The sequence below is a fragment of the Furipterus horrens genome, unplaced genomic scaffold (genome assembly GCF_987537825.1).
Source record: "Furipterus horrens unplaced genomic scaffold, mFurHor1.1.pri manual_scaffold_7, whole genome shotgun sequence".
NCBI classification, from domain to species: domain Eukaryota; kingdom Metazoa; phylum Chordata; class Mammalia; order Chiroptera; family Furipteridae; genus Furipterus; species Furipterus horrens.
In genome coordinates, this window is record NW_028327177.1 from 100,163,233 (window position 1) to 101,316,665 (window position 1,153,433).

The following is a 1,153,433-nucleotide window of genomic DNA, read 5'->3' on the forward strand; positions in this document are numbered from 1 at the left end:
GAGAACATAATTCTCCTTTATATTTTTCTCTAGTGGATGGTGGAGAGGGGAGGAAAGTTTGGGTGTGGTAGGCCATTCTTGAGGAGCGCAGGTGCAGAGGCACACTCATCCACTCCCCAACCCTACCCTTGGGTCGCGGGGGCGCACAGTAGGGAAGTGCTCTCACTTCCAAGGTGTGCGGGGCAGTGAATCCAGACGTCCCTTGGACACTCCCCAATGGACATAAGATCAGTGCCCCAACGGGCACAGGGAGGGCCCACTGAACACGCAGAGGACCGTGTACAGACACCCCTAGACAGCTCCTGTGGGTGCCGGGCCCCAGGCCAGAAAGCAGACCACTAGCACAGGCTCTGTTCATGCCCGCCCAGATGGGTGAGGGAAGGCAGGCGGCTGCAGCACGGGAATAGTGGGCAGGCGGCAGCGACTCACAGAGGCTCACTTCCACTGAGCACAAGTGTCTGGGGACCCGCCCTAAGAGGCAAGAGACCAACTCCCGGAGCTCGGCTCAGCGGGACTAAGGGCACGGGCGGTGCAAGCGCGAAAACACCTCAGCCCGGGGACAACAGGCGCCAATCTCGGGGCAAGCTATCAGGTCGCCTGCGCGTGCAGGGATGCACGCATGGGGACACATTGGAGCGAATGTGAAAACACCCCAGCCCGGCAACGATAGGCGCCAATCGTGGGGCAAGCTCTCGGGCCGCCCCACCAGTGCAGGGGCGTGTGCGCAAGGAGGACACCTCAACTGGCTCCAGCGGGCAGCAAGGGAATGCACCGTGCTGGCAACCACGGGCGCGCACCATTGCAGCAACTGCGGGTGCACACCAGTGATGCAAGAAACAAGAACCTCTGAACCGCCACAATAGACCAGCTGCGGACGCAGAAAAAGGAGGCGACACACCAAAGCTAAAACCGAGTAAAAACATCGCTTTTTTTTTTTTCACTTTTTTTCCTTTCTCTCTTTCTTCTTTCTTTCGTTCTTCTTTATTCTTTCTTTTCTTTCTTTCTTTCTATCTTCTCGTCTTTCTTCTTTTTTCTTGGGATTTTATTTTTTTTAATTATTTTATTTTTTTCCTCTTTTTTCTTTTTTTCTTCTTTCTTTTCTCTCTTTCTTTCTTTCTTCTTTTCTTTCTTATTTTTTTGGTTGGTTTTCTTTCCCTTCCAAAAGAAAAACAAACTTTATCTCAAACGTGTTGCATATAACCTCTCCTTCTCATACTTTCTCTTCAATCATTGTTTATTTGTTTGTCTAGTTTAGCCCCCCTTTCACTCTAAATAATAGAATATAATTACTATATAAACCCAATAAAATACAATCCCACTTTCTTACTATATTATGCATTATTCCATCCTTTTCTTCTATTTTTATTAACATACAATGTAAATATTGCCTACTGGCTTGCATAGTCTCAACTATTATTAATCTATCACCCCCTCTATCAAAAATTATATTTTTCCTCCCTAAAAACAACTCTTATCTATTCTTCTTATAGTATAAAAGCTCTAATCTCTTTACATTTATATTAATATGGGCTCGTTGGCTGACGATAGCGGGATAGAGGGTGGGGGATATTTTTTGAGGGTGTGAGTCTCCCGCCTGGGCTGTGTGTTTATGTTTTTAACAGCATCTCCACAAAAGAACTCAAGACAAAGTGGATAGAGTGACTCCCAACCAACTAGCCAGAAGGAAGATCCTACCAAAGAACATCTGAAATATAACCAGACAGCATAAACAAATGACATAAAGGGTAACCCAAGAACATCAAGCTCAGGATATCAAAGAGACTGCACCACTGAAATCTCCAGATCTCCCATAAAGACTCTCATACCACAAAGGACGGAAGTCAAAGCAGACCATCCCCTGAAAAAAGCAAATAAATAAACAAAAACAAACAAAAAGAATCCAACATGGTAAGACGCAAAAATAACCCCTCAATGAAAAGAAAAGAGGAATCCTCAGAAAGAGATAGATGAAATAGACATAGCCCAAATGTCAGACATGGAATTCAAAACAATGGTGGTAAAGAAGCTCAATATACTCGACATCCTTAAAAACAACTATGACAACCTCCAAGGAAGTTACCAGCAGCTCCAAGAAAATTACAGGGAACTTGCAGAGAACTACACCAGCATAAAAAAAGACATAGAAACTGTTAACAAGAACCAGGAAGAACTGAAGAATGCAATCTCTTAACTGAACAACAGAGTAGAATCAGTCAAAAGCAGACTAAACGAAGCAGAGGATCGAATTAGTGAGTTAGAAGATAATGTAGAGAAAAACTCCCAGACAACACAGCAAAATGAAAAAAGATTTAAAAAATATGAACAAGATGTAAGGGAATTACAGGATAGCATGAGAAGAAATAATACCAGGATCATCGGAATTAGAGAGGGAGAAGAAAAGGAGCATGGAATTGAAAAACTGATAGGAGAAATAGTGACAGAAAATTTTCCGAACCTGACGAGAGAAAAAGTTATACAAGTTCAGGAAGCACAGAGAGTTCCAATGAAGAGGAACCCCCAAAAACCCACTCCAAGGCATATCATAATTAAAATGGCAACATTTCAGACAAAGAGAGAATCCTAAAAGCAGCAAGAGAAAAGCAGCAAATAACATACAAGGGAGCTCTGATAAGGCTATCAACTGATTTCTCAACATAAACATTACAAGCCAGAAGGGAATGGTCAAAAATATTTCAAGCAATGAAAAACAAAGGCCTACAATCAAGAATACTCTACCCAGCAAGGCTCTCATTCAAAATAGAAGGTGAAATAAGGAGTTTCTCAGGCAAAGGAAGACTGAAAGAATACATCTCCACCAAACCAGCATTGCAAGAGATGCTAAAGGGAGTGTTCTAAGAAAAAAAAAAGAAAAGAACAAGAGAGGAGAGGAACAGAGGTACAAAGGGAAATGAATAAATACACGTCAATAATAGCCTTAAATGTAAATGGATTAAATGCTCCAATTAAAAGACATAGGGTAACGGAATGGATAAGAAAACAGGACTCACACATTTGCTGTCTACAAGAAACACACCTCAAAACAAAAGATTTACCCAGACTGAAAGTAAAGGGATATAAAAAAATATTCCTAGCAAACGGACCAGTAAAGAAAGCCGGGGTAGCAGTTCTCATATCAGACAAAACAGATTTCAAAGCAATGGCAATAAAAAGAGACAAAGAAGGACATTTCATAATACTTAAAGGAACAATCCATCAAGAAGATATGACATTGACAAACATATATGCACCCAACATAGGAGCACCCAAATACATAAAGCAAATACTAGAAGACCACAAAAAAGATATCAATAACAACACACTCATAGTAGGGGACTTCAACACTCCATTATCAACAATAGACAGATCATCAATGCAAAGAAACACCAAGAATATACAGGCATTGAACAACACACTAAACCACATGGACCTAACTGATATATATACAACTTTCCACCCCAAAGAAGCAAAATATACATTCTTTTCTAATGCACATGGGACATTTTCAAAGATAGACCACATGATAGGACACAAAACAAGCCTCAACAAATTCAAGAAAATTGAAATCATATCAAGCATCTTTTCAGACCACAATGCCTTGAAACTAGAAATCAACCTCAGAGAAAAAAATCAAAGACACCAAAACACATGGAGATTGAATAACATGCTATTAAATAATGAATGGAGTAACAATGACATCAAAAAAGAAATCAAGAAATTTCTAGAAACTAATGATAATGAACACACAACAGCCCAAAACCTGTGGGACACAGCAAAAGCAGTCCTGAGAGAGAAGTTCATAGCAATACAGGCATATCTGAAAAGGATAGAAGGATCTCAAATAAAAAAACCTAACCATAAAGCTACAAGAACTAGAACAACAACAACAAACAAAGCCTAGAAGAAGAAGGAACGAAATCATCAAGATCAGGGCAGAACTAAATGACATAGAGACTAAACAAACAATCCAAAAGATCAACAAAACTAGGAGCTGGTTCTTCGAAAAAATAAACAAAATCGACAAGCCTCTAGCCAGTCTAATCAAGAAAAAAAGAGAGAAGACACAAATAAACAAAATCAGAAATGAAAGAGGAGAAACCACGACTGATACCACAGAAATACAAATGATAGGTAGAAATTACTACAGACAACTGTATGGCAAGAAATTTGACACTCTAGAACAAATGGACAAATTTCTAGAAACATACAACCTTCCAAAACTGAATCAAGAAGAAGTGGAAAGTCTCAACAGACCAATAACAAAGAAGGAAATTGAAAGAGTAATCCAAAATCTCCCGGCACACAAAAGCCCTGGACTGGATGGCTTCACAGGCAAATTCTACAAAACATTCAGGGAAGAACTAACTCCTATCCTTCTCAAACTGTTCTGAAAAATCCAAGAAGAAGGGAAAATCCCAAACTCTTTCTATGAAGCCAGTATTATCCTAATCCCAAAACCACGTCAAGACACAACAAAGAAAGAAAACTACAGGCCAATATCACTGATAAACATAGATGCTAAAATCCTCAATAAAATATTGGCAAACAGGATCCAGCAATACATCAAAATGATCATACATCACGATCAAGTGGGCTTCATTCCAGGGACGCAAGGATGGTTTAATATTCACAAATCAATAAATATAATACATCACCTAAACAAAATGAAAGACAAAAATCACATGATCATATCAATAGATGCAGAAAAAGCATTTGATAAAGTACAACACCCATTTATGATGAAAATACTCAGCAAAATGAGAATAGAGGGAGCATACCTTAACATAATTAAGGTTATATATGAAAAGCCTGAGGCCAACATCATAGTCAATGGACAAAAACTAAAAGCATTCCCCCTGAATTCAGGAACTAGACAAGGTTGTCCACTCTCTCCACTCTTATTCAACATAGTGTTGGAAGTCCTATCCACAGCAATCAGACAAGAAAAAGAAATAAAAGGCATCCAAATTGGGAAAGAGGAAGTAAAACTTTCATTATATGCAGATGACATGATAGTATACCTAGAAAATCCTATAAACTCCACTAAAAGACTACTCGATATAATAAGTGAATTTGACAAAATAGCAGGGTACAAAATAAATATACAGAAATCTAAGGCATTTCTGTACACCAACAATAAAATATCAGAGGCAGAAACAAAAAAGAAAATACCATTTACTATAGCAACAAGAAAAATAAAGTATCTAGGCGTAAACTTAACCAAAAAGATAAAAGACCTGTACTCTGAAAATTACATAACATTGAAGAAAGAAATAAGGAAGATACAAATAAATGGAATCAAATACCATGTTCTTGGGTGGGAAGAATCAACATCATCAAAATGGCTATACTACCCAAAGCAATTTACAGATTCAATGCAATCCCTATTAAAATACCAATGATATATTTCACAGACCTAGAACAAATACTCCATAAATTCATATGGAACTATAAAAGACCCCGAATAGCAAAAGCAATCTTGAGACAGAAGAACACAGCAGGAGGAATCACAACACCAGATATCAAACAATACTACAAAGCCACTGTAATCAAAACAGTCTCATACTGGCATAAGAACATAATAAAGATCAGTGGAACAGAATAGAGAGTCCAGAAATAAACCCAGGCCTCTATGGTCAACTAATATTTGATAAAGGAGGTAGGAACATAAAATGGAATGAGAAGAGCCTCTTTAACAAATGGTGCTGGGCGAACTGGATAGGGACATGCAAAAAAATGAAACTAGACCACCAACTTACACCACACACGAGAATAAACTCAAGGTGGATCAAAGACTTAAATGTAAGCCGTGACAGCAGAAAAGTCCTAGAGGAAAATATAGGCAAGAAAATATCAGATACCTCACGTAACAATTTCTTCATGGATACATCTCCTAAAGCAAGAGGAATAAAGGAAAAAAATAAATAAATGGGATTACATCAAACTGAAGAGTTTCTGCTCAGCAAAAGAAAACATCAGCAAGATGAAAAGGAAACCAACCATATGGGAAAACGTATTTGCCAATGACATCACAGACAGAGGACTCATTTCCAAAATATATAAAGAGCTGATATGACTCAACATCAAGAAAACAAACAACCCAATTTAAAAATGGGCAAAGGACCTGAACAAACACTTCTCTGAAGAGGACATACAGAAGGTCCATAGACGTATGAAAAAATGCTCAACATCATTATCCATCAGGGAGATGCAAATAAAAACCACAATGAGACACCATTTTACACCAGTCAGAATGGCCATCATCAACAAATCAACAAACAACAAGTGCTGGTGAGGATGTGGAGAAACGGGAATCCTACTGCACTGTTGGTGAGAATGCAGACTGGTGCAGCCACTATGGAAAACAGTATGGAATTACCTCAAAAGATTAAAAATGGAACTGCCATTTGAACCAGCGACTCCACTACTAAGATTATACCCGAAGAATCTTAAAACACCAATTCAAAAGAACTTATGCACCCCTATGTTCATTGCAGCACTGTTTACAATAGCTAAGTGCTGGAAACAACCTAAGTGCCCATCTGTAGATGAGTGGATCAAAATACAGTGGTACATTTACACAATGAAATACTATGTAGCAGAAAGAAAGAAGGAACTCCTGCCATTTGCAACAACATGGATGGAACTAGAAAGAATTTTGCTTAGTGAAATAAGCCAGGCAAAGAAAGAAAAATACCATATGATATCACCTAATACAGGAAACTAAAGAACAACACAAACAAAAGAACTAAATAGAACAAAGAGCAGAATAGCAGTCAATAGGGGGGAGGGGGGAGGGAGAGAAGGGGGATAAGTAAGGGAAGAGTTTAGTCAAAGAACCCGTATAAATGACTCATGGACATGGACAACGGGGAGGGATATGATTGCGGGAGAGGGAGTGGGTTGGGTTGGGGAGAGAAATTGGGAGAAAAGGGGACAACTGTAATTGAAAAACCAAAAAAAAAAAAACCAAACAAAAATAAAATGTGCCAACCTTTAGAGCAGTACCTGGGCATATTAAGTGTTAGACATGGTAGCTATTATAATTATTTCTTGTGTAAAATTAGGATAAAAACAATAATAGTCTCTCTTTTTTAGGTTTGGTGCAGATATTAAATGAGTAACTGCTTATAAGCTGCCCATTCTCATACCTAATAGACAGTAGGTGCTCAGTGAAAAAGAATAAACTTCACACATTGGTGATGGTTAATTCAAGAAATCCATGAGGTTCAACCAGCTGGTTCAAATGCCTCCATTACCCACAGATAAGCAAGCAGGTCTTCAGAATACAATGGTGTGATTCTTCCCAATCATAAAGCAAATTCCACTACTTTAGAATTACTACTAACTTTAGATAGGTAGAATATTACACCTTATATATTTTATATGTGTTAAATACATATAAATGCTGTATTTTTTGATCATGAGTTAACATAAATTGTTTTTAAGGCAACAAAATTTTATTAGTTATACTCAAGCCTTCTTAATTTTTAATTTTACTTCCCACTCAACTAGTCATTTGAAGTCACTATCATTTAATATCATATTACATTTCATGTCATCGAATTCTAAACTTTTCTATAGTTCATTCTCATGGAATCCAAGAATCAGCAGCTGTTTTTCTTTTAATTATCTGCTTATCTTTAGTAGTAACAATCTAAATTAGTGTTCTCAACTTTGAAAGACCCTACTCAAATGAACTACTAGCTTAAGCAAAAAAGGAATACATCTGGGAGTCAAAATGTAATGTTCAAAGGCAAAGCAGCGTCAGGCATTGCTGGATCCAGGGTGTGAGGTGACCTCTTCAGGGCTCTACTTTTTCTTTGTCTTTGATCTGCTTCCATGTCGGTTGATTTTATTCTCATATAGGTTTATTCATGTGGTGGGAAAGAACTATTCAAGAGGAACAGTTCTGCCTTCTTTTAAGTATCAATACATCAGCTTGCAGGTTCTTTACCTATCCTTACTTTCCTTAGCAATGATTTGGCCTCAGTTTTGCCAACCCTTGATGTGTAATTGGATATGTGAGGCATGAATATTGATACCTCCATCTCAACTCATGGACACTGAGAGGGGTTCTTTCCCAGAGGAATGGCTGATGATGTTACTAAAGAAATAGCAGGAACATTTCATCCCCTAACAACTTAGTGGCTATATGGAATTAGAGTTGTTGTTGTTTTTTTAACAAGATGGAACCAGGAAAAAGGTGCTGGGTAAGTTACACAAGATGTCTACAACAAATAAATATGACAAGAAAACATAACAGATGAACTAGAAAATATTTTCTATTTCTGTCTCTGCAAGAGATTGTGACATTCATTCATAGTGCAGATCAATTGTAAGACTGTGTATATTGAGGAGGAAGTCTATGGATGAAGACCTACATGAAGAATAAAGAGGACAACTTTGTAAATTACAAATTAGATTTAAATACAGAGGAAAATGGCAATGGAGACATTTTCTGTAGAAGATGATGGGCTGGGGAGAACAATAAAAAAATAAATAAAAGTGGGATGATTAAGAAGACACAATACTAAGAATATAAATTAGGACTGAACCCTTAACTTTAGTTACACATTTTCAATAATTCCTATGGACTGACCACACAGAATCAAGTATGTGAACGCAGTTTATAGTGTATTGTTTTTGTGTCTAAAACTAGATTATCCTCCAATTAAATATAACACTAGAACAGAGACTGGTCCAATTTTAGATGAACAATTCTTACACAAATATTTTCCATTCACATAATCTCAAAAAATAAATACTGTGTCACCTATTACTTTCAGATCATTTGCAGCATTTCCCCATTTATCTGGTAGCAGATTGCTCTTTCTCTTTGATTCAGGTGGTGCTCATGACTGGCATCTGACCTTCCTCAGCTAGTCTGGGGCAGTGGCCCAGTTATTGGTCCATGAATGAACACTTGACTCAGGAAGGACCAGTTAAAGCCTTCCTTTAGTGTTGATCTCGTCGTCGGCAGCCGTCCGTCCCGAGAGACGATGGTGTAGCTTCCCAAGAGTCCATCTGCACTGCCGAGAATGGCTGTGCAGTCCAACTCGGGAGTGACACGGTATCTGTCTCCTCCCGTGTTAAATCGACATCTTGCGATGACGCTGGAGTGTCCTCTCCAGTGGAGCTGAAGCTACAGAGCCTGGGCAGGGTGATATGGAGGGTCTGCTGTTGCCCATGCAGCAGACCCCCCCTCTCTTCGCAGCTGAAGGATCCAAGGGAAAGACGGAGTCAATACAGCTTGGCTTCAGGTGCGCCGCAGGAGTTGCCGGTGTTGACTACAACGTCAAACCGCCTTAGGGACTCCGGCTCCGGATTTTCTGTCGGGGTTTACTCCCTTAGCCTTTCCCCTGAAGAGGTATGCCGCAAGGCAGCGGAGGTTTTTTGGAATCAGAGTTTTCCTTCTCTGATAGTGTTGATCTAGAGCTTTATGATTAGAGTATTCAATATTATGCAATTTTTGTAAAACAAAATTGTTAGTAAATCTACTTGTCATCCTTTACGTTCTAGAAACTGCATACTGTGACTAAAAGGACAGCAATTTCTCTGCCATTGTTTCTGCTCTGCCACTTTATATTTTAGTTGTTGTTGAGTGAAGGCAGTGGTGAATGGCAAAACCAGTTCTGATTCATTGAACACATGAGTGCTTCTTATGTACAAAACACCATTCTAAACATTGTCCAGGAGAAAGGATAAACAATACCCAGCTCTTATCCTCAAGGATCTTACAACCTGGCGGGGAAAATAAGACACACACACAGATGACTGCAATGAAAAGAAGTTAATGATTGCTGCCAGATGTTTTGGGAGAATGAGCAGAGCAAAGAGAGAACAGAATAAAGCAACATTCAATAATCAGCCAAGATATAGTTATTGAGCAATCACAAGATATGAAATAAAAATGGAAGAGTTGAACATGGATCCAGACATGAGCAATTCAAAAAAGCAAATTACATTACTTGCTACCCAGCTCTCTACATATTTTTTGTCACCAAGTTCCTAATAAATATACTAAATTTAAAACTTAATAGGGATATAGTCTCTGTCAAATACAGCCTGAAGTACTGATGCTTAAATATTTGGCTCATAGTACTTGTGGTCCCAAGTATTCCTTTCTATTGCTTTGTTTGCTCCTTTTAATTTTTCCAAATTAGCTGATGCTATCTAAACTAGTTATCTATTTCAAGTATTATACTCTTTGATCAGGTGCATTGGAACAGGTGAAATAAAAGAGAATAAGTTTGTCTTCAAGCAAGAGGAAGAAAATACTATATAATTGAAAAAAAAAAAAAACCCAGAGGCAATTTTCCAAGCAAGGCTGAATCAAGGAGTTCATATTTTTTCATCAGATTCTTACCCATCTCTACCTCCATTTCTCTTCCTCTCTTTCTTTCCCCTCTCTTGTATCTCTTCTTATGGGGTTCAAATATCTCCCTGTTGATGTGAAAGCTCCTGGCACAGCTACAGGCTTATTATCCTCATAGCTCCAAGGCTGGCAGGAAGGAGCAGGGCCATGGCAGCATGAGACTGTGTGTGCAAGTTGTGCACTTATGTAGCAGGACATTACATCTAAAAGTGATTGATAATCACATTGTATACACAGGTAGATTAGCAGATTAAATACAGCACTGTTTTCTTTTTAAAGATGTCAGTAAAATGTTCTTACAAAATCAGGATAGTAAGCCCTGGCTGCTGTGGCTCAGTGGATTGAGAGTTGGCCTGCGACCCAAGTGTCGCTAGTTCAATTCCTAGACAGGGCACATGACTAGGTTGCACATCAGGTCTCCAGTTGGGGGTGCAAATGAGAGGCATCCACACAGTGATGTTTCTCTCTCTTTCTTTCTCCTTTCCCCCTCTCTAAAAATAAATAAATAAACAAACAAACAAACAAATAATTAAATAATTTAAAAAAATCAGGATAGTATAACGTTTTCCAAAAGATATGTAATGTTTTATTCCCCAACTCATGCACAGATTGATTATTGGATAGTGCTAACTCTATGTTAATTCCCTAGTTACCAAAGTGCAGGAAATAGTACTGGATGGTTCTTGCTGAGTTCCATTCTCATCCTTAATTTCATACTCACTATAGCTAGAAGGATCCCATGCTCTGACTAGCCAAGCCTGGATTATGGGAAGCAGTGTCTATTTTTCTCAAACCTTAAGCATTGAAACATGAAAAAAGGTTATATCCAAAAAGAAATTGATGGACTCGACTGTCTTTAGAAGAAAGAGGAATAGGTGATAGGCAAGAAAAAAGTCCTCTATACCAGAATGTTTTTAATATTCTTTGGATATAAAAAAAATAGTCTGCTACATATAAAGCAGCAGAGTATATTGGCCTAAAAAAGAAACATTGACCAAAGGCACATGGCCTATGAGGGGGACCCACCCAAGAAAGAATTACAGTCTAGAGGGTGGGCCCCTTGTAGTACAGGCTTCCCCCACTAGGTGAGTGTTCTAGGAAAACATCTGTATCAGTGTACCAGCTGGCATTGTTGTGAGAGGCTGCATTTGGCTTCAGTGATTTTTTTTTTTTTTTAAGAGTCAATGCATTTGCTCATTTCATGATGGGTGACTTATGAGTGCACCCACCCACACTGCACTGAGGGTTCAGCAGTTTTTGACCAAAGACTGTGTAACCCCCAAACCCCACCCTCCCTACTCATCCTATCTCACCATGAGTGGTTTTTCTGCTTGTGTGTTTGTTTTCCTGGATAAAATAAAAGTCCTCAAAGAAAAATATTTTCCTGATGTGGAAAGGGTGAAACAAAAAAATGGCAGAAGCACTAAAAGATATAAAATTTATGAGTTCAAACTGTGTTGAGCAGTGGGGAAAATATCTGGATAGGTGTATTGCATTAAATGGGGAGTATAGAAGGTGACTCAAGTTTAAACATGTAAGAATAAATACATAATTTTTTATAAATAAGTTCCAGGGTTTTTTTTGCCCCCCACCTTGTGATTTAACAGAGGATTTGGGAGTTAAAAGATAACTCCCAAAGACAGTGTGCAATTCAATCTCATCATTTTACAGATGGGGAAACTAAAACCCATATGGGGAACAGAAATGCCAGGGGGCGCACATGTAGTTGGTGGCAGTGACAGCCAACTACCTGTCTACTGACTTTTTGGGTTGTGTGTGCGTGTATGCGTACAAGGTCACCTTTATTTAGTACATTAACGACAACAACAACAAAAAGTATAGCCTTGTTTCTGTTTTTCTCTCATCCTCGAATCTGTGCAATATAGTTTTGCTGGGCTCCTACAGAAAGCCTCATGAAGAGCCCTGTTAACTTTCCTATTCTACTCTGGTCCCCAAGGACAGAGGCATTACCTTTCTTTATGTAGGAACTAGGGCCACTTGTTGCTTTAATGCGCCAAGTTTGGGATGGGCCTGCAGGGACACCTTTGAAAAACAGCTTCTTAACTGCACTGCAACCTGCTCTGGTATCCTGATTTTGCCGCCACACCTCCAGCCAGAGAAAGAAAGAAAGGCATCCGGAATCATTGAGACTTCGGTCTACTCCTCTTTCTTCCTCCTACTAGCATCTTTTTCTGCAGTTTCCTGCCCTCGGAAACCTGTCACCAGCCCAGAAGCATCTCTGGAAATGGGTAGGAGGGAGCCTTACACCTGTCAGCGCCAGAGAAGAAAGTGCGCTCTGTGGAGTTCTCAGTCATTCCATCTCTTGAGATAAAATGAAGAAAAGGGGCAAGTATGAGGTTTCCACCACAGATTTAGTGGCGGCTTCAGTTAGTTTTCAGTCTCTGGCCCCAGTAAACCCTGAAGACCAAGAATGTAGTACTTCCATTCCTAACGTTTCTTGTTGGCGTGTTTTCCTACAGGCTAGCCCAGTTCCTTCGCCAGTGCAAAGGTTCTGTAAGTCATGAATCAGGGTCCTGCGGTATGTACGTTTTTCTTGAGAAAAACTGGCACAGACGGATCAGCAGTAGATCCTGCTGATCCCTTGCCTCCATCACTGGTTTCTCCACCTTGCGACTCCCCGGCGTTCTCCCGGAGCTGACAGCCCGGGCTTCGTATCTCAGGGTTGGGAGCTGCCAGCACCAGACATCCCGGCCCCATCCCGGGGCTGACGCCACTCGTGTGTGTGGGTGCAGGCGGGCGATCAAGAGACGTCTACAGAGAGGTGAGGGCTAGAGCTCTTCCCTCGCCTGTGACCAGCAATCCCTAGATTCCCTGGGGACCGAGAAACTCCCGATCGCAGGCACTCTCCCACACCCCCCAGCCACCCACCCACCCTACCACCCCCCCATACCTCAGCACGCAGCCCCTCCCTGCGTGATGATGCAAACCAGTGGGGAGGGCGGGCACTGGGAAGGGTGGGGAGAGACCTAGAACTAGCGAGGGAGGGAGAGAGTGGGAGGAGGAGGAGAGGGAGCCGAACGACCATTTAAAGCGATAGCAGTCTGTGCCCTCTCCCCAGTGCTGGGCTGTTGAAGAGCGCGAGCAGCTAGTCGGAGAGCGCGAGCGCGGAGCGCCGGCGGGCGAACCGAGAGCGCAAGGCGCCCCAAGCTGGCTAGCGCTGCGGGACCCCCCACACTCTCCAGTCGCCCCTCCCCGGGCGTTTCCACCCTCCGTGCCAGCAGGAACCCCTGGGCTTCCCCGCAGGAGCTCACCCCAAGGGGCCCGGACCCCGGCGATCCCGCCACGGTCCCCTCCAGCGCCGCCGCCGCCAGCGCCACCGCAGCAGCCAGAGCAGCATGGTCCAGCTGGGGAAGCTGCTCCGCGTCCTGACTTTGATGAAGTTCCCCTGCTGCGTGCTGGAGGTGCTCCTATGCGCGCTGGCGGCGGCGGCGCGCGGCCAGGAGATGTACGCCCCGCACTCTATCCGGATCGAGGGGGACGTCACCCTCGGGGGGTTGTTCCCTGTGCACGCCAAGGGTCCCAGCGGAGTGCCTTGCGGCGACATCAAGAGGGAGAACGGGATCCACAGGCTGGAAGCGATGCTCTACGCCCTGGACCAGATCAACAGCGATCCCAACCTGCTGCCCAACGTGACGCTGGGCGCGCGGATCTTGGACACTTGTTCCAGGGACACTTATGCGCTCGAACAGTCGCTCACTTTCGTCCAGGCGCTCATCCAGAAGGACACCTCCGACGTGCGCTGCACCAACGGCGAACCTCCGGTTTTCGTGAAGCCGGAGAAAGTAGTTGGAGTGATTGGGGCTTCGGGGAGTTCGGTCTCCATCATGGTAGCCAACATCCTGAGGCTTTTCCAGGTAGGGGGGCGCTTCCTCAGGGGCAGAGTGCGCCTTATTTCCCTGCGCTCTTTATCCTAAAAAGCTGGTTTGGACTCCAGGGGTGCAGGGTCAGGTCAGCCTACGCGCATTTCCACCCTGGAGATCCTGCCGAATCCCTTCCACCCCACCCGAGGAGGTACCTTCCCTGCTTGCTTCTTTTCCCTTCCACCTCTCCCCTGTCCGCGCTTCACTCCATCCGGCTTGACATCCTGGATTTATGGCCCCATTTACAAGAAGCAATCTGCAAAAAACAAGGCGATGATTTAAATGGGTTTGCATTAGAGTGAAATACGGTCCGAAAACCGGCTCCCGTGAGAGTCGGTTAGGCGCATGGAATGTGAAATATGAGAAGACGCCTCGAACCTGGGCATTTCTCAACTCCCCAGCTTCCCGGCCCAAGCCGCCCGGCCAGCCGCAGCTACCTCGGAAAATTTGGAGAAGAGCTTAGGGAGGCACTGCTTAAAGCGAGGGCTAGGTCTTCACCTACATGTGGATGATAATTGTCCACCTCTCTCGGGTTGGATTCCCCCCCGGTCTGTAGTCTGTCTCCGCGAGGGCATGGGGAAAGGCACGGGGGACTCTCCCCAAGTGGGGAGATGCCACCCGCAGACGTGACCCCCCTGGTGATTTGCTGCGAGCGATGTTTGCACAGTCTGAATGGCATTTGCAGTCCGGCCACTGGCAGGAGCTGGGCGATCAGCTTTCTACTCCTGCCACTTGAGATCCAGAGATGAGCTCATGCTAACTGCGAAACCAAATCGCTTTCGCTGCCTCCTCCCTCCGCCCGTCTTTTCCCAAGACCTCCCTAACGCAGCCCCCAACCTTAATCCTCCGCTCCTAGGACGATTCCCGGAGCCCGGTGAGGAGGTGCCTGGAGCAAGGCAGTGAGTGGGATGCGCAGAACAAGGCCGGGCGGTCTCTCGGCTCCGGGCGCTGGAGGGCCACCGCGGAATTGGAGGAAGGCGAATGGGGCAGCTTAGCGGTGGGTTCTACCGCAGTGCTCCCCTGCCGGTCGCTCCCGCAGCCTCTGCCCCGCGGCTCCTGTTCTGCCTTGGGTATAAATGGATGGCTTCGGGGTTAAGAAATTGACTTTCAGGGTCTGCGTAATTGTGGGTTCCCTTCTCCTTGTTTCTCCATGTTCCTCCCTATATATCTTTCCTCTTTCTCCCTGCTCTGTTTTTTCTGTTTCCCCCTTCCCTTTCAATTTCTGCTTCTCTTCTCCCTCTCAACCCCGCCTACAAGTTTTGCGTTCATTGATGTCTTGGGATGATCCCTTCCTAATGTACAGTTCTCTCCCTGGTTGGTAGTATCCAGACCCAATTAACCCCTTCTCCAGATGTTCCCGGCGACTCTGGTGCCCTTTTGCTCCCGTATTAAAGAATAGGCTCTCTCTCAGGTGCTTTGCCTAACGGTGTCGGGTTACTGGAGATGACGCTTCGTGAGAGTCAAGCTGTCACCACATTAGCTCCCAAGAGTGTGAAGTTTGCTTTTGCGCCAGAAGGAGGGGTGCCTTCCAAGGCTGAAGCCTGGTATGGCCTCTTGGATGTCTGAGCCTCCCTAACACCTCCTGAATATGCCATTTTGGAGATCCCTGGGTGTTTGCAAACCCAAATGTGCTTTGGGCCCAGGCAGCCTTCACTCTGAGTTGATACTTTCAGGAAGAGCTGGAGTTGTTGAAAGCCAAACCCAGAAGCGCTTCCATTAGTTCCGGAGCTTAAAGCTAGACAACTTGAGGGGGCGGTGCTGAGGGTGAGGGTGAGGTCAGAGATCACCTGAGAATCCCTGGGGCAAATCACGCAGGTTTTTCCAGAGCCTTGGGGGTTGAAGGTGTGTGTGGTGTTTAGCATTTTTAAATTATTTTGCTGCCTGTTTCTGCCTTTGCTCAGAGCATGGCAGTGCTGCAGATGGATCTGCCACAAAAAAGAGTGAAATGTGAAAGTCAAGAGCGAGATTGCAGACTAGGTTGAATGACTGTGTTTGCTGAAAAAGATTTCAGGGGGAGCTGATTCCTTTTCTGGTTGTGTGAATTTGAGGCACTTGTGAGGAAAGAAAGAGCTTGCCTTACACTTAGTTCCCCATTCCCAGGGTTGGGAAGGAAAGGAACCAAATGTTAGCATTAGTAGTGTGGGTTGGGAGCAAAGCCATTCAGAGAAAACACTGTCATTTTCCTCTAATTTGCAAATTGCAGATATTCATGTTGGATTGAAAGCTGAGGGGAAAAGGAGCCCCCAGTTTGCACCTGCATTTATTGAGAAGAGGCTGGTAGTAGGAGAAATGTACCAACTTGTAGCCCATGCTGGGGGCTGGATATAGCCATTGATGTGGGCATCCTGGTTAACTATTACCCATGTTGGAATGTATAGTGGCCTTTTTTGCATGTGACCTTAGAGGCGTGCAATCAAATCCCCAGGTTCCCAGACTAGTAAGCTTGCAAAATAAGTAGAGGGAATAGTGGCATACAGACCTATTGTTCAAAGGCACAGTCAATTTAGGGAGAGAGGAAAAGAACAGTAGGTGAATCTTCTCTGGGATTGCTGGCTTCAGCTCAATTAAAATTGTCCTATAAAAAAGAAACTCCTCTAAATGATTGAATTCTTCACTCTCCAGAGTTTTGAGTTCTCTTTTCCCCAGTCCCTGTGGGTTGCTGTATGTATGGACCATGTCAAACCTATCATTTGAGACCAAAATGTATGGTGAGATAAGCTTCTAGGCTTAGGGAAGGAGTATGTAGTAACTTAAATGGGGGGAAGAATGGAGTAATGAGATAGTAACAGATATAACCAATGCTGCTGCTGCCAGCAAAGCCTGGAAGTTCTTCCCTGACATTTAGGACCTAGGCAAGAATGACTCCTCAGATGTAAAGAGTGTCTATGACTTCAAATTCTCACTTGCCTGCTGGTGTTCCAGACCAAAGATATAAGCTGAGCAAGTTCTTTCTCTCTCTCTCCTCTATCTGCACACTGAATTGGTTAGTAAGTGATGTGTCAGAGGACAGGAATCATATTCAGTGATTCTTTCAAATCCAGGAATTTGAGGCTAATGAAATTAGTGTGTGGTCAGGGCTCTGCCAACTATAATTAAGTCAGTGTACTGTAACTGCCCTGCAATGCATTTTCAGCCTCAAAGAAGCATCAGGGAGGAATTGCTGGAGCATTGTTTCTGAACCTGTACAAAATAATACTTTCAAATGCTTAGAAAGATTAAATGCAGATTAATATTGACTAGGAGTAGCATATTTTAAAAATAATTACTGAGTGGGAATAGCTAAAAGTAGAGAACTTATATAATATTGTGCCCAGAGGCTAAATCCCCTGACCACTGTTTTATGGGCTATAAGTAAAATATATTATAGTGGAAAGCAACGGGAATGTTTTTATTCAAGGCTTCTCTGTTATTGACTTGAGAGCAAATACTCTGAGTGTATAAATTACTCTTGCTACAACCTGACTCTGAATGACCAATAATTCAGTGTAATATCATAGTCTGAGCTGTGGACTTGGAATTGAATGGCATCTGTTTCAGTTTTGTTCCCTCAAAAGCAATTAGGTAGAAAAACCAGTCCACTTGACCCTTGTTAGAGCATATTGCAAATCTAACTAAACCTGTGGACCTTATACCATAAATGAAATACATTTGTAAATTTGTAAATTTTTTCTTTCTGGCCACTGAAGCTTGAATATTATCTCAAACTTTTGGGGCAACATTATATATATATATATATATATATATATATATATATATATATATATGCCTAGTGTTCTTTCTTTCTTTTTGCTTATCTGTCTGCCTATCTATTTTATGTAATTGGACAGAACTGGGTACCAGGTATGGCGTGGTATTACTAGAATGGATTTTTTTTTAAAGCAACTCTAACCTGTTTTTTTAAAAATTTCATAAATATAGGTGTGAGTGCCATTTAGAATAGTCTCTATAACAATCTCTGCCTCCACATTTACTGTGTTTCAGGAAATTTACCCAACAGATGGTGAGTGGGCAATATTTAAAGGGACTTTTTTTAAAAGAACAGAGAGGGAAGGGAAAGATATAGGCACATACTATATTTGAAGATACCTCCATGTGTATTATATGTGTACATATTTATACAATCAGGATGTCTTTGGACATTTTTTCTTCAAGAATCATTGAAATAGTGAATGCCTTTAATTCAACTTTAACAAATCATAAATGCTCTATTTTTAAATATGTAGATTTTGTCATGGATTTAAAAGACTATAGCCAGATTATACAAAGTATGCTCTAGTCTCAATCTTGCCATTAATTAGGTCTGTTATCTTAATAAGTTACTTAATTTTTTTAGGCTTACTTTCCTTATCTGATATTTTTTCTTTAAAAAAATGTAGTTTTTAGAAGTTTCTGATCTCTTTATGTTATAGTTTAGCTTGGAGAAAATTTGCTTTTGTCAAATCCCATAATGTTGTATTTCCAGCTCCCACTTTGAACATTTAAGTGAGTTTGGGGGACCATTTTAAGGATATATTTTCACATAACCATCTTAATGAAAGTAAGTCTAGCTGATTTCCTGTATTTAGACTTTTTCCTTATTCTTTTATCAGTGTTCTCCTTAGTTATGTATATGAAAGGTTATTAATGAGGAAAATGAACTCCTAGGTCATACTGCATGGTTGTGACATAGGGCAGGGAGTACGAATGATGAGGTTTATAGTAGCAAATACAGCTTACATTATTTGGTGTCTTATACCCTTTTATCTTGCAAAAATGCCAGGTTTTTCTTTGGGAAAACTGAAAATAATGACAGAGATTCCTCTTTGGCCCAGGGTTGATTGGTTCAGCAATAGGCATCTGACTTTGGTCTGGCCTATCAGAATCCTCTCAAAACTTTTCTGTCAAAGAGAGATGGTCAAATTGTCTCTTCTTTCTGGAAGTTCTAAGCTGTGGAGATATGACTTTGGAACTCCAAGAGATCATCCAACACAAGAAGACACTCTATGTGGGAAGAATCTCATGCCATGGTAAGCAGGGCTGAGTAATGGAGAGAGCCAGAGCTCTTGGTATTCTGGAACTCCTAAATCCAACTGACTCTAACTGCATCCCTGAACTTCCAGTTTCTAGTAACTGCTTTTTTTTTTCTTTCTTTTTCTTTTCTTGTTTTTGGTTTTGTTTGTTTAAGATTTTCTTTCAGCCATATTGAAAGTAATTGAAAATGTCATAACTACAGCAGCCGATTTTCTACATTTATGTAAGGCCCATGGATTGGAATTCAAGTGAATAATAACATCTGATATTTTATTTACTTTAAGTATAATTCTTCTAGCCCAGGTTTTGGGATATTCAAAACTATGCACCCTTCCTCACTTTTCCCAACATTTATTGTTTTAGCTTTAAACATTTCCCATCTTTCCCATCTTGATGCAGTTGAGAGAGAGCGCAAACACTTTCTGATGTCAACTCTAGCATACTGATCTTCTGTTTGGAAGCCTTACAATCATTCTTGGTTTCTTTCATTAAAACGAATCTTGATGTCTGCAGGGCACAGAAGCATTTTCATGGCATAATGGAGTACAAAGTACATTAAACTCCTAGGTCAATCTACAGTAAGCATCAAGCCTAACTCTACTTCTCATCCTCTTTTGCTTTAAAAAGCAGAAAAGAACTGTTTTAGACACATTTTCCCAACAACTGAAATGTACATATATTTACTATTTAGAGGGCATTTATGCAACACATAGACTAATTCATGGACTTTTGTTAATTGGCACAGTAAATACATATTTCATATACTTAATAAAAACACAAAACAATAAAGTCTTTTTATAGGTAAATATTTAGCTGAGAAGAGTACTGTGCCAGCACACTTAATATTATTTATTTCCATGTTTGACAAGTAACCTCCTTTTAATTACATTTACTACTAAATGTTTCTTTGATAGGGATTATAAAGTCAAGAATAAAATATATGAGATTACAATGACACAGGACACATACCTTATTTTAGGAGATAAGAAGTTCTAATTTCTTTTCAATAATGATAGTAATGACCATAATAATAATAATTTGAGTCCTTACTGTGTGATGTACTATAAATAGTTTATCTTGTTTAGTTTTTACAATAGTCCTGCAAAAGGCATATTTTCATCCCTATTGTTCAGCTGAAGCAAGTGATTCTCATAACTTTAAATCACATAGCAGGTGTCAAAGTCTAGATTCAAACTTAGATTTTCTGACAATACCCAGGTTGTTAACCACAAAACATACTGATCAGTTGTTGTACAAATGCAGAAATGCTTAAAATAGATTTGCCTACCCTGGAATTATAGTGGCTTAAAGACATCAAAGAGGCTGATTGCTTAACCACATCTGTTTACAGAAAGAGTTATTTTCAGTTCTAAAACAAGATTAAATCTGTGGATCCATAGAAACTTAAGAACACAAATCCTCACCTCCAAATAAAAGGTGCTTGTTCTTCATTAACAGGTATCCCTGTGTGCAAGCAATAAACATGCAGTAGACTTTTCATTCAAATAAATGAGAAACGATGTCTCTTTTTGTCCTGACTCAATGGCCATTATTATGGATTATGATGGCCTTCCTAAACTTTATTTCATTTACTCCACTCTTTCTACAGACCTCAAGTGGAGAAATCCATCATTCCAGTATATGTGCAAAGTGAGAGGACTGTATTAATATAATTGCTGAAAGTCAAGTTGATAGAGCACATGAAATATATCCTAGTAAATGTGACATTAATGTTTGTGTGGGACGCAGAGTGAGGAGTAGGAGTATTTTAAGTTTAATGGATTATTTTTCCTGTTGCTATAACAGTGCTTCAGTGTAATAGTTTTATAATTGATCATTTACAGAATTCTCCATCTCCATTGTATGGCTGCTGATTTTTTCTCTTGGCCTTGATAGACGATAGCAAGGAAGGCACTTCAAAGGGCTCAGCCTGCTTTTCTGCATTATTGTTTAGATGTAAATATTTCCATTTATTAAAATACTATTTAAACATTTTTATCATGTTTAAAAATGGATTATGTTCTGAAAGTATAAGCACAGGCAGACATAATGAAGGATGTTTTCTAGTAGAAAACACACTTTTAACAAAGGACTTACCGAAATATTTATGTATGGCTTAAGAGTAAAATTCTGGTTAGATCTGAATTTAAATTTATACTTATTATTTATTACATTTATGACTGTGATCAAACAGGTACCACACCTCTCTCATTAATTTCCTTATCTTTGAAATGAGGATAATAAAAATGCACTTGCTTGATTGAATAATTGTAAGGATTGTACAGAACATTCATGGAAACATTTTAGTACCAATCAGCATGTGATGAGTGTTCAATACATTTAAAAGTTGTTATTTTATTATTATCATGCTATCATTAAATGTCACTATTGCTAAATTTTCTGTAAAAATACCATTATAACTTATGCTGGATTCTACTTTTCTGTTTTTGTTTTTGTTTTTGTTGTTGTTGTTGTTTAATAATGAGAATCCCCACGGCACTGCTTAAAGCAATCATGAAGTCCATGTACCTAAGACAGCAGGTAGGCTAAGAGCAGTGGGCCTTGAAGTTGGCCAGACCCAAGTTTGAATTCCACTGTGACCCTTTTCTGGCTACAAAACTTTGAGGAAGTTACTTAAACTTTTTGAGCTTTATTACTAATTTCCTCATCTATATTTTTTCCAAAAATACTTATTAAGTATCCCCATATGCACTGTTCTCCATGCTTGCACCTATCAGTAAATAAAGAATAAATAAAATAGACAAGTTTTCCTTTTCCTCCCTCCCTTCCTTCCTTCCTTCCTTCCTTCCTTCCTTCCTTCCTTCCTTCCTTCCCTCTTTCCTTCCTTTCTTTTCTCTCCCTTCCTCCATCCCTGCTCTCTTTCTTCTCTCTTTGTCTCTGAGGTAACACTGTCATGTGGAAACAGATGAATGTTATAAATAAATACTATGGTGATGAGTGCTATTGGATAAGGAACAGAATCCAGAGCACTAAAGAGTATTTGTTTGTGAGTGCTGAAGGGGTTCTATTTTAAATAGCATATTCAAGATAGATTTCATAAGGTGAATTTTGAGCAAAGACTTGAAATGTGGGAGTTGTCCAAGGGATTTGGGGGAAGCCACACCCTGAGAATAGGAGTGGCCAGTGTCAAAACTCTAAGGCAGAAATATCCTGTCAGGTTAGAATAATATCAGGGAGGTGACAAAGTCAGTGAGGAGGAAAGTACAGCAGAAGGGCTTGAGGGCAGAGGTGTCATGGGGTAGATTGGGTAGGTCATTGGAGGCCATCACAAACATTTTGTCTTTTACTCTAAATGCAGGCAGCCAGCGGTAAGATTTTAGCACAGTTGTTTCACAATTTGTCTCTTGTTTTAAAATAATAAGACTATCTGTGGTATTGAGAATAGGGAGAAAGAGTGGAATCAGATTCTCAAGAGGAGATTACTGGTATCTATAAAATAAATGCTGGTGGCTTGTGCCAGGGTGTTAGCAACAGATTTCCTAGGATGTGGCATATTCGGAAGGTTGTGACAGCATTTTCTAGGAATTGAATGTGAGATATGAAAGGAAAAAGGGGACAAGGGCAAATATAAGATTTGGGAACTAAGTCACTGGAAAGGTGAAGTTACTATCACCTGAGATGGAAAAGGTTTAGGAAGAAACACATTTAGGGGACTAAAGATCAGTTTTGGAGAAATAAAATTTGAGATGTTTTCTTGAGATCCAAGTAGAGATGTTGAATATACAGTTTTATGCACCAGTCTGCAGTTCTGAAGAAAGGTCTAGACTAAGGATACATTTTAATAAAATGAAGATATTAAGAATGATTACATGGAAGCATCATTATAAAGATTAAATGAAGTAATGTGATTAACACTGTGTTCTCAAAAAATTTAATAACTGTTAGCTAAAATTAATATCTAAAATGAAAAATATCCTGTACAATTGATCCTTGAACAACATGGGGTTTAGGGGCACCAACTTTCTTGCAGAGTCCGAAATCCACACAAAACTTCTGACTCCCCCAAAATTCAGTGATTCCTCAGTGCTGGTGGGGATTTGTTCCAGACCCTCACAAATACCAAAATCCATGGATAATCAAGTCCTTTATATAAAATGGTATAGAACAATGCATACAGTTGGCCCTCCACCTCTGTGGACTTTCCATCACAGATCAGAAATATTGTTTTTGATCCACAGTTGGTTGAATCTGCAGATGTGAAACCCCTGGATACAACGGGTTGACTGTATATTTATTGAAAAGTATCTGCTTATAAGTGGAACCACGCAGCTTAAACCTGAGTTAATCTAGGGTCAACTCTAGTTTGTATTCATAGTAAAACTGAACAAAATGGTGTCACATTATTTTAATAGCATTTATGACACATTTTAGGCAAGACATCATAACTGTAAAAATTTAGAATAAACATTCCAATTTCCTACCTTTTACTCTGATATTGTAGCCATAACCACATTTTGTAAGATTTAAGTTAGTTGTGATAGGGTACCTCTTTAATTAGAAGTAATTGTGAACAATCTAGTTCAGTGCAATTATATATATATAATTTTATGCCTCATCAAACTCAGTGGAGAATTTGCATCACTGATATACATTATAGTTTAAGCAGTTGACCCTGTATTCAAGGAAAAGTAAAGTGCTTGTCTTCTACTATCCATATGGGTAGCTACTTTGAACAGTTTTACCAGGGATTTCACATCTTTTATTCACTTTGCAATTAAAAACATGGCAGGGAAAATTTTATCTCACTGGTCTTGAGCTCGGTTTAGGTATTTGCAAATCCTTAAACAGCCTTTGTAGTTAAATCAAAATTCTGTTCCTTATTCATTTGGCTACCAGATATTGGTCTAAACATGTACTTATACTAAAAAAAAAATGCATGACCACATTGTTTCTGCACATCTATAATTTCATTTTAACACTATAATTATGTAAACTATATTTTAATTGTAATTATAACAAATTTTATATCAACACACATCTATTTCTAGTGTTCAGGGGAAGCAGCATTTAGTAAATTTTATCAAAATATAGCATCTGAAGAACAGAACAGAGGGTAATTGTGTAATTTTGTATTCATTATAATTATGTTCAGTAGAGCTGGCATAATAGAATTAAGATGAAAAAAAGAAGTACCAAACATTGAGGCACTATGGCTCTCTCTCCTAACACACCCTTTTCTCATCAGCACAGATTTACCATCTTTCTGTACAAAAATAGATAAAGGAAGAGGTCAGAGGATGAATTACAAGCATGAGAAGAGTGGAACTATTAACAGTGACATGAAAATGAAATATTGCTTTTGGATTTGGTAGGTGAGGAAAAATCTACTAGTGTGTATGCCTACTGGGACCACATTTTTGGAAATACTTAAGCCAATGTCAAATATGCTGTCCCAATTTTCTCATAAGCAGGGACATACTTACAGTCTTTGCTTCTTGTTTCTTGATAATTGGTTGAGAAACTTATCATAAGAATTGTATCTTACGAGCAAAGAACATTGTCTCGAAATGCTTGGCACTCCCTAAGCTGTTGCTCTCCAGTCTTGCCCTCTCTTTGTCCTGGACTTATTTAAGTTTGGAGTGCAGGACTGGGTTATGGGGAAAGATGATTGGAATTTCTCTATCTTCAGGAGACAGTGTAGCATAATGGTTAAGACTGTAGGTGCTGGGCGTAGTTTAAATCCCTGCTTTCTACCTGCTAACCATATAAGCTTGGGCAATTTACCTGATTACCTGGACCTCAGTGTTCCCTTTGGTAAAGTGATCATAATGCTATTTCATCCTCATAGAACTGTTTTCAAGGTTAAATTAGGTTACCATCACCATGTGTTTAATACAATGTCTAGAGAACTGCAAGGTCTATTTATTATGGTGGTGGTGTGTTATTATTATCATCATCATCATCATGCCAGGTATTATTGCTATCTTTCTTATGCCTTATTCCATTATTCCCCAGCCCCCATTCCTGTTCTGTTTCTGTACAAGGGAAGAGTTGTAACAGAGCATTTGCTTCCACTGGTATCTGACCCCTAGTCATCCAGATGGCTTTACCAGGACACACCATTTATTGCTGCCCATTGAAACAATGCCTGTTTTGCAAAGCAAAGTTGGATGTTGAGGTCAAGTGGGGTCAAAGAGAGATAATTTCCTCTTTTCTTCGCCCACAGGAGCAAGTGAAATATTCAGGCTTCAGGAGGAGAATCAGGTAGAGGGGAAAATGTTTAGTTGTATATTTTCACGATTAAGAACAAGTATGACAGACTGAATTTGAATGCGTTGCCATTGCACACAGAAGGTGTAATCTTGGGCACTTATTGTAAACTCTCTGAGCCTTACTGTACATCTGAAAGGAAAGGATTATAGTAGGATCTACTGCATAGCATTGTTGTAAGTAATAAATGAGTAAATTCCTTTAAGGCATTCAGCACATTGTTTGGCATATAGTATTCACTTAATAAGTTTTAGCTTTGATGACTACAACTGTTACTAATATTATTAAGTAGTGGAGCAAATCTGAGGCCCTTCCTTTTCTCAGATGGCAAATAAGCATTTGGACAGCTAACTTACACTTACAAAGCATTGCCTATACGTAAACCCCCTGAAGCCAGGGGTCCTTCAACTGTACTTCCAGTCAGAGCCAGTTTTGGGGGGCATAATTCATACCACTACTGCCACCATCAACATTGCCATCATTGTCACACAACATTGAGTACTTTCTGTGTACCAGGCACCAAACGTGTACCTATACATGCATATATCATGTTATTTTTACATTCATGTGGGAATCTTTTATTATCTCCGTGTTACAGATAAAGACACTGAAGTATTGAAAAAATAAGCAACTTGAAACATAGCAAGAGATGGAGCCAGGTTTTCAAACCCATTTCTCTGACCTCAAGAGCCTTTAAACAGGGGTGGGCAGAAGTAGGTTTACAGTTGGGAGTACACAAAAGAGTTTATTCTTGTATTGTTATTTATTAATTATGTATTATTTTCCATATGAGCAACTGTAAATGTACTTTTGCCCTAACCTGGTAAGAAAATCTTCCAGTCTCTCCAAAAAGAGTAGAGAAGATTCTCTATCTTCATTTACCCCATGTCACCCTTACCTGGTTACAAGAAGGGAGAGAAGAGGGCCTTTTCAAAGACCAAAAGGAACTTACTCCCTCCAGCCTTTCCAGAATCAACTAGCTAATATTTTATTTTCTTTAAAATCCCCACATATTCCTTTTGGTACTTGCCTTGGCCTTTTAGTATTCTTATGTTCTGTACATGACTCATCCACTCTATTTAATGTTAATTTATTTGAGGTCAAGTATAGGGTCTTACTCATCCTGCAGAACAATTATCTCCTGCAGCCTGTAACTCTATGTATTTCTTCTGGTAGGCCTTCTGCAGTTCTTCATTTGGGTTTTGTTGAATTCTGCTCAACAACAGTACATTAAAATTTATACTGAAAATGTTTTCTTATATGGAAAAACTTTTAAATACATTTTTAGAAGGTTATTTTTATAGTAGTATTATAGAGGTTCTGGGTCTTCAAGTAACTGTTTTTAGGTTATGTACATCATTACCTTATTTTAACATATACTAATAAACCTGAGTTTTCTCTGTCAAACCTATGAAGCTTCATTGGTATTCAGCTTAGGCTATTGATTATGTATTGGTGACTTTTCCATTTACGATGATATTATTTGATCCTCACAGGGGTGGGCTGGGTGTAAAGGTGCATCTTAGAGCCATAAATTGGTTTTCTTGAAAACTAGCCTAAAGAACTTGAGCTTTTTATGTTTCTCCAGAAGTAATCAGTTGTCACTTGTGCAATAATTCATTCAGGAGGTATAAACATATTTTCAAAGTGTTTATCCTAATTTGTGCATATATTTCTCTTTAGCCTTAATTGGGAGGAGAGTAAGTTGAATGGCAAAAAGTCATTATGACCACTGGGGCCACTGGGGTAGGAGAGTCAGTCCCTCGAGTTTTGTTTTCATCTCTTCACTATCAATATTAATTAGCCAATGTCCTGAGTGCTTGTTTACCAGGTGCAAGATACTTTGCTGACCATTGCAAAGAGCTTGTGCCATTTAATCCCTTGATACTCTTATGGTAAGTATGTATTATTATGACCCCCTAAAATGCACATAAGGAACAAAGCCTCAGAAGTTATTTTATGCTCATTAAAATATGGTAGAAATGGAACTTGGACTCAGGTCTCTCTGACTCCTAAATCAGTAATTTTCCTACTAAATTAAAGTTGCATAACTCTGAGAGAGTTGGACCAGATGGTTTCTATAATTTCATAAGCTGTAACATTTTACAGTTGTTTGTCTGATTTCAAGCTTAGAGAGGTTAGGAGGGTTAGGGAAGAATTCCAGCCTATTGAAAAGTATTTTTCTCCGATAAGTAAGGGGTCTGCTTTATGACACCAGTTCATTCATTCATTCATTCATTCATTCAACATATATTGAATGTCTACTACGTGCACAGCCACATCATAGTAGAGTGAGTGCCTCTTCCATAGACTCCCACAGCAGTCAGAGAAACCCTGGACTAGAGGAGGGGTTTGTGCTGAGAGCCTAGCTAATCCCACACCAACAAAAGCAAGACATTCTCACATTGGTTCAGAGGCAGTTTGATGCCATGGTACAGCAGAACACTTGGATCTTACAACTTTTGCCTGGAATTAATGTGAGAAAGGCTTTGGGTTTTGATATGGAAAGTGGGTGCAATGACGGGCTTATTGGTACTCCACATACATGAACATCATGTACAATCATCAGCCTGCAGCTGCCTGCCACCCCCAACTCCTACAGCTTTTTACAAGCTAAACAAGAACCTTTTCATGTCTCCTATGGGTCAGCTCTCAACAAAGGCTCTAAAGCTTAACATTGCTGATAAGTATGTCACAGGCTAAATAAATTGTTTTTCAAGTAATGTTCATTAAATGACTCATGAGGTAGACTGACATTCTACTGCTAAGAGTAGAAAATGGTTTCCTTTACAATTCATGGGAAAAATTATAGGCCACTGGATATGCCTTCCTCAACTTAAAATTTCTCATATATGTATATATTTATATATATGAACAGTTGTTATATATTTAAATATTTTCATCGATTTATAATTATTTATATATAATTGCTGATGTATAAACAATTTTAAATTGAGAACATATTTACATATATATAAGTTTAGATTTCTGCTGGCAAGTAACAAGTGAAATTATTAGTGCACACATGTATATACACACTTATACAAGAAAATAGCCAATCAGAGTCAATTCAATAACTTGCTTTTTTTGTAGATTTCTGATTGTTATTTTATATCTGCAGATATATTTGCTAAAGAAAATATTTCTTTTACTTTACACAAAATGAGTTCATTTAACACCGATATAGCATGTTCCAAACACCTTAGCGAAGTTTTAATCTGATAATGGCATCAGAAGTATGGAATTGCAATCATACCAAAACATCATTTGAAAGTATAATTTTTTAAATTTCACTTATACCTATTTACTTTTGTGACTCTTTGAAAAATAAACATTTAATTGAATTTATCTGTTTCTGTCTGTGTGATAGAAAGTGGCAAACTCTGACTGAAATACAAAAGTTAAAAGGTATTATTCAAAATGATAAAAAGTAAGAAAATGGCAAAGAAATTAAAAGAATTAAACTTTCAAAGGGTGCTTTTTGTGAGTGTGTAGTGTTTCTTCTCTGAAGGAATTTATCTTGAATCTCTACTAAGACTTGAGATTTCTGTTTAATGATCAACTACTTTATGTCTAAGACTGCACTGTACACTAAAGATTCAATAATAATAATAATAATAATGATAATAAATACAAACAACATATGTTCACAAACATTCCTTGCAAGGAAGTAAAGTCCACTGGGAAACAGACCAGTGAAGTACACATTAAAAACAGCAAGGATTTTCAAACATTAGTGTGTTGAAGGATCATGACAGGCTTGCTAACCAGGCAGATTCCCATACCCTTTCTTCAGCTGGACAGGTTTCAGGTCCTAGATACTCTATTTTTGGTGAACATCTCCAGTAGAGTCTAGGATGGATGAGTGTTCTCAGGTGTTCTCAGCATTCAGTGTACATCAGATTTACCTGAGAGTCTTGTTACAGCACACATTCCAGGGCTCCTCACCCAGTTTCTGGACTGTAGGCTTACATTTATCACTATTCTCCATGTGTTGTTGACATTGCTGGCCCCAGGATTACACTTTGAGAATCACTTGTTTGTGGAAAAGACATTCTGAAAGTCTACAGTATGGGATCATGCATGTCATGAATGAGACGGGTACAGAGAACCAACCATAGAAAAGCAAAGGGGCCATACGCTAAACTGGCCAAAGGTAATAATAGTAGCTAGAATTAATTGACTACTGAGAGGTTACAAGAACTTTAGCTCATTTGATCCTTTTCATAAGGTATGCAGGTGCTACTAAGTGTCCCCATTTTGCATGGGAGGCCAGAGAATGTATTAATTTGGTTAAGTTCTAAATTGCTATGTCACAGATTAAGAATGCAAATCTAAGAAGTCTGATCCAGAGTTCATGTTGTTAATCATTCTGCTTATAGAGAGGAGTGAAGAAAGCTTCTGAGTGTAGATACAAGGATGAGTGGCCACAAAATATTAATCTTTTTCTTTTTAGATGGACTGAGTATCAGGGTTTCCAGAGGAACCTGCCCTCCCCACACATCTACCCTAAACAAGTCTGATTATCCAGAGAACCTGAGGCTAAAATTCCATATCTGTTAACAATGAGTTTGACTGCTGAACTAGCAGAGAATGAATGAGACTTTCCTCATTTTTTGCATGTAACAAGGTTTGGAGGTGGTCCCTTTAACATTAGTTCAGCTGCTGAAGAATGTCAACAATGGATAGAGTCCTTCTATCTTCTAGTTCCTACATCTCTAGTATGTCTCTGTGACACCCTCATCCTAATGATTCAGGATGGAAGGAAGGAAGGAAGGAAGGAAGGAAGGAAGGAAGGAAGGAAGGAAGGAAGGAAGGAAGGAAGGAAAGGAAGGAAATCAGAGAGTAAATTTTTTTGTCACAAATCTTCTTCAGCAGACTTCAGCGTAGATCTCATCAGCTAGAGATTTAAACTGACCACCTCAGCCATAAGGATAACGGTATCTCCCAAACTGGGGCTCTGTTAGTAAAGCGTAAGAAGAGAGTGCTGATTGACTAAGCAGTTAACAATGTCTGCACAGATTTCCTTCCCACTATCCCAAACAAACACCTCCAAATTCTATTTTATTTCATATATTTTACTTTAAAGAATGGTAAGGAAACATTACTTATCTGTAAATAGCTTCTTAAAAGGGTACAACTATATAATTATACTACCCCCTGGAGAGCTTCTTTCTTCTAAAAACTCTTTGAAAACTGTTTAAGGTTAAGGACATTTGATCTTAATTTAGTAACTTGCTATAGATTATCCTGGAATGACATCCAGGTATTCTGTCAGGCTTTAGAAAATTCTGGAAGAAGTGGACATAATTTTTATGGTATATATATAAGCAATGTGAATCTGTTTGAAATAAAATCCAATTAGGGGCCAAAAGGCATTTCATATCTTTGCTATGTTTTCCTTCTCTATATATTTTCACAAAATTTTGTTTCCAAAATGCCTTTGAACAAATCTAAGATATCACCAATCCATTTCCCCTGTCTGAATTCTTGAATGCTAAACACTGTTTAGCATGCTCTCTCTCACTCCTCTTCCTCAAAAGCATTTCTCTAGGCCCTCACCCCTTCTCCTTTCATATTTAGACTCATATTTCAAACTAAAGCAACAGTCTGCTATGACTTCTCCATAACTTGAAGAGCCTGATTTTGTGGGAAAAAATTAGACTTTACTGATTAAAAATAGGCAATATGTGGGATGTTTCTGAGAATTTAAAAATAGGCTAAATATATAAGCACTGGAAAAAATTTATAATTGATCACATTCAAATATTTTATTTTACAGACAAGACAGCTAAGGTCTACAGGAATAAAATATTCATCAGTTAAACACTAAGAGATAAACCATAAATCTCTGTGGTGTGACACACTGGAAGTTCATGTTTTACTCAATAGTTCAGTATGGGCTTTGGTGGTTTGGAGTTTGATTTTCTGCTCACATGATTCAGGAACCCACCTTCCTTCATCATGTGGCTTCTCTATTTGGCTCAAAAAATAAAGGAAAGAGAATTGCAAGCTCAAATACCTACTTATTATCCTTCAAATATCAAGTATTCATTTCATTTGTGGTCACATTCCTTGAGACAAAAACCAGTAATGAGGCCACATGCAGATAGGTGCAAGTGGAGGTGGAGAATGTTGTCCCTGGCTTGGTTCTAGTGATACCTCTACAATCTGGAGGAGCTAATTAAAGTCTTTAGTCAACAACTGGTCATTTCTGCCACAATGAGTGATTAACCTGCAGTGATGGATTGTATGTGCGTGCGTGCATGTGTGCGTGCGTGTTGTGAGAGAGAGAGACAGGGAGAATATTTGAACACATATGTAAACAAATACATATACAGGTATACTTTAGTAAATGTACTAAACACAAACACATTACATACAGCCTGGAGCAAAAGTAGGTTTATAATTGTATGAAAATAACACAATAATTAATAAATAATAATACAAGAATAAACTGTTTCCCCAACTCAGAGCTGTAAACCTACTTTTGCCCCACCCTTTACACACACACACTAATATACATACACACATGTACATATAGGTATCTATATGTATTAGCATAGGCTGACTCTTGGTGGCTCCTATCTTGTAAAAAGAATATAGATCAAATTTCTTTCTGTTTCTCTTTTCTAGTTCAAGATTACTACTATCTATTTCCCTTTTTTCTGCTACCTCATCTCCCAGTGCAGTGTCAGATGAAAACTGGGCAAGTAATTATTCTAAAATGTCCAAATTATTCCAAGGTAACACAATACTGAAACCTTAACAGTATTATTTTGTGCAGCTTTTACCAATTTCAGATGATGAATTTCTAGGAAGTAAATTTAGATTGATACAAAAAAACTGATGTTTTATTACACAAATGCTTTGAATCATGATGCAAAATAATTGGAAAATTAGAGAAATTAATTAAAATATTTCACTTGTAAAAGTAATACAAAGTTATTGCAGAAACTCCAGAGATTGAGAGGATATAAAGAAAAAATAAAAATAATTCAAAATCTTATTTTTGATATATTATCTCTAATATTTTTGAGGGTTTTTTGAGGCTTTTTTGTGAGGGAAGTGCATATTATGTAAACAATGCAAGCATCAAATATTCTTAATTAGATCAAACTATAAAATGATTCATAACATTTTTACTTGGCAACATATTATGAGCCTGATTCTATATCACCTAATAAAAATCTGTATCCTCATTTTAATGGTTGAAGAGCATCTCATTATGTATTGAACTAGTCTTCTACTGCTCACCATTTAGGGTACCCCTGTTTTGTTTCTCTACACAATGAGAGAAACATCCTTATTCATATGTCTTTGAACATTCATCTTTTTTTTTCTTACATTGGGTTTCTAGAACACAAATGGCTGCTTGACAGTTTTGGTACATACTAACACATTGTCTTCTAGAAAGCTTACACTGCCTTACTCTTCTATGAGAAATTTAACATTCCGTATGGTTCCTTACTGTCTTAATAATCAATTTGTTTAAATCTTTGTCATTCTGATGAGTAAAACAAGACACATAAATTATTTTAATTATATTTATTTGATTAGTGATAGTTATTGGAGTGGAGGATAGTCTCTGTCCTCTCCAAAACAGCTTGGATTTTAAATTCCTGGGGTATCTGGATCCAAACAACCTAGCTAGTATGGGTTGTCAGGTAGGGTGAGTAGCTTAAGAAGATCAAGAGTTCATTCTCAAATCTGGAAATTAGCAGAGTACTGTGTAAAGCAGATGTGTTTAGTCCATGGTCTGGAGACTTGGAGTACCCCCATAGTCCTTAAAGTCAGTATGAGACAAAATGACAACACAAATTATATTGATGACAGGGCCAATGAGGTGACATTTAGCCCTTTAAATGACCCAATGTGTTTTTGCAATGTGCCTTCATTGGCAAAAAGGGCAAAGCCATTTGACAGATCCATCCGGTACAATGAATGAATCTGACACTCACATTTTAAAATACTGAAATTGTATGCATTTGTCAGAACAGTGGTTACTTGTTCTGCTTTATTCCCCCAGGTAGAACATTGTGGGCAGTAGGATGTTACCCCGTTTCACCCCTGGAGCTGTCCAAAAATTGAAACCGCCTCATCAGGTAGTTAGCTTCTTTTCACTGAGAGTTTTGTATGATCAGCAAGTTAAAGAAACTATTTATAGTTTTATAAGTATTGGATTCACTAGGACATCCAAGTTATCCTAAAGAAATCCCAAAATATATTAGCATAGTTTTGAATATTTTTATTTGATTAGTCATAAGCTTCTAGTTTTGACATTTATCACTTTTTTGACCATTAAAACATGTCCTTTTATATGTGTCTAACTATTGTGCTGTACACTTGAAACAAATATAATATTAAATGCCAATTACAATTAAAAATAAATTTAAATTTAAAAATTTTCAAAATAAAAGTTTTAAATAAAAAGAAAGTGAATATAATTTGTGACTGAGCAATCTCACTTTTTAATAAGTAAGAGAAACTCTTGCTTATGTATAACAAGAAACAGATATTCAGTAAGTTATTTTCCAGGAAAAAATTGTATATAACCTAAAAATTACCAATAAAAGGCATAAGTTCCAAAAAAATCTCCCAAAACATGTCCTTATTGTTTCATAGCCTAGCTCTTTGGTCTTGGGAAAGTCCCTAACCTGCTTGGACACGAGTTTCCTTTATATAAAATAGAAACATTATATGCTCTGAAGGACTTCAGAAAGATGACAGATATGACTTATAAAGTGCCTAATAGCTAGCCTGGCCCATAATAGTTACTTGGTTAATTGTAGATGTTGTCAATTTTATTTTTAATTTTGTCAACAACATTGTTTTTTCTATATCAGGAACTCTAAAATTTAATATGAGGGTGGTGAACTTTGGTGACTCAGAAAGCTGTTTTGACTTCTCCAGTGTTCTACATATCCCTCACTTCTATTCTTAGATCATTCATATTAGTGGAATAAGTGATGCTTGATATAATGCCTCCAAGGTGATGAGAAATTAAGTGAAGAGTCAATATGCATTTGGGAAATATAAATGGATTTTCATGCCCATTGCAAATATGGGAAAGGCATTATTCCCTCATTGTAAAGGAGTTGGTGTGAAGAGCAACCAACTTAGGAGACTCTGGGCTGGGAGATGAGAGACCTCATTCTCTGCTGTATTTACTGCACAACTGCCCACAGGGACTTTTAGTTGTGCAGCAGGAATTTATACCTTATACTCTTACAGTTAGAAGTAAACTATACCCCATATATAGTAAACTGTACTGATAGATAATATTACAATTATAGAAACAATACCCTGGCTGGTTTGGCTCAGTGGATTAAGCATCGGCCTGCGAGCTAAGTATCGCTGGTTCGATCTTCCAGTCAGGGCACATCAGAGAAGGAAAACTCTGACTCCAAAAAACCTCCGCTGCCTTGCGGCATACCTCTTCAGGGGAAAGGCTAAGGGAGTAAACCTTGACAGAAAATCCGGAGCCGGAGTCCCTAAGGCGGTTTGACGTTGTAGTCAACACCGGCAACTCCTGCGGCGCACCTGAAGCCAAGCTGTATTGACTCCGTCTTTCCCTTGGACCCTTCAGCTGCGAAGAGAGGGGGGGTCTGCTGCATGGGCAACAGCAGACCCTCCATATCACCCTGCCCAGGCTCTGTAGCTTCAGCTTCACTGGAGAGGACACTCCAGCGTCATCACAAGATGTCGATTTAACACGGGAGGAGACAGATACCGTGTCACTCCCGAGTCGGACTGCACAGCCATTCTCGGCGGTGCAGATAGACTCTTAAGAAGCTACACCATCGTCTCTCGAGACGGACGGCTGCCGACGACGACGATAGAAACAATAAATATGATTTATTAATGTTTCCTTTGTTTTAAGCATTTTACATTCATAACATAGAGAAGAATACTACTATATTATGAAGATTAAAATTACAATTTCTTCAGCTAAAAACCCTGGGTTAGAATCTCACCTCCATTGTCTTTTTCTTTTTTAGTTTTGTTGAGGTATAATTAACAAATAAAATGGTAAGATATTTAAATTGTACATTGTGATGATTTCACATATGTATAATTGTGAAAAAATTCTCCTCATTGAGTTAACACATCTAACACCTCACATATATATCCCACCTTTTAAAAGTGAGAACACTTAAGTTCTACTGTCTTAGCAAATTTCTGTTATACGATTCAGTATTATTAACTATAGTCACCATGCCATGTATTAGATACTCAGAACATATTCAACTTAGAGCTGCAAGTTTGTACTCTTTTACCAATGTCTCCTTATTTCCCCCACCTCCCAGCCCCTGGAAACAGTTTTCTGCCCTGTTTCTACAAGTTTGACACTTTTTAAGCATATAAATGATACCATGCAGTATTTGTCTTTATCTGTTTTGCTTATTTCACTTTATGCCCTCCAGTTTCACCTGTGTGGTCACAAATGACAGAATCTCACTTTTGAGAGGCTAAATAATATTTATTACCTTATAACTGACTAATTTTTGGTTCATTGTTCACATTTTTTAAGCCTCGGGACTTTTTTCCATCTCTAAAATAAAAGCTAACAGGTTATTTTCTGATATATGGAATGTTTGTTAAATAACAAATGCTTAGTTGAGATAATAAATGCAACACTTGGCACTGTATTAATAGTTATTACTCTCCCTATTAATTTTTATAAATCATTTAATCGGTAACAATAATAATAGTTTTATAAAATGCTTGTGGTGTGCCAGGAACTTTTCATATATTATCTCAACTGAATCTGTACAAGTTACCATATGGATGGAAACTTTCACATTTTTTTCTTCAGAGGAAATTGAAACTCGGTAAGACTGAGTAGCTTGCTTAAGATGTGATGAACACAGGTCTGAATCATTCCAACTATATGCACTTAATTACTTAATGTCTATAATTGCACATCTGACTTTGTTATTGTTGTTTTTAACTTCTAAGCATCTGATCTGAAATTCCTTTCTTGATTGGGGAAGTTTTCCCCTTTGTGAGTCTTGGTGAGAAACAGAGCATTCCTCCGAAAATACAACCTGAAAATACCCGCTACATTGTTAATTCTTTTTTTCATTCTCCCTTACAGCTGGAAGACAGTCAGGTGACCTAGGGTTTGCCAATCACACCCATGTCCTAGATTTTGAATTAGTAATAAATAATGTGTAGAAGCAAGTTCAGCAGTGCCAGGGTCAGCCTCCTGTATTCTGTGCTTGCTGGGTCAACAAGGCAAAGCGGGGCGTGGCATCACTTTGGTGTGATTCTATAATTTCAATAGGAGGGCCTTGACTTCTGATATTTCAGTCTGCTTCTAGTTAGTGAGATCTAACAATAACTGTTCAGAACTTTCTTCTGCTTAAATCAGCTATCTCTGGTTCCTGCTGTTTGCAAATAAGAGCTTTCATGGTACACAATGGTGACTTGGTTATCCACGCAGATGTCACACATGCCTATCAGGACCAGAGGGCAGGAAAGTTCCCTGAACATCTGAACATGGGGGAAAAGACCTAAGAAAGAAGAATTTAAGTCAGTTCTGCTTGTGTTTTAACTTTATATGCAGCTGCCTCTGTTTCTCAGACCACACGCTAATCACCATGTCCCTTTACCTATTACAAACAAGTGAGATAGACCCAGGTTGCCACTCAGAGGTCCACTGAGCTCTTCTATGGACAGTCTGAAAGATGAAAGACTTCATTCAATGTCTTTATCACTTGACACTACATTGTTCCTCTCTTTAGAAAGCAGCTTCCTCCATGTATGACAAGAATATGCTTAACCAAGACGTAAATGGACAGACATAAAAGATGTCAAAATAACCTGCAGGGAAAAAAAAGCATTATCTGTTAGTTGATGGTGTTAGGACCCCAGTTACAATGTAATCCCTTGAAAGAAACGGTGTGTATGGCCCAGGGAATGTTGAACTTCCATTTGGTAATATGTCCTTGATCTGTCATAATGAAGATGATGATGATAGCATTGGTAACATTTATCAACATTGCCTGGATAAAAGGCATACCATCCTAATGACTTTTTATCCCGACTACAACCCTGTGAAGTAGGTAATATTATTATTCCATTATCTTCAAGGTTCAGAAAAAATAGGAATTTACCTAAGATCACAATTGGTTGGTAGAATGAACTCAGCCTGTGATCTCGGCAATTATGTTACTTGATGTACATTCATTTAAATATTGCCAAAGCAATGAAATATGAACCTACTTCTGACTGATTCTAACTCAGAAACGGCAGAGTTAAGTGCAAAGCACTTGGACATAGATGTCTTTATAGACAATAGAAACATAAGGGAAATTGTTTAAAAGGCCATTTGCATATTGCACTACACTGTCATGTCTGTGATTGGGTAGCTTTTGAGTAACACACTGACACAAATCTTCCATGTTGTGAATATATTCCCTATTTATTCGGGGGCTGAGTAAGTGAGAGAGAGAAAAGGCATATAAATAACTCTCTCAACATATAAAATCTGGTCATCATTCTTTATATTTTATATTATTAATAATACCTCTTAGCATTTAGTAACATTTACTAATTTGTATTTTTGGGTATAGCAATTTCATTCATGCACTATTAAACTTCTTTTTTTTACTAAAAGATAGTTAATATACAGTATTATATTAGTTTCAGGTGTACAACATAGTTATTCAACATTTATCTATCTTATATGGTGATTACCATGACAAGTCTAGTATCCATCTGATACCATCCAAGTTATTTATTGACTATATTCCCTGTGCTGTTGTTGACATCCCAGTGACTAATTGATTCTATAAGTGGAAATTTGCATTCTTATTCCCCTTTCCTTTTTTCCCTTTTACTACTCCTTTTACATGTAGTTTATATTTATATTCTATTTTAATAACATTGGTAATTATAGAGTAATGACAGACTTATCAGACTCTACACTTTCATTCCAAAATAATGAAAATAAGGTGGAAAATAAGGTGGTGAGTGGAAAACCTACACATATTTTTTGTTGGTGGGATGAAGGGGTAACCTTAATATTACTACTTTAGCATTCCATTTAAAGTGAATGTGAGCAACTTCCATTAGGATGAATAGCAGTCTAGAGGGCAAACCTAAGGAAAGAAAAATGGAAATTTTAGGTTATGGTAAAATTAGATACATTTTTAAAGTAAAATTGTAAATTTTAATGGTGAAAATATTTCCACTTATACATACATATTCCCACAAAATTCTGGGAAACTTCATCAGTAGAGAGTAGTGCCAAGTACATCTACTTTATTTCTCTCTGCCTTATTTATTTTTTGCTATATTCACATTAAAAACCATAGTGGAATCATATAGTAAGCAGTCTAAGAAATTTTTATGACATTTGATCTCCAAAGTAAATTTTAGATGGAGATGCTATCAAAGCCACATGAGAAAAAGAAATCTAGAAATATCTTATGTTATCAAATATGCTAAAATGACAAAAGCAAATCTTATGTCTAGCTGATAAAATATCATTCCTCAGGTGATGTTATATTATGGCAGAAAATAAATGTATACATCTTTAACCCTACCCTAAAAATGCTAAGGAGTGGTGACAAATGCACTAAATTAATTGTTTTGGATTCAAATTGTAGTTTTTAGTAGTCATCTTTCTTAGTGAGTTTTCTAAGCAAATGTAGTTCATGAACCATTGCCTCTAAATATGCTTTTGTGTTTATTTACCAAAAAAAGTATATTCAAATATATATTATTTTTAAATGATTTATATAAATGTATCATTTATATTGTTATTCTCCCTAATAAGTCAAAATATGTTATGCACTATGTTCAACTGCTATGGCTTAAAAAAGGAATATATGTTCAGACTCATTCAAATATTTATTAGGAATCTACTAACTGTAGGCACTCCACTAGCCAGTAGAAGTATTGCATTATAGATGGGAAATGTCCTTTGTCTTCTCAAACTGATACTACTGTAAGAGAAATACTGGCTCAAACCAAGTCAGTTTCTTTGTGAGAGAGCTTCTTATGAGTCTTGTGAATTAAGAGTCTAGTAATCAGCAGGTCCTAAATTTTTTGAAATAAATCCTACCTTTATGGACTCTCTCACAGGATTTGTGGTCCATTGAACACACTTTGAGAGACACCAGCGTTCTATTACACTGGGGAACACAATTTTTGTTGAGTTAGATATGACACTTGTTTTTGACTAACTCTTGGCATCTGAATCCAAAAATTACGCCAGATTTTCTCTATAACATCAACTTTTTAAGGTATAGGATACCCTCCCATTGTTCCCAAAATCATACAAAATGTGCATACAAAGGAAAATAAAGAAAAAATTACCTGAATATACTGTTTATTTAGTTATTCATATAAAAGCTATATGTTGTTACTGTAAATCAAATTGTGTACAACTAATAAAGTTCTGTTACCATACATATTAAGGTATTTTATCTTTTCAAACAACAGGCTAGGAAATGCCAAAAGGAAATACTTAAAACAGTCTCCTTCAGTTGGCAAAGCTTTAACAAATTTCTTCACGAGACCCAGTTTTATGTGCAGAGGTGGGAATAGAATGTTCTTTCTGTCAACAAGTGGCTCATGTAGAATATTTGGATCACCGGGTTTGAGGTTAAATGTTGGAGACCAATTCAATTCCACCCAATGCTTCTCATGAGCTCTGCTGTCCCACATACACAGAAAACAGGGATACTTGGTGTATCTGCATTGCTGACTAAGAAGGAAGCAGACCATTTGAAGGTCAATACAGATGATCCAATTGTGCTTGTGAAATTGCAACAGATCAATTACTCTCTTTTTTTCTTGCTCTGTCAATTTTTTAAAGTATATTTTATTGATTATGCTGTTACAGTAGTTCCAATTTTTCCCCTTTGCTCCCCTCCTCCCAGTACTCCCCTTACCTCCAGCAATCCCACCTCCCTTAGTTCATGTCCATGGGTTGTGCATATAAGTTTCTTGGCTTCACCCTTTCCTATATTATTCTTAACTTCCCCCTGTCTATTTTGTACCAATTGACTATGCTTCTTAATCCCTGCACCATATCCCCATTTCTTCCCCTTCCCTCTCCCAGCTGATAACCCTCCAAACGATCCCCATACCTATGATTCTGCTTCCATTCTGGTTTGCTCAGTTGGATTTTGTTTTTATTTTTTAGATTCAGTTGTTGATAGTTGTGAGTTTTTTGTCATTTTAGTGTTCATAGTTTTGATCTTTTTCTTAAGTAAGTCCCTTTGACATTTCATATAATAATGGCTTGGTGATGATGAACTCCTTTGGCTTTGTCTTGTCTGGGAAGCACTCCATCTGCCCTTCCATTCCAAATAATAGCTTTGCTGGATAGAGTAATCCTGGTTGCAGGTTGCCTTTCATCACATTGAATACTGCTTGCCAGTCCCTTCCTGCCTGCAAAGTGTCCTTCGAGGAATCAACTGGTAGTCCTATAGGATCCCTCCTGTAGGCAACTCTCCACCTCTCTCTTGATGCCCCCAGGTCTCTCTCTTTATCTTTCACCTTTTGTATCCCAGTCATGATGCATCCTGGTGTGGTCCCCTCTGGGTCCGGTTTGCCTGGGACCCTCCGTGCTTCCTGGACCTGTATGTCCATCTCCTTCAAAAAAATTGGGAAGTTTTCCTCATTTTTTTCAATTCTCGCTTCCTCATTCTGCACTGGTTGACTGTTTTTTTCTTCCTTATGTTCCAAATCATTGATTTGAACCCCAGTTTCCTTCTCTTCACCATTGGTTTTGTGTGGATTTTCCTTTGTTTCACTTAGCATAGCCTTCACTTCTTCTCATATGTGTTTGCCATACTCAAGCATATCTGTCAAGCCTATAAGCATCCTTAACACCAGTGTCTTGAATTCTGTTCTGTGAGGTTGTCTATCTCCTCATCTGTTAGGTTGGCTATTTCCTTGTTGTTTAGTTCTCTCACTGGAACCTTGATCCATTTCCCCTTTTGGACCATGCTTCTCTATCTCCTCATTCTGACAGGCTCCTGTGTTTGTTTGCCTCCACATCCCAGGTAGAGCTGTCACTCCTGTTATGTTGTAAGGGGCGGAGCCTTAGGGATTTCTCAGTACAGGGTGACCTGTTTCACCACGTTGTGGCCCTGTGTGTGGCAGAGGGGTCCTAGAGGGAACAATGCCACTTGCCCCTTTTCCCGCACCTCTCCTACCTCTGCACCAGACTGGCGCCCCTCTAGCTGCTGTCCTGGTCGCTGTTCCCAGAGTGGGTTTGTCTGCGGACATTCTAGGACCATGGGGGCCCTTTAAACATGCAGGCTCTGCTGAGAGACCAGCAGTTTCTGCCCCCACCTCAACCCCATTGGTCTGCACAGTCAGAAGCAATGAGGCTTGATTCTCCCCGGTGCTGGGACCATGAGCTCCTAGGTCCAGTGGGGAGCTAGGAATGCTCCCCAGGTGTCCCTCCTGACTTTAAAATGTGTGACTGAACTTTCTTCCAGCCTACCTCTGGCACCGCTGCTATTGCCACCACACCATGTCCTCTCCACCCTGGCTCTGCCCCTCCTACCTCTACCCCTCCTACCTATCTGGACGAGTATTTCTTCTTTATATTTTTGTTTGCTGGACTTCCATGCAGTTTGATTTTCTGGAACTTCTGGTTGTTTCTAGTTTTGAAGTAGTTGTATTCCTTCTTAGTTGTGAAGGGAGACACAGTGTGTCTGTCTAATGACTCTCTTTATGTCTTCATATTCTTCACAAAAACAAACTGAATGGCCAATTGGAATTGCACCAGATAAATTGCCATTGTGGAGGAGAACACAGTTCAAACTCTGTTTTGAGCTATCGATGAACAGTCACCATTCATTTGCGTTCTAGATTGAAATTCCCAATTCCTCCATTAAACTGTGTATGTTATCGTGATACACAAAACCAGCATCACTTCAAAAGTACTTCAGAAATGCACTTTCTCTTGACAGAAAGTAGGATACCTTTGCTCCTTTTTCAAGCAAGTTTTTCTCATGCAGTCTTGATGCTAGGAGTTCTGAAGCCTTTTTGGGTAGTCCCAAATCTCGTGCAAAATCATTCAATGCATGCTGATCACATCCCATATGAACTGAATCATCTTTAATTTCAAAATCTTCATCATTTCCCTCACTTAGTTCTTCACCATACTCCTGTTTTTTGAAAGAAGGTAGTTCAATGAAAACTGGCACTGAGATTTCAGCTGAATGAGGCACTGGGTGTATAACTGATGGTAGACCAGGATACTCTATTTTACATTTATTTTTCTTGTTATAGCCTGACATTTTCACTATACAAAAGGAACAGTCACTTGAATGATCTCTGGGCTCTTGCCAAACCATAGGTATACCAAATTGCAATTTATCACATGTTCCCTTCATCCACATCCATAAACTCTCAACACATTGCTTGCACACCTTGTGAGGGGCCCAAGACTTATCTTGATCACCAAGTTTTACTTTAAAATATGCAAAATTGGCTTGCCTGACAAATGTGCTCATGTTTGTCTTTTGACTGGGAATGGAGAAACTACCACAAAGATAACAAAACAAATCAGGATTGTTTAGGCACTTATGATGAGAACTAGCAGAGGCAGACATGCTCTGAAGAAAAGAAAATAAGTACATATGTAAATAAAAAATAAATTCTGCTAACTCCTCGTATACAGACAAGAACTAGTAATACACTTCGGAATACGATTCACTATATAGAGCAGCACACAACCTCTCACCACACTGTCTCATGTGTAGCTGAATAGCTTAGACAAGTATAAACCTGTCGCTGGTCTCCAAGGTCATCCTACACTGCTCCCCACTTGAGGGAGGTTTGCTGTCAGCCAATAGGAGAGCACTAGTGCTTCCCTCGATCCAGGCTCCATCCAGCCTAGAGTGGTCACATTAAGATAAGGTATAGAGAACAAACTTGAAGTGATAGAAGAAAACTATCTGCAGTTTTGAAATCAGCATGCCTATTTAAGTCTAAAACAGCTAAAAAATTGAACTCAACACGAATTTTCTTAAAATTGTTTCCCTGTGGAATTTATGTTGAGCATGAAGCAAGTTCCTTTGCCCAACCACCCAACTGAGGGCCCAAATTTGTAACAGCTGATTTCAGAGTTATTGTCTCCAACAACAGCAAAAAATAAATAAATAAATAAAAATATTAATCTATAGATACAGTGATCATATAAATTGTTGTCCAAACCAGGACTTTTAAAACTACACTAACAATTACACTTGAACAATAGGTGTAAACTGAGACTGTCCCCAAAAACATGAGATGCATGGCCTCCCCATAATAGTCAATTTTTTTTTCTGGCATCTGACTTTCAATCAGGGGCCAATTTTCTTTTTTATCTATGAGAAGTCTATGCTTTTATTTAAATGTTTTAAGTGGATTATGATCTCCTGGAAGGAATTCACTTAAAATTTCTTTTTTCTACATAACTTCTAGCACAATTTTGAACATATTTATAATTGTTAGATAGTTACCTTCTGTTAAGCAACTATATACTAAATCTGTGACATTATTCTGGATATTTTGGAGGATCCAATGATGTGCATGACCACTGCAATTATAGGATGTACAGTTTAGTTAGGAAGAGAAGACATAGCTATTATAACTTAATGTAAATGCATTTATATGTAAAATACAATTTTTATAGTGCACAATATCTCCTGAAGGAGATAAGGTAGTTTTCATTGTGGACCTTGTAGGATGTTTCACAGAGAAGGTAGAATGTGAGCTGGGAAGAATTTCAGCAGGTTTATTTGGTTCTGCCTGTATGATAAAATCAGACATTTTCACCAGTGCTCTGACCTTGATGGAACAACATTTTATCTGGAGGGAACAGTATATCAAGCATGCAGTGGTGGAGATTGCCAGAGTATTATACTTCAGCACCTGGAAAGTATTGAAACATCTGCTTTGTTTCTGGAAAGGCAGGTCTCAAGTGAAATTCATGTATAACAGAAGTCAATGCTCTTTGTTTTGCACACTCCTTTGAGTCTATCACATGCAACAATATTTAATAAGGTCATTATCCAAGAAGGTTCTTAGTAACATGAATAGAAAAGAAAGGTCTCTTTTCCTATGTTTCTGCCCTCTGCTCAGTAGCCAGAGAAGGTAACAACATCATCAACCTTTTCACAGGTGTCTACAAGGGGGATGTCAGGACTCATTCTAGTGAAAGGTAATTATAATCCCAAAGAATGACAAAAGATACGCTACAACTTTTGTATATCTTATACAGTTGGTACAACTAAGATGTCACTGCAGCGGTCCCCCTCCTTAGAAATGCCAGTATGCTTTTTCTGTTGTGTGGCAGAACTTCAGAGATGAAACTGGGATAAGGGTGAAGAATAGCTATAAAATTATAGCTCCTTGAACAGACCCTAACACACAATAGGTTTTCAATAATCTTAACAACCATACTCATAATAAACCATTAGAATGATTACTTTTGTAGATCAGTAAAACATTACCAAAAATATGCTACCACAATTTATTTTTTTTAGCTTTACAACTTAAATTTTATTGTTATTTTCATTTTACAGGTTAGGAAAGTGAGTCTCAGAGATCTTAAGTCACTTGGTCAAGGTCATACAGTTGGTAAGAGAGAATTCATTCAGATCCTACAGACCACAATCTAAGTCTTTCAAAATATACCTCAGAACATTTAAATGAATTAATAAATAAATCTTCATGGACTGACCAAGTCATTATATTAGGTTCACCAAAGTGGGGGAAATAGCATAATAAGAGTTGGATAGTTAATATTACATTAGAAACTTGCATTGAATTTTCTAAATGATGTCAGCTACTTATTTCATGATTACAGCCATTGAATAGAAGTGGGCATATTTTGGTGATTGAAATAAGATCTCACATTGAGTGAAATATACATTTATCCTTAGACCAATATTATATGAGTAACAAGTGACATTGAGATGCCATCTAGAAGTGCTCCTGTGTAGTTCATCATGTCAGCCCAGTCAATAATTTAAAAATGTTCAGGATTGATAATCTATGCAGCCATAAAGAATATTTCTAATCAATGCAAATTATATTTTCCTATGCTAAACCCAGAGTTAAATTACAACACACAGCGTAAGATTAATGGGTCATTTTTTCATCGTCACTTTGTTATATGACTTAGTTTGGAAGCCATTCAGAAAGATGTGAATTGTAGCTCTGCTGAGCAGTTGGAATGAGACTGGCCTTTGGTGAAAGTACTGTATTCCCACCCCTGACCCCTACTTCTAGCTTCTTGGGAAAGAAATGAAAATTTCTTTTAGAAAAAGTTTCATGTATATAATCTGGCTCATATAATACATGTAAGAGACTATTATGTCTTCTAAACAAAACCTGTCCTGGCATATAAAATGATTTTTAACTACTGTTTAATAAAATGAACACTAATTTCTTTGCTATTTAACTCCTGAATCATTTTTGTGAATATATTTTGCTTGAGACTAAGTTTGAACTGAACATGTTATCCAAAAGGGAGTGTATCAAGCTGGTGTGCATAATCTAAATACAGGCTTTTTGAGGTCAAGTACTAGACCTGCATGATTAGTGTAACCCTGGTGCTAATCTCCATGTGTAGCATTTAACAGGTGCTCAGTAAGTACTGTATGAATAATGTGAGTGTGTATGCAGTGAGAAAAGGTTAGCATCTCATTTTAGAATGACAGAGTACCCACACTTGTGTTCTGGGAACATTTGATGCCAGAATCTTGCTACATTATTCTTCAGTTCCCTTAGCAAATTTCTCAAAAGGGCATTTCCTGTCCTTAGAATGCCCATCTCCTCATGTGTTTCTTGTTGAGCAACACTTCTTCAAATATTTAGTCCTATTATTGCCTCTGTGAGACAGAATTTATTACCTCACTATAAAGATAATTTATTTCTTTCTCAAATGTGTTCCACTGGTTGGCCAAAAAGTCTACTTAGTCTTTTTTTCCATAAAATAAAAGACAGATTTTTCATTTTCACCAATAACTTTATTGATTTGGATATTTTGAGTATGTCAGCTATCTTCTGCATCATATAATGTTAATTGTTCTCAATTAATGTCTTGATTTCATCACTATCAACTTAAATTGCTCTACCTGATTGTGGAACACCGTGCAGTGGAAAACCTCCAGCATGAAACTTCACAAACCACTTCTGACACATTCAATCAGTCATAGCACCTCCTCCATACGCTGCACAAATCTCTCTCTCTTTTTTATTTCATTTCAGTTGTGTTTTGACCTTTCTTGAGTAATAAAGCATGGCATGCCAAAAATGTTGTGTATTTTTTTTCATTATTGATATTAAAATGACTACATAAAAATTCACCAATTTTGATGTTTTTTAAATGTACGCTGATATGACAGCTGTCATAATACAATCTAACAAAATTGTTTTGAAGGAAGTTAAGGACAACTAATCGCTACTAAAGCCATCTTACAGAAAAGAGAACAATTAACTTTTTGGCCAAATTATAAATAAATAAATATATATATATATATATATATATATATATATATACACACACACATACACATGCATATATATATATATATATATATATATATATATATATATACACTCTATTGAAACAGTTAACAGTTGTATTATACTTATTTGTTTACTTAAGGTGTGCTTGATCAGAATGAATCCCTGAGCCTCTTGCATTTATTTTATTTTTATTTTTTAATTAAAGTTGATATTCAATATTATTTTATATTAGTTTCAGGTGTACGGCATAAGGATTAGATAATTACATAATTTACAACGTGATCCTCCCAATAATTCAAGTACCCACCTGGTCTTGGTGCATTTCTTATTGGCATTTATCACCAGAAAATTATTCTAACACTTAAACAATACATAGACAATGATATTTCGTTAAACTTCTGACTTGGCATCTGGGAATTCAGCTGGAAACAAGTCCTGAAATGTTTGTACTTCATACTGTTGAACAGCTTCTAAAGTTATTATATGTGGAAAGCATTATTGTCTGAACTAGTGATTCTCAAAGTGTGGTATCCAGACCATCAACTTCTCCTGAGAATTTGTTATAATCAAATTCTTGGGCCTTGCTCCAGACCTACAGAATCACATGCTCTGGGAGTGGGCTCAGTACCTCTGTTTTATTTTCCTTTTTTTTGAGTATATTATTGATTATACTGTTATAGTTGTCCCAATTTCTTTTCTCTTTGCTCCCCTCTTCTCAGTACCCCACTTCCATCCAGCAACCCCACCCCCCTTAGTTCATATCCGTGGGTCGTGCATATAAGTTCTTTGGCTTCACCCTTTCCTATATTATTCTTAACTCCCCCCTTTTGTATTAACCAATTATGCTCCTTAATCCCTGCACCATTTCCCCATTTCTCCCCCTTCCCCCTTCCAGCTGATAACCTTCCAAATGACCACCATAAATATGATTCTGTTCCTGTTCTGGTTGTTTACCTGGTTTGTTTTTGTTTTTACTTTTTAGATTCAGTTGTTGGTAGTTGTGAGTTTGTTGTCATTTTAATGTTCATAGTTTTGAGCTTTTTCTTAAATAAGTCACTTTAACATTTCATGTAGTAATGGCTTGGTGATGATGAACTCCTTTAGTTTTACCTTGTCTGGGAAGCACTTCATCTGTCCTTCCATTCTAAATGATAGCTTTGCTGGATAAGGTAGTCTTGATTGTAGGTCCTTGCTTTTCATCACTTTGAATACTTCTTGCCAGCCCCTTCTTGCCAGCAACGTTTTTTTTTTTTTTTTTTTTTGAAAAATCAGCTGATAGTCTTATGGGAACTCCTTTGTAGGCAATTCTCTGCTTTTCTTTTGCTGCTTTTAATATTCTCTCTTTAACTTTAACTTTTGGTATTTTAATTATGATGTATCTTGGTGTGGTCCTTTTTGGGTCTAGCTTGTTTGGGACTCTCTGTGCTTCCTGGACTCATACATCTATTTCCTTTGCCAAATTTGCAAAGTTTTCCTTCATTATTTTTTCATATAAGCTTTAAATTTCTTGCTCTTCCTCTTCTACTTCTGGCACCCCTATGATTTGGATATTGGCATGTTTAAAATTGTCCTAGAGGTTTCTAAGCCTCTCCTCATATATTTTCAATTCTTGTTTTATTATTCTGTACTGGCTAACTTTTTGTCTTTGTTATATTCCAAATCCTTAATTTGAACCCTGGTTTCCTTCCTTTCACCATTGGTTTTGTGTAAATTTTCCTTCATTTCATTTAGCATAACCTTAACTTCTTCCCTGATGCATTTGCCATACTCAAGCATATCTGTCAAGTCTGTGAGCATATTTACCACCAGTGCTTTGAACTCTGCGTCTGGGCTATCTCCTTGTCACTTAGTTCTCCCACTGGAACCTTGATATGTTTCCCCTTTTGGGCCATACTTCTCGGTCTCCTCATCTTGATAGGCTCCTGTGTGTGTTTGCCTCTGTGTCTTACGTAAAAATGTCACACCTGTTACATTGTAAGGGGCAGAGTCTTAGGTATTTGTCAGTACAGTGTGACCCATTTCACCACATTGTGGAGCTGTGTGGGAAGGCAGAGTCTGAGAGGGGACAACGAGACTTGCTCAGCTTTCGCCCCTTTCCCAGGTACTTCTCCTAGTTCTGTTTGAGACTGGCGCTTCTCTAGCTATTGCCGTGGCTGTCATTCTCAGAGTGAGTGTGCTTGCAGACGTTCTAGGATTGTGGGGGCCCTTTAAACAAGTGGACTCTACTGAGAGACCAGCAATTTCTTCCTCCCTGCAACCCCCACTGGTTTGCACAGTCAGAAGCAGTGAGGCTTTATATTCCCTGGTGCTGGAACTGTGAGCTGTGAGGTCTGGTCTGGTTGGTGCTGGGAGTGCTCCCAAGGTGTCTCTCCCTACTTTTTAAAATGTGTGACTGTGCTTTCCCCTGGCCTGCTGCTGCCACTGTTGCTGCTGCTGCCGCTGCCACACCACATCCTCTCTGTCCTGCCTCTGCCCCTCCTACCTCTCTGCATCAGTATTTCTTCACATCTCTGTTTGTTGGACTTCCATGCAGCTGAATTTTCTGGAACTTCTGGTTGTCTCTAGTTTTGAGGTAGCTTTATTCCTTCTTAGCTTTGGAGGGAGATGCAGAGTGTCTATCTAAGCCTCCATGTTGACTGGAACTCCACTCTGTACCTCTGTTTTTACAAACGCTCTGTGTGATGCTGGTACATGCTCAAGTTTGCAAACCACTTGCTTCAACCTAGAACTCAACGTTTAGGCTTTGGACAGTTCTGAATCCTAAGCTCCACAAAGCCACTGGGTGACCATGGACAAGTTACTTATGGTACCGTCTAACCATCTTGTCCCTGGCTTAGCTAATAGTAAGTTAATTAAATTATACTAATGCATGCAGTGCATCAAGAGAGTGAGCAAGACATTGTATGTGTTCAGTAAATTCGAGCTGTTATCACTATCATCAATCAGTTTATTGACTAATCTGAAGACATTCTTCTAATAAGTATAATAATGTGGCCTGTAAAATCAACAGCTTAGAGGAGCATAGTAAGAAGTTTATCAGACAGGGTCCCAGCAGAAAATCAGGGTACACCAAAAAGGATAATTTGAGCAGCATGTAGAGAAGCAAGAGATGGTGCAGTGCCATGGATTCAGTAAAATCTTGGCTACTTTAACATCTATGCCTAGGAGGGAAAGTGGAAGGGAAATATTTCTAGGGAGAGTGAGCCTCCCCATAGAAGCTGTGACCACCCTCATAGAAGCTGTACATTAATTGAAGGATGAAACCAACTGTCAGTAACTCGGCACAGATGGACCCAGAAGAATTAACATCCTGACTTCAATCTCTGCCTTTGTACCTTACAATCTCTTGTTGCTGCTCTTCATTGGTAAACCCCAATGGAAGACAGATCAAAGATACATATTAAGGCAGTCTATATAAGCCAGTCATAACACAGAGTTGGATGAAGAAAAAGATATAGAAGGGCAAACAGGGTATATTTTCCGCAGGTGATGAGCAAGGTGTAAAGTCACTTGCCACTCTATCATATTTATCACTGGAAAAGCAAGGAGGAACAAGTGGTTATTTCTAACCAGGCAGATCCAGGAGGCTTCAGAGGAAGAAGTAACATTTAAATTGAACTTTAAAGGAAGATTTAGATTTCTTTTTTATTTTTCAATTACAGTTTACATTTACTATTATTCTGTATTAGTTTTGGTTGTAGTGCGTAACGGTTAATCAATCATGGACTTTGTAGAGCGGTCCTCCCAATATTCCAAGTACCTGAAGATTTGGATTTTAATTGAGTGTATGGAGTAAGAGTTGGTGAAAATACAAGGGAAAGGGAGAGGTTCATTGAGAACAGAGAAAAAGCAATAAAATAAGGACAAAAAAAGTGATTCATATGATAGAAATAGTAACTATTCTGTGGATGACTGAAGTAGAGAATGGATAGGTGAAAGTTGGAAGCTAAGATGAAGTCAATACTTGCATAACATTAAAGTTTCCTTCTATAACCTCAATTTCCACCTCCTAAATCCTTCACTGAGAATGGGGGAGTAAAGTGAACTCTATTGAGGTGGGAAGAATGGCAGAATAAGGAAAAAAAGGAAAGAGAGTAGAAAGTTTAGTAATATTTTGGTGAAGCTGGGTAAATGATGGGTGATGTTATCACATCAAAGCATGGGCAGTGATTGTGACAGACAGGCTCAGTTCTTGACTGTACGATTGCAGTCAAGGTACTTAAACCCTCTAGGGTGCAGTCTACCAATCTATGAAGTGGAGATAAAATATAGTTTCCTCAAAGGTTGCTATGAGTAATTAATGAAAAACGAAGTAAGAATTGAGTCAGGTAATGAATTCTTTTTATTTTAAATTAATTTGTTTGTTTTGTTTATTTATTTTTTATTTATTTAGAGAGAGGGGAAAGGAGGAAGAGAGGGGGAGAAACATCACTGTGTGGTTGCCTCTCACCTGCTCCCCCAATTGGGGACCTGATGGCAACCTAGTCATGTGCCCTGACTGGGAATCGAACCAGCGACACTTGGTTCGCAGGCCGACGCTCAATCCACTGAGCCACAGCAGCCAGGGCTAGGTAATGAATTCTTAATACACATAAAGTAAAGTGGTGATGAGGATAAGAATAATAGTTATCACCTCTTGAACACTATGTGCCTGATACTATGCTGGTTATTTTACATATCTTTTCTCAATTAGATTTTTTCTCTTTTAGCTTCTTTTTATAGGCTTGAGATAGTTAATAACCCAGTCATGAGGGAAGTATCAGAAAAAAATATATACCAGAAAGTTATTCTTAATGATCCTGTTAGCCTTCTAATAGGGGCATGTAAAATGTCTGATGAAGACCTGTGCTTACAGTACTAAACTGAACAACTTTTGATAAAGTATTACCTTAATGAGTAGGAAAAAACAAGTTTGGGCTTTTGAGAGGGTATGTAGTAATACTAGTATTGTTGTGATGTCTTTTGAAAGTTCTATGGTCTCTAGACATCAAAAAGAATACCAAGAAAGGATGAAAATCTCTCTCAGAAAGCTATTGAGAAAGCCAAGTTGCTAAGACTCCAAAAGAAGAAATCAATATATATCTAGATACTCATAAGTCTTTTAAAAATAAGTCCATAAGAAATATTTGTAAGTTTGGATGCCAGCATAACAAAAATGCTGGTTTTATGAATGACGATTTAGTTTAAACAAATGGGCTAATGATAAAAACAATGACAATTTGGTCAATTTTTAAAGTCTCCTTGACCAAACTGAGACTGAAGAGTGTAAACTATAAGATGCTCATACTTTTACTTAACTCACTATGAATCTGAGCAAAGAGAACACCTGAAATGTTAAGGGACTAAATTTTATGGTGCATTGGGGACATAAACGTATTCCTAAAATTCTTGGGCCAGTCAAATGTTTGCCCCTCAAAAATAGCGTGAACTTATCTCCAGGAAAAATGCCTAAGAGCAAAATAATCTGGGCAACAGCTAACTTAAGAATCTCAAAATAAAGATAAAAAGTAAAGCAGTTATTGGTTAAAAGAATGCATAAATTCAACTGGAAAGGTGATATGGTTAGAGAAGGCAGTTTGAAAATGGTGAGTCACCAAAAATAAAAGTTTAAATTACAAGCAGTATGGGAGCCTTCAAGAAAGATTCTATAGATTGAACAACAGTAGCAAGTTAAGAATAAAATATGAGGCTAACATGTGAACTGCAGCTTAGAAAGAAAGTGTTGCAACAAAGCATGATCAGTTGAAAGTTACATTTCTGTGTGTTTGAATGAATTGGAGAGCGCTAAAGTAACCATTTAAAAAGCACAAAACTTCAATCAGCTGGTGAATAATATGAGGTATTTTTGCATTTATATTAATTTATGCTTATAAATATCATTTTAAAAGGAATAAAATTTGTAATTTTGATCAAGTATAAAGAATGGAAAAATAACCTTTGCCTTGAGAAGGCAGGGTCAAGATGAGACCATAGAAATTTAGAGGTAACATTTTAGAAAATTATATTAATATTTATTACTTGCTACACTTTTGAAATGTGAAAATTTAAAGAGAAGTAGACTATTCTTTAAATTTTTTATTATTTTGGAGAGAGAGGGAGATAGATCAATCAATTTGTTGTTGTTCCACTTGTTTATGCATTCATCGGTTGTTTCTTGTACGTGTCCTAACTGGTGATCAGATGCACAACCTTGGTATATCAGGACAACACTCTAAGCAACTGAGCTACTTGGCCAGGGTTAGACTATTGATCTTTAAAAGGTAATGTGTTGGTTTAAAAAGAAGAGAACCTTGCGGAGAACTAAAATATTCTTTTAAGGATATATTTCAATGTTATTTCAAAAAATAAACACATTTCCCATAAAAATGCAGTGAGGTTAAAGAAATAATGCAGGTTAAACTTTTTGGCCCAAAGGAGTTTCATCAGGGGAAGGCATTTTTGTTTAACACTTGTGAGTGCCAGACAGTAGCTATTTTTACACAATCCAGTGTAACATTCACAGCGTTGTTGGTGTTAGCACTAGGCAGAGATCATTCTGTTTGTATCTTCATGACTGCATCCTTTATTGGAATTGGATAATCCCTCCTCTCCTAGACTGAAAAGAAGTTTTCATTCAATAAAACTTAAGTTTATTCTCCAGATTGAGCTTTCACAATTATTAGAGATCTGAAATTAATGATATAAAACATACTATATTTGTATTTACCTAAATCTAAGGTGATTTATGTAATTAAACATGAGCTGCATGACAGATGCCAAAATTTACTTTCAACTAAAATTTTTTTTCTTTTGAAATCATGCATGTTATATAACAAAATCCATGTAGGAACTAAAAATATAAATAGGTATAAGATTCAATTGTTTGAAGATAATTTTCGTCCTATCACTTTAACAATAAGCAGTTAATAGGACAATTTTTAAAAAATGGTTTTTGTGTTTTTTATTTTTATTTTTTTTATTTTAATTTGTGATATTTATAAGTCCTTTTAGCAAGCTAAGGTTTTCTAAAGCAAAATTAATGTGTTTTTAAGTTTATATTTACTTGTATTTTTGTTGTTTTTAATTTTTTTCTTTCATCTCCATTTACTTTTCCATTTAGAAATAATTTCTTTTTCTTGGGATTACAATCTTACTGAAATCCTCTCTTTTAATTTATTTTTTGCCTTTATTGACTTTATTGGGGTGACATTGATAATAAAATTATGTAGGTTTCAATTGTACAATTCTATAATACATCATCTGTATATTGTGTTGTGTATTCAACCCCAAGTCAAATCTCCCATCACCATTTATCCCCCTTTTACCTCCTCCCTGCCTCTTTCCATCTGGTGATCACCATACTCTTGTCTGTGTTTATGAGATACATTTTTTTTCTTAATCCACCACCTTTTTCACTCAGCCCCACAACCTCCCTTCACTCTCAAAGCTGTCAACCTGTTCTCTTTATGAGTCTGTTTCTTTTTGTTGTTGTTAATTTATTTTGTTCATTAGATTCAACATATGAATGAAAACATATGACACTTGTCTTTCTCTGACTGGCTTATTTCACTTAGAAAAATACTCTCCAGGTCCATCCATGCTGTTGCAAAGGGTAAAATTTCCTCATTTTTTTTACTATTAGTATTACATTGTACAAATGAACCACAGCTTTTTTAATCTACTCGTCTACTGATGGGCACTTGGGCTGCTTCGAAATCTTGGCTATTGTAAGCAATGCTGCAATGGTCATAGGGATGTATACATCTTTTTGAATTAGTGTTTTGAGATTTTGTGGGTATATATTCAGAACTGAAATTACTGGATCATAAGGCAGTCTCATTTTTAATTTTTTTGAGATAACGCCATACTGTTTTCCATAGTGGCTGCACCAATCCACATTCCCACCAACAGTGCACTATGGTTCTCTTTTTCCACATCCTTGCCTGCACTTGTTTTTTGTTGATTTATTAATGATAGCCATTTTGGAAGTGTGAGATGATATCTCACTGTGGTTTTAATTTGCATCTCTCTGATGTCTAGTGATGTTGAGCATTTTGTTATATGTCTATGGGCTACCTGTATGTCCTCTTTGGAGAAGTGTCTATTCAGGTCCTTTGCCCATTTTTAACTGGATTGTTTGTTGTTTTGGTGTTGAGTTGCACATGTTCTCTAATAACTTTTGACTATTAATCTATTATCAGATGTATCACTGGCGAGTATGTTCTCCCATTCAGCAGGCTGTCTTTTCATGATTTCCTTTGCTGTGCCAACACTTTTTAGTTTGATGTCGTCCCATTTGTTCACTTTTTTCTTTTGTTTTCCTCGCCTGGTGCAATATATCAAAAAATATTGCCACAAGAAATGTTTGAGATTTTACTACCTATGTTTTCTTCTAGGAGTTTTCTGGTTTTGAGTCTTACATTTACGTCTTTAATCCATTTTGAGTTTTTTCGTGTATATGGTATAAGAAGGTGATCTAATTTTACTTTTTTACAAGTATCTGTCTAATTTACCCAACACCATTTATTGAATATTTTGCAAAAATAATGTTGACTACAAATCACATCCCATGTCTTATTTTCCCTACAGAATTATAGTTCTAAAAATACCAGTGTGGCTCTCTATAAATTAATTTTTTGCTTGTAGCCACTATCTAATACTTCATCATGTTTTAATAGCATGTTTTGCTTATACATTACTCTAGTGATGAATTCTCAGGTAGTTTTCAACACTTTATGTTCACCATAAAGCATTAATCAATGCTTTTTAGATGTCCCCTTAAGGAATAGTGCAGAGTTTCTCTAGGGTTTACATTCAGAAATGAAATGGCTGAAGTAGAATTTATATAGATACCTTATCTCATAGAACAGCTGCACCATTTACCTCTCACTATATCTCCCTCACCATATCCTTTGGCAAGAGATTTAACTTTTATTTTTCACCATATTCTTTACCACCACATAATACATTTTACTTTTGGTAGCTTGGCATATGTTGATTAGTTTAATTTGTAATATTGTTTTTAATTCTGCATTTTTCTGATTCTAGCAATGTTGATTCTTCATATTTTTTCTGCTATTCATATTTCATGTTCTGTGAATTGCCTGTTTATCAAATTTGCCCATTATTCTATTATGTCCAATACTTTTATTTAGATTTGTAGTTATTTTGTATTCAGATATGAATTAGTTATTGATTTTTAGATATTGCATATATCTTCTTTGCATCACTTGTTTTTAACACTGATTTAGGTGTCCTTTATTGTATTAATTTTAATGAAGTCCAATTCATTTGTTTTACTTTATACAATATACACTTCTGGCTTTTTAAAACAAATCAAGTTGCCTCTTTACCCTGAAATCACAAATATATTCTGTTATAGTTTCTTTTTTCTAGATTTTACCTTTCACATTTAGTTCTTTTAAAATCTTTTTTTTTTAGATTACTATTAAATTTATCTTTCAGTTACAGTTGACAAACAATATTATATTAATTTCAGGTGTAAAACATAATGATTAGACATTTATATACCTTATAAAGTGATCACCCCAATAAATCTTGTACCCATCTGACATTACAAATAGTTATTATAATATTGGCTATATTCCCTATGCTTTACTTTACATCCATGTGACTATTTTCATAACTGCCAATTTTTACTTCACACTTAGTTCTTAAACCTATTGAATTTGAGTTTTATACATAGTGTGGGATTATACAATATGATGAGGACAGACTGTGTGGGTTTAAGTTACAGCTCTGCCACATACTTCTTAGGCTAGTCACTTTATCTCTCACACCTCCGTTTTCTCATATGTAAAGTGAGGATAATAGTTTATGCCTCATAGGATGTTTTTATGAAGATTAAGCAAGCTCTATAGTACTAAGTATGATACAGGGGTGAGCAAAAATAGGTTAATAATAATCAGAAATCGTCGGCGGCGGCAGCCGTCCGTCTCGAGAGACGATGGTGTAGCTTCTTAAGAGTCTATCTGCACCGCCGAGAATGGCTGTGCAGTCCGACTCAGGAGTGACACGGTATCTGTCTCCTCCCGTGTTGAATCGACATCTTGCGATGACGCTGGAGTGTCCTCTCCAGTGGAGCTGAAGCTACAGAGCCTGGGCAGGGTGATATGGAGGGTCTGCTGTTGCCCATGCAGCAGACCCCCCCTCTCTTCGCAGCTGAAGGGTCCAAGGGAAAGACGGAGTCAATACAGCTTGGCTTCAGGTGCGCCGCAGGAGTTGCCGGTGTTGACTACAACGTCAAACCGCCTTAGGGACTCCGGCTCCAGATTTTCTGTTGGGGTTTACTCCCTTAGCCTTTCCCCTGAAGAGGTATGCCGCAAGGCAGCGGAGCTTTTTTGGAGTCAGAGTTTTCCTTCTCTGATGTGCCCTGACTGGAAGATCGAACCAGCGACACTTAGCTTGCAGGCCGACGCTCAATCCACTGAGCCAAACCAGCCAGGGGTAATCAGAAATAATACAATAATTAATATATAAATAACAATACAAGAATAAACTCTGTGTTTCATGTACTCACAACTATAAACCTACTTTTGCCCATTCCTTAAGTGATATCATTGAGATCAAGTCTTATATAACTTTGTACAGTTAGTTCATTTCCCCCAAATCTTTAACTCAACTTTCTCCATGAGATTCTGATGCTCTTTCTTTCATATGCCTACCTTCCATCTATATTTGGCTCTATATCTATCTAGCCTGCCTGTTTGGATGTGTTTTCTTGTTTGCCATTTCTTCCAACAGCATCCACTCTTTTTACCCATCATGATTTCCCAATGTATCTCAGTACATGGTAGGGCAAGTTCTCCATCTTGGTTTTATTTTCCATAACTGTCTTAGCCATATGGAGAAATTAATTCTTCCATGCAAATTTTAGATTTATTTTTTTCATGCTATCACTAAAAACTAAATGGCTTGGATTTTTATTGAAATTGCATTTAATTTATAAATTAATATGAGAAAATTGACATCATTGTAGTGTTATATCATCTTATCCATTAACTGTGACATACATTTCTTTTACTCATGTATTCTCTGATAGGGAGTTAAAGTTTTCACTATAAAATTTTTTTGCATTATTTATTATATAAAGCTCTATATACTATACTGTTTGTTGCTATGCAAATATATCTTCTATTTTACCTTGTTATTGATGCAGTTGGGGAACACAATTGATTTTAGTGTATTGATTTATTTTTTTAGCCACTATGTTGAGCTCTTAGATTTAATAGCTTATTGGTTTTCCTGGCTTTCCAAAATAAATAAATGATCAAAGTAATCTATAAATATGGTATTGTAATCTCTGTTTTTCTAAACTGTCTATCTCTCTCTCAATATGTATCTTTTTTATTTTAGGCAGTTTTAATAGATCATGTTAATTGAAAACAATAATGTTGGAAATCTTTATCTTGAATCTTTTTTAAGGCAAATTATAACATTTGTTATTTTATTATATTATTTTAAATTTTGTTTTTAATTGTTTACTGGGGTGATATTGGTTAATAAAATTATATAGGTTTTAAGTATACAATTCTATGAGACATCATTTGTAGATTGCATTGCGTGTGCACCACCCAAAGTCAAATCTTTTGTCAACCCCCTTTATTCTTTACCATCTGCCACCCTATCCCTCTGGTAACCACCATATTGTTATCTGTGTCTATGAGTTTTTGTTTGCTTTTCTTGTTTGTTCATTTGTTGCTTTAAGTTTTATATCCCTCATATGAGTGGAATGATATCGTTATTAACTTTTTATGACTTACTTTGTTTAGCATGATATTCTTAAAATTTGTCCATCCATGTTGTCACAAATGGAAGTGTTTTATCTTTTCTTATGGCTGAGTAGTGTTCCATTGTACATATGTATCATACCTTCTTTATCCAATTATCTGTCAAACACTCCCTTCAGTGTTTTAATCTCTTGGTCATTTTGAATAGTGCTGAAATGAACATAGGGGTGCAGATATATTTGCAAATAAATGTTTTCAATTTTTTGGGTTGATACCCAGAAGAGGGGTTGCTGGGTCATATGATAATTCTATTCTTATTTTTTTTTAAAAAAACCTTAATACTGCTCTTTGTAGTGGCTGTACCAGTTTATATTCTTACTAGCGGTGAATGAAGGTTCCTTTTTCTCTACGACCTCTTCAATACTTGATATTATTTGTCTTGTTGATCATAGCCATTCTAACAGGTGTGAGGTGGTATCTCATTGTATTTTTTTGAAAGTTAAATTTTTAAAAATTTTATGCTATTACAGCTGTCCCAATTTTTCCCCCTTTGCACCCTCCCCCTAGCTCACTCCCTATTTCCATAGTCAGTATAGTCAATCCCCACACTGTTGTTTATGTCCACGGGTCATGCATATATGTTCTTCATCTAATCCCTTCACTTTCTTTTAACCAATTCCCCCCATCTCTTTCTATAGCTGTCATGCTGTTCCATGTTTCTGTACCTCTGATTATATTTTGCTTGTTAGTTTATTTTGTTCATTAAGTCCTGTTATAAGTGAGATCATATAGTATTTGTCTTTCATTGACTGCTTTATTTCACTTAGCATAATAGTCTCCAGTTCCATCCATGCTGTCACAAAAAGGAAGAATTCCTTCTTTTTTCTGCTGTATAGTATTCCAGTGTATATGTGTACCACAGCTTTTTTTTCACTCATTTTATTTTATTGTTGTTCAATTACAAGTTGTCCCAATTTTTCCCCCATCGCCCCACCACTTTTTTACCCATTCATCTACTGATGGGCACTTAGACTATTTCCAAATCTTGGCTGTTGTAATAACACTGCTCTGAACATAAGAGCACATATATTCTTTTGAATTTGTGTTTTGAGATTCTTTAGATACATTCAAAGCAGTGGGATTGCTGGATCAAAAGGCAGTTTCATTTTTAATTTTTCAAGGAAACACTATACTGTTTTCCAGAGTGGCTGCACCGATCTGCATTCTCACCAATGGTGAACTAAGATTCCCTTTCCTCCACAACCTTGACTGCATTTTTTTGTTTGTTTGTTTATTAATGATAGCCATTTCAGAGGTGTGAGATGATATTTCATTGTGTTTTTAATTTGCATCTCTCTGATGGCTAGTGATGTTGAGCATTTTTTCATGTGTCTATGGGCCACCTGTATGTCCTCCTTGGAGAAGTGTCTGTTTAGGTCCTTTGCCCATTTTTTAATTGGATTGTTTGTCTTCCTAGTGTTTAGTAGTATGGGTTCTTTATGTATTTTGGAGATTAAGCCCTTGTCAGATGTATCATTGACAAATATGTTCTTTGCATTTCCCTAATATCTAGTAAAGTCAAGCATCTTTTCGTATATCTGTTAGCTATTTGTCCATCTTGGGAGAAGTGTCTGTTCAGTCCTTCTTACCATTATTAATTGAACTGTTTGTTTGCTGGATGTTGAGTTGTATGAGTTCTTTATATTTTTTGGATATTAACTGCTTGTCAGAGCTGTTTATGTTTTTTAAAAATAGAATGATTATTTTCATTAACATATACATTAGTCACTTATTTTTGGTATATTGTATAGACTTTATCAAGGAAAAATAGTCTTTTATCTGGATCTAGTTTCACAAAATTTTACCTACCCAATAGGTTTGGAAGTTCATCAGATGATTTTTGTCATGTACATTTAATAAAATGATTATATGACTTGCTTTTTTAATTTAATTAATATAGTGATTCACATTGATCGAGTTTTTGATATTGAACCAGCCTTGCATTCCTGGGATAAATCCAGTTGACTATATTGTATTGTTGTATAAGTTAGCTCTTGCTGCATTACAATCCACCTGAAAACGTAGTGGCTTAAAATAGCAATAACTTGGCAATTTGAAACTAGATTCATCTGGGAAGTTTTTTATCCTTTTGGGTTCACCTGGGTTCATCTCATATAGCATCAGTGAGTTGAAGAATCAGCCAGATGAGAGCTGGTCAGAGGAAGCCACACTCACATTTTTTTGTGGTTGGCTTGGGCAATGAGAGCATCTGTCTATTTGTCTTCAGAACCTACTAGCCTAGTCCATGCCAACTGAGAGGTCACATTTCCTTGCTATTGTCTCATTGTCTAGAGAAAATTATATGCCAAAGCCCAGGGTCACTTTTTTATACAATTTATAACAGTCTGGAATAATATAGTCAGATATTGGGCTTCTATTTCATAAGGGAGTTTTGTATTTCTTTATATTGTTTTGATTCAGTATGATACTCTTCTTCCTCCTCCAACCCCATCATTCTAGCTTAGGATATTTAAGTAAATTGAAGGAATATAAATAAGCATTAGATTTAAATCTCATAGTCTTGGACAAGTGATTCTTACCGTGGACTGAGGATGTTCAGAATGCTTTGCACTCAAAATGGGCTGCAAACCCACATACGTGCACCAAGCATTTTCAAGGGACATAATACACACTGTACCTCAATTATTCCTTACTAACATTTTTTTCTATGGTTTTAGAAAATACTGTACAAGGAACTAAAAATCATTGAAAGGTGTCTCTAGAGTTAAAAATGGTATTTCTGAATATATATTAATTTTACCTTGGTGAATTTTTAAAGTGTAATAAATAGCTACTGAAAGTGGACTAAAGACATGTACAATTCTTGTGCTGTGTTCTTTTTTATTTTTCAATTAAAATAATAGTAAATGCTTAAAAATAAAAACATAAGGAAAGAAAGAAAAATTCTTTATTAGCCGGTCTCCCACCCTCACAGAAAAAACTATAAAGATATCAATTTTAAAATATTTACAAGATAAGAGTGATTCTAAAAAGTCCTTGGAGACATTTGACCACTGAAAGATTATGTTGAAGAATGTAAATAACAGTTTGCTCTTAAATCCAAAATTATATTGACAAAAAGTAGAAATAGTGCTCTAACAACATAGTCACAAAGTGAAGAACTATATTTCAAACTAGAGAAAAATTTAGAACCATTGGATCCAATTTCACATTTTTTATATGAGGAACCTGAGAATTCATGAATCATTGAAAGATCTCTAATTACTTCTAAGTAATTTCAGAATGCTATTTTCTCCTTGTTTGACCATGAAAAGAATAGATTTAGAGAGCCAAATAAATTCCTTTAGAGAAGGAATAAGAAATAAGGCCATTTTGATTTTAAGGAATCATAGAGAAGTGAAGATTATTCTTCTTATAATTTCCTGATGGATAGAGCTCTTCCAAGATTAAGTTTGATTAAGGTAGAGAAATAGAGGACATTATCTAGAGAAATCACATCAATCTACTTCCAGTCAACTCCTTTCTGGGAAAACACATCTTTAATTTCATTTGTATCATGTAGTATTTTAAATTATGAATTTGTTTCATATTCTCAGGTCAGTTTATTTTAGCCTTGTGGTTCTGTTCTCTGTTGATTTCTCTCTTTTTTCCCTTTCTTCTTCCCTTCATCTCTTACTCCTTTTCTATTAGTGAATTAGAAAATTTCCTTACGTATGCTCAACTATGCAACAGCAAAACCACCAAAAATAACATATCTTCTAAAAAGATAATAATTAGGAAAATATTATAGCAGCAGAGTCTAAGACTGTTTGATCCTTTCTATCTTAAAATAGTTTTGGAAATCTCCCTTTTCTAATTCAGGGATGCTAGTTAAGTCTTTGTTTAAAAAAATTAGATTAAATAGTTTTTTTATAAGGTTATCTTCACCTTTGGAAATTAGTAATGATGAAAAGAATATACTGTACTTAGGCAATGCTTTCTTTTTTCTCATGGGCTCAATGCACTTCAGTTTATGGCCCTAACCTATTTAATTCTCCAACAAACCTGAGAGAAAACAAAGTGGCATATTTTTCCCTCATTTCACCGATGAGAAAACTGAGGTTCAAAAAGCTTAAATGATTTGGCCAAGGTCATTCTCTGAGATGATTCCAGAGCCAGAAATAGCACCCCTATCCCCTTATCTTCTCTAATGTGATTACATTTACTGGTCCACCATGACAGGAAAAATGCACTGTACCTGTCCTTATACAATCCCTGTAATGTCCTTTTATTATGACATTAAGATAGTAACAAAACTAACCAAACACAAAATAAGGCTATACAAAAGGAACAGCCTTTTTTTGTTGACTCTGTCCCATAAAATTCCACAGCCACACTGTATGAGAAACATGAGACATTCATTAAGATCATGTTCTCATTAGTTCTAGCTAGAACTAGATTTTGCAGAAATTAAAGATCCGTTTCATGGCCTGACTGCTAAAATGAGTGCCTTGGGATTCAGAGATGCATTGCTGCTCAGGTAAGTCAAGAATACCCTTTGCTAATTGTTTCTCCTCCATTTCTTAGGAAATTTAAATTTATGATCAGCATCATATATTATACTTCAGTATTATTCATCATCCAGCTTGCACATATTTGCAGGAAAGAAATTTGCCCAAGTCATAAAATTCTCCCTTGATTCAAAATCTTATGACCTTAGGTCGCAGTCCAGTAGGTAGCTTCCTAGGTACATTAAATGATCTCCTATATGCACCTACAAAAACATGACCTTCAACTTACCAAGCTGTTTCCTTATGAAATGAAAATTAAACTGAAAGGTGAGGGAAAACTTTTGAAAGTGTCTGGCTCTTTCAGTCATTTACTAAGATCCTGAGCATTTCTAGCTGCTGTGCTTGCCCTTTGATTAGTGGTTACTTATCAGTGATAATAAAACTGTCCACCTTTTCCAACATACTTTTCTTTCTGTTTTCTATCCCTCAGTTGTGTAATAAAGCAAACCACCCATTTGGTGGATTATCTTGTGTCAATTACTCTTCAAGGATAAGTGTTTTTCTCTATGAACTCCTTTTGGAAAGACCTAGGGTCTTATTTTTCACTGCTTTAGGCAGCAAAGTCAATGGCCCAGATTAATTACTCAAAAATATCATTAGATGGATTGTCATTGTCTTGCAACTCACAAATAACTAAATTAATATTGTGAATTTTACTGTATAGAACCAGAAAATGACTTAGGTCAGGGAAATAAATGTCTAGCACATGTGCTACCACTGCTCCTCTCATGTTCATTACAGTACTTGACAAAGAATCATGACATTCTCTCTCTTTGGGTGTAGAGAAGATGTTAAAATCCTTATGTATAGTATAAACCACTTTTTACTTTTTGACTTGAGTTGAAACACAAGAACAATTTTATTTTCCACCCATGACATTGACATTAGGAAAAATAGCTAAATCTTATGTAAAGATATAGATATCCAGAATAGAAAAATTAGTTTTTAAGAAGTGACCCAATATTTCCTGACTGGTGTGGCTTAGTGGGTTGGTGTAGTCCCACAAATGGAAAGATCACCAGTTTGATTCCCCATCAGGGCACATGCCTGGGTTGCAGGCCAGGACCCCGATTGGGGGCACATGAGAAGCAACTGATCTATGTTTTTCTCTCTCACTTTCTCCTTCCCTTCCCCTCTCTAAAAACTAATAAGTAAAATCTTGGAAGAAAAAAAAAAAAAGAAATGATCTGGTACAGACTTAAGATGAAAAATATACATCTAATTGTTTATAAATATTAGGTTCATTAACTCAGCTTCTTCCTTCGAAAGTCATACCAATTTTTATTTTAAATCAACATGTGAACCCAAGGTATAGCAAAACAAACTAAACCTTGCATAATAGAGCCATTCTACATAGGATCTCTTCATGGCCAGATATCTATATAGAGTAGCAATTTTCAACCTTTTCCATCTCATGACACAGATAAGCTAGATACTAAAATTCTGCGGCACATCAAGAAGTATATTTTTTTCTAATCTGACAAAACACACACACACACACACACACATATATTTGGATTCATTCACACTAATGGCTATTCCTGTGATGGGTGTTGTCATTTTTTAATTTGAAAATCTAAAGGAAAAGAGGTCAGTGCCCCTGAGTAAGTAGTCAGGTATTATGCATTTAAAAAATTCTTGTGGCACACCAGTGTGCCTGCCATAGCATACTGGTTGAAAATTGCTGATATAGAGGGATAATTTTAGCTTCCTTATTGGCAAATTGTGCTACAGGAAGAGACAGAGAGTATTTATAATGAATAATTTTAGGTGGCATAGTCATCGAGAAGTAGTATGTGAAAAATTATTTCTGGCAGGTAGAGTAAATGGACAATGAGAAAGGAGAGGTTTGGTGTTGAGTAGACTCATCACTAGTCCATGGTTATTATCAATGTACCAGTTTAACAATGAATTTGTCAGGGTGATCAATGCTAGATACTATAATAAACACTCCTTAAATTCATATGTCGTAACTCAACAAATATTTATTTCTCATGTTAGAGATCGATGTGGATCAGGTAATTCTTTCCTAGCAGATTGTCTTTAAGTAGTGAATTGGAAATCCATGCCTCTTCTGTCTTGTGTGTTGTCTTAAATACATGACCTCCTAAATTATAGCAGAAAGGAACATGGCTAGCATAAAGTCTGGATAGCCCTAGAGGTGATGAACTTGTATACTTTTAACCAGAATGCAAAAAAATGATCCCTACCTACCTAAAAGGAGCCTGGAAAATGTTATTGTTCTGTTTGCCTAGAAAGAGAAAAATGAAGTGTATCTCCACCTCAGCCACAGTTGAACACAGATAATCTGTGGCAGAGAGCAACATTTGCAGATCGTGATAAATGAAGATTAAAGAAGATTGATTTTTTAAAAATTATTGAGTAGCACTTTCCTATCTGAGTTCTGAATAGTATTATATTTAATTATCCATTGAAAATTACCAATCTGGTTTGTGTGCTAGATAACAGGAATTATCATTTGTTGTCATGAGCATGTGTTTCATGATATAATCTTTTCTATAAGCCAGTCCTCAGTTCCCGCTTGGGTTGGTTGACCAGGGCTTTAAGAATCAAAAGCGTTGAGCCATCTATATGACTCACCAGTCCTACAAGTGACACCGGCACCTAGGAAAAACAGGGATCCAACACAGGTGACTATGCTCTTCACTTAGCCTTTATTAATGCAGATTCAGCTTTAATTCATACTAACCTACTAATATCCTGATAATAATAATTACTTAGGAACAATCAGTAATAACATTACACAAGGAAACTGGGAGATAATAAACCCAGGTCTCAATAGTTCAGATTAGGTCTGGGTCTGAGAGGCAACAGGTTTGGGCAGTCAGTGCCTTGCAAGGCAGTCAGAGGGGTGGAGTCACAGTGGCGCTCTTTCTTTCCCAATGCTGAACGTGTAGGACAGGATGTTTTAAAATGACTTACTTTCCGGATATGTTTCCATATTCGGAAGTTCTTTGCTTTTATGCTTCTTTTGGTTGCAAAGTCATGTTGATTTTACACAACTTATTGTAAACATGTTTTTCTTAATTTGGATAAGCACGTGTTATTTTCCTTAGTCCTCATAGGCACATTTTGTGTACATCAGCTTTGATATGCACATATTAACGTCAGTTCTAACAGACACACGCTGTCTGTGCAACCTCAATACGTCCATGTGGTTTACGTCGCTCTACTGCACATGCTCCGAAAGGGGGTGTTACCCTTCAGATGAGCACATGTTACCTGCCGTGCTATACGGTACATGCTGAGGGGTTGTACTATTTTTCTGAGTCATTACTCTGCTGCAAATGCTCTAAACATGGCTTCAGGTCTTTCTCTCCACATTTATTTAGTAAACAAATAAATGCATCTGCCCAGCACTTCGCTGGTAACTGCAACCTACCACTACTTCCTTCGTGGTTCCTAGATGGTTTCTAAGAGTTTGTATGAATCATGGTCTGAGCAGTTCACTTGATGTGGACACTAACCCCTTTGTAGCCAGCTTGCAGGAGCCTCTAACCATCTTAACCAAAAACAAAAGAAAGAGGGAAAATTTACTGCTCTTCTTATCAGAAAATACCTCCTCAAATCTACCATTTTTTGGCCAAATTCTAAGAATTTCTTCTTCACATTTCTTGGCCTACTGAATGTTATCATCAAATTCTCCCTCAGATTTTTTTTTTTTTTGTCCAAGTATAAAACCCCATTTTCTTCAGCCTTTTTCCTCAAAGGATAATTTTCCAAATTATTTTTTGAAATACCTTTTCAAAATCAAAATTTTACTGGGTAGATTTGAAGATCTAATGTCTTTATCAAGTGATTCATGATTTGGGCAGCAGCCCAGCTAGCAAATAGAAGGGTGCTCTGGGAGGTTGTGAAAAATGGAAAGTTTTTATAGAAAGAAGGTGTGGCAAGGGAATTATTAGCAAAAAGAAAAGAAAAAAAGAAGAAAAAAATCCCAGTACATTATTTTGTGGGGGAAAGGATGCACATTGCCCCTTCTTCCCATGGGGGATGGAAGGGACCCACATGACAGATTACCTCATTGGTAATGACCAGAAAATTCTACTTGTTGATAAAGATTACATTTCCAGTGAAGGTCAAATTAGTTCAGGTGTTAAGTGTAGGTTTGGTATCATGGGCCATAGTACAAATGACACCATTTTGGGACTGGTTTTCTCTAGAACAATTTAATGAGGTCGCCTATTCAAAAAATCATATCATATGAAAAAGATAAACAGTGGAAATTCCTTGTGGGATTTATGTCCCCTCATCCACTAATTTTAGAGCCCTTACTCCTCTTTCTTTACTTTTATTAAATTTTTAGGAGTCCATCACAAGCTTTCTGTGGACTTGGGCAAATGCACAGATCTATGTATTAAAGGTTATTATATCATAAATTCATAAAACCAGGACACTAGAAAAGTTATTAAAAGGTCCTAGGCACCCCAATTCCTATGGGGGACTTTGAGAGCTTCCTCACATCACCAAGCAATGCTTCAATGCCAGCTTGGTGTCCTAGAATTCAGCTTAATTCTGACGCTATCTAACCTGGTGATAGCAATAGATTCTACTGGTTGAGAGCTCAGTCCCACAAGATTTCACCCCCTTCAGATGTCAATGGCCAAGTCCAGGTTTTCACCTGTGCTTCTGATCCATGGACAATAGGTCAGAAGGTCTAACAACTCTCTCCTTGGGATTAATTTGCTAGAGTGGCTCACAGAACTTATAAAAACATTTTATTTACTGATTAACCAGTTAGTATAAAGGGATATAACTCAGGGACGATCAAGTATGGAAGATCTACATAGGACAAGGTATGAGGAAAGAAATGGAGCTTCCGTGTCCTCTATGAGTGTGCCAACCACCCAAATCTCCACATGTTCACCAATCTGGAAGATCCCTGAACCTTGTCCTTTTGGGTTTTTATGGGAGCTTCCTTATATAGGTACGGTTGATTCAGTCATTGGCCAGTGACCATTGAACTCAATCTTCAGCCCCTCTTCCCTCCCCTGAGGTCAGGGGGTATATGACTGAAAGTTCCAGCTCTCTATGATCAGTTAGCTCTATTGGCAACCAGCCCCTATCCTTACAGTAGGGTCCGAAGGTCTTCTTATTAACATAGCAAAAACATTATCATTGCCACCATTACTTAGGAAATTTCAGGAGTTTTAGGAGCTCTGTGTCAGGAACAGGATAAATGCTAATCATATATTTCTTATTATAAGTCAGAATACCACAGTTATCTAATGTTTGTACTATCCCAAACAGGTTGTAGTCACCAGGGAAAATAACCTAATATCCAATCTTTGCTATTTATTTTTAAAATCATATTTAAGAAGAGATATTTTATGGCTACTAAGAACTTCTCCTACTTCTTATTTATTTTAAAATTTTTAGTTTAGTTTTGAAAAATTTCTTAAGTTTACAAAGGTTATAACTAAAGTTCCCAAGGTGAAAACTTCTTTTCTTTTAACAGAATATTTTAGATTTAGTGAAATGGCAATGGTACTAGGAACATGTGACAGCCATGATATGACCTTTTTGAAATAATTAGCATTATCTGAGCTAATTTAAATTCAGCAACTATAAACAAAAAATAAATCTGATAATTACAGCAATTTTTCCGGTCGATGGCACTAGGTTATTAAATAAGATCTCAGATTTAAGCCATATTTTTTCCCTAAATATGTTCCAAAAAATACTGATTTTATAATCATTCTAATTGGTAAATAGTCATCTAATTGTTTAGTGCATTTACCCTAATTAAAGTATTTTGAATATTGCCTGGTTTTCATGGGGCCTTACTTGATGTTAAGTGAAAGAAAAACAAAAGTTTTTCGGACTAAAATAAATTTGAGAAATGCTCTGTTCAATAAAATTAAACATGTTTCTTGACTGGAGGACTTTTGAGATGTGGAATGAGTTATAATGCACCCTGTGGAATTTACATATTAAGTAGAATTTGGTGTGAAGTGTTTTTAAACTTCATTTGGCTTACACAGGCATTTGTGGATAGAGATTGTAGAGAATTCTTATTTCTAGTAACATTAGAAAATTTTATTCTAATCTCAGTTATATCTTAGCATTTGGAAGGAGGCCCACAGATAAGCTTTTCCAATTTGCAATATGGAAATCTACACTGTATCCAATCTATAGGTTCATTTGGCTGTGGAGGAATATTCAGCTGATTCTATAGTTGGAAGTCTCTTCTGTTAGAAAGTTTTAACTTTTTAAATGCATTTTACTATTAGAAAATTTTAACTTGAAAAATTTTGTCGCTTGATCCTCTGATTTATGGATTAAGACATATCCTACTCAAGTAAAAGAATCTTTATTTTCCAATGATGTTTTATACCTGAAAACAAAAACAAAAACAGTCAAAATTCATGAACAGTAACCATTTATGTTGATTATATCTCAATAAAACTGGCAAAACTAGTGACCAAAGTTTAATCAAAAATAATTGAAATAGGTTGTTATTAAGTAAATAAAGCCAGTGAATTTTTTCTTACAGCTAATAAAATTTAGACTGAATTGCAGCTATGTACAATTGCTACAATGAAAAAAATAATTATATGTTGTTTTGAGTGATTATTCCAACAACATTTGATTAGAGCATTATATCCTGCCCTTCACTGTATGTTCAATGAGAGCAGCTTAGTCAAGCAGGATAATTCTACTAAAAATTCATCCAAGGCATTCATCATTTTTACTAAGTCCTTTTCTTAATTATCTGATATCCAAACAAATTTATTTTGCAGTCCTCATTGTGTCCCTTTCTCTCTTTGAATTGTCGTCGTCGTCGTCGGCAGCCGTCCGTCTCGAGAGACGATGGTGTAGCTTTGAATTGTGAACTATATATTTTTGCCAGGCTCTCATTTATCAATGACTTTGTATGTTTATTCTAGTAGATTTCTGATATCATTTACAATGGTTTCACAGTAATCTATCTACATGATTTAGCACTTCACTTAACAGTTTATTTGAATTCTATTTCTATTATATATAATAGAAATATGTATTAGTATATATGGTATTATGTTTAAATCATGCTTAGAGGGAATGGATTCTATGGGTGACTTAAATATCAAAGGATGTAGATAAGTATACTTGGTTATCAAGAAACCCCTGGTATGTGAAAATAGGTATAATGAACTCCCCAAATCTTCTCTTCTCTGTTCTTACGTTCCTCCACTCCTTACTTCTCTTTCAGGCCTTTCATTACCTTCTCACTTCTAGGTCCAAGTTTGATGAACTTTCTGGATTCATTTTTTACTTGTGAAGTGCTGATCCTAGTCAAGCCAGAGGTTTGTTCCATTCAGGATTCAGAGTTTTAGTAGTTTAATAGTAAGAGTAAGGATGGGTTGTCCTCAACCCCCACAGTCTTCCACTGAACCCTTCTTTGGAACAACTTTCTACAATAGAAAGAGACAAACAGATGGAATGATCAAATCTATAACTAAGACTTCAAATTTACTTCTCATATTTGGCTTTCTGGGCATGCCCTCCTAATCAAAAGCTGCCTGCCAAATAAAATCTCTATTCTCTAGCCTGTGATTCAATATAATGCATATTCTAATCCCTGCCCCACATTTACTCCTAGTCCTACTCCTCACTTCTTTCTTTTATACACTAAACATCTATTCAGCTGACTGCATTCATTTAGTTGGAGTACAAGTTCTTTTCTTTTTCTCATATTCCAATGTACCCCTGTTTTCTTTGCCTAGAAAGTCCCTTTATATTCTTCACAGTCCTAACTCTTACTTGGCCTTTACTACCTTTAATGCTTGGCCTTAAGAAAATGTTATCCTTTCCAGGATCAATAAGTCAATCAATCAATAAACCATAAATATGTTTATATATTCCTTCAAGTAACTTTTTTCCCATAAATCTAAATAGTCATTTTAATTAATAATAGTTATATTGCTTTCACATAAATATGTTTTAACTTACTTATGGTACTGAGTGCTATATAAACTGTTACCATAATATTCTTCACTGTGTTGGTTATTTTTACATGTTTAATGTTTCTATGACATTATCAGCTGACCATATTAGTTCCCTGAAGCCTTAAAGTATATATTATATATTTTTCCAATCCCTTAATATCCTTCCCTGCTTTACACTTAGTGGGTGTTCAATAAATTTGACTTTGACATTTTAGAAAATGAAGGAAACTTCCCCCAAGTCTACTCATCTTTATTCAACATCAATGTAGGTTCTCTCTTTCAGTACACAACATTATTTTTTTACAGCAGCTGGTCAGATGTATTTGACAGAAATACAAGAAAAAATTGTGCATGTTTTGAGACCTAAGTCATATGCAGTACTTTTTCCTCATCATGAGTGTATTATTAAATATGTACAATGGAGAACTGTATTTTATAATTTTATAATGAATCACATATAAAATAGTCACTGATATTTTAAAATACTCTTCACAGTACAATATTTTTCAAAGATTTACTTATATTTTTATGAATATAATAATTATTTCACAATTAAAAGGCACCAATACATGCCAGTTGGTTTGTTTCTCTTGTTGTTCTATTTGTTTGTTTTATACCATATTGTATTTTAGAGATATCGGGGCTAACTTTACTTATATTCTATAAGCAATACATATGTAGAATGTTTTAAAAATATTATGTATAAATATTGAATTTTACCATTACTTGGATACCAGATATAAAGAAATGTGATTCAGTGAATTATCTCTAATTTCTTGATTTTAAAATAAGAGGCACTTTCTCAAATGTTCATTTTCTCACAGTCATCAAGTTTCCATCTCTAACAAAAGTCACTTAGTTCTATACATGCCAATGAAGTTGAATGTTAAATTTACAAGTCATGCTAATGTGTCCTTTGCTAAAGTTGGGAAATTTTTTTCTGTGTATCCATTGATATTTCACTATTCATCAAAGTGGTATAAATGTTTGAGTGAGTGTGACCCAAAGGCATCTAAATTCATAGACATTAATGTAAAATGGGACAATAAAATGAAATAACACAGCTAATGGGCTTGATGTTCTTATTTTATTCTTTTTTTTAAGAATTAAAAAAATTATTGATTTTCTATTATACTTGCCCCACTTTTCCCCCTATTGTTCCCCCTCCACTCCACCCACCCCTTCTCCCACGGTCAATCCCCACCCTGTTGTCCATGTCCATGGGTCATTTATACTAGTTCCTTCACTAGACCCTTCTGCTACTTACTCCCCTTTTCTCCCTTCCCCCTCCCCCCTGGTCACTGTTAGTCTGATTTTTATTTACATGCCTCTGATTCAATTCTTAAACATATTAAATGTAGTTTTTTTTTTTTTTTTAATCTGAGTCTTGGTTCTATATATATAGTTCATCCAGCAGCAGAATTATTCCTAAAGCATCCTATTTTTCACCCAACCCTTCAGCTTTGACCTATACACATAATGGCAAAGTCAGACCTTGATTAGTTTTTCTCTGTTTCAATTGGCAGGGTAGACAGCAAATAGGAACCCAGTTTGAGTAGACTTTCCAATATAGACCCAGGGTAAAATTTTAACATGGTTCTGTCATGGTTTATGTTATGATCAAAACAAATTCATTGATCAGTCATTTACTTATGTGTTCTTATATAGTTCTATATTCCTTCATTCAACACATTTCCTGTATGCTTCCTATGTACCAAATACTGACATAGCCCAGGTAGTCATATATTTTACATTTCAGAAAGCATATGGGACTAAGAGTACCAGTAGGAAGAAAGACTTCTTCCAGTTAAATAATCACATAAATATAAGTAAAATGAATAATGAACAACGATGCTAAGAGAGCAAGTAAAAGGAGATCCAATATTTTCAGGCTGTCTAAGAAAGACTTTCCTGTGGCAGTGCATTTTGAACTGAAATTGGAGGGATGCATTGCCTAAACAATGGCAATGATGAGTAGAGTTTGAGAAATGAGCAATACAGGGAGATGAAACTTTACTTATTCAGAACCTCCCATGTGCCTATACTGAGATGTAAGAAAAAAAGAACCATTCTAAAAATTGAAGTGGCACCTGGGTAGAGACAGGGGATGTTGCAAAATGAGGCTGATTTAAGGTAACCAGTTTAAGTAACCCTTAGAATTTTTCCTAATTCAGGCATGTCTCTTTTTGACTGGGAGGTGGGTGTTGCATAATGACTCTTATTTGGAAGAATCCCCGAGATGTCAGTCACTAGTTGTTGACCTCTGGCAGGTTACTTAACCACTTTATGGTCAGTTTTCTTATATGTCAAAGTGTACTTTATAGGGTTTGGTGAGGATTTGATAAGAGTTTACAACTATATCCAGTAAATAATCTCTACATAAATATTAACCATTGTAGCTATGTTATATTTGTTTCTATAGTTTACTAAATTAGAAGTTGAAGAAAATAAGTGTAATTAAACAATGGTAAATGTTGACGTCATATTTATTCAAAGTGAATTGCAATTAATAAATAAAAATTTCCGGACAAGGCCAAAATTTAGATAGACAGGAAAACGTTAAAAGAAGCAAAACTGATTATAGAAATTGTTTAAAATATATGCATTAGAAAACGACACTTTGGAAAACCAGAAATCAATGATGTTTGGTTAATTGCTATTTTTTTGAAAGGGAAGATGGATGTTTGCAATAAACTTAAATAGAAGACTATTTAAAAATGTTCCCTTGGGAACAGAGAATCACAAACAAATGCTTATGATTTCATGTCTTGGGCTGAAGCATTTCTCGAATGTCCTTGGAAGTTACCAAAGACAATCTTCCCTTAGAAAAGTATTTCTCCTGTGAGTAAATAGTGTTCTTTTCTAGAATAAAATACAGTAATATATTACATTGCAACCAAACTGATAGCAAGACTGGCAGCAGAAGTTCACGAAAAGAACGTGACATTGTAATCTAGAGTTAGAGGCTCTGTATTTAAACTTCTTCATCTTCTTAAGGGAATGCCATTTGTCTTAAATCAAAATAGTCCAGAGGAGAAATTTGCTCACTCTTTACTTAACTATTAGATTTGCTTGAAATTATTATTTATCATGAATATTTTACCTTAAACTTTTATTTTAAACTTCTTTAATTAATTAATTTGTTTGTTTGTTTATTTATTTTCAGAGAGAGGGGAAAAGAGAAAGAGAGGGAGAGAAACATCACTGTGTGATTGCCTCTCACTCCCGCCCCCAACTGGGGACCTGATGTGCAACCTAGTCATGTGCCCTGACTGGAGATCGAACCAGTGACACTGGCTCGCAGGCCGACGCTCAATCTGCTGAGCCACAGCAGCCAGGGCTTGGCTTAAACTTTTTATGGTCTTGCCACACAATTGATATGCTGAGGTTTCTTTTCATGAAGTCCTATAACAATGACATTTTAAAAAATATTTTGCTTTCGAAGAAAGCTTCGTACTTTCCATGATGTTTTATATATGCGTCTCTATGAGGCAGGTAGAACAAGACCTGCTAACAATGTTTTATAGAAGAAGAAATGGAGATTATAAAGGAAAGCTGCTGTTTAAGGTCATTCAGTGAGTCAGACAAGGATTATATCACAGGAATGCTCAAAGTTCAGCAGGGAAAGTTTAAGGTTTCAATTGATCTTTACACAAGTATTTTTTTTTTTTTGCATACATTTTTCATTTATGCAAAATGAAGTCATTACATACCTAGCACTTCCTTCATGCTACTTAGAGTCTAGTGAGATACCCTGATGATGACTCAAACTATTCTGATGGCTGCTCACACAGGTTTTAGAATTTCAATTTTAAATCCATCCCTTACTTGAAAGAAATTTCTTAACCTCTCGAGTCTATTTCTCCATCTCTCAGAGCCTGTTTCTCCTGTAGTTAAATGGCAATTAAAAAACACTTTTTTATCCTCACTGAAGGACAATTTTTTATTTCTTTTTAGAGAGAAAGGAAGAGGTGAGGGAGAAATATAGGGAGAAAGAGAGAGAGGGAGAGAGAACATTAATGTAAGAGAGAAACATTGATTGATTTCCTTTTTGGACCCCACCCAGAACCTGACCAGGAATTGAATTCACGACCTTTTGGTCTATGGGATGATGCTCCAACCAACTGAGCCACACCAGCCAGGGCTAAGTGGCAGTTTTAATAGTGTTGTATCTGTTCATTCATTTACTCAATGAAGCACCTGTCAAACACTCTGCTAAGAATGGTTAAACTTATCTAGGAGGCTAGAAGTCATCTTATAGTGGATGTCAGAGGATAGTTTAGAGTTAAGATGTGAATTGACCTTTGGAGAAGATGAAGGCTCAGGTGACACCTAATTAAGAAAGGACTTTCATACAGGTCATAGAGGTAGGCCTGGAGACATATGTTGTGATTTTTGTATAGATGTACCACACTTCCAGCCTTAGTTTCCACATATTGAAGATGGGAATAATTGTCAAGCAAGTCTCACAGAGTTCATTGGTGCAGATTAAATGAGGATTATATTAGCATGGAAAGTGACATAGGGATTTGATAACTTATTTTATGTGAATGTATATATAAATAAAATTACTCTCCATGATCACTCTCTATACCAAGTAATCATAGCACTCTAATTTTCTAGCTGTTTCTGGACATGGACTGGTAATTTTATTCAGCCATCATATCAGGAAGCCTTTACTATATTGATCAGTTGCAAACTCTTACCCCTCTGCAATAATATGTTCATTTTAATTTTAGCTTTTTAGATATGTAGGCATAAATAGCAGGAAACAAATATATTTCAGGTTTTTAATTCAAAAATATAGAAAACAATTCTTTCATTATTTGTCATTTTACCTTTGGTTACACCAAGCAGTTACATTTTCCTCTGTACCCAGGCATAGAGATTCTGAAGAAAACATCTTAAAAATTTAATTTCACATATAACATAGTGGGAGCCTCTCCCTACTTGATTTAGATGTATGCTAACTCTCAACTTTAGGAGGATTCTACAGATAAAGGTAATTTTCAAGAGATTCAGAATTATTTAATTCCTTATATTTATTCACAACAAGAAATTAAGATTTTTAAAAAATTCTCCTTTTTTGTGTGTACCTTAACTTGTTCAGAGAGGACTTGTGCCTGCTTCACTTTGAGTCTGTCAGCTAGTTGAATTGCTAAAATCAGCGATGAAGCTTAGTTTACCCAAATAAAGCTGTGGTTCTTCAGCAAATGTTTGCTATGCCTTTAAAAAGAAGTTAAAAAGTTATCAAAATACATGATCTTATTTTCTCATGATGCTAAAAAATTTTATGTAAATGCTTACTTATTTGGACCAGTTTTAGGTTCATAGTAAAATTGAGAAGAAGGTATAAAGATTTTCCATATACCCCAAGTGCTCTATCACCTCCCTCTGCCACACACACACACACACACACACACACACACACACACACACACACACAGTCTTCCAATGTTAACACCTCACCAGAGTCGTACATTTGTTACAATCGATAAACCAACATTGTTACATCATTATCACCTAGATTTCATAATTAACCTTAAGGTACTGTCTTGGTGTTGGCTTGGACACATTTATAATGATATGTATTCAATATTATAGCATGATACAGACCAGTTTCAATGCCCTAAGAATCTTTTGTGTTTCATCTATTCATCCTTTCCTCTCCACTAAACTCTGATAACCACTGATCTTTGTGCTGTCATATAGTTGGAATCGTACTGTATGTAACCATTTCAGATAGGCTTCTTTCACTTACCAATAAGCAGTTAAGTTCCTTCCATACCTTTTCATACCATACACTTTTATAGAAGGGAGTATACACAATGGGTAAGAGTTAGATAAAGCTCTTTCTGTTCCTCAGCTATCCGTCGTCGGCAGCCGTCCGTCTCGAGAGACGATGGTGTAGCTTCTTAAGAGTCTATCTGCACCGCCGAGAATGGCTGTGCAGTCCGACTCGGGAGTGACATCGTATCTGTCTCCTCCCGTGTTGAATCAACATCTTGCGATGACGCTGAAGCTACAGAGCCTGGGCAGGGTGATATGGAGGGTCTGCTGTTGCCCATGCAGCAGACCCCCCCTCTCTTCGCAGCTGAAGGGTCCAAGGGAAAGACGGAGTCAATACAGCTTGGCTTCAGGTGCGCCGCAGGAGTTGCCGGTGTTGACTACAACGTCAAACCGCCTTAGGGACTCCGGCTCCGGATTTTCTGTCGGGGTTTACTCCCTTAGCCTTTCCCCTGAAGAGGTATGCCGCAAGGCAGCGGAGGTTTTTTGGAGTCAGAGTTTTCCTTCTCTGATGTACCCTGACTGGAAGATCGAACCAGCGACACTTAGCTCGCAGGCCGACGCTCAATCCACTGAGCTAAACCAGCCAGGGTTCCTCAGCTATACTAATTAATATATAATATATAGCTACTAAAAGCAATAGAATGTGACATAAATATACAGCATATTTTTTTGTTTGTTGTATTTTAAATACATGCATACTCTTCATTACTTAGAGAAGGTAGTTGAAGTTGCTAAACTGTAATTAGTGACAGAGGAATAATGAAATTTTATCAATCCTCAAATCAAAGAAAAAAGAAAAGACATGGATGACGTTTTTCACAAATTTTGTAGGATAATATTCCTGTAGATTAAATTAAACTGGTTTACTGTAGCCTCTCATGAGTTGCCAGACTTAATGACCACTTACCTTCAATCACTGTAATACCCTTGATTTCTATCACTTGGAGCTGGGCCAACTTCTCCTTTAGGGTTCCCTAACCTGGTTGAGTTATCTTTCATGTGTTGCTCATATGTACAAGACCTATTCCTGAAAAGAGGCTTCTGTGTGTTTCTTATATTCATATATTATTTCATTTTGCCTAATTGGACCCAGACATAGTCTCAAGAATCATATATTCCCAAGGATATCACCAGCATATATCTAGCCAATAGGAAGATCATGATCTAAGGATACTTCTCAGCTGATGGAAGCTTTAGAAAAGCCTGAAATGACAGACGTTTTTTAAATAATAGCATATAACTTCTGGGAACTGACTGACATTCTTATGTTAACCAGCACAAAAATTCCTTTCAAAGACATCCATCACCTTGACTCAGAGGAGTCTTCCTTCAGCAAGTGCCCTAGCCCATGCTGCATCCTTACTTTGGCTTATCTGTGGATCAATTCCAGCCCCCAGTGGGAAAAAAGCTGCCAAGACGCAATATGTTTGGTTTGGGAGCCAGCCCAAGATGACAAGTTTGCAGGTAGAATCAGAAAGGGAGGCTGCAGGAGGAGAGGTGGGGGTAGATGACAGCTAATGATTCAGAAAGCAATTTTCATGAAAGCCTTCTACTTAACACGAGGTAGCATGTGCCCAGGCAATGGTTTACCATCTACCACCAAGCTGGTTTTTACACTCTGAGTGCTCATTCAGTCAATACCCGAGTCCTGAGGGAATGCCCAGCACACAGCTTCTGCGTACCTGAGTTAACACAGTCTGCCATCTAGAATTTCAAAGAGCTTTGCATTTATGAGAACACAGGGATTTATTTCATTCTGTGGCTCAGGACATCCAGTCCCACACAAACTGATTTAACAATAAATGTTGAAGTACAGAGTCAAGGCCATCTAGCTAATATCCATCGACAACTTACTGTGTACCAGGCTCTGCACTGTGTGCGTTTCATATTGGATCTTATTTAATAACAGAGCTCTGAAGTTTGTGTTTTAAGATTCCTGCTAAGAGCTCTGCATACAAGGAAAAATAGCCAGAAAAGAAGAAAGTATTATTCATTAATAGTGAGCTAGCCCTTGTTGCCTCATTTTGGAATTCTGAGACCCTTTGCCTTCTCTTTCCCCTTTACCTCCAAATCACAGATGACTAGATTACAGGACAAACTTAAGCAAACATGTTTTATTCTCTAAATCATAGACTGAGATATTGGGACAGACTGTGTGACATGTGTTTTCACTTTCCAATGCAATAACTATACTCACTGATCAATAGATGTTCTGGTTATCATCCAATAACATTAGCAATCCCTCTTCCAGGAATGGTGGGGGGGGGGGGAGTGAGGGAGATACCTGATCTCTTATTCCCTCCCAAACATGTGAAGGCTGAAGCATGTTCAAAGGAGAGGCATATCTTTTTGTAACATGTTTGATTCCCTTTTCTATAGCCGTGCAAAGGTAACATTGGAGAGGCATATCTTTTTGTAACATGTTTGATTCCCTTTTCTATAGCCGTGCAAAGGGAACATTGGAGAGGCTGAATCACTTGTGCATGTGACCAAACTCATGCTTTTAACCTTTCTATTAAACTTATTCCTCCTCACAGCTAATTTGCTTTTATACTGATGTCCTGAGAAACAGACCACAGTTCAAGATAGAAATGAACAACCATGAATAAGCTTGAAATGCACTTTATTTCCATTGGCTAAGATAGTCACTTGTTTCTTTTAAGTGAGGTCTTCTGTTTTTAATGGCCATGATTAACTAATCATGTGCTTAAGTTGATTAAATAGACAAGGGATAGCCATATATAACATTTCCATATAAGAATTATATATTTCTTTAAGCCTTATGTGTACTTCTAGAGTTTAGATTCTAAATCAAATAGGTTTCTATTTTTCATGAAGGAAATGAATACAGAATCTCACTTGAAAATTTATCAACTTTTTTTTTCTAGCTATAATCAATGGCTATTGTTGAATTGTTAGTCATGGCAGATAAAGCCATATGCTTAAGAAAATAACAAAATTTAGGAGCTCTAGAATGCATGTAGCTCAGAACTGTAAGAAGAAACCAGGGGAAGAGTAACATGCTATAAAGTATGTCACAAATCAATATTGAAATAGAGTTAACACATAATTCATCTGGAAAGAAGCTCAGAACATGATTGCCACTTATCTAAAATTCTGTTCAAAGATGATGGAAATGGTGTTGAAGTATGATATTCTGACTGCCATTGAAATGGTTAGATTTCAAGCAGCAGTGCATTAGTTGTGCTCAAATGGGTAGAGGCTGTTGAATAATTGAGTGAAGAGGAAATAGACCTGAATTCTAATCTCATCTTGGCCGGTGACAGAGATAATGTTGACTTCAAGCCCATCACACGATTATTTACTGCATTTGTTTTTTTGCCTGCAAATGAGGGAGTGACTATAGTTCTTTAATAACCAATGATGATCTTTAATTTTATGATTCTAGAAGCATCTTGATTTAACACAGTTTGAGGATGTATGCCTAATCTTGAGCAAGAAGAAAAAGGTTCTTTTATTTCTAAAATGACCTTGACATTGCATTAACACAGCAAATGAAATCTTCTGAAGATCGTTCAAAGAATCACCAATTAAGAATTCATCTCCACTGTTGGTTTTCATTGTTGGTTTAGTTTTTTCCTAGATCTATAATAGTTTTATTTTTTTCTCTGCACCTGGACTAGCAGACCGGGTGGTGGCAGAAACACATCAACACTGATTTTAGATGTTTTGTTATCAAAGCCAACTCTGTGACCTTTGTTCTGTCAGTGAATTATTTATTTAATTTGATGTGTTTTTCCCTGAATTCATAGAATTTCCCTTTGTCGTGATTTTTTTCCCACTTATGGGACTGTAAATACAGCTGACTAAACCTTTCTAATGGCTGAACACATATCAGGTCTTTTGCATGAAGGATGCTAGTAGCTATGTTCCTGCTGATAGATCAACTGCATTTCCATTCATTTGTTTTTTTTTTTTTTTTCTGCTCACCCTTGACAGTAGTGTCTGTGGAGTAAATAAAATAATGACACCTAATACTTATTTAAATGGGAATCAGAAAACTTGATCTTTTTCTAACTTTTTAAATCTGCTAGCTTCATGGCAATGTGCACCTCTCTTCCTTTCTCTGAATCTCAATTCTCCTTTTATATGGGAATAATTATGCCTACCATACAATGTGGTAAATATAAAAGAAATTCTGCCCATCTGCCACAAGGTTGGGGGAAATAATTGGATTTATTTTCATCAGATTTGGAGACACATTTGCAATGGTCTGTCTGAACACATTGACTACATGGAGTACAGTGGGATGCTGCAGGGACCTAAGAGAGGTAGACAAACATCTGCTAGAGAATCAACAGCTGGAATAAAGTGAGAAGCATTTTGACATCTCATCAGGATAGAGATGATCTGTGATATTAATGGTTATTAACTTTGACTATCCATTGAAAACTCCTGGGGCGCTTTTAAAAGTCTTAATGCCCAGGCAGTAATCTATATCAATTAAATATGAATTTCTGAGGAGCTGGTTGGAGGCACTGGTATATATATTTTAAAGATTTTATTTATTGTTAGAGAAAGGAGAAGGGAGGGAGAAAGAGGAGAGAAACATCAATGTGTGGTTGCCTCTTGCATGCCCCCAACTGGGGACCTGGCCTGCAACCCAGGCATGTGCTCTGACTGGGAATTGAACTGGTGACCCTTTGGTTCACAGGCCAGCACTCAATCCATTGAGCCACACTAGCCAGGGAACATTGGTATATTTTAAGGTTTGCAGAATGTGATGGTTAATATTGTGTCAACTTGACTGGATCATGAGCTGCCCAGTAAATTTACTAAATATTATTCCTGAGGAGCTCTGTGAGAGTGTTTCCAGATTAGATTAGTATTTGAATCAGAAAGTGAAGTAAAGTCTAACAAGACCCAATGTAGGTGGGCCTCATCCGATATATTGAGGGCCTGAATAGAATAAAAAGCAGGAGAAGGGAGAATTCATTCCCTAAGTTGGGACATTGATATTCTCCTGTCCTCAGACTGGGCTTATACCATCAGCCCTCCAGTTTTCAGAACTACATTACTAGGTTTTCTGGGTCTCCAGCTTACATTTAATATATAATATATGTTTAATATTAATTACATATATCACAGAAATTACATGTATTCCTTTATGTGTGTGTGTGTGTGTGTGTGTGTGTGTGTATGTGTGTGTATCCTATTATTTCTCTTTCTCTGGAAAACTCTAATATGGAAGGTTATTCCAATACACAGTGAAGATTAAGAACTACTAAATATTTTAAAATACTGTGGTTAAACTATCACATAGGTGAATGATCTGACAGGGTAATTCTGCTTCTTACATGGGCAATTCTATGAGGATGAGTAGCAATGTGGATTTATTTTTCTTTTTAAGTGGCAGCCATTCATATATATAAAAACACTTTGGGAGTCTGCAAGACACTAATTAAAGGAACTTATAGTATGTTAGCATTAAAACTATATCATCTACATACTAATTTGTAGAAGGGGTTCTAGGCTCATGATATGAAAACCTCCATATGATCATGTGATTTTTGTCTTTCATTTTGTTTAGGTGATGTATTATATTTATTGATTTGTGAATACTAAACCATCCTTGCATCCCTGGAATGAATCCCACTTGATCGTGGTGTATAATCTTTTTGATATATTGCTGGATCCTGTTTGCCAATATTTTATTGAGTATTTTAGCATCTATGTTCATGAGTGATATTGGCCTATAGATTTCTTTCTTTGTTGTGTCTTGACCTGGTTTTGGAATTAGGGGAATACTGGCTTCATAGAAAGAGTTTAGGATTTTTCCCTCTTCTTGGATTTTTTGGAATAGTTTGAGGAGGGTAGGAGTTAGTTCTTTCCTAAATGTTTTGTAAAATTCACCTGTGAAGCCATCCGGTCCAGGGCTTTTGTGTGCAGGGAGATTTTTGATTACTGTTTTAATCTCCTTCTTTGTTATTGGTCTGGTGAGACTTTCTACTTCTTCTTGATTCAGTTTTGGAAGGTTATGTGTTTCTAGAAATTTGTCCATTTCTTCTAGGTTGTCAAATTTCTTGCCATATAGTTGTTTGTAGTAATTTCTTACAATCGTTTGTATTTCTGTGGTATCAGTCGTGATTTCTCCTCTTTCATTTCTGATTTTGTTTATTTGTGTCTTCTCTCTTTTTTTCTTGATGAGCCTGGCTAGAGGCTTGTCGATTTTGTTTATTTTTTTGGAAGAACCAGCTCCTAGTTTCGTTGATCTTTTGGATTTTTTGTTTAGTCTCTATGTCATTTAATTGTGCTTTGATCTTGATGATTTCCTTCCTTCTTCTTGTCCTAGGCATTGTTTGTTGTTGTTGTTCTAGTTCTTGTAGCTTTATGGTTAGATTTTTTATTTGAGATTCTTCTATCCTTTTCAGATATGCCTGTATTGCTATGAACTTCCCTCTCAGGACTGCTATTGCTGTGTCCCACAGGTTTTGGGCTGTTGTGTGCTCATTATCATTAGTTTCTATAAATTTCTTGATTTCTTTTTTGATGTCATTGTTACTCCATTCATTATTTAATAGCATGTTATTCAATCTACATGAGTTTGGGTGTCTTTGATTTTTTTTCTCTGAGGTTGATTTTTAGTTTCAAGGCATTGTGATCTGAAAAGATGCTTGATATGATTTCAATTTTCTTGAATTTGTTGAGGCTTGTTTTGTGTCCTATCATGTGGTCTATCTTTGAAAATGTCCTATGTGCATTTGAAAAGAATGTATATTTTGCTTCTATGGGGTGAAAAGTTCTATATATATCAGTTAACTCCATGTGGTTTAGTGTGTGGTTCAATGCCTGTATATACTTGGTGTTTCTTTGCTTCGATGATCTGTCTATTGTTGATAAAGAGTGTTGAAGTCCCCTACTATGAGTGTGTTGTTGTTAATATCCTTCTTGTGGTCTTCTAGTATTTTCTTTATGTATTTGGGTGCTCCTATGTTGGGTACATATATGTTTATCAGTGTTATATCTTTTTGATGGATTGTTCCTTCAAGTATTATGAAATGTCTTTCTTTGTCTCTTTTTACTGCCCTTGCTTTGAAATTTGTTTTGTCTGATATGAGGACTGCTACCCTGGCTTTTTTTTTTTTTCAGGTCTGTTTACTTGGAATATTTTTTTATATCCCTTTACTTTCAGTCTATGTAAATCTTTTGTTTTGAGGTGTGTTTCTTGTAGACAGCAAATATGTGGGTCTTGTTCTCTTATCCAGTCTGTTACCCTATGCCTTTTAATTGGAACATTTAATCCATTTATATTTAAGGTTATTATTGACGTGTATTTATTCACTTCCTTTCGTACCCCTGTTCCTCTCCTCTTTTTTTTTTTTTTTTCTTCTTTTTTCTTAGAACATTCTCTTTAGCATCTCTTGCAATGCTGGTTTGGTGGAGATGTATTCTTTCAGTCTTCCTTTGTCTGAGAAACTCCTTATTTCACCTTCCATTTTGAATGAGAGCCTTGCTGGGTAGAGTATTCTTGGTTGTAGGCCTTGGTATTTTATTGCTTGAAATATTTTTGATCATTCCCTTCTGGCTTGTAGTGTTTCTGTTGAGGAATTAGTCGATAGCCTTATCAGAGCTCCCTTGTATATTATTTGCTATTTTTCTCTTGCTACTTCCAGGATTCTATCTTTGTCTTTGAATGTTGCCATTTTAATTATGATGTGCCTTGGAGTGGGTTTTTGGGGGTTCCTCTTTATTGGAACTCTCTGTGCTTCCTGAATTTGTATAACCTTTTCTCTCATCAGATTGGGAAAATTTTCTGTCACTATTTCTCCTATCAGTTTTTCTATTTCTTGTTCTTCTGATCTCTCTTTAATTCCAATGATTCTGATATTGTTTTCCTTATGCTATCCTGTAATTCTCTTACTTCTTCTTCATACTTTTTCAATCTTTTTTCATTTTGCTTTATTGTCTGGGAATTTTTCTCTACATTATCTTCTAACTCACTAATCCGATCCTCTGCTTCACTTAGTCTGCTTTTGACTGATTCTACTGTGTTTTTCAGTTCAGAGATTGAGTTCTTCATTTCTTCCTGGTTCTTGTTAATAGTTTCTATGTCTTTTTTTATGCTGGTGTAGTTCTCTGCAAGTTCCCTGTAATTTTCTTGGAGCTGTTGGTAACTTCCTTGGAGGTTGTCATAGTTGTTTTTAAGGTTGTCGAGTATATTGAGCTTCTTCACCACCATTGTTTTGAATTCCGTGTCTGGCATTTGGGCTATGTCTATTCCATCTACCTCTCTTTCTGGGGATTCCTCTTTTCTTTTCATTGAGAGGTTGTTTCTGCATCTTACCATGTTGGATTCTTCTTGTTTGTTTTTGTTGTTTGGATTTGTCTGCTTTGACTTCCCACCTTTGAGGTATGAGATTCTTTGTAGAAGATCTGGGGGTTTCAGTGGTGCAATCTCTTTGATCTCCTGAGCCTGATGTCCTTGGGGTACCCTTTATGTCATTTGTTTATGCTGTCTGATTATATTTCAGATGCTCTTTGGTAGGATCTTCCTTCTGGCTAGTTGATTGTGAGTCACTCAGTCCACTTTGTCTTGAGTTCTTTTGTGGAGATGCTGTAAAAAACATACACACACAGCCCAGGCAGGTGATCCACACCCTCAAAAATATGCCCCATGCTCTATCCCACTACTGTCAGCCAAGGAGCCAGTATTAATATAAATGTAGAGAGATTAGAGCTTTTATACTATAGGAAGAACAGATAAGAGTTGTTTTTAGGGAAGAAAAATATGATTTTTGAGAAAAGGAGTGATAGATTAATAATAGTTGAGACTATGCAAGACAGTAGGTAATATTTACATTGTATGTTAATAACAATAGAAGAAAGGGAGGGAAGAATGCAGAATATGGTAAGAAAGTGGGATTGTATAGTATTGGTTTTATATAGTAGTTATATTCTATTAATTTAGAGTGAAAAGCGGCTAAACTAGACACACAAACAAATAAACAACAATTAAAGAGAAAAGATGAGAGAGAGAGATTGTATGAAACAGATTAGAGATATAGTTTTTGTTTTTTCCCTTTAAGGAAAAAAAGAAAAAGTAATGTTTTTACTCAGTTCAGACTTTGTGTGTCGTCTTCTTTTTCTGCATCCACAGCTGGTCTAATGAGGCGGGTCAGAGGTTCCTGTTCTTTGCTGCAGCGGTGTGCGCCCACAGCGGCCAGCAAGGAGCGTTCCTTTGGTGCCTGTTGGAGCTAGCTGAGGTGCATTTGCATGCACACCCCTGCGAGCGCAAGGCTGCCAGAGAGCTTACCTGCCAAGCGGCGTTCCGGGAGTTGGTCTCTCGCCTCTTAGGGCGGGGCCCCAGACACTTGGGCACAGTGGAAGTGAGAGATCTGTGCCTCTTGAAGCCTGTGAGGTGGTTTTGAGCTAGCACACTCGTGCACATGCTAGGCAGCCCAAGAGCTAGCCTCAGTCCTGCCTAGCCGGGCTCCAGGAGTTGGTCTGTCGCCTCTTAGGGCGGGGTCCGGACACTTATGCACAGTGGAAGTGAGTGTCTGTGAGTCACAGCCGCCCACTGTTCCCGCACCGCCTGGGCGGGCACAAGCAGAGCCTGAGCAAGTGGTCTGCTCTCCGGCCTGGTGCCCACTGGACCTGGTCAGGGGTGTCTGCGCATGGTCTTCTGCGTGTCCAGTAGGCCCTCCCTGCGCCTGTTGGGGCACTAATTTTATGTCTGTTGGGGTGTGTCCGAGGGGCACCTGGACTCGCGGCCCCGCGCACCTGGGCCAGTGAGTGAGGGCACTTCCCTGTGCGCACCCTAGTGACCCAAGGGGAGGGTTGGGGAGTGGGCGAGCGCACTTCTGTGCCTGTGCTCCTCAAGAATGTCCTACCACCCCCAAACTTTCCTCCCCTCTCTGAAGTTCACAAAAGAAAAATATAAAGGAAAATCATGTTCTCACTTGCCCGGCAGCACGCTGTCTCCTGTCCTTCAGCGCCAATGCCACCTGGCCCTCTCCTGGCTCTGCCAGCGGGCAGAGATCCGCTTTCCTCCTGATTCCTCTCTGGGGAAGCCTGTGGTCACCAAAACGTCTTTGTGTACTTCCAGCCACAGCTCAGGCAGCCACCCCAGTCAGGAACCCTGGCTCATCCCTTTTTCCTCTGCTATCCTCACTAAACAGGTTGTTCCCAGATGGTTTTTCTCTAATCCAGCAGTGCCAAGGTTCGGCTCCTGCCAGTGTCCAGCTGCTCACTGAGATGTTCTGTCTGCAATTAGCCCAAACTGCAGACGGGTCTCGGGAGCCCGAAAGCACAGCCTCCCCTCACTCGTCCACCATCTTCCTTCCCCTGAAATCTCCTTTTCATAGGAAAAACTTTTAGTATTTTTTTCCTATTAATCTTGTGAAAGTATGTATAGGCCCTTCACCATCTTGTTTACCAATGTTTGAACTTTCTTTTGTTTTCTAAAATTACTCCAAAAAAAGATAGTGTTATGAACTAGAGCTAGTGCTCCTAACGTGGTCCATCTGAGACAGAGTGCAACCACACACATACACATACACACACATACACAGACACACACACACAGAGACACACACACACACACACTCACACTGAAAAATTACATTTCTATTAAGTATACTTCTTATATCACAATACATACATATGCTTATTTCAAAAATAAAAATATAGATGTGCACAGCATTTGAAAATTCTGGACATTTTGCAGCTTCTCTTGGACACCCTGGTGGAAGTGGAATTTCAGTTGCTTCCTTTACACCAGGCAGATGTTATTCAATGAACTTAGTCATCAGCATTGTCTGCTTCTCATAAAGAGTCTGTAAGAAAGTCCCTCTAGGGCTGAGTTTTTCATTCCCTGAACATCACCATATTAATAGCTGCAGAACTATATGCAATGGATGTGTCACAATTCATTTCATAAAATGGTAGATGTAATGTTCATTCCATGTTTCTCTTGTTTTAAATAGTGTTGCAGCAGACATCATTTGTGCAGTGTATTCACCCAGATGCTTGGTCATCTTATATGGAATTGTTGGGCCAAAATAGACTTATAACTTGTTTTAGCCTTGTAAACATCACCAGGGTCTCAAAAACGGCCTATAAATTTCATGGTGTTAAGTAAAAGCTTGACCACTATATATGTAAAAACGAATTAAAAAAATAGAATTGTTCAAAAATATATAGTAGTTAAATTAACATAGAAAATGATAAAATACAGAAAAAAAAGGTAAGAAAAAATAAACATACATATACTTCCAGAATTTTGAGATAATTATCTTTTTCACTTATACGTTTCCACTTATTTACACATACATATTTATATACACATGTCTATTTACAAATACTGATGTTTTGTGCACACATTATTTAATGGTATTAAGATATATTGTTCATATAACTTATCTTACATTTTCACCTAAGATATGACTATTTCCCATATGATCTAATATTCTTTATTTGGATAATTTACAAATTGCTACATATTTCAACATATGGGATCACTTATTTAAATAATCCTCTATTATTAGACACTTAGATTGTTTGGAAGTTTTTCTTTTTACCAATAATTTTCCAATTAATACAATTCACATAGATCTCTGTGACTTCTTCAAGTTATACTCTTAGAATACATTTCTGAGTATGGAATCACTAGGTCAAAAATCCAACTTGTACTCATACACACAATTTTTTAAAATCTAAATTCAGACATAACATTCACAGTTATATCAATTAATTTATTTTCTTTGTTTTGCTCTTTTGTTTTTACCCTGCTGATAGGTAATAGATAGATCTTCATTTTAATTTAATACATTCTGCATTGATCTTGTTGCCTCACCCCTTTGCCTTTCCTAAATGCTTTGCATAATTCTGGCATTAACTGGGCATTTTGCCAAAAAATCAGTTAAAATTTCCTCAGCTGGTTACCCAATACTGCCCCCCTCCTCAGGTAAAAAAAAAAAAAAATGTAATTCCAATTGTTAATATAGACAAAATGAAGCCCCACAATTTTCCTATCATAGCTTACTATTTGGGGCTGGTTTCACAGGAATATCATATCATAACTTGCACAGTGTAATCACACTGATATTTCATTAATGCATCATGGCATATGAGGAAGCAAAGCCTATGTGAGTATTTGAATATGAAAATAATTATTAATAGTAAATGATAAATATGAGGTCTGTCCAGAAGTTGTCCAACCATGTAATATAAAAAATAGAGACATTTATTGAAGAAGATACAGGATACCAGAAATTTGTACATAGAACAATGATGCCTCAGTCCCCTTCAAAGTAGGCACCTTGGGACCTCATACAGTTCTCCCAATCACTATCAGCTGCTCTGTCATATTTTCCTGAATCTCATCTGTGGTCTGAAATCTCTTCCTTTTCAAAGGTGATTTTATTTCTGTGAAAAGCCAAAATTTGCAGGGCGCCAAATCTGGACTATAGTGGGGCTGAGTCACCTGAGTGATTTGATGTTTTGCTAAAAAACTCAACAGGAGACTTGATGCATGAGAGGGCACATTGTCATGATGAAGCTGCCAATCGCCAGTTGCCTATAGCTGCAGCCTTCTGAACCATCTGAATAGTTTTCATAGAGGAATGTTCAAGCATAACTCAAAATTTGATGCAGATTCATTGCTGTACTCGCTCAGTCAAGGGAACACAGTACACATGCTCACTCTACGGCATCCACTGCCCCCACTGACTAGTACAGTGAAGTCGTCATTGTTTATGCATGTGCATTCCAGTCCACTCCCCTTGGCTGCCAGGTTACATTGATGTTGCACAAACATTCTCGTTGTATTAACAATGGCTGGACTTTTCTGGATAGACCTTGTATGATTAAATATTAACTATAATTAGTAGTAGTCAAGCAGATTCTTTCTGCCAAAGTGCCACATGTCTTTCAAAATGAAGCTTTGTAATTAACAATATTTAGATGGGGATGGGGGATGGGGATGAGTTTTTCCTCAACTTTTTCATTGAGCCCAGATATTGCCAGGCAAACAACTTGATGGAGTCAATGGAAGCATAGTTAAGCAGGTGATAGTCTTCTATTGCCCTCTGATTTTTTACTAAATGTCTCTTCTGTGACTTGCAATTATTGAAAGGTTGTAATTGTAGTCTTCTGCCATATTTGCAATTCAAAAATCGCCTTTTAAATGGAGCACAGTGTGCTAATAACTAGTGGATTTACGAGCACTTGTTTGTCATTCACAATGATTAGGTTACCTATAATGCCAGTTACAGTATTTTAAAGTGATTTTTCTATCTGCCTTTCCTGTTAGAGGCTTTATTTAGCTGCTTAGTTAATATCTTGCAGCACTTGGCCTCTGCTAGAAAATTAAAGAGCCACACAAGACACCTACAGCCTGCTCGGATGGTAATAGCTGCAGCACTGTCAATCTGTTCTGTTTGGTGTGATATTGTTATTATAGCACATGCTGAGTTGCCAATAAAAGTCATAGTCAAAGCATTCCAGGTACTCTAGGGATGTGTGGGAATGGGGTCGTTTCAGTTATGTAAAGAAGGTGCATCTGTTTGGCAAAAAAGCCCATATCCATCTTTAATAATGCACAGAGCTTTTGCTTTTATTCATTGTCCTCATTACTAACCTGTTTAGGTCTCCATGCCTTCCCGACCACCTCCCCCATCTTACCAGCTGCTCATCTCTGCACTTGCTTTGGAATATCTACTGGAGACAGCACTGAGAGCACAGGGTCTGATCTCTGCAAAGATGAAGCACTTTTCTGAGCCACACAAAATAAAATGAGAGTCAGGAAATGAGTGAAAGGGTGTATGAGCTGAAATTGAATAATTATACTGTGGTACCTGGGTTAGAAAGATGATACAGTAGACTTCTGGCTGTGTTATCACCCTGCAGGTGTGTGTGTGTTTCCAGTGAAAGAAGAATGGATATTATCCATAATTGTGAGATAAAACTAGGAAAGGATGTGGATGAAGCATTTGGCATCATTAAGGTGAATCAAACAGAAAAGGGGCCCTACATCTGGCCTCTTTACAAAGAAAGACTTGTTAAAATCAGCATCTATATGAAGATAAAAAATTGATTAGCATTATGAGTAGCCACAGGGAAGGTAGAAGGTGCTGATTTTCACTTTGCTCAGATGCTGTCAAAGTGATTTCAGATATGGTGGAGAGTATAGAAGCCCTAGATCTTTCTAGCATAAGATGGGAACAACTCCCTGCCCCCCAGATAACCCACTCTCACCTTTTCTAAAACATAGGTCCCTGCACATGTTGTATCTGGAGATCATCTAATTTTCCCTAACTCATGTGTGGCTGTGGAATGAAATAAAGCTAATGCGCAGGCAAACAAAGAATAGTGAAAGTGTGAGCTCTGGAGTGAGAGAGAACTGCATTAAAATCCCAACCCTACTATTTATTTAGTTATATAAATTGAACAAGTTCCTTAAATTCTTTGAACTGCAGTTGCCTTGTCTATAAGGTGGAAGTAGGGTCACTAATTACTGGGTTATTGTGTGCATTATACAAAATATATGTAAAAGGCCTAGCACAGTGCTGACGTAAAACAGACACTCAATGTGGTAACCGCATTTATTACACAGGAAATATACTCTATCCAATATAGGCATCCCTACAGTGAAAGAATATATAATAAAAACTTATTCAGAAGAACTCCTAAGTAAGCAAAAGTTCAACTGATCATGTCACTACAACCTATGGCTATGTATCAATACATCAATTCATAGTCAATACTATTCACATCATGGATTGTAGACAGCATATTTCCAATTAATGTCATCATAAGAACTAAATTTTTGTAATTCTTTGTTTTCTAAGTGTTTGATTTTTCAACCTTAATAATGCATTAGAGTACTTCTGAGTTTAACTCTTACTCAATTATAAATGCTATCATTTTTTACCTAAGATGCATGGTTTGCTCAATGAAGTTAGAGAAAAAAGAAATATTTTAGACTGACTGACTCTGGCTTGCTGGAGTTCTGGTTTCAGTACACAGACAAAGGGATGGAGTCAGCAAAGTTGACAGGTTGGTCATTTCTAAATGTACTAGGATTAGATTGAGATGCTGATTCCTAACTGCATATTCCATTTTAGGTGGTCTTGTTTGCTTGAATGTAAGGATATGTCTTTATCTTTATTTTTTACAGCACTGCTGTCTCAAATAAAAACCATGAAATCATTCCAGGGCACTCCCTGCATCACACTTGGTCATCTCTCACTCTTAGGACTAGTGTCAAATGCTAGCTGCCATCAGATACTGGAAGGCTCATATTTTTCTACCATCTTTGCCTTCATTACCACCATCATTATCATCAGTGCTGTCAATTCAATACCTATACTGACCCAGGCTTTATAATTATTTACATTGCTCACTACTTTATATAACAGGTCTGTCCAGAAAGTATCCAACCATTTTAATATGAAAAATACAGACATTTATTGAGGAAGATACAAGATGCAAGAAACACCATATTGCATCTCTCAACCAATGAAGAACATTGAGGTGTACTCATTAATTGTTTGGTCTGGAAAGATGCACTTGTTATGGACAACACCTTCCCAATCAAAAAACACAGTTAACATGATCTTGATCAACTGGGCCTTTTATTTCCTGATCATAGCCATAAATTCATGATTCATCTCCAGTTATGACCTTCTGGAGGAAATCTGGTTCATTGGTAATGGTTTGTTTGAATCAAGTCATTAGCAACTGCAGCACAATGTTCCTTCTGCTCTGGTAGCAGAAGCTGTGGAATTAATTTTGCCATAATGTATGTCATGCCAAGATCCTGTGTCAAAATCTCAGACACAGTAATCTTTGGAATCCCCAGATCAGCTTCTAGTTCTCACACTGTCAGTCACCAATCTTTGTTGATTACAGCCCATACATGTTCAACATTCTCAGATGTTTTACTTATTACAGGCCTTCCAGAACATGGATCACTTTCAACAGATTCTCCACAATCTTTGAAGTCTCCGTGTCATACTTTTATTTGCACTGCACTCATTACATCATTCCTGAAAGCCTTCTAAAGCATTGGAATCATTTTTGCAGAGGAATAGTCAAGCTTAATCCAAAATTTGATGCAGATTCCTTGCTCTACTCACTCAGTCATTTTGAATGCAATGGCCACACAGTACACATGTTCACTCAGTGGTGTCTACCATCCCCACTGACTAGTACGGTGAAGTCATCATTGTTCACACATGCATATTGCAATCCACTCTCTGGCAGCCAGGCTACATCGGTGTCGCACAAACCTTTCTCATTATATTAACACTGGCTGGACATTTTCTGAGCAGACCTCTTATATAGGCTTCATTTGCTAGCTGTGGTATTCTTCAAACAAATAGTAAATCTTTTATTTACCTACTAATTAGGTAAAAATGATATTAACCACTTAAACCAAAAAGAGTAAAACAGTATCATCTTGAATGCTCATTTTGAATGATTGATAGTGGCTTCCAGAAACATTGAGTTAAGAAAAATGTCTGGGTTCTGTCTAGCCTTGGTGGGAAAGAATGCCACGATTGATTAGCAATGTCTGCCTGAATGAGAGAAGAAAGAACAAGCAGGAAAAGTGACATGCGGACCTGAAAGGATGGCCATTCTCAGGCTCCCTTCTTTTCTTTGCTCTTTATAACTTTTTTGGAGACAGGAATAATGTTTATATCTTCTATCATATTGCTGTACAGTTCATTTCCAGACCATTTATTTATTCCCTCAACCCTCCTTTTATTCCTGCTGAGTCCTCCCTGACCCAGAAACTTCAGGCACTCTACTGCCTCAGCCTGGATGCTCTGCTGAGCACCCCATACTGCAGAGCGGGTCTCTGCAGGGAAGCCTTCCCTGTTTATTCTAAGAAACTCCCCTGGGGTTATTGTATGTGGCAATATCCTCCTATTTCAGGCTATAAAACTCATATAGATTTGTAATTATTCATTGGGATGTTTACTTGTATATTTTTTGCTTCCTTCCCTGAACTCTAAACTCTATGTGCTCAAGACTATAGCTCTCTTTTTGACCAGCCACCTTGTATACCCAGCACACACATCTGGGAGAGAGTAGATATTTAATATATATTTGTTGAAACACTGAATGCACTAAATTTAAGAGATTCAAACTTAATAAAACAGGGACCCCGGCTTCAGAGAACTCATATTCTGGTGAAGGAGGAAGTTTATTAAGTAAATAATTATGGTACGATATGATAAAAGAAATGCACCTGTAAAAAAATAACCAGTGGTTGGGTTCAGGGACAGGTTTTGGGCAAACCTCCTAAAGGTAATGTTAATATTGGGTTTTGAAGAATAAGGAGTAAAAGTGGACCTCAGTAAAATTGCCACTTAAAAATCAAACACTGCCACTTGTGCTATTTGAATATATTCCATTCTTAAAGCTTCTTTTTATATCAAATGCCATATATGTTAACATGTTCCTATAGTATTGCCCTAAAAGCGTTTTGAAAGAAATGTAATGAGTATCTTTCCCATGGAAGGCACACAACTGGGCTTTCCCCGTAAGGATATTCTTAGTGTTAACCCTTTATTCTGGTTTTTACTTGATGTAACCACTAATTGTTCTGATCTAGGGGCCTTGATGGAAGCTCTTAGTCAATTTGCCAAAGGGCCAGTGGGGACTCTGTGTGCACGACTCTTCCAAAATTTTAAGAATAAAGTGGCTCAAGCATCTCCTACAGTTAGGGAGCAAGTGGTTATAGTGGAATAATTTAGAGGAGTGAAATCACATTTGTCTTTTTAAATTTAAATGTATGACTTGGGAATAATAAAGGAAAAGTCATTACTGGTACAGCAAGAGATAATTAAAATAAAAGATGGTTTTAGCTATGCCACTAACTTTCTTACAGCTTCAATGATAAATTGTTAGATATTGTATTGATTGTAGCAGGAGGTAATATGTCCCTTTGCAATTGAAGCCTTTTTAGGAATAAGCTAAAGTTTTGGGCTTGTTTTTAAAAAGGTTCAGAGGAAGAAAGGGAGGGATAAATTAAAAAAACAGGGAGAAAAACAGTTTCTTAAATCACATTTAAAATAAGATGGAGTTTAATAAAATACAGGAAGGAAGACTGAAAGGAACAGTAATTTTTAAGAAAAGCTTTTATCATTATGTTAAAGCACATGAGAGAGGTTTAGTGTTTTGTGAAGGCCTCTGAACTTCCCCCAAACATGTTCAGGCAACTTGACAGAAATAATGAGTGTTTTCCTGCTGGACTGGTAAGGCAGGGTCCTATCCAGGCATTGAGTGGGTCCTCACACTATGGCACTTCTCTATGAACCTGTATGCCTTGTACAGATAGATGCAGAAATAGGATATAAATCAAACGAATGCCACTTACTTTAAGATGAAAACTATTCAATGAATTTTACATGAGAATGGAAGAATTTATGCCAAGTCAGTGCCTTCTTCAGCCCCTATTTTATTTGGAGTACAGGAGGCCATTGATATAGAATGCATCTGGCAACTTGTTTCAGATCAAATGAAAATAGGATGAAGGGGAAACAAAGAAACTGCAGGCTTTGGCTTGCAAAATCAAATCAGAGTGTCAGTCAAAAGTTGTGGTCATGGATAAGAATACTTTTTTAAAAAAGCCCAGGACTACAATTTGATGAGCTCCAACAATTAATAGCTGGCTACAGAAATTAAGCTTACAAATGAACCTTAGAGTAATTTGAGAAATAGAAGAAAAACTGCAAAAATGTGGTGTGAAAGATACCAAGAAGAAAGTGTGTTTCTTGAAGGAGAAAGTTGTGGTCAAGAAGATGAGGTAAAATGCCTTTTGGATTTTGGGAATCATTGAACCCCCTAGTTGTAATTGTTTTAATTTAGCAGCCAGAAGAGTGATTGGGAAGTATGTGAATAGAGTCCATAAATAGAGAAGAAGAATGTTCTTCAAATTAGTTAGAGCTCTTGATTTTTCCTTTGATCAAAACAAAAGTTTAAATGTAAGTATATAGAAGATGTCTCACAAACCCAAAGGCACAGATGCAGCCACATCTCAGGAACTTACAGGTTCCTTGGGTCTCCAAGGAGACCCAAGAAATCCTATCTCCATTTCCGTAGTTCTTTCTCTGCATGTCTGCTTCCTTCCTACACTGAATTTCCTTGCCTCTTTGTACACAAGATGGAGAGTAAAAACTGCCATTACTTACAAGTGTATATCTCCTTTCAAAAGAACAATGAGACTGGTATGGTACCACCCAGTTCTGCTTGCACAAGTCCCAGGGCTGATTACCATTGGGTCGGCTGGGTCAGGTCCAATCACTTACAGCTAGAGGCATGGCAGAGACATGGCTGTGCCCACCAAAGCATATGGAAAGAGGAGGGAGGGAGCAATTCCAGAAAATGGCTATTAGGCAGACATGCCTATATTTGCCTACCAGCATCTCATGGTGAAGAGTTTTTTAAAATTTCATTCAAAAGACCATTCCATCAGAATCTCTTGGCATGTCTTTTAAAAATGACAGCTACAAGAGTCTTATTCCAGATCTAGTCCACCAGAACTCTTCAACTGGAGACTTAGAATCTTCCCTCCTAACAAGTTCCTTGATGGCCTAATTCACACCAAAGTTTAGGAATCACTGCTCTAGAAGGAAAGTCTTGTGTTTAGTGCTTATACACCACCTGCAGATGTCACACCCATTCTTAGAACTTCTACCTCTGCTGCATCTGTTTCAAATCCATGGGACTGATCTGGAATTTGGGCTCTGAATTACCTTTCCTCTCGTGTGTAGAAAAATTCCAGCCTGAAACTATAAGTAATTCAGAGGAGACATTCCAGAAATGTTCATAGGCAAATTTTGATAATCAATATACTATTTTTTCCGTGAACTGCTCATAGGTGAATGTGATATTAAGCACAGAGGCTTCATCCTTTGTATATTTTTCTACACCATATATGATATTTACAGATTGACTTGCCATTGCAAAATTGGCAGTGCTGTCAACAGGTTTCTTTCTCTGTTCTTATCATCTATTAGGCCGTACAAGTATTCCTACCCCTGTCTCTTACACACGTCCTCACCCAACCCCTTAGAATATATCATATAAAAAACCCATGCTCACCTTATCTCCCCACCTTCTATTTGAAATATAGCTAGAAAATAGTGTCCATTAATTTAGCTCATTGCTTTGTGGCACTTTCTTTCATGTTTCCTTCACTGACTTACAGCATTATTTCTTAAAACATTTACCGATCATGTTCTTTCTCCCAGGTACAATTAATTTGAAAATGATCAAGAGGCTGATCACCTCTCTTCAGTGTTCAGTGCTCATCAGTTTTGAAGTTCTGAGAAACTCAATATGTAAATCTGTTTCCCTTTTAAATCATTTCCAAAACTTATTTCACCTGTATTCATTTTTCCCCAGAAGCATAAAACATATATGAAACATAGGTAGTCAGAGAACTAGAACTTGATCTGTATTATTCCTCCAGTTAGAGAGAGCATTTTAAATAAGAGAATGGAGAGAACTTGAGAAACTTAAGTCAATGATCCTTTTGTCTTGATCCCACAAAATGATGAGACTGATTACTCCCTTAATGTGCAGCACCCACATTGCTCTAGTGCTTACACTCTATACTGTGAGTAATTAAATATTAAGTAAAAGCTATTGAATGAATGTTAAGTTTTGGGGGGTAGCTGAGTTGTTAGTTTTTTTAACAAAGGACATCTATTTACATTTACACTGTAGAAATATGGCAATGCTCCAAGAAAAATGTGAATTTAATCTATTATTTCCCACACAAAGAGATCCAATATTGGCATTTTAATATAATTTATCTGGACTAGTTTTTAATTTAGTGCCTGTCACCTCTAAATTCACCCATTTTTAGCTACTCTGTGAAAATATATGTGAGCCCTTTAGTTTTTCCTTTGGCCACTGGAGTGATAGATAGTAGGCTTTACTACTAGATGGCGCTGGAGGGATGCTACAGAGGGAAGGTTTGGCTTCTGGGTGCTTGTGTGCTTGCCTGGTAGGCTCCTGTTGGCTTCTTCACTGTTTGGCTCCTGCAGCACCCAGTACCCAGTTCAGCAATGCCTGCGCTTGCTCCAGCACCCAGCTCCTGCAGCTGTGAGGGCTTCTTGGTGTCCTCTCTGCAGCGCCCACAACTTCTCCCAAGATGTCTCCAGCAGTGCACAGCAGCTAACAGCTTCCCTGGGTACCTCCGAACCAGAAGTTTTGTAGTAGAGTGCCCCAGGTGAGAAACATATCATGAACAGATTCCTCTGGGACCCCAGAAGGTGTGTTTCCAACATGTTACGAAGGGCATATTTCCAGAAAGTTTCATCACAAGGAAGCACAGCAACTTCTCTGTACCATCCAGTAAGCCATGTCCTCTCCAACCAGGGCTGAACCTCAGTCCTGTGGGGTCAGAGGGAGGCTTTTTTCTCAGCTGGAGGGTTGGTAGCTATTCCTTTTATCTACTGTCTCTATATTTTTTAGAATTTGCTTTACTTGTCACTAGCCATTCTTTCATTAATCAAATCCCCTGTCATAGTTAATTATTTTTATTAAAATTTCAATGCTAAAATTACTGTGTTCTTTCTGTCCTGGTTGGAGCCAGGATAATTTTGGTGTATGTATTATTGCTTCATTTAAAAAAAGAATTATGTGCCCCTCTTGACAACATTCTGTGAGTTTCTATGTCATTACCTTAATTGTTGCACAGTAGCCCATATGGTAGATACTTCATTTTTTTCTGTCATTTCCTCCTGCGTGTATTGTTTTCATTTTCCAAAATTCTAAACAATACTCTGGTGAACATCCTTTGCTCATATCCATAATGATTTCCTAACAATGAACTCTTAGTCATTTGGATGTTTTAGTCAGAGGCAAATGATGTACATACTGGGTAAAGTGCATTATATATTTCCAGGGGAATCTTAAACATACTGCTTAGTGGTATAATAAAACATCAGGAAAAAGGTGAGGAAGTCATGGTTTTTATTGTCTTCTGCCAAACTTTCATAGCAGGAATCTGAAAAACCTCTCATGTGACACAAGAATTGAAACTAGATTTGAGATTGAGCCATTAAATACAAGTTATCATAAATCATTTCTAGTTGTTTTTCTGATTAAATGTTTTCCTCGTGTTTTATAATTGGAGAATCCACCTCATCAAAAGAAGGTAAATAGGAAAGAAGTAAATGATTAAGAATATCTTAGTTGTTATTTGAGAAAGCAAAATGTTAACGTGAACTTCTTAAACAAATTGAGCTTAGCTGATTTCCTGGGTTTACAGAGAAAGAACCCCTGTGGCTTCAGCTGGAAACCCTAAACCACTGGCTCAATGGTTGTTTTCTTGAGATTACTACATCCCAGGTATAAGCAAACTCAAACACTGAGCTAAATGTACCTGAACTGCTGAGGCTCTTTCAGGTTAATTTGAACCAACAAAGGAAAAATCCTGACTGGTAACTATTAAAAATTCTCTCCCAGCAGGAAGTATATGGGGGCAATCCCTTCTAGAATCAGACATGTTCCTGGAAGTGCTCATCTTAATTCAATGTTTGTTTCCAATTTGCTCATAGATATTTCCCAAATGAGCTGGTGGAAATATTAGTACTTAGTGAGCCATTTAGTGGTTTGTAAGAGAGGTTGTGCTAATCTCAGAATCAGGAGATGTGACATATGTTAGGTAAAATCACAATATAATTATAAAAATAAGCAAGTGGCATCGTTGCTGTCATGATTACTAACATCAGCAACAAAATCACTATCACTTATTGAGCACCTACTGTGTACCTGGACATCATGTCTTTTGTTCATGAATGAGTTTAGTTAATACTCACAAAGCTCTTATGAAGTAAGTACCAATAATATCCCCGTTTTACAGATAAAGACACTGAGGAAGAGAAAAAGTTAAGAATTTGCCTATGATCACACAGTTATCCATCTGTTCAGCCAAATTAGACTGTCTGACTCCAAGATCAGGTGAGTACCGTGGCCTAAACACTGATTTACTGCTTCCCACGTATTTAGGAGCCAAAAGAAATTGAAGAGTTGACCTTAAAGAAAATCTTCCTTCACATTTAGGCAAGTCCTTTCAATTTTTATTTCAACTGGGTCTCTGAGAAGCTTTATGTATCATCTAGTATTGTCAAATTAAATGACTGCATTTTCCCCCTTAATTAACCATTTTGAATTGAATTTCTTGGATTTATCATTTTTTATAGTGCTATGTTATTTAACATAGCTATTATCAACCTCTTTTCCACCTGATAACAAATAAAATTCACATGCATAACCTTTTCTTATGTGCTTATAAAAAATTAGTATGTGAATCTGCATAAGTAAGAGTCTATAGTTTTGTACAATTTCTTCCAGGCTAGCTGTCACTCCATAACTTTGTCTACCATTTGTCCTAGAGCCTGCAGTTAAGGACCTGCAATCTAGAGAAACTGAGAGGGAGATGTTGGCTTGACAAATATGTCTTGAGCCTCTATAATGTGCAAAGAGCTATATCACTGTGGTAGGCTTGCAGGGGATACGAAAACAAGATGGCTTAGAGGAGGTAGGCTTTGCCACCACTGGCAAAAAATCACTTTAATCACAAGGCAGTCAAGAGAGGAGGGAAGTAGAGAGAAGAACATCTCAGCAGGGAGTGCTGAGTATGGCCTATTCTCAAGTGTTTTCATTGGAATTCTGCTGTTTAACTGTGGGCCACTTCTGGGAAATTCTGTGCCATGTAGGTTTTATTCAGTGTTAAGAAAAAATGTGGAGAAAAGGGAACCCATCATTTGTGGGAATGCAGACTGGTGCAGCCACTGTGGATAACAGTATGGAATTTCCTCAAAAAACGAAAAATAGAACTGCCTTTTGATCCGGCAATCCCACTGCTGGGATTATACCCTAAGAATTCTGAAACCCCAATTCAAAAGAGCCTATGCACCCCAGTGTTCATAGCAGCACTGTTTACTATAGCCAAGTGCTGGAAACAGCCTAAGTGCCCATCTGTAGATGAGTGGATCAAAAAACTGTGGTACATTTACACAATGGAATACTATGCAGCAGAAAGGAAAAAGGAACTCCTGCCATTTGCAATTACATGGATGGAACGGCAGAGAATTATGCTTAGTGAAATAAGCCAGGCAATGAAAGAAAAGTACCATATGATATCACCTAATACAGGAAACTAAAGAAGGACACAAACAAAGGAGCAAAATAGAACCAGAGGCATGTAAACAAGGAACAGACTGACAGTGACTAGAGGGGAGGGGTAAGGTGGATAACAGGGAACTAAAGGGGAAGGGCCTAGTCAAGGAACAGGTATAAAGGGCCCATGGACATGGACAACAGGGTGGGGATTGACTGTGGGAGCAGGGGACAGACAGGGCAGGGGAGAGCAATGAGGAAAATTGGGACAACCATAATTAAATAACAACAAAATAAAATGAAAAAAGTCTTGCAAAACAGTGAAGAGGACAGGAGGTAATAGGAGATGAAGTAGACAGCAAATCATAAAGTTGTGTCTAATAAGAAAGGTCAATTCAACCTCCCAAGCCCAAAATCTGCTGACATCCCTAATACTATGAATTTTTACCATGATATTTGCTGTTTGTTTATTGGTAGGCAGCATGACATAAAAATAAAAATAACTCAGGATATAAACTAAACTTCCCCACGATATGTTTGAATTTATGACTAAAATAAATACTACTAGGATTCTATACATTTTAATATTTGGTTTCTGCAACAAGTTAAACAGAATCACAAAATCACATTATGCTCAAGGGAATTCAGTAAATACTTAAAGCTCACCTTCATTCTAGGGATGAGGAAAATTCAGCTAAAAATTTTAAAAAGGGATTTGATTCATAACCAAAAAAATCTGTAAAGGAGTTATAATCAGAAATATCCACTAGTCATACCTCTTGATGTTGTGATTAATCTATCTCACCATCCATCAACAAATCTGATTTTTCAAATACAGAATATTTTGGCTTGGCTTCATAGGGTAGAACATTTTTTAAAGTGCACAAAAAAAATAAATAGTAGCAAAAATTAAGTAAATCTGGGATTTTTTTGGCAATAGATCAATGCCATATTTAAATGGAAAGCATATTTTTCTCAACTTATACATCTTTAGACTTTGCATATCTCATGAAAAATATGTTTTGCCATAGTGAATTGTATGGAATTAATTTCTATTCTGTGTCAAAAAGCTGTATGTTAGGCAATTAATGCATAAAATACTAGCAGTTGCTGTCAGATGAAATTACAGATCTCAGATATACCATCATTATCCAGGCATTTATTTATTGTTTGTGTTGTCTAGGGAATATATAACCTTAAACTGAACATTTACCTAATCAACAGGAAAAAGGTGTTTTCAGGTTTCTAATCCCTTTAAATCTAGAACAAAGTATCTAGGTATGAATATTAATATGTTGCTTATATGCTAGGGTACTACTGCTTACTGTTTTCACTTCGTGGCGCACTTATAAAATATTTATATGCCTCACTAGGGTAAACTAGAGGAGATCTAAACAGAGCTGGCTAAAAATTATATATTCTTTTTTATATTAAACTGTGATAATAAAACTAAAATAAATGTAAGATAAATAAAAACAAACAACTTTAATAAAAGATAAAGTATTTGAGAAGATATTAAATCTTAATTTCTATAAAATTCTCAAATAAAGTTTTTCATGTTTTTAAAAGATAAATTTGTGCTTGCTTCCAGAAACATAAGGTTTTCAGTTAGATCATATACTAAGTGGTGACTATAATTCTAATCAAGATATTTTAACATTATCTTCCAATTTTTGATAGTGACATTTGACAAAAAAATATCTAATCACTTTTATAACCATTCAAAAATTTATAAATCAATTTTTTAAAAGAATCTAGCTTTTTCTTGTTTTCAGATACAGAAAAAAGAATCATTGAAATACCTTCTGATAATATACATGAGATTGAATTCCATCCAGGTGTGTTGTTGCTTTTATAAGTATGTCACAACAATGATAGTGGAAGGCACAGGCTGTGTTAAAGGTCCTCACATTTATTAGGCAGTCATATCATCTTTATGGGGTAACTACCTAAAACCATGCAGATAACTTCTCCTCAAACTTCCATCCCTGGCCAGCTGTACCTCTGCCCTGGAACATAAATTTTTCTAGTGATCCCAGAAGTGCTTTGGTCACTATGGACATCGGAGAGAAGTTCTAGTACTATGTCAAATGAAAGTGGTGAAAGTGGACATCCCTGTATTGTTCCTGGCTTAAGGGAAATGCTTTTAGTTTTTGCCCATTAAATATGATGTTGGCTGTAGGTTTGTCATATATGGCCTTTATTATATTGAGGTACGTTCCCTCTATTCCCACCTTGCTGAGAGTTTTTATCATAAATGGCTGCTACATTTTGTCAAATACTTTTTCTGCATCTATTGATATGATTATATATTTTCTAAACATTTTATTTGTTGATTTTAGAGAGAAAAGGAGAGAGAGAGAGAGAGAGAGAGAGAGAGAGAGGCATTGATTTGTTGTTCTACTTATTTATGCATTCATTAGTTGATTCTTGTATGTGTCCTGACCAGGGATTGAGCCCACAACCTAGGTGTACTGGGATGACACTCTTAACCACCTCAGCTACCTAGCTAGGATCATCATATAATTTTTATCCTTTATTTTGTGCCTGTGGCATATTGTGCTAATTGATTTGCAGATATTGTACCAATCTTGCATCCCAGGAATAAATCCCACTTGATCATGGTGTGTAATCTTGTTAATATATTGCTGAATTCAGTTTGCTAGTATTTTGTTGAGCATTTTTGCATCTATGTTTATCAAGGATATTGACCTATCATTTTCTTTGTAGTATCTATCTGATTTTGGAATTAGGGTAATGTTGGCCTCATAAAATGAGCTTGGGAGTCATCACTTTGGGTATAATTTTCTCTTTTTCCTCCTAGTCTCTTAATGTGAAACATGAGATAATTGATTTGAGCTCTTTCTTCTTTTTCCAAAATAGGCATTTACTGCTATACATTTCCTCTGAAGTACTGCTTTAGTGGCATTTCACAAATACTGATGGGTTTTGTTTTCATTGAAATTTAGTCCAAAGTAGTTTTTAATTTCCTTTTTGATTTCTCTTTTGCTCATTAGTTATTTAAAAGTGTGTTAAAGTTTACATGTAATTACAGGATTTTTTAGAAACCTTTCTGTTATTGATTTCTCATTTGTAGAACTTGAACCATTTAAAATTTCTTTAGATTTGTTTCTGTGGCCCAGAATACAGTCTATATAGATAGATGGTGTGTGTGTGTAGTATCCACCACTCTTGGTTGAAGAGTTGCTTCAGTCTTCTTAGTTGATAATGTTATAAAAATATAATGAATTGTAACTGATTTTTCTATCTACTTTTTTTTACTGTTTTGCTTCATGCTTTTTGTAGCTCTGTGGTTTTGTTTTGTTATTTTGCATAGATATTTAGGACTGTGATATCTTCTTGATAAATTGATCCCTTTATCATTATGTATTGATCTTCTTTCTCCTTGGTAAATTTCTGTGCTCTGGATCCACTTTGGCTGGAAACCCCTCAGCTTTCTTTACTAATGATTATTGATATCATTCTGTTTAACACCATGCCCAGAATTTTCTATTTCTCCAATCTGTTTTTTATCTTAGGTTTCAAATATTCTTGAGCTTTGTTCTGGGATGAAGTTATGTATGTTATATGAAAAATTTCATTTTTTCTAGTCATGCTTTAAGAGTTCATAGGAAAGACCAGAGTCACCGTAAGTGTAGAGCTAAGTATTCCACAAAATTGAAGCAAGTCCCTCTGTGTTATTGACCCAATATTTCATGAATTATATGTTTTTCTAGTCTGGGTAGAGAGAATTGTCAGTATTCTACCTGGTGTGGACCATGCTCTAATCTACTACTAAATTTTGAACTGTTCTTGTCCTGCTTTCTAATGATTTCTACATAGGTCTGGTCTAATCAGTACTCTGTTAACACCCGAGGAGGTGCTTTTACAGATCTCTGGAGTTCTATGTGCAGCTCTCGCCTTTCTAGTTTTCTGTCCTATGAACTCCAGCAGCCTTCTGTCTCCAGGTTCTCAGCTCAGTTTCTTTAACTCAAGGAGACTGTCAGGCACCACCTTTTCTGTAGCCTGAAAATTTTATCACCTCAGTAAGCTGGGACAATCACAGGTCTCACCACATTTGGTTTATTTCTCTTAGGAATCATTGACCTTCATCTACTGATATCCAGTTTATTAAAAATTTGCTTCATTTGTCTTACCCATCTTTCTTTCTTTGTTAATTTTTTTGTTTATATATCTTTCACTCTCTTTAGTGTTTTGGATAGGAGGGTAAATTCAGTCCTCATCATAGTATTTCATTGTAACTAGAATATGTGAGCATACAAAGTGGAATTAATGGTACAACATGAACTCCCTTCCTCTATTGCTCTGTTACCAACACTTTCATGTTCAAAATGAAGTTTCATAGTTCTCTGTGGATTTCCTCAACACAGCCATGTTGCAAAATTCCAATGACAATGGGTAATAGACTGAACAATACACCATCTGTTCTTAATGAAATAAAGATTCACATTTCTACACTGTTTTAGTGTAGAGCTGGTGTAACAACAAATCTTTATTTGTTAGTGACAATATAAAAAACAAAGATTTATTTTTTGTTCATATAGTAATCCAATATGATGTTTCTGATTTGCTGATGACTTTTCTCCCTGTAATAAATTAGGGACCTGGCTCCTTCTACGTCCTGACTACGCCATTTCCTAGGGCCTCAGAGTCTTTACAATATAGCTGGAATACAGAGGAGAGGAGGGTATAGAGAGCTCTGTTCTCAATCACCTCAACCGGGAAGTGACATTCCTTGACCTCAGCTCACCTTTCATTAGCAAGATCTAGCTGTAAGAGGCCTGAAACACGCAGCACTGGCAAGCCAGCATCTAGCAACAACTTTACACAATGGAAGACAAGCAGGCTCTCTGCTAAATTGCTCACCATCTTATGACAAACATAAGGGACTTTGTGACCTTTAACCCTTTTCTAAGATAGGTGCTTCCATTTTCTTCCATCCCTCCAATTCTGTTGTGGGCAGTAGCCTAAGTATCTGTACCATGTTTCATCCACTCATGCTGTCAAGGGGGACTACTTCTTTTGCACAACCGAAAGAAGCATGCCCCTGGCTGCTTTTTATAGCACATGTCCCACATTTTGGACCAAAACCATGCCTTACACATCACCAGGTTAATGCAGAATAATCTCAAAACTGGTGTTAACATGAAAGGAAGAAATTATTAGCTTCCAAGGTTTTTGTGGGCCAGAATTGCTCTGCTCCTTACTCCCAACTTATTAACCTACCCCTAACCAAGAAGGTTGGTACCTGTTACAGTTCTGCAGGCTATGTAGACTGTTCCCTTAATGTACACAAAGAAAGCATAGACCAAATAGGCTGGTTGTGAGGACTAAATGAGATGTTGTATTTAACGTAAGTGCTAAGTATGGTGTCAGGCAATATAAAAAGCAATCCATAACTGAGACTCTTGTGAATATTAATTAAAGATAAGATATTAAGCAAAAATTGAAGTGTGCTTCTTGTGGAGGGTGATGATATAATGAAAAAATTGAACATGTATTATTTTTTGTAACTGACTCCTAGTAAAGTTTCAATATGTGCTTGCTGTATGATTCCTCAAGAGAATGGATTTTTATCCATACCTTATCACATAGATATCACCTGAGTAAGGTCTGAATACTTATAACTGGATTTACTTTTAGGGTTTCACCAACCAGTAAGAAGCAGCAATGTATACTAATAAAGAGCTTTGCTTCTAAACTCAGAGTTCAAATTCTAGCTCCATTGCTTACCACCTGTGTGATTTTGAGTACCCTGTTTCTGATATGTGAATTTTAGCCAGTGACATTTCTTCATCAGTGGTATTCCTTCACACAGATGTTATAATAGAATGACCTCATAAATATAAAACATTTAGCAAAAGAAATGACATGTATAAAGTACCTAATGCATGTTATTTTAATCAGCATGAGTATAAAGAAGCAGTATAATAAACAGAATATCATGATTGAGGTTGGATGACTTAAATTTACATCCATGGTCTTTTTTTTTCTTTTTATCTTGCTTAGCCTCAGTCTCCTCATCTATAAAATGGGGCCAATGATATTCTCTTTACAGGGTTGATAAAGTGATTATAAGGTATAAAAAGAACCTTTTCTAGAACTTAGAAAAATTACCTAGAATATATTATCCCCTTTCATTGATAGTATCTGTGGCTATAGGCTATTGATCTTCCTCTGAATATAAATGATGCCTTCTACTTGGCCTGTTGTAGTTAGTATTAAAAAATGTCAAGCAATTATAAATAACAGTACTATATACAACATTATTATTTAAGAATAGAATGACATCCTTTTCCTTCAGGATGTAGTCATTGGAATTATGGAGGAAGACCATCACTGGATTTTTGTGACATTTCTGAAACACATTGTAGGACATGGATTGCTCTCATTATTAAGTAAGGAAATATTAGTATCTGTGATTTCACCAGCCCTCACCCAAGTTAATTTTAAGATCATTACTAAAGTCTAAGGTCATTTAGAAATCTAATACCCTGCTAGGGGATCTCTCACTAAAAAAGTTTAGAAAAGCATAAAAATAAATTCAGAAACAAATCAAACTAGCCTATGCCATTGAACACAGTATTTCCAGGCAGGCCAAGTCTGAGGTCCACAGTCAACAAGAGCTCTAATGTGTAAATAATATTTGCCATGAGTACTGGTGGGAGGAGATGGGAGTGTTCTGTTTATGCTCCTTATGTTCTGAGATTGTTTCTAATTCGGATTAAATCATCACATCATTACAGAGAAAACCTGCTACCCTCAGATAGTTTTTTTCTGAGACTTTGAACAACTCAGGTACCTAATGGTTTTTTTTAACAAGGGGAAACTTGAGGGCTTTCTCTAACATCTCTCTCATCCTTTTTTTCCTGTTTTCCTCTGTGGTTGCTCTATCTTACATCACTACCCCAAATTCTGATAATTCTTCAAGGATAGCCTCAAAGCCAGTCTCTTCTATGTAGTTACTTGTTCAGTCTGTTCACATAGATCTCTCTTCTCTCTGAACCCTTTGAAACAATATTTGTATCTTTCAGTGTTAAGTGTTAAAGCATAGAATTTCTTCCATGTTATTTAAGTATGTTACTATGTTCTCTTCAAGTATCATATGGGGGGCAGGGAATGCTATTTGAAGGGAGAGGCTAATTCTTGAAGGCAAGCATTGATTATATCTTAAATTACAACTTGAAACCCTGCGGTACTGAAAATGTTGACTAAATAAATATAAATTCAATTAAAATGACATGCAATGATAGCTTTATAAAAATACTGTTGAATGACATTGTTTGCATCAAACTGAATATCTAAAAATAGCTAGATGATTATTTAAGCTTACACTTGTAGAGATATAGTGTAAGGTTTTGTCTACTAGAATTTTACTCTTCATGGTTGGGAATTCCAGATACCTTAAGTGACCTTATGAACATCTTTTTAAATATAACCTTTGGGCCCTGGTATTACATTTTGAAACTGTGACCGTGGAAGTTGTGAAGTCTTATTCTTGCTTTTATTTAATCCCTCAGCTCTAGGAATATTTCCCAGGACTCAGATCTTTCCATCTCAATTAAGGTACCTCACCTGCCCACTTTCCAAGGACAGTGAGCTTAGGATGTAGCTGGATGGTCAAGGAAGCCCAGTGTGATGTGTGACATTGCTGTATTCCCTGAGGGTTGCCTCTAATATAGGCACAAAGGTCTTCCTCTCTACTGCATTTCCTTTACCAACTGTAAAATGTAAGCATTGTTCTTTGGTGTCCCGTTAGGCAGAAAATCTCAGTAGGATATTTTAAATTTGTATTATACCTCCATGTAGATTTGTTTTTATTGGTTTCTGAGTATGTCTTAAGTTAAAGCATTGCTTCATTTAGCATAATATTCTCCAGGTCCACCCATACTGTCACAAAGAATAAGGTTTTCTTCTTTTTTTAATGGCCGATTAGTATGCCATTGTGTAAATAGACCACAGTTTTTTGAACCCCTATTCTAGTGACAGACATTTGGGCGTGCTTGCAGAGGGAAATGGGGGTGGGGGAGTAGGAACAGACAAAGGATAAATAAATGGTCTTGGAAGGAGACTTGACTTGGGGTGGTGAACTTAAAAAGTAATATACAGATGATGGGTTATAGAATTATTCCCCTGAAACCTATATAATCTCATTGACCTAAATCACCCCCAAAAATCCAATATAAATAATAAATAAATAAATAAATAAATAAATGCATCGTTTCCAGCCTGTCTCACACCTACCACTGTTCACCCTCCCATCTCCCACTTGTATACCAGCATACAGTCAATTGACACCTTTCTTCACATTCACCATTGATCTATCCCCTATTGCCCTGTCCTCAGAGAACCTGATTTGACAGGAAAAGAGATATATTTCTAGATACTTACCAGCATAAGTGAAGCTATCAAAGCTTTATCCATTCACTCAATGTGCTAGACACTGAAGAAACAGTAAACAAAAGGGGCATAGTGTCTGCATGTAAAGTGTTTTGATGGGACTTAAAATGAACTAGAAGAGCTCATCTTGTTTGAAAGCAGGTGATAAGAGATAATAGATAGACTTTTTATATAACTTTATTGAGGTATAATTTATATATAATACATTGTACATATTTGAAGTATATTAAATTATATGAAGTTTGATATATGCATACACCCATGAACCATTATCACAAACTACCAAGTATGTTATGACCTGTAATATTTCTTATGCCCCTTTGCAGTCCCTCCTTCTATGTCTTACTATATATTAGTTTACATTTTCTAGAATTTTATAAAAATGATAGCATGTACTTGGGTTTTTTTTTTCTGGTCTGGCTTGTCTTACTCTGCACAGTAATTTTGAGATCTATCTATGTTATTGCATGTACCTAATCTATTCCATGTATTTATTTGTTTTCTTTATTTCTTTCTACATAGTATTCTACTGCAAGAATTTGTTTATCTGTCACCTACTGGTGGGCCAGTTTTGTCTACTATCCATAAAGCTGCTATGAATACTTGTCTATAAGTCTTTGTGTGGGCATTATCCTTTGGGAATTTTCTAGGAATGAAATTGCTGGGACATAATATCAGGTCTTTTGACTAATGCATGAGAACAACACAAGAAGTCAGAGCATGAATAGATATAAATCTTTGAAGGAAGAGAGTTGGGACATCTGTTGGTCCCTTCCCAACTGGCTATGTAGTTCAATGTTACCTCATATTTGGTAAGTTTTAGTCTTAGTTCTTATCTTCACTTTAAAAAAAATATTTATTGATCTGAGAGGGAGAGAGATTGAGATTTGTCATTCCGCTCATTTATGCACTCATTGGTTGATTTCTTGTATGTTCCCTGACTGGGGATTGAACCTGCAACTTTGTTGTATTGGGACAATGCTCTAACCAGGGCAGGTCTTCACTTTCACATATGGTTCCCTGTCAATATTCTTTAGGTTAGTAAACAGCATCATTATTTTCATAGGTGGCAAAACTTAAAGCTGGCCTTTACACCTGCCCCTTTTCACCCTCCCTAATTGCCAAAGTTTCCCCTAATGTGAATCTCTTCCATTCACACTGCCAGTGCCCAAGTATAGGTCACTGTGGCCTATCCCCTGGACCACTGGTCCCCCATCCCTTAATTTTCTCTTTTCATCCATTATCTGCAGTTAAGACAAAATGGACTTCAAACATGTAAACCTGAGTATTTCACTCCACAGATTAAACCTTGTCATATACCCTCCATAATAGTGGAATAAAGCCTAAAATCTGTACCTTGGTTTTACAATCTGCAGATCTGTATCTCTGTATAATGCACACTCTAGCATTATGAATCCACATTATTTTACCCTCCTATCCATTTTATGTTTCACCTATAATGAGCTTTTTTATTCATGTAATCAAAATTTCCAAGTTATTTCTCATCGTTTGACTTTTATACTCTCAGTGTCTTTGTCTCTCTCTCCATTTATTCGTCAACTCTTATTCATCCAACTTAAATATCATTTTCCCTGGAAATGGTCACATTTAAGTCAAGTAACTTTTTCAGCATGATTCTTTATACTAATCATTAGCTACTGCTGTTGCCAAAATTTTATTCGGCATCTCTAATTAGAGGTAGGGCCTAACTTACTTATCATTGCATCCCCAATACTTAGCATAGTAGCCCATCTTGAACATAGTAAGTCCTCAAACACATTTGGTCATTAAATAAACAGCTATGACTGTAACCAAGACCTTATATAACAGATGCCTGACAAATATTTCAGAAGAGAAGCTGAGATAAATTAAATTCAGGAAGGGTTTCCCAATAACTGATATGGATGTCACCAATTTCATACACTAAATTCATGATTTTGCTTATAAGAATGTCCCTCTGCCTTATTTAAAATCACTTTATGCTTTATATAGTTCTAGTAAATTCAGGTGCCACATTTTTATAGAAGAGTACATAAGAAGCAGAAAATCTAGTGCTTGAAGAGAACAATCAATGCAGATATGTGTAGGCACACACAGCCACAGCAAAGAGTGAAGATACTAGAACACATGAAGTTATAATTCATAATCTCAGTAATCTAGGGATTTTTGTCCAGGGTCATGTAACTTTATAGTATCATTTGATCAGAGACAAATTTTGATGTTAGTAACTAAATGCTGACCTGATGAGGGTACTGTTCTTGATTGTGTCCTTTTGCATGCTCAAGTGGATGCTAAGCTCTTTTTATGCAACATTTCATTAAAGTCTAGTAATCACTATATTAAATAAATATTGATATATTTTACAGTGGAGAAAAAGGAAACTAAGAAAAGTTTTATACCTTGGCCTTGGTTACATAGCTTTTGAATCTAACCTGCTTAGTCTAAGTAAAATATTAAATTGTTATTTTACACTGTTTAAAAAACAGTAAATTTTAAAATAATTCAATCAAAATCAGATACTTTTATTTAAAGTTTGGATTCTCTAGGGAATGTTGTCTACAGTAGTACTCGAGGTAGAAACACTTATTTCCCAATCATGCCAAGTAAATGGTGTTTTTCTGTAAATGCCTTCTAATGATTACACTACATTTCATGATTATCTGTGAGACTAGGAAAAGACTGTAGCAATCAGTGTTTCCTGATAAGTGGCAAGAGCATGCCACTAATACAAGACAATGTATTACTCCATATGGGCTCATTAAGGGGCTAGTTATCATCTCTAATTGCAAAGAACGTATATCCCTCAAACGAGTCTATGGTCTTTTCTAATAAGAAGTACTAAGATTATAAATAGAGTCTATCACCAGATTCATTTAGAATCCATTTATTTTTATGACTACATGTATTATGGATCATCAGCTTATGATCATTCAGGCCCCATCAGTGCTCATCTTCCTTATGCCAATTGTAAAACGTGTTGTCTCTCCTGGGAGATTAATTTTTATTTTCATATTTGTGAGGGATAGACTCTTACATTCATAAGCCAGTCTTGCTTGAAGTAATTAATTCTAGCATTGCATTAGTCAAACATATATTTTCCAGCTTTCTTATAAGGAGTACTTAGCTCCAGGCAATGACTCAAGGTCAGTCTGTCCCCATTCCATTCCTCCACCCTCTCTGACCTCTTTATGTTGGCTGATTCCCAACCTCCTCTCTTTTATATCTTGTCGCCTCTCTTGGATTTAAGAAAAGCCCAAAGAATCTCTGTGGTCCAGGTCCAGACTTATTTGTCCCCACCTATGACCTCGCCTGTAGCATTTTGGAAACTCACCAAGCATGGTGCATAACCAACACTCTCCACCAATGCAATCAGCATCTCTCCACATCTCATCTCTTCTCACCACTGATTCATCTTCCTCCAAAAAACCCAGCAGGCTTAACTTCATCATGCCTTTACTCCCCCATTGTACCCTGTAACTACCAAGCTCCAGGAATTCCAGGACCTTTAAATATTCAGATTTTTTCTCCATACCCCTTTACATCTCTTAAACTGACATATCTCCCATCTCTTTTCAGTCTCTCATTCCCCACGTGCTTTCTACCTATCCTCTGGAACATACAATCAGTCCTTACCAAAATGCCAATCTTTGGTGTCTTCTCTCAATGTTTCCTTCATCTTCCAGCTTAAATTAAACAACAACAACAAAAACAGATTTCTTCTGATGACACAGCTTTCCTTACATCCCCCTAAGAGAAGAACTCTTTCTCCTCCTCCACACTACTTGTTGTAGGGCTTAGAGACTAGATTGGCATTTTCTTAGAACTGTTTCTAAGACAGTTCTCCTAATTCAAAAAACTTGGCTTGTTGGAAGCACATGCCAACACACTGTAGAACCCTAGCTGTCATAATCATTTATTGAATCTGATTGCTTTCTCCTTACTTCCTGAATATTTTTGCTTGCAGCCTTCTGCCTGTCACTATTCTTATTACTATTTTTGGAATTTCAAAATTCACATGGATCATCTTCCCCAAATCCATCTCTCAGTTCCTGTGCCTCTGTACATTCAATGATCTTCTCTTCTACCCTACTTCAGCCTCTCATTTCTTTGGACATATCCTATCATCATAGGTCCCACATCCCAAACCTCAGTTGCTAGCATCTCACAGCCACCTCCTATCTTTCCATGCCACACAAATATTCTCACTCTTGCAATTTGCTGACCCCTTTCAGTCCTATCATAACCCCTATTCAAATCAATTCCTCCTTACCAGTTTAATTGCTACAATCTAGTCATAATCACTTCCTCGCTCATACCTTCAAATCTTTTGTCCCTTTCCATCTGTTCCACTTACCTTGCAACCCTGCTTTAACTCTTCACGTCCTAGAAGCCTGAAGCTAGACATTAAAATGTGGCTTGCGAAAAAGCACAGGTGTCCCTACTGGTCTCACACTAGTGTCTCAGTGGACCTCCACACTGAAAATGAGGACAGAAATAAAAGTCACTAGTAATGATGACCTATTTATTGTTCAATGCAGCTAAGAAGAGGTTAAACATGACAAGAGTCGGTTAGCACAGGTAATTTGACTAGGGTTATAGAAGGAGTAGGGTCAAAATGAGGGTTTAAATCCAGAACTACAATTCTTGCTCATCACTGAGCCACAATGCAGCATGAGTGTCATTCCCAACGTAGTTGAGAGAGATAGTTCAGGTTTTATCAAGACTAACAAATCAATCAAAAATAAAGTGACGGGATTTCTTCCTTTTAAAAAACATTGTAATCGTTTTACTTTTAAAATTGAAGCTGCTTACTTGTTTCCAGCTATTATCAATCATGAAGTGATTGTGAGGAAGTGTACTTCAAGGTTAAATGTAAGGGAGATTGCCTTCATCTCTGGAAAACTGCCAGAGGACCCAGGTTCACTGCATTCTTCTACAGTGTATAATTGCAGCTTTTATAAATAAGATTAAAAAGGCTCTTGCTTGTCTGTTGGAGCCCTTATTTTCTTTGGGCATGTTTTTTAGGCAGCCAGTGTTCTGCAAAGTGAGTGTAGCTGCTGCTTCAGTGTAAACATGAAACTGCAATTTTGCCAGGAGAGAAGCAAATTATTTGCCAAAATAGGGCCATGTAGAACATTCAGAAGTTGAAGGCACTAAAGAACTTTTATTGATTGATATTCCTGCTTTCTTGAGCTCAACAACCTCAAATACCTAATTTATAATTGAAAACAACATCTGCCTAATAGCACTGCTAGAATCCAGATGTTTCTGGAGCTATATTATGACAAAGATGTATGGATAGACTACTGCACAAAAAATATACCTCTGGAGAATAACAGTGGTAATCCTAATGCTAAATTTCATCCACACACATTTTAGCATTTGTGAAATCAAGGTACAGCTTAACGATTGATTCAGGTCATAGTGTAATTGGTAGTGTTTTTTCCTTTTATAAAAGAGTGATATGATTTACATGAATGACATTCTAATTTGGATAAAACAAATAATAATATTAAGGATATTATCAGTATGAATAAGAAAATATAAGCATATTTTTCCATTTCCATTGTGCACGTCAGATTTTGCTAACCTGAAATTCTACTGGAGTTTTTCTCTATAGACTTTTCTTGACACCTCAGGGCCTTCGTTTCACCACTTAATTTCTGTATAAGGCCATTTACATTTGCTGCCTGCATGTTCTCAAGACTAATTCACAGCCCCACCCCCACCTTATGCAATGCTCAACTGAAGCTGGTCTTTTCAAGGTCACACATAGCCTCTTTTTAATTTTTAAAATTATATATTTAATCCTCACCCAAAGATATGTTATTGATTTTAGAGAGAAGGGGAGGGAGCAAGAAAGGGAGGAAAAGAGAGAAAGAGAGCAACAGAAATGGGGAGAGAAAGAGAGACAGAGAGAAACATCATTTTGGGAGACAGGTTCATACTTGTCACTGGTCTCCAAGGTCATCCCCCACCCCTCCCCACTCAAGGGACGTTTGCTCTCAGCCAATAGGAGAGCACTACTGCTTTTCTCTATCCAGCCTGAAGTGGTGGCATTAAGATAAGATATAGAGAAAAAATTTGACATGATAGAAGAAAACTAACTGCAGTTTTGAAATCAGCCTGCCGATTTAAGTCTAAAACAACTGAAAAATCAAACTCAATGGAAATTATGTTAAAAATTGTTTCTCTGTAATATGTTCCTGGTGTTGTCTTTATTTGTATGCTTACCTAAAAAGTATGCAGAAGCATATTAATAACTATTATTTAATCAAATTATTTAGAGTTGTTTTTCTTCTCTAGATTTTAAGATTCTTATATAATACACAATTAAAGTCATTATTGAATTAATATCAATGCTTTGTATGATCAAAAACGAATACTTTGCTAATGAGAAGAATGTCACACATGAAGATAGGGCGGCAAAAGAAATATCTGGAGGGAGAGATTTTACCTATTATAATATATTCCAATGATATATTCATTTACTTGGCTGGTATTCATTGATCATCTCTTTGTCCTGGGTCCTGCCTTAGGAACTAGGGAAATAAATGATGAGCAAGTGGACCCTATTTCTGCTTTTCTGTACCCTATTATTTAATGGAGGTGATTAGTATAAATCAAATTATTATTTATGGTTCAAGCACAAATAGTTAGAGCTATAATGAAAAGGTATGAGAGCTTTTATTTATAGCTGTAAAACACGGGGTGGGATATGTGTGTTTACAGAAGGCTTCATTGACAAAGTGACATTTTGGCTGATCAGAGGGATTAAAGTAGGTGATGGCTGGTGGAGAGACAGAGGAGGAACATTCCCAACCGTGAGTTCCCATGTCCAAAGACACAGGGTTGGAGGAAGCATGGCACTTGCCACTTGAGAGGAGCTGACAGAAAGCCAATGTGGCTGAAGCACAGAGAGGTTGAAGCTGCTTGAGAAGAATCCTGGTTCTCTTTGATGACTTTGGCACTTTCTCACTCTTAATTTTATTAGCAGGACCTTTTACTTTCACCTCCTCTCTCCATAAAGGAAATTCCTTAACTTAAAATTTTAGCCTGCTCTTAACCCTCCTCAGCCCAATTCCTGCCTATGAACTGCTTTTCATTGCTTCCAAGTGACCAGTGTTCTGCTTACATCAGTCGAAGGGTCTGCTGATAATAGGCAATGGAAGGAAGAAGTTAGGCAACTTTTCAGCATATTCACAGAGGTCACACTAGAGTTGAGAAACACTGTTCATACTGAAATGGTGCTTTGATTAACCATGTTACCATATGCAATCATTTGTACCAAAGTGATCTGAAAGATTTTCAAAGCTGGGAGAATTATTTTGCAGGAATTTTTAAGAAAAAATGTAAATATTATTGGTTGTTGTATTAAATGCCCTTTTGGTTCTCCCCCAAACCAAGTTCCTGTGATGTTAAAAAGAATTTACTGTGATTCCACAAATACCAGCTAGATTCAGGGAATTGGTTGTACTTCTAGAATTTATTTTATGTATTTTAGTGGCATCATTTTAATCTCCTTCTCTATCAGACCACTTAATTAGAGTAGGCAGGAGGTGGAAGAATTGTGACAATATAATTATCCTTCATAATTGCTTCTTCTCTTTTGCAGATCAAAATAGAATAACCTTAAGTAGGAGGAGAGAGATGTAAGTAAGTATGCACAGTTGGACTAGCAACACAGAGACCTTCGCAGTTGGGGATTTTCTGGGGGCTCCAGCTATAAAAAGAAGGTGTAATTTTGCAGTTTGCATTTCTTTCAATGAATATATATTCTCACAGAGCAGAGCCAGATTTTACCAATTGGTGACTTTTCTGAAGATTAGTTATTAGCTTTAATTCAGTAAAGAATTTGTACAAACATTTCCCTGTCTTCCTGTGTACATCCCACATGAAACTTCTAAAAATTGAAACTGCCCTGACTGATGTGGCGCAGTTGTTTGGGCATTGATCTGCAGAGCAAAAGGTCTCTAGTTTGGTTCCCTGCCAGGGCATGTGCCTGGGTTGCAGATTCGGTCCCCAGTAGGGGTGCATACAAGAGCCCACTGACTAATGTTTCTCTTTCACATCAATATTTCTCTCCCTCCCTTTCTCCCTCCCTTCCCCTTTCTCTAAAAATAAATAAAGAAAATATTTAAAAAAATAAAACCCCTGTTTAAATTCAATATATGTGGTATATCAGTATATCTATTAGAGAGTTCCAAACTTTGCCATAGTGAAAAACATGTCAAAGAGAAGAAGGACATTCTTAGTCAGATATGGAAACTATGTCAGGAACTGATCTATAAAGCAAGAAAGTTTCTGTAATTGCTAATAACGACAGATGAAGCCCAGATGTAGTGACAGCAAGAGTTTTGGAGCAGAGCTCCGGGGGTATAAATTTTGGTCTTGCCATTTAAAAATTATCTGACCCTTGGCCGTGAGGCTTAACCCTTTGAGTATCATGTGTAATTGCTAAAATTCATGTGAGAAATGCCAGGCTGTTTTGCTGAGAAATGCTGAGTTTATGGAAAATGTCTATAAAAACATTATTATTCATAATAATTTGCTGAAAATTTCATGACATATAGTAAATACACTCTTCTTTTGTAAGCAGTATTATTTGATGCAATTTAGCAAAAAATTTATTGCATTAAAATTATTTTATTGTAATAATTATTTTAGAAAAAAATAAATTCTTTCCTTCAATATGGTTTTTGAAATATATGGCATAATATTAAACCTATGATTATAATTTGAAAAAAAACAGAGCAACATGGTTAACAAACAAGAAGTATGCCAAATATTGCATAAATTTTTGAAAAAAAAACTTCATAACATACAAAAAAATAAACACAAATAGCATTCACACTAGAGACATATATCAATAGATATCAACAGTGGAAAACAGTTTATAAACAAAGTGCTAACACTATACTGTTAAGCAATGAAAATGTCCATTAGCAAAAGCTTCCTTATCATGCACACTGCATAGAGTTTTGACGATTATTGCAAAGATAAATGAAATTAAAAGGACCGTTTAAAATGTAAGTAAAAATTATAACAGAATTAATATGTCAGTATTTGAACAAGCGTAAGAATTCGAAATTTGGATCAACATGAGAAAAAGTTATAACAATATATAACCTGAGGTACAAAAAAGAGAACAAAATATAAAATACAAATTATTCAGTTGTTACTTACATTTAAAGCCATCGAAAAAAGTCACTGGGAGCGACGGTGGCACTTTTGGGAAAATGTGTCAGCATCGCTCACAGCAACATTGGCACTCAAAGGGTTAACCTCTTTCATCTTCAGGTATCTGAAATAAGGAATAATAATAATAGCTTAAAAATTCTGATGAAGATTAGAATTGATTAAATAATATTGGGTATGTGAGTGTGGTGCAGTACACTGACGGGGGTGTTTGTTGGCTTTCAGCCAAGACTAGTAACCACTATAAGCATTGCTTTTGATTGCTTGAACTTAATAAACTTTCCTTGATTTTCTGGTATTAAGTGACTATTGTTATACACAACTGTCTTCTCACTTTATTTACCAAAGTTGAAATAAGTTTATGTAACTACATATTATAAATCATCTTTTTAAAATTTTTTTATTCTTCATAGAGAGGGGTACAATTTTTGGAGGTGTGTTTTATCTACTTAATTCATTAGGATGGATGAGGTTATATACAGATAGTATAATAAATATCAAATAAAAATTCTTGTCCTATATCATATGTAGAATGTTAATGCATTACCTCAGTGCCAGGCTTGGGGGTCAAGCAGACATGAGTTAGGATCCTCATTCTGCCACTTTAGTGTTTCATTCCAAGCCAATTAATGAGTGTCTGAGTGGAAAATGGGATGGTAAAAAAATCAGAGCATCAATATTTGTTAAAAAAAAAACAAAACAGAAACAAACCCATGGCAGCCAAACTGAGAATTGAATAGCTATTTGAGGTAGGGCCATTTATTTTATGTTCTCTGAAACTTATTATACAATATGAGTTTCCTAGGATTCCTATAGCAAAGCACTACAAAGTGGGTGGACGAGAACAACAGAAATGTATTGTCCTCTGCTCTGGAGGCCAGAAATCTGAACTCAAGAGCCACATTCCCCCTGGCAGGTCAAGGGAGGGATGCATCCCATGCTTCTTTCTTAGCTTCTGTGGCCTTAGGCATTCCTTACCTTTTAGATGGCCTTCATCACCTGTGTCCCTTCAATCATCTACCTTCTCTATGTGTCTGTTTTTATTTTTTGTCTTTGCTTTTTATTTCTCATGAGCCAAAAGTTTAAAGTTTAAAATTTAAAGCACAACCCTTTTGTTATGGTTGTTTTTGTGTTTGAATTTCTGAAAGTTGTGGTTTAAAAGTTGATCCCATCAGGATAGGGTAGGAAGTAAGCCATAATCATGCCATAATAAGTATGTCCCTGTCTGACTAAAGTAGGCTATTATATATAAATATGACCCCTTGACAATTCAGAGAAATATTTGTACCTACATAATCTGGTTTTCACCTCAAAATAACCATGGGAGGTAGTTTCCGTTGCCTTCTTTGTATAGAAGATGACACTAATTACTTAGAGAGCTTTATTAAACTTCCTGAGGTCACACAGTTAGTGAATGGTTAGTGATTTATGAATATAGTTTTGAACCCAAGACTTCTAACTGTATCAGTGTTCTGCCCACTGTGGTTCATTTTCTAATTGGGAATTTTAAACAGCAATGGGAGCATCATAGATCACGAGACTTGTAATTTTGACTAACACAGTAGGTCATGAATGAATAAATGGATGGGTTGGAGATAATCAAATGAATCCGTTCATGAAAGTTCGTGGGAGATCTGTGTGACATCACCATGTTTTCACCCTGGTCACTCCCTCTCTTGGAAAGTTGACAATTGCAACCCATATTGAGCTCTTCAAAGACAGAGGGAGGTGGTGGTTGGTTGGGGCCACTATAGGTCTGCATCCCCAGATTTGGCACACCATATTTTCTAGAGCATGAGGGAGTTACCCAACAAAGCAAGTACTGCCTATGGCAGGAATCATCAACTGTCATTTTCTCAATGCCTCCTGCAGAGCTTGTAAAACAGAAATGCAGGTGTTCTTTCCTAAGAGGTGGAAGCAATTATCTCCTGTGTGAGGTGTGAAGGAGCACAACAGATGGCCCCCAAACACACACACCTCCCCCAACACAGGAAAGAAAGCTGGGCTAGAAGGTACCTTTTTGTAAATTGCAATTCTAGATATATCTTCTAAAAGAGAAATTGTTTCTATTCTACTATTTCTAGCCAACAATGATTCAGGACAACTTTCAGCTAAGAACTCCCCTCCCACCTCATCCCAACCAACTCCAAAACTTTCCTTTTTGAGCTACAGGTTAGAACTAATGTCTAAATGCTTCAGTATTATTAGGGGCTCTTAACCCATCAAACCAGAGAAAGCTAGGCCTCCCAGCTACATCACTATGTTTAAACCTACTATTATTTTTCTCCAAAAGTAATTGCTTGGGCTTAAAACAACTTCAAAAATAATAATAAAGAAATTTCTTAATTGGCCCTAAAATCTGTATAGATATTTTAAAAACATTGGCTTAAAAGCATGTGTATCAACAAAAGAAAATTTAAAAATATGGTTGATATTTTAACTTTTTATTATTTTGAAACAATTAAAAACTTATAGAAATTTATAGGAAGAATTTTTCTTCCTGAATGAGTTTGCCTACCTGATGCTCATCAACCTTGAAGATTTTAGTCCACGTTTTTTTACAAACATTTCTCCCATAGAACCTCAATACAACCATCAAAATCAAGAGATTGGCATTGTAATGTTACTGCTGTCTAATCCTCAAGGCTAATTCAAGTTTCACCAATTGTTCCAAAGGTATCTTTTATAGGAAAAAATATCTAGTTCAGGATCATGTATTGCAAAATGTTTAGCTTGGGTACATTTTAAGCAGATGAATACCAGCTCCCATACATGCTTGGAAATATGTATATTTAGCCTTAAATGCTGCTTGTTTTCTTGCTGCACATTTCAGCGTATGCATTTATTCATTCACTTTATTGAGACAGAGATGATGTGGTTGAAGTAACCCCTTAAAGCCATGAATGGATAAAAGTCAGATTGAATAAAATAAAGGCCATGACACCTATGTAATGTCTTACAGAGTTCATCTCAGGTGTTTTACTAAAAGTAAAACTTCGAAGTAAATATAATTTTAAAGGACAATTTTTACTGCATTTTATTTAGTATAAAAAATAATAATAGCAAGTAATGTTTATTGAGCATTATACTAAGATCTTTACAATGAATTATTTAATTCTCACACAATCTAAGAAGTAGGCATTATTATTGTTATTATCTCTATTTGACAGTTGGGATATCTGATTGTCTATCTGTCATCATCTCCAGCTACATTTGTGAGAGGGAGATTTGTAATATCAGCACAAACTTCTGAGGATGCATGAGTTGTATTAGATGATGTTCTCTCACTTCACTGACATCAGAACTTGCGGTGCCATTCCCTTTTGAAGTGTGTTTGGCATTCCAGGGCAGGAAGGCACTCAATCATAAAAGGTTCCCATGATATTTCTCTGAATTAGATTTTGGATATCCAGGCCCTTCCTGAAATCTGCAGTCCTGGGGTTTTCTATATTGACAGAATTCTGATTTCTCTTGTCCTTGAGATAGAAAGCAAGAGATAAAGGTGAGGAGGAAAAATAGAAGGTCCTATTGTGGGGTGAGTCAGAAATATATGATACAACATGTCTGGGAGGTCCCTTATCTTCACTCGCTTTCAGTCTAGTGCCAACCCTAGGGTGCACCGGATATCATCTGGTGGTGTGTGTGGTATGGATTTTCAGAAAGGCAGATGCTAGGATGAAGATAGTAGTGCAAATGGTCTATTATAGAAGAACCTGTAAAATGAAAAGAAAGGAAGCATGACTGGGCAGGGGGAGCCACTGAACTGTGGCTTAGATCAGAGAACATCTCCTCCAGGCCAATGGGTAGCTCTGGAGCAAAGGTGATCCCCTAGAAGCATTTTATGTTTAGCAGAAATGGCCAGGCCCTTGTGCTATCACCTTGCTCAGTCATTGGCCTTCCAATAAGCTTGACATCATCTCAAAAGCTGAGAGGACCCTGACAGCCAACACCAAAGTTGTTAGCAAATTGTACTCCTTGCAAGTGGGTAGCAAGTCATTTCATGAGGGTGAGAGCTCAATGGCAAGTTTTTGTGTCTGCCAAGGGCAATGTATTATGGAACATTTCAGGAGGAACTAGAACTGAAAGGAGAGCCAGATAATATGGGTGTCCATTTTTGTGTCTCTATAGACTGGTGACGGCATGTTGAACTTTACTTTCCTCTGATGTAAAATGAGAACATAATGTATATCAACCATAAAGAGGGGTGGGAAGGCAAAAATGAGATAATGCATATTCATATGCTGTTGTGGGATATACAAATTCTTTGAATTTTTATCATGGTTCTATTATTATTCCTATTGTTTTTTCTAAATAGCACTCTGTCATAAATTGAAAAGCTCTTAATTGTGCTTACTATGTAGTGTGCTTCTTTTAGCACTGAGACAAAAGCAGTGAAATAATCAGATAAAATCTATATTCACAAGGAGTTTCATGCCAATGGGAAAAAATAAACAATAAAAAAGAAATATATAATATATCAGGTGGTGATAAGGGCTTGGAAGGAAATAAAGCAAGGTTTAGGAAGAAAAAAGGGGGGTTTGTCAGGGCAGATCTCAGTGATTTAGTGAAATTTGAGCCAAAAAGAAAGAAAGTGAAAGTATATCATTAGACTATCTGGGAAAGAAACCACAAGGCAACAAATATAGCAAGTGCAAAGGCCCTGAGGTGGGAATATGTTTAGAATGTTCTAGAATCAAGGCATCAGATGTGATTGAGGTGAGTGAGCAAAGAATATAAAAGGAGAAAAGATCAGAGAAGTAGTTCCTGTGGGGACTTAGCAGCCATTATAAAGTCTTTGGTGTGGATTGATGATAGGGGAAGCTAGTGCAGTAATTTAAGCAGAGTTGTGCATGATCCAAAAGGCTGATGTGTTAAAAGTAGACTGTATGAGGGAAAATGCTAAACATGGAGACCAGTTACATGGGCCTATACAAATCCAGGAAAGAGATGATCATAGCTCAGATGAAGGCACACATTTTAACTCAAGATGTGATTGGTTTCTGGACATGTGTTTAACATAAAGTCAACAATGTTTACTGAGGGAGAGGATGTGAAATGTGAAAGTAAAAGAAGAACAAGGATGACTTCCTAAACAACAAGAAGAATAGCCATTTTCAGAGATAAGAAAAGATGATATAAATAACATGTCTGGGGCTGGGGGCATTGAGTGTAGTCTCCAGAGGAAGATCTGGAACCCAGTTTGGGACAAGATTTTAGAAGTTCTATTAGTCATTCTAGTGGAAATGTTGAATAAACAATTGAGTGATCATTTTGGAGATCCAGCTGAGATTATCAGTTTGGGAACCACCAGCTTACAGGTGGTATTTAATGCTTGGAAAATGCAATTGTTGAGATTCTCAAGGGAGTAAGTCTGTGTTGAAGATAAAGATATCTAAAATAAAGATAAGCCCTGGAGTCAATATTTAGCACTCTGTAGGATGAGAGGAGGTCAGTAAAGGTGCTGAAAAGGAGCCTCCTGTTAAGTGGAAGGAGAACACAGAGAAAGTGAGTGAGTGAAAGAGGTATTTCAAGGATGAGGAGTCATCAACTGTGTTAAGAGCTGCAGCCACTTTAAGATGAGGACTGAGCCCGGCCCATCAGATGTATCACAGTGAAGTTATTTTGTGACCATGACAATGGCTTTTTGGAGAAGTAGAAGATAAGGTAAAAACCTGATTGAACTATGTTTTTATGAAAAAGAGGAGGAGAAGATATGGGGATTGCATAGAGAAGTCATTTGAGGAGTTGTGTGGAAAAAGATTGGAGGGACTAAGGTCATGGCAGAAGAACAGTTGGAATGGATCATGCTTTTGGGACATATTGGGAAAGATTAGAGCATGCTTATATGTTAATGTGTTTGACCCAGTGAGGGGATCTCACAATGCAGGAAAAATGGAGACAGTTTTAGCAGAGGAATAATCAAACAAGCTAGGGCATCAGGATTTAATGCACAAATAAGGGTTGACATTAGGAGGACACCTGCTGGAACACATAGTTTGAGGGCATAAATGCATGTAGATGAGTAACTGCAATGGGAGGAGGTGTGGAGAATCCACTATTCCTTCTATTTAATCAGTAAAAATTTATGAGCAGAGAATAGGGTGGTGGAACAAGTACTTGAGATTTGAGAAGAGAAAGAGAACAAAATTTACCAGAAGGTCTCAAATACTATCCTGAAAGATCTCAGGGAAACAGCTCTGATTATAGTTCCTTTTGAAAGAAGGTTCTAGTAAAGCATTTTCAAGGAGACTGATGTGAATTTCAATTTGAGTTCCAATTCTCTTGTTTTCTAGCTCTGTGAGAATTGGAAAATCAGTTCATCTTTTTAGGCCTCCATTTCCTTTTCTATAACTTGTCAGAATTAGACAAAATCTGGGCTTTCATATTTCTTTGACCACAAACTCTCCATAATATCACAAACTCTCCATAAGACATTTTATATCACGGGTCACTTAAGACAAGTTGATGCACACACATGTATGCAAAAAACCAAAGTTTTAAAAACATTGTTTACAAAAATGCCTTCAATTTATGAATATTGACTTTGTATCCTGCAATTTAGCCAAATTTACATATTAGGTCAAGTAGTTTTTTAGTGGAGCCTATAGGGTTTTCTATGTACATTATTATGTCATCTGCAAATAATGATAGTTTTACTTTCTCCTTTACGAGTCAAAAGAACCTATGCACCCCTATGTTCATAGCAGTGCTATTTACTGTAGCCAAGTGCTGGAAACAGCCTAAGAGCCCATCTGTAGACGAGTGGATCAAAAAACGAGTACATTTACACAATGGAATACTATGAAGAAGAAAAAAAGAAGGAACTGCTACCTTTCGTGACAGCATGGTTGGACCTGGAGAGTATTATGCTTAGTGAAATAAGCCAGGCTGCAAAAGACAAATACCATATGATCTCATCTATAACAGGAACCAAATGAACAAAACAAACAGATGAGCAAAATAGAACCAGAGGCATGAAAATAAGGAACAGACTGACAGTGACCAGAGGGAAGGGGGAAGGAAGATAAGGGCAGAAAGAAGGAGAAGGGTCTAGTCAAGAAACAGGTATAAATGACCCATGGACATGGACAACAGGGTGGGGATTGACTGTGGAAGAGGGGCGTGGACTGGGCAGGGGGTAGCAATGGGGGAAAATTGGGACAACTGTAATAGAACAACAATTGAAAAAAGAAAAAAACACAATGTTTAACCTTCCTATACTGTATATGATGCTCTCTGAGGCTTTCTGTTCTGTGCTAATCTATTTTTGTCTTAATGTATTTTGATTTAGTTGTTTGTTTGTTGTTAAGCTTAGCTAACCTGGCTATGAAGTGGGTTTCATAACCTATTATTGGGTCATGAGCCACAGTTTGAAAAGTAGTTTTGAAGACACTCCTTCAGCACCTTCCAGTCTCTAATGATGAGATTCTGTGCACTGTTAAAGCATGAGGGATAAAGTAATTTTTATCACAGCAAGCATATGAAGAATATGTGATCAGAAACTGGAACTGGGTCTTAGGCTGATTTTTTTGTTTTTAAAAATTACTTACCAAGGGTTTAAGCTGGGGTCGGGGGGGAGGGGTCGTTAAACCCAGATTATAAAAGAAAAAATAATTGACATGCCTATCCTTAATTCCTCCTTGAGTTCTCCAGTCTGTTTTCTCTTCTTCCACTTGACTCGCTTTATTCGTGGAGGCCACTATGCCTAATACTGTAGGCATGTGAGTTTGCAATGCCTCCTGTAGTCAAAGAGCAATGGCAATTGAGGCACCTCCTCAAATAAATCTTAATAAGTAAAATGTTTATTAAGCAATAAAAATATGCTCAACATTGTGCTAGAAGTTATGTAGAAAAAAAAATTTTAAGTGAATTCCTCCCAGGAGATCATAATCCACTTAAAATAGTTAAATGAAAGCGTAGACTTCTCATAGATGAAAAAGAAACCTGGCACCTGATTGAAAGTCAGATGCCAGAAAAAAGATATTGACTATTATGGGGAGGCCACGCATCTCACTTTTCTAGGGACAGTCTCAGTTTGCACCTATTGTTCAAGTGTAATTGTTAGTGTAGTTTTAAAAGTCCTGGTTTGGACAACAATTTATATGATCACTGTATCTATAGATTAATATTTTTATTTTTATTTTTTTGTTGGAGACAGTAACTCTGATATCAGCTGTCATGAGTTTGGTCCCTCTGTTGAGCAGTTGGCCAAAGGAACTTGTTTCATGCTTAGCATCAATTCTTTGTCTATGTTCCAACTGCTAAAATGCTGGAGTTCTAAGTATATTAACTTCCCAGCATTCTCATCCTTATAACCCTGAGTTTATTTTTCTTTCACAGGTGTGCTCAAACAAAATCTACTATCCCCAGTACTTTATGCATGGGAGAGATAAATTATAATACTATTTAAAAGGATGGTAATAGTAGCAGGAATAAAATCTGGTGGGGGGGGGGTTCACCTCAGGCTCTTAGTATTGATCCTCTTACCTCTTACTTGTCTTTCAGAAGTAGATAATCCAGCCCCTAGAATGAGTCAGGAGATAATTTGGCCCCTCGATTGCCATGCAGAGGCTGGGGCTATGGCATGAAGTAACTATGAATGAATTTATAGTCACTGACTGAACAGTTGCTACTTGGAATGATTGCTAGCCATTTTTTCATTGATATATCCAATATTGGCAAGCTAGTCAGGAGTGGTAAAACCAATTGCTGGTCAAACAGGAGACTGCAGGAAGGTCAGGAGTTAGTGGTTGCCATTTGTTGCTTTAGCTAGCATAACAAGTAAGGAAGGAAGATTAGAAGTTATCTAAATTTAGTCAACACAGGAGTATATTTAGCCTGTGATTTATCCTTATTCTTTATTTTGTGCTGAGATACTTCTCCCACACCTACACTGGTGCTACTAGAGGTGATGTATGTGTGTGTGTTTTATATGAGATGAATGATGAAAATATGTCTTTAAGATCACTCTATTCTATTATGCATTACTATAAACTCCTAGTATTCTTCTTAATGTCAGGAGTTACAGAAAGGTGAGTCATCTGAATTTAGATTCAGCAACATCAACCTACCATTAAGTGGAGGAAATCAACCCAACCCACACACAAAAGTAAAAACAAACAAAAGAACTAACAAAATAAAGACAAAAAATGATTTTAAAAACAATCTGATGTTTATTCTTTATATTGTGGATGAATACTTCGGTAGATTTTACTTGAGTGAGCCAAGGTATAGACTGACAGAAGAAATATTAACTGGACTGAAATATATGGGCCCTGCCAAATGCTGAGCTCAAACACAACTTGGATGAGGCAAAGAGTTATAAATTCTTGAAAAGTGCCTTTTAAAATAGTTCTACATGGTAGTATTTTTCCCAATGATTGAGTGATTCCAAGAAGATAAAATACTTTCTGTAGAAATAAACTGGGGCCCTGGCTGCTGTGTCTCAATGGATTGAGCGTCAGCCTGTGAGCCAAGTGTTGCTGGTTCAATTCCCAGTCAGGGCACATGACTAGGTTGCACATCACGTCCCCAGTTGGGGGCACAAGTGAGAGGCAACCACGCAGTGATGTTTCTCTCCCTCTTTTTCTCCTTTCCCCTCTCTCTAAAAATAAATTAATAAACAAACTAAGAAATAAATAAATAAATAAATAAATAAATAAACTGGGAAAATAAAGTTCTGTCTCATTCTATGTTAAAAAAACTTAATATGTTTTATTTTAAAGGCCCCACGTGAGCAAGAGTGGTGGGTTGAATGGTGGTTATGGGAAGGATGTATTGATGTCCTTATGCCAAGAACCTGTGTATGTAAGCTTATTTGGATGAAGAAACTTTGCAGACATTATTAAGGATCTCAAAATGAAATCAACCTAGATTATCTAGGTTGGCTCTAAATCCAGAGATGAGGGAAACATATAACAGACAAGCAGAGGGAGAATTGACACAGACAGCAGAGGAAGCACACAGAGAAGAGAAGGCCAAGTGAAGACAGGCACTGAGACAGAGTCATGAAGCCACTAGCCAAGGATCTCCTGGAACCACCAGAAATTGGAAGAGTCAAGGAAGGATTCTCCTTTAGAGGCTTTGGAGAGAGTATAGTCCTGTCAACACCTTGATTTTGGACTTCTGGTCTTCAGAACTATGACTGAATGCATTTCTATTGTCTTCTGCTACTGAATTTCAGTAATTAAAAAAAAATTTGAATGCCTGCAACATTTGGAAGCTAGTACAGCAAAAGCAATGTGAATTATTTTGGTACTTTTCTCCCCTCTAACCCAACAATTAAATTGCTATTGGACACTAAGCTTCATTGTTTTCCAGAATAATTTTCTACAAACAGAGCAGAGATGTTAATTAGTCAGATGAATGCTGGGTTAGGTAAAACTTCAGAATGAGAATGTTTCATTTGCTGCTTTCTTTGATGTGGGGGGGGGGTTGAGCAGAGGAGAGGGTAACTTATCTACATTATTTTCATTAGAGGAGAACATAGTAGCATGACAGAAGATAGACCCCTTAGAACACTTTTTCTTATTAAAAATAACAGGAAAGGGTTTGTTAATAAGTGGACACTTATTAACCCAGAGTTCATGTGTCTGTTGTTTAGCATTGTTCTTTTAAGGTAGGAGGGCACTCTTCCAAACACTTCCAGAATTATCATTCACCCATGTTAGTGGCTTAAAATAAAGGCAGCCTAGAGATAAGAGTTCACACAATTGTTTTTTACTCTACCCAAGTTTTTAGGTTAAACATTTTTAGGGGAGTGTAGCCTCTCAGCCAAGTAGTGAGGAGATAAACCAGATCATTTCAATATACCTATTGCAGCCTTAAAAAACAACTAATTGGTAACAAGGATCTCTGCTAAAATATCTCCCAGTAAAATCAACCAAATAACCCACCATTTCACTTAAAACTTTCTAGTGGGAAATTTCCTGTGTCCTATTATTCTAATAATAAGGAAATGTATCTAAACATTAGCAGGGCAGCTTGACATGCCAGTAATCATGATCTCCAATCACACTATGTTCAATAAGACATTCAGGGGAAGAAGAACTGCCTAAACTGCCTGAAAGTAGGATTTTCCAGCTGATGGGTAGAGGAGCACATTTGGTATTGTTTATGTTCACCATGAGCCTCAGAAACTTATCAACAACCAAATGCTTTGCAAACCTTCTGATTCAACATACACATTTCCAGGGCTAATGATAATCATGGCGATGCATGCATATTTATCTATGAGGATTTTCATATGAGTTGATATCTGTTAATAGCTGAAAAGTCATAGTCAATAATATTGCAAAAACAAGTATGGTGCCAAATAAGTACTAGACATCATGGTGATCACTTCATAAGGTATATAAATGTCTAATCACTGTGTTGTATACCTGAAACCAGTATCAGATTGCATGTCAACAATAATTAAAAATAAAATTTTAAAAATAGTTGAAACATCAAACAACTTAAAATTCTGATATAGAAATTAATAATTGCCTGTCGATGTCACAGAATAAGTGATTAATTTTTTTAATTACAAAGATTTATACTTATTGAAATATTAGACTGATTGCTATGTGAACCAACCTGTGTGATTAGAATATTGGAACTTTCACTACCCACCCCCACTAACCTCTGGGGAGGAAGGAAAGGCTGGAGGTTAAATCGATTGTCCATGCCTAATTATTTAATCAATGAATACTCTGCAATAAAGCCTCCATAAAACCCCAAAAAGACAGCATTCACAGAGCTTCCAAGTTAGTGAACAAATGGAGGTGCTGAGAGAGCGGTGCCCATGGAGATAATATGGAAGTTCTGTTTCCTTTTCCTGTACAGTGTCTTTGCATCTCTTCTGTCTGCCTGTTCTTGAGTTTTTTCTTTCATAATAGGTCAGGAATCTCTTGAGTAAAATATTTCTCTGAGTTTTAGGTGTCACTCTAACAAATTATTCAAACCTGAGGAGGGTGTCTTGGGAACCTCTTGATTTATAACCAGTCAGTAAGAAAAATACAGGTGACATCAGCCTGGACTTGTGACTGACATCTGAAGTGTGTGTGTGTGTATTGTGGGGCAGTCTTGTAGGACTGAGCTCTCAACCTGTTGAATATTATGTTGTCTCCAGATAGTGTCAGAATTCAATTAAACTTTAAGTACTCAGCTGATGCCCTGATAATTTCTTATTGGTTTAGGGAACCCCTGTCCCCACATTGGAATTAGTACCAGAAGACAGTTACCAGGTTATGTGTGATTATCTGTCTGGCCAATTATATATAGTGAAGTGCCTGTGACTCTGTGAGAGGTAACATGTTCCATGTCATAGACATAGGAAGGAGATATACAATTCTTATTCTTATTGAACGGCCCTAAATCTCCACAAAGGTTTTTTCTTTACCATCCTGATTTTAGTATTTTAGAAGTAATGTTCTATAGGGCCAAATGTTAAAAAAGAATATATTCTGCTAACTTCAACTTAATAATATGTATGTTTGTTTGCTTGAGTTTTAGTGTAGAAGAAGCCTTGGGAAGGAAAAGCAAATAAAACTTGACCCTCTCCATGATTCATCCAATGTAAATTGGAAAATATACAGGTACCAAATGCAAATTTAAGAGGGAATTTTTATCTGATGTGAAACCTCGAGGAGCCAAACTTTATCCCTAACCTGCCTTGGGGCAGAACTAAGTTAGAGATTGGATACAGAGGTGGAAAAAGGAAGTCCTGAAAAGCCTGTACAAAAATTTCTGGAAGCCATAGAATGGAATTCAATTAAATTTCTACCAAGATTCAAGGATGTGGGGACCCATTTGACTTCTAGATTTCATATTTTTAATTTTTAAATTATAAATATTTATTTATAATTCAGATGTGTTCATTTAAGTGAAAATATCTTGGCTTTAAGAACTCTTAATATAGTTACATGCATGGTCTAAATTTAGGCATATTATGTAATTCTCCACAACTTCTGGGCTTTCTTTGCTGTGGGTGTTTTTCTCCTGTAGTTAAAGGTGAACAAGGGACTTGGACGAATGCAATGGAATCTCTGCATCTGTGCTCAAAATCATTTAAATGACACTCCAAAAATGCCCTTGGTCCTTTTTATAAATAACTGTCTATATAAAGAGGCTGGTGTTGGCTCACGGCAGTCCATCTTGGGTGTAAAAATTGTATTGCAGGATAATTACTTAGTGTCCTGTTATTCCTCTTAATCAGGGGAAATCATCTACCTCAAAGTTGATTCTCTGGCCACTTGATCACCCTGATAACCAATAACATCTGATTCTGGGTTTTCTAGATTTCAGGGGAGGATTCTCAGTTTCTATTGAAATGACATTTTGATTTGTCAGAATGGATGGTAAAAGGAAGTCAGTGGAGAGAAAACAGAATGTAGGATATAAAAACCAACTATAGGATACCTAGGACCTTTATTTTTTAATTTTACTTTTTGAATTATCACACAATAAAGCTGTCTTTGTTGTATAGTTTTGTGAATATTAACATTTGCATAGGTTCATGGAAACATTATCACAATCAGGCTATAGAACAGTTCCATTAATTCTCTCCTCCCGAAAAACTGTCCCTCATTCCATCTCTTTATAGTCAGATTCTGCTAACTTCTGGCAATTAATGCTCTGTTCTCCATCTTTATAGTCTTGTCCTTTTGAGAATGTTAATAAATAGAACCATATAGTGTGAAACTGGCCTTTTTTTTTACCCGCATGCCTTTGAAATACATTCAAATTAACCTTATTATTTCTGAGTACTGTTCAATTGTGAGGATGTACCAGTTTATTCATTCAGTCAGTAAAGGGCATTTGGTTTGTTCCAGTTTTAGAATGTTACAAATAAAACTATTAGGAACACTCATGTACAGGATTTTGTATGAATGTACATTTTTTATTTTTCTAGAGTAAATGCCCAGAAATGGAATTGTTCACTTTGAGTTTCAGGGGGAAAATAAGGGTAAATATTTTCTTCCATTTTCTTTAATTATCAAATCCTCTCTTTCATTTTCCTTTAGAAATTCTATTTTTGTTCATTTTTACCTTTGTGCTCAATATCTCAAAGAATTACAAAAGGACGATAGGCTGGAAAACTTAGGCACAACTACAAACCACTAAGAAAATCACAGATATATCTGATTAAGACAATTTACCAAGTTAACTACCATAGTGCAGAGTCAATAAGAAGGGAACACTGATAATATACAGTAGTCTCTCTCTATATCACGGCTCACTTATCGTGGCCTTACTGTATTGCGGGATTTAAAAAAATATTATATTTAATTATTTATCGCAGATTTTTCACTATATTGCAGGAATTTGCGGCATTGTATACGTATGTTGTTAAAGTTATGTAGGTTTAAGAGTGTAGAATATGTTTAAGAACATAAGTAGTGTTTATAAAAGTGTGGAAAAGGTTAATAAGGAAGTGGGAAAGGTTAATAAGGGACTGGGAATGGTTTATAAGTGTGTGGGAAGGGTTTGTAAAGCTTAAAATATATATAAATACTGAAATAAATGTAAGGTTCCTACTTGGTGGATTTGCACCTATCGCAGTGAGGTCTAGAATGTAATTTCTACAATAAGTGAGGGAATACTGTATAGTAAACAGTTTGTTTCCAAGAAGTTGGTAGTTTTATTTTCAAGAAAAAAACATAGGTCTGAGAGTTTCACCTGGGGGAGAAAAGAAACTGTCATAAGCTTACTGGAGGAAAATTTCTAGAATTTCTGTGGTTAGAAATCTTTAAGTGTCTGGTAGAAAGAAGGGTTACCCTACTTCATTAAGTAACTTAATCAGGAACTTGATTTCTTAAATGAGTAATAAAGACATACATCAGTGACACTGTGTGGATTAAATGTTTACTGAGGGTCTCTATTGTTTATTATAATTCTCATACATAAAATGAGCTCAAGGTTTATTAAAAAGGCAAACTTTCATGTTTTGCCAATGCATTACAAACTTGTAAATTATTATGGAATATTTCCATTTTATAGCTTGACATTGAATAATGCAGTTAACCTATGAGTTACACATTGTGGGAAAACTCCACTTTTTAAATATTCCTATTTATAGATTTGAGTATTTTAAACTTTTTTCTAATCCTACCTTCAAATGACCTTTAGTTTCTTTAATTTTGAGTGCCAAAAAATGAAAATGTAGATTTCACGAAAAAGACCATTCCATTTAATCTATAAAATAACCAAAATAAGCCTTGAATGTCTTGTTTTATTCTGTCATTATAAAAGAAAGAACTTATGCCAGGCATAGGACACTGACAGGTAGACACTCCCATGGAATAATTTGAAGGCCAAATGGAAGCTCACCTGCTGAAAAATATTTCCCTCACATCTCTGCTACATTTGGTATTTGAGAACTTTTGGACATTCTTTGAATTAAGACATTGTCTCCAGTTAGCCCCTGCCAAAATATACATAAATTATGTGGCACATCATCTTGGAGACAGTAGAGCCTCATGGTTAATATGGCAAACTGTAAAGTCAAGAGCTAAATAAACGTAACTATATTATAATTAGTATTATTATTATCATCATTATTTCACCAGTTAGTACCTATCTCAAGACAAAAATCAGAGCACAGAAGAGTTGGGAAGAAGAGATAATATTTTATCAGTGCAATTAAAGTGTCTTTCATTGATAATCTTGCTATCTAACATGTATCCCCCAAATAGTGGATGCATTACCATGACAGTCCTTAATAAAGATTACATAGAACTCATTCCATTGGATAATGAAGATGTGGTACATATATGCTATGGAACATATATATGGAATACTGAATAGTATTAGCCATAAGAAAAGATGAGATACTGCCATTTGTGACAGCATGGATGACCTTGAGGATATTATGCTAAGCAAAATAAGTTAGTTAGAAAAAGCTAAAAACCATATGCTTTCACTCATATGTGGAATATAAAACTGAAACTCATAGATACAGGCAATAGTATAGTGGTTAACAGAGGGTAGGAGGTGCAGGTAGTAAAAGGTAAAGGAAACCAAATATATGGTGATGAAAAATGATTTGACTTCAGGCAGTGGGTACAAAGTGCCATATACAGATTGTGTATCACAGAAATGTACACTTTAAGTGTACACTTGATCTTATTAACCAATGTCACCTCAATAAACGTAATAAAAGAAAACATTTTTTGGACTAATTAGCAATCTATTTTTCATTAGCGGTTGATTGCCAGGTATTTCATAGTAATCATAACAAAGGTTTCCAAATCTATGCTACTAAATTAATTAATTAAGTTTCTTTATAAACTCCCACCCACCCTGACCTTGGGAAATTGTAGAAGAGTTTGTCTTACTGTTACTTATCCTTTTATCTGACTTTTGGTGAAGCGAATGTTCTTCTGGAGATTGCAGTCACCCTGAATATCCTTTATAACCATTATGGAGGGAAATTGTCAGCCCCTTCTTCTGGTACACTGACACATCCCAGTGCTGGTTATGAGGTCAGAGTTAGTCAGAAAATAAAGTGCAAGAAAAAATAAGGGCATTGGGACCTAGAAAGTAGGCAGCTGAACTCATGTATTTCATTATGATGGGTATGCATATGCCAAAACTGTTTGTGTATATGTTTAGCTTGGAAAAGCAGTCCATTTCAGTTCCCTACCTTTCAATGTACTTCAGCTTCGGAAAGATCACGGTGGCTGCATTCATGGTGTAGGCAAGGCTCACACTTCCCTGTGTTTCTATCATGCATCACATTTTCAGTGTATTGTTTTCAAATCACTTTCATAAGCATTATGTTGTTTAATCCCCACGATGCACTGTAGGTGTGCCTTATGGATCCTATGTTATAGATGAAGAAACAGACTCAGAGCACTTGAATGACTTGCCCAATGTCACATGGCTAATTATGAGATAGGCTCCAGATGTGACTCTAATTTCCAGCTGAATTCCATTTATCTTTCCACTGTTCTGTAGCTGCTGGTGCTCAGGTGTAAAAAGAGGGATGCAGAAACTGACAAAAACAATTTGGCATCTATGTAGCAAGGGCAGGTTATTAATGCTGGGAATGGGCTCGTCTACAAAGGGAGTACATTATAAAAACATGAATAGTACCTTACATTAAAAAAATAATGTGTAAGAAGACCCAGCCTAACAATGTTATCAAAATTCAAATTCACCTGTTTGGAGCTTTCAAAACTCACAGTAATTCCCACTGTATGCATTAATTTAGTTCCTGAAATGTATTCCTAACTTATTATGACCACCTCTTTGGCTTCTACCTTATACCATGGCTTGCTATTTCATGATCTTGGAGTTAATCTTGATGATTTCTTAAGCTCTCTTTGCCTCTTCTCTTCTGAACAGACTGTCTGTAATAGACTGTTGCCATTTTTCACTTGGCTAACCTCCACTTGTTAATTAGATGCCATTCTTCTAGAAAACCTGTTTGGCTTTACCCATGTATGAGTATAGGGGCCCCACTTGAGTTCCGTGGTCATCCATTCCTTGCATATTTCCACCTTGGCATTCATCAACCCTCTGTCATCCACTTTTTGTTTGTTTTCTTCCACAAGCAAGTGAGCTGCTCCATCGGAGGAACTATGCCCTTCATCTCCATACTTCAATTCTTAGTCTATTTCTTTTTACTTAGTAAGTAATTAACTGCTAAGTAAATGAACAAATGAAGGAAAGACTAAATGATCTATTTTTCCAAAATTTGATCCTGGCCTCAATTAATCAGTTAATTCTTAACTCATTCAACAATAATTTTGTCTACAGCCCTTTTTTCTTAAAATTTTCTTTTCTCATTTATTTCCCCTGTTTCTTCCTTTCTTTCCTTTCAGTTCCCTTCCTTCTTATCTTCCTCCCTGTCCTCCTTTCTGCCTTCTTTTTGTCTAGTCTTCCATTCTGCCTTAATTACAAGTGTTTCTTGAACAGTTATTATGTGGCAGGGACAGATATAGCAGGGACAGATATAAGTTTTAAAAGCAAAATGGTGAAAAGTGCAGACAATCCCCTGCATTCAGGGCACTAACATCCTAGTGGCGGAGGGAGACAGCCAACAAACAAGTAGTAAATAAAGGTCATTTTAAGACTCGTTACTGCCAAAAAAACAAAAAGAAAAAAAATAGAAGAAGAATGTGGTAAATTTATGGACAGTACCTGGCACAACTTTAAATACATGGTCAGAGAAGACTTCTCTAGAAAAGAGATTTGGCTGAGGAGAGAAAACAGTATTGCCTGGAACAGGAGAGTGCGAGAGGCATGAGTCAGGAGTGAGCTTGAGGTGTTCAAGGAGCAGAAGGAAGGGGAACAGAAGTACATTACGGTGTTCCAGACTAGATTGTGCTAATTACCCATAGACCACTATTTTTGAAATGCAATGGAAAGCCAGCAGATATTTTGACAGGAAAGTGATGTGATCAGTTTCCCATACTTAAATATTACAGTGGCTGCTTAATGAACAATGAAGTATTGGGGCCTCATACTGGGAGGTTTCTGGAAGCAGGGAGACCAGAGGTGGCTATGGACAGAGTCCCGGGGAGACCTGACCGTGGTCCAGGCTAGCTCAGTAGTGACAGAGGTAGAGATCATCTCTTTAGTTGTGTTGCACTCATTCCAGAAGAGCAGCATATCCTTAGAGGAGAAACTCGGGCACACAGAGCTAGACTTTCCCTGTATGAATTGCCCCTGAGAATCAGTCTGGTTCTCAAAGCTACATCAACTCCAGCTTTCACAGAGCATCAAGGACACTATCTGAGGATTTAACAGCTGGACATCTTGAGTCTCCATTAGCAGTTCCAGCAGGCACCAGAGGGACCCAGTGTTCTCTAAGAATGATGTTTAATCATTAAGGGAATTATCTTTTTAACCGCTATATTCCTTTTCCTATTGACTAAATCTCATAATGGCAAGTTTTAATGTCACCCTTGTAATTATTAAATAAAAAAGCTTAGAGAATCAATACTTTGTAACTCTAGCTCAGGTATACACATGAAATATACTTACTATTTTTCACATTTTTTTTCATACCAGAACTTCATGATATTTCATATCATTATGTTCCATTTCACATGGAAGCACTAGAGATTGAGGTCTTAAAGTCCAATTTTCATTGGCAAATCTTCCAAACAGCATGTACTCATACTGTGCCAAATTTTTCATTTGGACTGTAAGTTCCAAATCACTTATACTTTTTGTTTTTTAATTGCAAACCATCATGAAAGTTGAATTATTCTTAGGCTATGTAAACAAGTGTTCCTAAGGCAATGTTTCAAAAGGCTCATGTTGATTCTTGACACGTTAGTAGGTATTATTGCCAGAAAATGTTCTGATTTCCTATCATTTTTAAAGGTAAGTTAAAGGAAATTCTTTTTCTTTAGGATGGAATTTCTTAAATCCTTTAAAATGCATGTGTGCTATGAGGCTGTCTAAGTGGGCAGGGGTGAATAGACTGGACCATATTTCTCAAAGCAAATTGACAAGAGATCGCTTTTATGCAGAGCTTCTAGAAACAGTGGTCTGTGGAATATACATCAAGAGAGATAATTTGAATATATTTTCATGTTCAAATAACAGTTTGGAAGGTTATTCTTTGGTCCAAAAGAAATAATATGCTTTTATCTTTTTATATACTTCATATAGTTTACCACATTGGTGAATGCTATTAGTACTACAAAGGTCAATGTTAACTACTAAATCCATGAAATCTGGAACTTTTTAAAGACTACTTTCAGTTTATAAATGAGAACACTCAGAGCCATTAGAGTTAGGTTAATTGCCTAATGTAACACAGCTGATTAGGGGAGACAGCCAGAATTCTACTTGTTTCATCTTTTCAATGCTATGTTCATGGCTACTAGATAGGACTAGAAAACCAACTCTTATCTCAGACTTCTTTCATTCTCTTACATATCCTCTTTTGTCATCTTCTCACTCTGGATTATAAAACTGAACAACCATGTTGACAAATATTGTACATGATATGTCTGAATCCAGAACCAAACAGTGTCATAAGAGAAACTGACCAAGCTTAAGAACCCAAGAGTGAATGCATTAAAGAAAAGTTCCAACATTTGGGTTCAAAAGTTGAACTCAATGACTTAAGGAGTGTTGTTGGTTAGAGGATGCAGAGGTCTCAATTGATCATGAACTCAGTATGAATTACCAGTGAAATGTAGCTGTGAGAAGAGCTAATGTTACCTTGGGGTCCATGAATGGTAATATAATTGCCAGAATAAAAGAGGAAGATTCAGATGTGTTACTGCCTTCTGGATCATTGACTAAACATTCAGAAATATGGACAGTAGTTTATTCAGTTACCTTAAGAGCTTCCCTCCCCAAGCTGTTTTGATTCTGCTGCTTCTAAAAGCACATGATGCCAGCTGAGTCCCCATTTCTTTTCTGAATTCCCTATATTCATCTATTCCTAAAAGACTAACAAAGCTGCTTATTTTTATGCCAACTGGGGCTTCCTATGAATTTCCTGGATGCTATATATAGGCAGCCCTTTACAACTCCCCCTTTTTTATCCTTGAATTCCATAAAAACTGAGAGCACGTAGTGGGGTTCTGAATCATGATAGTTATTTTGCCAAAGTCTCTGAAAGATGCTGGTCATCTGGACATATATTATAGTCTATCGCTTTCTTAATATTTAGAATTTTCATGAGAAGAAAATAAAAAAATTTAAAGCAAGCAGGAAAAAAATCAAATGATACAACTTCGTTGACTCATTGAGTTCAGATTGTATGAGTATGGGTGTTATTTTTTTTTTTTACTTCTGAAAGCACATTAATTCTGGATTGAGAGACTGTAATTAGGAATTATATATAAATAAAAAGAGAGCGTTTTTGTTGTTGTTGTTGTTCATTTTTCTTCCTTAGTGAAACATCAGGCACCCAAGGTGTTTAAAAGCTACTGTTATCCCCCTTTTCAAAGTTACTAGTGGGGAACATAGAAATGTCAATAAATTTGGTTTTCATGATTTTGCCACCTACGAGGAAACTGGAAGGGGTGTTAAGAGACAGGAAACAGAAAGGTGGAGAAAGAAATGGAAAGACATACATAGGGGAATGTTAGGGGTGCAGCCTCAAACTGAGAGGTATAATAATTTTGAAAATGGGCATTTTGTCAAAGAAAATTGTTCTTAGTATTTCTCCCCTGCTCTATGTATTATGCTGCATGCTCTCTGACATGATTTAATACTATTCAATAAACTTCATTCAAGAAATATTTATGACTCCCTAGGCATGCTAGACCATGCATTGATTATCTGGCACCTACAAAGTTAAATATTTAACCTGAAACCTCTTATAGTCAGTGGAAGATATGATAAGCATGTACATGTAACTGAAATGCAATGCAGAATTGGACATGGGTCACAAAAACAGGAATAAATTGCTTTTGAGAGCTCACCCCTTCCTATCAATAAGGCTACCAACAGAGTACAGAATCCAATTCAGATGGTTCAAAAACTATAATGAGGCCCTGTCAGGGTGGCTCAGTTAATTGGAGCATCTTCCCATAAACCAAAGGATCATAGGTTTGATCCCCAGTCTGGACACACACAGGAGGCAACCTATTGATGTTCTTTCTATCTCTTACATCAATGTTTCTCTCCCTTATTCCCTCTTTAAAATCAATAAACGTATCCTTGGGTGAGGATTTTAAAAAAACTTTAATGAAAGAACTATTTATGGAGGTATGTATAGGTTCCAGGTAACTAACAAGGTATGTTGAGATCGCAGAAGCTAGCAGTCACAGGAAGCTGATACCACCATTAGCCCTAAGGGGGCAGGAGAGGAAACAGTTTACTGAAGCCCAGTAAGGGGGTGGAGGCATGGAGCAGAGCTGTCCACAGGAGTTGTAGACACTGAGAAAAGCAACCATTGCCAAAAACAATGGTTCCAAACAAGCAGAGATTGGAGAAGAAATACTTTCAACTTTCTTCCCGTCCTCTTATCTCTTACTGCTGTATCCCATTAGGCAAGCCAAACTTAAAGTTAACTGATATGAGAGACTGGATAATGCAGCCAATGGCTTCAGTCTCCTGGTAAACAGATCAGATGAGAGAAAGCTAGAAGACAGATCTGAGGATGGGGAAGCAAATGAATATCTCTTATTGGAAATATCAAAAGAGAGCAGGTCACATATGTTACAAGCCTTGGCTCATAAAGGGCATGGTTAATATCAAGGGAGGGGATTCTGAGGGGTGTGAAAAGATTCAGAAGAAGCAAAGAAGTGGAAAATCAAGATGATAACTTAGATTGGCTAATCTATTGATAGTTTCAGGTAAGAGGTCTTGAGAGGAAGATGGAGGAAAGCCACAGATGGTTAGCTGGTAGTCTGTACTGTGGTCTGTGGTAGAATTGTTTTGATTTTAAAAGAATAACATGTTGGAACAATTAATCTAGTGTTACAAAAGATAGCTAGGAAAAGGTAGAGAGACTACGCAGAGAAATCAGTTGGGAAAACATTGTATTAAGGTAAGAAATTGTCATGGTCTGAAAAGGATGTTGACAGTGGGATGAAACTGGCCATATGGTTCTAGAGGCTACACAGTTTAGCAACAGGATAGAGGGAAGGAGGCATAAGAATAAAAGCTTTGAATGTGGGTAATCTGTGTTATACCATAACACAAGTAAGGAAGTTGGCAAGTAGAATGGAGGAAGGAAGTGATTAATTGATATTCAGTTACTTGTGCTGGGGGTAAGCAGTTGGGAATGGATTAAGGACTGAATCTGTAGATTTGGAAATCAACTACATGGAGACAGCAGCTGCCTAAGAGTGAATAAATAGGTTTGCCAGAAATAGAAAATAATAGGTTTATTAGTGGAAATTTGATGAATAACATTTTAGCATAGATGTGATTATTTAAAGGGTTTAACAAAAGATATTAGGGATATTTTGAGGTAGGAGAAGAAGGGGGGGAAATATTGGACTATTTGAGCCCATGAAAAGTTATTTTTAAGGTAAAATATCTCAAAATAGAATCAGGACTGAGAAAAAGCTATTGGATTGGGGAATTATGTCAATTACTCTTTTATAGACTTTAATGGTCAAGGAGCAGCATGAGTGGAGACCATATGCAGGGAGGCGGCGGGAGGAATGTGGTGTGTTTCTTTGATAGAGAAGACCTCAGCATGTCTGCAGGGAAAGTGCAAGTAAGTCTCTTCATATTTTCTGACTGGTTTTGTATAAACAAAACACTATTTGTTATCCTTTAACAAAATTAGTAACAATGTGCTAAGAGTGCACAGGATAGAGACACTACTTTCTTTTTTTTCATTGTTTATTCTATTACAGTTGTCCCAATTTCTTTCCCTTTTGTCCCCCCTCCAACCAGCCCACCGCTCTCTTCCATATTCAGTCGCATCTCTGGTGTCGATGTCCATGGGTCGTTCATACATGTTCTTTGACTGAGTCCTTCTGCTTCTTTCCACCATATCCCCTCTCCCATCCTACAGCTGTCAGTCTGTTCTATGTTTCCATGTCTCTGGTTCTATTTTTCTCATTAGTTTATTTTGTTCATTAGATTCAGGTTATAAGTGAGGTCAGATGGTACTTGTCTTTTGCTGCCTGGCTTATTTTACTTAAGCATAATAGTATCCAGTTTCATCTGTGCTGTCGCAAAAGCAGAAATTCCTCTTTCTTCCTGCTGTGTAGTATTTCGTTGTATAAATGTACCACAGGGACACTACTTTCTAAAAGTGACCCAGTGAGTTATTAAATTGTCATAATATCCAAATATTTAAAGCAGAAAGATAAAACATTTTTGTTGTTGTTGAAAATTTTTAAATGAACATTTTAGAGAACACCAGTAGAACATTTATCTGGGACATGTTAATTCTTTCATTTTTTAAAAGTTTTTGTTTCTGTTTTTAAAGACAACCTCCTACTTGCTAGTATGATTTTACTTTTGTGGACCTTGGCCAGTGATAGTAACAAAAATATTTTCTGCTATCTTTTTAAATATTCATATTACCTGATCATATGGTGGGTGCTTGCAACTAATTTTTAATGTTTTTCTGAAATCTTCTATTGGGAAAACGTGTGTTTGGATGGCTGAATCAAGTTGGGTTTTGTATTTCTAAGTTTAGAAGGAGATTACATTTAAGGATGTGCTGCTGCTATTTCTGCTTCTCTCCCTTCACCCCTCAAGAGCACGCAGGTAACAATCCCCCACCATCTTGATACTAGCCAGGGTCACATGACTTGCTTTGGCTAATAAAAAGTAACTTTCAGTCATGCATTTAAGAGCTGAGGTATATTTCTCCATGCTCCCTTTTTCTCCTTTGGTGAATCCATGTTGGCATCATAAAAAGATGAAGATTCATTCATCTTGGAATCCTGCATGACTCTAGTGAGCAGAGTCTTTCAACCAACCTATGATCTTCATGAGATATGAGTGGAAATAAAATCTGTTGCTATAAACAAAGATCATCAAACTTTTTCAGCAAAGGAGAGGATAATAAATATTTTAGGCCTTGCAGGTCACTTGATTTTTATCACAACTACTCAACTCTGCCACTGTGGTGCAAAAGAAGTCACAGACAGTAAGTAAACAAATGAGCAAGGCCATGTTCCAATAAAATTTTATTTATAAGAGCAGGCAGCAGCCAGATTCAGCCAATGGGCCATGCTTTATTGATACCTGCTTTAAGCCATTGAGTTTCTGTCATTGTTAAGGCAGTGTAACCAAGCCTATACTGTCTCATGTAACTACTACTAGATTTGACAAAGGGGACTTGAGACCTGAAGAGATGCAGTGGCAATGTATGCTTCTCTGTGAGAATCTTAAAATTCAACTATGTAAAATCAATTCATGTTCAGGTCATTATTTAATCTGACTGAGTCGTGTCAGGAATCAGAGAAATAAGGATATAAAATCTACTTAAAACAACTATTTAATAAAAAGTGGGTCAAACATTGAGAAATTTTCCTCAAAACTAAAACACACACACACACACACAGACACCTAAAGAAAGCCTCTTTGAGAAACTATAGCGATGGCCAGAGAAATAGTACCCAGAGAAATTATGTCTAGGCAGGGGTTCATGGGAGGAGGTTTCTGACTTCCTCCATATCACTTAAACCCTAATGAAATAAAAATTGAGTTTAAATTACAACTGTCGAGGTAGAGAAAGAACAAAATAGGCATCTGGGATATGAATAATTTTCAATTTTTTGAGTTCAGTGCCAGTTGCATAGATCTGCTCATTTTGTAAAAATGCACCCAGCTGTATATCTCCCACATACATCCTGTCTTGCATGTATGTCATACTTCAATAAACAGGTTTTAAAATTATTTAGTCAGCCCTGGCCAGGTAGCTAAATTAGTTGGAGCATCATCGTGATACACCAAAGTTGCAGGTTTGATCTCCAGTCAGGGCACATATGAGAAGCAACCAATGAATGCATAAATAAGAGGAAAAAAAAAAAAAATCCCTCTCTCTCGCTCTCTTTCTTTCTCTCTCTCAAAAAAAAGTCAGTAAATAAAACAATGAAAACTAATTCAAAGAACTAAAGTGAGGAAAACCATTAAATCATTTCTTTTTTTAAGTATAATTTATTGATTATTTTGTTACAGTAGTCCCAATATTTTTCCCTTTTCTCCCTTCTGCCTAATACCCCCATTCTCTGCAGCAATTCCACCCCCCTTAGTTCATGTCCATGGGTCGTGCATATAAGTTCTTTGGCTTTACCCTTTCCTATATTATTCTTAACTTCCCCCTGTCTAGTTTGTACCAACCAATTATGCTTCTTAATCCCTGCACCATTTCCCCATTTCTCCCGCTTCTCCCACCCAGCTGATAACCCTCCAAATTATCCCCATACCTATGATTCTCTTCCTATTCTGGTTTGCTTAGTTGAATTTTGTTTTTATTTTTTAGATTCAGTTGTTGATAGTTGGGAGTTTGTTGTCATTTTAATGTTCATAATGTTGATCTTTTTCTTAAGTAAGGCCCTTTGACATTTCATATAATAATAGTTTGGTGATGATGAACTCTTTTAGCTTTACCTTGTCTGGAAGCACTTTATCTGCCCTTCCATTCTAAATGATAGCTTTTCTGGGTAGAGTAATCTTGGTTGTAAGTCCTTGCTTTTCATCGCCTTGAATACTTCTTGCCAGTCCCTTCTTGCCTGCAAAATTTCTTTTGAGAAATCAGCTGGTAGTCTTATAGGCACCCCTTTTTAGGAAATTCTCTGCTTTTCTCTTGCTGCTTTTAAGATTCTCTCTTTATCTTTAACCCTTGGTATTTTAACTATGATGTGTCTTGGTGTGGTTTTTTATGGGTCTAGCTTGTTTGGGACACTCTGTTCTTCCTGGACTTGTATGTTTATTTCCTCCTCCAAATTTGGAGAATTTTTTCTTCATTATTTTCTCACATAAGTTTTTTATGTCTTGCTCTTCCTCTTCTCCTTCTGGCACCCCTATGGTTCGGATGTTGGCACATTTAAAGTGGTCCCAGAGGTTTCTATGCCTCTCATCACTTTTTTCAATTTTTCTTCTGTCATTCTGTACTGGCTTACTTTTTTTTTTTCTTCCTTATGTTTTAAATCATTGATTTGAACCCCGGTTTCAGTCCCTTCACCATTGGTTTTGTGTGGATTTTCCTTCGTTTCATTTAGCATAGCCTTCACTTCTTCCCTTATGCATTTGCTGTACTTAAGCATATCTGTCAAGCCTGTGAACATCTTTATCACCAGTGTTTTGAACTCTGCATCTGTTAGGTTGGCTATCTCCTCATTTGTTAAGTTGGCTATCTGCTCATTGCTTAGTTCTCCCACTGAAACCTTGATCTGAAACTTCTTTGGGCCATATTTCTCTGTCTCCTCCTCTTGACAGGCTCCTGTGTTTGTTTGCCTCTGTGTCTTAGGTAGAGTTGTCAGTCCTGTTATGTTGTAAGGGGCGAAGCCTTCGGTGTTCATCAGTAGAGGGCGACTTGTTTCACCATGTTGTGGAGCTATTTGTAGGGAAGGGGTCCAAGAGGGAACAATGCTGCTTGCCCAGCACTCGCCACTTTTCCAGGCACTTCTCCCACTTTGTATGGGACTGGCATCTCTCTAGCTGTTGCCCTGGCTGTTGTTCTTAGAGTGGGCGGGTCTGAGGATGTTCTAGGACCATGGGGCCCTTTAAACAAATGGGCTCTGCTGAGATGCTGGCAGTTTCTTCCTCCCCCCAAACCCCCACTGGTTTGCACAGTCAAAAGCAATGAGGCTTTATTTTCTCTGGTGCTGGAACCACGAGCTGCATGGTCTGGTCTGGTGCTAGGAGAGCTCCCCAGGTGTCCATCCCTAGCTTTTAAAACATGTGACTGCACTTTCTGTTGGCCTGCCGCTGCTGCTGCTGAGGGTGCTGCTGCCACCACACCTCATCCTCTCCACCCTGGCTCCGCCCCTCCTACCTGTCTGGATGAGTATTTTTTATATCTTTGATTGTTGGACTTCCATGCAGCTCGATTTTTAGGAACTTCTGGTTGTCTCTAGTTTTGAGGTAGTTGTATTCCTTCTTTGTTGTGGAGGGAGACGCAGCATGTCTGTCTAGGTCTCCCAAATCATTTCTGATATGTTACATAATAAATGCATAATCTAATTTCAAGGTGATTTGTAAAGTGATTGTTATGTCAGTAAACTCCAGCTTTCTTTAAAATACTCTATAGCTCTCTGAGCCATGCTGTATTTATGAGTTGGCACCCAAACTTTCTTATTTTCAAAAAAAAAAATTTAAGTTATATCTAAATTATCTTTAAAATTAATTACCTTCTTGGTAAATCTCACTTTGGTGAGAAAATGCACCAGTCTCCTCCCATTAGCCGTGAAGACTGTCTCAGCCAAATTTTTTCTGCAGTCCTCACATTTTCTATCACAAAGTCCGAGGGTATCTTCCTTGTCTTCAGCCTTTATTCCTTATCTCCTATCTGTCATTCATGTCACTGACTTTCTGCCTGAGCCAAGGATTCGTTATGGGACCTGAGAGGGCCTTATTCACCAGGCTTAAATCCCTGGCAAAAAAAACCTGAGGAAGAGGAACACACAGAGGCAGTCTGGAAGGAATGCTATCTTCCCTATTCCCTGACCTGCAAATAGTCTGAATCCAGATGAAGCACTTCAGAAAAGAAAATGATGAGGTACCTCCAACCTAAGGGGAGTTTATGATTGAAAAGCAAACCAGATATGTTAATAATTTTAGAATCTTGTTTTTAATTATTATTTTTCACTCACTGTATGTGAGAATAAAAATTGTGTATAGATACACTTAATTATCCCATAGCTCTTTTGTTTTCTTGTTGTTTTTACTTTAAAATTCAAGCTAGTTTTATTAGCTATATTGGACAATTATTTATTATTTTCTTGGTCAGATGCCATGACTGAGGTTGCTTTCCAGAGAGAGAATTTATTTTATCTTTTTTTAATAGAAAATTTGGCTTAATATCTTAATAGCTGAATTGAATATGATTACTTTATTTGAGATATAAAATGTATTAAGTGTTTTCAAATTAAACTTCAAAACATAATGTGTACTTTTAGTAATAAACTGCACTGGGTTCGTTATATACTATATGGATATAGTAGATTGGCTTACATAATATTTTTCAGATTTGCTCTGCTATGTTAAAATTTTTTATAACAATTTTTTCATGAACATAAATGCAGCTGCAGCAGTGATACAGGGTTTGACATTTTACAAAGCACATTCTGAGATATCCAAGTGTAATAAGAAAAGCAAGGACTAGAAGTAGAGTCCTTTAGAACTTAGTCTAATTTCCATATCTACCACTTGTTTGTTCTGTGATTTGGAGCAACTTCATTTCTATGAACCTCAGTTTCTTCATCTGTATAATGAATACCAATTCCTACCTCATGTAGCATTGTCTGAATTAAATGTGATAATTAGCCATCATTAAATATTCATGTCTTTTGTGTCTCATTTAAGTTGCACAACAGTCCTGTTGGAATGTGATTGTTTCAATCAACTGCTTTAATGAACAATCCTCAAGTTTTACTGGACTGCAACTGTAGGCATATACCAGATATATCAGCTGTTTCTGAGACTCAATCTCAAGAGTTACCTGCTAGTTGGGATAGCCATCTGGGACCTATTCTGCCATGGAGTGAGGAAAGCAAGAGACAGAGCCAAACTTCTGCTTGAACGTAGCCTATGGCAATCTTGCTCCACTTCCCTTGGCCAGAGCAGGTCACATGATAGAGCCTAACAGTGATGCAAGGATGTGGACTCTGGCAGAAGTTTTTCAAGATGGACTTCAATATGTCAATGGAGATAAAGGGGAAACAGTGGTTGGAAATAATGTAATATACCTCAGTGGTATTACTGATTGGGAGACATTCAGTGTAGTAATGGCCCTTTTTTTGAAAGTCCTAAAGTCAGGTGATAGTGATAACTGAAAAACAACTTTCCAATATGATCTAAAATAAAGAATAATAATAATAATAATAAACTATTGGAGAATTTATACTCACACAAAGCTTTATACAGACTGTTTCTATGTGCATGTGATAATGGTATAGTTGGGGGCACACGTGTTAACTTTATGTATATATAATTTACAGATGAACTAGTCAATCATGAACTTGTTTGTAAATCTGTCAAAGTCAGATGGAAAACATATCTATTTACAAACAGGGAAATAGGCTCTTCCCACATGTAAAGAATAGCTTGTTTCAGAGTTTAAATATATAATAAGATTAACTTTTAAATTGAGTTGATAAAAGAGTAAGTTACAGATAAAAATTGAGTTACTAGAGTGGTTTTACTTTATAAACTGAATTAAGGGCTTTGAAATTAATTAGTTTTTAACAGAATGCTAACTGTAAGTTTTGTTTATTAATTTGACTTTGGACTGAATATTTTGAATGAAAAAGTTATTTTAAAACTTTATTTTTCACATTTATGGTTCTGCATCAAACTTTTTGCTGCCCCTAAACATGAATTACCCACCACTTGCAGATGGAAGCCCCATCTGCTCATTGATTTATGTTGCATGGACTCTGTGTGCAATATGCATTAAGTTCTCCAAACCAATTACTTATTTTAGATATTTAATTTATTTTAATCTTTAATTATATTATTTTTGATTCATGGTAGAAATGATATTGTTATAGCCTCAATATTTTTATTTTAATCAATGAGAAATATTTGGGGCAATTTGAGAGACTTTCTCACATATCTATTGTTTTATTTATTTATTTTTAAATCAGAAGAATGAAAATACAAATAATGCTACTTGAAAATTGACTCATTAAGAGTTGTGAATGGAGGCTGTTATCTTGAGGGTAGTGGTTAGGAGCATGGGTCCTGAGCCAGACAGACCTGCCTCATTTCTAATTTCACTCCACAGCTTTTTAGATTTGTGTTTGAGGAAGTTTGCATAGTCTTTATTTGACTCAGGTCCCTCATTTGAAAAATAGGATAATGAGAGGGTTTCTCTCATAATTAAATTAGAACTAATGTGGCTAGCAAATAGCATTACTCATTAAAGCATAGTTTTATATTATGCACCATTTAACAGATTACATGATATTCAAACATACAGATTTCTGACAAAATTACTAATATACACATGTAATGTTCTTAAATATATTTTGAATATACATAAATGAAAGGATATTATTGAAAATCTACTTTATCCCTAGCACTCTGCTAACCACTAGGGATATAGAGACATGCAAAAACAGGAATGGTCCCTAGTCTCATGGGAGAGGCATTAAGAAAGACCATTGCAGCCCTGGACAGTGTGGCTCAGTTGTTTGGAACATTGTCCCATAACTGAAAGTTCACTGGTTCAGTTCCCCAGCAGGGCATGTGCCTAGGATGCTTAGATCACATGTTTGATCCCCAGTCAGGATGCGTACTGGAAGCAATTAATCGATGCTTCTCTCTCACATTGATGTTTCTCTCTCTCTCTCTTTCTCTCTCTCTCTCTTTCTCTCTCTCTCTCTTCCCTTCTCTCTCCAATGAAAATGAAATAAATCTTTAAAAGAAAGAAAGAAAGAAAGGAAGAAAGAAAGAAAGAAAGAAGAAAAGAAAGAAAGAAAGGAAGGAAGGAAGGAAGGAAGAAAGAAAGAAAGAAAGAAAGAAAGAAAGAAAGAAAGAAAGAAAGAAAGAAAGAAAGAAAGAAAGAAAGAAAAAGACCATTGCAATACAATGATTTAATAATTCGGGGTGACCCTCAGAGGATTATACTATACCACTCTGAAATATTGCTGGGAAATTACTATGAACTTTCTCACAGGAAGACTGATATGCAGAAATGAGTCACTGAGCTATGTGAATGAGTCGATTTATTTCAAGCACATGCTTCAATTTTATTTTATTTTGCAATGTTAGCTAAGTGCTGGGTGGTTGCTACTACAGTAATAATTAGTGCAATGTAGTGCTATAATAGTGATATATGCAGTGGTACACGTAACAATTTTCCCCTTAAATGTAGCAGCTAAAAGAGACAATAAACATTTATATTAATAATAATTAGTAGTAGTAATAGTAGTAGTAGTAGTATTTTATACAGTTTCTGTGAGGCAGGAATAATTAGAGCTGCTTAAGTGGCTCAGGTTCTCCTATGAAGTTTTATTCAAGGTGTCAACTAGAACTGAAATATTAAATTGGGTAAAACTTAAAGAAAACCTGCTTGTTATTATTAATTAGAAGTAAAAATTTCTTTGACAAACCTATTTTTAAAAACTAAATTTATGCTTGAAATTGTTACATGAAACTTATGATCAATACTTTTTAATGATGACCTCTTCAAATTCTTGATAAGCATCTTTAACAAGAAACTTCCACATAAGTAGGTAATAAAAAGTTAAAATCATTTAAAATCCATTTAAAATTATATCAAATTATGTTTAAAGATTATAATAGCTCTTCCTTTTCAATTTGTTGTGATAATGTGAATAGATTTAAAATGTAATCAGTTTTTTCCATGTCAAGTGTTTCAAAATAATGATGAAACTCGCATTTACAAAATTCATGTATTGTTGGATTAAGGATCCTATGAGGAGCTTGGATTCCTGTTTAAAAAAAAATCAGAATAATGTCTCTAAAAAATACATCAGACAATAGACAAATAAATGTACATGAGGACTTAGATTTCAGGCTGCTGGCTGGAGTTGCCTCCCCATGCACAATTCCCTCTACAGGTTGTACTTTGGCTGTTCGCCACGCTTCGTGAGAAGTTGGATGGTGCACCTTGTCCATGTTGGGGGGCCTGCATTCTGCAGCCAGCCAGCTTTGGAGATGGATATCGGGTGGTAGTTCATGTCATCATTGCGAAGCAGCAGATGCCGAATAGTGTTCATTTCTCCTGCCTGAAGACCATGGGCTGGGCTTCACAATCTTACTCAGTAGTTCCTCTTGGGCTACCTTCTTAGAGGTGGAGGTGACCATCCCAGTGGCTTTGTCCTATGAAGCATTGGTTGGCTCCACTTCCACTCCAAATGCATGGGATTCCTATCTCTTGCCAAATGTAATCCTTCGTAACACATAATATACTCAATGAGTTTGACACATAACTTTCATCCTATAATCCAAACCTGGCATCTTCAAAGATCAGAAATCACATCAAACTTTTAAGTAACACTTATTGCATTTTATGAATAAAATTATATTTAGTAGTAATGTAGGCTAATTTGGGGGTTTGCAGATATATTAAAATGTGCCTCATGAGAATATTCGTGCAGTGGTTTTCTAATTCAAACTGATGGTGAAACTCACCCATGAAAGTTTGTTTGTTATGATTTAAAGATACTTATGGTTAGGCATTATTAGTTATAACTCTTGCAATAGCAAGTATCAATAATTCAACTTAAATTTTAAAATCCAGGATTATTTCAGATAGAGGAGAATCTAGGAACAGGAAAAATGACACCAGGTTATTTGCTGGCACTCTCTGCATTTCCCTCTGCTGATTCTATTTGTAGGCAGTAGTGGGCTTACTTCCTATCTTCATCCTGTGCTTCAAATGCTTCTCTTCGAACAGTTCCAACAGTCTCGGTATCGAGTCCTTTCTCTGTTGCTGAGCCAGACAAGATGCTCAGTGGAGAGGAATACTTTGACCAGAACTGTATCATGTGCCTACTTATGTAATCAAGGGTATGCAGACAGTTCCATTCAAATGACATTGCTGAGTTAGAAAAGAAGCATGATTCCTCAAAGAAAAAATAAGACACTATAACCAGAAGGGAAAATAGATACTTGGCAATTCTCCCACTCTCCCCACCTCCAAATCCATTATTCCTGCTAACCTGAATTTCAAAGCAGTAGAGGTTTGGATCTTTATTTTGAGAGAGTTCCCCAGGAATGTAGGAACAGCTTGCCTGCTATATATCATTTGTAGATAAAAATAACAGATAGAAAATTAATTGGATTATTAATTCTTGCTGAAACTCAGCAGGTACCCTGAGCTTCAAACTCAACAATTAGATCAACAGAAAGTGTGTGAAGAACATGTCTGTATGAGCCAGGAACTATAGTGTATGGTGTATGGTGTCACTGAGTATAAATGGCCTCAGGGTAAATTCCTGTTAAAATCATTTCTTGATGAGTTAATGTGCTTCTATCATATCATAGAAATTTCTTGTATAATATCTTTGCTTATTTACTCTGGATATAAGAAAGCTGAAAGAAAAGTCATTATTTGCCATAGTAGTGATAGTAACTTTGTGGCTATTATATCTTTCTTCTCCTTCATTACTTTATTATTCAGTGTCTAATTTTATTGTACAATAATAATGTGAGCCATGCTAGATCATATTGGAAGAAGAAATTATAAAATTTTTATTAAACTAATTTTCATAATTAAAGTACTTTATAAAAATATAATATTGCATATAGCCATATATGTATGTGTGAATATATACATAACTGTCTATATGTATATATAGACAAAAAAAGGGCATTGATTTTAGTTTACAAACTTGAAGTGCTTCTAATGAATTAAGTTAAACACTTATTGAGTACCTACTAGGTGTTCATATCTGAAGGAAATATAAAGGTAAAAAGAGGTGGCCCTCCTAATAAACGGTCGACAAACAATACTGATAATTAAGGCATATGTATCAATAAATAACTTCAAACAATAGAGAATAACATATCAAGGGGTATAAGAGGGTCTGTTTTTAAAGAATAATAATAATAAACCTTGACAGACAACTTAATGGAGCTAACTTGACTATGACTTCTGGATAAATTGAATATACCAGTCAGAGGTATTTCCACTTGGGTCTCCAGCTTAAACTGGATTTCTCAAATGATTAGGGACTGTCGCTAATGAAGATAGATCTCAGAACTGGGGCAGGTGACCTTCTTTGATGTATAGTTCTGCCTTTTAACACCTGCTGTGTGTCCTTCATCAGGTTTTCTTGCCCTTTGAGCTTCTGTTTCCCCATCAATCAAATGGGAATGCTGGCATCTAACCTATAGGGTGGTTGCAAAGACTAAATGGTACAGTTTATGTAAAATATCAGAAGGATTAGGACAAATATTAGTTATCAATATTGTCATCAACCTTAGAGATTGTCTATATAATCTTAATTCTCCTGTAGCAGGTATTATCTCCCCAGAATAGAGATAGTATCTGTTATCTTGCTTATGCAGAAACTCAGAAAAGCTTATTAACAAATATTCAATATTTCTCAATATTTGGCATAGTTCAAGGTCCCTAGGCATAAATTATCTCATGCTCTCTTTACTTTCTCATTTCCCAGCCACTGCACCTGTGCCTGGAAGTAGCCTCATGGCCTAAAATAGAAAGTTAAGAAATACCAACTTCTGTTTGAGTTTTCTTTGTCCTAAACAATTGGGCTTACATTTCATCTTATCAGGAATTTTGATATTATTAGCGAATAAATTTTAAATTATCTGATGCCCCACAAAAAGTTTAAGTTCATCCATATGTTGTTCTTTTCTTGAGGGAGAAAACACAAACTATATAACATACAGTGGTTAGCAGTAAATTCAAATGAAATCCAACTAAAACTGCAGATTTCAGTTTTGGGAATTAGACCATTCACCCATTAACTGACTGTTGACACCAAGGACATTTGGTCCTTGGTCCAAATACTCTCTATAGAACTAGGAATAGAAGAAATGTTCAGAACACTCCCCCTTTTTTTGTCCTGCATTGAAATTAAAGTTAAATCACAATCTTTTCAAAGTGAAAAGTTTTAATATCTAAATAGGAAATGAAAGATGGAGCAGACTTACTACATGTAACAAGATGGCGCAGTGTTCATTTGGATGTCTGTAAATAACAATGAGAATGCAAATATTTAAAATAAGTATACTATCTATTTCTATCTGTCTTTTTGCCTTCTGATTAGAGTCACTTACAGTAAACGTATTCTCTCTTTGTGACAATGTACCTCCTTGATCTGGAAATAGTTACCGAACTAATTGGCTCTGAAGCATCTATGGAAGTTGTCTTTCCAAATGTCTATTGCCTTTATCAAGAATTTCTTACTTATCTTGTTTGGAATTCATGCTCATCCTTTGTTTAAGACCATGTGTTTAAGGAAATCACTTGCTATTCAAAGCAAACACTCATAACTGATGGGGACTGAGATGACAAAGGCATATCATCATGGGGGCCTTTAGATATTTACTACATTGATTTGCCAAATGTGTTTTCATTTAATTAAGAAAACTCTCTTCAACCAGGAGAAAGTTACTGAATGAGAAACTCAATTGTTTGGAAATTTGCATCCCTCCAACAGAAAAAAAAAAAAAAAAAAAGGAAACAAAATTAAAATACCATCTTGTTAAAGACAAGTGGTTTGTAAAGAAAGAAAAAGAAACTACTGGGTGATAATTTTGTGTTTCCTTTAAATCCAAGATTATATCTACAATATAAAATGAAGTACTCAGTTCTTTTGACTTTATTTTAGGGCTAGCAGTGGCCTTCAGAACTTGAGTAGGCTTACCTCCTGATCTCTAGAGTCCTGATCCTCCCTCCCTCCTCCTTTCCTTCCTCTCTCCCTCCCTCCCTCCCTTTTGTCCTTCCTTCCTTCCTTCTCTCCTTTGAATGAGTTTAGAATCAATGAATAAAACTCAAATTCTGTCTGTGCATCATATTAATAGCATGAATTTAAATAAAACATCTCCCTTCTCTCAAACTTAAGTTTTGTTACCTGAAAAGTGTAGGTGATAATAATGACAATCTAATAATATTTATGTGAGAAATAGATGAAATAATAAATGTTAAAGGACCTTCTCCACCTGGCTGCTGTGACTCAGTGGGCATCGGTCTGTGAACCAAGTGTCGCTGGTTCAATTTCCAGTCAGGGCACATGACTAGGTTGCATGTCAGGTCCCCAGTTGGAGGCACGTAAGAGGCAACCACACAGTGATGTTTCTCTCCCTCTCTTTCTCCTTTCCCCTCTCTCAAAAAATAAATAAATAATTTTTTTAAAAGGACCTTCTCCAAAATTGCCTTTATTACTTCTTTAAAGAAATCATTTTAATATTCATTAATTTTTTGCTGTCATGAAGGCCTCTGTTTATCTCAAGGCAAATAGATTCTTCTTTATTCAGTTAGCCAGTTTCCTACCATTTATCCTCAGAAATAAAACAACTGGTGCCTAAACTCCTCTTCATTCTTTCCTCAGTTTAATTAAGGTTTATCATGCCACAATGATAATATCTGTATCACCATACCTTCACCATTTTGATAACATGTTGAGTATTTACTGTCTGTTCAGCATTAAACTATATTAATGTAATAAATTTATCCAATGACTATGGCACAAGAACTAATATTAAACCCACTTTACAAATAAGGAAATTGGAATATGTAGAACTTGTCCGAGGTCATACAGTGGGTAAGTAGCAGAGCCAGGTCTATACCCATTTCTGTTTGCCCGATCCAGTGCACATTGTCTGCTTTCAGGTCTTATAAATGGTTCTCATCTTTTGGACAATATAGTCTTTTTGATTGGCTTTGGGAATCTGAGAAATATCTGGAATTTAATGCAACATGTAGAAGGTGAGTAGTTTGCAGATTTTTAAATCAGCCTCTAAAATGCTAGAATGGAAAAATATACCCTAAATTACATGTAACAATTTTAATTTTATCAGAGGGAATGCCTTCCCTAGATTCAGCATTAAAAACAATTGGCTTCTCAGTTATACCTGCAAACCCAGATTTACAGCATGGGGGAAGAGTGGAAGGGAAGAAAATATTTTTTCAAGGCTTATTTTCAAAATCCCTTTCTTTGCAAGAAACTTAATGGCCAAGATTATGGACATCGTGGTACAATAGAAATGCCAGACAATGCAAAAACAAAGACAAAAATAAAAAAACAACACCAAAGAATATATATATTTTTCCCCTTGTGACATTGAATTGTCAGGAAAATTATTGAGAAGCAGCATCAGGAGGAAAAGATCTTCCAGGCCCCTCAAATCACCTGGCAGATACCTAGTTTAAGAGAAACAGTCCAATAAATACAGGCAGAGACTCTAGAGTCAGAATAATTAGATTACCCTCCTGCTTAACTCTACAGCTAGCCTTGGCTCTCCCATCTGACAAATATGTTGAGGGAGAGGGGATAATAACCATAACTAATTTTTAGGATTATGGTGTGAATTAAATGAGATGATTAATATACATGCCTAGAATGGTACTTGGCATATATAATATTATTGTTAATAACAATAGTAGTATTAGTTAATATTATTAATGTGGACATAATTAATATCATACATATAAAAGAACTATCTATAAATATAAGAAAATAACCTTTATTATTATTTGTTAATTGGTCAATATCTAGTTTAATGTTCTTAGTGCCAAATTTTCTTTTTAAAAGGATTTTAAACGAGCATTTTATATTTTTGGTGATGCTATATAATTACCTTAATATTACCGAACCATTTTTTCAGTCTTTGCATGCATTTTGCCTTGTTTAATGCAGAGAACAGAGTTTGAGTAATCATCTCCTAGCTTTCATTTACACAGCTATCACTGAATGGCAACTCTGGGAACAGTGGAAACTATTTTATCCAAAATGGAATCCATTTAATAACACCAAGAACTTAATTGAATAACAATTGAAAGCAAAGCTAGAAACAGGAAAAAAAAAAAAAAAAAGTACTGTTACCTATACTGAGAGCGATGTGTATGATAATGGGAGCCTCTTTTCTTTAGTCTTGAAGGATTAAAAAGATACCTTAAAATGTTAAGTGAATTTGTAATAAAAACAGTGAGAAAATGTATTATTTTATATTTGCGTTTCTATAAAAGCCTTAGGAAATAGCAAATCAGCCATTTGGGTATTATGTGGATTATTTTTTTCTGTCCTTTGTCTTGCAAATGAAGCTTGCTAGAAGAGAGATTTTCTCTAAAATAAAGCTTTTGAATTAACCTCAAAAAGAGGTTAAGCTGTTGAATCAGATTAACCCTACCTCAGAGTTCAGTTTCTTGAGCTGTATTAGTTTCCCAGACGCTAGAGTACTGTGGCTAACCCTTGGTTTTCAAGTTGGTGCTGAAGAAAATCTAGTTTTACTACAGGTCAATGAATTGAGTGCCCAGGAAAATAAAGTACATGGATGATGATGGTCAAGCAAATATAGTAGAAAGCATTTAGGGCCATAGTTAACTTGAGACAGAATGATCTGTCTAAAGGAGAGGTTTCAGCCCTCAGCTCCAATTTCTTGTTTCCTGGTGCTTGGATTTGAAAACCTGGCATTTTTTTTTGTCATTTTACTGTTCATAGTTTTGATCTTCTTTTTCTTAAATAAGTCCCTTTAAAATTTCATATAATAAGGGCTTGGTGATGATGAACTCCTTTAGCTTCACCTTGCCTGGGAAGCACTTTATCTGCCCTTCCATTCTAAATGATAGCTTTGCTACATAGAGTGATCTAAGTTGTAGGTCCTTGTTCTTCATCACATGGAATACTTGCCAGTCCCTTCTTGCCTGCAAAGAGTCTTTTGAGAGATCAGCTGACAGTCTTATGGGGACTTCCTTGTAGGTAACTCTCTTCTTTTCTCTTGATACTTTTAAGATTCTCTCTTTATCTTTAGCCTTTGGAATTTTATTTATGATGTGTCTTGGTGTGGTCTTTTTGGGTCCAACTTGATTCAAACTCTCTGTGCTTCCTAGACCTGTATGTCTATTGTCTTTGCCAAATTAAGGAAGTTTTCTTTCTTTTTTTTTCCTTTTTTTTTTGTTCTTTATCTTCTCCTTCTGGCATCCTAACAAATTCACAACTATCAACAACTGGATCTAAAAAACAAAAACAAACTAAGCAAACAACTAGAACAAGAACAGAATCATAGATATGAAGACCAAATCTAGGGTTATCAGCAGGGAGGGGAAAAGGGGAGAGTGAGGGAAAAGGTACAGGGATTAAAAGCATAATTGGTAGGTACAAAATAGACAGGGGATGTTAAGAATAGTAAAGGAAATGGAGAAGCCAAAGAGCTTATATGCATAACCCATGGATATGAACTAAGTAGAGGGAGGGGTTTCTTGGAGGGAAGGGAGTACTGGGCAGAGGAGGGGCAAAGGGAAAAAGATTGAGAAAACTGTAATAGCATATTCAATGAAATGTACTTAAAAAACTTGGAGTTTCATGTAAAATCTCCCAATTCAAAATAATGTTCACTATTATTCCAATTACATATAACAGCAGAATATACTATTTAGTGAAAGCCATATACCCATCACCCAGCTTCAAATTTTAATAATATTCATGCCCTTTTTTGGTCCCTCTATTTCCTCAGCCTTATTTTGAAGCAAACTCCAGATATTTCATCTGTAATACTTATGCTGTCTAGACGGGCTTTACTAGTGCTTCTGCACATGCTACACAATACAATCACCTGAGGAGTGCCCCAAATATGTATACTAATGACTGGGCCTGTCCTCCTGAGATCCTGACTTACTTGGATTTCTGTGAAGCTTTGTTATATGATTTTTTAAAAAGCTGCACATATAGGTCTAATTTGCAACCAGAATTGAGAACCATTGACCTAGGGAATGACTGTGAGCAGTGATTTGACTTTGTACTTCCTAATTGCTTAGCTAATGCTGTGTTCAACAAAAACTTTCCAGGCCAGAAGGTTTTCTGAAAGGAAGGGTTATTGAGCCACTTGGTAGCCAGAAAAAAGACCATGTCCTGGGGCATGCAATCTAAAACACCAGTTGCAGGGCTAGATAGAGAAGAAAACCATGTTCAATGACTTGGGGATGATGGTGATCTTTTATACAATGAGTTTAGGGAGGAAAGATATAAGTTGTTTTGAAAGAATTTATGTACATTTGGTATAAATAAAGGGGGCAGCTGAAGGTGAAGTGGGGTTAGTTCTGGGATAGACATATGTTCCATAAGAAAGAAATATTTGCTGATTTTGAATTAGTTGTGGGCAATAATCTGGAAAGTTCTTGTGTAAGCAAGATGAGGTGGGTTCTGGCAGTATGCTATTCTCTCTAGGCAATCTCAGAAATTACCACCTGGAAGTTAATTCAAAGTTGGAATATAAGCAGTCTTTTGTTGGTTTTTGCCTATGGGCTCTGTTAACTGATTAATCTCTTTCCTCTCTTCCTGCCCTCCAGCCTTTTGTAATTTAATTTAGGACATCTCAGAATTTTTCTCTTGTCAGGGATTTGAATGAGCATAAGTGGAGATAAAATGAGAAGTTACATAATTACCTCTTATCTGCTGTCCTAGTAGATATACCAGTTAGGTCCTTTGATTCCAAGCATTCTAATCACAAATAAGTTAAGTAAAAGGGAGGGGGCAATTTTCTGAATGGATGCAGGCTAGTTCACCAAGTTGACGCTGCTGCTGCCCAACAGAAATGTGACCCACTTATGCAATTGTACATTTCTCATTGCTATGTTTTAAAAAATTAAAACAAACAGGCAATATATTAATATTGACAATATATTTTATTTAACTGATGAGAGAAATGAAAACTGTTTCATAACCTACTCTCAGTTCTTCTGATACCAGATGTGTGGCTTTTTTTCCCCACATGAAGCAATTCTCCAACACTTTGACTACCTGGAGTTAGCAGAGCTAAATGTTAGACATCCTTTTACTCTAACTCTATATGAGAATTTGTTGAAAATCTTCTTAGAAGTCCCTTTTCCCCAGGGAACTCACCACACAAAACTGACATTATAATGTAGATGCCCATGGGTAGAAGTGTTACAGAACCCCTGGGCTGCTCCAGTTGAAAACAAACCCATGGGTTCTTTAGTTAGGGGTCCGATTGCCCGCCGCCAAAATTATAACTCTCAATACCAGAGTTTAGTGAAAAGAAAAAGAATTGTTTATTTAACAGTTATATAGATTTAGTTATTTGCGGATTTCTGTTGTTAAGTCTCATGCTCTTTAAAATACCCACAAACACATATCCTTCCCTCCCCCCCTTCCAAACCAGGCTAGTTTTCGGAAAGTCAGAGAAACTGTTTCCCTACTTTCCAAACACAGTTCAGCTTTACCAGCAGCTGCCAATCATTCAATCTGATTGGGGAGGTCCTTTCTGTGCTGTGGTGCCCTCCAGCTCTCAATGCAGAACCACCTGGATTCTCAGCCTCCTTGCAAACTGCCTTCTTCCTGCAAACCGCGTGGATCTTCTCTCCTTCTCAAAACTGCATGGCGAGAGTCTCTTAAAGCAGCCTGGAGACCCCTTCTCCAAGCCACATGGAGAAGGCCCCTTCACCAAGCCACGTGGAGGGAGCACACGAGAGAGCGAGAGAGCGAGAGCGAGCGCGCGAGTGAGAGAGTCAGAGCGCCAGAGCGAGAGCGCGAGCGAGAGTGAGAGCCAGAGAGAGAGACCGAGCGCCAGAGCCAGAGCGTGAGTGAGAGCCCGAGCGTCTCAGAGAGAGAGCACGAGTGAGAACCCGAGTCAGAGAGAGTCTGAGCGAGAGTCTGAGAGAGTCTCAGAGTGAGAGCACGAGCGAGAGCCAGAGAGAGTCTGAGAGAGAGTCTCAGAGTGCAAGTGAGAGCCAGAGCCTGAACGAGAGCTTGAGAGAGAGTCCCAGAGTGCAAGTGAGAGCCAGAGCCTGAACGAGAGCTTGAGAGAGAGTCCCCGCTAAAATGTCTGCAGCTGCTTATATATCCCTGACTGTGTCATCTGACGCAGTGGGCGTTGCAAACAGTTCTGACCATTCACAGACCCTTACGTAGGCTCTGTGTGCTTTCCATACCGTCCCCTGGTTCAAGACTCCTCCCATCTGCCTGAGGCTTTGGATGCATTAAAGCCATTTTGCATAAGAAAGACAGTAGCCACCAGCCTCAGGCATGTGGAAGCATTTGAAAAGCTGCTTACTTCTCCCCATCCCCCAGCAGCAAACTCTGGGGATTTTTGGACTCCCCTGTTTCTGTAACAGAAGTAGGAGCGTGTTAGTGTTCCATGGCTGCTGTAACTAACTACCACAAAAGTATTAGGTTAGAACAACATAACGTTATTGTCTTATGGTCTGGATCTCAGAAGTTGAATGAATCCCACTAGGCTAAATTAAGATATTGGCAGAGCTGTGTCTCTTTCCTGAGACTCTAGGGAAGAATTATTTTCTTGCCCTTTCCAACTTGTACAGGCTGCACCCATTCCTTGGATCATGATCCCCTTTAATCTTCAGAGCAAGCAATGGCTGGCTTAGACTTTCTCACATTGTATTATTTTAACACCCTCTCATCTGCCTTCCTTTTCCCTTTATGAAGGTCCTTGTGATTATAGTGGGTCCACACAGATCATTCAAAATCATCTCCTATCTCAAGGTCAGATGATTAGCAATCTTAATTCCACCTACAATTTCAATTCCCCCTCTCCATACAATAGTCATATCCTTGGGTTGCAGGAATTAGGGTGTAGACATTTTTGGGGATGGGACATTATTTTTCCTACCAGAAGGAGATAGTAAAATAGAAACTTTACAGTAACAACACTTTCCTGCCATCTAAAGAAGTTAAACCATAGTTCATTTTGAGATTTAATATATAACAGAGATGGGTGACTGTAGAATTTCTTGATAATACAGAGCTGGAGCAGATCTTGAGAAGTGTCTTAAAAATGTGATGTTTCAACAACACCACAACTGTTCTCAGTCATCTCTGTAAAGGCTGAGATACAAAGTGCCTGAGTCATACCCATGGACACAAGTATAGGTTTTAAGAACAGAATTATTGGCACACTCTTCTGCCCTCTCGCCCTCTTCTCTCTTCCTTGGGTTTTCTGTTTGTGGCCTTTTTACATGTGTGTTTTGCTCTGCCTACATTTTTTTATTCTTCCTTATTCTATTTCAGTTGTCCTAATTTTTCCCCCTTTGCCCTCCTTCACCCAGCCACCCTGCCCTCACAATCAATCCTCACATTGTTGTCCATGTTCATGGATCATTTATACATATCTTTTTACTAATCTCTTGCCTACATTTTTTTTTTTTACCTTGGTATTTGAATTCTGGCTAAGAAAGGATTCAGAATCAAGACTGAAATACAAAAAAAAAAAAAGTTGATTTAAAAAGTCACAGAGGTAGAAGAAGTGAGCTGTGGAAGAAGTGAGCCAGCTGGTCTTCATGGGCTCAGGAAGCAAGTTACAGAGGCAATTTAAGTGTCCTTGGAGCTTAGGAGAAAGGACGCAAGGATGTATGCAGCTGGGGGAAAAGAGAAAAGAGAGGGGGAAATGCTCCAGAGTGCTTCAGAGAGAGCACGAGCAGGTAAAAGAAGGGTGTGGGGAAAGGAGGATATGGAGAAAGGGGGAAAGATGTTGGTATGCTAGAGAGAGAGAGCAAGAGAGAGGGAACCTGAGAGAAAGCTGCCTTGCTCTGTCTACATCTTATTCTAATATGGGCCTCTTGCATTCTTTTAGGAGCCTCATTACCCAAAGATCTAGTTAGAGAGGATTAGCAAGTGACCATGACTGAGAGAACATCATTTTAAGCATCTTCATTTAAAAGGCAAATCCCACTCAGCACAGGAAGCAACCATTTAGATACAAGTAGTAGGAGTATCCAGCATCAGAATTAATGCAGCAATGTATTTATATCCCTTATATTTCATAACACCTACCTTATAAAGCCTTACATGGCTAAGAGAATGTAGTTAGGTGACTACCTGAGACTATTTATCATCTTCCCACCCCCTGACAATGACTAAATTGCAGCTTCTGAGGAATGATGACCTACTTTGTACCCCAAGCAAAGGAGGTGGAAGAAAAGGGAATGGATTGTGGCAATGTCCCATCAGTCATATCAGAGGGCATATGGGACCTGACATAACTCAGTGATTGGGGAAACATGACTCATGCAGCCTCACTGTCTAAGATAAGCTGAGTGGCACTCTAGACAGTAGCTGAGGTCATTGCCTATGATGACCACCTTCAAGTTGCCAGGTACGTTGTGGCCAGTGGGACCAGGTATGATGACTCAGTACTTGACAGATCTCTGCTCTTTAGAATAGTATGACATGAATAGCTTTAGTCTTCACAGTCAAAGGAGGGTGACTGAGTCACGAATAACATGCCTATGTTCGGTCCCCATCACTTACTCATACTTCTAAATGCTTCTGAGAGAAGAAGATTCATGGCATTGAAAGCTCAAAGGCTTTTCTAACCCTGGGAGTTTTCTCTGCTATGTTTTTGAAAAGGGGATTAAAATTTCCTCTAATAAAGCACTTTGGAATATTTATTACCATGGCATCTATATAAAAGAGAAACATCCTCTTGGCACAGAGGAGAGGGGAGAAATATTCATTTATGAAAGTGCATGCCCAGAAATTACGCCCAGTGATTAAGAATAATCACTGATAATAACAACTCAGTTTTTTTCCAATAAGTTCTCTCTTGCCCCTCTTTCAGGTAAATTAGATGCCTAATACAACAATTTCAAATGAAGCAAAATTGTTGGGTCATGACTCCCTGACTATATCTTACCAGAAAAGATGGGATTTGATTGCAGCATTTGTGGACTGGATTCCAAAGCTTCCCAAATTAATGTATTTGACGTCAATCTACCTTTCCAGTTTGATTTATTTCTGCTCCATTATCAAACTTATAGTGCTGGCAAGTTGACTCATCTTGCCCCAACACCTCATCACATTAACTCATATCATGCTTTCTCTTTAATATATCCTCCTCATTATGTTTTTGTTGTTGTTGTTGTTGTTCTCCTTAGAACCACAGCTTGAAAATCAGCACAAATCTCACTCTTCCATAAAGCCATTCCTGACCCCATCATCTATCTCCTGTGAGCTTTTACTCAGAAGAAATCACAACACTTTACATTCAGCCTCTTTTCCCAGGTACCCATCCACATCCTGTGAATATCTGGGACTAGAAATTGTTGGTCTACAGTATTAACCTTTTCTACAAACATTTTGAGACATCCTATCAGTATTTAGAATTAGGATAACTTAAAAATCTGGATGTCTGGACCCTTGAAAAATTATAACAGCTGGCAACATTGGGCCTAGATTCAAAGTGGCAACAATTGACTAGAACTGAGTGCCAGCCATCCTTTTTATTTGCTAAAAACCACACCACCTCTTTTTAATGATATTCAGCAAGATTTACTCATGTATGTGCTTTTGTTATTATCTCTCCAAGGACTCTGCGCTATCCCACAAACTGGCCTTTATTTTTCTTCTTCCTTGTTTTTAAAAATTATTTTCCCTTCCCATTGTTTATTCTCCACATGGAAGCTGGGATAATCTTTTTAAAAGGAAAAGAAAAGGATGACAAAATGAGGATGTTACCACTCCATTAGTTAACCCCCCAATAATCTTCCATTGAATTTAAAGCAATTGCATGTTGCTACGACAGCCTCCCTCCCTCAGACCCTTCTCCCAGTCATCACTATGTGTCAATCAAATTGGTCCTCCTCTCCCTTGAGCATGCCAAGTTGTTCACTTCTTCCATGTTTTCTTTTCTTCCAAATCTTTCTATTTCAGTTTTAATTGAGATATAATTTACCTAAGCCATGTATAAGTTTAAAGAGTACAGAAAAATGTCTTGACTTACAAATACTGTGAAATTATCACCACAATAAGTTTAGTTAACATCCATGATTTCATATATTAAAATAAAGAAAAATACTTTCCTTGTGATAAAAACTTTTACAATCTACTCTCTTAGTAACTTTTAAATATACTATACAGCAATATTAACTATAATAATCATATTGTATGTTATATCCCATTATATCTCTTTGAATAGTGATTTCATTTCCTTTGGGTAAACACCCAGAAGTGGAATTCGTGGGTCATATGGTTGCTCTATTTTTAATTTTACTTATTTTCATAGTGGCTGTACCAATTTACATTCCCACAGACAGTACACAAGGATTCCCTTTCCCCACAACCTCTACTGCAGTTGTTACCTCTTGTCTTTTTGAGGATACCCATTCTAACAGGCATGATGTGATATCTCATTGTGGTTTTCATTGGCATTACTCTAATGATTAGTGCTGTGCCTTTTCTTCCAAGTCTTCCCATGGCTTGTTTCCCCTCATCATTTAAGTATTAGGATGGACTTGACCACCCTCATGCTTCCTCCCAAATTGTATTTTTCCCATTATTCTGTCTTATTTTCTTCTTGACGTGTGTTCTTCTATTTGCTCATCTAATGTGATCCTATTTATGTGCTTGCATACTTATTTCCCTATTTCCTTCTACTAAAATGTGAACTCCTAGAAGGCAAAGACCCCATCTGTCTTTTTTACAACTGTTTTCCCAGTTCCTAGCACAGAGCAAAGCAAACGTATGTGAAGAAGAGTTATAAAATCAGCTCTCTAAATATGTGTGCCTGTCTCACTCCTGGCTTATAATGTAATATTATAGATATTTCTGCTTTTTATGCCCAGCAAGTTTATAAGCAGCTTGTAAGTCTACTACTAAGTCTACTAGTCTACTAATTTTTTAAAAACACAAAAAGTACAAAGCAGTTCTTTATAGATATTTAGTATACATTTGACAGTATGCTTATAAAATTATTCAAGAGTGGATTTAAAAGGCCAGGATGAGGAAAAGTGTTAATTATATTAGTTTTAAACCTTTCAGATATTAACAACCTCTGCTCATAAATAGTAAGTAAATTCAGGCTTCCAATTCTGGTCAAAATGAACTAGCAGATACTAGACTAACACTCTTGCCTGAAACAAACATTAAAAATGACAGAAAAATTGACTTTCGGCCAAGATGGAGGCATAGACAGACACGCTGAATCTCCCTCCACAACTAAGAAGGAATACAACTACCTCAAAAATAGTAACGACCAGAAGTTCCAGAAAATTGCATGGAAGTCCAGCAAACAAAGATATAAAGAAGAAATATTCATCCAAACAGGTATGAGGGGCGGAGTCGGGGCAGAAAGATGCAGTGTGGTGGCAGCAGCAGTGGCAGGCTGGCAGAAAGTGCAGTCACATGTTTTAAAAACTAGGGAAGGACACCTGGGGAGCATTCTCAGCTCCTCACTGAACCTAACAGCCCATGGTCCCAGGACCGGGGAAAACAAGCCTCATTGCTCCTGACTGTGTGGGCAGTGGGGTTGGGACAGAGGAAGAAACTGCCAGTCTCTCAGCAGAGTCCACATGTTTAAAGCCCCCCCCACCCCAGGGTCTTAGAATGTCTGCAGACCCACCCACTCTGGGAACAATGACCAGGGCAGCAGCTAGAGGGGAGCCAGTCTGGTGCAGAAGTGGGAGAGGTGCCTGGAAAAGGGGCAAGTGCTGGGCTGGCAGCATTGTTCCCTCTCAGACCCCTCCCCCACATACAGCGCCACAACGTGGTGAAACAGGTCGCCCTGCACTGATGAATCCCTAAGGCTCCACCCCTTTATAACATAACAGGAATGACAGCACTACCCTGGACGTGGAGGCAAACAAACACAGGAGACTGTCAGAATGAGGAGACAGAGAAGTATGGCCCAAAAGAAGGAATTGGGTCATGGTTCCAGAGGGAGAACTAAGCGACAAGGAGATAGCCAACCAACAGATGAGGAGACAGACAACCTAACAGATGCAGAATTCAAAACACTGGTGATAAATATGCTCACAGGCTTGACAGATATGCTTGAGTAGGGCAGACGCATAAGGGAAGAAGTGAAGGCTGTGCTAAGTGAAATAAAGGAAAATCCACACAAAACCAATGGTGAAGGGAAGGCAACCAGGGTTCAAATCATTGACTTGTTACATAAGAAAGAAAAAAGCAGTCAACCAGTGCAGAAAGAGGAAGCAAGAATTTTAAAAAATGAGGAAAACTTCCCAAATTTTGTGAAGGAGGTGAACATAAAGGTCCGGGAAGCACGGAGGGTCCTGGGCGAGCCGGACCCAGAGGGGACCACACCAGGATGCATCATGATTGAGATGCCGAAGATGAAAGGTAAAAAGAGAGTCTTGGGGGCAGCAAGAGAGAGGTGGAGAGTTGCCTACAGGAGGGGTCCTATAGGACTATCAGCTGATTTCTCAGAGGACACTTTGCAGGCAGGAAGAGACTGGCAAGCAGTATTCAATGTGATGAAAGGCAACCTGCAACCAGGATTACTCTACCTAGCAAGGCTATCATTTGGAATGGAAGGGCAGATGAAGTGCTTTCCAGACAAGGTGAATCTAAAGGAATTCATCATCACCAAGCCATTATTATATGAAAAGTCAAAGGGACTTACTTAAGAAAAAGAAGATCAAAACTATGAACACTAAAATGACAACAAAATCACAACTATCAACAACTGAATCTAAAAAATAAAAACAAAATCCAACTAAGCAATCCAGAATAGGAACAGAATCATAGGTATGGGGATCATTTGTAGGGTTATAAACTGGGAGGGGGGAGGGGAAGAATGGGGATATGGTGCAGGGATTAAGAAGCGTAATCAGTTGGTACAAAATAGAAAGGGGGAAGTTAAGAATAATATAGGAAAGGATGAAGCCAAAGAACGTACATACATGACCCATGGACATGAACTAAGGGGGGGCGGAATTGCCAGAGGGAAGGGAGGTACTGGGTGGAGGGGAGCAAAGGGGAAAAATTGGAACTACTGTAACAACATAATCAATAAAATATATTTTATAAAAGTAAAAAGTAAAAATGACATAAAAATTAAGTCACTGATAATCAGACAACTAAGGACAGACATTTCTGACTCATGGAAAACAAACAAGGTATGACTGTTCATCTTATTGCACTAATAAATGTATGAAAAGATGTTTAAACAATTAGTCATTAGGGAAATGTAAATTGAAACTACCATGCAGTACCACTGTATACCTATTAGAATCTACTAGAATCATTTAAATGAAAAAAATTGATTATATCAAGTATTGGCATTGATTCAGAGAAACAGGGCATGCTAGTCAGAATGTATAATAACAGAACTACTTTAGAAAACAGTTTGGCAGGTTTTTAGAAAGTTAGATATTCAGGAAAAATTGGAGCACTTTACATTGCTGCTGGCAATACAATACAATACAACCTCTGTGGAAAATAATTTGATGATCCCCTCACAAAAAAATGAAAGTAGAATTACCACATGATTCATCAATTCTACTTCTGGATATATTCCCCAAGAATTGAAAGCCTGGGCTCAAACAGATTTTGTACATCACTGTTGATAGCAATACTCTTCACAATAGCTAAAAGTGGAAACAACCCAAATGTTCATCAACAAATGAATGAATAAATAAAATGTAGTTTATGAGATTCTTACACATGCTACAACATGGATAAACCTTGAAGCATTATGCTAAGTGAAATAAACCAGACACAAAAGAGAAAATATTGTGTGGTTCTGTTTACATGATATACCGAGAGTATCAAATTCATAGAGAAAATAGAATGGTAGTTGCCAGGGGCTTGGGGCAAGGAAGAATAGGAAGTATTTTTTAATGGATACAGAATTTTGTTTTCAGGAGGTGAAAAGGTTCTAGAGGTAGATGGTGGTAAAGGTTGCAAAATAAGAGTGTACTTAATGCCACTGAACTGTGTGCACCTAAGAATTGTTAAAATGGCCAGTTTTATGTTATGTGTATTTTACCTCAAAAAAAGTTAGACATTCATTTACAATATAATCTAGGCACTTCACTCCTAGGTATTTACCCAAGAGGAAAAAAAAAAGAAACATACATCTATATAAAGACTTGTACTTGAATGTTAATGGCAGTCTTGCTTGTAATATACAAGTACTGGGCCAATCCAAACATCCTTCAATAGGTAAATAGATAAACAAATTGTGATATATATATATATATATATATATATATATATATATATATATATATATAATTAAGGCACGGCTCAGTAATGAATATTAAAATAATTATACTGAGTGAAAAAAATCCAAAAACTTTAGAAAATATAATCTAAGCTACATGACAGAAAGTAGATCAACGATGGTCTACAGATGTGTGGGGGTGGGGGAAGAGGGGAAACAACAAGATAGACTGGGTGGAGGGATTCCAAAGAGCCACTAGGAAACTTTTGGAGATAATGGGTATCTTCATTATCTTGACTGTGGTAATTTTCTAGTAGATATACTAATGTCAAAACTTATTGAATTGAAGAGTTTAAATACATGTAGTTTGTTGTATATCAATCATATCAAAATAAAAGGCATTAAATAGTAAGTCTAACACAATAGCAATTCAATAATATCTGTGCATGAAGGCTGGCTTTCTGATCTAAGGCCGTCGTTATTTATGAAGGGCTCAAGCCAAGACCTGACTCACAATAATTTGATCAAATGGACCCTTGAAATCATTGACTTTAAGAGATGGAATGTATTTAGTGTCCACGCATCTTAATGAAAATTAATGAAAATGATTTGAAATTTAATGGATTCCTTGCAGTCTTATTGAAACTTAATGGAAAATAATAGAGTATAATTTGAAATCAATGTAAATTATCCAAATGAATAATTAATATGTCATAAAATTGTCTAGTATCTATTATTTAGAAGAAAATAATTCAGAATCAGGTTTACCGAAAACTCTAGCCTCTGGAAGTATAATATTAAAGTGTTCTTTTCTCTCTGTGTTCTCTGGACAATTCTTGAAATGGAATAAGAATGAAATTCTATGTTATGTTTATTGAAAAAAATACACTTGTAGTAAAAACAAACTTATTTTGTATGACTCTAGTATAAGGTGTAGCCATAAATATGATTACTTTATTCCTTAGGTAGAAAAAAAAAAACTGAAATATATACCAGCATCTTCTTTTTATAGATTTAAATGTTTCAGTATATGCCCATTAAACTAAGGATTAAAAAATTAATTACTTCATCCAGGGTCTCTTTCTTCATTTTTTAAATACTCTGACATGTTTACCTTCTTTAGCTTCCTTCAAAATGCTAAGTTCCTTCCCACCTAATATTCCTAGGATGCCTTTCCTTTGACTTAGTTTGGATGTTACTTTCATGTCTTCAGAGTGACTTACCTTAAATTCCATTGAAATCTGTACCTTCTTTTATAATGTTGCTCCAAGTGTTTTTTCTTTTTATACTGTGTGTTAATTATTCATTTTGTGTTAATATTAACATATTACTATATGACTTGAATTGTTTAATTTCTGCCTCCCCATGAGATCATATGTCTTGTTTCCATTTTGTTTAAAAATGTATCCCTAGTATACAGCATAATGCCTAGCAAAAAAAAAAAAAAAAAAGGCATCAAGTAAATATGTTGAAAATAAACAAATCAAAGAAACTGAGACATGGAAAAGTAAGTGAGTTGGTGAAAGAAACTCATCTTAAGAATACTAACACATTCTTTTGACCTGTGCCCTCTCCATTAATCTATCTAGTCCCTAACATTGATCAGGTGCTGTGAAAAATGCTAATCAATGCTTCTCTAAGGGAAGGATTTGCAGATGAATATATATTTGAAGTGTCTGATCTTCTAAAATATGTAAAAGATATCTCACATAGATGTCAGTACCACAGGTATCAATTTGATAAGCCAGCTTGTGGGACAATATGTCCTATACTTTAAATGATGACTTTGCTATCTAAAATGTATGTAGGCCTTCTGCTGGAGAGATATGTAGAATCAGTACTTCATCCCAAAATGCATGACTGATTAAGTAGCTATGAGAAAATGTGGCTTTCAGCCCAAATTGTTCTTATTTGCTCTGGAACTTATCCTATGAGTTATTTGGATAGATATGAGCAGTAAAGGTAGAAAATTCTATAATATTTCATTTCAATTTGATAAGGTCTGAGGTATAAAGGGCTAAGAACCTAGTAAATGCTCAATAGATGTTAATTATTATTATTACTGTCATGTTCAAGAGAAAGTTAGTCAGAAATATATTGTGGCCATGCCAGAGTATCTTTTATAGAATGTGTAATTTGAATCATTTATCTAATTTTCATGTGTGATTTGATTGTACACACCTTGTTCCCCAATAAACTCAAGAACTGTACAAGATATATGAACTGGCAAAGTGTAGACTAAGGGAAAGATTTTCCTCTGGGTAAGATTATATCAGTTTCCTTGAATGATCTCCTTCCATCATTGCTCATTTGTTTTTACTTTGGGCTCATTACCCAAATCACTTGGGTAACATTTTGGGAAAAAAAGATCCTCTGACCCCATCTCCAAAAGTTTAATAGGTCTCTGGTGGGGATGAGAAATCTGTGTTTATGAAAAGTTATCCCAGGTGATTCTGATAATCAGCCAAGTTTGGGAAAAACAATTAAACCACTGAAATATTTGGCTTGTATTATAATAATTAGAAAGGAACTATCCCCAAAGCATTGACTGGGCAAATAACTCTCACCAATAGAAGCATCACTACTTGATTAAGGATATTCCGGGATGAAGCATAAAAATAATAATAAAACTAGAATATTATGACTTGCTCCCAGACTTTTGTAGTCATGTAATTTTAGAACTGTAAGTCTATCACAAATTATGCTCTTTTCTGAGCTTCAGCAAGTATAAATTTAGGAACCAGGAATAGATTTTGTGATAAAGTACAATAAAAAGTAAAATGATCTGTGTACAGTAACCAGAATCCAAAGCAATTAGGGGATGACTGGCCAAGTCCTTTTCAGCTGGTCACGGTTGAAGTCTGTGCATTCCTTCTTGCTCAGGAAGAAAATTGTTGTGGTGGTGTCTGGAAAACAGTGTGGCAGTATGGAGGGAGATCTCAAACTTTCAGAAAGAATCTGATCCTGGAAAAAAAGAAATGGAAGCAGAGGATACAGGCTGGATGAGTCAGGCTTGTATGGAGAACATGGCTTCATGGGAGCTTGGTTTTTGCTGAGTTCTTGGTGAGGCCTGTGGCTGTGAGATTGGATAGCACCAGAAGAGCAGGAGAAGGGATGAATCTTATCACTGACTGCCTCTGAGGGGCTGTGGGCAGGAAGGAGGGGGGCTACTTGTTGATAGAAGATTCCTCTTAAGTATGAGAGATGCTTGAAATGGCTGGGAAAGAAAATGGAATCAAAAAAGCAAGTTAGGGTTTCTTGCTGCTTGGTTAGGAGAGAGGGCATTTCATATTCTTAGTAAATCAGAAAGAACCCCTATTGGAATAAAATATAGTTTCATTAAAGGTAAGGAAAGTATGAAAAGCACAGATAAAAATATATTGATAGGATAGAAAGTACCAAAGTACCATGTTAAGGGCTGTACAAAGAACTGTGTAAGGAGGCTGCTACCTGCAAGAAACAACCTGAATGACATTTTTTATTTTAGGTATAATTTAAAAGAAGATAGTAAACTAAAACAATAACCTGCCTTTTCATGAGCCTATAGACATGTGATAGTGAAGAAGTGTCAAGGATGTGGGGACATTCCATAGACAAGTCCCAGACAAACATTCTTTGTCCCCTTGCCTTGGAAATATTCATGGGTTCTTTTAGCCCATCTAAGAAAGAAATGCAGCTTAACCTTGCATTGGTATTTGTCTGTTTGCTAACCTTTTATTGAGTATATACTATGTGCCTCTGTCTGTTGATAAAGTATGATTTTGTAGGGGAGGACAAGTATTTTCCCTCTATTTTTCTGAGTTTTTAGTTGAGATCCCTGTAATAAAAGATCAACAAAGGAAAAAAATAAGTTTGATAACCTGCCCACCTCATGTATAAATGGGTAATACCCAGGAAAAGGGAGTAACTCTCAAAGAGGTAACTTTGGAATTCAGAGTGAAATATAATTTTAATAGGAAAAGGGGAGGATGGATGTTAGTCTCTTAGGGGACAGTAATTTTTAGAAAAGGTGAATGAGCCATTAGAAGAATGGATGTGCAGTGTGATAGTTTGTGACAAAGCTGTCTGGTTGCGGTGTCTATTTCCAGTCTCCTCTCCTGCAATGATGAAACTTCTGGAGAGGAGATTTATGACAACTGAGTTACTTTTGGAGGATTTATCTTTAAGTAGACAAGGGGGATTCAAAGGAAGTCTTTCCCTGCATTTGCTATTTTTTGAGTGACTATAGCTCAAAATATTCAATATACCAAAATGACATATTTTAAGGTGGTTAGTCCTAAACTCCTACAGTCATATTTTGGGTGGCATATTCTGCTACCCTTCAACTTTTATCATTTTGTTTATTCTTGACAATACATAATAGTGTTTTTATTATTCCATTTTACAGATGAGGAGACAGAGATAGGAGAGATGAATTTACTTGTCCAAGGTCAGGGGGACAGAGAAAGACAGAACTGGGGTATAAATCTAGGTCTGTCCAACTCCAAAACAGTTATTTACCTAGCTCATGCTGTAAGAGTTATTGTATTATGATATATAGGTTGTATAATAAGTATCATTGAAAAGGGAAAATATAGAATAAAAATTGAGTTGTGGCTATTGCCTGAGATTAAGGTAAAGAAGAAAAGGAAAGAGTAAGAAATCTACTACAGCATCATGGCATTAAAATGCAATTTTCAAGGCTAATTTTGTTTATGGGAGTGAACTTATTTTACTTGCTTTACTTACTAGGTATAAAGAATATAATTCATGTAAATTGGTCATGCTCTGAATGGAAAGTTGGAAAATGGAAAGAGTCCTGGAAGTTATAATATTCAGAATAGCATCCAGACAAGAAATATTAGAGATAATTATGTAATCTCAAACTTACATCTAATTCATTAAAAATATCATCTGGAGGTGAGAAAATGGGGTATATTCCAATTAGAGTTCATTGAAGAGCTAATTGAAGTATGAAATAGACATTTTATTTGAGTGGTTTTTTCCTATAAAACCTTACATACTTTAATCTTGCTGAATGTCTAGAAGGAGTTCCTTATTAAATGATGTCCTTATTAAGGACATTAGATCAAACTTCATTTTCTTTGTTAGTGCTCCACAATTTTGCAGTTTAAATTACTGTTCTTCTAAAGACTTTGGAACATCTTTATTGCTTTTTAGAACACTGAATAGCAGTTATAAACTCAGTCACAAGTTTTGAATAAAATTCAGACAAATCATGGACTGTCTGTGTTTCAAATTGCTCCATCTACAAAATGGGTCTGACCACAGTACTTTCTGAAATTTAAATAATGAGGATTGGGCATGACAAAATAAGTAGTCTGCCCTGAGTCTTCAATTTCTCCATCTATGAAATAGTCTAAGCACCATGCCCCGCGAATTTTCTGAAATACAGATGGTGTGCCAGCATGGGTAATAGGTAGATGAATGTCTTAGAGTATTGGAATATTTATTGATGTTTCTAGTGGTACTTCTTCAAGTACCTAGGAATATCTCTGGCCTTGGGTGATATCCTGGAAATATTTAAATATCTATATGTGTTTGTCCCAAACCAGAAAGAAAGGTATCAGCATTTGACATTGTAGTTTACTAGCTCACTCAATTCATGAGAGTGAATGGGCTTTCAATTACTTCCACTTAGAACCATGTTATGCTTCTCAGGTTGAAAGGAACATACCCTATACATAGCAAAGCTAGGAAGGAATTAGGATACCAGACTATATGGGGTTAGAACATGTTTTTTTCACTTACTAGAAAATTAAAAAAAAATTTTTTTTGAGCAAACTGCTCATTTCTCAGCTTTCTCATCTCAAAAATGAGACTAATGATACTATGTCCTGGGCTTGCTTTAAAGATTAAATAAGTTGAAAGTACATAAAGGGTTTAGAACAATGCCTGACAGAAAGTACTAGATAATTACTAGCTATTACTGTTCTCGCTTTAATTGGAACTGAGATGTCTTTCTGAAGAGCGTAAAATGTTTCCAAACCTCTCGAAGAACTGAAAAAAACTTTAAACACACTATGTCTGATTGAAAAAATGAGCCAACAAGTATGTGATGTATTTGCTATTGTGCTGCATGCCTGTAGAAACAGAAAAAAATATATTTGGTACAAATATTTTATTTTCCTCAAGAACTGGAACCTGTTACTGCAGCAACGGCAACACATCTGACTGCACTGAGTTCATAAAATAAAGAGAAGAGTAGTCATAGGAACCACAAAGGGGAAATTATGCTTTAAGCAGATTTTCAAGTCTCTAGTTATTAAATAATAAACTGAGACCTAATAAGCATGCAAATATATTCTAAACATAAAGTACTCAACCTCTACTGTACTAATGTAACTGAAGTCTAATTGCTTTCCATATTATGACATAGCCACTTTTTTTTTTCAGGTTGCCACTCTTCTTTATCTCCAATGAATTACAAAAAATGATATCATTTCAGTCAATAAAAAGTTATTAAATTAATTACAGTTTTCTTTTTATGTATAGAAATTCCTCAGTTCACTAAAGGTGGGTTGATCCACTGCTGTGTTTGTTGGTCCTACAGCGTGTTGAGGTTATTTATTTAGTTATTAAAATCTTAAACTCTCTTGGACCATATTTAGGCCATTCAACAAGAGAGGCTCCAAGGTCTGCATTAACATACAGCCATACAGGTCTTGCTTAAAAATCTGGCTTTTCTCTCTGCTTTCAGATCTTTGCTCTTTTGGAAACTATTAACAGGTTTGCCTAATTCTCCTTTTCCCTTCTTTTGGTACTGAACTCAAACAGATTTTATCAACAGAAGAGAGAAAGCAAAAACAAAGTTCATTGATTTAGCTGCTTATAATAGAATAGCAATAAAAATGATTTGAAAAAAAGAAAATGCTGGCTCTTCCAGCCAAGATGGTGGCATAGACCAACAGACACTGTCCCCCTCCACAACTAAGAAGAACTACAACTACCACAAAACCAAAAATAACAAGAAGCTCCAGAAAATAAAGCTACAGGGAAGTCCAACATATGAAGTCATGAAGTCATTAACAAGTGGTGCTCGTCCGGACGGGTAGGAAGGGTGAAACTGTGGCTGAAAGATTGAACTATGCTGGAGGCGGCAGCTGCAGTAGGGAACAGCAGGACCCGGTAAGCACAGAAACCCATATTTGGGGGGAGGAGAGAAGCTCCTGGGAGCCGGCCCTTGCTGCAGACCAGACCCGTCGGCTCACAATTCCAACGCAGGGGAAGACAGACCCCCATTGTCTCGGACTGTGAGGCCCAGAGGGCATCGGGATGGAGGAGGAGGCCCCTAGTCTCTCAGCGGAGAGTAACGGCAGGAATCCATCTTGGACCCCCGCCCCCATGCAAAGCACCACAGTGTGGTGAGAAAGGTTGCCAGGTTGTGACGAGCACACGGGGCTCCACCCAGTATAGCGTGGGAGGTGTGACAGCACCTCCACCCTAGGAGGAAAGATAAATAAAATGGTCAGAATGGCAGAATTAATGATTGAAATACCAATAACACATCTAACCAAAAAGCAAGTAAAGGACTTGGCTGATGAACAAAGATAGAATCTTTCTGAGGCTCAGTTCAGAGCTATAGTCATAAGGCAGCTTACAGACCTAACAATAGGACTTAGTCAAGACAGGGAAGGAATGAAGGCTAGTCCTGCTGAAATGAACAAAAATACATACAAGACAAGTGGTGAGGAAGGGAAGGCCAGGGATCAAATCAACAAATTGGAACATAGGGAGGATACAAAGAGTCAACCAGTGCAGAAAGAGAAAACAAAAAGTGAGGAATATGAGGAGAGGCTCAGAAACCTCTGGGACAGCTATAAGCGAACGAACATTGAATTATAAGATTGCCAGAGGGTGAAGAAGAAGAACTATAAATTGAAAAATTATGTGAAAAAATAATGAAGCAGAACTTTCCTAACTTTGGGAAGGAAATAGACTTACAGGTCCAGGAAGCACAGAGAATTCCAGAAAAACAGGACCCAGGGAGAACCACACCAACACACATTATAATCAAAATGTCAAAAATTAAAGATAAAGAGAGAATCTTAAAAGCAGCAAGAGAGAAGAAAAGAATTATGTACAAAGGGGTCCCAATTAGACTATCAGCTGACTTCTCAAGGGAGACCCTACAGGCAAGAAGGGACTGGCAAGAAATATTCAAAGTAATGAAAATCAAAAACCTACAACCACAATTACTCTATCCAGCAAAGCTGTCATTCAGAATAGAAGGGTAGAGAAAGTGCTTCCAGGACAAAGTAGAACCGAAGGAGTTCATTAGATCCAAACCACTGTTATATGAGATGTTAAAGAGACTTGTTTAGAAGAAGGAGGATCAAAACTACAAACATTAAAATGAAAACTATCACAACAACCAACAGCAGAAGCTAGGGAATCTAAACAAAGGCAAACTAAGTAGGCAATGAGAGTGGGAAAAGAATTATAGGTGTGGGGAACATATTGGGGGGAGGCCAGCAGGGAGGGGGAAGGGGGAACGGGAGGGAGATGGTACAGGAATTAAGAAGCATAGTAGGAGGGAGTGGAGTAGACAGGAACATATTGAGAAGAACTATATGCACAACCAATGGGCATGGACTAAGGGGGGACAGCTGGAGGGAGGGGGGACTCACAGGGTGGAGGGGAGCAGAGGGAAAAGAAATTGCGACAACTGTAACAGCATAATCAGTAAAATAAAAGAAGAAAAGAAAAAAAAAAAGAAAATGCTTAGATTTGAGGGTCAAAAGCAGAGGAGCTTTGAAGAGTGAGGAGCTAGGAAAATACCTGGTTACAAGACCTTGGATATCCTTCCTCAAATGCCACCTGTGTATATGATTAACTACTATTAGTGATGATGAGTTGGTAATAATTATCTCTGCCTAAAGTCTGCCATGCAATGATAAATTTGTTATAAGCACTTCACTCTATATAATTCTCTCATCAGTAAAAGACATGATACAATTATTATTATTTTATTGATGAGGGAGCTGAGGCTTTGGGACTTTTAATAATCTGCTCAAGGCGATTGTAGACTGATCATACGTTGATTAATTAAGACCTATATTCTTTTTAAAATACCAACATCCATGTTTTTAACTCTTATGCCAGTGATTCTCAAAACGCAGTCCCCAGAAGCCTGTAGTGGCACCCCTTTGTAATTACAAATGCAATATTTCAGGTTATATCCAGAAATACTGAATTAGAAACTTGGGAGTGGAGTGTAGGTGGGCAGTTGTCTGTGTTCAACAAGTTGTCCAGGTAATTCTGGTACAGGCTAAAGTATGAGGACCATTGCTTTATGCTACACTGCCTCATGTTAAAAAAATAATATATTTTTTTCTCTTAGTTCAAGTATCAGAAAAATGGCTTCATAAACCCCACTAAACTTGCTGGGTTTCTTATAAGCCTGTAACTGTGAAATTTGCATGGTTCCTTTGAAGAAAGAACAAGTTGTAGGGGAAAAAAAAAAAAGAAAAGAACTTGGGGAAAACTGGAGACTTCCAAATGCTCTAAATACCTGTCATGCTGTAGCATCATACTTATGATGTTAACCGTATACAAAGGCAGAAGGCATGGAGAAAACTGGCTTAGTCTTAAATGAGAAAGTGTTTTTTCTAACGTTTGTTTTGTGACAGGTATTATATGCATTAAGAAATTCCATTTATGTCTTTATTTCTGTAATGAAGGGCACTGAAGTATAAAATAACCTTCCTCTCCTGAGCATTTGTGACAGCTTATTCCCTTTCAAGGGATTAGAGCAATGCATATGCTAATAACTTCTAGTAGCATCATTTTGCTTGCATAGATGACAGTATAGGCAAATGCATGTTACATGTGTAATATTGGGTGTGCCACAATAGGAGAAAGCCAAAGACACATTATTTCCACCTAAGAAGTGTCAATCAATACAAAGTTGAAATTCAGTTTAGGGTAAATGTTATTCTTGTAATATTCTGGCAGAATAACCAAGAGGGAAAAAAAAAAAAAAAAAAAACTCTTTGAGAATTCCTAGATAAACTAGACTCTGTTCCACTGACTATGGATTTGATCTGTCATTACTAATCTGTCTTTCATAGCTAAGTGGCCCTTGTGAATATGCAAACTTATTATTTCCTATTTTATTCAAAGTTTTGAAATGTTTACAAGGAGAAAAGCATAGCCATTTTCTCTGGTCCTGTTCATGGCATTTTCAAGACAATGATTTCACTAAGTTTAGGAACACCAGGCTTGTTCATTCACTGTATACCCTGTACTTAGGCACATAGCAATAGCTTAATAAATAGTCTTGGATGTGAGGGTCATGCTTCCCTCGTTAATGTTGTTACTCCCTAGCCCACTGCCCTTGCGTTGTTCTCATGAGGCCAGTCTATGCTTTCCATAGACATGTTTCAAGAATGCCAGTTTATAACACATATTTACTTGAAGTTAAAATCTGCATCATCTAATTTGAGCTTTGGAAGAAAGCTCAAGAATGTTCTAGTTCTGATGGCTCAACACTTTTAACAGAAGCCTCACTGTTCCATGATGTGGTGTGTTTCAGGATTTGATATTTTTGTCTGCCTCCCTGAAATCTTAAACTTAATGTTTAGTTCTGTTTCTAGTTTTCCAATATGGCCCTAGTCCTCCCTCTGTAAAAGACTGTCCTGGGATGAGCAGCATGATTTTGCCAGGCAGCTGTTAGAAATGCAAACTCTCAGGAACATTACAAACTCTTGACTCAGGATCATCATTTTAAAATCTTCAAATTTACAATATATTCTCTTGTTATCACTACTTTTAATTCTATATTTTTCATCTTGAACATTATATTTTCACCTCTGGAAGTTGTAGCTTCATCTTTTTGTCAATCTTCCAAGTCTGTACTCAATATGTAGAATCTTTGTTCCAGGTTATTAAATCCTCTTTTGAGTATTCCATCTGGCACCCATGAATAATGAAGTTTTCCAATTTGGTTAGTGGAGACAGGAACTAATTCTCCCTTTGTGACACTTGCTATTATTCTCTCAGATACTTTCACATTGTTTTATTTTATTTTATTTTAATTAATTTAATTTTTTTTATTTACTTTTTGTTCTCAGGGAGTGACCTCACGCTCATGAGCTGAGAAGCCCTCAGCTACCTGCTGCAGTTAGGGGAACAGAGTGAAAATCTCAAGCGCACTCTCTCAGGCTTCCTCTTTCCTCTGTCCTGGGAACTCCAGGTGCCTTTGTTCCCCTGGCCTCAACTCGGTCTCCTCACTTCCTGTGGTCTTCTAGGCTCTGCCTGCATTTCCCCTCCATGTCACAGCTTGGAAACTCTTTCCACCCAGTAAGCTGGGGCCATCATGGGACTCACCTAATTCATTTTCTCTTTTCATATTCACTTATCTTTTGTCTGATGTCCAAAGACTTGAGAAAAGTTCTTCCAGGTATTTTTTTTCCAGCTTTTAATTGTTTCAGGTGAAAGCATAACTAGCATAATCTAGTATCTGTTTCTTCACCTTGATCAGAAGCAGAAATCACACATTCTAAAATTTGAGAAATTCTGCTTTTCTGGGTGATATCTCCTCTGAACCCCTTGGGCTTAACACACTGAGCTCTTGCTTTGGTGTTCTGGCATGCTCTCTAGGCACCTGCGTGTCCTTCTTTTTTTTTTTTTTTTAAATGAAAGAATCCTAAAGTCGCATCACCTTTTTCAGTAGTCCTACAGTTGTTTTTTCAGAATCCAAGTATAAATCTTTATATTTTACATGTTGATACATTGTCATCTCATTTAGTTCATCATTCAAAACAGTCAGTAACTTTTGGATAAATATGTCATCATCTTATTTTAGAATTTACTTCCAATTCCATGATGTCTGAAAATAGAATAGGTAGCTGATATGTATCATCATCTGAGTCACTGATCAAAATATTCAGCAGAGTGGCACAGGAGACATCGCTCTGAGTTCTTCTTCTAGACTAACACTGCATGTAATCACTTAATAAATCACCGATCTACCTACTGTCCTATTATTCAATTTTTGTTTGTTTATAGAGATATCTTGAGTTTTTATCAAAAACCTTAATAATATTGTATTTTCAATGCATAAAAGTATGGATTGAATAAATTTGCTACTGGTAATTGTCTTTTGGCAGTGAGATAAGAGGTGACATTTATTTTTATGTATATTTTCACATTATTATTAATGTAAATATATGTATATAATTACTTATGTTGCACTAACTGACACTGGGCAATTTCAATGGTAAGTTACCCAGAAGTCCCAGAGCAGACCTTATCTTGTAAAGGTTATCCACACTAATGAAGATTCTGATTTCTTCACATTTCTTCATTGAACTTGAATTAATATTTATTTTGCCCAATCTAATTTTCAGGTCTATTATTATTGTTATTTCTTGATAAAAAAAATTTTGAGGTAAAATCAGTTGGGTCATTTTGTTTCCATTCTGTTGATATTTATTGTTGAGTCATTGTCACAAAGGTCTATTTTTTTCCTCTTTCTTGTTTTTAGCATAAAAGCTCAACTACATACAAGTAGGGGAAGATTTCTAAAAGCTATTCTCTGAAGTGATTGGGATTACTAAAGCTGTGTGCTAGTGTAGAAAAAGGTGGTGTGATTTTGATATGTAGCCTCCCCTTGTTCACGGCTGTGAAATGCTGTAAGGTTGAATTTCATAAGTTATGTTAGGACTGTTAATACCAGCTGTAATAAATTGCACAAAATCTCCATGAGGTAATATTAATGCATATATAATCTAATCAGATGCCTGGCATACAGCCTTCTAACTCAAGTTCCTTCTGCTTTGTGATAATGACATCTTATAGAACCTCTTGCTGAATCCTCTGAATTTACATTGAATGCAAAGAGCATCAAATTTCAAGATTTTACCTTACCAGGAAGAGAGTCTGGGACTCCTTTCTTTAAGGCCATGAGGTGGAAAATGGAATCAATGAGCATCTAGCCAGAAGTGACCACAGGAAAGGAGCCTTTTTGAATGACATTACTGTTTGCACATTGTCTAGCACACTGCCAAGAGATTCTAACACGTTTATATTATTTGGTTATGGATATTTCCATCTGTGTTCATCTCTCTACTTCATTCTGGCAGCAAACACTGTAAGTCAGCATTACACTGATGTAGGTGGCAACTGACCTAATGAACTTACCTCTCATTTGTCTGTGTCTTATCCCAATTTGGTTGTTGAACGAAGTAGTGTTTTATCCTCCCACTCAGAATTTTTCTTAGGCTAATGTGAGCCAGGAATGCTGATTTCACCACATATTTTGGAAATAACATAACGCCCCATAACAAAATGTAACATAACATACATGCGTGTGCATTCTTGCACATTGCTGCTAGCAGGGTGACAAAACTTTGCTCATGGTTTTTGATCACATGGTTCATAGTTTTGAAAATTTGACTTTTCAGAGGAAAGATATAGCATGCAAGAGAGATATTCTATCTTCTGACTTATTAATCTGTTTACATGTTTCTTAGGATAGAGAAGTCCTGGTAAGTCAAGCAAACTAACCCAAGTGTTTGATGAAAAAAAAACTCTCAGAAAGTTGGGTAAATTTCTTGTCTCTCCTCTTGCATTTTGCTGTCCCATAGAGTGATAGCACTTCAGGAGCCCTTGCTCTTCTCTATTAGGTTGTGAGAGTATGTGTCTTTGCACTGCTTGTAGACATTTCTAAACAAAACTCTAAGGTGTGTCTAAGGTTGCAGGTGTGAACAGTCAGCAGAATTAGAGAGTTTCATGAGCTGGAGTTGGACTGATTCCAAAGAACTTACCTGTCACAGTGTTTATGGTTGCTCTGTAAATAGCAGACATTTCTTCAACATGGGAACCCACACCAAGCTGGTAGCACTTTGCAGCTGGGGGTGATATAGGGGAAGATGACCTCTTTTTTTCGAACCTACCTTTCCTAACTTTTGTCAGAATTTAGTAACAGCCATATTAGTTGCATTTGGTAATTTGCCATTTTGTCCTTTCCAGGCTCTTTACACAAGGGACTCCCTTTTGAGAGGCATATACAGTTTACGTGGGTAACAAGGTGTCTTTTCTGAGAGGTTTCTTCTGGAAAGCAAGCTGAGATAAGTGAGTGAGACTAGAAGCAACATGATGTTAGCAATGGAGAATGGATACCTTTATGAGGTCCAGAGACAAAGCCTTGTTTGATTGATAAAACTTTAGTTTCTAAAGAAGAATCTGATGTAAAAATCTTTGTAACACAAAGCCATTGTCACTTTGAAAGTACTGCAGAAATGCATTTTCTCTTCATTGAAAGTAGGATACCTTCACTCCTTTTTCAAGCAAGTTTTTCTCATGCAGTCTTGATGCTAGGAGTTCTGAAGCCTTTTTGGATCATCCCAAATCTTGTGCCAAATCATTCAACTCATGCTGATCAAATCCCTCACAAACTAAGTCATCTTCAATTTCAAAATCTTCATCGTTTCTGTCACTTATTTCTTCACCATACTCCTATTTTTTGAAAGAGGGTAGTTCAATGAAAACTGGCACTGGGATTTCAGCTGAATGAGGCACTGGGCGTATAGCTGATGGTAGACAAGGATACTCTATTTTACATTTATCTTTCTTGTTATATCCTGATGTTTTTGCTATACAAAAATAGTCACTTGAATGATCTCTGGGCTCTCCCCAAACCATAGGTATACCAAACGGCAATTTATCACGTGTTCTCCTCGTCCACATTCGTAAATGCTCAACACACTGCTTGCACACCTTGTGAGGGGCCCAAGACTTATCTTGATCACCAAGTTTTATTTTTAAATATGCAAAATAGGCTTGCCTGACAAATGCACTGAGGTTTGTCCTTTGACTGAGAATGGTGAAACTGCCACAGATATAACAAAACAAATCAGGGTCATTTAGGCACTTCTGAAGAGAAATAGCAGAGGCAGACATGATCTTAAGGAAAGGAAAAAAGTACGTATGTAAATAAAATAATAAATTCTGCTAACTTCTTGTATACAGACAAGAACTGGGACTACACTTCGGAATACAATTCACTATATAGAGTGGCACACGACCTCTCAGCACACTGTCTCATGTGTAACTGAATAGCCTAGACAAGTATGAACCTGTCGCTGGTCTCCAAGTTTGTCCCCCACCCCTCCCCACTCAAGGGAGGTTTGCTCTCTGCCAATAGGAGAGCACTAGTGCTTCCCTTGATTCAGGCTCAATCCAATCTAGAGTGGTTGCATTAAGATAAGCTGTATAGAAAAAAACTTGACATGATAGAGGAAAACTAATTGCAGTTTTGAAATCAGCATGCCTATTTAAGTCTAAAACAGACAAAAAATTGAACTCACCAGGAATTATGTCAAAAATTGTTCCCCGGTGTTATTTATTAAATTATTCTGAACTATTTGGGCATCAGTAGGGATAAAATTAAGAAGGTTTTTTACCCTAAATGTATAGTTGTAGTTGTTGTTTAATATACCAGGGGTTGACAAAATTTGGTCTATGAGTACAATCTGGACCACCACCTGTTTTTGTAAAAAAAGTTTTATTGGAAAACAATTCATTTATGTGTTTTATATGGCTGCTTTTACTCTCTAATAGCAGAATTTGGAAATTGTGACACAGAAATTTTTCTGACCTGAAAAGCTAAAAAATATTGACTATCTGGCCTTTCAGAGAAAAAAAAATGTTTGTCAACATCTGCTATAAACAATAAACATATAAGTACTAGAGAATTATTGTTATCCATATCCAGTGTGAGTGGTTACAGCTCCCTGCCACTGAGAAATACATGCCTGACTTTAAAACTGAGCTTACCTCTACATTGGGGTCATCTAGTCCAACCCACATCTCTGATGTCAGTAGGCAACCAAGAGCAAGAAAAGTGAAGTGATTTGTTTAAGGTCACATCACAGCAATTTAAGTGACAAAGGCACAATAAACCTCTAGGTAGGCCTCTACAATTCTTGCCAATACTGGTTCTAGAAGTTGATAGAGAAGGGTTACATAATGAGTGGATAAAGTGGTCTCTTCTCTTTACTATTTGACATGGATCCCTTACAGATGGCAAGCTGATGCATAGTGTAATGTTGCATTCAGATCTTCTGGATTCCACCCAATTGCAGTTTAATTATTAATAACAGAAAGACTTTACTATAATGTGTACTAAATTTTTATAAATGTTATATTTATTATTTTTAGAGGCAGGGGGAGGGATGGAGAAAGAGAGAGAAAGAATCATTGATGTGAGAGGGAAACATCAATCAGTTGCCTCTCCTATGTACCCTGACTTGGGGTCAAACCTGCAACCCAGGCATATGCCCTGACTGGTAATGGAACCAGCGACCTTTTGCTTTGTAGTGTGACACCTAACCAGCTAAGCCACACCAGTCATGGCTGGACTCATTTTTTTTAAATGAAGATTTTGGTAGGGGTTTTTGGGTTAGCGTTATCATAAACTTGGGTGATCTTTCAAAGAGTGTCTTTATTAATTCCAACAATGATTTTGCTATGAAAAATCTCTATCTCTTTTATGAAAATATTTATGAGACTATAAATTTCTAATTCTACCAACATAATTCAGATCCATGGTCTTTAATTTTACTTTTTCTTCAGCTTCACTTTCTTGATGATAAGTATTGGTAATGTGAAGATATTGATGTTAAATAACTTTCTCCAACATGAACATAATTATATAATAATACTTATCTGGAGTTCAACGTTTCCATTAAATATAACTCTACCAAATTTGTACATTGAGTTCTAGGAATATTAAAGTCCTCCACAAAAATTTGATTTCCTATATTTTTAATTATCTCTGACTTATACTGTAAAGCATAAGAGATAAACAAAGTAACAGATTTCTTTCAAGTTTTCTCTCTCCTGATCCATACATAACTGAGTTATTGCCTATTTACATGTCAGAGAATGTAACTCAGAGTTGAGTTAGTATCTGTTGTAAGAGAACTGAATAGATTTTTTATTCTTGTTTGTTGTGATTTTGCCTATATTGAGGGTTGCACATAAAACCACTAATTTATCATTAAAATAAGTGTCTAAAGTGTTCACATGAAATAATAGTTAATTGACATTTATACTAAATTGATATTTGATATTTTTGTTTTGCCAACTAAATGAAGTATAGGTCATTGTGTTTAAGGAAATAAAAAGAGAAGCATTTGGGTATATTACCTTAATTAGAAATAAATGTGATTTATAATTTTAGAAAAACAAACTTTACTTTCCCCATGTTTTACATATTTTTTTTTTCTTAAGGATTCCATTCCTTAGTAAAATAAGGAAATACATTTCTGGAAGTTCAATGAGTAAATTGTCATAGTATTATTATTCAGGGATTAAATAAATACTAAAATCTTGAAATGAAACATCACCTTCATTTGTGTCCATTCATTCTTCTCACATTTGTTCATTAAACAAATATTTATTAAGAGTTCAATATGTCTGTAGCTCTCTTAGGCACTTGAAATAAATGGTGAGCCAAGCCACACACTACTGCTGTTCTTATGTAGCATGCAGTATATATAATGAGAGAGGCAGCTATTAATAAAGTAATTCCACAAAAAAATATAGAATTACATCCTAAGAAATGTGTCATGGAGGGAAGAACCAGGGTTCTGTGGAAAATTACCCAAAGGGAGCCTGACATAAATTGAGGGCTCAAGGTCCCTGATAAGTGAAGAGTTAATTAAGTGTGTGCAGGAGAGGGGAAGAGAAAGTGACTCATGCAAAGTGCAGTTTCTGTCACAGAGGTGAAGGGACCATGGCTTGTTCAAAAAATGAATACCAGCCTAGGTCAGTAGAAGAGGAAGTTGATGGGGGAAGGAAAGGTCAGACCAGTATGAAAAGTTTTGTCTTTATTCCAGGAACAGAGCCACTGAAGAGTTTAATTAGGAAAATAATACATAATAATTACAAAAAACTATAGGTAAGAATCTGAAAGACAATTTAAATCATAACCTATACAAATGTAGCGTTCTAGGGGAGCCACAAAAGTTCATTCCAGTTTATTCTCCAAGTAATTTGTACAGAAATGTTTTTTTTGTATTGACTATTATTTATGTAAGGTGTTCATCTACTAGTTGTGGAATTGCTTATGTAAACACCTATAATGTCTTATTGTGACAGGAAAATTCAACTTATCATTGCCTCAGCCTTTTCGCACAGTGTTTTATTCATTACCAATTAGATACCAGTTGAAATAAACTTTCAGTTGTTCTGAAATCAAAATTTTATTTGTTTTATCTATGATTAAATGTGTTCTTGTGTGAAAGCTATTGGTAAAGTATTAGATCTTTATTTTGTCCCATTAAAAATGTCTTATGTATGTATAAAATACATTCATAATACACACTTACGCACATTTTCTTACAGTTTGGAGATTACTGTTCATTTAAGGTAAAAATCTGACGGCTATTTGCATTTGAGGAAACATGGGGTTTATGATTTAAGGTGTGCAGTATCAAAGGCTTCATGTTGTAGAGGAAAGTTTGTTATAAAAGGTTTATATGGAGCAGCCTAAGTGTCCATGGATGGATAAATGGATAAAGAAGAAGTGGTGCATGTATACAATAGAATATGACTCAGCCATAAAAATAACAAAAATGAAATCTTGCCATCTGCAAGGATGTGGAATGACCCAGAGGGTATTGTGCTGAGTGAAATAAGGCAAACAGAGAAAAAACACATTTCATATGCTTTCACTTATATGTGGGATCTAAAAAACAAACAAACACAGCAGAAACAGACTTATAGATACAGAGAACATTTTGATGGTTGCCAGATGGTAGGAGGGCTGGGAAAATGAGTGATAAAAAGGAAGGGATTGAGAAATACAAATTGGTAATTACAGAATAGTCATGGGGGTGTAAAGTACAGCATAGGAAATATAGTCAATAATAATGTAATAACCATGTATGATTTCAGATGGGTGCTAGGTTTATTGGGGTGATCACTTTATAAGTTATATAGATGTATAATCACTAGGTTGTACACTTGAAACTAATATAGTATTGTACATCAACTGTAATTGAAAAATTTTTTAAAAATTAAATGTCCTTTAAACTTTACAATAATACTCCATCTCTTTTCTCACTTGATCATCACACCAAACCTGTAAAACTGATTAGTTAATTGAAAATAATGGTTAGCCTGAACTTGAGGTAAGTTCCTGTCCAATGAGAAGAATAATAGAAATTCCTGCCCAATTGTATGAGATAGTGGAAGCTCTAATGTGGAAGGGCAAATAATAGTGAAAATAAGTACAAGGGCAATCTATGAGGCCATTTGCTTCTATCTTTCAGTCCATTGGGTAACATTTCTCCAGTCAAAACAAATTCTAGCTTGAGAATATTTAAGAACTTGAGTCTTCTTGGACAAGTTTTTTCTTTTAATTGAAACTACTCTTGAAAGAAATCCTTTGGAAAATTTGGTCCAATCCTACTTGACTGTAAAGTGTCCAAAGAAATCAGGCAATCACAAATCATTCTTCTTTTCTCCCACCTCCCAATGCCCATAATTTAAAAGATTAGTTTCAGTTTTTTAGAGATTAAAATGAAGTTGGCAATTTAGAATTCCTAACAATTTAAGGTGCAAGAACATTTATTTTTAGTTTTAATTTATTTGTAGAGAGAGGGAAAGGGAGGAAGAAAGAGAGGGAGAGAAATATTGATGTGAGAGAGAAACATCCAACTGCCTCTGGCATATGCCCCAACTGAGGACCCAACCCACAACCCAGGCATATGCCCTGACCAGGAATAAAACCAACAACCATTTCCCTTGTGGGATAATGCCCAACCAAGTCACACTGGTCAAGGTGCAAGAAAATTTCTTATATTCTACAATAGTTCCTATTGATTTTAGCCAGAAGTATATTTTTATTTTTATTTATTTATTTTAGTGGGGGAAGAGAGAGATCTATTTGTTGTTCCACTTAGTAATGCATTCACTGGTTGATTCTCATATGTGTTCTGACTGGGGATCAAACCCACAACCTTGGCATATCAGGACAATGCTCCAACCAACTGAGCTACTTGGCCAAGGCCCAGAACAGAATTTTTAGGAGGATTCAGCATAGGTAATGCAAACAGAAAGAGAGGCTGACCTACCAGATCAACCTATAATCTCTACATCAATGAGAAACTTTATTTAACAGTTTAAAAGTGAAGTAAATCTAATCTAATTTACTTGTTTAGCTGTGAAATTGATTATGTGAGTTACTTTTTAAATTCTTTGTGCCTGAAAACAAGATGATACCACCCCATCCCTTTCACAGAAGCACAGTCAAATCCTTAACCTAATAAATTAATGACCCAGGAAAAAGTCATCTCATGGTTTTAGAAATTCTTTTTTTTTTTTCTATAAATTACAAAGAACTAACATGGTATTTGGACCAAATATGTATGTGTGAATAAGTGATTGCTTGCCTATGAGTTTAATTGCTTGATTTTTAATCTGGAAACTTCATTATTTAAGGGATACTATGCTGGTCAAAACTACTTACTCATCATGCTCTGCTTAACAATGGTGCCCAAAAAAGGTTTGATGTAATGATTTATTCATTAGGCTTTTTGAGAATTGTACAAATCTAAGCATTTAAGAAAATCTAACTTTTATTGATTGTTGTTTTATTTTTATTAATTGAGTTTAAGTATAATTTACATACAAAATTCACCAATTTAAGTTCTGAAAATCCAAAACACTGCCACAATAAAAAAAAAAAATAGAACTTCTCCAACATCCTCCAAATTTTTCTGTGTTTTATTTCCTTTGAATTCAGTCTCCCCCTTCTCTGTGCACAGACCCTAGCAATGACTGGTCTGTTTTCTATTGCTATGGTTTTGCCTTCTCTGTATGAAACCAAATATGTAATCTTTGTGTCTGGCTGCTCTCATTTAGTTTAATGCTTTGGATATTCATCCATGATATTGCAAGTATCAGAAGATTATTTCTTTGCATTGCTGAAAATTATTACATTTTTCAATACACCAGTTTGTGTATTCCCTAGTTGATAGAATTTGGATTCTTTCTAGTTTGGGGCTATTAATAATAAATTTGTTATAAACCATTTTGAGCAAGTATTTCAGTAGATATAGGCCTTAAATTCTCTTGGGTAAATACTTAGTATTGTATTGCTGAGTTTTATGGTTAGTGTATGTTTAACTTTATAAGAAATGGCTAAACTGTGTCTAAAGTGGGTGTATCATTTTGTATTTCAGCCAGCATTATTACGTAAGAACAACCGTTCCTGCATATCGTCAATGACACTTGATTTTACTACTTAATTTTAATAATTCTAGTTGGTGTGTATTGCTCTTTCATTGTGGTTTTAATTTTTATTTTAATTATGTTAAGAATCTTTCCATGTGCTTATTTGCCATTCATATATCTTTTTACTGTCTCCATATTTTTCCTTTTCCAGTGTCCTATGCTTTGAATTATAAAGTACATAGTCTTTTCAGATTGGTTTTTTTTACTTAGTAATATGCATTTAAGTTACCTCCATATTTTATCATGGCCTGATTACTAATTTAATTTTTACCTTGAATAATATTCTATTGTCTGGATGTATCAAAATATACTTATCCACCCACCAAAGGACATTTTTATTGTTTCCAAATTTTGGCAGTTATGAATGCAGTTGCTATAAACACCCCTGTGCAGGTTTTTTGTGTGGATATAAAGTTTCAGACATTGTGGGTAAATACCAAGGAGTGCAATTATTGGATAATATGGTGAGAGTATGTTTATGTAAGAAACTGCCAGGCTGCCTTCCAAAGTGTTCCTACCATTTTGCATCTCCTCTAACAATGAGTACAAGTTCCTGTTGCTCCATATCCTCACTAGCATTTGATGTTGTTAGTGCTCCAGATTTTGGTCACACACTAATAGTTGTGTAGTGATATTCTTGTTTTAATTTGCATTTCCCTGGTGACATAATTTAGAACACATTTTTATATGCTTATATGCAATCTATATGTCATCTTTGGTAGGATATCTGTTAAGATCCTTGGTCCATTTTTTAATTGGCTTATTTTATTTTTATTTTTATTTCAGTTTTACTTAGGCATAATTGGCAAATACAATTATAAGACATTTAAAGTGTAAATTGAGGTGATTTGATATATGTGTACATTGTGAAATGATTCCCTTCATGTAATTAATTAACACTTCCATCATTACTCATATTTATATATTTATCTTTTTTGATAAGAACATTTTTGTAAGTTTCACTTTTTTAGCAAATTTCAATTACAAAATAGTGTTGTTATCTATAGTCACCATGTTATACACAAGATCATCAGACCTTATTCACCTTATAGCTGAAAGTCTTTACTGTTTTACCAAACTCTCCCTATTTTCTCCACCCCGAGTCCCTGCCAACCACTTTTCTACTTTATATTTCTACAAGTTTGACTTTTTTAAGATTCAACATATAAGTGACACCATGAATGATACCATCCAGTGTTTGTCTTTCTCCATTTAGCTTCATTTACTTAACATAATGCTCTCAAGATCTATCTGTGTTGTAGTAAATGGCAGAATTTCCTTCTTTCTCATCAGTAATATTCCTGTGTGTGTGTGTGTGCTTTCATCTGGCATTTTCTTTATTTGTTCATCCATTAATGGAGATTTAGGTTGTTTCCATATCTTGGCTTTTGTGAATGATGCTTCAATGAACATAGGCATGTAGATATCTCTTCAATATCCTATTCTCATTTCCTTTGGATATATTCCCAGAACTGGGATTGCTAGATCATATGGTAGTTTTATTTTTAATTTTATGATGAACCTCCATATTGTTTTCTATGTTGCTGCACCAATTTATATTCCTACCAAAAAAACAAACAATTCAAATAAAAATGGACAGAATAGACAGTTTTCCAAAGAAAACATCCAAGCCATTGAGCATATGAATAGGTGCTCAGCATCACTAACCATTGGGGAAATGCAAGTTAATACCACAATGAGATGTCACCTCACACCTGTTAGAATGGCTGTCATTAAAAAGACAAGAGATAGCAAGTGTTGTTGAGCATATGGGGGAAAGAGAACCCTTGTGAAAGTTCAGTGGACATGTAGTGGGTAAAAGTGTTACAGAGTGTAAGGGGGTTCTTTTACGTTGTGCCTTGGCGTAAAACCCAGCAACTAGTGTTGAGTAAAACAGGTCTTTATTTACAGTATTCCAACCTGGGGAGGGCAGTGAGCCCTTCAGCTCAGAGCCCTCTTCTCCTTCAGGACATAGCACTTCCCTTGTTCCCCAAAAGGCTAGAAGCCAAAACCATGCACAGAAGTTCCCCATCCCTTATCTGTCAGCTCTCTCCTCAGGATCTGGGGCCTGATGTCATCACCCTCCATATAACAGTCTAGGAAGACATGTGCCATATAGCATTGGATAGCGCATGGTTCTCTCTCTGCCCTTTCAAAGCTGCATGGAGTTCCTTCTAGCCAAAATGTCTGCCGCCTGTTTTTAAATCCCTGACCATGGCCAGTGATGCATGGTCATGGTAACCAGTTCTGACCATTCACAGAACCTTGTGCAGGCTCTGTATGCTCTTTCCTCACTATTTCAGTCAAAACCCCTCCCATCTCTTTGGGGCCTTGGAAGAACCAAACCATTTGCATAACTAAGACACTAGCTACCAGCCATAGTTATGCAGACATCTTAAAAGCTATTTCCCTCTCCCCATCCTCCAACCCACAGGCTCTGGGGATTTTGGGGGACTCCCACTCTGTAACAATTGGAACTACTATAAACAGGCCATTAGTGATGTGGTAGTGAGGTTGGGGGAGGGGAAGCAATCTATAGTCCTGTGACTAGATCTCATTCTCTTAGTGAGCCTATGCTTCTGGCTGTGCTCTTCAAGAGACATTCTCTGAGTTTTTCTTCACTCTTAAGTGGGACAGGATGGCTAGAGTGGTCTGGAATTGATTAGCTCTCTTTCCCCAGGTGAACTAGGTTCTGATAATACCTCCGTAGTTTAGGATCTAGTTAATTAGTTTCCCCTGAGTGTAGGCCTTGTTAAGAACACAGTGCTCTGGTGTACGTATTTCAAAATGGTTCCTTTTCCCATCTTCCTACTAGAATTACTAAGGGATTTTTCTTATATTTACTGTGGAATCCTGGTAAAGCCCTGGAGGTAAATCTCAAATATTATGGGCTTTCCCCTACCTCAGTCACTGGGTTCCCTAGAGTTTTTAACTCTCAGAGGTGTTTACAGTGATCCTCCAGCAACTCATCAGTGTCAGTTTCAGTTTTCCTGTCCTGCCAGTGCTTCCCATGGGTGTTTCCCGTGAGTCTCCGCTCTGGTAAGTCATGACTACCCGCATTTGCCCATCCATCTCTGTACTCTCTTGAGCAGTGGGTTTGCCTGTGCCCTTCCATCTCTTATGGAACCAAGAAGAGTTGTGGGTTTTTCAGTCTGTTCATATTTTTACTTAAGGATGGAGTGATGACTTCCAAGTTCCTTACATGTGAAACTGGGTCCTGGATGAGGATAGGTTTATTTTCTTATTTAGTTTTAGGGATATTCAGGTTGTCTGTTGCTTCTTGAGTGCATTTTGCTAGTTTGAATTAGGAAATTTGTCCATTTCATTTGAGTTTTCTGAGCTATTGGCATAAAGTTGTTCATAGTTTTTCTTATAGTTATTTGTTGAGATGTATTTATAAACCATAAAATTCACTCTTTTAAAGTTTATAATTCAGTAGAGTTTTTGTACATTTCATCACTCTTTTTATGTGTGTTGAATCTGTACTGACATCCTCTGTTTTATTCCTAATATTGGCTAGGGTTTTATCAATGTTATTGATCTTCTGAAGAAACAAGCATTTAGTTTCATTAATATTTCCATTTAAATTCATTGATTTCTGCTCTTATTATTTTTCTTCTTTCTTTTATTTTAGAGAAGGGAAGGTTAGTTTTGTTCTCTACTTTCTTCAGATAGAAACTTAGATGCTGTAATTAATATATTTCTTCTTTTCTAACAGTTATTTAATGCTATAACTTTTCCCTCTAAGTTTTAATTTATTTGCGTGCATGCCACAGATTCATAAAGACTGTGTTTTCACTTTTATTTAATCTAAGGAATTTTAAACACCTCTTTGTGATATCTCGACTGGCCTCAGTATCTTTTTAGAAGTGTCCTGTTTAATACCCAAACACTTGGGTATTTTCAGTTATCTCTTTTTGTTGTTGTTGTTCAAACTTAATTCTTATATATTCAGAGTCCATACTTTGTATGACTTCAGTCTTTTCAAATATACTGAAACATCATTTTGCATTAAACACCCAATTACCTTCTGAAGAAATTTAAACAATGAAAACAAGTCTTTTATATTTCCTCTCACACCTTCCGTTTCTAGCACTCTTTATTCCGCATTTCCATTTGGCATCATTTCCCTTCTGTCTGGAGGACTGACTCTAACAATTATTGAAGTTCAGGCCTGGGAAATGCAGTCTCTCAAATTTGCTATATCTTTGTTTCACCATTAATTTTTAAAAATGTTTTTGCTGGGTGTAAAATTTCCCTTCCCCTACCACCACTTATGTCTTTTAAAGATTTCACTCAATAACCCTCTGGTTTGCAATGTTTCTGAAGAGAAGTCTACTGTCATTCCTATTTTTGTTTTCCTGTATGTAATGTATTTTTTATTCTCTATTACTGCTTTAAATTTTTTCTCTGTTCATCAGTAGTTTTCATGAATTTGCTAATGATATGCCTCTTTTTCTTTTTGTTTATTCTGCTTGCGTTCATTGACTTTCTTGGATCTCTACTTTATAGTTTATATAAAACTTAAAAGTTATTTGATCATTTAAAAATATTTTCTAGCCACTTCCTCTCATCTCTACTTATGAGGCTCCAGTTAACAACATGTGAGACTGCTTGATGTTTCCCCACTGCTTACTGATGATACCCTGTTCACTTTTGTCAAACTGGGTTTTTTCTCACTGTTTAATTTTGGATAGTTTCTATTACTATGTGTTCATTTTTAGAAATCTTTTCATATGTTTTAATTCCATACAGTATACTTTTAATTTTAGATGTTCTATTTTTTAATCTATAGGAATTCCAGTTGGATATATTTCATTGTATTCCATTTTTTTAAATGCATGGTCATGGTTTCTTCTATGTTTTTGAGTATAAACTATAATAGGCATTTCCTTTTCTTTATAACAGGTCTCTCCCTGTCTGCTAAATCCATCATTTCTGAATGTGTTTCTGTTGACAATGACATTTTTATTTTAATTTTGCATCAACCTTCCTTGTTTTTTTATTATTTTTATTTTATATTTTTAGGAGGCTGGACATTGTGCATTTTACATTGTTGGTTACTGGATTTGTTATATTCCTTTCATTAGTGTAGGGGTTTGTTCTGGTGTACAGGTATGTTGCTTGAAAGCAGCCTGATTCTTTTGAGGTTTCCTTTTAAGCTTTATTAGGTCAGGTTCTGTATAGCCTTTAGTCTAGGGCTAATTTAACAACTCTAATAAAGCAGATCTTTTCTGTGGATGCTACTTGATTCCCTGTCCAAAAGGGAACACATTATCCATAGTCCTATCATAAGCTTCAAACAGTTCCCCATCTGCTTCCTCCTGTGGTACTTTGTACAGCCTTGCTTGTTTCCACATATACATGCACAGATGATTATTTGGCCAAAGACTCAAGGGATCTCCTTTGAAGTGTTAACTTCTCTCTTTTTGTGCATCTTCCTCTTTGTACCAACACCTCTTTTAGGTCTTTTAATTTCTAGCCATCTCAGACTCTCTGAAGCTCAAACTCTGACTCTTCAACCCTGTGTAGGCTTCTCCTCCCCAGGCTAGGTCCTAGAACCTTTCTCTAGGCAAAGAACTCTGTGATTGTAGGCCTCTTTTAATTTGTTTTCTGTCTCTCTGGGATATTGTCCTCTTCCTGTCTAGTGTTCAATATTTGAAACATATATACACATATGTGTTATATAAATACATGTACATATTCATATACATTCATATTGGTTATCTACATTATATGTATTAGTTTTTCTGTTGTTTAAGGTGGCTTTATAAAGTATAACTCTGGTCTCTGTTATCCCCTCATGACTCCAAAGTAGAGGCTCATTTATTGGTTTTGTTATAAATCTTTTTTCTTTTGTCTTTTCCTGTTTTGTGTGTGTGTGTGTGTGTGTTTCTTGGACCAAATAGAAATCTTCTATAGTCTCTGACTGCCATTTTAACTCATTCTTTAAGGTTCTAGTTAATACACTAAATAATATATTGTCCTTTTCTTTCCTTTTTTTTTCCCTCTCAGAACTGATTGTAATATCTACACTTAGGTTGCCAAACAAGATGGATGCATCTTTATTTAAAAAATTTTTTTTTTGCATAGGTGGAAGTGGAGGGCCACTTTGTTGAATTTATGTTAAAGGTCATCTGTTTTATGCATAATCTGTATTTACACACAATGGCCCTCTCACTGGCTATCAGGAGAATCATTAAACTTCATTAGATAAAGCTCCACTGCTACTCGTCTTGGAATACATATGTGCAGTTGGTTCAGTGAAAGGCCACTCAGGAGTAGATCAGCTTTAGAAGCTACTCTGGAAGATGACTGCATATTTCTTTGAAATCTATTTACCACCCAACCCAATCAATATGAAGTCTCCAAAGAAAACTTTGTGTGCCTTATATTTTCTGTATTTATTAGGTATATCATCCGTATTTGCTTAAAATTTTGCACCCATTTTCAAGAAATGGATTAACAAAAAGACAAAAATCTTACATGCCTCCTTAAATTAGTATAATATTTCATCATATAATTATCTTGAATTTTAATTGTTATATTACATTAATATTATAATTTAGTACCTGATTTTACTGTAGACCTCATAGATATCATTATTAGTTAGATTAAGGGTTTGAAAATGTCATTTTCTTTTTCTCTCTGATTTAATTTTCTAAATCATTCTGCAGTACAAATAAACATTAATTTGGACTTTGTAGGGGAAGTCTGTATAAATGCAGTGTGAATTAATAAAAATATTAAAGGAAATTCAATTGTATTCAAGACCATTTTGTGTGAAAAACTGGCCTGACAAAGTAAGTGTTATCTGTGATAGATCCCTAGGAAACTTGTTTGAATTAGTAGATTGGAATGATTTTAAATTAACATATGGGTTATTTCTCTGCAAATAAAGGTTTCTCAAGAGCTTTAGGGTATGTTTGAAAAGTTAATTTAATTATAATAGTTGTGAGTATTACCTCAAATCTGCTTACTCCTGTATTTATACATATGTTTTATTTTATAGATGAATTTTTATTTAAAGTAACTTATTCTAAATCATAATAGTATAGTGCAAAAGTAACGCAGGGGTTATCTCTAGATGATAGAAATATAGGTGATTTAAAATTTTTTCTTTAGGTGTTATTTTACTATTTTTCTACATTTAATAACCTTTTCCTGAACAATTAATTCTCATCCATGTTGCAGATAAAAATGCCCAAGAGCTTTCTTTCTAACAAATCAAACATTTTTTCCATAATTGAACTGTGGCAAGTCATTGCATTTTGCAAAGAAAACAAATGTGATATTTGTAAAGAATCTATGACCTACAGCTTATCTGCTTTAGAATATTAGAATGTTTGTGTTAGATGAACTTATCTCTAAAATATTTTCCAATTTGAATTTTCTAGCTGTAGGAACTGAGGCTCAAGATTTTAGGATGGGCAGCATAGTTAGTAGTTTCTTACTTCACAGTGTCACTATTTAACACCTCGACATGTGTTTGGATGACCTCCATCCACACTGAACACTCTATTACTTATTTCTAGTGGGCCAATTGAATTGCTCAGGCAAATGAATGATAGTAAGGCCATAGATTCATGAAGTATCTAAAGAGGATATGTTTTATGTAATATATGACTTTTAGTTCCTAGATATTCTATTACCAAAAAAGTGGGGATTGGGGTTCAGCTGCCCACTTCGACCCACAAGCAAATTCCAGAGGAAGAGGTTGGTAAGGAAGGAAAGAGGTCTTTAGTAAAAGGTCGCACAATTTGGGAGGATGGGGACACCCTGGCTCCAGGCTCATCTTTTCCAGAGAATTCAGACAATGCCCAGCCAACCCCAGAACCAAAAACAGTGCCCAGGATTTCTGCCCCATTCTTATCTGTCCTTTGGGGGTCAAGGCTGCTAAGCAGATGGCTCTCTGGCTTCAGACTCCATCCCGGGGTCTGCGTGTGAGGCTGGCATTGCCATGCCACCACTGCTGCTTCCTGCACCCAGGGCCCTGGGCTGCTGCCAACTGCTACAGCCACCTGTGTAGAGGCTCCAGTGTGCCAGCTCCAGAGCCCCATGCTCACCACCCAGCCACATGGCTTCCAGTCCTGCAAAGCACCAACCTGCACAACCATGCCATGGGTCCCAGAGAAAAGAGGCAAGGCATGATCCTGCCTTCCCTTGATTTAAATCTCCTGGCCCAAATGTTCACACACTCTGGGAGCATCCAACCCTGCCCTACCCCAGCCAATCTTCTTTTTCCAGGCTAGACTGACAGGACAGCACCTCCCCCTGCTTCTATGTTGACCTTTACTGTACACCTGTCTGTGTTCCCTGGTGCCACCCATATCCAGGGTCTAGAAGGAGCTTAAGGGCTTTTCTCTTTCTCAATTACTCTTGCTAGCCTCCTACATACTCTGTACAAGGCCTCCTGTGCCTCTACCTGGGGGTGGGGAAATCTGTCATCACGAGCCACACTGGCTTGTTTAACAGGCAGGCTCCACACAAGCAGCCTCAGGAGTTTAATGCGGCCCCTCCCTCACTCAGGGCACCAGACCAGTATCAATTCCATTAATATTTGGTCAGTTCCCCCTCTGTGACCTAATTAAATTTCCTGGGGATATTGTGATAGCTTCATTTGAGTTAGAATGAATCACTCAGGTCTCAACTTCTACAAGTAGAAATACATGAAGCAGTCTACCTTTTGTACATTCGGATGGTCTTTTATTGAAATCTAGAAGCTGAGATTTTTGGCTTTTGTGAGATAATTGATCATCTCAAATTTTATTTCTTTAGGCTAAATTTTTATATTTACAGATTTATGTTCTATGCATTTTACCATTGGAAGTGTGTAATACAAACATTATACTAAAACCTCTTCTTCTATGATAATTGGTTAATTTATAATATCGAATTTGTTAATATTTAATGTTTAGGTTTGAAAAGAGATGGATCAATTTTATTCTACTGAATTTTTTGTTTTTCATGTTTTTATGCTTTAGATGCTGATGGCACTGAAGTTTTATTGTTGGCAGTGCTGTCATTTATTTGGTTAGAGTATCTTTATTGATGTTTGGTAATACATATTTTGAGTAGGACAAAATGAATCTATACATGACTGAGAACTAAGGTTTATTTTTTGAATGTTTCAAAGCAAACATTTTTATATCAATGAACCATTCTAAAGAGCCAATATATACTACCACATTTTACACTATCCCTCATTTTCCTTCATTCCCCACCACTGTTTAACTCACAGATGATTATAACTGAAAAGATCTTTAAGAAAATTTCTATTCAATGCTTTACTATAATATAAGAAAAGGGGATATCTCCATAGATTAAGAGATTTGTCTATATTTGTTCTGTTGATCATTACTAGTACTAAATCTCCCCCAGAAAATTACTAGAGTTCTTGAAAGGTATCTTAAATCATCCTAAGATATTTTAATTCTTAGAGGGGGTAGAATAGACATATATTTGGAGATATTCAGCCTCAGTTCCCTCCCAGTATCCTGCAGTGATTTGAGGGGAGGAAGAAGAGAAGGAAGGGAAGCTTTTAAGAAGATGAATCTAAGTTTCTTAGGTGTTCCTTTCCATTTGAACTATATTTCTATCTGTTAGAGTTAATGTTTTTAAACAATTGGCAAGGCCTTTGGGTTTCTAATTGTAAGTATTTCCTTCAGTGTGTCTAGCCAGTAAAATTGTGGCAAAAAGACCAGCATCTACCAAGATTTAGGCTTTCTCTGCTGTGATTTGGTATAAAGCCATTGGAAATGGCTGTGTACCAAGGTACTAACTTACAGCTGCTACCAGTACTTGCATGTGGGTGAGGCTGTATGACTAGTTTTTGACAACTGAGTAAGAGTGTATAGAATATATAATTGTAGGGACAAGATGGTGAGAAACAGATGGCCTTCTCTACCTTCACTTTCTCTCTTTGTTGATGGGCACAGAGGAATCTGTAGCTGTAGGAGTCACCAGTCTACAAAATAGAATTATTTTGGAGATGAGAGCTGCCCATGAATCAGGATCATTCTTAATGAACTGTTACAAGACTGATAAATAAGCCTTTGTATGATAAGCCACTCCAATTCTGGTGTTTATTTGATAAAGCCACTAACATTACAGTGATTCAAATGGCTTTTTGGATTAATCATGTCAAATAAAAATGATATGCTTATTTCGTTTACTGCCTAGATATGTTTCCCTGTGTTTATAAATGAAGAAAAAGCCTTATTTTTATTGTTAAAAGTAGGAAAGAAAATACATTATGGAGAATAATAAAGGCAGTGTCTTTGGAGCCAGCCTATGTTTATATTTATAAGACATATCATTGTTTATCTCTCAAGCAATTTTCCAATTTCATAGGAGATGTATCATCCCCTTTCACAATGCCTTCTATCTTACTGGGTGACTGATTTATAGAACACATTGGCATGGAATCTATTAGCCTTCTCCCAAGCTACTTCTGTGAATGTAGTATAATGCCCTTTAAGATTTATTTAGAATTCACTATTGTGTTAGTACAAGCATCTTGTGATGTTTTCATAAAAATATTAAGATTTGTATGTGGAGCAGACTTCTGAAAATTACATTCCTCATGTTAGGATTTGGGGTATATAAGATAAATCTCATAAAGATAAGGCTGTGAATGGAAATTCAACATAATATGGATGCATTCCTCTTATATTGGCTGAATTGTTCTTAGATATGTGCAACATGACTGATGGTTATAAAACATGGCTATATTATTACTAACAGCAATAATAATTGCCAGCATTTTTAGAGCCATTACTATGTTAAATACTGTTCAAATTCATAACCTTATATTACTCATTTAATTCTCATACAAGATATATGAGGTAGGTTGCTAACATTACCTTTATTTACACATGAGTATAAGAGGGACAGAGACATTAAGTAACCTTCCTATGTTTCCACAGGTAGTAAATCTGATATTCAAACTTAGAGTTGATCATTGTAACATCTACACTATAATAACTCCCAGTTAAGACCAGGGGACTGTGATAGTTAAGAGTAAAAGTTTTATATCTTGGCTATTCTTTATTGGAAAGACTAGACATACACATGAAATAGATACCTAAACCAAGAAAATGATAAAGTATGGGTTTAATAAGAAAGAGTGACATTTGACTGGGTGCTAGATGGTATAGCAAGGCCTGCCAGGGAAAGAGAGAAACAGGAGCTACCATATTGAGCACTTTGCATAAATATCCTCATTTAATACCCTTCTCCACCAAACAAAAATACCCAACAAAACAGTATTTATCATCAAGTTTCAAAGCAAGGCAGGTGAAAATCAGGGTAGTTAAGTAACTTTCCTGTTAAACTAAGAGTATGTGTAAGAGTTGGGATTTTAACTCAGTCTTTATATATACAGAACATCAAATTTCCCCCATTGTTATTTATTCAGCATGCTAAAAATTTCTTCCAGGAGGGAGAATGGTGTGGGAACACTTACAGAAATCAACGTGGTAAGAATCAAGCCCCTTGAATTGTTTAGAATACAAGGATCTTGGAAGATGAGGGAGGAAAAGCATGGGAAACAGGACATGGGTAGTTAATGGATAGGAGAGAGCACTATGCTGAACAGTTTGTATCTGTTCAATGGACTTGAAAGACAGAAGGAAGAGAGTAGGTTTAGAATTGAATGTTAGAGCACCTATCTACAAATAAAGAAAGAAATGAAAAGTCAAGAAAAAAGGTGAGTTTTATTTTAAGAAGAATCAAAACAAATTAAGAAATATAATACCTACTACACATACAACATTAAACTAGGTTTTAGAATATATACAAAGAAATATAAGGTGTTGTTTTTGTAATTCAGTACCTTTTATCACCCCAATCAATCTAGAGTGTTTGCATTTTGCAGAAATATGACCCACATAATGGGGCAACCCATGGAATAATTATATAGTGAGCAATAGAGAATTCCAAGTAAAAGTCAACTTCTGGCACACTTGTCTAATACTGTCTTCTTACATTAAATTCAATTAAATTATTAACTTATGTAAAAACTGTAATGGTCTAATCTATGTTAGAAGACTGCCATCAACAAACATACAAATTTGGGTAATTTCACAAAGTACTTATTTTATCTATGCTTCCTCCAAGAGGAGTAGCTCCTTGAGAGGAATAGCTTATATACAACAATGTTCCTAGAAGAACAATACCGAAACTTATAATTAAAAGAACTAATGATGGTCCAAGGGAACATCTGATTCCTACTGGAAGCCATGATAGATGTCATAAAGCCAAGCTGAGAAAGTGCACTTAAAAGCATTTGTTACAAAGTAGCACGAACAAAAACTTAGCTCAGCTGACCACCATTTTGTCCACTGTGACCTGTCTTAAACATAGTCCCCGACACATGAGTATAGATCTTGCAGCCCAACACTGTCCTATCAAGATTAATTATTCTAAAGAGTGACTTATCACTAATCCAAGACAATTAAGACCTAATTAAGGCTTGATATACAAGGCTCACTGAATCAGAGACCATCTTAATTTATTAGATCCATTCATATCGACTATTTTTTCTTTTGTCAAGAATTTTAACTCAGAGACTGTTGTTCCATGTTGGTGAATATTGATTTAATGGCCTTGTTGGACCATGAACCTGATGAGTAAGCAGGTGAAGTAGATGGTTAAAGAAAGGACGGGCTGGACATGCAGAAAGAGCAGAAACAAAACACTAGCTACACCTCAGAGGCAGCAGATTCCTCAGTTCCCAGAAGATCATAATTTCTTTGCACAAAGTTTATTCTCCATGAATTCAGTAAGACTTAATATACCTTAAAATGATTCATTTTTATGTGAAATAACTTAGATAGAGTTATGATTCTTGTAACCAAAAGTGTCCTGGCTAAAACACATCAACTGAAAAAAGAAACTAGTTGGCTAGGTGAAACTCCCTGCTGGGACAGCGCCCAGATGGTTTTCTATAAGGTTAAGTGATAGATTACTTGCAAAGTAGCATAAGATTAAATAAAAATTATCTTTTTTTCCTCCATCTGGGTCTGCAAGTGTTGAATAAGATCCTAAGTAATGCTCAACAGAAGCTCTGTATATTAGTTAAGACAACACAAGCTGCTAGAATCGATGAATCTGGAAGTCTCTATGACTTAACACAATGGAAGTTCATTTCTAATTCATGTAGAGTAAAATGCAGTGGGTGTGTAGAGTTGACAGAGGATCTGCCATTTTAAATACTGACTCTCAAGAATGTGCTGATTGTGGGAAGGCAGCCAAGAGACTGGGAGGAGACAGAAGTGAGAGACTAGAAAGAAGCTTCTATGGATCAAGTCTAGAAAAATATATTACTTATGTTTAAAGTTCATTGACCAGAATTCAATCATATGGTCATACCTGATTGTAAGTAAGGCTGAGAAATGTAGTTTCACTGTGTGTCTATGAAGACAGGAAAAAAAATTGGCGAACTACCAGCCAGTCTGTGCCATCATATTGCAACTTCAAGTATTGAACTACCTTAAAATATTTATTCTGTTAAACTGAAATATATGACTGATTATGCAGAAATGTTATGAATATACTAGTCTTTAATTAAAATAAAGGAGCAACTTAACCCACATCATAGCCTATTCAGAATACCCTTTGATGTAGCTATTACGAGAAATAGAATAACATCTTAGATATTTTTTATTCTGTTTCCTTGGGTCCTCTCTCTTTTTTCTTAATTATTCTAGTTAATGTTTTGTCAATCTTGTTTGTCTTTTCCAAGAACCAGCTTTTAATTTCATTGATCTTTTGTATTGGTTTTCAGTCTCCTTTCATTTATTTCTGCACTGATCTTTATGATTTCCTTCTTCTACTCACTTTGGACTTTGTTGTTTTTACTTGGCCCTTTTAGTATAAAGTTAGATTGTTTACTTGAGATGTGTTGTTTATTTCTTGAGGTAGGCCTGTAATGCTATGAATTTCCTTCTTAGGACTGCTTTTGCTGTGTCCCATAGATTTGGCTTGTTATGTTCTCATTTTCATCTGTTTCAAGGTATCCTTTGGTTTATTTCTTGTAGGTATTTTTAAAATAATGATATATAAAGATATTGCATATATGATGCTGAAAGAAGAAGTCTTTATGATAAAGTAAAACTGGGAGATTGCATGAAAATGAAATACAGATACATTTTTTTGTTTTTAAAGTACATAGAGGTAATTACTGATAACATAAATATGATATGTACTTCGTTCTAGGTCACCAGTGAACCAAAGGAAACAATGATAGCTGCATAGGGCTGCAGTGTATTCTGGTACAAGGCATGCTACAACAGTGTGAATTAACTTATATGTTACTTGTATATAGGGTAATGATGTCAGCATAATATACAAGTCACATTGACTTATACATATTTTTGCCAGGCCATTAAGTCTGTATATTATTAAGTAACAGTAGTTAAACACAAAGTACACTAACACAGTTTATTTCAGTACTTCATAGAACAATATTCTATCATCCAAGATACCTGTGTAATTTGCAATCTTCCACGAGGACCCATTTTGATCATGTACTCTCTCGACAATGTTTTGTGCAACATTGCTCACTGTGGCTTATATATATTGGAAATGTATTGTCTTTTTTAGAAAACTGAGATAGTATTTTCAGTAGGATTATTTTTTTCTAGTGAGTGATATACAGGTTTGTGATTGCATAAGCTTTGAATGCTCTGCCTTTAGCCCTTTTTTCCTCATAAACACTATTATTGTTATGAATGTTGCATAATATGAAGTTCTCAGCACTGCATATGTTCCATTAAAAAGGCATACCTCTCTTTTCAGTTGCTAGTGTCAAAAACCTAGTCCAAACCATGTAAAAAAATGAAAATGCATAAAATCATATCACTAGAATTCTCAAGGATTTTGCTGGCTTCATGTAGCCATTAATAAAAAGAAAGTTTTAGACTTCCAGCCAAGATGGAGGACTAGACAGACAAACTGCATCTCTCTCCACAACTAAGAAGGAATACAGCTACTTCAAAACTGGAGACAACTAGAGTTCCAGAAAATTGAACTGCATGGAAGTCCAACAAACAAAGATACAAAGAAGAAATACTCATCCAGACAGGTAGGAGGGGCGGAGCCGGAGCAGAGAGGACACAGTGTGGTGGCAGCGGAAGCAGCAGTAGTGGCGGCAGTGGTGGCAGTGGCAGGTCAGCAGAAAGTGCAGTCACACATTTTAAAGTGTAGGGAGGGACACCGGGGGAGCATTCCCAGCTCCTGACCTGACCACGCAGCTCACAGTCCCAGTGCCAGGGAATATCAAGCCTCATTGATTCTGCCTGTGCAAACCAGTGTGGGTTGGGGGAAGGAAGAAACTGCTGGCCTCTCATCAGAGCCAGCTTATAAAAGGGCCCCCACAGTCCTAGAACATCCGCAGACCTACCCACTCTGGAAACGATGGCCAGGGTAACAGCTAGAGAGGTGCCAGTCCCATACAAAGTGGGAGAAGTGCCTGGAAAGGGGCAAGTGATGAGCAAATGGCATTGTTCCCTCTCTGACCCCTCCCCTACATAGAGTGCCACAATGTGGTAAAACGAGTCACCCTGTATTGATGAACACTTAAAGCTCTTCCCCTTACAATGTAACAGGAGCAAAAGCTCTACCTAAGACACAGACACAAACAAACACAGGATCCTGTCAAGATGAGGAGACAGAGAAGCATGGTCCAAAAGAGGGAATGGATCAAGGTTCCAGTGGGAGAATTAAGTGATGAGGAGATAGCCAAACTAACAGACAAGGAGATAGCCAACCTAACAGATGAAGAATTCAAAACACTGGTGATAAAGATGCTCGAAGGCTTGACAGATATGCCGAGTACAGCAAATGCATAAGGAAAGAAGTGAAGGCTATGCTACGTGAAATGAAGGAAAATCCATGCAGAACCAATGGTGAAGGGAAGGAAACTGGGGTTCAACTCAATGATTTGGAACATAAGAAAGAAAAAAATAGCCAACCAGTACAGAATGAGGTAACAAGAACTGAAAAAAATGAAGAGAGGCTTAGGAACTTCTGGGGCAACTTTAAAAGTGCCCACATCTGAATAATAGGGGTGCCAGAAGAATAGGAAGAGCAATAAATTGAAAGCTTATGTGAAAAAATAATGAAGAAACACTTACAAAATTTGGTGAAGGAAATAGACATACAAGTCCAGGAGGCACAGAGAGTCCCAAACAAGCTACACCCAAAGAGGACCACACCAAGACACATTATAATTAAAATGACAAAGGTGAAAGATAAGGAGAGAATCTTAAAAGCAGCAAGAGAAAGCAGAGAGTTTCCTAAAAAGGGCTGCCTATAAGACTATCAGCTGATTTCTCAAAAGAAACTTTGAAGGCAAAAAGGGACTGGCAAGAAGTATTCAAGGTGATAAAAAACAAGGACCTACACCCAAGATTATTCTATCCAGCAAAGCTATCATTTAGAATGGAAGGTTAGAGGAAGTGCTTCCCATACAAGGCAAAGCTAAAAGAGTTCATTATCACCAAGTCATTATTGTATAAAATGTTAAAGGGACTTATTTAAGGAAAAGGAGATCAAAACTATGAACAACAAAATGAAAACAAACTCACAACTATCAACAACTGAATCTAAAAAATAAAAACAAAAGCCAACTAAGCAAACCAGAATAGCAACAGAATCATAGGTATAGGGATCATTTGGATGGTTATCAGCTGGAAGGGGGAAGGGGGAGAAAGCGGGAAATGGTGAAGGGATTAAGAAGCATAATTGGTTGGTACAAACTAGACAGGGGGAAGTTAAGAATAATATAGGAAAAAATGAAGCCAAAGAACTTATATGCACTACCCATGGACATGAACTAAGGAGGGTGGGATTGCTGGGGGAAGGGGGATACTGGGCAGAGGGGGGCAAAGGGGGAAAAATTGAGACTACAGTAACAACATAATCAATAATATATATATACTTAAAAGAAAAGAAAATAAAGTTTTTAGGTATCTCTTTTTTTCTTAGCTTTTTTTCAGTAGACTTCATTTTGAGCTCAGACTTTTTCTATAAGACAAATTAATGGGAATTTTTAGACTAAGTCTTATTCTCGTGGTGTCATGATATATATCAGTCTGGATTACTTTGTAGGAAAACAATAGCATTCAAAATGGATGCTTAGACTTAAATATGAAGGCTATTTGCAAATTCCAGGTAGGTTTAGAGACAGCTGCAAAGGATGATGGGGAATGCTGGACTCCCATGGAGTAGAATTTTTTCTTTCCAAGAATGAAGGAATTAATGAAAGGACAGATCAATAGATCTTGTGTGTGCTGTAGTTGTAAGAGGCCCACTGAACTGCACATGTGGCCTTCAGTAGAAAGACAGACCCCGCCAAACTGCAACCCAGAGGGAGAGAACTGGGAGAATAGATAGTTCAACCTTTCTTCTTTCATTTTCTCTAATCTTCTAGTGCTTCCCATGAACCAAACCTAACTGAGTATAAGAGAATTGAGTTGATGCAGGCCACAGAAGCCAGTTTCCAAGGGTTCAGAGGAAGGTGGGAATTAAGTTTTAAGGAAAAAATGGGGAATATCCAGCATGCCCTATTTAGCCACTTGAGTGAAGAGATTGTTTTTCGTTCCAGTAGCCACATCTGATATTTAAGGAAAGTTCTCATTGTCCTACTTGGACCATATGTCCACATGTGGTGGCCAGGAAACTTGGTGTTCTGGTTGTGTTACTCTGTTCATGTGAGTGTTTGGAAAATGAGATTAACAGCCTGGCCAATAGCTCATGGATAGGGGATGAGTTTTCAACCACTACTCTTTTCTTGTTCTAAGAAGCTAACAAAGTGTGAAAGCTAAATGGTGGACCCTTTGTCTGGTTTTGAGACAGATTTTCCCCTACAGGTGACATAATCTAGTAGATTCCAAGTACTTTGCACTCACAATCAAATGATTAACTTTTTCGCAATAAAGGAAGATGGGTACATACTGAGAGTAGAACAGCATTAACCATAAGTATTTTCCTTTGGGAAGATGAGCTGTCTTCTTTAAGGAAATGAGGGGTATGTGGAGGAAGACACCAACTCCTCATACCTCAAAAAGTTTTATAGCCCAAAGTGTGATCCAATATCTGGAAAAGAATGTTTAATGCAATGGTTAATTATCAGAAATAGTTTTCAAATTTTATCATGTTTACAATACCCCAGGTAGCAGAGGAAAAAAGAAAAATAACCTGCTTTGGACCATGTAGTATCCAAATCCATGCTCTAAATCAGTGGTTCTCAACCTGTGGGTTGCAATCCCTTTGGGGGTCAAATGACCCTTTCACAGGGGTCGCCTAAGACCATCAGAAAACACATATATAATTACATTTTGTTTTTGTGATTAATCACTATGCTTTAGTTATGGTTGGGGGTCACCACAACATGAGGAACTAAATTAAAGTGTCGTGGCATTAAGAAGGTTGAGAACCACTGCTCTAAATGCTTAAAACTTTTATCCTTATTGAATAAAGATTTTTATTCATTTGCATTAATTCCAAATGAATATAAAACTGGAAATAATTTTGCTGTTAATAAATTTATTCATTTATTTTAAGTATATTTTATTCATTATATTGTTATTGTAGTCCCAAATTTTTACCCTTAGCTCCCATCCATCCAGTATGCTCCCTCCCTCCAGCAATCTCACTCCTCTTATTTCACATCTATGGGTCATACATATAAGTTCTTTGTCTTCATCCTTTCCTATATTATTCTTAACTTCCCCCTGTCTAGTTTGTACCAACCAATTATGCTTCTTAATCCCTGCACCATTTCCCGCTTTCTCCCCCTTCCCCCTCCCAGCTAATAACCCTCCAAATGATCTTCACACCCATGATTCTGTTGCTATTCTGGTTTGCTTAGTTGGCTTTTGTTTTTATTTTTTAGATTCAGTTGTTGATAGTTGTGAGTTTGTTGTCATTTTAATGTTCATAATGTTGATCTTTTTCTTAAGTAAGTCCCTTTAACATTTCATATAATAGTGGCTTGTGATGATGAACTCCTTTAGCTTTACCTCATCTGGGAAGCCCTTTATCTGCCCTTCCTTTCTAAATGATAGATATGCTGCATCGAGTAATCTTGGTTGTAGGTCCTTGCTTTTCATTACTTTGAATATTGCTTGCCAGTCCCTTCTTGCCTTCAAAGTTTCTTTTGAGAAATCAGCTGATAGTCTTATAGGCAGCCCTTTGTAGGAAATTCTGCTTTTCTTTTGCCGCTTTTAAGATTCTCTCTTTCTCTTGATCCTTAGGCATTTTAATCATGATGTGTCTTGGTGTGATCCTCTTTGGGTCTAGCTTGTTTTGGACTCTGTGCTTCTTGGACTTGTATGTCTATTTCCTTCACTAAATTTGGTAAGTGTTCCTTCATTATTTTTTCACATAAGCTTTCAATTTCTTCTCTTCCTATTCTCCTTCTGGCATCCCTGTGATTCGGATGTTGGCATATTTAAAGTTGTCCCAGAGGTTCCTAAGCCTCTCATTTTTTTCAGTTCTTGCTTCCTCATTCTGTGCTGGTTGACTATTTTTTTCTTTCTTATATTCCAAATCATTGAGTTGAACCCCAGTTTCCTTCCTTTCACCATTGGTTTTGTGTGAATTTTTCTTGATTTCATTTAGCATAGCCTTCACTTCTTCCCTTATGCATTTGCTGTACTTAAGTATATCTGTCATTCCTGTGAGCATCTTTATCACCAGTGTTTTGAACTTTTCATCTGTTAGTTTGGCTATCTCCTCATCACTTAATTTTCCCACTGGAACCTTGATGTTCCCTCTTTTAGGCCTTACTTCTTTGTCTCCTCATCTTGACAGGATCCTGTGTTTGCCTCTGTGTCTTAGGTAGAGCTGTCACTTCTGTTAAGTTGTAAGGGGTGGAGCCTTAAGTATTCATCAGTGTGGGCGATCCATTTCACCACATTCTGGTGCTGTGGGGGGGGAGGGGTCTGAGAGGGAACAATGCCAGCTGCTCAGCACTTGCCCCTTTTCCAGGCACTTCTCCCATTTCTGTATGGGACTGGCACCCCTCTAGCTATTGCCCTGGCTATTGTTCCCAGAGTGGGTGGGCCTGCGGACATTCTAGGACTGTGGGGGCCCTTTAAACCAGTGGACTCTTCTAAGAGACCTGCAGTTTCTCCCTCTACCTCAGCTCCCACTGGTTTTCATAGTCAGGAGCAGTGAAACTTTATTTTCCCAGCACTGGAGCCATCTGGTCTGGTGCTGGGATCACTCCCCAGATGTCCCTCCCTACTTTGTTTAATGTGTGACTGTGCTTTTTGCCAACTGGCCACAGCTGTTGGTGCCACTGCTGCCTCCACACTGCATCCTCTCCACCTCTCCTACCTTTCCAGATGAGTACTTCTTTTTTATATCTTTGTTCGTTGGACTTCCATGCAGCTTGATTTTCTGGAACTTCTGGCTGTCTCTAGTTTTGAGGTAGTTGTATTCCTTCTCAGTTTTGGAGGGAAATGAAGTATGTCTTTCTAGGCCTTCATCTTGGCCAGAAGTCCAAATAACTTTATTTTAATATAATAGTTAATGGTACAGAAAAATGCACAGTAGTTTGTACATATTATTCCAATTTAAGTACTTCAAGTCTTTTCCATGTAGGATCTGTTCCTTTGGTTTGATGGAAATATATAAAATTTCTTTTAAAATGTGAGTAAAATGGACATCATGCTGATTTCTCTCCCTGTCCTTTCTCTTTTTTCACAGTAATTTGCACCTTGAGAGAGCTTTTTAATGTCTTAGTACAGTCAGTTTCTCATAATTTCTTTTGGTATTGTGAGAGTGTAAGTTGAAATGATTGAGGGCTGGAAGAACTGAGAAGTATAGGCATGGCTAATAAAAATTTGGTATATCAGATAGAAGCCTAGAACACCTGCCTCATGAATTGTCAATTGGTTCAACTTCTCTGAAATGACTGTTATTTTTTCCCTTTAATTTTCTTTTATAAATTGTTGTTCAAGACTTACTATTTCAATAGTGCTGAGGGTTTTCCACTTTAGATCCTTTGGTGAGACAGAATGTTCATTTCCATAAAAGAAAATAGTAACAGTGTGTTTTTAAAAAAATAAACACAGCCCCCCATCCTATCGTGAACAAAACTCCTTTAGTGGGACCTTCTAGAGTTATACTTAGCAGGGGATGGTGATGGTGGCTTTCTTCTTTCTTACCTAGAGCAATTTCTCTAGTATGGGTACTTGTTTTTAAGATGTTTTCCTCTTTGGAGTAGAGCATTTCAGTCTTAGAAAGAGCCTTAAAAAAAGTTGATGGAAGTAAAATAGGTGGCATTGGTAGGTACTCTTAGAATAAATTAATCTCTCTCAAATGAACATCTAAGACTGAGAGATCTAACTAGTTTTCTCTGGAAAAAACCTTCCAGTTTCAATCTCTGTTATTAAGAAAGAATATATTCCTCACGAGCATCAGTTGTTTCTTGTCTTATTGATAGTTAACCATTCTAGCAGGTGTGAGGTGATACCTTGCTGTGGTTTGACTTATATTTCCTGGACAATTAGTGATGCTGAGAATCTTTTCATATGTCTGTTGGTCATTTTGATGTCTTCTTTGGAGAAATGTCTATTTTTATTCTGCCCATTTTTAAACCACATTGTTTGTTTTGTTATTGAATTGACTGAGTTCTTTATATATTTAAATATTACCCCCATATTTAATATATTGTTCCTGTAAATTTTCTCCTATTCTGTGGGTTGTCTTTTAATTTTGTTAATTATTTCTTTTGTTGTGCAGAAGCTTTTGAGTTTGACGCAGTCCCATTCATTGATTTTTTTCTTTTATTGTTTATGCTTTTGTCATCATGCTCGAAATTATTATTGTCGAAGCCAATATTGATGAGCTTCTTTCCTATGTTTTCTTTTAGGAGTTTCATGCTTTCAGATTTTATGTTTAAAGCTTTGATCCATTTCAAGTTAATTTTTGTGAGTGGTGTAAGATAGGGGTCCAATTTTATTATTCTACATGTATTTCTCCAGTTTTTCCAGCACCATTTGTTGAAGAGACTATTCTTTTCCCATTGGGTATTCTTGGCTCCCTTGTCAAATATTAGTTGATCATGTATACTGGGGTTTAATTCCAGGCCATCTGTTCCATTCCATTGGTTGATGTATCTATTTTTGTGCCAGTACTGTTGTATTACTATGACGTTGTAGTATAGTTTGAAAGCTGAAAGGATGAGACTTCTGGCTTTGTCCTTTTTTCTCAGAATTGCTCTGGCCATTAAAATTGTTTCTTATATTTAAGTAAGAAAGGGGGCGGGCATAATAGGAATGATGGTGTTTGAGGATACAGACTTGTAGCAAGTGGTAAATAAGCCACAGGGACCTAATACATAGTATAATATAATGAATATAGACAATATTGTACCATAAATATGTAATATGATAAATATCGCTACATTCGCAATTGTATTATAATATGTAAATGTATCAGAGTAACATGGTATACACTTTAAACATATAAAATGTCACATGTCAAATTTGTTCAAGTAAAAATATACATACTCTTAACCATTCCAGAGGTAAAGAAACACTTTCCTCTACTTTTCAAAAAAATATTCTTACTCAGTTTTTTTTCCCTTAATTATTGAGATGCTCTAATGACTTGTTATCTTTGCATCAGAGTAATCAGTGTCCAGTAAATATATTAACAGCTAACATTCCCTACACCGAGGATAGAAAGATATATCACAAAAGGATCTATAAAACAAGAAAAATTATTTTAGTGAAGCCAGTCTTTTACAATAAGTATGTAAAATATTTATTGATATAAAGTCATACCAAATTTACTTCCTTGAAAATTACTTCATCATTTTTGGTATCAATCAGTGGCTAAAGAATATTCCTCTACAATAAGCTGATTTGTGAAGTTAGTGTCAGAATCCTGTGGGAATAAATTTCATTTGCTCATGTTAACCTACAACAGCATTACTACTGATTTATAATAATATTTAATAATTACTGAATATTTCTTAATTTCAGTGTGTCTACCAAAACCCAACAAAATAAACAAAGCAGATGCTAGAATGAAATGTTCAGTCCTATTGGTACCATGACAACTGCATGGAAAACAAGGAGTCTGTCACCCCTTCCATGGATACATTCACCTTATGTCTTAGGCTCTGCTTTCCCTGCTAGTCCTGGATCACTGCAGGCAACAGTAAGGTGCTCAGTTCCTGCTGAGGAGAGGCTTCTGTATGGGAATAACCTGCAGCATTGGCGTGGTGGGTGTGGTGTAGTGTAGGTGTAGACCCCTTTCCTTGGCCCCATTAGCTATCCCAAACTCTCACAGTGGAGCTGGAAAGGACATCTGTCATGGATGGGGTTCTGTGAGCCCAGGAACCATATTATATTTTTGCTATGTTACTGCCTGTATGTCCGTTTATCTGCCAGCTCATGTCATATGTTAAGTCCCCACCTCAAGTTACTAAAATTGTAAAATGTTCCCCAATTCGGTGTGTTTTGAAACTCTGAAAGGATATCGATGCTCTGAGGAGTTTGTGATGTGTTCCTTTGTTTGAGGGACTGCTATTTTACGGACTCATGTCATTGTAGTTTACTAAATTAGATTACGTTCTTGAACATTCCTCAATGTGCATGCTATCATATCACTTTTGTGGAGGACCTGTAGGATGGATTTAAGGGTTCAAAATGGAAATTGATGGCCCTTTTATTAATTATGTTCTTTAAGGTAGTTAATGAGAATGAGATGTATTTTTCATAAGATACCAAGGACTACAGAGAATCTTTTTATGTTTCTTTGTTTCCATGTTACATATTTTTATTTTAATGAGAATTACAAAAAGTGCATGACCAATATAGTGAAGATTCTTTCAGACTGATATGATAATAAAATAGTTGAATGGGTCCAAGATATATATATATATATATATATATATATATATATATATATATATATATATATATATATATAATACTTTACCTCTGATATCTCAAAATGATTCTGCTTTTGGCCACACCTGTTGCCTTGTCAAATGCTGATTTGCTAATGGTCATATAGCCTGAAACTAATTATTCACATACTTTGTTAAATCCTTGGAGCTAGAAGGAATTCACAAGGAGTGTCTGATTAATTTCCTCGTTTTAAGACGGTACTATGCCTTTTCTGTTTGAAGACGAAAGCAATTGTAATCTTCCCCTAATAGTTGATTATCAGGTCAAATTTCAAGAAATATTTGATCAGAGAAAAAGAAACCAGGTTATGTTCATCTAACATAAAAACCACTTGTTGCTATTTTGAGTTCAGTCATACTTACATGTTAGTCCATTGTATGCGATGCTAAAACTTCTGGGTTTGACTGATAATTGGGACTTTCCTTCAATATGTATTTACTGAGTTCTAACTGTGTTTAGGACATGTTAGGTACTTGTGATTAAGGGAAGACAGTGCAGTCATGGTTGTCTTGCCCTCATCTAAAAGGACTGGAGGAATAGGTGATGTGTACTGCTTAGACAAGAGCCACCTAAGTGCCCTGAGGGAGATTGAAAGGAGGTGCTGTTGCCATTAAACATTCCATAAATGTTCTTTTATTGTCCTATTTAAAGAAAATCACAAGGATATATAAATAAGAATACAAACTGTAGGTGTTAAAGAGAAAGATCACTAGAGGGTGTTGACATATAAAACAGCACTGTGATCCTTTCAGGCAATAGGTATGGCAGGAGGAGAAAGATGAGGATAAAGGTATTTTTGTTATATTTATTATTAAGAGTAGCAACAATACATATCTCAGTGTTTCTGATGTACTAAAATGTATTCCGATCATTTTACATGCATTGATTATTCAGTCCTCAAAATAGCACTATGGAGTTGTTTCCCATCTGTGTAGCCAAAAAACAATGGGGCTTAGAGGTTGAAACACTTGCCTAAATATGCACTCATAGTAAATGACAGAACTCACATTCAGGTCCAATAACTCCTACAGGCATCAGCATGCAGTTAAATTCATTTTTTTCTGAATCATAAAACCCTGAGAGGTTACCAACAGGAGTAGGAGTAGAAATATTCTCTGCGGGCTGCGGTGTGTTTTTATACCACTTTTGGATCTGTGCAATGTAGAGAGCACTCCTCCGAGTGTGGTTTCTGCCAGTTGTGTTGGTTACTGTTATGTGGCGCTATAAATACAAAGCTTAAGAGTCAGCACTTCAGAACTGCCATGACAATTCGACAGTAATTTTCTCTCTGTTGAATCTAATAAAAAATTAGGCTTGTATTTTGCACTTTTTAAATGACATATTTCTAGGAATTTATTTTTAGTGGGTTCTATCAGTAATAACAGATTGGAACATTAAAAAAAAACTGGTATTTTATTTTATATAGTTTGAGAGCGCTGATGTAGAATAAAGACATCCTGGTTTCTATTCATTTCTATTATCCTTTCGATAGGTTTAATATCTATCCAGTTAGATTGTTGCCAGATTTAAAAGCAGGAACCTATTAGCCAGCATGTAACACTGTGTCTAGCACATGGTAGATTTTCAATCAATCCTAGCTAAACAGGTTACCATGAGAATAAAATTCAAGAATTGCTAAATGGCATTTTTATTGCATCTCACTTCAGTGAACATTTAAGAGTACTGAAGCAGAACCTCTTTTTTTATTTTTATTTTTTATAGCAGCACCTCCTTCAGCCTGTTTTTGTATTTTCATCCTAGGGGAAAGAGGCAAATGAGATTTATAAAGGTCTGTGTCAGGGATTTACGCAAAAAATTTTGCAAATTGTATTTTGGATTCAATCAATTTTCTTCAGTAGTTTACAGTGAAAACTGTTGCTTTAAAATGATGACTCAGGTACTCAGAGAGTTACAGTTGTTCAAGGAAAGGCCCTGGTGCTCAAAGCCCATAACTTCCCACCAAAGGCAGTCAGGGGAGGACCTGAGTTGCAAGGAGGCAGCCTTCGCTGCTGCCTTCTGGGATTTCAGCCTGATGTGCAGGTAGGTCTTTGAGGCCTTTCTCCTCTGAAGCTTCTGTAGCTTCCAGGCCCCTTTTCTACACTCCTTAGTTGCCTCTTGCTCTCCTTTTCCTCCACAAAATTCCCTGCTTCTAGGACCTGAATTTCCATATATCTTTCATAGGCTACTTTAGAAAGAGTCTTTAATAGAATATTCTGGTCTGAATGTCAACCTATTTCAGCATTCCTCTGTGTCGCATGCCTGAAAGGTAGAATTCCTCTGTTCATGCTTCAAAATGACTTTTTCTGGCCATATCCCTTCATTCCAAATTCTGAAAGTCCAATAAAAGTAATGACATCTAAGATTTTAAAGTAGAAAAAAGAAGAAAAATAGCTAATTAAATGATTATTTTGTAAAGATTACCTGTGTGCCTGCCATGCACAAAGCACTCTTCTGGGCACAAGGAGAGCACAAATATCGGTCACTTACTCACTCAGTCTTTATTGAAAAGGTCACTGTAATACACATTAGGAATAACCCTTAAGCATATATACAAGTTCATGCAGAATAGACAAATTAAATACAAATAGAAATTTTATTGTTTTCTTCTTGCACCCTGATGGGCTTCTGGAATATTAGATATGTGTACCCCACTATAAAACCCCTTGTTCAAAGAAATACATCACAAAGTAAAAAATTAGGTATCATAAAAGTTGCCAATAAAATTATGTGGAGTTATTGATGGGAGCTATTATTTCAAATAGAGTGGATTGTAAGCATTTGTTTCATGAGACTCTATACATCTGGCTCTTGAAATTAAAAATTAATATAACAACATATGGTGATGATTAAGAGCAGAAATCAGCAGATTTTTTCTAAAAATGGCCTGATAGTAAATATGTTTGGCTTTGCAGGCCGTATTGTCTTGGTCACAACCAACTCACCTCTGCCAACAGTAGCATGCACGAACACAGCCACAGGCAGTACACTTAAACAGCTGGAGCTGGCTGTTTCCAAGTATCACCTGTGGCTGTAGCTTGCTGAACCCTGATTAAGAGTATAGCTTTGGGAATCACACGTGGTGATGAATTCTGCTATCAGCACCAGGTATGTGGTAATGAGCCATGTATGTAAACTCTCTGAGCCTTGCTTTGTTCAGTGAGATCCTAGTAGGCATCATCTAGGATCTAGTTAGAAATGCCAAATCTCAGGCCCTGCCTAACATCTATAGATTTAGAATATGAATTTTAACAGGCTCCCCAAGATATTTTACTCTGTGCATTATAGTTGGGTAAGCACTGTAGTAGATTATGGTGGTGGTGATAGTGTCTCCCTTATAAGGGTTGTTCAGTCGTGTGGTTAATTGAGATGATACTTTTAAGGTACTTACCATAATGTTAGGACTAATGCAATCATTCTCTCAATTTTTTGTTTACCAATATCTGTGTTAGGAATTCTCCGAGAGCTCAGAGTCTAGTGGATTTAAGGAAGGTACTAAATGACATTATCCTTGAATGATGAGTGTGATTTAGTCACACATTATACTAGGGTCATTGAAGACAGCTTAACCAGTAAACTGTAGTTGTACTCTCAATAATGAATTAGTGTTTTTGTGAAATCAAGTAGTAGGAGAAATAAAGGTTTATTTTATGTTAATGTTTTTTAAGTCCTTTTGGAAATATTATTTTTTTTTCAATGCTTGTCTGTGGTAATTAGTTAATAGATATTATCAAATGGAATAACTTCTATCTTTGAGTGAAAAAGGTATAGAGATATTATGTTTGAGAAACTACTTTAAAACACTTACAGAAAATTATTCTTATTAATCAGAATTTAAGTAGACATCTGTATTCTTTTAATATTTGTTATATATAGTAGTAATAAGTAAATTGTTTTATATCAATTTAACCTAGTTTATGATAAAGTAATGATCCAGACCATAGCTTGAATACCAGTTGTTTGTTTTTTTTCTCAGTGGTGCACCTTCTATAAAGACTGTGGCACTGTTAGGTCACTGCTAAGCAAGGGTGCAAGGGAATGTAGTCTAACATTCATTTTGCCCTCTATGTCTCCTTGGTCAGATATTAAATGAGAATAATGCCTGTTCTTCAACAGATATTGTGAAGACAGATGATGAAGGTCACCATGCTCTTTGAAAGAATGGCACTATATAAATCCAACATGGCATTAATATAGAAATATTTTACTTCAACCTTTTAAGCAGACAGCAATGACTGTTAGAAGCAAAACTAGAGAATTGTCTGAATGACCGGTGAGTTCGACACAGTTCACATTTTTTTCTTTAAAAGAATTAATTCAAGTTGACTCAGGAATATATTTAGTCAGGGTGGGGTGATTAAACTTACACTCAGTAGGCTTGGAGTCAGTTTCTGAGTAAAAGTACCAAGGAGAGGGCTGTGAGGGGGCAGGAAGATTTGACTAATATAGAGATCTGGGTTTTGATAAATCACTAAGTGATTTTAGGGCAGTTTTGAGGGATTGATATAATAGGACTTGGGGGATACATATTGAATAGACTCTGGAAAGTAATTTATAAAAAAAAGTAAATCACAAACATGTTATTTAATGGTTTTGATAAGTCTACCCATGTTGGAGTGCTATGAGAATCCAAGGTAGTCATATGCATGAGAGAACCTTGAATGATTCCTGATATGGAGCAAGTGCTCAAAAATCTTTATTAATTTGTTCCTATAGCTGGAAAGTGTGATGCCAGAGTTCACTTAATGAGTGGCTTTTATGTGAAACAAAGAGTTAATGGATTCCCTTAACACAGCCAACCTAATTCTTTCTACCCATTATGCTCAAGCTTCTAAAAAGAATTGTTCAACAACATCTTTAAGTTGTCCCTTCATCATATTTTTAGTGTATCTATTTAGTCACCTTCCATTTACCCCACAAACTTCTCCAAACTACCCTTTTCTCTGTAAAGCTCCAACAAAAATGTGGTCACCTACCACGTTGGTGTTTTCAAGGTCAAAAGACATTTTTTGAAGCCTAATCATATTAAGCCACTCAGCTTTTTTGACACTGATAAATATTTTTCTCTTCACAAAACACCTTTCCTTTGGACTCTGAAATACCAGAGTTTTCCTTTGTCACATTTGGTCCTCTGTCTCCTTATGATGTTCTCTTTGCTTTAGAAATGCCATTCATAATTGTGAAGTTGTTACCGAACAGCAATTGGGGTCCTGGTGCCCGCCGCCACTCTCTAGGCAAAACTCCAGAGGCAGAGGTTTGGTGATAAAGGAAAGAAATCATTGTTCAAAAGCTTCACAATTTTGGAATAACAGTTTTCCACAAGAATTAATCACTTAGGCTTATCAATTAAGGCTAAACTCTTAACACTTGGGTTCTCCTATCATTCCCCTTGTTAGTTTTTAGTTACCTTATTTCTATAGGGTTAGTTTATAAACTAAAATAATGTAAGTTATCAAAGCTACACAATTTTGGAAGAACGGCAGGCTTCTGCCTCAGAGCTTATTCCCTCTAGAACACCTAAAGAGTAAACCTGCCACACTCTGCCAGGCCAGCTCAATCCTAGGCTGGTCCCAGAGTTCCTTTCCATCCAAACTACTGTTCATTGGGAAATGTAGGCAGCTGTGGCACGATCATCCAAGCATCCTTGAGGTAGAATAGCCTGAGAGCCAGAGCCTGAGAAAGAGCCAGCTCAGGAGCCAGAAAAGCTTATGAGCCAAAGAGCCAGCCCTCTTTTTATTTCCATTGGCTCTGAAGGCATTCATCTTCTCAGCCAATCCCATCCTAGACTGCTTTCCATTGCCTTGGCAAACTTCCTATGGCCCCTCCTACTTCTCCCCAGTGATCTTAGTCAGAGCTTTCTGTATCAAAGTTATTGTCCTACTCTCCCATGACAAGTCCAAAATGTAGACCTCCCAGTCAGATTTTTCATTCCAAGCTTCACACTGAAAGGCAGTGCTACTTACTTGGCATCTTTTCTCAGCTGTTTTATAGGCAACTAACATGTAACAAGTCCAACCTAAATTTCTGAACATAGTATGATATTCTTCATTATATATTGCACTCTCCTATGACTATAATATTCTGTTTTAGCTTTATTTCATCTTGTAATTAGACCTTAAAATATATTCTTTCCTCTCTACCAAACTACAAATGGAAGCTTTCCTCTTATTTTTTAAGTTGTCCTAATGTGACCTATACCTGTATAAGCACTAACTTATAATTGGCACTCAGATATTTAGCAAATGAATTAATCTATGTCAATGAGGCAAGCATAGGCTAAGCTACAGAGTCACAAAGGATTGACTTGGAAGCCTACGCATTCACTCGGATCTGTGTTATTTTAGGTAATTATGTATCTTCTCTGAGTGCTCCTCTTGTCTTCTTAGTCCTGTTAGAAAAATCAGTGATGGTAGAGCCCTTGTAAGGATATAGTAAGTGTCTACCACACTGTCAGATATAGAAGCATAGTAAATCATCTTATGTTAATTCATCACTTCTTTTCTAGGACAGACTCATTTATTTTTTTTCACTTACTGATCAAATAATGTGTAAGCAGCCACTTCATACAAGATACTGTTCCAGGTGCTGAAAACCCAGCTGTGAGCAAAATGGACTATATCTCTGCTCTGTGATTAGCTATGTTTTCATAGGAGGGGACAGTAAATACATTTACTAAATTTCAAAGATATTCTCTATAATTGCTAAGAGGAAAAATAAAGGCTGTTCTGATAAGCCGCCATCTCAGCATACTGAGGAACTATATCATGCCAAAACATGAAGGGTGATGGCTGCAGGCAGAAGCACCAACAAAACAAGCAGCATTGAGGTGGGCATGTGCTTCAATGTTTGTGGGGTTTCCTCCAGTATAGCTAGAGAAAAATTAGTAATTTTTAGGGAGGTAATGGGGGAATGTCAATGCTGTAACGTCTTTCAGGTCATTATAGGGACTCCAGTTATTCCTTTCTGTGTGTGGTGGAAACTAGGGGTGGATTTTAAGCAGAGGAATAACGTAATTTAACTTACATTTAAAAGAGACCATCAGGGCTATTTTCTGGAGGAAAATTTCAGGGGAACAAAGGCTGAAAAGGGAAACCAGAGAGGAGCCTATGAAATCTAGACAAATGTCATAGAGACTTAGTATGGAATGGTTGTTCTCAAAGGTGTTTATTTCAACACCAATATTAATCACCGGTATCCCTGCTCCCACACCCCCTGCAAAATCTCTAAATTAGCGTCTCTAGAGGTAGATGGGGCCCAGAAAGGTGTTCTAACTTCTGGGAAATACTGATGCTCACCAACCTTTGAGAAGGACTGCTCTTGGACATTGTTTTGAAAGCAATAGGAAGTGGTCAGATTCCTGATACATGCTGAAGCTAGAGCTAGTTGTATTGATTGATAATTATACATGACATAAGTGTGATAAAGGAATACTACTGAGGTTTTTGAACTAAGAAACTGGTGGAATCAACTTTAGTTCTGGTTATATTTATTTCACGTGTCTGTTACACACTCAGGTGGGGCTGTTAAGCAGGCAGTTGGACCTTTGAAGTTCTATTTCTCTTTAATAAATCTGCTTAAGTTGTTATATAGAGACTGATATATTACTATTATGTATTTGTTATTCAAGAAGTGAAACTACAACAAATAACGGGGGCAGCGTTTTAAAAATTAGCCCCGAAAGAGAAGTGACTCTTTAAATTTTTTCCCAAGACTAATTCCTTCAACTTGTCATATGCTGTAAATCACCTCATGGTATCTCTTAAATGACTAAGTATATTTTAATGAGACCAGAAATTAATACCATTTCATTATACTTTGAAAGACAAAGGTGTCATGAGCATTTCATATTCTCAGATAGTATTCTGTATCTAATTTAATAGCTTGCTGAGGGGTTGGGTTGCTTTAAAAGTTCCTAGAGTGACATTTTTATAGAGATACTATCAAGGATCCTAATAGTCTGTGAAATCTGTTTTATATTAGACCTTTTCAGAATCTGCTAGTCCTAATTTGCACCAATCAATTTAGTTTTGAACAGCCCAGGCTCAAAGTTATATTGGTTAATGTTATATAATTTCTTGGTTTGTAAAATTCAAATACTTTAATTATGTATCATGTTATCCATTTTCTCCATTGGTTGAAATATATTTTCTTTCTGTTTAAAGAAAAAAAATTAGTAATTTTTCAACTAACACCATGCCTGAATGTATAATGGGTACTAGGTTTTATTTAGATCCATTATAGAATTAATAATCTAAAGTAATGGCATTCTCCAATTATAAAGAGTAGTTGCATAATTCTGTCCTGAATTATGGTTTTAATATATTTTGATGCTCCAGAGTTTCAGTAGTAGCAAAATTAAAAGAAAGTGTTGGAAACTAAAATGAATATTGAAGCTAATTACTCTAGTTATCTTGCAAATTAAAACAAACATTATTTAGTTCAACTTACTTTTTGCTGATTACCTGAGTAGGAGTTGAGTAGTTGGCATAACAGGTGGTGATATTAAGTCAAAAATCCTCAGGGGACTTTAATGGCCCCTTTGAGCCTCTAACTGGGAAGCATAGAGCTGCCCAAAATATCTACTTCTCATCTAGATGTGGAATGTACCCAGTCACCAGAAACATAGATCTCATTCAGTTGTTTGAAGTCATTACATGTTATTCAAAACCAATAGAAATGTCACCATATTTAAAAATGCAAATTTATGAATCAGACATAAAAATAATGTGTGATGTTTAATGATTAAATATCAAATCATTAATTATATAATTAACAAAATACTTTGAATATCTTAATAAATAATTAATGTTAATGAAATAAAGCATGTGCTAAAAACTGTTATGGCAAACTTGAACTCTAATGACATGGCTTTGAGTTGATAAGGATAAAATTTCTTCCTGGTTCAAAAATTTGCTAAAATTGTTTTTTGAAGAAAGATCCTTTGATCCTAAGACATCTAATAATTGTTAGTGGTGTGTGTTTCTGAGTGTTCATAGTTCCTGGTTATCCTCATGTGTTCTCCAACTGTGTTGTACTGTGCCCTGTAACTTTTCCATTCATATTCAGCTTAGCTCAGCTGCTTCAACCTGCTATTTGGTGCTCTGTTTGATGCCTGTCATTTGATGTGCAGTAAGACTAGATGTGCTGTTTGTGAAAATGCTTCAGATGATGGAATGTTTTGCATACCTCTTCCTGGTCTTCTCTACTTCTCTACTTCTCTGGCCTGAGCACCTGGAAGATGCTCAGCTTTAAGTTTAGTTTGGAATGTGAACAACATCTAGGGCAGGATTGTTTTGTTTTAGAAGTGAGGAAGGTGTTTGAGCTGGAAGGTGTGTTCTAGACCTGACAATGGGCTGTGGAAATGTTCGGCTGTTTTATAAATATCAGATGAAGTTTTCAAATCATATTGGGTTGGCTAAAAAGTCTCTTACATTTTTTTCTGTACAATGGCTCTAGTGGTGCTTAGTTGTCTTTAACTTCATTCAAAACGATCTTGTTAGATTGTGTTGTGACAGTTGTCATCTCAGCATGCATTAAAAAAAATTGGCAAATTTTTTGCAGCCATTTTAATATTGAAGATGAAAGAAGATATGCATCATTTACAGTGTATTATGCTTTACTTCAAGAAAAGCAAAAACAATTGAAATACAAAAAAATGATTTGTGCAGTTTATGGAGAAGATTCTGTGACTGATCATGTGCATCAAAAGTGGTTTATGAAGTTCCTCAGTTATTGACATCTTGGCCAAGTAATTCTTTTCTGTGGGGCTATCTTATGCATTGGAAGATGCTTAGTAGCACCCCTGGCCTCTACCCATTAGAAGCCAATAGCGTGAGATAGCCAACATACTCAAATATCCAAATCAATAAAGTTATTGGTGACAATGAACAATGTTTTTTATTTTATTTTATTTTTTAATAGAAAAAACTAAACAGACTTTTGGGCCAACCCAATAATAAACCACTAATAACAAATCTTTAAAAACAGAGGGTGGTGTTTTATATTGGGTTTTTGACGAACTCTCTCATAATGTAAGGCTGTCTCTTCGCTTATTTATTTAGAGGAACAAAAAGGAGTTTAGAGAATACATGGTAGACTGAAATTACCAGAATCAAACCTCATTTTGTATGCCTATAGAGGTTATACAACAAGAGCAAAGAAATCTTAGAAAGACAAATTAAGATGGATTTGGTGTATACTCATGAAAATATTACCTCACAATTATAGGTATTTGGTGTCATTTTCAGCATGTCTCCAAACCCACTTTACAAAGTGTGAAATAATTATCTTGTAGCAATTATGATTATGTACCTATAGAGAAAAACGATGTACTGTATTTTAATATTATTAAATTCCATGTTTCAGCTTGGAATAAACTTTTCAGGAATAGTATTATACACAAATTAAATAAAAATTATATCTTAACCACATGGGAGAAATAATATTTGCTTCAGAAAAATGTATTACAACGTATGTTCTAGTGAAGACAAAGAGGCTAATGTTGAAGGCACAAGTAAATTTTAAAGTAAAATAAAAAATTTTCATGAGTCTTGGGTACAAAAAAAATAAATTTATAAATAAACCTATATATAACCATTTTAAAAGTACAGTATTTCCTCACTTATTGTGGGTATTATGTTCTAGACCCACCTGCGAAGTAGGAATCTTACATTTATTCTACACTCTTAAACCTACGTAACTTTAACAACAACCGTATACCATACCGCAAAATCCTGCGATATAGCGAAAAATCTGTGATAAATAATTAAATATAATATTTTTTAAAATCCCGCGACACAGTGAGGCCATGATAAGTGAACTACAATATAGAGAGGGACTACTGTATATATGATATATATGTGTATTATATATATTGAATATTCAACCTTAGCTAAATAAATATTATAAATCAGAGTTTAATTCATATACATATACACGCACACATGTGTGTGCATGTGTGCAGTGCACATAGTTGAAGTGGCTAAACATATTTTATTTTATTAAACATAGGGAAAAGAGAAGATCAGTTTAAATGTGGGTGATTTTTTTTGGCAGAGATGGTGTTCCCTAACTGCTGTCCACATTTTATCAGTAAGTGTATACTTTACACTGCTGTACTCCTTTGTAAAATACATGTATCCCTTGGGAGGACAAACATAGAGTAGGTTATCCTTAAAAGCAATGTGTTTTCTTTTTAACAATCAGTTGAACAATGAATATATTAGTTTTGCTGGGAAAAGTAGTAAGGGGATACATGATATTTTTGGAGAAACAAAAGAAATAGGAACTTAGTATTAGCTTAACCTCTACCGAGTTTAGGTTTGTCACCATTGCTATTCAACTCTTTAAATGTTAAATGGGAATGAAACCTGATTACTTCATTTATTAGGAAAGTCCAAATAGATACACAATCATAGAATCTTAGGAATGTAAGAAAGCCTACCAAACCATCTTGGCCAATCCCCTTCAACCACTTTCTTCAACATTCCTTATATGGAGTTGGCAAGAATTCTTCCTTACTTTTTCCAATGATGGGTAATCTACTTCCTGCGCATCCTATTTATTAGGCAGACCTTCACATTTTGCTGATGCAGCCTTCTTTTTAACCTCAACTGGTTGGTCCTAGTTATGCTCATCAGAGCCAGACTGACTCTATGTAATAGAAGTCCTACAGTTCACACCTGCTTACATATTGACTTTATCTAGAATTATCATCCCAAGTGACATTTTCTCAGGATAAATGAATATGCATGTGAGGCTGTGTGTTTGTAAATAAATCTACATGTGTTTATAAATGCATATCTTAGAATTTCAAAAAGTCCTGTAGGTTAGTATTCTTCTTAACCATAGGTTAGTCAAGATGGGTTGAATTTGAGCAATCAGGAGATTTTTGTTAAAGTGGAAGAGTACATGAGACTATTAGGTTTCTAGAAGGCAAAAGCAAGGGATATATAACAAGGAAAATATTTCCAAAGAAATATTTCAAATGCTTTGTAATAATTGCCCAATACCCTGATGAATTCTGTGCAGATAACTTGATATGAAGGTCTTTGGGTTGGCAATAGGATGTTATTCTTCTGTTCGATGCTTTGTTCATTTTTGCACATGAGAAGCTCATAAGGACTTCATCCGCTTGAGAGAATAGAAAGCTGCAAGGCCTTAGCATGTGCCACTGAACTGAAGGGAATAAAGGATTGTCCGATTTTTGCCTTTCTTGTTAGCCTGTGCAAGAAAAAGATAAAATAGGAAGAGAAAAGATCCACACTCAAAACTCAGTAGTGGAAACTGCTTCACGTGGAGGCTACTCTCGGGATGGTGGTTGTGGTCAGGCAGAGGAGCCCATGCTGCTATTTCTGTGGCTAATCGGGATTTCAGTCTATTCAACTGCCATTCTGGGGCTTCCTTCAGGCAGTAAATTAGGGCATGAAACAGGCACTTTCCTGGATTAGGTGATGAGTGCTAAATGAAGGAGGATGTTACAAGGGCCAAAATACAAGTAAATAGAAGAAAGTGGAAAACTCTCAATTTTATGTTCAGGGGTCATTAAAAATAATCCCAACATATCTGATTGATAGGCATGCTTTTTTTTCTTATAATTAAGAGATCTATTTAAATGTTTTAAATATTTAGTTTATCAAGCGAGAGCTAATCTAACTTTGCTAGATGAATTAACCTTCCTGGAAGATTCAACTCTGTGGAACATATCCCTCCCTTCTTCCACATACATGATTATCTTAATTTCATTAAGTTGGGGAGGCAACTAATGATATATCTGATTTGTATCCAGCTCTCTGCTAGGTGAATGCTTATCTTCCATGCTGGAACACACTTAATTTTTACCCTAACTTAAAATGTATTTGTAGCTATCATGACCTCTTTCCAGTTGATAGCTAGGACAAAGACAATCTTATTTACAACTGAGAAAAGAAAGCTTGCAGGATCTAGGGACTTGAGAGAGATAGCTGAGGTAAAAGAAAGGCATGGATTTTTCAATATTTTTATTTCCTCCTAAGTTGATCTACAGAACCAAAAATTTAAACTCTATTATAAGTCAATACTCTGTTCTAAAGCCCTGAGTACCGCAATGAAAGAGATTAAGTGAGTGCATGAATGATCTCAGAGCTGACAGCTTACTAGGGGAGATGTTTTCTAGATGCAACACAAGGACTCTGTAGCATTAGGGTTTATAATATTAATTTATCAGCAACATATAAATGATACATTGCCTACCTATTTAAAAGGTTGTAGGAATTAATTTATTATATAAATGTAGGATAACTTTATTAGAATTGATGTGAAAGCACTCTCCTAGTGAGTCAACATTGGCTGATACTTTGGAAAGACAACATGGTCAGTAAGCAAAATAATGGGAAAAAATGTAAGTTCTGCAGTCAGACAAGGCTGGTGTCCTTCAGCAAAGTAGTTAACATCTCTGACCCTCACTGTTCATAGCTATTAAAATAATAATGACAGCCTCTGCTTCACAGTCATACTGGGGAGATTAATGCGGAGTATCTAGCAATACAGTTGTGGTGATGCCTAGCAGTTAACTGTCTTTGCCGTGACTCAGTCCAGTTGCAGAAAGTGAGCACACATTCCCCAATCCTGGACCACAGGTGTGGCTGCCCTGCACAAGGGACTGATGCTGGGAGAAAAAGACAGTCCTTCCTTTAATGGTTGCCAGAATCTGGGATGTATGTGAAACTGGTTGCCAAGAGGGACATTCACTCTAATATACCTTGAAGGAGAAGATAAGAGAATCTTCAAATCAAAACATCTGTAAGTCGCAAACAAAAATGGATTATGAAGTCAATAATCTGAGACTTAAATGAAATGTAAAAATGGTTAAGTGGTACATTGATTATAAATGGCTGTTTACCCAGAATGAGGTGTTTTGTTTTGTAATGGCTACGTCCAGGCCAGTGACCATCTAAAAGTGTGGCCTTGCAAGTCTCATGGTTATAATTTTTACATTTAAAAACTAAACAGGGGTTATTGAATTAATCTCTTTGTTAATCTTTCCACCTCTGTAAAGCCCCCCAAAGCTACAGTGGACCCAGCAGGTTTACTGCTTTCCCCAGTTCCATAGAGCACTGGTGCTGCCATGGGAATGCTGAGACCAGGAGGTTCACGCACCATCCCTCCATCACTCGTGCTAGTGATGCAGACTAAAGGATGGGAAACATGAATAGGAAAATTAAAATTGAAGACAGTGAGTGAGCAGTAGGATAGTTGATATAGCACTGAACGCTATAGACATTCAGAAAGGAAGATGTCAATATGGATTGACTTGTACATTTTGTTCAAACATTTGGAAACTAAGCTATATCTTTAAAAACCTTGTGTTTGAGTTGTCAGGGAAAGATGACGATCTGAGCCCCCTCCCCCCAAGAAAGATTGATGGAAGTTGGAAAATGACTACATTTTAAGATTCTGAGAGACAGACCTGAGTAGAATAATGATGGAAGGCAAAGCTAATTGCTTAAATTGATATGGAATTAAAAAGAGATGGATTATAGGGAGTGCAGAATTTTGCTTTTTTATGAATAAACAGGTGATAAGTAAAATTTAAGAATGTAATGTTATAATGAGAATTTGTGCTTTTGTTGTTGGATATGTGTGAACAATGGGCAGTCACTGAGAAATTTTACTCTGAAAAATTGCATTGTGGTCTGGGGACAGCAGTGTGGACATAGAGATGTGTTAGGAAGTTGTAAGGGTGGAATCTTGGCATTAGAAAAGGGATGGGTGTGTTTATATGCAACAAGAAAGAGTTTCAAGAACATGGTGCTCTTTCCAAATGTGGGTGTTCCTAACAATGGTACTACTAGAGGTCTTGAACCTCTTCTTCCAAAATTGAAGACTTTGGTCAACTGCTGCTCATATCTGATAACTGCTTAATTCATTGATATTGCCTAATTATTCTTATAATATCAATATGCAATTAAAACTTTTGGTTATTATGACCACAGAGAGTTGGTAGTAGTCCAGGCAAAAGACTTTTTTAAAATTAGATTTAATTAGCCTATATGCAGAGAACTTCTGCCATTTAATATCTTTAAGGAACTCAGAGTGAGAGTCAGTCATACATAAGGAAAAATAATTGGAAGAAGAAACTCTTAAAATTGAGCAAGTGATCCTGTGTCATACATGGGCACTAACTCAGTGTCAGTAATGAGTCTTTGACATGCTTAAGAAATAATTTAGCTCCTTGAAAACATCTTAAACTATTATGGGATCCTATTACAGAGCTTTTTCAAACAACTCTTTAAGAAAATTGCATGGAGGTTAAGAAATATATTTGAATAGTAAAGGCACACTAAGATGAACTTTAAAAGAGACTCTAAATGATTAAATTTGACTCTAAATGATTAATGTATTAAGTGTGGCTGTGATGATTGAGTTGTCCCAATAGACTGACATTGAATGTTTCCTATTTTTGGAATATTTTTTGGAATGTACAAATATATTGATGTGAATTCTTCAGCTCTGCATTAGGGTAGAGGAATTTTGGGAGTTAATTGGTATAAAAATGATTCATCTGTGGGTCCAGAAGACTATAGGACCTGCCAAAACGACCTATAATAGAGCAATTGATGAAGTTAAACATTGGTAACTAAAGGCACTGTCTTGAGACTACACATCCTTTAGGTTTCTCCAATAATGTAAGGAGATACCACTGCAGAACCACAAAACATCATTTCTACCATTTGATATGAGATGTTTATCATTTCCAGCAAACACAACTCATACAATATCATAAATGGCTACAAAGTACATTATGAAGTTCCTCCTGGTGCATTTATTCTAGTCCATTCTGAAAATTCCCTTTGCTACAGCCATCAAGAAATGTTGGCAGTGTCTGCTCCCTTTTGTATTTGCACTTTCATCCAGAGTCCCATTAGCTCAGTCAATCATTTATATGCAGGAGGGGAAATGCAGTGGTTAATACAAATTCTCACAATTTGTTTTTGATATGTTCTATCTTTTTGAAAAAACACATTTGGAGTAAAACCTAATAAATAACTTCAAGTCAAGTATTTAATGCTGGGAATGAGTGTTTTTGACGATATGGTACAGACTGGGTTTAAAGTCTTAGAATTACTTTAGATGCTCTGAATGATAAAGGAGCTACTCTAGGTTACTTTATATAAAGTTTTTGCAACAGCACACTTAGGAGAGCTTTTTCCTGACCAATTTGCAATTATCAAACTCAAAGCAGACACATGGTGGCACTTTGCTATGTGAAACTTCACTTTTCTCATTTGTAAAATGGAAGAATGTATTGAATAAAATGAAGATTTCTTTTAAGCCATAAAAATAAAGGAATCAATGATACAATGATATGTACGATCAGAATTTAGTTACAAGTTGCTGAATCAACTTTTTTCACATCTGATTAGCTACCACCAGGACAGAGCTTCTTAATATAGGTAGTTATGTATTTGATATTATATTAGACACTTTTGTAGTTCTACCCAAATGTTGAGAGCAGAGGTTTTAGTTACAACACTTTGATTTAATCTAGAATCCACTACTTTCTACTTTTGTGTTCTTTGGTAGTTGACAATCTTTCTGTACCTCCGTTTTTCTATAAAATGGTTTATTGAAAGGTTTATATAAGATAATGTATGCTAAATGATTGAATGATGACTGATACTTAGCATTTAAATGTTAGATTCTATTACTTATTCTTTGTATTGATGTTTTTAGTTTCAGTAATCTTGTTTTTAATCTTTACTGTATTTTTTCCATTACCATTTAGTCTCCTTATACCCCCACCCCCACAATCACCACACTGTTGTCCACGTCCACGAGTCCCTTTTCCTTTTTGCTCAGTCCCTCCACTACCTCCCCCACCCCAGCTGTCATCCTGCTCTTCATCTGTGAATCTGTCCCCATTTTCCTTGTTAGTTCAGTTTGTTCATTAGATTCCACATATGAGGGAAATCATATAGTATGTTTCTTTCTCTGATTGGCTTATTTCACTAAGTATACTGTTCCCCAGGTCCATTCATACTGTCACACAAAAGGTAAATTTTTCTTCTTTTTTTATGGCTGAGTAATGTTCCATTGTGTAAATATCCCATAGTTGTCTTTATACACTCATCTATTCATGGAGACTTGGGCTGCTTCCATATCTTAGTGATTGTAAATAATGCTGCAATTAACATAGGGGTGCTAATGTTCTTTTGAATCAGTGCTTTGTGTTCCTTTGGATATATTCCCATAAGTGGGATTGTTGGGTCAAAAGGCAGATCCATTTTTAATTTTTTGCAGTATCCCCTTACTACTTACTTTCCATAGTGACTGCACCAATCTGCATTCCCACCAACAGCGCAAAAGAGTCCCCCTTTTTTGAATGTGGGCCTCCAGTGCATTCATAAATCACTTGCGATCCTGAGCTTGGTTAGGGGACTATGAGAACCATTATGCCCAATAAGAACTGTTAACATTTATGATAAGAGTAGCTACCATGTTTACAAAGGCTCACTGTATTAACTGGGATTGATCAGAAAGTTGGGCCCTTTTCTATAATCTCCCAATATTAAGTTTCAAATAACTTACTAAATTTTTAAACTCTGATTTTGGAGGGACATGTAGAACATTGCCAGTCACTCTCCTTTGCTTGCAGACTTTAATGCAATTAAAATATTTTTAATTTTCCACTGAGGCAATTAAGGCCCAGTTTGGTTAATTGACTTTCCTGTCATTAAGACAGAGAGTGAAATTGAAGGTAAATGCTACCTTGTTGATGGTATGGGCATGTGAGTAACTGTGTGTGTGTATGTGTGCATGTGCATGTGTGTGTGTGTGTGTCTTTCTGTTGGGCGAAAGAAGGAATCCTTATACTCTTTTCTTTAAAGTACCTGGTCTGATATATATTTTTTAATTTGTTTTTTCTTTTATTTTTGGTTTTTCAATTACAGTTGTCCCATTTTCCCCCATTTCTCCCCCCACCCAGCCCACCCCTTCTCCCACAATCATATTCCTCCCCGTTGTCCATGTCCATGAGTCATTTATACACGTTCTTTGACTAAACCCTTCCCTTTCTTATCCCCCTTCTCTCCCTCCCCCCTCCCCCCTATTGACTGCTATTCTGCTCCTTGTCCTATTTAGTTCATTTGTTTATGTTGTTCTTTAGTTCCCTGTATAAGGTGTTATCATATGGTATTTTTCTTTCTTTGCCTGGCTTATTTCACTAAGCATAATTCTCTCTAGTTCCATCCATGTTGTCGCAAATGGCAGGAGTTCTTTCTTTCTCTCTGCTACGTAGTATTTCATTGTGTAAATGTACCACAATTTAAGATATTGGAAGTAGGTAGAGAGTTTTATACCACACTTCAAGGAACCCCTGTGAGCACCTGCCATGTACTAGGAACTGTTGTAGATGTTGTCACCTGTGTTAACCCATTTAAAGTAATGTAGTTAGAGACTAACAACCAGAGATCAAACCTCGCATTAAAAAAAAAGTATTAGGTCTTTATTTCACCAAGGACCCATAATTAATCAATACATTGTAGAATTTAGTACATAGAGAACATTTATTAATGTTTGGTGAAGATAGAAAAGTAGTACTTCAATGGGGACCAAAATACTTCTTTTTTTTTTTTAATCTGGGGAGTCCAGCTTATCCCTATTGCTTTAGTTTCTTGTACACGCCCCATAATATGTTCTTTGGTTGCAGTTAGTATTTTAGAGTCCCTTGGTCTCTAGTGTTGATTTACAGTAATGCCCAACCTGGGAAATGTAAAGAAAAGACTTGCTGAAACTAAAAGGATTTTTTACCTTAAGCATATTTCAATAAATTATTAATTGTTCTTAAACCTCTCAGAAGAAAGTAAATAACTTTAATTATCTAACAGATGGAGAAAAGGAAGCAAGAGTCTCCAGATTCTATTCTTTAATTCGATTACTAAGTCACTTGACTTCATCTATAAACTCAGTAATTTAATACTTCTTACTTTCTTTTTCAAAGCATTCCTCAGTGAGGAATTCATCACCAAATTGATGCCCTTTCTTTGAGAAGTTATTGTTTAGTATCGGTCATTTTGCTTCTTTGCCTATTGCTTTGCGTATTTCTCTTGTATTTATAATAAAAACTCACTTACACTGGGTGCACACACTCTGGGGAGCCTGGCCCTTTGGGAGATGCAAAACATCCTTTCCCACTGATGCTGGACAAATAAGTCCGTGTTTTCTATTCTGTATGGGATAGACATTTTTTATACTTCATATGAAATATATTCTGTATTATCTTCATGGAATATGAAGATGGGATAAAAATAGAATTGTCATGAAGAATGGGGTCAGCACATTAGTTTCAGAGGAAGTTAACTCTTTTCTATCCACTTAGCTAGACTTCTTTTGGGCTGCTGCTTAATTTCTTTTTTTTTCTTACCAGCTTCTTTTTGGATTCTGTAAGATACACATTTTCCTAAGGATAAGTAGAAGACTTATTAAAAACATAAATTATTCAGAATATGGTGCAAAAAATAAAAAATAAAAACATAAATTACTAGTAAAAAAAGTAAATGGTAATTTTTTTATATAAAATTCTAGAATATGCAGAATTAATGTATGCTGGAAATAATCAGAATAATGATTGCTCTGGAGCTTTGAGGAGAGGATTATAAAATTGGTGTGATTATAATGTTATATATCACTTGGATTATACAGGTGTATATGCATTAGTCAAAACTCAATAAATCTCTCCTCATTTAGGCTGCCTCTTTGCATTTGTTTTCTGTATATTGGTATGAGGTAAATCTGCTATGTCTTCCAGTCTTAGTATGGTGACCTTATGTAGCAGGTGTCTTGTGGGGCTCAGTGGAGCAATCTCCTCCATCACCTGAGCTAGGTGCTCCCCTGTAGCAATTCCGTAAGCCTTCCTGTTGCAGTTGAGTCTTGATTGCTGTTGGCTTATCTGTGAGTGGGGTTGACCTTCAGGCTGGCTGACTATAAGGATTGACCCTTTCCACAGTGTGTAAGCTGCTGAGCGGGGGCTGACCCCCTGAAGCAGAACTAGCCCATCAGTGTTTGGTGCCTTCTGGGATCTCCCTTTGGATGTGCTGCTCAATATTTGTGCTTTCCGGTGTATATGAATCTTATATGATTTAAAAAAAATATTGAACACTAGTTAATTATATGCATGATGAAGTATTTAATGAAAAATGAACTGATGTTTACAGGTTACTCTGAAATGGATAAAGAGAATTTAATTGATGGATCAGTAAAAGGATATGTTTGTGATAAGCAATATAATAAAATGCCAGTAGTAGAAACTATTGACAGATAATGGATATACAGGTATTAACTGTAAATTATTTAAATCTTTGCAGTACATTTGAAAATGACCGTAAGAAAATATTGGCAATATGTGGAATAAAGCTGGAGAATCAGGATCTAACAAGGGGTTAGATTTAAAAAGAAGTTTTGATTCAGGGGCTATCTATTCCAAGTGTTTACTGAACTTAAAAATTTGCTTGACAAATGAAATGGATATGTGTAATACTTAATAGCTTGACAAATGAACACACATGAGTTTCACTGGAAAGCAAAGCCTGATTTCCATTAAAGAAGCCAAAAGGCCTTCCCTTGCAATTAGGTGAATATCCTGCAGTTTGTGGACATGAGTACAAGGCTCAGCCAGTCACACTTCTCCAATCCCAGGCTTTGAATTGCGAGCTCATGAATCAAAAACAGTACGAGACCTCATTTTTAATATTAACAACAAGTTTCTAAGGTTAGTTGTGATCAGACTAATAGACACCTATGCTTTGTGCTAGTGATAAGGCTAGCAAAAGACATTTACAGGTGTAGGTAGCATTTCTTATGGAATAGATCTATCCCCATTTTGGCATAATTCTGTCTGTGTTTTCTAAACCCTGTTCTCTGGCTCTCTTGCCATTCCTGAAAATCACTTTTCTATAACATTTGAGAATATGTGTGTGTATGTATATCAGTATACTATGTAGGTATATATATGGTTGTATGCATGTGTGTGCACGTACATGTAGGGACATGTGAGTGTGTCTGTGTATGCATTCATGTATATACAGTTATTTTACACATATACACATATGTAATATATAGGGAAATATGTAGTAAAATATACTATATATAGCACTTTTATGTGTGTGTGTATTTTTTTGTTGGCAGCCGTCCGTCTCGAGAGACGATGGTGTAGCTTCTCAAGTGTCTATCTGTACCGCCGAGAATGGCTGTGCAGTCCGACTCGGGAGTGACACGGCATCTGTCTCCTCCCGTGTTGAATCGACATCTTGCGATGACGCTGGAGTGTCCTCTCCAGTGGAGCTGAAGCTACAGAGCCTGGGCAGGGTAATATGGAGGGTCTGCTGTTGCCCATGCAGCAGACCCCCCCTCTCTTCGCAGCTGAAGGGTCCAAGGGAAAGACGGAGTCGATACAGCTTGGCTTCAGGTGCGCCGCAGGAGTTGCCGGTGTTGACTACAACGTCAAACCGCCTTAGGGACTCCGGCTCCGGATTTTCTGTCGGGGTTTACTCCCTTAGCCTTTCCCCAGAAGAGGTATGCCGCAAGGCAGCGGAGGTTTTTTGGAGTCAGAGTTTTCCTTCTCTGATGTACCCTGACTGGAAGATCGAACCAGCGACACTTAGCTCGCAGGCCGACGCTCAATCCACTGAGCTAAACCAGCCAGTGTGTGTATATGTGTGTGTATATATATATGCGTGTGCTTTATTGTTTCTATAGCTGGAAATTAAGACTATTAAAATAATTTATTAACTTCATGGTTATATCAATCAGTTGCCTTTATGGATCTCTTTCAAATACCTACTCTATAAGCTTCTACTATATCTACAACAATATTCTGGTGTTTCTTATCTTAAAGGTACCTCCAACCACTTGGTTCCTTAAGGCTCTATTCTGTACCAACACCACTGGTCAGTATCGACTGGGTGTATAGCAGTATGTTTGTGAAGTTAACCAACTGGATGAGTTAGCATAGACCCCATGAGTTAGGCGCTCAGTTTTCCACAAGACTGCCCTTACTACAGATGTCAGCAGCACATGGAGTGTCTCCAGGTCACCCATACTTCTGACATCCTGACTATAAATTTGAGGGTTCCCATCACCCCATTAGGTTTAATAATTTGCTAGGATGACTCACAGAACTCAAGACAGTATTATACTTAAGATTACAGTTTTATTACAAAAGATACACTTAAGGTGTGGTCTGGAAGGGAGCACAGAACTTCCATGCTCTCTTCTCAGAATCAGGTGCATCACCTCCAGATACATTGGTTTGTTCATCAACCAGGAGCTCCACTGAGTCTTGATATGCAGAGCTTTTACTGGGGTTTCATTGCATAGGCCTGACTGAATAAATCATTGGCCATGTGACTGAATTCAACCTCCAGCCCCCTTCCCCTTCCTAGGAGGTTGAGATGGTCAAAAGTTCCAATTCTTTAATCACATTGTTGGTGTTTCTGCTGACTAGCCTCCATCAGGAAATTGGGAAACTGTCTAGGGCCCTAAGATGAGTCAATTCATTAGCATAACAAATACACTCCTATCACTCAGGAAATGGGAAGGAATTTTAAAGCTCTTACTAGGAACCAGGGTCAAAGAGAAGATACATCCTAATTGGGTTATCACATCTTCCGTCTTACGCTGAAATCACCCATGCAATCATGGCAAAGCCGACTTGATCACTTACCCAGTAATACATAAAGGAAAATGGTTGATAGACCTATCTTAGGTGTGTGTTGGGAGCCCTATCCCCCTCGCCACTTAGGTGGACAAGCTAGATGAACACTGCGTCTACACACAGGCATGCCTGATAGAATGTGAAACACCCAGAGTATTGCTACTGCTGTGTTTTCAATTCAGTAGCAATCCACTGAGGTGAAAACTATAAATCTTTGGATGCTAGTCTCTGTCCAATCAGATTCACTGCTCTTACAACCTTGGCCTAAAAGGTTGTAACCAACTGGAGGAGTTAGCATAGACCCCATGAGTTAGGTGCTCAGTTTTCCACAAGACTGCCCTTACTACAGATGTCAGCAGCACATGGAGTGTCTCCAGGTCACCCATACTTCTGACATCCAGGGTTCTGTGGAGGACTACAGTCTGTCTCTAAGACATTTCTTTCTTCTGTGGAAAGGTATCCAGGTGTCCTCCACTCAATGAAACCTTGAGGACAGCTTGAAATCATCCTCTACTGATGCTTAGTGGTATGAAATATAAAAGAATTGGGATGGCTAAAATGAGTGAGGCAATGAAGAATCTCCCATCCGCATTACTGAATATTATGAACAGACACAATACTCCTGCTTTCCTTTCTTCATTCCATTTGCCAATTTAGTTTCCATACTCTTGATACTACTAAAAACTTATCTGAGAGGCCAACCAAAACTTTTCAATTGGCAAATGCCATGGCCTGGTCTCACATGTCAAAATCCTGGACTCCTCTGCCTCAGTTAACATTTGCAACCACCCCCTTCTTATTGGAAGCATTTTTCTTTTAATTATTACCCAATGTTGTTTGAATTTTCCATACCCATAACTTGAAGAAATCAATAGGGAGTAAGTGAATCTATTTGAAGAAGTGTGTAATTGATGAAAGCCCAGTATACTGTATATTCTCGGTTATTAGAACCTGATGACAAAACTTAAAATGGCAAAGGGACAAGAGCAAAGTAAAGTCTGCAATATATAGCTTTATGTTTTCAAGATAGCTGTTAATTTTTAATATTGAAACTGATTATCCAGAAAGATTTTTAAATTATTTACAGAGTTCCCTTATTTTCCTTCTAACAGCTGTTACTCTCTTCTAGTGCTTCAACATCATGTGTCATGAATGTCAAAGTGACATGACAGGAAATGTAACCCATAACACTTCAAATGACTGGATAAATCAGTTAACAATTTCAAATCTAGTAGATATGTACTTGTTTGGTCATTTTCATGTTAAAATAATAACAGTGAAACCTACATCTGTAAATGTACAAGGATGGATTTGATTACTTTGGAAATCTAATTCAGTGTTCATATTATATAACCCAATTCCATGGGTAACTAGTGGTTTCTAGAGTCTCTTTTCAGCTCTCAAACAAATGAACATGATGTTATTAAGAAATGTCCACCAACCCTAAAATTTAGAATCAGATATTAGATTTTTTCTCATCTGTGATTTAATGTAACATGTTATGTACCCCACATATTTATGTACGCTATTAAAAAGGAAGGAAAAAAATTAGCTGAAGAAAAACATCCAGTTGAAAATGTGTCCTTAATTTTTGGTTTTACTCTTTAGTAAGACTATAATTATATATGGTAAATAAAACTCTTAGGAATATTTTCAGGTGCCAATTAAAAAAAAACAAAACATCAAAGATGGGTAATAAGCATATAATGAATTTCACTTGTTAATACTGCAAGAAGGTGGCACAATCTGTTTAGGCTCCTCAAGGTGATGGGCTATGTGGATGATGCATTTTTCATTTAAGAGATGAGACTTGGTGCACATACGTGTTAGAAGAACAATACTTTGTATCTCCCACTGAGAAGCAGTATACAAGTACCAGCACCCTTAAATTGCTGTGAAATATGCTCCTTGGTGCTCATGGCCTTTCTTCATTCTAGAACTTATTATAAAGTTTTAGCATTATGTTTTTAAATATCCTTAACTGCTATTAGACTCTAAGTCTCCTAAGACCAGAGCCTGTATCTTATATTTGCTGGATTTTTTTTTCCAGCCTAATATTCTTATAGTAATAGCTTGGTAACTGTTATGATTGAATGACTGACTAAATGGATACACAATGAATGGAGAAAGACATTGGGCCCAGAAAAGTTCATGCACCTCATTGCAAAAGAAAAAAAAAATCCTTTACTTTATTCATAGAAGGTCATAGGCACTGACTTAAATCTTCAATGTACCATAGGTTTTAAAAAATGCAACAGAAAAGTGGGACAGAATTTAAGAACCTAAACTTTTATAACATGCTGACCTCATGAACTCTTATATTTTTGTATACTTCTCATTTCTTTTAGAAGATTGTTGAAATATTGAAAGCAACATGGTATTGCATGGACTGAGTAGTCTGTAATATGGGAATGTCTCTCTGGGATTTAAGTTCAGGCACTTCCTGAAACTGTGTTATTTGGCACTTCTGCAGTTTTAAAGGAGAGCTTGATGCAGCTTCAGAAGGGGATTACTTCTGTTTTTTCTCCCACAGGAAAAAAAATGTACAAAGGGAAGATGTTGCTATTTTAAAAAATAGGATAGTTTTTCATAAGCCCCAAATACCAACCTAAATTATAGTCTAAAATCTCTGGCACAGTTCACTGTTAATGAGAGTAGTGTGGAATAGTAAAAAAAGCATGAGACTTGAATTTAGATGAGCTTTAAAATTTTAGCTGTCATTCTTCAGAAATGTGATTTTTCTCATTGAGGAAAAATTTGCATCCGGTGATATTCTCAGATCTTAAGAGTACAATTATATGAGTTTTGATAAATATATACACCCACATAACCATTACTCTCATTAAGATAAGGAACCAGAGCTCCGATGAAGATATAGAAATCTCCATGAAACACAAAAAGCTTCTTTATGTCCTCTCCTGATCAATTTCCACCCCAGAGGCAAATCATGTTCTGATTTTTAAAAAATTTTCTTTATTTATTTTAGAGAAAGGGAAAGGGAGGAAGAAAGAAAGGGAGAGAAACATCAATGGGTGAGAAACATTGATTGGTTGTCTCTTGCATGCCCCCAAATGGATACCTGGCTTGCAACCCAGGTATGTGCCCTGACTGGGAATTGAACCAATGATCTCTCGGTTTACAGAATGACTCCTGAACCACTGAGCCACAACAGTCAGGGCTCATGCTCTGATTTTTATCAGAATAGATTTGTTTTGCCTGTTCTTGAAATTATATAACGGTGATGATACACTATGTACTCTGCATCTGACATATTTTACATATGTGTCTTTGAGATTCATCTGTATTTTTGTTTTCCTTTCCCTTGCTGTCATATTTTATCTTACAAATATACCTTAATTTGTTTATCCATTCTTCAGTTAATGGACATTCATGTTGTTTCCAGTTTTTGTTTTGTTTTTTAGGTTTATTTTTTTTCTTTTATTTTTTGGTTTTTCAATTGCAGTTGTCCCATTTTTCCCCCATTGCTCCCCCCCGCCCAGCCCATCCCTTCTCCAGCAATCATATCCCTCTCCGTTGTCCATGTCCATGAGTCATTTATACGGGTTCTTTGACTAAACCCTTCCCTTACTTATCCCCCTTCTCTCCCTCCCCCCTCCCCCCTCCCCCCTATTGACTACTATTCTACTCTTTGCCCTATTTAGTTCGTTTGTTTGTATTGTTCTTTAGTTTCCTGTATTAGGTGATATCATATGGTATTTTGCTTTCTTTGCCTGGCTTATTTCACTAAGCATAGTTCTCTCTAGTTCCATCCATGTTGTTGCAAATGGCAGGAGTTCCTTCTTTCTTTCTGCTGCATAGTATTCCATTGTGTAAATATACCACAGTTTTTTGGTCCAGTCATCTACAGATGGGCACTTAGGCTGTTTCCAACACTTAGCTATTGTAAACAGTGCTGCAATGAACATAGGGGTACATAAGTTTTTTTTTGAATTAGGGTTTTAGGATTTTTCGGGTATAATCCTAGCAGTGGAATCGCTAGTTCAAAAGGAAGTTCCATTTTTAGTTTTTTGAGGTAGTTCCATACTGTTTTCCATAGTGGCTACACTAGTCTGCATTCCCACCAACAGTACAGTAGGGTTCCCATGTCTCCACATCCTCGCCAGCACTTGTTGCTTGTTGATTTGTTGATGATGGCCATTCTGACTGGTGTAAAGTGGTATCTCATTGTGGTATTTATTTGCATCTCTCTGATGGCCAATGATGTTGAGCATTTTTTTCATGTGTCTGTGGACCTTCTGTATGTCCTCTTCAGAGAAGCGTTTGTTCAGGTCCTTTGCCCATTTTTTAATTGGGTTGTTTGTTTTCTTGATGTTGAGTTGTATCAGCTCTTTATATATTTTGGAGATAAGTCACCTGTCTGTGATATCATTGACAAATATGTTTTCCCATATGGTTGGTTTCCTTTTCATCTTGCTGATGTTTTCTTTTGCTGTGCAGAAACTCTTCAGTTTTTTATTACAGTTGACACTTGAACACCATGGTTTTGAACTGCGCAGGTCCACTTATATGCAGATTTGTTAAAATAAGTAATGTAAATATATTTTCCTATAACCTTCATAATAACATTTTATTTCTCTAGCTTACTTTATTGTAAGAATACATATGTAATACATATAACATACAAAAATGTGTTGGTCAACTGTTTAGGCTATTTGTAAGGCTTGAGGTCAACAGTAGGTTATCAGTAGTTAAGTTTTGGGAAAATCAAGTTATAAGAGGATTTTTGACTGCATTGAGGGGTTGGCACCCCTAAACCCAAGCGTCAGCTGTATTGTGAAAAAAACAAACAAACATTATGAATGTTCTTGAACAAGTTTTTCTGTTAACAACGCTTTCTTTTTTTTCTTTTCAGTTACCCATTCTTTCTATCAACTTCTCATATCTTTATGGCTCCTAATCTTTTGTTGTTGTTGTTGATGATGATGATGTATCATGGCTTATTTATTTTCTTTTTTTTTTATTGTTGTTCTATTGCAGTTGTCCCATTTTCCCCCCCATTTCTCTCCCCTGCCCTGCCCACATTCCCCCTCTCCCACAGTCAATACCCATCCTGTTGTCCATGTCCATGGGTCATTTATACATGTTCCTTGACTAGACCCTTTCCCTATTTTCCCCACTTCTTCCCCTCTTACCTCCCCTCTGGTCACTGTCAGTATGTTCCTTGTTTACATGCCTCTGGTTCTGTTTTGCTCATTTGTTTGTTTTGTTCATTAGGTTCCTATGTTAGGTGAGGTCATATGGTATTTGTCTTTCGCTGCCTGGCTTATTTCACTAAGCATAATACTCTTCAGTTCCATCCATGTTCTCACAAAAGGTAGGACTTCCTTCTTTATTTCTGCTGCATAGTATTCCATCATGTAAATGTACCACAGTTTTTGATCCACTCATCTACAGATGGGCACTTAGGCTGTTTCCAGCTCTTGGTTATTGTAAATAGTGCTGCTATGAACATAGGCGTGCATAGATTCTTTTGAATTGGCATTTCAGGATTCTTTAGGTATAATCCTAGCAATGGAATTGCTGGATCAAAGGCAGTTCCTTTTCTAGTTTTTTAAGGAAATTCCATATTGTTTTCCACAGTTGCTGCACTAGTCTGCATTCCCACTAACAGTGCCCTAGGGTTCCCTTTTCTCCATATCGTCACTAACAGCTAACACTTGTTGTTTGTTGATTTGTCAATGATGGCCATTCTGACTGGTGTGAGGTGGTATCTCATGATGTCGGGCATTCCTTCATATCATTTCTTTTGAGTAATCACTTAGGAGTGGAATTTCTAGGCAACAGAGTAGTATTATATTTAACTTTAAAAAAAATTCCTAAACTCTTATTCAAAGTAGTTATACCATTTTTCATTCAAATAAACAATGCATTAGAGTTCTAGTTGTTTCATAGCTTCTTCTAGTTTCCCTGATGGGTGTATATTTGTCTCTAATTCGGTTGTAATTTGCATTTCTCTGTTTGAAGTCTTGTCAGATAACAACACAGTCTACCAACATTGTTATGCTTACTATTTGCATGCTTTAACTTTTTCTATTTTCCACTTTCTTTATATAGAAAGTACAGATCTTGTAGACTGCATACAATTGCATCTTATTTTGTACTCAGTTCATTTGAGTGTTAAGTACAGTAACATGCAATATAATCATTGATAAGGTTATAATCATTTTCTTATTAGTCTATGTTTTATATATATTCATTTAAATCCTACTTTCCTTCTTTCATGCCTTATGTGGTGTCAATCAATTAAATAGTAGCTTCTTTTTATTACATCTGATTAAATTGATTTCAACGTTTTTGGTTATAATTTTTTGTTTGTTTTTCAGTCATTTATTTGTGAACAGCAATCTGCATCTTTAATTTATCACAGTCCATTTAGAGATAGTATTGTGCCACTTTACATAAAATGTAAGAAGAAACTTGCAAAATTAAATTCAACTTGTTCTATCATTTGTGTTATTTTTGTCAGCTCTTCATCTATGTGCAGTATATATTTTGTACTATAATAATGTTAAAATTGTTTCCACTAAATATTAAGTTATCTTTTGCAGCAACTATACAATAAAGATCTTTATTTACTCAAAAATTTATAATTTCTGTTTCTGTTCATACGTGTTGTTTTCAGCCTGTAAAAAAACTTGTTTTTTTAAACATTTTTTGTATGCAGTTATGCTGCCAACTATCTTAGCTTTTTTTAGTCTGATAATGTTTTATTTTGGTTATTGCTGTTGTTTGTGTATTTGTTTTGCCTTTATATGGATTTGTTTTCTTAATGTGGAATTTTAGTTAAAAGTTTATTTTTTTCAGCATATAATTATATTGTTCCATTGTACTCTATTAGCTATTGTTTTTTAAAACAATTCAATGTTGTTGTTGTTGTTCCTGAATAAATTATTTTTCTCTGGCTGCTTTAAGATTATCTTTTTATCTTTGATTTTCAGAATTTTGACTATAATGAACCTAAGTGGAGTTTGCTTTATATTTTTCTTATATTGAATTTGTTGACCTACTTGGAGCTATAAGTTAAGGAGTTTTCATTGAATTGGGGAATATTCAGCTAGTATTTCTTCAGATATGTTTTTATATGCCATCCTCACCCTGCTTTCTTTCCGAGGCTCTAATTACACCGATTTGACTTTTTTATGTTGTCCCATTGGGTTACTAAGGCTCTGCTTTTTTTTTTTTAATATATTTTATTGATTATGTTGTAAGAGTGGTCCCAATTATTTTCCCTTTGCTCCCCTCTGCCAAGTACCCCCTCTTCTGTCCAGCAATCCCACACCCCTTAGTTCATGTCCATGGGTCATGCATGTATGTTCTTTGGCTTCACCCTTTCCTATATTATTCTTAACTTCCCCCTGTCTAGTTTGTACCAACCAATTATGCTTCTTAATCCCTGCACCATTTCCTCATTTCTCCCTTTGCCCCCTCCCAGCTGATAACCCTTCAAATGATCCCCATACCTATGATGCTATTCCTATTCTGGTTTGCTTAGTTGGATTTTGTTCTTATTTTTTAGATTCAGTTGTTGATAGCTGTGGGTTTGTTATTTTAATGTTAATAATTTTTATCTTTTTCTTAAGTAAGTTCCTTTGACATTTCATATAATAATAGCTTGGTGATGATGAACTCCTTTAGCTTTACCTTGTCTGGGAAGCACTTTATCTGCCCTTCCATTCTAAGTGATAGCTTTGCTGGATAGAGTAATCTTGATTATAAGTCCTTGCTTTTCATCACATTAAATACTTCTTTGCAGTCCCTTCTTGCCTGCAAAGTTCCTTCTGAGAAATCAGCTGATAGTCTTATAGGCACCCCTTTGTAGGAAACTCTCTGCTTTTTTCTTGCTACCCCCCAGGACTCTCTCTTTATCTTTCACCTTTGGCATTTTAATTATGATGGGTCTTGGTGTGGTCCTCTTTGGGTCTAGCTTGTTTGGGACTCTCTGTGATTCCTGGAGTTGTATGTCTATTTCCTTCCCTAAATTTGGAGAGTTTTCCTTCATTATTTTCTCACATAAATTTTTAATTTCTTGCTCTTTCTCTTCTCCTTTTGGCACCCCTGTGGTTCAGATCTTGGCATGTTTAAAGTTGTCCCAGAAGTTTCTATGCCATCATTTTTTTCAATTCCTATTTCCTCATTCTACACTGACTGACTATTTTTTCTTCCTTATGTTCCAAATTATTGATTTGAACCCCAATTTTCTTACCTTCACCATTGGTTTTGTGTGGATTTTCCTTCATTTCATTTAGCATAGCCTTCACGTCTTCCCTGGTGTGTCTGCCATACTTAAGCATATCTGTCAAGCCTGTGAGCATTTTTATCACCAGTATTTTGAACTTTGCATCTGTTAGCTTGGTTATCTCCTAACTATCTCCTTGCTTAGTTCTCCCACTGGAATCTTAATTTTTTTCCTCCTTTTGGGCCATACTTCTCTGTCTCCTCATCTTGACAGGCTCCTGTATTTGTTTACCTCTGTGTCTTGGGTAGAACTGTTGTTCCTGTTATGTAGTAAGGGGCGAAGCCTTAGGTATTCATCAGTATAGGGCGACCTATTTCACCATGTTGTGGCATTGTTCTTGGGGGAGGAGTCTGAGAGTGAACAATGCCACTTGCTCAGTAGTCGCCCCTTTTCCAGGCACTTCTCCCACTTTGTATGGGATTGGCGCTTCTCTAGCTGTTGCCCTGGTTGTAGTTCCCAGTGGGTGAATCTGCAGATATTCTAGGGCTGTGGGGGTCCTTTAAACAAGTGGACTCTGCTGAGAGATGGGCAGTTTCTTCCTCCTCCCCAACCCCTACTGGTTTGCACAGTCAAAAGCAATGAGGCTTTATTTTCTCTGGCACTGGGACCACGAGCTGTGTGGTCTGGTCTGGTGCTGGGAGTGCTTTCAGGTGTCCCTCCCTAGTTTTTCAAATGTGTGACTGCACTTTCTGCTAGCCTGCTGCTTCTGTTGCTGGTGTTGCTGCCACCACACTGTGTCCTCTCCGCCCTGGATCCACCCCTCCTACCTATCTGGATGAGTATTTCTTCTTTATATCTTTGTTTGTTGGACTTCCATGCAGCTCGATTTTCTGGAGCTTCTTGTTGTCTCTAGTTTTGAGGTAGTTGTATTCTTTCTTAGTTGTGGAGGGAGATGCAGCATGTCTGTCTATGTCTCCATCTTGGCTGGAAGTCCTGGCCTTTTCTTTCTTTACATAGGATGAAGTTCAGTTATAGTTGTCCTTGGCAACTAGGGCTAATGCTGCTCAGATATCAAAATCACAGATGCTCAAGTGCCTTACATAAAATGGTGTAGTTTTTTAATATAGACTACAGCAGTGTACACCTACATAGCCTAGTGCTTTGCATGTGACAAATTCAAGTTTTGCTTTTTGGAACTTTCTGGGATATGTTTTTCCCAGAAATTTATAATGCACAGTTTGTTGACTGCAGATGTAAAACCTGCAGATGCAGAGGGCCAATGTATCTGTCTTCTAGTTCTATTACTCTTTGTTTGGATGCCTGAAGTATTCTTTTAAGGCAGCCCAGTAAACTTTTATTTTACATATAACTTTTTGTTTGTTTAATTTAGAATTTCTATTTGGTTGTTTTATATAGTTTTCTTTCTCTGCTGAGATTCTTCATCCCTTCTCTTATTTGATCATCTATTCCTTTAAGTCTTAAATATATTTAAATATATTTGTCTTAAATATATTTTCATAGCTTCTCTAAAGATTTTCCTTGTTAATTCCAGCAACTGGGAAATGTGGGTCCAGGTTCTGTTGATTATTTTTCATGTGTTTGCATTTCTAATTTAAACGATTATAGTGGAAATTAAAAATAGTTACACTGTAGGTACTCTGGATTCTATTATCTTTCTTTTGGGGCTACTATGATGTTAAAAATCTCAGCCAATTAACATGAACTTATAGCGGCTTTATTGCTTCAGTTTTAACTTTTAGTCTCAGGGTGAGCTCTTAGTCTTTGACCTTGAGGTGTGATCCTAAAGTGTTTTAGAAACTTTTTGTATTTTGTAGAATTCAAACTCTGAATTCTGCTTGCTCTATAATGTGCAGAAGCTCAAATTACTGGTCATTTTTTCAAGCTCTCAGCTGTTGCTTTCACCTTGGGGATTTCTGGAGTCTCCTCCAGACACAATTTAGCTCAGGGGTCAGCAAGGATTTTAATTTCCACAATAAGGTGGTTGTGGCTAATGTTTCCAATACACCTGGACATTGTACTTTTCTGGTTTGATTGCTACAGGCTTTTGAGTTCCAATATTGGGCTCTTATCTTTGTTTAAGTTCTTTTCTTTTCTCAACTTTTTGTAATCTGGATTCTTTCCTCTTATGTTTATAAAATTATGCAAACTGGGAACTTCCTTGATTGCTATTTATTACCTTATTTCATGGAATCACCATCCTCTCTCCATATAGCAGCCTTGACTTTCATTTTCTGACACCTCTAGCTGTTCTTCAATACAATCTGGGTGGTGTCCTCAAGTTATAAATCCATATTCACAAGTAGTCTTAACTAGTGTAGTTCTCTTCTTTCAGTGGTGTGACACTCTCCAGTTTATATTTGGTTTTGGTCACTCTCCAGTACCATTAGATATATGTTTTCTTAATATTTTGTCCATATATTATCATTGTTATGTGTGGAGAGTTAAGTTCCAACACAGACTACTCTGCCACTACTAGAATAATAGTTTTAAAAAATTAAAATCTCTAAGTCTTAACTTTGTCATATGACAAATCTCTTAACAACTACCAAGGATTAAATCAAAATTTTATTACAATTAATGTTATTATGCAGGTCTTTCCTGAGGTGACTTGTTAACTTAGAGACTGAACTTTCCAATGTGTGATGTCTCCCTAATTAACTACACTCTAATTCCAGCTTTTCGCCATTATATGCCTATCTCTTTTAATGAAGGAAAGAATTCTTGGACATACAGCCTTATGAGGGTCATGATAACTTAGTTCTGCTAGTGTTTAGTTTCTGACTAATCTAATTACTAACATGTGTCATGCAATTAGCCTGTTAGCTCATTTCTCTTTCTTAACATTCTTATCATGCTCTTATGGAGGAAGTGTTTAAACTCAGAGCACAACCCTCCTATACTTGATGCCTGACAGCTCAAGCTTTATTTAGCTTTGCACTTTAACAAGTAAAATAATCCTATGTTTACTGATTCTTTGAAAGAAGATCAAACTATGTGTTGAGAATGAGAAGACCATCAGCCAGGGAGAAAAGATATTAATAAATCAGAGTGAGATAAAGACCCAGTTAAGAAAATTATTAAACAACAACAGATTAAAGAGGCAAAGTTTTAAATAGAGGGAAGCCCATGATTGCCTGTAAGCATTTAGTGGTCTGGAACACCAATTGCCCACTCATCTTGAGTTCATGATGAATAGTCTTATAACAAACCAGTTCTGTAGGCCAGGTAAGTTTTTCTCTCTGTACCACCTTTCAATTCCATACCTACTCAATCAAATGTATGCTAACTTTTAATTGCATGACTAATTCACATCACTCTTATGTACTTGATCATTAGTCTTGGATCATTTCTTCTCAGAGGTGACTACAATTGTAATTTGCTCTTGGAATCCAGGGACCACTGAAATAAGATTGTTTGTGGCCCACTTTTTCAATATACCCAGTCATTGCAAAGTTGTGATTTGTTGCCACGAGTATTTGGATTTCAACAATGGGTTCTTACCTTTGTCTAAGTTCACAATTTCTCCTATCTTCATGCTGTGGACAGACTTGTATCACCCCAAAACTCATGTTGAGGCCCTAACCCAATATGGTATTTGGAGATGGGGCCTTTGAAAGATAATTAGACTTATATGAGGTCATGAAGGTGAGCATTTTGTGATGAAATGAGTGTCATTGTAAGAAGAGACACCAGAGAGTTTGTTCTCCCTTTCTTTCTGCCATGTGAGGACATAGTGAGAAGGGTCTGTCTGCAGCCAGGAAGAGAGCTCTTACCAAACCTTTATATGTGGGCACCAGATCTGAGATTTCTAGCCTCCAGAGCTACATGAAAATAAAATTCTGTTGTTTAAGCCAAACAGTCTATGGTATTTTGTTACAGCAATCTGTGCTGACTAATACACTCTACTTCCATAATCTGGTTGCTTATCAATTTTTTTTCTGTTAATAAAATGTTCCTCTGTCAATCTGCTTCCATTCATCAGTACTGTAGAAACAACTCCCAAATCTTGGTGACTTAACATCACAATGCTACATGATTTACTTCTTGCCATCCAATTTGTATAAATTGGATTGATAGGCTTCTAGAAGGGAAAAGTAAAGACCAATTATTTTACTATCCTTTGAATTCTAAGAGAGTTAGCTGACCATTACCAAAGAGTTGTTAATTTTTTTGATAATTGATTATGCCAACATTATCTCCTAGATAATCTCCTAGATAATGTAGAACATAGTAAAAGGGGCATACAGAGACACATAAACACACTGCAAAGACTTAAACACCAGGAATAACTGCAGAATGTCATCAGTCATTATATTACCTCATTTAACACTTGCTTGCATGTAGTTACTTATTGTTTATTTTCATAACAAATAATAATTGCTAGGGTTTTTTATTCTAAACATTTCTGAATGTTCATTTTGTATCACGCTGAGCATTTAGCAAACATCCCATATTGTTAGCTGCTACCAACATCAACATGTTCTTTATCAGTCATCAGGCCCTGGGGAAACATTAATATATTTAATTTTTACAACAACCCAATGAGGTAGAAACTGTTGTTTTCCCTGTATTACTGATGGAGACTCTCAGGCTCACAAAATGAAGTTACTTTTGCAAAGTTAAATTAAGTAAAATGTAGCATATCTAAAATTTATAGACATACCTGTGTGGCCCATGGTCCAGAACTATAATATAATATAATAAACATAATATAACATAATATGACATAACATAATATAACATATTATTAAATGATATTTCATATGTTCCAAATTACACTGTTACAAGTGCTTAACATATTTTTCCTTTATAATGTATTTCATAATTAGTTTCTTGAGCATGTAACCATTATTTTATTTTCCCTAATTACTAGACATAAGAGATTCCCACTAAATACTTATATATTTCTATTTACTCAGACTCACATTTCAGAAATATTCAGACTCCATATCCTTATACAAATTGTTTAAGTTATGTTAATATTTTTCATGAAAATAAAATGCTTAATGTGCATAGAAGTGAAGACTTTTCCTAATTTAGAGCAGTCAAGAATTGAACTGTGGGCCTAGAATAAATTTGTGAATTTGTCCCAGGGCTTTGGTTTTATAAAATGAATGGAAATCACTGACATCTTATGTCTGTAACCATCATTCCAGGGATGCAACTACAATGATAAGAGACCTGGCAGCAGTTTTGCCTACTTTTAAATCTACCTACTGGCTCTTAACCCTCTCCCTCATTTTGCAGCACAATTAATTGCACAGCTACCAAAATCATATTTCAGCAAATGTTCCAAATCCCTTCCATAGGAGTTTTTGTGTGTGTTAGATCTTTCTTTATGTTTTTCAGTGTTTTTTTTTTCCTGCCTGACTTGCTTTAGTAGACTTAATTAATCAGATACCTACAGTGGCAGGGTCCAAAAACCTCTCTTAAATGTTTCAAAGATTTCTATTGAAGAAACTACTTTCTTCCTTACTTATTTAAATATATATTTTTGGTCTTGGAAGTGTTGGTGATTCTCATTCATCGATTCCATCAGCTACTGTATCTACTTTACCTTCTAGATTTTGTTTGCTTTGAATTTTTTCAACTATTTTGTGAGATGGGTCGAATTATAAAGTTAAGACAAAAAATTAGGACAGAATAGGAGAAATAAACTTAAATGATTTTCCCTATGTATAGCATTTAACATTTTTTTAAAACATAGGGTTTTGTTTGTTATTAAATATACACAATATGTAATTATAAATTATAAAATGTAAAAATGTAATTATAAATATTTTATGCTCAATAAAAATATTAGAATAACTTGAATTTGCTTTGAAATGCCCTGTCTCAAATTTATAATGGTATTTATTGGTCCTTTTTTCAACTTATATAGTATAATCCTGGTTGAAAAATTATTAACTTCTCAAAAACTCTATTTGGAAAGTGTACATAGGCTTTATGTTGCCCATGCAATAATTCCTACTTAACTCAGTTTATTTGCTGCTTTGTTCATTCATTTGCTCAACTAATGTTTACAAAATGGCATGCTCTGAAACTGAAAATGGTGACTTATATCTAAAATAAAAGTATTGCGTATTTTCTTCAAAATTCAAATTTCTAAGAAAATTAAATTAGATAAGATCAGAAATAGTTCTAATAAAATAATTAAGAATTTTTCATTTTTTTCATGTCTTTTGGAACCATTATCTTTCATTATTGACCCCATTCATGGTGTAATTCTTTTCAATCAAATGCCAAGTTTTCAAAATTCTTGGACTTGCTATGTTAGGAAGCTACCAAAAAATGCAAATGTGGATACCAATTTTCAAGAACAAACGAAGCTCCAAAATGAATGGATTCCTGTGCATTTCCAAGAATGGGGCAGCAATCAACAAATGAATAATGGCAGCAGCTGAGTTGGAAAAAATAGGGAATGATCCAGCTGAAGCAAAGGCTACAATTGGATTCATTTGACACTAGGTCCATTTTAGTTCTGGCATTTGGACCACATTTGATTTTGCTAGTGACCTAGTTCCACCTGCATTTGTCACTGCTGTTTTCAGACACTTGACAAACCCTGTGTGGGATGGAGTTGGAATGCTGATCTGGACTAAAGCAAACACATATTATGTTTCCTATTTATGCCTTTATTGAATGGCTTCAGGGAGACAGATGGTATATGTCTGACAAGCGGGGAAGTCCTGACCCCTATTGCTTTCCCTAGACAGGCTTTAGCAGATGACAAGGGAGGATCATTGCACTTACTGAACAAATAATTGTGTTTCTAGTGCAGGGTTGGGTGGTTATGCTACAGATATAATGATAACCAAAGCAAACCATTGTTAAGGCATGGGGATAGAAAGGAGCTATTTTTTTAAACCTGTATAAGATCAATGGGGCTATGACATACAGAGTGAGGGACAGTATAGCTTGAGTTGAGACTAGTGGGATAGGACAGGCCCAGATTATGCAGCATTTACCTTCTTTCATTTAACAAACTATTACTGATTACCCCCTTATAATAGAGATACTATCCCAGGCACTGAGCAAAGAGATGCATGGTTCCTCTTCATCCCTGGTGTACAAAGTTGACTTCTCTCCCCAGATGGATAGGTGCCTGATGTCAAGCATGAGCTTGGGGTATGTTTACTGAATGCATATTCATGTAATAGAGTCTATAACAAAGTCTATACCATTTTCCCAATTGATTCTGTCCCATAAATCTATGATATGGATGAACATTCTTTAAAGGGGATCTTCTCAAAGATAACAACTATGACAATTACCATGTACTTTGTTATGAGTAATGCAACAAAAAAGTGTACCAGGCAGGGCATTTGCCATAGCAGGTCCAATCCTGGGGGGTAACAATCCTATTAAATAGCATTGATTATACATAAATATTATGAAACAGATGCTGGGGTCAAAGTTCCAGTAAAGCTATTGGTTCTAGTATTTCATGTTTTAACAAGAGACACCAGTAAAATCAGTTGTCAGTGAAGTTTAACTCATAATGCACTTAATTGCAAATAGATAGACAAGAAGTTAACCAGTTTGGAGAGTTTCAAAGAAGAAAGTGTCATCATTATTGCCTTACTATGGAAAGGTCAGACAAGATGAGAACTAGAGAGATATAAACTAGATTTGGCAAATTGGAAGTTAGTTGGTTTTTCACTGTGCCAGTTTAAGTGACAAGATATTGCCAAAGACTCAATTTCAAAGAACTTGAATAAAAGACAAAGAAGAAATTGGGGTAGGTATTTGAGTATTCATAAAAGGCTTATCAATACCATGAAAGCAAGGTGGACAGAGAGAACAATTTGAGTGCAGGTGGAGAGGGATATAGATGTGAGCCTTTAGGGGGACAGTAATTTTCCTGCTGTTATTCACTGTATCAAGCAGCCAGGTTGTTTGCTTGGGTAGTAGAAACTGTGTTGTGATATGATTAGAGCTGGTTTAACATTTTAATAAGTGCTGCTTGATTTAGGGTTCAGCAGAGCATACAGTTTTCTACACTCTATTTCAGAGTAAAAATAGACTGGCAGTAAATAACCATGTAACAGGACTGTACTGGGCCCTATGTGATTACAATAAGAAGCGATAAGGTTAGGTGGCTGTAGGTGATGGGGATTTTGAAGGAGTCTGGGCATGGATGGCCAGGGCTGCAGAGAACTGGAACATTGCTGATTTGTTATTGGGTATGAACCCACTTCTGTGGCTCTGAGGAACCAGGGATCTTGAATTCCATTAGAAGCAATTCTTTGCTTCTACTGTGACTTTGTTGCAACATGGATTCAGTCATTCATATTTTTTGCTTTTTCCTCTGTTTCACATCCCCTTGAGATTTCTGCTTCTCTATAATTGTGCTGCCTTTTCTCTGTGTCTCGTGTTCAAGATAATGCAAGAAGAAAAATTGGTGCAGTCAGTCCCCACCATTGTGGGTGATATCCACTTGATTTTTTATTCCAGGTCAGATTAGAGACTGCTGGGCATGATAGTCACTTTGGGCAAAGAAGGAACTGGTCCGACCCAGTATGGCCAAAATAATAGAATCACATGCCACACAAAAATGGCCCCTTCTCTGAAAGGAACATTCAGGGTTGCTTTTTTCAGAAAGAGGTTATGATCACGTCTGGTACTTGACTTCAATGCAGATAAAGTTTCCCAAGTTTCTACAGTGTGGTAAGGTTCAACTTAGTAGCAGAATTCATGAGTAGATTTGTCTCAAGGGTAGCATGCAATTGTAAATTTTGTAATGTCTTCTTTTAGAAACTTCTTTCAGGGCCTGAGTGAATGGTGAAGATCTGAGGAGAGAGATTTCTCCGGCAAATGTCTCTGGCTGAACACTGAACACAGGAGATGCTGACAGGGAATGAGAAGGAAGCTACACTCCTATTTTCTGTTCCTTCCTACCTTTTCCTTCTGCTGAGACACAGTTGTGTCCACTTTTGGTTGACCATATGTCTAATTTGAACCAGAACTCAGCAGAAAGGTTGAACTCAAGGAAGTGGCTCTTTTGAAATTTGAAGCAAGAAAAGTTATGAAAAGAAATAAATATAAAATAAAATCAGAAGCTAAATATTATCCTTTGTTTTAACTTTGCACAATTTATTTTGTGCTAATGATGCTAAAAGGTTATTGATTTTGACAAATTTTGTCCCATCTCTGATGAATCTTTTGTGCTTCCCGCTCCACTCTACTAAACTGTAGTCCACAATATATGTTTAAATGAAATCTTGCAGGTTGTTATGTTGAGCTATTTTGTTAGTTATTTTGTGCTGAGATTTGTGATTATCTTTTGGAAAAATAATTATTGCCACTAAACCTACTGTTCAGGAATGGCAAACAATGGCCCCACATGATGTCGTTTAGCTGGAGAATCCTCTAACATTTCATCTGCTGTTTCAATTCAGCACGAAGGAGGTTGGATTCTTTCATTTCATCCATATTCAATTTTTTTGATAGTACTGTACTGTTTATTCATGTTTATCCTGTTACATGGAGAATAAAAATTAATGTATTATAGTAATTAATAATTTTTAAAGGTTCTTCTTAGAGTTCAATATATACATATAGCTATGTGTATAATTTATGTAGACATTTTAATGTCTGAATATGACAGTATTCAATCTTGCTTTTTTATTTTTTTAAATTTAATCTGTATTGTATTTTTTCCATTGCCACTTAGTTCCCTTATACCCGCCTCCCCCCAACAGTCACCACACTGTTGTCCATGTCCACGAGTCCTTTTTCCATTTTGTTCAATCCCTCCACCTTCTAACTTCTCCCCTCCACTGGCTGTCATCTGCTCTCCATCTATGAGTCTGTCTCTGTTTTGCTTGTTAGTTCAGTTTGTTCACTAGATTCCACATATGAGTGAAATCATATGGTATTTGTCTTTCTCTGACTGACTTATTTTACTTGGCATAATGTTCTCCAGGTCCATCCATACAGTTGCAAAGGGTAAAATTTTCTTCCTTTTTATGGCTTAGTGGAATTACAATGTGCAACTGCCCCATAGTTGTTTTATCCACTCATCTGTTGATGGACACTTGGGCTGCTTCCATATCTTGGCAATTGTAAGTAATGCTACAATGAGCATAAGGGTGCTGATGTTCTTTTGAATTAGTGTTTTGTGTTCCTTCACATATATTCCCAGAAAATCGCTGGGTCAAAAGGCATATTCATTTTTAATTTCTTGAGGTATCTCCACACTGCTTTCCATAGTGGCTGCACCAGCCTGCATTCCCACCAACAGTGCACTTGGGTTCCCCTTTCTCCCCATCCTCGCCAGCACTTGTTGTTTGTTGATTTATTGATGATGGCCATTCTGGCAGGTGTGAGATGGCATCTCATTGTGGTTTTAATTTGCATTTCTCTGATGATTAGTGATGGTGAGCATCTTTTATATGTCTATTGGCCATCTGTATGTCCTCTTTGGAAAAGTGTCTATTCAGGTCCTTTGCCCATTATTAATTGTATTGTTTGCTTTATTTGGTGTTGATTTTTGTAAGTTCTTTATATATTTTGGATATTAATGCCTTATTTGATGTATTGGCAGTTATGTCCTCCCATTCATGAGTTGTCTTTTTATTTTGTTGATGGTGTCCTTTGCTGTGCAAAAACTTTTTAGTTTGATGTAGTCCCATTTGTTAATTTTTTCTTTTGTTTCCCTTGCCTGGGGAGATATATCAGATACAATATTTCTATGAGCAGTATCTGAGATTTTACTGCCTATATTTTCTTCTAGGATTTTTATGGGTTTAGATCTAATATATAAGTATTTGATCCATTTTGAACTTATTCTTTTTTTTTATTTTTTCTTTTTTTTTATTTTTTTTATTTTGGTTTTTCAATTACAGTTGTCTCCTTTTCCCCTAATTTCTCTCCCCCACCCAACCCACCCCCTCTCCCGCAATCATATCCCTCCCCGTTGTCCATGTCCATGAGTCTTTTATATGGGTTCTTTGACTTATCCCTTCCCTTACTTATCCCCCTTCTCTCCCTCTCCCCTCCCCCCTATTGACTGCTATTCTGCTCTTTGTTCTATTTAGTTCCTTTGTTTGTGTTGTTCTTTAGTTTCCTGTATTAGGTGATATCATATGGTATTTTTCTTTCTTTGCCTGGCTTATTTCACTAAGCATAATTCTCTCAACATCATTAGCCATCAGGGAGATGCAAATAAAAACCACAATGAGATACCATTTTACACCAGTCAGAATGGCCATCATCAACAAATCAACAAGCAACAAGTGCTGGCGAGGATGTGGAGAAACGGGAACCCTACTGCACTGTTGGTGGGAATGCAGACTGGTGCAGCCACTATGGAGAACAGTATGGAATTACCTCAAAAGATTAAAAATGGAACTGCCTTTTGAACCAGGGACTCCACTACTAGGATTATACCCGAAGAATCTTGAAATACCAGTTCAAAAGAACTTATGCACTCCTATGTTCATTGCAGCACTGTTTACAATAGCTAAGTGCTGGAAACAACCTAAGTGCCCATCTGTAGATGAGTGGATCAAAAAACTGTGGTACATTTGAACTTATTCTTATGTGTGGTGTAAGAAGGTGGTCTAATTTCATTTTTCTGCATGTATCTGTCCAGTTTCCCCAACACCTTTATTGAATAAACTATCTTTAGCTTATTGTATGTGCTTGTTTTCTCTGTCGAATATTAATTGACTATAAAGTTATGGGTTTATTTCTGGGCTATCTGTTCTGTTCCATTAATGTTATGTGTCTGTTTTTGTGCCAGTACCACACTGTTTTGATTACTGTGGCCTTGTAGTATAGTTTTATACTAGGTAGTGTGATTCCTCCAACTTTGTTCTTCTTTCCCAAGGTCACTATTGCTAAGTGGGGCCTTTTGTGGTTTCATATGAATTTTTGAAATATTTGTTCTAGTTATGTAAAATATGTCATCAGAATCTTGATAGGAATTGCACTGAATCTATAGATTTCTCTGGGTAGTATGAACATTTTAATAATGTTAATTCTTCCTATCCATGAACATGGTGTATGCTTCCACTTATTTGTATCTTCTTCAGTTTCTTTCTCAGTATCTTATAATTTTCCAAGAACAGGCCTTTTACATCCTTGGTTAGGTTTATTCCTAACCATTTGTGAATGGAATTGCTTTTTAAATTTTCATTTCTGTTAGTTTATTATTGGCATATAAAAATGCAACTGATTTCTGGATAATCATTTTGTATTCTGCTACTTTGCTGAATTCATTGATCAGTTCTAGTAGTTTCTTGGTGGAATTTTTGGGATTCTCTCTGTGGAATATCATGTCATCCTCATATAAAGACAGTTTTACTTATTCCTTTCCAATTTGGATAACTTTTATTTCTTTTTCTTGTCTGATTGTTGTGGCTAGGACTTCCATACTATGTTGAATAACAGAGTTGAAAGTGGACATCCCTGTCTTGTTTTCTATCTTAAGGGGAACACTTGTAATTTTTGCCCATTGGGTATGATGTTGGCAGTGGTTTTGTCATATATGGCCTTTATTATGCTCAGGTATCTTCTCTCTAATCCCACTTTGCTGAGAGCTTTTATCGTAAATGAGTGCTGGATATCATCAAAAGCTTTTTCTGCATCTTATAGATATGATCCTGTGGTTTTTATCTGTCATTTTGTTTATGTGGTGAATCACATTTATTGATTTATGAATGTTGTACCAGCCTTGCATTCCTGGAACAAATCCTTTGATCATGGTGTATGATCTTTCTAATGCATTGCTGTATTTGGTTTGCTAATATTTTGTTGAGAATTTCAGCATCTATGTTTATCAGGGATATTGTCTTGTGATTTTCTTTCTTTGTAGTGTCTTTATCTGTTTTTGGAATTAGGATAATGCTGGCCTCATAAAATGAGTTTGGGAGCCTTCCCTCCTCTTGAATTTTATGAAAAGTTTGAGAAGGAGGTGTTAATTCTTGGAATGTTTGGTAAAATTCACCTGTGAAGCTATCTGATCCAGGGCTTTTGTTTGATTACTGCTTTGATTTCATTAGGTATAATCTGTCTTTTCAGATTCTCTGATTCTTCTGGATTTATTTTTGGAAGATTGTATGCTTCTAGGAACTTATCCATTTTATCCAAGTTGTCCAGTTTGTTGGTGTATAATTGTTCTTAAGTATATTCAATTTTACATGCTAAAAATAAAGGCCGATATACAAATGAATCAATCCACTTGCCAGTAAAAGGAAACTTCTCTCTGTATGTTTCTTTGATGTTTCTTTTTTGGAAATAATATGTAGGTAATACCAACTTAAAGAAAAGCAAGGACATTGCAGGCAATTATTGCAGTTTCCTCTCCACCACAGTTGTGAAGATCATGTCCATGATTCCATCACAAGTGCAATCTTCTCATCTAGAATTGATTTTTTTAATGTTTTTATCTCCCACTTTTAAATTTAATCTGCTTAGCTTTCCTTAAATTAGATGAACAAAAATTAAAGCCCAACTGTCCTATATACAAATGCACTTCAGTGCTTCTCTGATTATAAGTAGCAGTATATTGTTTTGTTTCTTTTTAATTATATGGTACATGAGGTTTTTCCACCTTAGAGACTAAACCTTATTATTTATTTTAAAACACAGAAGCTATAAAATTTCAGTACATTAACTATGGAAAATTATTTGGTGGCCAAGTAATTTAGCACACTACCTAAACCTCCAATAGGTTTTAATTACGGTGAAAACTTTTTAAAGACTTTAATGCCAGATACTAAAACAATTTATATTATGTGAGTATTAATTATGTATTATTTTTTACATAAACCTACAACACTGATTTATGGAAATGAATAAGAAACATGCCAAAATTTTCACAAATACATAGTTAATGATATTAGCTTACTTAGCCTCAGGTTAATTACTGCAATTAGATTCTTGCTAGAGGCCCCTTCCCATTTCAATGAGTCATTTGGTGTTCATTTTGGTTCATAAAACATTAACAGATCACCTACTAAGTGCCAGATGAAAGGTTGAGAGTTTCACAATGCCTAAGATATATAGAAATATTTGTTGGATAGTCTGGAGGGGATAAGGATATATAAATAAGTAACAACAAGGTATGTCAAGACCTACAGAAGAAATGTGTACACTGTGAAAGTGAACACAGATGAGGACCATCCTACACAGCATGCATGGAAGGAGTGCTGGAAAGATTCTCCCAGACAATGATGTCTGAAATGCAAGTTGCAGTACAGTAGTCCCTCTCTATATTGTGATTCACTTATTGTGGCCTCACTGTATCACGGAATTTTTAAAAATATTATATTTAATTATTTATCGCAGATTTTTCGCTATATTGTGGGATTTTGCGGTACTGTATACATATGTTGTTAAAGTTACGTAGGTTTAAGAGTGTAGAATATGCTTAAGAACATAAGAAGTGTTTATAAAAGTGTGGAAAAGGTTAATAAAGGAGTGGGATATGTTAAGGGACTGGGAACAGTTTATAAGTGTGTGGGAAAGGTTTATAAAGCCTTAAAATATATATAAGTACTAAAATAAATGTAAGGTTCCTACTTTGTGGATTTTCACCAATTGCGGAGGGGTGGAGGGGGATCTAAAACATAATACCCACGATAAGTGAGGGACTACTGTACAAGTAGTGAGCCAGAGAAGAAAATATGTGGCCTTGAGGACAGGGGTGGAGAAGGTGTTTGGGGTGAGGAAAAGAACCATGTTTCAAGTCAATGCATCATCTTAAGCAGAGGCATGAGAAAGAGAGAAGGCCTGGTATAGGGGGAGCTGTGTGTGTCAGAGATTAAAATGCAAGGCAGGAAGTGACATTGAGATAGGTTGTGTGGTTGATCATAGCCGCCTCATAGAGGAACCTATACCTTATGCTCAGGTGCTGAGCCTGCCCCATGCATGGGTTATTTGAGTTTTAATCAGAGAAAACACATGGCCGGATATACATTTGAATTGGTCACTTTAGTATACATGGTGACAAAATGGAATTGAAAGTAGGCAAAACTAGTGGCTAGAGTGCTCTAAATGTTTACATGTAGAGGTCCAGGCAGTGAGTTATGAGGGCCTCCTAATAGGACTAAATGTGAAAGGACCAACTCAAGATTCATTTGATTTAAGATAGGGAGGGGATGAAAAATGGAAGATGGTATCAGGAACCCATTTTTTAATAAAAGTGGCTAAATCATAGCCTTGCCTTTGAATGATAGATTTGAGAGAGCAGAGGTTAGGTTTAAACAATCACTTCAGTTGTGACTATACCTATGATTAACATAGAGTATAATAAGATAAACTTTTTAATGGGTTATTGCCATGTATTTTTATGTATATTTTCCTTAGAATATATCAAGACCTTTTTGTTTGTTTAATTTATTTTATTTTTTATAATTTATTTATTTTTTTGTTTGATAATTTATCTATTTTTAGAGAGAGGGGAAAGGAGAAAGAGAGGGAGAGAAACATCACTGTGTGGTTGCCTCTCACGCGCCCCTAACTGGGGACCTGACATGCAACCTGGTAATGTGCCCTGACTGGGAATCAAACCAGCGACACTTGGTTCACAGGCCGATGCTCAATGCATTGAGCCACAGCAGCCAGGGCTTTATTTGTTTTACTTTTATTTTAACTTCCAATTATATTATAATATGCATGCAGAAAAGGGTATATAGTGTAGCAAAATAGTTGTTTTCACTTTGCAAAACCACTCATTGAGCCATAAACTTACCATTTGTACACAGCTTAATTTTTCCCAAAGTGAACACACCTATGGAAACAACACTTTAGATCAAGAAAAAATATATGTTTCTAGCTCCCCCAAAAGCCTCATTTAAGGGCCTTTTAAAGCTAAACCAGAGATCAATTTTCTGAAAAAATTATATTTCTATATCTACCCTGGATTTTTGGCAATGGGAAAAATTGATGAAATTAAAATTTAAGTTGGCAGGAGTGCAAAAGGCTAGAGATTTACTTGAACTGTTCATTCTGCACATGGTAAAGAACAGATCTTAAAAAAAAAAAAAAAAGAGGGTTATGCAGTTAATCCACAGATTGATAACAGAAGGGACCTAGTTAGTCATTTTTTATGGAAGAGATATATTACTTTCTAATAGTTTGCCAATTGAGATTCAATATTTTATCCTTTTAAAAATGTATTTCTTTCACATTGTTGGGTCTGGCATTAAGACACATAATACAAAAGATGTTGAATTACAGCCAGTATCAGCCTGGTATGTGGGAGCTCTCAGATGTCTTTGACCTGACATGCTCACATTTGGTCTAAACTATGGCTGTCATCACCTCAGTTGAGTTATGTGCATTGCTGGTGCTATGCATGTTGGTGCCAAATACTAAGCAGTGCCACCAAAGGCAGGAGTGATTGTTCTGTTCCTTACAAAAGAAGAAAGAAATGTAAGTCACCAGTAACTGATGTGACTGATTCAGCAGATCTGCTGGTAATACATCAAGCAATGGGAATGACTCTTCTTGCTGACTTTGAACAGAAGCTCCTTCATGTCTAGTGGCCTGTGACTTGGTAGAGGAAAAGACAAAATCAAGTGTAATCAGGCAAGAGAGTGCTAGCATGCAAACTTGCAAAATGAGCGTGGATGGAAACTCTGTAGAAAATAATGGAGCACATATATTGATGGTTTCCAGAGGAAAGGGGTTTGGAAGAGTTGCATCTTGAATGTGATGAAGTTTTAGGAATACCTTAACTACTTCATTTTTTTAACACTATGGAGAACACAACGTTTTTATGTGATTAAAGTGTTTGTTTCAATGTATGTAGAATACTTCTTATATAAATTCAAAGCAGTTCTAAATGATAATAACAGGTTGTGCCACAATTTAATTGTGGTATTTTATTTATTTATTTTTTTAGTGGTATATTAAATAGCGGTGCATCTTCCAGTAGATGGTGTCACATGTAATAAAATACAGTATATCTCCCCACCCCCAACTTATGAGCCATCACCAGAATCCTGTGAAAATCCTCAACTCTGTTAGCCTTTGATAGTGGCTAAAGGAAAATAGCAACTGACATCTGAGTACATGTTATTCATCTAGTATTCTGAAAAGTGATTTATATGTGTTATTCTTTAATGCTAACATCTCTATCTAATTATCCTCATTTTATAGATTGAGGATCTTGCCAAAGATTTGACAGATCTTCAGTGTCAGAAATGGATTCTGAAGCCACATCCGTTTATTCCAAATGTCCTGAATTTAGCTACAAGGCATGTTGCCCCTTAGCCAGTAGATACTAGAATCTTTTTTATCCAACTGTGGCATAGAAAATTAAAGTGTCCATCTTAATAAAAAGAAAAACTTCAAATTCTCGGAGAAAAAACATTCAGATGTTTTTTATAATGCTTGGGTCACTCCAGCTGAGCTGTGAACACATGCTCACTAGAGATGGAACTCATGTCTGGCCATTTAACATTTTAGTGGTTTAACAAGCAAAAAGGTCATCGCTCAAATGCAGCCCATTCAGAGAATGTCTAATTTCTTTTCCCACCTTACTTCAAAGCCGACTTTGTTAATAAAAATAAAGTCAACATTATAATCTCTTATGTGTGCCTAGAGTTCTTAAGCTCTGGTTTATACATTTGCATCTGGTGACCCCCTGATAAACTTAAGAGCTTTGTTATAAAACCTAACTGAATAAATTTATTACATAAATAAAATTTAATGTAAATAAAATACATAATTTATTTTTAGATACTTTTTTTCTATAGAAATAAAAATATGCACTTCTAGCAAATGCAGTCTCCTTCTCTAATGAAGTGTTGTGGGAAAGCCCCAGAAGTCTAAATTCAAGATTAATTCTGAAGAACTGATTGGTAGCCTTATTCAAATCCATAAGAGCTTTAATAGGAGAAACTTATGTACACAGGCAAAGCAGCTGCTTCCAGTGGTGGCCTGCTGGGGAGACTATATACCCCTTCCAGGACAGGGTCTTTTTTTTTTATAGGGGGTTAACAGTAAAACCATATGGTAGGTAATTACCCAGCAGAAAGAGCAATGCATTCCTAAATTAACAGATAACACCAGGCAGTTTTTACACTCTGTACATTCATTAACCTCCTTCCTAGGGGCATGACCACTTATTTTTGGGTGGCATCCAGTTTTCTGGGTAGTCAGCCAAGCCTGAGGATACAGAGATAGGGGTCCAACATTTCCTGGCCCTCTTTGCTGTTGGAGCCATATTGCATCTCGGTGAGTTCTCCTATGTAAGGCCACACACACATAAATCAAACTAATTTGTTGTTTTAATAAAGAACAAAAAAGCCACTTGATAAAACTCACTGTTCCCTAACTTACCTGATTCTATTGGAATCACCACAGAACTTGTGTCCTCGGCAATGTCTAAACTGCACTTTCAGGAAGTTCAGAGTGTGTCACTATTTAGAATCAGTTTTGAGTGTAAGACTAAGGATCTGGGGAAAAGTCAAAATCAGGTTTGGGCCAAGTATGATCAGTTTTAATGACACCTCAGGGTGATTCCTTTTCATTGCTCATCTCAGTCCCAGTTGGTGATCATCACTGCTCTCAGTCCATATTTTGTCCTCCCCTGGTGGCTGCATGCTGTCTCCCTTGCTTCTCTGTAAGTTGCTATTCATGAGAAAGAAACTGGATGAGGTAATGAAAGCTACCACTTGATGGTCACTTGCTCTGTGCCAGAGGCTGAATGAAGATGATTTGTGTGCATTATCTTTGTTATTCTGTGATTTAGTCTTATCACTCTAGTACACAGATATGGATTCTAAGTCACAGAGGGGCTGTGTCATTGTTCCAAGATCACATAGCTAGGACATGACTCATGGGTGAATCTCTTTAAGGCTTCCCAGCATGTGATGTTAACCTCTATGTTGTATTTTTAAAAATGTGGACTTCAGTTTTGGTTCACAATTTGCTTCAGCTTCTTACTCTGCTTCCTTGTGCAGGTTGCTCAATGGTTCTGTGCTGTAATTTCCTTATCTGTAAGACTAGCAATAACATACTTGCTGGAGTTTTGGTAGGAATGCTCAGAACTACATATGCCAAACAACTGAACCAGAGCTGGAAAATCCTAAGTGCTAAAGACATATTAGCTTCTCTCCCAAGCCCCTTTCTTTGGTGTGGTTTCCAGTAGAAACTTACCTCATTCAGAGCGAAGACATTTTGCCCTTCATGCCAATGATGAGCTTGTAGATGGATGCTAAAGAATAATTCTAAGAGCCTTATTTTCATGCTTGGGGCTATGAAAGGCCAATGGATGATAACCTCATGCTTGTTTTCCAGCCCTAGGAAAGAGCTAATCTGTTACAAATGTTAGTCTTTCCTGTAAACTTCTTTGTGAAGTCATTCAAGACAGGTAGCTGTAACAGTGTCATTCAGATCATATAATTAAAGGATGTTCATCCTGACTACCCAGGGAGAGAGCCAAAAAAAGCATGTAATGCAACTATCCCATTTTAGATAAATTCCTGAAAATTCTGAACAAATGGAAGGCTTGGTAAGAGAGAACTTGAATAAATAAATGTATATATGTCATAGGGTTGAAAAGAATCAAACTCTGAGAACTATTTAGCTTTTGCAAATTAGTAACCTAGCACTTCTCTTGGGCACAAATCAAGGACCAGGAAATTACCTTGTTTATGCATTGTATTTTAAGTGTCTCATCATGGCTACTCTGAATATTGATTCTTTGAAGCAGTGGTCCTCAACCTTTTTGGTACCAGGGACTAATTTTCTGGAAGACAATTTTTCCACAGACCAGGTTGGGTTGGGGAGAGACAGAAGGCAGAGCTCAGGCAGTAATGTGAGTGGCATCCAGGGATGGGGTAGAGGGAGGTTGGGGGCCCCTGCTTTAGAGGACTGTTGTGCAAGCCTCTTGGCAATAAGACTGTAGACTTCAGAGATAAGGATTTAAAGATGTTTTAAGTCATAAGGTTTGTTCTCCTAAACTTGTTATCAGCATATTCCAAGTACACATGCTTGCTCTGTTTGATGGAGATACTCAAAAGATTGTACCAACAGAGGGTGATGATGGGGGAAAAAAATCCCTCCTTCTTGAATTGAGCCATTTTCTTAATGAGCATTACAACAATTGCCTCTAAAGGCTTCCCGTTTTGCCATAAGTTGAAAATCTGAAATCACAAATGAGGTGCAGCTAACATGGATGCACGGTTTATTGTGTACCAAGCACCATTCTAGACATTTGACTTGTATTTGTACATTGACAACATACAGCAAGTTGTTATCATGCCCTTGTGAAGATGAGGCAACAAGCATAGAGATATGCAGCTGATATGTAGAAAAACCACAAATATATATCCAGGTGGTCTGGCTCTGGAACCTAAATCCCTTATCACTGTTTATTACTTTCCATCTATATTTATATTCTTATTTGAAAAGCCCTCTGCCATTGTAGTTGTAAAGAAGTATATGGTTATATTGCTATTGCAAATATACAAGAACTTCTGGAGCAAATAGAAAAGGAATGATTTAAAATAGTGTCAAGAAAAAATAATTCTATAGCTATTATACTTTGCAGATGCTAGTTATTGGGAGCAAAATCTAAACATTCTCTTTTCTTCCCTTAGAAAAATACAAAGGTTAACTTTTCTGTGAAATAATTTCATCAACACAACACAACAAGAATACTTTGGTTACCTTTTGAAAAAGAATTGGGCAATAAATGGGTTCCCTCTAAGTAAAATTTCAATTGTGCATGATTGTGGGAATAGATGATTTGCCTTCCTCAGCAATATTTGACTACTTACTATATAAACTTAGGGCTTGAACCCAAATTGGAGAGTAAAATTTTGGCTCAGGCAGTTTGACTTTTGGCAGGGAAATGTGACACTCTAAAAAGGAAGTAGGAGTAGATGGTTTGGCAGTAGGCATGACCATTGCTTTCATCACATGCCAGGCAACCTGACCAGCTCTGGGATACAGATAGAAATAAATGCCTGTCCTGAAAGAGCCTTCAGTCCCATTGAGGAGGTGGAAGAACACCATAATAATAGAATTGCAAGGAAAAGAAAATAGGACTTATGGCCAAGATAGAGGCGTAGACAGACATGCTGTGTCTCTCTCCATAACTAAGAAGGAATACAAGTACCTCAAAACTAGAAACAACCAGAAGTTCCAGAAAATTAAACTGTGTAGAAGTTCAGCAAACAAAGATATAAAGAAGAAATACTCATCCAGACAGGTAGGAGGGGCAGAGCCAGGGCAGAGGGGATTTGGTGTGGTGGTGGCAGCAGCAGCAGGCTGGCAGAAAGTGCAATCACACGTTTTAAAAGTCAGAAGAGCCACCTGGGGAGCGTTCCTAGCTCCTAACCAGACCTTGCAGCCCAGGGTCCCAGCACCAGGGAAAATCAAGCCTCATTGCTTCTGACTGTGCATCTCAGTAGGGGTTGGGGTAGAGGAAGAAACTGCCAGTCTCTCAGCAGAATCCACTGGTCCTAGAACATCCACAGTCTCACCCACTCTGGGAACGACAGGCAGGGCAATAGCTAGAGGGGTGCCAGTCCAGCGTGGAAGTGGGAGAGGTGCCTGGAAAAGGAGTGATTGCTGGGCAGGTGACATTGTTCCCTCTCAGACCCCTCCCCCACATACAGCACCACAACGTGGTGAAACAGATCGAACTGTACTGACAAATCCCTAAGGCTCCGCCCTTTACAATGTACCAGGAGCGACAGTTCTACCTGGGACATGGAGGCAAACAAACACAGGAGTGCGTCAGAATGAGGAGACAGAGAAGTATAGCCCAAAGGGGGATTGGATCAAGGTTCCAGTGGGAGAACTAAGTGACAAGGAGATAGCCAACCTAACAGATAAGAAGATAGACAACCTAACAGATGTAGAATTCAAAACACTGGTGATAAATATGCTCACAGGCTTGACAGATATGCTTGAGTACAGCAAATGCATAAGAGAAGAAGTAAAGACTATGCTAAGTGAAACAAAGAAAAATCCACACAAAACCAATGGTGAAGAGAAGGAAACCGGGGTTCAAATCAAAGATCTGGAACATAAGGAAGAAAAAAACAGTCAATCAGTGTGGAATGAGGAAGCAAGAATTGAAAAAAATTAGGAAAACTTTCCAAATTTTGCGAAGGAGATGGACATACAGGTCCGGGAAGCACAGACGGTCCCAGTCAAGCTGGTCCCAGAGGGGACCACACCAGGATGCATCATGACTGAGATGCCAAAGGTGAAAGATAAAGACAGAGCCCTGGGGGCAGCAAGAGAGAGGCAGAGAGTTGCCTACAGGGGGGTGCCTATAGGACTATCAGCTGATTTCTCAGAGGACACTTTGCAGGCAGGAAGAGACTGGCAAGCAGTATTCAATATGATGAAAAGCAACCTACAACCAAGATCACTCTATCCAGCAAAACTATCATTTGGAATGGAAGGGCAGATAAAGTGCTTCCCAGACAAGGTAAAGCTAAAGGAGTTCATCATCACTGAACCATTATATGAAATGTCAAAGGGACTTACTTATGAAAAAGAAGATCAAAACTATGAACACTGAAATGACAACAAACTCACAACTATCAACAACTGAACCTAAAAAATAAAAACAAAATCTAACTAAGCAAACCAGAATAGGAACAGAATCATAGATATAGGGATCATTTGGAAGGTTATCAATTTGGAGGAGGGAGGGGGAGAAATGGGGAAATGATGCAGGGAAGCATAATTGGTTGGTACAAAATAGACAGGGGGAAGTTAAGAATGATATAGGAAAGGGTGAAGCCAAAGAACTTATATGCATGACCCATGGACGTGAACTAAGGGGGATGGGATTGCTGGAGGAAAGGGGGATACTGGGCAGAAGGGAGCAAAGGGGGAAAAAATTGGAACTGCTGTAACAACATAATCAATAAAGTATACTGTTAAAAAAAGGATATAGTGTTCAATTTGGTGCTATGTTGAGCATTTCCACTGGGATCTCTAATATCAAGTGACTCGATGTGGAAGGAACAAGTCTAAGTCAAAATACCTAATTATTTTTCTTTCTCTCTCTTTTTTAACAGTATATGAAAACAGGAAATAATAGAATAGTTCTTGCCCCAAGAAGCCCTTGGACTCAATAGTAATCTAATCTAAGACTTTTACCTTCTGCTCTTTTCTTTGGAACCTTATAATCACCCACTTGTATCTGAAGCCATGGACCACTGAAGAAGACATTTCCTTTTAGAATTTGCTCTATTTGATTCCTTCCTCAGGGTAGCTTAAGCTGTACCCTTAAAGCTGCAGTCTCCCCAGGTGTCAACAGATTTGAAATTGAGCCTAACTCCCACCACCAATTGTCTTCATGTTTCCCAGTCAGTTTTTCAATCATTTCAGAGCATAAAGAAAACAAAGTAATAGATTAGATAAGAAATCTTAGTTGAGATTCCCAGATTCCACCCTTACAGCAGTGTGAAGCCAGCTGAGCAGATCCATAGCCACTCCAGACCTCAGTGACATCATTGTAAGTTCAAGCATCAGTAAACCCTTTACAAGCTCTTGGAAAAGAAGAGTAAATGAGGTTTCAGGCTCTAAATGCCAGGCTCATAAAAATCACCTGGGAATGACTTTTTTTTTCCCCTAAAGTTAAAACCTCAGTTTCTCACTGTCTACAGACCTGTGGGACTTTTTGATTTGTCTTCAGTCAGGTCCCAGGAGGTCCTCAGCCTCATAACACCAGTAAGTATGGGAGAGAAACTTTGCCATTTGTTACAGAAATAGGAGAAATATTTAGTGAAAGTGAAAATATTTTTCTTATGGATAATTATCTATGAAACCCCAAAGAGAAGTTTGCCATGATATAATAACTCTTTGAGGTGAAGGGTACAATTTAGTCTCTCCTTTGGTCCTCTCACAGAATACAAATTGCAGAAAACAATACTTTGCTTTATGTAGCATAATGAAGCATCATATCTGGTTAATTTGGGTGTTGGACCTGTTCAATCATTTCAATTACTATAAAAAATAAGAAAACGAGGGGAAAGCCCTGCTTTCTCCCTTCTACTGGGTTAAAAGTCCCATCTTTCCATGTGGTTTCCATGGTAGCCTACAAGAAGACAGTGAGCCAGCGCCTTGGAAACTTCCTAAAGATAGGTTTTGGCTATTTGGTTCCTAAAGGACTGAGAATAAAAAAGTAAATAAGTTTCTTTTTTAATCCCAAGAACATCAACATACCTCCTCCCCAAGTTTTTGTACACCTATCTACATTGCATCCTACCTAAGAGGTTACAGTTAGATTTTGGAAGTGTAACGTTTATAATCATACCTTGGCTTGCCTTACAGCAGTATTTAATCTCTCTTTTCTTTTCTTTTTTTAAATAACTAGGAGCATTCCAATTTCTTGGCTTTAACACCTAGCAACAACTTTACTGCAGAATTCTTACTGAAAAAAATTAGTTAAATTTCCCAGTTCTTTAATTTTTATCCCTTTTTAGAAATTCTGTGTGTGTGTTTAACCAATCAGATGATCAGATCATTCTTGCATTTCAATCCTGTGTATGTTTTTGCATAATATCCTCTCATATTTTCTTACAAGTTCCCCAGTATCATTTTCCCATATGATATAGTCACACTTTTAGGGATGGATTTGTCCAGAATTTTTTTAACCTCCCAGGAACCTTTCAAAACAGGTCCCTTAGAAAACATCACATGATGATTTTACTGAACATATATTCAAAGCTGTATACCTGCTAAGTATGAACAAGTTCTTCTTGCTTGTTAATAGCAGTCCTTGGTGCCTTTCTGGGATTTCATATATGTGATTGAACTGGTGGTATGTGTACTTTGGAGACGTTAAAATGCTTGGCCAAAGAAAAAAACAATTAACTCTCAAATATATCCTTCATAGTTTTCACCATTGTATATTTGGGCTATTAAGTGAAATTTAGGATGTGTCAGTATTCTAACAGCTGTCACCTGATACTGGGTATTTCACTGTAGTCACTTGTTATTCCAAATCCTGTATATTAAAGGATTACTCTAATTGTTTCTGTGAGTTTTTCTTCTGTTCTAATTAGAATCAGGAATTAAATGTTTATACACTAACACACTTTCATCATTTTTCTACATGAATTCAGATTAGATTTAGTCCAAGTAGAACAAAAACGGGTCAATATCTTACAAAATTATGTCAACTCACATTTCAAAATGATGGGTGCTTCCGGTTTTCATAGCTCATTTCTTCCTATTGAAAAAAGGTGTTTATATGGCATTTATCTTGCTTTAATTAATTATGTTTTTTCTTATATGGTTTTTTAGAGAGGGCAAACTTGCATTAAGGTACAAACAATTACTATTTTTATTTTTTATTTTTATAATTTTATTGATTATGTTGTTATAATAGTTCCAATTTTTCCTCCTTTGCTCCCCTCTGCCCAGTACCCCCCTTACCCCAGCAATCGCACCCCCTTAGTTCATGTCCATGGATTGTGCATACAAGTTCTTTGGCTTCATCCTTTCCTATATTCTTCTTTTTTTTAAATAAATAATTAATTTTTTGTAACAATAAAAAATAACAATTCCCCCCTCTCAGACTTAAGACCCTTTATAATCTTATAAAGGACAATGGGCGAAGGTCTTGAGCTCCTCTAGCTGCTTCAAGCTGGACATAGTGGTTGTCCTACCTACCCTTGGGTCCAGAAACCCCTAATAAGAGTGGGGGTGTGGAGAGGAGGGTGGCCTTCCCACATGGGGAAGGATCTTGCAGACTCAGTTCAGTTGGCTGTTCCCAGACCATGGAGTGCTTGGTTTAACAGGCCAGTATCCTTGTTGTATTCCAGGGGCAACAGGGTTAAAAAACATCATTCAATCTATAACCGCTAAATAACAAAAGACAGGTATTAATATTTCAATGTCCCATATTAGGGGGAAAAAAAGGCTCTTTGGAGGAGGAAGGTGTGCAATGCACGTCACACCTGTCCAAAACCTTTTTGCCCACTATACTTAGTTTGGGCTGAGGGGAATATTTTAGGTTTCCACCCTCTCAGACCTCTGGGCCCTTTCTGTCGAAGCCTTTAGGATAGAAAAGAGAAACCAGTTTTAAAGTGAAGCCCACAGACCACCCCATTCTTCACCAACCCAGCCACTTAGTTCAGCTAAACTTTTGAGTCTCAGGAGGCAGCAATGCAGACAGGATTAAGTGAGGCCTATTTGTATGGACAATCACTTAGGTAATGAGATCGTAGGCTTATGTCCTATGAAAACAGAACACACATGTTAATTTACACAACATAACCCATAAACAGTCTCTATATCTGCAACACTCTCTTATTGGAAAGACATCCAGTTGCAAGGCATTTGACATTCTTCTTGCCTGTAAATTAAGCATCTTCAGTGATGTCACAGACCTAGTTTAACTTTCAAATGAAAACAAACTTTACATGAAAATAAACTTTAAAGACAGTTAGCTGCACTACTTTATAGTCTACCACTGAGCATCGTGTTTTTTCTTGAATCACAATTTTTCTCCTTAAGATTACCCTCCTTGTCATTAAAGAGACCACATTAAGTCCAGTTTTAATTTATCCTGTTCATTTGTATAAACATAACAAGAGCAGCAAATGATCACATATGATCTTTATGTCTGCTTTGCTGGAACTTACAGCAAAGAATTAAGTGTTTATAAACTAACACACTTTCACCATTTTTCTACATGAATTCAGATTAGATTTAGTCCAAGTAGAACTAAAATAGGTTAGTATCTTACAAAATTATGTCAACTCACATTTCAAAATTATGGGTGCTTCCGGTTTTCATAACTCATTTCCTCCTATTGAAAAAAGTGTTTATATGGCATTCATCTTGCTTGATTAATTACGTTTTTTCTTATATGATTTTTTAGAGAGGGCAGCCTTGCATTAAGCTAGCAAACAATGACTTTTCTTTTCATAGTCATGCAAATAAATCCCAGTGGACTGAGAGATAAACAAGCAAAAGAGTCCCTGGTGATATTTACAAACACTGAAGACCTTTGAGATATTTGGCTCAGGAGGAAACTCAGAAAAAATAAAATGGTGTGACCAAATCACTAGGGCTGCAAAAAGCTGATATACACTGTGACTAAAATATTTGTGTACCAGAAAGCCTATAACGAAAGCAAAAACATCCTAGTTATGTGTGAAAACATTGAGATTTTTGTATAGGAGACTGGAGTTCTGTATATCTAAAATCTCAAGCTCCTGAATTCATACCTACATAGTATGAAGTTGTCATACTCCACCTTAATTTAGAGAGTAAAAAAATTGGAAAGGTTTTGGCACTCTCTTTCATAGTTATAGTCAATATTTATTTTAATGTAATGGATGACACAACATACTTCTCTTGCTACAGAGGTGACTAATATACTTAGGTACTAAACATTTTCTAACAGGCTTTTACAGTTTACAATTGACTCCATGAGCAAATTATACAAGATTATATTATGATCCAATTGCATGTGTTTAAATGTATTGCAAAATAATTCTATTTCACATTAAATATACAAACATTTTCAACAACATGTGAACCAAAGGCTGTTTTCCATTTCTAAAGCCAATCCAAATCTCAAACTTATTAACTTCATGGATTAAAAGTATTTATTTGATGCATAACAGTAAAACTCTCAAAACATTCTGTATATCTGTAACAAGTTTCACACTTGAGTCACAATAAGGTTACCTCTATAACCTTCTAAGACAGAGTTTTGTTTGTTAGGATAGTTGGATTATAAAACTCCAGTAGAACAGGATCTGAATTTGTACCCAGCTCTGTCACAGCTATGTTCCCACCACTGTGTCCCCATTAACATCCTGTACTTACTAAACCACAACATTTCTCATGCTTTGTTAACATGACTTTTTTTCTCTCTCCAAATCCACATGTTCAACACCTTGGTTACCACATGTTCCAAGCCCTAGTAGTATTCCTGACCCATATATATTTCAACAAATACTTATGGAGTTGAATTATGGGTGAAAGAGTATTATTGTAAGGTTCTTCAAGTACTTCCAGTAACACTCATTTGGTCTTGGCCCAAGAAATCAATGTACTCTATGGCATATTTCCTAAAAGGAAGTGACTAAATGACCAAGTCCCAGCTGCACATATAGAAAGCAGAATCATTCGACCTTTGCTGTGGTTTTAAACTCTGTGTATTTTTTCCATCCATCCACCCATCCATTTTAAAAATTATGTGCATAGTACTTTGCCTATTAAATAGTAGATTTGTTAATGAATGTATGACTACCTTCTTAAAGTCATTATAATTTATTCCTTCTTAAATCTATGCCCTGTTCTAGTGTATCTAAGTACCATCTTGGTTTGTTCACGCTGCTATAAAAGAACACTGTAGACCAGGTGGTTTAAAAATAGCAAAAATTTATTTTTAACAGTTTTAGAGGCTGAGAAGTTCAAGATCAAGGTGCTGGTAGATTTAGTCACAGCAAGGGCCTACTTGCTTCCTGGTTCACAGAGGGCTGTCTTCTTGCTGTATCACCAAATGGTGGAAGGGGTGAGGGAGCTCTCTAAGGTTTCACTGATAAATGCACTGATCCCATTTGTGAGGGCTCTCTGCCTCCATGACCAACTCACCTCCCAATGGCCCAAACACTTCATACCATCATATTGGGGGCTAAGATTTACCATATGACTTTTGGTGGGGGACATGGGCATTCATTCTATAGAAAGTATCCATGCATGAATTTAGCTCCCTAGAGATTCTTAAACAATCCAACATGATCCACTCTCCCATCTGCTTCCAATTCTTTCCTATCTCCCACCCAATCCCAGGAAAGGATAATTCATCCCACAGAGTGACTTAATGTGCGTTCGAGGCACTAGAACTACTTTACTACAAAGATCAATGAGGAAGCAGAGTCGAAATTTATAGATAATGCTGAAAACAATGCCAATACCAGTAAGTGGCAACCACACTGAAGTTTGGGGAGGAATGTGACGTGTGCAGTGGTGGGTGGACGTGACTGAGAAGGTTAGCTGTCACAGCCCATTTGCAGACATCTTGGCAGGCACTTCTGTAGTATTATTCCACATTTACCATATTTTTCCCAAAACACATTGTTCTTTATCTTGATTAATGGACTAAAAAGACATAAAGAACAAAACACGTAAATTGTAAAAACTAAGTAATGACTTAAAATGCACTGAATACTATATATAATAAATTTATAAGTTGTCTAAAACAGATTAAAGAAGAAACCCTTATTATGAAAGATAAAATGACTGTTAAGACACATATTAAGAATTAATCAAAATATTATTACCTATGATTAACTCTTCAAGTTATATAAGCTAATTTTGTAAAACTACAGATTTTACCAAGGTGGCTTTTATAGAAGATGGTGATAAAATGCTTTAAAAACAATGACTGACTTACTAATAACTATATAACTTTATTCCACTTTGAAAATACTTGTGAGCAAGAGATATTTTAGTGCTAACATTTTAAATTATTTAAAATAGTAAGAGAACATTTTTTTGCATCTAGCACATGTTATTTAGCAAACATCTGTTAGGGTAGATACCTATCATTAGATACAATTTCCTCTTCAAAAATATTAATTGTGAAGCTCTGGCTGGGTAGCTCAGTTGATGAGAGTATCGTCCTGATATGCCAAGGTTGCAGGTTGGATCTCTGCTCGGGGTGCGGAGTCAAGGAATGAAGCATAAATAACTGGAACAATAGATCTCTCTTTTTCTCTCTCAACTCAACTTTCCTCTCTCTCCTTTCCTCTCTCTCTCAAGTCAATTTTAAAAATAATACTTGTTAAGTCTAAGATAATTCAAATAGTGAAAGTAGCTAATAATCTCTTAGCAAAAATGTATCATGGGAGGAGGCATTTGTTTAACCTTGACTATCATCAGTAGGAACAACTTGGCAGCTATAAGAAAACATCCCTGGGAATTTTTGGAAAAGCTCTCTTTTTCCTGTTGAGATACATGTGAAAATTAGGCACCTTTGCTCAAAAATGAAATTGGAAAATCAGAATCACTATAAACAGAAACATTTTATCTTTGAGTATGTCAGGGGTGAATATACAATTCACGCAAGTGACTTGTCTTTTCATCTCTTTCTTCCTCCTCTATTAAAATTTACTTCTATTTATCATCACAGTAATGTTGGCCAAGAATCTTTAAACATGCTCTTCTGTTTTTTCCTTTCAGCCGCTTAGATGAGGATTACAGATAATTTAGGGAAGCTGGCATATTGGAGGAGTGGTGTGTCTGTTTACACTGCCTGAATGGCTGGCACATAATCTTCTTAAGAAAGTGGATGACTGCTCTGGAATATACTACATTAGAGATTCTCTTTCTGACTCATTCAGTGCCCACTCCAATGGGAGCTTCTCAATAATTCAATCATCAGTCTTGAGAATCCATATTTCCTGGATATGCCTGTTCCTTTAAAAGAACAATATAAATGCCTTTGGATTGGGGCCTTCCTTGGTCTCATTGATAAAATCTTTCTTGGCCACTTAAATCTTGTCTTTGGTCCTTTGGTCTAGTCATCAATTCCTGTAGATCAATTTGCTATGCAGCACCACTGCCCCTGAGTTTGGGGATCTCCATTTCATTTAGTTCTGTGTTGAGTATTTTCACGATCCATTCAAATTAGATTATAACTTGGGCCCAATTCTACAATATTTTATATTGTCTCTCTCCCTTATTATGACCTATTGCCTGTTCTAATCTAGCAATTTTGTGTTTATTTCTCTCCTTTCTTCACACCCTTAATCTGCTACTGCTTATTGCCTGGTGTATATTATATAATCATTTGTGATGGAGCCGCCATGGATACAATTGTTTTTATGGTGTGTTAAGGGTATAGTCGAAACAAAAGATACTATTAAATTAGAATATATAAACTCTGACTAGTAATAGTACTCCCTGATTCTGACAACATCATGATTAGAGAATCATCCCAATGTCAGCAAAGTTAATATGTGAAGTATAGAATGTTTATATTTGAAGAAACGAAGTAATGCAGAGAGCCTTTTACCTCTAAAGAGGATAGCTATAGAAAATCTAGAATTATATCGGAAAAAAAAAAACAAAAAACAAGGCTCAGGGAGATTGGAAACATTGAGAATCTGCTTAATTCAGAATAATTTCTATTAAAATTAACTAATAATTTATAAAATATTATTAATTTGCCAGGGTAGAAACAAGCAAAATTTAGCTCTTTTTCAATTTCTCAGGTCACACCAACTACATTTTCCCTTAATAACAGTGAGGTGGTTTAGTTTTTAGTAATAACTCACTTCTGCTCAGTGCTCTTTCCCATCAAAATGAAGTTTTGTGAAGAGAAAGAAGACAGATCAAAGAGAAACATAATATTTTAAGATAATAATTAAATATACCCATGTTGCAGGCCCACAGACTAATTTAATGAGACCTTTTGTATCTAAAATATACCATACTAGCCTAAGGTTAATATTCTTTTTTTACTCTAACACTTCCTTTATTTTTGGTCGCATCCCACCCCTCACATATGTGTTTCACGCACTGGGTTTTTCATAGAGCATGTGTAAAATAAAGACTGCTTGTTTTGATCAAAATTAATCTGAGATTAACAAAAATCTTTGGCTAACAGATTTTTAGAGCTTGCCTACTAATGACTAAAGCTAAGGTTATAACCTCTCCTTAATCCATTCTGAGCTGAAATGTCATACCCAGGCTGGGCTGTATAAATATTCCCACCACAAGCTACACGTTGGCTTTTTTTCTGCCTTTAGAACACCGACGCTCACATTTCTCTGAGTGCCCTATTGAGTGCATCCAATGTGCTGACATAACAGCTTTTGGTTAGCCTTGTAGGGGTGTTTTGCAAAGCGGCTGTTTCACAGTACTCCATACCCTATCAGAGACTTGTGGGCAGTGAAAACATTTACAGCGAGAGGGCTCTTTTTTGTTGTTCACATTTTGTGTTGCCATTACAGTTGCTATCATCTTTGTGATTGCTTCCTTCTCAGGGCAGTGAACCAGCTAACGACAGCATGCCCCAAGTGTGGAGCTTGAGGGTGAGAGGCTGGCCTTGTTTGTGTTGATAGAGATGGGATCCATCCATGGAAATTGACAACTGAATTGTCACCTTCCCCTCAGGTGGTTTCCTAATTATAATTTGTTCTGTGCAGTGTCAGGAAATAGAAGAATAGAAAAACAGAATCTCTTACTGGCAAAGCACACAGGATCAGGACATACTGGGAGTCAAGGAAAGTCACACTGGAAATAGCTCAAAGGTGCTGGCCAGTTAGGAAGGTTATTCAAGTGATTCAAATTGCCTCTGACCTTCAGTGAACTTGACTGATGATGGGCTCAGTGATGATTTCTATCCCAAAATAGGATGATGCTCTGTACTTTGTTAAATTTGAAACTGCCTTTCTGAAAGTGCCATCTATTACCGTAATTCTGCACTCAAACTTCCCCTTTTAAGTAGTCAGGGGAGGTCAAATGTGTAGCCCTAACAAGGAGAGTCATGAACTGAAAATCACCCCTGATGCTCTAATTGCCATGCTCTGGACAGCATAGCTTGTTCTTAATGGTTGCGGGAAACTGCCATACACATGTGAAATGTGGATGGTTTGTCAGCTTTGATAGGGGTTATGGTTTGGTGGCTGAAAGAATGATCATGCTTGACAATGCCTGGGCATCTTGCTTGTGTGTGTTTTGTTTAATGTATACCCTTTAACTGTTTCCAGGATCATGTGGGGTTTGGAGATTAACTGAGTCAATTACTATTTACATCATGGGGAAATAGAAAAGATCCTTAATTCACAAAAAGTTAAACATCCCAAGATAAAAAGTGTTGTCTTTTAAAAAAAGCTATTTGAGGGTATCCCTCCTCAGCTATCTCTCTCCCTTTTCTGTCAGTATCTCTCACTTCTGTGATTTTCCACCATTGTTTTTCACGGCCAAGGTATTTTTCATGGCCAAGGAACTTGTAATGTGTAAAAGAAAAATGCATTTTTAACACCCTCTCTCTGAGATATTGGAAGTACTATTCACACAGTCCTCTTTTAACACATTGAGTAAACCTCAGTTATCTAAATGTTCTACTTCAGAGAAGTTATACAAAAGTAACTAATGGTCAGAAGCCACAAACTACTCAAACTTGGTATGACACCTGTCTTAAAAGAGTTCATCACCTCACTAAAAAGTGCTGTCACTCAGGCATTGTAGAGGGCAGGTGGAAGGAGATATTTGGAGAGATATTCCTCTTTGCAATTCTAGATGGCAGCCACCTTTACTATATATATTTACAAGCTCTCAGTTCTCTCTCTTTCTCTTAAATGCCTGAAGATAGATTACCATCTTCCACAGGATAGCTCTGTTGACATGTTCAGGGCACAGAAGGGATCAGAGAGAGGATCAGGCCAGTCAATGTGAATAGATCACCACCACTACGAAGAAAATAGATCAGAGCATCTAACTCTAAAGACAGTACTGTATGTTCTCATACAAATTCAAGTAATATTTCAGAATCCATTTTCCTCATCATCAATAACTTAAATTCAAGGTGGCTGCGTTCTACTGCAGTGTCAGCAATCTTCAGAAGAGCTTCTAGTTAGAATATTACTTAGCATGTATAAAGGTTTTTAGGTTTATTTTTCTTAATACTAACTGGGAACATGTATCCTTTAAATTACACATAATATGTGTAGTATTTTATTAGTAATATATATAGTATAGTAATAGTAAATATTATAAAAATAGTACCTTATAAAATGGTAAATAGTAAATAATAGTAAAATAGTAAATAATGTAGTAAATATACATACACATCAATAAAATAAATGTTTTATTTCAAAACACAGAAGAAACTACTTGGAATTTTCTGACGTTTTTGTTACTTTCAATTGTTTGCCTAACCCAAATGATTAATTTCAAATCTGGAACACTTTAGATGAATTCTCTGTTAGAAATGGAGAAGTCAGAGCTCTTTATTATGCTTATTGATTTTACTGTGGCAATAAATTAAGATAAGAATGAAAAGTGCACCCTTTCCTCTGAGGCATGATAGTGCCAGCCTACATCAATAGGACTTTTTTAGGTAGGAAGCACATAGTATAATTTGAGAGAGAGGAGGGTGAAAGATGGCTAAGGGAAGACTACAAGGGTTCAAAATTAAGTATTTGTGTAGAGTCCTTCAGTTAAAAATATTCTGGAAGATGTAATATAAAATAACAACTATTGGGTAGAAATTTGAAGAAATCCTTTTCTTGGCATAGTTCTTTCATGTTCAAGAAAAGTTTCTTAAAGTATTAATCTCCTTGAGTTCGAAGAGATTGTGACTTTTTTTCAGAATACATTTATTCACTATAAGAAATAAAATGCATCTTCATTGCTTTGCTTGACATTTTAGCTGGAAAATTATTTGTTCAGTCTGTTTTATTTTCTGTGCATGAATATAAACATGACTAAAGTCTCATTGCTGGAAACCAGACACCTAATATCCATAGCACATTGCTCTAAGATGAATGGGCTGACCGTCATGACATTTGAGTCTTCCGGATTCTTCATTTGGAATGATGATTTATAAATATAGGTATTTTCCTGCCCATAGTAGCAAAGACATCAAGTAGGTTAATGGAGCTGTTTCCAATTCATAGAGGAACATTATGGCTGAAAAGAACCCCAGAACCTGAATATTGTCACAAAGTTGCCTATAAGATGAATTTGGGAGAAATTTTTAAACAATGAATATTAAACTTGCCCATATTAAAAACATTTAAAAAGAGTCTGTGTGGGAGAAATTCTTGGGTGAACTTTTATGGATGTTCATAGTGGAAGACTTGGGAAGTTATAAAGGCCATGCCATTAGAAGCATACCAGTTTATCCTGGGATATTTTCGTGTGAACAGGAATGTTATTTGGGGTCATTACAGGATAATCCTAATTAAAATGTACTCCCAACATTATTTCTCATCTATGGTCTATTTATGGTTAACATCCTATCAGAGAATTATTGAACATTGATTGTGCCTTCTTTGCCTTGTATACAATTGTTTTAAAATGGATTAAATCAGATGTAAATTTTTGATTGTATCTATTCACCGTCCTCTGGCTTAGAGAAGTACATGGCCACCTCTTATCTATCCTTCAAGATTTTAGCAGGTGATGGCCACTCTGTTTCTACTTCTTCCTCTTCTTTAGTGTAGTAGACCTAAGTTTTATGGGGGCAGGGTAGGCAACAATGTACATGGCTGAAGAATATATTTTTCAAAATCTTCTTGCAACCATGAGACTGTTTGAGATAAAAATATATAGGTAAATGTGTTGTGTGTAAGCCAAGAAGGTGACTTAGAAGGACTTCAACCAATTGGAAAATATGTTTCTTCCTCTCTTTCCACATCTCCCATATTGTTGCCTGGAATGAGTCCATAATTGCTGGAGCTCTGGCAGCATCTGGGATCCTAAGTAATATTGAGGGTGGAATTGAGAGAAATGCAAAGAGCCTGGGTCCCTGGTGACCATAGGACTGCTGTTCCAGCTCTAGACTGTTTTAACTATGTATTTTATATGATAATGTAATAAACCTATTTTTGAGCAATTTTCTTTTAGTGTTCTGTTTTTGCAAACTAACCAATTTAAAATTGATATTGCTTTAAAAATGATACTTATTTTGAAATATAATAAGCAAAGGAACTGAGCACTTAGAACAGTATGGATTTTGGGAAACATCATTGTAGGACCTAATTGAAAGATGTGATTCTAGTTGTTTCTCAGTAACATTATGGCAATGTAATTTTTGGTAAATTACTTTCCCTCTCTGAATATTGTTTCTCTCTGTAAAAGTAGAGATCTGACTCCATTAGCACTATCATCCCATCCTTGACCATTTGAGACATTTCATCCTTGCCACCTGGCATCTAAAGGATAAGAGCAGAAAGAGGAAAAAATGCCCAAGTCCAGTCACAGCATGCCTCAAATAGGAGTCCATGCATTATGGAAGGGATTAGCAGCTCCATTGCAAAATCCTTCCTGAAGCAACCTTGTTAAAATACTGTTTGTGGTGCGTCCATTGAAGACATTCTCTCTCCTCCATCTCCACAGGAAGCAGTCAACCAAGAATGTAATTACATGTAAAAAATGATTCAATCATGGTAATTGGAAGATGATATAGTGGCAGGGAATGTGATAGCAGGAGTTGCAGGATGTAGGGAAGGAATATTAAAAATGGTAAATTCTAGAACAAATAATTATTTTCAACAATGTGCAGTGAAGAAAACCCACCAGGCTACTTCAGCCTGAAAAATACCTTGGCAATTTTACAGGAGGTATTTTTTCACATACATACTTAACTAAGAAATAGTTTCTGGCTCCTAGGTCCCAAAAGCTACAGCTAAAATAAGAATGGGTAAAAAAAAAAAAAAAAAAAAAAAAAAAAACTTTCTTTCTAGAAGGAGGTGTGTGTGTCTGGGCTTATGAAAAGCATGGGTGCAGAAGCCAAGACAAACTCCACTGGCTTGCAGTCTACAGTTCTGTTTAATGTAAATTCAAACATTTCATAATTATATCAAGATCTATTAATCCTAGATGAGCTTCACTAACATTTTGAACCTCTGCCTAAAACTTTACTCTTCCAAAAGCTTTCCCATTTGTTTATCTTTCCTATTCTATTCCCCTCTAGGAACTAAGAAGAAAGACAAAGAAAGCTAGACAAATGCTCAGCTTTTCTTTTTCCACCACTTTCTGTGTCTGCAGGCAGGGGAGATCCTTAGTGACAAAGTGAGCAATTCCTTACATCCCCTACCAGCGGGGAATAGTGTGCTTCTGGTACAAGATGAATCCATAAAAGTCTTTTGTCACAGAGACCCTGTGGAAGAATCAATGACACTTTGTCTAATTGAATCACTGTTGAGTGATGCTGGTATCAGAGTGAAGGAGCCTCTTCATTTGTTATTACTCAGGAGGTGTCTGGGGCTCAGTAACCCTTAGCATTTCTGTTTGTATATCACCTATCTAGTCTTCCAAGTGTGCAGTAATGGATGTTAGAAAGATTTTGTATGTTTTAATATTCTGTATGAGTGGTTATTATAACACCAGAAGAAAGAAAATTAATTTAGCGAGGTATTAATTTTATCACTTTGACCTATCCTTTTCTCTTGCTGTACATCAGGTGGAATTATGCATTCTACCCTCAAGCCATATAAATTTCTCTCTACTTTCTTCAACAAAACCCCACATCCTAGTTACCCTATGAGTTTGTTCTTATCGTTCTCTTCCCTAGGACTTCCCTTTGGTTCTTTGCTAGAGGATATTTGCCTCCTGTCCTCTAACTGGCTTAAATAAAACTCTTGGTTATATCTTCTCCAAACTTCCAGTTTTAAATAGTTGTTTTCTCCCCAGTGACCTTTCAGTAATTTATTTAGAACAGCGTTCCCCCACCCCCACCCCACCACCACCAAAGTGGTTTCTGGACAATAATTATATAAGACTACAATAAAGATTCTGGAGGAAAAGGGATTATGGCCAAGTATACTTTGTAAAAGCCACATATATGTCCCCTCATTTGGTTACTGACAAAGCATGGATGCGCTCGTGGAGTTATTTATGCATTCTTTAAATAAAATAATTCTTAGATGCCTACAAGCATGTCAAACTATATTAATTCAAAATAGTGACTACATAGTTGCCATGGCACAGTTACCTGTCTGCCAAACAATCATTTACTTACTTGTTTCAATCCTTCCCAGAGAACCCAGAATTTTACTTTTTTCTAGCAGCTGGGAATCCTTTCTCAGAGGTTGAATCCTAAGCCAATCATGACAATCTTGTTTTTCTTTTTCTTTTCCTTTTTGCCAGTGTTTGGAGAAGGGAAGATAATGTGATACAGTTCCAACCAACAAGATGTAAGGAAGATATGGTGAGGAGTAGAACATTTCAGAAAAATCAAAATTCTTTCCTGCTCAATAGCCAAATAGATGAGAAGAAAAAACCTTGGTTTACTAGATCCTGCCTCCCCCCAACCATCGCCTCCTCCTTCCCTTTTTAATGACGTCATATGAGGCATGATGCACAGAGCAGAGGAAGTGCCTTCTGAGTCTGAGACAAAAGCTAAGAGAACTTCAGAGAAGTAAACCCAATGCCCTGGCATTGTTGAGCCACTAAACCAATCTGGAAATGAACTATATCCAGATTTATTTAGAAATTTTATTATCTAAGTCACTATTAATTGAATAACATGTTACCTATCACCAAAAGTATTCTTACTCAGGATTTCCAAATGCCAGTAAAACTGCAACATTTGTATAGCCCTACAATGATGGGAAATGTGAAAGAAAATGCAGACCCAGTTTCTTTCCTCAGGGAGTCTTGTAGCACACATGTGGTAATGCAAGAATGGGATAAAAGATGAGTAACAAACAGCAGAGTGATGTGCAGTAAGAAGAGGGGGCCCTTTGTTTAGCTGAAGAGAAACAGGGCAAATTGCCCAAAGAAATTTGTATATAATGAACCTGGATATTAGAGATATACTAGTAGAATTTATTAAGCAAAAATATAAAGTAGGTATATCAGACCTATACAAAGCAAGGAAAGCCCACAAAGAAGTAAATAACTTTGTTCTATAGACTTAAGGGTGGTCTAATAAGTTTGATTGCAGATACATTTTGGAATAACTTTTAATGTTTTTAGTGTGTATGTATGATATTTTAGAATCTTTTGGAGGCTCTAAAATGCTAATTTACACTTAACTCAAATTTTACTGGTACCTTATATACAGTACCATCTAAATAATTCTCTTATTAAACTGTTTTGTTGTCTGTATGGTATCTATCTATCTTAGTGTGTGTGTATGTATTAGATTGTTGCATCCTCCAAAGCAAGTCTCTCGTTAACTATTGTGTCTGCAGTTGCTAAATTTTACAGATTAAAAAAAATAACTTGTGATACACTACTTCATGCAATATTGTATTATCTGAATTAAATAATAGATAATTACTTATTGTGCAGAAATCTTATGAATCATATCTTTTGTTTTAACAAATAGTCACTAAATGCTTGTTGACTCAAAATGTGAGTCATATAAAAGCTAAAATAAACAGCACTGCCTTCCCTCCTCTTTATAAGGGTAAAAAAGTAAATAAAGAATTTTTGGTCAAGTAAGCCTCTTTCGGGGAATCAAAGGATCAGTGCAGATTAAACTTCACCTTCTGGAACATCTGTAGCCTTATCCAATGAGAATGAATGTGCCCGAAGCCCTTCCAGACCCTGGAAATGGCTTCTGAATCATTAAGTGATGATGACAGCATTTTCAGGACCATTCCTGTTAAGTGCACTGTACTGTGCTCTAATTTTTTAAAAATGGGAATTACATAGAGAACAGCACATGGTTTACTGCAATCAATATTCAGTAAAGTATAACTTTATTTTCAACCATCCTAAATAATCAAGATTTTTGGACTGTAACATATTTTAAAAGGCGGCAGCAGTTCTCAGAGAGAAAATAAGTTTGGATTTAATTTCATTTTCTCCTGAACAAAAGCCTGTCTTCACATGAAGAAGCTCCAGGCTGAGTACCTGTAAAGGACGGAGAATTCAGGCTGCATACACATTGTGCATTCTACTGAGAGACCAGCTGATTGAAGGTGCCTGGGAGAGACAGGGAGCTTTGATAATTGGGAAAGATTGGCAAGAGGGAAGGAAAATATGAAAAGTATAGACAGTATACAAGACATTAGAAATGTCTCTTCCTTTCATTATTGCTTTGTGACCAGTGTTATGACTGCAGTTGTCCTTTTGCACAGACAAACCTATAGCCCAGTGATTCTCAACTGTGGCAACTTTGCATTGCCCCCCAACCCCACCCAACTACACACATCATGTGGATATTTTGCATTGTTTGCAGTCATTTTGATTGTGACAGCTGCAGGATGTGCTGCCGGCATCTAGTGACAGAAGTCAAGGATGTGGCTAACCATTCTGCATTGCACAGGCTGGCCCTTCTCCCATCACAGCAAAGAATTCACTGACTTGAGATGTACCAAGGTCCAGAAATGCTGCTCTGTGAAGATTTGACATTTTTATAGCCAGTGGAATACCTCAGAAATCAGTCATTGGAGTTTGGTCAAGGAAACCCCAAGGTACACGACCCTGGCCCTTATGGCCTGAAAAAGATCCAGGATCATATTCAATAAGTAAGAGAAATATTAAAGAAACAATTGTTTTGATTACTTTTTGTTTCTTAATATATGGTGACTTAGAGGGATACTGGCTGGAGACAATTCATAGACAGGTAGGACGGACCCTGAAAGGTCATAATAATTTTCCTTTTTTTCATCTCTTAATTCTTCTATAAAAGTATATGCTAATGATTTCTGTGGTCTTTTATTGGGAGGACAAGGTCTCTATTATACTTTGTTGTTGACTGCTATGGAGATATGGGTAGAAGTAATTCTCCAATCTACAGAGGCCTCAAAGTGTCTATACTACATACACACACAAATAAAAAGGCAAAGGTAAAAGAGTTGCAATACTTGATGGTAATTCTGTCATGAGTAACTTAAAGTTGAATGAAACTCCAGAGTTTGAACTAATTGAAAATCATTACTCAGTACTTTGAAGTAAAGACTATGAAAAATTAGAATTAAAGTCCCACCATCCTAGTATGAGTTGAGATGTTATCTAAAACATATAAGTTGAAGAAAAAGATGCTTCAAAGAATGAGCTTGAAAGGGTTATTCAACTACTTTCCCTTTTTTAGGGATCCATATCAATAAAGCTTAATAAGAACTAAGAGTGAAATTACTGCCAACCGTGAACTTAATAATGCCCCACTGGGAGTTCATTAATATCTCAACAGGTACACTGAAGCATTATCTTAATTGCACATGATACTTCTAAAAAGTGCCTTTTACAAGTTTTATGGAAACTGCCCTCTGAACAAGTGTTAGCACTTTTTGTATTGTCTTCCCTAGCTGTGAAAATTCCCCAGGAATGTGGAACCATAACCACCATTGAGCTTCCCAGAAATAAGAAGGTCCCTGGTGAATGACCTTATCATAGATACTGTCCTTGTAATGTAAAGGGGAAGAAGCTCAGAATGCATGAAACCCATTTCAGATCTTTCATTTTTCTGAATTAATAATATCTTCTTTTAATAAATATTTAGAAATTTATTTTGATGAAAGTCAAGTTTGTGTGGAGTAGTGGGGGCAATTAGCATTTCACAGCTGGACTTGGGTCTTCAGTTATTTTGACACAAAGATGATGACTAAAAGGGTGTGTTTTCAACTCATGAACTCCCTTAGCCTAATGTTTGACTGTAGTGATCATAATATAAAATTAAATTTAGAAAAGTTTAATCTTGTCAACACTTGGAAAGTGAAAATGCATCACATACTTGTAGTATCTGATTTTTTTTGTATTAGAAATTACATATGATTATTTTCTCTAGTTTTGCTTTCCTTTAGCTTGGTTTCTTCTTTTTTGATTTAGTAATAGCAATCAACATAAGTGAAGTCGTTTGAATGGAACAGAGCACACCAGTTCTGTCTTGCATCTGACAGCCAAGCCGGGTACCAGAGGGAGAAAAGCTAAGTGGGCAGCAGGGCAGAAGCACCTTGTTTAAACGACAGATCCAAGTCTGTCTTGAAGAGTTAGCCTCAATTCCAGGCACTGCGGTATCTGTTGCCTGGGGTTGTCTGCTCTTAGGCTTAAGAGAAACAACAGAGTAAGAAGTTTAAATGACTCCCTAGGTTCTGTTACCCTTGAAGCCTCATCCAATGCCAACTTGTCCTACAATTCTATGATAAGGAAGAAAATCCCATGGAAAAGTATGCCAAGGAAAAGAAAGAGCAAGAAAAATTGTTTGCTGCTCAGCCTATAGCTGCCTGCTGCAGGCCTGCCCAGGGCAAGGGTAACTTCCATGTGCTGTGGAAGCCACACCAACTGTATGGATAAGAGATTCTATTATTTCATAATGATTCCTTTCATTCATTTACCAGCTCATTTATGCAACAAATATTGATCAGGTTCCTATTCTGTCCTGGGTACAGTGCTATCCAGTGATGATAAAATGATGAACAAGACCCTTGCCCTCCAGGAGGGTAAGTATTCTCCTAGAAAGGAAGGAACAATAAACATAATTATACAGATAATTGTTTAATGACAGCTGTGACATTTGTTACCAAAGAAAGCTACAGTGTTCCAGAAGAACTGATCGAGTGACCTTCCTATAAATTCATATTTTTCAGGGCAAACCTGAGAAGGGTTAGGAAAGAGCCTTGAGCTCCTCCTAGTGACTGGTGTGTGTCACTAATTGGATATCACTTTACTTTTGATTATTTTTTTTTTAGTCCACCAAAATAATTCAGTGACCACAACCACTTGTATTGATGAGATAAGAATGTTGGTGACTTGAAAATTTCTACAAGATATAGAGGATATAAGTTATTTAGATGTCCACTTTAATTATTTTTGAAATTGATTTTCCCCTAGTCTTCTTTCTTTCAGATTTACAGAAATTTTAAAGCCTTGAATATACATAGTTATTTTAAAGGTTAATTAGAAACAGTAAATTGGGATTTTCCCCTCCATATTAAGAGTAAGATACAGACTTGGTAAATGTTGCATCTGATTACTTGCTTTGCTGTTTTTGTTCCATTTGTGTTTCAATGTTTAAAAAGAATTAGGGAAGTTGACTGCTGCATAAATTTTAAATGATGATTGAGATATGAGAACACTATGCTTCAAAAAGTTGATTATTTGAAATTGATTTATTTTGTTTTCTAATTTAATTTAATTCTTTCATTTTTTTACTGATGTTTTATTACATTTGTCCCATTTTTCCCCCATTGCTCTCCCCTGCGCCACCCACCTCTCCCCTCTCCCAGTCTGTCCCCACCCTGTTGTCCATGTCCATGGGTTATTTATACCTTGTTCCTTGACTACATCCATCCCCTTCTTTCCTCACTTCTCCCCCTCCCTCCCCTCTGGTCACTGTCAGTATGTTCCTTGTTTCCATGCCTCTGGTTCTGTTTTGCTCATTTGTTTTGTTCATTAGGTGCCTGTATTAGGTGATGTCATATGGTATTTGTCTTTTGCTGCCTAGTTTATTTCACTAAGCATAAGACTCTCCAGTTCTATCCATGTTGTCACAACTGGTAAGAGTTTCTTCTTTCTTTCTGCTGCATAGTATTCCATTGTGTAAATGTACCACAGTGTTTCCATCCACTCACCTACAAATGGGCACTTAGGCTGTTTCCAGCACTTGGCTATTGTAAATAGCACTGCTCTGAACATAGGGGTGTATAGATTTTTCTGAATTGGTACTTCAGGATTCTTCAGGTATAATCCTAGCAGTGGAATCACTGGATCAAAAGACAGTTCCATTTTTAGTTTTTTGAGGACGTTTCATACTGCTTTCCATAGTGGCTGCACCAGTCTGCATTCCCATCAGCAGTGCACTAGGGTTTCCTTTTCTCCACATCCTCGCCGGCACCTGTTGTTTGTTAATTTTTCAATGATGGCCATTCTGACTGGTGTGAGGTGGTATCTCATTGTGGTTTAATTTGTGTCTCTCTGATGGCTAGTGATGTTGAGCATCCTTTCATATGTCTATGGGCCCTCTGTATGTCCTCCTTGGAGAAGCATCTGTTCAAGTCCTTTGCCCATTTTTTAATTAGATTGTCTTCTTGGTGTTGAGATGTGTAAGTTGTTTATGTATTTTGGAGATCAAGCCCTTGTCTGTGGTATGATTGGCAAATATGTTTTCCCATATGGTTATTTCCCTTTACATCTTGCTGATGTCTTCTTCTACTGAGTACAAACTTTTTTGTTTGATGTAGTCCCATTTCTTTATTATTTCTTTTATTTCCCTTGCCCTAGGAGATATATCAGCAAAAATATTGCTTTGTGGGATATCTGAGATTTTACTGCCTGTGATTTCCTCTATGACTTTTATGGTATCACAGCTTACATTTAAGTCTTTTATACATCTTGAGTTTATTTTGGTGTATGGTGTAAGTTGGTGGTCTAGTTTCCTTTTTGCATGTCCCTGTCCAATTATCCCAACACCATTTGTTGAAGAGGCTATTTTCACTCCATTTTATGTTTCTGCCCCCTTTGTCAAATATTACTTGACCATAGAGACCTGGATTTATTTCTTGGCTCCCTATTCTGCTCCATTGATTTGTGTCTGCTCTCATGCCAGTTAGAGACTGTTTTGATTACTGTGGCCTAGTATTATAGTTTGATATCAGGTATTGTGATTACTCCTAATTTGTTCTTCTTCTCAAGATTGCTGAGGCTATTTGCAGTCATTTTTGATTCCATATAAATTTTTGAAGTATTTGTTCTAGGTCTGTGAAATTTGCCATTGGTATTTTAATAGGTATTGTGTTGAATCTATGAATTTTTTGAGTAGTATGGACAGTTTAATGGTGTTGATTTTTCCCATTCATGATATGCTTTCATTTATTTGTGTCTTTCTTAATTTCTTTATTCAGTGTTCTGTAGTTTTCTGGGTGTGGGTCTTTACCCTCTTGGTTAAATTTTTTCCAAAGTACTTAATTTTTCTCTTGTTGCTTGAAATTGATTTTCTATCTTGCAATCAGCATCACCAATGATTCACATCTTAGGATAAATAATTAGAAAAACTGAGATTTTCTTTACAAAAGAGAATTATTCAAGGGGCATACTTTTCCAACTATTTCAAGACACTCATAATACTGTAAGTTTTTCTAAGATTGTATTTTGGCGAAGTAAAATTTTAACTGATAATCTTAATTCTTCACTTGACTATACATTTATCAAGGTAAGAAATTAGAATAGATGCTAGTTTATTTTGTTTTGGTTTTTTTTTTAATTTTAAATTTATTTTTAGAATGGGGAAGAGAGGGAGAAATAAAGAGAAAGAAACATCAATGTGTGGTTGCCTCTCTTGTGCCCCCAGCTGAGGACCTGGTCTGCAACCCAGGCATGTGCCCTGACTGGGAATCAAACTGGTGACCCTTTGGTTCACAGGCCAGCACTCAATCCAATGAGCCACACCAGCCAGGACGATGCCAGTTGATTTTAAATGTACACTGTAGAGAAATAGAAAAAACGCAAACCATTTTTACCACTATTATTTTTGTTTTCCTGGAAAATCTAGCTTATGTAGTTAGAAAGTAAAACTAAATAAGTTCTTATACTATGGCTTGCTTATCTAGAAATCCCAAGAAAATAAACTGGAAGCTGTTAGAACTAAATATAAATTTCAACAAGGATATAAGTCATAAACTAAACATACAAAATTAATTGATTCCTATATACCAGCAACAAATAGAAAATAAAATGAAAATTTGGTATCACTCATAATGCAATAAATTAACAATTATCTAGAAATAAAGTTAACAATGTGCAAGGGCTACATGGAGACAATTATAAAATTATACTAAAAGAGAATAATAATGGAATACATAATAATATATATTTTCCCATAGGGGAAAATAAAATATTGTAAATGTATCAATTCTTCCCAAATTAATTTGTAATATAATGTAATTCTTATCATAATCTTAATGGAACTGTATTGTAATTTTGAAAATGTTGTGCTATAGTTCAGCTGGAAAATTAAATGTGTGATTACTCATGGTCCTTTTTAAAAGAACAGTTATGAAGAGAGAATATTTTCCAATTAATAGTCCTAAAACCTCTAATTTTATAAGAATAAAAATAGTAAAACACTAGTCCAAGTCTCAGATGACGGAAAAGAGGAATAGCAGAGAATACGTCCCAAGCATTCAAGGGAAGTTAAAGGACTTACTATATCACAAGAGATGGTCTTTTCTATTTGTAAATAATTAGTATTTAATGTATGGTGCTGGGCCAAGTAGTTAACCATTTGGGAGAAAAGATATAGATGTTTGGTTTACCTTATAGTACAAACCGAAGTAATTTTCACACAGGGAAATATTTAAGTTTAAACATGAAATATTTCTATAGTACCTGAATCAACTGTCAGTATATATATTTTAACTTCTAGAGATGATGAAAACTCAAAAAATGTTTAAGTGACTAACAATAAAGATTAGGTTTAACTTAGGCTTAGTTTAGTAGAATATTATGCAACCAGAAAGATAAAGAATGAGAAATGAAGGGTGGGGGGCATGCGAAGTAGAGATTAAGACTCATTTTTTATAATTAATAATATGTATGTGCATATCAACATGCACACAAAAATGATAATGAGGTATAGCAAATATTAATGGGGATAAAGTCATTAAAGTTATTTTCTTTTTTGTTTTTGTATTTTCACAAATAATATGTATCATTTTTCTAAATAAAAGTTTAAAAATCTAAAGAAATGTGATAGTTTATAGATATTTTAATTTTATTGGGTACTCATTAATAACACTTTGTGATAGGCAAATCTGTATGAAAAGTAAAGAATAATAAGATGAAAATTTGGTTCTATGTTAATGATTAAAGGTGTTCAAATTTTTAAATTGGAGAAAGGAAATCTCAAAGAGAGTTGGAACACCTATTTTTCTATAGCTTAAGTGTTATCATATTAAATTATCTTCACCAACAGGTCAGTTTTGCATTTCCATAGGAGACTGACAAGAGGCGATGGTTTCAGCAGCAGAAAAAGAAAATACAGCTAGAGCTCAAGAAGAGTGTGGAAGTTAATCACTAAAGATAACTAATAATAATTTAGTCAGCTTTAAGTACAAGTTATAACAGATTCTTTAAAATATCTACTCTGTAGGCTTAAATATTAGTTTGAAAACAAGTAACTAAATATGCAGCATAATAGCTAAAGTATAGGACACATATTTCATTGGTGACTTACATCCTTCCAGTTCTTCATCTTTATTGCTAGAAGGGATATTCTTATATAGCTATACAGGGTGGGGCAAAAGTAGGTTTACAGTTGTTGGTATGGAAAATACTGAAGTAATTAATAACTATGTAAGAATGAACTCTGTGTACTCATAACTGTAAACCTACTTTTGCATAACCCTGTGTTTTTATCTCACAAATGAAATCCATTTGGTCTTTTGTTCATTATTGTAGTGTCTTTTATGCAAAATGGAGACATAAGTGTTGTTGGATATAGACTGTGTATATGACCCTAAAGGGACATATGAGTCTTAAGCCAGGAGATATTTCTTGTTTATAGTGGAAGGGATAGACCACAGATAGCAACCATTTTCCAAGGGTGCATGGTAGTGAGGAGAGAAAGCTGTTTCCCTGGGATTTTCAAAACTGAAATTTGGAGCAGTTTTCAAAATGCATTTGTATTGGGGCACTTCACAATTCTGATGTCTTATAGCAGCTACATGAATGCAAATTCAAGTAGAGGGTTGATTGTTTCTTTACTAGAACTCCTTCAAAGATGAGAATGAACTTTGGCAGGAAAGACATCTGTGTAGTTGCATGAAGCTTTTATGTTTCCACCAATTGAAATTGATGTAAATATGTTGACATGCTTGGCTTTCTTCCTTTTTATCTCTTGTAAGAGGTCTCTCTCCATCTCTCCCCACTGTCCCTCTCTCCCACCTTCTTTACTTCCTTTCTTTTATATTTCTGCCCAAAGCCTTTATCCAGTTGGTATTTTATTCACCTAAAATTTATAACCTCAGAATTATAAATGAAACATTTGAGTTGGCCAAAAAGTTGTGTAGTTTTTTCTGTAACATAAAAGACACATTTTTTTTCATTTTCACCAATAATTTTATTGATTTGGATATTTTGAGTATGCCACTGTCTTCTGTGTGGTATAATGTTGATTGTTCTCAATTAATGTCTTGATTTGATTGCTATCAACTTCAACTGGTCTGCCTGGACCAGTGAGAAATCTCTAGCACAAAACTTTGCAAACCACTTTTGACACATTCGCTTAGTCACAGCACCTTCTCCATACACTGAAAAAATCTTTTTGTGTGTGTTTCAGTTGTGTTTTTACCTTTCTTGAAATAATAAAGCATAATATGCTGAAAATTTTGCATATTTTCTTCCATCTTCAATATTAAAATGCCTACATAAAAATTCACCAATTTTGATAAGCTTTATTTTATTTTATTTTTTATTGATTATATTGTTACAACAGTTCCAATTTTCTCCCCTTTATTTTATTTGTTAATGCAAGCTGACATGACAACTGTCACAATACAATCTAACAAAGCCCTTTCAAAGAAGTTAAAGACAACTAACTGCTACTAGAGCCATCTTATGGAAAAAAACAAACAAACATTTTGGCCAACCCAATAAATTTGTATAAGCTTTCATAAGGTATTTAAATAAAATGTCTGAGTGACAGCCTAAGAGTGACCTGTAAAATAACTTTTAGTGTGCCAGTAGTCAGCACTGTTGACAGAAATTGGCCTGGACTCTGATATATTGGCCTTTCTTGTTTTATGCTTATTATTAAAATGTTTCAGCAACAATTCAGCCAAGTATCATAGTTAAGAGTTCAGAAATTTTCATTGGGCAGTTTCAGGTTTGAATGCTGCTCTCTGACTCACCACGCTTGACCTGAAACAAGGTTATATTCTACTTTGAAATCTCAATTTCCCCTTTTTAAAAATGAGTTAATATTAGAGTATAATATAGTATAATATAGTTAAAACACTTACAGTGGTTAGGTAAGGTGATGCGTATAAAATTTTAGTAAATGAAGAGTTGAATAAAATACTGTTTCTAAAGCAATAATGATGGAAATATGTAAACATATCTTCTTAGAATATTGAGGGGAATGTTTGTGATAACATGCCACAGAGAATTGGGAAATCAAAGGTGGAGAATATGTGAATTTAGGAAATACATACAGTTCTCTATTTTGATAATCATTACCGCCTTGTATTAAGTGCCCACCTTGTCACAGGCATCATGCTAAGCAACATACATTCGTATCCTCGCCCCAAAAAACAAGCTTATACTAATGATGCAGCTAAGTCATTGAGGGGGAAATAACTTCACCAAAGTAAACACTCGTGAACAAAAACATCAGCCTTTAATCCACATCTTGTCAACAGCAAATCCCATTTTATTTTCCTTCACCTCACTACCTCTCTAATTGAGGAGTTACTCAGGTGAAGACCCATCAGGAGACTTGACTTTTTCTCATTCTGGCTTTGGACTTTGAGTGAGGAACAGAGAGCCTGCCTCTACTGGCCATAGAGCAGAACTGCATCACGGATGGGCTGAAAGGACTTGACGTGGTAATGCTGACCTAAAAAGATTGGTGGAGAAATGAGCTTCACAGAAGTGGTAACTAGCTTTAAATAATTGCAAATGGGTAAACTTTGGGCATACTGCACTGGAAGGAGAAAAATAGGTTAATATGCAGTAGAATTTTCAGGGCTGAAAGACTCAATCTGAATGTAGCATTGACTTCTTTGCGACAAAGTGTTGAACTGTTGGGCTTTGTCTGAGGAAAGATCGAAAGTGGCTTTTAAATACCTAAGAAACCCTTAGAATAAAGCAGGGGTAAGTTCTAGGAAGTTTGCAAACAGAATTTTGTAGGAGTTTCCCATTGTTATAGGTAGATTGATTGTACCATAGTCTACTGCATGCTTGTGTTAAAGAGAAAGGACTAAGGGCTGTGCATTGTAAAAGTTAGGCCATAAGTCTAACTTTAGGGCTATTGTAGGGCTTCTCCTGGGTTATTTGGAATCTCAGGGCCTCTTTCTATATACATAATTTGATTTTGCTAAAATCAGCATGTTAGGATTACTCAGGTAGTCTAATCTCACATACTTCTAAGAAATAAATATTGCACCAGCCAATAGGAATAATCTGTTGTTAGGCTGCCCTCCTGACACCAGAGTTTTGCTATTGGGCCCTAGGGTGATTCCCATAGGCACAAGCTCTATAACTCCTTGGAATATCTGGTTAATCTCATGTGAGGTTGAGTGTCAGAGAGATTTCTCTAAAGGGGGAAAAACAGGAATCAGAGACCCATGTGGCTCCTTCCATACAGGGCTGCCAGCCCTTTCCCAACATCCAAAGAGAAACTTAGAAAATTTTGGGAAAGGTCCTCTAATGTGCTAGGATCACTGAGGTGAAGGCCTTGGGGGGCAGGGAACCCCCTTGCCTATGTCTAAAGGTGTTACTGGGCTACTTCTTAATGCTCTTGTGAAGAATAAATTAAATAATAAATGTAACTTGCTCAGCTATTTCCTCACAGGTGATCAGCCCTAAATCAATGTTAAATGACTAATGACATCCACCAATATTCATTACTTATGTCAACTAAAACAATCTCTATACACACTCTAGTTAGGCTGTTGGGTTTCTGTTTGTTTATTCCTATTAGTTTGTAAGAAGTAAAGCATAACTCAAAATGGTAGCCAGATGATTATAAATTATTTTCTCCTAACCACAATGACCCAGGTGGTTCCTATGCAATCCTCATTCCTTCTTCCCAAGAGGAGAAAACAAAGGGCCAAGGCATAAAAGCAGATGCTTTTAAGAAGTTGTTGCTTGTGTTTTTTAGGTGGTCTACAGTTACATATAGTGTTTGCCAACACACACGCTCTCTGCAACTCATGTCCTATATTTTGAGTAAACTGTTGTCAGTATAAGTGAGTCTCTCACATCCTGATGGTGTGCTCTCATGTGGTGCTTTTTGTCTTTTCAGATCCCCCAGATTAGTTATGCATCAACGGCACCTGAGTTAAGTGATGACCGGCGCTATGACTTCTTCTCCCGTGTGGTTCCACCTGATTCCTTCCAAGCTCAGGCCATGGTAGACATTGTGAAGGCCCTAGGCTGGAATTATGTGTCTACTCTTGCATCTGAAGGAAGTTATGGAGAGAAAGGTGTGGAATCCTTCATGCAGATTTCCAAAGAGGCAGGTAGGAAGAGCTTGCAATGATCAAAATGATCCTCTTCAAATGTATGTGGCTTGTAGGGTTCTTTTCAGACTTTATTAAGCAATCACCTTATACCTTATCTCACATTCTCCGCTGCCTGTGAAGTAGATTTTTTAAATCTTTGTTTATAGCACTTTGTTGTTTTTGAAGAGAATATTTTCAGAAGTGTGAAACTGAAGTCTGTTAAAGTATTAATGAAAGAAATGCAGAGAAGAAAATATGTTCCAAAATCAATGTCTTAGTTCTGCTTATATTTGGAAACCGAAGAAAGTGTGGCCACATATGCTTCTCAATGCATGCTCTCTTTCTTTATTCCTCTCTAACACTGAAAGAATTGTTTAAAATTATGAGAACCCAATCACAGTGGCACTTTGCTTTGGAGTTGAATAATAGTGATGATTCTGGCTGACTTGGCTGAAACAAAATTAAATAAATTATTCAGGTAGTAAAATCTATTTATAAAAATAGTCTTTGAAAAAGATTATGCTGAGAAAGATGGTTCTATTATGTAGCACTTGGAGAAGATTCTTTTTTTTTTTTTTTTTTGGAGAATATTCTTTTATGTTTGTTTATTTAGCTCAAATTGGAAATAATGGTCTCAAATGTTTGACCAGTGGTCTTCTATTGGGCAGATTTTGAAAAAATGAGACACAATCTTCACACTTAATAATCCTAACAATAATTATTCAGGCTTCTCCATTTGGAAATACTGGATATAGTAATTATATGTTATAAAATGTGTGCTTGATATTTTTGTACAGTTCTTATGCTGAAGTTAGGTCCTTAGTTTTGATTGTAAGAATTTTATCTAATCTAAATTGCTATTGATAAAAATAGTTAACAGTAAAGACAGACAAGCAAGGCAATAGGAACAGGTTCTTTTCATGAGGAAAAAAAATATCATGAATCCAAGACATGCTTTGATGTTAGACTATCAGGCTACAGATGTATTTACACACACATATACATGGCATATTTGCACATGGATTCTGAAAGAAGGGTCAGAATTTGCTTATAAATCCCATGATTTTAACTCAGTGTCCTCATCATTAGCTCTAATTTCAAAAATTCACTGGAGATCTGAGTCATTCTTATGTCCTTCCTTCTGACTGAAACACTCTCATTCCTAACACCTTTGACTAGGTAATTCCTAATTACAAACAGGTCTCATCCTAAAAGTAATTTCTAGGTTCAAATAAGCACACACATGATGATTCCTTGGTTCTACTGGCACAGCCTTATGCTTCCAGTATCTTTTCCTACAGCACTAATCACATGTTAGTCTAACTTGCTGTTGATGTGTTCTTTCTTGCCCCCTAGACTCTAGAGGAGACCATGTCTGTCTCAGTTACTACTGTAGTCCCAACTGCTATGTTTGTAAAGGAAATATTTCTAGTATAACTCAAAAACATTCTGATTAGAAAAGAAATATTAACTATGGCCTAGTGTTATGCTGAGATTTGTATAACTCATTAACAATAGTCTGCATGAAGCCCTAAAGAGATAACTAATCATTTTTTATAACTAATTCTTTTATTTCTTTTTTGTTTCTTTGAATCTTGCTTTGACCAAAATAAGGCTAGAGGTTGACTTAGAAATATGAACATAAACATGAACATAAAAGACAATAGATAAAATAAGATAATGAGAAAATAATAATTTAAAACTCAGAGGTAAAGTTCAGATAACTTCTTGCTCTGTTGCTGCAAATGACTCTCCACTTCAATGCTGAACTTTTTACTGGATAAAGCAGAGTACTACTCATTTTGTTACAAAATTTATAGTGTTCATAAGATCAAAATTATGTTAATTTTCTGTAAAGCACCAGATAAAGACAAATGTTTGCTTTGTGTCTTTTATAAAAGACTGATATAGACTTGTCTGTAGACAGGTTAGTATTAAGTTTTACATGGTTGTTTTTTTTTCCTGGTGTCATTTGGTGAAAACTTAAGATATAAAATCAGAGTCCACTATATAGTGACTCTGCAAAAAGGACAAAGTCCTTGTAGTATGGTCTGAATTTAGCTAATCTTACGTTGAAATGATGCAGCTCAAAAATAAAGATTGTATCATTTGCAGCCATTTTGGAAAAAAAGCCTTTAGTCTGAGAGCTGGCCTGCTTGAGGATGAGAGTAACTATAACACCAGCTGTGGGCGTACAGGAAAACATAGAACATCCAGGTAATATCTAGCAGATCAGTTCCTCTTCTCCTATAAGTATTATGATACTTTGTGTGTGTTTATAATAAATTTCATTGGAACTATATCATATATGCAATTCATTGAAATGAATTCACTCATGTGCTTAGCAAACACCCCTATGTACATTGACCTCCCCAAGAAAAAAAAGTGGAAATATAAGGGAAAATTACAATTTAAATGATGTGTGGTAAGTTAGAGAAAACCTGAAGTGGGAAATGTGATCCACTATTTCTTTAGTCAGTTTTATTTCTGTGGGCCTCTCATAATGTGAGCATACATATTCATGTTCCATGATCTCTAAAAAGATCCAACTACTTCCTCTGATGTTCACTCAAAGAAACAGCAATATAGTTTAATTCAGAATAAAAAAAGAAAAATTTACTTTATTGGAATTTCTGGAAAGTTTACATGCTCAGAATTTTCAAAGACAATTTTAAATGTTCACTATTTCCCTTTGCCTGCTTACTATAGAATTTGACCCTCAAGAAAGATATTATCCCATGTACAAGTGCAGGAGAGGCAGTATAGCACAGAGATATGCAAGCACCATGGTGCTCCTTTATCCAACTCTCATAGAACAATTCAAGAAAATGATGTTAGAGAAAAGAAGCCATCTTTCATTAGAGGCTATCTAATTTGTTTGGTCATGGAGGCCTACATATAGTTTCTTTAAACTGTCAAAGGAAACCTCAATGATTCTTCCTCATATATAATCATAGGATATTTTGCCCTAGCTGAGTGGTGTCATCCCATGTACCAAAATATTGTGGGTTCAATTCACAGTCAGGGCACATATCTAGGTTGCAGGTTCAATAACCAGTCGGAACACATAAAGAAGGCAACCAATCTATCTTTCTCTCCTTCGTCAATGTTTCTCTCTCTCTCTTCCTTCCTCTTTCTAAAATCAATAAACATATCCTTGGGTGAAGGTTAAAAATAATAAAAATAATTATTTTCTCATTAAAGTCATAGGAGATATAAATATACATGAATGCTACTTCTTGTTGAACCTTCAGAGAAGATTGTAACATGATTTTTCTCAGATGATGAGATTTTTGTAGAACAGTTATATTTGTATAAATTGCCCTGTTTATTTAAGTGGCTGTACATGTGGTATTACCAAAATCAATTTATTGCTTAATATTACAGAATAAGAGAATATTTACTCCCAGTAGGTTTTAAATTCAGGTCAACATAATAACCTAAATAGTCTAAATTAGACATAAAGACTTGTTTTTCTAAGTGAAGGTCAAAGTAAATGCTTGTGATAGCATATGGCACTAATATATTCCAGGTATTTTTTAACCAAATTTGGTTCAAGGACATTATATAGTTGGCCTGAAAATTTAAGGAGGATCCCATGCATGTTACTTTAGAACTAGTAATAATTTTTTACTTCCATGGTAGCATGACATGTATCAACTTTTCAAAGTCTGGAAGAACATCTGAGCTATCCTTTTGTTATTTCATGCCAATCATTTAATAGACTTAATTCAATTGGTCTTATAAAGTAAATTTCATTATTACTCAGATAAACTCTAGAACTTCTTTTTATTTGATACTTTCTCTTGACTTAGAATACTCTTTTCTTAGGTGAAGGCTTGATTGACTATTAGTAACTATTAATCAGTCTCAGCTGTTATAGACCTAGTACTAGTTGAATTTGCTTATTAGAGGATTTTATTCTCATTGAAGAATTCTGTGCTTCTCTTTCCTTCACATACGCAGTGTTCTCTTTCATTGTGCTGATTGTCAGTCTTCCTTGAGTTTCTGTAACCTTTATGAGGTCAAGGACTTTGCCTTGTGACTCTGTCAAGTAGCCTAATTTGGGACATATAGAGTACATTCGATAAGCATTTATTAAGGGAAGAAGAGAAGGAAGAATTATATTTTTCCCTTCACTTTTCAGGAAAAACCGCATAGAGAAATTACATGTATATAATTCTTATGATATATAATTTAGTGACTTTTGAATTAAAAAAAATATATCCTATATCTGTTTTCTGTGGTTATAATTGTCCTCACTTGAATCATCCCATTCTTGCCTCTTACTATCCCCACACAAAACATAAAGCAATGTGATGCAACAGGACTATAATTGCCAATACCATCATCTATGTTGCATTTGAGGAGTTTTCTTTTTTCTTTGTCTCTGTCTGTATCATATTGAATATAGAAAACTATGAGACATTTTACTGCCTAGTTAGAATGTTTCTTTAATGAAATGTCCAGTGGCCCTAGTTTATGTATATGTATTAAAAATTCAAGGACTTAATTTCAAAACAGGAAATCACGAGAAGCTTCTTATAATTTATCTTTAGTTGTGATTAAAATTAAATGCTGAGTTCCTCAAGAAAAGGCATTATATTTTATTTTATTTTTTGACCTTCAGTGATTGGCATAATTGTTTAGTGATTGGCATAATTGTTTAGATTTTAAACTATACTCAATTTTTCTCACATATATCCCCTTAGCCCCATCATCATTGCAGTTACTTTAGTTCTGGGCCTCATTTTATTCACCTTGATTTATAATTTTAGATTTCCATGTCTCCAATATAGGGTCCATTCAGCTATGATGATAATCTTTCTAAAATACAAATAAAGCCATTTTATCACCTGTTCCTAGTTTCCCTTTCCCCAGAGGATCAGGTAAAAGATGTCTAGTGTGGAATGTAGGTCTTTCTGATCCAGTGTGTGCTTTACTCACCAATCTCACTCCCACACTATCCCTATTAGGCCCTGGCTGGTTTAGCTCAGTGGATTGAGCGTCGGCCTGCGAGCTAAGTGTCGCTGGTTCGATCTTCCAGTCAGGGTACATCAGAGAAGGAAAACTCTGACTCCAAAAAACCTCCGCTGCCTTGCGGCATACCTCTTCAGGGGAAAGGCTAAGGGAGTAAACCCCGACAGAAAATCCGGAGCCGGAGTCCCTAAGGCGGTTTGACGTTGTAGTCAACACCGGCAACTCCTGCGGCGCACCTGAACCCAAGCTGTATTGACTCCGTCTTTCCCTTGGACCCTTCAGCTGCGAAGAGAGGGGGGGTCTGCTGCATGGGCAACAGCAGACCCTCCATATCACCCTGCCCAGGCTCTGTAGCTTCAGTAGAAGCTACACCATCGTCTCTCGAGACGGACGGATGCCGACGACGACGACGACGACTATCCCTATTCCATTTAATTCCCACCTCGAGCTCCCTACATACACTCTACCTACCCCCCAGTGAACCTTCTGTGGATATTTGGATATTCTGTGCCTTTGCAAATGTTTTGCTTTCTTCCTGGACTACCAACTAACTCCCATTGATCTTTTTCAAAACACCCTGGAAAAAGCTATCGCTGACTTAGTCTCCTTCATGGTCTAATTTTGGATTGTGGTATGTACATTTGTTTTTTTTTAACAGCACATTTTTAGTTCATTTCTATGAATAAATTCATGGAGAATGATCAATTGTACAAGTCTTGATGAGAAAACTGACATCCATATCACTGTAGAGCTAAAAGGGTCAGATATTCATGTTCCCAGCCTCCTTTAAAGCGAGGGCACAGCCATATATCCCAACTGTGGCTAATGAGAATATCTACCAGAGATGAATCAAGAGCTAGGGACACAAAGAAGCAGGAACAGTGGGAAACCAATTTGTTCACAGTAGCAACAGTGGTACCCATGTTTCAGGGTGGATGTGGTCTCCAGCATAAGTTGGCAGCAGTAGTACAATCTCTGACTTCCCACTTCCAGGAGCAGCAGCAGTAGCAGTGCCCTGCTAACCTGGTTCTGTGCCACTTTGGGGGGACTTTGGTTATGAAAGTCTAGGTGTTCGCAGCCGCCGTTGCTCTCTAACGCCAGCACCTTCTTCAGCTCACAGAGCTCCAGCCGAAGGAAAAGGGGGGTAACTAAAGAGGTCTCTCTACCATGGCTCGTACAAAGCAGACTGCCCGCAAATCCACCGGTGGTAAAGCACCGAGGAAGCAACCGGCTACCAAAGCCGCTCACAAGAGTGCGCCCTCTACTGGAGGGGTGAAGAAACCTCGTCGTTACAGGCCTGGTACTGTGGCACTCCATGAAATTACACGTTATCAGAAGTTCACTGAACTTCTGATTTGCAAATTTCCCTTCCAGCGTCTGGTGCGAGAAATTGCTCAGGACTTCAAAACAGATCTGCGCTTCCAGAGTGCAGCTATTGGTGCTTTGCAGGAGGCAAGTGAAGCCTATCTGGTTGGCCTTTTTGAAGACACCAACCTGTGTGCTATCCATGCCAAATGTGTAACAATTATGCCAAAAGACATCCAACTAGCACGCCGCATACGTGGAGAACGTGCTTAAAAGTCCACTATGATGGGAAACATTTCATTCTTTAAAAAAAAAAAAAATTCTCTTCTTCCTGTTTTTGGTAGTTCTGAACGTTAGATATTTTTTTTTTCCATGGGGTCAAAAGGTACCTAAGTATATGATTGCAAGTGGAAAATAGGGGACAGAAATCAGGTATTGGCAGTTTTTTCATTTTCATTCGTGTGTGAATTTTTTAAATATAAACGCGGGGACATAAAGCATTAATGCAAGTCAAGATGTTTCAGTGAACAAGTTTCAGCAGTTCAACTTTATAACAATATAAATAAACCTGTTAAATTTTTCTGGACAATGCCAGCATTTGGATTTTTTTTAAACAAGTAAATTTCTTATTGATGGCAACTAAATGGTGTTTGTAACATTTTTTTTATCATACAGTAGATTCCATCCATTCGCTATACTTCTCTAACTGAGTTGTCCTACATGCAAGTACATGTTTTTAATGTTGTCTGTCTTCTGTGCTGTTCCTGTAAGTTTGCTATTAAAATACATTAAACTATAAAAAAAAAAAAAAAAAAAAAAAAGAAAGTCTAGACATCCTTTGTTTCAGCTCATTTTCTGACTTTGGCTCTCTGGTCTCCACAGTGATTCTTTAAATTATCCATCATAATTTAAACAGATTATATTTATACTTGATCTAGGCAGACTTAACTTTAGTTATTTGGCTTTTACTTTCATTATTATAATTGAGAGTGTCACTTCTATGAGTCTATTAACACCTTGTACGTAACTTTATCATAGAATTTTTTCATGTCATTGTAATCATTGTAATCTAACTATCTTCTCCCATTATAATGTATATTTATTGAAGACTGGTATTATGTTGTATTTGACTTTCAACAGTATACCTAGGATAATGTACAACATATTTAGGCTCAATAAATGAACACTGAATTTTAAAATAGTCTGTTAATAAGATAGGAGGTGAAGACACCAAGGTTGTTGTTAGTACAGTAAAGCTGTTGGGATCTTTTTCAGTTTTGATTTTCTACATTTATCATGAATCTGCTATAATTGACTTTAGGGAAGGAAAAAATGGGTAAGCAATCTGGCATAGACCTTATACTCATACAATGCATATCTGAGTACTTTCATTGTGTCAGATACTGTTCCAGGGTAATAATGATGATTAATAATTATAGTACTAACAACAACAGGACCAAAAAAAAAAAATTTAAAAACAAAACAAAAGGTCTGCTTCTAAGAGTAGAAATGCATAAGTGAAGCAATGAATACAGCTTCTTGGGGCATGCTGAAATGGAAAACAAGGTAGATGTGAAGCCAAGTCTTAAAGGTATAATGGAGTTAGCAGACAAGGTTAACTTAAATGGGCTGATGAATGACATTTTAGGAAGAGGATCATGTTAAAAAATGATCATAAAACAGTTTAATGTTACTTGAATTTTTAAATGGTATAAGAGATGTAGAATTACTTTGAAAATTTTTATGGTTCTTGAATTGCTATGATGTAAAGTGCTTTTCCACACAACAGGAGAACTGTTGCAGGAAATGCTTTCATTTTTGGGTCAAAAACATCTAGGTCTGCTTCTAACTCCAACAGTGACTGGGAGCTGGCATGCTACTTTGAGTTGCAAAGTCAATGTATTTATTGAGAAAACTGGTTTCTTTGGGTTCAGACAGTTCTCAAACACATATTATACTGATTGCAATGGATGGATTTCTTCTAGGCAATGGACTGTCATTGTTGATGTGGGATAAAAAATAGATGATGACAGAATGTTTTTACTGCATGAAGAAATAAACTGTGGGGAAACATATCTCAACAATTCCTTCTAATCTCTTCCACTTACCTTCACTGAACCTGAGCAAAATGAAGGAATGTGAAAAGATCTAAAGGTAAAAACTTGTGCTTAGGTATTAGCTTCTGTTGCATATGTTAAAGAAAGAAAGGTCATTGGATTCTGGAATAGAAATTGAAGATGTGGTGAAAGGGAACATAGCTCATCTTTAAATATAAGGATCGAGACTCAAATACAGAAAATTCTATTGAACAAACAAATTTTTTGGTCAGTTGGGTAGAGGAAGAACATTGCTGTTTTGGCGTATCTTACTCTGGAAAGTAACCAGGCTTTTGTCATAATATTATTACATCCACTGGGATTTAGAAGTAGAAGGTCTGATTTATTCACTCTATATCAGCTTTCAAATGAAGCTTTCTTTTACCAGTGTTTACAAAACTGTTCCTTGAAAGAGACCTTCAGTTTTGAATCTCAAAGATTTTGATGAATGTCTGCAAGATAAATTTCAGTAGAAAAATAAGAAGATGAATATTAGCTTATAGAACTGGAGGAAAGTAAGAGAACTAAGTTCAAGTACTCATGAGTCATTCCTATGCTTTGGTTGTGGTAAAGTAGGACCCCCTGATTCTGAGTTCCTCTAAGGCTAGAGGGAAGATGTATTCCCCAATGGAATTTCAATGTTTTAACCAAAAGTTGGGATAGTCACAGTATAAAAGAAAAGCTTTTTTGTTGTTGTTGCCTTTTTCAGAGGCTTTCCAGTGTTTCACTCCACTAGAATAGATAAGCAAAGGTAGGGAGGGGTTTGAATTATGTAAAATGCAATTTTTATTAACACAGAGCAAGGAGGTGAACACTGGAATTAGTGAAATGGATAGTTCTGAAAAAATAGGCAGATACTGTAGTCCAAGAAACTGTAATTATTAGTTGCTTACAAAATATCTATTTGCTTCAACTCCTTCCTAAACGATTTTGTATTTTTAACAACTTGATATGTGTAAATGTAGCCTCTTTGAGATCTGCACAGAGAGATATCTGTTTTCTTTTAATTTGGCAAGTGAATTCCTGCTGTTAAATCTTTCAAGATGTTATAAGAAATTCTACAAAGTCCCACATCAATTGCTTTAGCACTCTCAAGCAAATTGAAAGAGAGCAGATGATCAAGATCCCTGGAAGTAATAGTAGGCATCCAAACACACTACATTAACTGACTTTGAAATACTTTGATCTTGTGTACCTCCAAATTTGCCTATTCCCAATTCTTCACATTATTTGTTACTCTTTTTGGCTGGATGTCTTAAGTAGCAAACTTAAAACATATTGCCAATAATCAATTGACAGTATTATTCCATCGTGTTAATATTTTAGAGTTGACATTAACTGTCAAGCAAGCTCCTGGTTAGATAGGTATTACTGGGGTGTCATCACACTTTACAAACTGTAGTATTAGGATAACCCTTTGAGAAACTAGTCTAACAGTTTACAATATACACTTTTACATACAAGGAAAAATATTAAAAGTTAGGACATTGTAGTAATGATAAAGGCCTTAAGAGAAAAACAGGAGGTCTTAATATTAGAAAGGCTTAAAACTAAAAGAATATTTACTAAAAATGTCCATGTTAAAAAAAAAAAGGCTTATTTTTGCTAATGTGTTAGTGATGCTTTGCATTTAAATATTTAAAAAATTAACAATACAAACGTGTATCTAATATAAATTTATCAAAGACTATACATTCCCTTGGAAAAGATAAAGTTATCAGAATTACAACGATAGAACTTATGATGAATGGTGACTAAACATATAGAAGTATGTTGTTTTCAAAGTTCGATGCTAGAAAGCACAAAAATTGTAGAGTCCTCTGCTCAACTATTTGTGGCAAAAATTAGTTACAACTTAGTTTCATAACAGGGTCAATGGTATTATTTTCTAAAGAACTAGTATATAGTGATGTACTTAGTGAACATTAGACTCTCCACACTTTCAATTAACTTATATAAATTAGGTTGTAAGTCTGTTCTCGTGGATTCTTTGTTCAACAGTAACCACGGAGTAATTACATTAGGAAGTAGAAATTGAAATGGCTTACATTAGACTCATAGATTGCTTTCTGCTCTAGGGTTTGTATCATTTATGTTTTGGGCTTCCACTAAGATTTTTTCCCAGCTTTATTAAGATAAAATTGGTATTTGACATTGTATAAGTTTAAGATGTATACTTACATATTGTGAAATCATTACCACAGTAGGGTTAGTAAATATTTATCACCTTATAATCACTCTTTATTTTTTGTGGTGGAAATATTTGATTTGCTCTCTTAGGAACTTTCAGATGTGTAATGCAGTACATACTGTTAAATATATTCACCATGTTGTTCTTTAGATCTCCAGTACTTACTTATCTTAAAACTTAAGTTTGTACTAATTGACTGACATCTCCTAATTACCCACACCTACCAGCCCCTGGCCATTACCATTCTATTCTCTGTTTCTTTGAAGAGGGAGAGAATCATTGACATGAGAGAAACATTGATTGGCTGTCTCTTGCATGTGCCTTGACCAGGGACTGAACCTTCAACCCAGGCATGTGTCCTCACCAGAAATCAAACTAGCAAACTTTCAGTTTTCAGGATGACAACCAACCAACTGAGCCACACTGGCCTGGACACAACTGTTTTTATATGTTGATTTTGTATCCTTTAATTTTACTGAATTTTTAATTCTATCAGTTTTTTAGTAGAGTCTTCGGTATTTTCAATATATAAGATCACATCATTTGTAAACAAAGATATGTTATCTTCTGTTCTGATTCACATTTATTTTGTTTCATTTTCTTGCTTTTCTTGCCTGATTGCTCTGACTAGTATCTTTGGTACTACGTTAAAAATAGAAGTGGTAAGAGTGGGCACCCTTGTCTTGTTCCTGAGTGTAAAGGAAAAACTTTCAACCTTTCATTGTTGAGTATGTTAGCTGTGGGCTTGTCATATATGGCCTTTAGGTAAATGCCTTCTATACTCAATTTTATTGAGAGTTTTTATCATGAAAGAATAACGTATTTTATCAGATGCTTCTACATCTATTGAGCTGATCATATGATTTTTTAATCTTTCATTCTATTAATGTAGGATATCACATTTACTGATTTGTTGATGTTGAGCCATTCTTGCATCCCAGTCAAAAACCCAGTCAATTTTGATAGAGGATCTTTTCAATGTGCTGTTAAATTCAGCTTGCTAATATTTTGCTCAGACTTTTTAATTCTATTTTAATCAGGGATATTGGTTCATAATTTTCTTTTCTTGTAGTATCTTTATCTTGGTTTGGTATCAGGGCAATGCTGGGCTCCTAAAATGAGTTTAGGAGTGTTCCCTGCTCTTCAATTTTTTAGAAGAATTTGAAAAAGTTTGCCATTAATTTTCCAATAAATATTTGATAGAGTTCACCATGGCACCCATTTGGTCCTGGGCTTTTTTTTGTTGTTGTTGGGATATTTTTGATTCAGTCTCTTTCCTTGTTCAGAGTTTCTGTTTCTGCATGATTCGGTCTTGATAGACAGTATGTTTTTAGAAGTGTATTCATTTCTTCTAGATTATCCAATTTTTTGGTGCTTTTATTATTTACAGTCTGTAATTATATTATATTAATTATATTATATTAATTATATGATATTGGTTGTAATGTCTCCTCTTTCATATCTAATTTTAATTAATTTTCTCTCTTTTTTCCTTAGTTGTCTAGATAAAATTTTTTCAATTTGACTTATCTTTTCAATAACTAGGTCTTAGTTTTGTTGATCTTTTTTCTGTTATTTTCTGCTCTCTGTTTTCTTTATTTGTGCTCCAATCTTTATTTCCTTCCTTTTGTTAAATTGAGACTTTGTTCATTCTTCTTTTTCTAGTTCCTAGAGGTGTTAAATTATATTGTTTATTTGAGGTCTTTCTTTTTACTTAATGTAGACATTTAGTGCTATAAAATTTTCTCTGAGAATTGCTTTTACTGCATTCTATAAGTTTTGGTATGTTGTGCTTCCACTTTCATTTGTTTCAAAATATGTTTTGTTTTTCCATTTGATTCTTTCTTTGACCTGTTGGTTGTTCAGGAATGTATTTTTAAAATTTCCATATATTGTGAAATTTCCAATTTGAGTCCCCTCCATATATTTAAAGAATAAATATGAATTTTACTTAGGCATACTAAATCTAAATACAAGGAAATAGAACTAGCATTTTTTGTAATGAAAATATATATGTTAACCAAGTAAGTGCCTGTTTCAAGACTTGGGCTGGATCAGCTGAGTATATTTTACTGTTGTTCTATATGTTTTGCTAAATCAGTATAAGGCACTCAACCAAATGTTAATACTCTATCCCAAGCATTTCTAAACTTCAATAAAATATTTTGTTAAAAAATAGAAGAGCATAGAGAAGGTGCTTGTTAGAGACTAAATGTTAGTGGTGAAAATTACCACTAAAGTAGAATGAAGATTATGCAATACTAAGAATGAGGTAGAAGGCCAATGGGCAGAGAATAATCAAGAGATGAGAGTCTCTTGTTATAAACTTCTCCTTTATGAGTTTTCTTTGAATTACAATATTTTCCAAGGTGTTTCCATAATGTTAATGAACACACTGAAGTTTTAATTTTATTATAGAGGTTTAACTAAGGTTCAACTGTAGCTTATTTTCTCTGAAAAAAAAATTCGCTCTGCCTTAGATTATTGTATTTATATTAGAGTAATAGCTTTGGGTGGCAATCTGAATCAATAACATGGCACACTTCTTCTGCAGTGTCTAATTCCTGGTTGAGTGACTTTTGGCTAATAATTATTATTTGATACGTAACTTGGGTCCATGCCTTTTAAAGTTGGAACTCATTCTTATATCTTGTATATGAAAACATAAAAACTTGTTTACAGTTGAGTGTGTACATAAAACAACGTTAGCCTTGAAGCCAGCCTCCAGAGTATAAAATGCATGAATTAGTTCATAGTGAAGTTATGAGTACATAATTTTTATAGCATGACCTTGTCTTATACCCTAGAAAAGTAGAACTGGTACCATGAGTTATGATAGGAGAATTTCTAGTTATTTTGGAAGTTGTTTTTTTAATTATTGAGATTTCATTGTTTTTGTTTAAGTCATTTTTAGCTATTTAAATCATTTGGTCAAAAAATGTAAAAATTGCCAAAAAAGAAAAAAAAAGATTTTAAGCAACATAAATCAACTATAGTTGCTTCAGAAAACAAACAAACAAACAAAAAAACACCTTCTTTGTAAGGTTATGAGGTGACTCAAGGGACCAGAGCCCAGAAATCTATACTTGGAAAAGACAAAAAAAAAATCTTTTTTAAGTTACTCTAATACTCTACTATTCTAGTAAGCAGCAAATGAACTGTTTCTTGTCTCTTCAGGGCACCACCCATAGGATGAATCAGCTACACTTAAACCTGTAGTTCTATGCTTCAAATAAAAATTCAGTGGGAAAGTGCCCCCGTGCTCTGATTGATCATGTGCACATCCCTTGGCAGTTGATTGAACATTCTGCCATCTAAGGTCAAGAATCAGTTCTTAATATCAAAAAAGTAACTAGTAGGAGTTACCTTTGCTAGTGACAAATGTGGACTACCATGATTTGATCTAGTAGATTTTCTTCTTTATCTTGTAATATCTTTCCATGCACAATTGGAGAAAAGGAAGAATTAATAATAATGCAAAACATTCTAGTTGAAGCAATTCTGTTATATTTCTGAAATAAGAGCATTTTTCTTTTTCCTTTAGACAGATTATCAAAGAAACCATTATAACTTTAAATACTTGTAGAAAATTCCTCAAACCACTGATTCTCTAAAGAGATAGGGAATGTAATTTCCTAAGCTTTACAGTTGTGACAAGATTCATTAAGAATCAGATTTCAACCATCAGGTGATCCAATTAGCTATACTTCACCCCATGACTGAAATATAAAGAATGAGAGTGAGGGAGATGAGGCTTTATCACCAATACTGGAAAATTTCACCATAGTCTGAGCACTCAGTAATGATAGAGTCAAGTGGAATTTTTATATGATAAGAATGGCTTTTGCTCATTTGTGCTGAGTAGTTTGGGAAAAAGAAATGCTATTTCATTTCTTTTTAATTTCAGAATTTCTCCAAACTTCTGCAATCAATAGCGAGTTTTTGATAATGAGAGTAAACAAGTTTACTTTGAAATGTAAACATGGCAGTAGATAGGCCTTGTTCTTGAGCTTTGTCTTGCAGAGGCACGAGCTTAATAGCATTCTGTATTTTAAGAAAGGAGACTCCTTGAGAAAGAAAATGATGGAGGCCCATTGCATGCTGGGATAAGAAAGAGAAGTTTCTGGTTGTGTTTGCCATGGAGCCTAATAAAAAACTTTTTAAAAAATATTTTATTTATTTACTTTTTAAAGAGAGGGGAAGAGAGAGAGAAAGGAAAGAAGAGAGACATTGATGTGTGAGAGAAACATTGGTCAGTTGCCTAGTGCACACTCCAACTGGGGATCTGACCTGCAACCCAGACATGTGCCCTGACTGGGAATCAAACTAGTGATCTTTGGTCTCTGGTACAATGCCCAACCCACTAAGCCACACCAATCAGGGGTAAAACACTTTTTAAAAACTGCGTGGGAGATCATTGCAGACAGAAAAAATTTCTAGAAAAACCAGAAAATGCTAAATTCATGAAAGATGGGTATTTAACACATATATTCACTTTTCTAATATGTAAATAATTAAAAGCATGTAAAGGATAGAACCGAAATGTGACTATGTAGATGTGGGTTACTTTGTTATAAACCAGTAGTCTGCTAACACAGAGAAAGAGGATTGAAGACACTTAATTCTGCTTTAAATCTGTTTTCCCTTCTCTTATCTTCTTTGACCACTTGGTGAGTTTTCTTTGTCCAGTATGTTTCTTGGACAAGCCAGTCTCCAAAGACCAAGTATCACTTCCTTTTATTCTTTTACTCAACTAGTTTCCTCTGCCTGGAATATTCTCTCCCAAGCTGTTGCCTGGCAAACACCTCTCTTGGTGAAGTTTCTCCAGTATGTTCTTTTCTCTTCATCATCACTCCTGTGTATTATTTCTGGCACTTTGCATATATCTGCAGCAATATTTGTTTTATTTTGTCACTGTTATGACACAAAAGATGATGAGCTCCTTAAGAGCAGATACAAATGTTAAAAACAGTAAAGGGAAACTAAAAATTCTTGAGCATTTTTCCCAGTCCCGGTACTGGCCAGAGCTCATAAGAAGGTCTGTCTGGGAAAAAACCAGCCATTGTTAATATAACAAGTACAGTTTGCATGACATCAATGCAACCTGGCAGTCAAGGAGAGTGGACTGGAATGCGCATGCATGAACAATTATGACCTCACTGTACTAGTCAGTGGGGGCGGTAAATGCCACTGAGTGAGTATATGTACTGTGTGGATGTCACATTCATTCAAAAAGAGCAAATAAAGCAATGAACCTGCATCACATTTTGCGTTAAGCTTGAACATTCCTCCACAGAAACTATTTGGATGATTCAGAAGGCTTTTCAGGACAATGCAATGAGTGAAGCAGAAATAAAAGTGTGGAACAAATGCTTCAAATATGGTTGAGAACCTGTTGAAAGTGATCCACATTCTGGAAGGCCTGCAACAAGAAAAACACCTGAGAATGCTGAATATGATGTAAAGGCTGTAATTAACAAAGATCGGTTACTGACAGAGAGTTAGAAGCTGATCTGGGGGTTTCAAAAACTACTGTGTCCGAGATTTTGACATAGGATCTTGATATGAAGCATGTTATGGCAAAATATGTTCTGTGACTTCTGATACCAGAGCAGAAGGAACATTGTGCTGTAGTTGCTAATGATGCTGGGAGAACTGTGTGAGGTCCGAAGGTGCCTACTTTGAAGGGTACTGAGATGCCATTGTCCTATGTAGATTGTTTCTTGTATCTTGTATCTTCTTCAATAAATATCTCTATTTTTCATATTATGTGGATGGATACTTTCTAGACAGACCTCATCATACAATAACATAGTACCATAGAATATTAAACACTAAAAAAAAATCTGTTTACATGTTGAAATTCTGGCATCTAAAATACATAAATCTACTTGCACTTTTCACTTAAATTGTTCTGTAAAACTTACTTCCCAGTGAGATTTTCATCTCACCCTGTTGTACTAGAGACAAACCTCTGTGGCAATCTGATGGAAAAGCATGCTTTTCCTACATTCTTAAGGTTGGTTTATGATAGATTAGAAAATATAGGCAATGATAACACTAGGTTTAAGATTGTAAAGTTAGTAATTTTCTTTTTATTTTTCTTGTTGTTTGTTACAGCAAGACCTATATCTAATTATGTTTTGAAATTGAAGCTTAAACTAATTCTGTCCAAAGATTAAAAGATTTGTTTTATGCATTTACTACATGAAGTAGTTTTCATAGATTATTTTGTTTGTGAAAAAAGACTAAAATTAAAATAGAAAGACAATTGATACATGGTTAGAACTAGAAATTAAAGACAAGTTGGTTTTATTGAGTTGAAGGATCAAAAAAATTTTTTTTTCTAAATTAAGAAGAGCTGTGTGAATATGAGGAGCAATAAACCACTAAGTTTCAGATGAAATATATTTCCCATAAGGTAAGACTACTCCCTGGTTCAAGATCAACTTGCTTTTGTTTTTATAACATTCAAGGTCTGAATAGGTTTATCAGAGGAGGGAATAGAATAATACTAACTCCATTTTTCTTATTCTCCTCCAAAATGAATTAGAGCAGTCTGGGAGAAAGATCATCTTCATTCTGTATAGCTTTTTGGAGGAAGACAGAGATTGCCACCAGGAGATGGCAAATATACACAATCTGTACCCATTCTTCTCTCCTTTCCTCTCTTTCTTTCTTCTTTCTCATTTTTATCCCCAAAATCCAGAGAACACCTGAATATTCCTATTCCATAATGGTTAAGAGTACGTTTGGAAGTCATATATACCTAGGTTTAAAACCCAGATCTGCCCATTACAGAAATGTGTGAGTTGCTTATCCTCAAAAAGATTCCATTTACTTATTTATAAAACAGAATTAAACTAGTTCCTTCCTTAAAAGGCTTTTGTGTGAAATAAATGAGATAATCTAATACATAAAATTGCTTACCATGATACCCATCATAAATACCTGATAAACATTAGCTGCTATAACAATTATTACCCTATAATTTTCCTATAATTAAAAGAATAGTAATAAAATTTCTTTTCATTACTTCTATTTTTAATTTATTTAACAAATATTGATTGAGTGTTTACTGATTGTTAAGCATGATTCTGAATGTCAGGAGTGAACAAGATAAATCTACACCTTTCCTGTACATTCTTAAGAAATAAGCAATTAGTAAACAAATAACCATATAGTGTTGGGAATTATCAGTGAAAAACAAAGTTCTTTTATTTTTTTTCCCATGCATCTTTATTTTCATGACCCTCTAACTGAATTTCAGGATTTCATTTGATTATACATGTGGGGAATTAACAATAGTAATAAGACCAGTTTTGGTGACTTTGTAACCAATATAATTGACGTATAGATACTTTCATATCACAGTGCATCTGTTACAAATTCTACAAAATATTGTTTACATGGGTATTATGATTTTGAAATTATAAAAGCCATTTAACACAACAATGGATTTTGTAAAAGTCCTTTACTTTTGGATACTTATATTATAATCAGGACCTAGATGGCTTATAACAGGGTGAACGGGGGTGAGATAGTGACACATGCTTGGTTATATTTTCAAGGTGAAACAAGTAGGACTTGCTAATTACTTGGCTGTGCAATTAGAGGAACATTCAGTATGAGTCAAACGTTTTTGTTGTCAACAACTAATTGGATGATAATGATTTTTACTAAACTATCAGGTGTGGAGTAGAAATTAAGAGCCCTAGTTTGTTCTTGTGAAGTTTGAAATGCCTGAAATAAACCCATGTGGAAGAGCTGAGTGGACATTTGGATGTACTAATCTAGACTTAAGAGGAGCAGTCGCTGACAGAGATCTAATTTTGAGGAGTCAAGAATATGTGGGTGGTATGTAACGCTAGGAGATGGAATGTAATCACTTTAGCAGAGAAAATGCTGTGCACTTATTCAACAGAATATATAGAAGTCAAGAATCAAAGATGGATCCAGCAGATGAATTAAGAGGTGCCTGAAGAGGTACAAAGAAAACCAGGGAGTACTGTGTCCCAGAGGCCAAATTTTATAGTGTGTTAGGAAGCAGGAATTATGAACTGAAAATTATATAAGATGAGGACTAAGGACTGATCATTAGATTTAGCAAAACAGAGGTCATCAATGGCTTTGAAAGAGATATTTTGATAGAATGGTTATGTCAAAACTTGAATAGAATAAATTCAATAAAGAATAGGAGAAAAATTGGACAAAGTGAGTAGAAAACTTAATAGGGGAGTGGCAGAATAGAGATAAGAGAAACATCTGTCAGAGCTGTGAGGGGCTTAGGAAGGCATTTTTCAGAGAGTTTATTCTACATTCACATCCCATTTTATTATTCCCATGTTTCTTCTTCCTACTCTTCTAGTTCTTCCTCCTCCTTTTCCCTCTATTCTTCCTGTTTTCCTTCTCATTTTTTCCCTCCAAACTGCTGTTGCCCTTGAATATATCAAGGTAAGGATGCAAATAGGAAACCACCCAGGCCTGTCTCAGAAAGCTCAGTGTGTAGGTGCAGACCACACGAACAGTGTGATGAGGTATACAGCTCTAAGATGGGCTCACGGAGGTGTCAGCAGAGGTGCCAGACAGGTTCCCCAAACATTGAAGCCAGGGTGTCAGTCTCGATATTGATCCTAGTTAAATGGAAAAGTAAAACAATCTTGCTCAGAGAGTATAACCAACAGCTTTTTTTTTTTTTCCTTGAAGGAAATAAGTACAGAACACATACAAAAAAAGAGATTGTCTTTTCATTTACTCACTAACCAAATATTTAGTGACTGTCTACTCTGCGCTCATCACTGTTAGAGTTTTGGATTAATCAGTGGTAAATAGTTGCTGTCCTCATGGAGTTTATACTAGTGAGTGGAGATAATCAAAAATAAGCAAATGAAGACAGTCAAGGGGAAAGAGTGAAGGAAGTGTGTGCTAGATATTATTTTACATAAGTTGGTTGGGAAAGCCTCTCTGAGGAGGAGATATCTGAACAGAGAGACGAATGAAGTGAGGAAATGAACCATATGATAATCTGGGAGAAATTATTCTAGTCAGAAGGAACAGCAACGTTTAAAGAGCTTAAGGTAAGAATGTCTTAGTACCTTCAAAGGATCTCATGTGAACGATTTAGTTGAAATCATGGCTATGTCATTCTTTAAAAATTTTCTTACATCCCTTTTTAAGATGTTTATAGAGTCTTTGAAACAACAGCTAATTCCTGGGATACTAGTATAATATCCCTTCCAGGGCTCAAGTCATATTGATAGCTTCCTATCAGAAGGCTCCCTGAGAACCCAAGTGGTAAACATTCAACGAGCTACCATGAGATCATCCCACTTTATCGTTTATCAGAAAACAAAATCTCAACCTACAGTCAAAATCAGTCTCCTTGTTCCTCTGGACACTTGTGGAGGTGAAGAAACAAAAGATACCAAATCTTTTCTCAGCTGAATATCTATAGTCAGTTATCACTCATGCCCTAAGCCATCTTTCCCACTTGGTGTTCTTGTCCCTGATTCTGTCTCCAGCACTACTGTTAACAGAGTCGCTTTTCACCTCTCCTGTTCAAGTGCCATTCATTGCTAGACCAAATCCTCTTCCATTGATGTTGCTCTAGGATTCAGAAAGAATTGTCTGGGTAAGTAGTTTAAATATAAAACATGTACTGAGAATAAAGGAAAGAGGACTCCTGGGCATGGACAACAGCGTGGTGATTGCAGGGGGGGGAGGGACATAAGGAGACCAAATGGTAATGAAAAAAATATAGTAAAATTTTTTTAAGTATTGAGATCAATACGAGTGAAGTAGCTGATAAGCACCTAAAAGTTTTAGCCAGAGTCACCCACTTTCTTAGTGGCCCTATTGTTGGAATGAATAAATTCAAACATACCTTCCGTCCTTGTGGAGAAGCATCCCAGTTGGGACCACTGGATTCCTTGCCCATTACCAGGTGATAGCAGTGTAATGAGAACAAGCTTTAAAAAAAAAAAAAAAAAAAAAAAAAGCAAAGAAAAAGGAACTTCTAAGAGTCATATTATTCCCACAGTGGGAAGACAGGCATCTGTATATAATGCCCCACCAACACTGTGCATTTTATCATAGACATGTCAGTATGCATTAGAGGTACAGCATGAGTCCTGCACTGAGATACTGAGGAGCATTTCTAGGTTTCCATTCTTCCCATTTCCCTCATTATCTCTGACTGCTATCTGATGATCCACCCATGACCCATCCCAGAATTTCTTGCTTAGACAGTGGCAGTTGATTCCAGAATTTACTATACAGAGTAATTGTAAGCTAGACTTGCTCATAGCTGGCAATTTCTGGTTCCCTGGTGGTACTGTGTATGATAGGAAAGAAACAATTAGAAAAAAAAAAAAAAAAAACTATCAGAGTAATTTAGAATCAAATGTTATTTTCTATGCTCTATTCAGTTTACTGTTTGAGTATATAAATATAATCCAGTATAAGTTTTTAGTTGGACCATGCCTGATTTATATTTTTGTTTCAAAATTCCATATTATCTTCTATAATAATGGGCCACAAAAGAAGAAAATATTTTACTAATATAAGTAACTTTGGAATTGCATTATATACTAAATTATTTCAAAATAGTATACTTAGTAAATTCAGCGTTTATACAGCTTGTCAAAATACAATGGCCTAAATTCTTGTGATTATGATGTTAGGTGAAAAATATAATGGTTACCACAAGTCTCTTCAAGAAATTTACTTAAAAATGCTTCAATAAAAACATATATGTTAATGGTAAACTTCTTTAATGTTCTATCTAAATTTTAAAATTTCAGTTGAGCCATCTAGTTTTCCTCATGTACATTCTAAAACCAACATTTGTGTTATTTATTTGGCATTGACAATTAATTTTTTCTCAATGAATTTTATCAGTCATTGCAAATTCAGTTTTGCTTTTGCAGTAGTTTGAATTCTCAATGTTTGAAAATATATTCTTAGTTAATGTTAAAGAAGAAAACTTGATTCTAACCAATATGAATGTTAGCTTTTCTTTACCTTACTGTTACTTGTAATATGTTATCTAGAAATTTCATTGATTGGCTGGGAGTTCATCATCACCTATTTTAGAATTAAAGAAATGGGTAGAGAGATCTTATATAATTTTATACTTAGTGGTCTTTCCACACTGAAGACAAAGTACTGGAGCTAGTATTTAAATTATGAACTTTTTTTCTTTAAGAAAAGAAGTTGTCCCTGGCTTTAAATAGAGAAACAGTTTTCTTGAATATCTAATAGAGGCATAGGTAAATTTACTTCCCTATTATTATGCCTGTTACACTGGAATATTTCATTAGACAGAGGAATCATGTACTCAGTTTAGCCAATAGCCTAAACAGTCTTTTTGGATAATCTCTATTGATGTATTTTAGCGTTACAACCGCCCCTCACATTAGTTGATGAATAAATAATGAAATAATTAACAGGAAATGTTTTCTCTAGGATTGCCCCTCTGCAGCCACTGCCTGCACTCAAATTAGGGGACTGTTTTAGTGTTACATAGACTGAGCTTCTTCCAGGGCAGCCTGAAGTGACAGTAGTAGACCTGGGATGCTAGCCCAGAAATGTGGACTCCGCCTACTGTTCTAACCACTAGACCATGCACACCAAATCCCTGCATTTCCTAAGCCAATTCCAAGGCAGCTGCTTATTAACAAACAGATGTCACTTGGTGGCACTGACATCCATCAGAGACAAAAATTCTGCTTGAATCAGTCCCCAGTCAGTGCAAAAGTCACCACTGTAAGCATTGTCCCAAGATTCTTGCTTACTGCATTGTTAATATCAAATGCCTATGTTGCCTTGGCATTTATCTGGCTTTAGGAAGTGAGTGAGTTTTGACTATTTGTGTTTAAATGAAATGTCTTGTAAATCATGACAACCCTTGTATTTTATTATATTTCAGTTATTATGAAATATGGTAAGCTTTGCCCAGCTGAATGTGATAGAAACTCATTATACCTCAAATGAAGTGATAAAAGATAGAGCAGTATTTTAATAGCACAGACAGCACAACTCTTTGTATTTTATTATTCACTATCCTATTTGCATGGAACTTTGAGAAAGTGATTTTGTTCCCAATCAATCAAATTATTTCTTCGTCAGCACTCTAACTAAAAATACAACAGCAAATTATCTTTTTAAATTTTGCCCAAATAAGAAACATCAACCCCAATAAGTGAAATTTGCATTAGGCAGAGTAAGCATTCTATTTAGAAACTTGTTAGTTTCTTTCTTATGCAGCCTGTGATACACTATTTCTGATCAACGTACTGTCATGATAGCTTCATAGCCCTATTTAGAGTAAAGATCCATCTAATTATCCACACACATGTGCCTTTGCAGAGTGTCATTTTCTAGTTAGTTAAGAGTCCTTGGGTAGCAAATAACAATGATTAATTTTTACTAGTTTAATGAAAATGTTGAATTTATTGGAAAGATATTTGCTTATGCTATAGCATTTAAGGCTGACTAGAATAAGCAGCCTCTGAAAAGATAAAGTCAAAACAGATCAGATTCTTTAGCAGTGGGTCCTCATGGATCTTCCTTCTAGAATCCTTCCATATTAAATCCAATTACTGCAAGAGTTTCTCTCTCTTATTTTTTTTTAATTCAAATTCCTGAGTTAATCTACCCAATTAAAGTCTGATACTCCCTCTTAGATCAGGATCATGGTATCAGTTTCAAGAGGGGGGACCATTGAGAGCCAAGTAGTCAAGCCATGAATGTCTTGTGTAATCCACCCCTTTAGTTCCTCTGCATATAAAAGCACCTACTTTTCATATAAAACACTTAGCACAGTGTCTGGTACTTTGTAAATGTGCTATTAAATTTCCATTATTATTTTGATAATTGCTATATAATTTCCATTGCTGTGATTATTCATTCCATTCAAATATAGTCCTGCTTACATGATCCAAATATACCATATGAGACTAAACATTAATTTGCCTTTTTCCAATGTGAGAAAATACAGAGCTATACTCAGAAACTGCACTCAAAAGTGATGTTATAGAGAAATGACATAAAGGTAATGGTTAGCCTCTCATGGTAGAACTTCATCTTGTCCTGATATTCAGCGTATACTAGACAAATCTCAAATCTAGTCACCTCTACCTTACCTACGTAAACTAAAGAAAAAGGGATGAGCACAGAAAAGTTTCTGTGTTCTTAATGTATACATGTACATGCATACATTATACATCATTTAGACTATCTAGGCATCTTACCTATCTGTCTGTCTGTCTGTCTGTCTGTCTGTCTATCTATCTATCTATCTATCTATCTATCTATCTATCCATCCATCCAGAGGCTTTATAAATTGCTCAGAAAGCCATACCTTGTACTCATGACTCCATCCCCTCACCAAACCCCTGCCAGAACCAATTCTACTTAACTTTGCCTTTGATTGACATTTTAGCTGTGTTTTTTTGTTTGATTGTTTTGGTCAGAAGTTTAATTCAATCAAAGCTCTCCTGTAAAGAGTCTTGCCTATATTGGTGTGGGATTGTTTCCTGGAAGTCTTTCTCTCTGGGGATGGAAGTACAGGAGTACCAAAGGTTTCCCCCAGGCTGTGGTCATATACCTCAGGGCATTCACTTGCACATTTTGTCCCTATTGATCAATGTTACTCACTTCAGTCAACAATATGACTCCAACTCTTTGCCCATCTAATTCTCTATGTTACAAAGAGCTGGGGTAACCAGTGCACTCTCAGCTTTGACTAAGTGGTTCCGTCATGGGATTGCTTAGTGGAAACATTATTTGCATGAGTCCTTAAACTTCCAGACCAACTAAAACTTAAAACAAAACAGAAAATTGGGTGTGGGATAGCACAAAGCATTTTGAAAATTATATTGCTGAGTGAGATGTACAGAGTAAATCTTTGCTTTGAAATTGAATGAGGCAGTAGAAGATGGTAATGAAGGTAAGTAGAATCCCAAGTAAAGCTGTAAGTTAGTTTCATCTTACATAACATTTTTGATTCCTGTACAGTTGTTATGTGTCTATTGCCCTTGGAAGGTGGGTCTGTTGTCATTCATTCCCTTTTAACACAGACTTGGTAGAAGGGGTTCTTGGGCAGTGAGTAGCCCATTTTGTCAAAGAGAATACAATAGAGACATTGCTTTGCCATTCATTAAGCTATTATGCCATCCCAATCAAAGCACCGAGGATCTAAATATTAATAAGATGTAGTAGTTTCCCCAAAGATCTCAGAGTCTGAATGGGAGGAAGACAGTTTTAAAACCTGTGAGAATATTAAAAGTAGAGGTGTATATAGGACAATGGTTTTCAACCTTTAGTCTGCATCAGAATCACCTGAAGAACTTGTTAAAACTAATTGCTTGACTTCATCACTGGGGTTTCTAATTCAGTGGGTTTGGGGGAGAGCATGAGGATTTGTATTTCTAACTTGGTCCCATGTGTTGCTTATTTGAGGACCAAGCACTGAGACCAAGACTGCTCTTCCCACCCCCAGCAATGATTATGGGAGTGAGTCAGTTATTAGGGCTCTTAATTATATATATCAGGTTTTACCTATTTAAGTAGAAACAGTCTATTAAATAGATATTGGGTAGTTCATGGGAAATCACCATGGAGACTAGTTTTCTAGGAACAATGCACCAAACCACACCAAGCAAGTGGCCTGATGACTCAATAGGCAACAAGACCTGAGCAAGGGATACTGACTGCAGTTTCAGAAATGCTAGGAACATCATTTTGCTGCAATTGGAATTTTGCCAACATCCATGCCATTTATTAAAACTACAACCATCTCTGAAGGCGAGATTGTTTTCCCCACTGTTCTGTGTGGAGCCTTCTTCTTCAAATTGTTCAATTTTGAAACAAATTGTCACAGAGTTGAATATAATAAGTGGATTCTTGTCACATAACTCATACATCAGATGTGAAAGAAGCTGAGGGAGTGACACTGATCAGCCTTGACATATCTTCTTACGTAGCAAAACTATTCAAAAGGGACTGAGCAGACTGAAAACATGGCCACTGCAGGAAGGTTTTACAGCTATTTGACTGCTTCCACACAGAAGAAAAGGATAAGGGTGGTCTGTCTGATAAACTGGGAGAAGATATGGGAAAGTGAGCTACACAGAAAATCCTTAATGAGACTTTCATGGCCCTTTATGATCTGGCTTCAACATCTATTTCCAGCCTCAACTTGCCTTTCATTTCTTCCTGGGTTCAACTCTAGACATGTCAGCTGCCCTTAAGATTCTCTCATAGGCTGAACCATGTCTGGTGTGATGTTACTCCCTCTGTCTGGAGAAGTTTTCCTCTTTACTTCTGGCTGGTTCATGCTTAATTGTCACCTCCCCTTGTGACCCTCCCCAGTCTCCCTCCCTGCCATAACAAAGTGCCACAGAAGGGGTGACTTAAACAACAGAAGTGTCCTGTCTCACAGTCCTGGAGGCTGGGAGTCTGGAATTAAGGTGCTGGCAAGGCTGGCTCCTTCTGAGGGCTCTGAGGGAACGGTCTGTTCCAGACCCCTCTCCATAGCCTGTAGATGCTCATGTTCTCCCTCTGTCTCTTCATATCATCTTCACAGTAGGTGTGTCTGTCTCTGTGCCCAAATTTCTTCTTTCTCTAAGAACTCTTGTCATATTGTATTAGGGCCCACCCCAATGACTGCATTTTAACTGCATTGCCTCTATGAAGATCTTCTCTCCAAATATGCCACATTCTGAGGGACTCAGTTGTTAGGACTGTAGTGTACCCTTATTTGGGGGGCACTCTTCAACCCATTGCAATAGGTTTCATAGCACCATGAATTTCTAATTTTAGAATATTCTAAGCTATAGCATTATGGTTTTTATACAGTGATGTGATTGCCTGTTCCTGCCACTAGACCATACGCCCTAAGGAGGCAAAGTCAGCACCGCAGAGGTGCCAGTGTGTATGTGTTAAATAAACAAAAGTTCAGAGCCCTGCATACCAGGCTACATTGTTTGGCCTTTGTCATGTGGGCCATGAGATACAGAAGAGTAACTTGTTCAGAACTCTGATTTCGGAAATGGGAACATCACCTCCTCCCTTAACAGCAGCCCCAAGTGAATGCCAAGTGCATCACGTGTAGCTTGGCCAGGGTTATGTGCATTCAGGAAGTTTCACAGTTTGAAGCATTCTCTCTACAGCCTCCCCTAGGAAGAAAATACATCAGCAATGAAGGGGAAACAGTTTGCAGTGGTCCCAGTGCACTTATTTCCTGGCTGCAGAAGTAGGTTTAGAACACATTCTCACTAGAAATATGTGTGTCTTTTGGCACTTATGTGGGAAAAGGACTTCCATGCTGCTATTTGAAATTGTCAGTCTGTTCCATTTCCACATATATTCTTTTAGTGCAGGATTTTCAAAATAATACAAATGTCAGTAAGTCATAAGTTGTTAAACACCCAGAGGATATGACAAAGGAATATATGATATGCCCTCTGGGGTTGAAAATGGGAGACCTCTACATTTTCTTTTTTTAAGTAACAAAATTGAGAGCTAAATCTGGGGAGAAAATTAGCAAAGTGATATGGCAGACACTTCAAATTCTTAAATAAAATAGCTGTATTCACACTCCCATATTATTTAAACATTAGCTATAGTTATTCTAAAGATAAATGAAATAAGTTTCCAGTCATATTTCTATGATACTATGACCTTACTTCAGACAAAAGCAATTTCAATAATCTTTGCTCATTTTTAAAAGCTGAACTGGTCTTTTTCTTCTTGCTAGAAGCTTTGAAAATGACACTTACATCTTTTATAGCTCTCGATCCCCAGGACAGTGTGAGAGTCAACACATAGTCTTCAATCACACATTAAGTAATATAATGTTATATATTTGTCCCAAAATTGCATCATTGGGCATTGTGTCAATGACTATAAACATATTTTTATGTTATATTTCGTGAAAGAACATATTCTGGGTATTTGGTGGCGCAATAATAAACATTTGGAGTTGTACTTGAAAACAGATACTAAATTTGAAGGACTATACTCATTGGTACCAATAGACTGAATTTTTAAAAAATGTATGTAGTAGCTATGGATTTTTAATGATTGTCTAATAGATGCAGATACTATGCTATATGTTGGTCACAGACTTAAGAAAATAATTGCTTATAAGGGGGGAGGATAACTATATACATACCTATGCTGCAATAGTAATAATTTTAACACACACATGCCTATGTATATAATATACTCAGAAAAGATTTGTGTGGTAGGTACTATTAATTTCTCCATCTTCTAGATGAAGCTACTGAGGTATAGTAACTTGCCCAGTGTCACAGAGCTAGGAAATTCTCAGTTAGTTTGTCTTCCTAGCTCCTGTCTTAATAACTACATCTCCCAAAGATGGGACTAAGCACCTCAGAAATATAGCCAACTACATTCAAATTAATCATCACATTATCTTGCCTTTATTACTCACAATCTTCTTGAGTGCAACTCCTTTTCTACATTTCTGTTACTACTACCTGGGCTCACGTCAATGTAATACCTCATATTACATTGGACCATTACAATGGGCCACAGCAAAAGCTTGCCAGCTGCTCTCTTCACCTCCTCTCTTAGACCAATCTATCCTCTGTATGGTGGCCATAATGATCTTAGACAATGCATTGCATATGTCATTCTTTCCTAAACCTGTCCAGTGGGTTACATTTCACACTGGACAAAAACGGAAGTCCTCAACATGTTTACAGGGCTCTAGATGATCTGACCCCTGCCTGTTTCAGTCTGGTGTGAGGTGCCCCTATCTGTTTTGCCTCAAATATGTTCCTCAATATGTTGCCCCTATCTATTCCTCAAATATGCTATGATGCTCTAGACTTGCAGTGTAAATATATCTTATTTCACTTGCCTAGATTACTTTACCCAGCTTCCCCCAGCACCATGCCCCATGTATTTGCCAAGTAAACCTCTCCCACTCTTCACACTGTGGCTCAAATTTCACTGTCACATGGAAATCTAACTTCTCTCCCCAGATTGGTCTCCCTTTAATGAGTTGACTTAGAAACCTTTTCTTCTGTGAGTATTTATAACAGTTGCTATTAGATTATTATTTTGTTGTTGTTTTGTTTTGTCTCTTTCCTCTAAAATGTAAATGTATGAGCGTAAGATTCTTTTCTTTTTTGTTTCCCATTGTAACCACTGTGCTCAGTATGAAATCTTTCATGGTTGAACTGCTGAATTTCTGTTGAATGACCAGAGAAAAAGAAATATTTCTATTGAAGCAGCAGGAAAGCCACATTGAGAAGGTGGCACTTAATCATTTTGAAGGGTAAGTAGTATCTAAGTAAGATAAAAGGTGGGAATCAGGGAGAAGTCTTTCCAGGTAGTAAAAAGTCACATGAAAATCTTTGTGATGGAAAAACACAATGTTTATAGCTGGTGAGTAGCATAGGTTCAATCAAATACAGATGAGGAATAGGGAGTAACAGAGATAATTTTGAAAAATTAGGCTCTGGCAAAATTGGAGAGCAAGGAGTCATATATTTGTTCCTTAAATAATGAGACACCACTAAAAAGATTATTGATGGGAGTAATAACATAGTGATTTAGGAAGAATTATTTGACAGGAATGCACTTAAAATTTAGTATTTTAGAATCAGACAGATTAAGTTTCCATTCCAGCTTTTATCTAACTTGTTGTTTGACCTTGGAAATTATACTTAAGCCTTATAGTAGTTAGGGAAATGCTTTCTATATCAAAAAAATTCTGAGATTTCACTGGCTTAATACAATAAAATGTACTTCTAGTTGTTGTCCAATATGGGAGCCCATGGCCAATAGTCCTTATTCTTTGTTTCTTATATCTTGTGGTTCTTTAATCCCCCTAAATTCTCAGTTTTGTGTTCAGGTGGAAAAGAAAGAATGAGGTAGGAAAGGAGGTCTTCCTGCTCCACCTTCTGTAGGTGAAGTCTAGTCACATCAGAGTACTGAGAAATATAATTGTTAGCTGGGTAGCTGCCTCTCAGGACAACTTTACACAATTGAAAGAGAAATCTGAAATTTTGGTAGACAATCAGCCAATTTTTCTCCATACTCTAAAGCACAACTCCTTTTTCGGTATAATGAGGATGGCAACGATAGCTAAGATACAGATATATGTATAAGGAGGAATAGTATGTAAAATGTCCCAGCATGTTGTGAAGACATAAGATCCACTTTTTTGGATTAAGGAGAGATGGGACTAAACCTCACTGAGGACTATAGAAAAGACAAGGAATAGAAAGAACTAAGAAAGTGTGTGTTAAAGTTGGTACTAAATTGATGTTTTCAGTTTTGCTTTTGAAACATGTATTTAAACTTGTGAGAACCTGAATAAAAATGATAACTTTCCCATATTCAACTAGAGACAGCTATTCAAGGCAGCCGGCAGCTGTTTGAAGCAGTGCTGGTGTACACAAATATTAGGGTCCTACAGCTACAAGTTAGCACAGTGAAGTAGTCAAAGATGGCCATGGTTTTATAATCTTTAGCAATGTTTTTCTTCCGAGTTACCTGTATTTATTTTTTAATATTGGCAGATATTACTGTAGTGTCTAGATGAAACAAACATTGAACTTTGCTTATAGTGTAGAAGAGAATGTTATAGCAATTTTTACTTAGTGCTTAACATGGTGTACAAAACAAATATGAAAACAATTTAATAAGGCAATAGCAACTTGAATCAACTTGAAATTTTACATTTTATGAGTAGACATCATCAAAAGGAAAATAAAATACTACAAGAGAAGTCAGTTTATAACCATTAAAAGTGGAAATGATATCTTCAATGTTAGCTAATCTTTGTCTATATCTGTCTATCATCTTTCATTTATTATCTATCCATCCATATACATATATTTGAAAGAGATTATACTTGCATTATTAGATACAACATTTTCTATATGATTTCTGATTTTGACTTTGGCTTGACTAAGCAGATAACATGTAACACGAAAAACCTAAAGAGAGAAGGATTTGCATTTGCAGATACGTCAAAAATCTTATAAATGTGATCATTTATATTACAATTTGCAAACTCATCTTTTTACCTTTATCCTTTCAGAAAAGAAAACAAATAAAATTCTCCTATTTACCTGAAAAAAACTGAATAATATCTTTTAAAGAGTACTAAATATTAAATAGTTAAAAATGACCCTCCCAGGTACTCAAACTGGAAACCTTGTAGTTCTTTTTCCACTCATGTTTCTTTCTTGGTTCTTTGAGCCATTTTATTGGCCAAGGCTTTGAGTTAGTTACATCTTGTCACACCTGATTCTTCTGTTCTCACACTCTCTCTTTGTTCATGTCCTTATCTCAACTATTATACTAGCCAGTTAACTGAAGCAGTCTTCCATTGTATATCTGTGACTTAATAAGTCACCTGTATTCATACCACTTGCAGGTTCTATGATACACTATTACCCTTTGAAGAACAGAAGCTAAACTTGTGATCAAGCTTTACTCTTGTCCCTAACTTTTCAACTAGTGCCGTTCAGTGAAACCAAAGTTCAAGGAGAGTGAGTTTGTCACTCTTCTCCACACAGAGCCCAAATTTTCCCAAACCCCTCTTTGCTTATCCTGTTCTCTACCTCCTTAACTCCCAATCAATCCCAGTCAGAATCCAACCAATTCTTCAAGTACTAAGGTGTCAGCATTGAAAAAAAGAGGATGAATTCTTAAACTAGATTCTCAGAATTCTGATTCCAACTTAGGTTTTTTCATTTGTACGGTGTTTGTAGCAGAGCATTGAACAGACTATTTAATCTTCTGGAGCCTTGGCTGTCTCATTATTAAGAAAGGCCCCAAAATACATTGCTTTAGGGCTCTTTGAGATTGAAATATCAAGGTGATAATAACATCTTTTTTCTCTGAAAAATCATGGTGTTTTCTGTTTTTCTAGAATGACAGGTACTACTTTCAACTAACCTTTATGTACTGGTTTTATTTCTAATACCTAAACATGAGATGCTTGAAGACATAATAATTATGTTTAAGTTATCTTAATATCTCTTTTGTTTGCACATGAAAATACAGAAAAAACAATGTCTGATTCATCTAGTTATTCCATTCATATCTTGTTTTTATTGGTTAAAATAAATGGAAGAAAGGAAGGAAGGGAGGGAGGGAAATATGGAGGAAATGTCATTTTGTTTTTTTGTTTTTAAACCTTAAGAATGTGGACATATAATGTGTTTTTAACACTGCTACTTATTAAACCACTTGTCTTAATGTATGCTCTTAGGACCCAAGGGTGACACTTGCTTATCATTACCTATAATTCGCTATTATTTAATAAGATCTCAACTCCAATTATTCCTATCACAAGTGAAAATACTTTTAAAATAGAATTTTTCATTTTAATAGTTATGTTCTTTGCCTCTCAGAAATAATTTCTTTTACATCTTGTTCAAAATATACAGCCCTATGTTGAATGTTAAACTAGCTTACTTTTTTCTTAATTTTTTTCTTGCATTTTCTCAGATTTGCTGATTAACTAGAAGATGATTTCTTAATGAATTTAACATTTTGGTTAAGCATATCTTTCAGCTAATGTGAAAACAAAATTTCTTAAAGAATAATTTCTCTGTGTTTCATTGAAAGCAAAGCCATATCATGGCATCAGAAACTCTAGACAAATTGTATATGAACATTTACTAGTCAATTGAAATTACTCTAAAGGCAACACCTCTACTCTACTGGGCAAAGACCAAGATAAAATTTGATTTAGAAACCTTATTTTTAGTCTTCTTCAATGCCTTATTTCTATCATTCTCTTCCTGACTTATATCACTATATACATATATTTTTTTTACACTACATTATCAGATTTCGCCTTCTTTTCTGCAGTTTGAATTTTAAATGGCCCAATGACCTTGCTCTTCTGTTAGATAGTTCACATTCATGTATATCACTTTCTACCTATAAGCTGTATAATGAGAAAACTTCATTGCATAGCCCATGTGCCCACCTTACCTCAGCTCTGATGACTCTCTTCTAAGTCTTTTTTAAGTATATACAGACATATAAGGCAAGTATAATGGTTTGATCTGAGTCATCCCATAAGGCAGGAGTTGCATATTACCTAAATTATCCTTGAGAATACCCTGCAAAATGACAAAGTTGCAAATGGACAAATTTTTCAATTGGCCTAAAATGATTGGGTTTTTCCTTAATTCTAAAACAAATATCCATTCTTCAACTGAATGACAAATCAATGTGTTGGATTTGTTACAGAGATGCTATAAAAAGAACATAGAATACTCTACAATCTAACTTAGTACACTTCACTATGTGCAGAGAAACTTGAATTTCATGGAGGGAATATCAGATTCACGTCTCTTTCATCCTTCATACCCATCAACACTCTCATAAAACCCTCACCTCAGGGCATAAAAAAGCAGATGCATCTGCAATATTTATTCCCCCTTCCTCAATCAGTTTTGTTTTGTTTTGTTTTATTTTTCAAAAAACACACCTTTAACTCATGCAAGCAAATCTGTATCCAAAAAGTAAAGATTCAATCTGGTTTTCTACCTGGATAGTCACAGCTTGCCTATGTATTGTTTTTTTCCAAGACTGCTTCGTTTAGATTATAGAGAGCAACTACTATTCACTTTCTACTCTATGTTTTAGACTCAAAATAGCCACTTTAGTTGAAGAAGCCTCATGTCCCTCAAAAAAGGTGGCTAATTTGATCTACTTGTTAATCTGAAGTGATGTGTTTGAACTAACAATAGTTGATTAAATTGTTCTTCCTTGTAGTCACCATGTAATTTACCTTCCACCTGGTCCATCTTGGAGAATTGGGGATTATAATATATCTAGTGGTAAATGAGAAAAGTAGGCTCACCTTAAACTTTATACATGCCACTGGCTGTGTGATATTTAAGGCAGAACAGGTTTAGCTAAGAATTAGTTTCTCCTCATACAGAAATAAATAATCAAGTAATAGTGGAAATAAATTAATGATTCAAATTTGTGAAAATTATACATTGGTTTCAGGTATACAGCTTAGTGGTTAGATAATCATATAATTTACATAGTGTTCCCCTCAATACTTCCAGCACCCCAACTGGCACCATACATACTTACTGCAACATTATTGACTTTATTTCCTATGTTTTACTTATTTTCCTGTGACTGTTTTGTAACTACACATAGCATAAAATTTGTCATCTTAATCAATTTTAAGTGTATAGTTTGGTATTGTTAAGTGTATTTACATTGTTGTGCCAACAATCTTCCAAACATTTTCATTTTGCAAATTGAAACTCTATACCCATTAAACAACACTCCCCCTTTCCCTCTTCTGGTTTCCCCTTTCCCATTTCCCCTTTCCTTTGGCAACCACAATTCTACTTTCCATTTCTCTGAATTTGGCTACTATAGGTATTTCATTAAAGTAGAATTATACAGTATTTGTCTTTTCATGACTTCACTTATTTCACTTGGCATAATGTTCTCCAGGTTTATCCATGTTATAACCTGTATCAGAATCTCATTCTTAAGGCTGAATATTATTCCATTATATAGTTAGACCACATTTTGTTAATCTGTTCATCCTTGATAGACCCTTGCATTACTTTGATCTCTTGGCTATTGCAACTACTGTAATTTGAACATGGGTGTGCAAATACCATTTCAGGATTCTGATTTCAGTTCATTTGGGTATAAACCCAGAAGTAAAATTGGTAGATCATATGATAATTTTATTTTAAATTTTTTGAGGAATCCTCATACTGTTTTCTATAGTGACTTTACTATTTACATTCCCACAAATAGTGCACAAATGTTTCAATTTTTACACATTCTCACCAACACTTCTTATTTTTGTTTTGTTTATTGTAGCTATCTTAATGGGTGTGAAGGGTCTATTACTGTGGCTTTGATGTGCATTTCCCCAGTACTTAGTGATGTTGAACATCATTTCAAACATATCTTGGCCATTTGTATATTGTCTTTGGAGAAATGTGTATTCAATTTCTTTGTACATCCTTCTTAATAGGGTTGTTTTACTGTTCTTTGTTGAATTTTAGGTCTTCTTTGTATATTCTGGATATTAATTTCTTAGCAAATATATATTTGCAAATATTTTCTTTCATTTAGAAGGGCATCTTTACACTCTGGATAGTGCTCTTTTATGCACAAGTGTTTTTAATTTTGGTGTAGTCTAATTTTGTCTATTTTTACTTTTGTTGCCCATTCTTTGGTATCATATCTAGGAAATCATTGCCATATCCAATGTCATTAAGCTTTACCCTAGGTTTTCTTTTATGATTTTTATAGTTTGGGGTCTTCTGTTTAGGTCTTTTGATTCATTTTGCATGTGTTCAAACTTAAAGAACCAACTTTATTCTCTTGCATGTTGATTTCCAGTTTTCTAACATAATTCAGGTGATGAGCAATTGATTTTAAAACAAATTATTATAGAAATTTGTTTGAGAAAACCTGCTAGTAGTAAGCCAGACTGGAATTTGTACTATAATCTTGGACAAAATCGACATTAAAAAGCTTCTGTATGATTATCAGGGGAAAAAAGGAAAAAGGTACAATCAATGCATATTGTGTTCTTATTATGTCTAGGAGGCTTATACCCTTTATCTCTTTTACTTTGCATAATAGACTAGTGTGTGTCAAAGAAGATTCTGCAGACCTGCACTAGACCAGCTACTTGAGAGCACTGGTTAGGGTGGCTCTCAGGTTGACCTAGTTTCTAATGTCCCCCAGCAATTGAAATGCAGTTCAGACAAATGACTCAATCACACCTGGCAGATATTTCCCTCACATCATAGCTTCTAATTTGAAGGACTGGAGTTCAAATCCAGAAGTCCAAAATCCTTACCCCAAAGTTTATATTCTTTTTCTAATGTAATCCAAGTTAACCCAAGAATTCACAGATACTTCTTTTGAGCAAAGAAATACTTTAGCAGATGGTTAAAAAACTTGCATCTTTTATTACTCTTGCCTATTTTCCATGCCTGTCATAAAAAAGAAATATTCTGACTAAGAGTCTACATCTAACACCTTTTTGCTCCTATAATTTTTATTGAACTTTTCTATTATATTTGTTACCCTGAATTTTTTTTTTTTAAATTAAGTGACTTCATTTTATCCTTAACACATCTACTACTTAACCTCTTTTTTAACAAATCATTTTGTTTTTAACTGGGAAAAACTTCTCATGATCATTTTTTAAAAATGAGTTCCATTCAGAAAAGTTTTGATGATTGCTGAGAATATTTACCCCTCTGCTTCTCTTCCCTACTTATCCTATATTTTGAGCATGGATATACAATCATAGATAATCTTAAATGTTGTTTCAAATTTATTTCTAATTTACCATTATAAATTACTACAAAGCTCTGTTTTATTTTTAAATCAAATTTGTTAGGGTAACAGTGGTTAATAAGATTATGTAGTTTTCAGTGATGCAGTCCTGTGATTATCATCTGTGTGTTACGCTGTGTGCCTACCACCCACAGTCAAACCCTCCCCCATCACCATGTATTCTGTGTGATCCCCTTTACCCTATACTACTTCCATCCATTCCCTCTGGTAACCACCATACTGTTGTTTGTGTCTGTGAGTATTTGTTTATTTGTTTTTCTTGTTTGTTCATTTGTTGGTTTCAGTTTTACATCCCACATTTGAATGAAATCATATGACTCTTAACATCTTTTGTCTGGCATATTTCATTTAACATGATGATCTTAAGATTCATCCATGTAGTATTTCATCTTTTCTTATGGCTGAGTAGTATTCCATTGTATACAGGTACCATGTCTTCTTTATCTAATACTCTGTTGAAGGACATTTTCTTTGTTTTCATGTCTTGGCCCCCGTAAATAATGCTGAAATTAACATAGGGGTGAAAAATCTTTGCAAATAAGTGTTTTCAAATTTTGGAGGTAGATGCCCAGAAGAGGGACACAGATATTAAACCAGGGCTTTTTTTTCCTTTCCATAACTGCTTGTGTCCTTAATGATTGTAAATGTGACATCCCACATTTATCATGTTGTATTCCTCCCAGGCTTCAGGTTTAATTTAGCAGCCCTTTAATTGGATGTCTGTCTTTAGTGCACACTCAATATTCCCAGTCTTAATTCTTTCTTTCCCTATCTGAGAACCTGTTATTTTGGAGCCTTAGCCACAGTTTAAAGTTCAGATTTCATTTTTTTAACTCTACTGCCTGAATAATTGTTAATTTCCTCCGTTCTCATACTTCTTAAAACACTGTTGAATGTAGCAACAAAGGCAAAACTCTGTTTTGTATACTGTGGTCTGCCATTTCTTAAAGAGGAAATATATTTTCCCCCAGCTTTTATGATAATATTAAATTACATAAAACTTAAGAAAAGATGTAGGGATTTAGTCTTAATGTATATGTATATGTGTATATAAACCCAGTTATCAATGGCCTCAATATAATTTCACTCTGTTATTTGCTTTCCAGTTCAGGGCTAAAGAATAACACCAGCCAAAAATGGTGTGATCTTGTCCTGCTTATTATCATTTTCAACTTTAACATTTTTTTCTTGCTTATTCCTTTGTTCTTACACACATACCTTCAACATTCAAGTTCAGGGAATTATATATGTAATAAAAAAAATCCTCAGAATTGACTGATAAGAAATAATTAAATAAAAGAGCAGTCTGGAAGACTTCCAGCCCAGATGGAGGCCTGGAAAGACATGCAGGGTCTCCCTCCACAACTAAGAAAGAATACAACTACCTCAAAACTAGAGACAACCAGAAGTTCTAGAAAACCAAGCCACATGGAAGTCCAACAAACAAAGATATAAAGAAGAAACACTCATCCAGACAGGTAGGAGGGGTGGAGCTGAGGTAAAAAGGATGCAGTGCGGTGGCAGCGGCAGTGGTGCCAGTGGCAGCGGTGGCAGCGGCAGGTCGGCAAAAAGTGCAGTCACACATTTTAAAAAGTGGGAGGGACACCTGGGGAGCATTCCCAGCTCCTGACTGGGCAGCGCAGTTCACAGTCCCAGCGCCAGGAAAAACCAAGCCTCATTGCTTCTGACTGTGCAAACCAGTGTAGGGTGGGGCGGAGGAAGAAACTGCTGGTCTCTTAGCAGAGTCCACTTGTTTAAAGGGCCCCCATGGTCGTAGAATGTCCGGAGACTCACCCACTCTGGAACAAAGGCCAGGGCAACAGCTAGAGAGGCACCAGTCCCATACAAAAGTGGGAGAAGTGCCTGAAAATGGGGCAAGTGCTGAGCAAGCGGCATTGTTCCATCTCAGACCACACCCCACATGCAGAGCCAGAACGTGGTGAGATGTGTCGCCCTGTACTGATGAATACCTAAGTCTCTGCCCCTTACAACATAACAGGAGTGACAGCTCTACCTAAGACACAGAAGCAAACAAACATAGGAACCTGTCAAGATGAGGAGACAGAGAAGTAAGGCCCAAAAGGGGGAACAGATTAATGTTTTAGTGGGAGATAGCCAACCTAACAGATGCAGAATTGAAAACACTGATGATAAAGATGCTCACAGGCTTGACAGATATGCTTGAGTACAGCAAATGGATAAGGGAAGAAGTAAAGGCTATGCTAAGTGACATGGAGGAAAATCCACACAAAACCAATGGTGAAGGGAAGGAAACTGGGGTTCAAACCAATGATTTGGAACATAAGAACAAAACAGTCAACCAGTACAGAATGAGGAAACAAAAATTGAAATAAAATGAGGAGAAGCTTAGGAACCTCTGGGACAACTTTAAATGTGCCAACATTCAAATCATAGGGTGCCAGGAGAAGAGGGTGAGCAAGAAATTGAAAGCTTATATGAAAAAATAATGAAGAAAAACTTCCCAAATTTGGCAAAGGAAATAGACATACAAGTCCAGGAATCAGAGAGTCCCAAACAAGCTAGACCCAAAAAGGACCACATCAAGACACATAGTAATTAAAATGCCAAAGGTGAAAGATAAAGAGAGAATCTTAAAAGCAGCAAGAGAAAAGCAGAGACTTACCTACAAAGGAGTGCCTATAAAACTACCAGCTGATTTCTCAAAATACACTTTGCAGGCAAGAAGGGACTGGCAAGAAATATTAAATGTGATGAAAAGCAAGGATCTACAACCAAGATTTCTCTATCCAGTAAAACTATCATTTGGAATGGAAGGGCAGATGAAGTTCTTCCCAGACGAGGTAAAGGTAAAAGAGTTAATTATCACCAAGCCATTGTTGTATGAAATGTTAAAGGGACTTATTTAAGAAAAAGAAGATCAAAACTATGAACACTAAAATGACAACAATCTCACAACTATCAACAACTGAATCTAAAAAGTAAAAACAAAATCCAACTAAGCAAACTAGAATAGGAACAGAATCGTAGGTATGGGGATCATTTGGAGGGTTATCAGCTGGGAGGGGGAAGGGGAGAAGTGGGGAAATGGTGCAAGGACTAAGAAGCATAATCGCTTGGTACAAAATAGACAAGGGGAAGTTAAGAATAATATAGGAAAGGGTGAAGCCAAAGAACTTATATGCATGACCCATGGACATGAACTAAGGGGGATAGGATTGCTGGGGAAGGGGGTTACTGGCCAAAGGGGAGCAAAGGGGATAAAATTGGGACTACTGGAACAACATGATCAATAAAATATACTTTAATAAAGAGCATTCTGTACCTTTTAGCCTGTAGATAGCCTCAATGGGCCATAATATGCTTTGTTAATGGCATCAACAGTGAAAATGTGCTATTATCTAAGTATTTTATAAAACTGACTGTCCTGTGACTAGCTGTTTTGTGTGGTTTACATATTTTCCTCACTTTGGTTGCTCTTCTGACACACTTTAAACATTATTGCTTCAAGATAAATCTTTTGAAAAGAACTATTTTTGTTTTGTGTATGTAGTATGTTTGTATGTATGTACGTATGTGTCTGTGTGTTATCCTTTGTTCCCCAAGAATAAAGGAATAATGAAAGAAGAAAGATCTCAAGTGGGAAAAAATGAAATTATAACACAATCAGTCTATCAGTTTATGTTCTCTTAGCTCTTGTTAAATGTCATGTTCAGAAACAACACAAACTTCTTCAAAGTGACTTTGTATGCTTTACTTTATCTCCCAAATTCTTAAGTAGAAAATGTTCACTTAATTGTAGCAAGCATTTTTTCTGAAGAAAAACCTCTCCTCATCTCACCAATGATAAACAGCCATGTCCAAGGTAAGAGACTTATCCTTAATCTCCATGAGAAGTTTTCACTGACAATGTCTCCTATTTTTGATGTCCACAAGGAAATAGACTATTTTATGCAACTAGATATGATTTTATGTGGCACATTTTATAGTGTCCCTACTATGTGCTAGGCATTAGGTATTTGGTAAATAGGAAAATGTTAAAAAGATGTTAAAAACAATTATCTTAAGCATTTAGTGGTTTTCAAATGGAATAAAATGCAGCTCATTTCCTCTTGGTAAGTACAGAAGAATGCAATAGTATGATGACTCTCGAACAGATTGAGTGTCAAAGGGAAATATAAACCTTTAAACATATTCTTAGGGGGAGGGAGGGATGAATACAGGAAGTACGAAGAATTTATAGGACAGTGAAAACACTCTGTATGGTACCATAATAATGAATACATGTCATTATATGTTTGTCCAAACCCATAGAATGTACAATAACCGTAGTGAACCTTACTGTGCACTGTGGACCTTGAATGATTATGATTTGTCAATGTAGGTTCATCAGTTGTAACAAATGTACCACTCTGGTAGTAGATGTTGCTAATGGGGAAGGTTATGGATGTGTGGAGCTTGGGTGCATACGGGAAATCTTTATATCTTTCCTTCAATTTTGCTATGAGCCTAAAACTGCTGTGAAAAAGTAGAGACAATTTTTTTTAAGGATGAAAAAAATTATAGGCTTAGCTCAAAGTGGAAAGTATAGGTGATACAAATCATGTGACTCTTGGTAAAGTCTGATCAGTCCAAAGTGCCTTTAAAATGTTTCAATAACTTTGTATTTACATTTATAATCTTGCCATTGCCCTGTTCGAAGAGATTCTGGTTCTTTAATTCTAGCCTGGACATGAGCATTTGTATTTTTGCAAGTTCCACCCACAAATCCAATGAACATTTGAGGACAACTATCAATGTACTTAATTGTCATTAATCAATTGTCCTATAATGGTCATTAATTTCAAGAACTCCATATTAAGGAACTCATCATTAAGTCCTATCTCTTTTATTTTCTACCTGTGTACAGGTCAATAATTGGTACCTTTCATTTTACTGGGGCAGCGAAAGTGGTGATTCACATATAGCTCCTATCAATGGTCTGGCACCAAGTGTCCCCTAAATGTTAATTTCTTTTTACCATTGTTTTCACTGTTGGTGCCATTAACAAAACAGACTGTTATAAACACTACACAATATGTGCATGCACACATACACAGCATTGTAAAAATCAGAAAAACAATTTAGGGCGGAGAAACTGAGGGAGTCTTTAGAGAGAAAGAAGAATTTAATTTGGAACTTAAGAAATTGAATTAAGAGAAACAAGATGGCGGAGGAGTAAGTGGAAGCTACACTAACTTCCTCCTAGAACTAGTCTGGATTTACAATGTAATTTTGGAGAAATCATCTGGAATAACGAACCGAACACCAGCTGGAGAGAAGTCTTATAACCACGGAGAGACAGAAAAGGCCGCTACATCACAACGTGACCGGTAGGGAGTGCGGAGACGTGGAAGGGCTGGCTGGGCTCCCACGGGTGGCAGCTGAAGGGGCTGAGAAACAGCTCAGCAGCCGGGGATTCCCCCTGAGAAGAGCAGGGTCTAAACCCCCAGCTGGGCTTCCCAGCCTACAGCGACAGAGTGGAAAGTAAAATAGTATCAGCTGTGAAAAGCGAAAAGCCACAGGCTTTCTTGCTAGCCGGAGAGAAACAGCAGGAGAAAAAGAGCTCTTAAGTGGATCACATACGAAAATATTTTGGCCACCACTTACCCTGGGCTCAAGCAGAGGGAAGGCAGAGAGGACTGGAGACACTTGGGGAGAATTTGGCACGGTGGCTTTGAGGGGAGAACTGGAGGAGCAGCTGACTGGGTCCCAGTGCTGACTCATCCCCAGTACTGCGGGTAGACCATTCCCCTCCAAGTGGCGTCAGCCTGAGGGGAAGCAAAAGCCCTGCCTACAGGAATTAAGCTGCCACACCCACAGTCCTTAAGCCTGACAGCTAATCACAGATTGAATAGATTAACAATCAAAGAAGACAGACAACAGCAGTAGATCCCTGGAAGTCTCCAACAGGCTGCCTAGGGCCAGACTGGTACATGATCTGACGCCACCAGAGGCAGATCCAGGAAGTGCAGATCATTCCAAGAAGCACCAACAAACAATAGGAGTCAAAAAAATGGGGAGACAGAGAAACAACCTCCCATCAAAAGGAAAGGTAGAATCCCCAGAAAGAGTGCTAAATGAAATAGAGGGGAGCGAACTATCAGATATGGAATTCAAAACATGGATTATGGAGAAGCTGAATGAGCTCAGCGGAAACTTCAAAGAACTCCAGAAAAACTACAAGGAACTCACAGAAAATTACGTGAGCATGAAAAAGGACATAGAAGCTATCAATAAGAGCCAGGAGGAAATGAAAAATACGATCTCTGAATTGAAGAACACAGTAGAAGGAATTAAAAGCAGGCTAGAGGAAACAGAAGATCGGATCAGCGAGCTGGAGGACAACCTACACAAAAACTCCCAGACAATGCAATAAAATGAAAAAAGACTGAACAAGACTGAAGAGGTTCTAAGACAGCTGCAGGACAACATGAAACGTAATAATATCCGTATCATAGGAATTCCAGAAGGAGAAGAAGAAGAGCAAGGGATAGAAAACCTCTTTGAAAAACTAATGACAGAAAACTTTCCTAACATGACGAGAGAAAGAGTCACGCAAGTCCAGGAAGCACAGAGGGTCCCAATGAAGATGAACCCCAACAGGCCCACTTCAAGACACATCATAATTAAAATGCCAACATTCAAAGACAAAGAGAGAATCCTAAAAGCAGCAAGAGAGAAACAACTAATAACATACAAGGGAGCTCCAATAAGGCTATCATCAGATTTCTCAGCAGAAACACTACAAGCCAGAAGGGAATGGCAAAAAATATTCCAAGCAATGAAAAACAAAGGCCTACAACCAAGAATACTCTACCCAGCAAGGCTTTCATTCAAAATGGAAGGTGAAATAAGGAGTTTCCAAGACAAAAGAAGGCTAAAAGAATACATCTCCACCAAACCAGCATTGCAAGAGATGCTAAAGGGTCTGCTTTAAGAAGATGAAGAAACAGAGAGACAGAGAGGAACATGAGTACAAAGGGGGAAAATGACAATGAATAAGTACTGAAAGAAAGAAGGAACTTCTACCATTTGCAACAACATGATTGGAACTAGAGAGAATTATGCTTAGCGAAATAAGCCAGGCAACAAAAGAAAATTACCTTATGCTGTCACCTGTTACAGGAAACTAATGAACAACACAAACAAATGAGCAAAATTGAACCAGAGGTATGTAAACAAGGAATAAACTAACAGTAACAAAGGGGGAGATGGGAGGGAGAGAAGGGGTAAGAAGGGGAAGGGTCTAGTCAAAGAACATGTATGAATGACCCATGGACATGGACAACTGGGTGGGGACTGACTGTGGGGGGGGGCAGGGTGCAGGGAAGCAAGAGGGGGAAAAAAAGTGAGACAACTGTAGTGGAAAAACAAACAAACAGAAAATTTTTTAGTGGGGGGGGAATAAAAATATAAAGAATAGAAATGCAAGTTCAGTGAATATTAGAAGGACAAGGATTTTCCTTCCGATAAGACAGTCCTACAGATTTAGAGACTTGTATGTGGGTTATGTTACATAAATTAACATGTGTTTTCTATTTTCAAAGGGCATAAGCCTACAATCTCATTACCTGAGTGATTATCTGTATGCATAGGCCTCACTTAATCCTGTCTGCATTGCTGCCTCCTGAGACTCAATGGTTTGGCTGAACTAAGTGGCTGGGTTGGTGAAGAACGGGGTGGTCTGTGGGCTTCACTTTAAAACTGGTTTCTCTTTTCTATCCTAATGGCTTGGACAGAAAAAGCCCAGAGGCCTGAGATGGGGGAAACCTAAAATATTTCCCCCAGTCCAAAATAAGTATAATGGGCAAAAGGGTTTTGGACAGGTGAGATGTACCTGGCACACCTTCCTCCAAAGAAGCCCTTCTTTTCCCTAATGTGGGACATTGAAAAATTAATACCTGTCTTTTGTCATCTAGTGGTTACGGATTAAATGATGTCCTTTAACCCTGTTGCCCCCAGAATACAACAAGGATGCCAGCCTGTCAAACCAAGCATGCCGTTGTCCAGAGACAGCCAACCAACCTGGAGTCTGCACGATCCTTCCCCTTGTGGGAAGGCCACCCTCCCCTCCACATCCCCACTCTTATTAGGGATTTCTTGACCCACGGGTAGGTAGGACGACGACCATGTCCAGCTTGAAGCAGCTAGAGGAGCTCAAGACCTTCATCCATTGTCCTTTATAAGATTGTAAAGGGTCTTAAGTCTGAGAGGGAGGAATTGTTATTTTTTATTGTTAAAATATTTAACTAATTAATTAATTAATTTTAAAAAAAGAAGAAGAAGAATATATGAAAGGGTGAGGCGGGAGAGCTTGTATGTACGACCCATGGGCATGGACTTGGAGAGGGGATTGTTGGGGAAGGGGGGTGCTGGGCGGAGGGGAGCAAAGGGGAAAAAAAATTGGAACTATTGTAACAATATAATCAATAAAATATACTTAAAAAAAAATAAAAAAATAAAAGAATTGATTGGGTAAAAAAAATAAAAATAAAATATTGCTGCAAAAAAAAAAAAAAAAAAAAAAAAAAAAAAAAAAAAAAAAGAAATTGAATTAAGAGTTGAACAGATAGGCAAATAGTGCTTTGAAGACAAAATATATTTAGTCCAGAATGCCATGTTCAGAAACATGGCCCTAATGAAAGATGCCACTTAAAGAAAGTGACATTTGTCAGTGGATAAATATATAAAAAAGATTACATGTATATAAATATGTACTTAATGAAATATTATTCAGCCATGAGAAAGAAGGAAATTCTGCCATTTCTGACAGCATAGATGGAACTTGAGAACATTCTGCCAAGTAAGATAAATGAGACAAAGAAAGAAAAATACTGTATGCTCTCACTCATATGTGGAATATAAAAAATATCAAACTTGTAAGAACAGTGAGGATAGTGATGGGTACCAGGGGCTAGGGGTCAGAGAGTTGGAGAAATGTTGTTTAAAGGTGCAAGCTTTCAACTGGTAGATGAGTAAGTCCTGGAGATCTCATTCACAGTACAGTGAATATAGGTAACAGTGTTTTATTATAATAATCAAACTTGCTGAGACACTAGATCTTAATTATTTCCATCACAAAATAGAAAATATAATTATGTGACATGATATAACTATTGCTACAACGGCAATCACATCACAATTTATAAAGGAATTGAATCCATACATTGTATACTTTAAATTTACACAATGTTATGTGTCAAATGTATTTCAATGAAGTATTAACTTCACGTACATGCAAAGGGAATAAATCTGAGGACCTTATATGGCAAATAAGTGACATCAAATTTGTGTTTTAGAACAATCTTAAAATAGTAGGTATAATGATTAAAGTGGGGAGAAAGAATGAGAGACTAGAGACAGAAAGACGGGATCATTTAGGTACATAATGTACTATGTGGAATACTTATAAAAGAAAATGCAGTTTTGTATGGAAAACAACTTATTCTCTTCTCTGAAAAAGTAAAAACCTGTTGAGTATAGTCTCCATATATTGTATTTTAAAGGATTGCCCCCTATTGTGATCTTTGTCTTTTAATAGAGATCCTTGTATTAGCTGTGTTAATTTTATGTATCAATTTCCAAAATAGAACTAGTTTTGATGCTTTTTCTAAATAAAAACTATATATTACAATTATAAAATATATATTTCTGACAGATATGCATATACATTTATCTACTTATACTTTTGTAACAGAAGAATGAATACATAAGAAAGTAAAACATTGTTGCTCAATAAGTACTGTTAATATTGTGGTACATAGATACATTCCACTCTAACTCTGTTCTCTCTCTTCTTCCTATGTGCTTTTCCTCTATTTGGAAAACTGCTTTTGTTTTTAACTCAGTGCATCATGGTATTTCTCCACTTAAATATATTAGAGCTACATCATTATTTTTAATGATTGTATGGTATTTTGTTTCACAAATTATATTTAAGTAATCTCCCATTTATATATGCAAATATTTTTGCTTTTACAAAATGTGTTGTGATGTAGATCCCTTACCTTATTCATTTTTTAATGTGTTTTATTGATTACAGTGTTACATTTGTCCCAATTTCCCTTCCCTCTGCTCCCCTCCACCCAGTGACCCCCCTCCCTCCAGTTGCCCCCCCCCTTAGTCCATGTCCATTGGTTGTGCATATAGTTCTTCTCAACCTCTTCCTTTCTACTCCACTCCCTCCTACTATGCTTCTTAATTCCTGTACCATCTCCCTCCCTCTCCCTCTTCCCCCTCCCTGCTGACCTCTCCCCAATATGCTCCCCATACCTATAGTTCTTTTTCCACTCTCGTTGCCTGTTTAGTTTGCCTTCATTTCAATTCCCTAGTTTCTGCTGTTGTTTCTTGTGATACAGTTTTCATTTTAGTGTTCATAGTTTTGACCCTCCTTTTTCTAAACCAGTCCCTTTAACATCTCATATAACAGTGGTTTGGATCTAATGAACTCTTTCAGTTTTACTTTTTCCTGGAAGCACTTTCTCTGCCCTTCTATTCTGAATAACAATTTCGCTGGATAAGAGTATTCGTGGTTGTAGGTTTTGGAATTTCATTACTTTAAATATTTCTTGCCAGTCCCTTCTTGCCTGCAGGGTCTCCCTTGAGAAGTCAGCTGATAGTCTAATTGGGACCCCTTTGTACATGATTCTTTTCTTCTCTCTTGCTGCTTTTCAGATTCTCTCTTTATCTTTAACTTTTGACATTTTGATTATAATCTGTCTTGGAGTGGTTCTCCCTGGGTCCAGTTTTTCTGGAATTCTCTGTACTTCCTGGACCTGTAAGTCTATTTCCTTCCCCAAGTTTGGGAAGTTCTGCTTTATTATATTTTCACTTAAGTTTTCAATTTCTAGTTCATCTTCTTCGCCTTCTGGCAAACCAATGATTCTTATGTTGGGCCTTTTATAGCTGTCCCAAAGGTTTCTGATCCTCTCATCATTTTCCTTGCTTCCCGTTTTTTCTCTCTGCACTGGTTGACTGTTTGTTCCTTCTCTGTGTTCTGGTTTGTTGATTTGAACTCTGGATTTTATTTCCTCACCATCTGTCTCGTATGTGGTTTTGTTCCTTTCAGTATGAGTGTTTTTCAATTCTTTCTCATCTTTTTCCAGATCTTTTGTTAATTCTGTAAGCCACCTGATAACAATGGCTCTGAACTGAGCCTCTGACAGGTTTCTTATTTGTTCATCTGTCAGATTCTTCATCTGCTGCCTGGTGAGCTGCGCCACCGGGATTTCTATAGTTGTTTGCCTCATTTTGACAGATGTGTTTTGCTTTCTTGGGCCGGCTATAGGGGGCAGTGCCTGTGTACTCGTCACTACCCAGCGACCGGCAGCGATCCACAACTTTTTTTGTTGCGCTGTGGCCCTTTGTCGTCACTACCCAGCGACCGGCAATGGTCCAGCAACATTTTTCACCGCGCTGTGGCGCTTTGTCATCACTGCCCAGCAACTGGTGGCGATCCGCAACCTATTTCGCAGCGCTGTGGTGCTTTATGTGGGGGCGGGGGTCCAAGATGGATTCTTGCAGTTATTCCACTAGGAGACTGGGATCCATCCTCCTGCCCTCTGTGCCTCGCTGTTCAAGGTGATGTGGTGGCTGCTTTTCCCAGCGTTGGGGTCGTGAGCTGCCGGGGTTCAACTGCAGCCGGGACTGCTCTCCCTGCCACTGTCCCTGGTGCTACCGCAAACAGCACTGCCCAATTCGCTCTTCTTACCTGCCCAAAGAGTGCCACTGGTTTATAGCTTTGTACGTTGTGCTTCCATGTGGTTTTATTTTCTGGAATTTCTAGTTATCTTTTGTTTTGAAGTAGTTGTATTCCTCTCTATTTGTAGAGGGAGACAAAGCACATCCATCTAAGCCTCCATCTTGGCCGGCAGTCCCACCTTATTCATTTGACAATACAATTCCACCCTAATATTTCTGTTGTTGATCCATTTTCATTTCACTTTTGTGTTTCTAATTATTGATATTTTATGCTCACTCTTTTGACAATAATAGTAATAATCAAAAGAAAAATATGAATATTAGCATTTACTGCATCAGTCACTATACTGTATGTTTTTACATATTCTTTGAAATTTGTATAATTTTATTAACAATAATACCCCAATAAATAAATTCAGAGAAGGAAAACTCTGACTCCAAAAAACCTCCGCTGCCTTGCGGCATACCTCTTCAGGGGAAAGGCTAAGGGAGTAAACCCCGACAGAAAATCCGGAGCCGGAGTCCCTAAGGCGGTTTGACGTTGTAGTCAACACCGGCAACTCCTGCGGCGCACCTGAACCCAAGCTGTATCGACTCCGTCTTTCCCTTGGACCCTTCAGCTGCGAAGAGAGGGGGGGTCTGCTGCATGGGCAACAGCAGACCCTCCATATTACCCTGCCCAGGCTCTGTAGCTTCAGCGTCATCACAAGATGTCGATTCAACACGGGAGGAGACAGATACCATGTCACTCCCGAGTCGGACTGCACAGCCATTCTCGGCAGTGCAGATAGACTCTTAAGAAACTACACCATCGTCTCTCAAGACGGACGGCTGCCGACGATGACGACGACGACGGCGACGACGACGACCCCAATAAATTGAATTTAAAAATTAAAAATTGTAAATTAAAATTATTTAGAGTAATATTGGGTCTACAGGAAAATTGCAGGGAAGGTCAACAGATTTCCTATATACCCTCTCCCTCACACATGCAATAGCCTCCTCTATTATCAATATCCCCTATGAAAGCTGTACATTTGTTACAAGTGATGAACTTACATTGGCACATCATAATCACCCAAAGTCCACAGTTTACATAAGTTTCACTTTTGATGTTGTACACTCTATTGGTTTAGACAAAAATACAATGACCTGTATTCATCATTATGGTATCACACAAAAGATTCTTATTGTATTAGAAGTTCCCTGTTCATACCTACTCCCAGCTGTAACTCCTGGCCACCACTGATTTTTTAATAGTCATCATAGTTTTGCTTTTTCTAGAATGTTATATAGTTGGAACTATACTGTATTAGCCTCTTCAGACTGACTTTTTTTTTTTCACATAGTAATATGAATGTAATGTTCCACCAGATCTTTTAAACATTGTCTGATAGCTCATTTCATTTTGGCCTTGAATAATATTTCATTGTCTGGGTATACCACAGTTTATCCATTTACCTAGTGAAGGGAATCTTGGTTTCTTCCAAGTTTAGGCAGTTATGTTTAAAGCTACTATAAAAATCTGTGCGCAGAATTTTGTGTGAACATAAGTTTGTAACTCATTTAGGTAAATCCCAATGATTGCAATTGCTGGATAAGATTGTAAGAATTTTTGAAATTTGTAAGAAACTGCCAGACTGTCTTCCAAAGTGGATGTACTATTTTACATATCTACCAGCAATGAATGAGTTTCTGCTGTTTCATATACTTGTCAGACTTTGGTCTTGTCAGTGTTTTGGATTTTGGCCATTCTAATACGTGTGTAGTGGTACCTTGTTTTAATTTGCATTTCTCTGATGATATATGTCATGGAGCATATTTTCATATGTTTATTTACCATCTGTATATCTTATTTGGTGATGCTAATGTTAGAGTTTTTGACCTATTTTTAATCATATTGTTTGTTTTATTATTGTTGAGTTTTAAGAGTTCTCTATATACTTTGAACAATTCTGTTATCAGATGTGTCTTTTGCAAATATTTTCTTCCAGTCTGTGCCTTGTCTTCTATTCTTTTGAACACATTATATAATGTCACTTTCCCAAAGGTGATATGAACTAAGTGGCACTACTAGTAATTTACCATAAGAAAAGGGGGCTTGCCCAAGGTAATACATTTAGTAAGTGCTGACACCAATATTTAATCCCCAGTCTCTGTGAAAACAAGAACCATAACCTTAATGTTACAATGAGGGCAAAGAAAATAGTTTGTAGTTCTATCCTCTGACATTTCACCTTTTTCAAAACAGTCCTCAACACCTTCAGAAGGTGTTTGGAACTGGTTGTATGCCACAGCACCATTACACATAAGAAGTTGAGAAATGATATATTTTGGGGCCTTGCTTATATGTTTATTTTTATGTTTAGAAGTTTATCTTTGCCTGCTAATTTAAAACCTCAAAGAAGAACTCAAGACAATCTATGTCCAAGATGAAATAATTATTTTTTCCAGGTTTCCTCAGTTTTTAGATAGATCTTTCTAATTTTGTTTGGGTATATTGACTAGATTTCTGTTTTGCAGCTAAACATTGAAGGTAAGACCATTAGAAAGCAGTGTCATTCAATATGAGATGGTGTTTAGGCAACCTAGTGTTTTATTATTCAATTAGTTCTTAAGCTGTCTCCCCAGAGCATGACCATCACCTGTCCTATGTAAAATGCAAATTGTTGAGCTTCATATCTTACATACTAACTGAAACTCTGAGGATGGGACTTGGCAATCTGCTTTAACAAAATCTCTAGGAGATGCTGATATGTGCCAACATGTGAGATCAATGTATTATGGTTTATGCAGCCCCTGGGAATACCTGCCCTTCAAAGATTTCGAATCACACAGATATTTACATCTCTGGGGCCAGATCCAAATACTTACCAGGAAATTGAGCAAATTGTTTGTGAGGCTAATTTTGGCATGCCCTTTCTTACCTGTCTTCAAGTGTCAATGATATGGCCTTCTGTGTAACCAAGAACATGAATCAAATTATTTAATTTTCTTAACAAAATGCCATGTTTGCCATGGCCATGTCTGGCTGTTCTAGCAGATATGTGTTCTTCTGCATCAGGAAACAAAGCCTGTTCCAGTCATTCCTCAATGAGTTGACCCTTGTCTTTTTAGGTTAATAGATATTTTTTAAATGTTGACTCTTTAAAAGTGTTACTAAAGGATAGTTGGCATGCAATATTATATTAGTTTCAGGTGTACAACAGAGTGACATGACATTTAGATACCTTATTATGTAATCACCACACTAAGTCTACTAACTGTTACTCAGCACCTGCCAGAACCCTTCCTATATCCATTGATATTCAGGAGAAGCAATGTAATGGGCTAAATAATTTACCGTATTTCAAATATTGTTTCTATCTCTTTGCTCTAACCCACTATAGATTTGAATTACCAAAACATTAAGTGGTTAGCACATGTGATAGTGTGTTTGTTTCCTTAAGAATTTCACATACAGACCTGTACTTTAAAGCTATGGGGTTTTTTTCTAAAGTTGAATTAAAATGTTACATGTGGTCATTTTATTCTCTTTGTATAAAAATCCAGGCAATAAATTTCATTTAATATCCACTGCCAGGAAAAAGTTATACTGACTACCTTTGTGGGAATCTAGTTGTTCAATAAAAACAATTTAGTGGGATATTAAAGTGAGTAAGCCTAGCACATAGTTACTTTTAAAAATAAATATCTCACTAGATAATTCAACTGTGCTGGTTGACTGATTTCCTTTCTTTTTTCAGGCAGTATTATCTCTCATCTATCTATCTAACTATCATCTATCTATATATCCCTCTCTATTGCATATTTTTTGTTGGCTATGTATAACTCAGATACATATTTTATATGCTTTAGTAATAACTGTCTTTAGCCCAACTTTCTGATATAATTGTAGTCTCCCTTGTACTATATTACTTTTCAAATTTTATTTAAATGATTGTGATGATAATTAGCCCTCTATTATTAGTAATTTCAATTTTTCCTGGAAATACAGTAATTATAAATAATATTTTATTTTCTTCCAGTATACCAAAGTATCTAAGAGAATGCACTTCATATAAACATGTCAAAATTAACAGCTGATTTGATCTGAATTGTTGGAACTCCATCAACTGAATGCTCTTCTGAAGTGTGATTATCACTCAGCAAAAGGGGATAAAACACACACTCACATGCACATACATGATCTCCTCTTTTGCTATAGCTAGCAACAAGATGTGCCTTTGAAACAAAATTAAAATGGCACAAGATAATCTATTCTCATGTGCTTTCCATGTGGCTCTCTGATTCTCATTGTTAGCACTTACAACCTTGTATTGTCAATGCCTTTTTGTCTTTTTGGTCCTCCATAAATTCTCTAAGAGCAAGTGCTCTGACATATGCATTGTTGTAGTTTCAATGCCTAGTAGAATAACTGATACAGAGTTGTTTCCCCAAATACAATTAAGTGTCATGCAGTGTGATGCAGAATTCCTCTTTCAGGAGCTCAGAAGAAAGGCAAACCTAGAAGGATTCGAGTTTCCTTGTTAAAATTTATAGAGGGGGAGACATGAGTGTGTATTTTCTGACTGGTCTTGTACTTGACATTGAATTTTCCCAGGAGCACAGAGAAGTGCTGTATAGGGGTGTCCACAATGCGACAAAGCGTGTGTGTGTGTGTGTGTGTGTGTGTGCGCAAGGGAAAATAGGAAGTGGACTTGTTTTGGAGAGTAATTGGTAGTAAGATGGGAGGTCAGCATTACCAGCCTAAGGAAGAGCCACAAAGCTAGGAGAAAACTTTATAGCTGATAAAATAGGGAGTATGTACCTGAAGAGCATTTGAGTGTGTATGTGATATAATTTGTGATTAAAATTTCAGTCTAACAACAGTACTCTAGGTCAGGGGTTGACTAACGATGGCCTGCAGACCAAACCCAGCTTTTTTAGTGGCCCTCAAGTAAAGAATTTTTTAAACATTTTTAAGAGTTATTTTAAAAAATAGAATAGGCAACAGTGGCCTTTTATGGCCTCAAAGTCTAAAATATTTACTATCTGGTCATTTACAGAAACTCTCCTGGTTTCTGCAGGTGTCTGGAGATTCATGAATAAGGATATACAGGATGGGGCAAAAATAAGTTTACAGCTGAGAGTATGCAAAACAGTTTTCTTGTATTATTATTTATTATTGTATAATTTTTCATAAAAATGATTGTAAACCTACTTTTGCCCCACCCTATGTAGACATGCATACACACATATATGTACACATATAATGAAGATATATACTTAAAGATGTATATGAAGATGCATGTGTATGCATATATACCTATGCACACATACACACATTTATGTGAGGAAACAATTATTTAAGGGGGTTTGGAAACTAAGAACTGGGGTCTCTCCTATTTTCTATTTTCTGGGTCTCTCTACTTTCTCCTACAACTCCTGGCTTTCCTACATTCCAGTTATGATGCTGAGTGAAATGTTATCATTTCTAAAGTGCTTTTATTTTCTCATCAGTCAAATAGGGAATCTGGCTCCTGACTTTGTAGTGAAGATTAATGATATAAAGTTTTTAGGTGATTGCCTAGCATATAGGAAATACTCAATAAACACTGACTGTAATAATTGCTGCTATCACTATTAGTGCTGTTATATCCTTAAAATATTCAGGAAATGTTTATGGGGCTTGACAGGAGCTGACTATGAATAAATAGAAAAGAGACACAAAGAACAACCACCTCAACCTTTAGTCTTATATGGTGAAATAACAAATCCAGGGAAGATGGGAAGAGCTGACTTGCAAGTTAAATGGAAAAATATGTGCCCATCAGCAAGCAAAAACGGTAACAAAAATAATTCTTGTCACCTATATTTTTCATGGAGGCTAGGGAATTTAATGGTCACAGACATAAATCATCATAGAAATGTAATATTGCAGGATAAGGAATAAATAGTGATTCTTTCAGCACTATATTAGAATGACTAAACCTCACTCCTTTTGCTGAAACTATTAATATGCACACTCACACACATCCCCACATGCACACTTCCGGGCACACAAAGAAGTTTCATGGTAAGTAAATTGTTGATTTCTGAGAGGCTGTTGTACAATGATGGAGACCTCATCATGTCTTTTGGTTCTGTCTCCTGTCCTAAGCTGGGAGCCATTATTGTGATAGTGATTATATTCTAGTCAGGTAACACATCTATTGATGGTATTTGCAAATATCCTTATTCTGTGCTTTCTTAAAAGTCTTATTTTGCATATACAGTTTAATAAGCATGTTGACCAGAGTAGCAGGCATTTTGTCTTCACGTCACATTAGTAAGACTAGTTACCCCTCCACCAACTAAAAGCGATACAGTAGTTATCCTCTGCATATAGAGTCACTTCTATTCCCAAGTGGATGTGGTTTTAATGAAAAATAAAGATTCAGAAGCAGATTTTAAAACAGATGTGTGTCAATTTTAGACACATAAACTTCCTGGGCCTATTTTTAAAGCCCAGGGAGATTCTAAAGTCTGTTTGCTCCAATTTGGAAACAAGATCTGACAGCTGTTGATCCTTTTCCTCTGACTTCCTGAACAATTTTTGCTTTATTCTATTTTGTTCCTAGAGAGTATGATTCATACAAACATGGTGATTTGTTTTTCGCCAGTTTTTCTGATTTCTGATTTGGGGCAAAGCTCCAGACATCATTATTTTGCAAGCTCATTACTGTTTTGTGGCTGCCTCTCCTACAAGCAGTTCACTACTGGTTTTTTTTTTTTTTCCACTATGAGATACCCACCCACCAAGCAGAGTACATAGGCATAACTGAATTCTCAATTACCACATGCCTTTGAGTTGACTATTCTATTAGACTTGAAGAAGAACAGGTGCTGCCACTGGCTCACCCTGCCCAGAGGTAAGCCAGCCATCCCACAAAAGCTGTACCAGTAGATGGGAAATCTATCTTTCATTACCCCAAAACCATGATTTCACAACATAAAAAAATGATTTAAATGCATCTCATCTTATTTCCTACAGCACTAACAACTTACACAACTGCCCAAACCCATTCTCTGAAATAGTCATGCCCTTTGGCCCTCAACATACATGCACATATACAACATCTTTAATTCATTTTTTTAAAGTATATTTTATTGATTATGTTGTTACAGTAGTTCCAAGTTTCCACCTTTGCTCCCTCCCCTCTTCCCAGTACCCCCCTTTCCTCCAGCAATCCTACCCCCCTTAGTTCATGACCATGGGTCATGCATATAAGTTTTTTGGCTTCATACTTTCCTATATTATTCTTAACATCCCCCTGTCTATTTTGTACTAACCAATTATGCTTCTTAGTCCCTGCACCATTTTCCCATTTCTCCCCCTCCCGGCTCCCAGCTGATAACCCTCCAAATGATCCCCATACCTATGATTCTGTTCCTATTCTGGTTCACTTAGTTGGATTTTGTTTTTACTTTTTAGAGTCAGTTGTTGATAGTTGTGAGTTTGTTTTCATTTTATTGTTCATAGTTTTGATCTTTTTTTAAGTAAGTCCCTTTGACATTTCACATAATAATGGCTTGGTGATGATGAACTCCTTTAGCTTCACCTTGTCTAGGAAACACTTAATCTGCCCTTCCATTCCAAATAATAGCTTTGCTGGATAGAGTAATCCTGGTTGTAGGTTGCTTTTCATCACATAGAATACTACTTGCCAGTCCCTTCCTGCCTGCAAAGTGTCCTCTGAGAAATCAGCTGATAGTCCTATAGGCAACCCCCTGTAGGCAAGTCTCTGCCTCTGTCTTGCTGCCCCCAGGGCTCTGTCTTTATCTTTCAACTTTGGCAGCTCAGTCATGATGTGTCCTGGTGTGATTCCCTCTGGGTCCAGCTCACCCGGGACCCTCCGTGTTTCCCAGACCTGTATGTCCATCTCCTTCGCAAAATTTGGGAAGTTTATCTCATTTTTTTCAATTCTTGCTTCCTCATTCTGCACTGGTTGACTGTTTTTTTTTCTCCTTTATGTTCCAAATCATTGATTTGAACCCCAGTTTCCTTCCCTTCACCATTGGTTTTGTGTGGATTTTCCTTTGTTTCACTTAGCATAGCCTTCACGTCTTCTCTTATGCATTTACCATATTCAGGCATATCTGTCAAGCCTGTGAGCATCTTTATCACCAGTGTTTTGAATTCTGCATCTGTTAGGTTGGCTCTTTCCTTGTTGCTTAGTTCTCCCACTGGAACCTTGATCCGTTCCCCCTTTTGGGCCATACTTCTCTGTCTCCTCATTCTGACAAGCTCCTGTGTTAGTTTGCCTCCACGTACCAGGTAGAGCTGTCGCTCCTGTTACATTGTAAGGTGTAGAACCTTAGGGATTCATCAGTACAGGGCGACCTGTTTCACCACATTGTGGCGCTGTATGTGGCGGAGGAGTCTGAGAGGGAACAATGCTGCCTGCCCAGCAGTTGCCCCTTTTCCAGGCAGCTCTCCCACTTCTGCACTGGACTGGCGCCCCTCCAGCTGCTGCCCTGGCCATCGTTCGCAGACTGGGTGGGTCTGTAAACATTCTAGGACTGTGGGGGCCCTATAAAGAAGTGGACTCTGCTGAGACCAGCAATTTCTGACTCCACCCCAATCCCCACTGGTCTGCTCAGTCAGAAGCAATGAGGATTGGTTTTCCCCAAGTGTCCCTCCTGACTTTTTAAAAAGTGTGACTGCACTTTCTGCTGGTCTGCTGCTGCCACCACTACTGCCACCGCTGTTGCTGCCACCACACCGCATCCTCTCTGCTCTGGCTCCGTCCCTCCTACCTGTCTGGATGAGTATTTCTTCTTTATATCTTTGTTTGCTGGACATCCATGCAGTTTGATTTTCTGGAAATTCAGGTTGTCTCTAGTTTTGAGGTAGTTGTATTCCTTCTTAGTTGTGGAGGGAGACACTGTGTCTGTCTACGCCTCCATCTTGGCCAGAAGTCCTTTAATTCTTTATCAAGTATTGACTCTGCATACACCATTCTATTTTCTTTGATAGAGTGGTAAACAGTATGTGTTAAAGCTTTTTTTTTTTACTTTATTGAAATTGGTTTACTTTGGAGCTTACAGGTTTCTATAATATTAACCATAGCCATGAGAGGAGAAGGTGGCCTGCCATGTAATCATGTCAGTCTTGAAGTGACTATATTGATGTTCAACCCATAGGCAGCAAGCACTTCCCCAGTGAGCTCCTTCCCCTCACCCCATCCTTCACTCCTTTGTAATGACTGTATATACATCTCCTTTAAATAGAAGGTTATTCTGCATCTTATTCAAATTATTCTAGGTAATCATTTTTTTACACCAAAACAGTTAAAACTTTATTTTATATGTAATGATTGATCAATAACTATTTGTTAAGAAATTACTAAATCATCTTTATATAAACCCCACTTCTGGCTGTTTACACTAAAGAATTGAAGGCTTACGTTAGCACAAAACTCTAGGCACAGATGTTCATTGAAGCGTTTCTCATAATAAAAACTGGAAACAACCAAAATGTTCTTCAAAAGGTAAGTGTATAAACAAATTGTGGTACACCAATATATTGGAATACTATTCAGCAATAAAAATAAAAATGCTAACATCAAGAATTTGGATGAATCTCAGAGACATTATGCTGAATGAAACAAGTCAGTCTCAAAAGGTTACACACTCTGTGATGCCATGTATGTGACAGTCTGGAAAGAACAAGAATAAGTGATGTAAAATGGGTCAGTTGTTGCCAGATGGTAGTGATTGGGGGAGAATTTAACTATAAAGCACAAGAGAGTCTTTTTGAGTATTCTGATTTTGATTGTGATTACACAAATTTATGCATGTGCTGAAATTCATATAACTGAACAGCAAAAATGTCCATTTTACTATATACTAATTTAAAAAGTAAAAATTAAAAATTATCTTTGTGCACTCATATGCCACTATTAATAGTTCTTACCAGGTTCCATGATATCTAAACTTCAAATCAGAAACTGCTAAGCTTCTCATCAATAGCACAGAACCCCAGCACTCTCTGTTGAGGGTGCATTCAATAGATCTGGCCAAAGGTTAAGAATCTGTACTGTAGCAAGAGCCTAAGTGATACTGGGGACAGAAAGAGTTTGAGAAACTGCTTTAGATCAGTGGTTCCAAACTTTATGAGTACCAGAATCAATTCAGATGACCTAGAAAGATTAGGAATGAGGTTCACAAATTGGCATTATTTGCAAGGGCCCTAGGACAATCTAATCCAGGTAGTCCGTGTGACAGACCTTCAGAAATGCCACTGTAGATCAATGCTATTAAATGTATATCAAATTCAGCTGGCTCTTTTGTGTCCACCCAATAATTCTCTAAATGTCCTTGGTTAGCCTCCTTGTCCATTCTCCAGCTTGGGCATTAGATACCTGCACCAGCCTCCAAATTCTCCACCTCACTCCCCAGGTAATTAAACCTTGCCTTTGTCACCTACAAAAACAAATTTCTTTCAATATATTCTCCTTTATTTTCCTGTTCTTTTTTTAAAAAATTACTGTATTTTTTTCCATTACCATTGAGTTCCCTTGTAGCCCCCTGCCCCCCTGGAATTACCACACTGTTGTCCATATCCATGAGTCCTTTATTCCTTCTGCTAAATCCCTCCACCCTATATGTTCCCCTGACCCTTAGCTGTCATCCTGCTCTCTATCTATGAGTCTGTCTCTATTTTGCTTGTTAGTCCAGTTCTTGTTCTTATATTTTTAAAATATGGAATTGCATCTAATTTTATTTTCTTTTTTCTATTGCCCAGGGAAGAGGTGTGTCTTTGCCTCAAAGCTCACGTATCTCTGCCTCTGCTCTTGCTCTGAGTGCCTCTTGATGTTCTTCTTCTTTCTCCCTCCTGCATTTCTAATTTTTCCTTTCCTCGTGGCTCCTTCCACACAGCCTGGAAATACGTTCAGGTCACCTCCATCTTATATGATCAACTCTCCTTTGACTTGGAATACACTTTTATTTCTCACCCTTTCTATTTTTCTTTACAGCTGAACTCCGCAAGTAAATAATCTCCAATTACAGTTTCTACTCAGTGTCTATCCTTCACTTTTCAACCCACAGCCATCAGGCTTTTACCTCCAACCTTGTGCTGAAATGCCACAGGTAAAACCTGCCAGTAAGCCCATGGATACCTGACCTTCTACACAGGGCCTGTCTTCATTTGACCTTATTTGGCCAAGTCTTCTTTTCTTATTAAAAAGATATACTTTTTTCACTACCTCATAGGAATGTTGTAATAACTACATGAAATAAAACATATATTAATTGGTGTGCTTAATACAGTGTTTAGAATGTAGGGAGCATTCCAAAAGTATTAGATGTTGCTGTTATTTTAGATGTCTTATTTCTATTTAGATTTTAAGTCATTTGAGTTAGAGAACATTTTGAATCCTTGGATCTTTGTTATTAGTCATGCCTCAGAACTAACATTGATCCTCAGGGAGGTATTTTCTAACTCTCCCACCTAAAGTGGACCCCCATTGCCCTCCCCTCACAGCACCAAAATGAGCACAGAAGTAGGATACCCAGGCACTGTGTTTTGCCTGGAGGCAAATCCTGGCTGTACTCAGTTTTATCCACGTTATTTAACTTCCTGATGACTCTTGGTGTTCTAATCTGTTAAACAGAGTTAATAACAGTACCTGTCTTACAGGGTGGTTCTGAGGGTAAAATTAGTTGATGTGATTAAAATCTTCATGCAATTTCTGGCACAGAATATATGTTAAATGTTTGTGTGTGTGTGTGTGTGTGTGTATGATTATAGTCACAGATGTAGTTGTTTTCTGAAATCATCTTGCTGAATTATCATATTATAATCTTTCTCACCCCTCCTGAATAAAAGAGGATCCAGCGGAAGAAGGAAAGATCCATGCTTTACGTTGTCTTATTCACTGCTATATTCTCAGAGCCCCCACATGGTTTAGCATTCATCATGTTTTTGTTGAATGAATGAATGAGTGATGTATGCAATCAGATTATTCAATCCCTAATTCCTGGCCTAGCACATACCATTGTTCATAGTTGCATTGTTCATAGTAGTATTGTTCATGGTATTATGCATAGTTGGTTATCAAAATATATTTGTAATGATAAAGGCCAAATATTGTACATGACTTAAAAAAATAATAAACAAAATTCATGCAGGCATTGCATAGTGCTTCTGTGCCAGAGAAACTGCCTGTCTCATTTGATTTAGTTTGGTGGCTTCCCTTGGAAGGGAGCCATGAAAATATTACAGGAAAACCCCCACTATGCATCCCAATTCAAAGCAAGTTCTTCACAGATTTATTTCTACAAAGGAAAATAAATTGATGTTTGTCATAGCTTAGTGATCTGAGTTGAATTTTTCTTGTCATTCATCAACACTCTGTGCGAGTTCTAGAGAAAGAAAATTGGGATTTGGAAACTATATGTAGTTGGTATGCTGGGGGCCATAGAGTTAAACTGGCTTCAAAGCTACTTTATTTTAATGAATTCTCCAGTAAAATCTTTAAAGCAGAAAGCTACAGAAATTATGAAAGTGGACTTTATTTAATAAATAAGGAAAAAGGAAAGATATAAAATGCATGACAGAGAATATTAAAGAGACAAAGGAGCTGGGGGATATAGTGAATCTGGTAGCTCATTCTAGAAGGCTTTCCTGAGGTACTAGTATAAAAGAGTATCTATTAGAACTAAATATATGATGACCAATATTTGCTAATGACACATCTCTGCATTGGTGTTCTACTTTAATCTCAGGCAAAATAAAATGTGCATTATACGTTTTCTAAGCTGTGTTGTTTTATTTAGGATTCTCCAGAGAAAATTAACCAATAGGATATGTGTGTATATATAAAAGTCTGACAATTCCAACATCTGTCTAATCAAATAGCAGCTTGAAGACCCAGGGAAGAGCCAATGTTGCAATTCAAATCTGAAAGACATCTTCTGGCAAAATCCCCTTTTGTTTAGAGGAAGTGAGTCTTCTGCTCCCTGTTCAGGCCTTCAGCCAACTGGATGAGGCCCATATAGCCCATATACAATAGGGAGTGTAGTCTGCTTTACTAAAAGCCCACCTACTTAAATGTTAATCTCATTCAAAAGCACCCTTACAGAAGTGTTCAGAATAATGTGACCATACATCTGGGACCTGTGGCTCAGACAAGGTGAAGCATAAAATTAACCATCACACTGAGTGGCTTCTGCCTATACACTTGAACTTGAACAACTCATCTGTTTCAAACACACAGGCGTTCTTTTTGTTCCTCACAAACCACATTTCTTCTTCCCACTTTGGGGCCTTCATAGATACTGTTCCCTCAGCCTGGAAATGTACTTCCTATCTTTCAGTCTCGGCTTAGATGTCATTTTCTTAATGGAGATGCTTCTAATCTCCAGTCTCAATCAGGCCACCTTATCAGAATCTTCACATCAAGCCAAATAATTTATTTCATTATACTTATAACAATTATATGTCTTGACATATTTGTAATTACAAATTTGTGTTCTGTATTTGTTAGTTTAATACCTGCTTTCCCTTTTCATTTTGATACTCCATGTGTTCATAAACCTGAATGTGTTCACTTTATGCCAGTACACAATAGCCACCCAGCAAATATTGCATAAACAAATAAATGGATAGAACTTCAGGTAACTGCAAAATTTTTTTTAAATCCAAGACATCCTTTGAATCAAGAACATTTGAAACACTTTGGTACGCCTTCTGTTCTCAACAGTAGACATTTCTTAACTTAAATGCCCTGTTAGAGTTTGAGTAGACATTAGCTTAAAAATGCATACCCTCAGCCACTATATCTCATGTGATTCATTAGATTAGGGAGTCGGACTAGAGGATTTTGTTTTGTAAAGATATCTTGGTGACCATGATGCTTCTGGTTAATCAACCAGGAGCTGGGAACTACCTATATTAGGATAAACTTTGACCTAAGCAGGACTCCCAACTCTGGTGAAGGAAGAACATTGTCTACTGATGTTATTTAAGTCACCTTGACACCCACAGAGTAGATTCAGTTCTTGACTAGATGAAGACAGATATAACCTTCCTTCAAGTAAAGACATTTTTTCATATCCACTATTACTTCACATTCAAAATAAAGATTTACAATTATATTCATTTCTTGACTAAATGGAGATAGATTTAACATTCTCTCAAATAAAGAAATTTTTAATCTGCACTATTCCTTCATGTTCAAAATAAATATTTACGATACTTTCAATAATTACTACCTTTCAGACCCTTAGGCTCCTCTGATGACTTAATTTCTTTAATATATGGTAACTCTAAGTCTGTGGTTATTAGATTCAAGCAATGCTATTTTTCCTGACAGAGTTCTAGAATAGAAGGATGATTAATTATTTGAGATAATGTATCACGACTAATGCAGATCTGTGTTCAATTGCTTTTCTTGACTTTTTCCATTTTACTTATTGCTAATCAGTTTGTCTTTTTGAAATCTCAATCAAGTTTTATATTTTAAGAATTTCATGCTTCTAATTGAGATAATATTTTTAAGGAGCAAATACATCATCTAACTAAAGGTTTTCTTTTTTTCTAAACCTATTTAGCCAGAAATAACTTCACATTTGTTGTTATGAGGTTTGTTATTTACCAGTTGGCTGAAAGTATAGTTATTAGTGTTTTAAAACATAATTGAAAGACCAACCAACTCAAGTGAGAAAAGAAAAAGAAATGTATAGGACCATGGATGGAAGTCTAGTCCTCAATTCCAGGATCCCAGTAAGGCTGAATGAAAATATGAGGGAAGTTTAAGATTAAGTGGAACCTAGATGAGTATTCTGGTTGTTGAATAACATAAGGTTTGATAGACTGGTATTAGATTGTGGGAGTTGAACATCTAGATTTTATTTTGGAAGTTCTGTAAATGCAGGAACTGTTGATAAATTTTCAACAGAACTATAGCATTAGCTTTTAAATAAGATTAATATAACTAAGGAATGAAGGATGAAAGGGAAGAAAAGAGATGGAAGATAGACATCCTGTTGAGGAGAGGTCAAAAGAGTCAGGCTTTGTGCAACAACACAGGTGAATCTTTAGGCATGATGTTGAGCAAAAGAAGCCAAACACAAAGGGACAGTATTTTAATATTCCATCTATTAGAAATTTAAAAGTAGATTAAAACTAATTTATAGTGATTGGATTCAGTGGCTACTTTGGGAGAAAGGTAATAACTTGGAGGCTTCCTGGGTATTAATAACCTTCCTGATCCAGGATGCAAAAACACATCTAGCTCTATGGTATAGTATGTATATTTTATAATATGTATGTTCTAACTCTAAAAGTTTACTCTCCCAAAGGGGAAAGGGTTTAGAGTGGAGGCAATGAAATTGGGAAGCCAGAAAAAATTCTTTCTATATGCATCTTTCAAAAAACCAATGAAAAAGAAGTCTAATATGATGTATAACAGGGTATGGCCATTTCTGTTATTAAAGTGGACTGTATGTGAAAGGCTCATTGTGGTACATAGTCTCTAAAGATGACTGCCATCAATCCCTCCCCTCCTGTGAGTAGGAATGTCTGTGCGCCTCCTCTTGAATCTGGGATATCCTTAGGATTTGCTTTGATCCATAAAATGTGAAGGAAATGACACTGACAATTCTGGGCCTACCCATTAAGATCCTGAAAGCTCCTGTTTCTCTCTTGGGAATTCATCCATCATGCTGTAAAGAAGCTTGGATTGGTTTGACTGGCAGATGCTGAGACATCACTTGGACAGAGAGAGCTCTGAGTGACCAGATGTGTGAGTCAGCTGCTCATGGAAGGCAACCAAGGGAGTCCCATGGCTGATGCCACATGGAGCAAAAGAACCCTGACCTAACCCTCCTCTGAATTATTCCCATGAGAAAATCCACATTGTGGTTGTTTTAAGCTCCTAAAATTGGTAGCAGATTATCTCATACAGAAGTAGATAACTATAACAGTTGTCTTCAAGAGTGATGGCTCCCAACAGAGGACAGGGGCTTTTTGTTCCCTCAGGAGATATTTGTCAATATCTGCAGACATTTTTAATTGTCTTGACTAGAGAGGCTGCTATTGCTACCTAATGGGGAGAGAGGCCAGAGACATTGCTAAATGTCTGCACTATTCAGAATAGTCCCAACGACAAAGAATTATCTGGCCCCAAATGTTTTTGAAACCATGATATAAGAGCAATAATTTATAATTTAGGTGGGTGCCCAGAAATTTTTCTCCAAAGCCATGTTTCCTAAAATTTACACACACACACACACACACACACACACACACACACACACACACACACGAGGTCTGTCTGAAAAAAGTCCAGCCATTTTTAATATAGTGAGAACAGTTTGTATGACCTCGATGTAACCTGACAGCCAAGGAGAGTGGACGAAATGTGCATACGTGAACAGTGATGGACAACTTCACTTACTAGTCAGTAGGGGTGGTGGATGCCATGAATGAGCATGTGTACTGTGTGGCCATTGCATTCAAAATAACTGAGCAAGTAGAACAACAAATAGGCATCAAATTTTGAGTTAAGCTTAAACATTCCTCAGCAGAAACTGTTTGGAAAATTCAGAAGGCTGCAGGTACAGGCAACTGGTGATGGGCAGCTTCACACAACAATGCACCCACTCATGCATCACATCTTGTGCAGAGCTTTTTAGTAAAACATCAAATCACCCAGGTGACTCAGGCCCCCTGCAGCCTATATTTGGTGCCCTGTGACTTCTGTTTTTTCCCAAAACTAAAATCACCTTTGAAAGGGAAGAGATTTCAGACCTATAATGAGATTCAGGAAAATACGATGGGGCAGCTGATGGTGATTGGGAGAATTGTATGAGGTCCCAAGGTGCCTACTTTGAAGGGGACTGAGGTGTCATTGTCCTATGTACAAGGTTTCTTGTATCTTCTTCAATAAATGTCTCTATTTTTCATATTACATGGCTGGAGACCTTCTGGACAGACCTCATATATATCACTTTATAATCATCCTAGACCTTCAGAACCAGAATTTCCAGGGAATGGGCTTGGGAAGTTATATTTTTACTTTCAAGTTAGTTGAAAAACATTGCCCTAGGCCAGTGTTTCTTCGATTTTAATGTGCATAGAAATAATCTGTTGTGTTTTTAAATTGTAGAATCTGATTCACTTGGTCTGGGGTGAAGCTCAAATTTCTGATTTCTAACAAGCTCCCAGTGGTGCCCAAGCATTGCTCCTTGACCACACTTTGCATAGCAAGATTCTAGAGCAGGTCTCAAATGTCAGTTTACCTCAGAACCCCCTAGAAGACACACCACTGAGCTCAAACCAGAGTTTGAGTCTGTGGGTCTGGAATGGGGCCTGAGAATTTGTATTTCTGATGGGTTTCTAGGTGATACTAATGCTGCTAGTCTGGTAATCACACTCTGAGAACCAATGTCCTGGATGAATATTTTGCACATCTGAGTGTACATAAAAATTTACCTCGGGTGGCAGCACAAACTGAAGATTGTCAGACCTCCCCATCCCCCACCACATTTCTTCCTTCAATCTGGGTTGGGAATTAAGTAATTTGCATTTTAATAAATTGCCTCACCTGAGGTCATTCTAATATCAGTGGTCTAGGACCACACTTCATGAAGTACTGCCTAGGGAAACATATTAGAATATCTAGAGTTTGAAGGAGGGGCATGATTAGTTTGTAAAAACACATTCAATTTTATAATTGGTTTAATCTGAATTTATTCTAAAATATCAAATGACATTAAAGGAATAGAGGAGAGTTTTATGCTTATTAAAAGTGGCCCTGAGTTATATACTGGAACCAGAAAAACTGTTTCAGAAAGGGTGTTTCCTTCCTGAGTCAGTCACTCAGTTCTTTTGCAAGTTCATGTATTTACAATCTCTGTGGCAGCTATAACTTGGATCCTGCTGCCAATTTAAGATAAGACATTAATAATAATGACCATGGTTAAACTTTCTTGAATTTTTGCTGTTTACCAGGCATTATTATGTAAATACTTTGTGAATGCTCTCTAATGTAATATACTAGATAACCACTTCAGAAACAGATCCTGTTATCCTAAATGCATAGAGAGGGAAATTAATGCATACCAAGTTTAAGATACTTGGCCAGGATCATATAGCTAGTTAATATGAAACCTAGAGTTTTCACCTTGTATGATGGATAATTGATAGGATAACAGATGTATAAGAGATAAAATATGGGCATCTGGCTTAAATATAATTTTTTTAAGTATAATTCTTATGTGAAGCAATAGTTCGAATGAAATTAACTCTTTATATAGTTAGTAAAGAATGTACTTTGGAACAAAATTTAATATATTGCCTTGACAGAATATGACAATGGCTGAAGGTTTTTTCTATTTTTTACTATGACTATAGCAGGTATTTTTAACCTTATTGGAACTTTACTATATTATTCTTACCCTTCTATTATATCTGAAGCTTTTCAAGCAATATAGTCTGTACTACTGGTTGGTTTTTATTTTGTGTGTGTTTTGCTTTGTTTTGGTTCTGGCATGGTTAGTTCAGAAACTTTATAGTCATCTTGTCTTAAATCAAATGTAATTTCAGGGCTATCTTGTTCTTTACTTTATGATACAGGTAGAGATAAATGTTTTCCCTGCCATATGTTATCTTCTTTCATTAAATACTAAAGGTTCCAGCAGCCTTTGCTATTGCTATTTCTCAATTTACTACTCCTAAGTCAAATATACAAACTATTTTAAAACAACAGCACAACACAAAGTTTCTTCTACTGCTTTTAAAAATATCACCCTTGATGCTCAACTATATCAAAGTAAAATCATTCATCTTAAACACATCTTACACTTACTTGGCAGGGAGATACCATGATCATGAAGGTGGTTTTCCCAGGGCGAGGCTTGTCCATTGCACTCCGGGTGTGCTGACTTCTGCAATTTCCCCAAATGTGGGAAACTCGACTGCATAATTGTAGTTGGGGACTGCATCTGTGATCTCCCTGTAAAAAAATTAAATCCCAGACCATGTTAAGTCAAAAATCCTCAGGAAAATGGTTTGAAGTTTAGAAAACGTTTTTAACTTTATGGAAATTTAAGCTCTATATTAATCTGCATTTTCACAATCTAGACTTTGAGCTACAATTGTCTAGAGGACATTGGCATTTTAGAAACAGATTCTTATTGAAGTGCAGTTTCAAAATGTTTTGTGTTCTGAGTCCAGACTGTTTTTGAAAAAGTTATGAACCTCCTGATACATTAGGCATCATATAATAAACAAAATATTTTGTCCTCAGACACACAGGAAATAGATGCTCACATGTATTTTTATTCTTACTGTTCACTGTAAATATAGGTATTGGATGTTAGATTGTTTTCCCAAGTCCACCACTGGGAAAGGGATAAAGGACCCCTTCGCCTAATCAGGTCCAGGGGTTAGTCCAGCTCTCCCGGAAGCCCATGGACTACCGCCTAAGGAAGAATGGACACATACATGAAAACACTGGAGAAATGGGTGCTGAGTAGGCAAATAACTTCAGAGATGGGAAGGACTTGCCAAGTGTGAAAAGTGTTCTTGACTGCATCAGGCGTCCCATTCTGACTTCTCCATTGAGAATGATGGAGAGTGTATTGCTTTTAACAGAAATAGGAAAACACTGGGCCCAGTGCTGCATTCATTATAGAGCACTGTTGATTTTTACTCTCCATTTAGAAATGAACCCATTAATAATTACTCATATAAAAAATAGCTTTGTAAGAAAAAAATATGTAAAATTTCAGTTGTGGGTTAATGTGGTAGGGATTTCAGTGTTGTTTTTCATTTGTAAATAAGTAATTTGTTAAAAACTGAAAAGGTTTGGCTCCAGATAAGTAAATAAAAATAATTGTCTTGCTTCCTGGATTTACTTAAGTATGATTTCCAAAAATAAGTGTAGAAAGAAGATAGCAGTGTGACTTAGTATGATCTTACTACATTGAGAGTGAATTATGAAAATATGAAGATTAGAGTTTTATTCATTTATTTATTTTTAAGTCGCTCTTTTTTATTGTATATTTTCCATTACCATTTATCCCTCTTCCACGCTGTCCCCACCCCACAATCACCACACTGTTGTCCATGCCCATGAGTCCTTTTTCCTTTTTTCTTGATCATGCAAGTTCACATCAATGTTCATATCAACTGGGTGATTCTTGGTTTTCAGAGCCACATCAAAAATAAGAATAATTTCAAAGAGGGTGAAGATCTGGGACTCTCAGGTTATGTATGGTGGTACTTATACTTAATGTCACCATTTTCTTGTGAACCCTTTAACTTTGAATTAATAATATGGAAAAGATCTTCAGGTAAAATTAAAAAATTGTTTAACTTCACAGCTAGGTCAACCAATTCACATATACTCTGATGTCACCAAGAAATGGAGTCTTTGCCTCCAAGGAATATCCTTAGCTCAGACACATAACTTATTCAGAACCATGCACAAAGTGGAATTGTTAAGCTGTATTACTTTTATTTAATAGTATTACATCATGTTTCCTTTTGAACTTGCTTTCCAGTATCAAGACTCATTGACTTCAATATTCTCTGAGATAGTAAATCTTCATTTGAGAATGGATTTAATATTTTGAAAATGCAGCACATCATGCAGTATAGTGTGTGGTTAAATGTTTGCATGGTGACTTATGTGGGGAGGTAGGAAAGGCGAAACCATGATGTCAGTACAGAGAAATAACCATAATTTTCACTTGCTACTGATAAACTGGCCACGAAGATATTTTATGTAGAAAAAAAGAATGTATGTTGATAATATTTTCATTATAACCACATCAAAGAAAGGCCTAAATGTTTACTTAAACACCCTGGTTAAAACAGGAATGAATAGAATTGTGCTATGTGTCTTTAAATATTTCTTAAACTTCCCCCAGGTACCTCAGTGTATTAAACATGTTCACCTTTGCTTGTGATTTGTATCACTACTCTCATTCTAATTCAAATATACACTAAAAACTTATAATAAATAGAGGAGCCTCTTACATGCTAGTTATTGATGTGATGTGAGTAGTGAGAGAAACGCACATGGGTCTGTGTGTTGTAGCATTTTTGCTTCTATTTTGTCATTTTCACTGTATTCTCCTGGCCACTTTTTTGCTCATTAGGTCTCTCATTAGAAGGCGGATAGGGAAATCAAAAGGTAATGAAACTTGAATCTTCTAATTTTGCAACTTGTTAGCAGCTCCTATTAAATGTTCAGTGGAAAAATATGCTATCATTATTAGCTAAAAGGAAGCTTAGGGGTAATCTATGGAAATTATTTATCTGTTACTAATTCATTAATAATTGATCATTATATTGGGCCATCCTATTTATTGCACAACTAAATTATATCAAATGTGCTTTTTTTGGTCCACATTTAAAATAATTGCTGGAAAGAAATCAAGTATTACATACTTAATAAAACTCAAATTTAATAAAGCAAGGTCCACAAGCTCACAAAGCCAGCCTCCTTTATTATCCCAGATGTATAACAGTGCTGATAATGGTTATATTGAGTCATCTTTGACTAGGAAAAAATAACCCTGTTTTTTCTGAGGTGCAAGATAAAACAGTCTATCTATATACCTGCTAAACCCTGCAAGGAAAATTCAGAGGCATTGGTAGCTTTCAGGGCAGTCTGTTATAGTGTGACCATGATTGGTTTAAAGAACAAGGTGCTACAAAGGAAATTTGAAGGCATTTTGGCCTTCTCTTATCATTTTATGTGCTCTACTAGGTGGAGGCTTGCTTCCAAACATCTGGCTTTGTAACAGAATCAGAACCCCCAGGAGCTGATTAAGTGGAAAGAGTACCAAAGAAGGGTTTGTGTTGAAAATACAATCAAGATATATATATATATATTTTGGCTAACAATGCATGTAGACTGCTATTTGGATGGAGAGAAGGGGCAGTAGTGAAGTGAGCTAGCACGAGAAATTAAATGTAACCTGGAAGAGAAATAGAAGAAAATAAAAGGGAACAAAGATTTGCTTGGGAGAATGAGAGGATGAAGGAACACAATTAGCAAAACTCAAATAAACTGCTGGGTCCCCCACTTTCTAACATTTGCCTACATTAGAGAGATGGAAACAGTGGATCCCAAGCTTGGCTGAACGTCAGAATTACCTGGGGAGTTTAAAAGTATGCTGTTGCCTGGATCCTGCTCCTAGAGATCCTGAGTTCATCAGTCCAGAACAGGGCTTGTGCATCAGGAGTTTATAGAGTGGCCCAGATGATTCTAATATACCCACAAGCTTGCCATCTACTGCTCTGGAGTATGAAGATGTCACTTAATGCCTCTTCTCTCATGGTGCTTTCCTTTCCATCTGAAGGCTCACTTTTCATGCCCTGCCCATCTCCCTGTCCCCTCCACATACATCAGCTGAGCCACAACAGAGATCTGAATGAACTGATGAAATATCCTAACTCCCAAGTAGAAGAAAGAAATTCTTTGTAATAGCATCTCCATAAATTAAGATTTCTGTGTCACATTGAGAATCCTCTCTTCTTGGCTTCAGCTTTGGACACTAAATGTGTAGAATGTTAAACTCTATAATGGGAAACAGTAGAATTATAGGAGGTAGTTAACATTTTTAAGACACTCATAGCATAAATTTCAGAATATGTTTCTATCTTTCCAAGTCATACTGACTTTGCTTTATATGTTCAAAAAACTTGATGAAAATTACATATTTTATCTTTCAGATACCTCTGCAATTATAACAATTAAAATGGGATTTATTTACTCAACAATGTTTTTTTCTTTTTTCTAAGAAATGCCTGAAGCACCAAGGAGAAATATTACTAAATAGGTCATTTAGATATGCTGGGACTTCTGTATTCAGTGCAGTCGCCTTAAATTCAAATGTGACTGTCAAGATAAATTTTGAGAAAGCACTTTGAAAAAGGCATTAAAAGCATTAGTATTTTTCACAACAGCATATTCAACCACAATTATGCTCCAGAATAAGAGATAATAATCATTTCACACACACACCTATATTTGATCTCCAAATATTCATTCACTCATTTATTTACTCAATTGTTTTTCAAATGACAGTGATACTAGAAGAGGGAGCACAATGGATGTGTTCCTGGCCTTCACTTCATTTGACATCTTCTTCAGTGGTCAGGAATGAGGTGACACAAAGAATGTGAATCCAGTGCTATTGACTGGAAGCCAGAGGGGTCTAGAGCGACCATTCTCAGGTTGGCGTGGATGGCTTGTGCTTGCTTGCTAGTGTGTGATGGTGGGCAGTTTCTTTTATCCTCAGTTGAGTCATCTGTGAAAGAGATTTATCTACCAAATCTACAGTAGCACTTCCTGTGTGTCAGCATACTGCCCAGCCATGGAGGTACAAGAGGGAGCCTTGCTCACAAGGCATAGTCTTCACTCAGCACCCACTAGAGTAAACACTAGCTGCCATCATTTCTTTGTCTCTAGACTGTATTGGGTTCTGTGGGTATTCAGGTTCATCAAGGATGATCACTAATACATCTGATCGTAGTTCTATAAAACAAATCATTTTATTCTGTTTAACAAACTTGTGGCATCATCCCATATTGCTCTGCAATTTGTCTTTTTCTAGTAGCACTCAGGAATCTGGGTATAAGAGCAGAGATGATAAGGATTAAACATGATCCTGGATATAATTCAGTTTGCATTTTAGATCTCATATTAGAAAACAGCACAAATGGAGGAAGATGGCAGAGGAGTAAGGGGAGGCTGCACTCTCAGGCTCCCGAGACCCGTCTGTAGTTTGGACTAATTGGAGACAGAACATCTCAGTGAGCAGCTGGACACTGGCAGGAGTCGAGCCTTGGCACTGCTGGATTAGAGAAAAACCATCTGGGAACAAACTGTTTAGTGAAGATAGTGAAAGAAGAAAAAGGGACAAAACGGGATTGCTGACTGGGGTGGCTGACCGAGTTGCGGCTGAAAGGACACAAAGACTTTTTGGCGACCACAGGCTTCCCCAGAGGGAAGTCAGGAGGAAAGTGGATCTCTACCAGCTGGCAGAGACAGGACTCGACCAGGTGGCATAGGCGCTGAAAGACGGGAGACAGCGTGCTGCTGGGCAAGTGAAATCGTAATTTTTTTCTTTATATTTTTCTCTTGTGAACTACAGAACTGGGGAAAGTTTAGGGGTGAAAGTACATTCTTGAGGAGCACAGGTGCAGAGGTGCGCACGCTCACTCCCCAACCCTCCCCTTGGGTCACGGGCACGCATAGGGAAGTGCCATCATTCACTGGCCCAGTTGCGCAGGGCCGAGAGTCCAGGGGCTCCTCGGACACACCCCAACAGACATAAGATCAGTGCCCAGATGGGCGCAGGGAGGGACCTCTGGATACACAGAAGACTGTGCGCAGTTGCCTCTGGCCAGCTCCAATGGGAGCCAGGCCCGAGTGCCAGGCCGGAACGCAGAGCACTCGCTCAGGCCCAGGCAGGTGCGGGAATGGTGGGCAGCTGTGGCGCCGGAACAGCAGGCAGCAGCGACTCACAGACACTCACTTGGAGTGTTGCACTGAGGCTAGATTCCCAGCTGCCTTGGGCGAGCAGGGGCACGCGAGTACAAAAATACCTCGCCGACATCAATAGGCACCAATCGCTCACTTCCACTGTACATGAGTGTCTGGGGCCCAGCACTGGTAGGCGAGAGACCATCTCCTGGAGCACAGTGCGGCAGGCCTGAGGATAACTCCCTGGCCCCCTTGGGAAACTCCTGGAGTGCTACATGACAGGCTTGAGGTGGGCTCTCGGGCCACTTTACCCACTCACAGGCATGCCTGCAAAGACACCTTGGCTAGCTCCAACAGACACCAAAGGAATGCACAGTGCAGGGGCCCACTGCTGCAAGGAACAGGAACCTCTGACCCACCTCATTAGACCAGCTGTGGATACAGAAAAACAAGACAACACACAAAGGCTTAACTGACATCTCCACAAAAGAATTCAAGATAAAGTGGATAGAGTGACTCTCAATCAACTAGCCAGAAGGAAGATCCTAACAAAAAGCATCTGAAATATAACCAGACAGCATAAACAAACAATATAAAAGATACCCCAAGAACATCAGGCTCAGGAGATCAAAGAGATTGCACCACTGAAACCCCCAGATCTACCATACAAAATCTCATACCATAAAGGTGGGAAGGCAAAGCAGACAAATCCAAATAACAAAAACAAACAAGAAGAATCCAACATGGTAAGATGCAGAAACAACCTCTCAATGAAAAGAAAAGAGGAATCCCCAGAAATAGAGGTAGATGGAATAGACATAGCCCAAATGTCAGACATGGAATTCAAAACAATGGTGGTGACGAAGCTCAATATGCTCGAAAACCTCAAAAACAACTATGACAAGGTCCAAGGAAGTTACCAACAGCTCCAAGAAAATTACAGGGAACTTATGGAGAACTACACCAACATAAAAAAGACATAGAAACTATCAACAAGAACCAAGAAGAAATGAAGAATGCAATCTCTGAACCAAAAAACACAGTAGAATCAGTCAAAAGCAGACTAAATGAAGCAGAGGATCGGATTAGTGAGTTAGAGGATAATATAGGAAATAATTCTCAAACGATACAGCAAAATGAAAAAATATGAACAAGATGTAAGGGAATTACAGGATAGCATTAGAAGAAATGATATCAGGATCATCGGAATAAGAGAGGGAGAAGAAAAGGAGCAAGGAATTGAAAAACTGATAGGAGAAATAGTGACAGAAAATTTTCCGAACCTGATGAGAGAAAAAGTTATGCTAGTCCAAGAAGGACTGAGAGTTCCAATAAAGAGGAACCCCAAAAAACACACTCCAAGGCACATCATAGTTAAAATGGCAACATTCCAAGACAAAGAGAGAATCCTAAAAGCAGCAAGAGAAAAACAGCAAATAACTTACAAGGGAGCTCCAATAAGGCTATCGACTGATTTCTCAACAGAAACATTACAAGCCAGAAGGGAATGGTCAAAAATATTTCAAGCAATGAAAAACAAAGGCCTACAACCAAGAATACTCTACCCAGCAAGGTTCTCATTCAAAATAGAAGGTGAAATAAGGAGTTTCTCAGACAAAGGAACACTAAAAGAATACATCTCCACAAAACCAGCATTGCAAGAGATGCTAAAGGGAATATTCTAAAAAAAAAAAAGGAAGAGAAAAAACAAAAAAAGAGTAGAGGAAGACAGATACAAAGGGAAATGAATAAATACATGTCAATAATAACCTTAAATGTACATGAATTAAATGCTCCAATTAAAAGACATAGGGTAATGGAATGGATAAGAAAACAGGACCCACATATTTGCTGTCTACAAGAAACACACCTGAAAACAAAAGATTTACACAGACTGAAAGTAAAGGGATATAAAAAAATATTCCAAGCAAATGGACCTGAAAAAAAAGCTGGGGTAGCAGTCCTCATATCAGACAAAACGGATTTCAAAGCAAGGGTAATAAAAAGAGACAAAGAAGGACATTTCATAATACTTAAAGGAATAATCCATCAAGAAGATATAACACTGATAAACATATATGCACCCAACATAAGAGCACCCAAATACATAAAGCAAATACTAGAAGACCACAAGAAGGATATTAACAACAACACACTCATAGTAGGGGACTTCAACACTCCATTATCAACAATAGACAGATCATCCAAGCAAAGAAACACCAAAGATATACAGGCATTGAACAACACACTAAACCACACGGACTTAACTGATATATATAAAACTTTTCGCCCCAAAGAAGCAAAATATACATTCTATTCAAAGGCACATGGGACATTTTCAAAGATAGACCACATAATAGGACACAAAACAAGCCTCAACAAATTCAAGAAAATTGAAATCATATCAAGCATCTTTTCAGATCACAATGCCTTGAAACTAAAAATCAACCTCAGGGAAAAAAATCAAAGACACCCAAACTCATGGAGAATGAATAACACGCTATTAAATAATGAATGGGTTAACAATGACATCAAAGAGGAAATCAAGAAATTTCTAGAAACTAATGACAATGAACATACAACAGCCCAAAACCTATGGGACATGGCAAAAGCAGTCCTAAGAGGGAAGTTCATAGCAATACAGGCATATCTGAAAAGACTAGAAGAATCTCAAATAAAAAATCTAACCCTAAAGCTACAAGAACTAGAACAACAACAACAAACAAAGCCTAGGGCAAAAAGAAGAAAGGAAATCATCAAGATCAAAGCAGAATTAAACGACATAGAAACTAAATGAACAGTCCAAAAAATCAACAAAACTAGGAGCTGGTTCTTTGAAAAAATAAACAAAATCGACAAGCCTCTAGCCAGGCTCATCAAGAAAAAAAGAGAAAAGACTCAAATAAACAAAATCAGAAATGAAAGAGGAGAAATCATGACTGATACCTCAGAAATACAAACAATTATAAGAAATTACTACAAACAACTATATGGCAAGAAATTTGACAACCTAGTAGAAATGGACAGATTTCTAGAAACATATAACCTTCCAAAACTGAATCAAGAAGAAGTAGAAAGTCTCAACAGACCAATAACAAAGAAGGAAATTGAAACAGTAATCCAAAATCTCCCTGCACACAAAAGCCCTGGACCGGATGGCTTCACAGGCGAATTTTACAAAACATTTAGGGAAGAACTAACTCCGACCCTCCTCAAACTATTCGAAAAAATCCAAGAAGAGGGAAAAATCCCAAACTCTTTCTATGAAGCCAATATTACCCTAATCCCAAAACCAGGTCAAGACACAACAAAGAAAGAAAACTATAGGCCAGTATCACTGATGAACATAGATGCTAAAATCCTCAATAAAATTTTGGCAAACAGGATCCAGCAATACATCAAAAAGATCATACACCATGATCAAGTGGGATTCATCCCAGGGATGCAAGGATGGCTTAACATTCGCAAATCAATAAATATAATACATCACCTAAATGGAATGAAAGACAAAAATCACATGATTATATCTATGGATGCAGGAAAAGCATTTGATAAAGTACAACACCCATTTATGATGAAAACACTCAGCAAAATGGGAATAGAGGGAGCATACCTTAACATAATTAAGGCTATATATGAGAAGCCTGAAGCCAACATCATACTCAATGGACAAAAACTGAAAGCATTCCCCCTGAAATCGGGAACTAGACAAGGCTGTCCACTCTCCCACTCCTATTCAACATAGTGTTGGAAGTCCTAGCCACAGCAATTAGACAAGACAATGAAATAAAAGGCATCCAAGTTGGGAAAGAAGAAGTAAAACTATCACTATTTGCAGACGACATGATAGTATACCTAGAAAACCCTATAAACTCCACTAAAAGACTACTCAATATAATAAGTGAATTTGGCAAAATAGCAGGGTACAAAATAAATATACAGAAATCTAAGGCATTTCTGTACACCAACAATAAAAAATCAGAGACAGAGGCAAAAAAGAAAATACCATTTACTATAGCAACAAGAAAAATAAAGTACCTAGGAATAAACTTAACCAAAGAGATAAAAGATCTGTACACTGAAAATTATGCAACATTGAAGAAAGAAATTAAGGAAGATACAAATAAATGGAAGTAAATACCATGTTCTGGGATGGGAAGAATCAACATCATCAAAATGGCCATACTACCCAGAGCAATTTACAGATTCAATGCAATCCCTATTAAAATACCAATGACATATTTCACTGACCTAGAACAAATCCTCCAAAAATTCATATGGAACAAAAACAACAACAAAAAACCCGAATAGCAAAAGCAATCTTGAGACAGAACACAGCAGGAGGAATCACGATACAGACATCAAACAATACTACAAAGCCACTGTGATCAAAACAGTCTGGTACTGGCATAAGAAAAGACATATAGATCAGTGGAACAGAATTGAAAGCCCAGAAATAAACCCAGGCCTCTATGGTCAACTAATCTTTGATAAAGGAGGAAGGAACATAAAATGGAGTGAGAAGAGCCTCTTTAACAAATGGTGCTGGGAGCACTGGACAGGGATGTGCAAAAAAATGAAACTAGACCACCAACTTACACCACACACGAGAATAAACTCAAGATGGATTAAAGACTTAAATGTAAGCCGTGACACCATAAAAGTCCTAGAGGAAAACATAGGCAAGAAAATTTCAGATATCCTATATAACAGTATCTTCACGGATACATCTCCTAAGGCAAGAGAAATAAAGAAAAAATAAACAAATGGGACTACATCAAACTAAAAAGTTTCTGCTCATCAAAAGAAAACATCAGCAAGATGAAAAGGAAACCAACCATATGGGAAAACGTATTTGCCAATGACATCACAGACAGGGGACTGATTTCCAAAATATATAAAGAGCTTATACAACTCAACATCAAGAAAACAAACAACCCAATTAAAAAATGGGCAAAGGACCTGAACAAACACTTCTCCGAAGAGGACATACAGGAGGTCCATAGGCACATGAAAAAAATGCTCAACATCATTAGCCATCAGAGAGATGCAAGTAAAAACCACAATGAGATACCACTTTACACCTGTCAGAATGGCGATCATCAACAAATCAACAAACAACAAGTGCTGGCGAGGATGTGGAGAAACGGGAACCCTACTGCACTGTTGGTGGGAATGCAGACTGGTGCAGCCACTATGGAAAACAGTATGGAACTACCTCAAAAAACTAGAAATGGAACTACCTTTTGAACCAGTGATTCCACTGCTAGGATTATACCCAAAAAATCCTAAAACCCTAATTCAAAAAAACCTATGCACCCCTATGTTCATAGCAGCACTGTTTACAGTAGCCAAGTGCTGGAAACAGCCTAAGTGCCCGTCTGTGGATGAGTGGATCAAAAAACTGTGGTACATCTACACAATGCAATACTATGTAGCAGAAAGAAAGAAGGAACTCCTGCCATTTGCGACAACATGGATGGAACTAGAGAGAATTATGCTTAGTGAAATAAGCCAGGCAAAGAAAGCAAAATACCATATGATATCACCTAATACAGGAAACTAAAGAGCAACACAAACAAACAAACTACATAGGCAAAGACTAGAATAGTAGTCAGTAGGGGGGAGGGGGGAGGGAGAGAAGGGGGATAAGTAAGGGAAGGATCTAGTCAAGGAACGTGTATGAATGACTCAAAAGGAACGTGTATGAATGACTCATGGACATGGACAACAGGGAGGAATATGATTGTGGGAGAAGGGATGGGCTGGGAGGGGGGAGCAATGGGGGGAAAATGGGACAACTATAATTGAAAAACCAAAAAAGAAAATAAAAAAAAAGAAAAAAGAAAATAAAAATTAAAAAAAAAAAAAGAAAAGAAAAGAAAACACAAATTATTAAGGAGGAATGTAAGGGAGCCTGCTCTCTTTCCTAACCCCTCTACTGAATTTGACATCACTAAATCATCGCTGTTTTCATTCAGTCCACTCTTGATGTCTCTGATGCTGTGTTCCTCGGTCTCCCTGGTCCTGTGACCACTGTTTGGCTGTATTCCTCTTTTTAGGGGACGGCGGTCTTGTTTTTTCCCAAGTACCAAATGTTGTTCCCCGAGGCTCACCTCTTTCTTTAAGTGGGATCAGCTATTACAGGCCTGCACATCTTCTCCTAAACTACCTGTCTAGTCTTGACTTCACCATGCCCAACATTCCACGCAATTTCTATTTGAAATATTATATGCCGAACAATAAGATTAATCCACCCCATCTAAATGAAGCGTAGTTTTCCAAACTCTCTTTAGCCTCTCTCATTTGTTTTTTTTTTGGGGGGGGTCTTTCTTTTTCTTTTCTCTTATTCTTTTTGCACTGAGGTTTACATTCTATTCTTTTTCATTTCTACCATATCGTAGGAAACCTGAAATATCTACCTGGTTTCCCTGATATTCATTTTCTCCCTCTCTCCCTCTCCTCTCTGTCTCTGTCTCCTCATTCATTTACTCTGTCTTTTTGTCCATCCATTTATTTATCCATCCAGCTATACAATAAATATTAAGTACAAGCTGTGGGTCAGGCATTTTCCTAATTTCTGGAGATATAATGAAACGCAAAACAACACATAACAAAAAAGTCTGTCTTGTAGAAACTTTAAAGATTAAAAATTAGTGAAATATTTGCACAAATATACTCTTATAATTTCAACTTGTGCTGAGCACTAAGAAGTATCCAGAATACTGGGGAACTTGCTCTCATTAAAGTACAGGAAGGGATAAAGGAGAATGTTTCTGAAAAAGATACTTCCTAGCTGAAAGACAAGGAGGACTTATCTGTCTAAAGCTGGGTGGGAACAAGAAAAGAAGAAAGAAGGCCCAGGACATCCCAGTTCAGACTTGAAGAGTAAAACAGAAACCAGTATGTCCACTGCAAAGAATGACATTTTACAAGGACTGTTCTATCAGGGCATTATGATGGGAAGATTCATGAGGGATGATGTCATTCATTTCACATTGAGAAAAGTCTTCAAAGTTATCTGGACACCCATGGGAGAGATGTAAGTTGGACCATCCTGACCCACAGGAAGAGAAACCAGGAAACTAACAAATTTGGGGAAAATACTGTGTGTTCAAATGTTATTATAGGACAAATTAGCACATATCCAGTGAGTGGGGTTTAGGGGTCAGTGGGCTGTTAGTAGCATTATTGCAGCAATGGCTATGGTTGTGTTGCAAAACTTGGTTCAAAATTTTTAACTATTTGGATGGTTATTAGGTTTTCACCTTGCTAATTCTGCTCCATTTACACATGTTTACTCCCCCCATGCTGCCACTGAGCTTCAAATGAGATAGTTCCTATTGTTCTGTCAGTCTCTGAGGAGGCAATACAGATTCTTTTAGATACAAGCTCAGTAAGTGAGAAACAATATTCTGAGAGCATTTTCTTTCAGAAGACAAAGAAAGAGGTATTGTTGTGTTATCCCGATATGAAAACTGGTTTACTACTTCTCTCCAAGATTAATGATACTTATGTTTTTCTTTCAAACATTTATGGAATTGACCACTCATTTATCACAGAATAACACTGAGTAGTTGAATCATTCAACTTTAGAGGTAGGAAGGCCCTTGGACACGACCTATTTCAACCTCTTAATGCTACAAGTAGAAGAAAAATGAAATCCAGAGATGTTGAGTGACTTAATCATAGCTGCACAAATACTGTCTGTGCCTTAATATAAGGTGTCTAACTTTGGGTGCTCTGGGATGCAGGTTATAAAACATATATGGGTGTGCAAGGAATTCATTGGGGAGAACTCTTGGGAACACCTGTGATAGAATGGAGGGAGCAGAGAGGCAGAGGAAGGGATCAAACTTCCATGCAGTCACAACAAAGGCCTCAAAAGATCCAATGTGGCCTCTGGGCTGGGCTTGCCCTTCAGAGTTGTGCTGCTTTGAGGCACATGGACAAGTCATTGGATGTAGGCTGCCTCTGGGGAAGGGACATAACCTTGGACAAGGGCCATTATAAGAGAGCCATCAGCTGCCAACACTCCTAGCAGCTGGGGAAATTAAGGCTTTGGTCCTGAGGGGGGGTCCATTGAGTTCACGACAGCATCCACCACATAGAATGAAGATAATTTCATTAAAAAAGTATTTTCCAGTAATGAGTATCAAAGAGGCTTATGTCTGAATCCTTTATTAGGGTCTAGTTGGTGACTCAATTCCTTTATTTTATATAGAAGTACTATTTGAAGAATATACATTTGCCTGAGGAACCTCATTCAATGTTAGTTTGGGATGCTTATAGTGATACTTTGTAATAATCAGCAAAAAGGAGGAAAAGACACTTAACCCAGTGATGATTCTTGGGTATAGGAACCCACAATTAAAAACTTTTTATACAGTTTAAATGGAGTTTTTGAAGGGTATTAACAAGGCAATACAATAAATATAAAGGTCACAAATCAGTATTTATAGGAAAGGGTGAAAGCAATTAATCATTTCTAGTAACAGCTGATGATTAGATTTAAATGTTTCTCAAAATATTAATTCAATAAATATTTATTAAGCCCCTGACTGTCCCAGGCATTATTCTAGGTGCTTAAGATTCAACAGCAAACAAAATAAGGTCATGCCCTTTTATAACTACACGTCCGAAAGGTCATTCTATCGTGTTTCCTCAGATTCTCTCCCTGTATTGTGCATATCTGGAGGATGGAGCTATGTTTTATTTTTCTTTATGTATCTAGCGATTTGCTTCATGCTCAGAGAATATAAATGTTTATTAAATGAAACAAGTACAGACTCTTCTACACATGTAGACAAGTACCTGAACTTCAAACTTTGTACATCTAAATATTTCATTATCCAACAAAGATTTCATATTAGGTCAGATTTCAGAGATCTTATAATTCTTCCTGGGGTGGGCCAGAAGGAAAGGAAACACTGTTAGGTTTGAATAATACATACAAAAGTAAATAGGGTGATCTGTTTGTCACTGGGAAAGGTAATCCTGGCTTTATTTTTTGTTCTCGCTTTTTTGGTATAGTTATTCAGACAATTACAGACTTCTTCTAAAAAAATATTGCAGAGTTTGTAATATTGGATTCTCCATATACTCCGGGATTTTTCTAAGATTAGGGCTCAGAAAGACTTAGAAGACTCATTTGTAAATAATGATATGTCCCCATTGAGACCTCTTTCAAAGTGAGAAAATTATTTTTTTTCTGTTTCCTGAAACTATGTATTTATTATATATTTTAAAAAGTAACCTCCACATAAATGGACAAATAATTTAACAAGGTGGAAATGTTATTATAATATAAGCAACACTTGGAAAATTTGCTAAAAAATATATTTTCCTCAGAAATTTTAGTGCATACTTACTTTTAAAATACATGTTTACAGCCCTCTGAGGGAAAAAGAAAATTGGTTTTTACTATTACTTCAAACATGTGAAGAAACTAAGATGTACCCCACCCCCAAATTCTGATTTAGAAAATCCAGGGTAACACCTTGTAATCTAGTATTTCTGGGCATTGAAAATTATTTGCTTTATTGGAAAGAACAGAGATTTGGGAGTCAAAGTGAAGTCTGTCATGATTCTGATGCACTTCATGACTCCTGGCAAACCCTTTAGCTCATCAGAGCCTCAATTTCCTCTCATCATGTTTGAAGTGATATTAAAAACCAATTTTTTCTTCCCTCAGATGGCTGTTAACATGTATTTTTTTAAGTATTATGCACTAAAATGTTTTATAAATCTTAAAGTCTAAACAAATGTCCCCATGAATGAAATTTTGAAGAACTAGACATGTCCCTTTCTTAGTCACTACCCTAAACACAGCTTTCTTGGAAAATTAGAGGAACTTCAACTTTCCCATTGTTAATACCCAGATGTTTCCTGGTGGTTTTCCCATCCAGTTGCCCCTCTCTGGAAAGCCTTCCTCGCAAAGATATTTTGTGTCAGAGGACTTGAAGAGAATTATCAAAGATTTGCCATTTATAAAAACTCTCTAGTCATGTCTCTATGTAAAGGCTTTTCAATTTTCTGATCTTTTAAAAATAACTAAGTATCCACTCATCTATTGATGGACATGGGCTGCTTCCAAATCTTGCCTATTTTAAATATCACTGCAATGAACATAGAGGTGCTTATATTCTTTCAAATTAGTATATGGGTTTCTTCAGATAAATTCCCAGAAATGGAATTGCTGGGTCAAAAAGTGTTTCCATTTTTAATTGTTTGAGATAACTCCGTACCGCTTTCCACAGTGGTTGCACCAATCTATATTCTCACCGACAGTGTAGAAGAGTTCCTCTTTCTCCACATCCGCACCATCATTTGTTTGTTGATTTATTGACTACAGCGATTCTGACAGATGTGAGGTAATAGGTTTTTGTGGTTTTCATTTGCATTTTTCTGATGATTGGTGACATTGAGCATCTTTTCATATATCTGTTGGCCATCTGTATGTCCTCTTTCAAGAAGTGTTTATTCAGGTCTTTGCCCACTTTTTAATTGGATTGTTTGCACAATAGAATACTACTTGACCATAAAAAAAGAAAAATTTACCCTTGTGACAGCATGGATGGATCTGGAGAACATTATGCTAAGTGAAATTAGCCAGTCAGAGAAAGACAAATACTGTACCATATTTCACTCAGATGTGGAATCTAATGAACAGACTAACAAGCAAAATAGAGACTGACTCAAGGACAGAGAGCAGATTGACAGCTCTAGGGTAGGTTTGCGGGTGGTGGTGAGGGGGACCAAGCAAAACAGAAAAAGGACTTACGGACATGGACAAGTGTGGTGATTGCATGGGGGAGGGGCTTGTCTAGAGGTGAAAAAGGGTATAAGTGGGGTAAATGGTAAATGAAAAATACAATAAAAAAGTAAATAAAAATAAAATAAAGGCGTCATTATTTTGAAACAAGTGGTTCTATGCTATATTTTTGTAATTCAGAAGCTTGGGAAAGCAAAGGGTATAACTTTTCCATAGGAAACATAGTTTTGCATTATTATCATATGTTAGCATAATCACATAACCAATGATAGTACTCTACTGTTAATTGATAGACTGTAAATGTATGTATGTGTGTATGCATTTCCGTGCATGTGTGTGTGTGTGTGTGTGTATGTATGCATATGTGAGAGATAGGCCCTGACTGGGGAATTTTTGATATATTTTGTAATTTTTATTTTCTCAAAATAATAAAAGTGATACCTAAATTGATGACGGAATATTTTAATGCCATCTTTGCTAACACTGTACAGATGAAATTGTCTCATTTCTGCATAATGTATAAGGATTTGAGATTACATTAGAGGTTTATTCAAAATCAGAAAATAACACATCTTTTGTGTCCACGTTCTTACATGTGCAGGTTACTAATACTACTGCCCTCACTCTCCCTAAAAATGCCCAAAATAAACTGTTCTCTGTTATCACAGAAATTTGTAAGCAAATGTTTCTGATGCTCAAATGGAAAGTATACACCTGAAGAATGCTTAGGGTTTTTCTAATTGTGTGTGTGCTCATTTGTGTTTTGTCTTCCCTGATGATTCATGTTATTTTCATTAGAAACACAAGTGACCCCACTAACAACTTTATAGGTGGTGTTGGATTTTTCAGTATTAAATTTTGCTACATCAAGGCATTCTAGGGTGTTTGTTTAAGTGCAGGCATCCATCTTTGCTATGTCATTCAGGCATCCCTGTAATCAGCTAAATGGAAAGTTTCCTAGTAATTTATATAATCACATCATTTAGTTTTTGCTTCCTGAGAAAATGGTTTCCTTTCTTTAGGCGAGCTGTATACCATTAAGGTCATTTGTCTGCCTCACTGTTGCTGAAATTGAAAGAAAGGGAAAAGTAAAAATACACAACATCTTTCTTAACAGAGAGGAGCTCATTTGAAAGAGGAATGAGGGATTACAATGTCCACGTTGAAAAAGGCAGTGATGAGGTACTACAGAATTACAAATGGGCCACCAGAGAGCCTGCTGATGGGATTTAGACAAGTTATAATTTTTCTCTGATAGTGCATTGACTTAAGTGTCTGCTGACTGACCTCATTCCCACAGCTGTCAGTACAAAGGTGTTGTTTCCCTGTGGCTTCCTGGCTGTCCTCTTCAGCTTTATTACCTACAATTGATTTTTCCATCCTGGTTCAGTTTCTTCCTACAGACTTTTTAAATGGAAATGATTCTCCAAACCTAAAATCTGAAGAAAAAATTACACATCACCAGGGGTGCTATACTTTTATTTAATTTAAAAGACATTTTAATGATAATAAAAAATGTAAGAAAAAGCAATTACCCATAGTCCTTTGTTCATGTTTTATTGAATTTTTCTTGTCTACACACACATATATATTCTAATTATAAAAGTAATTTGTGCCCATTGTGAAATCCTTAAAATTTCTATAAGAAAGTGTATATAAAGTATATAAATATTTTATAACATAAACATTTAATATTTAAAATATTTAAAAATTTCTAAACTCAGAAATAAACATTGTTTATAATACATAGGAGATATATAATTTTTCTCTTAAAGACACAAACCCTACATTTTTTAATTTTGTGATTTTCTTTTTATCACTTACAATACTGTGGTTATCCTCTCATATCTTTATTATTCAAGATTTTTATATTTTTAAGATTATGATTGTAATATACTGTAGTATTACATTTATTGAATGACTTTATCAAAACTTACTTAGCCAAGGTTATATCTTACTGTGAGCATGTAGCACCTGGAATGTGACTAACACTGTACTAATCAATCTTATAACTAAACTTCAAAAAAACTCCAGATTATTTTCTTAGTAAAAATTCCTAGAAGTCCAGATGTTTATTAAGAAATATGTATCTGTTTAAATATTTGATACATATTTTCAAATTCCTACAGAGAGCTCTTACTGACTTACATTCTAAACAGACAGGTAACATCTGTTTATGAAGTATTATCAATACTTGTCAGACTGAAAGTTTTTTAGGTGGTTCAGAGCCACAACAGGCATCACTATATCTTAAGTGTGAGGTGCAAATAGTGACTTATAGTATGCTAAGGGGGAGGAAAGTAACTTTGCAGAGGAGAAACCTGACAGAAACTACCTCAATGAAGAGATCCAAGTGAACCTCATGTTGATAGTACATACGCTTGATGTGAGATGATGAGCATGGCACTTTACTTCTGTGATCGTCCTCCCCAAAACACATACCAAGACTAACCATGAGGAAAACTTCAGGCAAATTCCAACTGAGTGCCATTCTACAAAATACCTGACCAATCCTCTTCAAAACTGCCAAAAAAAAAAAATTCTTTTTTGAGAAAATGTCATAGCCAACAGAAGTTGGAGGAGGCATGATGACTGACTGCAAAATTGTAACCTGAATTCATCCTGGGGACAGAAAAAGGGCATTAGGATGAAAAAGAATTTTTAACATATGGACTTTAGTTAATAGTACTTTATCAATATTAGATCATTACTGTGCCAAATGTACCTACTAATGTTAATGTTAAGTATAGGGGAAACTGGCTATGAAGTCTCCTAAATAGTCTTCAAAAATTTCCGTAAATCCAAAAGAGCTCTAAAATAAATTTTCTTTAAAGAAAAAGACATGCTCAATAGCCCTTCATTGAGGTTATGTATACATCTTAACACCCACCAGCAGTGTAAGGAAGGTTTTCTTTACAAAATATTTATCAAGCATTCTGTATTAGGATACACTGATAGGTTAAATACATAATCTAAGTTTAATTTTAATTTTTCTTTTTATAGGTAAAGTTGAGCAGCTGTTAAGATGATTTTTTAAATATTTGTATGTTTTCTGTCAACTCTCAATGTATATTCTTTGTTTATTTTTCCATTGGGTTGTTCTTTCCTTTTTTCTCTGATTATTTCTGTTTTGTTTGTTTATTTTGTTTTTTAGATCCATGTAAAAGCAAAATTATATGATATTTGTCTTTCTTTTTCTGACTTATTTCACTTAGCATGATATCTTCTTGGTGCATTATGCTGTCACAAGTGGTAAGATTTCATTTTTTCATGGCCAATAATATTCCATTATACAATATGTATCCTCTTCTTTATTCATTCAGATATCGATGGATACGTATGTTGCTTCCATGTGTTGGCTATTATAAATAATGATTCAGTAAACATAGAGGTGCGTACATCCTTTTGAATTAGTGTTTTGGATTTCATTGGATAAGTGCCCAAAAGTGGAATTATTGGGACATATGGTAGCTCTTTTTCAATTTTTTGAGGAACCTCCATAATATTTTCCATGGAGTCTGTACTAGTGTACAATCCCACCAACAGTGTACAGGGTTTCATTTTTCCACATCCTTACCAAAACTTATTTGTTGACTTATTGATAATAGACATTCTGACAGGTGTCAAAGGTTATCTCATTGTGTTTTTCATTTGCATTTACCTGATAATTAGTGATGTTGAGCATTTTTTCATGTCTATTGGTCCTCTCTAGGTCCTCTTTGTAGAAGTATCTATTTAGGTCCTCTGCCAATTTTTTAATTAAATTTTTTATTTTTCTTGATATTAAGTTTTATGAGTTCCTTATGTATTTTGATTGTTAACCCCTTATCAGATATATCATTGGCCAATATTTTCTTGCATTCAGTAAGTTGTCTTTTCATTTTGCTGACAATTTCCTTCACTGTATAAAAAACAAATTTTAGTTTGATGTAGTCGCATTTGTTTATTTATTTTTCTTTCCTTACCTGGGGAGACATATTCAAAATAACATTTCTGAGAGCAATATCAAAGAATTTACTGCCTATGTTTTCTTCTAGTAGTTTAATGGTTTCAGATCTTACATTTAAGTCTTTAATCCATTTAAGTTTATTTTTGTACATGGTATAAGAAAGTGGTCTAGTTTCATTTTTTAAATGTGTCTGTCCAGTTTACCTAACACTATTTATTGAAGAGACTGTCTTCAACCCATTGTATGTCCTGGCCTCCTTTGTCATAGATTAGTTGACTACTCAGGAATGGGATCTATATTCTGTTCCATTGATATAGGTGTCTGTTTTTATACCAGTACCTGCTATCTTGACTACTATTATCTTGTAGTACGGTTTGATATGAGGCAGCTTGATACCTCAATTTTGTTCTTTCTGAAGATTGCTATGGCTATTCAGTCTTCTGTAGTACCAAATAAGTTTTAGGGTTATTGGTTCTAGTTATGTGAAAGATAACACTGGTATTTTTATAGGGATTGTTTTGAATCTGTAAATTGTTTTGGATAGTATGGACATTTTAATAGTGTTAATTCTTCCTACCCATGACCATGGGTTAGCCTTGCGTTTATTTGTATCTTCTCCGAGGCCTTATAGTCTCTGGTTAAATTTATTCCTTGGTATTTTATTCCTTTTCATGCAATTGTAAATGGTATTGTTTCTTTAATTTCTATATCTGAAAATTTGTTATTGGTATACTAAATGCAACAAATTTCTTAATTTTGTATCCTGCTACTTTACTGAATTCATTTATTAGTTCTAACAGCTTTCTGTGTGAAATCTTCATGGTTTTCTATATACAATATTATGTCATTTGCAAATAATGACAATTTTACTTCTTCCTTTCTTAATCTTGATTACTTTTATTCCTTTTTCTTATCTGATTGCTGTGGCTAAGACTTCAAACACTATGTTGAATAAAAGTGTTGAAAATGAACATTCTCCTTTTGTACCTGATCTTAAAAATAAAGCTTTCAGTTTTTCACCATTGAGCATCACGTTACCTTTCCATTTGTCATATATTACCTTTATTATGTTGAGATATGTTCCCCTCTACCCATTTTGCTAAGAGTTTTATCATAAATGAATGTTGGAGTCTTTTAAGTGCTTTTTCCATATCTGAGATATAATCATATGATTTTTAGCTTTCATTTTGCTTAATTATATCATGTTAATTAATTTGCAGATATTGAACCAACTGTGCATCCTGTGAACAAAGCCCACTTGCTAGGGTGTATATTTTTTATGTATAGTGAATTTGTTTACTAATAATTTATTGAAGATTTTTACATCTATGTTTATATTGGCTTTTTGTTTTTCCTGTAATGTCTTTGTCCACTTTAAGATCAGGAGAATACTAGCCTTTTAAAGTAAACTTGGGAGCCTTCCCTCCTCTTGATTTTTCTGGAATTGTGAGAGGATAGATGTTAATTCTTCTTTGAATATTTGCAAATGGTACCTGGAACATAAAATCTCATCTGATGATCCAATGTAATGAATATTTATCTGGGTCTCTCTGAAAATAACAAAATCAGTTGTAGAAGTTTAGAAGATTTCTATCATGTCCACATATCTCCATGGTATTTTTAGAAACAAAGAGTATTAATACCTTCCATTGGTAAGGTAGCATTCTCAATTCTGTCCTCAAACAAAATGAGTTTCACTTATTTAGTCAATAAATATTTCTAGTGTACATATTATATGACAGGTCCTGAGTCTCATCAAACATACGGAAGAACATTTCACAACAAAAAATGTATTATTTTTATATCGTTATGTCACAAATCATCATACATTTATCAACTTGAAAACAACACACATTCATTTCACAGTTATTGTAGATCAAAAGTCAGGGCAAAGCTGCAAGTCTGAAATCAGGGTGTCAGCCTGGGCTGGAGTTTCATCTAAGCCTTCACTGAAGAAGAATCCACTTCCAAGCTCATTCAAGTTGTTGGGAGAATTCATTTCCTTGCGGCATACGACTGAATGCCTACCTTCTTACTGATTGTGGGCTAGAGGTCACTGTAGGCCCTGGAGTACTCCCACAGTTCCCACAGTGTTGTCTTCTCTATGGTTGCTGCTTCTTCAAGGTCAACAGAAGAGTTTAACTCCAGTCAATTAGGATAGAGTCCTATATAATGTAATACAATAATAGAAGTGACATTCCATTTACTTTGCCATATTTTTTTGTCAGTTTAAAGCAAGTCATAGGATTTACTTGCACTCAAGGGGAAGGAATTATATAAGGGCATGAGCTATTCAGTCACCTTTGGGTGTGTCTTCCTAGAAGGTAATCAGAAAAGTCTGAATTACCTATTTCAAATTGTATAAAACAAGCTCCCTACCCTGTTCTTCATTATGTTTGATTGTCTCATTTATTTTATCATTGTGTAAGTCCTTGAGCTGTGTTATATGCCATAGTCTTCTCCTAGGTAATGTGCATTATAATAAAACTATTTAAAGGTTTTCTTTCCTTTTTTAAAAAAATTTCATCACAAACATAAGTTTCAGGATCAAACCATAGAAAGCCTAAGAGTGGCATCACTCTAATTTGCTCCCATAAATAAATTGTATATGCCATTAAGCATAATTCAGAGGACATTCTGATTTAGCTTAGACTTGCTAGAGGTTAAAGAATTACTTAGAAATTAGGACAAAAATATTTCAACCAGAATATCTGGTTATAATTTTATTTAAGTTATTTTAATATTAATTAAGGTATCTCAAAATATTTAGCCCATTTAACTGTAGAAATTTCAGTTATATATTAATCATTTTTATATAGATAAAATCGCTTTTTGGATTACCTTTGCCACTTGTAATTTTACCATTTATATGAATCCATGGGAAATTACAAGGATTCAGTTTGTATTGAATAAATGTTCATAGTTCAGGTATTTAGAATATAAAGGGCAATATTTTTTAGAATAACTGGTCTATATCACATGATTATTAAAATTCTAGTAGTTAACGGAGTAACTGTTACCTCTGGAGTACCTACCTTACTGTATTTGACAATTTTTTTTTTTTTCTGTTTATTCACAATGTTCTCCTGCAGAAGATGGAAACACTAAGTTCACAGAAACTTAGTATTATGTCCTATGCCCACTTCTTTCAGTACAACTTTGGATATCATGTTAAGCATTCTCTTCTTTGAAATTCTCATCTGCAAACTGGAAATAATAACACTACCTTCCTCATGTGGCTATTATCACCCTTCAATGAAATCATAAACATAAGATGCTTACCACCGCACCATAGAAAAACACATAGGAAAGACTCAACAAATGGGAGGTGTTTTTTTTTTTTTTTTTTTTTTTTAATTGCAGTAATAGCAGACCCCCTTATTTGCAGTTTCAGTTTCTGTGATTTGAGTTACCCATGGTCAACTGCAGTCTGAAAATATTAAATTGAAAATTCCAAAAGTATACAATTCAAAAGTTTTAAATGGTGTGTCATTCTGAGCAGCATGAAGAAATCTCACACTGTCCTAGTCAGTTCTACCCAGAAACCGAATCATCCCTCTGTTCATTGTATCCACAATGTTTACTCTACCTGCCCCTTGATCACTTAGTAACCAACTTGGTTATCAGGTCGACTGTCACGGTATTGCAGTGCTTGTGTTCAAGTCACCTTATCTTACTGTTATAGTGTTTTATTTTATCATTAGTTATCATTGTTAATCTCTTACTGTGTCTAATGTATAAATTAAACTTTATCATAAATATGTATAGGAAAAATATAGTAAATATAATGATCAGTACCATTAGCAGTTTCAGGGATCCACTGGTGGTCTTGGAATATATCACCCTTGAATTAGGGGGAACTACTGTATTCTTAAAGGCATTAAAGGGCAGCATTGCTGCTATGTGTTGATCAGAATCAAATTGTGGCAGAGATTTTCACTGACAGTTACATTGGATAAGCCTTTTCATTGCAAATGAAAGAAATACCACTCATAAAAGAAAAAGATAGGTGACTTAATGGCTTAGATTATTCAAAAATCTAGGTTGGATTCCTGGGCTCACACATTTTGCCAGAGGTAGGTCTCTTACATTGTCTTATCTACTTTAATATGATTAATCTTTATTCAGCCACTGTCCCTCTCCAAGTGTCCAGAATGGTATTTTTTCCCCAGTTTGTTTCAATGAAATACCTGTTAGCTGTGATGTTACCAACTTATGTCATGTACAGAGTCTATAACTATGGTGTGGGGAGTTTAGTTCTAGGACTGCTCAACCCCAAGGACTTGTGGGTGAGGCCAATCCAAATGGAGGTACATGGACTGAGAACTGATGAGGGAAAGTGCTGATATCATAAGGTGGAAAGGATCAGTGATAGATATTACATCAGTAAATAAAATGGCAGATGTTCAATACAGCTATATTTAAGGTAAATTCTCACTTATGTATGTTGTAGAATTTTTGTAGTAAGAAACAGATACTGATTCTGGCTAACACTAAAAAAATTATATAAATACAAATTTACTAGAAGGTTAGAGGTTGGGTAATAAAATCCAAGAAAACAGGTGGGGAAACAGAATCCAGGAATTTCAGGACACATATTTAGGAATGCAATCTTGAGTCCTTACTTAAAGAACCTCTTGAGAATGTTCCACAATTTTTTTGTTTATGAGAAGAATCAAATGGTAGGGATAGTGTGCATGATTTGCCTGGCTTGAATCCCATCTCTATCCTTTTCACAGAAGTGGGGAGAATTGTGAGGGTTCCTTCTACAGCATTCCGACTAAGAATGTGTCCAGTGGGACAGAGTTCACTTCCCAAACAGAAATCCAAGGAACTGTTTCAAAAAGAAGTGGAAGTAGATGTTTCAGGGGCAAAAATAATGGAGGGATCTACAGCCACATTCTCCATTCTCATGTAGAGCCCCTTCCAAAAGATGTTCATGAAATTTGAAATGAAGTGTTCTGGGTTTTAACCATGGCTCTACTACCAAGTAGGTGCTATTAACCATATTAGGTAATATTTCCAGTGCTTGGTTCCCCCAATGTAGATAATGTCCTTTCTCTTTCACATGATCTGATGAAGATGTGGTCAGCCCCCAGTTGATTGAGTGAGGTATTACTAGATTTATTAATAATTTGACATATTGACACAGTAATGAATGTGTATTTTTACACAAAACAAAACAAAAAAATAAGGTTTTTTTTTTTTTTTTAAATTTTAAGACCTCATGGAATCATGCCATGAAAAGAGTCATAGAATGAAAATAAGTAGATTTGAGTACTTTTCCTGTTGTTCATTGTGATTAACTATATGACCACCTTGCAATGTTTACATTCATGATAATCAAATAGATAAGAGAGAGAGAGAGAGAGAGAGAGAGAGAGAGAGAGAGAGAGAGAGAGAGAAAGTGGTTACTTTACAGATATATTTTTATCATTAGATAACTTTTTGAGCATTTACTATGTAATAGACACTGATTTAAACACCTCCATGTATAAATTTATGTAATTCTCTCAAAGACTATGAGGTAAGCTCTTTTATTACTTCCTTGTTATAGGTGAAGGAACTGATGCATAGAGAGTTGAGAAGCTTGTCTTGTGTATATCTAAAAGTGGTACAGATAGGATTCAAACCCAGGCCACTATAAGAGTATTTTGTTAAACTGCCTCTCGTCTATATATGGAGATACTACTCATTAATCCTTTATCCTGTTTAGAAAACTCAATAAAAGTTTAAAAAATATTGATACCATGTGAATACTGTGCACAAAAAATTGAAGAGTAGACAAGCTTTAATGGGAAATACTCTGGAGAAGAAAAACGACAGCGGGAGAATCAGAAAACAAATTAGCTTCTTCTCTTCTTCAACTCAGCTCACCCAAGATGCTTTTTTCTCTGGTTGACAGATGTTTAATGCTTCCTTATGTTTATAGACTTTATGGATCAGCAATTTCCCATCTTCTACTTGAACCCTTATGTAGGAAAGAAATTACCTACTCAGATTGATTAAATTAATAGAAACATAAAAATATGTTCACAGATGTTTCAGAATAGAAACAAGCATAATTTTTCACCAAACACTTGGAAGTAGTTAAAAATGAAAATAGAAAAGGCACCATGGATATGCTTAACCTTTGGAAGAAATATGTATCTTAAGAGTAAGAAAAATCACTATATATTGCTGGGTTTTCACACTATCTGTCAAAGGTCAGCAGGTTGCTATTATGTAGAAGTTACTTGAATTTTAAACATTGATTAAGAATGTACCAACAACTGTTCCTCAGGGTTCACCTGTAAGAGAAGGTTCAGTTTTTTAATATGAGAGGCATTTGCTGTAACTGATTCTTCTCTTGGAAGTGTCCAAGATTCCTCTGAACTCACTGAGAACAGTGTGGAAGGTAAGGAGACTTGGACACAGATTAGGAGTAGGATATAGGCCAGTGACATGAATAAGCTTTCAAAGAGATTTTATTTGTATAAGAACTTTTTTTTTTTCTGAACAGAATTTGTGAACTGACAATGATCTGGAAAGGCTTAAAATCTGATGTGTTAAGTAAGAAATTTTTGCAAACAGCATTAAGCATGCCACAGGAAAGAAATAATGGAGCTCAACCAGGGTTGTTGATGTAGGAGTAATTCTGGGAAGCAGCTATTGCATAAGACCCTTTTGGTGTATTTATGAACCTTGCAGTGGCAGAATAGCGATATAGGTCATTACCACCTCAACTGACCATGAGGATCAGCATTCACACTTACCCATCTATTCATTAATTCACAGGAGCACTAACAAACTTCCCACCTAATAGGCTTAAATTCCTAAACTTGGAACTATTACAAACTGTGTATGTATTGTGTGTGTATCTATGTGTTATGGGAGGAAGGTGGGGTAGGTAGACAGCTAGGGGAAGAGAGGAGGGCCCTGTTTGACAGTTTTGCTTGGTCCATTTGTCACTCGTGCCTAGGAAGGTCCTGGACGTGAGCTCTGGGCACTGAATTAGGCATTTGGCATGTGATGTGGTGATTCCTAGACTCCAGTCAGTTTTCATGTTATACACGTAACCCATCCAAAAAAAAAAAACACATGTTCTGCAAAGATTGTTTTACTAAACTTAATACCCAATCAAAAGTTATCTGATAGTATTATGTCAGCACTTAAATATGTTTCTTTAGACTTATCATATTGGCCATCTTCAACATATGAACAGATGGGCATTCTAAAATATTTTTATCTGAATTTTTAAAATTGTGAGTGTGATTATCTGCTTGTGTGTATGTATGGTGTATATTTTTGCCTCCAGAATACTTTCTATATGGGTTAAGTTCCAAGCCTCAGTAAGAAAAACATCTTTCTGGGATGATCCTGGGTGGTTACATGACAGATCTACAGAGATACATCACTGTGAAATGATAACAACAGCAATCATCACAACACCTGGTATTTACCTGAACACTTATTATGTGGAAGGCACTGATCTGAGAACTATCCATGCACTGATTTATTTAATCCTCATATCATCTTCATTAGATAAATGTGATTATCTATTTGAAGAGGAGAAAACTAAAACATTTGGTGTTTGAGTGATTACCTCAAGGACCCCACTTTAGAAGAGGCACATCTGGACTTCATGAGGTGGCCCAGCTCTAAATAAGCCCCCTAACTCACTCTTCCAATGGGGCAGTGATTCAGTTCATACTTATCAAGGTCCAGTGTATGATAGGTACTATCTAGATGCCAATGATGCAGTGGAGTCCCAGCCCATGGGAGCTGCTGGGGCAGAGGGCTATGAATAAATTACTACACCGGTGCACTGAAAAGATGTGTATCAAAGATACTCAAGTAGGACAGAGAAGTAAGTGATTAGGTCTTATGAAGTAGCAGAATAGGAAATATTCTATGAATGCAACAACATCTAGATCCTTTTGATGCACAAGCAGCAGTCTCAACAAAGGATGGGAAGGGATGTTACAGAAGAGAGAAGCAGCACATGTGGCCAACACAGGGCATGCAAGAGCTCTCTTGTGTATATGAGAAGACTCTTTCCAATGTCCTTTCTCACTCAGATCTTGTTTAAAAAAAAGTCAAATTCACAGAGTTGACTCTGGAATGACTGAAAATATAGTTCCATTTTTTCTAAAATATAGGTCAGCTTTTCACTCAGTGGGAAGTTTTCTTTTCTTATTTTATTAATGCTTAATTTTTTAAGTTGATTTTTTTATTTTTTTGAGCAGAGATTAAGAGAAAGGTACAGAGATTTCCCATATGTCTCCTGTTTCCTCATAAGCATAGCCTCCTCTACTACCAACATTCCCTCACCAGAGTGGTGCAATTGTTAATAATTATCACCTGGAGTCCACGGTTTGCCTTAGGGTTTGCTCTGTTATGTATTCATTATCACAGACAGAGTTGAAATGTAGATATGATAAAAAGCAGGAAGATAGACTCTGAGCATTTATCTCCCTGATGCCCACCATAGACTCGCTTCTGGAGTAGGACAGGGGAGAAAAACCTATATGGAAGTGAGAGAAATGGACTAAAGTATTAGGTGATGTGTAGAAAACACAAAAAGGGGAAACATTTTCTTGGGGTCAGTTTGTACAGCAGAGATGTAAGTCAGTCAACACCTTCTTGAACTTCTTGTAATTTTTGAGAGATAGAGGGCTATTACAGTATGTGATGAAAGACTATTTAATACTTGGGGCCATTGTCCATGTGCCAGGCACTGTGCCAAGGGCTTTGTAATCTTTCATTTAATTTATCCACTCAACCTGAGTGCATTAGCTACTTTTATTAGCAACATTTTGCAGATGAAGTTTACATAACTGCTAAGAAGTAGAGCTAAGACTTTGAGATTTGATAGACTAAATTTCAGGTGGCCCAGGTGAGCTTAGGGTGAAATTTCAGGCCTCCTGACATAGCCGTCCTTATCATGATCCCTTCTTGATGACTTACTTCTGTGAATATTCAGACTAAGTAGTGAATATCAATACTTATGGTTACATATAAGTACCATGATGGGAATGCTCAGTAAATTGAGAGGCTGAATATAGATTCTTTTTTATTTGCATGGCTATCAGGAGAGTGATGTTAAAGTAGTTCATGTTCAGTGAATTTAAAACTGTTACCAAGATTTGGTTTGGTATTTTTTTTCCGCATCAAAGGATTCTTTTTTATGAGGGGGTAGTTAAAAATCGAATATATGTTCCTAAACTAAAAAATAGAATATTTATGTCCTAGTTTAGAATTCTGGAAAACTTGCAATTGAAGTTATGAAATTACATTTTGAATTGAGACAGCCCAATTTATTTAATCTGCTTATTGCAGCTTTCCATGATAAGATTTATCAGAAGGCTGGAAAGTCTTCTGACCACTGGCAAGTTCTTCTAAATTGGCACTTTGATTAATTACTATGCTTTCACTGATTAAAAATCAGTGACTAATCCTCTAATAAAGTAGGAAGTAACCACTGCTATAATTGTTGGAAAATGCAGGCATAGGGATGCAGACAATCATATAAAGTTATGCAGATAATATCAGATTGTACCAGCTATTGTAACTGAGGTTTCCTGAAGCTTTGCGCTTATTTAATCTGGGCACAGATAATAAAAAATCTTTAATAGCTATTTTGAAAGGCTATATGGTCTTTTTTTAATTGGACCAACTATGAGGAATATAGCAATATTAAATACCCACAATGTGGGAGACACTGAGCTAAAGAAAAGTGTTGGTAACTAGAACTGCTCTATTTAGTTTTCACATAGACCATGGCTTTTGAACAGATACAAGCCTTTGTTTGCACAATGACTCCAAAGTGCAGTGAGTAAACCCAGTTGTTGGATTCCCATGTACTCTCTAAGCTGGAAGGGAGGCCATCTAATTCACCCACTCCCCATATGTGGTTTAATACCAGTATTCCTTCTGAGAGTAGGTGATTATATCCTAGAGCAGCTCATACCATTTTCAAGTACAGTAAGTAGTTTGGAATATTAAGAGTTTTCTTCCTGCAACTTCTACTAATTGGTACTAATTTCTTTTTTAATTTTATTTTTTGATTTTTCAATTACAGTTGTCCCATTTTCCCCCATTGCTCCCCCCACCCAGCTTACCCCTTCTCCCACAATCTTATCCCTCCCCGTTGTCCATGTTCATGAATCATTTATGCACGTTCCTTGAGTAAAACCTTCCCTCACTTATCCCCCTTCTCTCCCTCCCCCTCCCCCCTATTGACTGTTATTATGCTCCTTGTCCTATTTAGTTTGTTTGTTTATGTTGTTCTTTAGTCTCCTGTATTAGGTGATATCATATGGTATTTTTCTTTCTTTGCCTGGCTTATTTCACTAAGTATAATTCTCTCTAGTTCCATCCATGTTGTCGCAAATGGCAGGAGTTCCTTCTTTCTCTCTGCTGCATAGTATTCCATTGTGTAAATGTAATTGGTACTAATTTTAGATGCCCCATACTTTAAGGTCTTTAATACAGTCTTAGAGGTTTAAAACATAAACCTTTGGAATAGTAAAAAGAAAGAATTCTCAAGCAAATTGTAATCGGATTTTTAAAAATTAAATTATGTGCTTTATTTACCCCAAAACAATGCTGCGATTAAATATTGAAAAATAAGGTAACTTTCATAAATGAAATTCAAATTTGATCTTTTAACTTGGATTCTGAGGTTCATTAGAAAATATGAATCTGCCTCTTTATTATTATTACTTCCAACTGGGAAAAGGAGGATAGTGGTTAACGTGGATTCCAACTGCAGGGGTGGGATTTCTATTTCAACCACTTACTGACAGCAACACTTTGGGTGAGTTGTTCACCTCTCTGGGTCTCAGCTTTGTAACCAATAATAATAGTACCCATATCCTAGGATTATTGTATGGCTGTAATAAGATAAAATTTATTAAGTACTTAGCAATGGGCTTGTCCATAAAACACACTCAATAAAATCTTCATTCAGCAAATTGATGATGCATATCAGTAACTCATGTAAGGAGTGATTCTCTAGGTGTCACTATGTAATCAATCCTTACTCAGAAAAATTTTTTGAAGTTATATTTTTCCACATATTTTTCTGGCAATAAGTAAAGAAAGTAGTTCTTTATGTTTTGGGAGAATGGTCATCAGTTTACAAAACACTGTTTAGTTGCAAAATACTATTATGGACCAATAATTTGTTAACAGTCAAGATGAGGAAAGGATTTATGTCATTTTTCTAGAATATATTCTCCATTAGAGATGAAGTTTTGCTTTATTACTTAATATTTTTGAACGATGCCAAATAAAAGCTTCCACCTTAAACTCATTAAAGTTTTTTCTTTGACCTATTTTAGGGCAGGCCTCTGCAGTATGATGTTTATCTATCTTTTTGTTGCCTGTGATGAGACTGAACTCTATACTTATTTATGTTTTATTTTGATACCTAATTATCATCTAAGTACTTCCCTCATCAGAATAAAGTCCCCTGTCTTGACATTAGTAAACCAGGTTTTACAACTTTTCACCTTAAACTTGCATTATCTTCCTAGGTCTATGGTGGTTCAGAGTTATAACTATACCTCCAGACATTTGCATAAGCCACCCAGCAGATCCTTCACCATGAGTGGCAACAGAATACTCATCATGCATTTATATATATATCTTGCTTCTTTCTTTAACACATTACAGAAAAGATGCAAATGCAGTCAACTCACAGTAGAAAAACATCTTATTTTTGAGATGCCTAGACAGATAACATCCATTACTTCTAAACTAGATTCAGGTAGTATACCATATATATAATTTTATCTTCAGAATTAAGTTTATCTAGAGTTCAGTTTTTCTTTGAAAATAAAAGCAAACCATGAAAAAATATTTGATGGAATTATAATTCATAAATTAGATTGATATACAGTAAAGGCACCAACATTTACTGGGTGCCTACGTTGTGAAAAACAGTGTTCTAGATCTTTTCAATACTTTGTGTCATTTTATGTTTGAAACAAACATGGAAATATTGTTTTCCTCTTTTGTGAAAGACAGAGATGTGGTATAAGGATTGTGGTCTTAATTTTTCATGCCTTTTTATATCCATGCCCTATGCAATGTGACTTGAAAGCAACTCACCTTCTTAAGAGATATTTTCACTACCACTTAATTATGGGTTGTCCTTGCGACTTGCTCTGACCACTAGAATCTGGTGCAAATAGACACTGTGTCAGTTTCCAATCTAGAGCAAGGGGCCTTGGCTACTTTTACATTCTGTCTTTGAACCCTGCCCACAGGTCATGGCAACAAGCCCAAGTTAGCCTGGTAGATGATAAGAGATCCAGGTTCCAGTTCTTACCCTCACCACAACCCAGAGCCAGCCAACCATCAGACATGTGAGTGGTAACTTTCCCAGGACACCCAGTCCCAGCCTCTGACCCAGCTGACTACATAACCATGATCCAGCCGTAAAAAAAAAATCTGCCAAGGCTGGCCCAGAGCCTGGATCATCAGGGCCTTCTGTCGATTACTGAGCAACAATACGTGCATACTGTTTCAAACCACTGTGCTTTGGGGTGGTTTGTTAGCCTACAAAATATTTTAGTAGATAAGTACTCTTTTTTCTATCCTTTGCATTTGGACCTACTTCAGATAGTACAAACACATAAAACCCCAGTTTCTTTCTTGAAAATCAAACCCCACAGATTTAAGGGATTTATTTCATGCACCATAGGATTTGACCAAAATAATGCCAATAACAGAACTCTTCAAGTTATGTGACCATCGTTCTAGACAACCCTTCTCTTTGCAACCCACATCTCATCCTGTACCTTCCTCCCTGTATTCAACTTCCACTCTCATCACCTTTTACAGATGCCCTATTCACACTTACCTCCTTGCTGGCCCTTGGTTTTTCTGCTTTAGGTTCATCACATTCGCAGTTCCATCTTCTGCATGAAATAAGTCCAGATCCTTGTGAGGCTGACACTTCTCACTCAACCCAAAATCTAACCCACCTTCTGAGAGAAGCCTCCTTGTTTAAAGTCTACCCTCCCAAACTCTCTACCACTTTCCCTCTTGTATTTTCTTCAGATCAATTCTTACCATCTGACATTATCTAATAAACGTATTTATTTTTTGTCTTCCACTGCTAATAAATCCCAACATGGCAGGTGTATTTTCTGCTTTGTTTACCACTTCATCTTCATTGCTTCTACTCAGGCTTGACACATGTAAGAAACTCAGCAAATGTTTGTTTAAGGAATTGCCTACAGCAAAAGAAGACTTGATCTATTGGTTACTATCTAGAAGGCTGTGAAAAACTGCTTCTTCTTGATGCCATAGTTTGTTCACCTATCTTATGAAGCAATTGTTAGTATGAGATGAGTAACTCACATCACGCGTGTAGCATATTACCCACCATATAATAGCCTCTCAATAAAATGTTTTTTTCCTATCACTGTCCCTTCCCCTTACTGTCCAAATGCAAGTCAAACAGTTACCTGAACAGGGCTTTGTATGGGCAACCTTTTCCTCAAAGGACCATGAACTTCCGTCACAGTGACTCAGATCTGCTGTTGTAGTGCAAAAACAGCCAAGTCTATATACCTAAATGGCTGGATGTGATTGTTCCAATAAGATTTCACTTACAAAGTCAGGCAAATGGCCTGTGGGGCATAGTTTGGTGAACATCTGATGTAGAGTCTATGTTACTAACTGTCTTATATCTGTTTTGTCTTTTTTTTTTTTGGTTTCTCACTACTTTGGCTTGACTTCCAAATTTCGTGGAGCTCAGCTGAAGCTGAGCCTTCTCAAGATTCCTACCACTTGCACTTTCAACCCTCCAAACTGTCACTAACTCACCATTACCATCTCTTAAGAACATACTTTCAGAGGCAGGGGCACTATGGGCAGAGAGACATTAGGTCTGGAAATTTTCGTGAAGACTCATTTTACTGGTTTTCTGAAAGCAGAGGTCTGGGAGCAAGAAACATAGGGGTTAAGGCTTCACTGCTTCTTTCAGCATCAGGATTTTCTCTCGGGTTTTAATTCATTAGTTAGTTCTGCCCTGCTTCTGAAATCAGAGCATCACCTGCTGTACCAATTTGTGTGGCTGTAACTTTCTATCACATTTTCAATTACTTTTGGCTGCGAGCAATCCCCCAGATTTTAACAAGCATCCTAGGAGTAAAGGCGCTCTTTCATTTTTATCAATTAATTCTTTATACCCAACTGGAGATAATGTCCAACAATAGTAGATACCTACTGTCCCCAGAGAATTCCCACCCATGAGTAAGGACTGTCAGCAATCTTTTAGCATGTACGGTTTTTGTTTTTCTCATGATGTGACTTTATCCTGTTTCGGAGATCTGTTAGAGAAGAGGCAGATCTAGGGGGCATGGACTGAAACTTATTCAGTGTGGTGGGTGAAGGCCTCTGAAAACATATGAAGACATATATATGAAAATATATATATATATAAATAGAAAATATTATGTACAGAGCCTTTTAAAGAGCTATGCTTCTGAGGAACCCTGAACTAAAGCTTCATGAACTTTTCAGTGCATCCTAATCATCTACGGGTATGTTATAAGGGTATCTTAGTAATCTATGGATGTAGGGCAGAGGCCACACACTCCAACATCTCACAGGTAATGTGAGGAAGTGAAGTGGGCTAAGGACATGCACCTACATGGGTTGAGTGCAGTGATCCTGACACCCAGAGAGAACAAACCTTTTCTAAAGGCAGCAACTGTGATTCCTCCCCAGCTGATTGTGAACATTCAGGAATGACAGGGCCCACATTGCTACATCTTGCAATTTTTTAAAGCATCAGGACACATGATATTTTTTAAATCTCAAAGTTCCCAATTTAATATGCACCAAATAAATATCTCTGTTGGGAGTAAATTTAGACCACTGACTTACAGTTTGTGATTTCTAAAGTAGTTTTTATGTTTCCAAAAAGACATTCAATGCAATTGGAAATATGAATGAGGAAATTGTAAAACTACTGATACCTGGTTAAATGTTGACATATATTGAAGAGATAGCTTGTAAGAAGAACCACATGTCTCACTCAGCCCTCAAACCTAAAATCTCCATCAGCAATCTAAGTCTCCCACTTGTAGCATCAACACAGGACTAAAACGTCTCTAGCTTTTCCATTGCTTTTCAGGAAAATTTCAGTCTCGCCTGACTGCTTATTCCTTCAGTCATTCACTCTCACATGATTCTTTGCACAGTGACTGGCACATAAATAAGCAAACAATATATGGTGTTGACTTAATTAAGTAAAATATAATTTAGTCAAATCTTACTTGAACCTTGACCTTCTTTGTTTGATCTCAAATTTGAAAGGGCCTTAATCAGTGAACAACACAGAATGATTTTATTTGTTCAAAAATGTTTGATTTTGATTTCTATATGGAGTGTGACTAAAGGTGTCTATGTGGATTACAAACATCTGACTAATAATTATGGTAGTACTAGTAATCCTAACAACAACAATAGCAAAAGTTATTGTTTATATATGTGCTATTCACTATTTTGAGTGTTTTATACATATCAATTCATTTAATACTCATAATTGGCATCATTTCTTATTTATAAAGAAACTTTTTAATATCTGTTAGAAATCTTTAAATATTGTAAAATAATTGACTAAGTCTACCTCATAAGCTTGAGGTCAAGCAGGGAAAAGGAAAACTTAAAGGAAAGACTGTTTACTTTTATGTTAAATATGTTCAATTAAGACACATTGGTTGCCCACCGTGAGTCATATTCTTGGCTCAACACCAGGCTACACATTTTGGTGAGCTAGTGAGTAAAGGAGGCGGACAGATGAGAGGCTAATTCTAAATGTCCAAACCTGTTCCAATCTCCTATTAACATGAAAAATGGGAGATTTAGGAAGCTAGCGGTGCTTTAGGTTTGCCAACTGAATAAGTCACGTGGTTCCTCTAACCCATTTTCCGGGGCACTTCTCCAGATTTCCATTTCTGCACAGATGTGTTTATTGGTTGTTAAAACATTTCAGAGATCTGCCAGTTTTCAAGTGTCTCAGCTCTCTCATCGTTCCCCTGGAGCAAGTTTCTCAACAATGGTGGTATACAGTGACAATAGCTACACCTGTTTTTCATGCAGTTCCTGATGAAATTGTTGGTTTTTACCTATTGAACATTTTTTATAGATTCAATTAGATAGAAACAATATCTTTCTGAGAAAAAAGAACAGAAACTGGTACAACCAACTGAGCCATGAGCATATAACCCCTTTTTGTGCTAAATCTTTTTACCTAATTCCCTACAAGGATATACAAGTATGTGAGTATGTCAGCATCAGGAGATTAAACGAAGATGTGAACTTAAACAGTGAAGTTCTGATTGGCCAGAGCTAAATGGTCCAGAGAGATAGTACATGCTGTTTACTTCTTAGGAAGCCCATGGGTTATAATATGAGATCTCTTGCAGGGTGTGCACCACAAAATAGACAACCATGCTTGAGTTTAATGCGGCAAAAGAACCTATTTGATTCATAAAAAAGTGATCAGGTTTAGAATGGTCTACCTTATCCTTAAAATGATGGAGTTGAACTAAAGAATAAGATCTCTTTTTGTACAATGTAAGTATCACATGCTACACTCAATCTATGTCTTGTGTAATTTAATAATTGAATAATGCTATTGCTTTTCTTTTAACTTCAGACAATTGTGTTGCACCTGTGAATGCAATCTTGAAAGTTGGTAGGTTTTAGTCAAGTAATAGAAACTGTAATATCAGTAGGGACTTTAGACTCATTGTTATCTATTTTGGCATGTTTGAAGTTTTGGTTATAACATTTTCCTAAAAATGGGTGTTATCACAAACCATCTAGATTTCAGATGAAGGGAACTGCTCCATTTTTGAATTGTTTTTATATAAACTCATATCCAGTGCCCTCTGTGTTCCAGGGTTGTGCATTGAGTACCTCTGCATTTGTTAATTATGCCTTTCCATTTCTTTCTTTCAGTGTTGACATAGCCCATTTTTCCTCTTGGGTGTACAATATGGTTTTGGACTTTGATACTAGTATTTTGCAGCTAAAATTGACCATATAGAGTCATAAAATAGTATAAAATGAAAATCCCTTAAAGATACCCTATTATAGAGTTCTAATTTTTCAAATAATAAAAATGAAGTTCAGAAAGTGTAACTGGTTTGCTTAAGGCAATGCTTTCCAACTGTTTTCATAGCAACACATGGAAGATAACGACATGCTTATGACAAACTGGTGTAACATTGTGAGGTTCTCAGCAGCTATAGCTGACCAGTCCAGGGACTCTGGGGACTGTGGATATTTTCCGGCCTTCCTGAAGGCTAAACTATTAAAATCTAAGCATATTTTTTCACTCATTTATGACACATTTCATGATACTACATTTGCAAAACTCTAGGTTAAACTCAACTGGTATCAGGGCCCACTCTACATTGGCTTAAGATAAAACGGTTATTTATTGCCTCATGCAGTATAGAAAAAGTTGAGGCTTATTGTAGTGGATCAAACTTCATGTCAAATATCTTTATTCCTTAGCTCAAGTTGGCTCTTATCTCATTGTATGTTGGCTCCATCGTCTGGAGGTTGATAATCTCATGATGGGAAAATGGTTTCAGCAGTTCCAGACTCTTCTAAGTTTATAACAATGAGTAGCTCCTGCTCAGGATTCTTATAGAAATTCTTCAGACATCTCATTGGTTTTGAATGGAACACAAACCCATTTCTAAATCAATCAATGTGCTCAGGAGATCATGATTTACTGATAACATTAACTAAGGTCATGCAATTTACCTTTGGGTCAGTGTGAGCCTAAATTAAATGGGAAAAAGGCAATTCTCCAAAGTAAAACAACAAACAATTACTAAAAAATGGGAGCATGGACAGCTGGTAAAACAACAGATGTCCTCTATATTCTAAAATCTAAGTTTTCTAATTTTTCTATTACTGTAATTTTTATTACATTTTATTAAAAGATGTAAAAAATTAAATGACTAAATGGAAATCTAACTGAAAAATACAATATTTAAAACCACAAATTATTAGATGCAATTACCAGCATGTTGGACACAACATATTCTTTACTCAATGAATTTGAGGAAAGGTAAATAGAAATTATCTAACTAAAGCCCAGATTAACTGAAAAAACTGAACAAAACCTTAATAACCTGTGTGATAACATCAAGTCACATATGTCAATTTGGAGTCCCCAAATAGAAGGAGAAATTTTTTAAAAAGAGAAACAGAAAATATCTTAGAATGAATAATGGCCAAATGTCTGAAAATGATGAAAACAATAACTTCAAGATCAAAGAAGCTTACTGAACCTCAGGCAAGATAATACAAAGAAAACCCTATCTATGTACATCATGATCACACTGCTGAAAACCAAAGAAAATGAGACTCATTTAAGTAGACAGAAGAAAGATATTAGAAAAATGAAAAAAAGAAAAACTGATAAGTAACAATCTGACTTCTTGTGGGAAACAATAAAATATCCTTAATAGGCTTAATTAGAAAAGAAATAAAGAAAAAGGGTAAGAAAACCTATACATCTAGAGTTCCAAATTCAGAAAAAATAGCTGTGATGGTTAATTGTATGTGTCAACTTGACTGGGCTAAGGGATGCCCAGAAAGTAGCTAGTACTATTTCTGGGTGTGTCTGTGAGGGTGTTTCTAGAAGACATTAGCATTTGATTTGGTAGACTAAGCAAAAATCATTGTCCTCACCAAAGTGGGTAGGCACTATATCCATTAAGGGTCTGAAGAGAACAAAAAGGTGGAGGGAGGGAGAATTAATTCTTTCCTTGAGCTGAGATGTCTATTTTCACATACCCTCAAACATCAGTGCTCCTTCAGGCCTTTAGTCTTAAAGTAGAAGTTGAGACATTGGCTCCCCTAGTTCTCAGGCCTTCAGGTTTGGAATAGAATTATACCACTTGCTTTCTTGGGTCTCCAGTTTGCAGATGGCAAATCATGGGGCTTCTCAGTCTCCTTGATCACAATAAATCTGTCTCCCTGTCTGTCTGCCTCTCTCTCTCTCTCTCTCTCTCTCTCTCTCTCTCTCTCTCTCTCTCTCTGCATACATATGATATTCTGTCTCTCTGGAGATTCATGACTACTGACTAATACAGTATCCTTCAAAAGTGAAAGTGGGTTAAAGCTAGTCTCAACTGTAAAAGTCGGGAGAATAAATGTCAATATATAAGCGCTAGAGAAAATAATAAGGAAAATCTATAAGTAAAAAAAGAGTAACACCTAATAGAAATTTGGATCTTTGCAAAGAAGAGGACTAGAAATGTAAATATGTGGGTAAATAGAAATCACTCTTTTTTTCTGTTCTTAATTATTTAAATTACAATTGACTATTCAAAGCAAAAATAATAACAGTATATTTGGGGCTTATAACATATGAGGAATAAAAATTATAGTGATGCAGTGAAAGTGCCTTTGAATTAACATGAAAACTAAAACATATAATAATACATTGAACAAAATACATATATGATCTTTACCCTGAGGCTTCGAGACATCATTGAGAGAAATTTTAAAAAAATGTAAATAACTGAGAAATAGAGCTTTTCATAACTATGGAGATTTAGTATTACTACTTTGTCTTTAAGTGCATCTTTAACTAAATCCTTCCTCTTTCACACGAAAGTACAGTAGTCTCAAACCAGAGACTTCTATGGTATCTGACTATGGTGAAATTTTATTAGAAGTAAAAAATTATTAAATTTCTGCAAAGCTTTTCTTTTAGCTCTACCCTCCTATGAATGTGAAAAAGATAAAAAAAAAAAAAAAATCAACTATATGGTAAATATGGCCCCAGGTTAGCATATTGCATCTGCTTGGGAAGTAGTATACATTCCTGATGTTAAGACTTAACTTTGGGCTTCCCTTAATAAGATGAATCTTACTGATTGATATAGCTCTTACAGAAGCTCTGGTAACTGTATCTATGAAGTTGCAATAAGAGGTATTGACTCCTGTGTGCACTGGGCTTTTAGAAAGGTGAACCTCACATCCACAGTAGATATCATGTCTCTTTTTATCTCATCTGTTATCTCTTGGTAGATCAAAAACAGGTATAAGTACTACTTTGAGCAAGAATGCCTGAATCTACCCTGCAGCCAGCTTCATGCCTAATCTAAATCCTTCAAGTAGACTGGTATAAGGTATGAACTATTTGGGCCTTGTGAGTCTAAATAAGACATGAGTAGAACTAAGAAGGCTCCAGGGTAGACATCACTATGTTAGTTTTCCAACTGACTTATAGATTTAGTACAATCCCAGTGAAACTCCCAGTATGATTTTTTTATTTGTATTTAGATTGTACAGGTAATTCTAAAATGTATATGGTAATACAAGTGATATAGAACAACCAAGAGCCAAAGCAATCTTGAAAAAGGAGAACATGGATAGAGGATATACAATACCAGTTTTGAAGGCCTATTATAAAGCTACAGTAATCAAGACAGCATCACATTGACCTAATAATAGAAATTATGTTAATGCAAATAATAGAAAGTCCAGATATGTCTACACATGCCAATTTGATGTTATAAAAATAAATCAAGATAATTCAATAGGGCTAGGAAAGTTTTTCAACCTGCATTTCTTGAATAACTATATATATAAAAACTTCAATCCTAACCTCTCAAAATACATAAAAATTAAAATCATAATTGTAAAAATTAAACCTATCAAACTTTTAGATAAAAGAACACGTAAGAATATATATGCATAACTTTAGGGTAAACGAAGATTTTGTAGGGCATTAAAAGTACTAATTATAGCTCTGTCCAGGTAGTTCAGTTGTTTGGAGCATCATCCCATAACCAAAAGGTTGGGGGTTGATTCCTGGCCAGGGTACATACCTAGGTTGTAGATTTGATTCCTGCTGGAGGCGCATTTGGGAGGCAAGGGATTGATGTTTCTCTTTCACATCAATGATGTATCTCTCTCTTTCTCTCTCTCCCGCTACTTCCTCTCACTAAAAATCAATAAACATATCCTCAGGTGAGGGTTAAAAAAAAGACTAATTATATAAGAAAATTGGTAAAAGTTGTTCTTGTCTGAAAGATAAGCCACAAACTAAGAGGAAAATATATACATATCACTCATATAAGTGGTGTTTTACATATAAAGAATGCCTACATATCAATAATAAAATATAACCCAGTGCAAAAATGTCAAAGACTTAATGAAAATGTCACAAAATAAAATGTACAAAAAGAAAATAGGCATTTGAAAAATTACCCAATGTAATTATCATCAAAAATACCAAATAAAACTGCAATGAGATGCCACCTTTCACTGACACTAACACTAAAAAAAAAAAAAACAAATACCTGACAATATCCATGTTGTCCACATGGTAGAACTCTCATAACTGGTGGGAGTATAAAATGGTGCAGTCATTTTAGAAGTACGTTTGGCAGTTTTTTATAAACATGTACCTAGGCTATAACCCAGCAAGTTCACTTCTAATTATTTTTTAAAAATGAAAGCATGTGTCCATTTAAGACTACTACATAGATGCTCATAGTGGCTTTATTCATAATAGCTAAAACTAGAAGTGACTAGATGTTCATGAAGAGCAAGAGGATAATACGAATTGTGCTATGTTCATACAAGAGAATACTAGTCAGCAGTAGAAAGTAATGAACTACCTACCAATACTCACAGCAGTATGGATGGATCGTAAAACCTGTCAGGTAAGGAAGTCAGACACAAAAGAGAGCATACTGAGTAATTTCATTCTATGACATTCTTGAAAGTCAAGGCTAATACATGGTGATGAAAATTAGGACATTGCTTGCCTTTGGAGGAAGTAGGTTAACTGAAAAAAGGATTTTTGGGGGGTGATAGAAATGCTCACTCTCTTGATATGTTGGTTACACACTTGTCAAAGCTTGTTGAACTGAAACTTAAAATTCAGTGCATTGTAAGTTATTCTCCAATTAAAAAATGTTTGTTGGAAATGAAATTAACCTATACAGATTAAGTTTATCCAGAATAATGTGATTTTTGAGGTCTGGCCTCATATTAAACAATTTAAGCTTCAAATAATGTCACTCTGTCACTTATAAATGCTTCATGCTTCAGCTATGCCATCTGTAAATCACCTGTATATGACACTTATTTAGAAGATTAAATGAGATAAAAAGTGCTTAGTACCTGAGGCATAGGAGGTCATCAAGACAGGTAGCTGTTTTTATCACCTTTATCATCATTTATAAGTGGATATCAGATAGAAAACATAATAGTTTATTAAACACTGAATATATTAAAAATCTATAAGAAAAGCAGATGATAAATAGATATTCATAGACATAGGTATAGATGTTTATATCAACTCAGGTTTAGGTGTTTACTCTGGAATTCACATATGATCTTCTAGAAGTCAGTGAAGTGATTTCACTGAGTTATATGTAAATGTACATATGTATTTATATGTACATTGTTTGAGATAGAACTTCTATAGTTTATTTGAGATTCTTTAAAAAAATGTGTGACCCTCCCCCAAAAAGATTAAAGATATCTATTCATGGAGTTATCTTTCATGACATATATTTATTCCAAGCAGATAACCAATTTTGAAAGTAAAATAAAAAGGACTCTAGAATAATATATGTAAATGTTAGTTTACCATAAATAAATATTTTAGCATTTTTGTTTTGGGCTTTTTTTAGCTTTTATAATTCTTAATTATTTCTTGGCATGAAGGTAAATGAGGAGGGAAAAGGGAAGATTTCTCAATATTATTTCGGACAGAATAATTCTATGTTATCAGCCATATACTTTGAGACAATTGGGAAATGTAGGGAGAAAGCATTTTGAATGCTTATCTTCAAAACCATAGTGTTGTACGATTTTTAAAATTAAATATTGGTTTATAACATAGACACTGGCAAGGAAAATGGAATTAGATTTAGAGGTAAAAAGGAGCATGACTAAACAAATCACTTCTTACTCACCAAAATGAGAAGTACTGGCATAGACAAATCACCACATTAGGATGGAGTTGCCTCCTGAATTTGCCATGAAAAATCTGTGTAAATACACAGGATTGATGTCTCTGTATTTGTTGTAATACAGGTATTTCTGTGTGTGAGAGAGCCTAGAAATAACATAATAAGCACAAGGAAAAGGTGTACCTCGGTCTGAGTGGCAAGTCGTCAAGAGTCCCAAAGTAATTATCTCCATTGCCATGCAGAGGGTCTTGCGCTCACCAGAAAGGATCAAGATGCTGCATTAATTACAGTGTCTGCATCCCAAAGAGGAGAGAGAACACTTGTTCTCTTCAAGGGCATCCCCTGCTTATGTCTCTTGGTCAGAAGTTGTTTCATTTTTGTTTTTGACCAAATGCTCAGCTAAATATTCTGCCAAAAAGGAAGAGTAGATATTGATGGAACAATATATTAGAAACTAAATATCCCTAGAAAATCAAAGCTACAAAGAAAAAAAGAAAAGAAAAAAAAAAACTCAGAAAATTCCATTTCCTTTATACAATTTCTTTCCAGGAACTATATGATTCCTTATAATTGGTAATGACTATTATTGGGAGCCAGTAGATGTAACTTTTTTTTCCTACTTTTTCAGAGAACACCTAGAACTAGTTAAAAGAATACTTATTTTATTAATATGATATTATTTAACTGTAAAAATAATGTGTGTTAATAAGGAAGCATTCATGTGAAAACTAAACATTCACCAATATCAGACAAAATTAAAAGTGGCAGCCTGGAAAATAATTTAAAACCTTGTATGGTGGGTACTTGGGAAGTTAAGTAAGTCTAGTTCATTTATGAATGCATTGCTCATGATTGAAATAAACCAGTTAGGGAGGCTTACGAAAAAGAAGAATGGCGAGAAGATCAAAATGGCTAGAAGGGATGTTCAGAGTAAAAGGTGGAAGATTATGATGGTGGAGAGGGTTACCTGGGTTAGATTGTGAACAGTAGGAAGTCATAAGGTGATTGTTATGTTATTAAGTCTTCACTAATGATATACTGAAAAGAATGCAGCCAGAGTTAATGCAGTTCAACAAAGGACTATTAGAAGTGTGAATAACCAGGACGAATTTTAATGCTTTCAAAGCAGGAAAAGGGGAGTAAAGGTGATTTACAAAGAAGAGTGCTGGGCTAGGAGTCAAGACAATTAAGTTATTCTCCCAAATACCTGACCTTAAATCATTTACTTCTTAGGGGTTAATGACACTGTGAGTGTATTTTTCTTTTTTCTTTTTCTTTTTTCTCACAGAGACAGCATAGGAATATAGCGAAAATACATGGAAAATAAAACACTAAATGCCATTCAAATCCCAAATACTTGAATAATTTGAATCAGGACTACGACATCATTATAATAGAGCATATAGTAGGCAATTACACGAAAGTACTGTATTAGGCTAAAATGATCCTTGTATTTTAATTGTGATACTTGTGTAACACAAAGCCATAATAGGCCACTATTTGGTTCAGTTGTTGGCAGTGCAAACGTATCCAAAGCATACTGACCACCATGCGGTTCTGTTCTAAGACATTCAGTCGGCTCAGTAAACTCATTTGGTGAACCCAGTCCTGTAAAAGCTCCTTCAAGTGCAGTGACTCCCTCAAAATATCCCCTAGCAATGAGGATTGATGGCCTTTAAATCCCTGCATGTGCATTAAATTCATGTGGAAAACCTGCCATGGAGAGCGAATTATATGTATTAATTATTACTATTCTCTTTTTATTGCTGGGAGTGAGAAGCCCCAAAATGGATGAATGAACTTCATTATCTAGGCAGCTAAAGGACAAAGCCTTTTTTATTTTCAATTATCAGAAGTAATAAATGTAAACTGGGAGTGAGGACCTAGAGAATCCAATCCCTATCTACCACCCCCCCCAAAAAAAAAAAAAAATCATTGGTAATGGAAGAGATCTGACTTACTGGGTTGGCCAGAAAGTCCATTTAGGGTTTTTTCCATAAAATAAAAGACACGGTTTTTTTTGTTTTTTTTTTTCACCAATAACTATTGATTTGAATATTTTGAGTATATCAGCTATCTCTCGCTATTGGCTTCTAGTGAGTAGAAGCCAGGGGTGCTGCTAAACATCTTCCAATGCATAAGACAACCCCACAGCAGAGAATTATTTGGTCATAATGTCAATAGTACCAAGAAACTTCACAAAGCACATGTTCAATCAATAACAGCACCTTCTCCACACATTGCACAAATTTTTTGTGTTACAGCTACATTTTTACCTTTTTTGAAATAATAAAGCATAATATGCCGAAATGCTGCATTTTTCTTCCATCTTCAATATTAGAATTGCTGCACAAAAATTCACCAATTTTGATTTTTTTTTTTTAAATGCATGATGGTATGACAGCTGTCACAATACAATCTAACAAAATTGTTTCGAATGGAGTTAAAGACAGCTAAGCACTACTAGATGCATCATAGAGAAAAAAACGAAACAAACTTTTTGACCAACCCAATATATTCACATTTAACTATAACTCTTTCCTGGGTTGGCTTTTGAGAGTGAAAGATGGAAGAGAAGATTCCAGACAGGTGCCAAATAGAATAAATTTTGTTAAAGTAAGACAATTGAATTAACTCCAAGCTCCTATATTCTGCGGTGAATTTGATATTGTTCTGATGTTGGCAATAGAAATGATTGTCTTAGAGAGGACAAGTTTTGTTTTCCTTCTCAGCCTGTACCCCTCCCCCCCAAAATTGACCTTGAGTTCTTTTGGACACAGAACTCCACAATTTCTCAGAAGACCTTCCAAAATCAAATGGTATGCTCTGGGCTAAGATTTGTTGATGCTCCACTGATAATCTAGAATGTGTGTCCTTATTTTGGGGGGAGCTCACACTCTTGAGAATCTAGTGGAAGCTACAGAGTAAAGCTTACAAAATATTTGGTTAGAGGATAAGGTTAGATGTTGTTTGACCTACCCAGGATATTTAAATGAAATTGAATTTAAAATTGTTAGCAACTGGCTAAGTGGCTGAGTGATAGATTTCCATAAGGCATTCGTTCCTCATTGCAGATGTTACCACTCAATGGTATTTTAAAATACCAACTTTTCATACCCATTAATCCCTTGTTAATTTATGCTGACCTAGAGGTAGACACTTTGTACGTGATCTCTTGCTTATAGCTCCATCCACAGGAAATAATAACAATGATGATATTCAAATTTATATAGTACTCAGCATTTGCCAGATGTTGTTCCAAGCATTTTACACATTCAAGTTCACATAATCCCTATGAATAAGTACTGCTTATGTTCCTACTTTATAGCTGAGGAAACTAAGACACAGAGAAGGTAAAAGTTTGCCCAAGGTTACAGTGTTAGGATGTGGTGGAGTAAGGATTCAGGTATAAGCAGGAAGACTCCAGAGATATAGTTTTAAATTCAAACATGTATCCATGGACTTTGCCCACCCTTTCAGGCTATATTGATGAACTTCACCTCTTCAAGGTACCCCACAAAGATCTCTTGACCACTGGGAATTGTTTAGAAATGCTTACTTCATCAAGAAAAAGATACTCATGGAAATTATATTGTATGGTGATTGATTAAATCAGAACATGAACACTGAAATTCTTTGTCATTTCTGTGATCCAACAAATGATGTCTGTGTAAGTATTGCTCAAAAAGCATGAAGCACGGTGAGTTAGTGCTGCCGAGTCCAAGGCGCACAGCTTTGCATACCGTGAACCCATGTGAGATGTGATTCATGTGGATGGATACACCTCAGTCTGCAAATGCAGAGGGTTTCTTCCTTTTGTATCACAATTACTGTGTCAGCCTCTGCTTAGCACAGTTGCTTCACAGTCTTATGACACCAAGGCTATATAAGGAGGAGTGGGCCCAGCTTTATGGACATGCAACCTGTACAGTCCCATACGGCCCATGCTTAGAAAATGCCCTTTACTTAGTTTAAAGCTCTGCTCTTGCCATCTGGAAATTTGTTAACAAAGAACCTCCATTTTTATTTTGCACAGGGCCTTCCAATTATGTATTCAGTCCTGACTAAGAAGCAGCAGATCTCAGGGCAGAACTCCACAAGCGCAGGGAGATTTCTCTGTTCTGTTCACTGGACCTCACCACACCCAGAGCAGGGCCCCCACATAGTAAGCCCTCAGTAAACATTTCTTAAAGATGAAGATTACAGGGTGTCAGTCAGCAGACTTTTTTTTTTTGGTAACCTGGAAGCAGCCATGACAACAGAGGAAGGAATGAGCATGGCTGTGGGCTGTGTTCCAGTCAAACTTCATCTACATAGTGGGCTGGATTTGGACAAAAGGCTGTAGTTGGCTGACCCTTTCTCTAGACTCAGAAAGCTCCGATTCAAACTTTGACTACCCCAACACTCTGTGGTTCTTGGCAAGTAGCTTACCCTCCCTGAGATTCAGTTTAATTTTCTGTAAAACAAGGATAACAGAAGTGCTCTCTTCACAGGTGTTTGTGAGAATTAAATGAGGTCATGAATAAAAGATCCTAAGCAGAGTTCAACACATGGTCACTCCTTGAACTACTGTAGATATTACTTTTATGATCATTACTATTCACTGCTTGACTTCCAGAGCTCTATGCATTCATTCTGCAGATGATAAACACATGAGAGACAATTTCATCAAATCCCTTGCTGGATCATGTTGAGAGAAGAGCAAATATTCTGTTAACTCTCACAAGTAAACAAGCTTTCTTCACCTTCCTTTGCAAATCTGTACTCTGAGAAAGTGATGATCTTGGGGATCCCTGTTCACTGGAACTAGTCAGTCAGGAGGCAAAAGGACCAGTGTATTCTCTTCAAGGGGCCTACTGTCTTTAAACCTTAGTTTCTCATTTGTAAAATAAAGGGGCTGCACAAGAATAATGTCCAAGGTCCTTTTTAAACCAGAGACATTCCGCGGTGTAGATATTAAGCACTTGAACTCTGGAACTACATTTGGTTTTAAATCCTGCCTCCACTAGTCTCTAGCTTGTGATGTTCAATGGAGTCTCAGAGGAGTTACTGCCTCTCCAGCAACTACAGTAAATAGTCTGCCCACTTCCTTCTCAGTTGATAGTCCATCACGTATAAAAACAGAAATATCAGGAATCAACTCATTGCCTTGACAGTCCAATCATGATTTTGAATTAAAGCTGATGTGTTTAAAGAAAAAAAAAATAGACTGCTCAGAAATGTTTCCATTTAAATTACATGCTTTGGGAACCCAGTTTATTTGCTTCAATGTTTTCAGATAAAAACAAAAATGACCTAAAAGTAATTGTTCTATTCATTCAAGGTATTTAATCACATGCCCTTTTTATATAACATTGTCCCTTGAAGACGATATTGATGAGAACTGTGTAATATTCTTATAATTAACACAGGTTCTATCTGGATCCCACAAAATACACCAAGAAGCAATAAAATGTTGTCCCCAACTGGATTACTGCGATAGCCTCCTGTTTCTGCATTTCTACTCTTGCTCCCCTGCAGTGTATTTCTTCATGGAGCTGCACAAATCATCTTATAAAACTAGAAATTAAACCATGCCACGCCCTACCTAAGTGCTCCATTAGCACTTAAATAAGATGCACATCTCTGCCCTGATCATTAGGATGATACAGATGCTCCTGCCTGGGCCCCTCTGTCACTCAGTCATGGTGCTGGCCTTTTCTCTGTTTCTCCAGAGTGACAAGCTCATCTCCATCCTGAACTTCTGCCCAGCGATTTCCTCCATCTACAACAATACTTCCTCAGCATGCTTCTGTCCTTGCTATTTTTCAGGCACCAGCCCAAACATCAGATGACACTTACTGATCTAGGAAGTTCTCTATTTTATTCATTAGTTTATGGGTTTTTCTACTAGAAGGAAATGACTATGAAAATGGGGACTATCATGTTCAGTTCAGTCCTTAGAACAATGCCTGATGCACATTAGGTATTCAATAAATACATGCTTACTAAGTGAATAAATAAATGGATCAATGAGAATGATTTCTGTTTGTAGTTTGTCTGAAAGGTGATATTTAACTAAGCAGAACAGTTTGCCTGCTCACCATTCAGTTATTTCAGTATCAGAGAAAATGCTGGGTAGTGACTAGAGAGCCTCTGTGACTTTCTACTGTTACACTCTGGTAAGAAAGTCAGAGTTTTTATAGTGAGGAGACCCCTTTGAGGTAGTATAATGGCTATTTTATCTGTGACACTACAGATTTCCCAGCTACACAAGTGCACACACACATTATATATAAGTAACATCAAGTCCCTAAAAGGAAGTGCTCAGTTACATTAACTGAGCACCTATTATGTCCCAAGACATATTCTAGGCCCCAGAAATGCAAAGATGAACAAACCTGGCACTTATTCTTGAGGAATTTGTTATTTAATAGAGGATAGAGATAATTCAATAAATAAGTTACAGTTGGATAACTTTTCTAGTGGAGACTTAAAAACTGCTGAGAGGACCTAAGCTAAACTAATTAGATTTCTCAGGGGTATCTGAGAAGCCTTGACTAAGTATCTAGGTCTCCAGAGGTGAGCAGAATTTGCCAGGCAGGAAAGAGGAGGATGCTATTTCAGAGAGGGACCTGCTGAAGCAGAGGCTCAGCCATGTGAAAGTGAGGTACACGTGGGATTCCCTCTCCCTTTCTGAGTAAGGCAGGTTGCCCCTTACTGAATCCTCAGATTTTCTCTTTTCTGAGCCCTAAATGAGGGAGGTGTTTTAAGTAGAGCAAAGTTAGGTGAGGGGTCTTATAAGGTTCTATGGTGGGGTGGGGGAGGGGGGTGGCACTCTCTTATCAGCAAAGATATGCTTCTAAAAGGCTGTATTCTACCCCTCCCTCTTTTTCCCCACATCATTGTCTGCATATGCTCTATTATATCCACCAAGCCCACCTACAAAGGCATTTTCTGGGGACATCTTGATCACTCAAGATCAAAAGAGTCTTTTTGATAAAAAGCAGAACAAATCTCTCTGAATGGCCATTGAAATCGGCTTACCCTATGCCAAGTAACTTAGGAAGCCCAATACCTCACAAGGATCAAGGTTTCTAGAGAGTAAAGCTGTTTTTGCTCTATTTTAGCTTCCACTCCTTTCTCTTTCTCCCCAGAATTGAGCCACGAATATAGTTTACTCACATCTATTATATGATCTTGGTAGACATAGCAAGCAAACTTATTCCTAGCCCATAATTAACTAAGGTAATGATTGCTTTTGTAAAATAGTCCCTGTTAGTATAAATCAGACTTTCAGCATCTCACATGTCCACCAATACCCTCCCTCATAAATCCCACCGTGGTTTTGTGAACTTTTAAGTTTCATTCATTGGCCCTCATATGAGATTTTCATACTTAGTGATGAATGTCTGTGAAAATGTTCATTCTCTTTACCCCTTCTTTTCTTAATTCCCATGAGAAATTACAGTGGGTGTTTTTTCAGTCACCTTCTTTTACTGCTCACACTTAATGCGTTTCCAGTGGTTGAGCATCCATACATTGAGTGCTGTGCTGAGCATTTCATTTAATCCTTACACTCCAACTCAACAGTAAGGTGGTACGTGCCCCATTCTTTCTTTCCAGTGGAGGTGCAGAGAAATACAATAGTTCACAAATCACAGCCAGTAAGTGACATAGTAGCCTGATCCCAAATTCCATTATTTAACCACTACACTATGGTGTTTCCTTGCCAGCTTCAATTCTCTAAATTTAAACCTCGTTATCTATCTTTCTTTGTATTTTCACTGCTCTGTTTCTGAACTGACTCCCTTTCTTCTCTCACTCCATTTGTATCGTATTTCCTAGGGTCCTATGGAGGTTAGACCAGAAGCATGCTTAAACCTTGAGTGTCGGAGACTGTAGAATGGGTGGTCAGGCTGAGAAAGCAGGCTTTATGCCAAAATTAAAAAATCCAGAGGCTCACCATCTAAGTAGTTAACATTACTGAAAAAAAAAACAGACAGTGTATGAAAGCCATAGGGGGCAACTGGGGAGTATGCACCCTTGCTATTCAGCCCTGGACGAATGGGCTCATTGTGGCTAAATCCTCTGATTCTCCAAGGAAAGCCAGAAATCCAGATTCTTATGAAAAGTTCCTATTTTTTAGGGCCACTAATTTAAATCTTGTAAAACAAAGTGTAAATCTAATATTCCTTCAGGCTGAGTTTGGACCGGGGGCCACTTCTTTACCCCTTCGTTTAAACTGCAGCCCCAGAGATGTTTGCCGCAATCCATTAACTCCTTCTGAATAATTTCAAGAAAACGTGTGTTGTAAATTCTGAGTACACTGCTGCAGCTCTAATAGCTTGCGAAGAATCGGAAGGAAGGAAAGACGGCTGGAGAAAGGTGGTGGTCATGTACAGACAGACAGGGCTGAAGAAGCAGAAGGGAATAGATAATGAAATGTGGGGTTCCAAGGTGAGTATAGAAACCCCCAATGGCTTTGTGAAACTGCAAGACTCACTTAAGGAATGCGCGGTGGTATGTGCTTCCTGCCGTGTGTCCCAAAGGAACGCCCTAGCGTCCCTCTGTTGTCTGGGTGGAGCCAGGTGCAGCAGGCAAAGCTGACCATGGAAGTGGTCCGTTTTTGGTCGCGGTCTTCCAGACACCTGTTTGGAATCTCATTTTCCTCTCTTTTCTGCCAGCGCATTTGGCCAGCAAGCTGACACCGGCTAATTAGAATTATAAAGCCTACATTGACAGCTTGATAAATCTTGCCATTTTTAAAGAATGTTACTTAATTTGTGAAGTAGAGGTCTTGAAAACACTCAAGCCACATGGAGGAGCCATCTGCTTCATATGATGGTTCCAAACAAAGTGGAGATCATGAAGAAAGTTTGAAAGCAGGAAGTCTGTGGGGAAATCGTCAGTGGAAGTACTCAACACTGTTTCTTCACGGTTTTATGTAGGGGAGCTTCTGGTGAGCAATATTGATTTCCAACAGTCACAGAATGTCAGTCCCACAAAGGCTGCTTGAGATGCTCTGGTGTGTTCACCTCATTTTGTTGGTGAAGAGCTGATACTAAAAGACATTAACTGAGTTGCCATGAGAAATGCTGAATCTGCATTCCTAGGGCTGTGGTCAAGTGTACACTCTGGTTATAAATACCATTGGCATTGGAGTCTCAGGGATGAAATAAAATTGAGACTCTACCAGTTACTAGGTAAGTGACTTCTTGAAGTTGAAAGTACACCGTTCTATATGCCAAGGATTGCTGTGAAGACTTAATGTGTGAATAAATGAAAAGCACTAAGTTTTGTCACCTGTGAAATAAAGGTAGATGAAATGAGCAAATGTATTAAAAGCAGCTTGCATTAAGCCAGCCACTGAGTTGATAGTCAATGAATTTTTAATTATTAGTTAACAAGTTTATTTTCATTGGATCTGCATGTATCTTTCTTAATGAGGAAATGTGTTTGGTGGTTGGTGGAGGGGCAAATATTCAAATTTAACTTTCCAATTACAGATACACTTCTTAGCAGGCACATTTCACTTTTCTGGGTGAATGGGCAGGTAGATGTTTATGAATTCTTTTCCAACGTCTAGGGCCACATTCAAATTTATCTTATGTTGGAAAGAATGTCAGAAATTATATAGCCCAGTTCCCTCTACTAGCATCTAACTTTCTAACTATCTCTGGAATATTTCTAACAAAAACCTTTTCAGTTCAGACTTTTGATCTGATTTGACTTTAAATTAAGGGCAAAACTTTGAAGAAAATTTGTATTTATATAATTTACTTATAAAAACATAATGCTTGCTATGTGCTGGGCTCTTTTTCTAAGAGCTTTATAGATTATAACACATAACAATCCTATGAGATGGATATTATTATTATTATTATTATTATTATTATTTACATTTTGCCCATTAGCATCCATGGCAAAGAAAGGTTTAAGTAACTTTGTTTTCTGCCATGAAGGAAAGCAATTTCATGACCTTGAGAAAAATTATAGGGGGTCAAGATTCCCACATCTAGAGGCATTTGGTCTAAAGAGAAAGGGACAGCACTTAAATTCGTCCACATGCTGCAAATAAGGGCACTGGAGAGAGAGAACATTTGAGCACAGATGCCACCAACTCTGCTGCTGTCCAAATGCTTTCCGGATGTGGGAGGCAGGGCAGACCGTCCTCTCGTTTCCCGTCCTGTTGGAGCTGCACTTCGCTCTCCATCTGCGCCAAGCACGCCAGGCTACCTGTCACTAGCTCTTCTCTCTAAGCTGCCTAGACTGTCCTTTTTCATTTTCTAAAGATGATCCTGCTGATAAAGGGCAAGTCTTTTGATGGCATTATATCCTTAATCCTCCTAAATGCTCTGGGAGGCCAGGCAGGGTTGTGAGGTTGTCAGGAAGAATATCAGGCCCTCTGATGTTTCTTGGGGACCACTCAGGAAGACAGCGGTCTGTACTGGGCATAAGACAGGGCATAGGACAGTGTCTTCATTCTGACTTCAGAGGAGTGGTGTGGTCTTTTGTGCCTCAGAGCACCTCCGTCTCCACAACGATGAAGTTAAAAAATGGCTTAAAGAGAGATAAAAAAGCTCTGCTAGTCCTCACCACAGTGAAATGACCAAATGTATATATGATAGGTATAATAATGCACTAGAAGGAAAAATATTAGACTGTTGTTCAAGAAAAAAAAAATCCAAAATACAGGTTAAAGCTTATGCTATTAAAGCTCACTTTTTTTCTGGCTAGAAATTGAAGGATTCAATATAGCAAAGTGTTACTTTCCAAAAGAAAGCATTTAGTGTGAATACACCATACTTGACAATCACCTAAATTACTGCATGAAATTATAAGAACTGGTCCTGAAAAATAAAATCATGTCATGGAACGTGGAGTCTCTCAGTGTAAGTAGGGGCTGGTAGAAATTGGTTTTTGCAAGGCAGCCCAAGTGACATCAGGAAGGATTGTCTGTGTGTGACCAGAATTGTACCCAGAAATTACATGCAACAAACAAATCTCTGTGAATTAGCAATGCTTGAACACTATTATTACTCACCCTTGAAACCTTACATAGGGAAAATCGTGTGCCTACATATCTTTTTTTTTTTTTACTAAACAAAGTGGTTTCTATTTTATTTTTTAACTCAACAAACGATATTCAGCTTGATATTTTTGGTATAAATTCAATATAACCTAGAAAGTGTATTTATTTTATGACAATCTAAACAGAAACTATACATTTTATCACATTTCAAGTAGGTGAATGTATTTGAACCTACAATTGTAAAATCACATTTGCTATTTAAACTTGGGTAATCATTTTTTTTACAAAGGTAATTAAGTATTCTAAAAATAAGTTTTATACTATATTTAAATGTAACTTTAAGTTATTTTTCATCCACTGAACAGACCCTTTGCCTTTGGGATTGCCAGGTGGCTTCTTTGGTATTTCAGGAGGCCGTGTATTTGCTTTGTAATAGCGGGTGGTAGTTTTTTATAGAGCATGGGGATATTTGCTGATATTGTTCTCTGGTACTTTTGTCTGTTGTTTCAGGGAAACTCATCGTAACTATTACTGTGCATTTGGAATTTGTGGATGCCTTTTATTTTAGTCAAAAAAAAGGTAGAAATTGTTTCTGTGTGGAAAGTTGAAATTGAAATGCACTGATTGATGCTGATTATGGGAACTTAAAAGCTCTGAGTTGAAGGTGTTATATATTTTGGAAACTATTGATTGGTCCCACCTCACTATCTTTTGTTGGCAAGGAGGAAAGCTCCCCACCACCACCACCTCTATTAGCAAAAAATCCAGTGAGAGAAAGAATATTCTATCTCCCTAATGAAACCATGCTCTTAGCACAAGACCTTGAAATGTTGTTGATTTACTGAAATGGCTTAATGAGAAAATTGTATCAATTGTTATTCTGATGAGGAGTGAGGAGGAAGGGGATTAGAGTTGTACGTTTGTGAGCTTAGTTCTGCGTACCTAGGGGAAGAATGGAGTGGAGACCCAGTTAATTGCTGTTATAAACACTCTGCTGCTTTTATAAGCCCCAACAGAGACCCTATCCTGCATCCAGATTCCCAAATGTCTTCAGCACTAATTTAGAGTGAAAGTTGTGTTAAAATGCAATTTTTCAAGAACAGTAAAATGATGACTCTCATACAGATATAAAATGAACCCATTAAAATTTTTATTTAACGAATTATTAATGAAAAGGGGAGTTGTTATTACCAGTGTAGATGGAGAAACCTGAAGAACAGATACAGTGATAGATCACAATTGGCTGGTTTAGCTCAGTGGATTGAGCGTCGGCCTGCGAGCTAAGTGTCGCTGGTTCGATCTTCCAGTCAGGGTACATCAGAGAAGGAAAACTCTGACTCCAAAAAACCTCCGCTGCCTTGCGGCATACCTCTTCAGGGGAAAGGCTAAGGGAGTAAACCCCGACAGAAAATCCGGAGCCGGAGTCCCTAAGGCGGTTTGACGTTGTAGTCAACACCGGCAACTCCTGCAGCGCACCTGAACCCAAGCTGTATCGACTCCGTCTTTCCCTTGGACCCTTCAGCTGCGAAGAGAGGGGGGGTCTGCTGCATGGGCAACAGCAGACCCTCCATATCACCCTGCCCAGGCTCTGTAGCTTCAGCTTCACTGGAGAGGACACTCCAGCGTCATCGCAAGATGTCGATTCAACACAGGAGGAGACAGATACCATGTCACTCCCGAGTCGGACTGCACAACCATTCTCGGCGGTGCAGATGGACTCTTGGGAAGCTACACCATCGTCTCTCGAGACGGACGGCTGCCGACGACGACGACGACGACGACTTGAAAATGAATGCAGCATTGGCTTGGAGGAAGGGTAGTCAATTGAACTTCCACCAGACAGACTATGTTTGTGTTCAGACAAGAATTATCTCCCAATGCTATCAGTTATATACATTTCGTATAGCTGTTAAATCCTCAAAGGCACTGAAGTGACAGAGCCCCCATAGCATCAGAATTAGGAAGTAGGTATAGGTTTTCATTGAAGCAAATAGATTGCACTACTGTTTTATGTTTGAATCCATAATCCATTCTGCTCATGAAAATGAATCTACAATTTAATAGAAAACCTTTCCGATATGAAGAGAAAGGATTTGAACTAAAAAGCCTGAATGGACACTCCCCTATTCCTTCCTGCCTGAGGCATCACCAGAGTAGTCCTACCAGAACCATGACTTTGTTGACTGCAACTTTTCATACTGGGCTGTGTTGTGCATTGGAACTGCCAGGTGAACTTGAAAAAAAATCTGATGCCTGGATCCAACCCCTGAGATCCAGTTTAACTGTTCTGGGTTCACCTCCTGCAGCTTACATGTCAGAGCTTCTTAGGTGATTCAAAGATGTCGTCATGCTGAGAATTACTGAAACAAAACAGTGCGTACTACTTCTCAACCCTTTCTCCTGTGATGCTTTAGCCAAGGCTGTGAAACTGGAGGCCTTTGGGAGCCAGGCTGATGACATAAATGAATGAGGATCCTACTCCTCCTACTCATTCAAATTCAAGTTGACTTTTCTGCTGGCTTATAAAGATAGGACTCTGAGCAAATTCAGGGCTGCCATTTCAAGACTTTTTGCTGTCTCTTTCACGTCTTGCCTCTCTTTCTACCCCTCTTCTCACTCATGAAGATCTGTGAATGCACCTACTCCAGGGCCCAACCCCCAGAGTTTCCAGTCAAGGAGATGCCAGAGAAATTTCATTTCTAACAAGTTTTTGTGTGGAACTGATGTTGCTTATCTGGGGCCATACTTTGGGAACCACAGCTCTAAATCTTAGCTTGTTCTAGGATAGTTTTGAAAACCGATTAGCTCTCCTCTAGAGTCTAAGTAAACTGAACCTCATAGAGGACAAATATGGCTTTTATGTACATAGTATCTATAGCAATTGTATGGAATGACAGGTAATGAGTGTTGAATGGTTAATATTTTTCTTGTTAAACATTTGACTTAACATGTATATTTTTCTTAGAACCTCCCCACTTTCTTTGAGTTATTATTTTCTCAATTCTCCAGCCATCCAGGGATCTTTTCTGTGATACCTCAGCTTGGCTTAAGAATGGATCCCTCTCTTACCCTGGCCAGGTAGTTCAGTATGTTAGAGCATTGTCTAGATATTCCAAGATCATCAGTTCAATCTCCAGTCAAAGCACATACAAAAATCAATGAATAAATGCACCAATAAATGGAACAACAAACTGATATTTTTCTCTATGTCTTCCTTCCTTTCTCTCTCTCTCTAAAAACAATAAGTAAAAGAAAAAAATTTTTAAGTGGATTCCTCTCCAAGTTGCATATCCTTTATCCTCGAAGTACGGCTAAAGCCCCACTAGCTTCAACATTACTTTTGTTGTTAGAAATGCAGACTCTCCTGTCTGACCTGGGACTCACTGAATCAGAATTGCATTTTACTAAGGCCCCTAGATGATTCCTCTGCATTTTAAATGTTAAGAAATACCCGTCTTTCTGTTGGCCCAAATACATCTTTGGTCTATCCCATCTTTGTATTTTTTAAAATGCTGCTTGTGCTAGCTGCTTTCTGTTTTCTCAGGGCCTTTCCAGCTGATTGCTTATCAAATCTCATCAACACATTTGTGGTGCACTCTTGGCAGCTGGTGACTGCTCCGTGGATGCTTTCTCAGAGATCAGTGTTTCTGTTTTAACAGGGTCTTTCAAGACCAATCTATAAGAATTAAGGAAACAGAAATCTTAAATATTGTGACAGATTCATGGAAGAGAAAGGCCTCTCAGGGAGCTTTAAATCATATACACATTTTATTGAATAAATCTCTTCCTATTGTTAGGACACAAGCATTTATTCTTACAGTTCATCTTCATCTTATTTCTCAGTTTTCATCTTTTTGGTCCTTTCTCCCCTTCTCTTTTCTCCCTCTCCTTCCTAACCTTTTCTCCTATTCCTCTCATAATATTTGATAGCATTATTATTTGTAGAATATCATTTTATAGAGTAAATCATCTTATTGTGGGGTCTCAACTTTCAGATGATGCAGGCCAAGGCACATGCTCATTTTCTGCATGAGTAGCCGAGGCTACAATAGTGCAGCTCTGATGCGCAATCCATGATCTTTCCTCTGTAAATGAAGAGCCTGACCTAATCTCCCTGTAACTTGCTGTTGAGCATGCATCCTCATGAAATAGGACTATATAGGAGCACATATTTTAGATGGTTGCAGATTATACACCACCACACCGTGTATAAAAGATTTCTCATTTTAACCACTACTTCTTGAGTGAAAGATATGTATAAAATTGTCTGTCCCTTTATTGTAAAACCATTGCCTTAATCTAAGAGAAAATGAACAATGTCTAAATTTTAGTATATTCCTTACAAAATCATGACTTCCATCTCCAACCCAGTTAATTGTCGAAGGTTAAGGCACTTAATTTCTCCCTTGACATCCTGCCAAGACAACAGAGTTGGCGCAAAGAGGCAATGCAAGGGGCCCTCTCCTAGATGAAAACCTCTTTAGTGTGCAGTCTGGGACTTATTCTTTAGTGTACTTCCTATACATGTCTAGCCTAGTACTTAGTACTAGTGTCCACTCCCTAATTGTCTTAGATGAAAATTGTTGCACAATCAATTACTTATATAGAGGACTAGAATGTACTCTTAGAATTCTGTGAGGTTCTTGATATTTATGGGCTATGTTCAGACTATGACAAACCAAGAATGATACCAGATATCTGATCAGTAACTCATCTTTTTGACCTAGTGAAATATAGCTGTAGCCCCTGGCATTAGTGGCACCTAAGTTTCCTTGGCTTTTTTTTGGGGGGGGGGTGCTTTTTATCTGTAGTATAGTGAGAACCACGTGCACAGTATCATGTACAGAAACATGCTTTGTAAGTATAGTAATATAACATATTAGTTATTATTGTCATCATGCTCAGTGACAATTAGTTTGTTGTGAAAGTTCAACTCCTTTCCAACTTACAGCTAGGTTTTGTTAGAAGGGTTAATTATTTTGAACTTCAAACAGTTAAAATCAATGTTATAATTAGTAGTTAGTTCAGTTAAAGAGAAGATGCTCAGTCTATCACCTCACTGGTATGATCACCACTGATGCTTTGTTATCTACTTTAGCATTATGTTATCCAGCTTCTCCGGAGAAACAAAGCTGATTGGATTTGGAGATTTTATACACACACATATGCACACATGTTCATATATGTATACACAAATCTTTATTTGCATCTATGAAATTTATTTTAAGAAACTGATTTATGTAATTTTGAAGGTTGAAAAGTCCCATGATCTGCAGGCTGGAGATTCAGAAAAGCTGGTTGTTTAGTTTCATTCTAAATCCAAAGGCTTAAGGACCAGGTGAACTGATGGTGTAAATCCTAATCTGAGTTTAAAGGTAGGAGAAGAAGAATGTCCCAGCTCACCTAGGATGGCTGAGAACATGAATTCTCCCTTCCCCTGCCTTCTTGTTCTGTTCAGACCTTTAATGGCTTGGACGAGGCCCACTTACATTGGGTGCACTGGGGAGGGCAATCTGCTTTACTCAGTCCACTGATTCAAATGTTAATCTCATCCAGAGACACTCTCACAGACACACCCAGAAATGATGTCCAATCTGGGCATCCCAGGGCCCAGCCAGTTGACACATAAAAGTAATTACCACAACTCCAAAGTTCAGTTTTAACCTCGTATTTTCTCTCATAAAGTCTTTGTGCCTCCACACTAAGCTGGGCAAATGATTTTCAGAATACTGTATTTCATGGACAGACAATTTTCTAAAAAAAGTAAAATGTAGGGGCAACAATAAGATTGTCCTTGGTTTATTTTGCCAACTAAGACCATTTAAAACAATCCATTTCTATTACCCACATTATTTATAAGAGATGTCTTATTAGCTACATTTGATCCAATTAGCTACATTTGAGCCGATGCATAATTGTCTGGGGTAGAGGTTCATATAGTACAAATCTAGCTGTCTTGGCCCACATGTATGTATTAAAAAGAAATGGTTGTTTTTGTATGTTCTGAATATTTTTATTGCACTGTCTGTTCTTATAGTTTTCTTTCTATAAGATATGTTAAAAGAAAAGCAGACGATAGAGAATAAGAAGACAAAATAAAATGAACAAAAAGGTGTACTATGGGCATGTCCTACATTTTTCATAGGTATTATCTAAGAAAGATATTTGTGGCACCTATTTGTTATATTTTGAATCTATTTCTTACTTAGTCCAGTGTGAAACTAAGCAATGACGTTTTTCAAGATATTAAGAATACTAAGTCATATGTTGTTGCTAAGGAAATACTTATTGCTTTGATATCTGTCTTTTCAATATTTGCCTTTCAGTTTCTATTGGATATCACTTGATTTTTAAATTAAGTTTATAGTAGCATTTCTATATTACAGAGAGTTTGATTTAGTTAGCATAATAAAAATATTCTTAGTGATTAAAAAGTGAAAACTATTTTTAAGATACACTCAAGATTATAAGACCATGTTTAATAAAAGATGCCTTTAGTGCTGGTGATGCTCAGCACCGCGGAGGACAATGGCTGGGAATCCCCTTTGTTTTCCGGGGCGCTGGAACAGCCCCCCGGAGCCCCGGCGCCTGGCCGGCTCAGCCACCATGGAAACCGTTAGTTATATGTTTTCCTGGAGGGAGGAAGGGATTGCGGGGAAAGGGGTGGACCGGGACATTTTTAAAGTGGGTGTATGATCCAGGCCTTGGGGTTCTTCGCTTTTTACTCTTGTGGGAATGAAATTGTGTAAAATAATGACACATAACTTTTCCAACCTAAATTATTCCTACGCTCCTTTCAGTAGTTGATGCAGATTTAGCTTGTACCTATTTTACTTCATGCTTTAGCTGTAGGTCGGAGTAGAGAGAACTGTCCTCTCCTCCAGAACTGGCACTGGGAGCGGAATAGTAGACCCATTACTTATAAAGTTTGTGCCTTAAAATATTTTAGATCTGGCTTTTTGATATGTCCCCTCGGAAAATTTAAGAGTCTTAAAAATGTAAGCATGAAGCAATTAACAGTTTCTATTTAAACTTTGTTTGCAGCTCCTTGAATGAGAAGATTGAATTTATAGTTAAATGCATTATTGAGACTTTTTTTTAATGAAGCAAATAAATTCTTTCTACAGTAAAAAAAAAAAAAAAAGATGCCTTAAAGCTATTTCTGAATACAAAGTCTTAATTTTAATATTTTTAGTATTGGGCCTTCAGTTTTATTTTGACTGACTTTAATTTTATAATGGTTAAACTAAATCTAAAATAAAAATACAAATTTGATAAAGCCCAAACTTTATGAACTGTTTTATTTGAGCAAATCAGTGCTTACATAACTAAAACATATGTAATTAATAACTTAATAGTATATTTTAAAAAGTGATGTCATTGTTTCAATTTGTCTTGCTAAGCTTCTTAAGAGAAGAGGCCATCTTGTTTCTTTTGTTCTTTTTTTTTTTTAACTTATTCATTGATTAATGTGTAAATTATTTATTTATTTATTTATTTATTTACTTAAAGACAAATCTTTACTGAGCACCTATATATACTAGGTATTTACTTGATGTTAAGAACATAATAATGAGCAAGATTAGATTTCTGCTATCAGGTATTCACTATCCAGTTGATAAGACAAATACATGTGACTTTAGAAAGTATGACAAGAGCCATGATAAACTATAGGATTGCATCTGCAATAGCATTAGGAGAATTGGAATACAGGTAATTGTCAGGTCTTTGCTGAATGCCTTAGACACAAAGTAAATGATTTCAAAGCAAATAGAAAACATCAAACACAATTATCTTTTAGCTCTTTGGTAGGCCTAAGATTAGACATTTCAATATTATCAAAACCTCATTGTTTTGGTCTCAGGGGAAAATGATGTCAGGTCTAATGTAGATTATTTCTGTAGTTCCTTTTTAACCCTGAAAATTTATAATTATGGTATCCACTTTGGTGCAAACATTAAATATAGTATAATAAATGTTTTATTTTTCAACATAGATAAGAAAACATTATATTACAGGTTTACTCCCAACTGAGTTGATATAAGGGATGTGTTGAGTTTTATCAATATTAGAGTTGTCAAGTAAAGCTATAAAATCATATTATCTAATGCCTTAAAATCCTAGGCTTCTCTCCATTTATTCCAAGTAATAAAAGTGTGGGAGTAGGCAAATTTTGGCATGACCACACAGCCTCTCCTCTTACTTCAACTATCACCCCAACTGCATAAAAATGTATGGTGTAAAGGATGTTCCTTCTTTTTATCTCTGCACAACTGATTGCATGAGGAGTGAACATTTGACCAAACCACACTGAGAGAGGGAGTCAGTAAGCCCTGGTTTTATCTCTAAGAGTTAGCACCACAGTCCCCATGAAGAAGCAAAGGAAGTTCTCTGAGGATAGCAGAGTTCATCAGATGAACGGAAGTAAGATGCTAAGAAATCAAACTGCCCTAAAGTGAATCACAGTGGATGAGAAGTAGCTCCCTGAGGCCTTCATGCCTTTTGAGCTTTGGTTCTGAAAGACCCAACTAAACATTGTTTCCATGGTATGCACTGAGGACTTTATACCTATGTGATGTGTGTGTCCTGTGTGTTTATCTGTGTCTGAGTGTGTGAGAGAGAAAGCAAGCTTGAGTTGGTTTATCCTCGATGAAACCAGAAGAAGTACTGTTCTGAAATGCTGATTGAGATGTGGTCTTGGTTTCTTTCCCCCTTGTTGGGAGCCAGCTTTACCAAATATATGGTCATATTTGGACTGTTTCTTCAGTTCTAAAAGCAGTGGCCCACACCCTTACCTATAAAACCTCACCATGAGCTGGGAGTCAGCATGGGAGACTGGTGATCACAGAAGAACCAACCTCACCAGTATGAATGTCTTCCAAGGCCTCAGACACATTCCTATCAGTCATGGACATGCTTGCTTTGTTAAAATAAAAGCTAAATTATTGTTTAATTAGAAAGCCAGAAATATATAGTATTATGACAGTGGTGCCACACACACCCTAGGCTTGGTTGGAAGTTACTCTGTCCAGCAGAGGCTTCGTGACCACAGCGGAACAAACTTTTTACCCAGGACACTTTGTTATGACTGGGTGAAGGAAGGTGACTGTCTCTCTAGTGTAGACCAGCAGCCAAACCTTCATCCCTTATGTCTTTTATTAAGGAGGATACACACGAGAGATACAAGGCTAAAATTCATAAGTCGTAAATAGCCATTAGGCATTTGACAGTAACAGATTAAACATACTAGTACAGGGGTCACAGTGACCAGTCTGTGTCAGGGTCCATAAAACATCTTGACCAGATGCAAGGTTTCATATACTCCTTGCTAGAGATTGTTTATGTTACATTACTGATAAGGAAAGCAGAGCAAGTTCTAAAGCATAATGAGCATGAGCATCCTTTGATCCAATTCCCATGGCAACCCTCTGAGTAGTTGTCAGTCATGTTCCACACACAGCCTTACGTTGAGAATTGGAGACAAGTGTGGCCAGGATGCTGGTGGCTCGTCATGCTCAGGCTGGGGCTACAGTTCCTTAAACCATGAGGAGTGGTTGCCCACATAGCATTTTATATCTTCCTCAACCCAAAGCACTTACCCATCCTTCATTCTTGTGGGTAAAGTTGAATTTATCTACAGTAGCAAAACTCAGTAAAAGGTAGCATGTTGAGCCAGTATATCACACCAAGGAAAGTCTTGGTCTCTGAAGGCAGTATGCTACATTTAAATATGACTTCTTGTGACATTTGGCATATTGGCTTTATCATTTGGTAAGTGCAATTTTCTACTTCTTGGAATTGTGACAACAATTATGTCCTATAATTGTTAAATGAGTGAGCTCTGAAACCATTCTTTTAGATTCAAATTCTGGCTCCTCTGCTAATTAGGTTTGTGACCTTTGGCAACATATGTGATATATGTGATGACATTTTGCTTCAGCTTGGGCATCTGCAAAATTGAAATAACAATGGTACCTCTTTATAGGCTGTCCTGAGAAGTCAATACAATAAAACACATAAAGTACTGATATAGAGCCTGGTTGTGCCAAGCACATAGTAAGAGCTCAGAAAAGTGTTTCCTATAACTACTTACTACTATAAAGTGCTTTGTAAATTCTATAGCACTGTATACATGTGGTTATATTGAAACAAAGATTTTTTTGTGGCATGAAATGATGTATTTTAAGTTAATTTTAAAGTACCTCAAATTGACAGCTTGCTAATGGTTTAGTCTATAATTCCATCTCCTTATAAAAGGACCAGCTAAGTAGAAATAGTCTAAAAATGAGCTTTCTTGTGGGACTGATCAGGTATATGAAAAGCTTTTATCACCATTGCCAGACACGCAGGTAAGGAGAATGCATTCATTTGTAGGGACTTGGTACCTTTCATGGACACTAATATTTTCCTGAAAAGAGATAAAAGCATCTGTTCTTTTTTGTGCTGGCAGAGGTAGTAAAAAATGGTTCTCTTTGGCACCCTTTCATTTACTTAAGCTCTTTTTCCTCCAAGGCAGGTACAAGGAAAGACAATTGATTAGGCTTTCTGGTTCCATACATTTGGGTGTTTCCAAAGTAAGTATAAAACATTGGAAATAAAATTTGTTTTAAAATATAGTTTTTAAAAGAGAACAAGGCAAAAATCCCCAGATTCATTTTTTAATTTATTGTTCTATTTATGTAAATCTAACGCTGATTGCAGTACTAAAACAGGTATTTTATATGACTTTGTGATCAAATCGAGACTATTTCATAAAGCCTTCTTTTGAGTTTCATACCTCTTCTGTCATAGTAGTAAGTCGGAGTTTTTAAAATTGTTAGAGATGGGAGACTTCAATGAATTGTGGCTTTCCTCCTCTATCCTCTTTCTTCAGAAATATGTTTTTGTCCTAAATACTGATGGATGTGCTAATGGTTACAAATCTATTTTCATGATCATTTATCTGCAGTCAGGCATTTTCTTTTTGGAACTTCATGGATTTCCTTTTACTAAAGAGTTCCTAAGAAAGCTAGAGGTATTTTTTCAGGTTTTCTTTAAACTTTGTTACTCAAAATATGAGCATCTGACCACCAGCGGCAGTATCACCTGGAACATCAGAATCTGGATTTTTAAAATGTACCTAACATAATTTCTGTGCACAGTATAATTTGAGAAACCCTACATTAAAACATCAGGGTTTCATCTTCCCCTGGCTTTCAAGATATGTCTCTTTAAGCCAGGGTGATGGACTAGATCATTTATTTGGAAAATTAAATTTAGCAATAGGTGTTACAAGAAAAATGGTGTATTAGTTTCCTATTTGATGCTGTAACAGCAAATTTTATTACTTTAAAATCAGTGCTTTAAAACTATACAAAACAAGATGTATCCTCTTAGAGCACTGGAGGTCCAAAGTCCAAGACAGGTCTCAGTGGTCTAAAATCAAGGTGTCTACAAAGCTGTATTGCTTCTGGAGACTCAAAAATGTTATCTCTTGCTTTTTCCAGATTCTAGAAGCCGATTTCATTTCTTGGCCATCTTCCATCTTTAAAGCCAGTAGGGTAACATCTTCAAATTTCTCTCTGACTCTATTTTGCTTTCCTCTTTCAGTTATACTGTCCCTTGTGATAATTATGGGCCCACTATGTAATCTAAGATAATTTCCCCATCTCAGGGTCAGCTGATTAACCATCTTAATATCATCTGCAACCTTAATTTTCCCTTGACATAAAACATATCATAATCAAAATTTCTGAGGATTGGGCATTTTGGAGGAGTCATTAGTTTGCCTACACAAATAAAATCTGTGACCCAGTAAACATGGGCAACAATGATTAAACACAAATAAGAAGGTGTCTTTTCTGTAGGACTTCTCAAAATTTTAGTACCTTAAAGTCACATTGTGAAACACTGAGGGTGAGGTATATTGTGCAGTAATCCCCAAATGTATTTGGCAGTAGTACTCTTTTATTAACATCTCCCAAAAGAGGGGACTTTGTTTTGGGCAATGTGGATTAGAAGGAATAAACATTTTTCCTTTCCATCTTTCCAAGGATTAACCAACATGCTGTGGAGCCTTCTGTTTGGAGATTTAGGATTAAGTTTTTATTGTTGAACCCGATATCAAATACTTTAATTGTAGGCAAATTGCTTTACTCTGCTGTTTCAATTCTTACTGGTTTATTGGGAAACCTATAGTCACATCTTGAATCTACCATTTATTCTTTATGTGGCCTTGATTTTAATCTCTCTAATTCCAAATTTGAGTTGTGGAAAATGTTAAGAACACAGATTCTGTCAGACTGCCTGTATTAGCATTCTAATGATGTAGCTTGTGACCCAGGAAAAGGTGCAATAGTTAACTTCTTTGTGTTTCAGTATTCACATTTGTTAAATGAAGGCAATAGCAGTGTCAACCCCATAAAATCGTGAACTTAAATTAGGTAATGCATATAAAATACTTGATGCAAAGCCTGGCATATACTATTACCCAGAAAGTTTTAATGAAATTTTTATTTTCAGTTATTATTATTTTTATAAAATAAACATAAACTCCAAAGTCCTATGTAAACCAATAAATAGAATAAGGATAAGTCTTATTTCACATGTGGCTGTTGACTTAATAGATATGAACGTCTTTTGACTCTAAAAAATTGAAAGAATTGTATGGTAGGATTAACTGTTAAATGCATATCAGGGAGAAGAGTTTGGAAAGGGACTTGGTTGGATAAATCAGAGTAGCATATGAAGGCTTTGGAGCATTATATGGCAGAAGTACTTTTATCAAGAGTAGTACTTCCAATAAATATCTATAGAAATGTAGCCAACTTTAGCCAAATCACTAATTTTTCAAAGTTGTATACATGGATTTTTAGTGGCAGTTAAAAAATTGACAAGAAAGATTGATGCACAAAAATATTTCAAGTTTTTAAAGGAATAAATGAGGTTCTTGATCCAACATTTTATATTTAAATTCTAATAAAACCAACTGTATATGAAAGTTGATTCCAACAACATATTAATCAAACCAATTCAGAAAACTAGGTCTTGTAATTAAAAGTACTGTCTGTACCTCTGTAGAGTGGCAATTCAAATATAACTGAAACTACAGTGTCAATATCTTTCCTGACAAAGGAAAACATAGTCAGGAGTCTTAATGTGTCTTTATTGCAGCCTAATAACTCATTAAGTTGTGATAGAAAAATGAGCTTTGAAAGAAATTGATAGAAACACACTAATTTCCCCAGTTTAATTAACTAAGTAGAAATCACATACTCATAAGCACAGATACACCTAATTACAAAATGCTAATTACCAAAGTACCAGAGTTTTGTACTTTAGGAGTAAGGAGTGTATGGTGTTGTGTGTGTGTGTTCAAATAGGTGTGGTGTGTTTGTGGTGTGTGTAGTATATGATGCATGTATATATGATGTGTGTGTTGTGGTGCATGTGGCATATTTGCATGTGGTGTGTTTGTGGCATGTGTTGTGTGTGGTGTAATATATATTATATGTATATGTGGTGTGTTTATGGACTATGTGGTATGGTATATATTGTGTGTGTATGGTGCATATGTGTATGATGTGATGTGGTGTATGTGTATATGCACTTTCCCTTGGATTTGCACACTACTGCAGATGACTGATGCTAACAGTCAAAAAGGATAGATAAATTAAAAACTATTAGCACTATATTGCATAATTAATACAATAGATTATGCCATCTGTTTTGAATAGGGATATCTAGTTTGGAAAATGTTGGACCAATGAATTTACAAGTAATGAGTTTTATGCCTCTTTAGTCCAATTTGGATTTAATAAAGTCTTAGTAGAATGCTGACTAGGGAACCTAGGCTGGCTTTTCATGTTCTTATTCAGGTTTACTCTAAAGCATGGCCCTTGATATATTCTGGTTGTCATGACATAGTGGAATATTTGTGTCATATAATTAGACATAATTTTGAAATCAAGCTTAATTTATCTCTTGGCTGGTCTTGGACAATTCATTTTTTCACCTTTTCCTACATTTATGCAACAAAACTATTGTTTGCCTTACCGGTATATTTAACCTATTTGACATTCAAAGTAAATAATTTTTTAATAACTCCTTCCTCTACATGACAAAATTTAAAATCAAGTGGTAAAAATCTTATTGTATTTCATATGTATATTCATGCTTTTAATAAAATTATAAATATACAAATTAAAATTACAGTGCAAAATAAAAATAGAGTAAGAGATAAAATTTGAATCCACTGCCTTTACCAAAAGGGGGAAAAATATTATATCTCTATATTGATTGGCCTGTTGCAGTAAAAAGTAATGACACTGGTTTCTGCTTGGACGCATTAATTTCTGTGAATTTGTCAACTGTTTTGTAAAAATTGATGTTCTTTGCCTATTCATGTTCAATAAATAATTTAGCCAGATTAGCTGATTTATATTTGTTCAAAGTTTATCAGAAAACACATTTAATTAATTTTATTTCCGTTTTTTTCTCAAGAAGCAATAGACATGCTAATCAGAAAACTCTTAAATAAGATAAGCATAAGTTTAATTCAAACTTATGAAATTCCTATTTCATCTTAACTTTCAGAAATTGCATAACATAGATGTCTTTATTTCTTTTGGATTGATTTTTCAAATCTAGAGACATTTGGAAATTTTCCCTAAATTATCTTTATTAAAAAATATGTATTTTAACAGTTATTATATAATTTGTTAACCAAAAGAAGTTATTGTAAAGGTACTCTTTAAATAAAAGAATAGGCAATACTATAGCAGTAGGATGCATGAAGTATGCTTGACATGAACTTGAAAGATATTTATTATGAACTTACACTTGAAATGAATGTGTATAACTGAATCTGCATGTGTCAGTGGCTGACTGCATCATTTGGGATTCTCTGGGTTCACTTACCTGTAGACTACAACATTGGTTAAAGGATAAGAGATAAGATAATCTTAATTCAAAGTTCTATGCATATATATATATATATATATATATACACACACACACATATATATACACACACACACACACACACACACACACACACACACACATATATATATATATATATATATATATATATATATATATATATATATAACTAAAACTCCAGAGTAATTGCAACAAACTGTTCAGAACTTAGACCAGGGGTCAGTAAACTGATCTTCAGACAAAATTTGTCCAGCTTCCTATTTTTGTAAATTATGTTTTAAATGACCATTTTTTACATATTGTCCAAGGAAGTTGGCTGCTTTCATGCTGCAGCATAACTGAGTGGTTACAACAGAGACCATGTGGCTTGCACCGTCTAAAATATTTATTATCTGGCCCTGACAGGCGTGGCTCAATTGATTGTGTGTTATCCTGTTAGAGCAGAAACTCCCAGAAACTCGGTTCCTGTCACCAAAGCAGTAAAGGATTACCGATCAGTGAGTCTATTATCATGCAAGCAAGCAGGGTTTATTGGTGATCTGTTCTAATGGGAGAGAATGTGCCTTGCCGAGGTGGGGGACAAAGGCAAGAGCAAGGGAGGCAAGGGCAAAGGTGGCAAGAACCAGAGTGGCCTGAGGCCAGGCGGCCAGAGAGAGCAGCCTTTGTTCTGAGGAGTATACAGTCGGTGGGATGGGGGAGGGTGAAGAAGTTACATATTGATTGGCAGGTAAAGGTGGAGTTAGCTCTCCAGGACAGGGGTGTGAAACTCCAAAGGTGTTAATGGGCTTCTTCCTTTATGTACTATGGGCCCTTTCTGGCCTCTCAGACCTTGGGATGAAAGCACAGTTTCAAAGGCTTTCTGTCCCAGATAATGGAATTTCAAGGACTGCTGTGTTAGTGGGTGTGTTACAGAAACAAGGGAGTCCAAAAATCCCCAGAGCTTGCAGCTGGGGGATGGGGAGAAGGAAGCAGCTTTTGGAATGCCTCCACATGCCTGAGGCTGGTGGCTAGTGTCTTTCTTATGCAAATGGATTTAATGCATCCAAAGCCTCAGGCAGATGGGAGGAGTCTTGAACCAGGGGACAGTATGGTATGGAAAGCACACAGAGCCTACGTAAGGGTCTGTGAATGGTCAGAACTGTTTGCAACGCCCACTGCATCAGAGGACGCAGTCAGGGATATATAAGCAGCTGCAGACATTTTAGCTGGGACTCTCTCAAGCTCTCATTTGGGCTCTGGCTCTCACTGGCACTCTGGCTCTCGCTCTGGCGCTCTGACTCGGACTCTCTCTGGCTCTCGCTCGTGCTCTCACTCTGAGACTCTCGCTCTCTGACTCGGGCTCTCACTCGTGCTCTCACTCTGACTCTCTGACTCTCTCAAGCTCTCGTTCGGGCTCTGGCTCTCACTGGCGCTCTGGCTCTCACTCTCGCGCTCTGGCTCTGGTGCTCTGACTCTCTCTGGCTCTCGCTCGTGCTCTCACTCTGAGACTCTAGCTCTCGGGCTCTCTCGCTCTCGCTCTCTCGTGTGCTCCCTCCACGTGGCTTGGTGAAGGGGCCTTCTCCATGTGGCTTGGAGAAGGGGTCTCCAGGCTGCTTTAAGAGGCTCTTGCCATGCAGTTTTGAGAAGGAGAGAAGATCCACACGGTTTGAAGGAAGAAGGCAGTTTGCAAGGAGGCTGAGAATCCAGGTGGTTCTGCATTGAGAGCTGGAGGGCACCACAGCACAGAAAGGACCTCCCCAATCAGATTGAATGATTGGCAGCTGCTGGTAAAGCTGAACTGTGTTTGGAAAGTAGGGAAACGGTTTCTCTGACTTTCCTAAAACTAGCCTGGTTTGGAAGGGGGGGAGGCAAGGATATGTGTTTGTGGGTGTTTTAAAGAGCATAAGACTTAACAACAGAAATCCGCAAATAACTAAATCTATATAACTGTTAAATAAACAATTCTTTTTCTTTTCATTAAACTCTGGTATTGAGAGTTATAATTTTGGCGGCGGGCAATCGGGCCCCTAACTAAAGAGCCCGTGGGTTTGTTTTCAATTGGAGCAGCCCAGGGGTTCTGTAACAGGTGGGACATGTATTCCTCCTCCTCCCTGCCTTGGTTTGCTGTCTGTCCTACCTAACGATCCCCCCTCAAGAATTCAAAACCCAAATTTTGGGGGGTTTTGGGGCAACAACCACTCTGGCTGCTTCCTGCTGTAAAACAGGCATTGAGCCTTCTTTGGGTTCCATCGTTGCTAACTATCAGTCAGAAGAGATGGGGAGAAGTGGTTGTCCATTCACAGGCCATGATAGGTGTCGATCCTGGGGCCCAGGCATCAATAGTGATTGCTGTATCCTAGAGGTGACAAACTTGACAAATTTGACAAGAAGCTTAGTGGAATGGAAGACATGGTATTTTATCTGATCAGGGTTAAATCCAATGGGGACAGAAAATTCTCTTCCTGGGGAGGAGGCTGAGCATATTTACAGGCTGGTAGAGAGTGTTAAAAATATGGGGAAGATCATTATATTAGGGCTCAGTTATTATGTTACTCATCTGTAACAGGTTTTTGTTTCTTGAAGAGGAGTTTGAGGCCCTTGATGGGTTCACAAGCATAGGTCTCAGGGTGTGGCTCCTATCAGTAGAGCTGATGACCCCATTATGAGGCTTCAGTGCCAGGACATGGGGCACTGGGCGGAGCACCAATTCAGTTAATCCTTAGAGTCCTATAAATTCTTGTCATGTTTAAAGGTATGATTTGAAAATTTACTTTTAGAATAAGTCAGAGAATGTAACATTTTGCAAATGCATTAGTAAGACAATGTCCTTAAATGAAGAAATACTTAAAATGATATGGTTATAGATTAGAATATAATGCAGTTAATAAAGGAATTTGCTTTTTGTAACATTTTAAATTAATTAATTTTTGACCCACAGACCCTCTGCAATATACATAATCCTTCAAAATTGCATTCCCATGCCTTATGTCTTCTATTATTTCCATATACTTCTTCCAACTTAATTTGAACTGTTAATTCTTAGGCACCTAACATCCAATGATAGACAAAACATAAGCAACCAGCATTGCTTAGTGTGACTTTTATGAATGCATTTCATGACTTTGAGAAACATAGGTTTCTCGACTGGGAAACAGGACATAATTTCACTTTGATTGCAGGAGGCCTCTTCTGAGTAGAGAGGTCAGGTACTCTGGGACTCATGAGAAAAGAATGAGTAGTTTCCAGTGGTGGGCGTTCCTGCTACACCCAGGACAGTGCAAGTTTGGAAGGAAAGGGGTCCCAAGAAGGCGATAAAGAGAGAGTAGGTGGCCCTAGTGTCCAATAAAAAGGCAATAGTCCTACGTGCCACATCCATGTGTACCCTAGGCGCCAGCCCAGTACTGGCGACCTCTTGAGAAGGGGCTGACAGCGGTGGGCAGCTTCAGTCCTGAGTTACCATTTGCAAGGCAGCTGCAGCCGCAGGCTCGGGGACCCTGCAGCCCCAGGGACAGAGGGCTGCCAAATGGCCTGTAGTCTTTCATTTGAAGCAGGGCATTTGAGGTAGCTTATTTCAATTAGGTCACTCCTTTATCCAGTGCCCCTTCTCTCAGCACACAGGAGGCATTTGGAGCAGGCTGTGTAGGGCCCATAGGGTGTGACTGTGTATGTCCCACAAGCGTGGCTAAAACCTGGGTGTGCCTCACCTCCTTCTGTTCCTCCTCCTGAGCCCTGGCCTCCTTCTCCTGGTCACAGTGGTAAGAGACCATATTGGCTGTGGTCAGCATTTCGTTCAAGGAAACCCTGGGTCCCGGAGAAGTTTTTGTAATTTTCTCCTAATGTCAGAAACTGGTTGAGTTAAAAATTTATTCTTTAATACCACCTGTCCCTCATAAGACTCTAAGTCTAGGTTAATATGCTTGATGAGAACTTCTCTCAGCCTTCCTCAGAAAGTGATAGGCTTTTCATCTGGGCCCTGGTTAACAACAGACACCTTGGAATAATAAATTGCCTTTGGGCGGCCTGCTGCGAGACTTAATACGAAGTAAGAAATGGTTTTGTTCCCACTTTCAGGAGTTGCTATTATAATCCCATCCAGGGTCTATAGGTGGAACCGGTGTTTCTTCTATAGGATATTTATTGTCAGGCAGATATAAATTGTTAGCAAACTTTCTGACCTCCTTAATTACTTTTTCTTGTTCAATGTCTGATAAAGTTTGTCCCAGGTGATGGAAAGTATCTATATATTTATATTTATATTTATATTTATATATTTCTCCAGATTGTCCAATAGTTCCCAAGGTCAGCTTTGATTTGCCTAAACTCAACAAGGGAGAAAGATCTATGTATTTGCCTAGGGCTGAATTCTCCTGCCATTTCTCATAGGGGCAAGAGCTTAATAGCAGGAGCAGTTTTAGGGACAGGAAGGGTAGGGGCCAGTAATTGTGCTGAGGACCCAGGGTATAGGGGTAGTGAAGACCCCTTCTCTGGGGTCTGTGGAACTGGGATTGGTTCCATGAGCATCTGGGAATTGAAGGATGAATGAGTAGGTGCAGAATTAATAGGCCTAAGTTTATACTTTTTGCATAAATTACTATGGTCCCTCAAATAGAAACATGCCTGGGTATAAGGAATTCCTGACCACTTTCCAAGATGTTTACAAAAGAGGCTAAGTTGTAGAATTGTATTATAGTTTAGGGTACCATAGAGTGGCCAAACCTCCCTGTCCTCTAGTTGATATTGAGGCCAAGCTGTGTTACAAAAAAGATCAGTCAGTCTTTCTTTAAGTTTTGAGGCTCAAACTGCAACCAATTAGAATGGATACATGTTAAGAGGGTACCAGTAGGATCGGACTCTTTATGTCCCCATCTAGAAAAGTCTCTCTTTCATCTTCAGAGCCCATGCAGGACCAAGCACTCATTTAAGATTTCATTGTTTCAACTTCCAAACATAGGTTTAGCATGTTTGAATGCTCCATCCCCAAAGTGCAGCATCTCCTTTACCCCAAAGGTGAGATTGCACTCACTGTGTTCCAAATGGCTGGAGACAGTGGATGAGATCCACATCAGCATCCAAGTCATGGCACCATTTATGTTACTGGAGAAACTCCCAGAAATTCAGTTCTCACCAATGTAAGGGATAAAGAAGCCAGTGACTCTCAAATCAGTAGGACATAATTAACAGATGAATCATGGAAAAGGGGCCAGGAAGTAACATTCCACAGCTCCTCACACATATCTCTGGGATCAAAAGGAGGAAGATTGTCATCACCAAACACAGAGAAATGGGAAGATGGAACTATATAACTTTGCAAATAGGTTAGAGATAGACCTATAACTAGATTAGCCTTAGTTAATCACACCCTTAGTTAAGTAGTTAATTGTATTACATTGTGAACCAGGATTAACCCATAATGGAGAGACAGGGGAGAAAAAGAAAGGAGGGCGAGCTATTTGCATTAGTATAAAACCAGTCTTCTTTGTCGACTTTGTGCATGCAACCCCTGGGTTGTTGTGCACCTGACTCTGCAGACTTATGAATAAACGCTTTGCTTTGCTGCTGAAGTCCTGTCTCCTGCTGTTTTTTTGTTTGTTTAAGTATATTTTATTGATTATGTCATTACAGTAGTTCCAATTTTTTCCCCTTTGCTCCCCTCTACCCAGTACCCCCCCTTCCCTTCAGCAATCCCACCTCTCTAAGTTCATGTCCAAGGGTTATGAATATATGTTCTTTGGCTTCACCCTTTGCTATATTATTCTTAACTTCCCCCTGTCTAGTTTGTATTTACCAATTATGGTTCTTAATCCCTGCACCATTTCCCCATTTCTCCCCCTTCCCTCTCCCAGCTGATAATCCTCCAAATGATCCCCATATCTATGATTCTGTTCCTATTCTGGTTTGCTTAGTTGGATTTTGTTTTTGTTGTTTAGATTCAGTTGTTGATAGTTTTGAGTTTGTTGTCATTTTAATGTTCATACTGTTGATCTTCTTTTTCTTAAGTAAGTCCCTTTAATATTTCATATAATAATAGCTTGGTGATGATGAGCTCCTTTAGCTTTACCTTGTCTGGGAAGCACTTCATCTGCCCTTCCATTCTAAATGATAGCTTTGCTGGATAGAGTAATGTTGGTTGTAGGTCCTTGCTTTTCATCACCTTGAACACTTCTTGCCAGTCCCTTCTTGACTGCAAAGTGTCTTTTGAGAAATCAGGGGATAGTTTTATAGGCACCCCTTTGTAGGAAACTCTCTGCTTTTCTCTTGCTGCTGTTAAGATTCTCTCTTTATCTTGAACCTTTGGCATTTTAATTACGATGTGTCTTGGTGTGGTCCTTTTGGGGTCTAACTTGTTTGGGACTCTCTGTGCTTCCTGCACTTGTATGTCTATTTCCTTCACCAAATATGGGAAGTTTTCCTTCATTATTTTCTCACATAAGTTTCCAATGTCTTGCTCTTCCTCTTCTTCTCTGGCACCCCTATGATTTGGATATTGGCAGATTTAAAGTTGTCCCAGAGGTTCCTAAGCCTCTCCTCATATTTTTCACATCTTATTTCCTCATTCTGTATTGGTTGACTGTTGTTTTCCTCCTTATGTTTCAAATCATTGATTTGAACCCCAGTTTCCTTCCCTTCACCATTGGTTTTGTGTGGATTTTCCTTTGTTTCACTTAACATAGCCTTTACTTCTTCTCTTGTGCATTTGCCATACTCAAGCATATCTGTCAAGCCTGTGAGCATCTTTATCACCAGTGTTTTGAACTCTACATCTGTTAGGTTGGCTATCTCCTCATTTGTTAGGTCAGCTATCTCCTCATTCCTGAGTTCTCCCAATGGAACCTTGATATTTTCCCCATTTGGGATCACACTTCTCTGTCTCCTCATATTGACAGGCTCCTGTGTTTGTTTGCCTCTGTGTTTTAGGTAGAGCTATCGCTCTTGTTACATTGTAAGGGACGGAGCCTTAGGTTTTCTCATCAGTAGAGAGTGACCCGTTTCACCACATTGTGGCGCTGTATGTGGGGGAGGGGTCTGAGAGTGAACAATGTTGCTTGCTCAGCACTTTCCCCTTTTCCAGGCACTTCTCCCACTTTGTGTGGGACTGGCGCCTCTCTAGTTGTTGCCCTGGCTGTCATTCCCAGAGTGGATGAGTCTGTAGATATTCTGGGACTGTGGGCGCCCTTTAAACAAGTGGACTCTGCTGAGAGACTGGCTATTTATTCCTTCACCCCAACCCCCACTGGTTTGCACATTTAGAAGCAATGAGGCTTTATTTTCCCCCATGCTGGAAACATGAGCTACTTGGTATGGTCTGGTGCTGGGAGTGCTCCCCAGATGTCCCTCCTGACTTTTTACATGTGGGACTGTGCTTTAAAGCAGTCTTCTGCTGCCACCACACTGAGTCCTTTCCACCCCTCCTACCTGTCTGGATGAGTATTTCTTCTTTATATCTTTGTTTGTTGAACTTTAATGCAGCTCAATTTTCTGGAAGTTCTGGTTGTCTCTAGTTTTGAAGTAGTTGTATTGTATTCCTTCTTAGTTGTGGAGGGAGATGCAGTGTGTCTGTCAAGGCCTCCATCTTGGCCAGAAGTCTCTCTCCTGGTGTTTTATTGTGAGTGTTTCTCACACCAACATACTAAAGAATTATAGATCAGCGAGTCTTATTATCATGCAAGTATTACCAAGCAAAGTGAGGTTCACTCACATGGGGCCTTGGTGAATGACCCAACAATTAGTGTTGGGAAAAACAGGACTTTATTTACAATATTTCAACCTTGGCAGGGCTGGGAGCACTTCAGCTTGGAGCCCTGTTCTTCCATGACCTCCAGCATTTCCCTTGATCCCCAAAAGGCTATAAACTAAAACCAAGTCAAGTAGGTCCCCTTCCCTTATCAGTCAGCTCTCTTCTTCAGGATCTGGGATATGTTGTGCTTAGCCTCTGTATAATATTCCAGAGAAGCATGTACCATGTTACACTGGATCATGGTAAAGTCTAGGAAAGCCACAAATCCTAAGACAGTGTTCCTTCCATATGGCTCAAGTTCCAAAGTCCAGATAGTGTCCAGGTCTGCAAGGCAGAGTCCTTTGAGGCTTCAGAGTCAGCTAGAGCTGGCACAATCAAAGCAGCAGCATGCCTGCTTTCTTACTAGCCCAGGCCACATGGCCAGATCCTGACTACAAACTGCATAGCTGCTTACTCCTTCTTACATGTCTGCTACATTATCCTCTTCCTCACATGTCTGCTACAACATAATCCTACATCATGGCACCTTCCTTGTGCTCCTTCAACATGCTGTTTCCTCATGTTTCTCTTCCTCAAGGCTGCCTACCCTTCTTTTTAAATCCTGAAAGTCAGTATACCTTTTTCCCTGGGGTGGTAGCACAGCTATTGTGTAGCTACCAACTTGCCATAGATATGCAAAGTACCTTAAAAGCTGTATTATCCCCTTTCCCCATTCCCCAAACCATGGACTATGGGGAATAGCTGTATCCTGTTTCACAAGCAATCAGAAGTTATTGGTGATATGTTCTCATTGAAGAGAATGGGCCATGCTGAAATGGGGGACAAAGGCAACAGCAAGGGAGGCAAGGGCAAGGGTGGAAAGAACAAGAACCCAAGAAGGGGTGGCCTGAGGTTGGGCAGCCAGAGAGTGAGTCCTTTGTTCTGAGGACCTATATAGTTGGTGGGATAGGAGTGGGTGAAGAAGTTACATATTGATTGACAAGTAAAGGTGGTGCTAACTTTCCAGGACAGGAGCATAAATACCCAAAGGTGTTAATGGGCTTATTCCTTTAAGCTCTATGGGCTCTTTCAACCTTTTGGGCCTTGGGATAAAAGCACAGTTTCTAAGGCTTTCTTTCCCAGATAATGGAAAAGATACAGAGAATTTCAAGGACTGCTGAGTCAGTGGGTGGGACATGTAACCCTCCTCCTCCCTGCCTAGGTTTGCTGTCTATCCTACCTAACAATCACACAAAGCAGAAGTTCCCCTGTTCAATTCCTGGTCAGGACACATGCCTAGGCTGTGGGTTTGGTGCCCTAGGTTGTGTGACACTTGTGAGAAGCACCAATGGATGTTTCCCTCTCACTTTGATGTTTCCCTCCTTCTTTCTCTGTCTCTTCCTCTTTCTCTAAAAAGAATTTAAAAATTAAAATCAATCAGTAATTCAACAAAATATTTATTATCTTGCCCTTTACCAAAAACGTTTACTAACTTTTGACTTAGATAAACAAAAACTTATTGGGGGAGAAGTATTTTTTATCTGCCATCGTTTACAGTTACTATCATATGGTTGTGATGAAAGATGGATGACTTTTTGTTGTTTCTTTTAAAAGTTCCTTATAGACAGTGCACCTCTTATTGCCTGACTATCCCTGCCACCCCCATCTCAGTTTGCCTCTGAGTCAGCTTGTAGTTTTATGTGATTTTCTTAAATGAAGATCATACATGAGTATCAAAGAGGGTCTAATGCACAGTAAACTTTCCATGATTATTAGTGTGCTTCCCTTTCCAAGAGTACAAAACCTAAAATTATAAGGGACGGTGGTTCAAAAGATAGTAGAAGAACTGGGGGTCAAATGTTGTGTGGCACTATGTGTCTGTACTCAAGATAGCCATATAAACTCCTATACTGTAGAGGGCCAGGCTGAACTCAGTGTATACTCTAGGGCCTGCTGAAATTTCAGATGCATTTAATTTCTGGATAGTATTTTGATTTTGTTTTGTTTTGATTTATTGCAGTATGGTGTTAATCTCCTATTGACAGGACAGCTGTAACTATTTTCTGAGATGAAAAGAGGGTTCTTGATTCTCTAAGCATGATATCCTTTTTTGTTACCATCTTTCCTTATGAAATTGTTTTCTTTCCACTTATCTTTTAGTGTAATTCCTGAAGTCTAATGGTTATTTTAGTGTGGATGTAGCTTTTGGATCCTAAGCCCATATAGTATCCTTAGAAGGAAAAGTGGGGTCAATCCATGCCATGAATGAACATAGATGATCATATGCATTTCTTTGGTCCTCTAACTCACAACATTGTCAAAATGGTAGCAAACCAGATCTCATCCTAATTTCTAATTAAGGTATTTGAATGAGACAAAATGCATTTTCCTCTAGGGAAGCATATTTGCCAAAGCGAGCTTAGTGCTCAGAGCTCACATAATCACAAAGGTGAATACTTGGCTCAATCTAAATTAAAACCCATATTAATTATTACAAGATTATCTGTGTTTTCTTAATATTTTGCATTAAACAGTTAACATCCAGTTGATTGGACTGTTTTTTGTGTAATCACATTTCAAGATGTAATTTGGCAGTTTTCAGGCAAGTTGGCAAATCTGAGGTTAGTGTCATTGCTGACTTACTATACTCTGAGTAGAAGCATGCGATGTCTACAAATATTTGTTCTGTCACATTCTTTTCTTGTGGGCGTTGCTCTGATACTAACCTGGAACTCACTTTATTAGAAGCAATTGATTTTCAGGCACAGCTGCTTCAAAAGCATTGGTTTTATTTTATGCATAGAACATAGCCTTCTTATTAATTTTTATTTCATTTACTTAACTTAAATAACCCTTTGAGTATGGAGAGATAAAGATGAAAATAATGCCTTATGCTTTCTTATTCTGAGTGTGTAATGTGTGTGTGATCCAAAACAAAGCTTTAAAAACTGGTCCTGTTTTATATAATCACTCAAATACTCATGTCTCTTTCCAGGATTTGAAGATATCTGCATATATGTTTATTTTTCTCTTTTTCAAGACTCGCAAATATTGAGGTCATTAAAGGTGTGATTTATTTATTTTTGAATATACTCTGAAAATAAAAACTTTTATTTCTATCATAGAATCATAAGAATATAGCACAAAAGACAAGTATGTTTTAAAATATGCTGAGAATAAAAGATCATTTTGGTTTAATAGTAACAGTTGACTCCTTGGAACAGGATTTCTGGTTTATCAGGTGCAGCTTAGGGCAGATCACTTGGAAGATAGTTGTAGAAGAATCTGTTTTCTAATTCATGGACAGAGGGCTTGCACTCCCTTTAAACCAACAAGGTTCATGCTGTGGAAGGAGGTGAATGGGTTGATTTTCAGAATAATCGTATTAATTAGCCCTTATCTCATTTGTAAATGATACACTACCCTGTCTGGGGAGATTTTCTACAGTAGGTTCATAAAACTCTTAAGTAACTTAAGAAACTCAGAAAGTAGCTCAATTTGTGATCTGGCTTCTTCTGGGGATTCTCTACAGAAAACAAAGAGATTGAGCAACACTTGTCCAATATCAGACCAGTAAATTGGAAAATGAGAGAATCTATTTCAAATGTCTTGTTCTATCCAAGACCCTTGGAAAACTCAATGAATTCTGTCCTACTCACTGTTAACAGTTTAATCGATCTTTTGGGCCTGGGGAAGCAACTATACAAAGCTACCCACAGAGATGAAGATTATGATGTTAAGCACCATCTTCATTTACCTATTGTGCTTAAAGAAGCATCTCTGGCACAACCTTAACTATTACACTCCTCAGTGAGGAAGGGGACAGATGTTCACTGAGCTTGTGAAAAATAGTGAGGGTGACATATTTCTAAAACCATTCAATGCAGAATTAATTTCTTTCCACTTCTTAGCCTTGGGTTTTTTAACAATGCTAAACACTCAAATTATTTAAAATAAATTTTGTTAATATGTGTACTCTTAATTCTTAAGAGAACAGTAGTTTGCTGCAGTACTGATATATTGTATCTTAGCAGAGACACAAAGGGGAAGAGAAAGCAAGCTGCAGAAAAAGACACTGAAAAATAGCACAATTCTTAAAGTTCCATTTTACTAATTTTTTAGCAAGCAGAGGTCACTATTTCAATGATAGCTAGTCATATAATATACAGTGGTACCGGGCTACTCATTGTAATTTCGTTCTGGAACTCATGACGAGTGCTGAAACCGAAGAGTACCGAATAATGAAACATTTGTTCTTGCGGCGCAGTGCTGTGACTCATACAAATTCTAGCAAGTGTGACAAGTCCCAGCAAGCACTGAGTGCTGAAACATTTTTTTTCTTGTCAAAATGTGATGAGTACAGGGTTTGATGAGTTCTGAAGCCAACGAATACCAAGGTGTTACTGTAATTCTAATGTTGATATCCAGTGTGACAAATTGTTATCCAAATTGATAGCAGTCTCCTTTCTTTTCCAGACAATTTTCATCATCTTTAAAACGGGAGGGCTGTACTAAGTGTTATTGCAGTTTTTAGGTTGTACCATCAAGTCGGCTAGAATATGCATGACTCCGTTTAAGATTGCTGTAAGAGCAAGCTCTCCCTCACGGGAACCCTCCCTTGACTTTCCCATCCCTCACTTCCGCCCCAGGAGTGTTACCTTTGCCTCCCTCTCTCCTAAGGTCCAAGTGCCTTTCTTCTGTCCCTGTAACTTGTTTCCTGGGCCTGTGCAGCCCAGCTGGCTCACTTCTACTACCTCTGTAGCTTTCTAAATACATTTTCTCTCATTTTTTTTTTTTTTTTAAAGAATGCTTTAGGCCTCAATGTTTCCCAAAGTATGATGCAAATTCTTCGGGAGCAAAATGATGCCACTGAAATTCCTGAACATTTTAAACTTAGACTTGCTGTCCAGCTTTTCTTGCCTGAAAGATATTATGGATTGACCTCTTATTAGAGTGGGCAGAGTGCAGGAGCTCTGCTCTCAATGACAGACGTGTTCCCACTGGCAGAGCATACGCAGAAAGTTCCTCACCCAAGACTCTAGTTTCTTGTGGTTTGTCTCACAAGGTCTTGTGCAATCCAACCCCAATCCCACTAGTCTTACTACCTTTTATTATGTTTTTTGTAGGCAAGCTCATCTTTCCATGTTCCCCAAAGTATTATTTTCATGCTGGTTGCTGGGCGTTTTCTTGAGCTGTTTGTTCACCTGCCTTGCATCCTGCCTTTCTCCTTTCCTTCTTCTCCCTCGTCAATCCAGAAAGGGACATGGATATGCCAAAGATTGTGCAGTTAGTGACCAAGAAAAATCAAGAGCCCTGAACTCCTAACTCCTAAGCTTTCAATAACAAATAGGTGTTTCTATCACCAAAATTGTTTCCCACGTTCCTCCACCCCTGGGTGCTATTTCCAATTTCCACATGACTCCGGAATCACTTCCACTCTGCCTCCTCGTCCCAGCTAGCTCTCTAGTCCATACATCCATGCAGGTGCTGATGAGTCTCTTTTCCCCAGCATCCCTACTGCCAGGGTAATATCAGGAAGTCCACAGGTAAGTGGTTGCTGGAGTATTTTCTCTGTTCAGAATTGCATGTTTTCAGGAATCTGGTTCTTTCTATCTGTCTGTTTTTCCACTTTAATGTACTGGTTTTTATCTCTTGGCTTGTGATCCAGTGGTGCCAAGAGGACAATAAGAGCTCCAGACATAACATCCACAAAGCTGGAGGAAGAACGGGGTCAGCCTGTCTCTCTCTCCCCAGAAGAACAAGTTTGTTTATTTTTTCCAAAGCTGTACCCTGAAAATCCCTGCCTGTTTCACAGTTAACATGGTCATTCCTACTTTGAAAAGAGGCTGGGAGATTGCAGAACAAAACTGATCCCTTTGACTGTAATAATTGATAGGCTGTTGTTTGGAACTGGACACCTCACCACCATTAGCACAAGGAGGAATCTATTAGCAAAGAAAGGAGGATGTAGGACTGAACAGTCCTATCCAAAATGACCTTTCCAGTTTGACCTCTTTTCTCCATTAAGTATCTTTCCACTAGTTCTCTTCACATATGTGAAATGACCCATCTGAGAGTGAATATCTTGCATAAAGCCTTTAGTGATTTCTCTGACAAGATGTGTTAAGTCCATCAATTTTTGTTTGTATAATATTTGTCCTACTCTCTTCTCTGTTTGCAAAATATATAAAGACAGGAGTGCTGTCTTACCTCTGCCATTAAATTTGTGATTTGGGATTAGTTATTTAACTTCACAAAACATCCATTTCCTCCTGTCCAAATAGGAATGCTTAGGAACCTAGGTCATAGGCTCATGGGGTTGTATGACCACAGAATATGTCAATGATACACAACACTTAGAACGGTATGTGACACACAGACAAAACTCAGTGATTGCCATTCGTTCTACTGTGACCAATCCTATTCCTGTTAAACTCTCAGGACCTCATTTTCTTCATTGATAATGGGTAATTAAACAAGGTTATTTTTAAGGCTTCCTTCTACTGCTTTCACATATCATTCTTTAAAAATTCCTAAAGAGCATTTCACATAATGGAGTCTCAATAAATACTATTTGCGAAATTGAATTGGCTTGTCTAAATGATAGACCAAATAGTCAGTAAAACTGTGTTGTATATAAACTCTGACAGAATTGAGTTGCAAACTTTAAATGGTTTCCTATTTCTTCTGCTTATTGGATGGAAAAGAATTCATAATCATTTAAAGAGAAAAGAATTTTTAAAGGAAATGATCTGTGGTCTGACTCCTGAGGTTCTCCTTGCTGTTACAGATTGCTAGCTACCACAGGCAGACAGAAAACTGACCAGTTTTCAACTCCAAATTAAGGAGCAAATTGATTTCTGGGACTGAGAAATTCATTTCATTACCTCAGAGGCTTGTACCCACTAAAGCCACTGACAGTGGGCTTTCTCAGTCAAAGCTGACACATCACGAATGGAGTTCTCCTATCCATGACATGCCTCTTTATTGGCAACATTTATAATGATACTGTCCAATTTGTCCTGCATTTTTGTTCCCCACAGAAGTGTGAATTGATTTGCCAATTGCAATGCCAACTGGCTCTGTCAAACTCCATCTAGTTTTCACATGCAAATAAAATGCCCCTCAAAAGTTATATTCTTAAGCTCTTGGTGTTGAACTGAGAACTTCTCAATATAGGTTGTGCATATACTGTAGTGACCAGGAAATATGAAAGATGTAACAGCAGGAAGCTGAATCCACTGTGGGGGACTGAGCTGGAACACAATCCATAAAGAGAAAGTTTACATTGAATAGGGAGGCAGATTGGGATGAAAATATGGTTACAGGTCAAAAGAAAATGTAGTGTGCTGAGTTATTGAGAAAGAGGCTAGCTGATATGCAAACACCAGGTGTTGTGTGTGCATGTGTGTGCATATATGTGTACCACTTCATTCCTTGCTGGAACACAAACAAGACCCGCATTATCTTCTCACAATGATTCACTTCTGTCATTACACACTTGGTCTAAATTGATTGCTTGAGCTGAAGTCATTTATGTACAATATCTGTAAACATTTAAGCCTGCTGCATGCTCTTATGGATCTGAGGCTTAAAATAAAATGACTATTTTTCCAGCAGGTTCCACTCAAGCCTTTCAAGAGAAGAAGATCAAAACAGCATGTTTTCTCTCTCATTCTCTGTTTTCCAATCTTCTTTTCTTTTAGCTTTATGAACATGTTCATCCCCATTACCATGTTAATAGCCATTTTCTCTCTTCTGTTGAGTTGTTTGATTTCACTCAGCCTATGGGCAGTTCTCTGTAAAAGGGGGTGAGCCTCTCAGTTCTACGATCACAGAACTCTATGCATTGGTTCCCCTCAATGAATGCTGAGTACACCCTAAATCTGCAAATGCAGACTGCCCTTCACATCACCAAATGGGGTTTACTCTAATTCATTTAATCACTCAGCTCTAATCGAATCCTGAGGGGAAGCTGGGTTTCTATCCAAAATTATTTCCCTTCTTCAGCCCAGAAGGTGATAAAGCCATCGTTTCTTATTTAGCAGACCCAGGACAGTCTGCACAAGGTTTTGTCCTCACTGCTCTGTGATGTTTTCCATACTCGTAGGAATTATGGCATGGAGACTGTAGTTGTCATTACCTGGGGGTATTCTTTCAGGTGCTCTCTCTCTGCATCATTGTAAACCTAGAAAAGCATATGACCCATCCTAAGAGATCCCTAAAAATTATTGGCTAGAATATGCATGTGTGACTCCTACTTTTACCTGAGCTGGCTACAACCAGTTTGAGAGTCCAAGCAAATGTTCCTCAAAATCTTATGCCACCACCACCTGCAGAGGTATCACCTAGAGCAGTGGTCTCAGACCACGCCTTCAGCATCACCTGAGAGTCTGTTAGAAATGCAAATTCAGAGGATGCACTCAACCCACTGAATGAGAAACTCTTAAGGTGGGACCAGAAATGGGTTTTTGAACAAGTCCTCCAGGTGAACTAATACATGATAAGCACTGACCTAAATCTCTTGTTAAAAGTTCAGATTCCTGGGCCTGATCTACTACTTACTAAATAAGAAGTTATTAGAAGTAACACCTAGAAAGATAGATAGGTAGATTAGATAGGTAGGTGGGTAGATAGGTGGGTAGTAGTTAGGTAGATGTATACATATATATGTATTCATAAGTGTAAATTTTTATTTTGAAATAATTTTAGATTTACAAATGAGTTGCAAAAATAGAATTCCCATATACCCCTCTCCTAGTTACCACATAATGTAAATACCTTACATAAGCAGTGTACATTTATCAAAACTGAAAAATTAACAATGAAAAAATACCATTAACTAAGGCTACAAGTTGATTAAGATTTCACCAATTTTTACACAAGTGTCCTTTTTCTGTCCCAAGATTCAATTCATAGTCTTAGTCTTAGTCTTTTATTTCATGATTTTGAGAGTTTTGAGGATCACAAGTCATGCGTTTTATAGAATGTCCCGCAATTTGGATTTTTTCCGATATTTTCTCATGATTAGATGAAGGTTATGGATTTTGGAGAAAACAAAACACAAATGGAGTGCCCTTATCATCACATCATATGAGGGGACTCATTAAATCAACATGACTTACCAGTAGTGATGTTGACTCAGTGATTCAATTAACACTGCGTTTGCCAGATCTCTCCACTTTTTTTTTTTTTAACATAATCTTTTGAAGTAAGGTACTATGTCCAGACTACATCAGGGGAGGGGAATTGATCCCCCTCTCTTCAAAGGAAGAGTATCAAATAAGCTGTAGGCATATGTTAAAACCACCAGAATAACTAGTAAGTGTTTGGGGGAAGATAAATATTCATGTTTCCTGCCAGTTCACACATTAATTTTAGCATTCATCAGTAGATCTTATGTGCAGCAATTATTATAATAATGATCTGATGGTGATATGCTCTTTTCCTCATTTCTTCTACATTTATTATTTGGAATTATTCTGTAAGTAATGTTCATTCCTTCTCTTTTATTTGTCTAGTAATTTAATTGTATCAGTATGGGTTCATAAGTGTATGTTATGGTCTTTGAGTAATCATTCAATACCATAGTTATTCGTCGTTAATATTGTCCAAGCTTTGTTCATTGGATGCTCATTAGGGTGGCTCCCCTGTCCTTTGGTATACTTAACCTATTTTTTCTTTGTGTACTTCTTGCTTCCTGACACTGAAGTCTCATCTTGTGTGTGCCCTGCCCAGCCTTAAATAAGCCATTTCTCTAAAGGTATCTGTTTTACATTTTGGTTAAAAGATGGTATTTCAAAAACCAACATCTAAAGACAGGCACTAGGTGTGTTGGGTACTATGGGGTGTCATTCCTTCTACACTGTCTCAGTGGACAGTGCTGGGATATATCCCTATCTATACTAACTCTTGTATGCAAGTGCTTTCTTTCTCTCAAACATGAGTTTACACTGATATTTCTGACATGGTTCACCTAGCTTTACTCTTTTGCTTATGTATAATTCTTTCTCTAACAGTGAGAAACCTGGCTCTCATTATCTACAACTCATTTACTGTTTTTGTTCAAGTATGGAAGGCAGATCCAGAAATGCTAACTCATATTCCTATAAAAATTTACAAATCAAAGAACTATTTTATGTACACTTCTTATTTATTTATTTATTTATTTATTTTTTTTCTATCACAGTTGCCCCACTTTTTCCCCCACTGCACCCCGCTAGCCCACCCCTTCTCCCACAGTCAATCTCCACTCTGTTGTCCATGTCCATGGGTTATTTATACCAGCTCCTTGACTAGACCCTTCCCCTACTTACCCACCTTCTCTCCCTTCACCCCCCCCCCCCCCCGGTAACTGTTAGTCTGTTCCTTGTTTACATATCTCTGGTTCAATGTTGCTCATTTGTTTGTGTTGTTCATTAGTTTCTTGTATTAGGTGATATTATATGGTATTTATTTTTTGTTGCCTTGTTTATTTCGTTAAGCATAATTCTCTGTAGTTCCATTCATGTTGTTGCAAATGGCAGGAGTTCCTTCTTTCTCTCTGCTGAATAGTATTCCATTGTGTAAATGTACCAGTTTTTTGTGTACATTGTCCTCCAGCTCGCTGATCTGATCTTCTGCTTCCTCTAGTCTGCTTTTAATTCCTTCTACTGTGTTCTTCAATTCAGAGATCGTATTCTTCATTTCCTCCTGGCTCTTATTGATAGCTTCTATGTCCTTTTTTATGCTCGTGTAATTCTCTGTAAGTTCCTTGTAGTTTTTCTGGAGTTCCTTGTAGTTTTCCTGGAGTTCTTTGTAGTTTCCGCTGAGCTCATTCAGCTTCTCCATAATCCATGTTTTGAATTCCGTATCTGATATTTTGCTCCCCTCTATTTCATTTAGCACTCTCTCTGGGGATTCTACCTTTCCTTTTGATGGGGGGTTGTTTCTCTGTCTCCCCATTTTTGTGACTTCTATTGTTTGTTGGTGCTTCTTAGAATGATCTGCACCTCCTGGATCTGCCTCTGGTAGCATCAGATCATGTACCAGACTGGCCCTAGGCAGCCTATTGGAGACTTCCAGGGATCTACTGCCTTTGTTTGTCTTCCTTAGTTGTTAATCTACTCAATCTGTGATTAGCCATCAGGATTAAGGACCGTGGGTGTGGCAGCTTAATTCCTGTAGGCAGGGCTTTTGTTTCCCCTTAGTCTGATGCCACTTGGAGGGGAATGGTCTGTCTGCTGTACTGGGGCTGAGTCAGCACTGGCTGGTCCTGGAAGGGGGTTAGTGTAGCTTCCACTTACTCCTCCGCCATCTTGGATCTCCATCTGTGTTGTCCTTGATGTTATTTCTTTAATCTGTCTGGCTGTATTTCAGCTACTCTTTGGTGGGTCTTTTTCTCTGGTTAGTTGATTGAGAGTCACTCTGCCCACCTTGTCTTGAGATCTTTTGTGGAGATGCTGCTAAAACATAATCACACAACCCAAGCAAGAAACCCACACCCTCCAATATCTCCCCCAACTACAATCTCACTATAGGTTGCAAATGAGCCTGTATTAATATACTTATGGAGATATTGGGACTCTTATTTCATAGGAGAAACAGATAGGAGTTGTTTTAAATGAAGGAAGGGTAATTTTTGAGCGGGAAGTTGATAGGGTAATAATATTAGCAATTGGGATCAAGGTTACGTAAGACAGCAATTAACATTTACACTGTATATTTGAAAAGGAGGAGAGGGTTACAGTGTGTAGTGAGAAAGTGGAAGTGTATAGTATTAGGATTATATAATCGGTATATGCTATATGTTTAGCGTGGAGGGAGGATAGACACAACAGACCTCCAGGCAGACAGACAGCCAGAAATTGAAGCAGAGGGCTGAGGAGGTTAGAAGGTAGGAAACAGATCGAGAAAGAATTTTTCAAGAATAAAAATACAGAGTAGAAAATAGCAAGACAGGAAGGGAGAGAGGAAAGAGAGAGAGAAACTAGAGAAGAGAAGGGTAGGAGAGAGAATGAAAGAAGAAGGGGGGGAGAAGAGGGGGGACCGGATAAAAATTTAAAAAAATATATATATTATAAAAAAAATTTAGGAGATTAAAACATGATATAAAATAGCAAGATAGAGAGAAAGAGAGAAAATAGAGAGAGAGGAATAAGAGATGGGAAAGAAAGAGGATGGGGAGGGAAAGAACACGGGGGAGGGAAGGAAATCAAGAGGAATAGGAGATATTAGGGAGGGAAAGATTGAAATTGAAGAGTTGACAAAAGATAGGATGAAGAAAAGAAATACAAGAAGGAGAGAAAGAAGTGAGGGGATGGAGTGGAAACAGAGAAGGGTTAAGAAGGGGAGGGTGAAGGGGGAGGGGAATAGATTAGAATTAAAATTTAAATATTAAAAGATTAGAATATAAAGTGGAATAGGGAGAGAGAAAGAAAGAGAGAGTATTTATAGGGAGAGAAGAAAAATAAGGGCAAGGGAGGAAAGAAAAACGAATATAGACCGAAGGGGGACAAAATAAAGAAATTTAATAAAATTGAAAGTGCTTAGCTCAGAGAAAGGAGAGAGAGAGAGAAAGGAAATGGAAGGAAAAGGAGAGAACTTAAAATTAAAAAATTAACAAAGAATAGGATGAAGGGGAGACATGCTAAGGGGAGAGAAGGGAGGGAAGAGGAGGGGAGAAAAGGAGAGAGAATAAGAAAGGATGGGAGGGGCAGTTAGAGAGAGAGTGAGAAATAAAAGAATGAGAGGATTTTAACTCAATTCTGCACAGTCTCTGGGTATTTTTGGTTTGTTTGCTTTTTGTTTTTCCTTCCTTCCTTCCTGAGTCTGCCCCTATTCAAAATTCCTTGGGTTTCAAATCTTTTCTGGTTGGTTGGCTGGCTGTGGGAGGGTTCTGCTTGATTCTGGGGTTGCTAGTCTTTTTTTCGTGGGCCTACCACCGCTCTGCTGTGAGCTGCCTTTAGTTGTCCCCTCCTGAGGCAGCCTCAGCCCTCCTCAGGCTTGTCCAGCTACTCCTCCCCCTGTTGGTCCAGCCTGTGCCTGCCAGCAATCCCCGCCCTGCCTCCAGTCCTGTCTCTATTCCCAGGCTACAGCTTCTGCTCTCTTCCCTGTCTATATGCCTGCGCACCCTACCTCTCTCCCTGTCTCAAGACTGTCCCTTTGTTCTGCAGGACTCTGGCACAGTCGGTCAAAGCGCCGGGCCCAGTGGCACTTTCCTGCCCAGGGCCTCTCCCCTGGTCTGGAGCTCTGCAGCGGCTTTCCCGCGTGGGCTCTTCTCCTTGCCCCAAAACTGTCTCTATTCCGAGCTACAGCTTCTGCTGGTTTCCCTGTCTATCGGCCTGCGCACTCTATCTTTCTTCCCGCCACAGCACCGTCCCTTTGTTCTGTGGGACTCTAGTGTGGTCGGTCAGCGCAGCACTCTCCTTCCCCGGAGCTCTCTGCCGTCTGGAGCTCCGCAGCAGCCTTTCCCTGCGGGCCCTTCTCCCCGCCCTAAAACCGTTTCCACTCCAGAACCAACGCCTCCGCTCTCTTCCCTGCTTACATGCCCTGCACACCCTATTTCTCTCCTAGCCCCAAACCCGCCTTTTGTTCTGTGGGATTCTAGCGCGATTGCTCAAAGCACAGGGAGTATGCACTGCTCTCTTGCTCAGGAGCTGCCCCCGCCCCCCCCCCCCCCCACCCCCGGTCCAGAGTTCCGCAGCAGCTTTTTGTGCGGCCAGTCTCCTTGCCCCAAAACTGTCCCTTTGTTCTGTAGGGCCCTAGCACAAGTGCTGGGCGCGCCCGGGATGGTGAGCTCTCGGTCGGAGGTTGCAGCTGAGGAGGTTTCCCTCTAGACTCAGGTCACACAGTTTCTCCCAGTCCTGGTTGTTCACTGTTCTCTCACTCCTCTGACGTTTTCAGCCAAATCCTCTCCCTAACTCCCTACAAGAATTCACTTATCAGTGTGCCCCTACCAGGGGGAGCCTCCAAGCAGCTTTCGGCTAGTGAGCTCTCCGGCTTGTTACTGCAGATGCACCGGGTCCCAGAATGACTCAGCCTGCAGTGTGTGGCAAACCCCTCCACCCCCCTCCACGCTGCTCCCAGGTTCTCCTCCCTGTTCACGCTATCAGAGATCCACACTCACTCAGTCAGTCCTCTCTGCATTTGTTCCTGGAGTCTCTCCTTAACAGGAACAAGCTGAGAACACTGCCCCTACTCTGCCACCATCTTCCCCCTCTCCTAAATGTACCAGTTTTTTGATCCACTCATCTACAGATGGGCACTTAGGCTATTTTCAGCACTTAGCTATTGTAAATACCATAGTCTCTCTCTGTATCGCGGTTCACTTATCCCAGCTCCACTGTATCGCGGGATTTTTTAAAATATTATATTTAATTATTATATCACATATTTTTTGCTATATTGTGGGATTTTGTGATACTGTATATGTATGTTGTTAAAGTTACATAGGTTTAAGAGTGTAGAATATGTTTAAGAACATAAGTAGTGTTTATAAAAGAATGGAAAATGTTAATAAGGAAGTGGAAAAGGTTAATAACAGACTGGGAATGACTTATAAGAGTGTGGGAAGGGTTTATAAAGCCTTAAAATATATATAAATACTAAAATAAATGTAAGATTTCTACATCATGGATTTTCACCTATCGCAGGGGGTCTAGAATGTAATACCTGTGGTAAGTGAGGGAATACTATAGTGCTGTTATGAACATAGGGGTGCATAGATTTTCTTGAATTGGGGTTTCAGGATTCTTTGGGTATAAAACATTGGGGAACACAATTTTTGTTGAGTTAGATGTGACACTGTTTTTAAAATTAACTTTTGGTATCTGAATCCAAAAATGACCCTAGTTTTTCTCTATCATGTCAACTTTTTAAGGTACAGAATACCCTCCCTTTGTCCCCAAAATCATACAAAATGTACATACAAAGGAAAATGAAAAAAAAATTACATGAATAGACTGTTTATTTAGTTATTTTATTTATATAAAGGCTATATATTGTTACTGTAAGTCAAATTGTGTACAAGTAGTAAAGTTTCTGTTACCAAACATACATATTAATGTATTTTATCTTTTCAAATGACAGGCTTGGAAATGCCAACATGAAATACTTGAAAGTGTCCTTCAGTTGGAAAAGTTTTAACAAATTGCTTCATGAGACCCAGTTTTATGTGCAGAGGTAGTAATATAATGTTCATTCTGTCAACAAGTGGCTCATGTAGAATGCTTGAATTACCAGGTTTGAGGTCAGACCTTGGAGGCCAATTCGACTCCACCCAATGCTTCTCACAAGCTCTGCTGTCCCACATACACAGAAAACAGGGATACTTGGTGTATCTGCATTGCTGACCAAGAAGGAAGCAGACCATTTGAAGGTCAACATAGGTGATTCAATTGTGCTTGTGATATTGCTATAGATCAGTGACTCTCTTTATGTCTTCATATTCTTCACAAAAACAAACTGAATGGCCAACTGGGACTGCACAAAATAAATTGCCATTGTGGAGGAGTACACACTTCAAGCTCCTCTTTGAGCTATCGATGAACAGTTGCCATTCAGTTGCGTTATAGATTGGAATTCCCGATTCCTCCATTTAACCCTGTATGTTATGGCAATACACAATGCTACCATCACTTTGAAAGTACTGCAGAAATGCACTTTCTCTTGATTGAAAGTGGGATACCTTCGCTCCTTTTTCAAGCAAGTTTTTCTCATGCAGTCTTGATGCTGGGAGTTCTGAAGTTTTTTTGGATAGTCCCAAACCTTGTGCCAAATCATTCAACTCATGCTGATCAAGTCGCTTACAAACTGAGTCATCTTCAATTTCAAAATCTTCATCATTGCTGTCACTTAGTTCTTCACATTCTCCTATTTTTCAAAAGAGGGTAGTTCAATAAAAACTGGCACTGGGATTTTCGCTGAATGAGGCACTGGGTGCATAGCTGATGGTAGACCAGGATACTCTATTTTACATTTACTTTTCTTGTTATATCCTGATGTTTTCACTATACAAAAGTAACAGTCACTTGAATGATCTCTGGGTTCTTGCCAAACCATAGGTATACCAAATGGCAATTTATCACATGTTTCCTTCATCCACATCTGTAAAAGCTCAACACACTGCTTGCACACCTTGTGAGGAGCCCGAGACTTATCTTGATCACCAAGTTTTACTTTAAAATACAAAAAATAGGCTTGCCTGACAAATACACTGATGTTTGTCTTTTGACTGGGAATGGCGAAAGTGCCACAGATAGAACAAAATGAATCACGGTTGTTTAGACACTTATGATGAAGAATGGCAGAGACAGACATTATCTGAAGGAAAGGAAATAAGTATTATGTAAATTAAAAAATAAATTCTGCTAACTCCTTGTAAACAGACAAGAACTCAGACTACACTTTGGAATACGATTCACTATATAGAGTGGCACACGACCTCTCACCACACTGTCTCATGTGTAACTGAATAGCCTAGACAAGTATGAACCTGTTGCTGGTCTCCAAGGTTGTCCCTCACCCCTCCACACTCAAGGGAGGTTTGCTGTCAGCCAATAGGAGAGCACTAACGCTTCCCTCAATTCAAGCTCAATCCAACCCAGAGTGGTTGCATTATGATAAGCTGTAGAGAAAAAACGATGTGATAGAAGATAACTAACTGCAGTTTTTAAATCAGCATGCTGATTTAAGTCTATATTAGCTGAACAACCGAACTCAACATAAATTATGTTAAAAATTGTTCCCCTGTGTAATCCTAGCAGTGGAATCGCTGCTTCAAAAGGCAGTTCCATTTTTAGTTTTTTGAGGAAATTTCATACTGTTTCCCATAGTGGCTTCACCAATCTGCATTCCCACTAACAGTGCATTAGGGTTCCTTTTTCTCCTCATCCTCACCAGCACTTGTTGTTTGTCAATTTGTTGATGATGGCCATTCAGACTGGTTTGAACTGGTATCACATTGTGGTTTTTATTTGCATCTCTCTGATGGCTAGTGATGTTGAGCATTCTTTCATATGCCTATGGACCTCTGTATATCCTCCTTGATGAAGTGTTTGTTCAGATCATTTGCCTACTTTTTAATTGGGTTGTCTGTCTTCTTGGTGTTGAGACATATAAGTTCTTTATATATTTTGAAGATCAATCCCTTGTTTTAAGTATCATTGGCAAATATGTTTCCCCATATGGTTGTTTCCCTTTTCATCTTGCTGATGTTTTCTTTTGCTGAGCAGAAACTCTTTAGTTTGATGTAATCCCATTTTATTTTTTCCTTTATTTCTCTTCCCTTAAGAGATATATTGGCAAAAATATTGCTGTGTGGGATATCTGAAATTTTCCTGTGTTTTCCTCTAGGACTTTTATAGTGTCATGACTTACATTTAAGTCTTTGATTCTCTTGAATTCATTCTTGTGTAGGGTGTAAGGTGGTGGTCTAGTTTTATTTATTTATTTGTTTGTTTGTTTGTTTGTTTATTTATTTATTTACATGACCCTGTCCAGTTCTCCCAGCACCTTTTGTTGAAGGGGCTCTTTTCATTCCATTTGATGTTCCTTCCCCCTTTGTCAAATATTAGTTGACCATATAGACCTGAGTGTATTTCAGGGTTTTCTATTCTGTTCTATTGATCTATGTGTCTGTTCTTATGCCAGTGCCAGGCTGTTTTGATTACCGTGGCTTTGTAATATAGTTTGACATCAGGTATTGTAATTCTGTCTACTGTGTTCTTCTATCTCAAGATTGTTGTGGCTACCCGGGGTCTTTTTTGGTTCCATATAAATCTTGAAAGTATTTGTTCTAGGTCTGCAAAATATGTCACTGGTATTTTAATAGGGATTGCGTTGAATCTATAAATTGCTTTGGGTAGTATGGACATTTTAATGATGTTGATTCTTCCCATCCATGAACATGGTATATGCTTCCATTTATTTGTATCTTCCTTAATTTCTTTCTTCAGTGTTATATAGTTCTCCAAGTACAGATCTGTTACCTCCTTGATTAAGTTTATTCCTAGGTATATTTTTCTTGTTGCTATAGTAAATGAGATATTTTTTTTTGGTTTCTATCTCTGAGATTTTATTATTGGTCTACAGAAATGCCTTCGATTTCTAAATATTGACTTCGTACCCTGCTATCTTGCCAAATTCACTTATTATCTCGAGCAGTTTTTTCATGGAGTCTATAGGATTTTCTGTGTACATTATCATGCCATCCTCAAATAATGACAGTTTTACTTCCTCTTTCCCAATTTGGATGCCTTTTACAATATTCCCTCACTTATTATGGTATTACATTCTAGATGCCCCTGCGAAGTAGGAACCTTACATTTATTCTACACTCTTAAACCTATGTAACTTTAACAACGTACGTATACAGTACTGTAATATTCCACGATATAGCAAAAAATCCATGATAAATAATTAAATATAATATTTTTAAAAATCCCACAATACAGTGAGGATGCAATTAGTGAACTGTGATATAGTGAGGGACTACTGTATTTCTTTTCCTTGTCTGATTGCTGTGGCTAGAACTTCGAAGACTATGTTGAATATGAATGGAGAGAGTGGACATCTTTGTCTTGTACTTGATCTCAGGGGAAATGCTTTTAGTTTTTGACCATTGAGTATGATGTTGGCTTCAAGTTTCTCATATATGGCCTTTATTATGTTGAGATATGGTCCCTCTATTGCCATTTTGCTGAGTATTGTCATCATAACTGGGTGTTGTACTTTATCAAACGCTTTTTTAGCATCCATTGACATGATCATGTGATGTTTGTCTTTCATTTTATTTGGTATATTATGTTTATTGATTTGTGAATATTAAACCATCTTTGCATCTCTGGGATGAATCCCATTTGATCGTGGTGTATAATCTTTTTAATGTGTTGCTGGATTTGGTTTGCCAATATTTGTTGAGGATTTTAGCATCTATGTTCATCAGAGATATTGACCTGGTTTTGGAATTAGGATGATATTGCCTTCATAGAAAGAGTTTGGGAGTCTTCGCTTTTCTTGGATTTTTTGGAATAGTTTGAGAAGGATAGGCATTAGTTCTTCCCTAAATGTTTTGTAAAATTCATCTGTGAAGCCATCTGGTCCAGGGCTTTTATATGCCAGGAGCTTTTTGATTACTGATTCAATATCATTACTTGTTATCAGTGTTCAGGCTTTCTGCTTCTTCTTGATTCAGTTTTGGAAGACTATATGTTTCCAGAAATTTGTCCATTTCATCTAGGTTGTCAAATTTCTTGCCATACAATTGTTTGTAGTAATTTCATACAATTCTTTGTATTTGTGTGGTATCAGTTGTGATTTCTCCTCTTTTGTTTCTAATTTTGTTTATTTGAGTCCTCTCTCTTTTTTCTTGATGAACCTGGCTAAAAGCTTGTCAGTTTTGTTTGTCTTTTCAAAGAACCAGCTCCTGCTTTTATTGATCTTTTGAATTGTTTGTTTAGTCTCTGTGTCTTTTGATTCTGCTCTGATCTTGATGATTTCCTTCTTTCTATTGCTCTGGGCACTTTTTTGTTGTTGTTCCTCTAGTTCTTACAGCTGTAGGGTTAGATTTTTTGTTTGAGATTCTTCTATCCCTTTTGATAGTCCTGGATTGCTTTGAACTTTCCTCTCAGGACTGCTTTCTCTGTGTCCTATAGGTTTGGGGCAGTTGTGTACTCATTATCATTTGTTTCTTGGTTTCTTCCTTGAAGTCATTGTTAACCCATTCATTATTTAATAGCATGTTATTCATTTTCCATGAGTTTGAATGTCTTTAACATTTTTCCTTGAGGTTGATTTCCAGTTTCAAGCCATTGTGATCTGAGAAGATGCTTGATATAATTTCAATTTTCTTCAATTTGTTGAGGCTTGTTTTGTGTGCTACCATGTGGTCTATCTTTGAAAATGCTCAACGTGCACTTGAAAATAATGTGTATTTTGCTTCTTTGAGGTGAAAAGTTCTATATGTATCAATTAAGTCCATTTGTTCTAGAGTGTTATTGAATGTCTCAATATCCTTGGTGTTTCTTTGCTTTGAAGATCTGTTCATTGTTGACAATGGGGTGTTAAAATCCCCTACTATGAGTGTGTTGCATTCAATATTCTTCTTGTAGTCTTCCAAGATTTTCCTTATATATTTGGGTGCTCTTATATGGGTGCATATATGTTTACAAGGGTTGTATCTTCTTGATGGAGTGTTCCCTTATGTATTATGAAATGTCCTTCTTTGTCTCTTTTTATGGCCTTTGCTGTGAAATCTGTTTTTTTTTTTTTTTTTTTTTTTTTTGGATATAAGTATTGTAACCTCAGCTTTTTGTGTGTGTCAATTTGTTTGGAATACTTTTTTCCATCCCTTCACATTAAGTCTGTGTAGATATTTTGTTTTGAGGTGGGTCTTTTGTAGACAGCATATATGTGGGTCATGTTTTCATATCCATTCTGCTACCCTATTTCTTTTGATTGGAGCATTTAATCCATTTACATTTAAGGTTATTATTGACAGGTATTTATTTATTTCCCTTTGTATCTGTGTTCCTCTCCTTCTCTCTTTTTCTTCTTAAAGCAGGCCTTTTAGCATATCTTGCAATGCTGGTTTGGTGGGTATTTTTTTAGCCTTCCTTTATCTGGGAAACTCCTGATTTTCCCTTCCATTTTGAACGAGAGCCTTCCTGGGTAGAGTAGTCTTGGTTGTAGGTCTTTGTTTTTCATCGCTTGAAATATTTTTTTGCCATTCCCTTCTGGCTTGTAGTGTTTCTGTTGAGAAATTAGCTGATAGCCTTATTGGAGCTCCTTTGTATATTATTTGCTGTTTTCCCTTGCTGCCTTTAGGGTTCTTTCTTTGTCTTTGAATGTTGCCATTTTAATTTGATGTGCCTTAGAATGGGCCTCCTTGGTTTCATCTTCATTGGGATCCTCTGTGCTTCCTGTTCTTGTGAGACTTTTTCTCTTCTCATGTTCTCGAAGTTTTCTTTCATTACTTTTTCAGTCAGGTTTTCTATCGCTTGCTCCTCTTCTTCTCCTTCTAGTATCTCTATGATATGGATATTATTGTGTTTCATGTTGTCCTGAAGATCTCTTAAACCCTCTTCATCCTTTTTCAGTCTTTTTTCATTTTGTTGCACTGTCTGGGAATATTTTTCTATGTTGTCCTCCAGCTCACTGATACAATCCTCTGCTTCATTTAGTCTGCTTTTTATTGCTTCTACTGTGTTCTTTAGTTCAGAAATTGTATTCTTCATTTCTTCCTGGCTCTTATTGATAGTTTCTGTATACTTTTTCATGCTGGTATAGTTCTTAGTAAGTTCCTTGTAGCTTCTCTGAAGCTCTTTGTAGTTCTTCTGGAGTTTGTTGTATCTTTCTGAGTTTGTTGAGTTCATTGAGGTTCCTCATTACCATTGTTTTGAATTCCATGACTGATAGTTTGCTTGCCTCTATTTCATCTATCCCTCCTTCTGGGAATTCCTTCTTTCCTTATGCTGGGGTGTTGTTTCTCCTTCTCCTCATTTTAGGGGGTTCTTCTTGTTTGTTTCTGTTCTTTCATTGACCTGCTTTTATTTCCTGTCTTTGTGGTGTGACGTTTTGTATACAATTGTTGTGCTGCTGCCTCATGCTGATGCCACTTGGAGGGGTATAGTCTGCTTAAGAGATTTCTCCCATAGCACTCAGGATGATTCTGTGCTGTGATATAGTCTGCTGCTCCCCCAGCTCTTTCTCCAGAGCCAGCGCCTGTAGTTCACTTCATCCTCATTTGGCCTCAGCCTGGGGCAAGTATGCTCCCTCACGCAGGCCAGGGGAAGGTGGTGGGCTGGCTGTTTGCATGCTGGGGCAGGTGGATTACAGGATCTTCTGTGCGCTGGCCTGGGGTGCACTGGGGTGGGCGGATTGGTTGCATGCCAGGGCAGGCAGGTCATGGGTTCTTCTGTGCACAGCCACCTGTGGGGTGGCTGAGGGTGGGCTAGTTGCATGCTGCGGTGGGCAGACTGGGGCACTCCCTCCCATACTGGACCAGGGGCAAAAGGTGGGGAGTGGGTGAGTGCTCTCCTCCCCATGCATTCCTCAAGAATCTCGCCCTGCCCCTAGACTTTCCTTCCCGGTGCGCAAAAAACAATCAAAAGAGACTTCTGGCCAAGATCGAGGTCTAGACAGACACGCTGCATCTTCCTCCACAATTAAGAAGGAATACAACTACCAACAAACTAGAGACAACCAGAAGTCCCAGAAAACTGAGCTGCATGGAAATCCAACAAACAAAGATATAAAGAAGAAATACTCATCCAGACAGGTAGGAGAGGCAGAGCCGGTATGGAAAGGATGTGGTGTGGTGGTGGCAGCAGCAGCAGGTCAGCATAAAGTGCAGTCACACATTTTAAATAGTTGGGAGGGACACCTGGGGAGCCCTCCCAGCACCAGACCAGACCATGCAGCTCACAGTTATAGCACCAGGGAAAATAAAGCTTCTTTACTTCTGACTGTGCCAACCAGTGGGGATTGAGGCGGAGGAAGAAATTACTGGTCTCTCAGCAATCTGCTTGTTTAAAGGGCCCCCACAGTCCTAGAATATCAGCAGACCCACCTACTCTGGGAACGACAGCCAGGAAAACAGCTAGAAGCTAGAGAGGTGCCAGTTCCGTACAAGTGGGAGAAGTGCCTGGAAAAGGGGTGAGTGCTGAGCAAGTAGCATTGTTCCCTCTCAGACCCCTCCCCCACCAGCAGTGCCACAACGTGGTGAAACGAATCGTCCTCTACTGATGAACACCTAAGACTCTGTTCCTTACAACATCACAGGTGCGACAGCTTTACCTAAGACACAGAGGCAAACAAATACAGAAGCCTGTCAAGATGAGGAGACAGAGAAGTATGGCCCAAAAGAGAACTGATCAAGGTTTCAGTGGGAGAACTAAGCAAAGAGGAGATAGCCAACCTAACAAAGAGGAGATAACCAACCTAACAGATGCAGAGTTCAAAACACTGGTGATAAAGATGCTCACAGGCTTGACAGATATGCTTAAGTATGGCAAACGCATAAGAGAAGAAGTGAAAGCTATGCTAAATGAAACGAAGGAAAATGCACACAAAACCAATGGTGAAGGGAAGGAAACTGGGGTTCAAACCAATGATTTGGAACATAATGAAGAAAAAAATAGTCAACCAGTACAGAATGAGGAAACAAGAATTGAAAAAAAATGTTGAGAGCCTTAGAAACCTCTGGGACAACTGCAAACATGCCAATATCCACACCATAGGAGTGTCAGAAGCAGAAGAGGAAGAGCAAGAAATTAAAAACTTATGTGAGAAAATAATGAAGGAAAGCTCCCCAGATCTGATGAAGGAAATAGACATACAAGTCCAGGAAGCACAGAGAGTTCCAAACAAGCTAGGCCCAAAAAGGACCACACCAAGACACATTATAATTAAAATGCCAAAGGTTCAAGATAAAGAGAGACTCTTAAAAGCAGCAAGAGAAAAGCAGAGAGTTAGCTACAAAGGGGTGCCTATAAGAGTATCAGCTGATTTTTCAAAAGAAACTTTGCAGGCAAGAAGGGGCTGGCAAGAAATATGCAAGGTGATGAAAAACAAGGACTTACAACCAAGATTACTCTATCCATCAAAGCTATCATTTAGAATGGAAGGTTATATGAAGTGCTTCCCAGACAAGGTAAAGCTAAAGGAGTTTATCACCAAGCTATTACTATATGAAATGTTAAAGGGACTTACTTAAGAAAAAGAAGATCAAAACTATGAACATTAAAATGACAACAAACTCACAACTATCAACAATTGAACCTAAAAAATAAAAACAAAATCCAAACTAAGCAAACCAGAATAGAAACAGAATCATAGGTATGGGAATAATCTGGGGCGTTATCAGCTGGGAGGGGCAAGGGAGGGAAATAAAGAAATGGTGCAGGGATTAAGAAGCATAATTGTTTGGTACAAAACAGACAGGGGGAATTTAAGAATAATATAGGAAAGTGTGAAGCCAAAGAACTTATATGCATGACCCATGGACATGAACTAAGGTTGGGGAGATTACTGGGAGGAAGGGGTGTACTGGGCAGAGGAGAACAAAGGGAAAAAGAAGTTGGGACTACTGTAACAACATAATAAAATATACTTTTAAAAAATCAAAAGAAAACACACACACACACACACACACACAAGCTGCTCCTTGCCTCTCATGGCCAGATGCCACCTGGCCTACTCCTGGATCTGCCAGTGGGCAGAGTTTTGCCATCCCCTGTCAGGGGAAATCTAGGGTCACTAAAAAGTCTTTGCCTACTGCCAGCTGCAGCTTGGGGAGCCAAGCCAACCACAACTTGCATCTCGCTCCTTTCTCTGCAATCCTCACCAGACAGGTTGCTCCCAGATGGTCTCCTCTGCTGCCAGCAGCACCAAGGCTCAATTCCTGCCAGTATTCAGATGTTAACTGAGTTGCTCTGTCCACAATTAGCCTAAACTACAGGTCTTGGGAGCAACCAAGTGCAGCCTCCCCTCACTTCTCCACCATCTTTCTCTGTTTTGCACACTTCTTTTGGTCTTTAGTCTTGCTTACAGTTTCTAGTCAAACATTTTTCAAGTTATAACTCATCTCCTTCAGTGAAATATCCTGATACATTTGTAATACAGTTAGAGTTCATTTGTCAGTCTGCATTCTAATCTAGAACTCTTTGATATGCTGATTATTGTTTTTTTAATTTGCAAAGAGTGAAGTTGAATTATTGTACTGTTGCATTCTTAAGGTCTTGGTAAGTATATGGAATCATGTGTCTACCACCACAGTATCATACAGGATATTTGTATAATCCAGAATTCCCTTATGTGTTTCCCTTTAGTTAACCCTCGTTTCTATCCCAACCGCTGGCATCCATTGATCTACTTTCCACCCCTATGTTTTATTTTTCTGTAGTGTCATATAAATAGAATACTACATTATGCAGTCTTTATGTGATTTCTTTTATTTGGCAAAATGTGTTTAACATTTACTCATGTTCTTCCACAAATCATTAGTTCCTTATGCTGCTGAGGAGTATTCTATTGTGTGGATGTACCATAGTTTATCTATTCACCTGTTGATAGATGTCTTAGCTGTTTCCAGTTTCAGTGGTTATGAATAAAGTTTCTATAAACATTTGTGGGTACATTTGTGTGAACATAACTTTTCTATGTACTTGGATAAATACCTTGCATTTGAGCTTCTGCTTGGTATGTTAATTCTATATTTAATATTTCTGGAATGCCAACGTGTTTTCCAAGGTGGCTATACCCTTATGCATTCCCATCAGCATTGAACAAGCATGTCTATGGGTCTGCATTTTTTCCAGCGTTTGGTATTATTAGCTTTGAAAAATTCAAAATGCTACTTTAACAGGTATATAATGATATATTATTGTGTTTTAGTTAGCATTTCCTAATGACTAATATTGAGTATTTTTTTATGTGCTTGCTTGCCATCTCTATCTTTTTTTATATGTGTCTATTCAGATGTTCTGCACATTTTGAGTTTTTTTTTCTTTTTTTATTGCTGAATTAAAGAGTTCTTTATATATTATGGATACAGGTCATCATTAGATATATAATTCATACCCCACCCCCCAGCCTCTGGCTTGTGTTTTTATTTTTTTAATACTATTTTTTATAGAACAGAAGTTTTAAATTTTTATAAAACCCAGTTTATCAATTTTTTATTTATAGATTGTGTTTTTGTTGTCATATCCAAAACCTCATGGCTAAACCTAATATTATACAGATTTTTCTCTTTCTTCTAAAAGTTTTCTAGTTCCAGACTTTACTCTTAGGTCTATCATCCATTTGGAGTTAATTTTTGGATATAGTATGAGGTATACGTCAAGATTGATTATTTCTGCACATGGATATCCATTTGTTTCAGCATCATTTGGGGAAAAGACTACCATCTCTCCATTGACTTCCTTTACACCTTTGCTAACAATCAGTTAACTTCACTTCTGGACCTCTTTTCTGTCCCAGTGATCTATAAGTATCCATCATTTTACCAATCCCATTTTGTCTTGATTATGGTACCTTGATAGTAAGTTTTATATTTCAGCTGAGTTCTCCAGTTTTGTTCTTCCTTTTCAGTTACTTTGATTATTCTGACTTCTTTTGCTTTTTTTGCATAAATATTAGAATTAGCTGTTGATATATATTTTAAAAGGCTTAGATTTTTATTGTGATTGCATTGAATCTAAGTAAAACTGGAGAGAATTTATTTAAATTATTTTTTAAACTTTGTTTAACCATATTTTAGAGTTTTCAACATGTAGGTACTAGATATGTTTTGTTAGACTTATAAATAAGCACTGCATTTTGGGTGACATTGTAATTGACATTGTTTTGGTTTAAACTTCCAACTGTTGATATTAATATATATGTATATGATTGACTTTTGTATTTTGATATCCCACAACCTTGCTTAACTCACTTTTTAGTTCCAAGAGCTTTGGGGAAGTTCCTTGAGGGGGATTTCTACATGGACAATCCTGTCATCTGCAATTAGGATCGTCTTTTGCAGTCTGTACACTTTTTGTTTTGTTTTCTTTCTTCAATCCTCTGACAAGAATGTCCAGTGAAATGTTTAATAGGAGTGAGGAAAAAGGAAAAGTTTAGACTTGCAGTTTCTCACTATTAAGTATGATATTTGTTGTAATGCTTTTATGGATGCCTATTATTAGGTTAAGAAATTTCTCCTCTTACCCAAGATTACAGTTTTTATCACAATGTATATTGAATTGTGTTAAGTGCATTTTTGCATGTTTTGAGGTGATCATGTAGTTTTTAAATTTAATCTGATAATATGCAAATTATGATTGATTTTTGAATAATGAATCAGCTTTGCATTCCTTGGATGAAATCCACTTGTTTATGATGCATTATCACTTTTTTATGTACTGCTGTATTTGTCTTGGTGATTTTGGGGGACTTTTGCAAGTATGGTCATGAATAATATATCTTTATAAATTTTAGAATATCTTTATATTATTTGGTTATTAGCATAATACTGACCTTATAAAATGAATTATTTTGTCTCCTTTTTTATTCTGGAACAAATCATGGAGATTATATTGTATTTATTAACTGTTCAGTAGAATTCATTATTGAAAACATCTGAGCTTAGATAGTTTATTTACGTATGTTTTTCTTAACTGATAATTTGTTATTTTAATGTATATTGGACTATTTAGGTTATCTATTCTTCATTCAGTTTTGGTAGTTGGTGTCTTTCAAGGAATTCTATTTTATTTAAGTTGCTGAATTTCTTATCATAAAGTTGTTTATATAGTTTTTCTCTTATTTCTTGAAACAGAAGCTTACAGTGCTTAGTAAATGGCCCCATATTTTCCTGTCTTGAAATTCATGATGTCAATGAATATAACAACAGCTCAGAAAAGTTTAGAGTAAACTAATTTTTTTAATCCCCATGTCTTCTAGCATAAAATAGGCAATACTAGCTTATAAGATTTTAAAGATAAAATAACATACATAAAACAATTGTGGCATGGGCATCACAAAGTATATGGTAAATAAAAATGTGTTATTATGATTTATGACTTGTAATAGTTATTAGTGGTGTTTTTCTCATTGTTTTATTTTTAGATTTGTGTCATTGTCTCTAAGCTTTAAAAGTTGGGATGGGTATGAAGGAAAAATAATAAAACCCTGGAAAGTAAACTCTAGAAGTCACAGATATAAACATAAGCTTTACCTGTTCCTTTTACGATTATTGTTTTTATTGTCTGTTTATTGTAGACCATGTCATTTTAAAGACCTCCTACCCATTCTGTCAACCTCAGCCTACCTCCCCAGAATCAATGATTCATATTTCTGAGCATAATTAGCCATTTATAAGTGCACTATAAAGAGAATGAGGCTTTACTATACCCTGGAAGGTGCAACAAGTATGAACAATAACTCAGGACTCAACATAATATCTTAAGCCTTCTTCATTCAGCAATATCACCAAGAAAGTGCTGTGTAGTCAGAATTCAAAATACCCTCACCACCACCCCAGTTACTTTCCCTGGTTTCTTTGGTATCTTTGTAGGAACTTTATTGACACTTTACTTTCTTTTCTTAAACAGGTGGGCTCTGCATTGCCCAGTCCGTGAGAATCCCCCAGGAGCGCAAAGACAGGACCATTGACTTTGATAGAATTATCAAACAGCTCCTGGACACCCCCAACTCCAGGGCCGTCGTGATTTTTGCCAACGATGAGGATATAAAGTAAGGATGAGTGATGACATTTGTTCATATGCATGTTGTTACTTTGAGAAACAAAAAGATCAGGATACCAGCAGAGAAACAGGAAAAGAGAGAGAAAATACTCAAAGCTATAATCACATAGTGGTGAAGGGTGTATGTGTTTTTCTACCCCATGTGAGGAATTACAGTGAAGCACAGAAGCTGCAGTGTGTTGCTGCCCTGTTCTGTGTTTTCCACCTATTAGCAAAATAATGTATTCAGTTACTTATAAAAAGAGAAAACTGCTAACATTTTATAGTTTCTTTTATTAAAAATATATCCAAATGTAACAGACTTTTATCCAAAAGTGGGTCTTCTTAATGTAAAAGAAAAATGTCACAATCCTGGCTATATTGTTACAGCTTTAGACTCAATATGTTCAAAACCATGCATGTTATTACTCCACATTCTCAATCTACTTTTTCCTCTCCCTGTCATTATCTTGATCCTTCTTAGAGTAAAAATTGGATTGCAGCTCTGGCTGATGTGACTCAGTTGGTTGGAGCATCGTCCCATAAACCAAAAGACTGTGGATTGGATTCCCTGTCAGGGCACAGGCCTAGGTTTTGAGTTCAGTGTGAGAGGCAACTGATGGATGTTTCCCTCTCACATCCATCTCTGTCTTCTGTTCTCTTTCCCTCCCCTCCCCACTCTCTAAAAATTAATAAGCATGTGTTCAGGTGAGAATAAAAGACTTTTTTAAAAACATATTGTAACCTTTTTCATTTTTTTAAGATTTTTATTTATTTTTAGAGAGTGGAAGGAAGAGAGAAAGAGAGGGAAAAAAACATCAAAGTGTGGTTGTCTCTTGCATGCCCCCATCTGGGGACCTGGCCCGCAACCCAGGCATGTGCCCTGACTTGGAATCTAACCAGTGACCCTTTGGTTCCCAGGCCGATGCTCAGTCCACTAAGGCACACTAGTCAGCCAGGGTCTACTATCACCCTTATGGTTTTGGTTTTTGCTCATTCATTACTGTCTTAGCCAATACATGTAAAGCTAATGCCTAAAATGTTTCTAGACCATAAATATCCCCTGTTTATTTTCTGACCACTGCCACCCTGGCTCAGAATGCTTTTTAAAAAATATTTTTTTGTTTTATTTTATTTTCTCTTATTTTAATTTTATTTTATTTTTAAAGTAAACAGTAATTATGCCTGGTTAAAAACTCATAAAATAGAGATTATGGCCAGGATGGAGGCCTAAACAGACACACTGCATCTCCCTCCACATCTGAGGGGGTATGCAACTGCCTCAGGGCTGGAGACAACCAGAAGTTTCAGGGGGTCGAGCTGCATGGAGGTCCAACAAACAAGGATGTAGGGAGGAAGTGCTCATCTGGATGGGTAGCGGAGGGAGAAGCTGGGGCAGAGAGGACGCGGTGTGGTGGTGGTTGCTGTGGCAGCAGCAGTGGTGGTGGCGGGCTGGCAGAAAGAGCAGTTACACATTTTAGGGAGTTGGGAGGGACACCTGGGGAGTGTTCCCAGCTCCTCACCAGGCCTCACAGCTCATAGTCCCAGCCCTGGGGAACATTGCTTCTGACTGTGCAAACCAGTGGGGGTTGGGGTGGAGCCAGAAACTGCCAGTCTCTCAGCAGAGTCCACTTGTTTAAAGGGCCCCCATGGTCCTAGAACATTCGCATACCCACCCACTCTGGGAACCAGGGCCAGGGAAACAGCTAGAGGGGCGCCAGTCTCATATGGAGGTGGAAGAGCTGCCTGGAAGAGGGGCAAGTGCTGGGCAGGCAGCATTGTTCCCTTTCAGACTCCTCCTCCACATACAGCACATCGACATGGTGAAACAGGTTGCCCTGTACTGACAAATCCCTAAGATTCTGCCCCTTACAATATAACAAGAGCGACAGCTCTGCCTAAGACACAGAGGCAAACAAACACAGGAGCCTGTCAACATGAGGAGCCAGAGAAGTATGGCCCAAAAGAGGGAGTGGATCAAGGTTCCAGTAGGAAAACTAAGTGACGAGGATATAGCCAACTGAACAGACGCAGAATTCCAGACACTGGTGATAAAGATGCTCACAGGCTTGACAGATGTGCTTGAGTACGGCAAATGCATAAGAGGAGAAGTGAAGGCTATGCTAAGTGAAATGAAGGAAAACCCACACAAAACCAATGGTGAAGGGAAGGAAACTGGGGTTTAAATCAATGATTTGGAATGTAAGGAAGAAAAAAATAGTCAACCAGTACAGAATGAGGAAGCAAGAATTGAAAAAAATGAAGAGAGGCTTAGGAACCTCTGGGACAACTGCAAACGTGCCAACATCTGAATTATGGCGGTGCCAGAAAGAAAAAAAGAAGAGCAAGAAATTGAAAACTTATGTGAAAAAATAATGGAGGAAAACTTCCGAAAATTTGCGAAGGAAACAGACATACAAGTCCAGGAAGCATGGAGAGTCCTGGGCTAGCTGGACCCAAAGGGGACCACACCAAGACACATCATAATTAAAATGCCAAAAATAAAAAGAGAATCCTTAAAGCAGCAAGAGAGAAGTGGAGAGTTTCCTACAAAGGGGTGCCTATAAGACTATCAGCTGATTTCTCAAAAGGAACTTTGCCGGCAAGAAGGGACTGGCAAGTAGTATTCAAGGTGATAAAAAGCAAGGTTACTTTATCCATCAAAGCTATCATTTAGAATGGAAGGGCAGATGAAGTGTTTCCCAGACAAGGTAAAGCTAAAGGAGTTCATCATCACCAAGCCATTATTATATGAAATGTCAAAGGGACTTTCTTAAGAAAAAGAAGATCAAAACTATGAACACTAAAATGACAACAAACTCACAATTATCAACAACTGAATCTAAAAAATAAAAACAAAATTCAACTAAGCAAACCAGAATAGGAACAGAATCAAAGGTATGGGAATCATCTGGGGGGTTATCAGCTGGGAGGGGGAAGGGGAGAAATGAGGAAATGGTGCAGAGACTAAGAAGCATAATCAGTTCGTATATAACAGACAAGGGGAAGTTAAGAATAATGTAGGAAAGGGTGAAGCCAAAGAACTTCTATGCACGACCCATGGACATGAACTAAAGGGGGGAGGGGATTGCTGGAGGGAAGAGGGATACTACGTGGAGGGGGGCAAAGGGGAAAAAATTGGAACTACTGTAACAACATAGTCAATAAAATATACTTAAAAATGTAAAAAAACACAAAAAAACAACTCAAAAAATATAAAAATATTTGGGTAAAGGAAAAATTCCTTACATCCCATTCCCCAGCTGGCTTCTCCTTTCCAAATAAATTGTGTATATATATATATATGAATATATATACATATATATTCATATGTATATGAATATATATATTCTTATATATTCTTCTGAAGACAGTCTATATCTGTACACAACTGCCGCATACCATGTATACATCTTCGTTTGATCCCTGCTAGCCTTTACTTACCATTTTAATTTGGAGATCCTTAAATGTCAGTACCTATAAGTCTCTTATTTTTGAGTAGCTGTGCAGAATTTAATTTTATATCTGTACTATAATTTATGTCACTGCTTCCTTATTGATTGACATTTAAGTTTGAATACAGACATTTGCAATATAAATAATGCTGCAATAAACTTCCTTTTTTACAAATCTGTGTACACAAATATAAATATACATATACATGAATTTGTAACATATATGTTGTGAATATATAGTATCAACATAATACAAATTTATAACATACAAATATATTTTATATGTACATATTTTATCTATTTATAAACTCCTACTAAAAAAATTTCCAAAACAAAGATATGTCCCTTCTTTAAAAAATATAAATATTTTCTTATAAAGCAGTTGGGCAGGTTACCTTTATTCTGATGTGAAGGAGTTGTGTCAGTTTTATTCAATCTTTGTTTGTCTTATAGTTTGAAAAAATATATCATTGAAGTTGAAGGTTACTACTTTCTTTTATCAAGGGTAAAATGTAAGGGCCAGCCCATTATTCCTTCCTGCTAGATTATTGCATTATCATCATGGCCAGCCTCCCAGCCTGTCTCTCCCCTCCATGTGCATCCTACATGCTGCCTCCGAATCCATCTATCTTGCCAGTGTTGAGCTCTGATTATGGTTGACAGGAATGTCTAATGGAAAGAGAATTACACCTGAAGTTGGGATACCTGAAATTTTTATGCTACTTAACATGAGCACTCTCTCACCTTAAGCAAATGCCCTGCCCCCTGTCCTGCTTCCCAACTTCTTGAGGCCTCAGTTCTCCCATCAATACAATGAAAATCCTTCTGAACTGATTTTATGGTGATTCTGCTTGTACCACTCTCATCTTATTTCACTCCTCACTCCTTCACCTTCTGTACACTGTAGGTATGGTGGCCATTTGTGTTTCCTCCCTGCTAGGTCTCAGGATGTTCTCATACACCTACCTGGAACACAGCTTTTTCCCTACTTCATCACTCTAATGCAATCTCTACTATTGCTCTTTGAACAATTTTGATGAATTCTTCATAGTTTATGTTACTGATGTCATTTTACATCATTTGATGTTTGTTCAGTGTTTGTGTTCTCCACTGGACTGTAAGCGTCATCAGGACAGAGATGATGTTTCTTATTTTTATTCCAGCCTGTGTTACATTAATCTTCTAGAACCACTTCCAACTTATGGTTTCTGTTGCCAAAATTATTTTTATTTATTTTATTTTTAAATTTTATTTTAAAATTATGGTTTATGTTAAATATTATATTATGTTAGTTTGGAGTGGATTAAAAAGTTGCAGTACATATATTATTGATGGAATATTACTCACCCATTAAAAAGATTAAACTCTTACCATTTGCAACAGCATGGATGGACCTAGAAGGTACTATGGTAAGCAAAATATGACAGAGAAATACAAATATCATATGATTTCACTTACATGTGGAACCCAAAGAGCAAAACCAAAATAAACAAAATAGAAACAAACTTACAGATGCAGAGTATAGACTGATGGTTGCCAGAGGGGAGGGGTATTGGAGGGCTGGGTGAAAACCAAACCAGGAAGGGATTAAGGAGTACACACTGGTGGTTACAAAGTCATTAAGGGGAAGAAAAATATAGCATAGAGAATATAATCAATAATGATGCCTCTTTTGACTTCCTTTTGTATCCTCAGTCTGTATGGGATATGACATTCAATAGAAGAAAAAATGTCTAGTCCAATGGTCACTTTTTAATAATTTAAATACATGCTTGCCTTTCTGAATTCCATGATGCTTTAAAATGTGGTTCTGTTTTAAAATTTATACCTCACCTAATTCTCCACCCAAAATGCACCACTCTTGTCCTCCGACATGTTCTAATCACTCCTCCACCATGGCCTTTGTTCATGGTGTTTCCTCTCTCCTCTACATGTCAAAAATGTGTCTGTTCGTCAAGGTTTATTTCATACATGCTCTTCTCCATGAAAACTGTTTCTGATCACCTCTTAAATGTATTGTTTCTCTCCTTATAAAATACTTATTCTGTTGCTCTTAGGGCATTTTCTTCCACACTTTGTGATTTAGTTAAGAGAATTTTGTTTTCATAATATTACCCTGTCTTTTTGTTCCAGTTTTTTCAACTCTACTGATACTTTTCCTAGTCATCTCATAAATCCTTTTTATACCTATTTTATGCATTTTAAAAAATATATAATACATTGATAAATTATGACTTCATGTTTATTTTTAAACACATCATACATGGCACACAAAAGTTTTACTGCAAATAGCAATGGTTATAAGTTTGTTTTAATACTCTTGATTTTTAGGAAATGTGAGGTTTAATTTGGAGTGTAAAAATGTATAAAATCCTCTTATTAACTAAGCTTATTCTCTTTGTGTTGGGGCTTATTTATGTGTTTATGATTTTATACAGTGATTCATAGTAGTGATAGCAGTAATAGCTCTTGAAGACAGTAATAGAATTCAATACATATATAAGTTTTTTCCAAAACATAATCTTAAACACACTGATGTTTGAAGAGTATTAATGACCTACAATGTTATGTTACTTCTGTTTTCATGAAATTTACACTACAGATGGAAATTTTTGAGATTTCTTAGAATATTAACTTCAAATACTTTGTCAGAGAATAGCAGTGAGAAGACATTAGCATCTAGATTTTGAAACTAAGATCGGTGCTAAATCAGTCATGGGTACTAATAATTTGGATTTTAGACAAGAGTGGATTCTTTTTCTGGGACACTTTATTCTAATTATAAAAATAATATATGGCTAGTGGAAACTGTGGGGAAGTTTTTGCTGTTAATACAAGGAATCTTTAAGTTTACTTTGCTTATTGATTATCTAGAAAAATTAAAGATGAAAGAGAATAATCACAAACTAGGATTTTAGGTAATCCTTATAAAATTTGCAATCCCAGCACTCAAAGATAACCACAAATAAAAGTCTAGTTTAATGTTTGTAATAATTTCTTTTTAAACATAAAAAAGTTTTTCCCAACAGAATGCAGATCACATTGAATTTTATATTTCACTTTTTGCCATTCACATTTCACTCTTAATAACATAAGTATTTTTAAATGGTTTAATTTTATTTATCTCAATAAATAACCCCACAGTTTTATGTAAATAAGGTGAATGCTCACTTTTTATATTTCTGTCATTTTCATCTTTATTTTCTTATTCCACTTGGTTACTCACCATCTTTTCATCCTCTTCAGAATTTATTAACACCTCCTTGGTGAATGGTTGTTGCTAATAACATATTTTCCCATATATGTATAATGGACTAATATATATAAATAATTGATGTACCATTAATTATTGTATGTAATTATTAATATATTAATAACTTATATATTTATTTAAGCTAAAATAATTCACCATTTCTCCCCTCTCCCCACTCCCTACCTCTGTTGTCCATATTTTTCTGTGCTCTCATATGAATGGCTCTATACTTTTAACTGCATTTATACACAAATTCAGGAAATTTGGGGCCAGCTTTCATTATATAAGAACTGAACAATCTTTTGCAGTTTTTTAATTTAACGTTTTTTTCTATAAAAATGTCTGTGGAACTCATACTAAGTATATTTTTAATTGCTCTCCATCCATTTTTTTGGATGTACTGTTGTTTAACCAGTTCCCTGTTGCTCCGCATTCAGGTTGTCTCCAGTAATGAACATCCAATTTGGGCAACATATTTGATTATTTCCTTTGGGTAGATCAGTAGAAGTGGTACCTCTAGATCAATTGTAAACAACTGATTGTGTTTTATTTTTATGAAAATAAATGCATATATATTTTTAAATATGACTAAAGCAATTTTGACTCAAAAGGTTGGTCTCCTGTACCATTCCTCTAAACTCTTTGGATTTGTTCTCTTTGAGCAATAGTTTTAATTCTTTAAGCTATTTCATCAAGTTTTTCTGTATAATGTGCCTATACTATAAGTTTTGAATTATTAATTTTAAACATTATGTATTAGTTCCTTTTATGTTAGGTAGAATTTAGCTCAATTTGTTCTCCCTTACCTTCCCAACATTGCTATAGCAGATTGTCTTTTAATATACATCAGTCTTTATATTATTGTACTTATATAAGATAATCTATTATTTCTTGTGTACTTCCATCATGAAACCTCCTTCTTTTTCTTCAAGTGTCTGTTTTTCAAAATTTTTTATTCAAAGTCTATTTCCTCATTTTGCTGGAGTCATCCTCCAATAACTTTCTAATAAAGGGGAAACTGAAGAAAAACATTTTTTTCCTTTTATGTCTAAAAATGTTCGTATTCTGCCTCCACACTTAATTAGTAGTTGAGAATGTAAGGTCTGTGCTCATATTTATTTTTAAATACATTATACCTGGTACATAAATTATACAGCAAAAGCTATGGTGACTAATAAGTTATAGGACTAGAAACTAGCAGGGAGCTTGAGGTTCTAATTTTGGATAGAAAAATCTGTAATATTCACTGATCATGCTAATTCTATTTGTATTGAAATTCCTTGTGTGTTGCAATTAGAATTCTAGATTATAAAATAATTTTTCCTCAGAATTTGTGAAACATTCCTCCATTATTCATCACTTTTTTCTCTGCTTCTTATTTCTCTGCATGTGTTCCTAATTTTTTCTTGAAAGTTTTTAAGATAGTCATTATTTTTAAAAATATTTTTTTTTTATTTTTAAGAATATTTTATTATGTTGTTACAGTAGTTCCAATTTCTTTTCCCTTGGCTCCCCTCTGCCCAGTAACCCCATTCCCTCCAGCAATACCAGCCCCCTTAGCTCTTGTCCATGGGTCATGCATATAAGTTCTTTGGCTTCACCCTTTCCTGTACGTATTATTCTTAACTACCCTGTCTATTTTGTACCAAGCAATTATGCTTCTGAGAGGGAACGATGCCACTTGCTCAGCACTCACCACTTTTCCAGGCACTTCTCCCACTTCCGTATTGGACTGGTACCTCTCTATCTGTTGCCCTGGCCATCATTCCCAGAGTGGGTGGGTCCGCGCATGTTCTAGGTCTGTGGGGGCCCTTTAAACAAGCGACTCTGATGAGAGACCAGCAGTTTCTGCCTCCGCCCCAACCCCCACTGGTCTGCACAGTCAGAAGCAATGAGGCTTGATTTTCCCCAGAGCTGGGACCAGTCAGGAGCTGGGAATGCTCCCCAGGTGTCCCTCCTGACTTTTTAAAACTTGTGACTGCGTTTTCCACTGGCCTGCCTCTGCCACTGCCACTGCATCTGCTGCTATCACCATACTGCTTCCTCTCCGCCCAGGCTCCGCCCCTCCTACCTGTCTGGATGAGTATTTCTTCTTTATATCTTTGTTTGTTGGACTTCCATGCAGCTCGATTTTCTGGAACTTCTAATTGTTTCTAGTTTTGAGGTAGTTGTACTCCTTCTTAGTTGTGGAGGGAGATGCAGTGTATCTGTCTATGCCTCCATCTTGGCCAGAAGTACAAAAAAATCTTAAATTTTATGACATGCTTGTTTTTCTCAATATTATGCTGAGTGAACCTTTTTAATATGAAAATTGTATTTTCAATTTATTCAATTTTTCTTTATTAAAATATTATTAGAACATTTCATTTTATTTTCTCTGTACATTGTTCTGGGAATGTTATTAGTTGGGTGTATGTCTTCCTGGATTCATTCTTTACAACATTTATCTTTTTCTGTTTATGTTCTAACCTTTTGTTCTGGTTTTGCTTTCTGGAGAATCTTCTTCAGAACTTTCTTTTTTTTTTAAATCTTCTAACATAATTTTAATTTTATATTTTTAATAACCTATTTCTTTTTTGTCCTGTTTTTAATTTTTATTGTATTTTTTCATTACCATTTAACCCCCTTATACCACCTTGCCCTTGCAATCACCACACTGCTGTTTATGACCAACCTATTTCTTGTTGGCTTCTATCTTGCTTGATTAGAGAAGTGATAATTCCTATTTAAATGTATTTGGTTTTATTGAGTTCTGTATATTTTAGTTAATAATTTTAAACCCTTCATTTATATTGACATATTGCTTTCTAGAAATATTACCACCAGCAGTGAATGAGAGTGCTCATTTCTCCAGTCCTATGACAAACTCAATATCAAAATAAAACAAGAAGTGATTTTGATACCTGGTTCTAATTCACATGTTTCTCTTTCCTAATGCATGTGAATAACCGGCTTATTGGTCATTCATAGCTCTCCTTTTATCTGTTGACTTTGAATACTTTGTCTATTTTCCTCAAGCTGTTTTGATGATTTTCTTTGTTGATTTACAAAATATCTTTATATATTAAGGATATAAGTCCTTATGGCTTATATTTTTGGCATTAATTATTTATTCTTTGAGAAATAGTATCTTGCTTTCCTTCTGCTTGATTCCTTTATCAGTTGCTCTTTTTCATAACATACCTTTCTGTGTTCCTTTCTGCAGGCAGATCCTTGCAGCAGCCAAAAGAGCCGACCAAGTGGGCCATTTTCTGTGGGTGGGCTCAGACAGCTGGGGATCCAAAATAAACCCACTATACCAGCATGAAGATATTGCAGAAGGAGCCATCACCATTCAGCCCAAGCGAGCAACCGTGGAAGGTAGGGATTTTGTCAGTTTATGATATGCTAAGAAAGTGGTTGGTGTTGTGTAAAGTATTTAATGCATGTGTCTCTTTGAGAATTTGGCATATTTACAATTTATACTCTCATTTAATTTGAAAGAAAAGTATATTTATAAAAGAAGACACTGCAAAGAAAAGCAACTCCTCCACTGGTATTCTGCCTTGTGTTTCTTTTTTGATGGGCCAGGTCTCCAAAGATTCCCTAAAACATGCTTTGCATATTCAGTGCAACTCTATCCTATCACTCAAAAAGATATCAAATATTTGCATTTCTTTCTATTCTGTCTCCACACCAATCTAATTAACTATTCTCCCCAGAAGACTTCACTGTCTGCGTAGGCCTTATAAAACAAGCTGGGTTGTGGCTCAGTCACTGTTACTTTTCTATATGATTTGGGGAGAAAAACATCCCACAAGTCCCCCATGTGTTCACTGGGAAGCTTTGAACTAATTTCGTTTCCAATAGGTGTCTAGAGAAGATTGCCTATCTTACCCCTCAGACCAATATATTTGCAGATAGGCACAAAATGTTTTAACTATCCACTCTTTCATTCAAAAACTTTGAGTATCTGTGGTATGCCTTCTTTGCTAAGCTGGTAAAACAAAATGAGGATAAAAATGCTTACCCTCTAAGCTTACAGACCTAAATCAAGGTGTCATAAAAGAGTTATGATTATATAACATGTGCAACACCCTAGCACAGTATGCAATATATGCCCCAAGGCACCAAGGAGATACTGTGGAAATTTCTCTAAGGTTGTGATGTTGTGGTCTGGGAAGACTCCTGAGAGGAGGTAAAACATAGAGGAATGACTTAGAACTCATTAGGAAGATCACGAGAAGAAGCCCCAGCAGAAGCTTCCAAATCAAGAGATAAGAACAGAAGAGTGAAGATACAGGGCATGTTGGGGTAAATGCAAACAATTCATTCTGCAGCATAGTCCTGCAGTGATAGTCATCCTAAAATTCTTTCAGTTCTTTAAAAATTTTCCCCTTTACAGGGCACTGGGAAAAATCTTCCCTCTCCAAGAATACCATGTGATATATTATTAGGCTGATTGATTTCTTTCTATCGTTTGGGTGTCAGCCTAGGCATTAATTTTCCTTGCAAGGCATCTGTGACCATTCCACCCAGCCAAGCCTGAGATAGGAGCCTTTCTATTATTTCTAAGCATCCTACATATTCCCCACCCTTGTAGTGCTTCTATACTTATCTCTCTCTGGAAATGTATCTGTTGTGCACCGTGGTACTCTCAGCACCTAGATCTTGGCATAGATATGGCAGATATTTAAGTGGCTGGATGCCTGGGGGGAATCACAGACTGAATAAAAACCTGGCACAAAACATGGCTGAGAAGTTGGCCAGGGCTGTATAATGAAGGGTCTTGGAAACTACACTATGAAGTTTGTGCTTTTTTCTGAAAACCTGAACAGCATCTATTGATATAAGTGGGATGTGATCAGCGGGAATTACAACGCTCACCCAGGTGACTCTGTGGGGGAATGACATATAAGAATTGGGTGAGACTCTAAAGAAAACAACAGATTAAAGTGTCTCAACTGAGGTCCTTTCTACCTAAGTTATAGATGCCACACAGACACACATGCCCCTATTTCATGATTACTAGCCCCAGTTTCAAGATATTTTAGAAAATTAGTATCTCAAAAGTTTTATAAATTCTTGAAGCAAAATACATCTCCCATGTATATTAAGGGACATATAAAGTTATTCAATCAGATACAAAATCACACCCTGAATATTCAAGAAAAAATGTGGTCCCAGACTGTAAAATGGGAGAATGTTGCTGTCTATAAAAATATTATTGGAATGTGTTGAAGTAGCAATCTTCATGCAAAGCTTTCCACTCCCACTCAGGTGAAATGAGGATGATTTTCATTTGGCTGTTTAAAAGTGCTGTGACTTCTGTCTAGCCATATTTCCTTCTGTATTGCCACAAAGTACAGCCAAGATTTGTTCACTAACTTCGAAGACAGAACATCAGGATGGTGCCTTTGCATTTACGGTGTCATACTCCTAAGGAAGTGAAAAAAGAAATGCATCAATGGCACCAAGGTTTCTGAACAAAGTTATGAGATATCTTAGATGTCTGTAAGGGAAGTACGTTGTATATGGGCAAGTAAGTTCTTCTTTCCTATTTTTTCTTTATATTTTCCTTTTTTTGTGGATGTTTCATATTGAATTTTAATGATTGGAACATCACCCAAATACTCATAATATTGCTATATTCCTTTATCTTTGTGTTACATTAAGCTGTATATTTATATGTAAATAGGAAAAAACCAATCAACAATAACCATTTTTTCTTTAGATCCATATTTTGAAGGTGTTCTGCAAACATCTGAGTTTTTGTTTTTTCTGTATCTGCATGAATAATTAATAATAAATTGTCTTAGGCTAAAGTGCTAGCAACTACATTGCCTCTGTGAGAGTAGTGTTCATTTTCTTTTATCTTCTATCTGCATTTATTCTTCATTTATAAGAAAAAGAGCCTTCGTATTTGCTATCCCAGGGTGTCATTTATTCCCTTATCAGTCTGATGATAAAACTGTGCCTGGAAAGGTCGGCTGTGGCCACTGTGGCTTCCTGGTGCTTACACAAGATCTCAGGATGCCTCCAGAACTTGGCAGCACTCCTCCAGCTCTTAAGCCAAAACAATTCTGTAATTTTTAGTGTGCCTGCATTGTTTGATGAGCCAAAAGATCACTGGCATATTCCTCTCTTTTTTTTGCCCCATTAACTAGGTTCTGTCCTCCTCTCCGGGCTCCAGCAAGCCCAGAGAACAAAAAATGCCCAAGTTGTTTTCGACTCTGTCCTCCAAAGTGCTCAGCTTCTCTGAGAGTAGGTTGTCCTAGCATCCTCTAATTACAGACAGTGAGGATCAAGGGCCAGCATATTTTCATGTGTGCCATAAGCACTAACATTAGGGTTCCAGTGTGATGAAGGAAGAATTTTCAGAGCTAACTATAATGGCTCTGATGATTGATTGATGATTTTCAAATGGGGCTGTGGAATAGCTTGGGTTCTGAACTAAATCTGCGATATATGTTGGAAAAGACAAAAAGTACTCTGGACCCGGCATACAAAGGTTGGTTATTTCATGCTTTTTTACTCAAGATTGACATGAATGCTTTCTTATTTTTCCTAAAATCAGCTATAACAAATTTATGAGGAAGTGAACCAAAATACCTCTGTCTCCAATTTGGATATGTCCTATGTTAGCCTTCCTTGATTACCTGAAATGTTCCACATGTCATAGGGTTTTTTTTGGAGAATGGGAGAATAATGCCAAGAAAGGACATACCGCTTTGAACCACAATACTATTTCTAAGCAATGCATATGCCTTTTACACCTATTGCATTGTTCAATAAGAGTGCTGTTGGAAGAGTGCATATTCAATGTCATGACAATTTCGTTCATTGAGTCTTTCATAAATGTTTATCAGCTCTAGCAGGGTGTCAGACACAAATCTGAGTACTGAGGTACATAGCAGGTGACAATCTAGACCAGGTTCCTGCTCCCATGAAGTTGCCGTCTTAATGTAGAGGTGGCAGGTGATAAAGAATATAATAAGATACCATATTAGGATAATGACTCTAAAGTACATTCCCTCAAAGACTGGCTCCTAAGTTACAGAGATGCACAGGAAGAAGAGGAGAGATCAGGCAGCCTGGATGGGATGCAGGTCAAAGCCAAGACTGCGAGGATGTGCACACAGGTCATAGCTCAAGCCTCTGCAGCCTCTTCTAGATTCCTGGGACATGTTCTTATCAGATCTTTACATTGCCTGAGCCTACCAAGGTTTCCCATTTCCCTATTTCTTATTGATCTGGAAAGTAAAAATTTTCTTCAAGATAGATCAAATTGTTAATCTTTTCAAATGACTTTTTACTTTTCCCAGAGTTAGTCTTTATTCTGCTAAACCAAACTCAGTGCTTCCTCAGTTCAGACTGTGCCACATGCCCCCTCCACAGCAAACACCACACATACGTTTACATGTGGCACTAACTGGATTCGGAACCTTAAGGGCAGTGCCTCGAGCCTGCGGGTTCCCTGTGATTTTCCGTCTTTATTCCCACACCTCTGGCATTCACCAGAGGACCTACCACATAGTAAGTTTTTATGAAGCTAAAATTATCTTTTCTGTCTATTATATCTGTATATATCTATCATACCTGAATACATAAGAACTGCATGTTTGTATAAATTTGAACTTTTCAGAGGATGGGAAAATATTAATCCAAAATAGTTTGTCTCTTTGACTTTTTGTTCTAAGACATTTAGTAGAAAGATGCACTTAACTCTCCAGTGTAGGATCTCACCTGAAATTTCAAATATGTGTTTGTGCACTTTTTCTTTTCCTTCCCTTGGAAGTACCCCTTGCCTTCTTTGCTCATTCTTGACTTTCTTTTCGATTTTGGAGGGACTTCCTGTACCAGATTGACACAATGGCTCAATTAGATGATTTGACTCAACTCTAAATAGCCAGGAAGTAGAACGTGCAGATAAGGCTGTCTCTGTTCATCTTAGACGTTCTGGTGGGAACTTTCTTTCCAAACGGTACTGCTTCCATGAGTAGAATGGACTGAGGAAAGGAGCGCAAGCAGATCAGAAGGCTGAGAATATCTGCATGAAGAATTGCAGCATCTTATTTTTAATGTTGTGATATTTAAACTTGACATTATTGGCCTTGAGCAAGAAGTAAGGAATACAAACAAAGAAATCTACAACCTATGTATCTAAGGAGATCTGAGAACAATTAAGTTGGAGTTGCTTTATTTGTATACAGTCCCAGATTTGGAGCCACACTGTCTCTTGTCTAGTGGAATAGATGCTGTCTTAGCTGATTTAACTCAACTGGCCACTAATCAGTTCTCAACCAGCAAAGATGTAAACCAACAAGAACATATCTCTTCTGTTTGCAAGATGTACTGTCCAGTGCCCAGTACACTGAACACTCACAGCTAACAGCCTGATCTCTGGTATGTCCACTCAGTTGAATTTTTGGCTACCAAGATCTAGCAATTTTTAACCCGAATGTATTTATTCTAGCGATATGTAGGTATTACCATAATTATTTAATGTAATTAAAATTTACATAAACCAATGAAATGAGTGGAGAGAGAAAGATGCTATTTTAAAGAAAACAAATTTAAATTCTTTGGAAATATTTAGTAAACGTTAGCCACTATTAGTTGTGGCAAAGACAACAGTAAATTTGAAGAGAAATCATAAACACTATAAACATATTGCATGTAGTGTCAGAACACGGCGGTTCGGTTGGTACGATTGGCGGGAGGGAGTGCGGCTTCTACCGCATCTTCCACCGCAGCTGTGCAAGCTCCCTGCACGGTGGCTCATCTCCTCACAAAAGGCTCCTTCCTCGAGCCCAGTTCCTTTCGGGGCATCTGCAGCCTACGCTACCCATTCGTTGTCAAAACATGGCGGGGACTGGACCAACCACCGGACTTTCGACATATGCAAATGGACTGTGTGCAAATTAATCCAGTCCCAGCTTCCCCCATGGGATATGGAAGTAGACTTTGCTTGTTCCCAGAAGAAATGTTCATGGACCTAGCACGACATATAAACTGGAGAAAAGCAGGGAAATATAAATAAGCTGTTGAGTATGTTGATGTTTAAACTTACCCTAACCAAAATGTATGTCCAGAAAAAATGTGGTGTCGGTGCTTACAAGCACATAATCAGGAAAGAATTTCTATGGGCTTTTGTGGACAAGTGGGTATCTTTCTTTGCTCCAATGGATCCCTTGAGGTGGGCAGGGACTTTTCCTTTTTATCTTTAATCTCTTTTTCTCCTTTTTTTCCCAATAAATATGTTGTAAAATCCTAGACTGTTCTCTGAGTGATTTCTCAGAGCAAATGCAATCTGCCACTTAAGCTATTGTGCAGTTACCTTTAAGCTTTCATTTCACTTTAAATACCACAAAACTGAATTTTATTATAGTTGACATTTATTAATTTTGTAACAGGGAGACCAATGAGGTGTGCATAGCCACAAATAATACCTCGATCTCACGTTAGATGATTGACAAGTGTTTTAAGTTAAAACATTTAACATAATTGTGTATTTTTACTGATTCCTAGATAAGAAAGAAGTTTTTGATGAAGTGACTAGTTTTTGGCCCATTATATCATAGTTTCCAATGTACTTTCATTTGGAGTTTCCTTTTCTAGGACCTAATCTTCTCACCTGTAGCTGAAAGATTTTAACTAGCTTACCCATAAGGTCCCTTCCAGGAGAAACAGAATCTAAGAGTGATTATTATTTCTGCCTACCCAACATCCATTTCCTCTTCTCATTACAGCCCCACATTTTCAACTTGGAAACTCCACACTCTACTATCAGCCCATGTGTTTCTGATGGGACTGACTCAAACACCTTGGCTCTAGGAGCAGACATAGAGCTCATCTCATATCACACCCCAGCCACTGTAAAGATTGTTCTGGACCTTGTCCATTACGCAAGGCAGCAGAGCATGGTCATATTATCTAATTCTTAAAGGTTTACTAGAAGTTTCATGAAAGAACTGTCTTTTCTCCATCTCTCTGTCTCCCTCTCTCTGTCTCTCTGTCTCTCTCTCTCTCTCTGAGAGTTACTCTGTTGCAAGGATATTAACTCCAGGATTGAGCACACCTCATAGACCTGCATGAAAACATCAAAGACCTGAGCGCTGGAGAGAAAGGCACCCAATCCAAAGACATCATCAGCATTCCTGAGCCTCTGAACCTTAAATCTGGATTTGGACTTCCCAGCTGTATTAACTTACAGGCTCCTGTTATTTGTATCAGATCCTTCAGAATGGGTTTCTGCATTATGCATCTCAAAGCATTTAACAAACATGACTGTCAGGACAGCCTTCTTTTATTTATTTGTTTGTTTGTTTACTTATTTATTTGTATAAATAATAATTGTTGCTCCATTACAATTGTCCCAACTTTTTTCCTGTTGCTCTCAAGACAGCCTTCTTTTAAGCACTTTTTCTTCCTTTTATACTTTCTGAGTTGCATCCTTTCTAAGTGCTATTTACCTCACAAAGATTTCCTCTCTTCTTTTCTCTCCATTGAAATTTATCTGTTCTCCAAACCTCATCATAGGTCTCATCTACCCTGTGATGTGTTCCTTCCCTCATCACCTCAGCCTTGTTTCTTATCTCACCCTCTCAGGCAAACAACATCCATTCTGCTCATGAAACATTTTCTTGTACAATCACTTATTCTGTTTCTGTATTAGGAGAACACTAACTAGAATCTAAGTTATTCATTTAAATGTACCCGGGAAATGCCAATGACTTGTCACATCCCCCTCCATAAAGCTAATTATTTGAGAATTGAGCAGACCCTTGAGAGAGAACTTCTAAAAGAAGAATGACAAAATAGGCCTGACCCAGTAAGGAAGTCTTAGTTGTTTGAATGAAGACACAAACTTCCTTCTTCCCAGGCCAACACCCATTGAATTCACATGTGAATTCCACAGGGGGCAGGCAGACTATTCTTAAATGCTTTTATCTGGAAGGGATGCACATTATTTCTGCTCTCATTTCATTGGCCAAAGTTAATCAAAGCAGGATTTGTCATAGAGGCTGCTTGTGCATGGACATAAAAGAGCTGAATACTGATAAACCCAATTCATGTCCACCTCGAACTCCAATTGACTAAACACTTTGTCATCTCTTAGGACAATAACAGTTATGCTTTGGAACTTGCTCGCACCACAGCATATGAAGAGAGTTCCATTCACCCCTACTGTGCCTCAGACCTCTGAACAGCTTTGAAACCATGAGCAGAACCTTGGCAACAGTCCAAAGTAGGGGATTCCAGTTAGTAGAAAACATGGCACAAGCAGAGCTGTGGCTGTGTCACTGTGCCCAGAAAATGCCCAGAGGAATGTAGCAATACCTAGAAAATAAGAAGCTACTCAGTAGGCTTTCTCATGAGTACGTGTATGAACCCCTTAAGTAGACATTCTGCATAAACCACGTGGAACATGTCTATGGGCCTTGGCAGGACATATTTATTCCTGCAGGCTGTGAAGCTTGGGGATATCCCAGTTACTTCTGTGAGACTGCAGACTGGCCACTTGTAGGTGACACTCTTGACTGCTCAACCAACAGTCATTCTCTACCCTGTCCCACCGCTCTTCTTTTGGGCCAGTAGAAGCCTCCACTTGCTGTGAAAGTTTAAAATGTCAAAAGCTCACTTAGCCCAACCTCCCTGCAGTTAGAGGATGAGCAGGTGACTTAATCCTCACCATTGGGACTCATGGGGACATTTTCTAAAGGAGCTTCCTGAAAGTATTTTTCTCCCTTAAGAAAAAAAAAAAAGAATATTACTAGAATAGTGATATAACTTATTATCCAATTCAGGACACTTTAGAAGAAAATGAGGGCAAAAACTGGTTGTCCCAGGCAAAACAGGGTATGTGGTCACCCTTGCCACAGGGAGGAAAACCCCTGCCTTCTTTTCCTATTTTTGTCATGTTATCTTGTGAGGACTGGATTCAGGGAGCTGTGACAATCGTATTAACAACATGGGAGAAAATGCTGACTACAAAGGAAAGCAGAGAAGGAAGATGGAAAAAGCCAGGGCCCATAGTGACTTGCTTAAATTGTGGAACCAATCCTTGAATCATCTACCTCAGGATTTTTTCTTATGTGAGAAAAATTGCTCCTTATCTTTAAGCCACATTTAAGTTAGACATTTTGTTACATGTTGCCTAAGATGTGCTTAATGTTACATCTGCTTTATTCAAGTCTGTGTACCCAGCACTTGAATAATGCCTGTCAAATAACAGACACTCAAAAAACATTTTTGAATAAATGGCTTTACAAAAGAGTACTTTTTTAAGACTATTTTTAGAGCAGTTTTAGGTTTACAATAAAAATGAGAGGGAGGTACAGAGATTTCCCACATGCTCCCTGTTCCCACATATGCACACACATGCATAGCCTCCCTCATTATCAGCATCACTCACCAGAGTGTGAGTGTGTGTGTATTTACAAATATGAACTGACATTGATGCATATTAAGCTCCCAAAGTTCACATTAGGGTTCACTCTTGGTGTTGTATAGACTATAAGTTTGGGAAAGTGTATAATGACATATATCCATCATTAAAAGGTCATACAGAGTATATTCACTGCCCTAAAAATCCTGTGTTCTGCCTAAACTCATCTCCACCGCTGCCCTCCTGCCTCACACACCCCTCCACCCCAGTCCACTAACCACAGAACATTTTACTCTTTCTATAACTTTGCCTTTTCCAGGATGCCATATTATTTGAAGTATATTGTATGTAGCCTTATTACATTGGCTTCTCTCACATAGTAATAGACATTTAAGCTCCCTCCATGCCTGAATGTATCCCAGTTTACTAATTCATTCACTGCTAAAGAATATCTTGGTTGCTTCCACATTTTGGCAATTGTGATTAAAGCTTCTATAAGCATCAGTGTGAAGGGTTTTGTGTGGACATAGTTTCAGCTCCTTTGGGCAAATACCATGAAACACCACTATTGGATCCTGTGGTAAGGTTATGTTCAGTTTTTTAAGAAACTGCCAGACTGTCTTCCAAAGTGGCTGTACTGTTTTCTTTTTTCTTTTTTTAACCTATCAGTAATCACTTTATTTTTTTCTTTTTATTTTTTTAATTTTATTTTTTGGTTTTTTAATTACAGTTGTCCTATTTTTCCCCCATTTCTCTCCCCCACCCAGCCCATCCCTTCTCCCACAATCATATCCCTCCCCGTTGTCCATGTCCATGAGTCATTTATACGGGTTCTTTGACTAAACACTTCCCTTACTTATCCCCCTTCTCTCCCTCCCCCTCCCCCCTATTGACTGCTATTCTGCTCTTTGTTCTATTTAGTTCTTTTGTTTGTGTTGTTCTTTAGTTTTCTGTATTAGGTGATATCATGTGGTATTTTTCTTTCTTTGCCTGGCTTATTTCACTAAGCATAATTCTCTCTAGTTCCATCCATGTTGTTGGAAATGGCAGGAGTTCCTTCTTTCTTTCTGCTACATAGTATTCCATTGTGTAAATCTACCACAGTTTTTTTGATCCACTCATCTACAGATGGGCATTTAGGCTGTTTCCAGCACTTAGCTATTGTAAACAGTGCTGCTATGAACATAGGGGTGCATGAGTTCTTTTGAATTGGTGTTTTAAGATTCTTCGGGTATAATCCTAGTAGTGGAATCACTGGTTCAAAAGACAGTTCCATTTTTAGTTTTTTGAGGTAATTCCATACTGTTTTCCATAGTGGCTGCACCAGTCTGCATTCCCACCATGTCAAGAGATAATGGGGGAGGGGGTCAGATTACAAAGGGCCTTTCAGGTTATTATAAATAATTTGCCATTTGTTATGAGAAAATTATCAGATGAAGACCTTTACAGGGTTTGAGCACAGGGTTCCTACACATTAAAAGGATAATGGACTATGAGGTTGAATATAAAATATAGGGGAACAAAGATAGTCTCAAAGACTGGTTATGATACTATTATAATAAACCTAGTTAGAGATTATAGTAGAGTGAACCAGGGTGGTAGCTATAAAGGTAATGAGAAGTATTTGGATTTAAAATATAACTTGAAAGTAAAGCCAATAGGATTTCGGGCAGAAAAAAATTAAGTCAATAATGACTGTGAATTTCTTTACTTGAGCAACTCAGGATGGAATTATCATCAGCTGAGAGGGGGAAAGCTGTCAGCAGAGCAGGTTTCAGGTAAACAAACATGTTAATTTTGGATGTGTTGAATTGGCAATACTTATTAAACATCCAAGTGTGAAATAAGCAATGAGGCATATAAATCTTGAATCTCAGAGAGGCTTCTGAAAACAAAATTTAATGTTATCGAGTTATTAAATATAGATACATTTTAAAAAGTAATATAGAGGATAATGGACAAAAGAGTGATTGCTAGAACATACTGATATTAAGAGGCTGGGAAAAGGAAAAACTACATTGACCAGTGAGGTAGGAGAGAAAAAGAAGGAGTATGGTTTCTTAGAAACCAGGTCAAGAAAATGTTGTATCCCTAGCTGGTTTGCTCAGTTGGTTGGAGTATTGTCCTGTACACCAAAAGGTTGTGAGTTCAATCCCCAGTCAGAGCAAATACAGGACACAACCAATTACTGCTTCTCTCTCACATCAATGTCACTCTCTCTCTTCCCCCTCTCCCCCTCACTCCCCTCCATCTCCCTTTCTCTTTCTACCTCCCTCTCTCTTTAAATTCAGTCAAAACATATCCTAGATGAGGATTAAAAAAAGAAAATGTTTCAGAGTGGAGGGATTTTAAAGCTTAATCAAAATACTACTGCTCAGTCAGTTAGAAGTACTAAGAATTGACCATATGATTTGGCAACGTGGAGCTCATTAGTAATTTTTGGCAAACTGTCAGATTTGAGTGGTGTTTACAAAAGCCTGGTTGAAGTAGGTCTAAGAAAGTGTTGGGAAAGCATGTCTGTAGTTAATATCATACTCCAGAACTCCCACCAATCCCTCCCCAGGTTTCATGCCACAGACCTTGGGGAGGCAGGATACAGTCACCTAGATCTTTTGAATATCTTCAAATGATACACCACTGTACATGGCAAAAGCACATCAATATATAGAACAAATAATAATCCTGTCCTCCAGAGGCATAGACAGATATGTTCTGTCTCCCTCCACAACTAAGAAGGACTACAACTACCACAAAACCAAAAATAATCAGAAGTTCCAGAAAATAAAGTTACATGGAAGTCCAACGTATGAAGTCATAAACAAGTGGTGCTCATCCAGACAGGTAGGAAGGGCAAAACCGCAGCTGAAAGATCAAACTGTGTTGGAGGCTGGAGGCAGCAGCTGCAGCAATGAACAGCGGGACCCGGTAAGCAGACACCCATATTTGGGGGCAGGAGAGAAGCACCTGGGAGCCAGCCCGGCTACAGACCAGATCCGTCAGCTTGTGATTCCAAGGCCAGGGAAGGCAGACTCCATTGTCTCATACTGTGGGGACAGAGGAGGCTCCCAGTTCCTCAGCGGAAAGTAACAGCAGGAATCCATCTTGGACCCCTGCCCCCACACAAAGCACCACAGCGTGGTGAGAAATGTTGCCAGGTTGTGACGAGAACACGGGGCTCCACCCAATATAGTGTAGGAGGTGTGACAGCACCCCGCCCAAGAAGGAAAGATAAACAAAATGGTCAGAATGGCAGAATTAATGATTGAAATACCAATCACACAGCTAACAACAAAAAAATACAAACAAGGGACTTGATCGATGAACAAATAGCAAATCTTTCTGAGTCTCAGTTCAGAGCTATAGTCATAAGGCAGCTTATAGACCTAACAGCGGGGCTGAATCAAGACAGGGAAGGAATGAAGGCTAGTCCTGCTGAAATGAACAAAAATACATACGAGACAAGTGGCGAGGAAGGGAAAGCCACAGATCAAATCAACAAATCGGAACATAGGGAAGGAACAAACAGTCAACCAGTGCAGAAAGAGGAAACAAAAAGTGAGGAATATGAGAGGCTGAGAAACCTCTGGGACAGCTATACGCGAACGGACATTTGAATTATAGGATTGCCAGAAGGTGAAGAAGAACTAGAAATTGAAAAATTATGAGAAAAAATAATGAAGCAGAACTTCCCTAAGGAAATGAACTTACAAGTCCAGGAAGCACAGAGAGTTCCAGATAGGCTGGACCCAGGGAGGACCACACCAAGACACATTATCATCAAAATGTCAAAAATTAAAGAGAGAATCTTAAAAGCAGCAAGAGAGAAGAAAAGAATCATGTACAAAGGGGTCCCAATTAGACTATCAGTGGATTTCTCAAGGTGACTTTACAGGCAAGAAGGGACTGGCAAGAAATACTCAAAGTAATGAAAATCAAAAACCTACAACCATGATTACTCTATTCAGCAAAGCTGTCATTCAGAATAGAAGGGCAGAGAAATTGTTTCCAGGACAAAGTAAAACTGAAGGAGTTTGTTAGATACAAACCACTGTTTATGAGATGTTAAAAGGACTTGTTTAGAAGAAGGAAGATCAAAACTATGAACATTAAAATGAAAACTGTATCACAACAACCAACAGCAGAAGCGAGGGAATTGAAACAAAGGCAAACTAAGTAGGCAACAAGAATGGGAAAAGAATTATAGGTACGGGGAACATATGAGGGGAGGTCAGTGGGGAGTGGGAAGGGGGGAAAGGGAGGGAGATGGTACAGGACTTAAGAAGCATAATAGGAGGGAGTGGAGTAGAAAGGAAGATGTTGAGAAGAACTATATGCAAAACCAATGGGCATGGACTAAGGGGGGGACAACTGGAGGGAGGGGGGTCACAGGGTGAGGGGAGCAGAGGGAAAATAAATTGGGACAACTGTAACAGCATAATCAATAAAATAAAATAAAAATCTTGTCCTCCAGAATACCAAGCTAATTTTGCATAGGCTGTCATGTCACAGCAAACAGATAGCACGATAGCCTTAGAAGAATTTGACAAGGCAGGTACTTACTGTCTTAAAAACATAATTCAGTATATACTTCTAGGCACTTTTTTTATATAGTTGTATTTATTTATGAGTATATTTTGATATATAGAAAGTGCACGTGTGTGTGTGATATTATCACTATCAACTATACTGCTAAATACAGAGACAGTGGTTGGGGTGTGGAGCTAACCAACATCAGTTCTTCTGTTGTAACACCAATGAGCTAGGAGCTAAATAGGTATGAGAAAGTTTTTTTTCTCTGTCACTCCAATTTTCTCATATAGATAATGAGTAGATAGGATTAAATAACTTTTATAATCCTAGTGTTCTCTGGTTATCTATTGCACTAATAATAACAACAGCAACAACAACAATAATAATGTCTCTGTGTGTGTGCAATGTAGACAAAAAGAATTAGAAAGATTGTAGTCAAGAGAAAGAGGAGGATTAAGACAAGAAATTAAAAATATAGCAAGGTTCTAGGAACAGGAGTAAAATAGATTTAAAATATTTTAATGTTCATCTTGGTTTCATTTGTGTACCAAACAGATGGGAAACAATGACATTATTATGGAAGAGGCTGAAGAAGGAAAACAAGAAAGGGAATCAGGGTGAGGTGAAGTCTAAAATTGGGAGCTGGAGGGAAGGTGTACAAATTGAGTAAAAGGGGGGATAAACATCACAAATATCTTAACCCTTTCAAAAGCCCTATCTTTGAGAATGACCTGTTCCAAATCTACTTTTCTTCTCTTTTCAGAACATTAGCTATTTATGGCCTTATCCCAGGGGAAAGGAAACAGCTTATACCTGTTTTCACCTTTTAAAAGAATGTTGGCTTGGTCCCTTGCTTAGAAAAAAGGGAGTTAAAGCAAGCTTGAGACAGAAGCGTCCCTTCTTTGCCAGCACTGGGTCATCTCAGGAACCCACAAACTCACCTGTGAGCTGTGAAGAGCTGCACCTAGTGTAGTTAAACAGAGTCATTAGTTTGGATTGTGTGCGAACAATATAAGACAGAGCACTTGAAACCATTAAATGCAGATCTGACAATGAAAGCAACGCAGTAGCGAGAATTTAAAGGGCCATTAAGTTAGCCAAATGGATGGGAGGTTGAAAGGGCTTCTTTAATGTTCTCTAACAAAAATTAGATGCTTGATAATCTTTTCATATTTGGATAAGGTAGGAAAAACACCTCAGAATCAGAGATGGGTTTTTCAGGCTCAGTATGTTCATGATATTAGAAGTGTGCTATTAGGTTAATTGGAAACTTAAAGTTAAAATGACCTTCTTCTAACTTTAAACAGTAACGTTTTTTTCCTTAGTCAATTGCAAATGAGGATGCTTTGCACACTCTTTCCTGAGAACTAACTCTACTGTGCTATTTGTAAATTGACTTAGAAAATTACTTCCCTAACCTCTTAATGCTGTATCCTCTTTAATATTGCTAAAAGAGCCAACTGCTTTTTCTTACAATTCACAATTCAGACAAAAATACTAGTTAGCCTTTTTGGATTTTCAGAAGTATTAGCACAAGTGATGGGCATTCCCTACCTGTTTTGAGTTTTTGTAGTCCCTTTTTAAACATATCTTCAACAAAATTTAGTTGGGGATAGCCCAGAAATTCTGATACATTCTAGGAACAAGAGATAAGATACCATCCCTGTATTAAAGGAACACACCCTATATTTGGGGAACAAGACACAAAATATCAGAGCTTCAAAATATCAGAGGATGAATTGTGGTAATAGAGATAAACTCAGGGGATTGAATAATTACCAATAAGCAGAGGGTATTAGCTGACACAAACAGGTGACATAAGTGTCAATCCCTTAAATAATAGGGACTGACTAAGGGGCAACATGTTAGACCATAGAAAGTATGAAGGAGTTTGGATAAAACTGACAGAGAAAAATCAAAAGGAGCCCCCTGGGTTGCTTTCTTAAGGGCCTATAGCAAAATGGACCAATCTTTATCTTTGGAATATGGATTCTAGGGTTTGATGTAAAGCTGAAACCAATCTTTCTTAGATACCCTAAGGACACCAAAATGCCTATGGTGGGGCAAAGAAGTCCAGAGCTGACTTACTATTTGAAAGTATGAAGGTCCAGCCTGCTGGAAGCTTACTAGTATGTTTTACACAAACACCAAGATTCCTTAACATGTCATGATTAAAGAAAACACTGATGTATAATACATTATTCTTGTTTTCTCACTGTTCTTTCGATGCATTTCCTGATTTAAAAACCTGATTTATTTTTATATCCCATTGCCCTGATTTTTAAAATATAGATCTTAAATGCATCACTCAATAACTTTTTATATATGTATACACTGAGGTACCTACCACACAAATCAAGACACAGTATTTTCATCATACCAAATAAATTATTTTGCTTCCAGTCTTTGTCACTAATTCTCCCATCCTCAAAGAGATTAATATTGTCTTCCTTTTTACTGCATATAAGTATGTGCTTATTTATCTAACAATAAATCAACATTGTTTATGTTTGAACTTTATAGAAAATATGTATATATGTAATCATACTGTGTGTGTTAGATTTCTTGACTCATGCTTTGAGAATCAGTTCTTACTGTTGCATATAACAGTAAGTTTTTTCTTTTTATTCCTATGTAATATTCCATTGTACAAATGCATCACAACGTATTATCCATTGACATATTATAAACATTTGTTTTATGGTTCTCTGCCAATGTAATTTCTGATACTTCTGATTTTCAGCTCAAAGAGTGTATTAAGACATACATATCCCTGTTATCTCTTATTACTTTTTGAAGAACATGTGTTACTGGGTAAATTCAAGTGTTTGCATATTTTTCAACTAAGGTACCATTTTAATGGAATATCCTAGTGCTTTTTCCTGTTGTCTATGTCTTACTGTGATTGAGCCCCCATGACGAGCTTTCAATGCGATCATAAAGTTACAAAGAAAAACAGTACATATAGGTGGAAGGGGAAGTCAAAGAATGCGGAGAGCTATGGCTATATGACCCATGCACTATTAGATAGGATTATTTTTTATCTAAGCCTGAGTTGTCACACAAACATTACAGAGTTCATAAGGTTCTGAGATTAATGATGACACTAACAGGTTTTAAATTTGGTTATTTAAATTTAAATTTTTATTAATATTTCTACTTATAAAATCAATTGCCTCATGACCTATGTGTATATATAGCAATGTATATTAAGTAGAAAGTTCAATTATTTGATGAATTTGATGGCTATAGAAACTAACCTCTGACCATTCCCCCAAAGTAATTAATCACATAGTTTTCTTCCTTATAAACATAATATTTTAGCTATTTGTGATCTCCCTGCTATATTTTTTTCTTTTTTTACACAGTAAATCTGAGTGGAACAAAATTGTTCTTTTCTATTTTAGTGCACAGTTTAACAATCTTGGGTTCATGACAGGGTTTTTTTGTGTGTGTTTTTTTAAATCAAATACCAGCTTGCCAAAATTCAATCACTGTGACACCGGCACTTGAAGTGCTAATTTATTCTAACCTCAGGGAATTTGCTTTTTAGGAACAAATTGAGCATTGAAATTTTCTATCTTATGTTTTTAAAAAGGTTTATGGAATTTCTCATACATAAGCCAAGTAAAGCACAATGTGTCTAGGTATCATGGGATTCTGAAAAATGTCATTGTCTAGAATTGATTATTTCAGCTATCAGCATCATTCATGCAGATGTTGGCAACTTATGCTATGGTTAGGTTCTTTCTGGCCTCCATATTTCATGTCAGTGTGAATAGCCCCTAGCAAATTAGTGTTTGATTCTAAGAAAAACCCCAAAATATTAATAGCATAGTCAATAGTAAAATAAACACAGGATTCCCTTGAATTAGCTAGGTAAATATTTTTTTTTAATGAGCATATGGAGGCTTTTCTTCTTCTCCCTCTTCTTCTTCTTCTTTATTTTCATGGGTAGAATAATCAGATAATCATGTAGCGCTATTTATCAAAACAATGAAAATGATGATGACAATGATGATGATGATGATGATAGCAATGACATTAGTAGTGAACTTCTGTTAAAGACTTGTAATATGCCAGGTGTTAGGAAATACAACCTTGAAGGTAGGGACTCTTTTTATCCATATCTTATACATAAAAAAATGGATGCTTAGAGTAAATAATTTGCCCAGTTACAAAAGAAAATATCTGCTGAAAATGTGATGTTAACCACAAAAGCTCTCTGATTCCTAACATTTTTTTCTTTACTATTTTACACCCTCTTTAGTGAAGGGGAGACTTAACAGTTGGTGTGTGAAATTTATTATTATTTTTAAATAGGAACATATTAAAAGGTTGTGTGGATGTTAGGAACATGCCCATTTTAATGGCATCAGTGTTTTAGACTGAGTTCCTTAGAATCAGAGCCTAAGCCAGGGATTCTGATGCACAACTTATGGAGAGAATTCTCTTGGGAGAGCAGGAGTGAGGAAAGCCAGATGGGGAAGGGAAAGGCACCAAGTAAGGACATGACTGCCATTACAGGAGTATAGTTTCACCCTGATCCTGTGGAGATCTCAAATATGAACTGATCCAAAGATTTGCTCCCACTACAAGGCAAGAAGTATGGACATTTGTATTTCCAGGTCAGTTATTTATTAGCTGCAGGCAGCCCCTAAAGGTAGGGTATAAATAACTTCACAGAGTCAGCTCCTGTTTAGCCAAAGCAGAAGGGAATAAGTTGTGAATCATGAGCTGCTTATCATGTGTCTCAGTCCATCTGGGTTGCTATAACAAACTATATCACAGATTGGGTATCTTATAAAAAACATAAATTTATTTCTTATATCTCTAGAGGCTAGGGAATTCAAGATCAAGGAGCTAGAAGATTTTGTGTCTGGAGTGAACCCACTTCCTGGTTTATGGCCATTTTCTCATGGTGTCCTTACATGAAAGAAAGGGAGAGGAAGCTCTATGGGGTCTCTATTATAAAGGCACTAATCCTATTCATAAGAGCTCTGCCCTCATGATTCAATCACCTCTCAAAGGTCCCACCTCCAAATACCATGGGGGATTATTAGGATTTAACATAAGAACTTTGGGGGTCATGGTGGAGGAACACAAATATTCAGTCTGTAGCATGCATTGTGGATCACTTTTAGGAGTAAGATGAATCAAGGCACAAATGTCTATCTTCCTTTGAGAAGTTAATCTTGACATGTTCCAAACTACTAAACCCCCAAACACGTTACTGACACAGCAGGATCCTATATCTTTGTAATATGTATTTCCCGTCATCTGGTGCACATCTGTCTTATTAAGACATCTGGAGACTTTGTCACTTATTGCTCAACATGTCTGACGAACATGTTATCATTAGTATAGTGATATACTATACTATACTGTAGAGAATGTCCACACTGTTGAAATATACAGGGTGGGGCACAAGCAGGTTTATAGTTGTTCCTAGAAAGATAATACAATAAAAAACTCTGTTTTGCATACTTACAACTGTAAACCTACTTTGCCCCACCATGTGTTGTGGCAGAGAGCAGTAAAATCACTGTAACCCTGGGGCAGTGTTAATGTGTACTGTTGCCCCTCCCAAACAAAAGCAAACTGCTTCTAGTACTCTTTCCTTTTTGGGAATTAGGGGAAATAAAAACATACTGGCCAGATCAACAGCAACACACCACATGCCACTTTCTATTGTAGTATTTTAGCATCTCTACTTCCAAGAGCCATCACAATACAATAAGGCTGGCCCCCATGAAATCCTTATCAAGGCTGGTTCCCACTTAGGCAGAGATGAGTTCCTCCAGGTGGCTGCTTCGGAGAAACAATACTGTGATCAACTCTGTTTGGAGGAAGAAGGGGACTTGGGAACTATTTGTTTAGTAAGCTTTGTTTACTTGTTTGTTTTATTTTTTAACCTACCTATAGTAAGAACATGCTTAATGAAATATTTTAGTTTATTATATGTATAGTTCATTCATGTGAAGTGCTTAGGAGAGTGTCTAGTAAACAATCAAGCATTGTTTTTATTCTTGCTGTTACCACCACCATCACGGTTATTTCTATATCATTTTATCTCTGCAACTCCTTACCTACATACCCATGCTTCATCCACCTTCAAATTATCATTCATGTCCCTGCATATTTGCACAACTCTCCGAATATCCTTCCTTTATCTTCCTCATCTGGTTTTCTAGCATGTATCCTTCCACATATAAATAACAAATAGTATTTGAAATATACTTTACACATCTGATATTGTGAAATCTTTGCCATTTCTTTTGCTTTGGGTGAGGGAAAATATATTTTTTTCCTTTCTGTAATTTTTATGACATTTGATTTGGGACATGAAAGTCACTAAGAAGAGAGGTATCAAATTTTGGCCAAAAGAGCCCTGCATAATTTGACCTGCCTCTTCTCTGACCCAAAGATGGATCCTCTCTCTAGTTTATTGGGCTCCAGATGCACTGGCCTCTCCTATAGTTTGCAAATTTCTTTCTGGTTCCAAGATAGCATGTCTTCATATTTACATGCCTATCCCCACCTTATTATTTCTCAAAGGTACCTATAGTTTTTCTTCACCACAATTATTATAGTTGCATTTAAACACCTACTTGCATAAATATATGCTGACTATCCGTCTCTGTCCCTAGAACTTAAGCTTCATGAGAACACATACTACATCTCTCTTGTTCATGGCTAGCATGATGTCCTGCATATATAGGTTCTTAAGAAATTTTTAAAGAGACTAATTGATTAATCAATTAGAACTGTACCATTCAATATATCTGGATCTAAAACTGATTCTGAATATGGCTCTGAATACAATATTAGTTGCTCAAATTACATTTTATGCAATAAGGATAAACTCATTGAAGAAAAAATTCTTATATTGAGTATTTTAAAAATGGGCTCAGAGTTAATATCCATGAATTTCTTCCTTTATTGACAGATTTCAAGTGTATATTTCTCTGTTATTATTTTACCAATCAAAAATACTGGAAACTCCCCTCTGCCAAAAGAAAGAAAGAGAGAAGAGAGAGAGAGAAAGTGAGAGAGAGACAGAGGAAGAAAAGAAAGAGAAAGAAAGAAACAGTTCTTTTTCTCAATGTGAACATAATTCCATGTTGCAAAATTTTATTTGGGTTTACAAAAAAAACTGATTATAAAATCTAATATTCACATTTATATTTATTTATATATTGAAATTTTGACCTTTAGTATTATCTAAGTGAAAAATTCTCTTTCTACATTTAACCTCAAAAATCATCTTGCTATTTCTTCATAGAAAATACCCCTTCATTTGAAACACAGTTGGATCTCTTGATTTTTTACACCAAGTTCTGTACCTGAATCTCCAAAGAAGCTTATTAAGAAATTAAAAGCCCTGTCACCTGAGTTGCTGACTGATCTAAGGGATGTCATAATGGTTGCATTTTTAACAAATTCCTCAGGGAAACCTGATATGTAATTCATACTGACATTAAACTCAGATCTAGTTCCAAAGCATCTGCTTTGAGCTGGACCTGACTGTAAATAATATACAGGAAACTTAGAAGTCCTACAACAGACCTATGAACAAATAAGTGATATTTTATAGATGAAGAATGTAAGGCTTTGAGAGGGTGTGATTTTGGTCAGGCCCAGATGCAGTAAAAGCAGGGACTCCAGTGGACACATTGCCACTTAAGTTAATGTGTTGAGACAAAATATCACACACTGAGGCAATGGTACATTTTCTCCTACTGCAAATATCTCACCAATATCTATGTGACAGCAGTGTGGATTGTACATACAGTCAGAAGTTCCAGAAGCCTTGCAGTTTGAATGTAGAGATTTTGGCCCCAGACTCCACACCTGGGGGCTTTTGCTGTGTCACAAAACAAGGTCCCTTGTGCCTGTCTTGTGCTTCCTAATTGTTGTGTGGCATTAGAGGAGTCTCTTATCTCACTGAGACCAGTTTCCCTGTATGTTAAAAAAGCACAGAGGTAGCTCTCTAAGGGCTCCACGAGCTCTGGCATCCAAGAATTAGGAAAGAGCCCTGGCTGGTGGCTCAGTTGGTCAGAGCATCATCCTATATACCAAAAGGTTATGAGTTCAATTCCCGTTCAGAGCACATGCCTCGGCTGTGGAATCCATCCCCACATGAGGTGCATATTGGAGGCAACAGATCAATGTTTCTCTTTCTCTCTCTCTCTCTATCTAAAATCAATAAAAACATAGCCTTGTATGAGGATTAAAGAATAAAAGAATTAGAAAAAGAATCAAGGAATTAAATATTGGGAATATTTTGTCAAGGTTTCCATGCAGTACAGCACTGATAAGTAGTCCAACCCAAAGGAGTCCCACTAGACGTATTTGGAAAAGGAGGTTAAAATGTAAAGCAGGTAAGGGGTGATGGTGACTCATGTTAGGGTGGTAGCAGAAGAATGGTGAAAAGAGGTCAGATGAGGTATATTTTGAAGATGTATCCAGTAGGAATTTTCTTCGTGTCTAGAGTGGGCTTTCAAATCCATGTGGCACTAAGTAAAATAACAGTGACACTATGATACAATGAAAATGAAAGTCAACCCAGTGTCCCATGTGCTACTATTATCACTGCTCTGGGTTTACACACATTTGTAGCTTATATAGTTCTTTCTCACTCATTATATAATGTGGTCCTCCCAGTGTTTTTGTGTGGGGACAGGAGAAGGTGTGCATGTGTGTGCATGTGGGGAAGGGTTATAATTCATCTAATTTATAGGGAAAGGAATAGAACTAAGACCACATGTGGTTAATAGTGAGGGCTGGACTTCTTTTGCAGCCTCCTGTATCCATACAGTCTCTGGGGACAGAAGGAGCTAAGCTGTGGTCACTAACAATTCATTTTGTGCCAGGAAACACAGTATTTTCACTGTATGAAATAATCTTTCCAAGTAGCAAAAGTAAGCTTTAAAATTGTGGCTTTATGTTTTTGCCTAATTCCCCTCTGGGTCATGTATAAATCTATATCAGAATCAATAACAACAAAGTCTTGAAAGATCTTTCCCTTCAATTAAGAACACATTTCCCTCACATGAATCTACAGATGTGGTAAGTAGCTATGAGTGACACTTATGTAACCCAAAAAGCATCTCATGGCTACCTGGAGAACATTTGCCTTTGAATTTCACTATCAGGGATGCTTTATGAAAATATCTGTGTTTGAGGGGATCATTGATCCATAGGTCTTAAAACTAGCAAACTCTCGTCATTTCAGATATGATTATATTGTAGAAATAATGGTTGGTCATTGTCCCCTAAACAAACCTTTCAGATTGGGTATTAAGATCAGCAAATTCTCTCTGATTTTATGACTGTAGAAATAAAGTTTTGCCTACATCTTTAGGCCAGAAAAAAAACTTCTAATGGCATCATCACCTCATACTTTTCACATCTCTTTCAGAAAAAAACAACATCAAACTTTATAAAATAACATTTTAAAAATAAAAAATCCAGCCCTGGCTCAGTGGCTCAGTTGGTTGGAGTGTCATCCTGTATACCAAAAAGTTGCAGGTTCAATTCCCAGTCAGGGTACATACCTAGGCTGCCTGTTAGAGTGCATATTGGAGGCAACTGATCACCGTTTCTCCGTCTCATTCTCCGTCTCTCTTTCTCTCTCTCTCTCTGCCCTCCCTCCCTTGTCCTTCCCTTCCTTTCTCCCTCCCTCTCTCTCTCTTCATCTCTGAAATCAATAAAAACATATCCTCTAGGGAGGATTTCTTTAAAATAAATTTATTTTTATTTTTAAAAATTCCTCGAGCCAGAAAAAAATTTACTTGGCAATAATTGGATAATACAAATTGGATTATAAATTCTATCTCAAACATGGACTATGAATGGATATGTTTAAATATTTGGAATCTCTCTGCAGAAAAGCTCTGAAGAAATCCATTCTCTCTTGTATGAATTCCTAAAGTAACAATGATGGCTCAGAGGCCACTTGGGTAGCAGGTAGACCCATAATAGACAGGAAAGTAATCAAAAGAACAAAGATCAAGGCAGTTAGTAGATGCCAACTCTTATGCTCTGTTTCTAGCTTGCCACCTTTTCACTTTCTCAAGCAGGCTCAAGCTGTATGGGGGCGGCATCTTTTCAGTAAGTACAAGATGTAATTGGCCACAGAGACTAAGTTTTCAGCTGAAATGGTCATTTCATGTAAACACAAGGTCTTAGATTTACTGTTCTCTGGAAGAATCTAAGATTAACACCCCCTGTTGAGTTAGCGGAATGCTAGTTCCCATCCTCTGAGCTTTGGTGCCCTTGGGGTTTTAGAGCCAGCTAGAAGAATAGTTAAACAGACAACGCCTAAAGATTAGCATGCCTGTTGGGCAGGTTCCATGTTTTAAAAGAATTGACTTAAAAGACAAATGAGCTACTTCATGGCAAGAAGCAAAGTTAGTCATCCCTCAATAAGCATGGAAGGGAGAAATTGATGAGTGTTTCTGAGCACTCCCTTAGTGTTTAAAGAAGTGAGGATGGAGCTGTTTTTCCATAATAACTGAGCAGCCATTGCTCAGCTCAAAGAACACACTCTACTGAGTGTAAAACAACTCCAGTGTCTGCTGATAGTTGTGTCCATTTGGACAGGAGAAGGGGGTGGGGGGTACAGGTATAAGCCACAGAATTGATACATTTTTGGCTTTGAATATCATTATCCGAAAGTCTGGATCCTTATGAAGCTGAATAACTTTCCTAAATACAATTCTGAATATTTAGGGATAAAGTAATATGATTATATGTATTCTAATACAAACATTCAAGTCATCTTATATGTTGAACAACTGGCCTCACAGTAACTAGGATGGTTTTTTATCTTTTCTCTATTAAATAAAAAGCTCCCTCTAAGCAAAAATTGTGTCATATTCATTGATTTTGGATGCTTAACAGTGCCCAGAGTCAGTACCTCCATGAACATATACGTTTTCTATAAATATCTACCATTGTGCTTTTGTATTTCTTCCTGGTTAGAAGGAGGATATCCCCAGAGTGAGAAGCCTTGCTTTAAACCATGTTATCTCACCTTTGAGTTAATCATGTATGCTATATTTTTCCTAAAGAAAGAAAAATATATATATGCATGGTGAGCAAGAGAATGTAGTAACTGCCAACCTCTGACCAACAGAGCCTTAAGTGAAATCAAAGTTTTGTCACAGAATACAACTGAAGTTGTCTTTCCAATGAGTTCAGGCAGCTCGGGAATGGAAGTTGTGTGCCTGCATGAAGCCCATTGGTGTGGTGAGGACGGGTATTTGCTGCTTCCTCTGTGGGTACCTGGCACCAACGGAAGCAGCCTGAAGTTCCCACAGCTTCTGCAGCAAAGAAGCACAAATACAACTAAATGTTGGAAATGAAGAAAGATCACACAAATGATGCTTCTCTTTGTTCTTAAGCATCACTAATGTCAGAACAACTTCTGGTTTGAGAAAAAGCTTTAGAGAAGAATCATTTACTAAAAGAGATGCAATATCTCTGAGTGAAAGCCCAAGGCCAGAATTAACAGATGCTATAGAAAATAACATTTTCTCAGATTTAAGAACACTGAGGGATTATGTTATAGGTGAAAATTCAATAGATCTAACTTTACACAACCATAGGAGAATATCATTTAAAGGAGATTGTTCTCTGTACAGGGATTATAGAGATAAATCAAAAGCAATGGTAAAATTCAGGTCACGTCTTCCTTGTTTAACAAACATTTATTCATCATTTATACACTTTAGGCCATTGCAAAGGCTCATAAAATATTGTCTATCTTTTACAGGAGCTTACAATCTAGTAGCTAGAGGTGAACTTTAGTAAGCAGTGTACTGTACATATTGATTATATCAGCCAAAATTTTTATCTTTTTAAATCTAATCCATTCAAAGAACACTTGGCATGGTACAAAAGTCCCAACAATGAACTCATGATCTGATTTAAAGGGCTAATATTTATTGTTTATTATGTATTTTACATGTGTTTAATTCTTGCCTAAACCTTTTGGTTATGACCCGATATCGAAGGGACTAAAACTTGAAAGATTTATAACTGACTCTAGTTTGCATAGCAAGTTAAAAGAAGAGTTGGGATTTGAACTCAGGCCATCTAGTTGAGAACCAGTACTATGAACCATTAATCTATTGCCCCTGTCATTGAGACAAGGCTATGCACACACAATATAAATTTAAAATTATAGATCATATGGACAGGAAGATCATTGAGGAATGGTAGATAATACTAGGCACTGGGACTGCCCTGGCTGGTTTAGCTCAGTGGATTGAGCGTCGGCCTGCGAGCTAAGTGTCGCTGGTTCGATCTTCCAGTCAGGGTACATCAGAGAAGGAAAACTCTGACTCCAAAAAACCTCCGCTGCCTTGCGGCATACCTCTTCAGGGGAAAGGCTAAGGGAGTAAACCCCGACAGAAAATCCGGAGCCAGAGTCCCTAAGGCGGTTTGACGTTGTAATCAACACCGGCAACTCCTGCGGCGCACCTGAAGCCAAGCTGTATTGACTCCGTCTTTCCCTTGGACCCTTCAGCTGTGAAGAGAGGGGGGGTCTGCTGCATGGGCAACAGCAGACCCTCCATATTACCCTGCCCAGGCTCTGTAGCTTCAGCGTCATCGCAAGATGTCGATTCAACATGGGAGGAGACAGATACCGTGTCAGTCCCGAGTCGGACTGCACAACCATTCTCGGTGGTGCAGATAGACTCTTAAGAAGCTACACCATCGTCTCTCGAGACGGACGGCTGCCGACGATGACGACGATGACGACTAGGCACTGGGACTTCCTACCCATGAATATGAGATACAAGAGAAACAGCATTCTTTTACTGTACCCCATTGTTTGGAAGTCATAGCCCCCAAATCTCCTCCTGATAGGGGCTAGGTCCTGCCTCTCAGAGAGACACTGTAATCAATTATTTACTATAAGTGACATTGAGATGACTGAGGGACTAAGAGATGATATTTCCTTGCATGATAATTTTCAAGACAGTCTACAGGGTGGGGCAAAATTAGGTTTACAGTTCATATGGAAAATAATACAATAATTAATAATAATACAAGAATAAACTGTTTTGCATGCTCAGCTATAAACCTACACCCTGTATAAATTTTATTCATTCTGGCTTCACTTGCTTTTCTTAGGTGGGCCTTCAATAGAGATGGATAAACTTTCCAACAAACATCAAACATATCTAGGTCCTAGAATCTCTGATACTTCTGTAGGATGAAACATGCACCCTACTCACTGCTCACCTGTCCTTTCTGATCCAAGTCCATGGTAGAGACCAACACAACTTTCACAATTGGCTCAAGAGATTTAATATTATTTTCTGCCTCAAAAGTTTACTGAAGGCAAAATCTATTCTGCTCAAGTCTGTCCTCACTATAATAGTGATTCTCAGCCTTTACTTTGTCTCAAAATTACCTGCAGAATGTTAAGTTAAAGCAGATTTCTATCTCCACCACAGAGTGCCCAACAACTCAGTATGTCTGGGCTGGGGCTAAAGAATTTCTAACAATTTCCCAGGTGGTGCTTATGTTGCTGGGTCAAGTACCATACTTTGATAAGTATTGCTGTTAAACCAGTAATATCATGGTTGAGATCATGGACTCCAGAGCCAGGTCGCCTGCTGAAATGCCAGCCCATCACTTGTCGAGGTCTGTGACTTTGGACAAGTTGTTAAACTTCTGGGTGCCTGCAATCCCTCATAAGTAACATGTGGTAATAGTAACATCATCCAGGGGGTTATTGTGAAGATTAAGGAAGTTCAAATACATGCTTAAAAGAGGACTGCAATTTAGTAGGTTTATTAGAATATATTAACTGATATTATTTATCCATTGTGGTTACTATACATGGTAGGTACTCAAGTGCTCAGTCTGTTGGAATTAATATTCATAAAGATGATAATGTGTCTGACATGTGACCTCTTTAAGAAGCAGGAAGCACTAAGATGTAAGAAGTTACATCAGTTTACAGCTCTTTTGGGAGGCCATTTTTAGTTGAAATATTTATTGACAGACTATACATAATCAATTGTTTAATTTTTTGATTATCAAATTGATACACAAACAGAGGTAGACAATGACAGTTATTGATGATCAGAAAAAAGTGAACACCTGTCCTAGGGAGGAAAGATCAAAGTACTGAAAGTTCTTCAGCCTTAAAGGTAGAGCAGGATGCTGCTTTTCAGAAACACTGGGGGAATTTTGAAATAATTGTGTTGTCAACAGACCATGGCTTGGTTTTTTAACTGGCATTTCTCAAGACAATGATTGAAATCTGTGATCTGAATGATTTTGCTCTTTTCATCATCCCTTCATATGTCCACAGTTATGCAGTTGCTATGGTATTCCTTCTGAGCCCCTCAGCTACAAATTGCACATAGCAAGTGGGAATGAGAGACTCAGGAATTCGCTGCCCTGGTATAGAGACTACAGCTAAAGACTTGGCTATTTGTCTTAACCTAAAATCAGGACACTCACATAAGCAGAGGCTTTTTTCCTTTTATGTGTGAAGTTATTCATTCATATATATATATATATATATATATAATATATATATATATATATATATCACACATCGGCAGCCGTCCGTCTCGAGAGACGATGGTGTAGCTTCTTAAGAGTCTATCTGCACCGCCGAGAATGGTTGTGCAGTCCGACTTGGGAGTGACACGGTATCTGTCTCCTCCCATGTTGAATCGACATCTTACGATGACGCTGGAGTGTCCTCTCCAGTGAAGCTGAAGCTACAGAGCCTGGGCAGGGTGATATGGAGGGTCTGCTGTTGCCCATGCAGCAGACCCCCCCTCTCTTCGCAGCTGAAGGGCCCAAGGGAAAGATGGAGTCAATACAGCTTGGCTTCAGTTGCGCCGCAGGAGTTGCCGGTGTTGACTACAACGTCAAACCGCCTTAGGGACTCCGGCTCCGGATTTTCTGTCGGGGTTTACTCCCTTAGCTTTTCCCCTGAAGAGGTATGCCGCAAGGCAGTGGAGGTTTTTTGGAATCAGAGTTTTCCTTCTCTGATGTGCCCTGACTGGAAGATCGAACCAGCGACACTTAGCTCGCAGGCCGACGCTCAATCCACTGAGCCAAACCAGCCAGGGCTGATATATATATACACACTTTTGGTTGCATATTTGCCAAATCATGCCTATTGAAAAATAAGAAAAGTGCATAAAATGCAGAGTGATAAAAAATCTTGGAAGTGTGATTGCTATAGAGAGAAGTTGATCTATTGTAGAAGTGGCATTACTGTTATAAATATCCAAGTCTGAACTTGATCTGAACTCACTATATGAGATTACCTATAAAATAATTAAAATGATTTCCACTTGTGATTTATAGAATGTCTCAGGTCTTCACAATTATTCTGACTTCTTGATGACCAGTGGACCTTTTTTACAGCCCATTTCAGGTACAATGTCTAACATATAATAAGTACTTAAATAAATGTCAGCTATTTTTTATTGAATTTATTGAGATGACATTGGTTAATAAAATTATACAGGTTTCAGGTGTACAATTCTATAATACATCATCTGCATATTGCATTATATGTTCACCACCCCAAGTCAAGTCTTCTTTTATCACCATTTATACATCCTTGACCCCCTTCTACCTCCCCCACCCCCTTTTCCTCTGGCAAGCACCATACTGTTGTCTGTCTATGAGATGTGGTGGGTTTTTTTGTTTTTTTTTTCTTTATCCCTTCACCTTTTTCACTCAGTTCCCCAAACCCTTCCCATATGACAGCTGTGAATGTGTTTCTATTTTGTTTGTTAGTTTATTTTGTTCATTAGATTCCACAGATATGTGAAAGCATATCGTATTTGTCTTTCTGTGACTGGGAACCCTCATAGGGGCACTGCTGGTGGAAATGCAAACTGTGGAAAGCAGTAAGGAATTACCTCAAAGATTTTTAAATGACATGGCCTATGATACAGTGATTCCACTTCTGGAATATACCCCATGGGGCCCAAAACAATAATTCAAAAAGATATTTGCACCTCTACATTCATTGCAGCATTATTTCCAATAGCCAAAATTTGGAAGCAGCCCAAGTGCCCATTAGTGGATGAGTGGATAAAGAAACTGTGATGTCTTGGCCTGGTGGCTCATTTGGCTGGAGCATCATCCTGTGCATTAGAGGGTTGCAGGTTTGATATCTAGGTTGTGGGAACAATACCCAGTTAGGGCATGTATGGGACACAATTCATTGTTTATTCTCTCTCACAGATGTTTCTCTCCCCTTTCCTTTCTTTCTGTCTCTCTAAAAATCAATAAACATATCCTTGGGTGAGAATTTTTTTAAAGTTGTGGTACATTTACACAATGGAATATTAATTGGCCATAAATAAAATAACAAAATCTTACCTTTTGAGCCAGCATGGGTAGACTTACACAGTATAATGCTAAATGTCAGCTACTTGATTAGAGCTTATAGTTAGCCACTATAATAGGTGAATATCAACTCTGCTTCCCAGTGCTGCCCATTTTGCATTCCTGTAGCTATTGGGTGAAGTTCAGACCTGTAGGAGGCTAAGATAAGATGTGTTCAGAGGTCTCAAAAAATAAATCAAATTCAATTTAGAAAAAATTATTTTTAAACCTTAACAATGGGGATGTATAAACATAAGGTATAGTTGCAGCTTTAAAGCAGAGTACAAACATGTTATAATGATTAGCAATATCATTACAAAGACGTAATTATAGACTATAAATAAAATCATACTCCTCTCCCCCAAATATATTGACCACAAATTGCAAAAGCTGAAAGTTAATAATTAGCCACCAATCTAACCATTTATATACATAGTAGAAATATGGAAAAGACTCTCATTATGTTTTATTTAAATTAGATAACAATGATGTTAGTTGGGCAATGGCATGCTGATATTATGCTTTTTATCATCCATTGTCTGTATGCCTAGGTGATTCCAGTACTGTAGAATCACTGATTTCAGATTTCAACAACATATTTGTCTGTAAATGGTCTATACCATATTAACTCAAATGTGTTCCAATGTGAACTGTAGCAATTTTAATAACCCACCTCAGCTTTCCGAATGATGAATTTTGTGAATTTCAAGATCCATAGAAGGTCGTCATGTAGATGCTATGATTTTCTTCTTTAGAACTAAGCCAAAAATTGAAATACTAAGGAAAAATCCCATGAACTTCATTTGGATGGCTTGTTTAATTTATCCAGTGAATCATTTCCTTGTGAGAAAAATCATATTCTGTTTTGGATGCTTAGAGAGCAATTAGTCCCAGGAATGTCTAGGTACAGCTACAGTGGTGTGGGAGAAAAAGAGAGACTGTGTTTTCATTTATTTCTCCCCTGAAAATGGGTAATTATAAGATTCATATTTTCCTAAGCCTCCTTATTCTTATTCTATTATTAAGTATGAAATAAAAGCACCTAGTGGTAAAGCATCCTGATGAGCTCAGAGCACAATATATATTTTCTTTTTAAAAAGTCTTTCCATATTTTTGTGATTTTATCATTTGAGTTGCATCTACTTTATCTCATCAGATGCCTTCTAGTAAGATGGGAATCCTGGGTGAGCTCTAGCACCAAGAAAAACCACAAGTCTAAAACAAGAAGTGTTAAACCTAAATGACAGCCCGAACACCTACTTTGGGACTTTTGACTTCAGCTCAGATCTAGTGAGATCTCATATTATACCTAGACTCTCTAAAAGTAACCAGACAGACAAAATGGTCAGGCAAGATGGGTCATAGAAGAAAAACACTATATTAAAAATAAACAGAACATCCACTAGGGAAAAACACCCTTGAGGAAATTTTGGTGTTTTAACTTCCCCAAGTTTTCAGTCAATCTAGGTCACTTAGTGAAATCGATAAAATGTTATCTCAGTTCCAAAGAATCCTTCAAGGGTGTTTAGAGAGAAGGATGGCTCTGAAATTTAAATGGAATGTTCTTGCTACTGTGCAATCACAATATGTTTTAAAATATTTTAAGGCTACTCATAGCAATGGCCTTAAAACAACATGCCTAGATTTCTGTCACATTTTCTATTTTTTGTATAAATGAATATTTGGTGCTTACTGTATAACAATCCATTAATCCAAAAATGAATTCTTCCACTTTCTGGACCCTTCTAGAGTCATCTGCAACATTTGCAGATATACCAATGAGGTTTTCTTGGGAATGAGTTATTTTAACTTGGAAAATATTCTCCCCAGTGGCCCATTTTAATTTGGAGTAAATCTTCCTATCCTAGGCCAATTCCTATTGTAATGCAGTAAGTTCTTCTTTCAAGTAAGTATTGCAACCATGGCTAATTTTTGCCCTATTTGTTTGAAGATCTGCAGTGTCTGAACATCTCAATGCCCACTTTGCTCAAGGGCCTCCACAAATCTACGTTTGACTAAATGTGAACCAAACACAGAAGAATTAAAACAAAAAACACAACTCTTCTTTTTCTTGTCTTCCTATCATCAGCATTTCTAGCTCTTATTGCACTCCTTTCAGGCATCAAAGGTGAGAAATCTTAATCTGTGGCCTATTTACTCCTTCTCTAACACATGTTATTGTTGACAAAGTCCTCTAAGTTCTTCTATGATAGTGTCCCTTGGTTTTATTCTTTCCTTTCCCTTTCATTCATCTCAATTCTGGCCTTGCAGGTAGTAATTATGGTGGGTTTGTAGCAAAGCATTGTGCTGGCTGCTTTTCCTACACACTCGGATTTAATCTTTACAACAAATCTAAAAAACAACCCTGGAAGACCATTATTCTTATTTTACAGAAAAGGAAATTGAGGCTCTGATTGATCAAGTGACCTTGTCATAAAATAACCCTAATAACTAAATCTGTATAATTCTGAGTGATGAAAATAGGCTTCTATATAGCTCTCTGGGGTCCATAACCTCAGCCGTCTAATTTAAATTTCAGGCAATCAGACTTTAAGCAGTGACTTTTACCAGCCTGGTTTATCTCTTGCTTAGAAACTTCCTTTTTTTAATTTTAATTTTTATTTTCATTTGAGTTAAATCTTTACTCAATCTTGTGTTCTAGGCCATATACCAGGGACTCCATTTTATATTTTGAGATGTAGATCCCCAATATTTGCTAATGTTAATCCTTTCCTCCAACCAAGTCAGTCTCCTTATCAACATATCCCAATCACACAAAGACCTCCATTTCTACTCTTATCTCTAATTCACTCACTTTTTTTTTGTCCTACAACTAGTTCTTTGCTTATCTTTGTTCCTCCACATCAGCAGTAATATCTTTTCTTCTGTATTTCCTTCAAGTTCCAGTTAAATGCTCATATCATTTGATTCCTTATTCATTTGGCCTCTGTATTAGTTAGGATAATGATAGCTGCTCTAGCAAATAGACATACCCCCACCCCCAATGCATAAAGCTGCAAATATAACAGAAACATGTATCCATAATAAATATGTGGCTTTCATCCACACAGTGATTCTAGGACAAACTCCCCTCATCATGTGACTCCTCCATCCCTCAGAGAATGGTCGTCCTATACCAGCAACATCATCATCACCTGCGAACTTATTAGAGATGCATATTTTAAGGCTTCATCCCAGATGTAATGAGTCAGAAACTGTGGGGTTAGAAATCTGTGTTTGCACAAACCCTCCAGGTAATTCAGATGAACACCAGAATTGGGGAATGACAACTCCACAGCCTCTTAGTCACCTACATTCAGTCTGTGGACATTCAGAGAATGTGGACAAGATTTACATGCATCTTAAAGGTATTCGTTCCAGAAGCGATGCACATCACTTCTGTTCATCTTGCTGGTGAGTCCTAATTAAATGGCCATGCCTAATACAAGGGAATACAAAATGTAGTTCCTGTAGTGCTCATCTCAATAAAATATAGGTATACAAATGGAGCGTGGTCCTTTAAAGAAACTGTCTTCCATAACCTGGTTTTCATAAATTATGCTTTAGAATGCAATCTGACAGGTTCTTAATTATTTCAGTGCCTCTGCCAGCTTATTTTTTCACAGTGAACATTTTTATTTCTTCTTCCTCTTCATGTAGTTGATTTTCTTCACCATTTATTTGGCTACTGCTTGACATAAATTTCTACCCCTTCTCCCTAAGACTGGCCATTGCAAACTTTCAGTTGCAGGTTGCTGGAACATGTCAGCTTACTTTCTATTCGCATGAAGTGGTCCAGTTGATGGGCTTGTCTTGCAAAATTCAGGAAATAATGGGTAGCTGTTCCCCAAGCACAGTATGAACATTTCTAATTTTGAATTTGTCTTTTCCACATGTATTCTACACTGCTATTCATTGGCACTCAACTCCTGAGGTATTCATGGACAGGAGGGGATATTTTTTAACTCATGGTATCAAAGTAGATGAAAAGCAACTTCCCTGTGAACCCTAGCTCTGTGCAACTTAAAAGGCAAGTTCATTACTATGATTGGACCTGGCCCCTGGGGCACATTCCATAGTATAGGGAATGACCAAATCATTATGAAACCAGATTTATCTACTTATTATTTATTCTCCAATATAAAACAACATTCCATTCTCCATATACAATCAGAAAAGCTAATTTTTGATCATTTGTATATGGAACTGTAAAGTGTGTAGATAAAATAATAGAATATCTATATACTTTAATCTACTAACTTTATTCTATATCCATTTTAATTCATATAAATAAAGAATGCCATTAGTTTGGAATTATTATTCTTTTTCTTTTCATAAAAGTATATTCAACTGTCTCATTAGCATCAAATCAATTTTTTTTGTCATCTCTAAAACTACTACTTTTCAAATCATCTTGTAGCTTTCCAGAGCATATTGTCTTGACTTCCACTGATATCATTGGAACTACAGTTCTTATTTAATCTGTGTATGAGGCCACAGGTGGAATTGTTGGTCCTAGTACAAGTACCCAATCACAAAACATAAGGACAATGTTGTTTAAATATTACTTCCTCCTTTAAGTGTTTGCACTGTTCCTCTACAATATAACCATGTACTGTATTACTTTCAAAAATTACTTTGAAAAAGTAATTTTTTTTAAGTTTCTAATACTAACACTTTTAGCTAATACCACCACCAATAATCTTTAACTGTGTGTTATATTTCTTTGGCTGATTTTGTTTCTTCTTTTAATGTAACTTGATAATACCCCAAACTAGTATTAGTTGAGATTGCTATAGGGTAGAGTCTTCCTTGATTATGTTCTGGTATTTCCAACTTAGAAAACCAGAGAATGCCCAGTGATATAAACAATTTTATAAAATTTGAGGGGTAATCTCTGAGGTCTGTACAACATCAGCAGAAATTCTCATCACTGAAGATACAACCCTGTCAGACAATCATATGCCTTCCTGTTTCTCACAGGATGCTGAAACTCTGAAACGTAAGTGATTTTCACAGAGTTCCTAGTTGTTGGACAAAATATCATGTGATGTTTTGATGAATCTTACAGCAAGAAGTATGTAGGCTAATAATGTGTAAATAATCATCAAAATGTGATAAATTTTTTTGGACAGCTAATCGGGTTGAGCTAAATTACTAGACCCTAAAGATTCTTTTTTCTTCTTTTTAAATTTTTCTTTTCTACCAGAGCCGATTTTCTGCAATAGCATTCATTCTCTGCATTCACTGTTTAAAGATAATTTGATCCTGGGCATGCTTTTTTTAGTCCTGAAAGTCTCTTTCTAACTTGTGGTTCTATCATGGTGCCTAACCCTAAAGTTCTATCCTAAAAATAATCTCTTTTAATGATTTCTTTTTTAAACAATTTTTATAAGAGTTTATTTGAGCCAAATTGAACATATGGTAGGGAGCCAGATCTTAAATGTTCCCTTAGATTTCAATGACCAATTAGATCTTGCAGGTGCCACGATATAACCGAAATTAATAGTAACTTATTGTTTTTCTGCTCAGTTGCTTATTTTATTTATTTATTATCTATTCTCTGACCCAAACAGAAATCTGGCATTCTAAATAACCAATTCAGACTTACAAATAATAAGTGTATGTTTTTAACTAGGAGATGTATATATATATATTTAATTTTGAAAATAGCTTTCAGAATTTCACTGGTATCCATATCTACCCTATACATTTATGTTATCCTGAATTATGAACACCAACCAACTAAAAATTCCACATCTGGATCTTAAGTCACTCATAACCATTCCTGCTTTTTGTTTTGTTTTGTTTTGTTTTCCTAACCACACTCTATTGCATTCCAGTATCCTCTTGACTTCTTTTGTCTGGCTATTTCCTGTGCATGATGTCGTATCTGTTATTTGTACTTGGTGTCACTATTTGGTTTTCTAGTTTTCTAAATCTCCCTGGCTAAGATCCACATATCTGTTCTATTGTGGTTTCTATCACCCACTGTAGGCCACCTTATCCCATGTCTGGAGTCTGGGACACCAATCAAGCACAAGTATTGTTCAGGGTTCTATGGTTGCAAATAGCAGAAACCGGTGCATGCCAATTTAAGAAAACATTATGTTGAAAATATGTCACTCATAGATTTGTGGAGTAAAACTCCAAAATGACAGAAAGTGGGACAGCTCATGAGATCTAGGAACGAAGGAATATTTTATCTGGGCTGCTGATACACATTTGGCCCCAAATGGGTTCTCAAAAACTTATGTCAGAGAAAAGAAAAAAATGGATAGATAATACTTATATAGAGCCTTGGTATGCAGAATTAATACAAGACTGAACCCTGTAAAACTGGAGGGTCTCTCGGGAGAATTCCTCCTGATTCTAAGGGTTAAGGAGGCTCTGATCGTCGTCGGCAGCCGTCCGTCTCGAGAGACGATGGTGTAGCTTCTTAAGAGTCCATCTGCACCGCCGAGAATGGCTGTGCAGTCCGACTCGGGAGTGACATGGTAGTATCTGTCTCCTCCCGTGTTGAATCGACATCTTGCGATGACGCTGAAGCTACAGAGCCTGGGCAGGGTAATATGGAGGGTCTGCTGTTGCCCATGCAGCAGACCCCCCCTCTCTTCGCAGCTGAAGGGTCCAAGGGAAAGACGGAGTCAATACAGTTTGGCTTCAGGTGCGCCGCAGGAGTTGCCGGTGTTGACTACAACGTCAAACCGCCTTAGGGACTCCGGCTCCGGATTTTCTGTCGGGGTTTACTCCCTTAGCCTTTCCCCTGAAGAGGTATGCCGCAAGGCAGCGGAGGTTTTTTGGAGTCAGAGTTTTCCTTCTCTGATGTACCCTGACTGGAAGATCGAACCAGCGACACTTAGCTCGCAGGCCGACGCTCAATCCACTGAGCTAAACCAGCCAGGGCCAAGGAGGCTCTGATCACTGTTCCCATATTAGGCACCTATCAGACCAGTGTTTGACAACTAGTTTATGCAAATCTTAAGTCTCAGTTTTGATGGCAGTGTCATATTACAACATGTTTGTACATAAGAGCGATCTGAGAAATGAAAGTGTGAAACTAGAAGTGGAGAATTATATCATGCCATTGTATTTGAAACACCTTTTTTAAAAATAGTAATTTCTGAGCTATTGGTAACAGCATGATTAAAGGGCATACAGATATGATGAGTGAAAGTTGAAACTGCTTATTGTCAGCACTCCAGAAGGAAGCGAGGAACTAAATAATAATAATTATTTGGACCCCTTTTCAACACAGCATAGCAGGTTCCCATCATTAAAGATATATTCTAGTTTTTAAGAATCTATTGTCTGGTATTAATGAGTTTAAATATATATGTACTCTTTGTCAAAAAAACAAAATGGGACCAAACAAAAATGCTTAAAAATAATTGTGTTTTCAAACAAATGAGAAAAATTGAACCAGACACATGGAAACAAGGAGCAGACTGACAGTGACCAGGGATGGGGGGGGGGTGATAGGGGAGAGGGCGGGGAAGATATGGGGGAAAGAAGGAGAAGGTCTAGTCAAGGAACTAGTATAAATGACCCATGGACATGGTCAAGTGGGTGGGGATTGACTGCAGGAGAAGGGGTAGGCAGGGTACAGGGGAGCAGTGGGGGAAAAAGTGGGGCAACTATAATAGAAAAACAACAAATGGATTTTTAAAAATAGGCCTAGCCTATATACCAACAATTTCACTTTAGGTATCTACCTAAAATAAATGAGTACATATGGCCACAAAAATGTATATATAAGAGTGTGCATAGAATTTTATTTGTAATCGCCCCAAACCATTACAACACATAACCCATCAACAAGACAATGGATAAACATTTTATTTTATTTATTCAATGAAATAAAAATTAATAATAATAATTGTGTTTCAGTCATTATCTCAGCAGAATTTGAAAGAAATATTGGTGTAAGGTGTAAAATTCTTAAGAAACATTGGGAAAATAATTCTTTTTTTCATAGCCAATTATTTTAAATTCAGTGTAATTCATATGTGGACTATCATATTCTAGTTTATGCTCTGGTCTAATTAATTGACATAATGATACCATCTATCACAACTACTCTTTAGTTGACAAACTTATTGAAAAAGAGTTAATGACTATTTCCTTTGAAAGGTCTTTGTAGATAATATACACAATAGCCCTAAAGTTATACTCCCAAGTTTATATGAAGACTAATAGGAAGATGTGTTTTTTCAAATATCAGCTCTACTACTTGCTACTTGTGTAATATCAGTCAGGCAGCTTTACTCCGAGTTTCAGTTTTCTATATTTGAAAATAAGGTAGTATACAACACACCCCATAGTCATTGTGATATTAAATGACAGTATATACAAAGTTGAAAAAGCCATGTTTGCTATGTTAACATGACTTGTTCTGCACTTCCCCTTGAGGAGGTATGACGTCACAAGAGATGACCAAAACAGATACAGATCAAGATGAATAAGGATGGAGAAATTCTACTTTATTTGCCAATTGGGCCAACATGGTCAAAGGAGTAAGGTATGCAGCATGATGAGCACTATTTAATAACCAAAGTCTTGGGAAGCTTTAAGAAAATTAAGCACTTTACATCCTTTCTCCTTGCTCATGTACTAAATTTTTCCTCATAATCCCTTCAAACCAGAACACCAACATCTCATGATAATATCTTACAAAGCATAATTTTCTCTACATGAACTTAACAGAAGGTATATAATGAATATCTTCTTTCCCCCTCTACATCCATTCTTTTTTTCTTAGTAACAGCACCTCTCTTTTTTATTGGGGAATTATTCCCCAAAAGTAGTCGAGAATAGGTAATGATGTCTCACCTAAACATCTGTATCTTCACACTTAAACATATAGTAAACTCTTGCATAATTTTAATTTTACATATATACAGTTTGTTTGTTTTAATTATTGCTTATGATTATACCAGAGATTTTATCAATCTCCTTACTGGAAGGGCACTTAGTATATTCCCAATTTTTTTCTCTTAGCATTTACAAAGATGATGAACAGCTATACATACACATTTGAGAGCTTCTCTAGAATAATGTGCATAATAGGGGAATTATTGGGTTCACCCAATATGAACATTTTCAACCTAATTGATGTCAAGTGAACTGTCAAATGATTCATCCCATGAGTAGTCAATGAATGCTTCTCTTAATCTATATTCCCACCAACTCTTGAAATTATTATATTTTTATGTTTATACCAATCTATTACTATATATATTATTGTGCATTGTTCTGATTACAAGTATACTTTCCATATATTTATTTACAATTATAATTTCCTCTTCTGCTAACATACTGTTTATATTCTTTGTTTTTCTGTTGACGATTACCCCTTTTTCTCTTTAAAAAATTTTTGTTCTTTAACAGTTGTCATAATTTTCCCTCCATTGCTTAATTGAAGAGTATTCTTCAATTGTTTCAAGTTGAGCACTACATATATTGTATGTAATTATGTAAAACGTGTTAACTGTGTCATTCAAATTTTATTTACCATTAGTAGATGTCAGCTGACTTAACCTGTTCATTTCTAAGAAAGGTGTGTGAAAATGCCCCACCATTATTGTCTTTTCTTTGATTTCTCCATGTAATCATGTAATTCTGTTTTATGAGAGAGAGAGAGAGAGAGAGAGATTTCCTTATTTTTCTTGGAGAATTTTCCTTTCATAATGTTTTAATGACCTCTCTCTAAGTCTTAGTTGTTACATTTCTCACCATTTTTGTTTATTATTAAGTTTAAGGTAGGTCTCTTGTTAACAGTGGCTATCTAGATTTCTAAAAATGTATTGGAGAATCTCCATCCTTTTAGTAGTGAGTTTAATTGTGTTCTCTTTATTATGATCCCTTGGATTTATTTCTACTCCTTCCTTTTTGTTTTCTAGATCCAATAATTTTTATATAACATTTGATCCATTTTTTTTCCTACTGAATTGAACATTTTTAAATTTATTCTGCTTCCCTTTGTTACAAAGCTATAAATTTTGTTTTTTGTTCTTTATCGACAGTTCTTAAATTATAACATTTACATTTGTCTTAAAAATTAAAAAGTTGTTTCTACTCTTGAAGAATACTAGGTTTTTTTTTAAGGCTGTAATCCCCCTCATCTTGTTTTATATTCCATGATTATGCTAATTTTTATTAAATTCCAACACTTATAAATTCCTTAATATTTGTCCTTATTGTGCCTAATGTTAATATTTACCTATATTATAACAAATTTCCTTGATCATTGTTTCTTTTTTCATCCTACTTACTCAATCTTTCAATCTTTCTTTTCTTTGAAGAATAGCTCTTTGCATTTATTTCAATAAACATAGATGAGTAGTGATCTTTGTCTAACATTGCCCTTAATTTTCCCATACTCTTGATGGACAGTTTAGTTAAGTATAGAAATATTAATTAACAGTTAACAGTATTTGCCTCTCATCACCTTTAATAATATTATTCTACAGTTTTTGTTCTTCTGTTATTAGTAATTAATTTGCTTTCAATCATTTTTAAAAAACTTTTAAAGTAATCTGCTTTTTTATGGTTGTTTTAAAGGCATCCCCAATCTCCCTTTTTCCTGCTCTGTGATTTCTCTATGGTAAAGATATATGTATGAATTAGTGTGCTCGTTGCAACCAAAATTGATATTACATAAAGTCAAGTAAAACCCTCAACTATTTTCTCTTTGAATCTCCAGACTTCTAATTTCTTCTGGAAGTTCTTCAGAATTTCTTCATCTCCATGACTGGTAACATGATTTTAATTTTCTCTTTTGCTTATTTCTTTGTGCTACATTCTGGGAAATGTCCTCAAACTATCTTATGCTTTGTCTATATCTAATCTGATAGTTAACCCTTTACTTTTTTTTGCTTTGTTCAAATAAATTTCTTTTCTACATTTGTCATTTCGAATAATCTGACTCTTCCCCCTTTAGACTGTCTGTCTTTCTAGATCCCTGTAGTGTTCTGATTTTTTTTTATTGTTGTATATATATTGTCCTTTATATCCTTAACTGTTTAAATCTATAATACAGGGTGGGTTAAAAGTATGTTTACAGTTGTGAGTACACAAAACAGAGTTTATTTTGTATTATTATTTATTATTGTATCATTTTCCATACAAACAACTGTAAATCTACTTTTACCTAACTGTATAATAGCCTGTTCCACATGGCATTATTACCTGACTTGTTGAGAACTAATTTAGCTGTTTGCTCTTTCCGACTCTCACTCTATTTACATGGTTGATAATTTTTCTTGCAAACTTCTCTTTGGTAAGGACTGCTTTTTGTGTGCAGGATTGGAAGGGGTTCCCCTGTGTAAGTGTGGCTACAGAGAAAATTAATATGTAATTTTCCAGGAGAATGAGAATTTCATCAGTCTAGAAAAAGTTTGTTTTTTTTTAAAATTAATTAATTAATTAATCTATTTTTTTGAGAGAGGGGAAGGGAGGGTGAAAGAGAGGGAGAGAAACTTCAGTGTGTGAGAGATACATCAGTTGGTTGGCTCTCACATGTCCCAAACTGAGGACCTGGCCCAAAACCCAGGCATATGCCCTGACTGGGAATCAAACCAATGATCCTTTGGTTCACAGGCCAGCACTCATTCCACTGAGCCACACCAGCCAGGGCTAGAAAAGTTATTATGTTAAATTTTCATCTTGAAAATCTCACACTTTATTAGTAGAATGAATTTAGACTACCACACAGTGTATGGTGCAAGCTTGAGATGTTTTCCTTTTGTTACTTTTCTGGACTAGAGAGCAAATTTATTGTGTTTTGTTGTAATGGGGAAACTACCTTTTCTGAGTTCTAGATTCATACTGGGGTTTCATTACCTCCTATGGATGGAAAGTTGTATCTCTGATCCCTAAGAAGCCTTTAACAGCCACCCCATATTTGTTATGGCCCATATCTGGATAACACCACCTTCTCTGCCTCTTACATCTGGCCTCTATATGAAATATGTCTTTATTTTCCTCTTATTTTTGAAGCCTGCACAGACACTTTCTCTTTACACTCTCAGTTCATTCTATGTATCTAAAATATGTTGTTTTATGTCATCCACACTTTCCAACTGTCTTTTTTATTTTTTATATTTACGACCATTGGGAAGTTTGCATTTTTTCAGTCCATGATATTGCTGGAAATAGAAGTATAGTTCTTTTTGATGTCTTTACATTGTTTTGAGTAAAAAAAATTCTTAATTAAGATTTAAGTAATGAATTTTGGAATGGTATTTTCTTATTCATTTTCAATGTTAACTCTGATTAGAAATTATCCATAATTGCTCTCCTTGTTTTTCTATAGGTGAATACCATTTAATAATGCTAATATTCTCTAGTGTTAAAGGTGCTTACAGTGTCTCAGATATTCCATTTTCAACATCATGTGTCACTTTGAAAAAGATGAGAAGATTGATAAAGCTATGTGAGATATGGCTGCATGGATTCTGAATTACAGTAGCTAGAATTTCTGTTTAATACATAGTATCATTTTTGAGCCTTCTGAAGGTAATATATTAGCAAAAGCCATGGGTAATTGAGATTTCTATTTAATTAATAAGTTATTAGAGGAACTGGTCAAAGAAATTATATTGCTTGGTTATGTTATACTTTTTAATGTTATTTTAATTAATATTAAAATTGCCTTGGAAGTACTCTCACTCTTGCTATGAGTCTCCCAAAGGATTCTTTCAGAAATATAATAAAATTATGTTCCAAGTGGCTTATGGGTCATCTCTGCAATTATACATCTCCAGGTTTTTTGCAAATGATTTGTAAAGCCAGAATGATACATGATTATATTTTCTTACCACCTCACAAAATGAACCAAACTTTTTTTTTTAATAGGGCTTACTTTTTGTAAGTTTTGTATTGTTGTTGCTTTTGTTTCTTTAAGTTCAGTACCTACGTACAGAGTCTATGAGTTGGCAACAGGTAAAATAGGACTCATAATTGTTTTGTTAGTAGTAATGGATAATTTACATCACATGATTCTTTTCCATTAAAAATATAACTCATGCCCTTGGATTGCTTCAGCATTTACTGTTGAAATAGTGATGATCTATTTCCTACTTTGTGCCGTGATACTCCTCAGAGAGTTGCATGATTTAGTTGAGAAATCACGGGCTTTTGCAGCCAACAAGCCAGATTTCGAACAAGTGACTTACAAATCCTCTGAGCCTTGTACTTCTAACTAGTAAATGTGTGTTGATAATAATAAGCACCACAGTTGTATGTAGTGAGGGTCAGGAAGGCAGTGCTCAGGACAGGGCTACTCTCGGAGTTGTCAGGTACTATTCTTGACTCAGAATTTATTTCTCACATCAAATACAGTGCTTAGAATGTAGTCTCATAAAACATGTTGAAAAAAATAGTGAATGATAGTCAATATATATTTTTTTAATCTTCACTCAAAATTTACCAATCTTTTCCCATTACTTTGCAAATATTCTACTAAATTCCAACCACCTTAATCCTCACTTACTTCAACTTTTTTCTGTCTCAGTGTTTACCAATCCATATTGCATAGTGCAATCAGAGAGCGCTTTCTAAAGAATATATGTAATCACGTTACATGTTGATTTTAAGATAAAATCCAACTTTCTTTTTTATTTTAATTTTATATTTGTTTCAGATGTATAGCATTGTGGTTAGACAATTATATTAACTCCAAATTTCCATTTATTTTTATTATTATTATTGTCTAATAATAATTGTATTATTAAAGGGGTAGAAATAAATGTCAGGATAAAATTAGTTAATTGCCATATGAGTTTTCATAATTCCCTCTTACATCACTGTTTTTCTTGAATAGTAGTTGTCAATTTATTTTGTTCTGTTTTTTTCCACTAAAGTCTAGAGTTTTGAGAACAGTAAATATGTTTTACTTAACATTCTATCACTAATACTGATCATAATCATCAAGACATAGTAGGTGCTCAGGTAATATTTGTTAAATGAATGAATAACCACAGAATCAAGGTGAATATCTTGGCAATATACAGTAAGAGAGCATTTTTTAAAAAGTAGCATCGCTGTATTCTGGCTTACAATTTTGTTCTACCATTTTTTAAATCTTTATTCTGACTTAGCTGAAGATCCTTAGATAAAGAAAATAGCTGCAAAGATATGAGCCTCTCTTATAGGAAATTTCTCTAGAAAAAAATCAACAGTAAGGCAAGCTTTGATTACAGACTCTGCCTAACAGGCTACATTATGTAAAATAAATGCTGTCAAAGCCCCTACTTTTCTGGGTTAAAAATAAAAATTTCCAACTAGGTTTCTCAGACAACTAAAAGATTTTTTAGGTGTTTGAAGACAAGACTTAAATAGCTGATACTGAGGGAATTTTTTCTCCAAATTAGTCAATTCAAAGTACTTTGATAAGTTTCTCAAAGTTCAACAGTGTTGAATGTTGGTAGAATACCTCCTTAGGCCCATTTCTGATGCCCATGAACCTCAGAAGCTTGTGTGATTTGAGTCCAGGTCAGAGGAAGGGAAAGGGTTAAAAATGTCTCTGGAAAGATCCAGAAACTGAAAGACAAATTGCAGAGCAGATGCAAATATGACCAGAAAAGACTCCCCTTATTTTGTGCCCTCAGACTTTCTCTTCCCTCATAGAAAGAATCAGCGCAGCAACATTGGGGTTCGCTGACATGTTTGTTGCTAGAAAATTTAAAGTCAGAACTCACATTTCCTCTTTTATTCTTCTGGCAGTGGTGTGGGAGTATGCCTTCCACATGGTATAAGATTTTTTTAATTTATTTTTTTTTAAAGAGTTTCTGAAATTCAGAACTCAACAAATGCATTTTTCCCCTTAATTCTTGAGTTTCATTTCAGAAGCCCAATTCATTGGACATCCATAGGTGCTGCTAACTTGAACAAGAGCAGAAGTTCCAAGTTAAAACCCATTTTGGATATTTTTTTCTTCAATCAGAGCCTATTAAATATTCAGTGAGCATCTAGTGTAGGACACTTCATGGGCTATATAATCTAAAATAATGCAACTCAAAATCTGTAATAAATCACTACTAAAAAGTAACTGAATCCATTGCTGACCAAAATTTCTGTAAAGTAGAATTAAAATGTTGTCGGCCATGGCACATTGCTATAAAATCTTCTCAAAGCTGATTCAACTTCTGAAGCCATGTTGCCAAGGACCACACAAGCTGTTTGCAGACAGATCACACTTTGACAGCACTGACCTATGAGGTATGAAAAGAAATAGTATTTCCCATCACCCCTCAAGTAGCTTATAACTTAGTGAAGGACTTAGGCATATTGCACAATTAAAATAGATAATTACGGTAATTGGTTTGTAACATTTGAACTGAAGATAAAAGAAAACATCAAAATGGAGGTTGGTTAAGCTATATGTGATTAATTGTAATAACTAATGATTCTTCATTTCTTATGATGTGTTAGGGACTATGCTAAGTGCTTTTTATGTTTATTGAGTCATTTAATTCTCAGCAATGCACAAAGAGATGAATGAATACCTTAGAGAAGAGACAGGTATGTCTCTGTATGTCTCTCTCTGTTTCAATCTCTCTTTCTCCTCCTGCCCCCCATCTAACACACACACACTAGTGATAAGTAGATCTGGGATCCACACCCAGGCCAACTATCTGATTCAAACACACAGGCCCATGAGCTTAATCTCTTTGCGCTAATGCTTTGAAGTAAGAATTGAATTTCAAAAAGGAAAAATGTTACTAACAGACTTAGCAAACATAATGAGCAATGGGGTGAATCACTGCGTTAGTGGGCTTGATGGGTATAGATCAGTGTTCTAGAAGAGAGAGGAACCTGAGGATAAAGTTGTAGATAATCTTAAAGAGGTGAGAGATGCTCAGGAGGGAGAGAGAAGTGACTGAATCTGCTGGAGAAGATGTAGATGGAGATGTAAGAGTCTGAAGGAAGAGATACCAGGTAGATATTCTGTGACTGTAGGTAAGGGCCTCACCTAATGCTACCGGAGCCCTTAAAGTAGGGAAAAAGTGGGCAGGAGCTTGGTCACTGTAGGAGGAAGCTGCTGCTGCTGCTGCTGCTGCTGCTGCTGCTGCTGCTGCTGCTGCTAGGTAGGTAAGCAGGAGTGGCTAGGGGTAGAGGATGTGTTCCCATTAGGATTTGTTGGTTTTCAGATGTTAGCAAGGCAATCATATAGAGATGTATATGTGGATTGGCTCAAGCTCTTGGTATTTATCAGATACTCCTGAGTGCTGAAAATATTCATCTTGTGTCCTCAGGTTGTATACAAGCTAATGATGTTCACCAAACACTGGGAAGTTCAAATGTGGAGTTATAAGTAAAGACTTATCTTTAAGACTAACCAGCCTTAAGAACCAAATTTGTAGAAAGTAGCCTGATTGCATAAAATTAGCTCCCAGTTAGCCTTGGGGCAATAAACATATAGAACATCTTGTAGTCCTTACTTGTATGCCACTCATTTTGGTCACAGGGTAGATTGTAACATTTTGACATTAATCATCCTTTTTATGTGTAGCAGGAAGACTCAGAATAAAAGCTGCAAGAGGTAGCAGGTGTTTTTGAATTCTGCACTTTGGTACAAAACACTTGGCTGCCTGTAATCTTTGTCAAGGACAATGAAGTCTCCATCATCTTATTTAGGCCATATTATGTCTTACCACAGTAATACTGACCTGCATCAAATTTTATGTATAACATGTATGAGAGGAGTGTGTTAAGGGAGGGAGGCAAGGGAAGAATGGAAACAGCAAAAAGCATTTCAATTTTAAATTTTCAAGGAAATGTGTCCTTGGCAGGGGAGGAAAGTTATGAGATATTTTTTTCTTTTAGTTAATATATTTTTTCTTGAAAAAGAAGTCTTATAATATGTACCACTAAGACAACATATTCAAATTGCCATTTAGAAAGCAGAAGTACAGCAGCACACTTGAAATCTTTCCGGAATTTGGAATATTGTGATCCGGCCATTTAAGAGATCTGAAGGCACTCAAACTGTTTTATTCTCTCTCAAGGACACTCTGCATAAAGTCTCCTAGTTCAAAGGAAAGCTGACTCTATTTATTTAAAACCTTCATTATTTGTGCTGCCTTATCTTGGTTACCACTGATAGCCTGCTTTCTAAATCCTGTTTGCCAAGTTTTTCTTTCAGAATCCCAAATTGCTTTTATGCTTGATACCCAGAAGTTGGGTCATTAAGTTTCAGAAAGGCCTAATTTGCTTAGTCTGAGATTCTGTGTAATAGTACCCCAAATGATATGATTTTGGCCAGTTTTATTTTATTTTATTCCTGTACACATGGGCACATAAGAAAATCAGATTATGTGGCTGCTTAGACTAAGCTTTAATCCCCCTTCCAGTGCCTGTTAGGTAGGCCTTCTTTATCAGTCTCCTTTCGTTAATCCCAGCTCCCGCTAAACAACATGAATAAACAGCACCAAGAAGCCAGTCCTTTCAAGAAAAGCTCAGAGCATCTTTGCTTAAGCTCTTCTTTATTATTCACACTCACTTGCTATTTGTTTTAAGGTGCAACTCTTGTATCCACAAACAGGTTTTTGATACTGAAAAATGAAGACAAAGAAAAATAAAATGGCAACTGGTCTCTCTTGTCTCTGGGCTTGGGACGAAAGAGTCTGTTCTGGGTTTTCTACTTTAACAGCCTTAGAATGTGGCACACGGGTTTCGGACTTCGTATTCTGAAGTAGCCCCACTGTATGATTGACCTTTCTGCCGTGATGAAACCGTCTTTCTCTGTGCTGCGCAGTATGGTAGCCGCCAGCCATGTGTGGCTCCACAACACCTGAAATGCTGCTTGAGTGACAGAGGGACTGAATTCTTTTAAGTAATTTAAATAGAAATAGCCACACATGACTGGTAGCTACCTGTCAAGGATGTGCAGTTCCGAAGAGTGGTCGTGTCAGCAGCACGGGCTTCAGGTGAGGCAGCATGGGGTAGCGGAGATCCAGCCTCTTTTATTATTAACTCTGGATTCTTAGGCCTGCTACATGGTACATATGTCTCCAAGCCTCAGTTTCTCCACTAGCTGAAGTCCAAGTAAAATGAGACATTAGTAAGATATAAGAAGGCTGAAACAGGCTTTCTCAGGTCCAGCAAACATAGAAACCCTGTAAATATTAGTTTAAAAATATAAAACTGAAACTCATAAACACAGACAACAGTATGGTGGTTACCAGAGGGTTGGGGATGGGAGGTAGTCAAAGGGTAAAGGGGCCAAATAAATATACGGCGCTGGAAGATTATTTGACTTCCGGTGGTGGACACACAATACAATCATGTAACAGAATTGTGCACTTGAAACTTATATAATCTTATTAACAAATTTCACTCAATTAATTTAATCAAAAGTAATAAAATAAAAATTCAAATTACATATATGCAAGAGAGAGAGAGAACTTGGATTAAATCTGAGTATCCATATGTGACATAGTGGACTAATGGCTTAAGATTTCTGGGTTTGTTAGCACATTAATAAAATGAGATGATAATTCTTGCCCTGCCTGTTTGGAGGGGTTTTCAAGTTCTGAACATTTACCTCCTGTTTCCTGAATCAGTTTCCTTCCTCCATCCTGTTACTATGGCCTCATTTCCTGCACGCATGCACAGCAGCCTCCTACCAGGCCTTATGGACTTTGTATCGTGACTTGAGTTCGGAAATGTGAGCTCTATATTCTCTCTGCCTCCTAAAGGCAACCAAAGACAAACCAGGAACTAGCTCTCACTTAAACATAATGTTTTACTTATGTTTCCATCTTTAGAGTTCATCTCAGGCTTCCCTAGACTTCTTGCTATTCCCCTGTCACATGCCACTTGCCCTGAGATTTCTCAGCTCCGTGGCTGTGCCCTCCCTGAGCGGTGATGCATTCTTTCCTCCACCTCCCTCCCTGCTGATCGCTGGACTGACTCACTCTTCATATGTCCCCTCTCTCTTCGCCTGCCTTCCCACCCCTATATTTAGATGCATTTCTCTTTATTTGAGCACTTAATTGAAGCAAGACAAGCTAGGTACACCTCCCTGACCATATCTTTTCTTAGTCTTATCCCCAAACCAGGCTGTGCAACCATTCTCTTCCAGATGAGCATCTTTTTCTCTGAACATATACTGTCCTTTGTCTCTGCCTCTCTTCCTGAAAAGAATACTCACCTTTGTAACCCAAATCCCTCTTAGTTACAGTGTAGAAAGCCTTACTGAGAAGATGAAATTGTCCCAGAGATCCCATGAAATAATGTAAGTGAAAGCATTTCAAAATGGTAAATCTCTCCAAAGGTACAAGGTGGGACTGTTTTAATTAAACTTTCCTGCTGACTTGGTGTCTATAGCATGCTGATCAGCTTATGTCACGTAAAGAGCTCATGCCCCATGTTTCTCGATGTTTGGACATCTCACACCATGTGGGCCAGACAACTCCATTTTGAATAGGATGTTTCTTTTTCCCTCTTGATTCACACTTGCTAGGCATGTTGCTGCAAATACTCTGCTGACAATCCACTCTTATGAATGGTAGAATCCTCAAACCATGTTGTCCTTCTAACACCTGGCATGTATTTATTTCCCCCTACTATGAAAGCTCGTTTTAAGTTCCTTAAGGAAAATATAATGAAAGATTTCAAACAATCCAGGATTTCCTGATAGCTTTAGATGAAGTGATTACTTACCTGAAAATAGTCTTCCTTTGGGCTAAGGTTTGGCAGCTTCAGGCATACTTTAAACCTAGGGTTTACAATATATGGCTCTCAGGAAAAATCTGATTTACTGCCTTGTATACTTACTATGTAAATAAAGTTCTTTAGGAACATAGCCATGCCCATTTGCTTATGGATTATTTATGGTTGCTTTCACACTACAACAGCAGAATTGATAGAACTCAGAGACTTTATGGTTTGCAAGGTCTAAAATATTTATGTGGTCCTTTACAGAAAAAAATATTTCTGACCTGTGTCCTAAAGCAAGATTTCTGAACTTCAGAATAATTGTCACTTGGGGAATAAATAATTCTTTGATGTGTATGTGTGTGTGTGGGGGGGGGGGTCCTGTACAATGTGGAATATTTAGAAGCCCCCTGGCCTCTACCCTCTCTCCATTTGTAACAACTAAAAATATTTCTAGTTATTGCCAAATGTCCCCTGGGAGACAAAATGATTTCCAGTTGAGAATGACTACTCTAGACAAAATAGACACAAATGCATTTTAGAATAAAGCAAAAGCAAATCAACAGTGGAAAAATGTGCAGATGTCAGATGTACCACCTACTTTCTTTCCTTTGGCAATCTCATTATACAAATTCCATTGAATTAAGGACAATACCATTCTACCTATGCAGTCAGCAGAGGAAAAATATTATTTTTTTTTTAGTCAGATTTATTTTATTATCCTTCACCCAGAAGTTCAAGTCACATAGTGTATATGGAATGGCAACATGACCATAGCATGTTGAGCACAGCCTGTGGCATCTGGAAGAACTGAGTGTAAATTTGAGCATTGTTAACATGCAAGCTCTATAAATTTGGGTAAATTATTTTGTTTCTCTGAACCTGAAGTTCCTCATTTGCAAAATGTTGTTAGAATTAAGTTACACCATATTCAAACAAAGCACTTAGGACATTGGCAACTAGTGAGTGTTCAAGAAGTAGCAATGATGAGATTGGTAGTGGTGGATACGGGAAAGAAAGAGAAGGAGGAGCAAGTAAAGGAGAAGGAGGAGGAGGAATAGAGGGAGGAGGAAAGGAGGAAAAAACTGGTGTGTGCAAAGCACCACCTGGAGTGAGAGAAATATTGAAACCATAATGTGCTGGGCTGGAAAAAACATTAAAGGGACCTCAGATGTTGGAATCCCTGCTACGCCTGTGTGTTTGAAGACAATGCTTGCATCCTCTACAAAATATGAACTAGGTCTTTTGAGAAATACATGGCTAATTCTTCAAGCAGCTACTCTAAAAGACAAATAGTTATACAACAAAATATTATATAAGAATTAAAAATAGTGAATACTAGTCATGTTAATAGAACACAAAAATCTTGTATTTAGAGTCTCAGACATCAGAAGTTGCTGCTTAGTTAAATAAACAGTATTAGCTTTTTCTTTTCCTGCACAAAAATCTCTGATCTTTTTGTATAACTGTGGAAGATAAAATGGCAGTTCTCAGTTATATGGAAGGACTGTTGCTTTTATAATGCAGAGTTCATCGCCCACTTTTATGTCCTTATGGGAAGGCCCCTCAACCCGTCGCAGTTCACATAGTTTTAATGGAACCAACTATAATCTCAATTCTATGCAAGAGCACTTGATGTGAAGACTAAGTGTTTCACACAGCTTCCTGGGAACGGGGTGCCAAATGGTTGCACAGCCCCAGCCAACTCAATAGACTCATGGATTTCTAGAGAAAGAGACTTTCCCTTGTATCTTCTCCTCTAGAAGCTTAAAAGGTTGCAGAGGTTGGGGTTGCTAACATCATTATGCTACCACATGAAGTCTGAGTCTGAAACACCAGAGTAAAAGACTGAGATGAAAAATAGAGAGGAATAGATTTTTTATGATATTTTGTGCCCTGAATCTACCAAATCTGGAAGTCACTGGACACCTGGACATGTAAATTTAAATGAAGTAAGATTTTTCTACTTGTTTAAGTCAGAACAGGCTGCATTCTCTACACCTTATAAGAAAGAATGCCCAAATAGCAGATCAGACACTGGTGTTAAGGTTTCCTCTGTCGCTCAGATGGATCAATTGCTAGGAAGAACCTCTCACCACCTGAACTTTTCTCTATAGATAATGTCATGTTAGCATTCACCCTATATTAGAATGCTATTATGACAAGGACAGTTAATGGTTAGAGGCATTTAAAAGCCAGTTGTATATTTAAATAACATTTTATTAGCTAATATTACCTAAATAGTAATAGTATAAAATATAATATATTGTACTAATTCTGAGCATCCATTTCACTGTTTTTGTTTTGTTTTTTGTTTTTTGTTTGCTGACATTGCCAGATGATTCTCAGACATCAACAAGAAATCATATAATTCATTTCAATTCTGACACTGTCTCTCTAGAGATAGCATCAAATCCCACAGATTAAGGGCTCAGTGCCACAAGACTGACCCTCACCGCGGCTTCAAGTGCTATTTGTAAGTTCAGGTTGTCACCTGAACTTCTGACTACCTCCTATTGATCAGAGGTCCCACAGACCCCTACCTTGGATTCCAATAAAATGCAAGAGGGGCTCACAGAACTCAGAGAAATTTTGGACTTGCTAGATAACAAGTTTATTATAAGGGAATATAACTCAGGAACAGCCAAAGAAGAGATGCCAAGGGCGCAATATGAGAAAAGAGCATGGATCTCTCACGTCCTTACCAGTCTTACCACCCTCTCCAAATCTCTGCATGCTCACCAACCTGGAAAACCTCTGAACTCAGTCATTTTGGGATTTTTATCAAGGCTTCATTAGATGGCCATGTTTGGTTAAATCATTGGCGATTGGCAATCTATTTGACTTCCTGACACTGTCCACTCCTGGGAGACATGGGTGGGGACTGAAAGATCTAACCCTCTAATCACAAGGTCTGCCCTTCTGGCTACTGGCCCCCAAGACTCAACAACATAACAAAACACCTTTATGACACTCACCACTTAGGGAGTGCCCAGGGTTAGGAGCTCTGTATCAGGAACAGAGATGAAGACTAAATATATGTACTTTTTATTATAAATCGCAGTATTATATATTGCAATATAACACAATGTAATATATTAACTAATAATAACAACTTTTATTTTTATTATGAAAAAGTTATACTAAGTCAAAAGTGGAAAGAATAAATCTCCATATATGAATACCTGCTCTCAATAATTATTAGGATTTTGCTACATTTGATTCATCTATCTTTTTTATTCCTTACTTAAGCATTTCAAAGAAAATCTGAGACATCAAACCTCTTCTCCCTCAAATGTTTCAGTATGCTTCTCTAAGAATTATAAATGTTCTCTTACATAACTATAATGCTATTCTCACATCTAACTGGAATAATATCCAGTTCATTATCAAATTTTCCTGATTGGCTAAAAAATACTTTTGTAGTATATCTCTTAACTAAAGTTAAGATGTCAGACATCTTCTGGTTATTTTACATGTGTTGCCATAAGCTCTAAAATTACAGATGCTCAATGACTGGCCTAAAACCTGTCAAACTGAGTAGACTAAGCCCTAGACAGCTAACGATACCGCTGCTTTTATTTTCCTAAACTTTTACTAGTATTCTTTTCTTTTAATTTCTTAAAAATTACAAAAGAGTAGTAGTATTCTGTTTCTCTTAGATTTTTTTCTTTTCTCGGTGTGAAATGTTTTATAAATCTACAAAACATGAAAATATGTTGATTTTCAGGAGGAAATATACCTGTGGTGGAAATTTAAAATTTAAAGTAAACCATTTGGGGGAATGAATTTTACATATGTTTCTTCTGTATGTAAGAATATAAGGTTGCCCTACATCCTTGCTGAACAGCTCCCAGTTGGCCTCTTCTAACTCTCTGTATCTTTAATTGCACAGAGTGCAGTATTTCTATAAAGGCTGAAGCAGATTTGATTTCCTTACCTGCTACCTAACTGCAGGTAGCTTTGCTGCCTTCCCTTCTGTCATCTCCCTGGGTCTCCAACTCTCCAAATCTTCTTGCCCTTGTTTCTTTCCACTAACAAATGGCCCTCTGCACAGGCAGCTTGCACCTAATTTTTGTTCCATTCCAGCTCTACACAGTATTTTACAACTACTCAAAGTCACTTGAAAAACTACCAGGAAAGGCTGGAATGGCTTGAAATGTGGGAGTCCATATTCACTTGTAAAAAAAAAAAGAATACTGGTAACATTGCAAGAGATATAAAGACTTGTTCAGAGAAGTAAGTCCTTGATGTGTCCCATAAGAATGCCGACAATGGTTTGAATGACCTACTTTGGACACAACCTTAAAAGTTTTAATATTCTGCTGTGGAAGATCTGTGCTGTTGAGGTGAGGAGGTCAGTTTGGGACATGAGGAAAAAAGAGAATTTGTACCCTGCACATTCAACTCTGTTCAGAACACATTGTATTCTGTTCAGAAGATATCTTGTGTTACATAGGCACCAACTAAAGTTGAAATATTGATGGATAAATTTCTTGATGGAGTATAAGCTTGTGCATTATCAGGTTGATTCTGTGCACATTTCTTATCTCTCAACCTCTCTGTTCCTTTATCTCCAGCTTAGAATGCAGAACACAAAGTATAAACACCTGCTTTATAGAACAATTATTGCTTGCCACAGTGCCTGGAAAAGAGTAGAATTTCATTAATTTAAATATTCACTAGAAATGTACTTTTTATTATAATTTATTAATATTATCTTAAGACAATTATAATTAGATAAACAGAATTATTTTTAGAATTGGAGAAACATTTGTGATTATCCAGTTAAAAATAACTGAACTTTAGAACAAACACCACAGTGTTTTATGTATGTGTATTGATTTCTAAAATGATGATTCATTGGTTATATCCAATCTTTGTCTTCAAGTCTATAATTTAAAACAAGTGAAGAATTACTAACCATCAAATCCTTCACCAGACAGATAAGAAAACCAGGAACCATTCTTCAATGTTGTTTTATGAATTTTTTTTATAATGAACCTTCATTTCTCTTTCCCTTTCTAATAGTTTCCCCACTCCAACTGGTTACCTTATGGCTTCTTTTGCTGTTGCAAATTGGATCTTTATTGAGATTTTGGTAGTGTTCTTACCGATATGAGTGAAAGTTGTTATTTCTATACCATGTTGTTGACAGTTACCAAGTATTCTTGTGAACTCTCCTTCCCTTTAGATTACCATGAACCTTCTACGCATTAGCTATGTTGGATACAAAACAAGATGATGATGTCCCTTCCTTTTGAAACCTTATGCCTCTTCTTTCTTTTACTTATTTTGTTGTAGAGAAGTTCACTGTGGTACAGAAGAGGGCAGTGATGGTGTGTATCTGCTTTATTCCTGAACTTGACTGGAGCCTCCTTCAGTCATCAGAATTTTACTATTGCAGGAAATAAAACCCATTTCTACAGTGTAGAAATTTGCATCTCTTTTCTTCACTGGTGTTTGAGTTCTGAGTAATAACTTGAAGAATAAAAAGGGGAAAGAAAAAGCAAGAGCAGAGGTTGGTACCAAAGAATAACTTGGTCTGAGAGCATCTGTTCATCACTCTTAATTAGTTTAGAAGTGGGAAACCTAAAATGACATTTGGAGAAAGCTGGGAAGACTACCCTCTCAGTTACGTTAAGGAAACAGAGCTTACTGGTGGGATTTTATAAGTCTAAGTGTTCAAACTAAAGTGCACAATCTGAATTCATTCAGGGACTTTGGAGCTGGTCATTTACTTTTCACATATATTCCACCTTAACATAATGGATGCTCTACCCTTACCATCCACAGACTGTCACTCCAAGGAAAAGAGCCTGACTGGGATTTTTAAACCATGCTGAGTGAGCAGTGGGTTTGCCTTGATCTTTCTTATGCTGTTCACGAGTGGTCTTGAATATCAGCACAACCCAGTTCAACTATCAAGACCTTCCCTCCCAAATTTCACAGTGAAGTTATTGGTTACCAAAGCATTGATTCTGAAGAAAATATCAAATTCTTTTTTTCTTCATACGTTTCCATGGAAAATGGATAAGGTATTTCATTTAGACACATATGACTGTTAGATGCTTATAGCTATTGGCTGTGTATTATCTTTCTTTTGGCTTTTTGGTTGGTTTGTAGAGCTGTGGTATCTGAGGGGACATATTGAAAATAGGGACAGGCATGAAGTTGGTTCATGGAGAGTGGGAACAGTAAAGTTTTGTGATCCAAAAATATAAAAAAGAAAATGAACTTTTAGACCATCCCTATGTGCTTAGGAAATAATATCTTATGTACATAACCATACCAAAAAAAAAAAAAAAAAAAAAAAAAAGACACCAATTCAGTCACTGTTCATATTTTCTATTGAATCATTGCAGAGTAGTATTTGCCTATCAAATAAAATGCTTTGAAGGCAAACATACTTTAGTAGATAATTTTGAAACAAAACCTCAAGAAAACAGTTCAATGTGAAATGTCATAGATTCTCCCCCAAGACTACTGAAGCTGATCTTTTGAGTTCTCTACTGTATTTGAAGGCAAAGACTTATAAACAGAAACAAAATTACATCTGCATTAAAGTCATCCAAATATTAATACAATGAAATATATATAAGTATACCCATATCACAGTGGGAATAAATGAGATCTATCTCAAGATTTATTTTAATGGTAAACATTAACGTTTACCTTTTTAAGTGGAACTATAATCTCACTAGTCTCTCTTTAGTTTTGTGGAGTCTAGTTTTTATATCTAAATGTATTAATAATACTCATTAGAAACAAATGAGCCACCTAGATCTTACTCTGAGTGTAAAAATGAACATTTTATGACATTATAGGCCAATAAGAATAATAAATTTATATACATTTGAAGAGTATCATGAAATAAATATATGAATCTGGAAAAAAAATCTATGGGTTTTTGGAATATGTTATTTTGTTAAGAGTTGGTACCACTGCTGCCCAATAGGAATATGATGCATGCATATATGCAATTTTATATGCCATCACATTAAGAAAGAGAAAAAGATAAAATTAATCTTAATGTTACATTTTATTTAACCCACTGGGCCCAAAATATCATCTCAACATATAATCATATAAAAATATGAATAAGATATTTTACATACTTTTTTGTACTAAGTATTTAAAATCCTGGATATATTTTCTGTTTTGAGAATATCTAAGATGGCCTTGCCACATTTTAATTGCCTAGTAGCCACATTTGGCTGGTGGCTACCAAGTAAGACATTGCAGGTATGTATAGTCACAAAGCACCTAAGTCCCAGAGTATCAGGGACCACTTAGAAAGGTATAGCTTTTGCCTCATTAAGAATTTTTGATTTCCCTTCTCTTTTTCTTCCAAGAAGTGTAAGAAAGTTAAGGAATATACTATGGCAATTACCTTTCTTTTAAATAGATTTTAAACATATGAGTGACTAATAATTTAAAAAGACATTTCACCTTCCATTGTAAACTGCCTTAAAATGGAAAACATTTCATCTGTAAAACCTCAAACTCTATTTAGAGCTCATGTTTCCCTTTAGGGCTAAATAAAGAAATTAAAGCCTCCCTTATAAAAGTGCAAACAATATCTTAAAAATCCTTCCTCATCAAAATAAGGGCAAATACATTTGTAGGTAATTAAATCATGTTCCATTTGACCATATAAAATGTGACTTTTACTTATTTTAATATACTTTATGTTTTTTAAAGGAATGTATTAGACATTGATAAAAAAGCACTTATTTGTAGCCAGAATATATTGCTGAAACTTAATTTATACAGAATATGTTCAGCTATTATCACTAAAGTTTCTTAAATTTTATTTCTAACTATATTTTAATATACACAAGTGTCAAAAGAGTAGGTTTAACTGGTATGAATTAAATTATATGTGCTCAGCAATGGAAAATAATAAATAATTTAGTAACTTTAATATAGTTTTCATGACTACTATTCCACGTCCACACAAATGCACGGCTAGTCATGAACAAAAATATAGCATCCTTGTTGCCAAAAGCCAAGCACTGGAAGCAATTTAATTATCCATCAATAATATAAAGAATAAAGACACTGTGATATATTCATATCCTGAAATCTATACAACAATGAAAATGAATGCAGGATAATGGAATGCAACAATAGGAATGACTGACTGTTCATATTGAAACAAAATGTTGACCCAAAGGTACAAAATACAAAAGTGCATACAGTATGATTTCATTTATATTAAGCTAAAAAGTTTGTACTATGCTACTTAGCATTGTGTACAATGTCCTAAAGCTACAAAGGAAAGTATGGAAGTGATTATCATAAAGACTGGAATAATGATCATTTAATGGCAGGCAGGGACTGGGATAGTAGAGGCGTAGCTTCGGGAGGCTTGTCGCGTTCTCTTTCTTAACTTGGTTGCTGATCACACAGATGCCTGCTTTATAAATATTCATTCTAGCATGCAACTAAGTTTTATATAATTTTCTTCATGTACAATATATAATTAAAGTGGTTCTCTGTATATGCGTATTTGCTCCACTTACTTTCATTTCATTTATTTCAGACTGTTGTGTCTCCTATCACACTATCAGCTTTCTTCTACATTTTGAGTTATGTAGAAATTTGGTCAAAATATTAATCTCCTAGGTCTTCATTTAATAAGCTGTTGGTTTAAACTAGGAAAAGATCAGAACCAGGGAGAGGCCTCTGTAGCATTCCACTTAGATGTGTCCCTGTAGATTGTAGTAGTAATGGTAATATTGGTATTAATAATGGTAGTTATAACAATAATCAGGTGGTAAAATTTTCTCAGCTTAGGCACGCTGCATATATTTGATGTATATTATTTTATATATTATTACAAAGCATTAGTATTTTAAATCCTAAGACATTATTGTTATCTTCATTTTAGAGATAAACTAACTTAGGCTTAGAAAGTTTAAATAAGATGACCAAGGAAACACAGTTATAAAGAAGAGAAACTGAATGTGAACCCAGATTTTTCTGATTTCAAGAACCGTACTCCTTTCTCTTTCTTTCTTCTCTGTTGTGAACCCAATATTCAACAACCATCTTTAGGTCAGTCAACTGTAATCCACCTACTCAAACTGCTCCAAATGGTAGATTCACACAACCTTTCTTTTGTTTGCTTACAGACTCTGAAAAAGAGGACATGTAAAGTGTTCTAGAATTTTTGTCTGCTAACCTATCCTGGTCATTAAAAGAGTCATTTGACATCATCTTGTTTTTGTCAAGACATGGTACTTCTGTCTTGATGATCATTTCATTTTTTGTGTGTGTGTTCACCTGACATTTGTTATGTAAATATGTAGAAAATTTCCAGACAGTGACATCAAGGTTTCTATAATTCATCTTCCTTTGCCCTCCCTTTTTAATATAGGGAAAACATTTTTCTGCCTGAGATCTTATGACCCCATTCTAATTCTTATGATTTTCATCAATTTCTGACTGCCTTTATTTCTATGGCATGTTCATAATATAATTTGTTCAAACCTGGATTTGAACTCATTAAAAATTATAAGATGCCCTATTACCCTGTTTTCATCTTGTTGGTGATTTAGTTCCCATTTTATAAAACATTTTTCTTCTTTTTCCACTTCAGGTATAATTTTCTTTGAATTAAAATGTAAAGTCAAAATAGACTTTGAACAGTCTCATTTATTTTTCTATCATTCATTTGAGTTACATCATAGTCACCAAATAGGTTACACATCAGTTTTCATAATGAAGTGAAAATAAGTTTTCTTGCTTGCCCTCCTTCTCTTCCAAGTCTATATATAGAGTTTAACTTCAGATAGCATCTTTTCTCTCCATTTTTTCACTCAATAAAAAGAAATTAAACCTAAAATATCCTATTTCTTTTTATCTATGATTCTCAATTCTGAGAGGGTCTGTCTTCATCAAAATTATAGAAAAGTCATCTATGAGACACAAGAAAGCCTATAAGGCATTTCTGGATGCAGTAAAGAATTTCTGAGTAAAAACTTTTTAAAAATCCTTATAACCACATATTGGGCTTAATAGAATGTATATTTTTAAAGCTTTAATAGAATAAAAGTGTAACCACACACACAAAAAGATGAATCTCAGGAGAACTGTCTGATGTGGTCAGGGGGGAAACTATTTCTTTAATTTACTTGCTATTTTGTTTTAATTTTCTCTAAAATAATTTACAAACAGAAAAAGATGGCTGTGAAATCCTCATCAGTTAACCTACCCTACAATGTATTAAGTGCTCATCTTTTGCATGCAAATTACCATATTGGAGACTTTCTGATTTACATATATTGCTCTGTTTTAGTATAAATGCCTATATGAAGCTTTGGGAATTGCAAGAGTAGTGTTTCATGCTTAGTTCATTTATTTTTGGTATCGTCAAGAGTTATAGCCCTGACTGCTGTGGCTCAGTGGATTGAGTGTTGGTCTGCAAACCAAGTGTCACTGGTTCGATTCCCAGTCAGGGCACATAACTAGGTTGCACGCCAGATCTCCAGTTGGGGGCACCTGAGAGGCAACCGCACATTGATGTTTCTCTCCCTCTCTTTCTCCTTTCCCCTCTCTCTAAAAACAGATAAATAACATAAAATAAAATAACCTTGTTAAAAATTTAATTAATTAAAAAAAAAGTTAGTGGCTGTTTAAAATCATGTTTTGGTGGATGAGTGGGCAGATGTATAAAAGGATCTCAGTTTGGTGGCCTATTTCACAAGAAATGCCCAAATCCCCTTTGTGCATGTCCTCTGATGCCAATGGCACCATTTCTCCCCTCCCTTAGGAGCAGCTGTGCCTTCGTGTGGCACTTCTTCCTTCTATAGCACTGTTCCTGATTTATTGCATCAGCTTAGTTTTCTTGTGTGTATATAAAATAGTTTTGGATCATAAAGTAGAAGAAGTTCATGGACTCTAATATTATTCACATTTTCTATAAACAATAGGGTATGGGTTCTGGGGAAGCAAAGGGGAAGAACATAGAGTCCCCCAGGAGCCTGTCTTATGATCTTTCTGGAATGTTTTTATACTCACAGGCTCCATTTCCTTACCACCCACATAATTATTATTTGATTTCAAAATGAAAATGACTTTTTTCTCTGGTTATAAAAAGTTTTTATTCTAAATATTAACAGTTTAAAGGGTATGGAAATTGTGAAGAAGTAACTAAAAAAAAAAAAAAAAAGAGGTGCAAAGAAGAAACTAAAGCTCATCCCCCAGGGAAATTTACCATATTAAAAATTTGGTTACTCTCCTTCCAAGCATCATAATAGTCATTCATTACTTAAAGAACTCTGTGTCATAAACTGCATGCTAATTTCACATTCAGTTTTCAATGTGATTATAAGAAAATTCTGTAGTTCAGTGAAGCAAATACTATTCACTCACTTAAAGCCATCATGTAGTATTGCTTCACTTTAAATCAGTGGTCCTCACCCAAGGGTGATTTCATCCCTCAGTAAACATCTGACAATGCCTAGAGACCTTGGTTTGTCATAATTTTGGGTCAGGAGGATGCTACTAGCATCTAGTGGATAGAAACCAGGGATGTTGCTAAATATTTTACATTGCATAGGACAGTTCCTCAACAAAGAATTATCTAGTCACAGTATCAATAGTGCTGAGGATCATCTGGCTTTCAAATGCACATTGACAGGGAACCCACAATTAGGCATACTCCCTGACTAGGAATCGAACCCACAACCTTTCTGTTTACAGGATGATGTTCCAACCAACTGAGCTATACCAGCCAGGATGAGAAACCCTGCTTAAAAGGGACTCAAAAATCTGGAACATACCCAGTTTATAATTGACCCAAGTGATAAAGAAAAATTTGCTTTCAATTTTAGGGTAAGTTGAAGAAAATAAGAAGATTCTATATAAATACGACCATTTCCTTCTAAAAATTTTCAGGATTACCATGTGGGAATTAATTTAAACTTTAAGTGATTCAGAATTTAATATTCAGAAATTTTAAATTGGGTAGCTTAGCCCATAAGTACATTTTAATGTCTTTTCAGAAAGTGAGAAACCACCTAAGATATATCATTCAATATCACTTTAATTCATTAGTATTTACTGAATGCCTATTATGTGCATCCACATTATTGGTGATTGTCAGGGAATAGTTTATGAAGTTAATGGGAGAAAATGTTTGAAATCAAGAGTAAGACTAAGACAAATATACAGAAATCACAAATAGGTTTTAACTTACTGTAGGAAGAGCTTCTCAAAATATGTATGTCTGAGAATGCAATGGGCTATCCCAAGATATGTCAAGTTCCTTGTGACTGGATATATTTATAGAAAAATTTGATAGTCTATGGTTGGGAAAATTTTAAAGAAAGTTTTATTATTGAATTTATAATTGGAAATGGTGACCCCTGAGATCTTTTTAGTCCTGGTTATATTTTTTTGTGGGGGTGAGGACAAAATAAAGAGCTGAAGCCCGTTGCTCAAAACCTATTATGGATTTTAAGATGGTCACATGAGAGCATTAAACCAAAGTACAGGGACATTCTAATTTGTATTTCTATGTGAGTCTCAGGTCACGTGTGTACGGAGACAACCCTAGTTCTTACTGAACTGTGGGATTCTACAATATTGTATGACCGCTTTATTTTTCTGAAAAAAGTTCCCTCTATTTCCATTGATGACTCCTTTATTTCTCTTTGACATCCTTAAATGTGGCATTTCTCATAACTCATTTCTTCATGTGCCATTCTCCTTTCTTTACACATTTTTCTTCTTTTTTTGATTTATTTTTTCACTCACAAGCACCACATGCATTTGTTTGACTTCTGAATCTATAACTTTACACTTCAGAGCATTTTTCTTCATGGTTCAACCATCACCTAAAGCTTAGAAATCACACCATCTTTCTATTTAAAAAGGAAAAAAGCAATATAAAAAATTATGCCCTCAGTCCATTCTTGAATCCAACTTCAACCTTTCTCTTAAAACTCCAAGTTCAATCATTAAGTCTCCTTTTTTCCTGCCTCAAGGTCTCTTCTTCTCAGTCTATCCTTGTCAGACTTCCTGCTCTACTTGTCATGTGTGTTATTCTTAGCCAATTATTGCTGTAATTAAGAGGCTTATAGCAGAACCATGTCACAATCTCCAGAGCCAGAGAGTCTGGATGAAATCTCATCTCCTCCAGTAATGACAGAATGCTTTGTCCCTATCCATGGACATAGATCCATGTTATCTGTGCTTTGCTTTTTTCATCTGAAAAATGGGTATAATGTATTACTTATCTCAGGGCTGTTGGACGTTTTAAATAGGTTATTTCATGTAAATCACTTAGACCCTAGAAATAGTAAATGGTTAATAACATTAGTTTCTATCAGTTTTATTATAGTTTTGCAATGTTTCTTTGCTTAGTGTTTTTTATATTGAATTGTCAAGTACACAGACTAGGACTAAAACATTGTTTGCCTTGTTTATTCATGACTTTGAAAGAAGTATTTTCCCTGATATCCAAGTATAGGCATGGTAGTTTCTCCATGTCTGTGTCTTATAAGAATTATAATAGACCACATAGATGAATGCTTCTATCATAACGTCACTCACTAAATGTGAACCCTCTTCCCAGTCTTGCTAGTATTCTTCTGCAAGTACTTCTGTTATCATGGTATCCAATCTTCAGAACTTAGGTAAGTGACTTACAACAGTGACTTTGCAATGCCCACATGATAATATCCCAACTCTTTATACTTCAGACATTCCACAATCTGGTTCCATCATAGCTTTACATAAGCTTCTCCTCTACATAAAGAATCCTTTGTAGTCAAATCCATCTGTTCATCACCCAGAAACACATGTTCATCACCCTTTTATTCTTGCTAATATCTTCTGCTATCTTCAGCTCTTCTTGTCGATATGAACTCTGCATTTTCAAGGTTGAACTCAGATCATAACTCTGCCATGGTATAAATGCACATAATTCTCATCCAGCATTCCCTTTTATCCTCTGAATTCCTGTAACATTTATAAAGTACCTTTGAAATTTTTATATGACTTTTTTCTCATATTTCTTTCATTAAGGTTAAGGGCTTACCCTTTGTAATCAGGCAGATTATGTTTAGGTTCCATTTATTAGCTATGAGCTTTTGGGCAAGTTATTTACAATACACTATATGATTTTGTTTATTTATTTACCAAATGAGAATGACAATGATGGCAAATTTGTAGGATATGTGAGAGTTGAAATAACACATTTAACATTCTTAGCCTAGTTTATTTGATTTTTTCCATAAATAGTTCATATTATTGTTATTGTTGTTTTTATTTTCTTATCTATACATCGGGGGCAGAGATTGTGTTATATGTTTTCATAGTCTCCCTACAATGAGGCCTCTTGCTTTAGTTAATTTCTGCTCAATAATTTTAATGACTTTTTTTTTTATAATTTCATTTGAAACACTTGAAATTTGAATGACAAAGAAGCAATCCCTGGTGACTAAAATAGGACTGTATTTCTTTTGATAATGTCACTGACCTAGGTAGCAAGCACAGGCTCTTTCAGTAACTGTCACAAGACTCTCCTGTGGCACTCAGTGCACTGGCTCCTCTTTAGAGGAACAGAAAATTATCATTATCAGTAGGGCTATGATGCAAACAATGTGGACCATATTTTTTTTTGTTATCGGGAACATCATGTCTAAGGCAAGACCATATTTATTATGTTGCCTTATGGTTTGAATGCCAAGTCCATCCATTGCTCATGTTATAATACACAGTGTGAAGCTCTTCCACCATATGTTCTATGTTAAAAGATAAAACAAGGATTTTTGTATTTGAACCAAATGGCAGAAAATTGAATTTGTACTCCTATAACACCAATTACCTAGAAAAATATTGAAATAAGAAAAATAAAGAGTTGGTCATTGTTCTAGACCTTTTCATATACTGGATATCATTCCTCTGAAAAACTTCTGATCTACCTTGTCTAGAGCCAGAAATGTTTGCTTTCTCTTGTGAAATTATTTAACATTTCATCTCTGTAACTTCTGATACTCTCTCCCTTTTGTTAAAATTATCTCTATGTATCCTACTTCTTGGCAGTTTCCTTGAGACCAAAATCCATATCTGATTTATCTCACATCAATATTAGTTACAACCCTTATAGTTGCCAATCAATGGCAGGCAACCATTGGGATTTGCCTAAGCACATAGGAAAACAGATGATTTTCTGTAAAGATAAAGAGAGGTCTTATAGAACTCAAGGGCCAGGAATATATTCACAACCTGGAAACAAGTCAGAGGCAGGTATATGAGTCATGTAGAAAATGCAAAACACTTTGTTCCCCCTCCATGTCTCTTGTCTCTTGGCTCCAGTTGACTCCTTCTCTGCCAATGCAAAGTGATTTTTTTCTGTTTCCCAGTCTACACAGCTTCTATCAGAAACTCAGGAGTTTACATATTTACTATTAAGGTAAACAGTCTGGGTGGAGACTGAAATTTTATTATATCCAACTTCAGGTTCCCATGGAAGGGAATTCGATTGACCCAGTTTGGGTTGGGTGCTCACCTCTAACTCAGTCAATCGATATCTAGTACAACCATATGAATATATAAGTGCATTCCTAGAAAATAGGATATAGTTGCCCAAAAGTCAAAGAGAGAAAAATTCAAAACAAATAACCTTTCCTATTATAGCACCCAATGCAATGTCTTTACTTAAAAAATATCTTTGTAACTTAAATGATGAGAGAATGAAATGATCTGAATTTGCTTTCTGAACTTGATCTTCACATAAAACATTTATTTATATGTGACATCTATTCTCAGCTGCTTTTACATTTCTGAAAATATGATGTTTTCATTAACTATGCCAAATAACATCAAAATAGTCTTGCATTAGGATTTGCTGGAATAGGGATCAAAAAGCCAAGATATTGGAAGAGTTTTACTAAAACCTGAAAATACCACAAAATGAAAGTGACCTGTGTCATGAAGTAATTAGATGATATTTTAAATACCAATTTAAGCTTTTCTCAGTCTTCATAAAACCTTTTCTTTTTTGTTTATAATTCTATGGTAACTCAAATAGTAAATGATTATACACTTGAGATACTGGTAGTATTGTTGTACATTTTCTTTTTTCTTCTCTTTTTAGTCTTTTCTTTTTTCTCTTAGATCTGTATAAGAAAAGTCCTTCCATTAAAAAGTTAGGTTATTTTTATTCCACCCAGTCTTTATGCTGTGGCTGATTCTGTGATTATAAAGAAAATGAAATATTTTGGTAAAATTCCTTTTAGATTATTATAGAAGTTGATTATATAAGTTTAGATTTTGAACACACTGAGAACTTCTGGCTGCTGAGACATTTTTAGATCAGAGTATAAAATGAAGACAGTAACCAGGCAACGTGGTTCTTGTACAGTTATTAAAAATAAAATGTGAAGCTTCCACGATGCAGAATAATTCTCTGACAAGTTTGTCTGTTTTTTTTTTTTTCTTTTTCTGTTGTTGTCTGGAAAAATCGTAGGTTCCATTTGTTGAACTGTTCAATTCTTTCTATGGGTTAAAATCATTATTTTGTAAGATTATATTGTTGGAAAATTATATACACACATGAATAATTATGATAATTTTACATGATTCAAAAGTTTAGACCTTTCTGCACACAAAAAAATTACATATAAAAATGTTTACAAAATTTACTGTGGAAACATAAATCTGACCCTACATTCATTAAGATGGCAAGCTTGAATAAACACATATATACTCTATAATAGCAGCATATTATTAATTAAAATTTTGGAAAGTTTTCATATAATGAATGACAATTTTCAGAGAGTGACACTGAGTTGCAATCAATCATGGCAACATATTTTTATTTTAATTTTATGTTTCAGAAGACATTTAAAGATGTGATATTACCTGAGTAATCACTATGTGTGTGTGTGTGTGTGTGTGTGTGTGTGTGTGTGTATACACACACACACACACACATATATATATCAGTACGTTCAAGTTTGGGGAACTTGTTGTCTATGGTTCTAGCATCCCTTGGATAACTCTTCTGGTACTGGGTGTAAAATGGATATATGAGTATTAAATTGCATAATGTTCTAGAGTGGATGTTGTTAACCCAGACTACTCATCCCAGTCACCTTGAAAGTTAAAAATACTGATGCCTAGGTCCATAAGTCTGACCTGGAGTCTAGATATACAGGTACTTTTTTTTTAAAGTTTTATACATAATTCTATTACATAGACATGGGTATAAACTACTGTTCTAGATGTAGATATTCTGAAAATACCCCCATAGAATTGAAGAAGAGTTTCTAGGAAAAGAAACACATATGAGTGTTTGAAGGTTGTTACAGCACAGTCCTGGAGAGATGTGTCAGCAGGCATCTTGGTCTAAAGGCTGTCTTTATGAAAGGTTGATCTCAGCTGGGAAATTCCCTGGCAGATCCTCCGTGATTGTTTTGGATTTCATATGATCTTCTCCAGCTATGTAATAGGGTCTGCAGCCTATCTGGGTACATACTGTTGTATTTCTTCCTGGAAGCTGAGAAAGTAATAGAGGTTCAGATGGGATCTTAGAGTTCATGAGACACAGAAGAGAAACTCTGGTAGATGACTGATTATTGAAGGCCTGGTTTTTTAAAAAAGCAAAGAAAAAGAAGAAACTGTCCTAGAATCTCCTAAGGTAGGCTTTCTACATAACTAGAATCTGCATAAGGTAAGCTTTTAACCCTGATGGCAATTGGGGCGCAATACCAAAAAGTATGTGTGTTTGCACATGCATCATGTGAGCATTGTGTACATGTGCATGCCATAAAAGTCAGGATATATTCCCTTTCAACTTTGTCCTTTTCTCACATTGGAAGCCCTTTGGTGGCTCAGTAGGAAATGATAAAAGAAATTTAAACTTTTAAGTTCTACAGAAAAAAAATTTATAATGCAAACAAGAAGATCAAACCAAGGACACCGTTTAATCCATAAACAATGTTTGCAACATATTCTATTATTCTTGGTCTCCTATAAAGGCAGTCCCTACCATCTTTCATAAAACTACTGAACAGCAAAAGCACCATATGTTTGTCATTCATATCTTCCCAGAGATGTTATAGAACCAAGAAAGAGTTCTTTGAGAGCTGGGAACAGTTTTTTTATGTCCAATATATAAACTCTGTGCCAAGCATTTAGGCCAGGGCTTCAGACATAGTAGTCACCCATTAACTATTAGATTGTATTATCATTAATCACAGAGTTTTTCACATATGATATATAATAACTTCTTGGGAATGATTTGTTGAAAATATACAATAATGTCAAGGATGGCATATAACTTTTATCTTAAAAAATGCCTAAAGGACTCAGCTGAACAGGAGCTGGAAACCAGGCTCCTTAGGACTAATCATCATGATTGATTGGTGATGTCTGTCATGGTTGTAGATGGAGGGAGTGGTGAAAAGAGTATGCTTATTATATCAATTTTTGATAAAATCATAAATGAGAGATTTATAGATTACATTTGTGAAAACTTTCTATGCATGAAAATAGGAATTAACATCGTGGAGGATACATCTACAATATTTTACTACATGCAAGTGACTGAATATTATATAGAATGGGCATATATTTTGGTGATATATATTTTATATATTACATATATGTTTTTGTTTTATATGTAATTGTGCCTTGCTTTATATTTATGTTATACATAACTATATGTAAAGAATCAGAGAGCATAAGGCTAAAAGTAAATCAAACATCACTCATCCTTCAGTAATAAGCCACTATTGTTTGATGAACAATATATGTATTTAATTAATGTTATATGTATTAAATATATAGCATCACGTATTTATATATAACATATAAAATAGTCATTCTATCAAAGTATTTTTAACTTTTTCAATATAACCTACTATTATGAATTCCCAGTTTCTAGAGTATGCTCTTAAAAACTGTAATTTCCTGTCTGTCAAATTCTGATGACTGCGTACTCTTCCAGCACATAAATATTATTTAATCATTTGTTTTTGGAAATTGTGATGGTTCTGAGTGGTTTTTATTATGAAAAGTGCTCTAATCATCATCTTCATAACTATTTTTAAAATATTCTTTTATACAAATTATCAAACACACATAAAAGTAGAGAGAATTGTACAATGAACTCCCATGAACCAATAACCTAGCTTCAAATGCCATCAATATTTTGCTAATTGTGTTTTAGGTATCCTCTTTGAACTTTTATTGTGAAGAGACATTTCAGATAAAATCCCAGACATTATATCTTCTCACCTAAAATATTTCAGAAAGTATTTCTAACTGCTAAGAACATATTATTTACATAATCTCCATGCTATTACCTTGTCTAATAAAATTAATCATTTATCACTTTATATATGTTTTCTTAAAAATGCCCTGGCCAGTGTGGCTATTGGTTGAAATGCCATCCTGAAACCAAAAAGTTAGGGTTCGATTCCCATTGAGGGCACATGTCTGGGTTGCAAGTTTGATACCTGGTTGGGGCAGGTGCAATGTGGCAACCAGTCAATGTTTCACTCTCACATTGATGTTTCTCTTTCTCCCTTCTTCTCTTTCTAAAAGCAGTGAAAAAAATGAGATGCATATAGTTATTTCATAGGATAAGTACCTTGAAGTAAGATTTCTAGATCAAAGAGTTTACATCTATTTAAATAACTTTTGATACATAGTGATAATATTATCACAGTCAAGACTGAGCAAAATTAAGCATCTCTTTTCTTATGTTCATTGTTACTAGGGAAGAAAGAAAAATAATGAAAAGTTGGACTATCTTGAAAATAACATAGTATTGATGGAGAAAAGGGAAGGTGGGAAAGGTACGAGGGGAGGAAGGCATGACATTTTAGTAATGACAATAGAAACCCAAACCCAAGATAATGCTGTAACCTAAGTGATTGGTGCCACTGAGTCAGGCTCTTTACCGAAGTTCTGTTCAGAACATTTATTCAGCTGAGTCAAGGGTACAAATTGAGCATCAAACTGAGGGCAGTGGAAGGAAGAAGAGTGGGAGCCTTCCATCACACCTGATCCATCACCCATTCCATACACTGTAGAAGCATCCTGTGGCCTCAAGGGAAATGGACTCTTCAAGTCTCAACTCCTAAATCCACTAGAGGGCTAGCATTTCATCCTTCATCTCTACTGACCATGCATCCTGAGCTGCTACAGCCCAACAGAGATTCAGGCTTTTAGGCTTACATGGCTGCATATGGCATACAAAAATGATGGGGGGCTTTTGCGGATGGGAAACAGTTGCTTTATAGCATCTGGAATTGATACTAAACTATGTATATTAACAAGATGAAAGAAGCCTGTATTTATTCAGAAACTTTAAGATGCTAGCTGGTTTAGCCTTAATATTTTAAATCTTTACATCTATCTATAAGGTAGGTGCTATTACAATTACTTTATTGATGGAATAACTGAATAAATGAATGAATGAGTATGTGAATAAGCAAACAAATATACAGTTCAACAATAAAACACAAACAATAGAAATCTAAGTGATCAACCTAGTATAAGTTCAATAGAAGAACTAGTAGTTGGCAGACCAGGATTCACTCTCAGGTCCATCTGATTCCAAAGCCAGGATCTTGATAACTGAACATTTCATGTATAGTACTTAGTGTTCAAAGCTTCCTAAATTTCCTCTTTTTGTTCCCTATTTCTCTCTTTTTCTTACCTGTCATGTGTGTCTGTGTTAATTTTCTTTTAATGTAGTTAATACAACTATATGCCATGCATTGTCCTAAACACTACATCTGTTCTCCCATGGAAACCTCATAACAGTCCTATGGAGGAGATACTGTATTATCATCATCCTCACTTTATAGGCTGAGAAACTTGTACTGGTTAGGTCATTTACTCAACATCATCTACTTCACAAATAACAAAACTAGAAACTGAACTCTAGAATTCTAGTTTCAGATTCTGTTTTTCACCTTTCAACTATTAAACTAACGATGGAATATATACTGTTTTTATTCAAATTCATTTTCATATATGTAGTCAGATTACATAAAATGCCCTTCTGTTTCCCAGGCAATTTAAATGAATAAAAAAATAACAGGCATTCTAGCATTATATAATAAGCAACATCACTTTGGAGGCATTTGGGGGAATAATATTGCACACATTATTCCCTCTACCTCATCCATAAAATTTCCCATGGGGTTTTGGTTCTTTGTAGGGTAATTTTCATTGCAATAATTCTTATTTGTTTTCTCAAAAATAATAGCTGGTTTCCCTCACTCTCATCAATATACTATACTGCCAGCAAATTTCTGGGTGCATCTGAGAGTCTAGATTTGTCCCCCTAGATCAGTAATGATCTTGCCAAAGTGATTTATTTGTCTCCAATTTCATTTTACTTCAATAAGTGTTTGCAGTAACTTGAATTGGGGAGGCAAAGAGAATTAGGGCACAGTTTCCATCCTCCAGGAATGCAAAGTTTCTTGAAAGAGGCAGACAAGGAACTGACTGCTCACAGCACTGCATAGTGCAGGTACGGCCATGTACACAGGATATCAGGGGACATGCCACATGACACAGGAACCCACTACAGACATCCTGCAGCAGGTGGCCCCAAACCAAGGATGAAAGATCCCCAGTTCCTATAAAAGTGCAAAATTCATCCCCATGCAGAGACTGGAAATCCCAAATTCACTTATTATGTTTAAGTCCATGTAATGCTTCTCATATATTCTTATGGACTAATGCAAGGTTAAATTTCTAACTGGGATCCAATTTGATCATTATTCAATTATGGTGGATGAGAGCATCACTAAGAGGTGATCTCTAGTTCACTCAGGCAATCAAAGGCTTCTTATCTGTTCCCTTGTCCTTGGAATGTGTGTGGGCTCTACCCACAGTTCCCACAGTGGGAGCCACTTTCAAGGAGGTAGCCTTGAGAGAGTAAGGTGTTGTTGAGACCATCTGGATTGAATACATGACTGAACTCAGTTAAGACCTTTATGTAAATGTTTAAGATACTGGTAGTCAGGTGCAGAGATCTACTTGTCTTGAAGCACCCAAGACAAGCCTGGTAATTTCCCTTATTAAATCTGCCACCTACCAATCTGACTCCTTCTTGGGTCTCTCCTTGCCCTCTGTGTACCAGGACCAGTTTCAGATTTCATTTGGGGAGTGCCCAAGTTTGCGAACCAACAATCTATCCAACTGGTTGCTGTTTGTTAGAGTCTTATTTAAAGGGCAGCATATCCCTAGTGATTTGAAATGCTACCTTTATTCTCTATGACATGAAATTTCCATGGGCAGTGGGCCTTATTTCTGGACTTTCTGTTTTATTCCAATGATCATTGATCTCCTTCTTCTTGTGTCAGGACTAATTTTTTAATTCTAGAGAATTTGATATCTGTTGTTATAATACCATACCTGGTAGAGTGTGCCCTCCTCTTCCTCACCTCCCTTCCTCAACAGCCCCAAACACTCATGGGTCCTTGCTCTTCTTTTTCAGAGTTACACTGGTTCTCAATTTTTTATATGAACTTTAAAAGCAACATGTCTAGCTCTAGGGGAAATAAGTTATTTTTATTAAAATGACATAAAGTTTACAAATGAGCTTCAAGAGAATGGACATAAGGGAAGCCTTAAAACCCTACTTAAAAGTCAAAAGTCAATTTGACTCAATGGAAAGATACACTTGTTGTTGGACAGGTATTTCTTGGTAGTTATTTTAATTGTGATCCTTTTCACTACATTTTTAAGTGATTTTGTTTGTGTAAAAGAAGGTAGATGATTTATATGTGTCAATTTTATTTTATGCTTTCTTAACTCCGCTATGTTTTGAGTAGCTTTTTCAAGAATATACTCTCAGGGGCCTGAGATAGCATTTCCAATTTCAATGGAATTTCAGAAAAGGTGAATTTGAGTAAGAGAGAGGCATTTCTTGATGGTTGGAAAGCTTCCTGTCAACCATGACAACCACACATGTCTTACAAATGTTGAAACCATCAGAGGTGAGGGAGAAATGTCGTGGGAAGAAGAGTTCAGGCCCCCTGAAGGGAAGAGCCATTCTGCAGCACCTGCTGGTAGCTGTTACACAATAATAGGGTCTGTGTTACCAGATCTTCTATCATTACAAGTAGGTAAAGCCAGAAACCTGGACTTATAAGTGAAGTCTCCTGGTCTTTAAATTAGTTTTAAAAATAGCCTGGGACAATATAGAAAAGATGAGCCCATAGATTAACCATGTTCCCCAAGCCATCAATTTGCAACATCTGAGAAACAAATGTCCTTCAAACCAGACAGAAGCTGTAGAATGTTATACTACCACAAGATTTATTTTACTTAATAGGGGTTTATTAGTTCCCTGGCATTACCATAAAACATGACCACAAATTCAGTGGCTTAAAGCAACATAAATTATTATTTTACAGTTCTAGAGACTGAAAGTCCAAAATCAAGATGTCAGCAGGGCCTTGCTTCCTCTAGGCTCTGGTGAAGGATTCTTCCTTGCCTCTTCTGGTGGCTCCAGGTTTCCTTGGCTTATGGGTGTATCACTCCAGTCTCTGTCTTTATATTCATATGACATTCTCTTCTCTCTGTGTATCTGTTTGTCTCTTATAAAGATACTTGTCATTGGATTTAGGGCCCTCACAGATAATCCAGATGCTCTCATTCGGGATCCTGAACTTGATTAAATTTGCAACATAATAATTTTTTGTTATACGATATCCAAATATATTCCAAATAAGGACACACTCACAAGTTCAGGGGATTAGGACATGGACATATTTTTTCAAGGGCCACAGTTCAATTTGCTACTAATGACTTATGTCATAGAGATAGAAAAGGGCATAAAATAAACACAGATCTGTTTTTTAAAATTGCTGTTCTGATACATTGTCTTAGTAACAGGGAATGTGAGTTCCCCTGCTTCCTCACCTCATCAATGTTTCTGTCTTCCTTTCTCTCTCCTTCCCTTCCCTCTTCCTTTGTCTCCTTTCCTTCCTTTCCTTTTCCTATCTCTCTTTTCCCTCTCCCCCTCCCCCTATGTCTCCTTCTCCCATTCTCTGTTCTCACACTCTCTTTTCTCTCTCTCTTCCTCCCTCCCTCCTCATCTGTCTTTTCTTCTCTTCTTTTTATTCATTGATTAATTAATCTATTCTGTTAATATTGTATTCATGCGATGTGCCAAGACCTGTGTGTTTCTGAAACATGAGTCAGAAGCAGACCAGAAAGGGCTAAGAGCCTCCCCTTTATAGGCTAATGAGAAGCAAGCCTGGGGTGTACCCTGCCCTTTAAGCTGACAGGGATTTTCTAACCTTCAGAGTGTGACTTGTGTGAATAAAGCAGCATTCAAAGTTCCTGGTTACTTTCTGATGCCACGTGAATCCACATTGGTATCCGTCAGTCTCCCTTCACACTGGCCATCCAAGCATCTGACCCCCTTTCAGCACTGACAGCTTTCCTTTCATACCACACACTTGTGACAGCGTTTTTCCTTCTCAGCAAGAAAGGTCACCCCCCAGACGCACTGCCCAAGAGAAGCTGTGTGTCCATGAATTCACACGCTCTTGTCTCAACCACAAATTTCAGGAGTTGTTTAAGGGCAGCACCCCAGTTAAAAGAGAAAGAACCAGATAAGTATAGTCATTATGTCATCTAAAACCCTGATTGTTATTTCTATGCTGTTCTAAGCTCACTTCCAAAATTATAGGAATGTTGCATAATGTGTAACCAATGTGACATTTGCTTCAGAGCCACCTGGAGATTAGTTTCTGATGTTAAAATAATCTCCTGCAAAAAAAAAAAGGAACAATTTCATTATGAGAACTTCCCCTACTCCATATAAAAGAATGATTTCTCTCCATTAACATAAATCCAATTCTGTTTCCTGTGAACTGAAATCCTAATCTGGGTACCTTTGGTAACAAAAACAAAACAAAACAAAACAAACAACAACAACAAAAAAAAACCTCTGATAATTTAACTAATATAATCCAGATTGCTTTTCTTCTGAGCTTTAGTAGGAATGAGAAAATGTCTCAATTCACTGTGATACACCCATGTGCACATTAGATTATTAGGATTATTTCGATTATTGCTTCTATATCTGTTGCACCTTGGTGAGTGTAAACCTTGTATTAGATCACCTGTTCCTAAGAAAAGGTAGGTAAAATCATTACACTGCAGAAACTGTAAAGACAGGGCAAGAGTGATGGGTTAGTGGCTGAAGCCCCAGGGAAAGCTTTGGACCAGTGCATATCAGAAGCTCAGGATCTACTAACAAATAAAGCAGGTGTATGGAGTGCACCTAAACTCCAAGGCTGTTGAGTATATCCCAAAGCATTGTGAATATATGGCTACTGCAGTGTCTCTTTTGAAAACTTAAATATCCCATGGACAATTTTATTCTTTGTGAATGAAAATGAGAAGGAACCAATAAGAATTAATTTATCTTTTGTCATAGCCCTGCTAAAAAGAAGTAAACACATTGTTGGGTTTTGAAAGCAACGTGACTCAGCTGAGATAAATCAGCATGGATTCACTAAATTGAATACCATCTGTTGACCTCTGCTTCTGCTCCTTTGAATTATCCGAGAGCTCTGTTTTCTGAAAGTGGCTTTTACTGCAGCACCATCAACCCATGTAGCCAGTTTTTCTGTTTTGATTGACTCACACATTCCAATACCTTGGAGGTATTGCAGGTTTAGTTCCCCACCGCAGCAATAGAGTATTACAATAAAGCAAGTCGTAATTGTTTTGCTGGGGGAAGGTGTTACAACACCAAAATATAACACCTGTGAAGCTTAGAAAAGTTAAGTGCAATAAATGGGTGTGCTTTAAATTTTTTGTTATTTCACATGTGGAACCACCACATTGCCTAGTGGAGTTGATGGCTGATACAGTAGTTCGGTGATAAGGCATTTAACAGAGAGAGGAGGCAGCATGATCAACGGGTTGCAGCAATGCCCACAGCCTTGCTTCACAGTCTTTGTTGGATGTGAGAATTTCCTGGGGAACTTGGGGTGGGGGTACCCAGGGCTGCTACCTCCATGAACCTGGTCTCTGTGTTCTTTATCAGCTCTCTAGATGATTGTGATATCCACCAAAATGTGTCAATCACTGCTCTGTAGTATGGATGTCAAAAACCAGGGCCTAGAATTAGGCAGACCTAGGCTCAAATTCCTCTCTGAGTCTTAGTTTCTACCTGTAAAGTATGGAAAAGATTAGTGCCTACTTCCTAGGATTTATGTAACACTAAATGAGAAGATGTATACAAAATGTTTATTCTTTTTTTTTTTTAAAGTATATTTTATTGATTATGTTGTTACAGTAGTTCCAATTTTTTCCCCTTTACTCCCCTCCACCCAGTATCTCCCTCCCCCAGCATCCCCCCCCAAGTCCGTACCCATGGTTCGTAAAAAATAACTATCCCTCCCTCTCAGATATTAAGACCCTTTGTAATCTTGTAAAGGACAATGGGCGAAGGTCTCAAGCTCCTCTAGCTGCTTCAAGCTGGACATGGTCGTCGTCCTACCTACCCTTGGGTCCAGAAATCCCTAATAATAGTGGGGGTGTGGAGGGGAGGGTGGCCTTCCCACATGGGGAAGGATTGTGCAGACTCCAGGTCAGTTGGCTGTCTCCGGACAACGGCGTGCTTGGTTTAGCAGGTTGGCATCCTTGTTGTGTTCTGGGGGGAACAGATTTGGCAAAAAGGGTTAAAAAGCATCATTCAATCCATAACTACTAGGTGACAAAAGGCAGGGATTAATTTTTCAATGTTCCACATTAGGAGAAAAAAAAAGGGGGGGGGGGCTTCTTTGGAGGAAGGTGTGCTAGGCACATCTCGCCTGTCCAAAACCCTTTTGCCCATTATATTTAGTTTGGGCTGAGGGAAATAGTTTATGTTTCCCCCTTCTCAGACCTCTGGGCCCTTTCTGTCCAAGCCATTAGGATAGAAAAGAGAATTCAGTTTTAAAGTGAAGCCCACAGACCACCCTATTCTTCATCAACCCAGCCATTTAGTTCAGCCAAACCGTTGAGTCTCAGGAGGCAGCGCTGCAGAGAGGATTAAGTGAGCCTTTTGCGTACAGACAATCACTGAGGTAATGCGGTCATAGGCTTATGCCCTTTGAAAACAGAAGACACATGTTAATTTATGTAACATAGCCAACAAACAAGTCTCTAAATCTGTAAGACTGTCTTATTGGGAAGACATCCAGTTGCAAGGCACTTGACATTCTACTTGCCTGCAACTTGAATTTCTTTGGTGATATCACAGATATGGTTTAATTTTCAAGTGAAACCATTTTTTAAGTGAGAAGAAACTTTTAAGACGGTTAGCTGCCCTACTTTACAGTCTGCCACTGATCATTGTGATTTTCCTTGAATAATGATTTTTCTCCCTAAGATTACTCTCCTTGTCTTTAAAGGGGCTACATTAAGTCCATTTTTAATTTATCCTGTTCGTTTGCATAAACATAACAAGAGCAGCAAATGATCACTTATGATCTTTAGTTCTGTTTTGCTGGAACTTACCCAAGGAACATTTAGGGTGGCCCTCAGTCTGCTCTTCAGGGCACAGAAGCTGGGCCACATACCTGGCATTCATCCTTGCCTGTACACACCTGTCCTTTCCAAGTCTTTATGGTTTTCCATTGTGCCTTAAGGTCCCTTCTAGCCATCTTTCAGGAAAACAACCTTCATTCTTTCCCTGGAGAGATTGCTGTGGACCGCACAACCAACCATGGCAGCAGGCCTTTTATTTCGCGGGCTTTTATTACCTTTGAAAGTCATTCCCAGTCATTCCCATGCCCATTTGCTTGAAATACTTTTTTCCATCCCTTTACTTTCAGTCTGTGTAGATCTTTTGTTCTAAGGTGGGTCTCTTGTAGACAGCATATATGTGGGTCATTCTTTCTAATCCATTCAGCTACCCTATGTCTTTTAATTGGAGCATTTAATGCATTTACATTTAAGGTTATTACCGATAAGTACTTATTCACTGTCATTTTTCCCCTTTGTACTTGTGTTCTTCTCTGTCTCTCTCTGTTTCTTTATCTTCTTAGAGCAGACCCTTTAGCATCTCTTGCATTGCTGGTTTGGTGGAGATGTATTCTTTTAGCCTTCTTTTGTCTTGGAAGCTCCTTATTTCACCCTCCATTTTGAATGAGAGTTTTGCTGGGTATAGTATTCTAGGTTGTAGACCTTTGTTTTTCATTGCTTGGAATATTTTTTGCCATTCCCTTCTGGCTTGTAGTGTTTCTGCTGAGAAATCTGATGATAGCCTTATTGGAGTACCCTTGTATGTTATTAGTTGTTTTTCTCTTGCTGCTTTTAGGATCCTCTCTTTGTCTTTGAATGTTGCCATTTTAATTATGATGTGTCTTGAGGTGGGCCTGTTGGGGTTCATCTTCATTGGGACCCTCTGTGCTTCCTGGACTTGCGTGACTCTTTCTCTCGTCATGTTAGGGAAGTTTTCTGTCATTAGTTTTTCAAAGAGGTTTTCTATCCCTTGCTCTTCTTCTTCTCCTTCTGGAATTCCTATGATACGGATATTATTACGTTTCATGTTGTCCTGCAGCTGTCTTAGAACCTCTTCAGTCTTGTTCAGTCTTTTTTCATTTTGTTGCATTGTCTGGGAGTTTTTGTGTAGGTTGTCCTCCAGCTCGCTGATCCGATCTTCTGCTTCCTCTAGCCTGCTTTTAATTCCTTCTACTGTGTTCTTCAATTCAGAGATCGTATTCTTCATTTCCTCCTGGCTCTTATTGATAGCTTCTATGTCCTTTTTCATGCTCACGTAATTTTCTGTGAGTTCCTTGTAGTTTTTCTGGAGTTCTTTGAAGTTTCCGCTGAGCTCATTCAGCTTCTCCATAATCCATGTTTTGAATTCCATATCTGATAGTTCGCTCCCCTCTATTTCATTTAGCACTCTTTCTGGGGATTCTACCTTTCCTTTTGATGGGAGGTTGTTTCTCTGTCTCCCCATTTTTTTGACTCCTATTGTTTGTTGGTGCTTCCTAGAATGATCTGCACTTCCTGGATCTGCCTCTGGTGGCGTCAGATCATGTACCAGTCTGGCCCTAGGCAGCCTGTTGGAGACTTCCAGGGATCTACTGCTGTTGTCTGTCTTCTTTGATTGTTAATCTGCTCAATCTGTGATTAGCTGTCAGGCTTAAGGACTGTGGGTGTGGCAGCTTAATTCCCGTCGGCAGGGCTTTTGCTTCCCCTCAGGCTGACGCCACTTGGAGGGGAATGGTCTACCCGCAGTACTGGGGATGAGTCAGCACTGGGACCCAGTCGGCTGCTCCTCCAGTTCTTCCCTCAAAGCCACCGTGCCAAACTCTCCCCAAGTGTCTCCAGTCCTCTCTGCCTTCCCTCTGCTTGAGCCCAGGGTAAGTGGTGGCCAAAATATTTTCGTATGTGATCCACTTAAGAGCTCTTTTTCTCCTGCTGTTTCTCTCCGGCTAGCAAGAAACCCTGTGGCTTTTCGCTTTTCACAGCTGATACTGTTTTACTTTCCACTCTGTTGCTGTAGGCTGGGAAGCCCAGCTGGGGGTTTAGACCCTGCCCTTCTCAGGGGGAATCCCCGGCTGCTGAGCTGTTTCTCAGTCCCTTCAGCTGCCACCCATGTGAGCCCAGCCAGCCCTTCCGCGTCTCCGCACTCCCTACCGGTCACGTTGTGATGTAGCGGCCTTTTCTGTCTCTCCGTGGTTATAAGACTTCTTTCCAGCTAGTGTTCGTTGGTTGTTCCAGATGATTTCTCCAAAATTAAGTTGTAAACCCAGACTGGTCCTGGGAGGAGGTTAGTGTAGCTTCCATTTACTCCTCCGCCATCTTGGATCTCTGTTTATTCTTTTTGTAATTGTAAATACTGCTGCAATTTTTTATACAATCAAATCAAAATCTGGCTGACATCAGAACTATTGGGAAGATGAACTTTTTTATATATTTATTCATTCAGTTGATAAAGGTTTATGCCATTGGTTTATTAGAAGTTTAGTAGCAATAATAAATTGCACATACATAGAAGATGGTCCATTCATATTTGTTGATTCTGAGGCCTAGTTTTTCTGGGACATTTTGTAATGCTAGAGTGACTTCAATATTCCTGAGGCATAGCACATGCTATTCTATCTCTGTCTATCACCCTCTCTAAGTAAAACCTATTTCTACCTTTTCTAATCTACGTTTCTAATCTCTCCAGGAAGCCCTTTCTGACTTTCTAAAATAGTTATCTCTCTCTGTGTGAGCTCCCAAAATATCATGTACCCTTCCTTCATAAAAGTCATCACAGCTATAATTTTATATTTATTTAAATATAATTTTTTAAAGTCTATCTTCTCCACCAGGATGACTATAAATTCCATGAGGGGCCAGGTGTGTTTTATTCTCAAAGTATGTAAGTGCAGAGAATGGTGCCTGTCACAGAGTTGAGGGTGTTTATTGAATAACCACAGTTAATATTATTCTTTATCAACCACAATGCTGAGTACTCAACAAATAATAACTAATTTAATCTTAACAACAACCCTTTGAGGTAGATATTATTACTAATACCATTTCACAGATTAGGAAACTGAGACACACAATAGCTGAGTAATTTGCTCAAGCTGGGTTCAAACTCCTGTTTCATAACTATGTCTGGGTTCACCACTACACGTTGTCACTTCCCTAACTACAGAAAGTGCAGCTTTCATACAAGTCTGCAGTTCTAGTCTCTAGCAAAATGTCCCAAAGCAAATGTACAGGCATACCTCAGATATCACGGATTTGACTCCAGATCACCATTATAAATCTGAATTTTCTTCTCAAGGCGGTAGTCCTTCAGAGGAGGTGGTGAAGACACAGGGATATTTTACATTACCTTCTTAGAGACACTAAGAAGAAGCACAAAGACTGGAACTCCAGGGTGACAGACCACAGTGATAAAAGAAACAGGCGAGGGAAGCAGTCTTTGAGGCTGCAATGGGACCCCAAGCAGCAATGCTCAGAGTAATATAGAGCAAGTACTCCATCATCAACAGGCAACAGCATACTCTCTCTCTCTCTCCTGGGGTCAACTACAGGTTCATGGATGGACAGTTACAGCTCCTGCCATACTGAGCTGGATACTAAGCAAAAATCTCAACTACAAAAGCAAAGTGAAGACTCTCATCTGAACCAAGGCAAAACTTGAGGCTGAGAGAGTGATAATGCTGATATCTAACGATTTGGGCTGGAATTGTTCAAATTCACCTGCTGAATTTCAGGATTTTCTCTAGAGCCCTGCTTCTCAAAGTATGGGCAGCATGAGCATCACCTGGGGCATGTTAAAAAGGCCACATCTTTGGTTCCACCACAGGTCTTCTGCATTAAAATATGCATCTTATGAGAGCCCTAGGAAAGTCATATGTAAATGCATTTGGGAAGCAAGAGCAGTACTCAGTCTATATGAAGGTGGCCTGCAGGCCTGCTACAAGGAAGAGAAGGAGGAATCTGAGCCAGTCAGACATGTGAGTGACAAGGAAGAAGATTTGGGTTAAGAAAGCCTGCCCTTCATCCACTTCCTGTCCCAGTTCATGCAGCCAGCCTCTGTGGTGTGTGCTTTCTTTCCAAAAATCTGTTGGTTCTCATTTAGAACAGAGGGAAGTAGAAGTGACTGCTGCTTCTCCCTCTTCTCTTTTAAATGTTCCAGTCACCAACCTGCCTGTGAACCACAAACTAGTCCCTCCTTTATCATATCCTTCTGAATGTCCAGCCAACACAGGCTGAAGAGAGATGTTTTGAAGTGATAGGCTATTTTTTTCTTTTTAAGTATATTTTATTGATTATGTTGTTACAGTAGTCCCAGTTTTTTCCATTGCTCCCCTCCATCCAATACCCCCTATCCTACCCCTCTTAGTTCATGTCCGTGCATATAAGTTATTTGGCTTCACCCTTTCCTGTATTATTCTTAACTTCCCCTTGTCTATTTTGTACCAACTGATTACACTTCTTAATCCCTGCACCATATCCCCATTTTCCCACTCCCCCTTCCCCCTCCCCGCTGATAACCCCCCAAATGATCCTCATACCTATGATTCTGTTCCTATTCAGGTTTGCTTAGATGGATTTTGTTTTTATTTTTTAGATTCAGTTGTGGATAGTTGTGAGTTCGTTGTCATTTTAATTTTCATAGTTTTGATCTTCTTTTTCTTAAGTAAGTCAGTTTAACATTTCATATAATAATAGCTTGGTGATGATGAACTCCTTTAGCTTTACCTTGTCTGGGAAGCACTTCATCTGCCCTTCCTTTTCTAAATGATAGCTTTCCTGGTTAGAGTAATCTTGCTTTTCATCACATTGAATACTTCTTGCCTGCAAAGTTCCTTTTGAGAAATCAGCTGATAGTCTTATAGGCACCCCTTTGTAGGAAACTCTCTGCTTTTCTCTTGCTGCTTTTAAGATTCTCTCTTTATTTTTCACCTTTGGCATTTTAATGATGATGTGACTTGGTGTGGTCCTCTTTGGGTCTAGCTTCTTTGGGACTCTGTGTTTCCTGGACTTATGTGTCTATTTCCTTCACCTAATTTGGGAAGTTTTCCTTCATTATTTTTTTACATAAGCTTTCAATTTCTTGCTCTTCCTCTTCTCCTTCTGGCACCCCTATGATTTGAATGCTGGCACATTTAAAGTTGTCCCAGAGGTTCCTATGCCTCTCCTCATTTTTTTCAATTCTTGTTTCCTTATTCTGTACTGGTAGACTTATTTTTTTTTCCCTTATATTCCAAATTATTGATCTAAACCCTGGTTTCCTTCCCTTCACAACTGGTTTTATGTGGATTTTCCTTCGTCTTATTTAGCATAGCCTTCACTTCTTCCCTTAATGCATTTGCCATACTTAAGCATATCTGTCAAGCCTGTGACTATCTTTATCACCAGTGTTTTGAACTCTGCATCTTGGTAGGTTGGCTATCTCCTCGTCCCTTAGTTATCCCACTGGAACCTTGATCCATTCCCTCTTTTTGGTCATACTTCTCTGTCTCCTCATCTTGACAGGCTCTTGTGTTTGTTTGCCTCTGTGTCTTAGGTAGAGCTGGTGCACCTGTTATGTTGTAAGGGGCAGAGCCTTAGGTATTCATCAGTATGGGCAACCCATTTTACCATGTTGTGGTGCTGTATGTGGAAGAGGGATCTGAGAGGGAACAATGCCGCTTGCACAACACTCACCCCTTTGCCAAGAACTTCCCCCACTTCTGAATGGGACTCGCACCTCTCTAGCTGTTGCCCTGGTCATTGTTCCCAGAGGGGCTGATTCTGCAGAACTTCTATGATCATGGGAGCCCTTTAAACAAAGAGACTCTACTGAGAGACCGGCAGTTTCTTCCTCCATCCCAACCCCCACTGATTTGCACAGTCAGAAGCAATGAGGTTTTATTTTTCTGGCATTGGAACTGTCAGCTGTGTGGTGTGGTCTGGTGCAGGTGTCCCTCTCTACTTTTTAGAATGTGTGACTACTCTTTCCACCAGCCTGGCACTGCTGCTGCCACTGCTGCCACTACCACACCATGTCCTCTCTGTCATGACTCTGCCCCTCCTACCTGTCTGGATGAGTATTTCTTCTTTATATATTTGTTTGTTAGACTTTCATGCAGCTCAGTTTTCTGGAACTTCTAGTTGTCTCTAGTTTTGAGGTAGTTGTATTACTTATTAGTTGTGGAGGGAGATGCAGTGTGTCTGTCTAGGCCTCCATCTTGGCTGGAAGTTGAAGTGATAACCTTTTTAAGTGATGAGGTTTCCTCTAAAGATGTTTTCTTCTGAGCTGATGAATATGTGCCTCAAGGCTAATTTTTGAGCCACTTTAATAGTTCCTATTCTGAGTTTGGCTCAGACCTGTGGCATACAATGAAAAAGTTTGTTTCTGAAGCTTCTTTATGTTTTATTGAGGACTCTTCTTTCTTAAGAGTGTGGTGTTGTTTGGGTGTTACACAGAAAGGGGCTTGGAGTGCAGGGATAATGAAGGAGTGGCTGCATAACAAATTGCCTCTAATGTTGTGGCTTAAAAGATAGATTGTCACAGTTCTGAAACATGTCTGGCCTCAGCTAAGTGCATCTTCTACTGCAATTGGCTGGAGGGGAGAGGGGTTGCAGGACTGGAGAACATTGAGGTGGGAGGAGGACTTCAAATCAGATAGATTAATTAATCAGTATTGATATCAGAATGAGATCAGTTGTGACAGCTGACTTACTCTTAAATCAGTTAATGTGACTATAAAAGGACCGTTGGCTGGGTCCCTGGTCAAGACATCATTATGTCCTATCATGTCCTGACAATAGCCTGGAAACTGACCTAAGAGTTATAAAATATTATTTTTTTATTTTTCCAAAAATGTTACATAGTCTCCTTTACTTTATAGGGTTTTTTGTTTGTTTTTGTTTTTACTGCCTTATTTACTTATTTCAAGTTTTCTATTTATAGTAGGCTTATTATATGCCAGGCCATGAATTCAGTGCTATAAATATAGTGGTGAATTAAATTAACCTGACATTTTCCTTTCATGGAGTTTGGAGTCTGGAGCTAATTTTTTCTTTTTCTTTTTATTATTGTTGATACTCTCACAGATGTCCTGCCTTTCCCTGACCTTTGCCCTCTCCACCCAACCCCTGTCCCCTAAAGTTATATTTTTAATGACCCTAAAGTTAAGGGAAATTTTTGAGTAATTTAAATAATGTGAAAGTAAGTTCATCTTTTTCCATGGTTTTGATCTTAATTCTGTAAGTTCACAGAGTTCCCACTATTACAAACAAACTGAGGAAGACGGTGATGTCATATTTATTTTTCTAGATAGATGAAAGGAAGATCAGAGAGGTTAAGTGTGTACTTGCTCATGTTTCCACAATTTAGTGAGATTAGTGGAGCTGGAATTCAGGCCCAGGCCTTATGATACTGAATCCAATCTGATTTTCACAAGAACATATGGCTTCATTGGAATATTTAAAGTTATATTATCCTAGTGAGGTAATGAGAGATTTCCTGGGCACCTGGCCTTCTGCATCTCTACTCATCTCACTCTTTATGAACAGCATTAAGCTAATATTGATCTCAATTTACCAGTGGCTTCTTTTAAAAAAATTAATTCTGCGTTGACTGGAAAGTCAGTTACATAATGGAACATTACTAAATGAAAGAGGGTTCTTAAAATGATGTTCACAGGTCAGTCAGTAGCTCACATGATCAGGAGTGCAGAATGTGATAAAATCCTTGCCCTTGAGTATATTATTATTTTATCAAACCTCTGTTTTCATCAGCAAAATCAGAATAACAGTAGCTATTGCATAGATTGTTGAGATGAGTAAAAGAATCTATGTAAAGTACAGAGTCTGGTCCATAGTAAGCCCTAAAATGACGAGTTATTCTTAATGATTATTATAATGATGATGATGGTGATAGATGCTTTGTCTCTGGTCCATCAAACCAGAGATGCAAGACATGTGTGAGCACTGTGTCATCCCTAAGTTCTCTAATGCCGATTTTATTGTGAAAATGTCACTTATAGGCCAAGCATCTGCCTGAAAGATTATCTAGAGATACAAGTATAGGTTAACATGACAATATTTTTTTTCTTCTAGTGATTTCTTTTCTTTGATTGACACAAAGGAGCATTCAGACTACTAAAAGAAAAACCCACTGGTATTTTTATTTTCAAACATTGCTGCAGTGCCCCACTAGCAATGAATGACCTTTTCATTTAACTCTCTTTAGGGTTTGATGCCTATTTTACATCCCGCACACTTGAAAACAACAGAAGAAATGTCTGGTTTGCTGAATACTGGGAGGAAAACTTCAACTGCAAGTTGACGATTAGTGGGTCAAAGAAAGAAGACACAGATCGCAAATGCACGGGTAATTTCATTCTCATTGTCCTATTGCTTTATATGGCCAGTGTTAACATGTCTGCATGACTGACAGAAGGAAGCTTGGCTGGAGACAAATTGAAAAAGTAAATTGAATTTTACTAGATTGTTCAGAAACTGGAACAGGAGCATAAGTCTTACAGGACAAGAGAAGTACAGACAAGATTGTATTCTTTTCTGTCTGTTCATCTAGCAGTAATTGACATTTTCATTGATTCTTTGAATACAGAAAGAGTCATGTTGCTTTGAATGCACTCTTGATAAATATTAGTTCATATTATAACCAGATTTAGGAAGTCATTTTCACATAGACAAAAATCTCTAACAAATTTTATATCAGCATTAGATTTAACTGTTACCATGAATGGTATATTTGATTTAGGAAACAAAGTACTTGTGTTTAGAATAATGAGTTTCAACTGATTTTCATATTAATGACTCACCTGCTATTTAAAATATGCTTAAAAATTCACCCAGCCTCATATGTAACCTTGTATAATTATTCCAAATTAAAAACACATGTGTGTATGCCCTATATCTATGGTAGCAGTCAGAAGATAAAGTTACACATTCATTCATTGATTTATTCACAAATGTTTACTGAGCAACTCCTTTCTGGGAAGCAATGTACTAGACACTGGTAATGTGATGGTGAGCAAACCTGATAAGGACCCTGCTTTCATGCTGCTTAGAGAATAGTTGGGGTGGGGATCCTCTTATTCCAGGGATCTCTATGAATACATAATTGCAACCTGCAATAAGTGTCTGAGGGTTCTAAGAGTATATAATCAAGAAATTTCACTCACTGAAGGCAGGACTTGTCTCAAAAGACCTCCTTGAGAATGAGTGGGCATTGACTTATCAGGGAAGCAAAGGGAAGGGTAGATTGGAGAATATTTGATAGTGGAATAACATGGCAAAGGGCTTATAGTGGGAGGAATTATGGTATCTCTTAAAATGTGAAAAATGGAAAAATGTGACTAAAGAAAAGAATTGAATGAATGTGTGAGCCAAAGTTACAAGTGTAGAGGTATGGACAAGGGAATAAATTAAGTTGGGACATATGTGGAACTTGGTCTATATCCTAAAAGTCCTAGAAATCATGGAAGGTTGTAATGTGATCTACTTGCTTATCCCCTAGCCCTCTATTAAACAGCATTCCCCAAGTCTATACTTCAGTTGCCTTGAACGTTTGCAATGATGACCTTGAAGTCCCATCAAACTCTAAAATGCATTCTGTATGTCCAGAAGCACCATACCTATGTTAGATACACTTCCTCTGTTTAGTTTATCTTTGCAATATAGATCACCTATTAATTAGGAATAATGTATGTAACGCATGATACTAAAAACACCATGAATAGTGTGAGGATACTTAATTTTAGGCCTTTTCCTCAAAAAGTTTTCTATATAAAAAGGAGAGATAAGATATGAATAGCAATGTGAGTAAAACAATGATACAAAATAAAAATGCATAATTGAATGTATAACTCAGGTAACTAGAATATCATATTAACTGCATTCTCTATGTCATGGTATAGCATCAGCATTTTCGAAAATATCTTTATTATGTTGGGAGAAAAGGAAAAAGTAATTCATGATGACTAGACCTAAGTGACACAAAGCTTTCAAGTGGAAACTGCAAAAATTAGTTTGATGTCTGGATAATTTATCTATATGACAAGGAACATCCAAGTATACTGAAAGTATCCAAATGATCGATGGCAATTTTTTGGTTCTTTCTGACATGTAATATTCTGTAGAATGTCTGGAAGGTGGAACGGATTGTCTCATAGTCATTGGGATTGCTCCACCTAAGGTCAACTCCCAGTCTTTTTATATGCTTTAACACAAGCAATTTTATCTTCAATATTTTAAGAACAGCACAAACTTTCTTGATACCCTATCCCAAGATCCCCCAACCTTAAGAGCTAAGCATTCATCCTACCTTCCCTTGTAGTGGTCTAATTTCCATCGATATAGATTAAACCTTGGCAGCGACCCATCCTACTCATGGGCTATCTGGAATGTTATCCCCCAAGGGATCATGCAATTGAGCAAGTTTATTGATGGTTTGTTTAATCACATCTGTAACAAGTGCGGCAGGGATTGTCACTCCCGAGTCGGACTGCACAGCCATTCTCGGCGGTGCAGATAGACTCTCAAGAAGCTACGCCATCGTCTCTTGAGATGGACGGCTGCCGACGACGACGACGACAGGAAACACAAACTGCATTTGACAAGTACTAATGTCATTCATGCTACTTTAGAGTATAGTTACATTTTCTCATGGAGATAGTGTTGGCTACACCCACAATAAAGGAAGCTCTTTTAGACAGTCCACCACAGAGTCCTTGTCATCTGTGGGCAGAAGGGTCAGATGTGATTGTTTTTCAAGTACTGTTTATATTCTGCCACCTTCACATCACTGTGTATGTTCCCGCTTAAGACTTGCAAGTGTATCCCCTGGCACAAAGACCAGTTTAGAGTATGATCTCTTTGGAAAGAATATTTATATATTTGTGAAGATACCAAGATCAAGAGAAAAGGAAAAATACAGAGATGAAGTGGTTTGTGAAACAGAGATTGAGGACAAAAAGTGTTTGAGAAGCCATGGGGTTTGGTCTGAAAGAGACCTGGATCTGTGTTCTAAGTTTACTCCTGAGTACCTCGTAAGAGCTCAGACATGACTTAACCTCTGAAAGTTCTCCCTCAATGTTGAAATGAGGGTGACAAAACTGTATATCCAAAGTTGTTGTGGGAATTAGAAGATTCAAGTAAATGATCTAAAATCAAACGGACACACAGTAATAGCGCCTTAAAACTAACAACTGTGTTTTGTCTGAGCACAGTTGTCTTTGAGGGTTTCATGAAGGTCCTATTGTCTTACATCAGTCCTAAGGAAAATCAGGATACAGTAGTCCCTCTCTATATCATGGTTCACTTATCATAACCTCACTGTATCACAGGATTTTTAAAAATATTTAATTATTTATCGCAGATTTTTTGCTATATCACAGGATTTTGTGGTACTGTATATGTATGTTGTTAAAGTTACGAGGTTTAGGGGTGTAGAATAAATGTAAGGTTCCTACTTAGCAGGGGGGTCTAGAATGTAATACCCGCGATAAGTGAGGGAATACTACAAGTCAAATTCTAACAGAAAAAAATGAAGCCAGGGATTTGAATAAGCACATAACATGGACAGAAGTTCTTCCCTGGAGTGAGCATTAAACAGTGATGTACTGAGGTCCCAAAATGTTTGCAGACAGGCAACACACAACTTTATGCTGTGAATGGAAAATGAAGCTTAAAACTTAAGGAATTTCAATACCAAAATGTAGAGTCTGTGTCCAAGCACCATTGGGTCTTAGACTTGCCTGACACCTCATGTCCCAAATTTTGTACCATTTTATCCCTGACTTGCTGTATTTTTATGTGGTTAGTATCATCTCCAAGGCCTTTGCTCCAAAACTCATTCTTTAAACTGAGAAGCAGGTTTTAAAAATCTGAATGTACTTGCTTATGGCAACCCATAAAAATTATCTCTCTTATATCTTGTGGCTTACATAGAACATTTGTCTAACTAACAATACTGTTCTGTCAAATGTTCCTTTGTGAATACCGATGCATCAGATTTACCTCTTTACTGAAATGAAGGAACTCGACATTTAGAAATCCATCATCCCATGAAGGGACATTTGACTTTCAGAGATTTGTTTTCTTTTTGTGATGACAGATGATAAGTTAGTGACTTCGTGTGTGTGTGTGTGTGTGTGTGTGTGTGTGTGTGTGTGTAAAAAGCCACTGTATTTTATTTCTAGTGCTTTCTAGTCACACAATGAGCAAATTCAGTTTTGGTTTAATTCCCTAATCAACCAACGTTTACTTTGGAAAATGTCAGGGGCTAAAGAGCATACTCTGATAAATGTACACATTTTAGGAGGTCAGATCACTAAGCTGTGGTTTTATTTACACCTCACTTCTCAAAGCTAATAGTTTAAGTAAAGGTCACTTTGTTGGTGGGGCCAAAAAAAGCCTGGTACGAAATGGCTGTTAGTTAATAAATCATGTATTTCTCAAGTCTGTTATTCTTACCTGGAACCCAGGCTCAGCAAATCCTGTGTAACTTTTTAACAGGACTATTAAGGCAAAGAATTCCACTTAAGTGTTTTGAGAAAATATGTACAAAAAGAATTTATTACCATGCTAATTAGCTCTCCCTGTTATTCTATTATTCTATTCTAAATTGACCTTTAATTGTTATATAGATGTTATATTGTGACACCTAATGTATTCAGCATAATTGAAGAATTCTCATCAAAAAGTTGTGGATAAGTAATGGCCAACCCTTTGGTGCTCTTAAGATTTTTTGAAGCCATTTTGATGAGAAGCAATTTAAAATGCATTTTACACCTTTGTGTTTTCTCTTAAACTGAGTTTTGACACTAATTATTTATTACTTAATCTTTATGCAGTTTTTGTTATGATGCTGTATATTAATAATTCTTCATTAAAATTTTCATTTTAATTTTTTTAAAGAATCTATTTTTCAGAAAGAGGGAAGGGAGGGAGAAAGAGAGGGACAGAAACATCAATGTGAGAGAGAAACATCAGTTGGCTGCTTCTTGCACACCCCCAACCAGGGACCTATCCCGCAGTCCAGGCATGTGCCCTGATTGGGAATCAAACCAGTGACTTTTGAGTTCATAGGCCAGTGTTCAATCCTCTGAGCCACACTGGTCAGGGCTCTTTGTTAATATTTTTATTCTCTGAGTCATCTCTAAATCTCAGAGTCTTGGTTGATGTTTCTCTTGTTATGATCTCCTTTAAATCTTCCCCTGCCTCCCTCCTAGGTGGCTATCTGTATGGGAACTGAAATTGTATGTGACCAAATTATTAAAAATCTTACCTATTCATTCATTTGAAAATAAATGTTGAATAAGTATTAATATCAGAATCATCAGAGAAAAGCTATGGTATATAACTATGAATTTGTATAGCATTTATAGTAACTATTTGGGTGAGTTTACTAGTAGAATTTAGATAGATGTGATGCTAATTACTGTAGTATTCCCCAAATTAAAATTATCTGACTGTCACATCTGAAGTCCTCATTGTTCTTGAAAATCTTTGAATTATTGGAACAGATGTATTGAATAAAAATCCCATGTCCATAAAATAATGACTCTCTAAACAGTGGGTTCCCCCATGTAATAGTAAAAAAAAAGGTTTTAAGGTAGTATTAAATCATATTAATTGCCATGCTAATTCTGTGGCTTTGCTTTTAATTCACTTACATAGGAATGTTCATCTTCATGTATTATTTTAAAACCAATGACATTCTTCTTATAATGACATTTAAGGACAAAAAGAGAAAAAGTTTCCCTCTTTTCAATGGGAGTCATATCACCAGCTTTGTCAATTATTCCACTGAATAAATTTGAGAGAAACTAAGACCAATGAGAATAGTGTTTGTTTCTAAGAACAAATATTCTGTAGCTTTTCTATGATTATCTACCACAGTAGATATCTCTCAGGCCACAAAACAAGTAATGCAAAAAATAAAACTTCTCATTATTTTCTAGAACTACCATTTGTTTTTCAAGATTCCATTCCAACAGTTTGCATTAATTTAATCGGTCTTTTTAGAAATCCTTATTTCACCTGATCAATGAAGATAAAGCTTAGCTACAGAGAGTTATGAAAGACCAGGACATTGGAGGTGCTTGTGAGGTCCATTTTCTCTGAGCCTTTGGCATCTATCCATGACTTCCTGTGTCCACCAAACCATCCCCACCAATGACCTTGTCTATACCTCTCCTCAGCAGTGGCGATGTCAAGGTGACTACAGCATGGGATCTTGATTCTGGTCTCAAGGTTTCTCCAGGTTCAGCTCTGATTTTGATGACTTTTACAGCCCTCCTCTGACCATAGTGGGGAGGTTGCAGAGCCTAGGACCCTTTCAGGGTCATATACCATCATTTCACTTTCATGCTTTCCAAAGCCTCTCCCTTCTTATTCATCTTCCATTCCTGAATGTTTTTATTAGAGGCTGTGGGAGGAGGCTAACTTAGATCCAATAATATCTTTCCACATCTTTTGTATATGGAATGCACTGTATGTCCTAAATCTTTAAGCACTCAACTTTCAAAGTTTAGAGGTTAGCAGTGACCACATAGAATTCAAAAGTTAATCATTTTTTCTTGCTCTGTTATTATCTTCTTTCCTAAAGCAGTGAATTAGACCTCTTAAGCTTCCAAGACTGAGCTATAGAGCCATGAGATTATTTATATATACATATATGAGATTATGTAAGATTATGTCATTAAGATGTGTATTGATATATAAAAATATTACCACTCAATACGGTATTAGTACAACTAAAGTAAACGAGTTACATATGGCAGACCAGGTCCTTATTTTTACTTAGTAGTACAAATATAGCACTAAACTTTGTGTTTGCTCAAATCTTGACCATATGCCCAAGGTAGAGGCTAGCTATCTTCAGCCTTAATAAATCAATCTTTATAGATAAATTAACTCTTCTTTTGGCCACTATCCCTACAAAGTTTTAAGGAGTGGTCTCACCTCAACCAGGTAGCTCAGTTGATTAGAGTGTTTTCCCAATCACACAAAGGTTGCAGGTTTGATCCCTGATCAGGGCACACACAAGAATCAATCAATAAATGCATAAATAAGCAGAACAATAAATTGATGTCTTTGTCTCTCTTCTTCTCTCTATTCCTCTTTATTCCTCTCTCTCTTTAAAGTCAATAAATAAAAATTAAAAAGAGAGTAGTTTCCACCACACAGCATGTTACTTTAGGCCATGTTTCCTCAGATTCCTCTTGCCATACAGCACACCAATGCATCTACAGGAGCTGTGTTTAAATCTGTGCATAATCAATCCAGGCAGTGGAACCCCAAGTTGAAAGCCCAGGGGTACCCAGGCAAAACTGCTCCATAAATTCTAGAAGCCATAATTATTTGAACTGTGTGTCATTTATTTCTCATTAACTCCAACAGGCAGTGGCTTTAGAAATGGGAGTTGTGGCCTTTTCATTATCAGGAAGTCTATTAGGCTGGGCAGTTAATGAGAAGGAATTCCTGAATTAGGAGAATTAATGCATATGTGTCTTCTCAGCAACAGTCCTTGTAAACAAAGTGCCTCTTGTAAGAAATATAAGTATTATAAATTGAATACTTAAGAGTACATTTAGTAGGTATGAGAAAGAGCTGTTGAATGACTTATCAAGTACCATCAAGCAAGTTAGAACGGAATATAGCTTTCCTTGGGAAGAATTTCTAGTAATACAGGTCTTTTGTTTTTGTTTTTGCTTTTTCCTTTTCTTCCTGCAAAGAGAAACATGGACACTAAAAGCATTTTAGATTTTTACAGTTTGTGCAATGTGCTCACAAGATAAATATCTACCACATATATAAACCCAGATAAGAACATTTTAGGGCTCCTTCTAACTTTGTGTCACTACTTCCAGTAACAGTAGATCAACTATGTGGGTGAGCACATGGGAAGGCTTCCCATTTGCTCATCCTCATCCTCAGATATTATTTATTATTCACCTTCCTGGGAGAGGATAGCTGTGAGGGGACTTAAAGCAGAGCCTTTATTATGTAGCAACACAGGACCCAAAATGCCTGCTGAAGGCGTCCTGGTTGATTTACGAGAGCAGCTAGGACTTAAAGAGTCAGACTGCCTGGGTTTGAGCCTAGCTCTTGCACTCCGTGCGTCACTTGGGCAGGTTACTGAAGCATGCTCAGTGCCTTAGTTCTCTATCTGTAGAATGGGATGATGTCCCTGCTACCTGGGGTAATTTGCAAGGAGTAAGTAGAACAGGGCCCTGTGGAAATTGAGAGCATTCAGTGGGTTTAGGAGCCTTTATAAAAACTAAAAACTAAAAATAGAACTGCCTCCATGGTTCAAACTGCCTGGCCTATATTTATATATCCAATCGTGTTCTTCCTTTACCTTAGAAGTTATTGGCTGGTATAGTGATATACACATGTAAATATACTTTTATAAGTTTATATGACCCAATTTGCTGTCCATATAAACCCTGTGAAATAGACAAGTCAGGTATGATCCTCCTCTTATAGATTCAAACTAAACAAAATTGAACTTTGGAGACATTCTATGACTTACATGAGAACATGGCTGCTGATGGGAAAAAATGATAACCTCGTTAACTAACAGCAAGCACTCATTTTCTCAACCTTCTGCCATTCGCTCGTGCACTTAGTCAGTGTGGGTTGAGCAGTGGCACTGAGACTGCCTGTGCTGGACTTCCGAGCACAGACAAGGCTTTTGCTTTCAGGGATCTTATATTCCAGTATGGGAGGCAGGCAAAAAACCAAAGGAAGATGAATAAAGTAATTACAACTTGTGATCAGTGCTGTGAAGGAAACAAATAGGAGGCTGAAGTAGAAAACAACAATGCAGAATTATCCTAGGAAAATAGCTGGCAGAGTTGATCTCAGCCAGCCCTGTTTGTGAAAGGTTACTCTTCTGACTGTACAGAGGAAGCTGCCATGGTTCAAATGAGTCAACCAAATGATAAATACTGCTGATTTGTCCCTATGCTCTTTCTCCTCTATGCTTGTTTGCCTTATGAGACTCTGAGAAAACTGAACGTGAACAGGCACTTTCTCCTCTGCGTGTAACTATGTCTTATTTATAGAGCAATCCCCTCACGTTGTGACACTCGGCCACCTAAGGGCTCTCAGGGAACATATGTGATAATGATCCTAGTTTGATTATTTGATCCTTACAAACAAACAGCTGCAATGAAGAACAGAAATGACCTCATTTCCTTTCTTCTCTTCTAAACTCAAAATAGGGCAATATTGTCCAGTTTATTCTCAAACTTTGCTAAATTGATGAAAAGCTAGTAGCCCGTACAAAGAGTAAATACAGATGATCCAAACACCTCTTTTCAAAGGCAGCAGAATTATGCAACAGGGAACTGCAGCCACAGCTATAACAGTTTCTGACTGTTTTTCACCCCATGCGACCCTGTCCTTTTTAGGATGGAGCAAACAAACATGCCTACAGCCTTATCAAAGCCAATAGTGGGGCCTGAAGTAGTGAGAAACCCCAGCAGTATAAAATAATACTTTTAAGGGAGAGTTTCCCACTCTTGCAGGAGCACTTATAAATTGAGCTACCAAAGTGGTCCACTGTTCTTGCAGAAGTGAGCAATTTACTGTGAAAGAAAAATGTTGAATTACAAGATGTTATTGCTTTTTTATTTGAGAAAAATGTACTGTCACGAGCAAGTTTCAGGCAAGTTTATAACAAAAGGTTACACATTAGAATTCACTTTAAAATAAGAAACACAAAAATATAAAAAGAAAACTATGCTAAGAGCCAGGCTGAAGCAGTTCCCTTGATGTGGATACAAGTGTACAAAATTCATTTGGATAAATAATTATCGGACTTCAAATGTCTGACAGCCTGGCTGTTAACATGACTCCTGCATAAATCATGCCTCCAGCAGAGACTATATATTTCAATAGAGTCTCTCTTTCCTTGAACAAATTGTGAAATTGCAGAAGAAGTGTTACTGAATTTCAAGAACTTTTCAAAACCTAAATTGGTGATATATTTAGAATACATAAATAATTGTGTTACCCTCTATACTCAAGACATTTGCTGGAGGGGGAGGGGGACATAAAAGGGACTAAATGATAATGAAATAAAGATAAAATTTTAAGAAGACATTTTAATAGTCATGCCTGCTCAAAAGAAGAAGACTAAAACTCAGCATGGTCTCTAGGGCCACCAATGGCAGATTCACCTGAGATTTGTGGGTACTCTCATTTTCTTTAAGTTCTTTCTATAAAGGTACCTGGGTTCTCCCTTCCACAGAGCCTGGCACGTGCTCCTCCCTCTGCCTGGAATCCCCTTCCCTCAATGCAGATTTTGACTAATTAACAGTCATTCACCTTTCTCATTGCCATCTCTTTTGGAAAAGCCTCCACTGCTGTCCCACCAAAATCTGGGTCCCTTGCTCTCTAGTCTCCCACCTTCCTTTCCCTGTCCTGCACTTGCTGCTGTTGGAATGATGCTGTCCTCTTTAGTGTGAACAGGTGGTCAAGGTTGCTTTCCTGTACCTTGCTGCAAGCTCAGTGCAACCAGGCTCTCGTTCCCCTGCTTATGTCTTTCTTCACATGTTCAGCCCTAGGTCAGGTCAGGCATGGAGAGCGGAACAAGTAGTTGTTGTAACATTAATTTTGCTTTGCGGGCTTAAAACAATCTGCTTGCTGTGCATGAAATATTTCTTGCAATTAATCAAATGAGGGCAGAAGGGGTGTGCCTACATATTCCTGATGGTGGTCAGCTTACTGCACTTGTGAGCACTGAAATAGAGTTTCTCACTCAGAAACTTAGCCAATGAGCCAAATCAGGGGCATTGCAGGATTTGTTAGGCTGCACATGTTAAATGTCTCCTACGCCCATTATGTTCAAAAGACACAAAAAGAAAATAGAAAGTTCTGCACTTATTTGAGTTGACAAGTACTCCATTTTAAGTTAATTTGTGGAAATACAAAAACCCAATGAACTGTAATATATTAGCCATTCTTTCCATTAGAAAAAGAAAACTTCACAGGAACAGAAGATTAGGGAACACATCAGCCTCCCAGGTTTGAACATATGATTTCCTCTATTGGTTGTTATTCTCATAACTGAAAACTCTCTGTATTTTATATACTATGAGGAAGAAATTAGATGCAGGGTTAAAACCATACTGATAAAAATAATAAAACAGATTATTCTTATTAGGTACTTTCCTAAGTGACAATGTTTCATTCATCCTGCAAATAAGTAGGTGAATACAAATCTGAATGATCAGAAAGTTTAGCTTTTCGTGATATTTACACTTAAAATTTTTATTTTGAACATTTTTTTTATATTATTGATTTGAGAGAGAGAGCACAAGAGCAAGAGAGAAAAACATTGATTTGTTGTTTCAGTTATTTATGTTTTCACTGGTTGATTCTTGTATGTATCCTGACAGGGATCAAACCTACAACCTTTGCATATTGGACTGATGCTCTAACCAAATGAGCTACCTGGCCAGGGCTTATTTTGAGCATATTTTAAAAAGTAATAACTTCATTTATATTTCTCCCAAACTTTGCAGATATATATAAAGCACATTAAGAAATATCCTAAGACGCCTTGCTTTTTTCCTTCTTTTGGATTGCTTTCTGAGGATGGATTCCTAGAAGTTATTAGAAGGAGTAATTTTGGCTGCCCCATACTAGCTATGAAGCCTGGCATAAATGCCATTGCACCTCTGTAATTTGTAAAATACAGATGATGATAATAACCTGATAGAGTTTTGTTTTGTGTTTTAAGGAAAAGCACTAAATTAGTTAATATGTGTAAAGTGCTTAGTACATTGCCTGACACATAGGTAGCATTACCTATTTTTATCACAACAGATTTACAGTATAAGTATTTTTGGACAATCGAAGTATATTGTTAAATTGTTTTCTGAAAGGGCTATGCTAATGTATTCAGCCGCTGGCAACACTACTAAAATGTTAACTCTGTTTTGATTTGCATTTCTTGGAAAACTTGCAAGATTGAATAATTTTTTTCCATTTGCTTGGGTATTGATTTTTCTTTTTTATGAGATGCACTTTAGAGTGTTTAAATTGTTTTAATATGCCCTGTCATTTTAATATGCCCTGTCATTTTATCATTTCTATAACTCAGTAAAGTTGGCAGAGCTGATAATATTTACAGTCTACTGAAGAGAAAGACAAAAGCAAACTACTTAGATGTTTGTTAAGTGGCTTGGTCCTAAGTCACTTGGCTAGCACCTAGCAGAGCTGAAATTTGAACCACAAAGCATTTTGTTTTACTCTTGTAAACATGGTTTCATGAAAGTGGCACCTCCTCACATGAAAGGGTTATCATCGTATTTAAAACTAAATAAACAGCCCTTGCTGTTGTAGCTCAGTGGATTGAGTACCAGCCTGTGAACCAAAGTGTTGCTGGTTTGATTCCCAGTCAGGGCACATGCCTGGGTTGCAGGCCAGGTCTGAGTTGGGGGCACAAGAGAGGCAACCACATATTCATGTTTCTTTCCCTCTCTATCTCTCTCCCTTCCCCTCTCTCTAAAACTAAATAAATAAAATATTTTTTAAAAAATAAATAAAATAAAACTAAATAAATAATGCCAAATTTTTTTCTATAACAAGTGTAAACCCTTAGAAAAATATGCTTTAAAGATTTTATAAGCTATATTTGGGAATCAGAATCTCTGAAACTTTGTTACTATTTCTCCACACAGCTGGAGGTATCAGTCAGAGTCCAAGCAGGAAGTAAGGATTCAAACTGGAATATTTAAAGAGTGTTTCCGAAAGAGCCAATCTACAAGGTGTTACAGGAGTTACTTAAGAGGGCAGCAGAGGCCAATGCAGCACCTCTGGCCTAGTGACACACAGAACCATGGTCACTCCTAGTCTGAAAGTGCATGCATGGACAGGAGAGAGGGTGCCAAAATCCTTGCAGCAGAATATCTGCCAGGAGAGGCTACCTGATAGGGAGAGAGCCAGACCAATAAATCCTCCTGCACTCCAGTCCCCTGCCTGTGATGTCCACTAGCCAAACCAACTGGATATCAAAAGGCAAGAAAGTTCTTTGATTCTGTCTATTAAAGTGAGCTTCTTGGTGCATAAAGAAAAGTGAGGAGTGGATCTGGGGAGACAATCTATCCAGTGTAGGACTTTTCGTGTATTTGGGCAGGCACAGTCTGGAAAGTGGGAGGGGCAAGAGTTTTTGTTTTAGACATGTTTAGTTCAATACCAATAAGGTATCGGCTAGAAAGGTGAAGAAGGCAACTCAGTGTCTACAATTCAGAAGTCTGTGATGGAGGTACAAAATATAGATTTGTAGTAGCTGATCACATTATTGGAATGAATATGATTGCCCAGGGAAGAGTATGAGAAGTAAGGATATATGGGCCTCAAACCCAGAGACTGGTTTTGTATTGAAAAGAATGAATACAGTTAGAAGGAAATTCTCTATGGGTCTCTCATGTTTCTGCATATCATGTGAACAGAGGCACTACCTGCCTTTGTTCCAGACTATCTTTTCAAGGATGTTCGTATAGTGAACCACCTTGGAAAACAGAGGTAGCATCTCTCTTCAGAGCAAAGGTTAGTCATGCTTGGTGTCAGTATATACAAAAGACAAGGTTCCCTAAGCTCTGGGTTTCTCTTCTGTAGCATGACCCATTTTGTCACATGGTCCTCTTTCCATTACCCTGTATGGATTAGGAGTTGGGGAAACAGAGCCTCAAAATGCTATACTCTATTACTATTTCTGTGAGAAGTAAAGCCCTTGTCTCTGACCCATGAGTCTCATGTCTCCAGCCAACATCTATGACACTGTGGCAGGATAACTTATAGGCTTACAGGTATGGCAAAACCAATGGAACAGGTTTTTATAAGGGAAAAGTAAATTATAGGCTACAAATTATATTGGGGAGTAAGAAGGGCACTGAGATACATGGGCAATGCAAAAAATGAAATATTTTCACTTAATGGAGTCACAGGGCTGAGTAGTGTTCTCAGGAAACATCAATGTTTTAGTTAAGCTATAGACAAGGTTGTGTTGAGGAGAGCCCAGTCAAAGGATTTGTGAACATAAAATGAGTTGGTGGTGGAGCAAGGGAGAAGTTAGCATGTGGGGGTGAGAGCTTGGCAGGTAAAGGATTGTCAGAGAGGCTAGTCCAGTGGGCTGTGTCTGGTAAAGCATGGATGGGAGGCATGAGGATTTAGTTCTGAGATTGGTCTAGAGGAGGGTGATTACTTGAGCTCATGAAGATTCAGGTGAGCTTTGGAAATGAAGCCCAGGGTCTAAACTACCAGTCCCAGTAATGGTAAGGTAAATTTTGACCTTGATTTTTTGGTAGTCTGTTTCTGTGTGCTTGGAGGCATTGCAAGTGATACAAGGTTTTTTTCTTCACAGTGTTTAGCCACATGAGGAATATTATCAGTTTCTCTTTTATAATGACTACTTTTTTTAAAGATGAAGGAATAAGCTTAGAGCGGTTATGTAACTTCCCTTTAGTCACAAGTATAATGCATGCAGAGGCAGAATTTCCACCCAGGTTTGTCTCCTAATAGCCTCCATGCCCTGAATTCTTGTCCTTCTGCAATGGTTGCGCTGATTACAGGACAACTGGAAATACCATCACAGTTTGGTTTCAAAATGTTGGGATTTTGAAGGACTTTTCCCTTTTTAAATCATTGGCAACATATATTTTAAACTATGCCTGGATTTTAAGATTTTGCATCAAGAACCTTCTTCTATGCTGTTTTATGGAGGGTTCCACTCCAATACCACTTAATTAGTGGGTTGGCAAAGAAAAAAAAATCCAGTTTTTTTTTTTTTTTTTTTTCCATAAGATAAAAGACACATTTTTAATTCTCACCAGTAATTGTATTGATTTGGATTTTTTGAGTATGTTGGCTATCTCCTGCTATTGGATTCTATTGAGTAGAGTCCAGGGTGCTGCTAAACATCTTCCAATGCATAACACAAACCCGCAGCAAAGAATTATTTGGCCAAAATGTCAGTAGTGCCAAGAAACTTCACAAACCACTTTTGACACATTCAGTCAATCACGGCACCTTCTCCATACACTGCACAAATCTTTTTCTGTGTCAGTTGTGTTTTAACCTTTCTTGCAATAATAAAGCATACGCAAAAAATGTTGCATATTTTCTTCCATCTTCAATATTAAAATGGCTGCATAAAAATTCACCAATTTTGATGTTTTGCTTTTTAATGCACGCTAAGATGACAACTGTCATTATACAATCTAACAAAAATGTTTTGAATGAAGTTAAAGACAACTAAGTGCTACTAGAGCCATCATGTGGAAAAAAGTAAATGAACTTTTTGGCTAACCAAATACTTTTTCCCACAAATAACAGGATGTTAGTTGCTCTTCAGGCAAATTATCAAGTGTGTTATAAATGGTTTAACCTTCTGGTTAGGAGTTGTTAAGATTTTTTCCTAAGTCAGGATAGTGTTTTATTTTTTTTAACACAAGTAGAATGTGGCATTCCTAAGAAGTGCAGAGTCTTCAAAAACTCTTTTTTGAGAGTCATGTCAACATTATTTGTCATGAGTTACAAATATAGTAAGTGCTCAATATGAAGGAACCTAACCATTTTAGGGTGATCATGACTAAATGGTCAAAAGTATAAGTGGAGAGGTATGTATACATCTGTATGTTTTTGTTCTGTATAAAATGAATCTTGCCTTCAAAAAAAAGGTAACAATATTCTTTTCACTTTTATTTGAATAACTTTTCACCTTTATTTGAATAACTTAGTGGAAACCAGTGGAAGCAATAATAAGTAGAGTCTTTAGCCACATGAGAACCCAGTTGAAGAAAATGATCATAAATAGCGGGGTTTGATGTGCTGCTATTTTCTCCCAATCTCCACCTGCAATCATCTGGCCACCTGAATTACTCTCCATCTCAGCGGTCACTATCCAGGGGGGAGGATTGTAACCTTTCTTTTCTACTCTTTTAAGGAAGCAAGCTACTTGCTCGTTATTTCATTTCCCTTTACAGGATATTCATTCATCCCTTCATCCTTCATTGAGCACTCACTCACTTGGTGTCCACTGCATTCCAGGCCCTGGTTTGTGTTCTGGGCATATAGCAATGTTTAAGACCAAGACTTGCTCAGCTTACATAAGGTATATTCATTTCTCTCCCCTTTTTTCTGTCATTAGAACCATATATACAGCTCAAATGGAGCTAAACAATGCCTTTTTCTTTTTCTTTTTTTTTTTATGCTTTTTTTTTTTTAATGTGTTTTATTGATTAAAATATTACATTTGTGCCACTTTCCCTTCCCTCTGCTCCCCTCCACCCGGTGGCCCCCTCCCTCCAGTTGTCCCCCCCTTTTAGATTATGTCCATTAGTTGTGCTTACAGTTCCTCCCAACCTCTCTCCGTCTATTCCATTCCCTCCTACCATGATCCCCAATTCCTATATTATCTCCCTCCCTCTCCCCACTCCCCCTCCCTGTTGGCCTCCCCCCACTATGTTTCCCTTACCCACAGTTCCTTTTCCACTCTCGTTGCCTGTTTCGTTTGCCTTTGTTTCATCTCCCTAGCTTCTGTTTTTTAAACCAGTCCCTTTAACTTCTCATATAACAGTGGTTTGGATCTAATGAACTCTTTCAGTTTTATTTTGTCCTGGAAACACTTTCTCTGTCCTTCTATTCTGAATGACAATTTCGCTGGATAGAGTATTCGTGGTTGTAGGTTTTGGATTTTCATTACTTTGAATATTTCTTGCCAGTCCCTTCTTGTCTGTAGGGTTTCCCTTGAGAAGTCAGCTGATAGTCTAATTGGGACCCCTTTGTACATAATTCTTTTCTTCTCTCTTGCTGCTTTTAAGATTCTCTCTTTATCTTTAATTTTTGACATTTTGATTATAATGTGTCTTGGAGTGGTTCTCCCTGGGTCCAGTCTCTTGGGAACTCTCCTTGCTTCCTGGACCTGCAAGTCTATTCCCTTCCCCAAGTCTGGGAAGTTCTCCTTTATTATATTTTCACTCAATTTTTCAAGTTCTAGTTCATCTTCCTCATTCTCTGGCAAACCAATGATTCTTATGTTGGGCCTTTTATAGCTGTCCCAGAGGTTTCTGATCCTCTCATTGTTGCTTGCCATTTCCTCTCGCTGCATTGGTTGACTGCTTGTTCCTTCTCCATATTCCAGTTTGTTGAAATGGACTCTGGATTCCTCACCATCTGTCTCGTATGTGGTTTTGTTCCTTTCGTTATGAAAGTTTTTTGCTTCTTTCATATCTTTTTCCTGCTCTTTTGTGAATTCTGTAAGCCACCTGATAACAATGGCCCAGAACTGAGCCTCTGACAGGTTTCTTATCTGTTCATCTGTCAGGTTCTCTATCTGCTGTCTGGTGAGTTGTGTCACCGGGATCTCTATATTTGTCTGCCACATTTTGACAGATGCGTTTTGTTTTCCTGGGCCGGCTGTCGGGGGCAGGGGGCAGTGCCTGCGTACGCGTCACAAATCAGCGACCGCCGGCGCCTGCCTGTCTGCGACCTATTTCGCAGCCCTGTGGTGCTTTCTGTGGGGGCGGGGGTCCAAGATGAATTCACACAGTTATTCAGCTAGGAGACCGGGATCCGTCCTCCCGCCCCCCTGGGCCTCACTGTTCAAGGCGATGCTGCGGCTGCTCCCCAGCGCTGGAGTCGGGCACGCCAGGGGCTTGATTGGAGTCGCGCACGCCAGGGGCTTGCTTGCCTCCAGGATTTTTCGCCGCCCTGCCCGGCCGCTCCGCAAACAGCTTTGCCTTCTTTAACTCTTACCTGCCCAAATGGCACCGCTGGTTTATAACTTCATATGTTGGGCTTCCGTGTAGCTTTATTTTCTGGAATTTCTAGTTATCCTTTGTTTTGAAGTAGTTGTATTCCACTGTAGTTGTAGAGGGAGACCTAGCGTGTCCGTCTAAGCCTCCATCTTGACCGGAAGTCGCCTTTTTCTTTTTCTATGAGCTTTCATTGGACTGATGATTCTGAGCCCTCTCAAACCCTCCAGGGGGATGAACTCCCTTACACCTTTGCTCTGTGTCTCAGAAAGCAAAGGGTCATGGTGCCAGTGAGATGGAATCATTCCAGCCCCACGACATGGCTACCTGCCTACCTTGCTTGCAGGAAGGGATGTTAGACCATGGGAGTCAGAAGACCCTGCCATATGCCATAGCCTCTGCGGTATGTGTGCCCCTTTATAAATGCCTGAGAAGCAGAATCATTCCGCAAGATGTGAGATGAGAGATGGAAGCTCCGCTTTTCCCAGCAGCATTTCAGTGGACTTGCGAAGTGAGAGGGTGAAGGGGTTCTGTAGTTACATCTGTATCTTTTTCTCTATTAGGGTGTCGGGAACAGAGTAGGTGTCACTTAAATGCAACTAACTTCATCTCTACTGCCTTCCTGCCCATTTCCCTTTTTCTTAACTCCAATATTCTTCTTTTCATTCTTTTTCTTTTTTTTCTTCTTCTTCTTTGTCTTCATACTCTTTTATTCTTTTATTTTTATAACATCATGTGATATTTCAAACAAACAAAAGCTGAGAGAACAGTATGATGAATCCCCAGAATCCCAATGTACCTATCAATGAATCACAACAGTATTCAATACATGGCCAATTTATTTACATATATACCCCCATACATGTTTTTTTCTCACTACTGGCCATTTTTTTAAAAGTATATTTTATTGATTATATTGTTGCAATAGTTCCAATTTTTCCCCTTTGCTCCCCCCTGCCCAACACCACCCCTCCCCCAGCAGTCCTCTACCCACCACTACTGGCCAATTTAAAGTAAATCTCAACATTTATTTTTAAAATACTTCAGTACGGATCTCTAAAAGATAAATGCCCTTAAAAATATAAGACAGACACACATGCACAAACAAAACCAATAGTTATTTATCATTAAATAGTCTCTCACTTTTCTCACGAATATGTTTATACTGTTGGTTTGTTCACATACGGATCTAAACAAAGTGTGCACACTACATCTTTTGATATACCTAAGTCTTTTTAAATCTAAAAATGTTCCTTTACATTTTTACTTTTTGCCAATTATTTGTCAAAGAAAACGGATTATTACTATTTGTGCAGAATTTCTCACTTTTGGACTTCACTGTTTGCATTTCTGAAATGTTGATTTACATGTTTCTCTATTTTCTGTATTTCCTGTTAATTAGTAGATAGACCCAGAAGCTTGATCAGGTTTAGGTCAGTTTCTCTCTCTCTGTCTCCCTCTCTCACCCACACGCTCACACACAATATCACCTTCTAAATTAAATTACTTGCTAATGTCTAAAGCAAAAGGAAAAGGAGAAGGATTGGGGGCAGAGAGGGAGAAGAGCAACAGAAAAAAGGAAAAGACTAAGCAATGGTTCCAGGTGCCCTGGCCTCTTCTTCCTTATAAAATTCCCACCAGTGTCTCACCTCATGGTTTCAGCAGCTGTTGCTGATGACTGCCCAGATCCATTACTACATCTGGTATCTAAATGCATTTAAATAAATTGTTTCATTAATATTCTGAAAGTTCCACCTGAATACCACTCCTGGAATTAGCATAAACAGCACTTCAGAAGCCAAAACTCCATTGTAAACAGATTTTGGCTGGAGAGTGGGTTAAGACAATAGGCATTGATAACAGTATTATTTTTATTTAATCTTGAAGTCAGCTCTGGAAAAAATGCTTCACCAATGATTTTACAGTTTGCAGAGAAGAAACAACCAAAACTGTATAAGAAAACATTTAGCTTAAGAATCAGAGGAGAGAAAAGTCTGTGAGAAATTGAAGCTGAATCTATGCACTTCTTTAAGAGAACACATCCATTTCTTGTCTTTCCAAGTTTTCTTGTGGGTTTCAGAAGCTCTGTGCTTAACCTTTGCTGAGCTGGTTGGCATCGCTGTTGGTCTTGGCTGAGTCTCTCAGCCTGCCTTCCACACTTTTGGAAGGTGTAAACCCTAGGGCTGGGACATTCCGACCTTTCAACCCAGAGCCCTCTGTGCATTATATGAAACTTACACCTACCCTCCCCTGCCCCACCACAGGCATGCTTACTCGCTGACTATATCTTTACTTGCACTTAACCTGGACATTAAAAATGGAATGGCAGGAGAAAACTCAGTTTTAAGTAATAATTAAGTAGCTTCCCAGGAAGCTTCCTGCATAGAAAATAGCTATATATTGTTTTCTTCCTTGGTAGAACTATTTTTGAATTTATAACAGAGTATTCAGTGTGCATCCGCTGCAGAACATGAGGATGTTAAGGATTCAATTGAGACAAAATGTTGGTCATCAGGGTAGAAGATCAGTTGGTAAGTCATCTGTCACTCCTGATTTGTTTTCTTCGTTCTTCTGCCAGCCTTTTAGGTGATATTTCTGGGTGTTAACTTTTCCACTCAAGGGGAGGTCAGGGAAGAAACATCAATTTCCTCCTTGCAGTAGGAATAAGAGGATATAAAAAACATGGCTAGCATGAATTTTGAGATCATTTTGGCTCTAAACTTATGTTGAAAATAGAAGAATTAAGTTCATTACTTCCGTGTGCAAACCTGGAAGAAACCATTTATGTAAATGTCTATAATGTATAGTGAAATGACAGAGAGGCAGGAAATGGGTGGCCAATGGAAAAAAACAATAGTATCTACCCAAGGGAGAGTTGTGAAATTTAAAAATTAAATTATTCAAAGCACTTAGCACAGGGCCTGGTTCACAGAAAATATGCCGTGAACACACGCTGCCCACAGCACTATGGACACGTACCCTGTCATTCTTTGTAGGAGCTGCTCATCCCATTGAGCTCTCACACAGCCTCACCTACAAACAGACGTACAACGACACTATAGGCTTTTTGACTCAACCCGGATCTCTGATTTCCCTCTACTGATATTCCTCGCAGGCCATGGGTTTATACTCTGAGATTCTATGAATGTGGTCTCTATAAAAGATGGCAACAAAGTAAATTTTTATAAACACATAATCTTTTACCATTCACATTCATCGCATAAAGAGAAATATATACCCATTAGGAAAAAAAAAACTACCCAGTAAACTGAGTTATTTATTTTTAAATTATTGAAGGGAATTTCAGTAGCATCTTAATAAGGCTTGCCTGGTAACTGCAGCATTTATCAGAACCCTGCCACATCCCCTCATACTCCAGGATATCCTCCCTGCTGTGCCTGCTCCCTCTTTACCCAGATTCTAGCAATTTTGTCACAATCAAAATATGCCCTGAATCTAACTTGAGATCTCCCATGGCATCTTCTTCTCTTGTTTATTAGGGATATTTGTCATTGGCAATAGATCCAAGGATTATTATCTTAGTTAATTATACACAGTCACACTCAGGACTTCAGCCTCAAGAAATATTTAAGATTGAGGCTTTATATTCAATAAAATAAAATTTGTTGAATGCAAGGTTTAAAAGCACAGTCAGCAGAAGCTTGCATAATTTCAGAGAGGTCTTCCCAAAGCACATAGCTTCAATTAATATGTGAAATCCAAATAAAAATTACAAATGTTCACTCCTTGGAAACATATGGTAAGCACTGGGCCAGTTCACATCCTCTGAACCTTTCTGCTATGTTTATAAGTCTGCACTGGCAAACCTCTTTGATGTGTTTCCTGACTACCTCCCACCCTAGCTCTTTCTTTTGGTTTCCCCATCGAAATATTAATATTAATAATTTCAAATCCATATATTTTTGTGTTTTATGCCTTCCCCCAAGAGATATCTTATTCATATTAACTAAGAAATATAAGGCATATATTCTGAGAAAGCAGTATGTTAAAATGGGCAATTTAAGCAAATCCTTCCAAGAAAAATCCTCACCAGTAGAATGAACAGTAAAAATCCTGGTAGTGAAAGTTTAGGGGTTATTTTTAATGTAGCGCAGTTGACAATGTATTCCACAGAAGGTTAAAAGATTGAATTTTTAAGATAAATACTGGACTCTTTGAGTAAAAATAACAATGGAGCAGAAAATCAGGAGACTTCGAAAGGTAAGCTTCTTTGCATGATGGAAAAGTAAAAGGTAATGCTTTCTAGTTCGCTTCATTTTATCCAAACTTCAGACTCTTTCCTGGGAAACATGATGAAAAGAATGACCTTTATCCAAGAAAGGATTATAACAACATCTCAGTTAATCAGAACAATTGAAAGAATGAGCTATTAACTGAGAATTAAAGAAGAATGTCTTTTTTTCCTATTTCAATTTATGTTAAAAATATTTTTTTAAACTGCATTCCAATTTTTCCTTTTGGTGGTTGGGGAGTATGGGGCATGCTTAATGCTAATTCCTTAGAGCGTTGTAAAGTGGTGTATAGATGAGAAGTGTAGTGTACAGATGAACTAGGAAAATATTTGGCTAACTCATAGTTCAATTGTATTTTCATATCTCTAACACATTTTTATTCTGCTGTCATCCTTATGCTGTGTGATTTCCTCAGGACCACGAAATGACTAGAGTATTTGCAGGGGATATGTGTATATGTGGTGTGTGAGTGTGCTTGTTGCTTTTGATATAATTCAGTCCATCTTTTTTTAAAAGCAAATAAACTTTTTCAGGAGTTCCCCAGTGAACTCCTTTCTGCCATCCCCTTGGCTAGAATTGTGTACCATGCCTGTTCCTAAATTAGCCCTCACTAAGGAAACTGTCTTGGTTTAAACAAATCAGAATTGGCCCTGGCTGGGTCACTCAGTTGGTTAGTATCATCCCTAAATGCCAAGATTGTGGGTCGAATCCTTGGTCAGGGCATATATAAGAAGCAGCCAATGAATGGTGAATAAGCGGAACAACAAATCAATGTTTCTTTCTCTCTCTTTCTCTCTCTCTCTCTCAAAAAATAAAAAAAAATCAGAATTGACTCAGTGAGACTTTAGAGAAGTCCAGCCTCTCACTCTTACAGTAGGAATCCAATGTCTAGGGAACCAGATTTCTGTTAGGGGTTGAGGTGCAGGGTGGTAAATGAGTAACCGGAGACTCTGACATGGCAAACAGTTGTCTGCCACAGTAGGTGAGGAACAATTAAATGTTCTTTAATTTTTTTAATTCATTGATTTGAGAGAGAGAGAGAGAGAGAGAGAGAGAGAGAGAGAGAAACATCAATCTGTTGTTTTACCTATCCATGCACTCATTGGCTGATTCTTATATGTTCCCTGACCAGGAATCGAACCTGCAACCTTGGCATATTGGAACAATGCACCAACCAACTGAACTACCAAGTCAGGGCTAAACTCTTTCTTTTAAATTAATTTATTAATTTATTTTTATTTTTAATAAACTTTCCACTTCTTATTTTCTTGATATAAGGGTACATTTTTCTAGTCCTGGTATCCCTTAAGTCTTAGAGCCTTTGATATGCTAAGGTACCTGGTGACTTTTCAAAATACGGATAAAACCTGCAATGTTTTACAAATGGTAAAATATTTTATTACTTAAAATATTGTACTTTTCAAGGCATTATTTCTGGGATGAATGCCTTTATGAATGCAGTTTAGAAACTGCTCTCCTGAATTATTAGCCTCAACCCATTTCGTAGTATATATTTTATAGTGGTCATAATGCATTCAAGATTGCCTTTTTATAAATTTCTCTTATGGTTTATAATACTTAAAGTAGCAGTTTATAAAATGAATATTAGAAAATGAATTGCCTTATAAAATAAGTATAGTAAAATGTTAATATAAGAATCTAGATGGTGGATTCACTAAAAAGTTCTTTCAAATTGCACTATGTTTAAAATTTTTTGTCATAATTGAAAAATAATAAAACAAACATAACAAAATAAAGAGTAGCTTTTATGTATACAACTGGATAGCTATATGGAAAAGGATCAATTTTTTTATTTCTCAGACTGCACCCAGAATACTTTTTAAGTGGATCAGATATAACTTAAAAAAAAAAGTTCTAGAAGAAAACATGGATCTTCACTACTCTGAAAGAGGGGACACATTTTTTCCAAACATGATTGAAAATTCAGAAGCTGTAAAAAAAGAAACTAACTTTTTAAGAAAAACATGTAATTTAATTTAAAAAGTACCTAAAGTTAAAGAACAATGATAATCTGGAAAAAATACTTGCAACCTAATTTCAAGGAGTTAGTATGTTGAATTAATTTTTTAAAACTTTTAAAAATAGAGAAGGAAATGGCCAATATTTTACAACAGTTGGCTAGTTTATAGACTGTTTGCATAGAAAGAAATACAATGTATTTTTTTTAGGGGAGATGTTCAAATGCAAATACTCTGGTAACATTTTTCACATACCTGATTGACGAATATCCAAGTTTGGCAATATACTTGGGTAGTGAGATTATGGAGAAACTGACACTCCCATCCTTGGTGGGAAAGCAAGATGGTGCAAATTCATTAAAGGTATTAAAGGGTGTTTGCCAATAATCAGCAAAAACACATATGAATTTACTCTTTAACAAAACAAGCCCACTTCTCAAATCTGTCACCAAAATCTTCAGACTAAAAGGGTCTTCATTACTTTACACTTTTTAGAATGCTTCTTAGACATGATTATTATTCTAAAAATGTTAGCTTCATACTATGGAATATAGTGAATGAATAATGATAATGGTGTCATTAAGAATGAGGATTTTTCTCACCAAAGAAAGCAGGTAGAGGTGTGTGAGTATCAGGTTAGAAAAAACCCTGTGGTCCTGGATTTGAATTCAAAGTAGCAGTAGGAATTCATGATAAATTGTATCTTAAAATGATAAAATATAATCCTACTCTAAACACTCCAGAAGGCTGAGGTTAAATAACTAGCAGTGAACATAGGTTGACTGGTATTTAAAAGAGGTACGCATAAAACACAGAGGTATCTGCCATATAAGACAGTGATGTGTGCTCTGAAAGAAAAGTCAAGTAAATTTGGGAAATTCTGAACTTCTTGGAAATTATAATTTTTATAATATTAAATACTCTGGAAAAGTCTCCAGTAAATAAGTCTAAAAATATTTAACTGTCAGGAACCCTTTGTATCATAGGGGAAGAGAATAAGGTTGCAGAATGCCTGTTGTGTCTTCACTGCACAGAAGTGCCATAGGAGCAATTTGGGGATTAGTGCTGTGAAAGTAGAATGCAATCTGTGGATGATTATTTGTCATAGAAGGACAAGAGGTTTAAGGAGAGTTCCTGGTACCACGTACTAAATGAATGCAAAATTTAATACAATTGTTGTTTAGAATCTGTTAGATACTAAATGCTTTTAGTGTTGGGGATGTAAGGAAAATATAGGCTCTCACTCAGTTGGCTAGGTGTCGTCCTGCAGAACAAAAGATCACGGGTTCAACTCCTGGTCAGGACATATGCCTAGATTGTGGACCCAGAGCGGGTCCGCTTAGGCCAGCCTGTGTAGTGTGTGGGTTCTTGACTTCATGTAGGAAAACTTTTACAACACGAGTCCAGGTGACTATGATGATGTGTTTATTAAAGCTGGGGACACTGAAACAAGCAAGGGTTAGGGTAGAAGAAATAACAGGAGAGGCTAGGCGGTGCTCTGCTTTGGCTCCCTGGAAACATTATAGGAAAGAAGTGAGCCACGGTGCGGCTGCTATTAGCTGACTGAAAAATCAGAGAAAAAGGGGGTTCTGGAGACAGGATCAGGGGGTAAGCCCCGGATGAGTGGCTGCTGTCTTCTGCTCCTGTTTCCAAGTCTCATAGGGCTCCTTAGAATTTAGGAAGAAGTTAAAAAATAATAGTGCTCTAGAGTGAGTCTGCACTAACATCCTTGTTTGGGGGTTTTATCTCTTTTCTGTGGGTGAGAATTTTAAAGCAGGGTTACAGCAGAATATTCATAAGTTTTCCATGTGTGTTTTTAATATGCCGATGCATCAAATTGAGTGTACAGAGGATTTAGGGATTATTCTCTGGTCAGCTTCACTACTTTTACCTTAGGTCTGTGTGGCTCTAATGAGGTTTTTGTTATTTATTCCCCTGACTTCATCTATTCATGGGCTTGGCTGGCACAAATGCCATTAATTGGGTCTCTGTTCTCTATTTTCCCCAACCAGGGGGGTTTAAGCTATTTATTCTCTGGTTAGGGAGGAAAGGTACAAACTGTTTGCTTTCTAGTATCCTCGGTTAGGGTAGATAAGGTCTTGAGATGCACCAGCTGGCTATAAGTTGTTCAAATTGTTTGGCCTTGTTTAATTTTCTTATCTCACTTTCTCCATCCCACTTGTCCAGAAATTGTCTTAGCTTCTTACTGCCCTACCTCACAGGCAATGGAGAGCCATTGAAGAATTGGGACCATTTGGGTAAGGTGATTAGATCTGTACATGGACCTGGAAAAACAAATAGATAAAGGGAGACATGTGACATTGCCTCCTGATGGGAGACACACATAAATAGGACATTGGTTGTACGGCCAAAACTATTCAGTGTTTCAGAGGTAGAATTGATAGAACTTGGCTAATCATTAGTTGTATGTACATGGGAGTGGAGAGTGAGAGACATGAAACAATGAAATAAGTGAACATTGAAGATTTGAATGTGGCATCCCAGGTTCTAATCCCTGTGATTCCTTAATTCTGAGGGACCACTATATTTTTAATACTGTATTGGCTAATCCTGGAGTGCTGCTTCTAAAGTGTGTCTAATACTAATCAGAAAGGTTAGTGTGATAGGCTGCAAAGTCAACTACTAAAAACTACCTAATGTGGTAGGCACATGGGGCTATGTGGCTTGCGCTGCTGTATTCCTCAAAACATCGTTTGCTTTAAGTATATGAAAGTAAATACAAATTTAGACATTCTACTCAACACCAATCTTTGTGTATGTTTCTTGTTTTAATGTGCAGGGCAGGAGAGAATTGGAAAAGATTCCAACTACGAGCAGGAGGGGAAAGTTCAGTTCGTGATTGATGCAGTCTATGCTATGGCCCATGCCCTGCATCACATGAACAAGGATCTCTGTGCTGACTACCGGGGCGTCTGTCCAGAGATGGAACAAGCGGGTGGCAAGAAGTTATTGAAGTACATCCGCAATGTTAATTTCAATGGTGAGTCTCCAAACACTTATCCTTTTAGACATCCTGTGTTGGAATTCTGTTTCATAAGTTACATATTGAATGATTATTTATTTACTCTTGAGAATGTGTCAAAAACTGATTGATTATATGATTTCAAACGATTTTAATCAATATATGAATGAATGTGTAGTGAGTAAGTGAGTGAATGAATAAATATTTGGGGTTTATGGTTTGTCCTCCTTTCCTTAGAATAAGTTTTTAGACAAAATCAAATGTTTTTCTTAATGAATATAAGTTCAGAACTATGAAAACACACAAATTTGTTAGTCATTGTACACTCCATGCAGTTTTTTTGTCTTCAGTTTTATAGTATTTAGTCAAATACTGTCTTCTAAAATTACTTGCATTCATTCTTTTTCTTCCTCTTCTCTTCAGTGTGGTTCTGTTTTTAATCTGTAATCTAGTCAGGTTTATTTATTACTGTATTGAATTTTGTTTTATGACATATGTTGGTCAATTTTATGAGTCAACTTGACTGGAAAAAGTGATGCTCACATAGCTGGTAAAACACTATTTCTGGGTGTGTCTATGAGGGTGTTTCTGGAATGAAGCAAAGCAGAGGGCTTTCCTCAAGGTGGGTCCCTCCCTGAAAAGAACCAAAAGGCTTTTGAAGGGCAAATTCACGCTCCCTCTGCTTGAGCTGAGATGTCCATCTCTTCCTGCCCTCACACGTGTGTGCCCCTAGTTCTCAGGCTTCCAGACACAAATGGGGGCTTAAGATAAAGCCTTAACATGGGGGAAGGTTACAACATCATTTCCGAGTTCTTACTGCCAAAAATATATAGTCTCAATCTACTCATAAAGAAACAGACAAATTCATATTTATGGACACTTCACAAAATAACTGGCTAGTACTCTGTAATAGAACAACAATAAGAAAAGAAATTAAAAACAAAAAATAGTATTCACTTCATGGCCCTGGCTGAGTAGTTCAGTTGGTGAGAGCATCATCCTGATACGACAAGGTTGCAGGTTGGAACCCTGGTCAGGGCACATATAAGAAGCAACCAATGAATGCATAAATAAGTGCAACAACAAATTGATGATATTCTCTCTCACTCTCCTCTTTCCATCTTACCCCCCCATTCTGCTGCCCTCTGCCCCCTACTCCCTCTTTCTAAAATCAATCAATAATTTTTTTTAAAGTATTTACATTATCAGAAAAACAGATGAAGGAATTGCTCCAGACTGGAAGAGATTAAGGAGACAGTACTGTAAAATGCAATGTGAAAAAATTAATTGATGCCATACTAGAAAGTGGACATTAATGAAACAATGGAGAAATGTTAATAAAAGTTTGCAGTTGGGTTTTAAATAGTAATATATCAATATTAATTTCCTGGCTCAGATAATTATATTAAAGTTAAAGAAAATCTTCTTGCTCTTCTGCTTATAAATAACAACCCATTTAAACCCACAATATTATATCAATCTTCTAGGAGTTTTCTAGTATTTGGATGAAGAGGAACCACACCCAGTTTGGGGATGAACAGTTTTCTAGTTTAGATGGACACAAAATAACTATGTTTAAAACCAGAAGCTAGTTTAACTAGAAATAATCTTCTTTTTGTAGTTCTTCCTTCTAGAATTTCCTAAAGCATACAACTCATTTTCCCAGAACTAAATACATATAAATTTCATTATTACACTAAATTACAGTAGCTTGGGCCAGTTTCTGGGCTTTGTATTCTGATTCATAGATATATATAACCATTCTTACACAAGTGACCAAAATAATTGTTTGAGAATGGTCTTGGTAATTCTTCCCTCATTCTTCTTCCAGATAGTGCTTGCAGACTCATTTTGTCAAAACAGTCTTGTCCATTGATGAACCAGAATTACTGCGCTTCTGACAAGACACAGGGCCTATGTATATCAAATGAGCACTATATGGCAGAAACTGTGCTACTTTGCTACTTTCCTGTGTTGGCTTATTACTATATATATATATTAGGACTGATTACTACTATATTCCTTCTCCTTCATCTTAGGATGGATGCTCTATGGGAGGTCACAGGCAGGATCAGTTGTTTTTCTCTCTTTGTCATCATTGCAATTATGCCTGTGGTCACCATAATAGCCTTTATTTTTACTCTGAGGATTTTTTTCTGCCGTATGGACATCCAAGAGACTTCTGGCTCCTGGGGTACTGTGATATTCATTGATGCTGAGGCTCAGCAATTTGGTAAAACAGAGAACTTGTGCTAGTTGGAATCCACATCACTTTAAGTGAGCAACTATTAGTGAAAAGAAACTTGACATTTCTCACTCATTCAATTTCTTGGTGTTTATAGAGAGAAATCAAATACTAGAGAGGAGAAAATATTTGTCCAAGACTTCACAGCTAGAAAGTGAAAAAGACAGAGCTAGAAACCAAGTCTCTTTCTAGTCTGTTATAAAATTTAGCCTTTCTTTAGCATGTTTTAGTGGGATTTTGAGGGGTTTTTTGTTGTTGTTGTTTTTGTTTTTTTGGTTTTTTGTTTTGGTCTCAATAGGCCTAATTGTTCTCTTCTGTTACTTTAATATAAAATTTTCTATACCCCAAGGAGTTTTGTTCCAGACCAATAGAGTACAGTTTAATAACTCTGACCTTCACATTTACCAAAGCACTAATTTAGGAAATGATAACAGAATGCCATGAAAGTATTGCTGCAGTTTCACCAAGCATGGAACTTCTTCTTATGCACCATGAGAAAAAATGACTAATGACTTTATTTTATGTTCATCACTTCTAGCCATGTTTTTCTCTGCATCTTGAATCAATGCAATAACCTGAGCTTAAATTTGATTTAGTTGTATCTACATTGGCCCATCTAACCAGATGTCAATACTTATAGATGTAAATTTAACAAATCTGTTTCCTTGGATAAAAACTCTTAGAGAATTGCTATATAATGACCTACTTAAGCTGCAGTGCGTCTCTATCTAGATTTACTAGTTTCCAGAAGACAAATTGGGTTGCAGTATATTTTGCAAAGATGGCACATATCATGTGCTCTTTTTGAAATATGAAGCTAGCTTTCCTTCATCAAGAGGTGAGATCCACATTCCCTCCCCTTGAATCTGAGTGAGCCTGTGACTAATGAAGTGACACTCTGTGACTTCTAAAGCATAATAGGACTTCTATCTCATTTTCTTGAGGCATTAGTATTGCAAACATAGCTACAATGTTGGGAGGAAGCCAAGAAGTCAGACAGGGTACATGTGTGTGTTCTGATCACAGCCCCAGCTAAGGTCCCAGCTGGCATTAACTGTGAGGCATGTAGTCGTCAAGCTTCCTACTTACATGAGTGTACCAGAGGGGTGCTGTCCCCAAGTTCTGCCGAAATTGCAAGGCACAGGTTGTCGTTGTTTGGAGCATGATGTTTTAGGGTAGTTTGCTGAGCAGCACTAGATAAGTAGAACACAAACCAGTGCAGTATTTCTGGAATCTGTATGTGGGGTGGTAAAATGAGAAGAGGAAACTTGTAAATTGATGTGAAGGACTCCTTGGTCATCTGAGCAATCTAGATATGATATCTCCCTCTAACCAGGAAGGAAGGACTTCATTCAGATACTATAATCCATCATCTCACTATCCCATCTTGTCCAGTGACCCTGTTTCCTTTACCCCAGTGCAACTGCATTGTGGCCTTGATATCTGGAGACATTTCTGAAGGTGATCATTTCTCCTCTGATAACTTCTTTCTCTTCTCTGGACTCCTTTGATTATTATTTTTTTTTTAATACAGAGGTGGGCAAAAGTAGATTTACAGTGCGAATATGCAAGTTTATGATTGTATTATTATTTGTATTATGTAAATATACTCTTGCCCACCCCTGTATAGACTTCATTGAACTTAGCCCCCTTTTTTCTCTTTTAATAAATTCAGGGATGCTGTTTAAAAGGTGCTGTGAAAAATAACTGGATATAATAATGCATCTGCTTTATAGAATCCATCAAAAAGGTCAAAGCCACACAATGCACTATTATAAGTCATCGCTTAAAGTATTCAGCTGTTCTGTTAATTTTTTAAAGCATGAACTTTAATGAGAATGGAAAGGGCATGACAAGAGTCATTTCTCCTAACAAAGATTGTAAGAAGGGAGAACGATGAGATGGTGTGTCCCATTCTGATGAATATTTATCTGGTAAGCCTGAGATCCTTTGCAGGCCCAGGCCTACAATCATCATCTTCTCTCCTCTAAAAGACAGTGAAAGCTCAAGTCCTATTATTTAATGACTAGAAGCTGTATGATTACAGCAAAGCACAACATAAATCCTAATACCCAAATGTGAAAGAAAAGAAAGATGAGTATCTGAATATTAATGTTTTCCTGCAAAATGACAGTATTGTTCTCTTGTTAATAACATGTAAAATGCAGACTTTGTTTGTTCTGCTCATATATACTTGGAAGGTTCACTAAATGTAGAAAGCCAATATTAAAAACTTCTTTGTTAATTTTTTTTCTCTCTCTGTACTAGAAAGGCTCCTGTTGATTCCTATAAAGAGAAGGCTTCCAAGATCTTACTGTGATACAGCAGGTGCCTTTGTGGGCTATAGGGATAGCATCTAGGTACAATATAGACAAAACAAATTAATACAGTGCCTTTGGCCACACACAGCTTCAGCCACTGACTCAAGCTGTTGAGACCAAACCTACATTGTTCATAGATCAGTGCCCACTCTGAGCGGGTTCTTGCCTGCTGTATAAAAACAAAACCTGATCATTTCATGATTGGGGCGGGGACTGTCCTATACATTGTAGGATGTTTAGCAGCCAACAGCATCTCAAATCCCCAATGGTGACAACAACAACAGCAGCAAAAAGTCTCCAAACATTGCCAAATGTCCCCTAGGGGGCAAAGTCATCCTCAGTTGAGAACCACTGTTTAGTTCCCAAATACACCTTTCTGTGCACAGACAGGCTCACACTTTTGAAGAAATAGGTCCACGTTCACTTACCACAATGTCTGAAATTCCATCATTAGAGACAACCTCCATTAGTTTAACTGTATAGGCCTTAAATACGTTCTTTCTCCAGAAAATATACTAGAATGGGGGTCATCTGAACATGGCCTTCAAAGTCATGTGTCTATGGACATTGTCAATTTCATGAACACATGCTCAAAAGAAGTTATGTTTTAAAAGGAAGGAACTGGAAACGAATGTAGCAAGGCTATTAATAAAGAAACAATTGTTGGATGGGGGTCACCCTTCTATTAAATAGAAGACCTCAACTTTGTTTCTTTGGGAAAGAAATAATAGCTTTAAAGTTTATTTTTATTTATTTATTTTTACTTAATTACCTGAAAGCAAATCCCAAAGGCTAATGTCTGTATGTGGGGCAAAGGTCACTATATGTTTTTTAAAGTTATTTTTAATCAGCTATTTTGCATCTAAAGTGAAAATTGTAAATGTTTAAAATAATTTTTACAAAAACATTACTTGACTTTGTTGCAGATTATAACTTTGTTACTTTCTAAATAATTTTGAATACATTATGAAATCTCTCTAAGTTCTAGTTTCTTCAGCTGTAGCTTAAGGATAAACAATGCTTTCTTTAAAAAAAAAAAAACAAAAAAAAAAAACCCTGCTTTAGATCACCCTTAGGAAAGCCAACTTTAATGCATTTGAAAGGCTGGGTATCTGAAGGCATGTGTTCTGGTCCTGAGATACAGAAAATAAAAATAAAAACTATTAAATGACTATAAAATATCATTACCGTTGATGGCACACTTATGTAAAAGGCATGGAACTAAGCATTTTATATATATATATGTATATTACATATATATATATACACACACATGTATATATTACATATATACACACACATTTATATGTATATATATATACACATACACTGTATTATATATATATGTGTGTGTATATATATATATATGTGTGTGTGTGTGTGTGTGTGTGTGTGTGTGTGTGTGTGTATATATAAATACATTTACTCCTTACTAACACTATGAGAAAAATATCATTAGTGACAATCAGATGTAGAGGGAGACTCAATAATTTAATAAAGGTCACCCCTGTTTTAGGGGATTTCAAAGCTACTTACTAAACACTATTCTAGTTTAATTAGCTGAGAGCCCCTGGGGCAAGCGACCTCCCCTTTCTGAACCTAAGTACTGTGTCTGTAAAATTAAAAAGTTCAATGTTCTGTGTCCTCCAGCTCTGTAATAGTTTCCTATTGCTACTCCCAAAAAGAACCATAAATTTAATGACTTGAACAACACAAATTTATTATAGCTATGTAGTTCAGAAGAAAGTCTGACACATCTTCCTTGGGCTGTGCTTAAGGGGAAGGCAGGGCTGGCTCCTTCTGGAGCCCCTGGGTAGAATTCCTTGCCCTTTCTTGCTTCTGGAGGCCACCTGCCTTCTTTGGTGATGACCCGTTCCTCTCATCACTCTACCCTCTTGTTTTCATCCTCACATCTCCTCCCTTTATCGACTCCTGCAGCCTCTTGTTTATAAGGATTGTTATGCTTATACTGGACCCACCAGATCATGCAGGATAATCACCTCACCTCACGATCCTTAATCACTGCAAAGTCCATTTTGCCCCATATGGTAGTATTCACAGGTTCGGGAGATTAACATATGGATGTATTTGGGGAGCCATTATTCAGCCTACCACAGCCCTGATTTTTTTTTTTTTTTTTTTTTAATACCAGAAATACCATAAAATCCTGAGCCTGACAGTTGTAAGATGGCATGGGGTTCTTTTACTGCCCTGTATTCTGCTGTTAATGTTGGACAACAACCTCCCCACAGTGGGGGTCACTTTAGCACAGGACTGCCACTTTGAATGCCTCTTGTTCCTCTTATTGGCCCCTTTTTTCTGACTCCTTTCTTATGCTGAGTGATCACTTGTGTGGGGCCACTTTCTCCATCCCACCTGCTTCAAAGCACTGGCACCTTTTTACTGTTTTAAGTAGACTCTCTTCTTCCTGTTTTAAGTAGACTCTCTTCTTCCTGTTAACATGCTTTTGTTTTTCCTTCATTCAGATCATTAATGTAAATGCCACATTGGCCCAAATTCTGCAGAAGCTAATGACTTTGCTAACCAGATGCAGAGCTCTGCCACCATCAGTCTTCAATTTACAATCAGAATTCAATTAACAATGTACAGGAGTGCTTCATCCTTTTCTCCCAAAATAGCAAGATGAACTTCTGTTCACAGTGATTCTGTTTCAGCTTTAAACTGTCTGTACACTTCCTTGTAAAAGACAGGAAGTAGAGCATTAATTTTTACAAGGAATATTGATTCAGTGTTAATCTAAAGGCAAGCAGGTATGGGCACACAGCCTGAGACCACTGATATCTGTCCTGTTTTCCAGGGATCCAAGGGAGAGAAATTGTACTCAGTGACCAAACTTTGGGTGATTCCTTTGTAAGTGTGGCTGAAAGTAATCAAAACTCATGAGATTTATGAGTTTCATTCTCTGTATACAGTTTTCTAGTTGCTCTGTGTAGTTAACATTAAGGGACTTTTCATTCATATCCAACTTTCAAAAGACGTATGTCCTTTTCTTTCTTTCTCTATCTTTCTAACATGCTCTCAATAAATTCATTAGCTTTTTAAAATTGATTTCAATGTCTAATTCTGTCAAAATAATTGGCTTCCTCTTAAGATGAACATTTAAAAGACATGATATACTAAAGGAGATTGACAAACTAGTATTTATTAAATGCATGCCACACATGCTGCTAAGCATTTTATACTCTGTATCATATAAAGTGATTTAGAAATAATCATCCTAAACTATTTATAAATGCAATCTATATCCAAGTTGGCTGTATATTTTTTAAAATTCTATGCCATGTCCCTTTTTAAGTTCATGTATTTGTTTATTATTTTATAAATAGTTCTTTACTGACCACATGATAGTAGCACCTATGTGAATGATCTCACTTAATCTAAGGTTTGGATTGCTTAACAAACATGTTACTAGCTAATACTTTAATATTAGCTAAAAGTAATAATAAATAATAAACTTAAAGTTGTTTGGAAATAATTCATTTATTAACAACAAAAAGTTTAGAATAAAATATTAATAAGTATTGAGAAATAGGGCAGGTTGTCTATCCACCTCCTATATAAGTAGCATCTGTAGGCCATAGTGATGACTTGCCCATGAGTCTTAGGGATCATCTTGGGGGAACCTGTTAAATGACTGGGCTATGGACCTGCTACCTTGTTTATTAGCAGGTCTCTAGACCATTACCAGTGGCACCGGAGATAGAAGGAATCTTGCTTAACTCTAAGGTCTGTCATTTTCTTGTCATCATCAGGTAGCGCTGGAACCCCAGTAATGTTTAACAAGAATGGAGATGCACCTGGGCGGTATGACATCTTTCAGTACCAGACAACAAACACCACGAACCCTGGTTATCGTCTGATTGGACAGTGGACAGATGAACTTCAGCTCAATGTGAGTTCTGTTTTTTCCTCTCCCTTCACTTACATGATGAATGAACAGGTTTTTAACGTACTGAATAAGCAAATGGTTTTGTTTGCTTGTGCATACATGAGTGAATATGCAACTTGTTATAGGCATCAGCAGGGACTGATGGTAATATTACAGTGATAGTGATGATGTTCATGATGATAAAGAGGATAATAGGGAACTTGTGTTGAGTTTATACCAGACATTATACTAGCACCTATGTGAATGATCTCATTCAGTCTGAGGCTTGAGTTGCTTAACAAATAAGTTACTAGCTAACACTCTGATACTTTCACAAGATCCTTCTCTTGGTCAGACTTATCTACCTACCCAAGTTTGTTCATTCATTCGTTCGTTCCTTCCTTCCTCCCTTCCTTCTTTCCTTCCTCCCTATTTGGTGATGCATTTTTTCTTTTGATGCATTTTAGTGAGTCACTTCGCTTTATATTGAGACTCTCTGAGTAACTGCAGCTTTAGCCATTTCCATAACCTCTCCCTCTTTTTGTTAAGTGAGACCTTGAGTAAGCAGCCACTTCCTTGTGCAAGGTTCTGTCAAAGGCCACCGGCAGAGACCATCAGGAGCCCATCTGTAGTCACGCACTGTTAGGTTTATTTAACGTGCAATAAAAGACAAGCTTCTACCAGCAAAACTCTGGGGTCTTCTGGATGAAAGATATGGGATGGGATTTATCACAGGCTTTGGGCTGAGTCAGGTGACTTAAGCAGGTTTAGGGAAGCTGGGTCCCATTTTGGTTCAGATTCTCTTAGAAAGTAAGAATAACTTGATGATTGTATGTCCTGGTAATTTTTATCTAGAAGATGGGAGGATGAAGTGTAGGTGAGAGTTGTCATTAATGAAGAACCAGTAGGCACTTATGAGAACTGAAAAAGAGGAATTTTAGTTGTTTTTGTGGTTGCTGAGTATCCTTGCTTCTGTCTAGTTTCAGACATGATAGCATAATGGCCTTGTTTGTGTCTTGTTCCACCACAGTCAGGGAATTGCCTTGTCTGACAATCATTTGCACTCTGCTGGAGCTGTTGATGTTGTGTTTGAATTTTCCTACCTTGCTGTTAGCTGACAAGTAGGGCCATCTTTTTTCATTCTTAATATTTTAGGTTGAACATTCAACAGTGTGCTTCTAATAATACTTACTATACCCTATATGAAATTGTTGTTAGTTTTAAATGAATATACCAATATTTCCCTGGGAATGAGCAACACAGACTGGGACAACCGCCACCCTGCCTGGGCCCAGAGCACCCGGAGTCCAACACACCATGCACCCCTGACATTTCCTCACCTGCGGGAGGGTGCTAAATAGGCTGGCCCCCACCTGGTGGCTGGGGTCCTGGAGCCTGAGGGTGGGGGAAGAAGTTGGAGAATCAGGGATACTGCAGGGCCTCTTCTGCTGAGATGCGCTAGATAGGGTTATACTTCAACAGGTTGAGCAGCAGGTTCATCCCTATGGCATTGAGCTTGGGGAAAAAATTCACTAGGGCCATTGCTGCTGGGTGCAATGGGTAGGGCTTGCCAGTTCCATAAATATACCTTGAAATCATGGTATATAGAAAGACACAATTTTCTTTTGTCCAGCAGGACACTGCATTACTCTGAGTTTTCTAGAAAAATAGAACTGATAGGTAGGTAGGTATGTAGGTAGCTAGGTAGGAATTGGCTCACACTGTTTGAAGGCTGAGAATTCCCAAGATGTGCAATAGGTAAGATGGAGATCCAAGAGCCAATGGTGACTACACCTGAGGCCCACCCACATTGGGAGAGCAATCTGCTTTTCTTGGTTTATCAATTAAAATGTTCATCTCATCCAGAAACACCCTCACAGATATTCCCAGACTTATGTTTAACCAAATATCTGGGCACCTCAGTGCCCGGTTAAGCTTATGCTCACAATGAAGCATCACGTGCCCTATCCCCAGTAATTCCTTCTAATGTCTCTTTTAAAGCTGGAAATGACGTCTTCATCAGTAGCTTTCTCAGTTTACACCTTACTCTGTGCTATGGAAATTCCTGAGAACAAGGATTCTTGAGAGTGAAATACAGAATTGATGTCTTAGGGGGCAATGTGGTTTGGGTCACAGTTTCTAAGAATGGAGGATTGTGCATAAGGGGGTTGGTGAAGTCAGCACAAGCCTATTACTTCATTTGCACATTGTCCTGTCTGGCTCTGCTTGTGCCTGTCTAGTTCTCCCTCTCCTGAGGTCCATCATCCAGGTGAGCTCACCCAAAGTTTGGGTCCAAAGGTTGTGATCTGTCATCCAAGAATGGATGGAGCTGGACAACAAGTGCCAGCTATAGGTGAGGTGAATGCTAGAATCAAAACCAAACGAGAAGCTAAAAGTATCCTCAACTCAAGGCACTTTTTCCAAGCAAAAGAGAAAATAAAAGCAAAATGAATAAACAGCCAGAACCTAAGGGGTAGTAATCAAAAGCACAATCAAAGCAGCATAACCTTGCTAATATACACAAAGTGTTTTCTTACTGGGTGCTGCCTGAGTAATACAAAGATGTGTCAGCCGGAACTCAAGGCAGAGCATCAAGGTCTGTGGTAACAAGTGAAGAGCTCAGGGTTATTACAAGACCCAAGAGACTGAATAACATTCATCTTTTCTAGTACAACCCCTAAACCAGCAGTTAATTTCTAGCATGTGTAATTTGTCTACGCACACAAGCAATTTGAGAGTGGGTCCACAATGCAGAAGAAAACAAATGTGGTTCCTGTCCTCACATATTCGATGATCTAGTGTGAAGTTAGGTGGTAAACAAGTATAAAGATATGTGTGTGCTTGTTCCAAAGTGTCATAAGCAATGTGGTGGCAAAGAGTGTAATGGAGGTGGAGAGGGACCTCCTGGATGAGAAGCTCATGATGTGAGGAGAAGGAGGGACCCACCCAGCAGGTCGGAAGGCTGATGTAGGGATAGTGACTTAACTAGGGGAGAGCAGGAGGAATTGAAGCAAGTTAAGATCCAGAGCAGGAGGTCCTTTGTAGGCCATGTTAAATATTTTTACATTTTATTATGAGTGCATTTAAAAGTCATTAGAAGTATTAAACAAAGGAGCAACTGGATGAAATTTAGGAATAAAAATTAATTTGCCTGCTAGGAAGGTAATGAATTGGAAGAGGTGAGAATGGGAGTGGAAATGCCAAATAAACACCTTTTGGATTTGTCAGGCTAAGAGAGGATGGCTTAGTGAAAGGGGTCTCAAGAGTCAGCATGGGGCTGAATCACCCAGAGGACTCATAAGAACAGACTTCTGGCTTCACCCCACAGAGTCTGGTGAAGAAGGTTTGGGAGTGGGAAGAGGCCCAAATATTTGCCTTTCTAAGGTATCCCTATGTAATGTTGATGGTACTTTGGCTTTGAGTGAGAAGGGTAAATTTAAGAATCCCAGTTTAGTTTTTCTAACTATATGAGAGACAAGATGAATTGAATATAAGTCTATGGCTCAGAAAAGAGTTTTGAGCTATAGTTTTTTTTGTTTGTTTGTTTTGTTTTTTTCTAATGAAGTTGTTAACCTATAAATGGCCTTTAAATCCATTAGAAAGAGAGAATAGCAAATAAATAAATAACAAAAAAACAAGGCCATTAAAACCTCATAGAAAATAATACAGTAAAGCTGAGCTGACCATATACTTTGGATTTTTTTTTTTTAATAGAAGCTAGATCTGGTATATACTCTTGTCTTGGCATTCAACAGGAACATTTTTTATTCTACTTTGTCATACCAAGAATGGTATGGTAGAAAGAGTAGACAGGACACCTGAATCCTCACATGGATCCAGCAGTTTATGCTGGGTATTACACGGGACCTAAAAGGTATGAAGGGCTGAGCAACAAACAGGGCCATTTTTAGACTTGTGAGAGGCTGAATTCACTTAACTAGAGTAGACACTGAGATAAGGGACCTTGATAGGAGGTCACTCATTGATACCTTTAGTTGGCCCTATCTGATATTGTTAAACTGTATTTGAATCAAAAAAAAAAAAAAAAAGAAAAGACAAAAGAGGAGGTAAATACAGTACCCAAAGGATGCTACACTCCTTCACCTAGAGAGCCAGAGCCACGGCCCGAGTAGCTTATCCAATGGTTGGTATCCTATCCAACATCACCTGCCCATGATGTTCCTTTTGCTCTAATTATTCCAATTTAGTTAAAGGTTCTGTGAGAGTGGAATTTGGGCACACTTGGGCAAACTGAGTTTTGTAGGTTTGCTTTTTTTCTTATCAACAGAATAAAACAAAACATTTCAAGTACTAAGTGCACTTCTCATTTACAAAGACTCAAGGGTACACTTTCAATCCCCAGTTACATCATCTCTAGCAAATGAAAATTTTGGGAGAGCTTTCTCTGTGGTCGATAATTGTAAATGAGTTTCTTAGCCCAGAAATCAGAGTTTGAGTCTCATAATCCCAGTGCCGTAGGCCAGACTGCTCTGCTGTACTACATAGAGTTCTCCGGAATTCCAGAGCCCAGGAACACGCTGTTACAGACTGAATGGTGCACACTCACTGCCAGAGGAGCTCTGGGCTCTGTCACTTCTGGGCACCAACAGATAGCTATAAAGTTTGCTACTAGGTGTTTCTGCCTGAACCAGAATTCATGGGAAGCAAATTTCAACTAGCAAAGCCATTTACTCTCCCTGTTGCAAACCCCACAGAAATAACCCTGATTTATTTTCTCAGGTTTGTGTTCTACTCAGCAGAAATTCCATAAAATATCATTCCTGGCAGAGAAGCAGGAGGAGGGATAATGCAACAGACAGACGCTGGTTATCTGGAGTGTGTCAGGCAGGATGATAGCTAATGGAGATGCTGGGATAAATGTGGGGCAGGTTCACAGACTAGGATAAGGCTTCTATAATAGACATACTGCTTTTAAAGGGCTCGTATGGGCACTGGTTTAAGGAAAGCTGCCAAAAAGTTATATTTGAACTGGACTTTCAAAAATAAGTAGTAGTTTCCAAGATGGGGAAGAAGAAAAGAAAACAAATGCTTTAAAATGAACAATGTGGTATTTATTTTAAAATTGTGATAGTGGACTATGTCAGAAAAGCACAAAGTGAAATGTGGATGCTTTAAAAAATTCTAAATTTACGATGTGAAATAAATTCCTTATATATTATGTGTGTTAGAAATAATGGTTATTTTTGTTTGTTTTTATTTGTAATTAGGAAATTGAGATACACTCAAAATGTTAATATTTCAAATAATTGAAATTCTCTAAAACACAAAAAGGAAATTAATTTTTAAAAATATTCTTAAAGAGCAGCTTCCTACAGTGAATTTTACACTCTCTTAAATAAAAGACTCTGAATGAATATTACTTAACCTCTTCTGGAACCTTAATCATCTGCCATTCTATTGGATAGTCCAACCTGTGATCTTTTGAGGTATATGGGTCTTGTCAGCTCTTTCTGTGATTTATTCTCTGTTGAACTAACTTTCTACCTAGTGACTGAAACCTCCTGGAAGGTAGAATCTGTGTTTTAGTCATTGTTTTATATGCCTATTAACATAGGACCTAGCACACAGTAGGTATAAATATATATATTTAACCATGTAAACTAAACATGACTTCTTTTTAATGATGGACATTACCTTCAGCCAGGAGCCATGCTTTTCTCTTTCTGGGAGGAGCACCCAAGTTTTCTTTTAGCCATGTGGCATGCCCTAAATAGTTCCCAAATTCAGGCACAGGACCTGATTCAACCTAAGCCAATCACCATGGCCATGGTGATGTGGTTGGGGACTGAACTAAGCCTGTCCAATCAGGGTGAACCATGGAATGCCTGCTGGCCAATCAAGGACTACACTGTCCTCTTACTGGAAGATGGTGTGTCCCCAGGAGCCACATTGGGCCATTTGGATGCCACAATGAATGAGCTCCACAGAAAAGAAGTCAAAACTTGGACAGAGAAGTTAGGTCTAGGTCACATCATTTCAGCTTTAGGAAATCCGTACTGAAAGCCATTTATAATGCTCTCTGGATTGTTTCATTATCAATAAATTAAGGTAATTTGATTACATACTCTTTACTTACAATCTCATTCACAGTAGCAATCAAAAATGAAAAAAGTAATTGCTTTTGTATTAATATGCCTAATTGGAAAGGAAAAAAATGCCAACCTACCTTCAATAAGCAGACATTTTTTCAGATTTTATTAAAACTGTGGTGATTAAAAATTAATTTCAGAAATGATTTTTATTAAATATTAAGTCTTCCACACTGGTTAGAATTTTGACTTTCACAGTCATTTAAAGCCATAAAATGTATGGTTGATTGCCAAAATCTCCAAAGTCACCAAAATCAATATATCTACCTATAAAATTAATCACTCTATTGTTTCATAAGCACAACAGTAAAAATATTTTAATCTAATCACACTCATAATTTGCAGTGTATTGTATGAACTGTGGGGAAATGGATAGCCATAATCAAAGCAGTGCTGACAAAGAACAATCTGTAAGTTGTCAAAATCTAGTACTTTTTCAGCTTCAATATGAGGCTTCTATTATTGACTCACTTTATTGTTCATCGTAATGAATGGCTTTTATCTTATCATTTATAGCTTTGTTGTTAGCAATTAGAACACAGGCTCTGAAGCTGACCTGATTAAATGGAGTGGAGTCTCAGCTCCACCACTTACTAGTTATAAAGCAGGATTACAATAGTACCAATTTTATGTGATTACTGTTAGAATTAAATGTAATAATATATGTAATGTACTTAAAACAGTGCCTGGTAGCTAGAAAATATTCAGTAGATGTTAGTCACAACAGCCACAACAATAAGAATTCAATATCCTTAGTTTATGATATCTTCCATACTTCTCAAAATGTCAGTTTCTAGTGCCTAACTAGATTATTTGTCTTATACCCTAGCAACTAGCATAATGTTTACCACATACAAATGGATTTTCCTATATTAATTAATTAGATGAGATGAGCAAACAGTTGAATTCCATTATAAATAAGTTTTTAAAAGGAAGAGTCAAAAGAGCAAAGGATTTAGGATCAAGTGAGTCTGGTTTATGACTGTGGCTCTGCCCAATCACCAGATCTGTGAACCAGGATAAGAAAGGCCTCTCAGGAAAGATGGCTTTATCTTGTAACCAGAATGCTAAGAGTCATTTCCATTTGTCCGCATTTTGAACCTGTGATATTTCACAAAGGATGTTTACAAATTCAGAAGTGCAGGTACAGTTCCCCAGTTGTCAGCCAACTCAAGATGAGAAATCCCAAACTGAAAACGGACAACAGTGATGTTTAAAAAGTTAATTACTTTCCAATGTTTTAAGAATCAGGAAATTTCATGATTGCATTTTGGCATCTCTTTTAAAGATCAGAAGATCTGGCCATAATGTGTCTTTATTCCATGCAGCACAGCTAGCTGGACCTAAGTAGCAGCTTCCCACTTCAGACAAGGTATGTGTTCTCAAAGGGACCGCAGACCCCACTGTGCCCCACACATGATGCCCAGTGCATGCCTAATTCCCACAGTCCTTTTAGGATCCTTTAATCTAGACTTAAATACTAACTTATTTCTACTAATTTGGTTTGAGCACATACCTGAATTTATGGTCTCTGGAAATTGATATGTAAAAATCAACAATAATATATCAGTAGTGTTAATAACAAAAACACTCGTAGTGTGTAATAATAATTAAAGGGTCAATAAAAGTAGCCTACAAGAGAGTGCTGCCTTGTTTAAAAACAATGCTTCTGTTTAGAAATATGTATTTGTACATATTCTGAAACATCTTGAAAATGAAAGAAAAGGAGATCACCCTTGTGTTGTCGGCATTTCTTCTGTTCATCAATGGTGTACAACTGTGTTCTGTCTATAAATGTCTGCAAGATTAATAGTATTTATAATGATCAGCATGGCTCCATAAGCATGGGAGTTAGAGAAGTCCGAATCCCCATAATTTTCTGTTTCCATTGTAGGTATTCAAGCAAATCACTTGGTATTTATTAATATGTAACTACTTTCTGTGGGTAAATTGTTGAGTTTCATTACAGTCTGGTTTGGGGCTCAGGAAAATTACAGAGGTCATCAGAAGGGAGAGTTAGAGCTTAGCTGTTGGGACAGGAACTCTCACCAGTTGTTGCCAATCCAAAACTACAGGAGGAAAGGGATTAGCCCACCTCCTCTCTGCCTAATGTTTTGCCCTGGAAAGCCAGAAATTCTAGAATGACTTATGTTAGAATTAAAATATAGGTCATTGCTGGGAGGAGTGAGTACAGGGGGACTAGATAGTAATGGAAAAAACACAATAAAGATTAAATTAAAAAATAAATTAAAATATAGGAAGTTGATTTGAAATGTTTTAAACAACTGGGAGATAGTCTTTTAAAGTGGGACAGTGTCAGAAAGCCCAAGTTGAGTCCTGCTTTTGCCATCTGGACAACAGTTCCCATACATATTTAAAGTAAGGTCAGTCAAGCAAAATAACTACTTCACAAGGAAACTCTGAGAATGGACTGCAATAATTTCTCTGATATAAGAAAGCATATGAGATATGTGGTCACATTATTAGTTTTCTATTGCTACAGTAAATACCATAAATCTAGTGGCTTAAAATAAATTTTGTACCTTTCAGTTCTGCAGGTCAGAAGTCTAACATAGGTCTTACAAAGCTAAAATCAAGGTGTCACCAGGGCTGTGCTTCTCTCTGGAGGCTCCAGGAGAGAATCTCTTTCCTGCTCATCCAGATGGTTGGCAGCATTCAGTTCCTTGTGGATATGGGACTGAGGTCTCTGTTTCTTTGCCAACAGCTAGTTGTAGAGCAGATCCCAGCTTCTAGAGCCCACCTCAATGCATTGGCTAGTGGCCCCTTTACTCCATCCTCAAAAGCCGGAAGTGGTGGGTCAAGTTCCTCTCATAATTCCAGTCTCTCCTGCCTCTTGTTCCATGGTCACACCTCTCTCAATGACTTTGCTGCCGTCCCCTTCCACTTTGAAGGGCCAATGTGATTACACTGGTCACACATGAATAATCCAGGAAATTCTCTCTGCTTCAAGGTCCATAATCTTATCCCATCTACAAAGTCCCTTTTCCATGCAATATTCGCATGTTTAAGAAGTTAGGATGTAGAAATTTTGGTGGGGGGAGAGGGGGAGGAAACAAGGAAGAAGCAGATAATTTTTTCCTACCACAATTATTCACTATTTGGTTTTCCGCTAAGTCTATAATATCTATATGAAATATGCATTATTTTTACAGAATTAATATAGTTGTTTAAACAGATAGGAGTTTAATACAATTCTGTATACTTAAGTACATTTGATATCTAATTGAGCTAGTATATTTGATAACTGTTCTGATCACATTCCTGGAAAAGTCTGGATAAGAACCTAGAATTAAGAACCAAATTAATAAGCAAACAGAATCAGAATCCCCCTGGAGTGAGAAGGTGGGATTGAAGATTACCAGGGAGAATAAGGAATGCCGACACAATAGGAAACTTAGATGAGCTCCAGGAGAGAGTTCTGTTGATTCCAAATTTTCCTTAGATTCTCACAGGGAAGTTGGCCCAATCTGCTGAAACTTATTAGAACCCCCAAAAGGGTAGTGAGAGATGTGGCTACACCTTATATTAACCCATTTTCCCTTTTCATTTGTAGTGGGATAATATTTTGACCATGTTAACTTATGTTTTTCAACTGTCCTATCCCCAATTAATTGTTTAATTCTTATTAATTCTTAGTCTTAATCTAATAGATTAACTTTAAGTCTTTTTTCCCATGTTAGCCCCAAAATTTCTGAGTATTTTTTATTTGATTGTATTAGTTCTCTTTAAATGACAAAGCTGAAATACAGAGGAAGAAAATATATTGGAAGTTCCTCCAAGACCTAAACATGAAGTTGTCACAGGAACAAGCAATTCCACTTCTAGGTGTAAACCTAACTCTGACATTCTTTGCTCTGTGAAAGTCCATGAAGCAGTAGATTATAGCAGTTAATAGCTTGGAATTTGGGGCATTGATTAACAGCTCCCTGACAAAACTATCCACATAGCCTGTTGATAAAGCAGCCATGTTTATCTTTTACTGAAGTAAGGGAGACCACCACCTTAAAGAATCTTACTTAGTAGCTTCTCAGGAGAACACAGTCAAGGGCAGATATATTTACAATTGGGAGTCTGGATTAAGGCACCTCTTTCGATGTGGGAAGCTTGATCACAATTTGGTAAAGTCTGTGAGATTACAGTGTTTTGTTGGTGGGCCCAGTGAGGAGGGTTTTGAAGCAAATCTTTTTGAGTAAACAGTCATTTAATTAGAAGGCTTGGGCCAGTTGAGTGATAAGTCCTAAAAAAGTACCACTTATCCATGTGGCAATTTATTTTTCTAAGAGTGGGGTGATCTGTTCTTAAAATAGATGGATTTTTAGAAAGTTTCTGAAATGAACTGTAAATATACTTGTAACTTTATCTTCTGGGGAAATAATTTCTTAAATTATAAAATTGTTATTAGCTTAGAAAGATTTAGTTTCCTTGACCCTTTGGGTGTTTGCAGGCAAATTGTTCTGAAGAGGTAGACCAAGTTGCAATTTTTAGTCTATAATAAACCAGCTCAAAGGAATTTTGTGACATGGAGTAAGGGGCTGTTTGTTGGCATCACTTCTAGCCATGTTAAGGGACAATTCTTGCTAAAATGTCATGGGCTATTGTGAAAACTCAAACTTACCTGCCTTTCCCACCTGCTTCCAACCTTCGAAACCAAAAGATCAAAACTACCACTGAGCTGTATAGTCGTCCCAACCAAGTCCAGTTGCTTAAGCAAGCCAACCTAAATGATGCTATTAGAGTCTTCCTCTGTTAAATTATAATGCCTCTGTCTTAAGTAGGGGCCTTGGTTGGAAAAAGTTCATTTTTGTGATTACTGCAGCTAGAAGCCCCCTCCTGCCAGTTTTCTCAGGCAAGTATTGTTATTCCCATTGGTGATTTGCTCATACCATCTTTCTTGCTAGCACTTTATGTAGCATGATGTCTACAAATAAATAGCTTCTCCAAAAAGTCTACATAGGATAGTAGCAAACCCTACTTCCCAAAACATCTGAGTGAGCAATGTTGCCCTCCATTCCTCAGTGGTGCACATTCATCGATGCCTCCCATGCCTGGGAATAGGTTCTGGCTGCCTTTCCACAGCTGCACAGCTAATTTTCCATTTCTTAAGAATAAAAATGGCTGTCAGTAAATTTTTGACCCCAAAGCCTACCCTACCTTATTTTATTGATTGTGGAACCCAGTGAGAAATCTCTGTCCTTCTTGAAAATTGAGGCAATGAGTCTAGAAGTGGTGGTTTTGCAGCTTCACACTTTGTCTTTTATCTTGGAGTTACCTCACCTGCCATTCAAACACAGCTCTCTGGCCAATATGTATTCATTACTTACAATCTTCTCAACAAATACTAAACTATTCAGATGTAGCCTGTGTTTTCAATTGCCCTACTTAGCAGTTCTCCCAAATATGACAGTGAGGAAGAAATAACAAGCTGGGAACAAGGCAAACAGAAAAGATGAGATGGGAAAGTACAAAGAAATTGAAATATCTCATAAATAACAAATGCATTCTTGATTTATTGTGTAGCAGTATTGTAACAGAGCCTTCACAATGACTGAGTAGGATATGAGGAGGTCCTTTATCTTAGCGGGAACATGACGCCTGCCATTTGAAATCCCACTCTGGAAACAGCTTTAGCACATTGATGGATATGCTTTGGAAAGGTAAGTGGCTCTTAGAAATTGCCCTGAAATCGTTTATGCTTCAGTAAGAAGCTAGCATTGAAGTTGGTAAATAGTCAGTTACATGATTTGTGCACATATTTTCTGATAGTTAATTTTTTTCCATTAAAGGTATAGATCACCTTGGCTATAAATGTCAGTTTACAGGATTCAATCAAGAGTGCTAGATTAGTGTGTCAGGAGTCTGGTGAGAAGGGATGGAATGAATAGCTCTCCTTTCTCATAACTGTTATTGTTGCACAAATGAGCATCATCACCACTTGAGGGGACTGCCTATAATGAAAGGAGGTCTTAGCAAAGAACTAACTGATTCATTTGCTAGTCATTAGCTTGCAACATTGTGGCAAAACTATTTGCTGGATGCCTTGCACATTTCTCTGTGGAGCATCATATTAAGCATCCGCAGTATTGCAAGCAATTTTAAAATAGTATTTAAGATTTACAGACTGTTGTCGAAATGCCTTCTTTTATTGGTCTCTGCTCTATATTTAAATTTTTTTTCTAAAAACACCTGGAACTAAATGGTTGATAGGAATCTTTTTAAACAGAATACTCTACTGATTCCTCTATGTGACTTTACCTGAGTCAAATCTGCTTTCTCTGCCTTCATTTTTCATTCTGAAAAGTGGAGAGGAATTAGTAGGTCAATATTAGCAGATATCTGTAATATAGGTCATTTATGAAGAGGCAATGTGTAATAGTGTTAAATAGCTTTGGAGGCAGGCAGTTTTGGTTTCAATCCTGAGCTTCCCCACTTCCTGGAGCTACTATTTAACTTGCTTCACCTTACTTAATTTGCCTCACTTGCCCTACCTGTGAAATGGGGCTAATAATGATATCTGCCCCATAGGATTATTGTCAAGATTAACTATGTGAAAAGCACGTAGGACTGTGACAGGTACAATAAACATTTGCTAGGACTACTATTATTGTTGTTGCTGCTTTTTCTCATACCAGATTGACCTTGTCACTCCATTGTGTCAAACCTTTCCACCATTTTCCCCTTTCTCGGGGTTCAAGTTGGACACTCTTCCCAGCTCCTGCTTCCTTCTCTGGTAACCTTTGCTTTTGTTCTGTCCCTCATTCCTGTTACACAGATCTCCATGAGGTGTCTGGAATCTGTTACATTCCCCAAGACAATTCTGTATCTTGTCCTATCACTTGAAATGCTATACTCCACTAGTGAACTGAACACTGGCTCCTGAGCACATTCTGACTTCTTGGGGAGCCCTGCATCAAGCATTCCCTTTTCCCTTTTCTCCAGAGTGGGACCATCCTCTCCATGCACCCCTACCCCCCACCCCAGGCAGCTTCATTTCTCTGATTACCTCCATGAAGACCTCAGGGGCACCACCTCCGAGGGCCCTGCACAATGTTAGGTAGTGAACTGATACTGAAGAATTAAATTGTAAATATATACTAACTGTGAACCTCTTCTCTGGAACCAGCTTTCTTTATTTCAGAGAGCTCTGTGACTATAGAGAGAAGGGTCATTATTGGAGCTGGCAGGAGCTCCTCTGGCCTAAGTTCATAATATGCACTCAACTGGGCAAGGCACCCAACTGCCCAGAGCAGGGCCCAACCTCACCTCTAGAGAGGACTCAGAGGGGACAGGAAGTTTTCTTCAGACAGGGACTAGGGAAGCCTTAACCACCCTCTTCCTACCCTTCCCACCTCCGCTGTATACTTTGGACATCTACTGTTTTAACTTCCCTGTGCAAACTGTCTTCCAAAAAAGGTGGAAACCAGTTACTATCAAATACGGTTATTTTCAAAAGGATATCCACATGTTTGTAGATAGAGAGAGGTAGAGATTTAGCTGTTAGGTAACTTCTTTAAGAATGAACCCTCTACAGAGGACATGGCTTTCTGCTATTATTAGCCTGCCTCTCATTTTGATTGTTTCTTTCTGAGATATGCATCTTTACTACATTTTTTTCACTCTTCACTGTGATCAACACACAGAAATCAATATGTTCCTTTCAAACATGCCGTTTGAAATCTAATTTGGATATATATGAATCCCTTCCTGCAGCCATTTCTCATGGGAGTGCCAATTTCTGTTTCTCTTTGCAAAGCCTGTATCTTCCAATTACATACAAATGCATTGAGAATACCATGGTACATATCAGTTTCTAATCTAAAGCCTGCTATAAGGGGAGCTCTGATGTGCAGTTGTTAAACTGTGGCGCTCTGTCTGTAATCATCATTCCATGTTCCTTCCCCACAAAAGAACAAGTTCAAAGTGTCAGAACAGATGACTTCATTAATGTGAAAAACACAGCTCTCCAGCTTGAACGGTGAGCCGGGCAGTCCTTGTTTATCTCCTGTGCTTGTACTTCGCTTGCAGTCATTTCCCTTTGCTCAGTTCAGTGAACCTCACACTGACAGTGCATTTCTGTAACCACGAATTTGCAGGCTTAGTCTTTCCCCAGCCAGCGGGAGGGAGATCTGGGGAATTACTGACTTGCTGAAAGACCATATGTTTCTACCGTCTTAGGTGGAAGTCTTCACAGCTAAGCACTGGGTTCTGTTTCATCAGCTCTCCCGCTATATGAAAGATACTGACGGGGTAATTGCTCATGGCATTAAAAATTTATGTTAGACAATGTATCAAATAGACATTTATTTTTCAGCTGTAAGGTGAATGGGGCATTTGAAAAGGAAAGGGAAAAGAAGAGCATGGGATTTAATCAGTAAATATCTTTGTGCTCTTCCTTTTGCCAAGAGGGTTTATTACAGCTGTTTAATAACCAGTAAGGTCTAGGGACCAACTGATCAGTATAGTCACCAGTTCTTGCTGGACTAGAGCCCTGAAAGCTTTCTTCTGTGTTAACCCTTAAGTTTCTTGATCATAGGCAGACCCAGGGCTTCCTACCATAAGGATGGGGATGCAAAGCAGTGGGCAGTCCCAGAAGGAAGGAGGCTGTCCTATTCACCAACTGCTGTGAGAGCATTTTAGTATTTTAACAACTCACAAGATCATTCCTGTTGTATATGACTGATTATTAGTCCTGTCTCTGCCAATCTCCGCTCCCCCCCACCCCCACCCGCCATGGGTAACTCCCTGCACATCTTTGCAGGGGCAGATCAAATGTCACTCTCTCTGCTGAAACTTTCCTAACTCCCAGCTGTTTCCTACTCAGTGTCCCCACTGTAACCATGACCTAAGGGTACTTAAAGTCATATGGTAAGGACCAGAAGGTGGTTATATCATGGAGGAGAAAAGAGCATGACCTATGGACGGCAGTTAACCCCTCTGGTCTCATATGTAAAGTGGAGACATCAATGCTATTCTAGTCTATTTTTCACAAAGGCAGGTGGTGAGACGAGGATTTGGTTGCAAGCCTTTGGGAGATGATCTTCACCAACATGTAAGGCGGTGATGAATGAGGCAAGAAAGGGAAGGGGCCAGTACAGTGTGTTGACAAACAAGTTACCGTGTGGGCACCTGGAGCTAAGTCCCACTGGAGAGTCTCAGAACAGTGGCCAACAAACTGGAGGACTGGGTTACAACTGCCCTGCCTCACAGGCTGAGGGCTCCTCCTTGGGCATTCCCTCCACAGCACTTCAACCTGACAGTGGCCGGAAAACACCCCCAGTCAGGTTGACAAAGAATGGCATGTGGAGTAATCAGCATGTACTGAAGCTGTCCCCCAGGGACCTCAGAATTGGGCCAAGGAGATATGGATAACCACTGCTACAAAGACTTCCTTCAGAGTGTCTGTGATGGTGTCTGCTAAAGGACTACTTAATAGATACTTGATTAATAATTAATTTAGGTACTGTTTTGATCATCTATATGCCAGTCACTGTGCTACATGCTAACTCATTTAACCCTCACAGCTACTTTATTAGGTAGGTACTATTTTCATTTACAGATGAGGAATCCATAGTGCCCAACATTATTGGTCAGGGTTACATAGGTAGTAAGTGGGAGTGATAAATAAACCCAGGCAGTCTGGATCCATAGTCCACACTCATCATCATTATCTATTATGCCTCTCTATGAATAAAAGAAAAAAAAAATGCTGAAAAGATCTTTAGATTCACATCAATCTTAACTAACTCTAACCCTTATCTTTGCTTTGCATTCACACAATTTATGGGATCCCAGAAACAGATGTTTGAGATACAAGACTTGACACGTTTCTTAATTTTGACCTGGCGTATTTATTTATGGTACACAGAGGACACCGTGCTCGTCAGACACAGATGCCATCATTAGTTAAGAACATTGCCTGGAGGGTTCCCATGTGCAGAGTTTTGTTCTCAGAGCTGTTGGGACTCACAGAGGCAGTCGGACAGATAGACTCATCCATCACAGAGTCTAACCGGGTGGTACAGATGCCCAGAATTACCCACCTAAGTGGCACAATGAAAACTAGGCATGCAAAACTGAGTCAGTCCCCTTTAGGTAGCAGAGGCAGGTTCTCCTTCCTCCACTACAATGTGTTTTCCAGCTGGTGAAAGTGAAGATTTAGAGCAAAATAACAAGAACAAAGGAATCACGGGGGGGAGTGTTGTGTGGCAATGGAGGGGACCACTTATGGCAGGGAATACAGGTTACATAGAAACACACCTCAAAGCAATTGGAATCAAACTGGGATTTGGATTTAGAGGTGCATTAACAATGACTTAACCACTCAGAGACTGAACTTCAAAATGTGAAACTGGCCCTATAACATCCACCTTAACAATGTGCTGCAAGGTTAACTAAAAAGCAAACAGGCAAAATGATGGTCCATAATTGTTATTTTTCTTTCTTTCACAGCACTTTGGGAGCAGTGATTCATTGTGAGTATTGCAGGTGCATTGGTAGTGGGGGATAAGGGATGTTAAGTGGTACAGCTCAGAGCTGTGAGTTTCAAACTTGCCATACATTCAGATCACTGGCCCTGATGTTGAAATGGATATTACCAGAAGCTTCTGCCACTGCTGAAACAAAATTGTTTAGTGATAGTGGTAATTTTGATGTAGATCAGTTGTGGACCACACTGAAAAAACCGGCCCATAATGCTAGTATAACACTGGATCCAAAATTGAGCTGCACGCAGTGAATATAATGACTTAAAAGTGGAAGCACATTAGAATCCAGTATGGTTACCAAGATGGGAGTGGTGTAATAGTAAATAGATGAGTGGCTGGGCATGAGTGAGGGCATCAGTCTACAGTATCCGCCAGTCTTTATACTTTTAAAGCAAGTTCAAATCCACCATTTAACTGGATGCTAATGATAGACAGCTAGTAAAATAGACTTGGAATTGAGTCCCATATCTTTCAAATAATGACTATCAGGCCTTGAGCAACTCTTCTGCCACTTCTGAGCCTTAGTTTCCTTAGTTGAGGAAGGGAGACCAATACCCAGCTGGCATGGTTATTTTAAGGATGAATGATAATTTTTTTCACTTTGTGTGTCTGAGCTCTGAATACATTTTATAATTATTTGGTAGAAGAAACAATGTCTCAAGGGGAGGAAAGGACTCATGTCTTTTAATGTGAATACTGAATACCCACAATGCCTATTCAAGGTTTTTAGAGAAGAAGGAAATATTCTCAATGTAGCTGTGCCAAGCATCTGGTCATGACTGTGCAAACTGCCTGCTGTGGGCTGCAGAAAGCCTTGGAAGTGTGAATGCACTCCAGAGGTCAAAGTATTTTGTTTATTAAAAATTAGTGTTTTAAACCATAGCAGGCAAATTGAGTTCTATAAACCTAGTGAGCTTGGTTGACTGTGATATTGTCTCAATACCATAAACACTGCTCTACACACAGGATACATCACTTGATTGCTTCCAAGTAAACTCACATGACCAGAAGGAAAGTAGCTACCTTGTTTAACCACAAATGGGAGGAGAAATTGGTATATCAGTGATCAACTCTCATTAAGATGCTAGCAACTTGACTTTACCTGGAAGAACTGAGAAAGGTCAATGACAAGTCAGTATGTAAGTTAGGTCCTGCAGAAAGGCAGTGCCCACTGATTTAAGAGAAAGCCAGTGACTGAAAGGCTGCAGAATGCCAAGAAGATAACGCTATGTATAGGCCAACTAGTGTCCAGTTCTGAAAAACCCTCTATACCAAATGAAGGTAAATGCATTATTTTCCTGAAAGAAATTGTACCTAGGAATAGAGGTTTTATAGAGGAATTTTAAGTGGGCAAAGTGGAAGAATGAGCAGCCTTTACTAGTGAAAGGTTAAGCAAGTGTTCTGGGGAAAAGGTTAAGGATGTGGTTCTCCTGATTCTGAGGATTCATGTTCTCTGTTGTGTTAAATGATGATTTTTTAAACAAGTGACATTAAGTGAATTGCACATTCCTTGGGGAAAGAAGAGGAAGAACTAATATTTATTTTATTCCTACTCTGTGTCAATCTTCCCATTGGAAATTTACTTATCTCATTCAGTGCCCCCCAAAAAAACCTAAGGAGTATGTTTTAAATTCCCATTTTGTAAATAAGGAAATGAGCAACAAGAAAATAAATAACAATGACTTTTTCCCCAACATCTTTATTAATTTATTCATTCATGCAATAAACATTGAATGCCTAGTGTGTACCAAGCAGTATTCTCAATACCAAGGATTCTACCTTGAACTAGAGGGAATAGATTTCTGCTCATATGGAGCATAACATTCAAGTGTAGGAGACAGCAATGAACTGATAAGTAAATAAAGAGATAGCCATAGATGCTATAAAAAGTGAAATAGGGTGAGAAAGAGGGATAATTTGGATTGGAAGGCAATCTCTCTTTGAGGTGTTAATAACTGAGTTGACATGGGAGTGAAAAGAAGCTAGGCATATTGATCCAGAGCAGAACAGATTTGGTAGAAGGAACAGAAAGCAACAAAGTAGTAGAGCCTTCAAGAAAAGATGACCCTGGTGTGTCCTGGGAACTGACAGAAAACACTGGGATGGTAAAAGGTGAACAAGAATTAGAGGGACAGGTGACAAGGTCAGTGATAGTCAAGGGCAAGTAAATCTTGGTCATGGGGAGAGTTTGAATTTTCTTCAAAGTACAGTAGAAAACAATTTAGGGATTTTAATTCTTGTGATATAACCTGAGTTAGGTCTGTGGTTTGAGGACTGAGGTTGAGTTATAAGGGACAAGAGCAGCAGGGAAGTTGGGCCAGTTGGTTTATTATTCCAGGTGAGAGGGATAGTTTATAAAATCTTTCAACTGGAAATTCCAAAGAATTCTCATTCTCTCTCTCTCTCCCTCTCCCCTTCCTTCCACCCCATCTCCCTCCCTCTCATTTCCCCCTCCATGCCTCCCTCTTCTCTTTCTCATTTTACATATATATGTAAAATGTCAGTAGATATAGAGATATAACTATATGTTTACGTCTATAAATATATGTATATATGTATTGTATATAAATTATATATGGACTGCCTTACAGTTATTTAGGAAATTATGAAATACACAAAATAGACATTCCTAAGAAGGAAGACACATTTTAAATGATCTATTGGATTACAAATAAAATACTGGTATCACTAAAATCTTACTATTAGAAGTTTTATTAATATTTTAGTGAGATTATGTAGTTGAATATGCTTTATTATTTTTTAAAAGACAAATATTTGCTTAAATACCTTCTGATACAAAGATTCAAAGATATGGCTCTAAAATGAGTTGTGTGTGCTAATATGTCCCCTCCAGTGCCCAGAGTTGGAAGAACAGAGTGGAGATGATGTGCTCAGAATTTCTGGTTGTAGAGATGAATAAAGGGAGGCCCAGACAGGGGACATGGAAAGTACATCTTCTGTGCATTCATTCCTCCATTTAGTTATGTGCCAGGCACTGTTCTCAGAACTGGGATGCAGTAAGAACAAAACAAAGCAAAATAATACTCCCAGTATTAGTGCATCTGTGCAACTTCCTCATAACTCTGTTGTTCTGATTTCTAATGTTGGGAAATTTAGGATTAGATAAAGCCTTCTAACCTTTTAAATAGGGCCTCTAAAATGTCCCCAAATGCCCCTCACATCCTGGATTCCTGCTCTCGTGTACTCCCTTTCTGAACTGTCAGCCAAGGCTAGTGGCTCACTTCTAACAGGTAAAATAGACAAAGGCACTGAGTTGTTCATTTCTGAGGCTAAGTTACGTAAAGACTGAGGCATCGGTCTAGGGTGCTATCTCTTACTCTCTCTGTTGCTTACTCTGAGAGAAGTTAGCTGCTAGGTTGTGAGTTGCACTCTGAAGAGATCCCATGGGAAGTAACTTAGGCCTCCTACTGACAGCCATGGGAAAGTTTATCCTGCCAACAACTATGTAGTGAGCTCGAGAATAAACCATCCTCTGAGCCTTGAGGTAAGACTCAGTTCCAGCTGACACCTTGGCTATAGCAATGAAAGAGACTCTGAACCAGGGAACCAAGTTAAGTTGTGTCCTGTTTACAACCCACAGAATTTGTGAGAAAATAAATTTTTGTTGTGGTAAGTCAGTAAGTTTGGGGGTGGTTTGTTACACAGCAATAGATAACCAAAAGGCCATTTTTTCCCTAGCTTCAGCATATTTTTTTAATGTACACACTCTCAGATAAGTTAGAACTTATCAATAAAATGTTTCTTAATGAGTTTCTTTCTCAAGTCACCTACTAAAGGGCTTTGGGCACATCAATTAGATACATCTAATTGTGGAAGTGTGCAGTAGAGCAGGTTGAGGAAGCTCAGTTCTAAGATCACCAGTTCTTAAGTTTCTGGGAGAGGAATGTGTTCTTAATTGTTTGATGTGTCTTTTAGTTTATATATGTGTATATATAACTTCCTGCTTGAATAAGTTGGAAAACATATTTTCAAGAAATATAAAAACAAAATATTTTAAATTTTAATTTGAAGCCAAAATAAACATCAAATAACCCCAAAGTACCAGAAATTATTTAAGGGAATTCAAGAATTTCTGAGTCTTCTAATAAATGTGATGGCAGCCCTTGTTTCCCACAAATCCTTTTGGCTATCCTAATGTTTGCTTTTTCAGCAATTACATAAAATATATTGTTTAGTGGTCATTTCATATTACCACCACTTGGCACAACACTAGGAGAAATTTGGGCATCACTTTATGGCAAATTAATGGCACAGATATTTAGTCTGGGTTCTCAAACTCTGTCCACATTCAAGGCTGAAAACTGGACGTACTTAAATATTTGTTTTTCTCCAGCATTTCATGAGTGAGTATTAGTGGAAGCTGTAACATGTTAAGACATTAAGTGAATGTATAAGTAAGTGAACGTATATAAACAGGTATAGTATATGTGATCAAATCCTCCAGAAATAGGCACTGAATTTCATGGAAATTGAACATATGCTTTAAAGTTGTTAAGAGTCCAGGGGTGAGGTAAGAGTGTAGTTCTTAAATGCTATTTCTTGAACTGCCTCTGATCTAAGAATATCTTTCCTTTTGCTCTAAGGACGTAAAAGTAAAATACAAATTTTTTTCATAAGTTTAAATTTATCTGATAATCTTTATTATGAGACTTTTTTCTTATTTGTCTTTAAGTATTTTTTTTTTAAGTGATGATGATGATGATCATGGTGGTAGTGGTGATGATAAGAAGTAGAAGGCTTATTTGTTTAAGGTCTTAGCAAAATAAAAAGGCTGTTGTCTTATTTCAGACTCCTCTCCCCACTGCTTGTGGTTGTTTCACATTCTGGAAACCACTGATCTGGAGACGTTTTTTTCTCCTGGAAGAAGGTACTACATGTAGACAAGTGGAGTTAGAACGCATATCAAATAACACTCCTGGCAGAGGTGGAGACAGCCTCACCAATACCAATGTGTACTGTTCCTGTGATTTAGCCAGATTCTTTAGGTAGCATGCACAGTAGCATCAGAATTGTGTATGTGTATGTATTTTACTGTAATGTATTTTAAATTATACACACACTCTCAAGAATAACTGAAACAACTAATCATAATTGTTAATCCTGGCCAATTGTTTATCTTCTACATATGTTGTTTCAGGTGCTATAACTGCTTACACTCATTTAACAACATCCCTATGAAGTAGGTGTTAGTAACATCTTACAATATTAAAGTATCTCCACAGCTATATTTGTTATAACTTATTTGACTAGGGTCAATAATAAGAAACACATTTTACATCACAACCCAAATACACACACACATACACAAAGAAAACCATTTTCTATTCTGTTTCATTTTTTGAAAGATACTAATTGTGAATTAATAAATGATATCCCCTTCCTTCTCTCCCTTTTTCTTCTCTACTATCCACCATCTGTTGAATATCTTTAAATAATTTAATTTATTTCACTTTGCACAGTGGATTTTAAAATCCACAACAACCTTTTAATGTACATGTTGTTATCATTTTATAAATGTATTTCACTAGTACAACTAATAGGAGGCAGAGGCAAGATTTGAACCAGATATGTCAGTTTCAAAACAGTAGCTCTCCTCATTCTGCATTAAAAAGCCATGGCAAACATGACCTCTGTTTAGAAGGTTGAGTCTTTGGATGACAATGTAATCTGCTGTGCATTAATCCTATGATTCAGCCACATTCTTGAGGTAGAATGCATAGTAGCAGCAGAATTGTCTGATTGTGTGTATGTATATTATTATTAATTTAATATAATACACTATTCCCTATAATAAAATATTATCAGTTATATTTTATACACACATATACATACATATATCTATTCCTTATAATATTAATTGGGGAAATGAAAAACATGCTAAAATCTATCCCAACCAAGATTATAACAAAAAAAGATATCAAATGAACAATAAAAATGATTTATATAACTAATAAATAGCCATCTGAAATTCAATGTGTGGACATTATAAATAACATATAATTAAAATGTAATGAAAATTAATTGAATTCATTCTTTTTCTTTTTCATGAACATTTTCTTTCCCATTCTTTTTACGTTGGTGTCACAGAGTTGTCTTTCACTTAAACTTCGCTGTAAAATAATGCTCTAGCACAGAAATTATACAAATTAGGGCAAAATACAGATTACACACAGTGCTCTCAGAAATTGATGGACATAGTGAAGAATCAGATGAACTGAAGATGCAGAAGGTTCTCCCTCTTTAAACCCCCCTTGGCATATGTAAGCAAAGATGCATTTTGAGTTCATCCAAATGTGGCATGCAATTCAAATTTTCTCCTTGTAAATTCTCTAACTACATAATGACTTGTTTATGAAATGAGTGAATATGTCTAACCTGAAGCCATAATGTTAAATACAACTTGTAGCATATTCAGTAGGTTGTAGTGAAAGAAAATAACCCTCTCCAAACCCCACTCCAATAAAAGAAATAGTTCAAAAGTAGTTTTAATAATTGTGGAAATTGAATTTTTTATACATGGGAATCTATTTAACTATTTTTGTTTATGTGTGAAAAGTTTCATTAAAAATGTTCCTGGCTGGGTGGCTTAGTAGGTTGGAGCATCATCCCATACACCAAAAGGTTGCAGGTTCGATTTCCAGTCAGGGCATATACCAAGCTTGTGGGTTCTATCCTTAGTTGGGACATGTATGGGAGGTAATTGATCCATATTTCTCTCTCTCTCTCTCTCTCTTTCTCTCTCTCTCTCTGTCCTTCCCTTTCTTCCCTCTCTGAAATCAGTAAACATATTCTTGAGTAAGTATTTAAAAAAAAAGTTTCATTAAAGATGTTTTTAAGGCTCATAATTCCCAAAGTTGCTACACATATAGTAAGACTCGGTGTATCTTCCTGACAGCTATGTGAAATATGGACAGCCCTTTCAGAAAGGAAGCTGGCAATATGTTTAAATACCATAGAGACATTCATACTCTTCTTAGCTCACAGCCCTACTCCTTGAAGTCTAAAGCAAAAACAAACAACACATCTATACACACACATACACCACACTGTATTATTATTTAAAATGATAAGAAATCTTTAAAAATTCTACATGAAAAATAAGTGAGCAAATTATGTTTTATGTAAATAGAATTTGTAGATAACAATTCTCCTCTTTTAACTTGAAAAATATTGTCATTCTGGCCTTCATAATTTTCATGAGAAATCTACTGTCATTCAAATTGGTATTCTCCTATTGGTAAGCAGCTTTCAAGATGTTTTCTTTGTCTTTAGTGGTAAGAAATGTAATTATGATGTGTCTTAGCATGCATTCCTTTGGGATTACTCTATCAGGGGTTAGTTCATCTTCTGGAAACAGTAGGCTTGTGTCTTTCATCAAAACTGGAAAGTTATTAGTAATTAATTATTCTAATGCTTTTTAGCCTGATTCTCTTCTCCCTCCTTCTGAGACTCTGAATATGCAAATATTGGATCTCTTGTTATTATCCCACAGGTGGCTGATGCTCTGTTCATTTTTATTTTAGTTTATTGTCTATCTTTTGTTCAAACTGAGTACATTCTATTAATATATCCTCAAGTTTATTGATTCTGTCCTCTGTCATCTCCACTTTTCTCCTAAGCTCATCTATACTGTTTTCTATTAATTGTTATTATTGTTTTTTTTAATTTAGCATTTTTATTGATAAAATTTTTCTTATATTTTTATTTATTTTAAAAGTTTCTGTAATTCTTGAGTTATTTTTATGATGGCAGCTTTAAAACCTTTGTCAGATAATTCCAGTACCAAAGTCATGTCAGTTGGCATTATTTAGTTATCTTTTCTAATTCAAGTTGTAGTTTTCTTGAATCTTGCCATAACAGGGGATTTTTATTTGTATACTGGACATTTTGTTTATTGTACTCAGACTGGGTCTTGCCTGAATCTTTGACTTTGCCAGGCAGACAGTTACTGCATTAAGATTAAGTGTGCAGAACTTCTGATCAAGATGGAGGCATAGGTAGACAATGCTTCACCTCCTCACATAGCCATAGAAAGAACTACAACCAGATCTCAAAACAAATAATACCCAGAACCACTGGAAAATCAAGCATTATCAAAGTCTAACAACCAAGGATTTAAAGAAGCCACATTCACCCAGATGGGTAGAAGGGGCACAGTCACAGAGATGGGAGGAGATGCCATGTGATGCCAACAGGTAACAGCAGCAGCAGCAGCACAAAAGGCCCCATATTCACATATGGTGAGTAAAAATCAGGAGCTATACCCTGGGAGCAAGTGATATCAGCCACAGGCCAGACTGCACAGCCCAGGGTTCCAGCACTGGGAAGATAAATCCCCATTACCTCTGGCTGTAAAAACCAGTAGGGCTTGGGGTGGCAGGAGAAACTGCCAGATTTTCGCCACTTAAAGGACCCATAAACCCACCCACATTAGATTTCACCACCAGGGCAGCAGCTGGAAAGGCATCAGTCACATATGGAAAGCAGATAAAGTTACTGAAAATGAACACCAGAAGCCAGGCAACAGCATTGTCCCCTCTCCAAGCCACATAGCCACAAGGTGGTGAAGTGGGTCACCCTGCCGTGTCAAATCCCTAAGGCTCAGCCCCACACAACTTAACAGGTACACTAAGACAGGGAGTCAACACAGCTCTACCTATTACACAGAAACAAACACAAGGAGGCTGCCAAATTGAGGAAACAAAGAAATATGGCCCAAATGAAAGAACAAAACAAAACCCCAGGAAAAGAATTAAACAAAATGAAGATAGCCAGCCTATTAGTTGCAGAGTTCAAAACATTAGTGCTCAGGATGTTCAGAGAACTCATTGAGTACTGCAACAACATTAAGGTTACACTTAGGGAAATAAAGAAAAATCCACAGATAACTAACAGTAAAGGGAAGGACACTGGGATTCAAATCAATGATTTGGAACATAAGAAAGAAATAAACATTCTTAACAAAAGAAGAAACAAGAATACAAAAAAAAAAGCAAGGATAGGCTTAGAAACCTCTGGGACAATTTTAAATGTACCAAAATCTGAATCATAGGGGTGGCAGAAGGAGAAGAGGAAGAGCAAAAATTGAAAACTTATTTGAAAAAATAATGAAAAACTTCCCTCATATGACAAAATAAGTAGACATACAAGTCAGGAAGCACAGAGAGTCCCAAACAAGTTGGACACAAAGAGGACCACAATAAGACACATCATAATTAAAGTGCCAAAAATTAAAGATAAAGAGAGAATCTTAAAAGCAGCAAGAGAAAAGCAGAGAGTTACCTACAAAGGCGTTCCTGTAAAATTATCAGCTGACTTCTCAAAAGAAACTTTGCAGGCAGGAAGGGCCTAGTAAGAAGTATTCAAAGTGATGAAAAGCAAGGACCTGCAACCTAGATTACCCTACCCAGCAAAGCTATCATTTAGAATGGAAGGGTAGATGAAGTACTTCCCAGACAAGGTAAAGCTAAAGGAGTTCACATCACCAAGCCATTATTAATATGAAATGTTAAAAGGACTTATTTAAGAGAAAGATCAAAACCATGAACATTAAAAATGCAGAAATTTCACAGCTATCAACAACTGAATCTAAAAAAACAAAAACAACAACAACAACAACAACAAAAACCTAGGTAAACAACCAGAACAGGATTAGAATCATTGGTATGGAGGTCATTTGGATGGTTATCAGCTGGGAGGGTGAAGGGGGAGAAAAGGGGAAATGGTTCAGGAATTAAGAAGCATAATTGGTAGGAACAAAATAGGTAGGGGGATGTTAAGAATAGTATAGGAAATGGAGAAGCCAAAGAACCTACATGTATGACTCATGGACATGAGTTAAGTGGGGATTGCTGAAGGGAAGGGAGATACCAGGCAGAGTGGGGAAAAGTGGGAAATTGGGCCAACTGTAATAGCATAATCAATGAAACGTATTTTTTAAAAAGATTAAACAAGTAGGTTTTGGCCTAATTCTGAGAACTGAAGTTCTGGTGGCAGTTCAATCTTTGAAGTCTTTGCAGAGTTATTTTGGTTTTCTTGGTGTATCAGGTGCCATTTGAGTTCCAGTTGGTCCCTGGTGGTGCTACCTGACCAACCAGTACAGGTTTACACAGGCCAGGCTGTCAGGTGTTTTGATGGAAGCAGGCCATGGTAAGATCCCCCTACTGCTCCCTCCTTCTCCTGGTTTTCCAGGTAAAGGGTAAAGGGTAAAGGAGGGAGTTGGGTCTGCAGGGACAAAGAAGCTCCTTGAACCTGGCTGATTTCTGTAGCTGGGTCCCTTTCTTATCCATCCTGGGTGGAGGGAAATAGTCTTAGGCCCCTGGAGACAAAAGAGCTTCCTGGACTAAACTCTTGCTACAGCTAAATCCCTCCTGCTGGTTTGGTCTTCACTGCACATATCAATATCTCTGAGAGAGTTTCCCCTGACTACCTATTACTGGTGCAACTCCTAACTAAAAGATCTCCCTTGCCAGTGATAGCAGATTCACAGTGATGTTGGCAGGAACTCTTGTTTTCTCTGGAGGAGAAAAAAAAGCCTACTTTAGCTGTTTTCTATTCCTACATCATGAATGAGAAAACATTGAGTTTGGGCCACCTTCTATTGGATAGGGGATGTAAAGTGCTCTGCTGCTCTTCTGTTCCTCCAGGCTCCCAAAGTAGATCACCACCTTCCTACCATCTTTCAGAGTTCTCCTTTCATTGTCTCTTGTGCAAGCTCCAGAGTCAATAGTTGTGTTTAGTGGGGGTAAAAAACAAAAAACAAAAAAGGAAAAGAAAACTGGGTCCTGTGTGAGTTTGTCTAGAGGGGAAGTATAAATACAATACATTTTTCTTACCATACTTTCCTATATCAAGTAATACCTAAATGTTTATTGTAAAGCTCATTTTGCATCTTTTTCATCAGTGGGAAAATGTGGACGCTTCTGGGGCAGATACTTACTGGCAGTTTTAAGTGGGACATTTAACGGTGAAATCAAAGATTAGTACTAACAAAGTATTTCCCCACAGATCACTTATTAATTGTAAGAGAAGAAACACTATCCAGTGGAGAAACACAACAACATCTTGACTGAATATTAATATTATCAACAAATACAGATGGATACTATGAGCCTCTTGACATGATATGATAAGAAGGGGTATATTTCCCTTGCTGGTAGAGCTCAGTTAGTTGAAGCATTGTCCTGTAAACTGAGGGGTCACCGGTTTGATCCCCGGTCGGGGCACATGCTTAGGTTGTGGGTTTAGTCCCTGGTCAGGGTGCATACGGGAGGCAACCTATCAATATTTCTCTCTTTCTCTCTCCCATCCTCTCTCTCTGGAATCAAAATTGAATGAATAGATGAATGAATGAATGAATGAATGAATGAATATGTCATCATCTGTATAGTACTGAAGTATAAGTGAGATATACACACAGAATGAGAGACGATGTGATGAAAATGTGGCAAAATGTTAAAAATGGGTTAAATAGTATTTGAAATTTTCTGGATTATTCTTCCAACTCTTAGGTAAGTTTGATAGTGTGGTATGAGCTACTTTCAGTCACAGGTGGAATTTATGTTTCCGCAATAGATGAACACTGAGGTGCTTCAGAGGTGTTTAAGCACATGAGGCCATAAGTGAAAATGGCAGCTTTCTCACTGTGTATTGGAAACCACATATAGGTCTCTCATGACACATAAACCCACATGTTAGGGTCTGTTATTCCTCATAAATCCCTGCTTCTTCCCAGTTGATTTTGATCCTAAATTTCTTGTCATACAGCCACCGTCTCTACCAACATTACAGATTTCAGTGCTTGGTTAAATTTATCCTTTTCTCCCAAGTCACATTTTTTAGCAGATTGTATGATGGCACTTCCAGTTTATAGAGCAGGTCCACATGTTCCATCTCATGTAATTTTCATTTGTGTCCTTTTAAAGAAGGGATGAAAGACTCAGGGGTTTGGTATAATTTTAAGCCTTCTGTGTACAGCTGAAGGGAGATAATCTCACCAGTAAGTGATGTCTCTTGTGTCTCTAAGGAAAGAGCCTAGATTTGAAATCAGTCATTGAATCCTGGATTTAAATTCTGCCTCTTCCATTTATTAGCTCTCTGGCCTGGGCAAGTGTTTAACCCATCTGAGCCTCAGTTTTCTCATGTGCATAATGCAAATACTAATGCCCACATCATCAGGTGATTATAAGAACTAAAGATAATATATTTAAGGTTCCTGTATATCTTAGGGACTCAATAAATAATATAATAATAAATAATATTAGTATTATTGATTATTCTTCCAGTAAGGCTGATTCTTTTAAAAGAATCAATAAGGAAATAGAGGTCTGATTCTGTTAGTCCCAGATTCTCTCAGGCTGTTCATCATCTGGATTCCTGGATTCCTGGATTCCTTGTCCTCTCTCCCAATACACAGAAAACAGTCTTTTGTGGTTTCTTTATCTTGTGTGGAGAAAATATCTCCATTTGCATTTCCCATTAACAAATCTTATCTCTTCTTTTATTATCTGGGTCCCCATACGTAACTGTTTGTTCTCTAGAAAAACTAATGTATGAAAATGACTTAATGAATTACCTCTCTCAAGTGGCACTGTCTTTACCCTAGAAAGTGTAGAGTTGGGACAGTGATTTTGGATGAACACTATTTTATTGGATTGGCCGAAAAGTCCATTACATATTTTTTATATGATGGCATTAGTAGTGCTTAGTTATCTTTGACTTTATTTGAAACGATTCTGTTAGATTGTATTGTGGCATATATCATATCAGCGTGCATTAAATAGAAACTTATCAAAATTGGTGAATTTTTGTGTAGCCATTTTAATGTTGAAGATGAAAGAAAATACACAACATTTTTTGGCATATTATGCTTTATTATTTCAAGAAAGATGAAAACACAACTGAAATGCAAAAATTAAAGATTTGTGACATTTATAGAGGAGGTGCTATGACTGATCAAACATGTCAAAAGTGGCTTGTGAAATTTCTTCATACTATTGATATTTGTCCCTGGCTGGTTTGGCTCAGTGGATTGAGCGTCGGCCTGCGAGCTAAGTGTCGCTGGTTCGATCTTCCAGTCAGGGCACATCAGAGAAGGAAAACTCTGATTCCAAAAAACCTCCGCTGCCTTGCGGCATACCTCTTCAGGGGAAAGGCTAAGGGAGTAAACCCCGACAGAAAATCCGGAGCCGGAGTCCCTAAGGCAGTTTGACGTTATAGTCAACACCGGCAACTCCTGCGGCACAACTGAAGCCAAGCTGTATTGACTCTGTCTTTCCCTTGGATCCTTCAGCTGCGAAGAGAGGGGGGGTCTGCTGCATGGGCAACAGCAGACCCTCCATATCACCCTGCCCAGGCTCTGTAGCTTCAGCTTCACTGGAGAGGACACTCCAGCGTCATCGCAAGATGTCGATTCAACACGGGAGGAGACAGATACCGTGTCACTCCCGAGTCGGACTGCACAGCCATTCTCGGCGGTGCAGATAGACTCTTAAGAAGCTACACCATCGTCTCTCGAGACGGACGGCTGCTGACGACGACGATGATTGATATTTGGCCAAATAATTTTTTGCTGTGGGGCTGTCTTATGCATTGAATGAGCACCATTGGCCTCTATCCACTCGAAGCCAAAAGCGGGAGAGAGCTCACATACTCAGAATATACAAATCAGTAAAGTTATTGGTGAAAATAAAAAAATGTGTCTTTTATTTTATGGAAGAAACATAACAGACTTTTTGGCCAACTCAGTAGAAGTCAGTTGTACCATGTAGCTAACACTCAACATACATGGAGATGTGGTCCTTGTTCACAACTATGATTAAGAAGCAGAAACACTCTTTGATGTTAAGCAGAATAACTCACTTTAGCTCTTGTGGTCTAATAGAAGTGTAGACTGTGAGATCAGAATGCCTGGTTTCCTTTTTTTTATTATTTAAGTTTTATTGGTTTTTTTTCAATTATCATTTTCCCCTTATACACCCATCCCCCCAGCAATCACCACACTGTTGTTCATGTCCACGAGTCCTTTTCCTTCTTTGCTCAATCTCTCCACCCCCAACCACCCCCACACTAGCTGTCATTTGCACTCCATCTATGAGTGTGTCTCTGTTTTGTTTGTTAGTTCAGTTTGTTCATTAGGTTCCACATATGAGTGAAATAATACGGTATTTGTCTTTCTCTGACTGGCTTATTTCACTTAGCATAATTTTCTCTGGGTCCATTTATACTGTCACAAAGGGTAAAATTTTCTTCTTTTTACAGCTGAGTAGAATTCTGTTGTGTAAATGTCCCATTATTGTTTTATCCACTCATCTATTGATGGAAAAACTGATCTGCTTCCATATCTTAGCGATTGTATTTTTTTAGACCCTATTTTGTTTATTTCTGCTCTGATATTTATTATTTCCTTCTACTCACTTTGGGCTTTAAGAAGAAGAACAAAAAGAAAGAAAAAAACAACAGGAAAAAAGTCTAACAATAAAATGGCACTACAAATTGCTTAAATGCTCTATACAAAAGACATAGGGTAGCTGAATGGATAAGAAAACAAGACGCATATATATGCTGCCTCCAAGAGATCCATCTCAGATTGAAATATACACACAGACTAAAAGTAAAGGGTTGAAAAAAGATATTTTATGGAAATGGAAAAGAAAAAGAACTAGGATAGCAGTACTTACATGCAACAAAATAGACTTTAAAACCAAGGCTATAGTAAGAGACAAAGAATGACACTACATAATGATAAAGGGAGCAATCCACAAAGAGATATAATCCTAGTAAACATTTATAGACCTAACACAGGAGAACTAAATATGTAAAGCAAATCTTGATGGACATAAAGGGAGAGATCAACAGAAATAGAGTCATAGTTGGGGATTTTAACACACCATTGACTTCAATGAATAGATCTTCCGGACAGAAAATCAACAAAAAGACAACAGCCTTAAATGACACACTAGATCAAATGGAGTAAATTGATACCTTCAGAGCATTCTCACCCTAAAGCAGCAAAATATACTTCTCAAGCATGCATGGAATGTTTTCTAGGATAGACCACATCTTAGGACACAAAACAAGTTTCAATAAATTTAAGAAGATTGAAATCATATCAAGCATCTTCTCTGACCATAATGCTATGAAACTAGAAATCAACCACATGAACACTAAAATACACACAAAGGCATGGAAGCTAAATAACAGGTTATTAAACAATGGATGGGTCAACAATGAGATCAAAGAAAAATAAAAAGATACCTGGAACAAATGAAAATGAGGACACAACAACCACAAATCTGCAGAACACAGGGAAAGCAATCCTAAGAGGGAAATTCATAGCATTACAAGTCTTCCTTAAAAAAAAAAGAAAAAATTCAAATAAACAATTAACTTTACACTTAAAGAACTTGAAAAAAGAACAACAAAGAATGACTGGTTTTGAATTCTGCTCTGCTCTTTCACAGTTAGTTGATTTCGGGCTAGTGGTCCTTGTGAGCACTTAATGATTCAATGTCCTTAAAGCACATTGCACAGTGTGTGTGTCTTGCCATGCATATTCAAGCGTTGTTATTATTTCATGTGAACTCCATTTATAAAAGCATGTCCCCAGAAGGCATTTGAGATATTATCTAAATCAGTGGTTTTCAGAGTTTTCCTTTTAGCAATAGAAGCCTTTTTCCCCTTACAAGTTAAAAAATAATAATGTAGTATGCAGAATTCCAAATTAAAGAAAGAGTTGTTCAGATTGACATAATTGGGTAAGGCCCAGAGCCCCACTCTCTCTGGCTACCTTGGCTCTCTGCTTCCACTGGGGTGGCTGCAGGATTGCTGGGCTCTGGGTATCCTCTGTTGCATTATAACTCAAGGGAAAACAATGACTGACAACAGTAGCAGTCACTGAATTTGCCCCTGAATCAGGCTGACTAGACCCAGTGAGGCAGTTCTTATTCAGACTCTGTCACACAGCTGCAGTCACGTGGTAGGTAGGTGGGGTGGGGAGATTTTGAAGGCTTCTTTGTTCTAAATATGGATCTGGGCTGGAAGTGCTGAAACATCTTGAGCATCTCTCAGTCTTCATGGAGTTTGGGGTGTGGTCTTTCCACATGACAGCTTCAGGATCACTGGGCTTCTTACATAACATCAGAAGGCTCCCAGAGACAGTCTCACCAGGAATTAGCAGAAGCTGCAGATCTTGTCTAACCTAGCCTCAGAAGTCAGTTGGAGCTTCCACAATGTTCTTTTCCTCCAAAACACAAAGACATGCCCAGTTTCAAAGGAAGAGGGCACAGAGGCTGCCTCTTGATGGTCAATGAATTTGCAGGCCAGATATAACAAACCACCATACTCTGTAATCTAGCGATCCTGTTTAGAAGATCCTGGAGGAATGAATCCCTTTATAATCTCATTATGTTTATAATGACGATAATGCTCCTAACACCCATAAAAGCTAATATTTAATGAGAGATCATTCTCTGGTAGGCACTTCTTTAAACACTTGACATATCAAGAGTTATGAAAGCCTGGGAGAGTAGGTGGATATTTTCAAATGAGGAAATTAAGTCAGAGAGTGAGATTACCCAAGATGACACAGGTAGTACAGGCAGAGTTAGGAATTAAAGCTCAACTCTTGGCCACTGCCCAAATAAAATTGCTGAGGCTTAGCCAAAAGCCTCCTTTTGGGGCACTGTATATTAAATACTCTATGGCATCAAAGGCACGGTCTTCACAGACTAACCATGATCTGATTCAGAAGGAAATTGATTTTATTTTGAGATAGATTGAAGGTGTCATCCGCTTTGATGGTAATAAGAGTTTGCAGTTGGCCCAGCTTCACTGTGCAGCACCCTTCCAAATGCAGTCTTGCAGCTAGGGGGACGGTTTCCTTCAACTTTGTCTGCAGGAAAAGATCTTGAGGGAGAATTGAACCTGCTCTCATTTAATTATCCACATCCTAAGAGTTTGGCTGCCCAGAGGCCAAGAGAAAAGTTTATTTGATAATGGATGATGTTGATTAAATTGGTCTATCTAACTCATGAATACTTGGAATCCAATTGTGATGGACTTGATTATTATTTATCAGACCTTCTTACTTGTCCCTCGCCACTTGGGTCAGATATACTTCTCTTCCTCAATGGCTTGGGCCATGTGACTTGCTTTGGTCAAAGGAATGTTCACAAGCATGACTGGTACAGAGATATAGTCTGGCACAGGCCTGTACTCCTGACATTCACAATGAGAAAAACATGCCTTGGGAATTCATTGGTACAAGGATGAGGAAAACATGGGTTAGTCTCAGACTCAGGCTGCAGCCTGCATCAAGTCCAGCTCCCCCACTTCATCGAGGTGCCCACCTGAGTCCGACCTACCTGAGCCAAATCAGTCAACCTCCAGATCTGTGAGAGTGAGAAATATTTGTTCTTGCAAGACACTGAAGATTTTCGGCTTTTGTTTCACAGCATTAACAAAGCAAAATATTACTAATGTAACAACTAACATTTATCAACTACACAGTTGTGATATTGTGATTTATAATAAGTCACAATAGGAAATATATATTTGGTCTGCATTCTTTTCTGGCACAGAGCTCCTAAAAACCCTTGTAATATTCTGTGTGCTGAAAGCAACGTGGTGGGTTTTGGATCCCATGTAAGGATGGCAGCTGGCTGCTATTGGAGCCAACCAGTAATTAAAGAGTTGGAACTTTAGTTCCATCCCTACCTTTAGGGAGGCAAGAGGGGTAGGAGATTAAGTTTAGTCACCAATGGCCAATGATTTAATCATTCATAAGTATGTAATTAAGTCTCCATAAAAACACAAAACTAGTGTTTGGAGAGCTTCCAGGTTACATTGGTGAACACACAGAGGTGCTGGAAAAAAGGTCCCCCCTCAGAGAGGGCTTGGAAGCTCCAAACTCTTTTCCCATACCTTGGTCTATGCTGCTCCTGAGTTATATTCTTCCATTAAAAAAAAAAGTAGCAATGAAGTAAGTAAAATATTTCTCTGAGTTCTGTGAGCTGCTCCAGCAAAGTAATTGAACCTGAGGAGAAGGTAGTGGGAACCTCTCTGATCTGTAACGTGATCAGAAGCACAGGTGACTTAATATCTGCACTTGTGATTGGCCTCTGAAGGCAGGTAGGGGCAGTTTTGTGGGATTGAGCCTTTAACATGTGGAATCTGATACTGTCTTCAAGTAGGTGGTATCACAGTTGAGTCTGAATTGTCGGACACCTAGCTGGGGTCAGAGAATTGCTTGGTGGTGTGGGGGGAAAAACCCATATGTTGTAGTTGGTGTGTCAGAATCATAATAGTGTTGACTATTTTTAAATTATTTTAAAGTACCTAAAATGTGGTATGAGACACTCTCTAAGCATATTTTCTGCCTTAGCTCTTTTAATTATAAAACACGCCTATAAAGAAGATAACCTTATCTTCATTTTAGTCTTAGAGACTTTACCTTTGATGAAAATGATTAGAGCAACTCATCAAAACTTACCCTTTTGAACAAGGCACCAAAGTATATTTTGGAAGTCCTTATTAAGATTAGAAAAGCAGATGTTTCTGAAATTCTTGGGGAACACTGACAACTTCTACTTTTTAAAGAACATATATTTGCAAAATTATGCTGGAAATTACTATTCTAGGCTTAGGGGGTAAGAACAGTGATCAAGACTGTTGTTTATTGACTACTTGTATCAGACTCTATGCTTTGATCATATCAATTATTGCACAACAGCCATCTGCAGTTGCTACTAAATTTATTTTCCTATATGAACAACTGAAGTACAGAGAGTTTAGGTAATGTATTCATAGTCACATAGCTTGTAGGTGACTAAAATGGAATTCAGACAATGGTACCTGACTTCTTATCTACTACACTAAGCCATCTTAATTATAGAACCAATTTCTTTGCTACATGACTTACCCCCTTGTTCACAACCATTTTCTTTGTAGGAAAATTATATTTCATATTCAAGTGGTTTTAACAGTTTTGGCAGTTGTTTCTGAAACAAATATTTATTGAGAATATAATACATTCTAGACACTGTGCAATACAATGGAAGTGAATAATTAGATAGTGTTGGATATTAGAAAACCTAGATTGTTGTCATATAACCATAGAGCATAAGGGTAGAATGGGCTTCATGTGCAGTTTCCATTGAGCGTCCTATCCTATGGAATTTGTCACCTCATTTGATGGACAATGCAGAATGACATAGTGGTAAAGAACACTTGACTTCAGGGCCAAACAAAATCAGACATAAATTCTGGCTCTCTTGCCTGCTACATAAGAGCTTAGGCAAGCTATGTCATTTAGCTAACCTCAATATCTTTATCCATGCAATCTTAAGTGTAGAGCTGACCTCAAATCGTTATAGGGAGACTTAAGAGTGAAAATGTATTAGAGCCTTTAGCTCAATGACTGATCCCAATAAAGTCAGTAAATCATATAGTAAAAATCACTATCATTTTATAAAGAATTATATTTAGTCTGCTTATCATTTCATTCATTCTCATTTGTATACACTCTCATTTGAAGACATTATACTTTAAAACGCCACACACTTGAACATCTAGTTGATTGTCAACGTTAGTTGGGTGTACACAAAACTTATTAATCAAGTCTATTGCTCTCCAGGGACCTCAGTTTCTTGACATTAAAAGCAGACATTAAATTAGGTTAACTTTTGGTTCCTTGTTGATTTAAGACAAAGCAAAACTAACAAACCAGTGCATATTCAAGGATGAATAATCTGAATAAATATCCATTCTCATGTTTATTTGTTTTTTTTTGTTTTGTTTTTTTAATATACAGAGTAAGCAGAAGTAAGCTTACAGTTGTGAGTTCATGAAACACAGAGTTTATTCTTGTATTATTATTCATTAATTATTGTTTATTTTCCAAATGAACAACTTGTAAACCTACATTTGCCCCACTCTGTATTATCTCTCTATGGTGAAATGCTCCTAACTGACCCTATTTAATAGGTTTCACTATTATCTGTGTTCCATGGAATGTCCTATATTTTGAAAGGTTCAAAGGAAAAGTATGTTGGTATTTATCCAGAAAAATGTTTTTCTACTCATCAGTAAATAGCTACTGCTACCAAGTGAGTAAGAATAATTGGTTGTAATAAGTCAGAAACAAAACACAAGATCTTTTGGTGTATTATTGTGGTGGTTGTTTAAATATTTATTAACATCCATTTTAATTGTAAGGCAACTCTCGCTGTAGATTAACTCACATTTTACAGAGGAAGAAACTCTGAAAGTCAGTATAACTAGACAATTTCCATTTGGTGTTACAGTAAATTATGACATGATCATCAGTTTAAATTCCTTCCCTGCTTTTTTGCCGATACAACAGACTTAGGAATTACTATATGTAATTTGTCCTATGGGATATTATTATTCCTGTCACAATGGTGTGTCTAATTAGCACCAGAGGGTGTGTCTAGAAAGTGGGACAGGAGAAAAACTTGTAGGATGATCAGATTGCTTCCCCAAGGACAAGTAAATCCCCCATATCAGTATTTTTGACAGAATCAAACAGCCTAAAGAATTCTGAAATTTATCATCAAATGAAGAATTCCCAAGAAAAAAATCAGAAACCAGATAAAGTTCATCTCTCTTATTTTCCACTATTGTGTCTCTCCATACCTAGCTTCTCAGTGCCCTGGGAACAAAGAGAAGGTATGGCTCTTTCTTAAATGACAGTGGCCTCCCCATCCAGAGGGGGAAACATATTTCTCAGGATTTGCCTGAGATATCCCTGAATATTACATCAGATGCAAACTATTTCAGGTTTTTTTTACTTCCAGAATCATTCCAGACCAATTGCATACCCACCATTTGTCACATCTCTCATGATTATTGCTTTAAAAAAAAAAACAATTTGTGCTGGAAACATTATCTTTTAATTACCGACTACAGAGTGAGTGGATCCTGAAATTGGTAGTGTATTGCATACATCCTCTGTAAATAGTGTTAATACAGTGTATTAAAGATGATTATTTCTGTGTGATGGAAGGGATTGGAGATGTTGGCATGTTTGTCATTGTTTGTTAAATCTTCTGAAGTCAATTGCTAATTATAAGAGCTTGTAACTTTAGGGACTAAGTTGATTAATCCAATTGAACTGTCAGCTTTTTTAGGCTAGGCTGGATATATAAAGAATCTCCATCCTAATTGCTTTAATTAATGAATGCAGAGATAAGGCAACCCATAGAGAAAAATGCTACAATGTCTTCATGGCATTATTGCCACATATGGTAACTGACTAACAATAATCTGTTCTTGATGGGCATTTGCAATATCAATTACTGCACTTTTATGGGACATCTACCATGTACATAACACATGGCAATATAAACAAAGTGCCTGACATGTCGGCAACTCTGAAAGGGATTGTAATTTTATTGAAAAATGTGCCTCAACTGTATGAAACATATAGAGGATAAATAAAAAACTTATGGTAAAATAATTTTAGAGAAAGGAGATATCATTTTTGGAGTAGGGTTGCCTTCCTGGGATTTTAAAGGCACCAGTGATTGGAAGGATGGTTAAGGGAATACCGGGGCCCACTTGATGGATCTGTTATACAACCACTCTCTATGGAATTGCCAAGTTCTTTGTTCTTTCTCTCTTTTGTACTTATTATTCTCAATGTGTGGAATGTTCTTGCCCCAGCTCTTCAAAGTGCTGCTTCCTTCTCTTTAGTTAGATGTGATCTCTGAAATTATCCAGGGAGATTACCATAGTCCCTGTCTTTTATCAGGTAGCCCTCATCACCATTTTTATAATCACCTCTTTTAGGATGTAAGATCCTGTGAGCAGAGACCTGGTGTTTGTCCATCAATGAATCACAAGTAGGCATTTAAAAAACATTAATTCAATAAATGATTTGTCACATAGTATATTTTATTATAAGCAACAGAAATTCATTCTGGTTAATTTAAGGAAAGGGGAATTAAATAGAATTTTCCCTTATGAGGTGGGGGAACCAGGCTTGGAAATGGGCAGGAAGCAATCCAGTCTAGTAGACTTGGAAGCAAGCATGACAGGAGGGGGCTTATTGCAAGGACCATCTGGTCAGGACACAGCTGGTGGGATCAGTAAAAAATACCAACCACATCTTTTGTCTTTGGACACTTATAGATGTTTTATTTCTGTATAGAGAAATATGAGCAGATAGAAATCAAATGAAGTCCTGAGAGAGAGCAACATCGTGTCTCTGCTTTACTGGGAAATCTGCTTCCTGGAAAAAACTTACTATACTCAAAAGATTTATCAGATTGAAGGGACCACTATGGTTCTTTCTGATAAGGTTTGCAAGCTAATTAAAGCTCATTAACCTGTTAGCAGATACAGCTAAAGCCAAGCGCCCTCTTCAATGCCTAGTCCAGTTGCAGAACTGGTGTGTTTCCACTAACTTCAGGTACTCGGGAGAGAGGGAGTAAACTTGAATTGATTATTATTTGAGAGTTCATTACAATTGAGAAAGCACTAGGTTGTTCCAGTTGTTTGGATTCTTTAAAATATTGCCCATTTTCAGTCTCCAGTATATTTTATTTCTCTTTTAAAGAATTAACAGTGTATAAGACAAGGTTGGTTTTATTTTAAACAAGGTAGAATTCCTACTGCATTCATGTCTCAATTTTGTCTGAAAGTATGTACAATTCCTGGTTAGCATTTGTTTGCTCAAGACTTATTTCTGTCCTTCAGGTAACAGCACCTTGATTTTTTTCCTTATGCTATCACTCTTATTCCCATGTCTTCATTCCTAGAATGGATTTGTAGTAACTGAGAGCTGCTAAAAGACCATGTGTTATTATATTTTCACTTAGAGTATTAAAAACTAAAGCAATATTTTGAATGTCTAGGCACTGAAAGCTATAGTTTGGGTTTTTTATTTCTTTTTTTCAGACATTTGTCAAGTAAGTTAATCCTGGTCAATCCAGTGAGAAGAGTGGGTGAGGGCTGTAGCTGTAGTGAGGCTATGAAAACCAGAATACGTGGGCCAGCCTTTCAGTAATAAAATAACATTAAAAGCGGAAATCACATTTGCAATTACCCTCTGGGAAAAATATAAAAAACATAAGGGTTAAACGAGGGAGCAATAACTAACAGTTGAAATATTGGAGAAAAGGCACTGACTTGATCAGTACCATGAAATTATATTTCTTTAAATGTTAGTTCAAGTGGTGTTTTATCCTTATACTTAAATGTACACACAAAGTATTTGTGTTCAACAAATATTTGTACATTTAAGAGTATTAATGTATGACTTTATATGCATGTACATATGTATACCTAAATTTATAATACCTATATTATATAATTATATATGTATGTATGTATACATGTTTATAGTATAGATTATATAAAGCATTGTACACATAATTATATAAGAGGGTTAATTGGTGATATGGTACACTAAATACTCATACATGTTTTTCTTCCAGCTGTTTAATTTTGTTAATGAGCAATATCATGGTAAGACAGGAATGTATTACTAAGGATATTCTTAGCCATCTATCTTTGGTCAGTTTTTTTTTTTTTAGTGGGTTGAAAAGTTGTTTTTGAAAAAGCAATTTATATGACATTATCTCTGAGAGACTTAAAGGAGAAGAAAATGAAACAAAGTTCAGAATGTGCCAAAATTCGGGAAGACAGCATGTCATGTTAGGGTCTGCTTAGACTATTTTCACTTATTTGTCACGCACTTATTGAGTTCCTTCTCTGTGTCCAGCCCTGTCTCCACTTCACAGTGTGTCTGCACTGGCGAGATGGAAGGAGGTGAAACCTCTCTGTTCTGTATTAGGGAGATCCAACCTGTGCCCTGATAAGCCACTTCATAACGCACTTGGGCTATAATTTCATTGGGAAGAAGTGTATTCAGCCAAGTTAATTAAGCCCAGAAAATGACAGTTTTCAGGGCCATCTAGTAGTAGTAGTCTTCCTTCAGGAGCACTTCAGAAGGGCTTGGCAGAGAAGGCACCCAGAATTCATTTCCTCTGAGGACTTTACAAGTGGGGCCAGGCTTACATTTTTCACTGGAGAGATTTTCCTTAATTTTAAGAAGGACCTCCCAAACTAAGTATCAAGAAAAAAAAAGGAGTGGAAGGATGTCAAATCACCAATGATGAATTTAAAAGCCAAAACACTGCTGACTGTTTAATTATATATCATCTTGAAAATACAGAGCTAGACTCAATCTATACAGGGCAGACAATGAAAGTAAGCTGATGTTGTCTAGAATATTTACTGTTTCTTTTTTAACCAGTAAAAATGTCTTAAATGAAGCACATCTTGTTTACATTGATTTTTGAGATTTTGATTGTTTATCCTGCTTCTTGCTCTCTAAAGTAGAGCTTTAAATTCTCCTTTTTGTAGCCCTTATCTTTTTTTCCTCTAGAAAGATCATTCGGAACTCAATTGTCCTGGCCCACTCTTACCGTCATGGACTTTATAATCTTTCCCCCCTCTGAATATGACTTTGAATATCCATGGTCCCCAGTGTCCCGTGATGCCACAGGTGATTCTTTAAAATTCTGCCCTTATTTCTCATCAGGATTGTCTATAGCTGTTACACAAATTGGTCCCTCAGGAAGGAAGGACAGTGTTGGCCTGAATTGTACCTGTATTTTCTGTGCCTGTTATAGTACCTGGAGCATAAAAGGTGCTCAACACTGATTGAATGCATGAATGAACAAATAAGGAACTACAAGGCTGCAGAAGCTGTAACCGTTGTCCTTTAGATATAAATGAACTGACTATACATTGTAGTCAGACTCCTTTTCTTGCTGGCAGCAAAAACTGACAGAGGTTAGATTAGGTAACATAAAGGAAGTTATCAAAAGGAGTTGGGTTATCTCAGGTCCAATCGGCCCTGCTGTCTGTTTTTGTACAGCCATGAGCCAAGAATAGTTTTGACATTACAAATATTTAAAAAAAATCAAAACAAACAATATTTCATGACATGTGAAAATTACATAAAGTTCAGATATCAGTATCCCTACATAAAGTTTTATTGCAACACAGGCATGCGCATTTGTTTGTGCATTTTCTATGACTATGTTTGCACTGCAATGACAGAGTGGAATAGCTGTGACTAAGGCTATACAGCCAGCAAAGCCTTAAATATTTACTACCTTGCCCTTTACATAGAAAGTTCGTCCATCCCCAAGTTAGCTCATGGAATTCAAGCCGAGCGAGCAATACTTAGGGAATTCAGAAACCAGGGTACCATTGGGAATCTAGGTAGCAGAAAGGAAGAGATTGTGGTTTAGGGTGCCACCATCAGAGCATATATGTTCACCCCATTCTTATTTCATTCAGCTCAGTCTCAAATTCTGGAAGAAAGAAAAAAGAGCCTGAATAGCCTGGCTTAAGTGACATGCCCACCCCTTGACTGTAGAGGTGACGAAGGAGGGAACCTTGATTAATGTCCCCATCATATAGAAACTTAGAAAAAAAGCAGATATGCACTACAGTACTTGACCTGTGAGGCAAAAATAAATAAATAAAAATTATACCTAAGCCTATTCTCTTCTCCTTCCAAAGATAAACAGAAGCTGTGATCTACCTGGTCAGATTCAGAGGCTGTTGAGCAGTGGTGGGTACGTACACACCTGACACTGTGACCTCTTGTCATTGAGATTTAGTGGACTCCTCATTGCAGTGTGTTCTCATTCATCAGAAATGTCAGCTTCCATCTCTTCAGCTCCATTTCATCCAAGATGATCATACCCAGCAATGCACCATCTCATGCCCAAGTAGCTGAGCACCAGAGGAAGAAGGGACTTCTTTTTTAAAGATTTATTTTGATTTTCCCAACTTAGTTTCAGAACTGTTGATAATCACCTTTTAATGAAGCTAAACTGAAGATGTCTAAATGACATTCCAAAGGAATTAGTGTTTGTCTAAGAAGGTTAAGGAAGGTGGGACTGGGAAGAATGGGACTTAATCACCTCAGTTTTCAGAGGGTGTTCAGACTTCACCCTCAGGAGCTATTGCCACAAAACTAAAAAGCACCAGTCAACAACCATGGAAAGGCCTATAAGCAACATTTTTCAGGGAAAACACCATCTTAAGTTTGTTCTTGTGGGAGGCTCATGTTAAGCAGGATAAGGAGATGTAGTTAATTTCAAAGGCAGAAAAATGTGAATCAGTTTTACTAAAAAAGTTAACTGTGATAGAAAGATAAGAGGTTAGTAAATTACCTTCCAGTGTGAGGGTCGAAGTTTATCTGAAAGAAATTCAACTTCTATTGAGCCCATATGCAGTAATTTTAGAGAATGAGCATGTGTGTGCACATATGTGCACATGTGTGGTATATAATGATGGAAAATATTTGGCAGAAACAACTTTGATGTGAATCTTCTTCGACTCAACCTTTATTTTTCTTAAATCTGTGTTCTAAGAAGAAAGATATTTAAAGTATCTTTTTTTGGAAGGAAGTGGATATTTGGTTGGGAGCGGTGGTGTATCTTTTTGTTTTAGTTTTTGTTACTTTTCAGCTGAGGAGAGTCTTATGGAAGTTTGAGGGATTGGTGCAAACATGTTTGTGGGGTATTCCTCCTTTGAGTCAAAAATATGGAATGAAGTCAATGTATCTTAACACATTGTTGATTGTTCATGAAAAAACTCATGTTTTCAAGCCCAAACGTTGTTGACTGATAACAAATTAACTCATGTTTGCACTTGCATTAGCTTATACAATTCTTAAAAAACCCTCAGTTGATGCTGAAGAAAACATTTCTCGCCAACCTGGAGCACACCTGGAGGAGGTCCCAGCAGTTGCTGCTGTGAGGAGGAGAAGCTATGATGGCCGTTGTTGGGAGGGTGGAGAAAAGCCAGGAAGGGGAGGCGTGGGACTGGTCAGTCTGGACCCCGAGGATGTCCTTCCCCCTCCCAGACACTAGCGCAGTAACCTTGTTGAACAAATTCATCAATGTGGTGAAGGCAGGAATACTAATTAAGTGTTTTTAGCATAATAGAAAATCAATTTTAATTGTCCCAAATGGAACTATTGTTTACAGTTACAGATGGCTGTCAGGAAGTACCTGGAGAAAATAAATGAGTCCAGGGAGTAGGGAATTGCTTTTAATTCCTAGGAGCACTGCAATGAAGGCATTAGAGAATTTAGCCTAAGAAATTTGCACAGGAAACAAATTATCTATAAAGTCTGCAAAATGGTGTTTTCCATTAGGACAGTGCGGTCAGTGGTGTCATCAGTTCTCACGCTCTCACCTCCCTCCTGATGTCACCATAGGAGAAACTGTTACTGAGCAAGCCAGGGGTCATTCACGGGGGGCCTTGGTGTAAGACGCAACAATTAGTGTTGAGAAAACAGGTCTTTATTTACAATATTCCAACCTGGGGAGGGCTGGGAGCACTTCAGCTCAGAGCCCTGTTTTCCCATGACACCCAAGCACTTCCCTTGCTCCCCAGAAGCCTATAAACTAAAACCAAGCCCAATAGGTCCCCATCCCTTATCTGTCACCTATCTCCTTCAGGATCTGGGGTACGTTGTCTTCAGCCTCCGGATAACAGTCTAGGAAAGCATGTGCCATGTTACACTGAATCATGGTGAAGTCCAGGAAAGGCACAAGTCCTAAGAGAGTGTCCTTTCCGTATTTCCCAAGTTCCCAAAGTCCAGATAGAGTTCATGTGTGCAAGGCAGAGTCCTTGATGGCTTCGGAGTCAGCTAGAGTGGGTACAATCAAAGCAGCAGCGTGCCTGCTTTCTTATGAGCCCAGGCCTCATGGCTGGTGCGGGACTACAAACTGCATAGCTGCTTGCTCCTTCTTACATGGCAGCTACAACATCTGCCTACACCCTGGCGCCCTCCTCATGCTTCTCCAACACGCTCCTTCTCTCAAGGCTGCCCCCTTCCTTTTACATCCTGAAACTCAGGTACACCTTTTGCTCTGGGGCAGTAGCACAGCTATTATTTAGCTACCATTCTGCCATAGATATGCAAAGTACCTTAAAAGCTATATTATCTCCTTCCCCCACCCCAAACCATGGACTGTGGGAAAGATCTGTACCCCTTTCAGAATGAGCACTCAGAATGGTTGTTCTCACCTCCAGAACCTTCTCTAACTAACCCCAGGTTAAAATTGCTTTTTCATCTCTAAACCAGCCTCTTTCTACTTCTGGTCTGTGTCTTCCTTAAGAATGGTGAAATGCATGCCCATATTCCCTACACCTAGATTCACAAGTTGTTAATGCTTCCTCCCATTACTGAACCTGTGAAGGACACACGCAATCCCTGAGGCTTGTGTATCTCAAAGACCACCTGTCACCTAATCCTTTCTTTGGGAGTCACTTAACTTCCAGGGCAAAACAGGTTTTCTTTTACTGCACTTCATTTCTCCTAGCTATAGTTATTTTCATATTTTTCTTATCTTTCACCTAGCCTAAAGTTCCTCAAGGGCATTTTATTAAAGAGCTAAACTTAGCTCTTTATTAGTAACCATACAATTCACCTTGAGTGGTTGAGTTAATCTGTTTTCTCACCTGGAAGATGGGAGTAATAATAGTGTCTGGTGTGAGTATAGAGGAGTTACTTCATATGAAGCTTCTAGCATAAGCTCTGGTGTGTAGCATGAACTCAAAGATGGTAGCTGCTAATACTACTTTTTTTTTACAGTCTTGTCACTTTTCTTTGAAGAAATAATTGGAGCACATCGCATACTAAGGATATATAATTTTCCTATTGAAATGTCCCCAGGAGGGACAAAAATAAGAGTTTGGAGACAGGGCCTCACTCTGAGTGACTCTCTGTACAGATTGGCTTAAGGCAGTAATTAGAAGGACCCTTTGCAGCAGAACTACTAAAAGTGCTTATTAACATTGCTGCTTCTTATTGACTCAGAATCCCAAGGATGGAACCCAAAATATCTGGGTCTTCATTAAGCCTCCAAGGTGATTCTGATGAAAGCTAAGTTCAAAAGAAACAGTCAGCCCCTGATTTACTAAGTGGTAAAGCCCAGTTCTAGACTCTAATATCCCACTGTGTGGTGTTTCACTTATTTTCTTGTCAGAGGGACCTTGGTTGAGACGGCTGCAGTCAGCCAGCTTCCCACTCCTGTTTCTGCCCATTCAGGGGAAGATAACCTATTTTTCAGTCTCCTGAAGATTTTGGCCGCTGCTCCGAGGACTCCCCTGTAAAAACTACAGGGTCATTTCATTTGCAGAATGCAATAACTAACATAAACCATTGGATGGCATAAGCTCTGTCCAGAGTGAGCCTGATGTTTGTCTAAGTATATTTACCATGATTAAAGGAGCCAACATGACCCTTCCCCACTGTGCAGCTCAGTGGAATAGTTTCCATAAGACACAAGCAGTTGATTTTATTCTCCAGAGTCATTTCCACTGAAACTTCTCAGATTTTAATATCTTGAAAACTCAGTTGGCATCTGGGAGTTGGCTGGGTTCTCTTTTTCATTTTTTGTCCTGAATTCAAATTAGACATCTTAATTCAGAGAAGGTATCTAGCTCATCAAACAGACCTGGGTCTGAAATTTGTCTTTGTGTGACCTTAGGTGAGTTATTCAACTTTTTCAACCCTCAGTCTCCCCATGTGTACAGGGGAATACTGATAAATACAGTAAATCTTCACTTAACATATTCCAAATGTTCTGTGACTTTAAGCAAAATAATGTATTAGGGAACCAATTTTAACAAAGGCTAATTGATATAAACAAGAATTGAGTTCCTATGCTGGCTGGTGTGTTTCAGTTGGTTGGATGTCATCCCATAAACAAAAAGGTTGTGAGTTCGATTCATGGTCAAGGCACATGTCTAAGTTGCAGGTTCGGTTCCCTGTTGGGGCACATGTGAGAGGCAATTTACCAGTGTTTCTCTCTCACACTGATGTTTTTCTCCCTCTCTCTCTCCCTTCCTTTCTCTCTCTTTAAAATCGATAAACTTGTCCTTGGATGAGGGTTTAAAATAAAAAAGGAGTTATGTTCCTATAGCATCTCACATTTTGTGATGACCTGCTGTACCTCAGAGGATATTATAAGAGTTAAGAATACACGTGAAAGCACCTATTACACTTGAAAAGGAACAGAAACTGCTCTTGATCACTTTGCAAGTGTAATAGCTGCAGTATTAGAAAAAAATGAATACATATTCTCTGACCTAAGGGTTTCTCAGCTTCAGGACTACTGACATTTTGAGTGAAGTAATTCTTCCTATATGTGTTTGGGAGGCGAGGAATAGGGGGTTGTCCTGTGCATTGCAGGGGATTTACTGACTTCTACCCACTAGATGCCAGTAGTATCCTGCCCCCTCGCTGTGACAATAAAAATGTCTCTAGACATTGTCAAATGTCCCATGGGGACCAAAAATCATCCTATTGAAAACTACTGCTATAGTTCTTTGCCTGTAATTTTCAGGCATTCAATGGTAAAGTAAAACTAAGAAATAACTTGCCAGGATTTTAACAAATAGCATCAAAAGGGAAACTAAAGCATTACCTTGCTAAGATGGTCATCCTTTGGGAAAATTCCCCAGCCTTGTGCAAGGGAAGTCTCATAGTGCTGTTAATGTGTAGCAAAGGAAGGCTGGTCCATCACCAGGCAGACTCCCAAGTGATCTATGACTTAGCCACAGCAAAGGGTTAGATTCTCAGCCTTGGAAGGCCATAAACTCAGGCTTTCTCATATCCTACATCTTACTGAACTTGGGCTAGTTGCCTCTTGCTACATACACTAGGGGACAATGACTCTTGCACGAGACTGACACAAAAATTGGATGGTTAGTTTATTCATTCATAAAGAGAAATGGAACTGTCAAGGGTACCTTTATTCAAGTTAGTATGACCAGTCCCACTGGTTTTTAACACAATTGCAGGGGAAACCAGATCACCAAGGTTACCTGGGGAGCACGCAATGAAAACAACAGGGGGTGGGGAAGCACTGAGGGCTGGGTGGCATCAAGCCACCAAAGTCTCATAGGGACATGTGCCAGGGAGGTACTGGCGAGGTCTTCGATGGGTATGGCCAACATTTCCCTCAGTATTCCAATTCTTTCTTTGTTTTCACTGATGACAAAGCCTTCTCCCTAGTGATACAACACTTCACATTTTTTCACTCACCTTTAATCTGGTCCTATTAGACTTAGATCTTTGCTATTTGCAATGAGATGACTTTGTGAATCTCTATAGAAATCTAACTGGTGTTTTTATAGCAGAACCTGAAATGCAGGCTCTGGAGAGGCACCTCTCTGCGACCCCATCCATCACCCGCCACCTAGAATATCAATCTCTCTGATGCCAGCCTCCCTGGGGCATGCTGAGTCTGTCCAAAATTTATTTCACAAGTGGGGCTATAGCAGCTTTCTCACTCTTTGACTCTTCTGATATCATGGTCACAGGACATGACAAGACAGGAGATAGTGACAAGTTACAGCTATATAAATCACACTGAGACACCCTCACACCCACCTGACTGTCCTGTTTCTTTCCTTTGGTAAAACAGAGACAGAAGCTCAGAAATTCAGAAGTATTTTGTTATTGTTTGTTTGATTTTGTTTTAATTTCACAGAAGTTGCTTTGTCCTTGCCTTAAATGTAGTTAGTAAAAATTAATAAACATTTATTGAATGACAATTAAATGTATAAAAATGCTTGACAATATTTTTTAACAGTGCTTATTATTTCTTGATACCTGGTGCTGATTATTTTTAGGGCTTACGTGAGCCAGGCATGAATACTTTGCATGAATTATCCTAATTCATCTTCATAATAGTTCGCTAATTCAGAGCTCTTTTTGTCCCCAGATTTTAAGTAGTTGTCCTGATAACTTACCTAGCTGACATGTAACAAAGATGGGGTCTGAACTGCTGCCCAAAGTGCAGATTTAAGGTGGTTCATGGCCTATGCAGATTTAAGGTGGCTCCCGCCCCAAGAGAGGACAGCCATGGTGTGATTCTTTCTTCAGTGAGACCTGTGTCTTCTATCAGGAAGACCTTGGCTGCTTTTGGAAGGGGTCAGGGGATCCCAACTCTGTAAGTTCTGCAAAATCAAACCCAGGATGGAAGTAACTCCAAGTTAATGCTATTGAATGGCTTCTGTGTAAAGTGCATTTGAAAGCATCACAGAAAAAGCTTCCTCATTCTGCCTGGCATGGCAAGCCTGCTCCTCATCACCTTATGCAATTCAGGCATGATAGGCTTGAAACAAGAGTATAAAAAGGCACCAGCCACAGTGTTCTCTCATCTCTTTCTAGAAAAAGATTCCAGGTCTAGGATTTTTCTTCCTGACTTGACCTTCTTCTTGTCACCAAGCCATTAATTAACTTATCGACCTTAAAATGCTCTAAGAAAAATAACATCTGAACTGGTTAAATTTTTCAGACCTCAGAATGATAATACTGAAACTGACAGCTCTGGTTTTCTGCAGCTCCCCTTTTTGATAAAAACCTCACACCAGCTGATCAAACTGAGAAGCCAGGACAACTTAAAATCATAGCCATTTAACTAAAAATTACGAAGATGATCAGTAAATAGAAAATAAGTTTTTATTTTAATTTTTTGATTAGTTTACTTTCAATATTATTTTGTTTTGGGTTGAGGTGTACCTCATAGTAGTTAGACAACCATGAACTTTAAATAGCGTCCCCCTTGATATTGCCAGTGTCCAACTGCCATTACAGATAGTTATCGCAGCATTACTGACTATACATTCCCTATACTGTACTTTACATCTCTGTGACTATTTTGTAAATATCAATTTGTGCTTCTTAACCCCTTCACCTCTTTCTCCCAGTTCCCCTAGCCCCCTGCCTTCTGGCAACCACCAGTCTGTTCTTTGCATCAATGAGTCTGTTTCAATTTTGTTCATTAGATTTCACATATAAATGAAATCATGTGGTGTTTGTCTTCCTCTGGCATTTCACTGAGCTTAATACCCTCTAGGTCCATTCATGCTGTCGCAAATAGTAACATTTCATTCTTTTTATGGCCTATTAATATCCCATTATATATATGAGCTACTACTTTTTTTATACATTTGTCTGTCGATGGATATTTGGGTTGCTGCAATGAACATAGGTGTGCATATATTCCTTCAAATTAGTGTTTTATCTTCAGATAAATCCCCGCAATTGAAATCACTGGGTCACAAGAGAGTTCCATTTTTAATTTTTTGAGAACACTCCATACTGTTTTCCATAGCGGCTGCACCAGTCTGCATTCCCACCAACAGTGCACAAGTGTTCACTTTTCTCCACATCCTCGCCAGCACTTCTCACTTGTGGATTTATTGATGATAGCCATTTCTCTGACAATTAGTGACATTAAATACCTTTTCATATCTGTATGTCCTATTTGAGGAAGTGTGTTCAGGTCCCCTGCCCATTTTTTAATTGAATTATTCATTTCTTTTGGTGTTGAGTTGTATGAGTTCTTCATAAATTTTGGATATTAACCCTGTATCAGAGGTATCAGTGGCGAATATGTTCTCCCATTTAGTAGGTTATCTTTACATTTTGTTTAGTTTAATTTAGATCCATTTTTGTTTTGTTTGTTTTCCTTGTCCAAGGAGATATAGCAGAAAAATATTTGCTAAGAGAAATGTCTGAGATTTTACTGCTTATCTTTTCTTCTTGGATTTTTATGGTTTGGAGGCTGATATTTAAGTATTTAATCCATTTTGAGTTTATTTTTGTATATGGTATAAGAAGATAGTCTAGTTTCATGGTTTTGCATGTATCTGTCCAATTTTCCCAGCACCATTTATTGACTAGATTGTCTCTACCCCATTGTATGTTCTTGACTCCTTCATCAAGTATTGATTGACCATGTACACATGGGTTTATTCCTAGGCTCTTCGTTCTGTTCCATTGATCTACATGTCTGTTTTTATGCCAGTACCATGCTGTTTTGATTACTATGGCCTTGTAGTATAGTTTTATATCAAGTAGCATGATTCCTCCAACTTTGTTCTTCTTCCACAAGATTGCTGTGGCTAGTTGGCCTCTATTGTGGTTCCATATAAATTTTTGAAATATTTGTTTTAGTTTTGTGAAATGTGCCATTGATATCTAGATGCCAATTGCATTGAATCTATGGATTGTTTTAGATAGTATGAACATATTAATGATGTTAATTTTTCCTGTTCATAAGCACCGTATATGCTACTATTTATTTGTATCTTCTTCAATTTCTTTGTTCAGTGTCTTATAATTTTCTAAGTACAGATCTTTTACATCCCTTGTTAAATTTATTGCTAGGTATTTTTTGATGCAATTGTAAATGGTATTGCCTTTTTTTCTTTTCTTTTCTTTTTCTTTCTTTCTTTTTTTTTTTTTTTTATAGTTTCCCTTTCTGATAGTTCATTTTTGGTATATAAAAATACTACTGGTTTCTGGATGTTTGTTTTGTATCCTGCTACTTCCAGTAGTTTTTTGATGGAATCTTTAGGTTTCTTTATAGAAATATCATGTCATTTGCAAATAATGAGTTCTACTTCTTCCTTTCAAGTAGCATGCCTTTTATTTCTTCTTTTTGTCTGATTGCTGTTGCTAGGTCTCCTAGTACTATGTCGAATAAGAGTGGTGAAAGCAGATATCTCTGTCTTGCTCCTGATCTTAAGGGAAACACTTACAGTTTTTGCTTCTTGAGTATGATGTTGACTGTAGGTTTGTCATATATGGCCTTTATTATATTGAGGTGTGTTCCCTCTGTTCCCACTTTGCTGAGAGTTTTTATCTTTAATGGGTGCTGGATTTATCAAATGCTTGTCCTACATCTATTGGTATGACCATGTGGTTTTTATCTTTCATTTTTTTAATGTGGTGTATCGCATTTATTGACTTACAAATATTGTACCAACCTTGCATCTCTGAAATAAATCCCACTTGATCATGGGGTATGATCTTTTTAATGTATTGCTGGATCTGATTTGCTAATATTTTGTTGAGGATTTTAACATCTATGTTTATCAGGGATATTAACCTATAATTTTCTTTCTTTGTAGTGTCTTTATCTGGTTTTGGAATTAAGATAACGCTGGCCTCATAAAGAAAGCTTAGATGTCTTCCGACATATTGAAATTTTTGGAATGGTTTATGAACAACAGGTGTTAGTTTTTCTTTTAATATTTGGTAAAATTCACCTGTGAAGCCATCTGGTCTAGGACTTATGTTTGTTAGCAGTTTTTTTATTATTGCTTTAATTTCACTAGTTATAGGATTTTTCTGATTTTCTCATTCTTCTTAATTTAATTTTGGAAGATTGTATGTTTCTAGGAATTTATCTGTTTCTTCCAGATTGTACAATTTGTTGGCATTTAGTTGTTTGCAATGTTTTCTTATAATCCTCTGTATTTCTTTGATGTCAGTTGTTACTTCTCTTTCATTTCTGATTTTATGTGGTCCTCTTTTTTTTTCTTGATGAGCTTGGTTAAAGGTTTGTCAATTATGTTTATCTTTTCAAAGAACCACCTGTTAGTTTTATTAATATTTTATATTGTTATTTTAGACTGTATTTTATTTATTTCTGCTCTGCTCTTTATTATTCTTCCTTCTACTCCCTTTGGGCTTTGTTTGTTGTTCCTTTTCAAGTTCCTTTAAGTGTAAAATTAGATTGTTTATTTGATATTTTTCTTGTTTCTTGAGATATCCCAGTGATGATTTCCCTCTCAGGACTCCTTTCACTGTGTCCCATGGATTTTGAGTTGTTGTGTTCTCATTTTTATTTGTTTCAAGATATCTTTTGATTCCTTTCTTGATCTCATTGTTAATCCATTCATTATTTAGTAACGTGTTATTTAGACTTTATGTGTTTGAGTGTTTTCCAGTTTGTTTTTCTTTTTAATTGTAATTGACTTCTACTCAATACTTTCATACCATTGTGGTCAGAGAAGATGCTGGATATGATTTCAATCTTCTAAATTTATTAAGACTTGTATTGTGTCCTAATGCGATGTATCCTAGAGAATGTCCATATGCACTTGAAAGGAATGTATATTCTGCTGCTTTGGGATGAAATGTTCTGTAACTGCTAGTTAACTCCATCTGGTTCAGTGTGTCATTTAAAGTTGCTGTCTCCTTGTTGATTTTTTTGTCTGAAAGGTCTATCCATTGATGTCAATTGGGTGTCAGAACCTCCTACTATGACTGTATTCCTGTCGATCTCTCCCTTTATGTCCAGCAAGATTTTCTTTATATATTTAGGTGCTCCTATGTTGTGTGCATAAATGGATACAAGGATTATATCCTCTTGTTGGACTGATCCCTTTATTATTACATAATGTCCTTCTTTATCTCTTTTTATAGCCTTTGTTTTAAAGTCTATTTTGTCTGATACAAATATTGCTACCCCAGCTGTTTTTGTTTCTGTGTGCATGAATATCTTTTCCTCCCTTTACTTTCAGTCTGTGTGTATGTTTCATGCTGAGGTGGATCTTTTATAGACAGCATGCATGTGGGTCTTGCTTTTGAAAAATAAGTTTCATGTCATACCTCTGAACATAAGTTAATAAAATATGTCCTTAATTTTCTTCAGTGAATGATAGACCTCTGATTAATGTTAAGATTTAACTGACTATTTTCACTGTTAGTTCTTTTTTAAAAGATCAGTGAAAAAACTCTTATTCATAACTCTCACTTATGTTATAATTTTGAGCACTTTTTGTCTATTAACCTTTGTAATTAAATCTTCAGAGGAACCTTGCTAATAGACAGTTCTATTTTGCTTTTGAGGCAACTGAGGTCTAAAGAAATTAAATTACTTGCTCAGCTAAAAAATGATAATGTGAATATTTTGATCCAGTTTTTTCTCAACATAATTTCACTACTCTTCATGAAACCAAGCTGCTTCACAAGTAAAGCTTAAAAGTGTTTACTTGAACTAATAAAACTGATATATTTTCCTTCTTTTTGAAAATCTTTACATTCATCTGTAACATAGGCTGTGTCTAGAACTTTGTTGTTACATGGGACTTCTGATATTAACTTTAATATCAGACCAATATAATAGCATTCATTTATTCCCAATTAACTGGGGCAGAAGAAACAGAGGTCAGAGAGGTCAGAGATAGCTGCAGGTTACCAATGAAACAAAAGTGGGGTCACCTCTTGAGCATGCAGTAGTGAATTTACCATTTTGTGCCTGAGTGATGTTACACAGCTGTACTTGTGTACTCAGGCTGTCATAACAAAATAACAAAAATAATTTCTCTTACTGAGTGACTTAAAAATCAGAAATGCATTTTCCACAGTTTTGGAGGCTGCTAAGTCCAAGATTAAAGTGCTGGCTCATTTTGTTTTCTGGTGAAACTCTCTTTCTGGCTTGTAAACAGCTGCCTTTACACTATGTCTTCACATGGCAGAGAGAGAAATCTGTATCTTTCTTCTTCCTCTTTTGGGAGCACTATACCATCATGAGGGTTCTCCTGACCTTATCTAACTCCAATTATCTCCCAAAGGCCCCACATCCAATATGGTCACATTGGGGGTTGGGGTTTAACATACAAGTTCTTGGGGGGTGGGGAGACACAAAATTGTTTGTCAGTATTGATCATCTGTAATACGTATCTAGCACTGTAAAAATTACTGTGAAACACAGTGGCTAAAAACAAGACAAATTTATTTTGGTCATGAATCTATAATTTGGGCAGACTTTGGTGGAGATTAGCTCATCTGTGTGCTACTTTTCACCAATTAGGACAGCTCAGAGTCTGACACAAGAATCATCTGAAGCCCCCTTCATTCACTTGGCTGGTGATTGATTCTGGCTGTTGGCTGAGGGTGGGGGGTGTCCTCGTTCTACTCCAGCTGGGTCTCTCCATGTGATCTGCCTGTGAGCTAGGTTGTGCTTCCTCACAGTATAGTTGCTGGTTGCTAAAGGCAAGCACTAAAAATGACTGCAAAAGAAACAGGTGGAAGCTGTGGCCCAAAGACCCAGCCTTGTAAAGAAGCAAAGCATCATTTCCATCATACTCCATTGACAGGAGCAATCACAATCCCCCACCCAGACCCAAGAAGAGGGAACATATATCTCACATGTTGAGGGAGAAGATATCAGTCATATTATGAGAGATATGAGATGGGCCATGTCTGGAACCCATTATTCTTTCCTAAGAGCTTGATAATCTGATTATCCACGGTTACTAGAACCCGGAAGGAAATGCAAGAACAGAAAGAGGAGGCAGGCAATTGCCTGTTGAATTACAAGTTTTAGGAGCCACTATTGTGGTCAGCCAGGTATGCATCTTGATTCGGCACATGTGTCCCATCTTACCATTATTAGCCCTCCTAACTTCTGGTCTTCCTTGAATCACTTAGTTCCCTTAAGCTCTGTCTTCTTGTATTTCCCAACTTGATTCTCTGATTGTGATAAAACACCACCATGGGACCCTTAACATTTTTCTGTTAAGAGAAAAGGCATCTGAAGCCCAGAATCAATTGATACTGACCCCAAGGGAAGCTCACATTCTATGGATTATTTCCCTTTTATTTCTCAAGGCTGATCAGTGTGTGGAGAACATGTTTGCTGGGGCCCCATTCATAGCCTGCCCTTGTTTGAGGCTCATAATGCTGTTTCATAGACAATTGAGCTGTAATTGTAGCATCAGATTCCTATTTAAACTAGATTCAGGTCCCTGGGGGAAATCATCCAAATGGCCTACTTCCCCGAGTGGGAAGTAAAATGCTCCTGTCAGCTCATAGTATCACACGTAACCACAAAGGCAACGCTATTTTTTACAGATTTGATGCATATCTCTTCAATATCATTAAAACTTGGAGAATTCCTTTTTTCCTTTCCAAACATATCTCAGATTTTATTTTCCCTTGACACTGACATATCTCAAATTCTGAGTCACAGGTGTGTTCTTACCCAGGTTTCATTGTCCCTAATGGGAAGACTAGAGCATGGGGAGTCTAACTGATGGGTGTTTGTCCTGCTGTAGTAGATGAAATTATCAGACCAAAAACTTGGGTGTGCAAGGAATTACTTTTGAGTGAATAAACTTATCTACTTATAGTTTGAACCTCTATTCCACTGGGTGGTAGAACCTGATGTTAAGTAGACCAGAGTCTCCCTGCTTCCCATTCTTTCCTAGATTCCCAGTGGCCATATGGACAAAATCATTAAGACTTCTGATTCACAATGGACCAACGGAGCAGAGTGAAGTTCCCTGAGCCCCACCTGCATCCATACACCATACAGACACTTCTGTTCTCTTTTTCCATACACCATACAGACACTTCTGTTCTCTTTTTCCTTCTCTGTGCTGAGTGTGGAACCCTCAGGGCTTTCCTCAGGGAAGCAGCTCATATAGGGTTACAATGGCCCTTTCTGCCCTTTGGTAGGTTTATAGAACCACTTGGGTTTGATTTGGGCCACAGCTTCTGGAATCATCTTCAAGTCTGAAAAAAAAATGGAAGAGGGTAGAATGGACCTGGATCTTTATGATCAAATTTATTGTAATATGACTGGACTTGGGGTTTTGAAACCCCATATTTTTCTCTTACATTATGTTGTATCATCTCTTCCTTAAATACAAATGCAATCAACTGGAGGGAAAAAGACTGGAGTATAAGAACATAGAAACAGACCTAGAAAAACAGTTGCAGATTCCTGTGCTTCTTTCTCCACTTTGCCAGTTCTCCCAGGTCTAAAAAGTCTCTGGCTTTGTGTTCCAACATGTACACCTGACTAGCTTCTCTGTCTCCTTCTGGAGATCAATAGGTACTGGCCTTCAGTACTATACAACCCACCCTTCTGCCACCTCCCAAAGATCAGTTTGCTGACACCCAAACCACCATCCTCACCTGCCACTGCACACACATCCTTGGTATCCAAAAAATTCAGTTTAAATAACACAACAAAGCTCATACTTAGAACAGCCTCTGAAGCTCATTGCTATGGACTAAATTGTATCCCCCCAAATTAATATGCTAAATTTCTACCCCCTCCAATGAGATGGTGTTTGGAGATGAAGCCTTTGGTAGGTAATTAGGATTAAATAAGGTCATGGAGTTGGGCCCCATGATGGGATTAGTGCCCTTATTAGAAGAGGAAGAGACACCAGCGCTTTCTCTGCCATGTGAGAACACAGCAAGAGGTAGATGTCTGCAAGTCAGAAAGAGCTCTCCTCAGGAAGCTAATGGGTTGGCACCTTGACTTTGAACTTCTCAGCCTCCATAATTGTGAGAAATAAATTTCTGTTGTTTAAGCTACACAGTCTGACATTTTGTTATGACAGCCTGACCTAACTAACACACCCATGTTCCCATGTTTCCTTTTTTCCCTCTTCTATTTATCACATTTTCTTCTCATATTCTCCGGGACAAAGTATTTATCATCAGTTGTTTCCTGCAGTGCATTTGAATGGAGGGCTAAGCCAGAGAAGGGGAAGAAGTAGATGACATACAGGAGTTTTTTCTAATATGAAATAGTCCAACTCTCTCCTTTATCCTTTGTCGCTAATTAAACCTTGAAACGTCACCTAAGCAAGTTTCCCTGTCTTCTGTGACAGATGGAACCTATGAGACTGCTGAAGTGTTTTGCTGGTAATGGGCACTCCATTTTGCTAGACTGGGCTTTACAAGAATAGTGTGATAAGCAAAGCATCTCCGAGTTGGTAGCAGGGTGCATTTCTGCTGCATTACATTGTGTGCATGAAAGACCAGAAGCAGATAGCTCTTAAAGATTAAATGTGCATCACTGAAATTGGAAGGAAGTAAGCAAATCTTGGTGCTTTCCTGACAGTGGTACAGCCAGAAAAAGACATTGGGAAGGGAGGAATTCTTCAAGATCTGAAAAAGAAACATGATGAGAAAAGGCATGTCATTTAATTCTGCCTTTGTGACTGTCACAATTGCTGTCGCATTAGCAGGTGGGTGTATTGTGGAGATTTTGGGGGATAAAAACTTAGGGAAATGCAGTGATGGGGAAAAGAAATATATCTTGACTTGAAGGAAACTAAAGGGTAACTATGAATGGCATCTCGGTGTAGGGTTCTATGTTTTGTTGAGGGTGCTTTTCCAAGGTGATAAAATCAGGTGTCCCTGAAAAAGCACCTCTTCTTCCATCCTTCTCCCAAGAGGCTGTCTATACTACCAATGGGCTGGATCCAATTTAGGTTGAGCCCTAAGGGAATTCAGATGATGCCCTGAGACACTGTTCACTATTTCTCAAAGGTAGACCATGGACCATGTGTGTCACAATCCCCCACCGATATGATTTTATTCAAAATGCACTTTATTGGCCCCAGTCAAAATGAACTAAATCAGATCTCTGGGAAGGGAGTCTGAGAAACTGAATTTTTAAGAACAATCTGGAAAAATTTTTATTCTCTAAAGTTTGAAAGCCCTTTATCCAAGGAGTTTCATTGTCTGGTCAGTGCCTGGCTCCTAGTAGTCACAAAATAATTATTGCAATGAGTAAATAAATGCCCAGTGTTTAGCCTGGTTCCTGCAAACAGGGTAGTGTTCAGCTAATGTTTATTGAATGAATGTTTAAGATATCTTATGGTCCACAGAGGCACCTCTGAATGAAAAGAATTCATCTATCCAGTTAACTAGCTCCCTGTCCCTTCACTCACCCCTCCCAGCTTTGGGAACTGGCATGGCAGCAAAGAACAGCGAGGGGGTCAGTACCATGAATTGTAACTGAAGAATGGGGATCTAAGGTATTAGAATAGGTTGCAAGGCAGAGAAAGAGCAGAGCAATGAGGTGGAAACTATACATTCACTAGGGCTCTGTATGTCCTTTGCGTAAATAGCCAGAACAGCATGGATCATCAGCAGTTGTGTTCATAAATTTGCACTTGCATTAGGGTTGGGGTGGGAGGGAATGCTGGAGGTCCTGGAGGGGTGCTGAGTTGGAGTCACATGAAGGTAAGAAAATGGGTCAGATACTATAGTCACCAAGAATATTCGTGGCATGGCAGTATAAAGGAAGAGTGAGCAGTGGGAATAGGTCCTCTAAGAGACCTTTCCTCTTCCATGAAAGCTTATCTGACTGCACCTTTCACCCAGCTCTCCAAAGGTCTCTCCAAATGATGTGCTACAGCACAGATTCAAGTTTAAGATGTACAAGAAAGAGAGGCAAGACAGTAGTGACAAAGAGGGTAAATACAATCTCAAATGTTGTTGGGTACTGCTTTAACCCTGCTCCCCATGCTGAGCCTTAGGCGGAATAAAATCAAAGACCACTTCTGAACTGTAGAATAGAACTTACAAAGAGGCTGTACCTTGGAAGCTTGTAGCTGAAGAATCAAGTAAAATTCTTTCCCCATTGTAATTATAACCTGTGCTTATTTTGCAAATTTGGGAAGGGAGGATGGGGGTAGGGGAGGGAAGAGAAGGAAAAGGAAGGGAAAAGAGAATGAGGGAAGGAAGGAAGAAAGGAAGGAAGGAAGGCAGGAAGCTAGCTTTAAAAATAACCCCTGATTCCACCTCAATATGCTTTTGGCATCTTTTACCCATTCTGCTCACTGTATGCATCCTATATGGTTATTGTTTTTCTGTATGTGTGGTTTCATGTTCTGCCATTCTCACTTACTTAACTTTACACAGTAATCTCCTATTGTGTGCTCTTGATAAATAGTATAGCAGAAGTTTTGAGCACAGACACTGGGAGTCAGAAAAATCTAGGTTGGCATAGACAACTGCCACTACTACCTGGATAACTCTGGGTTTGTTTTTTATCCTCTCTAGTTTCATTTTCTTTTCTGTAAAATAAGACTAAAGCAGTCACTACCACTGGGTAGGTGTGAGATTTAAATAAAATCATGTAGACAGAGCCTGTCATATAGTGCTTGGTGTATGATAAGTGTTCATTAATGTTTTAATAAGAAAAACAAAAATTAATAGCCACATTATAGTTTATCTTAAAATATGGCAAAACTCAACCTCTAGTTAAACCTCTGCAGCAAAGTACATTTTGTGCTTAAAACTTTTCTTATGAGTTTCCTGTGTTTTTATACATTCAATGTATTATTACTGCCAATAAGAAAAGCCTAACTCAAACTACCTTAAGCAAAAAGAGGCAGATTTATTGGCTCATATAATGAAACTGTGGAACTGATAGAGGTGGACTGTCTCCAAAATTATTGGAATCTGGGACTCCATCCTCTTGTGTCTCTCTCTCTCCAATTCTTATCATTTGTCTCATTCTCTAGACCAGTTTTTCTGAGTCTGGAGACCTGGCCACTAGCAGATACAGAATAACATCCTTAGAAACTAATGAAAAGGGGGAAAAAGTCCTTTTCTACGTAGCCAGATCAGAGCATGGGGAGGGAGGTAGCAAACGTGTCACATGTCCCTTTGCTACTGCCAGGGAACGGGCTACCATGGCTGGCTCGGCATGTGTCATAGCCAAACACCTTATGAGGTAGAGGAAGGCACTGATTGACAGCTCACTATAGTAATGATACACTACAACTCAACCAAATAAATCTAAGCATTATTTCCTTAGGACAGAGTCTCAACAGTGAAATCATCAGATTAGGGCCACTCATATTATAGAGACTCTTAATGTATACAGACTGCCCAATTTTTTTGCTCCATTATTTTTTTGCAGACTTTCCCTGAGTTCCCCATACCTTAGTTCCTTGACCATTGTCATGTGGTGCCCTAAACCTCTGAAATCCGCTGCCTGTTGTTCAAAGTCAACCTGCTTGCTTAACATATTGCTCTTGCTGTCCATCTTTATTGCCTAATCTGACTCTTGATCCTGGTGTTTCTGCCCAGCACTGTCCCAAGGATATAAAATTCTGCTATCACACCTACACACATAAACATTAAGAACACTCTCAAAAGCCTTAACCTAGGAAAGAAAGAGGCGGCTTTTGAAAATCTGAAGGCCATAAGATATTAGGTCATTGAAGGCAACTAGGATGGCTGATTCATCTCTATGTCCCTGGCCCTGAGGAGGAAGCCATGTGGCCTCACAAAAGGGCTGTCAATGTCTGGAAGAAGCCCCAAACATGAAGGAAGAGCAAACTCTCCTGTTTAGTGATTGACTGCCATCTTCAACTCTGCCTAGTTGAAATCAATAGCAGACTTAATGAAGTGAAAATGAAATCAATATTTAATTCCCATGGGTAAGAGACACTTCCATGGCCTACACTCAACTGCCAACTTCCCCCAATTCCAGTGGGTAATAAGACCTGGGCCATCTCAGCCTCACAGCCAGGACACCTGCAATTTCTTCCCTCATGATTCACTCATTTCTGCTATGCATCAGGCATTATGAGTATGTTTTTTACCACATTCACACAATAACCCTAACAAGTGCAATTTTACTGAGTATTAAATATATGACATACAGAGTGCTAAGTACTTTAAATACATTATCTAATTTAAGCCTCACTACTACACTCTGAGACATATGTTATTGTCTCATTCTACAAATGAGGAAACTAAGGCTCAGAGAAGTAAAGAAACTTGCTCTGTTAGAATATTATAAAGCCATGATTTGAACCCAGGTCTGGCTAATTCCACATCTTGGGTGTTTACCCACTGGTCTTTACCTCCTCCCACTTCAAAGATGAAGAAACTAAGGCTCAGAAATGACATTGAAGGCCACACACATCTAGTAAAATGATCCCCATGCTTCACTTCACCTTCAAAATGTATTTTTTGAATTACGAGTTAAATTTTAGTTGTCTCGCCTGTTCTATTTATGAAGGAGCTACAATGAATAAAGCACTGTACTCAATCCTTTAGGGAATATAAATTGGAAGAAACAGTCCTCATCCTTACAAAATATATGGTCTAGTTGGGGACAATATAACAAATAGAAACAAAACATAGTATGTGGGAATTCAGACATAGCTCAGGTAGTGAGTCTATTAAGCCACCTTTGGTTTTAAGCAACAAAAATCCATGGTTCAGATTGATTTAATCATAGGAAATGCATTTCCTCATATATTGTGAAGACCATGGGCAAGGTGGTTCGATGACTGGTTCATTCAACATCTCAATATTATAAGGATGCATGTGCAGGTTCTTGTCCTCTTATTACTCCTCCAGCTTTGTTTTGTCATTTGTCCTCAAGCAACCCTGATCACTGTTACAGGGTACCTGTAGGAATATCAGGTGTTTCATTCAGAAATGACCATGAACCATAGGATATACTATATCTGTGTGTCTCTTTTTTAAGAGTGAGAAATGTTTCCTAGATATTCCTCACACATAATTATGATGTTTTTAGCCAGAATTGCATGATATCCCACCCCCCAATTTATTCATGACTTGTGATACAGGACAACCATATTGAATTAGGAGACCCATTGGACAGAGTTCAGGCAAGTGGCGGAGGATGAATATTTAAAATTTAAAAAATCAGGATTCCATCTGAAGAAAAGTAAGGGAATGGTTAAAGAGCACTTGGAAGGTGGCAGAGTATTGCTTTAGCGAGAAATCTGAGATGGTCACAAAGTAGTTCTAGGAGCGGGCTGAGATGACCACTGTTGGGTGTGGGAATGGCTTAGAAGTCATGGGAGGCCCAAGAGAAACTTAAGGCCATAGAGACAAGAAGCACCTCTACCTATTTTGGGACTCACCTGGAGTCACCTGGACTTTTGGGACTCACCTGGGATTCACCTGAAACAGTTTAAATGACAGCAGTGCTATCTTATGCCTGTGTGATCTTGGTCAAATAACGTAACCTCCATGTACACTTATTTCCTTGCCTGCATAGTAAGATTCTTTGTCAGGCATTGAAGGTTTAAACTCTCCCCTCTCCATGCCTGGGGAGACTAAGAATAAGCATTTCTATAAGCATCCAATAGAGCAGAAGACATTTATTGGGAAATTCTTCTCAATAAAAATACTGTGTAAAAATAAATAAATAAACAAACAAATAAATAAATACTGCATAATGTGTCCAAATCATCAGGGATCAAAGGGTGTTAAATCGAGTCTGTGTCACTCACCAAGCTGTGCACCTTAGCAGATATTTTTGTCACCCTGAGAAAGGCATCATCTTACAAGGACATCATCTACTTGCCAAGCCACACATCTAGAGGTCTGCATCCATTCAGGGTGGGCAATACCTTTTAAAAATCTGTGCCAGGCACCATCACCATGTGGGTTAGCAGCAGCCCTGCTCCTCAAGGAGCTCAAGAAAAGGAACAGGTGCATCTCTGCTGAGGCTTCTTGGGAGACAATGTATAGGACAGTAGATGTGTGTTTATAATTCTTTGCATCCCAGAACCTAGTACCAAAAGAGCATGGTGACTAAGAGCATTGACTGGGGAAGCAGAATGTCTGGACTTACTTCCATCTGTGTCTTTGTTACTGTCTCAGTTTGTGCATCTGAGTTAAGAATTTGAGAACAGGTAGATTTTGGTAGGTAATCCCAGGAAGCATGGTGAGTTGTAGGGAACAGAGAAAATTCAATAATTTGACCACTTTCAGCAACTGGAGCTTCATTCAACTGGGACTGTCTGAAGGATACAACTTAGAATTGTCTCATCAAGGAACAAAAATGGAGGTATTTAATGCAATCACTCCCATTTTTTGTGAGTCCAAGGTTGATCCTGGGACATGTAGTTAGCCAATAAGACAACCTCAATGGTCCCCAGTTCCTGATATCTGTGCCTTTGTACAGTCCTACCCACAGTGTATCAGGATTGGTCTGTGTGACAGGGAGAATATGACAGAGTGATAAGATGTCACTTTCAAGGCTAGATTATTAAAGATGTTGTGGCTTCTGCCTTGATTTTTCTCTTGCACCACTGACTTGGGAAGCCAGATACCACTCAAGAAGCCAAGTGCAGAGACTCATATGGCTCCTGTTATCTTTCTGCCCATAGCCATGTGAGTCAGTGATCTTGGAAGTGGATCCTCTAGCACCAATCAAAACTTTAGATGATTCTATCGCTGGACAACATGTTGATGCAGTCTCATGAAAGAATATGAGGCCATCCCACTAAACTTTGAGATTTCTAACCCTCAGGATTTATGAGATAATAAATATATGTTGTTTTAGATTGCTAAGTGTAGAGTAATCAGTTATGTTACAATAGATAACCCATTTGGTGTTGACTTCCCAACACTTCTGAACTGTCTCTCATATGAGCCAGCCAAGCTCCTGTGGCCAGAAAAAGTCATCAGGAAGAGGGGAACAGCTGGCTGAGAGAGGAAGTTTCTAGCATGTGCTACAACTGTTCATCAGAGCTGCAAGTGACCTCTGAAGGAGGTGTAAAAAGGCAGGACACAGCCATGCTAGCTAGCAAACTTGAGCATGACCATTCATACCTCTAATAGAGCTTTGGTTTCCTCTCCTCTTTCTGCCTACTCCTCTTCTCCATTTTCTCACCTCTTCTTTCCTTCCCTCTATTTATTAATTGATGAAATAATTTGCAGATCATCTACCTGCTTGACCAATACTAGGGTTCCTGACTCTTAGCTCAGGTTAATCCTGAAGGGATGCTTATAGACTGGCAAAGATTCTTTGGCTCTAACATGAAGCTGTTTTCAGAATTGAGAGTCTGATTCTGTGGCTTGAGGCAAACAGCAAGGTCCACCATAGCAGATTCAAGAGAGCTGGGGATGAAACAGGAGTAACTCTCTACAATACAAAATAAGAAGTAAATGAAAAGGCAAATGGGTTGGTGGCCAGTTGCTGATGACTTTGGTGTAAATGTTCAATAAACATGTAGTTGTTCATCTTTAGGAGAGAAAGTATTTCTTTTGACAGATTCTTAGAGGCCCCCAAAAGAATTACTGAACGAGGCTGGTATGGTCTGCAGTATGGATCAACCTGGCAAAAAATAGAGCTTCAGCTGAGTTTGGTTCCAGAATAGTCTTAGCAAGAGGAAAATATTATTTGGAAGAAATGTGCCCTATAGCAATGTCCAAAGTGGAACGGGGTTTAAGCTGGTTCCATGACTAAAACAGGAATTTCTACCCATGCTATTAGTGCATTTGATACACGAGGGTATTTTGTTTGTTTTTATTTTATTTTATTTTATTTTTTAAATTTTTTGGCCCACTTGGCTGTTACTGCTTCTGGGCTAGGAGCAGCCATGCCTTGCTGTAAGAATTGTATCAGGCAATGCTCTCTTTTTCCCACAGGCCTGAAAAATATCAAGGCTTAATATTATCAGTACTGTTGGTTGGTAAAAGCATATAAGCATCTTGGCAGTTTATTCATAAAATTATATTCAAATCAGTAAATATTACTACTGCCAACTATATGTCAGATTCAGGGTTGATACAACAACGCATAGTTCCACAGCAACAAAAAAAAAAATGATAAAAATAACATACAATTAAACACAGCTTCATAGGTTTTTGAGGAGTCAGAAGAAGTATCGGCTGTTTCAGGAGCATTACTTATAATGGATCTTGTGTTTTGTATTTGTTTTTGTTCTTTTTTCTAACAAAATCAAGTAAATAAATCCCAGATAAACCTGGGTTACTAAGCAGGTTATCAGAACAGGGACTTGGCTGATAGGATGTGATTTCATGCTTGACTGCAGCTAGGAAAAGAAAAAATGAATGTTTGCTGCACGGTGCCTTTGTGTTTCAGAGAGGAACTCACAGCAGCCTCCAACCCCAAATTAACTGTCCCTTTGCCAAATGATGCAAAATTTGGTTCCTCTTCATGGACCTATTAAATTAACTTTCAGGTGGTTGATTCTTACAGATGAGATCTGGGATTCTAAGTACTCAGAGGCCATAGAACATGTCTGTTGAGGTGATTTCATTGTGCCCAAATCAGCAGAGAACTGGAGGGCACAGTAGCTGAGGCGAGTATACCAAGCTGTCATCCTTGCATTTACTCCCCCACCTCTGTGGGGCTTTATGCAAGTTTCTGAAAAAAATGGCCCTAGAACAGACCATGTGCATAATTCGGTGGGGAAAAAAAAAGTCGCTTTGTGCTTTAGAATCAGGAAGTTCTTTTAAATGTCTTGCTGAAGTTCTCCTTGCTTTCTTCAAAGCCAGTCCCTCATCAATCACTGACAGCCTGGTAAAGGCAGGCCACCTGAATGCAAAGGGAGAGGTTAAATGCTTCAATTACTATGGTTCTTTCAGCTTTAAGAGTTCATTAGAATTGTAAATGACACTGGCACTGAACTGAATTTCAAAGATGGCTTGTCTTATTTAGTCTTTAAAATATCTTGTGTGTCTCTGAGGCACACTAAAGAAATATTCTCTGTATATTCTTTCCATTCCTTGCTTTTATCAGTGTAATAAATACAGCTAGCAATTTAGAAAATTGCTTTAAAAAGCATTCTTATATTACCACATTTGCTCCTCTTAATAACTTGCAAAATGGATTTTCTTATATTCCTAGTTTACAAATGAGCTATCTGTCATCAAAAAGACACACAACAACAGGTGTTGGCAAGGATGAAGAGAAACTGAAACCCATATGCATGACTAGTGCGAATGTCAACGAAAGCAGTCGCTTTGGAAAACAGTTTTGTAGTTTCTCAAAAGCTTAAAACTGGGGTCACCAGATGGCCCAGCAACTCTACTCCTAGCTATGTCCACAAGGAATTTAAAATATATGTCTACACAAAAACATATACATGAAATTTATAGTAGCATTGTTCATAACAGCCAAAAAGCAAGAATAGCCCAATTGTCATCATCTACTGAGTAGATAAATAAATGGTGGTATATCCATTCAATGGAATATTATTTGACAATAAAAAAAGAATGAAATATAAATGCATGCTACAATAGTAATAAAATTTGAAAACATTATGCTAAGTAAAAGTAGTTAGGTACACACACAAACACATATTGCATGAATCCATTCCTATCAAATGTTCATATTAGGCAAATCTATAGACACCAAAAATAACAATAGTGATCACTAGCAATGGGAAGAAAGGAAAATTGTGAGTTACTGCCAATTATGAAATTCCCTTAGGGGTGATGAAAATGTTTTAGAATTAGTTAGTGATTATAATATATACAAATTTGTGAATATATTAAGAACATCCTAATTGTATACTTCAAAATGGTGAATTTTCTGATATATGAATTTCCATTACAAAAAATGTATGAAGAAAAAATGAGGAAACAAAACCACTTAAAATTAATTTATTTGACCAGTTTGCTTGATGACTACTTTTCTTTTCCTTTTTTGACCCCCTTCACTCATTTCTCTCACTCCACCAACCCCATGTCTCTGTATCTATGAACTTGCCTTATTATTATTATCATTATTTCATATATAGGAGAGATTATATGGTAGATGTCTCTTTCTTCTCACATATTTTACTTAGCATAATGCCCTAGAGGTTGACACATGTTGTTGCAAATGATAGGATTTCTTTCTTTTATATGGCTGAATAATATTCCATTTTGTGTGTGTGTGTGTATATATATATCACATATATTTATCCATTCATCTGTTGATTGATTCTTAAGTTGTTTCCCTATCATGGCTATTGTAAATAGCACTACAGTAAACATGACGATACATATATCTTTTCTAGTTAGTGTTTGTTTTCTTTGGATAAATAGCCAGAAGTGGAATTATTGGATCATATGGTAGTTCTATTTTTAATTTTGTGAGGAACCTCCATACTGTTTTCCACAGTGGCTGTATTAATTCACATATTTACATTCCCACCAACAGTGAACATGGGCTCCCTTTTTTCCTCAAAAACACTTCTTTCTTTTTTGGTAATAACCATTCTGACAGGTATGAGGTGATATCTCATTGTGGTTTTGATTTGCATTCCTCTGACTATTAATGATGCTGTACATCACTTCATGTCCCTTTGGTCATCTGTTGGTGTGCTTTGGAAAAATGTCTATTCAGATCTGCCTGTTTTTAAATAAATTTTTTTTTTTTTTTTTTTTTTTTTTGCTATTGAGTTGTATGATCTCTTTCTATATTTTGGAAGATTAACCACTTATCTGATATATATTTTGCAAATATTTCTTCCATTTGATGGGTTGCCCTTTCATTTTGTTGATGACTAGATTGTGAAAATTAGTACTGTTAAAATTTTCATACTACCCAAAGCAATCTAGATTGAATGCAATCCCTATTAAAATTGCAATGGCATTTGTCACAGTATAGAACAAATAATTCTAAAATTTATGCAGAACCACAAAAGTCCCCAAATATCCACAGCAATCTTGAGAAAGAACAAAGCTATGGGTGTCAAGCTCCCTGAATTCAAAATCCATTATAAAGCTATAGTAATTAAAATGGTATGATATTGGTATAAAGATAGTGTGGGGCAAAAGGAGGTTTACAGTTGTTAGTACAAAACAAAGTTTATTCTTATATTATTATTAATTATTGGGGTATTTTCCATATAAACAACTGTAAACCTGCTTTTGCTCACCCTTTGTATACATAAATTAATGGAACAGAACAGAGATAATGCCATTATTGTCAATTAATTTACAACAAAGAAACTGGGAACACACTGCTGTGCAGTCATGATGATTACCTAATAGACTTTTATCACATAAAGACTGAGCTCCAGGGTCTGTTGTCTCCTTTTGTGCCCTGGGGGGTGGCAGCCTTTGAAGAGCTTTTGCTTCATTGATTAACAGTTCTATGGAACCCATGTACATAAGCTCCTCTGGCCACCAGACTCCAACAATGTAAGGTGTTCCTTGGCAGCAACTGCAAAAATCTGGACACCAGACACATGTAGAAGCTCCTGTCTAGGAGATACTGATGTTCTGGAGCACAGCAAAGAGAGAGGCCACATGGCCCCCTCATTCTCTGAACCCAGAGCATTTTCATGCAGCTTCCTAGATGTGTGTGTTAAATCAGGGGCCTGCCCCTCCTGCCTATGCCTTAATACAAGACCCTGAGTCTTCTTCAGGCAAGATCAGCTGCTTCTGAGGGTTGGGGAAGGTGAATGTGAGCATTCCAGTCCTTTAAGAGTCATTTCTCAGCTTGTTAGTCTTGTGGGTCCTGGGACATGAACCTATTGGTTTTCAAAATCAGATGTTTTGGGAACTCATCTCTCAAGTGCAAGTCTTAAAATTTAGGGTTTTCCAAATATTGTGCCTATGGAGAAGCTCTGAGATTTGAGTCCCCTCCCATTGGTCGCTTGCCACCCCAGGATGGGCGGTAGGAAGTGTTATAATGAATGAAACTGTGTCCCAGCCCTGCCTTCCTCCTTGGATGTGGTTTTCCCTCTCATTTGCCTGGTATGTAGTCATCATTCAGGCAGCCTTTAGTTTGTCATTGTTATTGTTGTTTTTAAGAAGAAATTTTTCCATATGTAGCTGTAGACTCAGTATGTCCCTATGAGGAAGTGATCCTAGGATCTTCCCATATCACCTCCTAAAACTGTTCTCAGAATTTATTTAATTTACCCTGCAATAGATGCCCATTGGGAAAAGGATGGATTATTTTAAATGTGCAGCACATTCACACAGTACCATATTTTACAACAGTGAATGGGAAATGACTATAGCTGCAGATAAGGACATGGATGAAGCTAAGAGACATAATATTCAGGTAAAAACTAAAGCAAGTTGAAGAAAATACTTAAGTTATTCAATATGTTTATAAATCTTAAAAACAAATAAATGCAGAAATATGTTTTTAAAAATTAGTGTGTATTCAAAATATAACGAAGGGTTAGTCATTATAGTGTTAATGGGATTAAGAAAAGCCAGGAGTCTGGTAATATTCTTGTTCTTAAATTTAAGCGGCTTCATTATATATTACATAAATTCCTTTGTATGCAAATTTTATATGGTTTTTAGTTGAAACATGAAATTGCTGTATTTCCTGGTCAAAATGATCAAATATCAGCATTTTCATGTTATTCAAAACTTTTTTAAAAGATAAAGAATAATAGAATGTGGATTCAAACTTCCTCACACTAAATTTAACTCAGTACCTACTTTTTTTTTTTTTTTTTTTTTTTTACTGTGTGGTTGCCTCTTACTTACACTCCCAACTGGGGCCCTGACATGCAAGCTAGCAATGTGCCCTGACTGGGAATCGAACCTGTACCTACCTTTTGGGGTCAAATTTTGTACCAGGCTTTCTTAGTTCTGATGGGAAGAAGAAATGTTTTTTAAATAGTCAATATTAACAAGAGTAGCTAACTTTTATACGATGTTTATTCTGTGTCAGATACTCAAGTCTTCACAGCAAATCTATCATTCATATTTGATAGAGATTATCTGGTTCACTTTTAAAAACTTACCCAACATGACTTAAGGAATGCTAGTTCCTGTGTCTTTTCCACTGTCCTATGTAGAAATCACAGGCTCTAATATACAAGTTGTCAACAAAGCTGTGCTCCCTCTGAGACCCTGGGTAGACTGCTTCCTTGCCTCTTCCTAGCTTCTGGTAGTAGCTGTAAGTCTACTGCAATAATTCCCTGCATTTCTCAGCTTGCAGGGAATTATTCCAGTCCCTGCCTTTATCATCACATGTTGTTCTCCCTGTGTGTCTCCGTTTTCTTTTCTTATAAGGACACAGATCATATTGGAATAGGACCCACCCTAATCAATTATGACCTCGTCCTACCTTGATTACATTTGCAAAGACCTTATTTCCAAATAAGGAACTGACAGGATTTCAATAATTCCATTCATAGCAAAGGTCTTTCAAGACCTGTCCAACAGTCCATTACCTAATGCCTTTCTCCCCATTATCAAATGTACTAATCTTTCAGATCTTGGAGCATCCAAGTTAATTTCTAAGATGGGATATTTGCACTTACTACTCTCAACCTGAAACATTTTTTTAAGCTTTCTATGACTTTCTGTTGTTTTAAATAATACCTCCTGTAAGATGTGTGTCCTGCATCACTCTCTCTTAAGCAAGCCCTTATTCCTCCTTATTATTCTCTTTCTCTTTATTCTCTGATAACTTCCTTCATAGCAATTTACAGATAGTGACAATTAAGTTATATATATATATATATAAATAATTTGTAAATATTTAACTATTATTTTTGCTCCTCATCCTCCTTTGGCCAAATATAAACTCTGTGAAGGAAAACAATCAAGACTATTTGGTTCTTAATTGAAACACAATGCTTGCTTGGCACTTAAGTATCCTAAGTTTTTGTTTGAACAAATAAATAAATGAACAAATGAGTGAATAAGTAAACCAGGATCTTCTCTAAAACACGGATCTCTATCATGGATTCAGTTTTATATAAGGCGTCAGAGCAGAGGGGTTAAAATAAGACAGACATTTCATTTCCACCACTTATTGTATGACCTTGACTTGACTCCTCCAAATTTTTTTTTTCTTTTTTTCACTGTATGGTTGCCTCTCACTCACGCCCCCAACTGGGGACCTGATGTGCAACCTAGTAATGTGCCCTGACTGGGAATCGAACCAGCGACACTTGGCTTGCAGGCCGATGCTCAATCCACTGAGCCACAGCAGCCAGGGCTTTCCAAATCTTTTATGTCATCCGGAAAACAGGGGTTGATCATCATACCTACTTGGTTCAATAAATGAGGAGGAGGAATAGCTGGGTATAAGGGGTAGTAGAGGTGGGAGTGGAAGGATAACTTGGGAAGTTTTTGAAAAGCAAAGATGAAAGTTGGGGCCTTTCAGGAAATTGCCAAAGGACCAGTCCCGGCTCCCAGAGGTCCTGCACCTGCTCCACTAATGTGGAAAACGGCACTATCCTGGAGCCATGCTGTGTGGGCTTCTTCCTTTCCCTTGCACATTCAGCTAATTACTTTGGCAGTGATTCTGCCCTAGGCTGCAGGCCTAAGCACCCGCCCATTACAGAAATAGTTCAAATCCTTGAAATAAGGAGATTGCAGTGCAGGAATTGGGAAAGATCCATACGTCTGATTTTATGGAGGAAAATTTAGTAAGAGGCTATGAAGGGAAAATTGGCCAGAATGTCACAGAAGAAAATTCTATGGATATATCTTTAGGAAGAAATAAATCAACCCCAAAATCTGTAGCAATGGTAAGCACTTGCCACAAGGGACAGAAAACAAAATATAGGTCAGGGGATGGTGCTGCACTTAAGTTAGTTTTAAATAAAGGGCACGGATTCCTCCCCAGGCTTATGCTGACCCAGTAAAAACTGAGTCTCAGTGTACTTTTTGGTAAGGACATTCAGTGTTCCTTAAATCAGAGATTTGCACTAATAAAAGGCAATTGTATGAACTCTACAACTACCTCAAGAGGAAATCTAAACATGAAGCTCTTAGTTGATCACAGTCAGGAGAGTGAGTTCAATGTTTGGTTCCCAGAGAAGAAAGACAGGCTCTAGACTCCCAGTTCTGAGCTCATTCACACACTTGGGCTTAAATCACATGGAAAGAACCCTGGATTTGAAATCAGATCTGCTCCACACTTACCAGGTTGGAGATCTTAGATCCTTACCCACCTAAGCCCTCTGTCTATCTTAAAACGAAGATTATCATTGTTCCAAGAGTTCCTTTGGGAGGCAACCTGAGATCACTTCTAAGTCTTAATTTACTAGGCCTCACAGCTATTTGTTTTCATGGGTCCCTGTATCTTGCCTACTCTAATAGTAATGATTTATCACTGTTGTTATTCTTTTTCCCCAAGATGAGTGTTTCTTGCCTTGTCTTTCATTACTGCTCGTTAAGGATTATTTTTTATGTTATTTTTCCAATTGCATTCTCCCCTCCCCATGATATTTTAATGCCTTAGATTCTGTGCATCTGTTTACGTACTGTGGTCTTTTGGAGGCCATAAGACATTGTGATTTAATTTGTTTTTGCTCCACCTCCCTCCCCTGCTCAAGAACCTACTCTTGCTCCATTGGAGGCAATATTGGCCCCTGTTGAGAAGGTGTGTTAGAGGTTAGCCACAAACATTCATCATATTTACAACAGTATCCTCAGCACATAAGGTGTAAGAAATACACAAGATATTTATTGGATAATTGGTAGATGAGTCAATGGTGGGTGAAGATAAACTGATAACAATGTAATGAAACTGCCCAGTCTTCGGCCTGCTACCTAGCAAGTAGTGTAACAGAACCCGCACGCTTTCTCACTGAAATGGAACCCACAGGTTGTTCAGTTATAAGGGGCCCGACTGCCTGCCGCCAGAAGCATAACTCTCAATACCAGAGTTTGGTGAAAAGAAAAAGAATTGTTCATTTAAATGTTATACAGATTTAGATTATTGGTGGATTTCTGCCGTTAAGTCTTATTTTCTTTAAAACACCCACAAACACATAGTTCTGCCTCCCCCTGCCAAACCAGGTTAGTTTTAGAAAAGTCAGAGATACTGTTTCCCTACTTCCCAGACACAATTCAGTTTTACCAGCAGCTCCCAATCATTCGAACCTGAGTGGGGGTAGGGGGTGGGGGTGGGGTTGCCTCTGTCTCTCTAGGTGCCCTCCAGCTCTTAATGCAGAACCACGTGGAATTCCCAGCCTCCTTGTAAACTACATGGAGTTCTCCCTTTCCTTTCAAAGCCGCATGGTACTCTCCTAGCCAAAATGCCTGCCGCCTTTTTTTTTTTTAAGGATATTTTATTGATTATGTTGTTACAGTGGACCCAATTTTTTTCCCTTTGCTCCCCTCTGCCCAGTACACCTTTTACTTCCAGCAACCCCACCCCCCTTAGTTCATGTCCATGGGTCGTGCATATAAGTTCTTTGGCTTCACCCTCTCCTATATTATTCTTAACACCCCCCTGTCCATTTTGTACCTAACAATTATGTTTCTTAATCCCTGCACCATTTCCCCATTTCTCCCCCTCCCTGTCCCAGCTAATAACCCTCAAAATGATCGCCCTACTGTGATTCTGTTCCTATTCTGGTGTGCTTAGTTGGAGTTTGTTTATATTTTTTTAGATTCAGTTATTGATAGTTGTTAGTGTGTTGTCATTTTAATGTTTATAATTCTGATCTTTTTCTTAAGTAAGTCCCTTTGACATTTCATATAATAATTGCTTGGTGGTGATGAACTCCTTTAGCTTTACCTTGTCTGGGAAGCAGTTTATCTGCCCTTCCATTCTAAATGATAACTTTGCTGGATAGAGTAATCTTGGTTGTAGGTCCTTGCTTTTCATCACCTTGAATACTTATTGCCAGCCCCTTCTTGCCTGCAAAGTTTATTTTGAGAAATCAGCTGATAGTCTTATAGGCACCCCTTTGTAGGTAACTCTCTGCTTTTCTTCTGCTGCTTTTAAGATTCTCGCTTTATCTTTAATTTTTGGCATTTTAATTATGATGTGTCTTGGTGTGGTCCTTTGTGGGCCTAGCTTGTTTGGACCTCTATCTGCTTCCCAGACTTGTATGTCTACTTCCATCACAAAATTTGGAGAGTTTTCCTTCATTATATTCTCACATAAGCTTCCAATTTCTTGCTTTTCCTCTTCTTCTGGCTCCCCTATGATTCGGATGTTGTCATGTTTAGAGTTATCCCTGAGGTTCCTAAGCCTCTCCGTGTTTTTATCATTCTGTACTGATGGACTGTGTTTTTCTTCCTCATGTTCCATATCATTGATTTGAACCCTGGTTTCCTTCCCTTCACCATTGGTTTTGTGTGGATTTTCCTTTGTTTCATTTAACATAGCCTTCACTTCTTCCCTTATGCATTTGCCGTACTTAAGCATATCTCTCAAGCCTGTGAGCATCTTTATCACCAGTGTTTTGAACTCTGTGTCTGTTAGATTGGCTATCTCCTCATCTATTAGATTGCCTATATCCTCGTCACTTAGTTCTCCCACTGGAACCTTGATCTGTTCCCCCTTTTGGGCCACACTTCTCTGTCTCCTCATCTTGATAGGCTTCTGTGTGTGTTTGCCTGTCGCATCTGTTACGTTATAAGGAGCGGACCTTTAGGTATTTGTCAGTACAGGGCGACCCGTTTCACCAAGCTGTGGTGCTGTATGTGGGGGAGGGGTCTGAGAGGGAACAATGCTGCTTGCTCAGCACTTGTCTCTTTTCCAGGTACTTCTCCCACTTCCGTATGGGACTGATGCCTCTCTAGTTGTTGCCCTGGCTGTCGTTCCCAGAGTGGGTGGGTCTTCAGATATTTTAGGACCATTGAGACCCTTTAAACAAGCAGACTCTGCTGAGAGACTGGCATTTTTTTCCTCCGCCCCAACCCCCACTGGTTTGCACAGTCAGAAGCAATGAGGCTTGATTTTCCCTGGCGCTGGAACCATGAGCTGCTGTAGTCTGGTATGGTATTGGCATCACTTCCCAAGTGTCCCTCCCTAGTTTTTAAAGTGTGACTGCGTTTTTTGCTGGCTTGATGTCGCCACTGCACCGCATCTTCTCCACCCCGGCTCCATCCCTTCTGTGTGTCTGGATGAGTATTTCTTCTTTATATCTTTGTTTGTTGGACTTTTGTGCAGCTCAATTTTCTGGAAGATCTGGTTATCTCTAGTTTTGAGGTAGTTGTATTCTTTCTTAATTGTGGAAGGAGACGTAACGTGTCTGTCTTGGCCTCCACCTTGGCTGGAAGTCCTCCTTCCCAATTCTTCTGTCTCCTTTTCAAATCCCTGACTGTGTCCTGTGATGCAGTGGGCAGGGTGACTAATTGTAGCCACTTGTAGAATTTTACATAGGCCCCATACGCTTTTCATCACCATCCTATGGTTAAAACCTCTCCCATCCCATTAGGGAACTTGCTCTGTAACAGTAGGAAATACATATTGTTCCCACTTCTGAAAACTTATCTAAACCTTCCAGTAACATTAATCAAAATTATTTCAGATCTTTATGTTTTGATTTCTAACCCTACTGATGCCACTTAAAGGACATATGACAGTGCCCATTGCTCTGTATCATCTACCATGTCAGTTAACTGTTTAATGAATGGATACCTGGAAGGAACAATTACAACACAAAACTCAACTCATTCTTGGTTGGAGCAATCCCAGGAGTCTAATGATAAATTGAACTGCTTTATTTTTCTACCTGGAAGACTTCTGTAGGCAGAAAAGAAAGCAACCTTGCACATGAATGTAGCAGCTTATTCAACTCACCTTTTTTTTTTTTTTTAAACCAGAAAATCTTTGGGATGAGAATGCTATTACTTCGAAAAAAGAGAACTTTGGTCCAGGAAGTATTATGTTTGGATACAATAAAAATGAGGAAAAGCAAACTGGATCTGTGGTATTAAGAGTCAGGAGAGGGGATACTTTGACGAGGGGCAAACATTGGGAAAGGGAACAAGGAAGCTCTGAGGTGATTTCCTGATCATAATATGGATGTGCTCACCTTGTGATAATTCATAGCTGTACACTTAAACTTTGTGCATTTTTCTGGATATGCATGATAATTCAATTAAAAGACAGAATACAAAAGCCAAATAGCGAGTGAAACCTGAGCCTTTGAAGGTCAGTTGCTTAGGCAAATCACTTTCCTTCTCTGGGCTTTGGTTTCTTCCTCTGTAAAAAAAATATATCCTAGTACCTAATTCACAGGTTTGATATGAAGATTGAATAAAATACAAAATACAAATCACTTAGCACAGTGTCTGAGTCATTGATTAATAGTTATTAATGAGCTATTTTTATTCATAATTATTACTCATTTAGCCCAATTTATTGAGACCATACCATAAGTGTCAATCCTTGTTATTTCATGTGCAGTGGGGGTATGAATATGGAAACAGGGTAAGATAAGGACTTCCCCCGCCCCCAGCATTTCTTCATGAGAATTTTCAAGCACATAGAAAAATGGAAAGAATGGTCCAGTGAAATCTCATGGACTTACCACACTCAACATTTTGCTAGGTTTGCATTATCATGTATCCATCCCCTTACCCATCACTCAGACTGCAGTTAGGCCTATTGTTAGAGACATGACCATGGCCCTGTGAAGGAGACTGCTAAGGGCACTTAGTAAGGAAAACAATAGTTTAGTTCCCAGAAGATGCCCCAGCTCAACTTCTGGGAATGGTGCTGCCTCCAGTTGAATAATTCAGGTCTCACATTCATACCTCTCAGCAGTCCATAAACAAAAGATCTTGCTGTGGGAAATAAAGGTAACATAGCTTCAAGGCTACTGCATTCTAGCAAAAGCAAATGAAAAAACAAAGCCTTTGGGTGACTATGGCTTGGTCAAAAGTGTATGCAGCAGAAGATGTAATTTTCCCAGACAGCTTCTGAATTCATGAATTAACACTGACCTTGAATGAGTCACCTTTCCCATTGGCAGGATACTGGAAAGCCTCTAGTTATTTTTCTCTTACAGACATGCTGCATTCTATATTTTACTTTTTCTATAAGGACTTTGAATCATTTGTACAATGAGAGCATTTGTTTTGGTTCCTGCTTTAATAAATCATGGTTCTGCTTTAATGAACACAAACAAATAATTTGTAATTGGTCCATTAATTATTTACATATAAATGTGTCTCTTAAAGTAACTTAATAAGCCATTGAAAGACATTCTCCTTTGCTGAGTTACAGTCTATTTAGCAAGCAATTCTTGTAGGGGGTCAGAGGAGAGGTCCTTTTGTTTTATTTTGTTTGAAAACAAAGACGCACTGGAAACTAAATCAGACTGCATCTCAGGAAACTGAATCCTCAGGAATCCCCAAAGCCTAAGGTAGGAAGGGAAGGCTCCATGAAAATTCAGTGCATTGAAGTGTTAATTAAAGGAGGCTGTCCTATACCAGGTTGATGAGAAAGCCTTCTTAGCACAGCCACCCGCAGGGTGAAATGTTAATTGCTGGGACTGTCCGCCAGCTGTTGCTGCACAAATGCATCACCAAGGGCATTACAAAGAATCCCAATGCCCAGGACCCATCTTCTACCAATGAAATGAGGAATTCCAGGGTGAGACCCTGGCATCATTATTTTTTTTAAAGATCCCCAGAGTATTGCCACATGTAGCAAAGTTTGTCACACACTCTCCCAGGTACCCAAAGGAAAAAAATAACCGAACAAAATAGCAAAAACAAATAAACAGATACAGGCATTCCCCCTCCCCCCACCAGCAGCAGCCACATACACATTGTAAGAAATGTCATTTCTTTGGCTTTTAAAAATACAGCCTACCTGCAGTCAGATGAGACGTTTGCTTACCTGGAGATTCTTTCCCAAAGAGCTAGTTTGGGGAAGATAAAGATCAGTTTGTAGATCCCCAAAGGAAACCTGAGGAAGACAGAATGGTAGAAATGGGGGCGGGGAGAGAACTGGGGGTGAGGATGGAGGCAGGTGGCAAGGACAAGGGAATATAATGAAGTTAAAGAGGTGTCAAGTTTGGATCCTAAAGTATTCCAGCCTGCATGGCCAGCACCCCAGAGCATGACTGAGAAAAATATTCTGAGAGAAATCCAGACTATATTTAAATAGAAAACGTAAGGCAAAAAACAGTTTCCAGAAAGAAGAGAAACATGTTTTCTGGGAGGGTGGAAAGCAGGGCCATCTGTTAGTGAACCTAAAGACCTATGTTTCTTTTTCTAACCTTGACCACTTGGAATGGCCTCTTATTTGTCCAATCAATTTAAATCATCTCTGGAAGCCACTTCAAAGAAACTGAATGTGAGAGTTCAAGAACAGGTGTGAGTCTGGCTTGGCTGCAGTTCTAGGTACATCTCCTTTCGGAGAACCGCAAGCCTCACCAGCCTCATTTTGTAATGGGATCCAATATTTGACACTCTGCAGGGCTCAATCCATTATGGCAGTTGTTGCTATCACATCAACCTGTGTGGGATGCCTTATTCGTGTCTCCAAAGTTTGCTCTGTAAGTGTGTGTAGGAGAGCAAGCATCCTTGAGGAGAGCTTTGGGTTATGGCCATAGCATAGTGGACCTGGCTCTCACCATCTCCTATCAGCTCACAAGGGCTGCCTTAAATTTTCAGAAAATTTGCAAAGTAGCTTTTAAACACCCATTATTAAAATGACAACAATTTTTAATTAAATAGATTAAATTAAAACCCAAAGAAGTAAATATTCGTAACTCTGACTTCCTCATTATTTTACTACATTCAACTGTTACCTCTGTGCTTGAAGCCATTTATTGGGATGGCCATGAAGTCCTTTTAGTTTTTTCCATAAAAAACATATTTTTAATTTTCACCTATAACATTGATTGTTCTCAATTAATATCTTGATTTGATCTCTATCAACTTCAACTGGTCTACCCAACCATGGAGCATCATACAGCAAGAAATCTCCAGCACCACGCTTGGCATACCACTTTTGACATGTTTGATCATTCACAGCACATTCTCCATACACTGCTTAAATCTTTTTTCACATTTCAGTTGCATTTCACCTTTTTTGACATAATAAAACATAATATGCTGAAAATGTTGCATATTCTCTTCCATCTTCAATATTAAAATGGCTACACAAAAGTTCACTGATTTTGAAAGTTTTTTTTTTTTAATGCACGCTGATAAGACAGCTGCCACAATACAACCTAACAAAATTATTTCAAATAAAGTTAAAGGCAACTAAACACTACTAGAGCCATTGTATGGAAAAAACCAAACAAACTTTTTGGCCAACCCAATACATGTATTGAACTGGTATATTGGAAATACCATATAATTATATTGTATGCTGTCTCCTAGCATCACATTGATTGGCAACTTGCTGTCAGCCATGGTGAGTTTTTATAGCTTGGAAATCACCAAGTGCTACAAATCAAAGCTTTTTCTTTTTTTTTACCCTCAGGGAATTGGTTGTTGCCAAAAGTTCAGAAATAACAGGGGTAAAACCAATAAATCACTGAAGTAGTAATTAGTAAGTTTATTGTGCACCCACCAAAAAGATAGTTTGCAAACCCAGAGCACCCAAACCAAAACACGGAGTGAGGCTCAGGAGTATAGTGTCCTAGAGCAGTTTCTATGGTGACAAAGCCGTGACTGCGTATTCTTCACAGTGACTGGTGATACGATTAGAATTTTCTGAAGTTGCTTAGAAAACCAAGTGGGGAGAAAAAAACAAAAAAATTTTTCTCAATATCTTATTCAAACGAGGTAGGGTGCTGGGAAAAGAAATCCAGCAACTGGCTGTGGGCTCCATGGTCTATTTTCTAATGACAAAATTCACTCCATTTTCACCCATGACAACAATGCCAGAAGATTGTGAAATTGCCAAGTGAAATCCAAGGCCAACTTTCCCAATCCTGAGACTTGATCTTACAGAAGAGATAATCCTTCATCATGAATTTTCTTTTGAATTTTTAAGTTTAATTTTAACTAAAATGTATTTAAATGGTCCAAATAACCAGGAGGTATAGGAAATTAAGAAATGAACAGAACTGCCATCTCTCAATATCCCATACCACCATATCCCTGTTGCTCTTTTTATATATCCCTTTCTCTTTTACATATCCAAGTAAATATAATTTTTTATCACCATCACTCTCCCCCTTATTACACAGAAGGTCACATAATATTCTCACGTGCTTCCTCTGCCCCTTAACAGTAGACAACAGTTATCTTCCCATAGAGAGATCATTCATTCTTTTTAAAAATAATAGCTACAGATCATGTCACAATATGAATGGGCTCTAATTTATTTATTTAATAATCAGCCACTTAAATGTTGGTCCTCTGGCTTGGTCCAATCCTTTGCTATTATATAGTGCTGCAATGAATAACTTTTTCTAATATTAGCAACATAAGGAGTGCCTGCTTCTCCAAAGCCTCGCAAACTTGAACGAGTGGTCAATCTGACGGCCGAACAGTGGTGCCTCTACAGGATTTTAATTTGTATTTCACTTACTCTGAGGGACACTAAGCTCTTTTCATACATTTAGAAGCCCTTCCCTTTTCTTTCTGTTATATTTAAATGACCTATCTATTCATCTTCTTTCTTCCTTTTCCTATGTGGGGTTGTTTATCTCATTTCAGAGTCAGCTAAATCATGTCATATGTTCCCATGACTGGTGAGATTTATCTGTTTCCTGTTGCCATCTCATCATGCTAAGCTTTCAAGTAGCGAGGGCAATCATAATGTAATGGGGTACAAGCAGATGAATGTGAACAGGAGAGGAAGGTCCATCCCTACAATATCTGTCCATCAAACCCAATACACACAGCCTGCATTTGAATCAGATGGCTGCCCAGAACCAAAAGAGTGCAGGGCAATAACCACCCTCCAAACTCAGATCTTGTCTCTGACTCTTCTCTCTTCTCTTTTCCCTTCCCTTCCCTTCCCTTCCCTTCCCTTCCCTTCCCTTCCCTTCCCTTCCCTTCCCTTCCCTTCCCTTCCCTCCCTTCATCTTCCCTTCCTTTCTCCCTCCCTCTCTCTCTCCCTCCCTCTCTCCTTCCTTCCCTCCCTCTTTCTCCCCAATGGGGTCTCCTCAATTCCCCTGAGAAAACTGTGCTTCCTACCCTCTCCTCGCCTTATTTTGCTTAGCCCAAGTTTCCCAGCAAATGCATGTGTGCTGGTGTTTGGTCAATATCTGCAGTGTAGTGGTGAGACCAGCAGGTCTGAAGTTGGATGATGAGAACTCAAATCTCAGCTTTTTCACTGGCAAACTTCTTCAGTCTTAATTTATTTAACCTGTAACTTCTCAAAGCTCTGATCTGCTACTCAAGAACATATGGACGCAGTGTTGTGTAGTGTCCAAGAGTGAGGCTTTCAGAGTTAGATAGACCAGTGTTGAAATCCTTGCTCATCTTCTTCCTAGCTACAGTTTGTTAACTGGATAAAATTGTGTGTGTGTGTGTGTGTGTGTGAGAGAGAGAGAGACAGAGAGAAGGAGAGAAACAGAGAGACAGAGAGACACAGAGAGAGAGAGACAGAGAGAAGGAGAGAAACAGAGAGACAGAGACACATTTACAAAATGAGAAACCAATCTCAATGGTCTCTCACATTTCTGCATATTTTGTGAACAAATGAATTCAGATTTTGTTCCCAACTTCTTTTCCCCAATGATCAACGATATTTATATAGTGAACACTGTGGAAGAAAGAGATAAGTTCTCTTTATGGAGCAGAGGACAGATTTATTTTCTGTCCAGGATAATAAAAATAATGTTTCTGTCTATCCAAGCTTGGACAGGTGTACATGCAGGCGTTATAAGATACTGGGGTTTCCTAAACTCAGGTTCTTTTATTGTAAAGCACCCCACAGCATGTACAGCATCTATCTGACCCTCTTCACAACACCCTGAAGGAATAAGGGCTCAGAAAACCACAAATCATGTCACTCTGGCTATTACTATTACTGTCAATAATAACCAGTCCTTTGACTGACCCAAAGGTAGTGTATCTGCTGCCAGCATCTAAAAGACTGTAGTAGGCTGACACAGTAGGGTAAAATCTCAGAAGCTTTGCACCTCTTGACATTTACCTTATAGATGTGTTGTTATAATTTAATGTAATAATGCAAAAAGCATGTATGACTATGTCTATCTCTCTTTCATAATAATTACATAGTAAGTAGAAACTAGAACTTGTACTTTTCTTGTTATTGTTATGCTTATTTAATACCTTTCTCTGAGGATTGATGTGGGATTAAGGTGAGTGATATATTACATAGTACACGGCCCCTGATAGTCTCTCAGACAGGAATTCTTTCTTTTTATTCATTTATTGTATCATCTCCTGGAGGCCATTATATGAAAGAGGGACTACAGACCCACTTCAAAAGTAGATTAAGTTTTCAACCAGTTTTTCCACATTCAGCTAAAGGACACTGGCCCCCCAGAGCAGGGACAGGGACCTCATTCCTCATTGCAGCAGTACTGTGAGCTGTTCACAATAGAGTTCTGCCAGGTCTAGGGACATACTTTGGTGCTACATTTCCATACTAACACTGCTCTTGGGGAAGAATACATACAGTCTTTGAACCTAAAGCTTTCATTTAAGAATATGCTTATAGACATGGCTGCTCCTGGTTCTTGAACTAAATTTCATTCAACACAGTCCCATCTCACTGGGGGAGAAAGCACTCTGTGACTAGCCATCCCTGCTCACTTAGTGGAAATCCCTCCCCACTACCCCAACATTTCTTTAACAAAGACAGGTGTATTGCATCAAGTGGAGAGTCCTTAGAAGGTGACTGAGGTTTAGACATGTAAGAATAAATACACAATTTTTATAAATAAATTCCATTTTGGGTGCCCCTCTTCATAAAATTGTAACTGTGATCAGTGCAATAGAGGAAACCAACACTGTTGAATTAATTAGGGTTAGTCACCCACTCCCAAATCTCAGAAAATTCCTTAATAAAGTTTATTTCTCTTTTATATAATCTTAATTGTTATTTAGAGAAACATTAAGTAGACAATAAAATATTTCTCTCTTATATGCAGTTGGGTTGTGGGGACTGGGGGTGGTCTGGAGATGGGAGGAGCTTGTCTCCATTCATTCTTTTAAGAGCCCGGACTATAGGTCTGTCTTCCCTCCCTCTATTCAGCAGGGAGATGCCAGAAAGGCAGAGTGTTGTGTTGTGGGACGGTCCGTGGGCAGGCCTGCCAGCGACACACACCACTTATGCTTGTATCATAAATGCTAGAGATGCTTGGAAATGTGGTCCAGCTGGGTGCCCAGGAGAGCCCTTAGTTGCTTTTTGTCCCAAGGGAAACAGGGGCAGAGGACAGGGTGTGCAGGGATGGCATTGCACAGGAAATGACTTTGGTTAGGAATTCAGGTGCTGGAGGTAGAATGCCTGGGTCTCCTCTTGACTCTGCCATTTGCCAGCTGAGGGCCTTGGGTTTAGTGACCTAGCCTCTCTGTGCCTCACCCTTTTCAGCTGTAAAATGGGATGACAATAAAGTGGTTGTGAGAAATCAAATGAAATCACTGACATACTTCATAAATAATATTTAGCACAGGGTCTGATTGATTTAAGTACAACAATATAGTTAAATTATCGTGACTGTCATTAGTAATGATAAGGTAAGACCTGAAGGAATTTGAATTTTCAACTCGAGTGGCAGAGAACACTATTGTCTCTTTGCTATTCTATGACCCACTCCCAGTCAGGGATGTTTCACCTGGTCCTTTGCTAACAGTGCTGGTGTAGCCTCCGCTCTTCCCTTACCTGTACTTGGTTTTATCATACCCCCCCACACCTGCCTTCTAACCAGTACTCTGACTGGAAAGATGCATGCTGTTTATTTTAAGTCAAATTTTGCAAATATATGAGGCTTTTCTCTCTGGTAGAATGATGTGTTCAACTAGTTTTCCTCCAAGGTTTCCTTTAATCCTAACAGTTGATATCTGTTTAAACGGATGATTAAAGCATTATTATGACTGCCGGAATTCCAGGTCTTGCATTTGTAGTAGAAATACTGAATTGGCAAATATTTTTACTTGCTTTTATATTCAAAGCAGATAATTACAGTTAAGGAGCAGAATTATTACTCAGTACAATGGAAGAACTCACAGCCCCTCACGTCATTGGTCTGCTGGCTTTTCCCTTTTGTTCTCAGTAGACCTGGTTCACACTCTGCCCCGCGTGCAGCTGTTCCTCTGTGTGTCAGCAGCCTGTTCTATCTGCCTCCCTAAAAGGCACACTCAGCATGAAAAGCCAAGGACATTGTTAAACTTAGTAAAATTAATTTCTAATTTAAATGTTTAAAGGGAAATCACATTTCAGATGATTAACATAGATTAAGGTCTATGTCTGAATTATTTTCACCTCTGTAAAATAGGACTCAAGAGGCTATTACTTGTTACAGATTTCCAATGTGACCCAGACAAACTGCCTGGCACAGAGTCAGCACTGAGTCATTCCTACCTGCCATGGTAGATAGTGATAATTTTGGTGTCAATTTGACTGATCTTTAATGGTCGTCTATTTTATGCCAGGCATTGTGCTGTCTGATGGGGACAGAAATGTGAATCCAAGCACTGTCCCTGCCCTCCTTGAACTTGTCACTTGGGAGAGGAAACAGATGGTAATCAAAAGCTCTCTCACATACAATATCAAACTGTATCTGTGACAAGGAATGATGCTATCAGTCCATTATAAGAGAATTTTACCAAGTTTGGAGACTAGAAACGGCTACCTTAAAGAAATGATCTGGAACCTGAAGACTGGAGGATGAGGAGGTGCTGGCCAGGGCTGGGGGAAGAAAGCAATCAGTCAAAGGGAGCAGAAGGTGTTGGAAGGACTCAGATGTGGGTGAGCCTTTGCAGAAAGCCAAGGGGATCATGGCATGTGGGATGAGACCAGAGAAGCAGATCTTGAAGGCCACAGTAAGAATTATGTTCTGTCACTTGAAAGAAATGAAAACCCATTTAAGGGTTTTAAGCAGAGAAGAATGGGGTTGCAATGACTAGATTAGACTCACTATTTGGAAAGATCATTCTATCGGGGAGGGTGGAGTTGAACAGATAGATGCATCTGGATCAAAGAAAAGGCCCTTCTAAGAGTCTAGGGCTGCATGAGAAATGAAGAGAGCTTGGTCTTTGGGGGATAAAGGTAGGGAATAAAAATGTAGGTGGCTGTGATAGGCACTAGAGGGTTAAGTAGACAGGACTTGATGATGGATCAGATATGGAGGATGAAGAGAAGGAAGTGTGGATGGAGACTCTGAGGATTCTGAGTCCTCAAATTGCTTGAATAGTCATGCCATTCACAAAAGTAGTGTCAGATATGGGGAGATCATAAGTTAGCCTCTGTGTTTGAGAATATGTTTTGTAGTTAATATTAATTTATAACTATTTATATTAAATGTATAGTTGTCAATTCAAAAAACATTTCTTGAGAAAAGATAAAAAAGAAAATAACCATATATTCATCATTTTCTATGTTTTGGGTGCTATTAATTTATTTTGGTTCATCTTTCTAGAAAACTTTTAAGGCAGATACTGTCCTTATTGATCAAATCAGAAAATGATTCTAAAAGATTTAGTGACTGGCCTCGAACACACAAGTAAGTAATGATTAGGAAAATGTGTGTTTGGTTTCAGATTTGTATAAAACCAACACCTACTACAAAATATTTCCTCTGTACCTACTTTATGTTGGTTTTAAGTGGGACAACATGGGATTTCAGTCCTCCAGGAATTTATAGAAAGATGTAAATATAAATTTTAAGAAAGTGATGGTTATAATTTTCCACAATGGAGGTTTAAACAAGATACTCTGGGTCTATAGAGGAAGAGGTCTGAGACTTCACTGTGACTTCCGGACAGGAGAGATTCTGAGCTGGGTCAGGAAAAGATTCATTTCAGCCAGGGCCAAGGGCAGAGGGACAGGTGTGGCCTGGCCTCTCTGGGATGGGGAGAGTCATGAAATGATGATGCAGAGGAAGGAGGGAGAGGGAGAAGAAAGAGAGTGTGTGAAGACACATTAGAGCTACTGGAACTCTTTGCTGTCTTTAGAAACCTTAGTTTGCCCATGAAAACAGTAACCCAAAATCAAAATAAATATACTTAGTAGCAGTAAAAGATTTAAGCTCATTAACAATCTTTAAATAATTTATAATTAGTATTATTAAAAATAATTCTGAACAGGGGCATGAATATACATAAGTTCCTTTTTGTTCCCTTAAACCTGAGGACAATTCTTTTGTTCTTTTAAGCCAGGCAATTCTTTTTATATCTGACCATAACCCCAAAGGGCCATAGAGCAGTGTGAGTAGGGGAACAATTCATAGAAATAAGCAGTTCAGTATATAATGATTGATATTTTGAACCCCTTGGCACACTTCCTTTTTCTCTTCCCATCACTTCTGGAAGCACACACACAGAGGCACACACAGAGACATACATCAAACTTTACACCAGCAGTGCTATTAGTGAAAGTATTTTCACAAATCCATTACAACATGCACAAGATGGTTGCAAGAATAAAGAGGAGACTGACATTACACAATGTATGATATGTACCTTGTGAATTTTTAGAAGATGTGTAACTGAATATATTTTTTAAGTGCATTATTTTTGTGGCCTGAAAGCCAACAAGTATTTAGAAAGATTATGGACTCAGACAGTACCTGAGACCGAGTTTTCTCATTCATAGTATATAGGGAATAATTCTTACATTGATGGTTTTAAATGAGGATTAGAGCATGTGTATTTAATACCTGGCATAGAATGAATGTTCAATAATAATCATTATTTAAAAGTAAAATTACTTTTTAATAGGTTGTAAATACTCTGGTTTCTCTTCAGATCACTTAAATCTTTCACCCTTTACACAATAAAACTTTTTCTGGCTAAATTTTATGTCTGATGAGGTTTTGCAAGTAAAAACACTGAAATGGAATTTCAAAAAAACAGGGAAGTGAAAGCCTCCAGCATTGATGTAGTGCTTCTGGGCTGCAGGAGAATCCCACAGTTCCAGCACACTTATCCTGGTGGGAGAGATAAGAATAAAATTAATAATAATAATAATAATAATAATAATAAGAAGAAGAAGAAGAAGAAGAAGCAGCTTATTATTATGCTCAAAAGTTTATTTATCTGATTCAGGTACAAGCTAATTTAATAAGAGAATCAGGGGTTCATATATCTCAGTGGATTGTATCACTTAAATGTTATTGACATAGTCTAGTTATTAAACTATTATATTTTCAAGCTCTGGATTAAGAAACTAATTACAAGGCTTTATTGGTTAAATCCTAGCTGCCAAGTCTTATGAATATTGCAGTGTTACCCTTAAGGCTGAATAATTGTTTGATCTGTTGACATGGTAACTGCTTTGTAAAAACAGTCTGTTAGGTTGTATTCAGTCTCCAGAGCAGTCTTCAAACATTGTGTTCTGATATGGCCTTTGAAATCTGAGAAGCTTGTTACTAAGAGCATGACCAGCAAAATGGTTAATTTTCCTGTTAGATGATATCAATTAACTCTAATAGAATTATTTTGGTGCTGATTTTGTTTAATCAAACATCACAAAGTAATTGAGCTCTGAACAAATGGCTTATTGCAGAAATGTGCAAGTTGGCAAAAAACAAAACAAAACTGGAAAGTGCATTTCAATAATGCATATATATTAACAGTTAACTTTTTTCATTAAAATGGGCAATTACTGAGAGGCCTGGTGCTCAGGGCTCCAAGGGACATGTGGCCCTCACAGAACTACACGGCTTCTCATCTGCAATAAAGTCAGATGCTTAAGCGGGAGCTTGGACACTTGAAGGGAAAAGATACTTTAATTCTTATTTATCACCTATCAGGTCTGCAGAGGCCAAAAGCCAGGTTTGTACTCCTTGTTTATTTAGGGACATATTATATTCCATCCCTTCCTCCGGAGTCTCCAGAAACCTTTTTAAAAACAATTTATCTCACTGTTTAAACATCTGTCGCATAAAGGAATCATATAGGGAGCCTTTAAAACATACTGACGACATCCAGACTCCATCTCTGACCAATTAAATCAGAACTCCTCTGGGTGGGCCCTGGACATGGGTGTGTTTCAAAAGCTTCTGACATGTCCTGGGCAGAGGACCTCTGCTTGAAGCCATAAGTCACTCCACAGAGTTATTTCTCCACTACTCTGCAGAGGTGAGTGGACATGAAGGATTTTCAACCCAGATGCTGTGTCACACTGGTGCCCTACAAGAATTTTTAAAGCGTGTAATACCTGACTATTTAGCCAGGGGCACTGACTTTTTTTCCCTTGTATTTTCAAAAAAAAAAAAAAAAAAAGAAAGAAAGAAAGAAAAAGAAATAGCCAACACAGCAAGAGCCATTTGGCATGAAAGAGTCAAAATCATACCTTTTTTTTCTTTTTTCTTTTGGTCAGATATGCAAAAATATATATATATTTTTGTTGTGCCACAGAATTTTAGCAATTAGTTTATGTGTGCCATGAGATGGAAAAGGTTGAAAATCACTGGATGAGATTGTCAAGCTCAATTTGCTCAAGTCAGTGATCTTATCCCAGTGTATTAGTCAGCCCAGGCTGCCATAATGGAATACCACAAACTGGGTGGCTTCTACAGCAGAAATGTGTTCAGGAGGCTGGGAATTCAAGATCAAGGTCCAGCAGTGGTTGTTCTCGCTAGAAGATGCTCCACTTTCACTCTCTCCTCCCTTTACCCGATAAGGAATGAGAATGAATTGTAGGTCTTCTGATAAACAGTCTTTCCAGTGGGCCATGTGAGAATCCTAAGCTGACCTCAGTCTTCCTCTCCACTTTATGTACAGTGTTGCTACCCTCACCACTAGGCTCTAGACACCCTCTTTGACTTCTGTTCCTTTAACTCTTTGCTAGTAAAGTCCCCAGACACGTGCTTTCTCCTGGAACCTTGTTAAAAGTGCAGAATCTCAAGTCCACCCCAGACTGACTGAATCAGAATCTGAATCATAACAAGTTCACAAAAAGGTTTGTTTGTACATTCAAGTTTGAGAGGCACTGCTCTACTACACCAAATGCTCCCTACCTCAGGGCCTTTGCACTTGCTCTGTTACTTCCCATGCCCTCACCTTTCAGGTCACAACTTAAAAACTCTTCTGCCTATTTTGTCATTTATTTAAAGGAGTTACCCTGTATTTTTCTTGCATTAGTACATTATTTATTTCCTTCTTAACACTTATTACAATATATATTGTATTCATTTGTTGTATGGTTGGTGCCTTCTCTTACCAATTGTAAGCTTCATGAGCTTAGGAGTTTTATTTAACTTGTTCATCAATTATATCCAAATGAACATCACTTAGTACATACTAGGTGGCCAGTATATAGCTGTCAAATCAAAAGTAAGCAAGTTGGTTTTCCATGATCCAGTACCTACCTGTGTCTGTCTCTAACGGTATCTTCTCACTTCCTTCCTTGCACTCTATATGGCAGCTCAATTTAAACTACTTGTAGTGCCTCGTCCTCAACCCCATCCTGAATGGAAGGTTTTCATGTTTTCTTTCATTTGTTCAAGCTGCTTGCTCTTCCTGAATTTTCCCCTCTTATTGTCCCAGCTTGAGGACCATTTGGGCCACAATTATATTTTGAATGATACTGGATTTTATTGAGATTTACGTGAAAATTTCTAGTATCCTATTGAAGAAAAGGAAGTAGGGGTTTCCTATATCTATATGGTCATTGCTTAATGTAGTTCATAGAATGTTGGACCAGCTTAGTGACTAACCTTTGAATTATGAGACAGGAGAAATATGAGATAGTGTCAGGAGGATGGTCTAAAGATCACCCATATCTAAGTGTTCAAAATTTTGTCATAAAAGGTCCTTCCTGGATATCATAGTCCCTATAGTCCTATATGCACTTTTATAGGATGAAAAAGTAATTTTTATAACCTTTTAGTCTTCCAGCATTCCTGGGAGATAAACTGAATCAAGTAAACACTTCATTTGTCTCACTTTCTGAAGATGACCTAGTTTCTCAATGTAAAAATAAGTGAATATGCTGTCTTAGTGCATTCGGGTTAGTATAACCAAATATCATGGGCTGGGTGGCTTATAAATAACAGAAATTAATTGGTTTGTGGAGGCTGGTCAATCCAAAATCAAGGCTCCAGCAGGCTGATAAGAGCCTTCTGACTGGTTCAGACATGTCTCCTCACTGTGTCTTCACATGGCTGAATTGGGTGAGGGAGCTCCTTGGGATCTCTTTTATAAGGACATTAATCCCATTCATGAAGGCCCTACCTTCATGACACAATTTCCTCCAAATACCATCACAGTGGGAATTAGGCTTCAGCGTGTGAAGTTAGAGGGGACACAAACGTTCAGTCCATAGAGTATGCTGTTAGTGTTAGAGGCCACTTCTTGCTTAGCTTTCTGGCTTTACAATGTAAGCTTGTGAGATAGTAAACTTAATTTCTTAAATGGTCTATTTGATTTTATTTATATATAAATGGAAATAGACATCAATACACATACCTCTTAGCAGCTTTCTGCAATACTCATTAGGCATGGGACAGAAGTGGCACCTTAGATGTATTGTAGTATGAAGGACACCACAGGCCTCTTACTCAAATATGTCACTACTACATCCTCTGAGCTGGCACCAGAGCCTAAAATTCCAACTATTTGCATTGTTTCCTTGGATTAATGTGGAGATGTCTGTTAAAGAGATGGTTTTCCAATTAATCATTGGACAGTACATACTTTAAAATCAATACGATCGGCTTAGGCTCAATTTGCAGGGAGCTGCCAGCCCCTCTCCCTGTAATATGGAGGCAAACATGGTAAGTTGGCTTGCCTAGCGTTCACCAGGAGGACGTCTCTGGATCAGCCATGCTAACCTGGGTCCCGGGAGAGGCAGTGCCAGTCAGCAGCAGCTGTGTAAACAAAGGGGTGGGGGCAGTGAGCAAGAGAAAGCTGAAAAACCACGTGAAATAAAAGGAGTTTATTCTCCTTATAATAAAACATAGAGGAAAGAAATAAAAAGTTATTTTGATTAAATATTACTGTCTTTAACGTCTTTAAAACAGTCATATATACAATCTTATTCAGTTCTCCCATAGTAACTCCATTCTACTGGTGAGGAAATGAAGCCTCACAGGCAGCTGAAGGTGATCCAGCTAGTATTCTGAGAGCTGACAACCCAGTTCCATGTCCCCACAGGTTAGGAACATGGAAAGTGAGAGCTGATGCTAGAATCCCAATCAAAGCATTAGTTACCCGGTGTCACTGTGTTCCACTGTTATTGGAGAGACCGATTGTGCAGGATGTTGAGATGATAGATGTTACAGGAGGGGAAGAATGTCCTGTACTGGAATGAATTAGAAACCATGGCTTAAATCAAGGGTTAGTTCCCCCTTAATAGTGAAACTCCTCAGGGTACACTGTGGGTCCCTTGTGGGTCCCGCTGACATGGCAATATTGAATAAGGTGTTTTCTGTGTTTAAAAGATTACAGTGCAGGGTTGGTATTCATCAGAATGAAATGTGGGGTAACTATTCTAAATAACCTGTATAAAAATTGTTTCTCTTCTTTAGTTCAAAAGAGAGAAGAGACTCAGAGGCTTAGCAAAATAGAACGGAGAGGAAAAAGGCAAAGAAAATCAAAAGCATTTGTTGTCTCAGTTGGAAAAATGACTGATCAGCATTCTTCCCCACTTACCGGGCAGAGAGCATGACTCACCTCAGGCGAGTGGGTGCAAAGCAATTTGCAAGTTGTCTGGAGTGCAAAAAGCTAAGACGAATGGCTGAACTGGTTAGAAAAGAGGCTTTAGTAGCTATGATATGGGAACTTCTATTGTTCTTGCTTGTAGTTTGTCATATTTAAGTAAGTCAAACATGGGAAGCTCAAACAAACAAACAAAAAAAGAATAAGGAATGTTCAAGGGCACTAAAAGAAGGTATTTTTATGCCAAGAATTTTATTCCTTTTTGGCCTAACCTTGGAAATTTATTCTTGCCATTTCACCTTTTAGGTTCTGAGGGCTTTAAAAAATACATAGTGGCCACAGTTTCTGAACTAGAAGCAGAAGAGTTAGGAGAACAGCAGAGATACAATGCTAAGAAATTTCAACAAAGGGAGCAGGTATTTCTAGTTTAAAGGCATCAGGGAAAATTTGGGGCATTTGAGCTGGTTGTTGAAGGATTAGGGAAAAAGCATGACAGCTAGGAGGATGAGTGTAAACTAAATTATGTAAGTAGGGCATCTAAGGATATTAAAGGGACCCCTAAGCAGGGCCCTTTGCTAGAAAAGTAATGGGTAGGTGCCCGTGGGGGAAGGCTGACAACGCTGGAGTAAAGGTCAGAGTTCTGCTCTAGAATGACAGGAATGCTAAAATGAGGTGACTGTGCAGTCTCAAGTGGGCAGCGGATTTTAATCCAGGGTGCAGTAGAACCCCACTCACATCCCAAAGCACTCTGGCAACTTCTTGGCCATTCTGAGTCACTCTTCTAGGCACAGGGTGAACAAGATGTGCCCTCAAGTTGAGGAAGACAAACAAAGAGGTAAACAATCAGGTGTTTAAGTTCAGAGAGTAGCTGCTGTGAAGAAAAACATAGTGAAGGAATAAGAAACAAAAGGGAACAGCTAAAATCAGAACAAGTTAGAAGACACAATAACAACATTAATAGATCCGTGTCACTGGGGCCAAAGAGGAAAGGGGGTTATGGAAGAAGACTGGGACAAATTCTGCAACTGCTATTTTTTAAGGAGAGCAAGGTAGAGAATGGGGTCAAAGATGATGGCATGGTCAGTAATAATACTTTCAATAGATATAACCCACCAAGCTTTTACCATGTGTCAGACCTTGACATTAACTTTCTCCGTAAATTAAGGAGGTAATCCTTACTATCTTTAATTCATAGATGAAAAAAAAAAAAAAAGTAAGGTTCAGACAGCGTAAATGACTAAGTCACAGTCACTGCTAGGATTTAAGCCCATGTCCATCTAAGCCAATGTAATAACTTCTGTTGTATTCCAAGACAGGATGGAGGGTGTGTGCCAAGATGTAAAGAAAGGGAAGGAAGGTGGTATGTTTGGTTTAGGATGCACACAGTCGGAAATGCCTCTATGGCATTAATTGCTAGTGATACTCAGTTGGACAAATCAGAGCTCAAGAGAGTGGGGAGGATTGGGAATGACCATCTTAAAGTTTTTTTCATGGACTAAGTTAATCATTGAAGCCATAAAATATTCTAATAAAGTTAATAATTATTTAGGCAGCTCTAATGTCTCAGGCACTATGTTACTGCTGTCCACATGTTATCTAACTTAGTCTTCATAACAAATAAACTTGGAAAACTGACGCTCCAGATTTACTTTGGGCTTACTCTCTGCAGGTGATGAAATCAGTCTTTGAACCCAGTCTCTGTCTTCCTAGCTTATTGTCTCTCTGTTTTGAATTGTAGCTAAGCTTACCAATGAAGAAAGTCATAGTCAAGTACTTACTGAAATCAAGTTCTGTCCTTAGCTGCTTATTTTTTTTTAAATTATTTATTTGTTTGTTTGTTTGTTTTTGCTTATTTATTTATTTTATTTTTTTAGAGAGAGGGGAAAGGAGAAAGAGAGGGAGAGAAACATCATTGTGTGGTTGCCTCTCACTCACGCCTCCAACTGGGGACCTGACGTGCAACCTATTCATGTGCCCTGACTTGGAATCGAACCAGTGACACTTGGCTCGCAGGCCGACACTCAATCCACTGAGCTACAGCAGCCAGGGCCCTTAGCTGCTTATTGCATGTGACTTGTTTTTCTGCCTCTCCCTGGTATATTAATTGTGTTCATTTGCCTTCTACCTAGCAATCGAGTGCTCCATATTTAATTCCCTTTCTTTCCTCATAAAAATGCCAAGAGCATTTTAACTATAAACTTTCACTCTATAGATGTGTAGTAAATGACCAGAGAACTGATAACATTCACATAAGTAATTATGGATCATTTTATCATGTTTAATTAGAGTTAAACTCAAATCTTGTCAGGGAAAAAATAATTTCTAAAGGAGTGGTCAGTCTTTTCTTCCCTTTGTCTTCTCATCCATCCAATCAATCCAACCGTGCTATCCAGCTGCCTCCCATATTTCAGATTCCAACAGTGAATAAAGTAGACAGAAACTCTGATCTCATGGAGCCTACATGTATTGGGAGATAAACTTTCATGAAGTCACATATTTGCATAATAAGTTATTTCTTTGTCATCTCTTTGAAGAGGGTCTTTTGAGTGCTTATAAATGGAGGACACAATGGTGGGGTGTAGGGACTTCTGAGCAAGATTCAATGAACTGAAGAGTTGGTGAGCAGCATATTGCAACACAAACCCACTATGAGCCAGGAAACTTCATGAACTCAAAGCCAAGAGAGTGAAGTCAATTGATGAATGTCCCTGCCAGACTACAAAGGGTCATCATCTAAGAGGTTCAAGCACAGGAGGAATCATTGAAAAGATTAAGCAAAAAGGTGATTTGATCTCATCTGCATACTAAAGGATACTTCTGGCTGTTGGGCTAGGAAACAGGAAGGACACAGAAGGCAAGGGGGAAGGGGGCAGTGAGAAAACTCTATAGCAGTGGTTCTCAACCTTCCTAATGCCCCGACCCTTTAATACAGTTCCTCATGTTGTGATGACCCCCAAACATAACTAAAGCATAGTGATTAATCACAAAAATAACATGTAATTATGAATGTGTTTTCCAATGGTCTTAGGCAACCCCTGTGAAAGGGTTGTTCAACCCCCAAAGGGGTTGTGACCCACACATTGAGAACCGCTGCTCTTTAGGAAGCTTTTGTAGAGGAGGTGTGGTAGCCCAGCAAGAATGTCCCAATGCACATAGGAGTCAGTGCCATGGCACTGGCTTTTGAGAAAATAAAAAGCTTTTAATATGAGGTCAGCCAGCAAGGAAAGCAGACAATCTGCTTGCTGGATCAGAGTTTTGGGGTGATACGAAAAGGGTTAAAAGTAGGGAAGTTATGCATATTCTCTGGAATTACATCATCTGGTACAAATGTCATATTGCACAGGAGCAGGCACTTCATGTAACTTCATGAATCACATGTACAAATTCAGGGGTAGTTAATGTGTGGTTCCCAGAAGATTTTGGCCTTGTGAGAGCAAAAGGTCATCTTTAAGGTAGGATTTTTCTTTCTGTGCAGCCTTGATAGACTAGTTGAGACTGGTAGTTTTGTGGCTCCCTTTCAGGAAGTAATGGGATTTTTCCCTTTCCCGTTGGCTATGACTTGAGACCTCATTCTATTGTAGTCCTGTGGTAAACAGCTGATGCTATTATTATTTAGGGCTAATTGTGTCTAATCCATTTACAGGAGCAACAATGAGAGAAGAGGTACTCCTGCCTCTCTCTTTTATTCCCATCAACTAAAACAGGTTTAGCACCCAGTAAGCTGGATGAAGTAATTTGCAAGAGATAAAATCCACACAAGTTATTGGTAACTTAGATATGAGGGTGGGGCAAGAGAAAGGAAGATGTCAAAAATGACAGAACCTCTGGTCTATGGATATAAGGCTGCCTTGCACTAGGGCTTTCTCTTTCAGTTTTCTTTGGCTTCGAGTCAGCCAATATTTTGTATAAAAGGCCAGATAGCACATAGCCATGCCAGCATGAAATTGGCCATGGACAAAATGTAAGAATGAGTGCAGCGGTGTTCCAATAAAATGTTGCTTATAAGAACAGGCAATCAGCAGGATTTGGCCTGGGGCCATAGTTTCCCAGTCCCTGATGCAGATCATGAATTCAGTTTTGAGCAAGTATAAACTGAGGTATTTTTGAGCTATCCACATGAATATGTTTATATTACAAATTATTCTTAAATCCAAGATTTAAAAAATGACTTTCAAATGTATTAATAATTTGAACAAGATTAAATATTTAATCTTTGATTGGTAAGCATATTTTAGGGAACTGTGTCCACGGAGGAAGATAGATGAGAGATCATTTGTAATTAGCATAAAAATTGTAAAGGGATGGTTCCTCTAGTGGCAGTATGTTCTAGAAAGAGACAGCTAACATCAGTAGATGTGCTTTGTTTGGCTGAGTATATGGTACTTTTAAAAGGCATCAATATTGTAAAACATTAGAAGTTTTCAAATAAGTCTGTTCTGAACAGCAACAACAAAAAGATAGTTCCAGAACCAAGTCAAGTCAACCCATTTTAGTTAGAGATATAGAAACGTTTCATCAAGAAAGAGAAACCTAGGTTTACTTTAGGGGTGAACTGTTCAATTAGTCTGGGAGTTTTTAATCACATACATTTCAGTCAAGGACCCACCCTTTGCCCCTTTTACATGAGGGAAATACAGGCATTGAAACAGTAAATGCAGGTCATTTAGGCAGAACTCTCATAAAATCTGTTCTTGATATATAATTTAATACATATTTATATGCATGTATTATGATACTCTGTTCCTTTAGAATTGGTTGTTTGGGGAAAAGAAATGTTTCTTACTCCCACCCATTTTATTTGTGTATGTGCTGAGCCTCCATAGGCATTTGAACTTGTTTGGCCAATGACCTTATGCACCTAAATCGGGAGACTTTCCTGCCTGTCCAAATTTGTTGTCCCACTATAGCTTCATACTTCCCCATTAACTCAGAGGTTGACCGAGCATTTTATGTGACCCATTCAGACCTTTAATGAGGTAGAGCATCACAAGGTCAATAATAGAAGCAAGGAAAAGTGAATCTGTAGTCACTGGGCTCTCTAAACAACACCAAGGTTTTCTTCTGTTCCAGTCTGTCACATAACTTAGTTCAGTGGTTCCCAAACTTGTCTACATGTCACCTAAGGTGATTTAAAACACACTAATGACTATTTGAAAGTTCAGAAAGACCCCAAAGTGATTCAAATGTGCAGACAAGTTTGGGAACCACTAGCTTAACTCAAAATAAAGTCTCAGTAACTGTACAAAGTGATCCCACCTTGGACCCCCAGAGGCTTTCCAGTGAGAGGAAGCTTAGAATTCCTCCATGAATGACCGAGGTCCATTGCAGCCAATAGCCAATCCTAATAATACTGTGTTTGGCATTTTCTTTCAGAGTATGTAAAAAAGGGCAATTTCTACAATTACAAATTCTGAATAAGTAGAATGTGAATCAATATGTGTTTTTATTATATCAGTCCTGAAACTGTGTTTCACAGTCTAGTTATGCTGCCTAAGGTATAAAAATAGGGGCTAAGTCTTAAAAAAAAAAAAAAAAAGGGACATCGAGGTGCTACAGAATTTCTTGTGAAGCTCTTGCCATTCTACCTTATCCGCTGTCCACCAGACCCCAAACATGGCTGTTTTCAAGTATTAAAAATTCAACATTTCACTGCATTTTTCCTAAAAATATTTTTCTATAAATTAGACAGCACAAAGGTATTTTATTGAACAATTGGCATTTAATAAGAAAGCGCCCTTTAACTAGCTCAATTCTATTAAGATTTTAATAAGCAAAACTAATATTGCAGAGAATTATCCAATTTGTGTATGCGTTGTAGACCAGCAGCCAGCTTGGTCTACAGAGCAAGGTTTGGAAACATACAAATTCAATTTCAGCAAAGGAAATACACCTGGAGTGACAAAATTTTCTTCCAGATTGAACGTGTCTGTGTGGGGAAAGGAACAGATCTCTTCTAAATAAAAATGGATACACCAAACACTTTGTAAAATTTCTATCACTGTTTGAGTCCTGCATTTGGTAGTCAGACAGCAACTAATTTAGTTTTATCTTAAAATTCCAGTGATTATAAGGTCTGCACATTCCCTGTGGAGTAAAGCACTGTCTACTAGGGCCAGACCCCATTTTTAACTTGCCAAGCACATGTGGCACAGAGCTAGAGTTGACAGGTGCTTTTCCCTCGTTTCTCTCTGAGCCAGCAGTGAAATCACAGCTGACTTTCTGTGTCCAGGACTTTTCCACCTTTTTTTCTGAGCATTTTCAGGAGACAGAAACAAGTGTTTCTGATCATGTGTGATTCAACAGTTCCCTTTACTTCCAGCACTACCTGTTATTTATGTGAGAGACTACATTACTGGCTAATTACTTCAGAAGGTCTGCACATACCAGATGCAGAAGCAAGAAGGAAGATATTAGATATTTGACTGCAAGTAGTAGATTACACATGAAGAATTGATTATTCATTAAGGAAAGTTTATCATTTTATATTGGAAATTCAACATTAGAGTGGTACTAGTATTGATTAGGATGGTAACATAATTATACCATCAATGACATGTTTTTTGTTTTTTGGAGTTTTTTTGTTTGTTTGTGTTTTTGTTTTTGTTTTTTCTATTCTCAACATGTTGGCTTTTTTCCTTAGTCTTGCCTCTTCCTGGTTACCAAATGGCTGCTGCAGTTCCACTCACATCATGTTTGCACATCAAAATTCAAAGACTGACAGTAGCCTATCCCTTTCTTGTGTCTCTCTTTTTAAGAATGAAGAACACTTTCCCAGGACTTCACAACAGGCCTGCTTTTGCTTTCATTAGCCAGAACTGCATAATTTTATTTTTACTAAAACATTAGTCCACCTGTCCATATAATCTACATTCTATAGATTAATTGATGGTATTAGCTATACAGTTTTTTTTCTCTTGCCAAGAGCTAAAATCTCAGTAGTCATTCCCCATAAGCCAGCTACTAAGCTGGTATCCAATAACCATAAATTTGGGGTGTCCAGGAGGAAAAATACTTCTTTATCAGGAAATTTAGAATTATATGTTCTTAAGAAAATGATGTTAAATATCTTAGTCTTTTACTTATTTTTCTGTACCTTAAGTTAGGCTTTCTAGCTAACTGAAATTGTTTGCAGAGTTCAGAAAAAAACTTGAAATTTGTATTCCTACTAGCCTTCTGATAGTATTGTTTATTTTTCATAGCCCTAAATTATTATTCTCCCTTAAGTAGTTGCCTATGGGCATTTTCAGGTAACTGTTTCTTCTTTTGAAACAAAACACTGAATCTGTGTGGATGTGTATAGATACACACATATTACATCCATTGCTTTAACAAAACTCTCATTTACCAGAGCTTTTAAAGGTTACTTGGTATCTTCATGGAATACAAATTATACAGGGTGGGGGGAAAGTAGGCTTACAGTTGTTTGTATGGGAAGTAATGCAATAATTAATAAATAATACAAGAATAAGCTGTTTTGCATACTCACAACTGTGAAACTACTTTTGCCCCACCCTGTATTTATCAATAATGATTCTTGTTGGCAAAACAAATATATTAGACTTTTGTTCATTTTGAGCAAGAGGCAACTTTGTTAGTGTAATATATACAATTAAATTGAGTTTAGATCTACTTGAAATGAAAATTGAAAACAAATTAAGTAATCAGTCAATACAATGTTTGTAGTTAAAACACTTGTATATATTTGGATTAGTTGAGAAAAAAATGCTATTCAGCATTGTTGGGATTTTATTTTTATCCAAGAGGAACTGAAAATAGTGAGCTGGCAATATTTGAAATTGACTATAAATTATGACATAATGATAAGTTTAAGAGACATCAAAAAGGCTGTTTTATTTTATTTTTATTATATTTTATTGATTATGCTATTACAGTTGTCCCAATTTTCCCCCTTTGCTCCCCTCCACCCAGCAGCCCCCACTTTCTCAGGCAATCCCCACACCATTGTTCACGTCCATGGGTCATGCGTATGATTATTTGGCTACTCCATTTCCTTTAATGTATTTTTATGTCTCCATAGCTATTCTATAGCTACTTATTTGTACTTCTCAATCCCCTCACATCTTCACATATTCCCCTATATCCTCCTCCTATCTGGCAACCATGATTCTGTACCTGTTCTTCTTTGCTTACTGTGATATTGTTGTTAGGTAGGTCCCTGCTTTTCATGACTCTGAATATTTCTTGCCAGTCCTTTCTAGCCTGCAAAGTTTCTTTTGAGAAATCAGCTGATGGTCTTATGGGAACTCCCCTGTAGGTAACTAACTTGTTTTCTCTTGCTGCTTTTAAGATTATCTCTTTATCTTTAACGTTTTAATTATGATGTGTCTTGGAGTGAGCCTCTTTGCATCCATTTTGTTTGGGACTCTCTTTGCTTCCTGGACTTGCCTGTCTTTCCTTCACCAAATTAGGAAAGTTTTCTTTCATTATTATTATTTTTTAAATAGGTTTCCAATTTATTGCTCTTTCTCTTCTCCTTATGACACCCCTATGGTGTGAATGTTGGAATTCTTGAAGTTGTCCCAGAGGCTGCTTATATGACCCTAATTTTTTTTTTCTTTTTTGTATTCTTTTTTCTTCTTGTTGTTCTGATTGGTAGTTTTTTGCTTGCTTATGTTCCAAATCATTGATTTGATTATCAGCTTTATTCACTCTACTGTTGTTCCCCTGTAAATTGTCCTTTACTTCAATTAGTGTATTCTTAGTTTCTGACTAGATCTTTTTTATGCTGCTGAGGTCCTCACTAAGTTCCCTGAGCATCCTTATAACTAGTGTTTTGAACTCTGCATCTAACAGATTGCTTATCTCCATTTTGTTTAGTTCATTTTCTGGAGTTTTGATTTGTTCTTTCATTTGGGCCATGTTTCTTTGTCTCTTCATTTTGGTAGCCTCACTGTGTTTGATTCTATGTATTAGGTAGAGCTGCCATGACTCCCTGTCTTGGTATCATGGCCTAATGAGGTAGGTGTCCTGTGGGGTCCAGTGACACAGCCCTCCCTATCACTCAAGCTGGGTATTCATGTGGGCTTAATATACCTTATCTTGTAGTTGAGCCTTAATTGTGGTGGCAGGTCAATGGCAGGGATTTACCCAGGCAAGTCAGGTGCAAGGATTGGCTGTGACCACTGACCACACACCTCTGCCCTCCATGGAGCATCAGCTGTGCAGGAGCAGTGTGGTGGTGCTCCATTGTGGTCTGTAGCTGTCCACTGGAAATGCAGGCTCTGGGGTTTCCCAACTGGTGCAGGCCAAGGTCAACCCCCACCTGTATTTTGCCCAGGGCTACCCTGCCTGAGCTATAGAGCAATCTGAGATGGCTGCTACTTGTTCTGGGCTGGGAGATTCCTGGGCAAAGCCAAGCTGTAAATCAAGGCTGGCTGCTGGTAGTGTTGTGCCTGGGCCACTTAGCAAGAGCTATGGACTAGGGGACATGGACTCACTGAGGCCAACAGTTGCTTGTTTGAAAGGATTTAGGAAGTTGTGAAGCACAAGCCAAGACCAGCCTTTCATATGGAAAAGCTACTATCAATAGCTGTAAATTGGGTGGCATGGCACCTCGGAATCTCCAGAGTAGGCCAAACAGAGTTAGCCAAGTTGATGGAGTCTCAGATATGGCACCGGCCTGCCAGCTCTGTGACTCTGCTTGCCTTTCTTGTGGCAGAAAGCTGTCCCCCAGCTCTTGCTTTGATCCAGATACTTAAATTTCTCCCTGTATACTGCTGGTGCCTTTCATATTACTACCCCAGTGCTAGAGCTCAGAGGGAGTAAGTCTGAGTAAGTTTGTGTGTTGGTTCTTTAAGAGGAACTGCTTGAGACTCCAGAAGTTTCTTCCACAGACTCAATCCCTTTTGTTTTTTGCAGCTAAAAGTTATGGGGGCTTCTCTTCATGTCACTGGTACCCTGGGCTGGGACCCCTGCTGTGGGGCTGGGACTGCTCACTCCCAAGATATCCCTCCTAAACTTTTAACTGCCACACATGGATGTAGAACCAGCCTGTTCCATGTCTTTGCCCCTTCTACCAGTCTGGATGGATGTGGTTTATTTAATTCCATAGTTGTCAAGACTTTCATTCAACTCGATTTCTGCCATTTCTGAGTGATGGTTGTTCTATGATTTAGTTGTAATTTGGATGTGGTTGTGGGAGGAGGCAAGCCACGTTTACCTATGCCACCATCTTGACATAATAATAGTTTGTTTCTATATCTGTATGAGCCCTACATCTATCTCCATAGATCAAGTTTAATCATGGCATATTAGTATTCACTAGTGTTGGAATAAGCAATCTCAAGTTCAGCTAATAAAATTTACTTATAGTTTTTAAATTTCTCTTACTAATAAGGAGTAGGACCTTTTAATTTGACATTTGTAAGCATTTGTATTAATAAAAGTAATCTTTATAGATTCCAGCTTCTTAAAATTTGAAATGTGTAAAATTAATGCATATCTTTTTTTCTCTCTTATTAAAAATTGTTTTCTTTATTTTATGACTTTAGGATGACTGCCAGTGACTTACTGCCACCAAAATGATGACATTGAGAAAAAAGTGGTGATATTTTACATTTAGTTAGATTTATTTTATTTATACTTAGATTTATTAGTGCTGACTTAAGTTTTGTACTCAGGTAGATGAATTCACATGAGTCATTTGAAGATTCTCAGGTCTCTGGTTAGAGTTTAAATTCAGCCATTGGAAGGTTATGCTATTTTATGAAGTTTAATTCCTGAGCCATTTTTTTCAGAGTTAGCTATTTTGATTCTGATTTTGAGTGCATTTCTCATTCAAGTGGCACACCCTATTACAGCCTGTTCTAACAAAGCAAATATATGGTGACAGAAGATGATTTGACTTTGGGTGGTGGGCACACAATGCAATATACAGATCATGTATCATAGAATTGTCCCCTTAAAACCTATATGATCTTATTAACCAATATCATCCTAATAAATTTAATTTAAAAATAGAACTCAGATGTAAAAAGTGTTATTTTAATCTTTAAAAAAGTCTCAGACATTCTAGTATCTTTCTAACCTATTTTTGGATTCAGTTGCATTAAAAATTTAATTAACTAGGCCTGGGGAATATCAGCCAAATTTGTTCATTGGAATTTAATTTCTTCTTTAATTAATTTGCTAAGTGTATCTTTTGCAACTTGTAGATCTGAAATTTTCTACTTAGTACATATGTTTTTTTCAGGACTCTTCTTTGCAAGTGATAGAAATGCAATTTAAAGTGTTTCAGCATAGCAGAATTTACTGGCTTACATAATGGCACAGCCTGCTTCAGACATAGCTCTATCCAGTAGCTCAGACAGGCTCAAGAGTGACCTCTGTCTTCAACTCTCGATGTTACTTTCCTTTGTGTTCCCTTCTCTTTCTAACACACTTATTTCTTCTTGTAGCCATAAATAAGCACCAGCATCCGTATATTCTAGAAACTGAAAGTATAACAAAAACAAAGATTCTTTTATCTATGTAATCTCAGTAAAAAAACATGAAAGTAAATTATGCGCCACTCCAAGATAATCCTATCCCTGACCCAATCTCTGTGGCTAGGAGGAGAATGTATCAGTGTTTGATGAAGTATGGTCCCCATAGAATCCCCAGCAACATCATCTGAGATACTGTTAGAAATACATATTCTCAGGTCCCATCCTATCCCCAATGTATCTGAAAATTAGAGAGCGGGGCCAGCATGCTGGGTCCAGGTCGTACCAAGCCCTCCAACTGACTCTGCTGCACACCCAGGCTTGAGAACCACTGCAGTACTAACTGGCCAAGTTTGTGTCATGCCCCTGGAGCCTCAGTGTGAGCTTCATCTCACAGACAAGAGATCAGGAAAGTGGAAGAGTGGTTGCTGTGCTGGGAGAAACAAGCAGTGTCCACTACCACTAATGTCATTATTTCTCAGAACACTGTTAATCATTAATTCTCTTCCAGAATTAGTATTCTGATCAAGCAAATTCATGTCTGTTCTCCTCTTAGTTATAATGTTTTAGTTTAATTTTCATCTCCAAATAGGCACATGTCCAATCTTGAAAGGTTTTCAGGACGTATTATTTTCTTAGCAAATGCTTCCTGAACTCTTAGGATATATTTTGCTAGAATTAAATCCTTCAGTAGTGAACCTTTTCACTACTGCGTGATCAATAATAAGAAAGTTTCACTTTGCTTCAAAATTTCTCAGTGAATATGGCAATGATGCCTACACTATTTTAGGAAAGGTGGTCAGCACTGAAAACCCTCCGAAACAATGTTAAAACTTTTTAAAATGCACCTTATAAAGGAGATGAATGTAGCTTTTATATTATTGGATTGGCCAAAAAGTCCATTTAGTTTTCCATAAAATAAAAGGCACATTTTTCATTTTCACCAATAACTTCATTGATTTGGGGATTTTGAGTATGTTGGCTATCTCCTTCTATTGGCCTCTAGTGCGTAGAGGCCAGGGGTGCTGCTAAACGTCTTCTAATGCATAAGACAGCCCCACAGCAAAGAATTACTTGGCCAAAATGTCAATAGTACCAAGAAACTTCACTAACCACTTTTGACATGTGCGATTAGTCACAGCACCTTCTTCATACATGGCACAAATTTTTTTGTGTGTGCGTTTCAGTTGAGTTTTTTACATTTCTTGAAATAATAAAGCATAATATGCCAACAATGTTGCATATCTTTTTCCATCTTCAATATCAAAATGGCTTCACAAAAATTCACCAATTTTGATAAGCTATTTTTTTAATGCACAATGATATGATAGCTGTCACAATACAATCTAACAAAACTGTTTTGAATGAAGTTAAAGAGAACTAAGTACTACTAAAGCCATCATGAGAAAACACTAAACAATTTTTTTGGCCTACCCAATGCTTAAGAGCTTTTTTTTTTTTAACTTCTGGAGAATGCAGTCTAGAGCAATTCAGTATTTCTCTATTTATCTAATCATTAGAATCCTCTGGACACTTGTTAAAAATAAAGATCCAAAGGCTTTTTTTCACGATATTCTTATTTTGGAGGTCTACAGTAGGGACAAGAAATTTATGTTTTTAAGAGTTGCCATAGGAAATTAATAGAATCAAGCATGTTTGTAACATGCATGCTTGGTTGTGGTTCCTACTAGCTGAGGTGAGTTGCATGACCTCATCAAGTGTCAAATACTTCTATGATTACTATTTGTTGCTGTCGTTCTTTTCCTTTTCGCTTGAATAATGTGCCTGTTGTACCTGTGTATTTCTTACACTACAGATCGAGGACATGCAATGGGGTAAAGGGGTCCGGGAGATCCCCCACTCAGTGTGTACATTGCCATGCAAACCTGGCCAAAGAAAGAAGACACAGAAGGGAACTCCTTGCTGCTGGACCTGTGAGCCTTGCGACGGCTACCAGTACCAGTTTGATGAGATGACATGCCAGCATTGCCCTTATGACCAGCGGCCCAATGAAAACCGGACTGGCTGCCAGGATATCCCCATCATCAAACTGGAGTGGCATTCCCCCTGGGCTGTCATCCCTGTCTTCTTAGCAATGCTGGGGATCATTGCCACCATCTTCGTCATGGCCACTTTCATCCGCTACAATGACACGCCCATAGTCCGGGCATCAGGACGAGAGCTCAGCTATGTTCTGCTGACAGGCATCTTTCTTTGCTACATCATCACTTTCCTGATGATAGCCAAGCCTGATGTGGCAGTATGTTCTTTCCGGAGAGTTTTCTTGGGCTTGGGGATGTGCATCAGTTATGCAGCCCTCTTGACAAAAACCAATCGGATTTATCGCATATTTGAACAGGGCAAGAAATCAGTGACAGCTCCCAGACTCATAAGTCCAACATCACAGCTGGCAATCACTTCAAGTTTAATATCAGTTCAGCTTTTAGGCGTTTTCATTTGGTTTGGCGTTGACCCACCCAACATCATCGTAGACTATGATGAACATAAGACGATGAACCCTGAGCAGGCCAGGGGAGTTCTCAAATGTGATATTACAGACCTCCAAATCATTTGCTCCTTGGGATATAGCATTCTTCTCATGGTCACATGTACTGTATATGCCATCAAGACTCGGGGTGTCCCAGAGAATTTTAATGAAGCCAAGCCCATTGGATTCACTATGTACACGACATGTATAGTATGGCTTGCCTTCATTCCAATTTTTTTTGGCACCGCCCAGTCAGCAGAAAAGGTAAGTGAAAATGCCCACCACACCATGCATTTCAAATGTCTTCATTTTTGTAAATCTTGAAACCAAATTAATTGTATAGAGTAAGAGGTTTTATATATACAAATGGTATTCCCAAGAGTAGAGACGTCCAAAATAAATAAGCATCCATGTGATTATACAAAAATCTAAAAGCTTCAGTGAACTTTGCTACATTTATTTCACTGAAACCAACCAGAGGTAGACTTTTTGTGTTAATTTATTTTAGAATTATTCATGGTAGCAAGGGATTATTGAGTATGAAATTATCTAATCTATCTAAATTAAACCTTCCTATTAATTATTTCTCCAGTCTATTTACACACATATTTCTTTGGGATAGGAGAAGAGGGCCACAGTCCCTCTTTCCTCTAGGACAAGGGTGGCCATTACTAGTGCTCTCTCTCTCTTACTGGCTGTTTAGGTTGTCACTATGGATTGGATCTAGTATACAAAATATTAGAGTTGCCCAATTGCATGCATATGTGTATCTATATATAGACAGTCATGTGCTTCTTAACTGTGGGGATACATTCTGAGAAATGCATTGGTAGGTATGTTAATCACATTAAGTGATTCAGAGTGATACCAGAGACTCAACTTTCCAGCATAGAAAGGAACAGTACACACACACACGTGTGTACACAGATACAGTAGAGCAAGTGTCATAAAGCTGTGAAAGTTCAAAATTGTCAAAATTAGTTGGTCCTAATATGTTGGTCTTAAATATGGTTTCTGTACATGATCCCAAAATATTGTGATAAGTTTTTATGAATCTGTAAATTAGGCAGCCCTAGTGTGCTGATACTTAATGCAGTTAATATGGTCTAGCTGTATGTTTGACATGCATGCAAATACGGCAACACTAAGGTGATGATTTTAGATGTGATTCATCCACATCTGACTCCAGCTGGCTACAGACTTGTATATATGCAAATTGGGTAATCTTAATACATTGATCTTAGTAAGATGTACTATGCTTCATTAGATGAAGGCAGCCCTGATGTGTCAGTATAGCTGAAGCCAGATCTGAGACCTAGAATCTTAATTGGAACGCTCTGTAGGAGAAAGAATAGTTATAGTTTGACTAGAAATTAGTATGTTGGGGATCTGGCCTGATTCCATGTTATTTTGGAGAAGTCTTCTTAAACACTGAGGGACTTAGTTCCCTAAATGGGGAAAACAAGGATTGAAGTAGAATTGTCTGCAAATGTATTAATCTATTAGCTTGAATCTGATTATTTACTGTTATTTCTGTTCCCTGTTTAATCATATAAAGAATTAATCACATTTTTCTGGTTTTCCAACTAAGAATATCTTTTACTTTTATTGTTTGATTCAAAAGCTATAAGTTTAGACTGTTTTTTAAAAGTGAATATCTCACAAAACCACACAGAATTCTAAATCCTATGGCAGTGAATGGTTCCAGATTATGGTCTTAGTCATAGTGTCTTGAAGGAAGTTCTCCTAAAATATATGCTCAATGACCATAGTATGTTTCTAAAGATAATGCATGTTTACTGTCTGTGAAAACAACTTGAATTTCACTTTATTGCTTTTGTCTATCCTTGAGCTAAAGGAATAGTAAAACATGAGTTAACTTAGTGAAATGCAATGGAAATAAGGAAAATTTTTCTCTACTGTATGCTGGTAGTTGATAACCAATGAGCTTTTATGGGCATTATGTACATGATCAAAGCCTGTAGAGATAAAGATCATTTTATTATTAAAACAAACACAATTCCCTATGCAACATGTTAAAAAAACTTTAAGTCCTTTTCTTATAAATGTGTTCTTAAAGAATATAAAATGAAGTGATAACATTAGTTTTATAGATGAGCCCATTTATCATGCATATTTGACAATAGGGGGGACCCAAAAACTGGAATTTATTTATTAAAATTGTGTATTTATTCTTACATGTTTAAGCTTCAGTCACCTTCAAAGTACTCTCCATTTGATGCAATAGAGCTATCAAGACATTTTTCCACTGCTTCAAACAATTTTTGAACTCGTTGATTTTGATGCCTTTTAATGCTTCTGCCATTTTTGTTTCACCTCTTTCACAATGGCAAAATGTTTCCCTTTGAGGACTTTTTTCATCTGTGAAAACAAAAAGTCTATTGGGGCAAGATCAGGTGAATAGGGAGGGTGAGGCATGGGGGTTATGCTATTTTTGGTCAAAAACTGCTGAATACTCAGTGCAGTGTGGGCAGGTGTGCTTGTAAATCACACATCATAAATTGTGCAAATGCTTTGAGTCTTCAAAAAAATTCACTGAAGTCCAATGCAGCCCCTCACAACAACGCCAGCTGGTGCACTGATGCAGATGGGTTCCTAGAACACTCACCTAGTGGGGGAAGCCTGTACTACAAGGAGCCCACCCTCCAGAAGATAATTCCAGTTTTTTTGGCCACCCCCCTTTCCTTGTATATGCCTCTACCATTTCATTTGTCATTTCTGAAAATAATACAACATTTTAGAAATTGAATTCACTGATTTTGGTTGATCTACAACATGTGCTTGAAACACTGGACTACAGGGAAAATTAAGCTGTCTTGAAGCAGAGTGTTTTTTAATCCCAGAGTTTAGAAGGCACATATTTGTCTTTGAATACCCTCAATGGGTTATGATATCTTACGTGGTTGATTGGCACAAAGTAGTGAATTGCCAAATGGGAATGATGAAATGTTATATGAAAATGCATACACCTTAATAAAAGGCATATGACTAGAGAAGCATGAGTGAGCAATTAAAATTATTTAATGTATGTAAAACCATGGAGTTTAAATTATGGAAGGTCACAGACTGACAAATGCAACAAATAAGGCACATAAAAAAGGCAACATACAGAACTATAACCTTCCATTTTTCATTTAGGTTTAACAGTTTGTTTCAAATGGAAAAATTTCATTATAATGGGAAAATATATATAATTATGCAGCAAATTCAGAAAATTTATTTTGATTATGTTATGGATACCTTTGTGAAGTTTCTCATCAGTTACATTTATTAGCACAGCATAAAGTATGAGGAATAGTCACTATTTCTTATAAAACAATGAAGTTTATTTTTATTCTTGTTAAGGAAGATGCTATCTTGTTTTATCATTGCTAACCCTGTAACTTCTAGAATGATGATCTTGCAACATGGCCAGGGAGGGAAGAGGTAAGTTTAAGCCATAAGAAAACAATTCGTGGTTTAGAATTTATATTTAGGTGACTGTAATGATTCAGGGAAATATTGCCAATGGTAGACCAGTAGCACAGTAGGAACTAGTTGGTTTAGTGACCTATGATAATGTCCTACTGTTATATAGTGGCACTGTCTGCTGGAGGACTAGCTTATTTTTCTCTGAAAAACAAAGGTGGGGCCTGTGAATGTATATATATGGGGAGTTTTACGTGCAAACTGGATAAGAAGCACACTTCAGGTAGAGAGGATACAGGCTACCCTGCCGAAATATGAGAAACCCTATAGATGCTATGTTTATTCAGAGCTTTTTCAGCTAATTGTTGTCTGGAGAACTTTCTAGAGAAGTCAATTTATAGTTTCTCACACATGGACAAGTTTTGCATAACTTGGCTCTGCAAAGGCAGTGTGGACCATGGTATACAAGACATACGATCACAGGGTCTCAGAGGCCATCTCTATGGACACATGTTTGTTTGGATAAGTGGGTGGTGAAAAGAGAAGAAAGAAAAAGATTGAGGCATTTGCTTTCCAGAGAAAAATGTGCTGGAATAAGAGTAATGGCTTGAAGGAAGGACTATGTCCTCTGTAGTGGCACCCATAGGCCACTCTTCTGCATATAGCAGAACAGAACCAGGTGAATTACAGCACTTAAATAATAAGATTATTTAGTTTTAATGAAAGAATTATTTCACTGAGTAACAGAATTAGAGCTACTGAAGTAGCTCAGGGCCCTTTACTCAGTGGTTCTCAAAACTGTGTCTATAATAATTCCCAGAGGAATTTGTTTTAAAAAAATATTTCCTGTCTTCCCTTTCCAACAGTTCATAGGGCTAGAATGGAATATAGACCTCTATAAAGGTTTTTAACAAGCAGTGGAAACCAAGCATGCTTCTTAAAATTGCCTAAGTATTTTCTTCCGAACTCACAGATGACATATTTTAAATATTCCCTTGATTTCTACTTTCAGGACCTTTGGGAATAAGTTAATTCTTATCCGAGGAAATGGGAGATCTGGAGATCAAGGAACCAGAAAATCAGAAAGATACTTTCCAGGGTCAAAGACAAAGTCTATAATAGGAAGGTCTGAATGAAGTGTCCACTCAAAGGTTTGAGCCAAAATTCTTAAAAGCCAAGCCAAGGGACTGTCCCTGGGACCAGCCATAGCAAAGCGTCAGGCAGATTAGGAGGGTTTCCCGGGGGTATTTCTTGAAGGGTTGAGATTATAGACGCAGACCTTTTGGTAATCTACATGTAGTAGATAGCTTTCTGGCATATGAACACAAAACAACAACCAGTGTAAGAACTAATATAGAGATCAGAAATATTAGACAGGTAGGTAAACATTCCCTAATCCATGCCCAAAGCAGACATCACTAACCAGTCATGGCTTCCCCTGAACCCAGGTGTGATTTTGAAATCTTTATCAACAGAGTCTTTAGGCAGTCTCCCCAATAAGTCAGAACTTGACTCTGAAATCCATGTGCCATTTCTGATTCAGAGCTGGCCTCCAACAAACAACTGTATAATATCTCTTCCCATTCCCGCTGTTTGTTACCATTACATGAAAGCCAATGAAAGGCTTTCATTAAGATTAATCTGGCCCTGGCTGGTGTGACTCAGTGGATTGAGCACTGGCCTGCAAGACAAAGGGTCGCTAGTTCGATTCCCAGTCAAGGCACATGCATGGGTTGTGGGCCAGGTCTCCAGTTGGGGGCAGGCAAGAGGCAACCACACAATTATGTTTCTCTCCCTCTATTTCTCACTCCCTTCCCCTCTGTCTAAAAATAAATAAATAAAATCTTTAAAAAGAAAAAGATTAATCTGCTTGCAGTAAAGAGTAGTCAAGAAAACTGGGTGTTCTTCAGTTTGTCTTTAGTCTATAATTACAAATCTCTTTTTATAAATTGCCAAACGCCATACAGAAAGAAGCAGTCCTAGTTTTCTTTAGGAGTTACATATTAATTTATATTTGTACACTATTTGATTTGATTAAAATTGTCAAACAGCCTTTCAACAATTGAACTACCAGTGTGAAATACCTCCAGTACCCCTAGTAGTTCTGTGAAGGACTGTGATACAGAGGTAGAGAAGATTCTGTCCTTGTCTGTCAGGAGCTCATGGCTAGTGGTCAACCTGGGCCATCAAACAGACTGCCGAGTGTGAAGAGTGCTACAGTTGTCGCACAAAGAACGAGGGACAGACACACAGAGAAAGGAACTCGACTGAGGCTTCACAGAAAATGTCACAAATGGATTGAAGTTAACAGGCAGCAAAATCAATGTAGAGAATCTAGTAAGAAATTATATCACAGGTAGGGGTGGTGTTTTAGCACACGGCACACAGAGTGAGGAGACAAGTTACACTCACATGGCTTTGCCTTAGGCGAGGGTGAGAGAGTATAATAGTAAAATCTAATAAAACTTCATTCTATGGTCAAATTTGGAAACAATATGAACCCCAATGTTTCACTTCCAATTTAAATTTTTGGCAAGAATGACATCTTTTCAAAGTGGTGGGCCAAGGTAATTTTAAATAGCTTGTAAACTAAAATACCTGCTGTGCTTTCTTAGGATGAAATAGGCCTTTATGCATGTGTTGAATTCGGCGTGGTCTTCCCTCTGATGCAAGTTCAGCCCCATCTGGTTTTGTGGACCTGAACTCTGTAGCACAGATAGCAATGTGGTGAAGAGAAGTGGAGCCAAACTGAAGTTTGTAGACTTTCTCCCTGAGGTTATGGAGATCCTACAAGACTTTCAAACGTGGAAGGAATGTGAGCATTGAATTTTTCTTTAAATGGGAATTCTAGGGGTAGTTCTTGAGAAAGGGTGAGAAGGAGGTAGAGGTAAGAAAACTAAGTTGCATTATAATAAATGAGTGATTTTCAACTGGTATGCCACAAGAATTTTAAAAACATGCAATACCTGACTATTTAGTCAGGAGCACTAACTTTCTTCCCCTTAGATTGTCAAAAAAATTATAACAACCAACACAGTGATAGCCATTCGGTGTGAATGAATCAAGATTATTTTTGGTCAGATCAGCAAAAAATATAATAAATTTTTTTGTGTTCCACGGAATTTTAATAATTTGTGTGTACGGTGAGATGAAAAGGGTTGAAAATTGCTGTAAAAAATTGACAAGAGATGGTACTGGTTTGAAGAAAGCCTGGTGGTTTAGAAAAGAACAGTCTTGAAAGCAGGTTTGAACATTAAAAGGATGTGTGAATAAACTATATCTTATCTTTCCTTTTGGGTTATATTGTTTTATTACTGAAATAGAGATATACTTATAGATTTTTCTTTTGAAAGTCACATTGCCCATTATTTAACCTTTTTTTTTTCTAATAACATCTAAGTGAAGAAAGAAAAAGGACTCCCTTTATCCCATCCTCTAGAGACAATCATTGTTAACAGCCTGGTATCTCTACTTTTAGATATATAAATATGTACATACACACATACATAGACATATTTTAAAATAAAAGTCCTTATTTCCCCATCTGAGAAGCTTAGTAAGAATGTTCACCTTGCATCTAAACACAGTAGAGAGAAATGTTCCAATACGTAGTTTATACTGAGGTGGTTTGTGTACCCACGCTGTGATGGGCGTGCCAATTGGTGGCTGAGATCTTGCTTCTGTTGTTTACTTTTGTCTGTTTCTATTTATATCAGAACCATAGGAAACCATCCCCTTTCTGCTTCCTGCTGTCTTCTTGGTGATAACTGAACTTCTCTCCAAAGAGACCTCTGAAACCAGCTGTGCACACCTGGTGTGCCTAATGTTAGCCAATGCCCTTTGATAGTGTATTCCCCCTGTCTATCCTTACAATGCATCAGTTAATTTCAGGTGCAGTCACCTAGGATAGTTGGAACCTTCACCATCTTAGTCCTTTCCTTTGGCAAGAATAACCAGCAGATAAAAACCAAGAGCTTATGTAAAACTAAACCGAACTGGAATAAGGAAATAGCTTATTACATTAAAAAAAGGCCCTGGCTATTCAAGATTTGAAAAGAAAGTTACTCCAGAAAAAAAAGGGAAGATTTAACAAGAAACCTTGAATCCGTATCACGGGGTACTCCCTGATACACCCTTTTCCTATGAGGGGTTTTTCACTTTGAGACTTCAGCCACCAACAGACCCAGCTTTAGGGACCCTGCCACACCTTTATAACTAAATCAGGATCATCAAACAAACCTCCCTGTTCTTTGGCATTTGTCAGAGCATCAGAGGCTACCTATGATTTTCAGAAAAAAATTTTTTTAAAGTGCAAGAAATCATAACAGAACATAATCTGCTGATGAGCAAGTAGTGAGGGGACTGCTTTGGGGTCCTGAGATTCTCATACTACAGATCATAAAACTGGTCCAACTAGGATTTCTTTCTGGTCCCAGTTTCTTTTGTCCTAGAAGCTGGCCTAATGACTACTCCCCCACCACCCCCCCTCATTCTGCGGTGCTCTGAACCTAAACATATGTATAGTTGGATATGTCATTTAACCTCCTGGGTTCTTTCATCTGTGTAATGAGTATAATTATTCCTACTTTTAGGTTTAAGAAAAAAATGAGATCTTTAAATTACTTCACACAATATTTCAAAAACTGATGTTATCAGGTGCTAGGGAGGATTTGGAACAAGTGGAGCTCTCCTACACTGCTGGTGAAAACGTAAAAATGGTGCAATCACTTTGGAAAAGAGTTGGGCAGGTTCTTAAACATACACCTACTGTACTATTCTAGCCATTACTCCTATGTCTTTACCCAAGAGAAGTGAAAAAAATATGTCTGTGCAAAGACTTGCACATGGATTTTTTTTTCTGGTAGCTATATTTTTCAGTAGTCCAAAACTGGAAAAAGTCCGAATGCCCATCAGTGGATGAATGGATAAACAAGTTAAAGTCTATCCATAAAATGGAATACTGCTCTTCCATAAAAACAATGGACTACCCTGAGCAGTGTGGCTCAGTTGGTTGGGTGTCATCCGACAAAGCAAAATGTTGTCAGTTCAATTCCGGTCAGAGCACCATGCCTGAGCTGCAGGTTCAGTCTTGGTTGGGGCGTATATGAGAAGTAATAGATTGATGTTTCTTTCTTACATTGGTGATCTCTCCCCATCCTTTTCCCTCCCTTCCCCTCTATCTAAAAGTAAATAAAATCTTAAGAAAAAAAGCAATAGACTATTGATAGCAATAGACTACCCAATGGTGAGGATAAAGCTCTAATTAGAATGAGTGAAAAAATATAGATAAAAGGGGGTATCTACTGTATGATTTTATTTATACAAAATTGTTTTTAAAACTCAAATTAATCTATAGTGATACAATGCAGCTCAACTATTGGCTGGGGAAAGAGGGCACAAGAAAATATGGAGAGTGGTGTGTATGTTGATTTTCTTGATTGTGGGGATGGCTTCACAGATGTATACATACATCAAAGCATACTTCAGATATGCGCAGTTTATTGTATATCAATTTATTAAAAAACAAAATTTAACCTAGTAAAATTTAAAGATTTTATTTGATTTATTCAGTGATCCATGAATTGGGCAGCATCCCATCTAGCAAAGAGAAGGAAGCTCTGAAGGGTTGTATAGAATAAAAGACACAGGTGGAAGAGGTTGGGACAGGGAACTTACTAGCAAAGAGTGGATTGTTCAGGCAAGGTCGCCTTCCTTTGGGTTCAATGGGGGTCTATCAAATGGATTACTAGTACAGACCAGGTAATTCTAGACATTAGCAATTAGCTTAGGTATTAAGTCTCAGTTTGGTGATGTGGGATTCACACAAGTGACTTCATTTTAGACATGTTGTCATTTTTTTAAACAAGTTCCATTTCAAAACCATGAAAAAATGCTTTGCACAAAAGCCGTTTCTTTCTCTTCTCTTCCTCCTTTATCTTGAAACTTAATCATCAAATGCTCATATACCTATTGGCCTATTTGCATAGTCCTGAAACTAGAAATTGCATCTGTAATGAAACTAAAATTGTGTAAGTGAACCAGAATATAAAGGGAGCTTCAGATACTCTCTGGCACATAGCAAATGCTCAGTAAAGAACTGTATCCTTCCACAGTAGGCTCCCCTTATTCTCTCAGCAAAACAATTTTGTCTGGCCAAGCAGAATGGTAGGCAAAGGTAAAATAGTCACATATTTGGGGAAACCATTAATTACAGACTATAATATGGTTTAGAGAGATGACAAAATTGAGCTCTGGAGATGTGGGTAGAGGTGAAATCTTGAAGGACCCTGTACACTTGACATTTTTTAGGTAAGGGAGGCGTGTGCTTCAATGAGCTGACAGTAAAGCATGACATTGTTGGATTTATGCTTTAGAAAGATTATTCATTGCTTATGAGTAATGGTTTGCATGACAGCTATAATATTGTGATTTACAATATGAAATATATTTCGTCTTTGCTCTTTTCTGTTACAGAGGTCTTATAACCCTTAGAATTACTTAAGTGAAGAAAGCAATAAAGGTGTCTTCTGTTATGTTTATGAGATGACTTTTGGACCACAACTCTGAAGTGAATTGAGGCTGGTTGTTAGGACAACCAACCATGTGATTATAGAGTGGAAACTTTTAGTACAACCCCCATGTCCTTCTCCATGGAAAAGAGTGCTTGAAAGATGAATCCAGTGCCAATAGCCAATGATTTAATCAATAATGCCTCTGTGATAAAGCTTCCATAAAAACCTAAAGGATGGAGTTTGGAGAGCTTCTGGGTCAGTGAACCTGTGGAGATTTGGGCAGAAGGGCACACTGTGAAAACACAGAAATTCTGCATTCTTTCCCCGTACATGTACACCACGCATCTCTTCCATCTGGCTGCTCCTGATTCTTTTATTTAAGAAAATGATAACCTAGTAAGTGATATGTTTCTCTGAGTTCTGTAAGCTACTCTTGCGTATTAACCAAACCTAAGAAAGGGGTCACTGGCACTCCAATTCATAGTTGGTAGGCCAGAGGCACAGGTAACAATATAGACTTGCAATTGGCCTCTGAAGTTGGGTGGGGGAGCAGTCTTGTGGGACTGAGCCCTTAACCTGTGGAATGTGATGCTATCTCTCTGGGTAAGTGGTGTCAGAATTGAGTTGGAGTGCAGAACACCACTGTGTGGTGGTATGAGGAAATCTTCCACACATCAGAATCGTGCACAGCATCTTTTATATTTAATATGTGAAATTCTATTCTGGGGAGACAGACAGTGGTTACCCGTTGTCGGCAGCCGTCCGTCTCGAGAGACGATGGTGTAGCTTCTTAAGAGTCCATCTGCACCGCCGAGAATGGCTGTGCAGTCCAACTCGGGAGTGACACGGTATCTGTCTCCTCCCGTGTTGAATCGACATCTTGCGATGACGCTGGAGTGTCCTCTCCAGTGGAGCTGAAGCTACAGAGCCTGGGCAGGGTGATATGGAGGGTCTGCTGTTGCCCATGCAGCAGACCCCCCCTCTCTTCGCAGCTGAAGGATCCAAGGGAAAGACGGAGTCAATACAGCTTGGCTTCAGGTGCGCCGCAGGAGTTGCCAGTGTTGACTACAACGTCAAACCGCCTTAGGGACTCCGGCTCCGGATTTTCTGTCGGGGTTTACTCCCTTAGCCTTTCCCCTGAAGAGGTATGCCGCAAGGCAGCGGAGGTTTTTTGGAATCAGAGTTTTCCTTCTCTGATGTGCCCTGACTGGAAGATCGAACCAGCGACACTTAGCTCGCAGGCCGATGCTCAATCCACTGAGCCAAACCAGCCAGGGTTAGTGGTTACCAGTGATGATTTAAATAGACTTCCCTATGCTCAGACTTTCAGATCTGTAAGAGTATAAAATGAAAGGGATGATCAAAAGTGAAAACAGTTTTTTGGAGAAAAAAAAGAGTAAATCACAGCTGGTAGCCAGCAGACCTCCCATATCATAGAATATGAGAGGGGACCTGGGAATTAAAATTATGCTCCATAAGATCATTAGTAAGGAGAATATTTTGAAACACTGCCTTCAATCTATACCCTCCCTCCCTAGGTTCAGAATGGGGCCTATGGGTGAGAGTGCAACACAGTAGTAGTGATGTATATTATGGGTTTTATAGATGGTATTGAAGGGTATCTATATACTAGAAATACTGTTTGTACACAGTTTCCTTTGATTTGGGTATTGTCAGTGTGATAATGGGTTTCTGGCTTTTAAACTATTAGTAACTTCTGATGAATACAGCTGTTCTGAGCTGATTGGCACTTGGGTCTTGGGAATGCAGGGTGCATGACATCTGCTATGGAGTTACGTACCTTCTAATAGCCCAGCTTGTTAACTTGTGCCCTTGGTAGTTTCTGCCATAGCTCAGTACCAAATATGGCTTTCCAGATCTGAGTTTGGACATAAAGCCATTAATAAGTCAGGGCATCAGGGGGTGAATAACCTAAATAAATGATAATCCAATTACAGACTTCAAGGAGGGCTCACGTGGAATTTCTCAGATTAAACAAGTTACATTTTCCTGTTCAAATCATGAAGTTACTAGAGAAAAGAAGGAAACACAAGTGGTCAACAGGGAAATTGTTAGGCAAGGTAGAGCATACACTTCAGCAAGGAATGTAAAAGGCAAGCCAATGCCACTAAATCAGTAATTCCTTGAGATTCTCATGGATATTTGTACGCTTGAAAGAGGAACCTCAAGCACAGGGATCATCTGTAAAAATCTGTTGGTAGGCAGTTGAATGACTGAAACAGTCCCATTTTCTTTCCTGTATTGCGGGCTCTCTTAATCTTCTCTTAGACTATTGATAGGATCTCACTTTTCTGATTTATCACTTGCAAGAAGCTAATATTGTTTCCAAAGAAACTTGATTTATATATAAGGAGTCAGTTGTTCCCACTTGGGAAATTCTGGCAAACAGACCCAAAGCCCCAGATCAGTTTGTAATGACTGGGTGTTAGCATCCAAGACTGGATATTTAGGCTAATTAAATCTGCCTTTCAGTACTTCAATTCCATTGTGTTTGTCTGGTAATCTTCCCACGGTCCTGTCAAAGTGACTAGATTAAAAATCCATGGCCAGATTGCCTTGTTGATGAGGCCAGGGCTGCTGCCTGATTCTCGACCAAATAGCAGATTAATGGAGTACTTAGTTTTAACCCAGCAATCATATTGTTCCCACTTTGCTTAATGTTTCAGATCTTGAAGTTTCTTGAGTAAGTTTTTTAAAGATGCTTAACCAAGAGGCAAGGAACCACATAGATGTTTCTAATTTGTGTAGTAAAATTTAATTTAGTTTTTAATCCCTTTTCCCAGAATCCTTGCTGGATGAGTGGACGGGGATAGAGATTCGTGTTTTATAAGATAGTTGGAACTTCCATATTAGTTTTTTAATTGGGACAGTACCTGGTTACAGTGCAGTGGGGAATAGGGCCAGAATTTTCAGATTTTTCAATATTGAAAACCTCGCATAAAAAGCTAATAAACAACAAATAGAGGTGAAATGCTGACACAGGAATTAAACTGAAAACTCTCGGAATGCCTATGTCAAAGGAGACTGTGCGGACTGATTCCAGAGTTAAGAGCTGTGTGGATAATTGGTACATAAGCTCATTGAATTTTAGATCCTCATGAGGAGCTCTGCAAATGGAAGGACCTGCCATGTCATTTTGTCATAGAAATCCAGTTTCATACTACAGCTTTTGGGGGAAGAAAATATAAGGAAATGATGTCTTAATGGTGATGCTGGCGATCCATATGCCTGACATGGAAGCACTGGTTTCTAGAACGGGTCCTCGGGTGCCTAAAATGGAAAATTATCTACTAACTCCTTATGTGCTCCAATTGATTTATGTTCCAATTGATTACTTGGCTCATACCCAACAGTCAGTTTTTTGATCCAGTGCCTTCCATCACACAGGTCTTAAAAAATCAGATTAGTAGTTATACTGAAATAGCAAATATGAAAGGTTTCTGTTCCTTATAATGATGCTTTTTATTCCCTCCAGAGGCTGCAGCCCATGAACTAGATATTCTAGGAGAGTTTTAAAATAGTTTCTTTTTCCCTAAATGGCCCCTGTTATTTAACAGGTGATTTCTTTTTAATCTTCACGCAAGGATATGTTTTATTGATTTTTAGAGAGAGGGGAAAGGGGGGAGAGAGAGAGAAAGAGAGTGAGAGAGAGAGAGGGAAAGAGAAACATTGATATGAGAGAGAAACATTGAATAGTAGCCTCCCATATGCACCCCAATTAAGGATGGAACCCACAACATAGGTATATGCCCTGACTGGGAATCCAACCCTCAATCTTTCAGTGCATCATGGGGTATTGCCCCAACCAACTGAGCCACCTGACCAGGGCTGACAGTTGATTTTTAAATGCCTGTTACATGCCAAGCCCATGGACCCCAATATCTGCTAATCATATCACACTCCCTTTTGAAAAGAAATTCTCAAGTGACTTCTCATTGATAATATAATTATTATTATTATTATTATTATTATTATTATTATTATTGCCTCCCTGCCCCATCGGAATGATGATAATGTTTAAATTCTTTCTTAGATCCTATGATACTTAGATTAAGGATCATAAACTATAGCCCACCAGCCAGATCTAACTAACTGCTTGCTTTCTTTAAGTAATTTGTATTGAAACACACCATGTTGATTAATTAACATACTGTCAATGGTGGCTTTCAGGCTACACAAGCAGACTCGAGTAGTTGTGGCAGAGGACATAGGGCCTGCAAATCTGAAAATATTTATTATCTGGACCTTTACCAGAAAAGGTTGTTGTTCCTGCCTTAGATGAGTCAATGCCTTCCTGTCTCTCTGACCCTCATTTCCTGCGCTTCCCATTCTCATTGACTTAGCTTCAGTCTTGTGATTTTGTTTCTTCTTCTGAACATACTGAGACAATTTCTTTTCCAGAACCTTTATACAGGATGTGCCATATGTCTAGGGTTCTGTCATCCAGAATGTCTGTCTCATCATTCAGGTGGCAGCTTACAGAGGAATCTTTTAACAGTCCTCCATACAAGTTAAAGTTGTATCCACCCTAGTTACATTCTATTATTATCCAACACTAACTGATGTTGGTTATTGTTTTGCTCATGTGCTTTTTGCCTGCACCTTCTATAAATATCAGTAACTTGAATGCAAGTACTTGGTCTGTCTGGCTTCTCTGGAGCCCTAGGGCTTCAACAGTGACTAACCCTGGTAAGTATTCAATAAATCTCTGTGAGATAAATAAATAAAATAATGAATGAATCAATCTGTTTTGGAGTAAGATACAGACCCTGCCCTCAATAAATGCTTTAAAGGTGCAGAGAGCCATGTAAACTAATATTTGTGAAAAGTGCTATAATATAAAACTATAGTAAAGTAGGATTATAGCAAGAAATGAAAGATCAGTCTTGTTGGAGGAGCATAACTATAAAGACTATACAGACCAGACAGATCTTTAAGGATGACCCGGCGTTGTTAGATGGATAAGTGCTCCACACCGAATGAGTTGATTGTGAAAGTGATTTATTGAAATTGATTCCCAGTGAGTCTGTAAAAATTTCCAATCTCAAATTTTATTTTTAGTCTTCAGAATAGTAAATATGACAAAAAGTTCCAAAATACACACTATTGTGAATGCATGGGAGAATAGATATTCTTAGGAACTACAAATGGATGTCTAAACTGATCAAATCTCAAATCCCCTTTGTTTTGTTTTGAGTGGATTTTTTAATTTTTAAAATTTTAACTTTTTCCCCAGTTTTATTGAGATATGGTTGATGTTGTATTAGCTTAAAGTATACTCATAATTATTTGATATGTGTATGTATTGCAAAATGATGACCGCAGTCAGTTTAGTTAACATCTATCAGCTCAAATAGTTACAAATGTTTTATTTTCTTGTGATGAGAATTTTCAAGATCCAGTCTCTCAGCAACTTTCAAATACACAATACAGTATTGTTAACTATATTCACAATGCTATATATTGCATACCCAGAAATTATTTATCTTAAATCTGGAAATTTGTACCACTTGACCACCGTCACTCAATCCCCAGACCCTACCTCTGGCAAACGTAATTTTTTGTCTGTTTCTATGAGTTTGTTTAGATCCCACATATATGTGTGATCATATAGTATTTGTCTTTCTCTAACTGATTTCACTTGGCATAATGTTCTCAATGTCCATCCATGTTGTTGGAAATACCAGTGTTACTTTTTTATAGTTGAATAATATGCCAGTGTATATATACACCATATTTCTTAATTAATTCATCCATTGATGAACATTTATATTGTTTCCAAGTACTGCAATGAACATGGGGGTACAGGCATCTCTTTGAGATAGTGATCCTGGTTGTTTATAAAAATATATTTCCAGAAATGGAATTCGTAGATTATATGGGAGTTCTACTTATAATTTTCTGAGGAAAATTCACACTGTTTTTCATAGTGGCTGTATCAATTTATATTCCCACGAACAGTGTATGATACAAGGGTTCCTTTTCCTCCGCATCCTCACCGGCACTTGTTATTTGTTGCTATATTAATCATAGTCATTCTGACTAGTGTAGTTTTAATTTGCCTTTCCCTGATGATTAGTGATGTTGAGCATCTTTCTATATGTCTGTTGGACATCTGTATGTCCTCTTGGGAGAAATACCTGTTCAGGTCCTCTGACCATTATTTAATTGTTGGAGGGTATTTTTTTTGTGTGTGTTTTAAGTTCTATGAATTCTTTATGTATTTTGGATATTTAACCATTATTGGATATATTATTTGTGAATATAATTTCCTATTCAATAGGTTGTTTCCTTATTTTGTTGATGGTTTCTTTCACTGTGAAAAATCTTTTTAGTTTGATATAATCCAACAGTTTTCCTTTTGTTTGCTTGAGGAGACATCAAAAAAAAGATACTGCTAAGGGCAATGTCTGGAATTACTACCTATGTTTCTCCTGGAAATGTTATGGTTTTAGGACTAATATTTTTTGTCTTTAATCCATTTTGAGTTTATTTTGTATGTGGTATAGCAAAGTTGTCCAATTTCTCTTTCTTTTCACATTTATCTTTCCAGTTTTGCAAATTGCACTTCTTAAAGAAACTGTCTTTATTTTATTGTATATTTTTGCCTCCTTTGCTATAGCTTAATTAACCATATAAGCAAGAATTCATTTTTAGGCTCTTTATTCTAGTCCATTGATTTATATATATTTTTATGTCAGTACTATACTGTTTTAATTATTGTAGCTTTGTAGTAGAGTTGGACATCAGGGAGCCTGATAGCTTCCACCTTATTTTTTCTTAAGGTTTCTTTGGGTCTTAGGGATATTTTGTGGTTCCATATAAATTTTAGGATTAGTTTTTTAATTCTGAGAGGAATGCCATTGAGATTTTAACAGGGATTGCATTGACTCTGTATATTACTTTAGGTAGTAAGGACATTTGAACAATACTAATCCTTCCAATCCAAAATCAAGGAATATCCTTCCATTTATTTGTATCTTCTTCAGTTTCTTCAGTGTCTTATAGTTTTCAGAGTTCAGTCTTCCCTCTCTTTGGTTAAATTTATTCCTAGGTATTTTATACTTTTTTATAAAATTGTAAATGAGATTAAAAACTGTTTTCTTCTCATAATTCATTATTGGTTTGAAGAGACACAGCATATTTCTCTATATTGACCCTGTATCCTACAACTTTATTGACGTCATTTATTAATTCTAGTAGTTTTTTGATGGAGTACAGTATTCCCTCACTTATCACGGGTATTACATTCTAGACCCCCCGCGATAGGTGAAAATCCACGTAGTAGAAACCTTACATTTATTTTAGTATTTATATATATTTTAAGGCTTTATAAACCCTTCCCATACATTTATAAACTCTTCCTAGTCCCTTATTAACCTTTCCCACTCCCTTATTAACCATTTCCACACTTTTATAAACACTACTTATGTTCTTAAACATATTCTACACTCTTTAACCTATGTAACTTTAACAACATGCATATACAGTACCACAAAATCCCTCTATATAGCGAAAAATCTGTGATAAATAATTAAGTATAATATTTTTTTAAATCTTGGGATACAGTGAGGCCGCAATAAGTGAACCACAATATAGAGAGGGACTACTATATTTAGGGTTTTCTCTATAAGATATTATGTCATTTGAAAATAATGACTTTTTTTTCTTTTTCCCTTTGCTTCCCTCTGCCCAGTACCCGCCTTCCCTCTAGCAATCCCACCCCACTTAGTTCATGTCCACGGGTTGTGCATATAAGTTCTTTGGCTTCACCCATACCTATATTATTCTTAACTTCCCAGTCTATTCTATACCAACCAATTATGCTTCTTAGTCTCTACACCATTTCCCCATTTCTCCCCCTCCCCTCTCCCAGCTGATAACCCTCCAAATGATCTGCATACCTATGATTCTGTTCCTATTCTGGTTTGCTTAGTTGGATTTTGTTTTTATTTTTTAGATTCAATTGTTGATAGCTGTGAGTTTGCTGTCATTTTAGTGTTCATAGTTTTGATAATTTTTTTCTTAAGTAAGTTCCTTTGACATTTTATATAATACTGGCTTGGTGATGATGAGCTCCTTTAGCTTTACCTTGTCTGGGAAGCACTTCATCTGCCCTTCCATTCCCAATGATAGCTTTGCTGGATAGAGTAATCTTGGTTGCAGGTTGCCTTTCATCACATTGAATACTGCTTGTCAGTCCCTTCTTGACTGCAAAGTGTCCTCTGAGAAATCAGCTGATAGTACTATAGGCACTCCCATGTAGGCAACTCTCCACCTCTCTCTTTCTGCTCCCAGGACTCTCTCTTTATCTTTCACCTTTGGCATCTCCATCATGATGCATCCTGGTGTGGTTCCTTCTGGGTCCAGCCCACCTGGGACCCTCCATGCTTCCCAGACCTGTATGTCCACCTCTTTCGCAAAATTTGGGACATTTTCCACATTTTTTTCAATTCTTGCTTCCTCATTTTGCACTGGTTGACTGTTTTTTCTTCCTTATGTTCCAAATCATTGATTTGAACCCCAGTTTCCTTCCCTTCACCACTGGTTTTGTGTGGATTTTCCTTTGTTTCACACCCTCACATCTTCTCTTATGTGTTTGCCATACTCGAGCATATCTGTCAAGCCTGTGAGCATCTTTATCACCAGTCTTTTGAATTCTGCATCTGTTAGGTTGCCTATCTCCTCATCTGTTAAGTTGGCTATCTCCTCATTGCTTAGTTCTCTCACTGGAACCTTGATCCGTTACCCCTTTTAAGCCATATTTCTCTGTCTCCTCATTCTGACAGGCTCCTGTGTTGTTTGCCTCCGTGTCCCAAGAAGAGCTATTGCTCCTATTATGTTGTAAGGGGCAGAGCCTTAGGGATTCATCAGTGCAGGATGACCTGTTTCACCATGTTGTGGCACTGTATGTGGGGGAGGGGTCAGAGAGGGAACAAGGCCGCCTGCCCAGCACTCGCCCCTTTTCCAGGCACCTCTCCCACTTCCGCACCAGACTGGCGCCCATCTAGCTGCTGCCCTGGCCATCGTTTTCAGAATGCATGGGTCTGCGGATGTTCTAGGACCATGGGGGCCTTTTAAACAAGCGGACTCTGCTGAGACCCGCAGTTTCTGCCTCCACCCCAACCCCCACTGGTCTGCACAGTCAGAAGTAATGAGGCTTGCTTTTCCCCGGTGCTGGGACTGTGAGCTGCAAATTCCGGTGAAGAGCTGGAACACTCCCCAGGTGTCCCTCCTGACTTTTTAAAACATGTGACTGAGCTTTCTGCCAGCCTGCCGTGGCTGCCACTGCTGCCACCACCACAGCACATCCTCTCCGCCCCTCCTACCTGTCTGGATGAGTATTTCTTCTTTATATCTTTGTTTGCTGGACTTCCATATAGTTTGATTTTCTGGAACTTCTGATTTTTTCTAGTTTTGAGGTGGTTGTATTCCTTCTTAGTTGTGAAGGGAGATGCAGCATGTCTGTCTACACCTCCATCTTGGCCGGAAGTCCCAGAAAGAAGTTTTATCAGCACCTGCACATTTGGTGGAGCTTTTGAAACTATATCCTTGACACAGCCCATCGAATAAAAAACTGAAGCAAAAGTGATTTACTCACAACATAAGCATCACACTTTCCTACCATTGGGGAACCCATTTTATGACCTCAGTTAGGTAGCAAGGTTTTATGACTTCCCAGAAGTAGGCAAATCCTACAGACAATATTCCTGGGCTACTCATCCCAATTCTTTCCTTTTTTCTGAAAAGATGTGGTGATTTCAGGCCCCACCTACCTACCCAGTGGCCATCTGAGATAGTTCCGAGAAAGCAAATGAGCCTCTAGGTTTTTTTTCTTCCGTAATTTTCTGAGCACATTTTATTGAGCACCTTGAAGTCAGGACCACAATGTAGGGCCATATAGTTATATTCTGTACAGTGCCAGGGCCCACTGATCACAAAGACTGGGGTTAGGATGCCACTTCATAGAGCAGTACAGTGCATCACCTGCACAACTGTACCCTGTAGGCTGCCACTTCACTAGGCAGTGGGAATAGAGGTGATCAATACATAATCTTTTCAGTTAACCAAGAACTTAGGGGTTATAGCAATTACCTTTTCTTGGCTTTTGAATGAGTTCTTATACTTACGAGCATCTTTCTTGTAAAAACATAATAGCTAGGCTAACTGCTGGGCATATTTCCAAAAAGGCAAAACTTCTAAACCTGTCTCCCAGATCAGTTCCTGGCAGCATTCACTTTGGAAACCTAACAGAAGCGTTTCAGATCAAAGCAAGTAGCAAAGGAGAGCTGCACCCAAGGCTGATTTGAGATTCCAGATGCATCTCTGAGCACCATCTGGGCATCTGTTGAAACATCTGCAGGCTCTCCTCAATGCTCAAGCCCTCATACCACAAGCAAGATGAGATATATGGCCTAGAAGAAACCAGCAGATGGTGAATTGCCTGACCTATCATGGGGTTAAAAGTGTCAACTCAATATCATTGTGGAAGAGGACTAAGGTTGTCTTTATTTCCTGACCTTCTTTTCTGTGTGTGTGTGTGTGTGTGTGTGTGTGTGTGCACGTGTTTCTGATGTGGTCCACACTTTCTCATTTTATATATTCTGGTGCTTTCTATTGCAAAGAAATAACCTAGCCATTGTTGACTAATTCATTGATTCATCCATTTAATATGTATTTAGGAATATCATCTTCGTAGCTGGCACCATGTAGGCCTTGGGGACAGTGAGCAAAATTGACAGTTAGTGTTTTCATGTAACTTACATTCTAGTGAGAAAAAACAATCAGCAGATAACTTTAGATAGTCATATGTGTCCTGAAGAAACTAAAACAGGTGAATGGGAATAGAGAGTAGCTGGAGAAAATACAAAATCCACTTCAGATTTGATAGCCATGGAAGGCTTCAGTGAACAGGTGATATTTAAGATGAATTCATAATGAGAAGCATCCAGAGAGCTCATTCACTTTGAGGTGCCAGATACATCCCTCCTTCTTCCTTCCTTTTGTTCCTTTGTTTGTTTAATTTGTTGAGCATCTACTTTATGGAATAAAAGAGTTAAAGGATCAAATTTTTTATTCTCATGGAAAGTTTTTATAAGTTGTCTAAATTTTACTGAATATATAATGCACTTTTCAAGTGAATCTCTTCACTTGAAAACAGTAACAAACGATTTGTCTCAAGATATAGGAAATAAAACAAATGAATAGTTATCAGAGGGGGGAAAAGAAGGGGAAGGGTCTAGTCAAGGAACTAATATAAATGACCCATGGACATGGATAACAGGGTGGAGATTGATTGTGGGAGAGGGGGGAGGTGGGTGGGGCAGAGGAGAGCAATGGAGGAAAAATGGGTAAACTGTAATAGAAAATCAATTTTTGAAAGTTTTAAAAAAATTTTTAAAAAAAGAAAAAGCCTGAATCATGCAAATGTTGACTGAAGGACTTAGGCTTTTTCAATAGTCCATTTTACATTTGTTTTAATAAAATACATGCTACATCTAATAATATCAGTGTTTATTTTTTAACAGATTGAGATAAATAATTGACAAATCATAATAGTCACCAACTATAAAGGCACAATTCTATGATGTTGGTAGATTATTTATAAAGAAGTGAATACCTCACTAGGATCCAGTTTTAGAACATGTACATCAATTTAAAAAAATGAGCATGTAATAAAATATCAATTACATAAATGCTGTGATATGATGGAATGGAGAGTGAGGGTAGCCAGGGAAGGCCTCTATGGAGGGCAACATTTGAACAGAGAAGAAAGCAGGGTAAAGAGCTATTGATATATTTGTAGGTGAGGGTGTGAAGAGCCCCAGATAGGGACAGCAAATGCAGGGACAGGATCTGAGGCAGGCTCATGACTGGCGAGGGTGCAGAGATGTGTACATCTGCCATGAAGCAAGAAGAAGAGATTCAAGAGGGACAGACAGGAAGTTGATCATTTAACAGTGTGGGCCTTAATGAGAAATTTCAATTTTATTCTGTGTTTTCTGGGGAGTCATTGGCAAGTTTTGAGCAAAGGAATGATGTGATCTTACATATTTTACAAAGGCAACCTGGCTGTTGTGAGGAGAACAGACTCTGGAGGTAAAAGTGGAAGCAGTTGACTTAGGGCTGCCCTTCACAAGAGCAATTCCTGTAATCTAGGCAAGAGATAATGGTAGCCTGGGCTAAGGGAATTCTGGTGGAGGTATCTAAAAGCAGTCTGTCTAGGAAAATGAGAAGATGGACAAGACACAATTTATCAATTACAGGGTATGAGCAAAAGGGATAAATCCAGATGTCTCCATGGTTGCTGGTGTGAACATCTGGAAGAATGGCAATGTCATTTACTAAAATGGAAGATTCTAAGGGAGGGGAAGGCTTGCTAGGGGAAGGGGCTATTTTTGACATGTTAACTTTGAGATGCCTATGAAATATGGTGAAGGTGTCAGCTAAGGGTTGCATATATAATTCTAGAATTCAGGAGAGCTACTGGGAGTTATCAGGTTACCACTGATATATTAAATTTTGAGGCTCAGTGAGGTCATTTATGTATGATTGTACTAAAAAAAAGTCAGAGGTATGATCTTGAGGATGTTACACTATTTAGAACTAGGGAATAAGAGGAAGAAGCAGAGCAGATAGTAGAAAAGCCCCAAATGGTAGGTGGGGGAGGATTTAGGCTCATAGAAGGATGTCTTTAAATGTGTGTATCGTAAAGCCAATGATCTTACAGAGAGAAAGGTTTAAAAAGTAGAAGAGTGAAGGGATCATTATTAGAGTGACATGCTTGTTGTTTGCTTATTTAAGACCATTCTTAGCTTGTAAGCCACAAAAAAGCAGTCTATGAGTGCATGGCAGATTGGGCCCATGGATTTAGTCTGCTGACCCCTGCAGTCCAATGGACCACTAAGTTATCTTCCTTGACTAGAATTGGATATTCTAGTTTCAGCACATCAATTCCTGGGACCTTTGTGTAAGTGGAGGGTATGATGTCTCCATCCAGTAAATGGTAAGGCTCCTGATCCAGGATCCCTTTGTCCTGGGTGTGGCTCAGTATTTTTGTTTCTTTGTTTCCATGGGGATGAGATTTAAAAGTATGATATTTGCTGGAACCATGGATGGACTTAGAAGTTAGATTGCAACTTCCAGTGAACACACTCCATAGTGCCGGTAGATACTAGGAGTGGAGGAAAGCTAGGACAGAAGGCAACACATACCATGGATGAGGGAAAGGGGAGGTGCTGGAATGGACAACAAACCCTTTATTATATCTGAGACAGCCAGGCTCTCCCTTCCCTTTCCATTTCCTAATCCCCTGAACAGAGAGAGTGGGAGAGAGCTTCATTACCTGAAAAGCCAGAGGACAAATTCCCCTTGACCATAGGTGCAGGTGTTTGACCCTTTTTAAGCACTGAAATTTGCATGCAAATCAGAACTTTTTGTGGATTTCAGGATTCTTTTTCTTAAGGCATCGTTATCTAGCATATTCCAGGTAAGGAACACAAAACTGGGGAACCTAGCTGGGAGAAGCAGTGACTACATGATGCCTGTGTGGGATGTCAGTATAAAGACTGGCATTAATTAATACAGACTGGGGTATGACACAATAAGACACAAATGCTCATATTCCAGTGGCTGGTGACAAAGTAAAGTTTCATGAAGATTGGGAAGCCCTTCTCTATCCTTTAGTTACACTCCTGGAACACATAGATTCTGAGGTTTCTGTGGCAGAGGCAGGAGACAGTGTCTGGGACATGCAGGGAGTCCACGATGCTTGGGGAGCGCTATATCTACCACAGCATCCACTGTCACCGGCGACCCGTCGTTTGATTACACAGACGCATTCAGCTTATACACCCTACCCACAGATAGAGCGTTTTCCTGAGTCAATCCCAATGGCCCCAGCCCTTATAATAAAGGAAAGAAACTTTATTTAAAACAATTTTATCAATTATTATAAAAGGGGTCTTGATTATGAGCTTTGGAGATACAAAAGTCTTGAAATTGTCCTTCATATGACATTAAATCATTTAGAACTTTTTAATCCTTGGAACAATTGTAAAATCAATTTAAAAAGTTGTGACCTTTGCTCAAGTTTCTGAAAATCCTGTTGGCAATTCTAAATTTAATGAAGCACACTTCAAAGTGGGCTAGATACAGATATTTCATGGCAGGGCCGAAGGGTTTCTTCATGATGAAAAAAAATAAGCATTTCCTTCAGCAGTAATATAATCAGTAATTGACTTTGTAGATTACAAGTAGAGCAGTGATGACTTGAAACATGAATTTGTCTTTCCGGAAGGACTACAAGTTTGGATGCAATAATGGCATCGAGAGTTAATGAGAGCAAAGGGCAAGGATACAGGGACTTAATTTTTTTCTTTCTTAAGTCTTCGTTTATGTTTCTTAGAAGAGAATGTCCATTCACTGAATATTTAAACTGGAAGGAACTGTTGATTTAATCTAGTCCAGCCCTTTTCTTCTACAGAGGAGAACAGGCTCAGATTTGACATGACAGCCTAGGGGCCCCTCGTCAGTGGCAGCATGGAGTTCATTTAATGGGGTGCATGTAAATTATGTTTTCCATAATGTGCCGAGAACACCTTGGTGTCTTAACATATAGGCTTTTTCATTATTTTTAAAGATGGTTCTTGAATTTGTATTATAAAATTAATGTTTGCCATACAAAATTAAACACTGGAATTTTAAATATCCTTTTGTTCTTTTCTTACAAGAAACTAAAACACATTTACTTCACACTGGTTATTATACCTCCTACGAGAGTTTCAGACCATTGCTTGATGATCTATTGTGAACATCTGTTTAAACATTCATTCCTGTATCTTGGTGAGTGATGAGAAATCCTGTTCTTCTAAACATTAGTATTCAGTTTTTACATTAACAACTGATGTGGGAGCTTGTCTCTGCTCTTATATCCAGAGACTGATACAGGGACATCTATGCTTGCTTCAGTATCAAAGGAAGAATGCAGAATGTTTCGGAAGGAAGCCATCTTTATGGGACTGAAAGTGTTTTTTGGGCTCATTATTGAGGAGACATTGTCAGGGAGTAACTGTTATGGGATCTTTTTGGATTAGTGGCAACCAGAACTCATGTAGCCCTCGATAAAACTGTCACTTACCTATCACTTATCATGTATGTCAGACCCAAACATACATGGTTGGAGAGTTTCCAGTGAGGAGAGGATTGTTGAGACTAAAAGTCCCTCTCTTTTTTGATGACAGAGTAGTATGTTCCATTAACTGTCCTGTCACCCTTAGCAATAATTCAAGTACACAGCTCATTTAGCATCATTCATGCAAAGTATCTGGAAGACTAAAGTTTTTACTAAGCTACTGAACTGCCCAGAAATGTTGCCATCATAGAGATATAATTTCTATCTCCAGGAAAGGAACCCATTTTCATAGCTAAGTTATTCTAAAGGCACACAATGGCACCATGATTTCATGCTTCTCTCTCTCTTTTTTTTTTTTTCTTTTTAGTGGATACTTAAAAATCAATTTATTTTTATTCCGGTGTATAGCAGGGGTATACTGTTTGTTAGGATGAAAAAGCAATTTTAATTTAGTGGGAAATGGATTTTCTTTATCACAGAGTAATGTAGAATAGATGAGAGACACACCAAATAAAATTCTCATTCTCAATCCCAGGGGTTGAGCTGGGGAAATGGGGCTGGCAGTCAGACAAGTTTAGATTTTGATAATTCTGTTTGAATTTCTCCTTAGAGCTCCTAGTTGTCAATAAAAGCTCTTGGTAAGCAACACAAATGACCTAGTTATGCCTGTCCTGTTGAACTGGGTGTTCCAAAGCAGCAGAGTATAGTGATTACAGTTAAAGGACCAGGGCTCAGGTCTAGCTCTGCCACCATCTACCTCTGTAACCTCAGCAGTCATTTGTTCTCTCTGTGTATCAGTTTCCCCAACCATAAAATGCATTTAACATCATTATAAACCTGTGATTCTTAAGTTAACTGGGAAAATGCCTTATAATGTGCCCGTATCCTCTCAACCAAGAATTTTTATTGTAATAAGTATAGAATATAGTGTCGACAGGGAAAATTCTTGTTTAACTGAATTGATGAATAGACCCATTTATTACCAAAGCTATACCTGTAATTTCCTTTCTATAGTTATTTCATTGCCATTTCATGGAATATTTCAGCTAATTCATATGTTATTTCCTTATATATGGTTATTTTGGTGTATGTGTTTGTGTGTCAAAGAGAGAGAGAGAGTGGAGGAAAGATAGAACAGAAAGTAACACATATCATGAAAGAATTTGCACATGTTTAAAATATCATAGACATATTCAAGTCATATTATGCTGGCTCTTAGACCCACTACTTCAATTTTTTTTATTTAAGCATTAATAAAGAAGCACATATATGTATATGTATATATGTGTCGTCGTCGGCAGCCGTCCGTCTCGAGAGACGATGGTGTAGCTTCTTAAGAGTCTATCTGCACCGCCGAGAATGGCTGTGCAGTCCGACTCGGGAGTGACAGGGTATCTGTCTCCTCCCGTGTTGAATCGACATCTTGCGATGACGCTGGAGTGTCCTCTCCAGTGAAGCTGAAGCTACAGAGCCTGGGCAGGGTGATATGGAGGGTCTGCTGTTGCCCATGCAGCAGACCCCCCCTCTCTTCGCAGCTGAAGGATCCAAGGGAAAGACGGAGTCAATACAGCTTGGCTTCAGGTGCGCCGCAGGAGTTGCCGGTGTTGACTACAACGTCAAACTGCCTTAGGGACTCTGGCTCCGGATTTTCTGTCGGGGTTTACTCCCTTAGCCTTTCCCCTGAAGAGGTATGCCGCAAGGCAGCGGAGGTTTTTTGGAGTCAGAGTTTTCCTTCTCTGATGTGCCCTGACTGGAAGATCGAACCAGCGACACTTAGCTCGCAGGCCGACGCTCAATCCACTGAGCCAAACCAGCCAGGGTGTATATGGTGTATATGTGTACATGTGTATATATATATGCACATACAAAAAGTCACAATTTTTAAAAGCACTTTGATAAGTGTATGTTAACATATATGGCTTCCTTTGTAATGCTGTGTGTCTTATTCTATGTACTAAAGGCAATAGTCTTTGAACAGGTTCATAGGCTTCCCCAGGCTGCCAAAGAAGCATCTGATATCCAAAGGTTTGAGAACATCTGTATCAGACTATAAGTCAGGGAGAGCAGGGGTGGTATCTGGCTTTGTGTATACAAGCTTGTGGCTGACTAAAGGTGCTAAATAAATGTTTGTGAGTGGATAAATGCAAAAAATAGAAGGTTGAAAATGATAAGCCTTCATTCAGGGATCTAGTTACTTGACATAAGCTGAAATTCAATTCTTGAACAAAAGGTACATTAAACCTTGCATTTAATTAAAATGTTTGGGTTACAAAGAACAGAAACCTGAGTCAAAGTAGGTTGAATACCAAGAAGATGTGCGTTCATGAAGTTCGGAGGTAGCCAGGCTTCAGGTACTGTGTGGTCAGTGTATCCAGGTCATCAAGAGCTCTGTTTTTTTCTATGTCTCTATTGTACTGTCTGCAGTCATGCTCACAAAATGCTGCCAGTAGCAAGCGGGGCCATGTGCTCTTTGTTTCTGTCCAGTAATCACAGGAAATAGTCTTTCCTTCAATTTCATCAAGCCAAATTAGAATTAACGTAATTCCATGGACCAATAGTTACTGCCATGGTACTGCCACATGTTGATTGGGTAAGACTGATTGGTATCCACCTCCACAGCCCAAGTGGGACAGATTAAAAAATGAAAAAACAATAAGCCATCCTGGGTAGGCAAACAGCAGGCTCAGGGACACACATCTCTGTAGGAAGGCTCATGAGACGACACCTATCAGCAGAAAAATCATCTCTGCGTTTGTTCAACATTTATCGTTGGAAAAGAAGATAAGGGGAGAGCAAGAATGTAAGGAGATAATATTTATAATCAGACCTGCTTTTGATGCCTTGGGAATTGAATTTCACATAAGAACATGCAGGGGAAGTAGAAGCATTCCACTCCTCTGAATTACCATCTTCCTCCCCCCTGAATCAGTTGGCACATTGCGAATCTGGCTTTACACACTGTGAAAGAAAGGATACAAAATGAACACCAAGACTTAACACAGCTCTTTTCTGTTTTGTCATATTTTACTCTTCACATTCATTCAGTATCCATCTCTCTGATTATCATCTACAGAAGAGATGAAAAAGAAAGAACTGAATGTCAGAATGCTTCTCCCTGTAATTACTGACAGATTCATATGTCTACTATCAGAAGGAGAGATACTATCTCACAGAAGTAACGATTCTTGTCTCTCCAATACTGTCCCTGGTGTTCCTGCTTGCTTTGAACATCAGGGACTACTCGTGCATAATTAGCCTTCCATTGATTTCCTGAGATTTAAACTCTTGGAATAGAAATCTTTATGAAGATGCAATTGTAGTTAATTTGCCTGCTACTGTTCATAATAAAGAAAGCTATTTCACAAGAAATTACTTTTTTGTAAATTAGAATTCTCTAAGGTATGCTAGTAGTCAATGTGAAATTCTTTGAAGCTTGAAAGTTTCATGCTTTGATATTTTGGGTAGAAAATAAAGGCTTTCTGCCATCACTACCACCTATGAGTAATCTAGCCACCTACACTATCTCCAGAGGCTTGCTGCAATATGGGTATGGATGAGTAAAATGTTTAAAAGTTGTAAGTTATTCTGACCTGGCTAGTGTGGTTCATTTGGTTGAAGTGTTATCCCATAGATCAAAAGATCATGGGTTCAATTCCTGGGCAGAGCACATACCCAGATTGCAGGTATGATCCCCGGTCAGGGTACATACACGAAGGCAACCAGTCAATGTCTGTCTGTCTCTCTCTCTCTCTCTCACTCCCTTTCCCCTTTCCCTCTCTCTAAAAGCAATGAAAATGTCCTCTGGTGAAGAGGTGAGGATTAAATAAATAAATATTGTAAGTTATTCTGATAAGCCAAGTGCCTATTGTCAAAAGGGGGATATCTTGTGAACTCACTATATTAGGAAATCAGATGTAAAATCACAGCCATCTTAGTTCCTTCAAATCTGTGATGTAGACTACCTCAGAAAGAAAGACTGTCCAGTTAGACCCACCATTCATTGTTGCATGAATACCCAGATACATACCTTTCAATCAAACATGTCTGTTTTCAGTTGGTAGAATGGAGTTCAGGTTTCATTCCTGAAGACCTGGACATACACGTGTTCAAGGGTGAACCTTTACTTTTTAATGGAAAAAAAATCAATTTGTCTAACAAATCAAATCAAAACTCTAATCCACATATTTGAGGCTGCATTTTGTAACCCAGGGAAAGAAAGATTATCACTGGTTGATATAGTATGTCCCTTATTGGAAATGGTGTTTTTGTTTGTTTTTAAGTGCACATAGCCTCAGAATTTCTACTATTTTATTATATACAAAGGAATGTCCAGAAAAAGTCCAGCCATTGTTAATATAACAAGAATGGTTTGTGTAACAGTGATGTAACTTGGCAGCCAAGGAGAGTGGACTGGAATGCTCATGTGTGAACAATGATGACTTCATTGTACTAGTCAGTGGGAGCAGTAGACACAGTTGAGTGAGCATGTGTACTGTGTGGACAACAAATCTGCAACAGATTTTGCATTAAGCCTGAACATTCCTCTGTGGAAACTATTTGGATGATTCAGAAGGCCACAGCCATAGGAAACTGGTGATTGGTAGCTTCATCATGACAACAGAGCTGCTCATGCATCATGTCTCCTGCAGAGTTTTTTGGTGAAACATGAAATCACCCAGGTGACTCAGCTCCTGTATAGCCCACATTTGGTGCCCTGAGACTTCTGGCTTTTCCCAAAACTAAAATCACTTTTGAAAGGGAAGAGATTTCAGACTCTCAATGAGATTCAGAAAACTATGACAGGGCAGCTGATGGCAATTGGGAGAACTGTGTGGCATTCTAAGGTGCCTACTTTGAAGGGAATTGAGGCATCGTCCTATGTACAGTGCTTCTTTTCTCTTCTTCAATAAATGTCTCTATTTTTTTCATATTACATGGCTGGATACCTTCTGGAAAGACCTCATATGTCACAGAGGTCAAGATTTTTGATGAGCTATAAATAACGCCAGAATTCTAAGAGTTATCTTTTTAGGTTTTGTTACCTCCCAGAGAAAAATTGTGCAAGTGACTCTAATTTCCATAACAGTAGTTCATAGAGATGGTGTCTTGTATATCTCTCATAACACTGTCACCTTCAAATGCACTATATGATTTATGCACTTATTTTATTAATTGTTCTTCTCCCTCCATTAGAATATACAATGAGATCTAGGGTGATAGGATTTTTGTTTTCTCCTCACTACTGCATTTGTAATAGGTTTCAGTCAAGTAAGGAGGTGGGTTGCAAGTTGATTTGATATATTTAAAAATCCAACTTTGTAAGTAATTATTCAAAAATGTTAGTGTACATGTTTAAGATTTTATTATATAACTTGGAACACTGTTAATGAGGACACCAGGAAGATTTTATAACCAATTCAACTAATAAATTAAAGAAGTACAAATTTATATAAGAAAAAGTTAAAATGGATATGCAAATAAACACAAAGTTAGATTTTGCCATGGGGTGGGCATTCATAATCCTGGACTCAATGGACAAAATTCATCTATTTGACTGTTAACAAGAATTATTTTTTATTCCAGTGAGTCAACTATAAGCTAAAGAGTGTGAAATAGTTCAAAGACTTTGAAAGACCAGATTAGATCATCTAGGAGGCCTTCCTCTAAAATGTATATAGTTTTCCACTGGAAATACCAGTAATAATTTTGCTTATTCCCAATTGTTTTATAGTCTTCTCTGCTTTTGACCAATAGTAATATCAGAAAAAAAGAGAAATTATTCTTTATGATAAAATAAGACTGGGCTCAGTAGCCTTGGCTTGGTTATTTACATAAGTGCAGCAAGTATTAATTCACCATTTTAGGTTAAGTTGGCTTTGCTGGAAATTTTCATAAGAGATCTCAGATTGGATTTTTAAAGACTCTATCATTTGTCATTCTGAAGCTAGAAGGCCAAGTCCAAAATCCCTATCAGATTTCCCTGTAGTATCTATAAATTTGGGTAAGCTTTTCTCTACTCAAGTTTCTCAAATTATTCAAATATTTTTGCCCTGCCAAATAGTGACATTCCTTACCAACTGTAATGCTGAGACCCTGTTATGTCAGATATTAGGCCAGTTTTCTTGTGAGGGCTCCATAAAAAGTCAATCTTTTTTAAAATTAAATTTATTGGGTGACATTAGTTAATAAGATTATATAGTTTTCAAGTGTACATTTCTGTGATGAATGATCTGCATATTGCATTGTGTGTTGAAAACTCAAAGTCAAATCACCTTCTGTCACCATATAGTGGCCCCCTTTTACCCTTGATTACTTGATTGCCCTTTCACCTCATTTCCCTCTGGCAACCACCAGACTGTTGTCTGTATCTATGAGTTTTGTCTTCCTTGTTTGTTCAATTTCTACTTTCAATTTTATAATCTGTCTAGATAACAAAGACTTCATTGTCTCAGAAAATCTATGTTTTGTGTTGACTTGATTATGCCCTTGATTATTAAAAAAGAAAAGAAAAAAAAGCAAAGTTTCCTCACTTACAAAAAAAGCTAAAGTCAATCTTCTTTAAAAGTGGCTTGCCATGCCTGATAAAATGAACATCATCCTCAAGGATGATATACCAGGCAAGGCTTTGGTTATATAACCAATATTTCTTCTTATATTTTGGTAAAAGGAAGGAAGGACTCCATTGAATCTATGAAAACAACTATAGAGTCATGTAAAGTAAGGAAATTCAATAAAAGTTTCTGAATTGGAGTTGGTAGAATGAATGATATCATATCAAATGTTTATTTACAGTTTACAAAAACAGAGCCTACCATATTGTTATGAGTTACAGATAGCTTAACAAGAAAAAAAATAACGGACTCTTTCTCTATTAAAATAATAGGACATTAGGCCAAGAGCCTAATACCGCAAACAAATAACAATAGAACTTCTCTCATTTCACTCAGTCCTAGATAATTAATGCTTGTTCCACTGGACTCTTGGGCAGCAGTCTCATGTAGCTGTTTGATTTTTTATTAAAAATGAGTTCCGGAAATCTTGGTATGGTGTGAAAGTTGTCCAAATAATGCTATCCAAGTATGATACAGTTCTTTACCTTGGGGCTCTGAGAGGGTCTACAGCTGATTCAAAAGCCTTTAGGAGAGTCAGAGGAAAACAAGAGACTTACCATTGCTGTGGTTATGACTGGCCATTTTCAAATGTGAAAGGTCTGATTAGAGTTCATATCAAGAATAATGCAACTCACAAGGAAATTTAATTGTTTCTGTAGCATGCAAAACAAGATAATGAGGCCAATCAAAAAACAAAAAAAGTTTTAGACAGATATCCCTAAGAAAAATGATTAATGTTACTGTCAAAGAAAAGAGGTGATGCTATGTATCATTTATATAAACTAAGTGAAAATAATTTTACAGAGGAAAATCTTGACAGATAACATATAATAATTCTGAGACATGATATATGTTAAATAAATAGCAATGTCAGAGCAAGAATATGATAAGAATGTCAAGCAGTGAGATTAGGTCAGTCTGGAGTAGGCCCCAGATGTCTGCATTTTTATAACACTCTATAGGTAAGGCTGATATGTATCCCTAATTTAAATCCATTGTCCTAGGAAATACTAGATTTAAATAAAAGATGTGAGGTTGTGGCCAAATAAGTACTTTAAATAATAACTGAGATTGGGGATGATAAAACATCATACCAAGCATTGGTAAAATTGTTCTGTAGAATGTCAAACAGTAAATCTTTATTAAGGTCTTCATCACAACTACTCAACTCTGTTATTGTAGTGCAAAAATAACTATAGACAATATATAAATGAATGGGCTGTCTGTATTCCAATAAAGCTTTATTTATAGAAACAGGCAGTGGACAATATTGACCAACACCTCCACCATGCTATTGTTGTCTACTATCATCAGAAAAAAACATAACCAGGACCCTGAGAAATAGAAACATGCACAGTGAGGACACTGACAGATCTCTAGGAACTTCCTATAAGACTATAATTCCTGAATATTGATATTAATAACATTAATCCTATACAAATTTAATCTAGGTAATGCTCAGTAACTCTTCTAATTTGACTTTTCCCATGCAACCTATAAGCAGTATAACATAAATGAACCTAATTAATTTGGCTTCCTCTCTTTTTATAAGGGGAATAAGCAAATCTTTGTGAGACCATGTGCCTTCTATGAACTCTCAAGATAATTTTCAGTGTAAAGATATCCTGAAAGTTTTCATATTTTTCTACATTAAGAATCTCATTTGGGGAGAGCAAAAAACAATTTTTAATTATCAGATGTGATTTACACTCTTGATTAAGATGTGACAATATAAGACAAGAATAAACATACAAGGCCATACAATTGTAAAGAAACTTAGCTTTTTTATAAGAGGAAAATTTTCTTGTTTTTTTAATAATCAAGTCAACACAAAACATAGGTTTTCTGATAAAATGAGATCTTTGTTATCTAGACAGATTACAACAACAAAAAAGGATTAATTCTCCCTATTGCAGGTGAAGGCATTAACCAGTAAATGAAGAAAATAAGTCCATTAAAATGGAAGTAGCTTTAATAATATTTGAACACAGTAACGGCTTCTCAGATTCAGGTGTTATAAACCAAGGCAGGTTGTGTCCAGGTTGTGTGTCTGTCATTATGCTCTCTCATGTCCTGGAACAAACTCACACTTTATTTTAGGACAGAGCTTAGGAGGTCATGAGGTCAGAACTAACTTTAGACTATTACTAAGCTGTTATTAGTACACAATATTTTCATATTTACTAGCTTCATATGAATAATAATAAAGCATTGTGAAAATGGCTTCCTTTAAATTTCCAACATGGTAAAGATCGATTGTTACAACCTACAAATAAATCCTTCTTAGAGTCCTCAATAAGATTAAAGAATGTAAAAGTACAAGAGACACAAATAATGTAAAGTTTGGAGTATAAAAGAGGAAAAACAACAAAGCACCCTGATTGCCCACTGCCTGAGGACAAACTACTCCTTTCCGTGAAAAAACACAGAAGCATATACATATACATGGTTTTGTTTCCCTGAAATTATTGGATTTAGTATAATCTCATACACTTAGGCTAATTATAACTTTTAACCAAAATTAATAGCTACTCTTTCACAGAGAATACTGGAGGAGTGGATAATTGAGGACTGCCAGTCGTACACCAGCAGTCTGACAGATTCACAGAGCTCATAATCACATTGACCTTCCAACCGCCCCACATGCCCCTGATGTAACTTCTCCAAGTGGCAAAAATGAGCACGTTCATTTACACAGTTCAAAGAGTCAGTTGCTAAGTAAGAAACAAAATGTGGAAGTCAGAGTACACTGCTGTATCTTAGAAATATTTTAGATGTCCAAAATTAGTAGGAGAGAAATGGATTTTAGCTCATGAGGGAGGTGAGGCCAGTAAATAAAATGGAATGCTGGGAGAAATGATAGCACATGTGTATGTTGATGGGGATGGTCTAGTAGACAGGGAGAAATTGATGATGCAAGGTGCAGGTGGAGATCACTGGAACTGTGGTCTTGAATAGGGGAGGGTAGCTGAGGTCTAGAGCACCAGTGGAACATTGACTGAACTGAGGAAGGTCAATTCATTCATGTCTGTCAGGAGGGAAGCAGAGCACATGGGCCCAGGTAGGGGTAAGTAGGTTAAATGTGGAGTTGGAATCTGGTGGAAATTTCCTTCTGATGCTTCTCTATGAAGTAGAAAACAAAATCATCAAATGAAGGTCAGGAATGGAGGTGTTAAGGTTTTAAAGAGAGGGGACAGTGTGTGAAACAGTCACCTAGAGAGTTGGAACTCATAGAGCTGGTGATAGTCTGACTGTTGGTAATATGAGGAGCCCACTTGCAGTGACTAGTGGTGAATTTAAAGTGAAACCAGACAATATAGGACATGCACTTGGAGAAATACTCCCTTAAACAATGAAAACTAAAACAAGTAATACGAGAAAGGAATTAAGTTTGGAATATAGCTGTCCCATTTATAGGTGTGTATTAATGACAACTAGATCCCCAGTTCTATATCATTGGTTCTTGGTTGACTTGGTTTTACTTAAATAAAATAGACTCAACTATTGCTAGCCTATGCTTGATGTTTATGCATTAACTTTTTGAAAGAGGGGTGGTAATTCAGCAAGTACAATTAAGTATTTTTCTTATTGAATGTAAGGCACTTGGACGTATTCTTGGATAACTGCCTTGGGCTAAAATCTTGCTTTGATTTTAAGTCTGAAATAGTTTAGGATTTTGATCCCTGGTGTTGGCAGTTACCCCAAGGAATCATTTCTCTTAAAATGTGCAAAGCAACTCATGAATTGTCTACTGAAGAAAGAGTTAGTCAAAGCAGAGATGCTTTACAGTGTAATTTGAACCCTCCTGTAATACCAGTTGACAGTCTATCCAGCAGCCCTGTTGACACTGGTTTCAGTTTCATCCATGAAGCAATTACCCTGCAGATGAAACCACCAGATTGCATTTTTAAATCTCTGCAATGTCATAAGGCATTTATGTTCCAATTTCTATTAAAATCCATGGCTATGACCATGAAATGACTGCTTAGAACTAAATTACCTCCCTATGTGTTTGGGGGCAATTTTTATTTTTCAGTTGTTAATTGGCCTAACAAAAAGAAGCAACAGGAAAATGCAAGTCAGCTATTGCCAGGATGACAAAATGGATTGGGTACAAGAAGCATCTTGGGACTTTGTTTCTTATTATGATCCAGGTCATTACATCTGGCCTATTCCATTGTCCCTGTAGCAATCTAAATGTCAGTCTTTCCCAGCCTCCAGATAAACCCCAGGGCCACATGTTCTTAGAGGTGGAAGCTTTTCATTTGGTTTTTTGTTTTCCCCTGTAGTCATCACACTATGCATTGGAATGGAAGATTAGCACCAACAGGATATGGTTAGCTGAAACTTTACTTGGACCACCCTTGGTCTGAGCTCCTAAAAAAAAAAAAAAATCATTAAAAAGATATTCAATGTGTAATAATATTGTTTTGTTCCTTAGACATAGTTGCACCAATAGAGTACTGTCAACCCTCAAATGTGTATATCGCATTTGTGTGCAAAGCAGTCATAGAGAATATATAGAAAAGTCTTGTGCATTTATTTTCTCATGGTTCATATTTAATTTAATTTTGCAAATGCATATGAATATTTCAAACCTTATACATATTAAGTTTGCTGAGCCTTATATTTCTCATCTATGAAGTAGAGATGCTATTAGTATGTGTCTTCTTGGATTACTGTGAGGACTAAATGAATTAATCCCCCTGAATTTTTTGGAACAGTGCCTGAGCGATAGTGACCAATCATCATTAGAGAAAACAGTTGTCTGTAATTTGGTAGAGAAGGATGGGAGTGAGAACAGTGAACTTTGATATATGCATATAGATTAATGTGTGATGTGTGGAGAAGAGAAAACAGGGAATTTAGGAAAGAAACATGGGGGTGTAGAAACCCTTCAGGGAAGAAGAAATGGCCACTGACTGAGTCCTTGTTCCAAAAAACATCTGTAACCCCACTGCTCTCCTGGTTTCCACAGCTACCACCTGAATCCACACCTCCATCCTTCCTGGCCACCACAACAGCCTCTGGACTTGGTTCTCTACCTCTATCCTTACTCCTATCCTTTCTTCTTCATAAAAGAGTGAACGTGATTTTTTTTTTTTTTAATTTAAAAGATTGAGCACTGGCCTGCAAACCGAAAAGTGTCCTGTTCGATTCCCCATCAATGCACATGCCTAAGCTGCAATCCAGTCTCCCAGTTGCGACATGCAGGAGTCAACCAATCAGTGTTTCTCTTACATGTTTCCCTCTCTTTCACCATCCCTTCCCATCTCTCTGAAGATAAATAAAATTTAAAAAGATATTTTTAAAAATTATGTTTTTACCCTATTAAAACTTTCTAGTAGCTTCCATTGCATTTACTACTCTGTGTAGAAAGTCTAGAATTGAAAAGCTACATGGACCCACTGGGTCTGGTCCCTTCTTCCTTCAGTCATGCTCATCCAGTGTGTTGTCATCTTCCCCAAGCCTTCTCTTTCTGTTATTGGAACACATGATGCTCAGTCACTATTACACTTTACTTCTATATGACCTCCTAATCAGTACAGATTTCTCTTACTGAAAGAGAGTTCTTACTGAAAGAGGGTTGAAAAGTGGATCTCCTTCTTATTCAGTTATTGCCTCCCAGGTCACTGTAGATCACATTGTTCTGTTAGTACCATAGGACAAGTTGTAAAGTCAGTCAAGAGGACAAAGAAACTAGGAGTGAGAGACCAGGGAAAAACAAATGAAATTGTCATAGACTGAGTAGGGCCAGGAGGGGTCTTTGTGATTCCTGAGGCCAAGCCTCCCAGTGACTGGAATGGAATATGGAGCCCAAAGAAATAGAACACCCATGTCCTTGCGCCTAAATCTGGACCCACAGGCTAAAAATATTGGTATATCTGGGAGCCTTGTAGAAATGTAAAATCTTACACCTCACTCCTGACCTCCTGAATCAGATTCTGTATTTTAACAAGTCCCCAGGTGATCTGCATATGCCCATTTAAAGGTAGAAAAGCACAACTGTGAAGGTAGTCTTGCAAAGATACATCTAGAGATATGGAAAGTTAATTCACAGTTTGATAGTACAAAAATCATAAATAAATCGATCAATAAAATGATTTAGACAATTTTTAAAGAAATTTATAATTTCCATAAAGAATATGTAAAAAGAGCTTTATTCTAAAGGCAGTATCCTGGGCACTTAATCCTAATTTTGTAACCTTGAAGCCCCTTGACTTCTCTTAGACTCATCCCTGTCTCTGTGTCTGTGCTAGATGCTTTGTTACACCCTTCTGAAAATCTTGCACTGTAAATCTATGTGTGTGGTATTAATAATACAGCATGACAGAGTGGTTAGGGAGTAGCTTGCAGTAAAGACCCTAGCTCCAGAGCCAGACTTCAAAGGCTTTAACACTAGCCCGGTACTTAGGTTTACTTAACCTGTGTCTCAATTTCTTTATCTATAAAATGGGCATATGAATAATAGCAGCTACTTCCTTAGTTTATTTTCAGAATTAAATTGAGATAATATTTATAAAGTTTTTAAGTCCATTAAACAATATGATTTCATATGTCACACCCTGGACTGAGATGTGGAGAAGTCAAAGAGAAGCCCCAGCTTTTGAGGAGGGTTGAAACCCCTGGAAATGTTAAAATCAGAGTAGGCCTGCATTTAGAGTGAGTGACCAATTTCAAGCAGGATTAAGATGAAAGTTAGCAGGGATTTTGGATGGATGACTACTAAAGATTTAGGAACTAGACATTCAGATTTGTTAATATTTGGAAAGACTTAGATTTAGAAGAAAGTAATTTATTTGAACACAAGGAAGAATTCTTAAAGACAACTTCAGTAAAACTGTAAATTTGAATTAGTTTGTGGAGAGAACCAATTAGACTCAATGAAATATCCATTGCTTATCTTTAAGGAAGCAGAGTTTAATTTATTTTAAATATGCATAGTAACTTGAACCAATTACTCTTTCAGAGTAATTTAATGAGCTGCTTTAATGAATAGATAATATGAACATATAATTATCAGCAACATGAATATATATTGGTGTTTCTAAGTCTTTTAAAACATATTTATATCATGTAAAGACCTTAGAAACAATTTTTCAATGTATTTACCCTTTTAGCTTGCCTAGAAAATACTTTCAGCTGCGTTAATTTCTGCCTATTTTATTTAGTCTGAATGAATGTGGGTTTGGAATCAGTAACCATCAGATTAAGGAGATTTTGCTTAGATAGTAAAGGTACAGATAGAATTGTTTGGTTTATTTTATCAATAAAAATATGTCTCCATTATTGTCTTCCACTAAGACTTAGTCTATGCATTAAACATTCCCACCATAATGTACATATGTCAGGCATATTTCAACACGATTCAATTATAGCTGACAAAGGCAGCTAGATTTTAGACCAGATGGTGACTGGACATTTGATGAATACACTAAATACATGGTATTATTCATTCTGACACTCAGAAAATAAACATAAGGCAGTCACTTCTCTCAGGGAAAGGAAGTGGAGAAGAAAATGTGCACATTGCCCCAATGTACAGAGTTGCTGTTATTCCCTAGAAGTTGCAGAATGTTTACATTTTATGTTAACAAGGGAGAACATCTTTCAGAGTTCCCCCAAACATATGACCTATGACTGGGAAAGTAAATGAAGTCGGCCTTAGTTTCCTCCCTAAGACCCCTTCCAGACCAATAATGTGTGACAGCATCATCTAATTCAGAAGACAATAATATTGTCTCAGCATCTGACATCAAGACCTCATGTTTTGATACTTCAATGGATCTGCATACAATTCTTAAGTCCAGATTTGAGAAAGTTGGGAAAAACTTATTTTTACACAGGGGTGGGAAAAGGTGGGTTTACAGTTGTGAATACATGGAACAGACTTTATACTTGTTATTATTTATTAATTATTGCATTATTTTCCATATGAACAATTGTAAACCTACTTTTGCCTACCTTATTAATTTTTTTGATAATACCACTGTTAATTGAAGAAAATGTTAATTTAAAAAACTAGTTAATAAATTAAGTCCCTGAATCAAATAGATACAGCTATTAATTTTCACAAAATGAACATTTCCAAATAATCAGCATCCAAATTAATAGAACATTTCTAGCATCCCAGTAGTCCTCCTGTTCCCTCCTTCCTGTCACTCACTCCTCAGTGTGTTTGCAGGGACGGCAGACATTGAAGAACCCAGTTTGTGATAAAAATCAGGAATTCACGACCTTGGCTCACTCCCCAAATAGATTTCAAGAGCTCAAGGGGAATATCTTTTTCTTATCCTTTTACATTCAACTCTCTGCCCTTATATTTAAAATGTACAGTGAGATTTTATTTTATAATTTAATCAGGCAAGCTTAATCTTTTACTTTTGGTTCACTTTGAATTTGTCATTCGTCGTTAACCCAAAGGAAAGCAGGAAAGGAACATAAATATATATGCGTATGTACTTTCTTTCATTTACCTTTCCTACATCAACCTGTTTTACATGTTTTTAAAACAATTAAAAGACACTCTTGAAACAAATTCTAATATGAATTGTTGCTTTTAGCATTTCTTCTGATAATACTGCTGTCTTAGAATAGCAATTTCATTAATTCCTTCCCTTATTTGAATGCTACCGTTGTTTTGCATCTTGTATTCCCAAAGTCAGTATAACTATATAATAAATTTAAGATTTATTTATATCTACCCAGTTATTTATTTTTTCTGACCCTTCCTTTCTTCTTAAATCTCTGAATTGGGACCTGAACTCCATTTTCCTTCTGCCTGTGTCATACCCAGTGGGAAACTCAGTTTTGTTTGGAAATTTAGTTCCACTTTAAAATGGCATTTTATGGTCTTAGGCTTACATTGTTTTTGTTGAGAAGTCAGTCATAGTTTTTCTCCTTTGAAAGTATTATGTCTTTTTTCCTATCTGATGATTTCCAATATTTCCTCTTCGGTTTTCATAAGTGGTGTGTGTGTGTGTGTGACCATCCAGGAGTAGAGTTTTTAGCACTTTTGAAATCTGTGTTATTTTCTTTCATCATCTTTTATCAGTTTGAAAAATTCTCAACCATTATCTATTTAAATATTATTTCTTTCCCATTCTCACTTTCAATTTATACTGAGACTCTAAGTTTAAGTAACTTAGAATGTCTTAATGCATCTCTTATTTTCTATAATTTTCTTCTAATTCATCTGTTTTCTCTCACGCTCTGTCCTAATCTGCCAGTAAGCCTATGTACTAAATTCTGAATTTGTTACAATCTTTTTCAATCCCATTACTTTAATACCTACTAATGAATACCTACTGAATCTTGTATAGGAGAATTTGTACAGATAATTCGAAGTAGTAGGTACTAATATTTTCCCCAGAAAAGATGAATTTTTACTTCTAAGCAAGGCTAAGCTATTTCCTATAAAAGCTGGTATGTTTCTAAATAGTCTGTATTACTAATTTAAAGCCTTTAAGTTCTTAAACCAAAGCATGTGTGTGTGTGTGTGTGTGTGTGTGTGCATTCCAGAATAAGCAGATGGCTCTTGGGAGAATAGAGGGAGAAGAAAAAAGAAGCCTCAAAATACGAGAATTACTTCCCTGATGTTTCTCTGATTTTTCCCCCTTTTGCTTAGGATCTTCTCCCTATAATTTTTCTCTGATTTTTTAACTCTCTAATGTCTTGAAATAGATTAGATAGATAATAGATAAATAGATAGATAGATAGAAAGATAGACAGATTTTTTTTAATTTTCTTCCTTTTTTCTAGTTATCCTCAGTGGAAAGATTGAAAGGAAGTACTTAGTATGCCATTAGCAAAAATGCCCTGAAATTTCATTTTTAATACTATATTTAGATACTACTTAAAGGTCAAATAAAAAAATGTTTACTTTCTAAGTGAAAAATACAGTGTCTTATGCTGACAGACTTTACTGCTGGCAATATTTTCCACAAATTTTTTGAGTCTCCTAAAATGAAAAGGGTACAACTCTTTCTACATTAAATGTTGGACCCCCACCCCAAAGGGAACAATGTTTTATTTGCAGCTTAGAATATTTTCAAGTACATAAATCTATGGTTTGTATGCTCATTATACCTAACATAGACCATCCTTGAGACTTCAAATCTCAAAATGCTAACCCAGAATATACATAAGCTAATACTTTGGTGATTTCACTCAATGTTCAAAACTTAAATAGGTCTATCAGCACCCAGCTGAATTTCCCATTCTCTCTGCAGAGAATCAGTCCTTCACAATTGCAGCCACAGAGCTTTCCTGCTATTATCAACCAGAGCTTATTAGCTACTGGACCATGTGTTTATTTTTTGTCTGTTTTGCCTTCCTTATCAAATGTGTATAGATGGTTTCTCCTACATATTTATAATAAACTTCTTAAGGAGTAGGTAAGACATATAAAAGGATCTCAAAAATCATTTGATCGAAAAAGTGGAAAACCCTGAAGTTACTGATTAATTAAAAGCACTGATTAATTTAGAAAACCTGCCGTAGGCAATAGGTTCACTTCAGTTTTATTACCATAATTAATAATTTCAGAGAGAAAAACTTAAAGGATACCTTAATGAATTGGGAGATATAAGAGGAGTATCAGTTCCAAAGACATAGATTCAATGTAATCCTGTTGATAATTTTAGTGGAATTTGATAAACCAAGCCTAAAGGTAATCTGGAAGAAAAAATAAATAATACAGGCAAGTTTGTAAAAGCAGTGTTAATGACTTACCTTATTATGTGGCAAGATCTGTATCAAAGCTAATGTAATTAAAGTGCTGTGATACTGTTGTAAGGTTGGATAACAAGCTCAGTGCAGCATAGTAGAAACTACAGAAACGGGCTCATGTACATGGGAAAACTGGGTTTATAATAAGCTTCATTGCAAATCAAAAAATAAAGGTGTTCTGAGCAATGCATAATGTGGGGTGAGCTGGATGTCCATTATGGAAAGAAAAAAATACTGCAATCCATATTTCACATCTTGCACAGAAAGGAAACTGGAGAAAGCTGAAATAGCTAAAAAGAGAAAAAATGTCTATATATAATATAAATTTGAAAAATACTGGAATGGGAAGAACTTTCTAAGAAAAACAATAACCCAGAAGCCATAAAGCAAAAAATTGACAGAATAGACAGAAATATTGTTAGCAAACCAAAGAGAAAAGGAAATAGTAAAAAATTCTTGCAAGTAAGGAAAGCAAAGCAAATAAAGGGAGAGAAACACATGAAATAATAAATAACTCTGAGACAGAGTGGACAGGGTTAACAGAGTCATAAGAACAAAATGACAGCAAAAGCAGCAAGACACTTAATATCTTCCTGAAGATAGGGTTTGGAGGAGCATTGGGGGAGTCTCTAGGACAAGCAATTCCAAATAATGACCTTTTTAAAGAATAAGGAAGGATTTGTTTTCTAAGTAGATCAAAACCATTTCAATTTAGTGGTAAATCTCAGGACACTGACACCCAGAAGTAGTGGGAGCAGGGTTCCAAATGCTGCCTTCAAGAGTGTCGGGCCTGCACTGTTGTGTCTGAGCGAATTATTTCACCCATCTTGTGCTTTCTAATGTTCTCATGTGTGAAGGGGGAAGGTTAGGGAGAGGGACAGAAATACTAATAACACAAATTGTTGAAGACGAGTGGATAATGCTAGTTCCAGTTGCAGGCCCACAGCAAGTGCATAATGACTGTTGTCTGATATAGTTATTACTCTCATTCTTTCTTTCATTTAGAGTCAAGAATCAAAACCCATCTCTGCATGAAGGACCTGGGGGTAATTTGAGTAACTTATGTAACCTTTTTGGCCTCAGTTTTTTCATTTGTAAAATGGAGAAATTATCGTATCTACATAGTAGGGTTGTGTGTTCATCAAATGATTTAATATTTTGAAAGCACTTTGGCCTCTGGGACTTGTGAAGCATATGTTAAATCCCATTGCAGTGTTTGTTAAAAAATACTGGGTCTAGCTAGCTAAAAATATCTGCAGCAATTAAGATGGTATACTTAAATGTCAAAAGGAACATTTAGGAAATGGAATCACTTTCTAAGTGGTCAGAGGAAAAGCAGGAGAGAGAAACAAGTTTTGGGTTTTTTTAAAGTTAATCTAGGCCCAAGTAGTTTATTTTCTGTTGCCAGTTGTGACTTTAAAGGGCCAACTGAATACTATAACAAATAGATTAAGAGCAGACTCTGCTGAATTGAGTCTGGATGAACATTCTTTTGAAGTCTATTTTGACTGTAACCTAGGTTCCTCCACATGTCCATCCAACACAGAGTCCCATCTTTTTCTCAGGAGCTGTCAGCCAACTGTTCAACGCACTCTCTGATTTATGAGAACATACCTTGAAGGGTAACCATTACAGTGGGTTGGACATGTCAACAGCTGCTTCCAGATAATAATACAAAAAAACCATTTGAAGGTCCAATTCTCTTGACCATGGGCACCGACCTGCAAGCAGAAATTACCCACTTTCAGTCCCTTAGAAGAATGCAAATCTCTAGTGAGTGTACCTTTATAAAGTCTTTATCATCAGAGGTCCAGGGATCAAAAAAGAAATTCACTCTCAGAAAATGGTTATGTCTTTGACTGGAGTGTATATGGGTGGTATATCCTTTGACCACAATGTGCAAGAGACACAGATGGGACAGAGATACAGAGAAGGGACAGAAGCCTGGATGTTCAGGAAGTGAGATACACTAGGCTTATTTTAGTCTGCCCACTTTGCAAATACATGTCATAGAATGCTGTCGTCCTTAATGAAGGCAATTAAATATAATTTGAAGACAAGTTTATCCTCTCTAGTGATGACACAGCTTCTGCCAACAATTTAGATTATCAACATAATGTGAAGACTAAATTGGCCTGAACTGATGAAATTGAGGAGTTGGGATATTACTCAAATATCAGGTGTCAATAAAAGTCTAAATTGGACAGTGCAATGGCTCTGAGACCTACAAGTTAGGAAGAAATGGGTGAATATCAGAAAAATGTCAGTCTTTGCAGAGAAAGATCTGACTGGTCTCAGGAGGTTCAGTGAAGACCCATGGCAAGATATCAAGGGCCTGTGTACTAATCTGTATAACTTAGTGCAGTGAGTTCATTTTAGGAACAAAGTGAACATCTTAGAAGTGACTTCAAAAGCTTCTGTGAAACAGTCAGTCCTGGAAGGATCATTGTCCACTGTTGTGCTGTGTGTAGATCTTCTGAGCAAAAGCAATAAAACATGGAAGTTATGCAGAGATTTCTTTTTTTTTTTTAAGTGCAAACGTTATTTTTTTAAAAAATTTTTTTACATTCAATAATTTATATTAGTTTCGGATGTATTGCGTAGTGGTTAGATGATTACATAATTTATAAAGTGATTCCCCCAATAATTCAAGTACTCAGCACAATACATAGTTATTACAATATTATTGACTATGTTCCATGTGCTGTACTTTATGTCTGGAATTTAGTTTTAAGGAAGCAAATCTACCCATTGAACATGTGCCTACTTATGGTGAGATTCAGTGTGTGGAGAGTTACTCAAGGTAAATTTTTAAAAGGCAACATATTATCAGAAAGGTCCCTCCTCAGAACAAAAGACTTGCAGTCCTTGACTAGTATTACATCAGAGAAGGAAAACTCTGACTCCAAAAAACCTCTGCTGCCTTGCGGCATACCTCTTCAGGGGAAAGGCTAAGGGAGTAAACCCCGACAGAAAATCCGGAGCCGGAGTCCCTAAGGCGGTTTGACGTTGTAGTCAACACCGGCAACTCCTGCGGCGCACCTGAACCCAAGCTGTATCGACTCCGTCTTTCCCTTGGACCCTTCAGCTGCGAAGAGAGGGGGGGTCTGCTGCATGGGCAACAGCAGACCCTCCATATCACCCTGCCCAGGCTCTGTAGCTTCAGCGTCATCTCAAGATGTCGATTCAACACGGGAGGAGACAGATACTACCATGTCACTCCCGAGTCGGACTGCACAGCCATTCTCGGCGGTGCAGATAGACTCTTGGGAAGCTACACCATCGTCTCTCGAGACGGACGGCTGCCGACGACGATATTTTGTAAATAGCTTCATAGAATTTTATGTCTTATATTCTAAGTTCACCTTCCTTGGCTTTCATCATATCTGGTCTTGGTTGTGCATGACTAGTGAGACAGTTGTTGGAAAAATATTTCAGCAGCCCAGTGTCATTTTTTTTTAATTCTGCTTTTGACCTGTTCTAGAAATGGCAGACAACTGATTCCAGACCACAGAGACCCCTTCACCCCATTCTTTAGACTTTTTCACCCACATGTCATTGCCTACTCCCTTCACTGCCTGGCCTATGAGGACAGTTGCGTATTCATCACTAGTATAAAGAAATGGAAAAAGAGAGAGACCTTTAATATTATTAGTAGTGTTTCAGGACTGAAAAAGAAATTACAAAAATTTTGCTTCTAGGGTTGCTAGATTTAACAAATAAAAATACAGGATACCCAATTAAATTTGAATATTAGATAAACTGTGAATAATTTTTAGTATCAAATATGCACTATTTGGGTCATACTCACACTAAAAATGCATCTCTTGTTAATCTTGAATTAAGTTTAACTAGGCGTCCTGTCTTTTATCTGTCAACTCAGCTAAAGCGACACCTTTTGGGGAAAGAAAGTTCTTTTTCAGGATTTTAGATAATTACGTGACTGTCTCGATGAACTGTTATGACTTAAAACCATAGTTTCTTTCCAGAAACAATGAGTAGACTAGCAACATGCTCCGTTTTACAATACATACAGCATACAAGTCTGTACTGGCACCTGGGCCAGGCCCGACATTATATATGTGGTACACATAAATATATATTGGCTTCATTTCTGAAATGACTTATGTGCTGGTGGAGGAATGGAGTATGTTACTTTTCTCTTTATTTTTATAGCTGGTTATAGAGTTTAGAAATTGCTTTAAAATGACCCAGTTTGTAAAGTACCTTTTAGCAACTTCTGTATGGGAGAAGCAGATTCCATCTCCTTGCATGTTGTGTTATAGCAGCTTTGTCCAGAATTTCAACAGGATCCTTCTGTTTTCTTCCCAGTGGTGGAGCATACCCTAGTGGTAAAATTACTGAAACTAATATTCTTGCCACAAGGGAGTGGGGAGAACAACCCATTTAAAAGGAGGAGGTAAATAATTAATTTCAAGGTTGTGACAGTTTTGGCTCAACCCAGATTTTTATCTTCTCTGCTTTATACCGTAGAAAAAGGAATGCATTTCCCCACCCCCACAGTGCATTCATATCTGTTTTTATGGACTGCAATATCTCCCTAACTGAACATAAATATGAGGGATCTGGGAATGACTGGAACTTGGCAAACATAAGTGAAAAGAAAGGCTCTTTATAATGACATTCATTTGAAACAAGGAGCTTCATGTTACATTCCAAAATGACCAAATCCCCATTTAGCAATAACCATAAATGTGTGCTGCGGAGAGTCACAAATTTTATGGGCTCAAAAGTAAGCCATCCTTGTTTTAGGAATTATGATGGAGCCAATGGTTTCCATGGCTACCATTTGCTCTAATTGTGATACATTAGTAGCAACAAGAATTGGATGGCTCAGGTCATTTAGTTAATTAAACACAAAGCTGAACTCTGCCAAAAAAATTATACATGGAATTAGTATCTACCAGAATGCACCTGTAAAATGTAGATGGCATTAGTCCCATCCACTGAGGGTGACAGGGAGTTGAAGCGCTTGTTGTATATTCCAAACATGTCTTTCTTACCTGTACCCTGTTACAGGACTCTTTTGATAATTTATTTTGAAAATGTATTCTCAAATGAAATACAACAGCACTGATCAATAAAACATGTTTTTTTTTTTTTTTTGCTGTTGTTGCTATTGCGGTTGCTGTTCAGAGCAGGAAAAGAAGTGAAATTTCACATGGAGGGAAGTGGCGGCTCATAAGCAATTACAGAAATGATGAAACCACAGAGTCTTCACTAACACACCGAGCTCTCGAAAATAGGAGTTTATAATGGAAAAAGCTGAGGCAGGCATAGCTGTGGCAGCCCAGTTATGTTCTGTCACCACTGAAATCCTGGTGGGTTTTTTACCATGAGAAGCAAGAGCATGATAGATTGAACTGAGATAAAGTAGGAAGAGGTTGTTAAATTATGCTTATGAACTGGGGAAATGTTCTCCTCCTAGCCCCCATCAGACTTTATAAATGTATGTCTACATTCATTGCTCTCTTAATATTCACAGTTCTGGAAGGCTTGGAGAGGTAAAACGAGTTACCCCAAATCACTGCACTGGGGCCATTCTTGTTCTCAAGACTATAGAGCAGAGCTTCGTAAATAGCTCAGGAGTGGGCATCAAGGTGTCAGTTTGTTCAGTCATTCAATGTTCAGGCTTATCAAACATCTACTCTGGCAGGCACCTGGGATAGGAAGGTGAGCAATGCCTAGCCATGGAACTTCCCTTTCTATATCGTCCTCCTGTGCGATGTTGCCCTTCCTTTCAAAGGGCAGCAGATCATCTTGGCTTCAGACAAATCTGCTCTGTGCTCACACATCTCAGAAACATCAGTTGCATTCATACAGTGAGTGAAGGGTACAATATGAGTGAAGTGGACACAGCCCTTTCTTACAAGACCTATGGTCAGGCAGCCATTGTTGATGTAATCCCACAAATAAATGAAAAATTGCAATGGTGATAAGTGCTATGGAGAGGGATGTGGAACGGTAGAAGGGTGGGACTGACCTAGTTTCAAGTAGGGATGGAGCTGAAATCTGAGAAACTCAGCCAATATTCAGTAAGAGAGGCAGGACCATAAGGGAGCTAGTGAAGCAGTGCTTGTAAGATGGTTTGTCTTGGTATTTGATGCTGGAACCTGAAGCCCACAGGGCAAGCAGTGGAGAAGGGACGAGCGTGTAAAATGCGGGACAACCGCGACAAGCTGGAGCTTATAATGGCTGACTCATACTAGTGTTAGTGCTTGGTACCTCTGACCTTGATGGTGTTTCATGAAGCTAAACACACACATGCCACCTGCCTGCCCACCCATGAATCAAAGAAGCTGGAGGAAGGTTTGGAAGAACGTAGGGGAGTGGTAGGCTCAGAGGATAAGTTCATTCGGGACACAAACTAACAAATGGAGGTGTTTCACTTCTGTCCTCCAGATTGCATGCAGTGACCTCTCTTGTGCCCTACCTTACGTAAACTGGAAACATCCAGGGAAGGCAAACCTGAGAAATGTTGCAGGTCAGCCTTGCCAAGCTGACACCTTATAAACTTAGGACATGAGACATAGAGGTAATGACATACCCAAGGCATTGGCCTGGAGGATGGCATGTGACTCTTGAGGAACTGAAAGGGACCAGCATGAGGAATCCAAGAGGGACAGAGGGCTATTCGCGTTCAGAGGTGATTTCTTCTACCAGTCTGATCTCTTCACTAAAGATTTAGGGGAATGAGTCCTGCTTGCGTACCTTACTTTCTGCTGCTGCAGATAACAGACTACAGTTTGTGAAGTCCTATCTTGGAATCCCTTCATCAGAATCTTCATAAAGCTAGGCCAAGGTGAAATGGAATCAATGGCTTTGGAGTAATTATGCAGTTAGGACTGGATATGAGCACTCTAGTATCTGATAATATAGGGATTTCTAATAACACTTTCTAACAAAATCTATACATTGAGTTCAAACACTACAAAATGGTAATGTATGGAAAGTGCTAGAACAATTTGTGGGCTTTACAGATTTGACTATTAACATAATTATCCATACTAAATGTGATATACTCTACTATTTCTGAATTGTTGTGAAGATTTAATAAGATAATGTATGGGAACTACCTAACTCAGGGTCTGTAATGTTCTAGTGACTCCATAAACATTAATGTATCTTAGGAATCTTACTGTAGATGAAATTAGTGGTAATCTTCTGGTTGGTCCACTGTGCCTTTTCAAAGTTTGAACTTCACCTGGCTGGCAACATTGGGAGGACGTGAGCAGGAATAAAAAGCAAAGCTTTAGAAAGGCTAGTTTATACATATCATTGCTTAGTAGGCAATGGGAATAAGTTTCCAGGACAGAGAAACTCTTTTAGACTCCTCTAGTAGCTGTCGTATTGTGATAAGAGCCAGCTCTGAGGTGGTGTATTTGGGATGTGTAGTCAAGTGCCAACGGGGCCTTTCAAAGAAATAAACAATATTTTCTAGAAAAATCAGTGATGAGAAGAACCCAAAGTTCAAAGTCTGGAGAATAAGAAAGTAATGAGATTCTAGCAAAAAGGTAGATTTTTTTTAAATAACAGAATTTTACAGTTGAACAAGCCCTTATAAATAATTTGCTTCTTTTCTAAACAGGAACACTGAGGCTCAAAAAAGTTACACAATTTATGACATAAAGAACTGAGAGCAGGAAGACATCTTCTGTCTCCTTCTGCTCTGTCTTGTGTGCCAGCTGCCCTTACAGGTTTAGATCAGTGGTTTTCAATCTTTTTCATCTCATGGAACACATAAACTAATTTCTAAAATTTTGCAGTACACCCCAAAATATATTTTTTGCTGATATGACAAAAAATAGGTGTAATTTTGATTCATTCACACCAGATGGCTATTGTGTTGGCTGTTGCCATTTCTTAATTTGACAATCCAAGGGAAAAGAGCTCAGTACCCCGACGAAATGCCATGTATTACATGTTTTAAGAACTCTTGCGGCACACCAGTTGAAAATCACTGGTTTAGACTGATGCAATGACTGGACATCCAAATGGGAAATGTGCCAAAGATAGTTTCAATGTTAGGACTTCCAGAAAGAGGCCTAGCCTGGAGAGGGGCATTTGCATCAAGGCATTTTGCTGCCAATATCAGCAAAGGGAGAAAGTAGAAAGAAGGGTAAACAAATACATAGGGTTAACACTGAACAAGGTTTGGCCCAAGAAGTGAGAAGACACACAGGTTACATATTATCCTTATTGCTGGGAGAAGGGCCATTTGAAGAACATGGGAAGCATCTTGTAAGGCATCGGAGAGCTGTTGTCTAGAGAAAAGGAAAACTGTTTTAGGACAGTAGTAGGTCCAGAGGCTAGACATCAGGAGGTGAAGGTGTGTGTGTGGGGGGGGGGGGGGGCATGTCAGGAGCTGGATTCTGGGGGCAGCTCTCTCTACTCTGAATTTGATCCCTGGTTCCTTCCTCCCAGGAACTAACTTTGACAATGTGGCTCACTAACTGGTACTTGGAAGAAGCCCACCTTATACTTGGTAGAAAATTGATGTTCTATGTGCTATGTGGATAAATTGGATGCTCCCCAGATGAAATGTTAAGAGGATGGCAGGAGTTCCTGGGCCAGATATTGACAGACATTCTGTTGGCTCTAAAGTCATTACATGGGCAGCTTTGCTAACAGGACTATATTCGTTTTCCAGGGCTGCTCTAGCAAACAAATACTGACTTGGTGTCTTTAACAAAAGAAATTATTACCGCACAGTTCTAAGGGCTAGAAGTCTAAAACCGTGGTGTCATTAGGTTTGCTTTCTTCTGGAGGCTGTGAGGGAGATCTGTTCCATGCCTCTGCTCTAGCTTCTAGTGGTTTGCCAGCAATCTTTGGTGGTCCTTGCATTACTACTCCAAATTCTGCTTTCATCTTCACATAACATTGTTCTGTGTCTGTGTCCAATTTTTATTTTATTTTCTTATGAGGACATTAGCTATATGGAGTAGGGACCCACCCTGCTCCAGTATGACTTCATCTTAACTAATAACATCTACAGTGACCCTATTGCTAAGTAAGATCACATTCTGAAGCAGTGGGGGTTAGGACCTCAACATATGTTATTAGAGGAGGAGGGACACAAATCATCCCATAAGAAGGTCCAAATGCTTTGTCATATCAGGATCTAATATTATCTTGGTTTTACTGTAGCCCAGATGCAAAAGCCTACACAAACACCTCCATTAATCTTTCACTTTCTAGAAACTCTGAGATAATAACTGTTCCCTTTCTTTGGCTGGTTTAAAAGGGTCAGTAGTTGTGTAGGGAGAAGGATCATTGGACTCTAATCCCACAACCATTAGTGGGCTGTTTTGATAAGTCCCTGAGCCTCAGCTTCCTCATCTATAAATCTATAAACTGGAAATTCATCTTCCCTATAAAGAACACTCAGTGTTATCTTTATTACTTCAAGTTTATGAATACAAACCCAGAAAGAAAGCTAGTAATTTTTATTTTTTCTCTGATTGATCAACATATGTTTGAAATCGAGCACATGCCTTAATGTGGGAAATTAGTCTCAAAAAAATGTTATCTGGAGTACAAATTAATGCTCTAGCTTTCTGTTGATGTAGAACAGAGATTATGTCCCCCATTTCAAATGTTCTTTATAGCTTATTAAAGTTACATATCTTAGGAAATAATTATTCTCTATTGGAAGAGTGGCATCTCACAGTCATAAAGACAATAAGAGAATTTCCTTTGTAGGTGTAGAAAGGTCAGCATGACATATATTCATGCAGTGTTAAACCCACAAAATCTCAACTAGTCAGAGTCAAAGCTTGTTGCTATAGCTTGCTGGAAAAATTGAATCTCAGTGTAGGTGTTCTCAACTGTATTAGTTTGCTAAGCTGCATAGCAAAGTACCATGGACTGGGTAGTCTAAACAGAAATGTATTGTCTCACATTTATGGAGGCGGGAAGTCTGATATCAAGGTGCTGGTTGGTTTCCTTGGAGGCATAGCTACTTGGCTTGCAGATGGCCATCTTCTTCATTGTCTTCACATGCTTTCCCTGCTGTGCATGCCTGTCTATGCCCGAATTTCCTCTTCTTCTAAAGACACCCATCATATTAGATAAGGAATCACCCTAATGACCTCATTTAACCTATTTCTTCAAATACCTTATCTCCAAACACAGTCACATTCTGAGATTGGAGCTTCAAAATATGAATTTTGTGGGACACAATTCATCCCATAACACTCTGTCCTCTGACTGCCCCCCCCAAATTCATGTTTTCTCATAGGCAATATATATCTATCATTTTATTTAAGAACCCTAAAGCACAGCTCCAAAGACTTTAATAAAAATTGGAGCACTTTTTCCTTGAAATATTAAGATATTTAGAGTCATCTTTCCTTCCTCTTAAAATAGGTGGTGTATACTTCAATTATATTACAGATGTCAGCTAATTTATGCAATATGCTCTTTCTGAGGGTCTACTGTGTGCTCACCCAGGGGCTGTGACAGCATCTTCAGAGGAAGTTCTTAGTCTAAAGACATCCAGAATGCTTCACAGCTTGCCCAGGCCATGACTTTACAGAGAACTGGAACCATTTTTCCTTCATGCTTGTATCCTTATTCCTTAACACTTAGTTAGCACTCATTACAAACTGGTCCTCTGCGTTCTTCCAATTACATATTAAAATGTATTTTGGATATCAATATTTTTGTGTACTGAGGTAAGGAAAGTGTTAGGCTTAGTCCTGGTTCTATGCAGCATGGCCAACAACTTGACTTGCGTTACTTTCTTCAACTGTAAAATAATCTGATTTGGATTGTAAATCTCTAAGGGTACTTTCAATTCAGTAATTCTGTGTCTCTTTGAGGCATGGGGAATCAGAGGGGTCTTCTTGGAGGAGGAAGCATTTGAGATTCATCCCCAATTGAGAGTTAGGTGAGGGGCATTTAGGGCAGTGGAAGGATCAGAACTGATAGCAATCCTAGTGTGCTCCCAGAACTTGGCCCAAGTCCCAGCCACCATGTTGGCATTTGAATCCAAGTCTCCTCACATCCAGGAACATACAGAGACGTTATTCAGACTATACAGTGACTACAGTGACTACTATCATGTATCACCTTAGATTACTGGCCTGTAGGTAGCAGTTGTCCTTCACTTTTGTTTACTTTCCATTGCTATCTTGTCTAGAGTAGGCATGAGGATATATATTCCACATCTCTGCCTACACTATACCTCAAACTTGCAATAATCTAGAAATGACAGGAAGATTATAGCAGGCTAATAGATAATATTGTTTATAAAAGCTCTGTTAAGTAATGAAGTGACTTGATTATCACTGCCTAAAATGCATGGGCTTTGGGACATCTGTTTTCATTATTAAATAACAGATTTGCCAAGTAGATGGAATTGCCCAAGAAGCTCATCTCCTTGTAAGTGAGATTTTACTGTAAGAGACTATCCAAAGAAGAGAATTAGGTAGAGTTATATATATAAGTGTGGCTGCCATACCAAATACCATAGGCTGGGTGGCTAAAACAGCAGAGATTCATTTTCTCACAGTTGTGGAGGCCCTTAAGTCCAAGATCAAGGTGCCAGCTGGGATGGTTTCTGGTGGGATGTGTCTTTCTGATTTGCAGGTGCCATCTTCTTGCTGTGTCCTTGTGTGGCCTTTCCTTTTTGTGTGTGGGGGAGAGAGAGACAGAGTTGTCTGCTATCTCTTCCTCTTCTGATAAGGACATCAGTCCTACCTGATCAGGGCTCATTCTTATAACTTTTTAAAAGAAAATCTTAATCACCTCCTTGAAGGCCTAATCCCCAAATTAAGTTACTTTGGGGGTTAGGGCTTCAAAATATAAATTGGGGAGGGGCAAGTTAGTCCACAACAAGTTATTAGAGAGCTTTAAGAATGGCCTTATTCTAAGGATCATATGGACAGGCAACCAGAGATTGTCATGAAGTATAAAATAATGTCTCAAAAGCCAGCACCATTCTGAAAGTAACCAAGTTACTTCTTTCTGAAAGATGAGAAAATTATTCTACTTTCATTTTATTCCTCTCTCAGCCTTGTGCATTTTAAAATAGATTTGAAAACCAGGAAATTAGTACCTTCAATTTATTGCCAGAACAGATAGCTAAGAAGTAGGGAAAATTAAAAATTTTCAGCCAGCTCACTTTCATGTTTTATAACACATACCACTTTGGCTTTGGAGTAGTTTAGTTTGAATTAATCATTAGACTCTCTTCAGAGTTGGAAATTTTGTGTTATTTAAAGCAGGTTACATATTGTTAGTATAATCCAACACATAAAATTTAGCCTGAGGTGTAGTCAGTCATACCAAGGCTTAATACTCTACATATTTTTAGTGCCAAAATGTCAGATGACAAGAATGATTTCCAAGCTCAAGTTTAAATAATTTTAGGGTGGGAGAGACTTGGGAAAGACAGCCCCTTTAAGAATGCAGATTACAGGGTGGAGACATAGGACTTGTCTAACTATTCTACCAAACTAAAGAATCTCCCCTGCTATGTTTCATCAGGCACAAAGAAACATGATAGTAAAACCACTGAGCTATTTCTGGCCAGGCTTGTGCACATTTACAAAAGACTGCTCATTATCCAATCTGGTTTCAGTGGTGCTCTGCATCTCTGTTGAGCTAACCCTCCACACTTACCAGATGCACCCACCAGCATAGCCAGATGCTGATCAAAGGGAAGATAATGAGGAGAAAGAAACTGCTCCTATCAAAGAATGCTTTATAACTTTGTTGAAGGTTTTTAGAAATCACTTGCACATGGAAGACAGGTTTAGCTTGTCACTTACTATTCATTAGAAGGGGGCATCATCCCACCTCCCCAATTTGGTGACCTGACCTGTTTCCAATAACATTTGACATTATCAATGAAGCCAAATAACTTCTTTATAGGAGGAAACCCCAACACTTTATCAAGAGCAGTTAAGCACATGTCAATTTCCCAATTTCACAGCCATGTGAATTTGGTAGAAAACTGTTGACCCTCAGGGAAGGAGCTGTTTATGTGACATTATTTGCCATTCAGGGCACTTGATGCATGTTACATAGTTTCTCATCTCTGTTTGGTCATCTGTGTTGCCATCAATGTCCAGTGCAATAGGTAAAGGGGGAATTCTTTGCTTAATGGTGATGTGACTTTTCTAGAAATGACAAATGTAATCATCACTGCAACCCTGGGGTGTTATAGAAGGGAAATTACTGTGAAGTCTTTATTCCAGTCCTCGCTGGATCTATGGTCTGTTTCAGAGCTAGTGTTTGCCAAACACTCTGGCTGCTGGGTCAGAAACCATTGTCTTTTCAGCTGCAGGGATATAATTGGCCCCTTAATGACAAACTGTTCTGCAGAAGGTGGGTGCTGCACTGTACCACCAATAAGAGGAAGCTGGCCAGGGCCCATTGTGCTTTCTCTTTGTGCCTTGCAGTCCTCACCTTTGGAGAAGTCTGTTTCTGCTACAGATTTTTGTATAAGACAGAGATGTCAACGGAGGGATTCATGATGTCTCAGGTATAAGTAGCCTGAAATGGCAAATATTAGAGAATCCCAGCTGTGGATGCTTATGTCATTGGAACCATCCGAACAGAGTGGGACTCCTGGTGGAGTCTGTGGCCTCTGCCTTTATATAGCCTCTAGATGTCAGAGACTTTTGTCCCCTTCTTCATTGTTATTCACCTATTCATTTGACAGGACATCTGCTAGGTTCTGGGACAACAATGATCAGCTAGCTGGGGAGGGGATGGGACTGTGATGGGAAGACTTGGAATAATTGCAAGCAAGAAAGAGAAATGACTTGGCTTAGGTTTTAAGAGCAACAGATTTCCCCCTGCAGTGTGTAAGATAGATATATTTGCATGGATGAAATAGAGTGAAGGGTAAATCAGCATTATTATTCTCATTCTATTTGCATGTTTGACTTATGCTAGGTGATTAGAGGGGGTAGAAAGTAAAGGAGGAGGAGACCAAGGCCAATATGGAAAAACTTATCAATATAGTGTAATTAATGTGCAGCAAAATCTAATCTTAAGTAATGAAATATAATCTTAAGTAATAAAATATAAGAAGAAATGATGATGGTACAAAATAAAAATGGCTAAGTGATAAGAACAATGTGAATATTGCTTTGGGGACTACTTTCCAATTTGTAAAATGGAGATCAAAATAGAATGCCTATTAATGAACATTGAGATACTTAAGTAAAGCCCAATTCCAATGGCAGAGACAAATCCCTCAAATATAGTTATTTTAATTGTTATTAAGAAAAATCACATTAACTTTATTTAAAAAAAAAACATAGAATTCAACTGAGTAAACTCTTAATTGGATTTATTCAATAATTCATGAACCTGGCAGCATCCAATCTAACAGCTAGAAAGAAGATGCACAAAATGAAAAACTTTTATAGGCAGAAGACAGCAGAAACAAGGAAGTTATACTGGACAAATAGTGGGTTGGCTATTTTAAGACTACTTTCCTCAGAGGAGGACAGGGGTCTACCATTTGAGTCCTGATTGACTGGTGTAAGATTCCATTTCTAGGAGAGCCAAAACTGTAATTAAGATAAGTCTTGGTTTGGTGATGGTTGGCATAAGCAACTTGTTTTTGAGCCTGTTGCCTTAACTGTGAGATGTGATCAATATTTAAGGCCTCAGGGCTTTTCCCAGCTATCACACTGCAGTTCTTGCAGTTGTTGTTTTTTTATTTTCCCCCTGAATCTGTGTGGTATATTCACAGGTCACAATGTCAGGTTTACATTCTTTAAGTTGCTCATTCTCTTCATTTCTTTTCTCATATTTCAGTGTTAGGGAGATCATTTGCTTGGTGCTAGCAGCTGTGAACATGCATGTAAAGCTCTTGAGACAATACAGTGCACCAGGGAGACTCCCATAAGCAGGATAATTCCCAATGTCTAGAGTGTACTTCAGAGCCATGGTCTCCAAAATCCAAACCAATAAGAATCAAGGAAGTCAAAGAAAGAAGGTATTATTTTGAAGCCAGCTGGCTTATTCAGTGATCTTATACAGCTGAGTCTCACCTTCCCCAGAAGTATCAATCCAAGTACAGCAAATGGTGTTGGCCACAGCACAAACACCTCCCTACTTAGCGAAAATATAACCAAAGGCTATCCTATCATCAAGAACAACTTTGGCAGAGAGTCTAAGTATTTTTTGTTGGACAGCAATTGCTTTAGGAGGAGGTCCTCCAATAACTTTAATTTTGCCCAGTAGGGGTAGGGCAAAATTTTCTCTGGTTGAGCTAGGCTAAAATATAAGAAAAGTAACAAAAAAATAAGAGTTAATAAGATGAAGAAAAGTAACAAAAAAATAAGAGTTAATAAGATGTCCTTGATCAGAGCCTCACACGCACTTATTCCTGGATAGACATCTGCCAGAGAAAGCTAATTTTGAATCACAAATGCTTCCTGATACTTCCCATTTGAGTCTGTGGCTCAAGACTGGAAAGGTAACAGCATTGGAGGCCAGTAAGTTTAAGAGTCTGTAGATCACACAGGTGATTTTGTTCTGGTTACCCTTGCTTTAGGTTCCTTCATCCAGAACCCAGACACGTTCCCTGGGCTAGGGGTTATTAACCAGAGAGGGAAATGGACCCCAGGGTTAGGGTGTCTGACACAAAATAGAGGGGGCTGTTTGTCGCAGAGAAACTGAGGCACTGAAAATCAGGGAAAAGTTTGTGACAAGCAAAACTACAGGATCAGCAGCATTATGGCAAATCCAATAGTTATTTGGATGTTGGATAATACCCTTGGCATTGGCCTGAGACATGTAAGCAATGGCATTATCTATCCAGGTCAGATCAAGGCAAAAGGAGGACAAAAATATTATGAAGAACTTCATAGTGTAAGAATTAAGAAAATAACATTAAGAAAGGGAAGGAGGAATGGAAGGAAGTATTCTTGATCTAATTTCTTGGGAAGAAGCTGTCTACCTTGGTGTCAGCTGCTTCTCTTCCTAGTCAATTTGATTTTGAGGTCTCCAGCATCCAGACAGGAAGAGGTGTCAGGTGGAGCCTTCCTCATTTGTGATATGCACCCAAGGTTTGACACCTTGTAATCTAGCAGTAGGATCAAGAGTATCTGGGGGAGCCCTTTCCACTAATATTATTGTTGCAAAAACATCAGAGTAAAAATAACTGTCTATAAATGACAAAAGACTTAAAAATACCCATGGTTAAAGAAATGATTAGAGTTCATTATAATGAATTGACAAGGAAATTTTGTTATTTCTGTGAATTATAAGATTTTAAGATAACTGGACTTATGACTGATAAGATAATAATACCAGGACATATCAGATAATACCAGGACATATCAGATTTCTAGGAATTTCATATAATTTCTAGGAATTTCATATAATTTCTATAACAATTATTACAATAACATGCACCCATACAAATATAATCTAAGGTTAACATCACTCTGATAATACTTCCCATGTAATTTAACACATCAAATAAAGATAATTATTTTAACATCTTACTATGTGAGTAGGTAAGAGACACAACACTTGAGATTTTCTGGGGGCCCTTTATAAAATTTCAAAGTTAGTTTGAGATCACAAAACTTCCATTTAGAATTTGACTTTGGGAAAGGTTTCTTAACTAATCAAAAACTTGATAAAGACAATGGGAAACACAGTAAATTATTTTGGTAAAATACAAAAATCTTTGCTGTCCAGGCAGATAACTTAAAAGGTAAAGAAACTTTCACAATATCTAAGAAAACTTTGTCCTTTTAAAAGGGAGAAAACCAAATTTTAATTTTGTAGTAGTATATTTTTGACATTAAAACTAATTTTGTTTTGTAAAACCTTAAATAAATTTACTCCACTCTTAGCCAGCTTAACTGCACATTATAGCTTAACTGCGCATTAAATTCCTTTTCCACAATATTTCTACTTTTTTAATATCCATTTAGATTTTGCCCTATTTTTTTTCAGTCTGTCAGATCCAGTCATTTTACTTTCCTCATCTACTTTTTATACACAGCTGTTTCCTTTCATTCTTATTATATCTAAATAGTTTTAATTACATATATATTAATTAAAATTATCCTTACAACCCTTAAGTTCTACTGAAAACTAAGAAGTATGAAACAGTGGATTTGTGTTACAGTATCATTTTGTGGAATGGCAAATACATAAATAAAGGGGTGGGCAAAAGTAGGCTTACAGTTGTGAATACACACAACCCAGAGTTTATTCTTGTGTTATTTTCCATGTGAACTCTATACCTACTTTTGCCTCATGCTGTACATTTCATAATTTATAGAAATATATTTATAGTAAATATTATAGTGTGGCACAAAACATCTTTACTAATAGATCCAAATATCTTTATTTTGGTAAAAGAGTGTGAAAAGGGGATAAACCTGAGTTCAGCAATGATTGTTTCAGTACTTTATCTTATATGGAAATGATATATTCAATGAATATCCATTATTTAAATTTTATCAGTATAACTTTATAGTTTGATTTTGAAAGTTATTTCTTGACATACCATAATTATTACCATAATTATTATTTAAAAGTTTATTTACAAACTTTTATCACATATCTATATAACTTATTTTTTCTAAACAATTTTGTTTCGATGACTCAAAAAATTCATGAGATATTAAACAGCTACCCATCATCTTAAGGTAACTTTCTTACTGACAAGTTCTATAACAGAGATAAAATGAACTTCTTTAACTTTTAGTAAACCTCAGTATAATAAAAGTATATTTAATTCTGATAACTCTAAAGACATGCTTCTTCACATAGAGCTCTTTAAAAATTAATTTTTGCAATACCACGCAGAGGTAGAAAAAATATTACACATCTATAACTTGCATATATAGACAAGAAAACATTCAGATAGACACAGAGATGTTATAGATTTCACTTTAAAATTTTAGCCATATGATGGTATAATAATGAAAAACTCACTAGCTCATGAAAGAATAGTTGGATCTGGCAGATGGAATAAATTAAGGTTATCTGCTCAGGTGGCTTAACCTTTTTCATTAATACATGGGGCAAAGATTTTTAAGATTTCTGTAGACCTAGTTTTCAAATAGCATTTGTGTGTGTGTGTGTGTGTGTGTGTGTGTGTGTGTGTGTGTGTTAAGAATTAAGTTTGGTTCCTAGAGAAAATCAGGCAGAATATTTACATCTCAAAAAAGCAGAGAGAAAGAACCTAAATTTCACCAAGAAGGACAAGTCTAGATCTTTTAAAATATCTACAAGACTTTTGAGATAAAAGGGAGAGGTTTGGGGATTGATAAAAAAGGATAGATGAGCTTTGAATTGCTTCTAGAGCTATATTTCTGTTCTTATAAAGACTCAATTTATAAGACAGAACACTTGTTTTTAATTCCTCAAAGAATTGGGTGGCAACTTGAATGACATCAGGGCGCTGACACATGCATCCAACTACATTATTTTTACTATAATAAAAATCCAAATATTTCTATGTTCTATATTTATAGCTGTTTGTCTTTGAAATGTTTATCTTTCCCTCTGGGTACATACATAATTTCAATTTATCGATAGCTTAGCCAGAAAGGTTTACACAAAGTTCCTGTCAGGCTCTGAAGACCAGCTTCCAATTTAGCCAACATCTGCCCATAGAGCTACTATATCCTTTCAAATATCTTGTCAGGTTTAATCTGGGACAAACAGTAAACATTTTTGGTAGTACTGAACAACCATCTGGACATAAGAGACATCCCCAAAGAGGTTTCAAAAGATACTACCCTCCCAAGATTGAGAGCCACTCCAAAATATAGCCCAAAGAAAGACAGACTTCAGTTTCCTGAGAGCTGGGAACAGTAGATAGGGCCCTAACTGCAAATGGAGTGCAAACCACAGTTCTGTCCCGTCATAGTTTTGGGGTCCCTTGACAGTTGCCAAGCCAAGTTCTCAGAACACACATGCAATAAAGAAGATGGGAGAGAAGGGATCAACAACTAATGGGTCTAGATTTGGAAAGGAAGGGGCAATGTGCAATGTTACCTTTCTCTTATGAATAGGTCCTACTGAGGTCTGAGAGAGCTGACTCTGGTAAAGCTTCTCAGCTTTTATTGGCTGTTGTCAGTTTTCCCAGTATTCCATCAGCAAATTCTGGTGCTAGTAGAGTTTAGAGAGGGTAGCTCAGGCATCTACCAGAATTTGGCAAGGTTTTTCATTAATTTTAATTTCCCCTTGGCTGTTTAAGGGGGGGTAGCAACTTACTGGAGAACTCCTCAGAGTCCTATTGATCCTGGGAGGGGCCTTCATTTAAGGATATAGATGAGGGTCTGTAAGGCAACTAATTTGGCAAACTTGCTTATGGTCTTATAGTCTCTTAAGAGTCGAAAGGCTATTCAGAGGATTGGTCCACTGTGAGTACTCGGGTAAAGGAAGCTGGGGGAGAAGTAAGAGCCCTAACAATTTTACTTCAGGTATCTCGTGTCTAATTTTTCATTAGTCTTTGCAGTGAATCTCTCAAAGAAGCTATTTTAGCATCTTGAAGAGTTTTGGAGGTTTCTGCATGCCAATTAAAATAAGTATCTCATTCTGTTTGATTTGGAAGCCCTTGCTTTCAAGTGCCCTTCTTAAATGAATAATCTTATCTGACTAGAACATTTCCCATAATGGCCATTGTAATTCTAGGCTATCTTAGTGAATTTTGACTTTTTATTTTTAACAAAAAGATTTTTATTTTGCAATAGTATAAAAATAAAAATGTAAATGAGATACTTATGTAATTTCTTTTTTATATATATTTTATTGATTATGTTGTTACAATAGTTGCAATTTTTTCCCCCTTTGCTTCCCTCCACCCAGCACCCTTGTTCCCCCAGCAATCCCACCCCCCCCTTAGTTCATGTCCATGGGTCGTGCATACAAGTTCTTTGGCTTCACCCTTTCCTATATTCTTCTTCTTTTTAAAAATTAATTAATTAATTTTTTATAACAATAAAAAAATATCAAAACCCCCCTCCCAGACTTAAGACCCTTTATAATCTTATAAAGGACAATGGGCAAAGGTCTCGTGCTCCTCTAGGTGCTTCAAGCTGGACATGGTTGTCATCCTACCTACCCTTGAGTCCAGAAATCCCTAATAAGAGTCAGGGTGTGGAGGGGAGGGTGGCCTTCCCACATGGGGAAGGATCTTGCAGACTCCAGGTCAGTTGGCTGTCCCCAGACCATGGCGTGCTTGGTTTAACAGGCTGGCCTCCTTGTTGTTTTCTGACATTTTTGTTAATATGTATAGTTTCTAGGACTGCAGTTGTGCTGGAAGGTGGTGAATCAATTCACTGAAACTTGATCTCCTTCCTTTAGCTAAGCCTTGGACTTCTCAAGTCAACTTTATGTCTAGGAGGGATGTATCACTGTGTTGAGGATTGTGTGGTGTTTTACAGTGTACCTGATTACACAGAAATCTTCTTGAGGTTGGCAAGTAGCCCACTGTCAATTTAACCTGTTCTGTGATCAACTTGTCCTAACATGGGAGCCTTAGAGTTAGATGATGAACACTTTAATGAGTTTTAAGTGCTCGACCCATGCCTGCCAATTTTGCAGGTTTGGTTCTGACATTTCCATTAATAATAATTGATCTATTATTTCTTTATGACATATGTACATAAATTGAAACCAACAGTAACTGAGGAAACAGAACTATGGACACCAGCAGCAACCAAAGAGAAGGTACTGCGGACTGGCCAAGAGATGGCCTTAAGTGTGCAGTTCCCAAAGTGAAACTGCAGACTGAACCAGCTGACCCCAACAAATGGAAACTGTGGACTAACAGAGGGCTGGCACTCAGTTAGAGCCTTTTGTCAGTCTCGGCTGAGCCACAGACACTTGGACTTGAAAGCCAATTAGATGAGGAGCTAAATGCAAAGAGATCTGAGAGGAACTTACCCAGGGGAACTTCAAGAGAAACTTCAAGAGAGAACTCAAAGTGTTCACGGATGCCAACACCTGTGATTCTTGTTGTCCTTGACATCATCAGAAGTCTCCTTTGGATCCCATCACTGCCACCAAACTGTTAAACAACTGAGTCAATTTTAAAGATCTTATTGACTTGTATTCAACAATTCATAAATCGTGCAGCATCCAATCTAGTAGGTAGAAAGGGGCTTGAAGGAGGTATGCAAAATGAAGACTGTATAAACAGAAGGGAATAGGAATAAGGAAGTTATACTAGGGAAAAAATGGGTAGGTCAATACAAAGTCACTTCCTCAGGGGATAGTAAGAGTCTATCAGGCAGATTAGTTAATTTTTGCTGAACAGGTGATTCCTGATGGACTGGTTTAATTTTCTATCTCTGGGAGAGGTGAAACTGTAATTAAGTCTTGGTTTGATAATATGGGCTTAGCATAAGGAACTCCATTTTGGGTCTGTTTTCTTGTTTTTAACAACTTATTCCATGTAAATATCATGTTATACTTTCTACATATTTATCAAATACATCTGTTCTGCTTGACCACCATCCATCTACAACCTGTTCCCCAGCCTGAACTTAATAATAAAAATTCACATTTAACTCAGTTAAAACTTTAAAATGTGAATTTTTAAAAATAATAGAGCAAGAAAAACCTGCAATGGATAGCCAGTCCTTTCACAGAATGACCCCAAGGAAAAAAAGCAAACAGAAAACAGGATTATACTTTGAGAGAAACCATCAAAATGGAACAATGTCCTGACTGATCAGCTAGAGAAGGTAGAATCAAGCAATTAATCATTCACAAATGAGGATTGATCCTCACTATGAGGAGAGTAGTTGCTAGGTGCTGGGATACAATGGGCATCAAATTCTAGATGTTTCAGGAAATGCAGGAATAGAAAAGACTTGCATTTATGTCATAATTATATGACCAAAATGTGAATGTGTGGACTATTGCTGCAATGTTTTCCTAAAGACAGGACATTTTGCTAATGATGACATATGCTCAAGTGGCACATACTATATGCCAGGAACTATTTGTTATTACTAATTTAATCTTTCTATCAACCTGATCAAGTAGGCATTATTATTATCTTTATTTTATAGATAAGGAAACAGGATTTAGAGAGGTTTACTAACTTGTCCAAAGATACATAATTAGCAAGTGATAGACCCATGATTTGAAATGAAGCACTTTTGTTTCAGAGCCTATGTCTCGATCATTAAAATACACTGCTGCAAATGAGAGTAGCAGAGAGAACAAAAAGCCAAGACTGAAGCTGGTGTACAGAGCAGGGTTCATGTGAACAAGGAAGAGGTAGTTAGGAGTAGGGAAGGACATAACTGGAATTTCTATAACATTCTGTATTGAAACCCCTTCTGAGCCTCCTTCACTAAAATCTGCTAAAACCCAGACCAACTAATTTCATCTTATGAGTGACACACAATAGCCTATGAGAAGATGCTAACAAAAATTTCCAAAATGATCACTGATGTTCTTTCCTGCAAGGTGTCCCCATTACGTTATGGCTTGGAGTTTATCAGCAAGATCCTTTTGAGCTGACCCTTTCTTTATTCTTCTTTCAATTCTTTTGTTACAGCTCATTCTCACCAACTTAATTACAGTCCAATAAATAGGGCTCTTTCTTAATTAGCAGAGTCCCACTCCTTGACCTTGGGTTGTATGTATAATAACAGACATTGCCAGCAGCCTAAGAGAAAATATTCTAATGTGTTATGCTTGCTTTTTGTTCACAAAGATGCTGCTATTAATTTAGTATTATAAAAGGATCATACATCTCATTTCATCTGGAATAAAATCTGACATGTGGAAACTCCAACATTGGATTTAGCATGTGTTATCACACCCAAAAGTCATTTCCTGTTTCCCTTCACTCTATACGTATCAATGGTATTTGGATGACTTGTCTGGTAATATATATAATGCTCTAAAAGAAGCAGGGGTTTCAGCTCAGAACTGAACTAATAATTTTATTCTATACCAGGCAGCTTATCTAATTTTCTCATCTCTCCACCAATAACAACTGCTTATAATCAACTAAATTGGCACACATCATCTTATTCTTACCGAGGTCGATTTACGACCTGGGTCGATTAGAAACTTGTTTCCTAAAGAAGCAGCAACAAAAACATTGACAAGTCTTTTTCCCATTTGCACACTCAAAGAGTATACTATTAAACACATTGTCAAATTTTCACTTAAGGTGGAAAAGGTTAAGATTGAATTTGGCTTTTTTTTTTTCAAAAATATCTGCAGATCTTTCAAGGTTATGGTAAGTTGTTCAGATTTTGAATGTTTTATCCACAGAAATCAATGGTTTGTAAAAAGATTTCTTGAAAAGCATAACCTAATACTCTAATTATATGGGTAAGTGGGATTAATCAAGGAATTCATTGATTAGCATTGCCCAGTAAAATTTTCTGTGATGGAAATGTTCTATATCTGCATTGCTCAATATGGTAGACACAACCTCATGGGGCTACTGAGCACCTGAAATATGATTGATGAACCTGAGAAATAAATATTTCATTAAATTTAATTTAAATTTAAATAGCACATCTGGCTCATGACTACTGTATAGATCAGCAAAGGTATTAATCATTTCCTGGAATAAAAGTGAGGGGAAGAAACCAGGAATTTATTAGTCCTAAAACAACTGGCAGTGAGTAGACTACACTTGAAAAGCAGGGAAAGAATACAGCAGTGAACATGAATTAAATCTCTGCAATAACAAAACAAAACTTTGACTGAAGTCAAGCAGAACTTGAGGGATGTTGAATGTTATGTTTTATCAAGAACTTTGAGGTATGTAGCTGTCACACGATCTAACTTTAATGAAATGACATCTTTAATTAACTTTTCTAGATGATACGGTCACTAGTGTTTAAGTTGAAATTCATTATTTCTCATCTGAAAGCTACAGACTTCCCTGCTGCCTTTTCATGTAGCATCTTCAGTAGATAATTACTTCGATCCTTGTTGGAAGTTGTTAGGGTCCTCTGTGTAACACCATCATGATCTAAAGAGCCAGACTTGCTGCAAAACCGTATGAGATAATCATTCTGCCACTAAAAGTACATCTGACTTATCATTCTGAAAATATGCTACATTGTCACAACCAGCAAATTTTAGAATGGAGATTTCTTCAAAATGAGTTTGTGGCAAAATTTTAACTATAGGTTGTTTATCTTGATGTATACTTAACTCTTGTCTGAAATACCCTTCATTATCTTCTCCGCTTGGCTAACTTCAAACTTCCTTCAAGATTTAACTTGAGTCTTACTTACAATATCCTTTTTCTTACCCCACTTCCCAGGTCCTAGACATTCCTTCAGTCCTGGTAAGATAATAGAAATGCAGCTTCTCTCTCTGCCATTGGACTTCGACTAAATGAAGACAGGAACTTTGTCCCATTCATTTTTGCTTTCGTGAGAGGTTCTTAAAGTTATGAGAAGAATGCATTGAGAGCATCCCCATGAAACATGGTAGACCAATTACAAGGGTCAGGTCTAAATGAAGGTAATAATCAGATACATGCTTGCCTCTTTCAGGATGGCAACTAGAGAGACAGACCATGCAGGTTGTTGTAAATATTCTTTAGAAGTTTTAACTTAGAAAAATATGCAATGGATCCTTGGCATTCAAGTTAGAGATGTTCAGATACTTTAGAGAATCTCTGAGTCACAGATACTCCATTATCATAGAATATTTTCCACACAGTAGGTGTGTGTACATGCAGAGAGAACATCACAGCTAGGTCACAACTAGGTCATCAGCTCAGCACATGCACTGCCCAGCTAGTTGATCACATACAAACTTCTCAGTGCTCCAGGTCCACCACTGCACCATAGCAAAACCCCAAGCCTCACTGCAGGTTGCAAATCTGTAAGGGTGTCTGGCAAATCATGAAAAAATTAGGCATTCTATCTATTAAAACCAACGGTTTCTATAAGAGAATAATTTCCTCAAAGAGCATACCCTGAAATGGCCTTTCCCTATGATTATGGAACCAGACCTTAATTTAGTCATCAAAGCATGAAGATATTCCATATGAATTGAGGCAGCCCAAACTATATATTTTCAAATGACTTCAAGAGTGATTAGCAGAAATGCATGAGTGTCGGGGGGTGGAGAGATTAGGAAGATGAATATTTGCAGACATGCCCCCTTCAAACAAGAAGATTTAAATTAAAAGAGATGTATTAGGAAGAGTCTTAATCAGGATATATTTCCTACAAAAGAATTGATTGCATTCAGCTAGCCGTTTAGTCAAGGAATATATGGTTTTCCTTTCTTGAGTAGCTTTCCCTGAGAATAGCAGTTCTGAAGTGTCAGGCATGAATCCCTATTAAAAAATCAGTCATACATAAAGCCTATCTAAATATCCAAAGGAAAGCAATGGGAAATAGAATGTGGTTCACAGAAAGTCTCTCTAACATGGCTCTGCAGGAACTTGCCACCTATTGGGTTGGGAGGGGGCACACCTGGATTTTGAAATATGACTTAAATTCATTTGACATAAATGCACCTCACCAGGGATGTCCTCATGCTGTACCACTCACTGTGGTGACAGGGTTGGTCATCCTGAACAACAGTGTTGCCCTGTCACCACAGCATGGAGACCTCATGCAGAAATGACAGCAGCAGATAGTGGACTATTAGTGTTAAAACTCTAAGGCACAGAATTACAGGCTGTTTCTGAATAGCCTCTCTTGTGGGAACCTGTGCCACACTCTAGTTACAGGCTGCAGTCATGGAACCTGGTCTGACAATTCTGACATCATTGACCTCATCAGACTCCAAAAGCTATGTTTGCTCACTACAAGGACTACAAGTCTAGGTATGTGATGTCCCCTTAAGCAAAGTTTGGTAAGATCTCTGGCATATCTCAGAAAATTGAGACACAGGTTAAACAACCAAGGGAAAAAATTTCTTGAAAACGGTATTCAGTTATGAGTTCAACAATTATCTATTTCTTCCTTGTTCATTTCCATACTTCCTCACTCAAATAAGGTCACATCTTTTTAGCAGAGAGTAAGGTCAAGCTCCAGAATCCCAAACTAATATCTGCAAAGGTTAATGAGTTTCCAAAGTGTGCTGGAAACACATTCAATGATGGAGTAAGTAGCAGATCCACAGATACAGGGACTTCACCATTATGAAATGCAATAACAACTACTCAGTTTTCTTCAGTGATCTGCAGTTTATAATGCATTTTGATGTCAATTAATTTAGGTGATACTCAAAATAACTCTAAGATAGGCATTGTTATCTTTTTCAGAGGAGGAAGATAAAACTAAAACTAAGAGATTTTCCCAAGATCACAATTTGAAGATACAGAGGTGGGAAGCCCACTGGTTCTTCAGATTCCTACTGTCCCCTAAAACCCACCTCCATACACTGATGGCTCCCAGGAAAACAATCCCCCTTTTTCTTTGAGTAAAAAATGTATCCAGTGTTTGGATGTCTTAATTTTTCTGTGATCATCATGCCATTATTGATGAATTTAGACTGTTCCCATAATCAAGATGGAAGACCATTTCAGGGGATGCTCTATGAAGGAACATCTGTATTGCCTTGAAGAATTTGAAAGCTGACTTCATAATATCAAGAGGAAACAGCATAACAAAAGTCAATGTTGAAACGAAAGATGTGACTATTGTTTGCTTCTGGTATCAGTTGTATCCAAGGGTTCAGTGGAAGATTAGAAGTCAAAAGAACTCAAAGGAAATAGAAAGCTAATGATTTGGCAGAATCTCCCAAAAGCTTGTGGTCTGAGCTTCCCAGTTTCACTGACTATTGACTGTATATCTAAAGTGTGCTTGCTAGCCTTGCTTAGGATGTCCAACACTCCCTACCAGACCTGTATTTTTCCTGTTTCCTCGCTGGCTGACCCCTCCTACAAGCCATACTTAAAACCTTTGACCTCTATGTCTCCCTTACCTCCCATGCCCAGACAACTCAAAAGACAATTTCTATTCAGAAGACAATTTCTTTACAGTGTCTCTTAAATTGTGTTTTTCTCCATTCCTTTTTCTCTCGTCCAATAGATCTACCACTAATTTTTGCTTATTTAGAAACTAGCAGCCACCTACCTCATTTGTCAACTCCCTCTCCCTACTACCACTATAAGACACACTGTGGCCAGACTCCTCTTGCCCAAACACAGCCACAGGCACATCTCTTCCTGCCTGCCATACATTTAGTGCCTGCCCATTTACCTGATGATCTGCATGTAAGCCCCAAAGTTGCCCTTCAATCTCTGCCACAGCTGTATGGCAAGTATTACAGTCACAACTGCCCTGTGAACACAAGGCTCACTGAACACTCTGTACAGTTTGTTCTCTTCTTCTTTTCCATAGAAGTGGTCTTTACTAAATCTATTCATCCTTCAAGGTCCATCTCAGTGTCACCACCTTCTAAATCTTTGTAAGTTTACTTGTCCATCTCTCCTTCTTTTAAACTGCTTTAATTCTATTTTTAAATAATAATGATGAGATATATACATACAAAGATATATGCATTACATGTCATATACATGCATATATACACATATATAGTTATGCATACATATGCATACAAATCGTCGTCGTCGTCGTCGTCGTCGGCAGCCGTCCGTCTCGAGAGACGATGGCGTAGCTTCCTGAGAGTCTATCTGCACCGCCGAGAATGGCTGTGCAGTCCGATTCGGGAGTGACAATCCCTGCCGCACTTGGTACAGGTGAAGGCAGATGGCTGTTGTTGCTGCTGCTGACGCTGCTTCCGCCTCGATCTTTTCTGGACCGCCTCCTCGTTGCGCGCAGCCTCCGCGCGTGACGTACCTTGCCTGACCGCGAGCCTCCAGGCTAGGCGGTCGTCTGCTTGAACTTCCCATGTGTTGAGATTGATGGAGCATTGTGTCATGTCCTTTTTGCAGATGTCTTTGAACCGCAGTTTTGGGCGCCCTGTCATCCTCTTGCCTTCTGCTAGCTCGCCGTAGAGGAGGTCTTTGGGGATACGGCCTGCATCCATTCTTTTGACATGGCCGAGCCACCTGAGGCGTCTCTCGCTAAGAACTGCATGCAAACTGCTCATGTTGGCTCGCTTCAGCACCTCGGTGTTGGGGACCTTATCCTGCCAGGCGACATGCAGGACGCGTCGCAGGCACCTCATGTGGAAGCTGTTGAGTTTCCTTTCGTGCCTTGCGTAGGTGGTCCACGTCTCGCTGCCATAGAGGAGAGTGCTGAGTACGCAGGCTTGGTAGATGCGCAGTCTGGTTTTCTCAGTGAGGCTGGAATTGTTCCACGCTCGCCGGTTCAGTCTGGCCATAACTGTGGCTGCCCTGGCGATTCTCCGGTTGACCTCCAAGTTTGTTTGATATATAAGTATGTATTTGTATGCATCGACTTGGACTTGGATGCATACAAATACATACTTATATATCAAACAAAGTGAAACACACAAGTGTTAAGTGTATCTGGGATAAACTTTGATGAACTGGACACTTGCATAATCATCATCTATATCAAGACATAGATTTCCATCACTTTGGAAGTTCCCTTTGTATGTTTCCAGTTGGTTCTCATCTCTAGAAAACTACTATTCAGACTCCATTATCATAGATTAGATCTGCTTGTTCTTGAACATCATATAAATAAAATTGTACAGTATGTACTCATTTGTGTCTGGATTCTTTTATTGAATTTTTTTTTTTTTTTGAGATTCAGTTTTGTCACTGAGTGTATATGATTCTGAACTCCTAGAGCACTTTGTTTTCACATCTTTTAAGAAGTCCTTGTCTTTCTGTATCATTTTTGTTCCACCCCTAGCAAGTAATGTGCCCAACTAGCAACCAATCTATCTCTGTCTCCCATAATGCCCCACACATGATTTTACATAGAGTTGACGACAATGCCTATTTGTTGGATTAAATTGAGCAAATGATCAATTCCTTTCTTGGGTCACCTGGTAACTCTAATGAGAAAGTCCAAATGTAAGCTGGATAACAGGTTCTGTGTAAAACTACATGCCCCCTGAGACAGTTATTGGGTTTGCCAAAAAGTATGTATGGTTTTTCTGTAAGGTAAAAGACACATTTTTTCCTTTTCACCAATAACTTTATTAATTTGGATATTTTGAGTATGTCAGCTATACGCTGTGTGGCATAATGTTGATTGTTCTCAGTTAATGTCTTGATTTGATTGCTATCAACTTCAACTGGTCTACCCAACTGGAGCATTGTCCAGCAAGAAATCTCTAGCATGAAACTTCACAAATCACTTTTGACACATTTGATTAGTCACAGCACCTTTTCTATACACTGCACAAATCTTCTTTTGTGTTTTAGTTGCATTTTTACCTTTCTTGAAATAATAAGGCATTACATGCCAAAAATATTACATATTTTCTTCTATCTTTAATATTAAAATGGCTACACAAAAATTAACTAATTTTGATAAGTTTTTTTTAATGCACACTGATATGACAGCTGTCACAATACAATCTAACAAAATTGTTTTGAATTAAGTTAAAGAGAACTAAGTGCTACTAGAGCCATTGTAAGGAAAAAAAACAAATGAACTTTTTGGCCAACCCAATATTTTATAGAGATGATGTAAAGAGGAAGGCAGAGCAATGTCTATAGTATCTTATTAGATTGTGAGAATTGATAGCAAGTATTCAATGTTTTGTTTAGTGAAATTCTGCATTTTGACATGAATTTATGCCTGGGATAGGTTACCATGCCTTGGATTCTGTGGATGTTATAAACACAGAAATGTTAATAATTATCCTTCTTTTTAAATAATGAAATGAGATGGAGTTAAAGAATTTAAAGTTTGAATTCTATTCAAGCCAATATTTAGAAGGAAAATAAATTATTTTCCCTTTTAGTTTATGTATAAAGTAAACCTAAAGGGAGGCTGAGAAAAATTATTTACAGCAATAGCTAGAGTATGGTACTTCAAGCTTCTAAAGTCTTAGGACTGGGGCACAGAAAACTGTGATTGCATAATGGAATCACCTGGGTGGTTTTAGAAACTCTTGATGCCATATAGAATGTCTATAAAATCAGGATATCTGGGAGGAGAGAGGTGGGGTTAGGGGGACCCAAGCAACAGTAGTTTTCAAAGCTCTCCAGGTGATTCCAATGTGTAACCAAAATTGAGAATCACTGCTTTCAACATATTAAAATAATACAGAAAATTCTAATGATACGATTATGTAAAGACATGAATACTCTGATAAATGTTACAAACAATAAAAATGGAAAATAACATATAAAAGACAAGGTGTTTATGTCCTTAATACATACAAAATCCTTATAAATTTATAAGAACATATTTTCTACAATGTTTTTCCTTTCACTTTGTGTACCCAATACTTTCCCATCATGTTTACTTAAAATCAAGAAAGGGAAAAATGTCATTAGAAATATTAACGCTTTTTATGCAGGTCAGTGTGTAGATATTCTTAAATACTTTCTACTCCTATTACCCAGCTTTTCTGCATCTACCAACCAAGACAGTCATATATTGAGATCTGGGTCTTTTCTTCCAACTTTATGGAGACATAATTGACATATAACATTGTGTAAGTTTAAGATGTACCATGTGATGATTTGATATACAAATTTATTGGGAAATGATTACCCCCAATAAAGTGAGTTGAAACTGTTAACAAATAAGCTAACTCTGGCTTTTCCAACTTTTACATGCATAAGCATAACCTGGAGATCTTGTTAAAGGTAGACTTGGGCCTAAGAAACTACATTTTTAGCAAATTCCCAGGAAGTGCTTGTATATTTGGTCCTGGGACCACATTTTGAGTGACAAACACTCAGTCAACTTGCAAAATTTAAAGAAGACTATAGCTAATATTCACCTTTTGTTTCACCAAGAATCTCAAGAAAACTAAGATGTAACTTAGATATAAGTATCTCTATACTTTCATAGTATTACAGCTATTCTGAATCATGCAAACAAATGAAACTTTAGGGTTAAAATCTAACATATGAGTAGTTGCCTATTTTTATAATGCATTGTCTAGAAGATGAAATCTTCCATGTTGCTTTTGGAAAAGATGACCTCTAATCAAGTGAAGCTATATGATGGCCACCATGAAAGCTACGGGTCACAGGACTATATTAACCATGTGATTTCCTCTGATTAAGGCTGTGCTTCCAGTATAAGTTCAATATCAAAGTACTTTTAGGGTAATCTAGGCCCACAGCTAAGTCTCAGTTGGATTCAATAGTTGGACAACTCAACTGAACAACCACTTCTTAAACATGATGTTGAATCCCCAGTCTCACACAGTGCTTTTTACAAGGGAGGCATTCAATAAATATTTGATGAATGAATAATTGAGGAAAATCTCAAATACCCAAGTGGCAGAGAAAAGGCAAGTATTACTGATCTGTTTTCCAAATAATAAATAAAGCTAAGGTTTCCATAATGTTATGTCATTCAGAGTCAGAGAGCACAGCACTGTGTGTGTGCCCAAAGACTCGATGCTTCCATGGCAGAAAGGCAGACAAGTTTAGTCAAAGGAACAAGGAGACCCCTGGGTTTACAGACTTGCTAGGACAGTGCTCCTTGCCTAATACCACAGACTAGTGTTTTGGTCACACTATATCCTGGGTGGTTGTTCAAAATGCAGATTCCTGGATCCCATACCTGGGATTCTAACATCCAAATCAGGCCATTCTGTTTGAGAGTCATCCCAAAGAGACAGGGGCAGAGATGGACTTGGTATCAGAGCTCTGATTTCAATTTCTACTTCTGCCATTTATTGGTCATTTGATCTTAAGAATGTTTTTAGTCCTTTGAAGAATGATTTGCAAACTCTAGTGTCCACAGGGTCCATACAGAAAGCCTGAGCAGAAATGGGGGACAGGGCACAGTGGGACTATGATATCTAATAGCACTCACATCCTGCTTAAGGAGCATCATCCCTACCTAGCTGTAGAAAAAATGGTGACCAGGCCTTGCAATTTTTAAATAAAAGTTGGAAACTTAGAGTTTTACATAAATATTTAGGACTTTTAAATGTTAGTAATTTATTTAGAATTTTGAACACATTGTGCATGCCACCCTGTGGGCCAGGAGCTTGCCACTGGCTACCAGGTTATAGACTTGTTCTTAAAACCTTGTGGGGTTTTTCTCTATAACTGTAAAAGGAGACTAATAGCACTTGCCATGTAGGATTGTGTGGCAGGGTCAGAGACAATGTAAATAAAAAGCACCTTACAAATCATAAACATAAAAGTAAGAGCTTATCATCATCATTATTGTTGTACCCCAGTGCCTAAGTGTTTTACCTGTTGAGGAGGAAGAGGGCTATTTCTCTTTAAAGTCTATTTATCCACTGACAGTAGATGCAGTCTGTCCCTTCCTTTATCATCATCTTCCTATACGAGAAGTGACTGGATGGTCTGCTAGGAGAGAACACCCTTGTCACGGTCCTAAAGCATAGTTAAATATGGGTATTGCCCAGATACCAAAAGAACACAAGAAAAGAATTTAGATGAAACTATACATGTACATGAACGTGCTTCTGTAACTACAGATTTTCTAATAATATTATTTGCAGAAATAGTTTTAAGAGCACAGACCTAACCCTTCAGTTATTTCCTGGTCACCATTTGATATATATTATATCAAAGATTAACATAATTTTTCTTTATTCCTAATGTCAAGTTATCTACATAATTTAATTACCTTCCAAACAAGTTCTAAGAATATTAGAAGATACAGAAACTGAGGAATAATGCTTTATACCTCTTTTTTCCTAAATTTTTATTCTTTATCATGCTGAATACTGTTAAATGGTAACACTTTGCCAATCTATCACTAGTCCATACGATTTGTTGGTTTACAAGGAAAACTGTTTCTTTTATCCAGAGGAATTCACACTGGCTTCTCATTGCCTTCTGGGTGAGGATCAGAGGGTAGAAACCTGTTTGCTCATTGCTGAGTTCTCCACTAATCAACCTTGTGCCTGGATGTCCACTCAGACTCACGTGGCTACCCTAATAGCCTTATTATCACCAGATGCACTTTTATGTGGAAGCCCTGTTCTGCTTGTGGATCCAGCCTGGGAGCGGGGGATGAAGTTCCACACACCTAAGGCTCAGTCTTCCCCAACTCAGGCTCTCCCTGCCCATTTTCCTCAAATGAGTCTTTCATAACATTAGACAGGGAGGATAATACAGGTAACTCAGACTTTGCCTCCAGAACCTCTGACAACTTCCCTTACCCTCAAACCTTTCTTAACTCAGAGAGATGGATCAAAGAGACTACACAAAGCTAACTCCAAAAAAAAAAAAAAAAAAAAAAACCTGAATTCTTTTCTGGTAACCTGTAGAAAAGTGAAGTAAAAATTAAAAAGTCTCTATTTTCTATATTCTAGACCCATGAAACCCAGTCAACAAGCCAGCCTCCACAAGGCAGAGTCATAAGACATAAAATTTTAACTTGGCTACTGGAGTGCAATATTGGAAGAAACAGATTTCTGTGTGCTGCTGGGAGGGTGAATGGGAAATGAGCACTTGTGGACCTGTTTAAGACTGAACTATCAGCCTTCACATTTAGCCCCTGCAGATGGTAATCTTCTCCAGTTTGATCCCAATTTTACTTTTGGTGTCCAAAGCATCCTGCTGTTTAGGAGTACATTGAGACAGAATTTATCACACCCAGTTTCTGCATAAATAAACTTTCATTTTGTCATTATCTGTAGAGATCTGATTGGTTGTTTTAAATCAGAGGGTCTTTTGACTAAGCTCTCATAAACACATTCAAATATCTATCAGGATATTACATCCCTTTATTTATTTTTTCTTTCTTGGGTTTAGATTTAAATCTAACAAGTAGGTCCCCAATCTAATGGAAAAAAGAAAAGTCTGTCAATGCAAGGCCCATGTGGCATAGCTGTCACACTGGTTGCCTTTTCCTTCTTCAAATATGTTTGCTTGTGCGGGCCACAGCCTATTTTCAAGCCATCACAGAGCAGTTAGTTCTGTCAGATCCAATATCCAACTTCTTGATAAGCCCTGTTAGTGTCATGAAATACACATGGGGCCAAAGACATAGTTGTTTTTTGTCAACAGTCATTGCCTGGTTTCGAGTGCTTGACAAAGCAGCCACATCTCTCTCTCTCTCTCTCTCTCTCTCTCTCTCTCTCTCTCTCTCTGTCTCTGTGCTTTAGGATGAATTGGGGGGTGGGGCAGAAGGGCAGCACAGAAGGAAGGATATGTGTATTTGTGTACATATATCAGAATAGGAAGGGTGATTTTAGAATCCCTGATGATAGCGAATGGATTAAAAACACACTTCTGGTCAAAAAGACACTTTCTTACTCTAAAGAAGTACAGTTCTACAGCTTAACTACTTAATTAATCAGGGTGGCATTTCTTCAGGGAGTCCTTTGATGTCTGTATTCTAGAGTTCATTTTAAAGGGCTGAGGCAGAGAAAGGGCCTGAGTTTTAGCACTGCATTACTACCACATACTCTCAAAGGTGAACGATCCATTGCATCGTTCTTTTGTCCTAATATTTTCTTGGCATTCCATTCTCTCTGCCCATAGTGCTCAATGACAGTTTGCTAAAGAGATGGATGGATGATTACATAGATGGAAGGAAATAACCCAAGTAGGTATGATGAGGTGAGTGTGGACATCTGGCCTGTAAGAATCAGTATAGATTCTTTTTTCTCTTGTTCCACATCAAAAGGCCCCTGACTAATTATGGCCTAGTATTTGATCAGCTTTGAACCAGCTCCATCATTGATCTTTGGAAGAAAGGATGTACATACTTCCCTTTTCTTCCTTCCTTCCTATTTATCAGAAGGCAGTTTACTTTTTTTACTTTAGATTATCTCGCTGACAAAAAGCACAACACAGTCACCTGAGCCTCCTTGCTCAACTAACTCAATCAGAAAGAGACTGAATTTTTGAGAAACTACCAAAAGGCGGGTGTGTTGGGATATAACAGGTGAAGAGAAAACTGGCAGCAGAAGAGGCTGGGGCCAGATTGTACGGAAGCAGCGTGGACTATATTGAGGAGTCTTGATTTCATTGCAAATATAATAGAAAGCCTAAGGAGCATTTTAAGAATTGGGGTTACATAATTTAAATGTTTTTTTTTTTAAGCACTCTTTCTGCATTGTAGAGAGAGCAAGAGTGAAAATGGAGACCACTTATGATTCTTCTAGATTAGAAATTATAGTGGCAGTTGAGATAGAGTTAGACAGGTGAGGATTTGGAATCAAAAGACAAGACATGTTACAGGATGGGCTGGAAAAGGGAGCATGGTAAGATCATCATGGGCTGGAAAGAGAACTTTGTATGGAAGGAGTCAGGGCAGGATAAGGAAGGAATGGGTTTGGGCGGTAGCAGGAAGGGGGACAAATCAAAACTACCCAAGTCTATTGAGATTTTACTCATTTCCATTATTAATATTATATGTGTTTCTTTTTCTTTATTCATAAATAAAAATCAAATGATCATCTAGATAGATGCACAAATAGCATTTGACAAAGTTCAACATCTATTTATGCTAAAACTCTCAACAAAGTGGCAATAGAGGGGACATACTTAAACATAATAAAGGTCATATAGGACAAACCAATGGCTAATACGATACTCAGTGATGAAAAACTGAAAGGTTTTGTTTTGTAACATCAAGAACAAAAGAAGCATGCCCACTGTCACCAATTTTATGCAACAAAGTATTGGAAGTCCTAGTCAGAGCAATTAGGCAAGAAAAAGAAATAAAAGGCATCCAAATTGGAAAGGAAGAAGTGCTGTTACTATTTGCAGATGACATGATATTATATATAAAAAGCACTAAAGACTCCACAAAAAAAACTGCTAGAATAAATTAATTCAGTGAAGTTAGTGGATTAAAAAAATCAATATACAGAAATCTGTTTGTTACATTTCTGTACACTAATAATAAACTATCAGAAATATAAATTGAGAAAACATCATTTACAATTGAATCAGAAAAAAATGAAATACCTAGGACTAAATTTAATCAAGGAGGTGACAGACCTATATGCTGAAAACTGTAAGATATTAATAAATAGATTGAAGAAGACACAAATATTTGGAAAGATACCCCTTGCTTATGGATTAGAAGACTTCAATATTGTTAAAATATCCATACTACTCAAAGTGAAATACAGATTTAGTGCAATGTCTATCGAAATTCCAATGGCAGTTTTCACAGAAACAGAACTAACAAACCTACTATTTGTATGCAACCACAAAAGACCCTAGTAGCTAAAGCAATCTTCAAAAAGAATAAAGCTGGAGGCATCATGCTCCCTGATTTCAAACTATGTTACTAAGCTATAGTAATCAAAACAGTATGGTATTGGCATAAAAACAGGAACATAGACTGATGAAACAAAATAGATAGCTCAGAAATAAACCCACCCATATAATTAATATATGACAAAGGAAGTAAGAATATACAATGGAAAAAATAGGTCTCTTTAATAAATGGTGTTGGCAAAGCTGGTGAGCCACATGCAAAAAAAAAAAAAGAAAGAAAAGAAACTAGACCCCAATCTTACACCATACTCAAATTTAACTCAAAATATGTTAAAGATTTGAATGTAAGGCCTGAAACTATAAAACTTCTAAAATAAAACAAAAACAGTAAACTCCTTCACATAGGTCCTGGCAATATTTTTTAAAATCTGACACCAAAAACAAAGGCAACAAAAGCAAAAATAAACAATTAGATAAACATCATACTAAAAACCTTCTTTTTGCAATAACAAAGAAAACCATTAACAAAATGAAAAGGCAGCCTAAAGAGAGAAAAATATTTCCATATGTCTAATAAGGGATTAATATCCAAATATGTAAATGTACATAAAATATAAATATACAACTCAATAGCAAAAAAAAATCCAAACTTTTTTTTTAATGGGTAATAGATCTGAATAGACATTTTTCCAAAGAAAACACACAGATGGCCCAACAGACACATGAAAAGGTGGTCAACATCACAAATTATCAGGGAAATGCAAATCAAAACCACAAAGAAATATCACCTCATTGTGTTAAAATTGTTATTATCAAAAATGCAAGGAATAACAAGTGTTGATGATTTGGAGAAAAAGTAACCCTCATGCACTGTTGGTAGGAATGTAAATTGGTGCAGCCACTATGGAAAGCAGTATGGAGGTTCCTCAAAAAATTCAAAATAGAACTGCCTTATATCCAGCATTCATGTTAATAGAAGCATTATTTATAATAACCAAGATATGGAAACAAATGGATAAAGAAAAAAATATATATATATATATATTTATCTCCCCAATGAACTATTAGAAATAAAATCTTGCCATTTGCAACAACATGGATCAGCTTTGTGGGAATTATTCTCAGTAAAATAAGTCCAAAAAAGGCAAATATTCTATGATTTCACTTATATGTAGAATCTAAAAAGAATAAAAGAGCCATAGATAGAACAGTTTGGTGGTTACTAAAGATGGGGTGTGAGTGAAATGGATGATGGGGTCAAAAGGTACAAACTTCCAGTTATCAAGTAAGGAAGTCATGGAGATGTGACGTACAGCATGGTGACGGTAGTTAATGACGCTGTGTTGCATATTTGAAAGCTCCTAGGAGAGTCGTCGGCAGCCGTCCGTCTCGAGAGACGATGGTGTAGCTTCTTAAGAGTCTATCTGCACCGCCGAGAATGGCTGTGCAGTCCGACTCGGGAGTGACATGGTAGTATCTGTCTCCTTCCGTGTTGAATCGACATCTTGCGATGACGCTGAAGCTACAGAGCCTGGGCAGGGTAATATGGAGGGTCTGCTGTTGCCCATGCAGCAGACCCCCCCTCTCTTCGCAGCTGAAGAAGGGTCCAAGGGAAAGACGGAGTCAATACAGCTTGGGTTCAGGTGCGCCGCAGGCGTTGCCGGTGTTGACTACAACGTCAAACCGCCTTAGGGACTCCGGCTCCGGATTTTCTGTCGGGGTTTACTCCCTTAGCCTTTCCCCTGAAGAGGTATGCCGCAAGGCAGCGGAGGTTTTTTGGAGTCAGAGTTTTCCTTCTCTGATGTACCCTGACTGGAAGATCGAACCAGCGACACTTAGCTCGCAGGCCGATGCTCAATCCACTGAGCTAAACCAGCCAGGGCCTTCCTAGGAGAGTACATCTTAAAAATTCTCACTGCAAAAAAACATTTTGTAACTATGTAAGTTGTGGGTGTTGATCACACGTATTGTGGTATTCATTTCACAATGTATAGAAGACTAAATAATTATGGTGTATACCTGGAACTAATATGTCATATGTCAATATATATTTCATTTTAAAATAAATGAAAGTATGCCAAATATTACATATATGGCTTTATATTTATTTAGCCCTCCATACAGACAATTTCATCAAGAGGAAAGTTACTTGGCTTTTGAAGCTCTGTGCCTAATCGCCATTTTATACCAATGCCCCAATTGCTCAGCAGCCAATCCAAAAGTAATGCAGGACAGTGCCTGTTTGCATGGCAGGACCTCCAAAGCAATATGCAATCTTTTTCTATTCTTTGAGCGTAAGTGGTTTTGGAGTTCCCAAAGGAGGTTCTGAGAAAGAAAGAAATGAGAGAAACCTGTAACTATTTTTTAATTTGGCCATGATTTTAAATTATTAACTCTGTATAGTTTTCTTTATTTCTGATCTCTGTAATGGGAAAAATGATTCTTTTGTTGTTGGGGGACAGCTAGAAAGGGGGAAATTTTTAATAGAGAAAAGAAACAGATGCAGTACACAATAAGGATTAAGAAGAGGTAGATTTCCCATAGTAGCTGGACAGAGAAGTTTTGTCCTCTGAAACAATCAAACAGTCTTCAATTCAGCTAAGATAAGCTTTCTACAGATGATGCTCTCTTCCGAGGTGATAGGCTTAGTCGTCGGCAGCCGTCCGTCTCAAGAGACGATGGTGTAGCTTCTCAAGAGTCTATCTGCATTGCCGAGAATGGCTGTGCAGTCCGACTCGGGAGTGACACGGTATCTGTCTCCTCCCGTGTTGAATCGACATCTTGCAATGACGCTGGAGTGTCCTCTCCAGTGAAGCTGAAGCTACAGAGCCTGGGCGGGGTGATATGGAGGGTCTGCTGTTGCCCATGCAGCAGACCCCCCCTCTCTTCGCAGCTGAAGGGTCCAAGGGAAAGACGGAGTCAATACAGCTTGGCTTCAGGTGCGCCGCAGGAGTTGCCGGTGTTGACTACAACGTCAAACCGCCTTAGGGACTCCGGCTCCGGATTTTCTGTCGGGGTTTACTCCCCTAGCCTTTCCCCTAAAGAGGTATGCCGCAAGGCAGCGGAGGTTTTTTGGAGTCAGAGTTTTCCTTCTCTGATGTGCCCTGACTGGAAGATCGAACCAGCGACACTTAGCTCGCAGGCCGACGCTCAATCCACTGAGCCAAACCAGCCAGGGTAGACAGACTTAGTAACACTACAAAAAGACAGGTGCCATGGGAGTTGGAGAAAGCCAGAGTGTGGTATTCACAGACCAGTGGTTTGAGTCTAGTAGGGCTTGCTCAGACTCACTCCCAAGTGCCCTACAACTCAAAAGCCAGAGTGGCCAGGGTCTTCACTTAGATGAACAAATGAAAGGCGGCACTTATTCTTTTCACCTGGACCACTTGGGACAGTATGTATGCCCAACATTCCAAGTTCACTCCACAGGAAAATGACTGCCTTGAAATAAATACAGTGTCTTCAAGTTAACTATGTGTTTCAGTTGACTAGGGTGGTAAAACAAATCCTTCTGGTAAAGCTTTGAAAAAAGAAAATTTTCTGTCTTCTTGTTGATGGTGGGTATTTTGTTATGCTAAGTGGTACAGGGTATCAGAGATACATGATCAGAGTGGGTATATGGACATGGCAGTATAATTCCCTCACCCCATCACCACCTCACTTATTTGCATGAAATGGCTCTTCTTACACCATCACATTTTAAACAGAGTCAGCTTGTCCTTCTTTTGGGGAGATGAGCAGCACTGACATTTATATTAAAAAAAAAGATTGCTGACTGAATCCAACTGTTTACCATCCTCCTTCTCCAAACAATCCCTAATTATATAATATGGACTAGATAATTTTCCACAAAAACTTATTTCTACAATTGGTTCAAAAAAGAAAAAAGGAGGATAGTACTTTTATAAGGAGAGATTTTCGAAGCCAATATGAATTCTGTAATAATTGTTAATTTCATAGTGGTGATAATAGATTGTTATTTTTATAATGATTACAGCACATCATTATCTAGGCTTCAAATGGAAAATTTGAGGACATAATTATAGGGTGAGTTATTTGTTTTTATGTTCTTTCCTTCATTATTTTGATTTGAATGCTTATGCCTGCATTTCCAGTTTATTCAGTAAGGGAGGGAACTTTTTATCCCACATCAGGAAAATATGGTAATTTGAAAAATGATTTAATGATATTTTGAAACCAATGAGATTAAGTAACAATAGTGTTTCTCAAGACCTTGCTTGCTACAAGCCACATGCGGTCTGGAGTGAAGACACTCCCAAGTATGGATTCTGGCTCTTTATTCCTAGCCTTATGACCTTGAATAGTACACACCTTGTCTGAGCTTCCCTTTCTCATCTGACCTCTGGTGATAATAATGTGCCCATCTCCTAAGGCGGATAGGGACTAAGTGAGACATGATGTATAAAGCACTGAGCATCAACAATACCAGTGCTGCTTGGCTATTATACCATAAAGGTGACAATTCTTCACATCAGGCTATATGAAAACTTCTCAAAAACTCTTTCTGCTGTAAGAGAGAATATCTCTTACACCTTGCAGAAGACATTCTTTTTGTAACTGGTTGATGTTCTAGCCCTAATTCAGTTTCAGATGTGTATAATTATTTATTGTACTGTCTCCTGTCTTAAAGAGAGTAAGCTGCAAAGATCATTTTCTAAGACTAGACTGAGGAAAGTCAAAGTCCATAGCAACACTTATCCTCAAAATCACACACACACACACACACACACACACACACACACACACACACAAAGAAAACAAAAAAACAAAAACCAGAGTTGGAGGGTCCTTAAAATATTATAGCAAGGATGCTAATTAACATTCATAAGGAGTATCTCCTGATCCCAACCCAGTCCCCCATTCTGGCTGTAGTTCCTGTTTTTCTTAGAGAAAACTGGTGGGGGTTGGGGGAAGAAGGGAGAAGAGGGCAGCTTCGTTTTCATTCAACACTGGAAACTTAAATAGCTCAGGGTGTTTATACAGCTTGCATCAGGGCCCAAAGGTTTTTTTCATCTTAGAATTTAGCTTCAGCCCCTGAAAAAGAGAAACCTAGCTATGGACCATGGCCCTTGTGCTAGAAAAAGAATTAAAGCCTCAGCTTAAAAATGGAAGGAGAGAAAGAAGGGGAGTTGTGTTTTGGTCCTCCAAAAAAAAAAAAAAAAAAAATCCCTCCAAACCCTGCTTCTTTTACTTCCAAATGCATCTTGCAAACATCGCCCCTCAATATTCATTTGCATTGTCTATGAACTGCCAATTATATTTGTTTGCAGCTCCAGCTTCTCCACTACTGCAAAAACGTGGGAATAAGACATTTATAGGCTTCGTAATGACTATTTTGCTGGATCAGAGAGGTGAATTTCTAAAAGTCAGGCGAACTGGCAAAGTTCTTATTCTGTAAATGAGGAGGCTGGTGACAGGGAGAGCTGGAAGGGGAGAGCTGTTTACATACATCTCATTAGATCTGTTCCTTAAGAATCCCCAGTCCTGGCTCTTTGCAAAGAATTGCTGTTTGGTTCCACAGAGGAAATTTCAACCAAGGACAAGAGGTGCTTACTTCCTGTGACTGCAGTCGTGACTGTGGTGGGCTGTGGGGTTCTGTGATAACAGAGCCCAACCTTTCACCTTACAGAAGAAACAGGAATTCAGAGACAGGAGGAGACAATTAGAAGTTGTCATATGGCAAGTTCATAGCATAAGCTAAGCTCCAGCCAGTAAAAGTGGAGGTGGGGAGTTAAGTACCTTCCTCTGACCAAGGACGATTGCTGGCACATACTTCAACCCAAGGGCTCCTACTCACGCTGGTAAATATTTTGAAAATTTTGTCTCCCTTCTCATGCCTTGCAATTGCTTTGCAATTGGACAAGATCTTAATAGGACATTTTGACCAACATTTGGGGGGAAATAAAGAATATAAGGTTGTCAGGGTAGCCCTGCTCTGAGAAACCGCCCAGAGACTGCTGTGGGAACAGATAACTGGTTTATTGAAGGACCAAAGGGGGCGGAGGTGCGGGGTGGGGGGGGGTAGCTCCCGTAGGAGCAAGGGAAACTGGGGAAAGGTGGCACCTGGTCCTCTTCGTGGGCCCATAGGAATCACCACCGGCACTTCGCAGGCACCTTTTTTGTACACCTTTTGGTAAGGGGGAGTTTGCTTATTGACATATTCAGTAGGTCATTTACAGCTCATTGCTTTCCCACTCCCACACCAGCTTAGTTAGCATATCGGGCTAAGTCCATTAGCATTTCCTCTGGGAAAGTTTCAGTCATCAACATATCTTTTGGGAAATGCTAAGTCCAGGACCAGGTTGATTACCAAAGTCCAGGTATACATGATCTGACAACGGTCAGTACATTTACCTGAGGCAGAGGAAGTCTAGGTCAGGGTATCAACAGCTAACTTGTTCTCAATATATATAGATAAAGAAATAAGACCGATAACTCATCTAACAGATGGGGCCAGGGCTCTTAAAACCAGGGCTGTGTCCCCAAACTGCGCACTCTCACGGTGCTCCCCCACCCTCTTAAATCACCCTGATTAGACATTGCTTTTATTTTTCTCACATTCTTGGCCAGGAAGCTCAGAGTCATGCTCTAATGCTCATTGCTAGTAGCTGTCCTTTTTTCTTTTCTTTTTTAAAATCTTTGCCCAAGGACATGTTTTTCATTGCTTTTAGAAAGAGGAAGGGAGAGAGAGAAGCATCGATATGAGAGAGAAGCATCAATTGGTTGCCTCCCATATGCACCTGGACCAGAGATTGAACCCGCAGCCTAGGTATGTGCCATGACCAGGGATCAAACCCACAGCCTTTTGGTTATAGGACAAGGCTCCAACCACCTGAACCATACTGGCCAGGGCATAGCTGCCCTTTCTTAGGTTCTTCTTCAAACCATTGCCTCCCTTCCTCTATTTTGCTGTTTTCTGGTCTTTTCATCTAAGCTCAGACAGTTTCATGATAAGCCGCTTGAAAACATCTTTGGAAAAGACCTCTGTGGAATACACAGGACACATAAATAAGTTGCAAGATAATTCGGCAGCCGTCCGTCTCGAGAGACGATGGTGTAGCTTCTTAAGAGTCTATCTGCACCGCCAAGAACGGCTGTGCAGTCCGACTCGGGAGTGACACGGTATCTGTCTCCTCCCGTGTTGAATCGACATCTTGCAATGACGCTGGAGTGTCCTCTCCAGTGAAGCTGAAGCTACAGAGCCTGGGCGGGGTGATATGGAGGGTCTGCTGTTGCCCATGCAGCAGACCCCCCCTCTCTTCGCAGCTGAAGGGTCCAAGGGAAAGACGGAGTCAATACAGCTTGGCTTCAGGTGCGCCGCAGGAGTTGCCGGTGTTGACTACAACGTCAAACCGCCTTAGGGACTCCGGCTCCGGATTTTCTGTCGGGGTTTACTCCCTTAGCCTTTCCCCTGAAGAGGTATGCCGCAAGGCAGCGGAGGTTTTTTGGAGTCAGAGTTTTCCTTCTCTGATGTGCCCTGACTACAAGATAATTAATACTGTGAGAATACCACAGAATCCACACTCCAGTTTGTCCTTTCAACAAACTTGGCTACTCGGCAAATAATGACACAGGAAGTTGTAACTAGCTTCATCGATCATGCCCACATCTGTTGGGTGACATCTTTAGCCCTTGTGCAGTCTCTACAATTAAAGCATCACCGACTCTAATTGCTATTTCTACTTCACTGTCTTTTGCTTATGAATAAATGGCCTGAGAATTTTTTTTGTCTTAAATTAATAAAGTATCCAACAGAGAGAACCAGAAACTGTCTTTCTCAGCTTAGTTACTGGTTTGGCACTGTTTTGTAAAGAACACTTCTGTTTCATCACTTTGGCTTGTTCCCAGCACAGTGAAGAAGCTTTGGTACTGGGAAGCCCGGGGTTTAAGCTCAGTTCCTCCATTAACCAGCTATGTGAGCATGGCCCCTTTCTGAGTCCATGAGTCTCATCCTAGGAGTCTATATTTATGTACTATTTGTGGTCATCTCTACTCTGAAGAAGACTAGAAATGTGCCTCCTTTTCCTAGCTTTATCTGTCTCCTTCTTACCAATTGCCTTGATTGTCTCTAGTTCAAGTTCTATGAAATAACCCATTTAAACAAAAACAACTTGACTAAAGATAAGCCCAGTTTGTGACTCTCCAACCACAGGACATCCAGGGTAGATTATTTCAAATAAAGTAAGCAAAACAGTATATCAATAATAAAATTTTGCACACACACAAAAATACAGTATCTTTGCTTTGGCTAGTTGACAAACACCTAAAGGAAATACATAGTTCAATTCGATCCAAAAGAGCAGGTAATTTTATTCAAAATCCCCAAAGGTGTACAGACCAAGCCTATTTTTTCAGCCTCTCTAATGAATCACCCCCATACCTGCTGAAAGTTTTTCCCAGTCTCTGAGTAGTAAATCTCCAGACTCATATCTGGAGCATCACTAGCTAAACCCTAATCATGTTAGCTTCCTCCCCCTCCAGGTGCTTCAATGCCTTGTCCCTATGCAGACTAAATGGGGTCATCTCTTTTCTCTTTTATAATCTTCATAAGAAAGCATGAGAAGTGTGGAATCAAGCTGTAATAGCTAAGGGGAAAGAGGATTGCCATTCCTCCTAATAATAATAACAATAACTAATATCTCGTGACCATTTTCTAAATGCCAAGTGCTATATTCAGCCTTTAATCTGTATTATTTCAATTATTTCAGCTATTTCACAAGCTACAATCCTATGAGGGTTACCCTCCTACCCACTAACAATGAAGAAACTGGCTTAGAGAAATTCAGTCATTTGGCCCCGGAGCAACGGCAGCAGAGGCAGGTGAAAGATGTCAGGTCATACTTAATGGAAACCAGAGAGCTGACAGAAGAGGAACAATGTTCTTTCTCAAATGGATGCTTTGGAAATAGTTTCCTAGAGATGGCTGCTCCAGCCGAAGAGAATTAGTGATTTAATTACTTAAATTCATTTCCAGTCAATGATTTCTTTCAGCTTATTTTTAGTAAGCACCTCTTATTTATAAGGTAGTTTCTTTATAAAACCAAGGAAAAGCCTGGTAACAGGTCAAGATGATGACGTGTTCTTCACAGAATATCAAAGTTAGAGGAAACCTAAGAGTATCTAGGCAAGGTACTTCCAAATCATAGTCAAAGGGCTACCAGTCTAGAAATGTCAGAAACTGTTAAAAGGGCAAAATTTAGGTCTCATTCCAGACTCACTGAACTAAAAGGAGGCTAGAAGTGAACCTTCATTTTTATTTTATGAATCTTCATTTAATTTCCATGAACTCAACCATGGGTAACTTGTATGCATGCATATTTAAGGAAACCCATTGTGGACCAACCCTTTCGTGATACAAATAGGGACACTAAGTTCTAGTAAAGAAAAAGATGTGTCACCCAGCATCCCCCATCCACACGAATCAGAAGCACACTTTAACAGATATGATTGAGTTGTTATCAGAATGACTGTGTGGGCAAGTGCTATTAATAAGCATATTTACATTATGTGCAATGACTGGTACATGTATTTTCCTGCATTGCATTGGTTCAAATCTCTCAAATTATCAACTTGTAACCTAAGAATGAGATAAAGTATGCAGTTCTGTTCTTTGGAATGACTGAAAGGAGAACCTGTACAGGATGAGAAGTATGTCCAAAAAAGGCAAATTAAAGGCACAGTGTGATACCACTACATACCCAGTGGAATGACTAAGATTTAAGACGGGCAATCCCAACTGTTGGCAGGAACACTTATGCGTTACTAATAAGTATGCAAAACTGAACAGCCACGTTAGTAATATAAATAGTTTGGCTTTTTTGGTTTTATAAAATTAAATTAAATAATATGAGCCAGCAATTCTATTTCCAAGCATTTACTTATGAGGAATAAAAACATATGTCTACTTAAAATTGTACATAGATGTTCATAGCAGATTTATAAGCTTTATAACCACCAACAACTGTAAACAACCCAAATGTTTGTCAAGAGATGAATGATAGTATATCCATACAGTGAAACCCTTATATGCAATGAAAGGAACAATCTACTGATACATATAAGAACATGGATGAGTCTCAAAAGCATTATGCTAAGTAAAAGGAGCCAGGCATACTATATGATTCCATTTATATGAAATTATGGAAAAGGCAAAACTGTAGTGATTGGAAAAACAAAAAACAAGCAAACAACAAGCAAATCAATGTTTTCCAGGGTGTAGGGAAAGAGAACTGACTGCAAAGAGGCATGAAGGAACTTTGTAGGGAAATAAAAATATCCTATATCATGATTGTAGTGATAAAGATATAACTATATATATTTTCTGAAACTCTAAAATTGGTGAATTTTATTGTATGTAATTATACCCCAGTTAAGTTGACCCAAAGTGGGTGAAGGTGGAAGGGAGGATTATGGACTAAATGTTTGTGCCTCTCTCTAAATTCATACATTGAAGCATTGAAGTCCTAAATCCAACTCCTCTTTCACAATGTGATGGTGATGGGATCTTTGGGAGATAGTCAGGGTTAGATAAAGTCATGAGGGTGGGACCCCGTGATGGGATTAGTGCACCATAAGAAAAGACACCACAGCGCTTGCTCTCTTTCTGTGCACACACACATGAGGTCATGTGAGCACACAGTGACATGATGTGGCCACCTATAAGCTAAGAGAAGAAGTCTAAGAATGGACCTACATGCCAACACTGATTTTGGACTTCCCAACCTCATGAACTGTGAAATATATTTTTCTGTGATTTAAGTCACTTGATATATGGTATTTTGTTATGATATCCTGAGCTGACAAGAAAAGAAAGAAGGAAAGGGAAGGAAATGACAGAGAAGAGGAAAAGATGAAGGGAAGAGAAGGAAAGAAAAACAAATCTCAGTGATGTTGTGTTCATGAAGACCCTCAGGATTTGTGTGAGCCGCCAGACTGGCTATAATAGTCTTCTAGGGCTGCCAAGTTATCAGAAACTTGGTGGCTTAAAATAGCATGAATGTATTTCCCCACAGTTTTGGAGACCATAAATTCTCAATTAAGATGGCGACAAGTGCACCTCCTTCTAGAGGCCCTGGGGAGGGTTTGTTCCATGCCTCCATCCTAGAATCTGATGGCTGCAAGTAAAATACTTGCTTTCCTTGGCTTGTAGACATGTCACTCTAACCTCTGCTTTTGTAATTACAGCACTATTTCTGTGTTTTATCCTATTATCTTTAAAGAATGCTTGTCATCAGATTTAGAGCCCACCCTAATCCAAGATACCCTCATCTTGAGGTCCTAATGTTAACATCTGCAAAGACTCTTTTTCCAAATAAGTCACTTTTACCAATTTCCAATACATTCTTTGGGTTGGAGCACAGTTTGATCCACTGCACTGACCAATTATCAAATAGCTTCTTGTTGGTTTGATAATGTACATTTATGCCTCATTGAAAAAGGGCAATGCTCATTATGTGGGATTTGGGATGACACTTCTCTCTTATCATCTCAGTTTAGGTTTGCCAATTGTCAAGGCTATTATCTATACTTAGGATTTCATGACAGGAAAGAGAATAAGAATGAACTGTTTTCCCAACGTACGATCTGCATTCCAACTGGAGGAATAACATCTCACAGTGAATAGGAATCTGCTCATCCTTGCCCTCTTAAGAAATTTTGGACATGAGGAAAAATCCAAAAATAAATGTATCCATTTTCATGGTTTCTTTATAAAGGAACCATGTGTAAGACAGAGCCGTGTCTCACTACTTACAGGCTATGCAACCATATCCATGTTACATAAAGAACCTCAATTTACAAACTAAAATATCCAGATAACATTATTTCAAATTATTAAAGTGATACTAATGTAAAAGGCACATATGATAGCAATGCGAAAAGAGATTGCTTGGTGGCTCTCCAATGCATGGGTAGTGTCTTTACTTTAGTTTTTGTTTTTATCCTGTCCATAAATTAAAGTGTGTGTTACTAAATGTGTATTTCCTATCACATATAAAATAGCATGTACAAAGTGTGTAGTGACAGACAGAGGAAAGACAGACAGTGTTTTATATACTCTGTCACAAGCAGGTAAAACCCTGTGTCTCAGAACATCAGCATTCATTTATTAAATATATTTGAGTCAACCTACTTAATGCCTCCACTCAAATGTGTACCACCAACCCAAGAAATGTCATTTGAAAAGTGAAGAATAAAAAGAATGGTCAAGAAGGTTCCTAGAAAAATAAATTAAATGATTGGGGCTCTTAGATTATGTCTTAAAATATCAAGATATCTCTACCAACTGAAGTAGTAATTCACCTAAATTGAGCGATTTTAAAATAGATAAATTCCTAGCAACTGGACTGGTAAGTGAATTCACGTTGTCTAATACCACTTGAACACTTACACTACTGGAAATATAAATACTTATTTTAAGTGAAAAACAAAGATATTTTGAAATAAGGAAAATCTATAGTGTTTTGATATAAACTAACACGTTTGGCCAGGTAACAAATGCCAAAGAAATGGCAAGTTTACATGTAGGAAAAGAAAGCCTGTATTCCATGCTTTCCACCTACTTTCTATACTTTCCACATCCACAGAATGAATGGCCAGGATATGTTGTTGTACGGTCCACAGTTCCTTTGTATTGCTAGGGTTACAGTAGTGTTATTCTGGAGTTCTCTATTCTACTATCACTCAAGTTTTCTAAATAAGAAAAATGTTAAGAAAGTAGAAAAGAATTAGAATTCAGAGAAATATAAGGTAGTCAAGGAATAGTGATTATTTGGGTCATGCCTTCACGGTGTCACAACACCTGGGCTATAAACCAATGGAAACAATGACACCACTATCAGACATAAACATACGGGCAGGTTCATTTGTGATGCGCATGTGCTGATTTTACCCAACCTGTATGAGAATAAAAGGATTAAAACAGCTAGAACATGCTTTTGGAAGAGGAGAAAGTGTTTCATCTGATGTTAATTTCCACTGAGTAAAGGCAGAGTTGTGAAATGTCAAGGCAAAGAACAAATAAGAACTCCTTCCATTAAAAAAATAATAATAAGCATTTAGTGAGTGTCCACCACTTTGCTAGTTATTAATGCAAGAGAATGGACTTTCGGAATGAATAACATATGCTTCAGAAAGCTTCCAAGTCCAGTGTGGCAGTGGATGGGAAAAAGAGGAGACAGATGCAATTACAGTGATTATAGTAGGGGGAATGCCTTACTCTGCCTGGGAAAGTCTGGAAAACTTGTTAACTGGTCCTTGAGTGACATTTCTGGCTTATGGGAGCAGGGGCACTGGTCTCAATATACCAACCAATCACTCAGTTCTCCAGATATCACTCCAACTAAACATCTAAGTGAGACTTGGGGAAACCATTCTGCCCTCAGATATGTGTCTCCACACCTGCTAGATCACCAAGGACTTTAACCATAGGATAATGACTAAGCCAAAATTGTCAAGAATGAACAACACTACGATATGTTCCTCTATAATTCCCAAGGTCATGTGCATCAACAGGCATTCCTTATGACTACATGAAAGAAGAATGGGAATGTTTATACACATTCATATAAACACATGCTAAAATTACATGAATTTTCCATGTTAAGGCTTGTTGGATCTCATGGTGAATTTTATAAACCTTGTTCAATACATTCCTAATAAATGTAGACAACAGAGTATTAAGGCCCCCATAAATGCACACTATACACCTTTGAATATGTAATATTCTAAAAAAGTAGGGGAGGGAAAACATTTGATTATGTGAAACTTGAACTATTTGATTTTGAGAAATGAAGATTCACTCCATTGCCATTATTTGGTAGCATTTTGCCTAGATGGAAGTTGGCAATAATTTTGGCTTGCTTCACCTTGTCAATTCATTCAATCTGTGACATTCAATAAAGGCTAGCCACAGCAAGAGTTCCTAGGAGCAGATATATATTAAGTCTAGTGAAACTGATTCACAGTCAATTTTTTAAAGAGATAGCTGATGTAAGGAAAATTAATGATGTTCTCTGTGATAAATGCAGTATAGACAGTTTAAGGGGAATATTTGGAGAAAAATGAGTCTGTAAATAGTAATAGTAATAACATATCTTAGGAAAATCCACATCATTGTTTATAATACAGTCTACAGAATGGCAAACACCAAATAAAATGTAATCCTAAAATAGTGACTGTAAAATATGTGACCTACATTCAAGTCTTTGAATTCTTTCAGCAATTTCCCATCCATTTGTTTTCATGACTGTCAGCTTTTTTCTTTTTCTATTTCTTAATTTATTAAAAGATAATAAGGTATGGAAAGTTTTTAAAAGGTTAACACTAACATTTTAAATAAATATAATGTTGGGGAATTTGATATCAAACATTTCTTTGCATATTCAGCAAAGATTTTAAAATTTCTACAAGCCAAAATGCTTTAAATAATTAAAGTAATTCCATTTCCTCAACCTAGTAATTGAGAACTCCTTTGTCTGAATTGCTCATATGTCTGTCTAGCTGGCTCCCTTCAAGACCTGCTCTGATTTAAGCTAAGTGGGTGGAATGTTAGCTGAAACTTGTTGAATCTTGGCAATTTTCCCCATGAGCAAAATCAAATATTGCTGCTTCCCCATAATTTGCAGTACACCTTTTTACCCAGGTTTTCATGGATGCAAAAGAATGAGGAACATTTCAGGGTGGAGTACACTGTACAGCATGCAGTCTGCAGGACAAATTATTTTTACAGAAATATACTTTACAGCTCTGGGATATGAGATCCTAGGAGAAAGAGAGGTATATTGGATGAAAGTAGAGAGCCCAATGTCCACTTAAAGACATCTGTGACTCCAATAATAGCCAGTTTGTGACTATCTTAAATCAGTTCCATAGCACAAAGCCTGATACAAACTGGAACATCAGTAGGCATGAATTCTCTGCACAGGGTATAAAATACATCCTGGCTGGAAGTAAAGTGACCATCTATTGGAAGCCCCATCTGTTCACACATAGTACACACCATTGCGTAAGTGAGACACCTGTTTTGTTTAATGCTGATTGAAGGCTTATAGAACAGATCGGTTCATAGATTATAAACCTATACAATTGATTAAAACCTGGCTGGCTCCATAGTGACAAAATCTCACTGAGATAGGAACCAAACCTGCATGGCCAACACTTTGGAGAGTGTTTTCAGAAAGAGTAAGGAATTTTCTTTTCCCATTTCCTGATGTCTTGAGGGCTAACTTCAGGTATTCTCCAGACTAATGACCACCCCTCATCAGTCACTATCAGGAAGACATTTCCTAGTGACATATTATTCCTAGTGGTGTATAATTTCAGAAAAGAGGGTAAGGGAAGTATTAGCATATTCTTTCTAATCTAAGGAGAAAACTGAAATTGTGTTCACCAAGAAAGAATGCAGATAGAAACAATCACATGTCAGAGCAGAAGTATTAAATACAATCCTATGGATTAACTTTTCAAAAATATTTTTTTTCTCAAATATCAGTCCAAGATTATTTTCAAATTACAGAGATAAACACTGCCTTTATAGTAATAAGACTGAGTTGTCATGACCTTAACCAGGTGATCAAACAACACCATCAGCAGCAGGACACCCTGACGTGTGGCATCCTAAAAGGTTACACTCAGGTTCCCACAGCACTACCAGGATGCATTCCTGACAAATACCTTTGACATTAATTTAATTATGAGAAACCAGACAAATCAGAATGCAGGGCATTTTATAGGGTATTGACATGGGCTTGGGATCTTTCAAAAAATCAATATCCTTACAGAGGGCCAACAGATATATGGAAAGATGTTCAATGTCACTAATCATCAGAGAAATGCAAATTAAAACCACAATGAGATATCACCTCACACCTGTGAGAACAACCAGCATCAATAAATCAAAAACAAGTGTTGGGGAAGATGTGGAGAGAAGGGAAGCTTAGTACACTGTTAGTGGGAATGCAGATTAGTGTAGTCACTTTAAAAAGCCATATTGAGTTGCCTCAAAAATTAAAAATTAAACTGTTTTATGACCCAGCAATTCCACTCCTATGTATTTATCTAAAAAAAAATCCAAAACACTAATTTGAAAGAATATATGTACCCCTATGTTCATTGCAATATTATTTACAATAGCCAAGAAATGGAAGCAACCCAAGTGCCCATCAATAGATGAGTGGATAAAAAAGTAGTGATGCATATAGAATATTTACTCAGTCATAAAAAATAAGGAAAATCTTACCTCTTGCAACAGCATGGATGGACCTAGAGCAGCGGTTCTCGACCTGTGGGTCACGACCCCTTTGGCGATTGAACGACCCTTTCACAGGGGTTGCCTAAGACCATCGGAAAACACATATATAATTACATATTGTTTTTGTGATTAATCACTATGCTTTAATTATGTTCAATTTGTAACAATGAAAATAAATCCTGCATATCAGATATTTACATTATGATTCATAACAGTAGCAAAATTACAGTTATGAAGTAGCAACAAAAATAATTTTGTGGTTGGGGGTCACCACAACATGAGGAACTGTATTAAAGGGTCGCGGCATTAGGGAGGTTGAGAACCACTAACCTGCAGGGTATTATGCTAAGTGAAATAAGTCAGTCAGAGAAAGACAAATACCATAGTTTCACTTGTATATGGAATCTAAAGAACAAAATAAACAAAATTGAAACAGACTCATTAGTACAGAGAATAGACTAATGGTTGACAGAGAGAAGGGCGGTTGGGGGGTTCAGTGAAAAAGATGAAGGGATTAACAAGTACACATTGGTAGTTGTACAAGTACACAACTTGTAAAGATGAAGGGATTAACAAGTACACAAAATGGTCACAGGGATGTCAAGTACAACATAGAGAATATAGTCAATAATGTTGTAATAACTATGTATGATGCCAAGTAGGTACTGGAAATATGAGGGGTAACACTTTGTAAAATACAGCTTGTCTAAGCACTGTGCTGTATACATGAAAGTAATACAAAATAATATTGAATGTGAACTGTAATTGAAAAATAGGATTTAACCCTGGCTAGAGTGACTCAGTGGATTGAGTGCCAGCCCATGAACTAAAGGGTCACCAGTTTGATTCTCAGTCAGGGCACATGCCTGGGTTATGGGCCAGGTCCCCAGTTGGGGGCACACAAGAGGCAGCCACACATTGATGGTTCTCTCCCTTTTTCCCTCCCTTCCCCTCTCTATAAAAAGAAATAAACAAAATCTTTGGGGGGAAAAAAGAAAAATAGGATTTTAAAAAATTAGACAAAAATTAATTTTAAAAAGTCAATGTCCTAAAAACAATATATGACAGATATGTTTATTCAAAACTACAAAATATTGCTGAAAGAAATGAAAGTAGACCAAAATAAGTGGATAAATATACATTTTTGATGGGGTAGAATGCTCAATATCATTAAGATGTCAGTTCTGCCCAAATTATTCTATGAATTCAATCTAATGCCAATAAAAACCCCAAAAACCTTCTTATAGAAATTGAGAAGTAGATTCTAAAATTCACATGGAAGTAGAAAGAACCTAGAACAGCTAAGACAACTCTTAAAAACAACAAAGTTGGAGAGGTAACACCATCTTATTTTAAGAATTATTATAAAGCTATAGCATGATACTGGTGTAAAAAAAGACAAACAATTTGATGGAACTGAACAGAGAGTCCGTGAATAAACCCATGCATGTAAGAACAACTGATTTTTGACAAAAAGTGTCAAGATAATACAGTGGATAAAGTATACATTTTTAACAAATTGTGCTACAATGATATTTATATCCAAAAAATGAATTTAGACCAATACCTAGTACCATATATAAAAATTAATGCAAAAATAGTTATATCTAAACATAAAACCTTAGAACTTCTACAATAGATAGAAGAAAATCCCTGTGGCCTGGAATTGAACAAAGACTTCTTAGATATCACAACAAATGTACGATCTATAAAGGAACAAATTGAAAAACTGGACTTCACTAAAATTAAAAACTTCTGCTCTTCAAAAGAACAGAATTAAGAGAATGAAAAAACAAGCCACAGACTATGAGAAAAAAAACTTGCAAAACATATATCTGATAAAGGTCCTGTGTCTAGAATCCAAAATTCTCAAGGAAAAAATAAAATAAACAAAAAAACTCAAATAGGCAGACATGTCACAAAGGAAACATATAAATGGTAAATTACCCTGTGGAATCTGCTAGATATTTTGACTTACTAAGAAATTGCAAATTGAAATGCCAGCAAGATTTTATCGCACACATATTAGAATGGCTAACATGAAATAAGACTGACCTTCTGCAGTGCTGAAGAGGATTTAGAGGAACTGGAACTCTCATATGCTGTGGATATGAATGTAAAATGATATTCCCATTTTGGACAATACTTTTGTAGGTTCTTAAATTTTAATCATGTACCTACTATATATATGGTTCAGCTATTTCTCTTCTATGTATTTAACCAAAATAAGTGAAAAATATAGCCATAGAAAGCCTTGTATATGACATTCATAATAGCCCAAAGAGAAAACAACCCAAGTGTTCATTAACACTTGAATGGTTAAAAAAATTATGGTAAATTCATGCAATGAAATACTACTCAGCAATAAAAAAGAATGGATTATTGATACATTCAATTATGTGGGTGAATCTCCAAATAATTATGCTAAATAAAACAGAAAAGACTGCATATTATATGATCCTATTTATGTAAAACTCTAAAAAATGAAAATAATTTATAGTGACAAAAGAACAGATCAGTGGTTTCTTTGGGATGAGCGTGGGAAAGAGTAAAGGGGAAAGATTAAAAAGGGGCATGAGGACACTTTTGAAGGTGATGCATGTGTTCCCTGTGGTGGTTGTAGTGATGATTTCACTGGCACATACACGTATCAAAACATTAAATTTTACTTTTAATTAAAATATGTGCAGTTTATTGTTTATATCAATATAGTTACTTAAATACTAAACTCAGGAAGACTGTTCTAGTGTATAAGAATCTAACGAGATATAAACAAATGCAATTCATGACATTTGGTTGAATTTTAGATTGGAGAAAAATCATGAGACTTGGGAAAAATAGGTGAACTTGATGTATTATATAATAGATGATATTATAAAATTACTATTAAATTTCTTAGGGGTCATAACAGTATTGTGATTATGTAGTAAAACACTCATTTTCTTAGATGACTCATACAGACATAAAAAAGAATAAAATACAGGGTGGGGCAAAAGTAGATTTATAGTTGTTTGTATGGAAAATAATATGGAAATAAATAATAATATAAGAATAAACTCTGTGTTTTATGTACCCGCAATAGTAATCCTACCTTTGCCACACCCTGTATCATGTATATGACTTTAAAATCATTTAACTAAAAGAGAGGGAGAGGAGAGAACAATGTGGTGACATATGTACAACTAGCTCACACTATTTGCCCTGACCCAGCAATCTCCTGAGGCTCTACCCCACCCAACTTATGGGTTTGACCAAGTTGTTAACAGTGGCTTTTCCATATGAATGACTTGTCTTGGCTCATGATTCACACATTCCTAAATCCTCTCAAAGCTGGCCTCAGTGCGCCACCAGCCCTTATAGCTCTTGCAGACTTGCCCCAGGCCTGACATTAACAGCAGCCAGCCTAGGTTCACTGCTTGGTTTTACCTGGGAACCTCCAAGCCCAGCATAAGCAGTGGCCATCTTCAGATTGCTCTGTAGCTTATGCAGAGTGGCTCCGGGCAGAACACAGGTGATGGCTGACCTTGGCCTGCACCACCTGGCAAACCCCAGAGCCTACACACCCAGTGTACAGCTACAAACCATGTCAGAGCACCACCACCCTGCCCTTGCACATCTGATCCTCCACAGAAAACAGATGTAGGTGGTCAGTGGTCACAGTCAGCCCTTACAAATGGCTGGCCTGCGTAAACCCCTCCCATTGACCTGCCAACAGCAATCATGACTCAAGTACAAGAGGAGGGTGTACTCAGCCCACATGGAGGGTTCACCTTGAATACCCAGCTTGGATAATAGGGGAGGCTTTGCCACTGGACCCTACAGGACACCTACTACATTAAACCATGCTACCAAGACAGGAAGTCATAGCAGCTATACCTAATACATAGAAATAAACACAGTGAGGCTGCCACAGTGAGGAGACAAAAAAAAAAAAAAAAAAAAAAAAGACATGGCCAAATTGAAAGAACAGATCAAAACTCCAAAAAAAGAACTAAACAAAGTGGAGATAAGCAGCCTATCAAATGCAGAGTTCAAAACACTGGTTATAAGGATGCTCAAGGAACTTAGTGAGGAGACCTCAAATTATAAGAAAGATTCAATCATAAATGAAGAATACACTAAAATAAAGAACAATTTACAGAGAATCAACAATAGAGTGGGTGAACCCAAGAACCAAATCAATGACTTGGAACATAAAGAAGAAAAATAACCCAACAGAACAACAAGAAGAAAAGAGAATAATAACAATAATTAAAAAACAAAGAGAGTGTAAGGAGCCTCTGGGACAACTTCAAGTGTTCCAAATTTGCATCATAGGGGTGCCAGAAAGAGAAAAGAAAGAGTAAGAAATTGGAAATATATTTGAAGAAAAATAATGAATGTAAACTTCCCTAATTTGGTGGAGGAAATAGATGTGCAAGTCCAGGAAGCACAGAGAGCCCCAAATAAGATGGATGCAAAGAGAAACATCATAATTAAATAATATAATTAAAATGCCAGAGGTTAAAGATAGAGAATCTTAAAAGCAGCAAGAGAAAGCACTTAGTTACCTACGGGGGAGTTCCCATAAGACTGTCAGTTGATTGGCAAAAAATATTCAAAGTGGTGAAAAGCAGGGACCTACATTCAAGATTGCTCTACCCAACAAAGCTATCATTCAGAGTCAAAGGGCAGATAAAGATCTTCCCAGACAAGAAAAAACTAAAGAGTTCGCCATCACCAAACCATCATTGTATGAAATGTTAAAGGGAGTTACTTAATAAAAAGTAGAAGATTAAAAGTATGAACAAAATGACAAAAAATACATATCAATCAACAATTGAATCTAAAAAACAAATTAAGCAAACAAGAAGAACAGACAGAATCATTGATACGGAGAGGGTTTTGATGGTTGTCAGATGGGAGGGAGGCGGTGTAGGGAAATGGGTGAAGAGGTAAGAGGATTAAGAAGTACAAATAGATAGTTTCAGAATAGTCATGGGGATGTAAAGTACAGTATAGGAAATGGAGGAGCCAAAGAACTTATACCTATGACCCATGGAGATGAACAAATGTTTGGGGATTGCCTGAGGGAGTGGGGAGTGCTGAGTGGAGGAAGGTAAAGGAGAAACAATTGGGACATCTGTAATTGCATAATCAATAAAATATAATTAAGACAACAAATTATACTAATAATTTCCTAGCATTGAAAAGGAAGTTGTACTGAAAACGTTCTTGATTTTGATTGGAACTGAGATGCCAATAAAATTCTAAGTGATATGCCAAGTCTCAGGTTGGCCTCCCAGGGAGCCAGGTGCAGATTTTGGGGGCTACCCATGCTATGAACACCAACAGGTAGAAGGAGAAGAAAAAGGATTGGGCCACAGGGAATTTTGGCTCTGATGCACAGTCAAGGACATAGCTGATGCCCTTGAGGAGCCCTTCATGGATGTCCCCTCCTGGGGCAAGGGGCTGAGCTGTCACACCCCAGCATCGCCCAGTGATTCTTTGGGGACTGCCCTGGGGAAGTGGGTGGAACCTTAGCAATGTGAGTCTCCTCAGCCCAGGCAATTCCCAAAGAGGACGACTAGCTGAGAGAGGTCGCTGCTGACATACCCAGCACCAGGGGAAGGAACTCCCTCCGTCCTAAAGGGGAATGCCACTGGGTGGTGCGGCATGACATCCAGGAGCCCCTGCTTCTCATGGCTTTTTATTATTTTTTAATTTAAGTAGAGTTGATATACATACTTATATGGGTCACATTAGTTTCAGGTGCATAATATAGCGATTTGTCATTTTTATACCTTACAGTGTGATCACTCCACTAATTCTAGTAATCATCTGTCACCATGTAAATTTACCACAATGTTATTGACTATATTCCCATTCCCCTTTTCACCTATCCCTCTTTCCTTATGCTAAGTGAAATAAGTCAGTCAGGGAAAGGCAAACACCTTATGGTTTCACTTGTTATATGGAATCTAAAAACAAAACAAAACAAAAACAAACTCATAGAAACAGAGACCCAAGGGAGGAACGGCTCGTGGTTCTTTTATGTATTGTCAATACTTCTTGTACAAGTCATCCATGACTAATCATTTTTAATGCTTATAAAATAATTGGCATATACTTATTCATCACTTTTATACTTTGTGAATATACCGATTATTCCAAAATTCTAATTTAAAAAAAAAATTATTCCTTAAATTTCTTCAATTCATGGCATGGTAAGAAGACTATTGGTTTTATGAAAAAATGTTTGCTTGAGAAAGTGGACCCATGTTTCTGTACAATGGTCTTATCCAAATTCCACAATCATTAAGTGGCAAAGCTAAAACTAGAATTCAGGTTTCACACACCTGAATCCAATAATCTCATCCCTAGACCATTAATATATCTGTCCTGTTAACCCTAAGTCTTAACATAAAGACCATTGCTTTTCTGACCATAAGGTCAAGAAAGCTTGTCCTGAAACATCACTAATGGGTATAATCCCCATAGTACAGCTTCACAGTGGAAGGAAAAAGTGGGATCGTTCATTATTCAGCACCTCATAATCAGCCAGTCAGTTCCTTAAATTACAGCTACATTTCCCCACGCAAGCAGTTTTCTGTCCCCTAGTCAACTGATTCCCTTGACTCCTTGACAGGTAGAGGCACTGCCATACGAGGGCACCCCCCGAAGGCAACTCTCTGTGCGGTTATTGGGGAATACATCCCCTTTGGCCTAATAGCCTTGGCTCACTTTCCCAGAGCGGCAGCTCTTGGTCCTCATCTTCTGCTATGGACAGTCCATGTTTCAGATCTATTCCATATGTCAATAAAGAGATCACACCTCTCCCAGTGCAGGGCTGGGTCTCCTTTCAGCATGTCTCTTCAAGCATCATTATGCACAAATAATCTCTGATTGGAGAAGAATTGCCAAATGTCCTTTATCTACTCCATCTTACATATAAACTAAACAACTAGAAAGTGAATGAAGGGAGGAGTCCTGTCCTACCACACACACACACACACACACACACACACACACACATTCAGGCATTCAATGCTCTCTTGAAAATCAAAGAATTCCAATTTACCTTCCTGATGTTGCTTCATTCCCCTCTCCCTCTATGCCTAGTTTCTTTGGTCCACTCTTGACCTTCTCCTATCAGTCAGTCATCATCTCATAAACACATGGCAGAACCATTAGACATTGCAACCTGTTCATGTTTCAACTAATTGTCGGCAGCCGTCCGCCTCGAGAGACGATGGTGTAGCTTCTTAAGAGTCTATCTGCACCGCCGAGAATGGCTGTGCAGTCCGACTCGGGAGTGACACGGTATCTGTCTCCTCCCGTGTTGAATCGACATCTTGCGATGACGCTGGAGTGTCCTCTCCAGTGAAGCTGAAGCTACAGAGCCTGGGCAGGGTGATATGGAGGGTCTGCTGTTGCCCATGCAGCAGACCCCCCCTCTCTTCGCAGCTGAAGGGTCCAAGGGAAAGACGGAGTCAATACAGCTTGGCTTCAGGTGCGCCGCAGGAGTTCCCGGTGTTGACTACAACGTCAAACCGCCTTAGGGACTCCGGCTCCGGATTTTCTGTCGGGGTTTACTCCCTTAGCCTTTCCCCTGAAGAGGTATGCCGCAAGGCAGCGGAGGTTTTTTGGAGTCAGAGTTTTCCTTCTCTGGTGTGCCCTGACTGGAAGATCGAACCAGCGACACTTAGCTCGCAGGCCGACGCTCAATCCACTGAGCCAAACCAGCCAGGGATGTTTCAACTAATATTTACATTCTATTTGCATATTGCTTATTTTTCACCCTTTTTTTCTTGCCTGCTCCAGCGCAACTTTTAGCATCTGTGACACTGGCCTTGATGCAGGTGTGGGCACAGTTGGGTGAAGGATAACAGTACTGCATCCTTTGACAAGAAGCTGCATTTGGCAAGGAAATTGGACACAGTTTGAATCACAGAGAGAGGATATCTGCTCATTATTCTTAGTGGGAAATATGGACTTAACTGTAAAAACACACACAAACATGCAATTCATGGTTAAAAAAATGGAAATGTTCTATCAGTTCCCTTTAGAAATACTTAGAGATATTTTTTCTTTTTCTTTTTTTAACCATTGGCAGCTAAAGATTTGGAGAATGAAAAATTAAACAGTTCTATGAGCTATCTTTTATTAAATAGGCTCTTAAGTTGAAAGTGCATATCAGTGTAGTAGAATGAGCAAAAAATCTCAACTTATATCTTAGCTTTTGTCCCCAATTACTGTGACCCTGCACAACTCATGTGACCTTTTTGGAAACTTAGAATTTTGAATTAATAGTCTCTAATTGTATTCAACCTAAAAACCCACATCTACCCCAAATGTACTTATATCTCAAAGAGAAAGTCAATTTTACACAATAGGATGCTTATATTTGCACCTTACTTTAGAATATTATTTTTCAAAACTGTTCTCCTTTATCAAAAATAGTTTTGAAGTCCTTCTTTGTGATAGGAGTATCCCTGCCATCAAAAAGCTTGAATTTTAGTAGATGATTAAGCATTGAAATAAATCATTACTGATGGTAACGTGTACTATGAATGAAAAAAAAAAAAAAAAAACAGGCTACTATGGGAGAATATCACGGAAGGAGAAAATTCAAGGTAGTACAGCCGTATAGTCATGTGAATTCTATCAGAGGAAATGCATGGAGGTTGTACCCATAAGATGAGTTAGGTCTTAGCTGGGTGAAGAACTCAGGAGAAGGAAAAGAAAAACATTCTGGGCAGAGAGAATAAATAGTGTGTGCAAAGGCTCTTTGCTGGATATGGGTTGACAACACTCAAGAATGCCAGTATGCTTGTATCATATTCAAAAGTTGGAAATGTAGCCAGGCCAGATACTCTAGGGCAATGGGAAGTCTTTGAAGGATATTTTACAGGAGACCATGTGACCTTATTTGAATTTTTATAAAGATCATTCTGGTAGCACTGTGCAGAATTGCTCAGAAGGAGGCAAAAATGGATGAAGTGGTCAGGATGCCACTACAGCATCCTGTAGTGGAACAATGTGAAAGTGGACAGTAATAACAGCTACAATTGAGAATTTACTAATGTTTATCTACTGTTTTTCTGTGGATTAACTGGTTAAATGTATTATAAACTAGGGCGTGGGCAGTAAGAAGAGAAGGGAACACATTCCAGAAATATTTTACAAATAATGTTAGCTAACTGGGTAACACACTGAACATATAGGGTAAAATTGGAGGGAACTGCAAATATTAAAGAATAACCCTTAACGTTCCATTTTGTGCAACCAGCTAGATGGAGATAATAGTGCCTGAAAAACAGAAACTTAGTGGAGAGGCGGGTTTTGGAGGGGAAGCCCCATTTTCGGTGTCATGGGAGATGCCCATTTGTTTCAGCAGCCCTATGAGCTTGGCAAAGAGGATGGTCCCTATGTTAAAGAAAATAAACATCTACTTGCATGGAAATGAGAATAACCTTCTCAGAACCTTCTTCTGCAGGGTTCTCTGATGTGTGAGCCTGAACTCTCTGGAGACATCACTGAATATACCAGAGAGAAGACCTTTTGTGTTTTATCTTTGTTACCATAAAAAGTGTCGTGTTCCATAAGCCAAGGCTGAATAGAGAATGTACCTTTACAATTATGTTTTAAGACTCGTTCCTCCACTCGTCTTATAATTATATAAAAGTTTGATGTGGTTTCATTTCAAGAGCTGGAGGAAACAACAGACTTACCTAAGAATGTTTTTCTTAAATTATAAGGACTCTGTACATAAACCAAATATTTTCTGGGTGTGGAGAGAAAGCAATTTACTTAACCAATTTATAGATCTCTTGTACTTTTTTAAGAAAGTGGCCTTTTTAAAGAAGAGTACATTAGGAATAAATATAGAGGAAGGTCTGAAGAAACAAAATCTTAGCAATACATGTAAATGATGGTAAAGAATTAGCTTGGCATAGCCATGGCTAGTTTAGGATCAGGGCTTCTTGGTTTAGGGGAGGTGAAGCTGGTATGAATTTCTGGGCCTAGCTCTCTAGAAGAAGGCCTAGGACCCAGCTGTGCTAATATAAATTCATTTGCTTGCAAAGATTTTTAGCTAGTTCACCCTTGCTTGGGAAGGGTGGAAACGTTTTTTGTTTAAGGAGAGCTCAAACCCACTCTGGATTTTGTACAATATTGATGTGATTTAGGATAGTATCCTGAAGTTTGCATAAAAGGAGGTAGAATGCCCAGAACAATCCCTTGATTCCTCTCTTACCCTGACTCCTTCCCATTGCATCCATCCACTTGTCATTTCCACTTCCTAATCTCTCTTATCTGTCCCCTGCTGCCCTCTTCATTGCCATTACCCTAGTCGGAGCCATCATATTTTCTAAGGAAGGTGAATTTTTTTAAAAATGGTATTTATTGATGATCCTGAAAAACTCCTGGAGGGATGAGGATTGCAAAACAAAATGCATATATGATCTCAGTTAAGTCAAAGTCAGCAGCTTTTGGAAAAAAAAAAATTGAACATCTAAACTCTTCACTGAGTTGTCATGGCAACCATTTTCTTTCTTTTCTTTTCTTTTTTTTTTTTTTTTTTTTCCTTTGAGGAGACAGTAAGTGCCAACCTGGGTGTTGGTCGAAGGGTTTGTTTTTGTTTTTTTAACTCCCTTTCCTTTAAGAGGGTCAGGACTATTGATTTCTATTGTTGCTTCAGGCTCTGTTTAAAACTCCTTATGGATAGCTTCACTTTATGTTTAATGAGCATGTGAAAGAGTGATAAGGAAATGCAGGTGGCAGCCCCCATGGAGGGAAGTATTCCTACAGGGAATGTAAATTCATAGGAATATCACATTCTTTCTCCTTCATGTCAGGTACCCTTCTGACTTTGTTCTCTGGGATATTGGCAGGGATGGAGCCAGAGATAGCAAATGGAATTTCTGTGTATTTAAGATGTCTTTCCTTAAAAGTACCAATTAAGTCCTTTGTATTTGCCACCCACAGTGCTAGGCTTTGGGGAAATAGCAGTGAGCTAAACGGACATGGACACGCTTCCTGGTGGCGGAAATTGATACAAATCACACACACTTGTTTACATATGAACCATAATGATTGCTCAGAATGTTCATAACTGGACCATATTAGCTAGTCCTGGTTAGAAAGGTAGATGAATGGGGGGATGTTCCAGAGAAAGGGAAAATCATACACAAGAACCTGTGAAAAAAGAGAACATGGCATATTCAAGGGACATGAAAGAGGTTGGTGTGCTGATTTCCACACAAGATTCTGGTCTGTATAATTGAATAATACAATAGGATCATTTATCTTTGTGTTTTATCTCCTTTGTTATTACCTCTGAATGGCATGACTGGGCTAGAGGAGTGTCCCTATCTCAGGGCTGGAGAAAGAAGGGAAGATGATGAAACGGCTAGAGGAAAAAGTGCTAGGAAATTGGAAACCATGATTGTTTAGAGCCAAAGAATATAGCTACACTGTCAGGTGCTGCACAGACATGAATGTTACCAGGACTGCATTTTGACCAGGCCTTTAGATTTTATGAAGTATGGCCCACTTCCAAGCCATTTCTTCCTTGCCAGTGCTCTATGAGGTAGATGCTATTACTCATTTCATTTTGTAAGCATCAATACCCAGGCTTAGAAAGAATAAGTGAGGTGCACAAGATCCCACAGTTAGCAAGCAGTGGGGCCTGCATCCAAACCAAGAACTCCTGACTGTAATTCTAGTGCTTGTGTCAAAAATTCTACTGCTTCTGGCTGCACAATTTATGTTCCTAGATTGTATTCATTCATCTGTTCAGCTACTATGAATTGAGCACTTACTGTGTTCCAGGAGCTGTCTCCAGTAAGTCCCGCGTGGGGACAGTCTAGTGAAGGGATATTTGTTAAATAAACAATCAAATGAACAATCGCAAATTGTAATTAATGTAACGAAGGGAAATAACTTGTTCTATGAGCAAGCAAGAGAATAAGGGCATAATATACTTGTACCTTTGAGGGTGAGAGAAGCCTACCCCGAGGAAGTGAGACTGAGACCCAAAACACAGGTAGGAGATAGCCAAGTAAAGATGAGTGGGAACAGCATCTAAGGCAGGGGGAAGAGATGTGCAAAAGCCTTGAGGAGGGGCAGAACACTGTGCATTTGAAAGACTTAGAAAAGGTAAGGGGAGGCAGAAGGGGGACACAGCAAAGTTCCTTAGCATTTTATCTTCACCCAAAGTGTGATAGGAAGTTTAGATACTACAGAGGTACAGCTGGAACCCCAGTACTATTATCTTCAGCATTGAGTTTTAGAGAAATGAGACCCAGAAAGTACCTCTCAGATCTGGCAAAGAATTTAGGAATGTGTAAAGGGAAGACTCAGAGGAGGTAAAATTGAAGCCAGACTGCAGGCCCTTGAAAGTGAGTGGGTAGAAAATGGTACTTTTAAGACCCCTGACTCAAGACCATGGAAACAAAGATAAAAGAAAAACGAATCTTACAATGGAGGCAAACTGTGTCCCACTCAGCCCCTGCTCCTTGGCCAGGCTCACACCCTCCTGTATCTCTCTCCCGGCAGAATGAGTGTTCTTCCCTACATGTTGCCAGATTTGGTTACAATTTTCTGGGGATACTCATTGTAATTATTTGTTCCTTTTGGGCATAAACCATTACACAGCTGGGGGTCTTGACGAGAAGTCGAGCTCCGTTACCACGGGATGCACAAGTCAGCCAACCTAGTGGTTTGCCCTTCAGCCAGGGGCACCACCTAGCACACTGACTAAGGGGTTCCCCAACACCCTATGCAGTCAGGGCAGAGGTTAGGGGAGCTGCCTCCATCCACACACATGGATGCACCAGTGGGAGTTAAAAACAGGAAAGCAAAGATGATACAGGAAAAAGTATGAGCTCATGCAAGGGAAAAGGAAGAATCTGAAGGACAAGAAGGAAGCTACTACTACTCAGTGCCAAGATGGGAAAGGTACAGAGCAAAAGGAACAGAGGAAGGTCAGAAAAAATAATAGCCAACCTAATCAGTGAAAAGAGAAAGCTGGATGATTTTGATGATTAAATCCTGTCAAAGTTCATCAGAAAGCCATTGTCAATGGCTTTTTTTTTTAAGTATATTTTATTGATTATATTGTTACAATAGTTCCTATTTTTCCCCTTTGCTCCCCTCCGTCCAGCATCCCCCATCCCCCAGCAATCTCCCCCCGCCAAGTCCATGCCCATGGGTCATATATACAAGCTCTCCCGCTTCACCCTTTCATATATTCTTCTTCTTTTTTTAAATTAATTAAGTAATTAATTATTTTAACAATAAAAAATAATAATCCCTCCCTCTCAAACTTAAGACCCACCCAAACTAAGTATAATGGGCAAAAGGGTTTTGGACAGGTGAGATGTGCCTGGCATACCTTCCTCCAAAGATGCCCTTCTTTTTTCCCTAATGTGGGACATTGAAAAATTAATCCCTGCCTTTTGTCATCTAGTGGTTATGGATTGAATGATGCCTTTTAACCCTGTTGCCAAATCTGTTGCCCCCAGAATACAACAAGGATGCCAGCCTGTTAAATCAAGCATGCCATTGTCCGGGGACAGCCAACTGACCTGGAGTCTGCAAGATCCTTCCCCATGTGGGAAGGTCTCCCTCCCCTCCACTCCTCTACTCTTATTAGGGATTTCTGTCAATGGCTTTTAAAGATGAAATAAGAGCACCCTTTCTTTTTGTAAGAATCTGACATTGTCTTCCTATCAATGATACTCTTGGGCCCAGTTTCAATAAATAAAAATTAAAATTAAAACCCAATAAATATACCCAAGAAATGCAAAGACTGTCTCTTTTAGCTTTTAATTTGACATCAATATTTTCATTTGATTGTTGTCTTTTTATAATTATTAGAACTAGAAAGATAACTTTAAATGTTGGAAAAATTAGAAAGCTTTGCCCTCATGCAAATGCAATATTTCAGATGACAACTTTAGAAACAGAGTAAGTTCAGATTGTTTTAATCCTTTGTTTACTTGCCAAGTAATACAGAACATCATCACATATGACCTCATATATTCCCCAGTGAGGAACAAGCTTGCATTTTCACATCATAAGACAGAATCTGACATTGCCTCCTACAAAAAAGCTGTTAGGTTCAGTCTTGATGAATATGGTCAAGGATTCCAAGGGAATCAATCAGTCTGGCAGAAGTGTGTCTCTCCAGGCTGACTGCAGGGGGCAGAGTGGTGGGAGAGCATACTTTGCTTCTGTGTGTTAAATCATTAAAGCCAGAGAGACGTAACGTGTGTGGGGCTCAGACCAGCAGGAATGGTAAATAGCCTTTCAGATAACACAACAGAGCAAATAGCACCGGTATTAGCTATATGTAAGAATAAAACTTCTACATTGCAGTTGGAGGGAGAAAAACTTGAAATCAAAATCGAGGGGCCAGAGGGCTGGTGGAAGAAAGACATTCTGAGTATGGGTATGTGTAGGCTGGGCATGTATGTGCCCAGAAGAGCTACTGATCAAAATGGCCTGCAGCTCATTAGGGTGGGTGGCATGTGGAGTGAACACTCAGATTCCCAAGGATGTGGTCAATTGGAATAATAGCATCTCTGATTATGCTATGTGGGAATAGACACAACATCAGGCTTCTGGTTAAGAGAGCAAAGAACTGAGATGTAGGTGATTTCAAGCATGTCATAATCACTTACTTCATGTTCCAGAAACTGATTTGCATTCACCTGGAGCACTTGTTTTATTTCCATCCAAGTAAATAATGTAATTGTCTGTATACTTAATATCATGTCTGCCTGGAGATACTAGAGGAGAAAAACAAACACAGTATAACTAGGTCTTGTCCAATAATTATCTAGTTTCCTTTATCTATCGTTGTATGCCAGACATCTGTCTACAGAGTGTGCCTCATGACATTTGATGTGTATATCTCTTTATGTATATCATCTATTTATTTATATATCACTTATTCAAAAATAGTAGGTCTAAACAGAATAGCATGAAAATGTTCTGCAGAAGACCATCTATCTACTCTAATAAAGACACTTTCATTTCCTGAGCACCCACCATATACAAGGCACTATACTATTTTTCACACTTGATTTTCTTTAATTTTCAAAATAGGTTTCCCTGAGAGTGGTAGAATGAGGTAGGGTTTTATATCCAACAGGCTAGTAATAAATTGCTAGAGTCTGAATTTCTACTCTATCATTTGAAGTGGCTTCCCAAAGTCACCCAGCAACAAGCCAAGGCCAACATTTGAAATTAGTTTTAAAAACAAAAATCTTGTTCTTTTCATTACACCATCCTTCTAATAGATGCAAGTCTCCTTCCCCTGAAGAAAACAACACATTTCCCCCCATCAAGGTGCTGAATCTTATTGTCATCATGTGTTATCTCATAACTAAGCAAAAGCCTTCAGTATGTCAACCCTCTGGGTGACTGAAAGACCCAATTACAAAATTCTGTCACATTCCCAGCCATGTATCATTATTATTTCTCATATATGGCTACTCAAATTAGGAACCATGAGGTACAGGTGGTAAGCATATAAAACAGTGGTCTTAACTACCAGAAACTTTCATTTCAATATAGCCATGTGAATATTCCAAACATCTGTCAAATATTAATGTACCCTTTCTCTTCACTGTGACTGCATCAGACAGTTTTTTATCTTTATTTCACAGATTTCGGGATGTCATGAGAATTATGAAACTTCTCCCATCCCACCTAAAGACTGCATAAAGTCTTCATGTCCCAGTTCTCAACTGTCATTTGAGAACACACAAAATTGGTCATTTCTCATAAAATAGCCAATGACAGATAAAAAGATGGTTTGAGTAGATTGTCAAACCGAATAGAAGCAAACTTAATGAGATGTTGTTCCCTAAAACAGGCTGTTAGTCAATGGAGTCCATAAAATCATCATTTTAGAATTATTAAGATTGTATAAAAACAATAGCATAAGAAAACAAGTTATTTTATGTTATAGCCAATAAATAAATCCATGATATGAACTAAAACCCCTGATTAAGTGATTGGTACATGCTTGGCACCTTTGTATGTATATTACAATGGTGAGCCGATGAGATCCTAACAACACCTCTATAGGTACTGCTCTCCCTACTCCAGAAATGGGGAAAACAGAGCCCACTGGTAAGAGCTGACAATAACAGCAACAAAAGACTAAGAGCTTTTCTTAAAACAATGTTGAATGCCACAGATATTTCTCATACCTAATACTTGCTTCAAGTATAGAACCTTTTGCTCTGCTAGAATTTAACAAACACATACTTTGTGGCAGACAGCATGTTTACTAACCAGTCAGTTCTGCTAGAAACTGACATGTGTATTTTAAAAACTCACCATGCCATGCAATATCATACAATAAACATAGGAATTATGGGAAAAATTGGGTTAAGAACACACACTCAAAAACATCATCAGTGATATTTTTGAAAAGAATAAGAATCTAATAAAAATGGCGGTATGGTTTTATGCATGATAAAGGGCTAAGAAATGTATAAATATCATAAGCGTGGAATTTTACCTTAAAAAAAAAAGAACTGAAGTTTGCTCATGGAAGCAGGTGCCAAAAGTAGTGCTGCTTGTGTTTCATTGTGAAATTGTGGAAGGGGGAAACTGGCAGATATTTGAGGCATGAACGTGTGTGTGCATTTCATATATTCCCACACAGCTGGGTACATCTGGGTGCAGTTGACTGTGTTCATCTAGTGTTTCTTGTGGAAGAAATCACACTTCTACAAACATGAACTTTGTGTTGTCCTCAAATTTTTTCTAATATATCAATCTCATTGGGATGAATTTGCATTTTCAAAGCAAATCATACCTACCATCTTCACAGTGGTGTGCCTGAAGCCTGGTCCGGTGCAGTAACTGGGTAGTATCTCAGTGAAAATGGAGAATGGATAAGTGAATGGAAGCACAGAGAGTGGAAAAGTATAGTGTCTCACATAGTCTGTCTGAGAATAGAACTAAAATCAATCAATTTTTATATAATTAAAAGTAGTAACTCGTTATTGTAAATATATTGTTGGTTCATTTTTATAGTACACACTTTATTTTTTTTATTGTTGTTATTCTATTACAGTTGTCCCAATTTTTTGCCCTTTGTGTTCCTCCACCCAGCCCACCCCCTGCTCCCACAGTCAGTCCTCACCCTGTTGTCTATGTCCGTGGGTCATTTTTATTTTTATTTTTTTCTATTACAGTTGTCCCACTTTTTTCCCTATTGTTTCCCCGCACCCTGCCCACCCCTTCTTTCACAGTCAGTCCCCACCCAGTTGTCCATGTCCATGGGTCACTTATACATATTCTTTGACCAGACCCTTCCCCTTCTTACCCCCCTTCTCTCCCTCCCCCCTCCCCTGCTGTCACTGTTAGTCTACTTGTTTACATGCCTCTGGCTCAACTTTGCTCATTTGTTTGTGTTGTTCTTTAGTTTCTTGTATTAGGTGATATCATATGGTATTTTTCTTTCATTGCTGGCTTATTTTGCTAAGCATAATCCTCTCAAGTTCCATCTATGTTGTCACAAATGGTAGAAGTTCCTTCTTTCTTTCTGCTATATAGCACTCCATTGTGTAAATGTACCACAGTTTTTTGATCCACTCATCTACAGATGGGCACTTAGGTTGTTTCCAGCACTTAGCTATTGTAAATAGTGCTGCTTTGAACATAGGGGTGTATAAGTTCTTTTGAATTGGTGTTTTAGGATTCTTTGGATATAATCCTAGCAATGGAATTGCTGGTTCAAAAGGCAGTTCCATTTTTGTTTTTTTGAGGAAATTTCATGCAGTTCTCCATAGTGACTGCACGAGTCTGCATTCTCAGAGATAGAGAAAATATTTAGAGCCAAGAATTCCATGCATCATACTTTAGGAAAACTACTATTCTAGAATGTCATGCAAAATCTCTTGACTGGCTTGACTCTGAAATTATATAAACTGGATTATACATGATAAATGTTAGAAAAGTCACATTCGACCAAGTAGCAGAAGCCGGATTCTGGAAATTCATTTGGGTTGATGTTAAATGAAGGCTTTATTGTCAAAATACACAGAAATTACAAGGCAGTCTGCATCCTTTCCACAGGCCTAAGCCTTGGGGGATTGATCAAGGTGGGGAGACATTTCTTCATGGGCGGGAGGGGGTGGGGTGGGGGCCACAGGTAGAAGGGGATGAGGCTCACCTGAAGGCCAGTCCTGGGAAGAGGCCTGATCTCATGAAAACACTGCAAAGCTACTCTGCTCTTATGAAAGGATCCAATAACAATCACTAATGCCTTTACATCTCTCTAAAGAAATTATAAGGAAGATAAAATAAAATGGTGTGAAAGACCTACAATGAAAAAGGGTTATGCATTTTTACAAAAAGCATCATAAGAGTATGAGACTAAAAATAAATCTTGCAATTTGCTAAAAAAATGTACTAAAGGAGATGCTGGGATAAAAACTCAGAGCTTAACAGTGAGCCTCCTATTGAATAGCAAAGAAACAGTGACTTAGTTTTCCTCCTGGACCTTAATGGGGTTGGATCCCTATAGGTTGGAGCCTTTATATCTTTATACTTATTTTACAATACTTTTATAGTATATCAACTCATCAAATAATAGTGTTTCATTCAATGTTGTTTTGTTATAATACTGATGAGATGCCATAGGAACTTAACTCTTGTGTATACCAGTTAGCCTGTGGTAAAATTGGTTTCATTATAGTTTGTTTTGCTTAGTCGTAGAACCTATTGATGATATTAAATAAGGACTTACAATCTGCTGGGTTCTATCCTAAGAACATTACAAATAGTAGCTTATTGAATCGTGAAGACAGCATTATGAGGTAGCTACAGACATTATCATTCCCATTTACAGAGGCAGACCTGAGGCACAAAGAGGCAAAGTAATTAGTTCGAGGTCATGGAACTAGCAAATGGAGCTAGTTCTAAACTCCTCATTTCTTTAAATGCTCACCCAAAGATATACTTATTTTTAGTGAGTGAGTGAAAGCAAGAGAACAAGAGAGAGCAAGAGAGTGAGAGTGAGAGAGAGAGAGAAAGAGTTTTCGATCTGTTCTTCCCATACATGCCCTGAGCAGGGATTGAACCTGCAACATAGGTATGTGCCCTGGGAATCAAACCCACAGCCTTTTTTTGGTGTATGGGACTATACTCCAACCAAATGAGCCACCCCACCAGGGCTAAATTTTTCATTTTTAACCACTATGCTATGTAAAAAGGATTTGGGGGAATAGGAATTTGATCAATACATTCATGTTGGTTTTTTCATACTTGTGAAGTGTCATAAAACTGCAAAATTTTCAAAAGAAAATATCAAAGTCTCAAGTGGGATCTAGTTTGGGAACAATGAAATGAAATACTTCATAAAATGAATATCATAGCTTTTTTTAGTCTTACATTGCTAAGTAGTTTTTGTTAAGAAATATATCCCCCCCCACAAACATACATGTATATATATAAGCATATATACATAATCTATAGTTACATATAAACAATAAACAAAACAAAAATAAACTGTGAATGATTTCTTCAACTGCAGAATTTGTTTATGAGCAGAGAAACAGAAACAACACCAAAGACCCCAGGTGTCCACTTATTCCCCTTTCTTGGACTGGCTGATCCACACTTGGAAGGCTCTCATTAGCAAGGGGCCAGCAGTCACATGGTCACAAGGGGAGAAAGCAACATCACCCAGGTTCATAAAGCCCTGTGATTATGAATAGTATAGGTTGGCAGGGTAGAATGGAGTTGAAAGTCTAAAGGTATCATAGCAGGAAAAGATGAGCTTTTACAAGAGAGTCTAATTAACAATGAAAAGGATCATTAATTCAACATTGTTTTTGTCTTCCTAGTTTATATTCTTATGCATTATACAGTTAGCAGCTGGCAGCCCCTTTAAACCATTCAGAGACATACAAATTCACATCAACATTTGTTGGAAAACTGTATTCCCTCCAGATGAGATAGTAAAGGCTCGTTTCATTTTTTTTTTCCACTGGGACTTCAGTTTGAAGAAATAAGATCAGAATGGTCCAGGCAGCCAGTTGGTCTAATGGAAATTCTTGTGGCATATTTAGAGAAAGGCTGTTTGATCACTCAGTGATAGGCAGAAAAAGGTGTGTATCATACAAACACATGAGCTCATTCACCGCATATTTATCAAGTGCCTACTGTTTGCCAGTACCACAGACACAGCTTCCTGCCTTCATAGAACCTATGGCCTAGTTGGGGAGACAGATGGTCAAATGATCAGGGTAGTGGAGTATAATTACAAATAAGAACCAATGATCTAAAGAAAACAGTATTTTTGAGGATATGTAAGTTAAGGAGCTGACCTAGACTTGAGGCAGCATGGATGGATGTTCTAAGAAGCACAGGGGGAACATTCCAAAAAAAGGAAAACAAGAATAAAGTACAAGTGCATGTGTGCGAGTATGAAGGGTCTGTGGTTGAGTGAGCACAGCATCTGCAAGACCTGCATGAATCTCCCTGTAGATGGTGCTCTGGGGAGGAAGGTGAGGGGACAATGGTAAAATTAATCTACAAAAGTAGACCGGGGGCAGATCACATGGGACCTTGTAGAATCCATTAAAGATGGGGATTGTACCCTCAGGTCAGTGCAAAGCACAGGTGCCGAAAACTATTCCCAATACATTCTCAAGGAACTAGGCTTTCCACTGACATGGAAAAATCTGAGATAACTAGTCACTCTTTTTTTAAAAAATATATTTTAAATTTACTTATCTACCTATCTGCCTGTTTATGTCTAGCTTTACTGAGGCATAATTGACAAATAAAAGTTGTATATATTTATGTTATATAACATGATTTGTTAAGATATGCAATGTCATGACTTAACATACATTGCAAAATAATTGCCACAATCAAGTTAATTAACACATCCATCACCTCACATTTAATCTAGCCTTTACAAGTCATGTAAAATACACACATACCTAAATGTATTGCAGGGGATGGTTCCAGATCATGATAGGGAACTTCATAAACACAACCTGACCTAGGCAAGCTGTCTATAGTTTTTCCCTCACTGAGCTGACAATTCTCTTCACCCTTCGTCTTTTCAAATGTAGGTGAGATAGGGATTTAATATACTGAACAGGGAGTGGTTGCTGTACTGATTTCTCAAGGAAGCAAAAGGAGATGAGGACAGTTATGGGCCCCATCCAAACTACAAATAACAATGTCAGGAGGGGATCTTGCATCTTACTAGCAATCTGTCAATGTAAAAATACTGAACAAGACAATATCACTAGATCTTGATCCCTTGTCATTTGTGTTTTTAAAATCCGGATTAAGCAAGAAGGGGTTACTTTCCAGGGAAACTCAACTTACTGTAATACTTTGTAGGTATGGTAAAGGGGAACCCTTTTGAAAAAACTATACAAGAGACATGTATTGACATAATGACTTTTCAAATAAGGTCCCAGAGTCTCTGTGTATCAAGAGGTCATGTGGCATTAATAATTTTGTATAGGTATATGGAATTCAAAAATTTTCCTTATTCAATTCAAGGTTATAAATTTCTGTGATCTTCATGTGTTTGTATTCAATTGCCATTCTGATTAAAGATACTTTAAATCTGATTGTAGGTCTACTCTGAATTTCTATGTAGGAGACTTTCCCAGGGCAAGCACACACATGGATTCTTCCAGTGGCATTCAAACAATAAAAAATATATAACTTTCCAATAAATGTTCAAAGTCATTCTGTCTTGCTTTTTTCCCTTTAATCAGAAGCCCCTGGAGACTGCTATGCGTTCTCTCCTAGACATAGTCATTCTTTACATCATGTTAAGTGTTCAGATTCCCTCTGCAGTCATTTTATTTGTAATAGTGTCTTGTGTGTTGTGTCTCCTAGCTCTACATACAAACTACCACGCTTACAATCTCCATGAACCTAAGTGCGTCAGTGGCGCTGGGGATGCTATACATGCCGAAAGTGTACATCATCATTTTCCACCCTGAACTCAATGTCCAGAAACGGAAGCGAAGCTTCAAGGCAGTAGTCACAGCAGCCACGATGTCATCACGGCTGTCACACAAAGCTAGTGACAGACCCAACGGTGAGGCAAAGACAGAACTCTGTGAAAATGTAGACCCAAACAGTAAGTAAATCTCTTTTCTTTCACCTTCCCACCCTGCATCAGGAAGCTCTCGGAAATGTGGTGTGTGCTTGCCTTTCTTTGAAGACATACGGCAACTGTTCTTGTCTTACTGACTCGGTTGCCCAGATGAATGCTAATATTTGCACTTATTCTTGCCACCATTTTCTTTCTTTGCCCTGTTGGAAAGAAGCTTTTAGAGGCACTGCTTCCGAAATGGGAAACCTCCCCTTCCCCTGGCTCCTTGTCCTTTGGTCCCAACCCTCCCCATTGACATAAGCACCTTTGTTGTCCCTTCCCTGTTAGGAAGACAACTTCTTGCTGCGAAAACTTCAACACCTGATTGAACTTCAGCAGTAGGAATGAAATTAGAATATTTAAGAATTTTGGTGTCATAACTTCTTTCCACTGGAACTTGAATGTGGAGAAAGTTATCCATTTTTACTAAGCAGCCCTTCAGAATAAAAAACATTGGCAAACTTTTATCCAGGTATACAGGCCCAGATACCATTGGTAATGGTATCCCCAGGGGGGGGAAGATCTACCACATCACTGCAGAAGAGTTCTGTTCAACAAAAAACTAAATATTAAAGGTGGAATTAAGGATTAAATGGCAGATTTGATATGCTACGTGGCATATCTGTAACCTCTGGGCAGCCTTTGTTCAGCCCTGAAAATGACCCCAAAGAAGATGGGCATAGAAAAATTATCCAGAGGTTAACTGCATAGAATTCCCAATTGCTAATTTTATTAACATTGGTGGTAAGAGTTTATTTCAGATTAAAAATGAGACTTCTAGGGTTTGTTGTCTAGAACTATTATAATCAGTTTCATATAGAATGAAGTAGATACAGATGTTCATGAAACTTCCTGGTTTTAAAGTGGAGGGGGATTCTGGTTTTCCAGTAAGTCACTGAGGACATAGTACTTTCAGTTATGAGCCAATTTTCTTATAGCCAAAGGTTATTGCCAAGCAAAAAGAGTTCCCATTCTAAACACTCTGAAGTAATCCTTTATGCTCTGCAGTAAAAGAGAGATCTTTAAAAACCAGGAGGCATGGAGTTTGATCCTGAAAATATTGTACAGAGATCTGTGATCTCGCCCATCTCTATTTCTAAATAGAGGTTGAGTGAATACTATGAAATACTTTGAGACTACGTAGACAAGGTAGCAAAGGCTCATTAACAACATTGTGAGGTTCACTTTGACTTTCCAATTGAAGAGATTCAAGGACAGGGAAAGAGTAAGAAGAAGCATCACCCCAAGAGAAGGGAGAACCAGAATGGGCAAAATGGATGTACAAGCTCTGTCCTAAGTTTTCAGAGCAAATGGTCAATTGAGAAGAGGAGAAGTGTATGGTAGAGTGCTGTAGTATTTGATATGATGTAGAAAGATACTTTGCCTTGAGACAGACCTGGGTTCAAATTCAAGCCACTCCACTTACCAGTTGTGTGACTTTAAGAATCACTGAGCTATTCCAAAGCTCCACATTTTCATGTATAAAATGGAAATAATATCATGTATGTTGTGTGTCTTAAAATATCATGCATCTAGAATATAGTCTATCAATAAAATGTTAATTTCCTTCCATTCCTGAAAGACAAAAAACATTTGCCCAAAAGTATATTTCAGCATGTTTTATTATATAGATATGATGAGTCAGTTAAAGGCATACTGAACACCAGATAGTAAATGGAACTAATTCACAAAAAGAAGTATTTTCACAAACATATATATGTGTACCTGTATTAATATACCTGCATATTTGTACTTCTGTAGAGTTTTATTCTAGAACCCCTTGTCAGATTTGCATTTCACAAAACCCTTATCCTAGATACATCTCAATAACAGTTTTTCATTTATATGCATACAACACACACACACACATGCATACATCGGGATACACCCAATATCAATAACCAGAAAATATGTTCAAAAGTCTATATCTATTTAAAAAATGACCAAATTAGAACTTTTAAATTCAGATAATTAATTCACTAATACACTACTTAAAAATAATTAGCTTGAAACAACATTTCTACTGTTATTAACTGTTAATGATTAGGTTCTGTCCCTGTTGAAGCTGTTTGGGGTGTGATAATGGTTGTTAAATTGCTAAAACTTATAATACTACTAATTTTACTACTACTAATAATAATACATCAACTATCCTTTGAAATGGGAGTTATGCACTATATTGTTTGTGGGCTATCTTACTTCTCATAACTGTAGAAAGGGGGTTATTATTCTCATTTTACTGAAGAATCCTAGGCTTAAAAAGAATAAGTGATGTTAACAAAGTCACACATCTAGTTACCAGCAGAGGCTGGACTGAAACACAGGTCTGACTCCCAAATCCATGCTTGCTTCTCTTTGCTGCTGCTTCTTAGAATGTGAGTGGCATGTCATAATTCCAACATAGTAATTACTCTTTTGGCTTCCTCAGTTGGTAATATAGCTTGCATATAAAAAAATATAATGATGTGTCGTGGCAGATTCTTTAGTTAAATGTGCTATGAAATATATTATTGCTTGCAGTGTTGACTATAAAGACAGGAGTAACCTGAGCTCAAAGAAGGCTGCCCACGTAGAGGCCTCGTCTACTAACCCAAAAATCCAAATATCTTATTACCTACATCAGTCACGATAATTATTTCACTCGGAATTCACTGGGTGTCTTTCCCTTGAAAAAGTTTTGTTAAGTTTTGTCATTGCTGTTGTTTTGGTGCCTACAAGAAAGATAAATCAAATAGAGCCTTTATCTCATAATCAATCCAAAAGATTTTGAAGAATTTATTTAGTTCTTTTGGATTTGTAGAACACTCCCCAAAACACCATAAATAATTTGACTAGATACTTGCTGAACCACAGGAGGGGATTCATGTACCTCCAAACATTGGGGTTCCTGATGGCCCAGCCCTCAAAGGTCCCACAGAGGAATCTAAAGATCTTATCCAGACAAAATCTGTCCAGCAGAATTTTCTGCCATGATGGAAATGTTCTAGCCATATGTGGCTATTCGGCACTTAAAATAAGACCACTTAATGAGGAAAGACAGTTTTAAATTTACTTCATTTCAAAGAGTTTAAATTTAAATAGCCATCTGTGGTACGGCCACTATCAGACAGCACAGCTCTAGAAACTAACATATCTTTTTTTTAAGTATATTTTAGAAACTAATATATCTTACAGGCAAAGATTTCATTCTAGGACACTCAACCTGAGCCCATATTGGAAATACACCACCAAGTTTTAGTCATGATTGCTAATCCAAAGCAAAGTTAAAGAAATGAAACATTTGAATGAGACCAAAATGCAAGCAAATCATCATTTTAAATGATCCAAAAGAGACCACTGATAAGGAAATAGTGATATTGTAGTTAGCAATTATAATTGGAAAACCATTCCTTGGCAATGTAAAATGTATGTGTGAAGGCCAAGAGCAGTAATGAAAAACTCAACTAATGAAAATATACGACTAGACTATTCTAGTACAATGGAACATTATTATATTTTATTTGACAAATAGAGTTCAAATTATCTCAAAATTCTAAACTTTAGTAACAGAGAGAAAGAAATTATTTCCTGAAATTAAGCTGTCTGGTTAAAAAGAAACAAACTAAAGCACAGACCAGGCACTTGGAGAACAAATGTGCCTTTACAAAGGGGAAATTCTGCACACTATTCCCTGAGGGAGGGAATCTGAGAAGTCCAGTTAGTAGTATGCACTACAAAGTAAATAATGAAACAGAAATCTTCTCTTGTTCATTATTGCTCTAAACACTTAGTCTCAATGTGTTTCAGTCTTCAGTGTTTTCATTTTTAACAGCTCTGCTCCTTCACTGCAGCTTGTCACCTGGTCGGTGCATGTACGCTTCTACTTATCCAACTGCACACTGAAACTACATGTCTACATAAAAACAAGTTTGCTTGTTGCCTTACTATGAGCAGAAATCAAAACTGCCCTAATACAGCCTGATTTTTCCCAAGAGTTTCAATTTCCCTTTTAGGTTACTTCTTCAGGTAAAATGCCATTGTTTTAAAGAAAAACTTCTTTCTGTATGGAATAAACCAAGAGTATCCATTCCATACTAATGTATTAGATATTCGGATGCTTGTTGGTTTCTCACTAACTTCAAAACAGAAGGGGGTATGGGATGTTGCTGAATTTTTACTCATACAAACAAGATTTCTGTTGCTAGCAGATCAGAAGGGCCTTACCTAATTTGGATAGCTTTAGACCTGGCTACCATAATGCCTTCTCAACATTCCTTTCTAAGAAGGAGGGCACCTCAAGCTCTGGTTCTCGCTTCTGTATTCAGACTTGGCAGATGTATGTTCATGGCAAATGTGGAGATGCCAGATAAGCAGGAGGACTTGGCTTATCGGTGGCCACCAGGACCCTTTCATAGTTAACTGGATAATGTTAACTGAGGCAGCATGACTTTATTGAGATTAGCAGGTAAGGCCTGCTGCCTTCCTCACCTGGACTGCTCAGAACCAGAAGATGCTTTGTGACTTATCTTCTGGTCAGGTGCTCTCCTTGTAAAGGATGCTAGTGCATAGTGATGAGCAGTGCTAAGCTAGCCTTGTCCTAAACTACCATCCATCTTTCTAAGCTAATATACTCAGGCAGTGCAGAGAAACTCCTAAAGTTCCTGGGCTGTTTAGACTTAGTTTACTCCACAAAGTCAGCAGCACCTTGGTGGACAGTGTGGGACATACTACCTCCTCGGATGGAGGGATAGATGACTGCATAATGGACCCCAAGATAGAGGCTTGACATTGACACTATGTAAAAGCCTAGTTTAAACTTATTAGCATATTGTGTTCTGAAGACAAAAAATTTTCACCTAAAATAGAAAAATTTTAACTAAGATATATCATATATGAGTTGTATTATCATGCTGTTTTGCTTTATTACCATTTATTCATCCATGGTAAGGAAAATATATAAATAACATGCTATTCTTAAAGAAGGCAATTATTACATTTATGAGTTAAGTTGTCAATATAAGGAGATACTTGATCTTAAAACACACACACAAAAAAAACTAAAAAACTGCTGGAAAATGGATGTGTGCATCAACACCTACATACGTAACAATGCCTAGAAAATTATGGAACACATGCCTGTGCTATGTAAATCTGTTATGGTTTTGCTTTGTTTTTGTGCTGCTGCTTTGTTTGTTAGATCCCTGGCATTATCAACATTATGTTATTTGCTTCATCCTTCTGGACTAACCACACAGGCTGGTCATCATACCTGCAGTAAACTGAGAAAAAAAGGGATGGCAAAAGGAAGCAAAGAACTCTGACCAGATAGATAAATTATTTGGGGGCTGGTTCTTTCAACTGCTCCACCTCAAGCAAATAAAACCAAACTGCCTTAAACCAAGAGACACCAATACTCCCATGTTCAGAGGTACCTGAATTGTGGTGAACTGGTCTACCAAAGGCAACTGAACCCACTGAAAGAGTGGGTGTAATGTCTATGGTCTCTATTGCAGCCTCTTGTCCAAAAGGAAAAAAAAAGAATAAAAAGGAATATTGTTTGAACATTTATTTTATACATACCTATATATTTACTTTTCCTGTAGACTGTGTACCACCAGTAAGAAAGAGTGTACAAAAGTCTGTTACTTGGTACACTATCCCACCAACAGTATAGCTTTTGCCTGCTTTCCAAAAGGTAAGAAAATCAAATTTTTATTTATTTGTGTGTTCTTGTCTTTACTGAGAGTTAGAAGTGTTTCCAAGAAAATTGTGCATGATTACCTGAAATCTATTTACATGAAGAAAAGTGTTTTCAAAGATGATCCATTTGTGATGCAGGGAGCTTCTATGTCATGTGCCCAGTGCATTTTTTGGAGAACATATGTATGAGCATGTGTGCATTGGTCCCTCCTGAAAAGGTAGCCAATGATGGCAGAATCAGTGCTGGTCATTCTGAAACATGTTCTCGTTTAAAACTACCAATGGTGAGAGATTACTTTTAAATGTATGTTTTCACACTCTAGTTTTAAAAGGCAATTTTGAAAATATACAGGGAGAGAGACAGGGAATGTTTTACAAGCCTAGTAAAAATGTTCTGTTTTACTTTTATTAAATACAATCAAAGAAATGTATTCCTTCCTAGAAATGTATTCATTCAAAACAACAACGAATGTCTCAACCATCTTAAACACAAAATGGTCTTAGTTTGTTCCTTGCAGCAAAGAAATGAAAATGGGTTTGCTGGCTGGGCTGGATAACATATTGAAGATTTGTGGCTCACAGTTCTGTCTTAGAGAAATACTGAACCAAATTCAGTCATTTCACAGAGTTGGGAAAGGTTTAATAAAAGACTATAAGAGTCTAAAAATGAATTTCGACATTAGTCAAACCTATGGATTATCAATAAATACCAAAAGTATTCAAACTAATAGTTTAAAACAAACGGTGAATGGTGTGATGTGTGAACTGAACATGGAATGGGAATAATAACCGACTCACCACCGATGATGATGTATTACTTTGGGCTCTCACTAAAGGATATGTGCCGTGGAAGAATGTTAGTGTTCGTATTATTACCTCCCTGTTTCAGCCTGAACTACATCATAACATAGTGGAAAACAGCACTTGCTTTAGCAAGCATCTTTGTCCAGCTGGAGTCAGGGTATTCCAAACTGTGGGAAAATAAATAGTATAAGACATAAGGCTCTTTAAAACACACGGTGGCTTTGAATAAAATGTTTTTTTAAAAACGGTTCCATTTTGATTTCCTCTAAACCTCCTATCATGCTTATAAAAATAGAGAGACCTGTCTCTGGATAGATTCCCAGAGAGAACAGAGAAGTCATGTCATGGAATGAGGAAACACTGGTTCGTAATGAGGGCTAGCCTCTCTTTTCTATGTTACTAACGTGGAACTTTTATCGGATCATTGCTGTTTTTTCCATCTTTGTGTTTGTAATGGTGTTCTAAGTATAAATAATATCTTGCGCTTTTTAATTCAGTTAGCACTGTAAGACAAGAGTAATTACATTTTCTGTTGATTTTAGATGGCTGCCTGCAACTTAGTCTTTAATTTCAGACATATTGTTCACATGGTTATTTCCGTTTTCCATATCAACACGATCTGTCCTAGTTTTTAAATAGGGCATCCTCTTCTCCCAGTGACTATATAACTGTATTCCAGTGAGATTTCAAGTTTCTGCAGTACAAGTGCTTGTCAAAATACTGTGGCGCATCACTTTAATAGTCCTTTTACAGGAGACTGCCTCAGAATAAATGAGGAGGAATGTTCCCTGGGTAAAAATGATAGATTTAATCTCAATCCATTAAAAATTCTCTTTAGCTCCATTCTGAGTTGATGCTTTTTGGTTTAAAGGGTGCGAGATGAAAACGGTTTTGAGTCAATCTTTCAGTTAAAAAATACTTTTAGGATGTGCTGTTTAGAGGTAAACTTTTTGCCAAGATTGTCTTGTTTCGGGATTTTGATTGGATGCTCTCCTTTTCTGCCAATGTAAAGGTGACTTTACAAATTAATGATAAACATCTACTTAAAAATAATGAGGAATGGAAGTTAATCCAGGTTAAATTTACTTAAAGAAGGGAGTGTATCACCTAATTTGAATTACAATAAGACTGGGAAGCTAGGGAACACAATGAAACAATGAAAGAAGCTTCATGTTATGTGTTCAACTCCATTTGTTTGTGGTTGTTTTCAGTGAGACAAAATAGTAAAGAAAAATATATTGTTTCAAGAGTCAACGTCCATACTACTGTGTTCGTAAGACTTCAATTTCAGCCACCATGCCCCAACAAAGGTACACTATATAGAGCAAATCAACCTCTGCTTGTTGGCATTTGGAAAAACAGGCTCACACTGGAAGTGAACAGAACCTAACCTGGTTTGAAAACTGCACTCTCCTTTGACAAGCACTGTGGGCCAAGCATCAGCTGAATTGATACTGCCTGCATCTCCTGTCTGAATGTTTATAAATTTTAAAGCTCTTCAGAGTGTTATCAATCTTTATTTAAAAATGCAATTAAGGAAATAAATGTCCAACTAATCTGGCATTATCACCTGGTTAGGAAAGAGATTGTTTTGTTTGGAGGTAAATTTTCAAACCTGTGTGTTCTGACTTTAAAAAGTTTAAGAATTTGATTCAGCAAATATGGACATTTAATACCCTTGAGTATTTTTTTTAGGAGATATGTCCTTACAAGCAAGTACACTGGTTATAATATTATTGAAATGTCATTAACTTATTAAATGGTATAATAAAAATTAATAATTTCATATTTTATATAAATACTATAATGGGATTATTTCACATTTTTACATTTTTGGAACTATACATTCCAACTTTTTGTATCATGTCAAGATTCTCCCCCCACTTTAACATTCAATGTGATATTTCTGAGTTAACTGGAGATTCCCTCAATTCAAAATCCATTTTAAAACTCTCTATTAGTACAGCATAGCAAAGAATATGTTACCTAACCTTTGACATGAAATCACCTTAGAAATAAATGCAACTATAAATCTTTTTGGCATATTTCTTTCTGCTTAAGAGCTCTGTGAAATACCATAATTTCTCTCATCAGCGTTTGAGATCTCAGCAGCCTCAAAAACTAATTCATATTTGCTATCTCTGTTCTGCCACTTCAGTTTAATTTAAAGAATGGGATGAAAGTTTGCCTGGCTGAGATTTCTACTAGTTCTTAGCATAAGAGAAACATACACACCATACCCCAAAGTCACAAAAACTATGTCAAGTTTTACATGTCATCACACCCTCCGCCAGGACTTATTAACTGTAAGAATAACCTTAAGTGGGTTAAAGAAACACTTGTCAAGCACTGTTCCTCTGGATCAGCCCTGAACTGAGTAGGAACTGGGGACAGAAATGGACAATACCCTCAGGGAGTTCAGATTTGATCAAAGACTTCTAGGTAAGCAATTATAATTCAGAGTGACAGGGGCTCTCAGAAGAGGTCCATATCAAGTGCCACTGGGCTATGTCTTGAAAGCATCACCTAGGAGGTGTTGCTGGAGCTGGTCTTAAAACATGAAGGACTCCAGGCAGCGATAAAGAAAAGACACTCAACTCGGAAAACATGTTTGCAGAATGAACCCAGAGAAGAAAAGAATACGTTGTCCTAGGAACTAGAAAGCAGTTCTGTGAGGCTGAAGTATTAGGTTTTAAGGCAGACAGGTTCAGGGGATGACACCTGGGAAGCAGCCTGGGCATAGAGGGACTGAGTCTCCTTTATTCCTGTGCCTTTACTACAGGGCCTGGCAAATACTAGGTTCTCAGAAAAAGAAATGGAGTCCAATACCTCTCATACCAAAGGCTCCTAGCCTTACCAAGAACATAGTACATACACAGTAAATATCTAATAAGTATTTATTAATAATAAGAAAGTACTAAGTCTACAGCTTCAGCAAGTGAAATTGTATTCTTCTTGATCGAATCTCTAGCATAACAAATGCTGCCCTGAAAAGGCAATTTTTGACCCTGATGCCACAGGTTTCATAACAATGTTGTAGTGCTATGTACAACTCTTCAGACTGACAGTCAGTGCTCTGTCTGTCCTGGTGTAATTGGTGTCTCTTTTGATGAGTTAACCCCATGTGTAAAACCAAGTTGTATGCCTATTTCTTTCCTGTTGTGGACTATGGATATCTACACCATTTTCTTTCACATGTGAACTTCAAAGTTACAATTAGGAATGAATCCTAAGTGCTTGTTTTAAATGACTATAGCTTCTAATGCAGTAAAAACAATCAATTAGTGGTTTTCCGATTATTACATGCATTTTCTTAGAGACTGCCATTAAGGACAGATTTTGTCTTGTAGGCCTCAAGCATCATTACACTGGTAAAGAAACAGTGTGGGTCCTAAACCAAGGTTGGTTAATCTCTACAATCTTTCTTGCTCCCAATTTCTGTGAATGAGCATCTTCTCAGGACTCAAGTGATGGTGACTCTTGTTTCTGCCTCCTAAGGACATGTCTCAGCTTTGCGGACTTTTTTCTTTGTTGTTTTTTTTTTTTTTGTTTGTTTGTTTGTTTTGTTTTTTGGCTGTACAATGGAACTTGGATGAATTTTAAATTAACTTTCTCTAGGAATCAAAGGTAATCATTATTTCTCTTTATGATCCACATGAATATTCTCATTATTTTTTTCTTTTCAAGTTTAAAATTAGTTTTGAATTCCCTTTATATCTCTGCCCTCTTACAGAGTAACCTCAGAGGACCCCAGCTTGCATAAAGAAGATTAAAGAAATGTCTCCAAAGCCTGTTCTTGCTGAGTGGACCCAAACACTTGGAAGAACATGACATGACTCAGCAATCCCACCTGCTGTAAGTGTTGGTCCAAGTATTGGTTATGACCTTGTGTGTCCTCTTTCTCTCTGGCTAAGAATAAGAAAAACTGGATCAGGGTCCTAACCCTGGCTCTAATATGGGGGGTAGCATAAGCTTAATCACCTCATGGACCTCTTAAGTCATATTCTCTCTGATCTTCAGTTTCCTCTTGGGTAAGGCAGGAGCAAATTTCCTTGATGGAACATGTAAAGCCCTCCCTTATAAAGGGGATTGTCAGTCTGTACTTGTTCCTCTGTTTTAATTGGTTTTCCTTTCTCCTTGATTTTATTTTTTGTCATCACATTTTTTGTGTGTACAATAAGCCATCAAAGTTGGAAGGGATGACATCTAGATTACCCATGAAGACAGGCAACTTCTCCTTTAACTGTACAACAAGCTCTGTTTCTGAGATGGTTCACTGTGGTCTTGTGATGGGTCATTAATTGTTTTTGTCTTGGTGAAATTGACAGAGAAGACTATCAGTCACTCAGCCAGGCTACTGTGGGACAGCTAGGCTCATACCACTTGATATATGAACCACTCCATGTGATTAACTTCGACAGGTAACTTCAGGCTGGCTGGCAAGCTGAAGAGCATTTTAAGTACAAATAACAGTTCTGGGATATGTCTTGAGTGATGGGATAATGACTGAGTGCAACAGAGTCCTTTAATCTTTGCTTGTGAAAACATATTTGGTTTCCTTTGGAGACTAGGATACTACAACAAAATCAATTAACAAAACCTCACAAAGATCTTTGCTGATACTTTGAAGTTTGGTATTTTTCAAGCTTACTTCAAATACAGAACTCCATGGAGGGCTAGGCTCATTTAATTCAGTCTTCAAAGGGCTTGGCATAGTTCTTTACAGAAATTTAATAATAATAATAACAACAATATCAATTATGATGATGATAAATGCACCATATAATTCCTATTGCTACAAACAGACTTACAAAGTACTCAGCCATCCGTTGAGACAAATCTTACTGTCCCCACTTCACATATGAGGAAACTGGCTTAGAGCTAAAGCAAGTTGCCAGAAACACCAATGAGTGGCAGAGGGGCAGAGTGGACCCTGAACTTGGGTCTTCTGGCCAGAGTCATTTCTGTGAAAGATTTCTGAAATTGAATGGAATAGGGTAAAATATTATACTCTACAAAATCTATCTAATCAGCATTTACTGTTCTCATCAGTTGATTCCTGAAGATGAGCAAGGCTCTCCATGGCTTCAAGGTGAAAATCAAAATCTGATTTCAGGACTATTTTGGAAGGAGAGATGTGTCCTCTATTTGTTATTTTCCTCTTAATGATACTGCAAATGATGAGACTACTTGATGCTATTTCACCTACTCTTGGATTCTTTTGATAGTCTGAAAAATTAAAAAGTATAGTTCTTGTCTCAGAGAACATGGCCTTCTAGAGCTGGAAATGCTTAACTCTTAGGAATTAATTGAAATCCATTGAATAACATATTTGAGGCTTACTGGTCACCCAGGACTGAGTGCAGCCTATTCACAGTTCAGACCACAGATTGTCATATATCGATGGCTATAAGCAGATTCCACTTCTCCATGAGGTAATTGGATTTTGGCATGGGAACCTAAGCAAAGGACATTAAATTCAGAAGAGGACTTGGTAGTATTTTAAAAAATGACACTTTCCTCTCATACAAATGTAAAAAGCTAATTCCCACCACAGCTTCATCATCTATTTCTTCTCTCTCACTTTCATCATAGCAAATCTCCATAAAGAAACTGGCCACAAGGGTCATTATCATCTATGTTAACTAAAAATTTGATTAAGCTGGTCATCTAGGATTAGCATGAAAAGCAGTAGATTTTTGTTCTGGGAACTTAATTCCTCTTTCCCTCATTTTTGTCATGTTTGCAAATTTCATCTGCATTTTAATTTCCTGTGGTTTGCCAAAGTCCAGACTGAGACTTAAGCTGTTCTTTCTATTCAGGTGAAAAGTGCAGCCACAACTGACCATCTGCACTGGCCCACAGTCAGCTAGGACAGTCCAAGGCAAGTTATCTTGTTTGCATCCTTCTAAGTGTTCTAGGGAGGCTTCACTGTGCAGCATACCAATCAGCAAAATAAGAAAAACTTACATTAAAAAATAGTCTTGAAATGGCGGCCTGTTAGAACTGTTTGTTGGGGCTTTAAGAATGACATCAATGCCACAAATGGAGCAGCAATCCCTGCTGTGGTGCAACCCTGAGAAAGCCAGTCTCCTCCTGAGAATTGAATTCTTGTCTATTCTGGGTCAATTAGCAGGGACAGTGGCACTAATGGGGGCTCCTACCTGACACCTATATAAAGGAAAACCAAGTGAAATAGGGGACCAGGATGAAACTCTATCAATTATGCCAAGCAGGCTGAATGCTGACTCTAGAGGCAAACTCTCTCTCTGTGCCTCAGGGCACATGGTGGGTAAATCAGTAGTTGTGAGGACTACATAAAGGCAAGGCACTTAGAACAGAGTGTGGCACAGTAGGTATTCAGATGTTAGCCAGTGGAGTTGTTATGGTGTCATGTAATTAACTGGATTTTTCTGCTTGTGTTCCCTGTAGGAAAGAATTTGGAGATTCCAATCTGATCCTCTGCCTCGCCATCTCTTGTACCCATTTTCTCTCTGTACCATACACAATAAAGTTTGAGTGTGTCAAGTAATCCACCTGCCTCTGATTTTTGTCTCAAAAAACCTGCAAGATTTTCAAATTGAAATATCAATATACCTTCCTGTCTAGTCTTCAACCTATTTAGTATTGATCATTTTGGGGAGCAACAGTGTCTTAAAGCAAAAATTTTATTGCACTATCAGAGAAACCACTTAGGAAATCACGTTTAAACACACTTAGCTTTCATTTAATTTCATAACACAGCACATATTCTCTGACTTTAGGCATCAATACATTTGACATGGTCACCATCATGGCAATGTTTACATTAAATTATCACTACTTGTTAGTACCTAGATATGTAAGGAAATTCCAAGGACCAAGTTTAAAATCCTATTTATGGCAAAACATTTACTGAGAAGAAATCATCTTAAATGCATTTGAGTTTATTCTTTGGTCTAATTTAAATCCCTTTTTCTCTAACCTGGTGCTCATCAAAATGGCACCTGTATTTAACACTCTTATCTGGGGATTCTAATGCACCTACAGGTTTGGGAACTTTTGCTGAAGATCCTGCCTGATAATCAACACGTGCAGTATAGTGTCTATGTGATGGCAATCACACAGCAGAGCATTCATCAGGATGTTAAAAAAAACTGATTTAAAAAAATGTACATTTGGGTTTATCACACCAGCAGCATTCACCACATTCCCAGGAAGTCATTTCTATCTGTTTGCTAGCACTGTGAGAAGCTATTTCTAGATCTTCTCTCAAGAGATCTTCCAGACTGGTCTTGCAGACTAAATAAAGATGATGCTAATTACTGAACTCTATTACTGGAGTGGAAAACATAGCACCATGTTTATTTGAGGCTGAATCTCCATGACAACACCAAATAAAAAGCTGGGTGAATTTTTTTTTTTTTTTCTGCACTCAGTGGACCACAGGTCATGGCCCTTTGTAGGCCAAATGAGTTGACACATCCTTATGCAATTATTCCAAGCTACTCGGTAGGACAACTCTGAATTTATTTAGCCCTGAAGTCCTCAAAGACATTACTGTTTTTAAATTGTTTTTTATGCTTTGATGGTTTTCATGCTTTTCTGCCCAATCAGGTAGTAAATGCGGTCAAGATAACCACTGCTTCCATTACCTTGTTGTTCATTGATTTGCCATCATCTTACAGAGAGGCAGGCTGGTGCACAGTGAAAACTGAGGCTGCTAGAGCCCTTACTCCTAGGTACTAAATCCACCTTTGTCTGGCTGTAGATTGTCATGTGGGCTCAATGCTTACACTCTGTGCATCAGCAGCCTCATCTGTAAAGTGGATATACTATTAGGAATCACCCCTTGAGGTTATTAGGATTAAATTAGTGTATATAATGCATAATACAATGCTTGGCATATAATAGAATGCTCAATAATTATCTGTTACTCTTTTTATTATGAATATTACCAACTTAGCTATAGCTGCTCAGTTTATATGATAGGCACTCATCACACATGGCTGTTTAAAGTTAAATTAATTAGAATTAAATACTATTAAAACTTGTGTTTCTCAGCTGCACTACCCACATTCCATGTGCTTAATGGACACACATCACTAGTGACTACCAAATTAGACAGCAAAGATGTGGACCATAACCATCATCTCAGAAAGTTAAAAAGAGGGTAAGAACTTCCTCTACAGAAGAGATAGCTTTTGTTCTTAGCACTTTCCATTGACTGTGCAAATACCCTACAGTCTCTCTCTGAGGGCATCAGGGCCCATTTCATTGGAGCATTTCTTTTGTAGCATCTAAAAAGTGGTTTACATTGTGGAGTAGGCAACTTATATTGTGAACTAACAAAAAAAGAAAGTGTTTTCCAGAAATAGTTTTTTCTCAGCTGTAAGATTCCCTCCATTCCTTTCATACAGTATTTATAAGGCTCTGTATTTATTGACTCTGAAGTTGCACATAATTCTTGAAAAGCTGGCAAAGTAGCAACTTTGTAGTCTTGTAGTGGATCCCTGTAGCTAGCAGAGAGGGTGGTTTTCTGAATCGCCACCCAAGCCGAAGCAATGTACCTATTCATGTGCTGTACCCAAGTTGTTCAACAGCAGAAAAGCCAAGTTCAGTATTCAAGCAGTGAACACAGGCCTTTACAAAATCTCAAACAGCACATTTCCAGGCACTTTCCACCTGTGATTGGCCAATTTTGGAATTCTGATATCAGTGGGGAAATGCTCAGTCCTTTTCCTTAGAGTCAAATCAGCATGTATTATTGGTCCTGCTTGGTTAGCCCCTGGCATCACGGTCTGGCCAGTGCTTCATAAATGCTTGACAGTGAGGGAAAATACAGACAAACTGGAAAGGATATCATTTTCAACAAGAAGAGATTTTATATGATTTATAAACAGTTAGCAATAGTTCTATGTTATCTGGAGGAATATCTGCTGTCATTTCATTTGGGGGAAGAAGTTTTACTTAAAACTAGCATGGAGAGTTAGTAACCAGAGCCTGAGTAACACATTTAATCCCAGACCAGCTCTATCAGACCTGCTGAGTACACTACCCGTGAAGAGAAATGCATCCCAGAATCTCAGATGCTCATTCCAGAACTCAAGCTACAAAATGGCTGCATAAGGGGGAGGGAAAGTAAAAATTATCTCTATTTTTTTGAACTTTCATTCAAACTCTACATTTTTAAAAGAAAAAAATGATTATGTTTATCACTAAACATTGTCAATAAAATAGAATCAGTGAGTCTATTAGAAGTGCAGAAAAAATAAAAATCGAGACTAATTTTTAAAAATTACATCATCATCGATTAACTGTTACAATCAGCCTGCCTCATATAACATTTGTAGTTTTGTTTTGTCCCGAACCCTCATGTACAGTACCCCAGCTCATCATCAGGGTGCTGCACCGAGGTAAGAGGTGATCTCATCCTCTAGAGATACACAAAACTATGTCTTAGGGCATGAAGAAAATTGTCCAAGATGTTAGTGATAGAAGAAGCTTAAGAACCCATTCAGACCCCATTATACCCCAGTATCTCTTCATTAAAAAGCTGCAATATCTTTAGACTGACAAGTTCATATGTAAGCCAAGGAGAGAAAAATCACTCATTATAGAAGATTTGGATTTATACTACAGTCTGGGGGGAAAAAAATCTTTTCTTTTACCTACAGATGACCACCAGCAAAGAGTAGCTACTGGTTACCTTATCTATAGGAAGGTAAATAGCTCAGGCCAGAACAGAGAAGATAGATAGATCAGTACAGATGAAGAAGTGGATTATTAATACCAGATAACAATATATGCTGTGTACATTGCAAGGCCAGGGGTGAATGTGATGCATGTGATAGAGGAAGCAGAGCTCTGTATTGCACATTGTTATGCTTTTGCCTTTGAATGCCATTCAAGGGTGGTTTAGAGAGATTGTATCTGCCAAACTGAAATCTAGGCTTCTAATTTTTAAGCAAATAGACTTGTGAGGCTTACTAAAGAGTGTAAATCTAGTCTGAAAAGAAAGAGAGAAGTTTACTATTTCTTTTGTCTACTAGTCCATTTTGTCAATGGAGCCTGATCATCCCAAACCAACCAACATGGTCTGTGGAGCACTGGCTGTTTTCAGGGCCTGGTCATGGAAAGCTGAGACAGAACATGCCTCAGCTCCTGCAGGAGTTCACAATCCAGAGGCACGAGCAGTACATCTAGCTCTTGTCAGACATGATACACAGATGCACGGAAGTATGCAAAGAGGCCTGAGAACAGCCATTTGCTTTCATGGGGTGACAAGGAGATAGTCTAACTGTGGCTTAAAAGTGGCACACCATGAGAGAGGGTGTTCTAGACAGAGGGAAAATTCTAAATAAATTCAAAGTGCATAAAATGGTGGCAAGTATTAGTAGCTGTGTCAGGTAGCAGATCGTGAGTACTTTCTGAAACCCACCACTATTCCAAGTACTTATATGTATTAGCGCATTTAATAATAATAACCTATATGAAATCTGCATCATTAGGCCTACTTTACAGATGAAGAAAATGAGGCACAGAGATTTAAGTCACTCTGCCAAAGTCACACAGATAATAAGTTGAATATCTTAGGTATAAGTTGAGCCATCTGAGGTCAGGGGCCATGGCTCTGACCACTGTAAGGCCTTCCAATAATAAATAGATGGCCTGTTTAAGGAAGATCCAATTTCCAGTATAGCTATACCACAGGGCTTCTCAACCATGGCACTTGTGAAATTTGGGACTAGACAATTGTTTCTTCCTTTCCATTATAGAATGTTTAGCAGCATCCTTGGCTCCTAACCACTATATGCCAGTAGCAGCATCTCCATCCTGCAATTGAGCACATCAGAAATATCACTAGAAAAATGTCCCTCAACATTGCCAAGTGTTCTCTGAGGACACAAATGTTCCAGTTGAAAACCACTGAACAAGCATATGATATGTGAGGCTGGATAAAGGCAGATAATATGTTAGAACTCACTGTGAATATCCTGAAATTCTATTCTGAAGACTTTGAAAATGCACCCTATAGAGAGACAGGGGCCGCTTGGGGTTTAACCAGTGAGTAGTAGCAGAAAACATAACTTGAAGAAACATTACTATGAGAGACAAAACAGACTTCTGAGTTCTCAGCAAGAAACAGGATTTATTCCCAGACTTATATATATTGCATTTTCAAAAATCCTGAAGCTAAGTATAGCAAAGGATCACCAATAAGAACAGAGCAAACATTTAGGCAATGATTTCACCTGCAATGTGGCCAATCCTTAACCTGAAAGCTCAAGATTAAAAGTTTCATTTTAGCTAAGAAAGCTCCTGAATCTGGGGGGGGGGGGGGGACTGAACACCCAGTTTTCTTAAGGCGCTCCAATGTCAAATTTCACATCATCGTTTAAGTGTGAACATAGTATGTCAACTTTGCAGAGGCTACTTATGCAGAAATATTTACTGGACACTTGACAATCATGGGGAAAAAATGGAAACACTTTTCCTCCAAGTCCCTATAATGGGTAAAACTGTAAGCCCAGGGATATGTGTTAAGAGCAGTTCTTTTAAAAATGGGAAAAAATATTTATTCACCTTCTAAATACTCTATAATAAACATAATACTTTTATAAAACAAAATATGGTTTTCAAATTATCTAATTCAGAACTGTACCTAAGGTGGTGAATAAACACTGACCTAATTATACAATTCCACGCATTCTTCAAACATCAGTTGTCTTCTTTTCTAGTACCTGTTGTGGCTTCTAGTGAGTTCTTGATTGCGTCCCTAGGAAAGATTAGAAAGGATTATTTTCTTCACCCTCTTTACAAGATTCCCATGACCATTTTGAATTGAGTGCAGCTCCAAACTTCCAACCTACATCATAGTTTTTAAGATGGATTTCTCTTCAGAAGGATAACTTGATTGCCCATGAAAAGTTATATGGTCCCAGAAGAAACAAACAATGCATCTCTGACAGAAAGCCAGCCTCAGAGTCACGGGCTTTCAAATCAGACGTGGCATAACTCTGACCCAAACATCTTCCTATCTCAGCTGGCTTGTCTGGAAATATAGATACTTGAGTCCTTCATCAACCAGATTGTTTCGAGGTTGAGTGGGATGACACAGCTGAGGGCCCAGGATGTGGTCTGATGCATGGCTGACATTCTAACTGGTATCCTTTCCCATCTGGCATTTAAGAAAATCACTCAGGACTTTGGGAGGATCAGACCTACCTTGGAACCTCTTGGAGACTCTTGTTTTCAGATAAGAAAATGATCTGCCTTCAGCAAGAGCACCTGCTGGCCAATTTGTGACCTTCCCTTAATTCAAGGCAGAAATCTGAACTTCACACCCATCTCACTGTGATCTCACTGACAGCTGGGAGGACTGAGAGGCTGCAGTGGTGGGATCCAAACCGCTCTGCATCAGTAGTTCTCCTGGGAATAACATCAGGCCTTCAGCTTGCACTATAGTGGGAAATATGTGTAATAGAGAATATTGTCTTCAACAGCTTTGTTTTAAAAAAGATACTCAAATAGAATGCATAAGTCTAGTTCAGGCATTCCACTAATGACTTGAAATTTGAAACAGCTGGAGTTTTTTCAGGCTTTACAGTTTGTCTTTGAAGAAGATTGCTAAGCTTTTAGATTCTTCATAAATAGTAAATAGATTTAGTCATAAATGTCCTGTAATATGTGTTTTGTTCCTTTTATTCGGAGGGAAGTTGCAACTTCTGATTAAACATGATAAGTCATTATACAGCAGCCATTGTGTGGGAAGAACAGTCACGAGGAAGTGCCACTTCTGCACTGATGAAAGACACATAAAGACATCAAATCCTAAACATCTGCCAACAATTGTTGGGGGGGAAAAAGCGGGGACACTGAGCAATGTCTTGTGGCATTTTAAGGACAGCAAACAGCTGTCATGAATGTAAGTAGTTATAAGATGTCAGGAAGAAATTCAGATCCCAGGATTAGGTGATCAGCCCACATTTCATAGGTGAGCCCTTCCTTCCCTTCAGAAGTGAAAAAAGTTTCTTCTTCTCCAAGAAAGATGTTCACAGAACAGAAAGCAAGCAGCCAGAGTGTAATTGATAAAATCCCAACAGGGCAGCAAAATGAAGCATCCCCGCCCCCTTTCCTCCAGGGGATAGGAGCGTGAAGTTGTGTAGACGGTTTGGGGACTGCTGATATCAGGCTTGGGCCTTGGCAGAGCAACAGACAGGGCCTTTGCTGGCACGATGCCCAGCCTTTCCGGAGAATGGCATTCATTCTCCATGGTCGCTGGAGGCCTGGTCTGGGAGGACATAAGAAGACACAGGCAGTTGTCTTGCCTGTGCACCATCCCTTCCAGCCTCAATAAGAGTTGGAGGAGGAGTGTAGTTACACTGGTGATGGAAATTCACTTAGAAAATGCCCACTTTACCTGAAATGGAGGGCCAGTTTATAGGAATTCCTAACAGAAGGTGTTCTTCACTAGAATTATTTGGAAACTGAACACTGAATTGAACAGAGCATACTTTTCTTCATGTCATGCAGGCCTGCTAATTATCATCTCCAATTAGATATATTCTGACTGTAAGTTCCATGATGAGGGGAGCTGTTCTTTCCTCCTTAACACTGGTTCATCACCACCTAGCACAGTTCCTGGCCCATATAGATGGTAATCCACTTTTTGAGCTGACATACAAAATAAAGGGTTGAGAAAAAGTAGGTTTACAGTTGTTTATATAAAACAATGCAATAATTAATAAATAATAATCATAAACTCTTGTGCTTCACATACTCACAACTGTAAATCTACCTCTGCCAACCCCTTTGGGAGTTACAATGCATGTATTTTCAACTAACATGAATTCAACCACATGGATTCTATAGGAGAAATGGGTGGAATGAGAGGAAGAAGAAGAGGAAAGGAAGGTTGCTATTCTTGCTTTCCCTGTTCAACCCATCTAGAGCCAGGCCTCCACTTCTAGGGGAGAGTGAAGCCTCAGCAAAAATGCAGAGAGAATCCAAGTCACTCTGGACTCTCCAGCTTCCACAGTTGTGGGCCTTAGTGATTAATGAATAATGTAAAGCATTGCTTCTCAAATTTTAATGTCCATATAATCACCCAAGGGTCTTGTTAAAATGCAGGTGTGGATTCACTCGGTTGCTTAAATTCTGCATTCCTAACAAGCTCCTCGTTGATGACCATGGTGCTGGTCTTTTCACTGCACTTTGGATAACATGGATTCAATAGACTGCAGGAAAATTTTGACCAGGCCCAACCCTTGCCAGGCACACTGACTTTAAAACCTAACTCCTATGAGAAATGAGTCCAGTAGACACAAGAATTTTAATCAAACCTCACTAAGTCACTGTAGAATTGAATTACACAGTGAATATAAAAACTTGGCATAATTCAGTTGGCTATTGTTATCTGAAGGTATTTCTGTCTCAGCAGAAAACATAAAAAATATGGCAGGTTGTAATTTCACTTACAAAGTGTTCTAGGTTTTCTTGCCAAGTACAATGGTTTAAAGCACCTGAAGTAATAAAAAGACAAAGAAGAAAGTACTCAATCCCCATTTACATTGTCCTATATACTGATCTTAATTGCAGACTACAGATTTTTATCTAGTTGCTAACAGCAGGTTGGCTCTTGAATAATTAGGAAGAGGAGGGGGTACAACTTATCATCGTCGACACAGTCTCAGAGTACAAAACCACTACTATTTTTCATGTGTTGCTATGACATTTCAAAAATAAATAAATAAATTCAAAAGAGAAAGATAGTAATAGCAAAAGGAATGCAAATACTAGTCCAACATTGAAGTCTAGCGAAAGGGGCATGGATGATCATCTGCTGAAATACAGATGCTGACTCTTGTGGTTCTTAGGGCAGACTCTCACTGGATTCACACAGAGCTCTTTTAGTCTACACCCATTCCAGGGCCCCACCACCCAGGAGTCTATGTAGGTGCATTAGGGTGGGGGGCCAGGCAGCTGTAGTTTAACTATATCCCCAGGTGAATGTAATGGCAGCCAGGACTGAGCACCTTGCTCTAATGCAGAGATTCTCAACTCTGTTCCCAGAACCAGCAACATCAGCATCACCTGGGAGTTTATTAAAAATACAGATTCCTGGTCACTTCTCAGACCTGCTGAATCAGAAACTCTGGGGATATAGCCTATCAATTTGTGCAATAGCAAGCTCTCCAGGTGAGTCTGATGCTACCTGTTCTTTCTTGAGAACGATGAACATTCTTGTCAATATTTTATCCAGAGATTCTTATGAGAGGCCATTGAAAAATCTCTTGTTGAGACTTTCCTACTGGATGGCCTACAATCTGGGCTGTGATATTTATTTTAGAGTTGGATCTGTTACCTCTAGTATGGGAGTCTCAGCAATGGAAGGAATCTTAATGTCATTTAATTAAAGACTTAATTGTCACTGTGCCATTCCAGAAATGTGGTAATTTATACTCTGCTTCAATGCCCCTAGTGATAAGAAACTCATGATCACATGACCCAATCCTTCCCATCTTTAGATGCTTACAAGGTAGACTCTGTACTAAGTATTTTCTGAAGATGACTCATGTATCCTTGACAATGTTCCCTGAGATAAATGTTATAATCTGCATTTGACCTCTGTACAAAATGTATCTTAGAAAGGTTTCACAATTTTCCATGGTCATGTTTTGTTTCATTTTTTAATAAGATTTACACCAAGTTCTTTGTTTTAAGGCCACATATAGAATTCATCTTCAGAACTAACCCGTAAGCTGTTGTTTAGAAACATTCTTTTGCCTCTAAATTAAATACCCCTTATTTCTCACATTTATGTCCGCTCCTTCATAATCCCTGCTGGGTCCTATTGATTAGCACACAACTATTAATAATTATTTTATATTTTGCCTATCCACTAGAGCAGTGTTTTTTCATATTTTGGCCCATGTTAAAAAATGGTAATATTGTACTTGTAAGGCACACTCAGTAAACTAGAGGGGATTTGGGGGGAACTATGTAAGGCTTGTTGGAAAAAAATGTTATCTATAAGTACATTACCAAAAAATCAAAGTTTTAGAGAAGAGACTGAATATTAAATTTGTATCAACTTTTCAAACCTAACGTTTTCAATTTGTTTCATGAAAACTTGGGCTTGCTTCTATGGACAGTTATTTCATATCAACTTATATTCATGAAATAGCTACAAACAATTCCTGGTCAATATTTTTAAAGTTGACCTCTTCAAAATTTTGATAGAGAACATAAATGAAAAATTTTGTATGAGTATATGATAAAAAAGTTTAAAATGATTTCTTACAACAATCCAGATATGTAAAATAGATGAATTTTTATTATTCTTGTTCATTCTATTACATTTGTCCCAATTTTCCTCCCACTGCCCTCCTCTGCCCAGCCCACTCCCCAATTCCATAGTCATTTCCTACACTATTGTCCAAGTCCAGGCATCATTCATACATGTTCTTTGGCTAATTCTTTCCCCTTCTTTCCATTATTTTCCACCCCCACTCCCCTCTACCAGCTGCCAGTCTGTTCCATGTTTCCATGTTTCTGGCTCTGTTTTGTTCATTATTTTGTTAATCATATTCTTCTTATAAGTGATATCAGATCATATGGTATTTTTTCTCACCAATGGCTTATTTCACTTAACATAATAATCTCCAGTTCCAACCAACTGTTGCAAAAGTAGGAATTCCTTCTTTATTTCTGCTGCATAGCATTCCATTTTTTAAATGTATCAGAAGGTATTCAGCCAAGGAAATTGAAAAATAGAGACATTTATTGAAGGAAATACAAAATACAAGGAACAATGTACATAGGATAATGATACCTCAGTCCCCTTCAAAGAAGGCACCCTGGGACCTCACACATTTCTCCCAATCGCCATCGGATGCCCCATCATATTTTCCTGAAATCTCTTCCCTTTCAAAGGTGATTTTAGTTTTAAGAAAAGACAGAAGTCACAAGGTGCCAAATCTGGGCTTATGAGGGGCTGGGTCACCTGGGTGATTTGGTGTTTCACTAAAAACCGCACAAGATGTGGTGCATGAGTGGGCATGTCACTGTGATGAAGGTGTCAATCACCGGTTGCCCATGGCTATGACTTTTGGAATCATCTGAACAGTTTCCATGGAAACGCAAAATTTGATGCAGATTCGTTGTTCTACTTGCTCAGTCATTTGAATGCAACAGCCACACAGTACACATTTTCACTCAACAGCATCTACCACTCTCACTGACTAGTTCAGTGAAGCCATCATTGTTCATGCATATGCATTCCAGTGTACTTTCCTTGGCTGTGAGGTTACATCGATGTTTTGCAAATCTTTCTCATTGTGTTAACAATGGTTAGACTCTTTCTGGACAGACCCTTATACGTGAATGCAAATATATGGAGTCAGCAGCAGGACATAGACCTGTCATGAGGTCCACCCAACCATCTTGCCCCACTGTACATCATGACTGAAGTTTTCTTGAAGTTCCACGGGTCACTTGTCTACCATAGGCAATGGCACACACTACAATGAACCTCCTATCTAAATGGGAAAGCATCTCAATGGCTATGTTCCATGGCAGAATGGTAAGAGCTGTGTCTCATTCACTACACTCTTTAAATCTCCAGGAACCCTGAGACAATCTCCAGTTCCTTCTCTGTTCAAGATGTATTCAAGGTAGCCCTACATACCCATACAATATTCCTTTTGGCTAGACATAATTCATATCATTATCCCAAGCTTTGAATAATTCCCCCAAGGTCTAAAGAGATCAGATCTCACAACAACCTACATCATAGAAGCCTAAGATAGCAACACCTTAGCCAACTGTCCTATCATTCAATGCTTGGACATCAAGGGCACTTTTTGAAAAAAGTGGTTCAAGACAAATGCACATCCTTCATGCTAATGATGATATTGAATGGCTATGTTTATTGTATAGTCACTCATTCTAACTAATATTTAGTTCCAAAGGGACAGCTGCTAGCATCCTGGCCATAATCATTAACTGAACAAAGTCTAGACTGAAGCCCACCTGCAATAAAATGACCTGGGGCTCTTGTAAAAAAATAAAGAGCCATGGATCTGCCCAAAGGCAAAGAAGTCAGCCTACTGGGGACATAGATGATCAAATAATAGTTAATAAATATGAAACTCTGTGAGAAACCTCTAGGAAGAGTAAGTATTGGGAATTATGAAACTTACCTACAGAGATCGACAGTGGCTTTCTTAGAAAAAGGAAGAAAGGGACTTAGTAAACAGAGAGTGCTGAGAAGCTCCTCTAGACAAAGGGAAGGACATGTGTAAAGGTCCTTTAGCAGAAGCCTGGCAAATATGAGAGAGTAAATGAAGGCTTGTGGGGCTGGAGTGGAGAGAGTGAGCCGGAAGTGTGACTTAAGAAGTGTCAAATCGGTCATACAGAAATTTATAAAACAAATTAGAAATGTTTGTCTTTGGGGAGCCATTGAAGAGTTTTAAGAAAAAGAGTTGAGAACTGAGGAACAACATGATCTGATTTCCATTAAAAAAAAAAAAAATCATTCCAGCAGGCGTGTGAAGCAATAGTGACATGCAAATAATTAGAATTCAGTTTGAAGACATTTTATTAGTTAAGGTGATGATATTGGCTTTGGTGATAATGGTAGTAGTGGAGGTGAAAAGAAGTGAAAGGAAATAAACAACATTTCAGAGGTAAAGCAACAAGATTTGTTGATGGATTGGCTTTCAGCTACCTCTCCACTCATAAGAAATCCCACTGACATCAAGTATAGTGTATACCTACTTACTCAGAGTGACTTCTGTGGCCTCAGACATAGAAAAATAAAGTAGCATTTACAGAGCTGTACTACCCAAATTTAACTGATTTTATTCTGGATCATTTATCTGTACTATGGAGTACCTGGAGTAGAGGGCAATTTCTCCAGTGCCCAAGGCTAATCATTTTGAGATCTTTATGAATTTAACCCTATGTCTATTTCTATGTATTATATGCATGACCCTATGTAGAGTCTCGACAGTAATTTATATCTGTATGAAGAATTTAGGCCAGCTGTGAAATTTAGAGGGAGCAGGCCTCAACAATGACACCAACTGCAAGTCTGGAGAGTTTATAAAACTACCCTCAGACTTGCTCATTTGCAAGAAAGACTCGCTGAAAGCTGTTCTACTCATACTTATGGTTTATTACTAGCGATTAAAATCAGCCAAGAAAAGTGCCCAGGACAGAGCTCTGGAGAAGGACCAGATATGTAGCTTCCATTGTCCTCTCCCCATGGAATCAGGATGCATTATTTTCCCAGCATCCATGTGTGACAGGACACACAGAGCTCTGCCAACCAAGGAAGCTCACCCTAGCCTCAGGGTTCAGAGATTTTACTGGGGCTCCATTATATCTACATGATTGTTTGACTGACATTGCCCACGTGATTGAACTCAGTCTCTGGACCGATTGGTACTCCATGACCCAAAGCCCCCAGCCTAAATCACATTGTTATGATCTGGCTATCACAGGGTACCTAGGCTAACAGAGATTACATCACAGGAGCCAAGAGCAAAAGGCCAGAAATCTCTTGGGGAGAGGTTAATTTTTTTACTACATAATATTCTAACAACATCAAAAATTGATGACTTATGTGGTCAGTAATGGAAATGGAGTTAGTCATTATTGCATTGAAATGAGACTATACAGTTGTAGAAAACTGCTATTTTTCTTGTAAGAAGCAGATTAAATGAACCAAGGTTAGATTCCACCTTGTCAGAACTATTTTTATACCTATTTAAAATTTCTAAGAATTACTCTCTCTTCTGCCTTGCTGGACTCAAAATCCTACTTCCTGTGGTGAACTTCGGGAAAATGTGAATTTCTGAGGTTGCCTAAAAAGGAAGATGGTCTCCATTTCAGCATTTTAATCTTTCTCCAGATTCTAAGTTTTTTTATTTAGTTCTTTTTTTGACTACTGAGTCAGTTAATGGACCAGATTCTAAGATCTTCCCTTCATCTGTCTGAGAAGAAACCACAAGAAAACTGAGAGGCAGGATGATTTCCTGTTTAGCAGGACTACCAAATATACTTTGCCATTCAAAAAATTCAAGCAGTTTCCATGGAGACTGACACTTGACATAATGCGTAAATGATGGTATGACAATCAAGAGCCCATGTTAAGTTGGCATAGTCGCTGATATGCAATCTATTTTTTTATTGAAGCAATCAACTTTAAAGGAAGATGAAAATATTATTTACAAGACACCCGGCAGATGGTGGAGTCATTATGGTCACCAGAAAATTCCAAAATCACTTAGACCAGATGCCTCTAAAGCGTTTCTCAGAGCTAATTTGACACTCCCTATCTCTACTGCAGAAATTGAGTCCTTCTGATCTTTTCTGTTTCTTATGGGCTCTCTAGCCAAGACAGAACCATTGTTAAGTGACTTTAACTGTGGGCTCCTGTGTTGCATGCTCCTGGTTTTGCCCTCTTGCCACTTGACTATTCTTTGTGGAGCTGACACTCTATAGCACCACAATAAGAGCATATCTCCATAAAGGTTGTCAATATTTCTTATGTTCCACAATTTATAAAGCACACTTTTTACTGACTTTCAAATTCAGAAAATGGGAACTTGAGGTATTTATAGTATAAAATTGGGAATCTCATGGAGCAACTTATATTGGGTGATTTCACATGATTATATGATTTTAAGAGACACAAGTTTCTTCTCTGTCATTTTTACTTGCCTTACCAAATCTCATTTCTTTTTTTAACCTTCAATCCCAATGGCACAGATCTAGTTTTTGTTTGGGTGTTCTTTTGTTTGATTTTAGGCACACACTTTTGTGTTACTGTCATCAAGAATAAGGCTTATTTTTTTAAGTAAATTAAAGTTGGTATACAAAGAGCAGTGAACAAATAATAGTACAGATAGTAAGAAAATATGGCAAAATATTTAAAAAAGTGGTAGAATGGTTGATTGTATGGAAAGCACAGAGTGCTGCAGCGGCAGAAAGGAGAAAGGACCTAATTCTGCCCAGGGGATTCAGGGAAGGCTTCCTGGGAAAGATGACATGGCATTTGAGTCTAAAATGCTGATCAGGAGTAGACAGGGTAGAAGTGCACAGTCTTTTGGATAATACAGAGGGAAAGCAGCTAAGAATAGCACATTCAAGTTCATAGATACAGGAACAGAAAATTGAGGTAGTTTAGAGAGCTATCCAAACTTTCATTCACTGGAGCAAAGGAATTTCCCTGGAAGATGGTCAGGCATGGTTTGGGTAAAGAGTTTGAGTGCAGTAGTGGTGAGTGAGAATCATTCATCTGTGACGCCTGATGCTCTGTGGTTGGATGACATCCCCCAGCTCACTCAGCAGCCTGGTTTGAACCAAAAAAAATACCTGGGGTGAAGTGTGTGTTAATGTGCAGTTAGGTATAAGTTAGGTTGGACTTCAGTCTTAGAAAATCCATATAATGTATATATAAATATGAATACATAATTATAAAAATGTGTGTAAATTCTATTTAATTTTTAAATGTGTGCAGTTTACAAACCATGTTCTAAAAATGTCATAGGAGCATCTTAAAATGGCCCAGGGAGTAAGCGTCTGGGGCAGCTGAGTGGGCTCCTCCCTCAGCATCAACCAGAGCAACTTCTCCATTATCTGTTGCTTGTTGGGTTGCTAAGTAAGATTTATTTGAGTGTCGGTTCCAAACAAGTTTGCAAACACCTTCTTTCAATGAGCAGCTCAGTGTTTCTCAAACTCCATGCATTGGTTTAGAGAAATTTAGGTTAGAGGGATTTACTTCATGATCTCTGAATTCCTTTTCTCTATCACATGGGCTGGCTTCCACAGAGGACAGTAAATGTGTCCATGCAGATGGAAAATCAAAATACCTTGGCTCCTACTTTCACTCTCAGATTCCAGCCTTGGGATGCTATTAGCTACTCCCTCCACTTGCCCAAGTTCTCTTTCTTCCATGAGACCTGGAAGTGTTTTGAGAATTCACACAGGCCCTGAGACAGGACCTCTGGAATCTAAATGCTGACTCACCATACTATAGTATAAGAATTATACTATTGCATCCATTCTCACTTGAGTTTATGTTTTTTCAAAAGGCTCAGCATATCTCCTCATAAAGTACATTAAATATCTATAATTAGCCTCATTATCTGGGCAAAAGAATGCATGATGCCAAAGATATGAAGCTATTTTAATTACAAAGACAATACCACCTCTCAAACTTGAAAAACCCCCAAAACCCATTTTTGCCGCAGCTGAAGGTTTTGTACAAAGTGCAACCCTGTCACTCATGGACATGGTAATTATGGGAGATTACCAGTCATTTTCATTATAGGTAATTTACAGGTGCCCTGCTTTGCCCTGTCACTCACATTCTGGGACCTTGCCAGACAATGCCAGAAGGAGTAAATCCAGAAGCCAACCAGAGCCTCACTCAGCATCAGAGGACAAATTCGAGGCCTAACTAAATATTCCAGGCCAGGCATCATCTACCTAAGTAATGACAGGGTGGAGGACAGGTGAGGCATTGGTCCTGCCTTGATCAATGACACATACCAAGAGATGCTCTGCTATATAGGATATACTTGTCCAGATTCATCAGCACAGGGAACAAAATTCTTGAAAGGTCTTGCTCTAGATTCATCTTTCCCAATCCCCAATGTCATAACCTATACCCCATTATGCTGAACAATATTTATCCCCTCAAATACACCACTCTCTCTGCTCAGGATCTTTCTCCCTTCTTCCCTCATCTCAAACTTAACCTTATGTTGGCTCCCCCACTCTACTTATTGTCACCTTTCCTGAGCATCTCTCTGATGTAAGACCGGAGTGCCCCTCCTATAGCCCAATACCTGCCTTTGTCATATTTTTCTGTGGTGACCAGTTTCATTTACTCACACAACCCACCTTTGGTGAGTGGTTCCTAAGTGGCAGGCACAACAGCATTCATGATAAGTCATTACCCTTTCAGAGCTTATGTTTGACTATAAAAGAAAGGAAAACAAAAGATACATTTGCAGAAAGTCATTTAGGGCATAGAGTGTGGCTAGGGGTTTCTATTTTAGATAAGATGTCCCTGAGGAGGTGACAAATGAGATGAGACTGAATGATGAGAAGACACAGGCCATGAAAATATCTATGGAAAGGCATTCAAAGCATCAAGTATACAACAAGTATATAGTAAGTATAAAGGTCCTGAGGCAGGTGGCATGCATCAGAATGGCAAGAAGACAAGTGTAATGAAAAAACGGGAGAGCAGAAGGGAATGGGTCAGAGCTGTCAGTTAGAGCACCGCATGTGGCAATCCAATCTCCAAGGGTGTCATCAAGAGTGTGATATGACCTGAATGATGCTTCTCAAAGACAGATGCCTCAAAGATACAGAAGGCATTCAGGAAACATTCTGCTGAATCAGTAAAGAGACCACTGATACTGTGCCATGGTTCCCTTCCCAGGTTCTCTTGCTGGGTCACCTGTGTGTTACATCACCTTTACTTTTCAAAGATTAATGCTATCATCTAAGTGAATACATCTGTGAAAAGCATAAACTGACAAGTCATTCTGTCATTGTCAATGTTATTAATACAGCAAGAACAAAAACAGTCCATATCCTTCCTGCTCTTTATGCACCTATTTGAGCTACATGGTAACTAAATAATGAACAGGTGCATGAGACTATTTCAAGCCTTTGACATTTAGTGACTTCCTTAAAATGAGCATCTCTGTCATGCTGACATGTGACCAAGCTCCAAGAGACAGCACTGTGACCATAGCTCCTCTGTGCCTGACTTACAGGCTCCCCAGGAGAGCCTCAGTCTCCTCAGTGGCACAAGCCTTCCTGCCCCCCACACTAGGGACAGGAGACAGGAGCATTGACAGATAGATTCTGAGATCCACCTTTGACCACCTGGGTGGCTTTGGGCAAGTGAACCTCCCTACGCCTCAATTTTTAATATCTATAAAATGAAAATAATGAAAGATACCTTTCTTATAGCATGTGTGTGTGTGTGTGTATTCTATTAAATATTACTTATTAAAGAGTGTTTAGACTTCATACCATTTATTGCATACATTATGCTATAGCCCAAATTGGTGACCCCCTGGGCTGAACTCAGCATAAGGACCTATTTTTTAGGACAACACAGTCTCTCTCTTCCTCAGCATCTCCCTCTCTCTCATCCATCTTTCCTTGTCCCTCTCTCTCCAAACCCTATTTCCAATTATGTCACATTCAGAGGTTTCAAAAGTTAGGACTTCAATATATTACTTTTGAGGGGAATGCAATTCAATCCATAACTTGTCCCTGGTAGAACCCCAAGTGGTTATTAACACTTAGGAAACTGGGAGTAGATACAAGTGTGAATTCCAGCTTTACTTATGATTTCTGCTGTGGCCTTGAACAAGTTATCAGATCGAACTGTAGTTTTCTCATATGTAAAACCAGAAAAATAATACCTGGCTCATAGGCTGGTTTAGGCATTAGTGCCAAGTAAAGTTCTTAGAATAACTCATGTTCAGGGCATAACAATTCTTAAAACTGTAAAATAATAAAGAAAACTACCTAAATAGAGAGTTGGTCCCTGGGCTGCTGGGTAGCACAAGCCATGAATACTGTGTTCTTGGCAGAGGTCTGAGTTTGCCTTGAGCCACCTGCAATTGCTGCCTGGTTCCTGGGAAGCAGAAGTGCATACCTGGTAAAAGAGTGGATCTGGACAAACAGAAGGGCATTTCTAAAGACCATCACCAGCGTCTCTTTTTTCCTGGAATTAAGCAGAGGGAGCCTCTGTTGTTGGTCTTATGATGCAGAATTGGAAGCCAGATGTTTCTGAATCCCATTTTGATGATCGTATATTGCCAAGGTTATCCAGTGAATGAAGCCAGAAATGCAAAACAAAACACTACCAATTTGTGCCATCCAGAGAGCTTGGTGATACTGAATGCTTTAGCAAACAAATGCAACTTGGGGAAAAAATGTTTGCACAGGCTCTCTTTAAACATATGCAGCAAGTAATGGAAAATTTAGGCAAACATTTCAATATCTCAAACCAAAAAACAATAGCCAACCTGGGTCTATTTCAGTTAACTCAACTTTTATGACTTGAATAGTCTCATAAAAGTTTTCCTTTTAATTAAACGTGCCACCAAGGCCAAGAGTGACAAAAAGAACTTGACAGTGCTATAAGTTTCTAGAAATGTCCCTAACGCCTTGCTGTATTTGAGGTTTAGTCAGTGGGCCAGCAGCAGTAGCACCTGGCACTTGTTAGAAATGCATAAATTTAGGCTCCATCCCAATTTAACTGAGTCAGAACCTACATTCTAACAAGATCTCCAGTGATTCACAGGCACATTACAATTTGAAAAGTGCTCTTTGGCACCAATGTATTCTCCCAATCTGCTTCATGCTGACTCGTGTGTTTGTATCTACTCAGCAGCTCATTTGTAACAGCCAAGGGCTGCAAACCCATCATCCCTGCAGAATATCCTCTACTGAAGAATTGGTGGATCCTGAAAGCCCATAACTAAGTCCATTTTCTCCTAAATCCAAAGAGACACCATCACAATCCACAGCTAACATAATCCATTTGGGGCTATGGTGCTGAGGAGCTTCTCAACTGGAGCATGGCTATGTTCCCACCCATGAAAATTTGCAGGTGGAAAATTCTAAATCAACCTTGTTCCCATGCTAATGACAAAGGAACAATCACCCAGCCCGTGGTTCTCTTCCCAGCCAAGGTAGTGGCCAAACCTAGCTTCTCCTTGCCAAAAACATGGCATTCAAGGCTCTTCCCAGGACCACAAACATGACTTTTAATTTTGGGGAGAAGCAGTACATCTTTCTCACCTTCTGCTTCTGTGGGTTTTGCAGGGCTCCTCACTGAATGGCCCCGCAGGGAAGTTAGCAACACTGGCTACCAGTGCCTGAACCAAGTCTGAGCTGGATTCACAGGTCAAAGTGCTTCCCACCTAATCTACTGAGACTGGACACTTTTCCTATTGATCAAGCTGTTATTCTCACTGTTAGAACTTTAAACAAACATCTCTACAAACATAGTCACCTAAAAATTAAATGCAATCTGATTTCCAACATCGACTAGTCCCCTACTCCATTCCACAGAAAAAAAATAAACTGTTTAAATTAAATTGGCTTTTAATAAATAAATGGATGTCAAAAAACCCTCCTCCAATTTTGGCATTCTGGTTTTCTTAAGGATGGTTTCAGTAGGGCACATGCATTCATTAGTTAAACCCCAAGAACCAACTGAGGCATCTCTTTATCCCTGAGCATAACTCATACAACCTGTCCACTACTGTGTTGTTAAGCACTGAATCTGCTTTCTGCTTGTTTTATTGTCAATTCTGAAGTTTCTATTCTGTATTTTTGTTACTGGTTTATACAATGATTTTGAAAAAAGTTAGCATATATAAAACACATTTATAAGCAGATTGTTTCTTCAAAAAATTTCCTTGTACACTAAAAGAAAAGGCACTTGGGGAGGGGGAGTTATACAACAAACCTCTGCCTAAGGGAATTGGTAACGTATTGCATACCCTTCCTTTGAAATCTTTTAAGGATGTCTGAGCAATTCTGAATATAAATTAAGTTACTTCAGCTAAAAGTGTTACTTATGACCCAGCTGTTCTTTGTGGCAGTTAATACTTCCTTGGGTGTAAGAGTCTCATGGGGAGCTATTATGTAATTTACTAAAGTAGTTAGCAGAACTATCTGCTGAGTGATTGTAGCACATAAATATAGTCAATATGCATTTCCAAGGAGGCATCTTAAGCTTCTCAGAGCCCAATACACTATATTCAATGGCAGTAGTACTTGCATTCAAAAATGTTATTGCATGCACTTCAGTTTAAGGACCTATATAAAGAAAATACTGTTTTCTCCATAGAAATAATGACTTAGTTGGCCATTATTAAATAAGGATAAAGATCATTGGCATATCATAAAATATTTTAGAGTAAAGAAAGTATTCTCTTTATCTCTGAATTAAAATGGGGTGATGGCTGTGAGAAAGGAGGCAACATGATGATCATCTGGACATCCTTCAAGGTCCCAAAGATATTTGTACAGATAACCAAAACAGCAAAGAAACTTGACTGTTTCCTCTTAGCTGGGTCTTGATCACTAACTTGTATGTTGGAATTGAGGTTGAGGAGTGTGGGAGATTGCTTTTGTCAAAGCTCGACGAGAAGGAAGCATAAGAGAATGTAAGACTTACGTAAGGCCTAAGGCTCTGTTGTCCACCTTGCACAGCAGCCCCTGGACAGTTTCTCAGGGCCAAACTAAGGAAGAGTAAAAGAAACCAAAGAGGTAGAAAAATGGTTCTAAGCTCTTATCTCTGAGCTCATGGAAGGAGTAAAATCACAACTGCTACACTACACTGCCAGAGTTTGATAATCTTTCCAGTAACTCTGGAAGCTTCTTCACTCCTTGGGTCTGTGGGATTCTGCAATACCTGAAATTAGTACCAATCATCCTTGAGAGGTGGAGAGCACTGACTTGGGCTGGAGAGGAGCCTAGGGATAGCCACAGAGGCCAAACCTCACAAGTAAGAGCTCAGTAAATCTGAATGAAATCCAAGTAGCTCTGCCCTGGGTGGGTGGCTCAGTTGGCTGGAGTGCAGTCCCATATACCAAAAGAGTTTGGGTTCAATCGCCGGCCAGAGTACATACCTCAGGTGAAGATTTAAGAAAAAATCCAAGTAGCTCTAACAAAGCACCTCCTTCTGTAGGGAGAATGCTTAAGACGGGCTCTTTAGCTGCCCAAGACAGAAGAGCCAATACCACATTGTGGCTTAACTTGCAAAATGAAAGACCACACATGCCGAAGGTTGGGAATATAAGTGCAGAGCATCCCAGAACTAAGTGATACAGTCCCTTAGTAAGCAAACCAGAACTCTGGAGTCTCTCGTGGCTCCCAAATAAGTTTACAAAGGAATTCATCACTCGTTTCCTCTTAAACGAGTAGCATTTCTCTTGTAATTAGTTTATTTCTATACCAGGACTCCAACTTGTCTTTAATAAAGAGAAAGCAATGGCGAAGACAGAAGGCAACAAATGAATGATGCTTATCAGGGACCAACCAGTATAATAATAATTGCAAGTGCATATTAAATGTTAAGTGCTAATATGTACCAAGTACTTTATGTAATCTTCGGGACCACTCAGTGAGTAGGTTCTATGAATTATACTTATTAAACAGTTAAGTAAACTGAAGCAAAGGATGGTTAACTAACCTGCCCACGGTCACAGTGTAAGCAGCAGAATAGGAATTCAGACTGTCACAGAGTCTCATTAATTAATACTTTACTTATACGCATTCTGCATATACAGACTGAACTAAAATATAATTTATTTTGTTAAGATTTTATTTACTTATTTTAAGAGAGAGGAAGAGGGAGGGAAAGAGGGAGAAAAACCAATGTGTGGTTGCCTTCCATGCACCCCCAACTGGGAGAATCGAACCACAACCCTTCAGTTCGCAGTCCAGCACTCAATCCACTGAGCCACACCAGCGAGGGCTAAAATAAAATTTAAAGGTCACAAAATTCATCCTGCTTTTATTAGTTTTTAAATATCATCTATTTGTCAACTACTCCTTCTTCACCTCTCAATACATTTGTGTGTGTGTCTCTTTTCCTCCCTTGCTCACTTTCACTTCCTCCTACAAGGAGATGGCAAGAACTCAGCCACCCTCCCCTAAGTCAAGTTCCCCTCCACAATGTCATCTGTCTTCCTCTGATACCCAACTAGTATCTTCCCCCCTTTGCACCACCAGGCCCTCCCCTACCAAGGAATCCATCATGTGTTCTGGGTGCAGGAGTATCTGAGAAAACTCAAGGTCTAGTTCAAAGGCCTGGCACCTTAGCCAATAGAGAGCTTTCTAACATGCTGTAAGGAAGTTTTCCTAGTTCAGAAGCACATGGGATAGACATATCCCTGTCCATTTGCATCCCCCTACCGGCACACAAGCTGTCTCCTTCTTATGATCCATCATAAAACGCCTGCTCAATTCCCCACACTTACTCCATAACTACCAAAGGCCTGGGATACATTGATTGCCTTCATTTCCATTTATTCTGCCTTATGGGAAAATAATACTTTCAGAATATGAAGCAGAGTCTGTAAATTGACCATTAACCAGTACCATTTCCAGCAAAAGTGATACCAGTGTTTTGTACTTTACATGTCAACATCTCAAAGCCTGGGGCATGTGTTAAGGAGTGGAATGCATCTGTAGGCTTTTATGAAAAATGAAATATGGGCAGAGCAGTGATTGCCTGAGTTTTCTCACAGAGTGCCACAGAGGACGCAGAAATGGAATGAAATAAATGGCCCCATCCAACTTGAATACATAATGTGGTCCATTTGGACGTCCCAATCCCGTGGGTTGAATGATGCTGCTGTTTGATTTTATTTCTACAGTTGGCTCAGTTACAGAAATTGATATGTGGGTAGTATTTACAGGACATCAAAAAAAAAAAAAAAAAAAAAAACGGTTGAAAAGTAAGTGAATTCATTCAAACTGATTTAAACAACACTCTGATTTGGTGGCAAGGGAAATGGGGTGCCAGGGATTTATTGAATTTTCTGGTTGACTTGAAGTTACCCTCTTTCATTTTTTAAGTTAAAATTCTTCTTTTCCAAAATATAAATTCCATTATGTTTACTTGGTGAAGCATGCTGAGCATTATTTAATCATTTTTTGCTCAGGTGAAGTTCCAAAAGGATCTTAGGTTCATTTTCTGACCATTGGTCCTATGGTGGAAGACCACATGTATGGAAAGTTAGAACTCCAGATATCTCCCTTGGATCCTATTCATTCCCTGAAAAGAAAGTTTTCTCCATTACTCTTTTCAAAATGATGATTAGTGACCTGTTTCTTCTTCCCCATCTAAAAATGAATGAATTATATACAGGACAATTTGGGTTTTGGTTTTGAAATTTTTTTTTTTTTTAAATGGAGCTGTGACTGGTATGGTTCAGTGGGTTGGACATTGTCCTACAAAGCAAAAGGTTGCTGGTTTAATTCCTGTTCAGGGCAAATGCCTGGGTTGTGGGTCAGGCCCCCCGCTGCGGGTGCAGGAGGGGCAACAGATCAATGTTTCTCTCCCTCTCTTTCTCCCTCGCATTCCCTCTCTCTAAAATATAACCTTTTTAAAAAAGGGATAGAAAATACTTTCAAAACTTTGATCTTAAATAGTATATTAAAATCAGACTAACATTTTTGCCAGTAGACAGAGGCAATGCACAACCCTTGTGTTGACTGCAGGTTTGGAAAGGTGAAATCAGGTTGATTGGAAATGTCCACAGGCAGCTATAGAAAGTATGGGAACTACTTGCAAAGTTTTTCTTCCTCAGAGATCAAATGAATCAGCCGTTCAGCCAAGGGTGTTTCATATTATAGGTGTTTCAATCCATCACCTGTCTTAATTAGACTTTAACGAAGTAATGGCTATATTATTGAAATGTGGAAATTATAACAAGCTAAATAGAAACCTGTATTTAAATAAAAGTGCCCAAGTTAATTCAAATTCCTATTTCATTGGAAACTGATAGAGTCTTGTTTCTGGACATTCATTGTCAACCTGTGGCTCACCAGATACAATGACCCATCAGCAACAGGGAGAGAGAGTTGTAACTTCTGGAGAGAAATGAGATTCTATATGCAGATGTGAGTTTTTTCAGAGGAAGAGAGAAAAGAGAAGAGCATTTAGGACAGAAACTCTACTCAGGATGCTTAGTATGGATAAATCTCTGCTCTCTGATTTTCAAAATCTATTGCTACATTTTATTATTTCTCACTTGTTTGTTATTTCATCAGAGGTACACTAGAGCATGCCAGCAGAAAGGGCCTTACGTGCCTTCAAGCTCACTTGTTTTCTTTGCTCTCTTGTTTTACAATATTTTCATTTGCTAAGAGAAAGAGGATGAGCAAGATCAATTAAGAGAACATGTTCTAGTGAGTCAGACATGGGTTCTTTTCCATCTGCAATAAGAAGAGAATGAAAGCACCTTTTCAGGGGGTTGATGAGGTTATCTGTCTTTTAAACTTGATACCATGTGTGGCATAAGAAACACTCTATAAATGCTAACTATTACTATTTTTATTAAGAAAACTTTCTTTAATCAATTATCAGGACTCATGGATAAGGGCAACAGTGTGGGAATTGCTAGGAGAAGGGATAAGGGGATTAAATGGTAATGGAAAAAATACAATAAAAATAAATCAGTCATTTCAAATAATCCCGTCCCTTTCCAATTTCTAACAGCCCATGAGATCTGCCCAACTTTATATCGTACTTCCTTCTCATTTTTCTCACAATAAACAAATTTAAAAAAACCTTAATAACTGAATGATGATCATCATAAAAAGGAGGGCGGTAACAAAACAGAAGGCCATGGATCAAGATGACACTACAAAAATGAGTGAAGAATTATCCCAAGCCTCTAGGAGAGCTCGGACCTCAGAACATGGCATTAATGGAAGGTATCCAAAAAGAAAGAAAGAAAGAGAGAGAGAGAGAGAGAGAGAGAGAGAGAGAGAGAGAGAGAGAGAGAGAGAGAGAGAGAGAGAGAGAGAAGAAAAGAAAGGAAGGAAAAAAGGAAGAAAGAGAATGATTCATTGAGACACCAAGGAGTTGGAAATTGAAACAATTCACCAATGGGTTGTAGTCTTTTTGATAGAATCAACTTGATAGTCGCTCCCATCTTCATGCTGCTTTGTCAGTACAGACACAGCTCAATTATTAACTGCAAAAGTGACTAGTGAATAAATAGAGGATAACTCATTTCAGCCAATCTAACTGACATTCCTATGGTACTTATTGGTAGATAGCTAACTTATTAAATTAAAATTGTTAAATATATAAACAAAGGCATATTTACAAACTCCAGCAATTGATTTTGCAAATCACATAATAGTGCTACCGTAAGAGCTTCTAGAATCGATGACTGCCAGTTCCAATATCGCACGAAGATGGCATGGACTGTACAGAGTAGCAGCAGCAGCCATTGATTATGTGTACAAGTCTGTCTGCACAGTAAGGAACTGTCGTTTTTGCTATAATAGGAACTGCCAACCCTCTGCTTTCGCCTTTGGCACCAGTTGACTAATACAAGCTCTCAAGGCACAGGATTTCAATATCACACTTTTGCAGAGATGAACCAGTGGCTAATGATGACAGTGGAGACATTTTTACGGTGATTTGACAGATTTCCTTCCAGTGAATGGATGAAATCCACTAGGTGCTCAGGTAACTCCTTACACCTGGAGGAAAAGTTGGCACCCCACCAACTAAATAAAACTAAATAAAATTTAGTTTTATTTTATAGGCAGTCTGACCTTCTGTTTTGGAAGGGCCTCTTTTTTCCAAGGGAAGAGCATATGCATATGCAATGAGTCAGGTGTTATGTGTGTGTGAGTGTCTCCAAATGCATCTGAAAAGAAGGCAAATGAGAGCTCAAATATATTGAGTAAAATTATACCAAATCTTATTCTAAACGTCTTACATATACCAACTCTTTTAATCCTCATAACAACCCTAGAGATTGGTACTATTATTACGACCATTTTTCAAATGAGAAAACTGAAGCACAGAAAGATAAAATAACTTGCCCAAGGTCATACCACCGAATGGTGGCCACCCTTGTGTTTCTGACTGTCTATCTTTTCCCTCCATTCTGCCTTTTACTCTGGTGGCTGTTTTGATGATCACTCTTGAATTAGGATCACAAGAGTTCTACACCAGGCCACAGGAACTATCAAAATTTATTTTCATCTCTTCTCAAAGACACGAGACCGGTTTGAGGGTATTGCTTCTTGTTAACAGATATTATGGGACAAAAGTAGGACTAATGCATGCAAAGTTGTGAAGCATACATTTAGCTTTGAAAATGAGGAGGGAGTCCCACAATTTTTATCATGAAACATTTCAAACATTCAGAGAAGTAGAAAGAGTAGTAGCACAACCTATCACCAGGATTTAGCAACTGTTAACATGTTGCCACATTTACTACATCTATGTATTTTTGTCTTGGGCCATTTTAAAGTTAATGACAGACACCATAATGCTTTACTCCAAAATACACTAGCTTACCACAAAGTACAGACATTGTCCAACATTAGTATCATTATCATTATCATACCTAAGTTCAAAGGAATTTTCTAATGTCATTTAACATCTAGTCTGTGGGCTCCTATCTTAAGTCTCTTTATCTCTCTTTATAGAAGGCAATACTTCTGCTTTCCCAATCCAGTCTCTCCAAACCCAATCCCTTTAATCTAGTTAAGACTCTTGCAGAACTCTAATGATAGGAATTCTAATCTCCTGTCAGAATCCCTCAAGTTCCATCACAAATGATCTGACCCCAAGTAAAAAAAGGAATGATCAATGTGGACAGGCCCATTAGACATCACCAAGGAAAGACTAAACCATCAATTTAAAATTAGAAATTTGATACATATCTCTAGTAATTGTTAAATAATTTTAAACTCATTGAACCTAATATATGTATTGAAGGCCAAAAGCAATCCACTATATCTTACCTGGGAAGCTCACTTCAAAGTAACAGACTGGTGATATGTATGAGATAAGAAGAAGAGAGAAAGTATTTCTATAGTGAACACTAAAGATGAAAAATAGGAAACCTAATAGGGTTGAGCACAGGCTGTGTTGCTCTGAATGGTCATGAGAGCCCAGAAGTGTAGGACCAAGCTTGCTAATATTAGACCCCAGCCATAACCAATTTCCAGTGCACTCCTCCATTTCCTCCAATAGCAGATGCTGTCTCAACCCAGATATGGAATGGTTAGGGGTCTGTTCCACCCATCTTTTGACTGAATGCAAAGTCTCTCTTCTCTTCTTTTAACTAACAGTTGTGGTTAGTCCTGATAATTCTCTGTGGTAAACTAACAACTTTATGTTTGCTCTGACTGGGTACTAGAAGAATTGCCCACTCATAAAAATCAGAAGATTTTCACATTCCAAGAAAGAGATTAAAGCAGGACTCTCAGGTTCCTCATCAACTTTGCATCTACTAGTTAAGAAAGGAGGAGACCTCTGGCTGGTGTGGCTCAGTGGATTGAGCACTGGCCTACAAACCAAAGGGTCACTGGTTTGATTCCCAGTCAGCACACATGCCTGAGTTGTGGGCCAGGTCCCCAGTTGGGGGCCTGGGAGAGGTTGATGTTTCTCTCCCTCTCTCTCTCCCTTCCCCTCTTTATAAAAATAAACAAATAAAATCTTTTTAAAAAAAGAGAAACAAAGAAAGAAGAAAAATTCCTGGCAGGAAGCAGAGTCAAAGGCAGAAGTTCTGAGGAATACCAGAGAAGTGAGTTGGCTCCTTGTTATTAGCCCCAACTAATCCCCAAACAGAGACCATCTTTCACCCATTGTATTATTTATTTAGGTTAATGTTCAGCAGTATCATAAGTCTCATGGATACAATGGTGACAAAAACACATGTGTATGTACAGATTACATCCTAGAAGGGAGACAAGGAAATAAATCAAAATATAAATAAATTAAAACACTTTAGACAATGATAGCGGTAGGTGGTGAAAAATAAAAAACTGTGATGGGGCTGGGAAATTGGAGTTAGTGAGCGCTATTTTATAGATTAGGTCAAGAAAGGCCTCCCCAAGAGATGAGATTTAAATTGAAAGAAGGAGAAGCTTTTTCCATCTTTGGAAATATCAGAGGGAAGACCATTCCAGAATACAAATAACTTATAATCAGAGGGTATCTCTGACTCTACACCCTCTTTCCCTTTCCTGTGTGTGCCTTCGGCATGGGTGTTCTAGAGAAGTACCTCTCTCTGCATGACCTTTGCAGCCTGACTCAGAAAGACTCAGAAGTCTTTCTCTGCTTCTTCATTCAATGTTTGATTTTATTAATACTTAGCAGTTTTCCTTTGAATAAATCAATGCCTAAGACATTTCACACACAAACACACACATACAGAACTTGGTTTAGAAGAGACGGGAATGGTAGCAGGCACTAATTACCTTGCAGGCTCAGGTGGCCCTGTGATATTCTTTCTCTCTAGGACCCCACTGGGCTGGAATTCCACTAACCATGAATACAGTCCTAATCATTCCATCAATTCCTAGCTGATCTGCAATTACTGTATTTTTCACTCTATAAGATGCACTTGACCATAAGACACACCTAGGTTTAGAGGAGGGAAAAAAAAATTCTGAACCAAATGGTGTACTAAAATATTTAATAAAATGTAACAGAATAATATTTCAACCATGTAAAGTGAACAGCAGTCAACAGCAGTATTAAGAACCATCATCACTGTCATTAACAAATGAGGAGAGACTTTAACATTCAAATACTCTTCTAGTTTTCTGGGAACCCCAGGTCAGGTAATACACATCATGGTCTGTGACACAATATTTGCTCCACAAGATGCACAGACATTTCCCCCCATTATTGGGGTGTGTGTGTGTGTGTGTGTCTTATGGAGTAAAAAATATGTACTTTCCTATTCCTCTACCTCATTTCCAATCCATCCTCTAGGCTACTATTGGAGTATTCTCTCCTTTAAAATATTAGTGAACTTCTCACAATTCATCTTAATATCCAGAATCCTATATATAGCATAAAATACCATTGGTCACCTGAAGTCAGTCTCTCTAGTGATCTTTATTCTCTACATAAAACTTATATTCACCAAACTCTTCAACTTCTTTGCCATTCTCTCCAAACACTATGGTTTTGCCAATGTGATATCTTCCTTCTGGAATGTTTTTCAATGTCTATGCTCCCAATACCAAGGCTTGCTTGGAAAATGTTTATAACTTACTACTCAAGGCAGTTAAACATTCGCTCGCCTTTGAAACATTTCCTGAATTTATCAGAAAATATCTTGCACCCCTTCCTCTGTGCACAAATTTTTTTCATTCAAGATTTTATTATTATTATTTTGTTTGTTTTTCTATTACAATTGTCCCATTTTTCCCCATTTCTCTCTCCTGTCCCACACACATCACACCTCTCCCACAGCTTTTGATGGCACTGCCTGCCAGTGTTGGAATTCTTTATGAATACAACCATGTCTACTCACTCTTGGTTTCAGCCATGTTGGCCTTTCCGGTGCCAGCCTCAGGGATTGGACCTGCTGTTCAGTCTATGATCGAATACTTCCATAGCTTCTCTCTCATGTCCTCCAAGTCTCTGCTGATACGTCATCCTCTTTGAATCTTATCTACTTCTCTACCTGGTACAGCAACCTCTGCCTTTTGCCATCATACAACTTATCTTTGTTATTTGCATCTTCTGTATTTACAAACTCTTCTACTTTCTAAAACTGATTTGCAACTCTAAAATAAATGTCTAGGGTGCTTTTGAAATCATGTGTGGACATACACAGAGAGCAAAATGCACATACGTTCCCAACTGAGGGAGAATAAGGTGTCTCTCTGCCTTCTTGTCTCAGCTCTCCTATGTAAACAAGTGAGCTTTTTGCACTCTATTTAATAGCTGTGTTTTGAATTTATATACTTTTTCTTGGTGATTTTTCTGTTTAAAGTGGCCCCCACACATACTTCTGATGTGCTGTCTAGTGTCCCCAAGTGCAGAAAGGGTGTAATGTGCCTTAAAACAACAACAACAAAAAAAAAATGCATGTGTTAAATAAGCATAGTTCAGACATGAGTTACAGTGCCATTGCTCTGAGTTCAATGGTGATGAATCAATGATATATATTAAACGAAGTATCTTTAAATAGTAACACACATAAAACAAGCTTATGTCTTGACTGGTTGATGAAAATGTTGTAACCAGAGGCCCACAGGAATCTAACCCTGTATTTCCCCTAAGAAAAGTAATCATTCAGTATTCACTAATTCAGTGTGTGTGGTAATTTTTTTAGAGAATACAATGATGAATAACAAGAATTGGATGCATATACTTTTCTAAATGATCTGTCTTCCCCTAGAAAAGTGTAAGCTCCATAAAAACAGGGACTGTACTACACATAATATGGCTTTATCCCCCTGCCTATCACATTATCTAACACATAGTAGGTGCTCAATAAATATGTGTTGAATTGCACTCAGCCAGGAGTTGTTCAAGAATAGAGAGTATTTGTCCCTATCTTTGTGTCATTAGTTTTTAACCAAACTACTAGCACATTGTAAACTCTTCATATTGGTTGAATAAATGAATAAAGGAATGAATGAATGGACTGTGCATCTCTGAGCCCAAAATAATAGCAAGGACTGGATTTTAGCTAGAGCTTTTCATCCAAGAACACTAAGTACTATTCTGCTATTATTTTATCATGAATGCCTTATTCGTAGCATATCCTTAAGATAGACTTTGATGCATAGCTTCAATCTTGGATGCATCATTGCACTGCATCCATAATATGCTACAGAATGCTCACATCTCTAATATACTGAAATTGCAAAATACACAAAAGCTTTTCAATGCCCAGGCAAAGTGCATTACAAGAAAAAGTAGAAATCTTTGATGCAATAATTCAGGGAATCCTTTTTTTTCTAAGGCAAAACCTATATGGCCTCAAATTACCCAAATTTTAACTTGGACAAGCTTGAAGATGTTCAAAATAGATGCAGTCTCTTTGCTTCAAATATATCTTCTAAGAACCCTGTAAACCTCTTTTTGATGCTTTACATCTTAAAGCACAAATTAGACTTTTTAAAGAAACATTCATTGACTGTTTTCACGGCAGAATTGAAAATGAATTTGTCAATTTAGCTAGGCTATTTTGACCCTCCTTGGATGTTAAAAGGATAAAAAAGGATGCTGTTGTTTAAAAGTCATAAATGGAATCTGTGGAGTGAAAGCAATGTTCAGCACCAAGGGGGACATGGGGGAAAAAAAGATGGCAAAGTTCCCAAGCATTTTTGTGTGTATGGTCTCTTTGTCTCCTAAGATCCTCTGAGAGTTGAAAATGGGAGAGCAGAAGGCCCTCTATAGCAAAAAAATCCAATAAATATTAAACACTTCCTATGTATTACACACTTCTAGGCATCGGGGGGAAAAATGGCCTTTACCATCCTGACACTCAATATTGGAGGCACATGGCAAATAAGTGATTCACCCTGGTTGTGTTAAGTAGGACAAAAGAAGAGAGGCTGTGCAAGAGGAAGGCAGGGAAACCTTGTCTGGAAGGGTCAGGAAAGGCTCCTGGAGCAAGTGACTTTGGAAACTACAACTGAGCAAGGGGCAGAAGGTACCCAGTTAAGGAAAAGAGGTAGTTAATATTGTAGGGGTGGGGACAGCAAGAGCAAAGATTCTGCTTCAAAAGCATGAATGGCTCCTCCATGGCCTCTCAACTACAGCAAGTCCTTGAATAACATCATTTCATTCAACATCATTTCAGTATAATGCATATGAGAATAAAATTGATTCTGGCCAGGGCCACCGTCTCTGGAGTTTACACCTCTTCCCCATGTCTGTGTGGGTGTTCTGCAGGGACCCCAATTTCCTTCCAAATCCCAGAGATTTGCACGAGAGATGAACTGGTGTGTCTGGATTGTTTCAGGATGAGTGAGTGTTGGGGTGAGTGCCCTGGAAATGGGAGGATGTCCTGTCCAGGGGGGGACCCACCTTCTGCCCTGAGCTATGAAGAGAGGGTCCAGCCACCCAGCCCTGAACTGGAAAAAGTCGGCTGGAAAGTCACTATCTTACTTGCTTTTATTAATCTTTCTTAAATGTATGTATAGCTCACATTTATTTATTCCAATGTTTAATATGAGAAGTGTTTTATTTTAAAATTCCTGCTCTATAATTGAGCTATTACTATTTGAGTAACTGTATGCTAGACACTGGAAGGTTTACATTCCTTAGACATAAAACTTGTACAGAAAATTTAATTTCTATTATGGGCCTCTAACTTGGAATTGTGCACAGGTGCTTTTCCTATATTTTTTGTATGCATCTTTAAATATTTTTAAACAGAGAATTGATTGAAGCAAAAAAAAAAAAAAAACACAGAAAAAAACAAAACAAAAACAAAAACAGGAGTGTTTTGGGTCTTTATTTAGAAGTCTGATTATTTTGTACCCCAAAATATGCATAGGAGCTCAACTCTTGTTTATGTAAATAAGCCTAGGGTACAACTGGTTCGTTACATGTCATTTTGCGTAATGTCACAGCTTCCAAGAACCTATGGATGACATTAAGTGAGTAGTTACTACACCACTGCCTTCATTTAGCATCTAATGCCTTTTATAGGAGCCTCTGTTTAGAAGTTAAGTAACCATAGGAATTGTGTCTTCTTCGTCACTGTATCTCTAGTACCTTGACTTTAGTATGTCAGCGCGTGTATTTTGCATATTTACTGAAGTAATTACCTGCACCCTCTGGCTCCCCTCCCCAAGGCACCTGGCTGGAAAACACAGTCCACTGTCATACAACTGCATCCTTCCTACGTTCTCTCATTCTTCATCATCCAGATCAAATGCCCATTTCACTGAGAAGCCTCCCCAGATTTAGTATAATACATTGCCATTCAATACAAAATCAATTAGCACTTGTAAAATATTTTTAAGCACTGAACACAGATGCTGTAATCATTTCTTTCTCTATAACGCACAAGTCCAAGCAACAAGGACATATCTGACTCATTTCTCTGTCACTGGTAAAAATAGGGCAAGCACTTGGCATTTTTTTCTAAGGTTTTCTAGGCTGCTGCTTCTATATTCTCTCAACTGGTTTGCTATTGTCTGCAAATATGATAGACTAGTCCCAGCAGCTTCAATAAATAGCCTCCCTCACTCAATATTGGTGAAAGGCACCAGTTTACTTTGGGGTTTCCTCTCAATGTGAGTCTAACCTATAATATCATGCCTTTTCCTTATCATATTAAATAGAAGAAGAAAAAACAAAGGAAATGCCAGCCTCTTACTGATGGCACTTGACGGCCTTCTTAAAAGTTAAATATGAGCTGCCTATACAATAAATGAGAAAGGAACAAACAACTTGCAGTCTTTCAAGACTGTTTTTGCAAGATTAGGGTACATTAAAGTGACTGGAAGTTAATAGATGCTAAATAATATTTTCTTAGATGGATGGTTGGATAGATTGATACAAATCCAGACTTGGGTTTTTTTGCAACTGTATTAGAGTAACTGGTGATTTGTAATCCTGAGCTGATTAACCAGTTGATTGCATTTTCATCCCTGCCAAGTTCTTGCGTCAAGAAGTCTGACTAATATCAGGACAAAGAGTCTAACATTCTTCTGTGGTGGAAGAGCTGAGGATGGGGCTGAGGAGATGCAGAAAAGCCTCTCTATCTCTCCTTTTTTTTTTTTTTTTTAGTTCAGAGTAACCTACTGAATTGTGAATGACTCATTTTTTGGTAATCATGTTCTTCATTCTTGTTCTTTTGCATCTTTTTTGCTGACTAATGTGCTACTCTTAGATGATAGTCAATTTTTTAAAGATTAAGGAAAAATCATTACAAGATGAAGTATCTTTAATAAAAACAAAATATAGGGAGTTTATGAGCCTATTTGAAATCTTGAATGAGAACTAATAGTTGAAGATAACATCTACTCTTTTGACATTAAGTGATTGGCTAAGGGCAATTTACTGATGAAACCAACCAGCAGGAAACTGGTCATTGATCACAGAATTACTAAAAGTATTTCCTTTAGTTTTACTAACTGCAAATCCTAATATGAAGAATCCCTTCCAGTTGAAATATTTATAGCTACAACAACTCTGAACGGCAGTGGACAGGAAGCAGTAGTGGGAGAAGCGCAGCACAGACACTGCTTAGAATGGGTTCAGAGGAAGGTCCATTTGGACAAAGTTTCATCAGGCAATAAAGCAGTATTTCAAAGTTTGGTCAGCTTTATAAATGACTATAGTAATAGGCAGGATCAAGAGTTAAGAAACAGGAAGATTCCAAGATGACTGCGGAGTAGGTGGAAGCTACACTTACTTCCTCCAGGTGCCAAACTGGAATTACAGCTAAGTTGTAGAGCTATCAAACTGAATAACCAACTGAAGGCTAGCTGAACAGAAGTATTCTAACTAAGGAGTTACAGAAGTCACATAGACTGGTAAGAGAGGCAGAGATGCAGAAAGGGTGGCGCACCACTCCCCTTGCTGAATCACTTGGCCTGTCCTTCCATTCACAGTGGCCCCATCCTGCTGGGGGGTCACCTGCTCCTGCTCCTGTTCTGTGGGGGAACTGGAGTGCTGCATAGAGCTGGGACCTTCAAAGCACATCTTCCTAGGAGGCTCTTGCTCAGAACTCAGATGGGCGCTGGGTTGTGTGTCCACAGCCATGTGAAGGCCAATCATCTCCTCTGTGAGCTTAGCCCATTCCATGTCCCGCAGTGGGAGAGTAATTTGACTGGTCCTTCCAATAACCAGTATCCCTGCCCTGCTGAGCTCAGAACTGCAGGGGTATGGAGTGCTGCACAGAGCTGGGGTTTTTGGAGCACATCTCTTTTGGGAGGCTCTTCTGCAGGACTTAGATGGGCACTGGGTGGTGCGGTTGAGGTGTAGGGTGAAGAGAAGACATTCTTGTTCCCCTAAAGGCTCAGATGGCACCACCCCCAATGGGAGACTCTTTTGATCTGTCCTTCCAATTCCTCATGGTCCTGCCCTGCTTAGCTTGTTCCTGCATAGGAGCTGACTGGCTTCACCCAATCTGGAGTGTGCTCCTCAGAGATTTGGGCAGAGACTGAGTGGTATGGGTCTGGATTAGAGGCCACTTTCCCCCCATTGAGTGCCTGACCATGCTACCCCCAAGCAGGAGAACCACTAGCCCCATCCTCCTCAACCCCAGTCACCCCACCCTAATGCACCCACACTTTAAGGAATGATCTGTGGGTTGCATCCAGACTGGGCTCACTCTACAGTCTCTTTACAGAAGGCTCTTGAGGAAGACCAGATGATCTCAGGGAGTGGTGGTGTGACTCACAGGAGGAGGTGGACCTCAGGGTATTTTGGAACTTTACTGATCTGCCCCCGGCTAAAAGCTGGAGGAAGCTGACCCTTTTACACAACTTGGCCCCTCCTATGCATGCCCCGGCCCAGTACAGGCAGCCACAAACAGTGAACTATGTGGTAGCTCCAGACAGGCACTCCAAGGCTGGTTACAGGCAGTGTCTGACATCAACTTGCAATGGAACCCCACCCAAGTGGACGCAGAACCAACACAACCATGGTGGGCTTCAGAAAACACCAGAGCTCAACCTAACTAACCACACAGGTGGTACACCCAAAGGGAGATCCTGGCAGGTACCAGATCCTGCTGGGGACAATTCCACTTTGGGAAATAGCCCCTGCACAGTGGTTTATACACTGTAATCAAGGTCTATTCTTACAGTCAGTCAGCATGTGGTTTAACCCCACCCATGGATGGGCCAACAGCACTCAAGACTCCATTACAACAGGAAGGCACATATAACCCACACAAGAGACATTCTGGGAGCACTTAGCTCAAGAGATCTGGAAGACTGCCCCACTCAGCCCCACAAGACACTTACAACAAAAAATGCCATAACAAGTTTGGGAGTCATAGCAGATCTACCTAATACATAGCGACAAACACAAGAAGGCAGACAAAATGGGGGAGACAATGAAACATGCCTCAAATGAAAGAACAAGAGAAATCCCCAGAAAAAGAAGTAAATGAAATGGAAGTGAACAAGACACTAGAGTTCAAAATAATAGTTATAAGGATGTTCAAGGACATTAGGGGGAAAATGGATGATCACCATGAGAACTTAAAAAGATAGTATTAAAAAAGACATAGAAACCATAAAATAAAAGTAAGAAAAAAAAGACACAATATCTGAAATGAAGAATACACTAGAAGGAACCAACAGCAGGTTAGAAGAAAAAGAGGATCAAATCTCTTGCTGTCTGCAAGAGACCCACCTCAGAAAGAAAGATACACACAGACTAAAAATGAAGGGTGGAAAAATTCCATGCAAATGGAAATATTAAATAATGTGGGGTACCAATACTTATATTAAATAAAATAGACTTCAAAACAAAGGTCACAATAAGATTCAAAGGACATTACATAATACTGAAGGGATCAATCTGACAAACAGATATAACCCTTGTAAATATATGCACCCAACAGAGTAACAGCTAAATACATAAAGACAATCTTGATGAACATAAGGGAGGAGATCAACATAATACACTCATATTAATATTACATTGGCATCAGTGGATAAATCTTCCAGACAAAAAAATCAAAAAGGCAACAGTGATCTTAAAAGACACACCAGACCAAGTGGATTTAATTGATATTTACAGAACACTTCATCTCAAGTAATAACAGAATATATATTCTTTTCAAGTGCACAAAGGAACATTTTCTAGAATAGACCACATCTTAGGAAACAAAACAAGACATAATAAATTTAGGAAGAGTGAAATCATATAAGGCATTTTCTCCAACAACAATGGTATGAAACTAGAAATCAGTTAAAATTTTAAAAAACTGGAAAGCACTCAAACACATAGTGACTAAATAACGTGTTACTAAACAATGAATGGGTCAACAGCTTGGATGGACCTGGAGAGTATCATGCTAAATGAAATAAGCCAGTCAGAGGAAGACAAGAGCCATACAAATTTACTTGTATGTGGAATCTAATGAACAAAATAAACTAACAGACAAAATAAAAACAAACTCATAGATACTGAGAACAGACTGACAGCTGTCAGAGGGAAGGGGGGTTGCGGGCCTGGGTGAAAAAGGTGACGGGATTAAGTGAACAAACGAAATAGACACAGGCAATAGTACGGTGATTGCCAGAGGGAAAGAGGATGGGAGGTGGAAGAGGGGCAAGGGGAAATGAATGGTGTTGAAAAGAGACTTGACTTTGGGTTGTGAGCACACAATGCAGTGTGCAGGTGATGTGTTATAGAGCTGTACACTTGAAACGTATATGGTTTTATTAACCAATGTCGCCTCAATAAATTCAATTAAAAAAGAGTTAAGAAATAACCAAATGTATTTCCAAAAGGATGTTCTTATATAGTACAAAGCGATCTGCTAAAACAGGACTATAGAATCAAATTTTTGGAACAGTACAAATAGTATCACTGAGTTGCAAACTGACAGCCTAGAGACTGGCCTCTTTCCTTTGACTTGCTAAATATTTTAATATAATTTTGAATCTTCCACTAAAAACAGGTATTCCTAATGCCCAGAACACAAATGTGCTTGATAAGTAGAACATGAATTTTGAAATACATTTTTACATAGACATACAGAAGTCCCACTCTTCTTCAAAAAAAAGGAATATCTGACTAAGTTGAGGCTACATCCCACAGTGATTATACTGTTTAGATGGGCAGAGGTTTTCTAATTCATCATGGTCTATACTTCAACTTAACATCTTACACGTGGCCCACTTCACCCATTTATATTATGTGCCCGGTCCCTAAAGAATTCCTTCTTAGAGAATCAAAAAACACATCATTCTATTAAACAGTCTGAGAAGTCCTACACATATCCACATGTGTGCGTATGTGGAAAAGTGTGGTGAGTATATATCTTGAAATAAAAATACTGAATCAATGGTATGCATATCTTCAGCTTTTCCAAGTTGTTTTCTCATGTGACTGTACCAATTTACATTCCTACGAGTGTGGCCTAAGAATCTGTGTTTTACCCTCACCAAGAATTGGTATTACATATACTTAATTTTTTAATAGCATGGGCATGAAATACTATCTTATTATTGCTTCAATTCTAATTTCTCTAACTGACAAGGCTGAGTAGTTTTCACTTATTTATTTTTTCTCATCTACGGATTTCCATTGCCTTTTTAGATCATCAATCCATTTTAAAAAATTAGTTTGCCTTTTATTTGTTATTTTGTATTAGTGTAAAATATTTTGGATATCAATCCTTTGTCAGCTTAAATATATGTAAATATTTTTTTCTGATCTATAGCTTTGTCATTTAACTTTATTAATTATGTTTTTAGATACCATTTATTCCAGCTTTGCTTGTTATTGAAAACAATTAGAAAGTAGGGGCCATCAGTAAGAAGAGTTACAGAAATTTTGGTGCTTTTACAAGAAAACTATATCGTAACTATGATTAGCAAATCAACATAAACCTTAGAACTACAGTGTTTCATGAAAAACAGATGGCAAATAGATATGTATGGAATTAGACCATTTTGTATAATTTCAAAAACACAAAGCAATACTATCTATAGTTTATGGGCAGCTACACATGCAGTAGGTGTGTGAAACCACCTTAGGAAGGATGCAAACCAAAATCAGAATAGCAGCTTTGGAGTGTGGAGAGGGGGAAGACTGGCAGTGGGGATGGGGAAATGGGAAGGGTTTCCACAGTGTTTAATTGCCTCTGGATGAACGGAGGGGCACCTGAAGCACAGATGTCAATGCATCAGCACATGTTATATTCTGGACTGTGATATATTATTATTTTCACCTTTTCTGGCTGTTTGAATTGCTTCATATACACACTTACACATGCATACATCTATATACACATTTTATTTTTTAAAGAGCTCAGGAAAACACATGCTGTAATGTCAATGATCAATAGAATTCTTATTATTTAATAAATAAATTAAATATGGGTGGGGGGAAGCCTTCTTTAATTTTATGTATTCAGTGTTTCCCATCATTCAATGTTTCTTATCCATGAGACTCTTCCCCTTCTCTATATTTCTCTTTACTTCCTATAACCTGGGTTACAAGAGTTTCATAGACCACAATTGGAGAAATAATTTTTTTGTGTGAGCCAAAGCTCAGAAAAAAGAAAAGAGAAAACAACTTCACTGAGTTAATGTCAAATTGAATTTGATTTTGACCAACACTAAGAATAAGTTGTAATGTCTGACCTTTTTTTTCTTTTTGTTTTGTTTTGCTTTTAAAAATTAATAGAATTTATTTTTAGAGTAGTTTTATGTTTACAGAAAAACTTAAAGTACAGAGAGTTCCCATATATTCCCTCCCACTTGCCCACTCCTCCCCTGCTGTTCCTCTGGTATAATATCTTACATGAGATAGCAAAGGCACACTAGGAATTCAAAAGCCAGTGTCCACACGCTGCCTCATTGCAAACATCAAGATACCTTGCTTTAATAACTACTGATGTAGATAACTTTTAAAAATTCAATAGGGAGCATACCTACTCCTTAAAACTTGTAACTTTATAAGAAAAAATTCTAACTATGTCAAAGTAAAGAATTATATTTGTTTTACTATACAACTATTTTGAGCTAAGCAATTTTCTTTCCTAGGCCATAAACTGTGTTGCCACTCAAATAAATGGAATTATCGGACACCACAGGCACTTATTTATTTACTCACAAGGCTAGAATGGTTTAAAAATAAACACTGTAATACATTGGATATTGCTCTGAAAAGTACATAAACTGCCATTCTAGGACCTGCACAACTCCATTATCATTTTGCTGCAATGTTCCTAAGCTATCCTGAGAAGAAAGCATGCACTGAGGCTAATAATGTGTATAGAACTTTGCAATTTAAAAATACATTTATGCACCTTGTCACCAGATAAGAAACGGGTACTTCATACATTTATGCCATTCACAGCTCACAGGGTGACAATTATTCTACCCATTTTATAAAGGCTCGGAGAAGTTCAGTGTCATTCGACTGATCTAGGTCGCACCTTAAGTAAGTGACAGAGCTGGATCAGGACCTGGGTATGTGAACCCAGAACACTTGTTTGTAAATTAGGGACATAAACAACACTCACTTCAAAGTTACTTGAGAATACAATAATATAATCCATGCCAAGCATTGGTGAATTTCCATTATTATCATTTCTAATTTTTTTAAAATATAATATCATCTTGAGTATAGTTTAATGCCACCCAGTGCTCAGCTTTCCAATACAAGGGAAATATTTTCTAACATCCCCATTTTTTTAAGCAAAGACACTTCCTGGGTACCTGGTGTTTTAAAGTAACCTATTTGAGGAATTTCAAATATGCTTGCTTTTTTTCCCCTTTTTGCTAGATAGTTATGCTTATATTAAAAAACAACCTTGATTAATCACACAATAGTGGTAGTCCCAGATATTTAGGTCAGTATAAGCTTCTGGGTTGGTTAGTTCTCTGCCCCCCCACCTTTGTCCTGAGGACAATTAACCTCTTGGCCTTTGACAAGGCACATTGTGACTATTTCTTGCAACTATTAACTGGGGTTTCTTAGTTTTGACTGTAAAAAGGCTTCAGAGGAAAAGGAAAAATAATGAAAACATCTTTAAAAATTTTTTTCTCCTTATACTCCAACCAAGGATATTGTTGAAGACAATAAAGGCTGTGATAAAAGAGGGAAACTTCTTAGAAGATTCAGGGGTAATTGAAGCCAATTGTTTACTGAGTGAGGATGCATCATGACCAGTCTCACAATCAGATTTTCCATGGGAATTTCAATTTCATGTAATTCTACTTTTTCTTTTGATTTTAGCTAAATAATACAATATGATTTATTTGAGAAATGAATCTTCAAAATGCATCAGTAACACACCAGCTGAATTACTCAAAGTTCAGATACAACCCCTCTTGGTACTTTATTGTTGCTTCTCTGTTTCTCTAAATTCATATAAATCTCTATTGAAGGGAACTAGAAGAATTCTTGCTACTAGTTTCTGTTAAATTAATAGTACCATTTAGAATCTAGAAAAGTAAGTAAAATAAACCATCCGGAAATGCTACATGACAGTTGCTTTGTGTCCAACAGAAGCAGACGCAAAACTACTAAGATTAATGAATAAAGAACATATCACATCAAAGCAACTGTATTACTTGGTACTGAGAACCAGAACATGAAGCAGAGTCATACCTTGGGATCTTGGTGTCTGTTTCCAGCTTAAGGACAGGAAAGGGTCTGATTTGCAGCTGCTCATCAGTACCCAGCCTGTCTGGCAGATGGTAAACAATTGACACATATCTACCAAAAGAATGACTGAATAAATGAGTGAGTGAAGAAAAAATCACTGTACCAAACAGGAAAATATAATTTATTCTACATTTAAGGGGAAAAATGTAAGCTGTGTTGACACACCTACAAGATTTAAGTAGCTTCAAACCTTGATGAAAATACTTCTGCAAATTACTATTTACAACTTATTAGGATAATAATAATTTGACTTATTCACATTTTTTTCAGGCCCTGCTGCAAAAAAGAAGTACGTCAGTTATAATAACCTGGTTATCTAAGCTGTTCCATTCCATGGAACCATGGAGGAGGAAGAGCCTCAGTTATCTCGTCCCTCAACCTGGCATAGGACACTTTTGGTCCTGCCCGCTGCCATCACTGGAGGAGCATCCCCAGCTGGGAGACCAATGTGAGAGGATCCAAATGACCTACACAGCTGCTTTATGAAATATTCCATTTTATCTTGGCTTAATAAGTCACTGGCATCAGCACTGCCAACTTGGCTGCAATTTTGGACCTTCCCTGCCATGGGAGTGTTGAGACTCAAGTCCCACCCAGGCTCTCAAGGATGAACCACTGAGAGCCACGGTAATGTTCTGGGGCTGACTTGTCTTTCTACGTATGTACTTCCAGGTTGCAAGGTTTTGAAATTTTCTGTACAGTTTGTGAGGACTTTTGCACTTTGCCATCAGATGTTGTACCTTGGTTCACTGTTTGTTTTCGAATGCCCTTTTTTCATAGAGCCCTGTTCTCTCAGACGGTGACATATTTGGGAAAATTTTAAAACAAAATTTTAAAAAGATCTCAGCAGACTAAAAAATAAATTTAAACCACATATGTACATGACTGTATAATTATGATTATAGTACCACTGCAAATCATGTTATTTTTTTTAAAAGACACAAAAAGATACTTAAAGACCAATAACTGTGCTGATAAAGTAGATCCCACCTATCTATTATTTGTATGTGATAAGTCACACGAAAGGAAAGTATGGGCTGAACTGAATAGAGGTCTTGATCTTTGGAATGCATGCCAGTAATGTATTTTACAGTATATGTTAATAATATGTTCAATATTTGTATTTGTGTTCTCTTCTGTTATTTAATTTAGGGTATATGGATATTTTGCAATAATTTTAATAATGATTAAGGTATTTGGAGAAAAGAATATGGATTTTTCATGTCTTGAGGTTTTGTTCATGCCCCTTTATGACTGACCAGTGATAAGGACTTTACTAAAAAAAGCATGTATGTTTTTTACTGTTTGTAACAAGTACTTTCGTTAACCTTGCTGCTTATGTGCCAATTTAGTGGAAAAACACCCTTGCTGAAAAATTATTTCTTTCCATTCTCTTTCAATTCTGTGATATTGTCCAAGAATGTATCAATAAAATACTTTGGTTAACTTTTTTATTTTCTGCAATAAATATTTTTAGTTGTTTATCCCCTTTTAGTTACAGTTTATTTCATAAAATCGGAAGCTAGGGAACAATGGGGACCAAACTTGTTAAAGGAACAAGCCTGAGATCGCAACTACAGCCATACCTGGAATGCATATTAAAAACCCAGAGGTCTGAAGTGTCTCAGAGAAAAGGAGCTATCACAAAGCCCATGCATGTTGCTTTTTCATAATTTAAGCTGAAACCTGACAACCCTCAGACATTGACTCAGCAAGTTACCTGTCAAAAATAGCGAAAGTGCCAGAGGAAAGAGAAAATAAAGAATACTAGCTTCAATAAACAGCAGTCTGAGGACAATTTAGTGAAAAGATAAACACTTCAGCAACACTTAAAGGACATAAGTGAGTAAAGATAACTATCACAAAGCATTTGCCTATGCTTGCAAACAGGAATGGCGGCCATATTGCTGATGTCTAGAATAAGACTTGGGGTTCCGAAAACTCAACATTAGAAAATACTCTCATAGTAACTTAGGTGTCAGAAGCACACAAGAGTATCTATTTGCGAAGTGATATTGGTCCTCAGCAATCAGAGATGGACCCCAAAATCCTAAATATATTTAAATGACCCATTGTGCATCTAACTGTGACTAAAACCCACACCTGATTCCACCTTTGGCATCCATTCCTGCTGTCTCTTAGCTCCCTTGGCCCAAGTAATGCGTGTGCAAAGACTAGGAAACTCATTTCAGCAGGAGACTGAGAAAAACTAATCTCTCTCAGTTTTCCCTATCCCCTAAATGCTTTTCAAATGATAGGCCATGGAAAAACTGCAAATCAAAAGAAAAATAAATTTTGGATTATTCATTTTCAAGTTGTAGAGACACCCAGTCTACTATAAAACCTGGTTCCTCTCCTGCTAGCTGTCCTTGGGGATGTTACATAAATATTCTGAATCCTCTACTTCCTTAACTGGAAAATAAGTTAATACTCCTACCTATCTCATAGGGTTAACCGGGTTGAGAGAGAAAACCCATGCAAAGGATTTAGGACAGTGCTTGGCACATGGCTCACTTGCCATACACATTAGCTATAATGACCACCACCACCGCTACTCCCAGCAGTATCAGCACCCATCAAGGCTGTTACATTTTGTCTTAAAAATAAAAGTAAGCATGTAGAGGTTCCCCATTCCAGACCTGGAAAGAGAATCTGTACCACAGCACATGGGCAAGCCAGGCTGTCTTCTGGCCATGTTATAGAAATATCTTTTTTTTCACAAAGCTGAATAAGAGCCTATCCCAATATTCAAATGTCTAACCAAGAGCACAGTGGAAATAACAAAAGCAATCCCACTTAGGATTGGAAGGTGCAGGCTGCCAAAGAAAGGCCTCTGTTCTGTGGCTGGATCCTTAATTCAGAACAGAATTGAGGTAACAGTGGTCATGATCATTGCTAGGATAAAAACTAAAGCTTCTATAGCACTATGTACATGACATTGTTATTTATATACATTATATACTTTATATATTATAAACTTTATGTATGTTATATGTATTACAATATATATTTTATAAACAGCAATTTACTTAATCTTCAAAATGCAGTTCTAACATCTTCCATAGCCCCATCATTAGGCAGCAGTTGAGTTAAAGTGTGCCAGCAGCCACAGGACAGATATGCTAGAAAACATTATCAATGGCAGGCAGCATAATGAATGTCTACCTCCTCCAGCCACACCACACAACTCCCACCTCTCTTCTCTTGCTTAGTATTCTTTCCCCCCCCCAAAAAATGTGCATAATTTCACTTCCTCACTTATTTCTAGCTTCCTCTTGAACATCATTATGTCAGAAGTCTCTGAGTATTTTATCTAACAGAGCTGTTGCCCATGCCACAGCAGACTGAATTCATTACCTGCTTTATTTTTTTTACAATACTTATCATTATTTCACTTTATAGATTTGATTTCTTGATTTTGTCAGTACCTTCTGAAGGAGATAAGACATTCTGTTTTGCTGTCATTTTTCAGCACTTAGAGCAGTGCCCAACAAGGAGTCATCATTCCATAAATATTAGCAAAGGAATCATGAAAGAAAGAACAGGTGAATTATGTTAAAGGGCTCTAGAATATGAAAGGAGGGCTGGAGGAGCCTGAACCAGTGGTTGTAGCAGGTCAAGAGGAACTGTGTCAAGAGGACTTAGAACTGGGTCTTTAAAGACAGACATGACTCAGATAATCAAGAGGAGAAGCGAGTGAACACTTTACAGTCAGCCTGGGCACTAAAGAAGAGAGCTACTATTAGGTGTGGTTTCTTTTCATCAAAAAATGAATCTCTTTCTTAGGAAGTAAAGTGGAACTTGATATATAAATCTATTCACTTAAGGAAGGAAGGGGGACACAAGGAGGTGGCATAGCAGGAAAGCACTGATTCAGAACCAGAACTCCTACGATAGAGTGCTGAGCTCCGCTGCTGATCTGCTGTGCAATCTCAGGCCATGCACACACCCCTGGGATCCTCAAATCTCCATCTTTACAATGGGCTTAGAACATGGACTCAAGTATTTTCATTCACCAGGCTGCTCTGTTTGAACTTGTTCCGGAAAGTTAACTTCACAATCAAAATGTGTTCAAGTCTGAACACAAAAATCTAAAATGGTTTTAGAGGCAATTGCTGGGGTACAAGTGGGAAATAATAATTGTTTCTTTGCTCTCAACATGATTAACTCAGCCTAAGGTATCCAGCAGGGCGTTTGGCCACCGTTTTACACAAACAAATGCAATAAGGCTCTAACGGACTAAAAAATCCCTCAATCCATCAATAATACAACTCCTGCTATGTTATTTCTTATTTCACATTTTTCCTCTATTAAATTATTCTTTTGTAAAATTTGCTTTATCATGTCCTCTCTTGACTACCTGTTTAGATTCTGATAATTATATCTATTCTTTACTCTGTCTTACTGATTCTCAGCCATGGCAGTGATTACATTCAGGAGATGACGGAAGCTGCAGGAGGCCCTGGGGGCTTCTACCAGAGACCCAGGACTTAGCTGACTTTGGTGCATTAATCAGCATTAGATGGATATAAGTATGGTCATTTCTCTAGTTAGAACCCTGCCCCCCCCCCAAAAAAAAAACCCAGCAGAAACAATCATCTTGTATTGTTTCTTCTTGCTCAATAAAAAAGAAGAAATTAACCAAAGCAAAGACATCTGCCATGCCTTGTGAAGTCAACACTCTTATATCCATGCTGTTATGACTCTCCATCACAGAAGTTGAGTCAGAACAACAAGCCTATCATTCAAGAACATGAGTAGCTTCTGGGGCTGGCTTTTTTCTCTCCAACTGTTAATAAAGCATTGGCCTGTAATTCTACCAGAGAATTAAATCAGGTTCCTAATTTATCCCCTTGGTCTTTTCCCGTTGAAGTTTTGGTCATGTTGCAACCCCTTGAGACACTGAGCACACACCCACTCCCCAGGATTCCCCACAGGGAGAGTGAGGAGGACAGGGCATGTCTCGAAATCTGGAGAAAAGCCCTAGTGTCTTCACACTTCCAAACTCATCCCTGAGGTCTGGGATCAAATATTGGTTGCCGACTTTGATTTTGACCTAGAGGTCTATTACGTTTGGCCAATGGGCAATAATGTGAATACTGCCCAAGGAGGTAAGGGAAACTCAAGCACATAAGTCTTATAGAACACCCTTTTCTCTCATTCACATAACCTGCCTATCAGCTGCCTTTCTTTGACCCTGACCTTAATTATGTCTCATATGTCAACATGTTTATCCTGCCTTTTTTGTCCCATACTTTTACTAACTTTAAAAGGAGTACATCAATCAATGAAGAGAAAATGGAGGCAAGGTGTAAATTCTGATTTCTTTTCTACTACTTATCTTTGCAAATGCTTCTCAAACCTTAATGTGCCTATAAATCACCCAGGCATCTTGTTAAAAATACAGATTCTGATTCAGCAGGTAGGACAAGGATTCTGCATTTCTAATAAACTCTCTGGAGATGATTATGCTGCTGATATTTGAACTGAAATTTTGTTCTCGACCCTGATGATACATTAGATTCACCAACAGACTTTAAAATATATCCTTGGTTGGATTCAAGAGTCCATTGTAATTAGTCTTCAGTAAAGCTCGGGCGTTTTTTTTCTCCACAAGCTTCCCAGACCATTTTCCCAAGTAGTGGGGTAGATTACTGTTCTAATCCAGTGGACCCAAAGCTTTAGTGAGCATCAGAATTTCCTGGAGGACTTATCAAAGCAAGAAGGGTGAGTCCCAGCCCAGAGTTTAATTCAGTAAGTACAGGGTAGGGCTCATAATTTGCATTTCTAAGCTTCCCAGGTGCCTCTGATGCTCTCGGTCCATGTACCGTACTTTGTGAACTACGGGTCAAGTCCAAGCACCAAGCTGCTCTTCCCACATTCTGGCCTTGCACATGACAAATGGTTAAAACAAACAAGAAAAAGACACTTTTACTAGACCTAACACATTGTGCAAACCTGCATTCCTTCTGGACTTGAAGCTTTAAACCCGAATCTTCTTTCCATCACTGTTTCGTCACGATCTGCATTTGCCTCCCTTACAGCTTTTGCATGAATTCGTTAAAACCTAACTCACGGGAAAGTTTGTTTTGTACCTACATTTGTTGCTTTGAATTATTTTTGTTTTTCTTTCCTGGGGTCATGACCAGACGTTCAGAATTCTATTCCTTGGTACCTTTTCCTGCCTTTGGTCTGCCATTTTCCTATTTCTGGTTTTGGGTTCATTACCATATTTTGACTTCAAAAAATGTTATTCTAAAAATATTTTAGGGTAGTTTTAGATTTACAAAAAAATTAAGCAGAAAATAGAGATAATTCCCATCTACCTTTCCAAAGCTTCATCTGTCCACTTGGCTTTGTGCAGTCTGCCACCACCTGGCTCAGGAGATCAGTTGACATTGGTGCTTTCCCCCAAGTTTCTTCTTGACCAGAGCCTCCTCACTGGTCCAAATTAGGTTCAGAACAGCAACTCCTTTCTCTCCCTTGCACTGTGGTTGTCATAAAATGCAGTGGAAGAAGATTCAATCCACAAAGGATTAGAGCACCTAACTAGGCACTTATCTAAATTCTTAGGGACTCAGAAGTTAGGTAGAAAGCCCAATCCTGTGCCCTGGAGAAGCCTCCATTCCAGAGCTTGTGTCTACATTCCTCAGATGCTTCACTTTCTTGCACAGGTGATCTCTTCGGAATGAACATCCAGAGTCACTGCAGACAAGTCAACCCAGAGCTTTACATTCCTCACTGCATTTCCCATCTTCCCTCATTGCCTCTCACTTCTCCTTAGGAAGTTTGGACACATTGACTTAATTTTGCTTGCTGTTACTTTATTATTTACTGCCCTGTGGGCTCCAAGAGGACATGGAGATCCAAGCGAGCAGAGCCCCAGTTGAGTACACACCTAGTTCCATAGCTGAGAAATTGCATTTGCCTCTCAACTGTAGGAATCTATTCACTACAAGAAAGGGAATCCTAGGGAGCAATTATTCCAACTTTGCATCATCCAGCCAGCTAACAGCATTCCTTGTTAGAGAAACTGGCATCTTTTTCCTCTCCTTTAAATAAAAAAAGCTCGCCAGCAAATTCTACATATGGCTACTGAGCTGGACAATGATAGAGTCCATTTTGGTGACTGTCATCCTCCCACTGAATATTTACTACCAGAGATATTGGGTCAAGCAAATCACACTGGTCTCCAGGGGGCAGGGCTGCCTTGCTACTCCCAGATGCTGGGTACACAGAGCTAGCACAGAGACATTCACCAAGCATCTGGTATGTGCTCAGCCCTAGGTTAAGCAATTCATATTCATCTCATTTAATTTTGAAAACAGCTTTATGTGGGAGGAATTAATACTCTCATTTTAAGGAGTAGCAAAAAGAAGGATAGAATAGTAAAGTCATTTCCTTAATGTCATGCAATTGGTAAATTGCAAAGCTGGGATTTGAACCCAGATTTTACTGTCTCTGGACCCAATATTATTAAATTCTAAATTGTAATGCCCGAAACACAATTTCTTGTTCACCCAAAAGTAGCAATTACAATTACAATAAAAATAATAAACCCCTAACCAGAATGAAATAAGGTTTTTACCAGATAAATATATGTATGGACAATACATAATTACTATAAGACGATTAAACAGTATTAAAAGTGATTCAGAAGAACAAATATTATAGAAAAATGTACATACAGTTATTTTCAAGGTGAGTCTAATGACATAAATATACATATACATGCCAGGATAAAATTTGAAGTAATAGACAAAATTAGTTATGCAATTATGAATTAATTTTTCCTCTTAATTTTTGTCTGTACATTTTGTTTCCTTTGCAATGAGCATGCACTCTATTTATAATGGGGGGTGGAGGTTAGTTTTAAAATCAGCCTGTGGATTTCTGCTAAGACTACAAACTAGCCCAGCATGAGGCTGGCTCCCTACTAGAAATCACCTCTGGACACAAATTCTGCAACAGTTCTGGATCCTGAACTTGCATTAGAATAGTGTGTGGGCGGGGAGAGGCTTTTGGAAAAATACTGATGCATAGGCTCCATACAGACTAACGAAAATAAAAATTTTGGATGTAGACATGGACAGTGATATATTTTTAAATCTCTCCACAGTGAGGTTTTCATAGAAACATGGACACCAGGAATCAGGACTGGCATGGAGGCTAGAAATTAAGAATGATGAAACACCCTACTCATCAGAGCCTCTTCACATACCTGACCCCATAAGGCACCAAACAGAGAAGCCAAAACCTGCAACAGGACAGAATGAGAGCCAAGAATGAAATTATGCATTTGGCTCTTTGTCATGGATAGACATGAAAAAAAGCATTATTGGTGTGAAAACATTTGGAACACTTGCTCATATCAGACACAAAATAACCAGTTCTAAATGAATTAAGAATATAAATGTCAAAAGGAAAAACAAAACATGGTTAAAAGGAAATATAACTCTTGCCAGTGTGGCTGTTAGTTGAAGTGTCCTCCAGTAACCGAAAGGTTGCAGGTTCAATTCCTGGTCAGGGTACATACCTAGGTTACAGGTTTGATCTCTAGTCGGGGCATATACAATCCCCGGGCTGGGCATGTGTGGGAGGCAGCCTATCGATGTTTCTATTTCATATCCATGTTTCTCTCTTTTCCTTCCTCTCTCCCTTCCTCTCTAGAAACAATAAGAAAAATTCCCTTGGGTGAATTTTTTTTTAATTAGAAAAAAGGAAATATAAGGCAGTATCATTCTGATCTTTTGTGTAAGAAATGGTTTCTTAAAGAAAACAGAAATAAGACTAACCATAAAAGGAATAATTAATTTTGATTATATTGAAATCAAAACTGCTATGCTATTCACAAAAAAATACTTTTAAAAAAGTTGAGATAAAACTACAATCTACAAGACAATATTTGCAATGCATACACAACAAATGATTAATATTAAAATGTATTAGGAATAACTGTACATATGCATGTGAAATATACATATTAGTAACATGTATATGGAATGCATACAGTAAGTAAAATGTTAAATATATATCCTATAAGGAGGTTTTATACATAAATATATAATAAGACAGTAAGATAAAATAACTCAAAGCTGTAAAGAATAGACATTTTACAGAAGAGAAAATTATAAGACAAATAAACATATAAAGAGATGCTCAATAGTAATCAGAAAAAAATAAAATTGAGGCCACAATGAGAGAATATTTTACACCCTACCCCATTCAACTGGCAGTGTCAAAAAAAGAAAAAAGTCAGTACAAGGGATCTCAGAAGTTGCTGGTTTAAGTACTAACTGGTATTGCCACCTTGGCAAAGAATTTTCATTTTATAAAGTTGAACGATCTGGTTCATTATGACCCAGCAGCTCTACTGCTTGCATTGTCCCCAGAGCACTTTTTGACAAGTGACCCAGAAGACATGTAGAAACATTTGTAATAAATAGCTGTGTTCACAATTATGAAAACCTGGAAATAGCCCAATGTTCACTGATGGAAAAATGAACAAATAAATCACAGTGTGGTCATACAATGGAATCCCATGCAGCAGTGAGACCAATGAAATTACTTGGATAAATCTTAACATAATACTAGGTGAAAAAAGCAAGTCATAGAAGACTATAAAATTTAGGATCATGCTTATCTCTAGGGACAAAGAGGGGCATGAGATAAGGAAGAAAGACATAGGTAGATATGAATTATTGGTAATGAGTTCTTGGCTTGGGTGAAGGTTAGGGAGTGCTCATTGCTATATTTTTAAAACATAAAGAAAACGAGCATAGATCAATAATGATATTTTATGTATCAAGGATGACAACTACTTAAGTATCTTTGTGGCTACACCCAAAACATGTACACAACAATCTAAACTAAGACCCCAGACTTCCGAGTACACAGCTTGAAATGGCATGATTATTGTGCTTTTTGGATTATTTGCTGAATCACACTCTTATAAGTGAAGTCAGAATTATTAGCAAAGCTCCATCATATATGCTGTCTCATTTAATTAGGTGTGAAATTCTGTTAGATGGATGGTTCTATTCCCATTTCACAGAAAATGAACCTGGGAAGGAACGGAGTTAATTAAGTAAATTGAGCTAGTCTTACTGTTAGCAAATGATAGAACCAAAGCATTCTTTCTAAGGCACCCCAGAAGCTCTGGAAAGTCTGCATGTAGTTATGAAAGAGAAACAGAGCCACCAGCTCAACGATATGCAGACCACGTCTAGTGTTATTTGTACTCTCATGATCAAGAATCTATGACTAGTAAAAGCTACAACTTTTCTCCATGGAAGAGAAAAGCCTCAGAAGTTGGTATCATTAGCCTAATATTCTGTTAATCCCACTTAGAAACATGAATCCTGTGCTTCTGTCTAGTGATACTTAAAAAGTTGAGATCAGACATGCTGACTGTTGGGGAGTAAAAACGCATCAAAGAGAAATTTTTTAAAAATTAGGAACCAGCTACTTTATGCAGATTAAGCTTCTAAATGACAGTGGCAAGTGTTTTAGCACTAAAAACCCAGCCTTCTGGTAAGTCCTCCAATCTGAGACATATTGAGATTGTTGATCCCACCAACCCTGACCCACTCAGTCATCCCATACTCCATTATTGGCCTACCACTTCTTCTCTCTCGAAAGGAAGTAATCTAGAATACAGTTCACAATTAAGTTCAGGGGTTTCCTACCTAGGCAAGTCCATTTCTATCTCCCAAGAGAACTTGGCAGAACTGTGCATAAATCTTTTCCAGAGATTCCTTAGTACTTCTCATATTCATATTCTCATCTGTATTTTCTTCATCTAAAGGTTCTCATTTCATAGTAGAAATGACTTGTATGACTCACTGGGATACATACACTCATTTTGAACAAAAGCTTCCAACTGAAGTTTCTAATATTTAAATAATTGGAATATAAATATTACTGAATCTTAGAATTACATACTGTTCATTTCCTAATTCTTCTTATGTAGAGACTCAAAAGTGAGAAAGACAAATAATATGTAAGCAGAATTCCTCTAAAATGTCATGTCAGGAGAGAAATAGCAAACCTGTCCCCAGCTCATCAGCAATCTAGAGAGAGCAATTAAAAAATTAATCTGCCAAGTCTATTGCTTTGCATTTCATGTAGACAGCCAAAACAATCACACCAATGAAGGTAATCAAACCCCAATAAGACCTGATAGTCGAGGTGAAATTGATCTACAACAGCTTCCCTGGCCCCAAAAGTTTTCTTTTTAAAGACTTTATTTATTTACTTTTAGAGAGAAGGGAAGGGAGGGAAAAAGAGAGGGAGAGACACATCAACATGCGAGAGACACATGAACTGGTTGCCTCTCACTTGCCCCCAACTGGGGACCTGGTCCATAACCCAGGCATGTGTCCCGACCAGAGATCAAATGGTGACCTCACTGCCAAGTTATGGCCCCAATAGTTCTGAACTTTTTCATATCATGGTCACAAACCATCCCTCATGATGGTGTTTTCAGAGAAAGAAAAATTTCACGTGCTATAACTCAAAGGAGATGAATTATAAAATAGAATATGTAATATTGGGTTGGCCAAAAAATCTATTTGGTTTTTTCCATAAGATGACTCTAGTAGTGTCTAGTTGTCTTTCACTTCATTCAAAACAATTTTGTTAGATTATATTGGAACAGATGTCATAACAGCATGCATTTAAAAATAATTAACCAAAATCAATGAATTTTTGTGTAGCCATTTTAATATTGAAGATGGAAGAAAATATACAACATTTTCTTAATATTATGTTTGTTATTTCAAGAAAGGCAAAAATGCAACTGAAACGCAAAATAAAAGATTCATGCAGCATATGGAGAAGGTGCTATGACTGATCAAATCTGTCAAAAGTGGTTTGTGAAGTTTTGTGCTGGTGACGTCTCAATGGATGATGCTCTACTGTCAGGTAGACAAGCTGAAGTCAACAGTGATTCAATCAAGACATTAACTGAGAACAATCAATGTTATACTATGCTGGAGATAGCCAACATATTCAAAATATCCAAATCAATAAAGTTTTATTGGTGAAAATGAAAGTGTGTCTTCTCTTTTACAGAAAAAACTAAACAGACATTTTGGTGAACCCAATGCAAGCCCTTAACCACCATCACCTGACACTGTGCAGTTGATTCCTCCAGAATACTGGTTCTCAAACTGTAATAAGCATCAGAACACCTGTGGAAGACTTACTTAAAAGGAGGTCAGTGGGTTCACTTCCATTATCTCTGATTCAGAGAACCTTCATTTCCAGCCAGTTCCCATTGCTGATCCTGCTCAGGACCACACCTTGAGAATGCCCTGGAAGGTCCCTGGACAATAGTGAAGTAGGAACAAAAAAAAGCAATGTCCTTCCCCAAGCTCAGCACTCTCACATCTAGACAAATCCAAGTCTGTATCTCTGGACAGAAATTGGCAGAGCTGCACATAAAGCTTTCTCAAAAATTGCTTAAAACTTACTAACACGACTATTACAAGTAGCATGTAGAGGATGAGCTCAGATCCCAAATGGTAAGAGTCAGAGTTATGTGATAAAGCAAATATAGCAAAATGTAAATTGTTGCATTTAGGCATAGTGTATGAGCATTCACTGTGTAATTTTTCCATTTGTATATGCTTCAAAATTTCATATAAAAATTTTTAAAAATCTAACTTCCTATTTTTAGTCATATTTGGGATTACACAAAACTCCTTAATTAAATGCATTATACTTTACCCTAGTATTAAGGGATTACATAAATTAAATTATATGCCTGGCATACAAAAATGTTTTTAAAATTTTTAAATGTTGGGGTGTTAGGGATTGGGAATTGGTTTGTCAGTGGGTCCATGTGGGTGTCATGTGTAGGTAGGATAAGTGGGAGCTGGGTGAGGAGCTGTGTTATTGAGGCAGTATTCACATGAAAAAGAATCTAGAAATTTTTAAAAATATTTAACAAACTATCAAATAGAGTTGCATTTGGCTGAAAGCAACAGAGAACTCAACATAGAGGGGTTTATTTTTCTTAAGAAACAAAAAGTCTGTAGGTTGACAGGTGAGGCCTGTTCCAGCTGGTCAAAGATGATGTAAGAAATATGGGTTTCTTTCTTCTCCTGCTCACACTCTACCTTGACATGTGACATTTATCCTCACAGTCACAAAGTGACTGCTGCACCTCCAGACATTACACCCGTGTTGTAAGCAGTACAGATACAAAAGCTACAAACCTCTTTCTGAGGGTGTCTTTACATTCAGAAAGTGAAGCCCTTCTCCAAGAGTTCTTAGGTTTGTTTTGTGTTTTTTTTATTGTTGTTTGTTTTGGCCACAGACAGGTCACTTAGCTTCCTCTGTACAATGACCTGTTCAACATATAGAATATAGTAGATTACTGCAAATGTGTCTCAGCAGAGAAAACAGTATTTTTCAAACTAATGTTCCAGAAGATGTTATATAAACTCTTCCTATTTCTAGCAACTTCTTTCTAAATAGTGCAACAATTTAGAACACAAAATCACTACTACCAATAAGACAAATCTAAGAGCTCTCCAAATAACATCAAATTTTGGAAAAGCTGCCAGAAATGTTCAAACTGAGAGGAAAGAGAGACTTGTGCTGATTCTGGGGGAAATCTCCTCAATGAGAATTGCACAAAGCAGAGGGGCTGGGCAGACTGTATTCCGCAAAGCTGTCTTTGGAAGCCTGTAAGTGGATACCATCTTGAGCACTGCTTAACTAAAACCCACCACAGGAAACTGTCAGGGCTGGGAGGACCACTCAATCCATTTTCCATAGAACATCGGGCTGTTTCAGACGCCCATTTATTCTCTGGGTAGCAACAACTGTCCCAAAATTTACTCTCATTCTGAATCATATTTTAAGGCAAATTATCTATTCAGCCTCTGTTGCCAGCACATGAGGAATGACAATGAGACAGTCCATTTCAGACTGCAGTTTCTGTGCCAAACTGTCTTGGAACAGAACGGATCATGGATCTAATTCAACTCCACCCTGATTTGTTCCATCTTATCTATCTTATACCAAAATTGAAATTTAGCGTAATTCCAAATTGTGGAGATACGTTTCCTTCCAACATGGAGGCAGAACTAATCAAAGATACAATAAAAAAGTATGTTTCCATCCCCATTAAATCAGATGCCTATATCTTTCATCAGTCTTCGCCTATATCACTTATGATTAAAAAGGTTTTTAAATTTATTTTAATGATTTTTTTTCTCTAGTCCCAGTTACTAATTATTGGGTTGGCCAAAAAGTCCATATGGTTTTTTCCATAAAATAAATGACACATTTTTCATTTTTACTAATAACTTTATTGGTTTGAATATAATGAGTGTTTTGACTATCTCCCATGTGGTATAACATTGATTATTCTCAGTTAATGTCTCAAATAGATTGCTATCAACTTCAGCTGGTCTGCCTGACCATGGAGCAGTGTTCAGCGAGAAATCTCCAGCACAGAACTTCACAAGCCACTTTTAACATGTTCTATCAGTCTCAGCACCTTGTCTATACAAATCCTTTTTTGCATTCTAGTTTCATTTTTACCTTTCTTGACATAACAAAGCATAATATTAAGAAAATGTTGCATACAGTGTTTTCTTCCACCTTCAATATTAAAATGGCTACAGAAAAATTCACCAGTTTTGGTAAGTTTCTTTTAATGCACACTGATACGTCAGATGTCACAATATAGTCTAACAAATTGTTTCAAATTAAGTTAAAGACAACTAAGCACTACTAGAGCCATCTTACTGGGAAAAAAAGAACAAAGAAAAAACATCTCGGCCAACCCAATAACTTACTAAACTTTCTAAGAGCCCTCTAAAATCAAACAGAAACCATGTACAGTAATCATTTCCCCAGTTCAGCCCCTTCAGCAAACTACTCAAGTGTTACACAAATATAAAGGTATCCTGACGCTCATGTTTATCTATTGCCAAGTTCAATTCCCAGGTTTACATCCATTCTCTCATCTCCTCCAAGCTGCATGTTCTGTTCTGGAACACTTGTGAACATAGAATGAGGCCTGCTGTTTAATGACAACAGGGAAAAGCGAGGACAGTGTCACAGCACTGTTAACTCACTGTGTGTTGAACACTGTGGGATTCCTCTTTCAACTACCTTCGATGCCTCTTCTAAAGAGAGAAGTAGAAAAACTGAAAAATACATTTGCCAGATGCCTTTGCAGCTAAGACTCTGGATACAAATTAGTTATCACTATTTAAAAGCACACATGTGAAATTTAGACAAAAAGTACAGTGGATAATAAAAGAATATTATATTTATTCAGAATAAGGCAAGATGAGAAAAAAATAAAATGGTAAGACTAATTTAAAAAACTAGTAGTACAGTTGGCATAAACCTAAATAAATCAGCAATTGTTTTGAATTATGTATGCCATTTAAAAGACAAAGACTGTCAGATTTTTTTTTTTTTTTTTTTTTATTTTGGTTTTTCAATTACAGTTGTCCCCTTTTCCCCCAATTTCTCTCCCCCACCCAGCCCACCCCCTCTCCCGCAATCATATCCCTCCCCGCTGTCCATGTCCATGAGTCCTTCATACAGGCTCTTTAATTAAACCCTTCCCTTACTTATCCCCCTTCTCTCCCTCTCCCCTCCCCCCTATTGACTGCTACTCTGCTTTTTGTTCTATTTAGTTCCTTTGTCTGTGTTGTTCTTTAGTTTCCTGTATTAGGTGATATCATATGGTATTTTTCTTTCTTTGCCTGGCTTATTTCACTAAGCATAATTCTCTCTAGTTCCATCCATGTTGTTGCAAATGGTAGGAGTTCCTTCTTTCTTTCTGCTACATAGTATTCCATTGTGTAAATGTACCACAGTTTTTTGATCCACTCATCTACAGATGGGCACTTAGGTTGTTTCCAGCACTTAGCTATTGTAAACAGTGCTGCTATGAACATAGGGGTGCATAAGTTCTTTTGAATTGGTGTTTCAAGATTCTTCGGGTATAATCCTAGTAGTGGAGTCGCTGGTTCAAAAGGCAGTTCCATTTTTAATCTTTTGAGGTAATTCCATACTGTTCTCCATAGTGGTTGCACCAGTCTGCATTCCCACCAACAGTGCAGTAGGGTTCCCGTTTCTCCACATCCTCGCCAGCACTTGTTGCTTGTTGATTTGTTGATGATGGCCATTCTGACTGGTGTAAGGTGGTATCTCATTGTGGTTTTTATTTGCATCTCCCTGATGGCTAATGATGTTGAGCATTTTTTCATGTGTCTATGGACCTTCTGTATGTCCTCTTCGGAGAAGTGTTTGTTCAGGTCCCTTGCCCATTTTTTAATTGGGTTGTTTGTTTTCTTGATGTTGAGTCGTATCAGCTCTTTATATATTTTGGATATCAGTCCCCTGTCTGTGATGTCATTGGCAAATATGTTTTCCCATATGGTTGGTTTCCTTTTCAATTTGCTGTTGTTTTCTTTTGCTGAGCAGAAACTCTTCAGTTTGATGTAATCCCATTTATTTATTTTTTCCTTTATTTCTCTTGCTTTAGGAGATGTGTCCGTGAAGAGATTGTTACGTGAGATATCTGATATTTTCTTGCCTATGTTTTCCTCTAGGACTTTTATGGTGTCACGGCTTACATTTAAGTCTTTGATCCATCTTGAGTTTATTCTCGTGTGTGGTGTAAGTTGGTGGTCTAGTTTCATTTTTTTGCAGGTCCCTATCCAGTTCTCCCAGCACCATTTGTTAAAGAGGCTCTTCTCACTCCATTTTATGTTCCTTCCTCCTTTATCAAAGATTAGTTGACCATAGAGGCCTGGGTTTATTTCTGGACTCTCTATTCTGTTCCACTGATCTATATGTCTGTTCTTATGCCAGTACCATACTGTTTTGATTACAGTGGCTTTGTAGTATTGTTTGATATCTGGTGTTGTGATTCCTCCTGCTGTGTTCTTCTGTCTCAAGATTGCTTTTGCTATTCGGGGTCTTTTTTGGTTCCATATGAATTTATGGAGTATTTGTTCTAGGTCTGTGAAATATGTCATTGGTATTTTAATAGGGATTGCATTGAATTTGTAAATTGCTTTGGGTAGTATGGCCATTTTGATGATGTTGATTCTTCCCATCCAAGAACATGGTATTTGCTTCCATTTATTTGTTTCTTCCTTAATTTCTTTCTTCAATGTTATGTAATTTTCAGAGTACAGGTCTTTTATCTCTTTGGTTAAGTTTACTCCTAGGTACTTTATTTTTCTTGTTGCTATAGTAAATGGTATTTTCTTTTTTGTCTCTGTCTCTGCTATTTTATTGTTGGTGTACAGAAATGCCTTGGATTTCTGTATATTTATTTTGTACCCTGCGATTTTGCCAAATTCACTTATTATATTGAGTAGTCTTTTAGTGGAGTTTATAGGATTTTCTAGGTATACTATCATATCATCTGCATATAATGAAAGTTTCACTTCCTCTTTCCCAATTTGGATTCCTTTTATTTCTTTTTCTTGTCTGATTGCTGTGGCTAGGACTTCCAACACTATGTTGAAAAGGAGTGGAGAGAGTGGACAACCTTGTCTCGTTCCTGAGTTCAGGGGGAATGCTTTCAGTTTTTGTCCATTGAGTATGATGTTGGCCTCAGGCTTCTCATATATAGCCTTAATTATGTTAAGATATGCTCCCTTTATTCCCATTTTGCTGAGTGTTTTCATCATAAATGGGTGTTGAACTTTATCAAATGCTTTTTCTGCATCTATTGATATGATCATGTGATTTTTGTCTTTCATTCTGTTTAGGTGATGTATTATATTTATTGATTTGCGAATATTAAACCATCCTTGCATCCCTGGAATGAAGCCCACTTGATCATGATGTATGATCTTTTTGATGTGTTGCTGGATCCTGTTTGCCAATATTTTATTGAGGATTTTAGCATCGATGTTCATCAGTGATATTGGCCTGTAGTTTTCTTTCTTTGTTGTGTCTTGACCTGGTTTGGGGATTAGGATAATACTGGCTTCATAGAAAGAGTTTGGGATTTTCCCTTCTTCTTGGATTTTTTGGAACAGTTTGAGGAGGATAGGAGTTAGTTCTTCCCTGAATGTTTTGTAGAATTCTCCTGTGAAGCCATCCGGTCCAGGGCTTTTGTGTGCAGGGAGATTTTGGATTACTGTTTCAATTTCCTTCTTTGTTATTGGTCTGTTGAGACTTTCCACTTCTTCTTGATTCAGTTTTGGAAGGTTGTATGTTTCTAGAAATTTGTCCATTTCTTCTAGATTGTCAAATTTCTTGTCATACAGTTGTCTGAAGTAATTTCTAACTATCATTTGTATTTCTGAGGTATCAGTCGTGATTTCTCCTCTTTCATTTCTGATTTTGTTTATTTGTGTCTTCTCTCTTTTTTTCTTGATTAGACTGGCTAGAGGCTTGTCGATTTTGTTGATTTTTTCGAAGAACCAGCTCCTAGTTTCGTTGATCTTTTGGATTGTTTGTTTAGTCTCTATGTCATTTAGTTCTGCTCTGATCTTGATGATTTCATTCCTTCTTCTTGCCCTAGGCTTTGTTTGTTGTTGTTGTTCTAGTTCTTGTAGCATTGTGGTTAGGTTTTTTATTTGAGATTCTTCTAGCCTTTTCAGATATGCCTGTATTGCTATAAACTTTCCTCTCAGGACTGCTTTTGCTGTGTCCCACAGGTTTTGGGTTGTTGTGTGCTCATTATCATTAGTTTCTAGAAATTTCTTGATTGCTTCTTTGATGTCATTGTTAACCCATTCATTATTTAATAGCATGTTATTCAATCTCCATGAGTTTGGGTGTCTTTGATTTTTTCCTCTGAGGTTGATTTCTAGTTTCAAGGCATTGTGATCTGAAAAGATGCTTGATATGATTTCAATTTTCTTGAATTTGTTGAGGCTTGTTTTGTGACCTATCATGTGGTCTATCTTTGAAAATGTCCCATGTGCACTTGAAAAGAATGTATATTTTGCTTCTTTGGGGTGAAAAGTTCTATATATATCAGTTAGATCCATGTGGTTTAGTGTGTTGTTCAATGCCTGTATATCCTTGGTGTTTCTTTGCTTTGATGATCTGTCTATTGTTGATAATGGAGTGTTGAAGTCCCCTACTATGAGTGTGTTGTTGTTGATATCCTTTTTGTGGTCTTCTAGTATTTGCTTTATGTATTTGGGTGCTCCTATGTTGGGTGCATATATGTTTATCAAAGTCATATCTTCTTGATGGATTGTTCCTTTAAGTATTATGAAATGTCCTTCTTTGTCTCTTTTTATTGTCCTTGCTTTGAAATCCATTTTGTCTGATATGAGAACTGCTACCCCGGCTTTTTTTTCCGGTCCGTTTGCTTGGAATATTTTTTTATATCCCTTTACTTTCAGTCTGTGTAAATCTTTTGTTTTGAGGTGTGTTTCTTGTAGACAGCAAATATGTGGGTCCTGTTTTCTTATCCATTCCGTTACCCTATGTCTTTTAATTGGAGCATTTAATCCATTTACATTTAAGGTTATTATTGACGTGTATTTATTCATTTCCCTTTGTACCTCTGTTCCTCTCCTCTCTTGTTTTTTCCTAGAACAGTCCCTTTAGCATCTCTTGCAATGCTGGTTTGGTGGAGATGTATTCTTTCAGTCTTCCTTTGTCTGAGAAACTCCTTATTTCACCTTCTATTTTGAATGAGAGCCTTGCTGGGTAGAGTATTCTTGGTTGTAGGCCTTTGTTTTTCATTGCTTGAAATATTTTTGACCATTCCCTTCTGGCTTGTAATGTTTCTGTTGAGAAATCAGTTGATAGCCTTATCGGAGCTCCCTTGTATGTTATTTGCTGCTTTTCTCTTGCTGCTTTTAGGATTCTCTCTTTGTCTTGGAATGTTGCCATTTTAACTATGATGTGCCTTGGAGTGGGTTTTTGGGGGTTCCTCTTGATTGGAACTCTCAGTGCTTCTTGGACTTGCATAGCTTTTCCTCTCATCAGGTTCGGAAAATTTTCTGTCACTATTTCTCCTATCAGATTTTCAATTCCATGTTCCTTTTCTTCTTCCTCTCGTATTCCGATGATCCTTAAATTATTTTTCCTAATGCTATCCTGTAATTCCCTTACATCTTGTTCATATTTTTTCAATCGTTTTTCATTTTGCTGTATTGTCTGGGAGTTTTTCTCTACATTATCTTCTAACTCACTAATCCGATCTTCTGCTTCGTTTAGTCTGCTTTTGACTGATTCTACTGTGTTTTTCAGTTCAGAGATTGTATTCTTAAGTTCTTCCTGGTTCTTGTTAACGATTTCTATGTCTTTTTTTATGCTGGTGTAGTTCTCTGCCAGTTCCCTGTAATTTTCTTGGAGCTGCTGGTAACTTCCTTGAAGGTTGTCATAGTTGATTTTAAGGATGTCGAGTATATTGAGCTTCTTTACCACCATTGTTTTGAATTCCATGTCTGACATTTGGGCTATGTCTATTTCGTCTATCTCTCTTTCTGAGGATTCCTCTTTTCTTTTCATTGAGGGGTTATTTTTGCGTCTTACCATGTTGGATTCTTTTTGTTTTTATTTATTTATTTATTTATTTATCTATTTATTTATTGGGGGGGTAGTCTGCTTTGACTTCCCTCCTTTGTGGTGTAATATTCTTTATCGAAGGTCTGGGAGTTTCAGTGGTGCAGTCTCTTTGATATCCTGAGCCTGATGGTCTTAAGTTACCCTTTATGTCGTTTGTTTATGCTGTTCGGTTATATTTCAGATGTTCTTTGATAGGATCTTCCTTCTGGCTACTTGGTTGAGAGTCACTCTATCTGCTTTGTCTTGAGTTCTTTTGTGGATATGCTGTTAAAGACATAAACACACAGCCCAGGCAGGAGACCCACACCCTCAGAAAGTATCCCCCACTCTATCCTGCTATCGTTAGCCAACTAGCCCGTATTAATATAAATGTAAAGAGATTTGAGCTTTTATACTATAAGAAGAATAGATACGAGTTGTTTTTGGGGAGGAAAAATATAATTTTTGATAGAGGGGTTGATAGATTAATAATAGTTGAGACTGTGCAAGCCAGTTAGTAATATTTACATTGTATGTTAAGAAAAATAGAAGAAAAGGATAGAAAAATACTTAGTATAGTAAGAAAGTGGGATTGTATTGTATTTGGGTTTATATAGTAATTATATTGTATTATTTAAAGTAATAGGGGGGCTAAGCTAGACACACAAACGAATAAACCACTATTAAAGAGAAAGGCTGAGAAGGAGAGGTTATATGCAACACGTTAGAGATAAAGTTTGTTATTATTGGAAGAGGTGGAGGAAAAACACTCCCCCAAAAAATCCCCAAGAAAATAGGAGAAAGAAAAGAAGAAAGAGAGAAAGAGAAGAAAATAAAAAATTTACCACAACCCCCCCCAAAAAACCCCAAAAGGTTAGCAAGAAAGGAACAAAGAAAGATAGAAAAGAAAGAATACAGAAGAAAGAAAAAAGAGAGAGAAAAAAAATTGAACCAAAAAAAAAAAAAATATATATATATATATATATATATATATATATATATACCCCCCAAAAACCCCCCCAAAAAAACCCCAGGAAAAGAATAAAGAAAGAAGGAAAGAAAAGAAATTATTAAGAAGAAAGAAAGAACAAGGGAGAAAAAATTTGGGAGAAAAAATTTGGAGAAAAAAAAAAACGATGTTTTTACTCCGTTTTAGCCTTGGTGTGTTGCCTTCTTTTTCTGGGTCCGCAGCTGGTCTAGTGTGGCAGGTCAGAGGTTCTTGTTCTTTTGCCGGACTGGTGTGCGCACCCGGTTGCCGCTATGGTGCGCGCCCGCGATTGCCGGCGCGGCGCGCTACCTTGCTGCCCGCTGTAGCCAGTTGAGGTGCCCTTGCGCGTAAGCCCCTGCGCGCTCTGACGGCCCGAGAGTTTGCCCCGCGGTTGGAGCCCACTGCTGCCGGGCCGCGGTGGTTCCCCGTTCGTGCCAAGGTGTCTCTGTCCGCGCGGGCGGCCCGAGCGCTTTCCCCGGGATTGGCTCCTTCTTTCGCTGGGGCGCGGCAGTTCCCCGTTCGCGCCGAGGTGACCCTGCCCGCTCGGACGGCCCGAGCGCTTTCCCCGGGATTGGCTCCTTCTTTCGCTGGGGCGCGGCAGTTCCCCGTTCGCGCCGAGGTGACCCTGCCCGCGCGGACGGCCCGAGCGCTTTCCCCGGGATTGGCTCCTTCTTTCGCTGGGGCGCGGCAGTTCCCCGTTCGCGCCGAGGTGACCCTGCCCGCGCAGACGGCCCGAGCGCTTTCCCCGGGATTGGCTCCTTCTTTCGCTGGGGCGCGGCAGTTCCCCGTTCGCGCCGAGGTGACCCTGCCCGCGCGGACGGCCCGAGCGCTTTCCCCGGGATTGGCTCCTTCTTTCGCTGGGCCGCGGCGGTTCCCCGTTTGCGCCAAGGTGACCCTGCCCGCACAGGCAGCCAGAGAGCTCCCACTGACCCCGGGCTGAGGTGCTTTCACGCTCGCACGCTGCCCCGTGCCCTCAGTCCCGCTGAGCCGAGCTCCGGGAGTTGGTCTCTCGCCTCTTAGGGCAGGGCCAGGGACACTTGCGCTCAGTGGAATCGAGCGTCCGTGGGTCACCGCCTCTCGCTGTTCCCGTGCTGCAGCCGCCCGCCTTCCCTCACCCGTCTGGGCGGGCACAAACAGAGCCTGCGCTAGTGGTCTGCTTTCCGGCCTGGGGCCCTGCGCCCACGGGAGCTGTCTAGGGGTGTCTGTGCACAGTCCTCTGCGTGTTCAGTGGGCCCTCCCTGTGCCCGTTGGGGCACTGATCTTATGTCCGTTGGGGAATGTCCGAGGGACGCCTGGACTCACGGCCCCGCGCACCTGGGCCAGTGAATGAGAGCACTTCCCTATGTGCGCCCCCGCGACCCAATGGTAGGGTTGAGGAGTGGATTAGCGCGCCCCTGCGCCTGGGCTCCTCCAGAACGGCCTACCACACCCAAACTTTCCTCCCGTCTCCACCATCCACTAGAGAAAAATATAAAGGAGAATTATGTTCTCACTTGCCCGGTAGCACGCTGTCTCCTGTCCTTCAGCGCCAATGCCACTTGGTCGAGTCCCGTCTCTGCCAGCGGGCAGAGATCCGCTCTCCGCCTGACTCCTCTCTGGGGTAGCCTGTGGTCGCCAAAAATCCTTTGTGTGCTTCCCGCCACAGCTCGGGCAGCCGCCCCAGTCAGGAATCCCGTTTCGTCCCCTTTTTCTCCGCTATCCTCACTAAACAGGTTGTTCCCAGGTGGATTTTCTCTAATCCAGCAGTGCCTTGGCTCAACTCCCGCCAATGTCCAGCTGCTCACTGAGATGTTCTGTCTGCAATTAGACCAAACTGTAGACGGGTCTCCGGAGCCTAAAACCGCAACCTCTCCTCACTCCTCCGCCATCTTACCTCCTGACTGTCAGATTTTTAAGGAAAAACTTAAAATGGCTTATAAGAGATATCTTAAATACAGAGCACAGAAAGTTTATCAGTGAAAGAATAGTGTAGGGCTGAATGGTGGTCACAAAGGTATGAGGTCCTAGTCTCTGGAATCTGTGAGTGCTACCTTACTGGGAGAAATGGTCTCCAAAGATATGAGTAAAAGAAGGCTCCTGAGATGGGGAGATGATCCTGGATTATCTGGGTGGGCTCTAAATGCCATCATATACATAAGAAGGAGGCTGTGGGACATATGCTACATAAGAATGAGGAGAAGACAATGCCATTAAGGAGGCAGACAAAGGAGTGATGCAACCATAAGCTAAGGGATGCTGGCAGGCACCAGGAGCTGGAAGAAGCAACCAAGGGATTATCCCCTGGAGCCAACACCCTGATTTTAGCCCAATGACTTCAGGTTTCAGGGTCCTAGAACTGTAAGACAGTAAACTTTGTTGTTTTCAGCTACCAAGTTTGTGGTGATTTGTTTCAGCCACTCTAGAAAAAGAATACAAATAGAAAATATCTCTTGCAAAACTGACCAAAGAAAGCAGGTAGAACTCTACTAACATCTTTAGTACTGCTTCTTGCCATAGAGGAGGACATTTCATAGTGATTAAAAGAGAAGAAAATACATCATTCTGCTCCATTTGCCTTTTCTCCTAAGAAGCAAAATCATAAAATCATGAATTTTTCTTCAAGCAGCTTCCCAGTGTCCATTCTTTTTCCTGATGCCAAGAGCCAGTCTTCACAGTGGCAGAGGACACAGCAGTATCCTGGGGACTTCGTTCCCGCATCCTTATGATTGTGGTGGGAGATCAACTCCTAACACCATTGGTGGCTCCAGACGTAGCAGCAAAATTATTAGTCCTTATTGCCCTGGGATAGGGACTGACCTATACTGGGCCGGCCTGGCACTTATTTTTCTTATGAGGAAGGCCTTTTAAGTAAAAGAATACACATTTTGAATATAAACTTGTTAGGACTCCTCCAAGAGCCTAGGAAGAGGCCATGGAAATGAGGAGGCCCCACCTATAGTGCTTTACCTCACAGCGAGGGAACCATTCCCCACCCAGTCCACAATCACAACTCCAGCCTGTCCTGTGAGTTTGAGAGTGCCTAAGTCCCCATATTTAACCTTTTTCTGTGAAAATATCTAGAGGAATTTCTACACAGTAGCCTTACTGATACAGTACATCCTAAAAAAGCAACTTCCCCTGCACAGGCCCCACCCTCTCTTTCTGCCAATCAAAGAACACTTCCATGTCTCACATTCAAGGAACCCAAAGATGAGCTATGCACTTGTGCTTTGCTTACCTGATGCAAAGGGGCTACTTTTCATTTCTGTTTGTCATTTCACCTCAATGCACACCTTTAATCCAAAGTTCTTCATATACCTTCCTCTGGGAATTTTGGTATCAAGAAGTTGCCTATACCTTTTCCTCTCCAAGGAATTATATCATTATCTATTCTAGTAAATGTTCATAATTTCTGCACAAGGAATCTCCCAGAGATGGTATTATCAGCTACATAAGCCTTCAAGCTCTGTAAGTATGAATATTATTGAAAATATTAAAACTTCAGTGAATGATTGCACAGAGCAGAGTACAAGCAGAACACCAGAGACTAAGATACATTAGTCAGTGTGGTTCTTCGTCCCATGAGTCACCAAGGAAAAAGAGAGGAATCTGGACACACATCTTCACTGAACAACATCCAGAGAGTCATGTAAGCTAGATCATGGGCTAAGTAGAGGTACTTACTATTTTTTATTCCCCATCGAATACCCACCACTGGGCTTTTTGAAAGACACACATGAATACCTCCTGTGCAATATGGTGCCTATCTCAGTTAGTTCAGGCTACTATAACCAAAATACTATGGACTAGGTGGCTTATAAACAATGAACAACAGAAATTTATTTCACAGTTCTGAAGGCTGTCAGTTTTGGTGTTTAGTGAGAGCCCACTTCCTGCTGCTTAGATTGGCTGTCTTCTTGCTGTGTCCTCATATGGAGGAAGGAACAGGAAGGCTTTCTGGAGTCTCTTTTATAAGGGCACTAATCCCACTAATGAGGGCTTCATTCTCATGACCTAATCACCCCCCAAAAGCCTCACCTCCTTATACCATCCCTTTGAGGTTTAGGATTTAGCATATGAATTTGGGGGAGACACCATCAGTCTATAGCAGCAACATTCTTATTCCATGAGGACAGTATTTCATCTTATTTTTCCCTACATTGCAATCCCAGCACAATAAAAGGCACATAAAAAGACACAAAACATACTTGTTAAATGGCTAATTTAAATCAGAAAAACAGTGACTTCTTCCAAGTGGCTTTATGGTCCACACGAAGAAATTATCAGCCATTCACAACTTAGTATAATACTAGTCAGAGAGTAAAAATCTGTCAAAACTAATGGTCATTTTGGAGACCACATAGCGGGTTAGGTAATGAAGGCAGATCCTCATTAATGAGATGAATAAGAGAGGCCACAGAGTTTCCTTCACCTCATTCCATCATGGGAACACACAGTGAGAAAATGACTTTCTATGAAGCAGGAAGGTGATCCTCACCAGACACTAACTCTGCCAGCACCTTGATCTTGAACTACCCAGGCTCCAGAACTGTAAGAAGTAAATGTTTGTTGTTTATAAGCCACTCAGTCTATGACACTCCCATCATAGCAGCCAGAATGCACTGAGACACTTGATAAGACAATTATCTGAGGGAGGTGAGATCCTTTGGACAGGTGTTGGTGGAAACCAAGACAAGACACAGCTACATAGGTCTGTGTGTGTGTGTGGTAGTGAGGAAGTGCTGGGGGGCAGGTAGGAAAAGAATGCTGGGAAACAGGCAAATGAAAGCACTGGATGCTGAATTGTGAAAGTGACTGATGAATAGCTAACAAAAGAAATATACAAGGTCTGTCCAGAAAATATCCAGCCATGTACTATGAGAAAGAGACATTTATTGAAAAAGATACAAGATATAAGAAACATTGTACAAAGGACAGTAAACCTCAGTTCCCTTCAAAGTAGGCACCTTGGAACATCACACAGTTCTCCCAGCATCTCTCCCACTGTTCAAAACACTGCAAAATCCTTTGCTGGAATCATCATCAGCTGCCCTGTTTTATTTTCCTGAGTCTCATCAACACTCTATAACCTTTTCTCTTTCAAAGCTGATGTTAATTTGGGAAGAGATAGAAGTTGCAGGGCACCAAATCTGGGCTATAAGAGGCTGAGTTACCTGGGTGACTTGATGTTTCACCAAAAATCTCTGCACAAGGTGTGATGCATGAGTGGGTGCATGGTCATGATGAAATTGCCAATCAGCAGTTGTCCACAGCTGCAACTGTTTTTGTCATATTGCATCTCTCAACTGATGAAGAATATTGAAGTAGTGCCCCTTATTAATTGTTGGCCTGGAGGAGCATACTTATGATAGACAACACCTTCCTAATAAAAAAACACAGTTAATATGGTCTTGACCTTGCCATGGCTTTGTCATGTCTTCTTAGGGTATGGAGAAATGGAGGACTTCCATTGGGACTACTGGGCCTTCGTTTCCAGATCATAGCCATAGACTCATGATTCATCTCTGGTTATGACCTTCTTGAGGAAATCTGGTTCATTGGTAGCAGTTTGAATCAAGCCATTAGCAACTGCAGCATGACGTTCCTTCTGCTCTGGTAGCAGAAGCCATGGAACAAATTTTGCCACAACATGATTCATGTCAAGATCCTATGTCAAAATCACGGACACAGTAGTTATTGGAATCCCCAGATCAGCTTCTAGTTCTTGCACTGTTGGTCTCCATTCTTTGTTGATTACAGCTCACTCATGTTCAACATTCTCAGGTGTTCTTCTTGTTGCAGGCCTTCCATAATGTGGATAACTTTCAACAGATTCTCAACCATTTTTGAAGTGTTTGTGCCACACTTTTATTTGTGCTGCACTCATTGCACTGTCCTCAAAAGCCTACTGAATCATCTGAATAGTTTCCACAGAGAAATGTTCAAGCTTAACACAAAATTTAATGCACATTTCTTGTTCTCCTAGCTCAGTCATTTTGAACGCAATGGCCACACAGTACCTATGCTCATTCAGTGGTGTCTACTACCCCCACTGACTAGTACAGTGAAGTCATCATTGTTCACATATGCACATTCCAGTCCACTCTCCTTGGCTGCTAGGTTCATCAGTGTCACACAAGCCATTCTTGTTATATTAATAATGGCTGGACTTTTTCTGGACAGACCGCATGTAACACTGAACTTTAAATATTTTTCAGGTACTGTGACTGAAATCTTTTCATAGTTCAAAATCTTCAGTAAATTCTTTTATGAACATAAAAGCCCGTAAGTGAATTTTCTGGGACCATACAAGGTTATTAATGGGTCGGCAGCAAATTAAAACCCCATATCACTGTTCAGTGGGTTTCTAGATGATGCTTTCCACCTCTGTTCCTAAACTTGGCATTAGAGTTTTCTTCGGATATATACCCAAGAACTTATACTTATCTCTCTTAAATTTAATCTTCTGAGATTAGGTTCATTATTCCAGCCAGTTGAAATTATTTTAAAACTGATTCTAATATCTAATTTTTTTTACTGTCATCCATAAATTTGTGATTCATGAAATCTCTAACTTTACCCAAGACCCCGTGACACAAATATAAACAAGTTAAACACTGACTCTTAGATAGAATGATGCGTCTGACTTCGATATTTGCCACCTATCTCATATTGCTCTGGCTGCCTCTGAGCGCTGGCACAGCAGGCAGCTCTGGAAACCCACTGTGCTTTCAAGCCTTGGACTTGTCAGCAGTTACGCCAGTGTACAGAGTATCTGAACTTTCCCAGTGATTGGCACAGGGTCTTGCATGGAGAAAACTCTAACAGCCACCAAACTGATGCTCCATAGATGCCACTATTTCTAGCCTCCCAGAAAATTAGCAGGACTGATGCATGAATCAAGCTTAGCATCTGTACTCCAAGATAATTCACTATCATATGTGAGGAGACAAAATAAGCATGATTATTCTCAACATGTACATTCCTTTGTTTACTAGAAAGGCTTGTGGATTTTGACCAATATATTCCTTGCAATGAAGAACTCTTATTCAGCATTCTGCTGTTGTCATAGTGGATCTTTGAGGGTTTGTGATGTAGAATCTGAAGAATCAAAAGAAAGTGACAGACTTGGAAGGGCAGGGAGGAGGGGACAGGAGGCATCAGGCCAGCCCCTGGAGAGAGGAAATTATGGAGTTTGGAAGACAAAGAAACAGAGAGGCTTGGGGGATAAGGGAAATGAATGGAAAATAAAAGAAAATTCTAAGAACTGATGCAATAAAATATTTCCCTCCTTTATGACAATTTATAAACTCAGGTGAAATTTAAAATTATTTTGGAATTATCTTTTGACTCTTGTATTGTGTTTCCTTGACCATGGCATTACACTTAAACTGGATTACAGGGGATCCCTTTTGGGAATGCCTATGTTTTTATTCCATTATATGGTAAAAGAGAAGTGTTCACATCTTTGCTTTTCCTCTCTTTAATTTTACCAAAGTAATTGCTGAGGAAGAACAGAGAAATGGGCTTGCAGTTCAATGATTACAGTATCTTAAATTAATTAAATGAAAGAGAAGTCCAAATAGACCATTGCTTTCCTGGTGTAATTGCATTATAAAGGGATCCAAAAGGCTCCACACCCAAAAATGCTTCCTCAATGGCCAGCCACCTTGCCTCTAATTTCTAACTTTTGAGTATATATGAGGTCTGTCCAGAAGGTATCCAGCCATGTAATATGAAAAACAAAGACATTTATTGAAGAAGATACAAGAAACATTGTACATCAGGCAATGACTCCTCAGTCCCCTTCAAAGTAGGCACCTTGGGACCTCACACAGTTCTCCCAATCACCATCGGCTGCCCTGTCATATTTTCCAGAATCTCAATGATGGTCTGAAATCTTTTTCCTTTCAAAGGTGATTTTAGTTTTGGGAAAAGCCAGAAGTCACAAGGCACCATATCTGGGCTGTAGCAGGGCTGAGTCACCTGGGTGACTTGATGTTTTGCCAAAAAAATCTCTGCACAAGATGTGATGCATGAGTGGGCGCTTTGTCCTGATGAAGCTGCCAATCACTGGTTGCCCATAGCTCTGGCCTTCTGGATCATCCAAATAGTTTCCTCAGAAGAATGTTCAAGCTCAATGCAAAATTTAATGCAGATTTGTTGCTCTATGTGACAACCACACAGCATACATTCTCACTCAACTGTGACTGGCTAGTACGGTAAAGTCATCATTGTTCACACATTTGCATTCCAGTTCCACTCTCCTTGGTTTCCAGGTACATCGATGTTGTACAAACAGTTCTTATTATATTAACAATGGCTGGACTTTTATTCAGACGGATCTCCTTGTATTTTGGACTAAGGCACTATTGATACTGGTGTGGTGTCTGGAATGAGGGAGGGGTACAGGAAATACCTGAGGCAGCATGGGTAAACTTGAGGACAGAGACATGGAAGGAGGCCCTGCACTGAGCATAGAGGTGAGGGTGGTAAAGAAATACCTTCTTACTCCCTTCCTGTGCATGGCAGAAGGAGAGGTGCTATACTGGAGTAAGACCTGCCAGTCGAGCCTGAGGAAAGGACTGGATTGTCTGGAAGTGCTGGACACTTGTGGAGCACATGCAAATTTGGGCTGGGAGATTTGAGCAGATGGAAGATAGAAACATGCCATCAACTTTCCCCTGCCCCTGTCCCCGACCTCCCACCCTGTTGGGGCCTGCTCCCACAGAGGTCCGTGGAATGGTCCTGGACTACACCCCTCTCTTCCTCTGGGATCCAAAGCACTTATGGACCAGAGCCCTTATGGACCAGCAGGCCCTGGAAGCTGCATAGCAGGCGGCAGGCCCCAGGATGCTGGCATGAGAGGCTGGGGTCATGGCTGACAGCTCCAGTCTCACTCACAGACTCCAGAAAGCAGCCCAAGGCCAGAACGCGATGGGGCCAAGCAGCTGAGCAGCTTGGGTGATCATGCAACAGCCGCCTGCACTCCAAGGTTTTCCCAAAGAACCATATTTTTAAATGGGAGAAAGAACTCCAGGGGCAGCCTTGGACTGATCTGGCAAAGGGTGGCAAGGTTTTCCTCTGGGTATTCTGAAGAGGATGGGCTCTAAGGAAGAAGCCTGCCATCATTCCAAACTGTGTAACTTTTGAATAAAAGACCCATTTTCTTCTTCACCAAACCTCTGCCTCTGAAATTTGCCTATAGGTGGTGCAAGCAGCAGCACCCCACTTCTGTTCAATAACACTGTCTCCTAAATTAATCTTATTGGGGTTTACCATGTGACTAATACTTTACATGTAGTGCTTCATTTCTCCCTCGTTGACAACCCTGCAGGCATTTGTTCAAACACCATAATAACTGCTACAGATTGAATTTCATTAAAAAAAAAAAAAAAGATATCTTGAAGTATTAACCCCAGTACCTCAGAATGGAACCTTACTGGAAATAGGGTGGTTGCAGAGGTAATTAGTTAAGATGAGGTCATAGTGGAGGAGAGTGAGTCTTGTCCTTCTAAAGAGAGGAAAATTGGGACATAGAAACAGGGAGAGGAGGAACATGTGATGAGGAGATCAGAGACTGGAGTGATGTAGCCATAAGTCAAGGAACACCAACGAGAGCAGCAAACACCAGAAGCAGGAAGAGGCCAGGAAGCATTCTCCCTACAGGTTCAGAGGGAATATGGCCCTGCCGACATTTTGATTTCAGACTTCTGGCCCCCAGAACTGAGAGAGGATAAATATCTGTGGTGTAAAGCCACATAGTTTGGAGTTCTTTTTTATGGCAGTTATGGGAAACTAACATAACAACCAAGAGTTCAGGTTCTAAAACCCAACAGTGGGGTTCAATCCTGCCTTTGTCTTTACTTGTGCAACCTTGTGTAAATTACTTCACGCTTAGTAAACCTCAAGTATCCTTATCTGTAAGATGCAGATAATGGTGTCTACCACTACCTAGGATTTCTTTAAAATGCATTAAGCAGAAATCTCACCGTTCTGCCTCTCCTAAATCCTCGCATCAGCTAAGCATGTAAAAAACAGCATGTACTTCTGAGATTGTCCTCATTATCAGCATTTCTTCCTCCTTGTGAATGAAGAAACTGGGCTAAAAGCCATGTCCAGTGGCAGAGCTGGAGTTCAAAATGAGGTCTTCCTGCCTCCAAAGAACATGTCAGATTCCAATACAGCCCTTAGCAGAGAGATTATGTTTGCTCAAGGATCTGGGGTGTTCTGGGAAGCTGGGTGGCAAGAGATAAAATCCTGAATGTGAAGAAAGAGGAGAACTGGACTTACAGCACAGGACACAGGGTGATGCCAGGGTGGGAGCCTCTCTCAGGCAGTTTGGCTAATCTGGAAGGCTAAGATCACAGCTTTGTTCTCCCCACTCTGGCCAGCATCACTGCTTGTGCTGTCCCTGACAGTCAGCTCCAAGTTCATGTTAACACTGTCATTTCTTTCAAAAGACCACCTTTTATCCTTTCAATGAAACTGAGTTCCTTGGAGGTATCCAGCTCCACAAAAGTTCCCTTTCTCCTTATGAAGTCCAGCAGGCTAACTTCTTTTCATCTGTGTGTCTGTGATCCCTGCCTACGGCAGTGCCCTAGGAAGTATGACAAGACTCTCAGGGCCAGCAAGAGGCTGCAAATCCAGGCAACCAGTCCTAGTTTGTGGTCACCTCTGCTTCCCATGCAGAAGCAGTCTTGGTCTCCGAGTCAGGAGCCCCTGTAACACTGGGGTAATGATAAAAGTTGGATATGATTTAAAAACCTATTAAAATTCTAGATGATCGAGCTTCACTAATATCAGTGCATAGATTCTGAATGGATTATGTTTATTTTGAAGCAGGAATGGATTAAAAGAAGAGACAAAAGCCAGGAAAATAAAAGTTTGCTGCAATAAATATCCAAGTCCCCTAGCTGCAATCCAACCTCCATATCATATACATTTTCCGTGTAAGAAAGGTGAGGCTCAGACAGAACTTAATTCTGGTTTGGCACTAATAACTTGCATGTCCCTAAACTCAGGCCACAGATGACTAGTGACAAACCGCATCTGAAAATCAGTCCCCTGTCTCCTCCTTCACCGCATCCCATTTTCTGAAGTGGAGAATTGCACATAAAAATGAACACATGCAACAAGAACAAAAAGAAAATTAGAAATTGCAGTGGTAAGCATCAAGAGCACCAAGAGTCTATAAATCCCAGTTTAGTCAATGGGATTTCATGTTCACATGGTAGGAGTTTTACTCTTAGAAAGAGTGCATCCCTTTAGTTGCACTCCTTGCAAAGCTATGCACACAGGTTTTTAAAGTAGTAAAACAATTTAATCTCTCCCTTTTATGCTGTGATGCCAGTTAATGCTATTTCCAAGTCACATTCTAAGTGTTAGATCCCACATCTTTTGAGGTGGAAGGTACCAATATGCTGTAAGGAAGAGGGGGAGTAAGGAATTGCACTAGCACATCCTCCCATGGGGAAAAGGGACCAGGTACCTGACAAATCACACAATTCTATGAAAATATAATAAGGTATGTAGACAATGACTAAGTTTATACAGAAGTTCAAGGACAGTTGACTAAATTAAAAGAAACATAGCTTTAGAAACCTGACAATTTCTTCTAAGAAAAAGAACCAATCTTCTCTGAGTTGCCTAGTATTGAGACAGTTAAGAATTTAAATGTGCATAAATCTTTGATGACAGACCCAAGGCACTGTTCTTTCTCCAGAACAGCAGGAGTTTGCTGCCTAATATCTCAAGGCATAATTTTCTCCGTCTCCTTTTGTTCTTTGCTGCTCTTCCCCTCTCTTCTGGACACTTCTTTTCTGTACACAGAGCTCTGGGTCATATATGCATGGTTTCTCTGAGGAACCCCAGCTAGCCTCAGCTTGGACAGGGGGCACGTCTCTCCTTCTGGCACTGCCTGCCCTAACATCTGCAGTTTCTCATGGGTCTCACCAAACCTGACCTGACGCACCGAGGTGCAGAGACGGGACAATCCAGACATATCTGAGAGTACCCGCTGGGATTGAGGGAGTGAAACGTGGGTCAATAAATCCAGTAGTCATGAGGTATGACAGGGATAGGAAGACACAAAACTGTCTTTGAACTTCACACTTGCCTGATGCAGTGACACAGATGACAGGAGGTAACCTAGTGGGGTCTCTTTCAAAGCAGAGAGAATCATATAAAAATAGTAGAAACTGAGGAAATATAGATAGAAGAACAAGGCATGGACCCAGAACCACAAGGCCTAGATTCAGAGCATCCCTGTCTCAACTTATTAGGCAATTTAGGGGCTCAGGCAAGCTCCTTACCTCCCCATGATTCAGTTTCCTCATGTAAAATGGGAAAAGGTCAGGCCTATCACTAAAGGTTGTTGGAAGGATTAAATAAAACATTTCCACTGAGCCACACAAGCCTAAATAAAATATTTCCAATGAGAATATTTTCAGCTTACTCAGCAGAGGTGCACAAATCCCAATTCTCTATCACTTAAATTACAGGGATTTGGGAAGGTATAAAACACTGAGCTGAACAAAATCTAAGACAGGAAGTCTACACTCTGATTCATTTCTTCTGCCAGAGTGGACAAAGGCATTTTCATTCTCTGAGCGGTTTTGGAATAGGTGGAAAGAGGGAAAAGAAAAAGATAGGATATGGCTGGAAGGTGTCATTGAAACAGAATATTCTAGAATATGGGTGGTGACTGCATGCTATGTCAAATGAACTGAACACTCGATGCATGTGCCAGGCTTGAATTTAGCATTGGGGAGACACAGACGAATAAATCATCCACTCTCTCCTTAAAACAAGTATTGCCTTGTGGTGGAGGCAATGTACCAACAGTGATAATACAATGTGATAAAACTAAAAGTATGATCAAAGGCTTGAAGAAGTACAGAAAAGATGTAACTGATTCTTCATGGAGGTGGGAACAGCAGTCTAAGGTACAGAGAGGAAGTGACATTTAAGCTAGTATCTGAAAGTTAAGCAGGACTAGACCAGGGAAAAAAAGAAGAAGGCATGCTGTGCAGGCAGAATACTGTCCCCTCACGGATGCCCATGCCCTAATCTTCAAATCTCCCAATATGTTCCTTTAATTAGAAAAAGGACTTTGAAAATTTAATTAAGGCTGCAGACCTTACCAGAGAGAGAGATGATCTTGGATTACGGGGATAGACCCAATCTAATCAAAATAGCCTTTTAGAGCAAAACATTTTCCTCTGGCTGGACTCCAAGATATGGGAGAGAAGAGGAAGTTGGACAGATTCAAAATATGAGAGGGACTCAAGCTGTCACTGCTGGAAGGGGCCACACAGGAGAATGAGAAGGAAAGTGAGTGCCTCTAGGAGCAGAGGCTTATCCCCTGCTGACAGCCAACAAAAAAGTGAAGACAGTAGTCCCACACTGCAAAGAACTGAATTTGGCCAACAACTTGAATGAGCATGAATGTGCTTCACTCCCAGAATCTCTGGAAAGGAATTCATCCTTTCCAAAACCTTGATATCGGCCTGTGAGACCCTAAGCAGTTATGGCATGCTGTATCTAGGCTTCTGACCTACGCAACTGTGAGATCACAAATTTGTGTGTTCTAAACCACTGAATTGATCACAATTTGTTTAGAGCAGTGATGCAAAAACTAAAATGTATACCTAGCATAAGGAGTAGAAGAACAAATGCCTGGACTCAGGAGAGAGCACGTGTGTCTCTGTACCCAGTGGGGTTTTGGGGAACTACTGGTAAGAAGGCAAGAAACAGGATCAGCAGCTTGGTAAGAGCCCTATAAAATGGAGCCACATTGTAAGCAGAAGGGTGCCTTGGGAAGCTTCTGATCTGAGAGATGGCCAGTGTTTTTTTGGGAGGAATGGGCAGAAAATTAATAAATTCCTGAATTCGTCAGAATTGAAAATGACAAAGGCCTTCTTATCTTCAACATAATCATCCTAGTAATTTACATTTTGATTTAAATGAGGTTGCCATGGTCTGAATACCCAGGAAACTGCTCTTTTTTTGAGGTTTGATTTTAGAGAGGATTTGAGAGCTGCAGTACTTTACAAACACAAACTTCAAAGTTGGGATTTTTTTCATTCCCTTCCAGCATGACCTCATTCAGTTTATCAAAGACCTCTATTTAAATACGAAGGGTATTCTTTGGGCCAGGTTATGTCAGGGAGCTCTGCAAACTTCAGAGGCAGTGAGGTGGGCTTGCTGGCATCCAGTGAGAAATGTCACTGTGTCTGAGTTGGGACCAAATTCTCTCACTAAGCGGTGTGTGTGCGCACACTTGTGAGTCTAATTTTTCTTCTTCAATAGCCAGGCTATTGAAGTCTTACACTTTATCCAAAAATAGCCAGGCAAGCAATTTCTAGCACACATCTGTGTACCCTATGGGACCTCAACTTTTCTCCTGTTACCCTTAAAACACTTCTTATTTCAGATTGAGACCTTCACCCAGCTACTGACTATCAAACATTAACCTTTGTCTCTGCCTACCAGGCAATTTGTCCATTTACCATAAAACAATAGCACCCAAGAAATGAAACACACAGACACAAATCTAACAAAATATATATGAGGTCTGACTTGGCTCTGACTTGGCTTCTCTGCTATATTCATCAGTACTGACTGGACTCTTGTCAAAACACTTTTTTCTCATAGTTTCTGTGATATAGTAATTCCTGGGTTCCTTCCTACCATTCCTATTTATCTGTCTCTGATTTCTTTTCTACAAATTAATTCTCCTCTACCTAGCCACTAAATGTGAGGACTTCATCAAGGCCTTGTCTCAGGGCCTTTGTCCTCCTCACTCCTATTCTATATCCCTGAATGATCATATCCTTACCAACCTATCGGAGATGATTTACAAATTTCTCTCTCCAACTGAGAACTTTCCTTTAAGGTTCAGAACTAATATATCCAAATACATGTCACAGTTCTTCTTAGATGTCTCAGAGTAAAGATGTCCAAAACCAAACTCGTCAATGCCAAGTTTGACTTGGTCTTCCCTTAATATCCTCTCCCCTGGTGAACAGTTCCACCACCCACCAGCTAGGATTTCAGCATCATGCTTGGTGTCTTCCTCTACCTCATCCCTCACATTCAAGTCCAGACTTTCTCTCCTGCCACCAAGTCCCACCAAGAGCGAATTTTAACGTCACATCTTTCTTGCATATTAGCAATAAAATAGTATGTATGCATCATATAGCACAGAGACAAATGAATAAATGAAAAGTCATAAGTTATTTTAATAAAAGTCATCCACTACTGTAGATACTAGAAAAACTGACCCAAAGAAGCTAATGGGTGAGGGCATGGATGTAAGATGCATTTGTCCCCTCAATCATCAACCCTCAAGTTTACTTCCTTGGGTGCACTTAGCTGCCAGACCTCAGAGTACCCTGTATGGATGACAAGAGATTTGGGGAGCTCAGTAAGTATCAAGTTTTGATCCTACTTTCATTCTTGCATATTATATCTTTTTTAATTAAATGTAACAAACTTAGTTAAGTGGCATGTGGTTGAGATAGTCATTTTTAGCCCCTTGTCATCTCTGAGGAGGTAGATAGAAGTTAGGAGACAAGGCCAGTGCTTTTGAGTAAGACCCCTTTAAAAGCAAACAAAGAATTGATCATTTAAGTAAAATCTCATCTTGAGAGCAAAAATGTGCTTCTATTCAATTTACTAATTAGACAACTTAGAACAGTATCTGGTTGGTTCTAATAACTGTGTTCAAGTTTGACAGAAAAACACAATTCAGACAGAAAATATTCTCTGACTGCCTCCTATATAACAGCACATCAGAGACATGTGAAGGTAGGGACATGTCTTTGGGCTGCAAGATCCTCAAGATTCCTGCTAAAACTGAGTTTCTATAATTCCATATACCTATCATTAGGTTCAAATATCAAAATGCAAGTTAAACTGTTTTAACTTTCTACAATAGCTGGCACATGGCCTCTTTAAGAGACGTTCATTGTATCTCCATCTACCACCATATCTACCTTGGAGACAAGAAGCAGAGATGAAGAGGGACAGGGAAGGAGGTACAAACTGCAGCCTAACTGTAAGCCTTCGGTGTTGGAAAGGTAGTATGCTGCCCTCACCGCCTCCTACCTGCAATGGCAGAGTACAAGACAGATCCAGGTGATTTCCCAAGCTGAGAGCTATATCCTGAGAAGGAAGATGTCTGCACAGCAATGCCACTGAGGTAATAGTACAGAATTTCTAGCTTCACAAGTAGGTATATTTTGGGGTATATTGGGACCACCAGTGAAAGCTCCTGTATTTCCTTTCAAGGTTTGTTTCAGTTACCCCAGCTTTTCATGGGACCTCCCAAATCAGTTTATTTAGATTCTGGGCTCTCTGCCAAGACATATGGCCTCTCAGATATAATTTTTCACTGAGCATGTCTTGGTTTGGTTTCCTCCAGTGGAAGATCTTAAGAAAATGATAAGAGGATTAGTGGTTTGTTTGGGAAGAAATCCAGTAACTGATGGAGAAGACAGAGAAGAACAGGCCAACAACAGAGATTATGTCATCAAAAAAGTTACATCTGGCAGTAACTAGACATAATCTCACTAGGAAACTCAGAGAATCAGTATAGAATTGTGTCCCCAAATCATCCCAGAAGAGAGGCAACAGAGTCCTCATCACTCACTGGTTGGGGGCTGATCTCTGAAGGCATTTATTTTCTGCAACTTCTGTTTGCCATGCCCAGGAGCAGAGTGGACTTGGCCTCTAGAAAAATTCCTTCCATAGAGAAACAGATGCTGCCAGCTGGAGTCAGCCAGACTATGCTACAATGGCAGGGCCCAGGGTATGTGGGTAAAGTATCAAGAACTTCTGCCACACGGCCCCACATTTAGAGCTAATAATACTCCTTCCTGTCATTAGCTGGTTTACAGAAGTGAGTATGCATTGTAACTATTTATGTTTTATTACTTCAAATAACTTCCTACTTTATACTATAGACATTCAAAAATCCATACTGATAAACTATTGTGCCAGCATCATAGAAATCGAAGGCAATAAAATAGTTGTAAACAGTAAAAATAAAATAAAAAAGAAAGAAAATGGGAGCGAGAGCTTCAAAGATTGAAATTTCTTCTCCAAATCCATCCTTACTGCACATACCCTTTCAGGTATAAAGTATTATTATTCTTGTTTATTCATCTGTATAAAGACCATTTGGACAGAGTTTTGTGCTATGTTTTCAGAATCAGAGGTGTTTTACTGACTTGCTTGCATACACACACACACACACACACACACACAAATGATGGCGTCAACAACAAAAATGCATGTGGTGACAAGCAGGATTGCCCATTGCTTTCTCTGGGTTGCTTGGCAAATAAGCTCTCTGGGATGTGACTCTCGTACCTCACAGCCAAACTCAGCTTCCCACAGGACTGTGGTCCATCAAGCAGACATCTTGCGATAATGGACCTCACAGCCACAGGATATTTTGGCCTGACCTCCAGGGCCTGAGAAGTTGGTAGCTTCCAGAACTTGCATCAATATCTGGCACCTAAGCTTCTACTGGAATCCAAGCAATATTGTTGTGTCTGACCCTACAAGACCCTTCTCATTCTTGGTTCATTCAAGGGAAGAAGAGCAGGGAACAGGATTCTTCTGCTTTTGCACAGCTGTGTGACATGCATCCAGTGGCAATCTGGCCCAACCACACCTCTTTGAATGATGTTGAGGGACCAGAAAACACATATAAACTACCAACCTTCTGCCCACAAATACAGCTCACACCAAATGACTCTCACTGGTGTCCACTCCAAGTCATTTCATATGACAATGGAAAACCAACTGTCATAAATAAAACCTCAGCTGAGTTCACACACACACAAGAAAAAAGACATAGCACTCCAAAATTCATTAGCAGGGAAGACAAGAGCATCTAAATGAAGTCATATTTCAATCTGTTGTTTTAGATATACCATGAAGGTAGGAGAGATACAGCAAGCAAGGTAGCTTAAATTTGACACCTGCAAGCAATGTAAGTTCATTATATTTTCACTGTTCCCTTCATTGAAAGAAGGGCACTAAGTCATTTTTGGGAACTGGGACTGTGACCAGATTTGTCCTTGGCTTTCCACCAAGGAAACAACTTTCAGTAGAAATGGCCTTAGGCACAGTAAACACCAGTAGGAATGGACAAATGACCACATCTAACATGTTCTTTTCTGCACATTATAATGTTCTAAAAGGAGGGCTTCTGCAGCTGTGTTTCCTTTATATTTAAATGTTTCCCTCCATGGGTGGCTAGTTGTCCTAACCTAAAAACTGTAACCAGAGTGTGATGGAGGAAGTGGGGAAGGGGAAAGTAGAAACAAGTAGAAAGTGAAGAGAGCAAGGATTTAGAGAGCCTTTACCTTAGCAGGTGCCAAGTGTCTATAGTATATACATACTATATCTTATTTAACCCTTAAAACTTGCAGGTAGGCAATAGTATGCCCATTTAACAGATGAAAAACTGGGGCTTAGAGAAGCAAAACCAATCTCTAGACAATAAATATTAACCCAATGTGGTAAGTACTGTAGCAGAGTTATGCCTGCCTGGACAAATAGACTGACTTCCTCTGCATTTGCATCAGGAGTTAGAGGTATCATGGGGAAAAGATGTGTACATATCAGCTGGAAAATCAAGGATATATATTCAGGGAAGAGAAAACAGCCATTATTCATGAGAGGACATAGTGTGTTCCAGAAACAATGAAAAATTCCATGACATTACATTGCAGGCAACAGATGGGAAAATAAGCTGTGGCTAAATTGTGGAAGAGCATACAGGCACAGCAGAAGAAACGAGAGGCTCTGTAGGCAGTGTGGATGCTAACAACTTGAAATCAGGAATATGACAAGTGAGAGCGAGACATCGAGCTACCCTGCTGCTTATATAGGACTCATGCAGCAGAATCGTTGAAAACAGGATGTCAACCATCTAGTAGTGAAGGAATCACACCCTCCTGAATGTGAAATTAGAATCCACAAGATACTATCACTGAGCATCTGGTATGTGCTGGGCTTTAATGCACAAGTATTTTTTCTTTTTCTGATGTTGTGATTTTGTAACTCCCTAAAAAGGTTTTACTACAGCTAGGTAGCAGAGGTTTAGCTCTTTGAAATCTGCACTCCTAGACAGTAGTACAGGCTGCAAGATATGGTTGGAGATAGGAGATTAGGGGACTCAGAGGTTTGAACTGCTATCTTGTCTCTGCAGGTGTATTACACCTGACTTAGTCCTTTGTGTATGATGATATTTGGTAAAATAATTATATTACTAGGTTATACCTCATTAATTTACACCATTTGTGTCATGGTCTATGCAAATTAACAAAAACACTGAACTGTGAAGACGGAGTTATGTTTTTAAAATCAGATTATCTCAAAGTGTCATGGGATGTCAGTCCCAAAGATTGTCTGCAAAATGATAATGGTGGCAATAATGTGGATGAACATGAGGATTGTTCCAATCATTTTTTGCTATGTAGCACATTATCCCCAAGCTTAGTAGCTTAAAATATCAACTATTTTATTATACCTAATAATCATGTGGGTCTATTCATACAAGGCTCAACTGGCCGATTACTTTGCTTCATGTGCCATCAACTAGGGTTTCTGTTGATATTCCACTGGCATCTGGGCTGGTCAGTAGGGTCTAGCTCATTTGATTTACACACCTGGTACCTTAATAGGGATGGATGTAAGCCTGAGATTGACTAGGGCACTCTCTCCAAGTAGTCTTACAGCATATAAATGTGATCTCTCCAGAAAGGTAGTTAAGTTTTGTATATGCACCTCAGGATTATAAGAAACTAAAACTGCTATAATGTCACTGGCACCACAGTCTATTGTTCAGAGAACTCCCAGGCCAGCCCAGACTCAAGGAGTGGGAGAAAAGACACCACAATTTGATGGGCAATTTGCCTACATGTAGAAAAGGGTGAGGAATTGATGATGACCACATTAAAGACAAGATGCCCTGATAATAACTATGATACTATTGTCTGAAGGCAGCATGCAGTTCAACAAACTTTTACAATGAAAGAGCAGATAGTACATATTTTAGGTTTTATTAGCCATATACAGTCTGTTGCATATTGTTTGTTGTTAATAACCTATTAAAAATGTAAATGACATTATGAGTTCACAGACCACATACACAAAAATAGGTCACAGGCTGGATTTGGCCCTGGGCTGTAGTTTCCCAACTCCTGTTCTGAGGGTTCTGTGGTCAAATGAACTTCTGAGGCTGTATGATTTATTCCTTTGCAGAACTTCATAAGTGCATGTTAATGCAGCAGAGGCTCTGAAAAGCTTTAAGTAAGAAAATCTGTTTAATATCACCTTTTACAAAGTTATATTGATTTTCCACCTGAAATTTATGTTAAGCAGCCTTTTAAAAAACATGGCTCTATAGCATATGAAATTACTGTGACCAAGAAGTAGACTCAGTACCTAGTTAGAGGTTCTATTTAATTAATAGATTTTAAAATTCATTTCTATAAAATATTAATTGGATATAGCCAAAGAGTTCTTCAAAGCATCCAAAAATATTTTGTCTCTTTAAGTAACTTAAACCTCCCTTACAGTGATATTTTAAGCTTATAAGCATTTAAGAATGCCTGTTGTTTTAAATTATACAATTCAATTTTCAGCATATGCTCCAAATCTCACAGATTGAAAGTTAGAGAAATTCACATCAATAAGCCAATGCAAGATATGTCAGCATAGCATTGTCAAAGAGTATAGCACTTGGCCTTGGGGCCTCCGGATTATGTCAAAGTGCTGTCACTTAATAGCTGGAGAATTGAAAACTGTCGCTGAGCTTCTCCAACCTTCAGCTCCCTACACACGGGAAGAGAAGAGGCCCTTTACCTCCCAAGATGACTGTGAGGAGCAAGCGAATGAACATGCACATGTGGAAACATTTCATAAACTCCTCTAAGTCCTCTGCAAAAGTAAGTGTGCCGGCATTCTGCAGAAGTGCTATTCAAAGAGTGGTCTCTAGTTTTAGGTGACTTCTACCTTATTAAATTTTGTAGGTTTTTTTTTTTTTTAATAGATAGTCAGAAGTAGAATTGAGTGGGGCATTGGGTCAGCTTGTCTAGGTTTGAATCCCAGCTTACTGTCTGGGCATCCTTGAGCAAAATTCTTAACCTGTCTGAGCCTAGATTGTCTTACCTATAAAAGGACAATGATCTGCTTACTCTATGGAGTTGGGATAAATATTCAGTAGGTAGGAATAAAGTACTTTATTGCCTAGTCTATTATAAGGTAAGCAATTATCATTATTAAAATAATTATTAGTGACTTTACTATAGAAATCTTATAATCAACTTTAAATTTTAAAATTGAGTTTCTAATTTTGTCCAAAATTATTTGTCCAAAGAGATATGTCAATAACACTATATATATACTGCCTACTATATGCCTTAGGCTCTGGTCCAGAAGATTTGCATATATTTGATCATTTACTCTTAAAATAGCCTATACTGCAGGGCAGGTGCTATCATTAACCCACAGAAACATTCTAAGTGATTTTCCTGAAGTTACACAGATGATTATTAGCCTTGGAGCTTGTATGCCAACTCTGGAAATCAGCTTCCAACGTGAAGATTCTCAACCACCAAATTATATCTCTTCTGGAAGAAGAAAGATTGAGAATAAAAGGTGAGAGTTAGGTACCCCAAAGAAGAGACACACTGTCGGGAACATTCAGCCAGATGAAAAGAGCAGAATCAGCCCCCACCATTTACTGTTCTTGCCTAAGACACATTGAACCATGGGCTGTCTTCTTCAAAGCACAAGGAGCAAAAAACATTTCCTTGTGGACAGAGGGTCACAGACAGTGAGTTCCCTGGGAAATATGAGGTCCTGTCTAAAAGAGTTAATATCTTTAAAATAACTCCCCAGCCTCCCAAATTTTAAGAGCAGCCAGTGCAACAGAAGGGACTTCAGACTAAAACAAAATGTGACACGATCCACTTGGGATATTAGGTATGTGTGCACATCACAGTTATTGTGACAGATTTTGTGCACCAGGGTAGCCTACTTAAACTCCCAAACTTGCATTTCTCAGCAACTTATCACACACGCTAGGTAAACCATATCCCACTGGCTCTCATTAAAGATCCCCCAAGAGTAAATTTTAACATAAACTGTAGGAGAATAGGATTAGAAAAGTAAATTTGTAAGGGATACCTATATGAAATGTATTTACTCATTGATTCAAAAAATATTTATTGAGTGCCTAGGTAATGCCAGGTGCTGAGATTCATCAGCTAGCAAGACAAAGAGATTCTAATTTCAATATATTTAAATTGTTATGGAGAAACAAAAATAATTTCAGGTAATGTGAAGGAACTGGAAGATTTTATACCATGAAGTGATTTAATGAAGTGAAACCTTTTGAAAAGAGGGTTGTTTCCATTACCTATTATTGTGTAACAAATCACCCCAAAATACACTCACGTAAAATAACAAGTTTATTTTAATATAGTGGCTTAACATAGCAACTATCATTTCTTATGAATTGAGGGGTAAACTAAGCAGTTCTGCTGGCCTCTCCTAGGTATAGTGATCTTGGTTGGGCTCAATCACAAATTTGCAGCCTGTTGAGAGATCAGCTTGTGGCTGGCTGCTATAGAAAGGCTTCGACTCACAAGCCTGGAAGTTGGCTGTCAGCTGAGTTGATGAAACAACTGGGTCATGTGTCTCTCATCATCCAGCAGTCTAGCATGGGCTTGTTTCTATGGTGGGGGCAGAGTTCCAAGAGATCGACAGATGAATGCAAGGCTAGAAGTAGTCTCTTAACTAATGCATTGGAACTTCGATTGCATGTTATTGGTCAAAGTAAATTTACATGGCCAGCTGAGATTCAAGGGGAAAGGAAAGAGGCTCCACATCTTGATGAAAGCAGCTGCAAAGTCCCATTGCAAAAGGCATAGATACAAAGAGAAATAAAGATTAGAGGCATGTTTGCAATAAATCTACCATAGTAGTCAAGACAGGCCTCTCTAGAGGACTGACATTCGAGCTGAGATGTGAATGATGTAAGAGTCAGATAAACAGAGATTGTTCTAGGCAAAGGGAGATCAAGTGCAAATGTATGAGTGCACTTGTTCTTGATCACATGAAATACACTCATGTGTGCATGTATAAACATGTGTAAGTGTACACGTACATGTACATAATATTTGATAAACATCCCTATCTTCTTTCAACATAGGAACATTCACACATTAATAGAAATAATGACCCATCAGAACTAGGGTAGAACCCAGAAATCTGCTATTTAGCAAGGACACCACCTAGTAATTTTGAAGCAGCTGTTCTATATCTAATAAATTAAGAACCAGTTTTAATTCTTCTTGAGTTATGGCTTATCCACACTTTTCTTCATCCAAACTAATGCCTGATTGTGTCTAATTTACATTACCAATCAATACCATCTGGTCCTTTTTCCTAAAGATAATCAAGTTGATAAGAAAATATAGAAATGGATGCACAGAGTGGGAAATAAAAACCTCAAGATAACATATACAGTTCCCTTGTTGCTCATTTAAATAAGATATTTTAACTCTGCTTGCTTCCAGGAAGACTGTAATCCAGGGGTGTATGTCTTCAAGTATCAAGTCATTGGTAAAAGCATTTTTTACAGAGTTCCTCAACACTGCCTACACACCCTGAATCACCTTTTTTCTTTAAAAAAAAAAGGAGTTAAATAATTGGGGGTGGAATGGACCCTTGGCTCAGGTCTGAATTTTTAAGGACTCCCATAAGATTTTGATACATCATAAAGATTGAGATCCACTGAGTTCAAGGGTCAAACTGGAAACGTTAAAAGCAACAGAAAACACATGTTTAAGTCCGGGGTAACCAGCACCACATGCAAAAGTACAGGTATGCTTGAGGAGAGTCCAGGCTCTGGGCTCAAATTCCCACTGGGCTATCAATTCTTTCATTACCCACTGGTCAAGTCTCAGGTGTCCCACAAAAAGCAGGGGATAATAAAATCCACTTGGCTGGTAGTATAATCATTTCATTAACTTAGCAATTGCCATAAAACATGATTTACTTTAAAAAGTAAATATGCCACTGTGATGTGATTATCCTTCAGGGGCATATTCTCATTATTTAGTTTTAAAATGTCACTTTATTGTATTTAATGGAGGGAAAAAAAGTCACCACATTATAATCCACTATATTATTTCACTAAGATATGATCCATATAATTAGCCAGATTCATCAGAAGTAGAACAAAGTATAGGCAGCATAGATTTCAGAGGCTGATGAACCTCAACTTAGATCCCATCTCAATGGTCTGTATCAGCAGTCCCCAATCTTTTTCGCACCAAGACTGGTTTCATGGAAGACAGGTAGGTGGGGCAAAAGAGGCAGCTCAGGCAAGCTTCACTTGCAGCCAGTCTAGGAGTTGGGGACCCCTGGTCTATATGATTTGGGGCATGTCTTTCCCTGAGCCTGTTTCCTCATCAGGTAAATGGCACCATAATGCAGACTCCACAGGTGATGCCAGGAATAGCTCAGAGAAGAAATTTAAAAATTTGTTTTTGTAAAGGCTGTTGAAACTATTCATCTCTGCTGTTGTAGCCCTAAAATAGCCATAGGTAATACACAAATGCATGAACATGGTTATGTCCCAGTGAATCTTTATTTACTGAGATGGAACCCAAGTCCCTGTTTGCTGACCTCTGATTTAGATAAGATAAATTTAGTACTTAACATATTTCAAGAGAAACTATAAGCACAATAAATGGTATCAGCACCATGGCTCATGAAGATGGTAACAATGGTATTACTGTGGTTAGCACCATCATTGTCTGAGCTGAGAATCCAGAGACATGCAATCCTGTTCTTCTGCTGACATGAAGATTTTTGGTCAAGCTACTTCACCTCTCTGGACATAACCTCCAAAGAATGACATCATCAGAGTAAGTCCAGCATTCCTTCCTGGGGTATGAATATTTTCTATAAATCAAATAATCAACTGAAATTCACTAAAATTTTCAGCAATTTCAACCTCATCATTTTCCCCCTTTTCCTATGAGTAAGAGCAAAGAATCTGGCTGATTGAAGGGCAACTTATCCGGAATAAGACGCCGAAGTACTTTCAGCAGCAAGGCCCCTGTATTCTCTGTAGTTATTTGGAGTTTGACTGCAGCTGTCAAAATCATTAGACTCCAACACACTGTAGGATTTGATTTTCACCGTAGGTTTTAACACAGACTTTGTAATTGTGTCAAGAGATAGGCACTCCCTCAAGGAGATTAGGTAAGGTGTATTCAAAGACAATTTAAAAGATACCCTGCTGTCACACCCCAATCATTCACAATTTAAAGACAGAATTAGCTATGAGTTATAACCAGAAATATAATTTCTTGTTATTTCAAAGCAGTACTGCTAAAAATTAAAATTTAACTACAATGTATAAAAAAGTAGCATTTATATAAGAGAGTGAGTCTCAAGGTCTGGGCCTCAGACCAGCAGCATCAGCACCATCATAGGAATTTGCCAGGAATGCAGAACCTCAGGTCCTTGTCCCAGAGCTAATGCATCAGAAACCAGTTGAGGAGCTCAGAAATCTGTGTTGTATAACAAGCCCTCCAGGTGATCCCGATACATGCTCAAGTTCAAGAACCACTGATTCAAGTGAGAGAAGTATCACTGAACATAGCTCTATGCTACGACAGACAACAGCTGTTCTCCTGTGTGCCATCCCCCACCCCCTTCTTTGGGTAGTCATACCATGACTTTCCTTGGGACAGCCCATTCCCTAGTACCTATGGCCCTAAAGAGTCTGTCCATTAAAGTCCCCTGTTCTCTTGGTAGTCAAGAGGTGAATGTGTAACCCACGCTGCGTGTCCTTTTCCTTCTAGAAACTTGGATTTTGGTTGTATTGGAATGGCTTTATCCTAGCAACTGGACCCCAAAGAGAACATCCTCTCATTCTTGCTTCCTAGTCCCTGATTGTGGCCAGGTCCCGTCCTTTCCAAGTTCTGATGATTACACATTTCCATCCAGCATACGAGTTACCCTGTATCCTTCCATAAAAAACTGTTAGGGTTAGCTGTAGCTCCTGAAAAGCACAGAATAATTAACAAAGACCTTTTATTTGCATAAGGGGTTCCAGTACCTGAACAATGAAGGATGTTTCTAAGTTGTTCAACATGACCAACCTTCAGGAGGAACATCCAAACATTGAGGAGGACAAACCCAAGTGTCCATGATGCAGGGGAATGGAGGCCAGTAGCAAATCTGATCAGTGTAAAAGGATGGAGGCCTGAGCAGGTGGTAAGAGAACCGAGCCCAGGAAAATCACTGCAAAGATGGCTCTGGGCAGAGAAGCTGCCACAAGGTCCCCTGCAAGCCACTGGTGAGGGGATGTGGCTCTCCAAGTCTCATCACCTGGGGAAACTGACAAGTAACTGTGATAAGACCATTATTTAGGACTCATTATATATCCAGTAGCCAAGTTCCCAGTCCAAACTGACTTAAATGATGAAGAATGTTATTTGTTCACACACTCATAGAGCCCTAAGACTGGGCAAAATTTAGGTCAATCTGAGGTTTCTGATGGTTTAGACACCATGGCTCAATGTCCTTAACATTCTTTCACCACTTTCCTCCTGCTTTCTTAGTCTGGGTTCCCTCAGCAGTTCCTGGGGTAAGTCCTTCCACATTCATGTGCAAGGGAAGAAAGAATGTTTCTCTACTCTCTCAAATACTAAACTTCAACCTGATGGGTCCAAGAGCCGGTTATAAATTAGTAACAATGGCAAAAGGCGGGGGCCAATCCCACTCTAATAGGAAAAGGATGGGTGCCTGCTGGACGACAGCTACTTTTCCCCTGCAGACAGGTTGGGGGATTTAGACTACAGAGCACTTTAATTATTGATGGCAAAGAATGTTAGGCGAGAGTAAACAGATGAGTACTGGGGTGTTGATGGTAGCTGACACAGTTAAGGATTTTTCAAGCCACATATTGCATACACACAGAGAAACTAGAGGTGAGATCAGCAAACACTTTTGCTAAGAGCCAGAAAGTAAATTGTTGGTTTTGTACTTCATAGAATCTCTGTTGCATCTAATCAACTCTGCTGTTATAACACAAAAGAAGCTATACATAGTATGTAAACCAATGAGCATGGCTGTGTTACAGTAACCCTTAATTTACCAAAACAGCGGTGGGTTGGATTTGGCCTACTGGAGGACCAAACCTTGAAACTATGTGCCTGCTACAAGGAGGAAAACAGTAGGTGAGGAAAGCACCATAACCCAGTGTCCACCTTGAACTTTAGTGAGCATCCAGAGTTCTTTTGCATCTGCCTTAACGTTTCTTCACTGAAGACCTACTTTATAAATGGCAGCCTTTGTTTTTATTTGCCACAACATCTTCCATCTTGCAACTGTTTGAAAGTCTGATGACAAAGGTTTATTTTCATAAAAATTGGAGTCACTCCAATCTAGTTCATGGTCTCCTATACCAACACTAAATACAAAGAGCAAAGACATGGAGTTTTACCTGGGCACATCCTAGCTTTGGCAGTTGCCCTCAGGACACCTTTGGTCACCTTCTCATCCTTCCTCTCTACCTGCTGTCTAAAAGGACACTTAACATTTTTCTCAACCACCCCCACCTTCAACTAAATATGTCTCAAACCAAACTCTTCATCCTTCTGCCAAAACCTAAGTCCCACTTAGCATCCTGTTTCAGCCTCAATCCTATCATTATTCTACCATTATTCTATGTCCTCTTGGCCTCCTTCTTCTTGATGGCTTTCTACATTCAATAAGCCATCTGGTCCTGTTGGTTTTTCACTTATAACTTCACTTATAATAACTCCCTTCCTTCTAGTCCCACTGCTATCACTCTAATTCTGGCCTATAATTACTCCACACCCTCACTATTATAATTATTCCCTCACAGTTGTCTTTTCAGTTTTCCCTTTTCTAATAATCCTCCCTGTATTCCACTGGGCACCCTACCTCTTAACAAGCCTTGCTAATAAAGCACTTGCACCATGCTCTACCCCTGTCCTGTTGATTTGGAGAAAGCTTAGTCCAAGGCCCTTAAAGCACTGTGTCAGCACCTGGCTCTGAAGTCAGAGGTCTCAGCGGTGGCATTCTTGTCCCTTTCATTTGATTCCAAACTTTGCTGGTCACAGGTGGATCTTCCTCATGGTTCAGTCAAGCTCCACCATCAACTTCAGCATCATTTTGACCATCAGATTCCTCCACATTCCTCATGACTTGGGTCTCAAAAACACCTCTCCTGCCATCTCATTCCAGTCAATTACTAAGTCTTGTCAGTTATTAAACATTAACTTTGGCATATTCAGTCCCACCGTCATTTTCCTTTTGTGAGACACAGGAGTCTACTTATCACCTCAGTCAGTGCAATAGCCTCCTGTTTCTTTCCTTGCTTCCCATCTTCATCCAACCCACTTTCTCACTAGAGCATAAGTGATTATAAAACAAAAATCTGATTAAGTCATACCCCTGGTTAAAAACTTTTAGTAGCTTTCTACTGCCCTTCTACATTGATTCTCAACTCTGGATCAATATTAGAATGACCTAGGGTTTTCAAAAAATCATGACGCCAGTCAGAAATCCTTAAACATAATTGACGAGTTGCTGGAGGCTCAGTACAGACAACTCCAAGATTCAAACACTTGCTGGAGGCTCAGTAAGACAACTCTGAGATTCAAACCCCCAGGGGACCCAGTCACATGAACCAGGACATTAGGGTGAGCCCTACCTTCAGGAGTTTGACCAGGTTCCCACAGTAAAGGTGGGGGAGGAATCCTCTCAGGCTCCGAAGGCGGAGAGGAAGGAAGCCATTTTGAAGTACTGGGTGAGAGCCTTGGCTTTCTTAACAAGGACTGTGCTCAGGGAAAACTAATTAAGCAGAGCCTAGCTGACCTGGGAGAGTGAAATAACCAACTCCAATGCATTCTAGCCATCCTGTCCCACCAAGAGGGGAGAAAAAAACTAAAAATTTCTTGTTAAGTCCACAGGCTCACCAAGAGACTAAGACCTAGTCATAAGACTGTGGATGCATCCCCTCCCCCACACCTCACCACTAAAGGCCTATTTACCCACTACGTCATGTTCAGGTGTTAAGAAAAACAATTACAAGTCATAACAAAAGGTGAAGGACATGATTTGAAGAACCAGAGAAAGCATCACAACCAGACATGGCAGGGATGTTGAAATTCTCAGCTAGGAATATAAAACAACTATAGTTCATTTGCTAACGACCCCCTAATGGGTAAAGCAGACAATATGTAAAAACAGATGGACAATGTTAGCAGAGATATGGAAATCCTAAGGGAAAACAAACAAACAAAAAGAAATGCTATAGATAAAAAACACTGTAACAGACATGAAAATGCCTTTGATGGGCTCATTAGTAGATGGGACATGGCTGAGGAAAGAATCTCTGAGCTAGGGGATGTAGTGATAGAAAATATGAAAACTGAAAAGCAAATAGAACAAAGACTGGGAAAAAAACACAACAGTATATCCAAAGACTGTGGGACAATCATAAAATGAAGAACATATGCATAATGGGAATACCAGAAAAAGAGAAAAAAACAGAAACATTTTAAACAATAATGACTAAGAATTTCCCCAAATTAATGTACAACACCAAACACACATTTTTTTTTTTTGTGATTATTTAAAAGTCTTCAGAGAAGGAAAACTCTGACTCCAAAAAACCTCCGCTGCCTTGCGGCATACCTCTTCAGGGGAAAGGCTAAGGGAGTAAACCCCGACAGAAAATCCGGAGCCGGAGTCCCTAAGGCGGTTTGACGTTGTAGTCAACACCGGCAACTCCTGCGGCGCACCTGAACCCAAGCTGTATTGACTCCGTCTTTCCCTTGGACCCTTCAGCTGCGAAGAGAGGGGGGGTCTGATACATGGGCAACAGCAGACCCTCCATATCACCCTGCCCAGGCTCTGTAGCTTCAGCTTCACTGGAGAGGACACTCCAGCGTCATCGCAAGATGTCGATTCAACACGGGAGGAGACAGATACCGTGTCACTCCCGAGTCAGACTGCACAGCCATTCTCGGCGGTGCAGATAGACTCTTAAGAAGCTACACCATCGTCTCTCGAGACGGACGGCTGCCGACGACGACGATTTAAAAGTCTTACATACCAATTACTAAAGAAATTGTAAATTTACCATTAAGAAAGACTAGGTCCTTGGCTGTGACATAGAAGTAAACATTCATCTTGATTAAACCAAAATGTAACTGTCTTTCAAAAAGTCCAGTGAAAAGCTGATCTTTTTAGTAAACAGTGGGGTGAATACATTGAGCAAGGTTTAACAACAGTGAGAATAAAATATATGTTATACTTAGTTCTCAATATCTATCTCAGCACAACTTTCCTTGGAAAGGTTCTTTATGATCTTATACTCATCATCTAAAAAGAATTAACCTTTACTTAGCATATCCACAGAAAAGCCAGATTTGTTTAAAGTCTAAAATAAAATTACTTCACCCAACAGGAGCAGACTACATGTCTTTCTCAAGTTTACATGGAATATTGACCAAGATAGATCACATTTTGGGCCATGAAACCTAACCACAGATCCAGGCAGCTCAGAGAACACTAAACAGGATAAATGCCAAAAAACAAAAAAACAAAAAATAAAACACCTGCACCTAGACATATGTCATCTTCAAATTACATAAAATCAAAGATAAAGAAAAATTTCTGAGAGAAGCCTAGGGTGTGGGGGAGGGCAAGGTGGAGGAAACCTTGCCTATAAAATAAAATAAAATAAAATAATATCTGAATTCTCCTCCAAAATCATGCAAGCAAGAAGAGAGTGGAGTAAAATATTTAAAGTGTTGAAAGAAAAAAACAAACAAGAAAAACCTAGAGACCTGTACCTTGTAAAATTATTACTCAAATATGAATAATAAATAAAGGCTTTCTCAGACAAATAAAAATTGAGGAAATTTGTTGCCAGTAGATCTGTCTTGTAAGAAATGTAAAAGAAGTTCTTCAGAGAGAAGGAAAGTATCAATCAGAAATTTAGATCTACATAAAGAAAGGAAGAGCATCTAAGAAGGAAAAAAGAAGATAAAATATGTTTTTCTTATTCATAATTGATCTAATAGAAAGTTTGTTCAAAATAATAATAGCAACATTTTTTTTTATTATGTGTGTTTATACACATATCTTTTATAGGTACATATACCCTTATATATGGTTATATATAAGTGAAATAAATGAAAGTAATGATGTAAGGGACAGGAAGGGGGAATAATTATTACTTTTATTAGAAGGTACTCACACTATCTGTGAAGTGGAATAGTATTATTGAAAGTAGACTTGACTTCGTTGTAAACATACATTGCAAACTGTAGGACAACCACTGAAAAAAAGTAAAACAATAAAGGGTAGCCAATATGCTAAGAAGGAGGAAAAATGGAATTATGTGAAATATTAAATTTAAATGACAAAAAAATCAGAAAAAGAATAAGAACAAAGATAACCAACAAAGAGAAAACAGTAATAAATATGGAAGGTATTAACCCAACTACCAATAATTACTTTGAACATCAGTGGTCTAAATGCACCAAATAAAATACAGATTATCAGAGTGGATGAAAAACCACAACCCAATTATATGTTGTCTATAAGAAACCATTTTTTTGTTCCTTCCCTCTCGGTTTTATTGAGATATAATTAACATACATCACTGTGTAAGTTTAAAGTATACAGCTTAATGGTTTGACTTACATATAGATAATCTGGATAGACCAATAACTATTAAAGATGTTGAATCAATATTTAATAACCGTACAAAGCAGGAATCACAGGCAAAAATGGGTTCACTGCTAACCTGTATAAAATATTTAAGAAAGAAATCATACCAATTCTCTACAATCTCTTTGAAAAGCTAGAAGCAGAGGAAATCGTCGTCGTCGTCGTCGTCATCGTCGTCGGCAGCCGTCCGTCTCGAGAGACGATGGTGTAGCTTCTTAAGTGTCTATCTGCACCGCCGAGAATGGCTGTGCAGTCTGACTCGGGAGTGACACGGTATCTGTCTCCTCCCGTGTTGAATCGACATCTTGAGATGACGCTGGAGTGTCCTCTCCAGTGAAGCTGAAGCTACAGAGCCTGGGCAGGGTGATGTGGAGGGTCTGCTGTTGCCCATGCAGCAGACCCCCCCCCCCCTCTTCGCAGCTGAAGGGTCCAAGGGAAAGACGGAGTCAATACAGCTTGGCTTCAGGTGCGCCGCAGGAGTTGCCGGTGTTGACTACAACGTCAAACCGCCTTAGGGACTCCGGCTCCGGATTTTCTGTCGGGGTTTACTCCCTTAGCCTTTCCCCTGAAGAGGTATGCCGCAAGGCAGCGGAGGTTTTTTGGAATCAGAGTTTTCCTTCTCTGATGTGCCCTGACTGGAAGATCGAACCAGCGACACTTAGCTCGCAGGCCGACGCTCAATCCACTGAGCCAAACCAGCCAGGGCGTGAAGCAGAGGAAATACTTTTTAACTTATTCTATGATGCCAGTATTATCCTAATACCAAAACTAGATAGAGACATAACAAGAAAACTACAGACCAATATTTCTCATTAACATATATGTAAAATTCTCAACCAAATATTATCAAATTGAACTCAAAAAGACAGAAGTATTTATACACTATGACCAAAAGGGATTTATTCCAGGTATCAGGTTCCCAGAGTAACTGTAACCCATTTCTCCAGCCTAAACTTCAGTAATAATGTCTGCCTTCACATCTTAAATCTTCCAAGTTCTTATCCTTGGGTCTTCACAGGTACTGTTCTTCCTGCCTAGGACACTTTCTTCCAGTAATCACCTAGCTTAATGGCTATCATACTTCGGTAAATATTAGAATCACCTCCAAAAGCTAGTAAAGCATACAGATGTAATTGTAAATAATTCACATGCAACTGTAAAAAAGTGACACAGAGATCTTTTGTACACTTTACTCAATTTCCTCCAATGGTAACACAATCTATTGTATAATATCATCACCATAATATTGGCACCCACCTTATGTGTGTGTATGGGTGTATGATGTGTGTGTATTCCACTCTATAATATTTAATCCCATGTATAGGTTAGTGTACCTATCAGCACAGTTACAATATTGACAGGCCGTGACACCACAGTGTAACACCTATTGCCCTTTTAGCTTAACCTTTGGCAGAGGTTAGGGATTGGGGGTAGGGGATGCAGGAGGTAGCCACAGCTCTGCATTCCTAACAATTACTCCAAGAGATCGCAATGCTCACTAAAGGTGGGGAGCCACTGAGTTGCCTCATTCCCTCTCTTGCTCCAGTACTCAGCTTACTCAGGTTCAAGTCACTTCCAGACTCCATGATTCATTCCCCTGTTATATAATCCATAACCATCTCATTTTTAAAATACACTCTGTACCTGTATAATTTTTGTCCAGCCTCTGTCTTTTCAAAATAAGATATCTATAAATATTACCCTTAATGCTAAACTGGCCCAGCCCCAAATACTTTTCAGAGAAGAAGGCTGATGCAAGTCCTGGGCTATCTGGATGAAAAGCATGTGTAGTCAACTACTATGCGATAGCACACCCCAGGCTCTGAGCAGCCAAGGGCAATAGTACCTGAGTCATCTCCCAGTTGATATTCTAACCCATTATTTCAATTTTGTCAGCACTCTTTATTTCATAGTGTGCAACTATGGAATATGGAGTATATGGTTCCATATCACTTTTTCTTTTAAACTTTTTTGACTCAGCTTGTAAAAACAGCTTTGCACACTGGCATTCTTTATAGCATAATCTTCCTTACTCTAACCACAGTCACACTGCTTCTTCCCATCCTTTTGCAGTTCAAATAGCTGAAAAGATAAGGAGCTTCATGCAGATCCTGCACTTGGCTGATTTAATGGGCCTTTCAAGGTGAAAACAGCAGAGGTAGAATCCGAACAAAAAAAAGTCCACCACATGAGAACAGCCCTCCCTGATTTGGACTCCAAATGAGATATAAAAAAAAGACTTTGTCTCATGAGCAACTCCTCATTTCTGTAAACTTCTGAGTTGAATCTTGATGTTCTGATTACCGTTTTTTTTTTTTTTTTTTTTTTTTGTCCTCTTCCATACGTCTTCTCTGCTACTGGGGACTATCCATAGAATGAAAGAAGATCATGATAAAACAATCTAATCTAGTGGTTTTTAAACTTAAGCATGCATCTGCAGCACCTGGAGGGCTGGTTGAAACACATATCCTGGCCTCCATTCTCAGAATGCCTGATTCTGTAGGCTGGACTGGGCCTGAGAATCTGCATTTCTAACAAGTTCCCCCATGATGCTGCTGCTGCTGGTCCATCCCACTGACTTTGAGAAGCACAGGTCTAATCTAATCAGGAGCCAATTGGGTAATGCTGATGCCCCCACTTGGTTCCAACCACATTGCCTGCAAAGCATCAATCTGATATTGGGCTCCGAGGAGTCCACTCATTGTTTAAAAAAAATTGAGACAACATTGAATTAGAAAATGCCACATTAGACCTCAAACTCCCAACTGTTGCCTCTTTTTTGGAAGAAAAGAGAGAGAAAAAGATCTGGCAACGCTGAGTCTTTTCTCCCTCATGACACCAATAAGATGAGGTTGATCAACATGCCTTTGGAGGTGGGCTTTTCCATCTTGGCTTCACATTTTAATAATGTGGGAGGTTTTTAAGATTTCTAATATCCAGGCTGCATCTCAGCCCAATTATATCAGACTATCTTGGTGGCACTTACCTCTTGTGTAAAGTGGCAGGTGGGAAACTCTATCACCTAGAATCACTATGAGGAATAAATTGCATAGTAAGAGCCACAGATGTCACTTCCATTATTTATTGAACAATTAATCTGTGTCAGGCACTGTATTAAGTTATTTACAAACATTGTTATATTTAAAGCTCATCTGGAAAATAGTGGGCTATGAATAGGCATCAGTAATCAAAGCAGAAATGTATAGAGTAAATCTATTATACAGCAGAAAGGGGAAAGAAAATAAGTTGTACTTATTTAAAACCTGGTTCTGCCACTGACTAGCTGTGTCATAATAGGAAAAGCAACAATCTATGTGTGGTTTTGGTTTCCTCAGCTGTAAAATGAAGAGAATATAATTTGCCTTCTTGGGTTAGAGGATTAAATAATTTAATTTAATATATGTGGGATTCCAGTTTCAGTGACATGAAAAGAAGTTGGAAGTTATTGTTTCCATCTTTACAATAGGAGGAAGCTAAAGTTAAAAATCATGGTTTTTCTTGCACATAAGGGAACTGAGGTTGCAAGGCAGACCACCACCCTGACATCTTGAGTCAAATGCGTACAGAAGTTCATTGCTAAGACCAGCCTACCTGGAACAGAAGCCACTGGGGCTGTAAACTCTTAGACACACTCAAGCAGTTATGCTGATGAATTGCTAGAGGTCAAGCATGTGACAAGAACACCACCGGCATTATAAAAAACCAAACCAAACTGGGAAGCACTTCTCCTTCTCTGTTCTTATGGAAGAGTTTGTATAGGATTGGGATTTATTTCTTCCTTAAATCCTTGATAGAATTCACTATTGAAGTCATCTAAGCCTAGACATTTTATTTGTGAGAATCTATGTGGCCTTGTTCTTTTAATTCCTTAGGGGAGAGCATACTTTGTGGACTTTATTTCTTGGAACTCTATACCATTCTCAAGGTGAAGGGCTGAGAAAGCTTTTCTCCTGACTCTGACAGAGGAACAGAAAGAATGATCACTGTGAGTGTAAAGCAAAGGAATGCTCTTCGACAGAAAAGACTTTAAAGGCCTTATACCAATTTGAAGGACATTTGTCCCACTCAAGTACCCTCTAGCCATACTGTCTCATTAAATGGCTAAAAAGTTTAGTCCACATGACTCAGGAATTCAAGAAAATTAATTTAGAACTCTGCATCCAGGGAAAGGGGGATAGGAAGGAGGGCTAAAACAGCCATACCAATAAATAAATATTTGTGAAAATCACAGCCCAGGGACACAGGTCCATTAAAATACAGAGACCTAATCAAAAGTCTATATACGATTTTTCCTCTCCCCTCACCTTATCACCACATTAACAGGGCTCCAATTTAACAATAGTGTATTGTAACCATTCGAACTGGGGCTTGGCCACTTGATGCCTTTGATTCACGTGACTCAACAAGATGTGTTGAAGGAAACAGGTTTTTATTAACAGGGTTCCAACCTTAGGGGTGATGAGGGCACTCCTGTTCAGAGCCCTCCTCTCCCACAAGACCCCAAACTTCCCTTGCTTCCCAAAAGGCTCCAAGCTGAAACCATGCCCAGGAGGTCCCCGTATACTTATCTGTCCATCAGCCAGTCATGCAAGCAGATCTCCACCACCTCAGAAATGTGCACTTGTGGGTTCCAGAGCCGCCATCCTCTCACAGCAGCTCTCTCCTTCAGGATCTCGAGTGTGCTGCTCTCAGCCTCCATGTAGTGGTCCAGGAAACCACGTGCTGTGCTCCACTGTCTGAGAGGGCAGGGCTAAGGGAGGCAAGCATCTCTGCGTGGGACCCTGCCTCCAGGCGTGGGCTCTCATCCATGTGGGGTCTAAGCCCCTGCCGGACCCTGCATGTCCTGGTCTATAAGCACTCCTGTCTGTGAGGGGAGCAAGGCCAGAAACCCAGAACATCCAATGCCAAAAGCTCAGAGGCAGAGAGCTTGCTCAAAGCTCCAAAATCCCATACCAAGAGAGTGACATCTCTGTATGTCCCTCAGAGAAGCAGAAGTCTGCAGCTCAGCATTCCTGGTCATAGTTCAGCTCCAAGCATCTCTTATGAGTCTGGGTGGCCAGGCAGGCTCCTGCAACGCCGTCAGCTCTGTTGCCATCTTCTTCAGGCAGACCGCCAGACCTCCAGCAAGGCAGACCTCGTGGCTTCCTTCTCTGCAGCCCTCCCATTTCAGTTTTAAATGCTCAGCTCAGAACTTCCTGCATGATTGAACACCCCGCTCTTCCTATGGTGAATTAGTGTCCACCATTTTTGTCAGCTCCTCAGTGTCTTTGACCCTCTTTCAGCTGCCATCTTTAGTCAGGCAAGAGTTTCCAGTGATGCACAGGCATTCAAGTAGGGCATCTGCACCTCCACATCTCATGTAGGCACAGTATGAGTACCCCCAACCCTACTTGGCTATGTCACAGGTCACTTCAAGTTCTCACAAGCTTCTACACAATTCTGTAGCTTTTGAGATCTTCCTTTCAGGAAGGCATGGGCTGTTAACCTGGCTTTGTTATGCAGTGCATCTTAAATGTTGTACTTTCTGCTCTGTGGACATTCCCTGCCCCACACCCCTCTTGCCTCCCTGCAGGATTTGGGGGGGTTGAGGGGCTCCCCCACCCTCAGGGGACCCAGGCTTTGCTCCCATTACAGTATTACAGCTGGAAGAGTTGCAAGATGCAGAAACCCTCTAAGGTACTATATCTAGGGAAGCTCAAAGTAAAAAAGAAGACCAAACAAGAATACTAGAGGAACTTCAATCCTCTGGAACCTATAGCTGCAAAACATATTAAACATAGCCCAGCTCCTAGCCAGATTAATATAAAATATGACACTAAAGGCCTATTTACCTCCATTTCTAGTATTCAGTATGATGTGTCTGACTTTCAACAATCATAAGAGATGCCAAAAGATAAGAAAAAACACATCCTTAAGAGACAAATCAAGCATCAGAATCAGACTCAAGTGTTGGAATTATCAGAGAATTTAAAGTAACTTTGATTAATATGATAAGAAGTCATAGAAAAAGTAGACAACATGCAAGAACAGAAGGGGAATGGAAATAGAGATGTGAAAACACTAAGAAAGAATTAAAAGATACAGAGGCAAACACAGGAGGCTGTCAAGTTGAGGAGACAGAAAAGTATGGCCCAAAGGAGGGAGCAGATCAAGATTCCAGTGGGAGAACTAAGCGATGAGGAGACAGCCAACCTAATAGATGTACAGTTCAAAACACCAGTGATAAAGATGCTCACAGACTTGACAGAAAACATTAGGCATGACAGTGAAGAAATGAAGGTTATACTAAGTGAAACAAAGGAGAATCTGCAAGAAACCAATAGTGAAGGGAAGGAAACCTAGGTTCCAATCAATGACTTGGAACATAAAGAAGAAATAAACAGTCAAAAAGTACAAAGGAGGAAACAAGAATTTAAAAAAATGAGAAGAGGCTTAAGAACCTCTGGGACAGCTTTAAATGTGCCAACATCCAAATCATAGGAATACTAGAAGGAGAAAAGGAAGGGCAAGAAATTGAAAAATTACGTGAAAAAAATAATGAAGGGAAAGTTCCTTAATTTGTCAAAGGAAATAAACATACAAGTCCAGGAAGCACAGAGAATCCCAAACAAGCTAAATCCAAGGAGGACCACACCAAGACACATCATAATTAAGATGCCAAAGGTTCAAGATAAAGAGAGAATCTTAAAAGCAGCAAGAGAAAAGAACAGAGTTACCTACAAAGGGGTGCCTATAAGACTATTAGCTGATTTCTCAAAAGAAACTTTGCAAGCAAAAAGGTACTGGCAAGAAGTATTCAAAGTGATGAAAAGCAAGGATCTACAACCAAGGTTACTCCATCCAGCAAAGCTATTATTTAGAATGGAAGGGCAGATAAAGCATTCCCCAGACAAGGTAAAGCTAAAGGAGTTCATCATCACCAAGCCCTTATTATATGAGATGTTAAAGGAAAACTTATTTAAGAAAAAGATCAAAACTATGAACATTAAAGTGACAACAGTCTCACAACTATCAACAACAGAATCTAAAAAATAAAAACAAAACACAATCTAAGCAAACAAGCAGAATAGGAACAGAATCATAGATGTGGAGATAATTTGGAGGGTGATCAGCTGGGAAGGGGAAGGGGAAGAAATGGGGAAATGGTGCAGGGATTAAGAAGCATAATCAGTAGGCTCAAAATAGACAGGGGGATGTTATGAATAGTACATGAAAGGGTGAAACCAAAGAACTTATATGCATGACCCATGGACATGAACTAAAGGGGGTGGGATTGCTGGAGGGTAGAGGGGTAAATGGGCAGAAGGGAGCAAAGTAAACAAAACTGGGACAACTGTTAATAGCATAATCGATAAAATATACCAAAAAAAAAAAAAAAAAAAGAATTAAAGGAATGCTAGAAATCAAAACCACATTAACAAAAATGATTTAATATATTGGAACACTTATAATGCTCACAAAAGTACCTGGCACATCAAAACCTGGGTAAATGTTAGCTATTTAGGAGAAAACTGATAAGCCCTTTTGAAGAATAACAAGGCAAGAAGCACTCAAGACTTCTTTTGATCACAGAAGCCAAGGGAGTCAAGAACATAATGGGAGTTTTACCAGAAAATTTGCATCTTCAGTGTTATATGGACTGAATTATGACTCATTCACATGTCAAAGTTCAATTCCCAATGTGACTGTATTTGGAGATAAGGTCTTTAAGCACATAACTAAGGTTAAATGAAGTCATAAAAGTGGGATCCTAATCCAATGAAAAGGAAGAGAAAGAAACACCAGAGTTGCACATGCATGGAAAAAATGTCCATGTGAGGACACAGCAAAAAGGTGGCCATATGCAAGCCAAGGAGAGAGGCCTCAGGAGATATCAACCCAGCTGACACTTGCTTTTGGACTTCTAGCCTCTAGAACTGTAAGAAAATAAGTCTGTTGTATAAGCTGCTTGGTCTGATATTTTGTTACAGCAACCCCAGCAGACTAATTCATTCAAGAAAGGCTATAAATACCATCCCTAGTTATCGTGTATCTCTTCTTTAGGATAGTCAATTACAAGTAAGAAATAATGTGCAAATGAATGAAGGAGATATCAGAGACTGGTCTATACATACTCTAGCTAGCTCCATTTAGGAGAAATAATTAGGAAGGAGTTTGAATGATGCTTGTGCTGAGAAAAAAATGCAAAGATATGACAAACTTAGAAGTAGTTAAATTGATCTGAAGAAGAAAAACCAAGAAAACAAACAATGAAAATGGAATGAATAATTAAAATATAAGAAAATTTGAATCTACATATTAAAAGGGCCTACAGGATAGCTATTGAATTTAAACAAGAATAATCACTTCCAAGACATAGACTGGTTAGAAATAATAGCCTAAAGGAATTTTAATTGTCATTGAATTGAATCTATAAATGAATTTGAAAATTTTCATCTTAACAATATCAAGTATTTCAACCCATTAAGATTGTATGTCTAATTATTTAGATTTTTAATTTCTTTCTTCAATGTTTTATAGTTTCAGTGTACAATTGTTAAACTTATTTTGTTAAATTTATTCCTATTATTTTGTTCCTTTTGATGTTATTGTGAACTGAATTGTTAATTTCATTTTACAGTTAGATTTTTATTTTTGTTAGTATACAAGGTGGGCAAAGTAGGTTTACTGTTGTGAGTAGGTGAAACACAGTTTATTCTTGTATTATTATTTATTATATTAATACTTATTTATTATTCTCCACATGAACAATGGTAAACCTACTTTTGCCCCACCCTGTATAAAAATACATTAAATTTTTTAAAATTTATTTGATTTTAGAGAAGGGGGGAAGAGAGAAAGAGAGAGAGAGAGAAAGTTGTTGTTCCACTTATACAGTCATTGGCTGCTTCTTGTACGTACCCCTACCGGTATTGAACCCACAACCTTGGTGTATCAGGTGGATGCTCTAACCAACTGAGCTACCTGACCAGGGCCACAATAGATTTTTGCTTATACATCTTAAATCCTGTTATCTTGCTAAGCCTGCTTATAGATTGTAGTCATCCAGTATATCCCTTAGAACTTTTTACATGCAACATAATATCATCCACAAATAAAGATAGTTTTGTTCCAATCTGTATGGCTTTCATTTCTTTTCTTTGCCTTTTTTAACTGACTAGATCCTTCAGTACATTGTTTAGAAGAGGTAATGAGAATAGACAATGATGCTTGTTTGCGACTTTAAGAGGAAGTGTTTACTTTTTCATCATTAAAAATCATGTTAGCTGTGGTCATTTTATAAATATCTTTCATCAATTTGAAAAACTTTCCTTCTAAATCTGTTAAAATTTTTCTTCTCTTTCTGCGCATGGCAGTTGGAATTTTTTCAAGTGCTTCTTCTGCATGTATGCAGACGCCCATGTGTCTTTGTACTTTATCAATATGGCATAGTATAGTTTTAATATATTTTCAAATGTTAAAAAACCTTGAATTCTAGCTGGTCATGGTATACAGTACTTTTATATATTGCTGATTTTATTTGCTAACTTTGTTAAGAATCTTTGTGTTTATGCTCATGAGGGATATTGGTCTGTAGTCTTATTTTCTTGGAATGGTATTGGTTTTGGTGTCATGGTAACACTGACATCATAAAATGACTTGAGAAGAGTTCTTTCTTCTTTTTGCTGAAAGAGTTTGCTCAGAATTAGAATTCTCCTTTAAGGTAGAAAAAAATGTGTCATAGAGTTCAACAAGAAAGTCATCTGAACCTAGAATTTTATTTGTGGAAAGTTTGCTTGTTTCCAATTTCTAATGCAAAATCTTTATTTACTATATAGGCCAATGCAGGTTTTCTATTTTTTCTTGAGACATAATTGGTAATTTGTATATTTTTAGGAATTCATCCAGATTGTCTAAACTGTCTAATTTGTTAGCATCAAGTTTTCATATTTACTTACCATTCTATTGATTTCTATAGGGTTGAAAGTAATATCCTGATTTCATTCCTAATATTGGTGATCTGTGCTTTCTCTTCTTTATCCTGAGTAGAGAATAGATTGTCTAGAAGTTGTAACAACCCATACAGAAAAAGATAAAGTGATGCTGAAGTGAGCTAATGTGGGGGACTGCTTCTTGTGGTTTCGGGAACTGTAGCCCGATCCGTGAGCCAGGCAGCCCGCCCCACCCCTCCCACCCCCAGGGAAGCATTTAAGTCTCAGTGAAAAACTGGAAGGCTTTGCAGCACAGTACCAAGACCACTCAGAGGGTTTCCATGGGAACTGGATTTAAAGAATGCTTATTATGCTTTGGAGCTTGCTCTGCTTTTCTTATCTCTTAGTTAACCATAAATAATCTCTAGCAAGGAATGTATGAAACCTTGTACCTAATGCCAATGTGGCGTCAAGATGTTTAATACACCCTGACACAGACGGGTCACTGTGCCCTCTATATCAATATCTATAATCTGTAACTGTCAACTGTAATCCAGGTGCCTAAAAGCTAATTGATGATTTATGAATTTTGGCCTTGTTTTTCCCATGCATACCCTTCTCAATAAAAAGCATGAGGGATGGAGGTCTTGTGCTTTCTCCACTAGAGGGAACAGCTTCCTCCTCTTCCCCCCAGACAAAATACAGTGTCCTGGATAAGTTTGTTCTGCTGTGGTCCTGAAACCTCTGCTGTAGAGAGAAGTTTCCAGCTGAGCTGGGGTGTTGGAGGCAGCTCAGCCTCAAACTAATGAAGAAGCAATGGAGACAAACATATGGATAGATAGAATAATTTCAGAACGAGAATAGTCAGCACTTAGTGAGAAATCATATAAGAGGGTGGGGGGAGAGGGGAAGGTCAGAGCTCTTTTCCAAGTTATTGGACTGTCTCACCAGGTTGATGGTGATGCCATTTCACAAATCTTTGGACCCTAACAGAGAAAGTCAATTTGAGGGCAAAGGCCAGGTGATTTTGTATTCAACATGCAAACATCTTAGCTGAGAAAGGTAACACAAACTTGCAGATTAAATCACTGGTTTTCTGTCAAGGAGCAAATGATGCTAAACATTACAGTAAGTTAATATAGAAGGCATCTGAGAGGGAAGGCAGACCTGCCAGTCACCTGTAGGCATTAGTGTGTTAGCTGGCCCCAGTAACCTCTCCTCCCTCTTCACTGCTGGCACTCCTTCTGTGGCATTTCACAGTTCTCCTTTAATGGACAGCTTATTTTATCCTTCATAGAAGAGTACAAAACCTGAGACCAAGTCATATCTGGGGAGATATCTCCATAGAGATTCATTTTCTGTATTCTGATGTTTTGACATCTGTGGGCTTGATGACTGTGGAGGGGCTGCCCCTCCACAGTTAGGCCATTCCCAGAAATAGCAAACAACTGCCTGCAAACTTCCCCCTCATATGAAAACCAACCAATGGGAGCCCACAAGCCCATCACTCACTTCTTTTGTCTGGCTCCCACATTCCAAGCAACTGCTCACCTTCCCTAAATGCTTCAGGGCCTGATACCAGACAACTAGGGGCAGCCTCTTCACTCCAGAACCCATTGAACTTAGTCAAACAAGCAAATCCTAAGCATGCTTACCTGCCCCACCTCTTCCCTCTCACAAAACCTCAATAAAGGCTCCTGCTCACATTTCCCCCATCACCCACCTACTGACCTATCCCTCCCAGTACTTCTCTATGTGGCCCCCTCCCTGTCTTGCTGGTAGAAATCGTGTTCTTACACATCCCAAGGAAAGCATTCCAAGACTCTCACGTGTAGGAGATTATGACGTGGTAAGATTAGAAGGCTGATCCCAGGTTTCTAATGTCCCATCTCCATCCATCCCGCCAGGGAAAAAGGCCAATCTTGTCTTCATTTGGCCCAGAAACAGGGCCCAGTGACCAGACATTTTGCACCATTGGTTAAGTCCATATCTCTGTCTTGATCTGTTCCCAGCTGGCACTGTTCTCAGACCTGCACAGTTAGCTATGGGCCCCAGGCAGCAGCTAGGGCCGCATGGTTGCTGCAAAGACACTGTGAGAATGAACAAGGCAAGCGTGTGTTATGGAGTGAGAGAGAGAAGGGTCCTTGTCTTTGTTAGGATCAGGTTATATTATCTTGGGCTTTGGAAGGACCAGGCGCTTCTTTAAACTAACCAATGAACTTCCCAAGTTTTCATGGGCTTCTGATGGGTCCACCCCTTAACCTATTTATTTCCCAGATTTTCCTGGGTTGTGCCTCTTATCCAATCCAGTCCTTTTCCCAGGCTAGACTGACAGGTCCCTGTTGTCACCATTTTGACTCCTACTCTGCATGTGCTCACCTCTGCCATTATTGTTCTATTCTCTCCCCCTGTATTCTGTGGGCACAGACTGGTGGTTCCCTTGAAAGTGTGTGTAGCTATAGCTTACTGGTTAAAGAGGCTCATGCTCCTTAGTTTATTATGCTTAACAATGTCTGATTCCTTTTGCTTACTTCCTTTATTAATACCTGGCTACCTACACTAACACCTGTGGTGTGGTGTGCCCACTCTTCTTGGGAACTCTGAGTAACAAACTCTCTTACGGCGACAGTCATTGCCTGATCAATAGGCCTTGCCATACATAAATTAAAGTAAAACTTATATTTTAAAACAATGAGCAATCTCTCCCACACTGTGAGAACAAATTAGGTCTATAAGTGCCTGAGGCACAGAAGAATATGATTGTACATATTCAGGGCAATTTTCCCCTCCATTACTGATGCCCCGCCAAGGCTGCATCCCTGAAATAAAATGATCTCCACAACAGCAGAGTGAAAATGACCTTTAAAACAATGTTTGATACCTAATTATTTCTGTCAAATCCTGGAGAGTATTAGGAGACTGATTACAGAAAAGCTACCCTACCGTCATGTTTGCTGGATACAGCCTCATTTGTTTCTCTCAGTGGGACAAAGAGAGTGGGACAGGAACTTATTTGTCCTTGTCACTACGCTGGTCACTTGCCTCGTCCAAGTATTCTTTAACATATTCATTGAGATTGTATCACAAAGCTCATGAAGTACAAGTATGCGTGTTGGAGTTTGGCTAAGATGAAGTGGAGGCACTTTAAAGAGTGCAGGTGTTTCCTTCCAACCCCTTCAATGGGTATAAGTGTCTCAATATGAGGTGAGATGAGAGCATTTATCTGCTGTATGCACCATCAGTTACAGTTCCTGCATACCTCATACAATAGGAATACATGTGTCTCATATGCTAAGTGAAATGTATTTAATATTACAGTATATATTTATTACACATAGAGTCCATTGCCTTTATCTCTTACCAAGCAAAGAAGTGTTGATTAGGTGTAACATTGCAGGGGAAAATGTCTTATTTAAAGATAGCATATTATGGGTAATTTTTTTTTTTAATTCAGGGTAAATTTGACTATCCTGGATGTTCACGTTTCAACCAACTTTAGAACATATAGCAAGACTAGACTTTGCTATAGTTGGAACTCACCATGGGCCAGAGACTAGGCTGGGCACTTGGGACTTCAGAGAAGCTTGCAGGCAGTGAGCCTTCTAAGTCTACTTACTCAGTTGGGCAGAGACATGAACAAGTAAAACAAAATGAGTCAAAATCTAGAGCAAGTGTCAAATGGAAAGACTATCCAATATATGTTATTTCAATTGAATCTTTATAGATTTCCACAAGAGAAGAATCCTAGGCTTCTTAAGTTTGAGGGAAAAAAAGAGTACCTGAGAAATATATCTCTTTAACCCCTGTATTTGGACATGTAAAGGATCAGAAAATATCGCAGCTTCCACAAACACTAAAAGTGTGCAGACACAATAATCATGCAATACCACTCTGAGCACATTAAAAAAAATATTTGTACACTTGCATGAATAATCACATTCCTTTCCTTTGCAGCTTTGCAAAAACATGAAAACACCTCAAATACCCACCAGCAGGTGAATGGATAAACAGAATATATACTGGAGAGTAATAGCTAAGCACAATAAATTTGAACTAATTGAAACAATGTGGATGGATATCAACCAATATAGTTGAGTGAAAAAAATTAAGTGATATACATGAGATGATGCTATTTATGTTAACTAACATAAACACAGAATACTATCATATATTACTAAGTTAACAATATACAACCAAACCAAAATGGTGGTTACTTCTGGGGAAGGTGAGAGGAAATCAGGATTGATGAAGATATTGAAACAAAACTTATTGTTCTTTGTAATATCTTTCCTCTTTGGGGGAATGTATTTTCTATATTGCCTTTGTAATTTAAAAATATATAAAACATAGTAATTATACATGGACTTAATGTATTAACAAAAACTGGAAATAATATGACAATTACCAGCAAGGATTAATTCTAAATAGAACAATGAATGCCATCTTCTGGTTTTTACTTTTCAGATTTCTCATCCATCAATCAACACTTCATCCTTCCCTAACCAAAACATGATATTAAATTTTGAGACCATGAAGCACAACTGGAGGCCAGTGGGGTGGCCAGTTTGACTGAAACACCATGAAAAGGATACTAGAGAACGGGGTCAAAAAGATGAACTGATGCTTGGCTCCAGAAGCCTTTAAATGCAAGGTTAAGAAGCTTGGACTTCATCTCCTGCCCATGGGAAGCATTACTTGTGTCTGAGCTGGAGAATGTCATAGATTAAAAGGATAAATCAATATCTATTCTTCCCCCTTACCTCTCAAAGAGTATCTTTTCACCATCATCTCTGACTTGATAGAACTCTGCAGGGTTTAGACGTCGGGCAGGAACTTTAAAGATATATTCTTTCTTTCTCCAAGGGGGTTACTGTTGAAGGAAGGATTTAGATTCTTAAAACTTTAATAAACACATGAAAAACTGCCCCCTTCCTCTCTTGGCTCACCCTTGTTCTGTAGCACGAACACTCCTAAAAGGCACTTGAGATGGTGATGCTTTTTCATCTGTAAGTAGTGAGCATGTTGTGTCATCACTAGGGAAAAACATGATCCCATTTCTTTCATTTCCGTAGCCTCTGAGGTCCTGCCTTTCAACGCAGAATGAGAAATATGATCTTTGGTAAAAGGAACAAAACAATTATAAATAGGATGACTGAAAAAAAATTATTTATCCTCCTGAAAGTCCAGAATGTTGCTGTGTTAGAGACACTGAACAGCGGAAAGCTGTGAGACAGGTGCAATTAGATTTGCAGGATTTACCATGTGCCACGTGCACATGACCTAGCCCACAGCATATTATGGAGAGAAATAAATGGATGGTTTATAGGCAAGGATTAAATATGAAATGTCATCAACCAGAAGGAAAGGTCTGCTAATTGTCTTCAGACCTAAAAGAGCCTGATTCTTGAATTACTTTTCTCCATGCTTTTCTAAACTTTTGCTCAAAATGGCCAGATAGAATATCATAAGAAATAACCCAGAGGAATACATCTAAGACAAAATAAAAAATTAGTGACAGTCCTGGCCAGTGTGGCTCAGTTGGCTGAAGCATTGTCCCATAGAACAAAAGGTTGTTGTTTTAATTCCCAGTCAGGGCACATACCCAGGTTTTGGGGTTGATCCTGAGTCAGGGTACATCTAAGAAGGCAACCAATCAATGTTTTTCTCTCACATCGATGTTCCTCTCTTTTTCCCTCTCTCTCTTCTTCTCTCTCCCCCTTCCCTGCCCCTTCCCTCTAAGAAACAATGTCCTTCAGTGAGTATTATTTTAAAAAGCAAGTGACAATAGCCAGAGAAGAAAGGACACCCCATACAGTCAAGCACCTGCTGATTGTCTAACCACACACTAGGGACTTTGATAACTGATGGCTTTCCATCCTCAGACTCATTGTTGTTCATTCATTCTTCCACCACATGTACTAAGTATTTATGATAAGCCAGGCACTGTTCTGTACACTGGGAAACATTGGCGAAGCATACAAAATCCCTGCCCTAATTGAGCTTACATTCTAGTGGGTGAAACAAAGAAGTAAATACACAGCCTCCTGTAAGCTCATTTCTGAGTTGAGGAGCCTATATGCTGAAGGTAAGTAATTTGCCTGAAGTCTGAACTATTATCCTCCCATCTCCCCCTGGCAACTCCTCTTATTATAAGGGACCACATTTGTCCAAGATAAAGACATTTCACAGATATCACTGTTTTCTAATCCTTTTGTAGAGTTACACTCACAGTGGGCCTCTGTCTTATTAAAAAAAATTATATTGTTGGAAGCGCCAGCATGCAGCATTTTCTGAGCCTGAGTGAAATACAAAATATTGTCACTAGAGGGCAAGTTGACATGGCCTTCTTAAAAAAGAAAAGACAATACTACATTCTTGGAAACAGAAAGCCTTTGAATGGGTCTAAATTTACTGTTGAATTCTAATTTTTACTAAAATTTTATGCAGAACCATGACTGGTAAATGCTTCCTAATGTATCTCTTACCAAGCATCATGCAAAGTTTAGACATCAAATTACAGTATGTAGCCTCTTCCTTGCCCGTAATTTTAATACTATGGATTAAAATGCATTAGGCATCATGGAAATCAAGTTTTTGTCATTCTCCTTCTTGTGTGCCTGAGGAACACCCGCTGTCCTTTCAATGTCCTGTTCACCCTCCTCTTCACAGCCTTTCCTCCTCCCCTTTCCCCAGCAGTCCTGCTGTCTCTCACAGCACAACCAAGGCTTGAATATTAATTTCCAGAGATTGAGCATCTACCTGTCCAGAACACTTCTCACCCATTGGGTCTTCTCATCTTCACCACCACCCTGCAAGGAGGAAACTATGACTGCCTCACTGACGCAAGCAGTAAACTGAAGCCCAAAGGAGTTGAGAGGCTTCAGCCCTGTCATTGAGCTGCCAGTGTGATCACGCATTAACAGATGATTTTACTAGACTGTATGCCACTCGAGGGCAGAGATCGTCAACACATCCCTAAGACCTAATATTTTGCCTGTAGGAGGCTACATGCTCCATAAATGCAGCACACAAATGCTCTAAGATGTTGTCTAATGTCTCCTTTGCAGGGTTGTGGTGAGGATGAGGTGACATATTTGAGCAGTACCTGGTTGCATGCCTGGCACAGAGTAGATGCTTACAAAGTTCTAATTAGTATTATCAGTGTGTTGTTGGTCTTATAATAATAGCACATTGTTAACATAACAGCTGTTAACATAACTTAAAATTCAAATTTTTCTCCATGACCCTGCAAGATTTGCTCTCTGCCTAAATCTTCAGCTTAGTCTTTGGCCTTACCTTACTCCCAGGCCATACTGGTCACCTTTCTGCTCCTCAAACATGCCATACTGGTTCCTGCCTTGGGTCCTTCTTTTCTGCCGGCTGTTTCTTTGGTCTGGGTGACTATTTTCTAGCTCACCATGAAAATCCCTTCTCATTTTTAAGTCTCATCTCAACTGTAATATCTTCAGAGAGCTTCCCTGGCTAGACTGGAGTATCACCTCTACCCCGCCTCCCCTACTGTCTCAATCCCTATTTCTCCCATTCATAGTACTAAGTACAGTTTGAGATTCTTTCATTCATCTGCTGACTGTTTCTTTCTCTCTCTGTCTCCTTCAACTAGAAGGTTTATAAGATCTGGGTCCCTGTCTGCTCCCATGTACCATTATAGGCTCAATGTTTTACACACTGTAGGCCACCACTAATTTTATTTTCTCAATTGGAAGTGTGGATGCATAGATGAAAGAACAAATAATTACCACATGTGAAAACTTGAAGCCTGGGAAATAAAAGGGAATCTGAGAAAATAATGGATGGTTTTATGGGCTGAAGTGTATTCCCACAAAAAGCATGCTCAAGTCCTAACCCACTGCCTGGTCCCAGGACCTGTGGATCTGGCCTTATTGGAAATAGGATCTTTGCAGATGATCAAGTTAAGATGGAGTCACCAGGGTTGGCCCTAACCCAACATGGTTACTGTCCTTATAAAGAGAAGGAAATCTGGATACAGGGAGGAAAATGCCACATGGATACAGAGATACGGAGGGAAGAGAGCAATGTGAAGAAAGAGGCAGAGACTGGAGTTATACTGCCACAAGCCACCTAACATCCGGGGCCAGCAGAAGTCTCATCCTCCCCCACACTCCTGAGAGGGAGCATGTTCCTGCTATAACACTTTGATTTCAAACTTCTAGCCTCCGCTATTGTGAAACTATACATTTCTGTTTTCTTTTGTTTTTTAAGCCACCTATGTGTGTTACTTGTTACTGTAGCTCTAGGAAACTAATACAGCTGTGGCCAGAATGTTGTAGAGATACATATAGTTCGGAATCAAACACAGCAGGTTTGAGCCCCAGCTGTGATAATGCATGGTGTCTTGGGCTGCTGTCTGTGAATGATAACACACTTTCTTAGAAAAAGAAAGTCTTCTGTTTTTTTTTTTTTTTTCTCTGTCCTGAAACTCCAACTAAACAAGGAACAGAGCTATAAGAGCCAGGATAATAGTGGACTCTACTGAGCTCCATCCATCCTTTGGGCTGGGGATTTGGGAAGACTCCCCACCCCTGTCTCTGTAATCTGCACTGGCTCTCTGGGCTTCCCTAGCCCCCCCGCCCCCAGACAGCTCTGCTAAGTCTGTATAAGCTCCTCTGACAGCCTCAGTGCCCTGCCAGCCCTTGGTGGTTCCCAACCCAGAGGGATTTAAGGAATTCCAGTTCAACACAGAAAATACTGAGTACTGAGACCTGCTCTTTCACCAATGTTATGGTTCCATCACCACCAGCTAAGCCAGTTACTCTGTGAACTGGGCTCAGTTACTAGACCCTTATCTTCCTCTTTAGTCCACATTTGTCACATTGATAGTGTATCTCAAATCTACTAGAATTTATCCCTATGGGCAGGTAACAACAAAACTTAGTCATATGTTCAAGTCGACCAGGCCAGCATTCAAAGCCAAGCTCGGTTCAGTTAGCTTCCCTGGGCCACATTCATTCTCATCAGTAAGTGCACCTAACACTCAGTTCATACAATTGCTGTGGGAGAGCAAACAAGCACCTACTGTGGCTCCTAACGCAGGTCCGACATTGGCATTGTGTTCCGCTCTTGCCAGTCTTCCTAATGCCACTGAAGCATCAGCCTGAAAGCTGAGGAGTGTTTATTTCCAGATTCCATCTAAATAGACATCAAGTGCTGAGGATTGGGCATTAGCCTGGCTCAGATCTGGCAGAATGCAGTAAAATAAGTACTCCTCCAACTTGTGAGCTAAAAGAGGCTGGAATAACCACTGAAGTACCTGTCTCAATTTTATCAAATTCAAAGATGAAACCTGCACTCCACAATCCACCTTGATCCTTAAAATGAAAAAAGGAAAAAAAATTGTCAAATCTGAAAATATACATCTCCCTTCACAATGCACCATCTCTGGCAGGAGATGCATGTAGATTTAGAGGCAGAAGATCCAGGTGTCCTTCTGGGACCTGGTCTGTAACAGCTGAGCACCACACGATGGTAACAATAACAGACAGCACTTACCAAGTCAGTCCCTCTTCTCAGCACTGCATGCGAATTAGCTCTTTCACTGGTCTCAGCAACACTGTGAGAGTGGTATTACTTTGTCCCCATTGTATAGATAGGAAAAGTGAGGCACAATTTACATGGTTCCAGAGGCCTCGCTCTTAACCACCGCCGATGCCGTTCCCTAAGCACTACATGTGTTCGAGCACTTCCCTTGTCCAAGCATCAAGCTGGGTGCTTTCACGGCTTACCTCCCCAAGGTAACTATCACAAGATACTACCAACCTAGCTGACAAATTTGAGGTGATGCTCAAAAGCATATATATTTTAAGTGTTTTGTATACCATCAAGTATCTAACAAATGCTATTTCTGTAAGAATAGTTGGAAATATCAGAAAGAATTACTAGTGTCTCCAGTGGAAAACTCTGCAATGTTTTGAGCACACTCTTCTCTGCTTCTAGCTCTTTGTTGCCCTTGAACTTCACTCCAGCCCAGCAAGTTATAAATAACTGACAGAGCTGCAAAACAATCACATCCATAGACCTACAAATACATTCTTTGGTAGATAATTCAGTTGACCTCACCACTTGTCCTATAAGGAAAACACAATTTAGTATACTTCTGTACACACTTTTCAACCTTCCTTTACTCCATATAAATTTGTACTTCTTAGACTTCTGGTTCACTCATTAATAATGAGTTAAATAAAATCTTTAACACATTTTATATCTGTATGAGAGTTATGATTTTACTTTTTGTGTATAAAATTATCCTTTAACACTATTTATCATTATGAAGGAATAAAAATTTTTTTGGCTTACTAATTCTGTATGTGTATCAGTCAGTAATGGCTCATGAGGACTGTCCCTTCATGTACTTTTATAAGCAGGTGACACATATCATATGATATCACAAAGTTGCTGCATCCTGGAGTAAGAAAAAATTGGCTCAATCTGTAGAGACTTGGAGATTTCTATAAGAATGTAGAAACATATTATCTGTAAACAGGTTTTGTGCTACAAATCTAAACATAAAAAGTCAGTATAACTGCCAGGACAGATGTCACAGAGACATGTTCAGAGCTGGCAGCTACACAAATCTATACTGACTGGCTGGAAGAAAAAAATCTAAGAGAACAAAGACTGCACTCTACACACAAGATGGACAGATGAAATACTGAAAACATATCTTCTAATAAAACACAGCTTGAAACAGAAGAATAAGGTAAGTGAAATGGATGAGTCCATGCTATGAACACATAAAATCCAGAAAGAGGTCAAAATTCTGAAGACACGTTTCACACAAAATCAACTTGGAATGAGAAATAGAATTGAAAGCCAGAGTGATAATAATCTGGCCTAGTAAGACAGGACAAAATAGGTACCAGAGCACATATGCACTTGGTTGAAAAAAAAAAATACAACACAAACAGATAGTTGTAATAGGATCTATTTTACTTACAAGGAATATTAAAGCCCAGAGCTATTTTAGGGAGGTCTTAGAAAAGATACAAGATTTATCAATTTCATTTCTTTGACATGGAGGGATCAGCTAATAAGGGTGCAAAAAGTATGCATACAATCAAGTGTATACACATTGTGGGCTCTTCTACAAGACAGCTACAATAGAAGAGCCAGTATTATTAAATAATAGGGTGGGAAGACAGTTCAAGGTAAACAGATGCAATACTGAGCAAGGGTCCAGCGTTGACTGCACAATGGCACCTGAGGAATTCGGAATCCGATGCCTGAGTTTCACATCCACAAGTTCTAATTAAACTGGCCTGGCCTACAACTTGATGCGGGGGTCTTCTTAGAAGATTCTTTTATGCAGCCAAGACAGAGAGTTAGGACTATACCAAAGCAGCATTTTTCGAACTTTAGCATGATTCAGAATCTGCTGGGTCATATCTCCAGAGCTTCTGATTCAGTAGAGCTGGGATCAGGGGTAATGATTTTCACTTGAAACAAGCTCCCAGATGATGTTGATGCTGGTGGTCCAAGGGACTCAAGTTTGAGGACACTGGACTAAAAGAGGTAACTACCAAATACAGTGCATGAAAGTTAATCAGATTCTGATTTTAAAACAAACACAAAAAAGACTTTATAGGGACCACTGGGGAAATTTGAAGGTAAGATGGAAATTAAATATTATTATGGGATTTTTTTCATTTGCATAGGTTTGATAATGGCATTTGTCATAGAGAAGTTTGCTCTTATTCTGAATGCTGAAGTAGGTAAACAGTGTTTCCTAAATGTTTAATTGCTATACTAATTTTTAACTATTATATAGGACTCAAATGGTGTAACACTATATCACAATATAATTTAACCTTTACATTATTTGCTTTACACTCCCTCCAAAAACACTAAGTTTCTCAAGTTTGAGATTCATCTGCTAAGTTCACTTGATAACCATAAATGCCTACCAAAGATACATAATACTTGCTGATTGTTCTTGAATGGACCTGGCCACCTAGCTGAGGCCCTCAAGCAGAGCAGAAGTAACATTCAATTATTTAATAATTGGCATATAATTTTTAATTCAGAAACTACAGTTAATGTAAAAAATTCAAGTCCTTTCATATTTCAGTAGAGAGGACTCAACTGAAATGATATTGTTTTCCCATGAAGCCTGAAACCTCATATAAAATTTTTCTAATTTTGCCTCATTAATGATAGCATAAAGCTGTCTAAATCCTGAAGGACATCAGTAACAAAAGCTGTCATATCCCAGAAACAAAAGGCCAAATGTGCCTGAGGAGTGACTCAGGACATGGCCCACCCAACTCAGAGAACAGATGGCTGTCTGGCCAGCAGCCATAAGGAGCAAAGAAGGCTGGAGTCCCAGACTTCTCAAGGCCCCTGTGTTTATCACAACCCTGTAGCATTTTCCCATGCTACCACGACTTCCTCCCTGCCTCCACGGCTCCCTCCCTAACACTATAAGTAGCACCAAAGCTGGAGGCCGGGTGCAGTCTCTCTCATACTAACCCACTGTCATCTGGTGCACTCCCCTGTAATGTGAGTAATAAATGGCATATCCTCCAGGTGGTTTTTTCAGACTTTCACAAACACTTAAATGTTTCAAACACTTAATGCAGAAGCTCCCCAGCTTGGAACTTCTGCATTACAGTGCCCATGAAAAGTCACATTTTATTTTATTACTTGGAGACCCCAAAACCCATCCAATATTGATGTCAGCTCTACATGTTTTCTCTATCCCTGTCAAGTCCTATCAATTCTACTTTTATTTTTGACTCCCCATCCCTCTGCCCTCATCTAAGCATTTATTAGCTTTCACTGAAACTTCTTCCACTTGACAGGCTACCACCTGTCTCCAATCTCCACTCCATCCTTTCTAACTGTCTATTCCCTGCTACTGGAATGATATTTTGAAACCAGAGGTTGTCAAACAATGGCCTGTGGGCCTAATCCAAATGTTTGTTTGGATTTTTTTTTAATAAAGTTTTATTTAAACACAGCCACATACATTCATTTTCATATTATAGGTGGTTGCTTTCATACTATAATGTCAGGGTCAAGTAGCAACAGAGACCACATAATCTACAAAACTGAAAATATTTACTACTTTTGCCTTTACTCTCAAATTTGCAGACCCCTGTTGCAAAACCTTGCTACAAAAACTGATCCAGGGGCCAGTGGCTAATATCAGCATCACCTGAAAGTGTGCTAGAATTGCTGATTATCAGCCTCATCCCAGGACTGCTGGATCAGATTATGTATTTTATTAAAATCCTTAGTAGATTCACATAGTCAGTAATGCAGCACAAGCACTGCCCTCAAGTACAATGGTCATATTACTCCTCTGTTCCAATATCCTTTTGAAACTTCCCTTGACTGACACCAGTAGAATGTGTGATAAGCATGTGTGTACCAGTTAGCTTTATTTTACACTTTATAGACACACCTCAATATATGAAAGACCCAATGGAGAAGTCACACTCCAAGGATCACCATGGAAAGTAATTCGAATATCTTTAAATTAGCAACAGAGGGTTTGCCAGGTGGCTAAGTAGCATAAGGAACAAGAGCATGAACTTTTCTTAGGGAAACAAGTAGTGCCGAACACGTGGGTGACTAGAAAGATCGAACCAGGACTTCTGCCCTCAATGAACAACATTTAAGGACTTGGCAAGCCAATACCTTCACATTTAGGAGTACTTTCCTAAATTAGACTGATCTCTTTGGCCCTGTGTCTCATTTACAGAGAACTTGTTCCACCTAATCCAACCTGAAGGCCAGCTGATCAAACCAGGAGTATACGAGGCATGTACATCTGAGCGCTTGACCAAGTGGGTACTTCACTGAACCTTCAGAAATTGGCTCTTTCTTCTCGTGTCTGTTTACAGACATAATATATGCACCATACTCTCTCTGGGACCAGCTGTCACTAACCCTTGCTGCCTAGAAACCAGATTGTGGGGGAGGAGACTCTCTACCCCCTGCATTTAATTATTGGGGACAATTAGATATTTACCAAAAGAAAATGGCAATCAAGTGGCTCAAGTGGCTTAGGTAAGCTTGCAACAGGGTCCCTGTCAGCTACTGCCCAGACCCACTCACTAGATGTATTATGTCCCTCATTCTACTGTTAAATGAAAAATTTCATAAAACATAGGAGAATCATGACTCTAGTTTAAAACAGATATAAAATGAAGGCATGTTAAAGATGTTATCTGATCTATTATTAATGAGGGGATTGGTAATGTATTACAAGTTGGAAGGAAAAATCAAAGAAGCATACATTTATAAGGGAGTAAGGAAATATTGAGGTGAATTTATAAATAGATTCAAGGGGTGGGAAGAGAAGTCAATTGATCCCCCACTGGACAGAATTTATTTGCATGCATATAGACAAGAATTATTTTGCATTAATATTAGTTACAATTTACTGAGTTGTTCAAAGGCAATAAAAGGGGAGAATCATTTAACCTGGAAAGTATATGCATGGGTTTTTTTTTTGTTGTTTGTTTTTTTTTTTGGAATCACTTAGTGCTCTTTTTTTGCTTATTTCAAATTTCCTTTCCTGTGGAGACTGTTTATCTCCCCAGAGCCACATCAGGGAGCAAGTGACAGCTCCTCACTGCTCACAGGCCCTGCAGAGCCCCGTTCTCTTTTCTCCTAGGGCATTTCTTCTTTTAGCTTAGCAGCATCTCCCTTGGTCCCTGATAATGTTTCAAGAACTAGTTCTTGGGAGGAAAAAAAGGCCCAAAGGGAAAGGAGTGACATGTAATGTATGCTATTGTTTTAGTGAAATATCCTCTCTTGAAGCAAAAAGAATTGAATAAAAGGGCTGCAAAGAATGGGGTCTTCAGGGAGAGAAAACGCTAACACCCCAATAAATTATCAAGCCACACTGTGAGATGTTTGTGAAAGAAAAGCAAATGGGAGCAGGTTCTTACTAGAATCCACGTAATATATTTACCCCTCAGCCTCCTTAGTCTCTATTGACCAATATGATCAACAACCAGCGAGGGATGTAAGGAGACCCAGGTCAACAAATCCACATAATGTATTTGTTCTAACCTGACAACCCAAAGAGAAGTGAACTTCTGCCATTTTCATAAACACAAGCACCACTTTGAAGCTTAGCTCTCATGTCTTCTACCTCATGCCCTACAAATTCCTTCAATAACCAAACATCATTACTGAGTAGGGGTAGAGGGATGCTTGCTCTCCTCTTGCTCGTAGGATTCCTCTCCCAATAAAGTGAAGGTCTACTAGAAGCAAATAGGACAATATCCCAGAGACTAGAAGTCAGTGTCAGTACACAGAAACCTTCTGAGACTTGACCCAAGACCATTTTATACCTTCCCTAAGGATTCAGATTGAAAGTCTCACTATATTATTTTTAATGGGAACTTAAATATATAAATCAATGTAGAGAGAATAGTTAATCAATCACTATATATCTATTGTCAACAACTATTGGTATTTGGAACTATATATACATCATGTAGTTTGGCTGAAATATTATATATATGACATATGAACTAGATATGATGCATATTATTATATATGTGTGAACTATATATGATATGTAAACTATATATGATATATATTATATTTTATCCAAACCACATCATTTGAATTCTGTTAACTTCACAAATGAGAGTGCATTTCTATCAACCATTATTCTGATTAACAATAACTAGTTCCACCAGTAATTTATTTTTAGGCTAATTGGCAAAATGTTTGGATTATTGAGAAAAAAAGATAGTTGAAGCCCTTGAACTATGCAGCTTTACAGTAGAGTTTTTCTAGTAATGACACTAGCTGGCTACCCTAGAGTGCAAATCCCTAATCAAAATTCTAGCTATAGCTAATGTGCTAATGTATTAAATACACTAACTTATACACAGCGGATGTTGGGTTGTCTCCTAAGTATTTCACAGGGAATCACAGACCCCATAAAAAGCATCATGAGATATGTGACTTCTTTTAGCATCAATTCACTTGTCTTTGTCTAAATGTGAAGTTCAAGGGCCAATACATGGCAGGTCACCAGTGTCCAAGCCAGGACGTGCATTGCTGCTAAGGAAGAGACCTTCTCCAAGCTCGCTGAGGGCCAGGCTGGACATTCTGCATGGGGTTTTCATTGTGATTCACACACCAGCTAAGGCAAGAACTATCATCCCCATCTATCGACAGGTTAAAAAACTTGCCCAACGTCTATAGCCACCAGAAAATCAAATTCTTCCTGACTTCAAAGTCCTTGAACTTAACTGTGTTCTGTGTAGAAGGAAAGGAAGAAAGGTCATTTCTGAAAATAAGAGGACAAATAAAGGCTGTACCATTTCATGTCAAACAATCCACAGGGGACCATTGTTCCTATGCCTGTTCTTCCTTTCATCCTGACTTACTGACCACGTGTACAGAGAAAAGTGAAGAATCTCTCATATGAAAACTGATGAGCAGAAACAAACATGTATCAGAAATACCCTGCAACAGAGGCAAAGTGGTGTAGGAATTGTCTGACTTATTTAAAGACCAATTGGAAAAAACAAAAACAGGTCCTTCCAAGAAAACTCTGAAACCACAAATTTTCTAAAAAGTTGTTTGCCTGTTCACATCCCATAAGTGTAAAGAATGTGACATGAGCCCCCACTGGTATGGCTCAATTGGTTGGGCATCACTCTGCAGACTGAAAGGTCATGGGTTTGATTTCTATTCAGGGCACATGCCCAGGAGGCAGGTTTGGTCCTCAGGTGGGGCATGTGTAGGAGGCAACCAATCAATGTTTCTCTTCCTCTCTTTCTCCCTCCCTTCCTATCTCTCTGGAATCAATAACAGAACAAAAAATGTAAAAGAATGTGACATGAGAAAACTTGTCGATTAAAAAGGAGAGCCTGACAATTATGGAGCTGCAGCTCAGTGCCACACACTTCATGGGCACTGTGTGCCTAGCCCTGCTTAACCCTCAAAACAGCCCTGGCAGATAGATGCTCTCATCAGATAGGACTGTTCTCCCATTTTATAAATGAGGAAACTATTGTCAGGAGGTGAGATAGCTCACCCCAAATCACTTAGCTAACAGGTACTAGAACAGGGTTGTAGATTCATGAACATAAAAGCACCAGCTCCTTTATTTTCCCTGAACTTCATAATAGGTTTGATCTAGATTCACAAACAGTGGGAGGTTGTTCTCCAAATCACAAATTTTCCACTCTGTGTGACTGATTCTATCCTTGGTTCCAAACCCCTCTCATTTTCTTCTGACTCCTTTCACTGGTATAGAAATCATTTGGGGATTCTGAACCTACATTACTGTCACGGAAATTATTAAGTATTCTGAACCTACATTAAGCCACCAGTTCAATCTCATGCCTGGTTAAATCTTATTTAAACTAAAAACTCCCCCACCCCCACCTTCCTGCTTCTGCTAAAGAGACAGAAAGTAGCATTTTTGCTATTCTAACCAACAATTTGGGAATCAAAGACATATTTAACAACCATTTCTTGACAGAGCAATGTTCCTTCTCAGAGCACCAAAATAATCATCAAAAGAACAAGTTAATCCATGGGAGTTTTTCTTGAAGTATGAATATTTGGTGTTGTTTTTTTTTTTTTCTCCCTGGAAGTGTGTAATGAGTGTAAACTGTCACTAATTAATTATAAGAGAAAAAGGTTCAAATACCACTTTTCAATCATTTTAGAGAGCTGATTTCCCTCCATTAACTTAGCACTGGCATTAGAAGTAGTAAAAGATTTATGTACTTCGCTTCCATTATTGTAATTAATTCTGTTTAACAATGCTGCACCTCTCTGAGGCATTAGAAAGCTACTTGCTAAGAAGATTGAACCTCTGGCCAAACTCTGAGATAGTACGTCTAACTGAATAGTTAAAAGAAAAATCACTCTACCAACAAAATTTTTATTAAGCCCTCAATGCCAGGCTCTCTGCTAGACACTGGAAATTCATTTATCCAAATATTTCAAGAGTACCCGCTATCTGCCAGGCACTGTTACAGACACTGGGGATAGAGAGGTTCCTGTGTCATAAGAAATTAACTAGTTTTTTTTCCCCAGTTCCTGGAAGGGTACCTCTAATGCCTTGGAATTTCCCAAGTGATAGGGGTATCTTTGTTATTCACTTTGGGCTCCTTAGACCACATCTGACTTTGTGTTAGTAAGGTGTCTTGTGGTGGGTCCTCATGTAGTTAAGCTAACAAGCAGCTCAGGATGGGGCTTTGAGACATGTGATATCAGCTAACCTCTGGGAAGCTGAAAGGTGATAGTGAGTTCAACCTCATGGCCAGTGATTCAACCTGTCATGCCTACATAATGAAACACCATTAAAACTCTGAATACTGGAGCTCAGGAGAGCTTCCCTGGATGGTATTATACTTGAAATATTGTTACATATTGATGTGCCAGGAGAGTGACATGTCCCTAAGGACAAGGAAGATTCACATTAGAGACCCTCTCAGACTGCACCCTATGTGTCTATTCTTTTGGATGGTTCCAATTCATATCCTTTCACAATAAGAACACTGTCATAGTAAGCATAGCACTTTCCTGAGGTCTGTGAATCATTCAGAGAATTATCACATCTGAGGGCACAGTGGCAATCTCCAAATCCGTAGCCAGCTGGTCAAAGTAAGAATGACTTGGGAACCCCCAAACACGTAGCTAGTGTTGAAGTGGTGGCAGTTTTGAGGGAATTGTGCCCTTACTCTGTGAAGTATGGTACAACTTAGGGTAGTGGATGTCAGGAGTCAATGGAAAAATAAACAACAAAAAGTTCTTGTCCTCGTGGAACTTGTGTTCTTGTGAACAAAGAAGACAGATGATAAATATGTAAAAAAGTAATAATAATCACAGCAAGGTGGAAGTGCCAGGAAGCTTAGTCACATTACTGTGATAGGTAGAGACTGGCTGGCGGAAGAGGGAGGGTGTGGTCAAGGAAGATCCTTCTCATCTCGGAGTTAAGACTCAAGACGAAAGGGGAAAAATTATGAGGAAGGAGACCTAGCCCTGCCCTTCTTTGATTATTATCATACAAAAGCATTCACAAACAAAAAACAAACAAAAAGGCAAAATTAGCTATAGAATAATTCTGCTTTCCAAAATGCTACTTTTTAAAAAATATTTTATTTATTTATTTTTAGAGAGAGGGGAAGGGAGGGAGAAAGAGAGGGAGAGAAGCATCAGTGTGTGGTTGCATCCTGTGTGCCCCCAACTAAGGACCTGGACTGCAACCTAGGCTTGTGCCCTGTTGGGAATCGAACCGGCAACCCTTTTGTTTGTAGGCCAGCACTCAATCCACTGAGCCAAAACCAGCCAGAGCTACTCTTAAAAAGTTGACTATAAAGTGAATCTTCTGCTACTTGACTTACAACTTTATCATTTATTTCTACTATAAAATCATGAACAGTATGTGACAGAAGATCCATGTGGACAATGATAATCTGGACACAAGAAACTTAAAGTCAGAATAATCTTACAGAGGAAACATTGATACTAACAACTCCCAATATGCCCATTCCTTTGCATCAGTTTATTCTAGCTCCACTGCAGTCAGGCCCCAAAACTTTCAAACATTAATATGCATAAACATTAACTGGAAACCTTATTAAAATAAAGATTCTAATTTAATAGATCAGGGCCAATGCCTGATATTCTGCATTTCTAATAAAATCCCAGGGGATGCTGATGTCTCTGGTCTGAAGACCTCATTTTGAGTAATGAAAGTCTAGCCCATCACTGCACAATGTGAAGAAAATTCAGACATTTAATATAAATTTTTCTGGTAGCAACATTTTAAGAAGTAAAAAGAATCTTCTGAATTATAGATATTTTCTTTAACCTAATTTATTCAAATTATAATTTCAAAATAAACATAAAATATTAATAAGCTATTTTTAATCCTGTCTTTGTACTAAGTCTATAAAATCCAGGGTTCATTTTATACTCAGCTTGAAGTAGCCACATTTCTAGTACTTAGTGGCCATCTATGGCTAGTGGTTGTTAGAGTGCAGCTCTAGCTCGTGTGCAGTCTTCGAGCTCAGGTAATACACTTAGAAAATTCAAGTCTTTGACTAGTGTTGTTAAAAAAATTTGATTTTTAGTGTTTTTTTCTTATAAACAACCTTTAAGACTATGTATAAATATACCATGTTTCTAGTATCATTTGTAAGTTGGTTTCTACCTTATTCATATGTATACATGTTTATTATCAATATACATGAATTATGCATGTGACAAATGGCATAGAATATGCATATATATTAACATGTATATATAGAACAGCAACTATTGTTCAAAAGATTGTTATGGTGTTATAGTAGCTTGTTACTGGTATGAAGTAAGAAATTTCACAGGTATTTTCTCTAACCAGGGTAGCTGGACGTAGGAAATAAAGTTTTTCCTCTACTGAATTCTCCTGATTGCTAGCCTACATTAATTTAACAAAAGTCAGCAGGTGATCATTCAAATGACCTAGCTTCCCAGTAATGTTATTAGCATCTTTCATCTAAGTCTTCCAAGCAAATTAGGAGCACAGCTAAAACTCTGAAATGCCCATTACTCAAATAGCCTCAATTTACAAACAAACTGATAAGGCATCCATTGGCTGAGTGATTTGTATCCAAACCCAAGACCCACTCTAGTAGACTGGTAATCAGAAACCAGTGCTTTGAGCATCATCCACTATTAGTCTGACTGCCTATGGACACTACATTTTCTCCCTTGAATTGATTTTTCTAAGTCACCGAAAGCAATGGTTTGATGAAGAATGATATTGACAAAAAGAAAGAAAACGAGCTGTTATGATCATTAAAATAATGATTTTTCAGATAAAGTTATAGAAGTACTCGTAGATATGTCTGCACACTGGGAATTATTGATTACTTCAACAAGAGAAAATAAGGTTACAATCCATGATAATTAGACCTGAACCAAAACAGTAATAATGTATTTTTATAGACAGAAAAGCAGACTTTTTTACTGAATTGCTAAGGGCAATTGTAACAAAAAAAAAAAAAGTCTCCAATAGCATAGACAGGTGTCATTTACCCAGGAAGCGTGTAAGTGCCAGTATTCTTTACCACCAGGTAGTCCACCAACTGTAATGTTTACAGAGGCCTTTAGTCAGTCTCAGGCATAGAGATATTTTTGTTATTAATTATTCATCATTTTGAGCATTTATCTTGCCAGCTACTGCAATTAGAACTTTCATAGATGTTATCATTGAATCCTCATAATAATACTACAAAGTAAAAGCTTTTATTAGTCCTATTTTATTCTTTTAGTTTAAATTTTTATTGTTTATGCTATTACAGTTGTCCCAATTTTTCCTCCTTTTGCCCCCTCCACTCAGCCCATCCCCCAATCCCATGTCTATGGGTCATTCATATATGTTCTTTGACTAATCCCTTCATATTCTTTCAACCAGTCCCCACTTCCCCTCTAACAGTTGTCAGTCTGTTCCATATGTCTATCCCTCTGATTCTATTTTGCTCCACTATTTATTTTGCTCATTAGATTCTACTTCGAAGTGAGATCATGTAATATCTGTCTTTCACCAAATGGCTTACTTCACTTAGCTATTATAATAGTCTCCAGTTCCATCCATACTGTCGCAAAAGGTAAGAATTCCTTCCTTTTTCACTGCTGCACAGTATTCCATTGTGTAAATGTACCACAGTGTTTGTATGCACTCATCTACAAATGGACACTTAGGCTGTTTCCAAATCTTGGCTAGTGTAAATAAAACTATGAACATATAGGTACATACACCCTTCTGAATTGGTGTTTTGGGATTCTTAGAGTATATTCTCAGCAGTGGAATTGCTGGGTCAAAAAGCAGTTCCATTTTTCATTTTTTGAAGAAATTCCATACTGTTTTCCACAGTGGCTGCACCAGTCTGCATTCCCACCAACAGTGCAGTAGGGTTCCCTTTTCTCCACACCCTCAGCAGCACTTGTTGTTTGTTGATTCATTAATGATAGGTGTGAGGTGATATCTCATTGTAGTTTTAATTTGCATCTCTTTGATGGCTAGTGATGTTGAGCATTCTTTCATATGTCTATGAGCCATCTGTATGCCCTCCTTGGAGAAGTGTCTATTCAGGTCCTTTGCCCATTTTTGGTTGTTGTTTTTTTCATTGTTGTTCTATTACAATTGTCCCAATTTTTCCCCACTGCTCTCCATTGCTCTTCCCACCCCCCTACTCCTATACTCAATCCCCACCCTGTTGTCCATGTCCATGGCTCATTTATATCTGTTTCTTGACTAGACTCTTCTAATGTTCATTTTTGGACTGGATTGTTTATCTTTCTGGTGTTGAGTCATATAAGTTCCTTCACAAACTATACTATAAGTCCACTATAACCAAAACAGGGTGCTACTGGCATAAGAACAGACATATAGATCAATGGAACAGAATAGAGTGCCCAAAATTAAACCACATCTTTATGGTCAATTAATATTTGACAAAGGAGGCAGAATCATATAATGGAGTGGAGACAACATCCTCAATAACTGGCGCTGGGACAACTGGACTGATATATGCAAAAAATTGAAACTAAACCACCGTCTTACGCCACACACCAGAATAAATTCAAAATGGATAAAAGACTTAAGTTGTGATACCATCAAAACACAAGAGGGAACAATAGGCAGTAAAGTTTCAGATATCTCTCATAGCAATATTTTTGCCAATATATCCCCTAGGGCAAGGGAAACAAAAGGAAAAAATAAACAAATGGGACTACATCACAGCTAAAGAAATCATTATCAAAATGAAAAGGAAACCCAGTATATGGGAGAACACATTTGCCAACAATACATCAGACAAGGGTTTAATCTACAAAATATACAAAGAACTGATATGATTCGACACCAGGAAAATAAACAAATCTAGTCTCATTTTAGATGAGGGAGGTTAATTAACTTGTCCAAGATCACAGATATTAAGCACAAGAGAAAGGACTTGGTCTCATATCAATGTGACTCCAGATTTACAATGCTGTTAAGCACTATATGATACTACCCTTCTTAGTTCTTAAAAGCCACAATGGTTTAATTTTTGTTTTTCATATAAGCCATAGCCCAACTCTTGTACTTTCCACTTCTTGGTACTAGCTCAGCATTTTGAGGCCAAATCAAACCAATTTATGCCTTGTCTAATTTATGTCTGGGGACAATTATGTTTTCTCTGAAACATATCTTCCCTGAACTACCAAATCCCAGTTTCCTTCATATCTTATGTGTTACAATCCCTTTGACATGCCAAGAATTAATCTTCTATCATCTTCTATAGAGTTTCCATTATATTTAAATTAGTCCTTTTATGTATTCTGTTATCCAGTCTGGTGGGTTGAAGGAAGAGTTTGAAATCATGGCCCAATTAGGTAGCAAGGCATTATGGAAAAGGGTAGCTCATTGGAAAAACCATAGCCTTTGTGTTCTTCACGATTTCTTTCTCTCACACACACAATTTGACAATAAATGTTCTGGTAGAATAAACCCATGAATGGTACAAAAGGAAAACAGAAAAAAAATTATATAAATATATATTCAAAATTATATATATAATTAAAATTATATATAATTAAATATATATATATCCATATATATATATATATATATATATCTGACATATATATATGTCAGCTCACAAAAAGTTAAGTGTGGTGGATTACAAAATGGGCCATTGACTGCCATTCCTTCCTGTATTTTTGTACTTCATTATATGTACTTGCAGATCTTCCCATCAAAGATGGAATCTATTTACCCTCCTTTTGAATATGGGATGGGATGGTAGCTGGTTTTAGCTAAAACAATGAGACAGAAATGATGCTATGCCAGTTCTGAGGTTAAGCCTAAAGAAGCTTGCAAGCTTTTACTCAGTCTCTTACAAATTTGCCAATCTACCACATCAAAACTGCAGGCTAACCTACTAGAATAAGAAGTGACATGCACCAGAGATGAGCTGTCATTGTTGAGGCCATCTGAGTTAAGTTAGCCCCCAGCCAATACAACAGTTGACCAAAGGCCCATAAGTGAGATTAGCTGAGACCAGAATAACTACTCTGCTGACACTTGCCTAAATTGCTGATCTGCAGAGCCATGGACTAAGTAAAAAGATATTGTTTTAAAGCCACTAGTAAGAGCTAACTGATATGCTATGTCCGCATCTAATGTGCAATATCCTCAAGGAACAAATGTCTTTTGTTTTAACAATGTATGACCAGTGTTGTTATTTTTTGTTTAAAAATTTTTTTAAAACATGGAAAGAATAAGCCATAATGACCAACTGGGAGAATTTCTTTTTCCTGAAACATCACACAAATGGCCATGGGCAAAAGCTGTATTTTAATAAATCATGGCAGTTAATGCACCTTCTTACAGTCAAGTGGGTTCATAAAAATGGCTATTTCTATACGACATGAAAATGTCTGATTCTGCCACAGTCTCACTCTGGCATCCTATCTTGGTCAGTTGTTTAAATCCAAGAAGTTCCTAACAAAAAAGAAGCATCAAAGAGCTCACAATAAACTATAACTTTTCCCACTGTCCTCACAAATAGATGCTGAGTTTTGACATCTATCACCTTTGGATAGTCTCTGGTATGTCTTCAAGATTTGTGGTCCAACCCTTTTGAAGGCTGTATGGAATCTCTTTTGCATGTAATACACACTCCATTGCTTTTCCAACCTGAAAACTATAAATGAGAAAGTGACAATGGATGCAGTTATTATAAATTAATCACTAGAGAAGACAGGACATTTTCAATCATATTATGAATTCAGAGGAATTCAATTCCCAGTTGTAACTTCTGAGATCCAGTGTGCTTGATGTACTTGTCAAACCTCTACACACAATGACATATGGCAGTATTTGGTAAAAACGTCCAGGGATATCAATCAAAAATCAAGCCAATTTAGTATGTAATCTGCTAAATGGTAACACGTTTGTAATAACAATTAGCGAATTTTTATTTGTACATTATTAGCAATATGTCTGTTGCAGGCATTGTAGTCATATTTTGATTAGAGCAGAAAATGTCTCATTAAACTACTAGAATGGGAAGATTGACCTCACCACTTATTAGCTGTTTGACCTTAGACAAATTTATTGATATCTCTATGCCTGAGTTTCCACACCCCAAAGGTAGTAATAGTAATATTTCTACAATGGTTAATATGAGGATTAAATAAGCTACCATATTTTTGAATATAATACGTTGGAGGCACTGCTAAATTATATATCAGAAGGAAAAAAATGTGTTAAGTTACTTACTGATTTAGGAGAGTTTAATTGTGGGAGAAAACATTCTTGAAATGATGAGATTTGCTCAAATTTGCAAAGTACTATATATATTTTTGCTGAAACAAAACAAATATATGCAGTGTTTTCTACATTAGATCAATGTTTATACCTTACTTAAAAAGAAAAAAAAATGAAATTCTCCCCTTGTCAGAAAATTATTTCAAATAGCATGCCATAAATGTAAACAAAGACTGTAAACATCTTATGCTACTGGAATTTATCCAATCCTAAAATCAAATTCATTAATAGATTTTAGAATAAAACAGTTAAACCACTAAACCACCTATACTCTATTATTATACAGAAAACAACTTGAGCCCACAAAGTGAACTGTGATACTTAACTGCTAAGATACACACTTGAGATAGTGTGGCATCCTTTACAACAGGGTCTGTTGAAAGACCTGATTTGCCTACCACTCCTCTCTATTCAAACACTCTTGGGAAATCTTTTTTCACAACCTAATGTAAAATAATTTATCTTTCCTTGGGAAGAAAGATGTAATTTTCTGATTAAGTTCAACTTTGTTCTTTTTTGTGTGTTGTTCTTTTTTTAATTCTCACCACAAAACTTAAGAAATTAAATTGCCATATCATGACATTAATTTGAATCCAACAACACAGACGTGGATTCTGATATATCTTGGTAATCCTCAGTTCAGAGGTAGCCATCTAGGCTACCAAAAATATACTCATTTTTTTAAAGATCATAATAAAAACCAAAACCAGAGAGTTTCTCTCTCTCTCCCCCAACCTCTCTCACTCATCAATCATCTATTCATTGATATATCCTTTAGACCTCAAGCAAATGTCAACCGAGCCATTATACTTTGGCATTTCATGAAAACCAATTTGAAAAACATGATTGCAATGGAAAGTGGATGAATTTTAAAATCAAAATTTAGGGTGACTACTTCCTACCAGTGAGAGGACCAGCCGTGGAACAATCTCACTTTTAACTTTTTCTTTTTGCAACAAAGAGATAACAAAAATGAACATTAGAGGCTCTTTGACAGCAGTGTTCAATATCCCTCAAGAAACTGGAAATGCAATAGGATAGACCTTTAAGTGATAAACTGAAAAACATATGCAAAAGTAGATAAATGAAAAGTGATATATATTATTTGAACACTTTACTAATCAGAACTAATTCTCAGCTTCCCAAAAATAAAAACAATAAGGAGTAACTTTAATAGTTATTGTCCCATAATATTTTCTTGGAATTCTTTGTATTTCTTTGGTGTCAGTTGTTATTTCTCTTTCATTTATGATTTTATTTATTTGGGTTCTCTTTATTTATTAACTTTTTCTCGATGAGTCTGGTTAAAGATTTGTCAATCTTGTTTTTCTTTTTAAAGAACCAGCTCTTGGTTTCATTGATCTTTTGTATTGTGTTTTTTTTGTTGTTGTTGTTTTGGGTTTTTTTCAGACTCTATGTCATTTATGTCTGCTCTGATCTTTATTATTTTCTCCCTAAATCAAGAAGAATCAGAGAATCTGAATAGACAGATTACAACTAGGGAAACTGAAGCAGTAATCAAAAGACTCCCAACAAATAAAAGTCCCAAGCGGAAGGCTTCACAGGTAAATTTTATCAAACATTCAAAGAACTAACACCTATTCTTCTTAAACTATTCCAGAAAATTCAAGAGGAGGAAAGACTCCCAAGCACATTTTATGAGACCAGCATTATCCTAATTTTTTAATCAGAGAAAGAAACTACAAAGAAAAAAATTATAGGCCAATAGCCTTGATAAACACAGATGCTAAAATCCTCAACAAAATATTAGCAAACTGAATATAGCAATACATTAAATAGATCCTCCATCATGATCAGTGGGATTTATACCAGGGATGAAAGGTTGGTACAATATTCACAAATTAATAAATGTGGTTCACCACATAAGCAAGATGAAGGATAAAAAAGCCACATGGTCATATAAATAGATGCAGAAAAAGCATGTGATAAAATCCAGCACCAATTTATGATAAAAACTCTCAAAAATATAGGGATAAAGGGAAAATATCTCAGCATTATAAAGGCTATATATGACAAACCTACAGCCAAAATCATATTCAATGGGCAAACACTACAAGTATTTCCCTTAAGACCAGGAACAAGAGAGGGATGTCCACTTTTACCACTTTTATTCAGCACAATACTGGAAGTCCTAGCCAAAGCAATCAGACAAAAAGAAGAAATAAGAGGCATCCAAATTAAAAAGGAAGAAGTAAAACTCTCATTATCTGCAGATGACATGATACTATATAGAGAAAGACATAAAGACTCCATCAAAAAACTACTGGAAGTAGTCTGCTACAAACAAATACCTGGAAATTAGTTTTATTTTTATAAACCAATAATGAACTATCAGAAAGGATAACTAAGAAAACAATCTCATTTACAATTCCTTCAAAAAAATAAAATAAAATACCGAGGAATAAATTTAACCAAGGATGTAAAAGACCTGTACTCAGAAAGTTATAAGACAGTGAAGAAAGAACTGAAGAAAATTCAAATAAGTAGAAGCACATACTGTGTTCATGGATAGGAGGAATTAACATCATTAAGTATCCATATTATCTAAAGCAATCTATAGATTTAACACAACTCCAATTAAGATACCAATGACATATTTGACAGAACTAGAATAAATGTTCCACAAATTTATATGGAACCACAAAAGACCCTGAGTAGCCACAGCAATCTGGAGAAAGAATAACAAAGTGTGAGGAATCAAGCTACCTGATATAAAACTATACTACATCACCATAGTGATCAAAATGGCATGGTACTGGCATAAAAACAGACATATAGATCAATGAAACAGAATAGAGTCCAGAAATAAACCCACACCTTTGTAGTTAATTAATATCTGACAAAGGAGGCAAAAACATACAATGGCATGAAGATAATATATTCAATAAATGGTGTTGGGAAAATTAGACAGATATGTGCAGAAAAATGAAACTAGACCACCTTCTTGCACCATACACAAGAATAAACTCAAAATGGATTAAAAAGTTAAATGTTAGACTCAAAATGATAAAAATCCTAGAAGAAAATATAGTCAGTAAAATCTCAAACATTTCTTGCAGCAATTTTTTTCTGATATATCATCTCAAACAAGGGAAACAAACAAACAAAAAGAATAAACAAATGGGACTACATCAAACTAAGAAGTTTTTGCAGAGCGAAGGAAACCAGAGACAAAATGAAAAGACAACCCACTGAAGAGAACTATTCACCAATACATCTGATAATGGGTTACTATCCAAAATGTATAAGGAATTTATAAAAATCAACAAACACACACATACACACACATAAATGATTCAATTAGATGTTAAGATATGGGCAAAGAGGACATACAGATAGCCAATAGACATATGAAAAGATACTCAGTCACTAATATTCAGAGAAATGCAAATTAAAACCACAATAAGATATCACCTCACACCTGTCAGAATGGCTATCATCAATAAATCAACAAACAAGTGTTGGCACAGATTTACAGAAAAGTGAACCCTCCTGCACCATGGAGTGCAGCAACTGTGGAAAGCTGTATGGAGTTACCTCAAAAAGTTAAAAATGAAACTTCATGCCCTAACGAGTGGCTCAGTTGGTTGGGTTTTGTTCCACAAAACAAAAGGTTGTTAGTTTGATTCTGGTCAGGGCATATGCCTGGGTTGTGGGTTTGGTCTCTGGTCAGGGCAACTACAAGAGGCAACCCACAGATGTTTCTCTGTCACATCAATATTTCTCTCTTTCTCTTTCTCCCTTCCTTCCCCTCTCTCTAAAAATAAATAAATAAAATCTTAAAAAAAAATGAAACTTCCTAATGACCCAGCAATTCTAGGAATATATCCAAAAAAAAAAACAAAAAAAAACCAAAACACTATTTGAAAAGAATAAATGTACCCCTATGTTCATAGCAGCATTATTTATAACAGTCAAGGTTTGGAAGCAGCCCAAGAGCCCTTCTATAGAGAGTGGATTAAAAACCTGTGATACATTTACACAATGGAATACTCCTCATCCATAAAAAATAAGAAAATCTTACTTTTTGTGACAACATAGATAAACCTGGAGAGTATATATTATGCTAGTTGAAATGAGCTATTCAGAGATAGGCAAGTGCCACATGACCTCACTTATATGTAAAATCTGATAAACAAACTGAACTAACAAGCAAGGTAGAGACAGACTCATAGATACAGAGAACAGACTGACATGCTGACAGCTATCAGAGAGGAAGGGTGAAAAAGGTAAAGGTATTAAGCAAAGAAAAAAACTATAGATGGACAAGAACATGGTGATTACAAGAGGGAAAGAGGGGATAAATAATGATAGAAGGAGACTTGACTTGGAGTGGTGAAAACACAATATATAGACAATATATTATAGACTTGTACGCCTGAGACTTGTATAATTTTATAGTATTAACCAATGTCACCCCAATAAATTCAATAAAAAATATTCATTGTGCTGTGAATCTCCACTCACCAATTCACTAAATGAACACATGCCACTGAGTGAGATACCAAGTTGGTTGATTATATAGTTAGTCCAAATTCTAACTCGTTTTATATTACCTGGCCCCAATAGTGTACTGATAACTGTACCTGATACTTGTATGAAGAAATACAACCAGTTCCACTACCACCAGAAAAATAAACTGTCAGCCTAACCGAGATGCTATATCAATCTCTAACATAATGAATAAATACGTGTAGTATATTTTACAAGCAATTTAAGGACTATCCAAGGGGATTTGACAATGGTACTTGTATTTCCTTATAAACCTAAGAACCTAATTCTCACTTAAAATGTGGTTCTGTTGTAGGTAACAGCAGGAAATGCCTGTTAGAAGAAGGCAGTCCGCATTGGATTGGAGAGCAAGGATGGCTCACAGAGCCTTATACTGTCCCAGGGACTAGACCTCAGCTTGACAGCTCGATAGCAGCCTGCCTTTCTTAGGGAGAGTATGCATCATGCAATCATGTACTTCACTCTCCCTACTGTGTCTCAGCCTTAGTTTTTGGAAGGAGAATATATGGTGTCTTCTTGTGAGTTAGATTTCATATCACTCTTGTGATCTTGTTCAAATTGAGATTACATCTTGAGAAATGAAGTTTCCTCCACAGTAATCCCCTCAGAAGTAAACAAAATCCCCCATTCAAGTTCATGAGACTGAGTGGCTAATGCAAGAATGTGAATAAGGAACCAAGACTATGGATGCCATCTTTCAAGGATGCTTTGGAGGCAGCTGGCTATGGGCTTTGGTGTTAGAAAGAACTGGATTCAAATCCTGACTTCATTTATTATTAGCATGACAACAAACAACTGCTTAATTTATCTAGCCCTCAGTTTCTTCATCTGTAAAATATGGTTAATAGTAAATAATCAGTTGGTAGGATATATTAAATGTAATAAAATTTGTAAGGTACTAATCACAGTACATGTCACATAGTGAGCACTCGATAAATATTAAGTTGTTATAGTGTTGGAATTACTAACCTTTCCCTCCTACACTCTCATGCTGCCTTTTAATAATATTGTTTTTTCTTTCCTATTTTTATTATTTTTTAACCACTGAGAGCAATAATGATAATCTAATAAAGTTCCTAACACAGTGCCTAGCTCATAGCAGCTGCTCAATAAGCTACAGCATTTTTATAATGGTAATATGGTATTGTGATGATCACCCTTACCATTTAAAGATGCATTCATCCTCCTCCTAGTCTCTCTGAGAATGAGCCTTATTGAGATGAGGGTAAATTTTATTATAATTAGTGTAACACACTTTTCACTTAAATGCAACCTCATCTGTTCTACCCAGGACTCTTACCAGGCTTATTATTTCAATCAGCATTGTAGATACTGAACTTGAGCTCAGTAAGTATTTGAAAACAATAGCAGCTCAATATACCTCTGGAGTAGGGGGAAACAGCTCCACAGAGCAATGAGTATCTGTTGAGCATTCCTTACATATGCCTGGGACTGAATTACCTCATGCATTTCTCCCAGCACAAAATAAAGAAGACAATATGATCTTACCTGTTTACAGATAAGAAAACTGAGGCTATGACAGTCTAAGTTATCAGTTTAGGGTCACATGTAAAGGATAAATACATGAAGCCAAAATTTTCTATGTCAAAGGTGCATATGATAAGCTTCATGCTAGGTGGGACTGTTATAATGCATTTTCCTTTCTTTATACCATTGTTTACAGTTAACTTGTTTGAACTTAAGTTTCTTCTCTAATATTACGGGAATGGAAAGTATCAGAGTAGAGTTTTTTTAGTGTGATAGTTCTATGAGTCTCTGACAAACAATGGAATGAATGAATAACTCATTATGTAATTTCAATTTTAGAAGAGGTCTATAACATGCATCATTAATCATGTATCAAGTATTGCATGCATTCTTTATTTTCATAGATCAAGTGAAAGGAAAACTTCAGAAGCTAAATAGAAATGAAGAAGGCTTGAAGACTGTCCCATTCAGATAGGCCAATTGTATGACTGAAGTGCATACAATCATGAACTGTTATGATTTCTTAAATCCTGACATACAGACAGAGATAGCCTACACATATACAATGGGGGTAGTTTTAGACATTGAAATGGACAGTTTGCACATGGAGTACAAAGTCCATGATGCTATCTCAAGAACATGAAAACACAGGAATAACTCTGCATACACTAAATGCCTACTATGTGCCAGGCCATGCTAGCTGCTATATGTAGACTACTTTTCTTTAAAATTTTCTTATTTTTAATTTTATTTACATATATTTTTTATTATTTTATTACAGGTGTCCCAATTTTCTCCCCTTGCTCTCACTGCCCCATCCATCCCTGACTCCCACAGTCAGTCCCCACCCTGTTGTCCATGTCCATGGGTCATTCATACAGGTTCCTTGACTAGACCCTTCCCCTTCTTTTCCCCCTTATCCCCCTCCCCCACATCTCTGGTTGCCGTTGGTCTACTTGATTAGTTCTCAAAACCTGATTTTATGGATGAGAAAACTGAGGTTCATGAACAGTCAATTTCTTGTCTAACATTACAAAACAAATACATGTTAAAAGTCTGGATGTGAGCCCTTTTTCAAAATATTTAATTGTGATAATGCCAGTTTGAGATCAGATTAGTATTCTTCCTTATATTTCTATTAGTAGGGATTAGATTTTATTTTTTAATGTGGGAAAAGCTGGATTAAATAAAGTTAGACAGGCTTTCTCACAATGTAATTTCAATTTTAGAAAAGGTCTATAACCTGTATCATTTAGAAGAATTTGTTTCTCAAAAGGAATTTCTTTGACTATTTTTCTGAACTACAAACTTGGGAAGCACTGGCTAGATATATATTCCCAGATGAAATATTTATTATAGCTACAAAATGCCTAGCTTTTGGTCTAAGAGTGAGAGATTCAGTATTGCTTTTTCCAGTCAGGTGGATGTGATAGAGGAAATGGCGGGCTTTTCCTAATAACATTTAATGTATATGACTTTGTTATTTCAAGTACTTATGTTTAAAAATATCATTCTGTTTGATGGCCAAGATGGGGTAAGTCTGGATAGTTTTTTGTTTGTTTTTCAAGTATATTCATTACACAATGGTTGAAACAACAGAAAAGAGGGAATAATCTAATTGTCCATTATTAGAGAAAAGGAAAATAAACAAGTTCACTCATAAATTTAATTTTATATGATAATAAAGAAATGAATTACATGCAACCACACAAATTAATCTCAAAAATATAACAAAGAAAAAACAAGTTGCATATGGCATCATCCCATTTATATAATTTTTAATTGTGCAAAATTATACTCTATATTGTTCACAGGTACTTGCATGGAGTAAAAGTATAATGGCATACTCTAGGTAATATGCAAAATCTATAAAATTTATATGATTGACAGTTACTAACCTTAAATAGGCTATACGTAGGTAAGAGAGAAAAAATGGAAAGAATAAACTAACTGAAGTAGGAGGTTTTATATCTAAAGAATAATAGCTCTAATGATCTGACTCATATGTGGAATCTAACAAATTTCACTAACAAGCAAAATAGAGACAGACTACAGATAGAGAGTAGGATGACAGATAGTGGTGGTGGGAGGATAGAAGGCAGAGGGATTAAGCAAAAAGGGAAAAAGACTCATAGACTTGGACAACAATGTGGTGACTGTGGGGCAGGGAGCAGTTATAAGGGGATTAAGTGATAATGGAAAAAAAATACTTGAACTAAAAAAAATAAAAATAAAAAAGGAAAAAAGAATAATAGTTCTAAACAGGCAAAATACAGGGGTGGGCAAAAATAGGTTAAATTATCAGCCATTATTACCTAAAAGATAAATCACAAGTAAGGATATAAAATAATAACAATAATAATAAGGCAAATAATGCAATAATTGATTAATTAATAGTAATACAAAAATAAACTGTTTTGCATACTTACAACTGTAAACCTACTTTTGCCAACTCCTGTAGCAATGTAACTATTTATCAGTAGGAAGGTGATACATGTCTTCTTTTATTTACTTTTATGCACAAATCAATATTTTAACTAACAAAATAAAACATAATATTTCTTGAACTTAAAAGCCCTATCAAGGTAATCAACCTGGTGGTTCATAAACAGAATTAAAATGGTTGAAAAATAAAAGAATTGAAACCTACCTTTTATTCTTATAAATTTGTTTATCCCATGGGTGAGGCAAGATTTATTTTGCATTCTTTATTTACAAAGAATTAGGAAAGACATATAGCCAAAGTACTAATTTAAGAGACAGCAAGATGAAAATTAGCCATCTTATAATAGATAACATATAGTAAATTTGACATCTCTAGAGTATTTTAAATAGTTACTAGGTGTAAGGAATTATTAAGAAATTGCCCCAAGATTATATGTTTGATTGATGAATATATAGCAATATAACTATGTCATATGAGGCTAACCCTGGCTGGTTTGGCTCAGTGGATTGAGCGTCGGCCTGCGAGCTAAGTGTCGCTGGTTCGATCTTCTAGTCAGGGCACATCAGAGAAGGAAAACTCTGACTCCAAAAAAAAAAAAACCTCCGCTGCCTTGCGGCATACCTCTTCAGGGGAAAGGCTAAGGGTGTAAACCCCGACAGAAAATCCGGAGCCGGAGTCCCTAAGGTGGTTTGACGTTGTAGTCAACACCGGCAACTCCTGCGGCGCACCTGAAGCCAAGCTGTATTGACTCCGTCTTTCCCTTGGATCCTTCAGCTGCGAAGAGGGGGGGGGGGGTCTGCTGCATGGGCAACAGCAGACCCTCCATATCACCCTGCCCAGGCTCTGTAGCTTCAGCTTCACTGGAGAGGACACTCTAGCGTCATCGCAAGATGTCGATTCAACACGGGAGGAGACAGATACCGTGTGACTTCTGAGTCGGACTGCACAACCATTCTCAGCGGTGCAGATAGACTCTTAAGAAGCTACACCATCGTCTCTCGAGGCTCTGTAGCTTCAGCTTCACTGGAGAGGACACTCCAGCGTCATCGCAAGATGTCGATTCAACACGGGAGGAGACAGATACCGTGTGACTCCCGAGTCGGACTGCACAACCATTCTCGGCGGTGCAGATAGACTCTTAAGAAGCTACACCATCGTCTCTCGAGACGGACGGCTGCCGATGATGAACTATGTCATATACTGGCTGGTGGTTTTCTTCACATCCCAGGATATCATAAAGTTTATTGTGAATACCTACCATGATAATATTACCTCAAGAATTTATTCATTCTATCTGCTCTTTTTTTATAGTTTACAGAGTCAGATGGTTACATTTTCTAACCTGTTGGTTCTGTGTCTCACTAGCACCCCAGCAATTTCATATTTACATGGGTTTAGATTTAAGTTGTAGCATGAGGTACACCATTGCTTGCTTTAAAAACAAAAAATCGATAACAGCTCTACTGTCAGCTCCATTGTTAAATCTGTCCCTTATCTATCAGACTGCGGTATATAGCAGCAGACTGTGTAATTACAATTCTTCACAGCACTACAAACCTCCTCTGACATCAACATGATTATTTCCTGGGAAGCTATAACTTTAAGCAATTCTCTGAACTTCAAACCTCATGAATCAGCAACTTGAATTCAAGAGTTGAAGTGTCAGCGAATCATCTTTTAAAAATGGATATTTCCTGGAATACTTGGTTTAAAAAAAGAAAATCATGGGGTTTTCAAAAATCTTCACAGGCTTACGTGATTTTTCTTAACTTCAGGCTCTCTGCTTAACTTAAAAAGATTTCTAAAATCTCAAGTGGTACCAAGAATAGCCAGAAAAATAAGAGGTGTGCCTCACTTAATGAAAATCTAAATTCTCGAGATTCATAAAAATAAGATGCTTAATTACAAAGGGAGATTCCACTATATAAAATATTTTAATTACTTGTTTTAATGAAAAACACTTCTGATAAATTTAAATGCAATGTGACTTTCTGTGAAGGCTCTAATTTATCTTGGGTTTTCACTTATACCCTAAAGTTATTCAGCCTAATGATCTTTTCTAAAATGATAACCTGATAATACTACATGAATCAATGAGCTTAAAATCCTCCACAAGAATACAATATACAGTTCTTTCATTTTTAGCAAAGTAGCTTGGAAAAGACCCAATTTTTCCATGGAAAGAAGAAATTCTGGATAAAATATTATATTTGAAGGTATTAAAAAGCAAACAAGGCAATGAGTATTCAGGCATCAAGACCTGCACAGAAGGGAAGGATGGAGTAATGTTGACATTGGGGACAGGATTTTGACCCCTAGCAATTACCCATTAAACTTGCCTACCTATAAGCCAATAATGGGTAGCAGATACCACTAGAGGCATAAAGATATCAGGTATCTATAATGGATGTACAGCAGCGCCTGAGAGGCTGAAGCTGAACATTAGGTAATCTCAAGGGTTTGAGAAACAAAAACTGTAGTTTATGGGCCACCAACAAAAAGGAACCAAGGTAAACACCTCAGGCTTTCAAGTGGGATGTCTGAAGGGATACACCAAAGAAGTAAGGTCTAAGTAGAAGCAGACTAACACTCACAAAGACTAAAATCCAGTTGAAATCAGCTCAACCTCAAACTATATCTAGGTAGTATGTCTCCATCCCAACAGTTAGAAGCAAAATTAAATCTTATCTGAAAGAAGATAACATCACCAGATTATTGAATTATCTCTGCAATTTTTCACATACAATATTTGACATTCAATTCAATTTTTTTAATTATATCATTCAACTTACCAGAAATCAAGACTAAATTTCCAAAAAATAATAGAATAGAAAAGCAGATGATTTAAAATAAAATGAAATAAAAAATTACTCACTAGAGATTAAGTTACTAGAACTATCAGACAAGAATTTTAAAGTATCATAACTATTAGTACAAAACTTTAGATGAGATCAGAAGGTTCAGAAGACCACTGTAAACTACTGCAAAAAAATCAAAGGGAAATCATAAAAGTGAAAAATACAATAACTAGAATTGCATAATGATAATAAAGCTCAAGAATTTGTAAATTGGGAAATTGGTCAGTAGAATATACTAAGACTGAAGCAAAGGGAAATAAGATAAAAATAACACTGGATAACACAGTTAGATCTGCCACTTGTTTTTTATTAACTTTTGGCATCTGAATCCAAAAATGACCCCCGTTTTTCTCTACAAGTCAACTTTTTAAGGTACTGGATACCCTTCTTTTGTCCCAAAAATCATACAAAATGTATGCACAAAGGAAAATAAAGAAAAAATTACCTAAGCATACTGTTTATTTAGCTATTTTATTCATATAAAGGCTATATATTGTTACTATAAGTCAAATTGTGTACAAGTAGTGAAGTTCTGCTACTAAACATATATATTAAGGTATTTTATCTTTTCAAATGACAGGCTAGGAAATGCCAAAATGAGATACTTGAAACAGTCTCCTTCAGTTGGCAAAGTTTTAACAAATTGTTTCATGAGACCCAGTTTTATGTGCAGAGGTGGGAATATAATGTTCTTTCTGTCAACAAGTGGCTCATGTAGAATGTTTTGATCACCAAGTTTGAGGTCAGATCTTAGAGGCCAATTTGACTCCAACCAATACTTCTCATGAGTTCTGCTGTCCCACATACACAGAAAACAGGGATACTTGGTGTATCTGCATTGCTTACCAAGAAGGAAGCGAATCATTTTAAGGTCAACACAGATGATCCAATTGTGCTTGTGACATTGCAACAAATCAATGACTCTCTTTATGTCATCATATTCTTCACGAAAACAAACTGAATGGTCAATTGGGACTGCACCAAGTAAATTGCCATTGTGGAGGAGGACACACTTCAAGCTCCACTTTGAGCTATCGATGAACAGTCAGCATTTAGTTGCATTATAGGTTGGAATTACCAATTCCTCCATTAAACCAAGTATATTATGGCAATACACAAAGCCACTGTCACTTCAAAAGTACTGCAGAAATCTACTTTCTCTTGATCGAAAGTAGGATGCCTTCACTCCTTTTCCAAGCAACTTTTCCTCATGCAGTCTTGATGCTAGGAGTTCTGAAGCCTTTTGGATAGTCCCAAATCTCATGCCAGATCATTCAATTCATGCTGATCAAATCCCTTACGAACTGAGTCATCTTCAATTTCAATATCTTCATCATTGCTATCACTTGGTTCTTCACCATACTCCTGTTTTTCAAAAAGGGTAGTTCAGTGAAAACTGACACTGGGATTTTAACTCAATGAGGCACTGGGCACATAGCTGATGGTAGACTAGCATACTTTATTTTACATTTATTTTTCTTGTTACATCCTAACATTTTCACTATACAAAAGTAACAGTCACTTGAATGATCTCTGGGCTCTCACCAAAACATAGGTATACAAAATGGCAATTTTTTATGTGTTCCCTTCATCCACATTCATAAACTCTCAACACACTGCTTACACACCTTGTGAGGGGCCCAAGACTTATCCTGATCACCAAGTTGTACTTTTAAATATGCAAAATAGGCTTGCCTGACAAATGCGCTGATGTTTGACCTTTGACTGGGAATGGTGTAACTGCCACAGATATAGCAAAACAAATCAAGGTTGTTTAGGCACTTATGACAAGAAGTAGCAGAGGCAGACATGATCTGAAGGAAAGGAAATAAGTACATATATAAATAGATTAATAAATTCTGCTAACTCCTTGTATACAGACAAGAACTCGGACTACACTTCAGAATATGATTCACTCTATAGAGCGGCACACAACCTTCCACCACACTGTCTCATGTGTAACTGAATAGCCTAGACAAGTATGAATCTGTCGCTGGCCTCCAAGGTCATCCCTCACCCCTCCCCACTCGAGGGAGGTTTGCTCTCAGCCAATAGGAGAGCACTAGTGGTTCATTGAGGGAGAGGGGAAGATGGCGGAGGAGTGAGGAGAGGCTGTGGTTTCAGGCTCTGGAGACCCATCTGCAGTTTGGGCTAATTGCAGACAGAACATCTCAGTGAGCAGCTGGACACTGGCAGGAGTCAAGCCAAGGCACTGCTGGATTAGAGAAAATCGATCTGGGAACATCCTGTTTAGTGAGGATAGCGGAGGAAAAAGGGACAAAACGGGATTCCTGACTGGGGCGGCTGCCCGAGCTGCGGCTGGAAGTAAACAAAGGCTTTTTGGCGACCACAGGCTACCCCGGAGAGGAGTCAGGAGGAGAGCGGATCTCTGCCCGCTGGCAGAGACGGGACTCGACCAAGTGGCATTGGCACCGAAGGACAGGAGACAGCGTGCTGCCGGGCAAGTGAGAACATAATTCTCCTTTATATTTTTCTCTAGTGGACGGTGGAGAGGGAAGGAAAGTTTGGGGGTAGTAGGCCATTCTTGAGGAGCGCAGGCGCAGAGGCGCGCAGGCGCAGAGGCGTGCTCATCCACTCCCCAACCCTACCCTTGGGTCGCGGGGGCGCGCATAGGGAGGTGCTCTCACTCACTGGCCCAGGTGCACGGGCCGTGAGTCCAGGAGTCCCTTGGACACTCCCCAAAGGACATAAGATCAGTGCCCCAACGGGCACAGGGAGGGCCCACTGAACAGGCAGAAGACCGTGCACAGATACCCCTAGACAGCTCCTGTGGGCGCCGGGCCCCAGGCCGGAAAGCAGACCACTAGCGCAGGCTCTGTTCATGCGGCCCAGATGGGTGAGGGAAGGCGGGCGGCTGCAGCACGGGAACAGCGGGCGGCAGCGACTCACAGACGCTCACTTCCACTGAGCACAAGTGTCCGCGGCCCTGCCCTAAGAGGCCAGAGACCAACTCCCGGAGCTCGGCTCAGTGGGACTAAGGGCACAGGCACGCAAGCGCGAAAACACCTCAGCCCGGGGACAATAGGCGTCAATCGCGGGGCAAGTTCTCGGGCTGATCGTGCGCGTGCACGGACGTGCTCAGGGACACCTCGGCGCGAACGCGGAACCACCTCTGCCTGGCAACAATAGGCGCCAATCGCGGGGCAAGCTCTTGGCCGCCCCACCCGTGCAGGGGCTCACTCGTAAGGACACCTCAACTGGCTCCGGCGGGCAGCAAGGGATCGTGCCATGCCGGCAACCGCGGGCGCACACCATTGCTGCAAGAAACAAAAACCTCTGAACCACCACACTAGACCAGCTGTGGATGAAGAAAAAGAAGGCGAACACACCAAGGCTAAAACAGACATCTCCACAAAAGAATTCGAGATAAAGTGGATAGAGTGACTCTCAATCAACAAGCCAGAAGGAAGATCCTAACAAAAAAATCTGAAATATAACCAGACAGCATAAACAAACGACATAAAAGGTACCCCAAGAAGATCAGGCTCAGGAGATCAAAGAGACTGCACCACTGAAACCCCCAGATCTACCATAAAAAATCTCATACCACAAAGGTGGGAAGGCAAAGCAGACAAATCCAAATAACAAAAACAAACAAGAAGAATCCAACATGGTAAGATGCAGAAACAACCTCTCAATGAAAAGAAAAGAGGAATCCCCAGAAAGAGAGGTAGATGGAATAGACATAGCCCAAATGTCAGACATGGAATTCAAAACTATGGTGGTGAAGAAGCTCAATATGCTCGAAAACCTCAAAAACAACTATGACAACCTATAAGGAAGTTACCAACAGCTCCAAGAAAATTACAGGGAACTTGCAGAGAACTACACCAGCATAAAAAAAGACACAGAAACTATCAACAAGAACCAGGAAGAAATGAAGAATGCAATCTCTGAACTGAAAAACACAGTAGAATCAGTCAAAAGCAGACTAAACGAAGCAGAGGATCGGATTAGTGAGTTAGAGGATAATGTAGGTAATAATTCTCAAATGATACAGCAAAATGAAAAAAGATTGAAAAAATATGAACAAGATGTAAGGGAATTACAGGATAGCATTAAAAAAAATAATATCAGGATCATAGGAATAAGAGAGGGAGAAGAAAAGGAGCATGGAATTGAAAATCTGATAGGAGAAATAGTGACAGGAAATTTTCCGAACCTGATGAGAGAAAAAGTTATGGAAGTCCAAGAAGCACTGAGAATGCCAATAAAAAGGAACCCCCAAAAACCCACTCCAAGGCACATCATAGTTAAAATGGCAACATCCCAAGACAAAGAGAGAATCCTAAAAGCAGCAAGAGAAAAAGAGCAAATAACTTACAAGGGAGCTCCAATAAGGCTATCCTCAGATTTCTCAACAGAAACATTACAAGCCAGAAGGGAACGGTCAAAAATATTTCAAGCAATGAAAAACAAAGGCCTACAACCAAGAATACTCTACCCAGCAAGGTTCTCATTCAAAATAGAAGGTGAAATAAGGAGTTTCTCAGACAAAGGAAGACTAAAAGAATACATCTCCACAAAACCAGCATTGCAAGAGATGCTAAAGCGAATATTCTAAGAAAAAGGAAGAGAAAAAACAAAAAAAGAGTAGAGGACCAGAGATACAAAAGGGAAATGAATAAATACATGTCAATAATAATGTTAAATGTAAATGGATTAAATGCTCCTATTAAAAGACATAGGGTAACAGAATGGATAAGAAAACAGGACCCACATATTTGCTGTCTACAAGAAACACACCTCAAAACAAAAGATTTACTTAGACTGTAAGTAAAGGGATATAAAAAATATTTCAAGCAAATGGACCTGAAAATAAAACTGGGGTAGCAGTCCTCATATAAGACAAAACGGATTTCAAAGAAAGGGCAATAAAAAGAGACAAAGAAGGACATTTCATAATACTTAAAGGAATGATTCATCAAGAAGATATAACACTGATAAACATATATGCACCCAACATAGGAGCACCCAAATACATAAAGTAAATACTAGAAGACCACAAGAAGGATATTAACAACAACACATTCATAGTAGGGGACTTCAACACTCCATTATCAACAATAGACAGATCATCAAAGCAAAGAAACACAAAGGATATACAGGCATTGAACAACACACTAAACCACATGGACTTAACTGATATATATAGAATTTTCACCCCAAAGAAGCAAAATATACATTCTTTTCAAAGGCACATGGGACATTTTCAAAGACAGACCACATAATAGGACACAAAACAAACCTCAACACATTCAAGAAAATTGAAATTATATCAAGCATCTTTTCAGACCACAATGCCTCGAAACTGAAAATCAACCTCAGGGAAGAAAATCAAAGACACCCAAACTCATGGAGAATGAATAACACGCTCTTAAATAACGAATGGGTTAACAATGACATCAAAGAGGAAATCAAGAAATTTCTAGAAACTAATGACAATGAACACACAACAGCCCAAAACCTGTGGGACATAACAAAAGCAGTCCTAAGAGGGAAGTTCATAGCAATACAGGCATATCTGAAAAGGCTAGAAGAATCTCAAATAAAAAATCTAACCCTGAAGCTACAAGAACTAGAACAGCAACAACAAACAAATCCTAGGGCAAAAACAAGAAAGGAAATCATCAAGATCAAAGCAGAATTAAACGACATAGAAACTAAATGAACAATCCAAAAAATCAACAAAACTAGGAGCTGGTTCTTTGAAAAAATAAACAAAATTGACAAGCCTCTAGCCAGGCTCATTAAGAAAAAAAAGAAAGAAGACCCAAATAAACAAAATCAGAAATGAAAGAGGAGAAATCACGACTGATACCACAGAAATACAAATGATAGTTAGAAGTTACTACAGACAACTGTATGGCAAGAAATTTGACAATCTAGAACAAATGGACAAATTTCTAGAAACATACAACCTTCCAAAACTGAATCAAGAAGAAGTGGAAAGTCTCAACAGACCAATAACAAAGAAGGAAATTGAAACAGTAATCCAAAATCTCCCTGCACACAAAAGTCCTGGACCGGATGGCTTCACAGGAGAATTCTACAAAACATTCAGGGAAGAACTAACTCCTATCCTCCTCAAACTGTTCCAAAAAATCCAAGAAGAGGGGAAAATCCTAAACTCTTTCTATGAAGCCAGTATTATCCTAATCACCAAAGCAGGTCAAGACACAACAAAGAAAGAAAACTACAGGCCAATATCACTGATGAACATAGATGCTAAAATCCTCAATAAAATATTGGCAAACAGGATCCAGCAATACATCAAAAAGATCATACATCATGATCAAGTGGGCTTCATTCCAGGGATGCAAGGATGGTTTAATATTCGCAAATCAATAAATATAATACATCACCTAAACAAAATGAAAGACAAAAATCACATGATCATATCTATAGATGCAGAAAAAGCATTTGATAAAGTACAACACCCATTTATGTTGAAAACACTCAGCAAAATGGGAATAGAGGGAGCATACCCTAACATAATTAAGGCTATATATGAGAAGCCTGAGGCCAACATCATATTCAATGGACAAAAACTGAAAGCATTCCCCCTGAACTCAGGAACTAGACAAGGTTGTCCACTCTCTCCACTCCTTTTCAACATAGTGTTGGAAGTCCTAGCCACAGCAATCAGACAAGAAAAAGAAATAAAAGGCATCCAAATTGGGAAAGTGGAAGTAAAACTTTCATTATATGCAGATGACATGATAGTATACCTAGAAAATCCTATAAACTCCACTAAAAGACTACTCGATATAATAAGTGAATTTGGCAAAATCGCAGGGTACAAAATAAATATACAGAAATCTAAGGCATTTCTGTACACCAACAATAAAATAGCAGAGACAGAGACAAAAAAGAAAATACCATTTACTATAGCAACAAGAAAAATAAAGTACCTAGGAGTAAACTTAACCAAAGAGATAAAAGACCTGTACACTGAAAATTACATAACATTGAAGAAAGAAATTAAGGAAGATACAAATAAATGGAAGCAAATACCATGTTCTTGGATGGGAAGAATCAACATCATCAAAATGGCCATACTACTCAAAGCAATTTACAGATTCAATGCAATCCCTATTAAAATACCAATGACATATTTCACAGACCTAGAACAAATACTCCATAAATTCATATGGAACCAAAAAAGACCCCGAATAGCAAAAGCAATCTTGAGATGGAAGAACACAGCAGGAGGAATCACAACACCAGATATCAAACAATACTACAAAGCCACTGTAATCAAAACAGTCTGGTACTGGCATAAGAACAGACATATAGATCAGTAGACCAGAATAGAGAGTCCAGAAATAAACCCAGGCCTCTATGGTCAACTAATCTTTGATAAAGGAGGAAGGAACATAAAATGGAGTGAGAAGAGCCTCTTTAACAAATGGTGCTGGGAGAACTGGATAGGGACCTGCAAAAAATGAAACTAGACCACCAACTTACACCACACACGAGAATAAACTCAAGATGGATCAAAGACTTAAATGTAAGCCGTGACACCATAAAAGTCCTAGAGGAAAACATAGGCAAGAAAATATCAGATATCTCACGTAACAATTTCTTCACGGATACATCTCCTAAAGCAAGAGAAATAAAGAAAAATATAAATAAATGGGACTACATCAAACTAAAGAGTTTCTGCTCAGCAAAAGAAAACATCAGCAAGATGAAGAGGAAACCAACCATATGGGAAAACATATTTGCCAATGACATCAGAGACAGGGGACTGATTTCCAAAATATATAAAGAGCTGATACGACTCAACATCAAGAAAACAAACAACCCAATTAAAAAATGGGCAAGGGACCTGAACAAACACTTCTACGAAGAGGACATACAGAAGGTCCATAGACACATGAAAAAATGCTCAACATCATTAGCCATCAGGGAGATGCAAATAAAAACCACAATGAGATACTACTTTACACCAGTCAGAATGGCCATCATCAACAAATCAACAAACAACAAGTGCTGGCGTGGATGTGGAGAAACGGGAACCCTACTGCACTGTTGGTGGGAATTCAGACTGGTGCAGCCACTATGGAGAACAGTATGGAATTACCTCAAAAGATTAAAAATGGAACTGCCTTTTGAACCAGCGACTCCACTACTAGGATTATACCCGAAGAATCTTGAAACACCAATTCAAAAGAACTTATGCACCCCTATGTTCATTGCAGCACTGTTTACAATAGCTAAGTGCTGGAAACAACCTGAGTGCCCATCTGTAGATGAGTGGATCAAAAAACTGTGGTACATTCACACAATGGAATACTATGCAGCAGAGAGAAAGAAGGAACTTCTGCCATTTGCGACAACATGGATGGAACTAGAGAGAATTATGCTTAGTGAAATAAGCCAGGCAAAGAAAGAGAAATACCATATGATATCACCTAATACAGGAAACTAAAGAACAACACAAACAAAGGAACTAAATAGAACAAAAAGCAGAATAGCAGTCAATAGGGGGGAGGGGAGAGGGAGAGAAGGGGGATAAGTAAGGGAAGGGTTTAGTCAAAGAACCTGTATAAATGACTCATGGACATGGACAACGGGGAGGGATATGATTGCGGGAGAGGGGGTGGGTTGGGTGAGGGAGAGAGATTGGGAGAAAAGGGGACAACTGTAATTAAAAAACCAAAAATAAAAAAAAATGAGAAAAATAAAAAAATTAAAAAAATTAAAAAATTTAGAAAAAAAGGAGAGCACTAGTCCTTCCCTCAATCCAGGCTCGATCAAGCCTAGAGTGGTTGCAATAAAATAAGCTGTACAGAAAAACTTGACGTGATAGAAGAAAACTAACTGCAGTTTTGAAATCAGCATGCCTATTTAAGTCTAAAACAGCTGAAAAATTAAACTCAACAGGAATTATGTTAAAAATTGTTTTCCTGTGTAATAAAAGACTTATAGGATTCAGTGAAAAGGCATAATATATGTTAGATAATTCCCAGCAAAAGTAAAGAGAGAGATTGTTGCAGGAACAATATTTGATGAGATGTTGACAAAGAATTTTCCAAAATAAAAGACATCAAACCACAAATTCAAGAATCACTACAATCACCAAGCCATATATATATGTGTGTGTGTGTGTGTGTGTGATTATACCTCAGAATAAAAGTGCTGAAAACAAAAGAAACAAATGTTAAGAACTTGACCCCTGACAATCTTCAAAGGAGTGACAAGAAAGATAGATAACTTCTCACAAAGATAGAAGTCAGAAGACAATCAAATATGTTCAAAACACTGAAAGAAAAGAACTGCCAAACTAGAACTTCATATCCCACAAAAAGTCATCAAAAATAAAAGAAATAAAGATTACTTTCAGACAATATTAAAAAGAGGGAATTTCTTACTAGCAAACCCAAACTAAAAGAAACACTGAACAAAGTTTTAATAGGAAGGCATACAAAAATTTAAAAAATATATGTGAATAAATCTAAATGAAGATTGACTGTATAAAACTGCTAAAATAGCATAGAGATTTCTCAAAAAACTAAAAATAGAATTACCACATGACCCAGCAATTGATCTTCTGGGTATTTAGCCTAAGAAATATAAAATATTAATTTGAAACAATATATGTATCTTTATATTCACTTCAGCATTATTTACAATAGCCAAGATATAGATGCAACGTAAGTATCTATCAATAGACTAATGGATATAGAAGAGATGGTACATATATACAATGGAATATTACTTGGCCATAGAAAAAGAATAAAATCTTGCTATTTGCAATAACATAGATGGACCTAGAGGGTATTATGAGAAGTGATAAATCAGAGAAAGACAAATGTCATATGATCTCACTTATATGTAGAATTTATAAATCAAAACAAGCAAAAAAAAAAAAAAAGAAACAAACTTATAAATACGGGGAAGAAACTGATGTTTGCTAGATAAGAGAGTTTGGAAGGATGGGTAGAAAAGGTAAAAGGAACTAAGAAGTACAAATTGTCATCTATCAATGTAGTTATGGGGCTATAAATTACAGTATAGAGAATATAGTAAAAAACACTGAAAGTGGAAGAGGGCATAGGGAGGATAAATGGTAATGGAAAAAGTTCAATAAAATAAAAAATTAAAAATTGTAACAATTATTTATGGTTTCAGGTGGATACTATACTTAAAGGAACAGCAAAAAACATATAATACATTTATGAAGGAAAGAGGTAAATAAAAACCTACTGGAAAAATATAAAAAAAGATTAATACAGATTAGTGGAAAACACTGAAAATGAGTAGCAAAATTATACTTTTACTTTAAATGTGTATACAAATTAAATGTAAATAAATTAAATACCTAAGCAAATATTGCCAGACTGAATAATAATATTGATTTTAAAAATTCAGATGAACTCTATGCTTTTAAAATAGACACTGGATAAACATAAGGATGTAGAAAGCTTGAAAATAAAAGTATAAAGTGACATACACAAAACTAATTCTATAGATTAAATTACATCCTCACAAAATTTATATATTCAGGATCATCCCCAACATGACTATATATAGACAAAGAGCTTCCATGAAGTAATTAAGGTTAAAAGTAGGGTACTAATCTGACATTTTGGTGGCCTATGAAAGGGAGGGCTCCCTCTGTTCTCTTTTTCTTTTTCCATTTGCATACACTAAGGAAAGGGCATGTAAGAATATCGTGAGAAGGCAGCCATTTACAACAAAAGGAGAGACACTCACACCAACCGAGCTGGCACCTTGATCCTGGATTTCCAGTTTTCAGGACTTTGAGAAAATAAAGTTGTATTGTTCAAACCATTCACTGTGGTATTTTTTTAAATGCAGACTAAAATAGTAACAAAAAGAAGGCTGATTCATTTAAACCAGTATCAGAGAAATCAGACATTAAGACAAGAAAAATTACTAAAGCAAATACAACAAGTCAGGATAACAATGTATAGTGAATGACATTTCTGGGTTTCTCCTCCCCCATGACACTTCCTTTGACTGCTTCCCAGCAAGTTAGGTGTCCCTACTGGAAATATATTCTGTGCACATCTCTATTATTGCACATGCCAGAGTGTCTTGCAATTTCTGATTACAAGCTTATCACCCTCACTAGACAATGGGCTACTTGAACACAGAAAAATGTTTCACTGTACACTGTTTCTCCAGTACATTGTAGGTGTCCAGTAAGTATTCATCGAATTGTGGTCTGTTTCAATTTACAGTTGATTTTGGGCAAAGCATGTGACATATAGAAGGTAAGTGTGACTATTATAAGCTCAATGCAATTACCTATTGTTTCTATCTTACTAATTCCTCACTTTTCTAAAATGTCATTCTTTTATGGTCTGGCTATTCTCTACTAGGTTTTGAGTCTAGCAGGCATACTGATCTGTGAAACAGCATAGAGGTCCCTGCACAAAAACTAATAAAACACACATATTAAGATGCAGAGATGTCTCATGTCAGTTTGCTAATAGCACCCCCTCTGTGTAACTGCTAAGAAAAATAATTCACATGGGAATGAATATTTAAAACAGATATCATAGTAAATATGGATATAATAAGCCACTGAGTATTAAATGAATGATAAATAACTGATATAAATATTTATTTCAACTAGACTTTGAGAATTAGTGAGTCATTTATGTTTTGCAATACATTTTCCTAGTTTTGCCTCTTAAGATGACAGATAAATGACCTTTAGAAAAATACCACTGCATACTCCCTGATGGAAGCATTAAACATTATTTATCACAACCACCAAATTATACAGTACGACTTATTCAAACAGTTCTGATAAAAACTAATAGATTGTGACTTGTCTTGGGCTGTCCATGCTGACACTGTCATCTGGAAATACCTTCTCAGTGTTCCCTTCTGAGAAGTAAGGCACTCTTTGCCTTCTTATCCACCTACCTCAAAAATTACCATGACATTTCCCACTTATCCTATTGATCTGAGCATCTCTCTTTCTTTTCTGTGTAATAATTTATTTATTCAGTGCTTCTCTTCACTTGTTTAGATATCTAAAAATATGTATTTATTACATTAAGGCATATTTATTTTCTTAATTTGGTGTTCCTAAACTAATTTTCACGAGGTCTGAGGATGCCTGAGAGTCAAATGATAACAGCAATGTGGAAAGCAATAGCATTCACTATTAAGAACTTTCTATGTACTACCTACTGTGCTAAGCACTTTAAACATATAGAGCCTCATTTAAAGCTTGCAGTCACCCTCTAAGATGAGGGCTCCTATAAACTCCACTGGCAGTTGAGGAAGCAGACTTGGAGGTAAGTCCAGACCTAAATTCATCCACCTAGCAAATGAATGTTCAAGGATTAGACTTTAGTTTTGACATCGAGTTAGTCTTCTTATTCACAACACAATAATGCCTTTTGATATCTTGATTTTTTAAGAGAGTCTGCAAATAAAAGTATTTAGGGATTTGCTTAAATTAAGAATACAAATATCTAGTGCACTGTTGGTGGGGATGCAGACTGATGCAGCCACTATGGAAAACTGTATGGAATTTCCTCAAAAAACTAAAAATGGAACTGCCTTTTGATGCAGTGATTCCATTGCTAGGATTATACCCAAAGAATCCTGAGTCACCAATTCAAAAGAGCCTATGCACCCCTATATTCATAGCAGCACTGTTTACAGTAGCCAAGTGCTGGAAACAGCCTAAGTGCCCATCAATGGGTGAGTGGATCAAAAATTGTGGTACATTTACACAATGGAATATTACACAACAGAAATAAAAAAGGAACTCCTACTTTTTGTGACAACATGGAAGGAACTTGAGAAAATTATCTAAGTGAAATAAGCCAGGCTGTGAAAGACAAATACCATATGATCTCACCTAATACAGGAAACTAATGAACAAAACAAATGAACAAAATGGAACCAGAGGCATGGAGACAAGGAACAGACTGACAGTAACCAGAGGGGATGGGGCAGCAGGGGGCGAGGGAGGACAAGAGGAAGTGCCTAGTCAAGGAAATAGTATAAATGACCCATAGACATGGACAACAGGGTGGGGATTAACTGTGGGAGAGGGGGTAGATGGGCAGGGCAGGAAAGAGCAAAGGGGCAAAAATGGGATAACTGTAATAGAAAAACAATATAAAATAAAAATAAAAATGAAATAAAATAAAATGTGATTTAAAATGAGAAAAAAATACAAATGTCTAACAGTACTGCAGCACATTAATTTGCACAACAATTTAGTGGCTGGGGATAAAGTTGGAAGTTATTGTGCCTTTTTACTTATTTATCTGAATACTTCATGAATGAGGATTTTTGACTTTTTATTTTATATTTGTAAATTAGAGATTGTTTTCTGTTAAGAACATGCTTTCCTATCCTTTTAACACACTCCAGCCAAGTTTCTTGCTCCTACATTTTATACTTCCACTAGTAAGGACAATTTTGCCCTTGAATGTTCTCTGAGCTTTGATTCTATCACTAGCCAGCCTTGAAGACTAAAGAAGCCTATGATGTGTGCTCATAACAAAACTACCCCATTTATGTGACCTTTCAAGCTAGCAAACAATTTTTAATATGCAGATGGTTCTAGAAAATCCTAGGAAACAAATAGCTCACTTGACAAGACTAACCACCTTCCCCATGCAAAATCTTTTCCACTATTAATTTACTTTGCAAAATATATTTTGAGAAGCAGCAACAGAAGTTGGAGCCCAATCCTTTGTAAATACATAAATTCTTAAGAAAAATAGTAAAAATTCATAACAATCTTGGCTATTCTATAACTATATATCAGATACTTGTTAAACATCTTTTCATGTATCACCTCATTTAATCTTCACTGCAACCCTATAAAGTAGGATCTTTTAATATATTTATCCATTATTAATTTTTTTTTAATTTAAGCCTTCAAATTTATTTCTCTTGAGTTTTATCTTCCTACATGTATGCTATTCTTTTACCTATTTGAGAACATCTTGGAGCTTGATATTTTTCTACTGAGCATTAGGTCAAAATTGAAGTTATTATTTTCTCCCCTGCTGTCTGTCTCTCTCTTTTTCTTTCCTTCTTTCTTTGTTGTGTGCATATTTTTGTTTGTTTGTTTTGTTTTTGTTTTTGTCTACCAAAGACCTATTTGTTTCTGAAACAAAGATGAAGAGCATTCTGCTCTTATTATTGACATATTAAGTATATTACTTCCTGAGATGTTGCTTTAACATAAAGTCAGTCCAGAATTACTTGGAATGAAAAGGAAAAGAATTTTTGGAAGTTTTGAATGCATTCTATGTAAGATTCATTGAGACTTCATAAGGGACTCATTCCTCAGAACATCCAACAATTAAAAAATGTTTTCACTTTCTGTTTTTAAGCACATAAGCCATTTCTTATTTCCTTTTGGGGTCTTTATGACTGATGGCAAAAGGAATAGCAATGTAAAAACTCTATCTGTCCATTTCAAACTCCTATTCTAACTCATGATATATTGGTCTGTGTGGAATTGGAACATCAGGGATGTCAAATATATGACATTCAGCTAAACTTAAAAAAAAAACTGTTATTTTCTAACAGAGATTCTTAACCCTCAACTTACAGCTAGCCTTTGAAGGACATATGAAATATAGAATTCAGTATAAAAGAATGTGCAAATGTCTGTTTGTGGGAGACAGTGTCCATAATTTTTACATGATTTTCAAAGGGGTTTGTAACATAAAAGAGATTATAAACTGCTATTTTGTCCCAGTTTTATTTGATATAATTGACACATAACATTGTGTAAGTTTAAGGTTCACAGGTGTGTGTTTGAAACACATTTATTACAAAATGATCACCACCATAGTGTTAGCTAACACATCTATAATGTCACCTAATTACCACTTATTTTTGTGATGAGAACATTTAAAATGTACTCACTTAGCAACTTTCAAGTATATAATATAATATTATAGGCTATAATCATAATGATATATATTAGATCTCACAACTTATTTATCTTATGACTGATTGGAAGTTTGTACCCTTTAACCAGTATCTTCCTATGACTGATTGGAAGTTTGTACCCTTTAACCAGTATCTTCCCATTTCCACTCTCCTCAGCCCTTGGTAACCACCAATCTACTCTCTATACACCACTATTTGTAAAGGAAAAGATAGAGATTATTCTCACAATGCCACTGTCAAGTAATTTTTTTTCTACCTCATGCTGTATATGCATAGACAGAGGAAAGACTTCTATCCACTTATTCTTACAAACTTAGATGATGCACCAAGCTATTAGAAAATTCTTGGTAACTGATACGTGGTTATTTGTACTGTCTTCAACAAGAAAAGTTAGTACGCTGTAATAACAGAAAATCTATCATGAGGGGATAGAAATAGCATATCCTGAGCACCTACTCTATGAGGGGCCAGTCTTAGGCACACTAACAAATGTCGCTTAATTTTAATCTTACAATAACCATGTGAGATTAACTGTATTCCTATTTTATGAATAAGGAAACTGCAGGGGTGAAATTCTTGCTTTGAGCCACAGAGCTAGAGAGTTGTTGAAACCCATTTCAAGTTATGGCCTGCTTCTGAATAAGTGGAAACATTCACTGCATAACAGTGGTATTTGGACCATTTTTAAAGGAGACATGGGGTAGAGGAAAATAGACTGTCATTTAGAAGCAATCATAGTAACAATTTGAAAAACAAAAGGAAGAGCCTTTATCCCAAGTCACTTCTCTCAAAAGGATGAGAACTAATAAAAATTTGAGAGAATAAAAAAATAAAATATTTATATCATTCAAAACTACACACATTGCTACAGAAATATCTATAAGTAAAATAATAAAAAAATAATTAACGATCAAATAAGAAAGAAGTGGAAGTAGCACAAATCAGCTAAATCCTCACTGAGGTAAACTGGCTAAAAATATAATATGTAAAATAAAAGAAAACCCTGTTTTAGGAACCACCAAAGTGGCATTAGGGATACAGTAGGGATTCTAAGAAAAAATCCTTAAGAACAATTCTATGCTAACTAATTTGAAAACACAAATTAGTCATGTTTCTACAAAAAAATTAATTTAACAAATTGGAATCAGGAAGGAAAAGATGACCTCAACAATTCTATAAAATAAAAGTTGAAAAATATTCAAACATTACCACCAAAATAAAAAAAATACATAGCACGTCCATATACATTTATATGCAAGTTCTAATGTAAGTCTGGACTAATAATTCCAATGTATATATGTTTTGTCAGAGAATAAAAAGAGGGAACACTATATTTATTTTTATTAGGATAATATTTTTTATATTTTTATTTTTTATCCTCACCTGAGGCTATGGTTTTATTGTTTTTAGAGAAAGAGAAACATCAGAGTGAGAGAGAAACATCGATCAGTTGCCTTTTGCATATGCCCCCACCAAGAATTGAACCTTCCACATAGGTATGTGTCCCAACCAGGAATTGAACCCACAACTCTTTGGTATATAGGATGACTCTCCAACCAACTAACTGAGCCACCTTCTCAGGGTTTTATTAGTATAATATTTTTGAAACACTTTCTTGAAGTATGTTTGACATGTCAAAAATTATACCTATTTAATGTATTCAACCTGATGAATTTTGAGATAAATATACATATACAAAACCATCACCATTATCTGTTCCATATTCAACCTCAATAGTGTCCTCTTGCTGTATTTATTTCTTATTATTATTATGTTGTTATAAGGAGAATTAACATAAAGTCTACCCTCTTTGTGAATTTTAAAGTACACAATACAATATCATAAACTATAGGCTCTATGCTATACTGTAGACAGTATAGTAAGTAGACATCTACGATTTATTCATCTTGTATAACTGAAACTTTACATCCTTTATCTAATACCTCTCATTTCCCCTTCCCCAGCTCTTGGCATCTTGTAAGTTTGACTGTTTTAGATTCCTCACAAACAAACAAAAAAAGGTATCATTTCATCCATCTTATTTTGCTTAGCATAATGATCTTCACATTCACTCATGGCAGAAATTTCTTCTTTTTCTAGGGCTAAATAATTTTTCAGTGTGTGTGTGTGTGTGTGTGTGTGTAAAACACAATTCTTTATCCATTCATCCACAGTTAGATGTACAGTTGGTTGTTTCCATGTCTGGCTATTGTGAATAATGATGAAATAAACATGGAAGTGAAGAGATCTCTTCAAGAACTTGAATATATAGCCTTTGGATATATGTGCAGAAGCATGATTGATGAATCTAGTTCTATCTTTATTTTTAGAGGAAACTTCACATTGTTTTCCATAGTGCCTGCACCAATCTGCATTACCATTAACCACATACAAAGGTTCCCCTTTTTTCCATATCCTCACCAACGCTTGTTACCTTTTGTATTTTTTTTAATCATAGCTATCCTAATATCCATGTGTAAAGTGTATCTTATTGTGGCTTTGATTTGCAATAAGAAATGAAAGAGAAAATATTGTAACTGATGCTATGGAAATAAAAAAGATTATAAATGATTATTATGAATTATTACACAGCAATAAATTGGATAATCTATAATAAATGGATAAATTCCTAGAAACATACAATCTATCAATATTGAATCAAGGAGTAGAAAGTCTGAGAATACCAATAACAACAAAATAGATTGAATAAATTAAGTAAATAAATAAAACAAAAAAAACCCTCCCAACAAAAAAGTCAAGGACCAGATGGCTTCATAGGTGAATTCTACCAAACATGTAAAGAAGAATTAACACCAATCCTTCTTAAATTTTTTTTTTTAAATAGAAGGTACACTCCCCAAATCATTTTATGAGGCCAGCATCCACTTAACTAAAGCCAGATGAAGATAACACCAGAAAAGAAAACTACTGGCCTATATCTTTAATGAACATGAAACAAAAATCCTTAATAAAATATTAGCAAACCAAATTTGACAAGCACATCAAAAGGATCATGCACCATGACCAGGTATAATCTTGACTATAAAACCAATCCTGAATAATAAGATGAAGAAAGATCATAAGCCAGTATGTTGAACATGTTGCAAAAATCTTTCTTAATTGGCAAAAATGCCTATGAAAGGGTAGTGTATCCCAAACTAGTGGGGCTTGTTAGAAGAATGCAAAGTAAGTTTAAAGTTAAAATATCCACCAATGGAATTTACCCTGTTAACAAAGTAAAAGAGGAGAATCACAGAATTATCTCAATAGAGAAAAAGGCATTCAGTAAAACTCAACACATATTTATGATAAAAAGGAAAATATAAGGGAACTTCTTAATCTGCTAAAAGTTACCAACAACGATGAAAAATCTACAGTAAAACTTATATTTATTTTGTTTTATTAAATCTAAGGCATCATGTGTTTTTATTGAGGTAATATTAGTTTATAACATTATATAAATTTCAGATGTACAACATTCTGTTATAACTCCACAGCATGTTCATCACCAAAGGTCTAGTTTTAAGGCTCCATTTATTATAAGATGCACTACAAAGGAAGAAAAAATGCTACCAATTAAACTATGGTGATCACTGATTTTAAGTCTTAGAACTCTGATTTTCAGAGTTTTTGAAATGTGAAAAATCATGTTCTTCAGAATCCACAAATTATGATAACTGTGAAATATTAAAAGCAGCCTCAAAAAAAGACTGTTATAAGAATGCCCACTACTACCTCCTCTGGTCTTCACTCTAGTGAAGGTCTTGGTAGTGGGCTGAATATTGTCTTCCCAAAATTCATTTTCTCCTAGAACCTCAGAATATGACCTTATTTGAAAAAAGGGTCTCTGCATGTATAATTAGTTAAGGATATTGAGAAAAAAGATCATCTTGGATTTAGAGTGTTTTCTGACTCCAAGGATTGGTGTCCTTACAAGAAGAGGAGAGAACACAGAGAGACATACAGAGAAAGGCAATGGCAGACAGAGGCAAAGATTGGAATTATGCTGCCACCAGTCAAGGAGTGCTGGGGCCATTAGATATTAGAGGAAACAAGGAAGCATTCTTCCATAGAATCTTCAGAGGGGTTCTACCTATATTCACGGACTTCTAGCCTCCAGCTTATTGCAAAAACACATGTCTATTGTTTTAAGTTACACAAATTGAGGTAATTTGTGGACACCTGTAGGAAACTAATACAATTCCTTAACATACTTGCAATAAGGCAGAAGAATAAATAAAAGATAAGGATTGGAAAGAACCAAATTTTTATTCACAAGTCGTGACTATATACAAAACAAAAAGAATTGTGAAACAATTATTTAAAGTGAGTTTGGCAAAGGTACTGGATGTGAAATTAATATAACAAAATCAATTGTGTGTTTATAAAATAGCCACAAAATGTCAAAAAGTGTATTTTACCATATTTTTAAATAAAGATACCATTTGTAATAGCAATAAAATTATATAAGCAACCCAGGAATAAACATAAAATACATATAATAATTTTTGGAGAAAATTTTTAAAATTTTAAAGTTAGACTAGTAAACTAAATTAAGCTTATAGATAAAAAGGCACATTTTGGAGAGACAAAAAATTGACCTAAATTGAAAGTGAATTAAATTAAATTATGAAAATCATATCATGGTTCTTTGTGGAATGTGATATGCTGATTCAACAATTTACATGGAGGAGCAAATGGCAAGAATAGCCATGTTACTCCTGAAAAAGAAGATTGCATCAGAGAAGGAGGGTATTGTCCTAGCTGATTTTACGGCTCATTTTAAAAACCATAGGAATTAAAACAGTATAATATTAGCATAGGGGTAGACAAATAGATGAATAGAGCAGAATTAGACAACTCAGAAACAAATCTGTGTAGGGACACAAACAGAAAATGTACATAATTAAAAGCATTTAGAAAATGTATAGCAATCTGAAACTGTCACAACATCCAAATGCTTGATTCCACAAGTATAGGTCCATAACAGATTGAAAATTAAAGCAAAAAAAAAAAAAAAAAAAAAAAACCTAGTCCCTTCACTATTTTCTTAGCTATTGGCTTAGGGAAAAAATAGGATTTAAAAGTATTTAGAAATCCTGAATAATCAGGCAAAATGATACTTCCTTGATACACCAAAATAGAATGTTGTAAATCAAAATGAGCAAAGCTGGATGACAAACAGACCTGTTTGGAATAACTTGTCAGATTGGAGAAGGATTCAGAGGTCAGAGTGGATTGCAAGCCAAGCTAAGTCTGATGTCCATTCACTAGGGCTGAATCTGTGAACTCATGATCTCCTAACACTGTGAAACATGAACATGGAGTCACTGACACTCTGAGACCCCGCTGTGCAAGAGCCAGCTACCATGCTCTAACCCCCTGGATGTGCACCATATGTCACACAGCTCCAGGGAAATCAGTGCACATTCTCAGAGCATTAAAGCTGGAAGGGCTCCCACAAGGCAGGAAACTTCATCATGTCATCTTACAGCAGAAGAGACAAATGCTCTGAGGTCGAACAATTAACCCCAAGACCACCAGTGGCCTTGGTGATGCTAGTTGAGTCTAGGACTTATTTCCTGAGACATAATAGACTTCTGCTTATGGCTTGAAGAAAGCATACTCCAAAGTAGGCAGCCCCATTTGCCAGCATGAAACAAAACTTCCAAAGAATATAGAATCATATTTTGCAAAACCACCAAGTCTGAAGGGAATGTCTCTCCAACTGGGAAAGCACTACCCATCAAAGTCCATCCACAGACCCCCCCATCTTCAAGTTCACTGTGAATATTGGGGTCAAAATCTTTGGAGGTGATGAACAAAGCCACAGTAATTCTACCCATACCTATGAAATTAAATCAGCTTGTTTTATTATATTTAGCAACACAAATTGTAAAGGTCTATGTGTTCATGGATTCAGGTCATTCCTTTTATCAGTTGTGGGTCCTTCCTTATCTGTTTCCTGAGACACAGAAGATAGGTCAAGAGAACCATGAAACCAAGCTCAGCAAAGCCACATTTCTGAGAGAAGGAATTCTCTAAAATATATATAATTAGTATTAATAGCAAATGTAAAGCACTTAGCTGGTTGCAAAATCTTTAAAATCCCTACATACTGTGAAGTAAGGGTTATCATTTTTGTTTTACACATGAGGAAACTGATGTTAAGAGCTAATAAGTACTATAACTAGGATTTGATCTTAGAAGCCATATTCCAAATTCAGAGCACTTGCTGCTATGTCACACACCCTCAGAAGCCAGTCATAGGAATACAAACCTAGCAACTACCATGTTTGAGTCATTTTAATGAAGGGACAGTACTAAGAAAGGCAAAGATTATATTGCAGAGCATGCTTATAAGTAATAAGAATTTCTGAACCTTTGTCTTTGGTTGGATGAAAAATAGTTTAAGAAAACAAGAGCAAATTCTTACTGTAATTGACTATAATTCTAGAAGATACAATTAACCAAAAAGCAATGTTGATGTCAGCACTAGAAGTTATAGGAGATCAAGAAAAATGTCTTGGGGTGAGTGGATGGTAGTAAAAGGAACTTGGTTTTTGTTTTGTCCTTTACCCTGCTACTTGAAGGTCCTTCCACAAGAGAGGGAATATATTCCGTTGCCGCTTGATTTGGGGTTTAGCTATGTGACTTGCTTAGGCCAATGGGATCTAAGCAGATGTAACTCAATCAGAGACTTGATATGTGCGGTGTGGCTGTGCAATAGCAGAGGCACCAGAGGACTTCAAAAAGTCTTCTGATTGGTAATAAATGACCCTAGGATAGATCCCAAGAAAGAAAACATGGGGCAATTTTGAGCCCAACTCTTAGTGAGGAGGCAACCCATCAACCCACCAAGCTGTATCCAGTCAAGATCAGACAATTTATAGTCAACTTGCAGACTCATGAAAGTAATGTTTGTTTATTGTTATAATCCACTGAGCTTAGGGTTGGTTTGTTATGCAGCATTATTGTGGCAAGAGCTAACTGATTGCCTGATACAGGGATAATTATGTTCAATGATGAACTGCGGGGAGAAGGCAAGTGTAGAAATACTGCTTCAACTAGCTTAAGAAAAAATTAAAAAGTACATGTGCTAATAGAAATATAAAATGAAATGGGTACTCTGAAAAACAGTTCGGCAGCTTTTTTAACAAAATAAATGTGCAACTGCTATACCATCCAAAGACTGAACTCTTGGCATTCATCCTAGAGAAATAAAGACTGATGTTCACACAAAAATCCATATGCTTGTTTTCCCAACAGCTTTATTTGTAATATCCCAAAACCTGGGGACAATCTAGATGTTCTTCAACTGGAGACTGGTTAAACAAACTATGATACATCCAATGATGGAACACTATTTATCAATTAAAAGGAACAAGATATAAAGATATATATATAGATATATCAATATATACATAAATATATACACATACATACACACACAACAAGGTGGATGAATTTTCAAAAAATTATGTTGAGTGAAAAGAACTCATCTCTTTTTATTAAGTATAAAATGTTACGTACTATATAATTCTATTTATATAGCATTTTTAAATGACAAAATTAGAGAACTAGAGAACAGATAAGTGGTTTCCAGAGTCAGAAATGGGTGGAAGAGAGGGAGAGAGGTGCGTGTAGATATGAAAGGACCACACAAGGGGTCCTGTGGAGACGAGACTACTCTATATCTTAACTGTATCAGTGCCAACCCCTGGCTGGTTTGGCTCAGTGGATTGAGCGTCGGCCTGCGAGCTAAGTGTCGCTGGTTCGATCTTCCAGTCAGGGTACATCAGAGAAGGAAAACTCTGACTCCAAAAAACCTCTGCTGCCTTGCGGCATACCTCTTCAGGGGAAAGGCTAAGGGAGTAAACCCCGACAGAAAATCCGGAGCCGGAGTCCCTAAGGCGGTTTGACGTTGTAGTCAACACCGGCAACTCCTGCGGCGCACCTGAAGCCAAGCTGTATTGACTCCGTCTTTCCCTTGGACCCTTCAGCTGCGAAGAGAGGGGGGGTCTGCTGCATGGGCAACAGCAGACCCTCCATATCACCCTGCCCAGGCTCTGTAGCTTCAGCTTCACTGGAGAGGACACTCCAGCGTCATCGCAAGATGTTGATTCAACACGGGAGGAGACAGATACCGTGTCACTCCCGAGTCGGACTGCACAACCATTCTCGGCGGTGCAGATGGATTCTTGGGAAGCTACACCATCGTCTCTCGAGACGGACGGCTGCCGACGATCAGTGCCAATATCCTGGTTGTGATATTCTACTATAGTTTTATAAGAAACTACCTTTGGTGGAAAATAGGTCGATGTTATCCAGATCACTCTGTATTATTTCTTACAATTGCAAGTTGATCTACAATTATCTCAAATTATAAAACTTAATTTAAAAAATCCACAGGTACCTCAACTTCAGCAGAATAGGATCTAGTGATTCAATAAGTATAGCTAAAATATCATCTCTCACCATTATTATGAGGCAAAATGATTACTGACTTTTCCTGACTTATGCATCTACCAGCTCAAAAGTCCCTGAGAGAATGGAGTTTCTCTTTTACAATCATTCCAACAAAACTGGAACTGAACTTTATGAAACCAACTTGAGTCACATGGGAATTCCTGAATCAAACACTGAAGTCACTGGATTCAATACACTGATGGGCTGGGGCTGAGTCACACACTCATTCCTGGATCAGAGTTAGGCCAGCCCTCCTCATGGAATTACTGCAGAAAAGGGCTCACACAGAAGATAAGAGATCTAACTATTAGATGGAGGAAAAAATGCCAGCCAGGTCAAAAGCTCAGAGGTCCACTAGGGGAAGCACCAGATAATGTCCTAAGTTTAAAAAAAACATGGAGTACTATGTAGCAGAAAGAAAGAAGGAACTTCTACCATTTGCAACAACATGGATGGAACTAGAGAGAATTATGCTTAGCGAAATAAACCAGGCAACGAAAGAAAAATACCTTATGCTCTCACCTATTACAGGAAATTAATGAACAACACAAACAAATGAGCAAAATTGAATCAGAGGTATGTAAACAAGGAGTAGACTAACAGTAACAAGGGGGGAGGTGGGAGAGAGAGAAGGGGTAAGAAGGGGAAGGGTCTAGTCAAAGAACATGTATAAATGACCCATGGACATGGACAACTGGGTGGGGACTGAATGTGGGAGAAGGGAGGGACAGGGTGCAGGGAAGCAAGAGGGACAAAAAAGAGGGACAACTGTAATGGAAAAACAAACAAAAAATTTTTAGTGAGGGAAAAATGAAAATATAAAGAATGGAAATGCCAGTTTAGTGAATATTAGAAGGACAAGGAGCCCTGGCTGGTTTGGCTCAGTGGATTGAGCGTCGGCCTGCGAGCTAAGTGTCGCTGGTTCGATCTTCCAGTCAGGGCACATCAGAGAAGGAAAACTCTGACTCCAAAAAAAAAAAAAACCTCCGCTGCCTTGCGGCATACCTCTTCAGGGGAAAGGCTAAGGGAGTAAACCCCGACAGAAAATCCGGAGCCGGAGTCCCTAAGGCGGTTTGACGTTGTAGTCATCACCGGCAACTCCTGCGGCGCACCTGAAGCCAAGCTGTATTGACTCCGTCTTTCCCTTGGATCCTTCAGCTGCGAAGAGAGGGGGGGTCTGCTGCATGGGCAACAGCAGACCCTCCATATCACCCTGCCCAGGCTCTGTAGCTTCAGCTTCACTGGAGAGGGCACTCCAGCGTCATTGCAAGATGTCGATTCAACACGGGAGGAGACAGATACCGTGTCACTCCCGAGTTGGACTGCACAGCTATTCTCGGCGGTGCAGATAGACTCTTAAGAAGCTACACCATCGTCTCTCGAGACGGACGGCTGCCGACGACGACGACGAGAAGGACAAGGATTTTCCTTCATACTGTATATTTTTCTTCCTATCTGATCCCTCCAGAGTTTGGCATTCTAAAGAAGTAAGCAATGACTTAAGTTTCTTTGCATAAAACTAATAAGACCAGTTGTTAATAGAGGTTTATTTGACCAAGATGTTGACTGAAATGTCATGCCTAAAGGAGACATGCTTGTGCTCTGGTTGTTACCATAAAGCCCTGAGGAACTGGGAATGACTTTCAAAGGTAATAAAAGCCCATGAGATAAAAGGCCAGGTACCATGGATGGTTGTGCGGTCCACAGCAATCTTTCCAGGGAAGAAATGAAGGTTGTTTTCCTGAAAGATGGCTAGAAGGAACCTTAAAGCACAATGGAAAACCAGAAGGACTTGGAAAAGACAGGTGTGTAAAAAAAAAAAAAAACAATCCGAAAAGCCTAGAATTACTATGCAGGAAAATTATAAAATGATGGTGTTTTATTTTATAGATCAATAAATATAGAATACAGCCTTTAAAATAAAGAGGAGAAAGGGTGATAACAAAAAAGAAGAAAGAAAACAAACTGGTGCTTTGAATCTCACTACCTCAACACTAGGATTGTATTTGTCCCCTGTGTTCTATTATCTCTGGAGATGCACATTTACTTTTGAAGCACTCTACTGGCCACTGTGGTATTCTGGGGGTGGGCCATACTTATTTTGTGTGACCACAGAATTACAGAAATGGGCATGGATCCAAGTCTCAGAACCATCCTCTAGGATTTGTATTTTGGTTTGGAGCTGAAGAAGGCTGAAGACTGTGAACTGGTATTTGTTATAGTCCTCTTACCACTTAGCAGAAGACACCTTTCTGCAGAAGAGAAAGGAAATCAATATAGAGAAACAGAGCTGAGAGAGAGTTGTTAGGAGAAAAGCCTGAGCATCTCTTTGAACTGCTGGATCCAGCCTTACCTGAAACTAAATATTTCCTGACTCTTCAGTAATACAAACAACTCCATTTCCATTTGCTTAAATTATTTTTCAACTGGGTTTAAATAGCCCATAATCAAGAATTTTAGTACAAAATTCATGCTGTGGAAGTTAAATTTGTTTATTATTGGCCATGTCTATGAAATAAAGAAGAATTGAGGATAGAGAGGCTATCTGGACTTTTGGAATATCACAATGATGCTGCACCAGGGCAATTATTCAGAATCCTTTACGTACCCTGTTTTATTAATCTGATAGTTTCAGACATCCAACCCAGAATCTTAGAAGTCTATTCTAGTCCTGACAGTTGTGTTATAAATATTTTCCAGGTATTCATTTTATGGCAAATGATGAAGTTATTTATACATACTAAAATAAGAAAGAGCTAAAACAAAGTTAATCAAAGACCACCTGCATCAGAACATTGCATACCTTGTTAAAGTAATTCTATCAGGTGTCCACTTCAGGCCTCCTGAAATAGAATGTTTGAGTGTGATGCTCAAGAATCTACATTTAAAGTTGCCATGATTTACTTCATGCAAAATAAAATTTGATAGCACCTGAGCTAAAAGATTGTCCAACTTCAACACTCAGTTCAGAATATTTTTCTGAATTATAGAAGGGACTTTAAAAACTTTTCAAACTTTATTGTGATGTAAATGATCTAGAGATCTTGTTAAAATGCATATTCAGATTGAGATGGTCTGGGATGGGGCCCAAGATTCCTCACGTCTAAGATCCTAAGCGATGCTGATTGTGCTGTTCTAAAGACCACTCTTCGATTGGCAGAGTAATAGATTACATGTTGCAAGATAAAAGAAAAATACCACAATGCAATATAGAGATGATGCATTATAAAATTGTATACTTGAAACTTATATAACTGAATTAACCAATTTTACCCTAGGAAATTTAATAAAATTTAAAATATAAATTAAAATGAAAATTTAAATGGAAATGTATTGAAACATAAATGATCACTCTAATGAGAAACAATGTAAAGATTGCAAAAAGAATACCATGTTGGGAGTAGAGAGTCCCCAGTTCAAGCCCTAATTCTACTATAATAAACAAGCAGTTGTGTGACTGTGAGTGTATTTTTCACCTTCCTGCGCCTTTATTTTTCTACCCTTCAGTATGAAATATGAACTGGATCATCATTTGAATTTCTCCTAATTCTGATTCTGTGAGTCCAAGGTTCTGGTTCACTACCTTGAGATCTTATACTGATTAGTAAGCTGATTAAAAAATGCAGGCATATCTCAGAGATACTGTGGGTTCAGTTCCAGACCATCACAATAAGTGAGTACGAAAATAAAGTGAACTTTGTATCACAATAAACAATCAATCTGCTGGTGAAGGGTCTTGCCTTTCATTTGTAAAAATGCAATACCCGTGAAGTACAACAAAGTGAAGCTCAATAAAATGAGGTATGCATGTATGTGTATATACATACACACACATACACACATAAATATACATATAAACATATATTCAAGACCCTGCAGATACAATCCTAATATAAAGCAAAGGTGCCAGTTAATAAACTGGCTAGTCACTTACACCTTTGAAGACAAGTATAGAACTTCATGATCATCTCATCCTAGTACTGCATAGCATCTCATTTTAAAGTCTTTACTTTATGAGTATTCTCTCCATCATTGTAAGAAACTATGGTCTGCTCAACAATCATCAATTGGATTGAACTAGATCCAACTCTCCCTCAAACAGCATATTTATTCTTCATGTGTCCCTGGCTCCGGTAAACTTAGACTTCCAATCTGCATGGACCTCAACACTCTGAAAACATTAAATGTCCTTCTTATCTAAGTTAGGAATGACTTAAGGGCATGACATTGAGAGTCAATGAAGCAGGACTAGGGAGTGGGGAGGGGAGGCATGACAATGCTTAGTTCAGCATACGTGGGCACATCGTGGTGACTACTGGATTCTGATCAGATGAGATAGTCAGAATAAGTAAAACAAAATCCCTGTCATCAATAAGCATGCATACACATATGTTTATGTAATTATTATATAGTAGAATAAAGTCCCAGAAAACTTAATATATGCATATATGACATGTGCTTCAAGAGACCCACGGAGAGGGATTTTTCAGGTGTTGTGATATGGAAAGTGAATCACTGACCTGTCACTACATGTACTAAACCCATTTCTCAAACTTTCTTTATTCCTGAACCACTGCCTGATTTTCAGCACATCTAGTAAGCACCTACATTTTTGAATCAATATTTTTATTTAAATCCCATCACAAATTTTCTTTAAGTTGCCATGATATTTTTTAAAAAGGAAAGTAAGCACTGTTGTCAGTGAAAAGTCAGCACCAATGGTGACAAGCAGGCAGCTATAAAAAAAAAAAAAAGAAAAGTGAAAATGAGCCAACTTTACGATTTTCCAGTTAAATGCTTTGCCTACTAAAGAGATGGAGCTTGAGGCATGCTTTCTAGGGAAAAAAGGGAGACCGATCAGTGTTAAAGATGTTAAAGACATTTTAACATCAGAGTCTTTCCTCTTGACTCAATTAGAAATACTGACAGAGAATTAAAGAGTCATGATATTTCAAAATGATTCAGTGCTACATAATTTCATATTTATAGCTATCTTTAGTAGTACATGTCCCATTCCACAGAAACAACGAGAGAAACAAAGGCAATGCTTCTAAACTGTTTTCTTCACATTTAGAAGTATGAATAAAATCGTATACTTAAAATAATGCCCTATAAAAATAAACGGGAAGGGAGAAGATGGCAGAGGAGTGAGGGGAGGCTGCGTTTTCAGGCTCCCGAGACCCGTCTACAGTTTGGGCTAATTGCAGACAGAACGTCTCAGTGAGCAGCTGGACACTAGCAGGAGTCGAGCCATGGCACTGCTGAATTAGAGAAAATCCATCTGGGAACAACCTGTTTAGTGAGGATAGCGGAGGAAAAGGGGACGAAATGGGATTCCTGACTGGGGTGGCTGCCTGAGCTGTGGCTGGAAGTACACAAAGGCTTTTTGGCGACCACAGGCTACCCCGGAGAGGAGTAGGGAGGAGAGCGGATCTCTGCCCGCTGGCAGAGACGGAACTCGACCAAGTGGCATTGGCGCCGAAGGACAGGAGACAGCGTGCTCCCGGGCAAGTGAGTACATAACTCTCCTTTATATTTTTCTCTAGTGGATGGTGGAGAGGGGAGGAAAGTTTGGGGGTGGTAGGCCATTCTTGAGGAGCGCAGGTGCAGAGGCGCGCTCATCCACTCCCCAACCCTACCCTTGGGCCGCGGGGGCGCACATAGGGAAGTGCTCTCACTCACTGGCCCAGGTGCGCAGGGCCATGAGTCTGGGTGTCCCTCGGACACGCCCCAACAGACAAAAGATCAGTGCCCCAACGGGCACAGGGAGGGCCCACTGAACACGCAGAGGACTGTGCACAGACACCCCTAGCCAGCTCCCGTGGGCGCCAGGCCCCAGGTCGGAAAGCAGACCACTAGCGCAGGCTCTGTTCATGCTCACCCAGATAGGTGAGGGAAGGCAGGCGGCTGCAGCACGGGAATAGTGGGCAGGCGGCAGCGACTCACCGATGCTCACTTCCACTGAGCACAAGTGTCCGGGGACCCGCCCTAAGAGGCGAGAGACCAATTCCCAGAGCTCGGCTCAGCGGGACTAAGAGCACTGGCACGCAAGTGTGAAAACACCTCAGCCCGGGGACAATAGGTGCCAATCGCGGGGCAAGCTATCAGGCCGCCTGCTCATGCAGGGACGCGCGCATGGGGTCACCTCGGAGCGAACAAGAAAACACCCCAGCCCTGCAACAATAGGTGCCAATTGCGGGGCAAGCTCTTGGCCGCCCGTGTGTGCAGGGGCACGCGCGCAAGGACACCTCAGCTGGCTCCAGCGGGCAGCAAGGGAACACGCCATGCCGGCAACCACGGGCGCGCACCAGTGCTGCAAGAAACAAGAACCTCTGAACCGCCACACTAGACCAGCTGCAGACGCAGAAAAAGAAGGCGACACACCAAGGCTAAAACAGAGTAAAAACATCCCTTTTTTTTTTTCACTTTTTTTTTTCTCTTTTTCTTCTTTCTTTCTTTCTTATTTCTTCTTTCTTTTCTTTCTTTCTTTCTTTCTTCTTTTTTCTTGGAATTTTTTTCTTCTTTTTTCTTTCTTTCTTCTTTCTTTCTTTCTTCTTTCTTTCCTCTCTTTCTTTCTTTCTTCTTTTATTTCTTCTTTTTTTGTTGTTTTTTTTCCCTTCCAAAAGAAAAACAAACTTTATCGCAAACGTGTTGCATATAAGCTCTCCTTCTCATCCTTTCTCTTCAATCGTTGTTTATTTGCTTGTGTGTCTAGTTTAGCCACCTTATCACTCTAAATAATAGAATATAATTACTATATAAACCCAATACAATACAATCCCACTTTCTTACTATATTATGCATTATTCCATCCTTTTCTTCTATTTTTATTAACATACAATGTAAATATTACCTACTGGCTTGCATAGTCTCAACTATTATTAATCTATCACCCCCTCTATCAAAAATTATATTTTTACTCCCTAAAAACAACTCTTATCTATTTTTCTTATAGTATAAAAGCTCTAATCTCTTTACACTTATATTAATACGGGCTCGTTGGCAGATGATAGCGGGATAGAGGGTGGGAGATATTTTTTGAGGGTGTGGGTCTCCTGCCTGGGCTGTGTGTTTATGTTTTTAACAGCATCTCCACAAAAGAACTCAAGACAAAGTGGATAGAGTGACTCCCAACCAACTAGCCAGAAGGAAGATCCTACCAAAGAACATCTGAAATATAACCAAACAGCATAAACAAACGACATAAAGTGTAACTGAAGAACATCAGGCTCAGGATATCAAAGACACTGCACCACTTAAAACCCCAGATCTCCCATAAAGAATCTCATACCACAAAGGAGGGAAGTCAAAGCAGACCATCTCCCCCAAAAAAACAAATAAATAAATAAAAACAAAAAGAATCCAACACGGTAAGACACAAAAATAACCCCTCAATGAAAAGAAAATAGGAATCCTCAGAAAGAGAGATAGATGAAATAGACATAGCCCAAATGTCAGACATGGAATTCAAAACTATGGTGGTGAAGAAGCTCAATATACTCGACAACCTTAAAATCAACTATGACAACCTTCAAGGAAGTTACCAGCAGCTCCAAGAAAATTACAGGGAACTTGCAGAGAACTACACCAGCATAAAAAAAAACATAGAAACTGTTAACAAGAACCAGGAAGAATTGAATAATTCAATCTCTGAACTGAAAAACACAGTAGAATCAGTCAAAAGCAGACTAAACAAAGCAGAGGATTGGATTAGTGAGTTAGAAGATAATGTAGAGAAAAACTCCCAGACAATACAGCAAAACGGAAAAAGTTTTAAAAAATATGAACAGGATGTAAGGGAATTACAGGATAGCATGAGAAGAAATAATATCAGGATCATCGTAATTAGAGAGGGAGAAGAAAAGGAGCATGGAATTGAAAAACTGATAGGAGAAATAGTGACAGAAAAATTTCCGAACCTGATGAGAGAAAAAGTTATACAAGTTCAGGAAGCACAGAGAGTTCCAATGAAGAGGAACCCCCCCAAAACCCACTCCAAGGCATATCATAATTAAAATGGCAACATTTCAAGACAAAGAGAGAATCCTAAAAGCAGCAAGAGAAAAGCAGCAAATAACATACAAGGGAGCTCCGATAAGGCTATCAACTGATTTCTCAACAGAAACATTACAAGCCAGAAGGGAACGGTCAAAAATATTTCAAGCAATGAAAAACAAAGGCCTACAACCAAAAATACTCTACCCAGCAAGGCTCTCATTCAAAATAGAAGGTGAAATAAGGAGTTTCTCAGACAAAGGAAGACTGAAAGAATACATCTCCACCAAACTAGCATTGCAAGAGATGCTAAAGGGTGTGTTCTAAGAAAAAAGAAGAAAAGAACAAGAGAGGAGAGGAACAGAGGTACAAAGGGCAATGAATAAATACACGTCAGTAATAACCTTAAATGTAAATGGATTAAATGCTCCAATTAAAAGACATAGGGTATCGGAATGGATAAGAAAACAGGACCCACATATTTGCTGTCTACGAGAAACACACCTCAAAACAAAAGATTTACACAGACTGAAAGTAAAGGGATATAAAAAAATCTTCCAAGCAAACGGACCGGAAAAAAGCCAGGGTAGCAGTCCTCATATAAGACAAAATGGATTTCAAAGCAAGGGCAATAAAAAGAGACAAAGAAGGACATTTCATAATACTTAAAGGAACAATCCATCAAGAAGATATGACATTGATAAACATATATGCACCCAACATAAGAGCACCCAAATACATAAAGCAAATACTAGAAGACCACAAAAAGGATATCAACAACAACACACTCATAGTAGGGGACTTCAACTCTCCGTTATCAACAATAGACAGATCATCAAAGCAAAGAAACACAAAGGATATACAGGCATTGAACAACACACTAAACCACATGGACCTAACTGATATATATAGAACTTTCCACCCCAAAGAAGCAAAATATACATTCTTTTCAAAGGCACATGGGACATTTTCAAAGACAGACCACATGATAGGACACAAAACAAACCTCAACAAATTCAAGAAAATTGAAATCATATCAAGCATCTTTTCAGACCACAATGCCTCGAAACTAGAAATCAACCTCAGAGAAAAAAATCAAAGACACCCAAACTCATGGAGATTGAATAACATGCTATTAAATAATGAATGGAGTAACAATAATATCAAAAAAGAAATCAAGAAATTTCTAGAAACTAATGATAATGAGCACACAACAGCCCAAAACCTGTGGGACACCTCAAAAGCAGTCCTGAGAGGGAAGTTCATAGCAATACAGGCATATCTGAAAAGGATAGAAGAATCTCAAATAAAAAACCTAACCATAAAGCTACAAGAACTAGGACAACAACAATGAACAAAGCCTAGGGCAAGAAGAAGTAACAAAATCATCAAGATCAGGGCAGAACTAAATGACATAGAGACTAAACAAAAAATCCAAAAGATCAACAAAACTAGCGGCTGGTTCTTTGAAAAAATAAACAAAATCAACAAGCTTCTAGCCAGTCTAATCAAGAAAAAAAGAGAGAAGACACAAATAAACAAAATCAGAAATGAAAGAGGAGAAATCACGACTGATACCACAGAAATACAAATGATAGTTAGAAATTACTACAGACAACTGTATGGCAAGAAATTTGACAATCTAGAACAAATGGACAAATTTCTAGAAACATACAACCTTCCAAAACTGAATCAAGAAGAAGTGGAAAGTCTCAACAGACCAATAACAAAGAAGGAAATTGAAACAGTAATCAAAAATCTCCCTGCACACAAAAGCTCTGGACCAGATGGCTTCACAGGTGAATTCTACAAAACATTCAGGGAAGAACTAACTCCTATCCTCCTCAAACTGTTCCAAAAAATCCAAGAAGAGGGGAAAATCCTAAACTCTTTCTATGAAGCCTGTATTACCCTAATCCCAAAACCACGTCAAGACACAACAAAGAAAGAAAACTACAGGCCAATATCATTGATGAACATAGATGCTAAAATCCTCAATAAAATATTGGCAAACAGGATCCAGCAATACATCAAAAAGATCATACATCACGATCAAGTGGGCTTCATTCCAGGGATGCAAGGATGATTTAATATTCGCAAATCAATAAATATAATACATCACCTAAACAAAATGAAAGACAAAAATCACATGATCATATCTATAGATGCAGAAAAAGCATTTGATAAAGTACAACACCCGTTTATGATGAAAACACTCAGCAAAATGGGAATAGAGGGAGCATACCTTAACATAATTAAGGCTATATATGAGAAGCCTGAGGCCAACTTCATATTCAATGGACAAAAACTGAAAGCATTCCCCCTGATCTCAGGAACTAGACAAGGTTTTCCACTCTCTCCACTCCTTTTCAACATAGTGTTGGAAGTCCTAGCCACAGCAATCAGACAAGAAAAAGAAATAAAAGGCATCCAAATTGGGAAAGCGGAAGCAAAACTTTCATTATATGCAGATGACATGATAGTATACCTAGAAAATCCTATAAACTCAACTAAAAGACTACTCGATATAATAAGTGAATTTGGTAAAATCGCAGGGTACAAAATAAATATACAGAAATCTAAGGCATTTCTGTACACCAACAATAAAATAGCAGAGACAGAGACAAAAAAGAAAATACCATTTACTATAGCAACAAGAAAAATAAAGTACCTAGGAGTAAACTTAACCAAAGAGATAAAAGACCTGTACTCTGAAAATTACATAACATTGAAGAAAGAAATTAAGGAAGATACAAATAAATGGAAGCAAATACCATGTTCTTGGATGGGAAGAATCAACATCATCAAAATGGCCATACTACCCAAAGCAATTTACAGATTCAATGCAATCCCTATTAAAATACCAATGATGTATTTCACAGACCTAGAACAAATACTCCATAAATTCATATGGTACCAAAAAAGATCCCTAATAGCAAAAGCAATCTTGAGATGGAAGAACACAGCAGGAGAAATCACAACACCAGATATCAAACAATACTACAAAGCCACTGTAATCAAAACAGTCTGGTACTGGCATAAGAACAGACATATAGATCAGTGGAACAGAATAGAGAGTCCAGAAATAAACCCAGGCCTCTATGGTCAACTAATCTTTGATAGAGGAGGAAGGAACATAAAATGGACTGAGGAGAGCCTCTTTAACAAATGGTGCTGGGAGAACTGGATAGGGACCTGCAAAAAATGAAACTAGACCACCAACTTACACCACACATGAGAATAAACTCAAGATGGATCAAAGACTAAATGTAAGCCGTGACACCATAAAAGTCCTAGAGGAAAACATAGGCAAGAAAATATCAGATATCTCACGTAACAATTTCTTCACGGATACATCTCCTAAAGCAAGAGAAATAAAGGAAAAAATAAATAAATGGGATTACATCAAACTAAAGAGTTTCTGCTCAGCAAAAGAAAACATCAGCAAGATGGAAAGGAAACCAACCATATGGGAAAACATATTTGCCAATGACATCACAGACAGGGGACTGATCTCCAAAATATATAAAGAGCTGATATGACTCAACATCAAGAAAACAAACAACCCAATTAAAAAATGGGCAAAGGACCTGAACAAACATTTCTCCGAAGAGGACATACAGAAGGTCCATAGACACATGAAAAAATGCTCAACATCATTAGCCATCAAGGAGATGCAAATAAAAACCACAATGAGATACCATTTTACACCAGTCAGAATGGCCATCATCAACAAATCAACAAACAACAAGTGCTGGCAAGGATGTGGAGAAATGGGAACCCTACTGCACTGTTGGTGGGAATGCAGACTGGTGCAGCCACTGTGGAAAACAGTATGGAATGACCTCAAAAGATTAAAAATGGAACTGCCTTTTGAACCAGCGACTCCACTACTAGGATTATACCCGAAGAATCTTGAAACACCAATTCAAAAGAACTTATGCACCCCTATGTTCATTGCAGCACTGTTTACAATAGCTAAGTGCTGGAAACAGCCTAAGTGCCCATCTGTAGATGAGTGGATCAAAAAACTGTGGTACATTTACACAATGGAATACTATGTAGCAGAAAGAAAGAAGGAACTCCTGCCATTTGCGACAACATGGATGGAACTAGAGAGAATTATGCTTAGTGAAATAAGCCAGGCAAAGAAAGAAAAATACCATATGATATCACCTAATACAGGAAACTAAAGAACAACACAAACAAAAGAACTAAATAGAACGAAGAGCAGAATAGCAGTCAATAGGGGGGAGGGAGAAAAGGGGGATAAGTAAGGGAAGGGTTTAGTCAAAGAACGTATATAAATGACTCATGGACATGGACAACGGGGAGGGATATGATTGTGGGAGAGGGGGTGGTTTGGGTGGGGGAGAGAAATTGGGAGTAAAGGGGACAACTGTAATTGAAAAACCAAAAAAAACATAATAATAAAAATAAAAAAATAAACGGGGAAAACAAAGCCAGCTCTATCTTCTAATATGTAAAACATCGATTTCTTCTTTCCAAGATTACTCTTGCATCAGAACAGAGGCTTTTTTCTCCTTCATTCTCTTAGGATATTAATTTTTCTGAGTATCTCCTCTAAGGTTTACCATTGTTGAGTCAAATATGCAGTTTTATGCAATCAAAAATGTTGATAAATATTTAGGCATCAAAAAATTCTTAAGAACAATTTATATTAACTAGAAATGATCCGTAGGTCATTCTATATTCTAAACCTAAGCTGACTTAACTACTCACCCTAAATATATTCATCAATAACTTAATAATTCAGAGATGAGATTACTTTGTCAATATATTCTCCATCCACCCACTTCTAACCCCTGCTGCTCTTCTTTCATGTCTTTCAAAAGGAGGCAGTCAAACAAAACTTAAAAGAAAACTTCACAGGGAAAGTCTCACTGTGGTAGGGGGTGAGAATTGGTACTTGAACAAGACCTTGAAAGACCATACTAGTTGGCCATGTGGTATCTCTGCAAAGGGTATGAGCAAACCCAGAGAGACTGCAAGCTTGGGCTGGGAGAAGTTAAGAGTTCAGGTGGGCAGCCTGCATATGGCAGGCAAAGGTCATATGGCATACAAGGTCATATGACAGGCAAAGGGCAGGTCACTGAAGAAAAGAAAGACCAGTGTCCCTACATGAGTACTTACATATGTGCTAGGGCCTTCCAACAGGCAGCTAACAGCCCGTGACAAGATCATCAGGAAATTAATTCCCCCTTCTATGCATCAAGAGAGAGACCTGAAAGGTACTTAATCAGTTGCCAATGGCAAGACTTAGTCTCTCTTAGAACAAGGAACAATAAAAGTTACATTTGCTTTCTTTCTTTCCTCCTTTTTATTGTCTGGTCTACTTATGAAACATAACAAAGTTAAAAATGAAAATGCCCTCAGGAATTTACAAGCAGAAATAAATACATTCAGTTTTTCTCCAACTTCAAACATTCCAGAAGGGAAACAGGGTGAAGGAGTAAGACAGGTTTATGGCTCACTCTTTTTCATTCACCAGAGTGACCTTAGAAGAATGAACACTTGGGTCCTGGGACAGGTCTACCCTCCAAGGGAGGCCTGACATTGCCACCTCCCAGCTAGGGGCTTCACTCCTTCCCCTGGAAGCCGACAGCACAGGGACCACAGTGTAGACTCTGGAGTAAGAAAGACCTGGATTAAAAAAAAAAAAAAAAAAAGACAGACCTGGATTAGCATCCTGGTTTCTCCATCTACCAGCTGGGTTATTCAGGGTAAGTGACTAAATGTTTCTGTGGGAAGCCAGAGAGAAATGGATATTTAAAACTACAGTCAGTGATTATTGAATATACTTTAATCAGTTTTGATTGATACTGATTTTTTTTTAAAGCAAATTCAGCAAACATCAATTAAATCTCAAACTATTTTTTAGAAGTAGGAGCTAGGTTTTCTCCATGGAAAGAGGATGGAAGTAATTCTTAAAACTTAGGCCTAGATGCCAGTACCACAAACCACCAGCTACGTTACCTTTGGCAAGTTTAGTTAATCTAGGATACTGAGCTTCCTCATCTATAAAATGAAGATTAAAAACACGTACCCATAGCATTACTAGGAGTGTCATGTACATCACGTAGAAAAGTGGCTGGCACCATGCCTGGCCCACACGGGTGCCTGGTCACAGTTAGTTTCCTTCCTCCCGGCTGCTCTGGCAGCCCTCTCTGTCTCACTGCCTCACTAATAAACTCTCTTTCACTTTAAACTATAAAAAATTATAATAACTTCTTTCCCTCCTGTTTCTTCTGTAGGAAAATACAGGTCTATACATGAGGTACAGTTTTTTCTTCATTATTTGTCCTTAGGTCCATATTTCAACTATATTTGTTTTTTCAGAAGGGGTAAAATTTGAAACAAATATGATCATTATTATTAATAACTGAGATCTCAAAGTTGGAGAGTAATGTTACCAATAACAGAAAATTGGAAAGTCTGGAAGGTGAGCTGGATTGGAGGAAATGATGATGAATTTGGTTTCATATATACTAAGTTTGAGTGATCCAGGAAAGTGGAAACATAGCGGGGGGGGGGGATGTAGGAGATGAGTGATGGTTGAAAATATAGATTTGTAAGGCAGAGTCAAAGGACAGTTAATACCAGGAGGGTTGAAGGAGCTGGGAGATTAAATGTCAAGGACAATTGCAGAGGACAGACAGCAGTGGCTGCTGGATCATACATACCCACCTTAGAAAGAGGAAGGAGGAGAGAGAAACTGCTTCAGGAAAAGCCAAAGACAGATACATAGAACGAAAAGAACCCCTTCATGGGAAGAGTGGGCACAGCAGAGGTCTGTGTGTATGAGGCTGTCGGGCTAGGCTCAGGCACACACCTGTGGGTCTACTGATATAAAGTATCTAGGGTTGGTCTCCAGTTCCTGGAATTTTAAAGCAAAAGTTGGCAAGCTTTTCCTATAGAGTCAAATATTCTATAAATATATTAGGCTTTGCAGGTTATATGATTTCTGCCACAGCTCAACTCTAGTGTGAAAGCAGGTGTTGAAAAATATGTACATGAATGGCTATGGCAGAACTGTAATGAAACTTCATGTACAAAAACAAGAAGCCCTCTGGATTTGACTTGGGGGTTTTAGTTTGCCAATCTCTGGGTTTTTTGGGGGGGGGTATTTCATTTTTTAGTTTTATTCTTGTTCAATTCCAGTTGTCCCAATTTTCCCCCATTGCTCTCCCCTGCCCCACCCACGCCCTCTCCCACAGTCAGTCCCCACCCTGTTGTCCATGTCCGTGGGTCCTTGGCTAGACCCTTCCCCTTCTTTCCCCAGTCATCCTTCTCCTCTCTCCCTTCTGGTCACTGTCAGTTTGTTCCTTATTTCCATGTCATTGGTTCTATTTTGCTCATCTGTTTGTTTTGTTCATTAGGTTCCTGTTGTAGGTGAGATCATAAGGTATTTGTCTTTCATCTCCTGACTTATTTCACTTAACATAATACTCTCCAGTTCCATCCATGCTGTCAAGAAGGGTAGGAATTCCTTCTTTCTTCCAACTTCTGTTTTAAAGGATTGTGAGAGCCATCCAAACAGAAAGGTTCTATAAGGCCAGGGGCTACATCTTTGGTTCTCTATATATCCCCAAACCTAACAAGGTGCCTGGCACAACTCAATGTGTTCTTTTAAATTGTGTTTCTGAAATGGAGAAGTGATCAGAAGCACATTTGCACGACAGCAGGAAAACCTGTAAATAACCTTCTATCGAAAGCCAAGGCACACATGCGTTATCACTGTCACCAAATCATTGGGCTATTAGACTAAATATGAGAGGGTAGAATTACAAATTCAGCAAGCAGAGATTTGTGGCAAAGGCAAGGCAAGTTTCCTGACAACCCTGCAAACATACCAAGTAGGCAACTGCCCATTTCAAGGTACTTTAAGGGGTCTTAGGGACAAAAACACATTAAAACCTCAGAATCATCACAGTTGTGGTGATATCTACAAGCCCCAAATCCTGGACAGAGAATCCTTCTGATCTGGAAAACTTCAGAGCTGCCTTCTCTCCAGTCACTTACTGTGCTACAGAAGATGGCATTTTTACCACATCTTAGCAAGATACACGTAGTTATTAACTACTCAGCAACAACCAAACCATTCTGAGAGATCTAATTTGTTTAATATATACAGCTCATGTAGTAATCTAATAAAAATCTAACAACAACATAAATTGTAGAGGGAATATGTTGCTTCCTTTGGAGAAGATGATCTTGGCCATGATGGATCCCACTCTTCTCCCTGCTGAGGGAGAGAGGAGTATCTTTGTCTAACCTGAGTTATGGTGAACATGGAGTGGGGGGGGGTCTGTTTTAGCCTTTAGGTTGGACAATGGATATTGTTGCCCTTATTTAGATTCTGACCAGTTGAAAAGACTTCTATTTACCAATTTATTTAAGCTCATAACAATAAAATTGCATGTGCTTTGCAATTTGTAAGCCCCTAGTCCTGATTTTCAGGTTTATTGCTTCTAAACTCTAATCTGGAAAACATCTCATTTCAAGAGTCAATGTGTATGACCTTTTCTAGGGATTGTTGGCTGGGATATGTGTTTTCTGCCAGATCTGATAATTCACTACTATATCCATCCTTAAAAGCAGTTCTTGCTCACCTAAACAGGATAAGGGGTCCACACTTTTGTGCCCCCACACGACAAGCTCAGATAAACAACAGAAGTTGAGAGCTTGTGCCCTGAGTCTTGGTCTGGCTCACTTTCACTGGCTCACTTTCAAGTTCCTGCTGAGCATCAGGCAATCTCCAGGCTCCTCCTAGTTGTCCAAGAACCGTGTCTTAGTAACCTTACACCCAAGGACCTATCACTCAAAATGCTGACTGACCCACCACTGAGACCAGAGCTAGGCTTCTCTCCTCCAGTCCCACTCCACTGCCTCTAAGTTCCACTCTTCATTGTGCTTCCAAGAAGAAGGTAAGTCCAATCTAAATAAGAGAGGGAAAAAGGCTCTTAATATTCTCAGTAAACCAAAGTTGCACATAAGCAGATAGACCTACCAAATTAGAAAAAACTCCAGATTAGGTCAAGTTGCTTTTACTTGGAAACTTACATTCTCTCCTCTACCCCTGTAACAGATGGGGACGCAGAGGCCGGAGTCAGGAAGCCTTCCTTCCCCACCTCAGTTCTTGTCTTGCTTGCAAGACAGAAATTCAAGCAAGAGACAAACACATATAGTGGGAATGAAATAGCAAATTTACTTTATGAAACACACACAAGTTAAAGCTGCAAGCAGGCACCCATAAAGTTGTTAGCAAATTTGTTAATAAGGTTGTGCTATATACTTGATCCAAGGCTACAAGTGGGTACTTAGCTAACCTAAGTACTCCAGCTATTGGGGTTCAGGGATTATATACCTTAGCTGGCTTCTAGGTTACCTCTCCTTTCCCTCTTTGGGAATAATGTAGAGCTACAAAGGCTCTCTCTCAGGTAGTAGAGGCTCTTTGACTGACTTAGGGAAATTGTTAGACAGACCCCCTTTCCCAGCATAGGCCCCCCCTTTTCCTCCAGTGTAATTCCCGCTTGTGATGTTCAAAACACTCACCAATCTTAACAGAAGCCCCTTTTCTCAGCAGTCTCAAGAACTCTCCCCTCCCCCTGTGCTGTTTTGCTTGTACTCATTTGGATACCTGGCAATCTTATCGAACTGATCTCAGGACTGCTGTGTTAATTGGTGAGACATGTTTTCATTTTACCTCTATCCTCCTGTATTAAGTTCTTTGCTAGACTGGAATGGCAAGGGCCCTGCCTTTAGTCCTCCTTGGGCACTCATTCCCAGCTGCTACCTACCACCCCCACTCCCAATAAGTCATCTCAGTGCCTTTGTCAGGGTTATGCATATTGAATGAAAGAAGTTTGCTGGCTGGCTGGCTCAATGGATGGATGGACAGACAGATATGACAGAGCACCATTTATATTAGACTATTAAGGGTTCTTCTAGGTCCTGCATTAAAACTCTCTATTAAACTAAGTATAACCCAGTGTTTCTCAAATTCATTTGCCCTCATAAACTATCCTTCATATACCTCTTTGTCAATATGTTGGAAGTGGTGTTCATGTGATATATTTTGGAAATGACTGACTTCCAATTTTTTTTCATGTTTATGGCAACTTTCTCTCCATTATTCTATCGGGAAAGAGATTAGAGGAAAAATGATATTTAAAAAGCATGTAATAAAAACAAACAAAAAAGTGTTGTTTCCCAAAGAAATATGCATAATGCATCAACTGTGCAGTCATAGAGTGAGAAACAGGCAGCTGTGGCCCCCGAAGTGTGGGCTCAGGCCCTGGAGTTCTGGCTGAAATTATGTCCTCAGTCACTGTTTCCTCAGCATTTCAGGGCCATCTTTTCCGTCCTGGGATGCTTGTTAGTCCTGAAAACACTTACATTTTGTCTTTCAAGCAAACAAAGAACTAATTGGTTTTTCAAATGCTGATCAATAAACAACTTTATTTTCCCCAATAATTCAAACCAATTACAGTGTGAAAATTGCAGGCCAATGGCCTCTGTACAACTGGGAGAAATCAATCTCAGGCCATTTCCAGGACAGGCTGGTGTTTATATTATTTGATTAGCAGGAGCCTCCCCTTTTTCGAAAGTCTGCATAACTACCTCTCTGCCCTCAACAGTAAGGATGAGTCTCATTGCTCCCAACACATTTTTAAGCTGCTGAAAGGTGTCATCCTCCTGTGACAAATCATTTACCCAAAAGCAAACTCTATGTACCTCACCCATAAGAAATCCATGAACAAGTTGAAAACCTGAACTTAGATGGAGATTTTAAGGCACCAGATTGACAGTACCAGGCATGTGTACATACAGTAGTTTCCCCTTATTCATGATTTTTTTCCCTGTGGTTTTAGTTACTAGTAGTCAATCCACAGAGTGGATTGAGCGTCGGCCTGCGAGCTAAGTGTCGCTGGTTTGATCTTCTAGTCAGGGCACATCAGAGAAGGAAAACTCTTGACTCCAAAAAAACCTCCGCTGCCTTGTGGCATACCTCTTCAGGGGAAAGGCTAAGGGAGTAAACCCCGACAGAAAATCCGGAGCCGGAGTCCCTAAGGCGGTTTGACGTTGTAGTCAACACCGGCAACTCCTGCGGCGCACCTGAAGCCAAGCTGTATTGACTCCGTCTTTCCCTTGGACCCTTCAGCTGCGAAGAGAGGGGGGGTCTGTTGCATGGGCAACAGCAGACCCTCCATATCACCCTGCCCAGGCTCTGTAGCTTCAGCTTCACTGGAGAGGACACTCCAGCGTCATCGCAAGATGTCGATTCAACATGGGAGGAGACAGATACCGTGTCACTCCCAAGTCAGACTGCACGGCCATTCTCGGCGGTGCAGATAGACTCTTAAGAAGCTACACCATCGTCTCTCGAGACAGACGGCTGCCGAAATAGTCAACCACACCCAAAAATATTAACTAAAATATGGCAGAAATAAACAATTCACAAGCATCAAATTAGGCACTGTCCTGAGTAGCATGATGAAATTGTGTGCCGACCCACTCCAGACCCTCCCACTGCCACATAAACTATCCCTTTGTCCATGCTGCATACACTACCTGCCCGCCCGTCACTTAGCAGCCTGCTTCCTACTTGGTTATCAGATTGACCATTACAGTCCTGCAGTGTTTGTGTTCAAGTAGGCCTTATTTTACTTATTTTGCTATAATTGTTCTATTACTAGTTGTTGTTGTTAACCTCTTACTGTGTCTAATTTATAAACTAAGCTTTAGCACAAGTCTGCACATACAGGAAAGAAACAACTATACATCGGGTTTGTACTATCTGTGGTTTCAGGCATTTACTGGAGGTCTTGGAACACATTCCCTACAGATAAAGACAACTACTGTATAGGTATCTGTGGAGCACAGGGGTCAAGTGGAAAGGTCAGTATCTCTACAGATAATACTCAGTGACCTGTGTTAATGATGTGGTGTCAAAGAAGCAATGATTTAATCTGTGAATTTCTGTGTGTGTGCTTCAGTTTGACAGTATAACTTTCCATTTTTTTAAAATGATTTTAGAGCAAGACAGAGAGAGAAACAGAGAGAAATGTCCATTTCTTGTCCCATTTATTTATGATTCACTGTTTCACTCTTGTGTGTTTCCTGACCAGGGATTGAACCCATAACCTTGGAGCATCAGGAAGATGCTCTAACCAACTGAGCTACCTGGCTTGGACCGACAGTATAGCTTTTAGGGGATAGTCATTCCCAAATATTTAAAGTACTAGGATGTGCAATAGGGTGCTTAGAATAGGTCACTTTCCTACTCATAAACCTTTGATGAGCAGAGTTTGCAGAAAAAGTACCTAGATTATTTTTTATTCTGGTATTGACAGTTTTAAGTCTAAATTCATAATTTAGATTTTAATACACTTTAGTCTAATGTCCTGAATAAAGAGCATATTTAGTTATTTTATTCCACAAGAATGGATTTATTTTCATATCACATTCATGTCAGTTTTTGCTTTGTTTCCCTATTAGTCTCACTTAAACATAAATTAACATAAATTAACTCAATAACAATATTCCCAGGAAGATAAACAATAAAAATTTCTTTACCAATGCAAAAGTAATATAGAACTCTTCCTTCTCCTTGAGCATATATTTAAAATACAAAATTACAAATATCATTTTATGAAAATATGCCTAAATCGATGTATGCCATTGCTCAAGACACGAACTGCAGTTACTATTGACAGTTAATCAGATTGATTAATTTCAAACCAAGTGAAGGCCAAGAAAATGCCCTTATTATTATTGTCTTTATTACTTCATTATATTAAAAACACTGAAATTTTAATAGTATTTTTTAAAAAAGAACCTCAACAACCCACACAGTTCAATACTCTTCAAAATTTGTTCTCCAATATTTAAGTCCTAGTTCCTACAATTCTTCGCCTTTTTATTTTGTGTTGTAAACCTACTTTAACATATTTCTTTCCATCATAACACAGTAGGCACTCAATAAACTTCAGAAAAGATCTCTCTTTACACATAAATTAATATATGTTGAACCACAAGCCATATGTTGGGTAAAAGGCAGTGGGCACCAGGACTAAAACACAATGGACTCCAGATGGTGCCATTTTCTTGGTGTAGACATGGATTTGGAGTGGTCTCTAAACAGAATGACAATTAGTATTTCACATGTGTCATGGTGCTAATGCTTTTGCCCGGTGAGAGGGAAACACATTTGTAGCTCAAATCCAATCTCTACTTACTATTTCCACTGTAATAAATGGGCACATAACCATTCCCTCAGTGTGAGTTCTTGTAAAACTCACAACTTCCCTCACAAATTGGAAGAGAAGCCATTTCCTTGAAATATATGCCAAACAGTAGGCACTTCACAGTCTGCAATTAGAGAAAAAGCAAGTCTTTCTAGCAATATAAGTGATCAAAGCATGTGCTTAAAATGACCTTTGAGCAGGTAAATAAACTGAGATTAAAAAACAGGTTTACAATTCAAGAATTGTGACATCTGAGCACCAGAGAAAGGGCTAGAATGGTGTGATGTCACGGTGGAGAAATAGTGAAACCTAAATCCAGTCAGGATATTCTGACCAATCTATGCCCAAGGTTTTTACCACCTTTTACCAAGGTAAATATGCCATTTGTTAAATGGATAAATAATTATCATATTGCATAATGAATCATACGTAGTTGACTTCCTAAGGCTTCAGCCCCATTTCAATGAGTCCTTTTATCATCTTCATAAAGGGTTAACATGGTGAACTTCTAATCTGATCATTAGAACTCAGATTCTGCTGCCTATACTAGGAAAATTATTTGTACCCCTCACCAAAAGACACCTTTATATGCTCATGAAGAAGAAGCAAAGTGCCACTGTAAAAAGAATGAACTATTCTACCAGGAATGAATGTTTGGGTGGCAAAGCATTTCTTGTAAATATTCAGAATAAGCACTGTCCACTGAAGAGCAAGCATTTGATTCATTCCAGAACTAGCACGGGAGTTTGCGGTCTGCAAATGTTCACTGAATATCAAAATTAATATATATTTACACACGTGATTTCTATTTCATGCACAAGGAGGAATAAAGCTCTGAGCCACTGCACCAGGGAAGATGCTAATTAATATTGCCTAACATGTGTCAGTTAGCATACATACAGCCAAATCTGTGTAATAACTTATAAAAACATTTTGGAGTGTCAAGAATTATATGTGAAAGTGTGTGTTGAAAGGCTATTAGAAAATCAAAGATGGCCTTCCCTTCTCAAGTGGAATATGTCATTTATCTTTCTGTCTCAGAGTTATCATTGAATTTCCATTATTGTGACACTGATGAATGCAGTTAGACAGGTCGGGAGGAGATGCAGAACTACATCACCTACTCAAAGAAAACATACCTCAGTCCGCCGGCATTTAGCACCACGCTGCTTTCCACCATTGGATGTTTCACAGGACTTGCATTGCCTTAGTACAATAAGGCTGATCTGCTCTCATTTGTAGGTGCTCACTCTTCTTCACACCATGAAAAGAAAACAGGTTTTCCATATTAAATTCATCACTACTTATATTAGTCTACTAAGGCTGCCATAACAGAATGCCTCAGATTGGGTGGCTTAAATATCAGAAATTTGTTTAACGTAAGTCCAAGGTCAAGGGGCTGATAGGATTGGTTTCTGGTGATTCCTCCTAGCTTGTCGATGGCTGCCCGTCATGCTGTCCTCTCATGGACTTTTTCTGTCTGTGCACCCACTCCTGATATCTCCTATCTCTTCCTTTTCTTATATAAAGTCCAGTGATATTGGATTAGGAGCCCACCATCATGACCTTATTAACCTTAATTACTTCCTTGAAGGCCCTATCTCCACATATAGTTCTATTTAAGGGTTACAGCTTCAACATATAAATGGGGGGGTACATTCTGTAACACTGGTCTTAGTGCAAAATTAATCATATCAAGATAGCATGTAGAAGTAAGATTTATACCATGCAATTATTATTTAGTTATGATTTTTCTAAAAAGTGTTTCCAGAGATAACATTCAATATATTCAACAAGAAATACACCCTGGGCCTTGATCAATCAGAAGATACTGGAGCAAAATCTTGGAGGCCCCTGTGGTGTAAACCGTGGGGAGAGGCAGGGGCAGTGGCATGAGGACCGGGGGGTCTGTGGGAACAGTGCAGAAACAGCTTGTAGACTGAAAACAGTGTTTCCTCGGTCCAGAGGGCTTTGCCATCATTGTTCACTTTAAAACAGAAGATCTTTCTCTTTTTCATGTTCTCACTTAAATAATTATTTAACTTATAAACGAGCCAAGTTATGATCATGTAAATTGGGAGGCAGCTCTGCTCCCTTCACTTCTTTGATATTTATATATGTACTTTGTCTCCAGAGCTGCTGCTCAACTTTTACTTTCCTTCTGCCAACTCCCTGTTGCTATTAAAATGCAACAAAAAGGAGCAAATTTTACAAACGACCCTGAAATAACAAACCGAGGCAACAGAAAAAACATGAGACAAAACAATGTTCACCTCGTGGTAGTGGGCTGCAACATGATCTATTTTTATATTTCTATTATAGTTGACATTCAATATTATATTAGTTTCAGGTGTACATCATAGAGGTTAGACATTTAGATAACTTACAGAGTGATCATCCTGATAACTCTAGTACCCACCTGAAACCATACAGTTATTACGATATTATTGACTATATTCTCTGTGCTGTAACTTATATCCCCATCACTCTACTGTAACTGCAAAGTTTGTACTTTTTAATTCCTTCACCTTTTTTAGCTGCCTTCAAATATTGTCTTTTAACTTAAGAGATATTTATCTGTGTTCTGGTGTACTTTGTGTTTTAGGTGAGACAAACCTGCTCCATGTCTCTTAATCTCTATTACATCCTTAAGAATAATTTGTAAAGGTTCTCATTTGACTAAATTGAATGCTTTGTAACCTAGTTCATCTGTATTTCACTACTCAGGTGACCACATCCTAACTAGCCTTGCTTGACTTCACCACTGATGAGCTAATGTTCTCAAAATCTATCCCCTGAATGCTTCCTATGACCCCATGTGCTTTCAGCATTGGTCAGCTGAGATCCTTGAGTGGTAACTATTGATAAATGGTAAGCTGAGAGGCTAAGGAGACTGTACTCAAACTGTCATTCTGCCACTTATTGGCACTGTGATCTGGAACACACCATGTGATAAGTATTTTCTGGGGACACATCAGTAATCAAGGCCAGGAAGATTCTTGCTCTTTGAGGGTTAAAATTCTAGTGGTGTTTCTGTACTTAGACATATTACTAAGCCTTTCTGAGCTTCAGTTTCTGCAGCTATAAGATGAAGTAAAGACTCACAGGTCTTATCACCAAGTTATATACAAGTATTGTTCAATATTGATATATTTATATATTTACACTTTTGTGTTTAGATCATTAATCTGATCCATTTTTCCAGGCCCACTTATAGGGTATGAGAAATGAATTGTAATTAGAGTTAATCAATGATGTCTATCCAAGACAGAAAGATCTGGATTTTGAATTGGATATTAATGGTATTTAAAATTATCACGAAAATGTTCAGAAACCCCTTTCCCTCCTCCTGAATTTGGAACTGTAGTCACCAGAATCCAGGCAGGAAAACAAAACCCATACTAGGTAACTCAATAGAGAGCACTGAATATGGGGAATTATTATAAAACAGTGTTTAGAAGAGCTAAAAAAGCAAACGTGGAAAGGGGTAGCAATTTAGAGATCAGCATCTGGAGGAAGCCACTACCACCCTGAGGACTGGAGGGACAAGGGAGGGAAACAGTGTTAAAGGAGTTGATGCCTCCAACAGAAACAAAACTCACACTGGAGCTTTCTGAAAGGCATCTATGTCCATAGGGAGGAGCGGGGAGGTGGGAGCTGGAACTGAGGTATATCTGCAGCAACCATTGATGAAACCACTGCCATGAGCAGTGAAGATGGAAGAATACCTGAGCTTCTCCCTCTCTCCTGTCCTCGGTACCCCACTAGTGCCTATCCTTGCTGAGTCAGCCAGAAGGCAGTCAGTGGCGAAGTTGGAAATATTGTGAAGGGCCAGCCCCCCTAGAAAGGACAGTGTGGAATGAGCAAGGAAAGTATCAGAGGAAAAACAAGCTAATGACCAAAAGAGGAACTAAATGAGAATTAAGAAAAAGGAGATTCACATATGGAATTCAGAATATTAAATTTATTACTGAGAAAGCTCTTTGGAGAATATGGCTTTAATCCATGGGCAAACTTGTTTTCTATTATTGCCCTGAAGTAAGACAGATTTACCTACCCTGTACTGAGCTGAGCTGGATAGCCAACAGCCATCCCTCAGAGGTGGGAAGCTTATTTTGTTGATGAAATATATATTACTAAGAAAGATGTTGTTCCTTTCTAATGCATGGAAATTAATATGCTATCTTTTCCAATATCATGGGAATCACCCTTGGGAAACTGAAAGTATAAAATGACTAGACACTCAATCATAAGTAATGATGTCTGTCAAATCAAGGCAAAGTGCAACCAAAAGCTTTTCTTTAGAAATAAGAGATAATTGTATAATATTTTTAAAAGTCTTGTTTGATTTTGTGTTTCTATGGTGATTAGGAGGAGATGTTCAGAAGCAACCAATTTCTTGAAAATGTACTAGAGAATTACATTTAATAGTTCAAGGAAAGAGAGCCAAGGATTTGTATTATAAGCTTGCATTTCAGGTATGGTCAATGGGAAGTGAGATGGTCAAAGCAGTACTTTTGAAAGAGTGAACCAGTGGAGGGATTTGCCAGTGGATGAAGAGGAATGTGGACATTAAATGGTCAGGCTTGCAATGGGAGTGGTGGCTCAAGGGAGGTTCAGCTCTGACTTCTCATGGCGCCATCTGTTCACAGCCCTCCCATGCATGACTCATGTTGCCCCTTTACTCTGGGATCACATAGCAGTCACACTGCAGCTCTCCATGCCAAACCCATTCCTCCCCAGAAAGTAGGAGTACGGCCTCACCATGCATCTCCACAGAGTACTCCAAAAGTTACTCTCATTCAATCAGATCAACAATTATGTATCTAGTAACATAAATTTAGCTCCTTGCTGCCACGTGCGGTGTTAACTCAGCTTATCCAACACTCAGTTTATTTCCTAAAAATTTATTATGCTAATATATATTCTACAGTTGTTAGAGTCTTACATGAGATGAAGAATGTGATGGCCCTAGTGCTAAGTCAACCAAGTAGTAAGCTTTCAAAACACATCTGTTACTACCATTAACAGGGCTGGAGCCTGTAGGGTCTGGGAAGTCAACAGGTATGTGCGCCTTTGCTGTTTATCCTTTGTCCTTCATGTGATCTGCTTTCTTCTCCCTCCAAGGCCAAATTTGGCTTCCTCTATCAAATTGTACCCAGATAGCAGGTCATTCCATATGCATGTATCCTGGACCAGCTGGGGAGTCACTGAGAGTTTGGTTTTGTGACTTACTTCTGTATGCTTAGCTCACTTGCACATCACAAGTGCTCAATAAACTGTTCAATTAATGAGAGCCTAGATGTGGATGCTAAGTGCGTTCTCAAACAGAATCCTAGGGACTGTAGTCATGCTTACATATAAGAGTGTGGTGTTTGGAAAACAAGGAGAGAAAATCTCATAAGCAAGGGGGTCCTCCATTTTTCACCACTGTAAAACAAAAATAGAAGCCTCTATAGATGTTTGGGGGATTTTATAAAACTATACGTGCACAATGATTACTACTGAGCATAGCAACCAATAAGTATTGCAGAATCAGTAGCTATGTGGGCTTAATTAGAAGTTGTACCATCGCAGAGCCAAACTAACACTCCTTTTCTACTAAATATAGATGAGCTGCCTCTATTATCTGAGCGTTGGGAAAAATGTTCTGAAAGCTCCCAGGAGCCTAGACAGAGGTCAAGATGGGATCCCTGTTCCTTCCTCTCATCTTTCACAATAGAGCCACCTGATCAGGAGGGTTGCTAAGAGGAGCTATGCCTGAAACTTACAGAAATGCAGATCCTAGGAAGCAAGGTTCTTCTCACAATTTCCTTTTCTCTATGTTCCAATGAGCATGCATGTTATTTTTATAAAGCAAAATCATCATAATCAAGATTGTTGGTCTTCTTGTTGGTTTATTTGCTTATTTGATTATTGGTTTACTTAAAGGTTCTACAATACAGATGAGAACTGGCTTAAGATGACCATGTAAAGCAGTCCAAGATTGGATGGAATTCAGCCAATCAGGTAAAAAAACAAAAACAAAACTAGACTATGGCCTAAGAAGATGATAGATGATAGATAGATAGATAGATAGATAGATAGATAGATAGATAGATAGAAGGAAATGGATATGACAATGGTTAAGAATTGGTGACAAGTTGTTCCTGAAGCCTGTTTGGAGAGAAATTAGTACAGCTTCATGTTTTCCAAACTACAGTCCTGGGAAAACTTTAAGTTGTGACCATATCCTCATGCCACCTCTGTTTGTAACTTAATGTTTTTCTATAAATGGATTCACTTTATTTTAATTTTTTATTTTAAAAAGTAACTTTATATAGCTATTACAAATATAAGTGTTATCACTTCTCATACAGAGAAGGTAATTGTTAAAATTAATTCAATGGAAACAACGCTATGTTATTAACTCTAGTAGAATTTAGTGAGGCACACTGTCTCTGTTACACAAAGATTAGCAAGTTTCACAGAGGTAGAGTCTGACATTGAACTGAGACCATCTTTTTTAGAGTCTGACAGGCTGAAAAAGAATTGAAGAGGGAATGACTCTTTCAGCATGAAATCCTCCAAACCCATTTCAAGGATCACCAGTAGGAGTCCCACACTTTGGTAAATGTTAGTGCAGAAAAAGAAAAAAAAGAGAGAGAGAGAGAGACAAAGAAACTGGTTACCCCAGCTCCATGATTACTCATTCACATATTACCTCATGCAGAAACCCGCTTTTTCTCTCTAGGCCTTAATTTCTCCATGTGCAAAAATAAAGTATGTCAAGTTATTTTACTGTTTCCTATTAAGCACAGATTAAAAAGCTATTGTATGTGCCATGTTTTATATCTCCAAGGTAGATAAAATAAACAGAAATGCAACACAGTCCCCCTAGTTTAATTCCCATGTGGGCTGAATATTAACATCAGTAGTAATAGAAGACATAGTGCTCTTATATTCCAATTGCCATGTCCCAGCCCTTCTGCAAGTAATCTGGAGTCACCCAGATTTAAAAGGAATCACCCCAGACTAGATATAAGATGTCAGTGAGGACTCACTTTGTCATCCCAGCATCTGTGCTCAAGAATAAGCATGACCCTGACAGGAAAACAAGAATATCTTATAGGCAGTGGGATAAACATCAGGGAGGAAAGCCTCAATTTACCCTGGACTAATAATAATTCAACTTAGGTTTAAAATTCCAAGGGCAGCTCCCAAGGAAATGTGTTAGTTAGACATTAGACTTCAACAATACCAAATAACAGATGATGTTCATTTAGTCCTATATCACAAGAGCCCAGATTTTAATTAAAAATGGTGTTTTCAGTTGGTTTAGGATACACTTTCTCCTTGATCACAAATGTCAGCACAAACCCATGGCTACAAATCAGTCTGGCAGATTTCTCTAAGTCACAGTTGTTAAAGGGAATGCTTGCTACTGAGACGTGATGCTCGTAAATGCGAGAATAACACACCCTACCTCCCTCAGGTGGATCTGTTTTCAGGGCTGTCTCAAGGTAAAGGTGGGTCTGGAACAGCATACAAAGCAGTTATATTTATGCAGGGGAAGGGATAGCTCCATGCTCTATTTTCTTTGAGGTTGCAGCTTTAGCTTTTTATTAAGCCTTCTGGGAACTAAAATGGATGAATTATGAGTCCTGTTTATAAATAAGATGAAACAGTCACTTGGTCTTTGATATAAATCAAAAGATAAAGAACAGGATAGACTGGGCCTCCAGAAAAAGAGAATAAATGGTTGCCCTCTTAACACATGAAAGACCAACCCTCCCCCTCTCCAAATGATCTTTCTCTTCATATTCCCAGAAACCTTCTCAGTGACACCTGTGTATAACCTGTGCATATGTAGAGAGCAATTAGCAATGCTAAGAGGTAGGTAGGGACTACCACCCTCCTCCCTAGACAATAAAGTTCTAATGGTTCCAACAGAGCACTTCCCGTACTCTACCCACAATCACTAAAACTTTTCTGATTGATCAGAGAATTTACATGTGACCTCTTAAGCTAGCCAATCATATTTCTTCTCCCTTCAATGATGATAAGTGGCTCAAGATTTGAACAGCACAGCCAACAGAGTTCTTTCATAGGTTTAAAATGTGTTTAAAGAAAGAAGTTGTCTGTATCTGTTAGTTAAGGTTCGGTTACTCTGTGATAATAAACCCTTACATTTCAATGGCTTTCAACAACCAAGATTTCCTTCTTGTTCCAAATATGATGTTAATAAAGTGGAAAAGGGTCTTTGGCCAAAGTTGATATTAATAAGTAGGAAGTGTATAATCCTTCCATAGCAAATATTCTGAACACATATTACATTTATTTTAATAATATCTGCTTGGAAGATCATTCCGAGCAGTATGAGGAGGTGGAGCATGCAGAGAGAGTAGAGCTTCTCTCAGGTATGATGGGAACAGTGTATGGTTCTTCTGGGAACTGCTTTGGAGGAAGTCCCCAACATTACTGGTACCAAGTGACAAAAAGGGCAGAAGTGTAGTTTCATTCAAAACTTTCCATGCTAAGGTTGGACATACTTCCTGGCCATGTGTTCCTGGTTATGTAGATCTAAGCTCAGTTCCTGGCCCTCCTGGAAATTCTGTAAGCTACCTAATTTTCTGTGCTAATTTTCTTTCTGCTTTACCAGGATAAGTAGATTCTTTTATCTGCAAGAACCTTGATCTTCTTAATCACTCCTCACAAAAGAGCCTTAACCTCATTAGCCACAGAGTTTATCTTTGAAGTATTTGGAATCTGCCCTGAAATAATAATATTTCTGGCAATGAGAAAGTCAGGGCTTCAGGAACTGCACCAACCCACAATAAGTTATGTCAAGTAAAGATGAACTGTTCTATTGAGGTATGAGGGTGAGAGTTCCTATCACAAATTATGTATCTGTAGCTCTGGAGCTCAGCTCCAGGCAGGTTTACTTTGGATTTGGCAAGACCAAAAAACGACAGTGGAGCATTGGAGAGGGAATCCATAGCAAGTTTCTTCTCATGGCAGCAGGCAAGAACAGGAACAAAATCTGCCTTTCAATTCTCCTGGCAGCAAGCGAGAACAGGGACCAAAGGATCAACTGCCTTTAGTCTCACAACAGTGGGCAAGGACGGGAACAATAGGATCTGCCTTCCATCTAGTCTCACAGCAGTGGGTGAAGACATATGGGAATCACAGGAACCAAAGCCACATGCACCGCCTGAACAACAGGGGTTCGTATATATACATGAAGTTAACAAAGGTGGCAAATGGCCAACCAGAGCTGTGTGATAGCATAACACTTACCCACAAAGAAATTATCTTAGATAAGGGTGACCTAGAAAAATGAAAATACATGCATGTGGAAGCAGGGATCCTGGCTATGGTCACCCTGAAATGACAGCATCACCGAGAAACAGATTTACAGGAGTATTATTTCAATTATACTTTGCTCATGAAAGGCGTGTTCTCCCCAAACCCCTTAATTATTATTGAGCATGCTTCTTGTTATATGGATGCTTTAAGGAATGATTGTTAAAAAATGACATTAGTGGGTAAAAGAAACAGATGGGGAGACACACTATGAGTGCCAAAGAATTAAGTTACATTGGAGCTAACATAAACGGGTAGAGAATGTCAACATTCTGGGTTCAGAGCTCAGAGGCATTTATCTCACTTCTCAGAGAATGTAGGCAAATTTATATTTATGTCTTCTCTGACAATTCTAGATCATTTATATTTGTCTAATTTGGGGCTTCCTTTTACCTTTGAACATATTCTATTTATTTCAGGACCTTGACAGCAGCCTTTTGTTTAAGAATTAATGCCTTAACTAGGAGTCTTTACATAGGTTCAAATAAAAAATAGGCACTTATCTATTTAATTTAGTCTATGCTTCAATGAATTTCAAATACATTCTCTATTACTTTTTATTGCAGCAGGGGTTTTTTTTAAGCTTAATTGTTTTATTGTTAGATAGTTGATCAATTTTCATCTGACTTTTACTCTAGCTGAGAAGGCCTAAGAATGAAGGACTTATCAAGAAAGGGAGCTAGCTGTTTAGGTATTTGGAAGTAAATATTTAAGTTTAGTGTAAATGATGAATATTTAGGATCTAGGCCCTTTTAATGCCTGAGTATACATACATAGTAAGCCCGTTTTCTGTTTTTACTTCACAATTTGTTCACAGATGTGACATGAATAATTATTAAGGATGTACTTTAGGATCATCTGGACTAACTCCCTCCCCCACGCCCCCCCACATATTAGAATCTCAAAGACCAAAGAAGGAAGAAAACCATACACCTTTCCTGTAATGGGAGGGTAGCAAGATCTTGTCCCTCTGTGCAATGACTTCCAAACACAGACACTAAACTTTCCCCATCTTTCCAACCCAGAAATCTGCATTTTCTTTTCCCTCCAGAGTCACCAGTACCTCCTCTTCTCTCCATACGCCTTCCTATTTCCTCCAAAATCTTGCTCAGGAGAATAAAGAAGCCCATGACCTCACCTACCATGGTACTGGGCATCACTAACAAAACTTTGTTCAGATTTTTGGTCTGTTTTTTTCTCATGAGGGCAGATATTTTTCATCTGTTTTTCCTCTGTGATATTTCCAACATCTAGAAGTCTGCCTGTTAATAAATACTAAGTGGAGAACTGAATTATTGAGTAAATTAAATAGTGAATAAATGAATGAATGGATAAATGACTGGATGGATGGATAGATGGATGAAGCTGAGGCAGATAGATTAGAGTAGGAACAAAGGATTCACACACAACCTGGTAGAGTCTTCCAGGTAGTAAATACCCCTGCATCCAATAGAAAGAAGACAGGAAGAGCGAGACCAGAACTGACCCAAGAATAGATGTAAAGGTGAACAAAGGAGGTTATTACTGCGGGCTAATTTCCCCAAAACACTTCCCCTTTCCCTCCTGGTTATGAATTGTCTCCCTTTGAAGAGAAAACAATCTGAATAACTCATTTGATTTACATCTTTGGGATGACTGATAAACTCTAGAAGTAAAAGGATGAACCAAACACACCTCCTGGACTGGTAGAGTTTCCCATCTGGGAATGAGCTGAAATTCAGAAACTGAATATCTGCATTCTGATGTTACAAGGACTGTGCCTTCAGCAATTTGGGATAAGGAAAAAAATAAGTACATATAGACATAAATTGTAGGGGTGGGGAGGAAAAGGGATAAGAGATGAAAATCAAAGAAGGGTCAGGGAAAAAGAAACAATATTCAGTGTGGACCTTGAGAGATGAGTAGAAGTTCATGAGAACAATAAAAGACATAAAGAGACAAAACGCATTCTAGACAGAGGAAACTACTTGAACCAGGGACAAACTCATGTTCTGCACAGCTGGCCTGGCCCTGGCCCCAGGCCCATCAGTTCCTTCTGCCCAACCCCAATCTCATGAAATGGCATTGCTAACAAGCTAGTTGCTCAAAACTGAAAACTAGGATCTGTCATCATCAATCCTTTCTTGCTACTCTTTCTCCATCATCATGTCAGGTCAATTTTAGCTAATCACATCACCTCTCTCCATCTCTGTCCCCATCCTGGTCCTGGCTACCCTAATCCCTCATGTGGCTTCCCATGGCAGTTTCCTTATTATGTTTCCACATCCACTAGGGTCTTCTTCCAATTCATAGGCAGTAAGATAATCTCTTTATAATATTGACAACTAATCAAATTATTTCCCCACTTGAAACATTTCAGTGGTGTTTTAAACTGAATCACAACCCTCCCAAATTTGTAGTTTTCAGCTTTAACCCTTGATGTGACTGTGTTTGAATATAGGGCCTTTAGGGAGTTAACTAAGAATAAATGATATGATAAAGGTGGGTGTCCATACAATAAGAGGAATATGCCTGGTATCCGTAAGATAAAAGGAAGAGACACTAGGATTTCACACAAGTGGAGGAAAGACCACGTAGGGACACAGCAAGAGGGTGGCCATCAGCCAACCAAAGAGAGAGGGTCTCTGGAGAAACCAGCCGTGATGGCACCTTGATCTTGGACTACCAGGCACCAGAACTGTAAGAAAAAAAAATGTCTCTGTTTAAGCCACTATTCTCTTGTGGCAGCTGACTCAAACAAATGCCCTTCCATTTTCTTATCCAAATTGGGCTAACTTCTAAACTCAACATGGCCAACAAGGCCCTACATGGTCAGACCCTTATCTGCATTTCTTTATCACCTCGTACCACAATCCTCTCACTTCCGCCCCTCCAAAAATAGTAGCCTTTTCCATTTCCTTATGCATTCCTGACTGTGCTGGCTGGGTCAATTGCTCTAATAAATAAGTCATCAGCACCACGTTCCTATCCCTATCCATTGAACAGGGTGGCAATTTGATTACTATCTCTTTCTTGCACTAGTATGCAAGCTTCATGAGAGCAGGAACCTGACTTGTTTCTACTGCCACTATATCTGTGCCTAGCATGTACTTTTATGCCTTGGTGTGAAGTTGCTGCTCAAGTATTTGCAGGATAATAAATATTAGGCCACTTTAATCACTGGAGAATTGATCGGTTCATTAGAGCATAGGACTAGAGGAGTAGTTGTTAAGTGAGAATAGTTGGCCATGATTAAGTTGCCATGTCACAGAATATTGGCAGAATTTCAGAAGTCTGACAATACCAAGCATCACAGAGGGTATAGAGACATAGGATCTTTAACATTCCTGCTGAGAGTGTCAACTGGTATTAAAGGCTTTGAAAAATTAACCTTGACTTTATCTTCTAAAGCACTGTTACTCAACCAGGGGTGATTCTGTCCCCTAGGGAATACCTGACAATATCTGGAATTAGTTTTGATTGTTACAATGGGGCGTGGATGCACTAGTAGGTAAAGACCAGAGATGCTACTAAACATCTTACACTGCACAGGACAGCCCCACAGCAAAGAAGTATATGGTCCAAAATGTCAACAGTGGCATGTTTGAGAAGCACTGTTCTAAAGTAGTCATATATATTATGATACAGCAATTTCCAACCTAGACAAAGACCTAATGCTTGTTTACACATTTACAAGAGGAGACATTACAACTTGTTTATAGCTGCAGTGCTCACAAGAGAAAAAACTAGAACTAGGTTAAACACCCACCAAAAGGAGAATTAATCATGGCATACTCATGCAACAGAGCATTATGCAGCAGTCAAAACAAATGAACTAAAATGGTATACAACAAGGTAGATGAATCTTAGTACTATATTAAGAACACATTAATTGTATTTTTTAAATAAAGTTTAAACCTTTTAAAAGCAGATGTTTCTGCTTTTATAAACATATGAAGTGTATTTTATAGATGTGTATATAGAGACATTGAAACTAACAAAAAAATAAAGCAAACAATTGATAAGCAAAGACTCAGTATCATGGTTCATTCGTTGGGAAAAAAGGGGGTGTAGCTGGAGGAAGGGGAGGTCATACAGTTAATGTAGACTAAGGGGCTAGCTTTTGCTAGAGGTGATGAGTTTGTGCTATCTAGTACATTGCTAAAAATCATGAAATCACTAAGAAAATAACTAAACAAATAACTAATAGGCCATCCATAGACTAATGATAAGAATGTGCTGAGAATCAATGATTAAGATTAAATCAACCCCATGCAACTGAAGACAAAGTTAAAAGCAGAAAATTCCCTGATAATACTGGTGGTTCTCAGAGAATGCTCTGAAAGGCCCCTTGCCATAAGGAAGAGGCTTTTTATATATTTTAAATTGGTCTCCTGCCTATGATGTCATTTGAAAAAGAACATCCGCTTCTAAAATAAAATAAACATCTTGAAAAACACTGCTGTGAGAAGTCAGAGTGTTTTACAAGGGAAGCTGCAATATCATAAGATCTGACCCACAAAAAAATCACACACTATACTAAGGAGGCCACTCTCAGTGGTGCTCACATTTCAAAGGAGCCAATATTAGACTCCAAAGAAATAACTTGCAAATAGAAAGAATCTAAAAACCAATGACAAGAAGGTAAGAGAAAGACCATTTTTTAAGCTGCCTCCACAATCACAGCATGGAAGTAAAGAGGCTTAAAGAGCCAGATATACACATATAATCAATCCACAGTAGTGCAGCCCTCAAAGTACTGACGTATAAAGAACCTAGAAGCCAGCTAGCCTGACTTCTTGCCTCCTTTCTTTCCTTTCAAAAGTCATTAGGGTTGAAACCTGTGCAAGGAAGGTGCACACAGTGGAAGGATGTTATACCAGAAGATCTGAGAAACTGATTCCAAGAGAAGAGATTGAGCAAATACAATACAGAGGAAGATAATGGTATCCAGGTCTCTCATTGTTGAAGAAAGGAGTTACAAGTATGGAAAAGGAAAAAAACGGAAATGAACACTCTAGCATTAGACTGAAATTGGACTATAATAATTCATGGCTTTTGATAGACACAGATACAGGTAGAGAAATAAATGTAGATGTAAATGTGGATATTCATATTCATATGCATATACATATATTTCTTAGCTCTATCCACAGTGAGAGTGTCAATATCGTAATTTGTGGGACTTTCTCCAGAATAACTGTCCTATACTCTGTTAAAAAGTTCAAGGAAAGATTGAGAAGCTCTTCTAGATTGAAAAAAAAAAAACAAACTAGAACAAGAATAAGTAACACATGTCACTGTATTGGATTCTTTGGCTACAGAGGACCTTATGAGGTATTTGGTGACACTTGAATGAAATCTTTGGATTGGATGTTAGTAATGTAACACTCTCAATTTTCTGATCTGATAACTAGTCAATAACTTCTATAAATGAGAAAGTTCTTGTTTGTAGAAAATTTGTGTTGAAATATTAAGACATACTGGAGTGTTACATATGTAGGTTATTCTCAGTGGTTCAAACTAAAAATATTTGCAGTTTCCTTTCCATTTTTCTCTTTGATAGAAGTTATTTTAAAATAATAAATAAGATTCACAAGTCCTATCATTCTCGTATAAACAAATCACATGGAAATTGAAAAGAATCTGTGGTTAAGCAGCAAAATTGTGATATTTGTAGACTTAAGAACAGGGTGGAAAATAAGTTATTATGGAAGTTTCTTCACAAAATAGCAGCAGGAAATTGAATGAAACTTGGCTATAGGGAGGAAATTTTCATTGAAAGCCTGGTGTCTTCCATCTTATTTTAAGGTGATGCGTGAAAATGGTCATTGAGCTGCCCTTGAGTTTGTCTATATGAAACAATTAAGATGTTAATAACAGGCTAAAGAAAATGCCAGAACTGAGAACAAATGTGGCTTGTTGAAGGGTCTTATTATAACCACAAACATCTTAGGCTAATAGTCAATAACACCAAGATAATTTATCAGTTAATTTAAAAGAGTCTGACATAAAACTTGAACAATGGAAGCAAAATAGAACATCAGCTGATATTTTTACATCCAACTAATTGTTCTCTCTTCATAGAGTTTACCTAACGGGAATCCATTAATAGTGCTAAGAGCTATTATTTCTTTCTGTAATCAACTTTCTGCAGATCACTCCAATAAAACTGGGGAAGAAGAAAGATGAGACTATGTACCTACCCCTTCTCCAGGAATTATCAGAAATCTCTGAAAATGCTAATCCCCTTATCAATAACATTGAAAGAAAAATAAAACTTGCATTTATCAAAAATTTACTTTGAACCAGATGTATTCTATAAACCATCTCATTGAGTACTTTCAACAGTGATGAAAAGTAGCTATTATTTTTCTCCTTGTTAAAATGGAGGAATGGAGGCTCAGAGAGGTTAAGTGACTTAGTTAGAGCCCCACAGAGTTAAAATGAGGATAGATAATTACTCAATATTATCTTGGACATCATTAATATTTATGTATAAACCTTGCAACCTCGATTTCATAATTCCCATGTAAGAAAACTAGTTTAAATTCATGTGTCATTTAAAGCCCTATGTTCTTTTCACCTATTTAAACATTTTCCTTTAGTAATGTCTGAAATTTCTAAATATCACCTTCATTGTATAATTAATAATAATTGCTACAACATGAATATTTCAAAAACAATTTGTATTTTACAAATGTTTTTATGCACTTAATTTCCATCTTTGCAGCAGTTAAAGAGAAATCTATTTTTTTCTCCCAGTTTTATAGATGTGGACACTGAAGTTCAGAGTAGTTAAGGGGCTAGCTCAAATCATACAGTAAGAGTCATGACTGGATTCTGGACTGAAAGTGGACAAAGATGTCACATATGAAAAAAAACGGCAGTTTAGTTTATTATTGAAGTAAATTTTATAGTGGAGGCCCATGGAAGTAGGCAAGAGACCAGAGAGAAACAAGCTACACAGTGATGATGCTCAGAAGATAGGCATGGATAAAGATTGACCAGTGTTTTTGGATTTAAATGTTTAGCTGGTCTTCAGCTGGGAGAGATATAATGTATTAAACATTTAAGGACATCCAGAAGATCAGTTGCCAATGAATATACCTAGTAGTACTGTTCTGGGCTCTCAAATGGCCATGGTCTTCTAGCATTCTACCAGTCCCTTAATTTTGCCCGTGGAGCCTGCCAAACAGTGATCCTGTTTACAAAGGATCATAAATGAAAGAAAAACACTTCTGGATCTCTGCCCATAGACTCCCCCTCCCGCCCAATGCTCTGTTGGAGTGCATGGGAAAACACTCCGCACTGATGGCCTGCTGCTTGGACAAGAACAGCACCATGTGCAAACACACCAGGCAAATGGCTGACACATGCAGCTCAGGACCAGCTGCTCAGATGGCTTCCAGCCTGCTGGAAAGACAGTGGGCTAGTTCCCCAAAGGCAATATAATAATAATAATAATAAAGCTAAAAATGAGCTTGGAAAGTCTTTGTCAGACTAAATCTAGTAACTTGTCTCCCAAATCCTAAACAAAAAATAATGACTTATACTTTGCTACATCAGTCTTCTTTCTGCACTTATCTGAGGTATTGTACTCAGGTAAGCCTTTTTGAGTTCTGATTGCGAGTGAGTTCATGGGCAATATAAGTGCTGAGAAAGCAAGGATACTACCTTTCCTTTTCATCATGTGCCTAGGGTAGTGTCAGGCACATAGTGGCTACTTAATCAACATGTGATAGTTGAATAAATATAATATGATCACTTAATACACAGAAGATAATCTCATTCTGAATTATCAATCCTTAGCCTAGCTCAGACTACCTATCTATCTATCTATCTATCTATCATCTATCTATACCTAAACTTCAAAAGAGAGTATGATTTCATTCTTTTTTCAATGGCTGAGTAATATTCTGTTGTATAAATAAGTTGCAGCTTCTCTACCCACTCATCTATTCATGGACACTTAGACTGCTTCCATATCTTGCCTATTGTAAATAATGCTGCAATGAACATAGGGTTGTCTTTGTTTTCTTCAGATAAATATCCACAAGTGAAACTGCTGTATTATATGGTAGCTCTATGTTTAATTTTTTGAGGACCCTCCATACTGTTTTCTATGGTGGCTGCATCATTTTACATTCCCACCAACAGTGGAGGAGGGTTCTCTTTTCTCCACATCCTTGTCAACACATCAGTTTTTGTCTTTTTGATGATAGCCATTCTGATGGGTGTGAGATGTGATTTTGATTTGCATTTCCCTGATGATTAGTGATATTGAGCATCTTTCCATGCACCTCTTGTCCATCTGTATGTCTTCTTTGTAAAAATGTCTATGTGAGTCCTCTGCCCATTTTTTTAATGGATGGACCTAGAGGGTATTATGCTCAGTAAAATAAGTCAGACATAGAAAGACAAATACTACATGATTTCTCATACGTGTGAAATCTATAAAACAAAATAAACAACAAAAACGGCATTATATGTACAAAAAACAAAATGGTGGTTCCCAGAGGGAAAAGGAGTTGAGAGTAGGACAAATAACTGAAGGGGATAAAGAGTTACAAGCTTTCAATTAAAAAGTAAATGGCATGGGGGATGTAATGTAAAGTATAGAGAATATTGTAAATACTACTGTAATAATTTTCTTTGGTGACTTATGGTAACTATACTTATCATAGAGATAATTTTGCAATGTATATAAATATCAAATCACTATGATCTACACTTAAAATGAATAGGGTACTATATGTCAATTATATGCCAATTTAAAAAGAGAGAAAAAGAATATTAATTGATAGCAGTGCTAAGATTTCTTTTACCTCATCACTTTCTCCTGGGAACTTTAGAGAATGCACAGTCTATACCTATGTAGTTTTGGCAGAAGTAAAAGTGACTATCAGGCGTCTAAATTATTTTTCTTAAATTGTAGAATCCCAAAATAGTGGAAGATGGGATTTGGGACATAGGAAGGGATGAGCCAGTCTATGACGAAGACCCAAGAATTAAAGTCATCAGTTAGGTGCCTCTAAAAGAACTTAAATATTAAAAAGGGAACTCAAATACCCACCCACAGCAAAGATATTTTTAAGGTGATGGCAGCCGGCAGCCAGAGGTTCTTGTGATGACACAGCCATGAGTATCAAGTGGTGGACAAAGATCAGCAAGAAAGATACCAGCAACAGTTTCTTAAGTAATTAATAAAGACTGTTCACTTGGAGGGTCATATGTATAACTTTTTCTAGTATATCTTGGCTATGGCTTGTTTTTCAAACTTTACCTTCTGATTGATTTTTATGTACTACCCAATAACCTTCTAAGAGATCCACTTTCAATGTCATTCAATCAAAACTGGTTTAACTGATTTGCCAACAAGAACATATTTTGATAAAGTAAATATTGCCAAAGGCAGTTAGTGCTGCCTAGGTTCCCATAGCACAATAGATGCTTTGGAGAAGAAGCAAGAGAAAACAAATTATCTGGTGCTTGAGAAGTTTTACCTAGCATCTTGGAACCATGGGAAGGAAATCAGGCATGGGATGCAGTAATTTCTTTACTTGTGCATGATCCCTTATGACTGACACACTGCCAAGTTATACTAATCATTTATTCTTTCCTCAACATATACTGAGTACCTACTATGTGCTAGCAGCTATGCTAGTTGTTGAAAATGTGATAATAGGTTTCACAGGTTAAAATATGGGTCCTGAGATCCAGGCATCTGCCACATATAGTTGTTGCATTAATTATTGATAGTATATACCACATAAAGTTATTGCATTAATATATTTAATCTCCTTAGAAAAGTGCCTCATATGACAGAAGCATTCAATAAATGTTAGTGGTGGTTGATGTTTTAATTTTATTAGCTAAATGTTTGACAAATGTTTGACACATAACAGACATCAGGGAAACATTACACATTTGAAATGTCATAAGCAAGGATATGTAGAAAATTTTTGAAAAGATGCTCATTTAAAAGAAAAACCTAGAAAAGAAAAACATTGAAAAGGATATGCCAGAAATCTTTAAAAAGAAAAAGCATTTTAAAGCGAGGTACATCTAAGCTAAGACCTGAAGGGTAAATGGGAACCAGCTAGTTTGAGCGAGGATGGCCAAGGTAGGAGGAAACAGAATGTGCAAAAGGCCAGATCAAGAGGACATGACATGTTGAAGGAAATGAATACATTCAGAATGGCTAGAGTAGACGCCTTCTGGTGAGTGGGGTGGTGGAGTAGGGAGAGGGAACAGTGGGGCTATAGGGCTGGGAAGGTAAGCAGGAGCTAAAGTGAGAAGAGTCATGTTAAAGACTATGCTCTAGATTCATGAACATTTACTACAGAACTATAAACAGAGGGGAGTTATGATCAGGCACATTAGTAAGGACATGGTGGACAGAGTCCAGAGAATAGTTGGGAGGCCCATGGAAAGAGCAATTAGATTACTGCATCATAATGGAGGAGACATATTGACATGGGGTATGATACTGGGGATTTCAATGAGGAGGAATGATAGATGTTTAGGATACATATGGAGAGCAAAGAGAAGTTAGCAACCTACTCAATGTGAGAAGAAAACAAGAAAGGAAAAAATTGCAAGTGAGATCCCACATTTCTGTCACACACACTGAGGTGGAAAGTGGTGACTTGCTGGGATATGAAAGCAGAGGAAAGAAGTAGATGGTTGCATCTGTACTGAATATGTACAGACCTTTTTCTTGTCATTATTCCTTAAATAACATAACAACTATTTGTATAGCATTTACATTGTATTAGGATTTATAAATAATCTAGAGAGGATATAAAGAGCATAGAAGGGTTTGCATAGGTCATAGGCAAATAATATGTAATTTTATATACAGGACTTGAGCATCCACAGCTTTTGGTATCAGAGGGGGGTCCTGGACAGCTATATTTTTCTCCAGAGTTAGATGTCCTTTCTTTGCATTCTTTACTCCTGAGTGTGTCAAAAGTCTCAAAGGAAAAATTATCCTTGGTTTTCATTATTTAAAAAACTTCTGGTTGTTTGTGTTTAAAATATTAACAGCTAATATATCTATAACATACAGATTTACTAAGTACTAAGTCCTCCTAACAACCCAGAAGACTGGGATGATTCCAAATTATTGGACACCAAACAACCAGAGGGAAGATGGAAGACTCAGGCAAGCAGCTTGTTTGCCTACACAATTTTATATAACTGCCTCAGATGTTCCAGTACCAGAGTCAACCTCCCCAACAACCTCACAAAACAAGTACTTTATATGTCCCTAGCCACATCAGTCCAACACTGTAAGGCCTGTGTGAGGTCAGATTAACATCTAACCCTGTGAATAATAAATAATTGAATATCGCCAGTCTCTGCTACACAGATGCAACTGAAGAATAATAGAATATATTTCAGATGGAAGGACAAATACAATACACATCTGCTTTAATATAAATGTTGATGATACACTAGTGATGGAAAAAAACAGCACTGATCCATTTCCATTGATATCATGTGTTGTTCTTTTTAAAAAATATTTAAAATGCCTATTTCAGTAAGACAAGATAACTTATTAAGAGTTGCTCAGGAGTGAAGTATCTGAGTTCTAACAATTATATTCTGTATCCAAATTAAAACATTTATGGTATACTTATTTTATGCCAGATACTATGCTAAGTAATTTAGGAAGATTGTTTCATTTGGTTTATGACCTCATCTGTAACTCCCATTATTATCTCTTTTTATAAGGAGAAAACTCAAGCTCTGAGTGCCTCAAGAACTGACTTTTTTGTGACCCTAGCAAGTATCAGCCAGGACTTGCCCTAGGCTCTATCTGGCACCTAATTCAATAATTCTTTTTCTTTTCAACAAGCTGTACAGATTATCCAAGATTGTTCTGTTGGGTTATGGGAGTCACATAGAAAGGTGAGATAAAGTTGTATGACACAGAATGTTGAAGGTATTAACATCTCTCCTTCTAAATCTTAAAACAGTAAAATGATATCTGAAAAAAATCAGTACAATAAAATATGACATACTGATCAAATTTCAGAACATTGAAATTAGAGTTGAGAGTATGGCAGATACCATACTTACTTCATAGCACAATTTTTAAAAACCTCTCCATGTTATTATATATACTAATATAACCCTATTATTATAGGGAATCAACAGTGGAGTGGATAAGGCCAAAAATCAAGTCAACAATTTGGAACATAAGGAAGAAAAAGACATCCAATCAGTACAGCAAAAAGAAAACAGAATAAAAAAAATTGAGGTTAGTGTAAGGAGCCTCTGGGACAACTTCAAATGTTCCAACATTTGTATTATAGGTGTGCCATAAGGAGAAGAGAAAGAGCAAAAAAATGGAAACCTATTTGAAAAAATAATAAAAGAAAACTTTCCCAATTTGGTGAAGGAAATAGTCATGCAAGTCCAGGAAACACAGAGAGTCCCAGATAACTTGGACCCAAAGAGGACCACACCAAGACATGATAATTAAAATGCCAAACATTAACAATAGAGAATCTTAAAAACAAAAAGAGAAAAGAAGAGAGTTACCTACAAAGGAGTTCCTATAAGGCTATATGCTGATTTCTCAAAAGAAAGTTTGCAGAGCAACAAGCAAAGCCCAGAGCAAGTAGAAGGAAGGAAATCATCAAGATCAGAGCAGAATTAAATGACATAAAGACTAAACTAACAATTCAAAAGATCAGCAAAAGTAGGAGCTGGTTCTTTGAAAAGATAAACAAAATTGACAAGCCTTTAACCAGGCTCATCAAGAAAAAAAGAGAAAGGACCCAAATAAATAAAATCAGAAATGAAAGAGGAGAAATCACAACCAATACTACAGAAATACAAAGAATTGTAAGAAATTATTACGAACAACTGTATGGCAAAAAAGTTGACAACCTGGAAGAAACGGGCAAATTCCTAGAAACATATAATCTTGCAAAACTGAATCAAGAAGAAGCAGAAAGCCTGAATAGACCAATAACAACCAGTGAAATTGAAGCAGTAATCAAAAAACTCGTGGCACACAAAAGCCCTGGACCGGATCACTTCACAGGTGAACTCTACAAAACATTTAGGAAAGAACTAACTCCTATCCTCCTCAGACTATTCCAAAAAATCCAAGAAGAAAGAAGACTCCCAAACTTGTTCTATGAAGCCAGTATTACCCTAATTCCAAAACCAGGTCAAGACACAACAAAGAAAAAAAACTACAGGCCAATATCGCTGATGAACATAGATGCTAAAATCCTCAACAAAATATTGGCAAACTGGATCCAGCAACACATTAGAAAGATTATAGACCATGATCAAGTGGGATTCATCCCAGGGATGCAAGGATGGTTTAATATTCACAAATCAATAAATGTAATACACCACCTAAACAAAATGAAAGACAAAAACCACATGATCATATCAATAGATGCAGAAAAAGCATTTGATAAAGTACAACACTCATTCATGATGAAAACTCTCAGCAAAATGGGAATAGAGGAAACATACCTCAAAATAATAAAGGTCATATATGAGAAACCGGAAGCAAACATCATACTCAATTGGCATAAACTGAGAGCATTCCCCCTGAGGTCAGGAACAAGACAAGGATGTCCACTCTCTCCATTCCTATTCAACATAGTCTTGGAAGTTCTAGCCACAGCAATCAGACAAGAAAGAGAAATAAAAGGCATACAAATTGGAAAAGAGGAAGTAAAATTGTCATTATTTGCAGATGATATGATAGTGTACATAGAAAACCCTATAGACTTCACAAAAAAACTACTCGACCTAGTAAGTGAATTTGGCAAAATAGCAGGGTACAAAGTCAATATTCAGAAATTGAAGGCATTTCTGTACACCAACAATAAAATCTCAGAAATAGAAACTAAAAGAAAAATCCCATCTACCATAGCAACATGAAAAACAAAGTACCTAGGAATAAACTAACCAAGGAGGTAAAAGACCTGTACTCAGAAGACTACATAATACTGAAGAAAGAAATTAAGGAAGATACAAATAAATGGAAGCTTATACCATGTTCATGGATGGGGATAATCATCATTAAAATGTCCATACTACCCAAAGCAATTCATAGATTCAATGCAATCCCTATTAAAATACCAATGACATTTTTCACAGACCTAGAACAAATACTTCAAAAATTTATATGGAACCAAAAAAGAACCTGAATAACCACAGAAATTTTGAGGAAGAAGAATACAGTAGGAGGAATCACAGTACCTGATATCAAACTATACTACAAGGCCACAGTAATCAAAACAGTATGGTACTGGCATAAGAACAGACATATAGATCAATGGAAAAGAATAGAGACCCCAGAAATAACCACAGGTCTATATGGTCAACTAATATTTGACAAAGGGAAAGAAAAAAGAAACTTTCCAGGCAAGAAGGGACTGGTAAGAAATATTCATAGTGATGAAAAACAAAGACCTACAACCAAGATTACTCTATCCTGCAAAGCTATCATTTAGAATGGAAGGGCAGATAAAGAGCTTCCTAGACAAGGTAAAGGTAAAGAAGTTCATCATCACTAAACCATTATTATATGAAATGCTAAAGGGATTTGTTTAAGGAAAAGAAGATCAAAGCTATAAACACTAAAATGGCAATATATACATAATTATCAATAACTGAACCTTAAAAACAAACTAAGCAAGTAAACAGAACAGAAACAGAATCATAGATATGAAGCTCATAGGGATGGCGGCCAGTGGAGAGGGAAGTCTGAGGGGTTGGGGGAAAAGGTGAAGGAATTAAGTACAAACTGATAGTTATGGAATAGGCAGGGGGATGTTAAGAGCAAGTATAGGAAATGGAGAAGCCAAATAACTAATGTGCATGACCCAGGGACATGAACAAAGGAGGGGGGATCACTGGAGGGAACATGGGGTGCTGGGTAGAGGGAGGCAAAGCAGGAACATTGGGACAACTGTGATAGCATGACCAAAAAATAAATTTTTAAGTATTCTCTCCATGTTACTTTATAATAATAACACCCTATTATTAAATCAGTGATTATATTATTTTCTCTGATCTGTTAGGTTTTCCTCCTACCTGGTGCCTTTTTCACCAACAATTATATTTCCCTTGACTTCCTAATGATGAAAAGGAGGTAGGTGACATCTTAGCAGAAAACAGTGAAAGTCAGAGCTTTTTTCTCCTTATTTTCTTTATTTCTCATTCCTTTGATAATTTAAAAGAATAAAGAAAGCATGAACCTTCAAAGTTACATCAGAACCAAACATTTTTAAATGACAAATCAATTCTGATTTAGAAATTAATTCCAGACTTAAAAGAGTAAACAGGACCTAACTGAAATTATCTGAAGTTCACAATCATAACTAGGAAGATTAAGAGTGTATATATGGAAAATACTGAAAAGTTAACACAAGCACTTTTTTGTAAAATCCAAAGATGGTGTATCCTAGCAAGCCCTGTATATTCTTGAAGCATCCAAGAAGGTAGGAACCAAGACATTTAAGTAACCAAAAGAGAACTCCTGATCACAAACACACATGCCTACAGAGGCAAGGCAGATGAAGGAGGCTCATGTAAGGCAGCATATCTGGTGGGGACCATGAGGACACCACATTTAAGTGGGCAATGGCTGCAGTGAATGGTTACCATGTAGAAAATATGGGATCAAAGTCAGAGGACCTTTCAAGTTTCAGACAGAAGCAGGACTTAAAGATGTTTCGTGTGAAACTGAAAAAAACATCTCTACCCTTCAAATGGGACCCGAGATAAACCAGTTCATAACTCTGAACTCTTGGTTAGCTTTGCTCCCATGCTTAAGCACTGAAGCCCTGGCAGCACAAACAACTCCCCAGAAGTCAGACATTTAGAAAGGGACAGAACTGGACATAAAACTCATGCTCTCCCCTGCTCTCCATAATTATGTCACAGCCACTGATGGTGGCTGTTCCTTCAGGACATAATTGCAAGTCCCAAACCAGGTCATCATCAGAGAAATGATTAAAAGGCAAGTATGAAACACAGCTGGCTCCATACACGGAAACTCCTCTCTGTCCCCCCATGAGTCACAGTTGCATTACTTCCCCTTTTGAAATGACAATTTCTACTCAGGAACACACTTTTTAGCACCAGTAAGGAGCTCCTGCCTAGGTGTGGTCACCATTAAATGACTCAAGAGCAAACCTTGAGTGGAAAATCCTTATTCATGTCACTGAAATATTATGCAAGGGAAAACCTAGTTTAATATTATTAAATCATATGGACATGTTTCTTCTGGAAGTGTTTTTCAAAATTTTTTTTAAATACCAAATTTTACCTGTAATATTATTTTATTACAAGTCAATGAAAATTTATGGCTCTTTTGTACTTCAAGGTCTCTAAGCAGATGGACTCATACTCTTGATATATTATTTATATTTTCCCAAGTACATTAAAATAAATTCAAAACCCTTAAGAAAAATAAAGCCTGTCCTTGTATCATCTATAACCATTTTTGCCACCATACTGTGAGAAATTCTGATTTAAATAAAACTTGGGCACATTCTAATGTTGCCACAACTTGATAATAATGTTATATCCATTTTATGTGTGTGTGTGGTTGTGCATGTGTGTATACAATCCTCACCCAATGATATATATGTTTATTGATTTTAGAGACAGAGGAAGGGGAAGGGAGGGAGAGGGAGAGGGAGAGAGAGAGAGAGAGAGAGAGAGAGAGAGAGAGAGAGAGAGAGAGAGAGAGAGAAACATTTATCGGTTGCCTCCTATACACAACGCGACTAGGGATAGACCTAGATAAATACGTGCCCTGACCAGAAATTTTACCCATGACCATTTAGTATACAGGATGACATTCCAACCAACTGAGCCACCTGGCAGGGCTACCTTCATTATATTAATAAAGTATCAAGAGTTAACAGGAAAATATGCTTAATTCATATACTAATGGGAAGATTAAGAATAATAGTAAAAGCACAGACCTTTAATGTGTCAGACATTCTTACCATGACACTATGAGATAACTACCATTATCTCCATTGCACAGATGAGGAAACTGAGGCATAGGAAAGTAAGTTGCCCAAGGTTTTATCAAGCCAGTCAGCAGAAGAGATAGGTCTTGAATCTGGGAAGTCTACCTTCAGAGTTCACATGCTCACTAGACCATTCAGCATCTCTATGAAGGCATTGGCAGGTGTCTCCCATTTGCCATAATAAACATACCCACAAGGAAGCCAAAGATTTTTGTCCCATCTTTGAGGCTCTCCTCCACTCACACAGACTATAAGAACTGAAGATTCAGAGCCACATTCAATCAGACCCCTGAGAGCTTTCTGTTATTCTTGAGGCCATTACAAGGTTCTGGGAAAAGATCCACAGTGGAGATAAAGCTGTCTATGAACTGACAGGGAGGAATTCTTGGCCTAGCCCCAAGAATATTTTTTTCAGCTCCAAATGGGATCCTGCTGAGACATGTGAGGGCAGGGGAAGATTTGAAAATAAAACAGGCAGCAGCGAGTGCAGGGCACATCCAGCAGGCTACCCAAGACCTACTGACACACTGGCTGTCCATAGCTTAGGGGGCAAAGAGGGAAAAGGAAAGGGGAAACCTGCAAAGCTTTAAACCAGATTTAAGTTGATAACATTGAAAGCAGTTCACAGGCTGCTTTTATCCTCCTGGTAATCTCATAAAGTGGGTGCTATTATTATTTGACATAAACAGTTGTTAAGTCACTTGACTAAGATCAGTCTACCTTATAAGAGCCAGAAATAAAATTTCTGCCTATGTGAACAAGTTCCTGCTCTATAAGAGCAGGAGGGAAAATAGATTCCCAAATGGTCTTAGGCTTATATTCATTCATCAGAAAGGCAGAAGCAATATTGAATATATGGATTATGAAGGCATTTTCCCAGGATCTTTTTATCTTGAAAGCTGCATTTACATTGTCCATAGGGCTGTGAGTAATGGACTCCATTTATATTCAGAGAAAAGCAGAGAAAATAAATATGTTGGGATTAAGTATGTTGGAACCAGAAATTATGACATTAAAGGCAATAGGGAAACTCGCCCTAGACTTTCTCAAGGAAGCTGCCCTTCACCCCCAAGTCCTCTGATTTACCAAGTATCACCTCCAGCAATGCTAGGGACCAAACACGAGCAAAAGCCAAACTCCGACATCAGATGACAAATGTCAGAACTCAAAATGTCAGAGAGCATTGACTTTAACATGCCACCATCCCCTACTCTGAGAAATCAAAAGTTAACAAAGTGAACTACCCAAGATCAAATAGCAGGCATGTGTGACAAAGACTAGCACACAGGCCATCTTGGCTATTACAAGTATGGAACAGGGCTCTGGGCTCAAATGAACCGAGTTTCAAGTTTTAATGCTAATTTGTGACCTTTAGGAAGTTTTTTAACCTTGTGTACACTCAGTTTCCTCATGGGAAAAATGGGGAGAGTAAGAGTGCCTACCTAATAAGAGTTATGGGGCAGAGAAGTCAGAGTTATTATGCATATGAACACTCAGCATGGAGTCTGATCCAAGGATGTGTTCAACAAATGTTGGCAGTTTAGTAGGATGCCCATGAACGTACATTATAAACTGTAAAGTGCCATTGGATGTTATTTATTACTACAGCCTAATTTTCCTAACGAGGTAATGTATCGTGCTATATAAATCTTTTCTCCCTTATACATCATAATAGCATTTAGGCAGTTACAAAATAATCTATAAAGTCATCTTGTTTGTCATTTTTAATATAAGAAATAGAAACTGTACATGTAATCATTTTTAATACTCCTACATATTGCAATCCAGGCCCAGATAGTAAATGTCTCCTTGCACATTGCTGCAGATTAGTCAGTAAGACAAATGGCCTTCTCTGACAACAGTATTTACTCAAAACAAAATTGAATGATGTGCTATAACAACAACAAAAAAATGTTTGGTCTTTTCCCAGAGTTTCTAGCACAGTGCACCTAAAACCCTTGGTATATCTTGAGTGCTAGGCATATCTTTCATTATTTATAAGGAGACCTTTTAGACCATACTTGAGTTTATGCTAATGAATGATTCGAGGCCCCCAGGTGGCCTCAAAGTGGGGACTGTTCATCAGAAAAACCAAAGGTGCTTAGAGGGCAGAAACTTTCAGCCCCCAATCTCTGCAGAGATTGAGTGCAATTATGTGACCGATGATTTCATCAATTGGGTCTACTTATGAAACCTTAATAAAAACTGTAACACTGAAGTTCAGAGATCTTCCAGGCTGGTGAACACATTGAAGGGTGGTGCACCTGAAAAGGGCATGGAAACTTCAACCCCCATACCGTGCCCAGTATATCTCTTCCATTTGACTGCTCCTGAGTTGTATCCTTTACAATAGAACTATAATTCTAAGTATAGCTCTTCCCTGAGATCTGTGAACTGTTCTAACAAATTATCTAACCGAAATTAGGAGGTTAGTGGGAACTCTCAAATTTGTAGCTGGCCAAACAGAACTGTAAGTAGCTTAGGGAAATCCAGACCTTGGGACTGGCATTTGAAGTAGGGTCAGTCTTTTGGGACTGAAGCCTTACCCCATGGTATCTGTGCTAACTCTGGATAGTTAGTGTCACAACAGAACTGAGTTATAAAATACTTGCTGGTGTCAGAGACTTGCTGTAGAAATGGTGCAAAAGGGAATTGCGTTGGTTCTGAGGCTTTCTTCCCATGTTGACAACTAAACTGGGTGTGAACTTTAGTTTTTCTACCTCTGCTTATAATTTTTTAGATTTCCCAACTGGAGCAGAAAGAGAGGCTGTGTCTGAGGTCATGGAGATCCAAGACAGTCAATCACCAGATATAGTAAAAACTAAGGTAGAATTTAAGAGGGAACATTGATGACTTACTATGAACTTTACTTGTCTGAGTTATCCCTGATTTTGGCTGATCATTCTAGTTGTAAATTAAGAAAGATGTATTTGCTTCGAAGGTGTTGTACAGGGACGAGTTTCAGCCAGAGACCGGGGTAGTTCTAAGGCAGCATGGGCATGGGACTGGATCCTGAGTTCCAGCCTTGGTTCTGCCTCTTAGAGTTTAAATGATTTCATCATGGTCATACAGCTAAGCTGTATCTATTTCATCATTCTTACAGCAATGAAGTTATATTAGTTTTGAAGTTGTGCTCTCGAAGCCACCAGTATTACTCTCCCCTGGTGTGCTTATGATGGCAGTTCACACTGCCCCAGATTTGACTCCTCAGAATATCTGGACTTGGGAGCCTGGAATCTACATTACAGACAAGCAACGCAGGCAATCCTGGTACCCAGTAAAAATCGGCAACTGAAAGACTGAACCCTTTTCATTCCATTAGAGCATTGTATAGGATCAGTTTTTTCTATTATTTCTTTAAATGAGGAATAAGTTATCAGCTTGGTGAGGGCACTAACAAGGTAGGCATCATATACTCTAATATTAATGAGTCTTGCTGAGTGGTAAGGCTTGTTAAATTAAATCAATACATATAATGTATCAATCTAGAAGAGTCTCTCTGATGATCACACAAAACCTCCTTGCATAGCTTCAACTTTGTAATAGCTTCTTTAGTGTGAGTTTTTCAGATAATGGCACTATCTTTCCATCTAATTGGTCTACATAGTTCCAGTCTCAGAAGTAAATCTCTCTTCCATTTATATAGCCAGCCAGTTGCAATCTTCTTGACTGATGCAGTAATTTCAGACAGTGAACAACACACTTAATGCAGTTAATGTCTGATGCATCATTTTAACCACCATGGAAGGGTTCCTTCGAGTAACAAAGGAATTTAAGTGATTCTGATGTGGTTAAAAATGTCAATGCTTTTGAACCTAACGATTAGTGCTGAATCCTAAAATCCATCCCCTTCAAAGGCCATGTGCTGTTGCAAAATTTCAGATTCTTGTTCCTCCTTTTCTCTTTCTTTCTCCCCACCATCATCGCTCCCCTTTCATGTGTAGAACTTAGGTTGTTATCATAAGCACTTAGCTGAGGTCATTGGCTTTGTTATTTCATTTTAAAGTACCTGGTTTTCACACACACCCCTTTACATTTTAAATAATATTTACACTTTTTCATCATTCCCAAATTGACCTGTTGGGAAAACAGAGGATGACTTAGATCATCTGCTGGACCTAATTTCCTACTTCCCATATTTAAGTAGCCACTATACAAATACCTCCGTGCACATACCTAAGCCATTTGTAATGAGTAAGGTAATTTAGGGTAACACCAATTTGGCTAGGAAAATCTCAGATTCACCAAAAGAAACTGTCATGGGTAACTTAAAATCAAGGCTGTCTTGGATGGTGAAAGCTTTTTGTTTTAGTTATTGTAAAAGATTTCAAGGGAAGCCAAGCTGATTAAATTTTGTGAACAAGACCATCTTTCTCCATTCCGGTTGCACAGAACTAACTCTCTTACTATGGGTGCTAAACACTTGGGAGCAAATGGGTAGGACGGAGGCAGGGGATGTTGATGTGCTCACTGAGGCTTGCACAGTCTCTGTAGCCCACGTCTTCTGCCCTGCACAGCTGTCACCACTGATGGTCTCCCAATATAGGTATTAGAACACAGAAGGCTTTTACCTTTGTGTACATTTTAGAGAATATGATCAAAGCTACAATCCCCTCCAGCATGATTTTTTAAAAGTGTAGGTGGGGGGACATACTCTGTTCCCAGATTCAAAAAGGACTGGGCTGGGAACCTTCCTACATATACTCTTAGTGAAAGCTACTCAAACTCTGGGCCACCAGAAGGGCTGATCTGTAAGTTGCTTGCTGCAGATCTATAACAATATACTGAAGTTGGCGGGGTTGGGGGGGAGTTCAGAAACTTTATAGACACTTGAAAACAATTTTATGCTGTTGAATCTAAAAATATAAAAAAGGGAGTTTGTATTCTGTGTATTTGTTAAATTTAATTTTTAATGTATTTCTATTGCATTTTAAAAGTGTGCTAATCTGCAACGGATTAGAAATTTTAAAACAACAATAAAATTGACCCTTTACCACAGACAAGTTGAGAAGCATGGCTCTACATGACATCTTGCATTCTCCTTTCATAAGAATCTCAAAGATCATGGAACTCCCAGGCCATGATGCGCCCATCTGTACAAATTCTAAAGGACTATGCCTCCCATATATGGGATATGGTTTTCCCATATCCCATATAAGAGATGCAACCATAGAGATATGGCAGGCAACCTTGTACCATCTGTGCTAAGTTTGGTCAAGAATCAGAACTCAGAATTTCCAAGATGAAAGAAGGAATCAAATAGGAAACACACTGCTGAGGTGGATGCTAATATTATAGCATCCCAGTGTGAGCCTCAGGTCTTTGAGCTCAACCTGGATGAGGGTTGCACATCCCTGAGGAATGCACTGAGCCCTTTGAAGAAATACATAAAATGCACTCAAAGGTAAAAGCCTTCTGTGTTCTAATACCTTTATTGGGAGGCCATCAGTGCTGACAGTTGTGCAGGGCAGAAGACGTGGGCTACAGAGACTGTGCAAGCCTCAGTGAGCACATCATCATCCCCTGCCCACAACTTCTCTAAAGGGAGACTAATCCACTGTGGGAGCTGGGCACCCTGCATGGCAGGAGGGCTCCTGAGAACACATGCAAACACTGCACCCAGTCTTGGAGCCTCAGGGGCTTCTGAAAAGAGTCCATGGACCCCCTTGCTCATGGCAAAGATTTTCTAGAAGTGGGGATGGACAGAGTTCACAGGGAAGGGTAGTCCCAACTAGGAAGTTGTGATGTGGTCAAAATGTAGAGTGGAAGCCCTGACTGCTGTGGCTCAGGGGATTGAGCGTCAGCCTGCGAGCCAAGTGTCGCTGCTTCCATTCTCAGTCAGGGCAATGACTAGGTTGCACGTCAGGACCCCAGTTGGGGGCGCGAGTGAGAGGCAACCACACAGTGATGTTTCTCTCCCTCTCTATCTCCTTTACCCTCTTTCTAAAAATAAATAAACAAATAAATTATTTAAAAAAAAAGAAATCATCACCACAATACATAATTGAAATTTCTTTTCTTTTTTTAATGTAGAGTGGAGACTCAAGTGATCACAGAGAATACCCATGGCCCATTCCCAGAACCTCAGCACATCAGTCAAATGCATCTCTATTAATGATGAGAATTACTATGTCCTTTAGGTATGTTGCAAAACAATGAAGTCTAAGATAACCCTTGATTTTATTGCTCTAAGTATAATGTGCAGACCCTCAAATAAGCTATGCACTTGGAAGCAGGATAGCCGGTGTCCACAACACCCTCACCACTCCATTAACCCACCATATGCATGTGCGCGCACACATGCACATGCATGCACACACATATGTACACACACACACACATTCCCATCACTAGCTCCCTGTATGACTCCAAGCACAAAGAATGGCCCACATCCCCACTCAGGGACTGAAGAGTTCACCCAATGCTATACAGCTACTTATAAGACTTCTCAGATGACAAGTTAGGTCTTCCCACTTCTCTGATCTATTTTAAAAGTAAACAAATTCAGCACTTACTGAATCCAACAGAAAGCAGAAACATCTTTAATTATTTATACCCAACAAATGCATTCCAGGTCTCACATCCTGTGAAAAAACCAATGAAATGTCAGCTCTTAAAAAAATATCAGAACTTGGTTTTGCAAGTGAAGTGTGTCCCTGAATAAACAGGAAAATGGTTAGTGATAATTATAAAGCCATGAAAATAAACACAGAAAGCAGTGAAAGAAAAGCAATGCATCCAAATAGTTATCACTAAAAGCCAAGAATTTTAAAAGTGGTTTTTAACTCCAAGGATAGCTCAAGAAGGTGTACATCTGAATTGGTACATTGGCCCCCAAAAGGTAAGTCCTTGTGTGTTTTTCAGAACCACAAATATCTGAGAGACCCATTGCTGGGTGGGAACTGTATTGTTGGCAGGGATAAAGTAAGAGCTCTAATGCTTGGGTATCCTAAGTTTCTCCCCCTCTCCTTCCCTCCCCATAGAAAATTCAGCTTTTGCTTGCTGAATTTGGTCCTTCTGTCTTTCTTTGCCATGACCCTTCCTCACTTTAACAATCACTAGATTGATCCATGCTAGGAGGAATCAAAAGCCTGAAGATCCTGTGAGATTAACATTGGAAACAGAAAGAACTACTGAGCTGGAGGAAGGAAAAGAGAGGAGTCAATGAGGAAGCATAGGAAAGGTAAAAATCCAAATATGCTTTGAGTCTAAGGAAGAGGAAAGATGTCAGACATATGCAAGTGATTGGGGGAGGCAGTTACTGGTAGGAGAAGTACACTTAGAAAAATGCAAAGAGTGATTATGCGGTTCTATTGTGACTGTGACCCAAACTTACAAATCTGCTTTGATCATTACCCAATCCTTTGAAATAACATGGGGAGTGGGGAACAGTGCCTTTTATCAATGGCATATTGAGGCATTGCTGAACTGGTGCACAAGGACTGTTAAGTTCTCTGGAAGACTGTCACTGTACTTGACATTGCTATTTACTATTTGACTAGAGCCCAGGCACTGAAGTTACATGTTAATGTGTACATTGATGTCCAGTAGAAAAGATATCCCCAAACATTAAAGCATTAAGGTTTTATTGCCCTGCAGAACATTAGTTTTTTAACCCACCTAGCAAACATAGCCTAACATTTTTAAGTTCCTGTAAATGCCTAATTCTTCAAATGTTGTTGTAACCAGCTTTACCATCTCATCTGTCCCCTTATTGATGAGTAAAATAAATTTGACATATGCTTATATTATGTTTGTATCAGGATCAAGAAGTTAAGTTTTTGAAAATTATACTTTGGCAGAGATAAGAATGTAAAACTCCTTCTGTCTCTATCACTACCGTTTTGGTTTTTTTTTTATGAAAGTCTCAAAACTTTTTTTTTTACTAGTTTTTCAGCTACTAAACTACTTTGAACAACAACAACAAAAAGGCCATTCTAGTTTTGTGTCCTTTATCTTTTGTTCCCCTGGCATGAGAGCTGCATTTGGGGATGTCCAGAAACCTGGAAGTCAGGAAGCCTGATGTCTGCTCCTTGCTCTGCCTGATCCTGTAGGAATAGCTCCTTTCCTCTCTGGGGCTGTTTCTCCACCTGGAAAATGAGAGGCTGTGTTGTTAGGATGCTTTTCCCATTTCTAACAATCTTGGAGTCTGTTTCTGAATGTTCTCTGATTGAAATGCTTTTGCATGGCCCTCTCTTCTATGTGGTAAGAATGTGCTAATACTTCCTCAGTTTTCCTTCTTCTTTCATAAAGAAGGAAGGCAATCTCCACTGCAGGAGGTGATGAGCCTGTCTAGACCCACCAGAGGAGGCAGTCCTGTTTCCTGACTAAAGAAGAAATTCATCAGACCAGAGTGAGGCCCAGCAGAGAAAATCATAGTGAACACACAGAAAAGCAAGGCAGTCAAGGCTCTCCCAACCCTGCCAATATATAAATCTCTTAGCAGCTTGCAGGTGATTTTATATTCATATTTTGGAGGGGGAAATAACACAGAAAATTTCCATTCCCATCACTGATAAATATATTTAGGTGCCTATATCAGCATAACCACATGTGGATCTGTATTCATTTTTGAGTCATTTGAAGTGTTTCTGTCTATTGAATATGTATTATTAAATTAATGCTGATTGGAACTAGGAGGCAATTTAGATTAAAATGTATTTCATTGTGCTGTAGGTAGAGCTAAGTGTGGGAAGCAAATTATCTGGCAAATTGAACTTGCTGCATTCCAAGTACCCATTGCTGGTGAATTCTTGATTTCCTGATTATCTGCTCCGTTTCCTTCCCAAAGCCAACAGGCTTCTTCCAGAGGTGCCTTGTAGGGAGGGAGACTAGCATGAGATGTGGACATGTCTTATGTACTGGGGAAGGGACAGAAAACCCCTCATGATCTTTAAATAAATAAACAAATAAATAATGGTGGGGGAGGGGCACTTGTGAGTTTCTTTGAGTTTATGTAAAGCCAGAGTTGATTTTTTTAATTAAATTAAATCAAGGTGATGAAAAGTGAATTTAATGAAAAAGGAGCATGGATTCAAGTCAATTTGCTGAGGAAAAGGGAGGATGAGTCTGATAAGAGTGACAGAGCTCAACCACAGTTCTGAAACAACTTAAATAGGAGAAAACTGGTAGATTTTGCCCTATTGGAAAAATTCCTACAAACTAGTAGGATTCTTGGGTATGTCTCCTCCCAAGGTTCCCACTCTATTCTCTTCCTGAGTCTTCTTATATCACAGAAGGACATGCCAGCAAATCATATTTCTCAAAGTTTTGTTCTCCGGTTCCATCCCCACCAATACCTGTAGGGATGGACCACAGAAACTGCTGAGGATGGTGGCAGGGTAGGATGTGGGAGACAAGAAGATGTTACATGAGACCCCATGTCAAGGAGACCCAACACTCAATCAAGCTTTATAGTAGAAGTGTTCTCCACACTGGGGCTCCCTGTCCCATAAAAGCAAGTCTCTGTCACAGGAGTACCAGATATGCCAGAAAGCTAACACAATGGTTACCGTAGTGCTATGCCCACCCAATAATGAAAATAATAATTTAATCTATTGTTAGTGAAATTTGCCACATTTTTTCTTATTGGCTATCAGTTGGGTAATTGGTTAGGCTCAGACCAATAAGAATAAGGAGTTGAGAAGATGGCCATTCTAAGAAAGTTCTACCCAATTATCTAGACAAGTGTGACAAATCCAGATACAGGCAATAGATCTATTTGAATTTCTGGAGGGGGATTTTGTTTTGCCTAGCTACACTATGTAATCTGACCATATATTGGAAAGAAATAGACTGACTCTGATTTTTATAAAAACCACATTTAACTCCATTTATGAACCAATATAACCAGGATAAACATGGCAATAGCTAACACTTTTCAAATGCCTATAAATGGCAGGCACCCTAGTAAATGTTTTACACAAACTATCCCCATCTAATTCTCACAAATCCATGACGCATTCTGTATTCTCCTCTTCATTTTACAGAAGAGTAAACTGAGGCACAGAAAGGTTAAATTAATCCACCCAAGGTCATATAGCTGGTGTTTTAGTCAAGAGGCTAATTTCTCTGTCAGACAATCCTAAAATCTCTGTGACTTAACATACTAAACGTGTATTTCTTCCTCCAGTGAAGTCCAATTCAAATATCTCAGGTAATGTCCATCCCTATTGATTAGCTCTTTGCCAAGTAATGACTCAGGAATCCAGGTTAGAGGCATCTTATGTAGTTGAAAGTTTCGACATGTGGCCCATGAGAGCTTCACAGAGGTGCAACATGTGCAGAGAAAGCAAACCCTACTCTTAGAAACTTCCTATGTCAGGATATAACATGCATCCTTGCCTCCAATATTTTTATTTCCCAGCACAAATAACATGATTCCACCTAGATGCAAATGAGCTCAAAAATGCAATGCCTGGCACTTTCTAGTAACATTCACCATTTGAGAAACAGCCATCAGCTCTGGTGATCAGTCACCTTTTCTGCCACAGCTAGTTAGTGGTAGAGATGCATTTGAAATTTAGCTCTTTAAAACTTTACTGGATCAGCTTCTGGCACTGAATTTTGTTTTGAGGACCAGGATTCTTTGTAATATACTAAAATATATTTCCAAAAGAAAACTTATAAGGAAAAATATTGTCCGTTACAGAGGCCAGGCAGATCACCTAAATAAGTAAAGCCAGTCAGGGGAAAGAAAAGAATGATATGTACTCTAGCTAAGGGCAATTGCTATTCAGGTTTAAGGTCAGGGAGAGAGAGTATGTTGGAGATTATGGAACTCCATCTAAGGGTAGGTATATATCTGGTATTGCTGATCTGTTACTTTGTAGTTTTTTGAGAGAAGAGAGAAGCCAAAAATGTGAAATTGTATAAGAATAGGCCAGATTTTCACATACAGGCATACCTCATTTTATTACACTTTGCTTTATTGTGACTCACAAGCATTGTATTTTTACAACTGATGGCAAGAACCTCCATCAGCAAAAAAAAAAAAAAAAAATTACACCTTACTTTACAGTGATATTCTCTTTATTATGGTGGTCTAGAACTGAACACACAATATCTCTACAAAATACCTACATTAGTTCTGACAGGCATTCCATTTCCAAAAGAATTAGCATTCAAAAGAGATATGATTTCATAGGAATGGGCCTAAGTGATTACAACTGGTGCCCTAAAGTATCTGGTTAGAGGGGCCTTCCAGCTACAAGGAATGGAACTGCTCTGCAGCACCGACAATGGCTGAACCTCAGTCTGTCCTCAGAGCCCTCCTTGGCTCCATCTACATGCCCAACCTAATCTCCTCCAGATGGTCCTTTTAAGATCATTCTTCTCTCCACGAACCCAATACTTAGTTAAGTTTTACTTTGTAACATTTTTGTTTTTCCTTTCTTCTCTTCCCTCTTCTCCCTCTTCCCTAACCACTAGAGTTTCTTCTATTTCTGGTCTCAAATTTCTTTTTTTTTTTTTTTTAATTTCAACTACAGTATTATTCTGTATTAGTTTCAGATGTACAGCCTAGTGGTGGTTAGACAATCGTGTACTTTGCAGACTGTCCCCTACCTCCGATATTTCAAGTATCAACCTGGTCCCATAGATAGTTATTAATGACTACCTATAGGCATTAATTTTAATTACTATATTCCCTATGCTGTAACTTACATCTCTGTGATTATTCTGTAAGTACCAATTTGTACTTCTTAATCTCTTCACTTATTTCAACCATTAACAGAATGTAAGGCCATATCACCCTGAATGTACCTGCTCTCGAGTATTCTAATGATAATTTGCAATAGTTGGTTTTTAGTTCTCCCTCATCTTTAAGTTATAGGATGACCTCTCTAGAAAATGTTATCTAAACCAAATTTCTCACCCTGCACCTCACCAAATCTGGCTTCACCTGCTAATTTCCTTATTTTGATCACTTACACTAGTGCTTCTCAAACTATTGTGAAGGGTAGACTTTCTGTCTCAGATTGATACTTTTCAGAGCTAATTCTCCATAAATAGTTTCACACTTCAGCTTAGTCTGAGCTTTCTGAGAACTGGAAAATTTGGATAAAGAATTACATCATGGCAAAAAAACATACCTTGGAAGCTGAAGATAGTAGATTGTCCTAGAGAGACTTAGAGACTTATCTCTCCTAGAGCCATTAGCTTACATTCCAGGCCAGGGAAGCTATAGATCCCATTCCTCTTGCCTACCTGGAGAATATTTGCTCATATTCCATAGTAAAAGTTCCTCTGTCTCTCTGTAACATGGAGGATAGACTCATATGCCAGCCACCCTATCTATATAAACTCCAAGTCTCATAATTTCTAGGTTCCTCTCTGGCCCTCACTGTATCACGCCAAGAGGACTAGGGCCCAGGGAACAGTGGCTAAAATACTATGTAAGCAATAAACAATCTGTTCTCTGATCCATAGACCACGTGTTTTCTGTAAAAATAGCATATTCATGTAAACGTAACAGATACATTTATTAAATGCAATAAAAAGGAATAACATGCTAGAAGGGATTTTTAAAAGATCTTAGAAGTTCCCTTCAGAAGAAAAAATACTTTTGACTATGTATGGAGGCAGATGTTAACTAGACTTATTGTGCTGCTCATTTTACAATATATACAAATATTGTATCATTATGTTGTACATATGAAACTAATATAAATATTATATGTCAATTAAATCTTAATAATAACAACAAAATGAATCATACAATAATGTCTCAGAAGAACAATAGTCCAGGATGTGGGACCAGCCCACCCAGGTGGGAATCCTGGTTTTACCATATACCATCTGTGAGTTCATCAGCAATTTACATTCTGTGGCTCAGATTCTTTGTCTATGAAGTAAGACCATGATACTTCAACCTCACAAGTTCATTGTAAAGATGTAAGAAGTTGAAACAGGTGAAGAACTTAGAATACTACCCATAAATACTAAGTACTCAATAAAATGTAATGTTATTTTCATCTGACAGGTTGTGAGTTTGAATTCCCAGCCTTTCTCCTTTCTCATAAGCATCATCCTACCACCTCCAGGACAAAGCTGCTCTAGGACAAAGTAAAGAAGGGGTGGATCCATACTTGATCAAGGGATAGGACTTGGATCCTCATGCGGGGACTCAACCATCTAGAATCCAGGTAATCAGACTCAAGTGTGGGGCAATACACCCCACCGAACTGTTACAAAAGCATTCTCCAGTCTGAGAGACTCAGGACTTTGAGTGGAACTGACATATACCATGAGCTAGGGTAGTTCAACGTTAATCTATTTGCAGTTCCTTAATAGGGATACTATGCGTAGAACTTAGAATAATGCTTGGCATATAAGTAAGGGTTCAATATATGTTAACAATGATTGTCATCCAACTCTACCCTCTCCTTCACCCTTACTTCATAATGGACTCTCAAGTCTCATTAAATTTATCATGTAATTTGTTTTCTATACTTGTCCTTCCCTCTCCATTCCCACAGCCATGACTTCAGTTCTATTTAGACAGACCCCTATACTACATGGCTACAGTATTTCAATAGCATTCTAATCAGAAGCAAAGGCAGTTACAGAATACAGAGTGTGGGTGATTGGGTGGTCAGAAATTACCATGGTGAAAATAAAGAACACACTTAGAGATCCCATTGGGAAAAAAAAAAAAAGGCTAGCTTGTCTGGGGACACTGAATTGAAGCAGAGCATGGCTGGAGGCCCACTAGATGTATGTCTACAAAGGCCAAGTTATTGTGTCCCATTTTCTGCAAACTCCAAACTCCTTCACTCATAAGAGATAATGCAGAAAAGGGGGGAATAAAGGAGTGTTTGGGACTTCTTTCATGCCTTCTCAGATAGCATGTGGTAAGCAGCAGCACAGAAAGCTGAAGCAGACATAGGGAATAAGAAAACATATTCCATTAAGGGTGGGAAGAGCAAGGTTGACCCCTCCTTTGCTACCATAATGATGTATTCATTGTGAGCGGCCACAGTGTTATAGTAAATATAGCTTCTGTCTGACTCACATCAGACAACTTCTGGAATTGTTCCAGTGATTTTGCCAGAAATCAAACTAGAAAGAACTGTCGTAAAGTCCTGAGCCTTGGAGTAGTGTGCTTAGTAGGTTAGAGCTACTGAAAGTTTTTGCAAACCCAAAACAGCTCCAGAAGGACACTTGGATGTAGATGTCTATCATAGACAGCTAAATATGCAGTTCAGTAGAACTCAGCCTTGGAGAGACAATACACACAGAAATGACATGTTGTGAAATTGTCAGGTCAAAAGTATTAAAACACACATACACACAAAACACGATCAAGGTTAAATCCTAGTGGAATCCTGTGTTTAAGGGTGGAAGAAGAGCCAGAGAAGGTACACCTGGAGGAAGAAGAAAAACAGTCAGAAAAACTCCCAAAACAAAAACAAAAAAGAAAACACAATAAAGTATCAGAGAAGCTACTGATGGAAAATATTTTAAGAGGGAAGGGATGTCTATAACATCATCTATATAAAAAATAAACATATTGATGGAAGAAACTTACTGAATTGAATTACTTGGAAGGAACTTTGAGAAAGCAGTTGGAATAAATAGAAGAAGTTGGGGTATAAGTGTGTGGTGAGACTGAAAATTCAAAAAGGAGACAGGACGACTTCAAAATTGTGGTGATAAAAGAAACAAAGCAATCACTCTCTAGTGCAAAGTTACATTGCCAATGACCTGATTTATTCTTAATTGTCATTCAATTTTTCTTTTTATTATTTATAAATACAACACCTAACTATCTGTTGTCACAGTGAGCCAAAGCCTCAAATATAGTATTTTTTAAAAGGCAATTATCCATGTAATTCAAGCCAAAAGGTACCTGTTGGCTACAGTTGCTGGGTAACATAAAGCAAAGAAATCAGTGACTTGAATTTTTAATGCTGCTCCCTCGATCTTCCATGTTCTGTTAGAGAGGACTGGAGCTAAGAGCAGAGGGAGAGAGGAAGGTAAGAAGTGACATCAGTGACCTTACCCAGTGCCACAATTGGAACAAGAGCTCTTATCAAGACAGTTCCATTAAAAATTTCTGGCACAAACAGGAACTAAAATTCAAAGATAGAAAAAGTATAGAAAAATAATCAACTCCACCATCCACTGAGTCCCTAATTACACAATGTGTGTGAGGTAACAGGACACACATAGAAGCCACAGCATCCTTAATAATCCAGTAATATCAACCCAGCCAAACCAGCTCTCCACTGCATCTAGATCTTTGCATTATGAGACATTATTGCCCATTGTAGGATGGAACTTGGGACAAAACCAATTAATTAAATTTCTCTCATTTCTTGAAGAACAAGAATTTTAGCAGCTTGAGCTAAATGTTACAGGAGATCTTGAAATTCTGTGTATGAGAGGTATTGATTTTTTTACTCACTGAGGTTATAAGAATAATTATAGTTTGACAAGTCATACTCCTGCACTTCTTTGCCTACTCTCCCTTGCCTTCCACAGGCCCTTCTATCTAGACAGAGTCTTCACCTCCTACTCACCCCAATCCACACACAACTCCTTTGCATGCTACTCCTTTTCAGTTTTGGCATCTCTATGGAAATATCACCTCCTTAGTAAGACCATCACAAACTACCTTGCCTCATTTTCTGTGACCTCTGATTAGTCCCTTCTGTGCAACTGCATTAAATATTTAATGCCTTCTGCCTTATGGTCCCCCTTTCCCTATTCACATGCATCCCACAAAAGTATGAGCTATAACTACTTTATCATTATTGTATATTTTGCAACATATTGGTGGAGGCACAGGGACAAGAGTAAATGGGGAGGAAAGGAAGGAGTGTAGTTTGGGAGAGTAAGGAAGCAGGGGTGTGGACAAAAGAGGATACAAAAGGGGGCAGAGGCTATAGTTCCTATTTCTGCTGCACTAAATCACTATGAATGTATTGGCATAAAACAACACATATTTATCTTACAGCTTTGTAGGTCAGAAGTCCAAAACTGGGTCTTATGAGGCTGAACTCAAGATGCCAATAGGATGGCATTTCTTCCTTGGCTCCAGGGAAGATTCTGTTCCTCACCTTTCCCATCTCCTAGAAACTGTCTTCATTCCTTGGCCCCTGACCTCCCTCTAGCAATGGCACGACGTTAACTTCTGCTTCTCTAACTCTTATGAAGACTCTTATGATTACAATGCGGGCCACCTAGACAATCTGGGATAATCTCCACAGCATTTCAAGATCCTTAAACTTAATTGCATATGCAAAGTCCCTTCTGCCATGTAAGGTAACATATTAACAGATAATGAGATTAGAATACAAACATCTTTCATAGTCCACTGCTTGGTCTACCACAGAGATAGGAAGAGAAAGGAGGAGAAGAGAAGGAAGGTGAGGAAAGGAGGAATGGTTCTCTCCTCCTAATTCCATACTCCTTTTATCCTAGGCCATTACCTAAAACTTGATACATAGAATAAACCTTTTATTGCAACATTATGAACCCCTGTATTTCTTGGTCACAATCGTCTTCAACTGAATTTTTGTGAATTCAGATTAAGGGTAACAAAATATAATAACTAGTCCAAATTTTTATTTATTTTTATTAATGAAATATACCATCTTTAGTTGTTTAAAGACTTAAAGAATAACTCATTTGGTATATTCCATGCCAAAATGCACAATTATTATCCATTCCAAATCAATATAAAATTCTTAATGTTAGGAGTCTCTGGGAAATAGAACAAAGTGTCAATAACTGGCAACTATTCCATGTTTCTGAAGAAGGTGGCATCTACTTGTTTTAATGGAGTCGACTAAGTCAATTCCTTTAGATGGCCCTTCAAGGCAGATAGTTATTAAATGTTCAGCTCAGTCAAAATGGCTAATCCAGAAACTGTTCAATAAGTTGTCGTCAGTTTAAGAAACACGAAATAATTATTCTTGTTACTTTTTTCCCCTCTATGATTTTTTCTGGCTGCTTTCATATGTAAAAGAAATAAATGAAGCAAAACATTTATCAAATCCCATAAAAATGATTGATTAAAAATGGACACTAATTCTTCAGAAAACAAGAGATTCTTTAACAATATCTAGCAAAGTACTCAATAAATGGTAGCTAATATGATACCTATTCCTATGATTCTTATATTGAAAGTTTTCAACTTATACCTACTTAGCAGATAATTTGCTAACAAGATATTTAGACTTTTAAGATTAAATTATCTTGATAACGTTCTTTTTCTAAGGCCACGATCTTCCTCAAAGCCTCATGCTGGCTTTCAAATTAGGATGTATGCTACATCCAGAAATTGTGACAAAACTCTCTCCAGCCTTTCCAGACCATAGTTGATGGAGTATTTCATTATGTGGCCTACAGTTCTTGACAAGAGGTGGGAGAAAGAGCAGGAAGAAGACATTTTAGGAAATAATTGAAATGAGAACTGTCACTTTGAGTTTAGTGTCAGTGAGCTTATACACATCCTAGGCTGGAAAGTAGACAGTGAAAGTAAAAAGGCATTTACAAAAAATACCAATCCTGTGCATGAACAAATCCATCTTTCATTAATATTTGATTTTTTTGTCCCTGAATTGATCGACCTGACATATCTGTCACCTGCTTGAGTCCCAGAACTCCTGTCATGGGCAATTTTCTTACAGAATTACTTTCCTGAAAGATCTGGACATTGTAGCAGCCTTTGCAAACTGCACACGTCAATAGCATTTGATAGTGACTCTTCAGTAATTAATTTACTAGGCCGGACTGTCAGTACAATTTGAAAAGTCCTTGTTGGCTGTTCACATTTCTTGAGACTGACAACCCAGAAGTGTCATGAGTGGACCATGTATATAGTACAAGTACCAGGTTATGTGATCAGATATAATCAACTTGAAATGTGTCCTGAAGAAAGTGAGTTCAGAGTCCCAGAAGATTAGAGCTGGGAGGAATGGTATCCAGTGATAATTTTATAAATGATCCATTAATCATTTAACTCTTTGATTTTTCAGAATTTGTGGCATCACCGTTAATAAAGCACAGTAAGAAAAGGGTGCTTGCTGGGATATTAAAACAACACATTAATATATTACCTTCACTATGTGAGAAGGAATGAATAGATCAAAAACTAGAACTAAAAAAGATAAAGGCATGCTAAGGACAGCCCTGCTTCAAGCTTGCTCTGCCTCATAGCATGTCTGCATGAGATTGAGAATAAGCATGCTTATCTTTAGTAGTCATTCCAGGGAAGTGCTTCTCATTGTGTAATATTTCCAGTCTTTGGCAGTTTTAAAACATGATTGCAAATTCTTTGATACCTCTCCCATAGAGAGAAGTCCTCTCTTCTTGAATCTGAGGAGGCCTGTGAAAGTTTTAACTAATAAAATACAGTGAGAGTAACACCATGTGACTTCCAACGCAGCTTCTGCCTCAGTCACTGGAACACTAATTCTCTGAGTCCTGAGCTATTAAGTAAGAAGTCCAACTCCCTACATATTACCATGTTGCAGGGAAGCCCAAGCCACCTGAGGAGGCCATATTTAGACACCGTGGCTCATAATCCCAGCTGAGCTCAGCGGTTAAGTCATCCCAGCTCAGATATGTGAATAAGAAGCCTTGTAGATGGTACTAGGCCATAAGCGATTAAGCCCTCCCAGACAAGGCTTTGGACATTGTAGAATAGTAATCAGCAATCCCTGTTGTAACTACTCCTTAAATTCTTGACTTGCACAAATTGTGAGCATAATTAAATGGCTGATTTATGCCACTAAATAGCAGAGTGATTTTTCTATATAGTAACAGATAATTGGAATATTTATCCCATCCCAATTTAAAAGTACAGATGAAGAAGGAAATTATTTTTTTATTTCTCTAGGATGAAGTACCCTCTCTTTCCCTTCTGATACAACAAACACATCTACCATCTCAAGGAAAGATGGTTGTAGACGAGGTCAGATGGAAATAGAAGAAAGGGATCAAGAAGACAGTTTGCACTCACTTAGAGACAGAATTAGTTACAAATCTCAGAAGAATCATTGAAAGAAAATTGAAAGTACCTTGGGGTGGGTACAGAATGGGGCATTTTACAACTGTACAAAATTAAGAATGCATTTCGAGGGACCAGTATTACCTGAAAACAATTTCTGAAATTCTACCTGGATTTATAATGTTAGGATAAAACCTGTTTCTTGTATTAACATTTAATAGTAAATTCATAAGTCCCTTGCAGATTATTATTTACATAGGTTATGCATACGTGAATTACTACACAATACTAAATGGTCCCATGAAATATCACCTATTATTCACAAACCATGGTAGCAATTCATGAAGACTTGCTGCCTCCCTGCCATGATTCTTATGCAAAGCACCTGGATCATAAAAGATTGCAGTCTCTTTGCAGGGTGGAAAAATCATGTTATAATTTGGATCAGGTCATGGCCTCACTGAAAAGTCTTCAGAGGCATCTCACTGTCTAATTACTACAGTTTAATTCTTGTATTTTACCCTTCTTGGCATTTCATAATCTTCCTCTAACTTACTTATCCAATCATTGTTTTTTTCTTCTATTTTAATTGATAAAAAAATATTTGACCTACTCTGTGTCAGGCATCACTCTCATGACTACACTGGTGAATAATGACAGAGAATGCCCCTGCCCTGATCAAACTAACATTCTAGTGGGTAAGTCAGAATTCTCAAAAAATAAAATACTTCATAAATTTAATTATTGCCACTGAGAAATAAGGTTATATGATGGAATAATTGACTAAAATTAGAAACTTTCAGATTTTTGGAAATTTTTGTTAAGACAATTTTGAGGACTCAGCATAGAGAACATTTTGCCAAATATCCTTCCAATCAATTTTTGAGTTGAAGTAATTTACAGACATATTTCATCCCTTAAATACTTGTGTAATTTGGAAAAACAAGGGCATTTTCACTCATAAACAGAGTAACATGAACACACTGAACTAATATAGTTAATCTAGCTGTACCCCAAAAGTCTTTATATCAATTTTGTTCTAAACAAGAGTCAAATAAGGTTTAATATTTATAATAGAATGTATCTTTTTTAATCTGTAAAAATCCTACCACTCCCCCTTCTTTTTTCCCCCATGATATTGGCAAGTTAAAGATATTGAAATAGTTCTGGATCTGCCTAAAGATTTTCTCATGATATCATTTAAACTGTTCTTTCTCCTATATTTCATGTAAACTGGAAGTTAGGTGTAAATGCTTGATTAGATTTAAGTTAGACATTTCTGCAAAAACTACTTGGTTGGTGATGCTGTGGTCTACATATCACGTCCTGTCAAAAAGCACATAGCATGTGAATGTGCCCCTTAAACTTTCTGGATTAATGTGGTGACGACCTGATCCTGTCTTCATAGAGTGGCATTTCCTGACTTGCAACAAGCAGGTAGTACCCACAGAGATTGTAAGGTACGGTATGCGTATACAATTTCCTATAAATCTTTTATTGAGTAAATGGTTTAATTGATGATCTCCTTGACTGACACAATTATTCCATTAGGTAATTCAAAAGGACCTTTTTTCTAATTCCTTTACAACTTGTAATTTTGCTCTCTACATTGAAAAAAGCCTAGAAGTAGTAATTTTCCAAGACCAGTGCATACCCCTGGCATTTGGATCTTATTCTCTAAATATCATTTCCATTAAAAGAATTTAGAGCTCTTTGGAGAAATGGCTGATTTCTGGTACAGAGAATGGCCTGGGTAGTTCTAGTATGTCCTAAATATACTATAAAGCAAAGAATATTTAAAGACTAATGTGGTCATTTAAAAAGACACAGAGCCCGTTTGAGGGGCTATTAGTGTCCACAGCTGTTATAACTCAAATAACATTAAGAACAGTTATAACTTAATATAGCATGATTAATATATAAAATTACATGAACCCATAATCATTTTTAAAAAATTAAAATCCAGACTTCCAGTCAATATGGAGGCATAAGTAGACACACTTCATCTCCTCGTGCAACATAAGAAGGATCACAACTAAACTCAAAACAAAAAACACCCAGAACTTCCAGAAAATCAAACCATATGGAAGTCCAACAACCAAGCATTTAAAGAGACCATATTCATCCAGATGGGTGGAAGGGGCAGAGACAGTGCACCGGGTGGAGAGAACACGGTGTGGCGGTGGTGACAAGGCTGTGGTGGCTGGTAGAGCAGGCAGTCCCCCATATTCACACGTGGCAGATAAAAATCAGGAGGGAACCTTGAGCGTGAGCAATCCCAGCCCCAGGCCAGACCGCACAGCCCAGGGTTCCAGCACCAGGAAAATAAAGCCTCATAACCTCTAGCTTTAAAAGCCAGGGGAGGTTGGGGTGGCAGAAAAAAACTGCCGGTCTCTTAGGGTAGTCCATATAAAGAGCCTGCATGGTCCTAGGATGTACACAAACCCAGCCCCTGTGCGAACCACCACCAGGGCAACACCTGGAAGGGCACCGGTTGCGTACAGGAAGTAGGTGAAGTGACTGGAGTGCTGAGAAAGCCTCCAGAAGCCAGGGAGCAGCGCTGTCCCCTCTTCAACCTCTCCCCCACATATACAGCCACAAAATGGTGAAGCAGGTTTCCCTATCCTGGTAAATACCTAAGGCTCCAACCCACACAACTGAACAGATGCACTAAGACAGGGAGTCAAAACAGCTCTACCTAATACACAGAAACAAGCACAGGTAGGCTGCCAAACTGAGGAGACAAATAAATAGGTCCCAAATGAAAGAAAAGAACAAAATCCCAAAAAGGAAATAAATGAAACATAGGTAGCCAATCTATCATATGCAGAGTTCAAAACAGTGGTGACAAGGATCCTCAGAGAACTCACTGAGTATGGCAAAAGCATAGTGAAAAAATCAAGGCTACACTAAGTGCAATAAAGAAAAATCCACAGGGAACCAACAGCGAAGGTAAGGAAGCTGAGGTTCAAATCAATGATTTGGAACATAAGGAAGAAATAAACATTTAACCACAACAGAATGAAGAAACAAGAATTCAAAAAAGTAAGGAGAGAATAAGATGACTCTGGGACATCTCCAAAAGGGCCAACATCTAAATACTAGGGGTGCCAGAAGGAAAAGAGGAAGAGCAAGAAATTGAAAACTTATATGAGAAAATAATGAAGGAAAACTCCCCAAATTTGGTGAAGGAAATAGACATACAAGTTCAGGAAGCACAGAGACCCAAACAATGTGGACCCAAAGAGAACCACACCAAGACACATCATAATTAAAATGCCAAAGATTAAAGACAAAGAGAGAACCTTAAAAGCAGCAAGAGAAAATCAGACAATCACCTCACAAAGGAGTGCCCATAAGACTATAGGCTGATTTTTCAAAAGAAACTTTGCAGGCAAGAAAGAACTGGCAAGAAATATTCAAAGTGATGAAAATCAAGGACCTACAGCATAGATCACTCTATGGAACAAAGTTATCATTTAGAATGGAAAGGCAGGTAAAGTGCTTCCCAGACAAAGTAAAGCTAAAGGAGTTCATCACCACCAAATTCTTATTATATGAAATGTTAAAGGGACTTATTTAAGAAAAAGAAGATCAAAACTATGAACATTAAAATGACAAAAAATCACAACTATCAACAACTCTAAAAAACAAACAAAAACAAACTAAGCAAACACCCAGAACAGGAATAGAACCATAGATATGGAGATCATTTGGAGGGTTATCAGTGGGGAGGAGGAAGGGGGAGAATGGGGGGAAACATACAGGGATTAAGAAGCGTAATAGGTAAGTAAAAAATAGACAAGGGGATGTTAAAAATAGTATAGAAAATGGAGAAGCCAAAGAACTTATATGCACAACCCACAGACATGAACTAAGGGCAGGGATTACTGGAGGTAAAGGGAGTACCAGGTAGGAGGAGGCAAAGGAAGGGAAATTAGGGCAACTGTAATAACAAAATAAAATAGACTTTAAAATAAATTAATTAAAATCCAAATTAAAGCCAAAAATGACAATAATTTTTTTAAAATCTATTTGAGAGTTAAAGGCAAAGAGGTATTTATTCTGCCTTTCCTTTACAAATTACAGCTTCCATTGATTAGAAAGGCTATTTATTTTTAACAGAAAACTGCTTGAGAAAATTATCTTTTAAAAATTATGAGTATATACTGAGCCTTCCAGGTAAAATTAAACCCTAAATGTTTACTTTACATTTTTTATTTTATATTTGTATTTCTTTTCTCTTGCATTGGAAGTCATGATTTCTAATTATAATAACATATGAGTTTATTTACTTTACCGTGTAATTTAAATATACTGGTTTCAAAATAGAAAAGCCAACACAATTCCTAAAAACAAATTACTCAGGGCTGATTTAAATTGTTTTGCAGTTATTTTGTCTGTAGAATATATCTCACTAAGGATGTAGTCACTACCATATCACTTGAAATAGTCTCTCTTTGTGAATATATTATTAATTTTACCTATACTTAAATTTATTTGCTCACATGTTCTAGTGTATTTGCAAATTTAGAGACCTCAAAAAATCCCACTACTAATATGTGATCAAATTAATCTATCTAAAGTCATCTAATAGAAATCATCTTGTCTGTGTGGTTTTTACACAATTACCTATAATAACTTTTATTTCCTAAATCAACACCAAAGAGACATTATTGGAGAACAATGAAACAAACCTATTTTAAGTTTACCTATTTGACAGGTTTTTAACAAGTAAACACACACCTGAAACCACCATAATCAAAATAAAGAATAATTTTGTCATCCAGGCCATTCATGCTCCTTTGCAAGCACAATTCCTTCATTATTGTCTTTTGATTTGCTCTCACATCCTATAGATCAGCTTTGCTTTTTCTAGATGTTTACAAAAATAAAATTTTACCATGTGTTTTATCCTTATTAATGAAGAGTATTCCAATGTATAGATATATGGCCGTTTGTTCATCCACTCACTGGTGGACAGCTGGGGTCCTATTTCTGTTTGTTTGCTTTTTGCTGTGTGTGTGGGTTTTGTTTTTCTTTATTTTATTTTATTTTTTTTGTTTTCTCTTAGGTATAAAGCTATTATGAATGTTTACATACAAATGTTTTTGTATGACTATATGCTTTATTTCAATGGGATAAATATACCTGTGTGGGATTGCTGGTTTTCACAGTAATGTTCTGTGAAACTTCATGAGAAACTCTTTTTTCTAAGTGGCTGTACAATCACACACTCCCAACGAGAATGAGAGAGAGTTCCAGCTGCTTCACATTTTTGCCAACATGTTATTTTCAGTATTTCTGAAAATTGTATTTAATGTTATATACACATATTAAAATTCATTGTTTTGGGACTCATATTTGACAAATGCATATTAATGAATGAAATCATCATCAAAATTAATATATAGATAATTAAAACTCACAATAAATTCCTCTGTGCTCTTTTGTGATCTCCTCCCAGCTCCAGCAACTAGTAACTACTGATTTTTCTTTTGTCCCTATACTTTTTGTCTAGGTTGTTGCATGTATCAGTATTCCACTGAGTATTGTTACTGAGTAGTATGCCATTGTGCAGAGGTTCCAGAGCTTATTCACTTACCAGTAGATGAATTTTTCATTGTTCCCAGATTTTGGATATTAAAATTAAACTACTATAAACATTTGAGTACAGATTTTCATGTGAACATAAGATTTATTTCTCTTGGCTATGAGTAGCATTGATGAGTCATATGATAGGTATGTGTTAACTTGATAACTTACTTATATCTTCCATGTCTCACCTTATATAATTTTCATGTCTTTTCTTCCTATTTTCTTGAATGTATGAAACATTTTATAGTAGGTGTTTTAACATCCTTGTCCACTAATTTTTTCATCTCTGTTATGTCTGAGTCTATTTACATAATTTTTTTCATGACTATGGATTATATATTCTTATGCTTTCTAATTAGATACTAATTTTATGTTAGTTGTTGGACAAAGCTTGATTTTTTAAAATACAATTGGACTATTTTCCAGTGCTCAATTAAGCTACTTTGAATAAGTTAAATCTATGAAGGCTTGCCATTAAGCTTTGTTAGAGAAGGTCCAAGACAGCATTTACCCCAGGACTAGTTTATCCCATGTATTAAGGTTGTAACCTTCTGAAGAATCACATTAATGCCCCATGTATTGGGAGGGTTTCCAAACTGGTCATTGTGACAGAAAATATTTCCTGCTGAGATGGAGCTCTGATAGTCATTTAGCCTATTGCTTTCCAATGGTTCTCTGCCTGGCCTTTGGTAGTCTCCTCTCATGCACACAAAGACCAGAGAGCATGCCTCTTCAAAACACCAGAGCTCTGTCTCTCTGTTTAGCATCATGTTGCCTGGTGCTCTGCCCTTTCAAATTCTTGCTTTTCTGGCCTTCCCTAATCCTATCCCCTGTGCTGTTTCTTGGATACTGCCTGTAGGCAGTTGAGCTCACCTCAACTTTTTCTCTTCAGAGATCACAGTCCTGCACTGTCCATTGTGCAATGACAAGACCCTCTGTTTCATCTTTTCTGTTTTCTTGTTACTTAAAGATGAATGGTGAATAATTCCTTAGCTCATCATGTCTGGAAGTGGGGGTTCTTATAATTCCTCCCCACTCCCCATCTCCCCACTGTTTATTTTTAGGGGCTTCTTGCTTTTAATAATAGAAATTATATTTTTCACTGACATAATTGTTTTTAAGTTTACATGTTTCAAAGTAAAAGTATTAAAAATAAAGTCAGAACAGCTTCATTTATGTACCTATGCCTTCACACCACACCTTTGGATAACCGTTTTAATCAGTTTTTAATTTATCCTTTCAGTGTTCAGTTTTCCAGAATGGTCTCATACAATATAAGGAGACAACTCTGCAAAGACCCATAGAGCCAGTGTTCAAAACAGAGACATTACCAAGTACAAATGCTATCATACTTTAAGGAACATGGCTTATTAAAAAAGGAGAGAGAGAGAGAGAGAGAGAGAGAGAGAGAGAGAGAGAGAGAGAGAGAGAGAATGAAAGCCCACAGTGTGACCAGAGAATTATAATGAGGAAAGAAGGGAGACCATTTATTTACAGTTGTGGAAGTTAGAAGAAATCTTATCAGGCTGGGTCTTCTATACTAGGATAATAAACTTAAGTTATTATTCTCAATGCCAAGAGCAGGCAACTGAAGAGTTTTAAGCACAGGAGAGATTGGATATGGTTTATTCTTGAACTATCACCCTGGTAAGGAAAGCATGGACAACAAGCTGCGAAGGGGACACAACCGGCAGCACAAAGACAAGTTAGGAGCTCCTAGTAAAAAAATCTAGGTGAGGGATAATGATAATTTTGTCCAGACAAGTGACTAGACAGAGGTAGAAAAGAGTAAAAAGCTTCAGATTACATTTTTGCAACAGGACAAGAGTTGCTGATGAGTTACATGTGGATGGTGAAGGGAAGAAAAAATGATAAGGATGGTCCTTAGGTATTTGGCCTGAGAAAATAGATGCTTTGAATTACCTCAAGGGAGAAACAGGCTTGGGGGAGCAAGCATTCTATTTTGCCTTGTTAAATTTGAGGAGCCAGTTAGACTTTCAAGTTACACATATCAAGAGGTTGGGTATATTGGTCTGCAGCTCAAGGACAAGGGAGTGCAAAAGCAGTTTGAGGGGCAATAGGAAAAATACTAGATCAAATCTTCTAGGAAAACTGTATGTTCAGAGAATAAGAAAACCCAAGTTTTTAGGACATATCAACATTCAGAATTTTGCAGAAGAAAAGAATACAGAAAAAAAAAACTCTAAAAATGTGATGTTGACATGGTGGAGAAAACTAGATAGTTGTGTCATAGATGTCATGAGCAGTGTATGCTAAGAAGAAAGACAATTGTGTCTGACTCATATTTGCAAATAGAAGAATAGAGCAGTCTCACAGAGCAGTAGAGGCACTGAGCAGGTGGTCCAGAAGACAGGGAGAAAGAGTCACTTGATCATTTCTAGTTTTTGTGATGTTGAGTTATATTTATACAATTAAGATCTGCATCATTTCCAATGTATCCTCCAAATTCTCATTATTTTGTGAATTCTAAGCAGATTTCTCTTTCTTGTACTTATTGATACAATAAGTATGATACCACCTCAGAAGAAGATCCCAGACCACTAAAGCAGTAAGCCATATGGAAATAGAAAGAGAAGGCTTTGCTTATAATCATAATTGATGACCAGAGTCATGGGTGATTTTTTTAAGGGGCAAAATGAAAGGACTGGAGCACTGGCTATATATAGACACGAGAAATGCCTTACTGTGCATTCAGTCATTTAACCGTGCATATCAGTCATGCAAACTGGATTTTGTTATTTCTACTTCTACATAAAGATGTCATAGCGCTGCAAGTTTACCAAACCTCTACTCCATGTAAAGCAAACGTGTGACAGAGTCAATTTTCAAATGAATGTTTACTTCAAAGTAAATTCAAAATCATAAGTAAAGCCATTATTTTAATGTACATGAACCATTTTTGCATTAGCAAATTTCATTTCCTGTGGACAATGTTCCCATCAGTAAATTTTATACATGGCACTGACTCCCACCCCCAACACACAACACATAGACAATTGGGCAACAGTGTCAACTCGATTAGGAAAGATCAATGATGCAATAAAGGACATTTATCAGTAAGTATATTTTCTGAACATTGTGCAGAACAATCTGCGCATGACATCACACAAAAAAATCCCAACATAAAGGTAGTTGAGTGATGGCATAAAATCATGAAAGCAATGTGTTGAATTTAGGGAGAAAACTTGCTACACAGAAAGAAATAAAAATGTATAGAGGAAATTCTGAAAAATTTATAATTTCAGCTTGGGCAAAATTTACAGTTATTTATATGTTGCACAGAAATTATATACAGAAAAATGCAGATCTTTATTTAAATAGCATTGGAATAAAGCTAAAGAAGAAAATCTCAGAGACTGTAAACCCTCACATTTTATTTAACAGGTCCCCAAGATCCAGAGAAGTTAATTTACTTGCCTGAGGTGAAGTGGCTGGTTAGCAGTCAAAGACAAAGGTAGAAGTCAGGTGTCTGCCCTCTTAGGATTGAGCTCTTTCCAACAGCATTTGAAACCCACGTGTATGCATCACTGATGATTCTCATTTGTAGCTCAGGTACAGTAATGCATATTTAAGTAAAATATAAAATAAGCTTTCTTTGAATTCTAAATAGTTCTATAATTTCAACTTTAAAAAATGAAAAAAAAATCTTTTTTATTTTCATCACCATCGCCTTTTATTTTAAACCAAAGCAAATGGCAGACTCCCCCATGTTCAGGAAGAATTTTAAAAGTGTTTCATCATTTTAAATAAATGTGATGAGGAATGGAAGCTTCAAGGGAAATTACTGCAATCCATCAGTATGGAGAGGCTGGAATCAAAAGGATCTACAATATCAAAGATGGGGCAGTAAGAGGTCAAAGTCCAAGTGTGCACATAGGTGGACTTTTCTCCTCCCTTCAAAAGAACACTTGGCCCTGGAACCATCCAATTCCACACTACAAAGGTTTTGAAGTTGCCTAAAATCTTTGAAGCTAAGAGGAGTTGCTTGGCACTAAGGACTGAATATTTTGAGCAAATCACTGAAACAGACAAAGCCAAAAGCTTCAAACTAATCCAGAATAATGGCGCTCACCCTATCACCTTTCACTGAAACACTGCTTTGAAAATCAAACCTAAAGCAAAATTTCTGAGGAGCCTCTCAATTTCAGTGCAAATGATGAGACAAAGTCTATATCACAAAGAATAACTGAGTATCAGGTACCTAAATCTATGCTTGTATCAACAACAACTTGATAAATAATCCTGACCAAGTCACTTTTTCTCTCCAAGTTTCTAGTTCCTGTTCCTAATAACCAAAATAAGGAGATGATGTCAGGCTGGTAAACTGGCTACACCCTTTGGGCCAACTCTATAAGGTAGAGATATGTTGTCACAATCAATATCAAGTCTCAACTATATGCTCCCTACCAGAAATGTACTTTGAATATCAAGCTGCAAATAGGTTAAAAGTAAATGGCTAGAAAAAGATATAGTATGTAAACACTAATGGTGAGAAATCTGGATTATCTATATAAGATATCAATACAGTAGACTGGGTTAAGGTTTACTTCCAGATAAAAAGCAAGGATTTTTATAATGACAAAAGGGGACAATTTATAAAATGGACATAAGAATCACAAATGTGTATGCATCTAATAACAGAATTTCAAAATATATTTAAAAAAGAGCTAAAAAAAGACAGAGCTAAAAAATAGATACATCTATAAATATAGTTGGGGATTAACACTGTCACCTCTCTCTCAATAAGGGATAGACAAAGTAGACAATAACCAGAAGTAATATACAAGAGTTAAACAACACTATCAACCAATTTTATCTAATTGATATGAAAGAATATTACACACTTGGAAGATTACACATTTTTTTTCAACTGAACATGAACCTTTCACCAAGAGAAATAAATAATGATTGAGAATTTTTCACAATTAAGAAAAAACATGGATGTGCAGATTCGGAAAGGCCAAGGGATTCTGAGAAAAATCAATAACAAATCCATAGCTAAACATGTTGTAGTAAAACTAAAGAATACTAAAGAAAAAAAAGGCAACTAGAGGAAAAAAAAAAACCTGGAAAATGTAATAATTAAACTAAAAGAATACTTCCTTATAGCAAGAACATGCAAGCCAGTATACATTAGAATAATATGTTTAAAGGTCTGAGAAAAAAGACCTATTAATTAAAATTATGTCTCCAGTAAAAATATCTCTCAAAAAAAGATAGAAGGCTATTTTCAGATAAACTAAAATACAGTTTACCACAACAAACCTTTCTTAAAGGAATTTCTAAAATACTTACTTTTGGAAGAAGAAATATTATACCAGAAAAGTCTGAAATACTAATAATGAAAAAGCAGGGTAAACCTATAAATATGTGGGTGAACCTATGTGAGCACTGCTGATGTAAATTAATAATAGTGATTTAGAAGTAAAAAAGGTAAAATTCAAATACTGAACAATATTATTAGTACATAAGCCTTGCAGAAGTGATGAGAATTTAAACATCTTAAGATCTCTGTAGTATTCAAAAGGAAAGATTTTGATTCACTTTAGACTTCATAAAATAAAGAACACAGAGGAAAAGGTCAAGTTTAAGAACACAAAGAGTCTTCTCTCTCACTCTAAAATTGATGTTGAATCTGAATTTTGCATAGGTCAGAAAAGAGAACTTTGCAAAGATAATTGAGTCCCAGAATCTCATGGATAGACTTGAAGGTGGTAGAGAAAAAAAAAAAGAAAATTCAGGGCTTGATTTGTATAAAGATCTGAATCATCCTTTGAGGTGAGCAAGTTAACTAAACAAATATAGTAGGATGACCACAGCAAGGTGGGCCTGTGGGGGCAATAGGGAGAGATTAGGCTGGAGGGGAAAGCTGAAGAGTCAGGATAAACAGAATGAAGGGCATGGATATTAACTGACAAGCTGGACTTCCCTGTAGGTGCTGTGGCACCAGGATGGCAAATGGAGACTTCAATGGCACTTGGGTACTGTGGCAGATACCTTAAATTCCATGGAGAATGGGGAAGAAGATGATAATCTTTTCTCCCTCTGGATTTGTATGTGTGGTAGAATCCTCCTCTCTGTGTTTGTTCCACTGCAGTTCTTAAACTCCATAAGTGTCATCTTACTAGAGCCCTAAGCATGACAAACCAAGTTGCATTTAGAGTATTAATAACAAAGCCACAATGACTGGTGCATCCTCACCAAATCCCCAGGCACATCAATGCACATTCACCAGCATCTTGTGCATATTCATCAGAGAACAATTAGAAAACAACTCTGAAACAATTCTTATTATACCCAATACACAAAAGACTCAGCCACCAAGGTCTTTTTTATAAGTTGATTAAAAATCATTCATTTAAAGTCAATTTAAAACTTCATAAGCAATAAAAATAGCCAGCACAGTCATCAAACCCTCCCCCTCCCCCAAACACTTTAAACACAATAGTTCTAAACTGCTGTAGGGAATCAAGTCACCAATACAAAAAAAAAAGAGGAAGAAAAAGAATATGTAAATAATAGAAACTTCATTCTGTTTTGTAAATTTGCAAACATTCAAACAAGAATGCTATATAGAGAAAAAATCAATAATAAGTCACTCTCAAAAACCATGTTGACTGACAAGCTGAATAGCTAAAAAGTAAATGAGATATTAGTCTGTTAAACCATTTGTTATTTTCATTCAGTGTTCACAAGATACACTGATGTTTGCTGAAAAATCTGCATCAGCTGAGCCAAAGGACAGAACACTCTTGACTACTACTGCCTTTGACAATGTACCTGATCTAGAAAACCACAGGGCAATCCTCATGATGCATTATAAATCCATGGTGATACATGTTATCTAGGTACTGTAGGCAAGAGGTGAGGCTGAGGAGGCTCTCAGCAGAACTCTCCCCCTAGCATAAACCCCTTATCCTCCCAATCCCAGAGTTCAAACTGTCCAAAGAGAAAGAGCAATTTCCTAAGAACCCTTTCCACCAGGGCTCAGCTGAATGTGGTGCCTGGACCATCTCTGGTCCGCCACTGGTTTTTGTACATCAAGTTCTATCAGAGCACAACCATACCCATTATTTATTACATCATATTGTCGATAGCTGCTTTCTTTCTACAAAGTGAGTTAAATATTTGCAACAGAGATGATATGGCCCCAAACGCCTAAAATATTTACTATCTGGACATTTACAGAAATGAGTTTTTCCATGCCACCTTACGCTATTGGGCTACAAAAATGACATAGAAGAGAATTAAACAGCAGAGAACTAAACATTCCTCAACACAGTTTTGCATTTTCATTCTACTAGTCACCCTCCCAAGGAAAAAAACATGCACTACGTATAAGTCCTTGGTTAATGTAATAACAGATGCTACGTGAAATGAGTTAGTGAGAAGTCTAACCTAGTAGGTGTGCCTCAGACGATCTTTCAGGAGCCCAGGACAGACATCATTCAATGATCACAGCACTCTTCTCTTTAGGTCCAGGTGTCAGCTCAGAGTCCTTTCCATACAATTCCCTAGGCAGCCAATAATTGACTGGGGTTAATATAAAAGATGAAGTTTTTTTGTTATCTCTGGTCTAATTAATTCTCACGCTGGTATTTTAAATCAGTATGCTTTAGTCTGCCCACAAAAAAAAAAAAAAAAAAAAAAATACTCTTTCACTAATTTCTACCTACTGGGGTTTGTTAGAAACTTTAACTCTTCCCTGAAATAGCATCATACCAATGTTAGAAAACTGTGTGTGCAAGCATGTGTAAAAACTGGAAAAAGGGAGCTTGTAACCGACTAAAAACATTGATAAGCAGAAGTTTAGGGATTATTATGAAAGCTATATTATCAGAACATTATCAGAACTTTCAGTTATATGGTTTATGCAGATATTTCAATTGTTTGTTTTCTGTTGATAAGGACCCAAGACCAGGGTTAGTAGTGTGACAAACACTAGAACTTTGTGATCCCTCTCCAGCCAGTGATGAATCCATGTGGCTGTCCCTTCTGGAGCTTACACTTCAACTCTCCTGTCTGAAAATGGAGGGAGGGATGCCTCTCATCTTCCTGAGGCCCGGGCATGTGGTGGAGAGGCCACTGCAGTCTCCCTTGGAGGGAGCCAACTTTCCAAACAGACCCAGTGGACTGAGTCATCTAGGGCAGCCGACAGCTGCCTCCTGATGGGGCCTCTCCAATTCTTTTTCAAAGTCTCATTCACCTTCTATTTCTTCTTCTCCATCTCCTCTTCATTAGTCAACACTGATGCTCATCACTTCTCTGTAGTGCTGTGACTCTGGACAAAATGCTAAATACTTAATCTCCCTGAGCCATAGATTGGTGTGCTGTAAGGGTCAACATGAAAAAAATCTTATATTTCAAATTGAATCTCTAGAAGTAGGAGCCTGGAAGTCTGTGGATTTTAACCAACAAGTGATTCCAATGATGGAGCAAGTTTGCAAAACACTGCTTTGTTAATGTCACAACCTTTGTTATGTAGTGAAAACACCTGGAAGCTGGTTAAATAGGCAGATCTCCCTGATCTCTCCCCAAACCCACTCACAGACTCTTCATTTCAGCATATTTGGACACAAGTCTTCTGTGGAAGCTCTTTGACACTCAGTACAGTCCTAGTTCACCAGGATCAGGATCACCTGGAACCTTTTGGGAAATGCAGAAAATTCGAGGCCCAGCCTCCTCTGGAATCAATGTGCTGTTAAAGATCCTCAGGTGATTCTTATGCATGTTACCATTTGGGAAGCATTGACTTACGTCCAACTTTGAATCACAGAACAAAGCTTCCAAAAACTGTTATGTACTCAAATGTTCATAGCTTGATTTAAAATGTTAAATGCTTAAATCCACTTAATCCTTATTTCAGATGAAGAAATTAATGCACAGAAAACTTTAACAAGGAAGGAGGTGTCTGTCTTCCAAGCAGAGGTCAACATTGCCAGGTAATCTCACACCTGTTCTGGGGTCCCACTTTGCCCAAAGCTCTGACTACCAGCTACAGTGTCCATGGCCAGATCACCAGCTATTTGGAACATGGTAATAATAGGTCCTTGAATAGGGGAAATGGCTTCTCATCTTGGGCCTCAGTTTCCCAGTTTATAGAAGAAGATAATCATGCCCAATATGTACACAGTTCTGCAGAGAGAATCAAGATGTATATAAAATGCAGGCTCAGTGTGTGGCACGAGGCAAAGTTCTATTGGTGAAAGGGAGTTAGTGAGCTATAGCAGGTGGGGGCAGTAATGACAATCCCTGAAGCTGCAGTTTAAGCCTTCACTGTCATGCTTGTCCTGTCTCATTGTTTTCAAAGAAGAAGAAGAAGAAAACAAAAACGTATTGCAGTGGTATCATATCTGGGAATAAGCATGGGAGGATAAAAGACAAGTATAATCATGGAAAATGTTTTTCCCAAGAACCCAGTTTTTACTTACAACTCCTTCAGCCTCTCCTCTTATTGTTCTTACTCCAAACTCTGAAATGGCCTCACATTTTCTAACAACCTGGAATAATAAGGGTATGACCCAAATCCTAACAATTGAGGATTTTTGAATTGAAAACATCAGCAGGCCTATTTTTTTAAGTACATTTTATTGATTATATTGTTACAATAGTTTCAATTTTTTTCCTTTGCTCCCCTCTTCCCAGTACCCCCCTCCCCAAACAATCCCCTCCCAAGTCCATGCCCATGGGTTGTACATACAAGCTCTCCTGCCTCTCCCTTTCATATATTCTTCTTCTTTTTTAAAAATTATTTATTTATTTATTTATTTTAACAATAAAAAATAACAATCCCTCCCTCTCAGACTTAAGACCCTTTATAATCTTATAAAGGACAATGGGTGAAGGTCTCAAGCTTTTCTAGCTGCTTCAAGCTGGACATGGTCGTCGTCCTATCTACCCTTGGGACCAGAAATCCCTAATAAGAGTGGGGGTGTGGAGGGGAGGGTGGCCTTCCCACATGGGGAAGGATCGTGCAGACTCCAGGTCGGTTGGCTGTCCCCGGACAATGGCATCCTTGATTTAACAGGTTGGCATCCTTGTTGTATTCTGGAGGCAACAGATTTGGCAACAGGGTTAAAAGACATCACTCAATCTATAACCACTAGATGACAAAAGGCAGGGATTAATTTTTCAATGTCCCACATTAGGGAAAAGAAGGGCTTCTTTGGAGGAAGGTGTGCCAGGTACATCTCACCTGTCCAAAACCCTTTTGCCCATTATGCTTAGTTTGGGCTGAGGGAAATATTTTAGGTTCCCCCCCTCTCAGACCTCTGGGCTCTTTCTGTCCAAGCCATTAGGACAGAAAAGGGAAACCAGTTTTAAAGTGAAGCCCACAGACCACCCCATTCTTGACCAACCCAGCCACTTAGTTCAGGCAAACCATTGAGTCTCAGGAGGCAGCGATGCAGACAGGATTAAATGAGGCCTATACGTACAGACAATCACTCAGGTAATGAGATCATAGGCTTATGCCCTTTGAAAACAGAAAACACATGTTAATTTATGTAACATAACCCACATACAAGTCTCTAAATCTGTAGGACTGTCTTATCGGAAAGACATCCAGTTGCAAGGCATTTGACATTCTTCTTGCCTGTAAATTAAACATCTTTGATGATACCACAGACATAGTTTAACTTTCAAATGAAAACAAATTTTAAATGAAAAGAAAATTTAAAGACGGTTAGCTGTACTACTTTATAGTCTACCACTGAGCATTGTGATTTTCCTTGAATCACGATTTTTCTCCCTAAGATTACCCTCCTTGTTATTAAAGGGACTGCATTAAGTCCATTTTTAATTTATCCTGTTCATTTGCATAAACACAACAAGAGCAGAAGATGATCACTTATGATCTTTAGTTCTGCTTTGCTGGAACTTATGCAAGGAATATTTAGGGTGACTTTCAGTCTGCCCTTCAGGGCACAGAAGCAGAACCACATACCTGGCATTCAGCCTTGCCTGTACACACCTATCTTTTCCAAATCCTTCTGGTTTTCCATTGTGCCTTAAGGTCCCTTCTAGCCATCTTTCAGGAAAACAACCTTCATTCCTTCCCTGGAAAGATTGCCATGGACCGCGCATCCAACCAAGGTACCAGGCCTTTTATCTCGTGGGCTTTTATTACCTTTGAAAGTCAATCTCAGTTCCTCAGGGCTTTTTGGTAACAACCAGAGCCCAAGCATGTCTCCTTTAGCCATCACATTCCAGTCAAAGTCTTAGTCAATAAAAACCTCTATTAACAAGTGGTCTTATTAGTTTTATGCAAAGAAACTTACGTCATTACTTACTTCCTTAGCATGCCAAACTCTGGAGGGATCAGATAGGGAGAAAAATATACAGTGTGAAGGAAAATCCTTGTCCTTCTAATATTCACTGAACTTGCATTTCTATTCTTTATATTTTCATTTTTTCCACCTCTAAAATTTTTGTTTTTCCATTACAGTTGTCCTATTTTTTCCCCCCTCTTGCTTCCCTGCATCCTGCTCCCCCCTACACCCACATTCAGTCCCCACCCAGTTGTCCATGTCTATGGGTCATTTATACATGTTCTTTGACTAGACCCTTCCTCTTCTTACCTTCTTCTCTCCCTCCCATCTCCCCCCTTGTTACTGTTAGTTTATTTCTTGTTTATATACCTCTGGTTCAATTTTGCTCATTTGTTTGTGTTGTTCATTAGTTTCCTGTAATAGGTGATAGCATAAGGTATTTTTCGTTGCCTGGCTTATTTTGCTAAGCATAATTGTCTCTAGTTCCATCCATGTTGTTGCAAATGGTAGAAGTTCCTTCTTTCTTTCAGTACTTATTCATTGTCATTTTCCCCCTTTGTACTTGTGTTCCTCTCTGTCTCTCTCTGTTTCTTCATCTTCTTAAAGCAGACCCTTTAGCATCTCTTGCAATGCTGGTTTGGTGGAGATGTATTCTTTTAGCCTTCTTTTGTCTTGGAAACTCCTTATTTCACCTTCCATTTTGAATGAGAGCCTTTCTGGGTAGAGTATTCTTGGTTGTAGGCCTCTGTTTTTCATTGCCTGGAATATCTTTTGCCATTCCCTTCTGGCTTGTAGTGTTTCTGCTGAGAAATCTGATGATAGCCTTATTGGGGCTCCCTTGTATGTTATTAGATGTTTCTCTCTTGCTGCTTCTAGGATTCTCTCTTTGTCTTTGAATGCTGCCATTTTAATTATGATGTGTCTTGAAGTGGACCTGTTGGGGTTCATCTTCATTGGGACCCTCTGTGCTTCCTGGACTTGCGTGACTCTTTCCTCATGTTAGGGAAGTTTTCTGTCATTAGTTTTTCAAAGAGGTTTTCTATCCCTTGCTCTTCTTCTCCTTCTGGAATTCCTATGATCTGGAAATTATTATGTTTCATGTTGTCCTGCAGCTGTCTTAGAACATCTTCAGTCTTGTTCAGTCTTTTTTCATTTTGTTGCACTGTCTATGAGTTTTTGTCTACATTGTCCTCCAGCTCGCTGATCCGATCTTCTGCTTCCTCTAGCCTGCTTTTAATTCCTTCTACTGTGTTCTTCAATTCAGAGATCGTATTCTTCATTTCCTCCTGGCTCTTATTGATAGCTTCTATGTCCTTTTTCATGCTGGTGTAATTCTCAGTAAGTTCCTTGTAGTTTTTCTGGAGTTCTTTGTAGTTTCCGCTGAGCTCATTCAGCTTCTCCCCATAATCCATGTTTTGAATTCCATATCTGATAGTTTGCTCCCCTCTGTTTCATTTAGCACTCTTTCTGGGGATTCTACCCTTTCTTTTGATGTGGAGTTGTTTCTCGGTCTCCCCATTTTTGTGACTCCTGTTGTTTGTTGGTGCTTCTTACAATGATCTGCACTTCCTGGATCTGCCCCTGGTGGCATCAGATCCTGTACCAGTCTGGGCCTAGGCAGTCTGTTGGAGACTTTCAGGAATCTACTGCCTTTGTCTGTCTTCTTTAGTTGTTAATCTGTTAAGTCTGTGATTAACCATCAGGCTTAAGGAATGTGGATGTGGCAGCTTAATTCCTGTAGGCTGGGCTTTTGCTTCCCCTCAGGCTGACGCTGCTTGAAGGGGAATGGTCTGCCTGCAGTACTGGGGATGAGTCAGCACTGGGACCCAGTCAGCTGCTTCCCCAGTTCTCCCCTCAAAGCCACCACACCAAACTTTCCCCAAGCGTCTCCAGTCCTCTCTGCCCTCCCTCTGCTTGAGCCCAGGGTAAGTGGGAACCAAAATATTTTCATATGTGATCCACTTAAGAGCTCTTTTTCTCCCACTGTTTCTCTCTGGGTAGCAAGAAACCCTGTGGCTTTTTGCTCCTCACAGCTGGATACTATTTTACTTTCCACTCTGTTGCTGTAGGCTGGGAAGCTCAGCTGGGGGTTTAGACCCTGCCCTTCTCAGGGGGAACCCCTGGCTGCTGAGCTGTTTCTCAGTCCCTTCAGCTGCCACTCGTGTGAGCCCAGCCAGCCCTTCCGCATCTTTGCACTCCCTACTGGTCACGTTGTGATGTAGTGGCCTTTTCTGTCTCTCCGTGGTTGTAAGACTTCTCTCCAGCTAGTGTTCAGTTGGTTATTCCAGATGATTTCTCCAAAATTAAGTTGTAAATCCAGACAAGTTCTGGGAGGAGGTTAGTGTAGCTTCCACTTACTCTTCCGCCATCTTGTTTCCAGCAGGCCTATTTTTTATCTTTCCTTCGCTGTCTTTGCCCTAAAAAAATGAACACTGAGCTAGAGATACATTAACATTTTTCTTTCCCATATTAATTCAAACATATATTTCTTGAGCACATATTATGTACCAGCACTATGCTTTCTCTATATGTGTTATTATTTTATTATTTCATTTTACCCTCATTTTAACCCTATAAATTAGGAACTCATCGTATACCTTTTCTGCAGAAGAGGACACTGAAGCAAGTTAGGTTAAAATCTTGCCAAGGTCACTCAGCTAGCATGTGACAGAGATGGCCATTAAATCCAGACAGTCTGACTCCAGACCCCAAAATCCCCTTAACTATTAGGTGAAATAGGTACTATGTGCCTGGAACTGGAGCTACAGAAAGGAATTACATACATCTCTTGCCCTCAGAGACATATGGCCTAATAGAAGACCACATTCTAATGTAAAGGTGGTAATCCCTACTGCAAGTCACCAATGTCTTATACTTGCCCAAAGCAAACATAGCTAATTGATCTTAATTATGTCTCCACTGAATCTGGACTTGGTAAACATAGGGCTCCAGGAAACCACCAGCATTTCTTGAAGTTGGCACTGGAGGTGACATTTTCTGTTCTTGTACCAGTGGAAATAAATCTAAATCTAGTTTGTTCTAATTGCATCTGGATTTGGCCTAGGATAGAGGCAAAGAAGGATGTTAATATTATGTGCAACTAAAAACATTAAATATTCTTTGCAAATAGGCACAATCCTAGGAAACAAAAATATTACAATAACCAAGTAAGTAAGAATATTGTTTTCATTTGTTCAGCTCTCAGAGAAGACATGCTCAGCCTCTACTTTACCCAAATTGTCACCATTTCCTAAGTCTCTATAGTGCCTATAAGCTACTGCTCAAATTTTATCTTTTCATGAATTAAAAAAACAAGTGGTTTTTTTTTTTTTTTTTTTGTCCGTTTTTTAATGGGACTAAAACAAAGGTTCAAATAAGGATATAATACCACCTCATTTGAGGTCAGATGGGGTGAGCCAACAAGTCAGAAACCTACCTTAGTGAACCTATTATAATCCACTTTTCATTAGTTAACTGAAAATGAATTAATGCACAGGTGGGCTTTGTTAAAATTAGCATAAAAGAAAATCATTTTTCTGTTTATATAATTTGCATGTCTTTGTAATCAGTGAAATGACAGATCAGACAAGAAGCCTACCTGCTGCAATGCAATCTTTAATCCCTGTCATATATTAATCATTCCCCTGTAATATAATAAAGCTGCTGTTGTCATGATGGCATTAAATGTAAATAGTTTCCATTACTGGTATTTCTCAACTGTTTTGCAGAAAGAACAGTGTGGTATGATCCATGGGCTTTGTAAGGAAACAAAGATAATAAAAGAAGGTAACTGAGCCCTGGCTGGTGTGGCTCATTGAATTGAGTGCCAGCCTGCAAACCAAAGGGTTGCCAGTTCGATTCCCAGTCAGGGCACGTGCCTGGGATGCAGGCCAGGTCTCCAGTTGTAGGCGCATGATAGGCAACCACATCTTGATGTTTTTATCTCTCTCTTTCTCCCTTCCTTCCCCTCTCTCTGGGAATAAATAAATATAATCTTTTTTTTAAAAGAAGAAGGTAACTGAATTTTGCATCTTGGTCAAAACTTCTCTGGAGTCTTCTCAGTCTGTGTGTACTTTTCTCAGGTTATTCCTAAGGGCTGAAGCAACACAGAAGCAGACCCTTGAGGGGAAAAACATCCTTTGGTTTATGAGGTTCAGGATGATATTAATAGGCTGAAAGTGAATAAGCAACTTGTGCTGCTAATTTCCCCCAGGCATTTTCCAAGTTTTCAGTCATTACAGTGTGAGGCCTTTGAATAAAAAGGTTCTGTTTGAACCAGATATTGTTGTTGCTCTTCTGGCACATGAAAGAGAAATAGAAAATATCTCCAAGAGTGAAAATGAGTACAAGAACTAATGACACACCTGCCTAGCTTTAGGATGTGCTTTCCTCAAAGGTTTCCCTAAATTTCATCAACATTTAAACCTTCTGACACTCTCAAAAAATAAGTGGCCATTATCCTTTTAATGCTATTTTAGTTATCCAAAGGGAGATGATTCCTGGGACCGCAGAGAAAAGCTGTCATCCAGGTGAAAGGGCCCAGATCAGGGTGACAAAAACAGTCACTGTTCATGACTGTGTCACCAGTGGCAGACATTACTAATCAATTACTATGCTTTTTCTCAGGAGCCCACATTTAACCTTAGGCCTCTGGACAGCCATTGACAGTGAATTGAATTTGAAGTAAGAAGAGAAAGCTATTTGGCATATTTTCTCTTAGATTTAAATTGCTAACTAGAGACAATGATATCCCTGCCTCTCTGTTGGAACTATTTCTTCTTGGGGGAAGATATGACATGCCCTTCTTGACTAGAAGGAAATCAAAAAGGGGAAGGGGATGTTTGATGAGTTCTTTTTTAACTTTCTCTCTCCTCATGCTCCTACCTGTCCCCTGTCTTCTCTTTAAGAAATAATAAAACCAATTATAGAAATTCTAGGCAAGGAGTCTGATATTTGCTACCAAAGTCTAGGACTAAAGATACCCCCTATGATTTTTTAAGCTATACTTAGTTTCCTTTATTTGTTATTTTTATAACTGTCTCAATTAGTAAAAGTAATGTGGAACTAAACCTTCCATACTTTAAAACATCTATAATTTATTTTCATCTTCTCATTAAATATATGTATCTTAACTAATTATGGGGTTTAAATAGTGAGTTTGTTGATGGTACCTTGGATCCTGTCCTGCAAACACTTTCTCTCAAATAAGGAGCCAGAGGGAGACAAAAACCAAAGAGGAGGCAAATCAGACACCTGTACCAGTTATTACTTCAGTCATCATATATCATTGAGAATCTCAGATAAAGACCAGGTTGGAGCACTCAGCTTCGCCTTAAGAAAAAAGAACATTTTGCCACAACATCTCCCCAAATCCAAATCCAGGAATGCTCAATTGTTCCTGTAGGGCACACAGGATGATGTGGAATGAGAGATACACCCCACCCCACAGGACCCCCAGAATCCTTTATCAACTCAACTACGCAGACTAAGAGAGAGTAAAATGCATATGCATTTGCCTTTTTGTGATGTAGTAACCACAAGTCCAAATGGCCCATAAAATTGTGCTTAATTTTGATCAAACAAATCAGCACATTCTCTTTGCTTTGAGAAAAGAGGCTGGAGTATCTTCTCACCTACAGTGGTCCCATTTTGAAATCTACATCTGTATCCCAGGCAACCACTGTCCATCATTCAACCTCTGTGACCTCCTGATTCACTGCTAGTGTGTGCCACACAACTCATCATTACTTTGAAGTCTGTGATTGATTCACATTGATTTGTTGTTCCTATAGAGATTGCAGAGCTTTTCGTGGGAGAGATAACTTTACTTCTGTGTGTCACACAGATGTTATTTATACTATATATTTTACTTGGTAAGTATATGATAAATATTTGCTGAGATGATTACTTGCCACTCTTAATAAATATGTAAATTATTTGATTATACCTTGATGAAGCTAATTTTATGAAAGTACTAGTATTTCTTTAAATTTTTCTCTAGAGTAATAAAATTTTAAAAGGGAGTGTTATGATGATAATAATATCTTCATTTAAAATATATAAATGGAAATATTGCACTTGCTTTTTAATTTTAAGGCAATCGTATAGAATTATAAAATTATGTTAACATAGGAGAGGTGTTTACCCAAGAGAAATACAAGCACATATCCACAGAAGAGGCCTGTCCATAAATGTTTACAGAGGGTATATTCCTAAGAGCCAAAAATCAGAAACAACTTAAATGTTCATCAAGAGAACAGCTAAACATATTGTTCTTTATTCATATAATAATGCAGAAATAATGAACTACTAATGCATGCAATATAGATGAATCTGAAAAAGCAAGTTATTGAGAGATGGAGGCCAGACACAAAAGAGTAGATATTGTATGGTTCTATTTATGTCTAATTCTAGAAGAGGCAAAACTAATTTCTGAGAAAAGAAAGTAGATTAGTGATTAGCTTTGGCACAGAATGGAAGGGATGACTGCAGAGAAGCTTAAAGAACATTTGGGGGCAATAGAAATGTCCCATATTTTTATTGTGGTGGTCGTTACATGAGCATATATATTTATCAAAATTCATCATACTACATATTCAAAATGTGTACATTTGATTGTATGTGAATTATGCCTTGACACTTGGTTTAAAAAGTCATACTAACCTCAGGAGAAAGAACTGGTTATAGCCTAAAATGTTTGCAGATCTGCAAGGTAGAATGAAACTGCATGTTGTGACAAGTGTGACTCATCTGGGAGTAGAAAACACAGTCTCCTCTAGAACTACATTCAGAGGAGCTGACTGATAAAACCAAGTGTAACAACGATTATTTTTAATTTGTCTCGTGTCTGATTCGATCTGCCATCTGAGAAAACTGAAACACTAATTTGAAAGAATATATGCAACCCTATGCTCATCAAAGCATTACTTAAAATAGCCAGATTTGGAAGCAGCCCAAGTGTCTATCCATCAATAGATTAGTGGATAAAAACTCTCTGTTACACTTACACAATGGAATACTACTCAGCCATAAAAAAGAAGGAAATCTTACCTTTGCAACAGCATGAGTGGACCTGGAGAGTATTATGATAAATAAAATAAGCCAGTCAGAGAAAGACAAATACCATATGATTTCACTTATATGTGGAATCTAATGAATAAAATAAGCTCTCAAACAAAATAGAAACAGACTCATAGATACAGAGAACAGAATGACAACTGTAAGATGGGAGGAGGGTTTGAGGGCTGGGTGAAAAGCATGAAAAAATTAGGCAAAACAACAACAAACTCATAAACACAGACAACAGTATGGTGATTACCAGAGAGAAAGGGGGTTGGGGACAGGTAGAAGAAGGTAAAGAGGGAATAAATGGTGGTGGAAGGAGACTTGACTTTGGGTGGTGAACACACAATACAACATACAGATGATGTAGTATAGAATTATACACCTGAAACCTATATAATTTTATTTAATCAACATGACCCCAATAAATTCAATAGTTTTTTTAAAGAGAAGCTGATAAACATTTTTCAAATGGGCACACAGTGTGCAATAGCACTGAGGTTTAAAACCCTTTAAGTTATTGTGACACCCTGGTGATTTTAGGGTTTTTGACATGTGGAGAACAAAATATTTTTTCTTGGAATGTGAGAGTCCTGAGAGCACCCAAGAAAGGTGGCAGGTTTGGGTGTTGAATCTACTCCATTTTGATTACAATTTCATTTCAAAGGGGTGAGAATGACCCCATGTGGCAACAAAGATATACACCAAGGACTGTGGCCAAATGCATGAGAATTCAGTGCAAGCAAACTGGAGAACTAGTGGAAGACTCTCTTGCTTTCATGGAAATAGAAAGTAATTTTATGCAGAAAAACTGTCCATGCTCAGAGAGACCTTTGTAGGCCCTCATAAAAAGTGAAATGGGAAAGCCCCGCCTGCAGGAATTAATCTGCCCCACCCTCAGTGTTAAAGCCTGATGGCTGATCAAAGATTAAACAGATCAACAACTAAAGGAAACAGACAAAGACAATAGATCTCTGGTAGTCTGCAACTGACTGCCTAGGCCCAAACTGGTACATGATCTGACACTACCAGGGGCAGATCCAGGAAGTGCAGATAAATCTAAGAAGCAGCAACAAATAAGAAGAATCACAAAAATGGGGAGATGAAGAAACAACCCCCTGTTGAAAGGAAAGGAGGAATCCCCAGTGCTAACTGAAAGCAAATTATCACATGGAATTCAAAACATGGATTATAGGGAAGCTCAATGAGCTCAGCAAGCTCAAAGAAAACTACAAATAACTCCAGGGAAACTACAAGGAACTTACTGAGAATTACACCAGCATGAAAAAGGACACAGAAGCTATCAATAAGAACCAGGAGGAAATGAAGAATACAATTTCTGAATTTAAGAAAACAGTAGAAGGAATGAAAAGCAGGCTAGAGGAAGCAGAAGATCGGATCAGCGAGCTGGAGGACAACGTAGAAAAATATTTCCAGACAGTGCAACAAAACAAAAAAAGACTGGAAAAGAATGAAGAGGTTTTAAGAGAGCTGCAGGACAACATGAAATATAATAATATCTGTATCATAGGAATACCGGAAGGAGAAGAAGAAGAGAAAGGGGTAGAAAACCTCTTTGAAAAAGTAATGAGAGAAAACTTCCCTAACATGATGAGAGAAAAAGTCAGGCAAGTCCAGGAAGCACAGAGGGTCCCAATGAAGATGAACCCCAACAGGCCCACTTCAAGACACATCATAATTAAAGTGGCAACATTCAAAAACAAAGAGAGAATCCTAAAAGCAGCAAGAGAGAAACATCTAATAACATACAAGGGAGCTCCAATAAGGCTATCATCAGATTTCTCAGCAGAAACACTACAAGCCAGAAGAGAATGGCAAAAAGTATTCCAAGGAATGAAAAACAGAGGCCTACAACCAAGAATACTCTACCCAGAAAGGCTCTCATTCAAAATGGAAGGTGAAATAAGGAGTTTCCAAGACAAAAGAAGGCTAAAAGAATACATCTCCACCAAACCAGCATTGCAAGAGATGCTAAAGGGTCTGCTTTAAGAAGATGAAGAAACAGAGAGAGACAGAGAGGAACACGAGTGCAAAGAGGGAAACGACAATGAATAAGTACTTATCGGTAATAACCTTAAATGTAAATGGATTAAATGTTCAAATCAAAAGACATAGGGTAGCTGAATGGATTAGAAAGCATGACCCACATATATGCTGTCTGCAAGAGACCCGTTCTTAGAACAAATGATCTACACAGACTGAAAGTGAAGGGATGGAAAAATGTATTTCAAGCAAATGGACATAAAAAAAAAAAAAGCTGAGGTAGCAATACTGATATCAGACAAAACAGATTTCACAGCAAAGGCCATAAAAAGAGACAAAGAAAGACATTTCATAATATTTAAAGAAAAAAATCCATCAAGAAGATATAACCCTTATAAATATATATGCACCCAATTTAGGAGCACCCAAATATGTAAGGAAAATTTTGAAAGACTCCAAGAAAGATATAGACAGCAACACACTCATACTAGGGGACTTTAACACCCCATTGTCAAAAATGGACAGATCTTCAAAGCAAAGAAACACCAAAGATATTGAGGCACTGAACAATACTCTAGATCAAATGGACTTAGTCGATATATGTAAAACTATTCACCCCAAAGATGCAAGATATACATTCTTCTCAAGTGCACATGGAACATTCTCAAAGATAGGCCACATGGTAGGACACAAACAAGTCTCAACAAATTCAAGAAAACTGAAATTATATCAAGCATATTCTTAGATCACAATGCCTTGAAACTGAAAATCAACCTAAGGAAAAACTCAAAAACATTCAAACTCATGGAGAATTAATAACATGCTATTAAATAATGAATGGATTTACAATGACATCAAGGAAGAAATCAAAAAGTTTCTGGAAACAAATGATCATGAACACAAAACAACCCAAAACCTATGGCATACAGTAAAAGCAATCCTGAGAAGGAAGTTCATAGAAATACAGGCTACCTAAAAAGGGTAGAAGAATCTCAAATAAAACATCTAACCCTACAGCTACAAGGACTAGAGGAACAACAACAAAGACCAGAGCGAGTAGAAGGAAGGAAATCATCAAGATCAGAGCAGAATTAAATGACATAGAGACTAAACTAACAAATCAATAAAACCAGGAACTGGTTCTTTGAAAAGATAAACAAAATTGACAAGCCTTTAACCAGGCTCATCAAGAAAAAGAGAGAGAGAGGACCCCCCCCAAAAAAATAAAATCAGAAATGAAAGAGGAGAAATCACAATCAATACCAAAGAAATACAAAGGATCGTAGGAAATTACTTTGAACAACAGTATCACAAGAAATTTGACAACCTAGATGAAATGGGCAAATTTCCAAAACTGAACCAAGAAGCAGAAAGCATGAATAGACTAATAATAACTAATGAAATTGAAGCAATAATCAAAAAACTCCTAGCACATAAAGCCCTGGACTGGATGGCTTCACAGGTGAATTTTACAAAACATTTAGGAAAGGACTAACCCCTATTCTTCTCAAACTATTCCAAAAAATCCAAGAACAGTGAAGACTCCCAAACTCGTAATATGAAGCCAGTATTACCCTAATTCCAAAACCAGATCAAGAAGCAAAAAAGGAAGAACTACAGGCCAATACCACTGATGAACATAGATGCTAAAATCCTCAACAAAATATTGTCAAACCAGATTCAGCAACACATTAAAAAGATCATTTATCATGATCAAGTGGGATTCATCCCAGGGCTGTCTTAATATTCACAAATCAATAAATATAATACACCATGTAAACAAAATGAAAGACAAAAACCACATGATCATATCAATAGATGCAGAAAAAGCATTTGATAAAGTACAACACCAATTTATGACAAAATCACTGAGCAGAATGGGAAAAGAGGAAGCATACCTCAACATAATAAAGACCACACAGAAGAAAACTGAAGCCAACATCATACTCAGAGGGCAAAAACTGAAAGCATTCCCCCTAAGATCATGAACAAGACAAGGATGTCCACTCTCTCCACTCCTATTCAACATAGTCTTGGAAGCTCTAGTCACAGCAATCACACAAAAAAGGGAAATAAAAGGCATCCAAATTGGAAAACAGAAAGTAAAACTTTCATTATTTGCAGACAACATGATAGTATACATAAAAAATCCTGTAGACTCCATAAAAAAACTACTCTACCTAATAAGTGAATTTGGTAAAATAGCAGGGTACAGAGTCAATATTCAGAAACCAAAGGTATTTCTGTACACCAACAATAAAATATCAGAGATCAAAACTAGAAAAAAATCCCATTTACTATAACAACAAGAAAAATAAAGCACCTAGGAATATACTTAACCAAGGAGATAAAAAACATGTACACAAAAAAACTACATAACACTGAAGAAATAAATTAAGGAAGATACAAATGAATGGAAGTGTATATCATGTTCATGGATGGGAAGAATCAACATCATTAAAATATCCATACTACCCAAAGCAATTCATAGATTCAATGCAATCCCTATTAAATTACCAATGACATATTTCACAGACTTAGAAAAAAAATACTTCAAAAATTTATATGAAACCAAAAAAGACCCTGAATAGCCAAAGCAATCTTGAGACATAAGAACACAGCAGGAGGAATCACAATACAAGACCTCAAACTATACTACAAAGCCACTGTGATCAAAACAGTCTGGTACTGACATAAAAACAGACATATAGATCAATGGAAGAGAATAGAGAGTCCAGAAATAACCCCAGGTCTATATGGTCAACTAATATTTGACAGAGGGGAAAGGAACATAAAATGGAGTGAAAAGAGTCTCTTCAACAAATGGTGTTGGGAGAACTGGACAGGGATGTGCAGAAAAATGAAACTGGACCACCAACTTACACCATACACCAGAATAAACTCAAGATGGATCAAAGGCTTAAATGTAAGCTATGACACCATAAAAGCCCTAGAGGAAAATGTAGGCAGGAATATTTCAGATATCCCACGTAGCAATATTTTCACTGATATATCTCCTAAGACAAGGAAAAAATAAACAAATGGGACTACATCAAACTAAAGAGTTCCTGCTCAGCAAAAGAAAACAACAGAAAGATGAAATGGGAACCAACCATCTGGAAAAATATATTTGCTTTGCCAATGATATCTCAGACAAGGGATTGATCTCCAAAACATATAAAGAACTTATATGACTCAACACCAAGAAGACAGACAACCTATTAAAAAATGGGCAAAGAACCTGAACAAACACTTCTCCAAAGAGGACATACAGAAGGCCCATAGGCATATAAAAGAATGCTGAACATCACTAGCCATCAGAGAGATGCAAATAAAAACCACAATGAGATACCACCTTACACCAATCAGAATGGCCATCATCAACAAGTCAACAAACAACATGTGCTGATGAGGATGCGAAGAAAAGGGAACCCTACTGCACTGCTGGTGGGAATGCAGACTGGTGCAGCCACTATGGAAAACAGTATGCCATTTCCTCAAAAAACTAAAAATGAACTGCCTTTTGAACCAGCAATTCCATTGCTAGGATTATATCCGAAGAATCCTAAAACACCAACTCGAAAGAACCTATGCACCCCTATGTTCACAGCAACACTATTTACAATAGCCAAGTGCTAGAAACATCCTAAAGTGCCCATCTGTAGATGAGTGGATCTAAAAACTGTGGTACATTTACACAATGGAGTACTATGTAGCAGAAAGAAGGAAGGAACTTCTGCCATTTGGAACAACATGGATGGAACTAGAGAGAATTATGCTTAGTAAAATAAACCAGGCAATGAAAGAAAACTACCACATGATATCACCTAATACAGGAGACTAATGAACAACACAAACAAATGAGCAAAATTGAACCAGAGGCATGTAAACAAGGAGTAGACTAACAGTGACAAGGGGTGAGGGGGGACAGAGAGAAAGGGGGTAAAAATAGGAAGGTTCTAGTAAAAAAAAACAGGTATGAATGTCCCATGGACATGGACAATGGGGTGGGGATTGACTGTGGGAGAAGGGGTGGGCAGGGTGCAGGGAAACAATGGGGGGGGGATGGGACAACTGTAATAGAAAAACAAACAAACAAATATTTTTAGTGGGGGGAAAAATGAAAGCAAAATAAATTAACAAATGATCCAGCAGACCCCCATGCCCCCAAAAAACCCTCACATGTAGGAAAGTGAACAAAAGGAAGTGTAAAGTATGGAAATGCAATTTTAGTGAATATTAGGACAAGGATTTTCCTTCACACTGTTAAAAAAAAAAAAAAGTAATATGGGAAGCTATTTAAGGATGTAATCCAGAGAGAAGCTTATTTATATCTGCATTTTTAAAAAAATCACCTTGGCTCCTGTGTGAATTAGGAGTTGGAGAAGAACTAACTTGAACATTGGGGAGGCCAGTTGTGAGGACACTGCTATGGTCTAGAGAAAAGATGATGGTGGTTTGGAATAGGTATTGGCTGTAGGGTGGAAAGATATTCATAAAGTGGAATTGACAGGAATTAGTGAGCTGAATAAATTGAGGGGGAGAGGAAAACAAAGGTGTTAAAGATGATGTCTAAATTTCTAGCTTGAATAAGCAGGTAGATGATGATATCAAAGAAATGGAAAAACTTATTCATTCCAAAGAAAATTTATTAATTTGACTTTATATTTATTAAGGGATACCTCAAAAATATCTAGAATGATGCTACTCAAATAGTCTACCCTAAAGACAAATATTCATGACAATAATACCAATTAATTTTTATTTCTGACTACCACATACAGTGCTAGGCCTTTTACATTTATTACTTTAATTTCAATTTCATAAATAGTTCTATGATATGAATATTATCACCTTCATTTTACAGATGAGTTAACAGAGACACAGGACAATTAATTACTTGTGGTTGACCATACTAATATTCACCCATTTCCAGTTCTCTTGTAACCAGGTACACAGAGGATTACAATCCTCTGCCCACTTGAAGTGTAACAACTTGACTTGCTTTGGCCAATGGAATGAGAATGGAAGTGAAATATCACTTCTGAATAGAGGAATGTACGATCCCATGTCTGACCTTGTATGCTCTCTTCCTTTGCTGAGCTGACCAAAAAGGTAGTGGGTTCACATAGTGAATCTCTACATTGATGTAGCTTCTGAGAGATCCCTCAGTATTGATGACCTGAGTCGCTTCTTGTGAAGTCATGTTGGACATGGAATATGAACAAAAAATTGCACATTGTTGTGTTAAGGCACTGAGACTTAGGGTATATTTATTACTGTAGCATAACCTATCTTATTCTGATTTACACAAGTTTAAAAGATTCAGTAAATGGCTGAGTCAAGCACTAAAAAGCAGACCCTTTAATTACTATAGTGTATTTACAAAAAAAAATCATAATCATCTCAATAATGAGGCAGCTCATCATCAGATCAGAGACTTGGTAAAGGAGATAAAGGCAAAGTGATGAATAGCTGCAATCTGAACACTGTCGACCTCACCCTAAGAAAGAACCTCTTATCTGCACTGCCTTTTCACCTGTATTGTACTTCTTGCCCTGTTCCAGAAAGTGCACCCATTGGTGTCAATTTAAATGGGTCAAGTGAACCTGTGAAGAACATTAATGGGTCCAGTCACCCACTCTAGACCTAGGTCAATGGAGAAAGCCTAATTACCCAAGGATCATTGGCCAAATACACCAAATATCCTCATTGTGTACATTTATGTGTGTATTTTCAAAGCTATAGTACTCTTTAAGACTTTACTCTTTAGTACACTTTTAGAATCACAGAAAAATTGAGGAGAGGGTGGGTAGAGAGATTTTTTGTATTGTATATTCCTGACCTCTCACATACATAGCCTCCCCAGTTATCAACATCCCCCACCAAAGTGGTGAATTTATTATAATTGATGAGCCTATGGAGTATTTTCACTGCCCTAAATAGTCTCTGTTCTTCATCTAGTTATCCTTCTCTCACCGTGAGCCCCAGCAACCACTCTTTTTACTGTCTCTATAGTTATACCTTTTCTAGAATACCATATAATTGAAATCATATAGTATGCAGTCTTTTCAGATTTGCTTTTTACTGAGTAATATGCACTTAAGTTTCCTTTATGTCTTTTCACGGCTTGATAACTCATTTATTTTTAGTGTTGAATAACATTTTATTGTCAGGATGTGCTACAGTTAATCCATTAACCTACTAAAGGATATCTCAATTGCTTTCAAGTTTGGGCAATTATAAATAAAGCTGCTCTAAACATCTGTGTGCAGGTCTTCCTATAGACATAAGTTTTCAACTTGTTTGACTAAATACTAAAGGGCACAATTGCTAGGTCATATGGTAGGAGTATGTTTAGTTTTGTAAGAAACTACTAACTTGGCTACCAAAGGGACTGTGCCATTTTGCACTCCTACCAGCAGTGAGTGAGAGTTTCTGTTGCTTCACAATCTTTCCAACATTTGGTATTGTCAGTGTGCTCATTGAAATTTTGTAAAAATTAACAAAACATTAATGGCTTTAACAGAAATGTTCAACCTTGGCTATTAAATATAGTATTTAGAAAAATACAGTTTATTCTGTGGAACTAAAACCTAAGTGTTAATAAGGGAATATCCCTTTAATCCTAATTTATTATATAATGTATTTTGGCCAATTCTGATTTATTCATATACTTTGAATTTAAATTTAAATTTACAATGGACTTTTGACAAATTAGCTTTCAGTGAACTAGTCTTGGCCGACTGGCATTTGCAGAATTAATTTTCAGAAAATTGTCCACTTCCACCATCCCAAAGGAAGCTCCAATCTCAGAAATAAAGGCAATTCACAAATTCAGCTAAAGCTGCAGTGAAAGGGGTGCATATGATAGGGACAAAGTAAATACCTTAGGTTTTTGTTTTTCTCTTCTGGCGTCTTCTCCATTTTTTTCTAATCATGGAATATTCAGTGGTTTAGGTGAGAATAACTCCTCTTACCATTGGCCACAAGCATTAAGATAATACTTCTAGCTAACCAACTATTACACTTCCAATTCCAAATCCTGTATTCACTATGCATTTGTGAATGGAAAAATCTCAACTCAAAATAGCTTAAGGAAAAAGGACATTTATTTATTTACACACCGAGGGGTCCAAGGGAGCATCTGGATTTGTAAAAGGCTGGCTCTGGGAGCTCAGATGAATCATTTCTCTGCCTGTCTTTCTTCTGAACTATGAACCATAAATTTGGAGGTGCCAATAGTAAGGCTGGTCCCTTGGGCCACCCAGGTGCCATCTTCCCTGATGCCAGGTTCCCGGCTGCCTGAGAGAGATGGCAATAAGACCCACCAAGAGTCTGAGAATGAAGAGAAGAAATGCTAGCTTAATAAGTATTCTAGGTCACACACTCTTGTTTGTAACCTTGAAGGAAAACAAAATGAATAAAGCCTTAAATATGAGATGACAGGCATCTTTACAAAACAAGTCATAAGCAAAACAAAAGTCTTGCTTAATTGAAGAAAAAACAGTTCTCATAGGGGGCTGCAATAAAATTCTCATATTCCACTAAATCTTCCTGATGGACTAAGTACTGGAGTCCTATTGGGCAACTTTATCACTTTCTTAATGTCTGAATTTTGTCTGTTTGTTCAGACTCTGTGGGAAGAGATAGAGCTTCCCATGTAAAATCAATGTGCTATAAAAAATTGAGTTGAGAGTATTTCAACAAACTTCACCTAACTAGGAATGACAGCCTCAGTTCCCATGCTCCCCTCCCCCAACCCCAGGCTTGCAGCTGCTTTGGAGATAGCAATGTTTTGAGCCAGGAGTTTCCCATCATAGCAGGGTGCGTCAAACTGGACTGTGCTTGGCCTTGATGAGCCCATCAGATTCACAGCTGCGAGATAAACAAATAAATTCAATGGTGCCTTTTTTCCTCCCCATATAAAGCAATGCCCTGACCCCCTTAGGAGTTTGGAGTTGGAGCCATTCGTGGCACTGCTTCCTCCCTGCTTGGTAATTCCCTCAATAAACTTTTTCTGCTTGTTATGTCTTGATAGTTTTCTGAACGACTCCATTCTTACATTATGGTGCCGAAACCTGGGATTGGGACATTGGCTCAATTGGTACTCCCAAGTCAGACTTGGGCCCCGAGCTGGCCCCAATCCTTGGACCCAGACTTGCTCAGACCTCCATGAGTAAGCGGCTCAAGCTTCCCCTCTGGCTTGCTGACCCCATTCGCCTCCTTTTTCCTCTGACCCCTTCCCTGACTGCCATTTACTCCCAATCAACACCGGCCCTCGGATTCATAGGTGAGTCCTTGCCTTTGTTTCCTCCGGTGGTTGTGTTTCCTGGTCTATCCAAGACCATTCCGGGCAGTCCAGCCCTAAATCTTGGAATCACCAGACTCCTCGGGGTCAATATGGACCCACTCTCTGGGGCCTGACAACTCCTAGGGATGCCTGGGATAAATCAGTGCCTCTCCTCTCAGTCTTTGGCCCTCCACTCTCTGGTTGAAATGGGGACGCTTGTCTGGATAGATTGTGAAGCCAGAAACGTTGGGTTGGATTCGCCCTCCCCCTCCCCCTCTTTCTCAGACTCACATTTAATCCTAACCATCGCCATTGGAATCAGCCAGTCCCTTACACCCAAAAATACTCCTCTTGGGTGTTTAGTCCGTAATCTCAAATCTCTCCAACTAAATGGAGAAGTCAAGGCCCATCGACTTGTCTTTCTGTTCACTGTTGTGTGGCCCCAATATCTTCTAAATAACCAAAGTCAGTAGCTGGAAAACAGCACACTTAACTTCAGAGTTCTCACAGACCTCAATAACTTTCTCCGGCAGTTGGGCAAGTGGTCAGAATTTCCCTATGCTCAGGCTTTCTGGACTCTTTGGACCAAACACTCTCTCTGCAAACAGCTCACTATCCACCAAATTCTCCTTGTCCAGAAAAAGCCACCTTCCTCTTGACCTTCTGCACCCCCTCTAACCCCTTCTCCTACTTCCTTGTATAAAAAATGACTCACAATGGAACACTGGGACACAGGATTTTAGCAGTAACCAAAGCAGTTGTTTATTCACAGACCTGCAGCTTTGGAAGAAGGCAAAAACCAAAGATGCTTACTGAAAGGATGAAACTGGCTGTTCTTATCTTAATATGAGTAAAACCGCTCCCTCCCTTCCTCCCTCTCCCTCCTTCTCCTCCATTTTTCCATACTGAATACTCCGGAGTTATAACGCAATTAACTAAATTAATTAAGGATAATCTGGTTATAGGTCTATCTCCAGCACTTCTTTAGAGTTTCCCTGTCTTGTTTGCTGGGCTGCCTGGCTTCATTTTCCCATTTCCCAGGGAACATCCTCCCCTCGGATTTTGGATGTCCTTTGTTCTCAGAGGCATTTGTGCTGAGCTTCAGAATGCCCCTTTTCTAATGCTAATATTAACTCTAGCCCAAAAAAACCCTCTAATTACATTTGCCCTTTACTGTTAATTATTTTCTACTGGTCTGGGAGCCACCAATTTCCTTCCTTCTTACATTTGGACACTTTCGAACCGTTAACCACCTACCACGCTACGACCCTGAGCCAGACACCCCCTCACCCCCTTCAGAACCCCAGTCACCTGACTCCTCACGGTTCCCAGCCCTCCAAGACTCCAGACCTTCTCCTCCCCATAGCCAATCCCAGGGGCTCATCCCTACCTCCCCTTCGCCGACCCCCTCCCCCTCTGATCAGCCTCGCCCCTCTAGTCTCCACCCTCTGAAAGGTCACTGGTAGAGACAGTGTCATGCGAATACATGTCCCACTCCCTTATGTGTCTCCTTGCTGGGATACACAAATTGGGCTTTAAAGCTATCAACTATAACAGAACTCTCAAATTTACCCAAAAGTCCTGATAAAAATCCAGCCACCTTCTTAACAAGGCTCACAAAATCCATCCAAAAATACACCAATCTAAACCCCACTTTGCCTGAGGGATACCTCTTTTTACACACCCACTTCATTAGTCAATCGGCCCCAGACATTCAAAAAAGCTTCAAAAGTTAGAGGCAAGCCCGAAACCCCCCAAAGCGAACTTATTCAGGTCACCTTCTGAATATTCAAAAACCAACAAGAGGAAAAGGAAAAGGAGTGACGGGAATGGAAATACAAGCACTCTCTTTTGCTGGCTAATACCATGGGAAACTCTTCCAAGGGGTGTGGCGGGGGGGGGGGGGAGCCTAAGGGCAAAGCCTCCACCATCAGGCAGCCTCCAGGCCCCTGTTTCTGGTGCAGTCAGGAGGGACATTGGGCAAAGCCCTGTCCAAACCCCCACTTACCTCCTCCGGGTTCCTGCCCTCTCTGTCAAAAGACAGGTCACTGGAAGGTTGACTGTCCAACGGTCTCTATAAGCTGAGGGACTAGACTGCTTACCCCAGCAGTGGATCTGGATGTAGGCCTCTCAGTCCCAGACCTCCTCGGACTTTCCACCACCTGACAATGCCCAGGTTCAGGAGCCCCACCTTTCACCATCATGGCTGAAAAATCCAGGGTAAACATATTGGTGGCAGGTAAGCTTGTCTCCTTTATCCTTAATACAGGAGCTATGTATTCTGTCCTGCCCGAATTTTCGGGGCTCCTAACTCCCTCTGCCATATTGATTGCAGGAATAGACGGCAAGGTGACCCAACCCCTAAGTACCCCTCCCCTAACCTGTCTCATTGGGCATCAGGCATTCACCCACTCCTTCCTAGTCCTGTCCCACTGCCCAATCCCACTTCTTGGATGTGATAATCTGACCAAACTGCACGCATCTGTATCTCTTGTTCATTTTCACTCCATGCCCTCACCAGACAATCCCACCCCTCTCATTCTTCTAATTTTAGGGCAGTCCCTTCACATGATCCCAGACACTCCCTTGCCATCCTGGCTAACAGCAGTCAATCCCGATGTCTGGGACACAAACAATCCCTCCATCACCTCTCACCACGCTCCAGTCTCTGTAACCCTAAAAATATCTCGCATATCCCCAACAAAACCTCAATATCCATTAACCCCCACAGCCTTAAATGGTCTGAAGCCTATTATAGACCACCTGCTGGGAGCAGGTCTGCTCCAACCTGATGCCTCTCCCACCAATTCCCCCATCCTAGCAGTAAAAAAAAAAAAATCCAATAGGTCTCACCATCTTGTCCAAGACCTATGTGCAATCAATGAGGCCACTGTCTCTATCAACCCCATTGTCCCTAACCCTTATTCCCTTTTGTCACACATCCCACCTCAAACCTCCCACTTTACCATCCTGGATCTCAAAGATGCCTTCTTCATTATCCCACTCTCCCCAGCCTCCCAAAACCTCTTTGCCTTCACCTGGACCAACCCAACCATAAAAATAACCCAACAACCTACATAGATGGTCCTGCCTCAAGGGTTTTAAAATAATCCCCACCTCTTCAGTCAAGCCCTAGCAGCCGACTTACAGCAGCTTGACCTTTCTCCAAGCGTCGTCCTACAGTACGTGGATGATCTCCTCCTCTGTAGTCCATCTGAGAACCTTTCTCACCTGCATACTGCCCAGCTTCTGAACTTTCTTGTCAGTTGGGGATATTGCATGTTGCGAAACAAAGGCCAGTCCTCTCAAACTCAGGTCACATATCTCAGACTCTCCATCACCCCCACTCATAAACACTGAACTCCAGAAAGACAGAACCTAATAACTACCTTCCCCCTGCCCCATACTAAACAAAAACTTCCTATCATTTCTAGGCCTTGCTAATTTTTTCAAAACTTAAATCCCTAGCCAAACTTTTATATCAGGCAACAGCTAGAGGTTTCTCTAAACCCCTAAAAAAAAAAACTCTCAAACCCTCCTGAAACCTTCTATCACACTCAAAATGACACTCGGCTAAGCCCCAGCCTTAGCCCTTCCAAACACATATAAACCTTCCCCTCCTATACACTGACACAAAAGATGGCTTTGCTCTCGGGCTGTTAGCACAGCAATATAGACCAGACCAATGGGTTATAGCCTATTTTTTCAAACCACTCAGTTCCTCATTCCTAGGGTCGCCAGCCTGCTTCCACGCCTTAGCAGTGGCAGCAATTACCAGTCAAAAAATCCTCAAGTTAGTTCCCTTTTCCTAGGTAACAGTACACTCCTCTCATGCTATTTCTGGCCTACTAACCCACCATGCCATCGCTGTAGCCTCCTGATCCTGAATTCAGTTCTCACACACCCAATGACTTCAAAATCCTTAAATCTCCCTGCATAAATCAGCTCTCCCCCTTAACCTTGCCTCATTACTTCCCCTCCCCCACTCCCACATCCATACCCATGACTACACTCAACATCTCTCCTCCTTTTTATACCCCTTCCCCAACATACAAGACACCCCTCTACCCCAGGCAGAATTCTGGTTTATAAATAGAAGCTCCTATAAGACCAGCCCAAAGGAATCAGGATATGCCATCGCTACCCTTGCCTCTGTCATTGAGTCAGGACACTTGCCCTCCAGTACCTCTTCCCAACAGGCATAACTTATTGCCCTAACATGGGCCTTGGCCCTTGCAAAAAGTCATCAGGTCAATATATACACTAACTCTAAATATGCCTATCACATCATACATTCACACATAAAAATCACCCAAGCCCAACCCTCCTCTAAATAAGCCTTCCATAGGCTCTACTCTTTACTCATCTCAACTCACAAGAACTTTTATTATACGAAAAGCCACCCCAGACTATCTCTCAGTTTTGAGAACACATCTTGGATGCCTGGTTGCAGAGCACTCAGCGACTACACCCCTGACAAAATTTACTTTTACACTTTCACCCTAGTTCTATTCCTCGCTAACTTACTCGAATCACCATAACCATGCTAACCCCCCTCACAATTGCAGTTATTGCTCTTCTAACCTTTGCCACCTCATATCTACATCATCTAGCCCACACAATACAGCAAATAGTGTGCTTAATCAACAAAACCAACTACCAAATGTTCCCCTACTCCTCCCACCACCCAGACTTTGATATTACCGCCTTCCCACCCAATCTCACCACCTTATATAACCTTACTGCCCACTTTCTCCCATCCACCTACTACACAGGTTTGGCAGGTCTCCCTGAAGCAGCCCAGCAAGTAGCCACCGTCACTTATATTATAAGTCCTACCGCTCTCTGCATCTGCTTCAGACATATCAATGGCACCCACATTCAGCCTTGCTCCTTAGGCACATTCAACCCTTCCTTTCTCTGCAACCACAACACCCTAGACCTAGGCTTCATACACTATGAAGGCCAACCAAAAACTCCTATTCGTCCTTACATATTAGCCCAAATTCACAATCATACCAACACTTCAAATTGTCCTGCTACCCCTACATAAATAATAGATTTTCAATTTAACCAATGCGGCCAAACATTTCTTCACAAAATCCTCCATGATGTTTAGTGCCAGTCAATTAAAAAACAAAAACAAAAACAAAAAAAACACCCCAGTTACATTGCCATCACAAAAGCAAAACATAGCACTGCTATTTCCCTTCAAGGAATGAAATGTCATTTCCTATATAGCAGGCAAGCTTACCTAATAATTCCTCCTTATTAAACTAACACCTGCATCATAGTTTCTCTAATACTAGACACCTCTATACCAAGCCCCCAGCAAATAGCCACTTCCAAGGCAATCCCCAACTTTGGCTTCTTTCTCGAGACCTCCCTCTTGTCCTGCCCCCGACACAAATGAGACCGGCAGTGGTCTAAGTTTAGCAGACATACGTACAGCAACCCTATCCTTGAACAACCGAAAATAGGGCACTCCTTATATAAAAGCTTCTTCTGGTTCGTAGAAATACCCCAATTTAAAAAAATCAGTACTAAATCTCTATTTATCCCTTCAAGAAACTTAAAATGCCACCCTCCAAGCTCTAACAAACAGCAAGAATCCCTAAACAGCCTTGCAGACATAGTTCTCCAAAACCAAAGGGCCCTAGACATTCTCACAGCCAAAGCAGGAAAACCTGCACCATACTAAATGAAACTTACTGCTTCTACATTAACAATACAGACACAATCTTAAAAAATTACAAATATTTAAAAAACACATTGACATTATTGCCCAAGCTAGGAAACGGGCATACAGAGAATCCCTCCTCTCATACTTCTCCTCTCCCTTCAAAGCGATCCTAGTGCTTCTCATAACTCCATTATTCCTCACCCTTGGCCCTTGCTTCCTCAAACTACTAGTTAACTTTATTTTTAAAATGACCCAATCCATGACAGCCTCTACCAGCCATAATGTACTCTTATTAAGATCTTTCAGATATCAACCTGTGGCAAGAGGTGATCCCGAGCCAGCAGTCAACCCCCTCCCATCGCCCTAACTCAGTAGGAAGTTGTTATAGAAGAGAGAGTCAATGACCCCTCTCCCAACCAGTCTCTGCCACCCCTCACCTCCTTTTATTAAAACAAAAAAGGCTAGAATGACAGCCTCGGTTCCCATGCTCCCCTCCCCACACTCTGGGCTTGCAGGTGCTTGAGAGATAGCGATGTTTTGAGCTTTTGAGCTGGGAGTTTCCTGTCATAGCAGGGTGTGTCAAACCAAACCATGCTTGGCCTTGATGAGCCTGTCAGCTTTACAACTTCAAGATAAACAAACTAAATTCAATAGTACCTTTTTTCTTCCCCCTATAAAGCAATGCCTTGTCCCCCTTAGGAGTTTGTAGTTGGAGTCATTTGTGGCACGGCTTCCTCCCTGCTTGCTAATTCCCTCAATAAACTTCTTTTTCTGCTCACTGCATCTTGATGGTTTTCTGAGCAACTCCGTTCTTACAAGGAACTAACTAAGAATCAAGATATTTGCCAGGCGATATGCTTAGGCAGTGGGGATAAAACAGTCTACAAGGTAGATAAGATGGAAAAATTATGTATGTTGAATAACTTACAGGAATTCTGATAAAGAACTCTAGAGTGCAACCACAGGGTAGTGAAGGAGCAAATGGTAGTCATGAGATCTCATCAGGGGCCATCAAGGAAGGGCTCTCAGAAGTAACAGCTATAAGGAATGCTGGGAGTTAGGCATCAGAAAGAAAGCACAGGAGGTGGGAGTAGAGGGATCCAGAGAAAAGGGGGAGTGTATACTAGGTTCAATGGCAAGATTGCTTAGCTGAGTTAAAGAAGGGAACAAGTATAATAAAAGCTTCAAAGGTGAGTGGAGGAGTGGCAAGAAATAGGGCCAGAGAACAGAGTCTAAGAAGTTTTCAAAGCCACAGTAGGAACTTTAGACTTTATCTCAACACCGTTGGGATGGTTTTAAGCAGTCTTAAGCAAGGCAGCAACATACTCAAATGGTACCTTTCAAAGACTGCCTTCTTACTATGTGGAAATGGAATCAGTGAGGGCAGGGATGTGGGGAGGTCACTTATATGAGTATGCTAAGGCAGGCTTGAAATACATGCTGAAAGCATATAGTTTCTTCAAATATTGTCTTAAAGTTGAATTCAAATTTTGCACTTTTCATATAATATACATTTGTTTGTGTTAATATTTAAAAATATTTTTAATGATTCACAATGATTAATTGAGTAACAAATAGGCATTTTCTTCTTGTCAAAAGAAGTTGAATTGTGTTCAAGTTGGCAATGTTATACGCCCCGAATAGAGAATCCTAAATGGTCTAAGCCAATTGAAGCAATTCTGATTTCTGATGTGTTTTGTCCCTGCAAGTAAGGATGAAATATGATTCAATTCTGGCAACTGAGAGTGAAGTGGCCTCTTTCCAGAGAGCATCCTGAAAAGTGTTTTCTTCCCTTAAAAATGAGAAAGAGGCAGCAGACACTGGGCCAATTACCTGCTCCCTTCTTGCCACCTGGACCACAGCCTGATAGGGCAGGCACCATATCACAACACTAAGAGTGCAAGAAATAGAACAAAAGCTGATATGCAAAGATGGCTAAAAAGTGGCTGCTAAGGATAAAAAGATTCTCCCTAAAAACACCTATTTTCTGATGCTAGAGATCTTGTTATGTAAGCAAATTACCCATATACTCCTGTTTGTTTAAGTGAGTGTAGAACCTTTGAAGAACAAAGGTTCCAATACAATACATCTGACTTTATCCTGAGGTTTCTTCAATCACCAGGCCAGAACCCCAGGGAGCCTGTCTAAGTTAGAGAAGCACAGCCTTGATCAAACATCACCATTTCCAATGATTTCACTTTTTACATTCCAGTTCAAAATTCCCTTCCTTTGATTAGTTTTAACAAAGGAGCAGTTTAGGCTCCAAAGACTGAAAACAACAAGAGAGAATTATTTTATCCTGTGTGTCTAGGTTTACCTTGGCCTCTGGTTGGGGAGTGGCAATGAGACCATTACAAAGTGCTTTTAGATTGCTGATAAAAAAAATAGTATCTTAGCACAAAGAATATTTCCCATTCTTAGAGGGTTTTTCCATTTTTTTTCCCCTTGGGGACTAATGTACTTTTGTTCAAGAGCCCCTGAGTCAACTGCTTTCAGTTTTCAATATAAGCTGTGCAAGAAAAATCAAGAATGGCATGTCCTCTCCATGTGGCTTTGCTCACAGTGTTGACAAGAGAACAGTGCACTTTCATTTCGTGAATGGACCAAAAGAGAGAAGGGAGGGAGGAAGGTTCTCCCCCTGCACTTCCCTGATTTGAACATTCTCTCACTGCGCAGCAGTCCCAACGGTAAATGCCAGCTGGATGGCACAGGCATGACTCTTTGATAACTATTTATGAGCAAATATTGCTTTTTCCCAGACTCTAGACAAATAATCTATCTCCCTGGTATTTAAAGACAGAAGTATGGCCATTAGGAGGAGAGGGACTGTGTATGTATAAAGTGCAGAAATGCTGAGGCTTCATGTGATTTATTATAGATGACTGTGGGAGGGAATATAAAATCTATTCCATTAATTCCATTTACATTTTAGCTGCCTTGAAAATTATCTTCTTTCTCCCAGGAGAGATTTGCAAAGCTACAAAATGGCTGGATATGTTTTGGCATAAGCAATGATTCTATGAAACAAGTTCTCCCTCACTTCCCCAGCCCCAACCTTCTATAATGATTTTGGGGTGATGAAAGATAGGTGTTCGTAGCCTCCTCTAATTCCACACATCCCCAGTCTGATAACATTGTCATTATCCTTTCCCACTAGTTATACCTAGGTTATCACTTCATTCATTGATACTTAGGTCCGTCTGTTCCTTAAAGGGGCTCAGGAATGTGTCTATACAAGGAAACGTTAATATCCTGGTTATGCTTTTATATAACAAAAGCTATTTATTTACTTACTTCTTAAATCTTTATTGATTTTTTCCATTACCCTTTAGTCCCCTTATACCCCCTCAGCACACAATTGTCCATGTCCAGGAGCCCGTTTTGCTCAATCCCCCACCTCTAACCTCCCCACTTCACCAGCTGTCATTCTGCTCTCTATCTGTGAGTCTGTCCCCATTTTCCTTGTTAGTTTAGTTTGTTCATTATGCCTTCATTGCATTTCAAAACTCAGATTTGTAAACTGGATACTTAGAAGTCATTTAAAATTCATACTAATTCCCCCCCAAAATTTATAAGCCAAAAATTCCCAATCACATCGTAATTTCTTGTTCTATTTTAGTATAACTAGAAGAGGCACATTTTATATTAAGGAGATAGGTAATAATATTAGCTTAAAATGTATTGATGCCTCAACCAGGATTTCTACAAACATCATCTAATTTCCACAACTGCACAACTCTTTGTGGTAGAGGTGATCATCAGTGCTTTCATTGTATAGATAATAATAACCAAAACTTTAAATTGTCTAATATCAGCGATCTGGTAAAGGGTGGAGCCTCCACTGAGACACAGGTATTTATTTTAGTCCAGAGTCTGGGCTTTTAACTGTAATAGTGTTGCCTCAGATGAGTATTTTCAGGAAGTCTATGCTTTGAAATGTATCAGTTATTAGTCCTATATTTTCTGTGGCTATTTTGAAGAACTCATGGAATTAGTAGTGGAGTAAATTTTTTGGTGATCAACCAGCATTATTCTTCCTTTTCTCCTTCCTTTCAAAATCATTATTTTGTTCAGATATGCACTCTACTCCCAAGAATAGAAAAACATCTTCACCTTCAGAAGTTTTTCTTGATCAGTCTAGGCCAGCAATTTTCAACCTTTCTTAATCTCATGGCACACATAAACTAGTTACTAAAATTCTGTGGTACATCAAAAAAGTATTATATATTTTGCCTGACAAAAAATAGGTATAATTTTGCTTCATTCATACCAGATGGCTATTGTTGTGTTGGCTGTTGTCATTTTTTTTTTATTTGACAATCTAAGGGGAAAAGGTCAGTGCCTTTGACTAAATAGTCAGGAGTTGTATGTTTTAAAACTTCTTGCAGCACACCGGTTGAAAATTGCTGATGTAGGGCAATGGTGGAGCTCTTGTCCCCCTGATGGTGTTTGGGTTTCAAACTTCAGCTGATCAGTGGTCTGGGGGCAGGGCGCAGGGAGGCACTCACTATATAAGTCAGTCTAATAAGACTGAAAAGAACATTTATCCTGTAGTTAGGGAGATGGATTACCTTTCTCCCACTAGACAAAGCAGCACCTTATTCCGATCACTGTTGGCACTCATGATCATGAAGGGAGCCAAGTTGAAAACTAAGCTGATACAGAGGAGGAAAGAATCAAGTACACAGCAGGGAACTAGCCAAAGCCCTCATCACTGGAGCCTGATCACATCTCTCTCTCTCTCTCTCTCTCTCTCTCTGTCTCTCTCTCTCTCTCTCAGATACATTTCCTTTCTATTTAAGTCAATTTGAGTCATCGTTTCTTCATAATCAAGCATATCGTAAGAGCACAGGTAACCACCCACCTGGTATGATCTCAGTAGCACTGAATGGCAGACTACACCCATATATCTCACCCACCATCTGCTATAGCACCTGAAGATTTTATAACTACACTCATTTCTTAATGATCTGATAATGCTGATTGTCAGCTATGTCCAAGTAACACATTATCTGTGGGGGAGGTATTTAAGTGCATCAGGTTCACAGTCTAGTTCACGGTAACCTCACCTTGCTTGGCACCCCACCTGCTTATTCTCCATCCTCATTGCACCCGGTTCTTCCCCTAACTCCTGCACACCTGCCACACTGCCTGTCTTCTAGGTGTTTTAATTGATCATGTTCTCTGCCTCAGGCCCTTTGCTGCTACTGTCCCTCCCCACAACACACACACACACACACGCACCCCACAACATGCACCACACACCACACACCACACACCTCACACCTCACACAGCACACCACACATGCTTGACTGATTTCAGCTTTCAGGACTCAGCTCTACTTTTTTAGGGAAACCTCCCTATACCCCCTGGTTCTTGTGTAGGTCACATCCCCCTCTGAACCATTCCATGGGCAACATTGTAGCAGAGACTGCTAGTTGTTCCCCTATATCTCTCCTTTCCTTTTTCTTCAGAAGTAGAACTTCAGATTTCTAGCTTGGCACACAGCTGACCAGAATAATGATTTTGTTTCCTGCTTTCCTTATATCTAGGGGTGGGTATAATTCAAATGTTACAGCTGATAATACTGGTGGCCTGTCCATTTCCTCTCAACGGGTGCCATTCCAGTACATCCCAACCTCAATTCACTGCTGGTGTTGGATACTCACTGCCTGAGGGCACGTGCCTAGGGCCAGCAGGAAATGCTTAGTTGCTAATGAAGCTAAGAGCAGCCTTCAGTCAACAAGAGATTGAAATGGGAGTATAAATACCTCAGCTTCCTGGCCTTCTGGGTGGTATTATTTTAAAGCAAGTTCTACACAGTCTCCTAGAGTCCTCAGCTGTCCACAGTGGTGACCTGTTCTAGAACATGTTCTTTCTTTCCTTCTCACCTGCCCACAACCTGCCAACTTGCTGGGATTACCCCCCAAATAAACTACTTGTGCTTCAGTCCTGGTCTCAGGGTAGATTTGCTTCTAGAAGAAACCTTATCTAGAACACAGTACTCTGTGCCCAGCAATGTTTTCCCTGATCTTCTCAAACCAAATGGGGTCAGTTAACAAAATGAGTATAAATGGGTTCAGGAAAGTATCTGTCCTGTGACATTTTTATTGGTCCCTATTTTAGTGGCTCATATCCCCAAAAATCTAAATTCTTTGAGTATCAAATTAAAAGTTCAGATCCGGTGTCAAATTTCAAATCCCAATTTTATCTCTAACTAGCTGTCCATTCTTGTACTGTATCTCTCTGGGTACATTTCCTCATCAGTATAATAAAAATAATAGCAACAACTATATATCTTTTGGCATTTTTGTAAGAAGTTAGGTAGTTCATGTAAAGCACTTAGCAAAATGCTGATTAAGTCATCACTCAATTAATGTTGACTACTACTATCTTATTAGTCGTATTAGTATTGGTAGTGTTAATATGAGTAGTATAAGTAATTGCATTAATCTTGGCTTCTCCTACAAGACATAGTGTCAGAACATGAAGGCAGCTAGAATGCCCACCTGGACTTCTGACATATGCAAATTAATCATATGCAAATAAACCTGGTCCTAGCACCTCCCAGAGGAAATGATAATGAACTTAGTTTCTTCCCAGAGGAAATGTTAATGGACCTAGCCCAATCTGTTAACTAACCTGGTGGAAAAAAGCAAAAAGATGTAAATGACCTTCTAAATATGTTGATAAGTAAACACCCTCACCAAAATGTGTGTTTGGCAAGTATAAAAACAGTGCCTGCAGAAGCTTAGGCAGGCCATTCCCATGGGCCTGTGAGGTGGACCAGGAGTCTCCACTCCTCCGCCCCATTTCCCTATTTCCCTTGCTCCTATGGGCCCTTGAGTTGGTCCAGGAGTTATCTCTTCCCTCTACCCTCTTTCCCCTTTTCCCTCAATAAACCCATTGTCTAATCCTACAGTGGTCTGCAGGTGATTTCTCAGAGCAAGGCTATCTGACACATAGTACAACACATTTATTCAGCATATAGTAAATATTAAATTGATATTTGTTAATTAAATTTAAAACGGTGAAATAGAGCATCATATTTTGTTTTCATAATCAGCGTTGAGATTTCATTTGGCCAATGTATTTTTACAGTACACATGACAGAAGTACTGCTAAACTGCTCAATATTTAAGATTTCTCACAATGTAAATATAAACTATAAGTGCTCTTTCATCTGCTCCATGAGCAATATATATTTTGTCATTTTCCTAAGAAGTTCAAAGACACAAAAAACATGTGTGAGATATCTATATTCTCCTTTCATCTACTCATGATATACTTAAATGGATATAGGAGTTATGCTTATCATTTCCATGTGGATAGTGGCTTTGGGAGAAATGCAGAAGTATTATGTATCTTTCTTCCAGTCATCTTCTGGATCATGCCAGAGTGAGCCTTGTAAACCAAGCCTGACCAGGTTAATCCTCTGCTAAGATGCCCTCAATAGTTCCTCATACACTGCTCCAAAACATGGCTTACAATGTTGTCCATGTTAACCTCTCCAGCTACATCATACCAGTAGAATAACTCTAGTCAAGTTAAACTTGTTATTCCTCTGAAGATAGCTTCCTATTTATATGCACTGCTCTGCCAGAAATGTCCTTCTCCATTCTTTTTTGTTTTAATTTTTTTTCTTGGGGTGGGGCATTGGAGAAGCTGGGATATATCTACTTACCTTCCAAGACTTGGCTTAAGCTTAAAGAAATCTTTTCTATATCCAGACTACCAATTAAGTAAAATGACTTCCTTTCATACTTCTCTTCAAAAAGCTCTATCTTGGGAACTCTGCTGCTGAGTGATAATATATAACCCAAGTGTTCTTAGTTCCAGCCAAGTTCAAACATACTTAGGGAATCAAAGGATTTCTCTACATTTCTATGGAAAATCTTTTCTGACCAGATAGTGCTCACTTGAGATGGGCACCACTAAGTCTTCTCCATGCACTTCCCTTTCTGGATCCACCCCTCTGTCCTCACCCAAGTTTCTGGCTTTATCAAATCCCCCTCCACACACACACACTCTCTCTCTGTGTTTTAGTGCAGCAAGACCTCTGGCCCCAGGTGTCCAGGGCTGGCAATGGTCGAGCCTTACTTTTACAAGATAAATTTTTTTTGAATTACTGAGTAAGTTGTCATGGCATCCATGCTCTGAGAAGCAACCTGGAGACCACTGTGGAAGCAAATAACTGGTTTATTGAGGGACCAAAGGAAGGGGAAGGAGGTTAATGGAAGAGGCAACTCCAAGACCAACTCAAGGGCCCACAGGAGAAAGGGAATGGGGGAATGGAGATTCCCAGTCCTCCTCATGGGTCCATAGTGATTGCCACCCGCACTTCTGCAGGCACCCTTTTTTTATACTTATGAAACACACCTTTTGGTGACAGTGAGTTTGCTTGTCAACATATTCAGTAGGTCATTTACATCTCATTGCCTCCCCCTGCTCCAACACCAGGTTAGTTAACATACCAGGCTAGGTTCATTACCATTTCCCCTGGGAATGGGTTCAGTCCATCATCATGTCCTTTGGGAATGGCTAAGTCCAGGGCCAGGTTGATTAGCATATACCAAAAGTCCAGGTGTGCATTCTAAGTGCCTCCATGTTCTGACACAAGTTACTTAACATTTCTGTGTCTTAGCTTCCTTAACCATAAATAGAATAATATAAAGTATATATTTCACAGAGTAGGTATCATCATAAATCAGGTAACATATATAAAACATTTAGAAGGGTACCTGGCATGTAAGTTCTCAATAAGTGTTAGCTGTTACTTGTTTGAATATTATTAGAATTCATTATTAGTCATATTAAAAGTGGTAGAAATATTGATCACCTTTCAAATTATAACTTCCAAGGATTGTTATGACAAAGGACACTCTACCTCCCCCAGGAGTAAGGATGGAAAGGAATGGAAAGGAAGAAGGGTGATGAGACTATTTTGGACACACATTTGTAGGTAAATATAGGTGTCCTGTTCCTCCTTCCTCCTTGTATCCAAAAGACAGTGAGCATCTCCAATAAAGGGTGTATGACTTGCTCCTCATTGTATCTCTAGCATCTAGTACGATGTCAGATCTAAGGTAGGGGCTCAGTAAATGCTTGTCTTATTTAAGAGGGGACTCCTGAACAACACCACATGTCTATCTAGCACTGGTACTATAGACAAATTTCAGGACAATAAAAGCAGAAGGACCTGTCATGTTTTGATTAGATGTTGTGTGTCAGGCACTTTCACGCCTGGCTAGTGTTTTATTCCTACTCCCCATTTTCACAAAAGCACTGAGAGTGTTTAAACAACCTGTTAAGAATTAACTAATAACTAAGAGACTGACAGTGACCAGAGGGGAGGGGGGGGGAAAGGGGGGAAGAAGGGGAAGGGTCTAGTCGAGGAACTAGTATAATGACCCATGGACATGGCCAACAGAGTGGGGACTGACTATGAGAGAGGGAGGAGGTGGGCAGGGCAGGGGAGAGCAATGTGGGAAAATGGGAAAACTATAATAGAACAACAATAAAATAAAGAATTTTTTAAAATCAACTAATGAATTAAAAAAATAGATTTGGCATTTGAGTGTGAGTCTGTAAAACTTCAGCTCAACTCTTTCATAATCATCTTCACTTTTGTTTCTGGTACCTACAGAGTAGGTTCCCGTATTGGTTGAATGAATCTATAGTAGACATTATCAACTCTAAAAGGGCTGTAAACTAGAAAGTCACAAAAACAGGAGACCTGGGACTTCCAGAAACACGTTGTTTGCAAAGTTAATAGGCACAGCCTCCAACCAAGAGGGAAGGGTTGGGAACCAGCTGGGCACTATTTCCCCAGAGCTAACAGATATAGTACCCACCACAAGCTGGATGCCAGGGGCCACTAATGATGCTAATTCCTTTGTATTCTATATTATTTTATCTTTGTATGTTTACCTTTCCTTTCTATAAAAAACACTTTAATGTACACATAGGACTATATGAAGGCAAAAATAACAAAATTCATTTTCTTTAAGAAATAATGAAATGACTGCAAAGCACCCCCTCCATAAAATACCCTTATAAACAAATGTAATTGAGGATTTATTAAAAAACCTGAAATTTTAAGAGCAGAAGCAAAAAAGCTTTTTAAATAAAATCTGGCACTCTCGCCTCTGATTCATGCTCTAACAGAGCAGCACAGTATATTATGTAATGCAGTGGGGAGGCTCAGTCAGAAGCTACTGCAGTCTCTGAAATCATTGCAGGGACCAATATATTAATAGAGGAGGAAAGAATACTAAGACAGGTAGATTTCTTCTACTTTGGCTGAGGGAATTTAGCTTCGTTACCTGAACCAGCCACATAACTCCATACCATATTTTTCCTTTTCTTTTATATTCTCCTCTTCCAACTTTATACCATATTTGAGGGAGAAGGGGAGGAAAGGTTGACAGGTAGAAGATTCTAGAATGGGAGGATCATGAAAGTGGACTTGGTTCTAAAAACAATGGTGACCCATTAAAAGTCATTTTAGCAGAAAGGATAGACAAAGGAAATAGTGTGCTTTGTAGATATTTCTGGAGCAGCAGTGTACACAAAATGTTGAAAGGAAAAGATATTGAAAGAGGTGGATTTGATAGACATTGAGAAAGAGAAATAGCAGGACTTGGTGACTGATTGATTTTGATTGGAGAAGGAAGTTATAGATTTATGCTCTTGAATGAATGGCAGCAATGACCAAGGTATAGATTTTACTTATAAAACTCATATCTAAGGGTTTATTGCAGGTCATTTTTGCAATCAATGATGTTATTGGCACAGCAAGAAGTCAACCTGAAAGGTGGAGAATTAGACACAATTCTCTCAAGGAGAAAGTGGAGAATTGAAAAATGAGAAGATAATTTAACTTATATATTGAAAGAAATAAGAACTTTTCTACTGAAAGAAGAATCAAATAATTGGGAATAGTATTCATCTTTCAATATGGTTAAAAATAATTAAACCAGTGTAACAACAACATACGTTCTGTTAAAGCCATCATATAGCTTTGTTTACTTTGAACTTGCTGTTTTAATGTCAAACACAAATGTTTTTACCTTTAGGGACATAATCTTGAAGATTGTTTTTAATTTCTATAAGTTAAAATTTGTGTACAATCCTCATATTTTTATAGAGAGCTTAAGACACCAGAGAACATTACTTTTAAATTAGAATATCATTACAGACCCATGAATCTTTTACAGTTCCTTTTCATGACCATTATTCCGATGTGGTTTCTCACCTAAACTCTCAGAATGTTATAAAAATGTGGCAGACATCTTTTGTTGTTCCCAGCCACTTCCGTGTTTTCTGATAACCACTGTTCTCTCCACCAAATAAATGAGCCTATCTATATGACTCTAACTCCTGGTCATAGCTGATTGGATCAGAAGTAGTCAGATGACCCACATGGAGCCAATAATGTTTTTTTCTCCTGATAATGGGCACTTGAGTCAAGACAAACTGAAACATTTAGATTTGTAAGGAGACTTGTTAAATGATGTGGATTCAGTGGTCAAAGGTGCCATTTGGGGGCATGGCTCATGTGTCAATGAAAAAGACAACATCTTTCCTCTTCTCAAAGTAAATGCAGAAAATAGAGAAAGTGAGCCATGCTCCAGAGGAAGATGGATAATAAAGTTGCTTTGGCTCTTGATGGCATTCCTGTACTGCAGGAGACAAAGGTACTTTTCTGTGCTTGAATTCTATGGAAAATCCCTGAATCGTGGTCACCACCTGAATGCTAGACTCAGGGGATAAAACTTAGCAAATAAACAAAGGTTTTGCAACCATATAAGGTAACTATGCTAGATTTTTAGGGTTCAGTTTGGGGTGTTCAGGTCTTGATACTGCCTGTCAGGTTTTCTGATGTTCTGAACTCCTAGCCTTTATACCTTATTACATTTACCACATGTTCTACAGAGTTCACTTTTTCATGCCTAATGGAAATAGGAGTATTTTGTGAATTAATATGCTTGAATCTTCCTGATAGTAGGAATGATTCAATGAGCCAGGTGCAGCATGGCATGATGCTTCTCTAGGGTAAGAATAACCAACAAACATTGTGGCATAAAATCACTACTCATCTAGTCAAATCAGCAAATCAACAATGTGAAAACAACTCATATTAATTCCTTCTGTATACTTATTTCTATGGCTAACATATGACCCTAAGATATCATTAAATTACCCATAAAAGCTATAGTATCCTCTATCTTCACTTATTTATATATAATTGCATCTGACTAGAAATACCCTTAGCAATTTGTCGGCCTTTGTTCAACCATAAAATTAGTTAATGATTCTGGGAGAATCTTGCCAAAATAGATACTTAATACCTCCATTCTTCTCATCCAAGCTGATAAAGTCAATCCTTAGAAAGGTTGAGATTGTGAGTGTATGCTAATGTTGGTAATGATGCATTTTTATTCCGATTTAAAATTCTCCAACCAATACCATTATCCTATGTGACATCATAGCTAAGGAGAAAGTCCTTGAAAGAGATTCTCCCATTATTTTTGGTCTCCTGGTTTCGATAGCCTGGTGGTTATATAATCTTTGTAATATTCTGAGATGCTTAATGCATCAAGCTCTTCGACTGCCAGAGGAGCATCAGAGACAGATGGGGTGTGTCATGAGAGTGAGGCAGTTGAGACAGATCTTGCTCAAAACTGGCTGGTGGGGATGGTGAACTTTCATCAGCATTACTTGAACTGTAAATAATGCCACAAACTGAGAATTGGGGAATCTGAAAAAGAATCCTTAAGGTTGGTAGACCTGCTCATCAAAAAAACCGGCCTGCCAGGGACCCACATAGCTGAGCCTTTGTTAAGTAGTTTGGAAGCAAGTCCAGCACCCTGATGAGTTACCTGTCTCTCACATTTTTGGTGCATTACCTAGAATTATTAAGTATAGGATTCTAAAACATTTGGTTGTATCACGTTCACTAAATTAAATATAAAAATTCCTGTCCCTGTAATGGACTCTGGGTCAGACTGGAACCTGAGGAGTCATACTGAATATGGCAGGCATTCTGGCTGCCTGGGAACACATTGATGTGCTGTGAAAACTGAAGGAGAAAGGGAAGGAGAAAGAAGAGAGAGGACAGAAGTAAGCAGAAGGAAAGGAGATAAGGTGGGAGATAGAGGAAGGGAGAGTAGAGAAGAGGGGAAAGGGAAATTGGTAGGAGGGACTGGACCTATAAAATGGACAGGGAAAGAGGGATAGGGTAAGGCTGGGAAATAGGGAAGAAAGAAGGAAAGCAGAGAAATGACAAAATAAAGAAGAAAGGTAAAGTATTTTTTTAAGGAGAAAGGGAATAAAGAAGGAAGGAGAAGGGAAAAGAAAAGGAGAGAGAAAAGAGGGAAGAAGGAAAGGATCTGTCTGTCTAAGGCATCACATTTAGGGTTCTAGACACCTTCAAAGTTAACTTAAAAAATGGAAGAGGGGGCAGGGGATATTCCAAGTCCTTCTGACCTGCACCTGTAGACTAATCAGAAACAGACACCTGTAACCCCTTGGAATTTTGAAGAGGAAAAACATGCCTATGTTGTGGTAAGATATTTGGCAAAGAAAAAAGTGTCATCAATCCTTCTTTCCCCTAAGCTTGCACCTATGTTCTCAGGCAGGATATTTCTACCATCCAGGTTCCTCCTTGGGAAGGCTGTGGCTGATGACATATTCCAGTATTAGCTACCCAGGACTTGAAAAGCTCTGGACACTATCTAGGTGATGTCTGACCAGGGCTTTCAATGGTTTGGCCAGTACTTAGGTAATGCCTAAGGAACATAGGAGAAATCAATTTGAGTTTGCAGAAGACTGACATAGAGAAAGGAAGTGAAATGCTCACCACCATAGTAATGGCTCATGACCACTTACTACAATGTTTCCCTCAGATTCTGACATCTAATGCATGATCCCATTCTTCCCTGGTCCATTTCCCTCAACATCATAACAACCAACTTACTTTCTATTGCCATATTTTATGCTAAGATCTTATCAGCAATAAGTTGAGATTGTTATTGTATTAACTTTTAACTTGCATTGGAAGGACAAGTCTAGTAATAATATCAGGAAACAAAATATTACTGTAGCCATAACTTGCTAATGAGTACAGGGTTCATTATTTTTGCTACTTTTATCATAGCACTTACATTCATAAACTACTTCTTTCTCCTTTACTCATTCCCTGGCTGAGTATAGTGGGTGATTCTGTGCCCCATCCAGATTCCCTTTACTGGGCTAAAGTGCCACCCCACCCCTCACCCCAGTTACTGTGTTTATTGGCCAATGGAACCACCTCACTTGAGAGATGGTCCAACTCTCCCCACATGTTTTCATTCCCTGACTAACTACCATGGGGGCACAAAAGACTGGGTTGCTTGCCTCAAGACTGGGCAACTCTGTAGTGTGATTCACATTCCAGAGCTCCCTGTGGGATTCATCTGAGGCTAGGCTTATCCTGAAATAATATTTTTGTTCAGCTTTTTCCTTTACTCCCCTTCTCTGAAGTGCACTCCCTCAATAAACTACTTACACAAAGTTTCCCATATCAGGCTCTGCCTCAAGAAATCTGAACTAAATCAATGATATGACCCCCAACAAAATTGTACAGCTAGGGGCCAGGGATTCTGGAAATGCTTAATATCATCATGTTAACAGCGTCTACCTGCTAAGCCATTTGCATGTCTATGGAATGAGATTTTATGAAATGCTGCTTCCTCAATATTATTTGAATCAAAATACTTGAGTTGGGGGCTTCGTGCAGACCACATAAGGGTTAAACATATCTGGAAGCTTATTTGCATACTTTAGATAAAATATATTTTCAGAGAAAACTTTCATGAAGTTTTCCTTTATTCAATTTACAAAATATTGTATTCATTGTGTAATAATATGAATGCATAACCTCTAGGTTGAGTAGAAAAGCAAAGCACCCCAAATTACTTAATATAACCCTTGTGGTGATAACTAAACACTTTCTTCAGCATTTTACCATTTACTGACTACACTTATTTCTGCTTCAATGAGAAGCTGTCAAGTACTCTGAGAATTTCACAAATACACTGTACCCTACTGACTACACTTTGCCATAAATTAATTACTGCAAGAGCATAATGTTTATTTCTGCCTAAGGTTGTCTGCACTCGCATGCCTCATTAGCATTCATTGAGGAATATAAAAATAAAGAGTATAGTTGACATGAAAAAAACATTTATGCCTTCATATCTCCAAAGATGAGGCCTAAAAATAATTTTCTACTTTATTTCTCTGCTGAATTTTTGTCATAAGCAACCACTTCACATCTTTAAGTTGGTTGTACAAGACAAATTTAACCCAGATAGTCAAGCTGCCTCACCCATTAATGCCCACAAAGTAAAACTCCGCAGATGGTTGATGAGTTTGAACCCAGTTTTCAGACATTTCTATAAGCCAACACTAGATTAGATATGACAGAGGGCAACAGACATGTCTGGTTTCTTTTTACCTGATTCATTTTTGCATCCCCCCAAAAACATTTCATAGTGACTTATAAATAACAGAGCATCATTAAATGCTTGTTGAATGGATAAATGAACTTCAGTCAAAATGCTGAGAGGAAAAAAATCATTGTTTGGTATTTGAACAATAGATTTTAGCTATTAATACTATGATAGGCTCAAAAACTGTTAGTCATGCATGTGGTCTTCATTTATATTTTCTAAAGTATTAGAGGATCTGAAATCCTTTTTTCAAATATAAAATACTGTAACTAAATGCTTGACCTCACTAATAAAATGTTTGGGGACTTTCAATGGTGGGATCAGGCATCCCTTAGGGACTTAGGGATATGGTTCTATTTGGAACTCTTCTGTAAACCATGTTTGCATAAAAACTAACTTGAATAAGCCAAATAAAACTTGATCTTCCTGTATGAAATCATTTAAAGCATGTTGTGGTACTTGGGTCATCAAAGTGTGACTCACAAGCAGGAAGCAAGGCATGGCCCAAGAGAAAGATAACAATGCCTTTGCTTTGCTAGTGGCAGTATAAATTTGAAGAGTGAAGGAATCCAGAACATATTTTAAAAATGGAGCTGAGTGGACTAGCTAAGGGATTGGATATAGCCATTGAAGAAAAGAAATGAGTCAAAAGTGACTCTGGGTTGATGATTTGAATGACAGGGACCATGCAAGGTTTACTTCTTTTTCCCCCTCTAAAATAATCAGTTCATTTGGCTGTCTTGGCCATTTTTTGCCCCATCTGTACTTTCCAGACTTTTTCTTTTCAACTAAAGATTGCAAACATGTCTTGTTAAAATTTGGATTTCTTTAGATTCTCAAAGTTTCACTCAATTTTCTCGGTTCATACACCTATTAACAGAGTCTCACAGATAGACTTGAGCATAGTTGACAAAGATATCTTGATAAATTCCCAGGGAAAGAAGGATTAACTGTAAATACTCCTATGTTACTATTTTACTATTACTACATTTCTGGCTTACTTAAAGGAATACAAATTTGTCTAGTAAAGATATATCATGCTTCTCAAACTTTAATGTGTATCAGCATTGCAAAAGTTTGTTAAAATACATTTTGCTGGGCCCCACCTCCAATGTTTCTGATTTAGAAGTCTGGAGTAGAGCTCAAGAATGTGTCTTTCTCAAGTAAAGTTGAGTGGATTAAAAAGTTGTGGTACATTTACACAATGGAATGGAAATGCTTACATTTTGTGACCGCATGGATGAACCTGGAGAATATTATGCTAAGTGAGAGACAAATACCACATGCTCTCACTTATATGTGGAATCTAATGAATACAAAAAAACAATGAACAAAATAGTAGATATATGAAACAGACTGACAACTACTGGAAGGGAGGAGGGAGATGGGATGACAGGTGGCGAAGGGATTAACAAAAGGACATTTATGCACAACCTATGACACGGACAACAATGTGGGCATTGACTTAGAGAAGGAAGAGGGTGGGGTAGGTGTAAGTGAGGAAAGGAAGAAAAAGCAGGGACAACGGTAATAACATAAACAATTAAAAAAAAAATCTGTGTTTCTAGGAAGTTCCCAGATGATAGTGATGGCGGTGGCCCAGTGCCCCCATTTGGAGAGTCATTGAGATATACTATCAAAGTTGCCCAAAGAGGGAGATGGCACCATTAATGTATTTTTTTAAGATGGTTTAACTCCAGTGTCATTTCTTCCTCTAGATCTCAGGTAGTGAGTTTCTCAATCAGACTGTTGGCCCAAGTGTCTACCTGCCACTCTGTGAAACAAGAATTTCAGCCTTCAGAGCAGCAGAACACTCTGGGCACAGTGCTGACTTCTCATTACAAGAAATGAAAACAGATGAGTTAATCAGAAATCCCTTTATCTCATCAGAGGCTCATCATTCCTATTTCACCAGTTCAGACAAGCAGTTAATCTGCTGGAAAGATGGAAAATGATCTGGCTGTAACAATCTATTCATTCCAGAGGGGACCTTACATTAAAAAGAGGATGCTCATATATTATAATTAAAGACTTCTAATTTTTTCATTCAAGTATTTATATTTTAATCCTTCATTTAGTCAGCCTGCTAGCCTTTCCTTTCTAAGTGGGGAAGAGCCACAATAAAATCATCATAAGACCATACTCCAAATTATAGTGTGTGAGGCCCTCCACAGATAATATGTTTTTTTAACCTTAGAGTAATCTTGTAATATAAAAGTTATTCTCTCCATTTTGCAGATAAATAAAGTGAAGCTCACAGAAATCAAAGACTTTTGTGAGTTCACACAGCAAGGTGGCAGATTAACTGAGGTAAATTCAGGTCTTCTAATTTCTCAGGCAATGATCTGACTCCATGAGAAATAAGGCTTCATGATTCCACGGCTCCACAAGTTGATGGAATTGACTTCCACCTCATGATTTCATGAGCTGAAGGAGAAAAGCCCCAATCTAGAAGGTTGATGTCTACACAGTTATTAAACTGAACTCATCCTCTGAAATACTTTATTGTAAAGTCTGTTATATGAGAAGGCAGTGGTTCTGAGTTTCTGCTCACCAGCATTCTAGGTACATTTGTTCTGACCTACTAAACCCATTGAGACTTCTAGCCCATTTGCTTCGACTACTGGGTATTGTTCTCTTTTAACAAAATGTCAAATCTTGAATAAAGGCCACAACAAATTAGGTTTAAGCCTATTAAATTGCCAAATTTTGAATTTTTAAACGTACAATTTCATACAATTCAATTATTAATAACAGCAATTTTATCAGCACTTCCCATTAAGAATGATATTCTAGAAAGGAATATGGTCTTGGGGTCAGAAGCTATGAGTTCAAATCAGACTCTGCACATAACACTTAATGTCTGTGAGTCTCAGCTGTTGGGGAGACAGAAATGATTACAGTAATGCCTACATCACAGCATATTTGAGAGGATGGTGTGATATTGTTTCATTCAGCTAAGATTTATGAAATAGCTATCTTGTACCAGGTGCTCTGTTAAGTGCTAAAAACACATAAATGAACATGACAGAGCCTATGCCCACAGGGAACAGTTTAGAAAAAGAAAAAGGAGTAAATCAACTGTTGCAAAATAGCTCAGGAGGTTGCAACAAAGGTGCAATGGGAAGAGAGAGAAGATGGTAACTAACTCAGTCTCAAAGCAGAAGATTCAGAGGTGCCATGCAGGAAAACTCTCTAGATCAGTGATACTTCATATTGCTTGGGGAACTTTAAAAATGCCAGTTCCTTGATACCCATTCTACAATGTGTTTGGATAGGTGAAGAGAGGTGGAGCCTAGGCTCACTAGTAGGCCAATGTTATGGTGCATAAGCGAGAATGGAGAGTCTGAGACAATTTGAATTTCAAATTAGCGTTTATTTTAGCTGGCCAGCGACTGTCCACCCGTCCACAAGCCAGACTTAGGTGAACAGCCCAGACCTTAGGGATTGGAGGGCTTATAAAGCATTTCAGGTGCATTCCTGTTCCTGCAGGTGCAGGAACTTGGACAGAAATACAGCTTGTATAGACAAAAATTTTCCACTATTCTCCAGGTCATTGCTCAAAGGAATAGGTCACTGCTATTCCTCAAGTAATTGCTCAGAGGAATAGGTCACTGCTCAAAGGAATAACAGTTAGGTTAAGTTTCTTGTTCTGCTTGGTCGGAGCATGCAACCGTGGGGGTCTGGTTCTCAGGACCCAAGTCCAGCTAATTATCCTACTGACTGGACATCTGAAAAATACCTTCTAACACCAAAAAGTTTTGCAAATTGAAAGAGCTGCACTGTCTTGAGACATTATTATTTTAAATAAATAAAATGCAAAGGGACAAGAAGGTATGACTTTGTTCTTATGGAAGCATTTATAGATGAAAATATTGACTGAACTAGACTTAAGGGTGCAATGGAAAAGAAATTTGAAATAGGCACACTGTCATGTTTCTCTATTCATGGGAAACAATAATCATTTCTCAAACAAAGCCAGTATATTAACAACTATTCCATATTTTAGGGAGAAAAACATACCAACCATGTCCCCCTGGTATGTATTAGCCAAGGTTTGATCCATTGCTATTCTGCATCGCCACTAGTAATTACAACTGGATACTGGTCCGGGTCTATGGGAGAAACCCTTGGGGTGAGGTCACAGTACACAATGCTCTGAGCTGGGAGTGTTGCCTGTGCAAGTACTCATAGTTGAGAGAGTAGGTAGATATCCAGAGGCCACCAAGCTTTCCTTCCTGGTCACTGCCTGGGACCAGGGCAGCCCTAATTCTCCCTCAGATTGGCATACAATGTCTGGGCAGATCAAAAGATCATTCCAGGAACTACCAGGCAGGTATCTAGGAGGACCAGGCCAGATCTAGAAGGATCAGGTTCTTGAAGGATGGGTTCTCTGCCTCCCTTGTTTCTCTTCCTTCTTATGCAAATCCTATTAATCGGGAGTAGTGGATGCTTCTTTATTACACGTTTATTCACTCTTAATCTGGAGGGAAACATTGACTTTCCTTGGGAGAACTAACTCTCTCTCATAACCTTTCCTTACAATTTGGGTCGAACTGACTCCAAGTCCAGCTACAGGGGAAGACCCATGATCCCAGCCAGGTCACTTATCACATTTTACTCCCTTTAATCACACCATTGGCCAGAGAATGTCAAACAATGTGTGGCAGTCCCTTTACACACTCAATGCTGAGAACTGCTGGACTAATTGGGAAAGACACATGCCCCTCCCTATTGGGATAGCTGGTCAGCCATAACTGAGACTCCTGGTGCCTGAGAGAAAAAGATTATAAGATGAAGATAGGCAGATTATATAATTTATAATATTATTATGATGATATAATTTTCCTCCTCAGGTCTGCTGCATGGGCAACAGCAGACCCTCCATATCACCCTGCCCAGGCTCTGTAGCTTCAGCTTCACTGGAGAGGACACTCCAGCGTCATCACAAGATGTCGATTCAACACGGGAGGAGACAGATACCGTGTCACTCCCGAGTCAGACTGCACAACCATTCTCGGCGGTGCAGATAGACTCTTGAGAAGCTACACCATCGTCTCTCGAGACGGACGCTGCCGACGATAATTTTCCTCTTGGGGTCCAACTGTACCTAAAGCCAGTTATCCCTGGACCCTTCCATTACAAGTCAAAACTATTTCACTCTAGATTGTTTGATTTGCCTTTCAGTTGTCTGTTACTTAGAGTTATGACTAGAACATGAACTACTTCTGTCCTGAAGAATAAAACAATCCACTTAACAGACCCAAGAAGGTCATTCATGCAAGACTGGAGCTATATGCAGCAATGACAACAACCTTTTTCTGTAAAGGGCCTGAGTGTAAACATTTTTGGCTTTATGGGCTTTACAGTCCCTATGGCAACTACTCAGCTCTGATCTTTGTAGTATAAAAGCAGCCTTACACTATATGTAAATGAATCAGTGTGGCTGTGTTCAATAACATTTTATTTACAGAAACAGGGGCAGACCAAATTTGCTGACCCTTGATATAAAGGCTTTAATCTAAAGAAACATGACTATAGCTCAAGTTTCAGATGAGTTAGACTAAACAGAAGCATGCTACAAGTGCATTTCTACCTCTCTGTCCATGGCAGACATTACAAAGCAGTCATGGGAGTGCAATGGGGATGGCCAATGCGCTGAAAAGCTGTCCTCAGAGCAGTGCTGTCATTGTATCCCCTGCATCTCGCCTTCTTGAGTTAGTCCTCCTTTTACTTATAAAATTACCAGTTCTAAGTGCCGTGTGGAAGTATAATCCAAAGAGCAATTACTCATGGAGGCAGACAGGGCAAGAGGAACTAAAATCCTAAAAATAAAAAAAAAATTACTTGAGGTAATGGGGAGGTCTAGCCAAGGCTGAATCCTAAGAGGTTGAGAATATTCTCTCTTTCTTCCTCTCTCTCTCTTTCTCCCTCTCTCTCTCCCTTTTTAATCTATTTCTATTTCTTTTTCTTGAAAACCTTCACAGGGTGGTGAGGTATGTAAATGGAGACTAGCATTTCAACATTTTAAATATTTTCTATATTATTTCATAAGTGGAAATTTGAATTTACCTTGAAAGAAAAACTGTGCCTTTATTTTGGGAAAATAATTCTGCTCTGGCTTTCAGTTGAGCAAAGGTTAAGCAGAGTTTTAGAATGAAGAAAGAGAAGGCAAAGGCAACCTGAGCTTGACTGAAATAAAATAGAATGCAAAAATGGTTATTTCACAGAGTCAACATTCTATGGATGATGCTTTCTCTAGGGATATAGTCATTTCTTAATTCAGGCACTGTCCCTAAAAATGATGTCTATTCTTAGAAGATATGTATGTTCCTGTTTATGCAAAAATCATAGAAAAAGAAAGAATGATAGAGGAAATGTGTCAGCAAATTATTCAGAGGGACTCTAAAAGGACCTGGGTTGGTAATGCCAATACTCACCGCACTGCTGTGCTAAGGTCTTGTTGCCTTATATTTTCCTGCTGCTGGTGGTCATCACAAAGGGACTCCTGAGGGAGAGCCAACCAAAACTTTGCTTAATTATTTTCATGAATAAAATGGATATCCCAACCACCAGTCATCCTAGGACAGAGCAAATGTGAGGCTAGACAGGGTGGACCCCAGAATTTGATCTGGCACTTCAGATGGGCAAGAGTCAGCTCAAGGGTACTCTGGTTTGGAGAGATGAGTGAGGTGTTGCGATATTATGACAGCCTGGGAGCTTGTAAGGGGGGACTTGAATTAATTTTCTAGAAATTCTCTAACAAAGTACCACAAACGAAGTGGCTAAAACAACAGAAACTTATTTTCTCATAGTTCTAGAGGCCAGAGATCCAAAATGAAGCTGTTGGCAGGGCCATACTCTAAAAACCTGCAGGGGAGAATTCTTCTTCATCTCTTCTTAGCTTCTGATGGTGGCCATGAATCCTTAGCATTCCTTGGGTGGTAACCGCAGCATTTTAATCTCTCTTTGTCTTCACTTGGCACCCTCCCTGTGTGTCTGTCTCCATGTGGCACCCTCCCTGTGTGTCTGTCTCCATGGCACTCTCTTTTCTGCATCTTTCACTTATAAGGAAACCAATCACGTAATCATGCTGAATTAAGGAGTCCATGTCACACCTGTATCACCTCATCTTAACTGAGTACATGTACAGTACTCTATTTCCAAATAAGGTCACATTGTGAAGTACTGGGGGTAAGACTTTGATACATCTTTTTGGAGACAATTCAACTCATAACAGATCCCCCAGAGAGAGACTTGGCCCATGAATACTGAGAGCTGCTGTATCTGGTATGCATTTCCAGTCTCTGTGTCTCTGTGCTTCAAATGTCTTCCACTGTTTCAAGGCCTTCGTTGTCCCATATTAGTTATCTCCATGGTGAGTTAAAGAAAGAGGCTGTGGAATGAAATCTTGCTATAATATAGACAGACCTAGAGAGTATTGTGCTCACTGAGATAAGTCAGACAAAGATAAATACCACATGATTTCACATATATATGGATTCTAAGAACAAAATAAACTAGCAAAACAGAAATCAACTCATAGTTACAGAGAACAAACTGATGCCAGATGGAAGAGGGGGTTAGGAGTAACAAAGTTTAAGGGATTAAGAAGTACAAATTGCCAGTTATAATAACTGCCATGGGGATATAAAGTATGGCATAGAGAATATAGTCAATAATATTGTAATAACTATGTACGGTGCCAGGTGGGTACCACACTAAATGGGGTGATCACTTCCTGAGTTATAGAAATGTATAACTACTATGCTGTACACCTGAAATGAATATAATATATGATGACAATTATAATTGAAAAACTTTTTTTAGAAAAACAAAAAGGCTATGCCCAGGCCCAGGCATAATGATGGAAGGAATCCCAAGCCTGAGCTGGCCCCTCTTGAGTCAGTGAGATGCAACCAGCAGAAGAGAAGGCGGCAGTGATCTCAAGCCAGACAGCTGGCAGGAGTAGCCAAAAGAGTGAATTTGTGATATATTTAAGCATTCTCTGCAGGTGTCCAGAGACACCTGAGGAATCATATCTTCTAAAATAGAGCTTTTGCAGTCAGACATGATAGGGGATCACATCTTCATTTTGGTATTTATTAAAAAAATAAGTTTATTCTCTAATGGAGGCCAATGGGGTTTGGGGCACTAAGGATCAACATTGACACTCATCTTTATCAAACTTAGAAAGCAAGCAAACAAGCATGTTTGGACAAATGGCAGCTCACAATTGTTCCCCTTTTTCTCTTTTGCCTGACAACATGTTTCCAACCCATACCACAGTTAATGAGAAAAAAGGCTTGAGAACCCACAGTGTAGGAACCTAGCCCAGTGCATTTGGGAAGAGGCCAGGAGGATGGTGACCGTTCCCTAGGAAGGAATGTGAGCCAAGAGTTAAGTGCTTTCTACCCAACTATTCAAAAGACCCAACAGTAAGACAAAAGTCCAGTGGCAATTAATGGCAATTTCTAAATGCCTTAATTACTTTGGGTTTTGGTTATTAGCTAATGAGTTGGAAACATGAGATAAGATGACGATATTAGCTCATGAGCAATCTGAATAATCCAATTAACATAACTAGGCAATATGTTGTCTGGAGCCCTGATGTGATAAATAAAAATAAAATCTCTTTGATACAAATTCCAAAAAAACATAAATGGCCTCGCATCCTTCCAATTATATTGAAGTAACTCACAATGTCTACTTTTTTATCTCAATTTTCCTTGTCCTGACTAGAACCTATGAAATAATAGACTTTAAGGATAAATAAATGAAATGAACATGCATCTCAGTCTTTGATTAGCCAGAAGTTTCCTCACGCCTACAGATATGCCCAGAGACCAATGAAAAAAATGTAGATGTAAAGAGCATTTTTGTGTTTTTTCCCCCCATTGACTAAGTTAAATTCAGCATCTGAGGTGACCATATTCTGGCTCAAATGCCTGTTAGAAGATGAAGGAGACCCCAGCCATGCTCACAGGATGTTCATAGTCTACTCGGGCACAAAATTTCTATATAGCCAGCATAACATGTGTAATAATAGAAGTACATAAAAAGCAAAGGATGGCTAATGAGAGAGAGATGACATGTGTGGAATGGATTAGAAAGGGCTGCAAAGAATGTTGTACTCCAACCAGGCCAGAAATTTGAACAGAAACAGCTAAATAAACAAAGTGGTTCCAGGTGGAAAAGTCTGGGTGGACAAGAGCACAGAGAGTCAAACAGTGAGGCACAGAGTAGAGCAAAGTTCAGTTGCTTATGAAGCTGGGATGCAGAGTGCAAGATGAAGGGACTAGAAAGGTTGGCAAGAAGGCAATGGGACCAATGAAAAGTTTTAAGAGGGAAATAGAGTAATAATATTTTTAATTACTTAATTAGTTATTTACTTATTGCAAAGGAGACTGTTGTCTTACTTGTTTACTCAGTGGGTTAGCAGGAAATGTGTATTAAGATGAGGTCATAGGATCAAGTTCATGCAGGCCAGCAGCAACCTCAAGTCTGTGACAAGGGACAACATCCCTGCTTCTCACCAGTCATTTCTGTAAGGGCAACCCCATCAGCTGGCATTTTATTGTTGGTGGGTATGTTAGGAATGGCAGCTGGATATCTGAAGAAGTTTGCAAATGTAGGGACCATCAGGATAGCCCAGGGAACTTGGAGTCAGCTTATAATTATTATTACCAACATCATACTGAGATTGGAAATGCCACAGGCAAGAGATAGAAGGTGTTATCGTCTGTGCTTTGTGGCCTTCATCCTACCACTTCTTTGACATTTTCCTAGTTCTATTCACACATAATGGAATAGGGGAAAGAAAGTTTGGTACTCAAGAATGCCAATATTTGAGTGTCAGAACTCTGTCTAAACCTAGAGAAGCATCACTAATTTGTTGCAGGAGTCCTTCCACTAATCCTCATATCCTTTTGATAAGTCCAGGATGCCACTAACAAACTATTAGCATTGGCACAGGAACCAAAGCTTAGTTGCCGCCTCTGTTTTAGAACAACCCAGCAGAATGGTTTGCTAACATTGGCTTTATGTGGACATAATCCCAATGACATGCTGTTGAAAGTGGTGGCATCCATGTTTGATGGCAGGCCTTTCAAAAGTGAAGCTGAAAGTCAGTCCTGGCAGACTCAAGGCAAAATGAGAAGGTAAGAGTAGGAATAATCAAAGTATGAGTATCCATAAGTCAAAGCTCAGAGTCTAAGGCACATGCTGTTCCTTCTGCTTGGAATACTCTTCTAGCCTGTCTTCTTTTGGCAAATCTCTACTTATCTTGCAGTTTCTTACTTATAAATTGATTTCCCTGCTCTGAGCCTCACCTATGAATTCAGTCACATCTTCTGCAGCACTGACAACATCCTTGACTTTCTCTATCATAACAACTTTACCATCTATAGAAATTGTGTGGGCCTTGTATTTACCCTCCAGGGATGTATTATGTCAGTCCACCTCAACTTTATAACCCAGTAACACAGAAGATGCCCCCATTTCAATTTTTGAAATTGAATTGACATCAGAATACAGAGAACAATAGAATTTTACCACCCAACCACAGAATAAATATGTAACCGGGCAACAAAAAGTCAGAAACAAGACTTTGAAATATGCCTTAGGCCAAAAATATTTCCTATTTTTCTGCTACAGCAGGGTCCTATTCTTTTCCCAAGATAGGACTAGTCCAAAGTCTGAACTTAAAGCCCCAATTTACCATCTCTGGCAGCAACCGATATTTGTGGAATGAATATAATCAATTTTAAAAATGCTGGTAGAGTCAAATTTGTTATTACACAAACATGTGTATACTGTGTATATCTAATTGTAACCCGGATGTGAAATAAACAATCTAATTTGGAAGAAAAAGCAAAATTGTAAGAGTCAGAAAGATATGGACTCCCTTTTTAAGCGGGGAGGGATGATTTATATTTTAATTGTGTACTTTTGGTTACTTAGCCTTTTTTGAGTTTCTGATATATTCATTTTTATACTACTTTTCAAGCTTGTGGTAAGGGTAAAATAGGACATTTGTAAAAGCTGACACAATTTTGGTCCATAAGGGGCACTGAAAAGTAAAACTACTTTTACTCATTTTAAAAATTATTAATTTTGGATAAAAATTTATGTTCATATGCCATCTCTTTCAGTACATATAAAGTAGGCTCTATTATTATCTCCATTTGATAGATGATAAAATTAAGCCTCAAAAAAGTTCCCTGACTTGCCCAAGGACATCGAAAGAGTAAGGGGCAGACCAGGATCCAAACCCACAGTGGTGTGATTCTGTAGCCCTTGCAGCCTACGCTGCTCACTCCCATGGAATACAACTGGACCTGGTCAGGTTATACAGATTATATATACATACACCCCCAAATTGTAAATGATTTTTGGCAAATTCTAGATAAAAACCCATGTTTCCAGAATCTTCCCTTGAGATAATAGACAAAAGTTGTAGTGTGAGGCTTCTCACAAATTTCTTTAAAGGGAGCTCACTTAGGGGGGAATCACAACTTTTTACTCTCCTTTCCTCTATTCTGCTGCCTGGAACATGGATGCGATGATCGGTGCTACAGTGGCCATTTCATGACCTTGAGGCAATCTTGAGGATAAAAGTCATACCAAAGGAGGAGAAAGAGAGGATAGGCCTGGGTCATGGATAAATGTGGAGCTACCATACCAGCCCTGGACTGCCAACCACCAGTCATCTATTATATGAGGGAAAAACAAAAAACAAAAAACTCCTTTCTTAGTTAAATGGCTGCTATTTGAATTTCTTTCATATACAGCTGAATTTAATCTTAACTAATACAGGCTTCCACTATATTTTTCATTTTTATATTTTTCTGACTCAGAGATAATGTAGTACAGAGACTCCAATCATATTTTAAATTTTATAAAGCATTACTTCACAGGCACAATGCCTACATAAATATCCCAGGAATACCAAAATGACAGCACAATCCACTACTGCTTCTGGCTCGGGAAATTGTAAAAATTAGGGGAAAAGCAAATATTCATTATTCTGCTTTGGAGTACTCCAAATATTCATCATTCTGTTCCCAAGGGGAAGACTCTCAAAGACTAAAGTTCCTGGAATAAAATCTCATATTTCTCTTCTCAGAGATCATACTACTAGTTGGTCTAAAAAAGTAGTCTATTGATCTTCATGTTCTTACAAGAATATGATTCAAGAAAATAGTAGAGTACTAAAGGTGACAGCGACAGCAACACAGACAGCAATGACCACAGGAGGAGAGGCACAAATTGAGTACTTACACCATGCTAGGCACTGTTCTAAAATCTTTGAATCTCTTAACTCATTGAGTTCTCAAAATACCCCTGTGATTGTTGATTTCTCTTAAAAATGAGAAACTAACATACAGAGAAATTCTAAATCAGATACTCACAGGAAAAAAAAATGATTTCAAAGAAAAAATGAGGCAGCAATTCAGCTGAAACCCCTTGAATGTTTGCAATTGTAGAAACAAAATATTATGCATGTCCTCTTTGACAGGAAAAGAAGGGAAAAGATGAATCAGAAATATGAGTCTCTCTTTGATAAGGTAATTGACTTTAATTAAAGGAAGTTATGAAGTATATCACTAGAATGTTAAGGCACTTTGTTTATTCTGGTTTTAAGTTCCTTCCTTACACTGAGAGAAAAGCCATAGGATCTCTAAATTGTAATGTGGCAAACATTACAGCCTTGGATGGTTGACAAACCAGCTATGGCAATAAGCCCAATACATTTTTTAATCCTAAAGAAAAGAGCTCCTCAGGGGTATTTCTCTGCTCTTCAATGCAAAGAAATAAGATCTTTGTCTCATATCATTTTACTATAGAACCTGCTTGAGATCCACTTAAATATAAACCTACATGCTGTTTAGACACCAAAGTATATAAAATACATCTTAGATAATCATGGGAAAATGTAAAAAATGGCTAGTTTAGGTTAGAATAGTTACAGCTTTTTAAAATTACTTCAGATGTAAATGAATAACAGTAAAGTTACATGTAAAAGTCATATTACTTCTTCAACATCTAGAATTAAGCCCTCCTCTTAAAAAATATTATTAAAAACTCCAAAACAGGTTTGAATTGGTCTTTTAATACTGATGTCACCCTATTTCTAATCCCAATAAATCTGGAGCAATTGTTTTTAATGTCTCTCAGTTTAAAGTTAAATTATGTTGGAAAGTTTGTTTCTTACACACACAAAATGGAATGTGATGGCCTGGAGTCCCCTTTTCAATCTGCCCTCCCTGAGCAGTGATCTGTCCAGTAATTTCCGTTCCTTGCCCACACTAGTGTAAATATATAAGGACTTATTTTCTGGAGTCTGGAAATTGGAGTCTTGAGCTACATAAAATGTAGAATTTTAGAAATGTGTCCTTGATTTTCATGGATCTTCACAAAATGTTTCACATATGCTATTTTTTGTTTGTTTTTTTCCACAACTATCCCATAAAAAAAGAAAAGTAAGATTGGGATTAGCCCCATTTCATAGGGGTTAAGACCAACTCATTGAGAAGGGAGTGACAGATATAGTGATGGAAGATAATATGGCCACTGAAAGGAGAATATCCTTTCTGTTCTCTGCTTTCCAACTGTGCCAGAATCCTCTTTGCCTCCTCCTGTTATAACCTGTGTGAGGCTGAAAGGCACACACGTCCTCAGACCTCTCACCCACCAGCCATTCCCAGTGCCTGCACATCTCTCCAAAGAAGCCACTCTGTTGAGTTCATGTTAAATCTCCACGATGTGCCCAGAAAAATGCATATGATGGTTGTCTGAGAGATGACATGAATTTATTAGCAACCTTTACAGAATTATCAGGAATTGATTATGAGTTTAGTTCACTTTAGTCCTTTCGGGAAGGAAAGAGTTATCAGGGAAGTCTGTCTTGATAAAAGTGGAAGGGAGAGCAGGAAAATGCTCAAGTTGAACTGCTTAAGAGGAAGGTCACATCAGATGATTATAAGAAGGACAACATGGTATCGAAGCAGTAAGTGCAGAGATGAGGTGGGTGGCAACTAAAAGGAACATGCAATCAGACCATCTCCTTTCCAGTATTGCCTAGGATTCAGCTTTGATAGTAATGGTAACACATATAACTAATCACCAAGTACCAAGCACAGTGTATAGATTATCCAGTTTAATTGTCATCATAACTTTCTAAAGTAGGTGTTCTTATCTTTATTCTTACAGAAACTCAGAAAAGGCTAAGTGACTTGCTTAACATCATGCAAGAGGCAACGGTATGATTCAAAAGCAGGTCTAACTCCAACAGTATACAGCCTCCAACCAAGCAAACCCTTCATTTGTGGATTATTGCTTCATAAGTATCCCACTTCATCCTCATTACTCTGAGGGATGGTTATTATTGAAGAAACCAAGGCTGAAAGAACTTAAAAGTTTGGTTTAATCTGATAGATCTGCTAAATGAATAAAGTAACTCAGCATAAGCCTTGTGATTCCAACACCCATTATCTTTTCTCTATGATGTCTACTCATTTGCTTAACAAAAAGTATTACGTATCTTTGTCTTTGCTTTGCTAGGAACTTGGTATGCAAAGATGAGTAAGATTTGGTGCCTTTCCTTGAGTTTACCAACTTAAGAAAGCAACCAACAAATATTCAGAAGAATCGTCGGCAGCCGTCTGTCTCGAGAGACGATGGTGTAGCTTCTTAAGAGTCTATCTGCACCGCCGAGAATGGCCGTGCAGTCCGACTCGGGAGTGACACGGTATCTGTCTCCTCCCGTGTTGAATCGACATCTTGCGATGAAGCTACAGAGCCTGGGCAGGGTGATATGGAGGGTCTGCTGTTGCCCATGCAGCAGACCCCCCCCTCTCTTCGCAGCTGAAGGGTCCAAGGGAAAGACGGAGTCAATACAGCTTGGCTTCAGGTGCGCCGCAGGAGTTGCCGGTGTTGACTACAACGTCGAACCGCCTTAGGGACTCCGGCTCCGGATTTTCTGTCGGGGTTTACTCCCTTAGCCTTTCCCCTGAAGAGGTATGCTGCAAGGCAGCGGAGGTTTTTTGGAGTCAGAGTTTTCCTTCTCTGATGTGCCCTGACTGGAAGAGTATATATGTGGATAAATATGAAAACTACTTTAAATTTAAAATAAATTACTATTTAAATCAATAACAACCATGTATTATATAATTTGTAAAATGTAAAATACATGACAAAAATAGCATAGAGGGTAGAAGCAGTAAAGAGAAATATACTGTTATGAGGTTCTTATATTGTTTGGAAAATTGAAAGTGCTAATTCAAGTTATGCTATAATAAATTAAGGATGTATATCATAATCTCTAAAGTAAGCACTAAAAATATATAAATGATTTATCTAAAATTTCAGTGGAAAAAGAAATTGAAAGCAGTGTTTCAAAGAGATATTAATGCACTCATGTTCATGGCAGCATTATTTACAATAACCAAAAGGTGGAAGCAGCCCAAATGTCCATCAATAGATGAATGGAAAAACCAAACATAACATATTCATACAGTGAAACATTATTCAGCCTTTAAAGGAAGAAACTTCTGACCCATGCTACAACACAGACGAACCTTGAAGACATAACACTAAGTGAAATAAGCCAGTCACAAAACACAAATGCAGTATGGCTCCATTTATAAAAATTGAATGGAGAAGATAAAGTGAAATAATGAAATATCCAAAAGAAAGGAGAAAAAAAAGAACTCAGAGACAAAAACCAGGTAGAACAGATAGAAGACAAGATTACAGAGGTAAATGATTTGGTACCATATCTGTAATTATGTTAAATGTAAGGGGACTAAATATTTTTATATGAAGAAAGTTTGACAGGCTGAATTAAACAAACAAAAAGATTCAACTGTACAATGTTTATGAGACACACTTTAAGGACATACAGGTTAAAGAATAAAAGAATGAAAATAATGAAGGAGGAGGTAGGTGGAAGTGGAAGAGGGGGTATGATATAGGGGGGTAAATGGTGATGAAAATAAATAAATAAATAAATGTTATGCAGCCATAAAAAAAAGGTAAAATGAAAATTTAGCTAACCTAACATTTAAATAAAAAAAAAAAAAATAATACCTACCTTACACGAATTCTTTAAGAAAATATGGGGAACACTTCCCAACTTATGTTATAAGGTCAGTATAATCCTACTATCAAAACTTGGCAAGAACATAACAAGAGTAAATATCACAGACCACTAGCTCTCATGGCCGTAAATACAACGACCCTAAAAAAAGTGTTAGCAAATCAAATTTAACAATAGCCCTGGCTGGTGTGGCTCAGTGGATCAAGTGCCAGCCTACAAACTGAAAAATTGTCAGTTTGATTCCCAGTCAGGGCACATGCCTGGGTTGCGAGCCAGGTCCCCATTGGGGGCATGTGAGAGGCAACTGATCCATGGATCTCTCACATATTGATGTTTCTCTCCCTCTCTTTCTCCTTCCCTTCTCCTCTCTCTTATTAAAACTAAATCTTTTAAAATCCAGCAATAAATTAAAAGGATAATAAATCATAACCAAATGGAGTCTGTCCCAGAAATGCAAGTTGGTTTAACATTTTAAAATCAGCCAAAATCTGAACAGATGATGAAACCGCATTTGCTAAAATTCAATGCCTATTCTCAGTAAGAACTCTTAGCAACCTAGGAATAGAACTTCTTCAATCTGATACAGGGCATATAGGGGAGAAACCTGGAGCTAATATCATTCTTAATGGTAAAATATTGAACATTTTCCCCCCTAAGTTCAGGAACAGAGCAAGTATCGCTGTCACCACCTCTAATCAACATTTTACTACATGTTCTAGCCAGGACTACAAAGCAAGGGAGAAAAAAATGTCATAAAGATAGGAATGTAGAAATAAAGTTGATTTTGGTATAGTGTTGCTTTTGCCACCCAGAAAAGGGCCTTCATCCGAACCTGACCATGGTGGCACCTGGATCTCAAACTTCCATCCTGCAGACTGTGAGAAATACATTTCTAGTGTTGGTGAGCCCCAGTCTGTGGGATTTCATGATAGCAGCGAGGCTAAGACAATCATTTATTGGTCCCCAAAGTTTAAGATTTCTTAGGGTTTTCTATCTACACAATCATGTTATCTTTGAATAAATACAGTTTTACTGTTTTTCTTTCCTATCTTTATGACATTTTTTCCTATCTTTATTCAGAAGAATAATTAGGTTATAACAAGGTAAATACACACAGATATATCCTGTATCATTGTGCTTTTCCTTACTGAGTTTCACAGATATTGTGTTTTTTACAAAATGAAGGCAAAACCCACCACCAGCCAGAATATTATGACTTGCTTTATTGCAGTGGCCTGGAACCAAACCTGCAATATCTCTGTGGTATGTCTATAATAGAAAAGGATACAGAAGCTTCTAGGGGAATCTAAGAAGATCTCACTTAAAAAGATCATGATTAAGCTAGGTCTTTATACCATATATCCTTGAAAGGTGTCTATCTAACTCATAATCTGTCCTTTCTTCTCTGAGAACTGTCTGCTCCATCACCACTACCCACAGAGAAGTTCCTAGGGACAACATGGCCATTTTGTATCTCTATTGACCATATCTAATTAGACCATCAGCGTACACCTAAACTAAGCTGGGCCAATCAGATTGTCTCTCCAGATAACTTGAACTGAAACATTAGAACCTAGGTATGGGAGCTATATCACACAAATAGTGGTGTTCTAGGGAGAAAGCTACCCACCTCATGGTGTTGAAATCCCAGAAGCTGCTCAGATACCTGCCCCTCCTTAGCAGTAATCTGTCCAGTAAGTTCTGTCCCTTGCCTAAACTAGTGTAGACTTACTTCTCCCATTTGCATCCAGTCAAGTTTCAATTTAGTAACTACTGAAAGATGAATAAGGGCTGCCCATACAATGCAAAGCCAGAGTTTGAAGATTCTCAAATGCCACCCTAAATGTGGACTTTATCCTGGAGGTAATAGCAGACGAGAGAAAGTTTGTATTTTTTAATATAGTGTTATAGTCCCTAAATAAGCAAATTAGTAAGGGGCTAATACCATTGAGGAACAAGATAAAGAAACATTGATAGAAGCAGCTGGAGATTCATAAATAAATGGCAAAATTTTTCCCAAAATAATTATCTAGGAGTGAACCTATATGAAACGTGGCATCTATTTACAAGACCCATTACATCTGCATTCCTTCTGGGTGGCTGTGGTGAGTATAGTCCACTTGCCTTTCTAGATCCTTTCTTTACCCTTTTCCACCCTGCTCTGTGCCTTCAGAGGCTGGTCACTTTGGGCCATGTCTTGAGGCTCCTCTGCCCTCTGCTTTCCAGTTGGATTTGGCCGTCAGAGCACATCACCGGGAGACCAGAGGAAGAGAGCAGAATATGTTCAGGGCATTTATTTCCTCAGATGCCTCTCTGCAGAGTCTCCATGAGCTTGAATCAAGGGCAATCCTCTCTACACAGCTCTCATTTTCTCTCTTTCTCTGCATTTTTCTCTAGGTGTTGGTAACCATTCGCTTCCATTTCCCCTTCAGATCTAGCCTATTTCTAGCCACAGAGCAGTACCCAGCCTCACTAGGTCCCTACATTTTGACCAGGCCTTTGTAAATATCTCGTTCTACAGTTCTCTTCGAATGATACAATGTCTGTGCTGATTCCTACAAAGACCCTGATCAAAACGGTCCCTCTGATACCTTGGATGTGAAGGCCTAGATATGAAAAATGAGTTCCCTTTGTAGCTCCCTACCTCGGGAAACAGCCCAATTTTTAATGTTCTTCTTAAGGATTATCTGGAGGAGTTCTAGTGTTATTATAGTCATAAATAAACACATTAACAGCCATAGGGAATGAAGAATTTCCCCAAGAAAACTCTCTCTGCTAACCTGATGAAGAATATTTCACACCAAAATGAAAGGGGAGAAGCACTTGAGTAATAAAAAACAGAGCTACACACCACAGGCAAAGTCCAAACATCAAAGAGAAGCAGACAGACGTGCCTACCCTGGGATGGAAAGTCAGGGCCAATTGGCTGGTAATTTGAACTCCCTTGAAAACCAGCCATAATTGTCTAGGTGGCCTGTAGGGCAGAGAACAGAAAATTGGGGCAAGGTAACTTAATTTAAACAAACTCTTGAGAATATGGCTTAAAACAGGCTTTATCATAAAGTTCCTCCCAACAGTATGTGTTGGAGTTATCCATTATATTTACACAGAGTCCTTGATACATCTGCTAATATAGGTATATCTTCACTGAAGCCTGACTTTAATTTATTCATGCATTTATTTCTTCATCCATTTATCCATTTAACAATGTCAGAGCATCTACAGAAGTACAGGGCATGGGGTTATGAATGGCAGATACAAAGAAAAACAAGAGACAGTCCTTAATTACAGTCAGGTTAGGCAGACAAAGACATGCAAAAAGATAAACAAGTTAATGATTCTAGAACATTGTAATGAATGGAAAGATAATGAGATGCACAGGGTGAGGAGAGCACATGGGAAGCAGACAAGGCCCAAATGCTGGGAGTCCTTAAGAACGGTCAGGGTAGGCTTCATGGAAAAGGTGGCAATTAAGCTCAATTTCAATGGTGAATCTGATTTAAAAGGTGAAAGGCCATCCAAATATATGGAGTGAATCATAGGTGTCTTTAAACAGAAACTTCCAAAAGAACAAGCGGACAGTTCTTCTCACATCCTTCAAGGAAATTCTGAGCCTTAAGTGGTACCCAGGGGCTAATCCTCTTTCCAACATATTAAATCAGTCAACACACCAGGCAACCTCTACTAAGCTAAATCCAGCCTCATTCTCAATTAATTTGGGATATATATATATCCCAAATTATATATATATATATATATATATATAATTTTGAAAAACTAATGCCCTTAGAGCTTCATTTTACAAAAAAAAAAAAAAAAAAAAAGGAAACAGCTTTGGGCCCTTCTTCCTGGTTTGTGAATGTTCTAACTTCTCTTCAGTCAAAGACTGACTTCAATATAGATTAAAAATAGTCATACATCTCTCTGTGAGGAAGTACTGGTATACTCATTCTGGAACAAACATTCTTCAGATACACTTGTGAGAAGTCATTAAACTTTTAAACTGTCTTGGGGAATAGAAAAATAAGCCAGTCAGAAAAAGAAAACTACCATATGACTTCACTTATATGTAAAATCTAATGAGCAAAATAAACTAATAAACAAAATAGAAATAAACTCATAGATACAAAAGACAGACTGACAGCTGTTAGACGGGAGTGGGGTTGGAGGCTGGATATAAAAGGTGAAGGGATTAAGCAGAAACAAAACAAAACTGTCAGAACATGGCAGCAGTGGGACTGCCCACCAAGACTTTTGACATATGCATATGAACTGTATGCAAATTAACCTGGTCCAAGCTTCCCCCATAAGAAATAAAAATGGCCTTTGCTCATTCCCAGAAGAAATGTTGATGGACCTAGCATTACATATTGACTGGGGAAAAGCGGAGAGATGTAAATAACCTGTTGACTGTGTTGACGGGTAAACACACTCTAACTGAAATATATGTTCGGAAAGGTGTGGAGATGGCTCTGCAGCTGCATAGGCAGGAGGCAATTCCTACAGGCCCTCGTGGTTAACCAGGAGTCTCCACTTCCCCTTCTCCCTTTCTCTCTCCCCCTACCTTTTCCCTTTTCCCCTTTTCTCTTTCCCCTGTCGCCTGTTCCTTTTCCCCCTTCCCCCTTCCCCTTGCTCCTAGAGGGTCTTGAATGAGACGGGGCATTTTCTTCTTACCTCTAACCCTTTTTCCTCCCTTCCTTCAATAAACCTGGTTGGTGTAAAGTCTTAGATTGTTGTCTGGGTGATTTCTCAGAGCAAAGGCTACCTGACAAAAACCTTATAGACAAACAACAGTATAGTGATTACCAGAGGGAAAACGGGCTGGGGGCTGGGGGCTGGGGGCTGGGGGCTGGGGGCTGGGGGCTGGGGCCTGGGGCCTGAGGGTGGCAGGTGGCACGTGGCAGGTGGCGCAGGAGAGGGTAAAGGGAGAATAAATGATGATGGAAGGAAGCTTGACTTAGAATAGTGAACACACAATACAATATATGGGTGATGTGTTATAGAATTATATTCCTGAAACTTACATAATGTTATTAACCAATGCTACCCCAATAAATTCAATAATTTTTAATTTAAAAAATAAGAGATTGAAATGGATTTTCCGTGTCTTCTAAAAACAAGGAGATCTTGTAAATACAGAGAATGGTGTCTTATGAGTATACGTATATATCATATTTCAACTGCCTCCAGCTAAGTAACAACATGAAGTCAGACATGAAATGATGAAATAATAATAGACTTCAGAGGCTTCGTCTCTAAGAACTTTTAATAATGGTACAAATGTGTCCCAGTTCTAGGCAGTGAAGGATTCTGTCTTCGTTTTGACTCCCAGTAGGACATAATCTTCCATGAAAGGAATTTTCAAATATCCCAATCCAAAATAAAGAAGACAAAAATCATATACCTACCACTGTCAAAGTCTGGAAACCCAGACTTAATTAAATAATGTATAAGTAATAACTAACAAAGTTAATCACATTTTAATGCAAATTAATGGTTAATAAAGAAATAATTGCTCTTGCAAGCCCCCTAGTTCATCAGGCGTGGCTTATTGTATATGTGTGCTACCTATAGAGCACACAGTAGGGAATGTAGATCTAATGTGATAGACAAGTTTTCATTAAATTTTGATTAAGAAATCCCTCCACTCTTGACAGACAGATTTCCAAGCTGAGTATGCTGACTACTAGAGGTAAAATGCTGGCACATGTAGAAAGCACACACAAAATAACATTTTAGATTTATATACACTTGGGGCTTCATTTTACAAAGAAAGTGTATTATAAAATGATTCATATAGGGAAGTGGTTAAATAAAATATGGTGTGTGCATAATATAAAATGCTTTTTTTATATTATGGAAAGAGGCAGACTTCTATGTTCTGAATTAGAAATGTCACAAAGAAAAGCAAAGTTCTTAGGATAATTCATATGGCATGAGATTCCTAATGGGGATTTTTTTAAGATGTGCTTATTTGTATATAAATGTATGCAAGGAGACAAAAGAACATGCATCAAGCACTCTTCATAGTGTTACCTTCAGATGAGTTGAGAAAAAGTAGTAGAATTGCACATACTATGCTGAATTACTTAAAAAAGCACACATTTGAATGTGTACTTAAATGACTGAGCATTAAATATTTACATACATACAAAAGGAAATGTGTCTTAATAAAATGTCTTTCTGTGTCTGTGTCTGGCTGTTGCTCTATGTTCCTTATATAGTGGGATAAGGACTTTACCAATGATTTTAGAAAACTTCCTACATAAAGGTTTTCCCTAAAACCTAGCGAAGCTAAGTGACTTAGCCACATGACTGTGTGCCTTCCTTCCCCTTTCTGCTCTTCACTTTTAATTATAAAATATATAAAACATACAGTAAATCATAGAAATAAGAGATTCCCAAATATTCACAGGTCAAATGTAACCAATGTTGATATTCCATTATATTTTCTTCAAAGCCATCTTTTGTTTTTAATGAAAAATTGCAAATAAAGCTAAACCTGTCCTTCCCCATTCTTCCTGGCCCTCCTGATACACTTGAAGGTGGTGATTATCATTCCTGTGCATGTTTTTATACTTTTACTAATCATGCATATGTCTATAAATAAGATAAAGTACTGTGTATCACTTCTTTATTATGTACATAAATTACATCATAGTGCACCTATACTTTTTGCCTGACCTGAGCTTTCTGGTTCATTTTACGCCATGCATTGATTTAAATAATGCAGTTAAATCAGCTTTAGCCAGGCTGTCTTGACACAGTCCTGCAAAGAGGCTGCACGGGTGAATTAACAAAAATGCAAGCACTGTGTTCCGAGCTACAGCTGGAATTCCCAGCTCTCTACAGCAGTAATGAGCAAACTATTTCTGCACAGGGCCAGATAGAGTAGTACCTCCTCATCCATGGTTTTACTTTCTGTGGATTCAGTTACTCACAATCAATGGTGGTCTGAAAATATTAAATGGAAAATTCCAGAAAGAAACAGTTCATAAGTTTTAAATTGTACATCTTCCTCAGTGGCATGGAATTCTTGCACCTTCCTGCTCCATCCCACTCGGTCCATGATTCATCCCTTTGTCCAGAGTATCCACACTGTATATGCTACCTGCCTGTTAGTCACTTAGTAGCTGTCTTATTTATCAGATTGACTGTTGTAGTATCAGAGTGTTTGTGTTCAAGTAACCCTTATTTCACTTAATAAGAGTTCCAAAGCCATTCATATAACTCTTACTACAGCACATTGCTGTAACTGTTTTACTTTATTAGTAGTAATTATTGTTAATCTCTTACTGTGTCTAATTTATAAATTAAACATTATCATAGGTATGTATGTGTAGAAAAAAACACAGTATAGTATATGGATTTAGTTATATAGGTTCTTATTAAGTATTTTTTTTGAAGGAAGGTAAGATAGGTTTCAGGCACTCACTGGGGTTTTAGAACATACCCCCTGTGCTTAAGTGGGGACTACTGAAGGAGAAATTTCCTGCTTTACAAGTCACACCATCACCATGACAACTACTCAACTCACCTAGTGTAGAGTAAAAGCAGCCATAGATGTTGTATAAATGAATGGATGTGGCTGTGCTCTAATAAAACTTTATTTACAAAAATAGGTCATACCTTGTTTTGCTCCAAGGACTACAGTCTGTCGATCCATGTTCTATGGAATTGAGGGAGTTAGAAGGGATTCTGCTGCTGCATCTCTCATTCTACAGAACCCTGGGCTGATGTAAGGAGTCATCTTACTCTCTCATGCTCCAAATGCATCTTTCTTGAAGTTGTGTGTTTCATAGAGGAACATAAACACTCATTAGTGAGGACCACTCTGGTCAGTCTTATCAGGGATGCTGGGTCTCAGCTGAGACCTGGTACCAAGGGCCAGGCAGGCAGAACAGTGTGTCTCCATGGTTAGAACACTAATCTCACAATCAGGAAACATGGGTTTGGGATTTGATTCCCACCAATGTTACTACCATCTCTGTTGTCTATCTAATCTCAGGCAAGGTGCTTCCATTTTCTGGGCCTCAGTTTCCCTCATACAAAGTGAATTTGTTGGGGTATATCATCTCTGAAGTTTCTTATAGCTCTGAGATTCTATGATATTTGGGGTAATATAAACTAATAACCTAGTAACCCCCCTCCAAAGTTTTGTTCTTGCCATAGTGTTCTCCAAGAACCTTTGAGAAGCATTACCAGGGAGGATGAATGATGAATTTGAATTCCACCAGCTCCCCTTCCCACTTACCAATAAGCAGAGAAATGGCTAAAAGGCAGAAATCAGAGAGTGACCAGGGAAGAATTTAAACTGAAAGCAAAGAATCAGGAGTTAAAGGAACCAAGGTGAGAGAGGGTTCTCCGTGTCAAAGAGAAGAGTCACTCTGGATGAGAAAGCTGCCTTCAAATAGAAATGCAGAGGAAAATCATAAGTGACAGCAAATTTGTTCCATATTGTCCCAGAAGGGAGGGATGGATGCTGTTATAAGAACTTGGGTTCAACTCAAGCAAAAAAGATACTTTCTGAAAATTACAGATTTCTGAAAATGCAGCAGCTGTTATAAAGAGCATGTCATCCATAGACATGTACCAGAAAGGCCGGCTGGGCACTGGAGGTAGTACAAGGGGGTTGAATGAGGTGCTGGGTGAGATTCCTGAGCTTGGCCCTCCTTCTAGCTGTGAGATTCTACAACTATGTCAATGTGGCCTGCACTTTGGGTACTTAGTCCAGGGCCTGACTTCTTTTCTTCTGAAAAAGCTTACCACATTTTCAGAAATATCTAGTGATTTGAAATTATCTCAGACAACTAATTTTTCTGCAGAATTTGTGCTGGTACCCATTGCCTAGTACAATGGCAGGCACATGGTAGGTTCTGATTAAGTACTTGATGAACAATGAAAGAAAGGATGGGAAGAGTGGAGGATGAGAGGGAAGGAAGGAAGGGGAAGGAAGAAAAAAAAATGGAAGTTATTTTATAAAACATAAATGGAAATTGAGTCTATACAGTATTACAAAGGGCAGTATTTAATGGGTTATGTGTCCCCAGACATATCTGAAGCTCGAGTTTCCCTGATTTTATCTCCCAAGTCATCTCCATGCAGTCGCTCGACTGGCTGCCTGAACTGAGTGGTCTTGTTTTGCTGCCTGAGATCAAGTCCATTCATTCCAACACCTGCAGTGGAGTCAAAGGAGGCAGATGCCAGGTGAGGCTTGGTTGGCCACAGCCTCAGCATTCCCTGTTCTTAACTTGGCAGTTAAGAACCCATGCTCCAGAATGAGGTGGTCACCAGCATAAACACAATCATCTTCCCTGTGGCAACAGCAGGATGCTCTGGAAGTCAGAGTAGTTATGAAGAGGATGCTGGGGCAGGTGTGTAAGGGATTCTGGTCTACCACCAGTTTCAATAAACTCTGGCTTTGAAAATTAGAGCCATAGAGGAGAAAGAAAAATGGGGAAATAAAAATCCCATTCTTCTTTCCCACCCAGAGTACAAAGGAGATGTGTCTGTGTATTGAGTAGGTCAGCAAACATAAAGCAGTCATTGATGTTAATTCTTTTCAAAGCACATTTGGATACATGGCTTATTTGATCATATATACAGCTGGACAAGGCAGGTATTTTTATAGAAAGGAAAATCAGAAAGGCACTGGTATTTATTTAATGCCTCTCAGCTTGCTATTTCTGCTAAAAAAATGCAATAATTCTCTTATTTAATTGTTGCATGATAAATATCATTCTCACTCAACAGATAAGAAAAACAACTCAGTCTCAGAGAGGGAAAGAATGTATTCATTGTCACAGAGCAAGTGCACCAATCATAAAAATTCAGAGACTGCTAATTTCAGACTCCTAACCAATATCAGAGGTGAATCTGAACAGAACATTTATTTTGTCACATGTGTCTGAAGTCAGAAGACAATCTCCTTCCAGAACCACCTGGACCTGAGATGCCATCACTCAAATTTGCAGGTTAGGTCCCTAAACTATAGGATTCTGTGACTTTGAAAATAAGAAAAAAACTATTATTAAGAGTCTGTTTTCTACAGAGGAAAAAGACTAGCAAGTAAGATCAGAATCCTGCCAAGTCTAAAGCCACTGCCTCCATGGAAACCTAATTACTACTTAACAGCACCCAATGATTAAATTAGACCCTCTAAAACTGTTTCTTAAGAACAAATGAGAGCTGGGGGCTTTGTTTTATCAGTCTTTTGCTTTATGGTTCTAGTTTTGAATTGATGTGATCAAGAGGGATTCTGAGTCCTTTCAACCTTGATAAAACCCTAAAATGTTCTCTTATAATACTGGCAATTTCTTATTATCCCATATAAAGGAAATAAGCTGCATTTATTGATCAACTTCTCCAAGTGCTGGGGTTCTACTTGGCATTTGCTAGATGATTTGCAGTTAAGAATCACACCCTAGGAACTAATATAGCTTCTCATTTCTCCCCAAAGAAATACTTTACCCTACCTTTTAGTTCAAGAGCAAGTTAGTGAATCTCTATCACCATAAATGAGATAAAGGGTAATTTGTGAGATTAATCCCCTGGGCTAAAAATTAAATAGTAGGAACACTGTCTGGGCTTTTTATGATTCTCAATCCTTGAGGTGAACAGAGAGTCACAGTTTTAGATCTCAGAATTGCAGTCATAACTAGGAAATGGATTTGTCTTGAAAAGGAGGATCTCCAATGAGGGCAGTGATGACATCAGACTGGATATTTCAAAGGAAACGAGAAACGAGGAGGATTTTTAAAAAGTTAAAGAAAGTGCAGTGGCCTGCGTAAGATCCTGAGAATGTATAGGTCACGTCATTCCTTTCTCTGCCCCAGGCTCTCCATTTGGGAGGACAGAATGGGAGGTGAGGACAGCAGGCTCTCATGTCCCATCAAGTAGAAGCTGGCAAGACATGGTGGTGATGAGAAAGCTGCAGCAGAGTGGCCCCGTCCCCCACATGCGGCCACCCCTCCCCCGGCTTACTCCACCCAGCCTCAGAGGCCTCCTTGCTCTTTTTTGCACTTTCCAAGCACACTCCTGTGTCAGCAAAGTTGTATTTGCTGTTTCCCCTGCCTTGAACACTCTCTCTACCCACCAGCTCATGGTCTGGCTCATCCCCTCACCGCCTTCAAGCCTTTCCTCTAAGGTCCCCTACTAGGAGACAACTTCATACACTGCCCTATTTCAAATAGCAACCCCCTTGCCCCTCTACCTGTCTATATGCAATATATCACATACATACGTACTCTTTATTCTCTGTCTCCCCCCACCCCTCCCAAATCCACCCCTCCCCCGGCTTACTCCACCCAGCCTCAGAGGCCTCCTTGCTCTTTTTTGCACTTTCCAAGCACACTCCTGTGTCAGCAAAGTTGTATTTGCTGTTTCCCCTGCCTTGAACACTCTCTCTACCCACCAGCTCATGGTCTGGCTCATCCCCTCACCGCCTTCAAGCCTTTCCTCTAAGGTCCCCTACTAGGAGACAACTTCATACACTGCCCTATTTCAAATAGCAACCCCCTTGCCCCTCTACCTGTCTATATGCAATATATCACATACATACGTACTCTTTATTCTCTGTCTCCCCCCACCCCTCCCAAATATAAGCTCCATGGGAGTGGTGATTGTGTCTATTTGGGTCACTGCTGTGCTCCAGACAGTTGCCAGCACACAGCTGAAAAAAAGTGAAGGAACAAAAACAAAGGCCCAACTCTGCAGAAGAAAATGAGTAAAAGAAACACCCGGCAGAAGGGGGAAGATCAGTTGCAAAGATAAAGAGGGATGGGTGCAGAACAGTGAGAGGACAGGAGAGCAAGAGAGATTCTGAGGATGTGCCTCAAGAACAGAGCAAGATGAATGGCTCCTGCCATCCCCATTGTGTCACTTGCATGCAGGCTGATTGCCTGACCTCCTGCCCCTTGAAATGACCAGCTCTCATCTCCAAAGTTCTGTTCTGCCTGAAATAGTGACAACAGAGAGGGGTGGGATAAATTATTCTCTGGGCTGTGGCAGCTGTGGCCGAGCTGTTTCACCCGGTGGCGGACCTGGCAAGGGCTGGGGGAGCCTGCCAGGGCCTGGGGGCTCTCTGTTCACTGTCCACTCTAGCACACCTGATAAGGTCGGAAAGAAACACACAACCAGAGCTATGCCCCTTCATGCAACAACAGATTTATCTGAAATGTCCATCAAATCAGAGAACAGTAAAGGAACAAAAAAGAATAAACATATGTGTGAACCTCTGCTGTCCCCTGAAGTCCCTCTATGTAATAGTTAGGAGTCTACAAGGACAAAGAAGATAGAAGAGATAACAGCAGATATGACATGTTAAGGAATTTCAGGAAGACTGAGCAACAATGAAAGAATTACCAAATTTCATCAATTCTAAAATGTGCGTCTCCTTCACATTTTAACATTTCTGAAATTCAGATGACTTACAATTAGGGGCATCTTACCATTGTCATTTTTAGCATTTTTTCTTTTTTATTATTTATTAGATAATGAATGATACGCCCTATGATCTGTCTCATCTTAGATGAAATGAAATACGATAGCAGCACAGAAAATTCCAAATGCCAAAAATTTGCAGAGAACCATGTCACTGAGCAAAAACACAAAATGCCTTGCAGAATATTTGGGGCTTGGAAGCACCAGATACCAGGGGAAAAGGTAGAAAGTTGGGTACAGAACTATGGACCCAGACTCCTGCCACCTCACACACCAAATGCAGCCAGGCTACCGGGTTAATACTCTTCTCTTCCAGTTCTGTGGATAGAGTTGGCAAATAAAATAAAGGAGGCCTATTTAAATTAGAGTTTTAGATAACAGATGATATCATGGGACAAACCTATACTAAAGGTAAGTTCCTTGTTCGTCAAAAATTCAAATTTTACTAGGCAGCTTCTGTTTTGGTTTTCTCTGGGCAAATATGGAAGCTCTATCTCTAGAGAAATTTAATCATAAATATTCTAAACTTTGACATGCAAGCTCCGTGGTGACCGGGGAATTGGCCTGTGCCTGAAAACAGGAGGTTTAAGTAAAAACAAACAGATTAATAAGCTCAGCAACACTTTGCAACTCAGCTCCAAGAACATGGCCAGTCATATCTAACTCCCCCATCTCTCATCACCACTGGGAGAGAGAAGAAAGCAAAGGAAGAAAGGCATGGGCAGTCCTCTGGGGACCCTGACAGAGAACAGACCAACTGTCTTTTGGACGTTCCCTGATGGAGCAGCCTGTCCTCACCTGCTCCCTCTACATACATGAGAGGTGTGACTTTACCTTTTTTTTTTTTTTTTTTGGTCCTAACTCTTAATGTTGGCAGACAACAGAAGACTATTAGACATTTAAGGAAAGCCTGTAACATGGGAGAAAGTAACTAGCAATACAGCAGAAAAAAAACTTGTAAGACGGGGAGGCAAAAATTTAAATTAAAATTTAAAAAAAATACCTGAATAATAACTAATATTATGTTAGAGGGGAAAAAATGGTGTTGCAATTGTGAAATAAGATTATCATTTTCTCTTTAAAAAGGAATAAGAGAATAAGCAAAAGCTCTTAAAAATTAAAAACATAATGTTTAATATTTTTTAAAAACATTAGAAAGACTTGAAAGATAAAGATGGTGAATTCTCTCAGAAAATAAAATAAGTGGGCATACTGATTTAAAAATTGAAAAATGAGAATATTTGGAGGATTCATCCAGTATGTACCACATTCCACTATTAGGAGCTCTAGAAAGGGAGAATAAAAATCTGGAGGAAAAAAAGTTATCAAAGAACCTAAGAATATTACCTAGAACCAAAAACATGAATTCCTGGACTGATAGGGCCCACAGAATACACAGGACCACATATGAAAACCACACCACACCAGGCCTCTCGGCATAACCTTTCAGAACACAGGTGAAGAAGATTCTTAAAGAATTGGACCAGTCCAGTGAGCATCCAAGCTTTGGTTCAGCAGCAGGTGGGCACCCCATTTCAGGAAATGTAACTTCAAGTTGGCAGAACGAAATTGTCCCCTGAGACAGTGATCTCAGTCACTTCGTCCAGCCCTCTGCATGGAGGAAGATAATGTGAGGACAGCATAGAGTGAAAGAGGCTGGAATCACTCTTGAGCAGTGGGTGGTCTGCACAGCTTTCGTTCAAGGGGACAATGCCCTTCTCCTGGCTCTCATGTCTGTGCAGTGGCCTCTTTTACAAGAACTCCAGTTTAGCAAGCACAAGGGGATGTTCTTCACTCAACATAAATGAAACAGGGAGTAAGCAAGATTTCATTGGCACTGAAGTAGTCACAGTACTTATATTTACAAATAAAAACATTATAAATAACTGTAATTAATTGACAGCAATGATTAAAATTGGGAAATCTCATCTCCAAATCTAGATTTTTAGCTAATACTGAAGCACGTGAAGATCTGACAACATCAAGCTCATTTTCTTAGAACACTTAGCTGACACTTAATAGTAGATACTTGTTTCAGTTGTGACAGGCTACAATCTCTACCATTTCCTATTATCCCCAAACTCAGAGGTCAATTGTTCATTGCTATTTATCATTGAATGGTAGTGCTTTTTTATTGTAATAGAGTTGAAGAGAAAATAAACTTAAACCTTGTCAGAATCACATCAGCCTACCTCCTGTGGGTATATGAGTTGCTGTCTGGTTTAGCAAGATGCAGCATGATCTCGCTCCCACGGGATTGAGGTACCACATTAATGCTTCATTACAAAGATAATTTTGTGTAAAGGGAGTCCATGGCATAGAACAAGGGTAGAAACTCTCTCATAAAGCCTATAGTCTGAGCAAGGGCATACAATAAATTTATATCCTTGTCCTACACAGGACAAAAAAAAATTGTAAGAAATTAATAAGCACTCTGAAGAGACTTAAAGAGACAGGGAGATAAGGTAAAGAGTGGTAGGCAACTACGGTATAAACATATTTGTTTGCAAGTTATAATTATTATCATAACAATATAATGTGAGGGAAGCTATAAAGAAATATATAATGAGAGCAAACTATTTAGACTGGGGATGGAGGTGTCAAAATAGACCTGTGTATGTAAGCGACATTTCAGATGAACCTCGAAGGACGAATAGCTGAGTTAGGTAGAGTATAGGTGGGATGGGAGGTGAGAAGTGGGTTGTAAGCAAAAGGAACAAGATGGGCAAGTGCTATGAGGTAAGAGAGACCTCAACTTGTTGGAGGCAGCACAGTTAGGGAACAGCAGAGACAGTGAGTCAGGGAATGCAGAGAGGCAAAACGGAAGGAAAAACATTACAAGCCAAACCCTCATGAAGGTTTGAGCACCGTGCCTAAGGAAAAACAGAGGTTCATAGAGGTTAACTAACAGATTTAAGGAACCCAAAGGTAGTGCCAAAAGTTACATTAGAACCCATGACTATCAAATTATACAGTTTATCATGCTCTTCCTACTAGACATGCTATCTATGTCTCTTTGTGCTAAGAGACAACCAAACACACACACACACACACACACACACACACACACACACACACACACATCCTCCTGAACTGGGGCTACCAGTTTCAGAGCAGATCTCTGTTTTTGGCTGTATGTCTTTTTTGATAAAGATGACCTGGCTGTGTGGCATTGGCTGGCCCATTGCTTCCAGCACTAGAGGTCAGACCAAGAGCTGCATGGCTCAGTAAGTAGCCAGGACCAACCATGCAACTCAAGACTGGACTGAAAGTGCTTAACATCTAAACTGCATCCCACCTTTTCTTTTTTTTTATACAATCAACACATAACTTTAATACTGCACATTATTTACCTTGGTAATTTCCTGGCCAATAGGAAGTGAATTGAGGAGCTCATTCTCATTCTCATATTCATCAGGCAGATATGCTCTGCTCAGCAGTCTGACTTAGGGATGGAGCCTTCATTCTTCACATGGTGAGACAGGAAAGCATGGATGGCTCGGTGATCAGCCTTCTCAATTAGGACATTGGCGTCCAGGCACATTTTCACAAAGTCCTGGGTAACACTGACTCTCTGTTGGCACAGTGCTATAGCACTTAAGGGATGCAGTTCAGGGCCACTGGCAAGTCAGATCATAAAGGAATAAAGAGACTTATCATACTTGACTCTTGGCATGTAAACCATCTGTGAGTCTCCATCACTTTTGTTGAGTTACTTTAATTGTTCTCAATCTCAGGAGCAAATTAGGTGTAGCATTGTTCTCTGGATGCTGTTCAGAATGATACCAAGAAGGAATGAAATGAGCAAAAAATGAAAACCGCTTTCCAAATAAAAACCCAACTAAAATTGATTTGTAAACCTTGTCAGGGTAGTTTCTAAGGCAAATCTATTCAGAGTAGCAAGGTTGGGAAAAATTATTCAATTAATACATGTGTTTGGCAGCAGTAATAGATTCCTTGCATAGAATTCTCAGAGACCAGGACCTCACAGCTGCACTGTCTCCATCTAATCACTCAGGACAAAAGGGAGGAATGTTTTCTACAGCCAAGCTATTAGAAGTTTGTTAGATGAAGGCTTCTCTTAACACATGCTAAGTAAAATGGTGATTAGGGAAGCACTTTGGGGAATGTGGGCAACCCACACACCTCTCTGTGTTTATCTAGGTAATGTATTTCTGTTTTCTCTTCATCAATTTAGGTTTTTCCGACTAATTTACTGATTAACAACATTACCACAGGAAGGTAAACAGGAAAAGGAAGATTTGGTTCAATTCAACAAATTTTTAGTGAGTACTTATTATATATCCTGCCCTACATGGAACAAAGAAAAACTAAGAAATTAATAAGCACTCTGAAGAGACAGGGAGACCAGGAGATACCATAAAGAATGCTGGGCATTTCAGCTGAGACCTGAAGGATGAACAGGTGAGTTAGGTAGAGTGTAGGTGAGTTGTGTAGAGTTAGATAGAGCAAGGTTCTGGAGACACAGTCTAAAATCAGTGGTAGAGAGACAAAGAGTCCAGAATATATGAACCTGCTATAAACTGACTCAGACCCCCAGTGCCGCTTGCAGGACTCACTCAGGCCTATGAGACAGCTCTGGGGAGCACACAGGCTGGATTTCCTGAGGTAGTTCAAATTTCAGCACTGTATGCTGTCGTCCAGAGACCATCAAAATATCTCCTAAATTCCAACACTGGAAAATCCAATCTAGACTTTCTTACCATGAAATAGTAAAATCACAGTCCTTTGGGTGACAATGTGACTTAGGTTTAGGTTTTAAACTAC

General features: G+C 37.7%; 2 protein-coding genes and 1 non-coding gene across 8 annotated transcripts; all 3 read left to right on the top strand.

Moving 5' to 3' along the window:
• The first annotated feature begins 13,515 nt into the window (after positions 1-13,515).
• On the top strand, positions 13,516-876,256 carry GRM7 (glutamate metabotropic receptor 7). Of its 6 annotated transcripts, XR_016512404.1 has the most exons (14): positions 13,516-14,250; positions 295,548-295,764; positions 467,288-467,429; positions 477,333-477,487; positions 562,783-562,923; positions 589,366-589,566; positions 597,888-598,027; positions 702,703-703,638; positions 820,181-820,427; positions 830,276-830,326; positions 830,424-830,552; positions 830,659-830,780; positions 832,748-832,809; positions 833,358-833,457. XR_016512404.1 is itself a non-coding variant. In XM_090284094.1 (11 exons), exons 1-10 carry the CDS (start codon positions 13,732-13,734, stop codon positions 826,093-826,095), a joined length of 2,769 nt encoding a protein of 922 aa, XP_090140220.1. In that variant the 5' UTR covers positions 13,516-13,731; the 3' UTR covers positions 826,096-826,116; positions 875,077-875,138. The 6 variants fall into 6 exon arrangements, 4 of the variants coding, with proteins under 4 accessions (XP_090140220.1, XP_090140221.1, XP_090140222.1 ...); XR_016512405.1 differs by lacking the exons at positions 832,748-832,809; positions 833,358-833,457 and adding an exon at positions 875,077-875,118; XM_090284094.1 differs by lacking the exons at positions 830,276-830,326; positions 830,424-830,552; positions 830,659-830,780; positions 832,748-832,809; positions 833,358-833,457 and adding exons at positions 826,025-826,116; positions 875,077-875,138.
• LOC150004893 (histone H3.3A-like) lies at positions 301,840-302,489 on the top strand. The gene has a single exon (XM_090282956.1). It carries the CDS (start codon positions 301,894-301,896, stop codon positions 302,302-302,304), a length of 411 nt encoding a protein of 136 aa, XP_090139082.1. The 5' UTR covers positions 301,840-301,893; the 3' UTR covers positions 302,305-302,489.
• LOC150004894 (U1 spliceosomal RNA) lies at positions 362,245-362,403 on the top strand. The gene has a single exon (XR_016512579.1). It is a non-coding gene; the product is annotated as a U1 spliceosomal RNA (small nuclear RNA).
• Positions 876,257-1,153,433: the final 277,177 nt, after the last annotated feature.

Bases quoted from the DNA above. Each gene is read 5' to 3' on its own strand.
- GRM7 (XM_090284093.1), top strand. From the start codon at position 13,732: ATGGTCCAGCTGGGGAAGCTGCTCCGCGTCCTGACTTTGATGAAGTTC. The intron at 14,251-295,547 runs GTAGGGGGGCGC...TTGTCTTTTCAG, and splicing joins ACATCCTGAGGCTTTTCCAG to ATCCCCCAGATTAGTTATGC. The intron at 703,639-820,180 runs GTAAGTGAAAAT...TGTGTCTCCTAG, and splicing joins CCGCCCAGTCAGCAGAAAAG to CTCTACATACAAACTACCAC.
- LOC150004893 (XM_090282956.1), top strand. From the start codon at position 301,894: ATGGCTCGTACAAAGCAGACTGCCCGCAAATCCACCGGTGGTAAAGCA.